The sequence below is a fragment of the Pelophylax lessonae genome (assembly GCF_965119305.1).
Source record: "Pelophylax lessonae genome assembly, chromosome: 2".
Taxonomy (NCBI): Eukaryota; Metazoa; Chordata; class Amphibia; order Anura; family Ranidae; genus Pelophylax; species Pelophylax lessonae.
Window position 1 is genome coordinate 423217416 of NC_138769.1, and position 1153433 is coordinate 424370848.

At 41.0% G+C, this 1153433-nt stretch overlaps 1 protein-coding gene across 8 annotated transcripts; it reads right to left on the reverse strand.

The window, feature by feature from the left end:
* Positions 1 to 8852: 8852 nt before the first annotated feature.
* Positions 8853 to 954539, reverse strand: MSI2 (musashi RNA binding protein 2). Of its 8 annotated transcripts, XM_082244669.1 has the most exons (17): positions 954154 to 954539; positions 953843 to 953883; positions 953500 to 953581; positions 951497 to 951581; positions 948073 to 948114; positions 723977 to 724036; positions 693610 to 693702; positions 462131 to 462179; positions 291162 to 291244; positions 237911 to 238025; positions 202438 to 202512; positions 121087 to 121110; positions 119035 to 119100; positions 73092 to 73268; positions 55426 to 55634; positions 43156 to 43233; positions 8853 to 9676 (listed from the first exon to the last, which is right to left on the reverse strand). In XM_082244669.1, exons 1-16 carry the CDS (start codon positions 954213 to 954215, stop codon positions 43192 to 43194), a joined length of 1305 nt encoding a protein of 434 aa, XP_082100795.1. In that variant the 5' UTR covers positions 954216 to 954539; the 3' UTR covers positions 8853 to 9676; positions 43156 to 43191. The 8 variants fall into 8 exon arrangements, with proteins under 8 accessions (XP_082100795.1, XP_082100797.1, XP_082100796.1 ...); XM_082244671.1 differs by lacking the exon at positions 723977 to 724036; XM_082244670.1 differs by lacking the exon at positions 121087 to 121110.
* Positions 954540 to 1153433: the final 198894 nt, after the last annotated feature.

A 1153433-nucleotide genomic window follows, 5' to 3' on the forward strand; every position in this document is an offset into this window, starting at 1 on the left:
TTTTTTGTTGTTGTCAGACAAACACATTGAATTCTGGACCACAGTAGAGGATGGAAACCTTTCACAAACTTATTTATTTGAAAATACAAATATAAAATTATACTTTCCACATCTATTATGTGAGAGACCCCCATCCACATTATTTTACAACAAGGCTTCGAGAAGCCATACACAAAGACCTGAAAGATGTGATGCTTGAGAGATATATATAGATACATACATATGTATATATATAAAAAAAAAATAGTCACTACCAAAGTTCTCATCAGTTCATACTAAAGTATAAAAGTAAGGGCTAGGTCTGCCACAGTGCCATTAATAAAGTTAATTTGTGTTAAGATACGTAGAACCACCAGTGATGCTTTGTTTGCCATTCTGAAAACCTAGAAATCTAGTGCTTAAACAATGCATAAGCTTCTAGATTCATCAGCCTTCGTTCATTCCAATAGAGGCACACGTCTTGCACTGGGCGATTTGTGCAGTTTATAGTAAGCATTGGAGACTCTTCTTGTTATTCCCTATCTACCCTGTTATATCGGAAAAAGACAAAAAATGAAAAACAAATCGTATCTCACTTACAGAACAGTACATTCTGATTGTTCAATAATACATGATACATTTGAACGGGCAACTTGGGTGACTTAATCTTTGTAATAAGATTAAATCTTTGTAATAAATCTTTGTCTTAAGTTTCAGTTTATTTTTGGTAAAGTCATTACAGTGTAGAGAAGTATTGCTTAACATACTGAAATCATAGTGTTTGCACAAAAGTTGATAGTCAGATTTCTGAACACTCATGAATAGCTTCTGTAAAACAGAACTGCATGTACAGAATATCTTGGTAAAGTAAAATTACATTGGCGCAATCACAGATTCATTAAGTTCCTTAGAAAATCATTTTACATAAGTAACAGACATGGTAGAATTACCTTCAAAGGAATACCATACAAGACACATATTTTTCAAGTTAAATACAAGTTAGTGTTTTTGTAAACAGTTGTACATCACACAAACAATGGATGACACATTACCAATGTAATAAATAATATTGCTTAAGTCTTGCTGAAGGTATGGCAAACATTTAAAACATCTGTGTGGCTACATCCCTAGCCCTCATTCACACTTAAGAATAAAAAATGGCATTTTACTCCTGAAAAACAAAAACAATATACAAATTAGTACACCTTTCAGGTCGTCATAACCAACAATTACCCAACAATTGACCTAGTCTAGTACAATGTGCCTCATTCATCGGTTGTAAACTGCTGTACAATGAAACAAAATGACAGTGACAGAGCCATGCTACCTTAAAGTCCAAGCTACAAGTTCAACTTTAGGTGAACAAAATGGAACCTAGGGGAAAAAAAAGGATAGGTCAAGCTTCATTTTAACCAAGGGGATCGTGCTCATGAATTTGCTGTTTTTTGCACTGAGAAGTTGATCTGTATAAAATAACCTTTAGAATATGGTGTACTTGTCTTCTATTATGGAAGGAGTAGCTATTTTGAACTGCATGAAATTTTGTCCTGCGTAATCTTGTATTTATATTTTAAATTAGTTTTTTATTTATACTAGTGTTTGTGCAATTATGTTTTAAAACAGATACAAGCTATTTGTCTCTATTATTTTTTTATTTATATTTTAGGTTTAGTTAACAAGCTTTTTGTTTCTTTGTACCATTCTTTTACATTCCATGTAACAGACTCTTAGTGCTAAATAGTTTATTTTTTTGTGTTTATAGTACTAGGGTCTCATGAAGTGCTTTAGTTCAACATTAGGAAGGCATTGGAAATACCAAATCCATAGTGTCTTAAGTCAATAATAAAAAAAACAAAACAAAACAAAATAGAATAAAACAGACAATACTCACAAAAAAGGTCATTGAAGGCCTAGCGATTCTAACAGGGTTTTACCTCAGCGTAATATAAAGGCGCTTCACTCATATTTCAAGGTAACAGTGCACTTAAAGTCCAGTATTGCTTGTACATTACTCGTTCCACTATACAAAGGCACTGATTAGCATTGTTGTGCCAATCTTTTTCAAGAACTGGTTTCATGGATGTCTAAAACTAACATTGCCATTGGTAGTAAAACATGACATTAAATGATTTCAGTAGTAGTCAGTAGTTTCAGTCATTACTTGCTATAAAAACGTAGGCAACAGAAAGTCAGCTACAGGTTGCAAACAAGGGTTCTACTCATCTATGACACTATTGACAACATAAAAGCTGACAGGTACACCAGTCAGCTTTTACATTAAAGAGCTACAAGTTGTAGCCACGTATATAAAATCTTTGTCAGGCTTGCCAACCAACAAATTATAATTATTTGGCTTACCCACAGTTTAATTTGCCATCACAGTTTTTTGTAAGTAAAGCTGAATAAATGCTCTTGGTTATAAGCAACATTTCAAAAGGTACATGAGAAAAAAAAAATTAAGAATAGGTAGTAGAACTCAGTTTGGACTGACCAGCTATGGTTACAGTTTTAATAACAAAATTATTATTATGGAATATGGTATCAAATCTATGGAAATTTTAAAATATTTCAGAATTGCACGTACATTTTCACAAATCACTTGATCCTAACAAATATCCTAGTATCATTCCTACAGTTGCTACAGTATTTACCAAAAACAGTATGCATTTACCTAACCTGTGAAATTAGGCATTATTCAATACTCATCTGGCTTTCCCAGTCGTGTGTTATGAAGGTTTTGCCCTTCATGTTGATGAGTATTTCAAGCACAGTTACAAGCTCCCTATTACCCACATGCACACATTCCCTATTATTTCATTAAAATATAAAGTTATGTAGCTGTTATCTGCCAATTAATTATCTAAAATGTTTTACTTCTGAGGCCCCTTTTATAATTTTATTGTAGATCCAGTCTACTTTTTAAACTATTTTACAGAGCTTCCACACAATTTATACCTTCCTTCCTTACAAAAATGTTTCACTAATTGGTGCTTTATTATATTCTAAATGTATGGCTGATTTACTTTACTGCTGTAATCTTAACATGGAATAATTCAAAATAAAAGAGAAAAAAACACCCCCCACCTATCCACCCTGCCCTCATGTAATAGAAAAATATATTTAAAAATTCCAATACTTATACTTGGTTTTCACTGCTGTTAGTAATGTGATCAGCTCAGATTGCCATTTGGCCTCATGACTTCAGATGAAGTGGCTTTGATTATGACCTAAGGAGGATAATTACCAGTCCTGTTTCTGATTCCCTTAAGTTAAGATCACCCAATGCTTACACAGGGGTACTTTATTCTGTAGTACAAGTTAAAGGGCTTGTATTTTTATGATATAACAAGAGGACAGAGGAATAAGAAGGACAATGTCCTAAACTAAGCTTGCTCATCGGCCTAAATGGCTGAAGGTCCATAAAACTGCCTCCTTTTACAGTTTGATATTATTTAGAAAGGATCTCTGGAATCCCAAAAAACAAGGCACATTATTATGCAAATAGTGACAACAGCTTTTATACTCATATCCTGAATTCACCTGCACATTTTCTTCTCAACCAGTGATGCTGTCATGACCTAGTCTGTCAAATTGGAAGTTATCTGGTGAAGCCAGAGGAAGTTTTGACAGAACTATACAAGCTCTGGTCTGGGTTTGCATATCTTAGCTTAAGTTTTGGGGATCCGGAGTACTATGAAAATAATCTAAGACTGCAAGCAAGCACATGGACAATTCTGCTTAAATAGACCTGAGATCACTTAAAGTGAGGAGAGTCCACAGATTTATCTGAATTAACCATTTGCCGACTGCCTAACGACGATTTACGTCGGCAGTCAGCCCCTCACATGTAAAGCGACGTAGGTCTACATCGCTAGCGTGTGAGGCTCTAGGGAGCGAGCGCGCTCCGCTGGAGGCGCGCCCCTGCTCGCTCAGGGACCCCCCCGCGCGTGTGCCCGGCGGACCCGATGTCCGCCGGGCACTCACGATCGTCCGTTGGAGCAGGAGAAAGGCACGCAGCTAATGTAAACACAGCCGCCTGTCATTCTCCCCTGTGTAGGAATGGAGATCACACGGTTCTACTATGTAGGACCGTTGATCTCTGTTCTTACACCAGTAGCCACATTTAATCACAGTAAGAATCACGCCCCTAGGGACACACTTAACCCCTCCCTCTCAAATAAAGTTAACTCCTTCCCTGCCAGTGTCATTTTTACAATAACAGTGCATATGTATAGCACTGATTACTGTAGTAATGTCACTGGTAACCCCAAAAGTGTAAAAAATGTTAGTCAAGGGTCCGATCTGTCTGCCGCAATGTCGCAGTCCCGCAAAAAAAAAAAATCGCAGATCGCCGCCATTACTCGTTAAAAAAAAAACAACAAAAATGACAAAAATCTTTCCCTTAGTTAGTAAACGCAATAATTTTTGCGCAAACCAATCAAAATACGCTTTTTGCGATTTTTTTTACCAAACACAGGTAGCATAAAACAAATTGGCCTAAAATGTTAAAAAATTTTGATTTTTACATTTTTTGGGGGAATTTCATATAAAAAAATGTGAAAAATATTGTTATTTTTGCAAAATTGACGCTCTTTTTTTGTTTATAGCGCATGATCAAAAAATCGCACAGGTGATCAAATACCACCAAAAGAAAGCTCTATTTGTGGGGAAAAAAGGACATCAAATTCGTTTAGGTACAGTGTCGCATGACTGCGCAATTGTCCGTTAAAGTCACACAGTGCCGAATCGCAAAATAGGCCCTGGTCAGGAAGGGGGTAAAATCTTCCGGGGCTTAAGTGGTTAAGGTAGCCACACACATTAAGGTTTTAGTTGGTAAAATCTTTAAAATGTACAAAGTTTAATATTAATAAAGTTATAAATGGACACAACCTCAGGTGCCAGTTTAAAATGAATTCAGTTAGAATGGCTATATACAGTATTTTGAGACTGCTAAAACTGCATGGATTAACTGTCAGGTAGCTTGGAGGTGATATGTGTAGTGTCTACAATACACTACAATATGTTGCATGCGGTTCCAGGGAGTTCATGGATCGAACTTGAATGTGCAGTGTTTGGCAGCAGTACTGCCTATTGAACATGCCTGTGGTATAATTTTTTTCTGCGACAGCAGCATCTGTACCACCCTCTCTCCCCTGGCCACTATATTAGCTTAAGAGCATGTAAAAATTCAGATCAACTACCTGCCCCCCCCCCCAGTGTAAACAAGACCTTAAAGTCTTAAATATACAAGTGGACCTTGCTTTTTTTGGACTCTTGAGCCAATGACACTCAACTAGATGCAACCTTATGCATTTTTATTGTATGTATCTTAAACTAGACTGCAGAACACATGCCAAAACTTTTTCATTAAGCTAAAAAATACATGAGAAAACATACAAGACCCAAAAGATTTTTTTTGAGACTGCCAAAGTGCATCTTATCTATCTTCATACCTCACGTAATATAACTCAACATTTTTGATCAAATGAAAGACTACTAGAACTTAATCATTTTTTTATTTTTCTCCAACCAGCAGAGAAGGAGAGTTTCTAATGGTACATATTTTACCAACTAACAAGAGTGACAAGTAACAAATGGAGGAAAGGCTGAGGTCATCATCAAACTACTAAAAGACAATATTTAAGTCCATTAATATATTGAACAATATTTAATAACATTCATATATTTATGCATCACAATACAATGATGGTATATGTGTATGTAAGGATGCACTTGGTCACCTTACATAACATCTGTCAAATCTCGGTCACTGATAAAAGCATCTATTGTCCTAGCAGCAAGCAAATAGAATATAAATCAATTGCTGACAGATCTGATGCCGTTAGATATCACAGCTGCTATAAAACTGTTTGTTTCACCCAGAATCATCTATGCTGACATAGCTAGTACTCCTGCACTTATAGTAAATGCATACAGTCAAACAAAAATGGGTTCTATTTGGTGATGCACCACATAATTAAAAGAAGACATTAGACATATATGTGAAACAAAGTCATTCTTCACCCACTAAAGTAAACTTAACATGCTAATAATGTATATGTAATATAAAGACTTTGGAATAATGTGTTGTTTCCTTACTTCCAGCAGGCAAAAATATCAAATAAACTTAAAAATCATAACTAAATTATGTTTAAAAATTCAAAATACACAATGTTAATTCAGATGCTCTTTTAGTATCCCTTTGCACTTCGTTTTGAATGTGCATTCAGAGGGACATTGTTATGTGGAAGAAGGTTTAGAACGTGTAATAATAAAAAAAGCATTCGCAACTGATAGCTGATAATGCGATTGTCTTCTGAAGTGACTTCCAGTTAAATAAACAGCAGTCTTGGCATAAGAACCAGACATGATACTTATGCTACCATGAGAGTTAGTATTGCTTAAAACATTCACTGGTCAGCTGGTGATCAGAAGTAATAAATATGAGTTCTACTAAAAAATCTGATTGAGTATTATTAAGTATAACTGCTAAAATAAAAGTGAAGTTGTGCTACAGTAAAAAAATTATTTTATTGTAATGGTTCCTAAATAACATTCTAACTGCAGTTTTTTAGATGCCTTCAACAAGAAAATGATCAACAACTGATGCTGGTGTAGCAATCTAATGAGAAAACACAATTATATAATTGTGTTCTGGAGGCACGACCCTTTGCCCTTGAGTAAAATAAAGAGACAATTAAACTTTGTGCTAGAGAGTATACAAAACCATGAAAGCACTAGATGAGCAGGGAACTAGAGCAAACCTTGATCTAGGCAGCCACATTGAAACATTTAGCAGGTTCCACATTTCATCTATGGGGCAATGGGAGTCTTATATAGCAACATGTAAAACATATTCACACAGATTTATCTATTTCATCTGAGCATTCTTAAAAAAATATTTGTTTTATCTTAGTAAAATCATTTTATATACCATGCCTCCCTCTTTAAAAAATAAATTAAAAAATCCAGTTTTGCATATATAGCATTAGCATTTAAGGTAGTATGGCATTCCCCTTTTAAAATCAAGGGAGGGTAGGGAGATCTGCAAAATGCCTATTAGAGATTGCCAGCATTTTTAGCATTGTGAGACCTTTGGTTAGTTGAAACCACTTCAGATCAATAAAATAACAAATCATATATACTTCATCAAAAAAAGTCTAAAAATCATTCTTAATTTAAAGAAAGTTCTATCCTTACTGGTCCTAAATCCGAAGAACTACATCTAATTGTGTCTGTACTTTTAATTTCTACACATCTACCAATATTTACCACAAGAAAAGAGAAATGAATTTAGTATGTTAGCAACAGGAAAGCACAATTACACAACAGCCACTATTTACACTGCTAAGATACAGGTAAGGACAAAAGAATATTCTATGAGGTGACTGGGAATGGAAAGAAAATATTTATATATATGTAAATATATATATATATATATATAATATATGGAAGTACAGTACATTATCAACATTAACAAAATATTTGCTTTTAAAAAATCCCCTGACTATAAAGATTAAACTTTGGGGAAACACGGTTACTTTTTATATTTTTTTTAAACTTTTTTTTTAATTACATATAGCTGTTTGGTTTGATTTATTTAAAGTAATTTAATTTCAATGTTAAAAAAAAAAAATAGAATTTTATTTGAACAAAACAAAAAGTGACTTTCCACATTCACACAAGGACAATAAAGGAAGATTTAAAAAAAATTGTTTCTTTTAAGTCAGTATGATCGTTTACTATTTAGTAATATCTATGGTATCACTACTTGTTACTAATATTTATAAAAAATAGGAGTGCAGCAGCTTTTGTCTCAGAAATGTAGCATTCAGTGTCTTGTACTGGCTGTATGAAAAGAAAAGTACCAATTTTATACATGTAACAGTTAATAAAATTATAAAAACTTGGTGTGCGTGTGATGTGTGTGTGTGTGTATATATATATATATATATATATATATATATGCACACACACACACACATACGCACACAACAGTAAGGTGTTAATGCCATATACACCAAGTCATACTTCTAGTTGCTGTTGTAGGAATTTTAATTGATAATAAAAAATTAAATTAAAATATCCTTCATAAGTTTCCCCAGAGAGGATCAAATATAAAACAGCCAAAAAAAAGCTTGTGCAAATAGGAAATTGTCAGTTTTCCCTCCCAGTCACAGTGCAATGATGTTCCATACCCTTGTTATTATTATTTCTACAATAAATTATTTATTTTATCTTCTCTATTGTGATAGTTAGAGCACTGAGGTATTAAAACAAATGGTTTGCATCGCTAATTAGTGAAAAAAAAAATATTATATTTATAGGGTGAATGATGTCTTTCCTGTATGGCATATGTCAGTAACTGGGGACAACAAAGCAGAAGAAAAAGAATACAGATATACAGAGCAGCTGAAATGACTGGACAATTATTTGACCTATTTTAAATATAGAGGAAAAAAAACATGATGCATTTCAGTCTTAAAATACTTTAAATATTAAACTGTAGCTTAGTTTTCATTTTGGGTATTTTTGTCTTTATCCTCAAATTAACAAAAATAGAACTAGACTTTTAAGCTGTGCACATAGTTTAAATAGGTAATATGCTGGTATGACACTAGTACAGTTATCAGGTCTAAACAACTACACAACAAATTTAACAGTGTTAATCTAAGTAACAGGGCACATCGTGGCAACTCCTTTGGGGTTTAATTTTAACAACGCTGTTATCGACCCCATCATTATTTAGAGACTGCCTGCCCTTCAAAAGAAAAAAAAATTTATATATATATATATATATATATATACACAGACACACACACACACATATATATATATATATATATTTTTTTTTTTTCTTTTTTTTACTCTTTTCTAAGAATTTACATGTAGGTATGGAAGGTTATTTACAGCACTTCTGTTTGCATTAAGAATGAATTTCATAAAACCTTAGAATATCACCTCTTTCAACAAGGAAAAAAAAGCATTTATATAAAAACCGAGGACTCAAAAATGTCGTTGTCCTTAAGTTATTGCCGAAAATAGATATAATCAGTTTAACAAAGGGAGACATCACAAAAATTCTACATAATCACCTTAGTCAGCTGCACTTTTACAGTATGTACATCATGAAATTGACTTCAGTACCAAATAAAAACCTACTGCAACATTCATCATGTGCTAAAATCCAACCTTATATCACTGTTCGCAAAATGCTGTTTGCCAATATTGTTTTCTTCTTACTGGCAGGTACCAAAGTTTTCAACTTATTCATAAGTTCAATCTCTTTTGAGCCATAATAATAATAAAAGTAAAGTCTAATAAATTCAACAATTAATTACCTGTACTATGGTTAGCTTCAACTAAACACAAATAGAAAGAAACATATTAAGGGTGAACTAAAATGTGCCCCACAATCCCAATGCAAAAAAAAAAGACAAAGCAAAAATAAAAGCAATACAGGTCTGCACATAATTTTCTTGTAAAGAAAAAAAAGCTGTAGATTTTATAGCACAGCAGGTTCATGAGATGAAGAGATTGAAATAGTTGCAGTCCCCAGAGTGCCATCTCTCCAGTTGTGTTTCTGTGTATACATCTTGTACTAGTGAAAATGTAGTACTCAAGGCCTGATGACATCATCCCAACATGGGACCATTCAGAAACTTCGCCCGGTCTTGCCTGGGCATCCAGATAAATTCTACAGTAGGAAAAACATAAGTGAAATCAACAGACATATGCAGACTACCAAAATAAATATATTTACAAATTGTTATTACAGGTACATATTGACAATTATGTTCAAACAAGGCAAACATCAATTCTTTTGACAACCCCCACTGTACACCCATATATATTCCCCTAGCTTCCATTCAACAAAAGCATACCTGGAACTTCTTAAAGCGGAGTTCCACCCTAATTTGCATCTAAATATAAATGTCCTGCTCATCACTCTGCCATTCCCTTTTGGATAGTGTCTTTTTTTTTTTTAAATATAAAGTACCTTTTTTTTAACCTTTTCTTCTAAGAAAGATGCACTTTCGTCCAAACCCGGCCGTGGCGCAGTAGGTAATATCCTCTTGCAATGGCTCCTGGGATTATGCAATGCTAGGCTAGGCTACGGCCGTGAAAAAGTGCCACTGCACATGCGTGGGATCGGGAGGTGCTTGCTGGGTAGCCAGCCGCACCTTATCCCAGAAGAGACTCCTAGTGGGCTTCAAATGCCCACACTCATGATGGACACTTGCTGGAACAGGAGGGTACAGTGAGTACCAATACTTTTAATAACACAGAAAACGTTGTCAGATGTGGCATATGCCGTTTTCTAATACATAATTGGCGACCATCACGGGGGTGATTTAAAAAAAAAATGCTGGAACTGGCTGGAACTCTGCTTTAAGTTACTTTATGCCTAACCTTATGGGTCAGCTCACAGAAGACTCCCTCACTTTGATTCAATTTAACAAAGTAGAATTTTATTTTGCACTCTGCTGATCCAGACTAAATGGCCTAATGACAGTCATACCCAACCCATTTTTTTTTTCAAACCAGAGCATGTTTTGTAATTTGTGGGTTGTGTAGGGATTTATTCCAGTGAAATTACAAGAAATTCAAAGGTAATGCACAAGCAAAGATCTAAGTCTAAAGTGATTGTAAAGTCTAATTTTTTTAAAATAATAAACATGTGATATTTACCTGCCCTGTGCAGTGGTTTTGCACAGAGCAGCCCAGATTCTTCTTTTCTCGGGTCCCTCCTGACCAGTGTCCCCACAGCAGGCAACTTTCTATAGGGGCACCCGAGCCTAGCCACAGCTCCGTGAGTCCCTTCAGACACTGAGACACAGATTGACCCCGCTCCCTCGCTCTCCTGATTGACTAACTTTGATTGACAGCAGCAAGAGCCAATGGTGTCGCTGCTGTGTCTCAGCCAAGCAGGAGGGAGAGTCTTGGATGGCCGAGGCACTCGCGTACATCGGTGGATAGAGATGGGGATCAGGTAAGTTTTAAGGGGAGCTGAGGGGGTCTGCTGCACACAGAAGGTTTTTAATCTTAACGCATAGAATGCATTAAGATAAAAAAAAAATTGCCTTTACAATCACTTTAAGAAATGTTGATGTTGTTTAGGAATCATTTAATTTTTACAGACAAAAAGAAACATGTGTATCATATATTTTTGTCAAAAACATCAAGATGGAAAACTGCAGGCAATCCAAAAGATTTATACAAATGTGTTCAATGGTTGGTCTCCATTATTGTGTGCTACAAAAGCTGAGTTGGTCATCTGTCTCTGGTCTTCTATGCAGGTTGGCATCTAATCTTAACAGGATAGAACATTCAAACAAGACTGTCCAAAACCATGACTGAAATACTGAAAACAAAATCAACTAGGTAGGCAAGAAGACACCATGATATGTGGGATGATTGTGTTTACGGTGACATGACATAAATGCAGTGCTTATCCAGAGGGTGAATTTTATATTAAACTATGCCACAGCTTATCCTCAAAGATGTTTTTAGAGATCTACTCAGGAAAATTAAAAAAAAAAAATCCAAAATAAAAAATAACATTCACAGTACAATTTTAATAGAGCTAATTAAAAATCTATATTTTTTTTAATTACCTAACTACCATATGGTCCATCAAGTTGGATTAAGTAATTATACACTTCACACTTTATCTTGCTTGAAGGAAGAAAAAGTAATTTGTTAACCTAAAACATACATCTGAGAAAGGCTATTTAAGCAAATGAAATGTCCACATAAAGTTATGTCACAATCCAAAAAAGCAGGCTAAAGCTAGTGAGGGAGGATTGCACAAGAAGGCCTAGCTATAAATTAGTGAAATGTATTAAAAAGATGAAATTAGCTAATGATTAATAAATTGCTCATAATAATCACAATTTAGAAATATGTATTTCTACAAAAATATTTCCAGAGACCAAACTTCCAAGGTGCAAGCATGTTGTAGACAATGTCAGATTTAGTAGTAGGCATGGGTGAACTGAAGTCAGGGCAGCATTAAACTACAATATTTATTATTGTTTATGCATTTCTCTTATGTTTTTTCTTATCTTGCTGTCCTTGAGAAAGAAAAATCCCAGCTCTTCAGTGAAATATACGATTCCTGGGCTATAAAGAGGAGTTGTAATATGCAGGATTTTACTCACGGTTTAGACACTTGACCATCGGACTACATGATCCAAACACAGGGGAATTATTTACAGAGTAGACACCAAGCTGCTTTAAAGTGTTTGTTACCCTAAAAAAGCAGTGCTTGTGCTGTCTAACCTGCCCCTCTGGAAACTGTAAAAAACCTGTCTGATCCTGCCACTTCCTGTGTCCCTCTTTCTGTGCTGACCATGACTGATCATGGCTAATGAGCCCTGACCACCGTGGTTAGCCCGCCTGCCTCCGTTATCCATAGCTCTCCTCTCTCCTTGCCTGTCCGCTGTGTGTGTATGTGTCTCTTTATCTCCACCCCCACCGCCCCCTGCTGCTGATAATAAACCAGTCAAATGTCACTCTTCTAAACAAACGCAGTGCAGCGCAATATATAAAAGTATATTTTCTTTAAAACGGTTATGAACCATCATGAAGACCAATAAATGTAAAGCCCAAAAGTCCCTTGAACAGGTACAGTTCCATACAATCAGAAAAACTAGAAAGATCCACTTCAGGTGATAATCTATTCACCCACGGGACAAATATTGCGCTCACCTCACTACAATGACCGCTGTATTACCAGCAGGTAATAAACGCTTTGCCCCGATGAAGGGATACAGAGTAAGTGTGGCGATGCTGAACTCTGGAACCCCAGCTCAATCCCAGCCTCTTTGCATAGGAATTCCCTGTGTATCAGCGAGATATTGTGAGAGGCACCAGAGATTCCTGGTGGTCGACCCAATCCATATACACAAATAAACAAAAGCATCTAAGTGCTCACTGTTGTTAAAAACTAAAATGTTTATTACAATATGAACCCACACAGCCATACTCTTGGATAACAGCGAATCAATACAATACAGCGCCGATCTTCTGTTAGCAGAACGGGATAGCAGCGGGTGACGTCATCTACTGTGGCTCCTCCTCCCGTACACGTTTTGTCCTACGGGATTCGTCAGCCATATCCTCACCCCCTCACTACTGTACATTACAGGCAACCATGGAAACCGCGCACATCATTATAGCGGGTTCCCACAAGAGCCACGAGTACCATTACAACTAAAGGAGACCTCTAGTGGCCAAATAGAAAAATATCTAAGGACACCCGAGGCAACAATGCCTTATAATGGTGACCTCAAGGCATATACCCAAATGTAACTGCCAACCCCCCTCCGCTAAGCTCCTATCCTGCATTGTATAACTGCTTTTAAGAAACTATACCTCTAAATACCTTTTTGAGAAGTGTCTTTAGGTCTGTCACGTGACTCCTGGCCACTCTGATAACACAATCCAGGGCTACAGCAGGAGGAGTCGAGTGGCCAGGACACTGAGACAGCACCGCTCAAGCATTGGAAAGGAACTGCTTCACATATCCCTGCTCACGGACAGCTTGAGCAGAGGATCAATGATACACAGCACAGATCCCTAGTGTCTGGCAGACACCATCCTTCTCAGACCGCCCTGAGAAGAAGTCAGGTGACAAAACCGGTAGGGCGTGGCTTACAGGACACTGAGACAGCACCACTCAAGCATTGGAAAGGAACTGCTTCACATATCCCTGCTCACAGACGGTGATCCCTAGTGTCTGGCAGATACCATCCTTGTGAGTGTTATGAAACTTATCTTTTACAAATAAAATAGTCTTATTATGCAGTATAACACTAGGTGTGGCATCCCTCTTTATCCCTCTATGTGATTCCACTAATTTAAACCTGACTTGTGGTGATCAAGGAGAGAGAGGGTCAAGGATTAATTAAAGTGTGAACAAAGCTTGATTGCTGGTTTATAATTTTACCAGCAATATATCTGGTGAGTTTACCCAGGCACTAATTACTCTGGTGGAAGGATCCTCACTGACATATCACAAGCACCTTGGAATTTATTTATTTTTCAGAACTATTGGCACTTTTCTGCATGGGATGATTATAATAATGAACTTTATTCAATGGACTTTATTTTTAATTGTTTGATATGAGATTATTAAGTTTGAGAAATATTTTTTAGTATTTTACTAATGCTCGCATTTTTTCTTTTTTGCACTTGCACTTTATGCACACAAAAGATATTTTTGTGATATAATTATTTTTTGCTGATTGGTAATTTTTTGGGTTTATGAATATTATTTTTTTTAAGTGTACACCATTGCACTGAAGCACCAGCACCTTAAGTTTGCACCCATACATACCAAGCAATTGGTTTCAGGTGCTTATTAGCATATATGTTTGCACTTAAGCACTAGCACCTATAATTGGCATACATTTGCTTTAGCATTTGTGTCTTATATTAATTTCACCACCATCCCATATTTATTCACCACCACCATTTATATATATAAAAAACAATTTTTTCTCGTCATACATTTTTTTCACAGATAGCGCGCCTAAAATAGAATAGAAAATAATAGAATTAAAAAAACAATAGACTAGAACAGAATAGAACCATTTACCAAAATTCCAATAGAATCAAATCAAATTTGAATGGAATAGAAAAGAACAGATTAGAATAGAAAATAAAATAAGAGAATAGTATGGAAAAAACACAACAGAGTAGAATAGAATAGAACGAATAGAACCAACTTCCGAAATTTGATATTTAAATAGAATAAATTTGAATTGGAATAGAATAGAAAATAATAGAATAGAATAAAAAAATAGAAAAATAAAAATTTAAAAATAGAATAGAAAGAATATAACCATTTTCCAAAATCCAAATATAATCAATTCAAATTTAAACAGAATAGAAAAGAATAGATTAGAATATGAAGATGGTTCAATTCTTCCTTTTCTATTCTATTCTGTTGTTTTTTCTCCACTATTCTGTTATTTTCTGTTCTAATCTATTCTTTTTCTTTCTATTCAAATTCAAATTGATTCTATTGGGAAATGGTTATATTCTTTCTTTTCCATTCTATTTTTTTTATTCTATTCTGTTCTTTTATTTTCTATTCGATTTTGCTGTTTTTCTCTACTATATTCTACTCTTTTATTTTCGGTTATAGTCTTTTTCATTCTATTATATTTTTTTCTATTCTATTTCTTTATCTTCTTTTCTATTTTATTGCCTTTGGAAATTGGAAAACAAATCAAAAACTCTTCTAATATGAAAACGTTTCGAATTTGAAAACTTTTTGAATTTGAATGTGAAAACTTTTCAAATTCGAAAACTATTCAAAATTAATTTGAAAACTTTTAAAATTTGAATTCAGAAAAATTTAATTGATTTGAATACGAAAAACGAAACAAATTCCAAAAACAAATTTAACAAATTTAACGAAACAAATTTATGCAAATGACGAATGGAAACATATTTTTTGTTCTGCACGTGTCTAATATAACAACTTGTAATACTAAATAAACGTTATCACAGATTTACAAATGCATTCAAATAGGCCACATCCTACAACAGGTCTACTCTCACAGTTTCTATGCTGTGATTGGGTTTTTCCTTTATTCACATGAAAGCTCTGCTAGGTCTCTTTCACTGGCTGGATTGCAATTTCTTCTGCCCTCCGAAGCAGACTTCCAGGTATTTAGGAGGTGATTCTGTCACCTCCTGAGTGGGGTGTTTTATTCTCCCGGCTGAGCAGGGATTTTATATTGTAACACTGCACCAAGTGTTTGGCTCACAGTTGTGGTGTAATCCCTATAACTTCCACTTAGATAAGTCCGACATTTGGTGCTACCTGTCAAACTGGGCCTGCCAAGTATCTTGACCGTGACATGTGTACAATCCCCTATGGCTGCCATGTCCACGTGGCTGTTTTTATTGCCCATGTGAAAGGGCCCTTACAGTGTTTCTTTTAAATCAATGAAATACGAAATGTTTGTTAAGATACCAGAGTATTGATAATGAAGGATGGTCTCTTCCATAATCTGATGCTCTAGTATTAAAATAAATGTCTGTGATGTCTTAATTTATGTGCCTTTAAAGATTCAGAATAAAGAACTTTTCTCCCAAATGTAAACCTATATAACGTGATTTATTGAGGAGCCTCTGCATGGGATATGTATTTTTCCCTATAGCTAGATTTGCCTCATAGTGAATGTGTAAAAATCCAATAGACATTGCCATTAACTCACTAAGGGACAGATATATTGTGTATGAACCCTACAATTACCTTCATCTCATTTTTGGGGCAGATGTGAGAGTCTAGAACTAACCAGTTATGGAGGCACCATTTTATCTTTCAAATCAACCTAATTCAGTTAGATCTTGAACCTTGTGGACTTGCTAGTCTGGAGTCTGAATATCTGCTACAGCCAGATTTAGAAAACAGACATACAGTATCTCACAAAAGTGAGTACAGCCCTCAAAATTTTGTAAATATTTTATTATATCTTTTCATGTGACAACACTGAAGAAATGACACTTTGCTTCAATGTAAAGTAGTGGGTGGTGAGTGTACAGCTTGTATAACAGTGTAAATTTTCTGTCCCCTGAAAATAACAACACCCAGCCATGTCTAAACTTCTGGCAGCAAAAGTGAATACACCCTTAAGTGAAAATGTCCAAATTGGGCCCAAGGTGTCAATATTTTGTGTAGCCACTATTATTTTCCAGTACTGCCTTCACCCTCTTGGGCATAGAGTTCATCAGAGCTTCACAGGTTGCCACTGGAGTCCACTCCTCCATGATGACATTATGGAGCTGGTGGATGTTAGAGACTTTGCGCTCCTCCACCTTCTGTTTGAGAATGCCCCACGGATGCTCAATATGGTTTAGGTCTGGAGACATGCTTGGTCAGTCCATCACCTTTACCCTCAGCTTAGAGGTGTGTTCTTGTATTGTTATCATGTTGGAATACTGCCCTGAGGGCATCATGCTCTGCTTCACTATGTCACGGTACATGTTGGCATTCATGGTTCCCTTAATGAACTGTAGCTCCCCAGTACCAGCAGCACTCATGCAGTCCCAGACCGTGACACTCCCACCAACATGCTTGACTGTAGGCAAGACCCACTTGTCTTTGTAATACTCACCTGGCTGCCGCCACACACACTTTACACCATCTGAACCAAAAAAGTTTATCTTGATGCCTTCAGACCACAGGACATGGTTCCAGTAATCCATGTCCTTAGTTTGCTTGCCTTCAGCAAACTGTTTGTGGGCTTTCTTGTACATCATCTTTAGAAGAGGCTTCCTTCTAGGACGACAGCCAATTTGATGCAGTGTACTGACAGACTGACCCCCCCCCACTCCTTTAACCTCTGCAGCAATGCTGGAAGCATGCTGGAAGCACTCATATGTCTATTTCCCAAAGACAACCTCTGGATATGGCGCTGAGTACGTGCACTCAACTTCTTTGGTCGACCATGGTGAGGCCTGTTCTGAGTGGAACCTGTCCTGTAAACCGCTGTATGGTCTTGGCCACTGTGCTGCAGCTCAGTTTTAGCATCTTGACAATCTTCTTATAGCCTAGTCCATCTTTATGTAGAGCAACAATTCTTTTTTTTCAGATCCACAGAGAGTTCTTTGCCATGAGGTGCCATGGCGAACCTCCATTGACCAGTATAAGAGAGTGAGAGCGATAACACCAAATTTAACACACCTACTCCCCAATTACACCTGAGACCTTGTAACACCAACGAGTCACGTGATACCGGGGGGGGGGGGTGGAAATGGCTAATTGGGCCCAATTTGGACATTTTTACTTAGGAATGTACTCACTTTTGTTGCCAGCGGTTTAGACATTAATGGCTGTATGTTGAGTTATTTTGAAGGGACAGCAAATTTACACTGCTATACAAGCTGTACACTCACTACTTTACAATGTAGCAAAGTGTAATTTCTTCAGGGTTGTCACATGAAAAGATATAATAAAATATTTACAAAAATAAGAGGGGTGTATTCACTTTTGTGAGATACTGTATGTACATATGATATATAAAATGATTTTTTTTCCAGTTAGAGAGAAAAAAACAACTATAAACAAAGTTTTCGCCTCACTGTTATAGCTTGTCTGGATTAGGCAAGTACAGTGATATACAACTGACACTGCAGCTTTTTGAAAGTTTGGAGAAACAGGGCTGAGCATGACCAGAGCTGGTCATTAGTAAAGCCTTGTACACACAGGCTGAAAATCATCCATGTGTATTGGTTGGTTCAGCAGGAACCGGCTTACTTTCGGCCAGTGTGTACAGCTGTCTGTTCTGTAGAAGTCAGTCCTACGACCAGCTTCTATAGAATGAGCATGCGGGAAAACCAGCATCCGATCAGCACCCATCCAGTGTGTTCTGGTGGGGTGGGGGGCAGTCCCCCTGTCAGAATACAATAGCACAGTGGGGGAGATTGCTGCATGAACATTGCTTGTGCTGGTATGCCGGTCTCGTTTTTTTTTCTTTTTTTTCATTCAACCTGTGTACTTAGCTTGAGTACAGCTACACAGGTCACTGTTCTTATCAAATTATAAGGGTACATTATGGTTATTTAAATATTTACCAAAGAAACCATATTTGTCATATTCCCTGCCCACTGACTTGGTAAATCAGAAAACAAGCTCAGCTGTTCTAGCTTCTTTTACATATCTATAATAAACAATAATGTCCGCGCTATGGAGAAAGAATTTTAGAAATGGCTGCTGCCTACCCCTAAAATATAGACTGTGAAGTCAATATTAAAAAAGTATAAAATAGTGAGGTAATTGGCGCTGCCTAAAAAATGTGTAGAAGATTAGGGTAAAAACCAATAGCTTATGTACAGAAAAACATTTCATATATATAAATTAATATAAATATAAAGTGCAATATGCAAAACAGTGTATCCACAAAAAAAAAAAAAAATATATATATATATATATATATATATATATATATATATATATATGTATTCTATAAAAACATAAAGTGCAATACCAGTGCGCACACCACCAAATCTCTATATGTCTACTGCGTATATATATACATACAAAAGTGATAGATTTGGCCAGTAAAATCTGGCCAGTGAGCCCTTGATTATCCAAACAAAATAGTGGCTTGGTCTTACAACTAAATAAAATACTGTGTTGTTATATATTAAAGGAAACTAAGAGCGTGCGATTGGTGTAGTGAAATCCAAAATAAATTATATAAGTGCAATGTGATATATATAATCCAAAAAATATAATTATAAATAAATAATAATAAAGTGCTATTAGTGCAAGTGGTCCAGATGAAAATTATCAATCCTAGGATCCATGTAATTAATATGTAACGGTGCTCAAAAAGCTTAATCGATCAAATAAATAGAAAATGTCCATGTAAAGTCCATAGAAAGGTGAGCTGTGGCAGTAATCAACTGCGTGGGTGATTTTCGTGGTGCTCCAGATATTTTAAGTGCTGGGTGTGGAGACAGTGATCCCCTCTTATTCCCAATCTCTCCCGCACTCACCAGAAGACGTCATTGATGACGAAACGCGTCAAGCGTAATTACGTCACTTCCGCATCGTTGGAAAGCAGATCCGGTGGTTGGCTAACACAGCGTCCCGGAAGCCACCGATAAAGAGGGTCTTGCGGTCCCTAAAGTACCTGTCGCCTAATTTGCCTTTTTAAATGTGAGTACGTTATTTCATTTACTAATAAAGGTTGGACATTTTAAACAATACATCACTATATGAGGCTCTTTTTCTCTCTATGGCACCCTGGACATATTCCCTATGAGTACATTTGGTATATGACATACATGATATACACGGCTCCAGGATTATTTACCAGAGGGATCAGCTTATACGAACATCTTATGACCAGATAGTGGATCTGTGTCTTACATGCTGGTTACCCCTGTAGGGGTACTATTTTCTGGTGAGTGCGGGAGAGATTGGGAATAAGAGGGGATCACTGTCTCCACACCCGGCACTTAAAATATCTGGAGCACCACGAAAATCACCCACGCAGTTGATTACTGCCACAGCTCACCTTTCTATGGACTTTACATGGACATTTTCTATTTATTTGATCGATTAAGCTTTTTGAGCACCGTTACAGATTAATTACATATAAATTATATCTTTTCACTAGCATGGATCCTAGGATTGATAATTTTCATCTGGACCACTTGCACTAATAGCACTTTATTATTATTTATTTATAATTATATTTTTTGGATTATATATATCACATTGCACTTATATATTTTATTTCGGATTTCACTACACCAATCGCACGCTCTTAGTTTCCTTTAATATATAACAACACAGTATTTTATTTAGTTGTAAGACCAAGCCACTATTTTGTTTGGATAATCAAGGGCTCACTGGCCAGATTTTACTGGCCAAATCTATCACTTTTGTATGTATATATATATATATATACGCAGTAGACATATACAGATTTGGTGGTGTGCGCACTGGTATTGCACTATTGCACTTTATGTTTTTATAGAATACATATATATATATATATATATATATATATATTTTTTTTTTGTGGATACACTGTTTTGCATATTGCACTTTATATTTATATGAATTTATATATATGAAATGTTTTTCTGTACCTAAGCTATTGGTTTTTACCCTAATCTTCTACACATTTTTTAGGCAGCGCCAATTACCTCACTATTTTATACTCTTTTACATATCTGGCCTACTTTAATTTACCTTGTAGTCTAGAGGAGGATGCTATAGTCTAAAATGGAGGAAAAAAGTGCTAAGCTGGGGGGATGTGTAAGCCAAGGAGCTCATGTAAGAAAAACGGAAAATTCCTATCAAATACTTACTGTAATTTTCCTTTCCTGATGGTCTCCAAGGCAGCCTACGTGTGGGTTAACCCCGCCTCCACTCCAAGGGTATAGGACCCCCCTCCCATAAATTTCAGCTCTCAGGTACAGCAAGTGTTCCATATCTTAGCCGAATCCAAGACGAGAGGGTGGGAACTCCGGCTGCCATGGAGACCATCAGGAAAGGAAAATTATGGTAAGTATTTGATAGGAATTTTCCGTTTTCCTGACAGTCTCCATGGCAGCCTACGTGTGGGAAATAACTAGCTCACGCCACACGGGTGGGAATGCTTTAGCAAAGAAACTTTAATTCATGCTATTCGCAGACAAAACAGTCAAACTAAAATTAACTGAAGACAAAGAAGCAGGCTCCACACAATAGTGGGTCAGTAATAACCGAAGACCAGGAAGCCGCTCTGCAGATCACTTCTGGAGCCACATGTCGCGAGGCCGCCCAGGACGTAGAAATACTCCTTGTAGAGTGCGCCGTCACTGCATCTGGAGGAGCCAAACCCTCTGCTCTATAGGCCTGTTGGATAGCTGCCACTATCCACGATGCAATGGTTCTGGATGAAGCACGTTTAACCTCTGTTCTTACCCCAAAACAAGATAAAGAGGTTGTCTGACTGTCTGAACGGAGCAGTTGCTTGAAGATACATTTTTAAGGATTCCCCCACATCCATCGGATGAGGACTAGACTCATCAGAAGACTGAAAAGTAGGAAGGACGATCTCCTGGTTTTGGTGAAACACCGAGGTGACATTCGGATTAGAATTTAGCATGGGTATCAGCACTACCCGATCTGGGAAGAAAGTCAGAAATGGTTCTCTATAGCCAAGGGAACTTATTTCAGAGACCCTCTTAGCCGAAGTGATGGCTACCAGAAAGACTGTCCGGATGGTCAGGTCCTTGATAGAAGAAGAAGATTTTATGCCAGTTTTTGAGAAGGCATTCAGGACAAGAGGATGGTCCCATTTCGGAAACCTAGGTTTTCTTTGAGGTTTGAGCCTGGCTGCTCCTTTAAAGAACTGTTGAATAAGTGGTTGTTGAGCCCACATGATCCCAGAGAAGGCGGATAATGCTGATATTTGGACTCTTAAAGTGCCTACTGAAAGGGACATATCTAAGCCAGCCTGAAGAAATCTTAGAATTTCTTGAATCCTAGGAACTGAGAAAGACATTCCTTCCGGATATGCAGACTTCATAAATCTCGACCAGATTCTGTGGTATACCATATTTGTGCTTGGTCGTCTAGAGATCATTAAGGTGGGAATGGTTGTTGGTGGACAGCCGAGCGATTCCAACCTTTCCCTCTCAAAAACCAGACCATCAACCGGAGTATTGCAGGACAGGGGTGCACTGATGTTCCCTGTAGGAGCAGGTCTGGTCTGAGGGGAAGAGGGGTCGGGTACCGATAACTGAGCTGTAGGAGTAGCGGAAACCATGGCCTGTTCGGCCAGAAGGGCGCCACCATCACCATCTCGACATCTTCTGCTTGAAGTCTCTGCAGGAATTTGAGAATGAGGGATACTGGAGGAAAGGCATATGCCCTGTTGAACTCCCACCTGTCGGTTAGCGCATCCGTCCCGTAGGCTTGATGGCATCTGCCTCTCGTGACATACTTCTCCAACTTGTGGTTGCAAGGAGAGGCGAACAGGTCGACTTCGGGAGACACTCCTAGCGACAGAATCCAGTTGAACGACTCCACATGGAGAGACCATTCGTTGTGGTTCAACTGGACCCTGGACAGGAAATCTGCTTGAACGTTCTGAGGACCTGGAATGTAAACTGCTGAGATGTCGGCTAGATGAGCCTGAGCCCAAGTCATAATTGGGTTCAATTCTCGAAGCAGGGAAAGGCTCCGCGTCCCCCCTTGTCTCTTCACATAAGACACTGCCGTGGTGTTGTCCAATACAGTGGTATAGTGTAAGATAACCACGCTCCATCCCCCCCTCTGCAAGTCAAACATCCATTGCACATACCTGTAGCAAGGAATCCAGAGACAAAGGGAAGCTGCCACAATGCCCACAGTACTTCCCAAAGTACAGGGGAACTGACAGCTGTTTAAATCCCCCGCCGGAATGACGTCAGCGGTGATGCGGCCGCGATCGTGAGTGCGCGAACCAAGCCTCGGCTTCATTCGCGACGTACTGCGCATGCGCGGGACCGAGAAGCAGCCACCGATTGGCCGCAAACAGCAGAGGAGGAAGAGGAAGGTGTGCTGGAATGCAGGAAGCGTGCCAGCGCCATTGGGGCCGAAAAACACCGCTAGTAACAGAGAAAGCACATACAAAGGAAAACATAAATAACGAATAGCCGGTGCCATGAAGAGCTGTAATGAGGATCTTCAGACCCTGTCAGAGTATGCCAGCCAAGCTTCAGTCAACCGCAGAGAGCTGGGGAATTTCAAATGTCACTCACCCGCCAGTGGCTGGGCCCTGGACATGCAGACACCATCCAAAGTATCCTGAGGTAAGCCGGCCATAAATAAGACATCAAAATTGTAGGTCCTTGGAGGAGGACAAAAAAGGAACACTTGCTGTACCTGAGAGCTGAAATTTATGGGAGGGGGGTCCTATACCCTTGGAGTGGAGGCGGGGTTAACCCACACGTAGGCTGCCATGTCAGGAAAAGCAGATGCACTCAGGGCATTGCATCACATTTTCCATGTTGATTATGTTAATGGTCAGATTCAGCCAGGGAGGGCTTCACTGTTCTTGTTCTGCTGAATAAATGTTGATGTGGTTACAGGATCTCACACTCATTCCCTTCCCCCTCTCTATACAAATCACTGTGTTTATTATCACCTCTTCTGATTACTTACCAACAAACTCAACTGTGAGCTTAATTGATGTAACATGAAAGAATAGGAGACTGGTCTTGTTGGTGATATGGTAATAGTTTTTGAAAATTGTTTATGCACAAATACCTGAAAAGTCTTATATGGGTAACAGTACCAAATTTTAAACTTCAGATAAGTTAGTAAAACATTCTTGACCATGTCTTACATCATATCAAATTTTCAGCAACCAATTTACAACACAGTTTGAGATGCAATGACAATATACAGTGTCTTGAATAAGTATTCATAACCCTTGAAACTTAACAAATTGTGTCACGGTACAACTAAAACGTAAATGTATTTTATTGGGATTTCATGTGATACACACAGTGGCACATAATTGTGAAGTGGAAGGAAAATGATAAATGGGTTTCAGATATTTTTTTGTAAATACATTTAAAAAGCGTGAGGTGCATCCATATTCAGCCAATTTTACTTTGATACCCCTAACTAAAATCTAGTGGAACCAATTGCCTTCGGAAGTCACCTAATTAAAAAATAGTATTATTACCTGTGTGTAATTTAATCTCAGTATAAATATAGTTGTTCTGTGAAGCCCTCAAAGATTTGTTAGAGAACCTTAGTGAACAAACAGCATCATGAAGGCCAAGGAACACACCAGACAGGTCAGAGATAAAGTTGGAGATAAAGTTGTGGAGAAGTTTAAAGCAGGGTTAGGTATGAAAAAATATCCCCAGCTTTCAATATCTGCAGAGAACGATGATGTTCAATCCATCATCCAAAAATGGAAAGATTATGGCACAACTGAAAACCTACCAAGACATTGCCGTCCACCTAAACTGGCCTGGGCAAGAAGAGCATTAATCAGAGAGGCCCATGGTAACTCTGGAGGAGCTGCAGAGATCTACAGTTGAGGTGGGAAAATCTGCCCACAGGACAACCATTAGTCGTGCACTCCACAGATCTGGCCTTTATGGAAGAGTGGCAAAAAAAAGCCATTGTTGGAAGAAAGCCATAAGAAGTCCTGTTAGCAGTTTGTGAGAAGACATGTGGGGGACCCAGAAAACATGTGGAAGAAGGTGCTCTGGTCAGATAAGGCCAAAATTAAACTTAGGGCCTAAAAGCAAAACGCTATGTGTGGTAGAAAATGAACACTGCACATCAACCTGAACCCACCATCCCAAACATGAAGCATGGTGGTGGCAGTCTCATATTGTGGGGATGCTTTTCTTCAAAAGGGACAGGGAAACTGATCAGGGTTAATGGAAAGATGGATGAAGCCAAACATAGGGCAAGCCTAGAAGAAAATCTGTTAGAGTCTGCAAAAGACTTGAGACAAGGGCAGAGGTTCGCCTTCCAGTAGGACAACAACCCTACATATACAGCCAGAGCTACAATGGATTGGTTTAGATCAAAGCATATTCATGTGTTAAAATGGCCCAGTCAAAGTCCAGACCTAAATCCTATTAAGAATCTGTAGCAAGACTTGAAATTGCTGTTCACAGATGCTGTCCATCCAATCTAACAGAGATTGAGCTATTTTGCAAAGAAGAATGTGCAAAAATGTCACACTCTAGATGTGCAAAGCTGGTAGAGACATCCCCAAAAAGACTTGCATCTGTAATTGCAGCGAAAGGTGGTTCTACAAAGTATTGACTCAGGGGGGGCTAAATATAAATACACGCCACACTTTTCACATATTTATTTGTAAAACATTTTTGGAAACATTTATAATTTTTCTTCCACTTATCAATTATGTGCCACTGTGTGTTGGTCTATCACGTAAAATCCCAATAAAATAAATTTACATTTTTGGTTGTAGCATGACAAAATGTGGAAGATGTCAAGGGGTATGAATACTTTTTCAAAGCACTGTATATTGGCATAAAAGCAAGTGAAATGCAGTTTCAGCTAGAGAAAACCTTTAATTGCCATATCTGAATGCTCAAACCTGTTTGAGGTATTTCAAAGGTAGGGTCTACTGAAAAGAATTTTTAATCAGCAGGACATACAAAGGTTAGGAACTTTAATTTAACACAGGCATGCTTTGTAACTCTTCTCCAGCCACAGCTGTGATTTTAAAACCACTTGGCCTTTAATATTTTCCAACATTCTGCCACTTATATATTAGAAGGTCAGGAAAAAACAAACTGTAACCTCAAAAGTATGAAAAGGCTTTGAAAATACGCATTGGAGAATGAAGTCTAAAGTTCACTTTATGTTTTAGGGGAAAAAACGGCAAGTACTTATAAAATATAGGCAGATCAAATCAGCTACACTGTAATTTCCACGTCGGTAGCAGAGCAATTTTTCAAAATGAAGAAAGCAGCCAAAATGCCTAAATATTATTGCAGCTTCACAAGAGAAAATTAGTTTAATACTTCACAAAAAATTGCTGCTCTTTTTCATTCCTGAACGAGGTGCTTGAAGTGCATTGTGAATGACAGGAATGCAAGTATTTATGTAAAATGACTGGAATTTACAAGGAAATATACTGTGATGAATTTAAACATCTGGTTATTCCTTTATTTTCTTTTAAGGTAATCGCTTAACAGTGCTCTCCAGGCAAGCGTAGAGAACAGTTTGTGAAGTATGGCTTTTGCCATTAGTGTAGTACCTTGTTAAAACAAGTAAAGATTGAGCTGATAAAGGATACTTAGCATAATAAAGTGGTTAGTTCACAATGTAGAACACAATAAAATTAGCGTAAAAATTATAACATCTCATGATCCACAGTGATGAGAAAGTAAACGAAATGCAGTATAAGCAAATCATTTTCCAAATCTTCATACATGTATCTTTTATACCTAATGTTGAACTCCAGCCAAAATGCATTTTTTTTTTTTTCTTATAAAGTGCATAGAGGGTTGGACTATCTTACTGGAAAAGGGGTTGCAGAGCAATATTCATTTGCTAAAAGTAAATGTAAATATCCTATAATGTTTAACATGTTAATATAATTTCAAAACTAAATTCTAAAATATTTCTAAAGGAAAAACACATGGAAGCGCTTTATGATTCACTGTGCAATATCAAATTGGTTGTCATTCATTTGGGGCTTGCTTTCACTTGAATTAGTTCTCTGAATAATGATGCATGGTAGATTGCTTTTCAGAAGGTGTATTACAGATAGTAAGAAGGTGTTATGTCACCTCCTCACCACTTGTGTTAACCCATAAAAGCCTGCATTACCAAGGCACAGTCCCATTTACTTGAATGGCTCATGTTTAGCGGTTGTCACTGCCAACCGAACATGACAGGGGCAATCATTTTTGCTGTGCCATGTTATATCTCTGTATGACTGCCTTTGGAGGGGGCGAGTAAAGGCGCAGCTAAACTGCTGTTTTAATTGCCCTCTAACCACAAGTATAAACAAGGCCAAAGGTTTTACTTCTACTTTATGTTCCTAACAGGCAGGGTGAAAGGAGCCATACACTGGTACTGGTCACTCGAAGAACAAGGAGCATAAGGATATACATATATTTTTTGGTGAATACCAAAATTCCCTTGGCTAGAAAGAACCTGCACACTTCTAGTCATTAACATCCTCCTCTTTTTGGCGAAAAGCATCTGCACTGTTCTACATAGATTTTCTAACTCAAAACAACTGAGTACCGCCAGTGATATTTTATTTGCACTAACATCCAAATGTTTAGGACAATCTTTTGGAGTATACCCCCCTTTTTCAAAATCTAAGCAGTACTAATACACAAAGTTCTAGGAGACTGTCAATAGGGCAATCTCTGAAAAAAAAAACATATACACACACATAAATAGTTTGCATAAGGCTTCCCTCACTCCCCAAAGGTTTGCCCACTACCAACCTACCTAATCCAATGTGCACTACATTATGAAATGGGCTCACAGATTGTCCTAGACAATGCCTTCTCTGCTTACTTTCAGATCTAGACCTCAATAAATTCCTTGCTATTTTCTTGCATGAAACACTTTTCTTGGCCAGAAAGATGGTGGCATGGAATCGGATGCAAGCATTTGTCACCTCGATTCAAGCCTGGAAGAGGGATGTCAATGCCACACTCCCACATAAGAAATTAATTTATGAGCATAGGGGTTGCCCACACAAGTACGCAAATATCTGGGACATACGGTTAACCCATGCCAGGACGTGTACTTGATTATAAATCAGCTGATTATGTAATGTGCCATTTGCTATCTGTATTTTTGTACCCACCCAGCCTATCCATCTCACCAACTGGCATGATATTCATGCTTCATGATAGAGTTTGAGTTCCATTGCTTAATGTTCTGACTTATGGTAGCATGCTTTGCATTGTTTGTTTATCTCCCCCCCCCCCCCACTTTCCCTTCTATTCTGTTTAACTTTTATATTGGATGTCTGTGCCATGTACGTTTTCCTTATAAAGCTGCTTTTCGATTGAAAAAAATAGATAGGTGAATAATTAGTGAGCTAAGACAGGAAAAGAGGCTGTGGACTGGGGAGGGAGGAAGCGTAACGGAGGTAAAACTGTTGGATAGTGATTTAGAAAACAGGTCCACATTTAGTCCATTGTCTTTGTGTCAAATAAAATTATCATTCTTAGTTCAAAAGTGTTTTCTTTCTTGAGTAGGTCTGAAGTTCCCTTTAAGAACTAAAACATTCAGGTCTTCCATATTGTGGTCTGGTTATGAGAAATGATATACCATGGGTGTGTAGAAATCGTTTTCTTAGGCTCTTTAATGGTGTGTCTGGGTAAATACATTTTTGTTTGTAATTTCCTGTTTTGCAAACGTAAGATCCCTGATCGCATTTTTTGGATTGGATGAAGTACACATTACTGGAGATACAGCTGTATGATCCTGTGATATTGAATGTCCCTTTCGTATGTGTGACACTTTTTTTTGGATTGAATCGGCTGTACAATTTGCGGTGTTTTTTGTTGCAAGACTTAGTTCCTTTATTTGTGACTTCAGTCAGAATGAAGCTTCCTGCTGATTAGTGTATGTCTGAGGCTGGGTGGTTGCCTGAAAGGCAGCACTGGTGCTTGTTGGAAAGTTTATTTTAGCGTTTTATCCTCTGTTATGATGGGTTGCAAATCGTTGATCATCTTTCTTATCCCTTCAAGTGCTGGATTACATGTGGTTACTAAAAAGTACATGGTTTATATTGTAGGAAACTTTCTCTTTGGGGTTTCAGGACCATGTTTTCTACAGGTTTTCAAACTAATCAACAGGAAACTTTGAACTGATTATGAAGTTAAAAAAAAAAAAAAAAAAAAAAAAAAAAACCAAGCCTTGCAACAAGAAAAGCTGCAAATTGCAAATCCAAATCAATCCTATAAAAGGTGTCAAGCATACAAAAGAGACAGTATAACAGGATCATACAGCTGTACCTCCAGTAATGTGGTGTACCTCATTCAATGCAAAAATGCAATCAGGGATCTTACATTGGTGAAACAGGACAGAGATTACAAGCAAGAATTCATTTACACAGACACACTATTGAAGAACATGGAGTAGATGATTTCTGCACACCTGTGGGGCATCATTTCTCACAACCAGTCCACACTATGGAAGACCTGAATGTTTTAGTTCCTTAATGGAACTTCAAAAATACTTATGAAAGAACATTTTTTTAACTAATAATGCTAAATCTATTTGGCACAAAAGATAGTGGACTAAATGTGGACCTAAGCTTTCTAAATCACTATACAACAGTTGTATGACCATTGTCACCTATGTGACACTATCCTCCTCACCAGTCTGTAGCCCTTCCCCTGCCTTATCTCACTGTATTTATGTAAATGTTTGAGGGGTTTTTTTCCTCAGAGATGGTCTTTTTAACATTCGGCTAAAACTTTGTGTATTGTACTGCTTGGACCTTGAAAAAGGTGGACACTCTGAAAGCTTGTACCTAAAAGTTTGGATGTTAATGCAAATAAAAAAAGCATAGTTTACATTACTTAATTGTTTTTTTTTCTTTCAAGTGAACTAATAGGCCTACAATCACCTCTAACGCATTAGAAAATCTGTGTGCACAATCCACTAGAATTCACCCCAAAGGTGTACTATCGCTCATCCATATCTTTATGGACTTTGTTTTGTGCAGTGGTCCACATCATTTGGTGAAGGGGGGATTATGGTGTGGATTTGTTTTTCAGGGGTTGGGCTTAGCCCCTTAGTTCCAGTAAAGGGAACTTAAGGCATCAGCATATCAAGACATTTTGGACAATTTCATGCTCCCAACTTTGTGGGAACAGTTTGGGGATGGCTTCTTCCTGTTCCAACATGACTGCACACCAGTGCGCAAACAAGGTCCATAAAGACATAGATAAGCGAGTTTACAGTGGAGGAACAGAGTCACACAGAGTCCTGACCTCAACCTGATAGAACACCATTGGGATGAATTAGAGTGGAGACTGTGAGCCAGGCCTCCCAATACTTTTGGTGATATAGTGTATGTAAAAAATAGTGACACATACGATTAACACATTTTTTGATTTGATATTTATGGTTAAAGTGGTATTCAAATGTAATATTTTGGACCTTATCAATCCTTAAATGTGTTCGCTCCATTGGTTTTCATTTTTTAGGGTTTCTTTACTTAATTTAACCTGATGATACGGCCAGTGACAGTGCTGTCTTAGGGTGTCTCCCCTCTCTCCCTAAGGACAAAAAAGTGAGTCTGATTTCCTAAATGACCCTGTTGCCGCCAGGTACACTCTGATCACCCGAACCACATCCAGGGAATGCAAGGCAATCTCCTTTAGGATGCTTAGGCTTAGGACACTGGGAAGGTAACACAATGTCTTCATTCAGATGGAAACCAGAGACAACCTTAAAAAGGAAAGACTGAGAAGAGCGAAGCACCACTTTATCTCTGTGAACCACCAAATAAAGTGAACGACAAGACAAAGTTATCGCCACCAAGAAAGCTACCTTTTGGGACAATGCAATCAGGGGAATCTAGCGAATATTTAAAAAAAACGGTTTCTGAAGAACCGACAGTACCAAATTGAGGTCCCACATAGGCAACAGAGACCGCACAGGTAGAGCCAAGTGGCGAACCCTCTGAACAAAGGTGTGAACCAAGGAATGCGTAGCCAAAGTACGTTGAAAAAAATCGCCAAGACCAAAACCTGGCTATTGATGGTATGCAAGGCCAGGCGCTGTTCCACACCTCCAGCAGCAATATCAGTCCAGGGAGTGGGTTCAGTGTTAAGCCTAGTGCACACTATTATTTTTTTTTTCATTCAACCTAGCGGTCTGAACGAAAAAAAAAACTGATGAGGTCAGGGGGAGCCGCTGTACTAACTATGCGATGTTAGTACAATAAACACCACTGCTGAGCTATTGTGTTCTGACAGGGGGGACAGCCCCCTGCCAGAACACACCAGTCAGCGATCTCCGCCATTGGCATGAAAGCGCTAATCAGATAGCGATCGGCAAAACTTTTCAGTCATGCCCCTTCAACAGAAGATGGCCAAGAGGCCGGCTTCTTTCAGACTGGCTGCGGTACATACGGGCTGAATGTCAGCCAGTTTCTATTGAACCGGCCAATGACGCCCGATATTCGGCCTGTGTGAACAGCCCTTTAGACTAGTAGTTTTAGATGTATAACTAATCAAAGCTGAACTCCTTTAAGCAAACTGTTTTTTTTTGTCTTTTTAGAATAAAGGTTTCACAAAAATGAATAAAAACTGAGCACTGTAAGCCCCCCTGTCAGTGGTAAATGGTTTGTCTGGACTGCTAGGTCTGTTAAAGCAAGTTGAAAAATAACAGACATACTGACCAGATCACCAGGTGAAAATCAAGCAAAAACTAAAGCAGACACATCTAAGAATTGGTGAGGTGCGAATACATTTTTGTTTTTGGGTTTAACATCTGTTTTAAGAAAAATACAAACTAAAGAGTTATTGTCATGCAATGCAGCAAACACTGCATATTGTCGACTTCTCTAATTAATAAGCTAATAATACATACCTGTGTTAAAAGTTTCAAGGTCCCTCGCAGATACTGGCATGTTCTCCAAGGTTCTTCTAGGTGCCAGTCTTTGGTCGCTTTCACTGGCTGGCACGGGAGCACAGTCATCCAGGCACACTGGTAGTGTGCCGGAATTTAAACTGAGCTGTGCATGTGGAGTTCAGTGTGCATTTTACACAGGATTGTGGCTAGGCAGGTATGGTTGAATGTCTCTTCTGCAAGAAAAAGCCTACCTGTTTGCATTTTTTTTTCATTTTCTTCTGATTTACAGAAAGTATCAAACTGGAGACATAACTGCTGAAAGGCCAAATATTTCCTAAAATGAATTTATTTTTGATTTTTCCGTAGTAGCTACAAATAAAAGGACATGTTGAGTTCTCACATCTCTACGGTACTCCAGTAATGAGATATTACCTTTAAATAGCTTAGTTCTACCTAACTGCAATAATCATTACAAACTAAAATGTTGATGTCAATTAGGGGAAATGGCTTTTAACCACTTCCCACCCAAGGACGTCGTATGACATCCTAGACTTTGAGTGGGGAAATCTGAATGATGCCTGTGGATATCTGAATGATGTAAAAACATTCATAGCGGGTGTTTAGCTGCTCATTTTTTTTTTTTTACAGGCGGCGAGAGGGGACATCCCCCCCACTCTCACCCCCCTGGTGTGCTTCTACTGGCTCGCTCGTGTGAGCCAGAGAATAAATCGGCCAGTGGCGGCCATTTACCATAGAGCTAACCAAGGACCAGATGTCCTTATGTCGTCACATCCGGCCTCGGCAGATATAAACACTGCCGTTTCATCAGCTGGGAAGTCGAGACCCCTTTTTTTATTTTTTGATCTCATGCTTTCCAGCCTAGAGGGGAGATCTGGGGACTTGTAGACCTTAGATCTTGCTGTAAAGAGGAACTGTCATGCTGTAAAGAGGACCTTTCATGTGTACATTCCTAGGAATAAAAGAGTTTAAAAAAAATGTAAAGGGAGAGTGTCAAAAATAAAAAAAAATATAAAATGTAAAATAAACAAGAAAAAAATAAAAAATAAAGCCCCCCCCCCCTGTCACCACACGCACAAGTAAACGCACACGTACGTCGCTCCCTCATATGTAAATGGTGTTCAAATCACACATGTGAGGTATTTCCATGAACGTTACAGGGAGAACAATGATTCTAGCCCAAGATCTTTTCTGTAACTCTAAACAGGTAACCTGTAAAAAAACCTGTAAACATTTTTTAAAGCGCCGCCTACAGAGATTTTTACGTACAAAGTTTGGCGCCATTCCACGAGTGTGCACAATTTTAAAGAGTGGCATGTTCGGTATCTATTGACTCTGCGTAATATAATTTTTCACATTATACAAAAAATCAGGGTAAATGTAGTGTTTTTTTTTTTCTTATTCATTACACAGTTTAAAAAAAAAAATGCATTAAAAAAATTGCTGCGCAAATACCATGTGACATTAAAGTGGCAACTTTAAATTATAACTACTGGGACGCCCAAAAGCAGTGCCAAAAGGAAAATGAGGGGTGGGGAAAATAACCCAGGGCTAAACATAAATGCCCTTAACAAGGACACAGGAGCCTTAACTGGGTCACAGAAGCCTCATCTTAAAAAATAAAAGTTTAAAGAAAAACACCCCTCAAGAAGGAACAGCCCCTCAAACAGCAGCCTGCAAAACTTTGCAGCCAAAAGAGGCATCCGCAGATGCCAAAGTATCTACCTTATAGAATTTTGTGAAGGTATGCACCGACGACCAAGTGGCCACCTTGCAAACTTGCGATATTGATGCCTAATAATGGAAGGCCCAAGAAACACTCAGCTCCCGAGTAGAATGTGCCATAACAGGGAAAGGTGGAATTTGACTTTTAATTAAATAGGCCTGAGTCACCGTCTGTCTGATCCATCTTGGTCTGTCCGTAACCACAAAAATCGAGTCTGACCTTGGATAGCAGCTGCCAGATACACCCGAATCGCACAAACCACATCCAAGGTTTGCAAAGCAAATTCCTTAGGATGAGCCAGCTTGGGACACAAAAAAGGCAACACAATGTCCTTATTCAAATGGAAGTCAGAGACAACTTTGGGCAGGAATTATGGACAGGGACGAAGAACCACTTTATCCATATGGACCACCAAATAGGGACTGCAACAGGATAATGCTGCCAATTTCGATGTAATAGCCACCAAGAATGTCACCTTCTGGGATAACGTAGACAAGGGAATCTCCCGAATATTCTGGTTTCAGGAGAACCGAAAGCACACATTTAAGTCCCATTGCAGCAAAAGATTCCGTACAGGTGGAGCCACACAGAGAACCCTCTGAATGTACTGAAGGCCAAGTTCTGATCAATGCCCCATTGAAGGAAGATTAAGATCCGAGCCACAGAAAAAGATCGAGGAAGAGCCCCAATCGACTCACAAGAAATGTACTCTTTCCACGTATGATGGTATATCTTGCTGGAAAATTACTTCCTCACCTTCACTACAGTAGGGATCGTTGAGCCAGACAAACCTCTATCCCTCAGTACCTGGCTTTCATCAGCTAAGCCATTAAAACCAGCGACTGTAAAGCAGGATGGTAGATTAGCCCTTGGGACAACTGGTCTTCTCTGAGAGGAAGTCCCCAAGGGATCCTCGCTCTGGATTTCTCACAGGAACTGCGGAAAAAGGCTTACGATACTGGCCTTACCATGGCCCTTGGACGCTTGCTGCCTCTGCCAGAAGAACCCATGATCTTGCCATGAAGTTCGGTATCCTCCGGTGGAGCCGAACCTGCTAAAGGAGCTGCATGAAGGACTGTGCAAACAGAACTGTCTTTAAGGTGGATACCACCAGACTCAGAACCTATATGCAAGTCGGGAGAGAGAATTATCTGTGCGACAGAAGCCAGTGAATCACGGCCTGTGGTTCCTGAAATTTGTCCAGAGGAAGGATCACCCTGGTCATAATTAAAATCAGACCTAGGTTCAATCGCCTGGACAGGGATAGGGGGGGACCTTCCTTTGCAGGAATGAAATTCGCACAAGGAGACTCAGGACCTAAAAAAACCTGAAAATAACAAACTTTGCCCCTCTTTCTGGACACCCCTAAATAAAAACATTTTGCAGATTTCTGACGCTCACAAAAGAAGTCCACAGGGCCTGAAACCAGCGAAGATGTCCATGAGGGCAGACCTTCATGCTGAAGGGGTCTTGTCTTCTGGTCTGGAGAAGCTAGATCTAGGCTTACCAGACCTAGGTTGCTTGGAACCTCCCAGGGAAGATTTATTTTCCTTATTCTCCATCCCAGAAGCACAAAATAATTTTCTATGGGCTGAGAAGGAGGACCCCCTTCTGTGACGAGGCTCCTTCCCTTTCCTTGACTGTGACAGGAAGGTACTCTTTCCCCCCGTGATACCCTTAATGATGTCACCCAGGGTAGCCCCAAACAGGCGATCGCCTTGCAAGGGCAGATTAACGAGAGCTTTCTTAGGGGCTTGGTCTACCGACCAGTTCTTAAGGCACAACACGCCCCTAACCACCACCACTGAAACAGAAAGTTTGGACAGCACAGGAACTGTATCCAAAGCTGCATCACAAATAAACTGCAGCCCATGGATCAACTGGTCTGCAAAATCAACATAAGCAGCAGGGACCTGCTCATTCCCCAGGCCCTGGCCCAAAATCTTGGCCCATTCAGTTAGGGTTTGAGAAAACAGGGCTGAGGGAAAGACTGGCCGCAATGCCGAACCAGCCATAGTAAACATGCTGCGTGCCACAGCCTCTGCTTTCCTGTCAGCCGGGTCCTTAAAGGACAGGGATTCCTCTGACGGGATCATGGTTGCTTTATTTAACCTGAAACCAGGAGGGTAAACCACTGGTGAACTAGTCCACTTTTTTATAAGTGACTCCCCAAAAAAAACGTACAGCAAAACGTTTGGGGACCGCAAAGGGTCATTTTGGTTGTTCCCATTCCTTACAGGAAAACCTGTCAAAATAAGGCCCATAAGGAAACACTTTTGGAGTGCGAGGTGACTTATGTGTCCCAAGCAACACAGCCATGTCTGTGGCTACATCAGCACGCGCTGCAGTGATAAGTACACGTTTTAATTTGCTGCTGCGACCATGGAGGAATCATCCTCACTACCGCATGGGTCTGGGGTGTGATATTAGGCCCCCTGGATGGGACATGTCCACAGCGGCATTGGGCTACACAAACATGGCCGCCAGCCGGAGACCAGCCAGACCAAGGGAAAATGGCTGCCATCAGCTACAGCATGCTCTCAGGATATTCCCTGTGCCCTCTGCAACACTGCACCCTCTGCAAGAGGACCCGCTCCTGATGGTAGGACACACGTTAGGGGAGACTCCACTCTGCACTGGTCTCTGCACTGGGACCCCCCTGCACTATACCCGCACTGCAACAGTGGGGCATACACCTAGGGGTCTCCTACATTGGGAACCCTCCAGACTACTAGGGCAGGACACGCTATCCCAGGACCCTTACAGAGCGAGGATAGTGGGGGAGACCCCAGGGGTCTCCGCTGCATCCTCTGCTCTGGGACTCCCCACCAGACTCCAATTTGAGACAGGGGGGAAAGGGAGTGAGGGAAGCCCAGCTCACTGAGTAATTTTAAGAATGGGAGGAGGGAACCTGCAGGCAGGTCTGACCGTCCAATGTCCACCCCAAAAAAACGTCAAAAGGGGAGAGGGGGGACAGTACTTACCCTTCCATGGTGTGGGTAACGCTCAAGCCAGAATCCTTGCCACCGAAGTAGGGAGCTGTCGGCCAAGGGACCACTGCGACCCTGCAAAACGTTTGGCTCATGTGCTCGCCTCTGTTCACAAGGCTATGTCGCGGCCAACCTAGCGCATAGCTGTGGTCTGCAAGCGCTCACTGGCTGGGCTGGGGGACCACTGGATCTAGATTATCCAGCCCATCGCCCACCCCAGAAGTTGATTGTAGATCTCCCGAGAGAAAAAACAAAAAAGATGTAAGGCAGGAGAAAAAATTGCCGGGAGTCTAGGTTCTTACTCCTTACCGTTTTTTGTTCTGCCTAGTCCAACTCCTGGAGGAGGCAATATAACTAGTAGTTTTGATTTATGGAGCGCTGTGTCTGTCGATGAACGAAAGGGAAAAAATATATACATTTTTTTGCTATATTGGGTCAGTTTTCCTTAATAAAAAATCAGGAGAAATGCATTACTATTTACCATCAAATGAAAGCACAATTTGTCCTGAAAAAAAAAAACAAGGTAAAATATATTTGGCTGCACAAAGTAGTTGCGATGATATGTACCGTTTTCCTAACACCTGTCAAAGTTGCAAAATTGTGCTTAGGCATTAAGATTTGTTTTACCCTCAGGCACAAGTGGTTAATTCTGTTTCTGAAATTTTTATTTTATTTATTACAGGTACTTATATAGCGCCGTCAATTTATGCAGAGCTTTACATATATTTTGGTTTCAATAGTTTTTATTGAATTTTCAGATATAAAGAAATACAACAACAAAAAGCCATCCGTAACAGTGCAAAGGTACAGTCTGGTAAAACAGGAGCAGATAACATTTGTACTACTTAGACAGCCATGAAAATCATGAGTGAAAAAGAACAACATCTGTCCTTGCGAGTACCAACATACGCAAAATAGGGAGTTAAGGGAATGGGGAATTCTAGAAGCGGCATCTCGCCGCAAACGGTGCGGGTGTGAGCCAAAATGAGGGGAAGGGGAGATAGATCCATCCAGACAGAACCACCCCCAGCAGAGGGCAAGCCCCTAAGAGGTGGCGACACTGAGCGGGAGGTCAATGGCGGAGCCCCTGTCCGGAGTACAAGGCTCATACAAATATCAAAATAGAGAGTAGGAGTAGAAATAGAAGGGAAGGAAGGAAAGAAAATAGGTAGAAGGTCCTAGGTCAGTCGTGTAATAGCTAACATCAGATATCAATGTGAACATATTTAGCCCATGGCTCCCAGGTGGATTCAAACTGGGCCACTTGGTTAGAGAGTATGCTAGAGAGTTTCTCTTGGGACATGATCCAGGATATTTTCAGTTTGGCCTCTCTAACCGAGACTCGCGGTTTCTTCCACGCCCTGGCTATGGTAAGTTTAGCCCCCAGAAGGATAAAATGGAAGAGTTTTTGGGACAATTTAGAGATACAAGCAACCCTACCATTGAGTAGGGCTATTAGGGGGGACTGGTCTATCGGATGATCCAGTACCTTCCGGGCCATACGAAAAATGGACGACCAGAAGGAGCGGATCCTCGGACACGACCACCAGGTATGAAAGAAATCTCCTGACATATCAAAACATAAAGCGGAGGCATTTGGGTACATACAAGCTAAACGTGTAGGAACCAAATACCAGCGAGAGAGCGACTTAACATTGGCTTCAATCATAGAAACATTAACAATACCTTTAAAGGCGCGGCTAAATCGGGTACTCCAATCGTCCAGCTCCAGCTCCACTCCAAGGTCCCTCTCCCAATCCAACATCTATTTCGGTTTGTCATTAGTGTAGGGAGAGGGCACTGTAAATCAGGGAGATACCCCCTTTAGGGTCACCAGCTTCAGAACACCACCACTCATAGGAGGTGACCCAGGGAGGGTCAGGCTTCGTAAGTCAAATTGAGTGAAGAAAATGGGAAATCTGCGTGTGGCGGAACCTCTCTGTCAACGGCATTTTAAGGGAGCTGACACAGTGTGGGAAGGACAGAGGGCCCATAGAATTGAAGAAATGACTGATGCTGTCTAATGCAGCCTTGATACCTATGCAGGGAGCTACCTTCCTGTTGAGAGGACCAGTCTCGGCAACCAGCTCCCTTTGAACAGGGTCGAGAGCCCCCCTCAATGTGCTTTCTGCAGTTCTCTTGAGACACTGCTGACTTTACCACTTCAGCTCCCTGAACTATCGAGAGAGCTTTATTCAGGGAGGTAAAGTGCCTCTCATCTTACTGCCCACTACCACCCATTCTGCTGTTTTCTCTCCTCCATACTCCCCTCTGAAGCTCAGCATCACACAGCTCTTACATGTCAAAAAACAAAGCATGCAGAGAGTGCAGTTTGAGCATGCACAGTATGAGAAGTGGTTGAAGGGCATAGCAGAGTGTGTATTCTCGTATTTATTCTGGTTAACACTGAGCCCACTGTATGTGAACGAGCCAGAGTGATACCTAAATGCCTATACTAAATGCCTATACAGGACATGCTGCACACTGATGGTTTTCACTGACATGGGTAATAAAGATCAGATCAAAGACTTCACTGAGATATGCAGTCTGGCACCTCTACCTTTCCAATTTCCAACTTTCCAATGAAAGTAGAAAAGTATATCACAGTACACATTGGCATTCATGGTTCCCTCAATGAACTGTAGCGCCTTAGTGCCGGCAGCACTCATGCAGCCCCAGAACATGACACTCCCATCACCATGCTTGACTGTAGGCAAGACCCACTTGTCTTTGTACTCCTCACCTGGTTGCCGCCACACACGCTTGACACCATCTGAACCAAATACGTAGGTTCTTGGTTTTATTATACCACAGGACATGTTTCCTGTAATCTATGTCCTTAGTCTGCTTGTCTTCAGCAAACCGTTTGCGGGCTTTCTTGTGCATTATCTTTATAAGAGGCTCCCTTCTGGGATGACAGTCATGCAGACCAATTTGATGCAGTGTGCAGCGCATGGTCTGAGCACTGACAGGCTGACCCCCCACCCCTTCAACCTCTGCAGCAATGCTGGCAGCACTCATACATCTATTTCCCGAAGACAACCTATGGATATGACGCTGAGCAAGTGCACTCAACTCCTTTGGGTGACCATGGCGAGACCTGTTCTGAGCAGGACCTGTCCTTTTTAACCACTGTATGGTCTTGGCCACCGTGCTGCAGCTCAGTTTCAGGATCTTGGCAATCTTCTTATAATCTTGGCCATCCTTATGTAGAGCAACAATTCTTTTTCTCAGATCCTCAGAGAGTTCTTTGCCATGAGGTGCCATGTTGAAATTCCAGTGACCAGTATGAGAGATTCAGAGCGATAACACCAAATTTAACACACCTGCACCCCATTCACACCTGAGACCTTGTAACACTAACGAGTCACGTGACACCGGGGAGGGAAAATGGCTAATTGGGCCCAATTTGGACATTTCCACTTAGGGGTGTACTCACTTTTGTTGCCAGCGGTTTAGACATTAATGGCTGTGTTGAGTTATTTTGAGGGGACAGCAAATTTAAATGGTTATACAAACTGTACATTCGCTATTTTACATTGTAGCATAATTTCTTCAGTGTTGTCACATGAAAATAAAATATTTACAAAAATGTGAGGGGTGTACTCACTTTTGTGAGATACTGTATATTTCACTGTACTGAAATCTCACTACAATGAGGGCCTGCCACTTCTGACCCACATTAAATGCAATACATTGCCCTTTTGGGCCCTGCCATGTTCCCACCAAGTGACTAAGGCATAGTTATATGGTATTCTTGTATACAAGAGAGGTAGCTGATGATAATTGTTAGATACAGTCTTTACAGTCTAAACTGCGTTTACAAAACCTATCACTGAATTTATGCAATTTGTATTCAGATATTTTTTTTTACATTTTACTGCCAACTAAGTTCTGAAAAATTGGAGTTAAAAGTCAAAGTTACAACCCTTTCCAAAAACCTTGAAAAGTCAACTTTTTTGGGGTACGTTCTGGGGCCCTGCCACTCCTGAGTGATTGTATATGCAGTATGGTACAAAAAAAATGAACATGCCAGTTTTCAGCCATCGAGGGCAGAATGCACTTCTTTGTTTCTGGGCCTTGCCATTATCACACCATGAGACTATGACATACTTATGTGGTATCCTCCTGTAAATAAGTAGTAGTATAAAGTATTTTATAGAATAAATACCTACTTATATAGGTAAGAAACTAAAAAAAATAAGTTTGACCATTTTTTCTCTTGTGTTCAAAACCTGTAAAAAAAAAAAAAAAAACTGGGATTTTAGGGGGGTTGTATGGATTAAAGGTGTTGGGACTCGTGGTTAAAGCATACATAGCCTGCACACTCTGGATCTTCCAAATTGCATCCTATAGTTTATTTTAGCAAACACATCATAGATCTGCAATGTTTTGAGTCACATGCCAGATGAAGTACTGTGTAGCCCTTAATCATCACAGTTATTTGCTGTGATGAGATTGCTTTAATAAACTTTTGGATGCAATTTTGAGAATCTACAGTTTGATGGCTATATATGCAATACCTGACTTGTGACAATGTAGTTCAGTTTAAAACACTAGGCCTCTTTGGGGACTGTAGAATAAAACAGTAGTTGTGATATCAGTAGTAATACCCTGTACTCAAACAGCGTCGGGGGTGTGGCTGAACCGTTCATGTAGGCAGACGTGTGTTACCTCGGCTCCGCTATCCTTTGCCGTATCATCCTGAATAGCTGCCCGCTATCCTCATCACAATTGCCCGCTTACTTCTGTACTCAAACAGCTGCAACTGCAACATGGCGCACAAAGTTGAGTTTGCTAAATAATGAGACGAGCCTTACTTAAATTATAACTAAAGGCAAAACTTTTTTGTTTTACATTTTGGATAGAGTAGAGATTGATTAGAACACCTGTCAGTTTGTATTGCTGTCTATGTCCCTGTTAAGGAGATTTGCCCTCTGTATTTGTCCTGTTTACCATTATCATTAAAATTAAAAGTAAAAGAAAATCCCAAGAGAAAATGTTTCAATGGGGACACTAGTTCTGGTGACCCGGGGGTCCCCAAGGAATTCCCTGATTTTCCTCTCACTTCCTGTTTGGCTATGAGACAGGAAGTGAAGGGAAATCTTTGCAATGGGACACAGATGGCGGAAAAAATCTGACAGGGGTTATAACCGTCCCTTGCTCTATCCAAAATGAAAAAGAAATGTTTGCCTATAGTTCTACTTTACCAAAGCAAAGTATAGCCAAGACATGCACAAGTATATCTCAGAGAAGAACTATTTACAGACAATTTCATTTTGACATTTCAAACACCTAGCACATCATTAGGGAAAAGAAAGAGGAAATTCACTTCTTTAAAACAATAGACTTCATAATTCTTTATAACAACAGATAGCTAGGATATCAGTTTCCTTTTTGCCAAATAATCCACTTCTCTTGGTTGGCCCCCTATGCTAGAGGGATTGATGCAGGTGTCCTTTTTACTCTTTTATTTAAAAGAGAAGTATGGAATTTTTTTTTTTTTTTAGAATCATACATACCAAGGTGGATGCATTATCAGTCCCCTGCAGGCTGATCGCTCAGTTCTGAGAGCTTATGGCTGTAAGTCACTGATCTCTGCCCCGCCTCTCGGCTCTAAGACTGAGAACTGAGCAATCAAACACCGCCACTCACTCAGAACTTCCTAAACAGAGGGCTGGTGGCTGTCAGTAACCGCTGGGCTGTGGAGGGGATGGGAGCGGCCGGTTTAGGCTCTTAGTGGCTCGCTGAGAGGCTGAGGTGAGTGCCCACCCAGGCAAGTGGGCGGATTCAGACCATATGGTCGTGATCTTTCCTGAGCCTAGACCTGCTCAGTGACATCAGCCGACAGTGGGCTTCAGCAGAACAAACTGCACTCCTGTGATTCACAGAGGATTTACAACCAAAACAGCTTTAGCTGTACTTCTCCTTTAAACGACCCTAAGCAGAATAGGGGTAAACAGACCCATAGGGCTCCCAGTCTTTGCTCGTAACTCTTATCTTGTTAGCTGCAACATGACTTCTATTTACTGTTATAGGTATAAATAAGACATTTTTTTTCCTCTTAATTTATATCCGGGATGGAGGCCCATGGTTCGTATGATCATATGCTTCATTTAAAGTCCCACAACCCCCTTCTCTGTTATAGGTATAGTGCGCCTCATGCAGTATGTTCTTCACATGTGAACTTCAGATTACGCTATTCCTACACAACATGACAATATAGTTTTAATACCAATTTTCAACTTTGCAGCTAACAAAAAGTAATGCAAACTGTCAGCAGAAAAAATACTGCAAATGCACTGACACTAAATATCAAAAATATACATTTAGCAGAAGATAAAATATAAATTTCAATGTTCTACTTATGTTAAAAATAAAAACTGAGGGTTTCTTGCATTTCTGTAACATTCTGACTAAAAACGATAATAGACCTTATCCCCACAGAACATCCCAGCTGCCATTTTAAATAGCAGATTGGGAAAATAAAAACTAGAATCTGATTCACTGCAAAAAACAGTTTAGACTTCTATCTTAAAGATACTTTCTCTGCATGATGTATACTACTTTGCTGTAATAAAATGGTGCGTTTTGGTAAGAACAGTCCTTCACTCTTTCAGATTCTGATTCAGTACTGACTGGATAGCAGAGTGAAGTCCTCTGTGCAGTAGAAAAGGCTGACTGCACTGTACAGTAGAAGCAGATGTAATTCAACAGATACAGTAAGTGCTATGGTAATATGAAAGGTGAGATAGGTGTTAGACAAGAAACGGTTAAAAAGATGACATAGTTATAAGGTGATAAAAAGGAGACAGCAGATTACATGAATATACTTCCATAAAATACAATGGTAGAAATGAGAATACCTCAAAGTGAGATGGCAACCAACCACCTGAAACGTTTCAATGGTATCCATTTGTAAATGCCGTTGCAATCAAAGGCCCCTAAAAGTGTACAATTGTTGAATTTGTCAGTGCCCTATTCAAAAGTACAATCCTAAGCAGTTCATCTAGATATTGTAGGGCTGGCATGAATGTGCATTTTTCATACATATTACTACTGATCCAGAGTCCATTTATTAACTTTATACTCTGCACAGCACAGCTGTGCCAATGGTGCATGTGGCAAGGGAAATTAACATCTCCATGGGTTTAGACAATAGAGTTAGGCAACCAGTAGCTGCTGCTGCGAGTTTTAACATAACAGCTGGGAAGCCACGGATTGCTTAGCATGTCTAAGAAAAAAACAAATGTATGAACTACAAGTAGAAAACCCACTAAAAACAGCTGCCAATCCTCCCTCATCTGTGCATTGTAATGGCCTTGCAGAGAAATATTAGTAAAAGTGAAACTGCAAGCTGAAGAATATGCTTTCATCTGAGCAGCCCAGAGGTCACACTAGTCAAGCTTTAAAGCACAGAGGGCTTTTCCAGTAGGTGAGGTATAAAATGAGACAAGTTTGGAGGGGTGAGAGAGGGTAATTTACCTTAGTACTGCTGTTAGCTGGATGGTAATGCGTCCCATTTGAAAGTACAAGCCAACTAGATGAGATTTTTAAGGTTACTATGGTGACATGATAATCGGAAGAGGAATTTGACCAGGTTCAAAGGGTTAGTGATTGAACTGACACTGTACAAGAAAATGCAGCAACTGCTAAGACAGAAAAAACTGTATGGAGGTTCCACAAAAAGGATATAAAACGCAGTGAAGTATATTTTCCTTATTTTAAAAGTGTGCTCATACCCATAAAAATAAAAGGCTGGTAAAACTTCAGTTATTGTTCAGTGCAGGATTAGTTTATCTGCGTGGCGTTTGTGTTCACTGTTAAATAAAACACTTTGAATAGGCCTGCACAGGCTTATATTTACTGCACAAGTAGAAATATGGTAAATCTCTGATGCAATATTAGAAATGGTTAATTTGTATGAGCAAATTACATTGTGTATCAGAAGCAGGTATAATTCTATGCATATAATAATATAAAAAAAAGTGGGCCAGGTGTGTTATGGGACCACAGAGAAGTCAGTTACGTTTATTTTTTTAAGTGTATAAAAACAGAGGACTCACAGAGTGGGGTAGCGTTAGAGAGGGACGCCCAGAGGATGTCCTTCAAAGCTTTTCAGTGTTAAATCACCTGAAGAAAGCAGTCTATAACCTAGGGTCTATGAATATTACACCTGTGTCCTGTACTGTACAATTAATATATCTGCATTTAAAATATTTAAAAAAGAACATTGGGAATTTTTCTGGTTTTTAAGAATTGTACTTACTTTTGTCCAATGCTGCATCCGTCCCCCTCTGGCTTTAAGACTAAGCGATCAAAGACCGCTAATAGCTAGGTTCCCAGTGCTCAGTGAGCTGAGAGCTAGCAACTGTCAGCCACCACTCTCTGCTCTGCCCCCCCCCCCCGCACTCACTGGAGTGGTGGGGGCGGGAGCGCCTTGCTTAGACTCTCAGTGACTCGCTAAGAGGCTGAGCCGGGTGCAAATCCAGGCATCTGGGTGGATCCTGACCATATGGTCGCAATCTTTCCCCAGCCTGGACTAGCTCTGCGATGCCAGCTGACAGTGAGCTTCAGTCTGCTGTCTGCTGAGAACGGGTCACAGGAGTGCAGAGCGTACTGCACTCCTGTGATCCACAGGAGAAGTACAGCCAAACGAGCTTTGGCTGTACTTCTCCTTTACCATGCAGTAAGCAATGATCTTACATGAAATGTAGCATATGGCAATTCAAATGGAAAATGCTTGTTAAATAGTTTCACTGATGTTCTTCTGTTTGGACTTCAAAATGTGCACAAGCAAACAGAATGCATCCTTCATGAAAATGATTACTGAAAATGAAAATCTGAAAGGTCACTGACGATTACTATATCTTCTAAAATAACTGCATTTTTTACTGCTTTAATGCAAAAATCTCCCAAGTCAGGCCAACAGACGCATCTGCTTCCCTTTTTCTCAAATTTCACCTGTAGTAAAATCAATGTTGAGAGAATTGTTACTTCTTTAAGGTAGGCCGATAGATTATGTGATTTCTTTACTTCCATCACGGGTGGAAGGAAAGAAAATCACTTGATTCATCCATCAACAGTCACTGTTGATTGGGGAATCCCCTCTGCAGCGCTCTTGTGTTCAGCCGACGGGGAGCCTTCCCTGACAGCAGAACACAATGATCACTGACCGCAGCTTTAGCCGCCAGCAGTGATCGTATGCAAAAAATCAGACATGGTTGTTGTACTGAAATCAAAGGATCGGCTCCTGATCAACCAGCATGCCCATAGATGGATAAAATCTTGGCCAGTACCTAGATTTTGATCCATCTATGGGCGAGATTTATGATCCACCTATGGAGTGCTAAAATGATGACATGGGGGATTAACTAATCATTTCTATTAAACAAAGCAAAGGGAAAGGACCCTTTCTGTAAAATGTAAAAATATATATGCAGGGTTATTGTACCAATAAAGACACTGTTACAGGTATGTTTCATTACCCTGTACAGTCTGTTAGATCTGGCTTCTGTGAATAACTAAGTAACTTCATCATAATTGGCAAATGTTTGAACACATTGATTCTTAGAGCACAGTGTCTGATCGTCTGGTGCTGCTAAATTGTCTGATTGACTGAGGATAATGAGACATGGCTCAAAAGAAGCTGGAAAGTTAACAGTTACATTAAAATGTATTTTATGGTTTCATTTAAAATATTTCAGCCTGTAATTTTAATGGGTATGTCTTACAGTCATAAGGTAATTAGGTTTTATTTTGCAGTTTTAGATATTTTGGTTTTATTCGATCTATAAATGATCAATTTTCCTTCATCAAAATGCACGCTAACACTTTAGTAAAGGAAATAGTGATCCTGAATTACTGCTTGGCAATATGTTCAAAGGGTGGATGCCATATTTAAGGGGTCCTGAAAAACTAGGAGGTATAGTAAAAAATATAAAACACAAAAAAATAACTAGAAGGGCACTGAAAAATATTAAACCCAAAACTAAAATTCTAAAATATTGCAGCTTGCCAATCATTAGATGTGGTTGCTGCATTTTTTCTTTTTTAAGGCTTTTCCCCCTTTGGTTTCACCTGGTGATCCAGCCAGTAAGACACCTCCAGTATTAAGAGTGTCTCCACTCAGGATGAAGGTGCATGGGAGGCACAGTAGTGCATAGTGGGCACAGGGAAGGGTAGTGTTAGATGTACTAGCAGATTTAAATACACTAGCAAATGAAAGCCAAATTCCAGCTAACACATTTTAAGTAATTACAGAAACAGTTATTTTCCTTTTGGGCTAAGGGTTTTACATAAATAAAAGCTGATCTTTGAAAAAACCCTGCCAGTGGTAAATGGTTTGTCTCATTCCTGTAACTGAAACATCTTCAAGAGAGCTTGTTCTTTTGAAAAACAACAGACTTACTGGTCAGATCACCAGGGGAAAATAAGAAAAGAAAACAAGCCTAAAAAAGAAAACAAATGCATCCATCACATCTAAGACTTGCTAAGCTGCAATATAATAAATGTTTGATTTTGGGTTTATTACTATTTGAACTGTAAAATATGCATAAATACACATTCTATGTACATAGTAGTATATCAATCTGTGTTTTAGTTGAAGAGTTTTATCACCACCAACCCCCCTCCCCCAACCATCATGCAATTGCACAATGCAGCATATCTGCCACTAATAATAATTGTGTCATGAGTGTTATGATTGGCAGCCTAGGATAAATAAATGCACATCCATGCCACCATACAGCGTACAGAAACACTTTGCAGTCTGAAACAAAATGCATGCAAACTGGAGTTTAATGCAAGTTAAATTACTATCTGGATTTATACATCATTGTGGCACAGCAGAACAACACTTTTTCATTGGCTGTAAAATAGGTTAGTATTTCAATTTAAGCCTTGCAGAAATAAAGTCACAACTTAAAATTATTAGTTAGACAGTAGATTTAAACATGCATGCAAATTCTAGAAATCCTTTGACTAGAATTCAGTGCTCTGCTCTAAAAACGGGAAGGAAGCACTTTCCAATAAAAATAAAGATTTAAAAGTGCATCTTCCGTTTTATTTATTGGAGTGTTTTAGCAGCAGAGAACTAGACTCTCAAAATGTTAAAATACACAGAACAATTGCACTACACAGGTACACAAATTTACAAAAAATGGGTGTGTTATTACCTGATATTTTCATCATTCTGAGGTCTCCCCGAGTTATTGTGTTATAAATGTTTAACAATATAAAAAGAAGTGCACAAAGCCAAGGGTGTGCTTTGAAAGCACATTTTGTTGCTGTAACTTATTTTATTATTGAAGTGTGCTCTAAAGCAAGTATTGCCATACAGAGAGAGGACAAGTGGTCTTATTCAAGTAAAATGTATTTTAGTAACTGTATCAAAAATGTTGTTTTGTTAGTTTAAACTCTTGCCCAGTAATTCCTCATTAGTTTAATTTGATTGGCAATTTGCAGAGCAGACTAGACTTTTAGCAGTTACAGTATTCATAATACATAACTGGCAATGCTTGGATGAAAGCAAAATATCAAGGTAGGCCTTTCTTTATTTCCCAGACCTTGACATTATAAGACCTTCCAGGGTATAAGTATTCTATATCTCCTACAATGATAATTAGAGTGGCAATAAATGTTAAACACCCTGGTTTAAAACTGAATGCTGGGTAAATGATGGTCCCTGAGACCTTAATGTATAAATGAAAACCAGGAATTACTTTCTATTGCTTTCATATTACTAAGTACATTTAAGGCAGTGGAGTGTGCTGGTGTGAAACAAGTCTATTAGAAGTCTCAGCGATAGATAAAAAACAATAAGGATTTGTGCCAATAGGTTAAGTGAAATCCATAAAGATAACAAGTGTTAACAGAGGACATTTATATGAAACAGGGGTTAAAAATGTAATCTATTATTGTCTTTGCCTAAAAAATATGTTAAACATATTTTAAAGTCAGAAACTTTATCTTTAAGGTACCTACTTCCAAAAAGTCTATGCACATACCACATACGTAAATATGTTTGCTATCATAGCGAGAATCAGCTACCTATCTTGAATCTGATAGCAAAATATATGTTATCTGTACTTCTAATGAAGAAAATAACAAACTAAAAGCAAAATACACTTAGACAGATACTCACAATTTTAACTGACACCTTCAAGTACTAGGCATGCACTTTCTGATTAGGCTGACTAGGAGGACTACAAGAAAACGAAACTGTTCTGATGAGAAGATGGAGAGTAACACTAATGGTTTCTGGCTTTCATCTGGATTTCTCACATTCTATGCTACAACTTTGGCCCATCATCATGATGGACAGCCTTTTTAAGCAACAGCAAGACACAGAAGGAACAGCCAGAGCCAGCAATCATGGAAAGTGGTCTCTGTTGCCTCACTAGGGCACAATGTAATAAAACAGAAAGTGGATGCTGATGGTGGAGGGGATGATACTTGTAACGGCCCATTAACACTGTTGTGTGGTGGTAGTACATGAGTTGACATGTGCATGCATGCGTGTATTGTGGTGTCATTCAATTTTAATGGCACTAAGCACTAAAGTGAACGTACATGTGCTGCAGAACACCACAATGTACAGTAATGCACTACAATGTGTTGTCCGTGCTCTGTTTTGCAAAAATGGTGCATGTCTGATTTTTTGCCAGCCAATTTGAATGGGTTGCCCTGAGGCAATGCACATTAGCACATGCCAAAATGCAGCACACCGGGACTCCAAGATGTAAATGTACTATAAGTGTCCATGTATACATACACGGCCAAAGATTTATTTAAAAAAAAAACTTAATGCATTTCATTAAATACATTTTTATTAATAGAGTAAGGGATGGTTAGAAGCCTTTTTTTGCCATCTGTGTCCTAATGGGGAGATTTTATTCTGCTTCCCGTCCCATAGCCATAATAGGAAGTGAGGGGAAATCCCTGCTGATTTAGGAAAATTCCTGGTAATCACAAGGATCACCAGAACTAGTGCCCCCATTGAAGATTTCCCCTATAGGCCTGTTCTGGTGACCACTCAAAATGTAAGATTTTCCTCCACTTTCAATGATAATGGTCACCAGGGTAGATATGGTCAATTTTTCTAACAGGCAGACAGACAGCAAAAAAAAAACCTGACAAATGTTCATATCCCTCTCTAAAAAATAATTAAAAAAAAAGGTTTGCCTTCAGCTATACTTTAAAGGAATTAATAACAGTGCCATAGAAAAGTATCTCTCCCTATCTGATTGTCTCTGATATTGCAAATTTTGCACACTGAATGTTTATAACAATTTTCTTAAACAGATGCTATACATTTAATTAAATAAATAGTGTCAATATCAACATTGTTTTTAAATGTAATTGCCCCCTTTTAAATGGTTGCATAACCTGTACCTGAAATGATTGTATCTAAATGCTTCCTATAATTTGCTATCCCTTTCAGTTTTAGCACATGCTTGGTTACACACGTACTATAATAATAATAATAAAAAAAATGGTAAGCTTTCAAGTATAAATTGTTCATTTATGTTCACAGCATCTCTGTCATGGCTATAGGTGAACAGTTTGTGCAACCAGTGGTAAATGAAGAACCATGGCAAAGTGCAGAGTCTAAGAAGTATCATGCCCATCCCCAGGAGGATTGGTATTGGGTGCATGACCGGTTGCAGTCCTCAGGTTTGCTCAGTAGTAATCGTTGATGATCAAAAAAGTGGCCAAGTAAACCACCAAACTGAAGGTAAACATGGAGTCAAATAAAAGCAGGCAGATTGGGGAAGGCAGTTCACCTGTTAGAAGTTACAGTGCATTACGAAAGTATTCGGCCCCCTTGAACTTTTCAACCTTTTGCCACATTTCAGGCTTCAAACGTAGATATAAAACTGTAATTTTTTGTGAAGAATCAACAACAAGTGGGACACAATCATGAAGTGGAACGAAATTTATTGGATATTTCAAACTTTTTTAACAAATAAAAAACTGAAAAATTGGGAGTGCAAAATTATTCAGCCCCCTTAAGTGAATACTTTGTAGCGCCACCTTTTGCTGCGATTACAGCTGTAAGTCGCTTGGGGTATGTCTCTATCAGTTTTGCACATCGAGAGACTGAAATTTTTGCCCATTCCTCCTTGCAAAACAGCTCGAGCTCAGTGAGGTTGGATGGAGAGCATAGAAACATAGAATGTGTCGGCAGATAAGAACCATTTGGCCCATCTAGTCTGCCCAATATATCTGAATCCTATGAATAGTCCCTGGCCCTATCTTATATGAAGGATAGCCTTATGCCTATCCCATGCATGCTTAAACTCCTTCACTGTATTTGCAGCTACCACTTCTGCAGGAAGGTTATTCCATGCATCCACTACTCTCTCAGTAAAGTAATACTTCCTCATATTACTTTTAAACCTTTGCCCCACTAATTTAAAACTGTGTCCTCTTGTGGTAGTTTTTCTTCTTTTAAATATGCTCTCCTCCTTTATCGAGTTGATTCCCTTTATGTATTTAAAAGTTTCTATCATATCCCCTCTGTCTCTTCTTTCTTCCAAGCTATACATGTTAAGGTCCTTTAACCTTTCCTGGTAAGTTTTTTCCTGCAATCCATGTACTAGTTTAGTAGCTCTTCTCTGAACTCTCTCTAGAGTATCTATATCCTTCTGGAGATATGGCCTCCAGTACTGCGCACAATACTCCAAGTGAGGTCTCACCAGTGTTCTGTACAGCGGCATAAGCACTTCTCTCTTTCTACTGCTTATACCTCTCCCTATACATCCAAGAATTCTGCTGGCATTTCGTGCTGCTCTATTACATTGTCTTCCCACCTTTAAGTCTTCTGAAATAATTACCCCTAAATCCCTTTCCTCAGATACTGAGGTCAGGACTGTGTCAAATATTCTATATTCTGCCCTTGGGTTTTTACGCCCCAGGTGCATTATCTTGCACTTATCCACATTAAATTTCAGTTGCCAGAGTTCTGACCATTCTTCTAGTTTTCCTAAATCCTTTTCCATTTGGCGTTTCCCTCCAGGAACATCAACCCTGTTACATATCTTTGTGTCATCAGCAAAAAGACAAACCTTACCATCGAGGCCTTTTGCAATATCACTTATAAAGATATTAAACAAAATTGGTCCCAGTACAGATCCCTGAGGTACCCCACTGGTAACATGACCTTGTTCTGAATGTTCTCTATTGACTACAACCCTCTGTTGTCTGTCACTCAGCCACTGCCTAATCCACTCAACAATATGGGAGTCCATGCTCAATGACTGCAGTTTATTGATAAGTCTTCTATGTGGGACAGTGTCAAAAGCCTTACTAAAATCTAGATATGCAATGTCTACTGCACCTCCACCGTCTATTATTTTAGTCACCCTGTCAAAAAAATCTATAAGATTTGTTTGACATGATCTCCCTGAAGTAAACCCATGTTTTTTTTCATCTTGCAATCTATGGGATTTAAGATGTTCCACAATCCTATCCTTTAATAGGGTTTCCATTAATTTGCCTACTATTGATGTCAGACTCACTGGTCTATAGTTGCTCGATTCCTCCCTACTACCTTTCTTGTGAATGGGCACGACATTTGCCAATTTCCAATCTACCGGGACGACTCCTGTTAATAATGATTGGTTAAATAAATCTGTTAATGGTTTTGCCAGCTCACCACTAAGCTCTTTTAATAATTTTGGGTGTATCTCATCAGGACCCTGTGACTTATTTGTCTTCACTTTAGACAGCAATCTTAGAACGTCTTCCTCTGTAAAGACACATGCATCAAACGATTCATTAGTCATCCTTTCAAGTGGAGGTCCTTCTCCTTCTTTTTCTTCTGTAAAAACTGAACAGAAGTATTCATTAAGGCAGTCGGCTAGCCCTTTTTTCTCTTCTACATACCTTCCGTCCTTTGTTTTTAATTTAGTTATTCCTTGTTTTAATTTCCTTTTTTCATTTATATATCTGAAGAATGTCTTATCCCCCTTTTTCATAGACTGAGCTAGTTTTTCTTCTGCCTGCGCTTTAGATGTTCTTATAACTTGCTTGGCCTCTTTCTGCCTAATCTTGTAGATTTCCTTATCATTATTGCTCTGGGTTTTTTTATAATTACAAAATGCTAGCTTTTTATTTTTAATGATTTGGGCCACTTCTGCTGAGTACCACAGTGGTCTCTTCCTTTTTTTGCTGAACAGCAGTTTTTTTATGAACAGCAGTTTTCAGTTCTTTCCACAGATTCTTGATTGGATTCAGGTCTGGACTTTGACTTGGCCATTCTAACACCTGGATATGTTTAGATTTTGCTTTATGTTTTGGATCATTGTCTTGTTGGAAGACAAATCTCCGTCTCATTCTAAGGTCTTTTGCAGACTCCATCAGGTTTTCTTCCAGAATGGAAAATCTTTTTGTATCCAAATCCGGCTTTAAACTTCTCCACAACAGTATCTCAGACCTGCCTGGTGTGTTCCTTGTTCTTCATGATGCTCTCTGCGCTTTAAACAGACCTCTGAGACTATCACAGTGCAGGTGCATTTATACGGAGACTTAATTACACACAGGTAGATTCTATTTATCATCATTAGTCATTTAGGTCAACATTGGATCATTCAGAGATCCTCACTGAACTTCTGGAGAGAGTTTGCTGCACTGAAAGTAAAGGGGCTGAATAATTTTGCACACCCAATTTTTCAGTTTTTTATTTGTTAACAAAGTTTGAAATATCCAATAAATTTCATTCCACTTCATGATTGTGTCCCACTTGTTGATTCTTCACAAAAAATTACAGATTTATATCTTTGTGTTTGAAGCCTGAAATGTGGCAAAAGGTCGAAAAGTTCAAGGGGGCCAAATACTTTTTCAATGCACTGTAAATGTAGGCAGTAGACCGAAAGCAGTAACAAGGATCTAAGCTTGGATATGACTACAAGAAATGGGAAATCAGGATACCAGATGACTAGCTGAGGTAAAACAAGCTTAACCCAGATATGACAAGGTGTAATGCCCCGTACACACGTACCGATTGTCGGCCGTAAATCTTCGGCCGACGACCGATCGGCCGATTGTAGGCTTGTTAGTATGATGCTTCCGACAGCCGACAGCGCATTTTCGGCCGAACAGAATCTGTCGTGCAAGCATTAAAATTTTTGTTGGCCAACACCAGAACGGCCGATTGTTCGCCAGTCAGTACAGATTTCGGCCGACAGACAGCAGATTTGCAAGACTGGGCATGCTCAGAAAAGAAAAAAGACAAGGAAAGTTAACCATCACATGACATCACTTCTGCAGTCGGCTGTTGTTGGCCGTCAAAATTCGTGTGCAGTCTTTTGCAGTTTTCAACAGACACGACAGCCCTGGACAAAAGACGGCTGATTGGTCGGCCGACGATCGGTACGTGTGTACGGGGCTTAACAGGCACTTTTGCACAGATACTATGCCAATGACCCAGATTAAACACTACCGGTAGTAGCACTTCTATGACATCAAAGGTTTGCAGCAGCATTTCCACATCACAGTGTTCGATATTTGCCAGTAGTGATGGGCTCAGCCGTGTTTAGGATCATAGTCGCAAACCATCTGAGCAACCCCGTCAGGAAGCTGACACTGCACACCATCAATCATAAGCAGTGAGGCATTTCCCAGTCTCTGCAGCTGCAGACCGAGAAATACCTCACTGCCTATGATTGGCGGTGTGCAGTGTCGGCTTCCTGGCGGGATCGGTCAGGTGGGTTAGGACTACGATCCTGAACATGCCTGAGACATCACTATTGCAGCAGATGATGTATGCTCACACTCGGAGAGTGCACCTGCCTGCCCAAAGAAAATGCTTTTTTAAGTTAGGTTCAAGCCTAAATGACAAGCATGTCCAAGGCTTTAATTTTCCTTTTTCAGCTATTCAGAATTACATTTTTCTTTCTGTCCTGCTGCACAATGCAACTATGCTTTAACAAAGATACAAAGCAGGATTAGTAGTTACATTATGCAGTTATGGCAAGTCATTCAATGCCTAGAGCAGCAAACCAACACAGCAGCACCACCATGTTAGACTATTGGTGTTTTGACAAAATGCTGTGCTTGCTTCACACCAGACATGATAGAGCCATGTTCTCTTTTTTCAATAGAAAATTCTCCCAGAAGAAAAGCTAGGTATTTCCTGGCATGCAAGAGTAGAGTGTTTACATTTTACTTAGTAGGCCATGGTTTCTGCCTTTATACTCACTAAGGAAGTCAATGTTTCCCAGTGATTGTGAAATCCTAACACCAATTTTTGCTTTGAAGCCCAAAGTTATTTGGACAATTTAAATATGCTTTTTAATTTCTTGGATCACCTTTTTCATATACTGTTTTGAAAAACAAAATGCTACTTCTGTAAAAATGTCTTATTTTCTCATTGATGCCATTTAATGCTTGTTGAAACTCTCTGCTGCCAACTTGTTTCTTCTTAGAATAAGGGTCAAAATAAGTGAGACATTTAGCTGTGCTTACCAAAATCAGCCCTCATTGTATTCAATTATTTTACTTTAATAACCTTCATTTTATACAATCCTTTTACCAGGGGAAAATACGTTTTTACAAAGTGTTAGTTGTTGACTTTCTTTAAACTTCAAATTAAAAAAGTTTTTCAAATATATTTTTGTTGAAACCTTAAATGCATTCAGTGTTAAAAATTTGCAATTTTAAAGAAAATTAGGAAAAGGGGAAAATACCTTTTCTAGGTAATTTCAGATTGTAAAAACCAGCCTTGGAGTCAGTGCAACTTCCTAAAATTGAAACATTTACTGCCACCAACTTTAACATAAAAGACTTCAATATGTGTCAGCAGTCATTTTGTATGCTGCTTCAGCAACCTAGCTCCTGTAGATTTTGTCAGTTCTTATTTTGAGAAAACCAGGATCTAACAAGTTTATAATTTTCAAAATGATTTCAGCTCTTTTGGGAATTTTATCAATTTTAAATAGTGAAAAGGCAAAGAGGCTATATGAATGCAACATGCATGAACCTGAACTCATGACACTGCTAAAGTTTTCCCTATAATCACAAGAAATGTAATGATCATCATTGAAAGATCATTTTACTATTTGAATGCTTATTCTTGAACATATCCAACAATTATTGAACAGTACACAATATAAATGAAACAAGACACTTACAGCAATTCCATGGCCAAAGCCAGAACCCGGTTGAGGACTTGCTGCGCTAATGTAGTTACCAACACCGGAATCTTGGTTGGCAGTTCCATAGATATCAGCGACAGGGCCCGGGCTGTTAGCCCCTGGAAATCCACCAGGTCGAGCTGGATTGGTGCCTGCTGGTGAAGCGGGTGCGCCATAATTCGGTTGAGCACTGTAGCTATTCATGACTGGTGTGCAGAGAATAAAGCCAAGTATGAGAGCAGAAGCATGGCATGCTGTTATTACAAAATAAACAGAACATACTAATAACAGCCAGATGATAAAGAGAAACAGCCTGGGTTTCACCTCTAACGTTAAGTCATGGCCATGCGAAACAAGATCGTGTATTCAATGTAAATGTCAGCCCAAACTAACCTAACACTGGATAAGCTTTAATGGGGGGGGGGGAATGAAGATAAAACGTATATCCTTTAAACATCAATCATTCAATGGCTTATTGTAATTTAGTACTGTGACATTGTTTAATCTAAAACACCATAACATTTTTTTTTTCAAATACAGGCTTATAGTCATGCAACTGGTGTTTTGTTTCACGACTTTCTAAGCAAATCAGCATATGGAGACACCATTCTCATCCCATGCAAACTACAAAAGGAACTGATCCTAATTCTATGGACTGTTTATATCCACTACAGGAGGTTTTTTTTACAGCCAGTCTACTGGCTTTATTTCGAAACATTTGAAAATATAGTAGAACAAGTCATAACCACAGCTGAAAAAAGCAAAAAAAAAAAAACAACTACAAATGTTACAAATAAAGGACATGTATGGGCATCACTATAAAACAAGGCAGGATATAATAAAATGGCAGTTGTTCCTTAAAGATATGGTTGAACGATGTATTTGTACTTCGTTTTCTAATGTTCTAAAGTATTGGAGAATGTCAAAACCTTTGTAAAATGGAAATTTAATTTATAGTTATATTCGATGAACCATAAGCACAATTTCTAAAATACAAAAGAAAATGTGCTATTTTCACAATATTATTTTTGCCACTTTTTAGAATGTCCACCAATATGCGGAGGTGGATTTACCAAATTCACCTATTTATACAAATTTAAAGTTATGCTTCTACATTTATTTATAGACATTGATTGACAAATACCCACACATGTTCAGTCAGGCTGCCAAAATTTCTTTCATATGAAAAACAGCAAAAAAAAAAATCACATTCGTTAAATTTTATGTTTATGAATATGGGTCAGGAAGGGAAAGCACAGGAGTGGTGGCTTGTCCTGGGAGAAACCAATAATGATTTAGCCAGGAAAGATCTAAACTGGCCATTTGAATCTTCCTCAAAGCAAGTTTGGCAAAGGTAAGGGAGGACCAACAGACTTAAGACCACTGCCCAATCTGAAACATCTTCTTTTGAGTAAATGCTCTCTTATGTCTGTAAACACCTTAAAACTGCTTGGTACATCTATATGCTTGGGCCATACAAGAACTTAAACACAATAGATTGTATCAACTTAAAAAATGTAGTATTCCAGTGTGTTAACACAAAATTGCCTAACAGTGTAAAAACTGACAATGCCTAACAGTGTATAAAAAAAGCTGCGAGTGCTGGAGAACCAGAACACTGGAGGGCAGGGGTCTGCCCCTCTAATGCATAGTGCTCCAATCAACAGCACTCACACTTCATAAACAGTGCTTTTCATTGGAGCAATGTGCAGGGGGCATGAAAATGGATACAGGACAGTTTCATACACGGTTAGGCCCCTTTTATATGGGGCGAACTCCGGCAGAGGATATATATATATATATATATATATATATATACACACACACACACACACACACACACACACACACACACACAGTATCTCACAAAAGTGAGTACACCCCTCACATTTTTGTAAGTATTTTATTATATCTTTTCATGTGACAACACTGAAGAAATTACACTTTGCTACAATGTAAAGTAGTGAGTGTACAGCTTGTATAACAAATGTAAAATGTGTAAAATGTAAATTTGCTGTCCCCTCAAAATGACTCAACACAAGTTAAATGGTCCAATTTGGGCCCAAAGTATCAATATTTGGTGTGGCCACCATTATTTTCCAGCACTGCCTTAACCCTATTGGGCATGGAGTTCACTAGAGCTTCACAGGTTGCCACTGGAGTCCCCTTCCACTCCTCCATGATGACATCACTGAGCTGGTGGATGTTAGAGACCTTGCGCTCCTCCACCTTCTGTTTGAGGATGCCCCACTGATACTCAATAGGGTTTAGGTCTGGAGACATTCTTGGCCAGTCCATCACCTTTACCCTCAGCTTTTTAGCAAGGCAATGGTCGTCTTGGAGGTGTGTTTGGGGTCATTATTAAGTTGTAATGCTAACCTGAGGCCCAGTCTCTGAAGGGAGGGGACCATGCTCTGCTTCAGTATGGTTCCCTCAATGAACTGTAGCTCTCCAGTGCCATCAGCACTCATGCAGCCCCAGACCATGACACTCCCACCACTATGTATGACTGTACTCCTCACCTGGTGGCCGCCACATACGCTTGTCATTATCTGAACCAAATAAGTTGATCTTGGTCTCATCAAACCACAGGTCATGGTTCCAGCAATCCATGTCCTTAGTCTTCTTGTCTTTAGCGAACTGTTTGCGGGCTTTCTTATGCATCATCTTTAGAAGAGGCTTCCTTCTGGGACGACGGCCATGCAGACCAATTTGATGCAGTGTGTGGCGTATGGTCTGAGTACTGACAGGTTGACCCCGCCACCCCTTCAAGCTGTGCAGCAACGCTGGCAGCACTCATAGGTCTATTTCCCAAAGACAACCTCTGGATAGGACGTTGAGCATGTGCACTCAACTTCTTTGATCAACCATGGCGAAGCCTGTTCTGAGTGGAACCTGTCCTGTTAAACTGCTGTATGGTCTTGGCAACCTTCTTATAGTCTAGGCGATCTTTATGGAGAGCAACAATTCTTTTTTTTTTCAGATCCTCAGAGAGTCCTTTGCCATGAGGTGCCATGTTGAACTTCCAGTGATAAGTATGAGAGTGAGAGCGATAACACCAAATTTACCACACCTGCTCCCCATTCACACCTGAGACCTTGTAACTTTAACGAGTCACATAACATTGGGGAGGGAATATGGCTAATTGGCCCAATTTAGACATTTTTACTTAGGGGTCTACTTACTTTTGTTGCCAGTGGTGTAGACAATAATGGCTGTGTGTTGAGGTATTTTGAGGGGACAGAAAATTTACACTGTTATACAAGCTATACGCTCACTAAGTGTCATTTCTTCAGTGTTGTCACATGAAAAGATATAATGTGTGTGTGTGCGCATGTGTTTTTTTTTTTTTTAACAGAGGCCCTAGAGAATAAAACGTTGCAGTTTTTCATGTCACACTGTATTTGTGCAGCGGCTTTTCAAACGCAATTTTTTTGGAAAAAATACACTTCAATGAATTATAAACCCCCACAATATATAACCCAATATTTTCTAAAATATGAAAGATGATGTTACGCTGAGTAGATACCTAACATGTAACACGCTCGTGGAATGGCGCAAACTACAACACTTAAAAATCTCCATAGGCAATGTTTAAAAAATGTTTGCAGGCTACCAATTTGAGAGTTACAGAGGAGGTGTAGAGCTAGAATTATTGCTCTCGCTCGGACATTCACTGCGATACCTCACATGTGTGGTGCAAATACTGTTTATATATTTGGGTGTGACCCTGACCACTGCACACAAGCACAGAGGGGTACTTTAAAACTTTTTTTTATTGTTCTTTATTTTATTATTTTTTCTGTTCTTACACTGTTCCTTTAATTTATTTTTTTATCACATTTATTCCTATCACAAGAAATGTAAAAATCCCTTGTAAAAGAAAAAAGGCATGACTGGTCCTCTTTATGGAGAGATTTGGAGTCAATAAGACCCCCACATCTTTCCTCTACAATGGAAAGCATCAGATAAGAAAAAAAAAAACAAAAAAAAAGAAAAGAAAAATAAATAAAATAACGATAGGAAATAGCGTCATGACGACGCTCCAGGCATCCTAGGCCATAGAGATGAGCAGAGGCTATCTTTCCTCTGCTTATCTCTATAGCCAGCCAATGCAACCTCCAGATCGGTTCTAGGGCTTCCCAATGAGCCAGGTAAGTTTGAGAACCACTGGAAAGTGGCAGGAGGGGTCCCCCTAATCAGCTGCTCAGATCACTTTTATTCTGAAAGAGCGGTGGCTGCAGAAAATTTTCATATTGGGGTTATGGCATCTAGCTGCATCCATAACCCGGTAATAATCGTCAAAGTAATAATGACGTATTTTTCCAGTTAGGCGGTTGGTAAGTGGTTGTGTGTATATAATACTAACTATGATAAAAACAATTATTCTGCTTTCTTTGTAATTGGTTATACAGTACAAGAAAAGTTTCGCAAATCAAATTCTAAATATACACACAAATACAGTGGGCCGTCTCTGTAAATGAATGGAAATAGGTATTACAGATATGAAAAAAAAAAAAAAAAGGTTCATCCACCGAGCACTTAAAGTGGTTACAAAGCCTTAAAGCGGAGCCTCACCCAAAAGGGGAAGCCCAGATTGCTTGCTTCCTCCCCCTCTCCGCTGCCACATTTGGCACATTTCAGGGGGGACATTGTCAAAACCAAGTACTCGCTCCCACTTACGGAGAAGATCGCAGCAATTGTTGTATGCGATTTTCGAAATTTCCGGCACCTACTCCCCCCCCCCCCACTGCCTGCAGGTCCCAGAAAAAAGCAGGACCATTCAGAAAGCACAGCGCGACTTGCGAATGTGCAGTAGGAAACAGGCTGTAAAGCAGCAAGGCTTCACTACCTGTTTGCTCTAGTGAAGATACTGGAGCCTGCACCCGAAGCTTATGGATGGATCAGCTTGGGGTGCCGACATTGCTGGATCCATGGACAAGTGTCCTTATATAAAAAGTCAGCAGCTACAGAATCAGTAGTAATTCTTTTTTTTTTTTTTTTACAGGCTGAAACTCCTCTTTAAGGTTCCATGCATTAAGGTAAAAAAAAAACTTCTATTCTGCAGTCCTCCCCCCCAGCCCACCCCCAGACCCCTCCTTTTCCTTGCCTGAGCCCATCTGATCCAGCAATGTGCACGAGCGCAGCAGCTTCCGCTGCGGTCTCTCTTCTAACTAGACAGATCAAATCCGGTGACACGGGAGTCAGGGGTGAGGCAGAGTCCCAGTGTCTTTGTCAATGGACGCAGCAGTGGGACTTGGGAGCCAGCATGCAAGGGTGCCACCAGGTAAAGTGGCTTTCCCTGGGGGCACCCAATGAAGAGGAGGAGCCAGAAGCACAAGGGGGACCCCAGAAGAAGAGGACCCCGGATGCTCTGTGCAAAACCATTGCACAGGGTAGGTAAATATAGGCATGTTTGTAGTTTTATTACAAAAAAAAAACCTGAAGCTTTATAACCACATAAATACCTTCTTTTTATTGATTTATTTTTTTAGGTCTTTGGGGCATCTTAACCTCCCTGGCGGTATGATTCTTTCCGATTTCAGGTGCTGAAAACGGTACCATTATTTTGCATGTAATTCTTAAGAATGAGCAGCCCAACCAACTATTTACATATGATTTTTTTTTACTGTGCATTCTTCTTTATAACATCTCGGGTATGATAAAGTTTGAAACACAAAATCATAAATTATAATATAATAAATAACTATAAATAAGTTAAAGTATGTATGTATGTATATATATATATATATATATATATATATATATATATATACACACACACACGTATACATATATTATTATATATATATATATATATATATATATATATATATATATATACATACATAAAAAGTACAGTAAAACTGCAGGAAAGGGCACTGGGGGGCAAACTATTGTGAATTTCTTTTATTTTGCAATGTATCAGTGTGTTTGGTGTGTTTTACTGTTTGAATTTGCCGCCGGTTCCACCCCCCTGCGAGCGTTACGTCGCAGGAGACGGAAGCCGGGGCACACAGAGCATCGGGAGGAAGATCCGCCGCCGCACACCGCTGAGATACATCGCTGGATCCCGGGGACAAGGTAAATAACCTCTCTTACAGGATCCAGCGATCTTCCTAGCAGTACCCCGAGTGTGGCTCGGGGTTACCACTTTTGGTACTGAAATGTAACCCCGAGCCACACTTGGGAATACCACTAGGAAGGTTAATGTCCTTTTAAAGATACCTCAAAAACATAAAAAGCCATGCATAGTTCATACATCCCTGTACACTGTTTAAGTAGAAAAAAAATATGACAGGCCTGTACTCTCATTGTAATCGGTTATATGGTACAAGAAAAAAATTGGCAAAATAATCTGTGTAAATATACACCACAAATATAGTTGCCCAACTCTGGATAAAATCTAAGATTGCTTAGGGGCAGAACAGCTTTCAATAGCTTACATAAAAAGCAGTCTATTTATTTAGCAGATGGGAAAAAGTAATAATCTAATGCTTTGAAACATACTAAGGCAATCCATCTTCCCCAGTAGAATGTTAATGCAGAAGACAAGCCATATGGAAAAGTGGCTACAGTCTTACTTCAATGATAGAAAATAGGACTGGCGTGGCAGAACTAGGCCTTAGGCAGAGTCTACCTAAGTACCGTTGGTTATCTAATAGGAATACTTATACATTTTATGTCTCAGTACTCAGCAAGCACCATTGGTTTGGTAAAATATTATATATATATATATATATATATATATATATATATATATATATATATATATATAGCAAGACAATCTAAAACATTTTTATAAAACAAACACCACTTACTAATAATATTTAAAAACCTAAAAGCAACCTGTTACACTTAACCATTCTTTACCTAACCACTAAAATGAGCTCTTATAACTTAACCTAAAATTTAATCACAAAACCAAACCCTAAATTGAATCTCAACATATACAAAACTTTCTAGAACTCGGACCCTAACTCTATTCTTACCTAAGCGCTTAAGGATTCCCAAGGTTGAACTAATTTGTTACCTTGTTCCAGGCCAGAAATAGACAAACAGAAATGGACCAGTTCTGTGCACAATAGTACTGTGAGGCGGTGTACAATAATTGCATATGTAAAAATACTTGAAAGACAATTTATGGTATACTTATACATGTAAGAAATAAATATGTGGGAGAGTAGGACAAGGAACAAACTATTGCCCCCTATCACACTCACTTTACTTTGTTAGGCTTGAAGCCTTAGGTACTTTCCAAAAATCAAAGCTTAGGGGTAAACCAGAGGAAAATACCTTCTTGATCCTTTTCTGCATTTCCACCATCAAAAGTTTACTAGCATCTACAAAGCAAATTTCCCATCTGCATTCTCCCACGTTTGGAAGCTCAAGCCTTGTCCAACTGCTGTTCAATAAAACATCTTTGTCTTCAATGGGAAATACAGCTCACATTAACTTGTGCTGCAATGTTACATTTGCAAGCTCCAATTCTGTTTTAAACTATCCCTGTTTGTAAATACCGAATTGCTGTTTTTTTAAAAACTTATACCAAATTCATACAGAGACTGGTGTGCTCATTGTTACACACATTTCATGCCCTACAAACAAGTAGTCTTATTAAGTTAGTCTTAAATCCATATTTAATCATAATGTCCTCTCTGTCAGGGATTAGCATTATAACTAATGTGAATTTAGAAGGCGAATGTCAACAAAACAGCATGTGAAACAGTTGAATGTGTACAGACAAGAAAGGATTTGGATTCAAACTTTTTTTCATCACTATGTCCATAAATGTTACTGTTGCCTCAATAACTACCTGACACTTGGTTAGGAAAGGATGGAGGGGGCATATATGTAGCACCCTACAGGTAGGTGATAGGTAAAACTATAGTGGGCCTTGTCTGCCTAACAGCAGGGCTGTGATTTATCTAGTTAGGGTGTCAGGGCTTCCAGATGTGCCTGCTGAAGGGAGAAGTATCCCCACTGGCTCCTGTGAGAGGCTTCTCATAGGGCAGTGTGGGAAGCCCAATCAGGGGACACATCCCAGCTTGTAACTACCCCAGAAGGCAGATTATGCTGCAAGGGATTCTGGGAGTGGGTATAAGTTTGGGGGGAAGTGCGTGGCACTGTGTCTTTGGCGGGAGCAGAGTCCCAGAGAGTGCGGCTGTCTCTCCTCCTGTCTCAGGAAGGTGGATGTCTCGGGGTGTTGCCTGAGAATCCAGAGAGTGCCGAGTTGAGCTGAGGGGATACGGTGTGCCGAGAGCCTTCGGAGAGAGAGAGGGGTCCAGTCCCAGGAAAGCCTACACAAGTTGTGAGTACTGCGGCTTTCCCCTGGGGGTCTGCCTAGAGTCAGAGGGGACCACTCAGGAAGAGGTTCTGGGATTCAGTGTCAGCTAGCTGTAAAGGGGGTACCTAGGTTGAGGACCCTGAAGTTGTAAAGGGGGTACATAGTCAGTGGACCCTGAAGAGTTCAAGGCGTAAAGGAGGCACCTGCAGTCTGGGCCCAGAATTGTATTGCGTGTGCCAGTTACAGTGATAGTTATTCAGAGTTCTACAAAATACTACCTCAAGCTGTGCCAAGCGGGGGAAAGTATTCAGAGACTTACACAGTGAAACAGTGTCAGGAATTCTACAGTTCTCAGTCTTGGATCTACTGGACTATAGGTCGGGGATTCAACACTTCTTCTGTTATACAGAGTGTTCTCAGCCAACGGGCATTTTCAGGATCGAAGTCCCAATTGTAATTAGTTCAAGCCGAAAGGAGTATCCCACTCATTCCCTTCTCCCATCCCTTTAATTTATAATAAAAACCACAAACACAGATGCCGGAGTTGTCGCTACTTCAGTTGTCACACCTGGGGACTCAGCTCACATGGGCTGGAGAGGATTCCGTTACTAATGGCAGACCCACATCAGGCCATAGGTCTGGAAACCTTGCTACATATAGAAGAATAAAATAGTTATAAATAGGAAGAATAATAAAAATGTTTTTAGGGGTTTACGAGAACTGATGTGAGATGTGCTAAAAACAGTCCCGCTAAACAGTGCAAAGTCAACCCAATTTGCAAGATACTTTTTTTTATTTTTTTTGCATAGCGCACACATTATCTTTATTTTTTTAATTAAGTACCACCTATTTGGTCATTAAGGAACCATCTATTTTTTTATGGTAATCTAGAAAGGTACACTTTGAATTAAATATCTATATATTAAATATACCCTGATTAAAACTGTTTAAACCAGCAAAAATCTAAAGTATTAATTATATTAGTGCTGAAAGAGTTAACCTGTTTGTTAAAATAACTTGCTACATAGTATTTACATTTACACAATCACATTTGCTTAATGACACTTCTTTTTACACTGCTATTACTACATTATTACTATTACTTAATATTAATTCTACATAGACTCATATGTAGACAGGATGTATCAAACACTAAAACACTGTAGATCTCTACAGCTGCCACCCATTTGTAGAAGGAGGGGGAAAGTTGGGATTTATAAATTGGAAAGCAGACAGTAAATAAACACCCACCACTTCTCTGAGCTGTCGGGATTGTATGCAAACAAGGGCAATTAGAGACAAATAATAATAATGGAACAGTCTTAAATAACGCTTTTGCATGATCCAGGATTTTTTCCTTTCTTCTCTTTCTTTTGATAACAAACAAAATCAGTTCACGAGTGTACATGAACATGGAACTACGTGGAAAGCTGGTGTTCAAAAGTATAAACAAGTAATTAATAATAAAAAAAAAAATATGAGGATATAAATTTCAGAAATTAAGCATACACATTTATTATAATATTTTAATGTACTCTAATAAATCCTATAAACCAGAAAATCACCAAGTGTGTAGAAAAAGTAGAAGTCCTCATAAGGGCCTTTGTTTACGAGATTTTGTTCACCTCAATTGTGTCTTGCATCCTCATACAGGTCTATGGGAATGTAAAACCTGCTTAAGGGTAGATCCACACCAGATGCAGTAGGACTGAGTTTGGGTAGCTATTTTAAGTGCATTCTCACCATAAGACAAAGCAAAATGCCTTGTTTCCCTATCTGGCTGGTTCACACTACCGCATCATGGTGTTGCGCGCTGAAAAAAAAGTAGTGCATGCGCTACTTTTTTTCAGCACAGCGTACTGTGAGGCAATCCACCCTGCAGCCGATTTAATCTAATGACTCACTGTGTAACATTTAAATAAAGTTTGTTTTAAAAAAAAGTGAACAGTGTGATGTGCTGTGATTGGTGCATCAGCGCTGCTGTCATCCCACCGCACACCAACCACTGTGTTGTAATGCAGTTGCTGATGTGAATTTACACTGAGGCAGATCAGGTCACATTCAGGTCAGGAGGTGGTCACCTGCAGGTCAAATGCACCTGCCAATGAATTCTGAATTAACTCAGAAGCAAGCCAAACTGATGCAATTTTAGGAGAATGGCATGTATGAAAACTTGTATAAGAATGCAAACTATGTCTGATGCAAACAAAAGCCTGTCAGTACAGACCCTAACTAGCATTTTTAGAGGTAGAGTTCAGCAATTGCAGGCTCAACAGCTCTTTAGGTTTGCTTTTGATAAGCATGTGATTGCAGTACAAAGCTTATGGGACTATACAGTACTCATATTTACTAACAAAAATTAATTGTTACCCCTGAAGTAGCGGTTACCTTAACCAAAGGACCTGATGCTCAGGTCCACACTGTCCAATGAGCCATTATTGGTCTATCACTGTAATGGGCAACTTTACAAGCCAGGAATGTCTTTCTAAATTCAACATTTTTGATTTGCCTAGTAGTATCTTACTGGCACCCGCAAAATATGAACAATAACATCACACTTGCTGGAATTTTTTGGGAAATTATTTTTAAATGTTTACCGACCAAGTACATATTACCTGCACAGATCTACGGGGAGCACACCAAACGTATATTATACACTGGATGTGCATTTGGGGTAAAAAAAGAGATATTATCAGGGTGTTCTCTTGACTAATAGAATAATCAGATGCTTTTGTATGTAGCTACCTTTAGATTAATAAAAGCAAATATCTGGCTAGTTGCCGCAGGCTACAGCATGGAAGAAATATACGTAAATGACAACTTTTGAAGAATAAAATGTCAAACATATGCAAAATGCACCAATATAAGTGAAATATACTCAACACAGAAGTGTCTTTTTGTGCTAGCTGCTGAAGCTATAAACTATATTAAAATGCACTGTATTGTCCCAAGATTGCTAAAGCAAATCAATAACAATATTTCTGCTGGAAAATAAGTCATATGAAATGTATGTTGTGTTCATTTAAAAGAAAAAAATGTAAGTAAAAGACTTGTAAGAGTAAAATGTCAAGCTATGAATAAAATTATGCCAGAAAGTGTGTTTATAGTCAAACCTCATAATTTAAAGTAAGTGATAACAGAGTCAAGTCATTTTAGTTCATTGAATGTTCATATAATGCTGTATTCATTCGCTGTGATCACAGAGCTGAATGTAGAAATTATGTCTGTGACAAAATCACTCCTACACATTCATTATATTGTACATTTTTCCTGGGAGTGGTGGATGTTCAAGTCAGTGCATTAAGCAAACAAATAACAGGGTTGAAATTTCTACCTGTAGGAGGTAGTGAAGAAATATTTATAGATAATAAACCTATCACATTACAGCAGAGAGAATGGAAGACATGGTTTATTAAACTGACTGTTGCCATTGCTATAGAGCTACATTTATTGCAGCCAATGTTAAAGAACTCACAGGAACTACTGATACATGTGTGACAAAAGACCATTAATATATTGCACATGCACAGTATATTGCAGGAAGGGTCAGCTGTACACAAAGCTGCAAACACTAAAGATTACAACTCTCAAAATACCCCCTGACCTCACTCATCCTATCCAGCTAAGGAGGAGATCAGTGTAGATGCACTTTTAGACTGTATTAATATGTAACAGCTACTACAGTGAAACTGCAGAAAACATAAAAATACAATCAGGTTCATTCATATCTCTGAATGCATTAGGGACAATTCAGCCTACATGAATTTTACTTCGTCAGTGTGCATTTGGGGGACCCATAAAATGAACGGTAACCCAGTAAATGCACACACAGTACATTTTACTGAATTTTAATCATAAGGCCATAAGACATTTTTTATATATTTACCAGGTAAGATTATGCAAAATGCACATCAACGAAAAAACATGCCACAATGTGTGTTAAAACACAAAACAAGGGTTTTCACAGTCAAACTAAGCCTACCTAACAATATGTACAGCGGCATGAGTTTTCGTGAACAGCCATAGCTATGTATAGTTGCATTTAGGTTTTTTTTTTTATTTTAGTATCTTAGCGAATACAACTAATATGATGATAAGAAAAATAGGTTATTTGGTCTTTAAGCATGCATTTACTATAGGCTGGGTGGAAGAACTTCAAGGGGAGACCATTGCTTTACCATACATGTGGTGACTTTACTGTAGGAGGCTTCTGTGATAGCTTCTTTTAAAAGAGAAGTATGGCCATAGCTTTTTTGGCCATACTTCCCATCTGGGTCTCAGGAGTGCAGAAAAGGTCCACTGTCAGCTGACGTCACAAAGCTGCCCTATTCTCTGCAAGGATCTCAGATGTAGACGCATGATCAGCAGCTGGTCCAGCCTCTCAGCACCTGAGCCAATTACTTCCACACCCCTTCCCAGCCCCTATCTGCTCAGAGGTGACTGAGAGCTGAGCATTCATGTGATCACCCGGTTCTCAGGCTTAGAGCTGGTGGGGGACACTGCAGCATGTAGGTGAGTATGTATTTTTGCTTTTTTTAGAATCTCACACATCCCCTTTAACCTTTTCATTAAAAAGCTTTTTCATGCTTTGTAACCAGAGCAAATTAGACATTTAGCTGTGAATAGATTAATCAAACCCCTTTTAACTTTTTGTGTAGCAATACGAAGGTTACATTGTTTTTTAAGCAACACATATGTCTTTTCTTCAGTAGCCACATGTGGTGTATGTGTGATCCTTGGCCAACCCGTTCTTTTATGGGGAACTGCTCTGATTGGGCTAAAAACAAACACTGCTCAAAATAGAAAAAAAAACAAACATTGAAAGTATACATTTAGATATAACAACATACTACTAACTAAAAGGAGGGGAAAATTAAGTCATCTTGATATGGCATGTAATACTGGTCAGCATTAGCCTACTTGTTTATACACTGGTTTATAGGCAGAAACTGGATACTGTAGATATGTATGATGCAATCTTCTTGAATTAGATATAGTAATATGTGTTGTTAACTTTCATAAAACACTGCATTGCGATGCCTGGGTAACTTTTTGGTTGATGTCCAAAGAACCCTTTAATTCAAATGGGTATATTCCACCTCGTTCAGTAGAATACAAGCCAAAATATTGATGTGGTAGGTATTTTTTCCTTAGCAGTGTCAAATTCCTTTACCAAAAGTGGCACCGCTATTTTTTTAATTATTTGTGATTGTACCAAAAGGGCTCTGCATTGAGACTAAAAAGATTAGGACAATGCTTCCAACAGAATTCACGACAACTGACGGAAATAGTGTATATATTCAAAATGTAAAGTGTCAATTAGTATTGTTTCGGATACTGATAATTCTGGTATCCTTAAACCTCAGCAGACAATAGCATTCCTAGCTCCCCAATGATCAAGCTTACACCAAACGTGTGCTTGGTGCTTGGACCAGCATGTTTGTACAATATGCATGTTCTCACTGTGCTCGGGTAGGTTACCTTTGGGCACTCCTCCCACAATCAAAATTCATGCTAGTAGGTTTAATGGCTTCTGACTAAATTGATCCATATATGAATGCATGCGAGACAGAGAGAGTATGCAAGTTCTTTGAAGGCAGGGACAGATGTGAAGGTAAGGTGTAAATTGTTGGCACTACATAGATACCTGTAATAGGCGGCAAATAAATACAACAAATATAAATGTGCATGTATACATAACAATCTGTTTAACCACTTGGCAACCAGCCACCGCAGCTATACGGAGGCAGGTCAGCAGGTTCCCGCAAATCGCTGTACCTGTACAGCGGTTCACGGGAGCGATCCGGGGGGGGGCACACGCATGCCCATTCGCCAGTGGGGAAGCTGATCCGGGGCCGGCAGCCGCAATTGCTGCTGGGCAGCCGCGATTGCTCCCCGTGGAGAGAGAACAGCGGTCTGCTGTTGTAAACACAGCAGACCGTTGTTCTCTCAACAATTAACACAGAGCTCCTGTGTTCCTCCTATTTAGGAACACAGGTCTCTGTGTTGATTCCATAAGCCCATCCCCACACAGTTAGAAAACACCCCCTAGGCTCACATTTAACCCTTTGATCACCCCTGGGTTAACCCCTTCCCAGCCAGTGTCATTAGTACAGTAACAGTGCATATTTTTAGCACTGATTACTTTACTAATGTCACTGGTCCCCCAAAAGTGTCAAAAATGTCAGTTAGGTGTCCGATCTGTCCGCCGCAATGTCACAGTCCTGCTAAAAATCGTTGATCGCCACCATTACTAGTAAAAATTAAATAAATAAACAAATAAAAATGACATAAATCTTTCCCCTAGTTTGTAGACACAAAAACGTTTGCCCAAAACCAATCAAAATACGCCTATTAGGATTTTTTTTTTTACCAAAAATATGTAGCAGAATACAAATTGACCTATAATGATGAAAACATGTGATTTTTAATTATTTTTTTATTGGGAATGTTATATAGCAGAAATTGAAAAACATTGTTTTTTTTTTTCAGAATTGTCTTTCTTTTTTGTTTGTAGCGCAGAGGTGATCAAATACCACCAAAAGAAAGCTCTATTTGTGAGAAGAAAGGACATCAATTTTATTTGGGTGCAGTGTCGCAGTTGATATAACGCAGTGCCGAAACACAAAAAATGGCCTGGTCATTAAGGGGGAAAGTCTTCCGGTCCAAAAATGGTTAAATAATTCAGATCAAGCATGCATATTTGATTGGTGTCTAATGAGTATGGCCTACTGCATCCTTATTTTCCCAACTTAAGTGGCTTGTGTTGAGGACATCCCTTTGAGATGCTTTCTAGATAATTTAGAATTCATACACAGGTACATGTGACCTGCATATGGCCTCCTTCCAACCTGCATTTGACCTTCTGATTTAAGTAAAAGGCCATTTACACAGGCCCTTACTCTGACACACACCCTGCTCAGTCTGGACACTGGACCAACAAAAAATTCTGCAGACAGGCATTTTCAAGACATCTTTTGACATTGGCAGACTAGTAAGCAAATAAAATAATACAGTATGTTTATTGGGGTGAATGACCATTTCACAACTGAAGTCATAAATCTGCATGGGAAACCTAAATATCTGTCCATAATTATTAGCACTGCACTTGTATACATTGACGCCTAGTCGCAGCTCATCCACTCCATTTCTGGGCTGCCAAAAAACTCTAACAGCAGTAGTAATCCAACAGCTGAGCTTTTAATTAAATAAAAGGTCCCATCAGATTCAGCAAATAGACCTGCATTTCTAAAAGTCTAAAAACTCTTGGGCTACACAGCCTCATGATCAATAGATTTCCAGGTAATCGCCTGTAGCTACAGCAACTACTCTGTACTGTTCCTTCTCCTCCTAGCTCATCGACCACTCCCAAGCAGCACATCTAAACAGGATTGCAGCTTCAAATCACCATGGACTTTCCAACTCTCCTTCAGCATATCAGGCAGAAACCTGATACACACACATGGAGTTTAAAACAGAATTGTAACTCCTGCTTAGCAGTGCTGCTGTGGAGCTTGAGAATGATCAAAGAGCTAGGTGGAAGAACAGCACTGGGCAATTACTGTTGCTAAGGCTGATTAACCTAGAGAACTGATGATTAGGAGAAATTTCCAGTAAGTGTTAAATCTGATGGAAACCTAAATATCTGGTCAGCAAATTATTTATTCTGTGGACAATTGATGCATTTTAAACAATACCCCTAAATTAAACAAAAGTAACTCACCCATTTCTTTTGGCTGAGAATATGCATGGCCTTTATCAATCCCTTGTTTGTATTTTGTTTAGTTCCTAGGAATGCAGTCATTTTCAGGGTCATACTCTTGACAGTGTGCTCAATCCAGGATACTTCCATTGTCATGGACAGGACCTCACTAGAAGTCATACTTACTTGACACTGCTTTTATTTAGTTTCATTCCAGCTTGCTTCCAGTAAATTGTTACCCCATTCCAGTTAACTTTGCCAGAGGACAGGGCCTCTTCTGCAGCCAGCCCTTACGCTGCTCCAATACCACTCACACCAGGACAGGGCCTTACCCAAAGGTAGTCCTACCACTTATTCAAATACATACATATCCAGCATGCAAATAGAGCAGGACTTTCCATTTCTCTCAGAGGCTTTAGGGGATGTAAATGATTAATTCTTCTTAAAAAAAATCACCACATCTAGTTGACTCCAAACCAAATTCCTATGACCTCACTACTTTCTTTATTAAGTGTGTGTACCCTCTCTCTTTTAGGCCTCGCTTATCCCATTTTTAGCTGATCGATGTTGTACTTTCAGACCGGCCCACTTTATACTTAATATTTTATCCCCATTCACATACTTCTTTATAACAATGAAACAAAATGCCTGACAAAAATCAGCCATGCTGGCATAGTAGCTGTTATTTATATTATTAAATGGTCTTTAACCAATTTTTCTACTTTTGGAAATTCATTTAACAGGTAGATTTATTATTGTCTAAGGTATTGCATTTGTGTACACTAATCAATTTAGGCAAATACAGCCAGTAATGTTTATTTTTAAAAATCCTGAAGAAGAAGAAAAGCTTGTATGTGGCTATGGCTAGATACTAGTATATTTCAGAATTGTGGTTTAAAACAAAAAAGAAAATCACAAGAATACAATAACATTATAAAGCAATACTTCTCCATAATCCCTATTTTTGTCATGTCCTGCTCTTTTCATGCAAAGTAGACAAAGCATATCTTTTAGCAAGCCTAAATTTAGACAACGCTGCAATGAACAGTAGGTCTGACTATACTGTTTTTTTAAATAGGATATTCAATTGAATGGGGAATAAATCCCCCAAAACAAATACTCATGTAAAGGAGTTTAAAAGGCAAACATTCTTTGAAGCATTTTATAACCCTGTCAATACCTAGACCAAGTTTTACATTTCAGGGACTACAACTACTAAACTTTGTGTTTGCATATTAGAAAAATAAATCTAATAAAAGTATTGACTGACAGCTGGCATTAAAGCTTAAGCCTGAAAACATACTAAAAAAACTAAGTGACAACATAATGTAAAACCCCATCTATAACATGTCATTTTATTAAAAGAGAAAAAAAAATCTGACATTTTGCAATTGATGAGTAACAGTCAAATTTCATATTTTATAATGGAAGTACAAAATGGTCTACATGCACGTATTAATTGTATAGATTTGCAAAATTCATGCACAAACAACAGTTTTGAAATGGCCTCACTCACTCATGGATTGCATATTATATAATTTTGTAAGGATTGCCCCACAGATACAGCATGTATAAAATATACTGAGCATGCAAAATCTGTACTTTATGTAGCATTTTCTTTACAACAATTGATTATTACCCATTAACCCCAATAAATTAAAAGGCTGTACAAACCTGGGCTCTTAAACTGATCCGGGCTGGGAAGGTGATGGAGGGGGGAGTTACTTGCTGAAGCAGCATGCTCACTACGAAGCATCTGAGCCGCCCGAGGCCCCATGGAACCGTAATCCGCAAACGATAAAGCAGCCCGTTGGTCACCGGGCGAAGTATAGAAACCATAATCAGGGAGTCCTAGAGACATATTGATCCCATCACTGTGAGTTCTGCATTGTGACTCAGTGCAATCAAAACAAAAGTGTCAAATGACAAACAAACAGGTCGCCAGCCCTTGCCATTCACTTTACTGCTCATTACAACACAGAAAAATGTGCAAAATAGGCATTTTAAAAATGCAACAGTGTTATGAACAATTGTGGTGTGAACACATAAATATTTTGACAGCAAAGCAAAAGGCAAGAAAGTGCATTTTTTTGTACACTGCTAAAATTAGGACCACAGTGAGAAAGTATAAAACAGGCAATAGTAAGCATTAATCATTTAGAATATCAACTAGTTCCAGTGTGGATGATGAAGCTGTTATTTTAGGGGTATTTATAGACAATTGTATAGCCAATCTACTATACATGGTATAGGTCACATTTCAGGTAGATACATCTACAATATCTGAAATGTATCCACCTGAAATTGGACCTATACCATCATAGCAACAAAGTTACGCTGCCTGTCGACTGGATTAATAAATCATCTCCAGAGGCTCCCATCCTCCGGTACTATAACCCGAGGTATAGATAGATGCCAAGATTTTTTATTTTATTATTTTTATTACTATTTTTTGGATTGCATTTTGTTTACAATAATATAGCACCACAATGGTTAATTTCATTCCAACTTTATATTTTGGTCCATAGATTGGCCCACATTTGGGATTAATTCTATACTCAGTGAACTACACCCACTTACCATCTAAATAATTTGCGCAGTGGATCTTCACCTATCGTGTCCACCTTGAATAATATATGACGTGCTTACATTTGATGTAAGTCTTAAAATATCACTTACACTTCTTTTTGCGTTCTTCTTTTGTTGATATTATATAAGGGTTTTCTAGCCTTGTTTTTTGTGTTTTGTGCTTTTTGCTTTGTTTAGTTTTATTATACCCATTCATTATATATTTTTAGCTCTGTGGCAGTGCGTCCCTTGAATTTCGCCTCCTTGGTGCTTTTGATTCTCCTCAGGCACCTGGGGTGCGCAATAGATGTGGGTTGGCCTTTTCATACTGTAAGTTGGTCATATATTTTGTAATATACAGTGACATTGCTATGCTTGTAATAGATTGCAATACAGTATACCAATTTTGTTGTATTGTTTTTGTAATATATTGGTCTTTTGAAGAAAGTTGTCCCTGCTGCATTACCCTCTAAAGAAGACTACTGAAGTTGGAAATGCATCAGAGCACACCTTCACACTTGTTGCACATAGTGTGATCCTTTTGGAACATACATGTATCTATATATGTGACTAATGTATACAGTTGGTATACAGTTTTTAGTTATATGTGTCTGCTTTAAAATTTTCTGTATAATAAACTTTTTGTATTTTCCATGATTAGTTTTCTGGTGGCATTAAAATTCCCCCATTTTATTCTCCATTTCTAGCTTACTAAGGGATGTGGCACCGTATTTTGTAACACAAATACAAACTATGGTACCTGAAATGGACAAACTACGGTACCTAAAAATCTTCATAGGTGACACTTTAAAAATTTTTAACGTTTACCAGTTACAGAGGAGGTCTTTTGCTAGAATTGTTGCTCCCATTCTGATGATCGTGGCAATACCTCACATGTGTGATTTGAACACAGTTTTCATTTGCGGTGCGACTCAGGTATGCGTTTTCTTTTGTGCGCAAGCTCAATGGGACGGGGGGGGGGGCTAGCCTAAATTTTTTTTCCCCATTTTTTTTAACACTGTTTTTTAAAAAGAAAAAAATCTAAAACATGTTATTGCTGTCACAAGGAATGTATACATCCCTTGTGACACTAATAGACAGCTCCCTTGTGACCATCCCCAGTTCCCTTGTGACCATCACAAGGAATGTAAACATCCCTTGTGACATTAATAGGCAGTTCCCTTGTGACCCCAGACCCCTCCGCTGCACTTCAAAGAATTCAAAACACCAAAATCGGCATTTTTTAATATGGTCAGTTTTTTTAAATTGGCGCCATTGGCAGCTGAGTAAACCAGAAGTGGTGGGACAGAAGACCCGGGCAGAGATGCGGAAGGCGGCGGGCGTCCCCTTCCACTCGCTGGGATACATCACTGAGCCACATCGCTTGTTATCTCCAGAAAGCCGACCGCCGGCTCTAAAAAAAACGTACCACTTATTCAAGCCAACGTACAGGTATATGTCGGTTTGCGGGAAGTGGTTAGGGAGGATTTCCTGGACCCTGAAACATGTTGGCAGTTTTTAGACGTTTGTGCTGCGAACTGCTTCTACAAAAAAAATATATTGGACTCTTGGACATTTGTTTGGAGCTCCTATTGTTCTTTTTTTTACAAGTGGATTCTTAATCTGTGTAACCCCCTTAGCTGCTGAAATAGAAAGCTGCTGAAATAGTGAGAGCTGCTGAAATAAAGCTATTGGTTCACCTACTGTAAACTTGTTTCCAGTACCTCTCCTTCTCCTTTCTTAAGAAGATAATCAGTAATTGCATACATTACACCATAACTACACCTTCAGTTTGAAAATTATAATATAATTTTATTTCATGTAATCCCATTCTGCCTAAAATTTGGTACTGTTTTGGCACTATCTATCCACTGATATTTTCCCAGAAATACAGATAAACAAACAAAAGAATTGTAGGTTTTTAAATGAACCAACTACAATATAGTTTTTCTAGATATAATACTCTGGATTTATCTCTATTGTATTTACAGGTTAAGGAGATTTAGTGAAACACAACACACAACTGCCAGCTCTTAAACTGGTTATACACTAGAAGTTTTTTTCCTTCAACCCATTGGGCTGAAGGAAAAAGAAAAAACCCAGAGAGATCACCATACTAAACACAAGTGATGTTAGTGCTGTGATACCCCCCGTTGTGCCCTTGTGTTCTGACAGGGGGACTGCCCCTTCCCCCAGAAAACACTGATAAGATCCTGGTCAGATGCTGGTTTTCCAGCATGCCTGTTCAACAGAAGCTAGTCATGAGACTGGCATCTGTAGAACAGACAGCTGTAGACACGGACCAAACGTTGTATGGTTCCTGCTGAACCAACCGATTTCGATCCATCTGTACAAGGCTTTATAATTGCACACAGTGAATCAACAGTCAGTAATTGTAGGGAGCACACTACTTATTATTTACTTAAAATCTACTTTTGAGTTGCTTCCTTTGCTGCCCAAAGGTAATTGCATTTCAGCAGAATTTTGATCATCAGAGAAGAAACACTAATCATGACATATTCCAAATTTTAGTGGTTGTAGCCAGCAACTGAATCACTCGTCTTAATTTGTCCATTTTGTACACTATAAACATAGTAAACATTGGGCAAGATAGAGTAAATTCAGACCAGCCTGTTTACAAAACCAATGAAATATGTACAATGGTTTAAGATAAAGATTCTCCTACTTTACAAAGCATTTGATCCAATTTCTTTTTGGCAAAATACCATTGAAACTATTCACAGAGTAGTAGCGGTGTTTTAGCCACATTTTAGGCCAGGTTTTTACATTGCTTTTTGCAACATTGCTATGTTTTTTGGTCTGTAAATAACCAAAACTGAAAATGTCCTTACAGACCTATAGAAAAGAATTGTTACTGAGAGTTATATAAAAGACTGTTTGAAACGTGTCTAAAATACTACTATACTATACTGTCGATGGTTTTATGCAATTTTATGCAATTTTGCATGGTTTCACTATCTATGTGTCTAACTATTGGCTAAAAAATTCAGCCACTTGACCTGATTTTATATCTGTTTCATTCATCAATAAAACGTTTCTGTTAAATAAAAAAAGAATTCAGCCACCTAATAACAATATATTCCATCTTCCTGACAGATGTATTGCTCCTAGAATTTAGTAAGATCACAAAGTGCACAGTTTCAAACACAGCTCACAAGATGTACGGTTACATTATGATGTATTGTTTGGCATTTTTATACATTCGTAAACTTAAATAACTTTTTAAAAAGACAGTCCCAGCTACAATATGTTCCCGAAAAAAGATTTCAATACATGTTTCTAATATTTTTTTAGTTTAATTGTTTAATGGTTTCCAACAGAACTAATTCAAAACATTGTTTTCCCTATTCATGTAGCAATGGAAAATTACAATTTACTGTGTGCACTGCCTGGCAAACTCAAACAGTGCATGGAAATGTGTCCCAAACACCTGTGTTTCTGCCACCCCCCACACACTTTCATAATTGGCCTGATGCATAAAACAAGTTCAAGCCTGTACAACTGCAGCCTGTGCAAGACAAAAGCTATCAACCTCCAAGAAGCTCTACTTCTTTATCCCAGCACAAAATAGCAATAACAGCATTTACTAGCCAATCATCAGTGCACATGTGTGCTTTATTCTCCTTCTTCCTGTGTCTCTTTAATGCTTGTGCGACTTTAGTTTCCCCAGCTTCTAATTAAAGGTCGAGAGATGCCATCTCCGGTGGTAATTCGAGTGAAATAACACTGTCATATGGGAAGACTGCACATGGTGAGAATCAAAAGGTGTGGGAAGATGGGGTGAAATTAAGATCTTGCAAAAATATCTTTCTTTTTGTTCTTTTGTCTGACTTGTTCTGCTTGTAATTTCCTTTAATTTAATGCATAGACATAAAATACCTGTTGAAAGCACCTAAGATTTTCCTTTTCTTTGCAAGGAATGCAACATTTTAGAAACTTTGGTAGGAAAAACGATAAAACATTGCACAAAATAAATCCAATATCAGACCTCAAGATATCACAACTATAATCCACAAAATGAAATTAAAAGTTTTAAAAGAACAAGTTGAAAAAGGTCTACATATTCTAATAAAAAAAATAAAATATAGGAAAATGTTTCACAAGGAAATCTTTTCAGGTACTTAAGGAATGTTTTTCAGTGCTAGACTGGGCAAAAATGTTCCCAAGCATAACAGGGAATAACTGGCACATCTGTATATGGTAACATTAGACAGACTGATTCTTTAGGCAAATGACAAAATGGCTGGTTTTAGGTCTTTTATACTGGGGTAATTCAGGCAGCAACCATTGCAGTATATGCAACACGAAAAAGTAAATACAATTTTGAAAGTGGCATGATCAATTTTACCTATCAACAGCTAAACGGAGGGTGGGAGCCTAAAAATAAAGTTTGCACTGAGTTGAATTATTACATTATAAATCTTGATTAGGTGTGTGTGGTTAAAGAATAACACAAGCCCAAATCTACCAATCACACCTCTTGAGTCCAACAACATATTCTTTAGTACTAACTGCAGAGTCCAAGAACACATTGGATGTATTCATCTCCACATTTCTGTAGTCCATACCCGAGCACAATGCCTTCCTAAACAGGCATACTGTACAAGGCTTGTAAGCATGCAAGTTTATGTGTAGTACATTACCAAAAAGCCTATTTTAGAAGGTAGTCTGGGCCTTGAAAGGTGCATGAAAACAAATATATTATTATATGCAAGACAGTTCTTTCATAAATCAGATTCTATTTTACTTTTAAAGCTGTTGAAAGGTAAATGTATCACTAGTGGTTTGAAAAAAGAAAAAAATATCTTTAGCCATTCGTTTTTGGTGCAAGAAGGAACTGTTGAGAAGTTCAATAGTGCTCTAATGTGCATATGGCAGAATGTAATTGCTAATACATGTAGCACTTGGTGCTTTATGGTAGTGCAATGCATCTAATATTACCTTTGGTAATAATTTCAATGTTAATGTATTGGTAGTGACTGTAACGTCTATTTTTTTTTAAATAACAAACATGTTATACTTACCTCTTCTGTGAAGTCGTTTTGCACAAAGCAGCTCAGATCCTTCTCTTTTCAGGTTCCTCATTGCTGCTCCTGACCCCTCCTTCCTATCAAATTCCCCCACAGCAAGCAGCTTGCTATGGGGGCACTTGAGCCAAGCTCCAGCTCTGTGTGTCCATTCAGACACAGAGCTGCAGTTCAGCCCCGCCCTCTCTCTTCCGATTGGCTAACCAACTTTTTATTGACAGCCGCAGGAACCAATGGGGCCGTGGCTGTGTCCAAGCCAATCAGGAGGGAGAGTCTCGGACAGCCAAGAGACTCATGGACATCCCTGCACAGAGACAGAGAGGGACCTTGGCAAAGTATTAGGGGGTGCTGGGGAGGCTGCTGCACACAGAAGGTTTTATATCTAAATGCAAAAAATGCATTAAGATAAAAACCCTTCTGACTTTACAACTCCTTTCACCACTTTACTGCTGCTCAGTAGAGCTCTACTGCGGCAAAGTGGCTCTTGTAGGTCTGACGACGTAGAGCTACGTCGGCAGACACTCCCCCCCTCTCGGCGGCGCACGTGCGCCGCCGGAGGCTCGCTCCCGCTGTATTCAGTCACAGTGGGAGTCGGGCCAGGGGAGGAGCGGCGGTGATCACCGCCGCTCTTCCCCGATCTTCGGGGAATTGAGTTTGGAGATCCGCCCGCTTGTGTAAACAAAGCGGGCGGATCTCCTAAGTGACAGGCAGGGACAGATTGCAGGGTTCAGCATAGCTGAACCTGCGATCTGTCCTTGTGTCACTCAGTCACCTCCACCCACACACGTCAGTAAGCACCAGGCATACATTAACCCCTTCCTCTCCAATAAAATTAACCCCTTCCCTGCCAGTGTCATTTTTACAGTAACAGTGCATATTTATAGCACTGATTACTGCAGTAATGTCACTGGTAACCCCAAAAGTGTCAAAAATGTCAGTCCAGGGTCCGATCTGTCCGCCGCAATGTCGCAGTCCCGCAAAAAAAAAAAAATCGCAGATCGCCGCCATTACTCGTTAAAAAAAAACCACCAAAAACTACATAAATCTTTCCTTTAGTTAGTAAACGCAATAACTTTTGCGCAAACCAATCAAAATACGCTTATTGCAATTTTTTTTACCAAAAATATGTAGCAGAAAACAAATTGGCCTAAAATGATAAAAAATTTTGATTTTTACATTTTTTTGGGGGGGAATTTCATAAAAAAAAATTTGAAAAATATTGTTATTTTTTCAAAATTGTTGCTATTTTTTTGTTTATAGCGCAAAAAGTAAAAATCGGACAGGTGATCAAATACCACCGAAAGAAAGCTCTGTTTGTGGGAAAAAAAAGGACGTAAATTTCTTTTGGGAACGGCATTGCATGACCGCGCAATTGTCAGTTAAATTCGCACAGTGCCGAATCGCAAAAAGTGGCCCAGATGTTAGACAGCAAAATCCTCCGGTGGTAAAGTAGTTAAAAAAGATAAACTGCAAGGTATTAAATGGAAACAATTGTTTTGCTACTTCCCTCACCGCTTTGCAAAATTAGGAACAATAGTCTGGAACCTGCATAAAAGGTCCTTATATAGTATCATTATCATTTATAAAATTTGATTAAAATTCTGATTAAAAAAAAAAAAAACAGTCCAATAACATGGCCAAAGATGCAACAGATTGTGTAAAATCGAATGCTTCCTGCTTGCTACTGATGTCATTATCCCTCTTTTTTTAGCTTCAAAGGGAACAATCCTTGAAATTGAATTTATCTGTAGCATAACATAGCAGAAAGGAGCTAGAACCCAATTATCAGTAAAAAAGCAGATAGGCATTTTCGGGCAACATGGCTGCATTCTATTAGTTAATCTCTATACAGTTAGCTCAACTAGTCTCTGTATTTAAAATTCTGCACAATGTTATAATTTTGCAGTATAATAATTTATGTAATAGTTTAAGCAAAAGTAAGAAAATGGGGCAAGGACAAGAACAAGGCAACCATACAGGGATGCACCATTATAATACATCTATGGTTCCTGATAAAGTACCTTCCACAATCACTGACAACTTTCTCACTTCTGTGAAAATGCGCATGCATTTCAGTAGTGCAAACACCAGGAACAAACTGAAGAGATCATGGGATGTAGAGTTATACAAAATATAATTTCCTCTGTTGTTCTACTAAGGAGAAATGGACAAAATGGGGATGAGAAGCCTTGTGACATCAATCTCCCAAAATGTATTTGGATGGTAGAAAGCTGCCTAGGTTGCTTGCAAACAAGAAATGCTGGTAATCTTGCTTTCCTATCTTCAATGCAAGGCTTTTTGTTTAAAATCAATGTATTTTTACTATGGTGTTGAGCCACCAATTGCAAAATATATTAGATCTGCTTTAATAGCATAATTGTAGCGTACATACTGCTGTCAAATCTAATGTCCATATGAAATACTTTTATTTGCTTTTGTGTACCATTTACGTTGCCTGGGGAACTGAAGAAGTTGAAACACTGATTCGACACTGTATGATATATGTCTGAGAAAAGGTGCCTTATAGCATCAAAAACATTGATAAAGGGTATTGCTATACCAAAAAGCAATGTTGTATTCTAGAACAAGGTTAGATGTGAGTAATAGTGATCCAGACTAAATATAATACGTTACAATGTCCTAAAGGGTTTGTCATGATTAGTGAACTCCAGTGACAAGCAATCTCTGTATGACTTATGAAAAGTAATCATGTCTGGCAAGCTGGGAACAGCATTGTTGATCCTGGTCCCAATGGCAGGGACACAGGCAACAAAATGGACATTAGAAAAATCGTGGTTGTTATTGCTGAACAAATCATAAACAGGGGCCAAAAAAACAAAAACCATTCAATAAAAAAAAATCACAAAAAATCGACAATGATCACAAACTGACATGGAGAAGGGAAAGATGATTTTTCTTTGATTCCCAATAATATGGTTGATTTCTACTAAAAGTGAAATATATCATCCAGCATTTTAATATACTTTTGCAGATCTCACAAACTAATTGACAAAGTGCCCACTATTTATAAAATATTTAACATGGTAGGAAGTAAAAAAAAAAAAAGTTTATTTTCCTTATGCCCCAGTTTTACACCGGTGCGACTTGTCGTGCGATTTGACAATTCCAAATAGTATAGCAAGTCGCACCCCATTGCCAGCAATGGAAGCATTCACATCAATGTGACTCATGTTGCTTGGATCATAAAAAAATGGTTGCTGGACTACTTTTTGCAGATTTCATTGCGACTTGCATAGACTTTTGTTGATAAAGTTGCAAGCCGCAATAAACTTGGCAGTGTAAATTGCACAGATGTGTGGCTTTGAAATCAGGCTGAAGTAGCACAATTTCAAAGCCACACCAAAGTGAACCAGGACTCAAGGTTACATTTTAGAGGTATGTTTTGTAAATACAGGTGCTTTGTCATATGTCAATGTGTGTTTCCTTTGTTAGTTGACATGTGTTTTAATGTGCATTGATATTATGTTTTTAAATTTAGAATTTGGAGTTGCTAGGGTTAACAATAGAAGTTTTTAAATACCTGATGCCAATGCACCAAAACACATAAGGGATTTGATGCAATGCCATTCACATCTATAGACCTCCCTATGCACTAAAGCACAGATATGTTGCTTTTTTCAAAATGCAGTGCACTGTAGGTGGAGATGGGAACAGACTATTGTTGATATGAGGGCAACCGAAACGCATGCATGCATTTTAGTACACTCAAATGCATTTGTTAAAATGCAAAAGTGTAAAAGATCCCTAAAATGAATAATGGACACTGTGTGTTTAACTGCATTTGTAGGTGTTCAGTTTAGCTGTGTTTGCAGAAAATAGAAATTTTGTTCATGAAGGGGAACATTAGAACTCATCTAAATGCACAATAATCGGCATTTAAACACAGTACCGTGACTTAAAAAAAGTGGTCTGTCTGCACACAGACACTGACTCCCTGTTGCATAAATGTGAATGAGATGGATAAAAGATGGCTTCAGCCTCTGTTCTCCACCTGCGGAGAACTCTTCAGATATGTTTCGTCCTTTTCGGGCCTTAAAGAGGAGCTCCACCCAAAAGAGGAAGTTCCACTTTTAGCACTCCTCCTCCTCAAATATGCCACATTTGGCATGTTATTTATTTATTTTTTTTGGGGGGGGGGATAGTTACCTGCTCTAGGCGACTTGAGCGAAAGTTCTCCTCTCCCCCTACTTCCTAGAATATTTCCTGACCAATGGGGGGGGGGGGGGCGCCTCACGGCCGAAGCATGCGCACCCAGCTGTGAAGCCTACAAGCTGTCACAGCCGGGTGCCCACACTTGCAATGCCGGCGCCGCGGAGAGAAGAGGGAGAGAAGCGAGGCTTCTGGCGGCCGTATCGCTGGACCGAGGGAAGGGTGAGTGTGTGTTTATTAAAAGCCTTTTTTTGTAGCTGCTGACTTTTAATAAACACAAAAATGAGTGGAACTCCGCTTTAATTGTAGAAGCAGAATAACTGTATTTATACCTAAAGTATAGTAAGTTTGTTTATACTTCGCAGATAATTTCTTCTGTGTTTAAATAAACCACCATTTTTGTATTGAAGTTACACTACTTTTTTCAGTGCCTTGAATAATCTGACATCATTGGTTGATGTGGGAGGTAAATAAAATATATGTACTGTATACACACATATACTGTATATATATACACACACACATACATACACTGTATACAAGTACACCAATTGCATATACATTTTAATCATGCACAACCGCACACTGTACTAGCCTATAATTCCAGCCTTCACTAATCTTAGATGAGTGTTATGCTAAAACGTTGTTCTTTAATTTATTCTAAGGCATTAAAATTCTACAGCAGCTTACTTGTGATTGTGAGTACAGCTGTTGTGTTTAAATGTATGACTCATTTAGTTTTGCACCCCTGCTTCCTCTGTGAAGCATTACGTCATGTATGTTTATTCTTACTTCAACAGTAATATAAGGAGTAGATGCGCTTCTATATGATAAATAACCCCTGCCTTCAGAGAAAACTATGTGAATAGGTTAACTTCAGTCTTCCAGGGTATGGATCATCTAATGAACAAAGTATTTCTGTATAGACCACAGAGGAAAGAAGGTTAATTTGTCAGCAAAATAACATGTCAGGCTCTATGTAAAGTAAACATAGGTGTTTTATTAATAAATTTATAGGGTATATTAACAACCGTGCATTAAAATCATTGGATAGATACGATCAGTGCAAATACGAGAAACAAGACAAACAAGACATATACATAAACAAAAAGTGACAGAAAACCGGCCGGCATAAGCTTATTATACTTCAATTAGTATTAATATACAATCAATCGATTAATCAATAGGATTTCTTGAAGGGACTCTTAAAAGTACAATCGTGCGCCAATTTGGATTGGTAGCTGTGTATGGGTAGACAATGTTATCTGATTTGCTCCAGGGAAGCCACTAATCGTGGTAAATATAAATGAGGTGGTTATGGAAGGTGTGTTGCTGTGGGCAAGTTGATGGTGTGGGATATATCAATAATTTTGTAATTTCCTTGTATGGTGATATATCATTCCATATGGTTATGTGACTTGGTTGGGGATTTTTTGCAGTGGTCATGTATTATTGCCTTGATCGCTGATGGTTGTAATACCGTTTTTTCACCCCTAGGTGGTCGGATGTTTGCTCCACAGATATTCAATGAAGGTTAGTTTATATCCAAACGCATATTTCCTTATACCTATTAAGAGCAGCAATATATCTATCTCTCCGGGGACTTAACAATGGTATGACAGTATTGTCCAACACATTGACGGTTAATCACCGTGTCTTCACCCCTATTTGATAGGTTTGCTTTGGTATGGAGGATATTAAGTAGTGTTGGGGACTGGGCAGAGCTATCACAGTATTTACCGCTGACCGCGCTTGTGTGTCGGTTCAGTACGGTTCACATGGAGGGTGTTCGCTCTGACGGCGTGAAGCCGTTTCTTCACCCCTATATAACAAGTGCTTGGTTTACCTTTGTTGATAGTCTGTGGAGCAGTGCATCCGCCTTCGTTGTTTGTTGCCAACGTTTTCCGTGTGCCGTCCTTTGTTTCCGTTCTCCTGGTCGTTCCGGGCGTCCAGACGAAGCTACGCAAGAAAGGCGAAACGCGTCGACGTCATTGCCCGGCGGCATACCCCTCACCACTCCAACTACATATCGGACGCCCGGAACGACCAGGAGAACGGAAACAAAGGACGGCACACGGAAAACGTTGGCAACAAACAACGAAGGCGGATGCACTGCTCCACAGACTATCAACAAAGGTAAACCAAGCACTTGTTATATAGGGGTGAAGAAACGGCTTCACGCCGTCAGAGCGAACACCCTCCATGTGAACCGTACTGAACCGACACACAAGCGCGGTCAGCGGTAAATACTGTGATAGCTCTGCCCAGTCCCCAACACTACTTAATATCCTCCATACCAAAGCAAACCTATCAAATAGGGGTGAAGACACGGTGATTAACCGTCAATGTGTTGGACAATACTGTCATACCATTGTTAAGTCCCCGGAGAGATAGATATATTGCTGCTCTTAATAGGTATAAGGAAATATGCGTTTGGATATAAACTAACCTTCATTGAATATCTGTGGAGCAAACATCCGACCACCTAGGGGTGAAAAAACGGTATTACAACCATCAGCGATCAAGGCAATAATACATGACCACTGCAAAAAATCCCCAACCAAGTCACATAACCATATGGAATGATATATCACCATACAAGGAAATTACAAAATTATTGATATATCCCACACCATCAACTTGCCCACAGCAACACACCTTCCATAACCACCTCATTTATATTTACCACGATTAGTGGCTTCCCTGGAGCAAATCAGATAACATTGTCTACCCATACACAGCTACCAATCCAAATTGGCGCACGATTGTACTTTTAAGAGTCCCTTCAAGAAATCCTATTGATTAATCGATTGATTGTATATTAATACTAATTGAAGTATAATAAGCTTATGCCGGCCGGTTTTCTGTCACTTTTTGTTTATGTATATGTCTTGTTTGTCTTGTTTCTCGTATTTGCACTGATCGTATCTATCCAATGATTTTAATGCACGGTTGTTAATATACCCTATAAATTTATTAATAAAACACCTATGTTTACTTTACATAGAGCCTGACATGTTATTTTGCTGACAAATTAACCTTCTTTCCTCTGTGGTCTATACAGAAATACTTTGTTCATATGCTTCTCTTGGTTAAGTCAGCACATGCATTCTTACACACAGGCACAAACATAGACTGAAAAAACTACTCCTCAACAAACCACCTTATATGCTATGGATCATCTAATGCAGCATTGGAATGTTTGTGAAGTGATCACGTGGCTTAAAGGTCATCCTGTCATTCCAGTGCAGGTAAAGCAGGTCAAGCTCAGGTCCCAAAAGCACTAAATAAACTCATACAATCAACACACATACATTTCCCATCAATTACTTATAACTACAGAAGAGTGTGTGATTAGTATAATTTGTCCTATAAAGCTATGAGGCAAAAGAAAGCTCAATACATCATTTAATTTTAGAACTGCATGTGTTGTTTGATTCAATCTAAAAATACAATTTTAAAATATGAAAAGTGTCTTCCTTCCTTGCTGGAAAAAAAAAAAGCATCCAGGCCATAGGCGAAATGAAAGGAAATCAGTCTTAATGCTACATTCATTTCCAGCCTGCACTCATGGCTGTAATGAAATAAGCTCTGTCTCAATTGAAACACATTTTTTTTTTTCAGTGTTCAATATTTATTGCCTAATCACATTTACCATATCACAAGTTATTGGTGTCACTTCAGCCCAAGGTTGGAGGGGCTAAACCTACCCTGGAAGCATTCACAAAATGAGAAGCTGCAATCAGACGGCGGGGCTCTTGTCGCAGCCTTTACAAAAGGATTTCCACTTGAGTGGCTCATCTTTAATCATTATAAAAGCACAGAGGTTTAATCCATTTTTGATGTAAGCGCTAATAGCTTTGTGTCCTTGAAGTTCAAAGTGGTCTTCGTGCATGTCGCTAATTAGCGAAGCAAAGCAGCCATCCAGCTCCCTCTCGTGTTTCTAATTAGATCCTCAGCAACAAACAAATGTCGACCTCACAGAAGCTTTCTTCCATTAGATAGTGCTTTTGCAGTGGTGCGGATGTTGTTTTGTGTCTCCCTTTCTTGCTTTAATATTACATGTGGCATTTTGTGTCCATGCTCCCTCGGTGGCATGGGTATTGTAAGCTCAGACATCAATATCAATATCCCCCCTTCTGACTCTGAGGTGAAATTTGAACAACCGTTACATTTACTGTAGGGAAACATGCAGGAAAATAAAAATCAGCTTCCTGTCACAATGTGTGTTGTTGATCTTTTCAACAGAGCAGAAGAAAAACAGAGATGGGCATTCAGCGTATAAACAAAAAAATAAAATAAAAATCCAGAGTAGCAGTGATGGTGGTAAGCAGAATTGAAAAATATGGGATTCTTTTTTCTTTAAAAACATGTTTGAAAAGTATGGATGCAGAACATCATCCTCAAATAGTATGGCCTTTCTGGCTGGATGCTTAAAGGGTAACTCCACTTTCATGGGAAAAAATATTGTAAATAAATACAATTATATAAGATATACAATTGAAACATAAGCCCAATTGTAATTTATTGTTATTAAAAATAAGCTTTCCATTTCATTCTGCAGCACTGTAATTTTCTGTGACATAACAATATGGCAACCTGGAGGTGCCCCAGAGATGTAATTTCCTGATTGTGTGATTGGTTCACTGATTTTCCCCTTAGTCTACACTAAGATACAAGTCACATTTGTATCCTCAGCAACAAAAATGTCAGTTTTGGTGGGATATTGCTAAAGGATTAATCACCTCTAAAGAGATGAGGACCCTGCCACTCTTCATTAGAGCCCTGTAAGTGCATCAGCTGATAGAGAATAAAAAAGGCACTCCCATTCAGAATCAGTCCTGCACAAGATATAATCTAACAAAGGATTTTTGGATAGAATATGGAAGGTTTAGGACCCCTATCTGGCTTTTACTGCTGCTTGTTGCCCATGTTGGGAAGATTTAGCCCCATGTTTTGTTCTGGTAATCACGGTCTCTTGAAAGTGATGAGCAATCCAAAATGTATGCACGGTCACAGAGGAACAAGAGGTAAGGGGAACTTCCAATGGGGAAACCTGTTGTGGTAGAAAATGTCTAAGGCGAGATACCTTGTCATGTTTGAGAGATTACTTCCTACTGCCATTCCTGCTGTGTCTTCTTCGGGCCAGGGAAATCTCCCAGAAGGGATATAGGCAGCAAAAACCAAACTTGAAAGGGGCCTTAACTATACACTAGTTTATTCAAAATGGAAAAAGTGTGTGCCTTACATACACTTTAAATCTCTCAACCTAGCCAGTGATTAACCATTGAAAAAAGAAGTAGTAGTCTAATGACTTCTTTCCTTTGTCACTCTGATTATTTTTTCCTAGCAGCATGACCTTATTAACATACGAGTATTGCAGCACAACTGACTGGTTCCTTGTGCTGCTTTATATTCTTCCAGTCTGAGGATATGAAAACTATTTGCATTAAAAAAATAAATTAATGATTATGTATTGATACAGTAAATACAGAACTGCACTTTTTTGTATTTTTTTTATATCTACCTGAAGTTTAGTTTAATCCCTTGGTGCCGGCCACAAGCAAATATGCGGTTTCTTGGCTGGTGGGCCTTGGCACTGAGCAGCCGCATTGTTGTGGGAATTAGTGTGAACACAGCTGTGCCAAGAGTGCACTCCTGGCACAGTTACCAGCACTTAATGGAAAGCTGCCGATCATGTGACCACCATGACAGTCAATCACGGCGGTCACATGATCAGAAACCCGGCCCCGGCATCCTAAACACCTTAAAAAGTTGGGAGCGCTGGCTCAAAGGGATTAAACATATATGACCTAGTTTATCAATATGTTAAATGTCCAGGAAATTAAGGGAGCATAGATGAAAAACAACCCATGCACACAAGCAGAAGTAGTAGCATAACTGGATACACGAACCCTACTGATGTTTAGCATGTTGAAGGGCAACTGCCGTCTAAAGTCTTTTAAAGTGATCCTTTCTATTCCCCAAGCATGTAAACATATTAGTACATTCAAAATCTGTTCTATCAGCTGTTACAAAAAGATGGCTCCTTACCAAGGTGGCACTTCTTTTACCAAAACATGCAGCCTAAGTAGACTGACAGCACTGCTACATGTCTGCAAATTCTGATGTTTTATCAAAAGTCCTAATCTCCATCCCCCTGGCCACTAAGATATGCAGAGACCAGCACCCCTTGACTCTCATAGGAAGGGGAGAGGTGTCTTTAAATGGTAGGTTGTAAATGACATTGTTCCCCTTTTTCTTTTTTGTACAAAGGTAAGATAAGGAACCCATTGGACAAGAAGGGGTATGACTGGGTCTCAGGGGGCACAATGACCTGGAAAAAAAAGCTAGACTCTTCAGCATGGATTGCATTTAACCTAACTGATGCTTTTAAAGTTCATCAAGCTTCAAAGTTACACGCTGCAGCCCACTCATTGTGACTAATGTCAGGATGGTTAATCGGAAGTGCAACTGGCATTGCACAGTCTATATAACTGGCATGTGGTCAGATGTGTAATTGGATGGACTTTGGTAGTCCAAAAAGATGGCACAAGCAGTATAAACATATACTTGAAAATGCTGTACTTTGAAATACAGGCAGATACTCATACATCATCAAACCATACCATACCATAAGGGGTGTGTGTGGGCCTAAATTTATTCTGCAGCAGAACAGTGACCCCAAACATACAGCCAATGTCACTAAGAACTATCTTCAGTGTAAAGAAGAACAAGGAGTCCTAGAAGAGATGGTAACTCCCACAGAGCCTTGATCTCAACATCATCAAATCTGTCTGGGATTACATGAATAGGCAGAAGGATTTGAGGTAGCCTACCTCCACAGAAGATCTGTGGTTAGTTCTCCAAAAAGTTTGGAACAACCTACCTGCCGAGTTCCTTCAAAAACTGTGTGCAAGAGTACCTAGAAGAATTGATGCTATTTTGAAGAAAAGGGTGGTCATAGCAAATATTAATTTGATTTCTCTTCTGTTCATTTACTATCCATTTTGTTAATTGATTAAAATAAACTATTAACACTTCTATTTCTAAAAGCATTCCTAATTTATAGCATTTTTTCACTTCACACCTGCCTACAACTCTTGCACAGTATCATATATATATATATATATACTGTATATATTCATACACACACACACACACACACAAACATATACAGCGGGCAAAATAGGTTTTGAACATGTCACATGTTTCTAGGTAAATATATTTGCTATTGACCTGAAATTTTCACCACGTCGGTAACAACCCATTCAATCCATACATAAAAAGAAGCCAAAACAAATACGTTCAGAAAGTAAGTTATATGCAATAAAATGGAATGACACAGGGAAAAAGTATTGAACACTTTAACCGATATTTAATTACTTTGTACAAAAACCTTTGCTGTTAATGACATCTTCAAAATGCCTCCTGTATGAAGAAACTAGTGACATACAATGCTCAGATGCGATTTTGGCCCATTCTTCCACACAAAATTCAAATCTTGACGGTTCCGTGGGACCTCTTCTATGAACTCTGATCTTTCCATAGATTTTCTACTGGATTTAAGTCAGGTGATTGGCTGGGCCATTCTAGCAGCTTTATTTTCTTTCCTTGAAACCAGTTGAGCGTTTCCTTAGATTTGAGTTTGGGATTATGGTCTTGCTGAAATGTCCACTCTCATTTCATCTTTATCATCCTGGTAGATGGCATTCTTTTATCAAGAATGTCTTTGCCAAAGAAAGTTTGCCAGTATCGCATGCTGAAAAACAGCCCCACGCCATGATGTTCCCACCTCCAAACTTCACTGTTGGTATGGTGTTTTTGGGGTAATGTACAGTGCCATTTGACCTTCAAACACAGTGTGTATTATGACATCCAAAGAGTTAAATTGTGGTCTCATCTGACCAGACTATATTTTCCCAGTATTTCACAGGCTTGTCTAAATGTTGAGCAGAACACTTTAAATGAGCTTAAACATGATTTTTCTTCAGGAATAGAGTCTTCCATGGTGAGCGTACATGCATGCCATGGCGGTTGAGTGCATTACTTACTGTTTTCTTTGAAACAATTGTACCTGCGAATTCTAGGTCTTCCTGAAGCTCTCCACAAGTGGTCCTTAGCTCTTAGACAACTCTTCTAATAATTATTTTCACTCCTCTGTCATGAATCTTGCGAGGAGCACCTGGTCGGGGCCAGTTTATGGTGAAATGATATTCTTTCCACTTCTGGATTACAGCCCCAACAGTGCTCACTGGAACATTCAGACGTTTAGAAATCCTTCAGTAACCAATGCCATCAGTATGTTTTGCAACAATAAACCTGCAAAGGTCTTGACAGGGCTCTTTAATTTTACCCATCATGAGATGTTTCTTGTGTGACACCATGGTAATGAGACACTTTTTTATAGACCATCAGTTGAGATGGAACCAGCTAATATTAATTTGCACTGACAAAGGGCAGGATTGCTTTCTAATTACAGAGAGATTTCAGCTGGTGTCTTGGCTTCCCATGCCTTTTTTAACCTCTCTTTCTTTATGTGTTCAATACTTTTTCCCTGTGTCATTCAATTTTATTACACATAACTCAATTTCTGAACTGTTTTGGTTTGTTTGTAATGTATGGATTGCGTGGGTTGTTACAGACATGTGGTAAAAATGTCAAGTCAATAGCACCTTTAGAAATATATTTATCTAGAAAAATGGTGACGTGTTCAATACTGATTTTACCCACTGTATACTGTATGTGTAATATATATATATTAATATATATTAATAAATATTATTATACAGATCTGTTTAAGACCAGCTTATGATAACCACCACTACAAAGAGAAACATTAAAAACAGGGTATAGTAAGCCAGTAATTTGGAAAGATCAGCTGTATGAGAGCACAGGAAACTAGTGACTACTCTTTGCTCTCTACCTTCATTTTTTTTTTATATCTTGGGACAGCTTCCACAGTTCAGTTCACATTCTTATCAAGCGGTAAAAGCCCACACTGACCTCTAAAGCTGCAGACACTGTATAGCTACAAGGGATCCAGTGTTGTTCTTTGATGTGAGCAGACACCACTGAAAACAACGTGATTTCCATTGTCATTCAATTCGGTGTGGCTCAAGCTACATGTAAATTTGCACTAATGTAAACTGAACCCGAAAGCCGGGGTTCTGCACTCTGTTCTCCTTCCTGTGTACATGCTCTGTGTTTATATTTTATACTAGAAGGCCGGCATGCTGTCAACTCACAGCTGGGAACAAATTGATATTGTGTTGGGGAAAAAAAAGTGAAATATTTTTTCAACACTTTCAGAATTAATTACTCCATGGTAACTGCACATACAGAGGTCAGTGATGGCTTGTTTTAATGCTTTTTTAACTGACTGCTAAGAATATGTAAATAGTCAAAGCTAAACTTTGAGCGCAAAAACATTTAAATATACACAATAATCACATAGCTTGTACAGTACAGGAAGCAGAGTTTTGGGAGGGACCCAGCAGGCCTCTCCACAGACAACTACAGTAAGGGGGCCGATACAAGTCTATTCAGCATGCACAGGGAGAGAGGGAGAGAGGGGGAAAAGTGACTGGTCTTACTATGGGAAGCTCCTGCAGAGAAGTAAAGTTTCACACTAGATTGCTGCACGAACAAAAAAAAGGCACAAAGCAGAACAAAATCCAAGAATATATATGCCTCTTATGTAGATACTATTTGCTTATCCCAGAATGCAGCTTTAAATGTCAATTGCCTGGCCATATTTTTATCTATAAAAACAAATAAAATAGGTAAGTAATCAAGTGCAAGTTTAGGACAATGATTGAATGATTAGCAGCAAAGAATCATGAAGGTCACTGCCTAGGAAGACAAAAAGCTTCCAGATAATTTGGCCAAATCCTCCAGATAATCTATGATGGACAATCAGGAAAAGCATTGTACTGGACACAGCGCTTGGCTCTAGACCTTTGAGCAAAATATAATGAAATTAAAGACATATTCATTCTTGATTGCTAGAACTACCATTAATGGGCATTATTTAAATAAACCAATTTTCTAGTATCTAAAACAATCATTCACAAGAAAAAATAAATCACTCAAATTCTAAATATTACATTTATCATCTTGATCCTCACCAATGTCATATCCATAGCAATAAATCAGAATGTTTATCCAAATAAGGTGATAAAGCAGAAGAAATACTTGGACCATTCTGTTCTCCATTACATATTTGCTGAGAAAAAAATAAAAAAATCACAACCTATGCCAAATACCACAACCTTATTTCACCCATATTTAGCAATGCCAGTGGTGCTACATCTTAATAGCTTCCGATGGTACAGTAATAAAAATATTGAAATGGGGTGTTTTAACAAATAGATGAAATGTAACATACCCTGTAAAAGTGGTATGACATTATGGTTTGATGTGTTTTTAATTCAACATTCAATATTACAGATGCTGTTTTCAGATCAGTGGTCAGTAGTCGGCAAAGGGTCACAATTTAAAAATCTGAATAGACAAGCTCTTGAACCTGAAGACTGAGGAAATTGACACCTACAGTAGATGCCAATGACTTTCTCACATCCCTGTAGCTACAGATAAGCATAAATAAATTGTCACCTCATTGGGCCTCAAACAGAACCTGTAGCCATCTTGACCACATGCCCAGCAGGGAAAGAGGCCTGTACACACAGAACACTCAGAACTGTCTACCAACAATTGACATTATGTCAAAAATCAAAAGAATACATTTTTAGATGCATTTTAGCTGCAGAGAGACAAACATAATCCCTTCTGATAATACATGTTTGTCTACATGTATATATAAAATGGTATGTGTTGGTTGTATAGAATCCTGAGGGATCCACAAACAGCTGCATGGTGCCTGCTTGCGCCAGTGATGTGGTGACTGGACTTGCTGCAATTGTACGGATGTGCTGGTGTCAGAAATCCTAGCCCTGACTCAGCCATCACAACCAGCTGGTCCATATAACCCATGGTCACTTTAGAAGGCAGAACCTCTCCGCTCAGCATGGAGGTGCCACTCCCAGTGTTGATTAGCCTAGGGTTAGAGTCTAGCCCACATCCGTATCTCAAAAAAAGGATGTTGTGATCTGTATGGAGCCTGTTGTAAACAAGATAAACCACACTGCTCAAAAGGTAACAGTTTATTTCTGTATTTTCTTCCCTTTTATTTTAAAGTGCATAACCACATTCTGTATGTTGTTTTGTCTTTTTTGTAATTTTTATCTTTATGAATTGCCACCTTTGGGGCATTAAATTATAAAATGAATAAGTGGCTTCAGTGTACTATGCTAAAACTCGTAAACCTAGAGAGATTGGTGCATTGTGTTACCAATGCCCATAATTTATGTGCAGTCTAAGCTTTTGCTAACCTGTATGCAATTAAACTGTGTGTTTGGGGATTGTTTGCAAATTAAGCATCAGAGTGTAAAATGAAAAAAAAATAGTCACCCATGCCACGCAACACCTATATATGTTTGATATTGGGTGCTGTTAAATGATTCTCAAGATAATGATGGTAATAAGTACTATGAAATAGTAATACTCATCTACGATATCCAAGGGAAATTATATTCCTAAGGATAAATGCAATTTTCAATGTGATTAAAAATCTAAAGTGATTAAATGTATATAGGCAGCTGCTAGGCCCCCCACCTGTTATGGCAAAAAAGTTGACAAAATAATGGGAGAAAGGTGGAAAACACCTACCCCCACAGGCCAGCGCTTGCTAAAAAATAAGTCAAACCACCTTTCTCCCATCATTTTATCATCAGAGTGTAAAGTAGTTAACCTATCAGACAGAGATCTGTGCATGTGTATGGTTCCTTAGTGGACCAGTCAGCATACAAACTGCTAGGTGGTGACAAGCATTTGTAAGTTGTGTGTCTGGTATGTGGGTGTGTGCATGGGAAAAGAGAATAACACATGGATGCTGCAACGGAAGCTTGATGAATCCCAGAAGTGTGTGCCAATTGCTAAATTGTTCCCCACCCCTTAGAGTGCACCAGATTGCATGTAAGATTGGTGTCTGTACATGTCTGGCTATCTGGCCAGCTAGATTTGGGCAACTGTATCCCAGCTGGGTCTTTGTTTAGCTCAAAATAAACTCTTGGCCCATTCCTGCTCCACCAAACAAGGTCCTCGCCTCGGTTAGCTAGGTTTGCTCCCTTGACCGGTACAAAAACGAAGGCTTTTTTTACAAACAAAAGTACAACTATACTAGCAACAAGCAAAAGTGCAACTAGATTAGTAAAAGGAGAAATATACCTAGTAGCCTAAGGTTACTCATCTTGCACTACTTTATTTATTAAGCCTAAAGCTACCTATAGATGTTGCCCTGGCATTTCTACTTACCCACCCACACATACAAATACTAAGCAGAATGTGTTATGATTGCAATAAAAGACCCCAGCAATGCAGCCTAGCAATACTACTCTAAGTGACGTTAAGTCTAATTATGTGTCTGTTCTACAGAAGGTGCACACTTCATGGGGCAAACAAAGATTTGGAAAATAAAGAACAAAACCTATTGCAAATCCTATTGCATTCGATGTAGTCCTTACCTCCCAGAAAACTGAGATATGAAAGAGGTAAACATTTAAGAACAAAGAATGCAGCCAAAAGCATGCTCCCTGTCATGCTACCAGTTACTTCAATCAAAAAAGGATTAACATAAGAAAATGATTGATTAAAAACACACTTTCACCACTACTTTACTTTTTAATGGTTTCATAATAAGAAATCCTTATTAAAGCCGAATTCCAGGAAATCAGCTTCTTTGTAAAAAAAAAAAAAAAAATTAAGGCACCTCCTGGGCTTAGCTCTATTCTTTATATCTCACAACTTTATAGTACTCCCGAAAGACAGCTGTTGCTGTTATTCCTGGGGAGTGACGCTGATCCTACTGAGCTCTACATCTTAAACAGGAGAGTAGCTGTAGCTGCTAGGCCTCCCTCCCCTCTTCCTGCCCATTCACAGAAGCCTTTGTATCATGTGAACATATTCAATAAATATAAAGGCTTCTCTGAATGGGCAGCAGAGGGTAGGGGTGGGCATAGCTGATCTGTGTGCCTTTCTCCTCTCTCACAGCCCTGAATGTCTCAAGAGTAATTCCCGGCAGAGAAATAAGAGATAAGCCCAGGAGATGTCATGCAGCTCCTTGGAATTAACTTATAGCGTGCCTTCACTTTTTACAAAGTGGCTGAATTCCTGGAATTGAGCTTTACGAAACTGGTGAAAGGTTTAGAGTAGTAAAGGCATGTTGAAGTTAAATGGCATTTCTTTAGGGGTCTCATAGAGGTTACAGAGGTCTTAGCTCATTTAGAACACTGGGGGTGCTTCACACAAACAAACAAAAAAATCTTTAACGTACACAGGGTGTGTGTACTATTCCAGTCCCTAGACCCTGCTACCATGTACTTCCCTCCCACTTGCCAAAATTATCCATCTCTTAAAATGTAGCCGGGAGTTGCTGTGTACATATAGCAACTTTAGCAGGTGCTGTTGTTAAACAGGTAATCTCGCTAAGGCTACATGTACACTAGCCTACCCTGATTGTGGCTGTGGGAAAACGAAAACTGCATTTTGCCACAATTTGCGGTTTCCCATGGCCTATCGTCAAAACGTTCCCATCCTAAACACGATTCTTCCATGCTCACAGAGAGGAAGGTTTAACCTTACCTAAATGCAGCAGCTCCTAAACTCTGCCAAAAGCCTATGTGTACATTGACACATAGGCTTTTATGGAGTTGAGTTTAGGAGCTTTGGTGAAAAAATGCTAAAAGCTCCTAAACTCAAGTTTAGGAGCTGCCAGTGTAGGCAAGTTTACAAAATAGTATGCAAGTATGCAAAATAGTTAAATTTGAGTCTACTTGGTTTCATTTTTCAGATCAAAGGAATGAGCTTCAATTTGCAGGTACTGTCAGTTAAAGCAGCCTGACAAGTAAGTTGTTTTTTTTTTTTTTTTTTTTTTTTTTTTAGTTTGTCTCTATTTAACCCCTTATAAGCCCTTGGTTAATCCTAGACAGCTCTAAGTCCATTTTCCCCTTCTCCCCTAAACTATTATTTTCCTAGTGATTTTTCGTTTTACTTTTATTTTTCAAGCATTTTATTTTTATTTGCTTTGTTCCTTAATTTTTCTTTTAGTGTTACACTAAAAATAAAATACAAAATATGAAAAAATAACTTTAGTTAATTTGCAAATAACATTACAATGCCTTGTACCATAATCAAAATTTTAGTGCCATTTTAAACAAGATAAACTATAGAATAAAAATGCATTTTTTATCTAATGTAACACTATTTTTTCTAACCAACACTGGTCAAAAAAGAAAAATGTGTTTTTTAGTTTTGTTACTTTTTTGCATTTTTGCAAGACAATATCACTAAAAGAAAGGCTTGTTTGTCCCTAAAACAACAATGTGTGTATTACTTTGTTATCTTAAGTAATCACAAAGGTATTGCCGAATAACCAGGACAATAGCAGAAAACTGCTGTGGTCCATAGGGGGTATACAGGTGTGAGTGGAGATGTGGTTAAAGAGGGAACATCCATCTAGATGAGAGACAGTTGGTAGCAATGTTTTTATCATAAAATACATTGTTTACAATAACATGCTTGAAAGCACTGGATCCTATGATTTTGATTTTCTGGCTGCTTTGCAGGGGCATGTGAATAACAACATTTTGGTGTTCCTCCATAGCAATAAGATCTTCTAAAGAAGTCAAAGAAATCAATAATGGATCATCATCAATGTTCTCTCCCAAAAAATTGCATGCATCACTCAACGCTTCCAACATCTTCCAAACTCTCACCATCACTCAAGACTTGCCCTATTTTTAAAGGCCCATCCCCTTCAGTTTAAAAAGGATGCTCTGCTGCAATATACTTTGGAAGAAATTGCAAAAGTTGACATTAGTGACCATATATAAGGCACATTTGGCAGTTTCCCAATCATCTCATCCAACATATTTTATTTTTGAATTTTAGTTTAGTAATGATAATGCTGTATAGCAAAGATTAAACTGTGGATCGTGATTTACTCTTTGAAATGTGTGCGAACTATACCCCTGTTTTTAATGCATACTGTTGGACAGGTTAATTCAGTTGGTAAGCAGAATTACTCTTGAGACACTCAGTGTTGGTGAGTTGAGCTGGGAATTTTCTCTGGTTTTGTCTTTCATACTCTTTGGAAGGATATGCGTCCATGGTTGATGCTGCATTGTACTGTAATGTCAAGTATAAATGCATGCTAGTTAGTTGTGATTTCAACATCCCCGGTGAAAATAACACCTTAGGAAAGGCAGCACGGACAATAGTTTTCAGTCGGAAAATTGGGGAACTGATAGATCAGGTAATTGAATCTTGAGAGTATCAAGGAAACATGTCATCTATATAATGGTTTTCAACTTAAACATCTGGTATTTGAAAAATGGATTGTATTAAACGAGACCACCCAGGTGAATGGTTAATCTACTGTTCCACTGTGTGTGAATCTTATCCATATCGCAGTTTCACAAGCATATGACAGGGTAAATATGAAATCAAGAGACAGGCTGAAGAGACTGCTTGCCATGAACTAATAAATCTACAGCTATCCTGCCAGGGGGTAGGCACATTTGCATTTCTTGTTTACTATGTAGCCTGGACAGATCTTTTATTAATATTAATGAATAGCCAGGAACAAAGGGCTCCTTTATTTTTAGCCAACTCTAATTGTGTAGTAATTACTCATCTAGAAAACAAATGAGCCAATCTCAGGAGCCATGGAAACCAAAGCTAAGGGCTCTCACTGTAATACATTAACTAGCTATCATTTCTGCTAATTTTAGGCTGGAGTCTTTTCATGCAGGGATTGAAAGAGGAAAGGAAACAATGCGGGCCTTTCAAATACTGAATGAGATTATGAGTGTGTTTTGTCATTGCTGTGCACCCAGTGGACCTATAATATGCCCTTAAAACACTAATGGAATGTTATTATGTACAGGTCAATTAAAGGCGATATTTGGTAAATGCATGCTAATTAAGAGATTGCGGGGCTCGTTTAGAGAGTACTACACTGTCACACATGACTACGTAACAGGGCAATGAATGTCAAAACAACAACAACTCAAGAATCTTCTGGAAACTTTACATAACAGTTAGAAATATGTGATGCATTATATAGACACACTAAGATAGCGTCTCAAAATGTCTTCACTCGGCTTATGACAAAATAAATTGTTCAAGTCCATGATTACCTATAATGTACATCCATACTATGAAGGGAACCTGAAGTGTATTTAATGCAACCCATATTGGAATTTGTTCTCTAGAAAATGTTCAACTTGAGCCAAAGGGGCTGATTTACTAAAGTCAAAAATGGTGTTGGATCTGCAAGGTAATTGTAATGCTTGTGGTGAAATTGCACTTTGCAAAACATACCCAATCACATGCAAAAAAAAAAAAATTGCATTTTTGTTTGTAAATGATTGGATCATGCAAGTCGGCAAAGCTTCACCACATTCACTAAACTCTGGATAAACCACTTGCAAAATACAGCTTCACTTCAAAAATGAACAGTCCATTTGCCTTTAAAAAATGAACACCATACTGTACATAATATATTAAACTGGAGGAAGAATTATTTGTGTTGTTCATAAGGATTGAATTATTTTTCATAATCTGCCACATTGCATTGCAAAATTTAAGATAACACCATTGTTAAAGTTTGAGTTCACCTTTTACAGAAACTGGCCCGTGCAGACAAGGGCTTCAGTAGTTTTAAATGCATTGTGCAGTTTTTTTTTTAAATATACTTAGATGCAGATGCCATACCTGTAGATCATTTCTGTCCCTCATGCAATCTGGTCAAAATACTTTATTTTAATAAGTCATGGAACATAGTACATAGGTCAGATTCTAGAAACAGTAAAAGTATGACTCTGAACCCAGCTCTTCTGTTATTCGCCTAATAAAGATGCATAAAAAAGTCAAGATATGTTTTAGTTTCTTGCTGTTTTTTTATTTATTTTTGTACAGGAATATGTTAAGGCCCCTTTCATACCAGCAGACCGATCAGGTCCGCCTGTCAGTTTTTCAGGTGGACCGGATCTGACCACCCATTAATCTCTATGGGGCGGCAGATATTAGCGGACATGTGTCTGCTGACACCAACCGAGCATCTGATATGATAAAATTGGCTAAAAATAGACGTATGGCAACACATTTGCCATCCGTTCAGCGAATCGGATGAAAACTGGATGGAAATGAACATGCAGTCAATTTCCATCTGGCGGCCTCCTAGAGGAGAGTGGGCTGTGTCCGCTCTGCATAGTGGAGTGGACATGGACCTGTCATCCACCTGCTCAGAGGGGATCAGCGGAGAGATCCCCCGCTGAGCAGGAAGATTCCGCTCCATCTGAAAGGGGCCTAAAAGTTAGATTCCATATACAGGTTGGGATCTTAAGAACTCTATTTAATTTCTACATGGAATTAGTACAACATTTGGACTGCACATATACCGTATACTACTTAAGCTTTATACAAGGGACTTCTTTTGATCATGTATTTCTTTTTAATAGGGCTCAGTATCTCACATTCTTAACATAAGCTATAAACCATAGACTGTGAGAACAATTAGAAGTCAAGAAAATATATAACAATCATGTTTTTCTCAAGTGGTGGTGTGCCAAGGTTACCTGGTGAAAAAAATATGAGCTCAGCAGATAACCTTCTGCAGCACCACCCAATACACAGAACGATGAGCGGGCAACAGAGCAGCTTTCCAAAAGTCAGAAAAAAACCTAGGTGTGGGTGCAGTAGTTTGTTTAAAAAGACAAAGCAAAAACAAATGCAATTAAAATCACTGCAAAGAACACCAAAAATGGATACTGAACTTGTTTTTCATTTAAAGTGTTTGTAAACCTAAAACAAAATGAGTTTCTGTTTAACCACTTGCCGACCGCCGCACGACTATCTACGGCGGCGGTCAGCCCCTCACAGGCAAAGTGACGTAGGTCTACGTCGCTCGCCTGTGAGGGTTTAGGGAGCGAGCGCGCGCCGCCGGAGGCGCGCTCCCGCGTGGTCACGGACCCCCCCGCGCGTGTGACCGGCGGACCCGATCGCCGCCGGCCACTCTGCGATCGGCGGGGGAGAGGGAGAAAGTCAGGCAGCTTGTGTAAACAAGCTGCCTGTCATTCTCCTCTCTGTATGAGAGCTGATCACATGGATCTACTATGTAGATCCATTGATCACTCTGCATACAGTTGAAGCCACAGCCAATCACAGTTAGAATCACGCCCCTAGGGACACACACAGCCCCTCCCTCTCAAATAAAGTTAACCCCTTCACTACCAGTGTATTTTTACAGTAACAGTGCATATATATAGCACTGATTACTGTAGAAATGTCACTGGTAACCCCAAAAGTGTCAAAAATGTCAGTCAAGGGTCCGATCTTTCCGCCGCAATGTCGCAGTACCGCAAAAAAAATCGCAGATCGCCGCCATTACGCGTTAAAAAAAAAAACAACAAAAATGACAAAAATCTTTCCCTTTGTTAGTAAACGCAATAACTTTTGCGCAAACCAATCAAAATACGCTTTTTGCGATTTTTTTTACCAAACATAGGTAGCATAAAACAAATTGGCCGAAAATATTAAAAAATTTTGATTTTTACATTTTTTTTTGGGGGAATTTCATATAAAAAAAAGGGAAAAATATTGCTATTTTTGCAAAATTTACGCTCTTTTTTTGTTTATAGCGCGTGATCAAAAAATCGCACAGGTGATCAAATACCGCCAAAAGAAAGCTCTGTTTGTGGGAAAAAAAGGACGCCAAATTCGTTTAGGTACAGCGTCGCACGACCGCGCAATTGTCCGTTAAAGTCACGCAGTGCCGAATCGCAAAATACCCTCTGGTCGTTTAGCAGCCAAATCCTCCGGGGCTTAAGTGGTTAAGGTAGAATAAACATTTTTGTGAGATACTGTACATTGCAAGATCACAATGCAGAGTACAACCCTCACGTTTGTGTAAATATTTTATTATATCTTTTCATGTGACAACACTGAAGAAATCACACTTTGCTACAATGTAAAGTAGTGAGTGTACAGCTTGTATAACAGTGAAAAATTTGCTGTCCCCTCAAAATAACCTAACGCCCAGCCATTAATGTCTAAACCACTGGCAACAAAAATGAGTACACCCCTAAATGACAATGTCCAAATTGGGCCCAAAGTGTCAATATTTTGTATGGCCACCGTTATTTTCCAGCATTGCCTTAACCCTCTTGGAAATGAAGTTAACCAGACCTTCACAGGTTGCCACTGAAGTCCTCTTCCACTCCTCCATGGGAACATCACAGAGCTGATGGATGTTAGAGACCTTGCGCTCCTCCACCTTCCGTTTGAGGATGCCCCACAGACGCTCAATAGGGTTTAGGTCTGGAGACATGCTTGGCCAGTCTATCACCTTCACCCTCAGCTTCTGGTCATCTTGGAGGTGTGTTTGGTGTCATTATCATGTTGAAATGCTGCCCTGAAGCCCAGTCTTCGAAGGGAGAGAATCGTGCTTTGCTTCAGTATGTCACAGTACATGTTGGCATTCATGGTACCCTCAATGAACTGTAGCATCCAGTGCTGGCAGCACTCATGCAGCCCCAGACCATGACACTCCCACCACCATGCTTGACTGTAGCCAAGACACACTTGTCTTTTTTACTCCTCACCTGGTTGCTGCCACACATGCTTGACACCATCTGAACCAAATAAGTTTATCTTGGTCTCATCAGACCACAGGACATGGTTCCAGTAATCCATGTTCTTAGTCTGCTTATCTTCAGCAAACTGTTTGCAGGCTTTCTTGGGCATCATCTTTAGAAGAGGCTTCCTTCTGGGACGACAGCCATGCAGACCAATTTGATGCAGTGTTTGGCGTATGGTCTGAGCACTGACAGGCTGTCCCCCCACCCCTTCAACCTCTGCAGAAATGCTGGCAGCACTCATACATCTATGCCCCACAGACAGTCTCTGGATAGGACGCCAAGCATGTGCACTCAACTTCTTTGGTCGACCATGGCGAGGCCTGTTCTGAGTGGAACCTTTACTGTTAAACTGCTGTATGGTCTTGGCCACTGTGCTGCAGCTCAGTTTCAGGGTCTTGGCAATCTTCTTATAGCCTAGGCCATCTTTATGTAGAGCAACAATTCTTTTTTTCAGATCCTCAGAGTTTTTTGCCATGAGGTTCAATGCTGAACTTCCAGTGACCAGTATGAGAGAGTGAGAGCGATAACACCAAATTTAACACACCTGCTCCCCTGCTCCCCATTCACACCTGAGACCTTGTAACACTAACAAGTCACATGACACCGGGGAGGGGAAATGGCTAATTGGGCCCAGTTTGGACATTTTCACTTAGGGGTGTACTCACTTTTGTTAACAGTGATTTAGACATTAACCACTTTAGCCCTGGATTTGGCTGCTCAATGACCAGGCCCTATTTTGCGATTCGGCACTGCGTGACTTTAACAGACAATTGCGCGGTCGTGCGACGCTGTACCTAAACTAAATTGACGTCCTTTTTTTCCCCACAAACAGAGCTTTCTTTTGGTGGTATTTGATCACCTGTGCGATTTTTATTTTTTGCGCAAAAAAAGAGCAACAATTTTGAAAAAATAACAATATTTTTCACATTCTTTTATAGGAAATTCTCAAAGAAAATTTTTTTTAACATTTTAGGCCAATTTGTTTTCTGCTACATATTTTAGGTAAAAAATTTTTTATTTATGTCATTTTTATTGTTTTTTTTTAACTAGTAATGGCGGCGATCTGCAATTTTTTTTGCGGGCCTGCGACAATGTGGCGGACAGATGGGACCCCTAACTGACATTTTTTACATTTTTGGGGGTACCAGTGACATTACTACAGTAATCAGTGCTATAAAAAAAGCAGTTACTGTAAAAATGACACTGGCAGGGAAGGGGTTACCATTACTGGTGATCAAGGGGTGAAGTGTGACCCTAGGGGCGTGATTCTAACTGTCAGGGGGCGTGGCTTGTGAGATCATCACAGAGACATGCGATCCTACATAGCAGGATCACATAGCCTCTGTGATAATCTAAGGGAGAAAGACAGACGGCTGTGTTATATCAGCCGCCTGTCCTTCTCTCTCAGCTGCGGGCGATCGCGAGTGGCCAGCGGCCATTGGAGCCGTTGATCACACGCGCTGGCTCCCCGGCTGACAAGCGTGTGCTCACCCCCTAGAGTCTCCTGAGCGAAGCGACGTAGTACTATGTGGTTAATGGCTGTGCATTGGGTTATGTTGGGGGGACAGCAGATTTACACTGTTTTACTCACTGTTATACAAGCTGCACACTCACTACTTTACATTGCAGCAACGTGTCATTTCTTCAGTGTTGTCACATGAAAAGATATAATAAATATTTACAAAAATGTTAGGGGTGTACTCACTTTTGTGAGATACTGTAAGTAATTTCCATGTTGTATAATAACCCATTGATCCTGCCTGTTCCTGTGTTACTTCCTGTAAACTCAGAACGCTAATCAGGGTTGCCGATTCATGATAGGTTGGTAAGTTTATGTCTTTCCGTAGTCAGTGTCAATTGGCTCAGCTCTTTCAGGCTTCCCGCAACCTCCCCTCCTCGCAGAAGGACAGAGAGCACATATTCCTTTTCTGACATACAGTGGGTATAAAAAGTCTACAACCCTCTGTTAAAATGTCAGATTTCTGTGATGTAAAAAAAAAAACCGAGACAAATAAATAATTGCAGAATTTTATTCACCTTTACCCACTTTAAGACCGTAAGGATCTGCCCCCTTAATGACCAGGCCCTATTTTGGGATTTGGCACTGCATTACTTTAACTGAAAATTGCACGGTCGTGCGATGATGTACCCAAATAAAATTGATGTCCTTTTTTTCCCACAAACAGAGCTTTCTTTTGGTGGTATTTGATCACCTGTGCGATTTTTATTTTTTGCGCTATATACAAAAAAAGAGCGACAATTTTGGAAAAAAAAAACAATATTTTTCACATTCTGCTATATGACATTCTCAAAAAAATTTTTTTTTAAATCAACATTTTTTAACATTTTAGGCCAATTTGTTTTCTGCTACATATTTTTTGGTAAAAAAAAAAAAAAATCGCAATAAGCGTATTTTGATTGGATTGTGCAAATGTTATCGCGTCTACTAACTACGGGAAAGATTTGTCATTTTTATTGTTTTTTTTTTATTTTTTACTAGTAATGGCTGGGATCTGCGATTTTTTGTGGGACTGCGACATTGCGGCAGACAGATCGGACCCCTGACTGACATTTTTGGGGATACCAGTGACATTACTATAGTAATCAGTGCTAGAAAAATGCACTGTTACTGTAATAATGACACTGGCAGGGAAGGGGTTAACCATATGGGTGATCAATGAGTTAAATGTGAGCCTAGGGGAGTAATTCTAACTGGGGGGCGTGGCTTGTGAAATGACCATAGAGACATGTGATCCTATATAGAAGGACCACATAAGCTCTGTGATCATTTCAGGGAGAACGGTCGGCTGTGCAATCGGAGCCCCCTGACCCGTGCATCGGCTTCCCCGCTGCCGAGTGCAGGCGGGAGCGCACCGCCAGCGGTACGCGCTCGCCCCCTAGCTTCCCGGGCGCGACTGACGTAGGTCTACGTCGGTTTGCCCAGGGGAGCCACCCTGCCGCAGTAAAAAGGCGGTGGGTGGTCGGGAAGTGGTTAATGTGACCAATAAATTGTACAACTCAGTTGAACAACAAACTGAAATCTTTTAGGTGGAGGGAAGTAAAAATAAAAAAACTAAAATAATGGTTGCATAAGTGTGCACACCCTTATACTAATACTTTACTTAAGCACCTTTTGATTTTATTACAGTACGTCTTTTTGATTATGAGTCTATCAGCATGGCGCATCTTGACTTGGCAATACTTTCCCACTCTTCTTTGCAAAAACACTCCAAATCTGTAAGATTGCGAGGGCATCTCCTGTGCACAGCCCTCTTCAGATGACCCCACAGATTTTCAATTGGTTTCAGGTCTGGGCGCTGGCTGGGCTATTTCAAAACTCTAAACTTTTTATGGTGAAGACATTCCTTTGTTGATTTGGATGTATGCTTTGGGTCGTTGCCATGCTGAAAGATGAAGCGCCTCTTCATGTTCAGCTTTCCAGCAGAAGCCTGAAGGTTTCCTGTCAATATTGACTGGTATTTGGAACTGTTCATAATTCCCTCTACCTTAACTAAGGCCCCTGTTCCAGGTGAAGAAAAACAGCCCCAAAGCATGATTCTGCCACCACTATGCTTTGCTGTGGGTATGGTGTTCTTTAGGTGATGTGCTGTGTTGTTTTTGCGACAAACATATCTTTTAAAATTATGACCAAAAAGTTCAATCTTGGTTTCATCAGACCATAACACATTTTCCCACATGCTTTTGGGAGACTTCAAATAAGTTTTTTTTTAGCAAAATTTAGCCGGGTTTGGATGTTTTTCTTCATAAGAAAAGTCTTTTGTCTTGCCACTCTACCACATAGCCCAGACATATGAAGAATATGGGAGATTGTTGTCAGATATACCACACAGCCAGTACTTGCCAGATATTCCTGCTTTAATGTTGCTGTAGGCTTCTTGGCAGCCTCCCTGACCAGTTTTCTTCTCGTCTTTTCATTAATTTTGGAGGGTTGTCCAGTTCTTGGTAATGTCACTGTTGTGCCCTATTTTCTCCACTTGATGATGACTGTCTTCACTGTGTCCCATGGTATATCTAATGCCTTGGAAATTATTTTGTACCCTTCTCCTGACTGATACCTTTAACAATGAGATCCCTCTAATGCTTTGGAAGCTCTCTGTGGACCATGGCTTTTGTTGTGGGATGCAACTAAGAAAATGTCAGGAAAGACCTTCTAGAACAGCTGGACTTTGTTTAGGGTTAATCAGGGGCACTTTATATGATGGCAGGTGTGTACTGACTCCTATTTAACATGAGTTTGAACGTGATTGCCTGATTCTGAACACAGCTACATCTCCCCAGTTATAAGAGGGGGTGCACACTTATGCAACCACATTATTTTAGTTTTTTATATTTACTTCCCCCCACCCCCAAAAGAATTTCAGTTTGTTTTTCAATTAAGTTGTACAGTTTATAAGTCACATTAATGGTGGAAAAAGTTCTAAAATGAATTATCTTTGTCTCTATTTTTTTGCATCACAGAAACCAGACATTTAAACAGGGGTGCGTAGACTTTTTATAACCATTGTATTTCACATATGTCAAAAGGGAATATCGACCCCCTCCCACTGGACTCCCTGTAATCGGCGAGGAGAGGAGACCATGTGACCGCAAAGCAGCATGGTTTAAAAAAGGTAGTCAGCAATGTTTTTTAAAAAAACAAACAAACCACACTGCACTTACTATGGCCATAAAAAAGAGATTATAAGGAGTTTATTGATGTGAATTTACAACTACTTTATCAATGTTTAGAGCAGTTAAAAAAAAAATCAGATCATGTTTTTCACTTCTGTATATTTAAACCTAACTTGACCTTTGATTTCTAATCAGATTATACCACCAAATAAATTCCAAGTGATCTAATAAAGACACACATTATGTACGATTCCTAAATTATTGATTATGCCAGAAATACCTTTTCCCTCCTTTACAGCCAAAGCAAAAGCCCTGTAAAATGTCTAAAGTGGAGGTCAGTTCTAGCAGCACAGTGGGTGATCATAGATCCTGCAATGCTACTGAAATTTTGATGGGGCTTTGAGACTGGATATATCCCTTAAGGATTTGAAATGCCTCTGACAAATCCATAGCATGAAGCACAGCAAGGTGAGCCCTTCCATGCCATGCAAGGCTTTTCCAATCCCCCTTTCAGCAACTGGTTTCAAAGAAAATGTTTTGAGTGTTCTGGGGAAGCAAAATGTCAAAGAATAAATGAAGTATGAATAGTGCATGAAAAACGCCAGTTGTACAGCACATAGCTACGCACAGTTACTTAACTCCATAAAAAGCATACAATGAAACTAACCATAGGGGAACTGAACTATAGGTGATGCTTTTAGTTCTGAACCTACTACCTATTCTTTTAAGGCATAAATAACCTTATACTGAATGAGTACACCATGAAAGCCAGGAATTCCTCCACATCATTACATTGGGAGAACTGAATAAAGAAGAGTATAAAAGAAAAAAAAAGGAAATAAATTGTCAAAACATGAAAGAAAGGAAAAAAGAATTAATAAGCAAAAGCAATAAACAATTTGCCAAGTTTTAGCAATTTGGCTATATTACTAGCTGGCAGAGCAGCATGTATATTAACCACTTTACCACCGGAGGATTTTCCTGCTAAAAGACCAGGGGTTATTTTGCGATTTTTTACTGCGTGACTTTAACGGACAATCGCGCGGTCGTGCGACGCTGTACCTAAACGAATTTCACGTCCTTTTTTTCCCACAAACAGAGCTTTCTTTTGGTGGTATTTGATCACCTGTGCGATTTTTTGATCACGCGCTATAAACAAAAAAAGAGCGTAATTTTTGCAAAAACAACAATATTTTTCACTTTTTTTTATATGAAATTCCCCCAAAAAAAAATGTAAAAATCAAAATTTTTTAAAATTTTCGGCCAATTTGTTTTACGCTACCTATGTTTGGTAAAAAAAATCGCAAAAAGCGTATTTTGATTGGTTTGCGCAAAAGTTATCGCGTTTACTAACAAAGGGAAAGATTTTTGTCATTTTTGGTGTTTTTTTTTTTAACGAGTAATGGCGGCGATCTGCGATTTTTTTTGCGGTACTGCGACATTGCGGCGGACAGATCGGACCCTTGACTGACATTTTTGACACTTTTGGGGTTACCAGTGACATTACTGCAGTAATCAGTGCTATATATATGCACTGTTACTGCAAAAATTACACTGGCAGGGAAGGGGTTAACAGTATTGGACAGGGAGGGGTTAAGTGTGTCCTAGGGGCGTGATTCTAACTGTGTAGGGACATGGCTACTAGTGTAAAAACAAAGATCAACAGTTCTACATAGTAGAACTGTTTGATCTTCACTTTTACACAGGGAGAACTGACAGGTGGCTTGTTTACACAAGCCGCTCTGTCTTTCTCCCGCTGTAGCGGCGATCGTAGTGTGACCGGCGGACATCGGGTCCGCCAGTCACACTCCCGCACTCCTCCGTGAACGAGCCGAGGCGGGCGCGCGCCTCGGCGGGCGCGCGCCCGCCCGCTATTGGCTCTGGAAGGAGTGACAGGCGAGCGACGTAGACCTACGTCACTCTGCCTGGCCGGGGCCGACTGCCGCAGTAAATATACTGTGCGCAGTCGGCAAGCGGTTAAAGCTGTACAATGTATATTTATCACCCCCTACTTTTTTCTAGAGTTTCCTTTTCCATTTACCATTCAATTTTTACTTCCTTTTCTCGTAGTGCTCTATGTTTTTCTGTTATTCTTTTTCTTTTTTCTGTTTTCTTTTTAAAATCTTATGCCATGCCAATTTACATCCGAAAGCCTAAAAAGGTACGTGTCCATGGAAGCTACATCTTGTTAACTTCATTTTTTGCATTATAATATTTGATCTTGATTTTATTTCTTCAATGGGTGATATAAGATTTTTAGATCCTACATCTCCCATGGAACAAATAATAATAATAAAAAAAAAGTTCTAAGAGGTATGTATACCATAATAGCTTTTTGTGCTTTGTTCATAGGGGATGCAACTAAAATTCTCAGGATGCAACTAAAATTCTCAGCCCTAAACATGTCATAGTTTTTTTTTTTTTTTTTTAACAATGATTCTGCATTGGTAAGAACCAAACAAAAAAGGGGCTTTATAAATGCAATAGAAAATGCATGACGGGGCCATAAACCAGTATAATGCAACTCCTAAAAGACCAACTACTTCCTCTGAAAAACATTTTTAAAATCAGACATGAGGCCTGTGAGAAGGCTTTTTAACTGCACCTGTTATACTTTAGTGATCAGCATGATGACTATGTCATAAGTATAAACAGCAACATATAAATATCATGGAGCATGTGGTACAGATTACACACAAACAACTTCACCAAAAAAGGGGAAGTTCCGCTTTAAGGCTTCCTCCCCCACTCCTGTTTAAGAAATGGCACTTTTGGGAAGGTGGGGGGTTGCGAGCACCCGATTTTGACTGGTACCAGCTCCCGCTTCGACCACCTAGGCAATCAGAGCGGAAGTTCTCCTCCCCCCTCCCAGGTTTCTGGGACACTTCACAGGTCCCAGACAACTGCGGGATAATTCAAAATGTGCAGCGTGGCTCGCGCATTAGTCCCCCAACATTTTAGGCAACACCATAATAAGGATCCATCTGGTTTGAGGGTTTTTGGCAGAGGCCATATGCAGAGATCAAGAAGGTTTTAAAAACTGTGTAAGAGGGAGACCTATTGGATCTTCACTTTGGGATCTCTGACACCCAGGGGACTCAATGAGCACCTCGAGATACATGGAGTCATTTAAGGATTATGTATTTGTTTGGGGTCTGGTTAGTCCACCCCACCATTCCATCGATGATTCCCATTCTCTGTGTACTAAATACGTTAGATATCTATGGTTTTACATGCGATTATAGATGGGTGAGAATATCTTTAAGCCTTTAAATTAATGTAGGAGTTTAAGAGTTTAATTAGGGGAAACAAAGAACCACCTTGTCCATGTCTGCATTCTTTAATTTTGAGTTTCCGGCATAAGATTTGCTGATTATTTTTTTTTTGCATTTAAAATAGTGAAATAAATACTTAAAAATCAGGAAGCCTGACTTTAGTGCAGAACTTCGCAGATGTAACACAAACATCTTTTTAGGCTGCATTCGTTTGGGGGGGATCACACTGTAGTGTCATCCCAGTTACAACAAAATTTATGATCAAAGCAAACTAAAGCAGAAGGACTCAAGAAAATCACTTACTATTATTAAATAGTGGGCTGTATCTGTGGTGAAATGTGCTTTATTTACTCACTTCTATGTATTTTAAAATGCATCAAGAGTTTTAAATGATCAAAGTTGTAGTCCAAGGCTTCTCACCTCTTCCTAGAATAAAACAAAGCCTGGGCTTCTATGCCATGACTCATCAAGAACTGTTCTGCAGACATACTTATGCTCCTGGTAACACACTTTGGCAGCATGAAATTGCACTCCAAGTATGTACACTAGAGATGTTTTCTCCTTAATAGTACACATCTCAATTGCCTTCTGCAGTAATGGGGCACACCATGTGGTAAGTTTCTTTGTTCATTAGCTAAGAAAAATGATGCTTCTTGGAAGGTTGTTTTGAGACCATGCAACTGTAATGTGACTTTATTGTATGTTCTACCATTGATATATTGGTGTGTGCACAGCTGTTTATTCTTCTACCACAAGCAGGCATCCTAATGCCTTAGATATCATTTGAATCCACTGCAGAAGGGACAAGAATATTAACCCTTTTCTGGATAAAACAGTGATAACATTTCTAGATTTATTGTCATATGACGTCATAAGATGTCCTTGCACCTGGGACAGCCTTTCCCATTAGCTCTGCAGAGAATATTACACAAAATTAATTTTGTTACATCACAAAGCAAATTACTTACATGTTCATTCACAGCATTGAGTACTGTTTTGTAATTATTGCCAAGTTGAATAATATACTGCAATTATGTTAGATTTGTCCTGTAAAATCTGTGACAAATGTACTCACACATTGAACCAACATATTGCGGTTCAATATTTATTTACAACATTATATTAAAATGTTAATGTTCCGGATGTCAACTAAGCAGCATAATTCCTACTTCAACTATTGCCTAAATACATTTAATAAAAACAGTGCATGCAAAGACACATCTGTCTAGCAAGCAAGGGGGTTATATGCTATGCAGGAAAGGGAGACAGCAACATTTCTAATGCTTATATCATTATAGCAAACAAAATACACATAGAAAAGTGGACTTGATAGACGATCTCTTGAATTGTTTTGTTTGAACAAGCAAATCAAGCATTCAGCTGATACAAACAAAAAGCTGGACATTGTGATAGGGTTAACTAATAGGTGTGCACAAACCTTCCTGCTGAGAGAGCTCAGAAGAGTGTTTGAAAAGAGGTGTGCAGGTCCGAGTGTAAGAGAGGCTGAAAACATTGCCTCATAGACACTCTTTCTCATTGCAGCCTCAACCAAGCAAGAAAGAAACAACAAAAACGTAATTGCTCACATGTACCAATCTGGTTTAGAAGCTTATTGTTACTGGTTAATAAGGCCAGCAAGTAGTAAGAACAGCACATGGGCTCCTTGAAAAGTGATCCTTGCAGGTAAACAACCATTTGAATGGGATACCCAGTTTTCTATATTTAAAATCTGTTTTGCTATTTAGAACACTGCAAGTCTAAAAAAAAAAATCTGATTTCACTAATGGTGTAGCCAATCATTTATCCTGTGTCTGGAATTCTGCTGAGCAGTTATATATCAAGCCAGCCATGGATCTACAAGCTACAGGAACACCTAAATTTGAGGATTTTTTTTCAACATTTTGTGCCTATGGATGCCCGCTGGTCTTTCTACCTGTCAAGCCCCAAGGGCTGGCGTTAACATTTGTGTTTACAGTAATTAAAAAAAATTAAAGCATAAATATGGTAAGAAATAAATAAAAAACTGGAAAACAGACACGTCCTTATAGAAGAAAAAGCTGTACACGTTTCTACAGAGCATTTTCAAAGACATAACAAATAAATCACATTGTACATAAATAAAATGGAAGAATACAAGAACAATTTTTCAAAAAAGGAAGAATTAGTTAGTTACTAAAAACACTAAAGCCCAGCCAATGTCTACAAATTATAAATTAACAGAAATCCTTTGCAGCCTGCAATCAGTGCCAGTTTGCATGGAATGGACACATTTCATAATCTCTTTGAATCTTATATTTTCACAGACAAGTGTAATTAAGAAGTACACAGTTCCTAATATAAAGACCAGTTAAAGTAGAAGTATTATCTAAAATCTAATTCAAACAACCCTAATATTAATTAGATAAGACATTTCTAACTGTTAAAAACTGTGTTGACTATTATATGGATTCAAACAATGTTTTTCATTTTTAAAATGAATAAGAAATAAAACAAGAATGATTGTTATGAATTACACCTTTTCAATGGTTTTTACTATTTTAGGTCTGAAGAAAAGTAATGCATGCGTTAAAGCCAATCAGATTTCAGCTATTACTTTTCAAGTAAGCTGGTATAAATGTCTGACTGAACTAAATATTTGCTTAGCGTGCTATGAAAAATATAGCTAGTTCTACCAAAGAGAACTGTCAATGACCTTAGTGCAGGAAATAAAGGGGCGATAACAAGGTGGCTCAGGCTCATAGTATAATATGTAAAAATAACCTAGGTAATATGTTGATAAATGCTCCCTGGCTACAGTAGCGAATATCAACTGTTTTGGTATTTATTTTTCTAATCTCTTAATAAATGATACTTCACCTTTAACCATTGTGTGTGTGTATCGTCAATAATTCATATGTTTGAAGCCAAAAACAAAAAAAAAATGTTGAATGTGAAGCCTCCTCACACCACATATTAATTTAGTTATTATTTGATGCATAGCGTTGGTCTATTTCATAATGGTGCCTTGCTGAAATAATTATTTTATTAGCTAAAAGTAGTTTATAAAGTGCATCACTTACAGAAGTAATTGCAACTGATTCTGCGTTTTCAAAGTATGAGCTTTAGCTTTAGGCTCGGTTCACACTATTGCGATGCGGGAAGGCTGCGAATTCGCAGCCTGTTCCCGCATCGCACACGCACCCCCGGCAGTTCACACTGCCATATGCGATCCGCTGGGGGTGTCAATGTAATCTTAACGACACCCCCAGTTTGATCGCATATCGCAGTGCGATCGTGCAGTTCGCACAGGATCGGATCGCACAAGTGTGAACCGCTGTGCGATCCGATCCTGATGCGGCAGCAAAAATGCCTCCTGTGCGTCTTTGCTGCGGGTGCGGTGCGAATTTAGCCATACAAACTGTATGGCTAAACTCGCACCGCACAGCTGATCGCATGTCATGTCGGAGCAGTGCGCTCCGACATGACATGCGAACCCGGCACACGCAGAAGTGTGAACCGGGTCTTATTTTTATACCAACACTCAATGTATCAGGTATAAACAATGGCTCAATAAGAAGCTTATCTTAAGGAAAAATGTAGAACTTAGTTTACACTAAATGGTGACAGAAGAAGCCTGCAGGAAATTCCCTGCTAATTATACCTAAAGAATAAATGTAATTAGTAAAACACAGTCTGCAAAAGGTGGTGGTGTGCCGCTCTATGTGGGTAATGTATATACAGTATATGGTGCCTCATTTTACTAAACATGTATTTCTAGTATACATTACGAGTGTTTGGGTGAGGAAAGTGACAGGTAACAAATTGCATGCAAAGAAAATAACCATATTGGCCATTGTAAAGTGGATGGTTTCAACTGTGTTTTTCTCTACAATTGAAAAAATTGGTTAAACACTGGCAAAGATTCAAATATGAAATGTATAATAATGTCTTCATTACTGAGAGAGGTTATACAAGGTAGGTAAGATATAGCTGAACAACGCTGTCAGCAGAAGCTGCAACATCCAATAGCATTAAAGGGGAACTCCATGTGCCAAACAATTTCAGTTTAAAAAGAAAAAAAAAAAGCACGATTTTAAATGTTTTTGTTTTAGTAAGTAAGAAAGGTATTGGTTTACATTCCGTGTTGGAGTTTACCAGAACATACTGCCCTTTTTCATAGCCACTATATTAAGGTAAACACCTTCTATTCACCAGGTAAATTCCAAAACTTCAAGTGGCAGTAGGGTCCCTGGTAACAGTCAAATGACAGGGCAACTTCAGGGCTGTTACTATCTTAAGAAGGTTTAGGGCAGGTTAAGATATTTTAATGTGAAAAAAAAAATGCAAAAAATTATATTCTTTGTCTGCGGGGAGGGGTGTGTGTAGATGTGTGCAGGAAGTACACATCTTGTCCTATGTGAAGAATGGCCTCTTTCTGCCCATGGCATTGAATCTATTGCAGCAGCACACAGGATGCCAAGTCCCAGTCCAAATCAGTTAATGCATGCTCCAGTATACAAAGGAGAAAAAGTATACAGGTTACATGCACTATTTATTTTAGTCCATTTATATGTATCTTGAGGTTTAGTGATTCATTTTAACTTTGATACCTATGTAGAAAGGGTACATTTGACATTTATCACTGGCCTCTTTTCCTTTGTTTATACATATGCATACAGATTCATGCAAAATGAAAGTCACTTTCAGGCTAGTACTAGGAAGTCATGGATTCATGTTATGAACACCCCTATGATTTAGAGCCAATAGTAATCCAATACATTTTAGTAAAATGCTGGAAACATTTTAGTATTCCGTTTCCTTTTGCTGGTCACCATTAATGAGCAATATGGATATAAATAAAAAAAAGCACCTGCATGTTCTATAAGGTCAGCAACAGAAGCCAATCAGGCTATGGCTGCAGTGCAAATTTAGGCTCCATGTACACGGGACGTTAGAAAAAACGTCCTGCAAAGCTATTTCTGACGCCGGGAAAAAGCAGCTGTTAAACGTGCTTTCAGTAGCTTTTTCCATTTGCGTTAGTGCACGTTTGGCCACGTTGCTTTTAGCAGCGTTTTTCTGCCTCCATTCAAAATCAATGGTTCCCTATGGGAGTCTATTGATTTGAATGGAAGTCGCACCGTAGATCGGATCCGACTTGCGGCGCGGCCTGCACTGTGAGAATCTTGAGGGCGAACTCCACGGCAAAAATGGGAAAAAAACTGCGTGGGGTCCCCCCAGGTTCCAAAACAGGCCCTTCGGGTCCAGTATGGAATTTGAGGGTAGCCCCACACCGAAAAAACGGCATGGGGTCCCCCCCAAAATACATACCAGACCCTTATCCGAGCATGCAGCCCGGCAGGCCAGGAAAGGGGAGGGGACGAGAGAGCGGCCCCACCCCCCCTGGACCACACCAGGCCACATGCCCTCAACATGGGGGGGTGTTGGTGCTTTGGGGCAGGGGGAGCTCTGCACCCCCCACCTCAAAGCACCTTGCCCCCATGTTGATGAGGACAAGGGCCTCATCCCCACAACCCTGGCCGGTGGTTGTGGGGGTCTGCGGGCAGGGGGCTCATCGGAATCTGGAAGCCCCCTTTAACAAGGGGGACCCCCCAGATCCCGGACCCCCTCCCTATGTGAATGGGTATGGGGTACACTGGCCAGCACAGCTACAGTCAGTATTGAGGAGCTCTACCATTTATAGATGATAACGTTGAAGTATTGTGGATGTATGCACCATGATACATGTTCTAAAGGATTTTGACTTTGTTAACAGTCATGGATTGTTTGTGCCTTTGTCTACCCTTTTTCTGAAACCAATAAAAACATTGAAACATAAAGCAAAGTTGTGTAGTTCCTAACAATTTAATAATGATGATTACACAGACACAGTGACTAAAGGGAAAGTTTCTTGCTGTCCAAAGCACTAGGTCTCCCTATCTGCACCCGCCGCCCTGTTCCTTAACAAAATACCCTTATTTGTAATGGAGAATGGTATGAGAAAAATAATAATGCTAAAATGCAAACGTGCGTTACATCTATATACAAACCTCTTTAGTAATTATTTAAGGAAGAGATATTAAAGCAGAATTCCAAGCTAAACCTAACTAGGTTGACACAGGAGATCGCATGCCTGGAGTGGCCTGAAAATAGGCAAGTATATATATCTTTCTTACACAGGTTAGTCAGCATAGGTGTTAAGAGGAGAGCAAGGAACATTTATAAGACTATTTAGGTTTAGCCTGGAAGTCTACTTTTTGTTTTATGATGTTTTTAGGCTCACTGAGAAAAATCCATCTATGTACACTATAATTGTTTCTGTTTGTTTACATAACCCCCTCTTTTCTCGGCTTCCTTAAGCAGGCAATAGATGGATTAAATCTCGGCAGGTTCAGCAGGGACCGACTGATGTTCGATTCATCCATGGGCAGGCTGGTTGTACCATCAACTGACTTGGGTACAACCAGCCTGTCAGATGTTTTTTTTACATGCAATTACTGCTGGCTGCTATAGCCACTAGCAGTAATCGTGTTCTGCCGGCAAGGAGCCAGCACAATAGCGCTGCGGGAGGAATTCCCTCATCAGAAATGATGGTGTTCATGGAGGAATCGAACTATTTTCTTTCCTTCAACCCGTGGTGGAAGGAAAGAAACTCACATTATCTATAGGCTGCTTTACTCCATCCACTTATAGGATTCAAGTCCTGTTCTCTTAATTTACCCGGTCTGGAATACTCTCAAACTACTCTTCTAGCCCAGCTACTAATGCTAACGCTTAAGACTAGAATAACTTGCAAGCTAAAAACTGTTCAATATTATATTAATAAACCTGACCTGTGGCAACTAAAATTAGTGATCTATCACTCAGGATATATACCTATTTTACTATTAATCACGGCAATACTTGCAACCCAAATGTGCTGTATATATTGGGTTCTGGCAATCATGACCAATCCTTTATCTGGAATGAGCAATAACAATCTAGAAATAATATGCCTGAGGAAATATGTGCAACAGTACAATCTGAGTTAAGTACCACACAAGATATATGTGGATTGTAGTATCCCAAGTCCCTTAAATACCCTTGGACATGATAGGATTAAATTAGATTTATAGTGCTTCTAAAAGTCTGTAACTGTAGATCTATAATTGTACCAAGGCTTGAGAGGTGCTTTCTACTGCTGGCAAGAAGAAAGCAATTTTAGGTCTTTCCTCCTTCATATCTTACTCACTACAACATGTACATGCAGACAAGGTTGTAAGGACTACTGTACAGGCACCAAGACGTAAATAATAAAAAAAAAAAAAGTCTGAACCTAGGTCTGCTTTTTTGTTTATCTTTTATATATTTTATTATACTCTGCTTTATACTGTAATTTTGATATTGTACAAATAAATCAATGTCCCAGTCCAGAAGTCTTATATAGTTTAGTTTCCTATTTTAAATGACCTTCTGACAAGGCCACTCAGGGTCTGTAGAAGAACATAGCTAGTGTGCTCTAAATAGTACCAAACCAACTTCTGCCAGGAATATAGCATACACGTCACGTAGGAAAGTCTCCACTTAGAGGTTATGGGGCCATACACAGGTCAGCCAGAATCAAGAAATCCCTTAGAGCAAAGGTAATCCTATATATTGCTTAACAGCACTGTTAAATAGAATGAAATAAAGTTCCCATTTAATGCAACTGGCATTCTGCTTCTAGTTGCTGTAACAAATCAAAGTAAATTAGTATATTTCAAAATATAGAGCCAAAGCTTGTTAGTAGTATGTTAACCTCTCAAAAAACCACTTCACTCTGCCAACACCACACTCTAGGCCCCAATGGGTAATATCCTAGCTTGCACTTAAGAGTAAATGTCCATTTCAGGTAAAAAGGAATAACCAAATAGCACTAGGCCCGTGTGGTCTCTTTACTGTTTTTGTGTGGTGCAATTTGTATAATAAAAGTTGTGGAAGTTATAAAAAAAGGATATTGTGGAAATGTGCAATATCACTTTGTGTTGTCAACTGTATCAACTTTATGTGTTGTCTATTATTTCAAAATAGGGACACAAAGTCAAATTTGATATTTAACCTTTACCTTCCTAAATAACTTCTGAAAGCACAAATGGCCACCTTCAACAGGTCAACCATGCAAGCTTCTGTCTACAGGTAGCTGAAACCCGCTCTGTATATGCCCTCCTACCTGATCCTCTAGCTGCTGCCACTGCTGCTGCTGCGACTGGTCCATAGGCTGCTGCTGCAGGGAAACCTGTCCAGAAAGACAAACAGAGAGACTATAGAATAAAAGCTCATAACTTGCCCCATGTCTGTACATGATCTGACTGGTCTTCTTCATAATGTGTTTGCTTTAATTTGTAATTAATCTTCAACTTTACTGTTTCGTGGAAACGACCACTGTAATACAGTAAATCAAGTCAACAGATAAACTTTCATTTAACTGGTCACTTTTTATGACCAATAACAATATGACCCCCTAACCACGCAACTGTCCCTCAACAAACTGCACAAGTTATTTCTACTTTTCAAACGTATCAAGTCAAATAACCTATCCAAAAGGAGAAAATTTGATACCGTACAATAAAAAAACAACACAACACAACTCAACTCAATTGAGTTAGAGTGTTTTTTATTACCACACATTACACACTTTCTAGTTACTTGTAACATTTTTGTACACTTATACTCAAAGTGAAGCTTAGCTATACTCATCATATTAAGGCGGGTCTAACTCTGTCTGCAACAGTTAAAGGAAGCCTGTCATGACAGAAACATTGTTGACCTCATTTTTAAAAATGGTAGTTGTCTGACTGCCATGCTGATTTGATTGCATTGGGTTAGTGACTCTGTAAGCAAATATGATAATCTTATTTATCTGACCTGCATAACTGTTCCCGGTCACAGACTTAGAAAACCAGTATGACAGCCAGATAACTAACATTTTTAGAAGAAGGTCAATAATGGAAGCCATGTATTTCCATCATAACAGATTTATCTTTACATTCATGTTATAGTTGCAAATGTATATGCACATTCTGCATGTAGTTTTCTTTCACTACAGCTTGCATACATGTTTTGTGTGTAATACTCTTCATATTTCAAATGCTGTTTGGGTAATAGTGTTTAAAATGTTAATGTTTAAGTCGTTGCCTATTATATGGTAACAGTGTCTAAAACACATACAATAATTTGCTTTACTTTCTTTGGATTTCTAGTAAAGGACATTGTTTTGTATGGGAAAAAATATAATGAAATGAATCAGGCAAAACAGTAGCTCTAACTGGAGACATTCCACATCCTGGACAAACAGAGGCAGCTGCAGAGAACGTTGTTTCGTGAACACTAATCTAGGTGAACGGAAGGCAAGGATGCAAGCAGCCTGGCTTCATTTCACATTCTATTCTTTGTTCCAAGAAAAGAATGAAAAATCAGAAGCGCGCAGAAATTTGTAATAATTTGGACCATTCTTAGGATACATGTTTGCTACTATATTAATTTCATTTTTCCAAAAAGCAGCAATTTAGGCAAAGAATAAAACATGTCTCTTTTCTTCAACCAGATTTGTAAAATAAAACTCTTTTTGAAACAAATACAATTTGTGAGACCAAGAGTCACCTCTGTTACTCATAATCGTATGAATCCATATTAAAGATTAAACCAAATGTATAAAATAAGTTTGCCATTCACACTGGCAGCACATAACAGGCACATCCAAGTCTCCAACAGGTCTATTATCCAGTTCACTCCTCTGGGTGACCTGAATCTTTGGGCATATTAATATGCACATGTTGACCCAACTTGCGGACTTGAGTACATTGCCCTACCTCCAAAGTCTCACTATTGGCCATAGAGGCATCAAAGTGATAGGTTAACAGTGTGGTTTTGGAGACAGGAGAGTGCAGGACCAGGTTTTTGATTGAGGAAACTGGGCCAATATTTACATATTAGTGTGCCTCATGATTCAGGCACCTGAGGGAAGCTGCAAAACAGCATGGACTAGACACTTGTTTTACATCTCAGATTTATTTAAGTGTGCTTGCAATTATCAGAATTAGGGTAGCTGCAATCATATTTGGAAAAACATTTGCATGCAATCAATACACAGCACATTAAAAATAATAGTGAAAAATATACTAGAAATCAACTAAAGCAACATCTACCTTTAATGTAAGAAGTGCACAAGACATCTAGGCTAGTAAGTCTATGCTACTGAAGAATCAATTAAATAAAGACATACTTGCATTTAAATAGGGTAAAATTGCTGTTAATAAAGAAAAAAACTATATCAATATGTAGTGTCAACAGTTAGCATGACAGTACAAAAATACAAATGAAATGTATAAACGGGATTTACAATGGAGATATTTCTCTGTCTCTTTCAGTGATGTCCAAGTTAACAAAATAGTTCCTGTAAGGTAGCAATAAAATATAGGCAGATGCTGCTGCCGATAAATTTTAGCCCACATTTACTGTAACATTTACCTGATTTAGTTACAGTTTTCACATTTCTACTTGCTTATATATTCCATATTTTCAGAATTAGATTGCACACTTGCATTTTGTTCTTCTATATTGTAATCTACATTCTTGAACCAGACTGCTGTGACATAATAAGTACCAGGACAATTCACAGAGAAAATGTATTATATGTACAGCTATATTGCTTGCATTTGTGTTTGTGGACAACTAAAGCACTATGGCTGTGCTGCTAGGCATAAAGGAGAACATGTAGATTTACTCAACAAATCTCATGTTCATACACAATTAAAACTACAGCAATAAAAAAGCATGCAGCTTAAAATAATAGTTTATACATTACCATAAAATTGTGTCACGAACTAGACCCTACATGCAACTACAACTGGATTAAATGGGGAATGGAGCATAAGGGACAGGCGTGAACGCGTCCACTGGACAATTATTGGAATTTGGGACCAAATGAAGAAGTAGTGCCTATGAGAAGGCAGGCAGTTTTTGCCTCTTTCTTGCAAGAATTGTGCCTAAATTTTGAATAGGCTGGAGGGAGGGTCAGTGCTTCTGTAAGAAGGAGTAAAATGGACTTTGGAGTAATGGCTTTGAATACGCAGTCAGAAAAACTGCCACTCTTTCCAGTTAATAAAAGTCAGAGCATGCAGCCATGAACTCCCTAACTATGGAGGTGGAAAGCTTAGGAAGAATCAGGAAGGAAATTTCTTCATGAGAAAGTAAGGTGACCGTCAATTAGCGTGAAGAAGTCTGCCAGAGGATAGGGCCAGGAGAAAAAGTGGAAAATAAACTTATTGCCCATGGTTTGAGTTAAGGTGAGGCTCAGAAAGTCACCTGCTGCACCTGAAAACTCGGCATTGGTGATGTTTGTCACAGCATTGGAACGGGCCAGGAAAAGACATGGTGAATGTAGGTTAAAAAATGTCAAATATCCCACCGCAGAAAGGAATTAGACTCTGGGGTTTCCCAGGCAATGACATTTAGAGAAAAAAAAATGGGATTTTTGACTTACCGTAAATTCCATTTCTCTGATGTTCATTGACGGACACAACTTCATATCTTCATAACCGTTGGGTTATACTGCCCCCTACAGGAGTAGGCAGAAAAAAATTCTGGCTACTCCTATGGGCAGTCCCTGGGGGTATACTTCCTCTCTCTGCTATAGGCACTTAGTTTAGTTACAAGCAGTGTCAAAATATTTAAAACTCCACAGAGGGATGGGTGCTGTGTTCGTCAATGAGCATCAGAAAAATGGATTTTACGGTAAGTCAAAAATCCCATTTTCGCTTTGGTTCATTGGCGGACACAGCTTTAGATCTCATAACCGTTGGGACGTCCCAAAGCAATATTAAACATGAGGGGTGAGAACAGCAAAAAAATTCCCAAGGCTAAACAGTAGCCAATGAGGTAACAGGAGCTCAACCAAAACAACTGGAGCTCACCTGAATAAAACAATACACCTTCGAAGATGATCGGGTCCTCTCAACAGCAGTCTGCAAAACATCCACTTTATAAAACTTTGTGAAAGTATGCACCGAAGACCAAGTGGGCGCCTTGCAAACCTGCTTCAATGATGCCTGATGACGGAAAGCCCAGGAGGCACTAAGCGCTCAAGTAGAGTGTGCCTTAGCAGGGAAAGAAACAAATAAAAAACCCTCCAAAGATGGGACTATTGTAGGCAATGTCGGACACCAGGCACAAAGACCAAAATTTATAAAAAGTATAAATGTAATAAATACCAAAGTATGAATATAAAATAACCACAAAATGTGAAAATGCAGGCGAAAGAGGTATATAGATGAATAGAGGAATACAAGAAGAACTTCTACACAAAAAAGAAAAACACAGGATGAGACATCCAACACGTTTCATCACTGGAAGAAGACCGCCAAAGCAGACACCTGGCCCTTGATGGTACTCGAGGCCAATTTCTGTTAAAACCCCCCCCCCCCCACCCATTGAAGGAAGGTCAAAAATCTGAGCCACCGAGAAGCAGCGAGAATGAGCCCCAAGAGACTCACACCACGCAATGTACGTCTTCCACGTGCAATGGTAGATCCTCCTAGAAGTAGATTTCCTAGCTTTTAAAAGTGTAAGTATCACCAACTCAGATAAACCTCTATCCTTCAGCATTTGGCATTCAACAGCCAAGCCATCAAAGCCAGCGACTGTAAAGCAGGATAGAAGATTTGTCCTTGGGACAGCAGATCCTCCCTGAGGGGAAGCTTCCAAGAAACGTCAAGGACCATCCGCACCAGATCGGCATACCAAGCCCGGCGAGGCCAGTCCGGAGCCACTAAGATGACTGGAATCCCTCCTACCTCAATCCTGTGTAGAAGTCTTTGCAGAAGCTTGAGAGGAGGGAAGGTGTAAATCAGACGATACTGACCCCACAGGGCCACCAGCACATCTGTGGTGTCAGGGATACCTTAGTTCCCTGATCTGATTGTCCAGAGACTGTGGAGTCTTGTCCCATTTGGTCAGAATCTCCCTTTGCAGGGACTTGTATGGAACTGTGCAATCAGATCTGCCTCAAAGGTAGACACCATAAGGCCCAGCACCTGCATGCAAGTCCAGAGGGATGACCATCTGCTGGACAGCAGGAGACGAATTGCAGCCTGCAATATCCTGAGTTAGTCCATAGAAAAGAGGCACTCTGGCTAAGGCGAATTCAGATTCAGGCCCAGATCGGCCAGCTTTGTGGATGGAACCAGGGCAGACTTCTGAAAATTCAGAGTTCGTATTGTGATCCCAAGGTTTTCCACCAGATCAGGAGGAGACTCCGCTCGCAGAAGGAGATCGTCTTAGTAGCCCAGTACCGCGAACCCCCCTTTGGCGTAGCAAAGCTAGCACTGGGTCTAACACTTTTGTGAAGACACGAGTAGCAGAGGCGAGACCAAAGGGTAACGCCACATTGTGATAATGCTCCTCTCCCACGGCAAAGCAGAAGAAGCGCTGGTGACTGGCACATATTGGAATGTGAAGGTAATCATCCTTGATGTCGATAGAGGCGTACAAATCCCCCTGACAGAGGGATGCCAGCATTGTGCGAGTGGACTTCATTCTGAGCTACTGCACCCGCACAAAGCAGTTCAGCGCCTTGAGGTACAGGGTTGGACGCACTTTGAATTCCTTCCTGGAACTGTAAACAGGTTTAAGTGAAAACCCTGGAAACGTTCCGAAGGAGGAACCGGGACAATCACCCCTTGATGTAACAGGTCTTGTACCGCCCCAAACAGACCCTGTAAGCGCCCGGGGACAGGCACAGGTTGGAAGGAAACCTTGCCGGGGGACAAGAGCCAAACTGGATCTTGTAGCCGGACTTAATTACTTTGTGGACCAGCTTGTCTTGCACCAGTGAAGTCCACGGGTCCAGAAACCAGCGAAGACGTCCCCCAACCCCTGATACGGGTGAGGGCGCACCTTCATGCTGAAGGAGCCTTGTTCATGGGTCTGGAGAAGCCTGCTCTCGGCTTGCCAGACCAGCTTCATTTGGATCTTCCAGAGGAGGCCCTGAAAGGCTTTGAGCCCTTGTCAGTCGACCCTGAAGGATGAGAACACTTTTAATGAGCCGAAAAGAAAGGCCCACATCTATGACGAGGTTCCTTGCCCTTAGCAGCCTGCAGAAGAAAAGTACTCCTTGTGAGATCTTTTATGATGTCATCCAGGGTAGCTTCAAACAGGCGATCTCCTTGAAAGGGATGATCAGTCAAGGCCTTTTTTAGAAGTCTGCAGACCAGCATTTGAGGCAGAAGACAAGCCAAGGAACACTGGCAAAACAAAGCACCGAGCCACTAGGGGAGCCACATCCAAATAGACATCACAGATAAACTGCAGCCCCTGGACCAGATGGTCTGCCAGCTCAGCAAAGGCAGGGGGGAGCTGTTCTCCCTCCAGGTCACGGCATAAAAGCTTAGCCATCTCGGTCACAGAGGGCCAGGGCAATGGTGAATACTGGCCTCAGTGCCGAACCAGCCAGAGTGTACATATTACTGGCCAAAGCCCCCCCGCCTTCCTGTCAGCCGGATCCTTAAAGGCCAGGGACTCTTGAACCGGAATCATGGTTGCTTTGTTTGTTCAATCTGGAAACCCGAGGGCCCACCACCGGTGGAAAAGTCCACTTCTTAAGAAGAGACTGCTCATAGGGGTAAGGCCTAGTAAAGCGCTTAGGGACCCAACGGGGACACTTTGGTCATCCCCACCAATTAGCAAGAATTCTGTCAAAATAGGCGGGGAAAGGAAACACCTTTGACACTCTGGATGGCTTGTGAGTGCCAAAGGGAACCTGTGCCTCCTTCGCAGCTGCATCCTCCATCTTCAAGGTCTCACGCACAGATACAATCAGTGCTTCCAGGATCTGATGAGACAGGTGAGGCAGGGGAAGGCAAGGGGCGCTTTTGCTAACCCATCGCCTGAAGACCCCCTTTACGGACTACACAACCATGGCCGCTGTGTATAGATCTACACAAGCTTTAACAAAATGGTGGCTTCACGTGGCACCATGAGGCTTACCGGGACCCAGGAAGGAATCCAGGACTCAAGGACAGACCCAGGCAAGATCAGGGGACCCTGGCAGAAGCCCCAAATTGGTACAACACCTCCCCGTCGATCATCCAGGCGCACCCCCCTGGTCCCCATCGTCAGCATAGCACCCTGCCCCCACTCCAGGAGGTGGACCAGACCACACAAACAGCCCCAACATATGTGGAAGTGGAGGGGGAAAGGGAGTAGGATGGGGGACAGATGACAAGGGGGGGTGCCTGATGGGAACCGGGGGTCTGACCGTCCCAATGAGGGGCCCACGTTCATCCCAAAACCCTCCAGGGGGAGAGGGGGACAGCTACTCACCATACCAGTAACCAGTCAGGCACCGCGCTGCAACTCGGGCCGAGACCCAGTCATATGTGGCCTCGCGAGGCATTTAACTCGCAGACAAGCCCCTGTTAAGGGGGGGCTGTTAAGGGGGGGCTATGTCGCAGCCGACCTAGCACAGAGCTGAGATCTGCACGTGTTTGCTGGCCAGACTGGGGTGACCACTGGATCTAGATTATCCAGCCTGTAGCCCAGTCCAGCATTAGATTGTAGATCTCACAGGAAAAATCCAGGAGAAAAAAATTTCTATCTTAAAAGAAAAAATTGCCAGGATCAAAGATCCCAGCAAAGAACTAAGACTTTACTCCTGACCAGGCAGAAAAAAAGTGCCTATAGCAGAGAGAGGGAGTAAACTCACTGGGAATGCCCATGGGTGTAGCCAGACTTTTTTTTCTGCCTAGTGTCCTACTCCTGTAGGGGGCAGTATAACCCAATGGTTATGAAGATTTAAGTCTGTATCCGTCAATGAACAAAAGATAAATTACCCTTCTCCTCACAACAGATACACAACCCCTGGATGTGTCTACATTAAATGTTCCTCTGAGGTGAGGGGGGTTCTGCCCAACTAAATAGGTTCCTCCTGACTGATTGCAGGACCTGGTTGTGTATCCAAGACCTGAGGTGATTTTATGGAGTGTGAGAAGGAGCCAGTCTCAGCTGCCTTACTGCTCAGAAGTCCTCTCTTTGAAACGGATGTCAACCTGTGTACTAAGGGAAATACTATTGTCCAGTTCCAGTTCAAGATGCAAAGGTCTTTTGGCCAATTAATACTGTATCCTGTCATTCAGGCCCTGTCAAAAGTTAGACACCAGAGCCTTGCTAGTGAAAAAAGGTGTTCAATGGCCGTGCTAGCAGCCATAGAACCACCAAGGGGTGTGGGACTTTAAAGGCAGTGTGGTTTGGCAGAGACAGACAATCAAAGAATACTTCAGTTAAAATACATAAATTTTATTGATTTGACAACATAAAAGATACATGTAACAAAGTGCAAGAAGAGTGTCCATGATAAAATTCATACATAAATAGAAATACTTTGAACCAAGAGATACATGGGGTCAACAGGGTCCTACATGTTTCGCCATTTCGGTAGGCTTCATCAGGGACCAAACGTATTAATGACATCTCAAGTGGTTCAACAGTTAAATATCAAGAGACTTGATGCTTTGAACAGCAACTTGGATATAGACATGCATGCGCGGCAATGGTGGACCACCCCCGAGTCGTGGAGGACAAGGGGTTAACGTGCTCTCGAGGGCTGGTCGATACTGGACCGGGCTAAGATGAGCAGCTGGCCAATTTACCAAAACTGGCAAAAATAGAGGGGAGGTCTCACCCTCAAAAGCATGGGTACATCGAGGGTCCAAAGCGCTGCAGCGTCAGGTAGTCGTGTCCTAAGCCAGAGCCTTATTGTTCAAGGCCAGTTCTAAGGAAAGCATTCTGCATAATGGCTGACAATGGAAGAGCCCTAGCGTAGATGGAAAAAGCAAATGTGGAAAAAGCGACGCATATTAGCTCATTATGCTTTTGTCTTGCAGGGTTTGTTTGTTTTTTTTTTTTAGGCAGTATACAACCGCTTTAAGGGGCCCATTAAAATAGCCAGAAAACCAGCATGAAGGATTGAACCAGACCCTATGTCAACTGGGTTCACCAAGAAGCAGAGCATAAGAGATGGGTGACATTTAGCAGGGACATTCTCACTGTTGCATCCAGGCCCCAAGTTGCTTCCCCAGATATTGGCATTCATTGTAGGAAGATGCAATAGGACCACTGGCATATAATGCCAGGTGACAAGTAAGAAAATGGAGAAAACTGGTGGGAGCACCAAAGAGAGATGTAAGGATGTGCCCCGCTGCAAGGGCTGAGGGAAGCAGAATTGGCAAACAGAATATGCCGGGAATGATGGTAAGAATCAACGTGTGGATTGTACCTAAAACAGTGTCTGTGGCAAGGAGCACAAGGCAGAGAGTACCAGGAGCAATGATTGCAGCTAGGAGTGACAGGTGGATTGTACCCTAAACCTTGTTCTGTAGCCAAGAGCGACAGGTGGATTGTACGAAAAGTACTCTCTGCGGCCAGAAGAGACAGATGTAGCATACAAAGAGCAGTGCCTGCAGCCAGAAGCGACAGGTGGAGTGTACCAGGTGCAGTGCCTATAGCAAGAAGTGGCAGGTGAAGTGTACCCAGAGCAGTGTCTGTGGGCAGAATCAGCAGGTGGAATGTATATAAAGTAGCGGCTACAGACTGTGTAGACTTGGAGGTAACAGAGGCACAAGGAGGCTCAAGAACTGGATGGGCACAAAAGGGCTGGCTAGTACACATGTGGGGGCTCTGTGACTGCGTGAACAAACATTGCACGGGCAATCAGCCATGGAGTTCACCAACCTTTTAAGAATGCTCCTGTTTAGCTGCTACTGTGACACCTGGGGTAAAATACAGAACTGTGCTGTACTGGAGCAAGAAAAATAATTAGTCAATCCAAACTGATAACCTTGCTGGTTTGAGTCTGCACATCCCATTGATTATTCTAACAGAAAGTTTACACAGAAAAGTTCTACTTAAAATGGGTGTCAGAAAATGGATATAACAAAGTGGTCCAGAGTAAGCTCCTGATCTGTAATATTTACACTATCTACGTATCCTCCAGTACTTCATATCTTATGTTACAAAGGACACCTTTACTAGGGGCAACATCTCATCTGCACACATACTTCATAGTTAAAAATTAAAAACTTAAAAAGAAAAAAAAAAAAAACAACCCTAGATTCTGTAAATATAAATGCTCTACTGGCAGCCCAACAACCAGAATAATGAGTAAACACAGGAGTCATGAATTCTGTGTGTGTAGGCGAAGAAAGTTAGTTATGCTAGTTATAGCACTTCCAAAATCTATCTATGGTATTTTCTTTTTGATGCTCCAGATAACATATTTTCTATAGGCACATCATTGTTGTGTCTGGACAGTGCTGATTGGCCCTGTGCTGATTACATGCACCCTCCAAAAAAAAAATAAAAAAAAAAGCTCTGTTGCAATATATGCCAAACTGAGTATGTGCATAGTGCCTCCTAGGGCTCTGTTCTATCAACAGATGGATTGGGGACAGTTAAAGAAGGGGGGGGGGAGGGTGATCAAAGACAGTTTTTTTACACAATGCAGAGGATTAACCCCTGGGGTTACACAGTGAGTATAACAACTATGCTTTACTGCATATACATACTGATTTTATGGTTGTGGGCTTAGTAAAACTTTAAGGCTAAAACAGAAGTTAGTGGATACACATGCACAATCCGCCTGAACTCAGGCATATGTGCTGGGTGGCACTTTCACACAAACAGTAGCAGTGTAAAAGGTTATTGTTTTTAGGATATTGAGCAGGGCACGGGTGGCACACCACAGACACCTAACAGCAGCCAAGGAGAAAATAATAGTGCTTTCCAACATGACTGATGAAATCACCCTATAACAATTCCCTCTTTTCATATTATTGCCAGATCCAGCTGAAAATGACAGGATAGGAGGTCTGCAATCTGAAGTCTGCAGACACATTTTAGGGTCAATAAATAAAAAGATTTGGTGGTTTAAAGTGACATAGTTTTTTTCAGAACTGCAGGCATCTGTCACAGCACAAATTGGCAAATGCCTAAATTTCCAGTGGTGGGTATAATTCTGCCAGACAGCAAAGTACTGTATTTTAAACAACATAGCCGGGGTGTGCTTTGGTTTTATGTTCTTTTAGTTTACCTGTAGTAAGACTAAACATAAAATATTATTGTTACGGCAAAGTACCTTAAATGCACTTTAAAGCCTCACGTGTTTTGGTTCCATCTGCTTCTGCTTATATTGCTTGGTAAAAAATTGTTCGGCTCTTTAATTTACTCCTTCTCTCATGTGAACTCTTTTTTTGGCTCTTCATTTTAAGGTAGAAAATATCAGATAAATATGTAAATAAGAAAAGAAAGCTGCATAACGTGCGGGGGGGGGGGGGGGGGTTTGCGAGGAAGTAGAAAATATAAAGATAGCTACAGACTGGAGTTCGACTTAAAAGTGCTTCAAAAGGCTGACGTTTTTTTTTTTTTTACCATAATGCGTTCTCCAAACCTTCTGAGTGCAGCTCCCTTCATACTTACCTGAGCCCAATCACGATCCAGCGATTTGCAGGAGAACAGCGGCTCTCTCCCTCCTCATAGGTTCAGAGACAGCAGGTGTCTATCACAGCCAGTGAAGCGGGAGCAAGAGGCGGGGCTGGTTTAGGAGCAAGGGCGCACTAGTGCCCCCATAGCAAGCCGCTTGCTATGGTGAGAGCACAGTGGAGGGAGGAGCCAAAAGGGGCTCGAGAAGTATCGGGGCTGCTCTGTGAAATGGGTAAGCCCCCGTTCACATAGGGTCGCGGTGCGAGCAGCGCACCGCGACCTTGGAGCGGCCACCATGGACTTCATAACATTGAAGTCTATGGCGGTCGCCTCCTGGTCGCCCCAAAGAAGCTCCGGACCCTTTTTCTAAGTCGGAGCGACTTGTGTCACCCCTATTAGAACGGGTCCGCAGCTTTCCTATGGGAGGCGACCTACGGCGACCTGTGAGGCGACCAGGTCGCCTTAGTGTGAACGGGGGCTTAATGTAACATATTTGTTATTAAAAAAATAAGGGTTTACAAACACTAAGTGTGTCAAAGCCTATCTAAAGAAACCTTGTAATCTTTAGGGCTCAGGCACACTTGAGCTCATAAATGCTGCTTTTTCAGGCATTTGAGGGTTTTTTTTCTCTGCCTTTAAATGCCCCTCCTTGTAAGCCTATGTTTCCTTGCACTCTATAGGCATTTACAGGAGTTTACAGGGAGAAAAACTCACCCACCAATGTCACATTCAGAAGAGGAGCTTTTGAGCATGAAAAACACTCAAAAGCATCTAAAACGTGCATAAACGCAAATATACATGAGTTAAGGCTAGGCACAATAACGCGTGTTCACACGTTAATAAACACTCCAGCCAATAGAACGCACTGACGCCAAACATGAATATAGGCGTTAAAACACATAAATGCATGTGAATGCGCATGCAAAAACAAGGCTTTTTTTTAACACGTTTTTCTGCTGCTAAACTTCTGTAGGAGAAAAGGCGTCATTGAGAATATAGTGTGCATGTGGCCTTATTATGCAAATTTAAATTTTTAAAAAATGGCTTCACCAGCTCCGAAACCTTGCTATTGTCGGACATAAATAGTGGCCCCACCCACCACCATCAAATCGCAAAACAAGCAAATTTAAATTTCCATAGCAGAGCTTCAGTTTACTGTTTTTTAATTAGATGGACTACTAGAACACTTTTAGGGTACAGTGGGTGGGACTATATAAAAGCAGTAGGCCCTCTAGTGCAATTTACAATACCCACAGTTGCAAGTTAATTGCATTATTTCACATACTTCTAAAGTTTTAGCATATGGTAAGAAGCATATGACTGCTACCTTGCAAATGTTCAACGATATGTGATAACCTTCTGTTCTGAAAAGGCAATTACTTTAATTGATTTTAATCCTGGCTGCAAATGTGGTTACATATTATCAAACACCGATTATAGGACATATAACCTCAGTCCTTTTGTTGTGTTTGGTCATCCCCACCTTAGACATTCAAAAGCCGATGCCAGAATGAAACAGGCTGACTCAAACATAGCTCTACTCTCTACCAGTAGCTAGGGAGTAACTGGAATTAATGAGCTATGTTAATGCAGCAAATAACCATCTGTTGTATTTAAAGAGTTTATACTCAAAGATTTAATGAGGGACAAACATAAGAGGATTCATTTTGGATCACATCTCTGCACTATATTATGGTTATGAACTTGCTAATCTTCCCCCAGTCTCTGAAAATGGGCAAAACAGCATGCTGTATTTATGAAATGAACATTTGTGTATTTGTATATGGATGCAAAGCAAAAGCTGAAAACACAGGGTGGAAGAAAAGCAACTATTCATTATTTTGAAATACTAAGCTAAAACATTTTTCACTGTGTTGAATCACCAAGCAGAAGAATGTTTTATATAAGAGAACCTGTCATTATCCAAGTGATCGCAGCAAATGAAGGCTGTCTGAACAACATCATTTGGATGGTTTTAAAGAGGTTGTAAACCCGTTTAAAATTTTTTTTTTTTTTTACATCCTGCAAGAGAAACACATAATGAGCTAGTATGCATCGCATATCAGCAATATCGGTCACCTTGGTGGCTACACATTGCAAGTTGGGAAATGTTTAACATAAAGGAGAATATTAGTCAATGTAACCCTTTCGCTGCCAGGCCCTGTGCTCCACTTTTAAATGTAGCTGGCCAGGCCATTTTTGCAATTTTTCCATTGCTTTTTAATTTTTCCCCCACAGCTTTCAGAATTTGTTAAAGACCCCCACAAGCCATATATTTTCTGAAAGTACATAACCAGAAGAATACTAAAAGGTGCCACTGATTTTTAGGGCACAATGATATTTGCGCAAATGTTTATCAAACCAATATTTTTGCTAAAAATACACTAAAATCATTGTTAGCAGATAAAAACACAACCCTTTTTAGAAAATACCAACTAAATATAAAGCTAACCTGTATTGAGTTAATAAATAACCACTATTTGTAAATTTTAGATTGCGCCTTTTTGCGAAATGGTGAAAATCGAAAATACGCAAAAACAGAAATATTCAAATTTCTCTAAATCTAGAGGCTTTAATTGTTCCCTTACAGCTTTCAGAGTTTGTTTAAGACCACCCAGATCATACATTTTCTGAAAGCATAGGACCAGTAGAATAAAAGAAAGGTGATACTGATTTTTAGGGCTCCACGATATTTGCGCAAATATTTACCAAAGCAATATTTTCGCTAAAAATACACTAAAATCATAATTAGCAGATACAAACACAGGAAATTTTACAAAATTCCTGCTACATTTTTACTAAATATAAAAGCTTAACCTGTATTGAGTAAATAAATAAAAAATATTTGTAAATTTTAAAATTGCACCATTTTGCGAAATGGTGAAAACTGAACGTGCACAAAACTATAAATAACCAAATTTCTCTAAAAATCTGGAGGTTTTCATTTTTTACTTTCAGCTTTCAGAGTTTTAAAATGAACCCCCAAACTATACATTTTCTGAAAGCAAAGGGCCAGTAGAATAAATGGAAGGTGCTACTGATTTTTAAGGCTCTGCGATTTTTGCGCAAATGTTTACCAAAACAATATTTCCGCTAAAAACGCACTAAAATCATGATAAGCAGATACAAACACAGCAAATTTTACAAAGTCCCTTTCTAAATATAAAAGCTAAACCTGTATTGAGTTATTAAATAACACATATTTGTAAATTTTAAATTGCGCCTTTTTTGAGAAATAGTGAAAATCGGACGTACACAACATTTCTCTAAAAATCTAGAGGTTTTCCTTTTTCATTTTCAACTTTCAGAGATTGTAAAAGTCCCCCAAACCATACATTTTCTGAAAGCACATGGCCAGTAGAATAAAAAAGAAGGTTTCTATTGATTTTTAAGGCACCGCAATATTTGCGCTAATGTTTATCAAACCAATATTTTCACTAAAAATACACTAAAATCAATAATAGTGGATTTATACATGGCAAAATGTACAAAATTTCTGCTAAATTCCTACTAAATCTAAAAGTTAAACCTATATTGAGATAATAAATAACAAATATTTGTACATTTTAAATTGCACCTCTTTGTGAAATGGTGAAAACTGAAGGTACGCAAAACTGTAAATAAAAACAATTTTCTCCAGAGGTTACCATTTTTCACTTACACAGCCTTCAGAATTTGAAAAGACCCCTCAAATCATACATTTTCTTAAAGCACATGACCTGTGGAATAAAAAAAGTGCTGCTGATTTTTTGGGCCCCTCAACAATTGCGCAAATGTTTATCATATTGCTTATTTCAATAAAAAATGCACTTAAAATTATTAATCAGTCGCATAAACACAACATAACTTACAAAACTCCTGCTAGATTACTATTAAAGCATCATTTTCATGTGGCATACTAAAGTGTACGCCCATGGAGGGCCATGTGTACCCACACGGGGATGCACAGGTTTTCCGTGCATCCTCGTACAAGCAGTCCCATTTATGTAAATTGGGATGCAATGGCTGCACAGGCATAGCTGCTGTTCCCAATCTGATCTGTGTGGGTGTACGACCCGAAAGCAAACAGTGTGAGCTCAGGGACAGGCACGTGGACCGACATGAACGTCAAATTGGGAGCAACGGCTCTGTTTGTGCAGTTACTATATCCTAAATGACATCAATGTGATTGCCTGCACAGAGATGCATCCCTGTAAAGGTACGCTGTGTACGCCCTGTGTGAACAAGGCCTTAGGCCCCTTTCACACTAGAAGACCGCCCCAGAGAGAACAGCGGGCAGTGTTTGTGTCTGTTCTGCATCAGCAGACCTGTCACCCACCTGCTCAGCAGAAATCAGCAGACAGATCCCTGACAGAGTCTGCTACTTTTTTTTTAATTTATTCATTTATTTATTGTCTTACGTTTTAATTTTTTCCACAAATATATATTTTTTTCTTTTACTTTTATTTTTTTTTTGTGGGGGGGTCTTTAGTGAGATGTCAGAGGTCTACACAGACCCACATCTCTTTTTAAGATCTCTGCATCAGTGGAGCAGATGTGGACCTGTCATCTCTCTGCTCAGCGGGGATCAGCATACATATCCCCGCTGAGCAGGCAGAGTCTGCTCCATTTTTTTTTTTAATATTTACATTTCTGTACAATGATATATTTTTTTATATTACAAGTTTACCAAGCCCCCAAGCTACACCCGCAACCCCCCCCCCTGCTCTCAGGCTGACAGCTTGCCGAGCAGAGTGACGGTCAGTAGCTGCAGGCGGGAGGGAAAGGGGGGATGCTGCCAGAGAAGGGATTGATCAGGTGTGCGGGGGGTGATCGGACTGGCAGGGGGGACATATCTGGATCCCCTCTAAGCCCCTGCAGCACCTGAAACCAGGGGGAGTGGCAGAGGAGGGATGCCGGTTTCTAAAGGTAGCTGCAGGGGATTGGGATTGCTGTGGGTGGGGGTTCAGTCCGGTGTGTGGGGAGGGGGGATCAGTGCTGGGAGGAAGAAAGGGGATGAAGGGGATAGGAAAGGAGAGTGGGGGGAGCAGTTTTAGGTAGGGAAGTGGCAGCATGGGCAGGATGGTCACATTTGAGGTTAATTACTCTGATCAGCAGATTGTAATAACTTTTTTATATGTATTTGATATTTTAAACATATTAAGAAAATGTCTTAGTATTCCATTCATTACCAACCGTGATTTATATGTTAAATATCTATCACCCTAAGCTATTTTTTCTATAAACCATATACACTATCAGTATTTTTTATGGCAATACTATATACATGGATACATTTGTTACAAATGTGGGACAAGCCACTGCAGATGTATATTTGTTTTGTTCATCTCTATGTATTGGGGTTAACATACAGATGTAAATAACTGAGCTGGAGCAATAATAGTAGGAGCTGCAGCTTTAGTGGGAAACACTAGAGGCAAATATATGTTGGAAAGCTGCGCTAACAAATGATATAGCAAATATAAGAACAGTGGGAATTTGAATACAGTCCAAGTTCATAAAAGAGTATCCAGGTCAAGTGTAATAGTTCAAGGAAGCCTCCAACAGACTCCGAGTAAAAGAAAGTCCACCACCAGAGAGCACTCGGTCAACCGTTGTGAAGCATGCATAAAGGGTATGCGCTTACCAGAAGGATACAGGTTTTAAGCATGGGTATACACCAAATATCCTCAAAGCCAGCTCCAGCGTAAGTCACCTCTCCCACCGAATGCAATCAGGGATAAAAACAGCACCAGCTATCTCGTCCTCATCAAAGCCAAGCAAACATATGCAAGAGAAGAGTGGGGCCACAATAGTGTAGATGGTATATACAGTTTAATAGAAAACAAATGGAATAACACTCACAATATGTCAAAGGATAAAAAGCGTTGAGCAGGATCACAGCCGCCGCCGCCCGACTTCCGGCCGCACAGTAGTGACGTCAGCACGTCTTCCCTACGATCGTTTCGTCAAAACTGACGTCTTCCAGGGGAAGACGTCAGTTTTGACGAAACGATCGTAGGGAAGACGTGCTGACGTCACTACTGTGCGGCCGGAAGTCGGGCGGCGGCGGCTGTGATCCTGCTCAACGCTTTTTATCCTTTGACATATTGTGAGTGTTATTCCATTTGTTTTCTATTAAACTGTATATACCATCTACACTATTGTGGCCCCACTCTTCTCTTGCATATGTTTGCTTGGCTTTGATGAGGACGAGATAGCTGGTGCTGTTTTTATCCCTGATTGCATTCGGTGGGAGAGGTGACTTACGCTGGAGCTGGCTTTGAGGATATTTGGTGTATACCCATGCTTAAAACCTGTATCCTTCTGGTAAGCGCATACCCTTTATGCATGCTTCACAACGGTTGACCGAGTGCTCTCTGGTGGTGGACTTTCTTTTACTCGGAGTCTGTTGGAGGCTTCCTTGAACTATTACACTTGACCTGGATACTCTTTTATGAACTTGGACTGTATTCAAATTCCCACTGTTCTTATATTTGCTATATCATTTGTTAGCGCAGCTTTCCAACATATATTGGGGTTAACATGTAGGGGCGGGTTTACCTTTTTCCTGTCCTCCGGTCCTACCACTAGTTTACAGCAATGGTGATGTTCACCTATAACCCTGTTGCGCATGCGCCCGCGTAATAGCTGGTTCAATACTTGACGCCTTAATGCCCATATATCGGGACATCCATGCCAACCCACGGGCAGGACCAAGCGCACTTTAGCATCCGCGTCACACCACAGCATCATCACGCTGGGTATGGCGGAAGGGATATTTCAAGAAGCCCCCCTGCCGACTCATTTGATCAGTAGTGAGGCTGGGCCACACATCATTTAAAAATGCCACAACAGGTGAGATCCCCTGGGAAGTATTTTTAGCCAAAATATGCTATCTCCTTCGTTTTCAACCATGTATTGGATACAGTGTATGTCTCTTAATCAGATTCCAGCTGGGAATTCTCTCCTTCTTCTCCCTCAACAGTGTTCTGTGAATGGATTTAGGAAATAGCCATCTCTTTCTGAGGTGTATTTGGGAAACAAATAGATACATTTTTTTTTGGGGGGGGGGGGGAATTTAACCAATGGATATTTTTTTTTTTTTATTAATCATTTTTTTAAATTCTATTAAATTGATTAAATATATTATGGATCCTTTCTGTTTTACATTTGATTTTTTTTTTTATGTCTGTCCTACATTAATAGTCCTAATAACTAATCCAATACTTATAACATCTCATCTGTATTGGACGTATATACTTATTCATTATTTGAGAGATTCAGGGTTCGGAGAGATTCTTTTAATAGATCTACATATACAAATATTACTGTTACTGTTTATAATAAAATAGGTTCGGAAACCTCCCTTCTGTGGCCAGTATATATGAGTGTCCCGTTTTTTAAACCAACTGCCGTGTTCTCGCTTGAGCCCCTCTTAACTGGGAATTGCCATATTCCATAAAACAAGTTGTAATCTGGATGAGTATTTAGTCAAACCACAGTCAATCGTCACATATCTTGTTACAATGTATTGAAGCATTATTTTTGATGTTCAATATTGAGCTTTATTTATATGTCTTGATATATGGTCTATTTATGTGAATATTCAGACTAAGTGAATCAATCTGAGGTGATAAAAATGTCTGTATACATATTATTGATTATGCTTTGATTTTTATGGATATAGGTGTGATAGAAGTATCACTGAAATGTTTGATTATACTAAACTTTTTCCAAGATTTTTTAACCAATCAAATAAACTATACTGATTTTTATATACATTTTTTTGTCAGCATTTAGTTATTGGCACCTAAAAACTCCCAGCTCCTGAGGGAGAAACCCTTTTTGTGATCTAATTCCATTATAAGTTCATTGTCATTGAAGTGACCATGAGCTTATAGCAGGAGGAGAAATGAGGTCCGTATGGCGTACGGACCTGGCCAGCTGCAAACAGTGCTGTAGGTCCATACTGAGCTCTTTCTCCACCCATGATTCAGTCACTGTGTGGGGACCTGTACATGAAAGTGAAACTGCAGCAGAGAAAGATCAGGTGCTCCCCTGTCAGACAGAGCTATTCTGTGGAGCTACACAATTCTCAGAAAGTAAACCAAAGTAAACCAGTTTCCAATATAAATATTTTCTGCTGTGCATTTAGTGATTTGCCTAGAGTTTAGCTTTAACATTGTCAAAACAAATCTTTTCTTCATTTAGATCACACAGTGTGATTATAGAAATATCCCCCTGAACATACAAACAAAACCATGTGGAGGCCTGTGTAGCTAAATTAATGCAAAGTCAAAAGCCATGTTTTTACTATATCTGTGAAATAAAATTAGTCAATTTCTTTGTATGTTCCACAGACCTCCATTAAAAAAGAGCTTTTTTCCACTTATGGAAAAAACATCAACCAGGTACATGGTACTTTTATCTAGGGTTCTAATACAAAAGAGTATCTGACAAGACTAATGAAAGCAAATAAAATAGTATGGTGATATATTTCTTCATGGTCATTGCCTGCACTGGTGAGGAAAGATAAGACATCCATTATTATATGCGTTTAATTTAACTGCTTTAATTATGTAATCATATAATTACCCTAGATGTAATCCTAACTCTGTACAGCACCATGGGGGTTGCTGGCATTATATATAAAACAATTATTTATTGCTGGAAATTGATTCTTGTGGATATGATTATCGCTTTTGTTGAGAGCCTACATTTCCATTACAATCAGGATTGACAAGGTTAGTCCTGAATTATGCCTGTTGCGATTTGTACACATAAACACCTAACAGGTTTTGTGAAGCGCCACATAGTAGTTTGTTTTCCTGCAACTGTACCTGCTGGATTCCCCATAAGCATACTTCTTTTATAATTGCCTTAAGTTACAAGCTTTACAGAGCTATTTAAGATAACTAAAGTGAATTCAGACACTTCAATTGGCAGATATTTCACAAGAAGGGATTTTAAATTGTTTCATAAGCTGTCCAAGAAACCCCCAAGGCTTTCAGATCAATTTAATGTTGCTTTATTAATAAGCTGATGCTTACACCAGTAACTGGACTTCGCACCCTCTATTTGCATTTAATTCATCCTCCCTACAACAGTAATTTCAGTTTAAATATTAAGGATACTTGCTAGTGTAAATTACACTTTTGCTTATGCCCTAAGGCTCTAATTTACCATGTGTGCCTGCAAGTGCTGGTATATATTGGACTAGTTTCTTAAAAAAAAAAAACGATAAATGAAATTGTTCCTTGTGAGAAACATTTTCACACAGGATTGCTTCTTAATTATCAAATTCCTTATCATTCCTAAATAAATTATTTAGTATGCTGCGGTTTGCAAATAAATACAGTACTGTCACAGGTTTCCTTACCACGTTTCAAATCCATACCCCTTAACCACTTAAGGACCGGGCCTTTTTCTGACACTTGTTGTTTACAAGTTATAAACAGTTTATTTTTGCTAGAAAATTACTTAGAACCCCCAAACATTATATATATATATATATATATTTTTTTTTTTTTAGCAGAGATCCTAGAGAATAAAATGGAGATCATTGCAATATTTTTTATCACACCGTATTTGCGCAGCGATCTTCCAAATGCAATTGTTTTTGAAAAAATTCACTTTTTTGAAATAAAAAATATGACAACAGTAAAGTTAGCCCAATTTTTTTCTATAATGTGAAAGATAATGTTACACCGAGTTAATAGATATCCAACATGTCATGCTTCAAAATTGCGCACGCTCGTGGAATGGCGACAAACATTGTTACTTAAAAATCCCCATAGGCGACATTTTAAAAATGTCTACAGGTTATCAGCTTAGAGTTACAGAGGAGGTCTAGGGCTCAAATTATTGCTCTCGCTCTAGCAATCGTGGCGATACCTCACATGTGTGGTTTGAACACCGTTTACATATGTGGGCGGGACTTGTGTATGCGTTCACTTCTTCGCGTGAGCTATTTATTTTATCTATTATTTTTACAATTTTTTTAAAAAAAATGTTTTGATCATTTTTATTCCTATTACAAGGAATGTAAACATCCCTTGTAACAGAAATAAGCATGACAGGACCTCTTTATTGTGAGATCTGAGGTCAAAAAGACCTCAGATCTCACATCTACACTAAAAAAGAAAAAAAAAAAGTGTCTTTTTCATGATGAAAAAAAATGGGCCCTTTAAATGCGTTGCTAGGAGACGACATTTGACGGCGCTCCGGTCCTCCAAGACCATTGAGTCAAGTGGGGGCCATCTTGCTCTCACTCAACTTCCTGCCTGTTAGGAGCGTGGACCAGATCGTTTTCCAGCGGGTCCGGTAAGCGGGGAAAATGACCGGGAAGCAGTGGGAGGGGGGGCACCTCTCTCAGCGCACCTTAAGGGTGATCCCGCAGTGAATCCGCCGCTGGGACCACCCTTATAAGTAAGAGGACCACAGGCAGTTTAAAAAATATCGGGGTTATGGCAGCATTTAATGTCAAAGTACCGACGTAAATCTGCGGCAGGCAGTCTAGAAGTGGTTAAACAGAATTAGTCAGGTTAAAACTGTAGGAGCTAAAATTGCAAAAAAGAAAAAAAAAAAAGAAAATCTGGCAGAGTTTCTAGCTATTCTCTACCTAATCCAAAAATGTATAAAAAGTTTTTGTTACACTTTAACCAGTTGTTGAACACTAACCGCAGTTTTACTTCAGCAAGGTGGCTCGGCAGCATGAACCGACGCAACTGTACATCGGTTGCGCGGGGACTAGGGGGCGCGCGCACCCACTGTCACTGCAATGTGTTGATTTGGTTTAGATTGCAGAACATCCTGTGCCTGTGGAATGTAAACACCAGCACAGGAAATGATGAAGTCTTCTCTCCTGGAGCCCTTTTCGGTTCCAGCGTGAGAGAAGAGAATCATCGTATTAGTGTCACAGGTGACATCAGTTAGCGTTAAGGTTAGTGTCAATAAAGGATAGATTGCACGCTGCATATTTAGTAATAAATTTTAACCCTTTTATTGATACACAAATACACTAAACATCTCCATTACTAGTATAATGTCTAAAACAGATTAGTATCTTTCATCTGATCAGAACTATACTAGCGTTCCCAATAGTTTAGTATAGTGTTCCCAAAATGCAGCGTTAGCAGGATCAGCCCTGACACCTGCCAGCACCTGCGTTTAGCACCTCCGCCCAAGAAGTGCAGTATCAGCAGATTACTGTCACTTCTGATACACAGCACACTGAACGGCAACGTTAGCAGATTTAGGCCTGATCTCTGCTAGCACTAGCAGTTAAATTTTTTGATAGCGGTTCAAACAGTCTTTGACAACCAGGTGCTTTTTTACCCGTGAGTCACACTAGGTACCTATAAATTTATTGGCCAAAGTGTCCAAACAGAGATACACTAGTGAAGAGGCCTACATGACAGATGATTGTGAGGTGGAAGCCTCCCTGTCAGAATCAGGCTCAGTATTCAAACCTGTAGAGAGCAGCGGCACCCTGACAGATCGCTCTGACGGCAGAGTAGTGGTCTCTGCTAAAGTCAGGCATACCCGACCCGGTTCTCATATGCAGTGTCGGTACTAGTGCCACTCAACCTGGCAAGCACCAGCGGCCTAGTACATCCTGGCCATAGTCAAACCAGCACTGTAGTAACACTGTAGTGACATGGCGAGTCCCATAAGTGCAGTTCAAGCTGGTGCAGTGGCTAGCACAACTAGTGTCCCACAGCCACCAATAATTCGAAGACAGGCCCGTGGAGCCTATAGTGTCCTTCCTGATGTGCTTGCAAATCCTGATAGGGAGCCTATTACTTCTGCAGCGCCGTAACTTCCCCCATTCACTGGCCAACCCGGAATTCAGGTGGAAACAGCCGATTCTACTCCCCTTGGTTTGTACGAGCTGTTTTTCACGGAAGATCAGTATTTACATCTGTTTTTTGAAGGTTCTTGCAGAAAGGCAGTTATCATTACACTTATTTCATTACGGAGTCCCTGACCTAAATCAAGTGTGTACATATTAGGTGTCCAGACATTTGATACGCACATGCTTGTTGCGGGTCAGTGACTAAACCACGTAATGATTAAAGCATACAGAAAGCAGCTCTAAAGTGGTATGCTCTGTTCTGTCCATAGTGATGATGACTTCCAGCAAGCTAAAAGTCAGAGTGACCTAAATTGACTCTTTGGGCCAATTTATAAAGGGAAGCTGATATACTGTACCTACAGTATCTACTTTTCAACAGTCACTGCAATATTTTCTCCGCACTACACTCTGCCTTTTGCAACTTGTTAAAAAAAATACAGGACACAATGTGGAAACTGCCATGTGCCATAAAGTATGCTCTGTCTGACATTGCAGAGAGCATTCTGCATTTAGAGGAGAGGCTGGTCACAGGTTTCTAATCCAGACAATCAACAATTCAGAAAATGCAAAAATAATAGGATTTTTGTACTTACCATAAAATCCATTTCTCTGAGTTCATCGAAGGACACAGCGCTCTATAGATCATAACTTCTGGGTTATATTGCCTCCTTCAGGAGTAGAACTAGGCAGAACAAAAAAAAAAAAACACCTGGATACGCCCATGGGCCATCCTTAGCTGGTACATAACCTCCCTCTCTGCTCTAGGTAATCAGCTTAGTAACAAGCAGCATTAGAAGTATTAAAACTCCTTAGAGGGGTGGGTGCTATGTCCGTCGATGAACTCAGAGAAATGGATTTTATGGTAAATACAAAAATCCCATCTTCTCTTTCGTTCATCAACGGACACAGCGCTCCATAGATCATTACTACTGGGACGCCCAAAAGCAGTGCCAAAAGGAAAATGAGGGGTGGGGAAAATAACCCAAGGCTAAACATAAGAGCCCTAACCAGGACACAAGAGCCCTAACTGGGTCACAGGAGCCCAATCTGAAAAAATAGAAATTCAAAGAAAAACACCCCGTAAGAGGGAACAGCCCCTCTTAAACAGCAGCCTGCAAAACTTTACGGCCAAAAGAAGCATCCACAGGTGCCAAAGTATCTACTTATATAGAATGTAAATGTAGAATTTTGTTAACGTATGCAACGACGACCAAGTGGCCGCCTTGCAAACTTGCATTATTGATGCTTGATGACGGAAGGCCCAAGAAATACTCAGTGCCCCAGTAGAGTGCGCCATGACAGGGAAAGGGGGAACCCAACCTTTAATAGAATAGGCCTGAGTTTCTGTCGGTCTGATCCATCTGGAGATCGTCGCTGAAGAAGCGGCCAGCCCTTTTCTTGGTCCTTTTGTATTCACAAAGAGCGAGTCTGATCTCCGAAAAGGACTCTATAGCTGCCAGATACACCCGAATCGCCTGAACTACATCCAAGGTATGCAAAGCAATATCCTTTCGATGAGCTGGCTTGGGACACAAGGAAGGCAACACAATGTCCTCATTCAAATGGAAGTCAAAGAGAACTTTGGGCAGGAATGACTTTATCCCTATGGACCATGAAATAGAGACTATGACAGGATAATGCCTACAACTCCGAAACCCTCCGGGCTGAGGTAATAGTCACCAAGAATGCCACCTTCTGGGACAATGTAGGCAAGGTGATCGCCTGAATACTCTTAACTAGAGGTTTCTGGAGAACTGAAAGCACCACATTTAAATCCCATGGCGGCAAAGAGACCATACAGGTGGAGCCACATGTCGAACTCCCTTAATGAAGGTACAAACAGAGTGCGTGGCTAGGGGCCGCTAAAAGAAGATTGCCAAGGCAGACACTGGCCCTTGATGTTACTCAAGGCCAATTTCTGCTCAACACCCCATTGGAGAAAGGCTAAGATCTGAGCCACAGAAAAGGATCGAGAATGAGCGCCAATCGACTCACACCAAGAAATGTACGCTTTCCACGTACAATGGTAGATTTCCTCGCCTTTACCATAGTAGGGATCACTGACCCAGACAGACCTCTATCCCTCAGTACCTGGCTTTCAATAGCTAACCGATTAAAACTAGCGACTGTAAATCAGTATGGTAGATCAGCCCTTGGGAAAACTGGTCTTTTCTAAGAGGAAGCCCCCAAGGGGAGTTTACGGCCACCAGAATGATCGGAAGATTCTCATCCTTGATTCGTCGCAGGAACCACTGAAGAAGCCTGAGCTGAGGATGACACTGGCCTTACCGTGGTCCTTCGACGCCTGCAGCGTCTGTCAAAGGACCCCGTGACTTTGCTGTGAACCTCGGTATCCTCCTGTGGAGCTGAACCTGCTAAAGGAGCTGCATGTAGGACTGTGCAAACATAACTGTCTTGAATGTGGATACCAAAAGCCTCAGAATCTGTATACAAATCGGGAGAGAGACCTGTCTGTGGGATAGCATCTGGTGAATAATGGCCTGTGGTTCCTGAATTTTGTCCAGAGGAAGAACCACCCTGGACAGAGTTAGAATCAGACCTCGGTAAATCAATTCCATGGAAAGGGACAGGGGGGACCGTAGGTAGTTCAGGCATTATTTGAACCTTTGCAGGAATTAAATCCGCACACAAGAAGACTCATGACCTAAAAAAAACCTGAAAAGAACAAACTTATCCCCCCTTTCTGGGTACCCCCAAAAGAAGTCCATGGAGCCGGAAACCAGCAAAGATGTTCCACCACCCAAATAATGGGTGAGAGTAGACCTTCATGCTGAATGTATCTTGTCTGCAGGACCGGAGAAGACAGCTCTAGGCTTACCAGACCAAGGTTGCTTGGAACCTCCTGGGGAAGATTTGAAAGATCTATTTCCCTTATTCTCTGTATTGGAAGCACAATACAATTTGTGCACAATACAAAAGCTCCTGCCTTTTCTGGATTGTTGTAGGAAAGGTACTTTGCCCCCCCCCCCCCAATGAGACCCTTAATAATGTCATCCAGAGTAGTCTCAAACAGGCGATCGCCTTGAAAGGGCAGATCAATGAGAGCTATCTTAAGCCACAGCACGCGCCTAATCACCACCGCTAAAACAGAAAGTTTGGACAGCACAGGAGCTGTATCCAAATCTGCATCACAAATAAACTGCAGATCAACTGCTAAATCAACATAAGCAGTGGGAACCTACTTATTCCCCAGACCCTGATGCAAAAGCCTGGCCCATTCAGTTAGGGTCTGAGACACCAGGGCTGAGGCCAAGACTGGCCACAATGCTAAACCAGCCATAGTAAACATGCTGCGTGCCAAAGCCTCCACTTTCCAGTCAGCCCAGCCTTTAAAGAACTGGGATTCCTCTACTGGGATCATGGTTCCTTTATTCAATCTGGAAACAGGAGGGTCCAACTTTTTTAAAGTGACTCCTCAAAAGGGTAACGTACAAAACGTGTGGGGAACACAAAGGGTAATTTAGGTTGTTCCCATTCTGTACATGAAAACCTGTCAAAATAAGGCACATAAGGAAACACCTTTTGAGTGCGAGGTGACTTATGCATACCAAACAACACAGCCACGTCCATGGCTACCTCAGCCGCATCCTTCATTTTTAAGGTTTCATGCATTGCAGTGATAAGTGCGTCTACCAGGGCTTTTCCATTCGCTGCTGCGGCCATGGACAAATCATCCTCACTATTGGATGGATCTGGGAGAGGGATATTAAGCCCCCCCGGTACAGGCAGTGTCCACGGCAGCATCAGGCTCAGAATCAGAGGAGACAGACTGAGCAGAGGAAGGTGGGGGACGCTTCCTCCCGGGCCGTTGCCCACATGCTACTTCCACCTGGGATACTAAGGACTGCAGGACTGCCCAACCATGGAAAGCTGGGGTTCCGAGGGATCTGCCACCTTCATGAGGGGGTCAGTGGAGGAGATGTGACCCAAAGGCTCCATAAGGAAAAGTACAAGGTAAAAAAGGCCACCCTAGCATAATACTGTTTTTATTAAGAAAAAGTAGGAAGCTTGTTAAAATACAACTGACATTTAGGAGTACAATTCGAGCATTCAAAGAGTGTGGCATGTAGAGCTATATCCCTCGCCTGGTTTGCCGCTGCAAGAAGCCAACAGCCTCCAACCCCACACAGTAGCTTCTGGGTTCTCCTGTGTAAACCTCTGAGCATGTGGACTGGAGAGCGCCTGTGCCCAGACCAGCCGACGCTGCGCTCGAGCGTGAGGGTGGGGAACTCCTGGAAGATACAGGGAGGAGGAGAGAGACAGGATGGTCGATGTACAACAGAATTCCTCGCCACGGAAGCGGGGGAGCTGTGACTCAGACCCATGCCGGTCGTATGTGACCCTGCGAGCCAGCCTCTGTCCGTGAGGATATGTCGCGGCCAACCTAGTGCGTAGCTGCGATCTGCATGCGCTCACTGGCAGCTGAATGTAGATCTCCCAAGGGAAAAAACAAAAACGTTTTAAGAAAGGAGAAAAGAATTGCTAGGACCAGAGATCCCAGCTGGGAGCTGACTAGACAGATTAAAACTGATTACCTAGAGCAGAGAGGGGGGTTATATACCAGCTAAGGATGGCCCGCGGGCATAGCCAGGTTTTTTTTTCTTCTGCCTAGCCATACTCCTGGAGAAGGCAATATAACCCAGTAATTATGATCTATGGAGCACTGTGTCCATTGATGAACAAAAGAGAAATAAAAGTTTAGGTTATTTTACACACTAGTCATAGGCACATTTTGAAATGTGAGTGCTATTTCACTTTAAGTGAGTTTAAGGAGAATATTACCTTCCTAACGGCATAGTGCTGACTGTAAAGTTTGGTGGATCGGAAATAATGGTCTGAGGCTCTTTATCAGGGTTTGGGTTAGGCTCCTTGGAACCAGTTAATAGTATACATAATGTTACAGAATACAGACATTTTAGACAATTGTGCACTTCCAACCTTGTGCATACATAAAGACATGTTTTATTTAGTTTGGTTTTAAAGAGTTAAAGTGGTTTCCACAGAGCCCTGACCTCAACCCTATTAAACATCTTTGGGATAAATTGCAATGGTAACTGTGAACCAGGTCTTCTCATTAAATATCAAAACCCAATTTCACAGATGTGCTTTTGGCTGAATGGGCATAAATTCCCACAAACTCAAAAACGTGTGAAAAAAGCCCTCCCAGATAATTAAAGACTCTCAGGGCAGGGTAACTCTATATTAACCATTTGCCGACCACCCTCCACCTTTTTACTGTGGCAGGGTGGCCCGGGCAGGCAAAACTACGTAGACCTACGTCGCTCGTCTGAAGGCTGCTAGGGGGCCCGCGCACCCCTGATCGTTAGCAGGGAGGCTGATGCCTGTGTCAGGCGGCTCCGATTGTCACCTGACATCAGCGATCTCTCCCCGCTGAGAGAGAGGAGGACGGTCAGCTGATGTAAACACAGCCATCCGTTCTTCTCCCTGAAATTATCATAGAGCCCCTGTGATCCTTCTATATAGGATTGCATGTCTCTGTGATCACTTCACAAGTCCAACCCCCATACAGTTAGAATCACTCCCCTAGGGTCACATTTAACCCCTTGATCACCTATACTGGTAACCTCTTCCCTGCCAGTGTGATTATTACAGTAACAGTGCATATTTATAGCACTGATTACTGTAGTAATGTCACTGTTACCCCCAAAAGAGTCAAAAATGTCAGTCAGGGGTCCGATCTGTCCGCCGCAATATAGTAGTCCCCCAAAAAATCGCAGATTGCCGCCATTACTAGTGAAAACAATAAAAATGACATAAATCTTTCCCGTAGTTAGTAGAAGCAATACATTTTGCGCAAACCAATCAAAATATGCTTACTGCAATTTTTTTTACCAAAAATATGTAGCAGAAAACAAATTGGCCTAAAATATTAAAAAAATTAGATTTTTACATTTTTTTGGGGGGGAATGTTATATAGCAGAATGTAAAAAATATTGTTTTTTTTTTCAAAAGCATTGCTCTTTTTTTGTTTATAGTGCAAAAAATAAAAATCCCACAGGTGATCAAATACCACCTAAAGAAACCTCTATTTGGGGGAAAATAAGGACATAAATTTCGTTTGGGTACAGTGTCCCATGTCCACGCAATTGTCCATTAAAGTAATGCAGTGCCAAATCGCAAAATAGCGCCTGGTCATTAGGGGGAAAATCTTCCGGTCCAGAAGTGGTTAAAGGCCATGGTTTGAGAACCGGATGTACAAGGTGTGATGGTCACATGTATAAAAAGATTTAAACAATATATATACAATATACTGTATATTTAATTACTTTATCTGATCCCAACTCCTCCACTGTTATTCAAATTGTAGAATGGGTCTACTTCTACTTCTTCTGTTTTAGAAATACTATCAGTACCATACTTTTTGCAGTGTCTGAATTGCCTAGTAAATTAATAGGTTTACATGCAATGGCAAAAAGGGCCGTGATTGGGAAGATGTGTCTTTCTGTAACAGGACCAAATCTTTAGTAAATGTTGTGAATCTGTGACTAAAGAAAAAACTCAAATTTAATCTGATCTACCTTGTGACTGGTAGCTGTTTAACTTTACTGCTGAGACACATCACTGATAGACAAATCTTATAAACACTTATTCCGGAGGCTATAAGAAAATATGCAATGGCTTGAAGATATTACAAAATAATTAAAGCTCCTCCGTAATGGTAAAAATCTATCATCATGATTGATTGCAAGAGAACAAATTATAAACATGGATGCTACTTCAATTACTTTCTAATAAGGAAAAGGAGATGCAGGTGTTTATAAAAATAAAGTTATAAATAAATAAATTATAAATCTGAGATTACATTTTTATAATGAATTGAGGAATAAATATTGTTTGGAGATATAAGACATAGAATAATATTTTCTACATCTCCTTTGCTGGTAGATTAAAAGAGAACTATGGGAATGGGTTAATCCTACTTACCTAGGGTGAGGCAGGATCAGTCCGATGCTGCATCTGTCCCCCGCCGGCTCAAGGCAATCAAACACTGCGGAACGACAGGTTCTCAGAGCTGTTGAGTGGTGATGGTCAGTCACTGGCTCTCTGCTCTCTTTCTCAAGCCTGGATAGGCTCTGTGACATCAGCCGAAAATTGGTCACAGGAGTGCAGACTGACAGAAGTACAGCCAAATGACCTTTGACTATACTTTACTATACTTGGTTAGACTATACTATAACTTTCAGGGATATATATATATATATATATATATATATATATATATATATATATATATATATATATATATATATATATATATATATATATATATATTAGGGATAGACTGATTATCGGCCGATATATCAGGGGCCGATATGCACTTTCCCCGATATATCGGTATCGGCCCCGGAACTGACTGATATTGCCGATATTTTTGTGACGTCATTCTGCCTTCTTAGGCTGCCTCCCTCGCCTTGGACAGCCTCATCTGGAGTCAGGAATAGTCTCGCGGTAGTGTATCACAGCCATTCACCCACCAACAGTAGCCCGGTGCCAGCCAGCCAGCCACCCACATCCACAGGCCCTGTACCAGCCAGTCAGCCACAGGCACTGTACCAGCGAGCCAGCCACTCACCCACAGGACCTGTACCAGCCAGCCACCCACAGGCCCTGTACCTGCCAGCCACAGGCACTGTACCTGCCAGCCACCCACAGGCCCTGTACCAGCCAGCCACCCACAGCCCCTGTGCCAGCCACCCACCCACCACAGGGTGCCAGCCAGCCAGCCAGTCACCCACCACAGGGTGCCAGCCAGCCACCTCAGGGTGCCAGCAAGCCAGCCACCCACCACAGGGTGCCAGCAAGCCAGCCACCCACCACAGGGTGCCAGACAGCCAGCCACCCACCACAGGGTGCCAGAAAGCCAGCCATTAAGCATTAAACAAAAATGAACATGTTCAGTACCAAATTTGTGTCAAAAATTGTCTTTATTTTTCAAAACTTTAACTGTACAAAATATCGGCCGATACTGATACGTTGTGACCAAAATATCGGTATCGGTCCTGAAAAAACCATATTGTTCTATCCCTAATATATATATATATATATATATATATATATATATATATATATATATCTCACCCCTCACATTATTGTAAATATTTTATTATATCTTTTCATGTGACAACACTAAAGAAATTACACTTTGCTACAACGTAAAGTAGTGAGTGTACAGCTTGTATTACAGTGTAAATTTGCTGTCCCCTCCAAATAACTCAACACACAGCCATTAATGTATAAACCGCTGGCAACAAAAGTGAGTACACCTCTAAGGTAAAATACTCCAAATTGGGCCCAAAGTGTCAATATTTTGTGTGGCCACCATTTGTTTCCAGCACTGCCTTAACCCTCTTGAGCATGGAGTTCACCAGAGCTTTACAGGTTACCACTGGAGTCCTCTTCAACACTTCTATAACGACATCACGGAGCTGGTGGATGTTAGAGACTGCATTCCTCCACCTTTTGTTTGAGGATGCCCCACAGATGCTCAATAGGGTTTAGGTTTGGAGACATGCTTGGCCAGTCCATCACCTTTACCCTCAGCCTCTTTAGCAAGGCAGTGGTCGTCTTGGAGGTGTGTTTGGGGTCATTTTCATGTTGGAATACTTCCCTACGGCCCAGTCTCCGAAGGGAGGGGATCATGCTCTGCTTTAGTATGTGGCAGTACATGTTGGCAATCAAAGTTCCCCCAATGAACTGTAGCTCCCCAGTGCCGGCAGCACTCATGCAGCCCCAGACCATGACACTCCCACCACCATGCTTGACTGCAGGCAAACACACCTGTCTTTGTACTCCTCACCTGGTTGCCACCACAAACTCTTGACACCATCTGAACCAAATAGGTTTATCTTGATCTCATCAGATCACAGGACATGGTTGCAGTAATCCATGTCCTTAGTCTGCTTGTCTCCAAAAAACTATTTGCAGGCTTTCTCGTGCACCTTTAGAAGAGGCTTCCTTCTGGGACGACAGCCATGCAGACCAATTTGATGCATTGTGCGGCATATGGTCTGAGCACTGACAGGCTGACCCCACCACCCCTTCAACCTCAGCAGCAATGCTGCCAGCACTTATACGTCTATGTCCCAAAGACAACCTCTGGATATGACGCTGAACACGTGCACACAACTTCTTTAGTCGACCATGGCGAGGCCTGTTCTGAGTGGAACCTGTTCTGTTATATTGCTGTATGGTCTTTGCCAAGACCATGAAACTGAGCTGTAGAATGGTGGCCATCTTCTTATAGCCTAGGTCATCTTTATGTAGAGCAACAATTCTTTTTTCAGATCCTCAGAGAGTTCTTTGCCATGAGGTGCCATCCAGTGAACATCCAGTGACCAGTATGAGAGAGTGAGAGCGATAACACCAAATTTAACACACCTGCTCCCCATTCACATCTGAGACCTTTTACCACTAAAGAGTCACATAAAGACGGGGAGGGAAAATGGCTATTTGGGCCCAATTTGGACATGTTCACTTAGGGGTGTACTCACTTTTGTTGCCAGCGGTTTAGACATTAATGGCTGTGTGTTGAGTTATTTTGAGGGGATAAAGTGTAATTTCTTCAGTATTGTCACATGAAAAGATATAATAATAAAGATCTAATAAAATATTTTAAAAAATGTGAGGGGTGTACTCATTTTTGTGAGATACTGTATATATGTCTGTATATATCTCACAGTATATATCATATATACTGTATAAATTTACACTGTTGTACAAGCTATACACTCACTACTTTACATTGTAGCAAAGTGTCAATTCTTCAGTGTTATAGTAAAACAAGATATAGTAAAATATTTAATGTGAGGGGGTGTACTCACATTTGTGAGATACTATATATATATATATATATATATATATATATACACACATACACACACTGTACACACACACACTCACTAGCCACTTTATTAGGTACAGCTTTCTAGTACCAGGATGGACCCCCTTTTGCCTTCAGGACTTTAATTAAAAGTCTCAAGTTTTTTTTAATTAAATATAACAAACATGTTATACTTACCTGCTCTGTGTAATGGTTTTGTACAAAGCACCCCAGATCCTCCTCTTCTCTGGTCTCTTGCTGGCCTGCCATGTGCCCCCAGAGCTAGCAGCTTCCTATGGGGGGCTCCCAAGCCAAGGCTCCGTGTGTCCATTCACACACAAAGCCATGGCGTGGCCCCACCCCTCTCTCTCTCTCTCTTCATTGGCTCACTGGCTGTGACTGACAGACAGTCAATGAGGGAGAGTCCTCAGGGAGCACATTTATCCTACATGGCACCAAATGTGAAACTCTGTATCCACGTATCTTTTATCAGAGCTGATATGCATCAAGGGGAAATTACTAATTTCAAGAGGAAATTACTTTTTTCAAGGTTTCATTTGCTTTCTATTATCCAACCTTCATCCAAAGTGTATGGACCAACTTTAATCTATGGGAAGAAGTTAGGATTGGCCAGAGTACCTAGCAAAATGTATCTTGTATAACTTCCGTTAATTGAAAAAATTATAATACTGGTTGTATTTCCTGTGATGCCTAGTAAAGTCAAAGAATGGCAGCAATAATGCAATTATCCATTCATGCATTAACATTACCAGTACTAATAGTAATAGATGTAATGTTAGAAGATAAGTAATGTACCTTATGGCATAAACATATTAAAGCCAAGAAATTATTTTCCCACAAGTATATTTGTGACACCTGCCTATTTACAGAAAGTTAGGTCTAACGGATCCTCGGATGCCAGCCATGTGTCGCCTTACTTGACTGGCATATGTTAGCAAAAATTAAAACTTTACCACAATAGGATGTGAAGAAAGATTTGCTTTGGTGGAACAAAAGCCAACATGGGAGGGCCAAATGAAATGCAGAATATTAAAACACATGTATAGTCTTTGTAGACTGTTTTGGCCAAGTGCTGGATGGCTTCAGAAAAAAAGGGAATATTCTGTTTTCAAAAATCTGACTGCCTTTGATCAACACAGGGAAGGTACATGAAGCTCCCAGCTGTCATTTCAATTACATTCCCTCCTGTATTATGCCTTTCATTAATCACCGTCATAACACTCTCTCTTGTACTTCAGGACACAATCTGTTATGAACCCATCTTGTATAAAATCATTTCCGCAATACAAATAAGCATTGTGGAAGAACATGTGGGATGGGCATTCATTTCACATTCTTTTAAGAAAAAGAATAAAAAGGAATATTTTGTCACTATTGTGAATGAAAATAAAGTTTGTATGGTTTCAGTAAAACTGTTTACTGCTAGCACATTAAAAGAGAAGAAAGGGATCCTAAAAAACAAACAAACATACTCACCTAGATGACTGCAGCATCTGGCTGAGCTGCATCTGTCCCCTGCCAGCTCTAGACAGAAAACTGAGTGATCAGAGACCACTGATTGCTCAGTTCTTGGGTCCACTCTGAGCACTGACCCTATTGCTCTGCCCCTCCAGTGCTCACTGGAGTGCCAGGCTGGGGAGGGGCTGGCTCAGGCTCTCAGTGGCATGCCAAAAGCTAAGCCAGCTGCTAGTCAGGCATCTGGGCTGATCCCGACAATATTGTCAGGATCCCTGCAGAACCTAGATTGGTTCTGTGACCAGTTTTAATGTTAATTTTGACGTCAAATGTCAATAAAGTTTTAGTCATAGTCTTTTGACTAAAACGCCATTTTCGTTTCAGTCATATTTTAGTAATCTGAATTATTTTAGTCACGCTAAAAACTCAAGTACATTTTAATCGACTAAAATCGAATGGGTTTAGTTAAATTGTAATGCATTATTTAAGCAAATCTTTAGAATTGCCAAACCCATCATATACTCCTTGAGTAAAAAATCTAATACAGTTATTATTTGAGGTGCTAAGGTTGGAAAATGCACTACAGACACCGATTTAGCAGTTGTGATATATAATGTCTTTATGAATAAAACCAACTTTCATAACTAAAAATATTGCTTTTTGACAAATAGAAGTGCAACTTTAAAATATAAAAAACAAACAAAAAAAAAAACCTGTAAGCTCTATTGGCACATATTACTCTATTGCACATATTACCTGAATATATTACCAACATTAAATATTAGGGAAAAAAAAATAAAAAAGGCCTTTTTATTTCAGCAGCATAGTAGATCCCCCCTACCTATTCTTATATGGTAGTGCACTGTTAGTTTTGAAGTCAGATTTCAATTTAGTTTTAGTCATAGTCTTTTGACTAAAATGTCATTTTAGTTTTAGTTGCATTTTTGTTATTTGAATTGTATTAGTTTTAGCAAATTTTAATCGACAACAATTTTGTTAATTTCATTGACAAAATTAAAACTGTGCGTGACGTTAGTTGGCTGCAGAACCAACTCCTTTAACCCTTTGGCCATACTTCGCCTTTATCATGACAGGAAATTGAATATGACATTCTTTTGTTATCTCTCACTGACTAATTTATAAGCTGCTCTGATTCTCCAGCCAGCCACCATCCTTCTAGAAGGCTAGGTTCCCACATAACCACTGAGGTGGGGTGCATTAAAGTACGTACAGTTGGCCATGGTTATGTGCTCTGAGTTAACAATGGGCAGGCATTCACCTTAGTGGGCCAAAAATCAGGACCTGCATCTTTTTTAGACAGCATACTGCACTGCAGTGAACGTTCGTGCATTAAGCTGTTTCACAGTGCACCTCTGTTGGTGAGGTGCATTGAAGTGCCCTTCAAAACTATTCTCACCATCGCAGCACGATAGTGAGAATAGGGCCGAAGCAAACAACTAAGTAGAGAAAGGACATGTCTAGAGTAGCACACCTTAGAGTTCTGGCCTCAGGAAATCTGGGCAGCATATGTTACAAGCATGCTTTGCTATACAATACTACTACCATTTGTGATAGCACCCTAAGATGAGGAGTCCATAAAGTTGCCTAAGACTGCTTATTGTAATGACTTGCTCCTTTATTTGACAGGTAAAGCTCAATTATAAACTTGTGGGAAAGTCCGAGGGGGCATCATAATAAAAAGAAAAACTCACGATTATAAAAAAAACTAAATACACTGTAGGTAAGTGGAATAAGGTATAATAACCTCCCTAAGCCCCTGCAATGATCCACTAGTGTTTTATACCAAAATTTGTATCTTAACTTACAATCCCGCAGCTTCTATTTTTCCTTACAAGCTCAATTTGTGGGAATGTCAACTTTTGAGCAGAGTCAGTGCTCAGTTGCCGCCGTCACCACCATCACCACTTTGTGCAGTAAAACACGCTTGACGTGCCTACTGACATATTTGCAGATCCCTGTTATGAAGACTCAGAAGCATCCACACAGCCTTGCTTTGACACCCCAGCCTGCATGCATAAAGACAGCACATATGTGAAAGCACATTAAGAGATCTACTGTGAACGTGCCTTTGTTGTGAACTGCTTATCTGGCACGCTCCCTCACTGAATTTCTAAAATATATCTTGTTTGGGCAAGCACCATTAATCATGCCTCATTATATATTCCTCTCCTTGATACTATGTGGTCAAAACGTGGTATGGGGGGACGACGACACACTGCCAACCATAGAATATCAGCTTTATAGAACATACAGTAGATATAAGATATGTACTTTGTACCCTATGGAACTTGAGAGGGAGAAAAAAGAGGAGTCTACTCAGGTTTTGGGAAATGGGATGTCTGACAATCTCATATAAATGTGATTATTAGGTATATGCATGCTTTTGGACATATACTGTATATATATATATATATGATCCTAACACTTTAGTTGTCATTTAATTTGTTATCCGGGTCTGGCTTTAGAAATACTATTACTACCATACTTTTTATGGTGCATACACTATAAAGCATACATATACAAGGTAACATGCAGTGGCACTATAAGATGAAAAGTCCATAAGGTAGGCAAAAACTGCTTGTTGAAAAAAAAAATGTGTACCCCATATCCCCTATATGGAAGCCAGTTTAGAACTTAAGGCAAAAAATACAATACAGAGATGAAGAACATATATTAAAGATGTTTAACCTGCTCTAGGATTTGTATTTGTGCCCTTCCAGTCTTGAGATTTACACATCTCTGCCACACAGCACAGCCTTTTTTTATCTGCTTTAGTTAAGTAAAACGTATAGGTCTTTTCAGCTCCTCCAATCTGTGAATGAACAGTGAAAGCAGAAGCAATGCTTGTATAGGAAGTACAAGAGGCCAATATCAAGTCAAGCTCAAGTACTTAAGATTCGCTGGACTCCAGGACAGGTATGTGTCCTAATATTAAAAGTCAGCAGCTACAGTATGTGTAGCTGCTGACTTTTAATTTTTGGAGGGGAGGGCTGGAACACCGCTTTAACATGGCTTAACACATACATTTAAGTATGTATTATTGCAGAACTGCACTAATTTTCATATTTTATATGGAATTCATAGCTGGAGTTAAACTTTAAGTTACTCATTAAAACATATTTAGACCCAAAACAAAAATATATTATGCTGAAACTTTTGTCCTTAGCTGTGATGACTGCTATCATTTTTACTTTTCATTTTTTTTTAGCAAGTGCAAATACATAGCTCCCAACTGTCCCTGATTTCGAGGGGCTGTCCCTGATTTGGAACAAAGTCCCTCTGTCCCTCTTTCCTCCTCATTTGTCCCTCATTTTGGCCTGATCTATATGGTTGTATATAAAATGCACTATTTATTATTCAAAACGTGTTTCCCAGTGCTAAATCTTTCATCCAATTTCTAAACTGCTGCTTTGCAAACTTTGACAACCAATATAAAAAAATAGTAGTGGAAAAAAAAAAAACTTGTGGGTTTAACTAATATTTTTTTGGGTAAAATTCACCTTCAAGGGGGTGTAGCAGAGGGGTGTGTCCTATGCCTACATACTTTTGTTAATTAGTGTTCCTAATTCCTATCTCAAAAAGTTGGGAGGTATGCAAGTACTGTTGATCTCAACAAAAATTCAGGGTCCTTGTCACTTCCTGTGAGCTTAAAAGAAAGCATAAAGAGCTTTATCTTTTTTGCGTAAACTACTAGTCCCATCATTCCACCATGAAATGGAGATGAATGGCAGATATGGTTGAAGTCCAACCTCCATGACAACCATGGCTCCCACCATAGATACAATAGAGAAATGAGTGTAGACATAAGGGTACGGGAAAGGCGTTATTTGCAGCATTACTGGGAGGACGTAAAGCTTGAAAGGAAAAAAATAAAAAATAATGCAGCCACAGCATCTAAGGCTTGGTAAGCTGGATATTTTTGTTTTTCGGTTTATATACATTTTAATGCTCGTAGTGTTTTTTTCCTCATATGTTTAATCGTGGCAAACATTTTAAAGTCTATGACAGATGCTGGCTGAGCACAAACTAAGATGCACAAATCTTGTCTTACACTGTTGGAAACTTCAAGCATGTCAGAGGGAATGAATCTCAGCAAGCGTGAAAAACGAATATGTTAAAAGTATTGAAAATTGTGGAAGTAAAAAAAATAAATAATTCACAAAAGGTGAATAATAATGTGAATTACACAGCTACCCCGAAGGCCTGACACTTCTCACATAAGTGTAAAAATTAGCTTTTTTTTTTTTTTTTTTTTTTGCTAGAACCCCCAATTTTTTTTTTCTTTTTAAGCAGAACCCCTACAGAACAAAATGGTGGGCATTGCAATTTTTGTTTTAAAGTCACACAGAATTTTTAGCAGCAATTTTTCAAACTCAATTTTTTGGAAAAAAATACACTTTAGTAAATTGAAATGCACAAAAACACAATATAATACCTCTCCTCTGCAATCCAAAGCACCTGATCAAACTAAGATCAGTTTAATCAGATGCTTTTTCAAGCCAGTAACAGCTTGTTTACATGAGCCTGAAACCAGAAATATCAAAATCCTTGTCGCTTCCTGTTTCTGATATCAAACAGTGTGAAGAACAACATCAGTTCCTCCCACTGTGTCCCAGGAACCAGACCAGATGTTGCTGGTTGCTCCTCGATCACACGGGGGAGCCCCGTAAAGGCGGCAGCGGGATTGGGGTGGGACTGCTTCTCAGCCACTAGGATTACTTTTACATTGAAGGGCAGCCCTAAAAAATGATATCTCAATCAATGCTGCAGGGATGACTGAGATATAACCCTTTAGATTCAGCGACATACTGAAATGTCGCTGGTTGGCAAGTGGTTATGGCTTCCAATAACAATAAAATGACCTTTTATCTTTGGAGGTGTTTTTTCTAAGACCCCTTTCAAATGGGGCAGACTCTCTTCTGATCAGCAGGGGATCCATGCACAGCTGACTGCTAAGTTTCTGCAAAGTGGACACGGACAGAACCCACTCCGACCTATAGGTAGATAGGTGTAAACGGATCCCATTGTCCATTTACTCCCGACTCTCCTCCAATCCACCTAAATGAAAGGGGAGAGATCCCCTTCTGTGTTTTCTTTTGAGCAGAGGTAGGTGGGTGTACACGGACACCTGGTCATATGGGTGAATGGACAATCTGATCAGGTCTATCTGAAAAACTGACATGCTGACTGGATCAGATCTCCTGTGTGAAAGGGGCCTAAAACAATAAATATTTTAAAATGGAACAAAGATGCTTAATCTGGTCTTGCCCTGTTGGAAACTTCAAGCATGTCAGAGGAATGGGCCTTCTGTTTAAAAGTATGCATCTGCACTTACAGTTTTCTGCAAAGCCCTACTATATCTGTTGACCCTGCCAGTGAAGTCCAAATTATGCAACTTCCTTTGATGTGGCAATGATGCTGTTTCTGAATTCAGTTGCCACTGTGACTACTGGCAATAAAGTGGGATGAAAACATTTTTACAGGGGACATGGCTGTTAGCATTGTCACTGCTGATTCACTAGTATGTAGCTTTTCAATCAACATGTGATGTTAGCAGCACTGCCTCTTGTTTAAACCCTTCTACTCTGAGCTGCAGTGTCTGGGAAGGGAGTGTGTGAGACACAAACGAAGGAGGATTTGGCTCAGTTAGGGGAGGTAAAGGACGTTTTTTTGTTTAATTTTGAAGGCTTGTGCATCACATAGTAACTGGACTTAGGGCTTGTTTGGACTGATCCCCTTAAAGTACTTTTATTTAGTTAGAACACAACTATGGTTTTACAACATTTTGGAAAATCAGGTGTACACTATTCAGTAGAAGAAATAAATTGTTATTTAAAAGTTAGGTATGAAAACAGTAACACTTCGTATTACACAGAATACCATGTAAGCAACTATAATATATATCTATTTGTATCTGTATTGTATTATAATTTGTATAATTCTTTGCCTGTAATTGTACAGCTGCAGGCTGCTGTTACCATGAAAGAAATGATGGGACTCTGCAACTAACCTTGTCCCTATAAATGATGATACTCAGATGTATCTCTTCATTTGTGAAACAATATCTCCAACTGGTGCAACACAGCAGCATCCAAGCAGCTGCCGCATTAATCCCTGTGATCCTAATTTATGAGACCGTGAAGGAACACAGACAAATATACAAGTCTGTTGCATTGCTAAATTGTATTTTTTCCCTTTAAATTAAACGAGGGAGAAATTAAAATCTTTTTTTAACATTTATATGATTATATATCAACCATCATTAAGCATTGAGTCTTCTCAAGATGAATGTGAATATTTATAGGTTTAAGAGAACCAAGGGCAAAACAAAAGGTTTAGTGATACATACAGTATGTAAATGGAAATCAAGTTTTTCTATCTCTCTGTGTGTGCCTTTTCTACAGATCTGCTTTTTGACAAAGAAAAAAATCTGAAAATTTAGGACATGTGGCAGGATACATAGCCTGTCTGTGGCACTTTGTTTTGTGGACATAGATCACACACAGAAAACAGTTCTAACCTCCCTGGCGGTATGATTCTGTCAGGAATTCTGTACCAAAAGCGGTACAATATTTTTCATGGAAATTTGGCGTTATGTATTATAGGCCTACAATTCTTAGTAATTACTGACTTAAACCTGACCAAAACAAGAGTCTAGTAGACATCCCAGATGTGATAAATTTGAAACACAAACGCATGAATTATAATCTAATCAATAATATAAATTTATTATATAATATAATATATATATATATTATATAATAAAATTATATTATTGATTAGATTATAATTCATGCGTTATATTATATATATATATATATATATATATATATATGTGTGTGTGTATATATATACACACACACACACACACACATATATATATATATATACACACACATACATATATATATATATATATATATATATATATATACACACACACACACACACATATATATATATATATATATATATATAAATGTTATGTGTGTGTTTGTGTTTTGTGCAACGTTCAAAGTTTTAATTTCCCTCCCTAGTTCCGCTCCCATGCAGCATTGCTGCTGCAGGGAACGGAACTAGGAAGTCATCACACCGACGGAGGAAGGACGAGCGGCGGGGATCTCAGACGGCTGGCGATCTCAGCAATAGGAGATCATGGCTGGATCGCCAGGAGAAGGTAAGAGACCGCTGCGCACTCTGCCCATCCACCCCGAGCGTGACTCGGGGATACCGATCCTGGACTAAAAAATCCACCCCGAGTCACGCTCGGGGATACCGCTAGGAGGTTTAAAATAAAGCTGTGCCCAGATCATGTACACTAAAGTATTTACAAACTCTGAAAAGCAGTAAAAGCATTTTAAAAGAAGCCCTTAAATATTTCCCTATTCGCATTGTTTAGAATCTACTTCCAACATTCCCAACATAAGCATTTAGCACACAGCTAGCAGCCACTGTGTGGAGGTGCTAATGATGGGCAGTGTCTTGTGTTATACAATTTCTATATATCCCTCATTGCCAACAATGTAATGCTCCCCAGCAGCTGGATTCCAAAAATATTACTGTTACATAGGCTATCTCCCCTTCAGCCCATCATGATTGCTGCTGCAAGACTCACCCACCTTACCAACCGTTCAGGGTCTGCTTCTCTTCTCTGCCAATCCCTCCACAGGCTTACGCCCACCCAACAAATTCAATTAAAAATACTAACATTAACTTACAAAGCCATCCACAACTCAGGCCCAAAGCTACATCACTAACCTAGTTTTAAAATACCAACCAAATTGTTCTCTTCATTACTCCAAAGGCCTCCTGCTCTTTAGCTCCCTTGTCACTTCCTCCCATGTCCACCTCCAGGACTTCTCCCGAGCCTTTCCCATCCTATGCAACTCCCCAGCAGTATATACATCTTCAGCAGCTGCTCTCACTTACAAAAGTCCTTACTTACTGCACTGCAGGCCATGTGAACACTCTCATCCTGCACTGCTCCCTTTTGGTGAGGTCAGGAGCTGGAATTCTAAGAATATTGTAGAGCGAATATCAAACCACTGGTATTCAGCCAGACTATGTTTCAGGGCATTAAAGCCACTAGTGAGTGGATATATATCCACTGTAATTATAGAACACGATAGAACCCCTGGGGACTTCGCACAAAACCCTTGGGTTGAGAAATCCTGACTTATTATTGCCATGTCAGAACATGCCAGAAGTCATGTTGGCTGTTATGGGCCATTATTTGGGTGCATGAACTTATTCCAAGCAGGGGAATGTCATATGGAGATGTCCTTAGTGTTGGCATTACATGTCCCCATTCCAAGATACTTACCTTTGGTTAATTATATGTTGACAGTGGTGATATCATCAGTCCAGGGTCAGAGCATTGTATGTCATTAGTCTAATCATTGTAGCTGGTTTCAGATCATGAACGGAATGAGTTTGGGAAGGATGTAGGTACCAGTTGGTTTAATCTAAGGAAGTAAGACCCACCTTCTCCTCACAAAATTAATGTGTACTGGGGGGAAAGGGTTTATCAGATGGGTGTTGGGCTGTCCTCAATCTGGGGCAGATTTTATCAGTTCTTGACACTGGTGTTTGCAATTCACAGGAAGGCTGAGTGGGGTGTTATGTGGTTCCAATGATAAGGGTCATAAGTCCAGAGATAGCGCAGGTCATCTGTCTAATCAATAAATGGGGTTGCTGAATACAAACAATCATATGGGGGCAGAGTGCAGGTCAATAAAAGTATCAAGTCTAGAGTGTAGAACCCCTCTCCTTCTACATATGCACCATTAATTGTTATTTGGCCACTGTTTCAAAACATAGGACAGTAACAGACAGGTCTTAATACTTATTTGGGGATCAATAGCCACATTCAAAAGGGTATACTCTGAGCAGAATGGAAGAGGGCATATAGTCTTGGTGGTAGGAGTCATTAGAATGAGGATGATCACCAATCTGGTAATTCTGGGTAGCTGTGAGTTTTATTTTGTGAAGATTATTTTTTCAAGAAGCTTCATAAACAGAGCTCAGATATGTTTACATTCCTCCAGTAACACCAGCCACTCTCTGTCTCAGTTTTTAACTTTAACAGCTGACTGACAACACAGCAACTGCCTGTGTCATGCTAATTGGGTATTTGGTGCAGCAAATCTCCTTTCAGTGTCACATGGTTACATCACATATCCAACTTAACTATGTTTGTATTTTGTTGCATTGGCTTTGTCCATTCAGAGTCAGGTAACAATTTCACTTGATAGCCCACATCCTCTATACCAGGGCTTCCCAAACTTTTTTGGGCCGAGACCCACTTCTGAATACAGATATTTTTCGGGACCCACTTGCTTGTAATTGAATATTGTAAAGCGCTACAGAATTTGTTGTCGCTATATAAATGCAAATAATAATAATAATGCATATTTTAAAGGGAGGGGGATGTTAGGGCATAAAATTGGCACAACATGCTAATAAGCTTTAGGGCCATAGAATTGGCACAACATGGCACAAAAAAATGCATAAGATTTGCAAAACATTGCATAGAAATGGTTACTCACTGAATGCAGATTCTGACATGCAGAAGTGCTGTGTCCCGCTCTTTCGTCCACCAGGCACCACACGTGATGCAAGGGCTGCGGACATGGTGCAGGAGATGCAGGACTGTGGGCATGGTGCCGGAGATTCAGGGCTGTGGGCATGGTGCCGGAGATGCAGGGCTGTGGGCATGGTGCAGGGTTACGGGCATGAGATGCAGGGCATGAGATGCAGGGCTGTGGGCATGGTGCAGGGCTGCAGATATGGTGCATGAGATGCAGGGTTGTGGGCATAGTGCAGGACTGTGGGCATGGTGCAGGATTGTGGGCATGGTGCAGGAGATGCAGGGCTGTGGGCATGGCGCAGGACTGTGGGCATGGTGCAGGAGATGCAGGACTGTGGGCATGGTGCAGGGCTGTGGGCATGGTGCAGGACTGCGGGCATGGTGCAGTAGATGCAGGGCTGTGGGCATAGTGCAGGGGATGCAGGTGCTGTGGGCATAGTGCAAGAGATGCAGGGGCTGTGGGCATAATGCAGGAGATGCAGAGCCGTGGGCATGGTGCAGGGCTGTGAGCATGGTGCAGGAGATTCAGGACTGTGGGCATTGTGCAGGACTGTGGGCATGGTTCAGGAGATGCAGGGATGTGGGCATGGTAGAGGGGATGGAGGGCTGTGGGCATGGTGCAAGAGATGCAGGGGCTGTTGCCATGGGGCAGGAGATACAGGGGCTGTGGGCATAATGCAGGAGATGTAGAGCTGTGGGCATGGTGCTGAAGATGCAGGGCTGTGGGCATGGTGCAGGAGATGCAGGGCTGTGGGCATGGTGCAGGGCTATGGGCATGGTGCAAGAGATGCAAGGCTGTGGGCATGCTGAAGGACTGTGGGCATGGTGCAGGAGATACAAGGGCTGTGGGCATAATGCAGGAGATGCAGGGCTGTGGGCATGGTGCAGGACTGTGGGCATGGTGCAGGAGATGCAGGGCTGTAGGCATGGTGCAGGAGATGCAGGGATGTGGGCATGGTGCAGGACTGTGGGCATGGTGCAGGAGATGAAGGGCTGTGGGCATGGTGCAGGAGATGCAGGGCTGTGGGCATGGTGCAGGAGATCCAGGGCTGTGGGCATGGTGCAGGAGATTCAGGACTTTGGTCATAGTGCAGGAGATGCAGGGCTGTGGGCATGGTGCAGGAGATTCAGGACTGTGGGCATGGTGCAGGAGATGCAGGGCTGTGGGCATGGTGCAAGGCTATGGGCATGGTGCAGGAGACGCAGGGCTGTGGGCATGGTGCAAGAGTTCAGGACTGTGGGCATGGTGCAGGAGATGCAGGGCTGTGGGCATGGTGCAGGAGATGCAGGGCTGTGGGCATGGTGCAGGGCTGTGAGCATGGTGCAGGAGATTCAGGACTGTGGGCATGGTGCAGGAGATGCAGGGCTATGGGCATGGTGCAGGGCTACGGGCATGGTGCAGGAGATTCAGGGCTGTGGGCATGGTGCAGGATTGTGGGCATGGTGCAGGAGATGCAGGGCTGTGGGCATGGTGCAGGAGAGTCAGGACTGTTGGCATGGTGCAGGACTGTGGGCATGGTGCAGGAGATGCAGGGCTGTGGGCATGGTGCAGGGCTGTGGGCATGGTGCAGGAGATGCAGGTATGTGGGCATGGTGCAGGAGATGCAGGGCTGTGGGCATGGTGCAGGAGATACAGGGGCTGTGGGCATAGTGCAGGGCTGTGAGCATATTGCAGGAGATTCAGGACTGTGGGCATGGTGCAGGAGATTCAGGACTGTGGGCATGGTGCAGGAGATGCAGGACTGTTGGCATGGTGCAGGAGATGTAGGGCTGTGGGCATGGTGCAGGAAGGGGTCTTATTTACCCATCCGTGAGGCCCATTCCTTTTAAAAATGGCGCCGCCCGGCCGCCGCGTCACTGCTCGAGAGTGTACGGCCTCCCGAGCGGTGTCGACAGCGCACGCGCAGTGGACACGCAGCCATTTCTTTTATGGGAGCCGCTGCATCTCCGGCTTTCTACAGTTTGAGCAGGTCACTCAGCGCGACCCACTCAAACTTGCCTCGCGACCCACCAGTGGGTCGCCACCCACAGTTTGGGAACTGCTGCTCTATACTGTTGATACATTTCCTTCCCACACTCCCCTCTGCCCTCATGAGCCAACTGAAGCCCCGAGAAAGCCTTTTAAGTTCTTTATCATTCTGGGTCAGAGTTTATACAGGCCTAATTATCTTCCCTCTGCCACCACACAGCACTGAAGCCATGTGATTGTAAACTTAGGCAACCAACAATTGACTTGCATTTGAAGGTGCATGCTCTAAGAAAATGCCCATTATTCTTGCTTCACTACTTAGCAGATCACTAACCTGGACCAAGCATGTGCGTATCAGGTGTCATAAAAAGTGATACATGCATGTGTCCTACACATCAATGACTTGCCAAGGTAATGTAGAAATAATAAAGATGGTAACCCTGGAAAACACATGTTTATAAACAAGTCAGCAGTGGCAACTGGGATATTTCTATCCTGATAGGATTTTTTTTTTTTAAAGCTGAACACATCAGAAAAACAGTTAGATAAATAATACAGATTGTATGTGAGAGATGTTTTACCTGCCAAATTATTTGTATTTCTTTCTATTCAGTCTTGAGATTTTCACTGCCCTACTGAATAGCACAGCCCTGTCTAGCTGACCAAGAGAACCTGATCTTTTTCTGCTGCAGTTTCAATTACAGTGCCTTGAAAAAGTATTCAGACCCCTTGAAATTTTTCACATTTTGTCATGTTAAATGTATTTTATTGGGATTTTACACAAAAGTGGCACATAATTGTGAAGGAAAATGATAAATGGTTTTCAAAATTTTATACAAATAAATATCTGAAAAGTGTAAGGTGCATTTGTATTCAGGCCACTTTACCCTGATACCCCTAACTAAAATCTAGTGGAACTAATTGCCTTCAGAAGTCACCGCATTAGTAAATAGAATCCACCTGTGTGTAATATGATCTCAGTATAAATACAGCTGTTCTGTGAAGCCCTCAGTGGTTTGTTAGAGAACCTTAGTGAACAAACAGAATCTTGAAGGCCAAGGAACACACCAGACAGGTCAGGGATAAAGTTGTGGAGAAGTTTAAAGCAGGGTTAGGTTAAAAAAAATATCCCAAACGTTGAACAAATAATGAAGCCCTGTTCAATCCATCATCCGAAAATGGAAACAGTATGGCACAGCTGCAAACCAAACAAGACATGGCTGTCCACCTAAACTGACAGGCCAAGCAAGGAGAGCATTAATCAGAGAAGCAGCCAAGAAGCCCATGGCAACTCTGGAGGAGCTGCAGATATCTACAGCTCAGGTGAGAGAATCTGTCCACAGGACAACTATTAGTCGTGCACTCCACAAATCTGGCCTTTATGGAAGAGTGGCAAAAAGAAAGCCATTGTTAAAAGAAAGCCATAAGTAGTCCCATTTGCAGTTTGCGAGAAGCCATGAGGGGGACATAGCAAACATCTGGAAGAAGGTGCTCTGGTCAGATGAGACCAAAATTGAAATTTCTGGTCTAAAAGCAAAACGCTATGTGTGCCGGAAAACTAACACTGCACATTGCCCTGAACACACCATGGTGGTGGCAGCATCCTGTTGTGGGGATGCTTTTCTTCAGCAGGGACAGGAAAGCTGGTCAGAATGATGGGAAGATGAATGGAGCCAAATTCAGGGCAATCTTAGAAGAAAACATGTTAGAGTCTGCAAAAGACTTGAGAATGGGGCGAAAGTTCATCTTTCAGCAGGACAATGCCCCTAAACATGCAGCCAGAGCTACAATGGAATGTTTTAGATCAAAGCATATTTATGTGTTAAAATGGTCCACAGTCCAGACCAATTGAGAATCTGTGGCAAGACTTGAAAATTCACAGACGCTCTCCATCCAATCGGATAGAGCTTGAGCTATTTTGCAAAGAAGAATGGGAATAAATGTCACTCTCTACATGTGCAAAGCTAGTAGAGACATACGCAAAAAGATTTCCAGCTGTAATTGCAGCGAAAGGTGGTTCTACAAAGCATTGACTCGGGGGAGCCGAATACAAATCCACGCCACAGATATTTATTTGAAAACCATTTATCATTTTCCTTCCACTTCACAATTATGTGCCACTTTGTGTTGGTCTATGACATAAAATCCCATTGAAATACATTTACGGTTTTGGTTGTAAAGTGACAAAATGTGGAAAATTTCAAGGGGTATGAATACTTTTTCAAGGCACTGTACAGGTCTTATCCCTACCCCTTCCCGGTCAGTGAAAAGAGAAGCAACACACTAATGAGCTTATCTCTCTGCAGCACATCTGGTTGGCTCCTTGTGCAGCGTCTACCACCCTCTCTGTGAGACTACACATGGGGATACCAAGTCAGTTGCAGGTACTCACAGTACTTGTATTAAAGCATAAATGTAATGACGTATTTGTGAATACACCATATTAGATGTATAGATATTGGTGAATTAATTTTACAGCTATATTTTGCGGAAAAGGTAAATTATATTTTGAATTGCTTTCCTTGGCAGTCATACAAGTGGTAAGACATTGTTAGTTTTATTGACTAGATGCAATAGGAATACAAACTTAGCATAGAAATGTAATGCACATATTTTAAACACAATATTAATCCCACTCAGTCTAAGCACCTGATGCCTAGCACTATTTGTAAGGCTTTGTTTTTTAGATAGGCACCACTGGCAGCTTCCTTTTCGGAGGTAATTTCATAGCCCTGCTGCGATTGACACAGGGTTTTTCAGACATAACAATTAAGTGCTTACTGTCCTAGTAGGTACATAATCTTTAGTTCCACACCGGCACTCGAAGAGCTATGTCACTCCTGAGTGCCCATTGATTTCACAGAATTACTACGGGGTTATCCACAAAAGATTCATTTTAAAGAAAAAAGGAAGCAGTGACAAGAAGCTATTTATATAGCGTAATCACGAAAACTGTATGCCCTGGCACAAAACAATTGCGCTTTTAAAACTGCAAAAAAAACAGAGATTTAAAAAAAAAAAAAAATCACACTAGTTTTGATTTTTATGTTATTGGGTATCTCCAGCATAAAAAAGAAAGCTATCTAGCAGAAGCTTCTGACGTATTCCATTTTTACCCATCTTCAAATACATGGAGCAAAGTAATTTATTATTTCTGCAAAAACCATCAGCATACTTAGTCTGGTATTTTAGTAAATAGATTCAGATCGAAACATACTCATAGGTTCTCTTAATTTTCCTAATGACCAGAGCATGTTAAACAGCAAACAGGTTGCTCCTTTGCAGTTGTTAAAAAGAATTGCAGCAATGTGTTAATCTCAAGTTAAGTACTGATTTAATTAATCCCTGGTAAGCATTAAAATGTGATTTCCTTCTCAGTACATATTTTCCAGCCTCTTCTTATTTCTCTACGACAAATAAAGGTGACATCTTAGAATAAAAAGGATTTTTGACTTACCAGTAAATTCCATTTCCTAGAGAGCAGTACAAGACAAAGGATATTTGAAGCTACCTGCAGGTGATGGGACACTGGAAAAAATGAAAGCTGCAGGGATATCCCTCTATATAACCCCTTAAATTTCCAGCTAGTCATGGTTTTGTAGCAAGCAAGAGGGAGACTTATAAGAACAGAAGAGAGGGAGCTGTGTCCTATACTGTACTCCAGGAAACAGATTTTACTGGTAAGTCAAAAATCCTATTTTCCTAATTATACAGTACAGGACACAGGAGCTTAGTCTTAGTGGGCATCTACATGGGAAACACAGCAAACACCAACAGGCCTGCATAGGAAAGCTCAAGATTCCTCCACAGATTTAGAGAGCAGCTTGTACCACAATACTCCCAAAACTGGCATCAGTGGAAGCCTGAACCCCCACCAGGTAGAACTTAAACATGTGTAAAGAAGAGCAGCTAACAGCCTTGTGAAAAGAAGAGTAGGTAACAGCCTTGAAAATCTGATAAACAGATGTCTGATGCTGAATACCGATCTGAGAGGGTGCACCTTAGCAGGGAAGGGAGGAGCATTATCGTTTTCACCACAGAGTTGAATGAGAGCAATAGTGAGGCAAGAAGCAGGAAGGCCTGTACAGAAACACTCAGGAAGCACAGTAGGGAATCTGTTTGCCAAAAGAGGTTTGTAGCCAAGAGGTAGACTCTCAGTGCATACCATGTCAAGGCAATGGAGAGAAATTTCCTTTGAATGTTTTGAGTAATGAACAGGGGGAGAGATGCGTTCAAAACCTTCTACAAAAGCCTTAACTAAGGAAGTAGAGGCCAACAGTCTCTGAAACAAAATGGCCAAGGCTGAGATTTCATGGCATTCATTATCTAGACCAGACTGTAGAAAGGACAAGATGTGACCCAGTACTTTCTAGGATGACTACAGAAAATAGGCTTTCCAGGTGCAAAAGGAGACTTTCTAAGAAGTCAACTTCTTAGCTTTCCAAAGGCTTTAAAAATTGAATAATCTGATAAGCCCTTATCCTTCAGGACCTGGGCTTCAAGCTATATAAGCTAGCGACTGCGAAACAAGATGGTGGACCATTCCTTGTGACAAAAAGTCTGGACAATTTCGAAGGGCCCACAGAGAGTCTGCCAGAAGGGGGAATATGACCAATTACCACATCCTCTTGGCAAATCTGGTGTGGTAAGAATCACTCAGTCTATCTCGGTCCTGTGGAGCCGGTGAGGAAGAATCTCATGGGGCAGAAAGGCATATATAAGATTAAACTGATTCAACTGATTTTATAGGGATAGAATTAAGGTCTAGTGTCATGCAGTTAGTCCAGACAGCAAGAACTGGCAAACTGCTATGGAAGCAACCACTTTGTGAGGCTCAAAAGAGGAAGAAACAGCATGCACCTGGCCTGCCACAATTTAATTCACAGAATCTTGTGAATGTGAAACTACAAGTACCGACAGAATTTGCAGCTGTCGGCTTGAAGTTCTCAATGAACTACCAGGGTGCTGTTGAGTGCTCTAGGTAGCTTATTGATGCTTCCTGTTAGTATGTAACTGCCTTCTTGTACGAGCAGACAGCTTACACAGACAGTGTGCAATAGCCCTGCATTGCACCTGCATTTTGCTGATAGTGGGTGCAATGCTTTACAGGCTCCCAACAAAAAAAATAATACATTTACATTTTTATCAGCATTTTTTATTTGCAAAAAGATGTGCATTTAATTTTAATTTTTTTTTTAAAGGTCAACTTATACTTTGAAAGGCTTCCACACCAAACTTACTGAGATAGATGTAGACTGTATAGGCAGGAGTAAGGGGAGGTAGAACCTATTCTGGCTTCACCCTCCATGGTGGGTCATCAGGGACAGGGCCCTACAGATGGCAGACCATGGTTTTGGAGTTGTATAGCACCCTTTGGCTAACGTAACACAATAAAACACGCACCAATGTGAGTGCCCACACAGGATTTAGTGCGCAAAGTAACATTACAAGCCAGCCCCACTTCTTCTATCTAGCAGGGTCCAGCCAGGACTTTTGACAGAAAAAGGTAAGTTTCTCTTGGTAGACAGAAGAGGTCTATCCCAAAAGACACTAGCAAAAACTGAGGCTACTGTAGTGTTCTACCTGTTAGCTTTTTCAAAGAAACAAGACAATTCTCTTAATTTTACTAAAGGTTTCATGGCTGTATCCTATTGTGACAGACATGTTAAGCTGTTTGTTTATTTTAAATATTGTGTTCCATAAAGCTTAATAAAATCTATTCCACCAGGTTAGAAAATTAGTAGAGTCAAGTTAATGTGCTCCATGCATGAAGAGACCTCATTTAACACCTAACTGGTTTTAAGCGGATACTGCTCTCCGCAATCAACAAGAAAGAAATAAAAGTATGGCACACAGGCTGGAGTTTAACTAAGGAAAACCTTTCTTTGCAAGAGAGGATGCTGATGTTGTTCACGCAGGCAAGCTGCCCATTTGCAGTCAGATGTTATTACAATCAATATATCTTCTGCTACAGCGATTAGTGGCTGACAACTGCTAATTACAAAATTGGCACTTTCCATTTATGGTTGATGCAGCCAGTCTCTCTGATTCACTCTGATTCACGTTCTATGCTAGTGTTTATAGAATGCGCCATGGCATATTTACAATAGCATAAAGAGCTGCAAATAACATTTACCACCCAGTGGTATTGCTTTGGGCATGTCTCTGCAGTCTCTTCTTGGGTGCTTCTAGTCTCAGGCCTGTTATCTTCCTTTAAAATGGCCCCAGACACTGTGTCTACCATACATCAAAAAAACATGCCACCTTCTTTCGCCAATACTGTAATGTTGTGGTAATAGGCACGTTGAAATGAAACCAGTGTTCAAATAAAATGTAGCCAAAATATAATATCCAAAAAATCTGCAAAAAATTATTTTAAGTAAAAGCAGTTACTTTTTTCTGCAGTTGTACTAAAATCACAAAAGTACAGCTGATTATTTAAATAGCAGATAGTTTCCTGTGTGTTGTACAGCACACTACAGTCAATGTACCTAAACACAATGGTTAAGACTGAACTCCAAAACAGTTAGAAAGAAAAGAGAATAAATACACACAGTGTGTTTACTGTATATGTGCTATGAGTAGCTAAAGATGTCTCTGTCTTAAGTTTGCACAGCAAGACTCAGAGTGGAAGAGGGAGGGGCAGTACCTGCAAAAAGTTACAATACTACAAACTACTACTATTTTAATACTAAGATCTAGCTGAGAGGAGGAGAGGGAAAAGAATGAGCAGAGTATTGACCAACTCCTTTGTTTTCCAATCAGCAGGTGGTTCCATAACCAAGCTTCACTGAATAAATGAAAAGATAAAAGTGGCGTCGCCAAATTGGCTGGGGTGTCAAATTCACAAGAATGACTGAAACTTAAAATTATTTTTCGAAAGCACATCAGTTCACCTATATGAATTTTTTGTGTGTGTATATATATATATATATATATATATATATATATATATATATATGATTCACTAACATCATAATTCTGCAACATTTGTGATTAGTTAATAAGTTACAGTAAACTTACCTTTGTGATGTTACATATGCTCTCCCTGCTGCCCACACATTTCTAGTCTATGCATTCTGTTCAGGATGGTAAAGAAATCTGAACATCCTGCTATTTGAATCCAAAAGATGCGGGGCCTAAATGTGTGCAACCATCTGAGTGAAAAGCAGGGGATGCGAAGATTTTTCTGTATATCTAGCAGTTGAAGCCATGGGGGTAAATGCAACTTACATAATGCACGTGTTGTAGTAACTGACACAATATAAAATTGTGGAGAGTTTAAAGCTATTTAATCAGCACCAGGAACAATACTTACATTACTGAAAAGTGTCCCGTGTGCTGGTGGCTGCTCTACTCCTCTTGAAATCTTCAGTCCTCTGTCCTTTGGATACAACCGCAGCTATGATCTTATGGTGCTGCAGGGATTAATATGAGCCACTTCACCTGTCACCCTGTGCCCACCCTTTCTGACCCCTGCTACTGTCATAGAAGATGTGCTATCAGATCTTTCAATGTAAAGCGCTCTATGAAAAAAGGAGGCAGACCTTTATTCATCCGTGCATCATCCATTCATAGAGAACTTTGCATTGTGGAAAATTATAGTATGGTGGCTCCATTCTAAAAATGGAGCAGGGGGCAGAAAGGCCAGGCATAGTCAGAACTCTAAATAAGTGCCTGTGACAGGTGAAGCTACTCGTACTAACGCCCACAAAAACAAAAGGTCACAGCTGTGGGGGTATCTTGGGGGACAGAGGACCAAAGATTCAGCAGTCACCAGCACATGGGACTTTCATAATTTATTTAAGTACTTTTCCTGTTGTTGAAGAAAAAAAAACACTTAACAGCTATACAGGGTTTATATTAACTCTAAAACGCAACTGTGACTGTTAGTTAGACAATGTAATCATCAAAAAGCAGGTGTTATTATTCTAATATCATATCAATTAATCAATTGCTGTCCCGGGCAATTTTTTAATTTTTCACACATTAAAATCAGCATTTTTTTTCTAAAAATTATTTAGAAGCCTCAAACATAATACATTTTCTGAAAGCAGAAAGCCTGAAAAATATAATGGTGGCTTTCGCTGTCTAAATTTTCCCTAGTAGGTGCATTTATGAATGTGGGTACCTAAGATTGTAAACTCCTTTAGGGCAGGGACTGATGTGCACGGACATTACATGGGTAAAGCACTGAGCAGATTGACAAGCACTATATAAGTACCTGTAGTAAACAATACAAATAAATGAACACACACACACTGTACTACTAAAGCACAAATGTTCACTTGGAGTACCTTTATGCAGTAACACCATACATTGTTGAATTTCAAGGATTGTTACCTTTTAAGAATATAGAAATGTCCAAATAACCACACGTAAAGTACACACATATGTGTGCACACACACACTCCTAATTTATACTTTGTTAAGCTATTTTTTTGTTTTTAATATAAAGCTCAATATTTTAATTTGTTCAAATATACAGTACTCAGAACATACACCCCTCATTTATACTTTGCTAAGATAGTTTTTTTTTTCTTTTAATATGAATCTCAAATATTGTAAGTCTTCAAATATACAGTGCTCAGCATAAATACACTCCAACAGATTTGTCAGAAAACCTTTACTTTCCTTTCAGAATCAACATTTTCTATGGGACACTATACTACAAAATACTCCCAAAAATGGGGGCCATTGATTGCAACCATATTGGTAAATTAATACACCACAATGAAAGTTTAAAGCCTCGTACACACGATCAGATTATCAGACTAATTTTAGTCTGTTTTTTGTTGCATGTTAGTCTCATATGGAAAGTGAAGAGGTTACTTTCATACGAAAATTCTCGTATGACAGAATTCAACTTCAGAAGTGATGTAATGTGTTGAATTGTTTTGTATGTATGCTTTTGTTTCTGAGCATGCCTAGCCTTGCTCTTACAAATTTTTTCAGACAAAAACTGTACAGATTAAACCAAAATCGGACATTATGTTCACGTAAGATAAAACTGTTATAGCCTTCATTCACTTTTTGTCGAAAGCACTATACTGTACTAATGATCCGAAATTGGCAGATTGTTCGTCGGACAAAAGTTTACTTCCGATTTTCTTAATTTTTGTACGGGCCTTTAGGAGCAAAGCTGAATTTTAGACAACAAAATTTTTAGTAACAAGAATTCAACTACAGGTTAGTCTAATCGTTCATTTCAACAGGTGTCCAGCAGACAGTTGATTATAAGGCGACTTCAATAGACGGATCTGACTTTAATCCGACAATACCAGGCCCTTTGGGTTTGGTATGAATCTTGAGGACGGGGAACCCCGTGCCAAAATTAAGAGAAAAAAAAAGGTGTGCCCCCCTCGCCAGAAAAAATCCATACCAGAGCCTCATCCGAGCATGCAGCTGTGGACATTCTTCGTTTTTTAAAAAGGACTTGTCAAAAACCATCTCTTGTTTTTATTTACACTGCTTTTTGTTAGGGGTGAAGTGGTATGGGTACAATGTACCCCATACTCAATCACAGTGGGGGGGGGGGGGAGTCCGGATCTGGGGGGCTTCTAGATTCTGATAATCCTCTTGCCCGCAGACCCCCGCTCAAGGTTGTCGGGAAGAGGCCCTTAGCACTCACCCCCCTATGTTGAGGGTATGTGGCCTGGTATGGTCCGGGAGGGGGGCCACTCCCTTGCACCCCCCCCCCTTCCTGACCTGCTGAGCTGAATGCTTGGATAAGGGCCTGGAATAGAATTTGGGGGAACCCCACACATTTTTTTTTGGCGTGGGGGTTCCTTTTAAAATCCATACCAGACTCAAATGGTCTGGTATGAAATAGGGGGGGAACCCTATGGCATTTTTTTTTTATTTTAGCATGAGGTTCCCCTTCAAGGTCCTCAAAGCAAAAGTCACATGCCACAATTCCGATCAGGTAAGATGATGATCCAACTTTAATCCGACTTCAATGTTATTGAATGGGCTGAAAACAGACCAAAGTTGGACCAAAGTAGTGCAGGAACCTTTTTCAAAGTCGGACTAGTTAAGATGGCTCTCATAGGGAACCATTGATTTATACACGTCATGCAACAGGACGATGGCTTTAAAACTGTATGGCTTCCCTAAGGTGAGGAATAAGGTGAGGAATAAAAAGAAAAATGCATGGTGCCTACAGTGAAACATGGTGGTGGCAGTGGGGCAGCATGAGTGCTGCTGGTGTCCGGGAGCTGTATTACCTTGATGGTATCATGAATTCACAGATGTATTGCTCTATATTGAAAGAGAAGATGCTACCATCACTCCGTGCCCTTGGTCGTTGAGCACTTTTCCAACATGACAATGACCAAAAACACACATCTAAGGCCACTGTTGCATTTCTGAAGAACAGGGTGAAAGTGATTCAGTGATTCTGATCTGAACCCAATCAAACGCCTATGGGGAATTCTGAAGAGACAAGTTGAGCATCACTCTCCATCCAGCATTGGGGCTATAAAAGAGGTCGTTCTTGAAGAATGGAAAATGATAGATCTTACAACATGTTGTCAACTTGTTCATTCCATGCCTAGAAGACTTGGTGCTGTCCTTACAAATCATGGAGGTCATACAAAATACTATATATAGTGGTTGTTGTTGTGGGGTGTATTCATGTTTACATCAACTAATTTGAGTAAGGCTGGATTCACACTTATGCGAATTGGATGCAGGTTTCCCCGTATCCAATTTGCATGTTAGGGGCATGTGACAGGCTCTCATTGGAGCCGGTTCATACAGCTTCGGGACGGCTGTGCACCGAATTGCACAAGAGTCCTGTGCGTCTTCTGGTCCATTTCAGGTCCGATTTCAGCCAAAAATTTTGACTGAAATCGGACCTGAAATGGTGAACAGGGATGCACCGGACCCCTACTGTGAGTCGCTCTGCACTGAGGTTTGAACCCAGCCTAAATGTTTTGTAATCTAAGATATTTTATTAACCTTACTTCCATGTAATAAGCGAAACAAATGTTCTATAAAACTCAGTTTTGTCAAAATTTTGAAAATTGTTCTTGTGTTTATTGAGATATTGATTAAAATCTTACTTTTTAGAAGGGGTGTGCTGAGCACTCTATGTTAGTATGTATTTTGGTAAAGAGCATTGAACCAGTTTCAGCAGTGTTACCTCAGTTCTGGTAATCTAAACTCTCTACCTAGGTTTTACTAATTGCAAGATATTTTATTTAATGAGACTGAAGGGGGTTACACAATATTATCTTCGCAGAACTTTGCAATCTATCAGTAGCAAGCAGACCTGTAGGTGTGTTTGGGCTAACGAGCAATAAATTGAGTGCAATTAACCTTTGAATTGATGTTCTAAGGATAACAGCAGGCAATTTTACCATTTAAAGGTGACAGAAGGAAATGCACTCTGGTTGGTGCCCCAGTTAAGTGTTCAGCATTGTGACATCCTGAATGGTTAACACTGCCATTATTTGATGCTATGCTTAGACCCTAGAACAACATAGCGCACTAGATAGCAGATAGAAAAACTGTGCTATAAGGATAAAAGACATAAATGACATTGCATGTACAGTGCTTTTTTTGTAGAGAATTTAAAATTGGTGCTTATTCATCAGCTGATATGGTTGATTTACATGCCAGAGGAATTGTAGAGGTAGGCACTGCAAAATCTTTGCAATGTGTTTTGTTTAGTAAGACATTTTTCCCCTGCAATGTGTAAAATTACAGATTATCATCTGCCTTATTCACCATACCAATAAAGCTAACAGAAACATATTACTCCTATAATTAAAACTATACAGCAGAGAATAAACCTGAAATTATACATATGAAACTGAACATTTTATATACAGTGGGGAAAATATTTATTTGATCCCCTGCAGATTTTGTAAGTTTGCCAACTTACAAAGAAATGAAGGGTCTATAATTGTTACCATAGGTGTATTTTAAAAAATAGAGACAAAATAACCAAAAATACAGAAAAAAACACAGGATACAAATGTTATAAATTCAGTTGCATTTCAGTAAGGAAAATAAGTATTTTATCCCATACCAACCAACAATAGTTCTGGATCCCACACACTGGCTACAGTAGGTGCTTATGTGGTACACAAATTGGTTCTGTCATTTTAAGAAGGTGCTCCTAACGACAACTTGTTATGTGTATAAAGGACACCTTTCCACAAAATCTCTTTCTTCTATTCAAACTCACCATCATGGGAAAAAACCAAAGAGCTGTCAAAGGACATCGGGGACATGATTGTTGACCTGCACAAGGCTGAAATGGGCTACAAGATGATCAGCAAGAAGCTGGGTGAGGAGACAACTGTTGGTGCGATTTTTCGCTAATGGAAGAAATACATAATAATCAATCACCCTTGGACTGGAGCTCCATGCAAGATTTTGCCTCATGTGGTAAGGATGATCATGAGAAAAGTGGAGGATCAGTCCAGAACTAAATGGGAGGAGCTTGTGAATGATCTCAAGGCAGTTGGGACCACAGTCAACAAACAAACCATTGGTAACACAATACGCCACCATGGGTTAAAATCCTGTGGCACCCACAAGGTCCCCCTCCCCAAAAAGGCACATGCAAAGGCCCGTCTGAAGTTTGCCAATGAACATCTAAATGATTCAGAGAAGGATTCGGAGAAAGTGCTGTGGTCAGATGAGCTGTTTGTCATTAACTTGACTCGCCGTGTTTGGAGGGAAGAAAAAGTTGACTATGACCCTAAGAACACCATCCCTTACAGTCAAGCACGGAGGTGGAAACATTATGCTTTAGGGTGGTTTCTCTGCTAAAGGTACAAACCGACTTTGCTGCATTGAGGGGCCAATGGAGGGGGGCCATGTATTGTAAAATACTGGATGAGAATCTTCTTCCCTCAGCCAGAACACTTAAGATGGGTCGTGGATGGGTCTTTCAGCATGACAATGACCCAAAACATACCAGCAAGGCAACAAAGGAGTTGCTCAAGAAGAAGCTAATCAAGGTCATGGAGTGGCCTAGTCAGTCTCCAAACCTTAATCCTATAGAAAATGTATGGAGCTGAAACTTCAAGTTGCCAAGCAACCGCAAAGAAACCTTTAGGATTTAGAGAAGAGTGGACCAAAATCCCTCCTCAGATGTGTGAAAACCTGGTAATCAACTTCAAGAAACACATTACCTCTGTGCTTGCCAACAAGGGTTTCTCCGCCAAGTACTAGGTCATGTTTTGCTTGGGGATCATATACTTATTTTACACACTGAACTGCAACTCAATTTATAACATTTGTTATATGTGTTTTTTCTGGATTTTTTGGTTGATATTCTGTCTCCATCATTTAAAATACACCTATGACAACAATTATAGACCCTTTATTTCTTTGTAAGTGGGCAAACTGCAGGGGATCAGATAATTACTTTCCCCACTGTAATGCTCAAAGTCTAAAACAGGTAAAAATACTAAATACCCGAAGATAAATTATATTTTAGATAAAGTTTATATTGCCTAATAAGAATAAATAATACTAGGCAAACCCTATATGAATTAGAAAAAAAAAAAAAAGATAAATGTATTTTTAGGTTTCTTTTTGCTTTTTTTGCGGATTTTAATTTTTGATTAAGTTTTGGCAAATTTGGTCTAAAAAACACACATGCTGCCAAACTGTCTTTTGAAAAAGCTAGCTGCTTGGTAAACATACTGATTTAAGGGCTTCATTCATTTCTGGGCCAATTACTCAAAATGCAGTGAAGTCAGAGGGTCGACTTGACAGCCAGGTCGCAAACACTTTCAGAAGGTAGTGAGCAATGGCAGGTTGTGTATTTATCTCAGCACAGGTTTCCCTGCAAAATAAATAACCTTATAAATAACAGCATCTATTGCTGTTCAAGTTACATTGCTGCCTTTAGCTGCCAATTAAAAGATCAAGGTCACTTCAATGATCATGAGTTTGTACACATATTAACTCTCAGAGTTTCTGCAACAAACGTGAACATGATCTGGGCAGTCAATCACATTTATGAGCAAGGGAGAGAGGCTTCCTTACCTACCCTGTTGCTGCAGGCACTTCTGCAAAGTTAACCTAAAATCACTCAGTTCTCATGGCTCCAATGCTATCAAAAATCAGTCTCCAGCTCCTCACTTCTAAGGCCTCACTCTAGTGCCAGATAGGAAGTTAAATTGACTGTTTCTGATGACGAAAATTCCTCTCACTTCCTATTTCATCAATCACGCAGTGAGGAAATCTCTCCACCAGAAACACAAACTCCCCATTGGCTGCTACTTTTGTCCCTCTCCCTTTACATGAGGGAAAGCAGACAGCAAAAAAAAAATAAAAATAGCAGAGGTTACAGCTTTTTCCTATTCCGTACACAACTGAATCTTGTGTTTAAAAAAAAAAAAAAAAAATTGGCTGGTTTTGCACAGGGCAGTCCTGATCCTCCTCTTCTCTGGTCCCTCTTTGGCTCTCCTGGCCCCTCCTACCTGTTAAGTGCCCCACAGCAAGCAGCTTGCTATGGGGGCACAGAGCCAAGCTGCAGTTCTGTGTGTCCATTCAGACATGAAGCTGTCGTTCGGCCCCGCCCCTCTCTCTCTCCTGTTTGGCTAACTTACTTTGTTTGACAGCAAACCAATGGTGCCGCTGCTGATCAGGAGGGAGAGTCCCGGACGGCCAAGGGACTTGTGGACATCACTGGATAGAGATGGGGCTCAGGTAAGTATTAGGGGGTGGTGGGGCGGCTGCTACATACAGAAGGCTTTTTATCTCAATGCATAGAATGCATTAGGATGAAAAACCTTCTGCTTTTACAAGCCCTTTAAAGGCAATAACAAGCTGGTACAGTGATATCACAAGTAAATGAAAACTTTTTACGAGGTAGAGGGCAAATTACATCACTGTAAGGCAATAATAATAATAATAATAATGCAACTAATTCTAATTGCTGTCAATCTATCTATTCTATCCTTTTCTTTATTGCTAAAAGGAATCCTGCAGCCAGAAATGGAAACACTGACACATATAACATTATATTTAAATTAAAGCTTAAAACATAGCCATATTTACAATGTGAATGTGTTTTTTGGTTTGTCCCCCCACCACCTCCAACACACACATACTACCTTTAACTGTGGCTAAAACACCCCTAGGAATCTATGACCCTCTCCGCACTGTTCCTAGGCAGTTTCAGCTGTTGTGGATCACCAGCTCTCAACTACCACTGAGGGGGTCTCCACTTCTTCTGTTGTTCTGGACCTTGGCCTGCTCTGCCATCTGTTTACATGTCCTGCTTTATTTACATCACCCCCTATTCTCCCTGTTTTTCCCCCTTGACATCCCTTCTTGGCCACTTCACCCCCTGCTGACAGACATCCCTCCCTGGCCTCCTCATCCTCTTCCCACCTCACATACTTACAAACCTAACTGGATGCCTCATCTCGCCTCCATCACAAAAATCCTTTAAAACACTTCCTGCTGAATGGGTTCATTGATAATCAATCCTTTTCATATGAATTTAGGCAGGTCAAGTAGGAACACCAAATCATCAATGTACATGCTTGACATGGTAAATACTATAAATGTAGTTTGAATCCAGTTGTTTTTTTTACAAACAAAACCATTTTAGGGTTTAAAATGTTAGAGATATGCCCTAAAAAGGTAAAACAAGTTATTAGGATGCATCGCTAACCTCTAGTTTCTCTACCCCTAAAAAAGCTCATTCCACCACTATTACCTGCAATTAACAGCTGTACAAATTATTGATTGTAATTGCTGTGTATTACACAGAAGGATTGCCTGTCCTAATGTAAATACAGTTATTCCGTTTTTTTATATACCATTTTATTCATGTAGATCAAAAACATGACCTTGCATCTGCATTGTGTCATGGTTTAAAGCAGAATTGCAGGAATTATCTTTTTTGGCAAACTTACATTGGTCCAGCTTGGCATGATGCAAGTATTGATATCCGATATAAAGAGAGCTGCTGGGGATGCTGAAAATACCTGTAGTAGTCTGCACCACATACAGCGATGGTAGTATCTTCTGGGTGCTATTCCAGAGACTTCCCCTCTGCACATTGAACATGGGATCACTTGCTGGACATCACTGCCATTCTTGATGTAGCACCCTACGGTGTGGTTGCTGGTTGGAAGCGTGGTGGGCCTTGGCTGCCTGGCAGCGGGGCCGTGATTTTCAGCTAGACTGTCGTGTCTCCCAGGTGTGGCTGCTGAGAGGGGAGTCTCCCCACTGGCTCCATGAGAGGATTCTCTTTGGGCAGTGGAAGAAACCCAATCAGTGGTCCATTCAGGCCTGTATATACCCCAGAAGGCAGATTCTGCAGCAGAGGATTCTGGGAGTGGGTATAAGTCTGAGGGGAACGCATGACGCAGCATCTTTGGCGGGAAGCAGAGTCCCAGGAGGGAGGGTACGGCTGTCTCTCCTCCTGTCACAAGGATCGGGTGTCTCGGGTGGCTGCCTGAGTTCTCACACTTGGGGTTTCAAATTAAATGTGTTGAAAGTGTTACCGGTGGTGATGGCAGAACCCTATCAGGCCCAATGCCTGGAAATATTGCTACACTTATTTATTCAATAAGTACAAGGCATTCTCTGGGTGGATAAGGTGGAGAATGTGACATAATCTGGCCACCTTCTCCAATCAGAGAACACCTTGACCTTGTATTCATGGAAAAAATTGAAGGCATCTCAAATGCCACTGGTGCAGAGCGAGAAACTCCTTGTTTGTTTCCCCTGTGCATGGGGTAAGCTGCTAGAGCAATACCTGAAAGGTTATATCATTTTTAGCTCTTGACAGCATATCAGGACCCCCGTGGGGCGATTTTGACAACAGTTTTGAAGAAGGAGGTGTGGTGGATTAACAATCTAGGGCTATGGTCCCCCCCACCTCAATGATATGCTGAGTTATAAATCTTTTTTATATGTTATTTTTATTTTCGGTTCTTGCCTGTGCATGCGGCCCCATGAATTTATGGTCTTATTAGAGCTTAAGAAATGTTGTATTTCTTCTCTTCTCCCTTCTTTTTTTGTCTATATGAACATTATGAGTAGTTATGTCACCCATCGTATACCTTTATATAAAGAAAATTCCTAATTAAGCTTTGCTGTATACTTACGTTTATGGTGCCTGAAAAGTCCTAATAGGAGTTTTTTCCCCTGTTTTTTTCTACTTCCCTAATATAGATTCCATAAAAAGAAAAAACACTTTTAATAAAAAAAAAAAAAAAAAAAAACTTTCACAAAAAATAATTGCAAAAAGAGATTCTATTTTTTTCCAGAAAATCAGCGTATGTACTACTTTGGATAAAAAAAAACCCCAAGAATAAATGGGATTATATAGCGCTTGCTAATAGGGAACCAGGATAATCTAAATATATTATATAAAATCAGTAAATAAATAAATATATATATATAAATGCGTGGCTAAAATATCATGGACTAAAATATAAATATTACAATGTAAACCCAATAAATATTCATACAGTATTAAGTAAATAAATTATCAAATCGCATAAGTGTCATATAAGTGCATATTAGTGCCAAATAATGTCCAATCAAAGTTCATAAGTGACTATAGTGAGAAATGATTGCACTTTAGTGCAAAAGAAAAAGTGCAAGTGCTCAGTGCTGGATCCTCCAGTGGTCCAATGGCCAGTCAATGAAGTGGCTTTAGGAAAAGTAAAGATGTGAACTCACCAGAAATGGTGGGTCTAAATTACCTTACGGCAAAAAGACCTGTAAAGCTTAGTGGCCTTCTCGGCCAAAGGAATGGTGACTGCTGGGCTCTGTCCCCCACAAACCGAAATCCCCTTCCTGGGTAAATGAGGTCCTCCGAGTCCGGTTAGGGAGAAAATAATAGCTCCAGATGGTGCAGTACCATTAAAAAAGTTTTATTGGTGTGGCTGATCAAACAGTACAAATAGAGATAAAAAATATAAAACCGCGCCCGCTGTAATGATGCCTGTAGCGTGGAGAGCGGTAGCTACCGGATTGCGTTCCACCTGGCTTCCGGGCTTGCGGCGTGACGTCTTGAAGACGTCATACGCTCTGACGAAACGCGCGTCAGGTGGAACGCAAGCCCGGAAGCCAGGTGGAACGCAATCCGTAATATTTATATTTTAGTCCATGATATTTTAGCCACGCATTTATATATATATATATATATATTTATTTACTGATTTTATATAATACATTTAGATTATCCTGGTTCCCTATTAGCAAGCACTATATAATCCCATTTATTATTGGGGTTTTTTTTATCCATTCCTTACCTATTTTATAGCAGCTGCTACCCTCCCTATAATCTCACACATATAGCATCCCCTCCAAATAGGCTTTCCACAGGCGCAAAGAATATACTCCTTTGAGTATATATATTTTGTATGTACTACTTTGCTATCTTTAAGTGGACATTTCTCCCTTTTTTTTTTTTTTACTAAAAATCACATCTTACGTTCACTAAACAAACATTTTTTGCTTTTATTTACAATTATTGTTTTTCTACTTTCTGGCTTCTGAAAGCACTGATGCGTAACCAGTGCCTTCCCGGGAAATCTTGCCTGAAAAAATGCAAAATCTTGCGTATCTCAGGGAGAATAGCATTTTTCCCCCTCAGATGACCTGCGCTGTCACATGTTTCAGAAAGCAGATGAAGAGTTCTTGGCAGTAAAGGGAGATAGATTATTCTGCTCTTATTCTGCTGTTAGTGAAAGTGACCACTGTGAGAACAGGGAGAAAAAGAAAAATAAGGAATGCGAGGAATAAAAAGCCTAAAAGTATTTGTTTGTAGATTGCCAATATTATTTCTAAAGGGTAATCTTGTCATAAATTTGTGAAGTTTCTCTTCAAGTAATGCAAAGTTAATGCCATATAAACAGGCCCATAGTGGAAATGTAAAAATCTTGCTGGGACAGAAGGGGGTTGATTTAAACCTGCACTTTGAAAGTGCAGTTGTACTAGTTTTTCCCAGAGCTTAGTAAATGTGCTGAAGCTTCACTTTGTAAAGAATAACCAATCAGCTGCAAGAAAAAAAAAATAGCTTGCACATGATTGCATGATGGAAACAAGCAGAGCTTCACAACATTCACGAAAATGAGTGGAATTGTACCTGCAAAGTGCACTATTTACCTTTAGTAAATCAACCCCAACAGGTATACAGATATGATAAGCGGTTAAACATTTAACAACATTAAAATAAAATTAAAATAATCCTGTCCTTTTTAAATATATATTGTTATTTTAGGTATTTTACACAAGAGCAAAAATTTAAGGACACAGTAATTCAAACATGTTTTAACCTCCCTGGCGGTATGATTGTTTCCGATTTTAGGTGCTGAAAGTGGTACCATGTTGCATGTAATTCTTAAGGACGAGCAGCCCAAACCAACTATTTACATATGATTTTTTTTTTTTTTACTGTGCGTTCTTCTTTATAACATCTCGGGTACGATAGAGTTTGAAACACAAAATCATAAATTATAATATAATAAATAACTATAAATAAGTTAAAGTATGTATGTATATATATATATCTATACACATATATATATATATATATATATGTGTATATGTGTATATATATATATATATATATATATATATATATATATATATATATATATATATATAAAGTACTGTAAAAGGAAAGGGCACTGGGGGGGAAACTAATGTGAATTTATTTTATTTTGTAATGTATCAGTGTGCTTATGTGTTTTACTATTTGAATTTACCGCCGGTTCCACCCCCCTGCGAGCGTCACGTCGCAGGAGATGGAAGCCGGGGCTCACAGCATCGGGCAGAAGATCCGGCGGCTGTATGCTGCAGGGACAAATCGCGGGATCCTGGCGACAAGGTAAGTAACCTCTCTTACAGGATCCAGCGATCTCCCTAGCATTACCCCGAGTGTGGCTCGGGATTACCGCTAATGGCTCTGAAATTTCACCCCGAGCCACACTCGGGAATACCGCTAAGGAGGTTAAAAGTGCAAAGTTGCTAAGTTTGCTCATTTGTTTTCCCATACTGTGTAAAATACCTCAAACAGTAAGAACATACACCAAAAAAACATGCAAAAACACAGAGGAAAATGTTTAAAACAAATGTTTTTGCTCAAGATTCAGAAGCCTTATATGTTTCAATTACTAAAACGATTAAACTTATATAACAAAGTATCATAGTTGGTTTCAAGTTTTCAAAGTATAAACTAAATAAGATAAAAGTTTGTAATATTCTCAATCGTGTGTGTTCTGAAATAGGCACACTTTTGCTAGTCATACTGAATTTTGATTGATTTGACTATTTCCCCTTAGCCCACTGATTGTGTATTATTACAATTTGTATTTAGGGCTTGCTTCATTCTGGCCAGCATTTTAAAGAAGTGGACCAATAGAAACAAAGGAATGCCTCATGATACTGTGTTAACATGTTTCAGGTTATCGCTTAATGTACAGAGGAGTAAAAATCTATCAAATGTATATCTGACAAAGCTGAAAAAACACAATGCTAGAAACTGCTGTACATGGATACCAAAGCAGGTTCTACACAGGAAAGCCGCCTGCCTTTATTTGGAATTATATGTTCATATTCCACAGTTCAGAGGTGGATTTTTCTCCCCGAACATGAAAAGCTGCTTTTAATGGTTATTGTTTTCATTACAGACCATCAGGGAGTGATCTACAGAATGATTTTATGGAAATATTGCAATGGTTTTACATAGCACCAGCTGTGTTGATAGTGAGACAACTCTTGTAACATTTTTAAAAGCCTCTTAGCTTCATATTGCCAGGGATCAGGCTGTGCACAGCACTACACACGCTGCATCAGATGTCCTATACTCCAGAGTCAACTGACAAAGCTGATGTTGTTGCTTCACGGGCCCTTAATTCTACACTGTGAATTCACATTGCTTCAAATTGTTTTGTTGTAATTGTAACTGGCAATCTAGACAAGATACAGAATTACTGAACCACTGGATAGTCATGTTTCGCATTTTCAGGCAATCTAGTAAAATCCTTGAAGAAGAAATTGACAAAGGCAAACACTATAGCTAGTGGTATATAAAAAATGCACCAAATACAGTCACCAAAAACTACCCATTTTTGTACCATTTTAAAGCTGGTTACTCATGCTAACTTTACAATATAATCCAGATATACTGTAAGCATTGAGCAAACCTATATCCCCAAATCTGTTTTCAGGGTCCACTGACTGACAGATTTATTTTATATGTTGTACTAACTCCTCCTTACACTCTTTATACATTGTAGATCAAAGTGCACACACTGGGTCCCAGAGAAATGGTATTAGTGCACTTGGTGTCTCCACTCCTGAAATGCAGATCATCAATAGCCTAAGGCAGGGCTGGGCAAACTGCAGTCCTCCAGCTATTGCGGAACTTCAAGTCTCATCATGCCTCAGGGAATCATGCTTGTAACTTTCAGTCTTGCAATGTCTCATGTAGTTTCACAACAGCTGGAGGGCTGTGTTTGCCCACCCCTGTTAAATGATAATAAATCATAGATTCCATATTGTTATGGGTGGATATACTGTTTGCTTTGCAGCTTCACTTTGAAGAGATAGGTCAATTTGCCATGGAAACTAAAATAGGTAGGGGAGACTTGCATTGGCCTATTTTTATAAACGAGCTTTAAATACCACCTTATGTACAGTGTGCTCTAAGGCTATTTCACACTACTGTAATATGATTTAGATCCAACATTTAATGGGATCATGTAGTGTTACTTGGATGCAACTTTGATAAGATTTGTATATTCTATGGGGCAAAACTTGCATTGGAATTGCATCAAAGTAGTACCAGAGCCTTCTCTCAGAGCAGAAAACTCTCCTCTAAGGTGACATATGAATAAGTCATGGAAAAGGCACAAAAATGTCAGTATAAATAAGGGCAGAGTCAAGGGAACAGTCTCAAATTGAAGAATGTTACATATAAGGATCAAGTTCACCAATTGGTACTTACAAGGACTGCCAGCAACCTCATGAACACAGGGGTGCCAGGACTCCAAATTCATTGAAATAAATATTCATCTTCAGAGGAGAGTTTTCTGCCCTGAGAAAAAGTTGTCCTACACCTTGGAAGCAGCTTGTAATATATCTTACACATGGTGTAGTATCTTGAAAGCAGCTACCCAATACCTCCAGACCTAGACTACTGACACTGCTATCTTTACTTGTGAGATAATTTTTTTAAGATTTACATCACAATTCAAGGTTAAAGTATAGTTTATTCTAGACTTTGGTATCCTAGATCAATGTATGCTTTTACGAACATAGCCATAGATGTTCCTTCTGCCACACTGGACACATTCCCTTATGTGTACAAATATTTTGCAGATACAATGCCAATTCTATATACAGTATACCTTAATTTTTCATCAACCTTTGGGTAGGCCATCGTAGGCTTGGTAAGCTTGGACTGCCTATAGGCATTTAAATATTTTGTTTCACTTTTCTTTATTTACTATTTATCTTCTGATGCACATTTAGATAATTATTCATGATTTATTATAGATGTGCCCACCTCCTGCACTCTCTCAGCACTATGTACGTGGCTCCTTGTGGTCCACAGGTGGGCTATCTGTTGCTCCTGTGATAATGGCAGCCAGGAAACAGTTCTGAATTCGAATTTTAATTTGCTCCGGTTAGTGCTTAATCCCTCAATTTTTAAGGTATGACACTTGGTGGATATTAATAATACCATAAGTTGACACATTGTGATTATGTAAACATTCTAATATTATATGTTTTCAATTCAGATGTCCCTGTCCCCCTGAGCAAGATTCTGATTATTGCAATTGAAATACGTTGGGGTTTTTTCTCTTGGGCAGGAGTACAGTTTTGGAAATTCCTATAAAGTTTGCTATCTGTCATTTGTTTAATAGTTGGGGTTTACCAAAGCCCATATTTTAAACAGTATGTGTACTGGGATTTTAACATTTATATCAATAAAAATTGGTATCTTAATTTTTGGTGCATTTGTTTTACCTTTTTTGCCACAAAAAAGCCCCTAGGAGAAACTTTATTGTGTTTGTAGTAATTGAGTACATTTACGAAGAATGGACAGCATATCCATCCACTCTTGAGAGGAGAACTCTTGCCTAGGTCACTTTTCCCTTGAGATGCATTGTTTTTACACATTTTCCTCCTTATCCTGCCAAATTATGTTGCACTTCTTACCACCCCCCTTCTGTCCCTAAACTTATGTCTTTGCTGTACTGTGTTATATACTATTTAGACTTATTTATACTTCTGCTTTCATTATTATGTCATGCAGTACTCTGCCATATACTATTTGGACGTGCCCACAGCTAGAACTTGTGATTTTGGACATTAAGGGACATCTTTTTAATTCACATATGTAACACCCACCCTCCACCTGTCCCCCAGTGTTTTTTTTCCAGTTCCGCTCCTTCAGCTCCCGGGCCAGACGTGCCTCACCACCATCGGATGGGAATGTCGCTTTGTCATTTAGTCTCAGCCGACTTATAAGTATGGGTTCTCCTTAACAGGGTCACTTGATTTGCAATACATCATTAGCTATTGTGATGCATATTTTCAAATTGATATTCTATTTTATGGACATGTTTTAAGTGCATCCACTCCTGAAATGAAGCTGTAGTTAACGAAACGAGCGATAACGTTAACGAAATGAGTGGTAGCTAACGAAACGCGTTGAGTTTTAACCGGTTGCCGACCACCGCAAGTACATATACTGCGGCGGTCAGCCCCGGCCAGGCAAAGTGATGTACCGGTACGTCACTAGCCTGGGAGCCAAAAGCGGGCGAGCGCGCGCCGCCGGAGGCGCGCTCCTGCCTCGGCTCGTTCACGGACACCTCCGTGCGTGTGACCGGCGGACCCGATGTCCCTCACGATCATCCGCTGTGAAGGGAAAAAGGCAGGCGGCTAATGTAAACAAAGCCGCCTGTCATTCTTCCCTGTGTAAAAGAACTGATCTAACAGTCCTGCTATGTAGGACCGTTGATCTGTGCTGTTACACACACAGCCACATCCCTGCACAGTTAGAAGCATGCCCCTAGGGACACACTTAACCTCTCCCTCTCCAATAAAGTTAACCCCTTCCCTGCCAGTGTCATTTTTACAGTAACAGTGCATATGTATAGCACTGATTACTGTAGTAATGTCACTGGTACCCCCAAAAGTGTCAAAAATGTCAGTCAAGGGTCCGATCTGTCCGCCGCAATGTCGAAGTCCAGCAAAAAAAATCGCAGATCGCCACCATTACTCGTTAAAAAAAAAACAACAAAAATGACAAAAATCTTTTAGTTAGTAAACGCAATAACTTTTGCGCAAACCAAACAAAATACGCTTATTGTGATTTTTTTTACCAAACATAGGTAGCAGAAAACAAATTGGCCAAAAATTTTAAAAAATTTTGATTTTTAAATTTTTTTGGGGTAATTTTATATAAAAAAAATGTGAAAAATATTGTTATTTTTGCAAAATTGTCGCTCTTTTTTTGATTATAGCGCATTATCAAAAAATCGCACAGGTGATCAAATACCACCAAAAGAAAGCTGTGGGAAAAAAAAGGACGTCAAATTCATTTAGGTACAGGGCCGCACGACCGCGCAATTGTCCGTTAGAGTCACGCAGTGCCGAATCGCAAAATACCCCCTGGTAAAATCTTCCGGGGCTTAAGTGGTTAAAGATACTTCTGTACCATCATGTATCAACATAATTGTAATCTTCAAGCATGTGTTATACCATGTAGTTACTACTAAACGATTTGGAATTTTTCTGTGCACTTTGTGTATGATGATAATCTTGTTTACCTTTTAATAAATTCAGAAAATATGTTTACGTCACATCAAGTGGCTACCAGTGTTCAGGTGTTTAAAGTCCCAGGGCTAAATTCAGTTTTGTTGTATATGTTTAAAGATAAGGAGGTGTGTCACTGACAGCACCAGACATTTCATTTTTAATTGCAACTTTTGCCTGGGTCTGTTTCCCCCAAAGCACCAACTGAGAGGATTTCTCAGGAAGATGAATACCATTAGGGTATTGGTAGAAGGAAGAGATAACTCTTCCTTCGGGGGTTGAAACAAAAATTATTTTGAAATGTGGGGGCTGAGTTAGGGATAACATATCAACTCTTTTGAAGAAGGGAAATTATGTAATTGTTGAAGTTGGGCAAAAGAACAAAAGCAGAAAGCCAACCCAGGAAAATCAGGTTATGCTCTACTCAGTGGGGAAAACACCTTCTAGAGAGATATGGTAGAGATAAGCTAGGATTGCCCAAAAATGAGGCCACAGATGTAGGGATTATATCATGCAAATGTCCAAGATCCCTAGGGCGATTGGAGATTTTTTTATAGTTACATAGTAGGTGAGGTTGAATAAAGACAATAGTCCATCCAGTTCAACCTGTGTAGGTGTGTGTGGCTGTAATCATCTCACATAGCCCTGAATGTTTTGATCCTTGAGATGTACGTCTAAGAGACTTTTGAAAGCCACCATACTTCCCGCAGAAACCACCTCTTGTGGTAGAGAATTCTACAATCTTGTAGCTCTAACAGTAAAGAACCCCCCACGTTTCCTGAGGTTAAAACGCTTCTCCTCTAATCACATTGTATGCCATTGAGTCCTCATGCAATCCCTTAGACTGAATATCTTTTTTTCTAAGCTGAGATCCCCATTGAGATATTTATAAATTGCTATCATGTCCCCCCTCAGGCGTCTCTTCTCCAGGGAGAATAAATCAAGCGATTGCAGACGCTCTTCATAATTAAGGTCCTCCTCAAAGTATCCCGGGATAGTAACATGGAAGGGGTGAAAATGTTCCAAAGTTAAAATAGGGAATATTTAAAGCTGGAGCATGCCACTGTGCCAAATGTGCGAGTCTGGCAGCCATAAAGTAGTCCCACAATGTATGTAAATCTAAGTTGTTTGACTTTCAAGCTTAGATACCACTGCCGAAAGAGAAAGCCTTACTAATGGTACTGTCCTTGACAATGGAAAGCAAATGATGAGTCTAGTCATTAGGGCAGGAAATGTCAAGCCATTGTAACAAAGTGAAACTAAAACAAGAAAGGGCACAGAAGAGGTATTTACTTGTAACTGCCTGTATGGAGGGCTTTTAAAAAGTTTAAAAAAATAATAATTTCAGGGGCTTTAGAATTACAACTAATGGTACACATAGACAATAAATGATCATCTTACAGCCAATGATTACCAATAAAATCTATAAAGCCTGTGTGTATTGGCCAACCAATTATTCGTATAATAAGTATTTCATTTTCCACACTGCATCTCTGAGGGACTTGTGGCTGACCTTTCTGCGGGGATTGACTTGAAAGTATTCATTAAGGCTGTTGATACAACTGGATCTGTCTATCATAAATACCAGCCGGCAACTGAGAGATGATGACCAGTATCATAAGATTTGATTGCAGTCCAACAGCACCATCCATTGGACGACAACGATAGTGTATTTGGGACCCCTAAAGGATGTCTTTCTAACTGAATTGGAGTGGGGTAAAGGGATGACATCAGAATACATGCATAAAATCAGGACACAGCGCTCTTTGGGAGCGCAAACATCAGAACATCAACATGACTGCGTAACATAACACCATTATTTTTAACATAATTACTTTATCTGTAACCTTTTTGGTCTAATGGTAACCTTCTGTATTTCCATCTGTAAACATCATTAAGTTTAATTTAGTACCATACACTTTATACGTTATCATATTTGGATAATATTAAAATTACTTTCTGTGTAAATTATTGTGATGTGTATTTTTTAGCCCATTTGTTGTTATTGACCCTATCATAAGAGCTGCAGCAGGATTGGTTTGATCCAGGCAAAGAAAAAAGGTGGTATTCACTAATTATCATCTCATAATCTCACTTATTCCCTTGGTCCTATCTGTTTTAGCCATAAACATATTTCAGGGGGTAAATAACTACTGTGTAGTAACTATGTGTAACTGCACATGGTGTGCATTTTGACAAATATAACCATTTATTCAAACAGTTTACATCTGAAAACAAAATTTATCCCTTAAGGTGAGGTATAGGCAGATGGGTTTGGAACCCAAAGTTATGCAAGACAGGCACATATATCAGCTCTGTCAAAAATCTTTAAAGCAAAACTAAAGGGAGCAAAATGTACCTCTACTTCAACAGTCCAATGTCCCTCACAAGCACTGGCATCTTCTGGGTGCAGGGCTGTGGCGGTCTTCGTTAACCAGCACAGGATGACCTCACTCTTGTACATGCTGGCACGTAACCTGAGCTGCGCTTGCACAGCTCAGTGTACATTCCAAAGACTGCAAGAAGGGAGGTAGGTTTGTTTTACTGCAGAGTAGACACTGTGTGTCTCTTCTGCAATAAAGACCTTGCGTGCTCACAATTTTTGAAAGTGTAACTTTATCTCCGCTTTAAGGTGATGAAAGAAGTATGCAGTGATCAAGTTTTTTTTTTTTTTAAGTAAAACCTGTGATCTTAGGAAAGCATCAAAATCTAGAGTCAAAAATTTATCTTTCCAGGGTTGCCAGACCGTGGTGTATCTCCTCACTCTATCTTGAAGGGTTGCTTTGATCTTGGCATATAGCATTGCCTGGATGACTCGATTATTTGTGGCAACTGTGCATAGGGTAGATGTCTTCCAGGACCTGGCTATTGTCTGTTTTGCAGCTGTCCTGATGTAAAAGAGGCGACTGCACTGGTTCATGATCAACCCTGAGGGTGCAACATTCAAGATTTTGGCCCAGAAGGATTGCACAAATGATGGGTCCAACACGTGTAAAAGTATATGCCAGCCTACCCACAGCCCCAAAAACAGGCGGATGGGTAGCCCAATACATAATTTGCTACTCTATCGGGGACCAGATATCATTGCGCTAAGACTTTGTGTGACATTTCCAATGCTGCAAAATTCTGGGGCATCTTGTGGGTTGCTTGCCAAATGGATGCTCAATCTTTGGGTGGTAAATTCAGTGACAAATATCAGAAGTCCTTTTGGACACAGGAGCTGGGGGCTGTGGGGTGGACACTAGGACTGCATAGAGTTTGGATGTCACTCTCTTAGCGTGCGGGTAAGAAACGCATAATTGTTAATTTTGGAGGTACCAAAAAAATCTCTGAATTTGGGGAGTTTATAATGAATTTGAACTGTTGAAAAGTATTTAAACCGCAAAATGTGAACGTATGGTATAGGCGGGTGAGTTGTAGGCGTGTTCAGTGATGGAAGACAGAAGGTGAGGTCACTGTTGGGAAAAGTCAGATAGGAAACTTCAACAGATCTACAAAAACTTGTATTCAGTGAGGGATAATGCCAGACATTCCAAAAAAGATTAATGGTTCACAAACACCTTAAAACGCCCTTTCCCTTAAAGGAAACCAACATTTTTTAGGTAGCGCCTACCCCTAAAAAATGAAAACTTGATCCTTGGACTCCACTTGAGTAATAATAATAAAGCTGGCCCTTTAAGCTACTTATAAACAATTAATAAACAAAGTGACGGTGCTTCCACTTCTGTGCTTTTTATTCCTCACTTTAAACCATAACCTTATATGAATTACAATGATCACAATAATTAAAGTGACTTCAATCTTAACCTTAAAACCAAACATCCGTACATTAATATAAAGTCCCACATCCAAATGTAATAAACCAACACCAAATGGAACAGAAAATACAAATATTTTGTGCTAAAACTTCAATTTGCGTCCTCTTCTTTGGACTCCTTCACCTTATGAAATCACCATGTACTGGCAAAAAATTTACACTCATCGCATGGTTTTGACCCCTTTTGAAAGGAAGGTCAAAAAGTGCTTTATTCTTACATCAGATGTAACCATTACTAGCAATGGTTACATCTCCACATGGAGTTGTCACCCAGGGTGGGTGAGGGCTATCCCCACGATTTAATAACAGTATATTAAATCATGGGGATAGCCCACATCAGGCCCCAGGTGGTGACAACTCCATGTGGAGATGCAACAATTTCTAGAAATGGCTTCAATCTGGTCTTTGGTGTATGGTCTGGAGCCTAACATGATTCACACGGAGAAGGGGAGAGAACCAAGGAATCCTGATATAAGAGAATAAAGCACTTTATGATCTTCCTTTCATTAGGGGTCAAAACCCTGTGGTTAATGCATGTTTCCTTACCAGCATGTGGTGAATTCATAAGGTGAAGGGGACATATAAAGAAAAGGACACAAATTGAAGTTTTAGCACAAAATATTTTCATTTTCTGTTCCATTTGGTTTTGATTTATCACATTTGGATGTGGGGCTTTAAATTGATACAAGAACATTTGGTTTTAGGTTTATGATTGGAGTCACTTCAATTATTATCATTGTAATTTATATAAGATTATGGTTTAATGTTAGGAATCAAAAGCACAGAAGTGGAAGCGCCGTCACTTTGTTTATTTAAAGTTGTTTAAATGGTTTAATGGGGCAGCTTCACTCATTTTTTAGTTAATGTGATTCTTGATTTTATGTAATTTGATTTATTTTCATTATTACATAAGTGGAGTACAAGGATCACGTTTTCACATTTTAGGGGAAGGCACTACTTAAATAATTTTGGTTTCCTACAAGGGTAAAACATGTTAGAAGGGTTTTCCTGATTGGTGGAGAGCCAGCTGAAACCATTTTGTGATCATATGTTTTGTGATTCACTAGACTGGTGTGCGCTCCTGGGAAACATTTGTGGCTATACACATAATAAGACTCATCAGCAACCAAATTTCTCCCTTCGTATTCCCACAGCACAGAATGTCAAAACGAAAGCAACTTTTATCAGGTTTCTATGTGAAACATTTATGATATTGGCATGTGTTGTTTCTAAACATCACAGAGGGAAGGAAAGTGCAGCATAATATAGTGCTAATAACAGACAATCAAAATCCATGTTGTACAACTTCGCTTTAGTAGTTTCTATGGGTCGTTACTTTTCTTTTCGGATTATTTATTAAAGAAGCCAGTATGTGTTATTTTCTTTATACGTTTTTATTTTATCATTACTCAAATGGAATAATGTGCATTTTGATACTGAAGAAAACTAATAAATGCTTAACTCACTGAACCACATATTCTTCTTTTGTCAGAATAAATGGGCACATATTAGAGAAAAGCGTTGGATTAAATTAACTACTTAATAATTGGGTAATACTTTAAAGGGCACTAAATTGCACTGAACTGCATTCATACTTTATAATTTAAATATAATATGTTGGGGAAATGTATTAAAGGTCACCCCATACAAAATCAATATTTCAGTTTTGGGTACTCACCACCACGTTGAAATGTCCTTCAATTTCACATATCACTTGGAAACACCAATTTCATAGCAGTAAATTTTGTCTCTTCCCTGCCCCACAAGGTCATAATAAAATCATCACTTTCTCAGATGAACTCCACAGTTATTAACCTATTATACATTAAAGACAATTCATCTGGGAAAGCTGACACCATAATACAGCTTTGAAATGACTACATAATTTTTGAATTCATAATTCTGGGGTGAAATTTTGCCACAGGATTCTCCAAGAGATATGATATCAACATGTGAAGCAGTTAGAGCATCTGCTTTGAATAAAGCTGGAATATAAATACTTCAATTTATTTACATTTTGTAACAGATGCTTACTTATAACTAAAGTACAGACATTGTGTATGAAAAAAAATATAAGACCGCCAGAAACAAACAACACAAACTTGGTAAATTTTGATATTCTTTGGCTTCTTACATTTTTAAAAAGAACATCCCCCTAAATAAATCCAGCTTGTCCCAAGCTCATTATCCAAACTAACAGAATACTGCAGGATGCAGACAATAACAAAGGGTGTCTTGCTGTACTTTATGCATTATACTCATACTAGTAAAACCTAAAATGAGCCTGAAACTAACTCTGCAATATACAGGGGTCAGAAGTATAAGCCTATAATCCATGTAATTAAGGTTATACAAAGGCAAGCTTAATTTCTAAATAAAGATTTAGCCACCTGGGACCCATGGATTCAGTGGAAGTGTGTCAGTAGCTATTACTCCAGGTTTCTGAGACGTTATGGACAGGCACCGAAGGAGAAACATTTCAGGTGTCTAATCCATCTCACTGAAAAACACATTTTCTGCTCCTTTATATAGAACCACTTCCAGACAATACAAGAAGGAATATAAGGTGTTTGCAATCTGATAATGGTGAAAGAAATAGTGCTATCACACCAGTAGTTAAACACCTTATCTTCTGAAGTGCCATCATTCAACTGACTATGACTGTGACTGAAGACGTTCGTTACAGAGTGAACCATGCTGGTACAAGCAGGTGTCAAGCGGAAGCACTGGCCGGCAGCCCCTTCTCTCCATGACAAAACTGTATTAGGACTTTCATTTTTCACACATCTCAGCTGCTATTAATGATGGCAGCTCCTAAAGGACATGTCAAAACAAAACCAAGGTGTCTGCTAATTATGCAGTTGCCAGCTTCAATGTTTCATATTCAACCTCTTCCTGCGTCTGGATAATCACATTGATTTCTGCATGTATCACCTAATTGCCTAACGACAGGACACCTTTCTTGCAGGCTCCTGCAGCTTATTTTCTTTGCATCAGAATTTTGAAAAGATCTCAGACGTGTCCATTAAGACAATCTATGAACCTGTGCAAGGTGCATTAAACTGGCATTCAGTAACAAGTTTTGAAAATGACCAGTTTCTGCATTATTCTTTCCAATAGTACAGCATTTAACAGCATTTGATAAGATAGATAGATAGATAGATAGATAGATAGATAGATAGATAGATAGATAGATAGATAGATAGATAGATAGATAGATAGATAGATAGATAGATAGATAGATAGATAGATAGATAGATAGATAGATATTTAAATGAAGACTTTTCACCATACCTATTCTCAAACTAAATCTAGCTTTACATTTGGGAGGGCCTTCAGCTGAAGTTCATTGCCTGCTATTTCTTACATATTTTACTATTTTCCTTAGCTTCATTAAAACCTGTATATTTCTAGAACAGATCTGGGTAGTGTAGGACCAAATACTACACAATCTTTGAGAGAGGGTAGGTGGTGGAGTAAGGTTGTCTGTAGAATCCCTAAACATTAAAACTGCATTGGAATTAAGCTGTGAGGAAAAATACCTTTCTGTGCAAATATATTTTATACTCATGTTTTTTCATAAGCCACTCACAATTATTTGAATAAACTGTACCTAAAAATTACATTCAAAATTAATTTTAAAGTGTTTCTAAAGGCATTTTTAAAATTAAAATAATAAACATCTTATAGTTTATTTCAAATAGCGACCCCAAACCTCTTCTTATGGGGTCCCCCACCAGCACACCTTCGCCCCCTTCTCTTCTATGTCTGCCCCCAATAGTAAGTGGCCTGCTTGTGTGGTCTCAATTCCGAGCCGGGCTGTGTGTGTCCACAGACACACTGTGTGGCTCGCCGCTGCTCCATGCATGCTCATAGGAGCAATGGCAAAATGTTTGCAGGGAATGCGTTAAGATAAAAAAATGTTTTAGCCTTTAAACCACTTTAATATTATATTAATATACATAATCTATCATTGTTGTATTCCTTTGATAAGTAATACTGCCATAAATCTTGTCAGCTTATAGCTTGTTGTGCTGCACTGTTATTAATTATATTGCTCTGCGGGGTTCCATAGTTTGGAAAACTACAGAACCCCGCGCATCTATGTTATGGACAAGAGTACAGGGGAAGGTTTAGGTAGTCCTGACCTGTTTCTATTGTTCTAATATAGTGAAGTGAAATAAGCATGGTCATGATAGGTGGTGCTGGCAGGATCACCAGGTGAAAAAAACTTTTGTTTTTGGTTTAGTTACACTTTAACATTTTCAGGCAATCAGCTGGCCACTGACATCTCAACAAAAACAAGTGAAGCATCTGATTTTGACCATTTGCAATAACAGAGCTTACTGTATTACAAGTGCATGGTATCAAGCACCTCAGGCAACAGGAGCTCATCATAGCACAGGGAGATCTTCCAACATGCAGGTAAAACATCAAAGAGCACCAAATGTACACTACTGAATTGGGTGAGGACTGCAGCTGGACCCTGCATTTGTCAGAGGATGGGCAAATACCTTCTAGCACATCATTCTCTAGTAGATAACTGCCTCTGGCCAGCATTAGGGTAATATTTAATATAGATACTTTTTAGAGAGCTATACTTCCCAGAACTAAAATAAAAACCTCAGAATATAACAATAATAGAATTCCAAACCCCTTTATCTAGGCATGACACACTTTAGTATAAGAAGTAACATGCAAAACTGTGTCTTAAGCATCTCCTCACCAAAAAAAAAAAAGTGAAAATAATTAATTACCACAATTATTATCCAGTTACTAATTAGGGATCAGAAAGGATTAACCCATTTCTTGCTTTCAGTCTGACAATGTAAATCTTAAAATCTTGAGTGTCTATAAAGCTGTGGATCAAACTGGAAATTTTGTCACAAGAGACGGATGTGTCCATGCAGTTTTCAAATCATACAAGCATACTGCTAGGTGTCCCCATGGCAGGAATTTAATAAAAAAAAAAAAAAAAAAAAAAGGCTTAAGTATGAATATATTTCATCTCCCATCTGCTCTCACGTTACACTAGACTTCACATGTTGTGTACAACAAAAAAGTGTTGAGCTGAATAAGAAACAAGTTCAATTTCTGTCGCCTGTATAACATTCTAAAATAAAAATAAAAATACAAAAAAGCCAAACAAGATGTAAACACTTTTCTTACAGAATATTGCAAATTTCGAATAGGATACCTGACTGAGATCATACATGATACACAAACTCTGATATTTTTACCAATATCAAAGAGGTATTTAAGTTATAGCAGCTTTTAAATAGGTAGCTGCATTTTTAAGCACACACATTTTAATTAATGGGGTTAATGGTAGTGCATATGCAAAACTGTGTCAAACACAAACTGAAATGAATGGACAATACAGAGGTGCAACTTTCACCTATACAAAAAGTCCTCCACCTTCTTACACTAATCCAGATTGTGTGGTTGCAGCCTAAACAAGACAGCCTAGATTTTTCTTTCCTTGATTGTGGACTCAAACCTCTTCCTAAAGGAACCAAAACATCCACCTAGACAAGGATAGACGGGGTGAGCAAAGGCCATCCATCAATGGGTCTCAAGCTAGCTGTTCTAGAACAGTGGTCCTCAACTCCGGTCCTCAGGGCCCACTAACAGGCCAATTTTAAGTATTACCTTGGGGAGATGCAGACTAGAGTACTGCAATCACTGAGCAGCAAATGATATCACCTGGGATGTATTTCAGTTATCTTGCAAACCTGGCCTGTTAGTGGGCCCTGTAGGCCAGGGTTGAGGACCACTGTTCTAGAAGACCAAAGATTTTGTAATCCACTGTATAAAAATATGTTAATGAAAAGCTTGAAGAAAACTAAACATATAGCTAAATGAATATGGGATATTTCAAGTTTAAAGAAAATTGATCGATTCCACTACATCAAGTGTTACATTTGTGTTATTGTGGAAGAAAAAAATGATATCAAATTGGTAACTATTGAAGCAGATGGATCAAGAAAGGCAGCAGTATCACTCTTAGCAGGGGCAAAATAGGTAAAAGCAGAGGAGTGTGAAGATGATGCCTGTCTTAATAGGAACACTCCATAGCCAACTGGCACATCACACTATGACAAAGCCATCTACTCCTGTTTCTAGTCAAGCATACAGTTTTATAGTTCTGTTCTGTAAATCCATTTCCAAATATATAGCATAATTAGGGATGCCAACCTTCCAAAACGTTATATACTGACAAAACATGGTAACTACTGCACAGTACAGATAGTAAGCTCCTTGTGTAGAAAAGGCACCCTTCCAGGACTTTCAGCTTCTATCCATCTACAGGTTTGATTTAAAAGACTGAACACATATTTACTGGAGGTTGGCAACTAGATGGTATTCAACAACTAGACACCCTGATACTAAAAACTGTATATGCACACAAAAGACAAACAAAGCAACAGCACGTAAACTGAACAACACAACATATGAAATGGTTTGCAAACAATATAGCCCTTTGGAATCAATAAAACAGAGACTTTAAGGCCTAACGCACGCTGAACTTTAAAAATGCTGCTTTTAGGAGCGGTTGGCATTTTTTTTTTCTGCCTTTCGTTAGCTAATGTGAACATGCACACACAAGCGTTTAGAGGCAGGGGCGTTTAGAGGCAGAAAAAACCCAACTGCCAGTGCATTCAGGAGAAGCAGCATTTTGACAGAAAAAAACAACACTTGACATTTGTAATAATAATTTATTATTCTGGCCCGGTAAATAAATGAATGCCCAAGCGTTACTTTCTGCCAAAACGCTGCTGCCAGAAGGAAAGACATTTAGGAGAGTGAGGCAAACACCCTGTGTGCATGGGGCCTCACATTAGTAAGCATTATGAAAGGAAGGGGGTCAGGCAAGTATTTTTTTAAATATAATGAAAACTTCACCATGGATTCCTGCATATTGAACTAAAAACCAACCTCACTAATACTAATTCTATAAATAGCTATCCACTACAGAACAACTGTAACCAATGCTAGTATGGGACTGTCCTATAGCTATGTTGTTTTGGTTATCAGAATACAGAATACAATTACCTTTTGACATGAAATGCAGGTAAAAAAAAATGTGCAAATATTTTTTTTCTCTTAGTAGCCTACAGAGCATTGAACCCACAATCAGTGGATCATGGGTGCAATGTCAGGCTCCTGCAGATACTTGCTACAGCTTACTGTCCTTAATGTAGTACAGGCTGTTTGAAAGCTGTAAGGAGTGTTAAATGAACTACAAGAGTGCTCACCAGCTTATTAAGAATTGCCAGCCATCTGCAAAGGTGGAAGACTGTATTTGTAGTTCATATGATGCAACTAGGGGGGCCGTGCAGTTTTTGATATTTAATAGTGGGTGTGGGAATTGTGTCGTTGCTGCTGGAGCATGTTACACCCTAAATATGGGTATAATGCGGAACATGTTAACGATGCTTTAACCTGTCATAGCATAACTGTCCAAAAAATGTACCCCCAACAAATAAAATGGTATTATACTGATTATTTTTGCAGCAGTACTTTTCTACCTATGTTTGTAAGGCTTTAGCCATAAATCAGAACTACACATATGCAAAATTGTATACCTACAAAATTAAAAAACATTTCATTCATAAACTTGAAAATATAAAGACATAACTAACAGCTGCAATTTATCACACCAATGTGCGCCTATGATTATCTTTCAAAGAATGGAACGACATGCTTCTGCTGGATTTACCCAAAGAAAAAACATTTTGTTACACCTGTCTCGATCAATAAATAGAAACTGGAAATCCCTGAAACCAATGCTGGTAGGTGGACTGACCTTTGTGTACTTATCATTAGTTTCTAAATCCTCAATGTAAACATACAGTATAATGTCAAACTAATAGTGTTCCCTAATTGTGACACCATAATGTGCAAAAAAGGAACCTATAGTTTAGGAGAAATTAACATCTAGGAACATTTTCAGACCCCCAGACACATTATTTTTCACTACAAGAGTTTGTGCATTAATCCAGTAGACTAAATGCTTTGTGTGCGTATATATATATATATATATATATATATATATATATATACACACACACATACAATATATATATATATATATATATATATATATATATATAAACAATCCAGTTGTTGCCACTGCACACATCCAAGAGAAAATTGGCTCAGGTGTTCAGCAAAGCATGAGTTACATATAATCCAAAAGATATGGCGGCAGGATGAACACTACTCAGTGACAGGGTTTACTTTAACGTTTCAAAGAGGCACAAGCTTGTCTTCCTTGGGAGCAAGATGAGCTTATGGCTGTCTTGTCAAAATAAACCTTTTCACTGAGTGCTCATCTTTCAAGCCCCATGAGTGCCGCCTTATCTTTTGGAATATATATAAATATACAAGTGTGTGTAGGTTGTTAGTTTAAGGGATGATGTTCATTGATAAAATACATAACCACCATCCAAATCTGAAATAAGCAAGGCAGCAGTACATAGACAAAGAATATCAGCAGCACTATGAAAAAGCATCCCAGTGTTTGCTCAACTGAATATTGTGGTGTTCAGCAAGCATCACGCAGTATCTGTGAAGAACCATAATTTAAAAAAAGGGACATTAGAAGTACTCACAAATTCTTCGACTGCCTAAGCTTAGCTTTTATTTTATTTATTTTTTTTGGATTATTAATAGCTCCACTCAACAAATTAATTATTAATTAATATACATATTAACTCAACAGTAACAATCAATGCAGTAGTTAAACACAGTACCTGGGAACTGATAGCTGTAGCTTGGGGCAAAGCCAGGGTATCCTCGACCATATGTTGCAACAAAATTTGGGTAACCTAAAGCACAAAAAGTGGCAAATGAAATATACAAACAAAAATAATCAAAATGCAATAAATAATAAAAAAATATACTGTGTATACATTATATATATATATATATATATATATATATATATGAATAAATATCTCAATCATGTATTTATTACAGGTACTTATATTACACTGTCAATTTATGCAGCACTTTACATATTTATCATACACCCACATCAGTCCCTGTTCCATCCAGTTACAATCTAAGGGCCCTCACATTCCTTCATACACATACTAGGGCCAATTAAGACATTAGCCAATTAACCTACCAGGTAGGTATTTGGAGTGTGGGAGGAAACCGGACTACCTGGAGGAAACCCATGCAAGCACAGGGAGAACATGCAAACTACTTGCTGAAAGTGCCATGGGATTTAAACTGACGATAACCCTAGGCGGAAGTGTCAGCCACTGTGGTTGATGCCTATATATATATATATATATATATATATATATATATATATATATATATTTTAGGGATGCACCGAAATGAAATTCTTGGCCGAAGCCGAATAATAATGAAATGCTTGGCCGAAGGCCGAATACCGAACGCGGTGTTTCGCATTTTTTCCATTTATTTTGCCAATTTTTTGTCCTCTCTCTTGTCCTCTCGTGTCTCTCTCTCTCTCTCGTCCTCTCACTCTCTCTCACTCTCTTGTCCTCTCATGTCTCTCTCTCTCTCTCTCTCTTGTCTCTCTCTCTCTCTCCCTAAATGTTACTGTAGGGAATGGGATTCAGTGCAGACTGCAGCCTTGTACCATAGGGTTAATGTTAGTGACACTGTAGGGATTGGGAAGGATGCTGGGAATGGAAATCAGAAGCATGCAGGCAGCCTTGTAAATTTTAATTGCAGATACAGGGCACTGGGCAGGTCAGGGTTAATATGGTAACATCAATTACTCAGTGACAGTCAGTCAGTGTCAGTGTGGACTCGATCAGATTAGACAGTCTCTCATAGTGGTGGTAGTAGGAGGCTGGAGGTGGACTAGTAGGAGCCTGGAAAGGAGCACAGCCGCATACATACATTACTCACTCGTGCACTGCAGCCCGCCCCACACATTCAGTGAGTCTTACTCTCCTTCCTAGTTTTTTCAATGGCACATTCAGGAAGCCAATCACGCCGTGAGTAGCGGCACAGCGGAACCAATCAGGTGTGCAGGCACGCGTGATTGGTTCGCTGTGCAGCTAATCACGGCGTGATTGGCTCCCTGAATGTGCCATTGAAAAAACTAGGGAGGAGAGTAAGACTCACTGAATGTGTGGGGCGGGCTGCAGTGCACGAGTGAGTAATGTATGTATGCTCACCGCTGAAGTGTCCCGGCTTCACGGAAGTCTGTGAGTCCTCCTGTCCTCCTCCGAGTCCCTTCCCCCTGCCTATGTAAATATCGTGACCTCGGCGATATGAATATCGCCTACGGCCACAGAACGATAGTCGATATCATATCGACTATCGTTCAGCCCTATTGTTCGGCACAAAATTATTCGGCCTTTTGACTTATTCGGCCGAACACCGAAAGTGCTATTTTTTCTATTTTCGGCCGAATAATGTTCGGCCGCCGAACATTCAGTGCATCCCTAATATATATCTATATCTCTCTCTCTCTCTCTCTCTCTCTATATATATATATATATATATATAGATATAGATATATATACACACATATACATTATCTCACAAAAGAGAGTACACCCCTCACATTTTTGTAAATACTTTATTATATCTTTTTATGTTACAGAACAGAAGAAATGACACTTTGCTACAATGTAATGTAGTGAGTGTACAGCTTGTATAGCAGAGTTAATTTTCTGTCCCCTCAAAATAACTCAACACACAGCCATTAATGTCTGAACCACTAGCAACAAAAGTGAGTACACCCCTAAGTGGAAATGTCCAAATTGGGCCCAAAGTGTCAACTTTTTGTGTGGATACTATTCATTTCCATTAACTTATTGCTCAATAGGGTTTAGGTCTGGAGACATGCTTGGTCAGTTCATCAACTTTACCGTCAGCTTTTTTAGCAAGGCAGTGATTGTCTTGGAGGTGTGTTTGGGTTCGTTATCATATTGGAATACTGCCCTGCGGCACAGTCTTGGAAGGGGATCATGCTCTGCTTCAGTATGTCACAGAACATGTTGGCATTCATGGTTCCCTCATTGAACTGTAGCTCCTAAGTGCCAGCAGCACTCATGCAGCCCCAGACCACGACACTCCCACCACCATGCTTGACTGTAGGCAAGACACACTCATCTTTGTACTCACCAGGTTGCCACCACACACGCTTGACACCATCTGAATCAAATAAGTTTATTATTATTATCTTTAGAAAAGGCTTCCTTCTGGGACGACAGCCATACAGACCAACTTGATGCAGTGGATGGCGTATAGTCTGAGCACTGAGGCGCTGACCCCCCACCCCTTCAACCTCTGCAGCAATGCTGGCAGCACTTATACCTCTATTCCTCAAAGACAACCTCTGGATATGACAACAGAGCACGTGTACACAACTTCTTTGGTCAACCATGGCGAGGCCTGTTCTGAGGGGAATCTGTCCTGTTAAACCGCTGTATGGTCTTGGCCACCGTGCTGCAGCTCAGTTTCAGGGTCTTGGCGATCTTCTTATAGCCTAGGCCAGTGTTTCCCAACTCCGGTCCTCAGGGCACACTAACAGGCCAGGTTTGAAAGAACACTGAAATACATCACAGGTGATACCATTTGCTGCTCAGTGATTGCAGTATTCTAGTCTGCATCTCCCCAAGGTCATACTTAAAATCTGGCCTGTTAGTGTGCCCTGAGGACTGGAGTTGAGAAACACTAGCCTAGGCCATCTTTATGTAGAGCAACAATTCTTTTTTTCAGATCCTCAGAGAGTTCTTTGCCATGAGGTGCCATGTTGAACTTCCAGTGACCAGTATGAGAGAGTGAGAGTGATAACACCAAATTTAACACACCTGCTCCCCATTCACACATGAGACCTTGTAACACTAACAAGTCACATGACAAGGGGGAGGGAAAATGGCTAATTGGGCCCAATTTGGAAATGTTCACTTAGGGGTGTACTCACTTTTGCTGTCGCGGTTTAGACATTAATGGTTGTGTGTTGAGTTATGTGAGGGGACAGCAAATTTACACTGTTATACAAGCTGTACACTCACTGCTTTACATTGTGGCAAAGTGTCATTTCTTCAGTGTTGCTACAGGAAAATACATAATAAAATATTTACAAAAATGTGAGGAGTGCATTCACTTTTGTGAGATACTGTATATTCCTAGTTGTGCAGGTCAAGTTCAAATGCCAGGCATATTTATAGGCTCATCTGAGAATGCATGTTAATAAGAGTCCAGCATAAATGAGGAAGAACGAAGAAAAAGGTAGGCAGATACCTCCCAATCCCAATAAATTAAAGAGTAGAAAATAGCGATAAGAAAATATGTTAAACCAGTCTTTTTCCTCAGAGCAGTGGGGTGGGTGGACCTTGCTTCTGCTACTGATATTAGATTGTTAAAAATGGTTAGATTATGTGGAAATTATTTCAAGTGTATAGATTAGCTTAATACCCATCAGTGAAACTAGATAGGAGATCATTTTGAGTTTCAAAGGCACAGTCACCCATTTGAGGATGAGCACATGTCTCAACTCCCATGACTCTCAGAGCAACATCTGCCTGTCTACAGCATGCTTTGCTACAATTTATATGTAGTATTGAACAATTCTTCAAAATATCTTAAACAATACACTGCAAGTTTGCTCCTCAGTCATCCGCTACTAACACACTTGTAAGGGTTAACTCCTAGCCTTGAAACCAAGAAGTGGCTGACTTTTTGTGTACATTAATTAAATGCACTTTGGCACCCCAAGCCAGAAGAATGTCCACACCTTTAAGTTGGAAGAGTAAATGCCAAGTGTTCAAGCTAAACACAACACAAGTTCGCTGTGACATTTGGAGAGCTTAGAATTAATGTACTTTGCATTACAGCTATTGACAGTTGGAGATAAAGGTACTAGTAATGCTTTATCCCTGGAGCCCAAAGTATCATAGTTAACATATCAGTTCTAGAATGTGAAAACTGATGCACTTTATCTAGTAACAAAACAAAATAATAACACTGAAGTCCTGCAAACAGCAGCATTAATACCTGAAAACCACTTATTAGGCTACTTTATTGGTGTGATACTGGTTCGCTGCTTATGATAATGTATAAGTATTAGTTGACAACACAGACTGGTTAGATTACAGCTGGACATTCACCCTTAGATCACACCACCGGATAAAACTGAAGGTGCTTGTACTCTGTATACTGTATATGCACAGACAGGTCCAGATGTTAGTAATATGAACACATGCATACATTTTTGCTTTTCTTTAAGAATTGAGATCTCGGTGCTGTATGAGTTTGATGAACAATGTGCATGCTTTAAGCACAGAGAAACTCTAGTAACACAAACAGGTAAGTAATCTGAATAGGGGTTTAATCATGTTCAAGTTTAGAGGTTAATATGTGTTAGGCTGTTAAACTTAAGCTGGCTATACACTAGTTCATTTTCAAATGAACATTCATATGAACATTAATGTGAAAGTTCTTTGCACATTGGATGACTGGACAAATGTCGTTTGAATGTACTTCAAAATGTCATCATTTTTGGCATTTTACGTTTTATTTTGGAATGGATTTTCCCAAAGGAAAATCACATTCACTAGAAATTCATTTGTTTGATAAATATTTTCCATCCTGCTCCTTTGAATCTTCTTGCCACTGTAGTTGAAAACGATCATCATTCTGACCGCACTAACAACTGGAAAATCAAATGAATGTTTTTAAAAAAAAGCGATTTCAAACTAAATTCCACAAATGTATACCCAGTAAGCTTTATCCTGTACTGGTTGAGTGTAAAGGGCTCAATTTAATGTTTGAGATGGAGGGGGGTTTATTCATTTTAGTCATTGTTGATAAAGGAGGAAGGGTGGTCAAGTGTTAAGCTGGACTTAAATCTTTTTTTTTTTTATGATTCAACTAACAGGTTGAACGAAAAAACAAAAATGATCCGATTCCCACATCCACACATTCAAGGTAGATGGGGGAAATCACTCCCACTTCCCTATTATGTTCTGATAGTGGGGAGACTTCCCCACCGTCAGAATACACTGATCAGTGCTGCCAGCTATAGCCAGTGTGCTGATTGTTTGGAAAAACCCGACATGCTGGTTGTTCACAAGTTGATCGATAGTTCGACTTTTGTACAGCCAGCTTGCCCATACATGCATTCAAAATTCAACAAGTCCCTGCTAAACCGGCCAAATTTTAATCCATGCATGGCCGCTCTTAAGGCCAGACCACAAACATTAAAAGTAACACTTTATAACAAGCAGTAAATTAGTTAAAATAGGCATTGCTAAAGCTGTTCCAGTCGTCATCTTTCTCAAGAAGCTTAGCTCACCTTACTCCCCGCCTTATGACAATAAGTCAATGGCCTTCCATGTTTCCATATTTTTTCAAATCAGGTAGTTTATATTGATGTTTCAAGTTTTACAATGTGTAGAAACAACACTTACCGTATTTTCCGGCGTATAAGACGACTGGGCGTATAAGACGACCCCCCTATTACACGATCTACCGGTAATACTTATACTTAGGTTACCTTGGAGATATTCTACTCGGCGTATAGGACGACCTCCCATTTTTGGGGGATTTGTTTGAGGTTCAAAAGTAGTCTTATACGCCAGAAAATACAGTAGTTTCCCCCCTTCCCTCCCATCACATATTTTGCCCCCCTGTGTACAAAAACAAATGTCATTCAAACAGGAAAGAGAAAAGACATACATGGCACCACATGAACCATCAATTACAAATAGGAGTAATCACATTTTTACTAATAATATAATACCTTGTAAATAGAGTAAAAGATTACGAACATAACAATTGTCCAACAATAGCTTTTAATATGTAAACAGGTACAGAATCTTTGGCATAGTAATAGTGCAATCATAACTTCCTTGCATCTAACCCATAAAAGTTTTGGTATACAAAGTTTGCAGAAATACAATGGATTCTAATGTTATGCCTGAAGGAAGGACCCAATTTAGCTAATGTAGCAGTCTACATAGTATTGGGGCTGAAACAACGAATCGATTAATCGACAACTAATCAATTATAAAAATAGTTGTCAACTATTTTATAATCGATTAATCGGTCAACTGATTAGTTGGCCTGTATACAGAATGCATTATTTGTTTAGATATCAGGAAATACAGTGAAGCACACATACACCTCAATACACCATCCATACATGTCAGTAAGTGCCTGAGAACTTGTGATTGTGAGGAGCAATGCCTCATGGGACATGTAGTCCTGGGCAGGAAGTGAGTGGTTCTAAAGGCAGAAGGTTTTTATTTTTACCTTGCTATAGGGGCCCTATGAAGGCAGGAGGAGCAAGTAGCGTCGGTGGGGGACCCCAGAAGAGGTGGATCGGGGCTGCTCTGTGCAAAACCATTACACAGAGCAGGTAAATATAACATGTTTGTTGTTTAAAAAAAAAAAAAAAATCACTTTAAAGACTCTGTGCAGGGACGATCAGCATCTGAACCCAGAGAAGGGGGAGGCTGATAGACTGGAGGGAATATAAGGCATTACAATTACATTTAAAGTAAACTTTTACCAGTATTATATTTAAAATGATTGTGGAAAAAGTCTCAGCTTTTGGTACTACTTTCATATAAAATATTTATTTATCCTTTCCATCCTTCATAAACTGTAGCTTCATGTCTGTCTCCTAGTTAAAATGCCCAAATATCCTACTTTTGGGTGTATTTATTAATATATATATATATATATATATATATATATATATATATATATATATATATATATATACAGTGGGTACGGAAAGTATTCAGACCCCCTTAAATTTTTCACTCTTTTTTATATTGCAGCCATTTGCTAAAATCATTTAAGTTCATTCTTGTTCCTCATGAATGTACACATAGCACCCCATACTGACAGAAAAACACAGAATTGTTGACATTGTTGCAGATTTATTAAAAAAGAAAAACTGAAATATCACATGGTCCTAAGTATTCAGACCCTTTGCTCAGTATTTAGTAGAAGCCCCCTTTTGATCTAATACAGCCAGGAGTCTTTTTGGGAAAGATGCAACAAGTCTTTCACACCTGGATTTTGGGATCCTCTGCCATTCCTCCTTGCAGATCCTCTCCAGTTCTGTCAGGTTGGATGGTAAACGTTGGTGGACAACCATTTTTAGGTCTCTCCAGAGATGCTCAATTGGGTTTAAGTCAGGGCTCTGGCTGGGCCATTCAAGAACAGTCACGGAGTTGTTGTGAAGCCACTCCTTCGTTATTTTAGCTGTGTGCTTAGGGTCATTGTCTTGTTGGAAGATAAACCTTCGGTCCAGTCTGAGGTCCAGAGCACTCTGGAGAAGGTTTTTGTCCAGGATATCCCTGTACTTGGCCGCATTCATCTTTCCCTCTATTGCAACCAGTCGTCCTGTCCCTGCAGCTGAAAAACACCCCCACAGCATGATGCTGACACCACCATGCTTCACTGTTGGGACTGTATTGGACAGGTGATGAGCAGTGCCTGGTTTTCTCCACACATACCGCTTAGAATTAAGGCCAAAAAGTTCTATTTTGGTCTCATCAGACCAGAGAATCTTATTTCTCACCATCTTGGAGTCCTTCAGGTGTTTTTTAGAAAACTCCATGCGGGCTTTCATGTGTCTTACACTGAGGAGAGGCTTCCGTCGGGCCACTCTGCCATAAGGCCCCGACTGGTGGAGGGCTGCAGTGATGGTTGACTTTCTACAACTTTCTCCCATCTCCTGACTGCATCTCTGGAGCTCAGCCACAGTGACCTTTGGGTTCTTCTTTACCTCTCTCACCAAGGCTCTTCTCCCCCGATAGCTCAGTTTGGCCGGACGGCCAGCTCTAGGAAGGGTTCTGGTCATCCCAAACGTCTTCCATTTGAGGATTATGGAGGCCAATGTGCTCTTAGGAAGCTTAAGTGCAGCAGAAATCTTTTTGTAACCTTGGCCAGATCTGTGCCTTGCCACAATTCTGTCTCTGAGCTCTTCAGGCAGTTCCTTTGACCTCATGATTCTCATTTGCTCTGACATGCATTGTGATCTGTAAGGTCTTATATAGACAGGTGTGTGGCTTTCCTAATCAAGTCCAATCAGTATAATCAAACACAGCTGGACTCAAATGAAGGTGTAGAACCATCTCAAGGATGATCAGAAGAAATGGAAAGCACCTGAGTTAAATATATGAGTGTCACAGCAAAGGGTCTGAATACTTAGGACCATGTGATATTTCAGTTTTTCTTTTTTAATAAATCTGCAACAATGTCAACAATTCTGTGTTTTTCTGTCAGTATGGGGTTCTATGTGTACATTCATGAGGAAGAAGAATGAACTTAAATGATTTTAGCAAATAGCTGCAATATAACAAAGAGTGAAAAATTGAAGGGGGTCTGAATACTTTCCGTACCCACTGTATATGATTTAAGTAATATATATTATTACTTTCACTGTTTCACAGTTAAAATTAACCCCTTATAGTATCAATTATCTGCTCTTTTGTGCTATAAAGGGCTCATTTTAGTTTTTTTTTTGTTTTTTTTAACCCCATTATACAAATAAAAGCACACCGCTGCTACTAAACGTCTTAGGCCTGGTTCACAGTGCGTTTGGTGCTTTTTAAAGAAAAGCACTACAGTTCATTTAACATGGTTTCCTATGGGACAGGTTCACATCTTTGCTTTTTTTCAGCCGCTGGGAATTTGGAATGGGTCAAGGATTTTTTTTTTTTGGATCAATAGACTTCAATGGAGATGCTGCAGAAAAGCATGTAGTGCGTTTTTGGCACGATTTGCGTTTTTTAATCTGCCCAACAACAAATTAGCCAAAAAAAAGCATAAAAAATGCAAATCGCAGCAAAATCACGGGTGCAAAAATGCAAACGCACAGCAAAAAGCACTGCAGAAATGGATCAAAAGCAAACTGCATATGTGTGAACCGAGCCTTATGCTGCCCATACATGTATAGATTTTTGAATGAGAATATTCTTATGAAAAATCTTTGTACATTCGCTGAATGAAAGGATGTCATTTGAAAACTTTTACTTGTTTTTAACATTAAGATTTAAAATGAATGTCATTTCTTAACGAAAACCACATACACTGCCTGAGAACTCCTTTGACTAAGAAGTTTTCTATTCCGCCGCTTCAAAATATCCCGTCACTGTGGTAGAAAGCAAACGTCGATTTGACCCCACTAACGATTAGGAAATTGAACGAATTAGGAAGACATTGTTTTTGTATGGCCAGCATAGCTGACAGCAGGTTCAGGGAGTTTTTATCAAGCCACCTGCCTACGACAAGAGAGTGTGTCATACAGAATATATTACAGATCTGTAAAAACAAGGCAAAATAGTCTTTCATTTTTAAAATTCTAAAAAATCTAAAATTTGATCCGAGTCTGATGATATTTACCAGATTCAACCTCTAATAGTACAGTGCCTTGCGAAAGTATTCGGCCCCCCTTGAACTTTGCGACCTTTTGCCACATTTCAGGCTTCAAACATAAAGATATAAAACTAATTTTTTGTGAAGAATCAACAACAAGTGGGACACAATCATGAAGTGGAACGAAATTTATTGGATATTTCAAACTTTGTTAACAAATAAAAAACTGAAAAATTGGGTGTGCAAATTTATTCAGCCCCTTTACTTTCAGTGCAGCAAACTCTCTCCAGAAGTTCAGTGAGGATCTCTGAATGATCCAATGTTGACCTAAATGACTAATGATGATAAATAGAATCCACCTGTGTTTAATCAAGTCTCCGTATAAATGCACCTGCACTGTGATAGTCTCAGAGGTCTGTTTAAAGCACAGGGAGCATCATGAAGAACAAGGAACACACCAGGCAGGTCCGAGATATTGTTGTGGAGAAGTTTAAAGCCGGATTTGGATACAAAAAGATTTCCCAAGCTTTAAACATCCCAAGGAGCACTATGCAAGCGATAATATTGAAATGGAAGGAGTATCAGACCACTGCAAATCTACGAAGACCTGGCCGTCCCTCTAAACTTTCAGCTCATACAAGGAGAAGACTGATCAGAGATGCAGCCAAGAGGCCCATGATCACTCTGGATGAACTGCAGAGATCTACAGCTGAGGTGGGAGACTCTGTCCATAGGACAACAATCAGTCGTATACTGTACAAATCTGGCCTTTATGGAAGAGTGGCAAGAAGAAAGCCATTTCTTAAAGATATCCATAAAAAGTGTCGTTTAAAGTTTGCCACAAGCCACCTGGGAGACACACCAAACATGTGGAAGAAGGTGCTCTGGTCAGATGAAACCAAAATCAAACTTTTTGGCAACAATGCAAAACGTTATGTTTGGCATAAAAGCAACACAGCTCATCACCCTGAACACACCATCCCTACTGTCAAGCATGGTGGTGGCAGCAGGGACAGGGAAGATGGTTAAAATTGATGGGAAGATGGATGGAGCCAAATACAGGACCATTCTGGAAGAAAACCCGATGGAGTCTGCAAAAGACCTGAGACTGGGACGGAGATTTGTCTTCCAACAAGACAATGATCCAAAACATAAAGCAAAATCTACAATGGAATGGTTCACAAATAAACATATCCAGGTGTTAGAATGGCCAAGTCAAAGTCCAGACCGGAATCCAATCGAGAATCCGTGGAAAGAACTGAAAACTGCTGTTCACAAACGCTCTCCATCCAACCTCACTGAGCTCGAGCTGTTTTGCAAGGAGGAATGGGCAAAAATTTCAGTCTCTCGATGTGCAAAACTGATAGAGACATACCCTAAGCGACTTACAGCTGTAATCGCAGCAAAAGGTGGCGCTACAAAGTATTCACTTAAGGGGGCTGAATAATTTTGCACGCCCAATTTTTCAGTTTTTTATTTGTTAAAAAAGTTTGAAATATCCAATAGATTTCGTTCCACTTCATGATTGTGTCCCACTTGTTGTTGATTCTTCACAAAAAATTACAGTTTTATATCTATGTTTGAAGCCTGAAATGTGGCAAAAGGTCGAAAAGTTCAAGGGGGCCGAATACTTTCGCAAGGCACTGTATATACAGGCGGTTCCCGATTTGTGTACAGTATATCTCTTATGCCTGTTATTCTCAGAGTGGATTACAGATTTTGCACCCTAACCTTATAGTTGGTTATTTAGGTTTACCACTGCATAGTGGTTCTTATTATTTAAGAATAAATTGCCTTTTTTTTTTTAACTTTACATAATAACTAGATTTTACACCACACTTTTGTTTTAAGGTTATTATCCGATTAATCAATTAATCAAAACAATAATCGGCCAACTAATCGATTATGAAAATAATCCTTAGTTGCAGCCCTACATAGTATTGGATGAAGGGAGCCACCTGGGATCCCAGGCTACTGGAATTTATAGGGCATCCTCTATGTTGGTAAACTAATTTTTCTCCTTGGTGAGTAATATTAAGAAGAACAAAGAGAAATCACCTAAGGGATTGACTCCTTTGTGTATTTTTTTATTTAGGAAAAGGGGAGAGGTCTGGTAATTTGTTTGATTGGATAGGGAATAGAATGATTTAAATGTTTTGTTTCAGTTGCAGACCTTCATAGTTATTTGTGCAAATTTACATCACATTACATTTTAATTTAATTGAGAAAACTAGTACAATTCCTCTATTGTGTAGTCCTACTATTCTTGCATATATTTCTTATTTTACTTTTTCCAAAATCAAACAGTGATTTCTGCCTACTACCCAGGCCAGAGATCTCTTCTGCATCCAGGAACGATCTCACAAGCCTAACCAAGATAAAATGTGTTGCTTCTGTGTCTGACGGGCCTAATCATAAGCCCCATCACTGAACATCTTTCAGGTCATGGCAGATGAAATCATAAATTTATAATACAACATTACTTCAATTTTCCTCATCATTTGCTTCTGTGATGCCTGGCTCTGCTCTAACGAGTCACAGCCCCAGTCTACGCAGGGAAATTGGCTGGCTGAATATCAATAGCACATTAACACCATGCCCATGTGGATGCTTCATCAAGCCAAATTATGGTCAGGATGACCTATCCACTGCTCCCATTAGGAGCTGTGCTCATCCTGCGCCGGCCGCTGAACAATTTGTTTGCTTCAATACTTCCAGGGAATGATCAATCTCACAATAATTATGTCTTGTCACTAAACTAAAAATAAGTAGAAATCACAGCTCTGCTTGGATGCCCTTCTTCAAATCTGCAATTTCTGCTACAATATAGGGGCTAAAAGACAGGTGTTAACCCATCTTTGCCCTAGACTTCCTTACAGGACCTGATTGAGACTATGACATGGCTAGATATTAATAATAGCAACAATTATGGGCATGCTCATTAAATCTTTGACTTCAACACTAGAAAATTATCTACTGTATCACCTTATAAAAAGACTTGCTAGTGTGAGACTTTCTGCATGCTAAATATAAATATCTCTGTGCGATAATTTTCATGCACAGCACAATGTGCCTTTGGTAGATGAACTTTTCTTTACACAAACCTGTATCTTGTGGGTGGAATTAAAGCAAAACGAAAGCAAATACCTTGGCAATGCTGCAGGTTTTCAGCTACAATACTCAAAGTCCTGTAACAGTGTGTCTTTTCCCGATGACCATGTAAAGGGATAGTTACATAAATAAATAACATGTGCAAGGGGACACCACCAATTATCTGACCTGTAAGTCTTTGCAGAGTACAAAAAAAATGCACGGTTAGGGTCCGCAAAGACTGGAGTTTAGAATCACTGGCACAGAGGTTAGTTTCCATTTTAATTTCCTGATAAGCTGTTCCATTACAATTCCAAATTCCTAATCATTATTAAAAGAAACGTTTACTTTGATGGTAATCAAAGGCACTTGTCTGACTGAGTCTATATCCTGTCAATAAAAGCACTCAGTAAGTAATGCTCAACAAGCAATCAGACAGATTTGAGTGTTGTTTGAGATAATCAGGTAGTTGATGTTGAGGAATGAGAGATAGGGTAAGGTCAGTTGCTGTCTTCTGTTATGTTTGATCATTTTAAAAATTGTATTGAACATTTTAAAGTAGAGATCTTATCAGAAGGGAATGCTTGCCCAAGGTGAGTGGACCATTGTGCTTTTCCTTTGCTAGTGCAACACACTAGACTGAGTAATGCCATTCTGGGGTACTGTTTGCAGCATTGCTTTCTGTGGATCATTCACAAAGAGACTTGTCTCAAACAGACAAGAAAAAAAAAAAGCTGTGTCTTCAAAATCAGTTTTAATCTCTCTCTCTCTCTGATTTGTTACTGCCCTCACACTTTTATCCCAGTATGTTTCTGTTTTGTCTTCCCTACTTTTTTAGTATATCTAGTTAATTAAAAAAACCTTTCTGATTATATCAACACTGAGAGCAACTATTTGATTTGGATGCTAGATAACAGGATCTCTCTATGCAACACAAGAACATCTGCCTGTGTGTGACCAGAATAAAGTGTATTGCTTACTGGCTGCTAGCAACTATGCAAAGCTAAGCAATGCTATTTTCATAAAGATACAGTACTTAAACTAGGTGCTAGACATCAAAACACAGTCTGCTAAAATGGCCATTTTCTGCCAACTGGGATACAGTCTGCCTGTAGAGGACCAGCAGACTGCTGGGCAAGGCGTATTAAGGGAAGAAGCAACTTAATGATGGAAAGCCTTGCCTTATTGCTTTTGCCCTGTCCCCGACCTTCCAATGAGTGGGTATCTGCATTGTGCATTCAATTTTCCATAGCTTTATTAACCACCGGAAGATTTAGTTTCCTTCGATGACCAGGCCATTTTCTGCAATATGGCACTGCGTTACTTTAACTGACAATTGCGCATTTATGCAACACTGTACCTATTTTTGCACTATAAACAAAAAAAACTGACAATTCTGAAAAACAAAACGGAAGCAAACTTTACCTGTAAATAGACCAGTGATCAGAAGAAACTATAATGACTTTGAGTCAATTCATTTTTACAGTTTTTCAAAACTATTGTATATCTTTTTTCAATAATATAATAATTAAAACATTTTTTCAAACATTTACATAATACAGAAACTGAACAAAACACAGGTTTCCCAGAGCATTCTGGTCATTTTAATAAAGAGAGCACAGCAATAGCTTCTCCCTTTGAGAAGGTCTCTAATTTAAACTCTATACAGAGCAGGGGTGGGAGGAGTCTCTAATTTATTCAGCTGTCTGCGTAAAGCAGGGTATACACGGACTGAAAATAAGCCAGTTCATCAGAAACAGGCCAACTTTCGGTCCCTGTGTACTGCTGTTCAACAAAAACATACAGAATGTCAAATGGCCATGCTGGAAAACCATTAATTCAATCATCGTTTCCAGCCAATGACTTAAGCTGACCAGTGTATTCTGATAGGGATAGAGGGGAAACAACACAACAGTGTGGGAGGGGAGATCCCTGCATCACACATCATTTGTGCTGATTTGGGGATTTTACTGGTTGAACGACAAAAAAAAAAAAAAAAATGCACATGTAAACCCAACTGAAATTGTGAGTGCAAATGTGATGTCTATTAACAATTGTCTTTTTTCAGCAAAGGAGAGGCACCTAGTAAATATGTATTGCCCAGGGTTCCAACAGCTGTTTGAAAATGGTAAATAGATTTATCATAATACATTATTTCAAATTACTAAAAAAAAAATTCTACTGTGTAAATAAAAGTTAAACAAAAACACTATATTCCATTTGACTGAAAATGTGAACAGCAGTATGAAACAAGCCTGATTACATAGTCTGAAGAGCGTATGCAAGCAGAGATACTGACCTGTCTCTGCCTTGGGTGTTAAAGGGGGCTATTACTGTTAAAGCCCAGCTACTGTTTTTTTCCTATTTATGGAACAAGTGGGGAAAGGTTAGACCCTCTGTTACATAGTAACTGGATTTGGGACCTGTTTAGATGGGTATACAGGAGCTTTAGATTTACTTTAATAACTAAAGCTATTGCAAATATTTCCAATAATATATATGTTTTTAATAAATAAAACATAATGACTGATTTGTGGACAAAAAAGGGAGCGTATTTTTTTTTTTTTTTATTTATTACGCATTACCTCAAACCATACAATGAGTTCAAAGGCTCCAACTCTTCAAAGATAATAACAAAATAAGCTTCTCATCTATATAAAGCCCACACATCAAGGTTTTTAACAATGTTGTAAAACTGGTTCTTATATCTTTTTTACAAATATTACTGGAAGACAGAACAGAAAACATAAATATAGATAAGGTTAAATTGTTTATAACTATATAGTGGGGAAAATAATTATTGAATTCCCTGTAGATTTTTAAGTTTTGCCCACTTACAAAGAAAAGGAGGGTCTATATATTTTTTTTTATCACAAGTGTATTTTAAATGATGAAAAACACATGATACAAATGGTATAAATTGAGTTGCAGTTCAGTGAGTAAAAAAAAGTATGATCCCTACCAACGAACAATAATTCTTGCTCCCACAGACTGGCTACAGTATGTGCTCATGTGGTACACAGATTAGTCCTGTCAATTTAGGAAGATGCTCCTAACAACAACTCGTTATGTGTATAAACGACACCAATCCACAGAATCTCTTTCTTCCATTCAAACCTCACCATCATGGGCAAGACCAAAGAGCTGTCAAAGGACATCAGGGAAAAGATTGTTGGTCTGCACAAGGCTGGAATGGGCTACAACAGCCAAAAGTCACTAATGTCAGGGGAGTCAGCACTCCACTGGCCAAACAGTCATATAAGTCCATAGGAGACAATTGCAGGGAGATGGTAATCTTGATAGGAGAAAGGACACATACATAAACTGACAGCTCCTTGATGGGTATTGGTATCCCCTCAAATGCACGTACCAAAAAGAAGAGGGCGCCAGATCAGTATAAGCAAGATAAAAAGTGTAATATCTTGCACCTCCTTTCCCTCCAACTGGCAAACTTACCAATAGAAACAATCACCACCTCAACCCTTCTCTTCTCTACTCTGTTACTAAGCATCTATATGACAAAATCTCACCCCTGTCATGCCCCAACCTAGCCACTTCTTCTAGAACAGCTCACTGTCATCCTCCCTAGACAAGCTCACTCCCCTCACTACACACAGAATTCAGCCCCGACCGCTACAACCCTGGCAAACAGATGACACCAGAAGCCTCAGAAAACCTAGCCGCACTCTTGAGCACCTGTGGTGTAAGACTAAGTCCCCGGAAGACTTCAACTAATTGAAATCTGCCCTCCTTAAATACTATTCCTGCCTCTTCACTGCCAAGCAAACATATTTTATCAAGCTCATTAACACATTCTCATCTAGTCCCTGTCAACTCTTCTCTACCTTTAACACTCTACTCCCGGGGTCCTCAATAGGCGGACTCCGGGCCGCCTCCGGACCCACACGGATTAAAATCTGGACCGCCAAAGCGGTCTGCTTCCTTCTGTCTCAGCGGGGGACAGAATGGAGAGGATCGGGAGGATCGGACTGGCTGTGTTTAGCGCTGCATGATTACAAAAAGCCAAGTACAAGTTCTTCTGCGGCGGAGAGGATGTCCTACAAAGTCCCGCCTCCTGGGCCGGCTGTTACCTATGATAGACAGAACACTGGTGACGTCTATCATAGGAGCCAGTGTCCAGGAGGCGGGACTTTGTAGGACATCCTCTCCGTCGGGTAAGAAGAACTTGTACTCGGCTTTTTGTAATCATGCAGCGCTAAACACAGCCACTCCGATCCTCTCAATTCTAACCCCCCCCCCGCTGATGACAGAAGGAAGCAGACCTCGGCGGTCCAGATTAATGGGGGCACGCACACTGGTCACTCTGCATTATTGGGGGCACGCACACTGGTCACTGCATTATTGGGGGCACAAACACTGGTCACTGCATTATTGGGGGCACGCACACTGGTCACTCTGCATTATTGGGGGCACAAACACTGGTCACTGCATTATTGGGGGCACGCACACTGGTCACTCTGCATTATTGGGGGCACAAACACTGGTCACTGCATTATTGGGGGCACGCACACTGGTCACTCTGCATTATTGGGGGCACAAACACTGGTCACTGCATTATTGGGGGCACGCACACTGGTCACTGCATTATTGGGGGCACAAACACTGGTCACTGCATTATTGGGGGCACAAACACTGGTCACTGCATTATTGGGGGCACAAACACTGGTCACTGCATTATTGGGGGCACGCACACTGGTCACTCTGCATTATTGGGGGCACAAACACTGGTCACTGCATTATTGGGGGCACAAACACTGGTCACTCTGCATTATTGGGGGCACACACACTGGTCACTCTGCATTATTGGGGGCACGCACACTTTTCACTCTGCATTATTGGGGGCACACACACTGGTCACTCTGCATTATTGGGGGCACGCACACTTTTCACTCTGCATTATTGGGGGCACACACACTGGTCACTGCATTATTGGGGGCACACACACTGGTCACTCTGCATTATTGGGGGCACGCACACTTTTCACTCTGCATTATTGGGGGCACACACACTGGTCACTGCATTATTGGGGGCACACACACTGGTCACTGCATTATTGGGGGCACAAACACTGGTCACTCTGCATTATTGGGGGCACACACACTGGTCACTCTGCATTATTGGGGGCACGCACACTTTTCACTCTGCATTATTGGGGGCACACACACTGGTCACTGCATTATTGGGGGCACACACACTGGTCACTGCATTATTGGGGGCACACACACTGGTCACTGCATTATTGGGGGCACACACACTGGTCACTCTGCATTATTGAGGGCACACACACTGGTCACTCTGCATTATTGGGGGTACACACACTGGTCACTCTGCATTATTTGGGGCACACACACTGGTCACTCTGCATTAATGGGGGCACACACACGGTTGCTCTGCATTAATGGGGGCACGCACATGGTCACTCTGCATTAATGGGGGCACGCACATGGTCGCTCTGCATTAATGGGGACACGCTCTGCATTAATAGGGGCACACACATGGTCGCTCTGCATTAATGGGGGCACACACATGGTCGCTCTGCATTAATGGGGACACCCTCTGCATTAATGGGGGCACACACATGGTCGCTCTGCATTAATGGGGGCACGCACATGGTCGCTCTGCATTAATGGGGACACGCTCTGCATTAATGGGGGCACACACATGGTCGCTCTGCATTAATGGGGGCACACACATGGTCGCTCTGCATTAATGGGGGCACACACATGGTCGCTCTGCATTAATGGGGGCACACACGGTCACTCTGCATTAATGGGGGCACGCACATGGTCGCTCTGCATTAATGGGGGCACGCACATGGTCACTCTGCATTAATGGGGGCATGCACACTGGTTGCTTTTCATTAATGGGGGCACGCACAATGGTCGCTCTGCATTGGATGGGGGCAAGTTTTGGGGAATGCCTTTTTTTGTTGTTGGCGTTCTGTATTTGGAATTTGACGGTCACTTTTCCGGACCTCGGACTGAATGGAAAATTTGTAAGTGGACCTTTCAAGTTTACATTTGAGTACCCCTGCTCTACTCTGTCCTCCACAGACTCCACCCTCTAAGTCATTCACTGCCCAGGAAATCGCCAATCACTTCAAAAATAAGATCGATACAACTGGCAAGGAGATCTCCAATGTGCAGAAACCTCTTAACACCCCATGTCCACAGGTACAATCATTACTTTCCTCGTTCAACCCTGCTAGTATTAACAAGGTTGCTGGACTTTTTTCTAACACCCAACTTACCACCTGCCCCCTAGATCCTGCTCCCTCGCTCCTGCTCCCTTGCAAATGCTACGCTCACCCTCTAGACTCTATTCTATGCTCTCCAACTCACATCTTCAACCTCTCCCTCTCTTCTGGCATCTTCCCCAACTCTCTAAAACATGCGCTTGTCACTCCCATTCATAAAAGGCCCTCACTGGACCCCACCAATCTTCACAATCTACGCCCCATCTCCTTACTCCCCTTCTCCTCCAAACTCCTTGACCATCTAAGAACAAACTTCTTGATCCCCTTCAGACCGGATTTTGCCCTCAACATTCCACGGAAACTGCTCTCCTTAAACTCACAAACAACATACTAACAGCTAACACCAATGGACACTGTTCTGTACTACTACTCCTCCTGGACCTCTCTGCTGCCTTTGACACAGTGGACCACACCCACCTCCTCAAAAAACTCCACTCCCTTAGTCTCTTTGACTGTACTCTTCACTGGTTTTCATTCTACCTATCCCAATGCACCTTCAGTGCTAACACCTCCTCTTCTTTTCTCCGTCGGGGTCCACCAAGGTTCTTTTCTTGGACCGCTCCTTCTCTCAATCCTCCCTGGGTCAGCTGCATACCTCACATGGCTTTCAATATCAACTCTACGCTGATCACCCCCAAATCTATCTCTCCGCCCCTTAGCTTACTCCGTCAGTCTCCTCACGCATTACCAACTTACTAACAGACATATCAGCCTGGATGACACATCACTTCCTCAAACTCAACCTTTCCAAAACCGAGCTCATGATATTTTCTCCCCTACGTTCCTCTTTCCCTGATTTCTCTGTCAAAATCCATTGCTTAACTATCAACCCATCCCCCCATGCCAAGGTCCTAGGTGTAATCTCTGGACAATTCTTTCAGCCACACTTCCAGTCACTGTCCAAAGCTTGCCGCCTCACCCTGCGCAACATCTCCAAGATACAACACCCAAAAGCTTCTAATCCACTCCCTGGTCATCTCTCGTCTTGATTACTGCAACTCCCTTCTCATTCACTTACCTTTAAATAGGCTATACCCAGGTCAAGGTCTTACCTTGCCCTCCTGTTGGCAGCCATCTTGGACATGTGCAGACTGCTGCCTCTAATAAACTCTGATTGAATCATCACTTGCCTGCTGCTTGGGTGTCACACTGTGATGATGTTGCACACCTGACTAGATCAATCACCTGATGGGTTGCAGTCCTTGCCCTTGCATTTGTGCTCCAAGGTGCCTCACTGCTAGCAGTCTTCTGTTCTCCGTGTCTGACCAGGCTTGGCTGACGACTCTCCTGGCTCTCAACCCCACATCCCCAAGACTACTCGCTTCTGGACTCAACCCCGGCTTGAATGACTACCTGCTACTGGACTCGACCCCAGCTTGGATGACTACCCGCTTCTGGACTTGACCCCGGCTTGATCCTGATCTCACTTCTCACTCTTGCTGTGCAGTTATTGTTGTTTGCTCCAATAAACTGCTTTATTTTATTTGCATCTCTGTGTGGTTCAGTTTCCTGGCACCCTGACTCCATTCAGTCCATCATGAACACTGCTGCCAGGCTCATCCACCTTACTGCTCGGTGCCTGCTACCCCTCTTTACCAATTCCTCCACTCAACCTACAAATTACATTTAAGATACTAACCATAACTTACAAAGCCATGCATTTATAACTTGGCACCCAGCTACATCACTAACCTGGTCTCAAAATACCAGCCAAATCACTCTCTTCATTCCTCCCAGGACCTCCTGCTCTCCAGCTCCCTAGTCACCTCTTCCCATGCTCGCCTCCAGGACTTCTCCTGAGCCTCTCCCATCCTCTGGAATACTCTACCCCAATCTGTTTGACTATCTCCTACTTTGTTCACTTTCAGATGATACCTGAAAACACATCTCTTCAGAGTAGCCTATCTGGCACCCACCAAACAACTGTACATTTATTTTCTCCATCATCCCATCCCCCACAGCTATTACCTCTTGTATCATTTGACTCTCCCTCTTAGATTGTATGCACTAACGAGCAGGGCCTTCTGATTCCTACTATATTAAAGTGTACTGTATTCGTACTGTCTACCCTCAAGTTGTAAAGTGCTGCGTAAACTGTTGCGCTATATAAATCCTGTATAATCATAATAATAATAATAAAAATATGAATTTATTAAGTCTCAAATAAACTGTAAACTGCACACAGGGCTGGTGTAGTTGTGTTGCGGCCCACCCCCTCTCTCGTTTTGTCTGCTTGTTTATCCAGCTGCAGTGGTGTGTGTTAGAGCCCCAGACACCGCTGGCTTTCAAAGCAGAGATTCCTGGTCTGTGCCTGCAATTGCTCTCAAGTCCATCGAGACCACTTCTTTCAGCTGAGCAACTATACCAGCCCTGTGTGCAGTTTACATGTAAGTGATACTTCATAAATTACACTTTTTATCTAGCTTATATTGATTTGGCACCCTCTTCTATTTGTTACATGGAATGGGCTACAAGCCCATCAGCGAGAAGCTGGGTGGGAAGGATACAACTGTTGGAGCGATTATTGGCAAATGGAAGAAATACAAAAAAAAACATTAATCATCCTTAGTCTGGAGCTGCCTGCAAGATTTTGTCTCATGTGGTAAGGATGATGATGAGAAAAGTGAGGGATCAGCTAAGAACTACACGGGAGGAGCTTGTGAAAAATTTCAAGGCAGCTGGGACCATAGTTAACAACAAAAGATTGGTAACACAATAAGCTGACATAGACTGAAATCCTGCAGTGCCTGCAAGGTTCCTCTCCTCAAGAAGGCACATGTACAGGCCCATCTGAAGTTTGCCAATGAACATCTAAATGATTCAGAGAAGGTTTGGGAAAAAGTGCTGTGATCAGAAGAGACCAAAATTAGGCTCTTTGGCATTAACTCGACTCGCCATGTTTGGAGGAAGAAAAATGCTGACTATAACCCTAAGAACACCATCCCTACAGTCAAGCACGGGGTGGAAACAATATGCTTTGGGGCTGTTTCTCTGCTAAAGGTAAAGGTTTACTTTACTCCATTGAGGGGCCAATGGAAGGGGGGTATTGTAGAATCTTGGATGAGAACTTCCTTCCCTCAGCCAGAACACAGAAGTTGGGTCATGGATGGGTCTTCCAGCATGACAATGACCCAAAACATAGCGCCAAGGCAACAAAGGAGTGGCTTAAGAAGAAGCACATTAGGGTCATGGAGTGGCCTAGTCAGCCTCTAGACATTAATTCTATAGAACATGTATAGAGGAAGCTGAAACTTCGAGTTACCAAGTGGCAGCCAAGAAAACTTAAGGATTTAGAGAAGATCTGTAAAGAAGAGTGGACCAAAAATCCCTCCTCAGGATGTGTGCAAAAGAGGTAACCAACTACAAGTCTTACCTCTGTGCTTGCCAACAAGGGTTTCTCCACCAAATACTACGTTATGTTTTTCTTGGGGATAAAATACTTATTATACTCACTGAAATGCAACTTAATTTCTAACATTTGCATGATGTGTTTTTTCTGGATTTTTGGTTGATATTCTGTCTCTATCATTTAAAATACATTTATGATAAAACATATTGTCATGAATGTGCAGTAATGTTTTAATCTGCTTACTTCTCTGGTCTGTGTATAAGCTTTAGGGACTGTGCTCTCACACCTATGTGTTTAAGTAATCTTCTCTCAGCATGGCTCCACTCCAGCCTCTAACAGGAAACACTATTATGAAGGCTTCCCTGAGTGTTTCTTGCCATGTGCTCTATGTCTGATCTCCATGTACAGACTTTGGCTTGTCCTTCTGACTATCCCTGTCTGCTTGCTGCCCTGACATTTGGTTTGCTCTCCCGACTATCCCTTGTTGCCCTGGACTGCTGCTTCCTCTCCATCCACCAGAGCCAGCCGTGAGCTGGGAGACCCTGGGGGCCGCGACCTGCAGTCATCTGCAGCCAAGTCCATCCTCACCATCAGAGGCTCTGGTGAAAACCTGCTGGCTCCTAGACTCTTCACTCTGGGGAAACTTATGCTCTAGCTCCCTGTCCAGGACCATGGCTGTGACCCTGTGTAGCTGCTTTTCTGAGCCATCAACCCTCAGCAGTCAGCCATTGGATTTACAACATCTGTGGTGCACTCCCCGTCTCTTGGTCCCGCAGGTGACCCTGACAGTTTGCTCGGGCCATGGACCCAACTGATGTGCCTCTTCCCACTGATAATCAGCTGCAGGGCATAGTTCGCAGAGTCCTGTGCAGAGTGCGATTCCTTCAGCATTTGGCCTCTTGCTTTGAACAACTTCAAGCCTCCTTAGGACCCCTGGTTCAGTAACCTCAATCACAATCTGCTGCCATACCTATTCCAGTCACAGTCGCAAATTCTTTGCATTTACCAGCTCCGTCCCATTACTCTGGGGACTCCAAGGCCTGCAGGGAGTTCCTTAGCCAATGCACTATTCATTTTGAACTCCAGCCCCAAAACTTCCCATCTGGTCGGGCAAAGGTAGCCTATATTATTTCCCTTCTGTTTGGCAAGGCTTTTGCCTGTGCTGCCCCTCTGTGGGAGAAGAATGATCAAGTCATGTTTAGCCTGTCTGACTCCTTGAAACTCTTTCAGATTATCTTCGAGGACGTCTCTGCCAAGAGTCTGCTTCAGTGGAACAGTATGCTCTTTATTTTCTTATACAAACTGTTGAGCTGAGCTGGAATAATGAGGCAACTTTTTTACATGGCCTCTCTGACAGAGTAAAGGATGAATTAGTGGGAAGAACCATCCCCGCTGATCTGGACAATGCCATCTTCATGTGTGACCAGATCGATATTCGCTTTCAGGAGAGGAGCCTAGAAAAAAGACATCAGCACTCCTTGGGCCTTAAGCCTGAGTTCCCCTCTCTTCGTCCCTCAGAGCATCCCCTGCCAGCTGAGGAACCTATGCAGCTGGGCCGGACCAGGCTATCTTCCAAGGAACATGCTAGGCACAGAACACCCGGTGCCTGTGTCTCTATTGTGGAGGCAAAGGTCATTTTCGTGACACCAGCTCACTTCGTCCGGGAAACGCTTGGGTCTAATACATCTGGAAGGTGGTACTAGACCCATAAATATCACCATCACACATTTTTGTGTTCCTCCATGTTCGCGTTCCCTCTCATTCGGTTTCGGCATATCTGGATTCCGGAGCCGTTGGCAATTTTATTGACTGAGGAACTACATCTTCCATGGAACTTTCCCTTTTGTCCCTCATCACTGAGCTGGTGGTCTCGGCAATTGACGGCACTGTTCTTCCAGGGGGTCATGTCCGCTTCCTAATTCTCCCTGTTAAGATGTCAGTAGGGGTACTCCACCAGGAGTGGAAATCCTTCCTTATTCTACCTAAGGCCTCAACCCCTATCATACTGGGCCTTCCTTGGTTACAGCTACATTCTCCACACGTTGACTGGATTTCTGGGCAGATCCTGGCTTGGGGTCCCTCTTGTTTCTTGTCCTGCCTACGCAAAGTTGCCTCAAAAGAGAGACTTCATGTTGCCACCACATCAGTATCTTCTGCCCTTCCCGCTGCATATAACAATTTTCAAGACGTTTTCTGCAAAAAATCAGCTGAGGTGCTTCCTTCACACAGGTCTATCCCAGAAACCCAGACCACGTGGGACTATGTTGCTGAAGATCTAGAAAAAGGATTCTTCCAGAAATCATCTTTGCCTGCAGGAGCAGGGTTCTTTTTTGTTGCCAAGATGGTACTTTAAGACCCTGCATTGACTATCAAGGCTTGAATGTGGTGACAATTAAAAATCGATGCCCCTTGCCCTTAATATCTGAACTGTTTGACAGATTGAAAGGTGCCTCCATTTTTTCTAAGTTTAAACTCAGGGGTGCATACAATCTGATCCGGACACGGGAAGGTGATAAATGGTAAACAGAATTTAACACTAGAGATGGACATTACAAATAGTTACTTGGTTATGCCCTTTGGTCTGTTTAATGCCCCAGCTGTGTTCCAAAACTGTCAACAAAATCTTCAGGGATCTGCTATATCAATTTGTTGTCATCAATCTGGATGACATTCTCATCTTTTCTGAAAACCTGGTTGTTCACAGAAACCATGTCCAGATTGTACTCCAGCACCTTAGAGAGAATAATCTGTATGCCAAGTTAGAAAAGTGTTGTTTTTGTTCTGAGGTACTGTTTTTAGGCTGTTTTGTCTCTAATTTGGGTCTTCGTATGGACCCTGGAAAGGTCTCGGCCATTACTAACTGGCCTCTCCCTGCCAGCCTCAAGGCGACACAACACTTTCTTGGGTTCACAAAATATTACAGGTAGTTTTTTAGGAATTTCTCTTACATTGCTGCACTGAATATCGCCTTGACCAAGAAGGGTGGGAATGCCAAGGAGTGGCCTCCAGAAGCTGTCTCTACATTCCAGGAGTTAAAACAGGCCTTTGTTTCTGAACCTCTCTTGAGAAGACCTGATCCTGGGGAGCCATTTTTTATTGAAGTGGATGAGGAAAGACATCAACCATGTGTGTTTTTCTTCAAACATTTTTTTCAGGCAGAAAAAAATTACGCTATTGGTGATCGGGAACTTCTTGCAATTATATTGGCATTAGAGGACTGGCGTCATCTCTTGAAGGGTTCCTCTGACTCCATAACAATTTTCACTGATCATAAAAATCTTCAGTACTTACAGAATGCCAAATGTCAGAATCCCAGACAGGCCAGGTGGAGTCTTTACTTTTCCCATTTTAATTTCACTATTACGGTACAAACCTGGTTCCTGCAACAGTCAGGCTGATGCACTCTCTAGGTCTTTTGACACTCTGGATGAGGAGCCAATCTCTGAACCTGAGCCGATCATTCCTAAGTTATGCATTCTTTCCCATTCTACCACTCTGGAGTCAAATTCCTCCTGGCAAGACCTTTGTCCCCACTGATCTAAGAGCTAAGATCCTTCATTGGGGATATGATTCCAAGGTGGCTGGCTATGCTGGATTCCTCTGATTCTTCCTTCTCATTAGTCGCCACTACTGGTGGCCTACTTTCTGTTCGGATGTCAAAGGCTACAGTAAGGCTTGTCATGTCTGTGTCCAGTCTAAATCCTCCACTTAAGCTTCTGCTGGTCTTCTCATGCTGTAGCCCATTCCTAAGGAGCCCTGGCCTTACATTGCCATGGACTTTTTCACCAACCTTAAACTGTTAGAGAATAATTTGGTCATTTGGGTGGTAATCGATCGGTTCTCCAAGATGGCTCTTTTGTTCCTCTTCCTGGTCTCCCTTCTGCTCCTGCTCTGGTTCCCATTTTTTGTTTGAGAAATCTTCCGCCTCCATGAGGTTCCTTCCCATATTGTTTCTAACAGGGCTGTTCCAATTCACATCTCGCTTTTGGAGAGCCTTTTGCAAATCCCTCAATGTTATCCTGGATTTTTCCTCTTCTTACCACCCTCAATCCAATGGACAGTTTGAGAGGGTTAATCAGGAATTAGAGGTCTTTCTCCGCACTTTAATCTCTGCTCATCATGATGATTGGTCCTCTCTACTCCAGTGGGCAGAATTTTCTCACATTAATCAAGTTAACATCAGTTCTCAGAAGGCACCCCCAGCTCCCTCTTCCTTTGACCTGTTCTCCAGACATTCCAGCTTTGGCTACGGTTCAAGAATTATTCAATTCCTTTTGGGGTGACGCTCATGATTCCCTCCGGGCAGTTGCCAACAAATTCAAAGGTTTTGCTGACTGTCGTAGGTGTAGGCCGCCTTCTCTACAGCCAGGAGACAAAATCTGGCTTAACACCAGGAACATCAAGCTCCAGGTTCCTAAGCTGAAATTTTCCCCAAGATTCATTGGCCCATACACTATGATTTCTAAGCTAAATCCGGTTTGTTTTAAACTTCAGTTCCCTAAAAGCCTCAAGATTTCAAACTCCTTTCAGGTTTCCCTTCTGAAGCCTTTAGTCCTTAATAAATTCTCTCGTCCTCTCCCTACCTTGGTTTCCAGTCTCTGAGGATAATCAGGAGTATGAAGTTAGTCAAATTTTGGTTCTGTAAAAGCATTCTTCAGTATCTCGTGCATTGGAAAGGTTTTGGTCCTGATGGATCCCTGCATCTGATGTCTTTGTGCCTCGTCTTTTGAGGAAGTTTCGTTTGAGGTTCCCCTCCAAGTCTGGTCTCTGTGTACCTGACTTTGGCTCGTCCTGACCACCCCTGTCTGCTTGTTGCCCTGACCTTTGGCTTGCTCTCCCGATTATGCCTTGTTGCTCTGAACTGCTGCTTCCTCTCCATCCACCAGAGCCAGCTGTGAGCATGAGCTAGGAGACCCTGGAATCAGCTGCAGCCAAGTCCATCCTCACCATAAGAGGCTCTAGTGAAAACCTGCTGGTTTTTAGATTCTGCGCCCTAGGGAATCTTATGCACTAGCTCCCTGTCCAAGACCATGGCTGCGACCCTATGTAGCTGCTTCTCTGTGTCATCGACCCTCAACAGTCAGCTGTTGGGTTCACAACCTCCGCGGTGCGCTCCCCATCACTTGATCGAACAGGTGATGCTGACAATTATAGACCCATTGTTTCTTTGTAAGTGAGCAAACTTACAAAATCTGCAGGGGATCAAATATCTATTTTCTCCACTGTAGTTATCCTGTAGCACTGCACTGAGAAAAATCACACCAATACAGATCTAGAAACATTACACCTCACAAAAACTTTATCTCCTATTTCTGTCTCTCATGAGAATATATTTTGCTTTTAAGATGTATAATTTTAAAGGTTAATTTGCCGTACCTTAAATTTTTTTTTAAATTAAATCAGAAGCAGTCTCAGTGTGAAAAGCATACCCAAAGTGTGGAATAGGGTTTTTTTTTTTTTTTTATAATGCGGGAATAATAATCAAACTCATCATATAATGGAGCCATGCAGAATATAAGCACATTCTGAACGTGAAGTGAGTTAGCCGCTAAAGAAAACCTGCGTTGCAGCCAGTGGTGGCAGGGATTCCTCCACAAAGATTTAAGTTTAAGATTTAAGTCGAAATTCAGCCAGTTCAGCCAGGGCTAGCAGAATTTCAATCCATATGTGGCCACTGTGGTTGAACAGAAGTCAATCTATAAATCAGCTTCTGTTCAACTGTTCTGTCAGATATCTTTGCTCGATTAGCGCCGCAGGAATTAGGCTGCAGCGCTGGTCAATGTATTCTGATGGCAGAGGAGTCTCCCCGCTCTCAGAATACGACACAGCAGGGAGGATTTCTGCATCCACATCAAATGTGTGGATGGAGGAATAGGGTCCGATTTTTTTTTTGTTCAATCTGCTGGTTGAATTAAAGAAACTAATCCATGTATAGGGATGGGCTCTCAGGCGTGCTCAGATCGTAGTCCCAACCCACCTGAGCAACCCCGCCAGAAATCCCTCACTGCACACCACTAATCATAGGCAGTTAGGCATTTCTCAGCCTGCAGCTGCACATACACACGCTGCCTATGATTGGTAGTGTGCAGTGATGGATTCTTGATGGGATGGGACTACGATCCGAACACGCCTAAGCCCATCCCTACCCATGTATGGCTAGCTTTATTTTTCCCTTCAAGGAGACAGTTTTTGCTGCCCCTCTAGGCATGTATATGTTCTGAATATTGTCCCATTCTTCCTTCCCCCCACTGCCAGAACCCTATTTAACAAAGCAGAGCATCCAGGTCAGTGGGAGCACATGACCTTTTAATGTGACAGTGGTTTGGCCTAAGTGGCCAATTACCAGGCCCCAAACACTATCAAATGGGAAGGCGATTGTGTGACATCTTGCCCAGTTTAAACTCTGGCAACAACTGACACTGGAGCTTAGAGAGACTAGAAGGCTGCAGTGGGGAGGTGGCAAAAGAGCATAGCTTGGTAAGAAAAGAAGCTTAAGGAGTGAGTAGAATGGCAGACTGCTGTATCAGGATTTTAAGGTAATTACACTCCAAGCATTTTTAAGGAGAGCAGATACTTCTGTCTGGAAGACCTTGAGGTACATACTCAAAATTGTACCTGCATTTTACAGTTTTTTTTATAAAATGTAGATTACAGTGTGAAGCCTGTCATGTCATGCGGGGGTGCTCCATACACATTCATTCTAACAAATAAGAGGAACAAAAATGTATGTAGTAGGAGTAGGATTTTTTTAAATGTCCCTGTTCCATTTTATTTTAATTTTCTTTAGACATTTTTCTTTAACCACTTGTCTATCAATGTATGCTCATAAATGGCATGATAGACAAGTGTTTAACTTAAGCTCAGCTTGCAACCAGCTTTAAAAGTTGGCGAAGGTATTTTGGATAAAAGTGATCTAGTGGCTCTAGAGCCACCCAATCACTTCTGGAGGGGGTCTCAAGATGCAGTGGTTCTTGGGCTCTAACATTCCTCTGGTGAGCCCAGGCTCATTAAAACCAGATTCCCCAGCGAAAGCAGGATGAACTCAGGGAATTTGGAGGGCAGGGAAGACATTGGGCGTCTAAAAGTCCCCAATGTCTCCATAAAGAGTACCAGTCACCAGCCCATGCGATCACGTAGGTGGTTTTTTTTTTTTTTTTTTCAGGGGAAAGCGCGAACGCAGTCCCCCACTACCACAAATTATGCAGTCGAGTTTCCCGAATTTGGGGAAATCACAGGGGTCAGCACAGCCGGAGTGCAATGGCTGAGCCTCGCCCTGGGAGAACCACCTTCGTGATCATGGTATCTCCCCTGCCAGGTAAGTAACGTAGGTGGTTTGTTAGCCCCTTTGTGATAGTTAAAAGTAAGAAAAAAAAAAAAGTTAAAAAAATTAAAAATAAATATAATTTTAAAACATTTTAAAGCAACCCTGTTACCCGTGTGCACACACCTCATATAAAAACTGCAGCACAGGGTGAACAAATGTATATAAACATCAATTGTGACGCACATGTGGGATACTGTCGCAATCATCAAAAGCAAAGGTAAAAAATTCTATGGCCATAGTTCATGGTTAAGTCTAAACTGATACCCTGTAAAGGCTTTTAAAGCATTGCTTATGGAGAATTTTGCTCAATTCCCCAGGCGCGTTCAATTTTAAGACCTGATATATTTGGTTTTGAATTACTCAATGCAACTTAATCTTTTATATTTAACCAGAATATGAGTATACTATTGTTTGTTTGCACTAGCATTCATTTTAGTTTATTTCTTGCTGAAAATATGCATTTGATAAATAATTGCACAAAAATTGTGCAATATAAAAAAGAAAAATCGCAACTACCACCATTTTATTCTCTGGGGTCTCTGCTTTTAGAAAACATATGTTTTTTTTTGGTTTTTTTTTTGGGGGGGGGGGGTAAATATAGTACATTTTAGAAAAAAATGCAGATTTTAACATGTTTGAAAAAAATGTAATATTGCCCTAAAAGCCCCTTTCCAGGATATATTTTACCACCTGCTCGCTGCTACCTCCCACCCCCTCTATCTGATTGCTGTATTAAAAAGAAAAATAATCCCTATTTAAATAACCTTTTTTACTCACCTTAAGCCAAGACCATGTGACACTCTACTCCTCTTCTGTTTCCTTTCTGCTGGAGATCCTTTTTCAGGTTTTCATGTAACCGCCTATAAAATGGCTGGCAAAGATGTCCTCTTGGTAGGGAGAAGAGGACTAACATTATTACAGGGGCCAGCAGGGAAGTGGTAAACACAACACTGAATTGACAGTCCCCCCACACTGGGAACCAACAGTGGCAAAAAACCTGAATGAGAACCTATGTGGGTATTGCTGGTTTAACAAATTAAGAGGGGAAACATATAGTTAGGGTGGGTTGGGGAGGCAGCATTGTTAAAAAGTTATCATCCTGGAGTGGGGCTTTAAGATGTAAAAATGGTATCTAGGTTACCTGCAATGGTTTTAGTGTAAAATAAATATAACAAAAATAAATAAAATATTGTGAGAAAAAAAAATGATAGCTTGTCTCCCTTGTCTCTTACTAGGGACTCAATAGAAGAGCTTAAATAGCTTTTGTACACTATATTCTCAGAAACAAAATGGAAGCCCTTCTGGATTTGGTTTATGAACACACAAAATTATGCACTGAAAAAAACAAGACTTTAAAAACAAACTGAAAACATTGAGTAGTATTACCCTGTTCTTTGTGATGCTGCTATTCACAACTAAATCATTTTTTTTTTTTTATGGATTTAACAGGCCCATAATATTAAGAAATTTCAACACCACACATAAACCATATAAAAAAGCTATTTTATTTAAAAAAGACCGTGGAGCTGTCAAAGCCACATTAGGAGATGAGAATAAATGTGTGACTCAATTTCTCTCCAGGAGAAAGGATCGTTTTAAGTCAGAATGAACATACCGCATCCTTCATCATTCTATTTTGGTGAATAAGAGTAAAACAGTCTATTTAAGACATCCATTTAAATGCAAATTTGGATATCCCAGGAGGAAATGTTAATCATTTACAAGGAAGAGAATCTTTAAGACCTTTCTCAAGGCAGAAATGCCAGTTGGTTGGCACACAAAGCAGAGCCAGGCTCAAGCGTTGCCAGACTGACATAAAAACAGAGAACTAAGTTAGGGAAGAGCTAAAGATTTGCTTTAAAATAATGCCAAAGGAACGCTGGGATCTATTTTAAACTGTAGCATGCCAGGCTTAAACCCCTCTGCTCCTTCACATGCTGATGTGGAAAAGAAAAATATTCCAGTATTGCCCAACAGAGCATCTAACTGCTTTTAAACACCCAAACATCTAAAAATTACCGTTATTTGCTTCTGATAAAGTATGGATGAAAAATTTAATAGGAAAGGAACAACTTATATTTTCTATTACAGATTTGCTTTAGCGATGCATTACATAATGAACAACTTTTCTATAATTATAGGTTGAGGGGAAAATACAGTCTGTATATCATGGGATAAAAATTACATATGAGCAAATCAGAAATTGTAGTTATAGTACATGGAGTTTGACTAATAACAAAAATATGTCTCATTAGATGTCTCATTTTCACTTGATTCAGTCTGATTTTGCACTTCAATCTGGCGGTCTAATTTTCCTTTTAAAATCAACCAAGTTCAAAGGAATAAATAAATAAAGTTCACTGACAATTAAATCTTACAGTGGGATCAAGGTAAGTAGCTTGTGCTCTTCTCTCATCAGAAGGACGAAACGTGGTATCAGACCCCTGCCCTTCTCACTAACTTGTAATAAAGAACTGGCCAATCTCACTCCACACTTTCACTTAAGCAACAATACCACTCTCAGCTAAACCCTGCACAAAGATTTTCCAGCTTGCAGGACCACAATCTAGGTGCCAGCAGCCTAAGAGCGTTTGTCACTGGGTTAAAGTGTTTGTAACCTTAAAAAGTAAACTCACTGCCAGCCCCTCTCTTGTATCTAGCCATAACATATAGTGTAACTGCTTTTTTAAAAACAGAATTGAAATACCTTTTTTTCTGAGATCTTCAGGCCGATCCCGTGACCTCCGGCCGCTCTTCTCCTCCGATCCAGGGCTACAGCTCGAAGGGCCGAGAATTCCCTCTGACGTCAGCCATGAAGGTCACATGACCACCATGCTGGCTGCTCAGCCCCTCCCACTGTAGCGTGTGGCTCAGAGTAGGATTGCGGCCGGGAGTCACGTGACTGGCCTGAAGATACCTGAAAAAGGTATTTAGGTGGTTTTGTTTATAAAAAAAAAAAAAAAAAAAAACACTTACACTGTGCAATATGACTGGATAAAAAAGAGGGTCTGGCAGTGACATTTTTAAAAGTTTACTTTATTACTAATAGCGGCAAAAGAGGGGACGGAGACATCTCACACAACACACGCAGCTAACAGGCAGGCAGGGAGGGGGAGAGAGGAGAGCTGCGGATGACAGAGTCATGTAATCTGACCACAGAAATCAGGACTTAGCAGCCATTATTACTGTGGTGAGCACATAGAGGGTGGACACAGGAACAGGTGGGATCAGACAGGTTTTTTTTTAAAGCTTAGAGAGGGTCAGGTTAGACAGCACAAGCACTGTGCTGTTTACCCTGCTATGAGGTAACAGGATTTATTTATTTATTTTTAGGGTTACAACCACTTTAAGTTAATTAGGCAATTAACCCTTTAAACGCCAAACTGCCCCAGATAGGATCAGCCTATTACCCGTTCACAATATTAGCAAGAACAATTATGAAAAATAAACATATGTACACACACTGTCACAACAGAGAGGTATGTTCAGAGGTTTATCATGCAGTACCACTCTTCAAGAGACAGGGAATCTTTTAGTTTGCATTAAAAGCTTTAGAGACAATTTCAACACTTTTCAAACTAGGGTTTAATAGTGAAAAGGTCAAAGTGGTGGAAATAAAATATTTACAGAAAGAGGGTGTTACAAATAAATAATGAGACAATAACACAAGAGAGAAATACAAAGAAATGAAGATTACTTAATGTCCTGGTTTGCAGAATCCAATGAATAAACAAACACGGTACTGTGGCTTTTCCGGTTAGGTGTTCAGTAGTTTGATGGTAAAACGAGAGCCGTCAACTTCCGGCGGAGCCACCTTTTTCTCTAATATCACGGGGGTGTTATCAGAGACCATCAGACAAATTAAGCGGCTGAGGAGTGACCATGGAGGTGTCACCATGTTTATGACCTCGTCTGAGATACAGTATTCCATAAGTATTCATATCTCTGAATGCCTACTGTTTACAGACTGCTAACGTGCATATTATTGTCCAGTGTGGAAGTTTCTTCGGAATTAATATAAATATGGTAGGTTTCAGATGTCTACTTTACCTATGAGGGATAAGGGGTGCCAGCGGTCCCCCGTATGGTCTGACCTAGGGGTGTCTAGACTTAAAATGTTACAAATTAACCGAGGAAAGTAGATATGTCATCATTCTGGCTGTGCTATTGTTATTTCATGAGTTATCACATTTGCTGAAGTTGTAGAGTCTTGGCTGCTAACCAGTTTAGCAGAAATGTGGATTCCACTAAGGTATTTATGAACCAATGTCTGTTAACTCTCTAGTCACTCAAGGTTTTGAATTAGACAGTTTTATGAGGGTGCCTAGAGAGGTCTGTGCGTCTGATCAAAGGAATGATAAGAAAATCCTGGCATCAGTTAACGGGTGTGTATTCCATAAACTGAAGGAAGAGGAGGGGGAGCACTACAGTTATGTCTCTGGTTCAACACCGAAAAGATAGTCACAAGTGTAATGGCTATATTTTGAACACCCCTTGCTTTCTTTTGGGGCATCTTTTTGGTCAAAAGGGAGATTATTATTATACAGGATTTATATAGCGCCAACAGTTTGCGCAGCGCTTTACAATTTGAGGGAAGACAATACAGTTACAATACAGTTCAGAACAGGAGGAAATAGAGGGCCCCATTGCTTAGTGGGATGTCAGGAGCAAAGTCAAAGCCTGTGGTCTAAGTTCCAAGGATCCAACAATGCACATTCTGGTAGACATACACACACTATAGTTCTCGTTTTTAAGACCCGGTATTAGGTCTTTTATGCCCACCTAAAAGTAGTATTTCAGTTTTAGGCCAACAGTTCTTGCTTTTTATTTGTCACCCATGGCCTTTTGGGTTTTCCCATCAATCCTAAGGGTTGTTCTCCAGGATGGGGTTGAAAACACTAAACATAAATAATTGACTCAAGGCCATTATAGTTTCCCTTAAACAAGAGAGAAGACTTTCTGCACATTTAAAGTGATTGTAAAGTCTCATTTTTTTCCTATAAAAATAACAAACATGTTATACTTACCTGCTCTGTTGCAGTGGTTTTGCACAGAGGAGCCCAGATACTCCTCTTCTCAGGTCCCTCTTCTGTGATCCTGGCCCCTCACTCCTGTTCAGTGCCCCCACAGCCAGCAGCTTGCTATGGGGGCACCCTAGCTGAGTCACAGCTCCCTGTGTACATTCAGACACGGAGCCCCAACCCGGCCCCTCTCTCCCCTGATTGGCTAGATAATTTTGATTGACATCAGCGGGAGCCAATGGTGCCGCTGCTGTGTCTCAGTCAATCAGGAGGGACACTCTTGGACATCGCTGGACAGAGAGGGACCTCATGTAAGTGTTGGGGGGTGGGGCTGAGGGGGGCTTCTGCACACAGAAGGCTTTTTAACCTGAATGCATAGAATGCATTAAGATACAAGAAAAAAACTTCTGCCTTTACAACTCCTTTAAGGAAGAGCACACAGGAGAACAATAGTTTTCCACACACTCATAGGGTTACAGCACTTTAAAACTAGTTAGTAATAAAAAATCCAGCTGCCAAAATTGTACTCCCAACCAATTCACAAATTTTGTGTCCTCCAGGTTCTGTAGACTGTAAAAAAATGCTGTAAAAAAATGCTATGATGTGTTTCACTTGGGGAAACCATGGAAAATAGCTACACAGTTTGACATTGCGATGGAAGAGCTGACAAAGATCTCCAGAGGAGATAAATGTTCCCATGGACAGAACAATGCCAAAACTGTCAAATTCCTAGGTATTGAATGAAAATCATAAAACATGTTTGAATATCTTCAGATATTTAATTGCTCATAAAATGGTTTGCAAAGCTGTTAAATGATATTAGGGTACTTACCCAGCATTCCCATCCCCAACATGAACGCATCCATGGTATAGGGTAGTCCTCTCGCTCTGCCTCTTGTACCAGGGGGAAACATAACTTCTTTAGGTTGTGCTTTCTTACATTCTACCTACAGAGTGGAAATAATATACATAAGATGTAACTGCATTTCTTGCAAATGTCAAATAATAAATCTGAAGGTAAAAAAAAAATTGCATTATCGTTCTCACGTGACATTTACTGCATACATAATAGTTGACATTAGCCAAATATAAGTTGCCTCATCAAATACTGAAAAACAAAATAGAGACAGCCTATTTGCATATATGTAGTTACAGAAGTTGCAAATATGTTGATAAAAAGTATACAACCTAAAGTGTCTGTGTAGCCAAATCTTTTTTTTTGGCTACAGTAGAAAAAGGAAAAAGATAAAATCCTCATCAAGCTGTTCCCAATCAGGTACTGAAAAATTTGTCCTTACCTCCTGTTCTATTGACAACACTAACATTCTACATTTCCCATCACTTTCTGTCTCAGGGACAATGGTCACCAGTTGCCAAAATAATGTTTATAGCTGTGTAGAGGCCACACAGTAACAAAAGCTTCACAAAAAGTCTCTAACTCGTCCCTACTCTATAAAAAAAGCAAAGTTCTGGTGACCTATCATTAAGATGATTTACCAAAATTTTTAAGCAAAAAAACACAATCTTCTTGTTACTAAGAATTTTGAATCTGCTGAATTACACTGTCCAATAGCTATAAAACCCTGAGAAGCATTACTTGTCAGGAAGTGTTTTATCATATATTTATGTTACATTACTAATTTACTATTGCTTTCACAAATCTGCCAAGGCTGCAGTACCTCGTGAACACCTAAGTGGTCGTGCCAGCAGATTTATGAAGCTCTATTTCACTGATGCAAACCCAATGTTGAAGCTCCAAGTAAAAAAAAACAACTGATTCATGACAGTGGGTGGAGACTGTGTCTTCTAATGATCCACAAACTAGGTAGTAGCAGGTCACTATCTGATTTTGCATGCAGACTGCTTACTGTAAAAGAATAGGATTAATGACTATGTAATCAGCAAGGTCGAAAATATCTTAAAACTGCAAATTACAGTACTTTTAGTCTGAAAGCATAATTAACCAATTGCTGACCCCACTATAGCAGTTTTACTGGTACAGGGTGGCCCCTGTGCATAGGATCTTATATATATATACGCGTGATCCTGTCTTTCCGAGTAGGGGGCGTGAGCATGCGCTGCTGACGGCTCGCTCCCGCTGTGATTACGTGCTTCACACCCTGCAATCATCGAGCAGATAGGCAGATTGGAGGTTTGCCTATGTAAATAGGGCAGATCGCCATTCTGACAAGAGGGAAGCCATGGATCCTGTGTCTCTGCAAAGCATGGACTAGGATTCATGTCTTCCCATAGTAAAAGAACCTCCCCCAGTTTATAAAAACACTGGTCAGGCACACAGTTAACCTTTCGATCACCCCTGATGTTAATCCGTTCTGAGCCAGTGTCATTATTACAGTGACTGTGCATATTATTAGCACTGATCACTGTATTAGTTTCACTGATTCTCAAAAAGTGTCAGTTAGTGTCTGAATGTTCACTGCAATATCGCAGTCCTGCTAGAAGTCACTGATCATTACTAGTAACAAATAAATAAAAAAATATCCCATAGTTTGTAGACACCTTAACGTTTGCGCAAACTAATCAATATATGCTTATTGGGACTTTTGTTACCAAAAATATGTAGCAGAATACATATTGGTCTAAACTGATGAAGACTTTTTTTTTTAATATGTTGCATATTGTATCTATGCACAAAGAAAAAAAATGTATTTATTTTTTTTTAAATTGTCAGTCTTTTTGTTTATAGTGCAAAAAAAAAAAAAAAAAAAAAAAAAAACAGAGGCGAATAAATACCACCTAAAGAAAGCTCTATTTGTAGGAAAAAAGGCATACATTTTATTTGGGTACAGTGTCACAGGACCGCACAATTGTCAGGTAAATTAACGCAGCGATGCATCACAAAAAAAAAAGCCTGGCCAGGAATGGGGTAAATTTTACAGAGGTAAAGTAGTTAACAGACCAGAATACAAAAGACTTCTAGACGAAAGCAAGATGGAATTAATGACATGAACATGTGTGGTAGCAACACAGTGATCTTATGTTTGGTTTTTGCTCGCCCAACCAGCCTTCGCTGTATTTTTTATTAACAGTGTGCCAATGTGCCAACTCTTCTACACTGGACACACATAGCAGGGAACAGATCATACAACTTTGTTCTACCAGTGGTGTGCTGAGAGTAAGGCAATCTGCTAGAAACCATTATGCTGTTTTCCATACAGAACTGTCGCTGTTTAATAGGAGGGCATCCTTTTTGTACCTGCTATTGTTCAGGAGAGATTGAAAAAAAATTCTGACACCACAATCATTTTCTTATCTGGTTCACCATAATTTCAGGTTTAAATGTCACTTTATAACAAGGAAATTACTGACTAGTGATCATTAGCAAGTCATCCACATTCATAGTGTCTTGTGAAATAATACACCCTGTACAAGTGCTGAGAAGTCAGCTCTACATCGCTGAAGATTCTTTTTTATCTACAGGTAGGAAAATGAACAGCAGCAATTGTTCCACAGCATAATTTAAAACCTGAATTTTACAGATCGTAGTAAGAAATGGGTAACGAGACACAAAAGGCTAATATTTCTAATGCAAAGGGGACCATAGTCGACCAGATGTCTAACTACCCAACAGTCTTAGTGATACAGTTGAAGGCCATAGACAATCATGTCTCAAAGATGGTAACTTTGCCTTGTCCTTAAATAAACGGCACACTACAATGACTTATCATAAGGTTTTTCTTAATTTGGCTGACAAGTGATTGTGCTACAAAAGCTTTTCTTTCTACTCCTTTTTCTACATGGAAAAGAAAATGGCTATGGGGTATTAAAAATCCTTTTTATTATTGGTTTGGTGGTATGTAATATTCTAATTTTCTGAGATACTGAATTTGGGGTTTTCACTAGCTGTAAGCCACAATCATCAAAATTAAAATAAATAAATGCTTAAAATAGATCACTCTGTGTGTAATGAATCTATATAATATACTGCTCAAAGAAATGAAAGGAAAACTTTGAAAACACATCAGATCTCAGATGGGGAAAAATATCATGCTGGATTTCTATACTGATATGGACTGGGTAATGTGTTAGGAATGAAAGGATGTCACGTCGTTTGGTGGAAATGAAAATTATCAACCTACAGAGGGCTGAATTCAAAGATACCCCAAAAATCAAAGTGAAAATATAATGCAGCAGGCTAGTCCATTTTGCTGAAATTTCATTGCAGTAACCCAAAATGGTAATCACTAGTTTGTAGGGCCCCCACATGCTTGTATGCATGCCTGACAACGTTGGGGCATGCTCCAATTGAGAAGGCGGATGGCGTCCTGGGGTATTTCCTCCCAGACCTGGACCAGGGCATCACTGAGCTCCTAAACAGACTGAAACTTTGCGGTGTTGGATGGGGGAGGTGAGCGTGGGGGTCATTCAATGGTATCAATTCCTTCATACTTCAGGAACTGTCTGCATACACTCACCCCATGAGGCCAGGCATTTTGAGGAGGAACCCAGGACCTACTGCACCAGCGTAGGGTCTGACAATGAGTCCAAGGATTTCATCCTGATACCTAATGGCAGTCAGGGTGCCATTGCCTAGCCTGTAGAGGTAGGTGGGTCCCTCCATAAAATATGTCTCCCCAGACCATCACTGACCACACTCCAAACTGGTCATGCTGAACGATGTTACAGGCTTCTCCTGACCCTTTCACGTCTGTCACTTGTGCTCAGGGTGAACCTGCTCTTATCTGTGAAAAGCACAGGACACCAGTGGTGGACCTGTCAATTCTGGTGTTCAATGGCAAATGCCACTTGAGTTCCACGGTGCGGGGCAGTAAGCACAGGGCCCAAAAGAGGATGTAGGGCCGTTAGGCCACCCTCATGAAGTCGGTTTCTGATCTCTGCTTGGTCAGAGACCTAGTGGCTTTCTGGAGGTCATTTTGTAGGGCTCTTGCAGTGCTCATCCTGTTCCACTTGCACAAAGGAGCAGATCCCAGCCCTGCTGATGGGTTAAGGACCTTCTATGGCCCTGTCCAGCTCTCTTACAGTAACTGCCTGTCTCCTGGAATCTCCTCCATGCTCTCGAGACTCTGCTGGGAGACACAGCAAACCTTCTGGCAATGGCACGTATTGATGTGCCATTCTGGAGGAGTTGGACTGCTTGCACAATCTCTATAGCAGGGGTGGCGAACAAGTTCGACAAAAGGAGCCAAAATTTTAAACTGTGAGAGTCAGAGAGCCACACCACGCAGTGACCTGCCAATGATCGCAGAGTGCCAGCCACACATTGCCCCCAATGATCGCAGAGTGCCAGCCACAGCATTGCCCCCAATAATCGCAGAGTGCCAGCCACAGCATTGCCCCCAATAATCGCAGAGTGCCAGCCACACATTGCCCCCAATGATTGCAGAGTGCCAGCCACAGCATTGCCCCCAATGATCGCAGAGTGCCAGCCACACACTGCCCCCAATAATCGCAGAGTGCCAGCCACAGCATTGCCCCCAATAATCGCAGAGTGCCAGCCACACATTGCCCCCAATGATCGCAGAGTGCCAGCCACAGCATTGCCCTCAATGATTGCAGAGTGCCAGCCACACATTGCCCCCAATGATCGCAGAGTGCCAGCCACACACTGCCCCCAATGATCGCAGAGTGCCAGCCACACACTGCCCCCAATGATCGCAGAGTGCCAGCCACACACTGCCCCCAATGATTGCAGAGTGCCAGCCACACATTGCCCCCAATAATCGCAGAGTGCCAGCCACAGCATTGCCCCCAATGATTGCAGAGTGCCAGCCACACATTGCCCCCAATAATCGCAGAGTGCCAGCCACACATTGCCCCCAATGATCGCAGAGTGCCAGCCACACATTGCCCCCAATGATCGCAGAGTGCCAGCCACACATTGCCCCCAATGATCGCAGAGTGCCAGCCACACATTGCCCCCAATGATCGCAGAGTGCCAGCCACACATTGCCCCCAATGATTGCAGAGTGCCAGCCACACAATACCCCCAATGATAGCAGAGTGCCAGCCACACATTGCCCCCAATGATTGCAGAGTGCCAGCCACACATTGCCCCCAATGATTGCAGAGTGTCAGCCACACATTGCCCCCAATAATCGCAGAGTGCCAGCCACAGCATTGCCCCCAATAATCGCAGAGTGCCAGCCACACATTGCCCCCAATGATCGCAGAGTGCCAGCCACACACTGCCCCCAATAATCGCAGAGTGCCAGCCACACATTGCCCCAAATAATTGCAGAGTGCCAGCCACACATTGACCCCAATGATTGCAGAGTGCCAGCGATCCCCCGCACTTACCTCACGCAGCTTCTCTTCAGTCCCCGGCTCCCCGCGTCTCCGAGTCTTCAGTCCTCCCGCGGCGCCTCCTCCTCGTCCAATGGCACGGTGTTTGCCTTTCGGCTAATCAGGAAGCGGGAGGACCCGCTCCCTGATTGGCCAGGAGGAGGATCCGCGTGACAATAGTGAATTCTCATTCGCTACTGTGACAGAATGGGCGGGTCAGGGCGCACTGCTGCTCCCTGGCCACCACGTCTGCGGCTGCGCGGTCCGAGCGCGGGACATTCAATTGTACTGCGCTCGGACGCGCAGAGGGATTCAGCCACAGTATACTATAAGAGGCAAAGAGCCGCATTCAGTTCGGCCGGGAGCCGCATGCGGCTCGAGAGCCGCGTGTTCGCCACCCCTGCTCTATAGGGTCCAGGTATCACCTCATGCTACTGGTAGTGACACTGACCCTAGCCAAAAGTAATGAAAAACAGTCAGAAAAGATGAGTAGGGAAAAAATGTCAGTGCCTTCACCTGTAAAACCTTTCCTGTTTTTGGAGGCTGTCTTATAGTTGCCCATCTAGTGCACCTGTTAATTTCATTAACACCACAGAAGTTGAAACAACCCCCCTCCTGCTATTTAACTGACCAGATCAAAATACCAGAAGTTTAACCGAATTGATGCTATACTCTGATTTCACTTATTTATTTTAATTACAGAAATAAATTAACTTTTTGATGATATTCTAATTTTATGAGATGCACCTGTATAAGCTTTTCCTAAAACTCCAGGATAATCACTTTAGATTGTAAGTTCCATGAACAGGGCCCTCCTATTCCTTCTGTATTAAAGGGTATTGTAATTGTACTGTCTCCCTTTATATTGTAAAGTGCTGCGGAAACTGTTGGTGCAATATAAATCCTGAATGATAATATTAATAATCAAGCTGGATACGCAGTAAAAAAAGAAAAAAAAAAAAAAGAAGAAATCGGGAAGAACAATGAAAGACATATGGGGTTAGAGGAAAGAAATTCCATCCATCTAGACCAGTGACAGCCAACCTTGGCGCCCCAGATGTTTTGGAACTACATTTCCCATGACCCTCTGCACTCTGCAGTGTAGATAAACATCATGGAAAATGTAGGTCCTAAAGATCTGGGGTGCCAAGGTTCGCCATCACTGATCTAGACATATATGTGCACAATGTATCTATTTTTTTAATCATCATGTGTGCAGAATTGCTATCACACTGTATAGGTCATTTGCATATTAACATCACCTGATAAAGTGTAAGTGGATTATTTTTAAGGATCACATTTATTGCAGATAATGATTTTATGGACTCTATGTCGAGTCTGTGCTGTTACTGTACTTCAACTGATAGCCTTAAATAAGAGGATTGTTCTTGTGAAGAACAGCTACATGTAACAAAGCCATAAATATTGCTTAGTGATCATTACAAACGCTCGGAGAAATAATGGTATGTGGCAAAGTGTGGCTAAACATCTCACTTCCTAATACCCCTATCAGCAACAGTCTATTCATTGTTTTACAGATACCTGCTGCCTGTTACTAAGCAACTACATCAAAGGAAACCTCAAGTTTATACAATTTTCATTTAGGTAACAGAGGTTAACTCACTGTAATGTGATGATTTAAAACAAACACACCTACCCTTCACTTTTTACTGTTCAAGCAAGAAACCCAAAAGCTCAAAGGAAGAGCGAAAGCGAGAAACCGTTTTATTCCATACACTGACACATCCTGATGTGTTAAATATTTTCTTTGATACATTTCTCAAAACACCTCCATATTTTACAACCTCTGATTGCTAGACATCCTTTGACAGGAAAGGGGAAAGAAAATGGGATTCTTGACTTACCGTAAAATCCATTTCTCGGATGTTCATTGACGGTTACAGCTCATGATCTTCTTAACAATTGGGTTATATTGCCCCCTACAGGAGTAGGATACTAGGCAAAAAAAAGTCTGGCTATGCCTATGGGCAGTCCCAGGGGGTATACTCCATCTCTCTGCTATAGGTACTTAGTTTTGTTACAAGCAGTGTCAGAAGAATTACAACTCCACAGAGGGGTGGGTGCAGTGTCTGTCAAACATCAGAAAAATGGATTTTATGGTAAGTTAAAAATCCCAATCTCTGTGAACCACCAAGTAAAGTGAATGACAGGATAATGCCGACAATTCTGACACCTGTGCGCAAAGGTGATAGCCACCAAAAAAGGCACCTTCTGGGACATCGTAAGTATGGAAGACAGAGCACCAAATTGAGGTCCCAAGGTGGCAACAGAGACCGCACTGGAGGCAGTCAAGTGCCTAACTTCCTGATCAAAAGTACGTACCAGGAAGCATGTGGTCAAGGGCCATTGAAAGAAGACTGCTAAGGCCGACACCTGACCCTTAATAGTACTCAAGTTCAGTTTCTGCTCAACCCCCCATTGAAGGAAGGTCAAGATTCGAGCCACCGAAAAAGAGCGAGGATGAACCCCCAAGAGACTCACACCATACAATGTAGGTCTTCTACGTACGATAGTAGATCTTCCTAGAAGAAGATTTCCTAGCTTTTAACAGCGTTGGAATCACAGATTTAGACATAAATTCTATCCATCCGCACCTGGCGTTCAACAGCCAAGCTGTCAAAGCCAGCGACTGTAAAGCAGGATGGAAGATTGGCCCTTGGGACAGCAGATCCTTCCTGAGAGGAAGCTTCCAAGGAATGTCGGCGACCAGCCGCACCAGATCAGCATATGTAGCCCGGTGAGGCCAGTCCGGGGCCACTAAGATGACCGGAATCCCATCTGCCTCAATCCTGCGTAGAAGTCTTGGCAGAAGCTTGAGAGAAGGAAGGCATAGATCAGACGATAATGACCCCTTGAGGTCACCAGCGCATCTGTGGCGTCCGCCAGAGGATCCCGTGACTGAGCTACAAACCTCTGCACCTTTCTGTTGAGCCGAGACACCAACAGATCCCCCTCTGAGATGCCCCACCGGGGACACATCTGATGAAACACCTCCAGAATAAGGGACCACTCCCCTTGGTCCAAAGCCTGCCAGCTGAGATAATCCACCTGCGAGTTTCCACCCCTGGAATATGTACGGCGGAAAGGGCTGGAACAAACCGTTCTGCACACCTTAGAATGCCGGCTACCTCCAGAGCCGCCAGGACACTTCTTGTGCCGTGACATTGTCCGATTGAATGTGCACAGGACATTCCTGAAGACAATCAGTCCAATGTTCAAGGCACACTCTGGTCGCTCGAAGTTCCAAACATTAATCAGTTTTCTGGACTCTTCCAGTGTCCTGATCCCCTGCGCAGAATTTATGCAGAGGACGCCTTCCCAGGCTGGCATTCGTGGTGACCACTGTCCAATACAAGGGGAGGAAGGATTTTGCCCAGCCAAAGAAGAAGGGCCCGCGTCTACAATGAGGGTCCTTGCCCTTAGCAGCCTACAGAAGAAAGGTACTCTTCCCTCCATGAGACCTTTATGTCATCCAGGGTAGTACCAAACAGGCGATCTCCTTGAAAGGGAAGATCAGTTAGACCCTTTTAGAAGTCTGATCCGCAGACCAGCATTTGAGCCAAAGAACACGTTGAAGGACCACTGCCGAAACAGAGAGCCGAGCCACTAGGGGAGTCGCATCCAAAGTGGCATGACAGATAAACTGCAGCCCCTGGAACAGCTGGTCCACCAGCTCAGCATAGGCAGGGGGGAGCTTCTCCTCCTCAAGGTCTTGGCGCAAAAGCTTAGCTCATTCGGTCAGAGTCTGCGACATCAGGGCAATGGTGGATATCTGCCTCAGTGCCGAACCAGCCAGGGTGTACAAATTGTGGGCCACAGCCTCTGCCTTCCTGTCAGCCAGGTCCTTAAAGGCCGGGGATTCTTCAACTGGAATCATGGTTGCCTTGTTTAATCAAGGAAATTAAAATTATCAACCTACAGAGGGCTGAATTCAAAGACACCCTGAAAATCAAAGTTAAAAAAACGATGCAGCAGGCTAGTCCATTTTGCTAAAATTTTATTGCAGCAACTCAAAATGGTAGTCAGTAGTTTGTATGGCCCCCACTTGCTTGTATGCATGCCTGACTATGACAGGGCATGCTACTAATGAGACGACTGGTGGTGTCCTGGGGTATTTCCTCCCAGATCCAGAGCTCCTGAACAGACTGAGGTGCAACCTGTCGGCATCGGATGGACGGAAACATAATATACCATAGGTGTTATGTTTGGATTTAGGTCAGGAGTGCGTAGGGGTCATTCAATAGTATCAATTCCTTCATCCTTCAGGAACTGGCTGCATACTCTCGCCACATGTGGCCCGGCATTGTCATGCACCAGGAGAAACCTAGGATGCCTAATGGCAGTCAGGGTGCCATTGTCTAGCCTATAGAGGTCTGTGCGTCCCTCCATGGATATGCCTCCCCAGACCATCGCTGACCCACCACCAAATCGGTCATGCTGAACGATCTAACAGGCAGCTTAAGGTTACCACGGTTTCTCCAGACCCTTCCACGTCTGTCACATGTGCTCAGGGTGAACCTGCACTCATCTCTGAAAAACACAGTGGCAGACCTGCCAACTCTGGTGTTCAATGGCAAATGCCAATCGAGCTCCTTGGTGCTGGGCAGTGAGCACAGGGCCCACTAGAGGAGTCGGGCTCCCAGGCCACCCTCATGATGTCTGTTTCTGATTGTTTGGTAAGAAACATTCACATCAGTGGCCTGCTGGAGGTCATTTTGTCGGGCTCAGGCAGTATTCATCCTGCTCCTCCTTGCACAAAGGAGCAAATACTGGTCTTGCTGATGGGTTAAGCACCTTCTACGGCCCTGTCCAGCTCTCCTAGAGTAACATCCTGTCTCCTGGAATCTCCTCCATGCTCTTGAGACTGTGCTGGGAGACACAGTAAACCAGCTTGCAATGGCAAGTATTGATGTGCCATCCTGGAGGAGTTGGACTGCCCATGCAACCTTTATAGGGTCTAGGTATTCAAAAAAAAGAGTAAACCAGAACCGGAGGTCCTGTTCAACCCACTCAGCGCTTGTGTATTATGCAATACTCAAATAGAATGACAAGAAAACCACCTGTAAACGAACCAGGATAATGGATATCATGAGCCAATATTCATAGAAAGCTGCTGCTATATTATTAACAGTATCTAGAAAAGGTGCGTACAAGAACCAAAGCCCATATATGCACTAGCAGCGCTACAAAAGTCCTTATAACAAGGGCAGTGAATATATAGCTAAATTGGTTGCAAGTCGATCTTAATCAGTGTTAATCATCTGAGTTCATAAAAGCTGGTCATGTAAAGATGGTGAAAACAAAGTCTCTTATCCTGATGGAACCAGGTGGAAATGGTGCAGTATAAACACAGGGTATCTCCTTTACTTTCACCACAACAGCCTTCACCACACTGCTGTGCTCCCCCCTAGGCAGTAAACATGTACCCTTAATACTTGGGTAAAGCGCTTTGAATCAAACCAGTGATCCTCCACTGTCCAATGGCGATCCACCTTATATTCTCAGTCTCCGCTGGTAGAATAGTAATAAGCGCCTCCTCCTCTCCTCTCACATGAAAATAGAATGATAGGGACCCATAGCGTAACATGTACACACCAAAAACGTTTATTATAGTAAAAATCGCACTCACATGGGATAAAAGATTTTCAGGCAGAATGGTATACCAAGGTAATTTCCTTATCCTCCCACTGACAACGCTGTCTCCACTGAGCCGCACGGTCTGGGTGATCCAACAACCGGCTTCCCGGTTCGTGCCAAACTAGGACAGCGTGACGTGGGGCCTCCAAACGCTATGCCGGGTTACCCAGGTAGCCGCGTGCTCACGCCCTGAAGCCGTGAGTTTGGCGCGAACCGGGAAGCCGGCTGTTGGATCACCCGGACCGTGCGGCTCAGTGGAGACAGCGTTGTCAGTGGGAGGATCAGAAAATTACCTTGGTATACCATTCTGCCTGAAAATCTTTTATCCCATGTGAGTGCGATTTTTACTATAATAAAAGTTTTTGGTGTGTACATGTTACGCTATGGGTCCCTATCATTTTCTTTTCATGTGAGAGGAGAGGAGGAGGCGCTGATTATTATTCTACCAGCGGAGACTGAGAATATAAGGTGGATCGCCATTGGACAGTGGAGGATCACTAGTTTGATTCAAAGCGCTTTACCCAAGTATTAAGGGTACGTGTTTACTGCCTAGGGGGGAGCACAGCGGTGTGGTGAAGAATCTTGGTGGCTGTTGTGGTGAAAGTAAAGGAGATATCCTGTGTTTATACTGCACCATTTCCACCTGGTTCCATCAGGATAAGAGAATTTTTCACCATCTTTACATGACCAGCTTTTATGAACTCAGATGATTAATACTGATTAAGATCGACTTGCAACCAATTTAGCTATATATTCACTGCCCTTGTTATAAGGACTTTTGTAGCGCTGCTAGTGCATATATGGGCTTTGGTTCTTGTACGCACCTTTTCTAGGGTCCAGGTATTGCCTCATGCTACAAGTAGTGACAATGACCCTAGCCAAATGCAAAACTAATGAAAAACAGTGAGAAAAGATGAGTAGGGAAAAAAATGCCAGTGGCCTCCACCTGCAAAACCATTGCTGCTTTGGAGTTTGTCTCATTATTGCCTATCTAGTGCACTTGTTGGCAATTTCATTAACACCAAAGCAGCTGAAACTGATTAACAACCCCCTTTGATACTTAACTGACCAGATCAATATCCCAAGAGTTTATTTGACTTGTTTCTATACTCTGATTAAAAAGTGTTCCTATTTTTTGAGCAGTGTAAGAAATATGGCGGTCCTGAAAGATGGGCTGCTTCCACATTTTTCGGTGCGTTAAGACATTACGAACCTTGGCTCTGTCCTGCACTTTTCGTCATTAATTACATTTTCCGGGGCAATTTGCTTATTATATGTTAACATTTAGATAGTGCTGCACATTTTTCTCACATTAAAAAAAATAAAACAACATTGTCACTGTAACGGAACCGAGGTCCCACAATGTGCTTGGGTGATTCCGTTAGAATACCACTTCCTTCAGTCTTGAACATAGATATCAGATATATTAGCCGCCCCAATGCAAAACTAGCTGAGAATAGCTTGTATAAGATCTGGAGCATTTATTGAACAGACTTACACACAATATATACCACACACAGGTGAGGTGAGCCTGATAGATTATCATATGCAGATGAAATTGTATACCGAAACATAATTAACCTGAGCTATTTATCTAGCCATCTGGACAGAAACAATAGGTGAGTTAATTAACAATGAGACAGACATGCTTAACAGAAAACACATAACACCTCAATACACAGACAATAGCAGGAGACCACCAGTAATACAATGCCTGTCTCTTACATTGAAGAACATGGAACAGAGGCCAATGTGACCAGCTCTTTCAATGAACATGTTTAGAATCACACAGACCAGGAAACGTCTTCATGTTTTTCTTGAGAGATATTGTTGATAAATACAGTGCCTTGTTTTATATCTTTACGTTTGAAGCCTGAAATGTGGCAAAAGGTTAAAAAGTTCAAGGGGGCCGAATACTTTCGCAAGGCACTGTATAACTGTCCCATTTGAAGTAATCCAACCATATTCTCAGTGTCCATTAACTAGCTGTCCATAATTTTCTTGGTCACCCTGTGCACCCTGTCCAGGGTGACTTAGACATAAGAGGGGCCTAGGGAGCTGAGAGAGGGATTTCTCAACCTCTCTAAGGTAAGCTGGGTTCCACGGACCCCCCAACCATAGTGACTCCCATCACAGTCACCTTTTTTCATATTTTTTTTGCATACAGGAGCTGCTGATCTCCTCCAACCTTTTTCAGTCAATTTGCTGTCTACATGCCTTTGCTCCAGCACCAGACTGGCACGATAGACCATACCTGCACAACATGTGTCAGAATATCCACTTGTAATCTCAAACAGGGGACAGGATTAAAATGCAGTTGAACTACTAGGGGATGGTGGTCATCCCATTACAGGAAATGCTTGAACAAGGACCCTCATAGATTACTATCGCGCATTAACAAAATGTTTTGCTCATTAGTGCAGCCTATAATTTTCCAGCAGGTACTCACAATCTAATGTCCTTACCACACTCGTAAACACAATAATGGCAATTTTGGCAAGAAGCCAATAATCCCACTAGTTTAATTTGTGGGTATACATAACCTATGTCCATAGCCCCCAAAAGACACCATGCACTTAGTTCGATGCTGCCCCATCTATATAGGCCACTTAATATACTTTAATGCAAAAAGTATTCTAAAACCTAAGTAAACATTAAGTAAATGTGGTAAAAAAAAAAAAAAAATCTGTACAAATGCACAGAAAAAAATGTGAGGGTGTACAATGAAGCAAACTAGCATATACAATTGCCTTCTCAAAGCCCATACACATCATCATTCTAAATATCACAAAGTAATTTGCCCCACTACTCCCATCCTTTTATTACACATGCAAAGGATAATAATACAATCTTTTCTGCCTGGATCAACAATTAACAAGAAAATGCAGTTTGGATTAGCGCTGTCAGAAACAGTCACCCAGTAATTAGCTTCTGCAACCATATAACAGGCGACTGCTGATATCAGAAAGACAAGCGACGATTAGGATTTTCACAGCCCAGGAGAACAGACACAAAACATTTATAAACAGACGACACATGTCAATAGAGAAAATAAACTTTGAATCTAAAGCAGAATGCAAACTAATTCTGAGGCATATAAGTATACTACTGCAATTACCAGTGATAGTAGAGAGAAAGAGCAGTAATGAAAGATGGCCACAGTCAAACACAGTGCTGTTTAACCACTTCAATACTGGGCACTTTCACCGCTTCCTGCCCAGCCCAATTTTCAGCCTTGAGTGCTGTTGCAATTTGAATGACAATTGGGCGGTCATGCAACACTGTACGTATATGAAATTTTTATACATTTTTTTGAGACAGATAGAGCTTTGTTTTGGTGGTATTTAATAACCATTGGGTTTTTTATTTTTGCTAAACAAAAAAAAAAGACCAAAAATTAAAAAAAAAAAAGTTTTCTTAGTTTGTTATAACATTTTGCAAATATGTAATTTTTCTTCTTCACTGATGTGCTCAGGTGAAGCTGCACTGATGGGAACTGATAAGTTGCACTGATCAGCACTGATGGGGCTGCACTGATAATCAGGGCCATTCCTCACACAGACACAACGTTTGAGGTGAAAGGACTGCTGACAGCCCGCAATTCTGTTTACATGTGATCAGCTGTGATTGGACACAGCTGATAACATGGTAAAGGGCAGCTGTGATTGGCCCTTTAGTTCGATCTATGATCAGCTGTGTCCAAAGGACGCATCGGTCACAGACCACGCCCAATGTGCACCACAGGGGGGTGGGGTTCTGGGAGAATGTCCATGAACGCCCTCCCAGAACTGGAGGATTGCACTGCAGCCATCTTTCGGCTATAGGTGATCAGAAAGTGGTTAAATGACATTGATGGTGATTTGTGTAGAATATAAAAAAAAAAAGAAATGCAGCACAGTGGCTAAACGTTTAGCACTTCTGTCTAGCAGCACTAGGGTCATCGGTTTGAATCTCAACCACGGCACTACCTGCCTGGAGTTTGTATGTTCTCCCCGTGTGGGTTTCCTCCAGTATTCTGCTTCCCCCCCCCACTCCAAAATAAATGCTGGTAGGTTAATTTGCTACTGTATAAATTGGCCCTAGTATGTGTATGGATGTGAGTTAGGGACCTTAGATTGTAAGCTCCTTGGGGGCAGGGACTGATGTGAATGTAAAATATACCTATGTAAATTGATGGAGCTACAGAAGTACTTAAGACAAATAAAAAAAAAAAAAAATATATATATATATATATATGACAATTATACTGCTGGCAAACTAAAATTGCAGTACAGCTTAGCCTCTGACAAAAGAAAAAGACCGACAATTATTATCTTCCCCTTTGCGTCAGAACTAGAAATTAATTGTATTATGGCATGATAATAAAAAACCAACTAAAGCAGCAAGTTACTGGATCCCAAAGTTTAAATCTATCAGTTTTTTGGGCTTACGCCATGCTCCATACAATATCCATTCTGATGATATCCAAATATTAGGTTGTTGAGACAAGGACTGGGTTGGTTTCCTTCTAACAAAGTGTTATAGTAACACAGGACACTATGGACCGCCAAAGCAGGAACGAAGAAGAAAACTGAAAATGTTCATCATTAGTAATGTGTTATGTCTAATCACATTTAAACTAAAGATTGAAGTGCTTTGTTTCAGTGTTTTAAGCTAGAAAGCTATTTAGTTGTTTTTCATTTCTCACCATCTCTCAGCAAAGCTTAAGAGATTCGGCATCATGCAGTTTAGGGACAGGAAAGCTTTAAGGGACAGCAGAAACACTGTCTTAATTCACACTTCCTAAAAAAAAAAAGATGAGTTCTACACAGTAAGACATCCATACCCTGACAAGACAACTATTGTTTGTGAAGTTGTTTGCTTGGCACATACACTAAGTATACTTAGTGCCACAAGAGATTCCATAATATTGCTGCCTTTTGGAAGAAGCTAGCACATTGTCAGTTACAGTTGTTCCTTTTGAGAACCACGGGATGTAAAGATATGTAATTTCAATCTATTGATTGAAAACATCACAGGATTCTGGCAAGTAATGATACAAGAAAAAAAAAGAAAAGAAATAAATAACGATATAGGTTTTGTAAAGTAATATACCTAACATTTTTAAACTGCATAAAAATGAATCCAGAGCTCTGATTTTTCTACAAAGTACATTTAAAAGAAAAGCAGCACTTTGGAGTAGATCACACTACAGAAGGGTGGGGTGTGTGTGTGTCACTTAATGAACTCAAAGGAAATAAATCTTGATTTCTTTATCACTTATCAAAGTGTCTGAACTTGAAAAATCAAAAGTAAAATAAGCAGTTTACCTATTAGTAAAGCAGCAGAAGCCATCTGTCTCCAGTCTTGCCAAGAAAAGATCAACCAGCGTTCTAAAATCCTGTTTTCCAGCAGTATTAAAAAAGTTGTGTGGCCACACCCCCATTCCTGTGACTGATAGATAATGTAGGTCTCTCATGAATGAGCATGGCAGAAGGAGGGCGACTGTACAGCATTTCCTCACATATCGTTCCCCCTACCTCCTCCGGCTCACCCAGGATTGCTCCTTGACTGAGTATTATTCACAGTTTTTATTGCGGTCTGTGCCCCCATTAAGGAGATTCACCCTCTATATTTGTCCTGTTTACCATTACCATTGAAAGTGAAAGAAAATTCTAAATTTTGGGTTGTCTCTAGAACAGTAATAGAGGGAAAATCTTCCAATGGCCACATGGTTCTGGTGACCTGGGGTCCCCAAGAAATTCTCTTAGAATGTAGAAATTTCCTCTCAATTCCTGTTCGGCTATGGGACAGGAGTTAAAGGGAAATCTGCACAATGGGACAGAAATAGCGGAAGAAAAAAATCTGAGGGGGGATTATAACCCTCCCTTGGCTCTATCCAAAATGAAAAAAATGTTTTGCCTTTAGTTTTACTTTAGGCTTTGACCAAAAAAAAAATGGAAGCTGATTAGTTTCCATGCAAATGCACCAAATTTTGCACTCTCCAATTTTAGTAAATCAATCCCACAGTGTTCAAATCTAATTACAACTGATCATGAAGATCTGTTGGCAGAGAAAAGGTCAATTATGGCAAATACAGCGCCCCCCCCCCCCCCCCCATAAATAAAGAGAACTAGTAAAACATTTCCTTGCTGGGGGTCCTGAGAAGAGCATCCAAAAAAGATAAGCTGCAATTTTAAAAACTGGATTTTTGTGTTACCGTAAAATCCTTTTCTCTGAGGTTGACTGACGGACACAGCTTAGACCCTTTGGCTTATGCTGCTCTCTCCACAGGCGTAGGACTAGGCACAAAACAATTTTGGGTACGCCCCTGGGGCAGCACCAGGGGGTATACTCCCACTTCCTGCTCTAGGACTTCAGTTAGTAACAAGCAGTGTCAGAAGAATACATAATCCAACTCAACAGAGGGCGGGTGCTGTGTCCGTCAGTGAACCTCAGAGAAAAGGATTTTACGGTATGACAAAAATCCAGTTTTCTCTTTCGTTCACTGACAGACACAGCTCCATATCTTCTTAGACCCTTGGTACAGCCCAAAGCAGTGTCAATATGAGGGGTGGGGAAAAACATAGCAATACAGATAATTCCCAAAAATGGCTAAACATAGCCAACCATGTAAACCAGGAGTTCAACCAGGAACAACTGGAGCTCACTACCAGAAAAAATACACCCTCAAGAGGCAAGAGCCTTTGCAACTGCAGCCTACAAAACCTTGCGGCCGAACGCAGCATCCAAAGATGCAAGTACATCCACCGTATAAAACTTTGTGAATGTGTGTGCAGACGACCATGTAGTCACCTTGCACACCTGAATCACTGACGCCTGAGGACAGAAGGCCCATAAGGCACTAAGCGCCCCTGTAGAATGCGCCTTGACAGGGAAAGGAGGAACCGACAGTACCAAATTGAGGACCCATGGAGGTACCAGGGACCTCACCGGAGGAGCCCGGTGGCAAACCCCCTGCACGACGGTGTGAACCAAGTAATTTACAGACAACGGCCGTTGGGGAAATATTGTCAAGGTGGAAATCTGGCTCTTGATAGTGCCCAGAGCCAAACGCTGATCTACACGCTGTTGTAGAAACTCCAGCAGACGAGACACGGAAAATGACCCCCCCCCCCAAAGACTCACAACAAGTAATACGCCCTCCAAACTCGATGATAAATCCTCCTTGAAGTAGATTTTCTAGCTTTTAACAAAGTAGGAATCACCAAATCCGACAGCCCTCTGTCCTTCAGCACCTGGCTTTTAATAGCCATGACGTTAAAGCCAGTGACCGTAAAACAGGATGGAAGATCGGTCCTTGAGACAAAAGATCACCTCAGAGAGGAAGCCTCCAAGGCGCGTCAGCTACCAGCCTTACTAGGCCTGCGTATCAAGACCGGCGAGGATAGTCTGGTGCCATCAGAATGACTGGAATCCCTTCCACCTCGATTCTGCGCAGCAGTCTCGGCAGAAGTTGTAGAGGAGGAAAAGCGTAAATCAGACGATACTGACCCCAAGGAGCCAAAAGAGCATCAGAGGCGTTGGCTAGAGGATGCCGAGACCTTGCCACAAACCTCTGAACCTTCCGGTTGAAATGAGAGGCCAAAAGGTCCACATCGGGGGTTCCCCACAGGAGACACAGTTGTTGAAACACTTCCAGGTAAAGAGAACATTCGCCTGGCTGCAACGCCGGATGATTGACATAGTCTGCCTGCCAATTTTCCATCCCTGGAATGTGCACAGCAGAGAGGGCTGGAACATAGCATTCTGCCCACCTTAGAATGCCGGCCCCTTCCCCTTGTGCCTCCTTAATGACTGACCTATGCCACAGTCGTGGCATTGTCCAATTGAACCCTTACCGGTCACCCCTGCAGACGATTTGTCCACTGGGACAGGCAGAGCCTAAATGCTCGAATCTCCAGGATGTTGATTGGAAGACTGGACTCCTCCCGAGTCCAAACTCCTTGAGCTGAGTCTGTGCCCAGAACAACCCCCCCCCCCCAATCCATGGAAAATACTGTCCAATACAGGGGGAGAAAGGACTTCTCTTGTGCCGGGGAACGGAGCCACCAAATCCCCTCGCATTCTGGCACAACTGAATCAGATTGTCCAGTGATTGTGAATTCTTGTCCCACTTGTCAAGAATCTCTTTCTGCAGAGGCCTGGTATGAAACTGAGCAAACTAAACCGCCTCGAAGGTGGAGACCATCAAGCCCAGCACTTGCATGCAAGTCCTGAGAGATGACCAACGGTTAAACAACAGGAGCCAAATCGCATCCAGCAACTTCAGCAGTTTCGCCTCCAGAAGAAACACCCGGGCTGAGGCTGAATCTAGAGTCAGGCCCAGGTAGTCCAGTTTGGTGGACAGGGTCAGACCTGATTTCTGAAAATTTAGCGTCCAGTATAATTCTTGCAGAATTCGCATAGTGATATCCAGATCGACCTCTAGAGCCGATGAAGACTCCACTCGCAGAAGAAGGTTGTCGAGGTACCCCAGTACCGCAATTGCGTTCTGCCTGAGCAATGCCAACATCGGGGCCAACACTTTTGTGCACACCCGCAGAGCTGAGGCGAAACCAAAGGGTAACGTCACAAATTGATAATGCTCCTCTCCCACGGCAAAACGAAGGATACGCTGATGCCCAACATATATTGGGATATAAAGGTTAGCTTCCTTGATATCGATAGAAGCCAGAGAATCCCCTTGATGAAGGGATGCCACTACCGTGCGGATGGACTCCATCCGAAATTTTTGAACCTGCACAAAGCAGTTCAGAGCCTTGAGGTGCAAGATCCGACGAACAGGGAACAGTAAACAGATTTAAATAAAATCCCTGAAAACATCCCAACTCTGGAAGAGGCACAGTCACCTGTGATAACAAATCCTGCACCGCCCCGTAAAGACCTTGCAGCCGATTCGGGGGCAGATGCAAGTTGGACGGGAAGAACCTTGCCTAGGGCAAGGACCGAAACTCGATCTTGTAACTGGACCGAATCAAATCGTGGACCCATTTGTCTTGAATGAGTGAGGTCCATGGGTTTAAAAAGAAACTAAGACATCCCCCCACCCTAGATACAGGTGAGGGCACCCCTTCAGGCAGAGGAAGGCTTGGCCGTGGGATCAGCGAAACCTGCTTTTGACTTAACAACCCAGGGTCTCTTGGAGCCTCCCGAAAAGTTACAGGTGGATCTTGATCCCTCACCCTGCGAGGCTGCTGGATGAAAGGGCCACTTGTGAGCCAAGAAAAAGGGATCACGTTTATGACTAGGTTCCTTATGCTTAGCAACCTGTGGAAGGAGAGTACTCTTACCCCCTGTAAGACCTTTAATGATCTCTTCCATAGAAGCACCGAACAAATGGTCTCCTGGAACAGTCACAGATACTCTGCAGAAAAGAAGAAACCTGGCCTTATTCAATCTGGAGACCTGAGAGTCTACCGCTGGTGGAACTGTCAGCTACTTTAAAAGAGACTCCTCAAAAGGATACCTCCTAGTGAAACGCTTAGGTATTCCAACCATACGTTTCAGGGATCCCTACTGACTAGTGACAATCTTGCCGAAATAGGCAGGAAAGGGGAACACCTTAGTCACCCTAGAAGGCCTACGGGTGCCAAATTGCACCGGCGCAGCCAACGCAGCAGTAGCTGTGTCCTCCAATTTTAAAGTTTCCCGCACCGATACAATCCGTGCCTCCACAAGCACTTTTTCATGCGTGGCTGTATGGGAAGAGGAATCAGCCTCACTGTCAGAGCACTCAACAATGGGTTTATTTGCGTCCATGGTGGACAAATCCACTTCAGAATCTGAGGAGGCAGAGGATACAGGTGAAGGCGGGGGGGCACTAGGCCACTTTTAAAGGCCATATCAACTTTAGACAAGAGTCACTATAGCACCGCCATAATGGCCGCCAGGGCAGACTGAAACCCAGAGGATCCTGCAGCTTCTGAGAGTGGGTCAGGTGGCGATACCTGCTCCAGGGACTCCGTGGTTAACTCAGAGGCCGCCCTTAATATGCAAGGAAAACATTTTTTTTATAAAAAAAACCCTCACACCGCTACCGCTGTCAACATTACCAAATAATACAGTAGTCCCTGATGCTTAGCCTACACAGCAAACGCATTTAGAGTCTTCAAAGGGTGTGTCACACCAGGTGCCGTGTCATGGCTCTAGACCTCTAAAGCACTCCCTGCAATTAACAAAGTATCCAAACATCTGGGAAGTGCCAAATGGCCCTGTGAAGATCACACTACATGCAATGTTTAGTCAAGCAAAGTCTGGGTCCGACTTCCAAGGCATCACTGAGCAAACACCAATCCAGATAGCCGCAAAATGGCTAGTAAAAAGGGATGAACTTTTCTTAATAGATAAAAGGTGACCATTCATCTAGGACACTAGCAAAAAACTGAAGCATGTTGGGAGTTGGAGGGGTCAAATCTGGCTGGCCAAACGTTTTCTTTTTTTGTTTGCCACTTTCCAACTTCTACTGATGACCACAATATAACTCAATCTTCTCAGAATACAGAATCCTTTATCTCTTAATGAATGATAAAGAAAATCCTCTTTCATGTCAAAGAAGCTTGTTAGAGGCATAGTGCCAGGAATCACTTCCATAATATGACAGTGTGGAAAAAGTTTACTATTCTAAAATTGTACAAAAAAAGAAAGACATAGAATTTGTCTTCACTTTGTACTTCCCAGTAAACAAAGTTTACAGGCAGTAGCCTTCCTCCATGCAGGGAAGGATAATACAGTATATCTTTCCTAGTTTTCTGAGGATATCTTTTCTTTAGCAGAAAAGTCATAATCGAACTGACTAGTTAAGCTTCCCGTAGAATGTAATAAGCTTTGCCCCATTAGCACCGCAACCCTATACCTGCAAATAAACGCAGATCAGTACAACACTGTATTCTGGCAGCTAATGGGTTTATTCTTGCAGTGTGGTTGACATTGTTATTGTGTATCATAAATGGCAACATCAGCAGAAAGGTTGTGCTAAATTTAGAGGACAGAGAGATACTGGCTGAATGTCACGGCATCTGAAAAGAAAAAGTCCTGTAGCTGGGCTACCATACTTACACTTTACATGTAAAAATTACACATATAAGCCATGGTCTTCTTACACCCTATACACTCCTATGCAAGCATAAAAAAATAAAAAATAAAATCATAATATTCTAATACATCTAGTTCTGAAATATGCATCCTTTTGTAATGTGTACACAATGTGTGCTGATGTTTGGCAGAAAATCAATTTTGTGTATCACAGGTAATGGGAATGTAGACATTATGAAAGATGAAAACAGAGAAAGTGTTTCTGCATGACTGTGGTGTGCCTAAAGCATACAATGCTTCTTGACACATCTGGTTTTGTAATTCAGACATCAAAAGCCATTGGACTCAGGGATGGCTTGTTTTGTTTTGTATTTGATAGATCAGTTTGGATCAGTTTAATATTAAAGTGAATCTTACAGTGAAGCCTGCACCTGACCAACAAGCAGTAGAAGGGCAAGCTAATTCATACAATATTTACACATATGCCCTTATCAATAACCTGTGGTTTCCCTTTCCAACAAGTAAGCCTTCAGATGATCTTCATTGTCAGATCCTCACCATTTAATTCTTCTATGTTTTAGTACATGTAATATTTAAAAAGAGAAAATGGATACACATAAGGCACTAAGCTGTAGTATCACACACTAATGTGTCTATATAAATTGAAACATGGCTAAATGTCTTCAGCAGATGAATTCAGGTAAACCAACAACTCAGATACCTAGCAAAAACAGACAAATTATTACCTATTAACCACTTAAGCCCCGGAAGATTTTACCCCCTTCCTGACCAGGGTTTTTTTTGCGATTTTTTTACTGCGTGACTAACGGACAATTGCGCGGTCGTGCGACGCTGTACCTAAACGAATTTGACGTCCTTTTATTCCCACAAACAGAGCTTTCTTTTGGTGGTATTTGATCACCTGTGCGATTTTTACTTTTTGCGCTTTAAACAAAATAGCGGGGAGCGAGCCGGGGCGGGAGCGCACTCGCCCGCTATTGGCTCCCAAGCAAGTGACAGGCTAGTGACGTATATATACGTCACTTTGCCTGGCCGGGGCTGACTGCCGACGTATATCGTCGTGCGGCGTTCGGCAACCGGTTAAACTGCAATACATTTACTAAATATGGGTTGATGTAAAATAATATGCTAGAGTGGATTTTTAGTTCCAGATTGATTTTTTTATGGGAGAATTCTTGTTAACTCTATAATTAGAAGTGAGGACCTTAAAGTGGTATTAAGCCCAAAACCAGAACTACATTTTTTGGCTTTTGACCTTCATTATAACCCAGATACCAGCTAGTAGCACTCTTCCTATGTAAGTGTGTCTCTCTGGATGGAGGAGCAAAAGAAACCTTTGCAAAATCTCTATGCAACATAGTGAATATGAACAGGGACAGGTATCAGTAAAAGTGGAATTTTTCATTTTTTTTGTATCTCGTGTCACTATGATACTGATCTTACAGTGACCGCTTACACTAGTGTAATGCTAGGGACAGCTGCTAAAGGAACAACATTTTGCACCCTTCTAAAGGGCATGCAGATAACATACAGACATGTATTGAGGACTGTGCTCAAATTGATTTAATGCACTTTTTAATATATGCAAACACATGCACAAAAGAAATGTTTTGTTGTCTTTGTTGGGGTTTTATATCCTCAAGATGACACAGTTGAACAAAGTTTATAGGAGGGTGTTCTCAATTTAGGAAGTATCTGCTACTTCCTAACTCAGCAAAATGACATTTACACATCCTCAGAGGTGTGAGTCATGACTGCTGAATCATCCAGAAACAGTTGATATTTCTGAAAGTACATTTAGACTTGTGTAAAACCATGAACGCTCACACCTGTACGTCGACCTACGGACAAGAGCAGTTTTTACAATTCCACTATGGGCTTTGGCTATTGGCAACATCTTTGTCAATACTTCAAAAAACTAACTGTATATTTTCTTTTTGTTGGGGGGGGGGGGGGGGGATTGTATTGTAAAATGTATTTTTGCAATCCATAGACAACACATCTAAAAAAAATGCACTGTTTTCTACTTTACATAGTTAGGTTGAAAAAAGACACAAGTCCATCTGGCTCAACCAATTAATTACTTTATTTAGTGATAACTTAAGAAAAATATTGTTACTGCAATGCTTTAATTTTTTCTGTTGACACTAAAAAAGCATTTCAAGAGTAATTAAAAATAAACAAATGCTTTTTTTAAATGCTGATGTTTTTTAATACAACACTAAAATAATAACAAACAAAATAGAAAAAAAGTCTAATTAACGGTTGGAAAAGTTGAAACAAAAAAATCAGCAGGAAAAAATTAGTTAAGGGTGGAAGCAAAGAAAGAGTTAGTTAGGACTGATCAAGGAAAACAGTTAATAAGGGGTTAAACAGGAACAAATACTCGGCAAGAAGTTTTAACTGACATGATGTGCAGATCAAAGTTCATCCCTATTATCGGCAAATTAGTGCTACTTTGTATCACTCTGTCTAGTGTAAACAATGTTTTTAAACACTGTCAGAAGGTCAATTTTTGACAGCAACAGCATCTACAGCTTTTGTATTTACTGTACATAGCAACTCCTGGCTGTAATTTTGACAGTCGAGAATAGATGGCAAGTGTGAGGAAGGGAGTGGCTACAGGAAAAAACAACGGGGAATACTACATGCATACTGTGTACTTGATTACCTTTTTGGGTGTTTAACATGCCCAGTGTCAACAAATTATTAAAACACTGAACTGTACAAATGGCATTTATGCTATAAAGACCATGAATCATATAAATCTGACTGTAGAGATAAGACTGATATCAAATAATGGGATTCTTGTACCTACCGTAACATCATTTTCATTGACAGACACAGTGCTCCATAAATAATAACTACTGGGTTATATTGCCTCCTCCAGTAGAACTAGGCAGAACAAAATACACCTGGCTATGCCCATGGACCCTCTTCAGCTAGTATATAACCCCCCTCTCTGCTCTAGGTAATCAGTTTAGTAGCAATCAGTATTAGAAGTATCATAACTCCATAGAGGGGCGGGTGCTGTGTCCGTCGAACTCAAGAGAAATGGATTTTACGGAAGTACAGGACTAAGGGAAAATGGACCCTGTGACATCACCAGGCTATACAAATATGGCTGCCAGCTGGAGACCAGCCAGACTAAGGAAAAATGGCCACCATCAACTACAGATGCTGAAGCATGCTGCCAGGATCTTTCCTGCACCCTCTGCAATGCTGCACCCTCTGCAAGGGGCCCCCCCCTCTGAAGGTAGGAGACATGTTAGGGGAGACTCTGCACCGGTGTCTGCACTGGGACCCCTCTGCAATGTACCTACATTTAAACAGTAGGGCATGCACCTAGGGGTCTACACGGGGACCATTCCAGACTACCAGGGCAGGATGTACACTATCCCAGGACCCCTACAGAGTGGGGATAGCAGAGGAGACCCCAGGGATCTGCGCTGCATCCTCTGCTCTGGGACCCCCACCAGACTCCAGGTCCATACGGGGGGGGGTTGGGAAAGGGAATGGGAGAAGCCCAGCTCACTGAGGGATTGAAAAATTGGAGGAGGGAACCTGCAGACAGGTCTGACTGTCCCTGGAGGTTTACCCGCATCCACCCCAAAAAACAGCCAAAAGGAGAGGGGGGGGGACTGAACTTACCCTTCCATGGTGCAGGTAACATTCCAGACAGAATGCTCACCACCAAAGTAAGGAAGCTGTCGACCAAGGGGCTGCTGCAACTCAGACCCACGCCTGGTCGTATGCGACTCTGCGAGACGTCTAACTCACAGGGCCAACCTCTGTCTGTGTCGCGGCCGACCTAGCGCATAGCTGCAGTCTGCACATGCTCGCTGGCTTGGCTGGGGGGACCACTGGATCTAGATTATCCAGCCCGTTGCCCAGCCCAGCAGTTGTTTGTAGATATCCCGAGAGAAAAATACAAAAAAGGATGTAAGGAAGGAGAAAAAATTGCTAGGACCAGAGATGCTAGCCAGGAGCCTAGGTCCTTACTCCTGACTAGAAAGATTAAAACTGATTAGCTAGAGCAGAGCAGGGGGTTATATATCAGCTGAGGACGGCCCATGGGCGTAGCCAGGTGTTTTTTGTTCTGTCTAGTCCTACTCCTGGAGGAGGCAATATAACCCAGTAGTTATGATTTATGGAGCGCTGTGTCTGTTGATGAACGAAAGAGAAAGTAATACAATACAACAACCTCTAAGAGAGACACATGGAAAGGTGTGTCCTTATCTTGTGAGTGTCCTAATGCCTGCAACAAATTTATAGGGGGAGTAGAATATTAACCTAGTGGATAACATTTTACCGGGTCATTTATTCCATTTAAAATGTTAACAGAAAACAAAATTAAAACTATATTCCACTGCTTGTTAGTGGTCTTGAACACCTGTCCCCACACAATACTTCATGTACATTTTCATTATCTAATTCTCATATCTGGGCACATGCGTAGTTGCGTACACTGCACTCTCAAAACATATATCCAAGCATACAAGTAGCTGCATTTTCCTGGTTCAGTTGCTACTGGTGTTTATTTTTGATCTGCGTCTGTTTTATTTTACATGCTGTGCTATACCTCAGATTCTTCAGGTCTGGACACACCATCATGTAGCAAATAAATATAGCTATGGTAACTAGAAAAACACCTGATAGCAAGAAAGAGTTTTCTTGGCCTGTGCTGCCTCTGTGATTAAATGCCTTATTGACTTTAACTGAAAAGTGAGAAATGCGAACTGTGTCTCATGCCTAGCTTACTTCATAAACAATCTATCGTGAAAAGGAGGATACTAATTGCTAAAGAAATCAATGCTAGAAAAGCAGAAAACTCAGCTCGAGTGCAATGTTCTGAGACAGCAATAGGGCTTTCCTCAAAGCCAATACTTTTCAAATAGGTCATGGAGACTTTAGGTATAGCAGATACCGTATATAAAATAAAAACACCATCATTGACCAGAGCACACAATTTAAATGTGTTACAGATCAAGTGTTATGGAAGTTCCTTCTTTTCCATTTTATACATCTGTGCATGCAGGTATGAAAGGTATGCAAAGATGTCCCTCAGAATGTGAAGAAACCATTTACTAATACAGAGAATGCCCTGTTCAAGAACCTGATATAGCCAAAGATTCCTTAGCAAGTATCTTGATTGGCTCAGTGTAGTCGCACACTGTTTTTTGTCACAAATCTCTCCATGGTACTGCAGAGCTATAAATTAGTTTTTATTAAACTGCAAATGCTCTATTTGTTTAAAAAAAAATGACAAATGCACAAAAGCAAAAAAAAATAAAGGTACTGCAAATATATACTGTATATTTATTTATATCTCCACCAAATATGCAGTAATTTTTTTTCCTTACTGTAAACATAAACCCAAAGATATCAAAAATGCATTTGCATCGCTTCTCTAAAAATAGTTCATTTAGGACCTAATCAAATAATTAAATATTTCTGTTCATGTAAAAAGGAAATTAATTTGCAATTGTTAGATCTAACAGATAGTTTCATAATTAATTAGGCAGAATGCTTGCTAATATAGGCACCAACTGGGGTCTACTAAATTTGTGTAAGCTATGTACAGCCACAAATTATCTCTTAAGAAACCCAGAAAATAAGTGAGCACTGTGAAATGATAAATATTGCAATTCCCAGGGTGCATTCCTTCATTTTACTGTTAGAGTAAGAAGTAAATGAAAGAATATACTGGATCGGTGCTAAAATGTTACAAATCTCAGCCAAAAACGAATAACTGCCCACCTATGTGCTTTTATAAGCAAGGCTGCTTTCACACTGATCAGTTCTTCTTGCCTTAAGAAAAGCAGAAGAAAAATGTATGACAATTAAATCCTATGGAACACTTCACGCTGGTCAGCTTTGGGTCCGTTGCATTTTTCAAAGTCCTGCTTGCCGCATTTTTTGGTGCGGTAAAAAAACTGCACCAAAATCACATTTTGTACATTAACAACCCATCAGCAGTTGCGTTTTTAGTGCAGTTTTTGAGTCACATGTTGAATATGCCCTTTTACTATGTTTTTGCAATGGAGCAGTGTTAACCACCTAAGGACCAAGCCTATTTCTGACTTTCTGACACATGTTGTTTACAAGTTAAAATCAGTATTTTTAGTTGGAAAATTACTAGAAACCTCAAACATTATATATATTTTTTTTTTTTTAGCAAAGACTCTGGAGAATAAAATGGTGGTCGCTGCAATATTTTTTGTCCCACTGTATTTTCGCAGCCGTCTTTCAAATGCATTTTTAAAAAAAAAAAAAAAATACATTTCACTGCAATTAAAAAAAATAAAACAGTAAATGTAGTCCAATTTTTATGTATATTGTGAAAGATGATGTCACACCGAGTTAATAGATACCCAAAATGTTACGGTTTGGAATGGTGTCAAACTGCTTAACTTAAAAATGTCCATAGGCGACCCTTTAAAAAATGTTTAATGGTTGTCAGTTTAGTTACAGCGTAGGTCTTTTTTCAAATTATTGCTCTCGCTCTGGCGATTGCGACAATACCTCACATGTGTGGTTTGAACACCATCTTAATTTGAGGGCGCGACTTACGTACAGTATGTTTTCTTTCGTGCTCACGGCGACGGGGGCGCTTTAAAAACAATTTTTTTCCTATGTATCTTATTTCATTTTTTATTTTTAGCACTGTTTTTTAAAAAAAAAAAAAATCTGATCACTTTTATTGCTGTCACAAGGAATGTAAACATCCCTTGTGACAGCAGTGACAGGTACTCTTTATGGAGGGGATTGGGGCTCTAAAAGACTCCAGACTCCTTCTCTGCACATCAAAGTATTTCAATATTTTTAGAATTTTAAACTTCTACAAAATAACAAGCAATATGGCATTTCAGGAGAATAAGGGGTCTTAGCCAGTGTTAATTTAATCAACTAAAATATTACTAAAACTAAAACAAATCAAATGACTAACATAGAACTAACACTAAAATGGCTTTTTAGTCAAAAGACTAAGACTAAAACTAAATTTGACATAAAAAGTAACACTGGTCGCAGACCCTAGTTGCCACAAAGATTCAAAAATAAAAATGCAGCAAAATACAGAAAAAAAACTGAAAACTTGGACACAGGGGTGTACAGGTTAACACTGTACAGACATAGTCATCATAATAGTATAAATCAAAACTGAAAGTAATCAAGAAAATAGCATTAGCTTGAAAGAAGCCGACAGTCAATATCAGAGAAAAGAAAGCAAAGCAAAGAGGAAAAGAGAAACAAAGGACTGAGAGTCAAAGTAGTATGGAAAGGTGAGGGGAAAAACAGGAGGGGGCATCCAACTTTCTAAAATGAAAAACAGAGGCGTGTTTCAGCAAATTTTTCAGACATAAGACTGACCCAGTCCTGGTCATCTTTTGCCCCATTTCAGAATGGTGACAATTAATAGTGGACACCCAAAAGACATATGGACATTTAGATAAGTATCAACCATAAAAAAATTTAACATACACCACAAGATGCTAAAACATTTAGGAAAAGACAAATCATTGATCTGGTTAGTTTTTTTTAAATAGATTATTTTTGGGTATCTTTACTCACTTCCTGCATGTTTACCTGTCACTCACATTTGCTTAACCTCAGAAGCACTACAGGCATGAATGTTAAGGGTAAAACCATAACTTGCTGACATTGGCCCCTGCTCCTGACATAGATTTTTAATTATAAAACACAAAGCTGCAGTCCAGTAAATGCAGCCAGGTTTATTGTGCCTAGATTTTCCTGCATTTATAAACATATGACCTTAAGAGCCCATTCACACTGCCGCGACTTGTCAGGCGACTTGTCAGCCTGACAAGTCGCGGTCGGTCGCGGTCCATTGAGTAGTACAGGACCTGTTCTAATAGGAGCGACACAAGTCGCTCCGACTTAGAAAAAGGGTCCTGTACTACTTTGGGGCGACCTGGGAGCGACTTGCATAGACTTCCATTATGTGAAGTCCCTGCAAGTCGCGCCGAAGTCACGGTGCACAGCTGTGCACGCGACTTCACAGGTCGCCCCCCGAAGTCGTGTCGCCTCAGTGTGAACTGGCTCTAATATACTTGTTTTCTCTAATAAAATGAAAACTGCAGCATTTATTTGTTTTCACTTTTTTTTTTTTTTTCAAATTTAAAAAGATCTTTATATAAGGCCTAAAAAAAAAAAGATTTGAAAGAAAGTGTGTGAAAATTATCTGAAAAAGTCACGATTCCTAAGAAAAGGAAGAAAAAAAAAACAGACACGTGATAGCATTGCATGGAAACTATTATCACAATGAACAATGGCTTATTGGGTAATTAAGAGGTGAGCCCCTTATTCTGGATAACTATCAAATACATTTTTGATTTAGACCAAAAATTTCCAATTTATATTTACCTGTTACTAAAAGAAAAAATAGGCATATGTGAAAAAGTGTACTGAAAGCTGAACTGAACAACGGTAAGACTATGAGAGCAAAAAAAAAGAATACATGTATGTAGAATAGAGACAAGAAGAAAGTTAAAGTATACTTTATTACAAAATATAATTTTAAAAAACATAGCTCTCTACGTCTTACACTACCATCACTGCAGCACAGTCAAGGTGGTGATGAATGATGATCTGCATTTAGTGTTACCCAATGAGTTTGCTTTATTGCATAAAAAATAAATCAGAGAAAACCATTGTGCAATTAAGTAATGTTCATCTGATCTGCAAGGACGTTGATAAAAAAAAAAAGAAAAAAAAAATGACGGCATTAACCACTCTACTACCGCTCACAGTAATACTACTGCGGCAGAGTGGCTCGTTCCCGTCCAGTCACGTAGTATTAACGTGACTGGACTCCTCCCCTTCTGGGCGGCGCTTGCGCGCCGCCGGAGGCTCGCTCCCGCTGTTTTCATTCACAGCGGGAGTCGGGCCAGGGGAGGAGCAGCGGCGATCGCCGCTGCTCTTACCCGATCGTCGGGGATCGAGTCTGGAGATCCGCCCGCTGTGTGTAAACACAGCGGGCGGATCTCCATAGTGACAGGGAGTGACAGATCGGACTGTTCAGCATAGCTGGACATCCGATCTGTCCATGAATCACATAGTCACCTCCCCCCCTACACGTCAGTAAGCACCAGGCATACATTAACCCCTCCCTCTCCAATAAAATTAACCCCTTCCCTGCCAGTGTCATTTTTACAGTAACAGTGCATATATATAGCACTGATTACTGCAGTAATGTCACTGGTACCCCCAAAAGTGTCAAAAATGTCAGTCAGGGGTCCGGTCTGTCCGCCGCAATGTCGCAGTCCCGCAAAAAAAATCGCAGATCGCCGCCATTACGCGTTAAAAAAAAAACACCAAAAATGACAGAAATCTTTCCCTTTGTTAGTAAACGCAATAACTTTTGCGCAAACCAATCAAAATACGCTTATTGCGATTTTTTTTACCAAACATATGTAGCATAAAACAAATTGGCCAAAAACTTTTAAAAAAATTGGTTTTTACATCTTTTTTGGGGGGAATTTCATATAAAAAAATGTGAAAAATATTGTTATTTTTTCAAAATAAACGCTCTTTTTTTGTTTATAGCGCAAAAAGTAAAAATCGCACAGGTGATCAAATACCACCAAAAGAAAGCTCTGTTTGTGGGAAAAAAAGGACGTAAATTTCGTTTGGGTACGGCGTCGCACGACCGCGCAATTGTCAGTTGAAGTCGCACAGCGCCGAATCGCAAAAAGTGGCCTGGACGGAAGACAGCAAAATCCTCCGGTTGTAAAGTGGTTAAAATCTAAAGTTGCAGACCAATATAATGTTTGCTTTTATCTCGTGATATATAGCACAAAAATAACAGATGGAATATGAATGCTTGCTGTGGGCAAGACCTTTCCGTTTAATTTCCTTAATTCACACAGCCTATACCCTTATTGGTACTTTAAATTTGGTCTTTTTCTAGATTCTCTAGCATAACTATATGGAATCTTCCCACAGTTAGGTTAATGTACTCGTGATGTGCACTTCCAGCATTATGTGTTCCTTTTAAGTAGAGACAAAAGCAAACCAACTCTGACAAGATAGGAGCTGAAGCAAGATAGACGTCAGAATATACAGTGGTGTAAGCAAATGCACACTACAGCTGAATGGCAATGTCACACAGTAAATGTCAATGGACTGAATCTGCACAAATAACCCCCTACCAACTGTGAGCATTAAGCCAAAATGAGATGATCACACAGCAGCAGCTCCTTTCCTAGTACAGATGAATAAAAATGTGCTCATGCAGCCTCAAATAAATCATTTCCAGTACCCATACTAAGGCCTTTATTTTCATACCTTCTATTACCGTTTGTGCACCTGGGTTCTTTTATTTCAAACATGAAAAAATAAATGTATTAAAAAAGTAAATATACCACAAACTTCCAAGCTGGTTAAAATTGGTTGCCTCCAACCCTGTGTGCAAGCTAAACACTTTATAACCTACCAGACCCAATGGCTTAAATCCACAGTGTAAACAAACTAGTTGCTGAAAGCACTAGGCCAGTATTGACTAAAGATGAGGTTCATGTTCACTGCTACCATGAGTTTGTGAATCAAACTTTTGGCCATAGAGTCTGAAAATTTTGCCGCCAAAAATAAGGAACAAGCTACAATGCCATCCATAGCCTTTTCACTTAGTCATTGGAGTAAAAAAAGTAAATGATTTGAAAGTGTGTTTTTCATTTTGGTGCCTTGCAAACCTATTATTTGAATAGGCTGCTTTAACGCAACAGATGCTACGGTGTGAAAAACAGTGTTAGAATCCTTTCACACGGCCCGCATCCGCCGACGGATCCCCGCTGAGCAGGTGGATGACAGCTCCATAACCGCTCTGTGTGCAGAGACAGAGCTGTCAGATCCCCGCTGTCCTTTATGGGGGAATCGGATGAGAATGGACCGCCTGTCCGTTCTCATCCGATCCCATCTGATCTGCTGGACGGATGGAAAATAGGCTTTCCATCCGTCCTGATTTCAAGGATAGGATCGGAAGCGGATAGCAGTGTGTGTCACCGGAGAAGTCTCCGCTGACATCCGCTGCCCCAAAACTGACAGGCGGATCTGATCGGATCGTTCGTGTGAAAGGACCCTAAATGCGAAACACCAGGACGCAAGGTCTGAATGGGCCTCAACACTGCTACTTTTATTACTACGGCCAGCAGAGGGCATGGGCAATGTCTCAAAGTCACAGGTGGATCAGGGTGTGGGTCCACTAGCTGATTAGAGAGAATGATCTAGAGGTTTCTTAAAGTTGCTATAGGCTACTGCACAGTTCAATCATCATAGTTGATTGAACTGCTTTTTAAATAAGCTATTTCTTTGACAGAGGTCTGTTATTCACAACCTTTAAGCACTAGACTTTCTTTCATCTTCAATATTTTAATATACCCATTTATATGTGCTGTGGTTTTACAGTCCCTCTTTAATGTACCGACACCTACATCACTTTTAAAAAGCTTTTATCTCTCATTGCAACTTCAATCTCTCGCTTGGTCGATCTCCAGTAACACAAAGACCATGTTAACTCCACCAGGAGACCGAGTTATTATATTCCACAGGTGTCTGGGAGGCAACACTTTGAATTGTAACCAGCTGAAAGATAAAAGCCTCAAAATGTCAGTCCTCACAAACAACTCCAAAAAGACATACATGAAAGATTGACAAAATTACTGAAAATGTGAAGGCTGCTATCATGAAATAAAACAAACTATAAACTTAAAGAAATATCCCTAATATACATCTAGGTAACCAGGTCACAATTAATGATCGTCAACGATTAAAGTACATATACAGTACAGTATTTTTGGAATACCTGCTAACGTCAACTATTCTAGATTTGCACTCAAGCTTATAGGAGTTTCTGACAAAATATTAGTTGAGTGACCTGTTAGTTTCTGACAAATATTATCTTCTGGCAAAATATTAGTTAAGTGACCTAATACATATAATTATCTTGATAGAACAGCAAGAAGAAATGAATGTATTCAGATAAGACCTCCGATCCAGCTTAAAGGTAAGTATAGGATAATGCATTTTTAGGGAGTGTGTATTTTAGGTTATTGTTAGACCATCTACCGTAATGTAATTTTTTTGTGACTCTCATCCTTTTACTTTATTGCAATTTTTATTAAGGTATTAAATATAAAGACCAGTGGCGTCACCAGGGTTGGTGTCAGGTGGTACGGTAAAACATGGTGTCAACCCTGCTAGCCTGCCACAGTGCTCTGTCCAACATTAACTAATTATATCATATTAACTTATCTTAAACTTTTTTTTTTTTTTAATTCCTTCAGTTACTTCCTGTTTTCCAGGCCTAGGCAATTGATATCATATATCACAGCAGTCTTTAGGAGAGGAGGAGGGGTTTTCTCAACTAAGCATGCTCTCCTGCCTGTATGCCTGGGCTATGGGAGAGGGATTTCAGAAAGCAAATGGTACACAAATTACACAAATTATCTGCCCTTACTCAAGATGGCCCCAGCCATAAATGCTAGGGGGTGTTTTTCAAAGTGATTTCTGAACAAAATAAAGCATGTGAGGTGGTGAGTTTGCTTTGAATAATAAAAATGAATTAAATAGCGTTTTTGGTTTGTGGTGCTTAGATGCAGCGTACTTTAAATATCAATGCACTTTAACATGATTATTTACAGTATATTGAGCTGATCCATTTTACTTGAAAACATTTTGAAACAACCATACATTCTCTTTAATCTGACCATGGACTTTCCACAATTTCACATTTATGACAGTAGCCAGTTTACTCTATTTAGGGGAACCCACAGAAGGCACTACACGCCTTGGATGTCTACCATTTAATTGTAAGTCTATTTACTATATGAGCCCATGCATGGGTCTTCCTTTGAATTGACTCTACTATTGACATTTTTTAATAAATCTGCTTGTTTGATAGCAACTGGCGACATCCTTGCTTTCCCATGTAATTTGGATTTGGTTGGCTCTGGGTGATTTTCTGGATGTTTATCCACTAGGCTATTGGATAGAGCAAGGGAGGGTTATAACCCATCTGTGTCCCATTGCTGAGATTTCCCTTCACTTTCTGTCCAATAGCCAAAAGGGAAGTGAGAGAAAATTTCTGCAAATTAAGTGAATTCCCTGTGGCCCCCAGGTCACTAGAACTAATGTCTCCAATGGAAGATCCCCCTTCCCCCAATTACGTTTCTGAGGACAATCCAAAATTTGGGATTTTCTTTTACTTAGGCTTTCAATGATAATGGTAAACATGACCTACTCATATGTTTGTGTTGTCTAGAGCTCTTTCCAGGTGTCCTCCCTATATCCTTTCTCTAGCCCTTAAATACCACCTTGTACCAGTAGGGCACTCGCTGTGATGGGGCATTTTTGGATTCCTGCAATCTTATAATTTATGGGGTATATATTTGATAACTGTTCGTGAGATGCCTTTCAGCAAATGTATTACAATGATGTTGTTTCTGTATGATTTAGTATATGTACTTGCAATTTTCTGTTTTTTTTTTTTTTTTTTGTAAAAGCTTGTGTGTTGTAATGTTTGATATCCTGATAAAGCCATTTTGAAGGTGAAACATGTTGAGAGATGACTACATCAAATGTTCTTGTTGATGTTATTTCAAGCATCAGATGATCCTGAATATAATACCACTTTATGTGTATGATTTTAAGCTGGTTTTAGGCGTTTGTCGCGCTTTTATGTACTGAAATATATTTAATACATTTTATGTGTACATATATGTGTTTTTGATTGGTACCTGAAAAATCCCATTCTTTGGTTGTTTCTTTTTGAGTATTTGATTATTGGCAAGTGGTGCATCTGATCTTTCCTCCGGTCCACATTATTTGTTTATTTTTAGGGGAAGGATTGATCATGGCTAGAAAGATTTGCCTGAGAAAACTTGGCATGGGGAGATGCTTCCTTCTAATCCCCATTCTTACCTTGATGACATAAATATAAAATACTTGGGTGAAAAGAGCATTTATGCACCCATGAATCTGATTAGAAAGACCTCTTCTAATAGTCAGACTGTACCTGCATTTCAGCACCCAATCAGAGGGCTAAAACATTAGCCAAAGTCTTCTAAGATGTTTGTAAAAATATACTGACATAATAACAGCAAGGAAGGAGTGAAGTATGAATATCAAAATTCTGTTTATTTTTCTAGAATATTGACAGAAACCTGCTACATGGAAATGACCATGCTTTTAAACACTCTTGAATTTGCTTTAAATATAAATACATATAAATACATATATATATATGTATATATATGGATTTGAAGTATAAAATACAAACAAAAATTAATGATTCACGCCTTAAAAACTGAAAGGCAGGCTTGGAAAGCAAGTGAAGAAAATGGGGCAAAATATGGTAAAAAGGTACTTGACAAAATTACCAAAATATTGAGTATACCCTATTTGCCTAATAGACAGAAAACCTATTGAGAAGCACATGTAATGAAACTTCAGCAGGGCACAACATATTGGATAATACCCTACATGTTACAACCCACTAGCCTCAATGACAAATGGAAAATTCTCATGCCACCTATGAACCTGTGATGTTTGTATACAACTTCTGTTACAGGGGTTTCTTTGTAAAATGACAGTATGAAAAATGATATACCAATGGTATATCCCCCGTGCCACGTAATGAATAATAGTATAGGTGGGTAATTAAAGCAAGGGACCAGCTGCTATAGCACAGAGGTTTAAAGAGTAACAAAAAATATAGCCTTAGAGGGCTACCTAAGTTTTATATTCTACAAAATAGTACCGGTTGATGTGTATCTTTTTATGATAAATAATTCAAGTGCTTAGTGTGATAAATAAAATTAAATTATGAATATAAAATATGTAGGTTGTGTGCTAGGTGAAATGTTAATAACGTGTTAAAATACAATTCCAGACAGTGTATATATCATTTGATAAGGATATATCTATTGCAATAAATAAATATAATCAAGAATAAAATAAATAAAATAGTAAAAATAGTGAAAATTTTGAAAATGACAGTATTTGCAAAGCTTTTGGAACTTTTTTTTTTTTTTTTTTTCAAAACAAGAATTATTTTTATTGAAACATAAGAACATGTTACAATAACTGTCAGGAGCAAAAAGTGGTATGATCAAGTACAAAATTGGTACAGAAAAAGTGGTATAGAGCCAATCAATACGAAGCCTAGCACATAAGGAACCAAATAGTATCAATAAGAAAACATAACAAAGAAACACATATGGTACCTAGATGAGAAATAAAGAAAGCAATGCTGCAGGTGGGGAAGGTGGGAACACTCACTCGGTCATCCAAGGCTGCCAGACTACCAAAATTTGAGGATTCCCAAGAAGACAGAGAGGGTGGGGAGGGAGATTTGAACATGGTCTGTCCTAAAAAGGGTTAAGGCTCCGTTCACATATTGGTGTCCAAGATCATGGGCAGATTCGCCATTATTCTGCCCGCGATCCCAAATCACGGCAAATCGCTGGACGCCCGTGCAATTCCTGTAACTTCCAAATGCACCCCAAAAGTGGCATGATTTTGGCGCGATTTTCGCCCGACAATTTGCGCAAAAAGAATCGCGGGACGCCTGCCGCCCAAAAAAAGTTCTTGCATTTGCCGTGATTCGAGATGGTGGGTAGAATCATGGAAATTCTGCCTGCAATCAGGGATGCCAATATGTGAACGGAGCCTTAAGGTTTGAAAGATAGGTTTCTTACCAATATTAATGGGGACAGACTCATTCTAACATTGTTCAAAAATCCTTGCCGTCAGCCATGACACCTTCTCCTGAGAAACCACTACAAGGTAAGACATTTTTAATTTTTTTTAAATTGTAGATATTCTGTGTAAATAGGAAAACATAACAAACATAAAACGGAATTTTTGTAAAATCTTACCTGTAAAATTCCTTTCTCTGAGTCCTCCGACAGTCGCCGCCTCTTCATATTCGTCACAATGGGGTTATGACCTTTGCTCCGTAGGAGTAGCTAGGCAACAGAATATGTCAATATTAAGGCTTTTAACATATCCCACCCCCAGGGGGTGGTCCCCTCAGTCAATAACCTCCTACTTCCTGTATCCATACCTCAGTTTCAGTGGAATAGCAGTAGAGTATACAACCAAACCCCAAAAGAGGGGCGGGGGCGGCGACTGTCGGAGGACTCAGAGAAAGGAATTTTACAGGTAAGATTTTACAAAAATTCCGTTTTCTCTTACGTCCTCCGACAGTCGCCGCCTCTTCATATTCGTCACAATGGGGACGTCCCAAAGCAGTGCAAACATGAGGGGTGGGAAACGCAGCCGCGCCTAAGGCAACGCCGTCTCCACATCAGAAAAAAGGAACCTTACCAAAGGAAGGAAACCAGCTGGGAAGCATGAAAAAAACTCGCTCAACATGAGCAACAACCCAGGAAAAAACAAATAACCTAATATGGTGTGGGGAACCCGCACAAGCGATCAAGCCACTGCACATGGGACAGGGAGAGTCGCAGCCAGGACGCAGCAGAATTGCGGAGCAATACCACAAGGCGTCCAGTGAGGTAGCCACCTCACCATAGCATCCCTGCAGCGAACAGGGATGGGTCGTTCATTGCGCCAGGAAAAATACCTGACTGAACGCTCGATGGCAGGCTGGGAATCCACTGACCCACAACCTGCGACCAGTGGGGTCAGCCCGAGACCCAGCCCGCATGATCCTCTTCATCAGAAGAACTAACTAATGCTGACAAAAATAACAGCTAAGTAAAGCGAGAGAGAAAAAACTCAAATAAAATCAAAAAAAGAGAAAAGGCTGAGACAAAATGCCCCAGCATAGAGACATCCAGCTACTCCTGACAAGCTAGACATTGAAACTGAGGTATGGATACAGGAAGTAGGAGGTTATTGACTGAGGGGACCACCCCCTGGGGGTGGGATATGTTAAAAGCCTTAATATTGACATATTCTGTTGCCTAGCTACTCCTACGGAGCAAAGGTCATAACCCCATTGTGACGAATATGAAGAGGCGGCGACTGTCGGAGGACGTAAGAGAAAGTGGGTTTTTGCTAATTTGAATTTAAGAGTGCAAATACACTTTAACCCCTTCACGCCGACGGAGCCCAAATATGTGGCCTCGGTTTCAGGAGGTTGTACCGTGGAGAAGCCTGCAGCTAGAGGCATCACCTCGGTACCCTTGTTTAGAGCCGATGGTCGGCTTTCTTGTAATGACAACTGATGTGGCTGAGCAGCCACTTGATTGTCACTAAAAGGAGTGGGAGGGGATGTCCCCCCCCACTCCCACCACCTTCAGTGGCTCGCCCAGGTCTCCCGTCCCACTCTGAGACTCGAGCGACCAGCCGACACATCCACCTGCTAGCCGTAGACTTGAACAAAGCCAAATTCAGCTTTGATCGGGTCTCCAATGTAAAAACCCAGGAGCAATGTCATGACATCACTTCCGTGTACTGGAGCCTTAAAGGCGCCAGATTTTTTTTTTTTAAATTACAGCATTCAAAACAGCCAGGCGTTTTGAATGTTTTTAATTGCAGAGGAGGGATTTGGGGTCTTTTAGATCCCAGATCCCTCCATAAAGAGTACCTATCACTCCCTATTACTGTCACAAGGGATGTTTACATTCCCTGTGCAACAAAAGTGATAAAGTGAAAAAAAAAAAAATTAAAGGGACCGTGTAAACGTGTAAAAAAAATAAAAATAAAATAAAACAATTAAGAAAAAAAAAAGTGCCCTGTCCCTCTGTGCTTGCACGCAGAAGTGAACGGATATGCAAGTTTCACCTGCATATGTAAACAGTGTTCAAACCACACATGCTAGGTATTGCCGCAATAGTTAGAGCGAGAGCAAAAATTCTAGCACAAGACCTCCCCTGTAACACTAAACAGGTAAACATTACTTAAAGGATAACCTATGGAGATTTTTAAGTACTGTAGTTTGTCGCCATTCCACGAGTGTGCGCAATTTTAAAGCATGACATGTTAGGTATCTATTTACTCGGCGTAACATCATCCTTCACATTATACAAAAATTTGGGCTAACTTTTACAGTTTTTATTTATTTTTTTTAATTCATTAAAGTTTATTTCAACCCAATAAAATAAATGCATTTAAAAGACCGCTGCGCAAATACCATGTAACATGTAATACTGTAACAATCATCATTTTATTCTCTAGCTAGAATATATACACACACACATATATATATATATATATATATATATATATATATATATATATATATATATATATAATGTTTGGGGGTTTGACGTAATTTTCTAGCAAGAACTGATTTTAACTTGCAAGCTACATATGTCAGAAAAAGGCTTAGGCTCAAAGGAGTTAAAGGGTATTTCTACTTTTGTAGACAAACTGGTATAATGCTTACTTAATATTTGTCACATAGCCAAAGTCACATAGCAAAACTTCTAAAAAATTAAAAAATGTCAGTATACCCTTTTAGATGCTCTTTTCTGTAACTTCCAGCAAGTAAAACATTCTAATTAGTGCTCTTTGTTATAAGGTGGGTTGGGAAGCTGTGCTTACCATAAAAAAAATAATGTCTCAAGGTAGATAGCTCTTCAGTTTTACTAGCTGTGTTAACAAAAGAATAAAGATTTAGAAGCTGGGCTTCTCCATTGTATGTTAACCACTTCCCCCCCAGCCTATTGTAAAATGATGGATGAGCGGGACATTTGTCTTTAAGGGTGGACATTATACCATTTCCTCCTGCAATGGGCTATGCTGCGGCATGATCCATGACTGGCTGTGTCCACTGGACACAGCCAATGATTGATCAGTGTACTGGCCCTGTTGCTGGTATCATGTGATCACTGTAACCAATCACAGCAGTTCACATGACAATATTAAACAATGGCTGGCTTCCTTTCATGCCATCCACTGTGTACAATTGTGCTACTAGCTGTGATTGGTCACAGTGATCACACGGTATAGACAGAATCAATCACAGCTCCTCTGTACTATGTGATTAGCTGTGGTCAATCACAGCTAATGACAACAATACATACTGAATGAATCAGTTTCATGCAAGTCAAATTCACTGGTATAAGCATTTACAATGTGTAAAAAAAAAAAAAAAATTCTGATCACTTTTCCAGAGTAGTACAGTGTTACTACTGTAACACTGTATTGCTCTGGTCACAGTGTGCTAAAAAAAAAAAAAGATATGTAATAAAGAAATAAATAGAAAATGATGACACTGTACTGCACTTGTGACAGTAGGTAAAATAATTTTTAACGTTTTAATTTTCCACACAATTGTGACGACATCAAAAAACTTACAATGCTCCTTACTAAATATCCCGACCGTCTTCTTTCGAAAAAGGGGTCATTTGGGGGATATATGTACTGTCCTGCCTCAAGAAATTAAATATGCCATCAGTACATCAGAATTAATCAATTTTTAAATACATATACTATAGTTTGTGGACAAACAAATGTAGCAGAATACATTTTTGCCTAAATTTATAAAGAACAATTTATTTGCACAATTTTATAACAAAGAAAAATGTGGTGATTAAAAATACCATCAAAAGAAAGCTTTATTTGTGTAAAAAAAAAAAAAAAATATTTGGGTACAGTGTTTGTAATTCAAAGTGGCAATTGGACTCAGCCAGTCCCAAGCCCAGCTATAGGGATAGATTATGCTCTGCTAGCAGAGAAAGGCCTGCAGTCCATTCCACCACCTCCTCTGAAAAATCTAAAAGGTACCTTTGTGTGACTAGGAACACACAACATATATATATATATATATATATATATATATATATATATATATATATACAAAAGTGGAAATACACTTAAAGAGAATGGTGCCAGAGGTATCTGCTAAAAGAAGCATGTTGTTTCTATAAGTTTCTCTATTGTACTTTTGTTTATACATTCAGAACTTTCCCCCAAATCATCTAGATTTATGTAGGACAGGTGCTTGAGCAGATCTGCTCATCTCTAGTTATGAGTTATACTCAGGATACTTTGGAATTGCAGTTATCTTCATTGTTATGTCAGTGTTGTGTCTATCTGACAAAGAGCTGTGTGGTTAAAAGAAAAAAGTCTGTATACTGCAGTAGCTAGCCATAAATGCGTACTGAAAGGTGGCACTTCAGTCAATTGTAACATGCGAGAGTGTGCGTGTCATGCACCCCTGTAATGTTTTATCACACAAATAACTAATTACCATAGAGGAACACTTTTTTTTTTTTTATACTATGCACTTTCTTAATTAAAAGCATTTAAAGTCAGAATAGAATGGTTGTGCAGATGTACAAGTAGAATAAATTCTCCGCTGTTTTATTTTGTCACAATTGGACAATAGTTCTAGCCTTTGAACATATTTCGGCATTTAGTTTTGGAAATCCAGAAGCCTTCGTTCACATAAACATGGGTTTTTACAAATAAATAAATGTTCTTCAAGCTGCTGATATCAATCTTGTGTTAATGAAGATTAAAAGGAAATCAGATGTCGCCCTGTAAGAATTCTTATTAATAGTGTGATTAAAGAAGCAGTCAGTGATCCAATAGTTTTGGGGGACAAATAAGGATTTAAATAGCACTAATGCAAGGAATTTTTTTTATCCCTGTTGTATGTAATGGTAAGAACAAAATGAACAATATTATTTCCGTGCCCTAGGAAAGAATTAGCAAGTCAAATATTGAGTCAGCCCTCCAGCATATGCTAAGAAGATTGCTTTGATCTTATCCGCTCTAAAAGCTCCATTATTGAATTTATACTCTGTGAACACATACAAGGCCAATATACAATGCATACATAACTACACTGTTTGAAGAAGCAAAGAATAGTGCTTGACAAAAAGAAAAAAGGAAATCAGAAAATATATAGAAAAAATAAAACCGGGTTAAAGTAAAAAAAAACCTCTTAATATACTTTTATGACTGTTTATGACTGTCCTACCAATGCACACTCCTGTATCCAGAAACAAGGAACTATAATCTAGCCTATAGCCTTTTCTAAGGCACTGGCAGACAAGACTACCGTAAGAAGGGATAACAACCCATTCCCTAGCTTCTTCCAAGAGCTAGACATCTTCATCAACACTCTTTCTAATGCAATAACATGCAAGAATGAAAACCTCAAACAATTTAGGAATCTTGCCAACAGGAACATATAAATGGGATTTTTTATTTTTTTTTATCTATATAATAGTTTTGCTTCTAGTAGCAACCAATCTGAGTCTACCCTACTTTCTCCAAAGATAGACTAGTAAAAAGAAAAAGTACAACTAATTGCTTCAACACTAATGGTTAAATGACCAAAACCGAACCAGAAAAAAACAAAAAAAAAAAAAAAACAGTCAGAATGTATCAAAATCCATCATTTTATGATGGATTGATTAATGTTGCAAACATTTTACTTTGCTTGAGTCCTAAATCTTACTATATTGGATACTTGGCTATGTCACCAGCTTCTGGTTTCAGTATGGGGTAATTTATGTATTTATATAAATATTTACCAATCTCATCTCCAACTTAAAAAAAAAAACTAAAAACTGTATGGCCGGGTTCACACTTGTGTGCAGCTCGCGATTGTATGTTCATTTTACCTGCAGTTTTAGGTGTGCTCCCAATGACTTCAATTAGCCCATGTGTTTTCTGACAGTGCATCAAAGATGCAGTATGAAGAGCTTTGATGTGTGTAGAAGTCAATGAGAGTGCACCTAAAATCGCAGGCAAATTGTGTATAGAATCGCACTGCAGTGTGTACCGGTGTGAACTTGGGCCTAAAAAATTTATAGGTAGCTATGTCCCTGTTGGGGAGTTTTCTCCTCATAGACTGTTACACTGTTTTTGAGACAACAGAGATGTTAACAACAACATTAGTTCACGTCATTTAGCATTTTAGAAGTTTTTTGTTAGAACCCTGCGCTGGTTTGTAATACTGCACACTCTAATTAAAATATCCAGATTGGCGCTTAAAGTGGTTCTAAAGCCAAAATGTTTTTTACCTTAATGCATTCCTTGCATTAAGGTTAAAAATGTTTTACAGCTTTCTGTCCTCCCCCACCTCCTTAAATACTTACAATCAATAAATTCACAGCTGGATCTCTTTACTCCTCTTCCCACAGGGATTCGGGCAGCAGCAGGAGCAATTGGCTCCTGATGGTGACAATCAAATGCTGTGAGGAGGAAGCCACACTGTCTATGGAGCGCGGCTCTAAAGACACACACAGCTCGGGAGCGAGCATGCACATGTACCCTCATAGCATAATATTAAATATTTGCTTTTGGGTTTATTACTGTTTTAAATTTAATTTACATTGCTTATATGCCATTCCACATCAGATTCCTGTGCCTCACTGAAGGGCTATTTTCTACTGACTTGCAATACATGCTAGATAGCGTAAATAGGAACATGGAAGGATATAATTCACTTGTTAAGGTACTTGCCAATTATGTATGTATGCATTTAACTTTGCTTGAGACAATTTTAACTGTAAAGTTTTCATTTATAAGTGTAAGTGCCCAGAGAATCTTTAATTACTTGGAAAGATGCTTATTAAGAGTAGGGAAATTAAATATCTCCCCAATCCATCCCCCCTCCCCCCCCCCAAACACCCTGACATGTCATGAATTCTTTATTATTTTCTTAGAAAGTTTTTATTATGCTTTTACTGAAAACTTATTTTTCAGGGAAGCCTACCGCACCATCCACCTAAAAACTCTACATTGGTCACCTCCATCAAATCCTCCCCCACAGCTATTATCTTTTGTACCACCTCTGTCCCCCACACTTTTATTGTAAGCTCAATGAGCAGGGCCTCCTATTCCTTTTAAATTGAACTGTATTGGAATTGCACTGTCTCACTTGTAAAGCTCTGTGAAAACTGTAGTCGCAATAGAAATCCTGTACAATAATAATAAAAAGTAAAAAGCAAACATTTTACCCACCCAATATTCAATGCTTACATGTAAGCAAAAAGCAGTTTACTACACACTAGTTTCAGCTGACCGCAGGCAGACATTTCTTTGTTTTAACAAGAAAAAGATGTGCAGACATACATCAGTCATACTAATGTGATGCTTTTCTGGAACCACAACTGTAAGTCTGCCACTGTTTTGTGACCCCACTAATGCAGTTTCCCAAATAGCATAACAATCATCAGAACAGCATATATTAACCCAAAAAATTATTACTAGTTTCCCACATGGGTCCTTAGTCTGGGATCACCCCCAGAAAAGGTTTCAGATACACATAGTCACTTAAAAAACTGATAAACCAATCATTTTACGCTTATTCTGTGTGTAAACTGCTTCACAAAACGCCAGTTTGGAGGTAGATGGAAGACGACCCCAGGAAAAGATCTGTTGCTGAAAAAAAAAAAGGCTGAGGCCAGTGTCTCCAGGAGGCAGAATTTCCACAGAGAGTGACTGCAGGAGAGGAGTGGTAGTATCGGAGGCCAAGAAGCTGGTAAAGTAGTCTTTGCACTAATGGACAAACTGTGTGTGTGTGTGTGTGGTCATAAGGAGATAGTGAATACCCCTGTGTACGGGTGTTTGGGGATGGTAATTAAATGTAGATTGTCGCTTTAATTGTATTTGCTTACAGAAATAGGTTGATAGTCTTCCCAACTTTTTTAGTATTCTGGTTAGCTGGCCTACTGGCTTGGAAGAAGGGAGCAGAAGACATTTGTTTTGACCACCAGCATACCTTCCAGTGGTCCCATTACATGGGACTGTCCTGGGATTTTAACAAAAGCATGCTTTCTTCTGAAACTGGACTGTGTCCCACTGCCTAATCCTGCCCCCAGCTTCAGTTAGAAAAGTGGAAGTGGTAAAAAAAAAAAAACACATTTGTGAGGAACAGTGTCAAATGCTTTTGCAAAATCAAGATAGGTTATGCCTACTGCCCTTCCTTTATTAAAACTACTGCTCACTTACTCGTAGGATATTAACAGGGTGGTCTGACAAAAACATGGTCTAAATCCATGTTAATTAATAATACCATTTTTCACGACCAATACCTTAGTGGAATTCCTTAGTTGTCTCTTAAAGACTCTGTAAACTACTGATGTTAAGCTGACTGGTGTGTAGTTGCCTGGTATATCCTAGACTATTTTTTTTTAATATTGGAACCACATTTGCCTACACCAGTCAGTCGGTGCCATTCCGGTCATTAAGGAGTCTTTAAAAATCAGGCTATCATCACGCTAAGCCCCCTGACAGCACGCAGGTGTAAGCCATCTGTCCCTGGTGATCTGTTTATATTTAGCATTTCAAGTCTGCTTGTGACCCTGTTTTCTCAAAACCACAAGGGTACTTTCTGCCAATTAATAATAGCATTACTATTATTTCTAATATTTTTTTTTTCTTGTGTATTAATTGAAGAGAAAAATGTAACAAGTTAGCCTTATCCATATAATTTGTGACTAAAGTCCCAGATTCATCTGTCATGTGGTTTACGTATTCAGTCCTTACCTTTTTACTGTTTATTTATTTAATTTTATTTGAGTTTTTTGTAGCAATTTGATTCTTATAATCAATATTAGCTACTCTGCACTTTTGCATTTCTTATTACATTTCCTGTAACAATTAAATGCCAAATCTGTTCCTTATATTTTTTCTACTTTTTGAAAGCCAGTATTTTCTCCTTTGTTTGCTTAAGTTTTGTTCTCTTGTATGCAAAGGCAAATGCTATTTTTGTTAAGCACATTTTCTCTCAATTAGTATCACATAACATTGAGAGCAACTTGTTAAAGTTGGCTTTTTTGACATTCAGAGTTCTAGTGGTACCCACATGTTCATATAACATATGTGAAACGTAATTACACTGTAGGTATCTATTGCCTAAGGCAAGCCACAGATGATTTCATTTTCTTTCCTACAACCATGGATCAAATTGGGTACAAACTGACTGCCCATAGATGGATTGAAACTCAACTGACCTTGCTGAACTGGCTGAGAGTCAATCCATCTATGGCCGGTTTATGTTTTTCCTAACTTGCATGTGAGCTGAAATGAGCTCTGCATTGTTATTAATTACCAGATCTAGAAGACCATTTTTATTAGTTAGGGCTTCTACCATTTTCCCTATACTATTAAGTGAACTGAGAGGGCAAGACAATTGGCCACAACTGTGCCAGAGAGCAAACAGCTGGTGCAATAGTGGGTTTTGCGATAACAGTTGCAGACAGAGCCTCTGACTTCAATCAAAAGATGGTGGGAAAGGAACACACATGGAGAAGCAGGAGGGTGAAGTGATAGAGCTACCAGGGAAGCATCACCAGTCACTGGAAGGGAGACAGGCAGAAGAACCCTTTCACTGTGGTACCATTGGAGAAGAGAACAGACACTTTTATCTCATGCATTACTTTAAAGAATAAACAGAGAAAATGACATAGGCCGTTGCAGTGAAACTTCATCTAAGGTTGTAGCTTTTTAAGAGGGAGGAAAGAAGTACAACACGTTTTGGAATTTAATGCAAACAATAAGTGTGACTGTTCAAGACCATGTTAAAAGGGGTGGACATGACTGATTCAAATATCTGAATGCTGGCTATTAACCATTTAACAGCAGATAAGGGTGAGCCACCAAAGAGGATTCACCACAATTTTTTGGGGGGGGGGGGGGGGGGGAACAGCCTGCACCAGTTATTTTCACTGAAAGTTTAGGTTTTTTACTACACACTTTGGTGAGATACAGCCAGTGACATAAAAAACTCTATAGTGTCCTGCTGCATTAAAACCCATACTTGACAACAGCCCTGGTAAGGATTGAAAAATAGCAGGATTTGTACTCCAAAAGTAATGGTAACCCTTGACGGTAGATCTATAGCAGTGGTTCTCAACTCCACTCCTTAGGACCCACTAACAGGCCAGACTTTAAGTATTACCTTGGGGAGAGAGCAGCAAATTATATCACCTGGGATGTATTTCAGTTATCTTGCAAACCTGGCCTGTTAGTGGGTCCTGAGGACCGGAGTTGAGAACCACTGATCTATAGGATGTGAAAAAACATTTGGAAGATAAAAAAAAAAAAAAAAACAGAAGAAAACAAAGGAAAGAACACACTTTATATTTTATTTTCCTTTATTTTATTTTCCTTTTCCTATAGCGCTATATCTTAATCTTTAGGCTTGTGTCACACAGAGATGCCACCCAATATGGGCAACAAAGCTATGACTTCTACTTACACGCTATAGTTTTTTTCCCATTTCAGTTTAAAATGCAGAATAAGCGGTGAGGGTTTGGGACATCGAAATGAAGTAAAAAATGTTATAGTCAATTGCTTCAATAAAACAACCACAAAATTAGATAGGGTGATTATGATGGCAGAATAGGCTGTTTTTAAACCTAATCTGTTTATAACAGCAATAAACAAGTTCTGCAACAAACATTATCCAATTGGCAATGATCTGACATAGAACAGGCAGCATGGATAATGCACAATGACAACATCTGTTTGTATGCAGCCATCATATGACCACTTCTATCAAATCCAATACAAATCGAAAAATTCACTTTTGGTGCCAATGGCAGGAATTTTAAAAAAATGGCTATACATATCTATAGACAAATATTTTCAGGATCAGGACACTTAACTCTTCCCTGAGAGACTCTGGGAGCATACCACTATCAAAAGCATCTTTATAAACTTCCAGTAGCTTTTGTGAAAACAATTCTTTATAAGTACAATACCATTTAACTGGGTACCCATCTAGTCACTGAGTTTTGTTGGGATGTAAGGAATGTATTGCCGCCTCTATTTCAAGCACAGAGATAGGAGGATCCAACTCTGCTGCAGCCTTCTGAGACAGCACTGAGAAAGGGATTTGCTCTAGATATTGCAGAACTTCCTCTTCTCCATAACTCACATGTGAGGTATAGAGGGAATAATAAAATTATTGCTATGTCATATGGGGAGGTGCAAGGAATAGAAGCAGGGGATTGTTGAGAATGGGCTAAGTAAGCTAGGAGTTTGCTATTTTTATCTCTGAATTCAAAGATGCGCTGTGATTGGTAAAGTCTTTCTTTTGTGTCTTTTCTACTGAGGGCAAAAATCCTGAAGAATTTCTAATAGGATGGCTGAAACAACCTTTTGGGGAAGATTCCTTTTCCCATTTTGTTTGCAATCGAAAGAGCTCATCGAGTCCCACTAAGGGCCCCCCCTCCAGGACGGTACCCACGACCATTACTGGCTTGCTTCCCTTACTTCAGGGATAAAGAAAAGTTGGCGGGCATAATCTCTCCAAATCTTAAAATTAGGGAAGGATGGGTTCCTAATATATTCCACTTCAGCTTCTGTAGTGGCCTGTTCACATTCTCTAACCTTCCATTCTCTGTCAGAGGTAAGTTTCTCTATATTCCTCGAGATATCCCCATAATGGACTTAGTCTCCAAAGAGAATATTCGCACGACCAGCACAAGGCCATAGTTAGTAACAAAGGGGAGTGGTCCGAAATAGCCCTTGGGAGATACTGAGCCTCCACCACCCGGAGCAAAGCATCTCTAGACAAACAGCACACGAGAGAGAGAGTATTGTAGGTGGAGGAAAAAGAGGAATATGCTCGGACTTCTGGGTGTTTCCATCTCCAGGCCTCAACTAAGTTATAATGTGTCATACATGTCTCTAAAGGGGTGCTACACATAGATGCAGCATTTAGTCTGTTTATATCAGGAGAAAGCACTGTATTTAAGTCCCCTGCCAAAATAATTGGTCCCTCTGCCACTTGGAGCACCTTGCCATCAGCACCTCCCATACAGCCACTGTAAAAGGTGGTGGAGTATAAACTGCTACAACATGGGGGCATGTTAATTATTAGAACCACCACTTTGAACCTACCATACGGGTCTGTAACAAATGTTTTAGGGGGAAAACAGTAGGGACTTGGTCACCAGAAAACAGACCCCTCTAGCATAATTAGAGTACATGGCCTGAAAGGCATTGTGGGCTTCTTGTAGGAGGATTATATTTGGGTTTTTGGATGTAATTAAAAACTAGGGCATGTTTAATCTTAGAATTAAGAACTCTCACATTCCATAAGAGTATGTTAAGGGTTTGGATGATTGGCACCATAAAACGAATTAAATCATAGTACTGACTATGATGGCATAGTGGCAAAGGGCTCGCAGAAAGCACAGAGAACAATGTCCTGGTCCTCAGTATGTGGTGATATCGATGGAAAGCATGGACATTCTGTAAAGCACGGAAATGTTTTCAATGTGGACTAGAAAAGAAGAGCTAAGCTAAAACAACAAATTTAGATAACTAAATACGAAATTTTCCAAAACTTAGAAACATGTCCCCAAACCCCATCTCCCCTCAACCCTGCCCGCAGTCCCAAAAATACTACAGGCTTGCACCCCAAACAACAATGTAAAAATGTCACCCTTGTGGGGGAATTCTTCCTCGTCCAGCTGGAGAGGAAGAGAAGGGTTTAAGTGCAAGGAGCATCAGAACATGCCATGAATCGCAACAGAGTTCATGTCTTTATGTGTCAGCCAGGCAATATGTGCTTTTATAAGGAAGTATTACCGTCATTATCAATTGCAATAGAACAAATAATGGTAACCATAAACAGAAGAGGGGCCTAAGTCCACTGCCCTTAGAAAAGGAATGGGAAATAGGAAGGGTATATCTGTGATCAGGTGCTTCCCAAAGATTACAGCCATCTGTTAGCTTATTTAGATGAAGTGAAGAACTGCGCTTTGCCCTTATACACTACTCAGATCCTTTCAGGATACAACATACTGTATGTAAGACTGCGTTCTCACAGGCTTTGTTTCACACTTTGAAATGCTGCACGCTGTTTCTGCGTTACTGCTGGGAAATCAGGAAAGATGGTAATATGGTTGTTGTTATAGAGTAACTTATGCATATTCCTTGCACGTTGAAGGATTATTTCTTTATTTTTTATTACTGCCCTCTGGAAAGCCCAAGAACCAAAGATTGCATCTCCCAGCTTAGCCTCCTGAGATTTGTGGACTGCCACCACATCTCTAACAGTGACCATAAGTGGGTTTAAATCATCCTCTACCACACGAATACACTGTTCTGAATTAGCTATGCGGTGGCAAACTTTGTGAAGATCATCTTTCAGGATAGCAAAGTCCACCCTCAAAGTGTCTATTTGTGTGGTGAGCGAGGCTTGGCAGGTCTTAATGGCCGCCATCATTTGTGATAGGGTCGGTTCTCCTACCTGTACCTCAGAGGTTCCTGTCAACACTTCTGAAGAGGAGGCGGCTGCTGGAACAGCCAGCGGGTTTGTTGCCTCCAGTCAGTCTGACTCCCCCTCAGCCCAGGGCTGAGCGTCTGCACTAGGAAAGCGTGGTGGTTCCTGTGTGTCCTGGGCGCCATTTTGGCCACCCTCGTGGGTGAAGTGGGAGAGCTTCTTAGCGGGTGTCTGGTGAAGACTGAGACCTATCTTTACCATAATCAGCCTACTGGTGTCTGTATCCACTGATCATTGTAGTTTCAGGCAGGATATGCAAGCCTCAGGCTGTTCAGGATGATGAAGGATTTTAGTGCGGTCCGGAGCTCCAAAGAAAGGCTGTTTACATACCGGAAGTCTGATACAAAATTTGTGGGCAGCTAAACAACGTATCATCTCAAATCTCTGGGCTAAAGTCAATGTGTAAAAGTGTAAGTAGTAGTAGGACTTTTCTGGTGCTAGGAATAATACTCTGAGTCATATGAAACTATGGCCTCCCACAATGAAAAAGGAATTAAACACTTTAAAGTTTTTGCTTTTTAACTATATAATAGTGTAGTTATATTCCCTGTGTTGTTTGTCTTACCTTATAATGATGGGTTCACATGTTGTGGCTGCAATGTGTAGTGTCATGGCTGATCAATTCCCATATGTTCATGTATTACTGCAGCTTGCTTGTCCATATGCACCAAGTGAACATGACAACTTCCTATTCTGGGTTAGAAAGTGTCCAATGCATGCCTCACCTTCCCCTCTTAGTTGAATAACAAATGTAGAAGTACTAATGTGATAAAGCCCTAATCTCCAAGCTGCATTAGCTTTCAGATCTAATTATGGTGTACCTCTCATGTGTAGGAACATTAGACTGAGAGACCCAGGGATCATGGGATAAATCATCTCTTCACAGAAAGTGTCAGGTAAAGTCAAGTAAAAATATATATGTGTGTGTGTGTGTGTATATATATATATATATATATATATATATATATATATATATATATATATATATATCTCACAAAAGTGAGTGTACCCCTCACATTTTTGAAAATATTTTATTATATCTTTTCATGTGACAACACTGAATAAATGACACTTTGCTACAACGTAAAGTAGTGAGTGTACAGCTTGTATAATAGTGTAAATTTCCTGTCCCCTCAAAATAACTCAACACACAGCCAATGATGTCTAAACCGCTGGCAACAAAAAGTGAGTACACCCCTAAGTAAAAATAGGGTTTATGTGAGGAAGCAGATCTCTTCAAAGTGGGGGCCATGTTCCCTCTTAGACAGTTGGCATTAGAATTTTCCCACTGAAAGCTTTCCCCGTACCTACTGTTCCTGTGAGAACTCAAAATGTTTAGTTTTTACATCATTGTACTGGAGAGAGTGGTTACCAGGACCAATAGTGAAAGTGAATCTAGCCCTGCCACATTCCATCCAAAACAAAAACAGAAAAAAAAAAGTTTTGGCTGTACATTTTAAGGGGTCTTTCCAATTTTGGCACGGGTCGTGTTTTCCTAACAGCATTAGCAGTTCACTAATTTTATGATAATGTTGATGTTATTGCTTGGAATTGTTCCTTAACAAAGAGCTCATCTGTCTATATCACAAAATAATTCTTGCTTAGAAGGGACAGGGTGATCTTTATACAGTCACTTCTTTAAATATATGCACTTTAAAGCATAAAAGACTGTCTTTTTGCCAGGTACCATTAAACATTTATTACCCAGTTTTTAAAGTTGAAGTTTGTTGGGTCTTGAATTACACGTGCAGAAGAAGACACTGTGGTGCATACATACTGTACATGATGATTCTATACAAATGTAAAACCATCACAGGATATTTACACATTACTTTAATGATCTGAAAGAACAAATCGAAATTTAAACCTACAAGGGTTAAAGACAGCAACCGATTTCTAATAAGGAACGTACCATTTTGTTGTTTATTTCATGGAAATGAATTTCACAGACTTTCTCCACAACGTCTTCATTTTCAAAGGTTACAAAACCAAAACCTATAAAAAAGAAAATGATGGTGTTGATTGCAATAAAATAAAACAAACAAAGGCAACTGCTCATGTTTTACACACTTTGCAAGCACACAGTATTTGCTTTCAGTAAATGTGCCACAGACCATGCTGAATAGGAAGAAAAAAAAAATCACCTAAACAAATATTAAGCAAAACATTAAAGAAAACAACAGTTTTTACAAGCATGTTTTTGTATACCCTTGGAGAAAGTTAAAACCCAAGAAGTCTTAAAGGGGAACCCCACTTAAGGGTGGTGCGCAGCTTTCCCATAATACTAACATACACCTCGAAGGAATGCTTTTACTTTATACACAAACCAAAATGATTTCAATATAAATCGCATTCTGTGCTGCAACAGAATTATAATGAGGAAAAAACTATTGATAAGCCACCAACAATGATGTAGCTTAGTACTTTTTATTGTGCATACTATATTTTAATCTGTAGGTGTCACTATTGCCGTTGTTGATTACAAAGTTTATAGTCATAGACCTAAACTTTTCATTGACAGCAGTGGCAACAGTGACTCCCTTAAGACAGTAAAAAATGCAGTATATTGAAAATTTCTGCATCAATGTGTCATTAAGCACAAAACATGCTTAAAAGCTTTTACTTCATACACACTAAAGTAACCGTGATTAGTGCCAAAAGGTAGCTGTTTGTTGAGTATTGGGTGAATCATGCCAAGATGGCAGAGCTCAAAAGCAAGCTCATCCAGGATCAGGGCACTATAAGGAAATTGAAGAATTTATAAAGCTTGTCTAAGAGTTCAGAAAAAAAGTGGGTGGAGAGCTGAAGTTGCACTCTACAGAGTTCAGTGAGTAGAGCTCTGAGCGCTGATTGGAGGGAAGAGACACACCCCATTTCACACAGCACACAGGAACAGCGCTGAGCCTGTCAATCAGCTAGAGATCCTTTCCCATCACCTTTTTTCTCTCGTTGTCAGGAAAACTTGTCAGAAGTGATTTATACGGATAGCAGAGGAATGAAGCAGCAGACAGGAATTGCACTTAGTGCTCCTAATTTAGACAAATACAAACTACAAAGAGATATGCTTTGTTCATATTTCATGTCATAGGTTTAAGTTACCAATTGTGCACCCACCATATATTGATTATTCTATCCCAGTGAAGTTTCACTTTAAACAATCTCTATTTACAGGGTGCTTCATATTTATGTGACTATTAAGTTACAAAAGTATATGAATATTGTGGGGGAAAAGGAGAATCGGAATCCTCTTGCTAAAATGCTGCATTTACCCCTATAACTCTAGAAGTTTATGTAATTAAAATATTCCTTGGAACCAATAACTTTATAGCAGTAACAAATTCTGAATGTGAACATATAAAACTGAAGCAAAATAAACAGCAGAAGTGAATACCAGATGTGCCAGTAGTGATCTATTTTATGTACAGTATATGCTTCTACATCTTTTCTTTGCACAGTACATAAATCTCAGTAGTTTATTTACCGTTATAAAATTTTTTGCTGCTGAACTGCTTTACCTGGAATACTGCAGCATTAAGTGCTCGGCCATAAAAATCATCACTGCTTTAATAGACATTAAACGCCTGAAATTTCCTGATCTTGATGCATGGGTTAGAAGCTACCTTAACTGTCAATGAACACCAAGCAGCTTTTCTGCACAAGTAAGCAGAGTTAAATCTGTAGTAGGATAAGAATAATTGCTTCTTTGTGATCAAAATCATAGCAACATACTTCAGAAACCAAAGCCGCAAAAAAAAAAGAACAAAATAAATAAAACTACTCATAACCAACAGACACAGAGGGGAGAGAAATTACTCTTCATTGTTTCCAGACTAACAAGAAAACATTAATGGCTTCACCAAGCGAGCATAACACTGCTTAGTAGATTGCAAGTGCCTTGAAGCATAGAAGGTGTTAACTTGCCTGTTATTTCTAAGGGTCAGGAGACATGGAGGCTCAGGGCCTGCTCTCACAGTGAAACAGCTAGTATAATAACAAGTGCTCTTTGGATCAGTGCAGGTCTGCACTTGTCTTTGAACACCCTGATGCGGTCAACCCTAAGGGTCAGTCAGCATCCGGAGATAGTTATTTGTCCCTTTCTTCCTGAATTACTTCCTCTAATACCTCATCAGGACATCCTGAGGCCTTTAAGAAGCTATTAAAGTTGCAGACTTGTGATCTGAACGTTCCTCTCCCTCTCCACTGCTGCATCAAAAAGAAGATGGATTTGGCCCAGTTAAAGGCTGTTTGATGCCTGCTGCCTACCCATCAGCTATGCAGTCTATTTACTCATCCAGGTCCTGGATCTGCCAGACAAAGCCACATGGAAAGGCTTTTGGCAGGCGGCTCCAGCTCTGTGAATCGATTCCCTCTTAAAAATCAACACACTGTCATTTTCCTAACAACTGCTCAATACTTAAACAAATAAAACATGAGGGGGGAAAAAATGAGCGAGCTCTCTAAAGGCTGCATGAAGCAGCACAGTGAAACAGCCAGCCATTGCTGGAAAACCATCCACCCAAATTTAAATGGAAAGCTTTCACTGGCATAGAAAGCGGCTGCAAGAACATGACTGCTCAGGGAATAGTAATATTAACATGTCTCTCAATGTCTTTGCAAGTATATAACAAAACTAAAAATAAATTGAATTCTTTACTGCCTATTTCAAATGTTGCATTATCACAGGTGGAACTAATCATTGTTGAGCCCCATGGCAAAAAGCCTTCCAAGGAGGTGAGGTGGGGTGGGGGCAGCTGCAATCTTCCATGATAATCAGCCAGAGAGTGTAAAACAACTTTCCTCAAACAACTAGTCTCTTCAAAGTGTGGGTATAATAAAATGGAACATAAAAAGGTATACAACAATGGCTTTGCCTATACTTTATTTATGCACAAATGCAATCCATATTTTAGATCAGGAAAACAGATTCATCAGTACACTCCCCACTATTGGTGATGCCTGACCAAACATATGAGCTGTGGAGGTGGTTCTGCTGAGAAGTCAGTAGCTGTACCAGCCCTATGCAAGATCTCCTTTCACATGGTCCGCATCCGTCGGCGGACTCCGTGCTGCTCAGCGGGGGATCAATACACTGATCCCCGCTGAGCAGGCAGGTGACAGCTCCTTCTTCGCTCTGTGTGCGGAGAGGGAGGTGTCAGAGCCCCGCTGCTCTCTATGGGGAATTGGATGACAGCGGACCACCTGTCTGGGGATCCGCCCCTGGACGGATGGAAAATAAGGTTTCCATCCATCCGGATTTGACAGATAGGATCGGATGCAGATGGCAGCGCGTGTCACCGGACATGTCTCCACTGACATCCGCTGCCCCATAGGGATGCATGGAGGATCCAATCAGATCTGCCTAAAAAACTGACAGGCGGATCTGATTGGATTGTTTGTGTGAAAGGACCCTTAGGTCCTTCCACTGATATACACAGTGACCAACTTACATACTGTATATCAGACTGCTAGTATGGACTCTGCGGTCAGCAAATGGCTACAACATAATGTTCTCTGTAAGTAATACTCCAACAAAAACATTTAGAGACTGTTAAATACTACAGAAGATGATCGGATTGTAACTTGTGGGCATGCTACTGCAGATGGTGAGAAACTGTGGATGTGCTATAGGAGTGGTTGAAAACTGAAGATATGCTGCAGGACAAATTTAGATATTTAACATGTTGCATGAAACTGCTAGAGATCACTGTTATAAGTGATACTAAGCACACACTGTTTAATTCACATTGCCCTTTCTATTTCTGTATATGGATTATGGCCCTGTAATTATTTTAGTTAAAAAAAAATGTAAGTACAGTACCTTTTTCCTAATCAATATATAGCGGACACATGACCCAGATCTTTCCCAGCCTATCTGCAGGGAAACATAAGCAGGAGGAGCTTCTAGTCCTGTGCTGCTGGTCACATGTTCAACAGCCTTTGGGATACAGAGAAAAAATGAATCAATAATGCCAATAAGCTGTTTTAAATTGTCATACAAATTTATATTTGAAATCAAACCTTTATTATTTATTGGCAATAAGATGGTGTGGGTGGATTTCTGCTAATCACAGGCTGTGTCACACCCCTCCAGCCTGTGTCTTAGAATACTATGGAGATGAAGCCTCCATCAGTCTACATATAATATCCTATCCCTATAGTGTTTAACTGGTTAGTGAGCATGGAGGAAGAGGGAGGGAGAAGGCTTTCATTTACACCCACCTGTGTGACTCAATAGTCACATGGGCTGCTCAGGTGTGGTAGTCAGGAAATGCTCAGCATAGAAACATATTGAAAACTGAGAATGTGCAGAGCTGTCAAAACTGCTCTGCAAAATCCCTAGCTGAATTGGGACTTGCACAGAAGGTGGATATAGAGAACAGCAGGATCAACCAGGTTTTTTGCATGATACAGAAAACAAATCTCATAGTGAATATGAGCAGCATGTAATACAGCATTTTTCTATAATGTGGGTTTAGTGACACTTTAATATAAACACTTTATAGTGCAATGCTTCCTCATGTATCCTTGCCTACAGCTCCCAAAAAGTACTAGTTACATAATTTTGTACTCATAATCTAATATAACATTTTGAGTCTAATCAATTAGTGTCCTTCACTGGCCCTAAAGTGGATACACCCAAAACCGAAAATGGTGGCTGCATTTTATTTTCAAATTCTTTGAACACACAAAGCTGTCCAAACAAAGTTGCTGTCAGAGGGTTGAGACAAGCCATTTAACACCAACAGAGGTGCTTACAATTATCAATTGTTATTCATTAATGCAAAACCTTTATCCCAAAATAGAAAGAAAAGAAAACGGTTTGCTATAACTGCTTAAAATGTGTTATTAGGAATTCAGCTTTAAAGTGGTTGTAAAAAAAAAAAAAAAAAATCCTGTTCCTTTAAGGAATGATCTATAGCACAGTGCTTGTGTTGTGTTTGTCCCTTCCTATATTTAAATATACCTGGTTGATCCTGCCTGTCCCTGTGTCCTCCTGTCTGTGCTGACCACAGTAATCATGTCTGCTGAGCCATGATACCTTGGTCAGGTTATGTGCCTCTATCAGCCCGCTCTCTGCTTTGAATTTCTCAAGCTCCCTCCCTGTCAGCGTGAGAGCTTCTCTCCTCTCCGCCCCTCCTGCCGCTATTTAGCTGCAATATGCAGCAAATATACACGTGTCCCCCCTCGGGGTTATGCTGCCAATAACTACAGTATGTTTTTTTTTTTTTACATGAAAAGGCCTGAATACCTTTTCCCACATCACTGTTGTGCAGTCACATGATCCCCTTCTGCTGGTCATCTGACGTCAGAGGGGAATCTCGGCCCCTCCTGCTTCTCTCCATAGATCAGGGAGGAGTGCTGGAGGGGCATCATGTGACTGCACAGCAGCAGTGGGGAAAAGGTAATTAGCCTTGTCGTTTTAAAAAAAAAAAAAAAACACACACACACTGTAGTTATTGGCAGCATGATCTGGAGGGGATACATGTATAGTCACAATGTGCCTTTATAAATACTTTATTTCTCAGTCAAACCCACCTATATCTGCTAGTCTAACAATACCCTCTGCCCAGCCTGATAAATCAGTTGTCCAAAGGTGTCTCTGTGAGACCTCCAATTGAGTAGAGGCACCCTAAGAAAAAGAAAACAAATGCAGCCACCACATATAGGCATGTTTCACACCTATGCAGTTTGCTTATAATCCATTTCTGCAGTGTTTTTGTGAGACGCATTTTGCGTTTTTGCACACACTTTGTTTATGTGTTGTTTCGGCAAATTTGTTGTCGGACAAAATAAAAAAACCCATAAAAAATACACTACATGCTTTTCTGAAGTGTCTCCATTGAAGTCTATTGAACTAAAAATGCACAGTTTTGCATTTAAAAAAAGTCCCTGAACCTTTCCAAAAACGTACCGGCTGAAAAAGCATAGATCTGAACATTTCCCGTAGGTAACCATGTTAAATGGACTGTAGTGCGTTTCTGCAAAAAGCACCCAAAAAACCTTTAGGTCTGAACCATAAGGACTGCTAGTCTGCAATATATTACATTTTTGTTTTTGGGTTTAATGTTGGTTTTAAATAAGCACCAAGCCAATAAAAATACTTGTTTTACAGGCCTTGCCCTGGCTAAGAATGTGACTATGCATAAATAAGCTTATATGATATGACTGTATTTGTAATGGTGGTAAAAATATGTGTAGCCAGTAGTTCCAGGGGAAAAGTCTCTAGCTGCAGTTGTTCTGTTGACTACTTGTAAATGTAATAATAATCTCTGTATATTCGCTAAAAATAAATTACAGTTTTTCTTAAATATGTAAAAACACTGTACAGACAGCACAGACAGCATGACAATGGTTCAGCAGATAAAACAGTCAGATTTTGCCTAGCTTTTCCACTGACAGTAATTTGCCAGAAAAACGAGACTTAAGCAATCACTGACATGTGTGGCTCCATATCTCTAAAAAAGCCATGGAAATACAGCGCTTGTTCTCTTTTCTTTCTTGCCATACCTCCAAGCATAGTTAGAGTATCTAGCTTTTGTCATTACAGATAAGAAATGTCGCTCACAAGCTACATAGTAAATGACTATCTGTACTGGGTGTCAGGACAGAATACGGCCTACTACTGAGCTCCTTATTTAAATTCTATGTAATTTCTCATACAGTTCCAACAGCAGCCCTTTGTTGGTTGTTCACATATAATGGCCTGAATATAACTAGCATACACTATCCAGTAGAGTTGGCACAAAAACATTCATTATATTGGCACAGAAAACTATTACAAATGTTATGTGCCACATTACCAAAGCATATAGACCTGTTTCAGGTCTATCTGTGCCACCTGCACCAGTTTCTATTTCATGAAATTTGGTAACAAAGGGATCATGGTAGTTTTCAATATGGAAAACTGCCATAGATCCACACCAGATTGGACCTGACGTACGGGATGTGGTCTACCAGTAACCTGGCAAACAGTTCATAGGTCTCTTTTCTCTGCCTATATGCCCAGCTGTTCCCCCAAAACATGCACGGTTAACAGCCTTCCTCCTTCTCAGCTGGGCAAGGGAAGGCAGGGGTAGGCATAAGGAGCTACCTGCGCCATTCTCCCTCAATAGGTTTTACACTTTGGAGAATAGGGCCAAAGCTTTTAACTTGGCAGTCTAATTTGTTTTCTGATTTTGGAGCTCTTTAGTTTTAGCTTGCCATGTGTTTTAAAACAAAAATGTCCCTTTTCACCTAGCAATTTTCAAAGACATGTCAAAGTTTTCTATTTTGCTGGACTGTAATTCACTGCTTTATAAATACTTAGAGAAGCGTAAAAAGTAAAATAAACAGCATTACACTGCCTTAATGTGTTAAAACAAAATGACCCTTTCCCTTTAAAATCAAATTATCATGCCATAAATAGTGCTTATGGAAAACAATATTATTTCTATTTCAAATTAAATAATTTAAATTGTGAAACAGAAAATCCAACAGATGTAAAGAAAGTCCCACAGGTGAATAAATCATCACAAAAAATATTATATATTATATTATTTATTCACCTATGGGACTTTATTTACATCTGTTGGATTTTCTGTTTCACAATTTTAACCGCTTCCATACAGAGCAGTTAGACACCCTTCCTGCCCAGACCAATTTTCAGCTTTCAGCACTCTCACACTTTGAATGACAATTGCTCAGTCATGCTACACTATAACCAAACAAAATTTTTATCATTTTTTTCACACAAATAGAGCTTTCTTTTGGTGGTATTTGATCACAACTGGGGTTTTTTTTTTTCGTGATATATGCAAAAAAAGAGCAAAAATTTTGAAAAAAAAACACTTTTTTTTAGTTTCAATTATGAAATTTTGCAAAAAATAAATTTTTCTTCATACATTTGGGCCAAAATGTATACTGCTACATGTCTCTGGTAAAATTAACCCAAATTAGTGTATATTATTTAGTCTGTGTGAAAGTTATTGAGTCTAGAAGCTATGGTACCAATTACTGAAAATTGATCACACCAGATGTACTGACTGCCTATCTCCTTTCTTGAGGCCCTGAAATGTCAGGACAGTACAAATACCACCCAAATGACCCCTTTTTGTAAAGTAGACAGTCCAAGGTATTTAGTAAGAGGCATGGTGAGTTTTTTGAAGTTGTAATTTTTTCCCACAATTCTTGGGAAAATGAAGAAAAAAATTTTTTTTTCTTTTTTTTTCCACAAAGTTGTCAATTTATAAGCTATTTCTAACACATAGCATGTACACAGCAAAAATTACACCCAAAAATACATTCTGCTACTCCTTCCGAGTATGGCGATACCACATGTGTGAGACTTTTACACAGCCTGGCCACAAAAAGAGACTCCACGTCCAAGAAGCACATTCAGGCGTTCTAGGAGCATAAATACACATAAAACTTTCTTACTACCTATCACACTTTTCAAGGCCCTAGAGCACCAATACAATGGAAAAGTCCACAAAATGACCCCATTTTGGAAAGCAAATACTCCAACGTATATTCTATGAGGCATTATGGGTCGTTTGAACATATCATTTTTTTCCACAGGTTTTTGGAAAATGTGGGAAAAAAATGAAAACTTTTTTTTTTTACACAAAGTTGTCAATTTATAGGATATTCCTAACACATAGCATGTACACAGCAAAAATGACACCCCAAAATACATTCTGCCACTCCTCCTGAGTATGGCAATACCACATGTGTGAGACTTTTTCACAGCCTAGCCATATAGAGGGGCCGAACATCCAAGGAGCATCATCATGCATCCTAGCCACTTGCCTAGGCCTATTTTTGACATTTGGTGTTTACAAGCTAAAATCAGTTGTTTTGCTAGAAAACTGCTTAGAACCCCCAAACATTATATATTTTTTTTTAGCAGAGACCCTAGAGAATAAAATGGAGATTATTGCACTATTTTTTATCACACCGTATTTGCGTAGCGGTCTTCCAAACGCAGTTTTCTTGGAAAAAATTCACTTTTTTTAATTAAAAAATAAGAAACCAGTAAAGTTAGCCCAATTTTTTTCCATAATGTGAAAGATAATGTTACGCCGAGTAAATAGATACCCAACATGTCATGTTTCAAAATTGCGCACGCTCACGGAATGGTGACAAACTTTGGTACTTAAAAATCCCCATAGGCGACAATTTAAAAATTTCTACAGGTTGCCATCTTTGAGTTACAGAGGAGGTCTAGGGCTCAAATTATTCCCCTTGCTCTAACGATCGCGGCGATACCTCACATGTGTGGTTTGAACACCGTTTACATATGTGGGCGGGGTTTCTGTATGCATTCGCTTCTGCGCGCGAGCTAACGGGGACAGGGCGCTTTAATTTTTTTTTTTTTTTTTTTTTACTATTTATTTTATTTATTATTTTTTATTTTTACACCGTTTAAAAAAAAAAAAAAAATTGATCATTTTTATTTCTATTAAAAGAAATGTAAATATTCCTCGTAATAGAAATAGGCACGACAGGACCTCTTTTTTGTGAGATCTGGGGTCAAAAAGTCCTCAGATCTCACAAGTACACTAAAAGATAGAAAAAAAAAAAAAAAAAATAATAATTATAATATAAAATGAAAAAAAAAAAAAAAAGGACCTTTAAACTGGTTGCTAGGCAACAACATTTTCCGTAGCTCCGGTCCTCCAAGACCATAGAGTCAAGTGAGGGCAAGCTTGCCCTCACTCGACATCCTGTCTGTGAGGATTCGGGACCGGATCGTTTTCCCCGCTGCCGGCGGGTCCGGTAAGCGGGGAAAAGGACCGGAACGCGTCGGGAGGGGGGGGGGGCGCCTCTTCCGCCATCCCGGAAGGGTGATCCCACGGCGAATCCGCCGCTGGGACCACCCTTATCGGAAAGCCAACCGTCCACCGTTTAAAAAAATACCAGGGTTATGGCAGCTATCTGCTACCATAACACCGGTATTTAGGTTTAAACGGACGACGTATATAAACCTTTTTGGACTTGGACATGGTGGCTGTATGAAGGGTGACAGGTACTCGGGTACTTTGTTGGGCAGGTGACAGGTACTCTGGTACTGATGAGCAGGTGGCAGGTACTCGGGTACTCCGATAGGCAGGTGACAGGTACTCGGGTACTCTGATGGGCAGGTGACAGGCAGGTGATAGGTACTGATGAGTAGTACTCACTGACTGATAGGTGATAGGTGATACTGTACTGAGGGGTACTGATGATCAGTACTGATACGTGATAGGTACTGATGAGTAGTGATGGGTACTGATGAGCAGGCGGCAAGTACTTGGGTACTTCAGGCGTCAGGTACTCTGATGAGCAGGTGGAAGGTACTCGGGTACTCTGATGGGTAGGTGACAGGTACTCAGGTACTCTGATGACGGGTACTCCGTTGACAGGTACTCAAAGTACCCGAGTACCTGTCATCAGAGTACCCGAGTACCCGTCATCACGTTGACAGGTACTCAAAGTACCCGAGTACCTGTCATCAGAGTACCCGAGTACCCGTCATCAGAGTACCCGAGTACCTGTCATCAGAGTACCCGAGTACCCGTCATCAGAGTACCCGAGTACCTGTCATCAGAGTACCCGAGTACCTGTCAGAGTACCCGAGTACCCGTCATCAGAGTACCCGAGTACCCGTCATCAGAGTACCCGAGTACCTGTCATCAGAGTACCCGAGTACCCGTCATCAGAGTACCCGAGTACCTGTCATCAGAGTACCCGAGTACCTGTCAGAGTACCCGAGTACCCGTCATCAGAGTACCCGAGTACCCGTCATCAGAGTACTCGAGTACCTGTCATCAGAGTACCCGAGTACCTGTCATCAGAGTACCCGAGTACCCGTCATCAGAGTACCCGAGTACCTGTCATCAGAGTACCCGAGTACCCGTCATCAGAGTACCCGAGTACCTGTCATCAGAGTACCCGAGTACCTGTCAGAGTACCCGAGTACCCGTCATCAGAGTACCCGAGTACCCGTCATCAGAGTACTCGAGTACCTGTCATCAGAGTACCCGAGTACCTGTCATCAGAGTACCCGAGTACCCGTCATCAGAGTACCCGAGTACCTGTCATCAGAGTACCCGAGTACCCGTCATCAGAGTACCCGAGTACCCGTCATCAGAGTACCCGAGTACCTGTCATCAGAGTATCCGTCATCAGAGTACCCGAGTACCCGTCATCAGAGTATCCGAGTACCTGTCATCAGAGTATCCGTCATCAGAGTACCCGAGTACCTGTCATCAGAGTACCCGAATACCTGTCACCAGCCCATCAGAGTACCCGAGTACCTGTCATCTGAGTACCTGATGACAGGTACTCGGGTACTTTGATGGGCTAGTGACAGGTGCTCTTTATTGGGGGGGGGGCAATCAGTGTGTTTGGGGTGCACTGTAGTTGGTAACTAGCTGTTACCACAATCTCCTCCTCACACAGGATCAGTGTGTGAGGAGGAGAACACGGTGACAGCTAGTTACCGTGTTCTCTGTTGACATTTGTGACCGGCTGTGATTGGACACAGCCGGTCACGTGGTAAAGAGCCAATTTCATTGGCTCTTTACCTAGATCGGGGATCGACTCTGTCCGAGGGACGAGCCTCGTCCCCGATCGCTGCTCTGCGCGCCCCCGGGGGCGCGCATTGCAGAGAGAACGAGCGGCTCGTGCTGGAGCCGCTCATGTGATCGGCTGTGATTGACACAGCCGATCACGTGGTAAACAGCCAATTTCTATTGGCTGTTTACCTTGATCAGTGACGGGCTATGTCCGAGGGACGAGCCTCATCCCTGATCGCGCCGCTGCGCGCCGCCGGGGGCGCGCAGTAGCAGCTAGAACGGGCCGACGTCATATGACGGCGGCCCGGATCTAGACAACCACCTTGCCGACGTCATTTTACATGACTCGGTAAGGAAGTGGTTAAATATTTAATTCATATTTGAAATATTATTGCTTTTTGTGAGCACTATTTATGGCATGATAATTTGATCTTAAAGGGATAAGATCAATTTTTTCAACATGTTGAGGCAGCACAACACAGTTTGTTTTTACTATTTAAGTTGCTACACTGGTGTCTTGGTGTTGGTGAGTGTAGTACTCTCTTTTTATGCAATTTACATTTTAATGCAGTTTTTCTTTTTTTTTTTTTTTTGGTCACCTGGGAAGACTTGCTGAAGATAAACTGATCCACAAATCTAGCAGCAAAGAAAGCAGTGTATTCAAGTTCACAATGTCCTCATCAACATGCCCCTTTGTTCTAATGTGAATCAGATTATGAGAAACAAATAAATAAATAGCGAATAATTTTTAAGATCATATAATTTTTTTTGGAGGTCAAAATAATAATAATATAAACATATATATATATATATATATATATATATATATATATATATATACATATATACATATATATATATCATTTTTTATTTTATTTTTTCCAATAAATTGTTAACAACAAGACTGCATTAGACGCACATGTCTAAGACACATGATAGAGAAGCATTACTTTGCCTGAAGCAGCACAAATTCACCTCCCTAATCCAGAGGTGTGTTATTTATGCACCTGCTTTCATTGTACAGCGATGCTGCAGCAGCTGGCTCCCGTAAACTGTAATAAAATGCCTTTCACAAAGTGAAGAAATGTGACCAGACAAGCCAAGCATAATGATATTAAAGCCTGTGTCAATTAATTTTTCCTCCTCTTGATAAATGAGCCCCATTCTGTCCATTAATAATGAAGGGAGAAACAAGGAAAGTTGACACTGGCTTAATTTATTTTCTCAACTTGCCTGGTCATATCTCTTCGTGTGCTTTTCTTGAGCTGTTGGGAATTGCCACAGAGAATAAATAGATTGCCGAGAATCAATGTGGCCCCAGTTTGTTCACACATCCCCACTATAATCAGAGGGGAAGTTCCTTAATAAGCTACATAACACCTGAGACTAGCAGCCACTATCAGTGAAAGAAAAATATATGTATATTCAATACAATATTCTATACCAAAAACAGGGCAGTCCACCCCAAAAAAAAAAATTCAGTTATAAACTAAAATGAGATGGGCTGCATCATCTGCTGACTTCTTGTATGTTTGGAGACTCAAATGGCAAATTATTTGGAAGGCGTTTGCTTTGTCCCCTCCACCCTTTCAGTTTTAGTGCCGGGTCACACTTGTGCGATGCGGGAAGGCTGCGAATATGCAGCCTGTTCCCGCATCGCAAACTCACATCTGGCAGTTCACACTGCCATACGCAATATGCAGGGGGTGTCAATTAAATATTAACGACACCCCCAGTTTGATCGCATATCGCAGTGCGATCTGCCAGTTCGCACAGGATCAGATTGCACAAGTGTGAACCACTGTGCGATAAAATCCTGATGCGGCTGAAAAAAAGGGTCATGTGCGACTTTTGTGCGGGTGCAGTGCGAATTTAGCCATACAAAGTGTATGGCTGAGTTCGCACTGCACATCTGATCGCATGTAATGAAGGAGCAGTGCGCTCCGATATTACATGCAATCGCCGCACACGCTATAGTGTGAACCGGCACTTACTGTGATCCTGCTCCTACACCTTTAATGGTCACAATGGATGTGCAGCCTTAGAACTCTGAGTTAACCAGTTATCATAATGTAGAACAATACCTGGTACACACTATCAGTTTTTTTTTTTTCCTTCAACCCAGCGGGCGGAAAAAAAAAAAAAAACTGAAGAGCTTGGGAGGAGATCCTGTACTAACAATCTGATGTCAGTACAGCGATCTCCCCCGCTGAGCTATTGTGTTCTTTCCTGCCATAACACACCAGTCAGCACTCTCAGCCATTGGCTGCTGATCAGATGCCGATCGGCGGACCTGTTTCGATCATGCCCCTTCAACAGAAGCTGGACATTCAGCCAGCATCTGTCAAGACCAGCTGCAGTTACCAAGGGCTGAATATAAGCCAGTTTCTACTAAACCGCCCAATATTAGGCCCATAAGAATACAGATCTCAAATGCAGACCAGACAGAGGTTGTGCAAAGAGGAAAATGATAGCACAATACCCAACGGTACACCAAGTCAGCTACCTACTACTATTAGAAGAATGAGCATTTTTGGTATACTTACCCTGCAAAGCACAAACGTCACTAAAGGCTGAAAAGCCACTACCAAATTTTATGTGGGGGTAAGCTCTGGCATGACAAAACAAAGTCTTGCTACTACACAGAGACACGGTGCATAATAAGGCATGGAAAGTCAGTATATAATATAATATGTATATAAATATAATATACTGTAGCTTACCAATCCTTTGATGTGGTGGGTGCATTCGTTTTTTTTTTCCCCTCTGCTTTCACCTGCTGATATTGCCAGTAACACACCTTCTGTATTACAGTGGCCCCACTCAGGACACAGGGGCACCTTTGGACAGCAGTACTGTCAGTCTGGGGGGTGTTAAATGGACCAGCAGATTGGACAAACTGAAGCCAAACTCCAGCTCATATTGCTGTTACAAAAGCAGGTACAGTACATCCAGAGTTTTTTTTTTTTTTTCCTTTCTTCTTTACATGAATAAATAAAACTGTGTACACAAATAGCTAAAGGCTATTTGTGTTCACCCTTCTATGGACATTTTCCCAATCTAAATCATCTGGAGCTGCTGATAACTAGTTATGCCTTCATTGGTATTTTCTATCCAGTGTCCACTGCATAGAAATTTAAATCCTGTGGTTTCCCTTGACAGCTGCTAATCCCCTGCCACCTATCGACTGCTACTTCATGCTTTTACATAGTAGAGCTTTCAAATTGCGATACAACAGACTTCTGTGACCCCTTGAGTATGTGTCTTAGGACAATTTATTTAATGAATAAATACAAATCTGATCACTGTAAGCAACCCCTGTCAGTGGTAATTGGTTTATCTCACACTTAACTGCTAAATTTGCAGCACCGTTTGTTCTGTTGATACTTCTTTATGAAATACATTTAATTACTTTTTTTCTGGGGGGGGGGGGGTGTCGAGATACAAACTAGGCTTTCTTTTGGCATTACTTAAATATTATCCTACAATATTACAATCATTTGTTTCTAATATATGGAACAAGAAAGGATAAAGAGTGGGACTTTGAGAATGCCTCTGAGAACACACTACACACAAGATATATAAAGCACAAAATATTTTTAATGAGGTTACATATCATTTAAAAACCCGCTTATCAGCATTTTAAAAGGTATGTAACCTCAATGAAAATATTGAGCATTTTATATATTTTGTGTGTGGTGTTAGAGGCATACTCAAAGTCCCACTCCTCTTTATTCTTTCCTCCTCCATGTACATTTGGAATCATGCCAATAAGAACATGATAGGAAATCCCACTTCCATCTTATAGATACACCAAAACATTTCTATTTTTTTTTTTTCTAGTAATTTTGACAAAAGGATGTTCACAAAATTATAACTTTTTTTTTCTTTTTCTTTTAAACCTAAGCTAGCTTTAAAAAAACTGTTTACTGTATATACAAGTTTTATTTATATGATTTGTCTCATTTAAAATTACACCAAAATAATGTCTCTGGTGGAGAGCATCGCAAAACTTATTTGCACATTATGTGCATCTTGTTGAAAATGTTTCTTTAACTGATGTCATGTGCAGATCACATTTGTTCAGAGTATAGATAAAACCACAAAACAATACACGGTTACATTGTATTTACTATCTGTAAAGCTGGGTATATGTTCAATTGTTATTTAGTTCAACCAGCGGGTTGAGCGGAAAAAAAAACCATAGAGATCCCTGCATCAACGCCAACGATGTGTGATGCAGGAATCCGTCCCGCCGAGCAATTGTATTCGGACAGGGGGGACTGAAGGGAGGGGGGCTTTCTTTCTCACCCCACCCCCCATCAGAATACACTGATCAGCGCTGCAGCTATTGGCTGAAAGTGTTGATCTAATTCTGGTCTTTCAACATGACTGTTTGATAGAAGCTCACCATTACGGACAGGTAGGGTGGGAGGGGGAGAGAAGGTGGACCTAATGCCTCGTACACACGCATCGATAGTTGGCCGACCGATCGGCCGTCTTTTGTCCAGTGTTGTTGTGTTGGTTGAAATGTGCTCTAGACTGCACACAAATTTTCTTGGCCAACAAAAACCAACTTCAGAAGTGATGTCATGTGCTGGTTTACTTTCAGTGTGTTTTTTCTTCTCTGAGCATGCCCAGTCTTGCTCATCAGATTTTTGTCTGCCGAAATCTGTACTGACTGACGGAAAATCGGCCGTTCTGTTGACGGCCAACAAAAATGTTATAGTCTGCACACCAGATTTTGTTCGGCCGAAAAGTCGGAGTCAGTTGTCGAAAGCATCATACTAACGAGCCGAAAATCGGCCGATCGGACGTTGGCCGAAAATTCACGGCCAACTATCGATGCGTGTGTACGAGGCATAAGAGGTGCACAATACAAAATCCTCAAGTGGTAAATAACTGATTCTACTAGTTTTAGATAGAGAGAAGTGGTTAACTTTATTGCTCTTTATGTCCATGTTAGATTCCTGTTCTGGTGGCACCCAGGGCAATGTTAGGAGCTAAAGATCCTGTTTCTCTTCACGAGAGAGCATTCTTGACATAATCCTTTAAAAAAAAAAAGAGAGTAGGATAGTCACAGTGTAACTGGACCTCTAGTGAACTCTTCCTATTGAGGGAGCAAAAATCACAACTCACAGCAATGCCCTGTGTACCTCCAGTACAGGGGGTGAGAGGATCTTTTACCCCACATCCTGAATAGCTTTCAAGGGGAAATCCACCCTACACTAAAATCGCTACATCTACAGGCATCCATGATCTAAGACTAACCTATCTTGCCCTGTAAAGAAAAAACCATCATACATACCTTTTCTGAGGCCGATCTGGTCCGGTCCGGTCCCACACTGAGCTGTCATTAGCGGCTTCTCTATGTACAGAAGCCCCCTAGTAACTCTATGGGTGACATCACTTCCCATTAATTTCACAGCTGTTGTTGGCTGTGTCCTCTGCAGAGCTTACACTGCTGGAGACCGGACTGGAGCGGCTTCAAAAAAGGTATGTATACAGATTTCTCATCTACAGGGCCAGATAGCTTAGTCTTAGATCATGGATGCCTGTAGATGTAGAGATTTTAGTGTTGAGGTGGACTTCCCCTTTAATCTGGGGAAAATTTCCAAACTGAAAATCATAACATTTATAAATATAACAGCTGCCACAAAGTGCTGTTCCTGACCCATTTACCTATAATTGAAGATGCATTTTCTAAAGTGTCTATACTTTTATCTAAAACCAAACAGCTCTTCAGCACGTGTGATTAAATGTTTTTGTAAGGTAAAAAAAACATTGTAAAACCCTAACATTTTAAGGCTGTTTATAGTACAAACAGTTTTTTGGCAGGTGCTCGAAAGCACATATTTTAAGTCCACGTGTACTTCCCAAAGGTCGAAACACAAAGAGAATAAACAATACACGCAGAGCATAAATGCTCTTTTTTTCTCCCTACGTCTGAAAGATCCTCATGTGTCTCTTTGTAGTGAAGTAAGACAATACAGAACACACCGAGCCACACAAGCCCACACTCAAAAGCTGACGGGCTATGTCTGCTGAATATATCCATGTACCATGTGACAATTTCCAGGCATTAAAACTTTCAGGAGCTTGATCATCCTACAAACTATTATTTCAACCATAAAGTTCCTCTCCACTAGCAAGAAAACAATTCCCTAAAATTACGTGTACAAAAGTATGACAATAGTAAATACCCGCCAAATAAGAAAAACATAAGTATTTCCTGCCACATTTATGGTGCTTCTACACTGTAAGGCCAGAGATGGACTTGATACAGTAGTCAAAAGATCATATGACCATAATTTGGCTCTATGCACACACTGACAAAGTGTTTATGCACTATACAGGATAATAGCTACAAGCTAAAAAATAGTAGCAGACTAACGTTTTTTCCCTGTGTATTAAAATCAAATTTTTTTAAAAAATACCCATAAACGCCAAAGGGTTAAGAAAAGTTAATCACCTTGCATCACTTGCGTCTTTTATGAGATTTTACCTCTGACAACCCTCATTACATAATAAGAGTATTCCCATTAACTGAAGATGACCAAATCAGCAGGTCTTATCGAAAAACAATCAATAAAATGATCCTGCTTTTCTTGGAGTACATCACAGGACACAGAGCAGTCATAATAATTACTATCTGGGTTATATGCCACCAATAGGTGAATGGACACTGGCAACCAAAAAAGACAGGAATATCCCCTCTATATAACCCCTCCCATACAGGAAGTACCTCAGTTTTGTAGCAAGCAATAAACATCTCAGACAAGAGGGGAGGGACACCTCTGTGTCCCATGATGTACTCCAAGAAAATGTTCTTTACCGTACATCATGGGACACAGAGCAGCCATAATAATTACTATCTGGGATGTCCTAAAGCAATTCACTTGAGGGGAGGGGGACACTAAATACGAAAAAACCGCCATCAGACTGAAAAGATCTACATAGCTGCCTGCAGCACTCTGCGGCCAAATGCAGAATCCTCCCAGGTCCTAACATCCACCTGATAGAATCTAGTGAACGTATGTACTGAAGACCAAGTAGCGGCCCTGCAAATCTGAGGCAGAAGCTTGATGGTGAACTGCCCAAGAAACACCTACTCTTCTGGTAGAGTGTGCCTTTACCGGAAAAAGGTGGAGCCTTCTCCTTTAAACCATATGCCTGGATAATAACCTAGCGAATCCACTGAGAAATTGTAGACCTAGATTCTGACTGCCCTTTCCTGGGCTCTTTCTGGCAGCACGAACAAAAGGTCGGTCTTCCGAATCCGAGCTGAAATCTTCAAAATAAAACATAAATGCACGTACTACATCGAGAGAATGTAACAACTTTTCCTCTGCTGTTCGAGGATTTGCAAAGCAGGAATTTAGTATAATGCCCTGATTTAAATCAAATGAAAAGCGGACACCACCTTGGGTAAAAACCCTGGGTGTGGACATAGAATCACCCTATCTTGATGTAAGATCAAAAATGCCTCCTTACAAGAAAGAACCGCTAACTCTGTTACTCTTCTAGCTGTAGTTACTGCAAACAAAAAGACTAACTTTCTGGTCAAAAAAAATCAGAGGAATTTGCTGAATGGGCTCAAAAGGCTGTTTCTGTAGAACTGCCAGGACCAAATATAAGTCCCAAGGACACAACAGTGGCCTAACTGGTGGAAGGATACGTAGCACCCCTTGTATAAAGGCTCGCACGAAGGAATATAAAGCAATTGGTCTTTGAAAAAAGACTGACAAGGCTGAAATTTGACTTTTAATAGTGCCTAAGGCTAGCTTCATATCTACCCCTACAAGCAAATTTGTCCAACTTGTTGTTGAACCTGGATGCCAACAGTTCTACGTCCGGGACCCCCCCAGCGTTGACAAATCCATGCAAAGATCTTGAGATGTAAGGACCATTCCCCTGGAAACGTCTGCTGGTGACTGCTGTGATCAACCTCCTTCTGGGCTGACTGACTCTTGGTACCCCCTGATGGTTGATATAGGGCACAGCCATGGCCTTGTTGGATTGTACCCTGATGGGGCAACCCCGAAGTCTAGAAGTCCAGTACCTTAATGCCAGGATATTGATGGGGAAGCTCCTTTCTAACCAGGACCATTTCCCTTGGACAGTGGCTTACTCCAGAACTGCTCCCCTGGCAAAGAGACTGGCATCTGTAGTCACCACCTTCCAGACTACTGGAAGAAATGATTTCCTGCTACCAACCTAGACTCTGGAGTACTCTCGGTTGTTAACATTTTCCTCTCATGCAAGAAGAGGAAGATGCAATGTATCTTTCTCGTCATTAAGAAGAGGATGTAAACACAGGGGTGGGCTTCACAGAGACTGATCACTGTGATAGCCAATCAGAGGCTATCACAGTGATCAGGTGACATAGAACAGAAAGTCCCGGATGCCGATTGTTGGTGAGAGCCCAGTCTCTGTGCTAGTAGCGCCGCACATATGCAGCCCATATATGCAGCCGCATATATGCAACGCCACGGGGAAAAAGCCCACTTCTGTGAGGCCTCATATATGTGGGTGGTCAACGGGAAGGGGTTAATAATAATTTGCATTTACCCAATCCAAAAGAATTCATGTAGATCAAGACAAATTAGTGTTGCTTAAAGTGACACTAAACAATTTTACAAATTACCAGGTAAAGTCCAGGAAAATAGTTTTTGTTAGGTGCTCGGGAGTTTCAATTTCTAATAGCCTCTTCAAATTCTTGGGGACTCTGGCAGTGCAATCTACATCTTATCAATGTTATAGGCCTGCACACACGATAAGGCCATTACCGAAGAAGTCCCTGTGGAATTGTTTTATTTAATATTACGGTTACTGCAACCAAAAGAGTGGAAAAACAATAGGATGGCTGTAAAATTCCAATGTACAGGTTGGAACAGAGCCAGATTTCATATTAAAGCTACCGAAGTGCCCAATATATTTAGTTCAGTGGGTAATTCTATCTGCTAAAATCTAAGACAGGAACATCAGTTTTGGCAGGACTGTCCCTTAAATATTTTTTTTATTTCTCCTTAAAGGTAGTAGGGGGTTAATTTGTAAAGGATGTACAAAGATTTGTGAAATATTGTGCAGCATACATCGGTTCTAGAAACCTCTACAGTTTCTCACACCTTTGCATAGCTCAGATATTCTATTTTATACAATTCCATTCCAATAAAACAAAGACAAAACAAATGTGACTGTTCAATGATGAGGATCTGAATGACCAAATCAACAGACAGGAGCTTTCTGCCACAACTGCCTGAATTTTTTTGGAGAGCAATCCAGAAAGAAACTAAAACAATCCACAGGACAATCAATTTGACTTTTTTTTCTTTCCTATTTGACTTGGTATTCTATTTTCATCTTAAAATGAGAAAACGGTCTGTGAATTCTAACAAATAATCTGCCAATATGACAAAAACTGACAGAAAATAGCAATAATAGTTTTAGGGACTGTGTATCTGGACAGCTTTTTTTGTTTTCCTTTTGCACCCATCTTCATCATAAGATAAACACTGCTTGGTTATGATTATGATCGACACCCTCGGTTTTATGTGGGATTCACACGGTTTCATTTGCAGATTAGGCCTCATGCACACTGGACGTTTTTACAGCGGCTGTTTTTGGCGTCAGGCGTTTTTTTCTGCAGCCAGTAAACTCCCCAGCATGTTATCCTATGTGTTAATGCACACATAGGCAGTTATGAGTGGTTTTGGTAGGGGTGTTTTCTGGCTGGAAAAAAACTCCAGAACTAGTGGGTGTTAAGAGGAGTTTTTTAGCTGTAAAAACGCTCTAACTCTGATAGAAGCTTAACCACTTAAGCCCCGGAAGATTTTACCCCCTTCCTGACCAGGGGGTTTTTTGGGATTTTTTACTGCGTGACTTTAACGGACAATTGCGCGGTCGTGCGATGCTGTAACTAAACGAATTTGATGTCCTTTTTTTCCCACAAACAGAGCTTTCTTTTGGTGGTATTTGATCACCTGTACGATTTTTTGATCATGCGCTATAAACAAAAAAAGAGCGTAAATTTTGCAAAAATAACAATATTTTTCACATTTTTTATATGAAATTCCCTCCAAAAAATGTAAAAATCAAAATTTTTTAAAATTTTCGGCCAGTTTGTTTTATGCTACATATGTTTGGTAAAAAAAAAAAAAAAAACGCAAAAAGCGTATTTTGATTGGTTTGCGCAAAAGTTATCGCGTTTACTAACAAAGGGAAAGATTTTTGTCATTTTTGGTGTTTTTTTTTTAACGAGTAATGGCGGCGATCTGCGATTTTTTTTGCGGGACTGCGACATTGCGGTGGACAGATCGGACCCTTGACTGACATTTTTTACACTTTTGGGGTTACCAGTGACATTACTGCAGTAATCAGTACTATACATATGCACTATTACTGTAAAAATGACACTGGCAGGGAAGGGGTTAACTGTATTGGAGAGGGAGGGGTTAAGTGTGTCCTAGGGGCGTGTTTCTAACTGTGATGGGAAATGGCTATTAGTGTAAAAACAGAGATCAACGGTCCTACATAGTATAACCGTCTGATCTCCATTTTTACACAGGGGAGAATGACAGGCGGCTTGTTTACATTAGCCGCCTGCCTTTCTCCCTTCCTGGCGAACGATCGCGAGTGACAAGCGGACATCGGGTCCGCCGGTCACACGCACTGACTTCTTAGGGAACTAGCCGGGGCGGGCGCGCGCTCGCCCGCTATTGGTTTACAAGCCGGTGACAGGCTAGTGACGTACCGATACGTCACTTTGCCTGGCCGGGGCTGACCGCCAGTCGGCAAGTGGTTAAAAGACGCGGCTATTCTGCTGTTATGGAGTGCAAAACTCATTCTACAGCTACAGCTAACGCTACTGGCGTTTTTATAATGTCCAGTGTTCATAAAGCCTTATATGCATCTTTAATTCAGCTTGGTGAATAGTGAAAAAAGGCTCTTTCACATAGACGTTCCGTATGTCCGTATATCACCCCATCCGTTTGCGGGTGATATACGGACATAATGCTTGTCAATTGGATTGCGGATGTCAGCGGATGACCATCCGCTGACATCCGATTTGTGTCCTTTCAGTTCTGTTCCGTTTTTTGGAATGGAACAGAACCCTATTTTTCCTCCGTTAAAAAAACGGAAATGATGCAAAATCGGATGTCAGCGGTGTCATCCGCTGACATCCGCAATCCCCATAGACTAACATTATGTCCGTATATCATCCGCAAGCGGAGGGGATGATATGCGGACATACGGACTGGATGACACAAGTGTCATCTGGGTCCGTAAAAAAAAAAAAAAAGTGCCGCAGTGGACAAAAAAAAAAAAAAAGGAGCGGCCGTGTGAAAGAGGCCTAAAGGAGCCTTGGAGCACACACCTTTCAAAACAAATCAGCAATGGCAGTTACTTTAAGAGCTTAAAAACAAATTCCTTTTTAAGCTTAAGTATTCTACGGACTTGCAACTGGTGCCTATCTGAAGTGCACACTGTGTACACTGAAAATCAAACTCCGCGTTGGCTTCAATAAACACCTCCAAATATCAACAACACAGTTCTGTGCATGCAGTTACAACAAAGAACCTCTTTTTTATTTATTACACACATGGTGAAGATGGAAATAACTAAACAAGAGCGTATAACCTGTATTACATAAAACACCTGAACAAAGTTTCCCCAACCAGCTGTAAACTTTTGGCACTACATTTTGTGAATCCACTTTTGTTGAGAAAAAAAAAACATTCCCCTCTGGGTGATCTCTGTACATTGCCAGGATTTTAACAACCATTGTTGCAGATTCCTACCTTTTGTTATTCTGAAAAAATACCTGTGTGTTTCTCTGTGGGAAAACGATTCCAATGGGAGTAGTGGAAAACGATTCCAATCTGAGTCGTTTCATAATTATCAATCAGCTGTGGCACCTGCAGAGCACTAATGAGGAAATCTGCCGGGCCTGCATCCCTTTAGACGTGTTCCTATTGGGAGTATCTCACAAAAAATTACATTTTTTGTTGCAAGGGATGCCAGAAATCTTACTTGTATATTAGTGTAGGCTTCTGGGAAAATCAGTGTGCCAATCACACAACCAGGAAATTATGTTTCTGGGGGGGCGTTCTTTACACATGTTGTGTACAGAACAACTCCAGGTAGCCATATTGCATTGCATTTTTCAGAAAATTACAGCGGCTGCATATTGAAAAGGTCATTTTTAATAACATTCTGCTACAATATGACTCGTGTCGCAGTTGTATACGCTATATTATGTTTTCTTTATTTGCGATTTCTTTTCCCCGCGAAAGTGGAGTTACCATTTAACCACTTAAGCCCCGGAAGATTTTACCCCCTTCCTGACCAGGGGGTTTTTTGCGATTTTTTTTACTGCGTGATTTTAACGGACAATTGAGAGGTCGTGCGACGCTGTACCTAAACGAATTTCACGTCCTTTTTTCCCCACAAACAGAGCTTTCTTATGGTGGTGTTTGATCACCTGTGCGATTTTTTGATCATGCGCTATAAACAAAAAAAGAGCGTAAATTTTGCAAAAATAACAATATTTTTCACTTTTTTTTATATGAAATTCCCCCCCATAAAAAATGTAAAAATCTAAATTTTTTAACATTTTCGGCCAATTTGTTTTATGCTACATATGTTTGGTTAAAAAAAATCGCAAAAAGCATATTTTGATTGGTTTGCGCGAAAGTTATCGCGTTTACTAACAAAGGGAAAGATTTTTGTCATTTTTGGTGGGTTTTTTTTAACGAGTAATGGCGGCGATCTGTGATTTTTTTTGCGGTACTGCGACATTGCGGCGGACAGATCGGACCCTTGACTGACATTTTTGACACTTTTGGGGGTACCAGTGACATTACTGCAGTACTATACATATGCACTGTTACTGTAAAAAGGACACTGGCAGGGAAGGGGTTAACTGTATTGGAGAGGGAGGGGTTAAGTGTGTCCTAGGGGCGTGTTTCTAACTGTGATGGGACATGTCTCCTATTGTAAAAACAGAGATCAACGGTTCTACATAGTAGAACCGTCTGATCTCCATTTTTACACCAGGGAGAACGACAGGCGGCTTGTTTACATAAGCCGCCCGCCTTTCTCCCGCTCTACCGACGATCGTAGTGTGACCAGCGGACTCCTCTGTGAACGAGCCGAGGCGGGCGCATCGGCGGGGGCGCGCTCGCCCGCTATTGGCTCAAAACCCAGTGACAGGCTAGCGACGTAGACCTACGTCACTCTGCCTGGCCGGGGCTGACTGCCGCAGTAAATATACTGTGCGCAGTCGGCAAGCGGTTAAGCAGGTGTATTTTGTACAATTATTTGTAATTATTTTAAAGGACAATTTGCAGTTGCTGTCCTTTGACAATACGGTGCCAAAAAACCCTGATAAACTCCGTTTGTTAAGGGCCCTTCTGTGCAGTATAAAATATTGGTCCTCACCTACCAAAGCCCCTTTATACAGAACCACGGTATGGTCATGCTGCAATACCAGGCTTCACCAGGAGGTAAAAAAAGCAGACAAAATAGGTGGTGGGAGAGGGTCGGTTGGGGGATCATTAGTTACTAAAAATAAGGGGTCCAAAACAATCTCCCTTTGCCTAAGCTCCTGTAAACAGCTTCCTTACCTGACTGGCCTCACCCTCTTTTATGAAAACTGCTCTTTGGCTGAAAGTAAAGTAGTACGGAAAACAGAAGCTCTGTCAGCTGCACCATGGAAAAGTTTTTTTAAAAAGGCAACCACGTTAGTCTCAGAAGACAGCCTAGCTGTAAGCAAGAGACATATTGTGCAGGATGCTGAGACTATTTTTCTGACTTAATCTTAGCTACTATATGCTTTCTGTAGTCAAAAAACTTTATTTTTATTTTATTTAACTGAAATAATATAAATATATAATTATAAAATGCAAATTTTAGCCACAGTTAAAATACTGCAGATACCATTTACTTTGCAAATACTAATACAGGGATATTATGAAATACTGTGGAATTGTACATCACTGCCTAACGGTAGAACACCAAAGGCATACAATATTGTTAAACACTGTGTTTTATTGTGCACAAGTAGTAGCCGCTACATTTCAAGGAAATAATAATCTATGTATATTTATTGCTGCTTAGGCCACCAGGAAAATTAATATTGTCAGATCTGCTGCAGCCGTGTACTGAAAAATTTGAAAACATTTCATTATACCATCATATCAAAACCTGCTTTATTGCGTTGGACAATGCAGATAATCACATACCATATGCTGTAACGTTTGAGAAGAATTTGTTTTGACAGTTTGTATTTACTTTTTTTAAATATAATGATTTAGAATAAGCCAGAAATGATTTGGTTTGTTAATTTTGAATTTTGTGGGTTTTCCCTGTCTTGTAAATTTTGAGAACATCACCGTTCAATAAGTTTTATCCCAGATGTACCTTTTTTTTTAGATTTTTATACTATACAACATATATATTTTTTTCTGTAGCTATAGTTAAAAAAAAATTCCTTAAGGTCTAACCACTGAAATTATCTTGGTGCACAAGAACCATACAACCCCAACCACAAAAAAAAAAAATATGAATACTGTGAATTATGAATAACTAAGGTAAATAATCTACTTTAGAGGGCTTCAGTACAGCTCAAAATGTCCTAGGGGGGGGGCTTATAATTTGCATACTACTATGGGAAAGCATGTAATTGCATAAAATGGGCACCCAGAGATATAGATGTCAGTCTACAAAAAAAAAAATAACTTTCTTGTTGCACAAAGCTGAAAATGTAACATCAGGTCCATAAAAATAGTCTGCGGCTCCTTTTGCAATGCATTCCACTGGGGGGTCGCCAGTGGAAGCAACTGGGTGGCTGCCCAAATGCTTCCACCTGACAGACGGAAGACTGTCTGTTTGAGGCTAAGTTCACATGAAGCATTTTGGGGCGTTTTTCTGCTCTAGGATCAGCTCAAAAAACGCCCAACAAGACAAATCCTATTCATTTCAATGGCCCCTGTTCACATCTGAGTGTTTTGATGTTTTAAGCAAAACGCCCAATGCTCAAAAAAGTACATGAGCTTCTTTTTGGGCAGATTACAGGTGTTTTTATTTTTTCCATTGGCCACTTGTCAACCTAAAACCTGTAAAATGCCTGAAAAAACATCCATAAAAACGCCTAAAAAATGCCTGTAAATAGCAACGCCAAGATGTGAACGTAGCATTACACACAGTCCCGGTGGCTACAGCTACCAGATTGTGTGTGAAACCCTCCCAATATTAGGTTTGTATGACATACAGACCTGGCAGCAAAAGGAGCTAAACAAGCTGTTAGCGGGCTTTAGCATTAGTCAAAGCTTGTTGAAAGTGACTGTTCACGTTCCCACTAAGATCTGTGTCTTTCATCCTAAACAGGAGCTGAAGGGTGATTTAAAGTTTTGGAGAAAGTTTTAGGCCCCTTTCACACAGGGAGTCCGTTCATGACCGCATGTCAGTTTTTTTTTGGCGGATCTGAACGGACGCCCCATTCTTCTCTCGCTGACATCCGATCCGTCAAAAACAGACGAATGGAAACCCTGTTTTCCATCCGTCTGGCGAATCGGATTGGATGAGAACGGACAGACGGTCCGTTCCCATCCCATTCCCCCATTGAGAAGAATGGGGACCTGACAGCTCTGTCTCCGCACACAGCATGGAGACAGAGCTGCCATCCGCCAGCTCAGCGGGGGATCGGCGGATCGATCCTCCGCTGAGAAAACACGGACTACGAATGTGAAAGGGGCCTAAAGCTTGCTGGAAGTTTCATGAAAGCTTGCTGTTCACACAGCTCTTATACAAGCTAAAGACTGTGTGAAACAGGCCTTAAAGGATATGTTCACCTTCTGTAACATCTTACAGATGCACCAGCCTCCACAACCCCCCTTCCCGTTCCCCCATTTTGACAGCGAGCAGAAGGATCTTCTGAAAAAAAAAAAAAAAAAACACATGTCCCTGCAGGGCTCCACCCGCCCAGCTGCCTCATTTATTCACACATGTGAAAACTAGTACTGATAGCCTTTGCGGCTGTCGGCTTGTAGTTCTCCATGAACTACCAGAGCACTGTGGATGGCTCTAGGTAGTTCATTGAGTTTCCTGTCATTCAGTAACTCCCTGCATCAGAGGTACAGTCTGCAGGACCATGGCATTACACCCACAATCTGCTGATCATGGCTGTAATGCTGTACAAGCTCTTAACAAAATATAAGGCATATTTTTTTTCCTACAAAACAACATGCATTTTTTTTTTTTTTTTTTGAAAAGGTGAACTTATCCTTTTAGTAATTAATATGACATTAAACAAACTTTCTCTCCAGGTGAAACTTCCAGACGTATGTGTTTTAAATGACAGTGATTGATTCACCACAAGACAATGTGTGGTAAAAGTCACATTCAAGTGTTGCAAGCTGCTTTCTCGCCTTCATTTTGAAAGTTTTGTTTTCTTTAAGGCCCCTTTCACACAGTCCATTTTTCTCAGCGGGGGATCGATCCGCCGATCCCCCGCTGAGCAGGAGGATGACAGCTGTGTCTCCGCGCTGTGTGTGGAGACACAGCTGTCAGTTCCCCATGCATCTCTATGGGGGAAATAGGATGGGAACGGACCGTCGGTCCGTTCTCATCCAATCCCATCCGATCCGATCCGCTGGACGGATGAAAAATAGGGTTTCCATCCGTCCAGATTTGACGGATCGGATCGGATGTCAGCGGACATGTCTCCGCTGACATCCGATGCCCCATAGGGATGCATGGGGGGACCGTTCAGATTCGCCAAAAAAACGGACAGGCGGATCTGAACGGTCCGCCTGTGTGAAAGAGCCCTAAGGCCCCTTTCACACATACGGTCCATTTGTCAGTTTTTCACCTATCTGTTGACGGATGAAAAACCGACAGCAATGCATCTCTATGTAAAAACGGATGACAACGAATTATCATCCGTTAACATCCGTTTTCATCCGCTTCCGTCAATGTCCGTTTTTTGGAATGGATGAATGCCCTATTTTTCATCTGTCAAAACGGATCGGATGAAAAACGGATGTGGACGAAAAACAGATGTAAACGGACAAATGGTCCATTTTTCATCTGTTTTTGCATTGGTTGTAAAAAAAACAGATGAAAAAACGGAAGAAAAAACGGATGAAAAACGGATGCAAAAACGGATGAAAAACTGATACATTTTGATGTGACTGAACTGATGAACTGAACGGACCGTATGTGTGAAAGAGGCCTTACTTTTCTTTTTACTTGTGCAAATTAAATTGGTGTTCCACAAAAAACAAACACTTATTAAATAGCAGCTTACCAATTTTTAGGTGTGGTGGCTGCATGTAGCAGAATACAAATTGGCCTAAAATGATGTTTTGCATGCGGCTGTAGAAAAACAGTGACAAACAGGTAATTTTGCTGGCACTGAAGGAAATGAATGGCTTCAGGCCTCCAGGCTGAACCCAATAGAAGAAGCTCCCAACGGGGACCATTCCTTCTCATCCTCTGTGAAAAGCCTGTGCATTGTTTACACTGAATGTAACATAACCTGTGAATGTAACACAATCTTGTCATTCATTAGTCCCGGTTCACACTGGGACAACTTGTCAGGTGACTTAGCTGCCAAACAAGTTGCGCTCCATTCCGTGCAATGGAACCATTCTAATCGGAGCAAATCAAGTCGCTCTGACTTAGAAATAGGTTCCTGCACTACTTTGGGGGCAACTTGCATCTATTAGAGAAGTCGTTTGCAAGCCACGCTGAGGTCACACTGCACGGGGCGGCTTCTGAGTGGGGTGACTTTGAAGCCGCCCCAGTGTGAACCCAGCCTTAGACTTTCCACCTCTCACGTTTTCAGCCATAGGATCCAAAGCTATTAACATCTATAGCACTGAAAGTTCAGCACCAGGAAGAGGACCTGTCATTACTGCAATGACAATTTCTACAGAATCCAGCAGCCTGCACAATGTAGCATTATGTGTAATGGCGCTTTTCCACTGCATAGTATGGCTTGCTTTTGCGCTTTTCCACTGCATGGTACGTCTTTGTACGGTTCGGTACAGTTTGGTACTGCGGGGCTTTTCCACTACATGGCACGGCTCAATACGGCTCGCTTAAACAGTACCACCTCGGTTGGGGTTCCAATCGTGGCATACCGATACCAAATGTGACGTGTAACAGATATCCCACAATCCTTCGCATGCAGCCTCTTGATTGGTCGTCACTACTAGCCACTGATTGGTCAGAGAGAATCGTCACTACATTCGTCACTGGATTTGTGACACCAAAATTTCTGAATCTTGGTCAGTAGATGAGGTGCAGACGTTCCTCTCATTGGTAGCCGAGGAGCGGACCCAGCGAGAGCTGGATGGGGCGACTAGGAACTAAAAAGTTTTCAGGAACTCGCTCAGCTGTTGGCTGCACACGGCTACCGCAGGACCTCGAAGCAGTGTAGGGAAAAGTTAAAATAAATAAAAAGCGACTACAGAACCATAAAGGACAACAGCTGGAGTGGTTCAAACAGAAGAACATGGAAGTGGTTCGACCAAATGGACGCTATCTACGGCAGTAGACCGGCGAGTAACGGAAGGGAGGGTGCCCTGGACTGTTGGAGAACATGATGGAGGATGGTACGTGTTGATAATTGAGCATCTACTGAAAAGCTTGCTGTTCATATACAGTATATGTGTGTGTGTGTATATATATATATATATATATATATATATACACACACACACACATATATATATATCAGATATATGCAAGTGCTAAATGCAAGATTGGTTACCCTTGTGCGCCGTTGAGCAAGCCTGTCATCATCTGTGCTTTGTTGTAGGAGTTACCATACTATCTTGATTTTTTCTGCAGTATTAAGTTTTGCTGCCACCAGCCTCCTTTGCTACAAAAGTTTTCGTCGTGCGGTAAAAAACATCCACATGCCGAGAATCAAGAACACCATTCCTTCTATAGGCTCCATTGCTCCTGTTGTGTCGCGTTAAAATGATGTCACGGAAGTAAAGGCAGCGCAACTACGTTGTAATCCCATCCACTTACCACTTTAGTGGAAAAGCAAACTGAGCTGAGTCGAGCCATGCAGTGCCAAGTCGTGAGAAACTGGTACCACGCAGTGGAAAAGCAAACCGAGCCTAGTCGAGCCATGCAGTGCCGAGTCGAGTCGAGTCGAGCCGGTACATGCAGTGGACAAGTGCCATAAGTTAGGTCACTAAATCATTAGGAAAAAAAAAACTATTTTGAGCTAAGGCTGGGTTCACACATATGCAAAATGGATGTTGGTTTCCTCGCATCCAGTTCACATGACAAGAGCGTGTGACTGGCTCTCAACAGAGCCGGTTCACATAGCTCCAGGGCGGCCGCGGTTTGGATTTAAAAAAGGTCCTGTGTGTCTTTGGTTCTAATTCAGGCAAAAATTCGGACTTGATTTGCACCTGAATCAGTGAACAGGGACGCACCGGACCCCCTGCTGTGAACCACGGCCGCAGCATATGTGATCCCAGTCTAAACGTCAGCTTTAACACTTTTTATATGCTGAACAGTTTCAAACACCTGAATCCTCAGGTTTCCATAAAACATCTGCTAACATCAAAGTAACAAAATGACTGACACTACAGAGACTGTACGTTGAACAATGTTTAGCCCACTCCTAGCTACAAAGCCAGGGCCTTATATTTGCCTTTGGCACAGAGAAAACTGATAGTGTAGGCCCGAGTTCAAAGAATCAGGATGTATTGAAGTGTATGGGCAGAGGACATGAAACTTCTCAGTGCCTGTGATTCACTTACAATGAGTGACAGCTGACAGCATTCTTCTACCTAGTGATCATAGTGGAAAACAACCAATGATTTACTCCCCTTCACAGACCAAAGCCGCTTACTTACCACAGGCTGTAAGCCCAACAAAGGAGACAGCTACAAATACACAAGTCCTGTTCATTAGAATGTGACTAAGGAAGTGAGACATGCTGATAGCGTAGGATTTGTTTTGCTAAGTAAAGCATGCAGCTAAGCTCCTAAACACATATTTGACCTCCTTTACACCACCAGAGCCTGCTCTATAGTATAGCTATGGCATTAAAGAGGCAATCTCACTAAATTTATTCCTTAACCAATCCAAAAAAAAAAAACGATGATTGCTAAAACATTATTTAAAAGCTTTACAGTACTTAATTTTTTTTAGATCATATCGTATTACATTTTTTCACACCCAACAGAGAGCTTATGAGTTTATACACAATAGTTATGGAGCGATAATTCTTGAAGTGAATCTAAACCCCAAAACAAAAATGCAATATATTGCAGCTTACGAATCATTAGAGCCTTGTTCACACCCGCTTTGATCTCTGAAGAGCACTCTGTGCTTGGACCGCTCTTCAGAGAGCATTTGACAGATGGTGATGGGGCATTATATCTCCAGTTTTAACCCGCTAAATAAGAAGAAGAAGTCTTTCTTATGTCGAAACGTTGGCGATCCCAGACGTAAACGTCCACACGCCCCCCCATATGCTGATCTGGAGACTTGCGGGACGCCGCGGTTAGATCCATGACCGGCACATACTACATGCCTGTTTTTGTCTTTTAAATTGTAAGTAGTTTTTTTAATAAATTTACCTATTGGTTTACGGGATTACGCTATGGGCCTCTGTTTCTTTCTACATATGGCTTTACGTTCAATGGAGTATATGAGAAGTTCCAAGTGTGCCACATACTAATGTGATCGGTTTAACAACACACCGGAAACGGCTTTCGGCTTTTGGAGTCTTTGGAAGCACCTGAGCTTGATATCGGTTGACCTACTGGTTTATTACTAGCTGGGAGAGGCTGTCTCATTAAATTGAGCAGCCATGGAATTTCGGTAAGCTGCTTGTTATACCTGAGCACAAGGGTGTCCCCTTCCTACACTTTTCCCTGGTGTCACTGGAAGAAAGTTATTTTGCACGTGGATTCACATCTCTGCACTTAATATTGGGACTATTCATTTGGACACTATCCCCTCTCCTTTTTTGTTTCCTTTATATGAGCTTTTCAGCTATATAATTGTATACTGATTTCAGCGCTGCACTTTTTGGTTTTTATTGTATTTTTTGAATCACTGTTAGTTGATTTTGTGCCAGCTGCTCACTATTGTTCTCAATCATTTGGTTTTCTGTCACATCTAGCGCGCAAATTTCTCTTCTATTTATATTACAACCCGCTAAATAGCAAAAGACTTTGCTGCAACCAGGGGTGTCATGGGTGGTTGCAGCGTGGCCCGGTTCGGTTGAATGGGTCGTGCTCGGTGGGTGGTACCATCAGCTTAGTGAGACAGGGAGTTGAAATTCTGACATGGCTGCTGCCTCTGCAGCAGAAGGGGAAGAGGTTGAAGAAAGGTAAAAATACAGCTCAATTGCTGGGTTATACTGCCCCCAATCACAAGGGTAAACAAGTGAGGATGAGCCCTACAGAAAATCTATGGTCACAGCATACACATTTTTTTTTGTAATATTAGTACCATAATAGCAATACAAACAATAGTGACAATCTGACATAATCTTACTTGAAAAGTCTTGTTTCATGTTGTGAGTGCTGCCTGTCTCTGCTATTTCTTTCCACAACTTCCTGGATTCCCTGAATGCTTTGCAGCTTTTTCTCTGCTATTTTCAAGGAATATATATCCCATGATACCTTGCTGCCTGCAAGCAGTGATTCCTGTACTGAATCCCCCACCTGAAACTCCCTCTCTCAGCACCTTATAAAGCCGTTATTACCCCAACATTTCATATTCCTGATATGTGCCTGCTGTACCATGTATGAAAAAGTATCCTGTTCTCTTTGCATTAATTCCTTTGTGTGAAATCCCTGGTGTTCCTGCAAGACCCTCCGCTTTCCTAATAAAAACTGACCACACTATGCAGGAGAACACATGGTGGTCAGTTCTCTAGCTATGCTGGTAACTCAGCCAATGATCAGGCTTGTCCTGACATGCTTCCCCTGCCCATCCTTTCACTGGGAAGATCAGTGTGCTGTTGCTTCTCCTTCCCCCAGCTCTTATGCAGCTAAGAACAGAGGGAATGTGATCACTTATAAATAAGGGAAAAAAGGAATTGATCATGTTTTTTAATCTATACACAAAGGTTACGCCTTTCATTTCTATTTCAAACTGAATGGGTTGTTTTACAAGGTGATCGTTTACAATCACTTTAAGTTCAGATGGCAGACTGTGCAATCTGTGGCAGAGCAAAGCCTACTCGCAAGGCATAGTGAATACATGTCACCGGATTCATGGCAGTAAATGTGTGGGGATCTTCACTAAGGCTTGCTTTCAGAACTATGCGATTACCACACCCACAACCACCCGCAGTGAAAACATGCTGCTGTGAGAAATTGCATGGGGCTGCCATTCATTCTGAATGCAAACCCCAAGCTTGTAAAATCATAATGCGTGTGCGGGTGCAGGAACATCAGGAACATGCATACCCACAACAACCAATGCGGATTGCCCAGTGCCCAGTGCCAGGAGAGCACAACCAAGAGTAAGCAGCCAATTGTTGTAATTAGCACATAGTATTAATAAATTAGCAATATTACACTATGTTGGCTTCTCATTTGTCTTCCTACATATGGGCTCTATTTACATCTGTATGAGGTAAATTAATGGTAAATTAATGGAGGAGTGAGGAAAAGGAGCACAATATTCTGCTAAAAAGCTACATTTAATTTAAAGTAAAGAGGAGGAGTCCCTATGGTCTGATCCACCTAACAAAAGGGATCGCAGGCGTTTGGGGTCCTTGCGACCTACTTGCATTTGGTAAGAAGCAAAGAGTGGCACACCTATCACTGGAGCACTTGATATCCAAGCAACAATTTTTTATGCATGAACTGTTTTATCAGCTTGGACTATAGCTAACTACTTAAGCACTTTATATGCACTCAAATAATTTATTGATTGTATATATTTATTGTACATCACAGTTTATATCAAGCAGTATATGGTATATTCATTTTTGCACCAATAAGCACTTTATTTAATTTCGCACAACACATTTGTGTGTCACTTGCACTTTAAATTGATATTGGTCTTACAGATATTTTATTATATTATATTTTTTTATTTATTGGTTATTTTATGTGTACAGAACACAGCACACACATGTGCCATCAGCATCTATACCATTCTATGGGATTTCGTACTTATATAATAATCTATACAATTTTTTACATCAGACAAACAGAACTAGGTCTGATATAGTTATTCAAACATCCAAGATCACCAGCGCCTTTTTACCAACTTTTTATTATTTATGTAAAACCTTAATCCCTAAAAGGGGGGAATAAGCTATTGTAACATGCAGAAAGTGTTAGCTGAACTTCAGCTTTATTTTATTAGTCAAGTCCATTTAAATTTGCCTGTGCAATAAACACCACAGGTAAATAATTCTGTTGTCCAAGGATGGCTCTGCTGCTGCTCCAGAGAGCGAAGCCATCCTAACAGCGCTTTCACACTGATGCGGTGTGAGTTTCCCGCACTGCGGGTGCAGTGCAGTGTACCCACAGGTTTCATGCAGGTTATATGTGCTTTGCCATAGACTTCTTTTGAACCAAGTGCTTTTGGTGCATTTTCTGAATGAGCAACAAAATTCCTGCGTGCAAGACTTTCGGTGCACTTTCAGAGAATGCACCAAAACTGCTTGATCCAATTGAAGTTTATGGCAAAGTGCAAGTAACCCACTCAAAACCCGGGGGTACACACTGCATCAGTGTGAAAGTGCCCTGATTAGCTAGAAGGCTGATTGAAAAAAATGTCTGGATTCCCCCATCTACATAAGCACAGGGGCTTGCTGTGAATTCTGACAGTGCGACTCCTTGCTGTCAAAACACACTGATCACCGCTGATCAACAAAAGTTTTCCCACAACCATACATGGATTTAAATTTGTCTGGTCCTTGCTGAACTGAAATTCAAATTATCTATGGCCAGCTTAGAACAGGAAGTGTGTTACTGGCTGGTCACCAGTTGAAAATATAGGGGAAAAAAAGCCTTAAAAAATAAAAAAAATGCAGCCATCACATTTAAGCATTGTTAAGATTATATATATATTTATTATCTTAACAATGCTTAAATGTGATGGCTGCATTTGTTTTAATATATATATATATATATATATATATATATAAATATTACATTTTTGTGTTTAGATAGGCTTTAAAGTTTGTAAAGGCTTTGTTTGCCAAGGATGCATAAAACAAACAGAAAGTTATTTGGCAACCTATAACAAGAGTTTACTTCTTAGAAGAGGTGTGTTAAGAGGAAAATGAACACAGCACACAGCTGGCTAGTTCTTTATACTATACTTAATCTCCCATGCTGCAGAATATTTCAGAGGTTTAACTGGATTAACTGTGTAATGAATTCAGAGCATGTATAATGTATTGGTCCAATATAAAGAATAGTCCAAGGTATACGTGGAAACAGTGTCAGCCTCATTCAGCATAACAACGTTACTGATTACACATCAACAGGTACTGATAAATAGAAAAAGTAGTATTAAAAGGGGAATTCCAGCAAATACTAAGCTGCTCACAAGTAAACATTTTAACAACAGTAACACTGTAGTTAGTATAGAATTATATACCTTACTGTAGCTATAATGAGATATAAGATGCATCAGCTGTTATTACTACCAATTGATGCTGGCTGACTCTGCTTCATTTGAATAAAGTGAAAACAAAAATCACTGGTACAAAAGTCACAAAAGGTAATTCCAATTTACTCAAGTTTGAGACACTACAGACTAACTACAGTATTTGCATTGTTAGTGAAAAATACATAACATACAACCATAAAATTACACAAAAAAAAAAAAAACAAAACAGATATGTTTGGCTGTTGGGTATTCTGGAGAATGTTTTGAAAGGTAATAAAATATCCAGAGACTGTAATATTTTCTGATCTTATTTACCAACATAGTCTACAAAGGACACCTGGATTTAGTTTAGCTTATTTTGAAGTTGCATTATCTTTTTTGCCATCAATCTGCTTGCCAACTGAGATGTGCAGTAATTCAAGGTTGTGCTCAGAAAATTACTCAATGGCTACAGGCTAAAAGGTGGGAGAAACAAGACTAAACTAAGAACAAGACCAGTTAGCTAACGGACTGCCTAAAGCTGGTCATAGATGGATTAAATTTCAGCCAGTTCAGCAGGGACTGGTCAAGATTTAATCTGTCTATGGGCAGGCTGATTGTACCCAAGTCGGTCCATCGATCAACTTGGGTACAACCAGCATGTCTGATTTTTAGCATGCGCCTATTGCCAGCGGCTATAGCCACTAGCAGTAATCACTGTGTTCTCTTGGCAGGGACGGCTCCCCAGCACCCTGCCAGAAGAACACAATAGCTATGTGGGAGGGATTCCCCCATCAACACACTGACTGTGCTGATGGGGGAAACGAGCAATTTTCTTTCCTGCAACCCATGGTTACAACAAAAGGAAATCACATAATCTATGGCCTCCTTAAGCCCATTGCATACCTTTTACCTAAGTGCTGGTCATTACGGCACTGCCAGGATCATCCACCACTGTGTCTCTACTTTCTGACAGTGGAAGTAGTCACCTTCAATGCTTTAAAAAGTTGTAAAAGGCAGGTTTTTTATCTTAATGCAATCTACGCATTAAGCTTAAAAGCCTTCTGTGTGTAACAGCATCCCCAGCACCTCCTAATACTTACCTCAGCCCCATCTCTGTCCAGTGATGTCCATGAGTCCCTCGGCTGTCCAGGACTTTCCCTCCTGATTAGTTGAGACACAGACGTGGCACCATTGGCTGGCTCCCACGGCTGTCAAAGTCAGTCAGCCAATCAGGAGAGAGAGGAGGGTGGGCCAGACCGCAGCTCCATGTCTGAATGGACACATGAAGCTGCAGCTTGGCTTGGGGGTGCCCCCATAGAAGAGGAGGAGAGGAGAGGAGGATCGGGGCTGCTCTGTGCAAAACCATTACACAGAGCAGGTAAGTATAACATGTTTGTTATTAAAAAAAAGAGACTTTACAACCACTTTAAAGTGCATATTAAGGCAAAAAAATAAACAAACAAAACATTTGCGGTATGAAACAGATGCACATTCCCCTATGTTTTATCCCTGTTGAAGTTTAATACCTGTTGATCTGCCAGAAATGCTGGGTACACAAACACAGTTTATTTTTGTTCAACCAGCTGGTTGCAGGAAAAAAAACTTGACACAAGCATTGTTGATGCAGGGATCTCTCCAGCTGAGACACTGGGGTTGATTTACTAAAGGTAAATATACTGTGCACTGCAGGTGCAGTTGCTCTAGATCTGAGGGGAAGCTCTGCTGATTTCGACCAACCGTTCCTGTGCAAACAAACATGCTGTTTTTTTTTTTTTTTTCAACGTGAAGTTTTAGGTCATTTACAAAGTTCTGGAGCAAGTGCATGGTATATTTGACTTTAGTAAAGCATCCTCATTGTATTCGGACAGGACTCCCCCCTGGGAGAATACACTGATCAGCGTTGGCAGCCAGTGACTGCAAGCACTGAATGAATGCCGGATTTCCAGCATGACCATTCAACACAAGCCGGTCATTAGGACTGGCTTCTGATGAACAGACAGCTGTACACGTGGACTCAAAGTTGGCCGGTTCAGCAGTAGGATGACAATGCACAAAATTTTTATAGACTGAGGGGGGTCAGCCCCACCCAATTGTCTTTTGCTAAACTACTCAGTCACTCCCACTCTCCTCTTCTACACAACATCAAGGCTAAAGACCCATACACACGATACAAAAATCAGAAGTAAAATTTCATCCGACGCACGATCTGCTGATTTTCGGATTGTTAGTATTGTGCTTTCGACAGCCGATTACGAATTTTCGGACTACAAAATCTGGATTTGCAAGCTATAAAATTTTTATCGTACGTCAACAAAACGTCCGATTTTCGTTTAATTAGTACAGTTTTCGTTCGAGAAAAATAGTAAGAGCAAGACTAAGCATGCTCAGAAACGAAAGAACACACACAAAACAATTCAACACTTGACATCACTTCTGAAGTTGAATTCTGTCGTACGGGAATTTTCATATTTTAACCTCTTCACTTTCCATATGAGACTAGCATGCAACAAAAATCGGACACAAGATCGTTCAATAATCTGATCGTGTGTACGAGGCTTAAGCCTGGTACACACTGAGATTTTTTCTGTTCAACCCAGCATCTGAGAACGCTGATCGGGGGCCATTCGGCTGCTGGTTTTCCAGCATGCTCGTCTGACAGAAGCCAGCTTCTGTCAGACCGGCTGTCATACACACAAGCATTCAGCCGGTGTGTATGGGCTTAAGGCAGATCATACATTATGCAATTTTCTTTCCTTCAATCAACCCCTCCCGCTCTGCAATTGTATTCTGACAGCAGGCAGTTTCCCAGCTGTCAGAATAAAATAATCTATATTATGTAGCTGCTAGCAGTAATCAAACAAAAAAAAAAAAAAAACTGACAGGCTGGTTGCACTGAAGCTTATTGATAGATCGACTTCAGCCTGCCCATAGATGGAATGAAGTTCAGCTGGTTCCTGAGTACTTTATTTTTGAAAAAACCCCAAAACAAAGCTTTACAATCACTTTAACCACTTGCTGACTGCCCCACGCAGATTTACTGCAGCAGGGCGGCTCGGCTGTGCAAAATCACGTAGATCTGATTTGACACAGCGGGAGCCAGACCGCGGGAGGAGCGGGCACGATTGCCGCCGGCCTCCCGCGATCTTCACAGAAACTGACAGCAGAGCCGCCTGCCTATAAAATAAAGCAGGTGGCTCTCCTGTCACACAGGCACAGAGAGATCATGTGTTTCAGCTAAGCTGGAACACCAATCTCTCTGTGTGCCTGTCACAGAACCCCCCCACACAGTCAGTAAGCATGTTTAGGCATACATTTAACCATTTGATCACCCCCAGTATTAACTCCTTCCCTGCCAGTGTCATTTATACAGTAACAGCGCATATTATTTAGCACTGATTACTGTATTACTGTCACTGGTCCCCAAAAAGTGTCACCCCGTGTCAAATTTTGTCTGCCGCAATGTCGCAGTCCTGCTAAAAATTGCTGATTACTAATAAAAACAAAAAAATAAATAAAAAGTCCAAAAATCTATTCCGTAGTTTGTAAACGCTATAACTTTTGCGCTAATCAATAAAAATACGCTTTTTGGGATTTTTTTTTTACCAAAAATATGCAGCAGAATACAAATTAGCCTAAACTGTTAAAAAAAAATAGATTTTTAAATTTTTTTATTGGGAATGTTTTATAGCAGAAAGTAAAAAATATTGATTTTTTTTTTTTTTCAAAATTGTCGCTCTTTTTTGGTTTATAGCACAAAATCTAAAAACCGCAGAGGTGATCAAATACCACCAAAAAAGAAAGCTCTATATGTGGGAAAAAAAGGGACATCAATTGTATTTGACGAAACAGCGTCCCACGACCGCGCAATTGTTAGGTAAAGTAACGCAGTGCCGAATCGCAAAAAATTGCCTGGACATTAAGGGGGTAAAACCTTCCGGAGCTGAAGTGGTTAAACTGTAAAATAAAAAAGTTTGTTTTTGGCTTTAGATACACCTAAAAAGTAGATTTAAACCCTAAGTGGATGACATTTAGTTGACCAATGCACTGCAAATCAAACAGTTGCCATTTTTTTTTTCAGTTTAGAAAATATTTTGTTTACTATCTATTCACCTATTTTTAGCATCTCAGTGTTGCTTTTCTACTCCAGCCACTTCCTATCGACATGCATGCGCTACAAAGGCAGCTACATCTCATTGTTCAAAGCACATGTCTTGATGGCGACCTTGTCAGAACATTTCAGTCATTTAACCAAAAGCACAACCAAGTCTCCATCAAAAGTACATGTGATAGGGAGACAACACAGGTCACCCCACAACTCTAGGTACCTAAACAAGGAACATTAGGTATTTTAGTAAAAACTGCAAATTTATGAAAATTGAAAACATATCATTTAATATTACATTTAGATGTTAAAGATTATATGAGATTTTAGTGTTTGGGTTTACACCTAATTTAAGGCTCGGTTCACATATGTGCAAATTGGATGCGTTTTGAACCCTGTTCAATTCACATGACATGTGAACCAAACTGGCTTTCTATGGAGTCGGTTCACATTTCTGCGGGATGCCCACAGTGCGTTTTTCAAGAGTTCTGTAAGATTTTAGCTCCAGTTTGAGTGCAATTTGAAGTGTCATACACTTAACTCATTTGTACCGGAATCACACCTGAACCAGTGAATGAAGCTGAACCGGACTCTTTGAAAAATGGCAAGAGAAGCACATACAATAATAATATCAGGGAGTCTGCACAGTATAAGGTGTCATCTATAAATGAAATTAATACTTCCTTCCTGAGTGGAAATAAGCTAAAGAGGAAACCCTAGATGCTGCAGAATGACAGCACTCATACAGTGTATCAGACTGAAGGTTCAATTCACTAACCTATAAAGATCATTGTTTGCCAGGTTAATTTCCATTTTGTATATGGCTGACAATAACAATTGTTGTGGCAAATTACACATACGTTTTAGTGAACTGAACTTTATAGTCTGGGAGTTTCCAGTTTCTGAGGGTTTCATCCATATGGGTGTACTGAATGGAACAGCACTTCAGCCCATTAATAATGTGAAGAAAGAAATGCACTGTACATTATGCAATGGTACATGGCTTAAATTGATTCCCTAGAGCAGGGTTTCCCAAACTGCGACCCTCCAGTTGTTCAGGAACTACAATTCCCATTATGCCTAGTCATGTATGTGAATGTCAGAGTTTTACAATGCCCTCCAGTTGTTCAGGAACTACAATTCCCATCATGCCTAGTCATGTATGTGAATGTCAGGAGTTTTACAATGCCCTCCATTTGTTCAGGAACTACAATTCCCATCATGCCTAGCCATGTATGTGAATGTCAGGAGTTTTACAATGCCTCATGGGATGTGTAGTTCTGCAACAGCTGGAGGGACGTAGTTTGGGAATCCCTGCCCTGGAGAATGTGCTTGTTGAGGTTCTCTGAGCAGATATGTTGAATATCACCCTATAATATCTTGGCTTGTTTTCAGGTACAAAAAGGTTGAAAGCCATTTTGCAGGTTGCACACGAGCTGCGTGGAAAGGCTTGGCCATGCTGGGGATAAATATGTTCTTTTATCATACAAAAATACTGCTATTTCAAGGATCACAAAGCCTATGAGTGGAATGTTTTGAGTTGGTATAAGTGCAGGCTAAAAGCATCTGCCCTGATAAAACTTCCATACCAGCAATTTAGATCCATGACATAATCATTTCCATTCTTTGCATACAAAACCTTGTTAGTACTGTGCATTGCATCCCGCTTTCCAGTATTATCTTTAGCAATTAAGATACACAATATTCATAGATTTTTTTTCCACCAGTTAAAGGTCATCCTATGCAGGAGTTGTAGGTTTTTTTTTTTTTTTCTAAACAAATCTTTTCCATTTAATCCAATTCCTTAATGTTTCCAAAACCAGCATCCCATTTTAGAGAATAACGTGTATAGAGGCCATAAATATTAGGCACACACAAGAAGTACATACGTGTTCCAATTATTGACAAATTAGACCTATATGCAATGATCAGCTCATCTATAGGCATATTTCCACCACATATACTGCATTATTAGTGAATTAAAAGAAGAATACAGTAATGCAAATGTACAACAGCAGCTCAAGAAAATGTACATCTCTAGGTAACAACAGTTAGTGCACCATTATAAAAGTTGGCAAGCATGAAAATATTTAAACTATAAAAAAAAAAAAATCTCCGATTTACATTTTTCCCTGCACTTCAAGGTTGGTGCCATGATTCTTGAATTGGATTACTAAATGGTAGCGATGGATTTCACTTAGACGTCTGAAAGCCGCCTATTGTACATTCCTATGTAAGAGAGAAGGCAAAATTGGCAGCAGACCTAGTGCACCTAGGCAGCACACTATAAAGGAATGCACTGAAAATATGTAAAAGAAATTCGCCCTATGGTCTTTCTTTATGTGTTTTCATTTATACTTAGCAAGGAAACCATACCAAGAGTGTGCATGTGTATGTGTCTATGTGTGTAGAGACATCCTTCTGGAAGGAGCTCTGATTAACATTCTTGATGAAAACAAGAGAGCAAGCAGAAGGAAGCTGGTTTCAGTAAACATGAAAGACTGCAACTTGTCCTGAAAGTCTGCCTGTGTACGGATGCACTTTCAACTACAGGGGGTTAATTTCCTCTTCAGATATATTGCTAAGCCATTGAAGCACTGCTGTCTCCGGTTCTCTTTGATGTTACTTCCCTCAGTAAGATCCAAGCTCAGGTTTTCTTGGCACACATACAGCAAAGATTGGACAGGGCTAAACGCCATCCCATTACAGTCCTGTTTTTAAAGTATAGTTCTTATAAATCTCATACAAGCTGCTGCCATCACATGACAGCAACGTCTAAGCAATGCTCATTGTTTAAATGCAATAATAATATATATACAGGTGCATCTCATAAAATTCGAATTATATCAAAAAGTGAATTTATTTCTCATCTTCCTCTTGACAATACCCCGCAGATTCTCTATGGGGTTTAAGTCAGGAGAGTTTGCTGGCCAATCAAGCATCATGATCATTGAACCAAGTATTGGTCCTTTTGGCAGTGTGGGCAGGTGCCATGTCCTGTTGGAAAAAAATCAGCATCTGGCTTCCGATGCCTTTGCTCTGCATGTCCATTCACACACCGTAGCCAGCCCCCCCACTTCTCTCTCCTTATTGGCTGACTGGCTGTGATTGACAGCAGTGGGAGCTATCTCAGCCAGTGAAGAGGGAAAGTGCACAACGCTGAAGGAAGATCAGGTACAGTTAAGTATTGGGGGCTGCTACACACAGAAGGTATTTTACCTTCCTGCATAGCCTTTAGAACCGCTTAAAAATGTCGGCCCTGGGAACCCAAAGGCTAGTGAAGAACTAGCCTGGGTGAAGACAGCACTGGATCCACAAACAGATAAGTGTATTAATGAAAGTCAACAGTGACAGGATTTGTAGCTGCTGACCTTTAGTTTTTTGTTACAGAGTGGAGAACTGCTTTAAGAAAAAGTTGCATGTTTTACTATGTCCTTGGAATACTGATTTCTGAATGGGAGTGCCTGTGTTTAGTATAATTAACTGATGCAGTTTTGGCATTCCAATGAGGAAGTCTGCATCCCTTTAGAAGCAAATAACCCTAAGGGAATATCTCACCAAAAATATAATTTCTATTGCAGAGGGAACTTAAAATGTTACTTTTTTCTTAGTGCAGACTTCTGGAAAAAACAAAAAGGAGAAAAAAAAAAAAACAGTGATTCAATCACACAGGTAGGATATGACATTTTTGGGGAAGTTCTTTACATCCAAAACCAATCTCCAATCAGCGCAATCCAAACAATGATACAAAATATAAAAATTTGCTACAAATAATCCAGTTGCTGCTAACACAGAAAAGTGTTTTCACTCCACTTGATAATTCAATAACTCAAGTCTGTGCTACTACTAAAAAATGAAATACCTCCACAGAGCTTAAAGAACTCCCACATACAATATTATTATTATATCCCGTAATACAGTGATCAAATAAATCATACAAAGGTATCCATATATCAAAGTTCCAGGTGAAAATGAATCTAAATGTGCTGCTCCACCAAACTGTGCACATAAAACCTTCCAAGGTGCGGGTGCTCTCTTCCACCAAGGTGCTTCTAACCGCTCCCCTCAAATTATGACCCCTGTTTTACGAGTGGGTCAAAATCAGCAGTTCCCCTCTGGGGATAATCAAGAGGTTTATCTGGCGAGCTGCTCCTTTGTATCTCCCACTCCTCCCTTTAAGCCCACTGATCTTTGGATCATACTCGTAGTAGTTGGGTATAAGGAGAAACAAAATGGCAAGATATAGTGCTCTTTTTTTGTACCACATGAAACATAGGATAAAAAATACTCACAAACAAGGCACTTAAGAGCCATGTGAGCTTGCAAACATTTCTCAGATGGCCGCGGCCACAAACAGGCTCTGCCCCCCATATGCGTTCTGTCAATAGCCATGACTTCTTCAGAAGGGGTGAAAATTGATGTACTTTTTTCCTATTTTTTGTGCTATAAACAAAAAAAGACTGACAATTTTGAAAAAAATAAATATATTTTTTACTTTTTGCTATAAAACCTATCCAATAAAAAATAAAACAGACAATCAAATTTCTTCATCAATTTAGGCCAATTTGTATTCTGCTACATAATTTAGGTAATAAAAATCCTAATACGCCGATATTGATTGGTTTGCACAAAAATTATAGCGTCTACAAACTTATGGGATTCACAGTATATAGGTGCTTTTACTAATGGAAGGCATGGATCCACGTCCCTGCTTTGCAGGATCATAGGATCCATGCCTTCTGTACTGACAGAACTGCAATCTGCCTTGTTCACATAGGAGACTGACGTTTTGCTTGTGTAAAAAACGATCGGCGGGTGCCAGTGGACATCAAGTCCATGGTTACCACTGTGCATAATCACAGTGGGAGTGAGCCATTCACGCAGGTTACCTGGAAGTGCAGGCTCACGTACATATATATGTGACCCTGCACACAGCCAACACCCTGTAGCAGTACAACTGCTATAGGGCGGTCGTCAAGTGGTTAAAAGGCACACAAAACAAATGCAGCCTATACTACATATTTGTTCATTTAGGTCCAGTGCAGCTTATTTATTTTGAATGATCTATCTGCCTAATACTGCAATCCAAACACACCTCAACCCACAAAACCGCATGCATTGCAGGATAGCGCAGTATGATGCAAATAGACCCTCAATATCAAGTGGTCCAAAGATTTCCACCAAGTTTCAGCTGAAAAAATATACACTGGTTGCTCATATAAACAAAAAGATTTAATGTGGTTATAAAAGCATTAAGGTTTTCCACCCTAATGCATTCAGATGAAAACCCTTCTGTGTTGCAGCTTTCCCCCAGCCCCCCCTCTTTTTATTACCTGAGCCCAATCCAGTGAAGTGCATAAGTGCAGCTGCTCCAGCCGCTGTCTCTCTTCTCAATGGACAGATTGATAGCTGCAGGAGCTATTGGCTCCCGCTGCTGTTAATCAAATCCAGTGACATGGGAGCGGGGGAGCGAGTCCCGCTGGCTGTGTCAATGGATGCAGCAGCGGGACTCAGGAGACAGCCCGCACAGGTGCCCCCATGGAAAGCGGCTTTCTGTGGGGGCACCTGATGAAAAAGAGGGGCTACAACTTTATAAAAGTTACAACTACTGTAACCGTTAACAGTTTAAAGGAAAGCTGGCCATTAATTGTAGAATAATTTTATTAGAAAATGCTTGTTTTAGGAATGCTTGTCTAATCTCCTAATTGTTATTGGGGTTAAATTGATGTTGAGTTTTGACAACAGCGATGAGAAAATTCAAAGGAGCAGGATGGAATTTTTTTTTAAATTACTTATTTTCTAACAGTGTATGTGGTCTTTGTTCAGGAAAGTCGATTCACTTCAAAATGTAATGTTTAAAACAAATGCTTTTGAAGTACTTTTCAAAGAAATATGTCATGTCTAAAATGTACTGATGAGAATTTTCATATGAATATTTGTACATACATTCGTTCAAAAATGTACTAGTAAATAGCCAGCCTATACAGTGTTCATTAGACTTTTGTTTTGACTGAAGCTATATGTCAAAGTGATGTATACATCTGACTAATGCAATCATTTGTTACCAGTACCAAAGCTTTGAATGTTTTGTATGGTACAACAGTGACATAAGGAGGATGATAAACAATAGCATGCTCAAACAAAAGGTTATGCTGAAAGCAAGTGTGGAAGGTATTGTACTTGCATAAAGCACAAGCACTGGAAATTATAATTTACATTGACTGTCTGTGGTTTCACTGAAAAAAAGCTCAGATGATATGGGAACAGCAGTGTGTTTCAAAGGTCAGCACTGCTTTACAGCTCTGGGGTTCTGGATTTGTGTAACTTCTTCTAGCTCTCAGTTTCTTTCAGGATCTCCAGATGCCTAAAACATATGACTGTTGAATGGGCGCTTTTTTCAACCAGGGTGCCAAAAAAATGGGATGCAGCTTGCCCTGAATCAGCATCATGCATTGCTAGGGTGAGGGAGAGACCTCTGCCAAAACCATAACAACTAATAAAGCTCTAGGGCCAGAACACATAGTTTCATTCAGTGCATCACGACAACGCATGATGCTTGTCCATGGTCATCACCCAGCATTCAGGACAGGAGAGCACCTCCATCCAGACCTGCTATGCCTCCTGCCCTCTGCCATGCTGCTAGAGGTAGGGCTCTGAGGAGAAGAGTGGACTATGATGGGAGGATCCTAATATGGTGGGGGACTCTGTGAAGAGGAGAATCTGATGTAATAGTGGGAGTCTCATATTAGGGGGGGGTCTCTGATGATGGGGACACTGACATTATGGGGGACCACTGATGTGAATTTAAAGGCTAAGTTCACCTTTGGAACATTTAGGGTGAAACATGTTCCATGTGCAGCCTCTACACACACCCCCCCTCCTCGATCCTTCCTCTCTGTAAGAGCAGGCAGGGGTTCTTCTCCCTGCACCTGCTGTCACAATTTGAAGACAACACAGCCATGTAGGGCTTCACCACACAGTCAAGTCATTCATTCGCAGTTCCCTGTTAATGAATGCCTACAAGTACTGTCAGCCACTGCAGATTGTGGTTTTGAACAAGTTGCGAGAGTGCTGCTGAGTGCTCTGGTAGTCCATTGATCTTTTTGCTCTCAGGTAACTGCCTGCCCGTTCGCGGTACGAGCAGGCAGCTATACTGAGAGTCTACAGTAGCTTGGCGTTGCAATGCTTTAAAGTCTTCTTAGAAAAAAAGAAATGCACATTTTTGAACTTATCCTTTTATTTCATCAAGGTGGTTGCGTGCATTGTCTCATATTCAGATTTACCACTAAGTAACATTTTCATTTTTTTTACATTTTAGACTGGAGTGGCTTGAGATTTTGCATAATGTAAAAACTTTACTGGTTCCAACCTTTCTCAAGCTGTGAAACACCACAATAAAACATCAAATGTTAATGACATTTAGCATTATGTTTATAGAATACACAGTATATTATAATCACTGAAAAAAAAAGCATGGGTATAAGCAAGGGTAACTTGATATTCCATGCAGGCTTGAGATCTATTTCTTTCTAACTGTAACCTATGGGTGCTTGCATATTTTTGTTTGTTTTGTTTGTCCCTGGCTTTATTCCCACCTGTGGTTTGAGCGACCTAGGTCAATGGTTGCTAGCAATTGCTTTTTTAACTCATCATCAAAGGTGGTACAATGTTTGGGGGTCTTCTTTCTTAGTGGCAGAGCAACAGCCAGGGCAGTCCAGGGACTCAAAAAAGGCCTACAACATCCAGACATAATGCACACTTTATCAAAATGGCCACAATCCCAGACAATTTTTGATACTCTAATGATCACTGTATAGAAATAGGTGTGGCGCTGCTTATTCGTATTCGTGTACCCCTATAAATGTGCTTCAGAATAAATGTGTTATAAAAACATTATAGTTGCCAGTATAAGAATTGATAAATATGTAAACAATACTTTTACAAAATGTGCAGTATGCTTTACCTAATGCATAAACAATGAAACACTATGTTCATTAGACTGCAATAAAGTGACTTCGCTGTGCTTATAATAACATATGTGAATAAAGTGATGCGCTGGAGTCAAATGAAAAAATCAATCAAAAAATCAGTAAAGTGACATGTGCCTTTTAATAAAAAAAGTCCTTATTCCAGTGACAATTAGGATGCAAAATTCATGGAGTGTTGGTGGTTTCCACACGTGCTCACCCTTCTCCACCTCACTCACCAGAAATTCTCTTTGACTCTTCCAGCAGGTTTATATCCCTCCAGATACAATTATCATAATTTTCCTCTTTTTCATTAGAAGGAAAATGTTTTAAAATAGAGTCTACCCCAGGCAATCTGCACCACCTCTTCTTTCTTCCCTTCCTTCTAATGCAGAGTATGGATTTCCTTGCAAGCTTTCTTTGTAATCGCCGATTTTCATCAGTGTCACGAAGAACATGGTCTGCTGCTGCTCGCCTACCCCAGCTTCCATTTCCAACCATTAAAGTGATTTAGATACTCACAATTTTTTCTGCCTTTATGATCTTGCCAATGACAACCTTAACAACTTTGGCATTGTACAAGACTTTAGCCTTGATAGGGTCTGATTAAAAACAGGCCCAAGTCTTGTACGATACCAAGTTTGTCAAGTCTGTTGCATTTTCAATCATGCAAAAAAGGAAGGAATAGTGGTCATGGGGCTTTAAATGAGGTATGTTGCTTGCTTAAATGACCAGATAAGGTGAAGTCTCAAAATTTTGATTTATTGCATGATTCAAAATGGACAAAAACATATAAGAAATCACATAATCTAGATATAAATACAGACATATATAAATAGAGGACTGGCATAAAAGAGGTATCTTGCCACGCAGTTGTACAATTCATATTATATTAATAAATAATGTATAATAATGAATGAATATCATAAAAAAACTTATATATATCTCATGAATAATACATGGTTAATATCCAAATGAATATGTCTTTATATCAATGGGCTTTACACGTTTCGTGGAACTTTCATCCACTCATCAGGAGCTTGATTAAAAATATCTGTAAATATAAGCTAATTTTAGAATACAAAAATCTCATAAAGATAAAAAGAATACACCAAATTACTCCCTTGAAAAAATCGTATACATACGATCCTACTACTTACAAACTGAAGTAGATACATTGGGGAATGAGAGCACAGTGAAGCAAAAATTAGTGTGTGGCGGCAACCAGATGAGGAGTACAAAGCCAAGTGTGTCTTGCTTACAGTCAAGCATGGTGGTGGGAGTGTCATAGTCTGGGGCTGCATGAGTGCTGCCGACACTGGGGAGCTACAGTTCATTGAGGGAACCATAAATGCCAACATGTACTGTGACATACTGAAGCAGAGCATGATCCCCTCCCTTCGGAGACTGGGCCGCAGGGCAGTATTCCAACATGATAACGACCCCAAACACACCTCCAAGACGACCATTGCCTTGCTAAAGAAGCTGAGGATAAAGGGGATGGACTGGCCAAGCATGTCTCCAGACCTAAACCCTATTGAGCATCTGTGGGCCATCCTCAAATGGAAGGTGGAGGAGCGCAAGGTCTCTAACATCCACCAGCTCCGTGATGTCATCATGGAGGAGTGGAAGAGGACTCCAGTGGCAACCTGTGAAGCTCTGGTGAACTCCATGCCCAAGAGGGTTAAGGCAGTGCTGGAAAATAATGGTGGCCACACAAAATATTGACACTTTGGGCCCAATTTCGACATTTCCTGTTAGGGGTGTACTCACTTCTGTTGCCAGCGGTTTAGACAATAATGGCTGTGTGTTGAGTTATTTTGAGGGGACAGCAAATTTACACTGTTATACAAGCTGTACACTCACTACTTTACATTGTAGCAAAGTGTCATTTCTTCAGTGTTGTCACATGAAAAGATATAATAAAATATTTACAAAAAAGGGAGGGGTGTACTCACTTTTGTGAGATACTGTGTATATATATATATATATATATATATATATATATATATATATATATATATATCACATCTACAATCCAGAGTTTGTCTGTGATTGCATGTCAGCATATGCATATGTGTACATGTAAATGTATTTGAAGAAAATTTTGTTTCCCTAAACTCTCCAGGCTAAAAAGGTTGCAGGTACATGAAAAATGTAGTTCATTCTATGTGTTCTGTTAGCAAAGGATAGGTTAATGCGACTGAACTTTATAGCAACCCAGCATGGACAATATTATGAATGACACTTGCAAGCTGGCAGCTCAGGAACTCATTACTGTCAAGGTACAACATGGCGGACTGCCAACCCCTCAGCTTTCACACTTGCTGTGCCAGAACATCCACACACAATTTAATTGCATTATAATTTCAAAAGTGCTTTTCAAACGGGGAAAAAGGCATTCACTGATTAACCAACGAAGAGCAAAATTGTTTATGAAATTGAATACAAAAAGCTACAGAATGTAATTGGGTCGTTCTAGCACCTAATTTTCAAGCCATTTTCCCACTTATTTAATCATGGGACACAAAAGGAGCTGCTGAACTGACTTCATAGTAATTAGATTATTCTCTCTGATATGCCAAGTCTCCATTCCAATCAAATAGCATAAGTGTTTTAAAATAGTTGTGGCGGTACAGGAGAGGTACTATGAAGACAGGGATCGTGAAGTGGACATCCACTGCCACCATTTGTTATTAGTCATGACGTAGACGTGTCGCTACAGCCACTAACTTGAAGTATGGAATTAGAGAATCTGTCACCACCTTTTGACATGCAAACACTTTGTGACTTCAAAGGTACCCTGTTAGATTTTTTCAAAGGCAAATAGCCCATAGCCTATGCACAATAGATAGTAGCCATCAATCAATGCTGTGCTTAAATCATTCACATCATGAATACAAACTAACCGGAAATGTTCACTTTGCAGGTGCTCAAGCAGAGAAGTATGTTAATACTGTCAACTACCTCCAATGTTTATTTCAGTTTCTCCACTCCTGTCAACACGTATTTGTCCTTTAGTAATGCAATGCTTTGGCAAAATATTTTCAAGAACTCCAATTGGCAAATCGTTATTTTTCAAGCCATTATAATGAATAATTCCCTTTGGAAAATATGTTACTATATACTGTTTATCCATTTAGAATTATAGGCCCACAATTGTGGTATCTGCCTCTCTGAAACATGCTGCCTGGTTAGAATATGACAACACTCTTAAAAGCCCTCCTGTATTAGTGTATTCTTCATGAGTTTACAATATCACTCATTGGAGTAATTTATGTGATCACCTGGAACTGCGTGTGCGTCATATACTATATGCCCTCAACATTATAAGGACATGATTGTATTGAAGAGGGAAAGTGCACAGAATATATGTAACTAGACATTAAGCCCGTTAAATTAACGGGCGCTAGAACATATGTGGTCAAACATTTGTAAAAACATACTTGTTCCAGTACAAAAAAAAGTGGACAACCATGCAGTTGATTTCTATCTTATCGTATTTATTCTTTAGAAATGTTAAAGAAGAATAATGTGAAAAATTTAACTTTTCTAATTTTTTTTTTGATGTAGTAAACAAAAAACAATTAAGGTACGGTAAATGTTGCTTAAGTGCAAACCTTTTTGTAAATATACAAAATCAGTAGTTTTTTTTTTTATATTTGTTCTTGTTTTTTTTTATTGGGGGGGGGGGGTTATGTTGAATTTCTAACATCATTTTCCTGTTCTTCAATAGATCTATTTTCTATTCTTTGTCTTTTGGCCTTTGTAATGTTTAACTCATCTTGCCGAGTTGAACACTCTTCTTCTGAATTGTATATATGTATCTGTTTGGTTTAGTCCTATAGCCTCTGTCAGCTCTGCGTCCCTGTTGCCCTAGCAACGTCGGGGGCATGCGCAGAGCTGACTGAGCGGCTCTCACTTATCTCTTTATTTTTTTTTCTAACAACGCGAGAGCCGCATGACGTAGCCAGCTCTGCGCAAAGTGTCCCTGTTGCCCTAGCAACATCGGGGACACGCGCAGAGCTGACCGAGCGGCTCTGGCGTGCGAGCACGCACCCGCCGCGTGCCCGCGCACACCTGCCGCTTCAACATTTTCGGCCGGCCGCCCAAAGTCTCTGTGCTCCAAGTCCCAACGGCTGTCCGTGGGGCACATGCACAGTAGCACAATCCCACGGACACAGGGACTGGACGCAGAGACACTTGTACTTTATATAGTAAGATTACATAGCCTAAAAAGCTATATGGATACTTTCTAACTGTCTTCTGTCGTGATTACGTGACCTTTATAGCAACCAAGGTCCCTTGTCTTTCACAGCCCCATGCTCACAGCAATATCAAAACTTCAGTGACTAAAAAAAGCCAAGAACATCAATTTGTACATAGCAGTTTGGCAGCAATAATTTGGTGCAACACCTTTTAAATGACCTGTAATTTTCCTGGAGGCATCATAATTAATAATACTATAAAATGCAAAGAGCTAAATCTCGATGAAAGTGGTCGCACTTGTCAGGCAATTGTTTTAGAGAAACTGCTTAATATCAGAAGCTGCCACATCCCCTGGAATAGACAAAGAACAAAGCAGATATTCTTCGATGAGAAATAATTAACAGTAACCCAATTTAAAGGTCATCTTTTAAGACTTTGGAAGTCCATGTATGCTTCTTAATATAAATCATGTCCTTCAGCTGGTTACGGAAAAACACAATTTAAGTGTTATGTCCAGCCCAAACTTTTTACTTTTGGATAGTGTGGAAAGTGAGCACAATACCCATAAGACTTTTTCTGCTTTTTAGGGCTCCTGTAGAGCACTGTACTCCCATGTACTATCACACTGAGGGAAAAAAAATCCAACAGCAATACACAGAAACTCCAACTGTATTTATTAATTTTTGTATTATTTATTATTATATTGCATAGATAGTGTTGTCAATTTACACAGTGGTGTGTGTGTGTGTGTGTGTATATATATATATATATATATATATATATATATATAAAGAAAAAAAAAGAGTACTCTACATGGCAACTCTAAGGAACCATCAACATGTACCGTAATGGAGAATAGGTCCACTGCTGAGACTCAGAACATGAGGCAATTAGGACTTTAATGGTGCCATAAAATTGAATAGATCAAATAGAATGTGCCTGGTTCTATTAACTTCAATATAGCCTTATGCAAAAACCTTCATATATATATATATATATATATATATATATATATATATATATATATATATATATATTGTACATTCACATCTGTCCCTGCCCTTAAGGAGCTTACAATCTAAGGTCCCTAACTCGCATTCGTATATATATATATATATATATTGGGGCAAAATTAGTCCTACCAGCATGTCTTTGGAGTGTGGGAGGAAAACTGAGTACCCGGAGGAAACCCACGCAGGCACAGAGAGAGCATGCAAACTCCAGGCAGGTAGTGCCGTGGTTGGGATTTGAACCAATGACCCTAGTACTGCTAGGTATAAGTTGTTACATTTTTCAATGAAACTTCATATGTAACATTGTAACATTGAAATCATAGCAAAGTGTTTGCAACACTAAAGACACAGCACATCATAAGTGCATACACCTCTTTAAACATGGAAAAAAAGCAATAGAACTATGAAGCCCTAAGGATCCTTTCATACTAAGGGTTCTGATCAAGTCTGCTTGAAGGTTTTTCAGGCGGACCTGTTCAGACAGTCCAGTAACCCCTATGGACAAGCAGGTGTAAATGGATGAGTGTTTGTTTGCACCCGCCTACCTCTGATATAATACTACCCACTAAAGAATAACATAGGGGTATTTGTCCTCCTCTTTCTAGATGGATTGGAGGGCAGTCAGGTGTAAAAGGACCACCCATAGAGCAGAGTGGGCTCTGTTTATGTCAATTCTCAGAAACTGAGTGGACACAGACTGAACAGCAGGGGACCAGCTGACAAATCCCCTGCAGATAAAAAGAGTCTACGCCATGTAAAAGGGCCTAGGACAACAAGGCATTATTAACTGGTAAGTGGGGTGGGTGGGAAGTTCATTGTTCTTTAACCTTAGTCTGTGTTCAAACACTTAATTGCACTTCTACATAAATTTTTGGCCTACATCAGATAGGTACAAAAAGTACTTTGACCGCTGGCCATGACCTTTACCCACATTTGAGTCTAACTACTTGCAGTACATTAGGGGTATTCAAAACAGCCCTACTGGCATTTTTTCTGAAAAACTATCTGCGCTAAAGTCAAGCAAGACCTTTCGCCAGCGTCGGTAACATTACAGACACGTGTGCCAAATTCATGGTAGATCTTACCAATTTAAAAATCTTCCGCTGTGGCAACAAAATCTTAAAGAATTATGGCCAGTTCTCAGATTAGGAAACAGGTGGTAATTAAGACCAGTTCTGATCTGATGTACAGAGGTAAGCAGTGTCTGTGCTGGGAAGCGGTCCTCATGTGACAGCTTCCTGCACAGTGCTGTACCCCCAGCCCCATTCAGCTGTCAGCCAGGAGTTTCCCTGGTCACAAGCTAAAAGTAAACAGAGATGCAGGTGACGCATTACCCAAAAATTGGCAATGTCAATATTTTTGGAAATGACCTTTCACTGGTTGGGCGGAGCCTGATGGAGAATTGAGAGACTAGTTCCTCATCAGATCTGATTTAGTATTGATTGACAGTACATGGCAGTGGGTGGATTCGAAAGACGCTATTGGGCCCAATAGCAGCTATTGATCTGCCAACTCCCACCCGCTGTCAACCAAAAGTGAAGCGGACCTGAAGAGGACCTATTTGCTTCAGTTGCCCCATCAGGCTAACACCCACTCCAGTACAAAACAACTCAGCCATACGCCTGTCAGTGTGACCAGGGAGGGAGGAAATGCACGAAGGAAGGAGTATTGAGTGTGGCGCATGAATTGGGCAAAATCATTATCACTTTCCGTGCTGCGTCCTGATTGAAATCTAAAGGGTGTCTATCACACACTTTATGAATTACCCTGTATGTGTTTTAGGTTCAATTCAAATACAAAAAATATGTAATTTAGCGCTAGATGCTCTAAATTACACAATTAAATCAATGAGCACCTAAACCTGCTCAGAACTATGTATTGTTAGGACACAGACCATAAACAATTATACACAAGTTCACAATTGCAGATTTTTTTTATTTCCCACATTCCTGTATGAAATATTATGTATGCAACTGCAGACTCCAAGAGGCATTTGGTGGAAGTCTGTGTACTAATTGTATACACTACCCTTATTGACACAAGCTATGGCTAGAAGAGTGTGGGTAAGGGCATGCTGGTAGCATATCATCTGTGCTGCTGTGACACACACAGAACAAGAAAAACTTCACAGAAAACATTGAACAATTCACTTTGACCATTGTACCTGATTGATGTCCCCTCAATTCATACAGACACAAAAAAAACACTAGTGACAGTTTTTTGGGAGGATGCCAAAAAACTACCAGTATGTCTTTGGGTGGTAACATAATAAAAGATACTGAGAACTGAGAATGCATTGCTTTGAACACACACACACACACACACACACACACATATATATATATATATATATATATATATAAACCTCATACTTCAAGGAGGCCACATTGATAACCATTAAGCCACCAGCTTGTGCCTTAGTTCAAAGCATTCAAGTGTGCATATACTACAGTCAGATAGATCCTGCTGACGAAGTCCCATCCAAAATGTAACATACAGGGGAGACGCTATGTGTGACGTCACCCGCCGCCATCCCTATTGTTTACTGATAGTACCGAGAGCGCTGATCGCTTGCACTTGTCACAAGTGCTATGCTTCTAAGTCTTTTAACCTGCTTATGTTTGTGGTGGGGGGATTCTCACAGTGACACCTGCATGAACTTTTTAATAATTTATTCATGATTTTTCAGATGTTTTAATTTCAGTTTATTTTATTTCTTTTGTTTGCGCTGCACTACTTGAATGATTATTTGTATTTATAAGGTATTGTGTTTTGGCCTTAAAGTGTTCAGCTGGCAAACCTACAGTATTATGTATCAATTAGGATTTGCGCTGATTATATATTTTATCTTTTCATGAACTAACAGTAGATTCAAATAACTTTGTAAGGAAATTATACTACCAAAACCCTAATGTAGAAGTTACACCCAAAATTTACCGTATAACCCATGTCACAATTTAACTGAATTTAGTTTGAAAATAAAGGATGCCTTTACATAAAAAAAACCCATACAAACTTCCAGCCACTACAGCATGCTAGTCACCCAGTGCTTTCACTTCTAGCTGCGATGGAAAAAGTGCTGGCATAAAGGTGCAGGGGTAGGGAGGTGTCAGGCATGTTGGTGAGAAGAGAAGTGCAGGCACAGTGGTTACAGGCAAAGGATGGGGTAGATCTGGACTGTACTTGTGCATTGGGATGCCATGCTAAATGAATGGCACTGCAACACACCACAGGATGTCTTGTTTTACCAATGTGGTCAAACAGACCTTAACAAAATGCATAGGTCTGAGTAAGGCCTAAAGTCTAACTACCTATAAAAAACTTTGTTTCAATGATGGGGCGGAGGGGGGGGGGGGGTCCCATGCTAACTAAACCCCTTTGCACCTACCTCAGATCAGTGGGGTGAGGCGGGCCAGAAGCCTGCACCTGGCACTCTGCATCCAGATATTACATCTCTCATCACCCAGCATCCTACCACTGCACGTTTTCCTATCATTGATGACATCACCTCCTTCCAAGTGCAGCCTGTAGAGGCCAGTCAGTCCTCTGGCTTCTGTTAGCACTGCATGCATTTCTGCATTTCTAGGAGGGGGGGATGTTAGAAGAGTTGCACACTTCTGCGCTGAGAGGAAAAGCAAACCCAAACACGGAGATGCCCACCACCTCCATAAGGCTTTGTTCACACCTGTGACGTTGTGGGAACACACAAAGATTGCATGCTTTTCCGCAATGCAAAAAAACACACTGTCCTTGTTTAGATACAAAGTGGTGGCATTAATTCTTAATGGCAACCACATGCATCTTGCTAATGCACACACTAAAAGGCATGGTACTGCAGTATGTGTTTTGATGCAGCAAATTCTGTAACACAGGTCAGACACTTCTTTAGTGCATTTCTCTTGCATAGGACAGCCTATTGAAATTAATGAGTGGAAATGTAGAGAAAAAGCGTGAGTGCTACGTCACACCTGCACGGTATGAATAAAGCCTTCCTATAGAACCGGTGCAACAGCCATTTCTAGAAATCCAACATCCAACTTCAATTATTTTTTTTTTTACATGAAATATCTATAACAGGCACTAAGCAGTAACTTAAACTCCATTTTACTTTATGTATCCTTCTTGTACAATAAGTATAGCATTTTACATATGGAGCTAGTTTGCTTAAAAAAAATGTTTTTTTTTTTCTTTTAGCACAGTATTCAGTAACAAAACATACTCTTGAATGTTGATCCAAAGATTGCTGTTAAGGTCAGGTAGGTTTTTTTTCCTGGTAAAGCAAACTCAGCAATGGCTTTTGCGTTCCTATTGTTAATCTAAGGTTTCTCAAACCTATTATTTAACTCTTTGTCTGCGACTGACGTATGCCATGCATTGGCAGCAGTGGGGGGTTTTGTACACACAGTGTGTGTAAACCGACTGTCAGCTGTTATGTGTAAGAAATCAGATGACTGTACAGCCAACTCATCACTTTGACACCGCACCCCACAATACATCCCCCCTTGCCATGTTTCTTAGAGTCCATGCTCCCATGAGCAGACTTTGGACTGGCACTAGGGGTGCCATTGAGCACAGGGGAGGGAGACCAGTCAACATCCAAAATGATGTGCTTAAAGTAGTTATAAACTCTCATATATACCCAGTCACGTGAACAGCCTTAGATAATACACAGAGATGAAACAAATCCTCCTACATAGCTTTTACTTGTTTATCTGCTGTCTTCTCCTCTCTACACCCCTTCAAAAGGACAGATCATGTTAAAAATATTTCTTCACCTCTGTCAGCAGCATAGAGGAGAGGATGGAGAGACTGCAGTTACAGTGTGTGAGAGCTGATCGGAGGACAGGAACACAACCCCCCCCCCTTCACAAAGCAGAAGAACTTTGTTGTGAGTATACAAGCTCCATTCTGAGCTTTTCCACATTCTTCCCGCTCCCCCCCTCCCTGGAAACAAATGTATCTGGTATGTCAGGAAAACTTCTACTAGTAGTAAACACTACAGATGTACACTATATTGCCAAAAGTATTGGGACACCTGCCTTTACATGCACATGAACTTTAATGACATCCCAGTCTTAATATTGAATCCTACGGACTGAGTTGGCCCACCCTTTGCAGCTATAACAGCTTTAACTCTTCTGGGAAGGCTGTCCACAAGGTTTAGGAGTGTGTATATGGGAATGCTTGACAATTCTTCCAGAAGCACATTTGTGAGGTCAGGCACTGATGTTGGACAAGAAGGCTTGGCTCGCAGTCTCCACTCTAATTCACCCCAAAGGTGATCTTTCAGGTTGCGGTAAGGACTTTGTGCAGGCCTGTCAAGTTCCTCCACCCCAAACTCGCCCATCCATGTCTTTATAGACCTTGCTGGTGCGCAGTCAGGTTGGAACAGGAAGGGGCCATCCCCAAACTGTTTCCACAAAGTTGGGAGCATGAATTTGTCCAAAATGTCTTGGTATACTGACACCTGAAGAGTTCCCTTCACTAGAACTAAGGGGCCAAGCCCAACTCCTGACAAACAACTCCACGCCACAATTCCTCTTACACTAAATGATTTGGACCAGTGCACAAAGCAAGGTCCAGAAAGACATGGATGAGCGAGTTTGGGGTGGAAGAACTTGACTGGCCTGCACAAACCTGACCTCTAACCAATAAAACACATTTGGGATAAATTTGAGTGGAGACTGCGAGCCAGGCCTTCTTGTCCAACATCAGTGCCTGACCTTACCAATGCACTTCTGGAAGAATGGTCAAACATCCCCATAGATCTTAAACCTTGTGGACAGCATTCCCAGAAGAGTTGAAGCTGTTATAGCTGCAAAGGGTGGGCCAACTCAATACTGAACCCTACGGATTAAGACTTAATTGGTGCCATTAAAGTTTATGTCCGTGTAAAGGTAGGCGTCCCAATACTTTTGGTAATATAGTGTATGTGCTTTGCTCAGATTCCATGACTGATATTTACTACCAGGTTAATAGACTGTTGTGAAAACATTATATGGCATAAAACATTCTTACTATCACAATTTTATTCTTCATGGTCTCTGCTTTCAGAAATATAGCGTTTTTGGAATTTTAAGTAATCTCCAGGCCTAAAATGTTTTTTTTTTTTTGTTTATAAACGTGTGCAAAAAACGCAAACACATTTCTGTAAGTCTTCATTCACACTAATACGACTTGTCAGCCTGACAAGTCGCTGTCCGCCGCGGTCCGTTGTGTGGTACGGGAACCGTTCTAATAGGAGCGACACAAGTCGCTCCGACTTAGAAAAAGGTTCCTGTACTACTTCGGGGCGACCTGGAGCGACTTGCATAGACATTCATTCTGTGAAGTCCGTGCAAGTCGTGCCGAAGTCGCGCTGCACGCGACTTCACAGGTCGCCCCCGAAGTCGTGCCGCTTCAGTGTGAACTTGGTGAACATATGTCTTCCTTTTAGCCTAAATATGTAAACAATCAGGTAGGAACTAGAATTACTATTTTTATACCTTTTACATTGCGTCACTTGGTACCATAAAATCTTCAGCATTTACAAAAGTAACCCTTGCCAAGTTAAAAAATGTATCTAAAATATACGTTCCTGATGCACCCCCTCTCTAAGATGGTTGTCTCCCAGAATGTGTACTGCACTGGTCTCGGGTTCCGGGGAAGCCTCATGGGAAAAATAGGTTTGTCTTTTTTCAGAGGCTAATTGTAAAATTTCCCTTTTGGGCCTAGAGTTTGGTCTGCAGAACAGATTGGTTAGTTCTGCAGCCTAGCTGCCCTGGTCCATAAGTGCACCAGCCAAGATACCTGCCTCCTTATAGAAGGGCTGGAAGAGGCTGTGCAAAGGATTTTTAAACACTTTGTGGAGGGTGAACAGACTGTTTTCTGTGCGAGGGCACATGGAGGTTTCACCTAGAAATGAGTCTGAGTTTTTTCAGGCAGATGAAAAAGCCTACTATATGAATTGATAGATAACAGTTGTCCTCTCACATTACTGCACAAAGCACCCAGTTGGCTGTGTCTGCACACGCCGCCATCCGGACCACCACTTGGACAGATCACTGATGTACAGTATTTGCTGCAGGCTGTTTCTTTGTTTTTTACTGCTGAACTGAACCTGTTATTACATACATGAAAATAAATGTAGGATCAGCAGTTTCTCAAAGAGACTGCTGTACTGTGCCTTTCTTAGAGTGTCCACTGTCTCTCTCTCTCTCTCTCTCTCTATATATATATATATATATATATATATATATATATATATATATATATATATATATATATATATGTATATACCACGGCCCTCACAAAAGCGTATGTTTAATTACAGCCATGTGAACAAGGCCATACTCCTGTCCCCTACATTCTGTCTGATCAGAATTTCTTTCCTAAGCTAGTGGGGAGGCTTTTTAAGACTGGGGTGTCTACATATTAAAAACACTGATGTAGATTACCACCCTTATATCTCTCACATTGTATAACACCACAGGATATAATGATACTTATAAAAATCAATAACAACATTCATTATTATTTGTTTGTTCTACTAATGGGAAATTGATTAACTTGGTGCCTAATCTCAAGAGTCAGAAAAGCCCAATACAGAAGTCAGAGTGGCATCAAAACTGAAATGTCCCTGTGTGGGGGACAGGAGGCCACTTAACAAAAAGGTTTTAAATATTAAACATCTGAATACAAAAAGTACATGTCTGTATAAAAAAGAATTCAGCATGGATACAAATAGTTCTAGCAGGTTTGTGCTGACTGTTACTAGAACATCTATACAATTTGTGTATCACCACAGAATGCTGAACAATATTCCATGCAAGTCTAATGTAATGTTTGAAGAGGTAGCTTATAAAATGCAATTACAATGATTTTTAGGGGGGTGCTAAGACACTACCAACCAACAACTTTAGTCTTCACATTCTCTGAAACATAATAGCATTCCAATTCTGAAGACGCCTTATCATGGCTTGATGACTTTCATTAGAGGTGCCAAATAGAGGTAAAAAACAAACGCAATTTGGGGGAAATGTGTATATTGTCATGGTCAGATATTGCTGAAATTTCTTACATTCAATTTACCCAGTTTTGTAGGCAAAAAAAAAAAAATAAAATCATTGCAGCGCATCTTTCAAAGGACAACAGCAGAATGTGACCATCTGGAGCCATTTGAATTTTTCCTTATCATTTTAATTCAATAATTATTTTGTTACTGATTAACATGCCTTGCACTTTTTAATTCAATCGGATTTAATTTTGTTTTGAATTTATTTGCAGTAACAAATTTACAACATGTTAGGTAAAATAAATAAATAAAATAAAAACCTAGGCATTTATTTAAAAAAATAAATAAATAAAAAATGAACATCAAGCTGCCCAAAGATGTTTCCAGACGAGTAAATGTTGGAGAACTCATCAAAAATATTCTTTCTTTCCTACCCAATGTTTATTTTTACACACGCACACAAACTCACACAACAATTGGCCATACTTTTTATGACCACTAACAGGTTAAGTGAATAACATTGATCATCTCACTACAATGGCACCTGAAAGTATGTGGGATATATTAGGCAGCAAGTAAACATGTTGTTCCTGAAGTTGATGTTCTGAAACAGCAAAAATGGATGTCACAGTCTGAGGGGTCTGTGGCTATGCAGCCCCATATGCAACAGAGTACCAATGCTGACCCGTTTCCGCAGCCAAGAGTGCACAGGCTTGTAGTTCTCAATGAACTGCGAGATTCCTGGTGAGCACTCTCGCAGTTCTTCCTGCATTTACGGAAGGGTCAGCAGGATCCTGTCATTACACCTGCTTGCAATGCTTCACTGACTCCAGTGTAAAACAATAATAAATGCACTTTTTAACCTGAAAAAGGATGTGCATTTATTCTTTTTTTTTCTTTTTTTAAAGGTTAACTTATCCTTTAAGCACTTATTTAGGGAGTGCCTAAACCAGGATCTTCATGGCAGGTAAAAGCTACCTGAATAACATTTAGTTTATTAAATCCCTGGGTGTCAAATACTTTTCTTTTTTTCATAAAATGGTATTATTACTTTGTTTTTTTGTATTTTAGCACTTTTGATCTGCCCTGACCATTTTCATCCACTTTCTATTGATCTGCCCTGACCTTTTTCATCCACTTTCTATTTACATGCACTCACTCTTCCTTATAGTGACAATAGTGCAATGGTGGAACATGCCTAAGTAATGTGTTCTGAGACCACCACTTATAGCCTCAATCAGGGTGCATGTGACGAAGACAATGCAAGAGCAAAAATAGGAGACAGATACCACTCCATAATAGAAAGTGCTGGACCAAGAAACTGGCAGAATCCCAAGGCATTTTGCCATTTAAAAAATGCAAAATAACTTTTGAAATTACATTATTGTGTTAAAACCCTACATGAGATCTACTTTATTGGGTATCTAAAGCCAATACTTGTTTTGTCAGCTTTGCATTGAATAGGAAATCAGCTTTTTTTTCTTTGTTTACTTTCTAACTTTCTTTGTGTGTACTAATCAAGAGATTTTCCTTAATTTCATGTGGTAGACACAGTACAAGATGGGAAAGGATATCCTTCCGAATAAGGGGAAATTCCATCTTGGCCAGAAAAGTTATGCCCATTGGATGATTTCCATTTGCCTCAGGTGACAACTATAAAACTTTAGATTTCCCATCAATCTCTGTCCTGGGGACAATGGTCTCCAGGATAAAAAGAGAGGCAAAAAGGGGACACAGCCGGAAATAAAAAAATAAACTTGATAGAGCTTCTAACACTTCCACATGATTAAATAAAAAAAAGTTTTGGCTTTAGTTTAATGTTAGGAAAACATGAGTATTAAAAGGTTGAAAACTACTACTTTTTACATTATGTAATTTTCTGCATTGCCAAAAATTGTGCATGCCTATTTTTTGGAGGTTTTGATGTGTTGCACTGCACAGGCAAAGTGTGAGCCTTAGAGGTGTGTCAAGCTCAAAGGAAGCAGTCGGTTGAATTGAGTAGAATACATTTGTAAGTGGCTACCTTAAAGAGAAACTTCACTCCCCTCAACCCCTTACCCCTATCCCCCCCTTACCTTTTTCAATGGTTAGACCAAAAAACACATACTTGCATACTCGCATCTAGTGATCCAGCAGTGTTCTGTGAAGATCAGTCACACCAATGCTGTGTACTGGATCCTGCAATGCCATCTTCATCTATGACATTATCAGGAGGCCGGCTGTCTCTTCCGGGTTCTTGCAGTCAGAGTCCTGATAATACACATGCATTGCCTTATGAGGGTACTTATGTAGGTACCAATATGATACCCCACAGTGTTTTGGGATGTGAGCCATTCTCATCAAAGTGAGAACCTAGGAAATGGGTAGTAAATTCTCTGAAATAGGTAATTGGGAGAGGGAAGCAGGATAGGGGGGGACAAAAAATGGCCTGGGAGAGGATCCTGGTGAGGATCACAAGAAAACAGTGAGAAGGCACATTTGGTAAGCGTAGGTTAACCACTTCAGGACTGGAAAATGTTCCCCCTTAATGACCAGGCCATATTTTGCGATTCGGCACTGCGGTACTTGTGGACAATTGCGCGTTCATGTGACACTGTACCCAAATAAAATTGAATCCTTTTTTTCCCCACAAACAGAGCTTTCTTTTGGGGGTATTTGATTGCCTGTGCGATTTTTATTTTTTGCACTATAAACAAAAAAAAAAAAAAAAAAACGTCAATTCTGGAAAAAAAACAACAATATTTTTCACATTCTGCTATATAACATTCAAAAAAAAATGTAAAAATCTAAATTTTTTAACATTTTAGGCCAATATGTTTTCTGCTACATATTTTAGGTTAAAAAAAAAAATCGCAATAAGCTTATTTTTATTGGTTTGCACAAAAGTTATCGGGTCTACTAACTACAGGAAAGATTTATGTAATTTTTATTGTTTTTTTTACTAGTTATGGCGGCGATCTGCAATTTTTTGCGGGACTGCGACATTGCAGCAGACAGATCGGACCCCTGACTGAAAATTTTTGACACTTTTGGGGGGACCCGTGACATTACTACAGTAATCAGTGCTAAAAATATGCAGTTACCGTAATAATTACACTGACAGGGAATGGGTTAACTCAGTAAGTGATCAAGGGGTTAAATGTGTACCTAGGGGCGTGTTTCTAACTGTATGGGGGCGGGACTTGTGAAATAATCACAGAGACCTGTGTTCCTATATAGAAGGATTACAGGCGCTCTGTGATCATTTCAGAGAGAAGAACGGTCAGCTGTGTTTACAACAGCTGCCAGTCCTTCTCTCTCAGCGGGGAGCGATCGCGGGTGTCAGGCGGCAATCGGAGCCACTGGCCCCATTCATCAGCATCCCCGCTGCTGAGTGGGGGCGGGAGTGAGGGCCCCATAGATGCAGGCGTGCGTCCAACGTATACCTACGTCAGTTCACGCAGAAGGGCCGCCCTGTCGCAGTATAATGGGCGGGCAGTCAGGAAGTGGTAAAGTATCTATGTAAACAGAGCATACACAAGTTTTAAATGTTATATATTTTATGGTGTACCACTAAACCTGTTTACATACTGTATTCATTAAGGCTCGGGTCACACTATTGCGATGCGGGAAGGCTACGAATTCGCAGCCTTTTCCCGCATCGCACACGCACCCCCGGCAGTTCACACTGCCATATGCGATACGCTGGGGGTGTCAATGTAATCTTAACGACACCCCCAGTTTGATCGCATATCGCAGTGCGATCGTGCAGTTCGCACAGGATGGGATCGCACAAGTGTGAACCGCTGTGCGATCCGATCCTGATGCGGCTGCAAAAATGCCTCCTGTGCGTGTTTGCACCGGGTGCGATGCGAATTTAGCCATACAAACTGTATGGCTAAACTCGCACCGCACAGCTGATCGCATGTAATGTCGGAGCAGTGCGCTCCGACATTACATGCGAACCCGGCACTCGCATGAGTGTGAACCGGGTCTAAGAGATAAAATTCCAGGGAAATATAGACAATTGCACTCTGTTGTGTCATCACTGCCATCAGACTTTATTTTCTACACTTGACTAAAATTTCTATTACATGACCGTATGCAATATATTCCCTTCTACGATGTCTATATAGCATTACATGTAGTGAAGGGGTTAAGCATTGCAAGGTTAGGTAGGGATGCCCAACATTTTCCATCTATTTTTTTTTTTTGAAGGAAAGGTTCTTTGTTCAAGACCACAGGCAAGGTTATAGATAAGATCAGTTTCTTCAGAGCAAACATGCTTATCAAAGCAGCCAGGATGAAAGTGGCCAAGGATAAATGGAAAGAGAGAAGAGGAATAAAAGCTAGAGAATGAGAGTATACACAGGAGAGGAAGATCACTATGTAAGCCTAACACACCAGTGCCTATTCACCAGTGCCAAGTACTGGTGCATTGTTAAGTGAGCCTCCATATTCATTCAGGTTTTGACATTCCATGACAGAGACATTTGAAAGAATGAGCCAGGGAAAGCAGACATGAAAGAGGGTCTAAATAGCATTCAAAAAAAATATGACAATTACGCTGAATGCTTAAAGCAAAATGATAGATTCTATTAAAGTAATCACTTTCCATGATGCATATATGTAGAGGACATAACTATGAAAAATGTCAACTACATAAACACAGTTCTAAAAACTAATTTCTGTCATCCACAATGACAGCCAGATAATAGCTTGTAGATAAGCTGATTGGATTTGTCCCAAAGGCACTGTTAATATATATTAAAGTGCAAACTGGTTGTGTAAAGGTACATTTCCTCAACAGCTGTCAGTGATCATGAGGAGCGACATTTCATTACTCTATCTGGCTGAAAGCAAAAATATCTCTTCGTCTCATTTAGAGAGAAGAAAATGACATTCCTTTTCTGTAAAAAAAAAAAATGAATTTGCCATGTTGTGAAAATATTCAAATTTAGTAGTTACATCAAGCTTGAAAACCAAAATGATGTGACAGAAATATTTTCAGTAGGTATGCATTTAGTTTTAGTACGCTATTTAGCAAAATTTTTTTCTTGAACTTTCACATTTTTTATGGGCTTGCTCTCCCATATTTTCTTATATTAAAGCCCAATTCCAGCCTATTTAACCTACATCACTTTCCCAGTTTCTTTGTTTTTTTTTTAAATCTCAGAGTACATGCCTTCTTTCCATGGGTCTTCGGTCTACTAACATGACATCACAGGTTTTCTTCCTCTATGGTGGGTAGTTCTGAATGCTTCATGAAACATGCTCATGTAATGATGTGATCAATGTTTTCTGCAGAGTTCTTCTGCCAGCCCAAGGCAGTTTGATAATGCCCATGGGAATGCAGGTAGGTATTTCCTCAGTGCAAACATGGACAAAATCATGTACCCATCTGTGACAGCTACATGAATTGGGAGTAAGCACTGACACTTTTCAGTGCTGCACTCCGATATAATTTTCCTTTATTAATTCACCCAATTGTGTCATGATGCCCGAGGCTCACAGGATATAGGTTAAATGACACTAGGCATCATGCAGCCTGAAAATGATAAGCATGAGCATTTTAATGCATAGAAATGTAAAGTAGAAAAGTCATTTTAGTGGTGCACCAAAATGAAAATTCTGGTGCCGAAACTGAATTGGAAAATTCAGGATGCACTTGGTCGAAACCAAAATGGATGGATTTTTAAAGAAAATATATATTTTTTATAAATAATTATATTATTTTTGACTTTTATTGAAGATCATCATTTTAAATGAATATGAATAAGATTAAATAATCCTGCTTGCTGCATTTTTAGTACATATTTGGTCAGCACTTCCCTATTGAAATGCAATGAAAACGCAGCAAGAATGCATCAAAAATGAACTCGTGTTGTGTTTTTGAGTCACATGAACTATAAAAAACACACCAGAAGCACAGTAAAATCGCAGTACAATTGTGGCCAAATCGAGGGCATTTTTGGCAGCCATTATCGGCACAATGCTAAAAACCCTATTTTCAGCTAACATTTTTTGGTGGCCAAAATTTCAGTGCATCACTAATTATTTCCTATGTGGCTGCACTATATTGCATTTTTAAAGAGAAAACTTTAAAAGAACACATTCAAACCTATACATGAGCTATGATTTACAATAAAAAAACATAGATGTGAATAAGCCTAATGTATGTTTGTATGTATGTATGTATGTATTTACATACAGTATCTCTCAAAAGTGAGTACACCCCTCACATTTTTGTAAATATTTTATTATACCTTTTCATGCAACAACACTGAAATTACACTTTGCTACAATGTAAAGTAGTGAGTGTACAGCTTGTCTAACAGTGTAAATTTGCTGTCCCCTCAAAATAACTCAACACACAGCCATTCATTTCTAAACCGCTGGCAACAAAAGTGAGCACACCCCTAAGTAAAAATGTCTGAATTGGGCCCAATTAGCCTTTCCCCTCCCCGATGTCATGTGTGTTAGTGTTACAAGGTCTCAGGTGTGAATGGGGAGCAGGTGTTTTAAATTTGGTGTCATCACTCTCACTCTCTCATACTGGTCACTGGAAGTTCAACATGGCACCTCATGGTAAAGAACTCTCTGAGGATCTGAAAAAGACCCTGAAACTGAGCTGCAGCATGGTGGCCAAGACCATACAGCGGTTCAACAGGACAGGTTTCACTCTGAACAGGCCTCGCCATGTTCAACCAATGAAGTTGAGTGCACGTGCTCAGCATCATATCCAGAGGATGTCTTTGGGAAATGCACAAGTGCTGCCAGCATTGCTTCAGAGGTTGAAGGGGCGGGGGGTCAGCCTGTCAGTGCTCAGACAGTACACCGCACACTGCATCAAATTGGTCTGCATGGCTGTCATCCCAGAAGGAAGCTTCTTTGTGCGGCAGCAACCAGGTGAGAAGTAAAGTGTGTCTTGCCTACAGTCAAGCATGGTGGTGGGAGTGTCATGGTCTGGGGCTGCATGAGTGTTGCCGGCACTGGGGAGCTAACGTTTATTGGGAGAACCATAAATGCCAACATGTACTGTGACATACTGAAGCAGTGCATGATCCCCTCCCTTAAAAAGGCTTAGCCACAGGGCAGTATTCCAACATGATAATGACCCCAAACACACCTCTAAGACGACCACTGCTTTGCTGAAGAAGCTGAGGGTAAAGGGGATGGACTGGCCAAGTCTCCAGACCTGATCCCTTTGGATACGTAGTTTCATAGTTTTGTACTTTTGTATATTTTGTTTGTTTTCAGTACAGCTTAAATGTATACATTTTTCTGTATTTATTGCTTTTTATATTGTTCTTATATGACCGTTGTTGCATGTGATATGCCTGCATAGCATGTGGGGTCTTTCAGTCCCCTTTGTTTCCATCCTAGACTATACATTCATGTATTTGTGGCTATGTATGCCCCGGCACTGACCACTTAGGGGTTGTTTTTGTGTTTTGTTTTTTGCTTTTTTGTCTCCATGTCAATTGTTTCCTTCCCCGATGCATCCATGTATTTATTTTTGTCTCCTCCTGGTCGTCATTGTTTTTGAATGGGATGATCCCTTATTTTTTCCTGTCCGGCACGGGTGGTTCGTGTCCCCTTTCCCCCCGCCTCCTGTGGGTGGAGGTGGCCACTTGCCCTGGTCCGGGATGAAATACTTTCTATTTCCTCTGACTCGGGGCAGCCATCCGTGCCGGCGGCCATTGGTCCTCTTCCGGCCCCTGTGTGCTGATTGGCGGAGGTCTCTTCCCTGAGACGTCTGCTCTGTCTTCTACCTCCAGCCGCTTCTTCTGGGTTACGTCTTGCTATGACGTCATATCCAGGTGGAGGGGGCGTGTCCTGCACGGATTCCCACGCCGGCGCCGTTTTGAGGACGCCGAGGTCCGTGATCGGCGCCGTTCCTTTGGAGCTTCCATGGAGAGAGGACGTCTCCTCTCCACCAGACAGCTGGAGCCCATCTCTCATTTTTTGAGCAGCAATACCCTGACCATTTTGCATTACAAATATTTGTTACCTTGGGCTTTGCTCATTATCCTGGACTTCTTCTTTCTTGGAGGGGGAATTGTAAGTATTAGTCTATAAATGGGTTATATATATATATTTTTTTTCTTAGTGGATTTTATCACTGAGTGATCTTTGAATATGCCAGAGTTTTTTTGTGTTCTTATATAGCCACACAACATGTATATATATGCTTTCTAATCTTTGGATGGGGGAGCTATTTTCCTATTTTATACCTGTAGCAATTATTATCATTATTGTCATCATTTTTGGTTGACAATACCTCTGCTCTTGTTCCTGTCTAGAATATCAGTGTGTACACCCCACCTTGATGTGTGTTTATGGTTTTTCCTCGACACATCTGGGGAATATATACTTATATTTCTTATTTATTCATACAGTGGTTATCGCCCTTCCTTTTGGGACCGATGATGACCTAGAATTTTCTGGAGACACATGCTTTCTGGCTAAGCATTTCTATACTGTTTTATTGGAGGAAGGATGTTATTTGGATTTTCTCCCCTTGTGGTCAGTGGTAGTATAACATCTGCACATGTTTGTATTGTAACCTCACATGTCTATATGTAGATACATGATTCATGTAACTATTGTCATTTCTCCATTATAGAGTTGGGAATAGTCCCTGATGAAGAATATAACTACAAGTTCAGATCACATTTTGAAACACATTGGATCTTCCCTCCACTTGGGGTTTATTGCATTATGTCATGTGTTGTAACTATTGTATTATCAGGAGCCTTTTTGCTCCACCACTTTTTAATATCTGTTCTCTGTGAATTTGTTTAATAAAATTGTGATGGATTTTATATTATCTTTCGTTTCTATTGCCCACAAAATCCCACCCAGAGGAGAAATTTTTCTATAATTCTTCCAGACCTAAACCCTACTGAGCATCTGTGGGGCATCCTCAAACAGAAGGTGGAGGAGCGCAAGGTCTCTAACATCCACCAGCTCTGTGATGTCATCATGGAGGAGTGGAAGAGGACTCCAGTGGCAACCTGTGAGGCTCTGGTGAACTCCATGCCCAAGAGGGTTAAGGCAGTGCTGGAAAAAAATTGTGGCCACACAAAATATTGACACTTTGGGCCCAATTTTGACATTTTCACCTAGGGGTGTACTCGCTTTTTTTGCCAGCGGTTTAGACATTAATGGCTATGTGTTGAATTATTTTGAGGGGACAGCAAATTTACACTGTTAGGCCCCTTTCACACATAGGTCCGTTTGTCCATTTTTCATCCATCCATTGACAGATGAAAAACGGACATCAATGCATCTCTATGGAAAAACAGATAACAACGGATGATCATCTGTTAACATCTGTTTCCATCCACTTCCGTCAATGTCCGTTTTTTTGAAGGGATGAATGCCCTATTTTTCATCCGTCTAAAAAACGGATCGGACGAAAAACGGTTGTAAACGGACAAACGGTCCGTTTTTCATTGGTAGTGCATGTAAAAAAACCGGATGAAAAACAGATGAAAAACTGATACATACTGATGAACTGAATGGACCGTTTGTGTGAAAGGGGCCTTATACAAGCTGTACACTAATTTACATTGTAGCAAAGTGTCATTTCTTCAATGTTGTCACATGAAAAGATATAGTAAAATATTTACAAAAATGTGAGGGGTGTACTCACTTTTGTGAGCTACTGTATATACACATATAGTACATATATTTGATTGTACCCTATTTACGTCTGCTCATAACCCATAACAGAGCTTTGATGTCCAACACATATTGTTAAGCTAGCCTGGCAGCGTGAGCGTACAATTTCTTTTTTTAATTCAAAGACTACATCTTGTTTTCTGAGGCCTGCTTTTTTTTCCAAGTGGCCCACATGCAAGGTAAATAGCTTTCAAACTTATCAAAGGATATAATGATTTGTAAGGCTACATGGGAGATCCTTGTCTGTAATACTGCCTGAGAATTTCCATAACTGCTAATTTGAAAATGTAGTGTGTGGGATGTGGGACCCTGTACTGCCCCCACAACACATACACACTAATTTTCAGCTGATGCTGGGTCCCTAGAGTTACTGTATCTAGTGCAATTCTTACAGCATTATCATACAGTGTTACACAGACGTAGGAGAACTGCTGCATCTTTTGTTACATACTTGCATCCTATTACTTTCTGAAAAGACAAATTTTCAGTACTATGACTGCAGAATATGAACAAAGCTACTAAGTTGGGTAGGTATAAAAGTTACTACCCCTTCACATGAAAAGCATTTGAGATTCCTATTGCCAGAAGCACTGTATAGACTGCTCTCTACAACATTGCTGCTGAGTCATTTCAGCACTGACATCTGATGACTCTAGAAGGATGTCAAGGTTGACAGAAAGGTCAGCCAGAATGAGGAAGGGAAAATAGTGTCTAGCTCTGAGGCTGATTTGATAGATGACGGAGTGTTACTAGATAGTGACATCTTTCTGCGACAAGAGCAGCGATTGTAATTGTACCTAATAGGAATCAGAGATGCTGTATTTTCTCATCAGAGCCATTGTAACCTAAGAATCATCTAAAAATAGTCCTACTTACAGATCTTTAGCCATTCTCAAGACATTACCTAGTTGTATTGTTTTTATTATGTAGTATATCTGCATTTTACTATTGAAGATCTTACAAACAGAATGTGAAGGTATATTGCATTCAAACATTTCATACTCTTAAATGAAATCTTGGCAGTTTTTCGTGTCTTTTTATTTTTTACTTAACAAAAAAAAAATATATTTTTCTGCATACAAACTATTTTTCTTACACAAATGATCAACTTAAATCACCCAGTTCTACAAACTGCTATTTTATGTCTTATGATTCCTCTAGATCAGCTATACACAAGGAAATCACATCAAACACCTGCCCAAAATTAGGATGCTCTAGACTTCGTTTGAGCCAGATTGGGCAACTGTTCTTTTTATCTTTTATCTGTCATACAATTTTTAAAGGTCTGATTATTTTTTTAATGTACCATATGCCACTACATAGGGCATATAAAGATCTAATAAGGATCAGATCATAAAGACAATATTATTTCTCAATGCACACAAATTCTGATTGCACACACCAATGTCACTGCAAGTGACATATAGATTTGTATAATTACTACACAAACTACAAATACACATTGCAGTTATTCTTATCAATTTTCATAGGACTAGACCCCATTTACTACCACATTTCCAAACCTGCAGAGTTATAGACTCTAATCATTAGGCTAGAATAATTTCAATAAAATTACAAAACTTTAACACACGGATAAAGAACTTTTTTTCAGCTATGTAAGGCCCCTTTCACACGTGCACCTCCGTTTTGCGGGATCCCCTTGCTCATCTCTATGAGGAGATCAGGTGAAAACAGACCGCCTGTCCGTTTTCAACCAATCGTATATGATCTGCCATACTCATGGAAAATAGGACCACCATCCATCTGGTTTTTGCAGGCAGGATTGGATCGGATAGCGGCGGATATATCATCCATAGGGGTGAATGGAGGGTCCGATCAGGTCCATCTTAAAAACTGACAGGCAGACCTGTTTGTACAGCCCATGTGAAAGGGCCACAACAGTCATTTAAAAAAAAAAAAAAAAAAAATAAGGATCCTTATCCAGGTATGCTAGTTAGGTGAAATAAGGGTAATGCATGTGTTTTTTTTCCTTCTATTAGCATAGTTATTTTCCACCATTTGATTGGTAATTTCAACTGTCCTTGGACCTCAATGCTAGAAATAATGGTCGTTATGACAGACAACAATCATTATACTTTAGGGCATTAAGTCTTATTGATAAACAGTTTAATAATTTTTATAATTAGATTATAAATTTAGTCTATCTGCCTGCTTATCAGCAGTTGAATTTAAAATGACCTCTGATAATTCTTTTTTCCAAACTTTGTAAACAATTTTCATAATCTAATCTCCCAAGGTATTTTCAGAAAGTAAAAATGTAGTCTTCATGGACGACTGTCACACCAATCAAAAGCTACAGTAAATGATGAGTAACTACAAACTAAACAAAATTATCAACCAATATAGCAAGTTATAGCTCCATTCAACTAGACTTATTCTGTATTGTTGAAGACCTTTCATAACTTTTCCAAACTGCTTCCTCAGTTCTAATTAGTGTCAGGAAAATTCCTCAGCATTTAAATCAGCTAAAGGAAGACCAAAGGGAATACTGGCAACCAAGTCCAGTTGAATGTGACCAACTACTACTAGGTATACCATGACCTGGATAAAAAAGAACCTTCACAGGCAGATCAGCCAATAACCCTTACAATAGCTGCCTAGCCGACAAAATTGTTATATTTTAGACAATCCTAAATATGACACGACAATTCATTTTTGAGATTTTCTGTAGCTTAAACATGCATTTACAAATTATTCTTTGTCCAAGATCAGTCAGCTAAAGGGGTCTTTAGAGGTCATTGCATGCCCTGCATTCATTTCCTCATCTGGCCCTAAAGTGGGCCTAAACATGGGTTAACATTTATAAATATTACTTGTGTCCAAGCAGTCCCCTAAAATGCACCATTTGTCTTCATTTCCTCCTAAAAACAGCAGTGCACTTCATGATATGTGAGGGTGTCTAGGCAATCCTGTGCCTACAGCCTCCTCACAGCTGCCAGAATCTAGTTCCTTTTTTAACTGGCCAGATTTCCAAACATTTACCTTATATGTATGGTCAGAGATAGAAATGGTTTGCACCATAATAAAATAACGGAATTTTTGTAAAATCTTACCTGTAAAATTCCTTTCTCTGAGTCCTCCGACAGTCGCCGCCTCTTCATATTCGTCACATATGGGGTATTAGACTTTGCTCCGAAGGAGTAGCTAGGCAACAGAAAATGTTAACATTAAAGCTTTTAACATATCCCACCCTCAAGGGGTGGTCCCCTCAGTCAATACCCTCCTACTTCCTGCAACCATATCTCAGTTTCAGTGGAATAGCAGTAGAGTATACAACCAAACCCCAAAAGAGGGGCGGGGCGGCGACTGTCGGAGGACTCAGAGAAAGGAATTTTACAGGTAAGATTTTACAAAAATTCAGTTTTCTCTTATGTCCTCCGACAGTCGCCGCCTCTTCATATTCGTCACATATGGGGACGTCCCAAAGCAGTGCAAACATGAGGGGTGGGAAACGCATCCGCGCCGAAAGGCAACGCAGTCTCCGCATCAAAGAAAGGAACCTTACCAAAGGAAGGAAACCAGCTGGGCTACAGGAAAAAATAATTGCTCAACAGGAGCAACAACCCAGGAAAAGACAAAGAACCAGGGGATAAAAAACTTACCCCAACAGCCAGAGGTCCCCAACAAGGGACCCTAGGGAATTGCCGCACTAAGAACCTTGCGGCCAAAGGAAGCATCCGCCGATGCCTGAACATCTACTTTGTAGAATTTTGTGAAAGTGTGCACGGTCGACCAGGTCGCCGCCTTACACACCTGGGCTACAGAAGCCCCATGACGACAGGCCCAAGACGTACTCAGATCTAGTAGAGTGCGCTTTCACAGGCACAGGGGGAACCTTCCCCTGCAAAGCATAGGCCTGTTCAATGGTCTGCCTGATCCATTTGACGATGGTAGAGGCCGACGCCGCCATGCCCTTCCGAGGACCCTCTGGAAGAACAAACAAGGAATCCGTCTTTCGAAAAGACTCAGTCGATTTAAGGTAAACCCTTATCGCCCGAACAACATCCAAAGAATGTAGTCTCACCTCTTTCGGATGTTTAGGCTTCGCGCACAGCGAAGGCAAGACAATATCCTCATTAAGATGGAATTCCGAAACTCGCTTCGGAAGAAAAGAAGGATTAGGTCGCAAGACCACCTTATCCAAATGAACAACCAGATACGGAGACTTGCAGGACAAAGCCACCAGCTCCGACACTCTGCGAGCCGAAGTGATCGCAACCAAAAAGGCGACCTTTTTGGACAACGTAGACAACGAGATCTCCCTGATCTGTTCAAAAGGAGCACGTTGTAACACAGATAAAACGAGATTCAAGTCCCAAGGGGGCAAAGGATCCCTCCTAGGAGGAACCAGATGCCGCACTCCCTGAACAAAAGTGCCAACCAAGGAGTTGGAAGCCACGGGACGTTGAAACAGAACGGCCAGCGCAGACACCTGACCCTTTATCGTAGCCAGCGCCAAACGCTGATCGACATCTGTTTGAAGGAAGGACAGCACTCGGGAAACCGAGTACGTGCGGGGTGAAAACCCCCTGGACTCACACCAGGCAAAATAGGCCTTCCAAGTACGGTAGTAAACCTTCCCCGGGGAAGACTTCCTCGCGTTGATCAAGGTATGAACGACCTCCGGAGAGAGACCCTTCTCCTTCAGGACCTCGGTCTCAACAGCCAGGCCGTCAAAGCCAGCGACTGTAAAGCAGGATGGTATATCGGCCCTTGAGACAGGAGATCGTCTCGAAGAGGTAGACGCCACGGGGCGTCGACCGCCAGATTCACGAGGTCTGCGTACCAGGACCGGCGAGGCCAGTCCGGCGCCACAAGAATCACCGTGCTGTGTTCCGATTGTAACCTGCGAAGGAACCTGGACAGCAACTGAATCGGTGGAAACGCGTACATCAGCTTGTACTGATGCCACGGGGCCACTAACGCGTCCGACGCGTCTGCCCGAGGGTCGCGCGTCCTTGCCACGAACCTCCTCACCTTGTTGTTGAGACGAGACGCGAACAGGTCCACATCTGGAAGACCCCACTTCGCGCACAACATCTGGAAGACAGCCGGGTGGAGAGACCATTCCCCCTGATCCAGGGTCTGGCGACTCAGATAGTCCGCCTGCCAGTTCTCCACCCCCGGAATGTGCACCGCCGTTATCGCCGGGACATGAGTCTCGGCCCAAGTCAGAATGTCGGCCACTTCTCGAGCCGCTCGGGCACTCCTGGTGCCCCCTTGGTGGTTGATGTAGGCCACCGCCGTGGCATTGTCCGTCTGCACCCGAACCGGGCAGCCCTGCAGCCGGTCCGTCCAGCGATGAAGACAGAGATTTATCGCACGCAATTCCAGAATGTTGATCGGAAGGGAGGACTCCCCCTCCGACCAAGTTCCCTGGGCGGACAGAACGCCCAGAACACCACCCCAGCCCGACAGGCTGGCTTCCGTGGTGATCATCGTCCACGAGACAGGACGAAACGACTTGCCCCCGGACACCATCGGGGACTGGAGCCACCAAAGAAGGTCTCTTCTGGTGCGATGACTCAACGAGATTTGAAGATCCAGAGATTGAGGTCGCCCGTCCCACACGGACAGGATCTCCGCTTGGAGACCCCGCATGTGAAACTGGGCGAAGGGAATCGCCTCGAAGGCCGAGACCATCAATCCCAGACATCTCATGCACGTCCGCAGAGACGAGAGCGGAACGTCCCGGAGGGACCTGACTTCCTCCTGGAGAGTTCTGAGTTTGTCTTCCGGCAGGAAGACCTTCGTCTGCACCGAGTCCAGGATCATTCCCAGGTAGGGAAGACGAACCGACGGACTCAGTGTCGACTTTGGAAAATTTATCGTCCAACCAAACTCCTGTAGAGTTTGCATCGTGACAGACAGGTCCTCCTCCAGACCCTGGCTGGTCGCAGACCGAACCAGAATGTCGTCCAGATACCCCAGGACAGAAATGCCCTGGGCTCTCAATAATGCCAAAACCGGTGCAAGCACCTTGGTGAAAACCCGCGGAGCCGAGGCGAGACCAAAAGGCAACGCCACGAACTGGTAGTGATCCTCCGCAATGGCGAATCGAAGGTACCGCTGGTGACCCTCGAAAATGGGGATGTGAAGATACGCATCCTTCAAATCGATGGAGGCCATGAATTCCCCCGGAACCAGGGCAGCCACCACCGACCGCAGGGATTCCATGCGGAACTTGCGAACCCGCACAGAGCGGTTCAGAGCCTTCAAGTCCAGAATTGGACGAACCTTGCCCTCCTTCCTGGGCACGGTGAACAGATTGGAATAAAACCCCCGAAATCTGTCCCGATGAGGCACCGGAACCACCACTCCCTGAGCCCTCAGGTCCCGCACCGCCAGGTGCAGGTCCCGTAAACGCTCCGGAGACAGCTGAAGATTTGAGGGAAAAAATCTGCTCTCCGGCCGAGAGAGAAACTCGATCTTGTAACCAGATCGAACGATCTCCTGAACCCATCTGTCCCGCACGCGGGCCAACCAGGGTTGAAGAAAACCGAGCAAGCGTCCCCCCACCCCAAAACCGGGTGAGGGCGCCCCTTCAGGCCGCACTGTTATGGGCTGCGGATCCGGACTGACCGGACTTCTGTTTCCCAGACCAGGGCTTCTTTTGAGAGCCTTGACCTTTGAACGGTTTGCCCTTGTAGTGCGACCGAAAGGCACGAAAGGACCCCTGAGGGGGCCGAAAATTAGCATGCTTCTTCCCAGAAGCCCCCTTAGCCTTGGGGAAATGGGGCAAGAGAGTGCTCTTACCTCCGGTGATCCCCTTAATCAACACATCCAAGGACTCCCCAAAAAGGCGAGACCCATCATAAGGCAGATTGGCTAAGGTCTTACGTGAAGATTGGTCCACCGACCAACATTTCAACCAAACCAGGCGGCGAGACAACACCGCCACGCTGTGCACACGTGCAGCCAACGGGACTAAGTCCAAGTCCGCATCACACAGATACATGACACCCTGGTGGATTTGATCCACCATATCCAGGGTCGCCGGCGAGGCCGAATCGGCCACTAGGACGCGCCTAAGCATCTGCGTCCAACTTGCGACAGCCTGGGCCGCCATGAGAGAGGCAAACAGAGCCTTAAGCATAGAACCCGTAATAGAGTAAGTATGACGGGCAAGAGACTCCAATCTCCTATCCGTGGCATCACGGAACACCGGGGAATCCTCTGCAGGAATCGCAGTAGATTTGTTTAAAACCGCAATTGCGTGATCCACCGGGGGTGGCACACACCACCGTTCATCAGTGGAAGGTGAGAAAGGATAACGCAGCTTGAACCTACTTGGCACAGCAAAAGGTTTGCGCAGATTGCGCCATTGTTCCTTAACAGCGCGCTGAAAATCATCATTGCAGGGAAAAACCTGCGGCGTCCTGCGTCTTCTCTGCGTCCCATAAGCCGCCAAGGCAGCGGGGGGACACACTTCATCCTGCAAATGCAGCGTTTGTTTTATGGAAGCAATCAATTCATCCATGATTGCAAGCTCTTCAGGTGAGCCAGGGGGAGAATTATCCACCCCTTCAACTTCAGCCTCCACCTCGGACCCCACAAGATCCAGGGAGGAGCGGGACCCCGATAAGGAGACCCCCGCCATAACAGCCCCATCACCCTCACCCTCAGACTCAGAGGAAAGAGAAACTCTGGGTCTCTTGGTAGATTGAGCAGCCACCAGCATCTGCACCTGAGCAGCAAGGCCAGCCACAATAGTGGCCAAATCCCCCCCTGGGGGGGGAAACAGCGGTCCCCTGGCTATCCACCAAGGCGGTAGGAAATTTGCCCTCCTGAGAATCCATTGCCCCAATATCAAAATGCCGGGTAATAAAGGGTTAACTGCCCCTTTAACAAGCGTGGCGAGCGCAGCCCACCGCACCACACACAAGCACAATGAGACCCCCACAGGGACAATAAAACTGACACAGGCAATGGATAAGAAGGATATAACCTGAGGAGACCCTCGCCGCTGCTGCTGCCTCGATCGGTGTACCCAGGAGAAGAGGAAGTGATGGGACCAGGGCGCTCTATTAAAGCCTATGGGAGGCTACAAGAAAATGGCCGCCATGCATGTAGAACGAGTGTAGGCAAAATGGCGCCGTTTGGCGCCGAAACCGCCGCTCCACAGTACAGTAATGCACACATATAGCCATATATAAAAAAACATGGCAGATCTCCGCAGCGATCGCTGTACAGTGCCCAAACATGCCACAAAACATGCCCCACAGCACACAGCTTCTCACACTGACAAGCTGACACACATAGTGTCACACAGCTCCCCCCCCCCCCTTGCAGCCCACAGCATGCAGCCGAGAGATAGGGAGACAAACAGTGAGAACAGAGGCAGGTTACACAGTCCCAGACTGACACCCCCCCAGACAGACAGGTCCCCACATAGATACACTTACCTCACAATGGCGTGGGGGACCCGCACAGGCGAACAAGCCGCTGCACATGAGGCAGGGAGAGTCGCATACAAGACGCACAAAATGGGGGTTAAGAAACCGCACAGCGTCCAGTGAGGTAGCCACCTCACCAATCATCCCTGCACCGAACAGGGATGGGTCGTTCACTGTGCCAGGAGCGTTACCTGGCTGAACGCTCGATGGCAGGCTGGGAAGCCACTGACCCACGACCTGCGACCAGGGGGATCAGCCCGAGACCCAGCCCGCATGATCCTCTTCATCAGAAGAACTAACTAATGCTGACAAAAAGAACAGCTAAGTAAAGGTAGAGAGAAAACTCAAACAAAAAATCAAAAAAGAAGAAAGAGTCTGGGGCACAAAGCCCCAGCACAGAGAGAGCCAGCCACTCCTGACAAGCTAGACATTGAAACTGAGATATGGTTGCAGGAAGTAGGAGGGTATTGACTGAGGGGACCACCCCTTGAGGGTGGGATATGTTAAAAGCTTTAATGTTAACATATTCTGTTGCCTAGCTACTCCTTCGGAGCAAAGTCTAATACCCCATATGTGACGAATATGAAGAGGCGGCGACTGTCGGAGGACGTAAGAGAAACAAAGGTTTATTGAGTAATAAAAGATGTATTATAATATCACAAACAATAAGAGAAAGACCAATATAACAGAAAACAAATAATGTAGGAAAGTTATAGAGTCCACAAACTATGGTATACTGTGTACATATCTAAAAATTGATCAGTCCTGATGTACTGACAGCCTAACTCATTTCTTGAGGCGTGAAAATGCCAGCACAGTTCCAAAATCGCCCAAATGACCCCTTCTTGGAAAGTAGACAGCCCAAGGTATTTAGTAAGAGGCATGGCAAGTTTTTTGAAGCTGTACGTTTTTGTCACAAATTTTTGGAAAATGAAGCGATTTATAAAAATTAAAAAAAAATGATTTTTTTTTTTTTACATACTGTCACCAGTGCAAAACAGTCTCATATAACTGGCGTGGCAGTGATCATAGGCACTGATTGGTGATAGAATGTGTTTTTTAAAAGCACAATGGGGTTGATTTACTAAAACTAGTGAGTGCAGAATCTAGTGCAGCTCCGCTTAGAAACAAGTTAGCTTTAGGTGTTTTTGTTAGAAGATAATTGGCTATAGTTTTAGTAAACCAACCCCACTGTGACCAGAGCAATACGGTGTTACCATACCATAGCATAGATTTCACTGGTATAAGCAATCATTTTTACTGAATTAAATTGAATAATTCTGTGTGTATTGTTTTGATTAGCTGTGATTGGCCACAGCTAATCACATGCTACAGATGTGCTGTGATTGGCCCTGTCTGTACTATGTGAACACTGTGACCACTCACAGTTAGAAATACAATTGTACAGAATGAATGTCATGAATTAAAGCCATTCATTGTTTACAATTGTTATGTGATCTGTTTTGATTGAGCCCAGCGATCACATGGTACCGGCAGTGGTCAGTACACTGATCAGTCATCGGTCACCCGGAATGACAAAGGTGTATAATTATGCTAGAGCTGTGTGTGAGGACTGGTTCACACCGGATAGCGTGAGTTCCCACGCAGTACTTTTGACAGCCTATTCATTTGAATAGGCTGTAAAACTCACTGAAATGCAGAAAAATGTGTGCAATTGCTACTTTTTAAGATTGCATTGCACCAAACCACATGATACTGTGATAGTAGAGCTGCGCGATTAATCATTAAAAAAAAATCACAATCTCGTTTCACGATCTTAAAGCGGCATGTCCGCAATTCTTACAGAGCTGCTCTCTGCTCACTCACAGCTGTCAAAAAAAGAGCCTCTGGCAAATGTTTATCAACATTGTTAAGTCTGCTAGATAACTATAAAAAAAATGTTTTACAATGTATAATTTCGTTCTTTAAGAGCCGGTTCACACTATGGCGATCCGACTTAGGGGGCGACCTGTGCAGTCGCGTGCAGCGCGACTTGCGCGGACTTCATAAAATGAATGTCTATGCATGTCGCTCCAGGTCGCCCCGAAGCAGTACAGGAACCTGTTTCTAAGTCGGAGCGACTTGTGTCGCTCCTATTAGAACCGTTCCTGTATTACACAACGGACCGTGACTTGTCAGGCTGACAAGTCATACTAGTGTGAACCGGCACTTAGATCAAAGGAATGAACTTCCGTCTGCAATTGAGGGCAGTTTAACCTCCTAAAGACTAAGCCTTTTTCTGACATTTGTTGCTTACAAGTTAAAATCTGTATTTTTTGCTAGAAAATTACTTAGAACCCCCAAACATTATATACTTTTTTTTTAGCAGAGACTCTAGAGAATAAAATAGTGATTGTTGCAATCTTTTATGTTACACTGTATTTGCGTAGAAGTCTTTCAAACGCAGTTTTTTTGGGAAAAAAAAACACTTTAATGAATTTAAAAAAGAATAAACAGTAAAGTTAGCCCAACTTTTTTGTATAATGTAAAAGATGATGTTGCGTCAAGAATCATGATCTTTTTTCTAAGCAAAAAAAAATAAGATTTTGGAAGATCTTACCTATTTTTCTCTGAGTTCATCGACGGACACAGCGCTCCATAAATCATAACTATTGGGTTATTTTGCCTCCTCCAGGAGTAGGACTAGGCAGAAGAAAAAAAACCTGGATACGCCCATGGGCCATCCTCAGCTTGGTATATGACCCCCCCCCCCCCCGCTCTAGGTAATCAATTTAGTAGCAAGAAGTATTAGAAGCATATAGTGCTGTGTCCATTGGTCCATTGATGAACTCAGAGGAATGGATTTTATGGTAAGTACAAAAATCCCATTATCTCTTTCGTTCATCAACGGCCACAGCGCTCCATAAATCATAACTAATGGGACATCCAAAAGCAGTGCCAAATGGAAAATGAGGGGTGGGGAAAATAACTCAAGGCTAACCATAAGAGCCCTTAACAAGGACACACAGGAGCCTTAACTGGGTCACAGGAGCCCCGTCTGAAAAATAAAAGTGTAAAGGAAAACATCCCTCAAGAGGGAACAGCCCCTCTTAAACAGCAGCCTGCAAATCTTTGCGGCCAAAAGAAGCATCTGCAGATGCCAAAACATCTGAATTATAGAATTTTATGAAGGTATGCACCGACGACTAAGTGGCCGCCTTGCAAACTTGCGATATTGATGCCTGATAATGGAAGGCCCAAGAAGCATTCAGCGCCCAAGTAGAATGCGCTGTCACAGGGAAAGGTGGAACCTGACCTTTAATGGATCAGGCCAGAGTCACCGTCTGTCTGATCCATCTGGAGATGGTAGCTGAAGAAGTGGCAAGTGCGTAACCACAAAAAACAAGTCTGACCACCGAGGTAATAGCCACCAAGAATGTCACCTTCTTGGATAATGTAGGCATGGAAATATTCCGAATATTCTCAAATGGAGGTTTCTGCAGAACTGAAAGAACTACATTTAAATCCTATGGTGGCAAAAGAGACCGTACAGGTGGAGCTACATGTCGAACCCCATGAATGAAGGTACGAACTAAAGAGTGCATGGCTAGGGGTCGCTGAAAGAGCACTGCCGGGCAGATACCTGGCCCTTGATGGTACTCAATGCCAACTTCTGATCTGTTGAAGAAACGTTTAGATCCGAGCCACAGAAAAGGATCGATGATAAGCGCCAATTGACTCACATCAAGAAATGTATGCTTTCCATGTACGATGGTATATCTTGCTGGAAGACGACTTCCTCACCTTCACCATTGATCCAGACAGACCTCTATCTCTTAGCACCTGGCTTTCAATAGTCAAGCCATTAAAACCAGCGACTGTAAAGCAAGATGGTAGATCAGCCCTTGAGACAACTGGTCTTCTCTGAGAGGAAGCCCCCAAGGGACATTTATGGCCACCAGACTGATTGGAAGATCCTCGCCCTTGATTCCTCGCAAGAATTGCGGAAGAAGCCTGAGCCGAGGATGATACTGGCCTTACCGTGGCCCTTGGACACCTGTCGCATCTGCCAGAGGAACCTGTGATCTCGTCACAAACCTCTGTATCCTCCTGTGGGGCCATCATCGGGCTACACAAACATGGCTATTTGTATAAGGTTTATAAGGACGGTGCACCTGTGTCATATGCCTGCAAAGTTTAAGGGGCTGAATTGTAATGGTATTCAACATTGAGATGTCAGTATTACAGTGTGTGTATGATTGTCTGGGGCAACAATGCTCAATTTTTGTGGTTTATTATGTGTTCTTTAGTATTTTATGAGTTTTTCTACTCTTGTTTGTGATAGTATAGTACATTCATATTATATTTATGTTTTTGTTACTTTCATTTATTATTTTTTTTTAATTTTTGATAATTGGATGGGAACAATTCTCTCCCAAGTCATTACGGTTTAGGAAGGTTCTGTATTGGTGTATATTTCATGCGTTGACTGTTTTGGAAGGGGGGTTTTTCTAGAATGATGATTACGTGTATGGGGTCACTTTTTGGACAGAAGACAGGTTAAAAGTGATATATACTGTATATCAAAATACTTGTTCAGGGCCCTATCATAGTATATATTACCACAATGTCTATGAAACAAAAATACTCTAATTTTTCTTGCCATAAGTGAATGAAATATTGACACTGCTTTCAGTGACAGCCTACAATATAAATCAAGAAAGGAAACTGATTCGCAAAGTTAAATAAAACCACAACATAATCTGTCTATTCTAATTTATATGATACATTACAAAAATGAATCACAAAATTACACCACCCTCTTTTCAATCACTTCATTTGGTGTATGTGTCAGTTTCCTTGAATTTGAATAATGAAATGAGACAATGTGGAATACTATGTTTCATATTCCCTCTTTACACCTAATGCAATGCTCTAGTTTTTTACTATCTTCAAAATCTCACCACATCTCATAATTGACAAAGGCACCCAGGCAATAGCATACCTTATTGTATGCTCAATAAATCATTGCGCACAACCACATTTGATCTTTTAGAAAAAAGAAAACAGTTTCCTCAGGTAATTTAAATGTGCATGCTTTAAAAGACAGCAGGCATTAAAATTGTATCTGATGTGTAAACACATCTGTAAGCTGCAATTTATTTACTAACAATTTTTGATGGTATCCGTTGTCATCAAAGCCTTTTCTTGATTACTACGGGTCATTTAGCCACATAAAAGCGGTACATTGAGAAATAGACATTATGCTATTGTAGGCAGCACATCAAAACTAGTGTGCTAATAAATTGCATGATTACATGTCATATTTTATATTAACTAGCTGGCACTTTATAATTAAATGATTTTTAAAGTAAAAATATAACAAGATATGTTATGTAGTGCTTTTAATAAGCTAAGCACAGCAATGCAGTTAGTATATTTCATCAACTTTGTGCACTCAGCAGTAAAAATAAAAATATGTTTAATAGATTTAAAGCTGAATTCCAAGCATGTATTAAAGACAGATAATAATGCAGTTTTGATGCACTTTTACTTGCTAGTCTGGACATAAGATAAAAGTAGGGTCCATATAAGTGGATCTTGATCACTTTTGGATTCTGTTGCTACACTAGAAGGTATACTCCTCTCCCCCTTTTTTTTTTTTTTTTTTTTTGTTGTCTGGGTCTTTGCTTCATGTATGATATTTTTGCTTATAGATATCTGTGCTTGTTTCTCCTGATGAAGCGAAATAGTGTCTTCACAAAACGCGTCGAGATTCATCCAGCACAGACCAATTTATATTGTTGATGTTTAAACAGACTAATAAGTATAAGTATGTAATGGGAATACTTTATTGTTGATGATCATGTTTGTCCTTTGAGATATTATGTGTTTATTTTTCCTACTATTTTTATACAATAAACTAATGTGATTTTACAATTGTTGTATGTCTCGTTAAAGTCCTAAGGGCCCCCATTTCTTGTTTTTATGCATTATATTTTGGACTGAGACACGCATTGTTTCCATACATGTCAGCCCAGCTTTTCTGAGAGATAATAATGCAGGTCTGTATTTATTATTAAGTAAATGTATAAATTTATTAACAACCATTGTAAGTACCTGAGTTTGACCGGATATCAACCTGTACAGCAGATCGGAACCTGGGAGAGGAAGGGGCAGCAACAGGAATCAGTCAGGTGAACTGCATGCAAATATGCTTAAAAAGAAAGTGCTGATAGGAGGAGAGTGAAAAGTAAACAGATATTATTACTCAGTCTCCTGCAACTCCTTCACTCTCCAATCAACAGACCGAGGGCAGGGGCTTTCAGCAGTGTATTCCCTAAGGCTGATGACATAAAGATTAGCAGCATTTTTTAGCAAGCAATTTATTTGCTGGAGTCACTGTCGATTTGCTACAGCATTGGGTTGTACTCCGCTACAAATCACTCTCCCTTTGTAGCCAAGTGTAGTGACTGCTGCAACATTTTATAGACAAGCATTAGGAGCAATTGTTGCTAGCAATTTTGGTATTGACCCAAAATGCTGAGCGACAAATCACTTTAGTAAATTCACTTTTAGTGATCCTATAGAAAATGTAAACATTTCCTTAGAGATGAATAACTGTAATCAAATCAGAGGAGGAGGTTGGGGTGGAGTAATCGATGCGAGAAATTCGATTGTGTGTCCTTAGCCTTTAGGCCTCATGAACACTGGACGTTTTTATAGCTGCTGTTTGTGGCTTTAGGCACTTTTTTCTGCAGCCAGTAAACTCCCCAGCAGGTTATCTTATGTGTCCATGCACACACAGGCTGTTATCAGCGTTTTTTGGCAGGGGTGTTCTCTGGCTGAGGAAAAAAAACAGAACTAGTGGGTTTTAAGAGGAGTTTAGCTGCAGCTGTAAAAAACACTCTATGGGTCCTTTCACACGAACGATCCGATCAGATCCGCCTGTGAGTTTTTGAGGCTGACCTGATTGGATGCTCCATGCATCCCTATGGGACAGCGGATGTCAGCGGAGATATCTCCGCAGACACCTGCTGCTATCCGCTTCTGATCCTGTCCGTGAAATCCAGACGGATGGAAACCCTATTTTCCATCTGTCCAGCGGATTGGAACGGATGAGAACAGACAGGCAGTCCGTTCTCATCCAATCTCCCCAAAGAGGACAGCGGGGATCTGACAGCTCCATCTCCGCACACAGAGCGGAGACGGAGCTGTCATCCGCCTGCTCAGTGGGGATTGGTGGATCGATCCCCCGCTGAGCAGAACGGCTCAGTCGGCAGATGCGGGCTGTGTGAAAGGACCCTAACTCTGATAAAAGTTTAAAAACGCTGAAAAACGTGGCTATTCTGCATGGATCATTGTTTTTGAGCCATAAGCTTTTGTGGGAGTAAAGTTTTACTAAAATAACGCAAAAAAAAAAAAAAAACACTAAAAAATGCTCCTGCAAAACTCATTCTATAGCTACAGCTTCTACTGCTAATGCTACTAGTGTTTTATAACTTCCAGTGTGCATAAGGCCTTAAAGTAACATTGAAATTGGCTGTGCTGCCTAGTAGGGCTGTGTTCATTTCAGCACAGAATGGACAGAAGTGCAAATTCATTGGCAGGTAAACCAGTCTCCATATATGCACTATATTATATAAGGATAGTGGGATGTTTGCCTAGTGTTCAGATTTGACATTTTTGCTGTTTTTTGACACAATTAAATAATAGTCACAAACTTTTATTTAGAATGAACAGAGAAAAAAAAATACAGTATAAGAACTATCAGAATCTTCCTGGACTACTGTGTTTAAGTTACTGTTTTTCAAATAGAATCATTCAATGATGGCTTTGCAGCCACACTAAGTGTATTTTTTGTTCCCCAGATTTTAACAAGAAAAGACCTCCTACAAAACAAATGAAAACAGAAGACCACTCTGCACTTCAGGTAAACAACTGGGTTCTAACAAAATCTACTTTTAACCATATAAAGTATGTAAGTATGTATGACCACCCATTTTACTTAAGGCCCCTTTCACAAGGAGCGGACCGTATTGCGATCCGCTCCGGCACTTTTTTTTTTTTTCACGGACACGGATGACATTTGTGTCATCCGGTCCGTATGTCCGCATATCATCCCATCCGTTTGCGGATGATATACGGACATAATGCATGTCTATGTAATGGCGGATGTCAGCGGATGACACCGCTGACATCCGATTTTGTGTCCTTTCCGTTTTTTAAACGGAAGAAAAAATAGGGTTCTGTTCCGTTCCAAAAAACAGAACAGAACTGAAAGGACGCAAATTGGATGTCAGCGGATGGTCATCTCCAGCAACGGACAGGTGCTTTGACAGTAATGGCTTCTCTTTAAACCTACTGCAACATTACCTCAAAAGTAGTAAAATAATTAATAAAAGTATGCATGGGAAGAACGTTTAATGGAAAGAACTTTCCCAGAGTTTAAAAAAATAAATAAAAATTAGCATATATGAATAAACAGTTGGCTACATAGTACTACAATGATGAGGCTACTGTGTAATGCACAGTTACATTTAGTTAGTGGACATTTCAAGTTAACCAGTACTTCTTTAACTGAATATATGATTAATAAGTTGTTCCCCCAAACCAGTACACAAGGACTAGGGAATTTTTTAACATTTTTGCCATGTCCTTGTTTTTTTGGCATTAAATTTGTTATTTAAAAAATTAATAGACAATAAGTTTTTGTACTTAGCATAAAAAATATTTTTCTTGGGGATAATCCTAGACCAATAGTTACTATGCCACCTTCAAGAAGTTGGAACACTGCTAAACATAAATGTTAACCAAGCCCTCTATATATATATATATATATATATATAACCCTGCCTCCAACTATCATGCTTTCATTTTGTGAACAAGCAGTGCATAAAGCCAAACACACAAAAGGACAGGGTGCCGTGTGCCTCAATAGACACCAGTTTCAATTTTGGCGCCAAATTTCTATTTAGTTTTAGTTATAGTCTTTTTGACTGAAATGCCATTTTAGTTTTAGTCATCTGAATTGTTTTAGTTTTAGTCGTATTTTAATTGACTAAAATCTAATGGGTTTAGGTAATTTGTAATGCAATATTTAAGCATTTCTATAGAATTGCCAAACTCATTAAACACTCTTGGAGCAAAAATCTAATACCATGTTATTTTTTTTTTTTTTTTTTTATGGTATTAAGGTTTTAACATGCACTAAAGACACAGGTTGTGATATATAACATCTTTATAAATAAAACCAAGTTTCATACACAAAAATGTTACTTTTTGACAAAGTGCAACTTTAATCACTTGAAGACTAGACATTTTCTGACGCTTTTTGTTTCCATGTGAAAATCTGTTTTTATTTGCTAGAAAATGAGTTACAACCCCCAAACATTAACATTTTTTGTTAAGCAGAGGCTAAATTGGAGGGTTTTACAATTTTTTTTATGTCAAACGGTATTTGTACAGCAGCTTTTTTAAATGCAGTTTTTGGGAAAAAAATACACTTTTTTAAATTTTAATGCACATAAACACAATACATTACCTAATTGTTTTGTAAAATATAAAAGATGTCATGCCGAATAAATAGATACCAAAGATTTCATGATTTAAAATTTGCACACACCTGCACAACGGCGAAAAACGGCTTATAATTTACTATCCATAGGCAAAATTTCAACTTTTACAGGTTACTACTTTAGATGTACAGAGAAGGTCTAGAATTACTGCTCATGAACTGACGCTTGCGGCAATACCTCACATGTGTGGGACTTTTGCAGGCTGCGTGCATGCAGGACCGACGCCCACATTCGCCTTTGCACTCTAGCACGGGGGAACTTATTTATTTATTTATTTTTTCTTAATCACTTTTATTGCTGTCACAAGCAATGTAAACATCCTTGTGACAGCAATAAGGACATTAAAGATAATATTTATGGAGGGATCTGAGGTCTATAAGACCCCAAATTCCTCCTTTGCACTTGAAAGCATTCAAAACGCCAAGATCAGTGGTTTTTTTTAATACTTTCCCTTTTCAAAAAATGCAGTTAAAATGCTGGTAAACAGGAAGTAATGTCATGTTATTGCTTCCAGGTTACCATACCTGATCAAAGCTGATTCCGGCCATCTTTGGGGAGCCGGCTAGTAGCTTGGGTCTCCCAGGGAGACGAGAGAGCCAGAGCAAGCCGCACAAGGTGGCAGGGGGATGTCCCCTCCCGTTGCTTGTAATAACAACTTAGTGGCTTAGTTAGCCGCTCCAGTTATTACAAGAGAGCTGAACGTCGGCTCTAAAAAACGATAGTGGGGTGATGCCCCGCTAAAACCACTTGAAGTCAAATGATGTACCAGGTACGTGATTTGGCAGAAAGTGGTAAAAATAAAAAAATAAAATAAAAAACTGCAAACTCTATTGGCTGCAACGCCAATGCACATATTACCTGAATATATTACCAACATTAAATATTAAGAAAAAAAAAAAAAAAGCCTTTTTCCTAATTTGGTTTTCTTTCAGCTACTTAGTAGATGCCCCCTACTTATTCCTATATGGTAGGCAATACACGTTTAAACTCTAATGTACGATTATTATAGGCTTGGAATAGAATAGTGTTACCGATTTAGAAAAGACCAGCAGAGGGTGCCAGAGAGATTGTGTAAATGAGTGTAATGTGTGGAACTTCAAAAGAAGAGGACTGAAGGGAGCCTGCCTCTCTCAGCCAATACAGCCTGCTGAGTCATGGGCCTGGGGCTTTACCAGACAGCTGGAGCTCCGAGGACAGCGGAAATTAAGGGAGGTAAACGTCCCTCTCTCACATTTTCGTTCCGTTTTCATTAGTTGACAAAAAAATGAATTGTTTTTGTCAATTCACTTAATTCAAGTTTTTTTTTTGTTTAGTAATTGTTACTGAAAACATGAATCTGATGAAAAACTATGATGAAAATATTTTCATCAACTAAATTATAACTGATAGACACAGATTGTAAAGCACAGAGATACAACAGATTTTAAGGAAAGTACAAAAATCTTTTGTTTTTATTGACTATTAAGAGACACACTGCAGAAAATCTTAGCCAATGGGACAACAAAAAGCAGTCCAACTGAGGGCAAGCAATAGCCACAGAGAAATTCAACAACGTCAAAATTATACTACACATAAAAGAATTACAGTAAATGCCTGAAAGGGAGAGGACAGCAATGCTGGACCTGATTGAAAACCAGGGCCAAATCTACTTAAGGATGTTTCTAAAAAACATGGGCCACAAAAGTGGATAAAAAAACAGTTTATCTAAACAAAAGTGGAGACTGGAGTTAAACAACAAAAGAAAGAACTAAATCAAGCAGCAATGTAGTCAACAAAGAAAAGAAAAAGGATTAAGACCGGGTTCACACTGATATGGCTCCGGGTTCATGCCTGGGTGTTTCGGTGCCTGTCTGTTCACCGTTTCAGGTGTGAATCAGGTCCAAATGTTTGCCAAAGCGGAGCCAAGTACACACAGGACCCTTTTCCAGTGCGCTCCGTGAGCCCCGAAGCTGTGTGAACCGGCTACATTGAGAGCCGGTCACACTCTCCTGTCATGCGAATTAGATTCAGAGAAACCCACATCCAATTCACATCCGTGTAAACCCAGCCTAAGCCTAGTGTACATAACCTTTTACTTCAAGTGTACATAACCTTTTACTTCAGGGAAAGGAAATTTTGACATGCAAGACATGTCCAGATGAAAAATCATTTTAAAGAGTTGCTAAGGTTCAGTAGCTATTCCTTAACCTTGACTTAAGGGAGAGAAGAGCCAAGGCAGGGTATTGAGAAATATGTTTAATAATAATCTTCTATTCCTTCTAAGAAAAATGGAGGAGGCAAGATACTTAAGGACTGTCCTTTGATTTTCTGGTAGCAGTGTTATCACATTTATGTATTCATTTATTCTGATTTGTACTTTCCATTTTTTTCATTTGATTGCTCCTTAGCCTATCAGAAACAGCGTCTCTGCACTACATTGCACATTAGTAAGTTACTCACTCTATCTGGTAGATTAAGTTCATGTATGGTGTTTTATGTATGTTTCATACTGCAGGTTTTACATAATAAGTTGTGCCATTTTTTTTTAGCAGTGCTACCACATCCATTAATTTTATAATGCTTCTACCTTGCTACCCTTTTGTGGACAGGTACAATATAAGTTGTCTGCCAGTCATAGGGAACTTCCTCTGTTAGAAGAGATCGATTAAAAGGTTCTGTTAATAGTCCAACTATACTACAAAGTTCTCTTAAAACTCTAAAATGAATACTATCAGGACACATTGCTTTATTAAAGCAGAACTATAGTTAAAACTTTTTTTTCCCATTTTGTCTAGAGTAAGGGAGGGTTATATCCCATCAGGTTTATTTTTGCCCTCTTCCTTGGCCAAACAGGAAGTGAGAGGAAATCCTTGCAAATTAAAGGGAATCTATTGGGGACCCCCAGGTCACCGGAACTAGTGTCTCCATTGGAAGATTTCCCCTTGATTACTTTTCTGGGGATGACACAAAATTTGGAGTTTTCTTTTATGTTCACTTTTAATATTAATGGTAAACAGGACAAACAGAGAGGGTGAATGGGGGCACCAAGCCGAGCCGCTGCTCTGTATGTCTATTCACAGAGCTGTGACTAGGTCCCGTCCCCTTTCTCCTCATTGGCTCACTGACTTGACTTGATTGACAGCAGCGGGAGCTAATGGTGCACTGCGGCTGTCTTAGCCAATGAAGGAGGAGAGTCCCGGGCAGCAGAGTCTCTCCTGCAACATCGCAGGATAGAGATGGGCTCAGGTAAGTATTAGGCAGGCTGCTGCACACAGAATGTATTTTTATCTTAATACATAGAATGCATTCAGATAAAAACATTTCTGCCTTTACAACCACTTTAAGCTTTAATGGAGCCCGTTTCTCTGCTATCTCTGTCTACAGAAATCCTGAAAATGAACAGTCATTACTAGAACAAATATGATCCCCCAACTTGTTATCGTTAGTACAAATTATTTCTGAGAAGACTGGACAGAAGTAAGTGTTTAAATAGTATGCTACATTCAAGGTCTCCCTCAAGTGTTGTGCCCAGTTTTCATTTTAGTGTAGTTCTACTTTAAGGGTGAAACAGTTTGATCCATCTCTGAAAATCCACATACTTGTCAACAAATTAAAACATGTAAATTATGCCCTACCAAGCCCAGTAAAGAAAACCTGTTAAGTGTCTAAACATTAAAAAAGCATTTTAGAAATGGTTACTTTTAGTGAAAACGTTTCAGTCCTTCTTAGGGCCATGTCAACAGCCTTTAGGAGGCACAACATTCTATCTGTAACAACTTTACTGCTAAGTGCAATACAAAGAATCTAAAAGGATATGTTCCTGTGCAAATAACTTGCAATGTACTTGGCAAGACAGCCAAGCACAGGTATACACAGGTGGGTCTGCTGCCTATAGGATCTGAATAACCTCTGTGACAACTCCACTGCAGCGAGATGTACGCAAGGGTTAATAGGCCTCCTAAACACTTATCTTGGGCCAAAGGCTAGAGTAGTCTTTTACAAAAAAGTTCAAGATATGTATAAAAAAAAAATCAGTTGCCTACATTTTAATTCTTTTGGTATGTGGTTTTAACTGATGGTAACCCATGTTGTTGTATTTTTTGTTATATATTTAGTCTAAAAATTTCAGGTATGTAACAGGTTTACTGGTTGGATATACACTTCAGAGCATTGTCTTTGGCTATGTATACAATGAACATCATCAGAATTTTCCCCTAAAATGTTGAAATAATATGTCATAAATCTCATATAGTGCCCTGAAGAGGAAGAATTCATTTTGTGCAGGACATGAAACAAGACGAACACAAAATTATTACAAGGCAGGAGCCACACATCATTCCTGCTATAGAATATACAATGAAGTATGCTGGGTAAGTTAATAATGGGGGGGGGGGGGGATACTGCGCTTCAAATCAACTAAACTGTCTAAGGTACCAGTCACTATATGAGCAGCATCAGGGATAATAATTAATATCAATATGAAGTTCCCACGGCAGCGCAAGAATCATACCAAAATAATGCTGGGTACGTTTGTTTTCCAGTTTCTGTAAAAAGCTACTACCGGTAAGTACTTTTTACCCATGTCTATGATGCCATGACACAGCAAAATAGCCTACCTGGCCGTGAATGTACAACATAAACTTTATAATAGTGGGCATTTTTTGTGGGAACTTGGTATTACAGCACCTAAATAAAACCGCATTGCTTACAATCTTCCTACTAAAGCCCTTTTGAATATATGCTGTAGCCTGTGCATTAGATACCTGCATTTTGATACATATATTATATATTAGAAAAGCTGGCATGATATTAATGCTCTATTAAGTTATAGAACATTCCCTGAGAGCAGAGTATAATTACAGCAGTATGCCTCTTTGCATTTCCAAGTGCCTTTTCTTAAACTCTTCATAACAAGGGGCCCTCATTAGTAATACTCTTTGTAGCCCTTGTTTGCCTGGTTGTCATGGCATCGATGCTCGGGCTCATTGTGTCTTAACAGGACTGCATATCTTTCTTTATTAGCACCCATATACCAAAACGGGAGAATGGCTGAACACTAGGTTTAAATATCACTAACGTTTTATTCAAGAAAAACATCATCCATCATTCAAAAATAACACCAAAAATACACCCCGTCGTCTCCTTATGTATTGACCTTAAGTTCACTTAACAATATTTAAATCCTGTGTTAATCTATTACAAATTCTCCACTTGTGGCCAGAAAGTCTTAACTGCAGTCTAACTAATCTAAGCCACAGGATCTTCTTTTTATCTGTTGTGGCACAAGAGAGCAAAACATTTAGATGTAAATTTAGCCCACTAAAATGTAGCCTAAGGCCCAGGCTTTCCAAAACACTCTGAACATGCTGAGCACGCTTCATAATTAACACTTTTATGGGGATAAAATTAATGTATGAAGTCTGAAAAAAAAAAGACTTTGAAAGCTGCGACCAATTGGAGCAATTTAAGAGATAATGAGATTGAGTAGGGACTACTAAATGACCAAAACCAGTATTCTGTATGCAAAGGAAGACTATAGCAGCAGTCTTAGACTTTCAAATTCCTGGAGACCTTAGAGTTAGATAATATTATTAAAAAAATGTGAGGAAAAGTTGAAGGTGATTTATGTCTTTGGAGATTTCCTTGACATTCAATTGCAAGCTCCCAGGAGCAGGGCCCTCCTCCTCTTGTATTGAATTGTATTGTTGCTGTATTGTCTCCCTTTATTTTGTAAAGCGCTGCGCAAGCTGTTGGTGCTATATAAATCCATTATAATAATATTAATAATAATTAACTATTTCAGCTTTTCATGCTAAAACAAGTTACACATAATAGTTGTATTATTTATTATTATTATTTTATTTCAGGTACTTATAGAACGCTGTCAATTTACGCAGCGCTTTACATATACATTGCACATTCACATCAGTCCCTGCCCTCAAGGAGCTTACAATCTAAGGTCCCTAACTCACATACATACACAGTAGGGCCAATTTGTTATACAGGAACCAACTAACATGTTATATATTGCTTTAGTATTGGCTATTACAACTTCTTAATTTTTTTGAGAGACATGCATACAGGACTGCACACCATGTGCAATATATGCATTTAAAGCGGAGTTCCACCATCATTTTCCTCTTAACGGATTCCAGTAGGGATATGCAATTTAAAAATGAATTGGGCAAGATTCTTTGTCCCACTTCCTTCTTCTGTGGCCACGGTCCCAGACGCCACTACTGGTTTCGCATTGCATCCTGGGAGATGTGTGTCATCAATCCCAGGAGGCAATGGGCATGGCCGGCTGCTCCTCTGATTGCCGATCGCAATCTACAGCGCATGTGCGAGATTGTGATCGGCATTCTGGGTAGCCAGAAACCAGGAAGATGGACACAGCGGGGGGCACAGCGGCTTCACATCCCCACACTGGAGATGGCCCCACAATTAATTTTAAAGGTAAGATATTATCTACATTCAAATACTGTGCTGTAATGTGGGAATAGTGTTACTGTAATTGGCAATATGTTAGGATTAGAGGGGTATTTGTATCTTAAAAATGTATTTTTGACCGAAACTTCGCTTTAAGCAGTGATTGTCAGCTTAGTGAATATAGGGAGCCAAAAGTACAGCACCCAACATGTTTGGAAGGCTACACAATAGCCACATTTTCACAAATTTGCTATTATTTGTATATTACATTGTGACACACCCTGTTTACATTTGTGTGTTGCGTTACAGTTAAAATGAAAAACATTGCAACTCTTTAAAGGAAAGTAATGTGTGCAGTGATGGAAAAAAAGGCTTATTTTGTTAACACCAGACAATCACACTTTAGAACAAAGTGTTAATTAGCCTTTCCTCTCTTGAAATAATTTTAACAAAGATGGCTTCTTGGTTACACAATTGTATATATATATATATATATATATATATATATATATATATATATATATATATATTTTTTTTTTTTTTATATATATTTCTGTCCTGACTTCACATCTTTACCTACACAGCCTTCCCAGGCATCCCTCCAGCAAATGGCCAACTGGGAAATTCATTCTTATTAACCTCAACACCTGCGCTCGCTAGCTAGGCATATCAGTGCAGAATAAAAAGAAGAGTAATAACAGACTTCTTCATGGGTTTATATGAAATACTATCTGTTTTTATTAATTTGTGTAAAATAAAGAGCAAAAAAATAAAATAAAAAAAATATTATTTTTGAAGTGATGCACTATCTCGCCACCTGTGAGATGACATAAGACTTAGCAGATAATTTCATCTTCAAGGCCAACATTACAGCACCCGTCTCTCTCAACTAATCAGCAGGCAATTAGCAAGAAGAATCCAGGATGCAGCTCGACTCTGTAAGGCAAAACTTTAGAATTCTAAATTCTATCCTCACATAATGAGGCTTTTTGAGAATTTCATGAAGATTATGCTGTCCCCCATTTACCTTTAGGAAAAATGACATTAGTATGTAGGCAGAAGAGAAGTACCTATTCCAGCATTTCCTTTCCAGAATAGTTACTGGAGATAACGTCTATCATTCAGATTGCACAGAAGAGAGAAACTGAAGCAGAGAGACAAGTCTAGCCTGATCTCCTTAAGATTATGGGATGCAGTTTAATTTGTGTTGAATATTAAAAAGAAATATCAATTAGCTGTTATGCCTGCGGCTTCCCCTCTCATAACTTATTACTGAAAAGCGTTTTGAATGACTATAATTCTTTGCTCATTAGTACAAGCCAGCCTCCTCATGTACATTACACCAGTAAGTGGAAATTTGAAGCACTTTGTACTCTTCAAACTGTTACAAAGTAGAAAAAAATAGATCATTTGTACTTGCTGTCTATTCTACAGGCAGCAAGATAGATGTCAGAGATAACCTAAAATGGGTGGAACATAAAAAAGCAGGTAAGTATGCATTATGTATTCTTCCAACTATCCAACATGTAACTTAATTGGCATAAAATGTGGAAAACCTTTTATTTTTATTATTTCAGTAAAGATATGCACAAGGTTTTGCACAAAAATGTGTACAATAAACAAATGGGAAATCTCAAGATAAGGCTGAAGTGTCTAATAGCTATTTTTTTTTTATGGCACCTAACAACTGCAGTTCTACAGCACGGTTGGGCGGTCAATAGATTTATGTATTTTGTTGTTGACTGGGACTAAGAAAGTATAGGAAGTTTGTTAAATGAGATGGCTTATAGGTCATTTCTCAAAGGAACCAATAATATATATACAGAAGAATTTTAAATGTGATAGGATATAATACAGAGGGTAGACGATCTTATGTTACTATGTTAATATATACAGTATAAAGGCTTCACAGGATAAGACTTTAGAATCTGTCAGACTAAAAGAGTGAGATAGAAAAGGTAGAAGAGCTTACAATCCATTAGGCTATGAGGATCATCGGTTTAAAGCTACTGCCTAAGGTTCTCCAAAGTCTAGCTCTGGATAAACAAAACTACAGTAGTGTTTGCAAAGCATTTATTGGGGTTCAAGTACCACATGGACAATTAAAAGTTATCACATGCACAACCCAACTACACTGTTACAATGCTGAATGAGATATAACTGCTGCAGTCATTATAGAAGTTATAATATAATTGTACCCTTTGACAGCACTGAGTGGGTTACTATAGCATGCATCTCACAAATTTTTTTACCAAGATGATACATGCTCAACCACCCATGGCTTTCACCATGAAAATCACAGACTTTATCTTTCAGAAATTAATTGTTGAACCCATTTATCGGTCAATTTCTATGTAATGACTGTCTTTTACGAAAGAGATTACTTTTTCAACAAGACTGCCTTGCATATAAAAGTTGTGGCCTAATGAAAAAGCATCACTTTTTTCTCTTTACAGTATTTATTTCCTGATAGGACAACATACATTTAGTATTTTGTCCCTTCTCCTTAGGTGCCCTGTAATGCTAGATGTGATGTCAGACAGGACAACCCCCCCCCCCGGTGCAAGGACACCCAACATCGTAGCTAGAACAGAGATGGCTGCTTTTCTTCTGTGCCCTTTTTTTGAGGCAAGCACCAAACAGAAGAATGCAGGAAGGTGAGGAGTTTCAGCCTTTCCTCCCTCTGTATTCCTTGTGCTGGTGCTTTCCTCTTGCAAGTGCTGGGAGCCAAAGACAGGCACTCACTAGCAAAGAAGCCATCTCCTTGCTAGATGTGGTGTAGGTCAGGTGGCCGTGCACCAAGGGGGGAACCCTGCCCAACATCACAGCTGTCGTTGCAAGGCACCTAGGAAGATGGTACAAAGTAATACTTTTTTTTTAATTGAATGCTGTAAAAAAAGTGTTAATGAAAGTACTAAAAAGTACTGGCTGCTGCTCAATCTTTTAAGGTGGACCTGAAGTGTGACATAAAGGTTACCACTTACCCCTTGCTGCTCTCTAACTAAAAAAGTTAAAATGCAATTCCAACTTTTACCTAACTAGCCTTAAAAACTGTTTCCTACCCCCTCCTAACACGTATGCTAACTCACACACGTAAGCAAGATTTATATACCAGGAGCGCCGACAACCGATAAGCCATTGAAGTCTATGGATAATGTCACAGCTAGCCGCTGTCAAAGTGCACTCTCTTCTTCCCTGCAGCCACTGCTGACAAACAAAGGGGAGATCACATGACTAGACTGAAGCGGCCTGGAAATAGGCAAGTATATACATCCTTCTTACACGAGTTAGCTAGCATAGGTGTTAGGAGGGGGGAGGGAATAGTCTTAAACCTAGTTAGGTGTAAGATGGAATTCCACTTAAATTAATATCCTGAAATACTTACCTGTTAACTGGAAAGAAATCTAATACTGGATTTGAATACTTAAATAGGTTGTGACAGACAGATCACATATGCTTAATAAATGATGCCACATCCCAGGAAGAGATGAGAAAAAGGGGGTACACTATGGATGGTTTTTTTTTATAGGCACCATAAGAAGAAAATCACAAGTAAGATACAAAAAAAAGTTTATTGTACAAATATATTAAAAACAGAGAAGGAAGGTTAAAAACAATGAATAATTGTTACCATTTACATATTGATCTTATCAGAAGTCATGTAAATATCCATCAATAGTCAAAGAAGATTATAGGTAATAGTATTGTTATGGAAGTTTAAGTGTTGGGGTTCACTTTTATTATCTATGGTCTTTTTTTTACCTTTGAATGACGGGCATTTACATGACTTCTGATAAGATCACTATGTATATGTAAAACAATTATGCATTGTTTTTAACATTTCTCCTCTGTTTTTAATATATTTGTACAATAAACTTTTTTTGTATCTTACTTGTGATTTTCTTCTTATGGTGCCTATATGTAAAACAATTATGCATTGTTTTTAACTTCTTGCCGACCAGCCGCTGTACTTGTACAGCAGATCGGCTCTGTCCCGCAAAATGATGTAACTGTGGGGGCCTGCGCACGCACTGATTGGACACAGGGGGAGCCAAAAAGCGGGTCCGGCAGCCGCGATGTCCACCGGGCACCCGCGATCGCTCCCCGTGGAGACAGAATGGCGGTCTGCCATTGTAAACACAGCAGACTACTGTTCTGTCAGTAATGAACACAGGGATCCTGTGTTCCTCATATTTAGGAAAACAGGTCTCTGTGTTCATTCAGCAAGCCCATTTCCCACACAGTTAGAAAGCACCCCCTAGGGACACATTTATCTTTGATCGCCTTCCCTAATGTTAACCCCTTCCCTACCAGTGTCATTAGAACAGTAACAGTGCATATTTTTAGCAGATTAATGTTGCAGTCCCGCTAAAAATCACTGATCGCCGCTATTACTAGTAAAAAAAATAAAAAATAAAAATTACATAAATCTTTCCCCTAGTTTGTAGATGAGATAACTTTTGCGAAAACCAATCAATATACAGCACAATACATATTGGCCTAAAATGATGAAAAAATTTGATTAAAAAAAAAAAAAAATATTGCAAATGTTTTAGAGCAGAAAGTAAAAAAAATACCACCAAAAGGAAGCTTTATTTGTGGGGGAAAAAAGGAAATCAATTTTATTTGGGTACAGCATAGCACGACCGTTCAATTGTCAGTTAAGGTAACAATACAAAAAATGGCCTGGTCATTAAGGGAGTAAAACATTCCGGTCTTGAAATGGTTAACCCTTCTCCTCTGTTTTTAATATATTTGCACAATAAACGTTTTTTTTCTGTATTATATTTATAAAGTCCCATCCATAGTATATCCCCTTTTTCTGGATTCTAATACTCAACTATTCCCCACGACTGTTGGGGTCTAGCTTTGATTAAGAGGTGGGTTGTGTGTGAAGCAAAGGCAATAATTGGCCTCATAAACAATCTTATCTGCATTGAGGTCCACCAGCCTCAAACACAGCCTGGTTCTCTTAATTGACAGAACAGGAATAGTAGGATATCAGCAGGCTGCTCAGAGAACTCAGGCTGTACCTGCACTAGACCTGGTTTAGCCTGTAACTAAAATTAGGTGTGGTGGTAATTCATCTAGCCGTCTGTAAAGATTTGGGATCCTACGAGGAAGCACATACACATATATACAAAGTTGCCCTATTTACTTGCATCATCTTCCATTTTCAAATGTAGTACATGTGTACATGTATGTATAGGGTACATCAATCTCCACATTTGTTGGTTCAAACGGAGCGTAAAAAAGTGGTGTTTGGATAGGCTCCAAATGCTATTCTGCAGGAGGCTTAAAGAATAACATTTTAATTGCCATCTTACTGAAGAAAAAAGTTGCAAAATAACATTTTTAAGTGACTTACTTGTCAGCATGACTGCATCTTTCATAACAGCAAAAAACAGCAGACAAAATGAATACAGCTTTATGGTAAGCAAGTGCCTTTCCTGAAGGTCAAAACTCATCAATTATAATCAATGTCACTCAAGGCACTCATGTACAGCTGTCAGAATAAACGAGAGAAATGAGTCTGTAATTCTCTTCATTCCCACATTGTAACAGACGCTGTGTGACACTGAAGGGATTACTCAGATTTGTAGGCTTCTGCTGGTCTGCCAAACAGAGAATAGCTTAACAGACCAATCCCTGGCCATCTAATCAGAAGAGATCCCAGATCAAACCAAGCATTACAACCCAGCAGTAGTAAATGGAGGGCACATACATGCTGACTGTGTGGCCAAAGGCAGAAACAGAAAAAGAAACAGAACACTATGGATGGTGGGACTCTACAAAAAAAAAGGAATTTTAATAAAAATGCTTTGCCTGGGCATAACTTATGATGCATTCCATGTTTATAAATGTGAAGAATGAAAAAATGAAGAATATAAGTAACAATATCTGATGGGGGGAAATTGCATATTTCCTCATTATATTTGGCTCACAATATCTAATAATGAATTCTAAACCTGGCTAATGGGCCATGCAAGACTTAAGAATGCCTCTAAACCTTGGCTAAGGGATTAAACAGGACAAAGTTTAATTACTTTTAGTTGACTCATGTTATAGGAATGTGTGATTGCAAACTGATCAAGTCCTTAAAAGGTCATATTGTTGCTTACAAGGGGAGTTGGCCAGGGGTTCTCTATTTCTTACACACAAGTCTATATACTACAGTTATCACTTGGAACATTTAGTCTCACTCAAAACTGCCATCAGGCATGTGTCTGAACCTGGTCAACGGCCACGCCGTAATGGGCGGGACTCTGTGGCGAAACTGCATCTTTAGTTAGGTATTATTGTTAAATTTTCTTTATCTGTATCTGTCATTGCTTTTTATAAATGTTATACTTCTAAGTATTTCTGTGATCTCTCTTTGCACATATCGAATACAACCCCAAAAACGTAAATTATCAAGTGACCGTGATACAACAAATATTTTTATCATATTCAGGATTCACCTTTTTTTTTTTTTTTAATTATTTGCTTAATGCTTGTTCTGGGATACCAAAAACATAATTGTGGGCCAAGGATCTGTGGATCCTACTTCAGTTTTTTGCAGAGAACTGGACCAATACAGTGGAGATCGAAAGTTTGGGCACCCCAGGTAAAAATTTGTATTAATGTGCATAAAGAAGCCAAGGAAAGATGGAAAAATCTCCAAAAGGCATCAAATTACAGATTAGACATTCTTATATGTCAACAAAAGTTAGATTTTATTTCCATCATTTACACTTTCAAAATAACAGAAAACAAAAAATGCCATCTGCAAAAGTTTGGGCACCTTGCAGAGTTAATATCTTGTACTGCCCCCTTTGGCAAGTATCACAGCTTGTAAATGCTTTTTGTAGCCAGCCAAGAGTCTTTCAATTCTTGTTTGAGGTATCTTTGCCAATTCTTCCTTACAAAAGTCTTCCAGTTCTTTGAGATTTCTGGGCTGTCTGTCACGCACTGCTCTTTTAAGGTCTATCCATAGATTTTCAATTATGTTGAGGTCAGATTGTGAAGGCCATGGAAAAACCTTCAGTTTATGCCTCTTGATGCAATCCCCCATGGATTTCGAGGTGTGTTTATTATCCATTTGTAGAAGCCATCCTCTCTTTAACTTCAGCTTTTTCACAGATGGCATCAAGTTACCATCCAAAATTTGCTGAAATTTTATTGAATCCATTTTTCCTTCTACTCGTGAGATGTTCCCTGTGCCACTGGCTGCAATACCACCCCAAGGCATGATTGATCCACCCCCATGCTTAACAGTTGGACAGAGGTTCTTTTCATTAAATTATGTGCCCCTTCTTCTCCAAACATACCTTTGCTCATTCCGGCCAAAAAGTTCAATTTTAACCTCATCGGTCCACAGAACTTGTTTCCAAAATGCATCAGGCTTGTCTATATGTTCATTTGCCAAGTTCAAACGCTGATTTTTGTGGTGAGGACGTAGAAGAGGTTTTCTTCTGATGACTCTTCCATGAAGACCATATTTGTACAAGTATCTCTTTATAGAGAAATAGTGTACCACAACTTCAGTGTCTGCCAGATCTTTCTGGAGGGATCGTGCAGTCAAACATGGGTTTTGAATTGTTTTTCTCACAATCCTGCGAGCTGTTCTGTCTGATATTTTTCTTGGTCTTCCAGATCTTGCTTTAACTTCCACTGTTCCTGATGACTGCCATTTCTTAATTACATTCCGAACAGAGGATATTGACATCTGAAAACACTTTGTTATCTTCTTATAGCCTTCTCCAGCTTTGCGAGCGTCAACTATTTTCAGTTTCCGTTTTCTAGACAACTGCTTAGAAGATCCCATGGTGCTGATTGTTGGGGCAAAGTCAGATGAGTCTGGGCATTTAAAACCTTTGAGATTGACATCACCTGGTCTTCACAGACGATGATTGAGAACAATCCATGACACTGGCAGGTTTCAGCCTTGCAAAGGGGGCAGTGCATGCTATAAATTCTGCAGGGTGCCCAAACTTTTGCAGACACCATTTTTTTGTTTTCTGTAATTTTGAAAGTGTCAATGATGGAAATAAAATCTAACTTTTGTTGACATATTATAAGAATGTCTAATCTATAATTTGATGCCTTTTGGAGATTTTTCCATCTTTCCTTGGCTTCTTTATGCACATTAATACAAACTTTTACCTGGGCTGCCCAAACTAATATAGTAAAAGTTAACATCTTAGTTGCTTATCCCTGTTGAGTATCTAGTTTGGCTTTATGTCAGCTACTCCCTAGAATAAAGTGGAAAAATCAGAATATGCAGAGTTTTACCAACATTTTTTTGGCTGAAGGTAGTTCGGCTAGTTGGAACATGGAACAAAAGTAACAAATCAGTGCTGGAGTAGACTGGGTATACCTTTCTGCATGGATCGAAACTGAAAGAATATCATGTACATAGACCCTTGTATTGTACATTATTTGTATGATCTAGTACTTCTGAAATTATGCATACAGAGGAGACATTTATCCCCCAAACATCTCTTCTTTGGTACTCAGGTTCAGTAATTAGGGCCTAATATAGTAGAATACAGCCAGTCTAATATGACACAAGGTCATTTGTTTTGGCCAGGTTGATATTTGAAAATGATACTGAAATCTTGTTTTTTTTTTTTGTTTTTTTTTTTAGTTAAAAATAACAAACATGTTATACTTACTTGTGAAAAGGTTATGTGGGAGTGGGTGTGGCGCTGCTTGTTCAATGTAATAATTTAAATAAAATAAAATAAAAATTTCATGTGTTTTACAATAAGCACAACCTATTATGTGCTCATTCCATATGTGCAAAAAAAAACAATAATGTGACATGTGCCGTGTCAAATAATTGACAAGATTTATAAAGTGACAAATTAGAATATAACAACATTAGTCCAAAACTCTTTCCAGGAAAAAGTGACTTGTGCCAAAATCAGTATTAGTGAGTCCATAAACTTATATACAACTCTCACAGTGTGCCGGTGGTCTTCACACGTGCTCCCCCGATGTTGACATTACTCACCGGCAGTCTTCCCCTTTAGGGGTGTATGCGTGTTCACAGCACTAACGTGGCTGTATACATGTATCCAGTGCTGTCCTTCCTTAAGCTCCTTTGCTTAAAACGCATATATTGCACTTACATTTACAGACGAAGCATCAGCATTTAAAATCAGGAAGTCCAGGAGCGTGCATGCGTTCCATGGCTTCCACGGCTAAGAACCGAAAGTGATGCAATGACGCTGGATACATGTATACAGCCACTATAGTGCTGTGAATGTGCATACAACCCTAAAGGGGAAGACTGCTGGTGAGTGAGGTCAATACGGGGGGAGCACATGTGAAGACCACTGGCACACTGCAAGAGTTGTATATAAGTTTATGGACTCACTAATACTGATTTTGGCACAAGTCACTTTATCCTGGAAAGAGTTATGGACTACTGTTGTTATATTATAATTTGTCACTTTATATATCTTGTCACTTTATTTTACATGGCACATCACTTTATTGTACGAATGTAATGAGCACATAATAGGTTGTGTTTATTTTAACACACATGACATTTTTATTTATTTATTTATTTTTTCAATTATCACATTGAACAAGCAGCAGCACACCCACTCCTACATAACTTTTTCACAGGTAAGTATAACATGTTTGTTATTTTTAACTAAAAAAAAAAAAAAAAAAAAAAGATTTCAGTATCATTTTAAAATAGCAACATGACCAAAAACAATTACCTTGTGCCAAAGTCAGTCTTTGCCTGGCCCCACCCCCTTTCTCTCCCCATTGGGTGACTGACTTTGGCCATTGGCTCCCGCTGCTGTCTCAGCCAATGAGGGAGTCCTGGGAAGCTGAGACACTCTTGCAACATCGCTGGATCTAGATGGGGCTCAGATAAGTATTAGAGGGGCTGCTGCACACAGAGGGCTTTTCATCCTTATGCATAGAACACACAAAGATAAAAAAATTCTTCTGCCTTTACAACCACTTTAAAAAGACTACACTGTATTCTTCACAGAAAGGGGATATAAATAAACTCCTTTATTAAATACTCTACTAATTGCTTATGTTGTATACATATACAATAGGCAATATTGTGCTCACATTACTATAGACAGTTACAGTAAACCCAATTTTTCAAAGCAGATCTCAGAATACTGAAGAAAGCAGTGTTCATTTTTTAAAGTGGTTTTACAATTCAAATGCCATTTTATAGCTGAAAGCATCCAAGATTTGTTCTAGAATAAAACAATTATAACAAAATCTAAAAGTGTGCCTGCCAAATGCCCCACCACATAAATACTTATGCAGCTTTCCAGAAGCAAAAGCGCATGAAGGACACGCAAGGAGCATGCATTCTTGCAACACCAGATCGTAGCCCTGTGTCATGAATCATGACTGGAAATATGATACAGTTCAAAAGATTTTAAATGTCATCCTGGAAGAACAGATGCATTCAGCTCTGACTTAAGTATAGTGCTTCCCTTCTGAAATCAGAAGTCGCAATCTATGTGGTCGACTGTGACGGCTAAATTTTAGCTGGATGTAAGGCTTCATGGTAATTCCCAGAATCCTCTGCCCCCTGAGATGCTTACTGACAACTTTATTTATTATTTTATTTGTGAAACGCTTTCTCCTTCAGAAGGGAAAATAAAAAAAAATAAACAGTTAACGCTGTCAGAGGTTAACAATAAATTACTTTTTACGTTATGTGCATTTGTGCGCACGTGTATATATATATATATATATATATATATACACACACATTATACATATATATATATATATATATATATATATATACACACACTAGGAAAAACATTTGTAAATACTGGCTTGAGAATTGCACAAAATCAGTTCACAAAGATGAGAATAACTGCAGCCTGACAGAAGTTTTCATCCACTTTAGTTTTAAAGGTCAAGAAACATTCAGACATATACATGAAGAATTGAGACCAAGAGGCGCTCAGTCAGCTTTTTATATATAGTTGAACAACTGTGGGCACTCCAAAACCATAAAATACACTGAATTTATAATGTAGCCACCTGCTATCAGTGGGTCACCCTTAGCCAGATGCAGTATGCAGCTGCTGCCTTCTATGCCTTTATATTCTACAAAAGGGTTACTTTTTTTTTTTTTATTTTTTTTTTTTTCAAAGGAGTATGTCTTCCAAAAAAAAAAAAAAAAGAATTACGTCATGGATTATAAGCTCACTCAACAACATCCTCAACCTTTCAGCCTTCACAAATCTCCTTCACAATAGTTGTTGCTGGTGCTTCCTAATTCTAAAACTAGTGCTGTTATACTGTTATATTTATTCTTTGCAAATGTTTTCTATACTGGTTAATCCTTTGAGCCGAAAGTGGTGAACAAAATGGGGACATCAAATGATTGATATATACTGTACAATGTAATCTTGCAACAGTTGATAATTCTCGAATAAGACGATTTTACAGCACCCCAACCTGTTACAAATTGCTATACAATTTCATATGCAGTGGCAACATCTTTGAGTCAGTCCCCTTTGCACGGGGACCTAAAGTATGCAAAAGTCTGTATCTGCTCAGTAAAAATGGAAGAGAATAATTGATACATGTTATTGTAGTACAGAGTGCATCCATTTTACCCACTTTATACAAGATCCCTTAGGAGACCAGGATAAAAGCACACCCTTCAATTTAATCACTGATATATGCTGTAATGCAAGTGCATATAAAATAGGTTTCAATTATGTGATCTGCAATATTGTCATCATCTCACTTCTTTCACTGTATACTTGGTGTACGATACAATTTTAAACTATCAGGGATATTATATGTTCCCACATTATAAGTTATTGTGAAAATTACAGGTGGGGGATTCTAGAAAACAACTGACTTATTTCTATCAGTGATGCTATATGTATGTATTCCCATCACAGCATGGTGACCAATAATCACTACTTATGATAAGGCATCTAGGTATCTTGTAAATTCTGAGACAATTTCATTGTCAACATGCCCTCAAATTATTCCTGTGTAGGAGCACCTATAAAGGTTACCGTAGACATAAGAAGGCCGACAGGACATGCAAGCTTGGTCCAGCTAAAACATTTTACTATTGACAGTATTTTTATGTTTAGTACAAAATCAAAACCTTTGGCATTCTCCCCTGATCAACCCAAAATTATGTACATAGTCTAAATGAGCATTCTCATACAATGTATGTTACCTGGACACAATTTTTGTATGGAAAGGCTATACAAAACTCCCTTTTAATATCTAATATCCTCAAAAAAAAAAAATGTATAATAAAATCTTTCTATAAATATGCACATAGCCATTGGCCATGTTTAAGCTTATGGAGGTGGGAGCAAGAGACTAAAGATCCCTGATCAAAGCCTCTCCAGATGAAAAAAAAAAGAAATAAGCATTTTTCCAGGAAACTTTAACCATTTAATTAGTTGTTCCAAAAGAATAGTCAGAGGAAGTTTGGGAAAGTTCAGCAGTATATACAGACATACAATTGTTGCCAAATCTGACTCGAAATGGCTGAAGTGGGGAAATATATTACCTCTGTAGGTAACATAAACCATCAATGTTTAACCTTTTAAGGTTATCATACTGGGTCCATAAAGGTGGACTTGTTCTCATGTAGACTTTAATGTGCAGAGTGCAATTGCACTGCTTGTCTAGTACATGACAGCTAATCTGCTGACTGGTTGCTATGATACCCCTCTCCAATAAGTCAAGAATCATCATCTTAAAGCATTTGTTACCCCAACACTTCATATTCCTGATATGTGCCTACAATACCATGTGCTTGTATAAGAAAGTATTCTGTTCCATTTGTATTGCTTCCTTCATGTGAAATCCCTGGTGTTCCTGCTAATGCCCTTGCTTCCCTTTTAAAAACAGACCACGCTAAGCAGGAGAGCACCACGTGGTCAGTTCTCTAGCTGTGCTGGGAACTCAGCCAGCTCTCCTCCAATAATCAGACTTGTCCTGACACACACCCTCTGCACAACCATTCACTGGCAAGCTCAGTGTTATGCTACACCTCCTCCCCCTGCTATTACGCAACTGAGAACAGAGGGAATGTGATCACTTAAAAAAAGGGAAGAAACATATTTATAATTTTTTTTATATCTATACAAAAATGGTTTGCCATTTATTTCTATTTGAAACTGAATGGGTTGTTTTACAAGGTGAGGGTTTACAATCACTTTAAATGGAAAACAGCAATGTTACAGATGTACTCAAAGATAAAACTGCCATGCTAGCAATTACAGCTAGAATTAATTTTTAAGAATTTGCGTCCATACAGCTAAACCATATACACAATCACTTTTATTCACCATATTGTAATTGTGAAACAAATTACAAAGCTGTACACAGTATGGTCCAGCTGCAAATGAAAGTATCCTTTCCACCGTTGTTTCTACTGCTATACATTTATGCTTTCCCTCATTTCACCCCAGTGTTTACGGTTCTCCACTACACAAATCTTTATTTTATGTCAACCACTGGCCCATGCTGTCCCCACTCACTGTGTCTCCTTAGACAAGTTAATAAGATGGAAGGCTCCCGTGAGGTCTCAAGCCACTGAACATTATCACTTGGAAGCAAGGGAGAAATACTGACACATCGGAAATGACTTCAAGCCTATTAATTGCCCTTTCTTCTCTGGCAGGTCTTTAGGAAAAAAACCTGACAAATTGAAAGAAAGGCAAGCTCACCCTTTTACTAATCAGTGTCACTTTCTCTATCCCACAATAATACATACACACAGCAAGACTAAATCAAAATGTACCTTTACCTTAATATCAATTGCAGGCTCTGACAAGCAAGCTTTACAAAACACACACTGCACAAGTTTACTGAATGTGAAGCTCTGCTGACATCCTTCATCCAATCAAGAGCAAGCAAAAATATATAGATTTTCTTCTCATGTGATTGGGTATTCTTTAAATAATGAGTTTTCATCACATTCACCTATTCTAACAGGAAAATTCCCTTGCAAAGTGAACAGCATATTTGTCTTTAGTACACCAACCCCATTGCCTGCAGGATACCAAAAATGCAATCAGATCTAGGTCACTAGACACTGGCATTCAGGCACTGAAACTTAGAAAGGCACCACACCATTGCTAACAATACAAATGCATTTTGCAGGGAAATAATTTTTTTCTTCTAAAAGCACCAAAGTAATGTGTATTTTGGCTTAGCCATGCAAACACAGTGGGTAGAGATTACAGTATATTTCTGGAATCAACAAACAGTTGAGTCTTTTGCATTCATCTTAAACAGTTGGCTGCAGCGTTAGAAACCCAGCAAATTGAGGGGTACAAACTTAGAAATATTACAATTGTGGTAGGAAAAACTATAAGAGGAATGTTGACTTTATATATACTATATATGTGTTTATACACACACACACATATATATTATACAGTGCCTTGCGAAAGTATTCGGCCCCCTTGAACTTTGCGACCTTTTGCCACATTTCAGGCTTCAAACATAAAGATATAAAACTGTAATTTTTTGTGAAGAATCAACAACAAGTGAGACACAATCATGAAGTGGAACAAAATTTATTGGATATTTCAAACTTTGTTAACAAATAAAAAACTGAAAAAATGGGCGTGCAAAATTATTCAGCCCCTTTGCTTTCAGTGCAGCAAACTCTCTCCAGAAGTTCAGTGAGGATCTCTGAATGATCCAATGTTGACCTAAATGACTAATGATGATAAACAGAATCCACCTGTGTGTAATCAAGTCTCAGTATAAATGCACTTGCACTGTGATAGTCTCAGAGGTCAGTTTAAAGCGCAGAGAGCATCATGAAGAACAAGGAACACACCAGGCAGGTCAGAGATACTGTTGTGGAGAAGTTTAAAGCCGGATTTGGATACAAAAAGATTTCCCAAGCTTTAAACATCCCAAGGAGCACTGTGCAAGCGATAGTATTGAAATGGAAGGAGTATCAGACCACTGCAAATCTATGAAGACCTGGCCGTCCCTCTAAACTTTCAGCTCATACAAGGAGAAGACTGATCAGAGATGCAGCCAAGAGGCCCATGGTCACTCTGGATGAACTGCAGAGATCTGCAGCTGAGGTGGGAGACTCTGTCCATAGGAAAACAATCAGTCGTATACTGCACAAATCTGCCCTTTATGGAAGAATGGCAAGAAGAAAGCCATTTCTTAAAGATATCCATAAAAAGTGTCGTTTTAAGTTTGCCACAAGCCACCTGGGAGACACACCAAACATGTGGAAGAAGGTGCTCTGGTCAGATGAAACCAAAATCAAACTTTTTGTTAACAATGCAAAACATTATGTTTGGCGTAAAAGCAACACCGCTCATCACCCTGAACACACCATCCCCACTGTCAAACATGGTGGTGGCAGCATCATGGTTTGGGCCTGCTTTTCTTCAGCAGGGACAGGGAAGATGGTTAAAATTGATGGGAAGATGGATGGAGCCAAATACAGGACCATTCTGGAAGGAAACCTGATGGAGTCTGCAAAAGACCTAAGACTGGGACGGAGATTTGTCTTCCAACAAGACAATGATGCAAAACATAAAGCAAAATCTACAATGGAATGGTACACAAATAAACATATCCAGGTGTTAGAATGGCCAATCAAAGTCCAGACCTGAATCCAATCGAGAATCTGTGGAAAGAACTGAAAACTGCTGTTCACAAACGCTCTCCATTCAACCTCACTGAGCTCGAGCTGTTTTGCAAGGAGGAATGGGCAAACGTTTCAGTCTCTCAATGTGCAAAACTGATAGAGACATACCCCAAGCGACTTACAGCTGTAATCGCAGCAAAAGGTGGCACTACAAAGTATTAACTTAAGGGGTCTGAATAATTTTGCACGCCCAATTTTTCAGTTTTTTATTTGTTAAAAAAGTTTGAAATATCCAATAAATTTCGTTCCACTACATGATTGTGTTCCACTTCTTGTTGATTCTTCACAAAAAATTACAGTTTTATATCTTTATGTTTGAAGCCTGAAATGTGGCAAAAGGTAGAAAAGTTCAAGGGGGCCGAATACTTTCGCAAGGCACTGTATATATATATATATATATATATATATATATATATATATATATATATATATATATATATATATATATATAGATTCAACACATGCCGTAACACAGTTTTTGCAGACCAAGAGGAAACATTCTACAAAACTGGCATTATGGTACTGGAACTTTGATTGACTAAGTGCACAGGCTTGAAAAGGGATTATGTTAGGAAATTACATTGTTTGAAAAACCCTATACACACACATACATACACACAAACACACACACCGATCAGCAAAAACGTTATGACTATTGACAGGTTAAGTGAATAACATTGATTTTCTTGTTACAATGGCATCCATCTAAAAGTCAGTATATTTTTCAGCAAGTAAACATATTGTCCCTACAGTTGATGTGTTGAAAGCAGAAAAAAAATGGGTATTACAGTTTGTCGCACATGAACTACGTCACAGACCAGTCAGGGTGCCCATGCTGACCTGTGTCGACAGACATAAGCTCCTACAACGGGCACATTAAAATAGGAACTAGATCATGGAGAAATGGAAGAAGGTGTCCTGATCCAATGATTTTTTCCTTTACATCATGAGGATGGCCAGGTTCGTGTGTGTCCCTAACCTGGGGATAAGATGGCACCTGGATGCAATGGAGGAAGAAGGCAAGCCGGAGGAGAAAGCATGATGTTTTGGGCAATGTTCTGTTGGGAAACACTGGGTCCCGCCATTGATGTATATGTTACTTTGACACATATCACCTACCTAAACATTGCTGCTGACCAAGTTCACTCTTTCATAGAATTAGTATTTCCTGATGGAAGTGACCTCTTTTGGAAGGATATGGCACCCTACCACACTGAAAAAATGTTTCAAGAATAGTTTGAGGAACAAAACAATGAGTTTTAAATGCCAAAAAACAAACAGAGCATCCCTTCAGAGGTCTAGGGGCATCCTTAAAAAAACCGACCAAGACCCCGATAAAACATGTCCCCTGCCCCACTTTACACCACCCCCCCCCCACAGTAGTATAACCTCCTTCACATCATCCACCCACCATAATGTATTCTGCCCCTCCCACCACAGTAGTGTCTTTTGCCCCCCCATCCTCCACAGTAGAGTCCCCTGCCCCTTCACCTCCCCCCTACTGTAGTGTCCCTTGCCCCCCCCCAGCAGTGTGCTCTGACCAGTTTCCTCCCCACAGTAGTTTTGTGTTCCCCAAAAGCACTAAAGCAGTATCCTCTGCCCCTTCCCCCAAAGCAATGTCCTGTGCACCCCTCTTCAAAGTAGTGTCCTCTGTCCCCTTCACATTAGCCCCCCCCCCTCTGCGCTGTAGTGTCCTCTGACCCCCTTCCCACCACAGCATTGTCTTCTTCTTTCCCCTCAAAGCAGTGTCCTTTGTCCCCCCAAGCATTGCCCTCTGTCCCCTTGCCATCACCCCCCATGTAGTGGCCTGTGCCCCTCCCCAGCAGCGTTCACAGTCTCCTTCACATCATCCCCCTTCACACACAAACACGCCAGTGTGTAGGTAGCACTCTCCTATCTTACAATCAGTGTAAAGTATAGCGGAAAGCAAGAAGCAGCGCAATAGTGGATGGAGGGCGGAAGCTGCGTGAGTTAACTTTTTGAATTAACAAGCTGATGATCAGTTGCTAGGTCCGCCCAGCATTATAGCAACCAATCAGCTGCTGGCTACCTTAAAATGTTAACTGAGACCGCTCCCACCCTAAATCCAGTTCTGTACTGCCTATCTGCTCTGCAGTGAAGATGCCCGTGGTCAAGGGGCAGATCCTGATTAGGGATGATCAAACGGTTCGGGTCCACCATCGGTTCGGCCCGAACATTGGGTGTTCGAGGTTCGGCCGAATTTAGAACTTTTTGCCCAAAAAGTTCGGGATTTCGTCAACCAGAACCGACCAAAATGCAATGCTTCAGGAAATGGACTTTAAAAGCCCGTTATTGGACCAGAACCATTAGCAAAAGCCAACTGAGGGGGCAGGAGAATGCTAGGAATGTGATTGGAGTGACTAGGGGGTCCCTAGACCAATCATTAGTGAATACGCCCCCCAGTATATAAGATAGCCCCCTCCATATTCCTAGCATTGTCATACTGGACATGGAAGAGAGTGGAAGCAGTTCTGTTAATTTTACTTTAAAAGTGTCATTTAGCATTTATTAGTGTGAGGAAAGGGATATCTAGTGTAGTTAGAGTGCTCCTTTACACTTAAGTTAGCTTCAAAAATTTAGTTTCTGTAGGGAAAGTGTTAAGTGTAAGGGGACCGTAGTGTAGTGTAGGGTTAACTGACAGTGACTGCTATGGAAGGGTGACAAAACCCTTCCATAGCAGGGTGACCGCTATAGAGAAATGATCATTTGTCTGAGTTGCTTCGGGACAGGAATATGGCTTCTCACCAGCAAGCATTTTTCATGCTGCAGTGGTTGCCATTGCCAGTGCTTTTTTGAGGACATGTTTGATGTCAGACATGACATCTGAACATGTGTATAGGGGGCATATATACACATATATGTCTGTATATATACCCCTAGACATATATAGGTGTGATAGTAGCAGAAATATATGCTTGCGCTAATGAAATCATTTACAGTAATATATTTCTGCTACTATCACACCTATATATGGCTAGGTGTCTATATACATATAATTATGTGTGTATATATACCACTATACACAAGTTCAGATGTTTTGCCTGCCTCAAAAGAACCCCAAAAAATGGCAAAAAAAACGCTAGCGTCAAAAAAAAAAAATGCCCAGGTGAGTTTTTGCTGGCATTTTTTGGGGGTTTTTGGAGGCAGGCAAAACATCTGAATCTGTGCACAGTACCACTATACACAAGTTCAGATGTTTTTCCTGACTGCAAAGAACCCAAAAAAATGCCTGCTATTAAACCGGCAAGGTGTGAAAACCGAGAAGAGAAGCCAACCCCCTGAGCTGAAAGTGTTGTAATACAAACAATCCTTTTTTTTTTTATGGTTCTGACATGCTACAGAGCTGAAACTTCACAGGTACACCTTTTAGACCCCCCAGATACGAAATCACACAAAAAAAGTTCTTAAAAATTGTCATTTTTGATAAAAAAGCCAATTATTGAAAAAAAAAAAGATTTTTTGATTTTTACTTTGGATTTCAGATCTTGGGTTCTTTGCAGTCAGGAAAAACATCTGAACTTGTGTATAGTGGTACTGTGCACAAGTTCTGATGTTTTGCCTGCCTCCAAAAACTCCCAAAAAATGCCAGCAAAAACACACCTGGGCATTTTTTTTTTTGACGCTAGCGTTTTTTTGGCATTTTTTGGGGTTCTTTTGAGGCAGGCAAAACATCTGAACTTGTGTATAGTGGTATATATACAAACATAATTATATGTATATAGACACCTAGCCATATATAGGTGTGATAGTAGCAGAAATATATTACTGTAAATGATTTCATTAGCGCAAGCATATATTTCTGCTACTATCACACCTATATATGTCTAGGTGTGTATATAAATATATGTATGTGTGTATATACACCACTATACACAAGTTCAGATGTTTTGCCTGCCTCAAAAGAACCCCAAAAAATGCCAAAAAAAACGCTAGCGTCAAAAAAAAATGCCCAGGTGTGTTTTTGCTGGCATTTTTTGGGTGTTTTTGGAGGCAGGCAAAACATCAGAACTTGTGCACAGTACCACTATACACAAGTTCAGATGTTTTTCCTGACTGCAAAGAACCCAAAAAAATGCCTGCTATTAAACCGGCAAGGTGTGAAAACCGAGAAGAGAAGCCAACCCCCTGAGCTGAAAGTGTTCTAATAAAAACAATCTTTTTTTTATGGTTCTGGACATGCTACAGAGCTGAAACTTCCCATGTACACTTTTTAGACCCCTCAGATACAAAATCCAAAGTAAAAATAAAAAAAAAACTTTTTTTTTTTTAATTTTTCAATAATTGGCTTTTTTATCAAAAATGACAATTTTTTAAGAACTTTTTTGTGTGATTTTGTGTTTGGGGGGGGGGGGGGGGGTCTAAAAGGTGTACCTGTGAAGCTTCAGCTCTGTAGCATGTCCAGAACCAGAAAAAAAAGATCATATAGGTGTAAAAGGAGGGTCCCACATCCCTGTTCTACTGAAAAATTATCTTTTTTTTTTTCATGGTTCTGGACATGCTACAGAGCTGAAACTTCACATGTACACTTTTTAGACCCCCCAGATACTAAATCCAAAGTCAAAATCAGAAAATATCTTTTTTTTTTTTCAATAATTGGCTTTTTTATCAAAAATTACAATTTTTAAGAACTTTTTTTTGTGTGATTAATAGTTAATGGGGCATGACCCAGAACCCTAGGGACTTTTTAGGGACATTTATTGGGTTTTAGGGCTTAAAAATTGTGTTTTTTGATTACCAAAGTTCGGGTCCCATTGATTTCAATGGGGTTCTGAAATCCGGGCTGAACTTTCGGGAAGTTCGGAAGTTCTGGCCGAACCAAACTTTTCAAAAGTTCGATCATCCCTAATCCTGATTAATGGCCCACCCCTAAATTACAGCAAACATTTTTTTTTGTTTGAAATGAAGATTTTACATATATAGAAGCCAATCATTTTAAGCACCCCTGTCAGTGTTAAAAGGTCTGTCTTGTCCCTGTAACTGCAAGAGAGTTTAATTACCTGCTGGATCACCAGATGAAAATATAAAAACAAAAGCCTAAAAAAGAAAACTAATGCAGTCACCACATCTAGGAGGGGTTAAGCTGCAATTGTTTTTGGGGTTAATACTACATTATTAATTGCTTATTTTTCTCCTCATTGACACTACATATTAAATGGGTAGGCAGGGTGCTCTTATTCCAACAATTTTACTTTTTGGTAACTGAATTGAGATATTCTGAAGGAAAAAAAAATACTGAAATAATATCAGTGCCCAGGGTTCTTAAAGGAGAAGTATGGCCAAAGCTTGTTTAGCCCTACCTCTCCTGTGGGTCACATGAGTGCACTTAGTTCTACACTCCTGTGATCCAGATTTAGCCAACAGCAGGCTAAAGTCCACTGTTGGCTGACCTCACTCAGCCAGTCAAGGCTCTGGAGAGATCCCAACTTTAATATTGGGATCCACCCAGATGCGGGAGCAGCAGCTGACTCAGCCTCTCAGCACGCCGCTGGATGACTGAGCCAGCTGCTCACTCTCCCTCCACAGCTCAGCATTCCAATGAGCACTGGAGGGGCAGTGCATAGAGTTGGTAATAGTCACCAGTTCACTGAAGACCGAGAACTGAGCAATCGTTTAATTCTTAGTGAGGATGTGGTGGAAGACAGATGCAGCACATTCACCTACAGTGCTGTGCAGTACTGTACAGTACTGTGTTAGACAGGTGCAAAGATATGCTGTAAAGTAAGAATGCTTTCAAAAAAAATATTTTAATTGTTTATTTGTATCAATTTACAAAACGCAAAGTGAGCAATTAGTAACTTCAGACCAGCATCAATTTTTCTAGGTACACTTGCACACAGCTTATGAAGGAACTTGACAAGTAGGGTCTTCCAAACACCCTGGAGAACTAACCACAGATCTTCAGTGGATGTAGGTTGCCTCAAATCCCTCTGTCTCTTCATGTAATCCCAGACAGACTTTATGATGTTGAGATCAAGGCTCTGTGGGGGCCAAACCACGAACTCCTGGTGTACCTGGGTCCCTCTGATTTCTGCCAGTTCCGTGCTGATGGCACTGCTGGACATATTCTGATATTGGAGGTGGCAAGCATTATGTCTCTTTTATCTGCTGCATTAACTTTCCTTGGCCGACCACGTCAGCTACGATGCTCAACACTGTCCAATCAAATCAATGGTGTTTTCAATTCTAAGAAGTACAGGCAAATACTTATCCATCATGCCATGCCATCAGTGAGGCCCCAAATGTATTCTGCAGCAGGACAATGACCCCAAACATAAAGCCAATGTCAAGAAATATATTCAGCATAAAGAAGAACTAGGAGTCCTGGAAGAGATGGTTTAGGCCCCACAAAGCCCTGATCTCAACATCATTGAGTCTGTCTGGAATTACACAAAGAGGCAGAAGGATTTGACACAGCCTACATCCACAGAAGATCAGTGGCTGGTCATCCAAAATGTATGAAACAACCTGCTTGCGGCATTTCTTCAAAACCGTGTGCAAGTGTACCTGGAAGAAATTATGCTGTTTTGCAAAGGCAAAGGGTGGCACCAAATATTGATTTGATTGGGATTTCTCTTCTGTTCATCTACTTTCCGATTTGTTATTTGATAAAAAAAAATCCTATTATCACTTCTATTTCTGAAAGCATTCTTAATTTGCAGCATTTTTTCACAAGTGCCTAGAAATTTTGCACAGTACTGTAGGGGAGTATGTGTATTTGCCATTTTGAAATCTCACAATTCTCTTTTAATGTTTACATGTAAAGTAAATGAATAATACCAACTTCTAAAATGGGCTATGCAGATGTGACAATAGAAATTTTGATATTGTTTTATTAATAAGTATTTTTTAGAACTCACTAAGAATAACCTAATGCCTGTCTAGTAGTATGTACTTGGACCAGTGGAACCACAGGTGACTATTTCTATTTTTAAACAAAACAATACATTCTGTTGCTTTCTCTCCCAAAATGGTGACAAAAGATGTTTAATCAAGACATTCTACTTTTTGTGGGAAGAATAAAACAAAAGATCCAATTACTGTCATTATCATAAAGTAGCTACAGCACCTGCTTGGAGCAAGAGACATAACTACCTAAAAAGCACAACTATTTTAGCAGAAAATGTGAAGCTGAAAATAAATTGAATGGCTGTGTGTTTCTCCTTGCAGAGATATAAGATTTCTTAATATGATGCAAACAGGACCTAATGTTTCAAAAACAAAGCACTGGTATTTACAGTTTTTATTTCAAAAGACTTTTCTGCTTCTTTCCCCATAGTTAAGCTGGGCAAAGTCTTCAAACCATTGCCAAGGATAATGCCAATAAGTCATTTGTTCTTTATTTTTTGGGCCTTTGTAATTAAAGAGAATCGTATTTCAGAGAAGTATCTTCAGCAGCACTTATCAAAACACATCCTCTATCCTATCAATTAGTATTACAATAACCTCGCTCCCATGTTGCCTTTCCTATTAGCATTTTGATTGAACGTCTGTTGAGAAGTGACTGGTAACAGAAGATTGTGCTCACAAAGTAATGTTCCTTTATTCGTTCCAACTGAAGCTTGTCTGGTTGTCTCCAGTCCTTACACAAAGCAGACAAGAGACTTCCTAAAGAAACTAAATTTGATCACGTTTTCACGAGGCCCCATAGACTGGCTGAAAACACAGACATTTTCCAGTTCAGCTGAAAGTTGCAGAGTATCTTGGGCACTGTAGGTGTTGGAGATGGAACACATTTATCATCTTAAGGCATAACTATTGCTCTGTAACAGAATCTCCAGTTTGTTATATTTTAGCATGGAATGGCTTTTTCTATAAATGTAAAATATATTGGTGTTAGATTTTGATTCAGAAATACCTTCCTCTATCACAACCTCCCCAAGGTCTTTTTTTCTTCTAGGTATTCAGTTTTTTCAGTCCCCCATGAGAATAACACATTTCCCAAAACTCAAATCTCTTGTTGCATAAGAATTCCCTACATTTTTCAATACCTAAAATAAAGAACAAACTGAACTGGTCTTAGAAGCTCAAACATGATTGGCTGATCATACTGGCCAACCAACAAAGTGGTCCAATGGCAGAAAGACTGGGAATTCAGGACCCACAACACTGCCAAAATCAATTAGGAGACATGAGAAGGAGTAAAGTACAACAAGAGAGTTATACAGAACAAAACTGTGTTAATACCAATCAAGGCTAAGGCTCAGTTCACATTGATGCATCTCAGGAACAGCATGCAATTTGGACAAAGATCGCACTACATTCCTGTTCAAATCACATGCGATTTTGCAGCAGTGCAGTTTGAGCTATTCATTCTGCATGGCTCAAATTGCACCACTTCTGCACCAAAAATTGTGCGGGACCCATTTTTTGCCACACCAGAATCGGATTGCATGGGTGTTCACACCCATGCAATCTGATTCTGCAAATCGCACTGCATTTTGTGAACTGACTTCGGGGTGTCGTTAACATACACATCGCAGTGGTTCACATGAACGGGATGCAATTTTGATGCGGTGCCGAAACAGCACAGAATTCGCTGCGAATTCCGCACAGCATCAGTGTGAACTGGACCTCAAAGAGATATTACTTTAGATCAGTGTTTCTCAACCTTTTTTCCATCAAGGCACCCTTTAATATTCTGCACATTCCCATGGAACCCCATTCTAAAGTGTAAAAAACTAAACTAATAGCCCTACATGGCAGAAACATTCACACACAACATAAGAGGTGATTTATTCTTCCAAAGCAAATACACCTTTGCACTCTGGTACTTACTGGTATGCCAATATTTCTCTTCTTAAATAATAACCAGTGTACGGCACCTTTAGAAAATAAATAAACTATACCTGAGAGTTGCTACCCCTTAAATTAGAACCACTAGTTTCCATACAGGTGTAAAGATAGCAGGGAAGGCGCAAACTCAGACAAATTTAATCATATACATTAATTAGTATATCACACACTTAAGAGCGACCATATGTGCAAAAAAACAACACAAATAAACACAAATAAATAAATAAATAAAAATCATATAAAGTTCAAAAAAGAGTCCATAAAGAGACAGAATTCCCAACACCGTGAAGTCTTCAATATAGGAAACACTTTGCTTCTGCACCTCTTGTGCCCAAAAGTGTGGTTAAGCACTCACCAAAAGTTTTTGACCCTTTTTTCGGGTAAGTCAAAATGCGCAGTTTGCCCCATTAATGCTGGTGTCTCATGGTCCTAGACTCTCAACCGCTTCTCCAACAAGGTTCCATCAGTAATGAAGTGACCCATTAGGAGATACATTAAAGGGTATCATAGCGTGATATTGTTTATTTTGTAAACAATTTGTGGGCAATTTGTAGGCATTTTGCCAAGGCACCCGTTAAGAAACCTGGTTGAAAAAGGCTGCTTCAGAAGATCATTAGCAGTAGCCCCCCTCTCCCATTATAGCCATTCATTGTTTCTATACCAAGAGGTGGCTACACTATTCTACTGTTACTTTAACTTTGTGAAACAATCAATGCCAATATATGGCAAGATTTGGGGCTTCTAAACGTTATATATTGATTTTATTACACAAATAAAGTCCTCCCATATTGTACAGCACATATGATAAAACACAACATTGTCCTCAAAGCCATAAAATAACACTGTTAATAGTATTTTCATATAAATGTTCTGTTTGCATAAACACACATGGTTTCAGTTGAAACTAAATTGTGATTAAAACTAAAATATACACAAGAAATATTTTCTTTGTTCTTTTAAAAGGGCAAATTGGTAGTAAAGTGACAATGTTAAACATATTTTATCTGTATGAAAGGTCTTGTTTTACTCGGTTAGACAAAAGGACCAGAATATATATCAGCTGGAGCTAAAACACCAAAATAAAGTGTCAAAATTCAATCACCCAGTACATCTTTAGGACAGAAAGACACAATTTCTCCTTTGAAATACTCATGCAGTACATGACCAATGCCTGGCAGCAACATCATTAACCCATATATTAAGCATGACTGCTGCAACCTCATTCTATCTCCTGAATGGATTGCCCTATGGAAATAGTGTTGGGATTGTGTAGGTGTAATATATCCAAGTATAATATACACAAGGTGATTATAAAGACAGATTTGTGTGCAGATATTACCAAGTATAGCTCATTTAGCTGTCAATGACACATTACATGCACAATTATTTTACATGCACTTACAATAAACACGGCATTTTTTTTTTTTTTTTTATCCGAAAGCATTTTCTTATCTGCAGCATAACCCTCAACAGTCCTGCAGTCTGGTTTGAAATCATACATCTGCTACACCAGGGGTAGGCAACCATAAAGATCTACCTAAACAACATGGAAGAAGTCAAAGATCACTGCGCTAAGTGTTGCCTCTCCACATCTGATTTAAACATCTAATGACCATACTAGTGTGTCACAATCGTGTGCATTGCATGTCATGCTTGGTAGGTGCTACACCGACCAACCATGACAGGGCGAATAACTCCTGTTGCGGCATGTGTACACCCCTAGCCACTGCAGCTAAAGGGGGTGTAGTTGGGGCGGGGGTGATAAAAACACGTCTTAACTATGGGGTTTTATCAGTCCCCCAAACTGCAAATGTAAATGAACCCTTACTGTTCTAAGCCCCATATAAGGCTGCTTTCACACATTGATGTGCTGCTGTTTACCTGCACAGCGGGTGCAGCACAGTGCATCTGCAACTTTTATGAGTTAGCCGCGCTTTGCCATAGATTTATATTATCATGAAAGCAAAAGAGTTTTGGCCCACGGGACTTTAAATTAGGTATGTGCTAGTGGCTGGAGATCAATGAAATATACAATTGGGTAAATGAAGTAACATTAATTCTTTATTGTATTGTGTAAACATAATATAACAATGATGTCATGTGTGCGGTATCACATGACGTAGCTCAATAGCTAAAATGTAATTAGTAAACAGTATACAACGTAGAAAGTGGTACATCACATATTGGCATACATCTTGGTGTTACAACTTGGTTACAAAGGTGGCCTTATCATATTGGGGTTCCATAATGGTAGAATATACTGTATCATGACCTGACGCGTTTCGAGAGCTAAACTCCCTTCTTCAGAGATCATTATATTCAAAATGTATCTACAAAGAAACAATATGTTGGAATAAGTAATAAAAGGTAAGAGGATTGAAGAGATTCAATGAAATGTGGACTCAAAAGAGTACCAAATACTCACGGGTCAATAAGACTCAATGGAAAATTTTGGACCTCCATGTGATGGCGGTGAACCGTATCTGACCCAGGAGCTGAAGGGTCTCGGTGGAATGCAAACCAGAGAAGGGGTCCATGGTGGGTGGATAGTGAGTATAAAAAGGAGAAAAGGACCTTCCAAACCTGCCATGTGTATATGAAAATTGAGGTAATAGATTTATATTATATCCTGCAGGTGTGGTGCACTTTCTGAAAGTGCAACAAAACTCCTGCATTCAGAAAGTGCACCAAACTTGCAGGATATAAAAGTGTATGGCTAAGTGCAGCAAACCAGCAGGAAAGCTGCAGGTACACTACACTCAAGGTGTGGATAAACAGCAGTACATCAGTGTGAAAGTAGCCCTATACTATTATACCCAGTGTATTGCTTCACACTGACCTGAAGATCTCTTCTTTTCTGCTGCTGGCACCACTCTGGAGACTGCTAGCCGGGATAAAAGGTGGAGTGCAGTTGGTATCATTTCGCATGAGATAGGAGCCAGCACTACAGAGGAGGCATTGGCTTATGCGGCACTTGCTCCCTACTACAGCTCTAGCTTTACAAGTAGTCTCTTTGCATTGCGGGTCAGCAAGCCCAAACCGCGATCTAGCAGTCACCTAGCCCAGATCTACTGGTAGATTACGATCTATAGGTTACTGATCTCTGTTCTACACACTATACAATTTCATAGGGCGGAAAACAATGTGTCGTTTTCAGTGATGCAGGGCAGCCAATGTATAGTGTGTTAGTAAGTGATCAGCAAAAATTAATAGCTATTTTAAGACAGGAGTGGACATGTTAGTGTGCCTTTGGACTGGGCTGCACCTATAAAATAAATTGTGAATGTACCATAAAGCAGATCTGAATAGTACAGAAAGCACCATCCTTAAATGTGGCACACAGTTGACAGATTGTAACACTCACAAGATGTAGAAGATACCAGACATGCATAGTAACATGGCATCATACACAAATGCAGTATACAGTGAATAAGGATAGTGACAGGGTAACACACAAGAATCAGAATATTGAAAATAAGGGCAGCATATTTTACGATCCTGTCTTTCTAATATTTCTGCTGAACTTGTCAAACAAAGGGAAGGGAGTTACTTAAAGTGGTTGTATCCTCACAACATAAAAAAAAAAAAAAAAACCTGCAAGACAAAGGCATGTGATGCATACTAGCTCATTATGAAATACTTACCTTAGAACGAAGCCCCAACACGGTCGCCCAGACAACACTGAGGGAGCTGTCATGTTCCCTCACCGTCTCTTCCGGGATTGGCGGCTCCGGCGCTGTGAGTGGACGGAGCCGCGATGCATGCTCGCGGGACTTTTCTTTCTAGCAAGGAGCCGGCAAAGAGCTCCGAAGGTCTGCCGGACCTTCAGAGCGCATGCGCCGCTGCTGTCAGCGGCTGCATGCAGGGCGAATATCCCCTAAACCTTTTAATTTTACCTACAGGTAAGCCTTATTATAGGCTTACCTGTAGGTAAAAGTTTAATGGCAGAGTATACTTCCGCTTTAAGTACATATTAGTGACTTTCAGTGCAGTCACTCTATTATTTTACATAGTGCAGTGCTAGCAATAGCTTAAAAAATGCCCACTTTATAGTTCATTTACTTAAACAAAAGGAAGATGAGACTCCAGAAGCTATGCATGTGTGAAGCACCCTATGTAAAATATTCCTTTACTATGAAATGTGCACACACACACACACACACCGGAGCTGAAACGGTAAATCTGGATTCGTCAACAACAGCAAAGACAACTGTAAAATAACAAACAAGCTATTAAGGAGCCTTTTACAGAAGTATCTATAGGGGACCAATAACACAATTAGGAACAAAAAAAAAAAGTATGTGATCAATTATTACACAGACGCTAGTAGTGGCTGGAAATCATGTTATTGTGATTCAAAGTGCTTTTGCACTTTTAATATCATACTGTTTGAGAGTGTGAACAGTTTAACTAGCATCATTAGGGGAAAACTTGAATATATTCTCAAGGTATAATGAATTATAAAGACAAGACTTCATTAAACCCACTGTAGTCAAATAAAAATGACCTGCCGTTCTCGACAGTTCTATTTACTCATATTCCCTTTGCAGATGCCTTTCACTGATAAATTAAATGTCCTAGTCAGAGAGGACAGACATGGAAAATAGAAAAATGCATCAATTACAGTCTTTACTTAACCCCTTTATTGCTGCAAGGTTAAAAAGGTTGTCTGCCCGCAAGAAGACAAGAAATGTCCTTAGCTGCAGCCTTTGACATCTGGATCATGGCTGATAACATTTGAAATAATTACCACAATGTGGTTAAGCTATTGTGTTTAAAATCTCAGTATTTATGCTAAAGTGTTTGTAAAGGCAGAAGGTTTTATTTTATCCTAATGCATTCTATGTGTGCAGCAGTCCCCCTCAGCCCCTAAATACTTACCTGTGGTCCATCTAGATCCAGCGATGTTGCACGGCTGTCTACTCGGCTGTCCATGACTCTCCCTCCTCATTGGCTGAGACAGCAGTGTGGTGCCATGGGCTTCTGCTGCTGTCAATGAGGAGAGGCAGAGGGTGTGACCGAGCCATGCCTCCGTGTCTGAATGGACACAGGGAGCTTTGGTTCGGCTCGGGTGCCCCCATAGCAAGCTGCTTGCTGTGGAGGCACTCAGCAGAAGGGAGGAGCCAAAAGCACCAAAGAGGGACCCAAGAAGAGGAGGATCTGGGCTGTTCCATGCCAAACCACTGCACAGAGCAGGTAAATAAAACATGCTATTTTAACTAACAAAAAAAACAAGACTTTAGTATCACTTTAAATATAAGAATTCAAATGGAACACAAGGCAAATTTTCTCTCTTTAAAACATTGCTTGGTAATTTATATTATTAAAACATTGTTGAATACAAAGACTGAGATCTTAAATGCAAAAAAGAGGTTAATGGTACAGAGAGTTAAAGTGGAACTATTGACAGAATAAAACAAATGACATATATACCGAATTCTTTCAACATTAATAACACAGCAGATTTTGTTTTCCCGGGTCCTCCTGTACCATAGTTTCAATACCTGTTGATCCTGCCAGTTTATACTTCCCTAATAGGCCAATCTGTCAAACAAAAATGGCAGTTAGTTTTTTTTTCTAAAAATAACAAGCATGTCTATACTTACCTGCTCTGTGAAATAGAATAGCACAGAGCAGCCCCGAACCTCTTTTCTCGAGTCCCCCACTGGTGTTCCTGGTTCCTCTTCTCTGGCTAGTGCCCCCAATAGGAAGCCATTTCTCATTAGGGCACTCGTGCAGGCTTGCTCTCGACCTCCATTGCTGCATCTATTGACAAAGACAGCGGGACTCCGCCCCGCCCCCCTCTCCCTTGTCACTGGCTTTAAATGACAACACTTGGAGCCAATGGCTCCCGCTGCCTCAGCAAAGCCTGTGAGACATGGAAGTAATGGGAGATTAGAGCTTCAGATGTGCACAGCACTAGATCAAATGAGGGCTCAATAAGTGAAGAGGGAGTAAGGGGCCAATATCAATGTCTAAACATGTTTTACCTTAATGCAAATAATGCAATAAAGTAAAAAAAATGTTTAGGATTTAAAACTACTAAGAGAAAAAAAAAAACATAAAAACATGTTTCTGTAACATAGCTGGAGTTCAGGTTTAATGTGCAACTAGGAGGCCAAACTTTTATTTTTGGATAGACTGGAGAGGAATTAGAACACCTGTCAGTTGTCTGTACTCCCCATTTGGGAGACTTACACTGTCTCTATTCTCCCTGTTTACCATTATCATTGAAAAAATAAAGTGAAAGAAAATCACAAATTTTGGGTTGACATCAGAGCAGTAATAGAGGGGAAATCTTTCAATGGGGACACTAGTTTGGGTGACCCCAGGGACACCTTGGTTTCCTCATTCGAAGGATTTGTTCTAACTTCCTGTTTTGACGATGGAACAGGAAGTGTAGGAAAATCTCCCTTATGGGATAACGATGGTAAAAAAAAATTACAGGAGTTATAACCCTCCCTTATGTATCTGCCTCTTTTTTTTAAGTAAATTAAAACCAACAGATCTCCTATGGGATCAACAGGTAATCTAACTATGCTATTTATGGGGACTCACAAAAACTGCTGTGTGTGTTAATTACCAGTTGAAATCAAGTATGACAGGCAACTATGGTATGGCTAAAATATTCACAATGGACTCAAATGTGGTATAGTATTCACCTAGACAATCATAATGAGTGCACAGTTTCCTGAGTCACTAGATAATCAAAGTTAAATTCCAATATGATGTAATTGTTTACAGAAAAAAAAAACTGCATGAATGTATTTGAAATATTTCCACGCTGACTACATTTCATGACAGGATATATATAGAACTGGTGAGACAAGGCAATGTGATAACGAGTGACCCTGATTGATGATGAAATGTTACCACTATTTAAAATACAACAGTATAGGTCTATTGCATCTGGACTTTAATATTTATTAAAAATGTATATTTTCACATTGCAAGGGTGGTAATTATAAGGTGCAATAAAACTCCACAAGTGGTCTCACTTGGAGGCACAGCTCAATGATTATCATCATCTGATGGAACATTTCTTTACATACGCCCAATTTTATGAGTTTAATCAAAACAGTGTGACCTTGAAACCATCTGCTGTTAATACACCATTTTATTATTTATCAAACCAATTCTTTATAGAATGGCTAATTTTATATTCACAGCTGCTCCCTCTTTTTCATGTCACAGCTGTTGGTTGCACTGTACAGTGAGCAGGCTTCTCCGAAGTTTGGCTTGGCACAGTGACCCTGGTGTACAGGCTTTCTCAAGTGTGCCGACTGTGGTGAGTCAGCAATATAACACATTCATATACAGTTATTTCAGTAGCTGGAAAAGAAATGTGTTAGGGGTCAATCCACCTACATGTAACATTTAAACTGTTTATGACATTAGACTATATATGTTGCTTCAAACCATTATGGGCACCTTCAACAGTCAATGAGGCAATGGTTCCCAAGCAAATTTCTATTACAGAAAAACAAAGACAACCGATTACATATTTGCCAGGGATGTTGTAGGTTGCCTCGATCTGCTTGAATGTTTTTCCAATCAAACACTTGTTGATAGTGGGTAATATTACAACAAAATGCTATGGCTAGCATAAAAGTAATTATCATACTTTATCATACTTGATCTACAGGGACTAAAATACTGTGTGCTTCCTATTTGACCATATTTTGAAAGGGCTCACAATTTTCTGACAACTGTCAAGGCAAAGGTTAGCAAAATGTGTAAGCTTTTATTAAAGTATAACTGAAGCCATTTTTTCCCCAATTTTGGATAGTGTATGGAATGGTTAAAACCCCAGAAAGGTTCAATAGAAAATAATAGTAAATCTCTGCATACTTAGATTATCCCCCTCTTAAGACAGCTGTCACCAGAGTATGCAGCCACATGGAAAGGTTTTACCTCTGCTGTTCTGGTAACAACTTTTCTGAATATTCCTTCACTTTCAGTTATGATGACTGGACAATAGAAAGAGTATATCTTTCCAGTGGGGACACAGATAGCATTAAAAGTCTGACTTCTAAACCTTCCCTCCCCTACTCTATCTATAATAATAATTAAGAAAAAGGGCTTTAGATACACTTTGAATATGGATGAAATATTTTCATTTTTGCCTTTAGGAAATGTTGGAAGCTAGACAATGCACAGACATCAGTGTAGAAAGATGCTTGATGTCTTCTAATGTTTAAATAAACTCTGGCGCCTTATTTTTTATTCCTTTAAAAAAATTGCAGATAATGTCTTTGCTCTATAATCTTTTAAAAATGGCTTCAAATACTTTGCTTTTATGTTATCATGGTATTGAAATGAAAGAATCCTTTTTTCAATGAACAAAAACGTCAGCTGATGTTTGTGTTTACATAAAATCATTTTTGCTGTGTTTTTCACATTTTACATGCCTCTTTTTCCATATACAGCATTTCACAAAAGTGAGTACACCCCTAACATTTTTGTAAATATTTTAGTATATCTTTTCATGTAACAACACTGAAGAAATTACACTTTGCTACAATGTAAAGTAGTGAGTGTACAGCTTGTATAACAGTGTAAATTTGCTGTCCTCTCAAAATAGCAACACACAGCCATTAATGTCTAAACCGCTGGCAACAAAAGTGAATGCACCCATAATTAAAAATGTCCAAATTGGGCCCAATTAGCCATTTTCCCTCCCTGGTGTCATGTGACTCGTTAGTGTTACAAGGTCTCAGGTGTGAATGGGGAGCAGGTGTGTTCAATTTGGTGTTATTGCTCTTACTCTCTCATACTGGTCACTGGAAGTTCAACATGACACCTCATGGCAAAGAACTCTCTAAAGGATCTGAAAAAAGAATTGTTGCTCTACATAAAGATGGCCTAGGCTATAAGAAGTTTGTAAAGACCCTGAAACTGAGCTGCAGCATGGTGGCCAAGACCATACCGAGGTTTAACAGGACAGGTTCCACTCAGAACAGGTCTTTCCGTGGTCGACCGAAGAAGTTGAGTGCACGTGCTCAGCATCATATCCAAAGGTTTTGTTTGGGAGATAGACATATGAGTGCTGCCAGCATTGCTGCAGAGGTTTAAGGGTTGGGGGGGTCAGCCTGTCAGTGCTCAGACTATACACCGCACACTGCATCAAATTGGTCTGCCTGACTGTGTTCCCAGAAGGAAGCCTCTTCTAAAGATGATGTACAAGAAAGCCCGCAAACAGTTTGCTGAAGACATGCTGAAGACAATCAGACTAAGGACATGTATTACTGGAACCATGTCCTGTGGTCTGATGAGGACAAGATAAACTTATTTAGTTCGGATGGTGTCAAGCGTGTGTGGGGGTAACCAGGTGAGGAGTACAAAGACAAATGTTACCTGCCTACAGTCAAGCATGGTGGTGGGAATGTCATGGTCTGGGACTGCATGAGTGCTGCCGGCACTGGGGAGCTACAGTTCATTGAGGGAACCATGAATGCCAACATATACTATGACATACTGAAGCAGAGCATGATCCTCTTCCTTTAGAGACTGGGCCCCAGGGCAGTATTCCAACATGATAATGACCCCAAACACACCTCCAAGACGACAACTGCCTTGCTAAAGAAGCTGAGGGCAAAGGGGATGAACTGGCCAAGCATGTCTCCAGACCTAATCCCTATTGGGAATCTGTGGGGCATCCTCAAAAGGAAGGTGGAGGAGCGCAAGGCCTCTAACATCCACCAGCTCTGTGATGTTGTCATGGAGAAGTGAAGGAGGACTCCAGTGGCAACCTGTGAAGCTCTGGGGAACTCTATGCCCAAGAGTGTTAAGGCAGCACTGGAAAATAATGTTGACCACACAAAATATTGACACTTTGGGTCCAATTTGGACATGTTCACTTGGGGTGTACTTACTTTTTCTGCCATCAATTTAGAGTTAATTGCTGTGTGTTGAGTTGTTTTGAGGGAACAGCATATTTACACTGTTATACAAGCTGCACACTCACTAATTTACATTGTAGCAAAGTGTAATTTCTTCAGTGTTGTCAAATGAAAAGATATATTTAAATATGTACAAAAAAATTTAGGGGTGTACTCACTTTTGTGGATATAGGGTATGTGTTATCCCAATAAATATAGATATTTTAATATTAGCCACTAGAGAGAATTGTATGTAATAATGCTGACCCATGTCCACAGGCAAAAGTGCTTACAATGGGCACATAAGCATCAGAACTGGACCATGGAGCAATGGAAGAGGATAACCTGATCTAATGAATTATGTTTTCTTTTTCTTTATGTGGATGGCCAGGTGCTTGTGTATCGCTCACCTGGGGAAGAGATGGCCTCAGAATGCAGTATGGAAAGAAGCCAAGATGGGAAAGGTAGTGTTATGCTTTGGGCAATGTTCTGCTGGCAAACCTTGGGTCCTGCCATTCATGTGGATGTAATTTCACACGTACCACCTATCTAAATTTTGTTGCTGACCAAGTACCCCTTCATGGAAACGGTATTCCCTGATGGCAGTGGCCTTTTTAAGCAGAAAAATGCACCCTGCCACACCATAAAAATGGTTGAAGAATTGTTTGAGGATCACAAGGAGTTTGAGGTGTGACATGGCCTCCAAATTTTTGAGATCTCAATTTAATCAAGCATACGGGACTTTAAAGATCTACTACTGACGGCTTGGTGCCAGATACCACAGCATATCTTCAGAGATCTAATGTAGTCCATACCTTGACAGGTCAGGGCTGTTTTGGCGGCAAAATGATGACCTACTCAATATTAGGTGGGTGGTCAAAATTTTATGGCTGATCAGTGTTTTTTCCTGAGTAAATAACAAAAAAAAAAAAAAAGATTGATTCCCTTTAAGAGGTTATGTCTCAAAGTGCAGAGCTTACAATCGAAAATTACAATGTGCAGTAACCTGCAGAGATTAATTAGATTTCTCCATCCCTTGATATGTAGTAGACATAATGAAGTTTATTTGCTGACTGGTTGCTGTGGGTTACTGGACTTTGCCATATTAAAAAAGCAACAATATCACTCATCTTTCACTAATTGTACTGTTTCATGTTATAATAACTAATACAAATCAAAACCCAATCATCAACTTCTGCAGCTGTGTAATACACAGTATGTGGAAAGCCATTATAGGCAGATTTACACCAATTCAAAGTGAAGAGGATAAAGACATTTGCCTAGAGAAAATATAAATAAACAAACTAATAACAAAATGCAATCTTTTTTCACACTATCATGGATATTTAAAAAATTCTAATTGCACATAAAAGGACAAGAAAATCATCCCAGGCATTCTGCTGTCCAGAGACAGGTCCTACTCATGATAATCTTTAAGGGGCTGGTAAAAAAATAAATAAATATCCTGACATCAGTGATATATGGTACATGGTTATAGGCCAAGATCTCTAAGATTTGGTCATGACCTTGAATGTCCAAATCTGCTTGAGATTGGCTGGACTAAGTCGGTAGAAAAATGTAGGACCACTATGTATGGCCAATAACTGATAAATGCATTGATTCATGCTCAGCACTGATGAAAACACAGGCTATTACCTAATAACCTATTTTCCAGGAGGGTCCCCCAAAGACACCAAAATCTTCTCTATTCCTTCCAAAAGAAAACCAGTGGTAGGAGACAATCTCTGTCCTGCTCTACTGTGTCCTGCTCTACTGAGTCTGACCTGCTTAGGCAAGCACATACCCGCACAGTCTGATCCTACAGCTGCTCTCGACTGAGCAGAAAAACTATTGTGACAGTGGTATGATCCCCTAAAGGAAAGGATTCAGACTTGGGGGCATTCCGTCATAATCCCCACACATGATTGCCTCACCCAATTGGCACCTGGCCAATAACTGTGAGCCTACCTCTACTACTAGTAAAGTGGAAATAGAACCTAGGAATTGCCCTTACAGGAAACAGCAACATGAGGAACTGAATATCTATGGCCTTAGTTTAAGACCAAAATACAGCGCTTGCTCAAAGCAATGAATACCTGTATATATTACCTATATACCAATGGTAAGTATGATACCAGAAAATATATTCCAAAATTAATACAACTGTGAATGAATATCTATTCAATAGTGCAGATAGTTGGTGGTTAAATATAAATATATAAAAAAAATATATGAATGAATATTGCTCCAATAAATTATCCGTGAATATCCCAAAAAAGATATATATATATATATATATATATATATATATATATATATATATATATATACAGTTGTGTTCAAAATGATTCAACCCCCACTGAAATTGATTGTTTTGGCCAGTTTGACATTGATTTTGATCATTCAGTCATCCTGCTTACAATTAAATCAAAGAGGCACGTGTAGGTCAGACAAATATCACATAAAATTTATAATGAAATAACCACAAATGTCTTTTCTGTCCTCACATCATTATCAGTTTTATTCAACCCCCAAGTGACATTCGATCTTAGTACTTAGTGCAACATCCTTTTACAGTTATAACAGCTTTTAAACGTGAAGCATAGCTTGACACAAGTGTCTTGCAGCGATCTACGGGTATCTTCGCCCATTCGCCATGGGCAAAAGCCTCCAGTTCAGTCACATTCTTAGGCTTGTGCACTGCAACTGCTTTCTTTAAGTCCCACCAGAGGTTCTCAATCAGATTTAAGTCTGGTGACTGTGATGGCCACTCCAAAATGTTCCAGCCTTTAATCTGCAACCATGCTCTAGTGGACTTGAAGGGATGCTTGGGATCATTGTCCTGTTGAAAGGTCCAACGTCTCCCAAGCCTCAGGTTTGTGACGGACTGCATCACATTGTCATCCAATATCTCCTGGTACTGAAGAGAATTCATGGTACCTTGCACACGCTGAAGCTTCCCTGTACCTGCAGAAGCAAAACAGCCCCAAAGCATGATTGACCCCCCGCCATGCTTCACAGTAGGCAAGGTGTTCTTTTCTTCATAGGCCTTGTTCTTCCTCCTCCAAACATAGCGTTGATCCATGGGCCCAAACAATTCTAATTTTGTTTCATCAGTCCACAAAACACTATCCCAAAACTTCTGTGGTTTGTCCACATGACTTTTGGCATACTGCAGTCGACTCTTCTTATTCTTTGGAGACAGCAAGGGGGTGCGCCTGGGAGTTCTGGCATAGAGGCCTTCATTACGCAGTGTGCGCTGTATTGTCTGAGCAGAAACTTCAGTACCCACATCTGACAAATCTTTTCTCAGTTCCTCGGCAGTCACAGGGGGACTTTTCTCCACTCTACGCTTCGGGTAGCGCACAGCAGTCGAAGTCAGCATCTTCTTTCTGCCACGACCAGGTAGCGTTTCAACAGTGCCCTTTGCCTTGAATTTGCGAATGATGCTTCCTATGGTGTCTCTTGGTATGTTTAACATCTTTGCAATCTTCTTATAGCCATTGCCCTTCCTGTGAAGAGTAATCACCTCTTCTCTTGTCTTCCTGGACCATTCTCTTGACTTCACCATGTTTGTAACCACACCAGTAAATGTCTAGAAGGAGCTGAGTATCACAGTCATTTTAAAGCTGCCTAATTGGTGCTTATTAGGCTTTATTGCTGCTCCCTGACATCCACAGGTGTTTTCAATACCTGATTGAAAACACTTCAATGAACCTCTGTTCTTCAGAGTGGTAGTCTTTAAGGGGTTGAATAATTGTGTCAATGAAGAATTCACAAAAGAAACATTTACTACTGTATTACAAAACCAATTGATGTCATTTTAGTTGCATATGGTTCTTTAAGAATTCCTTGTAGGATTTAATTCTGAATACAATTACAAATGTACACTAAATTCCCTAAAACCCTTTACAGCATTGGGGGTTGAATAATTTTGAACAAAACTGTACAATTCAAAAGAGGTTATTATGCAAGTAACTTCAGTGCACAAAAAAATATATTATATAAATTAATTATGAGTGTCCTTGATATATATACAATCCAAAAGGGTTGTTATAAAAACTGACTTCAGTGCTCAAAAAATAAAATAAATAAATATATGAATAATAAGTGTCCTTGATGACAAAAAATTAATGAATGTTCAATTCAAAAGGTGCACGTGCTTTTTCATAATCCGCTGTGACATAAATTTATTTTTGTGGGTAAATAAGCTGGATCACTTACCAGATGTAGTGGGTTCTATATACCGTATGGCATTAGAACCTTTCAAGCTTAGGAAGCCCCTTGGGCTTTAATAGGTATCCCCTTTGGGTGGTCTCCAATGGCAGGTAATTTCATCTGGGATATCGATGACGGTATGTGGAAGAAAAAAGAGGCTCCAAATAGCGTAATTCAATATTAACTGAATCCTTTATTTCCCATTTATCGGGTAAAATAGGTTAAAAGATCATGTCACATCACTGGTGGTCTAGAGGTACGGGCTGCTCGTCCTCCTCGCGGTGAGACAAGCTACTTCCGGCTTGCGCTCCACTCGGTGTGACGTAATGACGTTTGTGCGGTCCAAGCTGACGCGTTTTGTCACTTCCGGTGACGTCCTCAGAGCTCTTTAACCTATTTTACCCGATATATGGGAAATAAAGGATTCAGTTAATATTGAATTACGCTATTTGGAGCCTCTTTTTTCTTCCACATACCGTCACCGATATCCCGGATGAAATTACCTGCCATTGGAGACCACCCAAAGGGGATACCTATTAAAGCCCAGGGGGCTTCCTAAGCTTGAAAGGTTCTAATGCCATACGGTATATAGAACCCACTACATCTGGTAAGTGATCCAGCTTATTTACCCACAAAAAGGAATTGATGTCACAGCGGATTATGATAAAGCACGTGCATCTTTTGAATTGAACATTCATTATTTTTTTGTCATCAAGGACACTAATTATTCATATATTTATTTATTTTATTTTTTGAGCACTGAAGCCAGTTTTTATAACAACCCTTTTGGATTGTATATATATCAAGGACACTCATAATTAATTTATATAATATATTTTTTTGTTCACTGAAGTCACTTGCATAATAACCTCTTTTGAATTATATATATATATATATATATATATATATATATATATATATATATATATATAATTTATATATATATATATATATATATATATATATATATATATATATTTTTTGGGATATTCACGGATAATTTATTGGAGCAATATTCATTCATATATTTTTTTATATATTTATATTTAACCACCAACTATCTGCACTATTGAATAGATATTCATTCACAGTTGTATTAATTTTGCAATATATTTTCTGGTATCATACTTACCATTGGTATATAGGTAATATATACAGGTATTCATTGCTTTGAGCAAACGCTGTATTTTGGTCTTAAACTAAGGCCATAGATATTCCATACAACATTTTTATACAGCAGCTGCTATTTATTGATTTTAGGCTCTTCTTTTAAAAAATACCCACCAATATTTTAATTCTTAATTTATAGTACTCTCCCATTGGCGCGAGGAATATACTTTGTATATATATTTATGAGGAACTGAAGCTTGTGGTATAGTCTAGATGCAGAACTGGACATTAAAGCGTTTCCTGTTTCTGCCAGGGGAATCTTAGAAAGTCCTAGATTTAAAACCTGAAATTATGGAAATTGTGGCTAAGGATGTCTAAGAGGAAGAGAACCACCTAATGAGAGAAGGCTCTGAAAATATTCTATACACCTGCAGGGGTGGAAAAATGGGGTATCTATCTTTCAATGAGATGGGGTCTGAGGATAATGACTCCGCAATGAAGGACTATTTTGGGTATCCACAACATACCAATGCGCTTGATTAAGCAAGATCTGACTAAATCTTGGAGGTTACATAGGTTGAAATAAAGACTTAGGGCCATCCAGTACAACCAAGCCCTTCTTGAAGAGGTTACCCACTAGAGTCCCCAACATCTATACTCCTAATCCAAAGTCCTCTGTGTGTCCCATGACAGTAATAGTGGGAAAAAACAAAGGTTAAAGCCAAGAGCCCATGCATCTAGAATTACCTAGAGAGTACAGGTCCCTATCTGGGTGAGGGACAGACAAAAGTAAACCCAGTTTACTTAGCCTCTTAGAAGATTGCTCTAAGTCATGGGACACAAAGTGGTTCCAGCACTGAGAGTATGTGCTCAAAGAGAAGAGAATTCTCTGGAATCAGCTAAAGAGGGCACCAGTGAAAAAAATTAGCCTGAGAAGCTAAGAAGCCACTCTCCGTACCTGAATGCATGAAGGACAAACTACCCATGAACCCGAAAGGGTTCTACAAAAGAAGAACCCCATATAAAAAAGTGGGGTCATGCTTCCAAGTAGGTGGCTTGCTGTTGGCTTAGTCTGTATTTTTCAAGAGAGGGATTGGAATCTGCTGACCTTGTGGTATGCTCTGGCCTATTGTGAAATCCTTGGTGACAGTATCCAGAGTAAGTCTGAAGAGATTATGTCCCTTTAAGGTCAAGCTAAACAAATGCTCTTTGGGAATGTTAGCAGTTCCATGCCTCTGTGCCGACAACAGACATGTGGAATTGTTGTTTAGATGCTTGCAACAAAGCACCCCACAGTCAATAAAGGGTCTACCCTGACAGTGCAGTGAGCCTTAATGAAGAATTTCATTCTAATGCTGTTAGACAAATAAAGGTCACAGACACAGGGCTAAATCTGATCTAGCCATCTGGGACATAATGAAGAGATTCCCATTTTCTGTCAGTAGGAAAGAATCAGCAAGCCCTCCACCTTTACTGTTGTGACTTTAGTGACTGCTGACAGGCTACTCTCCTACTTGACCGTTAAGTGGCCAAACCCCAACCATGCCATCATCACAAACATAAAGTACCTGAAATCCTCCATGCTACCACACTTCCAGGTTGAGCTCCCCCTTTGCCATGTAGCCAGCTACTAAGCTCCAAAGCACGAGTTCTATCCACCAGAACTGGGAATGCAGCCATCCCGTCTTTAATGGTCGCACAGCCCAGAAATATTTGTTTGGCCAAAATGATGTCAGCACCTGCCAAACATCCCCAGGACTGGATGTCATCACGCTGTTGCTAATGACCCGCCTCAATCAGCATAGCAAGGCTTCTGGTCAATCCCCATCTGTGTGAGTCCCCGTTGGTGGGAATTGACCAAGCACACCCCTAGGCTCCCAACATTCGGGCCGTATGTACCCGGCTTAACTCTCATGTGACCATCCTAGAGAATGACTTGGGAAACTGTAAGTCTTAGATACAAGGGAACCAATCAGTGAATTAATAATGCAATACAGAAAATACTGCTAGAGTGCAAACCAGAGTAAGCAACCCCCATACAGGATTTCTGAACTGAAATACAAGCTCTGGTCATACAAGTGTGCTGTACAAGCAGTATGGCTCTGTTGGTGATTTCAATGCCTACATTTTACTTTTGACATGAGTGTGACCCTTTCAATTATATGCATTGTAACGCTGTTAAAATGTATATATTTAAAAAACAAAGAAGTCAGGTAGTAATGGGTTTAAATGTGACTAATAATACGTAAGACATTGAGTAGTTGTCTACAAATCCAATGTCTAAGAGCAAAGAGTTTCAAATCTCTACTGTATTATGTTCGAACATTCTGAGTTTGTTTCTATGTGAAACTGTGAGAAAACTTTAGCACCTGAAAAATAAGACAATAACTAAATCTCATGTAATTTAATTCTTAAATGCTAAAAAATCCAACAATCCTCCCAGGACCATATGTGACAAACAACACTTTCAGTCTCTATTAACAAAGGACCAGAAAACATTATTTTCTGAATCCCAGCAGGAAACACAATTCATGTAGTACATCTGGAACAAAAAACCTCAGAATAGAGAGTTCATGCAACTGTAAATATATATTTTGGACAATGTACTTTTCACAATCACATTGAACACATGGTACTTGTATAGCACTGTCAATTTATGCAGAACTTTACATATTTATCATACATCCACAGCAGTCCTTGCTCTCAAAGAGCTTACAATCTAAGGTCCCTAACTTGCATTCATATACTAAGGGCAATTTACACAGGAGCCAAGAAGTACCCAGAGGAAACCCACGCTGGCACAGGGAGAACATGCAAACTCCTTGAGTTTTTCACTTTGTGATTTCACTGGCACTTTAGGATATAGTTTGGTATTAGTAGCTATATTCTGATATCATTATAAACGCTATAGGTACTTATACTGTATGTGTGTACAGTATAATAAGAGAGAGAACACAATCAGTGCTGATAGGGAAGCAACTGGTTACATGGTCATACAGTACTAACAAGCTGTGTCTTGTGTGTGTTTTATTTATTTATTTTTTATTTCCTTTGTTGCAGTCATGCTTATCATTTATATTAATGCTACAGTTCAATGGTTACAAGTTTGAGAAAAAAAATAATTTTACCTGACATTACTATTATTAGTTGGAAATATACAGCTCCGACATCTTATTATATATGTACAAGAACACTCTTTGTACAAAATGTAGGCCTTTATCACATTACACCTGCATATTCTTTCATTGTTCAGCTGTGTCTGTCACAGCAGAGCCTTCAAAGGATGGCTTTAGGAAGGCGATGATCTCTAACAAGTAAGCGGTCAAATTCTACTGGCTCAGCGAAGATGGCTCAGCGAAGATAAGGTTATGCATGTTACCCTTTGCTCACTAAAGTACAATAATCTGGACAATACAAAATCTTGCTTAGTTTCGAATACTAGCAAGTCAGATGTATCTTCATTACTGAATGACTTGAGCGGACCTTTAAAACTTTCAATGTATACATTTAAAATTGCATTTTTAGTAAATCAACATTTCATTAATGTTAAACAGACACACTTCCTTTGCACTGCACATATTGGGAAAGCGAAAAGCATTCATGTGCATTACTATTAACACTTGTTTAATCAGCAAAACTACAGCAAGACGTCCTGTTCACACAGAGACCTAGTGAAATGTACAACCACATTTAGAAAGCTTTATTTAGAAATGTTCCCACGTTATTCCTCCAAAGGACCAATGTCATCCTGTTGAACTCCAGGTGCCAGGTGCCTTACAGAACCCCCAGTCCGTTTCAGAGCTGCTTGAATATAATTATACTGGCTGAATCAGGACTTCTCCCTCCATGGTTCATAATTAATCAACCTAATTAAAAGAAAATCCTTCCCTGCTTTGTTGGTAAAAGGAAAGGGTAAATTGGCAGAGTTTACCCACTCAGCTTTTCCACCCTATTGTTCAAAGCTGCTGTGAGCAGCACTCTGCGGGGTAAACCCTTTAATACAGAAATGAGTGTCATGCCATGCTCTCTCACCAATCATGGCTGTAATGTTTATATCAGAAGAACTGGGAAGTCTTGCAGTAGTATTCATTTAGCACACATCTTAAAATATAAAATACAGAAGATATATTTATAGTGCTACAGGTCTTTAAACAAATGGAACAAAGAGCTTGTCATCACGCACTAGTATATCCCTAAATTGCTATTAGATTGTGGCAGCATTGGGCCATTTATGGCTGTACATGCCTTAGTAAATTATTCTGCCACATACCATAAAAGAATTATAAACAGACACCAATAATATTAAATGTCTGATTAAAGGTAATGAAAGCCAACCTGTTGTCAAATACTCTAATGACAAGGCAGGAACAGTTTGGATTGTTGCAGTGCACATATCAGAGGATAGTGGGAGAGAACTGACACTAGAAACATTTGGCATCGTATTATCCAAAAACCAAACTGTGCAGTATATAATATTTGGAGCCAGATAACTGCTGCATTATTAATGACACCAATCACTATTGTACCTGACTGTTCCAAAACATTCTAGCTTGCACCACAAATTAAAAAAAATTTTGGGCAGAAAATGAAGGTTTTCATATTATGAACCAGATATGGTTCAGTATTAGGGATCTCATAATTTAATGAAACAGAAACAGTTGTGTAGGAGGCTTGACACTGGGTGTGAAATAGCCCAACTCCGCTACTAAGGTGAGGTTGTAGAGGGCAGTTTCGTGTCACAGGTCATACACCATGGCACGACTGAGCACAGCAACAAGATAAAAGGTAGTTACACCGCGTCAGCAAGGTCTCTCCCAATCAAAGATTTCAAAACATACAGTTCTAGGCTATCAATATGTTTTTTTCTGTACTGAAACACGTTAGCATAGGTTGTGCTATGGAACATTTTACTCCTTGTTAATAAAGAAGATTTTTTTTTACCTTAATCTTGTTGCTGACAACTCGTGAAAAAGCAGACTGGGTTTCAAGATGTGCTGTTCAAGCTCTTTTGAAGAAGCACAAACAAATGAGCAACTTTAACCACTTTAGCACCGGAAGATTTGGCTGCTCAATGACCAGGCCACTTTTTTCAACTAGGCACTGCGTGACTTTAACTGACAAATACGCGGTCATGCAATGCTGTACCCAAACAAAATTTACGTCCTTTTTTTTCCACAAACAGAGCTTTCTTTTGGTGGTATTTGATCACCTCTGCGCATTTTATTTTTTGCGATATTAATAAAAAAGCGAAAATTTTGCGAAAAATTTACATTTTCTACTTTGACAGTTAAAAAATATCCAATATATTAAATTTTTGTCATATATTTAGCTACATGTCTTTGACAAAAAAATTCTCAATGAGCATATTTTTTATACACTTTAAGACCAGACCAGGCCATATTTTGCGATTCGGCACTGAGTTACTTTAACGGACAATTGCGCGGTCATGCGACACTGTACCCAAATGAAACTTATGTCCCTTTTTTTCCCACAAATAGAGCTTTCTTTTGGTGGTATTTGATCACCTGTACGATTTCTAATTTGTGAAAAAAGAGTGACAATTTTGAAAAAAAAAAACAATACTTTTCACGTTCTGATATATAACATTCCCAAAAAAACATTTCAAAATCACAATTTTTTAACATTTTAGGACAATTTGTTTTCTGCTACATATTTTTGGTTAAAAAAAATTGCAATAAGCGTATTTTGATTGGTTTGCGCAAAAGTTATCGCGTTTACTAACTACGGGAAAGATTTGTCATTTTTATTGTTTTTTTTTTTTTACTAGGAATGGCGGCGATCTGCGATTGTTTGCGGGACTGCAACATTGCGGACAGATCGGACCCCTAACTGACATTTTTTATACTTTTGGGGGGACCAGTGACATTACTACAGTAATTAGTGCTAAAAATATGCACTGTTACTGTAATAATGACACTGGCAGGGAAGGGGTTAACACTGTTGGTGATCAAGGGTTTAAATGTATGCCTCATGCTTACTGACGTATGTGGGGGGAGGGGGTTCTGTGACAGAGACAGAGATCGCAGGTTCAGCTATGCTGAATCCTGTGATCTGCAGCAGGACAAAGACCCCAACCATACAGCCAATGTCATTAGGAACTCTCTTTAGCATAAGGAAGAACAGTGCTGAAAGTGATAGTTTGGCACCCACAGATATCAACACCAAGTCTGTCTGGGATCATGAGGCAGAAGGATTTGAGGCAACCTACATCCACTGAAGATCTGGGATTAGTTCCCCAAAATGTTTGGAACACGCTACCTGCCAAGTTCCTTCAAAAACTGTGTGAGTGTACCAAGAAGAATTGATGCTGTTTTGAAGGCAAAGGGTGATCACACCATAATGATTTGATCTGAATTTCTCTTCTGTTCATTACCTTTCCATTCTGTTAATTGATAAAAACATAAACGATTCACACTTCTATTTCTGAAAGCATTTCCTAATTTACGGAATGTTTTAACATTTACCTAAAACATTTGCATAGTAGTGATATATATATATATATATATATATATATATATATAAAAACACAAGAATGAAGTAACTATACGCCCGTACACCATTGGGGCTATTTATAAGTAGCAGACATGTCTAATGCTTTTATGTATTACAGTGTTTCCTGATTTGTAACCCACTGGGATAAAACTTGTGTTCAAAAACTATTTCTGGCACCTAACATTCTACTGGCTCATGAAATGTGTTTGGAAGTAATAGAATCAGTCAATAGCATAGATTTATATCCTAACCTTACATTACAAACCACAGTTTGATGGTTGTAATGTCTGCCAAAAGGAACATCAAGCACATTTCCCAGCTATACAATATACTGCTCAACAGTAACATGGGATCATTTCCACACTGGTTTTGTGTTTAACTAATCGGGAAAAAGCAGTGCATTAACTTTCCTTTTGTATATTAAAAATGTTTTGGCTCACATACTAAATATTTCATCTCATATTTATCACAGCTTTTACACAGTCATAAAACTAAAGTGATGTATTAGAACTGGTGCTGTGTAATTGCATAGACTCAATTTGAGAACCTGTCTAAATATCCATTAAAGCAAACATGTGGGTTAAGATCATACATCTAAACCATTAACTTTTTTTTTTTTTTTTTTTCACTTAGCGACATTTATTGTAAATAAGTGGAAGAAAATTCCATCTGGGCATAAGCAAGTATGGACAAAGTTATTCAGGTTTCAAGAAAATAAAAAGAATCATGGTCTTATTCATTGCCCTCATTCCAGTCCTATATCTCAATGCAAATATACTTTATCCTTATTATCTGTATAAATCATCATGCATTGTAAACATGGGCCATAGTTGGGGTAAGACTTCACTGGGGCATGAAGCCAATTATCGGCCCATCCCACTTTTATTGTGCCACCCTAATGATCACATATTATTTGCAAAGTTTTGTATACTTTCAAAAATAAGTATCCATAAATTTGTACAGTATATTCATATTTTTCCCTAAAGACTGCCAAAAGAAAGAAATATGAAGACGGTTGGCAATTCTTCATCCCTTAAATGAAAAACTTACTAACACAGCTTTACAGTTGTACCACTGATGCAAGCGTCCCTAACCTTCCAGTTTCCCTATGGTTCAAGAATTCTGAACAGAAGAAAGAGTGCAGCACCAACTTCAGTATCCTTGTACAGTATATGTGGTTTTTGCTCCTTAAGGACCTAACTGAAATTTCTATGTAAAACCACTTATATCATCCCTTACTTTATTCAGTCAAATAATGTATATAAACATAGACCTACCAAGCAGACTTGTGTAGTTTCTGACCTCTAGAACATTTTCATACTCTGAGGTAACAGAGGTCTCCGCGGTACTGCCAATGTGCACCCAGTTGCCAAAGGAAGTACTTTAGTTATCCATGAACTTTATTATTTGTTTGCATGTATACAAACAGTAAAGAACACCCACGTGTCAAAGCTGTTGTGGTGCATAGTTTGCACCTATGTATCATTTTCATATACTGTGTGTGATTTACTTAAAGCATTTGTTACCCTAAACAAAAAAAAAAAACTGATCCTGTTCCCATAAAGCATGATATACAGCACAGTGTTTATGCTGTGTAATTTGGCCCCCTGTAACACCTAAAAAAAACAGGCTGATAATGCCAGTTTCTACCCTCCTCCCTGTACATTGACCACGGTGTATCATGGCTGCTGAGCCCTGACACTGTGGTCAGCGTACGTGTTTCCATCATCTGCAGCTATCTGCAACTTTCCTCTGTCTCCCTCTGTCCTTCTCCCCCCTCCCCTCCCTGCCTGTCAGCTCATTAGCGTCACTCTGCTCCCCTCCGAGCTGCTACAAAACGATGTGATCTTTATATCATCCCCTCTGCTAATTAAAAACTGTATCCTAGTGAATGTGCTTTATTTAAAAAAAAGCAGATTTCTACCTGTATTCACAGCGCCGCTCGGCCGTCATGTGACTCCCGGCTCTCTCCTCCTTTCCTCCCCACCACCCCAGCTGATGTCAGAGGAAGTTATTGGCCCCACCCCCTGGAGATGTCAGACGGGGAGAAAAGAGAGTCGGGAGTCACATGATCGCCGATAGGAGCTCTGAAAACAGGCACTAGAATACAGTTTGTAATCTAACAGAGGGGGTGATGTAAAGGTCACATAGTGGCTCAACAACCACTTTAAGTCTATTTTTGAGTAAGCAGAACATTTCACCTAAAATGTCTATCATGATGGGAGTCTGCCAGGCTCCTGATCATACCATACTATGTTATATTACTGATACACATTCCCACATCAGCCCCAAATTCAGACTCAGGGGCCCTTTTTCTGTGTATGTACTAGCGCCTTTAGCTTTCTAATTATGGTCTAAACTTGAGTAGCTTGATCTTTAATGATTTGGCTGTATATGTGTATAAGGCCAAAAACAATAAAATTTCAATTTGGCATCCTTCTGAACATCTGGAGAAATGAAGAAAGGCAACACATACACATCCTAAAACTTTTATCATTAGAAGATAAGGTTTCATCTCACACATACAACAGAAAACAGCCAGGTGTAATACATGCTCCAGTTAACAAATGAGACCAATACAAAGAGGACATATGGGTACTTTTAATTAGTGGAAGGATCAGGAAGCCAAAAGCCAATATATTAGCAACCGAGTTTCCATATGTAAATGTCAGTTTTATCACTCCAAGTACATAATACATTTTGCTAAATCTGTATCTGACATTTGGTGCCCCTGTTTACTGACCCAAGAATTATATGCTGAATTTGCAAACTGACACAACATTAAACTCCATAGATACCAAAATTCTAGCCAAATTAGTGCTTCCAGTTTTATAATAATGGTATGGGAAAAGAGGTAAATAAAGAAAATGTTTGAGTGGCAGTAAAGAGCAAATGTGTGAGTACATTAGGAAAGGTTCTAAGCACACGGACTGAAGGCTGAAGGCAGGTGACCTTCAATAAACATTCTACCAGTAATAGTCCATGATGTTTGAACTGATTAACCAATACAAGGAAGGCAGAAACTTTTGCCTGGAAAAAATACCGAAAAGTAATATTTACAAATAGGTATTTAAATCATCTGTGGGAAAATCTGAAAATCCTCTGTATACCTTCCATACAATATAAAAGACAGTGTTATTTCTAACCTTTAAGTAAAGAAAAAGGTAAAAATTCACAACAAATTTCAAGTATATGTAAACCCAATCAATAAAATATCATATCATCTTGCTTATTGTGCAGGCATGTTCTTCTGTTGTCATGTTAGGAAGCCCACTCAGAGTAATGGCATGCAGTCAACAATGATGCACACGCTTACCCAGTACAAAGTGCCAGGTCAAAGTCACCAAGTGCCCAGAAAGAAGCTACCAAACTGTGCCCTCCTAAGTGGCTAGGGGCATGCTGTTCTAAAACATACTGTTTGTAATGGTTGTGGCACGTCACAATGAATTAAAGAGTTTAATAGCCATGCACTAAAATATGCTGTCAAGCACTAAAATATTGAGCCGACAGTTGCAAAGGAAGAAAAAAGAAAAAAATCTGTGTGAGGGAAAAAAATGCCTGTGTGTACATGGTGTAATTGGAAGTAAAAAATGGCCCTGTAACAGTGGTGACAATAGAAGGAAACAATTCAGCTGCATCACTGTCGTGGGAAAAAAGCAGCTACGTTGATGGTGTCAGTATGAGGAGGACTGCTTTGGCATTGGGAGCCAGGGGGGAGCTGGGAGACTCTTTAGGGATGCATTTAACTAAGGGGCTCTGTTTGGCTCTAGAGATGGGGGGAGCTGAACAGCTCTGAGGGTGTTGATGGATAATGGGCTTTTTGGGAGCTCCAGGGCTGAGTTTTCCCCCCCCATCCTCAAAGTTCTCACAGATCACCTTCTTAGCATGGCACCCACCCAGAAATGCAGGCATTTTATTATCATGTGTTCTTGTCCAGCTTCTATTGGAATGGGTGGAGGAGGGGGGGGGGATCTGGGTAGAATCCTGCCTCCAGATGTTAACATGGTCCCAGCTCTGCCTGCCAGGAGTCACCACTATAGTCTAAAATGTTATTGGATGCAATTTTTTATATTTTTATGTTAATTCTTTAAAGGATCTGAAGGGCACGTTGGAGGGGATGTAGATTTCCAAAATATTTTAAAGGGGTACATAATATGAAGAAATTAAGAAATACTCTGCCTGAGCAGCTTATCAGTGCCTTCATATTACACAGAGTATCAGAATAAAAGACCACAGCCAGTAGGATCCTGCATAGAACCTACACCTGCAGATACTTATTTCCACAATATAATAGTGTAGTTTCATTTTTTTTTTAAAAGAGCAGGCCCATGGAACAACCCACTGATAGGCTTACTTTAGCAACACTTTTTTTTAGCATCATATTATTTAAATCACTGCTAAAATAACTGTCTATAACCCATCTTTATCTAACATAATAGGAATTTATCCTTTGTGAGCTCATCTGGCTCTACTGTATTCCTCAGTGATGTCAACCTTACATGTTGCAAAGCACTAGAATCTAAAAGGGGAAGCATTTAGGCAGCTTATAGAGGTGAGGTCAAGCAGCGTGCTGATACAAATAAAAGTTCAACATGCACCCCAAAGGCATGGAAAGCTGGAATGTTGCAGTGGGGAGTGGTGAATTAAATCCTGCAGGCTATGCTGTATGGTAAACCAGATACATTTTTTTTTAAGTTGTAATTTACAGTATGCCTTTCAACTGTGTATTAAGCTGTTTGGTTAGACTTTTTCTATGAAGTATAACTAAAGGCAAAACTTTTCTTTTCTAAAGAGAATGACTCTATTAGTCCTCTTGTTATCTTATTATCATTGAAAAAAAAAAATAAAATCCACATTTTGAGTTGTCCCCAAAAAAGTATAAGAGGGGAAATCGTCTAATGCAGAAGAAACTAGTTCTGGTGACCTAGGGGACCTCAAGGGATTTCCTTAATTTCCAGGGATTCTCTCTCACTTCCTATTTTAGCTATAGGATAGACAGCCAACCTAAATCTCCCCAATGAACACAGATGGCTAAAAAACAAACAAAAAAAAAATTAGCCAGGGGTTAAAACCTGCTCTTACTCTATCCAAAATGGAGAGAAAAAAAAAAAAACACCTTGCCTTTCAGAGTTTTTTTTTTTTTTTTTTTTTTTTCCACACCAATGAGTTGTTTTTGCTCATTAATTACTGTATCTAGATAACAGATAAGCACGTAACTTTTTTTTTTCCCTGTAACCCAAACAGTAAAAACAACCATTTTTGAGACCTACATGGCTATTCACCCAACTACTGAGTGCCATAAAAGACCTGGCTTTAGGGGAATATGTTATCACATGACTTCGTACAATTTTTCAAATCAAAATCTTTCCAGTTTACTATTTTTTTTTTTAATGATAATTATAGACAAAAAATAGTTTTCAGGCAGAGTAATAAGGAACTTAAATTTCTCTTGGATTCAGCAACAACCATTGGGGTCTGCAGAGTGATCTGTATATCTCTATAGACATCATATTTCTATGGTTGTAACCTACAAAAAAAAAAGTTGGTACAAGAGCTGTACATCTTTACAATGATCTTGTGATGTTCACTGTTGTATGAGCAAGCTAGAAACATTCGCTTCTCCCATGAAGAGGTATTTTAAAAAAAAAAATTATCACAAGATTCCAGAACACGTGTAGCAAGGTTTCCTGGCCTGTGGCCTAATGTGGGTGTGCAATTAGTACCGGTACTCTCTCCAGCCCATGTGAGCTGCGACCCTGGGTGTGATAACTGAAGCAGCAACAACTCCGGCATCTTTGTTTGTGGTTTTTTATTTGGTTTAAAGGGGATGGGAGAAGGGAATGAGTGGGATACTCCTTGAGGCTTGAACTAATTACATGTAGAACTTTACTCCTGAAAATGCCCGTTGGCGCTTCCTTGACGCCAGCCAACGCTCACTAACGCTCTGAATATCCTGTAGAACACAGAAGTGCTGAATCCTCGACTATTAGTCCAGAAGATCCAGGACTGAGAACTGTAGAACTCCTAAAAACTGTTGTGCTGTATAAGTCACTGAATACTGTCCCCCCGCTTTGACCAGCTTGAGGTAGTATGAGGTAGAACTCTGTATAGCTGTACTTGCAACTGACACACTCTGTACAACCACAGGAGCCCCCTTTAAATTGAACTCTTCAGGGTCCACTGACTATGCAGCCCTTTACAGATAGCTGACTCTGGATCCCAGAACCTCTTCTGGAGTGGTCCCCTCTAACTTCAGGCAGACCCCCAGGGGGAATCCTCAGTACTCACGACCTGTGTAGGCTTTCCTGGGACTGGACCCCTCTCTCTCTCCGCAGGCTACCGGCACACCGGATCCCCTCAGCTCAACTCAGCACTCTGGACACTCAGGCGACACCCCGAGACATCAACCTTCCTCAAACAGGAGGACAGTCGCACTCACCCTCCTGGGACTCTGCTCCCGCCAAAGACATTGTGTCATGTGCCACCCCCAAACTTATACCCACTCCCAGAATCCTTTGCAGCACAATCTGCCTCCTGGGGTAGTTACAAGCCTAGATGTGTCCCCTGATTGGGTTTCCTCCACCGCCCTATGAGAAGCCTCTCACAGGAGTCAGTGGGGAGACTACCCCGTCAGCAGGCACACCTGGAAACCATGACACCCTGACTATTAAATCACAGCCCTGCTGTTAGGCAGACATGGCCCACTATACCTTTACCTAGCACCCACCTGTAGGGTGCTACACACGTATTGCTCAATCTCTATCTCATATGAAGCTGGTGTATAACCAGGCTAAATAATATTAATTGAGTAGCAGTAGTTATCAAGGTTTTGACTTGTCAGCCAAGTTTGTATTCCACTACTGCTAGTGCAAAAGAAAGGAGAGCACACCTCTGCCCTAGTGTAATACTGCTTTAATAAATAATACTTAAAAACACTTCAATCAATGCAGATATTCAGCAGCTGATAAAAGTAGTGTCTGGCGTCTCTCCTCGCATACACACTTAGATGGGTGGGGAGGAAGACCACAATCTCTTCAGGTAGGCTATCTGAAGCCTGACAGCCTCTACAGAGCCCAGACACAGACAGCATCTAGTGCGTACCCCGCATGTGCCCAGTCAAGCCGGCACCACACTCCGTAAACACAATACCCCACCATCGGCAGACAAGGGAATGGGGAAGACGTCAGAGCGTTGCCATGATTAAGCGTTTCAGAGGCGGAGCCTCCTTTATCAAGTTACGCCGAGTCGAGATACTAATCCATTAATATAAGGAAAACAAAAGGCCGCAGTGCCTCCTCCACCTAGATCGTAAAGGGGAACTGACCAGAGGCAAACATTTAAATTAGTAGGACAATGGCAACATTTAAAGGAACAATAAAAATAATGATGGATATATATATATATAAAAAAATAAAATAACACACACACACATACATATATATATGTCTCCATTAACACAAAGTGCCTGCTGACTACACCTCAACAATAAAAATTCCTATACTAATACATACCTAAAACCACGTATACAATAAAAATGTTTTCATTTTTTCCATTACAATTATTGCAATATATAGTAATTAAGAGTAATAATATATCAAAGAAGACTACCCCGTGCCATGACAGGAATTTTTCCTTAAAAAGAAAGCGTGGGGGCAAAATGTGAGGACAATTAAAAGGAGGAAGGAAGGAAAAATAGTGTCTGAATCATATTAGGGTATTCATTTCAAACTCCTCATTTAACCCGTCCCTACCTAAAGGGATCGTAGTCTTCCTCCCCACCCGGATCTTCTAGCGGTCTATGTGAGGAGAGACGCCAGACACTACTTTTATCAGCTGCTGAATATCTGCATTAAATGTGAGTGCACTGATTAAAGTGTTTTTAATTAATACTTTTCAAAGCAGTATTACTCTAGAGCAGATATGAGCTTGCCTTTCTAATGTGCTTGCTATGTGGGCAGATGCAGAGGAGGAGCAGCCAAGATGGCCAGCGGAGGACACCTAAAGAGGAGGTTTAGGGCTGATTGTTATTTTTATTTTTTTTTAAATTGTCCTTTAAAGGTAAACGCTTTAAATATCTGTGGGTTAGGCACTAGGTAGGCCACTTACATTTAATGAAGGTTCCATATAAACACTTCAGATAGGGTGGTGACTTGAAGAGTATGTTATTAAAAAAAAATAAAAAAAATCATAACGATTGCTTTCTGGTTTGTATAGCTTTTAAAATGTCTGTAAAATACAAGTATTGTGGGGCTTTAATATACTGCAGTGATTATAGATATTCCTCAGTAAATAATACTAACACGGTTTTCCCACTTACCTGACCTCAACCACTATTAGGACCTGTCCAAATCACAGGGTGAAGCACCACAACAAAAGTAAAAGTTTAAATTTGATTCCATTGATACAGATTGACAAGTTCTGCATATGCAACCAATGTGTTTCACAGGTCATACAGTGTCCTCTTCATAAGACTTGCAAAGCAGTGATGCATGGGAAGGGCACACTTCACAGAAGCAGACTTAACAAGCCTTTACCTTTAGAAGCCCTAAAGAAGGGGGTGCGGTTTGATTCCCAAAATATGCAAGTTACAGGTGGTCCCCGGGTTACAAACATGCGACTTACAAATGACTCCTACTTACAAACGGAGGGTGACAACAGGATGGGAGTGTAAATCTACCTCTAGGAAGAGAAATCCACTCCTTTATTACCAATCCTTGCTTCCACAACAACCCAAAATATTCAAAACACAGTTCTCACAGGGACAGAAAGTGAGGTGAAATCTTCTGAACAGGAGCACAGACAGCAAAACAATTATTATAGGGGTGTTAACCCTTCCCTATACTATCCAAAAAGCTTACAAATTATTATTTTTTGGCTGTAGCTACACTTAAAAAATGTACTTGTTTCGACTTACAAATTCAACTTAAGAACAGATCTACAGACCCTATCGACCATGGCGAGGCTTGTTCTGAGTGGAACTTGTCCTGTTAAACTGCTGTATGGTTGTGGCTACCGTGCTGCAGCTCAGTTTCAGGGTCTTGGCAATCTTCTTATAGCCTAGGCCATCTTCATGCATAGCAACAATTCTTTTTTCAGATCCTCAGAGAGCTCTTTGCCATGAGGTGCCATGTTGAACTTCCAGTGACCAGTATGAAAGAGTGAGAGTGATAACATCAAATTTAACACACCTGCTCCCCATTCACACCTAAGACCTTCTAACACTAAAGGGTCACAAGACACTGGGGAGGGAAAATGGCTAATTGGGCCCAATTTGGAAATTTTCACTTAGAGGCGTACTCAGGGGACAGCAAATATACCCTGGTATACAAACTGTACACTCACTACTTTACATTGTAGCAACGTGTCATTTCTTCAGTGTTGTCACATGAAAAGATATAATAAAATATTTACAAAAATGTGAGGGGCGTACTCACTTTTGACAGATACTGTATTTAAAAAAATTCATATATCATACAGTGGTTTCCAATGCAATTCATATATCATATAGTGATATCCACATACAAAACGTGCAAAACTTCATATACTTAAGTATCCTGAAGTTGATAAACAGAAGAAAGTGCATCTATGTGCAGAAGTTAAACTTAAGGTGTGTCCACAACGTGCTGGTTCCGTCACCACTATGCACTCAACAAAACGGTAATATAATCAGCCTGTTATAGTTTAGGCATCTCACAATTCATGTTATATGAATTTACATAGTTACATAGTAGTTGAGGTTGAATAAAGACAATAGTCCATCCAGTTCAACCTGTGTAGGCGGACGTGGTCGTAATCATCACTCATACCCCTTAATGTTCTGATCCTTGAGATTAAACGAAACAGGTGGAAGGAGTCATAGCATCAGTAAACAGCAAGGAAGAATGTTTCCATACTACTTGTTTCTATTGGATCAAACTCACCTGCTTCGTGCAGTAAAGAGCTATCATAGGATCCCAAGAATAATTCTTTACTCAGCCAGCTGTATAACATTCCTATGAGAATGAGGAGACCTATTGGACCTGACCCAGCCAACAGCACCCCTGGTTGCACATATTCCTAATCCCTCTCCTTAGCTCATTTCTTCTTCTCCCCTCTTTCAAACACTCTCTCTGACGTTCTTTTTCTTCTTTTTGCTTTGGTTCTTTCCCCACTGAAGCAGACTTATCTAAACCTGGGTATAATTACAAAAGTTAAAATACCATGAGAGCTAATGATTTACATAATTTAGTCCCCACCTATTAATTTTTTTTCAAGGGCTTCCTTAACAGTAGTTTTGTCATCTTAGAAATCTCCCTTGACTGCACTGAACAAGGAAAGTATGCCTATGGCCTATGCCTACTCGGGTGTTGACTATTACCTCTAATGGTGAAGTTTGTACAAGGTAGCCTGTAATCTGTGGTGACTTTGATATTCACAATGTTTGTATCTTTGAAAATGAAAATAGAGAATTAAAAATTAATAAATAACAATAGTCTTACACAAATCTGTATTTACAGGTCCTTTTTTTTTTTTTTTTTTTTACGGAGGTATCATATTGTCTCATTAGAATAAATAAGTCCTACCAACAAACACCAGGAGGAACAGATTGATATACACTTTTATTTATCAAAGGCTTCAATCATTTTAGAACTACATGCCATATCTGCAACAGCAGAAGTCACACATCCATGTAATGACTAGCAGCTATTTGGAGGGAAAATCAGAGTTTTATCTGTAAAGCATCTAAGTGTTTGACTTTCTCTGGCTGTCAGACCATGAAGATGAATATATTTAAACAGAGGTGACGGAAATGGAAAAACTATTTACATGAATTGTTTGTATCAAGAATTTCCCTGTTATTACAAGGCACCTCCTGATGTACTTCACAATTTCCTTTCCTAAAAAAAACAGATTGTCAGTGTTGGTGTTACTGTATATTCTGTCTTGTGTATTACACAGTTGAGTAAATATTTTCCAGGTTTGGATCATACTAGAAAAGTTTAAAATTTTAGAACATTACTAGGTGCATCTATACCTAAATATTTAAGTTAAACTATGGCCTCCCATTGAAAAAAGAAGTGCTGCAGCACTTCAAAGAGAAGTTTGTGTTTTTTTTTTTTTTGTTTTGTTAGAAATTATACTTTAGGTAGATGCAGCATCAGTCAAACACCATTGATCGCTCAGTTCTCAGTGCTCCATGAGTGTAAGTCACCGGCTTTCCATTCTGCCCCACGCTCACTGGAGCCCTGGGCTGTGAAGGGGGCAGGAGTAACTGGCTCAGGCTCTCAGCAGCTCGCTGTGCAGTGCGAAATGCACTCCTGTGATCCACAGAAGAAGTGCAGCCAAACAAGCTTTGGCTGTACTTCTCTCTTAATTATAATTGCTTCTGCATTCACGGTTTTTCTTAGTTCTCCTGTAAATACCTGTTGAGCTGTAAGCAAAGTCCACCCAAATGCAGCTTCTTGTGATGCTGGGGCATTGGTGCTGCACTGCTTCAGAGTTCAGAGAAAAATTGCCACTCAATGCCTGGGTCTGCTCGCACTACAGTGGGATTAAAAATGTAGCACTGGGTGCAGCTATGAGCATTGTCACTGCTGATTTGAAATTTCGTAGTTCATCAAAAAAAAACACCTGGTCATACTTAGTCCTGCCCACTGCTTTCTGTAATGACAGCACTGTTATTTTTGCCAAAACCATCCCACTGTGAGCTGCAGTGTATGGAAGGCAGATTATGTAAGGTAAAAGTGAATGAGGATGTGGCTCAGTCAGTGAAGGAACAAAGGCTTTGTATACCTTATGAGGATGTACATCAAAAAGCAAAAGAGTTTGTTGTTTCTATTCTGATTGTCATACAGAATACTTTAAAGTTATATTTTGCTAAGATAGATAAATAGATACAGAATGCACAAGTGGTTAGCCCTTCTGAAACACAGCACTAGGGTCATCGATTCAAATCCCAATCACGGCATTACCTGTACTGTGTTTGTATGTTCTTCCTGTGCCTGTGTGGGTTTCCTCTTGGTACTACATACTGGTAGGTTAACTGCCTCCTGTCAAAAAATTGGCCCTAGTATATGTGGATGTATGAAGTTAGGGACCTTAGATGGTCAGGGACTGATGTAAATGTACAACATATATGTAAAGTGCTGCTTAAATTGTTGGCGCTATATAAATACTGGTAATAAATTAATAAAATAAAAAATGGCCAACAATATTTGAGAAAACAATTACCCTCTACTGCCACACCTCAACCCAAGTATTCACCTCTGGTCTTCTCTCTAAAACTTTTGATATTTCTAACTGTACGCATCAGGGATGCCCACATTCCCAATCTATCTTTAACCTGATAAACGAGCCATTGGCTGAGGCCATTCAAGCCCATCCTCATATCTAAGGCTTCCGACTTCACCAACAATCTCATGTCATCAATCTATTTGCTGATGATGGGATACTACTTCTGTCCAAACCGACCATCTCTCTACCGTTTGCACTTGAAATTCTTACTCACTTTAGTACTCTCTGTCAGAATACAAGGTCAACTTCAACAAATCTTTAAGCCTGGGGATTTAGCACTCACGTGCTAACCCACATGAAAACCCTCCTCCCATATGCCTGGGCGGAGAAGTCCATACCCCGCCTAAGCTTTACCATCAATGCCAAAATGTCTTTATTGGCAGATTCCAAAATGATGACCCTCCCGAAAATATAGTACCTTTACCTCACACTCCCGATTCCACTAACATTATCTAATTTTTCATAGCTTTCTCAACCACTATATATGGCAAGGAAAAAAGAAACAAGATGTGCTTATCAACATCTTATACAATACAGAAAAGTAGGGGGGGGGGCTAAGCCTCCCAGATTTGGAGGATTACTACTTAGCAACCTTAGAGACACAAATCAGACACTGATTCCTCCCCACACCTGAAACTTCATGGATTGATGTTGAATCTGCCTGTGCACAAACCTCCAATCTGAATCTATTATTATTGACGGATGCTTGGAAACCGCTAACACTGTCAATTTTCTCCCCAATGACACAAGCCTCAATCTTAGCCTGGAGAACTCGCCTCAACTAATCGGAGCAAGACAAGGATTAGGGTCAGGTACCCCACAGAAGTGCTTGAAATATCACTGCCGTGCCTTTCTATCAAACAATGGGTAGAGAATGGGTAGAGAAGTGTGTAGGATGGCTAAATGACATAATGGATAATTCCGTGCTTAAACCATTTACAGCATTGCACACTCAATACAATCAAATGCTAAACTCTACCCTAATTGATCTCGCCTTTGCTGTAGGTAATGTGGCTACGACGGCTCTATTCTCCATATTCTCTGGAATTGCAAAAACTTTACTGGAGAAACAAATTTTCTCCCAATCACTCCGAAGTCCTGATACAGCGTAAACTCAACTATCAATATGAAAGACTCCTAGCTATCAGGAAAACCTCCCACTCTTAGAGAGTCTTAGAGAAGAACTGGAAACCCTAGGTTTATTTGTACTTACATTAACACGGACACAAGCAGTGTGGGTGTTTGTAAATAAAATCGTATTTTGTGTTCCTGTATGAATACTTTGATTGTTAATTACAAACCCTACATGGTTCTTCCAACTGTATGTACCATTGTACTTGCAAGTGATTTTTTACACCTTGTATGCCTTATAGTCCTTATTTACTTTTATATGCCTTTTCCTAAGTCTTCTATAACTTCCCCTCTCTACTGTGTCTATATATATTTCATAGATGTGAATAGTTTATCAACAGTTTTTGGTGCCCAGAACGGGGGGGGGGGGGGCTCTCTGTTATCCTAGACTAGTAACAGCACTAATATAAGCCTCATGCTGACTTTCTATTTTTAAGATAGTAAGCACTGCATGAATAAGAATGGTTATGGATTCCTTAAGAACTGGAGCTGGCTACAGTTCCTCAGGGACAATATCACTTGACAAAGATTTGTGAGAATCTTCATTAGACAGAGTCTCTGCAGAAAAAGGATCAGAGGCCGCTACAACTGCATGTATGTCAGACATTGATTCTAGAGGAGAAAGCATACCAGTATGCTTACAGACCCTACATTTCAAAGCCAGCAATCACAGTTGCAATTTGCACCATAACTGCCCACAACTGCTGAGAACTCCTCCTGAGATAAGGCCAAGAAAGGGGCATCACCAAATGGAGCTAAGGAAGACTCCAAAGAGTGTATAGACTGAAGCAGGGACTATGAGGAGAGACACTGCAGGCTGCCTCAAAACTGTGGATCGTGAGCTGGACTGACCATATACTGCTCCCCTTAGACTTAAGATCTGACATGCTTAACAAAGACAACTTAATTGAGAATACCAGGAAAAACCTTTGGGTACCCATGAACTGGCTGCTGAGAGGAAATGTTCAAACGACTGGAGGTGACTAGATTACTGTAGGAGGCTGCAAGGGATAACAATGATGGAACCATGTGTCTCTTGCAAATAAGAGCAATGGCAGGAAGATGCTACCTCATGATCAAAGGTGGGAACAAAGCATGGAGTACACAAGCAGAACACCCCAGTTAGAAATGCAATACTTGCTTTCTAAGGGTAATAATCCTTTTCCTATGCTTGGCCCAGACAGCCTACTCATAAATGAGTCTCCAATGACTGGGTTACAGCAGGGACTATGCCACAGCTCTGGACCTGGAAAGTGCTCAGCAGGTTGATACATTGTTGATGGGTTTAACCATTCTAAAAATGTATCAAAATAGTGCAGATAATAGTGGCGTGCGGACCTTTATTGATCATTTTTCTTTGTTTTGTCAGGGTCCCAATATAACCCAATTGTCCCTTACTGAGTGGGAAAGAAACTCTAGCTATTTACACACACAAAAATAATGGTAAAACTTTGTTATAATATTATGGTAATAAAAGCACATCCCCAAACAACAAGCTCTGCCAATAACAATCATTATTTAAAAAATGTAAGTTAGCATTACCTACTTTGCCTCATACCTTTTTATGTATATGCCATTCAGTTCGGTATGTAATTCTAATAAGTGCATATTTTTCAGAATTAAACACAAACTTATATCCTCTAGAGTTGATAGTGAAGAGGTTCAACAGCACCAAAAATATTACCAAATTTATCATATTTCTGGAATGGGCTCACAATAAAGTAAATTGCCTGCAGAAATTTAGGCCTGGAATGTGCACTGAATAAAAGCTTCTGATGAAGCTGTGAGTTATTCTAAACTGTGGACACCACAAGCATACAATCATTGTACTACAGTAAAATGAATGCATTTTATTCATTCCATTCATGGAAATGAGACAGGAAAAATAAAAGTCCCTAAATTCAAGTAATCCCACAGATGGGACATTCACATTGATTTGGCTCTATTTTTAAGCGGAAAAACAGAGCTAACAGATATATATATATATATCATTTTTTTTTTTTTTTAAAGGGGCAGTAAAAGCATATTACAGTATTATTTACACAAAATAATATCTACTTTCACGTATGCAATTTCTCTACATTGTAAATGTTTTACGAACATATCAGAAAGATCTTATAAGTGTGGAGCCTTCCTGTCCAATAACCTCATTGGATAACCCCTTGACGTATTGCGTTAAACTACACATCTGTCGCTATTTGCAAAAAGTACTTATTTATTGGCTGTTGTGGGGTAGTGAAACATGCAAACACTAACCAGAAGCACTAAACTAATCTGATAATGTAAGCTTTATTTGGCATTTTATTTTATATATATTATTCTTTCTAAGTGCAACACAAAATTACAAAAATGTGCCGCTGCATGGTCTTGGTCACCGTGCTGCAGCTCTGTTTCAGGGTCTTGGCAATTTTCTTATAGCCTAGGCCATCTTCATGTAGAGCAACAATTCTTTTATTCAGATCCTCAGAGAATTCTTTGCCATGAGGTGCCATGTTGAACTTCCAGTGACTGAGACCTTGTAACATGAGTCACATGACATCAGGGAGGGAAAAATGGCTAATTGAGCCCAATTTGGACATTTTCACTTAGGGGTGTACTCACTTTTGTTGCCAGCGGTTTAGAAATTAATGGTTGTGTGTTGAGTTATTTTGAGGGGACAGCAAATTTACACTGTTATACAAGCTGTACACTCACTACTTTACATTGTAGCAAAGTGTCATTATTTCAGTGTTGTCACAATGAAAAGATATAATAAAATATTTACAAAAATGTGAGGGGTGGACTCACTTTTGTGAGATACTGTATGTATATATATATATATATATATATATATATATACACACATACACACACATAGTAAGCCAGTAAGCTGACACACTGTATCACCCACAGACCACTAATATGAAATATTCAATCATTTTGAACAGCGCTGATATACCTGATAAATTTGACAATCCCAAAATGATATCAAGTGATGAAATATAATAACCATGTATAAAGGTCAAACAATAACTACATAAAAAATTGTGACATAAAGGGAAAACAATATAAACTCAAGTAATCGGGGGGTTGCATGGCCAGCCACGGACCTGCATGGACACTGCTTGACAGAGCTCCAACCTAAATATTCCTCCACCGGCTTTCCCAGTGGCAGGAGACCCGACCTGCATAATCGAGCGGTATCTAAAACCACTCCTGACACCCACCAGCATGCCTGAGCGAGGAAATCCTCCTGCTCAGACCAATCATCCATCATCATCTATATTGGTAATACATGCAATAAAATAGGAACTTTTTGCTGACAATGTAATTTTAATACTCGCTAATCCCCTAAATTCCCTGATGGAGGCTCACACTATTTTTTTTTTGGATTTGGCAGTGTTTCCTATTACAAGATTAACGAGACCAAATCTCAGATATTAGGACTAAACATTCATCCTCTTTTTCAGAAAACGATACAGTCAAAATTCTAATTCCCTTAGACTCCAACCACCCTCAAATGCCTGGTCATTCTTATACCATCCACTTCATCTACTCTGCTAAATTTCAATAATTTTTGGATAACTTACCTAAAGAACTTAAAGCGGTTGTAAACTCAGTGATCACAATTACTGACAGCACTTCTGTTGTAACTAGCTTTACTACACAGTGTCTGTGTTTTTTTTTAATTCTGCAGCTAAATACCTTATTTCACATTGCCACTGTGCAGTCACGTGACTGCCCGCCGCTCTCATTCACTGATCTGAGGACTAAAGCGGGAGCGGCTGAGCTTTCCCTCTGACCTCAGCCAGGGGGTGTCACATGACCGCACATGGGTGCTGTGAAAAAAGCGTATTTACCTGCAGAATTTAAAAACACAGACACTGTGTAGTATACCTTGTTATAACAGAGGAGCTGGCTGTAATTGTGCTCACTAACTTTATTGCCCCTCGGAATAGCAGCAAGAGGGGAGGGGAGAGGCAGGTTTCGAGATTGGCTTACAAACTAGGAAATGACAGGCAGAGAAGGAGTGGGAAAGGGGAGAAACTCTTAACACAGCGGGATGACGGAGGCACGTAAACTAACCATGGTATCATGGATCAGCAACCATTATTTCCGTGGTCAGAACACCTAGGGGGACAAAGGAATAGGCAGGATCAACCAGGTATTTTACAGCATAGAAAGGGACAAATGACACCGCACAAGCACTATGCGGTTTAAAGCAGAGCTCCATCCAAAAGGGGAGGCTCCCCTTATTTGCCTCCTTCCCCCCTCCTGTGCCACATTCGGCAGCTTTCAGGGGAGAGCAGGGAATCTGTTCTTGTCCCCCAGAAGTTTGGTCCCCTTTTTCCTTCCCCTGCCAATCGGCCATTCACAAAGCACAGCGTGCTTCGCACATGCACAGTTGGGAGCCGGCTGTGAAGACGCAAGTTTTCACTGCCAGTCACCTATACAAGTAATGGCGGCAGCAGCACCCGAGAGCCAATGAGAAAATCTGCTGCGGTGAAGACACCGCTGGATTCCTTTTTTTTTTTTTTTTGGGGGGGGGGGTTAGAACCTCTTTAAATACCTTAGCTCTCTTGAAATATTGACTACAGGTAGAATAGCAACCTTTAAAATGGTCCTTCTGCCTAAAGTGCAATACTTATTTCGTTACATCCTTATTCCACTGCTTCAAGGCTATTTTACAAAATTGTACTTAATCCTAATTAAATAAATTTGGAAAGACAAAAAACCTTGATGCGCCCTTTTATATCAACTAAACATACCCTAATAGGGGGTCTCTCTGTCCCAAGCTTCTATTATTACAATATATCTTCCCTCTTAGACCAAACTAAATATTGGTGGTCAACAAACCCACAAAAAATGTGGTCAATTTTAGAATCCTCCTTCATCCCATCCTCTTCTTTAGGTATACTATTATTAGCCACCATTCAAGGCGATAACCCACTTGACTCCCTATTCCTGGGTATCTCTGCTACCATACGGGCTATACAAACTTTTGCCAAATTACTCTGGCCAAATTGCACAGATACACAAATTTTACTTCCACTCAACTACTTGAACATTGTATACCCTACATGAATCTCACTACGTGGACTAAGGTGGGTATTCAATATTTAAAGGATATATGAATAGGAAACATGCTAACCACCCTTAATGACTTATGTAATAATTACAGATAACCTTTATAGATACATTCAAATACACAGTATTTATTCAAAGCTACACTTCCCTACAGATATTTGATCTTCTTCTTTGATCAGCTTTTATGACCCATAGCAAACCAAGGAAAGTTATATATCTCTTTTATGGATTACTTCGCAACAATTACGTCTTTAGTAAAAGCTCAACGATCCTGAAATGGGAACGAGAATTAAATACCAAAATTTCGAGTGACAGGTGGAAATCTGCTATTCGGCACACACAAAAATCCACTCTATGCTCAGACTATTGGAAATTATACCATAGAACCTTACACAGGTAGCACAGGTAGTATTTAACCCCCTACAAACTCTCCAAAATATACCCTCATACATTCGCAGATTGCTGGCGCCATTGTGATTCACCTGGTTAATGGATACATATTTTATGGTACTGCTCATCCATAAAATCATACTGGAATCAAATTGTCATATTCATCTCTGAATTCACAAACTCTCCCATTTTATCTTCTATAAAACTTGCATCTCAATATAGCAGTCATACCCCAACCATTATTTATTATCTGCTAAACTTGACATCACTCGGAACTGGAAATCTTAAACTTTACCTAATGTACCTGATGTAATCTGTGATCTAAACTATATTTCCCCTGATCTCTGTCAAGATTGATGGCACAACTATCAACCCGTAGACGCATGCTAAGGTTCTAGGTGTAATCCTGGACTCTGATCTATCCTTTAGGCCCCACATCCAATTACTGTCCAAATCTTGCCGCCTTAACCTCTGCAACATCTCCAAAATATGTCCCTTTCTAACCAATGAATCTTCCAAGCTCCTAGTTCACTCCTTGGTCATCTCATGCCTTGACTACTGCCACTCCCTTCTAATTTACTTACTTTTACATAGGATATCCCCCCTTCAGTCCATCATGAATGCTGCTGCCATGCTCATCCACCTTACCAACTGCTCCGTGTCTTCTACTCCTCTCTGTCAATCCCTCCATTAAAAATATTTTTGACATTTTGATGTGGCGTTCCCCTTAATATCCATACTGGACCTGAAGGGCCTGACATGGATAGGGGGGACCCCACAGTGTTGAATCGTTCTGAAAATTTGGAATGTGTTAGAAAATGAAGAAACTGAACTCAACTAAACTATTTTTTTTTTCCGTTCTGCATGTCTAGTGACTTTCTAGAACACAAACAAAACGATTACATTGGGCCAAAGTTGTAAAAAAAAAACCACACATCTAAAGTCGCATCAAAATTGTATCAAAGTTGCATGGTAAAGTCGCAGTATTTTTAAGTCACACAAGTGTAAATGGACACGTAAGTGAAAAAAAATCTTTTGCTCTTAAAAAACGTGAACTCTTATTCCAACCTTAAAATTGTCCAAGGGCAAAGCTTACTGTGTAACATCAGAATTTCTGCCTGTGTGTTGGAAACGGTGCTATCTGGATTTGGTCCTTGAGTGTTCATTGATCCCAATCTCAGGGAAGTGGATGAGTGTATATTACATGCCTGTTGATATTTTATCTCATAGGAGTAGTTTATATTGCTTTTTAAGAAAATCTTATATGGAGAGAACTAGATTAGGTTGTATTTTTGAGGAATTTATTGATGCATTAACTGGATAAGCATATGGATGCACACTAAGAACAGCTGGAGCAAACTGTAGATTTTCATTAAGGGTGGAGGAGGGGAGCCCATTCTTTGCCAATATTGCATAGAGCCTTTTCTGACCTCTTATGATTTTGAGGTCAGTTTCAAGATGAAAATATTTACATTTTAATGTGGAGATGTTAGAACAAAGGTCCACATTTTTCAAGAGCGAAAGATTTTTACTCACTTAAAGCAAAGTGACTTTACATGGTTTTCACTATATTACTGTACGATTTGTTATGAAGATATCGTTCATAATTCTTTCATCACTTAATATAATTTTGGTGTTGGTGTCACACTTATCAGGCATATTAGCACTGCAAAACATTATTAAAGCAGAACTACACTGCATCTGGGCACCACAAACCAAAAACTCTACTTAGTTTATTTTTGATATTCAAAGCAAACTCCCCCATTTATCCATGTCTTCAAGACTCCTGGAAAGTTTGACACCATTTGCCTAGGCAAGAAACCAGGAAGTCACTGAAGAAATGCATAACAAAAAAAAAACTTTAAAAAAAGTAAATATAATATCTTTTCCTTTATATGTACAAATGCTAGCAGGATAAAGATTAAAAGCAGTCAATGTTGATTGAAAGAGTAAAAGTGTCTGTAAAGCTAGAAGTTTTTTTACCTTAATGCATTCTATGCATTAAGGTAAAAACCTTCTGTGTTTTTCAATCCCCCCCCCCCCCCATTACACTTACACAAGTCTGCTCTCAATCCAACGCTGTTCATGAAAGCAATTGCTCTCCCCGCTCTCTCTCCTCATAGGCTCAGAGACAGCAGTGGGAGCCATTGGCTCCTGCTGATGTCAATCACATCCTGTAAGGAGAACGTGGAGGAGGGGCTGAGTCACGCTCTGTGTGACAATGGAAACACAGAGTGCAGCTCGGAGGCGGGCCTCCCATAGCAAGTGGCACTCGGAAGGGTGGAGGAGCCAGGAGAACTGGGAGGGGATCCCAGAATCCAAAACCATTGCACAGAGCAGGTAAGTATAAAAGTTTTTATTTTTTTTAAATATTGTAGGTTTACAATTTTTTTTTGGGGGGGGGGGGGCAGACAGAAATACACAACATGACAGTTTTTTAAATCAACATAAAAGATGAAAACTATTGACTGGTTAGTGGTTGTTTTTCTTGATAATATACACACAAATTTCAAGACGAACTCCAGGAAAATAATTTTTTTAATTTTTTTTCTTTCTGTACTTGGGAGTCTCCTAGGTTTTTATTGCTTTGTGACCCAATTACAGAGGTTTTCATTCACTTCCTTTGTGCACAGGGAGTCTCCTAGGTTTTCATTGCTTTGTGACCCCATTACGGAGGTTTTAATTCACTTCCTGCCCTCCAACTACCTATCAAAAGGACAAGAAGTGAGTGGAAATCTCCTCACTAAATTAAAACAAAAATATTTCCCATTAAAATAAAAGTGTTAGCTCTTGTAGAGATTTACCCTTACTTCCAATATGGGCACTGACAACAATAAAAACCTGACAGAGGTTCTAATCCCTTCACACTGTACAAAAAAACAACAAAACAAAAAAACACTTTGACCACAGATCTGATTTAATTATCTCTGAATGCAAAAATAAAACAATGGCATTTGTGTAAATCTTATCGCACGGTAGTATTACTCTGTACTAAAAGCATGTTAAACATAAGCTATTTGTTTGCAACAGACATAAAATGGAAAAAAAAAACACTTCTTCCAGACAACACATTCTGGTGTCTGGTAATCAATGAGAGATCAATAAATACCCATAAAAGTCACTGTTTATGACTTCCCATTTGCATAGAAAACAAATACAATGGAAGAAAATGGTTGTGAAGCGTTGCTGCAGCCTAACTTGTGAAAGTCAAATCATTCTATTGTAAAAAACTAGAAATTTTCACACAATTTCTTATGGTTTCCCACTTCAGTTATTAAAGGAAGATTTATGTGGTTTACAATTCACTGGCTAGACAGTGTATTGGTTTAAAGTGAATCTGTGCAAGGCTATAAACCAATAATATACATATTCCTAACAAGCAATAAATTAAATATAAAGCTCATCTCTGGGCAGCAGCTAAAGTTTACAAGTGTATGGCTAGTTTAAAGTGATATTAAAGGCTTGGTGTATATAAAAATAAATAACAAACACGTTATTACTTACCTGCTCTGTTTAGTTCGTTTTGCACAGAGCAACCCCGATCCTTCTCTTCTTGTCCCCCTGCTGGTGCTTCTGTCCCCTCCCTCCTGCCCTTAGAGCAAGCAGTTTTCTATGAGGGCCCCCGAGCTGTGGCTCTGTGTGTCCATTCACACGCAAAGCCCGTGGTTTGGCCCCCCGTCTCTCCCCTCATTGGCTCACTGGCTGTATCTGACAGTAGTCGGAGCCAATGGCACCTGCTGCTGTCTCAGCCAATGTGGAGAGAGAGTCCCGGACAGCCAAGGCTCTCGTGCATATCGTTGGATCAAGATAGGGCTCATGTAAGTACTACTGCACACAGAAGTTTTTTTTTTTTATCTTACCATTTTAAGGCATTATTATTCAGAAATCAGGAGAAGCAAACAATCACTGCATTCATTTTACTGACAGAGCACTTCTGTCACTGGACTGTAGATGATCCAGAGTGCAGAGTACACACAATGTAGCCACTTAAGGAGCCTTTGAGAAGTTCAAGTGATACTAAAGGCTTGTTTTTTTTCCTTTAACCACTTCCTGCAAACTAACGTACTTTTAAGTCGGTTGTACCGGGGGTGATGCCAGGCATCACTCCGGTACTGTTTTTGTAGAGCCGGCAGTCAGCTTTCTAATGATAACAATCTATGCTGCTCACCAGCCGCTCGCCCGTTATAAGAGGGAGCGGCAGGGGACATTCCCCACTCCCGCCACTCTGCCTGGGTCTCCTGTCCCACCGGGAGACCCGAGCGACCAGTCGGCATGTCCCCCGGCTGGTTAGAGTCCCGAACGAAGCCTGATTTGGCTTTGATCAGGTCTCCGATGAAGTAACCCGGAAGCGACATCACAACGTCACTTCTGGTTTACTTGGCTGCCAACGGCGCAGATTTAAAAAATGCAGATTTTGCAGTTTTGAATACTTTTAAGTACAGTGGAGGGGTTTGGGGTCTTTTAGACCCCAGATCCCTCCATAAAGAGTACCTGTCACTGCCTATTACTGTCACAAGGGATGTTTACATTCCTTGTGACTGCAATAAAACTGATCAGATTATTTTTTTTTAAAGGAACAGTGATAAAAATAAAATCAAATAAATAGGAAAAAAACATTTTTTAAAGTGCCCCAGTCCCTGTGAGCTCACACACCAAAGAATACTTATAGGTAAACTGCGCCCGCAAATGTAAACGGTGTTCAAATCACACATGTGAGGTATCACGATAGTCAGAACGAGAGCAATAATTCTAGCAAAAGACCTCCTCTGTAACTCTAAACTGGTAACCATTAAAAAATGTTTAAGTGTCGCCTATGGAGATTTTTAAGTACCGTAGTTTGTCGCCATTCCATGAGTGTGCACAATTTTAAACCGTAACATGTGAAGTATCTATTTACTCGCCGTGATATCATCTTTCACAATATTCCAAAAAAATTGGGCTAACTTTATCGTTTCGTTTTTTTTAAATTCAGTGAAGTGTATTTTCTCCGAATAAATTGGGTTTGCAAGACCGCTGCGCAAATACCGCGTGACAAAAAATATTGCAACGACCGCCATTTTATTCACCAGAGTCTTTGCTAAAAAAGTATATATATATATATATATATATATATATATATATATATATATATATATATATATATAATGTGCGGGGGGATCTAAGTAATTTTCTAGCAAAAAATACTGATTTTAACTTATAAACAACATGTGTCAGAAATAGGTTTGGTTCTTAATTGGTTAAAAATAACAAACATGTTATATTTACCTGCTCTGTGCAGTGGTTTTGCACAGAGTAGCCCGAATCCTGCTCTTTCCAGGTCCCTCTTAGGCCCCTCCCTCCTGTTGAGTGCCCCCAAAGCAAGCAGCTTGCTATGGGGGCACCCTAACCAAGTTGCAGCTCTGTGTGTCCATTCAGACACAAAGCAGCGCTTCGTCCCCGCCCCCTCTCTCTCCTAAATGGCTAAATTACTTTGATTGACAGCAGCAGGAACCAATAGCACCACTGCCAATCAGGAGGAAGAGTCCCGGATGGCCGAGGCACTCCTGCACATCGCTAGATAGAGATGGGGCTCAGGTAACTATTAGGGAGGCTGCTACATACAGAAGGCTTTTTATCTTTATGCATAGAATGCCTTCTGCCTTTACAAGCCCTTTCAGCTTACCCTCTCCCACTCATAGTGGTGACTTGTCAGCTTTCCTGCCTACTTATCTCTTTTGTAAATACAAAGCAGTTGTTCTGGTGGTTGGAGGGTCAGAGATACTGAAAAAGAGTCGACGTGAATAAATGCAGTGATTATGCAGTAAAATTATACAGTAAAATTATACATTGATTTTTAATCACTTTATAGCCGTTTGCTTCATTTAATGCCCAAACCTCCCTCCTCCTTTATTTGTACCAGGGATGAAGGCATATGACTCTACCCAGTCATTGCCTCATATAAAGTCCCACCTATCCCCCCTTTCTGAGATAATTGTTTCACAGCAGCTGAAGGTACAGTGGTCAATAATGACATATTTTAAGGCTCATTTACTGCTTGTTAAAAATATGGTAATATATGGAAACTGGTTAACTTTAGGGTCTGGGAAGCCTTTTTATAGTGCCAGATACAAACTGTTCAGTGTTGATGTGATATTCATAACAGAAGCTTTGATTGGCCAGAAGGCCTTCTCTTCTCTCTGCTATGATGTTTCCTGAGGCTGTAATCCTCATTTTGCCACTTTCCTATTTGTATTAAGTGCTTATAAGATGCAGCACTGAAGGGCCCTAAGGCAGACAAACAAAAAAGCTAGAGATAAAAGAGGGTGTGGCTGCTTGATAAGGTATATGTTCTTTCAGAAGGACACACAATGACATATAGTACAGTATCTGGTAATGATCAGTACAGATTCCCCAGTGAAAAGTATTCACTGTAAGGGCCGGTTCACACATATGCAATGCGGGAACCCTGCAAATCTACTGCGGGTTCCCACATCGCATTCAAATCTCAGGCAGTTCACACTGCCATATGTAAATCGCTGAGGGTGTCAATACGAAGTTAACGACACCCCCAGATCAGTTTGCATATTGCAGTGTGAACTGTCAGTTTCGGACATTAATCAGATCGCATAGGTGTGAACCACAATGTGATCCGATTCTGCTGTGGACCCAAAAAAGGATCCTGTGCATGTTCTGTCCGAATCCGATGCAAATTCAGCCAGACAATCTGGATGGCTGAATTCGCATCGCACAGACAGACATCACATGTGATTTTCAGAGCAGTGTGCTCCGAATCACATGCAAGGTCTGTCATTGCACTGACGTGAACCGGAGCTAAGAAGCACATCAAAAGAAAAAATATCCCAAAGTCCCAAACTCCTCCTTTGTTGTTCTAAAAGAAAAAAATATCCAATATAATGGATCCAGATCAACTGTGGGTATAGGATTGTGTATATGGAGGTTTTGATTTGTGGGAGTTTTGTTTTTTTCTGTGGGTTGAACTGGATGGACTTGTGTCTTTTTTCAACCAACTATGTAACTATACTGTATTGCATGCAGAAAATGGTAATAATTCCTTCCTGCTAGTTATAATATTTAAATGTATGAGAAGTATAGTTTCCTTAGGCTACATTCACACCTGAGCGTAGCGTTTTTCGCGCGTTTTTTACCGCGATTTTACCGCGATTTTTGCGGCGTTTTTTACCGCGATTTTACCGCGATTTTTACCGCGATTTTTGTGCAGGCGTTTTTAGATTGAATAGAGATCAATGGAAAACGCCTGTAATCTGCCCAAAAAGAAGCTCATGTACTTTTTTGAGCGTTGGGCGTTTTGTATACAGCGTCAAAACGCTCAGATGTGAACAGGGGCCATTGAAATTAATAGGATTTGTCTTGTTGGGCGTTTTGAGAGCTGATCCTAGAGCAGAAAAACGCCCCAAAAACGCCCCAAAACGCCTAGATGTGAACGGAGCCTTAATCTATAACAGCAATTAAAAGTATTAGTTCTCAGAAGTGATGGGTAATTACATATTAGGCCAACTGTAAACACAAATAAACATTACGTAAATGACTTCAAGTACTCCTTAGTCTGCTTATATTGTACTTTGTATGTATTATATAAAATGCAATCAGCTACAATGCAGTGACAGATATCAGAATTTACACTTCAGACTCTGAGGCAATTTCTTATTGAATGCCCCCTGTGCATATGTTAGTACATCCACAGGATCCACTTGTAACATAACAGAATATTATGAGTGCAAAATCTCTCTATAAATAGTACAGGTCCATTATAATGTGAAGCAGCTTGGGTACCATAAATTAGCAGCTGCATTTTAGTTACTTCTGCTGCAGAACAAAACAAACTGGTCAGATCTAAATCAATTAGCCTGTACAATATGTATAATAATTTTTAGAACATAATATTTCTACAGTAAAGTAATAAACATGTCCATACACAACCACACACATTCAACCATTTACATTTTTAAACTGCACTGTGTATTGTGAAATGTTTATACTTATTTAAGGAAACACGAACAGAAAGAACATGTATAATATCATCCACTGCATTGATTATCTTTTGTACCTCCTCCCCCTCTCTTTAGATTGTAAGCTCCATGAGCAAGGCCCATCGTAAAGCTCTGTGTAAACCGTTGGCGCTATATAAATTCTGTATAATAATATTAATAATAATTTCATTTCAGACCTCCTGAAAATTCTAGTTGCCTGGCTTCAATGCCTTCAGAGAAAGTGACCTGGACAAGGTATTTCAGTAATGTTAAAACCCATGACTTCAACACATTCACCAAATCAGTGGCTTAAAAAGACATTAGATCAGCATGACAGTCAGGGATTTAGCAATATTAGAATAAAAATGGATTTTTGCAAAATCTTACCGTAAAATACTTTTCTCTTAAGCTCATTGACAGACGTAGTCCTCCTTGATTAATATCAACTCGGGTTATACTGCCCTCTACAGGAGTAGGACTAGACAGGAAAGAAAACGTTCTGGCCACACCCTAGGGGCAGTCCCAGAGGGTATATCCTCTCACTTCCTGCTACAGCAAATCAGTTATGTCACAAAGCAGTGTTTAGAGAATTTAACCCAAACCAACTCAAAAACAGAGGGGCGGGTACTACGTCTGTCAATGAGCTTAAGAGAAAAGGATTTTACGGTAAGATTTTACAAAAATCTATTTTTCTCTGTCGCTCATTGACAGACGTAGTCCTCCTTGATTAATATCAACTCGGGACGTCCCAAAGCAGTGCCACAAATGAGGGGTGGGAAAATGGAAATCAAAATCCAATCTAGAAGGCCCAACCGGTGCCAACTAGAAGTTTTAAAGGCTCATCAATCACACGATGAGACTCAACTGAAATTCCAACGGAAAAAAACCCTCGAGGTAGACCACCGGTCTCCTCAAATTGCGGCCTGCAAAACCTTGCGGCCAAATGAGGCATCCGCCGATGCCATCACATCAACTTTATAAAATTTTGTAAAGGTATGAACCGACGACCAGGTAGCCGCCTTGCACACCTGGACCACTGACGCCTGATGGCGGTAGGCCCAGGAAGTACTGAGCGCTCAAGTGGAGTGCGCCTTAACAGGGAACGGAGGATTCCGACCCTTAATAGAATAAGCCTGTACCACCGTCTGTCTAATCCATTTGGAGATAGTCGCGGCAGATGCAGGCAACCCCTTTCTGGGGCCATCCGTGATCACAAAAAGTGAATCAGTCTTACGGAACGATTCCGTAGTCTTCAGGTATACCCTGATTGCCCGAACCACATCCAAGGAATGCAACGCATATTCCTGAGGATGATTGGGCTTAGGACACAAGGAAGGTAGCACAATATCTTCATTCAGATGAAAATCTGAAACCACCTTAGGAAGAAAGGATGGCTTCGGAGGGTGACCACTGGATCTCAACATCCAGCCCGTCGCCCAGTTTCAGCGTACTTGCTTGAAGATCTCACAGGAACACTGGAGAAAAAAAGCTGTCAAAAAAAATATTTCTAAAAAAATGCCAGGACCGAAGATCCTAGCAAGGAATCTAGGTCCTTACTCCTAACTAGACAGAAAAAAACTGATTTGCTGTAGCAGGAAGTGAGAGGATATACCCTCTGGGACTGCCCCTAGGGTGTGGCCAGAACGTTTTCTTTCCTGTCTAGTCCTACTCCTGTAGAGGGCAGTATAACCCGAGTTGATATTAATCAAGGAGGACTACGTCTGTCAATGAGCGACAGAGAAAGTTTTATTTTGGATAAAAAAAAAAAAAAAGAATACGTTTTTATCATTATATGTACCTTTTGCCCCTGCCTTGCTTTTAGTGGAGCTTTGACAGCTGTCATATCAGACCCTGGCCAGTATATACACTTCTTTACAATTATCCTCTCTGTGTCTAGATGTAACTGTTGGTGAGAACAAGGAAGGTATTTTCCAATACCTGTTTGATTTCACTTCCAGAACCAAAAATGAAAAATGATTACCTGTATGCTTCAATCACTTGATATAAAATCCCAATAAGTAGGCAGCCCCTGAATACATTTAGCTAAATTAGTTTCAACCAACTCTCCAAACCCTCCCACCCAGTGTTAGGTATCCAAGTATGGAAAGCAAGGTAAAGGTCTTGTTGTCAGTTCTGGTCTGGGGCAGGTGCCTAATACACCGAACCTAAGCTTATATAGGGGCAGTCTGCTTTTGCAGTTTATGATCAGTTCTTCTGAGATTACAAGAGCACATTATAGATATCATTTATGGCTCCTGACAGCAGAAACATTGAACCAAGGTAAGTGTAGCAACCTGTGTAGACCCCACAATCAAACAAAGCTATTTTAAGCATTGGTGGGATCCAAAAGCCACTGCAACTTAAAAAAACAATGAGAAATTCACGCACTTACCTCGATGTCTGTTGGTAGTTTTGTCAAACATCAGCATGGCATCTTCAACCTAGAAGAGAAAGAGGCATTAAAAAGCTGGAACACTGAAATTATTGGAAAACAAATTATTTATTGTTAATGTTTGTAATAAACACATAATTACTTCTGAAATAATGGGATTTTTGTACTTAATATAATATATTAATATAAAATCCATTTCTCTGAGTTTATCGACAGACAAAGCACTCCATAAATCATAACTGCTGGGTTATATTGCCTCCTCCAAGAGTAGGACTAGGCAGAAGAAAAAAACACCAGGCTACACCCATGGGCCGTCCTCAGCTGGTAAATAACCCCCCTCTCTGCTCTAGGTAATCAGTAGCAAGAAGTTTTAGAAGTATCAGAACTCCATAGAGGGGTGGGTGCTGTGTCCGTCAAACTCAGAGAAATGGATTTTACGGTAAGTACATAAATCCCATTTTCTCTTTTGTTCATCGATGGACACAGTGCTCCATAAATCATAACTACTGGGATGTTCAAAAGCAGTGCCAAAAGGAAAATGAGGGGTGCGGAAAATAACCCAAGGCTAAACATAAGTGCCCTTAACCAGGACACAGGAGCCTTAACCGGATCACAGGAGCCCCGTCTGAAAAAATAAAAGTTTAAAGAAAAACTCTCCGCAAGAGGGAACAGCCCCTCTTAAACAGCAGCTTTGCAGCCAAAAGAAGAATCCGCAGATGTCAAAGATCTACCTTATAGAATTCTTTGTCTCCGCTGCATTCTCTGCTCTGGGACCCCCACCAGACTTCAAGTCCAGACGGGGGAAAGGGAGTGGGGGAAGCCCATCTCACTGAGGGATTTAGGGATGGGAAGGGGGAACCTGCAGGCAGGTCCGACCGTCCCTAGGGGTTACCCGTGTCCACCCTATAAAAACACCAAAAGGGGAGAGATGGAACTGTACTTACCCTTCCATGGTGCGGGTAACGCTCCAGACAGAATCCTCACCACCGAAGTAGGGGAGCTGTCGGCCAAGGGATTGCTGTGACTCAGACCCAAGCCCAGTCCTAAGCAACCCTGCCGGACATTTAACTTGCGAGACAGCCTCTGTCCGTTAGGCTATGTCGCAGCCGCAGTAGCTGCAGTCTGCATGCGCTAGCTGGCTGGGCTGGGGGGACCACTGGATCTAGATTATCCAGCCTGTCTCCCTGTCGAAGCAATATAACACTGTAGTTATGATTTATGAAGGGCTGTGTCCATTGATGGACGAAAGAGAAAATTCAAGTTCATTCATTCAACATTTGAACACAAGGCAGTGTTCCACCTACACCTACAAAAGTCTCCCTGTAAGCTGAAATGGAAGACAAGGCACAAGGGTTTCTTTTTTTTTTTAATACATTTAGGATCTGTATATTTTCTTATTAACCCAACCCTTTACGTAACCCTAACACCATCCATACATGGATCAAAATTCTGCGGGTTCAGCGAGGACCGGCCAAATTTCAATCCATGTATGGCTAGGCTGGCTATACAGAAGTCAGTCTACCGATCGTCTATTGTACAAATAGCCTGACGGATTTCCCCCGCTCAATCTGTACTCAATCTGTTCTTACTAGTCCTTTTTATAGAATAGGCAACATGGGTGATAGGCAGACCTAAAGTCTGTTTTTTTAACATAATGCAAGAATTAATACAGCAGTCTACAATTACCCTGAATGCCAAAGGCAAAAGTGCAAATATTAATCTGGCCAAATGTCCTGGAAGTATACCAAGCTATGCGATACATTTTTTATCAGGGTTACTGTACAAAAAAAAATTAAAAATATGGACACATTTGAATTCAACCCTTAAACTATTTTGTATTTCTTAAAATTAAAGCTTTCAGCAAAGCAGCATGATAAAAATACAAGCGTCCACAGAAAAGTTGGCATAGGTTCTTCACCAGCTGGGCCCTTTGCAATTTTCCAATTGGTATCCCTGGGAAGAGGACAGTATTGCTTGGGCTTCAGATCAACTCTAGTTGAAGCTACTGAGCTGGTGAAGCGCTTCCTATAGCTGAGCTAATACCAGGATTTTTCAGACTTGTTGGTCTCTATAATTACAATAACCCTCCTGGAATGCTCCTTTGAGTTTGGCCACAATCCTTGGATCCGGACTATGAGACAAGAATTATAATTAAACTAATTTACAACTCCCATACAAAAGAACTTCATGTGTGCCCTTTACCAAGATCTTTTTTTTTTAATAAAATGTCCCATTTTTAAAGATCTGAAAAAACTGCAGCAACAAAACACTATTTGCTTTTTTTTTTCCAAAAACAAGGCTGAACAATGTCATATCAATGCATTACCATTCGGTCCACCCATATACATTCTAATTTGGACAAGTGACAAAATTGTTCCAAGGATTGCGCGAGTGGTGTAGTTGTTAACAAGCAAAAACTAGCAAGCATGAACTAGCAAAAAGATTGTTTATTAGGTTGAAAAATCTCTGCTGCTAAAAAATAAAAATAAAAGCAACTTTACATAGTATTAGTTAAATGTTAGCCGAGTTGGGTAGATTTGCAACATGTACAGTGAGGATAGGACAAATTCTGTTCACCTATGTTATACACAATGTAACATTTGTTGGATACAGCTATAGTTCTCTCACTGGGTAGAAAAGTCACAGAGAAATTTGGAGCTTGTAACATATCTGGGAAAGTTATGTTTTAGTTATCAAGAAGGCAAAGCAATATTGTGCTTCTTTGACAGTATGGGCCATTAAAAGCACTGAAAAGGTATGTGCACAGCAAGTGAAAAACAGATCTTTGGAAGATTTACTTGCTTAAAACAGATTGAATTCTTCAGTATACAGTATGATATTCTGTACTAATCTTTATTTATGCAGCAAAATTATAGTGATCAGAATAATTCATTGTACAAAGGGCAATCTTCCAAATGGCCAACATACCCGATTCTAATAACTACAATTGTTACCAATACCCAGTCAATCCTAAAAATAGCAAGAAAGACAAAATACAGAATGCTACAATTTGAGGAAGATCAAAGATTTTTACATTATTTAAACTATCATTCAGAGTCCTTAAAATGTTCAAACAATATACATTTTTCCAACCTCATTTTTTTAAACAGATTATTCTACATGCATGAGGTCAACATTGGCCATCTTGCTTCACTAACTGGTTTATATTAGGTAAGCTATCCTAGCAACCTCAGGTCTTATGATCCGTAGCACGGATGTTTATCCAATGTTCCTGGCAACCCCACATCCAATACAAATGTCCAGCGGCAAAACGGCAGGCCTCCGCAGATGTATACTTAACCTTTCATACATTCATAATTGGCCTATATGTAGGTTTTTGGACCCGTACTACACCCAGTAAATGGGATTAAAATATTGTGATGTGCTGAGGACATTATGTTATCTCCTGATTGTTCCACATAGCCTCAAATTTAAAAAAGTACATCTATGAATAAAACACACCAAGGTGATTAAAAATACCTATGTGCAAAAATAATACTAAATGGCCAAGAGATATTGATAGCTAGAGACATTATTGACAGTACCTATAAATGCTTTAATAAAAAGGCCTAAATGGATAACTATAAAAGGTAAAAATATATATATAATTTATATATATATATATATATATATATATATATATATATATATATATATATATATGTATTTATATATATATATATACTTTTCGCAAAGGTACAAATATATATATATATATATATATATATATATATATATATATATATATATATTTCGCATTTTTATAGAAAAAAAATGTAAAAATGAAAATAAAGAAATAGTAAAAGTCATACTTAAAGGGCCTTCGTTTCTAAAGTCTGTACCTATGAGGAGATTATAATATCCCTTATGCCTGGTATGTGTCCCATATACCTATGGGGAAAAAAAGAAAGTGTATTATAGAAGAAAGATTAGTGCGTATGTGTTTGGATTACCATAGAAGGAAAATTAGGGATCTTTTCAATGTTGCATCTTATAAAGAGGGCTCATATAACTACAGTTTAGAGGATCTATAGTCATTTATTGGAAATGAAGCAATTAAGGTTGATGTCAATGTTAAGGCAATGAAGAGAGTTTAACTGAAAAATCCATTTCATTTCATTCTGTGAGACCTTGATCTTCTTGTTGTCCCCTCTCTAGTGTTCTTTTACCATATCAATGCCATAAAAGGTTATCACTGATGGGTCCCTCCCATATGCCTCTGTAAAGTGTCTAGATAAAGAAGGGTTTCACGAAACACAGACTATGTTATTGATATGCTCTCTGATTCTCACAAAAAGGGGTCTTGTGGTCCTCCCCACATATTGTAGCCGGCATGGGCATTCTATTACATATGTAACATGCGTACTTATGCATGTTATTATCTCTTTTATTTTATGCTGTCTACCTGTGGCTGCAGCTATCAAAGTGTCCATTTTCTTTGGTTGTTTTTTTGCTAACGTTGCATGGAGGTGTCTTCTGACACCTAAAAAACCTTTTGGGTTAGGAAACAGCCTGACCTGTCTTGGTGGATCCAGTACATTATGTACCAGTTTCGTCCTGAGTGTGGGAGCTTTTCTGAAAATAAATTTTGGGTTTTGTGGGAGTACTTTCTTCAATATTTTGTCAGATTTGAGGATAGGCCAGTGTTTTTTCACTATATTTTCCACGTCCTTGTACTGACCATTAAAGTTCATGAGAAAGGCCCACTCCACGTTTGCAGTTTTCTTCTGTTTTTTTTTTTTTTCAAGGAGTGTCTATCTGTTCATATCTTTGACCCTCTTCTTTAGTACTTCTACTTCCTTTCTTTTATGTCCTTTTTCTTCAAGCCTTTGTATCAAGACTTGTTTCTCATAGTCTTTGCTGTCACTACAGTTCCTCCAGATCCTCATGAGTTGCTCTTTGGGCATATTTCCTTGCCCATCTGGGATGGTGACAGCCTTTTGTGGGTAAATATCCATTTATTTTGGTTTGCTTGAAGAAACCCTTTGTGCCTAATTTCACTTCATCCTTATAGATTTGCAGATCCAGGTAGTCGATCCTTTCATAGTTCCAAGTCCCTGAAAATTAAATTCCATATCGATTTTGATTGATTTCTTTAAAGAATTCATTCCGTGAACCTTCTGAGCCTTCCAAAATCAATATGAGGTTTGGTCTTGTTATACTAAAAATCTGTTCTTTCTCCCACTTACTCATAACTAGATTTGCTACACTTGGGGCGTATCTTGCTCCCAAAGCTACTCCTTTTATTTGGACATATTAGTCCCCTTTATGCCAGAAATAATTGCTATCCATTGCCATTTCTGGGCCTTCTATTATGTCATCCTTTTGTTCCTGCCTCATCTTCCCAAACTTAAGTAATGCCCACTCTGCTCCTTTTAAACCAGTCTTCTGTACAATATTGGTATATAGCGAGTTTACATCAATAGTAACTCATATTTTTTAATTCTGATATGAGTTTTTTGCTATCTTTCAGGTATGATTTTCCTTCTGGTACCACAGGTTGCCGGTACTTGTCCAGATATTCCCCCAGTCTAGCGAATAGGGAAATAATTCCACTTTCTATGTACCACTGAGATTGCTGGGGATTGCAAGGAGTGGCCACCAGAGAGTTTGTTGTGGATACAGCATGCAGCCAGGTGTAGCTGCTAAAGCTGAATACCCCTGTTGCAAGGGGAGAGACGTCTGGTGAGTATACTATCAGGAGGGGGGCACGAGTGGAGACACCGGGCACACTGCATGCTGTTGCACAACCCCCTGGTTGTAACCTCATCAAGTAGCGTTCCTTTTATTGATGCTACCATAAGGACCAGCAAGGATAGGTGGAACGACAGACTAATTAAAAGGACACTGCACATTATCCATGGACTGTTCACCAAGCACAGATCCCTTTTTGCGTCAATATGGTATATATGTGATTACATAGGAGTGCTCATAATTTGAGTGTAATTGGAAGCCTGATTCTCCTCCTCTCTCTCCTGCAGGCATTCAGCGGTTGCAAGAGGAATATGGAAAGATCAACTCCTCTATATGCAGCTGCCCCTCCTATCCAATTTCTTTTTTCTTTTGCTGGCCCCCCAGTGCTCTTCAGCCCCCCCCCCAGTGCTCTTCAGTCCCCCCCTGTGCTCTTCAGTATCCCACTGTGCTCTTCAGTCCCCCCTCCACTCTGTGCTCTTCAGTCCCCCCTCCACTCTGTGCTCTTCAGTCCCCCCTCCACTATGTGCTCTTCAGTCCCCCCTCCACTATGTGCTCTTCAGTCCCCCCTCCACTCTGTGCTCTTCAGTCCCCCCTCCACTCTGTGCTCTTCAGTCCCCCCTCCACTCTGTGTTCCTCAGTCCCCCCTCCACTATGTGCTCTTCAGTCCCCCCTCCACACTGTGCCCTCTAGTCCCCCCTCCACTCTGTGCTCTTCAGTCCCCCCTCAACTCTGTGCTCTTCAGTCCCCCTCAACTCTGTGCTCTTCTGTCCCCTCTACACTCTGTGCTCTTCTGTCCCCCCTACACTCTGTGCTCTTCTGCCCCCCTACACTCTGTGCTCTTCTGCCCCCCTACACTCTGTGCTCTTCTGCCCCCCCTACACTCTGTGCTCTTCTGCCCCCCTACACTCTGTGCTCTTCTGCCCCCCCCCCTACACTCTGTGCTCTTCTGTCCCCCCTCCACTCCAGGCTCTTCTGTCCCACTAGTTTTCCCTGCCCCCCTCTACTCCGTGCTCTCCACCCCCGCGCTCTCCAACCCCGTACAATTCTTTCCCCTAATGCCCCCCCGGGGGGGGGGGGGTACGCCACTGGGTGGGTACACCACGGGTGTATGTCTGCTGAGATGATCATTGCATGCCAAGCTGGATCCAGTCTCCCTAATCATGTGATCTGTCATCCTGATATTGAGTATTGAGGACAGCACAGCATTCTATAATGTGCCTTGATGGTGATCAACAGTATGGATGCTGCTCTAGGATTCTAATGAGGCAAGAAGACTGAGGATTGCAGGGCTTTTATCTCTGAATTCGGACAAATACACCATAGACAATATTTAGCATTATTTCTTCCTCCAGAGATATACACAAAAGCTTTGATTATGTCAATAATATATATAGATTTACTATTGTAGCCATATCCTTTATCTCAGCACAAAGATGACCACATTTACTAACTGCCGCTATTAGTCCCTGTTCACATTGTACACTCACTACTTTACATTGTAGCAAAGTGTAATTTCTTCAGTGTTGTCACATGAAAAGATAGAATAAAATATTTACAAAAATGTGAGGGGTGCACTTTTTTTTTTTTTTTTTGGTGGGGGGGGGGGGCAGCGGGATCTTGGGTGAGTTCCCACACTTTTTTTCCCAGGACTTGACCCCTGTGTGTCTATGGGAATATTTGACCAATCTTCCAGGAGAGCATTTGTGAGGTCAGGCACTGATGTTGGCGAGAAGGCTGGCTCGCAGGTGCTTTATCAGGTTGAGGTAAGGACTTTTTTTGTGCACTGATCCAAATAATTTAGTGGAGAGGGGATTATGGTGTGGGGTTGTTATTCAAGGGTTGGGTTTGGCCCCTTAGTTCCAGTGAAGGGAACTCCTAAGAATCAGCATACCAAGACATTTTGGACAATTTCATGCTTCCAACTTTGTGGGAACAGTTTGGGGATGGCCCCTTCCTTTTCCAACATGTGCGCCAGTGCACAAAGCAAGGTTTTATAAAGACATGGATGAGCAAGTATGGGGTGGAGAAACTTGATTGGCCTGCACAGAGTCCTGACCTCAACCCGATAGAACACCTTTGGGATGACTTATAGTGGAGATTGTGAGCCAGGCCTTCTCGCCCAACATCAGTGCCTGGCCTCACAAATGGGCACCTCACCGAAAGAACGGCTTCTGTCGGACTGGCTGCAGTACACACGGGCCAAATTTTACAGGGGGAACATGCAAACTCCAGGCAGGTAGTGCTTTGGTTGGGATTTGACTCAACAATCCTTATGTTACCAGACGGAAGTGCTAACCAGGTGTAATGTTAAGGAGAGAGCTAGAAAGTAAAGCCCTGTACACACTGGCCGAATGCTGGGCAGCGTTGGCTAACATCAGTCAAAGGGGCATGATCGAAAAAGGTTCCCTCTCAGCCATCTGGTTAGCATTTTCGTCTGGTAGCAACAGGGTTGTCGGTTTAAATACCAACCAAAACACTACCTGCCTGAAGTTTGCATGTTCTTCCTGTGCCTGCGTGGGTTTCCTCCGGGTACTCCGGTTTCCTTTCAAACTCTAAGACATGCTAATAGGTTAATTGACTCCTGTCTAAATTGGCCGTAGTATGTGTATGTATGAATGTTGTAAGCTCCTTGGGGACAGGGACTAATGTGAATGCACAATACATGTGCGTAAATTATCGGTGCTATATAAAAGTAAATACCTGTAATAAATAATTACATTGAAAAAGAAAGCTAGGTAAGACTTTTAAGCAGGAAAAAAAGGTAAGCATCATATTTAAATATTTTTGGTATGCTATGGGAACAAGGGTGTTATGGCAATTTGGCTAAAGAAGAGGAAATACACTTTAAAAAGAGCAGTCAGCAACACTAGTTCCCATATTTTGATCCTCACAGATGCTCTGGCAAACTGCTACCTTACTTCTGCAACACCTGCCTGGCTATCTCAGGATTCCCCACTAAAATCTGCATAGTTGTCACTTAATTCAGACAGAATGAACAAAGGGAGCCATGAAGAGACAGTATATATGGGGGACCTTAAAGTGTTACTAAACCCACAACATTAAAATCAGTCTGTTTAAGCAGTAAAGCATGCTTGTTATATTCCCTGTGGAACCTAAGGAGTAATCCTGTGCACTGTGTAAAAAGGCTGTTTTGATCCCATCTTCATTAAACCTCCCCTTCTTCCACAGTCCCCAAACCATCTCATATTAGAACAGAGCCTTGGCAACAAGCTGCACATACTCAGTTTGGGGTGTATTGCTAGAGAGTTTTGTTTTTTTTTTTTCTTGGAAGAGTGCATGTGATCCGCACAGGACCAACCAGCACTGTCCAGACAGAGGGTCAGGGGTCCTGCAATCTCACTCAGAGGTAGAATAGACAGTCAAGTATAAAAAAACCCTCCTACAAGCTTTAACCAGGCACTGATAGAAATCAGAAGACTGCTCTAAAGCTGGATACACACTATACAACTTTTGTTGTCAGATTTCCTTTAGATTTACCTTTTCTATGTAGTGCAAGGGCCTGCCTGATTGCATACAAATTGAAAGTGTTTAGGTTTGACCTCATATTATATGGTTTTGGTAAGTCTAAAGGAAAAAGTCTAAAGAAAATTGTATAGTGTGTATGGCCCATAACTGCTGATGAGAAAAGGTATTTAGCAGTTTATACTTACTAAAACTATTGCATTTCCATGTTTGTGGGTAGAGTATCTATGCCCTGGCATACACTCCTTTTTTAGGCTATTTGTAAATTAATGTACTATTTCCTGAAACACTACAACACTAACACCATTCCTTGTTATGTACAATTATGCACAAAAACTGACCAATACACAGGACTATAAAATACTTATATGAAGATTTCATAAATGAATAAAACAAAGTACACATAAATTGTCTAAAAGATAATGAAAGGAATAGGATAGGGAAGGCGAAGACTTTTTATTTGGGTGTTTATACCATTTCAGAAAACACATCAAAGTGCTGGCAGAGCAACAACATCTGAAACTAAAATACCCAAAACATACAAAAAACCTGAGTAGAGTGAAAGCCTTCCTGGTGTATAGCACAGCTCTCACGCTTCTCTGTGAATCAAAGAGAATGCTTGTGTGAGACTTTACCAAGGAGAAATCAGTCAAGGTCTGTGATTGTGTATCCTCGTCTAAGCAAAATTATATCTCTTATTATCTTTCCCTCTTTTTTTCCTAAAACAAAGGCTACAATTAGTGCCAAATTGCAGAGAAGCTTCCTAAAAGCAGTTTTACCCTATGCATGGTATATTGGTCTCGGTATAAAACTGTGTGAAAAGGAAATGCAAATGTAAGAGTATATTGTCTTACAAACCCTGAGCTCTGCAGGCTTGCAAAATTAAAAAGTCACATGTTTCAGCTATAGTCTAAGGAATTTGATGGCAAATTTTCTAAACATTTATCATTGAAAAAACTGTTTGGGCAGAGCTTGATCCTTTAGAAGTTCTTACCCTGCATATCATGTCAGCAATTCCTTGGGATTTAGATTTCAGCATCATAATGGGGGTGCTACTTGCTGAGTAATCAGTACATTTTTATGTCCAAGTATGGAAATATGAGGGGAGAAGAAGAGGGAGAACACAGCTGACATCATTCATAAAAGAGGGGGACAATAGCATTTGGAACTGGTGTTCATCTGTCTCAGGGTTTCTCAAGCAGGGTTCCTCCAGAGGTTGCTAGGGGTTCCTTGAGCAATGGGCAGTTTCTACCTATTTGGAAGAAGGTAATTCTTCCCAACGTCCACAAGTTTAAGGAGCATTCTTCCCACTGACCATCACACTAATGTATCATGAGTTGTAAATATAGTCATTTTTAGCAGGGGTTCCTTGAGACCCTGAACATTATTTCAAAGGTTCCTCTGTGTCGAAAAGGTTGAGAAAGGCTGATCTGTCTGATTCATCAACACCCTTAAGGTTTGTCAGGGTTCCTGTTGTAAGAAAAAAAAAAAAAAGAAAACCTGAACAGACACCCCGCATCAGTAAGTAGTAACCAATCTAAAGATATTCAAATGATTCTGCCCAAAATGCTGGACTTCTAATATGATTCTGAACTGTTCCACTAGAATTGCAATTTCTAGAGAGAATATAGCCCTGGGCAGCACAGTGGCTAAGTGGTTAGCACTTCCTCCTAGCAGCCCTGGGGTCATCAGTTTGAATACCAATCACCTTGCTCTTTGCCTGGAGTTTGTATGTTCTCCCTGTGCCTGCATGGGTTTCCCCTGGGTACTCCGGTTTCCTCTCACACTCAAAAGACATGCTGGTAGGTTAATTGGCTCCTGTCTAAATTGGCCCTTGTATGTGTAAGTATGAATGTGAGTTAGGGACCTTCGATTGTAAGCTTCTTGAGGACAGGGATTAATATGAATGTATAATATACATGCAAAGCGCAGTGTAAAATGGATGGTGCCATATTCCAGTAATGAATAAGGCTCCATTCACATCTAGGTGTCCCAGATTTCAGGCATAATCCAGGTGCTTAGATGTGAATGGAGCCTTAATAACCAGTCTTCGTAGTGTCGGAACACTAGAATCCCTATAACTATTAGCAAAATGCACCTGTTCCTAGAACGGGTAATTTGAAATATCGTGTTTTATTTAAGTTCTAATATTTATGTATCTTATTTAGTGTTTTAAAATACTTTAGTGTAAGCAATGTTTTTAGTAAGGCTTCAGAAATATGGAGGATGAGAGTGGTACCAAATAGTATGGAGAATGTTGGCTCAAGAATCTACAATAAGTTTGCAGGGCAATTTGAAATGCAACATGCTACAAACGCCTAAAATGCATGAATGTTAGCACATCCAATACAGCTGTTAGTGTCACTTTTGTCAATTTTGGAGAGAGAAAGTTCCATTTTGTATGATGCGATACCCTCTTCCTGAAGCCGCTGACATGTTGTTAACGCATTGTGTGAAGTGTGCTAGCCTCCATATATACAAGGTCTAGATGTCATCATGTTGCTAAAGACATTTACTGGAGCCCATGTATGGGCGGGATTAATACTGCAAGTTTGTCAGAGGACTGCCCTCATCTCTTGTACAGTATGTTGTTAAGTACATTCCGATATGCACCAACCAAGCCACCATTATTGAGTAGATCCCAGAACACCACCTTAAAGTGGTTCTCAAGGCATGAGTTTTTTTTACCTTACTGCATTCTATGCAGTAAGGTAAAAAACCTTCCATGATCAGCTTCCCTAGCCCCACTCCCTTATATAATTATCGGATTCCTCTTTCGATCCAGTGCTGTGCCTAGCTGTAGAAGAGCTTGTGTTGCCCCCCTTGCTCTCACAGGCACAGAGACAGCAGTGGGAGCCATTGGCTCCTGCTGTTGTCAATCAAATTTTGTTTAGAGGAAGTGTGTGTGTGTGGGGGGGAGGGGGGCAGGACTGAGCTGCACTTTGTGTGTCTATGGACACACAAAGCCTGGCTTGCGAGCATGCTTGCATGAATGACCCCCTAGCAAGCAGAGGGGCGCCCCAAAAGTACCCAAAAGGCACAGAGCAGGTAAGTAAAGCATGTTTATTATTTTAAGAAAAAATAAATTAAAACTTTATAACTGCTTTAATTACTGCTGATCTCCATGTCTGTGTTAAGTTTAAATAGTTTGTTTATATAAAGCTGGTTCAAAGGAAATTTTTATTTCACTAACAATGGCTGTGAGTGCTGTATAAACTGTGTGGAGAGGCTGGTGGATGACTCATGAACTCCACTTCAGCCAATCAAATAAAGTTTTACATTAATTTACAAAATACAAAGCTGCCTATGAATGGCTAAGCAGTGCTGAGCCCAACTTGATTTTGTTCTGGGAGTGAGACAGGAAGTTCCCGTCCCACTGCTGAAACATGGCACTGAATACTGTATGTAGCTAAAGCTACTTACAGTTTATATAGTTGCACACAGCCGCTGCATATGTTAGTGAAGAGTTTGTTAGGACCAATTGGTCCAAACAAACATTTAAAATAATCAGATCATCTTTAAATACAACACTGAAATGTGCAATATGTGAACTCCATTGATTTACATGTAAGAAGAATGTCAAAGCTATGTTTAGAGCAGATCTAAAAATCCCATCATGTGGCCACCTAACTTTTCTAAAACCACTTTCCACAACATTAACCAGTGGCATTGCATGCTCTGAATGAGCATGACGTGTTTGTAGGGAATGTAGTTCTCATACTGTCACTCTACAGTATATTATGTAACACTACAGTAAAGATCTTGCACAAAAATGACCTTGTGGAAAACTTCTTAGCATCTGTTTTAAAACCCACACTCCATGTACGATGCATTTCTCAGATTAAACTGCAAATCGACACATCCTACCTCCCTATCAAAACCACAGGAGTTTGTTAGGATTTTAAAGATTGATTTGGATAGAGACTTACTTCTATCATTTGTGTAGCCTTGAGACATGCCATTATTTGCTTTAATGCTGGCTTATGTTGCCATCTTAACATAGCAGGAGATGGATGCTGCCTGAAGGAAGCAGCCTGCAGCAGGCCAATTTCTCTGTCCTATATATCGTAGAAAATACTATGGATGAGTCTCCAATGCTCAAGTCAGCTTAAGGCATGCATTAATCAGAAGTAATTAGGATCCTCTAAAGACAAAGATTTAGAATAAATATTTTAAACATTACAAATTGACCATAACAAGTCTCAGGCAGCATAGGGAATCCAGATTCTAGCAGTTGGACCACAAATAAAAAAAAATAAATATAATGTTTGACTTGTACTAACTTAAGCACAGTACATGAAAAGACCTAGATTGCATCAAAAGCAAAGGGTTAATAGCACCAATACAAAGCTGTGAACAAAAGAGGAGGGGGGCAACAAGAAAGCACGTCTGTAATCGCTGTCTGAGAGTGCAAAATATAAACCTGGAGGAGACAAAACTTTTAATAATCCTAACAGTTCCTCTGCACATCCTAAATTAGAAAGACCAGTTCACACCAGATGGCAACTAGACAAAAGCAGCTGATTTTGGCTTATAGCAATATAATATCAAACCAGCTAGGGAAGTTTAGTGGTTATTAAACTGTTTTCATAAGTGTGTTTTTGGATCTGATTAAATGTATCATGGGTTATAAATTATTTTTTTTCTTTTTAACCAACACTTTCTAATTATAGCTAAAAAAAAAAAAAATTCCATTCCCTACAGCAACTGGATTATAACATACACACTTTGGTAGCTACACTTGCTAGAGGATGAAGTTGTGCACCAGTTGTATAGTTTGTCAAAGTCTATTGCAAATACAGAATGTGTTTTATTTTCTCCTTTACGGTATAAACACACACTGCTTGCTTTGATCCATTTTACCAAACATGTTTCATGTCAAATGCATATTTAGGGCATAACATGAAACACAGTCTGCGACCACCCAAGGTTTAAATGACCGTTCACTGTTCAATCCCATCACTACAGCTCCACGTGGATGTCTGCATGTCCCATGCATTCAGTAAAAAATGGATATGAGTATTGTCTATGCAATTAATATATTGTTTGATCACTGGAGATCCAAACTATTAAAAAAAACATACAAATACCATAAAACAAGATGCAAAAACCTCCCTCCACTTATAAAACATTTCTTCCCTATACATGGGCCGTTGTGGCGTCCAGAGCATCACAAACTGGAACACAAGCGGGTGGTTTTAAAGAGAAAGTATAGCGTTTTCACACCACCTTTTTTGTTATTAGCATAGTGTTTATCAGTACTTATTAATGTGATGGAAACATTTTAAATGTTCTATCATACTTTTGGTATTTTATTAAATTGTGATTTGTAGATTACCTCTAAAGAATTGGCAGATTTGGCACTACAATCACTCCAATCAAATTAGTTGACTGTTTCAAAGGTGAAAAAAACGCCAGCAGTTCTAGTACTGCATACTTGTTTTGAAAAGTGCTTCTGCGGCCTTGCCCCTTAAACTGCATTTACACTTTTGCAGCCAAATTGGGATAATAGGCAGTGGTCACTACCGATCGCTCCTATGTCCACTGACAGCTGAGCATAGTAAATCGAGTGTTTGCTATGTGTCAGACTGTCAGTTTATGAATGAATATGGAATCTCTATACAGACACCTTATTCATTCATGTGCTGCATGTTTCCAAAAAAGAGATATGGGGGTCTGTTTGGACCGCTGATATCTCACCAAAGATCCCGGCTAAGCAGACGAATGACAGGTCCCCATCCACTCCGCTAATGCAGAACAGACACAGACACAGCCCACTGTTCTCTATGGGGCAGTCGGATGGAAACAGACCACTTGTCCATTTCCATCTTATCCGATCAGCTAGATGGATGGGGACTGGGATCCCCATCCGTCTTTTTTTGTAGAGGCCAGGATCAAGACGGATGCAAGCGGGTGTAAATGGACACAAGTCCATTTATATCAGCCTCTCCATAGAAAACAATATGTGGTCTGATTAGGCCTGCTTGAAAAACAGACAGGCAGACCTGATTGGTCTGCTTCTGCGAAAGTGGCCTTGTTCACACAGGGCATATAAAGCGTACCTTTACAGGGATGCACAGGTGTCCCATTGATGTCATTTGGGATGTAGCAACTGCACAAACAGAGCCATTGCTCCCAATCTGACATCCATGTAGGTCCGGATGCATGTCCCTGAGCTCACAATGTCTGCATTTAGGGTCATGCACCCACACCGACAAGGATGTCAGATTAGGAACAGCAACTATGCCTGTGCAGCTGTTGCATCCCAATTGACATAAATGGGTCTGCCTGTACAGGGATGCAAGGAACACCTGTGCATCCCCGTGGGCAACACTTTAGTATGCCACATGTGAATGATGTTTTAGTAGTAGTTTAACAGGAATTTTGTAAGTTATGTTGTGTTTATATGCACTATTAATGATTTTAGTGTATTTTTGGTGAAAATAGTGATAGGACGAACATTTGCGCCATTATTGTGGGGTCCAAAAAATCAGGAGCACTTTTTTTTTTACTCTATAGGTCATGTGCTTTAAGAAAATGTCTGGTTTGAGGGGTCTTTCCAAATTCTGAAATCTGAAATTAAAAAATGGTAACCTCTGGATTTTTAGAGTAAATTGTTTTTATTTACAGTTTTGCATACTTTCAGTTTTCACTATTTCACAAAAAGGTGCAATTTAAATGTTTTATTTGTTATTAACTGAATACTGTTTTAACTTTTATATTTAGTAGGAATGTTGTACATTTTGCCATGTATGAATCCACGATTAATGATTTTAGTGTATATTTAGCGGAAATATTGGTTTGATAAACATTTGCCAAAAAATATCACAGTGCCTTAAAAATCAGTAACACCTTTTTATTCTACTGGCCATGTGCTTTCAGAAAATATATGGTTTGGGGGGTCTTTTACAAACTCTGAGAGCTGTAAGTGAAAAAGGAAAACCTCCAGATTTTTATATCTTTGGATACGTCCGATTTGCACCATTTCCCAAAAAGGCACAATTTTAAAAATTACAAACATTTGTTATTAACTTAATACCGGTTAAGCTTTTATTTTTAGTAGGAATTTAGCAGGAATTTTGTAAAATGTTGCTGTGTTTGTATCTGCTAATAATAGTTTTAGTGAATTTTTTAGTGCAAATATTGCTCTGGTAAACATTTGCGCAAGTATCGTGGGGCCTTAAAATCAGTAGCACCTTCCTTTTATTCTACTGGTCCTATGCTTTCAGAAAATATATGGTTTGAGGGGGGTCTTTAGCAAAAAGGCGTAATTTAAAAATTATAAACATGTGTTATTTATTAACTTAATACAGGTTAAGCTTTTATATTTAGTAGGAATTCAGCAGGAATTCTGTAAAATTTGCTTTGTTTATATCTGTTAAAAATGATTTTAGAGAATTTTTTGCGAATATATATAGATTTAATAAACATTTGCGCAAAAGTAGAGCACAGGGCCTGGCAGCGAAAGGGTTAAACAGTTTGTCCAATTGCAGGGTAAAACAATTAGAAGCTGGCCTTCTGCATGTATGTATGTTAATGAGAGGAAACTCAACCTGTCCTAAGCCTATTGTCACAGACTACTCAACTTGTTCAGAAGCGTCAAAAAGCATGCTGTACAAATTGGAATAAAAACATATAGTGGGGTTTTCTGAAATTGGACTGCAAAAGGTGATATACACATTAAATATTGACTTTAACACACCATATTGTAGATATCCTGCTCCACCTATGCCCCCTAAAGTGGTTGTAAAGGCTGAAGGTTTTATTATTATTTTTTCCCTAATGCATTCTATGTATTAAAGTAAAATAACCTCACGCATGCAGTAGTGTGAATTTTGGCGTCAACTTTCGATTTCGTTTTAGTCATAGTCTTTTAACTAAAATGCCATTTTAGTCGTATTTTAGTCATCTGAATTGTTTAAGTTTTAGTTGACTAAAATCTAACAGGTTTAGGTAAATTGTAAAGCATTATTTAAGCCTTTCTCTTGAATTTCCAAACTCATCATATACTCCTGGAGTAAAAACCTAACAACATTAGATTTTATTAGTATTTATGGTATTAAGGAGTGAATATGCACTACAGACACAGATTTGGCTGTTGGGGCATATAGCCAGTTGTAATTTTGATGTTAAATTTAGTTTTAGTCAGTTTTCTGACTAAAACGCCATTTTAGTCATCTGAATTGTTTTAGTTTTAGTATTAAAGTATTAGTTTTAGATTAAGTATTAGTTTTAGATTAAGTATTAGTCGACCGAAATGGTGTTAATTTCATAGAGGAAAAATTAATACTGGCATGCAGCTTCCCCCCAGCCCCTCTTAGGTCCCTTTCACACATGCCGACCATTCAGATCCACCTGTCAGTTTTTCAGGCAGATCTGAACGGATGCCCCATGCATCCCTATCGGGCATCGGATGTCAGCAAAAACATGTTTGCTAAAATCCAATCCAATCCTGTCTGTCAAATCCGGACAGTTCTCATTCGATTCCCCCATAGAGGACAGCGGGTATTTGACACCTCCGTCTCCGCGCACAGATTGGAGACGGAGCTGTCATTCGCCTGCTCAGCGGGGGATCGGTGGATCCATCCCCTGCTGAGCAGAAAACGGAACCCGACAGGATCGGACATGTGTAAAAGGGGTCTAATACTTACCTGAGCTCAATCTCGATTGCTGTGCACAAGAGAAAATGTGACGAGGGGGTAGGGTGCGAGCTGTGCTCTATGCTCACCCAGCTCAGGAGTGTGCCCGTATGAATGCCCCCATAGCAAGCAGCTTGGGGGCACTCAGGGGGGAGTCAGAAGCACTGGTGGGGGACCTGAGCAGATGGAGATTGGAGCTGTTCTATGCAAAACCATTGCACAGAGCAGGTAAGTGGAACGTGTTTTTTTTTAAATAAATAAAATGTGAACCTTTACAATTATTTTAATTGATCTAACAAATATGACCATGAAAGGTTCTGTCCTTAAGCAGACTTGAATACTATATGTTATGATGCTGCTATAATTAACTGAACTATATTAATAAAAAAGAAAGAAAATAAATATGATGCCCTGAGCAGGAAGGAGGCTAAGGACAGAATGACACATAACATGAAAAATGTGTGTCCCGGCTAGCATGTTCCACTTCCTCCCCACTTTTTTCATTTGCTCTCCAGTGAAAGGCGTGCTCTGGCCTCATTCTCCAAGTTATTTATACAGGTTGCACAGCTCGCACACAATATTTGGCTTTCCAAAGAGCAAATCAACTTTAGCTGCTGGTAAATTGTCAGGTGCTTTTATTTGAAATGCGCCAGTGAAATCTCAAATCCACCAGCATGCTCTTTCAGATTTACCACTGCTATCCATGTAAATTAACAAAGACAAATGCTTCCAGCACTGCAGACTGTCTGAGGAATCAGTCTTCCCGTTTCCTGCCTGGGGTTGAGATTACAAGCATAGAGACAGAAACGCTTTAATCTTATTTTCGATGTAAGGTTTGTTTGGATAATACCTTTAAAGTACTGTTCATTCACTGGGAAAACACCCAGGAGCACATAGGAATCCTCCACTCCAAATGCCTTGATGTCAGCAGCAAGAATCCCCCCAGGCGGAGATGGAAGGTTCCCACCTACTTCATATACTAATTATTCAAGCAGAAAGCAGCTTGTTAGAGGCATCAAGGTTGTAATAAATGCTGTCACTTCATGTATTAAGCGACTGAGAGAGCGATGACTCCTGCAAACAGCAGTAAAATTAGACCAGTGACAGTCACGGGGCATATTATTAAAGGCTGGCAAAAACATTTTAAAGGGGGACTCTAGCTAACTGAATAGATATAAGGGTGTTAACATATCCTTTTCTAGGTAAATAAGACTGTGGCTACTAATTATTACAACTTAGATTAGGATAAAAACACATTTTAGGAGCCATTTATACAGAAATGCACTGGTAGCCACTTAGGCCCCTTTCACACGTGTGCGACTTGTCCTGCGTTTGCATATGGGACTGCAAAATCGCACGACAAGTCGTCCTCCATGATTTCCAAAGATTACCATTCATATATGTGCGACTTCAAGTCGCAACGACTTCAAAGTAGTCCCTGCACTACTTTGGGACAATTTTAATGTGTTTTGAGGTCCATAGACATGTTGCTCCATTACTTCAAGACCAGTCAAAATTGCGGTAAAATTGCATGACTTTTAGGTCGTATAAGTGTGAAAAGAGCCTTAAACTAAAATACAGGGGGGGAGCCGACTTTCTGTTAGATAATTCATAAAAACAAGATGCATACTATTCAGGGAAAAGTTATGCACTTCTTTTCTTTATTCAAGCTTTTATTTCTTTATTTTCACCTGATGATTCTGCCATGCAATCCATATATACAAAGAAACCAAAACTAATGAGTTCAGAAAATAAGTTATGTGTAATAAAGTAAAATGCCACAGGGAAAAAGTACTTAATGAAGTTGTAAACCCTCTCTAATAACTTGTACCTATAGGTACTGTAAATATCTCCTAAACTTGCATCGTTTAGGAGATATTTACTCTTAATGCAGCCGATGACGTAATCGGTGCATGCGCTCTGAAGGAACGGCCACCCGTTCCTTCAGAGCCCTGTGCCGTGAACGGTGGCTCCCGCGCACATGCGCAAGAGAGATGTCATTGCACCTCCCGCCAATCAGATGGCCGGAGGACGTGAACCAGGAAGCAGGACGACCAAACATGTGTCACCGCTGAGCGGGCGGCACTGCGGGGCCTTCAGTCTAAGGTAAGTATTTCATAATGAGCTAGTATGCAATGCATACTAGCTTATTATGCCTTTGTATTACAGGGCTTTTTTTTTCTTTTTTTTTTCCATTTTTTTTTTGGGGGGGGTTTAGAAAGGGAGGTGCAAAAAGGGACACCAGCTGAAATCTATTAGTAATTAGAAAGCAATCCTGCCCCTTGTCAATTAAATTAATATCAGCTGGTTCAGTCTCAACTGATGGCCTATAAAAATGTGTCTCATTACCACAGTGTCACATAAGAAACATCTCATGATGGGTAAAAGCAAAGAGCTCTCTCAAGACCTTTGCAACCTTATTGTTGCAAAACATACTGATGGCATTGGTTACAGAAGGATTTCTAAACTTCTGGATGTTCCAGTAGGCACTGTTGGGGCCACAATCAGAGAGTGGAAGGAACATATTTTCATCATAAACCGGCCACAACCAGGTGCTCCTTGATTTCTGGCAGAGGAGTGAAAAGAATTATCAGAAGAGTTGTCCAAGAGCCAAGGACCAATTGTGGAGAGCTTCAGAAGGCCTGGAACTAGCAGGTACAATTGTTTCAAAGAAAACAATAAAACAATAAGTAATGCACTCAACTGCCATGGCCTGCATGCACACTCGCCACGCAAGACTCCATCGCTCAGAAAAAGCATGTTGAAGCTAGTTTAAAGTTTGCTGCACAACATTTAGACAAGCCTGTGAAACACTGGGAGAATATAGTCTGGTCAGATGAAACCAAAATTTAACTCATTGGATGCCATAATACAAACCATGTTTGGAGGTCAAATGGCACTTCACATCACCCCAAAAACACCATACCAACAGTGAAGTTTGGAGATGGGGCTGTTTTTCAGCATGCAGTACTGGCAAACTTCAGGTTATTGAAGGAAGGATGAATGGAAAAATGTACCAAGACATTCTTTATAAAAATCTGCTGCCATCTACCAGGATGATGAAGATGAAACAAGGGTGGGCATTTCAGCAAGACAATGATCCTAAACACAAAGCCAAGGAAATTATCAAATGGTTTTAAAGAAAGAAAATAAAGCTTCTAGTAATGCCCAGCCAATCACCGACTTGATTCCAACAGAAAATCTATGGGAAAAACTAAAGATCAGAGGTCATACAAGAGTCCCATGGAACCTTCAAGAATTGTTTGTGTGGAAGAATGGGCCAAAAGCATACCTGAGCAATCCATGTGACTAGTTTCTCCATACAGGAGGTGACTTGAAGCGGTCATTACCAACAAAGGATTTTGTACGAAGTATTAAATACATTTCAGTAAGCGTGTTCAATACTTTTTCCCTGTGTCACTCCATTTTATTACACACAACTTTATTTCTGAAACTATATGTTTTAGTTCCTTTCTATGTATGGATGGCATGGGGTTGTTACCAACATGTGGTGAACATTTCATGTCAACAGCAGCTTTAGAAATATATGTATTTAGAAAAATTGTGACGTGTTCATAACTTAGATTATAATTTAGGACCAGCATCAGGTTAGCATGCTTTCTGTCTAGTGTTCAAAACTTATTTTACCTGCTGTATATATATTTTACATATTTACAAACACAATTTTATATAGTACTAAGCTCTGAAATAAGAAAAAGCAATATACACATTAGCCACATCCCCTGCCCCAAACAGTCACAAATATATTTGACTTGTTTGGTTTTTTATTTTTTTTTTTTATTAAAATTCAAAAAATACATCATCTCTTGCCCATTGATAGTGTCCTGACAAGCTGCAGCGGAGATAGGGTCATATTCCATGCACAAATGTAATGCAAAAAACGATACTGTAGATGCAGCAAAGCTCAGGCATTTTGAAAATGATCATAGTTGTAAAAAATAGGAATTTGATTCCTCATAGAAGAGCAACCATGTTTCAAAGGAAGCACTAACAAAAGGTCCAAAGGCACTAAAAACGAAACATAATAGGTGTGCAATATAACAATCTGAAAAGAGGTGTGCCTTTTGATCTGCCAGCTTCCTTAAGGGTTTTTTTTTTTTTTTTTATTGGGAAAGAATCACAATAATTATTAAGTAACCAGGCAGGCATTGACTGCTTTTCACAATATTACACATTTTCAAATATTCTGTAACAGATTACAGAATAGGTAGAATATACTGTATTATAAAGCTACAGGTACCAGATTTCCCCCATGAAAACCTATCATCAAAAATGCTCTTCAAAATCAGATGAAATTGGAAAAGAGCCGATACTTTCAAGGAATACTCTTTTGTAGGCACTGCAATAAAGTACAGCACAAAGCTGCAGTTTCTGAACTCTTGATCATTTTGAGCTATTCGGCTTAGAACACCTATTCTACACCAGTCATACTAAGAGCACTGAGGGGATTACAAAAGTACACTAAGTATTCACTAATGACGTCTCAAAAAGCCCTTTAACCTAAGAGTTCCAAAAGACTGATTCCACTCAAAGTTACCATTTAAAATAATCCTGTTTAAAATAATAGGAGCCAAAAATGCAAAAGACATGGGCTTCCAAAAGAAAAAAAAATGCTGTAATATACTCGAACCAATCATGTGGAAATCCTCTCCACAGCAGCACTCAGACTGGGAAAAGGATACGTTTCTTATACAGTGCTGTCAATATGACACTCATGAACATACAGTAAAAAAAAAAAACACATGGATGACCTTATCTATGTGCTACCACTCTTATTTTCCATGCTGCTCAACTATGGTGTGGTCTTAGGGTCGAAAGAGAGGGTCAAGAAGACCCAGCAGTGCCATCTGGTATGGGGTACCTACTATAGATCACGGGACTGTCTTGACAAAAATACAAATCCTTTGGAAGTTCAAACAGATAACATTTATATATTTTACTGCTTGTTTGGAGCTTGGCTTTAACAATTAGTTGTTGCAGTAAATATAATTGCATTGCTCTTTCTACTGACTTGCTCAATATTGTCAATAAAAACGTATACAGTATAATAAGTCAAAGGCACTGGCTTTAATGTTTTCATTTTTATAGACATTGATTTTTTTTTTCCTTGTGTATAATCTTTGCGCACACATGTTAAGGCTGGGTAAATACGGGCGGAATATCAGCTGAAATCAGCCGGTACAATAGAAACCAGACAACTTTCGGCTTGTGTGTACAGCTGCCTGTGCAACAGAAGCCGATCTCACATTCAGCTTCTGTCGAATGAGCATGCTGGAAAACCAGCGCTGAACAGTGTGTTCTGGAGGGGGGGGGGGGCAGTGCAGCAGTGTGAACCTGGCCTAACTGTCCAGTCCTAAACTGAGGAGGGTCCAGGATGGCCTGGGCTCAGAGGAAGTGGGTTAAATGATGCTGGCCATGACACATGATGAGGACATCTAGTGGCAGAAAAAAAGTACCATATAGGAAATCTCTGGACTGGAAGTAAATATTGGCATATATGCCAGTCTTGGTATCTTGTCTTTTGAGTGGGAAATTTTTATCTGGTCACTTTTGTCTGTAAATTTACACCTCTTACTGCACCTATACTATTGTGTGTATCTGGTCTTTTTTGAATGGTGTTCTGGAGTAAAGGTTACAAAGCATCTTGAAATTTAAATCACATAATAACTACAACTGGATGACACAAAGTTACAAAAATATTCTCTCTCTCTCTCTCTCTCTCTCTATATTATATATATATATATATATATATATATATATATATATATATATATATATATATATATATACACACATACACATATACATACAGACACTCTCTATTACTAAAAGTATTGGGGCGCCTGCCTTTACACACGCATGAACTTTAATGTCATCCCAGTCTTAGTCCATAGGGTTCAATATTGAGTATTGAGTTGGCCCACCCTTTGCAGCTATAACAGCTTCAACTCTTCTGGGAAGGCTGTCCACAAGGTTTAGGAGTGTCAATGGGAATGTATGACCATTCTTCCAGAAATACATTTGTGAGGTCAGACACTGACTTATGTGGACCTTGCTTTGTGCACTGGTGCGCAGTTATGTTGGAACAGGAAGGGGCCATCCCCAAACTGTTCCCACAAAGTTAGGAGCATGAAATTGTCCAAAATGTCTTGGTATGTTGATGCCTTAAGAGTTCCCTTCATTATAAACTAAGGGACCAAGCCCAACCCCTGAACAACAACCACACACCATAATCCCCCTCCACCAAATTATTTAGACCAGTGCACAAAGCAAGGTCCATACAAACATGGATGAGCGAGTTTGGGTTGAAGGAACTTGACTAGCCTGCACAGAGTCCTGACCTCAACCCGATAGAACACCTTTGGGATTATTTAGAGCAGAGACTGTGAGCCAGGTCTTCTTGTCCACATCAGTGCCTGACCTCACAAATGCTCTTCTGAAAGAATGGTCACACATTCCCATAGACACACTCCTACACCTTGTGGACAGCCTTCCCAGAAGAGTTGAAGATGTCATAGCTGCAACGGGTGGGCTAACTCAATATTGAACCCTAAGGGCTAAGACTGGGATGCCATTAAAGTTCATGTGCGTGAAAAGGCAGGGACCCCAATACTTCTGGTAATATATTGTGTGTGTGTATATATGTGTGTGTATATGTGTGTGTGTATATGTGTATGTGTGTGTATGTATATGTGTATGTGTGTGTGTGTATATATATATATATATATATATATATATATATATATAAATATATATATATATAAATCACGGTTTACCAGTGAATGTGTGTCTGTCACTTAGATCACATGCCATTAATTTATCCATAACTAGACCCTAAGTATTTTGTGTAGCTATAAATCATTGTGCTTATTTATCATATCTATTTTTGTAACCTTCTGTTCTTTCCCATGGATATACTAAAAGCAGGTTACTTCTCTCACCAGATGTAGGATGGCGTGTTGAGGCGTCACGAGCTCCGTTAAGTCATAAGCCAACAGCGAGGCAAGCAGTCAGCACACTAGCTGCCAGCACAGCAAATACGTCCGGACTTCAAGCAAGCAGCAAAATCAGCAAAATGTATTCCTATTTCATGCACTAGAATAGAGGAAGGTGAGCGGCAGCTTTGAGCTACTTTGCTGGGTCTCCAGGGAAGGCTGCCTAGGCACTAATGGCCTGAGGATGTGGATAAGAATAAGAAGTCCTTGTCAGGGTCTGGGCAGTCAGCTCTGCTCCATTCAAGTCAGAAGTGAATGTGATGGTCAAAACAAGGAGTGGATATTAATGATATATACAGAAATCACTTGTATATTAGTAAATACAAGGATGTGAGTAACATTTAAAACTGTTACGCATTAACCTGCAGTTTCATATTAGAAATGTATTTCAGGCTGAGCGCCTATTTTTATTTGAAAAGAATGATGACCATGAGCACAGAGCCCACTAAGGTGCCAAAGATCTACACCTATGTGCATGTACCTACATGGGTGAGCACAGAGAGAACAAGATAAGTTCTAATTGGTAGATTCATGTGAAACCAGTACCCAATGTAGAAAACAAATGTTTATAATAGGATAATTGCTTTAAATGCAAGCCTTATTTATACTGTGAATGTTCAATAAAACATAAAAGTATGTTGGTGAAATGAACACATTTCAGCAACATAAACACAAAAACATGTTCCCTTTTATCACTCCAGTTTAGCATTTCAGTCAAGCATCTGATCTGGTTAACAATGTTTTTCCTATATTTCTCACAAGCCATATGCAGAGTCTATGGATCCAAACACATCATCATGATGCCTGTATTAACAAGACAAGGAAAACATGTCACAGGAAAATGTGTGCCAGGAACTGGAGTATTTTCTGTAATTGCCACAGTTTTTAGTTGCTGGAATTTGAATTCTGGCTTACAGATTTGTTTTGCACATTTATCATATTTGTGGGCAGGGTGGGACACATGAAAAGGGTAAGAAGGAGATTTCATGAGTGAAGATGCTGCCGACAATAACCAATCAGCCTACAAGGTTCATTTCCAGCTCAGTTTCAAGAGTGAAACCTACAATTTGACTGATCTCCAGTTTTCATAAATCAGCTCCAATATACCTTGCCAGGGCCGCTGATGGGGGGGGGGGGGGGGGACCATCGGTCCTCTTGTAAGGGGGCCCACACAGGGAGGGGGCTTAGTGATAAACAACATTTACAGAAATCTTCCTCCAGCAGCTAAAAGCTGATCTCTCCCCCTCTCCCTGCTGCCAGCTTTTATCTGCTGAGAAAGAGACAGTGGTCCCTCACTAATACCCTCCCTGTGTGCCCCCCTCTCAGCACTGGCTCTAATGTTAGCTCTGCTGTGTGAGTTTGTTATCTCTGTAACTTAGTTTCTCTCCCTGCAGTTCTTCCTATACTACTTGTCCCAGCCTGTATATTTTTTTCATCTCTCTCCCCTATTGCTCTATCTTCCTGACACAGTCACAGCTGATCAGCTGCATTCCCATGGGGTAAGGAATTTACTGTTACACCGGTTCCATAGCTGCCTATTATCTTGTCCCAGTCCTCTCCCCCAGACTGCTTCCTGATCTATGCAACTTTGCTTCTTCACTCCTACACTGTCAGTTCCCTCTGCATCCGTGTATCAACTCCTTCTATTTACCCATTTACTAACTGATCTGGCAGTAGTAGACTCCATTTTTTATCTTGTATCTATAGGTAAAGGCCCGTACACACTTGACGGACATTGGACGAAATATCCTCCGATTTTTCTCTCTCTTGCTCAGCGGTCATAACCATTTTTAGTTGACAGTGCATAAATGTTCACAAAATTTCTCGTCCGATTTTTTTTTTTTTTCGGGACATTTGTTCCTAGACTTCCGGGTAGTCAGCAACTTCAGATCATGCGCGGTCTTTCCTATCCGATTTTTCGCGGACGTACTGCATACACATTAAACGGAAATTGGTCGTCTGGGGACGGATGATAAATATTTTGGTGTTTGTCCCTCCGTTTTTTTTTCGGCATCGGCTGTTGAAAGTTGTGTACACACTAGCCGAAAATTGTACGATTTTACCTCGGACGGGAATTTTCGGCAGATTTTCTACTAGTGTGTACCGTACTTAAGCCTATAATAGGGCTTACCTGAAGGTACAGTGAATATCTCCTAAATGTATCAGCCGGTGATAGCACTGGTGTATGTGCACTGCGCTCTCAATGGATGACATATCTTCCATTGAGAGAGCTGTGCTGTGACAATGACACCAGTGCACATGCATGTAAGTTACATCATCGCAGTTTGGCCAAACAACTGGAGCCCAAGAAATCAGAGAGAAGACCGGATGAATATGGAATCCCTCTTAGTAGTAATAGCATACCGCTGGAGAGATCTGTTTTTTAGGTTAGAAAAATAGAATTAAGGGCTCATTCACAAAGATAATCTGGCTGTGTCAAGGAGGGGTTTGGGCTGGAGCCACCTGTCATTCTATGGGGATGCAGCACCTGTATGAACCCAGCCGCAGGCCATAATTGGACAGGTGTGCAGGTGATTGGCCCCCAATTGCACACTGTCTGTGCTCGGGCTGTAAACTTGCACCCCCACGCCTGTCAAATTAGGACTTGCAGCTGTGTTCATAAAGCTCCAGGGGGCTCAAGCCACATAAATGAACCACTGATTCACACTGTACAGACCACAGCACCCATGGTCCCAAGACCTCATTTACACACAGAGATTTATTTATCAACTCAGTTTCATCTTTAAGATTTAGCAGGAATTCTGTGAGTTATGTTGTATTTGTGTCTGCTAATAATGATAATGATTTTATTGTATTTTATCAAAATACAGCTTTAATATTTTCTTGGGGAGGGGGGCTGTCAGGTAGTCTGTACGGGGCCCCACAATTTCTATCTGCAGCCCTGTTCCTTCAATGCACTGATGCAAAGCATACCCAGCAAATGCAAAATGTCTCACACTCAATTCCTTCAAATCACATTGAATCTTCAATACCGTTGTGTCTCTGAGGATGATAGGCCAGGATTTTCTGGTTCAAAAAGCAGTCATTACACAAGGCAAGAGAGTGCAGAGCAGCTGCTGCGGACAATCTTTGTCTGCTTCCCACAGATATCGTCACAGTGAAAAGTTCGTCAAGTTCAAACAATGCTTGTGCCAACACAGGCAACATCTTTCCTCAATGTATGCTGGTGTGGTCAGATCAAATTTCTTGTTGAAAGGCAGAGATGAAAATTGTGAATGCAAATTGCCCAGTGCTGCTGCTTTCCTGTCATTTCAGCATTACCACTGTTATTTTATTGGGTCATTCTAAATGTCTTGGAAAGCAAAGTCTACCATTAAGAGCTTAAGAGTGGTCTAATTCTATCGCAAGGAAAGATAGTAGTAATGGGGCTGTATTTAGAGCTTTTGCAATTCTATTTCCTTGTGAAAACATGTAGCATATATCTGTAACCAGTACTGTACAAGCTCATGCAATGTCAGAAGTGTTGCTGAAGACCTACATCTGTATTTAAGTGGTTTTACAGCCTGGACATTTTTTTTACCTTAATGCATTTCTTGTGTAAAAGTGATAGTAAAGGCTTTGTTAATAAATAAAAAAATAAAAATAAAAAAAAGCACAATAAACATGTCATATTCCCCTGCTCTGTGCAGTGCTTTTGCACAGAGCAGCCTGCATCCTCCTCTTCTCGGGTCCCTCGCAGGTGCTTTTGGCACGTCCCTTCTGCCAAGTGCCCCCAGAGCAAGCAGCTTGCAGTGGAGGCACCCAAGCAGGCTCATTACCAAACTGTTGTTGCTCTGCATGTCTATTCATACACAGAGCCTTGGCTCGGCCCTGCCCTTTTTCTCTCCTTATTGGCTCACTGGCTGTGACTGACAGCAGTAGGAGCCAATAGCTCCAGCTGCTGGCTTAGCCAATGAGGAGGGAGAGTCCCAGCAGAGCCAAAGCTCTCGTGCACATGAAGGTAAAATCCTTGAACCTTTAAATTACTTTAAGGTAAAAACAAATGTAGCAGTGTTTGTATTGCCCCCTCTTTATACATACTGACTTGCTTCTCTCTCAACAGCAGGAGCCATTGGCTGTGTGTCTGTCAGTTCAGAGTGCTGTGTCGCAATTCTTACTCCCTCATTTGCACGAGAGACGCCATTGTGGTTCTCCATTCAAATGGAAGAAACCAGGCAAACCCAGAAGGAAGACCAGAGGAAGTTGGAAGACCAGCTGAAGATGAAAGCCATAGAAGCAGTGGCAGCGCACCGCTGGAGGGTTTGAGTTAAAAGGTAAGTCTGCCATGATGTGCTAGCATGTGGTGCACATTATGCCATTAACCGTCAAGCGGAATGTTTTTTTTTTTCTAGTTGTGCCTTAACCTCTTCCGAACGGCCCGCCACCTTTTTACTGTGGCAGGGCAGCCCTCCTGCGCAAATCGACGTAGACCTACGTCAGTCGGTCGCGCGCTTGCAGCTAGGTGGCGAGCGTGCGCTGGCGTGTTCCCACCCCCACTCGGCAGCGGGGAAGCCGATGCACGGGGCAGGCAGCTCTGATTGTGGCCTGACACCCACGATCCCTCCCCGCTGAGAGAGAACGGTCAGCAGTTGTAAACACAGCTGACCGTTCTTCTTCCTGGAATGATCATAGAGCCCATGTGATCCTTCTGTATAGGATCACAGGTCTCTATGATCATTTCACAAGCCACGCCCCCCCAGTTAGAATCACTCCCCTAGGCTCACATTTAACCCCTTGATCACCCACAATGTTAACCCCTTCCCTGCCAGTGTCATTATTACAATAACAGTGCATATTTTTAGCACTGATTACTGTAGTTATGTCACTGGTCCCCCAAAAAGTGTCAAAAATGTCAGTGAGGGGTCCGATCTGGCCCGCCACAATGTCGCAGTCCCGGCCTAAAATGGAGAATGTTATATAGCAGAAAGTGAAAAATATAGGTTTTTTTTTTTTTTTTCAGAATTGTTGCTATTTTTTTGTTTATAGTGCAAAAAATAAAAATTGCACAGGTGATCAATTACAACCAAAAGAAAGCTCTTTTTGTGGGTAAAAAAGGACATCAATTTTATTTGGGTACAGCGTCGCACGACCGCGCAATTGTCCGTTAAAGTAACGCAGTGCCGAATCGCAAAATATGGCCTGGTCATTAAGGGGGGGAAATCTTCCGGTCCAGAAGTGGTTAAAGGAGTAATGCTGGCCATACACGGGTCTAATTCAGAATTTTTTTTTTTTTTAATTGTAATTGTTTGAATTTTGCACCATAAGCGGGGGCACAGCAATGGCTGATTTTCGTGTGCTAATCAAATGTGAAAAATGAACAAATTTCGAATCAATGATGGGAGAATTGTGCGAAAATATAACCAAAAAAGAAATGAGCATTAGCTGTGACCTGGAAAGAATTCCCGGCCACTAAATTTCATTTCTGTAGCAGCGTGGTAAAATCGAAGGCTCGGTTGGTCGATTTTCGAAATCAACGGTGGCACCATTGGATTACAAAATTCACAAAATTTCTAACTTTTGAAAGAAAATTTGTTCAGAATTTGACCTGATTGATCCCAGTTGACAAAGTCAACCAAAACTAGGTAGACTGAAAAACATTGCTCACTCTGATAAACCATTTCGGCTAATGCAGATGGTACAGTCTGATCTTGAATTTTACAACATGAATCCCTTGAATCATCCTGTCTACAGGTAGTGGTGTCATAATGACGAGGGGATTTTTTTTCTTGGTATTCAGTACATTAGTTCTTTATTAAAAACAGAGGATCGTCTTAATGCTTTAGCATAGCATCAAGAAAAGGGGCTACATATTGATTTTTCAAAAAAGATGCTTCTGTGTATTGATAGAATTTGATACTTTTTTAATTGCAATCCTCATGAACACTTTGCTTCATGTAAAAATATTGCAAGGTCCATGATCAAATCACAGGAAATCTAGACTGTAAATACAATGATTAGATACTCTTGTGCAGCTAGCATTTTATGTATTACATGGATAGTCCATTTCATATTTAGAATAGGCTATTATATACATTGTGCAGAGTGCAGTTGACTATCAAAGAGAAGACATCCAAAGTATCCCAGCCTTTATGCACAAAACAAAGGGAGAAGCATTTCATTTAGCTTTAACAGCTTGACCACGTGAAGCATCTGTAAGCATTTCAGTAGCAAGAAATCTGCCACTTTGGATGTAAAAAGAATGATCCAAGACAAGGTCATTTCTATTATACACAGCTGTACCCTCAACAGAAAGGCGCATTCCCTTCATTACTTTTATACACTACTTACATAAAGCTATTGAAGATGTCAAATATAAAAGCACCATCAAGAATGTGTGTGATCTTTTCAACAATTATTATAACCCAAAATACTAGCACATTTTTCAGCAGTGAATATGTCTTATCCATTTGTATCAAATTGCATTTGGCCGTTATGAAAAAAAAAAAAAAACACATCCAGGAACTCTTCAGGCACACTGTTTAAAGGGTTCATTGTACCATAAAAACAGTGTTAGTATGATTGGTTCAATGTAATCTAAAAATAAGACGATGGAGCTTGTTCTCACCATGTCCAGTCGCCATTATTTTTCTTACTGGATAAACGTGGGTCGATAATTTTCTATGTGCCTTGTTCACAGCACAACACACAATAATCTAATAAATCTTAAACAACAAACCTAAAAATGCATGTAAATGAGCACTACTGCAGGTGCGTCTACCGTGAATTTTTATGTACAGAGTGATGGGAAAGATCCCTTAAAGGTAGTTCTGTAGCTCGGTAGTTCTAATCTGCAGACAAACTCAATACAAATCCAGGCTATGCTTCATATTTGCAATGCTGCACACCAGCTGGGTTCTACTGCTTTTTATCACAAGCTGACTCTCTAAATACAATGCACTTCCTGTGTAGCGGATTTCTTATTTCAATAGTGGGAAGCAGAAAGATATTGATTGCACTGATCCATAATCTAAATTACAAATCTGTATATTTAATACAATAGCAAAATTATCAAGGTCAACCTTAAAAAATTGCGAAAGCCACATAAACACATACTTACAGGGATTGTAAAGGCAGAAGGCTTTCTTTTTTTGTTTTTTTTTATCTTAATGCATTTTATGCATTAAGATAAAAAAAAAAAACATGTGCAGCAGCCCCCCTCAGCCCCCATAATACTTACCTATGCCCATCTTTATCCAGCGATGTTACAGGAGTTTCTCAACTGCCCAGGACTCCCCACCTCATTGGCAGAGACAGCAGTGTGGAACGATTGGCTCCCGCTGCTGCCAATCAAACCCAATCAAGAGAGAGAGGGGGTGGGGCCGGGTCGCGGCTACGTGTCTAAATGGACACAGGAAGCTGTGACTCGGCTCAACAGGAGGGAGGGGCCAGGAGCACCGAGGAGGGACCCGAGAAGAGGAGGACCTGGGCCACTCCGTGCAAAACCAACTGCACAGGGGAGGTAAGAATAAAATGTTTGGTATTAAAAGGTGACTTTACAATCACTTTAATAAACACTGTACAATAACAATTCAGCAAATGTGCTCTGAAAATATACTATACTTTACCTTTAGGAGGCATTGTCACCCTACTTATTTGGGGTTTGTAAAGCACCTCTCCAAATTACACCAGTTATATTAACCTTTCAAGCATTCCCTTGCAGATGCTGGATACTAAGGGTAGCAGTTATGCCATTCTACTAGTCATGTGACATGGCTAAGGCCTAGAAATTGGCCGTTGGGCCCAAGCACTGTCACATATGCCTCTAAGCCTGAAAGCACTGTGTACTTTATTTTTCTGAAATGAAGGCAGGAGCAGTCACGGAGTATTGGGAAGGTGAGGAAAAATAGTGCAGGAGCAGGGGGACTTTACAAACATGTTGCAAATCTGCAAGGTGACTTTGCCTCTTAAGCAGAGCTTCCTTCAAAAAGTCCTCCCTTTTACCAGCCTATAACTGTTTTTGTTTTTTTTTGGGAGGGGGGTACAGTGAGTACATTGCTTTCATTTCTGCAATCCTCACCTAGGTGAGAATGATGTCCCTTGCCCCATCCCCTCCCCTTAGGCAGCCTCCTGGAACATATCACACTTCTCAGGAGGATGCAGAACAATTCACAGATTGCAGCCTGAGCTCACAAAAGTACAAGATGCCAGTACCGGCAAACTGCAGCGGTAAGAACCACCAGCTGCAGGTAGACAGCCTGGTAAGTACCTGATTTTTAAAAGTCAGAAGCTACAGTATTTTTACTGCCACTGACTAAAAAAAAAAAAAAAAAAAAAAAAGACACATTAAGCTGGAGTTCCTTTTTAAGAAAAAGGATCACCAATTTAATTTCACTTGGAATTGGTAACAAATTATCTATTGTTCACTGCTACCTAAGCGGAACTAATCTTGTAATGTAAAAAAGCTAACAAATACTATATACATTTATGGTAGAAGAAATGCTGTGTATGTCTCCTCTGCCATAAAAACTACAACTACATTGTATTCAGCTTTGTTAGTCCAACCAGTTATAGATTGTTGCTACTTGATTCTCAGCACTGCATTGGCTTGGGTTTCACCATTTATGATCAACATAGTTCCTACCGTGTTTCCCCGAAAATAAGCCTTACCCCGAAAATGAGACCCGGTCTAATTTTTGGGGAGGGCTGCAATATCAGCCCTACTCGGAAAATAAGCCCTTGTAAAAATATATAATCTGTTTTGTAAAAAGATTATATAATATCCAGTGTGTCTCCTTTTGTAACTTTATTGTCGAAAATACCTTATTTACTTTACCGCTGGGCGCTCACGTGACCCGCCGGAAATCTTCTCCTCTCCTTCCGGCTGACATCAGCAGCCCCTCCCTCTGCAGTACTCGGAGTGGGGCTTACGTCAGCGGGGATCTCGGCAGTGTTCGAAGTGGGGAAGAATAGCTACGGCGGATCACGTGTGTGCCAAGTGCCGTTGTAAATAAGGTATTTTTGACAATATTTACAAAATGAGACACACTGGACATTATATAATCTTTTTACAATACAGATTACATATTTTTACAATGACTTTAACAAAGCTTTATTTTAGGGATTAAAGATGTCATAATGATGACTCCTGAGTGGGGAGGGGGATAAAAGACAGGAGAAATAGATAAGACATCCCCTGAAGATAAGCCCTAGTGTGTTTTTTTGTAGCCAAAATTAATATAAGATCCGGTCCTATTTTCGGGGAAATAGGGTATTCATAAGTGATCTTAAAAAATTGTAAGAAAAAGGTGTTTTCAAAAATCTGGAAAGCTGGATAGCCAGTGTTCTACATTTTAAAGATTTCTTGAGGGGTGTCTTTGGTTTTGCAAATGCTTCAAGGCTTTGCAACTTCAGAACAGTCCATCGTTTATGTGGCCTTTCCCCATGTCAGCAGTTACTTGTGCTGAATTTTGACATTTTTTTTCCTGATCCGACCTGAACTGGCTACCTGGAAACTCTAGCAACTGCCTGCAGAACTGGTACATTAGCTTTGTATTATTGCAGTGTACTAACACCATATGCTTAGTCAAAAATATTTTATGGCGTCTCCATTGGTGCAGGAGCATATACCCTGTTTCAAAAAATATTTTTTTATTTTAGATACATATAGGATATAATTGCCTGATGTAAAAGTAAAGCTCATATTGATATAGATTCAATACAATAAAAAATACATTCAAAAAAAAAATGTAACCTTAAAATCTGAAGACCTAACGCAATATCTAATGAATGTACATATTCCTTCCTCTCGTGAAAACCATTCACTAACCAGAATCACCAGCCTCTCCAGTATTATTGATTTTTATCTAAGCACATCTTCAATTTTCATCTTCAATGATTTGGTTTTTTTTACCCATAGTGGTGGGCTTTACAGCACTACATATCAGTTGAAAGCAATGTATAGAATGTTGTTTATGTGTGGATTTTGAAGTTGGACTGGTATTGTGATCCACACAACAGCAGTTATTGTGCTGCTCCCAGCTAAAACCCCAATGACCAGTTGCTTCTATTTTTCTGGCGGCTCCGTCACAACTCAATTACCAGCAGGAAAAAGCAACAATAGAAACGACTGAATCTGGCAGGAAATAAACACAAAAGTCTTTCATTACAGTGAAGATGGAAAAAAAAAAAGTGAACAGGGTTTATTTTTATTTCTTCTCTCTCGCTAATAAATGGCTGTCTCATATGTTGCAGCTGAGACTGTTGCCTCAGTTTGACTGTGTCAATTGTTTCCTTTTTATCATAGGCAATAAATAATGCCCTTCATGTAGCTGGACCCAGGTAATGCAATCCTCATCTTATCTTCAAGTGTATTCAGCAGGTATTTACAGGGGACAGTTGGAGTCTGAAGCGTCCTTCTATTCACACAGGAAGTTTCAGAGATATCTGGGACTCCGCTTTCACCTTTGTGTTGTCTCCTAGCTGTCAGTGAACTGCAGTCATGGATCTGGGAACCATGCAAGACAGTAAAGGGTTCTGGACACAGGAAAAGCTACTAAACAAAGACTCTTGTGTTTGAAGTGCACAGTGCTCTTGGTAACAATGAGTAAGTGAGTCTTTCATAGCATGAGAGTGAACTGCTGAGCCTTAGTTAATATGTCTATTTTGAAGTTATTCGCTTACATTCTGTATATGTGAAACTGTGTCTAGTATCAATTTATTGTTTACCAGTATGGAGAATTTCTTTTCCTAGGGGTATTAAAGTAGAACTAAGGTCAAAAACCAAAAATCAATATGTGATAAAACCAAGAAGGATGGTAAAACATGTCTGCCTTTATTTGTCATCTAAATGCAAGTAAATAGAGACATGTACCTGCTCCCCCTCCAGCTTGTCAGCTTTCTTTATTGTGAAGACAATGCAGTGTCCTCATTTTCTAAATGGTTCCGATCTACCCTTTTGTGTTATGACTTAGTTTAACCACTTGCCGATATATAACTGTTATACGGCAGAAAGTTCCCGTGAATCACTGTACCTGTACCCCGGGAGCGATCCTGGGGGTATGCATGCGCGCCCACTCACCAGGAATCCACGGGTTGGCAGCCGCGATTGCAAGGTCTAGAATCTGGCAGTACTGTCTGCCAGCTGAGTTAGATTCCATGACCGGCTAAAAAGAATTACATTTTTTTGCAAGGGTTTATCTGTATTTTAATTCAGTATTTTGATTTTTGATTTGAAGTTTAGCTTAGATTTTGCTTTAGGAGCCAAGCTTGTTAAATCTGGTCCTGACCATTTAAAAAAAGGTTCTTATTATCTATATTTCTGATTTTGTTCCGAACAATCTGTATGTGTCTAGCAATTAGACAAATCTAGACCTTCACAAGTCCATTAACTTCCAATTTATTGAGTCAATGTATGCATATCAGAAACCCCCCCAATGTTCTCAAGTGGAGTAAGTAGAAATAATCTTTTAGTAGGGTTACCCTAATAGGCAATTTTGAACTCTTCTGAGTCACTGAATCACACACAGAGATTTCTAAGTTTATCTGAAATTCTGTGTGTGATGGGGATGAACCTTCCTCAAATTTCACTTCTTGTTAAACAGTGAAGGTGGTATTTCATCATGCAAGTCCTGGCAAATGTCTTCAACTCATCTAGCAGTCTATAGCAGTGGTTTTCAACCAGGGTGCTACAGAGTCCTCAGGGGTTCCGCGGCCACCTCCCGGTCTGAGCACTACTTTGTCCTAACAACTGTGACTCTGGGAGGAGAGAGAGAGTGCACGCCCACATCCTACCAACCAATGATATCAATGATTGTTAGGATATGTTGGCCAGCACTAAAGCTTTCTGTTCTGCTGGCAATAGTACAGATACTCGCAGAGAGGAAGAGAGAGCAGTGCACTGGAGATAACACAAAGTAGTGCTCTCATCCCAATGTGCAGGATTTAATTACTGCCCCTATCTCCTCACCATACTGCTCTTGTACAGTGAGAAAAGATTGTGGATGGGGACAGGTAATGGATTTAAGAGCAATCCATGTTAACTCCAGGGGGGAGAGAGAGAGCACAGCCAACATTTGTGCTAGTAGGGAGGTGGTTGGTGATTTGAAGGCTTTGTGCTAGGAGAGGGGATTGGGTTTGTAGCCGGGTTTGTGCTAGCAGTGGGGATTTGGAAGCAGGGGGGGAATTTGGGGGAGGTTGTGCTAGGAGGGGGGATTTGTGCTAGATAGGGGAATTTGGAGGGGGGGGTTCTAGGAGTGGTGATTTGTGCTAGATGGGGGAATTTGGAGGGGGGGGGGGTTCTAGGAGTGGTGATTTGTGCTAGATGGGGGAATTTGGAGGGGGGGGGGGTTCTAGGAGTGGTGATTTGTGCTAGATGAGGGAATTTGGAGGGGGGGGTCGCACCGAAAGTGACGAGCGGGGCCGGTGCCGTCGCATTGATTCCTGGGAGCGATGACGTTCAGCTCCCAGGAATCATTGCAAACCGGAAGTGACAGCGCGGGCTGCGGCCACAGAGGGAGGAAGTGAAAAAAGGTGAGTATTTCTTTCTACAATTACGAGGTAAGTAAAAAAAAAAATAACCCTAAAAAAAAAATAACTGAAAAAAATATTAAAACACAGGTATTTAGCCCCCTAAACAAACACAAATGACCTTTTTTTATTACTAGCATCTATTGTTACTGCACCAAGCCAAAGCCAAAGCTTTGCCTGGGGGAAAAAAACAAAACAACAAAAAAAGAAAAGACAAAAAATAAATAAAAACAGATAGACAAGATACCAGGAGACTTTATATTGTTATTAGATATTTCCTACAACAGGGAACACCATGGTAGCAATAGGCTTCACCCACATTCAGTTTTGTGAATGATCTGTTTACCAGCTAGTAATGACACAGGATTACACTTCAGCAACAATGATGCTGTGACAGCACTCTTGTTAACTACTTATATTCTGTATGTTTTGACTGTTTCTGCAATGAACATTAAAATATTTGCCAGAAGGCTCAGTTTAACTGTAGGTACTAAACATTACCATAAAAATAAAACTAAGGCTTGTTTTGTTTCATTGCGTTTCACTGCTTCAAGCGCTGTCAGAGGCTGCTGCAATGTACCTGTGGGGTTCTATAAGACAGACCATGTACTGCATATTTATATACATGCAAGGGATATAAAGCCCATCCTAATGTTTTTTTTTTTCTGCAGGGAATGTCTGATGCTCATACATCAGTACAGTGTGCAAAGACTTCTAAATCCACATTGCTCCTGTTTTAGTGATGATTGAAACGTTTTGGATTTTTTAGTCAATTACCTTCCTTTGCAGTGCCAATGGTCACAAATCAAGTTTTAACTATGTTCTACTCTAAAAAAATAAAATAAAAATAAAGTTTGAGCAATAGATACATTTTAATTCTGAGGTGTGGAAGGTTAATGTGGTTTAAACAAACTATCTATAGGAACCTGATTCCGTAAAATCCCAAATAGAAGACTTCAGATGCAAACTTCAGGCTGTAAGGATAGCGTTCATATGGGCCTAGGTTCTAATGTATTTCTATTAGGTTACTTTCATGCGTTTAAGTAAATGTGTAAGGGCTCTTTCACACGGTCCGTCTCCGTATGCGGATCCGTGCTGCTCAGCGGGGATCGATCCGCCGATCCCCGCTGAGCCGGCGGATGACAGCTCCGTCTCCGCTTGCAGTGCGGAGAGGGAGGTGTCTCAGCCCCCGCTGCTCTCTATGGGGGATCGGATGAGAGCGGACCGCCTGTCCGCTCTCATCCAATCCCATCCGATCCGATCCCCAGGACGAATGGAAAATAGGGTTTCCATCCGTCCGGATTTCACGGACAGGATCGGATACGGATGGCAGTGGGTGTCAGCGGAGGTGTCTCCGCTGACATCCGCTGCTCCATAGGGTTGAATGGGCATCCGATCAGATCCGCCTAAAAAACTGACAGGCGGATCTGATCGGACCGCCCGTGTGAAAGAGCCCTAAGTGTATTTATACTTCTCAAAGAGATCACAGAATTCCTGCTTACATGCACTAGCAGATCGAAATACACTACCACATTGTAGCCAACCTCCAGCTAACACCTTATAAGCAGTTACAGCAAACATTTTTTTTTTTTTTTTTGCTTTTTGGGATAAAATGTTTTACATTATTAGCACAGTGGTTAAGTGCACTTCTGCCTGGCAGCATTAGGGTCATCAGTTTGAATCCCAACCATGGCACTACCTGCTTGGAGTTTGCATGTTCTCCCTGTGCCTGCGTGGGTTTCCTCCCACACTTCAAAGGTGGTTAATTGGCTCATGGATAATATGGCCTTAATATGTGTATGTATGAATGTGAATAGGAGACCTTAGATTGGAAGCTCCTTGAGGGCAGGGACTGATTGTTGTAAAATCTTGTAAATGTAAAGCGCTATGTAAATTGATGGCGCTATAGAAGTACCTGTAATAAATAAAACAATAAAATTGTAAGCACCCCTGGTAGCGTTAAATGGTTTGTCTCATCCCTGTAAATGTATACATCTGGAAGAGAGATTATTTTTTTGAAAAAGAAGAGACTTACTGGTCAGATCATCAGATGAAAATAAAATAAAGAAAACATAAAGAAGAAAACTAGTGCACCCATCACAGCTAAGAATTTTCAAGCTACAATATAATAAATGTTCCCTTTTGGGTTTAATAATGCTTTACCATCGACTTCCAGGACTAAAACCATTCCCTAAATCTCACATAATGTCAAATCTGATGACCGTGCAGTAGCATTCTTTTTTTGCCACTTTTTTTTTTGGGGGGGGGGGGCTGGATACCTGGTTTTGACAGGCACCTGCTCCCACTTGCGGTGGATCCACCAGAAGTTCTCCTCCCCTCCCTTCTTGCCCGCAACATTCTGGTACACATCCTAGGTCCCAGAAGACTGCTGGACCATTTACAAGGCACAGAATGGCTCGTGCATGCTCAGTGAGCAGTCAGCTGTGAAGCCGCAAGGACTTGAAGACAGGGGAATAATTGGTTCAGGTGAGGATGGCGCTGGACCTCTAGACTGGTGAATGTAATTTTATTAAAAGTCAGCAGCTACAGCATTTGTAGCTGCTTACTTTCATTTTTTTTTTAAACAAGGTGAAGAACTGCTTTAATACTCTGGACTGTGTATACAGCTCTAACACAGATCAGCCCCATGCTGCTGTTGGCTTTCACCTTGCAATTTGCAACAAAATTACTTTACAGTCTTCCTGATCACTTACTTTCACCACCAGTCATTTCCAGCCACAGAGCACCTCTTCCGCAAGTTTTAGGGCATAGGAAGAATGCACACTGATTACACAATGAAGACAGAGGAGCATGCTCGCTGGGGGACACAGGAGAGGGAGGAGGTGTAGCTTGTCACTAGAAGCAATGTCAGGGAATGGAAGCAGTCCGGCAGCATACACACAACTGTATTTCCAGGGGACACTCTAGGAAGGAGGAAGCACTAAAGCAGCGGACAATGGCACAAGCACTGAGGGGATGACATGAATTAGGTGAAAGATGATAATGTACAAATCAAGAGCTATTACTTTAGGTACGTTTTTACATCATCATTACAGTAAAAAAAAAAAAAGAAAGAAGCTGTAGTGTCAGTTTAATTCCAACTCTAAGCCTAGTAAGTCACATGCTTGGAACAACAGAACAATTTTTTTATTAAAATAGGATACAGCCTTTAAAAAGTTATAGTTTCTACTTTGTGGCATGTCAGAAATGTATCCACATGGACCTGTAAAGTTAGTCATAGGTCCACTTTAAGAAATGCAAACAACTATCACAATCTAACATATAATAATAAATACACAATAACAAGTAAGCAGAAACTAGATAAACAATCTCAGTTTGTCACTAAAAGTAATTAGGAATTACTGATCTAATTTGTGGAAAGTAACATTGTGGTGGGTTGCAACCACTGCTGACTGCTCCTAATTATCAGCTCCAACATGTATTATATCCATATATAATATATACTAAGTAAAAAACAAATGCCCACATTATAGACAGCATTCATTTTGCAATAAAAACGATACACAAACTACAATAAAAAAAAGTTAAAACAAATGTTATTTCTCTAGATTGACTAGAACCAGGTTACCATTTTAATTTATGGGATATTACTTTTTGACAAAGAAAATTGTCATTTATCACCACCTTCTAAAGAGCTCCCTACAGTTCAGGTAATGAAAATAAACCCATGGTATCATTTCCTTGACATGAACGGATAACTGCATCCTACCCTGACTATGAGAAAGCCAAGCATGACGGGCATTGAAGAATACTGTGATAGCCACTTATCTTTCACATCCAGTCTAGAACTGGACTGCATTATGGCTGCACTGTCATCAGCTGTGTCAACGTCCACCTAATATAATGTATCATGGATACAGAGAGGATTAAAGGTTTCTCTCTCTCTCTGACTTTACAGTGAGACAATATTAACACTTTCAGCAAGAGCGTCAACACAATCCGGAAAAGGTGAAGGTGTTCAGACACAGCTTTGCATGCATACAAATCTGATCGCTGCTTAAAGCGTAACACCACTTTTGTTGAGGGTAAAAACATTCCCCTCTGGGTGATCTCTGTATGCTGCAAGGATTATAACAACCTTTGTTGCAGATTCCTACCTTTTGTTATTCCGAAGAAATCACTGTTTATTCCTCTGTGCCCTTGTGCTGAGTGGGCCTAATGGGAGTGGTTTCATAATTATTAATCAGCTGTGCAGCTGCAGAGCACTAATGATTAAATCAGCTGGGCCTGCGTCCCTTTAGACGTGTTCCTATTGGGAGTATCTCACCAAAAATTATTTTTTTTGTTGCAGGGGATGCCTGAAATCTGACTTGTATCTTAGGCAGACTTCTGGGAAAATTGGCAAGCCAATCAGACAAGCAGGAAATTATGTTTCTGGGGTGTGGTCAGTACACATTCTGTGTACGGAACACCTCCAAGTAGCCATATTGCATTGAATTTTCAGAAAATACAGAGGCTGAAGATTGAAAAGGAAAGGAAAGGTCATTTTTATTAACATTCAATTACAATATGACTTGTGTCGCAATTGTATACGCTACATTATGTTTTCTTTATTTGGACCCCCACCTCCCACAAAAGTGGAGTTACCCTTTAAGCTCAAATTGTGAATCACATGGTAAAAAAGAGACCTGCTACAAGACTACATACATTTTCATATACAGTATAGTCACTGTGCAATAACATCCAAACTGTTCAAAATCCAACAAGATAACAACCACGCATGAAGTGTGAAAATGGGCAAACTTAACTGACTAAAGCAACAGGAAAGAAAAAGTTGAAATTTAGCAAAATAAATAATAAAACCACCATCCCGAGAAATTTGGATGGAGACTCTACAATGTTTTTTTTTTATACATCGTTAGCGTGGGGTTCCCCTCAAATCCATACCCAAAGGATCTGGTATTGACTGGGGGGGGGGGGCACACAGTTTTTTTCTTTATTTTTTTACCGACACCTTTTTTTTCTTTTTATTGTTCACCTATTGACAGCTGATGACTAATCGGTTGTTAAGGACATCGCGGCAGGTTTCCCGTCCCTGCTCCTTAACAACCAACTTACACTGGTTGGACTGTGCTGCGCTCAATGCATTGCAGGGTGTTCGTCGGGGCGAACAGCCTGCAAATTCAAGTGTACATAACCGAACAGCCAAATGTTCGGCCCAAGCTCATACTCCGTTTGCCCATCCCCACTGCAGGGATCCACAGCTCAGGTAAGAGAATCTGTCCACAGGACAACAATTAGTTGTGCACTCCACAAATCTGTCCTTTATGGAAGAGTGGCAAGAAGAAAGCCGTTGTTGAAATAAAGCCATAAAAAGTTCAATTTGCAGTTTGTGGGGACACAGTAAACATGTGGAAGAAGGCCTCTTGTCAGATGAGACCAAAGTAGAACTTTCTGGCCTAAAAGCAAAACGCTATGTGTGGCGGAAAACTAACGCTGCATATCACCCTGAACACATCATCCCAACTGTGAAACACGGTGGTGGCTGGTCAGAGTTGATGGGAAGATGGATGGAGCCAAATACAGGGCAATCTTAGAAGAAAACCTGTTAAGAGTCTGCAAAAGACTTGAGACCGGGGTGGAGGTTCACCTTTAAGCAGGACAACAGCACTAAACATACAGCCAGAGCTACAATGGAAGGGTTTAGAACAAAGGATATTCATGTGCTTGAATGGCTCAAAGTCCAGACCTAAATCCAATTTAGAATCTGTGGCAAGACTTGAAAATTGCTGTGCACAGACACTCTCCATTCAATCTGACAGAGCTTGAGCTATTTTGCATAGAAAAATGGGCAAAAAACTTCACTCTCTACATGTGCAAAGCTGGTAAGAGACATAACCAAAAAGACTTGCAGTTGTAATTGCAGCGAAAGGTGGTTCGAAAAGTAATGACTCAGGGGGCCTGAATACAAATGCACACCACACTTTTCAGATATTTGTAAAAAAGTTTGAAAACCATTTATCATTTTTCTTCCATTTCAATTATGTGCTACTTTGTGTTGGTGTATTACATAAAATCCCTATAAAATACATACAACCAAATACGTTTTTGGTTCTAACTGAGACAAAATGTGGAAAATTGGGTGTGAATACTTTTCCAAGGCACCGTAAGAGACATGCACAAAAAAGCCTATTGTGCATTTACAGGCATTCCCATTGAAGTCTATGGGAACAAACACCTGAATACACTCCAAAAAAAAAAAAAAAGCTCACATACTTTTCTGAGTGCAGAGCAGAGGGTGACTAAGCATAAAAGTGGTCAACTTGAGGAAGGAGAAAAAAAAATATATATAGTGTATATATAGTGTTTATTCTGCACCTTGTTATATTTTATGTGATGTTTTTTTTTTTATTTAGTATATGCTTTTAGTATACAGTATATTTGTATGTATGTTAAATCTATTATTAAAATGTTTTAGAAATTAAAAAAAAGAAAAGAAAAAATGAGAAATTAAGATATGCCACAGGCTTTAGATTTGTATTTCTGTGATACAGGTAATAATGTCATTACCAAAATACTGGAGGCCCTTAAAAGCTTGAGGGTTGTAAAACCTACTGCAGACTCTTTGACCCCTAAAATGCTCAAGGCATCCCTATGGTCTCCTAGAAAAGCCTCATTTGGACAGGATGCAGGTACTCTGGTTTTCCTAGAACAAACTCTGCATGGGGCCAGCTGTTTCACTTCCACAATGCATTAAATTTACTGCGCTTGGGGTCAGTCTGGGTAGGCCGAGAAAGGTCTGGTGTTAAACACAGAAGCCACCAAGCAAGATAAAAAAAAAAACAAAAAAAAACATACATACTGTTGCTCAATACTGAAATCACTGATCATTATAGGCCCTAAAAGGATTCAAACACATATATGTATGTAACCCCTTTTCTAAACAATTTCTTGTGAATAAGAAATTTTAAATTAAAATCACATGCCATATGCCCACATTGTGGAATGCAATTAGTACAACTGGAATTGTCAAGGGAGTACTGCGAGTCTGCAGCACATTAGAAAATATAAGGTGAACATGCCAGTCATCTTAAAGTAGTATTCTAGGCCAACACTAACTAGTCTTAAAAATGTTATCTCCCCCCTCGTGCTAGCTTTACTGCCTAACCTGTGTAAAAAAAAAAAAAAAAAAAAAAAAAAAAAAAAAAAGGTGTAGAGTTCTACCGGTCACAGTCCCCACACGATTCCTAAGAATTTTGCAATTTCGGAATAATACTTACATCTGAATTCTGATTATATTGCGGTTGTCCAGGGTGATTCTTATGCACTCAAAGTTGAATGGTGGCCTCAGCCTACCCAATTTTAATAAATATTATCAGGCAGCACAATTGGCACATTTAGCTCAGTACCATACTGTTAAGGAACCCCCTCCCTGGCTTGGCCTGGGGGCAGCAGACTGCGACCCTCTGGTAGTTGACAACCTTCTCTGGCTTCATTCCAAGGATCGTAAAACAATTAATAACCTTATTACGCAGCACTATTTGATGTTGTGGGATTTTTTCAAATCTGCCTTTCGCTTACAGTCTTCGCACTTCCCTCTTCTTTCCTTTTTGAACAACCTTTCTTTCTATCCAGGTAGTGTAGCCTCAGCCTCAGCCTCATTTAATGTCTGAAGGTCTCTTATACTTCACCTGGTGGTTGGCTTGGTTACAAACACCTCCTTGCGTTCCTTTGCGTCATTACAGGAGCAATATCAAATTCTCAACTATTCCCAAATACTCAAATATCTCCAAATAAAGCATTTTTGTTCTATGTATGGTAGAGGCCGCTTGAATCTGCAGTCCCAAACATCCTTTAAGCATATTTCCTCCTGGTTTAATCTCTAGGATATATGCCCATTTGACCTCACCCCTGACTTCAGCACCATCAGCCTATACCTCGCGCTGGGCTGCTGACATTTAAGTCCCCCTAGAGCCTGATGATTGGACGGAGATCTGGCAATCCACTAAATCATCTACGGTCAATCTTTTATCGCTGCAATTTAATTACAAAGTCTTAACTAAATTGTTTATAGTTCCAGCCAGAATAGCTAAAATTTTTGCCCTCTTACCTCCATATGATTCAAGGGCTGATCTGAGAAGGGAACGTACATGCACATTTGGTGGACCTGTCCCATAGCCTCTTTGTTCTAGACTGAAGTATTTCATATGCTTTCTGTATTGCTAGATACTCCAATTCAACCTGACCTGGTGTCAAGGTCTTACCTTGCCCTCCTGTTGGCAGCCATCTTGGACATGTGCAGACTGCTGCCTCTTATAAACTCTGCTTGCAGTGTTCTGTTCTCTGTGTTCCTCTGTGTATGACCTGGCTTGGCTGAACACTCTCCAGGCTCCTGACCCTGCATCGGCAGACGACCCCACATCAGTAGACTACCTGCTTCTGGACTTGACTCCGGCTTGTTCCTGCTCTCAGTTTCCTCACTCTTGCTGTGTTTTTATTGCTGTGTGCTCCAATAAACTGCTTTATTTTAGCTGCATCCCCATGTGATCTGGTTTCCTGGCACCCCGACACCCGGCTCTAGCGTTACTAAACAAACATCCGCAAGACTTAATGTCTATGCAATTCAAACTACTCCTACATGTGCCCATGGCCTCCAAGCAAACTATTGAGAGAGCCTGGGAAAAACCTACGGTATGCATCCTTGAAACAAAAAATATGATAACAATTAATAATGACACATAGCAAAATTGAGGCAACTTTGCTGGACCGTGTATCAAAGCACCGAAAATTTTGGGGGTCATTGCTAGAACCCTAATTGTTTTTTGTGGAGCTGGTGCATCTTCCCCAGCTGTTGAAGCTCCAGGCATTGTCAGGCCTGGAAGTGACTCTGAATATCCTCTCCCTCCTTTTCTTCCTCCCTTCCCTTTATCGATTTCTTCTCTGAACTTTCACTTTTTGCCTTGATTATTCTCTTCTTACAAGGACCATTATCACCCACTTCAAGTAGGGTATTTAAGAGCTCTCTGTATTTTACCTTCCCCATATAATAGGAAACCTATGTTTGTCTCTCAAGTTATTTAATGCTCTACGACGTTACATACCTTGTTATGTTGTCAATAGAATATCTCAAATAACTTACAAAATGTATTTATTGTGTTAAGGGAGTGTGACCTATTGTACTTCTGCACATTAATATTGCCTGTACACTGCAATGTCTCAATTGTTAAAAATCATTGAAGGAAAAAAAAAAAGGTGAATATACTTACCAATTTTTTAACCACTCTGGGCCCGTCCATGATCCGCTATGTTAGTGAGCAGTGGCAGCAGTGGAGAGGAAGCGCTAAACAAAGGCTGGGAATTTTGGGAGCCCTGACATCACTCATAAGCTCCCATGTCCTACTTGTTGTCGGTGCTCCCTCCTCTTCACTGCAGCCGCTACTGACTGACACAGGGGAGCTGGAACTGTAGATCACAAGACTGGAGTTGAGCAAACTAAAAATAGGTAAGAGCACAATTTCTTTTTAAGTTCAATTTTATTTTATTTAAATTATACTGAACAAAATTACAGTATCTCACAAAAGTGAGTACACCCCCTTTATTATATCTTTTCATGTGACAACACTGAAGAAATTACTCTTTGCTACAATGTAAAGTAGTGTGTGTACAGCTTGTATAACAGTGTAAATTTTCTGTCCCCTCAAAATAATACAACACACAAGAAATAATGTCTAAACTTCTAGCAACAAAAGTGAGTACACCCCTAAGCGGAAATGTCCAAATTGGGCACAAAGTGTCAATATTTTATGTGGCCGCCATTATTTTCCAGCACTGCCTTAACCCTTTTGGGCATAGAGTTCACCAGAGCTTCACAGGTTGCCACTGGAGTCCCCTTCCACTTCACCATCATGGAGCTGGTGGATGTTAGAGAACTTGTGCTCCTCCACCTTCTGTTTGAGGATGCCCCACAGATGCTCGATAGGGTTTAGGTCTGGAGACATGCTTGGCCAGTCCATCACCTTTACCCTCAGCTTCTTTAGCAAGGCAGTGGTCATCTTGGAGGTGTGTTTGGGGTCTTTATCATGTTGGAATACTGCCCTGCAGCCCAGTCTCCGAAGGGAGGGCATCATGCTCTGCTTCAGTATGTCAAAGTACATGTTGGCATTCATGGTTCCCTCAATGAACAATAGCTCCCCAGTGCCGGCAGCACTCATGCAGCCCCAGACCATGACACTACCACCACCATGACAGGCAAGATACACTTGTCTTTGTACTCCTCACTTGGCTGCCGCCACACAAGCATGACAACATCTGAACCAAATATGTTTATCTTGGTCTCATCAGACCATAGGACATGGTTCCAGTAATCCAGGTCCTTAGTCAGCTTGTCTTCAGCAAACTGATGCAGGCTTTCTTGTGTATCATCTTTAGAATAGGCTCCCTTCTGGGACAACAGACATGCAGACTAATTTGATACAGTGTGCAGCATATGATCTGAGCACTGACAGGCTGACCCCCCACCTCTTTAACCTCTGCATCAATGCTGGCAGCACTCATACATCTATTTCCCAAAGACAATCTCTGGATATGACGCTGAGCACGTGCACTCAACCTCTTTGGTAGACCATGGCAATGCCTGTTCTGAGTGGAACCTGTCCTGTTAAACCGCTGTATAGTCGTGTCCACCATGCTGCAGCTCAGTTTCAGGGTCTTGGCACTCTTTCTTATAGCATAGGCCATCTTTATGTAGAGCAACAATTCTTTTTTTCAGATCCTCAGAGAGTTCTTTGCCATGAGGTGCCATGTTGAACTTCCAGTGACCAGTATGAGAGAGTGAGAGCAATAACACCAAATGTAACACACCTGCTCCCCATTCACAGAGACATTGTAACAATAATGAGTCACATAACAACGGGGAGGGAAAATGGCTAATTAGGCCCAATTTGTATTTTTTCACTTAGTGGTGTACTCACTTTTGTTGACAGTGGTTTAGACATTAACGGCTGTGTGTTGAGTTATTTTGAGAGGACAGCAAATTTACACTGATATACAAGCTGAAGACTCACTACTTTACATTGTAGCAAAGTGTCCTTTCTTCAGTGTTGTCACATGAAAAGATATAATAAAATATTTACAAAAATGTGAGGGGTGTCCTCACTTTTCAGAGATACTGTATAAATGCAATACTTGTTTTTGCCTCCATTTTTCATGATCTTCTCAAAGATCTAAAAAAACAGGATTCATCCGTGAAGAGAACACCTCTCCAAAGTGCCAGACGCTATTGTATGTGAGCATTTGCCCACTCAAGTCAGTTAAGATGACAAACTGCAGTCAGGTCAAGACCCTGATCAGGACGACGAGCATGCAGATGAGCTTCCCTGAGACGATTTCTGATAGTTTGTGCAGAAATTCTTTGGTTATGCAAACCGATTGTTTCAGCAGCTGTCCGGATGGCTGGTCTCAGATGATCGTGGAGGTCTTGGGCTGGTGTGGTTACACGTGGTCTGCGGTTGTGAGGCCGGTTGGATATACTGCCAAATTCTCTAAAACGCCATTGGAGATGGCTTATGGTAGAGAAATGAACATTGAATTCACGTGCAACAGCTCTGGTGGATATTCCTGCAGTCAGCATGCCAATCGCACGCTCCCTCAAAAGTTGAGACATGTGGCATTGTGCTGTGTAATAAAACTGCACATTTTAGAGTGGCCTTTTATTGTGGCCAGCCTAAGGCACACCTGTGCAATAATCATGCTGTCTAATCAGCATCTTGATATGCCACAACTGTGAGGTGGATGGATTATCTTGGCAAAGGAGAAGTGCTTACTAACACAGAGTTAGACCGATTTGTGAACAATATTTGAGAGAAATATTGTGTACATAAAATAGTCTTAGATCTTTAAATTTAGCTCATGTAAAATGGGGGCAAAAACAAAAAAGTGTTGCATTTATAATTTTGTTCAGTGTATGAAAATCCAAGAACAGAAAAAAGGCATCATAAATATTAAATGTTCACATCGTATGATGGTAACATTAGAGTACAATGCAGATGTGTACATAAAAAAAAAAGCAATGATATACACTGTCTCAAATAGACAGCCACAAATCCAGGGCATATACTATTTTAACACATTTGGTGTCGTACTTGAAAAAAAGATAGGTATGGCTTTCTCATGGTTTTCTGGGGACTTTCGACCACCGCCTTCTTAAAATCTAATCCAATGGGTCACATTGGCTGCAGTTCCCTTTTCTGAAGTGGGACATTCCAACTCTCTTTTCTACCTTTCCTTTCCTCTCTACCCTCCTCTTTCGTTTGCCTCTCTAATATCTTGGGATAGCCTATATCACTTTTGTGCACACATTGGGCCCTCACTCCCAGCCCTGACTTAATATCATCGTTGTGAGTTAACGCCACCTCTACTCTTGCTATGAATATGTAAATTATGACTTACATGGCTGACAAGCCTTTTTGTATTGTTATATTTGCTGTTTTGGACTTGAGAATCCTTTGTAATATGTTTGCATGCATTTGATATAACTTGCCTGATATGATCAGGTCTTTCTGTATGCCTTTTCGAAATTAATACATTGAACTACAAAAAGATAGGCAATATCTATAAATCCACAGTAGTGCGTTATCAACCATCTCATTCAGTGATCATGTTCCTTCTGGAATTGAAACAAATGGGATATAGAAAGGTACTGGTAGCCCAGGCACTTAGAAATCACACTGAAATCTTACAAGGAAAAATGAAATGTATAGGTGATATGAAAAAAGTACATAAAAGAAAGAGTGGAATGACAAAAAAGAAAAGTGAGGGAAAGAATAATAGGGTGACATACTCGCCCACCCCCTTTCCCCCAGTATCCCAAAAACAGATGATGGTTGTCAGGAGGATATCATGTCGTCACACCTCCTGTGAATTGCAAAACTGCAGTCCAAGTCTCTGTATGCTTATCTAGTCTATTATGCTCTGCTGTTAAAAGATGTCCCAGGTTCCTTATTGAATCAATTTCCGGTACCCATTCAGTTATGGTAGATACTTGAGGAGATCTCCAATGACAGGAGATAACAAATTTAGCTGCTGTTAAGAAAAAAAATTGACTCTTTTAATGTCATACCCTTTACAATATAGCTGCAGTACAGAAGTCCAAAACCTCTTAATCAGAGGAAATCTGGCCCTGATATGGTTCTTGGTGGCTTCAGAGCTCAAACATCTCCAAAACACACTAAGAAGGGAGGGGTAAAGATGTCTGGCCATCTATTCTTTTCTTGCCCATTACTAGCTATTGAAAGTTTGTGACAAGATGAAAGCTTTCTTCCAATTTTCTTGTTCAATTTGGATTATTTCCTTTTCCCAAATGACTGTATAGGTCGGAAGGTTCGGAATACAAATATTTTTTTTTTAACACAGGTTAGGCAGCATAGATAGCAGAAGGGAATACTTTTAAGACTAGTTAGTTTTAGACTGGAATTCCACTTTAAAAGTAAAAGCTAGCATTACAAGGTACCGGAAAATATATTTATTTCTGAGCTGAGCCCCACCCACATGTCTGCAATGACAGCTTTCATAACTGTATCCTGACAAATTGACTTTTGAAATACTGTCAGAATGTGCTGTCAGAAATGACAGTTTTTTTTAGGAGGACCTGATCGGATCCTCCATGCATCCCTATGGAGCAGCGGATGTCAGCGGAGACCTCTCCGCTGACACCCGCTGACATCCGCATCCGATCCTGTCCGTGAAATCCGGACGGATGGAAACCCTATTTTCTATCCGTCCAGAGGATCAGATGGGATGAGAATGGACAGGCAGTCCGTTCTCATCCGATTCCCCGATAGAGAGCAGCGGGGCTCTGAGACCTCCCTCTCCGCACACAGTGCGGAGACGAAGCTGTCATCCGCCTGCTCAGCGGGGATCGGCGGATCGATCCCCGCTGAGCAGAGAACGGAGCTCATCGGAAAGGCAGATCGTGTGAAAGGACCCTACCACAGTATAAAAGTAAAACAATGATAGAATGTGTCTTCAGTTAGGTGGAGCCAAAAATAATAACACTCATCTATTTTCTAAAATATTGACAGAATGGCAAGTCTTCCACTGACCCTTTAAAAGACTTATTTCCCAAAAAAGCTATATATTTGTATTTGAAAACTAAAAGTTTATTGCTATGAAAAATGTTTTGCCAAGGTAAAACTGTTACAGAATGGTATAGAGAATTTTAAGGCCATGCTGACTTTTTTTTCCAGCAAGTTCTTGGAATGGTGAATTTTAGGGCTCCTACACACGGGCACCTGGGTGCTTGCAATGAAAAATTCGGATGTATTTCTCCTACCTAGGAAGCCCAGGTGCGGTGTAAACCGTCCACAGACATGAATGTCTGTGTGCGTGGCTGTATTCAGGTATATGTAAACACTTCCATAGTGTATTGGTGTATTCCAAGAATATGCGCCCATGTGCAAGAGCCTTAACAATATTTTCTATTGCACTACATGCTGAAACTACAGATGAGTTTATTCATACTTTTCAAGTAACATTATCTACAACTGACCAAAAGAATGAAAAATATACTATAGGAGAACCACTGCTATTGTTTATAGCAACCAATGAAATATATACTTACATTTTGGAACCTGTGAACCTGGAGAAACAGCAGCAGCTATAGTCAATAAAAAAACTTCCTTTAAAACACTGGGCATCAGAAGCTGTCTTTGTTGCCACCAACCAAATTAGTAAGTTTCACTCTCCAGCTGTATTTTTCCAGACCATGTTTGAATCAGGTAAAACCAGCTTAACTGAGGTTTGCTATTAATACCTGTGATTTCTACTGGGCCAAACAAGGAGGGAATTTTCACTGGTGAGTGGACAGCCACCTCAATAAATATGTATGCAGCATGGTTTATATGCTATACATATTTATTAAATTTACACATACAGTTGTATTCAAAATTATTCAACCCCAAATGAAATTTATTGTTTTGGCCAGTTTGACATTGATTTTGATCATTCAGTCATCCTACTTACAATTAAATCAAAGAGGCACGTGTAGGTCAGACAAATATAACATAACATTTATAATGAAATAACCACAAATGTCTTTTCTGTGCTCACATCATTATCAGTTTTATTCAACCCCCAAGTGACATTCAATCTTAGTACTTAGTACAACATCCTTTTACAGTTATAACAGCTTTTAAATGTGAAGCATAGCTTGACACAAGTGTCTTGCAGCGATCTACGGGTATCTTCGCCCATTCGTCATGGGCAAAAGCCTCCAGTTCAGTCACATTCTTAGGCTTGTTTACTGCAACTCCTTTCTTTAAGTCCCACCAGAGGTTCTCAATCGGATTTAAGTCTGGTGACTGTGATGGCCACTCCAAAATGTTCCAGCCTTTAATCTGCAACCATGCTCTAGTGGACTTGGAGGTATACTTGGGATCATTGTCCTGTTGAAAGGTCCAACGTCTCCCAAGCCTCAGGTTTGTGACGGACTGCATCACATTGTCATCCAATATCTCCTGGTACTGAGGAGAATTCATGGTACCTTGCACACGCTGAAGCTTCCCTGTACCTGCAGAAGCAAAACAGCCCCAAAGCATGATTGACCCCCCTCCATGCTTCACAGTAGGCAAGGTGTTCTTTTATTCAAAGGCCTTGTTCTTCCTCCTCCAAACATAGCGTTGATCCATGGGCCTAAACAGTTCTAATTTTGTTTCATCAGTCCACAGAACACTATCCCAAAACTTCTGTGGTTTGTCCACATGACTTTTGGCATACTGCAGTCGACTCTTCTTATTCTTTGGAGACAGCAAGGGGGTGCGCCTGGGAGTTCTGGCATGGAGGCCTTTATTACGCAGTGTGCGCCGTATTGTCTGAGCAGAAACTTCAGTACCCACATCTGACAAATATTTTCTCAGTTCCTCAGCAGTCACACGGGGACTTTTCTCCACTCTATGCTTCAGGTAGCGCACAGCAGTCGAAGTCAGCATCTTCTTTCTGCCACGACCAGGTAGCGTTTCAACAGTGCCCTTTGTCTTGAATTTGCGAATGATGCTTCCTATGGTGTCTCTCGGTATGTTTAACATCTTTGCAATCTTCTTATAGCCATTGCCCTTCCTGTGAAGAGTAATCACCTCTTCTCTTGTCTTCCTGGACCATTCTCTTGACTTCACCATGTTTGTAACCACACTAGTAAATGTCTAGAAGGAGCTGAGTATCACAGTCATTTTAAAGCTGCCTAATTGGTGCTTATTAGGCTTTATTGCTGCTCCCTGACATCCACAGGTGTTTTCAATACCTGACTGAAAACACTTCAATGAACCTCTGTTCTTCAGAGTGGTAGTCTTTAAGGGGTTAAATAATTGTGTCAATGAAGAATTCACAAAAGAAACATTTACTACTGTATTACAAAACCAATTGATGTCATTTTAGTTGCATATGGTTCTTTAAGAAGTCCTTGTAGGATTTCATTCTGAATACAATTACAAATGTACACTAAATTCCCTAAAACACTTTACAGCATTGGGGGGTTGAATAATTTTGAATACAACTGTATATGCTGTATAGAAGATAGCAAGAACACTTAAAGCCTCCTACTAACATTCACCAAAAATGTATGATCGGAATTTTGGGAGCCCAGCAATGTTTTATGTCCCCCAATGGCTAATTGTGCTTCAGTATATTAATATCTTTCACTTGTGCTTGAAGTCTTTGCATCAATTGGCTCTGATTGACAGGTCGCCCCTACCATTTCTAACTCTGCTCCACTGACTGGCTTTATTATGCTGGAATAACACAGCCTCCCATAATTAAGCTCAGATCTCAGCGGATTGTTCACAGTGATAATTCCACCTTTTGTCATTCAGCTTCAAATAAACCCCTTTTGTTCTGCATTATAACACAGATTCTGGTATCATTCAAGTATATTAACTTTAGCCTATTACTGTCACATAGAAATGTTCCCTGAGCCATGGCAAAAAGACTCCCCAGACAAAACTTTATGTCATGTTAATCCAAGCTTTAATAAATATGGGGATATGTAACTGTATTCTAATTGTGCTTTGTGATCCTCCACACAAAGTGCATTGAGGATGGGAAGAAAAAAAAGAAAAGAGGAAAAAATATATATTTTCTGCCTTGGTGAATACATCCAGTACTGTAGACTTCAGATACATGAAAAAAAAAAAAAAAAAAACTATAATATAGCAATGCTCATGACTATTGTAAGCTGAAAATATAGAAATTCAAATAAGCATACTATTAAGAACTGGACCTGATGCACACACATGCTTTGTGTATTTCATAAAAAAAAAAAAATGTGCATCTTTCTCTTTTTTTTTATAATTCCTGCAGCCTCCTCCCTTTGTGCTCTTTTTTCTCCAGTACTCATCCTTATTTACCCTTCTGCTCTACTGCATTTTGTTTCTATCCTCTCTCAATTATACCATCAGCCTGCTCTTTTTCCTCTATCCATTTTTTGTCTTGTCTTCCATATATATATGCTCTTTATTTAACTTTTCTCTCCATTTTCAGACTTTCCCTAATACATTTTCTTCTATACTATTTTCTTTTCATACGACCCTCCTTATTGATCCTTATTGATCACAAACACCCTGCTATTGCAAAGCTTTCTACCAATAAGTTTAAACCCAGAAAGTTTTATTAATTTGTTAGAACCTATAATAGACCACAATAAAAAATAAAAAATGAACAATGATGAGGGATTATCTTGATTAGCCACTTTTGCACTCAACACTTTACTCAGTTGCATCCGTGGATGTGTACAGGAGGCATGACTCACCATATGTGATGGACTTATCCAAACGTTCAAGGATTCTGGATTAGAAAATTTAGTTTATTATACTCCCTTGCCCAAAAAAAAAACCCCAAATGCTCATCTGAAGTGCTAATAAACAGATTTAGCAGGACAATGCCCAGACGCTCCTACAGGCTGATCCCCTTAATTTTTATAGCAGCTAGAATTACCATAGCCAGATCAGGGAATTATTTTGAATAAGTAAAAGCTAAACTCTTCTGGATAACGATTAATGAAATCTGTACTAAATGACAGCATGGAGGCCTTCAGATATGTCTGGGACCCAGAGATATCATATCTTTCAGGAGCAATCGTATGACCCTACAGAACAAAACCCTGCAACCTATTGATCCCTAGATCCCTCATCCATGCTTTTTCTTGATCCATGGCTAGGGAGCTATAGCCGTCAGCAGTGATCATTGTGTTCTGCCGCACAATCTATTGTAGCACTGTATTCAGCTAAACACAATAGAGCAGCAGGAATGATTCCCTTATCAACACTAACTGTATTGATTGGGGAATCTAGTCATTTTCTTTCATTCAACCTGAAATTGTAGGAATGAAAATTGCATAAAGCATGACCTACTTAAGTCTTCCGCTGCATGGCTTTTTTTAGTATTTAGTAAAAATTAAAATTAGGAGTTGGTAACTTTCGAGGTAGAGGGCACACAAAACAGACAGATAATTCTCTAGATCTCTGAGCCTAGAAGGAAGAAATAGCAGTCTGTCTTTCCTCTGGAAGCTTAGCAATCCTCTCCCCTCTTTTGCCCTCCACTCTAATTCATTATACTGTATGATCAAACTTTCACTGATAATTTAAAAGTTTCTCAGTAGAAACAAATTAATTGTGGTGCTGTGAACTAGTCTCTTTTTTAAAGCAATAAAAACTCAGAACCATGGTGCTTAAAATAGTACAGTTTCTAAATGGTTGTATAAACAAACTCTTCGAAAATAGCATGCTTTTGAATTTGACAACCACCTAACTCCCTGGTTTGATGTGTTTTGTGAAGTACACCACTCCTGGCATGAGAAAAGCTGCTCAAAAAATGTGCCGAAATCCTTGTATTGCACGCACATTTAGGCGTGTTTAGGCATGTGAAGCATTAATGAATTCCACTAGCCAATATCAATTTATTCTGGTCATTGGAATGCATTAATGTTCAAATGCCAAAATGCGTCTAACTTTTTGATGCGCTTACACATGTTTAGGAGTTTTCAGAGTTTTTCTGCTCTTCAGCTTCCCTCCTGAACACACTTTTTTTTCAGCCTGTAATCGTTCCTATTCTAATACGCCTGTAAGCATCTGTATTTGAATGGACATGAGTTACCACAGGGCTTGACAAATTTGCTTTGAATTGAGGAGCCAGGTAAAAAAGTTAGTTAAGAGGTGCTGCCACACTTTGACAATTGAGCGGTCATGCAACACTGTACCCAAATTGTTTTTTGTTTTGTTTTTTTCAGACAGATAGAGCTTTCTACTGGTGCTATTTATTCACCATTTTTTATTTTTTGCTAAATACATGAAAAAGACCAACATTTCTGTTATAACATCTTGCAACTAAGTAGTTTTCTTCTTCACTAATGTGCAGTAATGAGGCTGCATGTATGGGGCACTGACGAGGCTGCGCTGGTGGGGCACTAGTGAGGCTGGACTGGTCGGGCACTGGTGAGGCTGCACTGGTCGGGCACTGGTGAGGCTGCACTGGTCGGGCACTGGTGAGGCTCTACTGGTCGGGCACTGGTGAGGCTCCACTGGTCGGGCACTGGTGAGGCTCCACTGCTCGGGCACTGGTGAGGCTCCACTGCTCGGGCACTGGTGAGGCTCCACTGCTCGGGCACTGGTGAGGCTCCACTGCTCGGGCACTGGTGAGGCCATGGTGAGGCTGCACTGGTGGGGCACTGAAGAGGCTGCACTAATGGGACACTGGAGAGGCTGCGCTGGTGAGGCACCGGTATGTGCAGACCCCACTCTGAGTTCGTCCACGGGGGGGAATTGAGCACCCGGGGGATTCCCTGCGATATGGTGACCGGCTCGGGGCCACTGTTGAGCCCGTTCAGAGCTGCCGGCTTCTGCTGCAGGGAGTCTCCCTGGACAGATCGATAGACCCGCACCCAGTGGGAGATAGCTGAACAGGGGATACTTCCTTCCTTCCTGGAAAGCCACAAAACATTTGGAAGAGAGGAGAACACGATGAAAAATATGAACAAGAAACCATCGCTCTCACCAATCAGCAGTCCATTAAGCCCCAGTTCACATTTGTGCGATTGCGGAGATCGCATGTAATTCGGTGCGCACTGTTACTAAATTACATGCGATCTCATGTGCGGTGCGAATTTCAGCCATACACTTTGTATGGCTGAATTTGCACCGCATCCGCAATAAACTCGCACATAAGGCTTTTTTTTTTTTATTCGCAGCAGAATCTGATCGCATAGTGGTTTACACTGGCGCGATCCGATTCTGTGCGAACTTGCAGATCGCACTGTGATATGCGATCGCAACTGGGGGTGTCATTAACTTTTAATTGACACGCCCTGCGTATCGTGCAGATGCGATGCGGGATCACGCTGCATATTCGCAGTGTTCCCGCATCACACAAATGTGAACCAGCACTAAGAATAATAGAACTAAACATTTCACAAGGTCAATTAGCAAATAAAAAAAGAAGAATTGTTTCTAGACTTGTCGATTTTGATATGTGTATTTAGCCAAAAAGAAAATGCAGGAGTTTATCTAACTTTTAATAAATGTTTTCAAATACATCTTCTACGAAAAGCAAAATTAAAAGGACTATCAAAAAATGTTCTTAGGCATAAATGGTCCCTCATGCCATCTTAAAAGGAGTAGTTTGTCAGTGTGTCCTGTGTAATAAAGACCACAGCAAAACATGAGCAAGCATGTAACCTTTCCACGCTGGTCAATTGTTTCTACATTTTAATCATCTTTGTTTTGCCTACAGGCCAAGCTTGCAGTTTATGGGACTTGTCATGATGCCAACTATTGCTCAAGAGGATACTTGTACCCCACAGCAATGGTACATGCATCTCAGACAAGTAGATGTGGGATCTAAGAATGTCCAATCTTTACAGAGTACTTTATTTCCCTGTCTAGCCATTTACACATTCTAGAAACACTGCACATTTTATGAATGGGCCAGGACATCTTTGGAGAAAAACCTTTAAAAATAAAATCCAATCTGAAGAAGTTGATCCAAGAACAGTGCACACTTTGCAGGCCAGCAACGCTTTACAACTGATGTTTGTTATTCCCACAAGAGTAATTTGTGCTGCAATACAGAACCATCCACTACCAGAGAGTATAGCATTATTAGAGCAATATATTTTCAAAACACATTGCTTTGAGACAAAAGTACGTAAACAGACCTCTACATCATCAAGCAGAAATAAAATGGCACCAGTGAACTTGGATGCCAAGACCTACTACATTGTTTAATTTATCCGTTTCTTCTCTTATATGCAGAATTGCTTATGGTAAAGCCTCACAAATCTCCAATGGTTTAAAATGTTATTGTTTCAAAATCTCCTAATATATTTCCCTTTATATGATGTTCTGAACAAATTCTAGATATATAGTGTATATGGTTCTACATTTAATCCTATAATCACACTAATATCACAGCAAGCTCACTGTGTCCAATCAGCATTAATTCATGTGTATCGTTTTTTTTTTTATGCACTTTATGAGCTTCTGTATAGCCTTTACTGGAAGGCATGCAAGAGTGAAAAAAGATTTCAAGTGGAATTGTAATGAAAAACAAAAAAAAACACAACCCCAAACCCCACCGAACAAAAGTCTGTTATGCCAACTCTTCTGCACCCAAGTCCCAGAAACTGGCTGTTTAGGCCACCTGCTGATATGGGTTTGATGTCATCACCCTCATTTTCATGTGAAAAAGTTTGGGCCTGGTCATTGACCACTGAATCTTGTCCATTAACCAGAAGTAATGGGTATTTGCAAAGGCTTTGATGGAGCAATAAAGCAGCAGGGGAGCACAGGGAAAAAAGAGTAATGCCGCATTTTTTTGCATGATACTAATATCCAATTCAACAAGGCGTACTTAGCGTATGATTTTTTTCGTACAATTCTGGAAAAGCTTTCTGGTTGTGTAGCTACATATCGGATAGTGCAAAACAAAAACAACGACAGCCAGGCTTTTTCGGGTTATTTTTGTGTTTCTGATCATGCGTGGTCTTTGGCTATCGATTTTTAGCGGAAGCATACTGTACTGATTAAACGATTGTCGTTCGCTAGGCTATCGTACGACATACGTTTTCGTGTTTGTCCCTTTGGATTTTGTTGGACAAACTGTCGTGATCGGCTGTCGAAAGCTGTGTACCAACGATCAGATTATCGTGCGATCAAGACGAAAGCAATTTTTTCGTACGATTTTCTGAACGTGTGTACGAGGCATTACAGTAGATTGGGGGGGGGGGGGAGAGAGAGAGAGAGAGAGACTATGGCTTTGAATGGGCAAAAGTACAGATTCTAGGTTAGCTGAAATTACCTAGTTTACTGAAAATCATTAAAAACTTGAAAGGCAATAAGTAGGCACTGTTGAAGTACTGATAGGACAAAGTGTGGAAAACCTCTATGGAATGATCTCTTAGAGGGTTAAAACAATAAACGTGTAAACACTACTTCTTACAGTGTTTTAGCAGCACAGAAAGGCAGCATAAAAAAGAAGACATGCTCTACATAATTTGCCAGCTTTCTTGATTTATGCAGGGTAATCAGCATAAATGTTATTTCCTCCTCCTCCCCTGCTGATGATGTGAGGTAAACGGCTGCTATATTTTACACAAGGATTGCTGACAGGAGCTTGAAGGATTTACTTGCCCATTCATAGTGAGCGGTCGTCGGGAACCCATTTCTTATTAGACAGAGGGAGTCATTTAGCAAAATCTGAACAGCTTTGAGATGCATGGAAGAGAAAAAATAAACAGCCATGTGTAAACATAATTGAATTATTTATAAATGAACAAAACCAAGATTTACAGCTGGCATAAGCAAGGAAAATAATGATAGAAATTTTAATTGATAGCTAACACTGTGCTGACCGCACAAACTAGCGCCAAAGGCATCTAAATGTTCTCTTTGAAGCCATCATTGGTTCATTCACACTTTGCTTTCTGCAAATAGAGAACTCAGAGTATTTGTACCTGGGGAATTAACCAGTCAAATGTAGTGTTAGGTACCCAGTGATATGAGCCCCAAATTCAGAAAAATATATAAGCTATAATAATTAACTGAAACATAGTGGATACGTTATCCTTTGATTAAACTCCCTGGGTTCCCGGGCATTATGGAACTCTGCCAGTGATCTGCTTGGTCAGCCAGTTTTAGATAGCGTAGAGGAGGGTTACAACCTATGTTGTGTTCTTACTGCTGCTTTAAAATGGATCATTTGAAAAAAAACTTTGGGGCTTCTTCAATGAAGCAAGTCAAAAAGAAAAAAGAAAAGTACATACAAAAAAATCTTTATTTAGATATTTGCAGTCATAGCCATAAGACCACCTATAAAATGAAAAACCTTGAAAAATAGACATGCTTCTGTATATACACACATAAAACGTCCTACATATATAGCTTCCATTAACCGCACGTCAAATGAGACAAGTGAATGTCTGGACATCACTGTACTGAAACAATAAGAGTGGAACTTAAGGATATACAAAAATGTTTAACTGTCCTAACATGTGCCTTGAAAACGCTTCCACAGTTCATAAGGCAAATCATTAATTTTGAATCCACAGGGTGATCATCACCCTTATTCCATGTGTCCTATTGAAAACAAAATATTTGTTCAGCAACATATACTGCAGAATAAAATAAACCCCTAATTCTTTACCCACAAATTACTTTCATTCCAATGTATAAATGTGGTACGTTTTAAATCTCCAAAGCGCAATATATAAATGCTACAATACTGTATGCTTCACCATAGAGAAAAAGACTATCCTCTAGCACAGGTGTCCACAATTCCTGGGCCACAGACTGGTGCCGGTACATGGCCTGTTAATGACTGGGCCGCACAGCATGAGAGGAGTGGCGATCGTGGTCCTCACAGGGCTATCACAGGTCGCGGTCGTTGCTCACCTCCAGTTGTGCGGACATGCCCGTGTGTCTCTCGCCGAGCAGCAGATCAGAATGGAGAGCACCTCCTGCTCCCTGCTGATAGGTAGACAACCGCAGCCGGGCGGGCAGGGGGAGGAGCAGAGAGAGGACGAGGACACATAAATTGAGATAGCCTCTGCCTTGCCAAAAGTTAGGAGTTCTGTGCAGGGGAGGCAAAGACTGGAATGAGGAAGTATGATGTTAGAGAGAAAAGGAGGATGAAGGTAGGCTGCAGGAGTACTGTGATGAAGGAAGCTGTCAATGCTAGGGAAACTGTAATAGGAGAAAGAGGGTAGGCTGCAGGGGTACTGTGATGAAGGAAGCTGTCAGTACTAGGGAAACTGTAATAGGAGAAAGAGGGTAGGCTGCAGGGGTACTGTGATGAAGGAAGCTGTCAGTGCTAGGGAAACTGTAATAGGAGGATGAGGGTAGGCTGCAGGGGTACTGTGAGGAAGGAAGCTGTCAGTGCTAGGGAAACTGTAATAGGAGGATGAGGGTAGGTTGCAGGGGTAGTGTGATGAAGGAAGCTGTCAGTGCTAGGTAAACTGTAATAGGAGGATGAAGGTAGGCTGCAGGGGTACTATGATGGAGGAAGCTGTCAGCGCTAGGGACACTGTAATACAAAAGGGACTGCATTGTAAAGGGGCACTGTAATCATAACAGTGTCCCTTTACAGTGCAGTCTCCTTTATACCACAGCACCACCTTTAAAGCAGTCCTACAGTGTTAAAGCAGTCCTACAGTGTCCTCAGTTTCCCTTCACATCACAGCCACCGTGATGCACTGTTATGTAAAGGGGACTGCACTGTAAAAGGGCACTGTAATATAAAGGGGGGGGGGCTGTGATGTGAAGGGGAACTGAGGACACTGGGACTGCTTTAGAGGATGAACCGAGATGTAAAGGGGGACTGTGGACACGGATATAAAGGGGGAGTGTGGTGTGAAGGTGGGCAGACTCCATGAATATACAATCTCCTGACCCGTTAACCAACAATAAATGTTTGATATATTGGGCTTAGCCCTTCAGAGGAAGTTCGGCCAGTCTAATGTCTGTCCAGAACTTAAAGTAACGACAGGCCTTTTAGTCTAGGTCCAGTTAAGGTTTCCAGAGGTGCTCACAGTACAACTGTGACTGGCACGGGTTAAAGGATTATATTGGAAAATTGCTTATTTAAAACATTTTAATAAAGCTGTGGCCTTGTCATTTCCAACCTAACCTGCCTGAGTGTCATTTATTGGGCAAGATTATTGGTAGATTTGGTTATTATGGCTTTAGGCCTATGCTCCTCATCAATCATGGCAGCACAGACTTTATGGAACATTGTAACACAGACATAGTTAACTGCCCAACTGGCTATATGTTACATCACCAAGGCCACAACATGTGCAGGTAATCATGTGGATAGCATCAATGTTTTACACACAATAGGAGCTTGTGTTTGTAGAAAAATTCAACAATGTACAGAGGCCTATTGACCCCAGTACTGGGCAGGTGCTATAGGTAAGTAGCTGAAGCCCTGTGTGACCTTAACCACTTACCGCAAACTGATGTACCTGTATGTCGGTTCCAGTAAGTGGTTGTACTGGGGTGATGCCTGCAGCAGGAGGGAATGCCCCCCTTCTCCTACCACCTTCTATCCCTCCAACCGAGTCTCCAATCTCACCGGGAGAACCGAGTGACCAGCCAGCACATCCGCCTGCTGGCTGGAGTCCTGAATGATGTAGTAACCTGGAAGCGACATCACAACGTCACTTCCAGTTTACTTGGCTGCCAATGGCTTGGATTTAGAAAAAAATGACAGAATTCTTTTAGACCCTGAATCCCTCCATAAAGAAGTACCTGTGACTTTTTACTGTCACAAGGGATGTTTACAATCCTGGTGACAGCAATAAAAGTGATCAGATTATTTTTTTTTTTAAAGGGCCAGTGAAAAAATAAAAAAAACAAAATAGGTAAAAAGAAAACCAAAAAGAACGCATATGCAAGTTGCGCACGCATATGTAAACGGTGTTCAAATCACACATGTGAGGTATCATCGTGATCGTCAGAGCGAGAGCAAAAGACCTCCTCTGTAAATCTAAACTGGTAACTGCTAAAAATGTTTAAAGCATTGCCAATGGAGATTTTTAAGTACCATAGTTTGTGGCCATTCCACGAGTGTGCGCAATTTTAAACCCTTACATGCTAGGTATCTATTTACTCGACGTGACATCTTTCACAATATGCAAAAAAACTGGCTTAACTTTACTGTTTTTTTTTTTTTAATTCAGTGAAATTTTTTTTTCAAAAAGAATTGCGTTTGAAAGACCACTGCGCACCGTGTGACATAAAATATTGAAACGACCGCCATTTTATTTTCCAGAGTCTTTGCTAAAAAAATATATATAATGTTTGGGGGTTCTAAGTAAAAAATACTGATTTTAATTTGTAAGTCAACAAGTGTTAGAAATAGGCTTGGTCCTTAAGTGGTTAAAGTGTACATGATGTATAAAATACTTGCCTCATCTACCACTGTCAGCACAAAGCAGGTATCTCTCATTGTTAGTCAGTCAGGACTGCTTTTAATATAGGTTTCCCCCCAACTGACTGGAATGACAGGGTGCTCGGATATGTACATACTTCCTGGGTTGAAGGCTGTCTTTGCCCTTCCTTCCTTCTAAATCTTGCTTTTAATCGAGTTTAGAGATGGGTGGTAAAATTTGCCAACATTGACGCTTAGAAGGCAGACGGGCGATCGCTAAACTCTAAACTGACCCAAATAGTATGTGCATGTCACTGCACATGTATTCCAGGCACTCAGGTATTTACACTGAAAACACACCTTATACGCAAGTACATGGATGTGCCTGCTATATGCTGACAGCATTGGATTACACAAGCATTTTACACAGGTTTGCGTCCTTCTGCAAAATCTACCCTTGCACTTTCAAGGTTTTATACAAAGGATAAAACAATATTCTAAGTTGTTACAGCACTGTTCTACATCAATTCTGGAGGCTAAAAGCCAGTCACCCGTCCCAGGAAGGAACCAGTGCATTCATTTAAGATAAGGGTAATGTGTTATGTAAACCGGCTCTTTACTATAAATCAAAACTTTAATAACAAATTTGCTCTGGAACAAGATGTGTGCGTGTTTCCTCCTTTTTAAAAAGAAAATTTACAGCCTTTACTGAGTTTCCTGTTAAGCCTCAAGCGGACCATAAGGATCAAAAACACATCTGCCTTAAGTGTCAATAATTCAAACCTAGCTTCTCACAATCTCCAGGCTCTAATTAGAGGGATTCGCTGAAAGCATCCTGGGCCTCGTCCAGGGCCGTATTTCTGAACATTTCTGGAGTAGATTTCCTTGTTTTTTTTTGTTTTTTTCACTGGCCCTAGAAGGTTTCTGAACTTTTATATGGATTGTAAAAGTAGATGTAAATAAGCAACGTTTAGGGAAATCACCTCCCAAAATGTGTTCATCTGTGCGTCTTCTGAGAAGTGCAAGTGTACCTTTATTTTTGTTTACAAAATGCAGATGTGCACATGTAAAATGAACCAAAAGCCATAATTCTTCAGTCAGAGGCAACCAGAACATAGCAGAAATGACAGTTCTTTGTGCAGGCGTTAGCAAGCATATAGAAAGAAAAAACATGTTTTAAACAGTATGGATGCACATAACTTCCATCCATGCCACGCAGAATATATCCGCAGTTCATACACATACTATATTTACTTGGAAAGGCAAAGAAAGAAAAAAAATGTACAACACTACCAGAAAAAAAGTATTGATGAGCTGGTGGCAAACCCAAATCAAGAAAGGATTTGAATAGGATATTTCAGTTTGGAATCACTTCCACAAAGTGCTATACGAGAATGGACGGTTCCAACCTTTAAAACTCGCAGCACCCGTTTGTATGCTGAATATGATGAACATTACAAAGCCATGCGACCAAGAAAAAATCAATGGATCAGTACACAGATCTTGCACATAAGTATTCATTCTAAGAATTGGCCAGCTGTTTTCTGATATGTGCAGCCATTTGGTAAATTTCAGCAATCATCCTCAATATTCAGCAATACATTAAACATAATCAAAGGAAATATCATGGTAGTGAGCCTAAAAGAGGACACACACTATTAGAAAGCACAAAATATTAAAATCACATTATTGAGAAATTACAGATTCACTTATAGTAATATTACACTGTTTAACATTGGCTGCATAATGCTTTAAAATGTGGCTAGCAGCCCTCACCGTTATTTTTTTTTTTTTTACATGGTGCTTCTTACACACATGCTCCATATCCGATCAATGAATAAAATCACATGGAAAATTCAATAGGCAAAAGAAATAATTTAAAAGCAAATGTATTAGTTATTTTTTGACCTTATATAGCTGTAAAAAAATGTCACTTTGCTAATCAGAAAAAATGTCACAAAGAAGTATACTGCCAGTTAAAACGTCTCGTTTCTACTACTAAAGCTCCCATATTTATCATACAGCACAGCACTGAGTAAACTGGCAACTCATGCCTCACTGGTGGGTGTGTTAAACTTGTCTGTGGGTAGCATAAGGCTGCACTTAATGACTGAATGTCAATCAGCTACCATATTTCCCATGGTATTTATTATCTCATTTAGTCATTATTAGCTTTTAATTGATTAATGTGCTTGATAAATAAGCAATCTGAGCCAGCTGGCAAGTCATGCTGTGTTTTATGAGGTATATTTTGGCTAAAAATGTTAGTGGTGGTCTATCCATCAGGATGGCAATCCACACTTGTCTGTTTTAACTGGGCCACAAGGACAAATACTGCTTCATCTACTACACACATCAGCAAGCCAATTAAGATAAACAGTATATTCTCTATGCAGAGAAATTCAGCACCATCTGGGGGCATCTTTATATTTCATCAAACAGAAAAGCATTTTACACAATCTCGTTCTAAAAAAAAAAAAAGTTTTATTCTATGCCAAAGTTAACATCAGAGGTATTTCCAGCTTGTATTTCACAAAAGCATGCAGCAGGATCTCACAAAGGGTTGCACAAACTTTTCTTTTATATATTATCTTACAAAAGGTTTTGGAGCACTAAGCCATTGCCTCCCACTGTTGTCAATCAAATTATGTAATGAGGAAGCAGGGGGCAGGGCTGATTTACGATATCTGTTTCTTTAGAAGGGGAGGATTGAGGCTGCTCTGTGCAAAACCATTACACAGGACAGGTAAGCATGGCCTGTTTACAGCAGGTAAGTATGAGAACCTTCTTCCATCAGCCAGAACACTAAAGATGGGTCATGGATGGGTCTTTCAGCATGACAATCCCCCAAAACATACCGCCAAGGCAACAAAGGAGTGGCTCAAGAAAAAGCACATTAAGGTCATGGAGTAGCCTAGCCAGTCTCTAGACCTTAATTCTATAGAAAATTTATGGAGGGAGCTGAAACTTCGAGTTGCCAAGCGACAGCCAAGAAACTAAGTATTTAGAGAAGATCTGTAAAGAAGAGTGGACCAACATCCCTCCTGAGATGTGTGCAAATCTGGTCACTAACTACAAGAAACCTCTTATCACTGTGCTTGCCAACAATGGTTTCTCCACCAAATACTAAGTCATGTTCTGCTTGGGGATCAAATACTTGTTTTACTCACTTATCTGGAACTCAATTTATAACATTTGTATTGCGTGTTTTTCTGGATTTTTGGTTGATATTCTCTCTCTAACACTTAAAATGCACCTATGATAAAAAGTATAGACCCTTTATTTCTTTGTAAGTGGGCAAACTTACAAAATTTGGAGGGGATCAAATAATTATTTCCCCACTGTAGGTTTGTAATGGCTTAAAGTTTCACCTATTTTGTACGTCCCTGGCCCCTAGGCCTATGTCCATCATCTGTCCCTTATTTGCTGAGCTCAAACATCTTCAGGTGAGAAGTGTTTTAGAAGGTCCTGTGCTTGAGCTCTGCCATCATCAAGCAGTCGAAAGGATAACTTGTAATGCCCCCTTTTCTTTATCAAGTGCATTTTTCCTGTCATCTACCGTAGTGTTTAATTATTAAATTGGTTATGTATTTTTAGGTTCAAAAAAAAAAAAAAAAAAAGTCACAAAATAACAGCACAATATAAATATGTAAGTGTCAATTGTGAGGAATATATACAGTACATATTTTAGAAAAGGCTCTTTAAGCACAAAATTTACAACCAGAAGTAAGCATGTTTAAGCTAAAGGAGGAAGAATGGCAAGAAGAATGTTACAAAGCAAGGCAATGTATTGCATTAAACAGATTTGTGACTAGAATGACATACAGCAACAGACGTATGACAGCAATCAGAAATCTCAGTTGTGTTTCAAGTAAATATGGAGAAACTGTCCTTCTCTATAAAACACCACAAGCATTTTTTACAGTGTGCTCCGGGAATTATTTTGATTTTAATTTAGTTTGTGACTGGTAGTCTGCCTGCTTTTTATGCTTAATCTAGAGTAGAAGTAGGAGTATACTTTTTACCAAGAAATGCCACTTGTCTTTAGTCACTATCACTACTAAAATATTATTTTTCAAATGGCATATTTATACTTTAAAAATCATTGCACATCTGTGTACCTTGTCGCATATATTATTCCTTGAAAACCTTATGACGTCATTAGAGAAAAAAGTAAAAGAGAAGTACTGGCTAAAAAAAAAAAAAAAATGTATACCCACATAGGTGGATGCAGCATTGGTTCGATGTTGCATCTATCCCCCCCCCCCCCGACTCTGTAGTGAGAACTGAGCGATCAAAAACCACTGATTGTTCAGTTTTCCCCCTCCACTCTGAGAAGAGATCTGTGACTGTCAGTGGCTCTCTGCTCTCCCCTCCAGCGCTCACTGGATGGGGCGGGAGGGGCTGGCTCAGGCTATTGGTGGATTGCTGAGAGGCTGTCAGGTGTCGGTCCAGGCTTCTGGGCGGATACCGACCATATGGGCTTCAGCCCGCTGCCAGCTGAAAACGGGTCACAGAACAAACTGCACTGCTGTGATTAAGTAGGGCCAAAAAAATGTTGGTTATACTTTTCTTTTAAACTATAAAACAGTAAAAATATAAACTGAGAAAAAAAAATAAAACTTGCAGATGCCACTGACCATAAAAAAAAAAAAAATCTAGAATAATGTTAGGATCAATATGTTGAACTAACGAGCCAGAGCAGCTTTGGGTTGTTCATGATGTGATCATTATCTCTTAACCTGAAGTGCTGCAGCATCTGCCACATATGCAGGCAGAAAGATTACTTGAGATTACTCATAAAACTCAGCACTTTTCAATTCATTTGACAATCTGCTGCTGGCAAAGTGAAAACTTAAGCAGGCTTTCTCCTGCTAGACATCCTCGTCATGTTCAGCCAAAATAGAGATCCCCAGTGCAGCTCTACTTGACCATGATTACACTGCCAAGGAAGCAATAAAACAGAAAAACAAGAGTTCTTTTCACTCTGTGTACCTCAAATAAATCAGGAATTATAATGCAGAGTCCCGCCTATCATAATGTGGCCTAACAGCCACGGATGAATAGGCATACATGAATATTTTCTCACCCTAGTGAGTATCCTGTAGAGGGCAGCAGTGAGTTACTTTTTTGCTCTTGCTGCCTCTGATCTTCTCCTCTGATGCAGGAAGAGGTGACAGGAGATTTGCACTAAATGCCTAAATCTCCTCTCATTGTCTCCTGGCATCACTGTGCTGAGCGCATTAGGGAAGTCATCCGACAACCATCAATGACCAGCCAATGAGTGTGTACGATAGCCTAGAATGGCTTGGAGAAAGTCCAGATATGGGGGAAAATGTCTCTATTGCCATGTGTGTCTACATTTATATTATTCTGATAGGAAAGACAATTCAAATAACCATAACGATAGTAAGTTCACAATGAAATCACGAATGAGTGCAAGGCAAATGAAATGCTGCTTTGTTCTGACCTGGCTTAACTTCACATTGTCTTTTAATTAATAATAGTATTGGGGGAAAGGTGTAAAGGTATTTGTTTATTCCTGCTTTTGAAATCGTGGAAAGAATAACTAAGGGTCCATAAAGATTAAAATAACATTATAAAAGTTAGATTTAACATTCCTTCTGTCCAATTCCTTTCATAAGGAGGAGATCCTCTTGTGAAACGTTTTACAGGATTTGCACACTTTACTGTTGAACAAGATCAAGAAAAGGACCAAATGCACACAGTCTTTGCTGTAAGAAACAAAAATGATAGCAGAAAAAAGACCAAGGGGTCCATCGAATCTGCCCCAATTTTTTTATGTTTAGCTTTTTTGCTTTAGTAAAGATCTATGTTTGTCCCAAGCATATTTGAATACACTTACTGTTGACAGACTCACTACCACTGCTGGAAATGTTTTCCAATCATCAACTACTCTTTTGCTAAAATATCATTTTCTAGAATTAGTTTTGATCTTTCCCCCTACTAGTTTGAGGTCATGTCTCTTTTTTTATCTTAGCTTCATATTAAAAATACTGCCCTCCTGAACCTTATCCACCCCCTATTGAGTAGTAATAACTAGCATGTTTACTGATACGTCTATCCTGACATCACTCAGAACACCATACAAAGATAAACATGAATAGCCTATCTGAAGATTAAAGCCAAAAGCAAACATTTATTACACTGCAGCTTACCATTTCTTAAATTCGATGGCTGCATTAGCTTTCTTTTTCAGGCTTTCTTTCCTTTATTTGCACCTAGTAATCCTGCCAGTAAGTCTGTTGTATTTCAACAGAACAATCTCTCCAGCAAATGTAGCAGTTAGAGGGATGAGGCCGACCATTTACCACTGACAGGGGTGCTTACGATTGTCTTTTATTTATTCAAGTTAAACACCTTTATCAAAAAAATAAATAAAAATGCTTGCTGTAACTGTTTATGTAACTACAGTGTGAGCTGAAGTTTGTTAGTGTATCTAAATCTGTTACCCTGTTTCTCTGAAAATAAGCCCTACCCTGAAAATAAGACGTAGCGTTAATTTTGGGGATGGCTGCAATATAAGCCCTACCCCAAAAATAAGCCCTAGTTAAAGTCGTTCTAAAAACATTTAATCCATTTTGTAAAAAGATTATATAATGTGCAGTGTGTCTCCTTTTGTAACTTTATTGTGGAAAATAGATTATTTACAGCGCGCTGGGCGCTCATATGACCTGAGGTAGATCTCCTCTCCTCGCAGTTTACGTCAGTGGCCCCTCACTCTGCAGTGCTGAAAGCGGGGAAGAAGAGCTCCGGTTGGTCATGTGAGCACCCAATGGCACTGTAAATAAGGTATTTTCTACTATAAAGTTACAAAAAGAGACACACTGCACACTCTATAATCTTTTTACAAAACTGATTATACAGTGGGTACGGAAAGTATTCAGACCCCCTTAAATTTTTCACTCTTTGTTATATTGCAGCCATTTGCTAAAATCATTTAAGTTTATTCTTCTTCCTCATGAATGTACACATAGCACCCCATACTGACAGAAAAACACAGAATTGTTGACATTGTTGCAGATTTATTAAAAAAGAAAAACCGAAATATCACATGGTCCTAAGTATTCAGACCCTTTGCTCAGTATTTAGTAGAAGCCCCCTTTTGATCTAATACAGCCAGGAGTCTTTTTGGGAAAGATGCAACAAGTCTTTCACACCTGGATTTGGGGATCCTCTGCCATTCCTCCTTGCAGATCCTCTCCAGGTCTGTCAGGTTGGATGGTAAACATTGGTGGACAGCCATTTTTAGGTCTCTCCAGAGATGCTCAATTGGGTTTAAGTCAGGGCTCTGGCTGGGCCATTCAAGAACAGTCACGGAGTTGTTGTGAAGCCACTCCTTCGTTATTTTAGCTGTTTGCTTAGGGTCATTGTCTTGTTGGAAGGTAAACCTTCGGCCCAGTCTGAGGTCCAGAGCACTCTGGAGACGGTTTTTGTCCAGGATATCCCTGTACTTGGCCGCATTCATCTTTCCCTCGATTGCAACCAGTCGTCCTGTCCCTGCAGCTGAAAAACACCCCCACAGCATGATGCTGCCACCACCATGCTTCACTGTTGGGACTGTATTGGACAGGTGATGAGCAGTGCCTGGTTTTCTCCACACATACCGCTTAGAATTAAGGCCAAAAAGTTCTATTTTGGTCTCATCAGACCAGACAATCTTATTTCTCACCATCTTGGAGTCCTTCAGGTGTTTTTTTAGCAAACTCCATGCGGGCTTTCATGTGTCTTACACTGAGGAGAGGCTTCCGTCGGGCCACTCTGCCATAAAGCCCCGACTGGTGAAGGGCTGCAGTGATGGTTGACTTTCTACAACTTTCGCCCATCTCCTGACTGCAACTCTGCAGCTCAGCCACAGTGATCTTTGGGTTCTTCTTTACCTCTCTCACCAAGGCTCTTCTCCCCCGATAGCTCAGTTTGGCCGGACGGCCAGCTCTAGGAAGGGTTCTGGTCGTCCCAAACGTCTTCCATTTGAGGATTATGGAGGCCACTGTGCTCTTAGGAACCTTAAGTGCAGCAGAAATCTTTTTGTAACCTTGGCCAGATCTGTGCCTTGCCACAATTCTGTCTCTGAGCTCTTCAGGCAGTTCCTTTGACCTCATGATTCTCATTTGCTCTGACATGCATTGTGATCTGGAAGGTCTCATATAAATGGATTTTTGTAAGAACTTACCGTAAAATCCTTTTCTCTTAAGCTCATTGACAGACGTAGTCTTCTTGATTCTCAAGAGCTGGGTTATGTTGTCTCCGCAGGAGTAGGACTAGGCAGAATGACAAAACGTTCTGGCTCCACCCTAGGGGGCAGTCCCTGAGGGTATATCCTCCCTCTCTCTGCTACAGGGAATCAGTTCTGTTTAAAGCAGTACAGAGAAATTAACCCAACCCAACTCAATGATAGAGGGGCGGGTACTACGTCTGTCAATGAGCTTAAGAGAAAAGGATTTCACGGTAAGTTCTTACAAAAATCCATTTTTCTCTATCGCTCATTGACAGACGTAGTCTTCTTGATTCTCAAGAGCTGGGACATCCAGAAGCAGTGCCACAAATGAGGGGTGGGATTGACAAAATCAAATCCAATCTAGTAGGCCCAACCGGTGCCAAACTAGAAATTTTAAAGGCTCATTATAAACAAAGAATGAGACTAAAGAAAAATTTTCCAACGGGAAAAAACCCTCGAGGTAGACCACTGGTCTCCTCAAATTGCGGCCTGCAAAACCTTGCGGCCAAATGAGGCATCAGACGATGCCATTACATCAACTTTATAATGTTTAGAGAAGGTATGCACCGACGACCAGGTAGCCGCCTTGCACACCTGGACCACTGACGCCTGATGGCGAAAGGCCCATGACGCACTAAGTGCCCGAGTGGAGTGCGCCTTAACAGGGAACGGGGGCTCCCGACCCTTAATAGAATAAGCCTGCACTACCGTCTGTCTGATCCATCTGGAAATGGTCGCGGCAGATGCAGGCAACCCCTTTTTGGGTCCATCTGGGATCACAAAAAGTGAATCCGTCTTGCGAAACGAGTCTGTCGTTTTCAAGTATACCCTGATCGCCCGGACCACATCCAAGGAGTGCAAAGCAAATTCCCGAGGATGACTGGGCTTAGGACACAGGGAAGGTAATACAATTTCTTCATTCAGATGAAATTCTGAAACTACTTTTGGTAGGAAGGATGGATTCGGACGAAGAACCACCTTATCTCTATGAACCACCAGATATGGTGAACGACAAGATAATGCGGCCAGTTCTGACACCCTGCGTGCAGAAGTAATAGCCACCAAGAAGGCCACCTTCTGGGACAACGTGGGTAGAGGAATCTCCCTAATATCTTCAAAGGGAGGTTTCTGAAGAACCGACAACACTAAATTAAGATCCCAGGGGGGTAACGGCGCGTGCACTGGCGGAGCCAGATGTCGCACCCCCCTGGATGAAATTCCGCACCAAGGAATGAGTAGCCAAAGGCTTCTGAAAGAAGATGGCTAATGCTGAGACCTGACCCTTGATAGTACTCAAGGCCAGTTTCTGCTCAACCCCTTGTTGCAGAAAAGCCAATATTCGACTAATCGAATAAGACCGAGGACGGAACCCAAAAGGTTCACACCATGCAATGTAGGACTTCCATGTGCGATGATAAATCTTTCTGGAAGTCGCTTTCCTTGCTTCAACTAGAGTAGGAATAACTGAAGCTGACAAACCTTTGTCCTTCAGCACCTGGGTCTCAATAGCCAGGCCGTTAAAGCCAGCGATCATAAAGCAGGATGGAAGATCGGTCCCTGAGACAGTAGATCCTCTCTGAGAGGAAGTCTCCACGGGACGTCCGCCACCAGTCTGACCATGTCGGCGTACCAAGCTCGACGAGGCCAGTCCGGAGCTACCAGGATTACTGGGATTCCTTCCTCCTCTACCCTGCGAAGAAGTCTTGGCAGTAACGCGAGAGGAGGGAAGGCATATATTAGCTGGTATTGCCCCCACGGGGCGATCAGTGCGTCTGCGGTTTCTGCTAGAGGATCGCGGGAGCGAGCCACGAATCTCTGAACTTTCCTGTTGAATCGTGATGCCAACAGATCCACATCCGGGGTGCCCCACCGTAGGCACAACTGGTGGAAAACGTCTGGATGGAGGGACCATTCCCCCTGATCCAGGGTCTGACGGCTGAGATAATCTGCCTGCCAATTCTCCACCCCCGGAATGAACACCGCAGAGATTGCTGGAACAAATCGTTCCGCCCAGCGAAGAATGCAAGCCACTTCTTTGGCCGCTCGGACACTCTTGGTGCCCCCCTGGTGATTGACATAAGCCACGGCCGTGGCATTGTCCGACTGGATCCGAACCGGGCTGCCCTGGAGCTGCTCGGTCCAGTGAATCAGACAAAGTCTGATCGCTCTCAGTTCCAATACATTTATCGGTAATCTGGATTCTTCCGGGGACCAAAGTCCCTGGGCAGATAATTGACCGAGAATTCCTCCCCATCCGGATAGACTGGCATCCGTGGTCACTATCGTCCAATATATTGGCAGAAATGACTTTCCCTGGCTGAGCATTGGAGACCGAAGCCACCAAACCAGAGACTCTCTGGTCTGTTTGCTCAATCGTATCTGATTGTCCAGGGATTCCGGATTCCGATTCCATCTGAGGAGAATCTCTTGCTGAAGAATTCGGGTATGGGACTGGGCAAATGGGACTGCTTCGAATGAAGCCACCATACACCCCCAGAACCCTCATGCAAGTCCGAAGGGAAGACCAGCTGTTGGACAGTAACAACTGGACTGCTGATTGAATCTTTCGAAGTTTCCCTACCGGAAGAAACACTCTTGTCCTGACTGTGTCTAGAATTAGACCCAGATATTCGAGCCTCTGGGTGGGAACCAGAAAAGACTTTTGCTGGTTCACCAGCCACCCGAATTCCTGTAAAGAAATCATAGTAATTTCTATGTTTTGTAGCAAGGTCTGAGGAGACTCTGCATGAAGCAGAAGATCGTCTAGGTAACCTAGAATCGATATACCGCTTTGGCGCAGAAGTGCCAACATTGGGGCCAACACTTTTGTGAAGACCCGCGGAGCCGTGGCGAGACCGAAAGGTAACGCCACAAACTGATAGTGGTTCTCCTCTACGGAAAAGCGTAGAAAACGCTGATGTCCTGCGAAAATGGGAATGTGAAGATAGGCGTCCTTGATGTCTATGGACGCTAGGACATCCCCTGGATGCAGGAAGGCTGCTACCGTGCGAATGGACTCCATTCTGAATCTTCTTATGTTGACGAAAGAATTGAGTGCTCTTAAGTCCAGAATTGGACGCACTTTGCCCTCTTTCCTGGGTATTGTAAACAGGTTTGAATAAAACCCTTGAAACCGTTCTGTCCAAGGAACGTGGACTACCACTCCTTGTTGTAGTAGATCTGTGACTGCTCTCCGCAGATCTTCTAGACGATCCGGAGATAGTCGGATATTGGAAGGGAAGAATCGCGCCGGTGGGAGAGATCGAAACTCGATCTTGTACCCTGACTTTATGACTTCGCAAACCCATTTGTCCGGGATTCTGGAAAGCCATGGATCCGGGAACCGGCGAAGACGTCCCCCCACCCCAGTTATGGGTGGGGGCGCACCTTCAGGCTTTGGATGGTTTATCTTCAGGTCTGGAGGGGGCGGGCTTTTGCTTGCCCGACCAACGACCCCTGACGCCTCCTGTAGGAACCTTGGAGGACTTAGTTTTTTCACCCGCTGGACGAAAAAACCTCTTGTGAGCAGAAAAAGAAGGCCCTCGTCTTTGACGAGTTCCTCTACCTTTAAAATTTTGCGGTAAAAAGGTGCTTTTTCCACCGGTGAGATCCTTAATGATCTCATCTAAGTTGGCTCCAAATAGACGTTCTCCTGAAAAGGGGATATTAGCCAATGGTTTTTTGGAACCTTGGTCGGCTATCCAACCTTTTAGCCACAGTGTACGCCTGAGAACCACTGCTGAGACTGATGCTCGCGCCATTAATGGAGTGGCGTCTAACGCCGCATCACATACAAACTGTAACCCCTGTATCATCTGTTCCAACAAATCTGATACCGCCTGAGGGACTTCTTCTAAGTCCCGGCGTAACCACTTGGTCCATTCAGTTACAGCCTGCGAAACCAGACCAATAGCAATTATTGGCCTGAAAGCTGATCCAATCAAGGAAAACATGGTGCGAGACATAGCTTCTATCTTGCGATCCACTGGATCTTTAAAAGACGGAGCGTCTTCTAAAGGAATAACCGTGGCTTTATTCAATCTAGCAATTGGTGAATCCACCACAGGTGGTTCTGTCCATTTCTTAATAAGGGTTTCCTCAAACGGATAACGCCTGTCAAAGCGTTGGAAATATTAAAAGTGCGTTTTGGCAGACGCCATTCTTCATCGATTGGATTGCCAAAACATTTGGGCAATGGAAAAACCTTTGCCACTTTGATGCGCTTTTTAGTCCCAAAAGGGATCTCAGTTTCAGCTATTTCTGATGGAATACCCTGTAACCTTAAAGTCTCTTGAACAGATACAATGAGTGCGTTTACCAACGCTTCCTCTCGGGCTATGGCAGATGCCGAAACATCCTCCTCACTGTCTGAAGAGACAGGACCCGAGACACCAATACCAGATGAAGTACCTGCAACTGCAGAAATAGGCTCAGAGTCTGAATCCGAGGTTTCAGATAATAAGGGGTTAGGCGGGGGTCGCTTTCTTGCGCCCTGTCCCTGACAAGCCACTTCCACCTGGGACACAAAAGTTTCCATAATGGCTGACAAAGATTCAATTGTCAATGGGGTGCTGGAGGATCCCGCAGACCCCTCGAGGGGATCCGGAGGAGATACATGAGTGGCAGGGTCCATGTTAATACAGGACACTTTTGCCAGCAATAAACAAAAAAACTTTTTTTTTTTTTTTTTTTTGTGTGTCTCCCCCTAGCGCAATAGCGCCCCTCAGAGTACCTGCTTCTCGATCCCAGAGAGAGAGAGAGAGACCCCCAAGGCTCACCAACCGATGCAGTGCAGTTTCCAACAAACTGCAGCCAGCGTCTGTCTTACACAGACTGGAAGGAGCTGTTTGCTTTTTCCCGGGCAGAAGGCGTGGCTCCGCCCCCTGTGTACGCCTTCCGGCGTTCCCAGCCCTCCACGAGGAAGCTGGGCTCACAAAACATGGCCGCCCCCATAGAAGAGACATAAGACTCCAAAAACATGGCGGCCGGCGTGACCTGAGGACATACATGCATTCGGTCTACGGCAAAATGGCGGCAGGCCGCCGATATCGTCTTCCCAGCATATCCACCTGCACTCTGCTGAGAGGTGACATATGGATCTACAGAGATACACTGCACATAAGGTAGGATTATACCTCCTATGTTTGCTGTAATGTTACAGTCTGCTGGGTAGAGTGTTAGCTCTTGAACCAAGTCCACTTCCCACAAACACATGCTGTATTACAAGGGGGACTTGTAAGTGTCAGATATATACTGACCATATATGGAGGGGCCCATAATATATACTGCCTCATAAATGAGGAAAAAAGGGAACGTTTTACTCACCATACCGAACCGACAGGCACCCTCTCTTCATAATACCCTCTCCACCGAGGTGGGGGTTTGTGGACGCCTCGACTCTCTGGTCCTGGCGTCCAAGCGAGCTTTTAACTCGCAAAGTCAGTCCCTTTACTGGGACTCCGTCGCGGCCGACTCAGCGCACTGGTCTGCACGCGCTTTTAGGCAGAAACCGGGGTGACCACTGGATCTCACATCCAGCCCGTCGCCCGGCCCCGCATACTTACTTGAATATGTCGCGGCCGACCAAGCGCAATGCCTGGTCTGCACGCGCTCGTAGGCCGGCTGGGGTGACCACAAGTGTCGCCCAGTCCGGCATTTTTGCTTGAAGATCTCACAGGAAAAAAACACTGGAGAAAACTACCTAAAAAATGTCTTTTTCTTAAAGAAAAAAAAGTCTTGCCAGGACCAAAAGATCCCAGCAAGGAACTTAGGTCCTTACTCCTGACTAGACAGAAAAAAAACTGATTCCCTGTAGCAGAGAGAGGGAGGATATACCCTCAGGGACTGCCCCCTAGGGTGGAGCCAGAACGTTTTGTCATTCTGCCTAGTCCTACTCCTGCGGAGACAACATAACCCAGCTCTTGAGAATCAAGAAGACTACGTCTGTCAATGAGCGATAGAGAAAGACAGGTGTGTGGCTTTCCTAATCAAGTCCAATCAGTATAATCAAACACAGCTGGACTCAAATGAAGGTGTAGAACCATCTCAAGGATGATCAGAAGAAATGGAAAGCACCTGAGTTAAATATATGAGTGTCACAGCAAAGGGTCTGAATACTTAGGACCATGTGATATTTCAGTTTTTCTTTTTTAATAAATCTGCAACAATGTCAACAATTCTGTGTTTTTCTGTCAGTATGGGGTGCTATGTGTACATTCATGAGGAAGAAGAATGAACCTAAATGATTTTAGCAAATGGCTGCAATATAACAAAGAGTGAAAAATTTAAGGGGGTCCGAATACTTTCCGTACCCACTGTATAATTTTATTATGCCTTTAATCAAGGTTTATTTTTGGGATTACTGAATGTCCTAATGCTGACTCCTGAGAAGACAGGGGACGCAGGAACTTTTTAAAAAACTTTTTATTGTTTTATTCCAGGTTTTTTAGAACAAAGAGAGGGGTAAATGACACAATACAAGCACTGTGCTGTCTATCATGCCTTAAAGAATCAGGATTTTTTTTTTTGTTAGGGTTACAACCACTTTAAGATCGTCATGGTGACATGACTGTTTTTGAATAAATGTAAATTATTGTACATGCCGTAAATAAATAAGACATCCCCTGAAAATAAGCCCTAGTGTGTTATTTGTAGCCAAAATTAATATAAGACCCGGTCTTATTTTCGGGGAAAAACGGTAGTACATATAACGGCTCCCCCTAGACCAGGCATCTCCAAACTACGCCCCTCCAGCTGTTGTGGAACTACACGTCCCATGAGGCATTGTATAACTCTGGCATTCACAGACATGACTTGGCATGATGGGAATTGTAGTTCCTGAACAACTGGAGGGCCATAGTTTGGAGACCCTTGCCCTAGACTGACAATGCTGCTGTCCAAAGGTTCCCCTGTTCTCCTTCATCCACTCTAATACAGGAGTAGCCATCTAAGGACTGGTAAGCTGCCATATGCTACATTTTTGGTTTTGGGAATAATACTGCTTTAAATAACAAAACTAGCCTTTGCTGCAATATGCACCTTCAATGCAGAGATGTTTCCAAAATTGCCCTTTTCTACCACTAGATGGCCTCAGTCTAAAAGCCATCATCATTCAATCCACTTCCTGGGACACAATGAAAGGAGAAGCAACACAGTATATAGCTCATCTAGATACTGTCACTTTTTTCTCCTTCTCTCAGCATGTTTCTTGTCAGCACATGAACTGATTAGCTCCTTCCCCACTCACTTTTTATGGTTGTCTATGTTCCTGCTTGGTAGATTCACCTTCTCTGTGTCTCCTGGTGACCACTGTCAGAAAGACAATGATGAGAAATCCAAACTTTTACATTTGTCCAAGAACAGGGGGTGAGGGTCAATATGCTAATGGAAACACCTATTCTGCTGACAACTGTCTAAAAAGTGACTTTGTTACTCTCCCTCTTTGTTGCGTCTACAGGACAGCAATTAAAGGAAAATCTTCCCAACAGGACATGGAAAAAAAAAAGTACAAACTAACAGTCTACAATCCATTATTAATGAATACATAGCAGATCAATCCCAAACTGTAACTGGAAAGAATAAAAAACATTTTGTTATAAGATACAGTATTTTATATAGATAGACAGATAGACAGACAGAAAGATAGAGAAAAATGGGCCACTTTTTCGTCTCCAGCAGCTGTGGCAGAAAGTACTAGCTTTATCCTTGTCCCAGAAATGTTTTATCAGATGCAGAAAGTAATTTGCATCTTAGGATAAAACTAATCTCAGAGGCAGCACAAGTATTAGACCACACAAAGTGTACCATTTTACAACTGTACAATCAGAGCTGGTGTGTTGGCTCAGCTCCGGAACAAACATTACTGAAACATTACAAGCTATGGGCTGCCAGAAATGTACCACAGTACAGTGCAGTTGTTTCCTTTCATATCATGGCACATAGTTTTATAATGTGAGCAGGAAGAAATGTATCTGAAGATATATAGTAAGGAGAATTATGGGAACTATTCTAAATAACCAACATCAGCAGTATCAAACAACACTGGAGATGGAACTCTGATTGAGGTAATTTGTAGATGGCAGTTGTGAATATTAGCCAATTGGTTAGGTGACCTTAATGGAAAAAAAAATGAAACTTTAAAAGACACCAGTCTGATACACTAGGCCAATGGACTCAAGTTGATCAGTAGTGGATCAAAATTTGGCCAGTTCAGCAGGGACTGTCCAAACTACAATCCGTGTGGCGCCATTGCAGTTGAACAGAAAGAGATCTACTGAATCTTTTGGAATTGAGTAGAGATCCAATGTCAGACCAAAGAGAGTGAAGGGGACTTAATGGAGAGGGTGCATGGTGCTGAACTAGTGGCCTCCACAGGTAGAAGCGGCACTAGCAACGGATCTGGATAGTGGGAATGAGTATAACTAAATTTACAAAGTAAGGACATCCTGGCAGGATGGGTTAGAAAGGATTACAGGGAGGCATGGTATGGAAATGATGTTTCCCTAAAATTAGGTTTTAAGTGAAAAAGAATAAGGCTGTTTGGAGCCTGCACCTCTAAAGACAAGTCGGCAATGACAGGTAGGGGATTTTCTCTCGCTTGGGAGAGATTTCCTCTTATATTCTGCTGTCTCTAGGACTGAATGTAAAGGGAATTCTGCCAGAGGAAACACAGGCTGATCTCTTAAAATTGAGGAGAGATCTGATGTCAGGCCAAGAGGAGTGAAGGAGGCTGGATAGAGAGGGTTAACGCATGGAGCTGTACTGGTGGCACCCGCAGGTAGAAGCGGTTGGGGGGGGCTTGGGGGGGGGGGGAGTAGAAAGGGGTTTACAAGGTAAAGACGTCTAAAATAATAAGATAGGTTGGAAAGGGTTAGAGAGAAGTATGGTATAAAAATAGTTTTTGCCCAGAATTGGGCTTTTAATGAAATCTAAAATCAAGTGCACAGAACAAATAATATGCTAGCTTTAACCACTTAAGCCCCGGAAGATTTTACCCCCATTCCGACCAGGGGGTATTTTGCGATTCGGCACTGCGTGAATTTAACGCACAATTGCGCGGTCGTGCGACGCTGTACCTAAACGAATTTGACGTCCTTTTTTTCCCACAAACAGAGCTTTCTTTTGGTGGTATTTGATCACCTGTGCGATTTTTTGATCACGCGCTATAAACAAAAAAAGAGCGTCAATTTTGCAAAAATAGCAATATTTTTCACATTTTTTTATATGAAATTCCCCCAAAAAAAAATGTAAAAATCAAAATTTTTAAAAATTTTCGGCCAATTTGTTTTATGCTACCTATGTTTGGTAAAAAAAAATCGCAAAAAGCGTATTTTGATTGGTTTGCGCAAAAGTTATCGCGTTTACTAACAAAGGGAAAGATTTTTGTCATTTTTGTTGTTTTTTTTTTTAACGCGTAATGGCGGCGATCTGCGATTTTTTTTGCGGTACTGCGACATTGCGGCGGACAGATCGGACCCTTGACTGACATTTTTGACACTTTTGGGGTTACCAGTGACATTTCTACAGTAATCAGTGCTATATATATGCACTGTTACTGTAAAAATACACTGGTAGTGAAGGGGTTAACTTTATTTGGAAGGGAGGGGCTGTGTGTGTCCCTAGGGGCGTGGTTTCTACTGTGATTGGCTGTGGCTCTAGCTGTAAAGACACTGATCAACGGATCTACATACCAGATCCGTTTTATCAGTGTCTTTGCAGCGAAGAGAATGACAGGCAGTTTGTTTACACAAGCTGCCTGACATTCTCCCTCTCCCCCGCCGATCGCCGAGTGACCGGCGGACATCGGGTCCGCTGGTCACACGCGCGGGGGGGTCCGTGACCACGCGGGAGCGGGAGCGCGCCCCGGGGGGCGCGCGCTCGCTCCCTAGACCCTCACAAGCAAGCAACGTAGCCCTACGTTAGTTTGCCTGTGAGGGGCTGACCGCCGACGTAGATAGTCGTGCGGCGGTCGGCAAGTGGTTAATCAAATATATGAAGGTGGGTTTATTAAATCAAAGGGATTCGAGATTCAAACAAATTGGCTTATTTAAAAAGACCATGGGTGTACAACTGGCATTTGTTTATGTCTACCACACTCACAAGCTGGCTCCATTAATGAATACTCAATCATAGACTGCTCCTTTTTCTAGTTTGATAAGGTCTGCATGTCCTGCTGGCTTCCTGAACTCATCGGCTTTAGCAGACATGCAGCCTCAAATGAACTTTACAGCATAAAAATTGTAAAACATACTGATGGGGAGACAATAGAAACACCTAATGCCAGTTCCATAGAATCCTGGTAGAAAAAATAAAAAAATAAAAATTAGCAAAAGAGATTTCAGTTCCCAAATACGTGTGAGTTTTGGTCTATTTCCAAAAGACATTAGCTAGTGTGAAATGTCTCTTTCAGTTCTATGTGCAGTGGATCTCCCTGGACAACGCCAGATAAAGAGGTAATTTATCATTCGGCTGAAGGTTGTGCGTAATGCATTATCTTCTTTCCACAAGAATCCACACATTTTATGTGAGGCCTCTGTCCAAGGAGTGACCTACAGTCCTCCATTTTAGAATGCCATAGAAACACCACATTAACCCATTTGCTAGCCTAAGGGTTTGTATTCACTTAGCACATAATGTGCTTGAAGCCTGTTTGACAGAAATTGATTAATGCTTACAGTCTAATAAAGCAGGACCACGTTAGAGTGCACACAAGCCTGGTTTGATGATATTTCAATACAAAATTAAGAACCTAGCAGCATTTAGTTCAATTAATTAGCTTAACATAATCATAATAAAATGAAATGCCTTGCATGAGAAACAAACCAGCACACCATTAGAAGAGTCAATGCTTTACAACCACAGTGGTATAGTTGGCTTTTTTACACATGCACTCAGTAAAAGTGTAACTGTCACTTAAAAAGAAACAAACCATCATCCACTAATGTGCAGAAATTGGAACACAAAGTACACAAGATGTAATTACACCACAGCCTTGCAATTCCTCTCAGAAATTAATTTCTAGTGCTCTATACTACTGCAATGGGAATGCTCGAGGGGTTGTATTCATACCCACCTATTTGGAAGTCATCCATCCCTACATGGAACCACTGGGATTTTTTGAATGTTCTGTAAAATAATCATCGATGAGCATGCTTGCTTTAGAAATTGTATTTGCTGTGTCAAAATAAAAAGTAAAATAAAACGTGTAGGGAACGGTTGCCAGGAAACATTTTAGGATAGTAATGGACTTTTACATTAAAATCCTCATTTGCAGGTATTAACACAACATAACTTACAAAAATCCTGCTAAATTCCTACTCAAGCCTCATTCACATGGGGTGTACTAAATCGTATACTAGTGGAAGGTTGTATTTACCTGAACAGGGAGAAACAGCTGTTCTGTGCATCCCTGTGAAGGCCGTCCCATTGAAGTCAATGGGAACACAGCAGCTGCAAGGACGAAGCCGCTGCTCCACATCTGACATCCCTGTGTAGCCCCAAATGTCCCCAAATGCATGCATGGACCCAAATGCAGACAATGCGAGTTCAAGGACATACACCCACATGGATGTCAAGCTGGGAGTAGTGGCTGTGTCCATTCAGCTGCTGCATCCCACGTGTCATAAATGGGACTGTCTGCATGGGAATGCACTGAACACCTGTGCATTCCCATGCAGCTGCTGTGTCCCAATTGATATCAATGGGATAGCCTGCATTGGGGTGCACAGAACACCCATGCATTCCTGTGCAGCTAAACATGGCCTTGCTGTAGTATGATCTATGTGATCATGTAACATTACTGAATGGTGCAAAAATGGCTGAAGTGGGCACAAACCTTTTGGCCCACTTCCTTGGGATTGCAGCCACCCCTTCCCTAGGCTATCATAATATGGTCAATTTAATGTATATCGTTTTTGGGGCTATTTACTGTACTGGCCCTTTAGGTATGCTAATGTGGATTTCGGATTGTGGCAACCAGGTTCCATAGAAAATTATGAAAGGCCATTGGGAAGCTATAAAAGGGACTCTGAGATCCTATGGCAGCTTCAGCTGGCCACTCTGCGTGCAAAAGAGCTACCTCCCTCCCACCCATTGTGTGCACTTTGGTGGTAGTGCTGACACCTTGGAGTCAGGGGGATCTTTGCTAAATGTTATAATGTTTGGTTCTGGCTCTAGTTCTGGTAACTGGGCCAAAAGTTTAAAGTAACCTGTGTATTTTTATTCTGTTAAATGCATTAATGGTTTAATGATATGTTTGTTTATGGTTTATCACCAATAAAGTGCCATGGCCATCTCTTGACACTTTTGCCTTAACCTGTTAGGAACCTTAGCCCTGTGGCACCACTGCAGAATCCACACTCTTCTACAGCTGTGAGCTTGTCTTAACCTGTTAGGAACCTTAGCCCTGCGGCACCACTACAGAATCCACGCTCATCTGCAGCTGTGAGGTTGTCTTAAACTGTTAGGAACAGCCCTGTGGCACCACTGCAAAATCCACACTCTGCTGCAACTGTGAGCTTGCCTTAAGGTGTTAGTAAACCCACAACAGTAAAATCAGTCTGTATATGCAGTAAAGCATGCTTGTTATACTCACTGCGAAAACCTAAAGGGCTAATATTTTGCATAATCTTTTGGATCCTCCTTTTCTTTCACTGTCTCCAAAAAATAACCTGATATTTATAGAGTCAGGGGGGAGGCTGCACGTGCTCAGTTTGGTGTGTATTGCTAGAAAGTTTTTTCTTGGGAGGGTGCATGTGATCAGCACAGGGCCAATTAACACTGTCCAGACAGAGGATCAGTGGAGAATGAAAACTCCTCCTACAAGGTTTAATAGGAACTGATACAAGTCCCAGGACTGGTATATATTGCTGATGAGAAAAGGGGTGTTTATTCATTTGTATTTACTAAAATAATTGCATTTCCATGTTCTGTGAAGTGTGGGAGACCAGATATAGCTTGTTAGGAACCTAAGGCATATGGACGAAAAATGGAAGATAGCTGCGCTCAGTACACAAACATATGTATAGGCTGCCAGTACAAAGGTGTTATCAAACCAAACCAGCAATGTATATTCAAGTACAGCGCCACATTATAGATGACAATGAAAAGACAATGAATGAACAGAGTCCATAAAGTCCATGAAACCAGATGCTGAAGTGCAGAAATGATAATAAAAATAATTACAACACCATGAGTGAGGACACAATCCTGACGATCACCACGTGCACCGATAAGGTGATTCCCTTACCAGAACTTTAGACCCCCTGTTACGGAAGGTCCACCAAGCGTACGGCATAGAAACAAGCACCAGGGCAGGGTCCACTCCAAAATTCAGCACCAGGTGCACCACAGAACTTTCATTCAAAGCAATACAACCTCATATGCCTCAAAAGGCCACAAGTGTTGAATGATGGTGTCCCATGGTCTGCCTGCTCAGCACTCCTATCGCAGTCGCTAGCAGTAATGACTGTTTAACGATGACACAACCGCTTCCATATATAATGCATATGGAACACGCACAAAGTGCTTAACTGGTTATTGGTGCGTGGTACACCAGGATAGGTTAAGTGTTTTCCTAGCACAAATAGGACCTAATCTAAATGCAATAAGGAATTATGTGAACTTGCTACAAAACGGACAGATTTTAAAAGAATCTAGTATCTAGGCATTAGCACTCAGCTGGAAATTTATGAAAAAAATACTTGAAAATATTTTTTACTTGTTATTTAAAGAAAAGGAAAAAAAGCAAAACAAAACTAAGCCTGTTTTCTGCACTATAAAGGTTGCAGCAGTTTACCTTTATAGGAGTTACACTGGTGGATCACTAACTGGCTTTTGCACTACCAGAGTCTTTGGAAGCAGCCTATTCATCTATATCAGACATAGTGGCTTTTGCATGGGACATAGCTGAAGATGTAAACCTAGATGATGCTTCGCCATGGCCACAGCTGTCAGCACAGGGTAAGGGTACATGTGGGGGTTTGCAACAGGGAGTACAATTTTTGACGAGGAAGGCAAACAGGGCTAGAACATAAACTTGTGTACCTTGTTTGATGCTGCTTTCCTTCTGCTCCTTATATAGGCCTCATTTACACTGTCATTGTCAAACTTATGTTAATAAGCATTTAATGGACATTTCTAAACGCATGTAAGGATTTTTCATTGGTGCCATTCACACTGTACATTTCCCTGTGTTTAGGTGCAGTCAGTATAGCTCTGTGTAGAGAAAACATAATTGTATGCATCCAGGATGATTAGACACTCCAAACCTAAATGCATCTAAGCCTGTTTAAGAGCAGGAACATGTAAATGCAGGAAAAAGTGATCTGGCATAAAAGTTGTTTATACATCGCAGATGACTTCTCCTGGGTTTACAAAATCCTCTTAGTCGCAACAATAATTTTCCTTAGCCTCCCTATCAACTGTGTCAGCCTTTTCCTTGCAGACATCTTTCAACTTTCATGGCTGCAATGACATTTCTCATCATGGTCCCTCATTTTGGCATCAGTAACTGCCGTGGAGTGTCACTTTCTAAAAATTATTTTGCTGGGGGTCTCCTTCACCTGCAGGTCTCTAAGGTCTCTCTCCTCATGCAGTCTCTCAATTAGACATGGGTCTCTCAATACAACCTATTTGTGAAAATTTTGTGTTTTCTACCAGGTCTTTCTTACTCTGCAGCCTACCATTGGTGTAACCCCGGCATTCTTTCACGTTTCTCTTACAATGGCATCTCTCCTTTGCTCATATGACTGAAAAAGCTAAGGTAAGTCATTGTTACTTCAAAATCACAGTATTTGGTTCCTGAAGTAGCTCTAGGGTACAAGTACTATTTCCAATACGGGATATATAGCAATAACAATAAAAATGCCTCGCATTACCAGGTCCAACTTAGTTTAACCAGCTCCGGACCACCCGTCGCCTATTTATTTATTTATATAGCACAATGTGAAAAATATTGTTTTTTTTTCTTTCTTTTTTTTTCAAAATTGTCGCTATTTTTGTTTATAGCGCAAAAAATAAAAATTGCACAGGTGATCAAATACCACCAAAAGAAAGCTCTATTTGTGGGGAAAAAAAGGACGTAATTTTGTTTGGGTACAGTGTCGCACAACCGCGCAATTGTCCGTTAAAATAACGAATTGCCAAATCGCAAAATAGGGCCTGGTCCTTAAGGGGGCAAATCCTTTCGGTCCAGAAGTGGTTAAAGGTGTATGTTATTTACTCATCTCACATTAGCATGCATACGTTTAAAAAGGTATTAGACTAGAGATTTATAGGAAATTCATTAACCTAACCAACATAAACCAAAACCCATATCAAGCAAAGTCTAAAAAAAACGAAAAAACAAACAAGCCATCTATGAGGCCAGCTTGTGCCAGCTTTTGATATGATGCCGGATAGAAGACAGATTATAGATAAACTCTCAGAGAATTCTTCAGATGCCTGCAATATGAAAGAATTCCCAGCCAGACAGCGGAAAGAACTCAGACATGCTAATAAAATCAGGGCCTTAACATGCATCTGTAGTATAATGGAACTTTCGGTACTTGGGCACACAAGTTCCACTGCTATCTAACTACAGCTTACAGTCTTATTCCAGTGTTGCTGGTCAGCTGACAGTGTAAAATATGCCATTCAAAAGAGCACAGTGACAGCTATAATAAATTGGAGTGGATACATTTGTGAATGAAATAGCTTAAAAATGTGGTTACAAATTTCGAAGTTATTCTTGGCATAAGCGCTTGCCAAAACCGCTGAATTGTTAAAAGAATGCACTGTTCAGTATGTTAGGGGAAGCAAGCTTCTTGACTTTTTCCAGTCATTCCACTATTTATCTGCTCAAACAAAATGTAGAATTAGGCTGTGGAACAAGTCATCCAGAGGTGTCCTATAAGTCTTTAGTCAAATATGTAAAGATTTTCTACAATAATTCTTCTCTGCACCATGCAGTACTATACATTTAGGGACAACTGCTCCCCTATACAGCTAGCTTCTCTCTTGACCCTGCCTGGTTCATCTGCCGATGCATTTCTTAAATGAACAGAAAACCTAGGCTAGCTGTAATTGTTTTCATTTACTTACAACAGCATCTCAAAGAAGCCATGAAATCTAGAAAAATGCCCTATATATCACTTTGACAGACAAATTATTAAGACAGTAAGAGGACCAGTCTTACAGCAATCATGTAATGGTACCCCGAAGGCAAGAAGAAAAAAAGACTAAAATCTCTATGTATACATAATGAATAATCAAATCATCTAATCCAACATGTTTCAAATAAAATAGTCCTGTTAACATTTATATAGACACTGCAGCCTAAAGCTTCAAAAACAAGGAGAGAAGCAGTTTTCCTGCTAACTAGAAAGCATTTTGCTTGTACACAAGAAAGGTTATTTTCTGAGCTTAAACATGATGCAACAAGCACATTAAAAAGAGAGCCAGTGCTGATCAGAGTTGTCAGGCACTTGAGAGTCTAATGTCTCCTAAGCAGTCTGATTTCCACTTGCTGGCTAGACGTTAAATCCATTAACAATCAGTGTGCAGTGAAACAGGATGTAGAGGGAGGGAAAAATGACTACATGTCAACATTCACAACTTTTGTTAAAGGACCAGAGCACCCTAAAGTGGTAGTAAACTGCACTTTTTTTTTTTTAAACCCTGCAAGACAATGGCATAATGTGCTAGTATGCATAACATTCTAGCACATTATGAAATATTTACCTTAGAATGAAGGCCTCCAGCGGTGCACTGTCACCAGTGAAAGGGCTTCCATCTTCACCTGGCCTTACTTCTGGGTTTGCGTACTCCTGCCATCTGATTGGCCATGCCATGATGACGTCATGAACCACGACACGGAGCTCTGAAGGGATAGCACAGGCATGCCGTCCCTTCAGAGCACATGCGTCGGTGACATCACCGGCTTCATGCAGTGTGAATATTTCCTAAACAGTGCAAGTTTAGGAGATATTCACTGTACCTAAAGGTAAGGCTTACCTGTAGGTACAAGTAAAAAAAAAAAGGGGGGGGGGGGTTTACTTAAGCCTCTGTGCTTTGGGGTGAGGGGGAGGTTAACCTGCACCTAAATGGAATTTAGACATCTATATCATTTTCTTTTAACAGTAGACTTTTTCTTGTATTCCTTTTTTTAAATGAATTTACGACACGTGTTAGTCCTGCCTGCTGAACTGCAGAACTTTGCCTCACCCCCCACCCTCCTCTTTTACTCTACATTCACATGTTGATTTTTTCCTTGCAAAACAACACTGCTACCTTAACTTCTAAGAGCCTTCCCACACACTGTGTTTGCAGGAAAAGGGCTCTTGGGAGATATAGTCCTGGGGCTTGTATACGTCAAGAGAAACTGAACTCCCATCAGCTGCCCTGGGTGAATTTTGCAAACCTGATGATGATGTAACAAAGACTAATAAAATCTGATTCGTACTGCATGGATAAGGCAACAGAGTAATGAAATGCAGGGACATGCTCTAGAGTAGTCTTTCTCAACAGGGGTGATACTTGGACATTGCTTCAGGCCAGTCTGGACACTATTCTTACCGAAGACCCATGATAAAGATTTAGTCCCTTAGTCCCTAAGCCCAAAACACTCTGGAAGTGATTCAAGCTTTTCTAAATAGCTTTTATTTACCATAACACAGTTTATGGATACAAATTTCCTAGACACCCATCTCACCCTAGAAGAAATAGAGGTCCCCATGGTCAACTTCCCTAATTTAAACGTTATGGCTACTGACGGTGATGCAAATTATACTCTGAGGTTCTAGATCAGCCTGGAAATTTGTACCTTGATGTATTGGGCTGCTATGGACTTTTCTGCTTCTACACAAAACTCTTATGTTATTCTGTACCATGCTGAATGCTTCAAAACATATTTCTATTTCAATATTTTTATAGCAAGGTTTCAGAGTACAGGCATGCATGAGCAGTAGTGCAACAGTACAGCCATGTACAATTCCATTAACATAGTGAACCAAAATCAAACTAAGCAGTCGACAATATATATTTGAGGATCTGCAACAAAACAAGGTCGTGCTAGAAAGTCAACTTATATCCAGAATATAAACATCAAGGCTAAAGTTGCCCAGGTGTATAACATAGAAGCTTTTTCAAGCAGTCATTGCATCAAAAAATATATTCACATAGGTCTCCCACTTCAAATGGAGGGGAGGGTAAGACGTGTTAGTTTAGTACGTGATTCTAGTTATCTACTAATTAGGGTATCACAACTGTGTATATGATTCAAATTAGCCCAAATATATGAAGGCTTGAGAACCTGCCCCTAATTCAAAACTAACAGAAATGCAGGTAAGCGGAAAAAGGTTAAAAGAAAGGAAAAGGAAGAAAAGAAAAAGAGAGGAGACTGGATCCCCCAACCCAGTTGCCCCACCTCCAAGGTGCCACCATTTTTTCTAGTTTTGTTTTTTTTTTTAACAGAAAAGTTTAAATTTATCTCAACAAAAAATAAAAAACATAAATAATTTTAAAGTAATGATAACAAATACAAAAGACTCTTAAGGCACATAGGGTACTTGAAAGCAATACAATCACTATAAAAACCAAACTTTCAAAATGCCATGTGCAGCACCCAATAGTTGGAGAACTTAATTACCTAGGATATAGGATGGTATGTTAGTGTAGATACCAATGGGGGGGGGGCATAGGGAGCAGGGGGGGGGGGCAGTCATAATACATCACAGCATTGGTTATTAAACAAGGAAAACCACTACATTTTCAGGGGTCTGGCCTTCACCCAGGCCTCCCAAATTATCCCACATTTTTTGGGACACTTTTTACTCATGTAGGTAAGTTTATAAATGGGTAAAACAGAGTCAACTACCGATCTCCACTGCCAGGCTGTAGGGGGTTCAGCCTTTTTCCATTGAGATAGGATGGTCTTCCTGGCATAAAACGCTGTATAAAAGACAAACAGTCTTGAATGCATGTTGCGAACTACTGTGTCATAGAAACCCAAGAGAAGTATTGTATCCTAGGGTACATGGCTACCGACAGTTCCTGAGAGTTTAAGGTACCACAGTTTAAACTGAGGATTTAAGGTACCTTATGAAGGCATTCTTCTAAAAAAAATTCATATTTTTTATGCATCATTAAAAAAAAGAAACTTAAACTTACAAAAATAATTAAAAAAATGCCTGATATATATATATATATATATATATATCTCAAAATAAAATACACAAAAAATCTTATGGGAAGATTAGTAGTTGTTGAAATGAATGCTCTAACAAGAGGGTCTCTTTAAACACCACAAAACATTACTGTGTGCCAAACACTAATAAACTCTACTTTTCCTTTTTTTAAAACAATCTTTTAAAAAGAAAACAAGTAAACAATGTAGTTTAACGCCTTTAGCTCTAACACCTGTATACCGCATATGGATCAGAAAATGTTTTACATTTCTGCTAAGAGCCTTTTGGTTCAACAATAAATGTCATTCTTGAAAAAAATAAAGCAAAATAATGTTTTGGGTTTTTTTTTAGGGCAAAAGGGGCTGTGTTTTGGCGATATATTGTTTTGCAAAAATGATTCAATTTTTTTATGCAATATATACATTAATACATGTTTTCTACTTTAAACAGTATTAGTTAAAAAAAATATTGTCAAGCTAAAAAGTAAAAAAATTGTATTCTACTTTTTGTCCCACTAAAATGACATCAAAATTATGCATCTTCTACAAAATGTTGCAAAGCTATTTACAAATGAAGAAAAGGCTGTTTGTATCAATCTCACACATTTTTTCCTAAGAGCCGGTTCACACTAGCGCGACTTGTCAAGCGACTTGTCAGCCTGACAAGTCGCGCTCCCTCGCGGTCCATTGACCGCTACAGGACCCGTTCTAATAGGAGCGACACAAGTCGCTCCGACTTAGAAAAAGGGTCTTGTACTATTTCGGGGCAACCTCAGAGCGACTTGCATAGACTTCCATTATGTGAAGTCCCTGCAAGTCGCTCCGAAGTCGTGGCGCATGGTAATGCACAAGTCGCCCCCCGAAGTAGTACAGAGTCGTGTCGCCTCAGTGTGAACCGGCGCTTAGTGACAACAAAAAAATTAGCAAGGAAAATGGATAGAAACAAAAAACTTTTTTTAACTATCACCCTCTCTCTGCCAAAGCTGTTTTTGCATTTTTTTTTGCACACATTTTAAAAAGGAAATTTTTAGGACTGCAGATTGCCAAAAATCCTGAAAAGATGAGATTGTGTAAAGAACACAAACACCAAAATATCAAGTCCTAAAATTGTGTGCACCCATGTGTGAGACCACAAACTACAATACACAAAATTGGCTATAAAAACTTTTAGAGGTCACCAATTTAGAGTTAACCATGAATTATAGAATCAATGTGCTTACTCTGGGGTGTGTGTGGTGATGCCCAATATGTGTGGTGCAATCATCATTTTCGTACATTGGGACAGCCGATTAACTAAAAAAATACTGGGGAGTTTTGTTTTCACTTCTAAAGAAAATAACATATACACACAAGGAGCCCCAATAGGTTAAAATACAGTGTGCATTTCTGTAAAATGTTGTAATTTAAGTGCCTTCATTTAATATTCCACAGAAGCCCCAGAGAAGTCTGTGAATGCAGGTATGCATTATAAAAAAACACTTTACAAAAATGCACAACGTATTTTAACCTACTAGTGGCCCCTTGTGTGCACAGTCTATTTTCTTCAAAAGGTGAACGTGGCCTTTAACTTTATTTATTTGACAAAATAGTGCAGGTGATAAGTTCTATTTAAGGAGATATCAGGGGTCTGACAGCACTGAAACTGGAAGTGACAAAACCCTCACCGCTTCCATGTATGTTCTGGGTGCCCTGGAGCAGGGGATATATGGCAGGTAGTGGGGTCAGGCAGGGGGAGGCCTGTTACCGCACCAGTGTGTCTATGCAGCTTTTAATAGCTAAACAAATGGGTTGCTGCTAGAACATAACCCTTACTTCGCTGACAGCAAATTTGGTCTGCAGATGAATGAGCTTCTCCCAGGTCTCTCATTCCTCATTGGCTGAGCCATTGGCAACTTACTGTCAATCACAGGCAGTCAGCCAATGAGGTGAAAGTATGGGGGTCGGGGGGGCCAAACCATGGCTCTTTGAACCTTAAGGACTCGGGAGTGAGCATGCACCATTGCCCCCAGAGCAAGCAGCTTGCTATTGGGGGCACTGGCTGATGCGGAGCTGGGAGCGTCGGTGAAAAGAGGAGGATCAGGGCTGCTCTTTGCAAAATCACTGCACAGAGCAGTTGAGTATATAATGTTTTTAATATGTAGCACAATTCCCAGCCGTTTTGCTGGATATGGGTCCCCCTGGGTTACCGCTAACAACAACAGCACATTTAGGCATGTTTCTCCAAGTGTGAGCACTGAGACAATGACCAGTCCAGTATCTTTGGGTTTTGTATTTATTTGGTAACTTGGATAGGAGAAGGGATGAGTGGGATACTCCTTGAACTAAACTAGGCTCGTTTGGCGGAGACACTTGAATACTGCTGTTTAGCGCTGACTTGACGCCGGCTGAATGCCTATCAACGCTGACTTGACACTGGTTAACGCTGGCTGGTGATACACAGTGATGAAGCATTGTGCATTCTATGTTGTTGGGATGGATGCCACAAGTTGGCTTATGTGAGTAAGAGTGGGCATTTTTTGCTGTACTATCCACTGTTAGGGCTTTCCTGTAAAGACCAGAAGATCAGGGCAGAGGCACCAGGAAAGCGAGAAGCAGCAGCATTAAATGTTGTAAACGGCAAGTGCTAAGGTAAGAATTTTAACAAATAGCTTACTAGGGAACATTTTTTTTTATTGTGCTCAATGTGTTAAAATGGTTGTAAATCCTTATAATAACCTAGTGAAGTGACTAGCCTCAGGTGATAGACAGAGATGAAACAAATCGTCCTGCATAAGTTATACTTGTTTATTAGCAGCCATCACTTCTCTATAGCCATTCAAAGCCCTGCATTTATACAGCTTGTCTGAGCTTTCAGAAAGCAGGGGACAAGGTGGTAAAATTACACTCAGTATAGAGCTCAGTGAGGAGAGCTGATTAGAGGAAAATTACGCCCCCCCCCCTCTTCACACAAAAAACAGGAACAAAGCTAGGACTGCGATTTACAGGTTGTGTGATGGAGCTCACCCCCCTCCCCCATCACCTTTTTACCTTTTGGTGTAAGGCTGTGCGAGTTTTTGGAAGTACACAGGGGGTACATGGGAGCATACCAACTTGCTATGAGGGCCCACACAGAAAAGGAGGAGCGGAGAGTACCAGCGGGGGCTCTCCAGAGTAGATGGTTCACAGGTGCTCTGTGAAACACCATTGCACAGAGCAGGTAAGTATACCATGTTTATTAATTTAGAAAAAAATTAAATAAATAATTGGCCTTTAAAATTGCTTACAACAACTTTAAAGCTGAATTCCGAATAGATAAATTCACCATTTCATTCAGTTACAGTAAATTTTCCCTAAAAAGTATTTTATTTTGAAAAATAGGTAGTAAAACTACCTGATTCTGTCAAAATATATTGGATTCCTGTAATCCTCTGCATTTAGATTTGGAGAGGGAGGGGCAGAATTATGAGGCTTTATTACATTGCAAAATGCTGTCAGTCCAACATAGGAGCTTTCTGACAGGAGGTGAGTGCTATTATAACAAATAGGGAGGATTTAGATCTTTTTTTTGTGACTCACCTTTAGCAGGCAGACTTTGTGAGCTTCTCAAATATCCATGTAATGAATTACAGTTCTAGGAGCCACTGGCATCAGTGAGAACCAGCGTAGATGATAGGTGCCTCTACTTAGTAAGTAATCCGTGAATTTAAAAAAATAAAGTTTCTTAAGTGTATTTACTTGTGGTACTGATTTTAGCAAAGGGTTGTGCAAACTGCAAGGAACTATAACCGGTCATTAAGTCCTCTTCCCACTTCTGAGGTTTCTTATCACAGACATACACAGGTGACATTTGACTCTAAAAGATTGCACTTTCTTCCTTAAAATTATGGACTGCACCCTAACATCTACTTTATTCTGTCCTGCAGTTAAAGAGCAGCTTCATCTTCCTTTCAATTAAGGCTGGTTAGGCAGGTCAGGAAGTCATTTCCAAGACGTTTGATACCAATACTTTGTACAAAATAGAAATATGCGTACTTTGATTCTTTCCATTAGTAATCACATCTGTCTATGAATATATGTGACCATAATCCCAGCAACAGTCACAATCTGAAGATTTTCCACAGTTAATTTAGAGTTCATTCACACTGCAGCTGAAAGGAAGCACATGGCAGATGGTTTGAATTCCTACCAAGTACCCCAAAATATTCTGTCGCTGATCCGAATGGCTCAAATTACACAATGGTGGATAGGGTCATTACGGCCTGAATACTACAAGCAGCATTTAGTCAGCAGCTGCCTTTTCATTTCTATTTCCTGTCCAATAACCCATTGGGGGAATTAATAAAAATTGTCTCAGACAAATTCTATCTCAACTGGTGTCAACTGCCCATAGTAACCAATCAGCGTTTAACAAATGATTGGTTGCACTCCAGTTGAGACAAGTTTGTCAGACACTTTTTATTAAAAACCCCCCACTGTGTTGGATGCAGTCTTGCATCCAACACAGCATGAACAAAGGCCACAAATCATTTGAGAGCCTGTAAAACACAAACATACTGATATAGCCTTGATTCCAAAGCAGGGGGGCTAAAGTGGTAAATAGCATTATCACAAAACAGCAGATTTTCTTTTCTATTTTTTTTAAAGCGGAGTTCCACCCTAATTTTGAACTACACATCATGCATATCTATATCCCTATCTAAACTCGATTGGGCTATTTTTTTTTATGTTCCCTTACCTTATTTTTAATGAAAAATAACTTACCTTCCTCCCAATTCCTTCTTATGCGGCCGCCGACGTAATTTTCTGCTTTGCATTGACTCCTGGGAGATGAGTGTCATCAATCCCAGGAGTCAATGCGCCTGCACCGGTGTCCCTCGTCACTTCCGATGCAGGCACGAGAACAGCTTCTGGGCATGCGCAATGATGCGGAACCAGCTGCGGGATGAGGTGCCTGCACCGGAAGTGATGAGGTATAGCATTCTGGGACTCGCAAAATCCAGGAAGAGGGACACTGCGGCTTCCGCTGCCCACACCGCAGATGGCCGCGCTGGACAAGAAGGTACACAGTAATTCATCCTGCAGGTACACTAAACAGGGGACAGTTTAGAGGATATCATTGTTTAACTTCCTCGCATCCGCGCTACAGCCTATATACGCCTGCAGCGCGGACTCGAATTTTCGGGAGGCCGTTTTTAAACGGCCTCCCAGTGACACGCCCCCGCGCGCTCCCGCGAGCGTGCATCGGGGAGAATCTGTGTCGGCCGTGTCCCTTGGACACAGCCGATCACAGATCGTGGTGAATGGCCAATCACAGCGGCCATTCACCACGTGATCGGACCATCCAATGAGAGATGATCTCATATGTAAACATATGAGATCATCTCTCATCGCCGGCGCTCCATCCTCACACGGAGCCTGCAGTGTGAGGAAGGAGGGGGAGCCGTCAGCCGCCGGGGACACAGAGACATGTAATCAGGGCACTGATCACCAGTGCCCTGATTACTAAAAGGTAAAAAAACATACAAATTGCCCCCAACAGTGCCCACAGTGCCCGCCATCAGTGTCCCCCATCAATGCCCACAATCAGTGCCCATAGTGCTGCCAGTCAGTGCCCATCAGTGTCTGCTCATCAAGGCACTGATGAGCACTGACTGGCAGCACTATGGGCACTGAGTGTGGGCACTGATGGTGCTGCCCATCAGTGCTCATAAGTGCCGCCCATCAGTGCTCATCAGTGCCACCCGTCAGTGTCCATCAGTGCCATCCGCCAGTGCCCATCAGTGCCGCCTCTCAGTGCCCATCAGTGCCGCCCGTCAGTGCCGCCTCTCAGTGCCCAGCAGTGCCACCTCTCAGTGCCACCTCTGAAAATGAGAAAAACTTTTTTTTTTCAAAATTTTCTGTCTTTATTCTTTTTTTTTTGTAAAAAATAAAAAACCCAGAGATGATTAAATACCACCAAAAGAAAGCTCTATTTGTGTGAAAAAAATGATAAAAATTTCAAATGGGTACAGTGTAGCATGACCGCGCAATTGTCAGTCAAAGTGTGACAGCGCTGAAAGCTGAAAATTGGCCTGGATGGGAAGGGTGTTTAAGTGCACAGTAGGCAAGTGGTTAAATGCACTAGCTTTGACTATCCTTGGGGGAATTTTCAGGTAAAAAAAAAAAGAAATTGGGCCGGAACTCCGCTTTAACTAACCTTTTTTTTTTTTACCTTCCCAGGTTTTTTTTTTTATGTAATATGCTTGGTTTCACTTAAGCTTGTGGACAGTGTAAATGTGCAACCTATACATACGTTTACGGCAGGGGATCAATATAGGTAACATATACTATTTACAAGCTTGATTAATTTACTCCCCTGCCCAACCATATCAAATCTGGCAGAAAGGCAGTGTAAAGCCATAATGACTTGAATACCAACTAACAGGGAACTAAAGGGGAAAAAAAAACATCAGCCACTAACAGTGCATAGTTGTCACCTAAACCTCCCATATTCAATAGAAAAATCAAAAAACACATTCCAATTAATATCCCTGAGACACTCTAAGGAGTAAGGCAAGGATAAATATTACAGTCCAGAAGCGTGCACATTTGAAGGCGGCTCCCTTTAAATGTTACACATAAAAGTAGGAACACTTTATTTTGTGAAAACCCATTCAGTAAGCTAAATGTGTATTGGATTGCATGTTAGCAGTGTGTACCTTCGTACAGTTTCTGTATACTAGAGACATAAAGGTGCACATGCATACTAACCCAGTGAGGAAAGAAGGACAAACATTGTTATCTGTTACCAAATCTGCACTGCCAAAATGTGGTTTCAAGGGCACAGGGTTAATAGCTTAATTTGCCACAGTCTTCAGGGATGCAACTTGAATATGCACACAAAGATTCTTGAGATTGAAGTGCTGCAGGGTTCACAGCAGAAGAAAAAAGCACTACACTTGTCCAACATCTTAGAACAAGGCAGGAAAAAAGTCAATTTTGCTTTCATGGTTTTGAATTCGCAAAAAACTCTCCTCGGTATTGTCTGAAGGACAATTAAATCATTCCTGAGCACAGCATCCAGGGACTGCCAGCTCGTGCCGAGTTTAATTTTCTAGTTATTTGAAAGGAAAATAACTCCCACCAGGCCAATGGACGGAAGTGCCCTGTGTCAGGAAATGATTCTCTTTTCATTTCCTTCTCTGTCAATGAATTCCACTCATTGTTATGGTCTAGATCTGGCTCAAGTCCACACAGAAGCAAACCAGAAGTCGTTGTGCGCACAAGTAAAGGGTCTGATAAATTTCCACTTCATCAGAAGACTTTAAAGTAAAAATGTAAAACTTTGCTGCTAAAAAGTTATTTGTTTTACCTGTCAAAATGTTTTCTCATTCTGTTCATTCACTTTTGTGATGATAAAATCCCTGCCATTTTTAAAGAGACCCTGTCATCAACGTAATAAAAAAAAAGAGGTAAAAGAAAAGATGTTCTGTGCAAAATAACCAGATTAGTTTGCAGTTCATAACCTCCAATATTTACCCTGGTTCTGCTGTGGAGGGGTTTTACAAGAAGAGAGAACCTAGAGATTAAACAGTGGTACATTAAACATTTTATTAACTACATAAAGCCTACACAGACTACATTCTATAAATATGTTAGACTAGCATTCCACTTTAATAACCGAACATATGCAGTTAAATGCCAGACATATATTTAAAAAGTTTCCTTCAATCAAGTAAATGGTTTAATGGATTTCAATTACAGATAGCATAAATACCCACATCTATTTTCATATAAGCCTTTGACATTCCACCCTACAGCAGCACTAAGAAAGAGAGTAATTGGTAACACTATGATCGAATCAGAGCTCTACTGCTTTGCACAGTCAATCTAACATTGAATATGAAAAGTCCTTTGTCCTTGTTTTTTTGGAGAGGGTTTGTCCACAGATCAGGTTTTCTTTAAACTGAAACAAATTACACTGTTTCCATTTTAAAAACACTGCTGTACTAATATATATATATTTTTTTTTTTTTTTGCAAACCAGGATTGCCCTTTTTATTGAAAAAATATGTGGTACAAGAATATACTAAGTGACACTGTTTTAATGTTTACAGACCTGAATGTCTTTTATATCTGCCTAGAATTTAACTTTAATGAATCTAAATATCCATGCAAGGAGAAAATAAAATGAATCGCAAATGCAAACCATATTCTTCCAGCTACTTGTACCTTGCCTTTGTTTCTGCAATGTTTGCAAACATTGTACGGTATATCCTGTCCTTTCCAAATGCAGAATCTCAACATGATCCCCGAGGAACCCAACTACTGTCCAAACTATGAGCAGTCAAGCATGAAGTGTCTGAATCTTCGCCTTCAATACCGTTACGGTGCTAGAAAAGAACACACTCCAACTGAAGACTCCTGCTGTCTTTAGTGTTCATACTTTTTTTTCTTCTTTTATCTAAACTACTTTTAGGATGATAGCAAGACTGGGCTAATTTAAAAATTTGGGATTGCAGTGTCAGCTTCAATCAGATGAGTACAGACCTGAAGCTGTTTGTTTTTCTCCTGAATTTGTACACAGAATTGCCAAGGAACTTAGCGACAGGCCTAAGCATCCCGCTGGAATAGAGGCTCCACATGGGGTGGCCTGACAGGTAAATGATCGAGAGTGAACAGTAGTCACTATGGCAACCTCCTTAAGGACCCAGCTAAAATTCTCAAATATGGGCTAAGTTGGTAATCTGATGTACTATTTACACATTTAAGTCCATACACATAAAAATATGCAACTTCACAAACTTATAGCTTTTTGTAAGGGTGCCGTCTAAAATACAGCTTTTAATGATATAGATATTACATTTCTGTCTATAAAAAAATCACTATAAAATCTAAGTAAGGAAAAACATGTGATTTGACACTTCTAACATTCTTCTGAAAATGCTAGCTGCAGGAAAACACTGACCCTGCACCAGCATTCAGCAAATAAGGCGGAATTCCTACTCTGCAAACTGGATCTAGAACAGCAACTCAATAATGAGTCCTGAAATGAGAATACAAGCATATCTGCTAAGCTACTAACATTTTTTTGAGGGAGAATATTATATATTTCAATCTTTACAGGTTTCCCATAACACGCTTTATGAACCATCTCCCTCCCTCTCTCCAATCTATGGTGCAAAATGGAAGCTTTAAGTAGAATTGATGTAACCCCCATAATAAACCTGCCTAGAGAGACCTTGGTGTATGAGCCTATTGCTTGGTTAACAGGTGCTCGGGATGGCTTGCTGGCACATGCTATTAGCATGGCCCACCCCAAAGTACACCCCCTCCCCCATCCCCACAGCACTATCAGTGGTAAATACTGTAGTTTGTTTCAAATCTCTAACTGCTACTTTTATAGTAGCATGGTCTGTTTAAAAATAGAAGACTTAATGGCAGGATTAACAGGTGAAAGTAAAGGATAAAAAGCCCAAAAAAGGAAAAATACAGCCAACACATCTAGGATTGATAGGAATTTTAGTTTTTGGGTTTCATACCGTTTTATGGAGAGGATCAAAGCCGCTATTACAGACATCTCAAGTCTCCTATGAGGTGCGGGAGTCTCCCACATTTGGGCTGTGGCTCCCTGACACCCCCAAGTGCCGTGCGATATCCCAGCTGTCAGCCGCGGCAGCCCGAGGCCGTGTACCCAAACATTACTGTGAAGAACGGAGCCGATGCTTCCTGTATAGTTCCGGCTCCTGTCACAGGTAGAGTGATATCAAATGTACTCCGCCTCTGCCTGTAACAGGAGCCCTAGAGGAAGCATCAGCTCTACTCCCTACTGCAGCCACATGCTTTACCCAGCGCCGCTCCTGTCACACACTTGTGTCTCAGAATAGCCAGCAGTAACCACCAGCAGTACTAGCCAACAGTAACCACCAGCAGTACCCACCAGCAGTACCAGCCAGCAGTACCCACCATCAGGGTCAGCCAGCAGTAACCACCAACAGTACCAGCCAGCAGTACCCACCATCAGTATCCATCAGCAGTACCAGCCAGCAGTATCAGCCAGCACGGAATGCCACCTCCCTGAAATGAGTTTGCCACCTACCTGAAATTAGTTTTTGCAGGTTGGGATATCTGCTATTAGCATAGCAGAGTCACTAGGCATATACTGTCAACTACTTGTTGCTGCTGTTAGCTTTGTCATTTTATTTTACAAACAGGTCTCTTTCAGAGAAGATCCAGCCACATAAAAAGCTATGTTTAATGTTGCTGAAGTGCATACAACAGAGCTTGCTCAAAGTGCTTGATTTAGGTAGCAATACCGCTTTTATTCGATGCACATAAGCAATCCCCTGAAATAATATGATGCTAATAGACTTTAAATGGCATGCCAATCAAATGCAGTAGTATGTTTAACCAGCTAGCAATCTCATAGTAGCATACGTAGTATAAACAAATATTTAACTCATACATTACTGAGGAAACCAACTAGAATGGGACCGTTTTCCCCTTGGCTCTGATTTTCAGCAATCTTGTTATTCACAGCTGAGCGTAAGGGAAAAAATTGACTCTGTTTGCCTGGTGCAATAGGGCATGACACTGTTTACACAGAAATAATAGCCAAACTGTGATGGATTCTAAATCTCCATTACAGTAAAAGATTTTACAGAGAAAAGCAGTTGAAAGAAAGCCGAGCGAGAAAAAGGTGGTAATTGTTTCTCTTGTTTAGCTTAAAAAGCCTATGTAGTTAAAGATCAATGGGGTGCTTTGCTGTAGCTCTAGTGTTTGGAAGGTCCTGCTCCTCAGCATCATTTACTCTAGGAGGTGAAAAGCCAAGGCCCTGAGCTGTGTTTCATAATCATTAACCTCCGGCACTATATTAGCTCTTCTCATTCGTATGTACACAAAAATGTCACTGACCTAAACCCATTAGGTCAACTACTCTGTTTTAAAAAGTCAGTTTACCTAGAAATTTTATATATATTTTTTTTGTAAATGCTGGTTAAATCTTGTAATGGTTTCTTATGCCTACCAGGGAATTTCTGAGGTCTTTACCTCTAACATGAAGGCACAGCCCTGGTAACAAGTGGTGAATGGGAATTTGGTTCGAAATCTAACCATGGCACTACCTGCCTGGAGCTTGCATGCTTCGCCTGCATGAGTTTCCTCCCACACTCCAAAAGACATGCTGGTAGGTTAATTGGTCCCTGTCCAAATTGGTCCTAGTATGTGTATGTATGAATGTGAGTTAGGGACCTTAGAATGTAAGCTCCATGAGGGCAGGGACTGATGTGAATGTCTAATAAATATGTAAAGTGCTGGATAAATTAATTGTGCTATATAAATACCTGTAATAATAAATAATTAAATAAATTCAAAGTAGACGAGAACAAAGCAGAGAACTATGACAAGGAGAATTCACAATTGAAGTTCTAGAACCGACAAAACACAGCAACCTCTATTTAACACTGAAACATCACCAATAAATCCTCTGAACCAGGGGTCTACATACTTTCTAAAGAAAGGGCCAGTTTACTGTCCTTCAGACTTTGGGGTGCCAGACTGTTAGGGCTGGGGAATATAATCTAAAGATCGATGCATCGCGATTCGACCCTTCGCGATTCTGCATCGATGCGGGCTGCCGGCATAATCGATTATAGGAAATGACGTCATCAGCCGCGGCCACGCCCTATCGCGCAAGGGAAAAAAAATCACAAGATCGCAAGATCGGCAGCTGATTGGTGGGTTAGTGGCGGGAGCTTAATAAAAAGGCTCCGCCCCTCCCCTTCCGTCTCTTTGACCCAGGCCGAGGTGCAGCAAGACATCCCCCGCGTGTATCGGCGTCCCACCTGCGGCCTTGCAGCCAAGAAGCCAGCCAGCCAGCCATCCAAGCCAGAAGCCAGTCCAGTCCACACACAGGAGCGAGGAGCCCCAAGTGCATCCCCATCGCAGCCAGCCAGCGCGCCAGCCTCACCTCACCGTAGCAGCCGACAGGCCCTGGAGGCCCAGCCGCCACGCCACTGCCAGTGACGCCAGCTGGCAGCCGCCCGCCACAGAGCCCAGAGAGCAGCACAGCACCTGTCCTCCTCTGCAATGCAGTGCACAACAACCCACACAGTCACACAGCAGGTATGTCCGAACAAATTGTGTAATCATTCATGGGGGTCTCTCGTCTGTATCTCTGGGGGATATCTGTGATGGGGGGGGCCTGGGACAGGGGACGGTCGGTCGGGGCCCGGGGGTACTGTTCTGCTGTGGCAGTCTTGCAGCCAGGGGGGTCAGTCAGTGTCAGTGGGGGCCTGGGGGTCTCTGTCAGTGTCAGTCAGCTATGGGGGTCTGGGCAAGGGGGGGACTCACTCAGTGTTTGTCAGTGCTGTGGGGGATTGGGGAAGGTGTGGGACATCCAGGTCTCTGTCAGTGTCAGCTGTGGGGGTCTGGGCAAGGGGGGGACTCACTCTCAGTGTTTGTCAGTGCTGTGGGGGATTGGGGAAGGTGTGGGACATCCACCCAGGTCTCTGTCAGTGTGTCAGGCTGCAGTCAGCTCAGCTGTGGGGGGAGGGGGGGTCTCTGTCAGTGTCACTGTCACAGGCAGGTGTGGGGTAAGGGGGGGCCCCGGGGTTTTTGGCTCAGTGCATGCAAGGGAGTCTGACAGACAGACAGACAGTCATATTTTATGAAAGATGTTGCTTGGTTGACTTGTTGCGGCTTAGTTTACAAGTTTTTTTACTAATTTTACTGTTACTTCTAGTAAAATACTAGTGTTGTTGTCTGTCTCTGCTATGCTGTTTGCATTTTCAGACCTTCCTATATGTTTGCAGTGCAAGTGCACTAAAGTATGCAGGGCTTGCAGGCCATGACAGGGTCCAGGAAAGTGTCCTTTGAAGCAAATGAAAATAAAAAGGATTCTTTTATTTGTGACTGCTTGATTGTTTGTTTTTTTTTATAAAGTTTTGAAAACCATTGGGCAGTGGGCTGGGCATGGGCAGTAATCGTGATGCATCGTGATGCATCGCGGAATCGAATCGTATCGAATCGCGACCCTAATAATCGTAATCGCATCGAATCGTGAGGTAAGTGAAGATGCACAGCCCTACAGACTGTGCTCATGGGAGTAAACAATGGCTGATCTTTGGTATTAGGGGAAGAGATAGTTGGTGTCAGAGGGAGGAACAGTGCTCCATTGTTGATATCAATGAAAGGAATTATGCCCCATTGTTTAACAGTGGCAGGAATAATGCCTCAAGGGCCAAAAAAGGCAAGCAAAGAGCCACATCTGGCCCCAGGGCCACAGTTCGGAGACCACTGCTCTAAACCTTTAAAAGAAAAAAACTTTTAGCTGAGTGTGCTGACTTAGCTGAAATTCAAGCCAAGAGTGGCCTGCAAGATTTACCCAGCTCAACAAAAGGTATTTTAAAAATAAACTCATCCAGTTGGAAAATTATTGGATGAAAAGTAACTGTATCCTACCTGATGCAATCACTGTTTGGAAGAAACCAGTGTATTCAAAGCAGGCACAGGAGTCATGTCTGCCAAACACAAAAGCTGGCAGTGGAACCACCCTCCATTCATGAAATTTAGATTGGAAGGGGGAACCAATGGATTTTAACATATATTTAGCTTACATTTGGCTAAACTGTAATACTTACATTGGTTTATGAATACAGAGAAAATCCTCCTTCCATTGACAGCCTAGTTTCAGTGTGGGGGTATGAAAGGGTTACAAATTCTGTTGATTATTTATTGCTGTGTTTTCCCCATTGGAAGATTTATGCCTCGTACACACGCATCGATAGTTGGCCGTGAATTTTCGGCCAACGTCCGATCGGCCGATTTTTGGCTTGTTAGTATGATGCTTTCGACAACCGACTTTTCGGCCGAAAAAAATCTGGTGTGCAGGCTATAAAATTTTTGTTGGCCGTCAACATAACGGCCGATTTTCAGTCAGTCAGTACAGATTTCGGCAGACAAAAATCTGATGAGCAAGACTGGGCATGCTCAGAGAAGAAAAAACACACGGAAAGTAAACCAGAACATGACATCACTTCTGAAGTTGGTTTTTGTTGGCCGAGAAAATTAGTGCGCAGTCTAAAGCACATTTCAACCAACACAACAACACTGGACAAAAGACGGCCGATCATCGTTGCGTGTGCACAAGGCATTAGCATTTCTCAGACAGACAAACAGGAAAAGCCTACTCAGAACAGGTGAATCCAAATGCCCTGTTTGCGGATGACAGGGGTACTTTGAAACTAACTCAACCATTTTCCCAAAATAATTTTAGTCAGCAGGAAATGTAGATTCCAGTTCACCCAATCTTGCACAAATATCAGCAGTGCAGTCATTGAAACTGGAATTCTAGCAAAGGCCTGCACCTTTGTCTCACTGAATGCCACCCTAGCCAACATTGATACCCACCAATACTGCCTGGTACTCTAACAAAGCTTAATATATAATAAGAACGCCGCACCTAACAGATCACCAACAAACCAATTTTTTACTGAATATAAACTAGCTGACTGCTCTGACCAGATTCTCATTGATTGCTAATGCAAAAGTCATGCATTTTGGGCTCTGGTTGACAGCTTATCCACGTATTGCCTATCAAAAGCTCAGAAAAAGGTAGCACCTGGGATGTGGATTCTCTGGAAACACTTATTACTTTTTTTATTTACTGGAATTAAGAGATCTTTCTTATTTGCCTATTATTCTTTTCTTTTTGCAAATAGGGTATGAGTGAGGAGCGGAACCAGACAAAATTCCAATCTTGTGGAGCAACAGCTAGGTATTCTAGTTTTGGTGTGTTGGACAATTCCTGTGAAAGGTAGAAGGAAAGTAAGACTCGACCCATGGTTCCTAGATGTTTCAGAATTTTTTTTTTAGTTTTAGTCTGTATAGCTAAAAGTTTTTCACAAAACATGACCTGAGAAACCCGAGGAAACCAGGGTGCCAGATGCACATGATCCAAACTCTTGGCTACAGTGGTCCATATATACACTCAATGCCTTAGACTTCTTGTAATGACACGCAACCCCGAAATATTGCCAAATTAGATGAGCCCAGGTTTAAGAATTTAGTATTATTACTGTGGAAGCTCAAAAAGGCCTGTATCAAGAGAACTGTTGCAGTTTGAAAACTGTGCAAGCATTCAGGAAGTTCCAGTAGGATAGTGTCTGTAGTGGTTGGCCCTGACATATATTATGCACTTATTGAGAGGTATAGGTGCAGAAAGATCTAAATGACCCTTAAATATTTCAGTTATGCATACAATGCATGTCATTTAATTATCTTTGTGAATTAGCGGTGTTCACAAATGCTACAACAAATGGAACTTTTCTATAGAGATAACACAGGAGAAAAAACAAAAAACAAAAATAAGAAAACACATGACCTTGTCAGTAAGCTGCTGCTCACTAACTATCTAATATCAACCCAGACCAATCTGTATTTTCCTTAAGTAAATGTTCATGCTTAAAATACTAGCTGAACATGATGCATGTTGGGCTGCTAAGACAGACCACAAAGATAGATTTTAACTATGCATATATCTAATGGCCAACAACTACACAAGAAATTTCTCCTTGTGAAGACACACAGCCCTTACCAGTGATTTGTAAAATCAATAGAAACAAATGTAGACAAACTTATTTATACAAGACACGTAAAGTGAGGCATATCTTCTTAAATCTATTAAGTAATCAGAAGAACACAGAACAGTAATAAAGAACAGGAAGTAGAGAAAATGGAGGTCATAGGCATACGGACCCATTAAAAAATGAAAATATGAACATGACAGAGAATTGTTTCCACACTAGATATATTATGAAAACAACACTTTAAATTCATATAAAATCCCACATACAATATAGGAGAAATCTTAGCAAACAAAAGCATGTGAGGTAGGCATTTAAATTATTTACAGCTGCTCTCATTATTTCCTGTGACGAGGCACAGCAAGGAGTATATTGGTGGAAGTGGCTGCTGGCATTTGCAATATCCGTTGCAGATTTCAAAAGACAAGCTGCCTGTTTGAAATCCTGGCCTCTGCTTACAACGGGGCCACATCGCTTTAGGTCATATATGCATACAAAAGAAATGATGCTGTGCAGCCATTATGCTGAGCATATTAATCTGTTGTTAGGCAGCAGGTTCTGTGAAGAAAAGGTTAGCATCAGACGAGAAGAACCTGTGGAGAAGACATTAATTTTTCACAAATTTCTAAGATTCTGGCCTTTCAAAATATGCCAGGGGAATATTTCTATAATAGCCATTATCAACACAATTTGCAAACACTAAAATACAGTATCAGCCCTGTGCAGGGAAAGTGCATTGCCACTGACTAAGCTGCAGAATCTTATGAAGAGAAATCCACAAGAGGTCTTCTGGAAGGCACAAAATATGTCACCTAAACGATGAGGAGAAGATGCTGCCAAATAAACTTCACAAGTATGCAAGTGAAATAATGTTTCAGGAAGCCTAGTTTGAAAGACAGTTTTAGCCCCCGCTGACTTCTTCTAGAGCAGGGATCCTCAAACTACGGCCCTCCAACTGTTGCAGAACTACACATCCCATGAGGCATTGTAAAACTCTGACATTCACAGACATGGACTAGGCATGATGGGAATTGTAGTTCCTGATCAACTGGAGGGCCATAGTTTGAAGACCCCTGCTCTAGAGGTATTTGAGGGGTGTGCTGGACTTTGATAAAATCACACTTACACATGCAGTCATCACCATGGAATATGTTCAAACAACAAGAGATTTGCCCCCCAAAAAATTGTTAATCTGTCGAGTCTGTGTACCTTCACAACAAACACAAAAAAAAAAAAAACTCATAAAATCATATACATATAGTATGATCATACGCAGAAGAAGCAAAGGATAGCACATGCCTATTAGGGCAGGGGCAGGGCTGGACAGGCAATCTGGCATAATTGGTATTAGTCACTAGGGGCTCTGTGTCTATGAGGGTTTGTAAGCTGATGAGAGCTGCTGTGGACTATTATCTCAACTATTTTAAATGCAGTAGCTTTCTACTCAGCCTGTAAAGTTTCTGCACCAGGCTCTCAGTATTATGAGTGGACAGTGGAGTAAATAAATGAACATTCTAACACAAAGAAACATAAAAAGGACAGGTCAAGTAGGGACCATGTTGAGCTACATTTGAAAGGCTCATTACTTCCAACTCATCAACTGAAATGAAAACACTAGAGGGCCTCAAGTTTCGGGCCCCTACACTTCCAGAAGGGCCACACAACAACAACAGGTTTCCATGAGTTCAAGTGCACTGCATCTAGTTAGTCAGCCAATTCAAAATGAATAGGATGCAACACATCTCGACAGCTGAAAATTTCAGTTCTGCTGCATTTTTTTTAACATACACCAGTACCCACTTAAGAAAAAGTTGATTGATTATTTGTGTCAGTAGACGCAATAACAACTGCCAGAATTGGAGTAAGTGAATGCATAATAACCCCCGGCAATTGTGTCAGTGACTGCAATAATAACCCCCTGCATTAGTGACAGTGATCATAAAAATAACCCCCAGCACTGGTGGCATTGAAGGCAATAATAACCCCCAGCATTGGTGACAGTGCCTGCAATAACCCCCCACCCTTCCCCAGCATTGGTGTCCGTGACAGTGCAGTTAACTCCTCTCCCCTGCACTGGTGCTCTGTAGTAGTGCTATCCCCCCACCACCACTCATGCATTGGTGGTGATTTCTTGGTGAAAAGTGGCCAGTGTAGTGGCTTTGGAACTTTAACCTCCCCAGTGATAGTCAATGCAGTGGGGGTTACATTTAACCCCCCTTAAATGCCTTCACTCCCCCCAGCAAGACCAGGACCATATTTGTACTACCGGGTTGAGATTATGCTAATTTAGTGCCAGGTGCTGAAATGCAGAGAATGGATCAGTGACTGGCACACGGCTGCTGTTCTGGAAAGTACGCAGGTGCTCAGCAGGTGGCAGACCCAGCCCAGGACACAGCAGGCCACGTGTTGGACACCACTGAAATAAACATCTCTACATTGCCTTAGCATGTAACAACAATAATAGAAAACAAAATATATACTATATATCAAGAGCATTATTTCTAGTTTTGAATAGTGCAAGGAAGAGTTGGTACCTCTATCATGATTTACTGCTGTCTGTGTCCTAGCTGTAAAGATTTTCCATTATTGACTGTGTGATCACCAGGACAGCAAATGAGCAGAATTTCTCTAACAGAGACATGAAAAGCCAAAAGAAGTGTAATAGGGAAGAGAAATAACCTCTAAAGAGTTAAAGATGTAGTAAACCCTTGAAACTTTTTTTTTTTTTTTGCTGCAACCTGAAAGAGAAACCCATAATGAGCTAGTATGCATCGCATACTAGCTCATTATAAAATACTTACCTAAGAACGAGCCCCCACCGTGCCGCCCGCTCACCTGTATGACGGGCGACATGTCCAGTCGCCCGTTTTCCGGGATCGCGGCATCCGGCCATCTGATTGGCCGGAGCCTCGGTGACGTCACTCCCGCGCAAGCGCGCGGGAGCCGACGGTCACGGCACGGGGCTCTGAAGAAATGGCACCAGCGGCCGTTCCTTCAGAGCGCATGCGCCAGTGACGTCACTGGCTGCATGTAAGGTAAATATCTCCTAAACGGTACATGTTTAGGAGATATTTACAGTACCTATAGGTAAGCCTTAATATAGGCTTACCTATAGGTAAAAGTGTCAGAGGAGGGTTTACTTCCTCTTTAATATTGCTGTGTTCACCTTTTTGAGAGGTTGTCTCCATTCTAGGCGGTCAACAAATCTCCCCAACAAAGTGCAATAACAATCTGAAAGAGGTTCTAAACCTTCCCCACCCCCACTTTGAGAACAATAAATGAGTACTTTCACTGCAGCAATAGCATGCCCAATTAGTTAATAATATTTTATGTATAAATCAGGTCAGGTCAAAGTGCAATATGATCATTTTACCCACATACTAAAAGTCTGAAAAACTCCAATCTTGTCCCATTTAGAAACCATTTCATTACGAATTCTTTTATTTACAGGACTAAGCTCAGATAAAAAAAATAAGAGGTTCAAATATGTGACTGTTTAAAAAGGAAAACCTTTATTTTTGTGTTGGATATAACAGAATTTTTTTATTCTGAAAATATTCTATAGAATCTGAAATTATAATAGGTATTCAGACAAATAAGGATATGTTCCCAATGTGTATATGTCTATTTTACATCTACATACACATACAATAAATGTAAAGGTTAACCCATTCAAGTGAGTAACTTCCTTTCAGGAAGGGATGTAGGATTTTAAACAAGCTACAGATAAGTACTACCTAGAGAGACACTAGCAGCGAGGTCTGTCATGCAAGATCCTGAAGGCTGTCAGGCAGCTTATAAGCAAATTCCATTATGTTCATATTCACAGTCAATTAAATATGTACTAAAAATATATTCCACAAGAGGACACCTCCAGCAGTACTAAGCTGGCCAATGGGGATTTTGGTCAGTTATTTATAAGCAAACTATTAAAAGATCCTTCATTTAATAAATATGCATCCCTAAGAGTGAATGTTTGTGCACATTAGGGTCAATACACGAAGCTGGCAATATATTTAAACCACTTTCATTATATGCTAATTCTCTTTTCAGAATGTTTAACTCACAAGTGTAAATATTGCAAAGGTGCAGGATTGTGTTGTTGCATGAACTAGAAATCAGGGCTGTGGAGTCGGTAGATAAATGTTCCGACTCCTCAGTTTTTTGTACTTCCGACTCCCCGACTCCGACTCCTCTGTATTAATATGCAAATGTATTTTATACATTCCTTGAAGGAAAGAAAGGCAACATACATGTCATTACCACAGGACTACTGGCTACTCGCTTTCCTTTAGCAACTTCCATTTTGTCTAAGAAGGAATAAAAGTCTAATTCTTCGTTTGAAGAAGATGATCCTTAGTTACTACTATTGCTTAAAAGAACTTCATCCTGTGGAGGTATTTTGGGTCGTAATCCCTTCATGCGAACTGCTACATCATAGAGGGCCTTTTTCCCAGTAGCAGTCTGTTCACTGTTCAACAAAAGTTGGCTCATTGGGTCGACATAAATAGCCGCTAACAAGATTTCATTTTCCAGCAAAAGACTCTCTTTTCATCATTGAAGATGCAATGCCCTCAGCTATAAAAGGAGCACTGTACCTTTAAATATGTAAATGAGGGGTTTTAGGCAGGAAGGATAGGTATCACATGGCTTTTGAAGTAGCCTAAAAATAATGTGATTGGTTAGAATGTTCTAGAAGTGGGGCTTATTAGATAAAGGACCCCCGCTCTGAGGTAACTGCACAGTAAGACCGGGACGGAGTGACGAGCTCCCCACCCCCCCCCCTCCCTTGTCGCAAGGCACGTTTGTGTGGTTTTTCACCCTTTTTATTGAAAGGGGGGACTGGTTATGATTTATGCTATTTGTGCTCAAGTCCTTTATGACTGAGCAAAGTTTGAAGTTTGCATTTAATAAAGTTGAAAGTATTATTATTATTATTATTGAATGGTTAGAATGTGATGAGATTTATTAAAAATGTATTTACACCAATAAACGTGCCACGGCCAAAATCTTTGCCAACCTAAATGATGTCTGTGCTTTTTTTATTTATGTATTATGATTAGTTCAGTATTCGGGAGAGGGAACAGGTGCGGCCTGCATTCCCATTTACCCGGGGTAAGATTGTCACATTGCAACCTTTTGGTGACAGTGAAGGGGTGAGAAAGAAGGTTCTCCAGCTCTTTTGTGTGTGTCCACTGGCTTTCAGTTAATGCAAGATTTTCATTGTCCATTTCCTCTATGAAGTCTTTAAGTTCAAGCAAACGCTTCACCATTAACCACTTCAATACAGGGCACTTCCCCCCCCCCCTTCCTGCCCAGGCCAATTTTGCGTTTTTAGCGCTGTTGCATTTTGAATGACAATTGCGCGGTCATGCAACACTGTACCTACACCAAATTTATGTAATTTGCCCCCCACAAATAGAGCTTTCTTTTGGTGGTATTTGATCACCGCAAGGTTTTTTCTTTTTTGCTAAACAAATAAAAAAAAGACCGAAAAGTTTGAAAAAAAAAAAAGTTTTTTTGTTTATGTTATACAATTTTGTAAATAAATACGTTTTTTCCTGCACTGATGAGCACTGATGAGACTGCACTGACAGGCACTGACGGGGTGGCACTGATAGGTAGCACTGATATGCAGCATTGGTGGGCACTGATAGGCGGCACTGCTGGGCACTGATAGGCGGCATTGATGGGCACTGATAGGTGGCACTAATGGGCACTGATAGGCGGAACTGGTGGGCACTGACGGGCGGCACTAATGGGCACTGATAGGCGGCACTGGTGGGCAATAATGGGCACTGGTGGGCAGCACTGATATATAGGGATGATGGGCACTGGTGGGCAGCACTGATGGGGAGGGCACTGGCGGGCAGCACCGATGGGGAGGGCAATGGGGGGCTCCCTGAGCCCTGATTGCCATCCCTGGTGGCCATAGTGGGCATCCCTGGGGTCATGGGTGGGCATCCCTGGTGGTTCTAGTGGCACCCCCCCGAGGGTCTGCACTGGTAATTAATGATCTGATTAGCAGTGCCGACCCCCCCCCCCCTGTCAGAGGAGCCGCCGATCGGCGCTCCTTTACTCGTGCCTGTCAGGTACGTACTGAGGAAAGCCGATCAACGGCTCTTCCTGTTTACTATGTGACCAGCCATGATTGGACACGGCTGGTCACATGGTAAAGAGCCTACGTCAGTGTGACGGTGTGACACCTCGCATCACCGATCGCCGCTCTGTGTGCCCCCGGGGGGTGCACAGAGCACATTATCCTGCCGCCGTCATATGACATCCGGTCAGGATAATGCAACCACATTCCCGCCGTCATTCTGCTATAGGGCGGGTGGGATGTGGTTAAATAAGTGCTTCCCCAGCGAGTTGTTTGATCCAAAATGGCTCCTTTTCCTGCACGTCTTTTCAAAATTGCATCTGTTTTCGGGGACCTGGCTGCAACAGTTACTTGCCGTAATTTGCCAATTAGTGTAGCTGCATGGTGATCTTTTAATCCATCTCTTATGGCAAGTTGCAGTGAATGAACAGCACATCGCATATGATGAATAGTAGCAAGCTTCAATGCTTCTTCAAAAAAGTTGCAGAGCTGTCTTCCTCTAACTCTAATATCTGTTTGTTACCTTCTTCATCTGCCTTCATCTTCTCAATTGTGCTCAACATGTTAGAAGTGTTATCTGTTACAACACATAAAATCTGTTCCTTTGTAATTTCAAAATCTTCAAAATCTTCTAGAACACCCTCCACTAACCTTTGAAGGTAATCACTGGTGTGATGTGCCTGAGTGTCCTTTAATCCGAGGGTCCGTGTTATTGTTTTGTTATTTTCATCCACAAATCTAACACTAATAGCAAAATAAATGACTCTGTGACGTGTGCATGCATCCATTTTAAGGAAGACAAAACGTCCTTTCAGAACTTTCTGTAGTTCTTCCTTTTTACATTTGGCCTCCTCAATTATAAGTTTCCTTATACTAAGTCGTTAAATATAACTTTTTGTGAATTGGGACATTTAAACGTGCTTTTTTTTAAATTCCAATTAAATTTGGTAGGAGTCGGAGTTGGTGCATTGTTTGCCGACTCCAGGTACCCAAAATTTACTCCAACTCCACAGCCCTGCTAGAAACCCTTGCAACTCTTTAGTTCTCATAATTGTGTTTTTTTTTTTTTTTTTGAAAGCTCCATTAAGTTGTTCATTTAAAGGCCAATCAATAAAAAAATAGGCTGCTTCAGATCTCATGTGCCAATGATAAACCAATAGCCTTATCTGAAAGTAATCACAAGATGACTTTATGCAGCTGTACAATCAATGCACCCAAATGCATTTGCATTTGGGTGTACATCCAATTCTACAGTGTTTTACATCTAGATCTGTTAATTTGACTGTGTTTGTACATGGTAAAACGTTCTAGAGACTGTGCCATCTCTTACCATATCAGTTATTGGGAAGCCCAATCTGTACATAATTGGCCAATGTAAGATGTCTCTGTATGGCCATAGTAATGACCAACTGCATGCCATAAAAACTGCCAAACATATAACTGAAACTATGTCACATTAGCCTTGCTCTGCCGCTAAGTTTAAAACCAAAGTTTAGCCATTCCTTATTTTCAGAGTCTAAGAATTAAGACTCTTCTGCCGTAATCACAACAGATGTGAAGTATGGTGGGCAGTCTACTATAAATTAGGTTTCAGCATAGGAGAGTCAATGATAAAGCAACAGAACTGTGTTTCATTAGAATACATTATAGTTTAGCCCCAAAAAGGAAAATATACAAGCACAGTTCATGTCATATGATGAGAGCTAAAACAAGAAAAATAGGCTACGACTGTGAAAATGCTTGATCTCCTCTGTAAACAAAAGCTGGCCTTAATTAAATTAAAATGAATAGATACGTTATATTTCCCTTCAACTGCACAGCAAATCTTTCCCCTCGAACTACAAATGTGTGTGTTTTTCAGCGCTTTTTCTCTGTAAAGACCTAAACAGTCTTGCAGACATATTAATTTTTAATAAGTCAGCACTTTGTATTTTATGTACCTATTAAATTTTAAGTTGGTGAGCCATTGACCCCTGTAATTTTTCAATAGCTCTAGCCATAGTGTCAAGGTTGACTAATTATGACTGAACAGCTGTTTGGGTTGACCTTGCCATCAAGTGTGAAACCTGATGAAATGCTGTCAGTCTAAAAAGATTTAGGAGTTTTGTGATTTTAAATTGATTCACAAGTTAATTACATGGCATAATTCAAAAGGTTATTTGAGAACTAACACCACTTGGCAGTTCTGGAGAATGAAATCCTACACTATAATGTTCATTTATGTAGTTGTAGATAATAGACATTCTAAACAGGGATAAATGGATTTTTTTAACTTATTTTTTTTATCATGCTTTTACTGTCCCAACTTCTGTTTACAATGGTATTTGAAGGAAGAAGTAATAGCCAAAACCTAGAAATGCTTTAGTCACTGCTCTTATGCCATGGTGTGTAAAATTTGGTTTGAGCTAATGAGCTCTGCAAACAACAGGTTTTTTACAATAGAGAAACTAAAAAGAAGAGAACACTAAAGAGGACCTAAAGCTCCACTTGCTGGCCTCAAAAGAGAAAATGCTATATATTATACAGTATTTCATAGGAAAGACTTTTTATTATTATGTACGTGTCCAGATCCTAATAAAGAAAGAGAAAAACATAAAACAACTATACATTTCCTTCAAATGTCATCTCATCTCTGCAGACCAGAGAGCATTCTTGTGCAGTCACTGAGCACTTTGCTAGTTTGCCCTTCCCCAGCCTTTCATTGCCCAATTCCTGTGCCAGACATCTGCAATGGCTAACCATAAATGGGCAGGTGCACTGTACAGTTTTAATTGTGAGTGGTGTAATTCCTTCTCCTATCCCCTCTAATAGTACCTCTGCTGGGTGTTTTAAGCTCTTTATTGCACCCTCTCATATTTCTAGCAGTTCCTAGATAGCAGATGTGAAAACTATATGTAACAATTGACTTTACTTTCAAAGGTCTGTGTTCCTTTCCCAAATGGTTGGAATTATATATAAAAAATATTCCTGCCAATTGGGAAAAAAAGAAAAAGGGAAGGGAAAATTAAAGTGGATAAAGTTGATTATATACACAAAAGTACAGTCAAATGGTACAGTAAGAGAAATCGCAGAAGCCCTAACAGTTTCATTCTTTTATCATTTTCCCTTGATTTCCCAGTATTTTTTAAATCATACCTTCTTCATAGGCAATGCATCTACACGTGCCTCTTGGGAAATGTATGTCCAAGAATGATTGCTCCATCACTGATTTGAACCCAATGACCTATATTTATATAAAAAATATCTGCACAGCTTCGCCCACAAGAAAAAAAAAAATGCACCTGGCTGGGAAACAGAGGAAGACGAACCTCAGAAAAGTATATCTGGCCGCACAAAGCAGGCATGGCCAAGAAGAGAGGGCTAGCAGCGTAGGATGTAAACAATCCCTGGAGGGCAGGGGCATCAGATCTTGGCAAGTACACATCTGTGGGGAGAATGTGGGTTAGTTTATCTCAGAGCAAAGAGGCACAAAGAGTAAGTGCACTTTTGTCTGAATTCAAGCCAACACTCTTCTTTGGTTCTGGATATACAGTGAGGAAGGGTTAGACTCTCTAAGGTGTTTATTGCTAAATGTGTCCCTGCTGGGATGATCTACCAAATTCAACCTTCTCTATTGGTCCTGGTGTCTGCTTTATAATCCAAAGAAAAGGGCAGAAAAAGGCAGGAAAAAGTATGTAGAGATTGGGCACTGGGTACAAACAAGAGATCTAGATGTGTACCACATGTAAACAGCTAAGGCAAAGGGATAGCCATATTATAAATAGTCTCCTCATTCTTATTTTTTTAGTTATCTAAAAACAAAATGTCCACTATAAATGCAATAGGGTGCTATATAAATATTCAAAATGACAGTTGGTTTGACATAAACTAGATTAAAATGGCGAAGACACCATGCAGCCATTTTTTTTCAGAGACTACAAATGTTATAACACACAAGTATAATTACACATCTTGGGGCACAACAAAATAAATATTTAATTAGGTGCTTTACTTCAACTGGTGACACAGCAGATGTCCCACTGAGCTAAGGTATCACCACATAAGATGGCAATAAATCAGGTTAGTTAGGCAGTGATAAACTGTGGGGCCCTTCTTCTATATTTTATTTTCATTTAAATTAACCAAGGTATAACAGAATAAGGAAAAGGAAGCTACATTACGCTCTGTACTTCCAGCCATCGCTGGTATAATAAATGAACTAAAATGTATGATATATACATTCACACAAACATATCACAAATTGCAAAATGTAAATTCAAAGGCCAACAACTAAGCAGAAAATAAAAGAACGCATAGCAAAACAAGACTGTGACCTCTTTAAAATAGCAGGTCATTCGGTAAAATTTTATGAAGTGCAGTGTCCAGCACATAACATCACACCTAGGAACAGAACAGCTTTATTCGCTGACCTCTGACCTTACAAAAAGGCAAGGGAACCTAAGGAAACACAGGCACAAATTATTACCTGGAGAAAAGAGCACCATTATTTCCAGTCTTAAGCAATATGCAATTTTACTTAAAAGTAGAAACAAATGCTTGTTCTTGTAGCCATAAAAGTGGTCGGCTGCTGCAGGCAGGCCGAAGACGTACACTGCTGTTCAAAGTAGCACTTGGCTAAATCCTTTTATTTATATACTCATATGATTTTCTGCTCAAAATCAGAAGCATGAAAATAGCAGGGAAATTTCAAGTACGCTTCCCCTCACTATGCTCACATGAAAGAAAAGAACTGGAACATGATGATACTAGAGTGACAGCAGGGCAAGCACATTTCTTTTTGTAAAATCCACAGAACCACAAAATCTTGTTACTGTAGTGTGTCTGTGAGAAGTTATTTCACACACTTTAATTAAAACATTTCACCATTTCTTTCACTAAATTATTTCTGACATCACAACACTTCCACACATGAAAAACAGCTGTTTTTTAATGTTTCAAGTTTCCAACCAAGCCAATAACCCTCAGGCCAGGCCCACTATATGAACAAATTACCAGCTTTTAATTTGTCCTCTAATAGTTTGATTACCCCACTCCAAAAATGGCCTGGCAAAAAACAATCAGCATGTGTATGTTGCTGTTAGCCAGAGGAAAGATTTTCTAACAATTTGATTATTTTCCAATACCTGGTGCCCTAAATGTCTTCTATACAACAATGTGCATGGCAAACACACCACTTACAAAAAGGTACACGTATGCTTCAATGTATTTGTAAATATGCTGAGCTCTCAGCAGCCTTTGTTTTCTGCTAATTGTTAATTTGCATAATACACTTCAATATCAGGACTTTACAGGGACTTAATGAGATTCTAAAATGTGCTGTAAAACAAATTATACAGAGCGAAAAATAATAGTGAGGTACGATGATGAAATTAGGAGGCTGCTGAATAGTGACCTGGCAAATGAGAGAAGAGATTTAAGGCCTCTCTCACAGGTAAAGTACGCATCTGCTAGAAATCCTTGGTTACAATAATTCTGAAGAGAGCTTACAAGTGTACTGCTTTACATTATCAAACTAGCAGCAAATCACCTGTGACAACGAACAATGGGAGTAAGCCAATGGGCAACAAACAAGAGCAGCCTAAAATGAATTCACCGGCAGGGCCAGATCACTTGTTAAATGGCGCTATAAATCAAAATCAAAGGATAGGTTCACTTTCAGAACATGTTACACGTTCAACCCGTTTTTAGGGCGAACCATGTAACATGTCCCAACTCCTGCAGCTCCCCCCTCCCTGTGACAGCAGGTGGGAGTTCTTCTCTACGTGCCAGCTGCCACAATTTTTATGTCCTACAGCTCCATAACCAAAGGTCCATACCTTATGCACTGACTGAAGTTGCATTACTTTACAGGCTTGAATGCAAAACATTAATATGACATCACTGGCGTATGCGCTCTGAAGGAACGGCCGCTGGTGCCGTTCCTTCAGAGCCCCGTGCCGTGACCGTCGGCTCCCGCGCACGTGCGCGGGAGTGACGTCACCGCGGCTCCGGCCAATCAGATGGCCGGATGCCGCGATCCCGGGAAGACGGGTGACTGAACATGTTGCCCGTCATAGAGGTAAGCGGGCGGCACGGCGGGGGCTCGTTCTAAGGTAAGTATTTCATAATGAGCTAGTATGCGATGCATACTAGCTCATTATGGGTTTCTCTTTCAGGTTAAAAAAAAAAATTGGGTTTACAACCTCTTTAAGGTGAACTATACCTTGAAAGTGAAACTGCGCTCAAGACAATGTTGGTAAATAATTAGACACTAGTATTTTTGTGGTCTTCCCGCAGCTGACCTTTCTCCTATTATTGACTTACCACGCTTTGTTCTGTAATGTGACTTTGTATGGAGATAACCATCTTGTTAGAGGCAGGGCTTTGCTTCCTCATTTCAGAGCCTCCAGCAAGTAGAATAGTGAGCAGCACCATGGTGACATCACCATCTCTCCAAATCTTGTAAGACTAGCAGCCAGAGTAAGCATTTCCTTAGATCTCACAAAACACATATAGCTAGGAGACTTTATTCATAGAAATGTATAGGGGCACACATCAAAAATATGCTACTAAATTTCAGGAGCAATTCAAGTAAAAAGGTAACATTTTCAAGGTACTACTGGCACACAATTAGAATGTGTAAGTATCCTCTAAAACAGCCTTTCTCAACATTTTCAACACAGTGGAACCCATAAAATACACTTTCTCCTGCTAATAATGACTATATCTACAACTTAAGATGCATTAGTGTGATAGCCAGTGGGAAGATTGGTCCATACACTTGAGGTCATTAGGAAGAATTACCCCCTTTAAATAGCTAAAAAGATCATTGGTGTCAGTGGGAACCTATCTGAGAGGCAGAAATTGCTCATAGCTCAAGAAACCCCTAGCAACATCTGGAGGAACCTTAGAGTCCCATAAAAACCCTGGTTGAGAAAACCCTGTTCTAAAACATTTCAAACTGTTTACCTTTTGTGTTCAGGTACTCTATAAAGTGGTATAAAAAACACCATTCATTATATGTGGTGGTTGTATTCGTTTTTTTTTTTTTTTTTTGTTCTGTTTCCCCTGGCGATCAGGCCAGTAACACACCTCCTGTATTAGACTACTCTTGATGAAGGAGCATAGGGGCACCTTTGTACAGCAGCATGGTCGGTCTGAGCAGGGGGGGGAGTTAGACGTATTAGCAAATTTAGACACACTAATAAATGGAAGCCAAACTCCAGCTCACACTTTATAAATAGTTACAGGAAACTTTTCCTTTTGGAATAAAGGTTTTCCATAAATAAATAAAAGCCGATCATTGTATGCACCTCTGCTAGTGTTAAATGATTTGTCCCATTCCTGTAGCTGATACATACTGCTTGAAAGCTTGTTCTGTTCAAAAACAACAGACTGATCAGACACTCCATGCACCCCTATGGGGCAGTGGATGCCAGCAGGGACATGTCCCCTAACACTCGCTGCTATTCGATCCGATCCGTGAAATCAAGATGGACGGTAACCCTATTTTCCATCCATCTGGAGGATCGGATTGAATGGGATCAGATTAAAATGGACAGGCGGTCTGTTTTCATCCAATCTCCCATAGAGGAGAGCGGGGCTCTGACAGGTCCTTCTCAGCACAGTGAGCGGAGATGGACCTGTCATCCGTCTGCTCAGCGGGGATCGGCAGATCGATCCCCCGATGAGCAAAATAGAGTCCGCCGCTCGGTAAGCCTGCGTCAAAAAAAAAGGACCCTTTGGGTTTAATACCGCTGTAAGAAGGATGAAAAAACAAAGCAAAAACGTGTCCATCAATGCAAAGCGAAATTGAATCACTCAGTGTATCCTAAAACCAACCTGTTTCAATATATTTCCATATTATGCTTGAGTAATTAAAACTGTAAACTAGGTGTAAGAAAAGCAGCTCCATTTCAACTTTTACTACTGGTTGTGCCACTACTACTACTATACATGCAGAATATTCAACAACCTAACCATTCTTACAATCAAGAAACACTCTCTAGAATACTTTAAAATCCAATGTCATGTTATTCTAGGTTTAATCTTTAAAAAAAAGTTAATTTGCTCACTTATTCTGTTATCTTTGCATACAATTACTTTTTTTTTTTTTTTAAAGTAAAGTTTAGGAAGCTCCTTTTGCTCACACCATCCAGTCAAAAGGCTGACAATCTGCCAGAGCCCCTTCATATACTGAGGACTCCATGCCTCGGACAAAAAATCCTGCACACCACTGCATTACATAATAAAATAACAATATAACAAATAAAATAGATTGTGCTCACTTTATACATTTTCCTTGCAGGTCGGCACAAGAGCTGCACATTTTCAACAGCTTCTATGATTCCTCATGGCAGGTTGCCTCTAATCCTTTAATTAGAATACGTCAAATGTGAATTTTTCAGTTGCTGATCCAAAGTCCACTGTTCAGTATATGTGTATTTTATATACACACACACGTACATAAATAGATATAGCACTTGTGGCAAGCCGGTACAAGCGTTCGGGTCCTTTCACACGGCCCGCATCCGCCGACTGAGCCGTTCTGCTCAGCGGGGGATCAATCCACCAATACCCGCTAAGCAGGCGGATGACAGCTTAGTCTCCGCTCTGTGTGCAGAGACGGAGCTGTCAGATCCCCGCCGTCTTCTATGGGGGAATCGGATGAGAACGGACCACCTGTCCATTCACATCTGATCCCATCCGCTGGACAGATGGAAAATAGGGTTTCCATCCATCCGGATTTCACGGGTAGGATCGGAAACGGATAGAAGCGGGTGTCAGCAGAGATGTCTCCGCTGAAACCCGCTGCCTCATAGGGATGCATGGAGCATCCGATCAGGTCCGCCTGAAAAACTGACAGGCGGATCTGATCAGTTTGTGTGAAAGGAGCCTTAGTGTTTTCTTTCCTAAGTGCAAGGTGTAGCAAGAAACAAGTTTAGCTCTCCTGTAGTACATACCTTTTTATGTTCCTGCAGGGTTTATGACGAGCAAATACAATTGTTACATTTTCACACATCAGTTATCCAGCAGTTCTACTTTAGAGAATGCTATATCCTAGAAGGTATACCCTTCTCCTAAATCTTGGTTGTCTTCTGAGGTTGCGGCCAATATATTATTAGTCACTACGTGTCTTTATTACTATTGCTTATAGGTCCATTATTAGATATTCCATCTGTACGTATCATTTGGCATCTTCACACAACACATAGTCTCAGCAATGAGATGGGTCTCCTGAAGCCCTATAATAGCTGGGTGGTACTTGTGTAATACAGTGTTCACCATGGCCCTTTTCAGGGGATCTAGCAATCATTTGGCATTTTCAGCTGACATATTTATTGCCTCTCTTTTTAACCCTTCTTTGCAAAAAGTAATAGTAATAAATAGTATTATGCAAGCCTTTAGATGAGATGGCATATTGGTCCCCCAGTTCCCAGTTGGTTTATAGTTCTTTATTTCTCTATAAAGTATTGTTTTTTAACCAAATTAACCCATAACAACCCCTCCTGGTGGCCTTTTAAATGGGTCTTTATGCTGGGAGGTGGGGTGGACTTCCCGCTCACTTGATTACTGTGATTGGCTGTCACAGTGGTCACATAATTAGGAGCCTGCAACGCCATCTCCTGATCAAAAACAGAGAAAGGGAGCGATCTGTGACATCTTGGTCACTGTGTTTAGAACATGCAGCAAGCGCTCTCTCAGCACAGAAACCTCAGCCACCATAGATGCATATGTGCAGCGTGTGGGAATTAGGGCCTCCCTGCCAGCACACACGTGTTACGTGGTCAACAAGAGAGTATGAAAACTAAAATAAGCTTTGAAAGGTATATTCCCAAGAACGGTAAAGTGATCCCATTAGAGCTGGACAGCCAGATATTAAAAACACTTATGATTGCAGCTATTTATTTTAGAATCAGTAAGGGCCGGTTCACATTTGTGCGAGTGCGGCGATCGCATGTAATTCGGAGCGCACTGCTCCTTCATTACATGCGATCGGATGTGCGGATGTGAATTCAGCCATACACTTTGTATGGCTGAATTCGCACTGTATCCACACCAAACACGCACATGACCCTTTTTTCCAGCCGCATCAGGATCGGATCGCACAGTGGTTCACACTTGTGCAATCCGATCCTGTGCGAACTGTCAGATCGCACTGCGATATGCGATCAAACTGGGGGTGTCATTAACATTTAATTGACACCCCCTGCGTATCGCATATGGCAGTGTGAACTGCCAGAGGTGCGTTTGCGATGCGGGAACAGGCTGCGAATTTGCAGCCTTCCTGCATCGCACAAGTGTGAACCGGGACTTAAGGTGTTTGAAATACAACCAGTATAAATTTCAGAATTTTACTAGATTTCAGCCTCTATAGAGAGGGATAATAAGTGGGGCCAGTCAGGTTTTCTGCATTGATATATGCTGGCAATTGGGGCAGGCAGGTGACCAAGCTTTGCTGCTCAAAGCTGAAAAAAAAAAAAAAACGCTTTAGTTACACCACGTCACTTATCTGTAATGCAGGCACCAGAATTCCTGTCTCTTAACAGGCTCAGAAAAGGTTAATAGCTTTGGAACAACCCCCCCCCCCTTATTATTGAGAACATTTATTTTATTGACTACACTGCCTGTAATGTAATCTGTGAAGGTGGTAGAGAACCCCATGACTGATCAGCCTCTCCCTCATTCACAGGTTTTCGTGTTACAAGTTGAAGAATTTTTTCTCAATTTAGGAGGATAGAAAATCAAGAACTGGCCGCACACTGTGGATTCCATCCATCCATAAAAGTCCTTTATTCCATCACAAGGGACAAAACAGCACCAGGAGATTCAATAAAATGATACAGTTAATTGAGGAGGAAGAAGGGGGAGTCCCTGTAGGACTATCTGTACTGCTGCTGTTCTGCCTCAAGACCTGAAGCTATTAACCAATGCAGTGCGGAAAATTCAGAGCTAGGAAGAGGACAGAGCATCTCTGCAGTGAAGATTTCTCCAGGATCCAGCTGCCTGCAAATTGTTGGGCACACAGATATTACTGAAACTGTAAGGATTTTTTTTTTTGCTAAACTTTAGCTTTAAATGCAGCAGAGATAAGTCAGGTCTTCTGCCTTCCTGTACTGGGTGGCAAGGTGTGAACCCACAGAACCCTTTTAGCAGATTTGGACATCCCCCATACATGTATTTCATCTATGCATTTAGCTATAGCTCCCTACTAACCCTCATTTAGAGAGTATGCCTCCTCTTTTGTACTTCATTTATTTCTCAGATGTCCCTCTTTTAGTTTAAGTGCAGTGATCTCTAAAAATAAATGTACTATTCAGTGGCCAATGATGTGTAAATGGCACATGACTTTTCAGCCATTCTTCAGGTAATATTGTATTGGTTACTTTTAAATTATTATATACAGTAAACAGCAGTGTATAAACCACCGGTAGTTTTAAGTGTTTATCATTGCGCTTTAGTTCATTATGGTTGTGGATGTGATAGGTAAGCGTTTTTTACCCAATAATTCTGTGCCAAAATATCTCTCTATTCTATCTCAATTGAGAGGTATTACCTGGAGTTCCGTTGGTAAACTCTATAACCTATAAATATAATAGTCATATTAAGAGTGCAACAATGTGCAGTAACAATCAAACAAATATTGCGGATTACTGTAGGCATGCTATATACACACACATAGTATATATACAGTAAATTATTTTTTTTTTTACAGCCAGACTTTACTTACTTAACTCTTTTATAAGTATTATCTCAAAGTCTCAACAGCTGCACAGGAAACAGATTTGAAGAGCAAGGCTGTAATTTCTTTTGAATGACTTGAGAACGCCTTCTCCGTGTCGGGACCTGCTGGTGGTGACAGGTGGTTTGTACTTCCCATGTCTGCAAGCACTGGGATCTTTTGAGAGCTCTAGAAGAACAGGCAGCTAAACCTTAGAAAAATGTAGCATGATAAGGCAATACAGTAAAACTGAACTGCCAACCACAGACTGCTTTTATGGACAGTAATACTAAACAATCAGGCATGTCTGAAACTTGCTCAATGCTTACTGAAGACTGCTAAATGCTTCTTTAAAGCTACAGTCAGACTAGAACTGAAAAGTGCTTTCTACCAACATAGCAAACATAGCAAAGACACCTGCTCACGGGAACTGACTAGTATAAAGCATTTCTCGCTGGTGGCTAATCAACATCTGTCAGTGTACCAGTGTCCCACCAATTAAAAAAAAGAATTTAAAATGCCCTCGTGCTCGCATGTAAAAGCGAACACACACGTTGATCCCGTACACATACGTAAACCGCGATAGCACCACACGTGAGGTTTTCCCTGCGAACGTCAAAGCGAGAGCAATAATTCTAGCACCAGACCACCTGTGTAACTCTAAACTGGTAACCAATAAAGGCATATAAGGCATTACCAATATAGATTTTCTAATTCCGAAGTTTGGCGCCATTTCACCAGCGTGCGCAATTTTAAGGCAGGATATGTTTGGTATCTACTGTATTTACCAAGCACAAAGCCATATTTTATATTTTACAAAAAAATCGGGTATTATATTGTCTCTGTGTGCATTGAATTGAGTAAAAATGTTCGAAAAACTGCTGCGCAAATACCGTGTAACATAAAAGTTTGCAAAACCCACATTTTTTTTTCTCCAGGGTCTCTGCTACAAAAGTATATAAGGTTTGGGGGTTCTAAGTCATTTTCTAGCAAAAATACTGATTTTTACTTGTAAACTAAAAGGGTCAGAAGAAGGCCTGGACTTAACCACTTACCGCAAAGTGACATAGGGCTACGTCGGCAAACTTTGTGGTGTTATACCGGGGTGATGCCTCTAGCTAGAGGCACCATCCCGGTACTGTGGTTTAGAGCCGACGGTTTGTTTTCCGTCGGTAACGACCGATGCGGCTCGGGAGCCGCTTGATCGTTACCCGGGTGAGCGGGAGGGTACGTCCCCCCCCCCCGTCCCGTCGCCTTCCGTGACTGGATGGAGTCCCGATCTAAGCCGGAAGCGGCTTCGATCAGGTCTCCGATGGCGTAACCCGGAGGTGGCGTCCATGACGTCACTTCCGGGTTACTCTGCTGCAAAAGGCGGCAGAGGTAAAAAAAGACTGTATGCAAAAATGCCGTTTTCGGCGTTTTGCATACATGAAAGTGTAGTGGAGGGGTCTAGGGTCTTTTAGACCCTCGATCCCTCCATAAAGAGTACCTGTCACTGCATATTGGTGTCACAAGGGATGTTTACATTGCTTGTGACAGCAATAAAAGTGATCATATTTTTTTCTTTCTTTTTTTTCTTTTAAAACCTGTAATAAAGTTAAAAAAATAAATAAATAAATAGGAAAAAAAATACAATTTTAGCCGCCCCCGTCACCGTTAGCTCGCGCACGAAAGAATACGTATACGGAAGTCGAGCCGCAAATGAAATCACTGTTCAAACCACACGTGAGGTATCGCCGCGATCGCCACAGGGTGAGCAATAATTTAAAAAAAGAGCTACACTCTAACTCTAAACTGGTAACCGTTAAAAAATTTTGAAAGCGTCGCCTATTGAGATTTCTATTGACCGTAGTTTGTCGCCATTCCACGGGTGTGCGCAATTTTAAACAATAACATATTGGGTATCTATTTACTCGGCATGACATCATCTTTCACAATATACAAAAAAAATGGGCTTAATTTACTGTATAGTATTTTTAAAATGCAGTGAAATGTGATTTTTCGTAATTTTTCCATAAAAATGGCATTTTAAAGACCGCTGCGCAAATACCGCGTGATAAAAAATATTGCAATGACCGACATTTTATTCTCCAGAGTCTTTGCTAAAAATATATATATAATGTTTGGGGGTTCTAAGTAGTTTTCTAGGAAAAAATACTGATTTTAACTTGTAAACAAAAAGTGTCCGAAAGGGCTGGGGCTTAAGTGGTTAAAGTGGATTATGGCTGAAGGTGCTATTTGGATGTTGCGCTTATCTATGTGGCCAGCCTGTGAAAAAGTCTCATGTGTGGTATCGCCATACTCAGAAGGTGCAGCAGAATGTGTTTTGGGGTGTAGTTGCAAGTATGGCAATGCCTTGTGTGAGAAATACATTGTTAATATGACATTTTTGTGAAAAAAAAATAAATAAATAATAATTTCTTAATATTCCAAAGAATTGTGGGGAAAAAATACAACTTCAAAAAACTCGCCATGCCTCTTACTAAAAACCCTGGACTGTCTACTTTCCAAAAAGGGGTAATTTGGGGGGTATTTGTACTGTCTTGACATGTCAGGGCCTTAAGTAATTACGTCAGTACATCAGGTGTGATCAATTTTCGATGACTGGTATCATAGATTCTAGACTCTATAACTTTCTCACAGACTAAAAAATATACTGATTTTGGTTATTTTTACCAAAGAAATGTAGCAGTATAAATTTTGGTCAAAATTTTTGAATAGAAGTTACTTATTTGCAAAATTTTACACCAGAAACAAAAAAACAAAAAGCTTTTCTTTTTTTCAAAGTTTTCGGTCTTTTTTTCATTTGTAGCACAAAAACTAAAATCCACATAAAACCATAAATACCACCAAAAGAAAGCTCTATTTCTGTGAAAATTTATAACAATTTGGGTATAGTGTTACATGACCGCCTAATTGTCATTCAAATTGTAAGAGCGCTGAAAGATTTAAATTGGCCTGGGAAGGAAGGGGGTCAAAGTGTCCAGTATGGAGGTGGTTAAACAATTTTCGAGCTATTTGGGGCAATCTTTAGGCATACAGGGCCTTTAACAGTGTTAAATACATATATGTAGGTGTCCAGATTGTCTCGGATTACATTATGAGGACCTGCGTTCATACTGTCATTGTTTAACCACTTAAAGACCGCCTGACCCAGTTTTACTGCGGCAGGTAGCCCCTCCTGCGCGAACTGAAGTAGCCCTACGTCGGTCGTGTGCCTGCTGCTAGGGGGTGGGGATTCCGATGCACGGGGCCGGTGGCTCCGATTGCTGCCAGCCATCCGCAAACGCTTCCTGCTAAGAGAGAAGAAAGGTCAGCTGTTGTAAACACAGTAACAGTGCATATTTTTAGCTGGTCACTGGTCCCCCCAAAAGTGTAAAAAATGTCAGTTAGGGGTCCGATCTGTCCGCCACAGTGTTGCAGTCCCGCTAAAAATTGCAGATCGACGCCATTTCTAGTAAAAATAAAAACAATAAAAATGAGATAAATCATTCCCCTAGTTTGTAGATGAATAACTTTTGCGCAAACTAAACAAAATATGCTTATTGTGTTTTTTTTTTTTTACCAAAAATATGTAGCAGAAAATAAATTTGCCTAAAATGATGAAAAAAATTAATTTTTTTAAAAAAAACTTTGGAATGTTATGTAGCAGGATGTGAAAAATATATATATATATTTTTTTTTTTAGAAATGTCGCTCTTTTATTGTTTATTAAAAATCGTAGAAGTGATCAAATACCACCAAAAGAAATATTTGTGTGAGAAAAAAGGACATCAATTTTATTTTGGTACAGCGTCGCACGGCCATGCAATTTTCCAAATCACAAAAATGGCCTGGTCATTAAGGGGGCACAACCTTCCGGTCCAGAAATGGTTAAAGTAATACCATCATTTTATGCAAAAAGAGTGTTTTTTTTTATATATATATATATATATATATATATACACATACACACACACACAAAGTATCTCACAAAAGAGAGTACACCCCTCATGTTTTTGTAAATATTTCATTATATCTTTTCATGTGACAACACTGAAGAAATGATACTTTGCTACAATGTAAAGTAGTGAGTGTACACCTTGTGAAACAGTGTAAATTTGCTGTCCCCTCAAAATAACTCAGCACACAGCGATTAATGTCTAAACCACTGCCAACAAAAGTGAGTACACCCCAAAGTGTCAATATTTTGTGTGACAACCATTATTTTCCAGCACTGCCTTAACCCTCTTGGGCATGGAGTTCACCAGAGCTTCATAGGTTGCCACTGGAGTCCTCTTCCACTCCTCCATGACAACATCCCAGGGCTGATGGATGTTAAAGACATTGAGCTCCTCCACCTTCCGTTTGAGGATACCCCACAGATGCTCAATAGGGTTTAGGTCTTGAGACATGCTTGGCCAGTCCATCATCTTTACCCTCAGCTTCTTTAGCAAGGCAGTGGTCTTCTTGGAGGTGTGCTTGGGGTCATTTTAATGTTGGAATACTGCCCTGCAGCCGCGTCTCCAAAGGGAGGGGATCATGCTCTGCTTCAGAATGTCACAGTACATGTTGGCATTCATGGTTCCCTCAATGAACTGTAGCTCCCCAGTCCCAGTAGCACTCATGCAGCCCCAGACCATGACACTCCCACCACCATGCTTGACTGTAGGCAAGACACACTTGTATTTGTACTCCTCACCTGGGTGCCACCACTCAAGCTTGACACCATCTGAACCAAATAAGTTTATCTTGGTCTCATCAGACCACAGGAGATGGTTCCAGTAATCCATGTCCTTAGTCTGCTTGTCTTTAGCAAACTGTTTGTGGGCTTTCTTGTGCATCATCTTTAGAAGAGGCTTCCTTCTGGGACGATAACCATGCTGACCAATTTCATGCAGCGTGTGGCGTATGGTCTGAGCACTAACAGGCTGACCCCTTCAACCTCTGCAGCAATGCTGGCAGCACTCTTACATCTATTTCCCTAAGACAACCACTGGATATGATGCTGAGCACGTGCACTCAACTTCTTTGGTCGACCATGGCAAGGCCTGTTCTGAGTTGAACTTGTCCTGTTAAAATGCTATATGGTTTTGGCCACCGAGCTGCAGCTCAGTTTCAAGGTCACAGCAATCTACTTATAGCCTAGGCCTTCTTTATGTAGAGCAACAATTCTTTTTTTTCAGATGCTCAGAGAGTTCTTTGCCATGAGGTGCCATGTTGAACTTCCAGTGACCAGTATGAGAGAGTGAGAGCGATAACACCAAAGTTACCACACCTGCTACCCATTCACACCTGAGACCTTTGAACACTAACGAGTCACATGACAGCGGGGAGGGAAAATGGCTAATTGGGCCCAATTTTGACATTTTTACCTAGGGGTGTACTCAATTTTGTTGCCAGCGGTTTAGACATTAATGGCTTTGTGTTATTTTGAGGGCACAGCAAATGTACATTGCTATACAAGCTGTACACTCACTACTTTACATTGTAGCAAAGTATCATTTCTTCAGTGTTGTCACATGAAAAGATATAATAAAATATTTACAAAAATGTGAGGGGTGTACTAACTTTTGGGAGATACTGTATATTATAATAAGATTTTTTTTCCACAATTGCTCCCATTTTAAAGGCTGCCCTAGAACCAAAAAAAGGGATTACCTGAACGACAATTCGTTTTTAGGCAGGCCATACAATATGCAGCAGGTTGAAAAAAAAAAAAAAAAATGTGCCGAAAACCTTCCCCGCAATCAGAACACAATCATTAGTGTTATCTGCTATAGCCAGTGGCAGTGATCATTCAGAAAAAAACAACAGGGTGGTTGTATAGAAGCCGATCAATAGGGTGCCCATACATGGATTGAAATTCGACGGGCTCCTGCTGACACTTTTGACACTTTTAAGCACATGCAATGCCTAATTTTATATATGTATATATATATATATATATATATATATATATATATATATATATATATTTCAAAAGTAGATGGAGTTACAAGACTGTGGAGAGAAAGCCAAGAAATAAAATTTTAAAAATATATAAAAGTACCAAAAAAATCATAACGGTTATTTAAGCATTTTCTGACTTTAGCACTAATAGACCATTCAACAATTTCATAATCACTCCATAATCAATTCAAAGAGGGGAAAAAAAGTGCCTGAATCGCAATCCCCTAAGTTCCCTCATAAAAACAAGCCCTGACTAATTGTGTACTGTAATAGGTTTCTTATCTTTACCAGTCAAATTAGAATGATTGTAATAAGCTTTGGAAAACATTTCAACTCGGAAGCTGTCTGCCCGTCACACATCTTAATGCTTCTCTCTCTGCAGCTCGCTGTGCACAGAATGGAAGACCACGCAGATATTGGTCAGGACGCAGTGTGCCTGCAAAGTAGGTATGTTTAAGCAAGATCTTTATAAAATGCTCTATTGCCTGCATCTCTGCTTAGCTGCAAGAATGAAAGGGCTGCTAAAAAATCATAACATTTTCACGAGGATGGCTTATTCGAATAACTACATCACCCAGGGACAGACACTTTTTGGCTCTCCAGCTGTTGCTGATTTAGAGCCATCATCCCTAAAGTACTATGACAGATGAGGTTCAGAAACAGCTAAAATGCGAAAAGATGCCCTTAACAGCTGTAAAGAAAATTGCAACTCTCGAGGTGTTTTTTTTTGTTACTCTATTAGGAATTGGAAAACATTATACAGTAATAAACACCACTAATAATAGCCTTGCAAAGTACAGTGATGTGATGGGTCTGTATAACATGGTACTGAGAAAAGGAGGAAAATGGGACTTTAGTGGCCTGACATGTTCATTAACAATAAAGAATATATCCAAAATCACAAAAGTATGTATAAAAAGTACAAATCCATATTTATTAGAAATATCAGTGTTAAAAGAGAAACAAACACAGCTGATGTTGAAAGAGTTATAACAATGCATACAATTGGCAAATGTGCACATTCAGCATAGAAGCACTGCTACTGAAAAACATTTTATTGAGCAGCCCTAGAAGAAACAACTGACGCATTTCAGAAACTCCTTTCATTCCTCAGGGGTGTATACATACACATCAACAGTTACTATTAAACCATATCTTTTGGTTGTCGCTCAAATGCAGAAAAACACTTTCATGCCAATACATAGAAACCCAAGATACATCAGCCAAATAGATTAAAACCCAATAGTGATGGCCCATCCGCTTGCTCAGCCAGAGGGGCAGTATCTTTAAGGTCCTTACAAGTGAAAAAGAGGATGGGGGGAGGCCTACAGGCCATTTCATTGAAGTCCATGAGCTAGATATTATTCCTTGCTACACCTATTTGCATATCATTTGTACCGATGCGAGCCTCTTGGTCCCCACATGTATTTGTTTGTATATATTATACTGTATATAACTCCTCTTTGAGGTGATTTGATATGATTTAATTGTTTAAGCAATTTGACTATTATCAAATCTTAGGGGCAATATGTGGGGACATGGGGAACTCATATCAATATACATGCTACTGTAGCCACATTCTTTCTCAGAGCTACCACTAGGAATATACCTTTTTGTAGGTTTAATCCTCAAATATTATTTTACGCCTTTATTTTGCACTCCTTCCCCTGGTCTTGTTGAACATACTTTTGTGATTTTAGATATATTCTTTATTGTTAATGCACATTTCAAGCCGCTAAAGTCCCGTTAGGGGAGGTATCCATTTTCCTCCTTTTCTGCATATTAATTGGGATGTTGGCCTGCTAACTTATCGGCTTCACCCCCATTTTTGTTCTTCATTGTATAACGTGGTACAAACAGGAATTTACAGTACAAGTACACTAATACGTTAAACAATCTGCTTTACATTTGGGTATGCGGCATAATAAAAAATTTGCCTGGTTAAATGAAAATATCCTGCTGGTTCTGACCCATCTGCAGTGGCACTCCTCTCAGGCTACAATCACTCTTGTGTAATAGTGGAGTCAATCAAACTTATAATTTTTCAGTAGTATGAAGGCAGAAAAGTCCACACAAATGTAAAAATTCAGGTACAGGTGGAGTCTTTTGGGCTAAGTCATCTGCTGGCCTTCTCCAGTCACAATCTTCATATATAAAATAAAGGAATACTCCAATACAGAGTGTGCATCCACTTATAATGGTCAAAGTAGATATGCAGACCTAGGAACTTTAGGACAAAGGTATCAGTCACTTACTCAAAGGAGTGCCTGAGAGAAAGAAGAAAAATCAACATTCTGTAAACTGACCCATTATGTTACCAGTATACACTGGAAATATATTTATTTAAAGTGGTTCTAAAGAAAATAATTTTTTTTTTTACCTTAATGCATTCCCAGCATAAGGTAAAACAATGTCCCAGGAGTTGTATCCCAATCCTCCCTACATACTTACTGGAGTCCCAGTCTGCAGTGGCACTGCTCTGTCTTTCTGTCCACACAGGACACAGAAGGAGCCGCAAAAGTAAATGGCTCCTGCTGCTGTCAATCAAATCCTGTGAGGAGAGAACGGGAGGAGAGAGGCACACACAACAGGGCTCATGAGCATTTCCATACATATGCCTCCATAGCACACAGCTTGCTATAGGGGCACACACAGAGGAGCCAAGAGCACCAGTGGGGGACCGCAGAAGAGGAGGTTCAGTGCTGCTCACTGCAATACCATTGCATAGAGCAGGCAAGTACACCATGTTAATTTTTTTTAGAAAAAACAAATTAAGCCTTTACAGCCACTTTAGGAGATCATGTCACCCACCAGCCATTAAGATAGGAATCTCAAGTTAAAGCACCCACATAACCATATGCTTGGCTGTATTTGTTTGAAAACACTAAAGAATCGGTATGCAGAAAACAGTCTTTTTAATTACCTCCAACACTATGTGGTCTCTACCTTCCAGACACATGCAACTATTCCCCTTTCACAACCAAGGTCCTGCTGGGGATGGGAAAGTCTCACTCAATCTGCAAGCGATTAATGCAGATCCTCCCTGGCCAACTGCCAGAACCTTGGCTGACAGCAGGACTGGGAGCAATTGTATGTACAAGGAATGTGTCAGTGCTGTTGCAGAAGCATTACAGGTAAAAAAGATTAGGTCCGTTTTTTTTTTGGGGGGGGGCAAAAATTTTGAAATAAAAAAAATAATAAAAAATAAAAAAAAACACAATCTAGCCTATGCTTTTGGGAGTACTTTACCAAAAGAGGTTTATCTTAATATGCATGGTTTCATAACAGGGTCTCTTTAAGGTAGTCATAACTATTAGACCCCATTGAAAAAAGCAAGGTAACACTGCTTATTAAAGTGATGGTGAACCTTGGCACCCCAGATGTTTTGGAACTACATTTCCCATGATTAGACTGCAGAGTGCATGACCATCATGGGAAATGTAGTTCCAAAACATGTGGGGTGCCAAGGTTCGCCATCACTGACCTATTACATGTTTCCAAGTGAGAAGGTATGTGGAACTTCAGTGTTGTGGATAGAGTAGAGAAGGTTTAGAACCTGTCAGTTGTTTTTTTTTTTGCTATTCTTTCTTGTCTTTACTGGTAACATTTCCTTTATGTTTAAGGAGTAGAGCCTCTTCCCTTAGCAAAAGAGGAATCTGTATTCACTTCATCCAGAAAATCATGTACAAGAAAAAGCCCTTTTCATAAATTTTCACTAGTGCATGACTGATTATTCAACGTAAATGTATATTTATTATTTTAAAATAAAACATAATAAATAAAAATATATTTATAATATATATATATATATATATATATATATATATATATATATATATATATATATATGTGTGTGTGTGTGTTTACTAAGTTAACATGTAGATAGCAAGTGAATATTCACTTTGGTAAGTGAACAGTCTAAACTTCTTTAGTAAACCAACATCGTAGCAAAGAACGTTTGCCTATTTTGTCTTCAAGTATGTTAAGGTATAAAAGGTATTGAAAGACAAACACAACTAGCAGCTGTGTGTGGGAATAGACACGCAGAGCAGTGACTTGAGAGTGGCTTGCTATGGGGGCACTTAGCAGGAGGGAGGGGCCAGGAGCGCAGGCAGGAGACCCGAAATGAGGAGGATGCAGGTTGCTCTGTGCAAAACCAATGCACACTGTATAACATGTTTTTTTTTTTTTTAAAACACACTTTTTTTGCTACCTATTTTAGCATGCTTGTACATGAAAACATCTCATGCATAAACAAAAACGACAGCGCACTAAAGATGAAAATCTGCTTGATTCTGTTCTCAAAAGTTCTATTGATGTGTGGAAACAACCATACAATTTGGAAGCTAATTATAACTTCCTCGCATCCGCGCTACAGCCTATATACGGCTGCAGCGCGGACTCACATTTTCAGGAGGCCGTTTTTAAACGGCCTCCCAGAAGCAGGCTCCCCGCGCGCTCCCGCGAGCGCGCATCGGGGAGAATCTGTGTCGGCCCTGTCCCTTGGACACAGCCGATCACAGATCGTGGTGAATGGCCAATCACAGCGGCCATTCACCAAGTGATCGGACCATCCAATGAGAGATGATCTCATATGTAAACATATGAGATCATCTCTCATCGCCGGCGCTCCTTCCTCACACGGAGCCTGCTGTGTGAGGAAGGAAGGGGAGCCGTCAGCCGCCGGGGACACAGAGACATGTAATCAGGGCACTGATCACCAGTGCCCTAATTACTAAAAGGTAGAAAAACATACAAACTGCCCCCAACAGTGCCCACAGTGCCCGCCATCAGTGTCCCCCATCAATGCCCACAATCAGTGCCCATAGTGCTGCCAGTCAGTGCCCATCAGTGCCTGCTCATCTAGGCACTGATGAGCACTGACTGGCAGCACTATGGGCACTGAATGTGGGCACTGATGGTGCTGCCCATCAGTGCTCATCAGTGCCACCCATCAGTGCTCATCAGTGCCACCCGTCAGTGTCCATCAGTGCCATCCGCCAGTGCCCATCAGTGCCGCCTCTCAGTGCCCATCAGTGCCGCCCCTCAGTGCCACCTCTCAGTGCCCAGCAGTGCCACCTCTCAGTGCCCAGCAGTGCCACCTCTCAGTGCCCAGCAGTGCCGCCTATCAGTGCTCATCAGTGCCGCCTATCAATGCCGCCTATCAGTGCTCATCAGTGCGGCATATTAGTACCTCCTCATCAGTGCCCATAAATGCCACCTCATCAGTGCCCATAAGTGCCACCTCATCAGTGCCCATCAGTGCAGCCTATCAGTGCCGCCTCATCAGCGCACATCAGTGAAGGAGAAAAATTAATTTTCAAAATTTACTCGCAGAAAATAAGAAAAACTTTTTTTTTTTTTTCAAAATTTTCTGTCTTTCTTTTTTTTTTGTAAAAAATAAAAAACCCAGAGATGATTAAATACCACCAAAAGAAACTCTATTTGTGTGAAAAAAATGATAAAAATGTCATATGGGTACAGTGTAGCATGACCGCGCAATTGTCAGTCAAAGTGTGACAGCGCTGAAAGCTGAAAATTGGCCTGGATGGGAAGGGTGTTTAAGTGCACAGTAGGCAAGTGGTTAAATATATATTTTTTTAATTCAGGTAGATTTGGTCATCACCAGTGGCGGCCTGTGCATAGGGGGCGCAGGGGCACCGCCCCCCCCCCAAAAAAAAAGGAAAGGAAAAAAAAGATAAAAAAAAAGAAAAAAAGTTAAAAAAAGAAAAATTCCAGGTCGCCGGACTTAGTGGAGGCTATGGGGGGGGGGGGAAATTGATTGGGGGTATGCTGTGGCGCTCTGAATTGATGGGGGCATGCTGTGGCACTCTGCATTGAATGGGGGCATGCTGTGGCGCTCTGCATTGATTGGGGCATGCTGTGGCGCTCTGCATTGATTTGGGGCATGCTGTGGCGCTCTGCATTGAATGGGGGCATGCTGTGGCGCTCTGCATTGATTGGGGCATGCTGTGGCGCTCTGCATTGATTTGGGGCATGCTGTGGCGCTCTGCATTGATGGGGGCATGCTGTGGCGCTCTGCATTGATGGGGGCATGCTGTGGCACTCTGCATTGATTGGGGGCACGCTGTGGCGCTCTGCATTGATTGGGGGCATGCTGTGGCGCTCTGCATTGATTGGGGGCATGTTGTGGCGCTCTGCATTGATTGGGGGCACGCTGGTCACTCGTTTTTCTGTTTGCGCCCCCCCCCCCCAAAAAATTTAGAGCACCAGCCGCCACTGGTCATCACCATGGATAATCTATGTGTGGCTCAAACCACCCTCTTTGGATCCGGCTTGTATATATTGGTATCTACAAGTGTGAATAGCCTCAGTTCTAGTGTGATTTTTTTTTTTTTTTATTAAAAGATGATTTGTATGATACACATTTAGTGAGATGGAATAGCTTGGCAGTGTTTGAAGAATTGTATGTTTTATTTTTTGCTTCATTTATATTTGTGTCTGTGTGTGTATCAACCGCATTAAAACACTGAAAAACCTAAGCCATGAGCTGCTCAATGAAGTGGCTGATTGCCCATTTTAATCACAAAAGATGGATCAAGCAATAGACCATCGTGTTTCTTTAGAGAGCATTTCATTCTGTACAGTAGAAAGTTAATCCACAAACCTATCCATTTCGGATTAGCCGACATGCATTCTCCCCATATCCCTGTGGAAGGATTTGTCATCATCTTTTTCTGTGCAAGCCACTGTAAATCTCTGCTCTATGCACACCTAGAGGAGCGACTGAGTTATCTAACTCTTAATGGAGATCTATGTCATTTAGGTGGTATTGGTAGAACTGAGGACATGCTGCTTCAAGTATGGCTTTATGACCTTTACAAGTCGAAGTAGGACAGTAGTATATATCATTCTTTGGCTGGTGCATGACAGTCCTCCACTCTTTCATCTCTGCTGTTAGCATTCGGTCTCTTCCACCATCTCTCCATAACATGCTGTGCCCCATTGTCTCCTCAAAACTGTAAGATGCCCTTCTCTCCCTATGGGTTCCTCCTCTGCTTTTCTCTTATTTCCCATTTCCCAGTAGCCCCTGCCACCTCAAAATTCTTTTTCTATTTTATGAGAATACATGTATCAATTCTACTTTGTAATTATATTGTATGCATGCTTGCTATAAAGGAATAAATATTGACATTTACCTAAAAATATTGAATATTATCTAACTAGATCTTCTCATGTTTTCACAATCCATTCATTCTTTTATAATTTCTTCTAATAAACTGCAGTAAAATGTCAGAAATCATACAATTCTACCCCCTGCTAAATACAAGGGATGTAACATCATATTAAAGCCATGGATGAACAAAACAGCGGCACTCTAACAAAGAAGACTGATATGAAGAAAAGTAATTTTTATTCCAAAGTAAACATCTCTGCATACATGTTTGGCTTTGTGCTATGCTGATATACTTTGCAAGACTGAAACAATTTAAAGTGAAATGCCTGACAGAAAATTAAAACAAAATGCTATCCTTTATGTATAAAAAAAAATGGGATTTTTGTACTTACCCTAAAATCTATTTCTATGAGTTCATTGATGGACACAGCGCTCCATAAATCATAATTACTGGTTTATATTGCCTCCTCCAGAAGTAGGACTAGGCAGAACAAAAAACACCTGGCTATGCCCATGGGCCATCCTCAGCTTGGTATATAACCCCCCTCTCTGCTCTAGGTAATCAGTTTAGTAGCAAGCAGTATTAGAAGTATCAAAACTCCTTAGAGGGGTGGGTGCTGTGTCCGTCGATGAACTCAGAGAAATGGATGTTGCGGTGATTTCAAAAATCCCATTTTCTCTTTCGCTCCATAAATCATAACTACTGGGACGTCCAAAAAGAAAATGAGGGGTGGGGAAAATAACCCAAGGAGCCTTAACTGGGTCACAGGAGCCCCATCTGAAAAAAAAGTTTAAAGAAAATCACCCCTCAAGAGGGAACAGTCCCTCTTAAACAGCAGCCTGCAAAACTCTGCAGCCAAAAGAAGCATCCGCATGCCAAATATCTACCTTATAGAATTTTGTGAAGGTACAGCCAACGATAACGTGCCCACCTTGCAAACTTGCGATATTGAAGCTTGATGACGGAAGCACCATGACAAGGAAAGGTGGAACCTGACCTTCAATGGAATAGGCCTGAGTCACCATCTGTCTGATCCATCTGGAGATGGTAGCCGAAGAAGCAGCCAGCCCTTTTCTTGGTCCGTCCGTAACCACAAAAAGCGAGTCTGACCTCCGAAAAGGACTCAGTAGCTGCCAGATACACCTGAATCTCATGAACTACATCAAAGGTATGGAAAGCAAATTCCTTGGAATGACCCAGCTTTGAACATAAGGAAGGCAACACAATGTCCTCATTCAAATGGTAGTTAGAGACAACGTTGGGCAGGAATGATGGATAGGGACAAAAAAACATTTAATCCCTATGGACCACCAAGGTACCGCGACAGGATAATGCCACCAATTCAGATACCCTGCGGGCCGAGGTAAAAGCCACCAAGAATGTCACCTTCTGGGATAACGTAGACAAGGGAATCTCCCAAATATTCTCAAATGGAGATTTCTGGAGAACCAAAAGCACTTAATTTTAATCCCATGGTGGCAAAGGAGACCGTACAGGTGGAGCTGCATGTCAAACCCCTTGAATAAAAGGTACAAACTAAAGAGTGCATGGCTAGGGGTCGCTAAAAGAAAATTGCCAAGGCAGACACCTGGCCCTTGATGGAACTCAAGACTAACTTCTGATCAATGCCCCGTTGAAGAAAGGTTAAGATCCGAGCCACAGAAAAAGATCGAGGATAAGCGCCAATCGACTCACACCAAGAAATGTACGCTTTCCACATATGATGGCATATCTTGCTGGAAGACGACTTCTTTGCCTTCACGATAGTAGGGATCACTGACCCAGACAAACCTCTATCCGTCAGTACCTGGCTTTCAATAGCTAAGCCATTACTGTAAAAACAGCGACTGTAAAGCAGGATGGTAGATTAGCCCTTGGGACAACTGGTCTTCTCTGAGAGGAAGCCCCCAAGGGACATTTATGGCCACCTGGATGATTGGAAGATCCTCGCTCTTGATTCCTCTCAGGAACTGCAGACGAAGACTGAGCCGAGGATGATTACTTGTCTTACCGTGGCCATTGGATGTCTGCGGCGTCTGCCAGGGAAACCCGTGATTTTGCCACGAACTTCAGTATTCTCCTGTGGAGCGGAACCTGCTAAAGGAGCTGCATGTAGGATTGTGCAAACAGAACTGTCTTGAAGGTGGATACCACCAGACTCAGAATCTGTATGCAAATCAGGAGAGAGAACTATCTGTGTGACAGCAGAAGGAGAGTCACAGCCTGTGGTTCCTGACGGTCCACGGGGCCAGAAACCAGCAAAGATGTCCCCCCATCCCAATAATGAGTGAGGGCAGACATTCATGTTGAAGGGGTCTTGTCTGCGGGTCTGGAGAAGCTAGTTCTAGGCTTACCAGACCAAAGTTGCTTGGAACCTCCCGGGGAAAATTTGAAAGATCTATTTCTATTATTCTTCGTGCCAGAAGCACAAAATATATTTCTATGAGCTGAGAAGGAGGGCCCCTGTCTGTGTCGAGGCTCCTTCCCTTTCCTTGACTGTGGCAGGAAGGTACTCTTTCCCCCATGAGACCCTTGATGATGTCATTCAGGGTAGCCCCAAACAGGCGATCGCCTTGATAGGACAGATCAATGACAGCTTTCTTGGAGTCTTGGTCTGCGGACCAAATTTTAAGCCACAGCACATGCCTAATCACCACTGCTGAAACAGAAAGGTTAGACAGCACAGGAGCTGTATCCAAAGCTGCATAACAAATAAACTGCAGCCCATGGACCAACTCGTCCGCTAAATCAACGTAAGCAGCGGGGACCTGCTCACTCCCCAGGCCCTTGCACAAAAGCTTGGCCCATTCAGTTAGGGTCTGAGACACCAGGGCAGAGGTAAAGACTGGCTGCAATGCCAAACCAGCCATAGTAAATATGCTGCGTGCCACAGCCTCTGCTTTCCTGTCAGCCGGGTCCTTAAAGGACGGGGATTCCTCTATTGGGATCATGGTTGCTTTATTCAACCTGAAAACAGGAGGGTCCACAACTCATGAACTAGTTCACTACGACTCCTCAAAAGGGTAACGTACACCAAAACGTTTGGGGACCACAAAGGGTAATTTTGCTGGTTCCCATTCCTTACAGAAAAACCTGTCTAAAAAAGGCACATAAGGAAACACCTTTGGAGTACGAGGTGACTTATGCGTACCAAACGACACAGCCACGTCCGTGGCTACATCAGCCGCATCCTCCATTTTTAAAGTCTCACGCACTGCAGTGATAAGTGCGTCTACCAGCGCTTTTTCATTCGCTGCTGCGACCATGGAGGAATCATCCTCACTATTGGATGAATCTGTAGTGTGATATTAGGCCCCCCTGGACGTTCCACGTCCACAGCGGCATCAGGCTCAGAATTAAAATGAGACAGACTGAGCAGGGAAAGGTGGGGGGACGCTTCCTCCTGGGCCTTTGTCCACACACTTCCACCTGGGATACTAAGGACTGCAGGACCACCGTCAGGGCAACCCTGGGAAGCTGGGGTTCCGAGGGACCTGCCACCTCCATTAGGGGCTCAGTGGGGCAGATATGACCCTGAGGCTCCAATAAGGAAAGGAAGATGTTGCATTACAAAAACAATTTATTGCCACTACTAAAAGGATCCCCTTAAGGCTCAGGGTACCTATAAGCAGAGAGAGAGAGAGAGAGAGAGAGATAAGAGGGACCCCCAAGGACTGACTCTACCGACCGGAGGAGCGCCGAGAATTCGAGCCCAGCATCATCATGGACGCCATCCCTGTTCATATCTCCTGGGCACAGGAAGAGGAAACTGAGGAGGAAGAGGAGGAGCTTTGGCATCCCCATGAAGCTTCAGTTGTTTCCAGTGTCTCCCAGACTAAGAGAAAATGGCCCTGTGACATCATCGGGCTACACAAACATGACCACCTGCCAGAGACCAGCCAGATCAAGGGAAAATGGCCGCCATCAGCTACAGCATGGGTCTTCCCTGCACCCTCTGCAAGGGGACCCCCTCCTGAAGGTAGAACACACGTTAGGGGAGACTCCACTGCACACTCTGCACCGGTCTCTGCACTTAGACCCCCCTACACTATACCCATATTGCATACAGTGGGGCATGCACCTAGGGGTCTCCTACACTGGGACCCCTCCAGACTACCAGGGCAGGACACACTATCCCATGACCCTTACAGAGTGGGGATAGTGGGGGTGACTCCCAGGGGACTCGGCTGCATCCTCTGCTCTGGGACCCCCACAAGACTCCAGGTCCAGACAGGGGGAAAAGGAGTGGGGGAAGCCCATTCCACTGAGAGATTTTAAGGATGGGAGGGAACCTGCTGGCAAAGTAGACAAAGTAATGAGCAATCCTGGCATAACCATCTGAGGCCATTTTTTTTTTGTTCAAACTATGCCAAATTGGTAAAGAGTCATTAGCAGTAAGTAGTTGTCAATAGTAGCAGCGTACTGATTTATTTTTTAATAGGCATTTATATAGCACTGACAATTTATGCAACACTTTGCATACTGTACATTTACATCAGTTACTAAGGCCTGGTTCACACCTATGCATTTTTGTGCGTTTTCAGTTTTGCAGAAACACACTACAGTCCATCAACTGTAACCTACCTAGGTGTGAATCAGGCCTTATACTCATGAGTTATAATACAAAATCAAGTTGGCTGGAGTAATGCCTTCATCTACACAGCTCTGCTATAGGTTACTACCTATATTGCTAACTCCCCTATGTACATAGCCCTCTCAGATAATATCCCTGTTTCAGCAAATTAAGACTGCTGGCAGCTTCCATGCTTTCCCATGCTCCTCCCTCTGTTGTGTCCCCACAATGCAAGATGAGCATGGAAACAAATAACTCATATTAGCACTGGACAGCTGGAAAGGCAACTAGCTTCTAAAAATTGGCATGGTTGCTTCACAAGCTTTTGGTATAACTGAAACCTTAGTTTAAAATATCATATTAGCCCCTGAACCCTAGATCTAAAACCAACCAGAGATTCAACCTCAGCCCCTCACCCTAATCCTACCTCCACACATTAACCACTTCTGGCCTTTTTCTGACACTTGCTGTTTACATGTTAAAATCATTTTTTTTTGCTAGAAAATTACTTAGAACCCCCAAATATTATATATATTTTTTTAGCAGAGACCCTAGAGAATAAAATGGAGATCGTTGCAATATTTTTTATCACATTGTATTTGCGCAGCGGTCTTACAAACACTTAATTTTTTTTAAAAAATACATTTTTTGAATTTAAAAAAATAAAAAAAACAGTAAAGCTAGCCCAATTTTTTTCTATAATGTGAGTAAATAGATACCCAACATGTCATGCTTCAAAATTGTGCACGCTCGTGGAATGGCACCAAACACTGGTACTTAAAATTCCCCATAGGCGACACTTAAAAAATTTCTACAGGTTACTAGTTTAGAGTTACAGAGGAGATCTAGTGCTCAAATTAGTGTTCTCGCTCGAACGATCGCGGTGATACCACATGTGTGATGTTTGAACACAGTTTACATATGTGGGTGAGACTTGCGTATGCATTCACTTCAGTGCGCGAGCTAACGGGGACAGAGTGCTTTAATTTTTTTTTCCTATTTATTTTATCTTTTATTTTTACACTGTCCTTTAAAAAATTTTATTTTGATCACTTTTATTCTTATTGCAAGGAATGTAAACATCCCTTGTAATAGAAATAGCATGACAGGACCTCTTTAATGTGAGATCTGGGGTCAAAAAGACCTCACATATACGAAAAAAAAAAAGTAATTTTTTTCATAATGAAAAAAAATGGCTCTTTAAAGCCGTTGCTAGGAAGCGACGTATAACATCGATCCGGTCCTCCATCTTGCCCTCACTCGACTTCCTGCCTGAGAGGACAGCGGACCAGACGGCTCCGGTAAACGGGGAAAACAACCGGGAATCCGCCGCTGGGACCACCCTTATGTTGAAGCGGACCGCCCACCATTTAAAAAAATACCGGTGTTATGGCAGCTATCTGCTGCCATAACCCCGGTATTTAACGTCAAAATACTGACATAAATACACGGTGGGCGATCCGTAAGTGTTTAAGGGCCAAGCCTATTTCTAACATATGTTGTTTACAAGTTAAAATCAGTATTTTTTGCTAGAAAATTACTTAGAACCATCAAACATTATATATATATATTTTTTTTAGCAAATACTCTGGAGAATAAAATGGTGCTCGTTGCAATATTTTATGTCACACGGTATTTACGCAGCGGTCTTTTAAATTCATTTTTTTGGGGGGAAAAAACACACTTCACAGAATAATAACAAATAAAAAAATGAAACAGTAAAGTTAGCCCATGTTTTTGGTATATTGTGAAAGATGATGTCACGCTGAGTAAATAGATGCCAAACATGTTATGGTTTAAAATTGCACACACTAATGGAATGGCAACAAACTACGGCACTTAAAATTTTTTACTGGTTACCAGTTTAAAGTTACAGAGGTCTTTTGCTAAAATGATTGCTCTCACTCTAACAATCGCGGTGATACCTCACATGTGGTTTGAACACCGTTTACATTTGTGGGCGCAACTTACATATGCGTTTTCTTTGGTGCACGAGCACACGGGGATGGGGGCACGGGGATGGGGGCGCTTTATTGTTTTTCCTATTTATTTTATTTTTTCCACTGTTCCAAAAAAATCTGATTACCGTACTTGTATTGCTGTCACAAGGAATGTAAACATCCCTTGTGACAGTAATAGGCAGTGACAGGTACTCTTTATGGAGAGATCTGGGGTCTAAAAGACCCTAAATTCCTCCTTTGCACGTAAAAGTATTTAAAAAAGCAAAATCTGCATTTTTGAATACTGACATTTTTAAAAAATCTGTGCCACTGGCAGCCGAGTAAACCAGAAGTGACGTCGCTTCCGGTCACTTCATGGGAGACCCGATCAATGCCGAATCTGGCTTCTTTTGGGACTCTGACCTACTGGTGGATGCACCGGCTGGTCTCTCAGGTCTTCTGGTGGGATGGGAGACCCAGGCAGAGCGGAGGAAGGTGGCGGGAGGGGGAAAGGAACGTCCTCCTTCTGATAACGGCCGACTGGCTGCTGAGCCACATCAGTTGTTAACAGAAGAAATCTGGCCGCTGACTTTAAATAACGGTACCGAGCTGATGCCTCTAGCTGCAGGCATCACCCCGGTACAACCACTTCTTCAAGCCGATGTACAGGTACGTCGGTTTGCGGGAAGTGATTAAAGTGGTATTGAACCCAATTTGTATGACAAGTCGCTCCAATGTGAACGAGGGCGAAATCTAAGCATGGATCAAATCAATCCAATAATTTATCAACAAGGAAAATATTGGTAAGTAGGTGAGAGAGAGAGAGAGAGAGAGAGAGAGAAAAAATAAATAAACCGACACATAAAAGTGATCAGGGCATTGCAAGGGCTCACAAGAGTAGAATTTGTAAATTGGAGCACCCCATTTTTTGAACACATTGTGCATTCGGTCTATTCTTCATTCTTTATTCATTAAAGGCTGTTAAAAATTGTGCATCTTAAATGGTCATACAATATAACCTCCTATACACTTTCTGAAAACAACTTTTTGTACATCCACCCCTCAATACTTTTGAAAGTTAAAATGTTTCCAGTAGCCAGATACATGAGAAAAAAAATAAATAAGGACCTGAAAGTGGCTATGTAGCAAGGTACAATTGAGAAGTACCTAGACAAGAAAAAAAGGTTTGCTTCCATGACACATGCGATTCCGCGCACATCTTGTGGCATGTATGCGTTCCTCAATCATCCGAATGAGGGCGAATACAGCTGCACAAAATGTAAGCATGTTGCTTCCCTGGAAGCCCAGGTCCTGAATCTAGGAAAGCAACTGGCAACACTGTAATAATTTCCATACTAAAGGAGAGCTGGGAACATATCCGGCAGGTTCCTTCAAGGGCCAACACAGAGGCGGGTGGAGATACAAGGGTGCAGGCACCAGAGCAGAGTAGTTGGGTGACATTTAGGAAGGGTAGAGGGAAAAGAGTCAAGGAGGCCGGTCCTGGGCTGGAACAATCCAAAAAATACATCTGTTGCGTGATGTTGGAGAAACCAGTTAGGGACCAGCATTGCTGGAGCAAAGCGACGACCCTAGCTGCCAGGAGAAGAACTCCTCCAGTGAGGGCGGGAGTGAGGCTAAGGGTAAGAATAGACAGATTCTGGTGGAAGGGGACTCAATTATTAGGAGGACAGAGAAGGCAATCTGTCACAAAAACCCTTAGCGCCGAACTGTATGTTGGTTACCGGACGCTCGGATGTGGGACATCACGGATCTGGTGGACAGATTTTTGTTTGGGGCTGGGGAAGATTTAGCTGTCATGGTACCCGTGGGTACCAATGACTAAGTTAGAGGAAGATGGAGAGTCCTAAAAAAATATATCAGGGACTTAGGAGGTAAATTGAGGAGTAGGACCTCCAAAGTAGTATTCTCAAAAATAATACCTGTACCTCGAGCCATGCCAGAGAGGCAGCTGGAGATTAGGGAAGTTAACAAGTGGCTGAGGAGCTGGTGTAGAAAGGAGGGGTTCGGGTTCCTGGAGAACTGGGCTGATTTCTCAGTCGGCTACCGGCTCTTTAGTAGGAACGGACTGCACTTAAATGGGGTGGGTGCAGCACTACTGGGAGAAATTAATAACACGTCACAAGAAGCACCCTCATGGCTAACAGAAGACAGACTCAGAACTAGGCTTAAAAAACTTAACATAAATAAGTAACCGGGACCAGATGGCTTACACCCGAGGGTCCTTAAGGAACTCAGCCAGACCATTGTTCCTAATTTTTATCGATAGTCTATTGACAGGAATGGTAACAACTAATTGGAGAAAAGCCAATGTGGTACCAATATTTAAAAAAGGGCCAAGATATTTTCCCAGTGAGCCTAACATTAATAGTCTGCAAGCTATTGGAGGGGATAAGGGACAATATACAAGACTTTAGTAATGAAAACTGTGTCATCAGTAGAAATTAGCATGAATGCATGAAAAATCGCTCTTGCCAGACCAATCTACTAACCTTCTATGAAGAAGTGAGCTGCCATCTAGATAAAGGATGGCCTATAGATGTAGTGTGATACAGTTCCCCACAAACTTTTACTGTAAAAACGAAGGTACGTAGGTATGGACCATAGGGTGTGTACCTGGATTGAAAACTGGCTTTAACCACTTAAGCCCCGGAGGATTTGGTTGCTAAACGACCAGGGGGTATTTTGCGATTCGGCACTGCGTGACTTTAACGGACAATTGCGCGGTCATGCGACGCTGTACCTAAACGGATTTGACGTCCTTTTTTTCCCACAAACAGAGCTTTCTTTTGGTGGTATTTGATCACCTGTGCGCTTTTTACTTTTTGCGCTATAAACAAAAAAAGAGCGTAAATTTTGCAAAAATAACAATATTTTTCACATTTTTTTATATGAAATTCCCCAAAAAAAAATTGTAAAAATCAAAATTTTTTAACATTTTCGGCCAATTTGTTTTATGCTACATATGTTTGGTAAAAAAAAAATCGCAAAAAGCGTATTTTTATTGGTTTGCGCAAAAGTTATCGCGTTTACTAACAAAGGGAAAGATTTTTGTCATTTTTGTTGTTTTTTTTTTAACGCGTAATGGCGGCGATCTGCGATTTTTTTTGCAGTACTGCGACATTGTGGCGGACAGATCGGACCCTTGACTGACATTTTTGACACTTTTGGGGTTACCAGTGACATTTCTACAGTAATCAGTGCTATACATATGCACTGTTACTGTAAAAATACACTGGTAGTGAAGGGGTTAACTTTATTTGAGAGGGAGGGGCTGTGTGTGTCCCTAGGGGCATGATTCTTACTGTGATTGGCTGTGGCTTGAGGTGTAAGGACACTGATCAACGGTTCTACATAGTAGATCTGTGTGATCAGTGTTTTTACACCGAGGAGAATGACAGGCAGCTTGTTTACACAAGCCGCCTGACTTTCTCCCTCTCCCCCGACGATCGCCGAGTGACCGGCGGACATCGGGTCCGCCGGTCACACGCGCGGGGGGGGTCCGTGACCGCGCGGGAGCGCGCCTCCGCGGGCGCGCGCTCGCTCCCCAGACCCTCCCAGGCTAGTGACGTTAATTAACATCACTCTGCCTGGCCGGGGCTGACCGTCGGCAAGCAGTTAAGGGCGAGTCCAAAGGGTGATGATAAATGGGGAGTACTCGGAATTGTCTGGTTTGGAAAGTGGGGTCCCTCAAGCATCAGTCCTGGACTAATCCTGTTTATTTTTTCATAAACAATCTAGAGCATGGGATAAACAGCTAAATCTCCATATTTGCGGACAATACTAAATTAAGTAGGGCAATAACTTCTACACAGGATGTGGAAACCTTAGAAGAAGACCTAACCAAAATAATGGGGTGGGCTTCCACATGGCAAATGTGGTTGAATGTTGGAAATTGTAAGCTAATGCATTTGGGTGTCAGAAATATGAACACAAGTTACTCACTAGGGGGAGAGCCTTTGGGGGAATCTTAGGTGGAAAAGGACCTGGGGTTCCTGGTAAACGACAAGCTCAGCAATGGCATGCAATGCCAAGCTGCTGCAAGCAAGGACAACAGAATACTAGCATGTATAAAAACAAGGGGGATTCACTTCAGAGATAAAACAATAATTTTCCCACTCTACAAGACTCTGGTCCAGCCACATCTTGGGTATGCCATCCAGTTCTGGGCACCGGTCCTCAGGAAGGATGTGTTGGAACTGGAGAGAGCCCAAAGAAGGGCAACAAAGCTAATAAACAGAATGAAAGACTTCAGCTATGAGGAAAGATTACAAGCATTGAACTTTTTCTCTCTGGAGAGGAGAGGCTTGAGAGGGGATATGATAATGTACGAATACCGTACTGGGGACCCTAGCATAGGAAACAAACTTTTTAGCGAAAGGGAATATAAAAGGAGGCACGGCCATTCACTAAAAATAGAAGAAAATCGGTTTAACCTCAAACTACGTAAAGAGTTCTATACCGTAAGAGTAGTAAGGATGTGGAATTCTCTTTCACAAGCAGTGGTATCAGCAGGGAGCATCGATAGTTTCAAAAAACTATTAGATGGGCACCTGAACGACCACAACATATAGGGGTATAAGATGTACTATTGACAGCAAACACATACACACACTCATCATTGGTTGTACAGGATGGATTGGCGTCTTTTTTAACCTCACTATGTAACTATGTAACAGGAGCTTTTCTAAAAGTTGTGGAAACCTTACCAAAAAACTGATTCTTTACCAAAATTCTAGTTACTGAGCGGTCATGCACATCTAGGGTTTTCAGTACTGTGAGTCATCAAGCCTAAAAGAATTAAGCATCTCAGGAGCTCCGACTTTAACAGCTGCTTGTTCCAGGTCTGTGATTCAAAAAGCAATGTGAAAACCAGCCAGGTAAGTAGCATTTTCAGGAGGAGGCTTTGGCAGCCTCCATACCTCTCTTAGTAAAGCATTTCTTTAATCAGAAGGCTGTAGTAGATATCCTAAAATAGTAGTAGATTCCTAAACAACAAATCAGCAAGTCTCCTATTCCATTGGAGTGAGAAAAGTAGGTATATTTATGTCAAACACCAAGGTCTCTTAGATAGACATTGTCATTTTGATTTATTTTGCAGTAGGGAATATGATGCATTACAATGTCATATATTCCTTTAAAATACTAGTTTAACCACTTGCCGACTGCCGTCAGTATATTTACTCCGGCAGTCAGCCACTCCTGAGCCTGTAGGGGGTGAGCGCACGCCGCCGGAGGCGCGCTCCCTCCCCCGCTCGTTCACAGGCAACCCCGCGCATGTTACCAGTGGCTCCGAAGTCTGCCGGCCCCTGGAGATCCCACTCAGGAGGGGGAGAAAGGCGGACAGCTGATGTAAACACAGCCGTCTGTCATTCTCCCTGGTGTAACTGCAGAGACTATACGATCCTGCTATGTAGGATCATAAGATTACTGTAGTAATGTCATTGGTACCCCCAAAAGTGTCAAAAATGTCAGTCAAGGGTCCGATCTGTCCGCTGCAATGTCGCAGTCCCGCAAAAAAAAAATTATCGCAGATTGCCGCCATTACTAGTTAAAAAAAAAAAAACAATAAAACTGACATAAATCTTTCCCGTAGTTAGTAAAACACAATATCTTTTGCGCAAACCAATCAAAATACGCTTTTTACCAAAAATATGTAGCAGAAAACAAATTGGCTTAAAATGTTAAAAAATTTTGATTTTTACATTTTTTGGGGGGAATTTCATATAAAAAAAATTTGAAAAATATTATTTTTTCAAAATTGTCGCTCTTTTTTTGTTTATAGCGCAAAAAATAAAAATTGCACAGGTGATCAAATACCACCAAAAGAAAGCTCTGTTTGTGGGAAAAAAAATTTGTTTAGGTACAGCGTCGCACGACCGTGCAATTGTCCGTTAAAGTCACGCAGTGCCGAACCGCAAAATAGGGCCTTGTCTTTGAGCAGCCAAATCCACCGGGGCTTAAGTGGTTAAACAATTTTTAAAATAAAGGTAATCTGTGCATTTAATGTATGTTGACACACATACATGAAGAACATAAGCTGACACAATGTACATTTAGTCATGTGAAAGCATCCATTATTGGAAATAGCTGTAAAATCTGTGTGGTCTTTAATACACATACAGCGTAACTCTCAGAACTTCCCACATGCTTCTTGAAAAACTGTCATAAGCAATGCAAGTATCATCCAACAATCTTGAGAATACAGAATCACAAAGTGAGACTTCACAAAACATTGTTTTGACACGGCTAAGTACAGTAAAATGGGACTCCACTCATCTCCATGCATACAATGTCAAAATAAAGCCAAGATATGTAGAAATAAAATGTTAACAAAAATAAAAAGAACAAAGCACATAGATTTTTGATATGTAAACACACGTTGACAACCTCATTTGTCATATATTGCTGGATTACAAATGTACAGGTAATATTTGTGTACCCATCAAAACTTCTCTGTGCCTGAAATTAGGCTTTAAAGTGGTTCTAAAAGGTAAAACGTCTTTTTTTTTTTTACCTTAATTCATTTTAGGCAAACAAATATTTGCCACTTGATGTGCCCCCCCCCCCCAAAATACTTACCAGAGTGCTGAATTGATCCAACATTGTGCCCGTCTGCTGTCTTCTCTCCCAACTCCCACAAGCTTGGCTGAGAGCAAGGATAGCCATTGGCTCTCAAGAAGAAAACATTTTCAAATCCTAAAAGGCAATTGGATATTCTCTAGAATAAAAAAAGAGTAGGTCACTGTAGACCTGTATCAATCCTGCACTGTGTGGATCTCATCTGCCGGTCTTCTTTCCCCGCTCTCACAAGCTTGGCAGTTCTACTGCTGTTAGTCAAATCATGAGAGGTGGGAGCGGGGAGCAGGGCCAAGATATGCTGTTTGTGTCTATGGACACACATAGCGCAGCTCGAGAGCAAGCCTGCACACCCGCCGCCATAGCAAGCGCATGCTAAGGGGGCAGACACAGAAGAAAAGGAGCCAAGATCGCCAGTGAGGAACCCCAGAAAAAGGAGGTTTAGGGCTGATCTGTGTAATATCATTGCACAGAGCAGGTGAGTATAATATATTTATACAAAATCTCCTCAGTCTGGTGTTTACTTTCAACAGGAATCATATTAGCAATAGTTGCCAACCACCTCCTAAAATCATGCCAGGAAGTAAATATTTCCTGCTTCTCCTCTGTACTTTCCATCGGTGAATACACTACTCTCCTGCAAACTCTGCAATATCTTGGGAGTTCCGAGCAGTGCCCTCTTAGATTTAAATATTCCTATCTCACCAATTCTTTTTAATCTAGAGAGTATCCATTGCCTTTTTAGGATCTGAAAGGGATGTTATTTCACTTGACACCAAATTGATTCATACTTTAGAATGTTTTTTTTTTTTTAGACTTTAGGTTTTTTACATTTTATTTTTGCCTTTTGGTGATGGACATGCATTTTTTTTTTTTTTTTACCAAATGAAGTACATTTTCAGGTTTAATTTAAATGTGCCTCCTCCACTTCCAAACCATGTCAATCAAATTCATATGACTTCTGTTTCCCTTTTTTTACCTTCATTTCCAACTGTCTTTCAGCCATCTATTTATGTTTAATAATTGCCAATGAAAATAATTACTTAGAAAAGGCTGATTATTTCCTTCAAAGTAAAGATCTGTTAGAAATCTTTTTGACAGTGAGCGAAATGAAATTCAAGCTTCCACAAAAACTCACTGTTTCAGAATCATTCTTGATCTGGCCTTTTCTTTCATTCTTTAACCACTTAAGCCCCGGAAGATTTTACCCCCTTCCTGACCAGGGGGTATTTTGCGATTCGGCACTGCGTGACTTTAACGGAGAATTGCGCGGTCGTGCGACGCTGTACCTAAACGAATTTGACGTCCTTTTTTTCCCACAAACAGAGCTTTCTTTTGGTGGTATTTGATCACCTGTGCAATTTTTTGATCATGCGCTATAAACAAAAAAAGTGCGTCAATTTTGCAAAAATAGCAATATTTTTCACATTTTTTTATATGAAATTCCCAAAAAAAAATGTAAAAATCAAAATTTTTTAACATTTTCAGCCAATTTGTTTTATGCTACATATGTTTGGTAAAAAAAAAAAAAATCGCAAAAAGCGTATTTTGATTGGTTTGCGCAAAAGTTATCGCGTTTACTAACAAAGGGAAAGATTTTTGTCATTTTTGTTGTTTTTTTTTTTTAACGCATAATGGCGGCGATCTGCGGTTTTTTTTGCGGTACTGCGACATTGCGGCGGACAGATCGGACCCTTGACTGGCATTTTTGACACTTTTGGGGTTACCAGTGACATTACTGCAGTAATCAGTGCTGTACATATGCACTGTTACTGCAAAATGACACTGGTACTGAAGGGGTTAACTTTATTTGAGAGGGAGGGGATGTGTGTGTCCCTAGGGGCGTGATTCTAACTGTGATTGGCTGTGGCTTGGGCTGTAGGAACAATGATCAATGGTCCTACATAGTAGAACCGTGTGATCGTTGTTTCTACACAGGGGAGAATGACAGGCGGCTTGTTTACACTAGCCGCCTGACTTTCTCCCTCTGCAGCGGCGATCGCAGAGTGACCGGCGGACATCGGGTCCGCCGGTCACACGCGCGGGGGGGTCCGTGACCACGCGGGGGCGCGCGCTCGCTCCATAGACCCTCACAGGCTAGCGACGTAGATCTACGTCACTTTGCCTGTGAGGGACTGACTGCCGACGTAAATCGTCGTTAGGCAGTCGGCAAGTGGTTAAATACATAACACCCTCAAGTCATGTTTGCAAAATATACCAATTCATCAGTCAAGGTCTAATCTGCCCTCATAACACTCAAAGGATTTAACATAGGATTTAGGAGGTTTGCCACTGATGCCTTAAATAAAGGGATCCTGCAATGGAATTGTAGGCCACACTCCCGCATAATCTCACTTAACTTAACTAGAATAATAACACTGACCCCAGTTTTGGCAAAGAAAAGGCCGCTGCACTCTTTATTGGTTTAAATAAATAAATTAAATCATAACAATTACTTTGAATAGTTGAATCATTCAATTCAATTGAATCATCAATTACTTGCTTGTAAAAACACTCAAACTGAAATAACTTATAATTGCTCAGTTATAAAACAACTCGAGCAACAATAAACATAAAATACCATACGAAATACAATGTCCCCCCTAGTATACTAGGGTGACCCAACCACACAAAGGTGCACGCGACAAAGGGAGGGGGGGCGGGGAACTTTCTTCTTTGTGCTCTTCGGTGCAAAAGGAAGCACCCCAGCCCAAACCAAGCTTATAAAGCCTCTGCCCCAGCTTGCTAGAACCTTCCCTGCACACCGATTGGCGGATACCTGCTGTATGCTCAGGTAAAATTAACCTCCTACTAGCCTAAACCTGTAAACCTATACCCCTATGCTTACCTGACAGAACTGCTAATGGTGGCCACAATCCCACACAAGTGGCCACATAATGTGCCCCCTTTTATATGGAATTGTAGGCCACACTCCCGCATAATCTCACTTAACTTAACTAGAATAATAACACTGACCCCAGTTTTGGCAAAGAAAAGGCCGCTGCACTCTTTATTGGTTTAAATAAATAAATTAAATCATAACAATTACTTTGAATAGTTGAATCATTCAATTCAATTGAATCATCAATTACTTGCTTGTAAAAACACTCAAACTGAAATAACTTATAATTGCTCAGTTATAAAACAACTCGAGCAACAATAAACATAAAATACCATACGAAATACAATGTCCCCACCAGCCGGGCTTGAGCAACAAGGACGGCCCTACCCCACCACCGCGGCCCTTTCAATGCTACACTGCAGCCCTAGATTTAAAATATCAATCCCCACATCTGAAAGGTGAATGCCATCCTGGCGATAGAGCCCCTGGATGCCATCCTCCAGATCCACATGCCTATAGGACAAGCCGCCAATAGACGGCATAAACTTTTCCATTGCCCTATTTACCCTTTTCCTCATCTTCTCCATGACTTTCCTCTGCGATGAGGAAAGCCAAGGAAGCCGAGGAACTATTTCAGAAAATACCACCACTGTCCCTGGAGACGAGAGGGAAAATAAATGCAAATCTCTCTTAATCTTAAATAGTAAGTCCAAAGTTTTAATATTACCAAGGTCATTACCCCCAGCGTGAATAACCACGATGGACGGAGGAGGCCAAACTTGGAACAATCTAGACAAATGAAAGTACAGCTGGTGCCACTGCAAGCCTCTAATTCTTTTCCAAAATAATTTAAACTCCAGAGGTAGTGCTAAATTTGTACTGTAAATACGATGTGAAGCTCTTTTCCTCGCCCAAAAAATGAATGAGTGGCCCAAGATCCAGACTGTTCGCTGAAAACCTGAAGGATTCAAATAAACAAGTTAGTCCTTACATACACTTTAAAACATTTTGATTTCCACCTTCCCATACTTTGTATTACCCTGTCCGAAAATCCCCTTCTAGCTGCCTCTGATGCTGCCCCTATCCTGAATGAATGTGAGGAAAACCTAAAATTTTTTAAGCCCAGCCGCTCTAAGCATTTCCGTAAAACAAAATCGAATTGATATTTTGTGAGTGGAATGGAATCCATGTGGACCAAAAAAACGCCCACCACCAACCAAATTGATTGACCATGCCCAACGGGCAAACACCCTGATTATGCTGAGCCTTAATAGTAATTGCCACACCTCTCCCCAGAGTGTCCGACTTTGAGCGACGTAACCAAATCTGGACATCTTCCCTGCCTACCACTACCTGATCATATAAAAGGCCTCCCTCAGTCTTATTTGACAAAGGTAGCAGCTCAGAGATGCGGAGCGCCTCAAAAAAGGTCAATACAAAAGCCATTCTGAACAACAGTGCTTCATAGTCAGAATTACACACTAATGAGGTCATACCGCAGATATCCCCCAATAACTCAATAGAAATAGGTCTCCTGTCATCTGTTACCGCCACCTTCCTCCTATAACCTTTCAATGCTCGCTGTACCGAAAAATAGGTCGTACAAGCCGGAAAACCTTTCAGGCGGCAGAAAAAAGAGATGCCCGCCAATGTCTTACGTAAATAACTATAAGACAGTTTCCGCTGCATCAAAGAACCCATAAACTCCAGAACCAGACATTCCTCCGGTCGACCCTCCATCTTGCCCTTTGCCTCCATGAAAGCCAATCAACTCTTCCAGGCAGCAGAATAACTCGCCCATGTTCTGGGGGCCACTGATCCCTCGATCGACCTCTCGACTAAATCCCAACAACTGTCCAAACTCGGCTCAGAGTCTCGGTACCTTTTTCGTCCGCCTCCGGCAACAGCTGGCGAAAACGGTCCATCTGAAACCGAGATAGCGCATCGGCCAGATTATTCAAGACACCCGGTGTGTGTTTCGCCTTAAGCTATACATTGAGCTGTAAACACAAAAGGACAATCCTCCTGAGCACTCTAATCACACAAATGGACTTGGATGAGAGGCAGTTCACCGCGAACAAGACCCCTTTGTTGACAGTTTCCACCAGAATCCTTCTATTCGCGAAACATGCACCCCACAGTTCCAACGCCACTAAGATGGGGAACAGCTCCAACAAAACCACGTTTTTTGTCAGCTTTCCACTTTTCCATGACTCCAGCCATCCTGCACAACACCAATGCGTCTGCCATATGGCCCCAAAGCCTCTAGAGCCCGCCACATCTGTAAACAAACGAAAGTCAAGGGCAAAAATGAAATCCTCCTGAAAAAATGAACGACCATTATACACCTTGAGAAATTCCGCCCAAACAGCCAAATCCTCCAGGTCACTAGTCAATCTGATGTGGGAAAAGGGGGCCTTCAAGCCCGAAGTAGACAAGTAAAGGCGCCTTGAAAACACCCTACCCATGGGCATAATTCTGCATGCAAACGCTAACAAACCCAAGAAAGACTGCATCTCCTTCAATAGGACCTTCCTCCTCGACATAAACAACCGCACCAGAGATTTCAGCTTTGCCACCTTATCCACAGGTAAACAGAACTCCATACGATCCGTATCAATGTGAATGCCCATAAAAATTATTTTTGTAGTATTCAAGCAAGTTTTTTCCTCCGCCAGAGGAACCCCAAAATCTTCCGCCACTCCCCTAAAGATTTGCAACAAACTAAGACAATCCACAGAATCTGGTGGGCCCACGAACAAAAATCGTCCAGGTAATGCAAAACTCCCACACTACCCGACTTAGCCGCTACCACCCAGTGCAAAAAGAAGAGAACGCCTCAAAGTAGGCACATGACACAGAACATCTCATAGGGAGGCTTTTGTCAAAGAAGTACATACCTTCCAGCTTAAAGCCCAAAGAATTAAATGCCACAGGTGATATAGGCAAAAGACGAAACGCGTACTTTATGTCCGCCTTCGCTAACAATGCCCCTTGGCCAAACAGCCTTATCATAGCAATGGCTTCTTCAAACGTGGCATATGACACTGAAGACAAATCTCCATCAATGTCGTCAATCAGTGAGCTTCCTTTCGGGTAAGAGAGGTGGTGTATGACACGGAATTCATTCAGCTCTTTTTTGGGGACCACTCCAAGCGGAGAAACACGAAAACTATCAAAAGGCGGATGCTCAAAAGGACCTGCCACCCTACCCAGCTCGATTTCCTTAAAAATCTTGTCCCTAACTACCTGTGGGAAGTTTTCCACCGACTTCAGATTGACAACCTCTGTACATCCTTTCCCTACAAATGGGGGCAAAGGGAAACCCTTCTCAAAACCTTCAATGAGAAAACTGGCCCTCTCCCTGTTTGGGTATCTGTCCAACCATGGAAACATTCTTTCCAGCCTCACAAGCGTGCAGGCTTTTTGGAAAAAATATCCTTTGGAACTTGCCCCGACCCTACCGTAGCATTTTTTCTAAAGCACTTACTCACTGGATGTGGGCCAGAGCAAAATGAACATTCATGCTTAGAACGGCAAGCCGCATTCCAACGACATTGACTTTCGTTGAATGCGAAACAACAACCTTTGCGATAAGCTGCATTCTGAGTGTTCACCACCGGCTGCCTAGCAGGATTCTGCCTCTGCGGGGACATCAAGTTCAGCCAAAGGCCGACATCCTTCATACCCCATCTTAAAGAGGGGTGGACTGACAGCTTCTGACGAAAAGATTTGTCGTAATAGTACCAGCCCAGCCCCCCAAAGCTCTTGTAAGCTTCCAAGATAAAATCGAGGTGCCGAAATAGGCCCCCACACCCCTCAGGGTGCTTCTCAGCCATCAACCCCGCAAATATACAAAACGCCTGCAACCAGTTATGGAATGACCTAGGGGCCCCCCTGCGCCGCTCCTCATCCTGTTTGTCGTCTCTTTTATCAGTCCTAACCGACAGCTCCTTATGAGCAGGTAACAGTGTTAACAAGTCGACAAACTCGCCCTTCCATATTTTTTCCTTAAGCCCAACACTCAAGTGGTAGCCCAGAGGTGACATCTCACATGGCATCGCGCCCTTCATACACACCTCAGGCACACCGCTACCTCCCAGCAATGGTGCATGCGCGGACAAAACATTATTTTCCTTAGATAAACTTTGACTAATATTACTATGAGCGAAATTATCACCATAAGGAATGGAGACAGTAGATACTGCAGGTGAGAAATTAAGTTCACAGCTTGGCTGCTGCTGAACAGACACAACAGGCTTAACAGGCACAGGAGAAACAGCAGGGGAGACACGAGAAAAAGATTGCACCAAAGAAGATAAAGAGTTAATTAATATAGACAGATTCTGTACACTGCACAACTCACCAGCTGCTGGGGGGAGAACAGGCTGCTACTCAGCTTCCTCCAGCAGCACACTGTCAGATGCTCCTGTTGTCTCATGCTGCGCTGTAGCCACTCCCACAGCAGGTGTTCTTGAAACTACAGGGATAATTCTCTGTGGAGATGGCAGACGCCTTCTCTTCCTCTCTGGGTCCGCCTGTTAGTTTTCAGCCCGCCCTCCGCCGCCCCTTCTTGGAGACAGGGAGGCTCGTCTTCTTCTTTTAGATGCTTGGCGCATGTGCGCCTGGGACGTCTTCACCGCCATGACAACGCATGGCAGCTCTCCTGCAGGTACACACGCCGGCTTCTCAGGTGTCTTCTCTCTCTCTGCAGGCGCTTCTGCCTGTGAAGGAGCAGGGTGAACTTCAACCGCAACTTGCTCTGTAATTCCAGACATAGAGAGACAATGCCGCAGCCAGGCTTCTCCCCCCGCACTCTCTGCCTTCTCAATCAGCTGCTTCAACAAGGCCTCCATGACAGCAGGTAAGAAAAAACCTCCTGGACTACTTCTGCTGAACTTTCTTCTTTGTGCTCTTCGGTGCAAAAGGAAGCACCCCAGCCCAAACCAAGCTTATAAAGCCTCTGCCCCAGCTTGCTAGAACCTTCCCTGCACACCGATTGGCGGATACCTGCTGTATGCTCAGGTAAAATTAACCTCCTACTAGCCTAAACCTGTAAACCTATACCCCTATGCTTACCTGACAGAACTGCTAATGGTGGCCACAATCCCACACAAGTGGCCACATAATGTGCCCCCTTTTATAGGTGCCAACAAATGTTGCAAATTGTCATTAATGGCTGAAAAAGTTTACATGAAGATAGAGGATGGACTGCTGGTGATGTCAGTTTGCCTCATTACCTCTTACCCTTACTTCTCAACATCCTACTTTCTATATGTAAATCAACAAGATATTAACCTATACATTTTTTTTTACAAATGCTGCTGTAAGTCAAACCTAAAACTGCCACCAATGTTCGCCTGTTGGGTCTCTGCAAACTCCTTACCTAGCTTTATACTACAATGCCTTGCTCTAAAATACGGATTTTTGATGTATATAAAAATGCTTCATAAAACATCCCACTCCTCCACGAATGTTCATCTCACTTGTGACCCCATCTCAAGTATTTTATGTACTGCAGCCCCCATCCTCTGGCATTTGCTTCCACATCCACATTAAAAGTTCTCAGTCTGGAAGATATTGTAAAGGTCCAAAATATTTACCTTGTCAATCCAACCAACTCATCTTCTACTACCCTATTCACTCATAAGTCCCGGTTCACACTGGGGCAACTTGTCAGGCGACTTAGCTGCCTGACAAGTCGCGCTCCATTCACTGCAATGGAACCGTTCTAATCGGAGCGACTTAGGTTCCTGCACTACTTTGGGGGCGACTTGCATTGACTTCTATTAGAGTCACACTGCACGGGGCGGCTTCAGAGTCAGGCGACTTTGAAGCCGCCCCTGTGTGAACACAGCCTTACTGTGTAATCATCCAATGATATTTGCACATAATGACATTTTACTCACACAAAGTAGGAACAAACTTGTCATCCTATAAGAACAAAGGTAAATATTTTAAAGCCTAAGTTTACAAAAAAAAAAAATGTAAAAAATAAGCACAATGGGAAATAGTTATCTTCAGGGGGATGTCCCATTGTGCTGCTATGCTATTATTTTTTAGAAATTGTCTCCCCACCCCATCACCATAATGTATTGATATAGTCAGGGTTAATAAAACTAAGAGAGCTGTCACCGGTACCTATCAAGAAATGATTAATGAATGGAGGACAGGTAGTCCCCCCTTTGCCTTCATAAATATTTCTTCATTCATAGAAGCTGTAGTATTGGCTTAGAGGAGTTGAGGAGCTGGGCAGAAAAGGTGGGCATAGTTGGGCTCTCTTGATGAACAGCTCTCCTAATTCTGTTGACCTCTGTAGCACCCAGTAGATTACGGTGGTATGGAAGGGGGGGGGGTCAAGTAGGGAGGACACAGGACACAAAAGACTGACTGAAGGACTCACTAAAATCAAAATAGTAAAAAAAGAAAGTGAAAGTAATGTCCCTTGTGCTTATTATATTTATTTTAGAATTGTTTCCCTTGTGCTTATTATATTTATTTTATAATTGTTTTTCTTTGTGCTTATTATATTTATTTTATTATTGTTTCTTTTCGTCTAAGCAAAAGTTTTAATTTAGCACCAACTTTCATTCCTTGATTTTAAGGATACTTCTACACCTTGGTTTGTTATAGATAATCTATTCCAACACTGAAGGCTAAGCTTTTTCACAAGCAGATGCAGATTTTGAATTTTCTTATCAATAAGTAATTGAAAAACTGTAGTCAACATTCAGTGTACAGTTATTCAGTATTTACTCTTATTAATATATGAAAATGGGCTTAACAGTCAAGGTGAACATACAAAGTACTTTGAAATAAAAGGCCTTTGCCAGTATACTGGAGAAACATGTAATGACTATGTTTATCCAGAAAACTGCTGCAAACACAGATAAAGTTGTAAGCCTCCACTGAGACTGGTACAGACATAAACACAGATAAATACAGAACTGTGATAGATTGTGCTATTTGTATGTACATAGAATTTGGATATATGCGGTCCTTGCTCACATATACGTCATTTACCATTTTTTGTTGTTTGAATATTTTTACGTCTGATACCTCAGCACAGATGTTATTAACATGGAAGCACTTTTCAGTAAGAGTACACTGGTAAAGTTGAGAATACATATCTTTGTGGTGAACTGTAAAATACATATTCATTGCCCTTCAAGTCTAGCCTTCCCCCTTAAAATATTGTAAGTGCGTAGTAATTGGATCAAATGAGAGGGGTAATCAGACAGGCATGACAATTTTCTGTATTACTCAGAGGTTGCAAGTTGCTAGGCAACAACACAGAAGCTAGACAAAAGATAAAGATAAATAACTGTCTGGGGTCATATTTATTAAGGCTAAAACAAGGACCATTTCAACCCAGTGAATCCTCCACATATATTAATGTAGATCATAAGCCAAATTGATCTAATTAAAACCTATGGGTCATTTACGTCCGTATTTATTATTTCACACTGGCCATGTTTTGCAGCTTTTTCCATTGAGTATATTAACAGACCAAAGTGAAAACCTTATTGGTTTTATGCATTTATGTGAAACATGATGTATTTTTCCCTTTAATTGTTTTATTACATAACATGCCTATAATGCAACAGATGATAACTACAAACATGTATAAAAATATATCCCATCAAGTGAGCATAGGGGCCCAAAAACCTTTGTTTTGATTTTTTGTTTTTTTGTTTAATCACGATTTCTACTCTTCCCAGGAAATGAAGAGTTAAAAGCCCAATGTTGTTCACTAAATTGCACTGACCTTCTTCTCCTCCCTTCATCCTCTCACCCCTCCCAGTCATGAGCCACAGAAATTAAATGGATTCAGTCTATCAGCACTCTGCATCTAAGTGATTAAATTCAGCTGCTGGAAAAATCTGTCGCCCGCTGCATCTGAGAAATGATCCTGCCAGACTTGTACAAAAAGACAGAAATAAAGAAAGTAAAAAAAGATGTTCCTCTGCACTGTATGGTATCTGGAATGGAATCTTTATTGTGGTTAGGAAGGGGTGCTGAAAATTGGTGTAGTATGATTTCTTTAATAACCTGCATGTACAACAGCATTGAACAGTTACTCAGCCCAGGACCTCCCAAGATGCAACATGTGCCAGCTGCAGTAAAGCCAATACACAGTGATATCCTAGTACTGTCTGATTAAAAAAAAAAAACAGGTTTGTGATAGTGTAAGGGCTCATGCACACTGCAGCTCAAAAAAAAAACTGCTTTTACAGGCATTTGAGCTTATATTTCTCTGCCTAAACCCTGGGCTCACACTACTGTGATGCAGGAACCAGCGCGACTCTAATTCGGGTTCCCACATCACATCTCCCCTGCAGGCAGTTCACATTGCCCTCTGCGAACTGCTGCGAGTGTCAATCCAAAGTTAATGACACCCCCAGATCGGTTTGCAGGTCGCAGTGCAAACTGTGAATTCGGACAAGAACAGGATCGCATAGGTGTGTACACTCATGCGATCGGATTCTAGTGCGGGGAAAAAAGGTTCCTGCAGCATGTTCGTGCAAATAGGATGCAATGTGCATGTGATCTGCACAGCAATGCAGAGTGACCAGTGCCCCCATCCAATGCAGAGTGACCAGTGCCCCCATCCAATGCAGAGTGACCAGTGCCCCATCAATGCAGAGTGACCAGTGCCCCCAACAATGCAGAGTGACCAGTGCCCCATCAATGCAGAGTGACCAGTGCCCCATCAATGCAGAGTGACCAGTGCCCCCAACAATGCAGAGTGACCAGTGCCCCCAACAATGCAGAGTGACCAGTGCCCCCATCCAATGCAGAGTGACCAGTGCCCCATCAATGCAGAGTGACCAGTGCCCCCATCAATGCAGAGTGACCAGTTCCCCCAACAATGCAAAGTGACCAGTGCCCCATCAATGCAGAGTGACCAGTGCCCCCAACAATGCAGAGTGACCAGTGCCCCCATCCAATGCAGAGTGACCAGTGCCCCATCAATGCAGAGTGACCAGTGCCCCCATCAATGCAGAGTGACCAGTGCCCCCAACAATGCAGAGTGACCAGTGCCCCCATCCAATGCAGAGTGACCAGTGCCCCATCAATGCAGAGTGACCAGTGCCCCCATCAATGCAGAGTGACCAGTGCCCCCATCAATGTAGAGTGACCAGTGCCCCCAACAATGCAGTGACCAGTGCCCCCAACAATGCAGTGACAAGTGCCCCCAACAATGCAGTGACCAGTGCCCCCAACAATGCAGTGACCAGTGCCCCCAACAATGCAGAGTTACCAGTGCATGGGGATTAGAGCGCCGCCTGATAACACAAAAAGCAGGGTTCTTCTGCTTACCCCGCACAGGCGCTGTCATTCGAAGTCCCCCCCCCCTGGACCGGTCAAGGAGGCGTGACTTCGTATGACAGCGCCTGCGCTGGGTAAGCAGGAGAACCCTGCTCTTTGTGTAATCAGGCGGCGCTCTAATCCCCATCCCCCCTTTCCCCTCCGGAGGCAGAAATATTGGTCATATCGGCCAAGTATGTGGCCGATACCGATACTTGCAAAAAAGTGAATATCGGCTGCCGATTATCAGCCAAACCTATAATCGGTCGATCCCTAGTTTCCAGGCAGAAAAAATACGAGCTGAAAAAAAGTTTAAAAGTATGTAGGAGCAGCATTTTTGAGCTTTTTTGAGAAGCAGTTGCATGAGCCCCAAGAGACAGGCTAAACTGCAATATGCAATCTTTTCTCTCTCTTTTTTTTTTTTTCTATAAGCTTTGCCAATACATAATAATAATGCTCTGAACTTGCTCACAAAATATGTGCTGTATGGTCACTTCTTTTCTTATTATCTGGAACTATTATACATCACTATTCTATTATACAGAACACTATAGTTGTATACTTTAAAGCCAATTGGTATTGGTGGAAGAAACTAAAGGGCCATACACACTATAAGATTTTCTGAAGACTTTTTCCTTCAGATTTACCTTTTCTATGTAGTGCAAGGGCCTGCCAGATTGCATACAAATTGTAAGTGTTTAGGTTTGACCTCATATTATATGGTTTTGGTAAGTCTAAAGGAAAAAGTCTTTAGAAAATCTTATAGTGTGTATGGCCCATTAGTAAGACTAAGTAAGGCCAGCAATAGGGAAGTATATAAAGCACATCAGTGTATTGCTAACGCGTTACCTCCCTTAGTAGCTTCAAAAATCTATTCAAATGTTAACCACCTGTATCAGTACTAGTATAGGTTTAGATTTATTCCAAACCATGGTTGATAGTGTTTCAGATTCCTTTTGCTTACAATTGCTCAACATCCAAACAACTAATCACAATCACTTGTAAGTCTGGTGCAGTCTTGAATATTTAAATTTTAATGACCCCCCCCCCCCAACATTGGATAGTTTTGTGTTTGTGCAGTGCCCCTATTTTGGAACATTGTCCAAAAAAACAGATTTTACAGTTCAAGACTGTGCGTGCATCCACAAAATAGGTATTTAATAACTGAAAGCAAACCTGGCTTTGACCATGTAGGTGAAAACAACAAATACTTGGTACTTCTTGCCATTGAGGAGCATAGAATGCATTAATATAAAAAATGTCTGCCTTTAGAACCACTTTAAGACCTCGTTAACACCGGAGTGAATTGTCATTCGATTTGATAGTTCCAAATCACATGACAAGTCCCATGTCATTGTTGGCTATGGAACCATTCAAATAGCCACGACTTATGTCACGGCCACTTGGAAAATGGTTCCTGCAGTACTTTTTTGCTGCTGTTTAAACCTGTCTGCTCTCATCCTCCCCCTTCTTCCACTGCCCCCAATCCATCTCCTGATAGTATAGAGCATTGGGGGCAAGCTGCACAGCTGCACATACTCAGTTTGGTGTGTATTGCTACATTTTTTTTTTTTTCTTGGGAAAGTGCATGTGATCAGCACGGGGCCAATCAGTACTGTCCAGACAGAGGGTCAGGGGTCCTGCAGCATCATAGGACAGTCAGAAGAATGAAAACTCCTACAAGCTTTAACCAGACACTGATAGAAGTCACAAGACTACTATATACTTCTGATGAGAAAAAGTATTCAGCAGTTAATATTTACTAAAATAATTGCATTTCCATGTTCTGTGTACTGTGGGAAACCAGCTATAGTGAATGCAGGGTCCTGGGTTTAGTAACATTTTAATAATCAAAATATGGCAGTCTTGCTGGCCATACACATGGAGATTTTCTTGCAATTTCAACAAGCTTTTTTTTTATTTTGGGTTTACAACCGCTTTAAGTTGAAAAGCTAGTTAAAAGTAGCTAAATTTACTAGGGAAGTAATATGTGCGTGGCCAGCATTAGATTTTTGATATGAATTCCTACTGTAAGTAGCTTCAAAGGACATTTGTTTGACACTAGATTTTATATAATGCTTCTGTTTTTAATACCTGCAACTAGCAAAGGAGAATTCTGTTGACCAGTAACAGACTGAAAAGGGATGTAGGAAATGCAGGCTGAATTCTTTTCCCATAATGCTCAACGTCTTGCACAGTTGCCAGCTGGTCTTACGCTAACCCACAATCTAATATTGCTTACTAGCACACTGATCTGCCAAGATACAAACTGTTCCTGAAAAAAAGAAACTTATCCATGCATGCATGCACGGAAGGACTCCTCTTAACATGAGTCAGTGTACAATAGGATGGATGAGTATCTCTGCCAATCACACCAGCCTCTGCCTTTTTATTTATAAAACAGAACGGTTAATCTGTTCCTAGATATATGCGAGCTTCAAAAGAGACAGAAGAGATAATTAATAATTGAACAAGGAGAAGCCTTTAAAAGCTGAAAACTCAAGGTGACACTACAAGACCAGCCCAGGAAAAACGAGAGTGAGCACCTTCCTGAAAATTAAGTCACACTTCACCTCCCAAGATCGTTTGAAATGGAGAGGGACCTTGTGCCCACGCTTCCAAAGCTGCCCTTGCAGTACTCAAAACAGGCCACAATGTATTTCCACTGTGCTCTATGCTGACGGAATTGAAGATAAAGTAAAAGGGGTGAAAGGACAACTAAACCTTTCTCGATTTTACCGCAACCTTTGTCTCATGACTTTCAGACCATGAAATAACTTACACTGCTGATTTAGCATCAGATAGTTTCAGCTCTGGGAAAAGGGTTAGTGAAATCTCCAGCAAGAAAGATTTTTTATTTTTTGTAGAAAAACGCCTCTACTAAGGATGCTTTATTTCCTATCGTGCTAAAAGTATCACAAGCTTTTTTTTTTTAGGTAGATTCTGAAAATTTTGAAAAAACAAAGATTAAAAAAAAAAAAAAGTTAATCAAATTGTACTTTTTGATCAGACATTTAGCACCCTTACAAAAGTTCAGAATGAAAGGAAATCAAAATGAGGATGAAGTCAAAGCACTTTCAAGTCTTTCACCTTTAGGAGTAAGTGGGCAATTGCTATAAGCAGAAATAGTCCTGCATCGGGTCTTAAACTAAAAAAGAGCAGCAACTGTCCTTAGCTAGAACCACCAAAAGAGAACGTTAAAGTAGCTCATCTCACTGGCAAAACACAGCCAAGACCATTTAGAAAGATATTTGAAATCAATAAACTTGCTCGTCTCTCACTCAGATATGACATGCAATTACACTACAGTACCTTGCCTGCATGATGCATCCAACTAGAGAAGATTATGAATGTGATGCAAAGTGTTGTCACAAGGGCTAAAACACAGCAAAAGCAGTTTCAAATCAGTCTAGGTTGCTCTTCTAAGGCAGTAAGATTGTAGATCTTCACCAGTAAAGGCAATCTTACAGGCACAAAAAACAGGCCAATATCCATTTTTACTTCTGTTTGTTTATTAAGCCATAAAAAGGTGTAACCAGGTATATAAGTAGGTAAAATATATTGCAAGGACATGTACTGCAGGTTGTTGTAACACTATGCAAAATGAGCTCATAAAGTACCGTATAGATGGGCTGTGCTTTTCATTACTGTGAACTTCTTAAAAAAAAAAAAAAAAAAAGGCTCAGTCACATCTGAGCCCATATAGTTTCTATTTAAAACCACAATAATCTAAAGCATTAGAGATGTTAACCAGTCACAAGAATGGGATTTCTAATAAAATGTACTTTCATGCAATAAAATTAACTGCAGGACAACAGACAGTTGTGAACAAGCCTAAACACAATTGGAAACAATGGCGTAGGTTAACCCTACCACATGGTGCAAGCCATCAGGAGATTAGAGTACATACATACCAGGCTTTCAAACAGATTATAGATGATCTATGACTGAGAAATTATGTGTGTGTGTATGGAGGGACAGGGCAAGCAGGCATTTCAAAGTTGTAAAGTCTTCCTGAGACTGAGACATTTTAAAAGAGAATTATGAGATACTAAAAAACACATATTTACCTAGATGGCTGCAACACCTTCCTGAGCTGCAGCTGTCCCCTGCCGACTCTACATTGATACCTGAGAGATCAAAGACCACTGATTTGCTCTGTTCTCAGGTCCTCTCTGAGCACTGACCCTGTGCTCTGCCCCTCCAGCGCTCACTGGAGTGCTGGATGGTAGAGGAGCAGAGTAGCTGGTTCAGACTCACATCAGCATGCTGAGAGGCTGAGTGGGCTGCTGGTCAGGCATCTGGGCAGATCCCGACATTATTGTTAGGATCCTTGCAGAGAGGGACGGAGCAGCCCGTTCAGACTCACATCAGCATGCTGGGAGGCTGAGTGGGCTGCTGGTCAGGCATCTGGACAGATCCCAACATTATTGTTAGGACCCTTACAGAGAGGGGCGGAGCAGCTGGTTCAGATTCACATCAGCATGCTGGGAGGCTGAGTGGGCTGCTGGCCAGGCATCTGGGCAGATCCCGACATTGTTAGGACCCTTACAGAGAGGGGCGGAGCAGCTGGTTCAGACTCACATAAGCGTGCTGAGAGGCTGAGTGGGCTGCTGGTCAGATCCCGACATTATGGTTAGGACCCTTGCAGAGAGGGGCGGAGCAGCTGGTTCAGACTCACATCAGCATGCTGAGAGGCTGAGTGGGCTGCTGGTCAGGCATCTAGGCAGATTACGACATTATTGTTAGGACCCTTACAGAGAGGGGCAGAATAGCTGGTTCAGACTCACATAAGCATGCTGAGAGGCTGAGTGGGCTGCTGGTCATGCATCTGGGCAGATCCCGACATTATTGTTAGGACCCTTGCAGAGAGGGGTGGAGCATCCGGTTCAGACTCACATCAGCATGCTGAGAGGCTGAGTGGGCTGCTGGTCAGGCATCTGGGCAGATCCCGACATTATTGTTAGGACCCTTACAAAGAAGGGCGGAGCAGCCGGTTCAGACTTACATCAGCGTGCTGAGAGGCTGAGTGGGCTGCTGGTCAGGCATCTGGGCAGATCCCAACATTATTTTTAGGACCCTTACAGAGAGGGGCGGAGCAGCTGGTTCAGACTCACATCAGCGTGCTGAGAGGCTGAGTGGGCTGCTGGTCATGCATCTGGGCAGATCCCGACATTATTGTTAGGACCCTTGCAGAGAGGGGTGGAGCACCCGGTTCAGACTCACATCAGCATGCTGAGAGGCTGAGTGGGCTGCTGGTCAGGCATCTGGGCAGATCCCGACATTATTGTTAGGACCCTTACAAAGAAGGGCGGAGCAGCCGGTTCAGACTCACATCAGCGTGCTGAGAGGCTGAGTAGGCTGCTGGTCAGGCATCTAGGCAGATTACGACATTATTGTTAGGACCCTTACAGAGAGGGGCAGAATAGCTGGTTCAGACTCAAATAAGCATGCTGAGAGGCTGAGTGGGCTGCTGGTCAGGCATCTGGGCAGATCCCGACATTATTGTTAGGACCCTTACAAAGAAGGGCGGAGCAGCCGGTTCAGACTCACATCAGCGTGCTGAGAGGCTGAGTGGGCTGCTGGTCAGGCATCTGGGCAGATCCCAACATTATTGTTAGGACCCTTACAGAGAGGGGCGGAGCAGCTGGTTCAGACTCACATCAGCGTGCTGAGAGGCTGAGTGGGCTGCTGGTCATGCATCTGGGCAAATCCCGACATTATTGTTAGGACCCTTGCAGAGAGGGGTGGAGCAGCCGGTTCAGACTCACATCAGCATGCTGAGAGGCTGAGTGGGCTGCTGGTCAGGCGTCTGGGCAGATCCCAACATTATTGTTAGGACCCTTACAGAGAGGGGCGGAGCAGCTGGTTCAGACTCACATCAGCGTGCTGAGAGGTTGAGTGGGCTGCTGGTCAGGCATCTGGGCAGATCCCGACATTATTGTTAGGACCCTTGCAGAGCCGTCTGTGACGTCAGTTGACAGCAGTTTGGCTGAATCTGGGTCACAGGAGTGCAGAACGAAGTGCACTCCTGTGACCCACAGAAGAAGTATGGCCAAAAGAGCTTTGCCCATTTTTATTCCTTTAAGAGAGTCAGCAGTCAACCAAAAGAATGAGAGCTACAGGAGTGTATTCTATACTCTACTTCCGTTGATAAAAGTGTTTCCTTTCTCTCGTCTTTTTGTATTATGGCTGGATGTTTATAACTGCATGGCTTTTTTTTTTAATCTAAACACTGTTTGTTGCATGTAGTTGCGGAACTTTATACAATACATTCTGTGTTTATATGTTGAATAGACAAACACAGAAAGAATGCAGTTATATAGGTTATATGCCTAAGGATATTCACCTGTGTTTATCAGGTATCTTGAAAGCCTATCTGATTGATGATGCTATGAAAGAAACAGCAATATGTAATTTACTTAGGATGTTATTGTGTTTGTCAGTCAGTGTCTTTTACGTGTAAAGCATACAAGAAAATAAATCTCTGTCTTTGTCATTTGCAGCCCAGAGATATGATACATGGTCTTGCTTGTCTGTAAGTAAACACTTGCTATGTATTATGATACATGGGCAGAATGCTCAGCAGAACATACCAAGACTCACATTTCACTGGACAGATGTCCCACTTTCACTGGATGATTATACATACCAGATGCATGACATTCAAATAAGAGAAACATGAGGAAATTTAGCAGTTAGAAAACAGCAGTGTCAAAAGGTGATGACCACACATTCTTTCAAAGGACTTTGCTAGGGCAAATTACATTTTTCCAACTGCTACTTTAACCAGAATATGATTTGGCCAAAGACTATACACAGTAAAAATTGTAAAAACTGTAAATGATATACATATTTCCCCTTTGGATGTATGTTGGAAAATGTATATCAGTTACTTAAAGAAATACCCCAGCTCAGATGAAATTAAAAAATACATAATTTTCTGCAAAATTCCTATTCAATCTGCTGCTTCTCCCATAGAAAGTTGGCTCCTCTTCTTCATGGGTTAAAAGATGGCTGGCTTTATTCAAACCCTACCTAAGAGTAGGGTTTCCATCCGTCAATATTTCACGGACAGGATCGGAATAGGATAGCAGCGGGTATCAGCCGAGATGTCTCCGCTTACACCCACTGCCCCATAGGGATGCATGAAGCATCCGATCAGGTCCGCCTGAAAAACTGACTGGCGGATCGGATCGGATTGCCCGTGTGAAAGGGGCCTAGTTTTTGGTACACTCTCTCGAGTGTTAATGAGGATGCTAAAAGTTTTCACTGCATTATTCCAAATCTCACTGTCTGCTTTGATCTTCTGGATCAGCTGCTGTGAGTTACACTGCTGTTTAGTGATTTTAGGGGGTAACTCGCTCCTCAACCCTGATTTTTTTTTTTTTCCACAAAAAACACGGCTTGCTTTTGACAGGTGGAGGGGAAGGATGGATGAACAGCAATAGCTCATCATGTCCATTTAGTGAAAGTCTTGTATTCAGTAAAAAGAATACAAGATGTTTTTTGAATGGAGGAAAGAGCGAGGAGGTTGAGTAACTAACAACTTTTCATTTATACTATGGAAAATCAAAACACACTGCACTGCATTCAATGAAATTACATTTGCTGCCTGCAAGAAGTAATTCCTATTAGGGCCGAAACAACTAATCGATTAATCGACAACTAATCGATTACGAAAATAGTTGTCAACTATTTTCATAATCGATTAGTTGGTCAGCCGATTAGTTGGCCTGCATACAGAATGCATTATTTGTTTACATATCAGGAGATACAGTGAAGCACACAATACAGCTCAGTACACCGTCCATATATGTCAGTAAGTGCCTTAGAACTTGTGAATGTGAGAGGAGCAATGCCTCCTGGGACATGTAGTCCTGGGCAGGAAGTGGTTCTAAAGGCACGAGATTTTTTTTACCTTGCTATAGGGGCACTCTATACTATACTTTGCAGCTTGCTATTGGGGCACTCTGAAGGCAGGAGGAGCCAGAAACGTCAGGGGGACTCCCAGAAGAGGAGGATCAGGACTGCTCTGTGCAAAACCATTACACAGAGAAGGTGAGTATAACACGTTTGTTGGGTTTTAATCTGCCCAACAACAAATTGGTAAAAAAAAAAAAAGCATAAAAAACGCAGCAAAATCGTGTGTGCAAAACGCACAGCAAAAAGCATGAAAAGTACTGCATAGGTGTGAACCGAGCCTTATGCTTTTCGAACGAGAATATTCATTACGGAAAATCTTTGTACATTCGCTGAATGAAATAATGTCGTTTGAAAATTTCACTTGCTTTTTACATTTAATTTTAAAAAGAATATAATTTCTGAATGAAAACCACATACACTGCCTAAAAATTCCTTTGACTAAGTTTTTTATTCTTCTCTTTCGAATTTTCCCATCACTGTGGTCAAAAACTAACGTCAATTTGACCCCCACTAACGATTTGAAAATCGAACAAATGTTCTTAAAATTAAATTTTTTTTGCAGGAAGACATTATTTTTGTATGGCCAGCATAAGTGACAGCAGGCGCAGGGAGCTTTTATCAATCCACCTGCCTATGACAAGGAAGTCGTACATAATATATTACAGTTCTGTCTGAAAATCGGCAAAAAGTCTTTCATTTTTGTTTTCTTAAAAAAAAAAAATTGATCTGAGTCTGATATTTACCAGCTTTAACCTCTAACAGTATATACAGTATATCTCTTCTGTCTGTTATTCTCAGAGTGGATTAGAGATTTTGCTCCCTAACCATATAGTTGGTTATTTATATTTACCACTGTGTATAGATATTTAATAATAAATTGCCTTTTTTTAAACTTTGCATATTAACTAAATTATACACCAAGGTTTTTCAAGGTTATTATCTATTATCCGATTAGTCGATTAATCTAAATAATAATCGGCCAACTAATCGACTATGAAAATAATCGTTAGTTGCAGCCCTAATTCCTATATAGATTCTACCTCCTGAAACTCCGCTTCTCAGCACCTCTATAGGCAGGCTCTGTGAAATGTGTGACACAGCAGTGCCTACTCACAAGTCATAGCAAATACACTGTATCACAGAATTCAAGGAGGTAAATGTGTAGAGATCTTTACAAAGTACGTTTACAAATTTCAAGGTCATTCAGATTAATAGCAATATGTTAGTAATTATTGAAATGCAAAGTGGAAAATAATACGACTTTTCATTTTCACCATAGATACACTTGAACTAGGAGGCAATGAAACCAAGAAAGCAGCATTTCTCTTCGGCTCATATCCCTAATTCAATTCTCTAATCTGTTGCCTGAACCCCTAGCAGCTTACATTGTTTAAAAAAATGTGGAAATGTACCCAATTTTCTAATCAAGAGCTGATCGAAGCATTTAAAAGGTTTTCTACGAGACATTAATGGGGCCCAATTTATCATTTGCACCTGAGCCCTGTGGCTTTTACTTAGTCTGCTAATAAACTGGTGTAAAACATATTAACAAATCTCGGTAGAGAAGCAACAACTTTTAAATGGACTTTTTTTTTTTTTTTATACCTCATTATTTTTCCTCTTCTTGCATCATGAAAATATAAGAATTAATTTCAATAGGACAAATTGATTTTTAATCAGTTTAATGGAGACTATTAGATAAGTGCAAACTAGAATGTGCTCCCCACTGTTTCAATAATACTCTTACCTTTGCAATTATAGGGACAATCAAGAAAGCAAGAAAAACATGACACCTTGACAGCATCAAAGATGATGTTTAAAAAAAAAAGCTAATAACCTAAAAGGCAAGGAAGTTATCACAGTAGTAAGACCTCCTCGTGTCCAAAAAGGTTTTATAAATTAGGCTAAGCAATCATTGTATTGAAGCAGGATGACCACTGACTTAACCACTGTGATGACCCATCAGGAAAAAAAAATGTCTTCCTCATCATCAATGGCTCTGATGGGGCGACAGCCAACCAATCAGTAAGAAAGCATCTCTGCCTTTACTCATATAGTGCCGTCAATTTATGCAGCGCTTTACACATATATTTTACAATTACATTTGTCCCAGCGCACAAGAAGCTTACAATCTAAGGTCCCTAGCTCACGTTCATACATACACATAGTAGAGTCAAATTTACCTACCAGCATGTCTTTGAAGTGTGGGAGGAAACCCATGCAGGCACAGGGAGAACATGCAAACTCCAGGCAGGTAATGTCATGGTTGGGATTTGAACCAGTGACCCTAGTGCTGCTAGGTGGAAGTACTAACCACTTAGCCAATGCTCGTTTCAAATGACTGTAAGGAGGTAGAAGTTTGCTGTTGAATGGCAATTTACTTTAAAATGATCTGTTTGGTACACACTTTTTTTTTTTTTAAACAACAGTACCAAAAACTGGTTTCTTTCAATGCCTGCAAGTACATTTCATCATTTTTAATCAATTTGTGGGTACTTTTGGAGTTCATGGGTATACACTGTACGCAGAATTTTTGAAAGTGGTATTAAACCCCAAAACTGTTTGCTGAAGTTTGGCTTTAGCTGCTTGCTGTATATAATGTTTGGGGTTTCATGTAATTTACTAGCAAAAAAATACAGTTTTGAACATGTATGTGAAAAATAAAAATTGTTCCAGTAGGCAAGTGGTTAATTTGTTAGTAAAGTCCATTTAAATTTGCTAGTCCATCTAACGCTACTCTCTGCCTAGAATGACAATGCTGTTGTCCAAAGCTGTCTTCATTGCTCTTCCATCCAGAGTGGAGACCCCCAAAGACTGGAAGTATGTTACTGGCTGGTTCACCAGGTGAAATAAACAAAAAAGTCTAATGCCTCGTTTCCACTGAGTGGTACGGTACGGTTCGGTTCAGTATGGTACGGTTCAGAGCGGTACACCTTGCGTTTCCACTGCCAATAGTACCCTTTCATGATAGGCATGGTGTAGCAGGAAAGCTGTGATAGACGATTCTCTGTCAACCAATCAAAGTTCTGCAGAGTGTAGCTCCACCCTGTTGGTACAGTACTAATGTGCTTGGTACCCCAACGAAAGGGTCCCAAAAAAGTGGTACGGTACGGTTCAGAATTAGGGTACCATTCACAATGGAAACGGCAAAAACAAAGCGTACCATACTGAACCGAACTGTACCGTACCGCTCAGTGGAAACGAGCCATAAAAGATTACATTTAATGCAGCCACTATATTTAAGGATTAGTAAGCTGCATTGATTTGGGTTTAATACCACTTGAAATATGCCTGAAATGCCATCAAATATTTCTTTCAGTGGACATCATTGGGGAGATTTGTCCTCACCTACTGTTCCAGAGTCCACAGGTAAGACTATCACAGTAATTGATAGTCTGAGAACAGACCTTCCAAAAAACAATATCACAATTATCATATAATAAGGTGTGTATTTCTTAATCATGCTGACAAAAGTAAAGCAGATCATACACTAAAGTGGCCATTTCCTGACGCTATCTATATTAGGCTGAAACAAATTCAACTACTGTATAGTTCACAAACAATGTTTATGAACATACTCTGTATGGTGTTTTTATGTTCTTGTTTGGGTTTAAACCAAACTTCACTGGCCTTCTACCACAGCAAAAGAAAAAACAGGTAGGCTATTCTGTCCCTGCCCAGAATGTCTCTTATGTCCATTTGAGGTATGCTCCATAAAACACCTAAAAAAAAATCTATCAGCACCCAAACAATGAGTAAAATAAATATACTGTATCTGCTTATGCAGAAGGCATCTACAGACTCAGTCTGTCTCTGTATCCTGCATTCATTTTACTATGGTGTATCGAAAAGTTGTATTGAAACCTGTATAAAAGGTACAGTAATTACACCACTCAAGAGTACCAATGTGCTAAGTGGTTCCTTTTGTTGCACATGTGTATGAATACTTTAAGTGTATTTGAACCCTAACAATGAACTTCTTTGATTTCCTCCCAATTAGTCTGTTAAAGAAGAAGTTCACCTTTGGGAACATGTTGCATGTTCCATCCACTTTTAGGGTGGAACATTTAATGTAATATGTCGCAAATGCTGCAGCCGCTCCTCCCCCTTCCCTGTGGCAGCAATACGGGGAGAAGTTCCCAAAACTAGCTGCCACTTTTTAAAAAACATTGCGGCCGTGTGGCTGCGTCATTCATACACACAGCTCTGTGTGTCTCAATGAACTACAAGCCCCAACATCCTTAGCGGCGGTCAGCTTGTAGTTCTCAATAAACTATCAAGGCACGGTGGGGCGCTGTGGAGCACTGTGGTAGTTCATGGAGTCTTCCTGTCAGGAAGTATTAGCTTACCCTTAAGGGATGTATGGTTAAGCTGATAACCTGACAGTGTGCAGGAGACCTGCATGGTATCAGTGATCTGCTGACCACTGGTGCAATTTTTTCCAGGCTCCTGCAACAAAAAATAATTAATGTACATTTTTTTACATGCACAAAATATCCATTTATTTATTTTTTAAATGTGAACTTATACTATAAATATACCACTAAAAGCATTTTGTTTTATCTGTTTTGTCTGCCCAATAAGTGGAAATACCTGATGGTCCCTCTGAAAATCTGGTGAGCGTGTAACAACTTGCTGTGCATTCTGCGTTGTTATCACAGCAGTGTTTTCTGCCTTGTCCAGTTCTCCTCTTTAGACAACAGGACACATTCACCTGTTATTGGAATGGAAGGGGGGGGGGGGGGGTGAATTTTTTTTTTCTGTCCTAGGGTAACAATGCTGCTCCTCCAGATACAGTAAGCATGGTCATCCTAAGACGGGAACGTGTGTTACTGGCAAGATGAATAAGTGAAAAATGGGCCACCACATCTACGAGCCGGTAAACTGCAATACATAAACATTTTGTTCTACGATGTAGATGCACTTTAACTAAAAATGCTACATTACTTTTGTAATATAAACAGGAAGTATACCCATTGCTTTAGAAAAAAAAATGTTTTTGTTACACTATTAAAATCCTACATAAGAACTGTGTTATAATGTATGCATAACATATGTAGTGTCACCTTTTGATTTTCAATAAACTAAACATCACGCAGACTTTGCTTTCTATCTGGCCCCTTGGAATGAATCACTATTCACATCACACAGACCGCACTCTGAGTACAAAATAGTGTCTATTCCCTGCACATGTAATCTTGAAGAGCCGGACCATGTGGCTTTAAATTCTCTTTGTAGAGAACAATTTGAATCAAGCTGGGAAACAGTTTGTCATATTGCTTTGTAAAATCAGAGAATGATTTCTGGAATATCATCCTTTTAACTTTAAAAAGAGTAAAAATGTTGTTCATTTACAGCATTCAAGAACTTTAGACATGGAAGTCAGTGACAGAGGAACATATTTTACAAGTCGGTAATGTTGATTGGACTCCTACCTCTTCTGCTGTACCTGCTGGACACAAAGGAGCATAAATGTGAGGCAGAATTTCATCATTCCTTAGGCAAAAGGATGACGGTTCTTGAAAGAATAAAGCTCAGTAGGGTTCCAACACAACAATCACCTGATGAGTCTAATGCCTGCCTAAGAGTATCTTGCAGCAGGATTAGACAGTGGTGTCTGTGTCTGAATTGTGGCTCAGTACAGCAATTATTATGACCATGTCTATTTGTCTGTCAGCAGGCCAGAAGTTGGCATCTGCCATGCAGGAAGTATTGAAAATTAATATGATAGCTTAGCAGATACAAGGAAATGCAACATACTAAGTGATTCAGTCTCAGTTGCTTTAGGCTCCCAGCACAAGGTAATGCCATGATACAGTATCTCACAAAAGTTAGTACACCCCTCACATTTTTGTAAATATTTTATTATATCTTTTCATGTGACAACACTGAAGAAATTACACTTTGCTACAATGTAAAGTAGTGACTGTACAGCTTGTATAACAGTGTAAATTTGCTGTCCCCTCAAAATAACTCAACACACAGCCAATAATGTCTAAACCGCTGGCAACAAAAGTGAGTACACCACTAAGTCAAAATGTCCAAATTGGGCCCAAAGTGTCAATATTTTATGTGGCCACCATTATTTTCCAGCACTGCCTTAACCCTATTGGGCATTGAGTCAAAATGTCGAAATTGGGCCCAATTAGCCATTTTCTCTCTCCAGTGTCATGTGACTTGTTAGTGTTACAAGGTCTCAGGTGTGAATGGGAAGCAGGTATATTAAATTTGGTGCTATCTCTCTCAAGCCCTCATACTGGTCTCTGGAAGTTCAACATGGCACCTCACGGCAAAGAACTCTCGGAGGATCTGAAAAAAGAATTGTTGCTTTACATAAAGATGGCCTAGGCCAGTGATGGCGAACCTTGGCACCCCAGATGTTTTGGAACTACATTTCCCATGATGCTCAACTACACTGCAGAGTGCATGAGCATCCTGGGAAATGTAGTTACAAAACGCTTGGGTTTCCAAGGTTCGCCATCACTGGCCTAGGCTATAAGAAGAGTGCCAAGACCCTGAAACTGAGTTTCAGCACAGTGGTCAAGACCATACAGCGGTTTACCAGGACAGGTTCCACTCAGAACAGGCCTTGCCATGGTCGACCAAAGAAGTTGAGTGCCCGTGCTCAGCGTCATAGCCAGAGGTTGTCTTTGGGAAATAGATATATGAGTGCTGCCAGCATTGCTGCAGAGATTGAAGGGGTGGGGGGTCAACCTGTTAGTGCTCAAACCATACGCCGCACACTGCATCAAATTGGTCTGCATGGCTGTGGTCCCAGAACAAAGCCTCTTTGAAAGCTGATGCACAAGAAAGCCTGCAACAGTTTGCTGAAGACAAGCAGACTAAGGACATGGATAACTGGAACCATGTCTTTTGGTCTGATGAGGCCAAGAAAAACATTCAGATGGTGTCAAGCTTGTGTGGCGGCAACCAGGTGAGGAGTACAAAGGCAAGTGTGTCTTGCCTACAGTCAAGCATGGTGGTGGAAGTATCTGGTCTGGGGCTGAGGGGACAGCAAATTTACAATGTTATACAAGCTGTACACTCACTACTTGTACATTGTAGCAAAGTGTCATTTCTTCAGTGTTGTCACATTAAAATGTATAATAAAATATTAGCAAAATGTGAGTGTACTCACTTTTGTGAGATACTGTATATCTAACACTTACCGTAAAACATATTTCAGGGCCTCAAAGAAAATCATATAGGATGACTTGAAGTTGTCATTCTTCTGCTATTCCAAGCTGCCAAGGTCTCCTCTATCATCTTATGGACCACAGAGAGTTACTTTCCCCTGTGAACCATTAACAAATATAGCTAGGAAAACATTGGCACTTCTGTTAGTTCAAGTCTGCATTATCGTCAGCCATCTCCTGGGAGATTTGGGCGGCAGAAATAACCAGCTGGAACATCCCAATGATTGCCCCTGCAGGAGATGTATATAATAAAAATTGAAAGCTGCAGTATGAACTTCTCACATACTTGTCCTTTTGGTTTATTCATCAGAAATAATTATCTGTGCTAGCTTTCACGGGAGCACATATTTTATGATGTACATTAAAATTTAATGGATTTTTAATATTGTAACTACAGCAAGAAGCCAACTGAAAATTAAGCAATACATTTTTGCTGCGGTTTGTTGTTAGCCAATGCATCAACAGGGTTTAAATGGATTAACAGATTTAAAAATAAGCATTCACACCAACACAGCCATAAAACTTCAATTTTACAAGAGCTGCAGGGGGAACTTTCATTACGGTAGTGTAATGTCAACAGATCTAGGACTTTCAACTGGGGGGAGTGGGCAGTTTATTTATGAGACCAGGGGGCATGATAATAGCGGGCGGTTAGTAGGCTGTTTCAGATTGGCCAAGCATCACATGAACGTGAGATTATTACTGATAAGCTGTGCCTTAGTCAGAAGAAGTTACATTTCTTAGAGACACTGCTCTGTAACCAAAGTAGGACAAGAATTTCTAAAGTTAAATTTTGTACAATTAAAATTGTGATATTGTACTTTACAAACTAGGGGTTCTAAAGTGGATATGAACTCAAAAAGTGAAGATCTGATATATTTACAGGGAACATCTAGAAGTGTTATTGTGCTTAAGCAGTAAATTTTGGCTTTAAATCCACCGTAAATCCTGTGTGCACATACCCACCTATCTAATTTGGTATTTTGTCACATTAAATAGTTTTAAAGAAAATAGTTGTTGTTGTTACAATTATATCTTTTTTTTTTTATTTTAAAGTGGAAGTAAACTGTATTTGAGGACAACAAACTAAAAACACTTTTACATTTTTAATATTCAAGGCAAACCCACTCATCCATTCATAATGCCATGCTTTATTGTGTTGAGAAATCATTTTGAAAAACACACTCCCACACATTTCTAGCAGTGGCCATCTTGAGTAGGGTCAGGTGATTCATGCAGCATTTACATCCTGGAATCCCTCTGCCCTTGCTCATGGATACAGCAATGATATTCCACAGAGCAGCCAAGAACCTCTTCTTCTGGTGTCCCCTGCGCCGATGCTCTAGGAACCTCCTCTTCTGTGTGTGTCACTGTAGGAAGCTGCATCCTAGGGTGGCACACATATGGGCTCAGTCCTGATCTGCGTTGTTTATATATTGACCCACACAGCACATTGCGCAAATCCCCCCCCCCTCCACCACTCTCTATTGGATTTGACTGTCAGCGGCAAGAGCCAATGGCTCCCGCTGCTCTCAGCCAAGCCCGTGAAAGAAGGAAGAGAAGACCTGCAGAGGAGCCCAACGCTGGATCAATACAGGACTCAGGTAGCATAGAACCTTATGACTTTAGAGCCACATTAAAGGACTACATAAAATGGCAAGCTGCACCTCCTAATCACACCCGATCTCTGTGCTGGCAACTAGTTTACATTGAGGCAAGGGATGCATGCTGTGGTAAAATATAAATGATAGCGTTTCATCGAGTAAATAGATACCAAACATGTTTAGTCTTGAAACTGTGTGTGCCCATAATATCGTAAAAAATTATGGTACCCAAAAATCTCTATAGGTGATGCTTTAAAAGCCTTTACTGCTCATCAGTTTAGAGTCAACAGTGAGTTCTGGCACTAGATTTATTGCTTTCACAGCAATACCTCACAAGTGTGGTGATGTATGCATTTTCGGGTGTGTCTGCTCCAGCGCACCTTTCTCCTGCGCTCAGAGTAACAAGGCTTCCCCAACTGCTTTTCCGACTGGACTCTATAAATGGCGTCTCGGATGGCTTAGGTCTTGCTGCCCTAAAGGACTGGGGCAGTCCAACAGTACTGCAAACAGGACCTTTGCACTGGTATTTAAACCTGTGAGTAGATGATAGCACAGTGGCTCTGAGGAAGAGGCTTATGCCTCGAAACGCGTCAGCCTTCATCCAAATGAGACTATGGACTACTTCTGATACTCAAGTGCATGAGTTTGATGTGATTGATTTTCACCTACGTTTGTGAGTAGCCATTTTTTGTTTCAATTAATAAAGCCTATATTGAGGATAATGCGCTAGGTCGGTGCGCCCTTTTTCTTGTCTTTTTATTTTCGGGTGTGTGCAAGGCAATGGGAGTTACCATTCATTTTTTTAATACATTTTACTATATAATTATTTTATAAAATAATTATTTCATTTAATTATCATTTAAAATTTACTTTAACTTTTTATTTTATTTTAGTTATTTTTTAAACCTTATTGCTAATCACAAGGGTTTGACAAAGCAGGTGACAGGTACTCTTTATGGAGACATTGGGGGTCTAATAGACCCCAATGTCTCTCTGCCCTCGAAAGAATATAACTGAGCAAAGATCTGCTTGGCTACATGCACCCCTGGATGTACCCGCCAGGGAATTGAAGCTCTGAAACCAGAAGTGAAAAAATCATTGTTGCTCTGGGTTTAATTCAGTGTAGAGGAAATCAAAGAGCACAGGTTTTGGAACACCATGCTGCCGCTCACAACGTGAAAGTGATTGATGGCTATGCAAGTCATCAGTGCAAGTTCACACATGCCAAAGGGATGTCCAGCCTGGACTCCATAAGCCAACAGGCTCTGAAAACCGAGAACAGTGGGGAGATGGATGCTGCCAGAGTTAGGAGGGTCCTAAAAGACATGCTGTGGCTGCAGGTCATTGATCTGGAAGCAAACAGCTCTCTGGCAGATGCTCCCTTTGCAGAAGATTTTCCTGTATGGCCCTGGTGACCGGATCTAGAAAAGAGGTAACCAGTCACCTTATCTGCTAGTAATAAAGTGCCACTAAACTCTGGTTTAAAAGAAAAAAAAATCTATTTAAGCAAATGTTAACTAAAAAAATTAAATAAATAAAAAGTCCTTTAACCACTTTTGTACATGAAGGCTTTACCGCCTTAATGACCAGGCCATTTTTTGCAATACTGCACTGCATTACTTTAACTGACAATTGCGCAGTCGTGCGAGGCTGTAACCAAACAAAATGTATTTCCTTTTTTCTCCCACAAATAGAGCTTTCTTTTGGTGGTATTTGATCACCACTGCGGGTTTTATTTTTTTTTGCGCTATAAACAAAAAAAAAGCGACAATTTTGAAAAAAAAATAAAAAACCAACATTTTTAACATTCTGCTATAAAAAACAGCCAAAAGAAAATGTAAAAAATCTATTTTTTTCAGCAATTTAGGCCAACATTTATTCTGCTACATTTGTTTGGTAAAAAAAAATGCCAATAAGTGTATATTGATTGGTTTGCACAAAAGTTATAGCATCTACAAATGATGCAATATTTTTATAGCATTTTTATTTATTTATTTTTTACTGGTAATGGCGGCAATCCGCGAGATTTAGCAGGATTGCGACATTGCGACGGACAAATCGGACATCTGACACTTTTTGGGACCAGTGACATTATTACAGTGATCAGTGCTTAGAAAAAATGCCCGGTCCTTGCACTAATTACACTGAATGAACACAGAGATCAGTGTTCCTGCTTAGCAGGAAACAAGTTCACTGTGTTCATCCCTGACAGAACGGTGATCTGCCTTGTTTACCCCGGGGATGATCACAGGTGGCCGGCGGACATTGGGCCTGCCAGACCGTTGATTGACATCCCCGCTAGTCAATCACGGCGCGATCGCGCCATCTAGTGGCTATTGTATGAAATTACGTACAGGTAGGTCGTTTCACGCAATAGAGCCACACTGCCACAGTATATACACGGTGGGCGGGAAGTGGTTAAATTGCTTTTTTTTTTTTTTTCTACTGCTGTAATCCAAGAGGGAGGCTATATTCATTCTTCTTGGGCCTGCTGTATGAAGGAATGTAACCACCCTCTATTGCTCACTCTATAGACTATGGACTGTAGGCTATTGGGTTTGTAGTGTACATAGGGTAGTACACAAGACTGAAATGAGTGTGCACTGCTCCTTCCATGGTGATGCACACTACTTCGCAGGTGGATGATTAGAAATGCTCACATTTGGCAAGCATATTGTATTTCGATTAATGAAGACACATTTTTAAAGTGGACTGTTATTTTTGTGCACTTCACATTTGGCATTTGGCAATTTATATTTGCGGACTATTATATAGTGCACATTATATTTGACACTTCACATTTGGTATTTGGCAATTTATATTTGCGGACTATTATATAGTGCATATTATATTTGACACTTCATATTTGGTATTTGGCAATTTATATTTGCAGACTATTATATAGGGTATATTATATTTGACACTTCACAATTGGCACTTTATACTTGCTTTTTGCACATGAATTGATGCATTCTAATGATGTATTTTTATTGGCACTATATTCTTCAGTTGATAGTAAATATATTTTTTACCACCGTAACTTTTTTATTTTTTTTTCATCAACTTTATTGCTATCACAAGGGATGAACAACATATCTTGTGATAGCATGGGCTGTGATAAGTCCTCTTTATTGAGAGATCCAGGGTCTTTTAGAACACAGATCCCTCCTCTGGCCTCCAAAGCATCTGATAAAACTGAGATTGCTTGATCAGATGCTGTACAAGCCAGTAATGGCTTGTCAACAAACAACAACCAAAACTTGAAGTGACACAATCCTTGTTGCTTCCGGTCCCTGTCACAGAAGAGGGGTGGGAACATTTGTTTCTTCCACTCTTCCTAGGGAATGTGACTGAAGCAGTCTCATCGTTACCAGGCTCCCTGATGGGACAGGAGAGTCTGGTAAAGGAGGCAGCAGAGCCCTTCCGCCACCTGTAAAAGTGATTAATTGGCTGTATAATCTCCCTGCTATCAGAATACAATACCACAGCAGGAAGGCTTCCCCATTCACCTCAAATGCATGGGCTGCATAATGTTATATCACCTCACGTATGCAAACATGGCCATACCCTACAAAACAGATGTTATGTATTTTTTGTGCTAGTCACGCAAATAAAATTAAAACTTTATTTCAGAAAAAAAACACTCTCCATGTCAATTAAGGTTGTTGCAAGGAAGTTAGCATTTTTTTCCCCTAAGGCTCGGTTCACACTGATGCGATGCGGGAAGGCTGCGAATTCGCAGCCTGTTCCCGCATCGCACACGCACCCCCGGCAGTTCCCACTGCCATATGCGATCCGCTGGGGGTGTCAATGTAATCTTAACGACACCCCCAGTTTGATCGCATATCGCAGTGCGATCGTGCAGTTCGCACAGGATCGGATCGCACAAGTGTGAACCGCTGTGCGTTCCGATCCTGATGCGGCAGCAAAAATGCCTCCTGTGCGTGTTTGCTGCGGGTGCGATGCAAATTTAGCCATACAAACTGTATGGCTAAACTCGCACCGCACAGCTGATCGCATGTCATGTCGGAGCAGTGCGCTCCGACATGACATGCGAACCCCGCACACGCAGTAGTGTGAACCGGGGCTTACTTGCTTCTTTTCTGTTGATATAAAGATATGAGGTGCCACAGCTGACATCTTTTAACCACTTTACGACTGCCCACTGCAGATATACTGCGGCAGGCAGCCACTCCTGGGCAAAGTGATGTAGGTATACGTCACTCGCTCTCAGGAGGCTAGGGGGCTCATCAGCGGGGAAGCCGAGTCATGTGTCAGGCGGCTCCGATTGCCGCCTGACACCCGAGATCGTTCCCCGCTGAGGGAGAAGGACGGGCAGCTGTTGTAAACACAGCTGACCGTTCTTCTCCCTGCAATGATATTAGAGCCCATGTGATCCTTCTATATAGGATCATATGTCTCTATGGTCATTTCAGAAGCCCCGCCCCCCACAGTTAGAATCACTCCCCTAGGCTCACATTTAACCCCTCAATCACACACAATGTTAACCCCTTCCCTGCCAGTGTCATTATTACAATAACAGTGCATATTTTTAGCACTAATTACTGTAGTAATGTCACTGGTCACCCCCCCCCCCCCCCCCCGAATGTCAAAAATATCAGTCAGGGGTCAGATCTGTCCGCCGCAATGTCGCAGTCCCACAAAAAAATCGCAGATTGCTGCCATTACTAGTAAAAAAAAAAACAATAAAAATGACATAAATCTTTCCCGTAGTTATAACTTTTGCGCAAACCAATCAAAATACGCTTATTGTGATTTTATTTTACCAAAAATATGTAGCAGAAAACAAACTGGCCTAAAATTTAAAAAAACTTTGATTTTGATTTTTTGAGAATGTCATATAGCAGAATGTGAAAAACGTTGTTTTTTTTTTTTGTTTTGTTTTTTTCAAAATTGTTGCTCTTTTTTTTTTTATAGTGCAAAAAATAAAAATTGCACAGGTGATCAAATACCACCAAAAGAAAGCTCTATTTGCGGGCAAAAAAGGACATCAATTTAATTTGGGTACAGCATTGCAGGACCGCGCAATTGTCCGCAAAATAGGGCCTGGTCATTAAGGGGGCAAATCCTTCCAGTCTTAAAGTGGTTAAAATTAATGCCAAGGAAGAGAAGATATGTTATTTTATTAATTCAGTCCCAGTATGGGCAAAAATAAAAACTGCACCCATACAATGCCTTTATCTGTGAAGGACCCTTTGCAAATATGTCGCCAAAGAAGATATTCCCATCAAATAGACTGCCTTCAATCTTACCTTATGCTCTGACTCATTCTCGCTTGAAGGTAGCGAGAGAGTGAGGATACATTTGTCGATCTAAGTGCAAGGAGATACATTTTTTTTCAGCCACAGTTACAGAAAATATTGACTGCCTGCAAAAAAAAGCCTGATTCAGGAAGTATATCATGTTGTATTAATTGAATAAAGGAAGAAAAAATTGTTTTTCCTTGAAACAGACAGACATACAGGACTATTTAAATAGCTATTATAAGTTTGATAAATGTAGAAAGGCCTTGAATTAGCAGAATACATCCAGACACACTGACACCCACTAAAACAAATTACTATATTTTAGCCAAATTATCAATACGAGTCGAAATCTTGCATAAAGCCCACTAGACACACAAAGATTAAATACAAACATTCTACAAGAAAGATCACTGCTTTAAGACACAAACCACCCTGACAATCACCTTTATTCAAGACTGAGTCATCACTTCTAGAAATAAATGTGTATAGAACAACAGCTTTTGTATGTCAACTATCAACGTTTTTCAGGTTCTTAGGTGGCCCAACATAACTCAGCTGAACAACAATGGCGCAACAGGCATGTGATTTGTCACCTGCCTGAACAAAGGGAATTGCCACCCACCAGTTAGCAGAACAGCGAAGACGCTACGTGACGGTGGTCGACGATGCAGCGCCCTACAGTATTTGAAAATAAAAATGAAGGCAGAAAGCAAGCAACCCTTCACTATTAAATGATAAAGTTGTCAGAAGAGCCAAAAGGCCTAATAGCATTTTTACCGAGCCACATCACAGTAAATCTTTCAATCCTATCAGTTTGTCTTCTGCTCATACATTATTGGTTATGACAGTAGAAGTATGAACCCTCTTCATCACCCAAGCAGAGTCAGTTACTCATAACACGGACACTTTGCCGTTTCCACAGTTATAAATAGGCTCTGAAACAACTTATGGAAAACCGATTACTTTATATAATGCAAGCACTAAAAATTATAGCTCTACGAAGCCATACTTTATTGACCTCTAATATTCCAGCATTGTACAAAACCCAAATGTAAAAGCAATTCAATTTCCGTACAGCCCAATAGAAGACAGACGTGACTGCATGATGATGTTGTTGCCGCCGACACACACATTTGCTAGGACTGAATGTGATTATTGCTGTAAACGACTTTTCCGTGGTCATAGAGAAATAAAACAGCCTCTAAATAGTAGCACCAACATTATAGATGTTGATATAAATTATATCTTGGAAGCAGGATAGAGAGAGGAGGGGAGGAAAAAGATGAGAAAATGGAAGCAGTTCAAACTTCTTTTACAGTAATAGTCTCCAGTTGAGCATAATCACCAAAGCTACAGTGATAAGATTGCCAAAAGTAGACAAACATCTGTGAGTGGAATTCATCTCCGAAGGAAAGCCAACAGCTTGTTATCATTAAAGAGGCGATGCGCGCTCGCCGTTTGAACTGCGGGCCGTCTTGTTACTGCGTTTTCTGAGGCAATTGCACCAGATGTTGGCAACCATCCTGAGATGGAAGACAAGCACCTGCTGCTGGAGAAATGAAATGCTCCTCTGCCCTTTTTATCCCCCCCCCCCCCATTTGTTTTTATTCAGCGGGAAAGAGAGAAAGACAATAAAGAGAAGTGACCCTTGGATATAACCTGCATATTACTAACTGTACAACTGCTAAGTATCATAGAAGAGGAACCTGATCCCCAGTCTTGAACAAGCGATATAGTGGCTATTACGAGTATACACAATGAGGAACTCATTTGTCATGCAGTTTACACAAAGGACAATACAATGTTACTTTCTTAAAAATAATTATTTAGAAGTAAAAATGTGCTTACATTTTTAGGATAACACTGTCCAAGCCAATTTTTATATGAGATCTGCATGTATCACTAGATTTCATATCCAGGTTTATCATTTGTAAAACTTAAGAACTTATTCATTCTGAAAGCATATTAAACATATAAACAGTCTGGACAGCAAAGTATAACATGTGCACACTGATCATTTCCACAAAGAGCAGTTATGCAGTATAATTGTTCTTTTGGCTGAATGAGTGGTGCACAGGCAAGGCATTCCAGCAGTTCACTCTGGACACCTTCTGCAGAGTCTGCAATCCTTGCTCTTGACAGATTAGCCAAAAATCACCCTGAGCCACTTTGACCTTGTCCTTGTGTACACAAGAATATGAATATTGCCACAGATAGTATCTAAGACACAAAACACGCATTTCTTTTCACCAAAACAAGCAATGTTAAAGTCCAACAATATGAAATGTTACAAATACATGATACACATTAACATGAATCCATATAAATGAGTAAAAAACAAGCCACACAAGTAAAAGAGGTCACTAAAAGACGCCTAAGTGTATTAAAATTAAGAATAATGTATCAAAAACACATACGCCACACATTTGCCATACTATGTCCTAAAAAAAAAAACATAAGGCTGGGAATATCATATTTACCAAACAAATCAATATTGGCAATAAACAAAAAAAAACTTGCCCGCCACCGTGTACGGAAAAAAAAAAAAAGACGCAAGGGTGACCAAATGTTGAGAAAGCGGTGCTCTACCACACAAGGTGTAGGACTTTTATTTGCCCTATTTTCTCTAATATTGCTTTTAAAGGACGGAATTTACTAAAACTGGTGCACAAAGAATCTGCTGCAGCTATGCAGCAGCCGGCAGGAGAGGAGAGTAAATTGGCAGCGCTGCAGGGGGGATCTGGGGAGCACACAGGGAGCTGGGCAGAAGCAGGAAGGGGAACCTTGACAGCAGGGGTGGCGGAGGCGGCATTTGCTAGAACCAAACCCCTGTACTTTCCTCCTGCAGCAGCTAAATGCCAACAGGAAGGAGAGAAGGAAAAACCAGCTTTGAGCTGCTGCAGGAGGAAAATACAGGGGATCGATTTCAGTGAACGTCACCCCGCCACCCCTTCTGTCCCAGTTCTGGGGCTTATTAAGGAAAAGACACGATCTACCAGTTACTTGCCCACGATCGACAAGTTGCTAACCCATGCACTGTTGTGATGACACTCCATTTCATAATTTTCATGTTGTTGCAAGGTTTTCCTTTGGAGTTGGAGCCTCTTAAGCTAGACAGGCATGGCTCATTACCTAGATAGAACTGATAAGTCTGCTTTTTTTTTTTTTTACATAAAATATATTATCTTATTTTCCACATTTCCAAATGCTGTATTGTAGATTAAATTAAATTCATTCATAAAAAAAAAAAATATATATATATATATATATATATATATATATATATATATATATATATACCGTATTTATCGGCGTATAACACACACTTTTTCCTCCTAAAAATGGAGGGCAAAGCACCAGTGCGTGTTATACGCCGATATAGTAAAAAAAAAAAAAAAAAGTCGGTCAGCAATGAGAGGAAGAGGAGGGGGCGGGCCGGGCGGAGCAGAAGGAAGGACAAGTGGCTGCTGTCATAGGAAGTCCCGCCTCCTATGATAGACAGCACAATGGCCCAATGCCGGGACATGGGAGGTGTGACGTCTATCATAGGCGCCGGGACGTCAGATGACAGCGGTGGCTCGTACTCGCTTCTCCTCGCACGGCCTGCCCACCTCTGCCTCAGCGCTGCCCGACTTTTAAAAAAAAAAAATATTGGCGATCTGTGCAGGCGATCTGTGTGCGGCAATCTGTGTGCGGCAATCTGTGTGCGGCAATCTGTGTGCAGGTGATCTGTGTGCAGGCGATCTGTGTGCAGGCGATCTGTGTGAGGCGATCTGTGCTGGCGATCTGTGCAATATGGGCAATCTGTGCAATATGGGCAACCTGTGCTGGGGATCTGTGCAATATGGGCAACCTGTGCTGGGGATCTGTGCAATATGGGTGATCTGTGCTGGGGATCTGTGCAATATGGGCGACCTGTGCTGGGGATCTGTGCAATATGGGCGATCTGTGCAATATGGGCGATCTGTGCAATATGGGTGATCTGTGCAATATGGGCGATCTGAGCTGGCTAGGCTGCATTGGGGACACTGCGCTGGCTAGGTTGCATTGGGGACACTGCGCTGGCTAGGCTGCATTGGGGACACTGCGCTGGCTAGGCTGCATTGGGGACACTGCCCTGGCTAGGCTGCATTGGGGACACTGCCCTGGCTAGGCTGCATTGGGGACACTGCCCTGGCTAGGCTGCATTGATGGACACTGCGCTGATGAGGCTGCATTCATGGACACAGGTAAGACTGCATTTGATTAAATAGTTCAATGCTGTTTATTTAAAATTTTAAGCTTTTTTCCTATAAAATCCCTCCTAAATGTGAGGTGCGTGTTATACGCCGGTGCGTGTTATACGCCGATAAATACGGTATATATATATATATATATATATATATATATATATATATATATATATTATCTTATTATCGATTCAGCAACTTTTTGACATTCTATTAATTGTCATGACATGAAATACAACCCAATATATACAACAAAAATACTGGCACTAGCTAGCAGCTACTAAACATTCCCCCTTACTAAATGCTTACTATCAAGTAGAACCTAGATCAGGGTTTCTCTATTGGGGTTCAATGAGAATTCCCCAGGGGTTTTGCTGCAGCAAGTTTATGTCCACCTAAAGGATGGCTTAATTTTTCCTTCTGAAGCTATCACTAATAGTTTCATGAAGAGAAGGTTCGCCTCCCCTAGAACTTTCATATTTTGCCTGGGCTGCCTAGAGATAGAAAGCCACTGTCTAGTTTATCCGGCTGTGTGTAGATGCAGACAGAGAACACATCATCCCTGAATATGGATTTGCCTCCCCTAGAACTTCCATATTTTGCCTGGGCTGCCTAGAGATAGAAAGCCATTATCTAGTATATCCGGATGTGTGTAGATGCAGACAGAGAACACATCATCCCTGAATATGGATTTGCCTCCCCTAGAACTTCCATATTTTGCCTGGGCTGCCTAGAGATAGAAAGCCATTATCTAGTATATCCGGATGTGTGTAGATGCAGACAGAGAACACATCATCCCTGACTATGGATTTCCTTGGTCACTTGGTCACCCTGAAAAGGTATACAACCCCATCAGGCACAAGATGGGTTGCTGCCAGGCAGTGATGTCCTAGACCCTGTCATTTGCTGCTAAGCCCCAATCATAATGTTCACTGGTCACAGTAACCTCATACACATTAAGAGGAGCACCAACACAAAGTTTTGCTCTGAATACCAATGCAAATTTGGAATTTTTTTTTATGAGCATCAATAAAAAAATTAGTTTTGCAATGAGCACCAATGAAAAGTTAATGTTATCACTGAGCACCAATTTAAATTTAGTGTTTCTTTGTAACTGCATCATTCTGATATTTATTTTGGAACTTCGTTTTACGTTTTAATAGTGTTTTTGTTATATTTACTGCTATGTCTACAACTTTTACTAATGTACTGCAAGCTGTAGGTCCTGGGGCTGCAGACATGCAGGAACCAGGCTTCACCCATGTTATAAAGGTTCCTGGTGGTTTTGTACTTTGCAGGAAGCATACTGTTCAAACCTGTCATTGTGCAGTTTATTGGCATGAATTTGCACAGCTTCCCCAGGATTCTTAAGCAGGGGTTGGAGGTGATTCTCAAATATTTGTACCTTCATACATTGCCCTCCAACTCCTGCAGAGTGCAAATATTTGAGCAGGATTTTATCTGTTAGGGTGTTTATCATATGCTTTCATTGCACTTACAAAATCTCACTGGCGACAAAAAAGCAAAGGTGCAGTTAAAATATACGATATAGATGTCTCCAAATCATATTGGATAAACCCAGTAAACAGCCTTTCATATTTGCCAAGATGTTTGGCAGAAAGGTACAACTTAAGGGGTGCTTACCTGTAGAGGCACACCAAAAGTAGTAAATACTTCCCTATAGTACCATTAAGGCCCAAATGTAAGTGAACAACTCGCTAGATTTTTAAACTAACTAATCTTATTTGTACCACAAACTATTACACGCAAAGGCAGACAATATTCAGTCTGAGCTCTGAAACAACTTTCTACATTTTGTGCTATTTATAAAAATGTGCTACAGAGTCATGGAAAAATGACTACTGTAAATTACACATTCCTTAAAAACGTATTCACTATGTTATAAACAAAAAGTGCCTCCACAAATTTCAGACAAGGGTAAGGCTGGGTTCTCACTCTTGGGATGTTAGACATTGCATGTGATTCACATTCCACTGCTGTGCAGATCACATGCAATGTCTGTGCAATGCGAATTCAGCCATACAGATTGTATGGCTGAATTCGCATCACATTCTCATCAAAATGGTGCAGGACCCTTTTTTGGCCCGCACTAGAATCGGATTGCATGGGTGTTAAAACCTATGCGATTCGATTCCTGCACTATTTCACAGTTTGCACTGCGATTTGCAAACTGGTCTGGGGGTGTCATTAACTTTGTATTGACACCTGCAGCGGTTCGCATAGGGCAGTGTGAACTGCCTGCCAAAGACATGCGACGCGGGAACCCGCACCGGAATTGCGCTGGTTCCCGCCTTGCAATAGTGTGAACAGTCCCTGTGAAAGCATATTTTTCTTGTTGTTAAGGAACATTTAATAGAAATATGTCATAGAAGTGGAAAACTGAGCTAAAAAAGGTGGGTGGTTATTGCAGCTAAGGAAAAACATTCAAACAATGTACACATTTGATGCACAGAGTAACATCTTTTGTGATCAAATTATGAAATCGTTATCCTGCTTACTACATGACATACAAAACAAATAGAATACTGGTTTTATATTATTAGTTAATTAAACTATCCTGAATGAACAGAACTTGCTTTAAAATATTCAAAAATTCAATGTGCATTTTCAAAAAATAAAAACACTTGTCAAATGAATTATTTGTCATGATTGACAATGTAATTTAAATATCTGATTGCCAACAGAGGATATAAGCCATCACCTTGTCCATTAATGTTGTGTAGCTAATGTGGCAGGTTTCTGCACTTTGTTATCTTCAGAGAACCTTTCAAATGACTTTTTATGTTTTCAGAACGTACACAAGGCACAAAATAAGCAGCTAGAAATAATTCCACCAGTGATGTGATCATTGAGAAAATGTAAATGTAATTAAAAGTTCCAACAAAGATATTCATAGAATTCAAGACATGTACTTTCATATTAATGTGTGTATGAATGAATATGACTTTCATGCAGAAATAATTTGACTTGGAATTTAAACTTGTTGGAATATATGACAGACAGAATGTCCCTGAACTGATTAGTTTATACAACCAAAGTAACACTGAATTATACTACTGAAAAGGGGTCTAAAAACAAATGGATTTACAATTTACACTGATCACCTGCCCTCTAGACACCAGGCCTGGGACATCACATGTTGCAGAGCCAGTTAAATGAATGGGCCACATAATTTTGGAAGTAGAAGACCAACACCCAGGAGAGAACAACTTTGCAAAAACCTTATTAAAGGCCTAAGAAAGGCTTCAAATGTTTGTTCTTTTTATAAAACAAATCTAAGATTAAGGCAGCTGCCTACGGCCATACAGCTTGCAAGGACTTTTCATCTTGCTATTACTTATAACTAACTTTTTAAATTATGTTAGGGGCTTGTCTTGTACATGTATAACATTAAAGGCTGGAAACATATTTGCAAATAACATTAGAGGCTGCCAACAAAGTGTGATAAGCGTCAAATTTTGTCATTAGATTCTACATTTGCATTGCAAACTATTAATAGATATCTATAAATCTGCACACTTTGGACCAGTTCTTGAAGTTCAACACTACTTAAAGAGTAACTCCACTTTTGTTGAGAGGAAAAAAAAAAACATTCCTATCTGGGTGATCATTGTAACTTACAAGGATTTTACTAACGTTTTTCAGATTCCGACCTTTTGTTGCTGTTTGTTTGTATGTCTATGTGTGAAACATATGCAAAGTGAATCTGAAAGAGTAACATTTTAATTATAAACCAGCTGATGCACTTACAGTGTTCTAATGAAAAACATTTTGGGAGCATCTCACCAAAAATTACATTTATGTTGCAGAGTATGCTTAAAATATTCCCTGAAGTCGTCATGTGACCAGTGACGCAACACGACGGGTGGAGCCTGTGACATCATTTCCGGGTGACTCCGATACACGAAAGTTCGGTGAGGAGCAGTTCCCTTGAGGTTTATTCTCACAAGCGTTTTATCCCTACATGCCCTTTATATCAGATTTTAATGTGAGCAGCCTTTTTGGTTTTAAAATAAAATTTGATGGAAGTTGGCAAAATTGCACTATGTATCCTTCCTTTATTCTGAGTCATTCACCAATATTGGAAGCAAGGGTCCTGAATACCGGCAAAGATTGATCGGTGGATTTATCTGGTGATCAAGGGAGGGAGACTACTGCAGTGTAAGGGATCAGTCCCTTGAGCTCTCTGGTGATTAAGTGTGTTTTGATCAAGTGGTCTTTCCGTAAGGTGAGCAGTAATTTCACCTGCTGGTGGTGGTTCTGTCCTATCGTCACATTTCTCTCAAGGATTGTTATATATCGCTGGATAAATTAATATATACAGCTGTTTACGGATTGATTACATGCATGTGAACTTTTTGGCACTTTTTTTGGACTTTTGATTTTTTTCTATGTTTTTTTTTTTTATATATTACTTTGATTGCATGGTTACACTTATCTTGATCTAAATGTTTTTTTTTTATATCACTGGTGTATTGCACTATTAAGTTTTTATGTGGATTTATTTTATGAACACATATAAGGTTTGTTTGTGAACAAGCACACTGTTCTTCTTGTTTTATAATGCTTAAAATATGATTTGTACCTTCGAGTGGACGCTTGGGAAAATCAGTGAGCCCATCACAGAAGCAACAAATGTAATTTCTGTGTGGGGGGGTGTTTTGTACATCAACTGTGTACAGAACGCCTCCTAATTGCCATACTGCATAGAATTTTACAGAAAATTACAGAGCTGCAAATTGAAAAGGAAAGGTAATTTTTAAGAACATTCAATTACAATATGGCTTAAGTAGCAATTGAATATTTTTGTTCCTATGAAAGTGGCGTTCCCCCTTAAGCAAGATTCTTGCAGAGTGGATTTTTTGCTGCTACTTGAAACTAAGTGAAAACTGTCAAGACCTCTCATCCAGAGAAGCCTAGTTGGATGGTGGAAGAAAAAAAAAAAAAAAGATTAGGTTCAGTGTCGTTTTTAAGTCTGCTTTAAGAGACGAAATATGTAGAATGTCATCACAAGTCATCATCACAATCCTCTGGTTAACTTGTTGTCATACAGATCATGTGATTTCATTATTTGTTTTAAAAAAATCACTTAACTTGATTAACCACTTTACCACCGCCCACAGTGGCTCGTTATCGTCTGACGACGTAGTACTACGTCGTCAGACACTCCCCCTTCTGGACGGCGCTTGCGCGCCGCCGGAGGCTCGCTCCTGCTGTTTTCGGTCACAGCGGGAGTCGGGCCAGGGGAGGAGCAGCGGCGATCGCCGCAGCTCTTCCCCGATCGTTGGGGATCTAGTGTGGAGATCCGCCCGCCTGTGTAAACACAAGCGGGCGGATCTCCCAAGTGACAGGGAGTGACAGATCGGAGTGTTCAGCATAGCTGGACATCCGATCTGTCCCTGGCTCACTCAGTCACCTCCCCCTCCACACGTCAGTAAGCACCAGGCATACATTAACCCCTCCCTCTCCAATAAAATTAACCCCTTCCCTGCCAGTGTCATTTTTACAGTAACAGTGCATATTTATAGCACTGATTACTGCAGTAATGTCACTGGTACCCCCAAAAGTGTCAAAAATGTCAGTCAAGGGTCCGATCTGTCCGCCGCAATGTCGCAGTACCACAAAAAAAATCGCAGATCACCGCCATTACGCGTTAAAAAAAAAACACCAAAAATGACAGAAATCTTTCACTTTGTTAGTAAACGCAATAACTTTTGCGCAAACCAATCAAAATACGCTTATTGTGAATTTTTTTTACCAAACATAGGTAGCAGAAAACAAATTGGCCAAAAATTTAAAAGAATTTTGATTTTTACATTTTTTGGGGGGGAATTTCATATAAAAAAATGTGAAAAATATTGTTGTTTTTTCAAAATTTACGCTCTTTTTTTGTTTATAGCGCAAAAAGTAAAAATCGCACAGGTGATCAAATACCACCAAAAGAAAGCTCTGTTTGTGGGAAAAAAAGGACGTAAATTTCGTTTGGGTATGGTGTCGCACGACCGCGCAATTGTCAGTTAAAGTCGCACAGCGCCGAATCGCAAAAAGTGGCCCAGACGTAAGACAGCAAAATGCTCTAGTGGTAAAGTGGTTAAAGTGTGCCAAGTATGTGTTTTAATTTCACTTACATTTAGCAAAAGGGAGATGGCATTTTAAGAGGAAGCTTACATACTTCTCTCAGTAACACTTTAACAATAATAAGTGCAATCTGAAACAGAAGACAAACTGCAGTATTATTAGAAAATTGATAAAGGCAAGAAGCACTAGGAAGATAATAAGTGCTTAGACATGATTTTCTAAAGGTTATCAAAAGGAGATAGGTTTCCACCCCACTAGTTTACACTTTTTTTTGCCAAGCAGAAGCCCTAACTGCTTGTCCATCTAAGTAATATAATGTACTGGCCTCGAGGATGATCTGGCAAAGGACTAGACAAAAAAAAAAAATCAATAAAAAAGAAACTTTTAATGACAAAACAATATATTACCTTGAACTTGTTATTATATAAGTGACTATTAAAGTGTATAATTACATGAAACCTAATTGACCACATTCAATTTTTTTTATTACATCAAAGTAAATTTCTGTGCCTGTAACAGTTTGTATTCAGGGTGGCCGGTTGGCAAACGTTCAGCTAATTATTGATTAAATGCACTTTCAGCAATGTTAATAAATACATTCTAGTAATTTATCTAGTGCATTTTAAATATTTTTTATAATGGAGCAATTGTTTTGCAAAAGTTAAGACTGAATTTTGGTTAGGGTCCTTTCACACGGCCGCTCCGTGTGAAAGGTCCGCTGCGGGACTTTTTTTTTTTTTTCCACGGAGCGGATGACATTTCTGTCATCCGCTCCGTGTGCCCGCATATCATCCCATCCGTTTGCGGATAATATGCGGACATAATGTAAGTATATGGCACTGCGGATGTCAGCGGATGACACCGCTGACATCCGATTTTCCTTCCTTTCCGTTTTTTACACGGAAGAAAAAATAGGGTTCTGTTCCATTCGAAAAAACGGAACAGAACTGAAAGGAGGAAAATTGAATGTCAGCGGATGGTATTCGGCTGACATCCGCAATGCCATTCACTTACATTATGTCCGCAAATCATCCGCAAAAAAATAGGATGATTTGCGGACACATGGAGCGGCCGTGTGAAAGGACCCTTACAATTAAACCAGTGTCGTAACCACTACAATAAAAAAATATATAAATATTAATTAAAGCGTATGTAGTGACAACATTCAGTAAAAAAAGTCTCAAGGACAGGAATTGGGAGGAAATCTACCAGGTGTGCTTGAGAAGTTTGTTTTTATTTTTTTGTATTATTTAAACCACGTGCAAAAAAGTGGATCATTATCTGTGTTCCAGGTAGTTTTATAGCTTGTCCTAATTTCTATTCTGGTTAGCTTGTCTTCATGTAAATGTGGAAAAAAATATAAATGAAGGCATTAAATGGAAAGAAAAAAATTAATTGATTGAATTTTATCAGCAAATGTATTAACCAAATTGCATTATCAGAGTTTCTCAACAGTGGTCTTTTAATTAGATCGGACAACCCTAATTGTTCCGATTGGGAAACGATTTTCACACATTTAAAAGAGAAGTGCAGCCAAAGCTCCTTTGGCTGTACTTCCCTGTCGATCACAGGAGAGCAGTTCACTCTGCATTCCTGTGACCCCGTTTTAAGCAGACAGAGGGATGAAGACCACTGTCGGCTGACATCACAGAGCCAGTCCAGGCTCGGGCAAGAAATAGAGTCAGGATCCGCCCACATGCCTGGACTGGCACCCAGCTCAGCCTCTCAGCGAGCCACTGAGAGCCTGAGCCAGCCACTGCTGCCCTCCACAGCCTAGCACTCCATTGAGCGAGGAGGGAGCAGAGCAGAGCAGAGAGCTGTAACTAACAGTCAGCAGCTCTCTGCTCATGGAGCTGTGAGAACCAAGCAACCAGCAGTGTTTGATCACTCGGTTCTCAGTGTAAGAGGCACTGGGGACAGATGCAGCAGAGGTAAAAAAATCTCCTTTAAGAGAAAAGAACATTTGCTAACAGTGCCTAAAAAAGCACAGTAGGGACAAAATATGAACTTTTATCATTTTTTCTGGTGCCAGAAAGTAAGACCTACATAGAGTGTTTTTGCAATGGTTGCCCTTAAAAATCATGTTACCATAGTCCAACTTAGTCTATGCAGCATGCCAATTGTACCTCACTTGTATACGGTCCAGAATGAAAGCACTGTTATGGGTTAAACCAGATGAAATAGTGTACAGTGAATTTTTTTCCCTATCTTTCTAATTCTCAGCTCACATAAGCGCTGGGTGAAAAGGAGAAATCTACATATCAATGTGTGTGCAGATGAAACAATTCAGCTGCAGCGCTGTGCCAAGGCTAGATGAACTGTGCTTTCAGTCACACAACACCATGACTCCTTGCACCTACTGGCACCAGCCCGTCAGACTCTATTCCATGCTCTTTTTTCCAAATGCCGATGAAATGAACCCTTACTGAGAAAAAGCCTCCTTTCACATGCTAAATGACTCCAATGAACCTGCTCTGTCATCATAAACTGAAACCAGGGCCCCAAAGAGGACAAAACCGTTGGGGTGTTTAATGGGCAATCTGCATTATTTTAAAAAAAAGAAGGCAACCCTTTCACCCTGTACTTTTGCCAAAGATGGGTTGTTGCTATAACAGCACAATATGTTCTGTAACACAAAACCATCTCACAGCCACGTACGTCATAGAAAAGGGGTCTTAAAAACAAAGTAACAACATTGCTTTAAATATGGTCACAGAAGCAAGACAGACATCACCACATACAGGGGTTTCAGACATATTTATTTTGAGTATCTGTATTCCTATGAAACACTAAGGATTGTAGAAAATATTGAGTACAAATATCTTTAAAAAATTGATAGGGCTTTCCTAAACAATCTGGTCATTTATGGTCTTGATGGGCATGAGTAAAGTTTTTTGTGATGTTATAGTTTCCTAGTATCATGCAAATATACCAGCTGATTCTTTCAGTTATGCCTATATACTGTGTGTAAAGTAATTATATGATCCCCTGCAGATTTTATAGTTTTGGATACTTACAAAGTAAAGAAGGGTCTATAATTGTATCATACAGTATGTGTATTTTAAATGATAGAGACATAATATCAATAAAAAAACACATAAAACAAATGCTACAAATTAAGTTGCAGTTCAGTGAGTAAAATAAGTATTTGATCCCCAAGCAAAACATGACTTGGTACTTGGTGGAGAAACCCTTGTTGGCAAGCACAGACCTAAGATGTTTCTTGTAGTTGATTACCAGGTTAGGCTACAGAAACATACAAAAGAAAATGCACAAATAGACAGAATAATAATAATAATAGACAGAAGAATTTTTATTATAATCAGTAATAGAAAAGTTACCCACACAGATATGATTCGATTTTAGCTCTCTTTTGTCAATTATGGGTTGATCAGGAAAATGACTTCATAGTTTTTTAACATTGCTACCCCAGCATAGTTATTTTGCTGGGGTAGCAATTTTAACAATTTTAACCACTTGCCCACCGTTCACGTTGACCGTACTGCGGCAAAGTGGTTCGTTATCGTCCAGCGACGTAGTACTACGTCGCTGGACTCCTCCCCCTGTAGGCAGCGCGCTCCCACTGTTTTGAGTCACAGCAGGAGTCGGGCCAGGGGGGGGGGGGCGTCGGCGATCGCCGCTGCTCTTCCCTGATCGACGGGGAATCTAGCTTGGAGATCCGCCCGCCTGTGTAAACAGAGCGGGCGGATCTCCTAAGTGACAGGGAGTGACAGATTGCAGTGTTCAGCATAGCTGAACCTGCGATCTGTCCCTGACTCACTCAGTCACCTCCCCCCACACACGTTAGTAAGCACCAGGCATACATTAACCCCTCCCTCTCCAATAAAATTAACCCCTTCCCTGCCAGTGTCATTTTTACAGTAACAGTGCATATATATAGCACTGATTACTGCAGTAATGTCACTGGTACCCCCAAAACTGTCAAAAATGTCAGTCAAGGGTTCGATCTGTCCGCCGCAATGTCGCAGTCCCGCAAAAAAAAAAAACGCAGATCGCCGCCATTACTCCTTAAAGAAAAAAAAAACACCAAAAATGACAGAAATCTTTCCCTTAGTTAGTAAACGCAATAACTTTTGCGCAAACCAATCAAAATACGCTTATTGTGATTTTTATTACCAAACATAGGTAGCAGAAAAAAATTGGCCAAAAATTTAAAAAAATTTAGATTTTTAAATTTTTTTGGGGGGGAATTTCATATAAAAAAATGTTAAAAATATTGTTATTTTTTCAAAATAAACGCTCTTTTTTTGTTTATAGCACAAAAAGTAAAAATCGCACAGGTGATCAAAAGATACCACCAAAAGAAAGCTCTGTTTGTGGGAAAAAAAGGACGTAAATTTCGTTTGGGTACGGCGTCGCACGACCACGCAATTGTCAGTTAAAGTCGCACAGCGCCGAATCGCAAAAAGTGGCCTGGACGTAAGACAGCAAAATCCTCCGGTGGTAAAGTGGTTAAATAGGTGTACTGTTATAATTGCTACTCCCTTTTATCACTCCCATACATATACATTATTAAAACTACTTAAGAGAGATTCTGATTGCTAACTAAGAGCAGCAGGAACTGTTCTCCCTTTAGAAACTTTAATGCAAGAGGCCTGTGATACTGAATAGCCCACACCTATATCAGAGGAAACATGACTCTGACATTTATTGTGTATGAGTGAACTTGTCAGTATAAAAATATATTCATTGTTAATATATTTTGGAAGTTGTGATTTACATAGCTGCAAACTAGAAAAATATGAAACTCCAATGAAAATACTTGCACCAACTATATTAAAGCCACTTCAAAGCAAGCCTTAACCCCTGGCACTTTGTTCAAATCTCCTCTGCTGTCCTAAATTATAATCTTTTCCCAAAATGTGTTTTTATATTTACCCAAGTAACATTCCAGGCTACCTCTGGGTCCCGGCCTCTACATATTACATGTGTGAAGGGGGGGAGAATCTCATGGCATTTATCATCCAGCAATTATGTTCAGACAGAGCCAGCCAATCAGAAAAACAAAACACTTTAAGGGTAAGTAGTTCTGCTCAACTGAGAGCTGTGGCAGCTTTAAAGTGGTTCTAAAGGCAGAACGCTTTTTTTTAACTTAATGCATTCTATGCATTAAAGAGATTGTAAACTCTGCAAAAAAAAAAAAAAAAAAAGAAAAACCCTGTAAGACAAAGGCATAATGAGCTAGAATGCATCGCATACTAGCTCGTTATGTAATACTTAACCTAGAACAAAGCTGTTCTAGCAGCGCCCACACACCGCTGACAATATCCCCGGCGTTTCTTCCGGGTTTGGAGGCTCTGGCGCTGTGATTGGCTGGAGCTGCGATGACGTAACTCCCGCGCATGCGCAAGGGGGCCGGCGTTTACGGCACAGGGCTCGGAAGGAACAACACCCGTGGCTGTTTCTTCAGAGCGCATGCACCAGTGATGTCTCTGGCTGCATGTAATGCAAATATCTCCTAAACAGTACACATTTAGGAGATATTTTCACTACCTATAGGCAAGCCTTATTATAGACTTACCTACAGGGACCAATTATGAGTTATGTATGAGATATTATGTCTGCAGAGTAAGTTTACTTCCTCTTTAAGATACAGAAAAACCTTCTGTGTGCAGCAGCCCCATTCAGCCCCATCTCGATCCAGTGATGTGCACTTAGCTGCCTGGGGACTCTTCTTCCTCATTGGCGCCATTGTCTCCTGCTGCTGTCAATGTTAGTGAGCCAATGAACAGAGAGGCAGGGCAGGGCTGAGCCACGGCTCTGTGTCTGAATGGACACACAGAGTACCAGCTCATAAGCAAGCCTGCTAGGGTCCCCCCATAGCAAGCTGCTTGCTGAGGGGGCACTCGGCAGGAGGGAGAGGCCAGGAGCGCCAGTGAGGAACCCGAGAGGAGGAGAATCTGGGCTGCCCTGTGCAAAACCACTGCACAGAACAGGTAAGTATAACATGTTTGTCATCTTTAAACAGAAAAAAAAAAAGACAAGACTTTAATATCACTTCAAGTTGACAGTGGTAAAAAGAAATAATAAAAAAGAAAAAAAGGTTCCACCTGTTCTCCGTATTCAAACTGCCAGCAGGTCAATTACCTAATTTGACATTACCAAATTGAATGGTAGATTCTGTCTGAACTGGATAAGCTTTGCCATCGTTTCTCAAGATCATTCACTTAATGGAATTCATCAATTTTTACACAGCTTAGTACAGTGTGTGTAAATAATTTTTCATCAATTTATTTACTTTTTTCAAATACAAGAAGACAGAAAGATTGATGACCTAGAAATTAACGATTATTACAAGTGTAGTGTACTGGTGATTTATTTAAGCATTTTCCACATAATAAAAAAAAAAAAAAAAAAGACAGCTCTTTCTATGCTGCATCAATGCTTGCACTTGCTGAGTTAAGAGTGGGTAAATAGAGTTAATTAAAAATATATAAATAAAAATTCAGCTGCCACTTGTGAGGGGTAAGCAGGGTCCACCTAGATGTGTGTTTAAGGTGCTGGAGGCTTGAAGCAGGGTATTTCTGTAGCCCAAAGAACAAGTGTAAAGTGTGTAAAAGCATGTCCCTGACTTCTGGCCTATACCCAACCCTTAGTCTCCGTTCACATGTTAGCGTATGGATCACGGGCAGAACCGCCGCGGTTCCGCCCGCGATCCGGAGATTATTGCAAATCGCGGGACGCCTGTGGGTTGCCCGTTGATTTGCAATAGACCCCCAAACGCTGAGCGATGTTGCCGCGATTTCCGCCTGCCGAATCGCGGTAACATCGCGCAAAAAAAGTCGAGGGAAGCAATACGATCCAAAGAAGCTCTTGTACTTTTTTGGTCGTAATGCGTCCCGCGATTTTTTTTTGCGCGATATTACCGCGATTCGGCAGGCGGAAATCGCGGCAACATCGCTCAGCGTTTGGGGGTCTATTGCAAATCAACGGGCAACCCACAGGCGTCCCGCGATTTGCAATAATCTCCGGATCGCGGGCGGAACCGCGGCGGTTCTGCCCGTGATCCATACTCTAACATGTGAACGGAGCCTTAGAGAACAACTCTAGAAAGTATCAATTTAACACAGAGTAGAGTAGAGTACACTTACTTCCGCTTTGTCATTTGACTAATAGAAGGCTCTGATAATTCATATCAATTTTGAAACTGAAGTAGTTGTCCTCAAAAGTCTTTATTAGGCAGACTACTTCCATAGATAGTGTAAAGCTGATCGCAGATATGTGGCGCATGAGCTTTATGCATCATCCACAGCACTGCATGCTAGACCACAAACTGAAACATGGGTAATCTTTTTTTAAGTACAACTTTAATTTGCAGACCAAAAATGATTGATGGTAGTGGAGTAAATTATTAAACCCTTTGTTATTAAGCTTCCAAGTAATACAAGTTGTCTGCCAGTCTGACGTTCCTAAAGTAAAGTGGTCATATGATTAGCTGACTGATCTTGTGCATGAAAGAGTTAAAATGTCATGTCAAACAACAAGGTTTGGCACAGCCCCAGAAGGCACATGGGAACCGGGGCAGCTGAGTTATAAAGGCCTGATTGTAGCAGCCCACTGGATTGGAAATGACTTGTAGGCCTAATGAAACAAAACTTTGGCAGGAAAACAGAATGAAAGGAATGAGACAATAAAAGGCAGGAACAAAGGGAGCAGAGTTGTTTCAGCTTAGCAAAATAAGCTCACTTTGTTGTTGGGAAAAGCCAAAGCCGATTAGGATAAACCAATGACTAAGCACAAGTCTTCCAAACTAATTACATAGTTCACCATCTGAAGTGTGATTGTAAGCTTAAAATGTGGTGGACTACTTTATATCCTTAAGATACTGCACCTGAAAATACTGCACCTGAAATCCATAGTATTGGGATTTTTGCTGGAAGACAGCTTAATGCCATACATAATGCAACACTCTAAGGTCGAGAACCCACTAGCATGTTTGCTAGAATATGCAGAAAGAACCTTGACTTGCATTATATGCGTCACTAACTCACTGCCAGAGCAATTAAAAAGAAACACAAACAAAACATTGCAGGACGTTTGCCACTGTCAAGAAAGCAATGCCTCAGTCTTTAGGCTGGCAAGGCAGCACCACATGCAAGCAGGCAAGTGTTTTACCTCCTTGCTGTGTCCACCATAGCCTTTCTGCTATTGCTGAATTCTCACCAACAGCAAGAGTGATATCCTCCTAAGGGTTGTAGTGAACAGGGGAAGATTTCATTTCTATAGAATATCTGGATTATAAGTAACTTGAGATAACCTATTGAGAACAGAAAGACGGGCTGCTATTGCTGACTTATTTTTGTGGGTTCATATTGTAGGGTTGTCATCTTGGCCCTTGTCTTACCTCTTAGTGAGTTACCAATCAAGAACAAGCATAGGCATGTCAGGTACTGATATACATATGAATAATACAAAGTTTGCCTATTGCACGTTTCCACCAGCACTTGCTACACAATTACAATTGAATAAATTAACCAAAATAAGTAGTGGATACTTAATAATATGTGAACAATAGTGATAAATGTTTAAAATTATATATTAAAAAGCAGCTGCTGTGGACAAAAACTGAAATAGATGATAAAGAGAGCCTGCCTTTTGCACGCTCCCACCAGCGCTTGCTACACAATTACAAAGTTAATAGTAATAACCGTGATCAAAATTAATTCCTAAAATACATAACCAATAAATAAATATCTTATACCCAGTGATTAAATACATTTTAAAAAATGCAACATAAATAATACATATGTGCCAATCCAAAATGTCCATAGTGTGATCCATGTAGTTCAGAAAGGTGAGAAAATGAATAGATCATCCGCCAGAACTCCTTCCCTGTGGATGTTATAAAGTATAAAATAAAGCACCCCATGCTATCAGAGGAATGGATACATTGCCAATTCACAAGATGTAGTTGATCTTACTTGCTATATAGCAATAAGATAAAATCAAGCTTGTGTGGTCACTTTGACCAGGAAGAGGAATCTCGACAGAAAGATCCCGCTGCTTCTTAACTTAAAGCGGAGTTCCAGCCATTTACTCACCTGTCCAACGGTCCAGCGATGCGGCCGCCGGAAGCCTCGATCCTCTCCCTCGGCGCCGGCATCACTGCTGTGGGCACCCGGCTGTTACAGTTTGCGGCTTCACAGCCGGGTACCCACTGCGCATGCGCGAGTCGCGCTGCGCGCCGTGATTGGCCGGCAATCTTCTGGGACCTCTGACGTGTCCCAGAAGATTGCAGGGAGGGAGGGGGAGAGGAGAACTTCCGCTCAGGGCGCCGCGGCGCTCCGAGCGGAAGTGGGAGCGGGTACCTGTCAAAACTAGGTACCCGCTCCCCCCCCAAAAAATGACATGCCAAATGTGGCATGTCGGGGGGTCAGGACTCCCTAAAGCGGAAGTTCCACTTTTGGGTGGAACTCCGCTTTAATCGTTTCAAATTCAGGTCAATCATGTAGAAACAAAAAGGAGATTGGGCTCCACATAGTGCAGTAACTTAAAAAAACTTTATTGCCCAATTTGCGGGCTGAGGATAAAGATACAGGCACGGAGTAATAAAAATGATTAACCGCTCGTATACCCCGAGTGGTTCCCCACAAATCTGCCAGAAACTATGAGGATTCCTTATGATGAACCGCGTAAGATTGGAACGCACCTGGTAACGTCACACAACGAGGTTGGAACGCACGCTGTCGTCCGCTGCGCTCCACACACAACCTTGTAGTTTCCGGCAGATTTGCGGGGAACCGCTTGGAGTATACAGAGGATCTTCTATGGACATTTTGGAATGGCACATATGTATTTTTTATGATGCATTTTTTTTAAAATGTATTTAATCACCGAGTATGAGATTTATTTATTTGTTATGTATTTTAGGAATTAATTCTGATCACGGTTATTACTATTAATTTTGTAATTGTGTAGCAAGCGCGGGTGGGAGTGTGCAATAGGCAGTCTCTCTATATCACTGATATACATATGCTTGCACTAGGTCAGTGACTTTCCAAATAGCAAAAACAGCCTTCGAGTTTGCACGTTTAAAAACAGCTTCCATATTTAGTTTATCATAACAGGTTTCTTTTAAGTGCTGTGGTGACAAAAAAAATATTCTATAGTTTGACAGGACAGACAGTTTGGACAATAAGTGCAAGCTATAAAGAAATTTTTCTGTATTTCTGAAGTTGGACAGGCTGTAAACAAGAAAACGATGCAATCTTATCAAACAAATACCCTAAATTATTTGATATTTGCAGCTATCACACTTTGAGATTATTGGGAGTCAACGAAAACCAGGCTGGATCAGTGCTCACACCCATCATTTTATCATTCTGACATATGAAACACAGGAAGGAAAGCTTTTATTTTTTTATGATTCAGACACATTCATCTACCTATCAGGAGAAGGAGTGACCACACATAGGTTTTAAATAGTACATTACTTATTACCTACTATGTATGATGGTTAGATCCAGGCTCACAATCTGTAGGTAGGAGACATGGAAAATGTGTTTCCTTATTACAATAAAAAATGGTTAGCCTATTTAACCACTTCAGCTCCGGAAGGTTTTACCCCCTTAATGACCAGGCCATTTTTTGCGATACGGTACTGCGTTGCTTTATCTGAAAACTGCGCAGTCGTGCGATGATGTACCAAAAAAAAATTGATATACGTTTTTTTCCACAAACAGAGCTTTCTTTTGTTGGTATTTGATCACCTCTGCAGTTTTAAGCTAATTTATTGGAACATACAATGTCAGCAAGTAAATACAGACCGGTACCATATTAGAAAACAGATTTGTGATGTTATACATAGTATATAAATATTCATTGTCAATTTCAGTATTCCATAGAGCATTCCTTGGTAGGTATAGAAGTGCATCCTGATAACCCGACGCATTGCGTGAACAACTGTTCACTTCCTCAGGGGTTGATGCGATGGTTACTAAGAAATAAACAGTTTGTGACATGTAATAAAGATAGTGGATAATGTTATGCTAATGCAGTATGGATCTGATGTGCAAGAGTAATTGCTCTTGCGCATCAGATACATACCCTTTGAACTCAGACTCACTCTCAGTGTTATCAGTTGATACCCCTACTTACTGCAAAGTATTATACTCCTTGTACTGATTGCTGATATTACTATTTACATACACTTTAGAGGAGTCTGATGCATAGATATGTCTCCTTTAGCCATCACTGTGGATGCCACACCATGTTGGTCCGTGCTTGTGTTTGGCCCTGCTTGTCCTGCCGGGCCCTCGTGGATCTCAGGCCCACAGCTCCCGGGATAGACATTTCCAGCGGCAGCCAATAGATTATGAGCATGCGACTCCTTTTACCAGATTTGTAAGTATGGGCCCCTTGGTGGCCCCCTAGTCTTTCGCATTAGCATAACATTATCCACTATCTTTATTACATATCACAAACTGTTTATTTCTTAGAAACCATGAAAACCTTAGAAAACATCAACCCCTGAGGAAGTGAACGGTTGTTCACGCAACGCGTCGGGTTATCAGCATGCACTTCTATACCTACCATGGAATGCTCTATGAAATACTGAACTTGACTATGAATATTTTATACTATGTATAACATCACAAATCTGTTTTCTAATATGGTACCTGTCTGTATTTAGTTGCTGACATTGTATGTTTCAATAAATTTGCTTTTTACATTGTATCATTGGGCGTGTCGCACCACATTCAAAGTCCCATGGGCAAATCTTTGCAACTTTCTATGTTATTGAGGGATGGAGGTGCGTCACGGGGTGCATCAGGGCATATTTTAATATTTCAATCTATTGAGAACCTAAAGGAGCATTAGAGGCCCAACCATCCTGATGGGAAGATAAAAGGCCCTGGCTGGGTAGTAGACGCAAGTGAGTTTGACCCTCCATAATAGGGGGTCAATACCATTCGGTAAGAGTGCAATCTATCAGGTGGAGGTTGCACTCATTGTGGTGATCCGATATTACACTGGAGGATATTTTTCACTTTTCATTTATTTTTTGTTCACAGTGTTTTGGTTACTTATTTTCACCCAAAAGGACTGAATATCATGATTTTTCATTATTTTTGATTTGGAACTATTGTCTTATTCGGATCTTTAATGTTTGCATTTATTTTTGAATGTTCTATATTTTCTTGAATATTACACTAATCATATGTGTGTTTAGCGCAGGTCCTTTACACCTTTAGGCTGATCTGGGTGCATAAAAAGCCACCATTTCTATGCACAATAAGCACAGGATTTCAAAGTACGTATTTCCTTCTGGTTTCTAATAGTCTAATGTTACCCACTGACATGGGATATGAGACTATGGGGGTAGGTATACACATGGCGGATGACTGCTCTGCTATTCTTTCACATACATATGCCAACATGGGCAACGTTTAAGGACAGTGTAAAACACATGCTGTACAGTTATTGCATTGTACTATACCAGCAAACATGACTGAAAGGCCTAACAGAAAAATATTACATATTCTGGATTCACTTTTCATACCTCAAACACTGTGTACAGATGACAATAAGCGAATACGGAACTATGATTTCTGACTTCAATTCACTAATCAGTAACATGGAATATGCCATTTTAATAAATGTTACAGCAACAGCATGATTGTGGAAAAGTTGATTGTGCTTTTAACTGAACACGAAAAAAGGCCAGTAAGTGATCACAAAGTATTTCAAAGATCACTGCAACTGGGTTATTCTTACTTTATTAAAATGTATCAAACATTTGTGTTTACTCACAAGGGCCCGTTCACACCTGAGCGTTTCTCTGCCTAAAGCTTGTAGCTCAAACGCTCAACAAGCCAAATCCCATTCATTTCAATGGCCCATGTTCACATATGAGCGTTCTGTTGCCTGAAGCAAATTTCCTGTTGCTCAAAAAAATAAATGAGCAGATTAGGGGCGTTTTTGGCCCCATAGACTTCAATAGAAATGCCTGACTCTAGCTTTTTACAAGTGTTTTGTTGCTTGTTTTCTGCTCAAATAGCAGCTCCCCCGCTATTGCTTTCTTTGGCTAAACAAAAATGCTTGAAGCTGTGAAACATTGTAATACGCTTCTAAAATGCTTTAAAAATTATTGTAACAAGCTGCAAAAACACTTAGAATATATGCCCGAAAAATACGAGTAAACTACTATGCTCAGGTGTGAATGGAGCCTATAAGAAAATAAATGCTATATATACACAAAAAGGCAAAAATATGTTTTAAACTTTTCAATTGTCTTTAAAAGTCTGTAACAAAACGTATGCTTTGTGCACAGGTTTTATCAGCAGCTGTGGAATCATTTAACTTTAGCATCTCCAGACTTGCAGTTGCAAGATTCGAAAGAATGACAGGATTAAATAGGATGGAGGACTTGTAGCAAGCTAAGTGCCATGTTGAATTGGTAAAGACACTAGATAGTAAGTCTGCAACATACTCAGAGCACAAGGGTGACAATAGACAAGCTGTGTAATCCGTTCCCTCTCTGTTGCTGTATTGCTTATAGATTCTAATGGAAATATACAGCATCCAGTTTTGAGCATGACTAAACCCCGAACAACTGAAAATATACATCCAACCACTAAACACAAACTAATCCATTAACCTAAACGTGTATCTAAATGGCCACATCATATAAAGTATTAGAAGTTCATTATCATTCTCAAAAAATGACAAAACCTCTAAGTGTTATGGAGATAAACAGGATATTTATTATTTTCCTGTATATTTATTATTTTCCTGTATAAACTGTCACTCTCCTCCTCCTCATGTCTGATTTATGAGAACAATGGAAGTGTTTCCTACTCTGAGCACACATGTATTGCACTGACAATCAGCATGAAGCAGTACAAAAGGTATTTAACCCTCCTCTTATGTTAGAATTCCGTTACTATCCATGATGTTAGGGTCAGTTTTGACCCGTGTTTTAAATCAGCCATAAAATACCCTCTGAATAATTATTTATCATCAAATTTGTTTCTTACCTCTTGGTTACCTTGTTAGGCTTCTTTATCCTTGAAAAGATTGGTTTTAATATTTTTGGTGTGACCCCTAGACCTTTCTTTTGATAGCATACCTCTCATTGTCAAATTGAAAAAATGGTAAAATAAAGTCAGCAACTCTGAAATGAATTTGTCCTATGTTTCTTCACTTTATTTAGAGAAGCAGACAAGCTGGAAAAGAGATAGGCCCCTCCCTAACTACAGCTCACAGGGTTGAGAGGGGATTGGCTGTCACTGTTACTAAGCAGAGAGAGTGTTTATGATTTCAGTTTTGGCACTTATTAGTGTCCTAAAATCCTATATTATAACTGGGTCAGAATTGACCCCAACACCATGAACGTCTTAATTTTCACCACAGTATTTTATAATTTAGGTAAAAGGATTATTTTTCTATTACATTGTTTAAATAGAGGTTCCTGACAAAGTAAAAAAATCTTGATGCAATAAACAAATTTATGTGATACTTATAGACATTCAAATCCTGAAAACGGGTCAGTTTTGACCCTAACACAAGAGGAGGGTTAAAAGGCTGGGCCTAGGCAGACAGCTGCAGAACATGAGAGCTACTAATAAATAGGTGGGTCTCCCATATCTTAAAGAAAGTAGGTATATGTATGTATTGAATATTATCTTGTGATTTTAACAGTTCCACTTTTTAAAAACTTTCATTAGCCTTCTCAACTAAGAGAGTGGAGTTCTCCTTTAAAGAGGTTATAACCCAAAAAATAAATAAAAAACATGCTCTTGTCCCTTTAAGGCAGGAGTTATAGAATAGTGCTTTTGCCATGTCAATCATTCCTTTCTATCTTCTACAGTACCTGGTTGATCTTGCCAGTTCCTGTCTTCCCCTCTTTGAGCTGACAACGTGTATCATGCCTGCTGAGCCACTAAAGCATGGTCAGTTTACGTGCCTCCCTCATTTCAGCTCTCTCCTGTGCGTCTGCATTTCCCCACTTCCCCTCCCTCTCTCCCCATCAGTTCCTTAGTCTGCAGTCTGTATGAGTCCACGACCTCCTCCCCACCCCTCCTGCGAGACAAAACAATGCTATTCCACTGATGCACCCTCTCCTCCTCTTTAAGTATTGACATTTCTCTCCTACATATTAAAAATCTGTATTTTTTTTTTGCTATAAAATTACTTAGAACCCACACGCATTATATATTTTTTTTTTTGCAGAGGCCCTGGAGAATAAAATGGTGGGTGTTGCAATTATTTATGTCACACAGTATTTGTGCAGCAGTTTTTAAAACATTTTTGCACACAAACACTATATAATACCCAACTTTTCTGTTATAATATAAAAGCTGATGTTAGGCTGGGTAAATAAATACTAAACATGGCAACATGGCACACTTTAAAACTGCGTATACCCATGGAATGGCGCCAAACTACAGTATGTCTATTTGCGATGCTTTCAAAGCCTTTACACGTTACCAGTTTAGAGTTACACAGGACAGCTGGTGCTATTAAGGTGTTGACAATTTAGGCAAATGTTACTATGTTTATTTGTACTGAAATTTAAGAATGTATATTTATCTTATGTATCCCCTAGCCAGGCTACTCATCTTTATACCCAAGAATACAAGGTCCTGAGGAAGCAAGGATTGCAAAACTCATCGACCTTTGTTGATCTCGTAACTATGGACACAATAATTATTGAGCTGCCTTTTTCTGGTTAACATTGCCGGTTCCAATGGGATCTGACAGTGGGATTTTATTCTAGGGGTTTTAAAAATGTGTAATACATTTTTGGTATTTTTATATATTTATGTGTTTGCCTTCTTTTGTACCAGTAAAGTCTAAATTCAAATTTTCCTAGATTTATAAAAAAAAAAAAAACAGTCAGGATAGACGTATGAAAAAAAACAGCTTTCGCTGACTTAAGTGTCGTATTGTATCATTAAATAATCAGGTATATGTCATTTATTCTTAAAGAAGAAGACAGGAAGTAAACTTGAGTTTTAGTTTCCCTTACATGTGCAAAATATTAATATAGTGGATTGAAAAGCTTAGCTGAAGTTATACATAGTGATTTTGTATTTGAAATAAAGCATGTGCCTTAAAAGAAAATAAAAAATAAACTCCGGTGTTAAAGTTTAGGAAAATAGCTGCTGTATTAGAAGGGTTCTGTAGTAATGAGGAAGGTTTATAAAAACCTCTCAGTATAAGCCTTCCCTCTTCCTCCCAGCCCGGAACGATGCACCTCCTCCCCCTTTCTCTGGGAAAACACAATGTGCACAGTGCCCATAGAGATTGGAGGACTAACTGACCTCTACAGGCTGCACCGAGGAGAAGACAATGTCACCACTGAGAGAAGAAAGTGGGCAGAGAACCTAGAAATTCAAGGCTCAGCCTTTCTTCCTCTCTGCATGTCACTGCAAAGGTGAGTGAAAAATAAATCAGCGCAGGTTTGCACTCCCCTAATTGATGAGAGATACTCTCTTAATGTCTAAACCTAAAATATTAGTGCAACTGAAATAATGAATTAATCTCATACAAAGATGTGTTGAATAAGTGCAGCCAAGTAATTGTTACCAAATAGTTCAAATAATCAATACTTATAAATACTTACTTCATTATTTGAGCTATTTGGTAGCAATTACTTGGCTGCACCTATTCATCACATCTCTGTATGAGATTAATAGTCCAATTTTCCTCGTTGTTTCACTGCAAATCGGAACCAATGAACAAAAATTTGGACAAAAATACTCATACGACAAATGCTTTTTTGTTGTTGTTTGTTTCTTTTCTGATTTTTCTTGTACATAAATCGTACAAAAACGGTACACATTAAACAAAAATCATTCCTTTGGTCCTGTACGAGTAAAATATTGGAGTCTGTTACTTTGAGAATTTTCGTATGAAATATCCGGAATCAGCTGTCAAAAGTTGTGTACATACTATACGAAAATTGCACGAAAATTCTTTGGACGAAAATGTTCGCCCGATTTTCTTATTGTGCGTACTAGCCTTAAGAAAGTATCTCTCATCAATTAGGGGAGTGCAAACATTCGCTGATTTATTTTACCCTTACTCCGATGTTGGTTGCACCTGCAGATAGTCAGCAGTGGTCATAAATAAAAAACCCCTTCAATAATTGTTTACAACCAATGACGACCTTAGCGCCAGATCTTTTTTTCTTCCTAATTTCAAAGGTGACAAAAGGAAACAGGGATGGAGGGAATAGATGTGGAATATATTGTTATAGAGTTGCTAGCTGGCAGAAAAATGCAGTGACATAGATGCTGGGATGCAGGGAGGTTCAAAGTCAGGGGTGTACATGGTTTTAGTGGTAGGGTGCTAGGTGACAGCAGTTTGAAAGCAACAAAATCCATTTTTGGAGTACTGGAAGGTTTTGATTAAGGAGATTTGTGAGTAGATTTTATGGAGGAAAATTGCAGGACCACTGATGATGGTCAAATCACAGATCTGGCCAAATCCCTTTTTTAAATCCAAAAGAGTGTTTATTGAAAACAACAGAAAAAAAAGGGAAGGGTAACAGGTGGAAACATGTGCAGCAATGACAACCAGGTACATACAATAATCATAAAAATACCGCACCCTCGCAGGGGTCACATCTCTGGTCAGAAGAAAAATCAAACAGTAATACAAAAGCATCAATAATCACAGTGGTATTGAGGGAACAAAGAGAACCGAACACCTATTAGCTTATATAACTTTTAAGCCATGAAGGAAACCTAGTTGAATGTAGATGATGGTGGCATGAGGAGAATGAGGGGAGAGCAACTCTGTTGATTACCTGATATTACCTTTTATGCATTTTATTTTTGAAAATTCGAAATTTTGTGCATTTTGTGATCTGATGGTGCCACCACTGATTTCAAAAATTTAACCAAACAAGGCTTAAATTTCCCCTTATGTTGCTGCAGAAAAGAATCTTCATGGCCAGGAATCTTCTTTCTTTCAGGGAATTTACTTTTCTTGCGCTCATGCGCACTTCTTTTTTTATTTTATTTCTCACACAATCCTCCCATCATTGATTAGAAAATCGTGAGTTTTTCAAAAAATTTCCAACATGCCGATCATTCAAATTCGATGGCCATATGAAAATCGGCCATTGCTGCGGCCCAATAATGGTGTGAAATTTGAACGAAAGTTCTTTCAAAACTCAACCTATGTATGGCCAGCCTAAAGTTTTTCATAATAGGGATGACTATATTTCATAGTGATGGATGAGTCCACATAATATTGCCTACTACAATAGGAACTGCCTGAAAGGCCTCCAAAACTAACCCACTAGAAAGAACCACACGAGGCGCAAAGAAATTTAAGCAGCACAATAATAGTCAATCTGTGGTACAACCAATCCCACTCCCCACCCATTTTTAGGCTGAAATAAATTTTGTTTTGAGACCATTGGTCTCGAGCTGCGACAAATACATTTTGAAAAAAGCCATTTAGGCCTGATTCACACTGGTGTGATGCAGGAACCACAGCGATTCCTGTGCGGGATCCCACATCGCATCAGAATTGCAGTCAGTTCACACTGCGCTCTGTGAACCGCTGAGAGTATCAATATAAATTATTGACACCCCCAAATTGGCTCGCAGAACGCAGTGAAAACTGTGGAATCAGATGGAATCGTATCACCCATGCGATCCGATTCCAGCTCGGACCAAAAAAAGGGTCCTGCACCATTTTGGTGCGAATGCAATGTGATTTTATCCATACAAAGTGTAAGGCTGAATTCGCACCGCACAGACATCGCATGTAATGCGCACAGGCATGCAGTGCAAATCACATGCAATGTCTGCAATCACATTAGTGTGAACTCAGCCTAAAACAAACAAAAGACAAGCGGAGGCATAGGTACTGGAAGGACCCTCAATGAGTATTAAAAGCTTTAAAAAGGTAGCGTAATTTTTAGGGCAGCCATGATCTAGCCAAGAGACCTGATATTTCTTCTAAGATTTGGTTGGTTTCTAGATTTCATGAGATGAACATATATAACCACCACCAAAAAGAGTACAAGTAATACAGATTTGATGTACTATTTATGGTGGTACAGCAATACTTTATAGTGTGTCAACATACTGTATGTATATTTGATTTGTGAGAAAATTATAATCATTTAACAATATCGTGTATGGTATACATACAACAGACCGGTTTTGGGCTCTATGGAGTGTTAAAATGTGTTCTCCAATAGAATCATGTCAGAGAGCTCCACTGTAACTAGAGTCAAATCATATAGGAGGGTTATATTCATATGTAATCATGTATGTAAACAGGGAGAAGTAGATCAGAGCCCATCAACTTTTAATGCAGTAAACCCATCTGATCCAGGTCTCTTTTTGGGTTAGAAAGATTTATTAGTGGACTTCAATGGCAGATATTGGAGCTTCCAGGGTATCCTAAAAGCCATTAAAAATTGTGGGAAGTCGTATATCTGAAACAATGTTGTTGTGTATGTGTTGTACATTTTCTGAAGGTGTGAATAGAATTTTTATTTTATTTTTTTTCAGATTTATTAGTAGGGCCTAGGTTTGTACCGTTCAGGCATATTGGCTTTGCGTTTTGGCCAAAGCCTTTGAGGCAATTAGCCAAGAGAGGGTCACGCTCCCTTTATGCAAAATTTGTTTTTGGAAAGAGAAGTTGTTTTTCTTCCTGCTCAGATAGGCAAAGGTTGAGTTGGTTATAAATGAATTCTTGCAGATGGGAAGGTTTTAAATTGTGTGATATGAATTGAAATATGCCTTTAAATTGTTTAGTAATAAGTTGCCTACTCGCTTTCTGTGATGCCAATTATATTACCGAATCTCTACTAATCACCTTATAGGCATTTCACAAAGTGCTTGCTGAAATATGCGGGGTGGTGTTAAAGGTGAAATATTCAGACAAAGTGGTCATGTCAGGAAAACTTTCCATTAGGCAAATATGCGGTACATCTCATTGATGTAGAGAGCTTTCCTGAGTTGCAGAAGACCTTAGTAAACACTACCAAACAGTATCCAATTAGGAAGTATGTCAACCAAAGAACTGTACAGAAAGGACAATAATTCCAACACTGTCAAGTCAAAATCTGATCCCAAGAAAGCGGTCATTAGAAGGGTCAGAAATAAGAATGGCCATGTCTCTAGTAAGGTATGTAGAGTCAAAGTACAGCCCAGAAGTGTTCATACAAGTAGTCTTGTACATAGGATGCAAACCAATTGCCAAAATGTAGAGCCAAGTAGAAAGAGTAGCAAAGTATTCTAGCCCTTCGTGCCAAAGTCCCTTACAGCAATAAGGAAAGATAACTGGTATCTTCATTAGATAAACCTAAATAGTACTAAGGTGTTACTTTGAGTGAAATCAAGTTCACGTATCTGTCGCAGCTGTGTCTTTAGAGATATGGTATGCACTGGGGTTTGGCTGTAAAGAGGTGGTTGTTTTGAAATAAAGGACACCGGGAACCATTTTGGGTGTCTCATCAGGATCGATTCACATGGTTGATATTACCAGAAATTAGGCCAAGGCGTAAGAGAAAGTGTGAAAAGCACAAGGTTGTGCTAGGCCAAATTCACAAGTTCTGAACTTCAACTGCAGTGCCGTGAGAACAAAAATGTTGCTTCCTCAACACTTTTGGGTGTATACTAAGGAATTTCTGGCTGCTAGTCACACAAACAAGCTATAAGGTAACCTTAAACACTCCATTGTATAGAAATGTTCTGCTTTTGCAATTTCTTATTTCAAGTACATATATATTTTAAGTAAAATTTCAATTTTTTACTAATTTTCGCTTGTGTAGTTAATGCATGTCCAGGCATTAATTCAGGGCATATTGTATAGCATTTTTGGAACTGGTACAGTTTGAGCATGCCTAGGCTGAATTGATGCTGCCTGGAAAGGCTATAAAAGCAGCTTACATACGCAGATGCTACTCATTTTGTTGATATCAGTTTCCATGTATTTTAATGTGATTGTTTCACGGCAAAGCATTGTCTATGTACATATCATTTACATAACAAGTAAGCAAGTTATAGATTTGATAAAGGATTATTGGTGACAGCAGAAATGTCTTGCCAATGTTGGAACTGTAGTGATAAGTTCTGCTACATTTATGTTGAGTCACAGCTAAGCCTCAAGAGTGCACTATGACTATAGACTTGTTAAGAAAGAGTATGAACTGTACTTTGGTTGTAAGATCGGTAAAAAGACAAGGCCTGGGCTCCTCATGTTTATTATACAAGAGCTTAGAGCGAACTAATGTTGCTGTTTTTGCTGCTAGAAATAAGAAATCAACTAAAATACCCCAATATGCCTTAAGCCACGAGATCAATGTCACAAGACAACAATTTGCCAGTACCAAAGCAACCAGAGAAATGGAGCTTAGCTGGAACAAAGTTGCTGCAGTGCACAAGCCAGGCATGGACATTGACAACGACTAAGATTTTGAATGGTGTATGTCTGGTGAGCCTCATCTTAGAATATAGTCAGAAATAAATACGTTGGTCAGGGATTTAGGGTTGTCAAAATCAAAAGCAGTTCAAGACTGCAAGGATGGTGTTTGCTATCATCGGGTATGAAAACGTAGTACTTTAAAAGCTGCCAAAATCATTTAACAAATTTCCCTGCACAGATTGAAAATCTTGTTTTCTGTACTGACATTTAATGCTTGTTCACTGCTTTGAGTTGTAAGTATGACCCACTAGAATGGGGTCTCTTTATTGATTTATGCACTGCATACATGAAGCATTTGCAAATATGGAACTGTTGTTGAAGCACATCTAGTACACAAAGTATAACTGGGATATCTGTGGAGATCTAAAAGTAGACACCCTCTGCTGCTTGGAATGCAGCTAGGATATACCAAGAATTGGACAGTGGTACAAGAGAGTTGTGCTAAAAAGAAATGGCTACTCTGAAAGAGTTGGTTCCAGGGCTAAAAAATGTGGCCCATGAACCACTTGTTGAGCCAACAAAGATACTTTTGCCTCCACTGCACATAAAACAAACTGAGGGGAAAAAAAGTGAAAACATTTCACAAGGAAGGTGAAAGTTTTAGTTATTTGAGAGAGATGTTTCTAATAAGTGATGCCAATATTAAGGTAGGCATTTTTGTTGGTCCACAGATCAGATAAGTCGTCAATGACTGTCTGTAGATCTGCTAGTAGGACCACAGAAAAAAAGTCTGGAAATCATTCAAGGATGTTGTTGAAAACTTTCTTTTTTCAGTAACAGAGCACCAAACTACATTCAGCTGGTTGATGAACTTCTTACAACATACAAGACCACGAAGTGAAAAGTGTGACTGAAGATTCGTTTTTTTGCATTCACATATGGAGTTCTTTGCCAAAAATCCATTTGCAGTCAGTGTTGAACATGATAACAGGTTTTATCAGGACACTGCCACAATGCAAAAAGGGTATCAAGATAACTAGAATCCATCAATGATGGCTGACTGACACTGCAGTGGACACCGAGTACAAACAAAAATCAGCAGGGCACTTTCAGGCCTGTTAAACTAGAAGCGTGTTGGAAACACTATGCAATTAAAAAACCTTCTAGTCATTAAAAGTACATTTTATGTTTCTCAAGGTTCCTGTGTAATGCAATCATTCCGAAATATAATTTGTGTTTAGATTGAAGGGGTCCCTCATAATCACCAAAAGCTTTTCAGGAATCAATACTTTTGAAAACAAATTGTTGTCCAGTGTTACCTCATCTCTCTCCTGGAAACTAATGTATATTAACAACAGCTTTTGGCTACCCAAAATGAATAGACATGAAATATTTGTACAATGGCAAGAATTTATTTTTCCTTCTCCTGTGCAGTGCCAACTTTAAAAGGTGTAAAGCTTTATAACAATGTATTACATTCTTGCCACACAAGAACAGCCTTTAAAAAGCAAGAGATGTGAAAGCACACATTAATCTATGCACTGCAAAGTAGACTGAAGTAGAAGTAGACTAAGCTTAAATATATAGCAGAAGCAAGATTAAGCTCTACATAAAAAGGCTCAAGATATAAACATTCTGCCAGCATAAAAGGGAATTAAAGGATACCTGCAGGCAAAATGCATAACTGAATGAAATACATAAAACGTAAAGATACTTACCTGTGCTTTTTGGTTATTTTGGAAGTACATTTAGAATGGAAACAAATGATCCACAATACTTTCACTATGTAGCAGAAAAAGATTCCTGTCTTTGCCATCATACAAGACAGATACAGTCTCCTGCGCTCGAGTGCTATGTTAAAGGGACGGCTGTTCTGCTGGCTTCTAGGATCTTGCTGCCCTCTCAGGACGATGGGTATCCATATAGACTGAAAACATAGAAAACAACAGAAGGTGCGCCCTTCTCTTGTTTTCTATATTTTGCCATCATACAGTTCCTATCTAGTCATAACTTGGTTTAGCACTATAAAGGATGCATTTTGATTGTGAGGAAAGTTCAAGTAATACTGAATCTCACACAAACAAAAGTGCACATAACCAATTCTTTTGTAAGGTAGGTATTTGGGGGTCTTACTTTTTGTAAGGTAGGTATTTGGGAGCCTTACTTTTTGTAAGGTAGGTATTTGGGGGTCTTACTTTTTTGTAAGGTAGGTATTTGGGGGTCTTACTTTTTGTAAGGTAGGTATTTGGGGGTCTTACTTTTTGTAAGGTAGGTATTTGGGGGGTCTTACTTTTTGTAAGGTAGGTATTTGGGGGCCTTACTTTTTGTAAGGTAGGTGTTTGGGGGTCTTACTTTTTTGTAAGGTAGGTATTTGGGGGGTCTTACTTTTTGTAAGGTAGGTATTTGGGGGTCTTACTTTTTGTAAGGTAGGTATTTGGGGGTCTTACTTTTTGTAAGGTAGGTATTTGGGGGCCTTACTTTTTGTAAGGTAGGTGTTTGGGGGTCTTACTTTTTGTAAGGTAGGTATTTGGAGGTCTTACTTTTTTAAGGTAGGTATTTGGAGGTCTTACTTTTTTTAAGGTAGGTATTTGGGGGTCTTACTTTTTTTGTAAGGTAGGTATTTGGGGGTCTTACTTTTTTGTAAGGTAGGTATTTGGGAGCCTTACTTTTTGTAAGGTAGGTATTTGGAGGTCTTACTTTTTGGAAGGTAGGTATTTGGAGGTCTTACTTTTTGTAAGGTAGGTATTCGGGGGTCTTACTTTTTGTAAGGTATGTATTTGGGGGTCTTACGTTTCCTTTTAGATATAGATTGCTAATAAAGAGTGCCTTTTTTCAAATAATTAATTCCTTTTTACAGAGTAAAGTAATAGTTTGTATACAGCAATCTCAAATGTTATTCAAGTGAGGAGTTTAAACAAACTCAAATAGTTTTCTTTAGATAAAACAACAGTTTTAGGATAGAAGGGTCCCATAAAAATACAGAGCATGTATTGAAAGTATAATAAAACACTGCAGTACAGGAAGAATTAATATGTTACAAGATCCAGACATATACAGTGAAATACGCGTAATACGAGATGAAATACGCTGCAATGGTAAGCTGCTATTTAGCATATTGCAACAAATCCTAAAATAGAGCTGTGATCGTGAAGTGCTAAAGGCTGGTGAAATCCAACAAGAGCAAGAGACGAGAGGAAGCGGCTGAAGTGTTCATCTTGAATACTTAAGCTCTCTGTTCTGATTGCAGCCTCACTTCCTCGCACTGACTGTGTGACCTTTTATCAACCTGGCATTTTAACCCAGTTATACAGCAAGCTCTAACTAGAAGGCAAGGCAAAATCTGTTTTCTCTAAAAATAGGCTGTACATCCCTGTATTTACAAACAGGCCAATCACTTGCAGTTTCCATATGCTAGCATTTAACCACTTGCCGACCGCCGCACGACTATCTACGTCGGCGGTCAGCCCCTCACAGGCAAACTAACGTAGGGCTACGTTGCTTGCTTGTGAGGGTCTAGGGAGCGAGCGCGCGCCCCCGGGGGCGCGCTCCCGCTCCCGCGTGGTCACGGACCCCCCCGCGCGTGTGACCAGCGGACCCGATGTCCGCCGGTCACTCGGCGATCGGCGGGGGAGAGGGAGAATGTCAGGCAGCTTGTGTAAACAAACTGCCTGTCATTCTCCTCGCTGCAAAGACACTGATAAAACGGATCTGGTATGTAGATCCGTTGATCAGTGTCCTTACAGCTAGAGCCACAGCCAATCACAGTAGAAACCACGCCCCTAGGGACACACACAGCCCCTCCCTTCCAAATAAAGTTAACCCCTTCACTACCAGTGTATTTTTACAGTAACAGTGCATATGTATAGCACTGATTACTGTAGAAATGTCACTGGTAACCCCAAAAGTGTCAAAAATGTCAGTCAAGGGTCCGATCTGTCCGCCGCAATGTCGCAGTACCGCAAAAAAAATTGCAGATCGCCGCCATTACGCGTTAAAAAAAAAACAACAAAAATGACAAAAATCTTTCCCTTTGTTAGTAAACGCGATAACTTTTGCGCAAACCAATCAAAATACGCTTGCGATTTTTTTTACCAAACATAGGTAGCATAAAACAAATTGGCCGAAAATTTTTAAAAATTTTGATTTTTACATTTTTTTTTGGGGGAATTTCATATAAAAAAATGTGAAAAATATTGCTATTTTTGCAAAATTGACGCTCTTTTTTTGTTTATAGCGCGTGATCAAAAAAATCGCACAGGTGATCAAATACCACCAAAAGAAAGCTCTGTTTGTGGGAAAAAAAGGACGTCAAATTCGTTTAGGTACAGCGTCGCACGACCGCGCAATTGTGCGTTAAATTCACGCAGTGCCGAATCGCAAAATACCCCCTGGTCGGAATGGGGGTAAAATCTTCCGGGGCTTAAGTGGTTAAAACCGCCAAACAAACCCTAGAATAGCTATATGATGGTATATCTGATTTCTTCACTGGTGACCAACACTGAAATGCTCTTATACTGACATTTTTAAAATTGTAAATTTGTGGGAAAATGGAAAGCATGCATTACAGAACGTCAGCATTGGTCTTTAGTCATTCCGGTTTGTGTTTAACCACTTGACCTCAGAGATTTATCCCCTTCAGGATCAGGCCATTTTTTGCGATACTGCACTGCGTTAATTTAACCACTTTACCTCCGCTCACTGTGCCTCTACTGCGGCACAGTGGCTTGTTATCGTCCAGCGACGTAGACCTACGTCGCTGGACTCCTCCCCCTGTAGGCGGCGCTCCCGCTGTTTTCATTCACAGCGGGAGTCGGGCCAGGGGAGGAGCGGCGGCGATCGCCGCTGCTCTTCCCTGATCGTCGGGGAATCTAGTTTGGAGATCCGCCCGCCTGTGTAAACAGAGCGGGCGGATCTCCTAAGTGACAGGGAGTGACAGATCGGAGTGTTCAGCATAGCTGAACATCCGATCTGTCCCTGACTCACTCAGTCACCTCCCCCCCCACACGTCAGTAAGCACCAGGCATAAACAAACAAACAAAATTTATGTCCTTTTTTTCCCCACAAAGCTTTCTTTTGGTGGTATTTGATCAAACCTGCGGTTTTTTTAATTTTTTGCCCTATAAACAAAAAAAGCGACAATTTTGAAAAAAAAAAAAAAAAAAACAATATTTTTTACTTTCTGCTATGAAATAAATCCAATAAAAAAAATGGAATAAATCACATTTCTTGATAAATTTAGGCCAATATGTATTCTGTTACATATCTTTGGTTAAAAAAAAAAGTCCCAAAAGGCATATATTGATTGGTTTGCGCTAAAGTTATAGTGTCTACAAAAAATTGTGTTTGTGTGTATATATATATATATATATAGTGGGATTTTTATTTAATGGCAGCGATCTTATAGCAGGACTACAATATTGAGGTGGGCATTCGGACACTGACACTTTTTGGGAAGCATTGATACTAATACAGTGATCATTGCTAAAAATGTGCACCGTCACTGTACTAATGACACTGGCTGGGAAGGTGTTAAACATCCAGGGCAATCAAAGGGTTAAATATGTGCCTAGCCAGTGTTTATGTGTAGTATGTTAGGTGCATTCACTAGGGGAAATAATATATTTTATTCTCTGCTTTGTGGGGTAAGAAAAACTGTTTCTTCCCCACGGACAGGGCTCTGCCTCATTTGTGTGTGAATTCATGACGATTGCCAGGTGCCGGCCAATGGATTACCACTGGCGCCTGGTGATCGTCATAAATTTACACTTGGCTGGGTCACTAGCAGCGTGCGTGCCCCTTACCCGGAAGTGTCAGATCACGTACTAAGTATGTGATCTGGCACAGTCGAGTCACCTTGCCGCAGTATATGTATGTTATATGGTCGGCAAGCAGTTAACAAAAATAAAGCAAAATACATTTCTAATGAACTCCTGACAAAGATAATGCTAGAGATTTTTAAATTAAATTCTAAATAAAAATTGATGACGAATGAACGCTTTAAAGTTCCATTCACATAGCCTGAAGCACCGGAGCACAATTAGTAAAACCATATGTGCTTCTCTATGTGACCCGCATATCTGCTCTTTCCACTGCCACTAGAGACATTTACTTTACCTCATGTTTTCTATTAGATGTATTTCTTTAGCTGTCCTAGTCATGCCTGGTGACAAATGCACAACCTTTCTTGTTAACCAAGAAAATAACAAAAGGGCAACTCCATGCTATAGGACAGTGCTGTAAATTAATAAAGTTTACTGTACAAAGCACTAACAAATTACTCAGAGCTTTACATAACACATAGAACCATACACATCAGTTCATGTTCCCTCAGAATCTCACCCAGCCAATACTAGGACGGAGCTTTACAGAACACATAGAACCATACACATCAGTTTATGTTCCCTCAGAATATCACCCAGCCAATACTAGGAGGGAGCTTTACAGAACACATAGAACCATACACATCAGTTCATGTTCCCTCAGAATCTCACCCAGCTAATACTAGGAGGGAGCTTTACAGAACACATAGAACCATACACATCAGTTCATGTTCCCTCAGAATCTCACCCAGCAAATTCTGGGAGGGAGCTTTACAAAGCACATAGAACCATACACATCAGTTCATGTTCCCTTAGAATCTCACCCAGCCAATACTAGGAGGGAGCTTTACAGAACACATAGAACCATAAACATCAGTTCATGTTCCCTCAGAATCTCACCCAACCAATACTAGGGGGGAGCTTTACAGAACACATAGAACCATACACATCAGTTCATGTTCCCTCAGAATCTCACCCAGCCAATACTAGGGGGGAGCTTTACAGAGCACATAGAACCATTCACATCAGTTCATGTTCCCTTAGAATCTCACCCAGCCAATACTAGGAGGGAGCTTTACAGAACACATAGAACCATACACATCAGTTCATGTTCCCTCAGAATCTCACCCAGCCAATACTAGGGGGGAGCTTTACAGAGCACATAGAACCATTCACATCAGTTCATGTTCCCTCACAATCTCATCCAGCCAATTCTGGGAGGGAGCTTTAACAAACACATAGAACCATACACATTAGTTCATGTTCCCTCACAATCTCACCCAGCCAATTCTGGGAGGGAGCTTTGCAGAACATATAGAACCATACACATCAGTTCATCTTCCCTCAGAATCTCACCCAGCCAATACTAGGAGGGAGCTTTACAGAACACATAGAACCATACACCTCAGTTCATGTTCCCTCAGAATCTCACCCAGCCAATTCTGGGAGGGAGCTTTACAGAACACATAGAACTATACACATCAGTGATGTTCATGTTCCCTCCGAATTTCACTCAGGCCAATTCTGGAAGAGAACTACTTTTCTTTTTTTTTTTTTAATCTTTTTCTTTTCTTATAACACATAAAACAGAACAAGTACATTTGGTTCGCATTGCAGGAATCATAACACCATAGAAAACATAGCAAAATACCCACGCAAGGGTCTGGAAGTTCATCATGCGACTTAGTTCCAGCAAAGAAAGGCAACAAATTAAAAATGGCAGTACAATACGAAAACTGGCAACACAATACGAAAACCGGCAAAACAACAAAAGCAGGAGCCATGAATTGGTGAGCTCTCCTCAATTTAGCCTTTTGGTTTAGGTAGGGCGTTTGCCATTCTGGCCCGAGGGAAGAGGGGGCCAAGCCCCTTTTCTCATCCTGTATAATCGGTCATGGCAATAGAGGAGTCCGCCAACCAACTAGCCCATACTTTATCATGTTTCTTGGGGCAGCCTCTATGTACATATGTGGCTTTATAAAGAGGTATCACAACGTTTACCAGTTTTTAGAAGGGAACCACTTAAAGGGCTCATGCACACTGTATGCAATTTATATTTCTTTCTTCCTAGAGGAGACTAACCGCAGCAAAAATGCATTAAAAAGACACGTTTTGCATTGGTGTCAATGCGTGTAAACGTGTGTTCCCTCGTGTGGCGTTAATACATTCTATTGGCTAGAATTCTGCCCATTAGAATGCATTAACGTGGAAACGTGCCTAGCGTTAATACTCACTAAAGTGCATTAAAGAGCTGTTGAGCATTTTTATGTGCAAAAGCTTCTCTCCAAAACGCACAAGTGATGGTATTTTATTTCTGCCTGTAAACTCCCCTGCCACTAAAATACTGAAAAAGCCTATAGTGTACATGTGAACATAGGCTAACATGGAGAGGAGTTAACAGGCAGAGAAAAAAAAGCTCAAACGTCTGAAGAAGCAGCTTTTTTGAGCTGAGCTGAACTGTGCATTAGGCCTAAATCAGTATTAAACTCAAAAGCAAACACTGATTATATTGCAGCTTACCAATTTCTTAGATGAGATGGCTGCATTATTTTTCTTTAGCTTTCTTTCTTCTAGTTTTATCTAGTGAACTGGCCAGCAAGTCTGTTCTTTTTCAAAAAAAGCAAGCTCTCCTGCAGATCTAGCACTTAGGGGGATGAGACAAACAATTCAACACTGACGGAGTTGCTTACAATGATCAGTTTTATGTAAAATCTTTATCCCAAAAAGGGAAACAACGGTTTGCTGTAACTACTTATAAAGTGTTAGCTGGAGTTTTGCTTTAAAGCAGATTTCTACCCAAAAGCAGAAGTTCCGCTTTAAGGAATCCTCACCACCTTACATGCCAAATTGACAAATTATTTGGGAAGGGCAGCGGGTACCTAGTTTTGACAGGTACCCAGCTTCCACTTCCACTCGAAGCGTCGCAGCGCCCGGATCGGAGGTTCTCCTTTCCCCCCACCTCCCTGCAATCTTCTGGGGCACGTCACAGGTCCCAGAAGATTGCCCGGCGATTGCTCACGCATGCGCAGTGCACACCTAGCTGTCACAGCTGGGTTCCCACACTTGTGACGCCGGCGCGGGGGAGAGAACCAAGGCTTTGGGCGTCCGCATCGCTAGGTCGTGGGACAGGTGAGTGTGTGTTTATTAAAAGTCAGCAGCTACACTCTTTGTAGCTGCCAACTTTTAATAAACACAAAACCGACTGGAACATCGACTTAATGTGTTATTGTATGTAAATTTACTAATATAGCTGACAATCCCCTAGACTTACAATGCTGCTGTACCCACTGTGCTCACTCATTACAAAGTATGCAAAGTAACTTCAGCTGCTTGTACTGAATTAACTAAAGGCAACTTATGATTATACATTTTTTTCTTCATATGTGCCATCTGAATTACCCAGGTTGCCTACAGGCACATTACCCTGAATGTGCCCGATCTTTTCTGAATTGCCCAGGTTTGTAACAAGTTTAGTTTAACTACATATACATATAAATGTGTGTATACAGTGATAAGCCATAACTTTATGAGTACTGACAGGTTAGGTGAATAACACTGATTATCTTGTTACAATGGCATTGGTAGGATAGCAAGTATACATGTTGTCCATAAAGTCGATGTATTGAAAGCAGAAAAAATTGACATCACACTTTGTTGTGTATGGGGCTGCTTAGCTACAGATTAGTCAGGGTGTCAATGCTGACCTGTGTGTCCACTGCCAAAAGTGCATACAATGGTCATGTGAGCATCAGAACTGGGCCACAGAGCAATGGAAGAAGGTGGCCTGGTCTGATGAATCAGGTTTTCTTTTACATCTATTGGATGGCCGGGTGTGTGTGTGCATCCCATACTTGGTGATGAGATGGCACGTGGATGCAGTATGGAAAGAAGGCAAGATGTCAGAGGCAGTGTGATGCATTGGGCAATCTTGGGTTTTGTCATTCATGTGGATGTTATTAGACACATACCGCCTACCTAAACATTGTTGCTGATCAATTCCCCTCCCCCCCTTTTATGGAAAAAGTATTCCTTGATGGCAGTGGCAATTTTTCAGCAGGATAATGCTCCCTGCCACACTGCAAAAATGGTTCAAGAATGGTTTGAAGAACACAACAAAGAATTTGAGGTGTTGACTTTGCTTCCAAATTCTCCAGATCTTAATCCATCAAGCATCTTTGGTATGTGCTGAAAAAACAAGTCCGATGCATGGTGGCCCCATATCCATGCCTTGATGGGTCAGGGCTGTTTTGGCAGCAAATGGAGGACCTACTCAATATTAGTTGGGCGGATAAAGTCAGGGATGATCTGTGTGTATACATACCATTCCATATACCATTCTTGCTCACTTTGTATTTTTGTTTGCATTAAAAAATGTTTAATAAGTACAGGTTTGAAAAAATGCAGAAAACATCATTTTATCAGACACTTGGAGAAACATAAAATTCAAGAAAGTGTTTTCAGCACAATTGCGACTAGGAAATCTAAACAATTTCTGATAAACACAATTTCAAGCCCTTCTTTGTGCTACAGGGGAGTACTTGTTTCATATTCACAATCCAATGCCGTGTTCTATTCATTAGTGAAAAGTGCTATACTTTATTCAGGATGCAGAGCTCAGCCGGAATATAACAATGCGGGAAACTTGAGAATTACAATACCAATGCAGAAATTGCTGGCTAACCATTCTGCTAACATTGACAGCTCGGGAGTTAAGTTGGAACTCAGGGTGCTATTAAAGAATATACAATGCCTAGTCATTCTTCAGGCCAACACTTGTGAAATGGATGTTCAGAAAAAGCACTGAACACAAATTCATATGTATGGTGGTAGCACATAAAACTTTCTCTGCATGTATAGTCAAGGATTTGTTACTTTTATTTAAACCAACTGTACTCTCAATTGTGGATAATAAATTATTGTCACTTTAATTTTTATCAACATTTTAAACATAATATTTACTGAATAAAACTAAATAACAGGTTTTAAATAACACCTAACACCATACAGACTAAAAGTGACTCCACAACGGTTACATTTTGCTTAGATCAGCAACATTTACCAAGAACTCTTTAGAGAAAGTGCATCCCTGACTGGTTTTAAATTAAATGGGATAGATACAGAATCTCACAAAGGTGAGTACCCCCCTCACATTTTTGTAAATATTTTATTATAGCCTTTCATGTGACAACACTGAAGAAATTACACTTTGCTACAATGTAAAGTCGTGAGTGTACAGCTTGTATAATAGTGTAAATTTGTTGTCCCCTCAAAATGACTCAACACACAGCCATTAACCACTTCCAAACCGCCCGCCGCAGTTTTACGTCCGTATTTTGACGTTAAATACCGGTGGTATGGCAGCAGATAGCTGCCAGAACCCCGGTATTTTCTTACAGGGCGGGCAGTCCTCTTTCACATAAAAGTGGTCCCATCGGACCACTTTTATGAGCTGTGAGAGACGTGCCCCCCCCCCCCCGCCCCTTCCTGGTGGTTTTCCCCACTTACCGGAGCCATCGGTAGTGGGGAAAACGATCCGCTTGAACAGCAGGCTCAAACCGACAATCCCATCACCATGACCATAAAGGGGTTGTCGGTCCGAGCCTGCTCTTCGTGCGTAGGTGATTGACGTCATCACCTGCGCCTTTACTGTCTCCATTCAGCCACACACCGATGCACACTGCATCACACCATCTCCCGGATCACACGCTGTTCAGACCATCATCCCAGCTGAGGTGCTGGTGTCTGTACTCTACGGTATCACGGCTCTGCAGGATCTGGCAGCTGTGGGGCAAGTACACAGGCTCAGCCTGACACTCCCAACACTTGTCATCCAGTATTATATTATTTGATGTCTATCGTTTTATCCAATAAACTGTTTTAACTTGGATGTTCCTGGTGTGGAGCCTTTACTTAGGATATCTTCACTTGCATTCTTATCATCATTTATATTCCTATTATCATTGTACATGATAGCCTAAACCAGAAGCGTTTCCTTTTCCACAATTGCTATATCGATTATACTCTGACCCCAGGAGTCTAAGGAACAGCTGAGGTACTAACACAGGCATCTTCTATATATTGGACTATACTGGGCGCCTGTTCCTCCCTTGTTGTTTCCACTCAGAACAGACCTCACCATGGTCAACCAGAAAAGTTGAGTGCAGGTGCATATCCAGAGGTTGTCTTTGGGAAATATACGTATGTGTACTGCGAGCATTGCTGCAGAGGTTGAAGGGGTCAGCCTGTCAGTGCTCATACGCCGCACACTGCATCAAATTGGTCTGCATGACTGTTATCCCAGAAGGAAGCCTCTTCTAAAGATGATGCAAACGAAAGCCCGCAAACAGTTTGCTGAAGACAAGCAGACTAAGAACATAGATTACTGGAAATTAATTGGTTCAGATGTGTGTTTTGCCTAAAGTCAAGCATGGTGGTGGGAGTGTCATGGTCTGGGGCTGCTTGAGTGCCGTCGGCACTGGGGAGCTACAGTTCGTTGAGGGAACCATGAATGCCAACATTTACTGTTATATACTGAAGCAGAGCATGATCCCCCTCCCTTCAGAGACTGGGCTGCAGGGCAGTAATCCAACATGATAACAACCCCAAACACACCTCCAAGACAACCACTGCCTTGCTAAAGAAGCTGAGGGTAAAGGTGATGGACTGGCCACGCATGTCTTGAGACCTAAACTCTATTGAGCATCTGTGGGGCATCCTCAAACGGAAGGTGGAGGAGAGCAAGGTCTCTAACATCCACCAGCTTTGTGATGTTGTAATAGAGGAGTGGAGGAGGACTTCAGTAGCAACCTGTGAAGCTCTGGTAAACTCCATGCCCAAGAGGGTTAAGGCAGTGCGGGAAAATTATGGTGGCCACATAAAATATTGACACTTTGGGCCCATATTGGACATTTTCACTTAAGGGTGTACTCACTTTTGTTGCCCACGGTTTAGACATTAATGGCTGTGTGTTAAGTTATTTTGAGGAGACAGCAAATGTACACTGTTATACAAGCTGTACACTCACTACTTTACACTGTAGCAAAGTGTAATTTCTTCAGTGTACTCACATGAAAAGATATAATGAAATATTTACAAAAATGTGAGGGGCGTACTCATTTTTGTGAGATACTATAGGTATGCACTATATAGATAATTGGAAACATTGATGATCTAACAAATCAAATCCAAAAAAAATCTAAACTTTTGAAAGGCCAGCTTAAAGTGTAACTGTGCTGTGGAGAAGCTGTGGGTGGCTTGCCATAATCTGCAAGTATGTCTAGCACATTAGGGAAGACATTATTGCCACTCTATCCTTTTCTCTTGCAGCCCATAGATAAGTGTTTGTTCAACCAGTAAATTGAACAGAATAAAAAATAAACTTGATGTGGTTGAGGAAAACTCCCACTGAGGTATTGTATTCTGACAGCGAGCAGACTTCCTCACCGTCAAAATGCACTGATCAGCATTGCCGGCTATAGCTGTCAGTGCTGATCAAGTTAAAAAAAAAGTCTGACAGGGCAGTCGTACGAAACTGATCGGTAGATTGACTTATATACAAGCAGCCTGCCCATACATGAATCAAAATTTGCCTAGTCCTTCCTGACTTCGTCAAATTTCGATCTATGTATGGCTGGCTTAAGTGTCCTCTTTCTTTATCCATTAGACATCTTGTGAAGATGCAAATCCTTCCTATCTTACAGGTGTTCCAGAGTGTACACTGTGTCATGGTTGCTCTGCAAGCAGTGTACAGTGTAAAAAACAATTGTCAGACTAGACTAATAAATATAATATTATCTATGCAGAACTATATTCAAAAGAAAAAGCTAAAGGATATAATTTTTAATAGAAAAAACGTTATTAGTCTAGTATATATATATATATATATATTTATATATATATAATATAATATAAACAATTTAAGTGTAAAGATTAAACCAACCAGAGCATTTCCACTTTAAAATTGGGATGATACCTAATTTACACTTCTTACATGTCTCTATTACCATAACAAAAATATTTTAAAATTGCAGCTTACTTTTTTAGAGATTTTTTCTGCATTCACAGCAAGGAAAAATTTCACTTTGTTCTCTTTGTTATGATGGGGCTGGGAAGCTGTGTTTGCCATAATTAACCATATCTATACTGTGTACTGTGCAGGCAGATTTATTCTCATCACTTGAACTAGATTTTGAACACTGTCTGAACAGAAAGTTAAAGGTTTAGGAGCTAGGCTTCTCCATTGTATGTTAATAAGAACTGGACCTAGCCAGTCCCAACGCAGTAATTGGGACAGATTATGCTGAGCTAGCCGAGAAATGCTTGCAGTCAGCCATGACACCTTCTCCTCAAAAACAATAAATATGCTGTATGAATGGTAACACATACCAAATATATAGTGGGGTCTTCTCAAATTTTACTGCAAAAGTGGAAATACACAAGTCTCTTTCAGCTTGCGCCAAATATATATATATATATATACATACACTGTATATACATACACACATGCAATCTAAAATTGGAAAGCCAGAAATCAACATGGCAAAATTGTGCAACATGGCAAAATTGTGCTACAGGTGAAAGTATACACTACATTACCTATACTACTGTATATTCTATGGATGTGTTTCATACCAGGAAAAGCCATTTGATTTTATTACTCTGATTTCTCTAATAAAAGTAAACCTCTGAATGGTTGTTGTGGGTTATAACACTTTGCACAGCATAGTTTTTCACAATACTTTATTAAAAAAAAGGCTGATTGCCTTGACTAGTCATTCAAAAGTCAAATATTAGCTGTTACAGCTAATGTAAAATTAACACGTCTCAAAGCAATGCCCCAACTATGCTGGAAACAGATTTTACTTTCTATACTAAAGTCTATCCCTGTACTCCATACTCCCACTATGGTAATGGTTCATACTCTTAAGAAAACAGGTGGCACCATTCACATCAATAATTTAAGTCAAATGCTGCCAAGCACACCAAGGTTTCCAATGGTGCAAACCAAATTTATTTAATAAAGTCTAACATTAATATGGAATAAATTCTACTCGCATTATTGAAAACTTTAGTTTGATGGCTGACTAGCTTTATATAAAATACATGTTGGCACAAACATAATTTGAATCTCAAAACTAAAACAACAGCTAGAGAATGCATGTTCCATGTGAGAACAGTAACAGCAACAAAATGAGGTCTGCAAAACAAATATAAGGATAATCAACAAGGACTTACCTTGCCGTACTGTTCGAAATATTGCTTTACATCTTCTACTACTGTATTTGCGGATAATCCCCCTACGAATATTTTCTTTGTTCTTGTGACCATCTACATGGGATGACAAAAGAGACATGCTCTAATCAGATTATTTGAAACTACAAAGTGGGACAAAAATAACATCCAGATAGAAACTGTTAATCCTGTTAATTAATTTGATGCATCCATGGAAGGAATTTACAGCTCAGAAAAAAATGTGCGAGGAGAGAGAGATAAATAAGACCTATAGGACTCATTCACACAATCTTTTACAATAGTAAAATCCAAAAGGCTGTGAACTATTGATCATTTTAATAGACACCCAAGGTTTATAATGAAATTCTTAGCTCTGATTAAACCCAAGAACATAATGAATGTCGGGGTTTATGTCTAAATTTGCTAATGCTCCTATGTGACCTGGACTGTTCCCTCAAACACAATGCAACAAAGTTTAGTTGCATTTTAATCATATGTGAATCATGCTGTAATACGTACAACAAAATGTAATCAAACCTAATTTGTTCAAAAGATAGCATCAAAAAATGCTTTTGTAGAGTTTACCACTGGTGAAAACCACACGTTAAAAAATCAGGTAATGCATAGAGGCAGCTGTAGTTACACACCTTGACTTTTCCTTTAACAATTTAGAACAATATAGCTTGGCCACTTTTGAGCCACGCTATCCGTGCTTTACCATAATCAGTGGACTCACTCACAATGAAAAATGCAGAAGTCAAGATTTGCCAATATTAGCTATATTCTGGGCTTGGTAACTTCCACAGATTCATGTTTGTTTCATCATAGACTCACTTTGAATTGTTGAGGTTTTTTTTTTTTTTTAGATGGGCTTATTTTAACAGAAGTGGTCAAAAAAAAAAAAAAACAATATTCATCAGCATCTATGAGCTTTGCTGATAAAACACAGATCAGTAATGGCAAGGGATACAAGCAAACTTCCCAGTTTATTTTTTATTAAAAATGGTCTGCTTTCAAACCAAAATCGTGGCATACAGAGACAAGTTTGGAGTAAAGCTGGTCATACATTCGAATTTTGACTGCTTCAGAGGAATTAGCCAAATGTCTAGCAGTGAATGTCCCTGTCAGCTCAATAAAGGTCAGTTATTCAATAGACTTTGTCCAAAGAAAACAGAACAAAAATTGTCAGCTGAAAAACACCTGCAACTAATGAGCAACAATTTTTTTTCAAAAGTTTAGCTTCCTGAAAATATGATAGATACGTTCAAACTGAACACACATATAATTTCAAAATGACTGTATCATAGGAATTGTGAGAAACATAAGATTAACATTGAATGACTATAATGTATTTTACTGCATAATGTTTCTGACACACTGCATGCGTTTAACAGGGCTAAAAGTGTTTTGCTGCAGAGTTTTGTTTTTGTATCTTGCTGCAGTTTCCAAAAATATTCAGCTACCATTGATGGATTCCAGTTGCCCTGACTCCATTTTCCCTATGTGGCAATGTCCTGGTGAAACCTGTTACTCTGGTCGTCTCTGACTGTGTTGCACTTCATGGTCTTGCATGCTTTAAGAAGTTTGTCAAGCAGCTGAATGTAGTTTGGTGCTCTGTAGTTACCCAGAAAATTCTCAATAACATCATTAAATGTTTGAGGCAATTTTCTCTGGCCCCACTAGCAAATCTTTAAACCACTTGTCATTGATGATGTAGTTTCTGATTTGTAGACTAACATGCTTTTCCTAATGTTGGCATCAGCTATTCTTAGAAAAGTTATCTAAAATAACTAAAACCTTTGATTTCCTTGTTTATTGCTTCCACAAATGTTTTCATCAGTCCAAATTTTATGTGAAGCAGAGGCAAAAAATTATGTGTTGAGGTCAACAAATGGTTCATGTGCTGTGTTTTTCTGTCCTGGAACCAAATTCTTTTGGAGTAGCCATTTCTTTTTAATGTCCTAATCATTTTCACTGTTCTTGCCTAGCTGGTGCATTGCAACACCTTTGTCTATTTTGTCCATTTTTCTGGTGGCATCAGTACTGGCAGATTGTTGTCATGTGGCATTGGTTTCATGGCTGAAGGCAGAAAGGGTATTCATTTTGTTTTCCCTTTTCTTTTTTACCAGCAATATTAGACAGAAGTAACAGTTTGTCACCTGATTATTCTATTCTTGCCATATTACTGGAACAGCAAACAGCATGGACTTCAGAGTTCCTCTAAGCCAAGCTCTAAGATCGACAGTACAACCTGCACAAGACATTTGAGGAGCCCAGGCCTTGTCTAGATCAGCACTCTTACAACCAACATACAATACAGTTCATATGCTTTCTTAACAAGTCCAGTTATGGTACATCTTTGAGGCTTAAACGTGTACCACAAACATAGCATGATGCATCATGGCTGTTACTTTAATGGTGAACCCTTTCTTCTGTCACCAATCGTCCTTTTGCTAGTCTATACCTGGCCTACTTGTTATGTAAATAACATGTATGCAACTAATTCTATGCCTTGAAACAGTCGCTTCAAAATACATAGAAACTGATAATGAAATGCATCTGTGCATGCAAACTGTTTTTATAATCTTTGTGAGCAGAATCCATCCAGCCTAAGCATGCCTAGGCATGCTGAAACTGTACAAGTTTCACAAATCTTATGCAATATGTCCTGAGTGCCTGTCTGGACATGCATGAGCTACACAAAGCATCCTGTAACGCAAGTGAAAATTAGTAAACCTAAAAAATGTATAGAAAGAAAATTTAAAAAGCACACGATTCCTATAAAACAGAATGTGATGGGTTAAATTACTGGTTATTTTTGCAGCCAAAAATCTATATGATACACAAAAAGTGCTAAGGAAGTAAAATTTTTGATGTCCATTGCAATCAACTACATGCACTGTTCAGGTATTTTGACAACCAGAGCTAGTGGCTGTCAGAATACCATGGCCTGACAGGTGGAATTCATCAATTCATGCTGCTGGTGTGGATGGTGTGGTACTAGGGCTTTTTATGCCCGTTTTGGGACTATGTCACTGCACTGGAAAAATGCAGGTCTCTGCAAGGGCACACGGAAAAATTGTTTTTCTATGTGCCCTGTTCACATTAGAAAGCTGGTAGCAGGTGCTGAGTATTGCTGTGCTGCAGAATGTATGCAGATTTCCGCATCGCTCTGCAGCTCTCTCTCTCTCTGTTCCTGCAATTCTTTGCATCATGACTGAACATCAATCCATATAAACAAATGAAATTTCACTTTAAACATTTAAAAAAAAAGTTGAGAAAAAAAAAATAGGTAAACAGTGCATACTTGTGTCCCTCGTTGTCAGCAGGTGTAAAGGAGCTCTTAAAAGCAGTATTAAACCCATAAACAAAAATGTATTAAATTGCAGCTCATTAATTCTTAGATGTGGTGGCTGCATTTATTTATTTTTCGGAGATTTTTCCACTGGTGACATGGCCAGTACATGTTTTTTTTTTTTTTTTTTTCAGCTTACTTTAACACACCAAGCTGTCCAGACAATGTAGCATTTAGACCTCATGCACATTGGATGTTTTACAGCTGCTGTCAGACGTTTTTTTCTGCAGCCAGTAAACTCCCCAGCATGTTATCCTATGTGTCCATGCACACATAGGCTGTTATCAGCAGTTTTTGGCAGGGGCGTTTTTTGGCTGGAAAAAACCCAGAACTAGTGAATTTTAAGAGGAGTTTTTCAGCTGTAAAAACACTCTAACTCTGACAAAAGCTTAAAAACAATGAAATACACCAAAAATGCCTATTTAGCGTTTATCAATGCTTTTGAGCCATAAGCTTTTGTGGGAGTATAGTTTTGCTAAAAAAAAAAAAAAGCTAAAAAAATCTGCAGCTGAAAAACATTACTGCAAAAAAGCTGAAAAACTCCTTCTACAGCTACAGCTTTCTACTGACATTTTGATAACTTTCAGTGTGCATGAGGCCTTAGAGATTTGAGACAAACCATGTAAGAGCCAATCCACACTAGCGAGACTTGTCAGCCTGACAAGTCACGCTCCCTCGCGGTCCATTGACCGCTACAGGACCCGTTCTAATAGGAGCGACACAAGTCGCTCCGACTTAGAAAAAGGGTCCTGTACTACTTCGGGGCAACCTCGGAGCGACTTGCATAGACTTCCATTATGTGAAGTCCATGCAAGTCGCTCCGAAGTCGTGGTGCATGGCAATGCACAAGTCGCCCCCGAAGTAGAACAGAGTCGTGTCGCCTTAGTGTGAACCGACTCTAACACTGATAGGAGTGCTTGCAGTGGTCAGTTTTTATTATTTTATGTAAATCATTGATACTAAAAAAAAAAAAAATGCTTTGCTGTAACTGCTTATGAAGTTATAGCTGAAGTGCAGCTTCAATTTGTTAGACAAGTCTATTTAAATCTACTACTTTCTTCAGAGTGCAGACACCCTTAGGTCCCTTTCACATGGGCTTTTCCTGACAGGCGGACCTGATTGGATGCTCAACGCATCCCTATGGAGCAGCGAATGTCAGCGGTGACATCTCTGCTGACACCTGCTGCTATCTGATCCTGTCCGTGAAATCCAGACAGATGGAAACCCTGTTTTCCATCCGTCTGGAGGATCAGGTTGGATAGGATCAGATGAAAACCGACAGGCAGTCCGTTTTCATCTGATCTCCCATAGAGGAGAGCGGGGATCTGACAGGTCTGTCTCTGCAAAGTAAGTGGAGACGGACCTGTCATCTGCCTGCTCAGTGGGAATCGGCTGATCGATCCCCAATGAAAAAAAATGTCCGCTGGGTGGCAAGCCTGTGTGAAAGGACCGTTAGGGTCTTTTCACATAAGTTGTCCAATCAGGTCCGCTTGTCAGTTTTTCAGGTGGACCTGATCAGACCCTGCACTCTCCACTATGGAGCAGCAGAGGTCAGTGGACACATGCCCGCTGACACCCGCCACCATCCGATCCGATCCTGCCACCAAAAACCAGATGGATGGTGGTCCTATTTTCCACCCGTCTGGCGTGTCAGATGGAAACGGACAGGTGGTCTGTTTCCATCTGATTTTCCATAGAGGAAAGCGAGGCTGTGTCCATGTCTACTTTGCACAGTGAGCCGGGCAAGCGTAATCCGTAACACTTAGGCGCCCGCGTGAAAGGACCCTTAGACAGGAAATGTGTTGTTGGCAGGTTCATCAAACAGATGTTCTTGAAACTAAAAATTTCCAGCAAAATTTTACTAGTATATGGTCAGCATCAGTACATTCTTTTGTTTAGCTGTGAAACTAACAATCCTTGCATTTGATAAAATTACATGCCAACAATACTAAAGTAGATGCTCCTCTAAAATGAAACCTTAAAATAAAACAAACTTGTGAAAAAAAAATGTATTGCTTGATGTAGCAGTTATTTGTCGAAAGACTATGAAGGACTATTAGGATATTATAAAGGACTATTTGGATATTATAAACCAAATGTTGAGCAGCCCACAAAAGGTTATATCAGCCCGCAGATCAATTGGCATTCCCCAACTTTCCAGACAGTCAGTCCGGACACAACTTTTTGCATTAGAAAAAGTTTAAAAATTGAACAGCCTCAAAAAGTAAATTGAGGCAGGAAAAGCATGAGTGAAAAAGTTAAGAAAGATGGCAATTTAAATTGCAATTAATATATTTCAATCAATTTCAGTCAGTCTTGATTGGAAAATGTTCAGTACAGACAATCAGATAATTAATCAACTGGACCATAAGCATTTGGCTGAGCTCAACGGACTGAAAACACAGGCCAATTCTGTTGGCATTTATGACAAAGTTTAAAAAAACTCAGCTACAAATGAAAAGGCAAATAAGAGCCCGAATACTGAAATGCATGTCCACCAAAGAAACCATGAAAACATAGTCTGATCACGTAGCTCCTGTGAGAAAATGTATTCTTCTTTGCTGGCTAAGTGACGTTTAATTGTTACTTTATAATTTATTGCACGGTTCGTTGAGTACAAAAAGACTTGCCCAGCCTTCACTCTGTGAAACGTGCACAAACACTGGAGTGATGAAATTGTAAGGCAGTAGGTAATAGCGTTGACTGGGGAAGAAGTGTTGATAAGAAAGGTTGTTTTCAGATTTCTGCCCGGCTGTTGATTTGTTTGTGTGTGTGGCATTCTAGGCACTAGAGACTAAAATATCAGCTGTCTTTTCTATCCCAAAGATCGAGCATCTGGAGAAGGAGGGACAAAGACCCACGTTCCCTTCTTCGGGTGTCAATGGTAGGTCAGAATTGCAGGACAACCAATGCATATGCAAAGCTTTCATTTTCACATGCAAATTAAGTCTATTCTTATTTTAAACAGAACTACTATATGTAAATGTTCTTGATGCATATGTATTGCTTAGAATTTTGCAAGCGTGACCAGGTTCAGAGATCTTATAGTCCAGTTAGCTCGTTGTTCTACCAGGTGAAGAATCGATTGTTTAACCAGTTCCATATTATACACGGTCTCTCCCTGACTTGATGTGTAAAATCATATCTATCCCTGCATTGTTCATGTGAGCACAATAATACAATCTGAAGACTGAATGCAAAGCTTTTTGCCAAGATACAGAAGGCTCAGTCCAAAACTGCATTTTTGATCTTCATGGGTTGATCAAAATTGTCTGGCTGGATCATTTTAATAATATTTAAAATGGTTGTAAAATCTGAAGTTTTTTTTACCTTCATGTATTCTATGCATGAAGGTAAAAAAAACCTTCTGTGTGCAGCTCCCCGCTCAGCCCCCCTAATACTTACCTGAGCCCCATCCAGCAATGTGCACAAGAACCGAGGCTCCCGATGATGTCAATCACAGCCAGTGAAGCGGGAGCAGGGGGCGTGGCTGAGCTGTGTTCTCTGTGTTTTATGGACACAGAGAGCCGGCTAGGGAGCAAGCATGTACAAGTGCCCCCACAGCAAGCGGCTTCCTATGGGGGAACTCCGGTAGAGGGAGGGGCCCAGAGCATCAGCGGGGGACCCAAGAAGTGGAGGATTGGGGCTGCTCTGTGCAAAACCACTGCACAGAACAGGTATGACATGTTAATTTTTTTTAAATAACATTTTTTCCTTTACAATCACGTTCATTCACCATTCCCTTTTGGGTTCCCTGTGTGCTTTGGAGCTATGACATCATAAAACTAAGAAGACTTTTATTTGCAACTTCTACAATGTAGAAAACAAAGGAAAACTGGATAAGACAGATTCAGATTATGGACATTCAATTATTTTCATATTAACAAATTAGTAAATGAGCTTTAAAACAAGTTTTCAGTGACCTCTGAATCAGCAGGTACTGTGGATAAATTCATCCACAAAGTTCACACCAGAGACACTGCAAGAGCCATAACCCTGCCCCTGATAACTAATTAAGATGGTTTAAAGCCCATCAGATATGGAGGTCCATTTCTCTATCCAAAGCAAAAAACAAACATTTTAATTAACAAAGATATTTTAAAGGACAGGAGAGTGCTGGCCACTTAGTAGCCATGTGTGCAATAAAACACAGCGGGAATCATCATTTATGGAGAGCATAACCACAAGTCAAGGCTCTACAACTCATAAATATAAAGATACATATAGTTCAATTCATTACAGATGACTTAAATTGGCTGTAAACCTCTGAAAAGAAAAATGAACAAACCATTTTAATCTATAGTGCGTACTAGCCTTAATCCAAAACATCTAGTGTAGATCCCATCTGATCTCTCCTCCATCTGCTATCTGCATGAATCACTTCTAACAGTCCAAGTCGACACCAAACAGGTGATTGACAGCCTCAGCTGTGCATGTTTCCCTATGAGTGCTCGTAGACGGGGGGGAGGGGGTTGTCAATACACCAACCCAATGGGTTGAACAAAAACAAACGTCCTGTGTGTATCCAGCATAATTTGGTGTTCGAATCTTAATACCCATCTAATCAGAAAAAAGAATGGACCTTCCAGGCTCGTCACTCTTGTTCTTCATCACTGATGTGGCTGCCACCAGAATTTCTACACCAGATATGTTCAATCTGTGTGACTGTGCATGTCTATGTCAACTCAATGATAGAGTGGCAGTTGGATATTTTGACACAGATTTTCTATCTAACTTGGCACCTTGGTAAATCTTGACATATATAAATAATAATTTATTAATATGAGAGAGTTTTAAGCCTAACAGCCAACACATCTAAGGCTATGCAGTTGTATCTATTTGTCATTTGTACGAATGTCATTTAACATATTGGTAACGTTTGAGTCTTTGCTGACAATGAATAGAAGTCCCTTGAGCCATTGCTGTTTCCAGTCCTTTACCTAACCTTAGTTTCTGAAAATGTACATACACTTGAGGCTGTAATGTATATTTGCTATGCTCTACTCTCAGGAGCTATGCATGCCCTTCAGTCTAATTCCAATCTCGACTTTCATTTCAACCAAGTTTGATGGTTAGTTTCTTTGGAAAAGACTATTTGCATTGCAAATTTCTTAAATTAATTTTACTTGAGAAGGAGCTAATTGCATATAAACTGAAATGTTTCTCAACATATCTATATATTAGGTGGAGCATTAAGGCTTGTTTACTTAATCATAAGCTTGGTATTCCATCATTTTTACACCCAGGTCCTACAAATTCAGATATAATTGAAACAAAATCATATCAAGTCTTATGTGGCACTGAACACCATATTGTGTTTCATGTCCAGCCTCTGTTATCATACTCATTAGACTGCAATAATTAATTTAATGAGAAAAGTGATTTTTAACAAGATTCCACTTCAATAGAATAGTGGATTATGCAGTCAAAACAACAGTGCTTTGGATAATTTTATTTTATTTTTCAAAAATTACAAACCTAACACCCTTTTAACAATACCTTACTATTGGATCATGGGCACAGAGCCTCTGATTTTTGTAAGAATAAAAACCTAAAGTTATTATAACACATACATATCCAGGAAAACAAAGTTAAAGTGTATGTTATCCCAACATTTCATAATTCTGATATGTGTCCATGTACCATGTACTTGTATGAAAATGTGACCTGTTCTCTTTTTATTGCTTCTTGTGTGTGACATATGATGTAATCCTGTCAATCCATCTGCTTTCCTATTTCAAACTGATCATGTGAAAGCACATTCACCCCAGCACGGTCAGTTTTCTTCTTTGCATTCTACTTGGGAGCCTGCCTGTACTTCAGTGGTTCGACTTGTGGTGACACACCCCCTTTCACATCTCCTCAATGGGAAAGGTCACTCTACTGCTGTTTTAATGCCTCCTGTCGACACATCTTCCTGCAATCCCCATCCCTTGGCTCTCTAATTTTCTTTTGCAGCGGGGAACAGGGTTATGTGTGTGTGTGTGTGTGTATATATATATTTTAGGGATAGACCGATATGTTTTTTTTTAGGGCCCATACCGATATATTGGTCACAACGTATCAGTATCGGGCGATATGGGCCGATATTTTGTACATCCTATGTCAGGGTCCAAGACTAGTCTTCTCCTCCTACAACCATTAGGTGGTGATGCTCATGTAAGGGTAAAATTATGTCACATAGCTACACCATTTCAGAGTCGGTATTGAGTGGTTGCCGGACGGAGTGGTATCATCCGGGTATCACGTACGGCAAGTGGGTGAGAGATACCGATCTGTCAGCAGATCTGGTAATGTGGAATTGCTTATATCTTTTGTACATATGTGAGTGGGATATGCAATAAAATTTGTAAATGGAATTATGCTATGCGACATCATTTTACCCTTACATGAGCAAAATTTGGAATATCGGTAATATTGGCTAGTTCCGGGGCCGATACAGATATATCGGCAAAAGTGAATTATCGGCCCTCCGATAATCGGGAGAAAAGGAGAAAAGCCTAAATAAAGAAAACGAATGCAGCCATCACAATCAAATACTGGTAAACTGCAATAAATTATATATATATATATATATATATATATATATATATATATATATATATATATTTATTTATTTATTTTTTTGGGTTTGGGCTACTATTGACTTTGAAATGGTGTAGCTATTTTTTTAATCTCTTATACTTAATCAAGTTAGATGCGGATTTACTACTACCAAGAAATGTGCCTCCTACTGTTCAAATTCTTGTGTATCACAATCAAAATTGAGTCCCTCAGGCTCTTTTTAAAGGAAATGTTTAGCAAGAAAATATATAGCTTCCTCCTGCTAACCTATCCACTGAAATATGCTAGCTGTCTCACTCAAGACATTCAAATATGTTTTTGAGTCTCTGACCCAGATAAAGTATACAGAACAATAGTTCTAGGGTTGGGATAGTCAGCTAACTAGAGCTGTTTTTTTCTGTTCCTGTTCAGTGGTTTACAGCAACGTCTATAACAGAGCTGAGGGCTGTGTGAAGTATGAATCCCCTATATTACAATAGATACTTAGACATCAAATCTAGTATGTACAACAGCACAAACCTACTCCTGGCTGTGGATAAAGTCAAGTTTTTCAATAGGCCCCCTAAGCATAGATTCCACCCTTCCCATCCATTGTAGCACCTTATTCATAGAAGATTTAGTTGCCCCAAGCATGGCCACCAAAAACATAGAAGCATGCCAGGGTGGGGGGAAGCATTATAACCACAGTATATCTGTGCCTGGAATCTGTCAACTTCTCCCTACCTTGGGATTTTGGGAAATGCAGTCCCAGATTGTTGGTGCTTTATAATTACCTTTAATAAAAAAAAAAAAATGCTTTTCATCCTCCTACCTATGCTTTGTATTGAGAGAATAACTGTGAACCTAAAAACATTAGTAACATAAATTAGTTCAATGAATAACTAAGATCAGGCATAGTTTGGCAGAGCCAGGAAGACTATAAAATAGAATAACACTATTCTTGCCTTATACTGTACAGTGTCTACAGTCTGAGATCCCCCCCAAAACAAAAAAAAAAAAAAAGAGAGAGAGAGAATAGAAACATAATAGGATACATTTTGGCTCAGCACAGAAAGAAGTCATTGCGGAAGTAAAGCTCATCCTATGGATATGGACCTGTGATAGAGGGAAATTCTGTCCTAAAGCACAAACAACACTGACAAATGTGTGTGTGTTTTTGTGTGTGCACGTTATTTGTGCTGTGAAAATAAACTGCATGTGAGGTTACGATACTGCACTCCATCAATGTGATGGGGAAAATGAAGCACTTCTTTATTGAAGTGGCACTGGAATAATGGCTATGCATCTGTGTTAGAAGTTCTGTCAAAAACAGCCTGTGCTGCTTGGAAACAAGAAGAGTGCCGGGCAGATCTGAGCCTCCTAACAGGTCAGTCCAAAACTCAATCTCTCTGGGAGATTAAACAAATTAAAGCGGAACAACACTATCTTAGCACCACAAACCAAAAGCGCTATTTAATTCATTTTTAATATTCAAAGCAAACTTATCCATCCAACCATGTCTTCATGCTTTATTTTTATGAAAAACGCCCCTAGCTTTTTCTAGGCCATTCTGAGTAAGGGCAGATGATTCATGTAAGATTTACTTCCTGGAACAGATCTGCCCTTAGCTCACACAGGCAGGAGGGTGTGCTTAGCTGAGAAAACTCCTCCTCCCCTCCTGAAGACACCTGGGATGTGCGACATCATTTGCATAGGCACTGAAACTAGGAAGTAACTAAAGAAATGCACAAAACAATTTAAATCAAGTATATATGATATACTTTCCTATTTATTTACCAATGCAAGCAGCATTAGGATGCATTAGGATGCAAATGTTGATTGGGAAAGTTAAGTTCCTCTTTAAATGCTGCTTACATGCTTTCTAAACCTTTATGTATTTTTTGTTTGTATAAAACAGCATAAACAAGGCATTCCTATTAGATCTAAAAGCTGAGAGGACTGCTTATATGTTAATCTGCTATTATTCTAAACCAAGAATGGGCAAACTATGGCCCGCGGTCCGTATACGGCCCTGGGGACCTTTTAATCCGGCCCGCGGAGCGCTAGCTTATTTATTCATTTACAGTGGCGGCCGGTCCTAGGCTTCAGCAAAGGGTGGACCCGGGGCGCAGAGCAGTGCGCCCCAAGCCCACCCATTGTGTGACAATAGTGAATGAAAATTCGCTATTGTCACACGGATTCTCCTCCTGGCCAATCAGGAAGCGGGTCTAATACCCGCTTCCTGATTGACCGCTAGGCAAACCCCATGCAATTGGCCGAGGAGGAGGTGGGAGGACTTGAGGAGATGCCGGGGGACTGAGGAGAAGCCGCCGCTGCAGGTAGGTGCACTGGTCTCGGGGGGGGGGGGGGCACACTGCATTGAAGGGGGCACACACGCTGGTCTCTGTATTGAAGGGGGCACGCACACTGGTCTCTGCATTGAAGGGGGCACGCACGCTGGTCTCTGCATTGAAGGGGGCACGCACGCTGGTCTCTGCATTGAAGGGGGCACGCACGCTGGTCTCTGCATTGAAGGGGGCACGCACACTGGTCTCTGCATTGAAGGGGGGCACGCACGCTGGTCTCTGCATTGAAGGGGGGCACGCACGCTGGTCTCTGCATTGAAGGGGGTACGCACGCTGGTCTCTCAATTCCCCCATAGAGAGCAGCGGGCTCTGACACCTCCCTCTCCGTACACAGAGCAAAGACGGAGCTGTCATCCGCCTGCTCAGCAGGAATCAGCAGATCGATCCCCCGCTGAGCAGAACAGACTCCGTCGGCGGATACGCCCGTGTGAAAGGACCATAATGCTGAAAGTAATTCTGTGTGTATTCACCTGTACCATTAAGGACAGCTGGAGCAGAATGAGCTCCTACTGACAAAAAGGCCTCACACACTGAAAGCACACTGGAAGTTTGTACAGCGGTTGTTTTTGGTGTCAAGACGTTTTTTTCTGCAGCCAGTAAGCTCCCCAGCATGTTATCCTATAGGTCAGTGATGGCGAACCTCTGCGAACCTTGGCACCCCAGATGTTTTGGAACTCCATTTCCCATGATGCTCAACCACACTGCAGAGTGCATGAGCATCATGGGAAAGGTAGTTCCAAAACATCTGGGGTGCCAAGGTTCGCTATCACTGCTATAGGTGGTTATCAGCATTTTTCGGCAGAGAAGTTTTCTGGCTGGAAAAACCCCCCAGAACTAGTGGGTTTTAAGAGGAGCTTTTCAGCTGTAAAAACACTAACTCTGATAACAAATGAAAAATGCTGAACAATGCAGCTATTTAGTGTTTATCAGCGTTTTTGAGCCATAAGCTTTTAAGGGAGTATAGTTTTGCTAAAAAAAAAAAAAAAGCTAAAAAATGCTACAGCTAAAAAAAACTCATTCTACAGCTACAGCTTTCTACAGCTAATGTTACTGGCCTTTTTTAGAACTTCCAGTGTGCATGAGCCCTGGGGGCCGGTTCACACCAGAATGCGGTGCAGGAAAGGCGCATTCCATGCACCACGTTCAAAATACATTGCCTTTGCAATCTGCTATAGGTGCCAATGTATTGTTAACAGCACTCCATACGCAGATCGCAATTACATGGTATTACAGCACCGTGTGACGCTTTATTCAAAAGTAGCACATGTACTTCTGTTTGTGCTCCCCAATGCGATTTGTATCAAATTTAAATGAATAGGCTGTCAAATTACACCACGGGGGAATACACAGGAATCGGACAGGAGCGCAAATGTGTGTGGTGTGAACCGGCCCTTAAGGTACCTAAAGACAGGAGAAGAGTTGCTTATAAGCTGGCTGTTGTTTAGCAATATCAGAGGAGAATCTCAGGTTTATGGCTAGACTCCCCCAAATCAAAACTGTCAGGAGAATTAGTATATTGGACTGGTTAGAAAATCATAGAACGCATTAGGAAAAAATCTTCTGACTTTAGAACCCCTTTAATAAAAGTATTTGCTACAAAGTTGCAATTTGATAACAGGGGAGAGGAAATTGAGGGAATGCTTCCTCCTGCCTTCCCCAAACGAATGACACCATCTTAGCCTAGGTGAAGTCCGTTGACTAGAACTCCACAGCTGCTTATTGATAAAAAGTTATAGACAAAAGATCTTACTTTTAAAAACGATTTCAAACTGGCATTTTAACCACCGGAGGATTTTGCTGTCTTACGTCTGGGCCACTTTTTGCGATTCGGCTCTGTGCGACTTTAACTGACAATTGCGCGGTCATGCAACGCCGTACCCAAACAAAATTTACATCCCTTTTTTCCCCACAAACAGAGCTTTCTTTTGGTGGTATTTGATCACCAGTGCGATTTTTACTTTTTGCGCTATAAACAAAAAAAGAGCGACAATTTTGAAAAAATAATATTTTTCACATTTTTTATATGAAATTCCCCCCCAAAAAAATGTAAAAATCCAAATTTTTTATCATTTTAGGCCAATTTGTTTTCTGCTACATATATTTTTGGTAAAAAAAAAGAATCGCAATAAGCGTATTTTGATTGGTTTGCGCAAAAGTTATTGCGTTTACTAAGGGAAATATTTCTGTCGTTTTTGGTGTTTTTTTTTTTTTTTTAACGAGTAATGGCGGCGATCTGCGATTTTTTTTGCGGGACTGTGACATTGCGGCGGACAGATCGGACCCTTGACTGACATTTTTGACACTTTTGGGGGTACCAGTGACATTACTACAGTAATCAGTGCTATACATATGCACTGTTACTGTAAAAATGACACTAGCAGGGAAGGGGTTAATTTTATTGGAGAGGGAGGGGTTAATGTATGCCTGGTGCTTACTGACGTGTGTGGGGGGAGGTGACTGAGTGACACAGGGACAGATCGCAGGTTCAGATACGCTGAACCCTGCAATCTGACCCTGCCTGTCACTTAGGAGATCCGCCCGCTTTGTTTACACAAGCGGGCGGATCTCCACACTCAAATTCCCCGATGATCGGGGAAGAGCGGTGGTGATCACCGCCGCTCCTCCCCTGGCCCGACTCGGGAGAGAGGGGAATGTCTGGCGACGTAGGTCTACGTCGCCAGCCTTATCGAGTCACTTTGCCACAGTAGAGCTCTAGTGAGCAGCGGTAAAGTGGTTAAGTCTGACTTTGGGGGCGATTCCACAGACATCTGTGCGGGTTCATGCACAGATGTCTATTGAAATCACCCCTATAGTCACCAAAAGTAGTACAGAAACTACTTTTGGGAATCGGTGCAGTGCCGCAAAGTCGGCGTCGCACCGATTCGGACGGTGCCATTGCCAGCAATTGGCACCGATTTGACATGTCCAATCCCATGTCAAAACAGATCAATGTGAATGTTGGCTTATACTATTGCTACATATTGTGACATGACACGGAATTGTCCACACTAATTGTATCATTACTAAAAGGTCCACTTTAACTCATCAATAACCAATAGTAATGATTACAGGTGCTAAATGCATTTCATGATGGTGGGGGGAGGAGGAAGTTGAAAAAATACAGCCATAGAAGAGAGATACAGCATACAGGGTGAAATGTGCAACATACCAGCAACGATCCATATTTAAACTGCTTTACTTTAACTATCGGCATCATTTAAACTAAAATAATGATGTAATCTCTGCAAACACATTTTATCGATGTGGAATGCATTTAATAAGGAGATTTCAGTGATGAAATGTCTAAACTGCTTTTGTCAGTTATTACTCACTTAGATGGGGTGTCTGGTATTTTCATATTACTCATTCCTCACTTTCAATTTACAATTCTGTAGCTCATTTTTCTTACTATACTCACGTTTAATAAAATACACATAAAAGGGAAAAAAACACACTAGCAGCTATCGTAAAATGTAAAACAAAATAATAAAAAAACAAATAAATAAATAAATAAATAAATAGGATCTTTAACATTTACATAACATGTATTAGGTTTTTGGGGGAAAAAAATTGATTTGTCATCAAAACAAAAGGTTACCCACAGGAGTCCTATATGTAAATAGTTTGTTTCAATGTCAATTTGAAAAAGAAAAAGAAAAATGAAAAGATCAAAGTAGTTAAAAGGTAAAGTAGTTGTTTGGATTTGCAGTCTTATAATGCAGTTCATAGCATTACAGAGCAATTATAATTTAGTTCACCCTGCATATTTTGGTTTGCACAGGCAAGAAGTTTTGGCTTCCAAGAATACTCAGTTTTGTGGGATAGTGCTTAAGTAATTCCTCACAACTGCCGCCCAATAAAGCTAGCCAGTGCCAGCTTGTAGCGGATTTAGCAAACTAGTGGGTGGCTGCTGATCTCCGGGAGCTGACGACATCCAGAGAAGCTGATAATACAGAAGCTTACCCCCTTGTACTCCCCTCCACCCTACACTGTTCAATAAAATTGACATTCCAAAATGATTTGCTGGACGAGTTTAAGAAGGAAGTTAAGGAAGGAATTCTGTGCAATAAACACCAGGAAATGCATGTTGCTTCTGTATGAAAACAGGAGGCCTTCTTGGCTGCAGTGTGCAGAGAAAAAACAGCCCACACAGGATTCCTAATCTGGTGCCATCCTAGAACTCTTTCCCCATTAATCCTTAAATGCCATATTTATATATTTATGCATGGAGACATATATTACCTTAATTAAAACACGATTATTTTTTTTCCAGTCCAACTATTAACAGTGCTCATTGAAAGCAATAAATCCTTTGGAAATTGATTATTCCCAGCTGTGAAAGGCTGCTTTGTCAGGTAATTGCCATTAGCGCTGCCTTTGGATAGTTGATTTATTGCTGTCTGCCCCTTCTGAAGTGAGAGCTGATGTGGAGGTTGTCATTTCTTATAATGCAGTACTGTATCTCAATAAAGGCAGCATCCAAGCTGGACTTACTATTTGTTGGCAACTAGACACTGCGCATTACACTGAAATATACAGAAATCTTTTATGTAATCTATCCTTTCACTACTTCCTTCTCCACTCATTAGATACTTGTCACTTCATAGCTAGTATGTGCTCTAAAGAAACAGGCAGTTACGTCAACATAATAAAAAAAAAAAAGTTGAAAGAGTTTACTTCTCCAAATGAGAACCTAAGAAACAAGATTTGCCCAAGGAGCCCAAGAAAAAGAAAAAGAGAAAACGTACAATAAACGTGCAGCAAATTTTGGAAATTTTGGTGGTGAAACATAAAATGCATAATGCACTTGTGTCCAAAAACCGAAACTGAAAAATGGGATTTTTAACCTTACCGTAAAATCCATTTCTCTGATGTTCATTGACGGACACAGCTCCTGGTATTCATAACCTTTGGGACGTCTCAAAGTAGAGTTAAACATGAGGGGTGGGAACCAAAAAATTCCCAAGGCTAAACATTAGCCAACCAGGCAAAAGGGGCACAACCAAACAACTGGATCCCACCTGAAAAAACAATACACCCTCAAAGAGGATCAGGTCCTCTTAAACAGCAGCCTGCAAAACCTTGCGGCCAAAGGAAGCATCCACAGATGCCAACACATCCACTTTATAAAACTTTTTTAAAAGTGTGCACAGACGACCAGGTGGCCGCCTTGCAAACCTGCGTCACTGACGCCGGATGACGGAAGGCTCAGGAGTCACTAAGCGCCCTAGTAGAGTGCGCCTTGACAGGGAAAGGAGGAACCCGACGCCTGATTGAATAAGCCTGAACCACCCTTTGCCTGATCCACATGAAAATGGTCGCAGAGGAAGCGGACAACCCTTTTGTAGGTCCATCCGTGAGCACAAAGAGAGAGTCTAACTTCCTGAAAGACTTCGTAGCTGCAAGGTACACCCTTATTGCCCGGACCACATCAAAGGCATGCAAGGCTATTTCCTTCAGATGTTTAGGCCTGGGACACAGGGAAGGCAACACAGTGTCTTCATTCAAATGAAAGTCAGAGACAACCTTAGGTAGGAATGATGGACAAGGGCGAAGAACCACCTTATCCCTGTGAGTCACTAGGTAAGGTGGACGACAGGATAACGCCGCCAGTTCCGACACCCTGCGCGCAGCAGTTATATCCACTAAAAAGGCCACATTCTGGGACAAGGTAAGCAGGGGAATCTCCCAAATATTTTCAAAAGGAGGATTCTGCAGAACTGAAAGCACCAAATTAAGATCCCAAGGCAGCAATGAAGCCCACAATGGAGGAACCAAAATGTCGGACACCCTGAAGAAGGTACGCACCAGGGAGTGTGTTGTCAAAGGTCATTAGAAGAGTCAAGACCGATACCTAGCCCTTGATGATACTCAAGGCCAAATAAGATCCGAGCCACTGAGAAGGAGCAAGGAGGAACCCCAAGAGACTCACACCACGCAATGTAGGTCTTCCACGTATGATGGTAGATCTTCTAGAAGTAGATTTCCTAGCTTTCAACAGGGTAGGAATCACAGACTCAGATAAACCCCTATCCTTCAGCACCTGGCGTTCAACAGCCAAGCCGTCAAAACCAGCGACTGTAAAACAGGATGTAAGATCAGCCATTGGGACAGAAGATCCTCCCTGAGAGGAAGCTTCCAAGGAACATCGGCGACCAGCTGCATCAGATCGGCCTACCAAGCCCGGCAAGGCCAGTCCGGAGCCACTAAGATGAAAGGAATCCGTTCTGCCTCGATACTGCCTAGAAGTCTGGGCAGAAGCTTGAGAGGAGGGAAGACATAAATCAGCTGACACGGGGCCACCAGCACATCTGTGGCTTCAGCCAGAGGATCTGATCTACAAAATGAGCCACAAACCTCTGCACCTTTCTGTTGAGCCGAGACGCCAACAGATCCACCTCGGGGGTGCCCCACCGGAGACACAGCTGATGAAACACCTCCGGATGAAGGGACCACTCCCCATGGTCCAACGCCTGCTGACTGAGATAATCCGCCTGTCAATTTTCCACAATGTGAATGTGTATGGCGGAGAGGGCTGGAACGAACTGTTCTGCCCACCTTAGAATGTCGGCTACCTCCAGAGCCACTAGGACACTTCTTGTTCCTCCTTGATGATTGACATAAGCCACGGTGGTGGCTTTGACCGATTGAATGCGCACTAGACAACCCTGAAGATGATCCGTCCAATGATCCAGACACAGTCTGATCGCCCTGAGTTCAAAGACATTGATCTGTAGTCTGGACTCTTCCATCGTCCAGATCCCTTGATCAAAATGCTTCCCGAGGACACCTCTCAGCCGGATAGGCTGGCATCCGTGGTAACCACTGTCCAATACAAGTTGAGGAATTATTTTCCTAGCCGAATCTCCGGAGCCACCATATCAAGGACTTCCTCATTCCCCCACTGAGCCGGATCTGATTTTCCAGAGACTGGGGAGTCTTGTCCCATTTGGTCAGAATCTCCCTTTGCAAGGACCTCAAATGGAACTGGGCAAACGGAACCGCCTGGAAGGTAGACACTATCAGGTCCACCACCCACATGCAAGTCCGGAGGGAGGACCATTTGTTGGACAGCAGGAGGAGAATTGCAGCATACAATTTCTGGAGTTTGTCCAGAGGAAGTAGCTAAAGCTAAGTCCAGACTCAGGCCCAGATAGTCTAGCTTTGTGGATAGAACCACAGCAGACTTCTGAAAGCGCAGAATGCAGCCGAATTCCCGCAGAGTTCGTATTGTGATCTCCAGGTTGTCCACCAGAGCAGAGGGAGACTCTGCTCACAGAAGGAACAGGCTATGTAAGTTGGAAGGAAAAAACCTTGCCAGGGGATAAGAGCGAAACCCGCTCTTGTAGCCAGATCGAATGACTTTGTGGACCCACTTGTCTTGCATTAGGGAAGTCCACGGGTCCGGAAACCAGCAAAGGCATCCCCCCACCCCCAATACAGGTGAGAGCGCACCTTCGTGCTGAAGGAACCTTGTCCACAGGTCTGGAGAAGCCCAATCTTGGCCTGCCAGACCAGGTTCGTTTGGATCCTCCTGAAGAGATGCTGAAAGGCTTCGAGCCCTTGTCAGTCAACCCTGAGGGACGAAAAAACTTCTTATGAGCTGGGGAGGGCACACATCTATGACGAGGTTCCCTGACCTTAGTAGCCTGCGGAAGAAAAGTACTCTTACCCCCGTGAGACCTTTATTGATGTCATCCAGGGTAGCTCCAAACAGGCGATCTCCTTGAAAAAGGAAAATCAGTCAAGGCCTTTTTTGAAGTCTGAGTCACAGACCAGCACTTGAGCCAAAAGACACGCCGAAGGACCACTGCCAAAACAGAGACACGAGCCATTAGGGGAGCCGCAACCAAAGAGGTATCATAGATAAACTGCAGCCCCTATAACAGCTGGTCCATCAGCTCCGCAAAGGCAGGGGGAGCTGTTCCCCTCCAGATCATGGCGTACGAGCTTATCCCACTCAGTCACAGTTTGCAACACTATGGCAATGGTAAATAACGGCCTCATTGCCAAACCAGACAGAGTGTACATATGGCAGGCCACAGCCTCCGCCTTCCGATCAGCCGGATCCTTAAGGGTCGGGGAGTCTTCAACCAGAATCATGGTTGCCTTGTTTAATCTGGAAACCAGAGGGTCCACCATCGGCGGCAATCCACTTAAGAAGGGATTCCTCATAAGGGTAATGCCTAGTAAAGCGCTTAGGGACCCCATGGGGAAGCTTTGGTCGTCCCCACTCTTTAGCGACAAATCTGTCAAAATAGGCAGGGAAAGGAAACACCTTTGCCCTCTGGATGGCTTGCAAATGCCAAAATGCCTTTTTCTCTTATTGACAAAATGCCGATAACACCTATATGTTTCGGCAACTGAAATATCGGTGCATCTCTAGATTTACAGTTGAAATATGGAAATTAGGTAAAATATACCCTTGTATTAGACCACCTAACTCTGCAAGGATTAGGCTCAAGAATGCTGGAATAAGGATAAATACCTTACTCTGGGTTCCAGCAGGCAACCTCAATACATGGGATAATTCCAGCTCTTCTCTAATGATCCAGCCAAAATCACACTCCAGCCTCCTTCACATATGAAGTGGGGATGCTAAGGGACTAATCACAGAGCACAGCGCCAGCGGGAGAGAAGGAAAGCACTAGATCCGGGGATAAGGTACATTGCACATCCACTTCATCTCCCCCCTAGACTAAGCATTTAACTCGTGCAAAGTGGGGGATCCACTGCAAGGGTACATTCTACCCAATTCACAGAGTTAGCTTCAAAGTAGAATTATAGAATTTTTTTTTTTTTTTTTTCATTTTGGATAGAGCAAAGGAAGATTTTTTTTTTCTGCCATCTGAGTGCCATTGTAGAGATTACCCTTCACTTCCTGTCCCATAGCCAAACAGGAAGTGAGAGGAAATCCCAGCAAATTAAGGGACATCATTGTGTACCCCCAGGTTACCAGAACCTGTACCCCCCATTGGAAGATTTCCCTTCTATTACTTTTGTGGGGACAACCCAAAATTTTTAATTTTCTTTTACTTTCACTTTTAGTAATAATACTAAACAGGACAAATAGAGAAGGTGAATCTCCCAAACAGGATCAAAGATAGCAGATAAGAACTGCCACGTTCTAATCCCTCTCCACTCCATCCAAAACTAAAATAAAAGTTTTGTCTTTAGTTATACTTTCAAGGGCTAAATTCCAAATTTCCGACCGTCCGAGCCACATATAGGATATAGCATGAAACATGGTGCCATTCAGCACACCTCAACCCATCTTACCTGAATAGTAAGGTTCTTCTCCTCACAGAATCCTGTATTTTTTGTTTTTCTTAATTTGGTGTGGCTCCATCCACACAGTCACATCACTCATTCACTGATCTATTCACACAGATCTGTAAATGTAAGACTACAAGTTCCATCTGCTACCAAGGTAAACAGATTTAGAGACTTGTAAATATCAATGGAGCACCAGTGCAGCGGCAGAACCATGCTTGTAGTCCTTTGACCACTTTCTCCAGCTCCGTAGCTGAAAGTTCATACCTCTATATTATCTTCATTTTATCTGCAATGCACTGATCACAGTTGCACTGCTTTGTAGGCTGAAATGTAAAAATTATACATGGACCGTTTTTATTTATTTTTTTTCAATATGGGTATAAATATAATATAATATACACGCATACAGTATATATATATATATATATATATATATATATATATATATATATATATATATTTTTTTTTTTTTTTACAATGTAAAAAAAAATAGGCACTACTTTGGGTGTGCGTATTAGATAAAAGGTGGAGGCGTATAAACTGACATTAAATGCACACATAACTACAGAAGAACATCTAGAGGCTTCCCAAGCCTCCAAATGATGTGGTGACATAGTAGTCATAAATCCATATACGTAGAATTACAAATGCCTGGTACAATTTTCACATCAAACAAGGTTTGGTAAAGTCACCCAATATGTAACAATGTCCTTATAATAACCAAGCTCTGCCTGAAAAATATTTACTGAAAATAAAATACCCATTTTTTTTTTGCAGTGAGCAGATAAAAATGCATACAAGAGCAGGGTTGCCTAAACATTGGGTGTCAGCTTTTATGAACATCTTGCTTTTAATGTCTTCTCGTCACCACCCACATATTCGATTTAGGAGACACATCCTTAATATTTGGCACCAGAAACAAATATTGTAGAGAATTAGCACAGACACTATTGGCAGACACAGAACAGAAAGGCTTGTGTGAAGCATAGGATTATGACAGGTTCCTACTGCTAGACCTCCTGGGCAGCACAGCAGAGGAGAAGTCAGTGCTTTATGAAAAGTAGCACCAACAATGAATGCAAAAGGAGAACAGAAAGGTTACTAGGAAGTACGGGACTGTGACAGGATCCAACTGTTAGACCTCCTGGGCCGTCAGACACAAAGAAAAGTCACTGCTTTATTCAATAGCATATAATTACAAGACATATATTAAAGAGGCATTTAATGAAATGCTGTGGTCTGAGAAAAATAGTATTTAAAGATGATATCACCTTTCATATGACACAGTAACTAACCATTTCCATACTGAAGGTACTTCTACTTTAGTACATTCATTTACACCACAATTACATTTTTCAGGACAAGGAGGATATAAACTCTTGACATTACATTTCTGAACATATCCCACAACTGTCACTTTGCCAAATACACATTTCTGACGTATTTCAACAGCAGGTAGTAGATCCCTTTGTGGAACAAGTTGAATAATTTTGTAATGTTCAGTCCGTAACTCTGTCTGCCCGCACTCTTCCTAAAGGTGACGATGCAAGTTCATCCAGAAAAAGCTCATCGGCATTCTGGAAAGATGGGATACCTGTATTATTAATTGATGAACTGCACTTTGTTTAAAGTACAAGTTCTTTCTAACCTTCAAAAGACACTTCCCATTTTTCCAGATGATGCCATTTGATTCAAAATGACAACAAAGACACTTTTACTTGCATCGGCCAAGAAAACATTGATGGGACCAAGTAATGGCATATGCTTTAGTGGGACGGCTATAAATAAATGAAAACAGTATGCAGTATTTGCTTTAAAGCAAGCCTATATAAAATCCTTGTACTCTGAAGTTAGAAACCGAGATCTTGATTGTAACAGATATATAAAAAAGGTCATGATTCTGTCCAATTCGGATATACTTTTTCTAGTTGGCACACAAGTTTTTCTTATCTTGCCTAATTGATTTAATTATTTTTGTTTTTGAATTTGCATTTGAAATTATAGTTTCATAATAGATTCTTACCTGCAATAGCACATTTCTACAAAAGAACACTATACAGTATATCATGCTGATGTTTAATAATTACGGCACTTAAATACCTTTTCTATTTAAGATGACAAGTCTTGTAAATCATGAAATGCATCCTAAGATTTCAAAATCAGAAGCCGCTCAGGCATTGCATGAATGAACTGGAAGAGGCTGTCATATCCCCAAGGCAGGAGGGACAGACACCAATATCCTGCTCTGGTCGCTGGTGCACTGCTATATCACTACAGCTCTGCTTAAGGCTATGTGTTTGAACTATCCATTGCCAAACTGCTAAAAGCTCTTATTTTTCATGAACAGTGGTCTATGCCAACCCCCCGATTTCGTACAACCTATGTAACTAACACACTTCACAAGAAATAGTTATCTATAGTAATTAGTAATGTCTGCTGTAAGTAATTTTTTCCTTTTTCTCCCCATATATATATATATATATATATATATATATATATATATATATCTATCTATATGCATACACATGCGCGCTGGATACGTTAAATAAAACAATTTCCCCCCAAAAAAAAAAAATGATTACAATGAATGTACAGTATATAAACTGGATAATTGTAAACTGCATAAAGGTGTGATACATTCTAACAGGAGCCTGCCACTACACCAATGATCTGATTGGGGGAGCGATACTTTGCAGGCTTCGGTTTTTAAAAATTATTTTACCTACAACAATATGTCCGGTTATTTTTTTAATTAAAGATGAACTTAGCCTTTAACTAAAGTATTTACAACAATTTTGTGGCGGTCGCTCTCCTTAAAACGATCTAGGCGTAATTCAGGTTAGCATTTAAGTCACTTTTAGCAACAATGCCGACACAGGTGACACATTTAGGTAGCCCTTACTACCGTCACTTTAACTACTTGACCACCAGATTGTTTTACCTCCTATTCAGCATTGTGCTACCTTAACTGGCAATTGCTTGGTCATGCAATATTGTACACCAGGAATAGGTAACCTTACAGAGGTGGAAATCTACCTGAACAATATGGGAGAAGTCAAAGATCACTGGGCAGTGTTGCCTCCTCACACCTAATTAAAACCTCTAATTGCCATACTACTATGTTGCAATTGTGTGCAGTGCAGTGCAGTGCATCAGGCGGTGAGGAGGAAACATATCGCCTCCTCACCACCTGTCAAACACACTCAGATCGATTTTCAGAGGAGCAGCAGTGCCTGCTGCACTTGTGAATGAGCCTTTAGTTGTATTTGGGTTTGTACCAAGCAGCACCCTTAGGGCTTGTTCATACAATATTGGGGGGTGGTAAATGCCCTGTGGTTGAGTTATGGTTTCACTGTCCCCAATTCCTACCCCTTTAGCTGCTCAGGCAGCAGCCAAATGTGTTGGGAAACAAGGAGAAAGGAGCAGCACCAAGGAAACAAGGAGAGAGAAGCAGCGCCAATTCCTTCTGTGGGTATAACCCAGGACTTACGGACCACTTAAATCATATATGGACCCCCAACTCCCAATTTGGGTTTACCTATCGATTACCCATCGTAGTATCCATGCCATATCCTCAACCACAGGGGTTCTCGCTTCTGTCAGAGTGCCTAGCGCTTCAGTTACCAATGTTTTTCTTGTCTCCTCACCAAAGGGTGTACACATGCCACAGCAGGAATTAAGCCTCTGTTGCTTTTGGTGGGTGCTACCACCTGTAAATCGTGACCCATTCAAGTAAATGGGGCCACTCTGCAAGCACCCCACAACTGCATGTTTCTGCGGGGTCCAAAGGGGTTAAAACAGGTGGTGAAAAAGCAACACAAGGTTTCAAGGGCACTTGTAGAGCTCATTCATTCACTTAAATGGGTCATGGTTGGCAGGTGCTACACCCACCAACCATGACGGGGCGTATATCTCCTATTGCTGTGAAATGTGTACAGCCCTGGCTACTGCAGCTAAAGGTGGTGCGGTTGGGGTGCGGGTGATAAAAATACATCTTAACAATGGGGTTTTAACAGCACCCAAACTGCAAATGTAAAAGAACCCTTACTGTTCTGAGCCCCCTAGAAGGCTGCTTTCACACTGATGTGCTGCTGTTTATCTGCACCGCAGGTCCAACGCAGTGCATCTGCAAGTTTCCTGGGTTAGCTGAGCTTTGCCATAGACTTCTATTATATCCTGCAGGTGTGGTGCACTTTCTGAACGTGCACCAAAACTCCTGCATTCAAAAAGGGCACCAAACCCGCAGGATATAATAGAAGCATATGGCTAAGTGCAACAAACCAGCAGGAACGCTGTAGGTACAATACACCCACAGTGTGGGTAAACCACAGCACATCAGTGTGACTCAGCCCTATACTATTATACCCAGTGTATTGCCTCACACTGATCTGAAGATCTCTTCTTTCCTGCGCAGGCACCACCTCTGGAGACTGCTAGCCGTGTTAAAAGGTGGAGTGTAGTTGGTATCACTCTGCATGGGACAGAAGCTAGCACTACAGAGGAGGCATAAACTTATGCAGCTCTTGCTCCCTACTACAGCTCCAACTTTACAAATTGCAAATCAGCCAATCATGTCAGCATCTCAATGCATTTAGGCATCTAGATGTGGTGAAAACAACTTGCTGAAGTTCAAACTGTGCATCAGAATGGGGAAGATGGGGGTTTGAAGTGACTTTAAATGTGGCATGGTTGTTGGTGCTAGACGGCTGGTTTCAGTATTTCAAAATATAGATGATAGAAAGGCAACAGTAACTCAAATAACCACTCGTTACTATCAAGGTATGCAGAAAACCATCTCTGAATGCACAAAACATCGAACCTTGAAGCAGAAAGCTACAGCAGCGGAAGACCATACCGGTCGCCACTCCTGTCAGCTAAGAACAGGAAACTGAGGCTACAATCAGCACAGGCTCACTAAAATTGAACAATAGAAGATTGGAAAAATGTTGCCTAGTCTGATGAGTCTCGATTTCAGCTGTGACATTCAGATGGTAGGATCAGAATTTGGCATAAACTACATGAAAGCATGGATCCATCCTGCATTGTATCAACAGTTCAGGCTGGCTGTGGTGTAATGGTGTGGGGGATATTTTCTGGGCACACTTTGGGCCCCTTAGTACCAGCTGAGCATTGTTTTAATGCCACGGCCTACCTGAGTATTGATGTTGACATACATATACACACACACGGACAAATTTGTTGTTACCCTTACACGTGTGTGTTAAAGTGATTGTAAAGTCTCTTTTTTTTTTTTTAAATAGCAAACATGCTATGCTTACCTCCTCTGTGCAGTTGGTTTTGCACAGAGCAGTCCGGATCCTCCTCTTCTCGGGTCCCTCATTGCTGCTCCTGGCATCTCCCTCCTGTTGAGTGCCCCCACAGTAAGCAGCTTACTATGGGGGCCCCTGAGCTGAGCCGCAGCTCCATGTGTCCATTCAGACACTGAGCCATGGCCTGGCCCTGCCCTCTCTCTCCTGCAGTGTGAGCAATCTCAGCCAATGAGGAGGGAGAGTCTCGGGCAGCCAAGGCACTCCTGCAACATCGCTGGTTTGAGATGGGCTCAGGTAAGTATTAGGGGGGCTGCTGCACACAGAAGGCTTTTTATCCTAATGCATAATAGCATGCATTAAGATAAAAAAGAACTTCCTGACTTTACAACCCCTTTAAATGAAGTAGCTAAGAAGAAGAAATTCTACATTAAGCAGTCTGTGACACAGCAGCCACAGTTCATTAAATAATATCACACATGTACTACTCCTTTTATTGCTATTGTAGCTACAAACAAGTCTTCTAGAGAACTCCACTCTGTGCTTTTTTCATAAAGCAATCCAGACAAAAGAAATCTGATTCTTCCAGTAAGTAAGGCAAATCTTTCATCTGTGGCATAAGGCATTGTAGGAAAGACTTTTTTGTCAAAGGAATCTTTACATTAATGACCAGAAAAAAAACCATGCTTCAAGAATAGGCTCACCTTTGTAAAAAAATAATAAATGAACATCGTTTTGCAAATAAAAATGTTTGCATTTATTTATTTTATTTTTAACTATGAGCATGTAAAGCAATGCACCTGCAAGATCAGATCACTGGTACTATGCAAGGCTGTTGCAGACAGTAGTTGCACACTGACAAGAATATTTAATGAACTACCTAGAACACTCAACAGCACCCTGGCAGTTCACTGAGAACTACAAGCAAACAGCCGCAAAATTTGTTGGTACTTGTAGTTTTCACATTTACAAGACTCCGTAAATGAATGATGCAGCCAGTCAGGAGGAGCCCCACACGGCCATGTTTTCATTAAATTGTGACAGTGGGCAGGGGATGAGATCCCCTGCTTGCCATCAAAACAGGGGATCAGGGGGTGCGAGGACAGCTACATCTGTAACATGTACAATTTGAATATGGGTAACATGTTACAAAAGGTGAACTTATCCGTTAAGATGGTTATACCGAATATTGCAGCCAGAGCAGTGTGCTTTTCTTAGATCTTTCTCCAATGTAAGTTTTTACAGAGCACCTTTAAGCCATCCAGTTCATCTTCCCAAACCAAAGGCAGGAAGTAAGGGGCCCAATCTGTACAACACCTTACAGTTACAGATATCTGGTAGTAAAGATGGCAATACACAATTAGATTGCCATCACTGAGACAACTATTTTAGGTGTCCGTTTATGAAACTGAGATGAGCAGTGATCCTGCTGATCACAGCTCATCTCGGATCATTATCGGTTTATGAAACAGACATGTTCTCCGCTGATCATCTCCGCACATGGAGAATCTGTCATTGACTGACACAGAAACGGCCAGTTTATGAAGCTGCGATCTCCGACCTTCCCTGGCTATCTGTGCCAAGATTCACCAGCCTAGAGGTGGTGAATCGGGGGGTGAGACAGAATCGGGGAAGAAGGAAGAGTATTGACTTCCTTCTTCCTCGATCAGACCCCCCAACACAGTAAACATGTCCCCCCTGCCATATTTATGTGTGTATATATATATATATATAAATAAAATGTATGTGTGTGTATATACAGTATATATATATATATATATATATTTATTTATTTATGTAGGGGGATAAATTATTTTATTTACATTAGGTGGGGGTCGAACAATCTATCACTGCTTAATAAACAGGCACCAGTGATTTTCTCGTACTATAATCTCGCTTTGTCTCACGAGATTACAGGCGGCCCATTCACTTGTACACAGATCTCGGCCGTTTTCAGAGGAAAAACTTCTCCTCTGTTCTCCCTGTGAGAAATTAGGTTCTCCGCTTCATAGACAGGGTGCCAGAGGAGATAATTTCCCTCTGAGAACTGCCGGGAAGTGAATTAAGAAAAACTTACACCTTAGTTTGAAACCCCAAAAAATGTTATCTGGACTTGCAATTTGAATAGAATCCAGGATGTATTAAACATATCTCATTACAATATGTATGATTTTGTAAGAAGCCATATACAGTGTTAAAATTTTGTTCTTTAAAGAACAATTTGCCATCCTGCTTCTTTGAAATTTTTCATCACTATGGTCGAAAAAAGAACGTAATTTCACTCCATTAACTGTTAGAAAATCATTGTATAGCTGGCTTAAGACACTGAAGATCCACATAAAAGAAAAGTTGTGTTCTCCAAGTTCTGGACTATACGGATATTTGGGAAGTCATCTGTCAAGTACAATGTGAGTACATTGCACAAAGATGTGTAAAGAAGTAGCACAGCAAAGTATTGTGGTGATACCTTTTCCAGAGTGTTCGCAGGGACTGCTTAAGGCTCTGTCCACACTAGTGCAATTTCATACACAATCACATTGTTTTCAATGGTGCCTGTTCATAAACTTTGCACGGCAAGATTTTGTAAAAGGTACTACTTTGGTGCGATTCCAGCAGACATAGAATATGCAAACCACATCCAAGTTGCACAACAAAATCACACTGAAAATCAAATCAAAATCAGATTGTATCAGTGTAAACCTAGCTTAAATCTTGACTTTTAACCATAAGAACTGATGCTTTAAAGACTTGAACCAGAGGGATGAAATATACCCGACCTCACACTGGACTTTGCAGCCCAAATATTTGTGAGTGAGCAGCTCTTTCCAATAAAGTAGTGTAGAACAGAGATACTTCTGATTCTCAAGGTGTTAATTTTGGCTCCATTGGAACATTCATGTTAGCGTCATAATCTTCAGTTTAAAGGATGACTTATGCCGTACTTTACCAATCTTTCACTCATTTTAAAATCGCAGACCACACGCTGAGAGTTAAAGACTTATTTATGCACTCTGGAGGCTAATGTGGGAATGATTTCTGCCAAGTATCGGCACTCAAACCAGATGCTTAAAATGCTGGTCACAACTTTCATACAATAACGTAAACTGCTACAGAAATTACTTTTGATATGTTTAACAAAAACATAATATGAAGGAGAGGATTGAGAAGGATGTGGGGTTACTGAAGACTGCATTAAACAGTCTCCTCAGGACAAGTCGTAAAAAGCCCAAATCCACAACAACTGAAAATATGCAGACCTAAGTCCCTCACAAAACTAAATGATTACATTAAAATATAGCATATTTATAAATGGGATTACTTTCCTCCAAAGCAGGAAAAGAACCATATGGAGGCACTTTATAAAGTGTAAAGAATATATACTGTGCTTGGCTGTAGGGGAACCACTATTTAATTGTAGATATTTCCTTCTAGATAGAATACTGAGCCCAACTCCAGGAATTGGGAAACAAATATATATATGTCCCTGCAGTAGAGCCCCCTGTACTGCAACAGTTAAACTTTCCTTATGCCTAGAGGGTATAGAAACATGCACGGTTACTTACCTGATCCCCCATTCTGGTACTGCCCTCTTCTTCCTGAAGCTCGGTCTGTGGGGGGTCCATCTGTGTCATCAAATACAATACAGGGTTATGCATTGGAAGTGGTGGGTGCAAGCATTGCAACCATGAGCTTCTTAGACAGCAGGCTGTGGGGGACCAGTCACACCACTTGAGAGACCCTTTTGGAGCTCGGAATAAGGCTTTTACTCCTTATTCTGGCACCCTTAAACATAACAAGCATTTACTTTGCAGTGCGGGTGTGCACTACCAGGGTAGATTTTCTAATTCCTAGAGATGGCCTTTATTTTTTTATTAAAAAAAAAATTATACTTAGAACTCAAGTATGCAGTACATAAAAAAAAAAAAAAAAAAAACGTATTCCAATTATCCATGGTTTGAGATGGGAAGCAAAGAGTTAGGCCTCGTACACATGATCAGATTATCGAACGTTCTTTTGTCCGTTCATTGTTGCATGCTAGTCACATATGGAAAGTAAAGAGGTTACTTTCATACGAAAATTCCCATACGACAGAATTCAACTCCAGAAGTGATGTTATGTGTTGAATTGTTTTGTATATGTTCTTTCGTTTCTGAGCATGCCTAGTCTGGCTCTTATGATTTTTTTCAGCCGAAAACTATACTAATTAAACGAAAATCGAACGTTGTGTTCTCGTACAATAAAAAAATTATCGCCTGCACATCTAGTTTTTGTCGTCCAAAAATTCATAATTGGCTGTCGAAAGCACTGTACTAACAACCCGAAAATCGGCAGATCGTTCGTCAAACTAAATTTTACTTCAGATTTTCGTATCGTGTGTACGGGCCTTAACTTATGTTTTTCAGCATTTTCATTTTGATTAGGGTACATTTCCTTATGTATTTACCATACAGTTAAGGTGTAATGAAATAGCCACAGTGAACTTGGGCAATTTGTGAAAATGGATGTTGACCAAACCATGAATACACCTATACATTTTTTTGGTGAAGATGACATTTAGGAACAAGTAAAAGTGCTGAGTTAACCACTTAAGCCCCGGAAGATTTTACCACCTTCCTGACCAGGGTTTTTTTTGCGATTTTTTTACTGCATGACTTTAACGGACAATTGCATGGTCATGCGACGCTGTACCCAAATTAAATTGACGTCCTTTTTTCCCACAAACAGAGCTTTCTTTTGGTGGTATTTGATCACCTGTGCGATTTTTTGATCATGCGCTATAAACGAAAAAAGAGCGTCAATTTTGCAAAAACAACAATATTTTTCACATTTTTTTTATATGAAATTCCCCAAAAAAAAATGTAAAAATCAAAATTTTTTTAACATTTTCGGCCAATTTGTTTTATGCTACATATGTTTGGTAAAAAAAAAAAAAAATCGCAAAAAGCGTATTTTGATTGGTTTGCGCAAAAGTTATCGCGTTTACTAACAAAGGGAAAGATTTTTGTCATTTTTGGTGTTTTTTTTTTAAACGAGTAATGGCGGCGATCTGCGTTTTTTTTTTTTGCGGGACTGTGACATTGCGGCGGACAGATCGGACCCTTGACTGACATTTTTCACACTTTTGGGGTTACCAGTGACATTACTGCAGTAATCAGTGCTATACATATGCACTGTTACTGTAAAAATGACACTGGCAGGGAAGGGGTTAACTGTATTGGAGAGGGAGGGGTTAAGTGTGTCCTAGGGGTGTGTTTCTAACTGTGATGGGACATGGCTACTAGTGTAAAAACAGAGATCAACGGTCCTACATATTATAACCGTCTGATCTCCATTTTTACACAGGGGAGAATGACAGGCGGCTTGTTTACATTAGCTGCCTGCCTTTCTCCCTTCCCGGCGAACGATCGGCCCGCTATTGGCTCACAAGCCAGTGACAGGCTAGTGACGTACCTGGCCAGGCGGGGCTGACTGCCGCAGTATATGTACTTGCGGTGGTCGGCAAGTGGTTAAGAATTATTTTCCTTATTTGGATTAAAAAACAAACAACAAAAAAAAATAATTTCCTATTTAGAAATGATTTCACAACTTTGGCTATCAAATTCCTGCTCGATAATCCCACTGCAACAGCACAGCAAAGCATAGAGTATACTTTTAACCTCAGAGCGGTATTTCACATTTTTAGGTTTCAGCCTGCATCTCTTTAGCTTCTCACACCATTCTGTGTTAGTTTTAGCACAGAAATACATTCACAGCAAGTGACGACACAACTCACAAAAGCCCAGATCTGACTTTATAAACACACTTACTAATCTCAAATGACTGTGAATGTTTATTTTCATTTTTTTCCATAAAAATTGTACATCTCCCACGCCTCCCTCAACAAAGCAATATCCCCTATTACATAACACATCTTCTAATGATTGTAGAAGCAAACAGGCCTTTGCACAAACTTGCAAAAGGGAATGGTTATGTTGCTCACAATAATCCGCTAGATGTTACATTTATTTTGGAACCTACAAATAGTTGGGAAAATAACAATACCAATGCCCATTAAAAAAAATCCAAAAAAATAAAGGTAGGATAAGAAAATGATCAATGTAATTATTGCCACATCAGACCGAGGGAAATTCAATAAAGCTGCTTTGTCACTTTTCTTACAGAAATCCTTTTGCTACTTTACCGCGCCAAATTTTATGAAGCATTTATGACTCTTTTGGTTCTTACAGCGAGCGACTCATGCACCAAATTCAGTTTTAAAATGGGCATAATGCAATGAATGCACCAAATTCAAAATAAAATAGAGAGTTTGAATGTTATGAAAGTGGAGCTAATTAAGACTCAATTTTGACACATAGAGCTAAAGTCTCCTGGGTGCATTCTAAAAATGGTGCAGCATGCTCCAAATTCAAGTACACGTTCTAGATCGGTACAGGAATTTGGCGCATGCTGCACCACTTTTAGAATGCATACGAGACAGTTTTGCAAAATAGAGTATCTCACAAAAGTGAGTACACCTCTCACATTTTTGTGAATATTTTGTTATATCTTTTCATGTGACAACACTAAGGCTGCATTCACACTTGAGCGTAGCGTTTTACCGCGTTTTTTACCGTGATTTTCAGGCGTTTTTTTCAGGCTTTTTTGGAGGCAGGCATTGACATCTATCAAAAACGCTGGTAATCAGCCCAAAAAGAAGCGCATGTACTTTTTTCAGCTACAGGCGTTTTGCAAAACGCTCAGATGTGAACAGGGGCCATTTAAATGAATGGGGTTTTACAAGTCCACTTTTTACCGGAAAAATGCCCCATCTGTCTCTAGGTATAAAAACCCTTCTAACAATACAAAAAAGCAATGTTACCTGTAGAAATATTTAGATGGTTCAGATAAAAGCTTTAATAATATTTCAACTCTTTGGCCCCTTCACACTGATGGACCAATAAGTTCTGCCTGTCGGTTTTTCAGGCAGACCCGACCGGACCATCCATTGATCTGTATAGAGTAGTGGATACAGTGAGGGAAAAAAGTATTTGATCCCCTGCTGATTTTGTACATTTGCAGACTGAGAAAGAATTGATCAGTCTATAATTTTAATGGTAGGTTTATTTTAAGAGGGAGAGACAGAATAATAACAAAAATATCCAGAAAAATGAATTTCAAAAAAGTTATCAATTGATTTGCTTTTTAATGAGTGAAATAAGTATTTGACCCCTTCGCAAAACATGACTTAGTACTTGGTGGCAAAACCCTTGTTGGCAATCACAGAGGTCAGACGTTTCTTGTAGTTGGCCACCAGGTTTACACACATTTCAGGAGGGGTTGTATTCCATTCCTCTTTGCAGATCCTTTCTGGGTCATCAAGGTTTTGAGGCTGACTTTTGGTAACGCGAACCTTCAGCTCCCCCCACATATTTCCTATGGGATTAAGGTCTGGAGACTGGCTAGGCCACTCCAGGACCTTAATGTGCTTCTTCTTGTGCCACTCCTTAGTTGCCTTGGCCGTGTGTTTTGGGTCATTGCCATGCTGGAATACCCATCCATGACCCATTTTCAATGCCCTGGCTGAGAGAAAGAGGTCCTCGCCCCAGATTTGACGGTACATGGCTCCGACTATCGTCCCTTTGATGAGGTGAAGTTGTCCTGTCCCCTTAGCAGAAAAGCACCCCCAAAGCCTAATGTTTCCACCCCCATGTTTGACGGTGGGGATGGTGTTTTTGGGGTCATAGGCATAGTCATAGCATTCCTCCTGCTCCAAACACGGTGAGTTGAGTTTATGCCAAAGAGCTCGATTTTGGTTTCATTGGACCACCACAAATTCACCCAGTTCTCCTCTCAATTATTTAGATGTTCATTAGCAGACTTCAGACAGGTCTGTACAGGGAGACCTTGCAGGCATTGCAAGATTTCAGTCCATCACGGAATAGTGTGTTACCAAATGTTTTCTTGGTGACTATGGTCCCAGCTGTCTTGAGATCATTGACAAGATTCTCCCGTGTAGTTCTGGGCTAATGCCTCACCATTCTCATTATCATTGAAACTCCACAAGGTGAGATCTTGCATGGAGTCCCAGGCCGAGGGAGATTGACAGTTATTTTGTGCTTCTTCCATTTGCGATTAATGCACCAATTGTTGTCACCCTCTCACCAAGCTGCTTGGCGATGGTCTTGTAGCCCATTGCAGCCTTCTGTAGGTCTACAATCTTGTCTGACATCATTGGACAGCTCTTTGGTCTTGGCCATGGTGGAGAGATTGAAATCTGATTGATTGCTTCTGTGGACAGGTGTCTTTTATACAGGTAACTTTTTTTAAAATGCGTTTTCCTGGATATTTTTGTTGTTATTCTGTCTCTCACTGTTAAAATAAACCTATCATTAAAGTTATAGACTGATCAATTCTTTGTCAGTGGGCAAATGTACAAAATCAGCAGGGGATCAAATACTTTTTTCCCCTCACTGTATGTGTACGTTGACACCGCCAACATCTGATCCCTTCATGTCCACTAAAACAGACGGATGGGGATTTGTTCCCTATCCGTCTGGTGGTTCAGACTGGATGACAATCGGATGGAAACGGACAGACAGACAGGCAGATATTATTAAGTATAATAAACATTTTATATTAAATAATGTCTTGCTTTCTCTTGAATTATGAGTTACAGTGCCTCTAGTAAAGCTTGAATACATTTTATGGTGAAACGTTAATTTAGGATCTCCAAAATCATTGGGGGAAATAACAAATAGCCATAGAAACCTCATTTCTCTTTCACCGATACCCTAATTCCTCTTGAACTGCTAAATTCATCCCTTCTCATAAAAACGTACCATTAAAAAAAAAAAAAAAATAATAATAATAATAATAATAATAATACATTCTCTCAACCATTTATAAAAAAAAAAAAAAGTCCTCTCTTTTTGTTCTTCTTTACCTGCCTTATCACACCTAAGCATATCGAAATTGCAGGAGGAATCATGCGATTCTGCCCATGATTCCAGAGTCATGGCAAAATGCACACAAGATAAGCTAGCTTGCATAGCAATTATTTCCTAAAGCCATCCTAAATGTGGTGTGATTTTGCTTCAATTGTTGCACACAAATCACAGAAAAAGGCACATCACCAAACACACCTGAGCACATTGCCAAAATTTGGTACATGAGCTTTTTTGGTGAGACAAATGCACATAGGGCAGAACGTTCAAGTAAATGTTCAATTAGACTGCCCTATGCACGACACAAGGAAATGCGCATAAATCATGCAAAAAATTAATAAACTAATACACTTTGTTTTGCAAAGTGATATTAGGATTTGGGTCTAAAGTCATAACATTTTCCTTTATGGCAATCAATACAGAGATTGTTGGAAAACACTTTTAAATAAATATGTTCAGGACCTATCTATAAGCCTCTTGCTGTCTTACGTCCAGGCCACTTTTTGCGATTCGGCGCTGTGCGACTTTAACTGACAATTGCGCGGTCGTGCGCCGCCGTACCCAAACAAAATTTACGTCCTTTTTTTCCCACAAACAGAGCTTTCTTTTGGTGGTATTTAATCACCTGTGCGATTTTTACTTTTTGCACTATAAACAAAAAAAGAGCGTTTATTTTGAAAAAATAACAATATTTTTAACATTTCTTTATATGAAATTCCCCCCAAAAAAATGAAAAAATCAAATTTTTTTAAAATTTTTGGCCAATTTGTTTTCTGCTACCTATGTTTGGTAAAAAAAAAAATCACAATAAGCGTATTTTGATTGGTTTGCGCAAAAGTTATTGCGTTTACTAACTAAGGGAAATATTTTTGGTGGTTTTTTTTAAAACGAGTAATGGCGGCGATCTGCGATTTTTTTTGCGGGACTGCGACATTGCGGCGGACAGATTGGACCCTTGACTGACATTTTTGACACTTTTGGGGGGACCAGTGACATTACTGCAGTAATCAGTGCTATATATATGCACCGTTACTGTAAAAATGACACTGGCAGGGAAGGGGTTAATTTTATTGGAGAGGGAGGGGTTAATGTAGGCCTGGTGCTTACTGACGTGTGTGGGGGGAGGTGACTGAGTGAGTCAGGGACAGATCGCATGTTCAGCTATGCTGAACACTGCAATCTGTCACTCCCTGTCACTTAGGAGATCTCCAAACTAGATTCCCCGACAATCAGGGAAGAGCAGCGGCGATCGCCGCCGCTCCTCCCCTGGCCCGACTCCCGCTGTGACTGAAAACAGCGGGAGCGCCGCCTACAGGGGGAGGAGTCCAGCGACGTAGTACTACGTCGCTGGATGATAACGAACCACTTTGCCGCAGTACGCTCAATGTGAGCGGTCGGCAAGTGGTTAAAAGAATAGCATTGAAGTCCCAACCAATAGAATTGCAGACTAAAAGCAGACCCAATACCATGATGAATTTATAAATAGGTGGTGGTTAGCCTGCAAAATTCCTACAATATATTTTGTTATGGACACTTTGGATACTTTATCCAAGGCTTGCTGGGTTTGATATTTCCTTCCATCTTTGTAACTTTGGAAACCCTCTGTGAAATAAAAGACCTCTATTAGGGCATCTACTCCACCCCCGGTTTCTTTTCTAGCCTTGGATAGAGTAGGGAAAGACTAACTCCGTCAGGTTTTAAGGCTCCTTTGGATTCCTTAACTCCATCTCTGGTAAAAGGGTTTTGTCCCCAGACAAAAAGTGAGGGGAAATTTCTTTAACAGCAACACAGACTGAAGTAAAAATATTTTTTTCACAGTTAAGTAGGGGAGTGCTTCAACAGGAACCGGCTGTGTTTCGGCCTCGGTGTACAGCTGTCTGTTCTACAGAAGCTGGTCTCACAACCATCTTCTGTCCAACGCTATGTTGGAAATCCAGCATCCGACCCACATTCTATCAGCAACTGCAGCCAATGGCTGTGAGCGCTGATCAGTTTGTTCTGGTTGGGGGGCAGTTCCCCTGTCAGAATACAATAGCACTGCAGTGAAGATTGCTGCACTAACATTGCTCGTGTTGGTATGGTAATTTGTCAGGTTTTTTTCGTTCAGTCCATTTGTGTGTACCCAGCTTTAATCTTTAGCTCCAAAGATAAGACCTGTAACAACTCAAAACGGAATTGTGTCTCGGCAAATTTTCAGCTTTACAGTGCATCATGTGACTCATCTCAACATGAAGGCTGCATTGTACATAAAACATATTAATAGTGGTATATGCTCTCTGCTTTCATTGTTGAAAATCAGTAATTGTAAAAAAAAGAAAAATTTGTTGGCACCAACTTTCTGAAAACACAACGCTTGATACATGAATTGTTGTGCATTAAATTTAATTCCTGTGAACCTCAAAATATGCTTTGGGCAAACAGCAGAGCAGTATTTACAAAAAATGCGCTGCACTACATCTCACTGATGTCAACAGGCTAGACAGAAAATAATAGTTTTGAGCAGGCACATAAGGTTGGTCTGTAGGATAATTTAACTTGTAATACTGGTATATTGGTTTAAATACCTTTTTCCCATCCCAAAGAATTGATGAGCTGTAGGATACTATCTGTTCTAGGGTCAGACAGCTGGCACTTTGTATTTGCAAACCTAATTTGCATAGCACATTTCCAGGCTTCAGAAACAAGGCACCAGGTTTTAGCACATCACAATCTAACTCAATCTGACAGCCATAACAGTGACGCCTGCCAGACTTGATTGATTGGCTGGATATATTTAGACATGGAAAACAGTAATGCCACTGAACTCATGTATGTTCAGTCCAAAGAACCGAACAGGAAAACAACGATTATTGAGCACCAGGATGTACAAGTGAACTAATCTATTGATGTGTTCAAGAATTCTTTGTGTGTAATAGAAAGAATAATTTAAAAGAGGCTCTTGAGCAGTTACTTGCTAATATGGCTCAGCCATTGTTCTGTGCTGACATAAAATAGCTTTTTAATGCAATTTGTGCAGAAGAGATGAGGACTTCAAGTTAACGTCCACCTCTCTGCAAAAATCAATTTTTCACCATTGCTCCCTCCCACCCCCCTCTAACCCATCCTGTAAGGTGTTAAATTTCCATAACTCATGAAGTCAGTTACACTCATCTGAGTCCCCCTCCAACCAGGTCCATCACTAAATGCTACATCTGCCTGCAGGGAAAGTCCTGTTTTGCATGTTAACCCTCACCAGCCGGACCCCTTTTGTTTGGTCCGACATCAGTAGTCTTCGGGATCCTGAAAGAACATCTCTGCTGGCCAGCCAAAGAGAATCAACCGCGTTACACAGGCAGTGACATAGACACCTGGAAAAATAACTCATCAAGGAAGTAAACAGGATCACATGACTGCAGCTTAAAGTGGAACTTCAGCCATAAAATGAAGTCCAGCTAGATCCCTTTAGGCTGGCCCATTTTGCAGGTATAGCTATGTAAAACATTAAAAAAAGTGTTCTAAACTGTTTACAATCCAGTAATTTACTCTCTCACCCTGATCTGCACATGCTCAGTTACTCTCCCATTTTAGGCATTTTTAAGTACTGTTGAATTTATAGAGGCAGAACTGCTGACAGCCCTAAAGCCGAGTTCTACTCAAAAGTGGAACTTCCGTTTATCTGCCATTGTAAGCACTCTTGGCTGTGAACACAGGTCAGCATGGTCACCCCGACTGCTCTGCGGCTATGAAGCCCCATAGGCAAACTGTGATGTGCTGTTCTGACACCTTTCTATTGGAACCAGCATTAACTTTTTCAGCATTTTAACAGTAGTTATACGACTTAGGGCTCTTTCACACGGGCGATCCGATCAGATCCGCCTGTCAGTTTTTTAGGCGGATCTGATCGGATCCTCCATGCAGCTCTATGGGGCAGCGGATGTCAGCGGAGACACCTCCACTGACACCCGCTGCCATCCGTATCCGATCCTGTCCGTGAAAACTGGACGGATGGTAACGCTATTTTTCCATCCGTTCAGGGATCGCATCGGATGAGAGCGAACAGACGGTCCGCTCTCATCTGATTCCCCATAGAGAGCAGCGGGAGCTGTGACACCTCCCTCTCCGCACTGCAAGCGGAGATGGAGCTGTCATCCGCCGGCTCAGCGGGGAACGGCGGATCAATCCCCGCTGAGCAGCACGGATCCGATCCATCAGGCTACATGGACCAGCTTCCACTCCCTATGTGCATCATGCCTTGCCTGCCCATGACCATATCGCCAGTTTATGGATTTTCCTTTTCTTCTTTGGACCACTCTTGGTAGGTCCTGACCACTGAAGACCAAGAACATCACACAGCAGCTGCGGTTTTGGAGATGCTCTGACCTAGTCATCTAGTCATTACTATTTGGCCCTTGTCAAAGTTGCCCAAATTCTTGTGTCTGCCTATTATTTCTGCTTTCAACACATTATCTTCAGGGGCAACATGTTGACTTTCTACCTAATATATCCCACCCACTTTCAGATTCCTTAATAACAAGATAATCAATGTTATTCCCTTTACCTGGCAGTGGTCATAATTCTATGGCTGATCGGTGTATCTCCATTTATTTGGCATAGTACAAGTAAGTGATAAAGGGAGCATTTAAAAGAAAAATAATTTATGTACTTTGTATGTATATATATATATACATACATACACACACACGCATACAGAGTGGACCTTCATGCATGATATAGATATAGGTCTTCAACTGTGTAATTTTTCTTTTGTATGCACCTGACCTTTATTATCTAGGAATGCTTTGTTTTCAGGGGGAGAGGGATGGTATCCACTGCTCTTTTGATGTTGGCCTATCAGTACAAATAAAGGCACAATAAAAGCCAAACTATGTCTTCAAAAGTTCAAAAGGCGAGTTGGTAAATGCTAAACGGATACAGTAAAAAGTTAACTGGACCTCAAGCAGAGATCCAATTAAATCCTTAACCGGTTCAGCGATGGTAAAAAAAAATACCACTATAAACCACAGTTAGACTGAACTGCGATTGTTATGCTGCAGTCTATGAAAAAGTACAACACAAAGTAAGCCCATAGGTTTAAAGACATCTCTGAAAAGTTGCAATGGAAATGTAAGACTGTTCTAAAAAAAAAAAAAAAACAAAAAAAAAACATAAATTGCTATCTTCCATGGATGAAAATGACTGTCGATATAAAATAAATAAATAAAAATTAAATAAATCACATTTGTTATAACTAAGTGAAATGACCAGTGATGGATTACATTGCAAAGTGCATTATTAATATTACATATATATTTTGTTCATATTAGACATTCAAAGTAATAAACGTGACTAATGTGCAGGCTAAGCAAAGAATCTTTATACATACTCTTTCACTAGCACTTGAAAAGAAGGTTTTGTGTCTTCCTATAAAACTGTAAGGCTCTCTTTAAATAGAAAGTGGGCATATACTTCTCACCAATCCAAACTAGGGTTTCCACCTTTTCTTAGGAAAAACATCAGCTTTATGGTTTGGTGAAAATGATCAGTGATGATCATGACTCGACTCTAGTCCACACTCTATACACATAAGCCTAGTACACAGGATGAGAAAATAGGACAAAAATACCGCTTTCAAAACAATCGTACGATAATCTGATCATTGGTACACGGCTTTTGAGAGCAGATCATGACAGTTCATTCAAAATTATCCGAAGAGACAAATACGTACGATACCAAAGTGAACGCTTTTCGTTTAATCAGTACCGTATTCATCCGAAAAAAATCGGAACACAAAGACCACGCATGCTCGGAAATGAAAGAATACAATACAATACAACACATTACATCACTTCCAAAGTTGTATTCGGTCGTACAAGAATTTTTATAACTTTAGTACTGGTTTTTGAAATGAGACTAGCATGGGAAAAAAAAAAAAAAAAAAGATCATTAGTCCAATATTGTCAGTGTGTAAGAGGCTTTACACTTTTCAATTCAGTAGCGTTTGGCCTTCCTGATGATGCCATATTGGTGAAATGCATTGAGGTCTGATCATTGCTGTCAGTTCCGGGTGTTGGTGATATCACATCCGGTTTGAGGTGGAAGACATGCTGAGTCCTAGGGGAGAATGGCGAGGCCGTTTGTAACAAACGCAGGCTGATTGAGCTGCTGCCAGTTTGGGCACAGTCTAATGAAAGTGCAATAGTGTATTTACACTGTTTATTTCAATAAATGTGCTGTACTATATACCTATCATTGTTTTCTGGAGATTTGTGATTCCATACTGGCTGTGAAAAAGGAGAATACACTGGATGCAGTTTACATGCCAATGAGGGCATAAGTTACAAGGCTGTTTAGGCCATTATGGCCACAAAGATCTGGTGAGTGTCCTCCTAAACCACACATGGTGGAGCACTTTGTTTAGAGATAATTTTTTTTTTTTACTGTTCTTCACAAAATACGGTGGATGGGACGTATTGTTTTACTTTATAACAAGAATTGCACAGAAGATATATTTTGGCTTTTTCTCTTTTTTTGCATTGTTGTTTTGTGTTTTTGTTTTCAGTCAATTATGGGCACTTCTACATTTATACATGTCGGTGTATTTAAAGTATACAGTGTTGGTGTAGTAGGGTGGATATAAAAAAGATTATTCAGCTTTGCACAAACTTGCATTCACATTTTCGGACAAATAAGGTTTAGCGCCATACTTTACTCACTTACTTATTGTTTAGTGGGATGTTCACTTAAAAGGGGCAGCTACCAAATAATTAACAAAAGGTTAACGTTGGCTCCATTTGTACTTCATCATTACTTACTTATTTAGGTGTTAGGTACTGCCTCCCAAATTGAAGACTGCACTTTTATATAAGAAGAGCAGTGTTTTTTAGATATATCTCCACAAACTCAGGCATGCCCATTAGATATATTGGATCTATACAACAACCTTCAATTTGACATGAGAAGGTGAGTCCACGAAAGAAGAGAGTTATGGAGGACACTGTAAATCAGTGCAAGTGGCCATAGCCTGAACGTTATTCCCATCTGGTAGGCAAGTGGCCATAGCCTGAACGTTATTCCCATCTGGTAGAACTATTAGTGATGTCCAATTTCAAATTATACATTCTCCTATGCAAAACCATGCACACATCCTTTTTTAGGATGCAGACTGGGGAGATTCACGTTCGTACAAAGACACTGAGGTGAGAAGCCAAGTTAAAATGGTAAAACCATGAACACTTTTTTTTTTTTTTTTTTTAATATATAACTATGAAAACGTAGATGAAACCCAGCAGGTGATCAAGAAACAATCTGTAGAAAAGCAGCAGTATTTTTAGGGCAATCAGAGATAGTCTGAGAAATTTAATTAAATGACACCAAGGCTGCCAGTGATTTAGAGAAGCAGCAGTGTATCTTCAGGTTAGACAATCACTCCCAGGAACACAATTTACACAGTGTGCCTAATTGGTAAAGGATATATTATACTACATTATTTCCTGAAAATTGGGGGCTGTCAACAACTACTTTATATGTCTAGCTACATGACAGCATATACTATACTAAAATTGTTACAATACATAGCTTATTATTTTACTAAAATGTTTGACTTTAAATCACTTCAGAAGATGAATAATAACTATTTTATTATTTAAGCAATCAATACATATAGTTAAACCTCTAAGAAGCAAGGAAAACTAAAGACTAAAGCTGGACATATACTAAGTTCATTTTTGCCAGTTCCTGATGAACTGGCAGAAATGTACCAGTGCGAGTCCCTGCAGGTTCCGCTCCTTTCGACAAAAGTAAATTGTTCAACTTTTGAAGGAGCCTGCTGGAAAATTCTCAGCATCTGCATCCAATCACTTGCAGCCATTTTTAAGGTATTCTGACAGCAGCTACTGGCTGTCAGACTACTATAGTCCAGCAGGAGGATTTGTCCATCTGTGCTGTTCATCGTGGATGGGGGAATCTGCTATAATTTCTTTCATTTGGCCTGAAATTTATGGTAAGCTTAACCCTTTTGCTGCTAGGCCCTGTGCTCCACTTTTAAACTTAGCTGGCCAAGCCATTTTTGCAATTTTTCCATAGCGGTTTTGTTTTTTCCTTACGCCTTTTAGAGTTTGGAAAAGACCCGCCAAACCATACATTTTCTGAAAGCACAACCCCAGTAGAATAAAAAGAATGTGCTACTGATTTTTAAGGCCCTGCAATATTTGCACAAAGGTTTATCAAAACAATATTTTTGCAAAAAATACACAAATACTAATTAGCAGATAAAAACAGAGCAAATTTGACAAAATGCCTACTAAATATAAAAACAAAACAGTATTGAGTTCATAACTAACAAATATTTGTACATTTTTGCATTGCGCCTTTTTGCCAAATGGTGAAAATCGAACGTACACAAAAATGTAAAGATCCAAATTTCTCTAAAATTCTGGAGGTTATTATTTTTCACTTACAGCTTCCAGGGTTTATAAAAGAACCCCAAACCATATATTTTCTGAAAGCACATGACCTGTAGAATAAAAAGAAGGTGCTACTGATTTGTAAGGCCCCGCAACATTTGCGCAAATGTTTATCAAAAAAATATTTTAACTATAAATAAACGAAAATCATTATGAGATAAAAACACAGCACATTTTACTAAATCCCTACTAAATATAGAAGCTGAGCCTGTGTTGAGTTAATAAATAACAAATATGTATCAATTTTAAATTGCGCCTTATTGCAAAATGATGAAAAAACGAACGTACCCAGAAATGTCTCTAAAAAACTGGGAGGTCTTAATTTTTCACTTAAAGCCTTCAGGGTTTGTAAAAGACCCCCCCCCCCCCACACACCATATATTTTCTGAAAACACGTGACCAGTAGAATAAACAGAACCTGCTACTGAGTTTAAGATGCCTGCAATATTTGTGCAAATGTTTATCAAAGCAATATTTTTGCTAAAAATACACTAAAATAATTATTAGCAGATACGAACATTGCAAAATATACAACATTCCTGCCAAATTCCTACTAAATATAAATGCTAAAACTGTATTGAGTTAATAGATATCAAATATTTGTAAATTTTAAATTGTGCCTTTTTATGAAATGGTGAAAAGGGATGGCGCAAAAATAAATACAATTTACTCAAAAACTCTGAGGTCATTTTTTACATACAGCTTTCAGAGTTTGTAAAAGACCCCCACAAATCATATATTTTCTGAAAGCACATGACCTGTAGAATAAAAAAAAGTGCTACTGATTTTTTAGGCCCTGCAATAGTTGTGCTTATGTTTAGCAACCCGCTATTTTTACAAAAAAAAATACCAAAATCATTATTAGTGCACACAAACATAATATAACTTACAAAACTCCTGCTAAATCCCTAGGACTTGTTCACATGGGGTGTACTAAAGTGTATGTCCATGGAGGGCTGTGTTTATCCACATGGGGATGCCCAGGTGTTCCATGCAGGCAATCCCATTCATGTCAATTGCATGGACACAGTCGCTGCTCGCAGTCTGACATCCTTGTGGGTGTACGACCCCCAAAGCAGACATGAGCTCATACATGAGGAAATACACTCAGACCCACATGGATGTGCAGAAACTACATCCCAAATGACATCAATTGGATGCCAAACACCTGTGCACCGCTAAGCAGGTAAACACAGCATAGGCTGTAGTATGCTCTGTGCGAACAAGGCCTTAGGACCATTTCACATGAGGCAAATCTGTTTGACAGATTCCACTTGCTCATCGGGGGATCGCTCCGCTGATACCTGCTGAGCAGGTGGATGACATGTCCATCTCCACTTACTTAGCAGAAAGACCGAGTCCCATTCTCCTCCATGGTGAAAATGAACCGCCTGTCCGTTTTCACCTGATCCTATCCAATCCGATCTGCCAGACGGATGGAAAATAGGACCACCATCCATCTGGATTTGATAGTGACGGATGCCAGTGGACATGTCACCGCTGACATCTGCCACTCCACAGGGGTGAATGGAGGGTTTGAGCAGGCCCACCTGAAAAACCGGACAGGCAGACCTGATCGGATAGCCCATGTGAAAGGGGCCTTACTATGGTGGGTTTTTTTTTTTTACCATTTTTATTTTTCAATATTTTTTTTTTTTTTTTTTGGGGGGGGGGGGGTCTTTGGTGGGATCCCATAGGTCTAAAGAGACCCCTGATGTCTCTCTTTTAGGAAAGAGAATTGGACTTTCTTCAGTTCCTTTTTCTGCATCCTGAGAGCTGCACTGTACTTGAATAAATAGAGAGATTTCTAATCATTCACAAAACTGGAGTATAGTAAACACCGTTTACTATTCTCCAGTGATCAATGGACATGGGAGTGATCAGGACTGATTGCTCACTATGTCCATCCAAGGAAAGGACGAGAGGCGGTAAACACATGTTTACCAAGCCCCCCATACACTACTTTCCATCCCGATATCCTGAGTTTCGGTCCTGAGATTGAGTGAGCAAAGGGGTGACTGTAAGGTGGGGTCGGGAAAGCACCCCTGAGTGCTGACTTGCTCTAGGTTCCTGTGGCTTCCCTGCAGCATCTAAAGCAAGCAGGAGGGCACAGAGGGAAGCTGACAGCGGCAGGAAAGCCACCGGCAATCGTGGGGGGGGGGGGTTATCCGTGCTACAGGGACTGGTGCAGGAGGGTAGGGGGAATTAGAGTGGCAGTGGGGAGGGTAATTTTACCAAATGCAGGGCATGTGGAGGCGGGTACAGCAGCGGCAAAGTGGCAGAGGCAGCAGTGGCTGGTGGTGGTGATGGTGAGGGAAGGTGTCATTTTTGGGGGGAATAGCTCTGATCAGGGGATTGTCATCCGCTGATCAGAGCTATAGGATTGTTCAGCTGAGTCTGCTGAACAATTTTGCTATAGGTTTATGGTCCATAAGCCTATAGGAGAAGGAGAAATGAGGTCCGTATGGCATACAGACATGGCCAGCTGCAAGCAGTGTTGTAGGTCAGTACGCCATACGGACCTGGCAGTGAAAGGGTTAATTGTGAGCTCCATTCATTTATTTCACTACTTTTACAACTTTGAAACAAAAATAATCAAATAGTCATGTTACAAGATCCATTAGTCTTACTAAAGCTCACCAAACGTACATATATACTTCCTACATGAGAATGTAATCAAGAATATTTTGGTTACTATAGACAATGAGAACGCTGTCCTCATCAGATACTGTTAAATAAGGCTTTTTGTTTCACGAAGCGGTATACACTGCAGATAGATAGATAGATAGATAGATAGATAGATAGATAGATAGATAGATAGATAGATAGATAGATAGATAGATAGATAGATAGATAGATAGATAGATAGATAGATAGATAGATAGATAGATAGATAGATAGATAGATAGATAGATAGATAGATAGATGGATAGATAGATAGATAGGAGTAGAAACTGTTAATTTGAAGGATGATATAACTTAAAAACAGCCAGCTCACTCCAACAGGCTGTAGTTTCAGTCCAAAAGTTTGATTTGTAAAGTCCATCTGCCCTCCTGCAAAATACATCATCCAAACACCTGGCTACAGATGGCACAAGTTATAATACTGCAAAATGTGCTTCAACCTAGCCTCTGCAAACACATGACAAATGCTAAGTGGTTGGGCCCCATTGCTCCACTTTGATCCTTTTTTTTTTTCCTCTTTTTGTTCATGAGGATTTAATCTAGTGACAAGAAAGCAAAACAAATGCATTTAGGAAACTCTGGGAACCAAGTACAGTTTTCTGGCTTTTAAAATGATTGAAGTGGGGACGGAGGCGGACTCAAATCCTGTTCTTATTTTACTTTTTTTTTTTTACTCTGCACACAGACAAGGCAGCATTGTACTCCTTTCACCTAGCACCAAGATACTCGCCTGATGTCTTGTTCATGACAAAGTGAAGCAGTCTAAAGACAGGATACCTGTCAGATGGGTGGATCCTCAAGCTAATGCCCCATACACACGTGCAGATTATCTGCAGACTTTTGTCTGCAGACTTACCAAAACCATATAATATGAGGTCAAACCTAAACACTTTCAATTTGTATGTAATCCGGCAGGCCCTTGCACTACATAGAAAAGGTAAGTCTGCAGATAATCTGCACGTGTGTATGGGGCATAACAGGGCTGTACATTTGAAGTGATATGTAAGCAGATCATTTCCTACTGGCTTCCGCACAGAGATTGATTCTAAAAGCGATTGTAATTCTTTTTTTTTATAACAAACATCTTATACTTACCTGCTCTGCGCCATGATTTTTCAGCCCCAAACCTCCTCTTCTGAGGTCCCCCCGCCAGCACTCTGCTCCTTCTCTTCTCCAAATGCCCACATATTAAGCCATTCGATCCAGAACCAGGCTGTGTGCATCTATAGACACACATACCATGGCTCAGCTCCCTCCTCACAGTTCTTGATTGACAGCAGCAGGAGCCAATGGCTACCACTGCTTGCAGCCAAGCCCATGAGAGAGAAGATCTGCTGCAAACAGGACAGCGCTGGATCAGGAGAAGACTCAGGTAACTGTTTAAGGGGTAAGGGGGGGGGGCTGAGGGAGCTATTATTGAAAGGCTTTTTACCTTAATTCAGAGAAAAAGACTTTTTACCTTTATGACCATTTAAGTTTACAAACAATTAAAAAATAATAATACTAGCCCCTTTCTTGAAGTGGTAACATAGGTTGGGTTCCTTTTCCCAGTATCAACAATAAAATGCCATTGCTTAACTCAAAGTCTGTCTATTCTTATAAAATGGCACACAAGTACCTGTCCTCTGTTACATTTATATAGGTTAGCTGATTTTTAACTAAATATATCAGAAAAGTTAGTCTTAGACTGTCACAGGACTCAAATCCAGGGTAGGCAGTGGCCATATCTTCAGATCTTTAGCAAAAGATTTTATTTAGTTATTAAAGGGATTGTAAAGGCAGAATTTTTTTTTTTTTAATCTTACTGCATTCTTTGCATTAGGATAAAAAAAAAAAAACCTTCTGTTCAAGAAAATTCTCAAGAATTTAAATGAAAAGGATTCTCTACAAGCAGTAGTGTGTGTGTATTACCTACCCCTGATTCTCAATCCATGTTTGCTATCACAGTAGCACCAGCCCCAGTTTCATCAAGTAGTAGCTTATTAGTCCTATTAGGAAAACTCAAACAATACATGATAGCTGATGATCTATCACTCAGAACATAATATATCTTTGCATCAGTATTGGGGGAAAAAAAACTGCGTTAAAACACTGAGCCTATATGTTGGTTAAGAAACGGTCTAGAATTCCTGGCACAAGATGCTGGGCTAACCAGAGACAGCAGCTATATTAAGGCCCTTTTACATCAAGCTGCGTCTGACTTCCAACAATTATAGCCATAGGCACAGAATTAGTGAGCATTTCAAAGGTAAAACTCCATGGAGGCTTAGCACAGCTTGATAAGATAAAGAGTCAATTCATATTAAGTATTTAGCATGCTAAGAAAATGTTAAAATATTCTGAAAAGTATTTAACCTTTAGGTTTCTACCCCCCTGTTGGCTGCTGCCCTTTTTGCTGACTCTCCTACTGTTCTCTTTCCCGAGCTCCCCTGTAGAGGCCTCCTACTGGACAAGTGCCCACATTATAATTTCCGCCTTCTGGAAAATTATCTAAGCTAGTAGTTAGAAGTTGCATTAAAGCCATTTTCGTTCCCTTGTTTCCTCTTAAACCCCCCCTGCCAGGACCACCCTCTGATACTAGAAAGTGTTAATTGTGGTGTGCTGGGTCACAAAAATCAAAGCGCTCATAGGATCTCCAAAGCACCAGCCACCCTCCCCTGCCATCTGTGCTGGCTCGGCCCATGAGCCTGGAAGATTAACATTTTCTTTTCCTGAAGCTGGATCCTATTATACTTTTACCTTGCGCTGTATGTGGATACAGCTGCTATTCCTTTTAATAATAAAGTAATCTAAGAAAGAAAAACTACATGCTGGGAAGAATCACAACACATATTCAAAAATAAGTGGCTGAAAAATATTTTTTACACTGGGATCTCTCATGCTAAGCTCTTATGATCCCCATGGTTTATCTACTACAAACCCCAAAACAAAAATTATTGTTAAAGGTGACTACACATTGACTTCTATGCCAATAGGTTATAGCAATCAAATGAACATGGGAATTACAGGAATTAAAGGCAAAGTTCCCCATTTAGGAAAACAAAATAAATGCAAATATTTTTGATGAAAAAAAAATGTGCATAACGTCCATATATTCAGTGGTCACTGAATTCTGGGTGCAATGTCAGACTCCTGCAGACATTTCCTCCAGCTTTCTTGCTTGTATGTTTGTAAGGGCTTTCTGTTTGAGAGCTGCAGATAGTGTCAGTGGACCAAGAGGGCTCTCATCAGTGCCCTCGCAGTACATTGAGAACTACAAGCCGTCGGCCGCACTGGCAGATGGAACTTGTAGTTTCTTCATTCACAGATCGATGTGAATGATACACGTGGCTGTGTGAGGGGGAAACCTTAGACAACTGCAAAGATTTTTTTAAATCTGACAAAGGCTGCAGGGGAGGGGGTGAAGGGGAAGGGGTGTGAGCAGGGAACAAGCTGGAACATGTTACACCCAAAATACAGGTGTAACATGTAACATGTTCCAAAGGTGAACTTAAGGCCCATACACATGATACGAAAATCGGAAGTAGAATTTCGTCCGACGAATGATCTGCCGATTTTCGGATTGTTAGTATAGCGCTTTCGACAGCCGATTACAAATTTTTGGACGACAAAAACTGGATGTACAGACTATAAAATTTTTATCATACGTCAACAAAACGTCCGATTTTCGTTTAATTAGCACAGTTTTCGTCCGAAAAAAATCGTAAGAGCAAGACTAGGCATGCTCAGAAATGAAAGAACATATACAAAACAAATTAGTAGAATTCTGTCATATGGGAATCTTCGAATGAAAAGTAACCTCTTCACTTTCGAGATTAGCATACAACAAAAAACGGACGAAAGATCGTTCGATAATCTGATCGTGTGAACGAGGCTTTAGCCTTCAAATTTGAAAACTCAAATGATTACTATGGGGTCTAATTATACCTTTTTGTTCACAAAAGATTGACACAGCTTTCATTTAAGATTCACAGATTTTCTACAGATCCAAGATTCAATCGGAAAAAACCTGTGAAACCTGGGGAAAAGTTGTGACTTTTGTGTGAAAATAGTTATAAAAAACACCTGTCTTCTGTGTACCACTTTTATGCTGTTTGTTCTGTATGGAATTTTGCTTGCTTGCAGAATGTAAGAAACAAAAAAAGACAAGCATACTAAGTATATAAAAAATATGTTGGAGCACAGTTTCTTATAGATTTTATTGCATCAATAGTGTGGATGTGCGAATCAGGTATAAACATAATTTTAGATGTATAAAAGTAAAAAAAAAAAAAAAAAAGCAAAAAACAAAAAATATCAACATTGGAAAAGTGCCTGAAAACTGAAGTTTTCAAGAAAAGAGCAGTTATTTAGCACTACTTGTTGCTGTTCTCTTCCCCTAATAAAAAAACTGATTGAACTAACGAGTTGTACAATGTAAAGAGAATTAATTACAGTCTAGTCCTGCAAGGGTGTTTAAATTACTGCTCATAGGCCCCTCATAATTAGGTTTATTCTATAGGGCTATGGCACTAAAATCCCCATATGGCTTCATTTTCAGTCCAATAGCTAAGGGCTTAAACCTGGTGTGGACTGACACAACTGTTTCAAGCCCTACTATGCTCTATAATCAATAGGCAAGGTAAACAGGCCATCACAACGGCTTGCCTTGCAATGTGCACACAGAATGTCCACATCCCAATGAGGCGTTTTGCCAACATCCCTCAGATCCACATCAAATGTAATTTTCAAACCAATTAGCTCGGAAAGCTTCAAAACCAAAGCAGTGCCTTCCATGTTCTAATTACCAGGCCATCCTATTCAATTCCTAATGAGAGAAAAGACAAAGCCGGTATATGCATTAGGGTCTACTTCAAGAATTCCTTTTCTTTTTGCAAACAGATCCTCTTTTGTTCTGGTTAAACACCAATTACTCGGCTCTCTCTAACATGCAAATGAGTTGAAATTAGGGCACTGTGTATTTCGATCCCACTTCTTGGCAAGTTTGAATAATAATAATAGTAATAAAAAGAAAAATATAAAAAAAAAAAAATGCAGACATTTGCACAAACCAGTTGCAGCAACCCTTCTGGGGGTTTTCAATTGCAGGCACTTTGTACAATGCTAATGTAATTTACAAAGCATTCTTGTGTGATCTATAGCGGTTCCCATCAGCTGTAATCCTATGAGGTAGAAGTAGAAGTCCTTGGCTCTTTTATATAGAACTCTACCAAAATCTTTTCTCCATTTACTTTCACCTCTGCTTGGCACTGCACTGCTCTATTCATTACAGCAAAAGAGAAAAGAACAAGGCATATGAGTACAACTAACCCTTCTGGATCATGAAACCAACTAACCATGCTCTGAATAAAGCAAACTCTTAAGTGCTTACGCATCAGCAATAAAAGTTGCAGCAGAATGCACTAAGTACCATCATGGCTGCTCCTCCCATGGAGACTGGTATACTGTACCTCCCTAGAAGTGTATTACGCAGTATTACATCTAATGGGTAGATAAGAGAAGAGATATACCCCAGGAGATCAGGGAAGCAGGTGTGCAGCCATACTGCATAGCAGCATCTTATTGCTCAGTTTTTCAGTCTTTACATAAGAGCTCTCATAACGCAGAAATATTTTTTCAAAACCAATATCTCATCTTCTCTATTGTTTCTTTTTTTTTAATGAATACCTTGTTTTAGCCTTACTAATTGCTTCAATAAGCACTAATAATTTTCAGTTAATAAACTACACAGACTAAGCTAAGCAAAACTAAGCAAATACTGAAAATAGTTATTTCTGCCATGATTTACTCTTATGACATTTCCCCCCCTCTGATGCTGACACGTGTTTTGGCTTTTAATTCTGTTTTACAATAAATATTATCTACAAACTGAAGAGAAAAAAGTGAAAACACATGCATAATGAGTGCAACAGAGAATTATAGGAGTGCCCTGAACTAATTTAATTTAATTGGATAAATCAAGATTTCCTTCTGGACTGATCAGTTCTGCATTTGATCCAATCAAAAGATATTACGTGTTCTTTGCAACACCCACCATATGCAAATGTGTGGGCATCATTAAAGTCTCATTTTTTTTAAACAACAAACATGTTATTCTTACCTCCTCTGTGCAGTTGGTTTTGCATAGAGCAGCCCGGATCCTCCTCTTTTCGGGTCCCTCTTTGGCTCTCCTGGCCCCTCCCTCCTGTTAAGTGCCCCCATAGCAAGCAGCTTGCTATGGGGGCACCCAGGCCGAGTCACAGCTCCCTGTGTCCAATCAGACATGGACCTGCAACCTGGCCCCGTCCCCTCTCTCTCTCCTGATTGCCTGAATGATTTTGATTGACAGCAGTGAAAGCCAATTGTGCCACGCTGCTGTCTCAGCCAATGAGGAGGGGAGTCCCAGGCAGCTTACACACTCCTGCAACATTGCTGGGTAAAGACAGGCTCAGGTAAGTATTAGGGGGGCTGAGGGGGGCTGCTGCACACAGAAGCTTTTTTATCCTAATGCATAGAATCTATTAGGATAAAAAAACCTTGTGCCTTTACAATCCCTTTAAAGCAGTCTTATACAGGGTCAGACATCCATTACTGAATCCTATAGGCACAACACCTTTGGTGCCTAAAGCATTGCCTCTGTGCAAGAAACACCTCTATTTGAAAAAACTTTGTCTACTTTTACTAGTACTGACTAGAATAGTGCGACAGTGAGAAAAAAAAAAGCTTATTGGGTAAATGCATTTCTACTGCTGATGGTCAAATAACTATACAGGTCAAAGCTGCCTCTTGCCTGGATTAGTAGTGTGATGGCCTTGTTTTCATAGGTTTACTATCTCAATATGGCTGAAAATTTAATATGGATTTGCGCTTTCTGGCACTTTATTTGCCCCCTTCATTAAGAAGGTAAAATAAATATTCACACCTGCATCAAGTTTTGTAACTTTGACATGTGTTAGTAGAACTGTACATATCACCACAACTACTGAATGCATCCAGATGAATTATACTTTGCTTTATTTCAGGAAAAATTGTGTCTTCATTTGGTGGCAAACAATAATGATATCTCCTGATTTTTTTTTTCGAAGAAAAACTGACCCAAAATAGTAAAAAATAAAAATTTTTGTAATGTAGTTGTATATTTCTTGCCATTACCGTGACATGGATATGTTATTTGTTGTTTGTATCCATAGAATGGCCCAGAAACAAGGGTACGCATTTTTTTTTGTTTTTCCTTTACCTTTCTTGAGTGAACTTAATTTTCCTTTATGCTATGTTCACACCTTAGCGTTTTTGCAGCCCCTGTTTGCACAAGCACAGCAGTTTGCACAAGCACAGCAGCATATTCAAGTTAATGGGCTGCTGTGCCTGTGTTTCTCCAAAAAAAAGAGTGCATGCACCTTTTCAAAAACATGGCTGCAGGGAAATCGCATAGTCTCTGACCATGCGATTTCCCTGCAGTTCCTGTACCCACAAACACATTGTGGGCTGAGATGTGTGGGGATGCCATTCAGAATTAATAGCAGCCATGTGCTGAGATGCATGGGGGTGCCTTTCAAAATAAATAGCAGCCATGGGCTGAGATGCATGGGGGTGCCTTTCAAAATAAATAGCAGCCATGGGCTGAGATGCATGGGGGTGTCATTCAAAATAAATAGCAGCCATGGGCTGAGATGCATTGGGGTGCCTTTCAAAATAAATAGCAGCCATGGGCTGAGATGCATGGGGGTGCCTTTCAAAATAAATAGCAGCCATGGGCTGAGATGCATGGGGGTGCCTTTCAAAATAAATAGCAGCTGTGGGCTGAAATGCGTGGGTATGCCATTCAGAATGAATGGCAGTCCCGCACGTCACCTAAGAGCAACACAATATGGTTGCAGGTACAGATGCAATTACCGCACCCACAGCCACATGCATAGGTGGGAACCTAGCATTATTTGTGCTTTACAGCCCCCCAGAGTGTGCTGCTCATTGTGGGAGGGATTCAGCAACAGAGGCAGAACTGTCAATCCAAAAAGCGGTGGGCAGGAGTAGGCATGGCCAGGTGCTGAATGACAAAAAAGGGTGTGACCATGCTAATTGCCACACCCCCTGCAACATCTTCTCCTCCCCCTATGGTAAAAGCAGACACAGCACACAAGTGTGGCAAGCTCTGAATTCAGCAGTATCGTTGCCACACCAACAGGTATTTGTAGAACTTTGCAGAAGTATACCTTAAGCATAGGTACATATTTAATTAATTGATGCAGCAACTTTTTGTTTTTTAAAGGCTAAGTTCACCATAAAGAGCATGCTACACCCAAATTTAGGGTGTAACATGCTCCTAGTGACCCATCTCCCGCACTCCCCACTTTGTGACAGCAGGCAGGGGATCTTCTGTCTACACCCGCTATCACAATTTGAAAATAGTGAATAAATCAGACTACAAGTACCCTCAGCCATTACAGCTGACAGCTAGTAGTTCTCAATGAATTGCAAGGGTGCTTGTGAGCGCTCTTGTAGTCCATTAATTCTTCCTACCATTCAGTAATTGCCTGTCTAAATCAGAGTGTCTGCAGGATGCCTGTCCATATTCCTGAGTGTCTGCAGGATTCATGCATTGCACTCATGATCTGCTAATCCTGGGTGCAATGCTTTAAAAGCATTGTAAAAAAATAATAAACGTGCATTTTTTACTTGCATAAAGATGTGCATTTCCTTTTTTTTTTTTTTTACAAAAGTTCTACTTTACCTTGAGGGCGGTGTGTACAGAAATAACTACTTACATACTTGCTTTATTCTTCTATATAATGGTCAATTATTTTCTGTACAGCATTACATGGAACATTTAATGATCTATATCAATTCCAGCAAACGCTTAAAGCCTAATGCAATGACATCTAAACTTTTTTTATTTTTAAAATATTGGGTAACAAGCTAAAAATATGTTTGATCATTTAGGTTTTATGTTCAAACAATTATGTAAGCTATCCTCAAAGTGTTACTGAACCCACAACAGTAAAATGAGTCTATATACGCAGTAAACATGCTTGTTATACTCAATGTGGAACCTAAGGGATTAATCCTCTGCATTGTATAAAAAGGCTGTTTGATCCTGTCTTCTCTGATCCTTCCCTTCTTTTACAGTCCCCAATTATCTTCTGATAGAACAGAACCCTAGGAGTCACTCTGCACATGCTCAGTTTGGTGAGTTTTTTGTTTTTTCTTGGGAGGGTGCATGTGATAATCACAGGGCCAATCAGCACTGCCCAGAAAGAGGGTCAGAAGTCCTGCAGCCTCATAGGACAATCAGGGGAGAATGAAAACTCTTCCTTCAAGCTTTAACCGGTGCTTGGCGGGACACTGATAGAAGTCACAAGACTGCTCTAACTGCTGATGAGAAAAGGTATTTAGCAGTTTATATTTACTAAAATAATTGCATTTCCATGTTCTGTGCACTGTGGTAGACCAGATATAGTGAATGCAGGGCCCTGGGTTTAGTAACACTTTATTGCTTGTCTTACCTAGGACTATTTTTATCTGACCAACAGATTTGAAGAACTTGTAGGAAACAAATGATAACTGGGCTGTTTTCTATACAAAAATGATTGCAAATGGCTGATAACTGATCAAATATTGAACAAACCAATGTTTCAATATGACCAAGAATAATTCTCAACAGGTCATTGTTAAAGCGGAGTTCCACCCAGTTTTAATAGGTTGGAATACATAGATCTTTGTAATCCCCTTTAAAACGGCTTTTACCAATGGAAACTTTTTTTTTTTTTTTTTGCTAGTAAATACCTTAATTTTGGCTTTATTCCTCCTCTCCTCACTTCCTGGTCCGATCGGCGATGACGTCATTTGGCGATCCGCAGTGTCTGCTGGGATGTATTCTACTTGCAGTAGCTGTATCTGTACTGAGCCGTGCCTGCCCCGCCTCCGCCCCGCCTCCTCTCATTGAATTGCATTGTATGAATGTATTAAGGCTGTTCTCTGCCCAGCCTCCGCCCCGCCTCCTCTCAATACAACTCAATGAGAGGAGGCGGGGCGGAGGCTGGGCAGAGAACAGCCTTAATACATTCATACAATGCAATTCAATGAGAGGAGGCGGGGCGGAGGCTGGGCAGAGAACGGCCTTAATACATTTATACAATGCAATTCAATGAGAGGAGGCGGGGCGGAGGCGGGGCAGGCACGGCTCAGTACAGATACAGCTACTGCAAGTAGAATACATCCCAGCAGACACTGCGGATCGCCGAATGACGTCATCGCCGATCGGACCAGGAAGTGAGGAGAGGAGGAATAAAGCCAAAATTAAGGTATTTACTAGCAAAAAAAAAAAAAAAAAAGTTTCCATTGGTAAAAGCCATTTTAAAGGGGATTACAAAGATCTAAAGTTCCAAAAATGGGTGGAACTCCACTTTAACAAGAGACTTCAGAGACTTCATTAATGTGAGAAAGTAGTTGGTAAACGTAATTTAAAATTTGCTTCTTTTGATATATTGCATTTTACAATCATCTATACCGTATATCTTGCATAGTCAGCAAAATCCTCATAGGATTGTCCCATCAATGGCTGGCTTGAAAAAAGACAGTAGCATGCAATATCACAATTCAAAGATAATTAAGCAAGATGGCTTCACCTATTGCAATCCTTCTATATACAAAGCCCATACATTATACATAGTCAGCAGCAAAACCTAAGCAGAGTTCCTGAAGAAACAGGGAGCCAAGCAGGCCAATTTAGTAGGCAATCTTAGAGGGTAACTATAGCCAAGGTAAAAATCACCAGTAAACTAGACCAGCAAGTTAAACCGTATGTAAAGCCAAATCTTTTCTTTATTTGCAGACACAGTAGAGAAGGGTTAAATTCATCTGTTTATTTTTTCCTGTTCGAGTCCCATTGGGGAGATTTATCTTTGCTTCTTATCCCAAAGACACAACAGGAAGCAAAACAAATTTCTATGGAGGACAGGGAGTTCTCGTTGACAGCTGTCACCAGAACAGTGGAACCTATTGCAAGCTTTACCCTCCCCTAATATTACAGCAAGGGAGGAATCTACCAATCAGGACTTGTGTACAACAAAGGCCCACCCACTTTCAGAATACAAACCAAAGTGGGAAGGATTCCCCATCCACATTGAATGGGTGGATAGGGAAATCCGCTTTTTATTTCCATTCAACCCGCTGGTTGAACAAACAAAAAAAGAATCACGTATGGCCAGCTTTAGTGTGCATCTTTCCCTGAGCTGCAGCTGAAGCTGAAAATAATGTTTCAAGTTCCAAATGTCAGCAGTTTCTTCTAAATAAGACAATTCGATTAGAAAAGGATTCCTTATCAAATTACATTGTTTTGTGTTCATTGACCAAAAGGTCACATGGAACCCACAGAAGCAAGGCTTCATTTAAGCCTGATACACACAGGAAGTTTTTTATTTATTCAACCCAGCAGGCGGAACAAAAAAAGAAAAACTGGGGAGGTTGCTGTACTAACTTTGTGATGTAGTACAGCGATCTCCCCTGCAGTGCTTCTGACAGGGGGACGCCCCCCCCCCTCCCACTGCCAGAACATTCCGATCACACTGATTGGATGCCAATCGGCTGCTGGTTTTCCAGCATACTCATTCGACAGAAGCTGGTTGTGACAGGGGGACGGCCCCCCTGCCAGAACACTCCGATCACACTGATTGGATGCCAATCGGCTGCTGGTTTTCAAGCATACTCATACGACAGAAGCTGGTTGTGACAGGGGGACGGCCCCCTGCCAGAACACTCCGATCACACTGATTGGATGCCAATTGGCTGCTGGTTTTCCAGCATACTCATTCGACAGAAGCTGGTTGTGACAGGGGGACGGCCCCCCTGCCAGAACACTCCGATCACACTGATTGGATGCCAATCGGCTGCTGATTTTCCAGCATACTCATTCGACAGAAGCTGGTTGTGACAGGGGGACGGCCCCCTGCCAGAACACTCCGATCACACTGATTGGATGCCAATCGGCTGCTGGTTTTCAAGCATACTCATACGACAGAAGCTGGTTGTGACAGGGGGAGGGCCCCCCTGCCAGATCACTCCGATCACACTGATTGGATGCCAATCGGCTGCTGGTTTTCCAGCATACTCATTCAACAGAAGCTGGTTGTGACAGGGGGGCGGCCCCCCTGCCAGAACACTCCGATCACACTGATTGGATGCCAATCGGCTGCTGGTATCCAGCATACTCATTCGACAGAAGCTGGTTGTGAAACAGGCTTCTGTAGAACGAGTAGCTGTAAACACGGGTCAAAAGTCAGCCGGTAACTGCTGAACTGTATGTTTTCGGCCTGTGAGTACCAAAATAACGCTTTGAGTTCTGTTAAATGCCTAAACTATTTTCTTCAACATGGTGTACTCAAAATTAAAACAAAAAGGGTTTTAATTAAAAAAAAAAATATTTTGAAATACTTGACACAGGGTTTTATTTTCCAACAGATTTGCCCAGCCTGGCTCACCAGTGAGGTCCACGCAAGCCATAAGCTACTATGATGAAAACATGAGTATGCCTCACAAAGATTACCAAGGAAAGCCATGCAGATAAAAAGATTGACATTATGTCAGCTGAGCAAGGCATATTACACTAGACTTTAATGTGTAAGGCATTAAAACCAAACTACAGAAACAGTGCTGCACTGTGTTATAACATAATCCCTCTTTGATGGACAAAAAGGGAAAGAGAAAAAACTTCTTCTGTTATTAAAGGTTTCCAATAAGCTTACAGTTATTGATGGAGTACAGAAAGAATAGCTTTTTCTTGAATATAAAACAGGCTCCAGAACAAAAGGTTTGATCTACATTAATCTGTGTGTTATTTGGGGTAATCTTTTATCGCAGCACAAATCTGAAGCCGAGCGCTAATAGAGAGTTTGACGAACAAAACATTTTTACAGCTTTTGAACAGGTTGGGACGAAAAAAAAAATAGGACCCATTTTTACATAATTAAAACGCTGCTCTGTAAAAATAAACGAGCCATTTACTGAGCATCCAAACAAACCGTTCCGCACACTGAGCACGTTGAAGCATTTTATGGCAGAAAAACATATTGGGCCTGTTAAAAAAGAAACCATTGTTCACAGGGAATGGAAAGCTTTTGCGGGCATCTCACATCAGAAAATATGTTTAACTATACGGTATAGTGTAAAATAAACATTTTGCACAACATTAAACAGACAATATGGAATTTCCATATTTTCTTGCTAAACAGAACTGCCAATTGCTTTCATACTTAAAGGGGAAATACATCCATAACAATTTGTTAGACTTAATTACAGCAAATTCTTGCACTGTCTCCATTTATCTCTGTGTGTTTAGTTGCAATCAGTAGGCTCCTGAAAGTGTCAGTGTGACTAGAAACATAATCTGCAATGGTATTTAGATATTCTGTGCATTTCATAAGGTTTGCTTTGCTATAAATGTACAACCGATCTGAAATTCCTTTCTGTTTCATGCAACACTCTGCAATTAAAAATCCACTTCAGTCAAAGACTGTATTATCATAAGGCAACACATTTTACATCCTTTAAAGAGAAGATCATTGGATGGAACCAAAGATAAAGTTAAAATAACCTTTTCTTTTTTAGCAGCATTTGCAACATGGGCTTTGGTTTTCTCAATTCCTGATTCTCTACAACTTGGTCTAACCTGTTAGGCCCCTTTCACACATGCTGTCCGTTTGTCCGTTTTTCATCCATCCGTTGACGGATGAAAAACGGACATCAATGTATCTCTATGTAAAAACGGATGACAACTGATGATCATCCGTTAACATCTGTTTTCATCCACTTCCGTCAATGTTCGTTTTTTTTAAAGTATGAATGCCCTATTTTTCATCCGTCAAAAAAACCGGATCGGACCAAATACGGATGACAACGGATGAAAAACGGATGACAACGGATGAAAAACAGATAACTGACGAAAAACGGATGAAAAACGGATAACAACTGACGAAAAACGGATGAAAAACGGATAACAACTGACGAAAAACGGATGAAAAATGGATGGAAAACTGATAACAACTGACGAAAAACGGATGACAAACGGATGAAAAACTAATAACTGACGAAAAACGGATGAAAAATGGATGAAAAACGGATGGAAAACTGATACATTTGGACGTGACTGAACTGATAAACTGAACGGACTGTATGTGTCAAAGGGGCCTAAACCATCATTTAAAAATCACTACCTGCACCGATTTAGGAAGAAAAAAGGACTAATCATTACAGGCAGTATTTTAGACACAAATCCTCCTGTAGCAGGATAACACTACCAGGTAAAGTACCTATATCCAACCTGAAAAGGAGTTGGGTGTAACTAGATACATCTGGGAAAACCTTCAAAAACAGAGGTTTTTGTGAAGATAGGATTACTCATTTTAAAATAAGCCTCTGCTAGCATGTCAGTGAGCTGTATGAAATTGTTCAGCTGATTTCCGATTTGACTGAAAACACTCACTAAACTTCAAAGGCACCCACAGACATGAACATCTGGCTCAAGTGACACTCTCATATGTGTTGCTAGACCCAAAATTGACACTGGACCAACTTTAGGAGGAAGGGGGGACCAGGGAACAGAGAGGTTGGAAAAACCTTCACATTTGCCATTTTGCTGCTTTAATAAAACATGCTTCTTGGTCCCAGGTCTGCCCTGCCCTCTTTATTAAAGCTTGTAAGCTTTTGAGACTAGCTTACAAATCAAAAGGGACTTATTGAGATACAAGTATTGTAGATGCCATGGAGAATATTATATAAAAGGTGCAGCACTTAGCACTGCCATCCTTATGTTAGCTATGGTACCAGTGGGTTCATGGTCTTGGATGAGAGTTCAAACTTTTAGACTGATCTGATGCTTCATCTTAACGACCCACTACGCAGTGAATACAGAATGAGGGTTACGATTAGGGATGCACCGATTCGACTTTTTTGGACCCGATACCGATATCTGGCGTTGTGAAATCACCGATACCGGAACCGATCCGGAGCTACACACAAAGCAAGCGGCTGCAGTACAGAGCAAAGCCGCTGCTTCATGTGTATGGCTCCTCCATTCATAGGCGGAGTGCATCTGATATCACTCCGCCTGTGAGCCGGAGCTATACAGGAAGTAGCGGCTCCCATCCCATACTACTACACCAAGTAAGGGATGGCTGAGCCGTTACTAAGCAAAAAACCGGATTGGCCAGTGTATCGGTCAATGTTACCGATCCATCTAAAATGGCCATATCGGCGCCGATATCCGATCCGAATATCGGATCGGTGCATCCCTAGTTGCGATCACAGAACCTACACCTTTAACTGCTTGCCGACCGCCGCAAGTAGATTTACTGCGGCGGTCAGCCCCTGCCAGGCAGAGTGACGTTAATTAACGTCACTAGCCTGGGAGGGTCTGGGGAGCGAGCGCGCGCCCGCGGAGGCGCGCTCCCGCTCCCGCGCGGTCACGCACCCCCCCGCGCGTGCGACCAGCGGACCCGATGTCCGCCGGCCACTCGGCGATCGTCGGGGGAAGAGGGAGAATATCAGGCAGCTTGTGTAAACAAGCTGCCTGTCATTCTCCTCGCTGTAAAGACACTGATTACACGGATCTAGTATGTAGATCTGTTGATCAGTGTCCTTACAGCTAGAGCCACAGCCAATCACAGTAAGAATCACGCCCCTAGGGACACACACAGCCCCTCCCTCCCAAATAAAGTTAACCCCTTCACTGCCAGTGTATTTTTACAGTAACAGTGCATATGTATAGCACTGATTACTGTAGAAATGTCACTGGTAACCCCAAAAGTGTCAAAAATGTCAGTCAAGGGTCCGATCTGTCCGCCGCAATGTCGCAGTACCGCAAAAAAAATCGCAGATCGCCGCCATTACGCGTTAAAAAAAAAAACAACAAAAATGACAAAAATCTTTCCCTTTGTTAGTAAACGCGATAACTTTTGCGCAAACCAATCAAAATACGCTTTTTGCGATTTTTTTTACCAAACATAGGTAGGATAAAACAAATTGGCCAAAAATGTTAAAAAATTTTGATTTTTACATTTTTTTTTGGGGAATTTCATATAAAAAAATTTGAAAAATATTGCTATTTTTGCAAAATTGTCGCTCTTTTTTTGTTTATAGCGCGTGATCAAAAAATCGCACAGGTGATCAAATACCACCAAAAGAAAGCTCTATTTGTGGGAAAAAAAGGACGCCAAATTCGTTTAGGTACAGCGTCGCACAACCGCGCAATTGTCCGTTAAAGTCACGCAGTGCCGAATCGCAAAATACCCCCTGGTCTTTTAGCAGGAAAATCCTCCGGGGCTTAAGTGGTTAAAAGCCAACAGACATCTTTCATATTTTTTATTATGGTTATAGGTTCAAGTTAACAGATTGCTGTGTGGTGTGTTCTTATGACAACGAGCCCTGAGGCTTTCTAAAGTCTATAGGCAACTTGAAGGTACCTAGATGTCTTTAACCAATATCTAGAATTTTAAATAAGTGGAAAGTAGAATTGGTACATTATATACCCTTAAAGAGACCTTTGACAGAATAAGTAAAAACGACGTAAATAGCAAAAAGCACGTTTTTGTTCTTTTTACAAGTAACAATCAATCACTTATTTGGTACAAGCAAGGATACATATGACAATATGCAGAAATCTGCACTGGTAAACAACATCTGACCAAAGTCTAGCCAACTACAGATGGGTATATTAAGTCATCAGTTAAAATAGTTCAATGCCTTTCCACGACATAAAACGGAAAATTCCTATCATACTTACCGTAATTTTCCTTTCCTGATAGTCTCCATGGCAGCCTACGTGTGGGTTAACCCCGCCTCCACTCCAAGGGTATAGGACCCCCCTCCCATAAATTTCAGCTCTCAGGTACAGCAGGTGTTCCATATCTTAGCCGAATCCAAGACGAGAGGGTGGGTACTCCGGCTGCCATGGAGACTATCAGGAAAGGAAAATTACGGTAAGTATGATAGGAATTTTCCGTTTTCCTGTCTGTCTCCATGGCAGCCTACGTGTGGGAAATAACTAGCTCACTCCACACGGGTGGGAATGCTTTAGCAAAGAAAATTTTAATTCATGCTATTTGCAGACAAAACAGTCAAACCAAAATTAACTGAGGACAGAGAAGCAGGCTCTACACAATAGTGGGTCATAAAAGTATTGACTGATGACCACGAAGCCGCTCTGCAAATCACATCTGGAGCCACGTGCCGCGAAGCCGCCCAGGAAGTAGAGATACTCCTTGTAGAGTGCGCCGTCACCGCCTCCGGAGGAGCCAGCCCCTCAGCTCTATAGGCCTGTTGGATAGCTGCCACTATCCATGAAGCGATAGTCCTAGATGAAGCAGGTTTACCTCTGTTCTTTCCCCAGAACAGGACAAAGAGGTTGTCAGACTGCCTGAATGGTGCAGTTGCTTGAAGATAGGCTTTAAGGATTCTCCTACATCCAACGGATGAGGATTGGACTCATTAGATGAACGGAAAGTAGGCAGGACAATCTCCTGATTCTGGTGAAACACTGAGGTGACTTTCGGATTTGAATTCAGCCTGGGTATCAGTACTACCCGATCCGGAAAAAAAGTCAAGAATGGTTCTTTACATCCGAGAGAACTTAATTCAGAGACCCTTTTAGCCGAGGTAATGGCTACCAGGAAGACAGTTCGGATGGTCAGGTCCTTGATAGAAGAAGAGGAATCTATGCCCGATTTGGAGAGGGCATTTAGGACAAGAGGTAGATCCCATTTCGGGAACCTAGGTCTTCTCTGAGGATTGAGCCTGATTGCTCCTTTGAAAAATTGTTGGATTAGTGGGTGTTGGGCCCACATGACCCCGGAGAAGGCCGATAAGGCCGAAACTTGAACTCTAAGAGTTGCCACTGAAAGGGGCATATCCAGACCAGCCTGAAGAAAACTTAGTATTTCTTGAATCCCAGGGACTGAGGAAGACATACCTTCAGGATATGCAGACTCCATGAATCTTGCCCAGATTCTACAGTATACTCTATTAGTACTTGGTCGTCTAGCATTCATCAAGGTGGAAATGGCTGTAGATGGGCAGCCGAGCGATTCCAACCTTTCCCTCTCAAGAACCAGACCGTCAACCGGAGAATTGCAGGACAGGGGTGCACTGATGTTCCCTGAAGAAGCAAGTCTGGTCTGAGGGGAAGAGGGACCGGGTCCCGGTAACTCAGTTGTAGGAGTAGCGGAAACCATGGCCTGTTCGGCCAGAAAGGCGCCACCATCACTATCTCCACATCTTCCGCTTGAAGCCTTTGCAGGAATTTGAGAATGATGGGTACTGGAGGAAAGGCATAAGCCCTGCTGAACTCCCACCTGTCGGTTAGTGCATCTGTCCCGTAAGCTTGAGGACACTTGCCCCTCGTGACATACTTCCCCAACTTGTGGTTGCAAGGGGAGGCGAACAGATCAACTTCGGGAGATACTCCCAACGACAGAATCCATTTGAACGACTCCACATGGAGCGACCATTCGTTGTGGTTCAACTGGACCCTGGACAGAAAATCCGCTTGAACATTCTGTGAACCTGGGATGTAAACTGCCGAGATGTTTACTAGGTGAGTCTGGGCCCAGGACATGATCGGGTCTAATTCTCGTAGCAGAGAGAGACTCCGTGTCCCACCTTGTCTCTTCACATAAGACACTGCCGTGGTGTTGTCCATCCGAATCATTACAGATTTCCCCTCTAGCAGGTGTTGGAAAGATCGAAGACCCTGGTAGGCTGCTCGGAGTTCCAGTATATTGGAGACTGGAGTGTGTCTCTGAAAAGACCATCTCCCCTGTGTCATCTCTGTCAGACAATGAGCCCCCCAACCTGAGTTGCTGGCGTCTGTTGTGATTATAGTCCATGAGACTGGAACCAGAGAATGACAGTTGAGCAGATTCCTGCGTTGCAGCCACCAAAGAAGACTGTATCTCATGCTGGAGGAGATATGAATGTACTGATCTTTCTCTTCTGTGTTCCATTGTTGTAGGAACCCTTTTTGGAAGGGCCTCATATGCCAGGGAGCCCATTTGACCATTGGAGCCGTGGACACCATGGTGCCAATGATTTTGAGGCACTGAGAGGCTTTCAGCCGAGGAGAGGAAAGAGCCGGAAGGATTCTCTCCCTCACTACCGGTATCTTCTCTAATGGGAGAGAGATTGAATTCTCGACGGTGTCGAATTGCGCCCCAAGATAGACTAGGCGCTGAGTAGGCTCCAGCTGACTCTTTTGTAGGTTTAGCAGCCAGCCAAACTCTTTGAGGGTCGATATGACCTGATCTCTGTGTGCCAATAACTGATCCTTTTCTTGAGACAGAAGCAGAAGATCGTCTAAGTAATGATGTAGACGTATACCTTTCAATCTTATGAAGGCTACCACTGCTAGAAGAACTTTGGTGAATACTCTGGGTGAGGTAGACAGGCCGAAGGGTAGGCAAATGAATTGCAGATGCTGATCCCGAACACAGAAGCGAAGATATTTGTGGAAGTCGGTTGCCACAGGTACATGAAAATACGCATCCTTTAAATCTATTGAGGCGAGCCAATCTCCCGGCAGTACTGCCCTTTGAATAGTTGAGAGTGTTTCCATCTTGAATTTTTCGTTCTTTATGAACTTGTTCAGGTATGTGAGATCTATAACAGGTCTCCAGGCCCCGTTCTTCTTCTGGACTAAGAAGAGGGGTGAGTAAACCCCTTGAAATTTCTCTTGTTCCGGAACCGGAGCTACCGCTCCTTGAGCCACCAAAGCGTCTACATAGGCGAGCAAGACTTCTCTTCTCTCTTCTAGACAGGGTAAATGAGTTGAGATGAATCTTGGAACTGGATCTGCCAGAAATGACCATCTGTGGCCTGTAGAGACCGTCCTGACGGTCCAAAAGTCCGTGATTGAGGCCGCCCAGACATGCTGAAAATGGAGAAGACGTGCCCCCACCTGACATGCCTGGACGGGCCCAATCTCAAAAGATTTAGTGGAATCTTGTCCAGCAGGCGCTGGATTTTTTGATGACCTCCGAGTAGAGGATTGACCACCTCTCCAGTTTCTTCGGAAATCTCTATTAGGCTTGTAAGAGCGTGCATCTCTTGATCTCTCCGTGTACTGCCTCCTAGGTTGAGGCTTCTTCTGACCAAATAGTCGTCTGTCTTGCGGGAGGAAACCTGACTTTCCGCCAGTAGCCTTGGCAATGGCGCTGTCTAGTTTGTTTCCAAAAAGGGAAGTACCCTCAAAAGGGATCTTACACCATGCCTGTTTAGAAGCTGGATCTGCAATCCACGGGCGAAGCCACAAGGCCCTCTTTGCTGTTACTGAGGATAGCATCGATCTGGACAGAAGACGCAGAACATCAATAGATGCTTCTCCTAAAAACACTGAAGCCAGCTTGAGTTCGTGAATAGGGGAACTTTCTACGGCTTCTTCCGAGAGACTTCCAAGTTTGGATTCTATATCGGAAACCCAGACTTCCATGGCTTTAGACATTGTTGCTAATGCCATCACAGGTTTGCAGGCCGCGCCGGCCGTCACAAAGATCCTCTTTAGGTCCAGATCTATCTTCCTATCCAAAGGGTCTTTGAAAGAGACCGCGTCATCTAGTGGCAAAGTGACATGCTTTGCTAATCTTGTAACTGCCGCATCCACAAGAGGAGCAGATTCCAGACGGGCGACATCTTCAGGTTTAAAGGGATATAATTTCCCAAGTTTGGAGGATAAGGAAGACTTACTATCCCCTTTACTCCATTCTTCAGTAATCACCTCTTGTAATTCAGAGAGGGAAGGGAAGTTGATACGCTCCTTACCAAGGTGCTTGAAGAACTTCCGCTGCTTTTTCTGAGGAGACACAGGATCCTCCCATCTGAGAGCTTCTTTAATGGCTCTGATCAGGGGTGAAACTAGGGCGAACTCAAAGCCGCCTACAGCCCCTTCTTCTTCCGAATCACTGTCAGATGACTTTGCAGAAGTAATACTCGGTTGAGAGGGGCCTTGATCTTCCTGCACTTCCCCTGGAGAACTGGATGTGGTGGGACCAAGTGGTGGGACTGTACCCCATTCTTTCAGGGACTGTTGTACTATTCTCTTCACTAGAGATTCCAATCTTTGATCCTTTTGCCCCCTCTCACCGGCTGCATGAGCAAAACATGGCTCACATAGGGACTTGTCCTCCGGGACATGCGCCCCACAACCCCAACAGGCTCTCTGGTGTGTGCGGTGACTCTGGTATCGTGTATGGTGTCTGGGGGAGGAATTGGAGCTTCTCCCTTGTTGCCTACTCCCTGATGGAGATTCACGGCGTTTAGATCTGGAGGATGAACTCCCACGAGGTCTGACAGGGTCTCTTTCTTGTGGTAAAACAGGCCTGGGAGAGCTGATGGAAAAAAAGAAAATCGGGGAGACACTGGATTCAGCCATGACCTAGGGACCAGCAAGCCCTCCCCGCCCCCCCCTCTGAAAAATGCCAGCACCCACCTGTTGTGAGAGGGCTGGCCACAGGAGGGCGGTGACGCAGGATCCATACTTCAGGCCAAACAACCAGACTGATAAAGAAAGGTAATACATATCAGACACCATGTCAGTGATACATTGTGAGGTGACAACCCTCCGCCCCCCCCCCCCCCCTCTGCAGTCAAGTCTCCATTGCACATACCTGTAGCAAGGAATCCAGAGACACTGGGAAGCTGCCGCAACGCCCACAGTACATTCCCAAAGTACAGGGGAATCGTCAGCTGTTTAAATCTCCCGCCGGAATGACGTCAGCGGTGATGCAGCCGCGATCGCTAATGCGCATGTGCGAACCAAGCCTCGACTTCGCTCGCGGCGCACTGCGCATGCGCGGGACCACGAAGCGTCTACCGATTGGACGCTAGAAGCAGAGGAGGAAGAGGAAGGGTTTGTTGGAACGCAGGAAGGGTTTGCTGGAACGCAGGAAGCGTTCCAGCGCCATTGGGCCAAACAAACAAATTGTACAGTGATAGAAAGAGAGACAAACAAAGTGTACATAAATAACAAATACCGCTGCCATGAAGGGAAGCAATGCGAATCTTCAGACCCATGTCAGAAAATGCCAATCAAGCTTCAGTCAACCGCAGAGAGCAGGGGATTTTAAATGTCACTCACCCGCCCGTGGCTGGGCTCTGGACATGCAGACACCATCCAAAGTATCCTAAGGTAAGCTGGACGTAGTAAGACATCAGAAGTGTAGGTCCTTGGAGGAGGACAAAAAATGAACACCTGCTGTACCTGAGAGCTGAAATTTATGGGAGGGGGGTCCTATACCCTTGGAGTGGAGGCGGGGTTAACCCACACGTAGGCTGCCATGGAGACAGACAGGAAAGCATGTTACATAGTGAGGTTGGAAAAAGACATCAGTCCATCCAGTTCAACCTATGATGTGCGTGTTTGCTGTTAACCGTACATTGTATACCCCTGAATGTTGCAGTCTTTAAAGGTGCCCATCTAAAAGTTTTTTGAAACTATCAATGCTCCCTGCTGATGAGTAAAACCAAAGTAGATGATTAATAACATGAAAAGATGAAAAGTAGATGCACAGACTTAAAAGTATCGGAAACCATCATGGATACACTTTAAGATTTTGCCCAGCTACTATACGCTGAGTACATAATTGTCCTGTCTCCTCGTACGTCACTACCTTGCTATATGCCTTCAACGCCTCACATCATTGATCCTGCAAAACTCAGCTTTAGGCCGGACCAACCTCTGCTGAAACCATTAGCACTCATGGAAAAAGTGAAAAACAACTTGCATGATATATGTCGGAGTTAAATAAATTAGCCACCTTCTCATGGTTCATTGATGGTTAATGAATGACACCAACTTTCTACTCTAGCCAGAACCTCTTAAATGGGAATACAATGCACTGGCCAGATGGTGTTGGATCTTACTAATATTAATTTGATTTAATACATTCTTACAGATTATCTGCTAAATTCAATACTTCCACTACTAAGTCACAATCAATACCATTACCAAAAATAAGCAGGAATAATAAAAAATAAAAGCATGGAACATAAATTCATCACAAAGCATGGTCTCCTGAGCTGTCAGATGCTGCAGGCCTGCAACGGATGTGTGCTATATTTTATTCAACGATTTTCTGGGAAATTAAAGGTTGTTCAGAAAAGACTAGCCTTTGTTTACGGCTGCAACAGTGGGGGGTCTATGGGAAGGATTCTGACAGGAAACTGTGGTTTCCAACTGCAAATCCTGCTCTTGTTCTCCCTCCCTATTTGTGGTGTAACTTAATTGCAAAGAACCAACCACACCATAAAATTAAAAAAAGGCTCAAGTGATTGTGAATAGGAGAATAGGCTCCAGCTGTATAAAAACCAGTATAAATTAGATAACAAGCAGGCAGCACTTGCACATAAACATCCTATTCTTCAGCTCTTTGTTCAATGTCTGCCCTTTCCATTTCCGTCATTTCAAATTTGTACCAAACATCCATACCTGATTAATCATAACTACTAATATTCTGAAATCAATATTAGTAAGCATTAAAAGAAAGCAGGCATACAAAACGCATATTTAACTCTAGTCTGAAAAAATTCAGTATTTAAAGCAAACATGGCAAAATAATATAGGCCACTGCATTATTATGTTTGCCATACCTTAGTAGGCAACTCACATCTGTTGGTCAGTGTCACAGTGAGGCAAATGCCCAATTCATTTCCAAAGCAGTCATTGTGGGTCAAAAAAAAGATTCTGGACTGGATGACCAGTAAAAGGCCTCTCCGCTCCAAAACCCTGCCCAAGCCCTAACTTTTAGACTCGGTTCTCACTACTGTGATGTGAGGTTTATGTGATTTACAGTGCAATTATGTGGTGCAACTTTGCATATTCTATAGGGCTAAGTCGTACTGTAAATAGCACCAAATTAGTGAAGGAACCTTTTCCAAAATTGCACCATTCTGAGTTGCATTGATTAGAATGGGCACCAATGAAATTTCCTTTGTCATGTGGTTCTGTGCGACTCAAGTCGCATCAGAAGTCGTCCTAGTTGAACCAGGCCTTACGGATGCAAGGACCTGTTCTGTAGATTGATAAGATTTATATTTTACCAACCTACCTTGTGTCTGCTGCTAAAAGGTTTCTAGGGAAAAGTGGAAAGATTAAAGGAGTAGTACAGCCAAAGCTTGTTTGGTTGTACTTCCCCTATGGATCACAGGAGTGCAATTCGTTTTGCACTCCTGTGACCCGTTTTTAGTGGGCTGAAGTCCACTCTCTGCTGATGTCACAGATGTCAGTGCAGGCTCCATGTCATCATGACCACGGAGTTGGGATCCGCCTAGATCCCTGAACCGACACCAGCAAGCCACTGAGAGCCTGAGCCGGCTGCTCCTACCCCCTCCACAGCCCAGCGCTCCAGTGAGTGTGGAGGGGGCATAGCAGAGAGCTGTGACTGACAGTCAGCTCATGGAGCTGTAAGAACCAAGAGATCGGCGGTGTTCGATCATTTGATTCTCAATGTAGAGGCGCTGGGGGACAGATGCAGCATCGGACCAATGCTTCATCCACCTAGGTAAGTATGAATTAAAACAAAAACCTCATACCTCTCTTTTAATTAATATACCTATAAACAAACAAAGCTTTCACTTCCCCTCAACCATATTACTGTGTCCAATGGGATCCCATACAAGCATAAAGACTTAATTCACTTCTTGAAAGCAGCTCTGTGGACCATAGCCTATAACTGGCAAAAGTCCCTAATGAAGTTGAGTTGATCTACTTTCAAATGATATGGTAACAATCCAAAATATTAGGCTTGCTACAGGCTTTCATATTAGGGTGATCTTCCTTTGCTGTCCTTTTTGGGTAACCACCTAACATTTTAACAACACTATTCCTAAATCTCTTTCAATGCGCCATATAAAATGTTTACTGTACATAATTTTGAGCATTTCATACTACCGTCACCTGACTGAACTGTCTGTACATTATACTTTGTATTATCGGATTCTATTATTATATAAAACAGCTGTAATTCAGGTTAGGATATTTCAAAAAAGAAAACAGAAAGGGATCTTTTAGAAGATCTAACTATTCCCATATTCAGAGACTTCAAAGTTTTGTTAGCTGTATAGGTTACAAGAAAGAATGACAGGAAAAGGGAAGGCATGGTATATGCCCCTTTTCCTCATGGGAGAAGTGGCGGGAACATAGGGTACTAGTCCTTGCCAGTCAGGTTTATTCTTGGGTCAGGCAAATTCTTGGTGTCTGTTTTATTTATTACGGAGTATGGTTATATGTGAATTTAACCACTTGCCGACCGCTGCACGACTATTTACTGCGGCGGTCAGCCCCTCACAGGCAAAGCGGCGTAGGGCTACGTCACTAGCCTGTGAGGCTCTAGGGAGCAAACGCCCGCCGCCGGAGGCGCGCTCCCGCCCCCGCTCGGTCACAGACCCTGCCCCCCCGCGCGTGTGCCTGGCGGACCCGATGTCCGCCGGGCACTCGCGATCGTCTGTTACACCGGAAGAAAGCCAGGCGGCTAATGTAAACAAAGCCGCCTGTTATTCTTCCCTGTGTAAGAATGGAGATCACATGGTTCTGCTATGTAGGCCCGTTGATCTCTGTTCTTACACATCAAGACACATCCAATCACAGTTAGAAGCACGCCCCTAGGGACACACTTAACCCCTCCCTCTCATAAAAAGTTAACCCCTTCACTGCCAGTGTCATTTTTACAGTAACAGTGCATATGTATAGCACTGATTACTGTAGTAATGTCACTGGTAACACCAAAAGTGTCAAAAATGTCAGTCAAGGGTTCGATCTGTCCGCCGCAATGTCGCAGTCCCGCAAAAAAAAAAAAAAAATTGCAGATCGCCGCCATTACTCAAAACAATAAAAATGACAAAAATCTTTCCCTTAGTTAGTAAACGCAACAACTTTTGCGCAAACCAATCAAAATACGCTTTTTGCGATTTTTTTTTTCCAAACATATGTAGCATTAAACAAATTGACCTAAAATGTTAAAAAATTTAGATTTTTAATTTTTTTGGGGGGGAATTTCATATAAAAAAAATGTGAAAAATATTGTTATTTTTGCAAATTTTTTTTTGTTTATAGCGCATGATCAAAAAATCGCACAGGTGATCAAATACCACCGAAAGAAAGCTCTGTTTGAGGGAAAAAAGGACATCAAATTCGTTTTAGGTACAGTGTCGCACGACCGCGCAATTGTCTGTTAAAGTCACGCAGTGCTGAATTGCAAAATAGGCCCTGGTCAGGAAGGGGGTAAAACCTTCCAGGGCTTAAAGCGGTAGTATCCCGCTTTTTTTCACTTTTAACTACAGGTAAGCCTTTCACTTTTAAGTACAATTAATATCTATTATTTAATATATTAATTTCTGGGTTTACAACCGCTTTAAGTGGTTAAGATGTTAGTTTGAGTGAAGGTTATAAGAAATCCTGCCTACTGCCCCATTATTGTGTGGACCTAAATGGCAGAACCTAAATCTAACATTAAAATAAAAAGAACATAACAAAATGCAAAGAGTCACAAGAACCTTTTTCAGTGTGAGAAATCAGAGCAGAAGCTACAATGCCAGGAATAACTCTTGCCGCTTCATACCATTCCCTGGCACCCAGTAAAAGAACCTCAGTCTTGTCGCTTCTATTGTCACTGCTTGTGTGACACACAGCTCTGCTGGCCTTGCACTGCCGGAGGCATCCTTACATGAGAAAACACAGTGCAGAGTCTGGAAGGGAAACTCTGTGCAGGACACTGACAAATGTGCTTATGACAATTAGCCTTCATGGCTATTTCTTCACAAGGCTATTAAGCCACTTTCATTAGGTGTCTGTAAACTGCGACAGCAGCAACCATTACATAGCATCTTCTCCAAATGCTGTTTTCATATAATTTTCAGGTAGCATGAAATGATGATTAAAAGACAATTGGACACAGCAGGTTACCGAAGTACTGCATTGCAGAACAGGCAGTTTTATCAGACAACTGGGAAGGTGTTTTTCACTATTAGTGAGGTAATGTCCCTAGAGTTATCTTGACTTTCTTTTTAAAGATGAAACCTAAAAGTGACTGACAGATACCTTTTGTATGGTCCAGTGAACAAACTATGAGCTACAGTCACTCAGGAGATAATTCCACAATGCTGCAGCAACAAATCACTGTAACCTGAACAATTTTATCATCTACACCCTCCTAGAGCCCACAAAGCCCACCCACTCCAAACTACATACCAGTGAGATCAGTTACTCTGACATCTGTCTGTTACCAGAAAAAATGTATTTAACTACAGAAAAGAAAAAAAAGATTCCACAAATTATTGCAATGATCACACCAAGGCTGCAGCTGTTGGCGAATCTCTCCCAAGAATATATTCATACACTAAAGCCAGCTATAGACAGACTGAAATTCAGCTAATTAAATAGGAACCGCCCGAATGTCGATCCATCTATGGGCAAGTTGGTTGTACTGAAGTCAATCTATCGATCAACTTCAGTACAACCAGCCTGTCAGTGTTTTTTTTTTTTTTTTCGCTGGCTATAGCTGCCAACAGTGATCGTATTTTGACAGCAGGTAAACCTCCAGCTGTCAGAATACAATAGCACAGCAGGAGGGATTTCCCCATCAACACTGACTGTATTGATGGGGAAATCACATTATTTTCTGTCCTTCAATCCGTGGTTAAAGAAAACAAAATAGCATAATGTATTACCTGCTCTAGATAATTTTAGGCCAGTGAAGTCTTCTTTTTTTCCAACAAAGTAACAATTTTTGGTGCTTCCTGCTGGATGTGAATATACTACCCTTTCACATTAAAGTCCCGTACACACGTACCGATCGTCGTCATACAAACGTCGGCGGACGAAAGATCTGCCGATTGTACGCGTGTTAGTATGGTGCCTCCGACAGCTGTCTGCGCACATTCTGCGGACAAGAGTCTTTCTTGCAAACATGAAAATTTTTGTATGCCGACACCAGAACGGACGATTGTTCGCCAGTCAGTACAGAATTCTGCCGACAGACCGCAGATTTGCAAGACTGGGCATGCTCAGAAAAGAAAAAACACAGGGAAAGTTAACCATTACATGACATCACTTCTGCAGTCGGCTGTAGTCGGCGGACAAAATTCTTGGGCAGTCTTTGCACTTTTCAACAGACACCGACATCCCGGGGAGAAAAGACGAACGTTTGTATGACGACAATCGGTACGTGTGTACGGGGCTTTAGTATGTGTCTGGCTTTCAAAACATGACTACTTATAAGTAGTGATAAGAGAACCGAGAAAAGACACTGTCCGCCTGAACTTACAGCTCCAATTAGTGTAGAAACGAGCTAAAACCAACTAAGAACTGTGTGCATCACTCACATGAATGTGAAGAACCCCAGTACACTACATACATGACATTGCGTCACTGCAAGGAACAAAATTTCCCAGTTAAAGCCTTGGTACCTATTTACACGTATAGTGAATAATAATTCTATTGCATGGATCAGAGCTTTATATTCCAAAGTGCATTTAGCCTCTACAGCAACTGGTGTCCTGCACAAGTCCAACACAAAGATGTGGTGGCTAAAGGCCTGCAATAGGCAAACATGCAACATTTGGCAAGAAGAAATAAAATATTTGGCAGAACTATCAAATATGTCATCTGTGAGTTACATGTCATGGTTTCCACAAAATTCAGGAACATGGCCTCTAATGGGCCGTACACACTATACAATTGTCTTTAGATTTTTTTCCTTTAGATTTACCAAAACCATATAATATGAGGTCAAATCTAAACACTTTCCATTTGTATGCAATCAGGCAAGCACTTGCACTACATAGTTGAAGGTAAATCGAAAGGAAATCTAACAACAGTTGTATAGTGTGTATCCAGCTTAAAGCTGGCTATAGATGGTTCGAATATTGGCCAGTTCAGCAGGGACCAGCTGAAATTTGATTCATCTATGGGCAGGTTGATTGTACCAAAGTTGATCCATCGATTGACTTGGGTACAACCAGCATGCTGGATTTCTAGCATGTGATTATTGCCAAAGGCTATAACTGCTAGCAATAATCATTGCGTTCTGCGAGCAGGGAAGGCTCTACCCGCTACCTGCTCACTGTGTTATTGGGGGGAAGCTAGCGATTTTCCTTTCTGCAACCTGTGGTTGCAGGAAAGAAAGTCGTATAATATATGGCCTGCCTAAGACAAAAAAATCTAAGTGAAAAAAAAAAACACATTATTGATTAGTACTTGTATATGTACACTGAGAAAGTGGGTGAGATAGAAAAACATTCAGTCTGTAAATATCTAGTAGAAGCCCAAGAATACCAAAAAAAAAAAAAAACACAGATTGGAAAATGACAAACGTAAAAACTTTTTCAAAGCCTAATTTATAGCAAATTATAATGTACAAACCTCACACAGGTGCTTCTCATTTTTGGATGCCAAAGTATATGGTTCAAGGGATGCACTGAAGCATACTGAAGAGCCTTCCAGCTGCCTGAGGTCAATTGCAGCTGATGTGTATTTTAATTAAGGACAGGGTAACTACAATACATTTACAAAAACTGCTGTAACCTATTTACAGAGATTGAATCAAACCAGCGATATCTGGACTCAGGCTGCTAGTAGTGTACTTTACTGTACTAAATATACACCAGGCAGCTTCAAGTGAATCTGTCAAAAACCAGGGGATTCAAAATTGTGAGCATTTGATGAAAGGATGCAGAAGCAGAGAGTGGAATTGTAGGCCACACTCCCGCATAATCTCACTTAACTTAACTAGAATAATAACACTGACCCCAGTTTTGGCAAAGAAAAGGCCGCGGCACTCTTTATTGGTTTAAATAAATAAATTAAATCATAACAATTACTTTGAATAGTTGAATCATTCAATTCAATTGAATCATCAATTACTTGCTTGTAAAAACACTCAAACTGAAATAACTTATAATTGCTCAGTTATAAAACAACTCGAGCAACAATAAACATAAAATACCATACGAAATACAATGTCCCCCCTAGTATACTAGGGTGACCCAACCACACAAAGGTGCACGCGACAAAGGGAGGGGGGGCGGGGAACTTTCTTCTTTGTGCTCTTCGGTGCAAAAGGAAGCACCCCAGCCCAAACCAAGCTTATAAAGCCTCTGCCCCAGCTTGCTAGAACCTTCCCTGCACACCGATTGGCGGATACCTGCTGTATGCTCAGGTAAAATTAACCTCCTACTAGCCTAAACCTGTAAACCTATACCCCTATGCTTACCTGACAGAACTGCTAATGGTGGCCACAATCCCACACAAGTGGCCACATAATGTGCCCCCTTTTATATGGAATTGTAGGCCACACTCCCGCATAATCTCACTTAACTTAACTAGAATAATAACACTGACCCCAGTTTTGGCAAAGAAAAGGCCGCGGCACTCTTTATTGGTTTAAATAAATAAATTAAATCATAACAATTACTTTGAATAGTTGAATCATTCAATTCAATTGAATCATCAATTACTTGCTTGTAAAAACACTCAAACTGAAATAACTTATAATTGCTCAGTTATAAAACAACTCGAGCAACAATAAACATAAAATACCATACGAAATACAATGTCCCCACCAGCCGGGCTTGAGCAACAAGGACGGCCCTACCCCACCACCGCGGCCCTTTCAATGCTACACTGCAGCCCTAGATTTAAAATATCAATCCCCACATCTGAAAGGTGAATGCCATCCTGGCGATAGAGCCCCTGGATGCCACCCTCCAGATCCACATGCCTATAGGACAAGCCGCCAATAGACGGCATAAACTTTTCCATTGCCCTATTTACCCTTTTCCTCATCTTCTCCATGACTTTCCTCTGCGATGAGGAAAGCCAAGGAAGCCGAGGAACTATTTCAGAAAATACCACCACTGTCCCTGGAGACGAGAGGGAAAATAAATGCAAATCTCTCTTAATCTTAAATAGTAAGTCCAAAGTTTTAATATTACCAAGGTCATTACCCCCAGCGTGAATAACCACAATGGACGGAGGAGGCCAAACTTGGAACAATCTAGACAAATGAAAGTACAGCTGGTGCCACTGCAAGCCTCTAATTCTTTTCCAAAATAATTTAAACTCCAGAGGTAGTGCTAAATTTGTACTGTAAATACGATGTGAAGCTCTTTTCCTTGCCCAAAAAATGAATGAGTGGCCCAAGATCCAGACTGTTCGCTGAAAACCTGAAGGATTCAAATAAACAAGTTAGTCCTTACATACACTTTAAAACATTTTGATTTCCACCTTCCCATACTTTGTATTACCCTGTCCGAAAATCCCCTTCTAGCTGCCTCTGATGCTGCCCCTATCCTGAATGAATGTGAGGAAAACCTAAAATTTTTTAAGCCCAGCCGCTCTAAGCATTTCCGTAAAACAAAATCGAATTGATATTTTGTGAGTGGAGTGGAATCCATGTGGACCAAAAAAACGCCCACCACCAACCAAATTGATTGACCATGCCCAACGGGCAAACACCCTGATTATGCTGAGCCTTAATAGTAATTGCCACACCTCTCCCCAGAGTGTCCGACTTTGAGCGACGTAACCAAATCTGGACATCTTCCCTGCCTACCACTACCTGATCATATAAAAGGCCTCCCTCAGTCTTATTTGACAAAGGTAGCAGCTCAGAGATGCGGAGCGCCTCAAAAAAGGTCAATACAAAAGCCATTCTGAACAACAGTGCTTCATAGTCAGAATTACACACTAATGAGGTCATACCGCAGATATCCCCCAATAACTCAATAGAAATAGGTCTCCTGTCATCTGTTACCGCCACCTTCCTCCTATAACCTTTCAATGCTTGCTGTACCGAAAAATAGGTCGTACAAGCCGGAAAACCTTTCAGGCGGCAGAAAAAAGAGATGCCCGCCAATGTCTTACGTAAATAACTATAAGACAGTTTCCGCTGCATCAAAGAACCCATAAACTCCAGAACCAGACATTCCTCCGGTCGACCCTCCATCTTGCCCTTTGCCTCCATGAAAGCCAATCAACTCTTCCAGGCAGCAGAATAACTCGCCCATGTTCTGGGGGCCACTGATCCCTCGATCGACCTCTCGACTAAATCCCAACAACTGTCCAAACTCGGCTCAGAGTCTCGGTACCTTTTTCGTCCGCCTCCGGCAACAGCTGGCGAAAACGGTCCATCTGAAACCGAGATAGCGCATCGGCCAGATTATTCAAGACACCCGGTGTGTCTTTCGCCTTAAGCTATACATTGAGCTGTAAACACAAAAGGACAATCCTCCTGAGCACTCTAATCACACAAATGGACTTGGATGAGAGGCAGTTCACCGCGAACAAGACCCCTTTGTTGACAGTTTCCACCAGAATCCTTCTATTCGCGAAACATGCACCCCACAGTTCCAACGCCACTAAGATGGGGAACAGCTCCAACAAAACCACGTTTTTTGTCAGCTTTCCACTTTTCCATGACTCCAGCCATCCTGCACAACACCAATGCATCTGCCATATGACCCCAAAGCCTCTAGAGCCCGCCACATCTGTAAACAAACGAAAGTCAAGGGCAAAAATGAAATCCTCCTGAAAAAATGAACGACCATTATACACCTTGAGAAATTCCGCCCAAACAGCCAAATCCTCCAGGTCACTAGTCAATCTGATGTGGGAAAAGGGGGCCTTCAAGCCCGAAGTAGACAAGTAAAGGCGCCTTGAAAACACCCTACCCATGGGCATAATTCTGCATGCAAACGCTAACAAACCCAAGAAAGACTGCATCTCCTTCAATAGGACCTTCCTCCCCGACATAAACAACCGCACCAGAGATTTCAGCTTCGCCACCTTATCCACAGGTAAACAGAACTCCATACGATCCGTATCAATGTGAATGCCCATAAAAATTATTTTTGTAGTATTCAAGCAAGTTTTTTCCTCCGCCAGAGGAACCCCAAAATCTTCCGCCACTCCCCTAAAGATTTGCAACAAACTAAGACAATCCACAGAATCTGGTGGGCCCACGAACAAAAATCGTCCAGGTAATGCAAAACTCCCACACTACCCGACTTAGCCGCTACCACCCAGTGCAAAAAGAAGAGAACGCCTCAAAGTAGGCACATGACACAGAACATCTCATAGGGAGGCTTTTGTCAAAGAAGTACATACCTTCCAGCTTAAAGCCCAAAGAATTAAATGCCACAGGTGATATAGGCAAAAGACGAAACGCGTACTTTATGTCCGCCTTCGCTAACAATGCCCCTTGGCCAAACAGCCTTATCATAGCAATGGCTTCTTCAAACGTGGCATATGACACTGAAGACAAATCTCCATCAATGTCGTCAATCAGTGAGCTTCCTTTCGGGTAAGAGAGGTGGTGTATGACACGGAATTCATTCAGCTCTTTTTTGGGGACCACTCCAAGCGGAGAAACACGAAAACTATCAAAAGGCGGATGCTCAAAAGGACCTGCCACCCTACCCAGCTCGATTTCCTTAAAAATCTTGTCCCTAACTACCTGTGGGAAGTTTTCCACCGACTTCAGATTGACAACCTCTGTACATCCTTTCCCTACAAATGGGGGCAAAGGGAAACCCTTCTCAAAACCTTCAATGAGAAAACTGGCCCTCTCCCTGTTTGGGTATCTGTCCAACCATGGAAGCATTCTTTCCAGCCTCACAAGCGTGCAGGCTTTTTGGAAAAAATATCCTTTGGAACTTGCCCCGACCCTACCGTAGCATTTTTTCTAAAGCACTTACTCACTGGATGTGGGCCAGAGCAAAATGAACATTCATGCTTAGAACGGCAAGCCGCATTCCAACGACATTGACTTTCGTTGAATGCGAAACAACAACCTTTGCGATAAGCTGCATTCTGAGTGTTCACCACCGGCTGCCTAGCAGGATTCTGCCTCTGCGGGGACATCAAGTTCAGCCAAAGGCCGACATCCTTCATACCCCATCTTAAAGAGGGGTGGACTGACAGCTTCTGACGAAAAGATTTGTCGTAATAGTACCAGCCCAGCCCCCCAAAGCTCTTGTAAGCTTCCAAGATAAAATCAAGGTGCCGAAATAGGCCCCCACACCCCTCAGGGTGCTTCTCAGCCATCAACCCCGCAAATATACAAAACGCCTGCAACCAGTTATGGAATGACCTAGGGGCCCCCCTGCGCCGCTCCTCATCCTGTTTGTCGTCTCTTTTATCAGTCCTAACCGACAGCTCCTTATGAGCAGGTAACAGTGTTAACAAGTCGACAAACTCGCCCTTCCATATTTTTTCCTTAAGCCCAACACTCAAGTGGTAGCCCAGAGGTGACATCTCACATGGCATCGCGCCCTTCATACACACCTCAGGCACACCGCTACCTCCCAGCAATGGTGCATGCGCGGACAAAACATTATTTTCCTTAGATAAACTTTGACTAATATTACTATGAGCGAAATTATCACCATAAGGAATGGAGACAGTAGATACTGCAGGTGAGAAATTAAGTTCACAGCTTGGCTGCTGCTGAACAGACACAACAGGCTTAACAGGCACAGGAGAAACAGCAGGGGAGACACGAGAAAAAGATTGCACCAAAGAAGATAAAGAGTTAATTAATATAGACAGATTCTGTACATTGCACAACTCACCAGCTGCTGGGGGGAGAACAGGCTGCTACTCAGCTTCCTCCAGCAGCACACTGTCAGATGCTCCTGTTGTCTCATGCTGCGCTGTAGCCACTCCCACAGCAGGTGTTCTTGAAACTACAGGGATAATTCTCTGTGGAGATGGCAGACGCCTTCTCTTCCTCTCTGGGTCCGCCTGTTAGTTTTCAGCCCGCCCTCCGCCGCCCCTTCTTGGAGACAGGGAGGCTCGTCTTCTTCTTTTAGATGCTTGGCGCATGTGCGCCTGGGACGTCTTCACCGCCATGACAACGCATGGCAGCTCTCCTGCAGGTACACACGCCGGCTTCTCAGGTGTCTTCTCTCTCTCTGCAGGCGCTTCTGCCTGTGAAGGAGCAGGGTGAACTTCAACCGCAACTTGCTCTGTAATTCCAGACATAGAGAGACAATGCCGCAGCCAGGCTTCTCCCCCCGCACTCTCTGCCTTCTCAATCAGCTGCTTCAACAAGGCCTCCATGACAGCAGGTAAGAAAAAACCTCCTGGACTACTTCTGCTGAACTTTCTTCTTTGTGCTCTTCGGTGCAAAAGGAAGCACCCCAGCCCAAACCAAGCTTATAAAGCCTCTGCCCCAGCTTGCTAGAACCTTCCCTGCACACCGATTGGCGGATACCTGCTGTATGCTCAGGTAAAATTAACCTCCTACTAGCCTAAACCTGTAAACCTATACCCCTATGCTTACCTGACAGAACTGCTAATGGTGGCCACAATCCCACACAAGTGGCCACATAATGTGCCCCCTTTTATATTCCTTCAATACAAATCATATGTGAAAGACGCTGAGGCAGCTAAAGTTCCATGCAAATCTTAGTGCTTTCTGTTATAGTGCACCACTCCACTCCATTTCATTTGTTTAATGTTGTGATTCTAGAATCCACCTGGCAGTGATGCTGGAGCACCCTTCTTGCTGTCCTTCACATACAAAAAGCCCATGTACCTATTTTGCGGGGATTAAACTGACCACTTCTGGACCGGAAGGATTTGCTCCCTTAATGACCAGGCCATTTTGTGCGATTCAGCACTGCGTTACTCAAACGGAAAATTGCGCGGTTGTGCGACTCTGTACCCAAATAAAATTGATGTCCTTTTTTTCCACACAAATAGAGCTTTCTTTAAGTGGTATTTGATCACCTGTGCATTTTTTATTTTTTGCGATATAAACTAAAAAATAGCGACATTTCTGGAAAAAAAAAATATATATATATATTTTTCACATTCTGCTATATAGCATTCTCCCCCGAAAAAAAATTGTAAAAATCGAAAATGTTCATCCTTTTAGGCAAATTTGTATTCTGCTACATATTTTTTGGTATAAAAAAAAAAAATCGCAATAAGAGTATTTTGATTGGTTTGTGCAAAATCGCGTCTACAAACTAAGGGAAAGATTTATGTCATTTTTATTTATTTATTTACTAGTAATGGCAGTGATCTGCGATTTTTATCAGGACTGTGACATTGCAGCGGACAGACCGGACCCCTAACTGACATTTTTGACACTTTTTGGGGGACCAGTGACATTACTATAGTAATCAGTGCTAAAAATATGCAGTTACTGTAATAATAACACTGGCAGGGAAGGGGATAACGCAAGGGTGATCAAAGGGTTACATGTGAGCCTAGGGGAGTGTTTTCTAACTGTGGGGGGAGAGGTTTGTGAAATGACCACAGAGACCTGTGATCCTATAAAGAAGGATAGAAGGATCACAGGCGCTCTGTGATCATTTCAGAGAGAACAACGATCAGCTGTGTTTACAATAGCTGACCGTCCTCCTCTCTCAGCGGGGAATGATCCCGGGTGCCCGGCAGCAATCACAGCCGCCAGCCCCGTGCATCGGCATTCCCGCTGCCAAGTGGGGTGGGAGTGCGGCGGCGGCAGGCGCTCGCCCCCCAAGCACCATGTGTGTGACATAGGGCTACATTGTTTCGCTTAGCCGAGCCAGCCTGCTGCAGTAAATCTGCAGTGGGTGGTCCGCAAGTGGTCTATTGCGTTGTGATAACTATATGTGACAAGTACATATAATGAAAGTATTTAATACATTCATTCCTTTATTTCCCACACTTCTATTTATACATTTATATAGGTTGGTTAAAGTTATAATACTGCCAGGGGTTCTTAGGGCTCTTTCACACGGCCGCTCCGTGTCCGCAAATCATCCTATTTTTTTGCGGATGATTTGCGGACATAATGTAAGTCAATGGCATTGCGGATGTCAGCGGAATACCATCCGCTGACATCCGATTTTCCTCCTTTCAGTTCTGTTCCGTTTTTTGGAACGGAACAGAACCCTATTTTTCCTCCGTGTAAAAAACGGAAAGGAAGGAAAATCGGATGTCAGTGGTGTCATCCGCTGACATCCGCAATGCCCATAGACTTACATTATGTCCGCATATCATCCGCAAACGGATGGGATGATATGCGGACATACGGAGCGGATGACACAAATGTTATCCGCTCCGTGAAAAAAAATAAAAATAAAGTCCCGCAGCGGAGCTCTCACACAGAGCGGCCGTGTGAAAGAGCCCTTAAGTAGTTACAGCAATATTTATTTATTTATTTTTTAGAGGCAAATGAAACCATGGGAATAAAATGCAACCAATGTAAACACCTCCATCAGAATTATGGTTTCTTTTTTATCTAACAGCTTGGTTAAATGTGGAAAAATGTGAAGAGCTTTAACTATGAATACTCCAGAATGTATAAAGCTTGTCAGAAAAAGGGGGCAGAGAGCTGAAGTTACACTCTGGAGAGGTCTGAGAGCTGATTGGAGGGAAGAGACACATTCCCCCTTATACAGCACACAGGAACAGAGCTGAGGCTGTCAATCAGCTGGAGGTCCCTTCCCTGTCACATTTTTTCTCTTGGTGTCAGGAAAACTTGTCAGACTTTGGCTCATGCAGATAAAAGAGGAAAAAGGCAGTAGATAGAAATGACACTTAGTGCTCTAGGTTGAGACAAGTACAGACTATAGAAGGATATGCTTTCATATCTGAGGTTTACAATCACTTTACCAATGTTTTCTCTTCTGTAATAATGAAGCCTATAACAAAGGATAACATGCTTTAGAGCTGCACGATTAATCGTTAAAAAAAATGGCGATCTCGATTCCCCCCCCCCACGATCTTAAAACGGCATGTCCTCACAGACTTTTTTTTTGTGTGTTTTTTTCAGTCTTTTTTCGGGCGTTCTTAAGGCGTTTTTTTGCAGGTGTTTGGAGGCAGGCATTGACATCTAACAAAAACGCTTGTAATCTGCCAAAAAAAGAAGCCCTGTACTTTTTTGAGCTTTGGGAGTTTTGCTTCAGGCGACAAAACACTCATATGTGAACAGGGGCCATTGAAATAAATTTGATTTTGCTTGTTGGGTGTTTTGAGATATCAGAGATGAGCATTTTACAAGCTATAATATGCTCAGGTGTGAACAGGGCCTAAGTGAGGGCAGTTTAACCTCTTAAAGACTAAGCTTTTTTTCTGACACTTGTTGCTTACAAGTTAAAATCAGTAAAAAAAAAAAAAAAATTTTTTGCTAGAAAATAGAACCCTGTTACGAACCTCAGCGTAAAAAGGAATGAAACCGCCTTTTAGTGGATGTACCACCTTTGCAGCATGTACGAATTACCCCTGTAGCACACCAGCATACGAATAATCATCCACAGAGAGCCCCAAACAATCGAACGGCTTTCTGTATAATAAATCCCCCTCCAAAAACGAGACAAAGCTCCGAGTTGAGGGTAAAACAGGAACAACATTTATTGGAAGAACACAGCACACTTTTATAAAGAATTTGGAACATCCTTCCCCCAACAACCGCTTTCCCATTGGTCAATTGCAAAGTACCTGCAGTTCCCATTCAGGTCCTCTTTAGCCATGCAAATGAGGAATTGAAAATGAGTCAGCAGTGATTGGTCAGATAGCTTGACCAGAAGGACTGCCATGCAAATAAGGACTTGAAAATGAGTCAACAGGGATTGGTACAGAACAATGGTTCCCTAACGAGCCCTCAATACACATTACTCTGAGTGTCAATACATTCCTTAGCAGACAACAGGTGAGGTCATTAGCACACCTGACAATAGGTGAATGGAAAGCCACCTCACACAGTCCGTCTCCTCAGAACTTCCTGGAATGACCATATTAGGAGTGCACTTCCTGTGCCTTACAGTTTACAGGAATAAGGTTTAGCTTCCAGGATAGAGGCAAGACTCCATTAGCCACATGGTTAAAGAAACGCAAAAACACACAAAAATGCATAACTCCCAGTCTACTGAACAGAACCCCCACATTCAACCCATCCCCAGATAGCCTGGATCTGAGCGCTCAACGTATCCAAACAGCGCTCAGATGCCACAAACACAGTCAAATCGCCATGGGGTTTACGTTTAGCATGGGCTGATGAGAGTGTCCATAGTCACATTGCAGGAGGCGAGCAACCAGGCTTCTCCAATGCCCAGTGGCGAGATTGGTCTCGTCACAAACCCCCAAACATATATTAGCAGAGACTCTAGAGAATAAAATGGCGATCGTTGCAACCTTTTATGTCACACTGTATTTGCACAGAAGTCTTTCAAACACAATTTTTTGGCAAAAAATACACTTCATTGAATTAAAGAAAAAAAAAATAAAACAGTAAAGTTAGCCCAATTTTTTTGTACAATTTAAAAGATGATGTTACACCGGGAATCATGAGATAATCATGCTCTTTATTCCAAGCAAAAAAAAAATTGTGATTCTCATTTTATCCATAATTGTGCAGCGCGAACATGCTTGTAATTATTTGTGCTACACATTTATTTCATACAAGGTTTTGGATTGTTGTGTATACTGTATATACTGAGATTAGATGACAGGTGTATTCTTGAGTGTTGTATATAAGAAGAATTCTCTAATCAGTGCTTCAATATATTTAAAGTACTCCCTGATACCTGTTTCTCTAAAATGTTCTAGCTATTATTCATTCATGTTGGGACAGGATCTGGAAACTTCACCGCAGTCCCAGTCGGGAGGCATTATTCAACATACGAGTACTATATTTAGAAATGTTTCCATGTGCTTACAGCATCGCAAGGCTATCCGGCTGGGAAGCATTTGTAAAAGCAGGAAGGTCTGATCTGATTTCTCCATTTTATTGCACAAACTACTCATCCTTCACTAAAACCTATTTTCATCCCAAAATTAGCTTCTTTCCTCCCATATACATCCTGATAAACATCAAAACTAAACCCAAATATGATCAAAATACAAGCCAGTGTCCTATTAATTGTTTACGGCACATTTTGGCCTGCAAAGAAAATATACACTGCTAAAAAAATTAAAGGAACACTGAAAACACTTTAGATCTCACTAGGGAAAAATCTCATGCTGGATATCTATACAGCTATGGACCGGGTAATGTGTTAGAAACTAAAGGATGTCACGTCCCTTCATGGAAATTAAAATTATCAACCTACAGAGGGCTGAACTCAAAAACACCACGAAAATCAAAGTGAAAAAATGATGCAGCAGGCTAGTCCATTTTGCTGAAATTTCATTGCAGCAAATCAAAATGGTACTCAGTAGTTTGTATGCCCCCCATGTGCTTGTATGCATGCCTGACAACATTGGGGTATGCTCCTATTGAGAAGACGGATGGCATCCTGGGGTATTTCCTCCCAGATCTGGACCAGGGCATCACTGAGCTCCTGAATAGACTGAGGTGCAACCTGGCAGCGTCAGATGGGCCAAAACATAATGTCCCAGAGGTGTTCTATTGGATTTAGGTCAGACGAGCGTGGGGGCCATACAATGGTATCAATTCCATCATCCTCCAGGAACTGGCTGCATACTCTCGCCACATGAGACTGGGCATTGTCGTGCCCCAGGAGCAACTCAGGACCAACTGCACCAGCATAGGGTCTGACAATGAGTCCAAACATTTCATCCCAATACCTAATGGCAGTCAGGGTGCCATTGTCTAGCCCGTAGAGGTCGGTGCATCCCTCCATGGATATCCCTCCTAAGAGCCCATTCAGACAGGGGCGACACGACTTGCTGGGATGACCTCGGCGCGACATGCACGGACTTCATATAATTGAAGTCAATGCAAGTTGCCTCCAGGTCGCCCCAAAGTAGTACAGGACCCTTTTTCTAAGTCGGAGTGACTTGTGTCGCTCCTATTAAAACGGGTCCTGTGCTAATCAATGGCAGGCGACCGACCGCGACTTGTCAGGCGACCAAGTCGCCTGACAAGTCACGCTAGTGTGAATGGACCCTAAGCCCCCATTCACACTAGGGCGACTCACGAGGCGACTTGTGTCGCCCCAGGTCGCCCCAGGTCGCTTGACATGACCAAACCAATGTAAATGAATCAGTGCCGTCTTAATTGCCGCTATTAAGGTCGCTCCGACTTCAGAAAAGGGTCCTGTACTACTTTCAGGCGACCAGTGATCCGACCTGTCCCATATACTTCAATGGGAGTCGCCTCCTTATCTTAATTGAAGCGACCTGTAATCCGACTTGTCATCCGACTTTGCTAAAAAATGGCAGTGAACAAGAAAAGAGCATAATTTTCTTGCAGGCATTAGCGGTCATTTTTTTAGGCAGGCATGTCATTTTTTGGATTTCGTTTCTGGGGGGTCTAAAAAGTGTCCCTGTCAAGTTTCAGCTCTGTAGCATGTCCAGAACCCCTAAAAAAAAAAACATTTTTCTTTTAATTTTTTGTAGTGTCTTTACCAGCTGTCTTTTATACTTGCAGGCATTCATCAGCGGTCATTTTTTTAGGCAGGCATGTCATTTTTTGGATTTCGTTTCTGGGGGGTCTACAAAGTGTCCCTGTCAAGTTTCAGCTCTGTAGCATGTCCAGAACCCCTAAAAAAAATCATTTTTCTTTTAATTTTTTGTAGTGTCTTACCAGCTGTCTTTTTTTCTTGCAGGCATTTAGCGGGCATTTTTTTAAGCAGGCATGTCATTTTTGGGATTTCGTTTCTGGGGGGTCTAAAAAGTGTCCCTGTCAAGTTTCAGCTCTGTAGCATGTCCAGAACCCCTAAAAAACAGCATTTTTACTATATTTTCAGGAATACGGCTTCTCTGCGGCTGGCTTTTTTTCTTGCAGGCATTTAGCGGGCATTTTTTTAGGCAGGCATGTCATTTTTTGGATTTCGTTTCTGGGGGGTCTAAAAAGTGTCCCTGTCAAGTTTCAGCTCTGTAGCATGTCCAGAACCCCTAAAAAAAAAACATTTTTCTTTTAATTTTTTGTAGTGTCTTTACCAGCTGTCTTTTATACTTGCAGGCATTCATCAGCGGTCATTTTTTTAGGCAGGCATGTCATTTTTTGGATTTCGTTTCTGGGGGGTCTACAAAGTGTCCCTGTCAAGTTTCAGCTCTGTAGCATGTCCAGAACCCCTAAAAAACAGCATTTTTACTATATTTTCAGGAATACGGCTTCTCTGCGGCTGGCTTTTTTTCTTGCAGGCATTTAGCGGGCATTTTTTTAGGCAGGCATGTCATTTTCTGGATTTAGTGTCTGGGGGGTCAAAAAAGTGTCCCTGTCAAGTTTCAGCTATGTAGCATGTCCAGAACCCCTAAAAAAAATCATTTTTCTTTTAATTTTTTGTAGTGTCTTACCAGCTGTCTTTTTTTCTTGCAGGCATTTAGCGGGCATTTTTTTAGGCAGGCATGTCATTTTTTTTTATTTAGTGTCTGGGGGGTCTAAAAAGTGTACCTGTCAATTTTCAGCTCTGTAGCATGTCCAGAACCCCTAAAAAACAGCATTTTTACTATATTTTCAGGAATACGGCTTCTCTGCGGCTGGCTTTTTTTCTTGCAGACATTTTACGGGCATTTTTTGGGTGTCTTTGGAGGCATGTGCTTCTTAAAAATTATAGGAAAAAAGCTCTTTTTTTTTTTTATGTTTCTGGACAGACAAACAAAGCTATGTGAGACACACAACACTGCACACATGGGAAAAAGGAAATATGTAAAAAAAAAAACACAGGAAAAGGAAATTAGGTCACAAGACATCAGATTGTGATTGGCCAAATAAAAAGTTGCCTCGCGATTAGGTCGCGTCAAAGTCGCGCTAAGTCGCGCCAAAGTCGCGTCAAAGTCGCGCCAAAGTCGCGTCAAAATCGCGTCAAAGTCGCGCTGGAAGCGACGCTACTTTAGTGGCAGCGGCAGTGTGAACCAGCACTAAGAAAGCTAAAATAAATAAATAATTAAAGAAAAAAAACAAACAACCAAAATTCTAATCTTTCCCTTCTATATTCAAAGCAAAATAAAACATTTGTACTGAAGTTGGGCTTTTAAAAAAAAAAAAAAAAATATATATATATATATATATATATATATATATATATATATAAGAGAGAACAATATCAGTATATGGTGCTAGAAACATATAAATAGAAGGTATTCAAGTGGGTTGATGTTCCTCACGAAAACCAAATACCTATTTTAATTTTACCATGCTGCCTTTCGTTAGGAGGCACTGGGTTTTTTTTCCTTTTTAGGACTCATGGGCACTTTTGGGCATCCATTGTGCCTAGTATACACAGGCGCCTACAGTAACTAATAGTTGTACACAGCTGTAGGCAGGTTTATGCTTACAACCCTAGAAGCAGACAGTTTGGTCTGTCAGATGCTGATACTGTGAAGTTACTTCCAAAAAGGCACTTACGGGGCATCCTAAAGTACACAAACTTCAACACAAAAATGTTTCATTCCAACACTGATAAAGACTTATATACACAGGTGTCAAAAGGAGGGACTGGGCAAATGACCTTCATGCCTGGCAAGAGATGAAAAAATGGCTAAAAGGCACAGCACATGATAATTTGCACTAAAGGAAACCTGTGCTTATAAAAAAAATTTGTACATTACTATTACTGACCTAAAACAAGCATGTAACAACTTAGGTAAAAAGCCCAGACGTACATAATTGTTGCAGGGCAGAGACCGAGTACTGAAGCCATTGGATGAGCAAGAGAACCAGGCAACTATCGTGTTTAGTAAAACTCAGGAACAACAACCCACATACTTCCCTCATTAGGATTTCTTTAACGTGAACATGGACTGGCATCTGTGGGCACTGATGCTCCACTTCTTGTGCATTTGCATAGTTCCCTTGGGTGCTCAATGCGGAGAGCAGCATCATCTGTTTCACACAGGCACTAGGTGTGTGTGTGTGTCCTGTGTTTGTCTGCACATAGGCTTAGAATTCAATACAGAAACAATGTATTCTCCAGAACAGAGAGTTGCAGCATGTGCCATCTGTAGGCTAAGTGGGGTTCACAGCCTACTGTAGACTTCTGTAGGATACAGGAAATGTAAATTTGGATCTACGGTAGCAACTTGGAAAACTCATTTAAATATATACCTCAAAAGAAGCAAAAGATAAAAATCCATGTATCTGCAAATCCAGCTGTTACCTTGTAAGCCTAGGTTCACACGTTTCCCCTCAGTTTTCACTGCAAATTTCCAAAGCAGCTGTTCAGCTTACATCAGTGATCCTGTGTTCAGCGTGGCTCACTGATGTGATTGGGCACAAAGTCAAAACAGGTTTAAAACCTGGTCAATTCCACTAAAAATAGAGAAACCAGTTTGGGGCAGAGATACTGGGGTTTACATTGGTGCGATGCGGAAATCCTGCAAATCCACTGCGGGTTCCCCCATCGCACCTGACTCGCAGGCAGTTCACACTGCCATATAGAAACTGCTGGGGGTGTCAATACAAAGATAATGACACCCCCAGATCAGTTTGCATATCAGTGCGAACTGTCAATTCGGACAGGAATTGGATTACATTGGTGTGAACACCCATGCGATCTGATTCTGGTGCGGACCAAATAAAGGGTCCTTCGCGACCTGTATGGCTGAATTGGCATCACACAAACATTGCATGTGATTTGCATAGCAGTGCGGTGCGAATCGCATGAGATGTCCGACATCGCTATAGTGTGAATCGGCACTTACTAAAGATGTAGAGGCTGTCTCTGTAAAGTAAATGTTAGCAAATAAGATGAAAATGTGTTTGCTTTGAATATCCAATCCTGTGTAAGTGTCGGTTCACACTATGGCGACATGACTTCGGGGCGACTTAATGAAGTCGCCGTGCACCGCGACTTTGGCGCGGCTTGCACCGACTTCACATTATGGAATTCAATGCAAGTCGCTCCGACTTCGCCCAAAAGTAGTGCAGGAACCTTTTTCTAAGTCTTGAGTCGCTCCTATTAGAACGGTTCCAATAGCACAGAATGGAGCACGACTTGTCAGGCGACAGTCGGAACAGTGTGAACCGGCACTTAGGGAACTAAAAATTTTAAAAAGTAAACTTACCTTCACTTTATTTACCAAGCTTAGTGAACATTAATTTTGGTAGTGAAGGGCCTCTAGTTCTTTAGTATACTAACCCTATTAAGGTCCTTTCACACAGGCGATCCGCCGGGCGCACTCTGCTTTACTCAGCGGGGGATGAAAGGTCCGTCTCCGCTCACTGTGCTGAGACAGACCTGTAAGAGCTCTGCTCTTCTCTATGGGGAGAGTGGATGAAAACGGACCACCTGGAAAATAGGAATACCATCCGTTTGGATTTCACGGACTGGATCAGATAGCAGCGGGTGTCAGCAGACATGCCACCACTGACATCTGCTGCCTTATAGAGGTGAATGGAGCATCCGATCAGTTCCACCTGAAAATCTGACAGTATACAGTATATATCTATTATATATATAATAATATATATATATTATTATACATGGCTATACATGGCTATATTCTATAAATAGAATATAATTCTGCTAAAATTCTAAAGTTTAAAAGTGGTTTCCACTCTGTGACCATGTGTATTAGATTGCACGCGTATGTTTTCTAAAAGGACTTTTGCTGTGGTGTCAGAAAATGCACATTTAAATAAAAGTCTAAGGGAAACTGCATGTGACCCACACAGAGAGACAGTGTGAAATCGCAGTGTTTTTTACCTTACATTACATTCTCTGCATTCTCAGTCAAACTCCTGTGAGATGGGAGTGGGGGCGTAGCTTACCAACATACACAGCCCAGTAGGGGGCCCGCCCGTATGGGTGCCCACTTAGCGCCACGTTTGCTATAGGGGAACCAGAGGATAGAGTGTGGACAGTGCTGGTGGGGGAACTTTCAGAAGCAGAAATCAGGAACTGCTCTGTGCAATACCGTTGCACAGAGAAGGTAAGCATAACCTTTTTTTATTAAACACTGCATAAAATATTCAAACTACTACTAACACTGGGTCACATGACCAAAATATTCCCCAAAGTCTATCTGTCCAGTCATGAACTGATCTACGCGAAAACAAATGTTTTGTATCTTAAAGCTATTCTAGGTGAAAGGTTTTTTTTTTTTTTTTTTTTAAAGAGATAGAAGGCTTGTATTAACAAATTTATTCTACCTGTATACATGCAAAAGGTATATAACTGATAGGAAGTAATTAAAATATGGAGTGTTGAGAGTTCAAATCAACACATACAAATAACCTCAGATTTATTTTTTTTATATCTGAAGATCCATTATCCAAAGAGATACAAAGAGCAAAACAGAAACGACCACCTGACGTTCTATAATGATGTCATACAATGACCCCATATACACTGATAAGTGGAGGAACGATAAAATATGCCTGTCACCCATGTTGCTGCACAGCGCAGACAAGCAACCACACAAAGGCTGTGTAATAATTCATTAAACATGTTCACTAATTAGAACATGCTGTCCTGTCCATAGACAGTGATATGGATTTAAATGATTGGCCTGGAAATCACTCAATTGCTCGTAATGGATTCTGCTCTTAATCCCACGACAAAAAAAGGTCAAAGGTTCAGACTAATAGTTTCCTTACAACTGTTTTCTCTGCTATTATGTCTGAATCCCAACACGAAGCAGGCCTGCATATGTTAAAGCTATTAATCTGTATACAAAGTCAAAGATAAGCGTGGAAGGAGTGGCAAGCGGGGCTTTTTAGCACCCAGCCATACTCAGCGATAAGTACCAAGAAGGGTTTTAATTCCATATTATTTGCTGGTACTTGTTTACATAAAAAGAAAAAAGTCAAAGCATTATTAAGCCAAACTATGAGACCCGGTCCATACTAGCGCGACTTGTCAGGCGACTTGTCAGCCTGATAAGTCGTGCTCCCTCGCAGTCCATTGACCGATACAGGACCCGTTCTAATAGGAGCGACACAAATCGCTCCGACTTAGAAAAAGGGTCCTGTACTACTTCGGGGCGACCTCAGAGCGACTTGCATAGACTTCCATTATGTGAAGTCCATGCAAGTCGCTCCAAAGTCATGGTGCATGGGAATGCACAAGTCGCCCCCGAAGTAGTACAGAGTCGTGCCGCCCCAGTGTGAACCGACTCTAAATTAAGTACGTGTGACCTCAGCAATAACTATATAACAAATGCCCTCAACACATGCTTAGGGTAACTACTAGGGTACCCCAGCCTTCTTTCTACCTGTTAAAAGGGGCATCCCCGAGTCATAGGAAAACTAAGAGTGTAATCTCCATTAGAAATGTATTGTAACAATACAATACTACCCTATATCATGAACGTGTCCCTAACACAGTCAGCACTAATTTAATGATATTTTTATGATATTTATAGGTGCGTAGTCATGGTCTTGGTCTTGCAGGCAGGTGTGAAATGGTTAGAAAAGTTGAAAGTTTGTACTATGAAAAACAGTTCTAAAAGACCAACCTCAATGGGGCACAACAGGCATACCACATGCATAGGGAATCCAGCAGATGGGCATCCCTAAAACTTCCCACCAACTGGCTTTGATGTGCAAGCTGCTAAGCTACTTTTTAAAGTGTAAAGATAAATAAAAAAACAACAACCCTATTAAATTCAACCAAGCATTCCGTAAAACTACTGCTCCTAAACTGACAGTTTTGGGGCTTTTTGCCAAAACCCCTGAACACTCCTCAATAAAAGCTTATGTGTCCATGCATACCTAGAGAAGTTTAAGAGCAGCCTCCTTTAGAGGCAGTAAAAGTGCCTTCCCCTAAACGCAGAAGTTCAATGGCCAGCATAAATTAAAATTCTGGCCAATGAAATAAATGCCCAAATGCCAAACATGGGTAAACATGGCTAAACATGGCTAAACGCACACGAGAAGCCGTAGTTTAGATGCATTTTTAAAGCGGAGTTCCGGGCACAAAAACAAACTTTTTTTTTGTGCCCATCCGCTTGGTCTCCCTAACCTGAAAAGGAATTGGATAGTTAGGCATTTTTTTTTTTTTCACTCACCTTGTAATTGGAGATTGAATATACTCACCTATTCTCTACTTCCTCCCTCGGTGCCGCGGCTCCGACGTCACTTCCTGTCTTGCGATGATTCCTGGGAGCTGAACGTCATCCCTCCCAGGAATCAATGCGACGGCCCTCGCCCCGCTCGTCACTTCCGGGGCGACGCCGCATTCCCCGCTAAACAGCTTCTGGGCATGCCCAGAAGCTGTGGAGGAATGCGGCGCCGCACCGGAAGTGACGAGAGGGGCCGGTGCAGGCGCATTCTGGGACAAGAAGACGCGGAAGAGGACGCCGAAGAGGATCGCGCTGGCTTCAGCTGCCCACAACAGAGATGGCAACGCTGGAGAAGAAGTTTTAAAAGTGAGTATTTCTTCTAAAAGGTAAGTGCGAACCGGGACAGATCAGAGGCTAGCCATTGTGGAATGTACTAGCCCTGACTGTCCCGGGGGTATGTTTGTTGAAAAATTGTTTCTGTGCCCGGAACTCCGCTTTAAGCGGTGATTTTCTCCTGTGAGGAGCAACAGCGGTTACAATAAGGGTCTATGCTCACACTGGGCTTAAAACACACTGCGTCAACAGGAGTTTTGCCTTTTTATCTAGAAGAAGCTCAATGTTATACTGTGTGTCCATGCACATTAGGATGTTTAGAGGTATATTTCAAGAGGAGAGACAGAGAAAAAAAAATCACAATTGAGTTTTTGAGAGGAATTTTCAAGTAGAAAAAACGCTAAATATGCTCATAAAAACACATTGTTTAGGAGCCTTTCAGAGTTTTCAAGTGTACATTGATTATAGTAAACAATGAGCAGAGGGTAATTTTTTGCGACAAAAACGCTTCTAAAGGCAAATGCCCATAAAGTCTTGTAAACTAGGAGTTACTCTGGACATTTTTTTATGCAACTTTTTCTGCCAAAGGTTCTGGCATTTTTTCCTTCTCATAGTGTGCATTGGCCCTTAACCAGTGTGCATGAGGCCTAAGGTGGCTGGATCTATTGCACTCCAGTGATCATCTCTACATGAGCATTCAGACTGAAGAAGAAGAAGAAACCCTGAAAGCCAATCAGGCACTACTGTATTGCAAAGTGTGAGATTCTATTTCTTCAGTATCAAGCCACAGTCATTCCCAAGCTGTAAGATCTTTGTATGTCGTCTAGCAGGGCTGCCTGGTTTAGAAAACAGGATGAACGAAATGGCAAAGGTTTTTGCAGGAAAGAAAGTTCCCAAATATGTATTTCTACTATGTATTTTGCGGTTTTGCCTATATGAAGGTTCATTCTCAAGGACTGCCATCCTCATCCATGTGTTGTGCAGTTGTGTTCCATTTCCTGAAGCAGCTCCACACATGCTCATACCAGAAGTACACTGCCAGAATATTGACAGTCAGAAGCAAGGAACTATGCAGTGCACTTCCTACTAGGAGAGTATACCAAGTGGCTTCAGGGGACGAAATACAACTGCACACCACCTGGAAATTTTACTTTGAGACATTTTCTGTTTTTAAAGAAGAGGGAAAGTCAGGGTCAATATGTTTGTGAAATGTGAATAGACAAGGTTTGCAAATGAAGTGCTCAATGTTAAATCAGTGCGTTTCAGGCTCCTTCCCATGTTATTGTCCAAACAGGGTTGGAGTCATGTTCAATAACCGAGCTACAGAGGTTTCCATTATTTTCCATCTAAACAGATAATGCACATAAGGGTTCTCACCCCAGTCCATTGCGCTAAGAGATATTTTTTATGTATATGTATTATCTTCCCAGAAGATGGAAAATTCTAAATTTTCAGAAGTTTATTCTAGGATAAGCTGTGTGCTGGCACTTGTCTCTGTAGATCGCAAATGCAGAACATCCGTTTACTATTAATTGTGACAATGTTTTTATTAAAGTTTCAAGAGGGTATAACAAGCCATGGTTTGCCCGCTTAGGGGTGACATTGAACAGGCAAATAAAGAAACAGCATATGTAAAGAGGACTAGGCCAAAGATTAGGTAAATATCACAAGCAATACTGCGCTGTCCCCTAAAGGACATCAGTCTTTGTCTAATAGCCTTCATATCAGGAATGAAGAGGAAAGAAACAGAGGAGGAAGAGAAGAGAAGAGAAGAGAAGAGAAGAGAAGAGAAGAGAAGAGAAGAGAAGAGAAGAGAAGAGAAGAAAAGAGAAGAAAAGAGAAGAGAAAAGGCCTCAGGAAAAGGCGAATACCACAGACTTGGGACCTGTACATCATTACGGACTGTTACATTAAATAAGGTCTGTAGTAGGCCAAAGACCTTGGACCAGAAGCCGATCAGACGAGAGCATGACCATCATGTATGTAAGACATCCCCATGCTAATCACAATCCCAAAAACATCTTTCACTGCTGCCAGGATAAGCATGGGTAAACCTTGCCGGGACCCCGTATCACTGCAGGATCGCTTTATGGGCACCCTCAAGAGTGGTAGTATTGAATGAGCATTTCGTAATGGCAGTCCAGGCCTTACTAAAGTCCTCCCCCTCAGTACTATAACCAAGATCTCACTCCCATTGTGTCACATAGGAAAGGGTTGACAAAGACAACCTATCATTAAAGGAGATGTAAAGCAACAAAATAAGACCAGGAGATGCCTAGGAGTGTAAACAAGTATGCTCATAAGACATCTTATAAAAAGGAAAGGAGGAAGTATGATTGAGAGACAAAATCCAGTTGCCCAATTGCAGATAATGGAAATATTCCTGCCTAGAGATCTCGTGCATCTCCCAGAGGGCCTCCCACAATGCAAACGAGCGCATGGTTAAAAAATAATGCACAGCAGCAAAGCCATTGGAGGTCCACTAAGAGAAGGAACAATGTTGTTCCAACCCCAGCAGGAAAAGGGAGTTATTAACAACCTGTAAAAGAGGCAAGAAAGGGGACATCAAATTTCCCGGGAAATCGAGTCCCACAGCTTCAAGCTACGCATATGCATAAGAGGACTTAGCACCTGAGGGCGTAATTTATGAGGAAGCAAAAGCAACACTTGTAAAGAAACCGGGTGCAATTATGTAGTTCAAAGAGCACCCACAATGGGATGTCAGAGGTGGCATGAAGGATAGGCAATTGAGAAATCTGGGCTGCCAAAAAATATTTAGCCAAATTAGGGGCTCCCAGTCCACCTTTAAATCTTTGGGTATAGGGGGTCGATCTGGGCACTCTGGGGCATTTATAAGCCCAGATCAGGGCCCTGTTCTGTAAAAGACAGAGATAAATAAAGGGGATGTGTACAGGCAAGGTCCGAAAAAAATAGAGGACTTTGGGTAGGATAGTCCTGTTGACTGCATGAATCCAGCCTATCAAAGAGAGAAGAGAGGTCAAGGAGTGCAACAAGGGGTAGTAGTTGGCCGAAAACAAGGTGGAGTAGGAGGACCCAAGTTTATTCCCCAAGTATTTCAAAGAATGGGGTGCCCAGCAATAGGGAAATTGTGTCTGTAAATGCTTAACCAAGTCAGCAGGAAGGGTGATATTTAGCCCTGTAGTTTTGGAGAGATTTATACAGAGTTCAGAAATCACCAAAAAGTGATCCAATGCCACCTGTAAATTGGGAAGAGCAATAACAGGATTGGTGAGGACCAGGAGGGCATCATCAGATATATCGGGATTAACCTGGAGGGCAATGGCCTATGCTAGAGTGAAGAGTGCTGGTGACACTCAACAGCCCTGCCTCGTACCTCAGAAAATCGAAAAAGGCGAGGAGAGGAACCCAGCATATTTAACAGAAACCATGGGGGATGAGTATAGGGCTTCAATCCAGAACAGAAATTCACCACTGAATACCCACCGCATTAGCACAAATTCGAGGTAATCCCCAAGAAAGCGAATCAAACGCTTTGTATATATTGAGGGACAATAAAAAAGCCCTGGAAAACGCTCTGCAGCTAACTAGGACAGTAAACAGTGAAAAGCACAGAGGCCACACTCCAGACAGACCACGCAATTATCCGAGTCAGTAAAGGTTCGGGTGTGGCCTCCTAAGCTATTGTTGAAGAGCTGCATAAGAGACCAGCTCAAACAGCATGTACATACATATAGTCTTGATTGAAGAAAAAAAATAATCTTGAGGGGAAAAAAATGGCTGGTAAGAGGAAAGACATCCATCCACTAGCAAAGAAGAAGGTTTGGGTAGAAAAAAAAATCATATGTGCAACACAGAGCACAATAAAGAGAGAAATACACTACACCACTACAACTTTGTACATTATTTCTAATGGTGCTCATGTTGGCTGCCAAAAAACTTCAGTGGAGGAAATAGGAGCTGCATCAAGCAACACTTCACCCAGCTCAGCTTTACAAGAACATGCATTTCTGTGAGAACTGAAGATTAGCTCAGGGCTAATATTTACTGCTGGGAGTAGAACATCTTATTATATTAGAGTTGCTTACAACTTTGAATGCAAAAAGAACCTTGTACTGAAGCCCAGAGAATTTGTGTAAGGAAAAACGTTGCTTAACAATGTATAAATCCTCTATATATATATATATACACTATAGTGTCAAAGTATTGGGACGTCCGCCTTTACAAGCACATAAACTTTAATGGCATCCCAGTCTGTAGTGTTCAATGTTGAGTTGGCCCAACCTTTGCAGCTATAGCCACTTCAACTCTTCTGGGAAGACCATAATCCCCCCTCCACCAAATGATTTGGACCAGTGCACAAAGCAATGTCCAAAAAAACATGGAGGATCGAGTTTTGGTTGGAGGAACTTGGGAACTTGACTGACCTGCACAGAGTCTTGACCTCAACCCGATAGAACACCTTTAAATTAGAGCTGAGACTGCGAGCCAGGCCTTCTTATCCAACATCATTGCCTGACCACACAAATGCGAAGAATGCTCAAACATTCCCATACAAACACTCCTACACCTTGTGGACCAACTTCCCAGAAGAGTTGAAGCTGTTAAAGCTGCAAAGGCTGGGCAAACTCAATATTGAACCCTACAGATTAAGACTGGGATGCCAAGTTCATGTGCGTGTAAAGGCAGGTGTCCCAATAATTTTGACAATATAGTGTATTTACATATATATATATATATATATATATATATATATATATATATATATATATATATATATATAATATATACAGTATCTCACAAAAGTGAGTACACCTCTCACATTTTTGTAAATATTTTATTCTATCTTTTCATGTGACAACACTGAAGAAATGCCACTTTGCTACAATGTAAAGTAGTGAGTGTAACAGCTTGTATAACAGTGTAAATTTGCTGTCCCTTCAAAATAACTCAACACACAGCCATTAATGTCTAAACCACTGGCAACAAAAGTGATTGTATATGTATGTATATATGTGTATATTATATATATATATATATATATATATATATATATATATATATATATATATATATATATATATATATCTCAAGTTTACTTTTCTTGTGTTCTAAAAGATGCTTTTAGTAGCTCTTGTCCATGCATGCACTCAGGCACACAATTTGTGGAACTGTTACAGTTTGGCCATGCGTAGGCTGGGTGCATGCTGCCTGGGAAGGCTAAAAAAAGCAGCTTGCATGTACTCATGCTACTCATTTCGTTAACAGTTTCTACGTAATTTGATGCAATTGTTACAAGGTACAGCATTGTCTATGCACACGTAATTTACATAACAAGTAGGCCAGTTATGGACTTGCTATAGAACAATTGGCGACAGCAGAAATGTCTTGCCAATGTAGTAACAACCATGATACTGTCTGCTTCATTTGTGGCAAGTACACGATTCAAAGGTCTGTTAGTTTGGCCAGAGAAAATCATACAGAAAGCAGTCAAGGATGTCATTGACAATTTTCTTGGTATCTACAGAGCACCAAACTACATTCAGCTGATTGACAAAACTTCTTACAAACATACAAGACCACACAACGTGTTACTGAAAATTAATTTTCTGCATTTACACTTGGTAAAAAGCCCACTTCGGTGAAACCTCTTTCATGCGTGATGCCCACGTCAATGTGTTTTTGGCAGATCAGGGGTATATTGGTACTCCACTGACGCTAACCAATTAACCTGTTAACATTCTATCCAAATTTGAAAAATAGGTTTGCCTTTAGGTATACTTTAAGAGAAATATATACACAGTTCTAAAATGTATTTCATATACTTTTTTCTATTATCTAATTTCTAAGAACAAAATGGAGAGAATAATGAAACAAGCCAACTGCAGTATTAGTTGGATTGACTAAGGCAGTCTTGTGTTTATTATTAATGAAAGAGCCTACTATTTTTCTTCTCCAAGTAAGTATAAATGACTTGAAAAATGAGCAGCTTGACATGCTCATCTTTGTAACCTTAACTAGTTTTAAAAGTTCTTCTGATCTATCATAAGTCTCCCAGCATTAACTACCTTGTAGAAAGTTTAAAGTGCGAACATTTAAAAGGCACCTCGCAGCCAAAATGAGTTTTTGAAACCATGACACCTCATCCTATATCCAGCTCAAGACAAGGGCCCAGTTGGATGCTAATAGTCTCTGCATATTTTATGTTAAATTGCCCTGTGAATCTCATTAGAGCTAGGCTACTAATAGACAGTCTTACCCTTTTGAAGAATTATTTTTGCGTCATGTGGTAGAAGTTATATTTAGCCTATAACAGCAGACAGGCAGCTGAGTTTTCAAGGAGCCAAGGTTTCACTACCTCACCCGCTCATGAACTCGAGTAGGATACACAATCAATAATTACTGCTTCCTCTTTCTTCCCCAAGTTTCACCCTTGCTACAATGGATAGGTAGGAGAGTCTAGTCTGGCCAGAAATCATTAATCATTTCCTGGCCTGTGCAGCTTTCATCCCCATTGTCTTAACATCCAGTCTGGCAGCAGATGAATCCCAGTGTTGCTGGAAAGACCTTTCCTCTGGCACAGCTTCGTTTCAGCTGAAACCTTACTAAGGGTTCTTAAAGCAACATAAGATGCTTTAAAAGTTGCTCTCTACAAATTACTCTTTTAACATTTCTAGGAATTTTCTATTTTTACCCTATATTCATCATAACACTTTATTACAAAAGAGTTGGACAAATTCCAGGATCCAAGGAGTCAATGCTTACCCTGAGCTCTAAGCGTTTGTGTTGATTCTAATAATATTTATGGTAGTCCATGTATTATAAATGCCTAAATGGGTACACAGCTTCCAAATTCTGCTTGTTTTTCTAACTGTATATATCAGGGATCAACAAACCCCAGGCGCAAAGTCGCCATTGCGACTAGAAAATGCAGACTGGCACCTGGTGTCAGCCCAAGTGGCTAGCATGGGCGCACCATTGCCAGAAGCACCATTGTCGGGCGGTCGGCAGGAACTTTTGCTTTCTGATGCCAGGGGTAGGGAAGGGAAGCGCTGTGAAGCAGAGTTAAAGGAGGAGAGGGTTGGGACTGTGAGGGGTGGGTTAGAGCAGACGAGGAGCTCTAAAGTAGAAGGAACGGCGGGTCTGGGGAGGAGTGGAGCTGACAGGGGCGGAGTGGAGCCCCTGGCAGGAAGTGTGCCCTGTGCGGCTCTCTCCTCCCTTCTTCTGGGTGCGCATCTAGATCGAGCGGTCCACGGAGACTCCCTAAACAGGAACCAGGAGCTCTGAATGGGTTCAGCAATAGCCGGAGCTGGACAACCCCTCGAGCAGGAACCAGGAGCTCTGAATGGGCTGAGCAATAGCCCAAGCTGGACACCACCTTGCAGAGATCCCCGGGGCACTCTGGTTACCCCCCTGGATGAGCACCTACTGTGGCTCTGAGTCGAGTCTGGCAAGCCTGAGAGCCCCTTACCCCCTGGAGAGCCGGTGTGGCCACCTATTAGTGCCCATCAATGCTGCCTTGTCAGTGCCGCCTTACCAGTGCCCCTATTATTGTCCATCAATGCTGTCTTATCAGTGCCCTTATCAGTGCCCATCAATGCTGCCTTATCAGTGCAGCCTAATTAGTGCCCCTATCAGTGCCCATCAATGCTGCCTTATCAGTTCCCATTTTAGTGCCCATCAATGCTGCCTTATCAGTGCCCATCAATATTGCCTTATCAGTGCCCTTATTAGTGTCCATCAATGCTGCCTCATCTGTGCCTATCAATGCTGCCTTGCCTTATCTGTGTCTATCAATGCTGCCTTATCAGTGCAGCCTCATCAGTACCCATTAATTCTGCCTTACCAGTGCCCATATTAGTGCCCATCAATGCTGCCTTATCAATCCCGATTAATGCTGCCTGATCATTGCCCCCATCAGTACAGCCTCATCAGTGCAGCCTAATCCCAGCACATTAGTGTAGAAGAAAAATTACATATTTGCAACATTTTGTAACAGAAATGAAGAAAAGTGTTTTGTTTTTTTTTTTTAAATTTTCTGTCTTTTTTTCATGTATTTAGCAAAAAATAAATAAATAAATAAATAAAAAACCTAGTGATGATCAAAAACCACCAGAAGATAACTATCAGTTTAAAAAAAACTTAGAAAAATTTAATTTGGGTACAGTATTGCATGACCGCGTAATTGCCTTTCAAAGTACGACAGCTCTGAAAAATGGCCTGGGTGGGAAGGGGGGGAAAATAACCAGTAGGCAAAAGGTTAAATAAAACTGGCTCCTAAGTTTTTTATCTGGCTCCTAGACTCAAAGCAATTTGGTCAAGCCCTGGTATATATACTGTATATGCAAACATCCTTGGGTCATATTTTATTGTGCACACCTGGGTTATTCTTCTCTCTGTCCCACCCTTTCTCTTGGTGAAGCCAAGCAGCAGATGAAATTAGTCATTTGAGTGTTCAGGTGACCCAATTGCAGCAGAATATGGCTGAAAAGCTTAATTACATGTGTAGTTCACTTCGAAAAAATCAAGGTGATGCATATGAGCTTATCACTAGTAAAAGATGAATATTACCTACTAAGCCAAACTGTTACAAATATGAACTAAAACTATATGAACTATAACACTAACATTTCAGGTGCCACAATTTACAATTCAAACACTGTAGTCAAAATAAAGTATCTCTGCACAAACTTATTTGAAAACAAAACTTTAAGAGCCGGTTCACATTAGCGCGACACGACTCCTTATTACTTTGGGGGCAACTTGTGCATTACAGTGCACCACGACTTCGGAGCGACTTGCAGGGACTTCACATAATGGAAGTCTATGCAAGTCGCTCCGAGGTCGCCCCGAAATAGTACAGGACCCTTTTTCTAAGTCGGAGCGACTTGTGTCGCTCATATTAGAACGGGTTCTGTAGCGGTCAATGGACCGCGAGGGAGCGCGACTTGTCATGCTGCCAGTCGCCTGACAAGTCGCGCTAGTGTTAATGGGCTCGAACAAAGTAAAATTACAGGTTGGACTATCACAGTTTTAGGCTCCATTCATACCTGAGCGTATTGTTTTTTAAGGCGTTTTTTTGGGCTTTCAGGCATTTTTCAAGTGTTTTTTGCAGGTGTTTGGAGGCAGGCATTAACATCTAACAAAAACGCTTGTAATCTGCCAAAAAAGAAGCTCATGTACTTTTTTGAGCTTCAGACGTTAAGCATCACTAAAAAACTTCAGGCATTAAGCATCAATAAAAAAGATTACTACTGCTTAAACCTTTCAAAACCCTACCATTACCATATACAGATACAGGCAGTCCCTGGGTTACAAGATAGGTTCTGTAGGTTTGTTCTTAAGTTGACTTCGTATGTAAGTTGGAACAGGTACATTTTTTTAGTGTAACTCCAGCCAAAAAAAATATTTTTATGTTTTGGATAGCATAGGGAAGGGTTACCTAGCCATGCACTGATGTGGGATTGCTGACAGGTTCGCTGGACAGTAGGTGGCAGCATACGGAGAGCAGCACGAAGACCGCCAGGCGGTTTCCAGTACCAGCGTGATGTCGCACTGCCTCCATTCTTAGTTATATGCAAGTCAGATGTTTGTAACTCGGGGACAGGCTGTACATCAAAGTGGGTACGTTACATTACAATCAATAATGGGGGGGGGGGGGGGGACTCTACTTGTTTCTTAAACTATTTTGATCTGCTTCATGAGATGTGATGGTAAGCTTGTGTATTTTTAAAAAAAATATTAGTGTGAATATTGACTAGTAACAGCTCAAGCTCATCTCCACAAGGGAGATAGGACCAGACTTAAAAAGTGAGGTGTCTATCTATAGATGGTGAGCTATATAACGATGATCTGCTTTGACAGGGACTATTAAGAACTGTGTTACTGACTGAAAAAGCAAGATGTTGCAGAATATACCTGCTGCTATGGGCAACCAAAGTGAACAGAAAATCTCCAAAAACAGTCCTCAAATCGAAAACCACACATAGGGCTCTTTCACACGGCCGCTCCGCGTGTCCGCAAATCATCCTATTTTTTTGCGGATGATTTGCGGACTTTAATGTAAGTGAATGGCACTGCGGATGTCAGCGGAATACCATCCGCTGACATCCGATTTTCCTCCTTTCAGTTCTGTTCCATTTTTTGGAATGAAACAGAACCCTATTTTTTTCATCCGTGTAAAAAACGGAAAGGAAGGAAAATCGGATGTCAGCGGTGTCATCCACTGACATCCGCAATGCCATATACTTACATTATGTCCGCATATCATCCGCAAACGGATGGGATGATATGCGGGCACAAAGAGCGGATGACACAAATGTCATCCGCTCCGTGAAAAAAAAAAAAAAAAAGTCCCGCAGCGGAGCGGCCGTGTGAAAGAAGCCTTAAAGTGAAACTAAATACAACACTTTTTTCCACATTTTGGATAGAGTAAAGGAGGGTTGTAACCATTGTCAGTTTTTTTTTTATCCGTGTCCCATAGGGGAGATTTCCCTTCATTTCAGAGTCTGGGAAATCCCTGGTAGTGACCAGAACTAGCGTTCCTATTGGAAAATTACCCCTCTACTTTTGTTCTGATGGTCACTTAAAATTGGGATCTTCTTTCACTTTTGGTGATAAAGGTCATCAGGACAAATACAGGGTGAATCTCCCTAATGTTCACATAGAAAGCATGACAAACACTCTTTTCGAAAACTAAAAAAAAAAACACGTTTGCTTCAGGTATACTTCAACCTCTTCCTGCCGCATGCACATGAATATGTGGTCTCACTGAAATGGGTCTTCTTCGGATAAGTTGGAAATATGCGTACTCATATTTGTGATGGGAGCACATTGCGCAGCGCACTCCCAGCACAAGGACTGGGCTCTCCCTGACAGTCTTGGGTCCCGTACGAACAATCAGACAATCAGGAAGCTTAGTATCAGCGATACCGGTATCAGTGCAGCCTAGTACAAGCGATACATAACGTCAAAGTGGGTCTATTTACTTCCACGTGTGTACAACCAAACAGCCCAATCATTCATAATAAATGGTAACACTTCCAAAGTAAATGTAAAAGGGCAAATGTAGCACGAGCAGGATAGTCCAATAAAATAAATCACATTAGTGATGTTTAAGTATCATACTCCCTGACACCATCCAGACAATATACACAACCAGAGGAAGACACACCTTGGAAGACCTTGATACAGAATTTCAAGCAAACCTTTCCAGAAAGAAACATGGAGGATGTCACTGCCACTCCCTTATAGAAATGCTAACTGCCTAGTGATTATGCTAACCCTCTGACGTCAATACTTTCTTGATTGAAAAAACAAGTACTCAGATAAGGTCTTCTGACGTCACTTTCCTGATCTACAAATGTGTTTTAAGTCAGTGACTCAGAGAGTATTATGGGATAGTAGACAGGATCCAATATCTAATATTAACACTTAACTTAAATAAAAAGCAGACACCTGTGTTATTTGGAGAATTATAGGCCGCGGCCGTTTATTACTAGTTTTTAAAACTTTTCAATAAATAAATATATCATAAAACATTAATACTCTCAACAGCCTAGCCACCACAGCTCAGGCCGGATAAATAAAATCACATTTAAAATCATCAACTTCCACTCAAATATATAAGAAAAAACCGTCCCCCTTTGCTATAGCAAAGGTGACTTCACCACATAATATACAGCCGCGACAGGGGAGGGGGGGATGGGGAACTCACACTGCTGAATCTTCTGAGGCGAATGAGCCCCTCTGCGGGGAGCTCCACCTTATATAGGGTCTCAGAGGGCTCTAGAAACTTCCATACTAAACCTATTCCTATAGGTGCTTTGACCCCTGCAATGTCACGCCCACTACAGCTATTACCTCAGGATACCTTGAAAATCCCTCCCTTTTTACCTGAGGCAAAAAGGAGGGAAATATTACCTCATGGACTATTTTCCTATTTCCCCAGCCACTCTCCCATGAGGAAAAGGGGGCTTATTACTGTTCCCCTTTTCCTTTCATTCTGGAGTGTGTTTTGCTTCAGGCGACAAAACGCTCAGGGGAACAGGGGCCATTAAAATGAATAGGATTTTGCTTGTTGGGCGTTTTGAGACTTCAGAGATGAGCATTTTACGAGCTAAAAAACGCTCAGGTGTGAACAGGGCCTAAGAAGCGACTTCCTATGGTGGCACACCGAGAAGAGGAGGAGCCAGGAGCACTGGCACAGGACCTGAGAACCGGTTTGTGCAAATCTTTTGTACACAGCAGTAAAGTATACCAAGTTTGTTATTAAAAAAAAAAATGTAAATGTAAACTTTACAACTACTTTAAAAGGAGGATCTTGTTCACAGCCCCTCTGATTTCTGAAACAAAGCAACAAACGATGTTGTATGTAAAACATATGTAGTAGTAAAAACAGCAATGATGAAACCACAGAATGAGTGCATCCCAGAAGGCTACCAGTATCCGAGTGATTTTACAAGCTTTCACTACTAACCAGCATCGCAGGACCAACCACATCAAATCAAACTGTCACAACTCATCAAAATGGAGTAACAATCTCCACAACATGTTGCCACAGTTATGGTTCAATCAAGCCTTGCTTTTCTGAGGTTACATGCAAAGCATTGTCACATTCCACAGAGACTTCCCCTTGGCTGCATTCTTATAGCTTCCCTCCAAATATTATTTCTGAAATAGCAGCATCTTAAAGAGAATTCTAAGCCACCTAATTAGACAGGCATGTTTCTGAGACAAGACAATTTTCCTTCAATATCACAGTGTAGTGTGTTGTGGCATGCACATTAAACAAAATCAAGTAGGATGTGTGGTGCACCTTTCTCTTTATAATCAAAACCAACAATAAGAAAGTTCCATGTTATAAGATTACAGGCAGGCCACAACTTGCAGAATATTTTATGGAACCTCCATGAGCCCAGCAATGAAATGAAAGGTTCTCTCCTATTTAATTTATTCAGATTAAAAATTAAGACCAGCACGCTTTCTTTACCTTGTTTGTTAGTCACAAGACAGAGCGTGCCCCTGTCTGCGGATTCTCTTCGGCTAGCTGCAACAGGAATACCAGACAGACGGACAGACAGATAAGTGAAAAAAAAAAAACAATAATTACATTACCTCTAGTTTTGATCTATTACCAGGGTGTGACAGATATTTTGTCCAATGAATACAAAAATCCATGTTTAAAGGGTCACAAAGAGGACAGTATTCCTTGACTAGGTCACTGCAAACTTATTGTAGGACAGTAAAATGAAACCTAGGCAACTGCCATGGAACTAGTATGTAGAACTTGGTTCTTGGAATGGTTGTTTAAATCAAACCCTAAAAGATATACTAGCTTTGATTTGTGGCAGAGTCCTTTAAGCGGTTTGTGAAGGTGTATACTCTATTGGAGCAGGCAGAATGTGCTCCTGCATGGGTCCAATCTAGCTATTGCTAGACTTGCCAGGCTTCACAAGTTTGTTGCAAAATTGCAACAAGTCTGCGTTGCATGACTCCAGATCCAGATCTTTGCAAACATTCTGTAGGACTGCTACAAGTTCTATTTCAGTTCCATTGTGCAAAAGTCATCCCACCACAGGGGTCACTATGGCAGAATTTTCATGTGCTGTAGACTCCCTACTGCAACTTGACATTTTTTTTTTTAAATGTTTTATTGCTTTTTAGTGTAAATATGAGATCGGAGGTCTTTTTGATCCCAGATCTCACATTAAAGAGGACCTGTCCTGCTTATTTCTATTACAAGGGATGTTTACATTCCTTGTAATAGGTATAAAAGTGATCAAAACATTTTTTTTTAAGAGCCGGTTCACATTAGCGCGACACGACTCCTTACTACTTTGGGAGGCGACTTGTGCATTCCCATGCACCACGACTTCGCAGCGACTTGCAGGGACTTCACATAATAGAAGTCTATGCAAGTCGCTCCGAGGTCGCCCCGAAATAGTACAGGACCCTTTTTCTAAGTCGGAGCGACTTGTGTCGCTCCTATTAGAATAAAAAGAAAAGGGGACGAATGGCCTCTTTTATTTATGGGGAAGTGGCAGGTGAGGATAGCTTAGAGTAAGGAATAGGCTGAGTTAGTGTTTAGGCAGCTTAGAGCCTGTCAGATGAGAAGAAAGCTGATTGGCTATAGGGGATAGTTAGTTTACCCAGTATCCAGGGAGAATAAGCCCCTTACCAGTTTGAGCCGGGTTTTTCCCGCCTAGAAGAGTTGAATCTGATTGGTCAGAAGAGTTCAAGAGGTCCTATTTAAGGGGCCCCCTCACAGATGAATCGTCACGTCGCCAGTCAACAGGAGAAGTAAGAAGTCAGCCCAGCGGTTCCCAGACGGAAGGAGCGGTCGGTGCAGCGGCGGTCTAGAAGGGTCATCGTCGGGCGGCAGCGTCTTTCCTCTTTCGTTGTGGTACCAGCCTAGCGTCATCGGGTGGAAGACCGGAGGCTTCCGGAGCGGTCCTGGCCGAAGACAGAAGAGGAGAAGACAGGCGTTTCAACTTACCTCAGGAGCGATGAGCCTCATGAGAAGACTGATCGAGCGGGCGGGCGAGGCTGGCGGCGAAGATTGGGTCCGGCGGTGTCTCGAGCTGCCGCTCGTCGCGGAATCCGGTAGAGCGGCGGGAGAAGATGGAGCGGGACCGGCATCGAGAGCGGCCGCCGGAAGTGAAGTCGGACGGGGATCGGCTGACGTAACGGTCCCGGACGGAAGAGCGTCATCCTCGGCGACGACGGGCGGAGAAGACGTCACGGGAAGCGGTGTGAGCAGGCGCGTCACACCCGGAAGAGCCGGCCAGGGGATCGGGCCGGTGAAGAGGCGGCGCAATCCGCGCCATCGTTTCTCCCCTCCGGTGAAGGTCCGAAGAGCCGGGAGGGGCAGCGGAGCATCGCCAAGGAGCGGCCAAGCGGGAAGACCTGCTCCGGGTGACGGAGCGAGGGCCCAGTCGGCGGTGGCAAGATCGGTCGGCGGGACGAGGAGCTCGGAGGGGATCGCGCCGGCAAGATCAGGTGAGGAGATCTTCGTGGAGACTGTGGTAGCCCCCTCCCTGGTCACTAGGCCCCCTCGAACACTGCACATGGAACCGGATCACACCACCAGGGGCGCTGTTGCTCAGGACAGCGCACCCCTGCCTGCCATGTCAGGATTGTTACAGACTTTCCTGAAGGACTTTAAGTCCTTATTAGAAACCAGCACAGGTGCTGGGTCGAGTACCCCTGCTACTGTGCTGCCATCCCCAGCTGCCATGTCTGCCCCCACTACTACTATATCGGGCGACATGGTGGCTCCCCAGCCTGCTCCTTCACCTAGAGATGTATGGATTCCCCCAATGGGCAATTTGGAGGTTGAACCTCATAGGCCCCAGAGTTTACATTCCGATATGTCAGCTTCTTACCTCCTAGCTAAAGCGCAGAATCTGCCGGAGACTTCCCTTAGGGAGACTCTCACCTGTGAGGTGTCCCCGTTAGGTTTCCACTTATCTGAGTCCGTTAAGGAGAGGATCTGGCAGGGACATTTTATGGATATGTTGTCGCTATTACCTTCAGCTAAAGATTTTGTTGCTAGGGCTGATAAGAAGGACGATGATGAGCGGAGGCGCCCTATTTCCAAGTCTTTCAACAACTGGTTGCAGGGCTTTTTTATTTTTTCGTCGGTTATGTGTGAACGTTTCCCTGCTAAAAGCGTCGGGTTGTTTCAGCATGCCGATATTATACTGGAAGCGTACAAAAATTTCGGCGGAACCTCCTGGTTTCAGTACGACGTGGCTTTTCGCCAAAAGCTGGCGGTGCAGCCCGCTATGAAGTGGGGAGTAAAGGATGTCAGCCTTTGGCTGGACCTTTTTCTCCCACAAAGGTCAATTTTTCCCAGGCAGCCCTTTCCGAGCCAGCAGCCCCAAGCCTCCTCCTCGGGTTTGCAGTTTAGAAAAGGAGTGTGCTTTAACTTCAATGAATCCGTCTGCAAGTGGCCGGGTTCATGCAAGTACAGGCACGAATGCGCTTTTTGCTCTGGGGCCCACCCCATCGCAAAGTGCTTTAAGAGGCAAGGGGGTCAGGCCACGGGTGTTCTGCACAAAGGCGGTAACCCCAGTGAGCCTCACCGCCATGCTCCCGTGGCTTCAGCGTTACCCAGACAGGGCGAAAGCCAACCTCCTCACTGAGGGTTTTACAGATGGTTTTCCCCTGCCCAAGTTTTACGGTCAGGGTTGTAGGTTGGTGGACAATCTTAGGTCTGTTGAGGGTTTGGAATCAGTCGTGGAAGAAAAGGTGAGTAAGGAAATTGAATTGGGTAGATTCGCTGGCCCTTTCTCGGTCCCCCCCTTTAGAAATTTTAGGATCTCCCCTTTGGGCATTGTCCAAAAGAAGGAGCCTAATACTTACAGGCTTATTCATCATTTGTCGTTTCCTTTCGGGGATTCTTTAAATGATGAGATAAGCGAGGATTTAGCTACGGTCCAGTATTCCTCATTTGACGATGCCCTAGTGAAATTAAGGGGCCTAGGGAGGGGGGTTTTGATGGCCAAGGCTGACATTAAATCGGCTTTTCGTCTGCTGCCGGTACACCCGGACGCATTTAATTCCCTGGGGTTTTTCTTTTCGGGCAATTTTTATTTTGACAGATGTCTCCCTATGGGATGTTCATTGTCATGTTTTTATTTCGAATGTTTTGCAACCTTTTTGGAATGGGTCGTTTCGACATTTTGTGATTCGACCGACATCGTTCACTATTTGGACGATTTTTTGTTCTTGGGGCGGGCGGGATCTACAGACTGCTTGCGCTTACTGGATGGTTTTGTACAGTTGTGCGAGCTTTTTGGGATCCCGTTGGCTCATGAGAAAACGGCTTTGCCGTCTACCTGCATTCAATTTTTAGGTATCACCATCGACTCCGAGGTAATGGAGTTTAGGCTCCCGCAAGAGAAAGTGTCCAAACTCAAACATTGTCTATTGTCTTTGATCCGGAGGCGTAAGGTTCGTCTTAAGGAGATGCAGTCCTTGCTTGGTTTGCTGGCATTTGCTTCCAGGGTCATTCCCCTGGGTAAGCTATTTTCCAGGAAGCTGTATGCGACGATTGCGGGTCTCAAGTCGCCCAATTCTCATGTGAGGTTAACTCAGGAGGTCAGGGAAGATATGTTGGTGTGGTTCCAGTTTTTGTCGGATTTCAATGGCAAAAGTGTTTGGCAGGAGGAATTTATCCTGGACAAGGACTTTTGTCTTTTTACGGATTCAGCGGGTTCGGTTGGCTTCGCCGCCATTTGGCGCACACACTGGTGCGCCGACCGCTGGTGTCCGCGATGGGTTCAGTTGGGTTTCACACGCAACAGCGTTCTTCTGGAGCTCTTTCCAATTGTGGTGGCCCTGGAAGTCTGGGGCCATCACTTTCGGAACAGGAGATTGATGGTTAGGACAGATAACAGGGGGGTGATGTTTGCTATCAATTGTTTATCTTCAAAATCCCCTCCTGTTATTGCATTATTGCGTTATCTTGTGTCTAAATGCTTGTCCTTTAATATTTGGATTAAGGCGACTTTCGTCCCGGGCAAAGATAATGTTTTGGCGGATGCTTTGTCTCGCTTACAGATGGAACGCTTTTTTACGCTGTTTCCGGAAGCGGACGAGCTGAGCTGTCATTACCCGAGCCACTTGTGGTACATAGTTTAGACTTGGTGGCAAGGAATGTATTGCGCTCTTTGGCTCCGTCGACCATGGCAGGATACCAATCTGCATGGTCTCTATGGGTGTCGCATCTTCAGTCATCGGGTGTATCCCCGGATAGTTTTTCAGAACATTTGGTGCTGTCATTTCTAAATTTATTATTCCATAGAGGGTATGCATGGTCTCACGTGAACAAAATTTTGGCCGGAGTATCGTTTTTCGTTAAGTTACGGAATTTCCCTTCATGCGTTTCATTTTTTACGGTGCGTCAAGCCATGAAGGGATATCGGAAGGCGACTTTTTTGCCTGATTCCAGGAAGCCTGTCACTGTCTCACTTTTGGTGAATTTGTGTTCAATTACGTCGTCCGTTTGCTTTTCTTATTATGAGTCGGTCCTTTTTCAGGCGGCTTTTTCGTTGATGTTTTTTGCGGCACTGAGAATTTCTGAGCTAGTGCCGACTAATAGGACGTTTAGCTCCGGTCTTTTTGTCTCGGACGCAATTTTATCTGACATGACCTGTAGCATTTTGATACGTTTCTCTAAGACGGATCAGTTGGGTGTTGGGAAGCGTGTCGAATTGCACAGGTTCCGCAACTCGTCAGTATGTCCGGTGCGTTTACTGAACAAATTTTTGGCTATTAGAGCGGACGGTTCCGTATTCTTGTTCAATCATCAGGATGGTAGGCCATTAACTGGCTATCAATTTAATGCTGTTTTTAAGAAGTGTCTCGTTCAGTTGGGGCTGGATAAGGAAAGGTTGACTTCCCATTCCTTTCGTATCGGTGCCGCTACTGAAGCTGCGAGATTGGGTCTTGATGATCAATTTGTTAAAAAGTTGGGTAGATGGAAGTCGGATGTTTTTCAATCTTATATCCGCCCTGACACTGTTTGTTAAAATTTTCAGGACGATGCCTGACCATATGGATCATCGGACACTCTTTCGTGCACTGGGCTCGTGCACGAGCCAGAAGACGTTCCTACGGTGAAAACCTTGGCTTAGATCCCAATTTTTATAGGATTCAGTGGTTTAGCAAGAGGGGAATGCTGTGGTCGGAATTTCGTCCCGAAATTTTTTAGACTTCTGCAGTTTCTTCCCCCCCCGGATATACTGGTAGTACACCTTGGGGGGAATGATGTAGGTAGAGCTAGGACTTTGGATCTGATTTTTGCAATCCGGGATGACCTACAATTGTTAAAGTTGTCGTTTCCTTTTATGACTGTGGTTTTTTCGGAGGTCATCCCGAGACTTGCCTGGTTCAAGCACTGTTACTTGAGACCATTTGAAAAAATTCGTAAGCGCGTCAACAGGGCTCTGGAAAAGCTGCTGCGCGTCGTCGGGATTTTATCTTTCAGGCATAGGGAGTTGGAGGGTGGTACTAGTGGGCTGTACAGGTTTGATGACACCCACTTATCGGATATTGGCCTTGATACTTTTAATGCCAACCTGAGTACTAGCATTGAAGAGGCCGCGTGTTGGGGGTGTGCCAGGCGGGTGTGAGCCGCCTGCCTGTTGGATGTTTTGATATATTTATTTGTTAATGGCAACCTGGGTCGTTGGGACCGGGTTGTTTTTCTATACTGCTGTTTTATTCAAGTTTAAAAAGATTTATCGATCTTTATGTGTGAAATAATAAACGGCCGCGGCCTCTTTAATTCCAAAGTTAAAGTCTGAAGGTGTCTTATTTAATATTTTAAGATAAGGTTAAGAAATCCTGCCTACTGCCCCATAAAAAGAAAAGGGGACGAATGGCCTCTTTTATTTATGGGGAAGTGGCAGGTGAGGATAGCTTAGAGTAAGGAATAGGCTGAGTTAGTGTTTAGGCAGCTTAGAGCCTGTCAGATGAGAAGAAAGCTGATTGGCTATAGGGGATAGTTAGTTTACCCAGTATCCAGGGAGAATAAGCCCCTTACCAGTTTGAGCCGGGTTTTTCCCGCCTAGAAGAGTTGAATCTGATTGGTCAGAAGAGTTCAAGAGGTCCTATTTAAGGGGCCCCCTCACAGATGAATCGTCACGTCGCCAGTCAACAGGAGAAGTAAGAAGTCAGCCCAGCGGTTCCCCCCCCCACCCCCCCCTGTTTTTGTTTGTCGCGGTCAGTTTGTTATTTTAGGGTCACCTTCGGTCACAGCGAAGGGGGACGTTATTTTATATTTGTGATTGGATGTTTTGATATATTTATTTGTTAATGGCAACCTGGGTCGTTGGGACCGGTTGTTTTTCTATACTGCTGTTTTATTCAAGTTTAAAAAGATTTATCGATCTTTATGTGTGAAATAATAAACGGCCGCGGCCTCTTTAATTCCAAAGTTAAAGTCTGAAGGTGTCTTATTTAATATTTTAAGATAAGGTTAAGAAATCCTGCCTACTGCCCCATGGGTCCTGTAGCGGTCAATGGACCGCGAGGGAGCGCGACTTGTCAGGCTGACAAGTCGCCTGACAAGTCATGCTAATGTGAACCGAGTCTAAAAGGGACAGTAGTGTAAAAAAAAATAAAGTAAAATAAATAAGAAAATGTTAAAGTGGCCCCCCCCCCTCCCTCCGAGCTCGCACACAGAAGCGAACACATACGCAAGTCACACCCACATATGTAAATGGTGTTCAAACCACACATGTGAGGTATTGCCACGATCATTAGAGCGAGAGTAATAATTATAGCATTAGACCAGACCAGCACTAGACTAGCACAAGTACCAACGTTTGTTGCCATTCCACAAGCATGCGCAATTTTGAAGCAAGACATGTTAGGTATCAATATACTTGGCTTAACATTATCTTTCACATTATGGGAAAACAAATAGGCTAACTTTACTGTTTACTTATTTTTTATTAAAAAAAAAGTGTAATTTTTTTTACCCATAAAAATTGTGATTGTAAGACAGCTGCGCAAATACAGTGTGACAAAGTACTTCAAGAATCTCCATTTTATTCTCTAGGGTCTCTGCTAAAAAAAATATGTATATACAGTATATATAATGTTTGGGGTGGTTCTAAGTCATTTTCTAGGAAAAAATACTGATTGTAACTTGTAAACAACAAATGTCAGAAATAGGCCTGATCCTTAAGTGGTTAATGAGAGACCCACCCCCGCCCCCCCCCGATATCACTACATGCACAATTCTAGCTCCTACTGTAGGCTATAACTGCAGCCAAACTGTTGCCAAGGCCTGGAAAACCCCCAGACTCAACCTCATGGAAACCAAAAAAATAGGTCATGATCCATTGCGAAATAAAAGCTATCCTACAAAATCAAGTCCCCAAATATTATACAATTTGGTAATCTTGGCTGACCCATATACTTTGATCGGGCTTCAATTCCTCCTTTCTGGAACCACAAAATGGCCAACTACATCCCCCTCAACCTATTAGACCAACTATGAACTATATCTGGGCCCCCAGAAACCCTTTGACCTCCTCTTCCTACACATCTTCTTTTTCACCTTATTCAACTCTGTGCACAGCAGCATGTTCAGGTGCATTAAGGTGACATGAAATGAGTTATGTAAAAATACAGTATGCTTCATTATTATGCAGCACACCACAATGCACCAGTATTGTGTGAGCAGGGCATGCGGAAAACAGATGTATGCAGATGCAGAGCAAAGCAATTCAGCAGTTATGGTTTGAATAATCCAAAAGGTTTTGCAGATAGTTTTACATAAAAAGGCGCCTAAATTAAAGAAGTCCACCCTAACACTAAAATCCCTGCATCTACAGACATCCACAATCTAACACTCACCTATCTAGTCCTGTAAAGAAGAAATCAGTATACATACCTTTTTTGAAGCCGATCTGACCCTATCCCACGCTGTGCTGTCAGCGGCGGCTTCACTGTGGAGGGGGATGCAGAGGACAACAAGGAAGCCCCATAGTAAGTCTATGGGTGACGTCACTTCCTATTCATTTTACAGCCATTGTCCACTGCGTCCTCTGCAGAGCTTCCACTGCTGGAGACCAGACCAGGTTGGCATCAAAAAAGGTATGTGTACGGATTAAACAATTAGATTACCCATGTATACGATTTTTTTTCAGAATGTGCTTGCTTTGAATTGCAGAGCCTTGTGGCAGGTTTAGGCTACATTCACACCTGAGAGTAGCGTTTTCGCACGTTTTTTTACCGCGATTTACAGGCGTTTTTACAGGCGTTTTTTGTGCAGGCGTTTTTAGATTGAATAGAGACCAATGGAAAACGCCTGTAATCTGCCCAAAAAGAAGCTCATGTACTTTTTTGAGCGTTGGACGTTTTGCTCACAGCGTCAAAACGCTCAGATGTGAACAGGGGCCATTGAAATGAATAGGATTTGTCTTGTTGGGCGTTTTGAGAGCTGATCCTAGAGCAGAAAAACGCCCCAAAACGCCTACATGTGAACGGAGCCTAAACGTCAGTCCACTATCAAATTAGTACCAAGTTCAGAAACGGTCGTAAACAAGAAGCTCAATATATAATATCAGATGATTGCTTTATTGAGACAAGATATCCTTTAGGCATAACAGAGAGGAAGAGAAGTACATAACCATTAACAACTTGTTTGTTTCCTCGTTTGCCAGGAACACGCCGAAACGCAACATTTTGTAAACAAGTTCATGTGAAATTACAAAAATTTGTAAGCTCTGTTTTTCAATGAGAAAGAATGGAAATTAGAAGTTCCCGAAGGGGATCTCTACCCAGCTAAAGTATTGCTTATGCAAAAATTGTCTTGAATGGAGTAAAATAATTATCTGTAACAAGTGCACAGAATCATCCCATTGATCTGAACATGAGTGAGAAGCCCTTCAGTGTCATACTCATGTATGCCGATAGTAGATGTGAAGGAGGACACAATTAGCATCTGTAGTCTTATAGTACAGTCAAGACAAACTTGACATGTGCTCCTTGAGTAGGCTCAGCCTGCTGTTTTTATGCAAACACTGCTGTACAATACAGGTCTACCCAAGTCCTTTTTAGTCCGTAATCTGGTGTTTGACGAACGCATTTGCTGGTGATGCGGGAACCCTCCTTGTTACCTCTCACACAGAAAAACCTGTCATTGGCTCCATCTATCAAGTTCAATTATAGTCCCATTAGACCAGAGGATCTTTTACCCACATGCCTTTCAGTAAACTCCAATCAACTGTTTTTTTTTTTCAGTGATGCCTTGTCACTTCGAGCCTTGTATCATGCAACGCTGCAGGTTAGTGGTCCCTGGACAGTTTTCACCATCTCCTCTGTTGCTACTTGGACTAATACTCTCCCAGTCACTGATTTTTGGGGAAGGCCTTCTCTACACACAGTCACAGTTGTGTGATAATCTTTCCATTTTCCTATAATGGATGAAACAGTCCTACGGGGAATGTTCGCATTTTGGGATTTTATTTTTATTTTTTTTTAAGAGCACACTGCTTAATTGCTAAATGGCTCTTCATCCAGATAATTATGCACAGTCAGCTGTCTGGTTTTCTGAAACGGTATGGTTGTCAGTATCATTATCTTCCAATTTGCTCTGAATCTGAGCCTGAAGAATTGAAAAAAAAGAGGGGAATTCTTCACTGATTAAAAGGGTTTGATAAAGCAGTTGCACAGTTGAGAATCATTTGACAAGAGGCTGCCGCTCTTCAAAAAAAGAAAAAAAAAAAAAAAAGCAATTTGAAAAGCATGCCAAATCTTGGTATATATTTGATAATATGTAGTGAAATAGATGTTGTGCTTAATACAATTGTAGTGTTTTCCTGCAAGGTTTATCAGGTCACCAACAACTTGTTGATTTATATAGATTTGATGATGACTAAAAATTGTAGATCATTAAACCAAATAACGATTGCCCCAGACCAATTAGCAGTAGATTACAGTAGTACTAAACCCAAAAGCAAACATTTCTTATACTGCAGCTTACCAATTCTGTGATGACTGCATTGTTTTTTTTTCTAGGCTTTCCTTCCTTTATTTTAACCTGGTGATCTCCCCAGTAGGTCTGTTGTTTTTCAAAAGAACAGCCTGTCTTGCAGATGAAGGGCTGTCCTGCAGATGTAGAAGTTAGAGCACATGTGTCAAACACAAGGCTTGTGGGCCAAATCTTGCCCCCTAGGCCATTTTCTGTGGCCCCCGAACCCATGGCTTTTTTTGGCAGAAATGTGGCAAAACCAAGTTCTGCCACCTCCAGTTCTCACCCTACACTCCCTGATCACCACGGTCACTTATAGCCTTCTGTGTTTACAAGGACAGCTTTCCTCTTGGTGGCTCTCATAGATCCCTGCCTGCCCTGTATTCATGGCAGGGACAAGGGAGATGCAGATGCAGTGTAGGATGGGGCTTCATGTGCTAAGCTGCACCATGATTCCCAACTGTGCCCGGGTGCACAGATTCTGACAAATCGTCTCCCTGCAAGTGAGAGGGAGGCAGAGCCGCCTACACTGCTTGGAGGTACTGCAGCCAGGCCAGGTAGGTAAGATGCAAGAAAGCTTTTGGTGGGGGTGGGTGGGGTTATGAGGGCTGTGGAGGGAGATGTGTGCAAAAGTGGGGGATGAGGGAGAGTGGTGCAGAGTTCAGAGCTGTGGAGGCTTACTCCTCAACTCTGCACTCTGTGCTTTAGGCACCCCTGAACTCTGCACTCTGTATGTAGCACACCCCTCAAACTGCACTCTAAACTGCATCCCTAATCTCTGCATATAACACACTCATGCTACTAAAAGATGCCTTTTTAAGACCCCCCTGCTGTTGGTGCAATTTAGCCACACCCACTGTTTGATGGGGTTCAGCGGGGAGGGGCCTGGTAGAATAACTGTACCTATTCTCTGAGAAAAAAAAATGCCCTGAATAAAGTTATAAAGTCTTACCGATAAAACTGGCCCTTTGAGGGCAACCATAAAATAGATACGGCCTGTAACAGCTTATAAATTGTCAGCTGGAGTTTGGCTTTCATTTTTTAGTGTATCTAACTCTGCTAGTACATCTAACACTCCCTTCCTCTCTGAATGACAGTGCTGCTGTCCAATGGCGTCTTTGTCCTTCTTCCTAATCCAGAGTGTAGGCATTCTAATACAGGAGCAGTGTTACTGGCCAGATAACAAGGTAAAAACTGAGGGGAAAAAAGCCTAATAAAAAAAGAAAACTGATGCAGCCACCTTATACAATGAATGTTTTTTTGCAATATATTACCCTTTTGGTTTTGGGTTGAATACTCCTTTAAGTTTCAAGATGACTGTACAAATAAGAGGGTGGTTTATTATATAGAAATTATCCAACAACATTTAGGGTAAGAACCTTCCAGTGTAATGCAGAAGGCTCTATAAACTTATAACCAGGTTGCCAACAAAGGTTACAGAGGTGGGACAGATCTACAGTAATGCTTGAATTAAAAATCGTACTGAGCAGACAAGGCTTTATGTTTGGTGAGACCTGTTACTTGTTATTAGGCTGGAATGAGTGGAAGGCCCAATAATGTTACCACATGGAAGTTAGGGAAGGAATAGATTTATAACCCCACAGGCAATATGTATGTATATAGTCCATAGATTGGACTATGTTTCTTGCAACCATTTCACTAGCTTCACAAATGAATCAGTCAAATGTCTTGATAATAATGTTCAAGATATCTGTAGGATATATGTTCTATTTATACCCATTAAGGTTATCCTGAACATGCCTGGTAACATTTACTCTAGAGGTTCAGCAGCAACAATGACCTTGACTTCTGCCAAAAGACCATAGAGTAAGTGCGAGCAGTTTACATAACCCTCTTCACAACCAGTATTGCTTCTAAGCTGAGCTCAATTAATGTGCATGGTCTGCATTAAGTAAGCCACAGAAACAGCACGAATCCAATTAGTAAGATGTTAAATTAAGAATCTACCATGAGACTTCCAGTGAAGACATCTACACAAGAGCAAAGAGGGGGAAGCAAACTGCACACTGGAGTTTTCCGAGAAATCCTCGTCTTACTGTTCCATAAAACGACATGGCATGTTTCACTACTGCAGGCTAGTGGATAAGATGTTCTACAAAACAGACTGGTGTTCCCAAAGAAACTTCTGCACCTAGCTTTTCCAAATACACCATGACGATGCTAACAGCTATTTAGATGCCTTGTAATCACACCAAACGCTAGCATTTCTTTCTCTCATGGCCTGCATATTAAAAGTATACAGCCTGCAAATTTCCTTAAAAAATTCAACGTGTTTCAACAGACGGAATAACCTTTATCCGACTAAGAAATGGCATTATTAGAAATATCTGACACTCTTTTATACCCATTCTTTTCTAATTTACTAATGCAATTTGAAGCAGGAAACGTGCTTGAGAGGAAACAAAATATTACTTAATTTTATGTAATAATGAAAGCTTTAAAGTGTATCTAAACCCTAAAAAAATATAACAATGCAGTATACCCATCTTTGGACATGGTGTCTGATTTAGTTTTCCCTTTTCAGGCTTTTTTCCCTTTATTATTACCTAGTGATCCTTCCAGTAAATCACTTCCTGTCCATAGACGACAACACTCAAACATATAAATATACAAATTGTATAGCGCTAATGCATATACAATTGGCGTGTGAAACCAAAAAATATTAAATAATAACACTCAAAATGTTGTAAATACCACTCATGAAAAGCAGTGAAAAGTTTCCATAGATAACATATGAAAAAGGTTCTATATTAAAATATTCCAAAGAAAAAGGGGAAAAAAATGTGCTCAAAAAGAATTGAAGAAGATAGCAAAATAGTCCCAATAGAATCCAATAGGATGATCCTTGTATCACCCGTGAGTAATTAATACAATGAGCTGCTTACCAGACCCTTAAGATCTTCAGGCATATGGACAATCACAGACAGGCAGATATCATAGGTAAAGGATTCATCAGGAACACACTTCTCATATATAGGGACCAGGCTCTAATGATGGTAAGATGGGGAGTTATCATGAGAATATAGCCCATATATGGGCCAAGGAGAAAAGAAAGGGGCACATAGCGTGATACCATTTAAAAATATGACACTGTTTATTTAAAAATTGCACTTACTAGATAAAAGGACATGTCACGTGACGCAGCCACCCCCCCCCCCCCCCCCCCCAACATTTGGTCCGAGCTTCCATTGTATCTGCGGGACGCGGCAGCCTTGTCTCTGCCTATGCTATATGCTGTTACACGCTGACATGTCCTTTTATCTAGTAAGTGCAATTTTTAAATAAACAGTGTCATATTTTTAAACGGTATCACGCTATGTGCCCCTTTCTTTTCTCCTTGGCCCATATATGGGCTATATTCTCATGATAACTCCCCATCTTACCATCATTAGAGCCTGGTCCCTACATATGAGAAGTGTGTTCCTGATGAATCCTTTACCTATGATATCTGCCTGTCTGTGATTGTCCATATGCCTGAAGATCTTAAGGGTCTGGTAAGCAGCTCATTGTATTAATTACTCACGGGTGATACAAGGATCATCCTATTGGATTCTATTGGGACTATTTTGCCATCTTCTTCAATTCTTTTTGAGCACATTTTTTCCACTTTTTCTTTGGAATATTTTAACATAGAACTTTTTCATATGTTATCTATGGAAAATTTTCACTGCTTTTCATGAGTGGTATTTACAACATTTTGAGTGTTTTTATTTAATATTTTTTGGTTTCACACGCCAATTGTATATGCATTAGCGCTACACAATTTGTATAATTATTGTTTGGACTTTTTTTCTATGGGTCTGTGTTAGCAGCTTTTTCTTTTTCTATCATCTTATTCACATTCATTTAGCGCAGAAATATTTTTGATTTTTACAACACTCAAACATGATTTATCTATGGAGGACCAGCGCTGTTACCTTAGGCTGCTCTCCTGACTTGGACTACAGATACCTCACCCTTTCCATTAGAAAGGTGATAGGGGTTGTAGTTCACAGAAGAGAACTTGGAAAGCTAAAAACCTGGTTGGAGAGTTTGGTTCCAAATATAGTTTGGCCATGGCATTTCTGGCAAGATCAACAGGCATTTTTTATGTACTTGCAGAAATTACACTTAGCTTAAAAAGAAAACGAAGGCACTCAGTACACCCAAAGACATGTAAGCCACATTATAAATAACTACTGGTTTTAGTTCTTCTATTAAAGCTAAACTTCAAGCAGATACACAAAAAAAAAAAAAAAAAAAAACACAACTAAAAGTTGCAACTAAAACAAAAAAAAAAAAACGTTTTCGAAAGCAACTAGTGTAAATACCCAAATTTTACTTGATTAGAGCCTATTTTACAGGAAAAGTATGGGCAAAGCTCTTTTGGTCTTAATTCCCCTTTGGGTCACAGGAGCGCACTTAGTTCTGCACTCCTGTGACTCAGATTCAGCTGACAGCAGGCTAACGTATGCTGTCAGAGAATGTGAGGATGTCACTCAGCTAGTCCAGTCTCTTCATTGATCCTGACTTTACTGTCGGGATCCGCCCAGATGCTGAGCCAGCCTCTCCCACCCCCTCCACGGCACAGCACTCCAGTAAATGCTGAGAGCTGAAAACTGAACGATCAGCGGCCTTTGATAGCTTTGTTCTCAGTCTTAGAGACAGCGGGGGGAGAGTTGCAGCATCGGATGTTGCATCCATCTAGGTGAGTATGTATATTTAATCCCCTATACACTCATACTGGGATAGGAAGGGGCAGCATTCTAGACCAATGTAGTGAAGTGTTGTGAATGCACATGTGCTGACAAGGAACAAGCTGACAAGAGAAGAGAGCAGAGAGATGATCCCATCATTCTGATGGCTGCTCCTTTATTGGCTGGGGTAAGGGATGTGGCCTAGTTGAGTTGCTTAACTGTAGTAGTGAAACGTCTGGTCACCAATGCTTTGCGTATTATGGCTGTGTAAATCTAAGGACTAGGAAGACAGAAGCACAAATCCTTTAGCAGGTAAAATGGGTTGTGTATAGGTTTATCAATCATGTATTCAGCAGTAGGAAAACCTGAGAGATCTACAGAGAGCTGCCTTTGGGGACCTCTTCTGAAATGCTTATGGCCTGGCTGTCAAGCTAATCTAATCACTTCAGTACTTCCTGGGTCAATGTCTCAGAAGAAGATGATTAGCAGTTCTGCCCTCACTGACTTTTCCTTCCCCATGCTTATTTCTTTTCCTGCTCCATGCCGATTTCTCTGACTTTTCTGCTCCATGCCGCTTTCTCTGACTTTTCCTGCTCCATGCCAATTTCTCTGACTTTTCCTGCTCCATGACGATTTCTCTGACTTTTCCTGCTCCATGATGATTTCTCTGACTTTTCCTGCTCCATGACGATTTCTCTGACTTTTCCTGCTCCCTGCTTATTTCCCTGACTTTTCCTTCCCTATGCTTATTTCCCTGACTTTTCCTTCCCTATGCTTATTTCTCTGACTTTTCCTGCTCCATGCCGATTTCTCTGACTTTTCCTGCTCCATGCTTATTTCTCTGACTTTTCCTGCTCCATGCCGATTTATCTGACTTTTCCTGTTCCATGCTGATTTCTCTGACTTTTCCTGCTCCATGCCTATTTTAAGTCAGCAGCTTAAAGAACTGAAGACACAAGACAGCAGGCAACTACCATCTTGCCAAATAAATTCAAAAGGGCAGTTTCCACATTACCCTTAGAAATGGGTTCCTTTAAAAACATGCCAGTGTTCCTATGTATCCAGATAAGCAAGTTTATATCTGTCTTTGTACCCAGACTCTACAGATTTGCCATGCAGAGCCTAGCCCCACTTCCATCAATTAATTAAAATATGTCTGCTGAAGGCTAGGTAATCACTAACTGTTAGTACATCTAGTTAGAGAATTAACATTGTGGGAAAAGACAAACATCTCCAGTGTATAGGTACTTTTATGTGCTATGAATGCAGGATCATGGGAGGAATAGCAATGTGAAGAAACTTCAAGTTTGTATGGCAGAAGAAAAATCTACGGTACTTCAGAATAATTTTGCTACTTTCAGTCAAAGCCTCTAAATTGCATCTCATCCTGATAATCTCACAGGGTGAGAACTGCCATGCTGGGAAGCAGCAAGGAGAATTGTTAGTTCGAGGTAGTAGGCAGTTATACCACTCCAGGTTCCTGGAGAACAAAAAAAAAATCTTTAGAGGAAAGAATTTAATACAGAAAAGTTGAAAATACACAACACTGAAAACAGCAAACGAATACCTCATTGGTTAATTATTGGTTAAATTGTCAGTTGTGACTGAAGATGAGCAGCCAAATCAAATCCTGTATTAAAGAACAAAAGCAAGGGAGCAACGCTTTCCAAACTATGATATTAAACAGCCACTAATCCTGTCTGCAAATGAGACCCAATTGCATGAAAGCCAGATCAACAGGGAACCACAATGGAACAGATATAAAAGGAGAGAATAATGATGCACACACAAAGAATATATTGTTTTTTTTTTTTTCAATCGATTTTTTTCTAGGGGCAAGACTTATACTGGGGAAAATTAAAGGCGAAGTTCAATTTCAGGAACATGTTACATGTTCCACCCGTTTTTAGGATGAAACATGTAACATGTTCTCGCTTCTGCAGCCACTCTGTGTGACACCAGTATGGGGAGAAGTTTCCTGTATCAGCTGTCACTTTTTGAAAAGGAAATTTGGTGAATGAATGTACTACAAGTCCTGACATTCTTTGCGGCTGTCAGCTTGTAGTTCTCAATGAACTACCATGGTGCTGTTAAACGCTATGGTAGTTCATTGTTTCTTCCTGTCAGTGTGATGTACGATGTATGGGGCAGACAGCTTATACCCACAGTCTGTAGGAGACCTGCATGGCACCAGCGATTCGCTGATGGCTGCTTGGATGCTTGCCAAAAAAATTGTAAATGCACATTATCTGCAAAAAAATGTGCATTTATTATTATTATTTTTTTTTTAAAGTGAACTTATCCTTTAAATTAGATTTTTTTAAATTATTTTTAAAGAGAAATATATGCAGGGCAAAGAAATAGGTTGATGCCCTCCTCCCCAGCAGCCTATACTCCTCATGCTTTTGCTCCACCATCACAACTTGCAGCAGCTGAGAACAAGTAAAAAACACAGCATTTGTAGGTGTTTTTTTGCATGTGACAGTACTGGTGCTTAAGCAAGCAAACAGTCCTCATTAATATCTGTGACTAGAACGACAAAGGGCTCTGTCACACGGGCGGTCCGATCAGATCCGCCTGTCAGTTTTTTAGGCGGATCTGATCGGATCCTCCATGTCACATCCGCTGACACCCGCTGCCATCCGCATCCGATCCTGTGCTGAAATCTGGACGGATGGAAACCCTATTTTTCCATCCGTTCAGTAATCGGAGCGGAGCGGATCTGATGAGAGCGGACAAGCGGTCCGCTCTCCTCCAATCCCCCATAGAGGGCAGCGGGTGCTGAGACACCTCCCTCTCCGCTCTGCAAGCGGAGACGGAGCTGTCATCCGCCCGGCTCAGCGGGGATCGCGGATCGATCCCAGCTGAGCAACACGGATCCGCCTGCGGAGGCGGACCGTGTGAAAGAAGCCTTACAGCTTATACAGGATGCTTCCAAACAGATAAGTCCTTCTTACTATTACTTTCCTCAGCTTTGTACATGTTCTGAGTTAAACAGAAATGATTGAAGTCAGTAGGTCAACATAATAGAGAGGCAACTACAAGGAGGATAGAAGTAGCTATATATTTTTTAATTACTTTTTTATGGTATCAAACAGTTAAAGTAGAACCATAGGCAAATTGTTTTTCATTATTTTGGATAGAGTAAGAGAGGGTTATAACCCCTGTCATTTTTTTGCCACCTGTATCCCATTGGGGGATTACCCTTCCCTTCCTGTTTTATAGCCAAACCGGAAATGAAAGGAAATCCCTCCAAAGTGAGGGGATCACAGGGAAAGGGGGGGGCAGAAAATAATAGGGAACGACACACCCCCCTTCTTCTCCCAAAGTGATGAGGGACTCTAAATGTTGCAAAATGGTAAACAAGACAAAAAACAAAACCCCATAAAAATCTATATTTCTAAATAAATATATATATATATATATATATTTTTTTTTTTTTAATGGAGTTTATTTTTTTTTGCCTCGTTTCCCATTTTGGCACATTTAAAGTCCCTTATTAGTTTGGGAGGTGTGTCTTTTCTGATATGCAAAAAAAGTGTGCTGGTACTGCGGTACCATGTAATCTGGTGCCCACAAACACACTGTTTGGGATCTGCATTTATGGTGCTATTAACAATGTATTGGTACCCACAAGGACACTGCATTTTAAATGCTGTGTTGGATAACGTGCATGGAACGCATTCTGGTGTGAACTGGCCTTGAGACTGAGCAGACAGAATCTGGAGCAGTTGTGCTTGGCAATATTTCAGCTTCTAGCTTTAATTTAAAAAAACTTAACTGAATAAGCTAAATATAGATGCTGATTGGTTACCATGCACAGCTGACCCAAATTCTGTCCACTCCAGTTTTTGTAAACTCCCCCCATAGTGTTCTATAAAGAGAGATATGCAGACAGTGGAGGGTGGATAGTGTGGCTTCTGTGTATTGGGAGAAGGCTTACACGCTGAGCGGCTTGACTTTTTCCGAATATACAGGTGGCAGCCCTGCTGGTCAAATCCTAAAAACGACCCATTTTGTAAAAGGCTCTGAATCTACTCCTAGGAAGATGTAGGCCAGTGTGTTACCTTTTTCAGCAATGTACCAGGGAGGATGCATAGTGACATGGAGACCTGCAGTCCCGTTTAGAAGCACTAGTTAAAACATGATGCCTGGAAGGAATTATACAAAATTCAGGTTAAAAATAAACAGTGAGTGTTCCGATTTAACTACAGTATTGTTCCAAACTTGCAGTTGCAGATCATTGATCGAATAAATATGTCATCCGGCAATATTCCTTAACCGGGATTATTAGGATAACATGTAAACATTGTGCATGTGTTATGTCTCATTGTAAATGATTTGAGGAATAATGAACGGTACCCATAGAGCCACATTTGTACTAATGTGAAACCACCTGCCATGGGGGGAGAAGATTTTATGCAAAGTTTATTAATTTATTACAGATTTTATCATTACAGAGCTAAGTCCTATACTTAGACCCCTCAAAACATTCCTTAAAGTCCAGCCCAACTAACATTGAAGAACACTCCAACAGACTGTCAGCTATGAGGGAAATACAGGGACTGCCACTGCTGATCTCTCCTCTTCTTTTTATTCTGAAAATGTTTCTTGCCTAGCTGTTATGCTGAACCACTGACTGAGTTACTGACCTAGAACAAGTATGCAGACCAGAGAAGTCAGAATAAAGTCACAAGTTCTTGTTTGCATACTTGCATCCTGGATGTGTCTAGGACCATGCACCCACAGCTGAATGGATGTCACATTAATAGCAGTGGCTTTGTCAGTGCAGCCGCTGCGTCCCTACTGACAACTGTGTCTGTGCAGCCACTGCGTCCCTTAGGAAGCACACACATTGCTATGTGCCTTATGAACTGGATATGATTTATTGTATTTAAAGTCATCACTTTTTTATTATATTTCTGGCGCATCACATTTTGGTAGGATTTATAGTTTATTGTGATTTGTGAAACACGATTGGTGTATGCTGCCGATACCACTTATATACTTTCACACACCTGATTTATGCACAGTGAATTGAGGTTGAGTTATTTTATCACATATATTGGGTTTGCGCTGATAGTTTTTTTGTATTTCAACTGCGTCCCTACTGACAGCTGTGTCTGTGCAACCACTGCGTCCCTACTGACAGCTGTGTCTGTGCAACCGCTGCATCCCTACAGACAACTGTGTCTGTGCAACCGCTGCGTCCCTACAGACAGCTGTGTCTGTGCAGCCGCTGTGTACCTACAGACAACTGTGTCTGTGAAGCCGCTGCGTCCATACAGACAGCTGTGTCTGTGCAACCGCTGCGTCCCTACAGACAGCTGAGTCTGTGCAGCCGCTGCATCCATACAGACAGCTGTGTCTGTGCAGCCGCTGCATCCCTACAGACAGCTGTGTCTGTGCAGCCGCTGCATCCCTACAGACAGCTGTGTCTGTGCAGCCACTGCATATCTACTGACAGCTGTGTCTGTGCAGCCGCTGCGTCCCTACAGACAGCTGTGTCTGTGCAGCAGTTGCATCCCTACAGACAGCTGTGTCTGTTCAGCAGCTGCATCCCTACGGACAGCTGTATCTGTGCAGCCACTGCGTATCTACTGACAGCTGTGTCTATGCAGCTGCTGCGTATCTACTGACAGCTGTGTCTATGCAGCTGCTGCGTATCTACTGACAGCAGTGTCTGTGCAGCCGCTGCGTCCCATCAGACAGCTGTGTCTGTGCAATCGCTGCGTCCCTACAGACAGCTGTGTCTGTGCAGCCGCTGTGTCCCTACAGGCAGCTGTGTCTGTGCAACCGCTGCACGCCTGACAGCTGTGTCTGTGCAACCGCTGCGCCCCTACTGACAGCTGTGTCTGTGCAGCCACTGCGTATCTGCTGACAGCTGTGTCTGTGCAGCCGCTGTGTCCCTACAGACAGCTGTGTCTGTGCAGCCGCTGTGTATCTACTGACAGCTGTGTCTGTGCAGCCGCTGTGTATCTACTGACAGCTGTGTCTGTGCAGCTGCTGCGTTCCTACAGGCAGCTGTGTCTGTGTAGCCGCTGTGTCCCTACAGGCAGCTGTGTCCCTGCAACCGCTGCACCCCTGACAGCTGTGTCTGTGCAACCGCTGCGCCCCTACTGACAGCCGTGTCTGTGCAGCCACTGCGTATCTGCTGACAGCTGTGTCTGTGCAGCCGCTGTGTCCCTACAGACAGCTGAGTCTGTGCAGCCGCTGCTTCCCTACAGACAGCTGTATCTGTGCAGACGTCCCAAAGTTTTGAAGTTAGAAAATCAGCATGGTAGCCAGGTAACTAGTATTTCAGAAGCTGGAGGCATTAAAGGGGTTACCTTTAAACGGAAAATTAGGTATTTTGTCACCTTGAATATTTTAAAATGCTATATTATAAAGAATGTCCACATTGGATTTAATATTGACTGCAGTGTTACCTCAAAGTCATTGTTTTTTTTTTTAAGCTTTGATTACTGTAGGGCCTGAAGGACGGTGACAGGACTGCATTAAATGATGAGACTAAGCAGAAGAATTATCTAAGTACAGCTCAGGCAGGAGAGACACATCGTTTAATAAAGGCTAGCTGCCAACTAACAGGTTTATTATAACAAGCCCCAACATAAGCATTCCCATTGTCTGCAATAACCAGGCCATTTTTAATCAACTGCTCAAGATTATGTGCCCTTGTAATATGAAGGCACAGGAGATATTAGCCATATTTTTAAAAGCTATCAATTCAAACCACTGCTAGAATCACAGTGTGTAACAGTCAAAACCAGCTCTAAATAACCTGTTACTTTCTATTTTGAGGTTAAACATTCTACTAGCCAGTAGGTGGCACATTGTGCTTCACATCCATCCAAAGGTCGCATATGTGCATTTGGGCCAGCTGAGTAATGTAGCTATTAGTCCAACAGGATCTTTTTTAACTGTAAGCAGTAGTGAAAATACAGTGTGGAGTGATCTCACTAGGGTAGCACAAGATAAAAAATTATCTGATCAACCTACCTGTTTAGCATTAAGGCTCGGTTTCCACTAGTGCGACTTGCGGTGCGACTTGACACATGTCAAGTCGCACAGCAAGTCAAAACCCATTGTTTTCAATGGGGCACGTTTCCACTGCCGCGGCTTCAGTTGCCGCGACCTCAAAAGTAAATCGTGTACTACTTTTGAGCGCGACTTCCCTCTATATATGAGGGACAAGTCTAACTGAAGCCGCGGTTTACTTTTGCTACGAAGTCGTGCTAGAAGTAGCACGACTTCGTAGCCGCACTAGTGGAAACCTAGCCTAAACTTCAAAAAGAAACTCAGAGATTCTCTAGACGTAGTCTATAGAAACATGTGAAACAAACATACATAGCGGATACAAACAACATAGCTTACAAAATTCTTGTTTAATTTAAAAGATAAAATTGAATGGAGTTAGTAAATAAAGCTCTGTGTTTTAATGAGTTCTTGGGGCTCATTCACATGGACACTGTGGCCCGGACAGTGCGATTCAGCGGTTTATGTGGCTGAAGCTCCCTGAAGCTGTGTGCAAGCAGCCTATATTATGCTATGGGAAAACCTGTATGAACACAGCTACAGGTCCTAATTTGGCAGGGGTGAACACAGCATGCATTCAGGGCCCCTCACCTACACACTTGTCAAACTAGGAAATGCAGGTGTAACATGTTCAAAAGGTTTTCCAAAAGGACTATTTCGACAGAAGCCGAACATTAGACCAGCTTCTGTTGAACATACAGTGTAGTATACACACACACCATGTATACCCAGCCTAAGGGTTTACAACCACTTTAACATATAATCCTACTCTGTCTACAGACGGACAGCAATGCTATGCAATTTCACTGCAGAACAAACTCCATCACCCTGTAATAATAATGGATCTATTGAGAGGAGGAACAGGTAGTAAAACTATGTTATGGTGGTGAGAACTCACAAACACACTGTGAACCGTTCTAATTGGAGCAACTCAAGTCGCTCCGACTTAGAAAAAGTTTCCTGCACTACTTTGGGGGCAACTTGCATTGACTTCTATTAAAGAATTCGTATGCAAGCAATGAATAGTCCCTGGCCCTATCATATAAGATAGGGCCAGGGACTATTCATAGGATTCAGATATATTGGGCAGACTAGATGGGCCAAATGGTTCTTATCTGCCGACACATTCTATGTTTCTATAAGCCCCGCTGAAGTCGCGCTGCACGGCAGCTTCAGAGTTGGGCGACTTTAAAGCCACCCTTTTGTGAACCCAGGCTAAGGGTAATGCTAACTGACTGCATCGCCTATGTCATTTTTTACCTTTCCCCATAGTTCCAAGAATTACTAACCCAACCAGGTGATTATTCTGCCAAATTTAGGCTGGCTAGCAGGACTGGAGAGCACTCAAAGAACATCGCAACCACTTTGCACGTGTCAAGTTACAGGTGTTTGTTTTCTGGGGCTGGGCAAAGTGAGGAGCACTTCAGGCAAAAAAAGGGGTAAAAATGTGCATGTCATGCATTCACAGTTGCTCTTATTGAAGGTTATGGGGCCAAAAAACACCCGACTAGAAAATAGCCCATGTATTTCTTTGACCATATGGAGTAAAGCATACAAGTGACTGAGCACTGAAATGTGAACAGCCACAATAACAAACAATGGGATTCTAGATTTTATGCTTAGTCAGGTGCAAATAGAGGCTTAGAGAGCTCTCCCAGTAGTCCAGAATGCTCCAATAAGTAAATACAAACTTGAAGATGTAAAAGGGTTCGCCCAATCCTTCCTGCAACTTCCTACTGAACACTGAGCCTAGCGTCATTCTACATAATAATAGAGCTTTGCAGGAAGCAGCGGGAACCTTGTAGGCATTCTCAAGCCAGTATTTGCACATTAGAGCAGCCAGAGTAAGGTCCGGTTCACACTAATGCGATGCGGGAAGGCTGAGAACTCGCAGCCTGTTCCCGCATCGCACACGCACCCCCGGCAGTTTACACTGCCATATGCGATACGCTGGGGGTGTCAATGTAATCTTAACGACACCCCCAGTTTGATTGCATATTGCAGTGCGATCGTGCAGTTCGCACAGGATCGGATCGCACAAGTGTGAACCGCTGTGCGATCCGATCCTGATGCGGCTGCAAAAATGCCTCCTGTGCGAGTTTGCTGCGGGTGCGATGCGAATTTAGCCATACAAAGTGTATGGCTAAACTCGCACCACACAGCTGATCGCATGTAGGTCCGGTTCACACTGATGCGATGCGGGAAGGCTGCGAACTCGCAGCCTGTTCCTGCATCGCACACGCACCCCCAGCAGTTCACACTGCCATATGCGATACGCTGGGGGTGTCAATGTAATCTTAACGACACCCCCAGTTTGATCGCATATCGCAGTGCGATCGTGCAGTTCGCACAGGATCGGATCGCACAAGTGTGAACCGCTGTGCGATCCGATCCTGATGCGGCTGCAAAAATGCCTCCTGTGCGTGTTTGCTGCGGGTGCGATGTGAATTTAGCCATACAATTTGTATGGCTAAACTCGCACCGCACAGCCGATCGCATGTAATGTCGGAGCAGTGCGCTCCGACATTACATGCGAACCCCGCACACGCACAAGTGTGAACTGGGGCGTAATGTCGGAGCAGTGCGCTCCGACATTACATGCGAACCCGGCACTCGCAGAAGTGTGAACTGGGGCGTAATGTCGGAGCAGTGCGCTCCGACATTACATGCGAACCCGGCACTCGCAGAAGTGTGAACCGGGGCTAAGTGTAGGGTAGTTAGCTGCAGTAAGGAAAAAGCAGTAAAATTTCCTTCTGAATGTTGATCTTTTATGAACACACAACCTAGCAAACACTTCCAGCGCTAGGAGGTCCTCTGTAGTGAAAAGCAGGAAGGACAATAATAATTCCGGATACTAGGTGGATGCAGCCCTCCTCAGATGGGGTAATCCAATAGGTACTACAAAAAACTAACGGACGCACAAACCTAGTCCGTTATCGAAAAAAAAATCTATTCAATGTGAAAGCTGATAAAAGTGAATGCTAACAAAACTGCAACTAGAAATATCCATCAAACCACACAATGCCATGCAGTGTGGACAACAAATGTCATGAACATCAAAGGGGTGTAGCACTGATGCGTTTCGGGGGCGCACCCCTTCCTCAAAGCTCGGCTAGCCCCCGAAATGCTTCAGTTCTACACCCCTTTAATGTCCACGTTAATGACATTTGTTGTCCGCATTTGTAATTATGTGAACATTCAATTTTATCTGCTTTTACATTGAATAAATGTTTTTTCGGTAATGCACTAGGTGCGCGCACCTTCTTGTCCGTTTGTTTTTCATAGATCTTTTATGATTTGCATTTTAAAAAATTCAGCAGAAGAATCAAAATTGAGTAAGCATAAGGCAAGAGTATAACTCATTAAGAGTTACAATTTGCAAACCTAAGCCCAAAACAGCAAAGTTGTTTTATTCATTTGTTGTAATAAAAAAAAAAATCTGGCGCCAGTCATTACATCCTTAGCAGTTGGCCAAGCTGCACCTTGCCCAACATCAATGGCTGGCAGTTGGCTCTGAAATGCCACTCGCTATCTATATTGTTAACAGTGACTGCCTACTGGACAGTATTCCTACTTTTATCACTGCCAGAACAGTGGCTGTCAAAGAGCACTGATCTGAAATGTGTACAACTGGATTACATACATTTCAGTATTTCCCTCCAGAAATCCCAGACTCGCTACGTAAATTAATAAATACAAACTGACTTTATATTTCAAACTAAGCCCCAGAACACCAATAAAGCACAATAACTTGACCTCTCCAAGCAGCTAAAGGGAAATAATAAAAACAGCCTAACATAATACGGTTTAATGTTAAATCATTATCCAGATGGAGAGGGGAATTCCCTGATTCAGTTGAAACCTGCAGAAACAACCTGTATCCAATTTGGTTTTGGACAAACTTCCGAAACCATTCAATTGAGTGTCCCAGTGAGGTTAACCACTAGAGCTGGAAAGGATATTCAGCGTGGCGTGGTGTAAAACTATTATACGCAAGTTAGGTTAAAAACAGCAGCCAGGCGACAATACAACAACATTATGTGGTCATTTTTACTATGCATATATTTCTGTTAAAGAAATTATAAGTTAATACTGCTTGCAGTTCTTTAGTTATATCTCCTGAACTTTTGTTTGTGGCATCTATAGCTATGACCTTTTGTAGTCAATCACTTTTACTAACATGAACTTACTTTTCTCAGTTGCTGTTGCCTTAGCTTTGTGTTCTAAGAGAAAAAAAAGGCATTGCAGTTTTGCATTCTGTATAACATCTAAACTAAAAAAAAAACAAAAAAAAGGCACAACAAAAACCACACTAAAATGAAAAGAAAACAATTTACACCCCTTAAGGCCCCTTTAGATGGGGCAGACTCCTTTAAGTGGGTCCACCCACTTAGCGGGGGATTTGTCCGCCGAGCAAGCAGGTAGCAGGTCCATGTCCACTCCGCTATGCAGAGAAGACACGAACACAGCCTGCTGTTTTCTATGGGGCAGTCGGATAGAAACAGACTGCCTGTCCATTTGCACCTGACTATCATCCAATCTGATCTAGATTGATGAAGAACGGATCGCCATTTGTCTTTGTTAGCCCAGATAAGATGCAAGCTGGTGTAAATAAGTCTGCTCTTCATAAGCGAAGCGAACACGGACCTGTCATCTGCCTACTCCACTCAGCTCAACAGGGAATCAGCAGACAGATCCACTGCTAAGAAAAACCAGGTCCTGCCCATGTGAAAGAGGCCTAAGAACGGCCATAGACAAGAACTGAACATTCTGTTTATCGAAAAACATTAGATTGCGGCACAAAAACTGTGCCTCACAGTTGGCACACTTGTAATAAACGTAACATAGCATAACATAAACGTAGTAATGCGAAAAAACAAACAACCAAGAATTTTCATTTGGTTTTCGTGTTGTCGATGGCCGGCCATAGATGGTTCCAATCACAGCTGGTTCCTACTGAACCGGCTGAGATTAGAACTACCGTATATACTCGAGTATAAGCCGACCCGAATATAAGCCGCGGCACCTAATTTTACCACAAAAAAACTGGGGAAACTTATTGACTCGAGTATAAGCCTAGGGTAGGAAATGCAGCAGCTACTGGACCCAACTAGACCACCACGAAACCCAAAACAGGGGCTGCGGGCATGGTGCAGGGGCTGCGGACATGGTACAGGAGATGCAGAGCTGTGGGCATGGTACAGGAGATGGTTCAGGCATGGTACAGGAGATGGTACAGGTATGGTACAGGAGATGGTACAGGAATGGTACAGGCATGGCACAGGAGATGGTTCAGGCATGGCACAGGAGATGGTACAGGAGATGCAGTGCTGCAGGCATGGTACAGGTGCAGGCTAAATATACTCAAGTTGACCGATCTATCAACTTGGGTACAATCAGCCTGCCGGATTTACATGTGATTATGGCTAGCAGCTGTTATAGCCTTTAGTAATAATCACTGTGTTCTCTCGGGAAAACACAATGGCTTGGAGTGAGGGATTTCCTTGTCAACACTGTCCGTGGTTGCAAATATATTCCATCCATCTATGGCCGGCCTCAGTGGAACATTTTGTGAATGATCCTGCAAGAAGTAACTTGGTACAGCATTTTGTTCTAGTGAATAACGTACTACTGAACCAAACGGGAAGCTGTGTGGTTCTTTTACAAGTGTAAAATATACTCAGATGATGTCATGTAACGGGACTACAAAGACAATTTGTAAAACACAACTGGAAGCATTCAATGCCATATTTATTTTTGTTAACTTCTTCCTGACCTCCATCTACGGCACGTTTCAGTTGTACAATCGCACAAATGCAATCACTTATGATCAGACAAAGAGTCACTGGAGTTGATTAGGCCTTCAACATATGAATCTGCAATGCTGCAATTTAGTCATGTTGCAGAAAGTAATAGCCCTCAGGGACCGGAATTCAAGAAAGAGATTGTGGATGTAGAACGCTCGGTGGAATCTAGCTAAAAATGGCCAACAATCTTCTAAATTTTAAAAAAAGCATTTCTAGGGGGAAATTTCAACTAAGCATCATACCTGGAGATTCGGTCCAATATCATGTGTGACCATATTATCATAAACACATCAAGATGATTGCCGTTAAACATCCAAATACATGTAAACCTCCCATAAGCCAAAATAAATGGGAGTGGGAATTATGGGTAAAGAGAGCACATCTGCTGCATGGTTACATAATTAAGGTAATCACCTATGCGGCTAGAGAATAGGGTTCAGGTATAACCAGTCAGATCTCCCTGCAGACTCGTTTATTTTACTTGGCTTTCACTATGTTACTATATTGTACTAATTGTCCATGCACAAAACATTTTCTTTAATAATTGCATCAACTCCCTTGAATTTCTGTTGAAATAACATAAATCACAAGAGGCAAGGGCCAATTGTGTCATTATTTTGCACAACTTGGTATCTTAAAGGAAACAGAAGCCATTGTGGGCCTCAGTAAAGTAGAAGTCTGGAGTGCTGCTAAACCTTTACACAAACAATGTCACAGAATGAAGGGCATGTTCGGCAGCCAAGGAGACAGTTTTCCCTTTAGAATAACCAATTCAGCAGTAAATCGCTTTTAAAAAAAACAAGAGTATTGAAAGTACATGAAACACCTGAAAGGGTTAATTAATCAATTTGCAAAACAAATCCCTAAAACTGGCATTCCAGGGTTCCCAAAGCGCAGGGCGTTTTATCTATTCGGATTAAGAATGCCTGGTAGAAGAAAATGCTATTGTCTCTGCATTGTGAGGCCCAAGTTATCAGCAGACTCCAGTTTTGACACCTGGCCACTAGAGGCTGACAGCGATTGTTCCTTCCCACCTCCCTACTGAAGACACAGCAGGTGTAACGTAGACATGGCACACAAACACTTTACTCTTCCACAGTTACATATATACCTCAAACTTAACCCATTCATTTCTCCTCTAGTCTTCCATTTTCCTCATTTCCTTACATTGATTCTCTGCTGGGCACATCTCCACGATTAATACAAATACTGCTGCATTTTCTCAGCATGAAGTTCACAAGGAAACCCTCTGATCTTTTCAGGCATACAGCATTTATTTGGGAAAGACCGTCTCATCTGTCAGGACAGCAGACTCAAAATCACCAACAGCAAAAGCTACAATGTGACATTGCCCAAAACGGTTATGTATTCTGCAAGCCTGGAGCTGGAGTAGTAGTACTGAAATTTTTAGTGGTACAATCAAATATATGTCCATTTTGTTCTATAAAGCTATATTTATATGTGTGACATTTCACATTTTTACAATTTTTACAATTTTTAAAGTGATTTTAAAGGCAATTAAAAAAAATAAACAAACATGTTATACTCAGTTTTTTTACACAGAGCTGCCTGGATCCTTCTCCTCTTGGGTGCCCCCCAGGTGCTCCAGGCCCCTCCCTCCTGCCAAGTCAAGTGCCCTCCAGAGCAATCAGCTTGCTATGAGGGCACCCAAGCACGCTCGCTCTTGAGCCGCTGCTCTACATGTCAATTCACACACAGAGCCGTGGCTCGAACTTGCTCCCTCACTCTCCTCATTTGCCCACTGTCTGATTGACAGCAGCAGCCAATGAGGAGGGAGAGTCCCAAGAGAGCTGAGGCTCTCGTGCACCTCGCTAGATCGTGATGGGGCTCAGGTAAGCACTGAAGGAGCCTGGGGGGGGGGTGCTGCACAGAGAAGGTTTCTTACAATCATGCATTGAATGCATGCAGGTTAGAAATCATGAGCCCCCGTTCACAACAGCATTGTCCCAATCGGTGTGATACAGACTTTGCAGCGCCGCAACGATTTCCAAAAGCAGTTCCTGCACTAATTCTGGCAACTTTAGGGTCGATTTCAATAGACATCTGTGCATGAACCCGCAGTGAGAGTTCAGCTGAACTCACATGATTTTAAACCCACATTCAGTGTGAATGTACCCTTATTCTGATTTCTGTGATTACTCTGATATAATTAACTTTCTGAATATAGCAATGTCTATGACTTAGGGCTCCTACATATGGGTGCACAGGGCTGTACTATATCAAGAAGAAGCGTATTCCTGCACACAAGTGTCACATGCATATCTGATCAGCCACGGCTAGAAGCTAGAAGACATCTGAGAGGATTAACAGATTCAGGGACACATGAATGAACCTGGAATCAGCCCCCGTTCACACTAAGGCGACCTGTGAGGCAACCTGGTCGCCTCACAGGTCGCCGTAGGTCGCCTCCCATAGGGAAGCTGCGGACCCGTTCTAATAGGAACGACACAAGTCGCTCCGACTTAGAAAAAGGGTCCGGAGCTTCTTTGGGGCGACCAGGAGGCGACCGCCATAGACTTCAATGTTATGAAGTCCGTGGCGGCCGCTCCAAGGTCGCGGCGCGCTGCTCGCACAGCGACCTCGGAGGTCGCGGTGCCAAGTAGCGTTGCCCCTATGTGAACGGGGGCTTAAAGGAGAAGATTTACTAAAACCGGTGAACACACAATCTGGTGCAGCTGTGCATGGTAGCCAATCAGCTTGTAACTTCAGCATGTTCAATAAAGCTTTGGCAATAAACCCATGAAGCTGATTTGTTTCTATGCAGATCTGCACCCGATTTTGCACCGTGGGGTTTTAATAAATGCACCCCAAAATGTCTTTGTCCAGGACCACGCATCCAACTTTGTGAGCATGTAATCGCTGTTACATGCATACAGCCACCACATCTGTCAACCTGTCATTTATATGCACAGGCTGCTGCTCATGGCCGATCACAAAACTGTACCCTTTTCTCTTTCAAATAGGTAAAGTACACACTCCCCTTCTCTAAGAATACACAGAATTCAGTGGTGGAAGGGTGATCTCAATTTTAAACCTAGACCTTTGCAACTTTCAGACACAGAAAAAGGGTTCAGACTACAAAACACCTCCTCTTCTTCGTAGCTTTGGAAGGGGTGTTCTCTAGGTCACAGAAGTAGCCTTGGCATGGCTAATAGGCCTGCTTGGGATTTCAATGCAACAGAGCAACTGAGGGGGATTTACTAAAACTGGAGCACTCTGGAGAATCTGGTGGTAGTCATGGTAGTCTGCCAGTCAGTCAGCTTCTAACTCCACTGTTCATTTAAGCTTTAAAAAAAAAAAACATAGAAGCGGATTTCCAGTTTCTATGCAGAGCTGCACTGAATTTTGCATGCTTACTATATTATATATATATATATATATATATATATATATATATATATATATATATATATATATATATACATATATATGTAGGTGCTAGGTAAAAGTATAGTGGGCCTTGGCTGCCTAACAGCAGGGCCATGATTTCAGCTGGGCTGTCATGTTTCTCAGGTGTGGTTACTGAGAGGGGAGTCTCCCCACTGGCTCTGTGAGGGGATTCTCATTGGGCAGTGGAGGAAACCCAATCAGTGGCCCATTCGGGCTTGTATCTACCCCAGAAGGCAGATTCTGCTGCAGAGGATTCTGGGAGGGGATATAAGTCTGAGGGGAGCGCATGACGCTGCGTCTTAGCGGGAAGCAGAGCCCCAGGAGGGAGAGTATGGCTGTCTCTCCTCTTGTCAGAAGGATCGGGTGTCTTGGGTGGCTGCCTGAGTATCCAGAAGGGAGAGCTGAGCTGCAGAGAGGATCCGGTGTGCCGAGGACCAGTGGAGATAGAGGGGTTCAGTTCCAGGAAAGCCTTCCAAGGTTGTGAGTACTGTGAACTGCCCCCTGGGGTCTGCCTAGTGTAGGGGGGACCACTCCGGTGAAGGTCCCACAGGGATCCTGGAGCCTGCAAGTGTAAAGTGGGTTGCCTAGTGAGAGGACCCTGAAGTGTAGAAGGGGGAACCAGAGGTTGGGCCCTGAAGAGCTATGTGTGCAGTGTTAAGAGTTGCAGCAGTACAAGCAGTCACAAGGAACTACCTCAGTCAGTGAAGGGCTGGAGGGAGTCATACATGGGACTTTTGAGCAAGACAGAGTGTCAAGAGTCAAAGATCGTTACAGTCCTGGATCTTCCGAGTTAACAAAGGGTGTTAAAATCGATGTTCTAGCACAAGTTCAGCAAAACAGTATTTTCAAGCGCCAGAAATCGTTGGTCAGCATTCAGCCGGCGTCAGGACAGCGCCAACGGGCATTTTTCTGTACAGTGTCCAAGTTAAACCTAGTTAAGCCAGAGGAGTATCCCACTCATTCCCTTCTCCCGTCCCCATTATAAAATAAAGAACACAAACCAAAGATGCCCGAAATGGTCATTGTCTCAGTTCTCACACTTGGGCTTGCAACTTAAATGTGTTGGATGTGTTTCCGGTAACAACGGCAGACCCACCTCAGGCCCAATGCCTGGAAATATTGCTACATATATATATAAATTTTATTTTTATTTTTTTTATTTTACGTATCAAACAGGTATAACAAAATGGCTTCAGCTTTAGGGTTTACATATACTTTATACTTAACTGAGCTCATTCTTGATCCCTCCTCACTGGGCAGACTGAAAGCAACAGGAGCCATTGGCTCCCACTACTGTCAATCAAATTCTGTGACAAGGGGGCCGTGGGCAGGGTGGGGCAGAGCTGAGCCACCCTGTGTCTATAGACGCAGACAGGGCAGCTTGGGAGTAAGCCTGCATAAGAGTCCCCATAGCAAGCGGCTTTCTATGGTGGGCATTCACCGAAATGGAGGAGCCAGGATTACCGGCAGTGGACTGCAGAAGAGGAGGATCTGGGCTGCTCTTTACAAAATCATTACCCAGAGCAGGTAAGTATAACATGTTTAATTTTTAAAAAGAAAACCATTCAAACTTTACAACCCCTTTAACACACAAGCCTCTAAATGACCATTCTAGTAAAATTGGGTTCTAGGCGCATGAATATAATTACACAACTAAGTTTTCACATTCCTCTGGTGATGTGGTGATCTAAAATCAGGCTTGAGAAATGTCTACCCTATTGGGTGTACACATTTTCTTCTCTCCAATTAGTCAGTAAGGATTGTTCTCTTTATCATTACTGTGCACATTCACATGCCTGCAAGTGTCTAATCAATTCACCAACAAATCTCCTTCCTGTAAATTCAGAGAGACATGAACACTAGGAATGTGCAAGGTAGGGCTAGGCCTAACAGATGTAGAATTGTAGTGAATAATTCAGAACCATACTAGGGAGCAGAGTTACTACTGGTGTTTGAATGGGAGAGTATTTATACACACACACACAGTATATACTGTACATAATCACACACAAATTCATGGTTTTATCTTCAAAACATTAATGCTGTATTCACACCTAGGCATTTAGGAATGCGATTTTGCATGTTTCTGTATCCATTTTTTTTGCCACATGCATTGAAATCAATAAGCTGCCCTATATCTGCCAGAGTAGCTCATGTTGCTTTTTGAGCGTCGGTCTTCATGTATTTGCAAAGCGGTTTTAGACACAGAAAATCATGCATCTGCTTGCCGTGTATCGGGTTCCGCTATCAATAAATGGCACCGCAACAAACATTTTTAAGCATTAGTCTCATGCAGCTGCAGTATCTGCCCCCAGTATCTGCCCCTTCTCCTGTCCAATCACAGAGCGCTTTGTATTTTGTGAATGGATTTACATAAAACAAAGTCTCCTGTGAATCAACAACTGAGGGGAAGGGCAGGCAGAACTGCTGTGTGTGAGAAGACAGTACATCTCCTATCAGAGTCTTGGGAGTGTAGATAGCGCTGAACCCTGCGTCCCGGTTTCAGGTCCGAATTGTCGGCTGAATTTGGACCTGAAACAGACCGGAAGACACATAGGACCCTTCTTGCAAACCTCTTTGCAACAGCCCCATAACTGTGTGAACTGGCTCCATTGAGAGCCAGTCACAGTCTACTGACATGCGAATTGGATGCGGGGAAACCCGCATCCAATTCGCACCAGTCTGAACCCAGCCTAAAGTGGAACTCAGGTCAATGATACTTACCTTTCCTTTAACAGTCCAATGTCTATCGCAAATGCCGTCATCTTCCGGAGTCGGCGCATGATGACATCACATGAACAGGAGTTTTGTCATCCTGGCACATAGGACCTGTTGTGTAGTGTAAACTGCAAGCACAGGTCAGTGTATATTCCAAAGATGACTGCAAGCAGGCAGGTATGTTTATTTTACTGCAAAAATAAAAATTACATATTGAACCTGACTGCTCGTAGTCTTAAAAATTGATAATTTAGTTCTGCTTCAAGATGTGAAAAACACAAAACCACTGCAATTTTTTTTCAAGAAATATAATCTGGAGAAGAGCCTCAACTACAAGAGCACAGAAGCCGGCTTCAACACAAAAAAAAAAAAACCATGATCCCTCTTAATCAGGTCTCATACCTCCATGCCCTGTTATTAGAAGGGCCGGGGAACGGCATGTACTGGCACTGGCAGACCTAATTCCAGATGTTCTTTTTAAGAGAAGGAAAGGACACATTGGGATGGCTACTATGGAATACAGATCCACATTTCCCCTAGTTTTGTATTACTACTGTTTTAGAAATATCACCAGATCAATTATATCATGAAAAAATATATCCATTCAAAGACATTTTTCAAAGAAAAAAAAAAAAGCCATGATCATCGAAATATTTAGAAATGAAATGCCTGAATTATAGTATTTGGTATCCTTGATTTTATTTTTCTTTTCAATTTAGTTTATCTTCCAATCCGTAATAAACCACAGTTAGACATTTTATTTACTCAGCACCTAGTAGTGCTGTTTGACCATCAAATATTTCTTTTTACTTCGGCTCCAAACTGGTGTATTCTCACTTATCTACTGTGTGAAATCCTCTGCAAATGTTGGTCATGTCCCTGGGTTTGCTTTGAAGCCATCACTGACCCTTACATGTTTGCAAAGATTTAAAACAAATCTTGATCTGTACTCGTTTATATGCTGCTTCTGGTTTTATTTTTCCGGCAACCAACCTAGCTGAGTATCCACTATGAACTGGCATAAGCCTCTCAAGCCTAAACCTTGTTCAAGGTAAAATTGAACTTTTCAGAAATGTCAAACGTGCAGCTTTTTTCCACACCAATTTCATAGATCTAAACATTTGTTTATTGCAAGTGCTTCAAAATTCATGTTGCCAAACACCCCCTGTGATGATTAAAAAAAAAAAAAAATGAAAATCAGAATCGCATGACAACAAATTAACAGCACTGATATCCAATATGTTGCTGACAAAGCAGCTGAAAGGAGAAATCTTGGGTGCCTTTATCTGCCTGTGATCGGCACCTTAAAGCGGAACTTCACCCAAAATAGGAGCCCAAAATAGGAAGTTCCGCTCTTCCCCACCCCACTCTATTCCTCTACCAAATTTGGAATATTTTTTTCTTTTTGTGGGGCACACTGCAGGGCCATTGTGTGTGCAGTGGGTAGGCAGCTGTGAAGCCGCAAGGAGTCACAGCTGGCTGTTCAAAGTTAACATGCCAGCACTGGGACCCAAAGACCGATGAAGAAACCAGTTCAGGGAGGACAACGCTGGATCCCTGGTCAGATGAGTGTCTGTTTATTAAAATTCCGCAGCTACAGTGTTTGTAGCTGCTGACTTTTAATGAAAGACTGAAGCCGCCCTTTTAAAATGAACCCTGTAAGACATGACATTGCAGCATACAAATTGGCATTAAATGAGGGAAAAAATTGATTTTTATTTTTTTTTATTGGGAAACTTTTCATAGCAGAAAGTAAAAAACATTGTGTTTTTTTTTTTTTTCTTCAGAATTGTCGCTTTTTTGTTTATAGCGCAAAAAATAAAAAATAAATAAATCGCACAGGTGATAAAATGCCACCAAACGAAAGCTCTATTTGTGGGGAAAAAAGGACATCAATTTTTTTTGGGTACCGCACCGCACGACCTGGCCTGGCACGACCTGGCCTGGTCATTAAGGGGGTAAATCCTTGCGGTCCAGAAGTGGTTAAAGAAAAAATTTGAAGAGGAGAATTTGTGGATGTGTTATATTTATTGCCAACGGCAAAAGAATTCATAATAAAATTGGATAAAAAAAGAAGAGGAAAATAGGCTTAGACCGATCCCAAAATCGATATTCAATAGGTTACAGGCTTTTTCAATTTACGCCAGCATTTTTTGTGAAAAGTTCCCTCACAAGGGAACAGCGCTAGGACAGACACAGCTCCTGATCTTCATAACCATTGGGTTATACTGCCCCCTAGAGAAGTAGAACACTAGGCAGAAAAGAAGTCTGGCTACCCCTATGAGCAGTCTCAGGGGGTATACTCCCTCTCTCTGCTATATGTACTCTGTTTTCAGTGTCAGAAGTATTATAACTCCACAGAGGGGTGGGTGCTGTGTCTGTCAATGTACATCAGAGAAATGGATTTTATGGTAAGGCAAAAATCATATTTTCTCTTTCGTTTCACGGACACAGCTCCTGATGTTCATGACCTTTGCGACGTTCCAAAGCAGTGTTAAACATGAAGGGTGGGTACAGCAAAAAATTCCTAAGGCTAAACCGTAGCCAACCAGGCAACAGGAGCTCAACCAAAACAACTGGAGCCCACCTGAAAAAAAAACAATACACCCTCAAAGAGGATCAAGTACTCTTAAACAGAAGCCTGCAAAACCTTGCGGCCAAAAGAAGCATCCACAGATGCCAACACATCCACTTTTAAGAACTTTATGAAAGTGTGCACAGACGATCAGGTGGCTGCCTTGCAAACCTGCGTCACTGATGCCTGATGATGGAAGGCCCAAGAGGCAATGAGCGCCCGAGTAGAGCTCACCTTGACAGGGAAAGGAGGAACCTGACCCCTGATGGAATAGGCCTGAATCCATCTGATCCATCTGAAAATGGTCGCAGGGGAAGCCGACAACCCTTTCCGAGGCCCATCCGTGAGCACAAAGTGAGTCTGACTTCCTAAAAGACCCAGTAGCTGCCAGGTACACCCTTATTGCCCGGACCACATCCAAGGCATGCAAAACAATTTGAAATCCCATGTTAGTCAATGAGAGCTGTCTTAATTAACACCACTGAAGTCGCTCCGACTTTATAAAAGGTTCCTGTACTACTTCAAGGCGACTTCTATCCGCCTTGTGCCCATAGACTTTAAAAGAGAAGTACGGGAATCAGTTTTTTTTGTAGAATCATACATACTTAGCTGTATGAAGCATTGGTCCAATGTTGCATCTGTGCCCTGTCAGAGAGCCAAGCGACCAAACACCACCGATTGATCAGTTCTCAAAGCTCTGTGAGCAGAGAGCTGGAGACTGTCAGTCACCGGCTCTCTTCTCTAACCCCCCCCCCCACGCTCACTGGAGCACTGTGCTGTGGAGGGGATGGGAGTGGCCGGCTCAGGCTCTCAGCAGCTCGCTGAAAAGCTGAGCAGGTCCAAGCATGTGGGCGAATCACGATCATATGGTCGCAATCTTTCCGGAGCCTGGACCGGCTCTATGACATCAGAAGACAGCGGACATTAGCTGTACAGTTAGAAAGAACTGCACTCTTGTGATCCCCAGGAGAAGTACAGCCTAAACAAGCTTTGGCTGTACTTCTCCTTTAATGGAAGTCACCTTCAAGTCAGATTCTTATCTATTTTGCTGTGATTTGGATCCAACATTACAAGAAGATTACGCAGCCAATGCATGGCATCTGCCTGTATGCAGTTTTCTCTGCATACCTGCACAAGACAAAGTTGCATCAAAGTAGTACTCAAATCGCATCAAGTTGCTAGCAAATTGACAGGAAGTCACCTGGCAAAGCCATACTTTAAGTTGTGCGACTTTCAGGTCACAGTAGTGTGAATCAAGCCTAAGACGTCTAAGGTTTGCCGCATTTTGTGCAATAACAAGTACTGTATAACTTTCCTGATCAATCAACATGCTAGCTGTAGCAGACTATATGTTACACAAAACAGAATGCCTGGATACTTTAAACATAAGTAAATTGTGGAAGTATGTCTTTGAATCAGTGTTTTTACATCAGGGGAATGAAGAAACCAATGTACAAAAGTAACGGAAAAAAACTCCTTTGAGTCACCCCTCCTGCCAAATCAAACATGCGAGCTTTAGTTTTAAATATCTTTCACATTTTTGTGAATGTGTGTGTGTGTGTGTGTGTGTATATATATATATATATATATATATACACACACATACACACACACACACACACACACACACACACACACACACGCGCCAACTTACTGGACTGGATCACTGCATGATCATCTACCTATGCTGCTTATATGAAATGTAAGAACAAGACAAGCGTCCTCTAAATGGTGAATGGTCTTTCGGGCTAACTTTTTCTAAACAAAGCCGTATGGTAACTGCAATGCCTGCATCCCATTAGTCCTCAAACAAAGAAATAAAAATAAGAGAATTGTTTCTTTAAAATGTGCAAAAGTACAAAATTGGAAAATGATCCAATTGCTGGACTTGACTACTAGAGTACCACGTAGCTGGTTGTGTAAAGGACTAAGAAGAAAAGTTATGACAAAAATCTTGCAGTCTGCAATAGCCGTTTTATTTCTTCGGTTTAGTTACACTATGAATTATGTATGACCTTTCAAAAACTGTCCACTGATCTAGAGTGTGCCACGCATAATGTTCATCTTCTGTAAAAATCTTACAGTGAACGCAACAACAAATTTTCAGTGCCAAGGGTATACATAAATTAACAACACATGCCTTTGATAGCTCATAAATTTAATAACACAATGTAAACTAATGGGATGATTGCATCAAATGGTTTAGCTACTCTTATGTACAATAACTACATATTCCACAGTGTGTATGGCTTAGCTATTAACTCTTCAAGTCTAAAGTAGTAGCCTCCCATGCATTTACAGTACTACTGATATTTTCACAGGGATTTACCTGGGACACAAATATACACCAGAACATGAAATGTTGCATAATTCATAGACCAGCCTTTGCTATGCCTTTTACACACAAAACAAGCCATTGCTGGCTCTGTAACGGTTACCCTGATCCTTGTTTTAGTCCTTAGTGCTTTAAATGATGAAAATGTACCTTCTGGAGCAGGTTACATGTTACACCCATATTTAGGCCATCATAAATGTCTCTGCTTTGAATGTCATCGATTTGCAAATCTGCCTTGTCACAGGCATATTTTTTTTTAAATAAACATACCCACAAACTGGCATGCTTGATAAATGCCCCACAGAGCTTTGCCTTGATTGATCATTGCTGGTTACATGGAACCACCTTTGTATATTAAAACTTCATACAACAAGGCACATTCACTCATACAGCAAAAAAAAAAAAAAAATGGGTGTATTACAGTGCTAGGTGGCACAGGTGGTGCCTACAGCCCGCTGCCAGCAACTTGTCAAAATCAATGGCATTCTGAAACACACTTTTGCTGCGCACACAGAGTTATGCCCCGTACACACGTGCAGATTATCTGAAGACTTTTGTCTGTAGACTTACCAAAACCATATAACATGAGGTCAAACCTAAACACTTTCAATTTGTATGCAATCCGGCAGGCCCTTGCACTACATAGAAAAGGTAAATCTGAAGACAAAAGTCTTCAGATAATCTGCACGTGTGTACGGGGCATTATACTCATGTAGAGGACCAAATGAGTACAAGGATGCATGCCCCAAGCACAACAAGTCTGCACTTAAGGCACACGTTCCTGTACATGCACTACTCATATGTGCGTACAGCTGGGGCATATCACCGATTTTGACATGCTGCTTGCTCCACCTGTGCCATCTGTGTGCTGAAATATACCCAGTTTTTAGGATGTAGGGGCAAAAGCTGCAGTGTGAGTTGGGTCTAAGGCTTGCAACTCATTGATAGTTTGCTCAATCAGTTACCAAACTTCAGATGTATTTTCCTGCCATTTATGAAGTAATACACATTTATAAACATGGTCAAAATGTGCTAAGCAGTGAGCAATAACCCACCCTCTAGATACTAAAAAAAAAACACCTGTCCACTGCTATATCACCTTAAATAGGGGCGGTTCAAGCAAACGTAAGTGGTTGTATGCATTTGATTGCTATGAAACGCAGCAGTAGACATCCCAATTACAGTTGGAAAATGGCATTTATTAAAACGGCCTGGGTATGTATTGTCCCATTTATCCATACTCCAAACATGCCAACCCATACAACTGAGGTGTCCAGCCTTAATGAAACAGTAGCCTTTGCTAAAGCAATTATGCATTTCTGTAAAGAAACACTGTTTGCAAAAAGATACAAAGATCATCTGATAAAAATCATATAATCATCAAGAACTGTCTATTATGTCTGTACAATGCTCCTGGTTTGTAAATGGTGGATAATCCTACAGGTATCTGTGAGCCTATTAGAGTAGAGTTGCTCTAAATTACTTTCAGATTAAATGAATGGGTTTGGGGAAAGCTTTCCTATTCTTCTTTTTTTTTTTGTCTGTTGTGAGTTAAATTCAAGAAACATTGGTGGCTAGAAAAGCAGAGTAAATTTTCTATCTGGTCTTGCATGGCTTTCCTCTGGGTGCTGCAATTGCCTCTCAAAATCATACCGGCAGATTTAAATGGCTTCTACATATACTCAGTCTTACCACTGGGGAAATAGAACTGCTGGATGCAAACACTCGTATCCATGGCTGCTCACACGTAAACAATCAACAATACCTTGCAAGGTACCTTTCTCAGATGCAAATGTCCAAACTTTATTGCATTTTCAAGACCGTCAAGTATTCCCAGTGTCAGCCACCTTTAATTCACTTCCACCTAAAACAGCCCCAGTTTGTATTTAGAAGACTAAAGTAGGGGCATGTATTTGACACAAGTTATTCAATGCTCTTTGTAGCGGACTGCAGACAATATCAGCACTACAAAATACAAATTCCAGGTCATCTCTTTCTTTGTCTAAACACATAAAAATAAGCAAACGTTATTTCAATGACATACAATGTAGACTTGAATAAATGGTATCACTTAAAACACAGAATGAAGCTGCACTGAATGCAAAGCTCTACGTAGGAAACTGTGTTTCCATTATCTAACAGGGTTTCACAGATTGCACCTTCAATTAGATTTCTATTAAGCTGGTCTGTCACATCCTCTTATCCTGCAAAAAGTGATTTCCCAAGAATGACAGGGGAAGCACCTCTTGTGATGTGGTTCAATGATAAACAGGGAGAAGGAAGACTGATAAGGCCTCACACATTTCTAAACCACCTTCAAGGTGTGAGCCTTCACAATAGTTGGAAACTGATGCACCAACACAACATGATCTTCTCTCTGTAATCAAAACAAAGAGCAGACATCAAAAGTGTTCAGGTGGCAGAAAACACACCCAATTTATTTTAGGATAAGCAGATCAAAGGTGTTGAAATCATTTAGTTCCAGGTTCCTTCAGCTTCTCACAATGATTTGTGGCCAAGTACAGTAGCAGGGATTAAAAACAAATGAGCTGAAATATTTGTGGGCATAGTACGCTTCCCGCTTTCATTAGCACTGCTCCTCTTTCATTTACATTTCATTTTCCTTTAAGAAACCATAACAAAGAAGAAGAAAATCACATCATTATCATTAATCATATAAATGCCGATATAAATTGGTCTCATAATGGATGAAAGGAGAAAGTAAGCAGTATTTTTTTTTTTAAACTACCCATACCCTATTTCATTAAAAATCTTTCAGTAATATTAAAAACTCAGTAAATGCAACATATAGTTAAGCCTTTCATGAAAGAGCACAGCTGTCCAGCTCCTTTTCTATCCTCCTGTGCATTTCAGCTCTCCATCTAGGTAGGATATACTGTATGTGACCAAGGACAGTTAGGAGTCAGTTGTATGTGATGGAATATTTTCCAATATCCATAATGATCCAAGCACTAGATCTACAAAATGGAAGGTCTACACATGACATTTTACAAATGCCTTCTGACACCTTCAAAGAGTTCACAGCCATTGGGGTTGATTTACTAAAACTACTTTGATCTGACTTTGGCACGACTTCAATGCCAGAGAGGGTAAAAGTCTTATCAAAGTCACCACAAAGTCATATCAAAGTCTGACTCCAAAGTTGCACTGAAAATTCTGCAACTTTGGAGTTGGCTAGTGTGTAAGGAGTCTTACAATTGCTTTAAAGGAGATGCATCTCTGTCACCCAGACTCCACAACTATGTTCATGTAACCAGTAGCCAATTAGAGCCCATTCACACTAGCGCGACTTGTCAGGCGACTTGTCAGCCTGACAAGTCGCGGTCCATTGATTAGCACAGGACCTGTTCTAATAGGAGCGACACAAGTCGCTCCGACTTAGAAAAAGGGTCCTGTAATACTTTGGGGCGACCTCGGAGCAGCTTGCATTGATTTCCATTATGTGAAGTCTCTGCAAGTCGCGCCGAAGTCACGGTGCACGCAACTTCACGGGTCACCCCCTGAAGTCGTGTCGCCTCAATGTGAATGGGCTCTTACACTTCAAAACCAGTAGACTACAACAAACAAATATGTCTATATTCAGACTTTTTGTGCTACATCAGGCTCTATGTTGCCTGAAATTCTGCTAACAACCCCTATGGTCCATGAGATCAGATACTAAAATAGGCATCATATTTACAACAGGTAATGGGTGCTGAATGCAGAATGCAGTTTAGGGCCCTCTTTATAAAATAAAGTTTCACCTATATTCAGAAAGATCTCTCCCCCATGAGATGCAATAGAAACCTATTGCCATCTGTAGGCCAAACGTAGTATTTAACATTCAGGCCATTGCACCACAACACCTTGCCAGCTGTGCTGACTGGCCCCATGCAAACTAGAAATTTGGGTGCACAATACAATTCCCATATGAACAAGTACAAAATGCCAAACATAGAATTACCAAAGCTAAAAATAGTCTCCAGTACAGACCAAATTATTTTTTTTTAAATTTCTACCAACCTAACAAAAAATTGCAAAGACCTTATGAATGCTCAGATAGGTTTATTTCATGTGCATAACATTTAGGAATAACAATGAAGAATGTTTTATTCTAATACTGGCACTGTGTGTCATAACTGCAAAATGTGTTCAACAGATACATCAAAATGTAGCAAGATATTTTCAGATCATGTCAAACCCCAGTAAACAAATGGCAGTTTATAACACTATTGATAATCATTTGGTTAAATAGAGGAATAAAGATTACCATGGACATAAGGAATATATATATATATATATATACACAGCCTACACCAGACGAAGAAGTGGATTACTAAAATATGTTCCACTAAACCTTATTTTTCAGCTTTATGTGAAAATTTGCTTTGTCTTTTTCATGACTAGATTTAGGGATTACAGAGAGCAACCTAATAAGAAGCTTTTGTTAGTTTGATAAATGCAGATTCTTTTCAACAGCATACCTGTAGGCCATTTACAACCTCTCCCAGGCCAGTCCCAAATACTCCCAAGTAGGTGACCCCCTCTGTCCTGTTAAGATGACAGGCAGGTGGCTGACTGTTGCAAACATGCTCAGAGAACTGCAGGAATGTGGGCTAGTGCATCTGAGACCATCTGAGGCCATCTCAGGCCATCGGAGACCATTTGAGGCCATCTCAGGCCATCCGAGACCATCTCAGGCCATCTCAGACCATCTGAGACCATCTCAGGCCATCTCAGACCATCTCAGGCCATCTGAGACCATCTCAGGCCATCTCAGACCATCTCAGGCCATCTCAGACCATCTCAGGCCATCTGAGACCATCTCAGGCCATCTCAGGCCATCTCAGACCATCTCAGGCCATCTAAGACCATCTCAGGCCATCTCAGGCCATCATGCATTCGCAGGGTGCTCTCTCCTTCTTGTAGGGTGGCTGAGCTCAACATTGGGCTACAGAGGGAGACAGCTCACTGTACATATTCAAATGAACCCAAGCCCTTAAACAAGTGGGGCTGGAAATGCACTTGCAATGGTCGGCCCATTCTATCTACCTAGTACATTTTGGAATACCTACAGGTATGCCAATGAAAAGAATTTTAAAGTACTAGGGACAGTGAAGTGCATTGGCAATTGTTTTGTAAAGGTGATCTTACCCCTTTAACCTTAAAGGGTATCTAACCCCCAAAAATAGAATGTAAAATATGTAAAGATATGTAGGTAGTTTCCAGGTAGGGTGTTACCATAATCCCATGAAAATTGTGAAAAAAGACTAACCCCCTTTTGGGTGGGTGGGACTTTAAGGGTAACTAGTAATTATCTCTCATAGGAAAGATTAATTTAGAATAAAACAATTTATTGAAAAAAGTGATTATAAGAAGAATCATCAAGGTAATTTATATTACATATGTAACAGTATAAATAAACATGTGATACAATACAGTGTTACAGGTACACAACAGAGTCCAACGCGTTTCGAAGAATTGTATAATACCAGAATCTTCCTCAGGGAATCTGTGTATATTCCTGAAAAGCATATGCCAGAAATAAATCAAAAAAAGAAAATGTAAAAAGAAAAGAACAAAGCAAAATAATGGCTAAATATTATATATCAAATCATTAACATGGATACTTTTTGTAGTTGCGACAACATATTACTCCATCTTATTGTGAGAGAAATTCCTGGCTAATTAGCCATCAATAAATCAGAAACCTTATCTTATACCCTATAGAAAATTAAGCAAGAAAAAAGAAGGAAAAAGGAAAGAAGCAAGCATATCACATGGTAAGAGTTCACATACCTGCAGACCTTTGGAGCCAGAAATATCTGTCCAGAAAGGGGGGGATATATAGTAATCCCACAGTGTAGGAGCAAGAGTCAGATATTAACTCATAATGTTCATTACCTAAAGATAATAATTCATTATCAGTGAAAAAAGGGGGTTCCATAAATTTAAACCACCATATATGTAGAAGACTATGGATCAATTCACCTGTTATGATGATCAAAATGTTTAATATGTGAAAAGGGGAAGAGAAAAAATTTTTTTTTTTTTTTTCCCTCCAAGTATAAGAAGAAGGAAAGAGTTCCTAACAACTTGTGATGGTTATCCTCCAATGGGGGTGCCTTCAGGACTTGACAGATGGTAAATTCTGATGAAAAAAGAAGAAAAAGAAAAAAGAAAAACAGGGAACCAACAGAATAAATATATCCATTAACCACGGTAGACTATATAATATATCCTTGGTATTTCGGATGCCTTACCTCCGTATTAATGTGAAACATCCATGGTGTCTTTATTGACTTCTATGGATATAATATTCACACGGGTATGTATAAGATCTCTATTCCAAAATTTATTCCCAGATTTTCAGGTCGATGTTGGATATTAATCTAGGACAGATACATGGATAATATATAACTTTATATGGAGGAGAAATAAATCCCCCCCCAAAAAGAGAGAGAAATATATAATGGATTAGTGAGATTTGGACTATCTTACCTCAATATTGAGGTGGGTTGTCCATAGTATCCCCACCACTTGAAGGGCTGCAGTATTTATCGGTATCAATACCAACTAAATGCCTGCAACAATATATAAAAAAGAAGAATATATTCATCTAGTTCCCCATATATGAAAATGTGCCATGCATGAATCTTGCCCGTTAAGATAACGTATAAATACCGTTTAATGTAGGTGGAACGTAAAACATCTAGTTGCTATCCATAAGCGTTGGCCGTCAAACAGGTCCCAAGGCTTAATAGCGCAGCCTTATAGATTCCATCCAGTATCCTGAAGGTAACAAAACAAAAATCCCCTTATGTGGAGTCAAAGCCTAGCACAGGCTGTTTAAGTCCCCTAAGGCATACTCACTGATTGTAGGAAAAATAAGCAATAGACCTGTCATGTCACGGAGAGATAACTCTCCGGACTGACTCTCGGCGTTTCCTTAAATATCAAGCCATTGCCGTGAATTCTCGTTGAGTCTCGCGATGTTGCGTCTAATCGGCGCACTGCAATGTCGTCACCTCCGTTTCCCTAATTCGCGGGAAATCTCGCGAGTCTACGGTGACGACACATCCGCCCTTATAGTTTTTATTGTTGAAGCGTACCACGTAGCCGCCGTCAGAGACATACTTCCGCCCTGACTTACGGATGGGCATAGCTATATGTCCGCCCATGTTTCTCGCGGTCCATGGATACCACCAAAAGACAGAGTGAAATAACGATGAAGAATAGAAAGAGAAATGAACATATAACACTGAAGAATCCGATCATAAATATGATCAGACCATTGATACATAATGAAATAAAACCTCAGTTATATATGTATTTATGTAGATTACTTGTTGTGAAGAACGGCATGGTACTGGTTGACAGAGAAGGAAAATCCTATCAGATATCGCCCCGGCACGGGAGATAGCGTTTAACCCCCTGAGCTCACCCGGGGTTCAGACATGGAATTCCCGAAAGAATTGTCGGGAATTGATCCAGCTGAAAAGACGCTGATTTCTCCAGTTGTTAAATGAGGACATCCCTATTGAATGGGGATCTCCATTGGAGAATGTCTCACCCGTGCCGGGCTCCTATGCTGTGGGTAATCTCCCCAAAAAAAGAACAGAACCAAACCGTGCTATGCAAGGTTATGGCTCCAAAGCCGCAGGTGAACCCACCAGGCGGAAGGAGGGTTTATTTAAGAATGATTTACTTGTTATACAATGTATGTATTATATTCATTTTCATGAACAAACTATGTGATTGCAGGATGCGACCACTATTTTCTTCCTCGATATAGTGAGATCAAGGGATATTCCCCTATTTATAAAAAACATATTTCCAGGGATTTTTCCCATTTTTCTTATCCCCATTTCTTTATCTCTTTTTTTTTCTCCCTTTTTTATTTTCTCCCTCCTTCCGCCTGGTGGGTTCACCTGCGGCTTTGGAGCCATAACCTTGCATAGCACGGTTTGGTTCTGTTCTTTTTTTGGGGAGATTACCCACAGCATAGGAGCCCGGCACGGGTGAGACATTCTCCAATGGAGATCCCCATTCAATAGGGATGTCCTCATTTAACAACTGGAGAAATCAACGTCTTTTCAGCTGGATCAATTCCCGACAATTCTTTCGGGAATTCCATGTCTGAACCCCGGGTGAGCTCAGGGGGTTAAACGCTATCTCCCGTGCCGGGGCGATATCTGATAGGATTTTCCTTCTCTGTCAACCAGTACCATGCCGTTCTTCACAACAAGTAATCTACATAAATACATATATAACTGAGGTTTTATTTCATTATGTATCAATGGTCTGATCATATTTATGATCGGATTCTTCAGTGTTATATGTTCATTTCTCTTTCTATTCTTCATCGTTATTTCACTCTGTCTTTTGGTGGTATCCATGGACCGCGAGAAACATGGGCGGACATATAGCTATGCCCATCCGTAAGTCAGGGCGGAAGTATGTCTCTGACGGCGGCTACGTGGTACGCTTCAACAATAAAAACTATAAGGGCGGATGTGTCGTCACCGTAGACTCGCGAGATTTCCCGCGAATTAGGGAAACGGAGGTGACGACATTGCAGTGCGCCGATTAGACGCAACATCGCGAGACTCAACGAGAATTCACGGCAATGGCTTGATATTTAAGGAAACGCCGAGAGTCAGTCCGGAGAGTTATCTCTCCGTGACATGACAGGTCTATTGCTTATTTTTCCTACAATCAGTGAGTATGCCTTAGGGGACTTAAACAGCCTGTGCTAGGCTTTGACTCCACATAAGGGGATTTTTGTTTTGTTACCTTCAGGATACTGGATGGAATCTATAAGGCTGCGCTATTAAGCCTTGGGACCTGTTTGACGGCCAACGCTTATGGATAGCAACTAGATGTTTTACGTTCCACCTACATTAAACGGTATTTATACGTTATCTTAACGGGCAAGATTCATGCATGGCACATTTTCATATATGGGGAACTAGATGAATATATGCTTCTTTTTTATATATTGTTGCAGGCATTTAGTTGGTATTGATACCGATAAATACTGCAGCCCTTCAAGTGGTGGGGATACTATGGACAACCCACCTCAATATTGAGGTAAGATAGTCCAAATCTCACTAATCCATTATATATTTCTCTCTCTTTTTGGGGGGGGATTTATTTCTCCTCCATATAAAGTTATATATTATCCATGTATCTGTCCTAGATTAATATCCAACATCGACCTGAAAATCTGGGAATAAATTTTGGAATAGAGATCTTATACATACCCGTGTGAATATTATATCCATAGAAGTCAATAAAGACACCATGGATGTTTCACATTAATACGGAGGTAAGGCATCCGAAATACCAAGGATATATTATATAGTCTACCGTGGTTAATGGATATATTTATTCTGTTGGTTCCCTGTTTTTCTTTTTTCTTTTTCTTCTTTTTTCATCAGAATTTACCATCTGTCAAGTCCTGAAGGCACCCCCAATGGAGGATAACCATCACAAGTTGTTAGGAACTCTTTCCTTCTTCTTATACTTGGAGGGAAAAAAATTTTTTTCTCTTCCCCTTTTCACATATTAAACATTTTGATCATCATAACAGGTGAATTGATCCATAGTCTTCTACATATATGGTGGTTTAAATTTATGGAACCCCCTTTTTTCACTGATAATGAATTATTATCTTTAGGTAATGAACATTATGAGTTAATATCTGACTCTTGCTCCTACACTGTGGGATTACTATATATCCCCCCCTTTCTGGACAGATATTTCTGGCTCCAAAGGTCTGCAGGTATGTGAACTCTTACCATGTGATATGCTTGCTTCTTTCCTTTTTCCTTCTTTTTTCTTGCTTAATTTTCTATAGGGTATAAGATAAGGTTTCTGATTTATTGATGGCTAATTAGCCAGGAATTTCTCTCACAATAAGATGGAGTAATATGTTGTCGCAACTACAAAAAGTATCCATGTTAATGATTTGATATATAATATTTAGCCATTATTTTGCTTTGTTCTTTTCTTTTTACATTTTCTTTTTTTGATTTATTTCTGGCATATGCTTTTCAGGAATATACACAGATTCCCTGAGGAAGATTCTGGTATTATACAATTCTTCGAAACGCGTTGGACTCTGTTGTGTACCTGTAACACTGTATTGTATCACATGTTTATTTATACTGTTACATATGTAATATAAATTACCTTGATGATTCTTCTTATAATCACTTTTTTCAATAAATTGTTTTATTCTAAATTAATCTTTCCTATGAGAGATAATTACTAGTTACCCTTAAAGTCCCACCCACCCAAAAGGGGGTTAGTCTTTTTTCACAATTTTTTAGAATGTAAAATATTGTAGCATATCAGTGCTTAAGAGATGATGGTTGCATTCATGTCCTTTTTTTTTTTTTTTTTTCAAGCAAAGAACATTTTTAGCAAGTACAGAAATTACCCGTCGATCTTGCCAGAAATGTAGTGCGCCCTAGTCACTGTGAGATGAAAAGACATAGATAATTAGATCTTTCCTTTGTAAACTACTACTCTCATCAATCCATCATGTAACAGAGATACACAAAGGCACATGTTTGAAGTCAAGCTAGTGTGACAAACAAGACTCCTTCCATAGACACCACAGAGAAAAGAGTGTTGACATAAAAGTACATGAACTGTGTTATTCAAAGCATTACCAGGTCAAGCTAAAAAAGGAAAAAGGTGGGGAAAAAAGAAAACCAATGTAGCCATCATATCACAGGACAGGTAAGCTGCAATATATAACATTTTTGGTATTGGGTTTAGGTATGCTGAGCAGAGCTCTGAAAATTAGTCACTTTCTACGCCTGTGACACCAAGGCAAGAAATGAGCAAAATTGGGGTAACTGAGAAACAAGCACAAATAACATGAAATAGCTCATAGAAGTTATAAGTTTCAAAGCAAATAAAAGAAAGTGTTTTTGCTGCTGTTTCTGCCCCCACCCGATAGATTTACCATCACTTTCTGTGCCTCCGACCCTGTCACAAGGAGAGAAATCCTATTTTTCCCCACTCTTTTTTTGACACTGACATTTTTAAACATCTATTATCCACAAAGCAGGTAAGTGCTTACTGGCACAACTTACCACAGTGGTGGAATGACAGCAGTCACCTAAAGTGAAATTATACTGCATCTGAGCACCACAAACCAACCACTGCTACTAAATTCATTGTTCATTTTCAAAGCAAACTTCCCCATCCACCCATGTCTCCATACGTTATTGTGTTAAGAAATCACTTTGAGAAACAGCCTCCTTAGCATTTATGGCCTTGGTCATCTTGAGTAAGGCCAGATGATTCACGTAGCATTTACTTCCTGGAATCTATCTGCCTTTAGCTCAGGCATTCAGACAGCTGGGTTTGCTTAGTTGAGAAAATGAATGACATCATTAGGCTAGGCCTGAAAACCAGGAAGTAATAGAAGAAAAAAAAAACTGTTTAAAGCAAGTAAATATGATATACATTCCTATCTACTTACTAATTCTAGTAACATAAGGATTAAAAATTGCCAATGTTGATTGAGAGAGTAAAGTTCAGTTTAACTCTTTATAAACATATCCTGGTATGTCATTGATTTATCGAATAATGGTGGTCACCATTTTTAATACTTTTTTTTTTTATATAGCGTTTTTTGTTGCACCTTGATTTATTTTCCTCACATGTTTGGAACACCAGTATAGCATACATTTACTGAAAAACTGAAAAATGTTGTAAATGTTGGCCAGTAGCCCACATTAAATGCAGATTTATTCTCGTTTGAAGCATGTTTATCACATTTACCCATTTTCAGCCACGTGGTGCTGAATCTTGATAGCTGCTTAATGTAAAATGTGTTTGTGTATATGAATGTCCCCTGAAAATATATTCATTTAATCTCTGTTTAAATTAATATGTTAAGAATGAAATCCAGTTCCATCAGCTGAACAGCATTTAAAGTACCCTAATTCCACAAAGTAAAAAAAAATAATAATAATTAAGTCATTTGTACACCTTTATGTCTAATTTATATCTGGACAATCCTGAAAGATCAGACTTTAGCTTGATCTCTATCAGCTTTTTTTATTTTTATTCTTTAGTTAGAATACAGTTGTTTGGCACTCTTGATCAATTTCTGAATCACCTGGGCATTAATAAAAGTCCCATTATAACCAAATCCCTTGAAGACGCAATTAATGTGCTGTGGGATTTTTTCATCCTACAGGAAAAATATCTAACCGGATAAATACTGGGCGGAGAAGTAGTATGCCATATATACAGAACCTGTATTGTACATACACTACTCTGAAAACAGAGCCTTACAAAAAAAAAAAAAGTTCACTTTTTGACAAAAAAAATATTTTTTTGCAGGTAAATAAATGTATTTTTATTTTTTTGTTGTAGGAGCCTGGAAAGCATTGCACTAGCGATCAGCAGATCACTGATGCCATGCAGGTTTCTGGCAGACCTGTCAGTGTATCTGCTTGCTCATATGTTGTAAGAGCAATCCGATACACTCTGACAGGAAGAATCAATGGCCTACCAGAGCGCTCACACCACCATGGCAGTTCACTAAGAACTACATGCCGACAGCTGCAAAGGCTGTCGGGACTTGTAGTTTCCCATTCACAGAACGCTATGAATGAGTGATGGGGCCGGGCGGGGGGAGCGCTGCAAGGCAGCATTTTATTAAATTGTGACAGCTAACAGGGGGAGAAGATCCCCTGCTAGCTGTCAAAATGAGGAAGCAGGGGCCAGTCCTTTCATAACATGTTACACCCTGAATATGGGCCACTGGATCAATAAGCCATGGGTAGTATTGGCACCGTCTGGTTCAGCAAAAGTCAACTTTTTAATTGATTTGTTGGAGGAGCTGGGCGGAAAATTGTCACCGAAACAGCAACTGCATCCAATCAGATGTAGCCACTATCTCTCAACCCCCACTAACCTCCCCCCCCCCTCTTCTGGAACCTATCACAGGTCCCAGGAGACTGCAGGACCATTCACTATGCACGGCTCTTGCATGCACAGTGGGCACCTAGCTGTGAAGCCACAAGCTGTCACAGCCAGGTGCCCACAGTTAAGATGCCAGCACTGGGGAAAAAAAGACAAGAGGTGAAAATGGCTGGGGGGAGCACAGTGCTGGATCCTGGGACAGGGGAGTGGCTGTTTATTAAAAGTCAACAAAAAAGCTACAGGTTCCTTACAAAGTACTTTAGTATTTTACATAAGCATGTCCTTAGCATCTCAGGCCTCCTTACCCCCTACTAATGATCAGGCAACCCCATTTGCTTACCGGTTGGCAATGCAGGATAGGAATTTTACAAACTCGACCTCAGTAGTCTTCTTGCTGTATATCACATACAGTAAGCCTACTGTTTGACAATGCAAGTACTTACTAATTTCTCAAAGCCATCAATGGCAGTTTCACTGGTAATGCAGCAAGTGGAGGGACTGTTACACAGACTTCAGAAAGGGGACTTATCCACCAAACATTTGATCAGCTGTGTGGATTATGGCTTCAATGGATTAAACAGATGAGCTTTCTAACCTGTGCCCAGGTGCTGTGTTTTCTGGATGGCTCTAACGTGGTATTGTTTAATTTCCCATTCCAGAAATTGCTCTTAAAAAAAAAAAAAAGCATGGGCACTAGGTACCATCTACCGTGTACTTTTTGGTTGCTATTTGTGGTATATACAAAGAATTTAAAGAGAAAAATGCACAAGTGTGTCCCTGTTAAAAAAAAGCAATTCTGTTTGCATTGTGGACACAAATTAGACATAGCACATAAAGTAATGAATTCCAAAAATGGGCACACCCATATGTGAGCTGATATTACTGAAAATCCTCATCTGCCTGTAACTAATTTTGACCTTTAGCAGAGAACCATAGGACGCTCACATTAATAAAACAAACAAAATGTGACTATTTGAAGCCCAATAACAAGTTCTACTGGAGATTGTTACCTTGCCTAAAGTTTTTTTTTTGTTAAGTCGGCTTCCATGTCATTAGCCAGAAACACATTCTAGCCAGAAACCAGCATTTCACCCTTAGTTTAAAATGCATTAGTGAACGACCGTGACATATGCTGTTCTGTAAGAGGGTTGTCCACTTAGCCTTAACTGTGCTCCTAATTGCCCTACTGCAAAATCATCCAGAAAGTCAAATCATTCATCAAGCTGTACTGTAAGTAGAAAAATGATTGACAGCTCTAACCTCCCAAAATGTTCTCAAGCAGAAAAAAAAAAGATTCACTGTCCTCTGTAATGGATGATAGCCCATTTTATGGCACAGGTTATTATTGCCACAAAATTCCTAGCAAAGAACTATTATCTATGAGCAAAAACGGCAACTAACCCTTTCCAGATCACAAGTGTAGCTCTCAATCCTCCAAAAACTCTTTTATTTTCATCATTAGGATCTGTACTCTCAGTGATACTTTGATAACCTAACAGCATTTATTTTAAACACGTTTTTACATTTGAATTAGGCCCTATGTGCATTCATCTCACATGTATAGTTATGACAAATGTAAAAAGTCATTTATAGCTATATATATTAGTTTTGCCTTATACCAATACTGCCCTTGTTATTCCTGATCACTGGTCATTTCTGCAAGACTTAAAGTGGAAGTAAACCCATTGATTTAACAGATTCAAAAAACATGCACAATGCTGACACGTGCTGGGAATGTAACTGTCACATTGGCTATGTTCTCAACCAAACGGTCAAACCATTCAATGGCTGAGTCAATAACAAATTATGCAACACCATAGCAGTTGAAGATCAAACAGAGGCCAAGATGGCAGTGTCCTTGGCTAAAAATGATAGGAGGGTTGACTTCCACTTTAAATTGTGTATCTCCATTTTTGTGTGTGATCAGAACATGCCTCTATTTCACGCAAATATTTCTTAAAAGAAATAAAAAAAAATCTATTTTTTCCAATGATTGACTTTTACCATTTCTGTAAAACTAAGCACTGAATTCTAGAGTTTTGTAATATAATAATGATAATACAGAATGGATTGTGAATGATCATTACTGGCTCTCTCATAGTACATTCTGGGCTCGCTTTTGGAGATTTTTGGAGGGGGTAGGGGAGGCTGGGGGTCTGGGGTTTGAGCCCCACTCCCACTTTTCCCAGGCTGCAGGACCATTTACAAAGCACAGTGCAGCTTGGGCATGTGCAGCGGAAAGCCGGCTATGAAGCCACAAGGGGTCACAGCCAGCTTCCCTTTGTAAACCTGCCAACGACGAGAACCAGAAGACTGGTTCAGGTAAGGATAGAGCTGGATTCTTGGACAGTAAGGGGGAGCTTTACTCAAACTGGTTCAGCTTTGCATGGTAGCCAATCAGCTTCTAATGTTAGCTTTTTCAATTAAGCTTTGACAATGAATCCTTAAAGCTGATTGGTTTCTACGCAGAGCTGCACCAGATTTTTCCCTCTCCAGTTTTGGTGTACTTTTATTAAAAGTCAGCAGCTACAGTATGCGTAGCTGCTGCCTTTTAACTTTTTTTTTTGTTAAGATTTAAGATTCTCTTTTAAATTATTGTAGAACACTGTACGCATTTTAGTAACTGCCAACAGTTTGGGTGATTTTCTTGGTTTCGAAGGCTTCATGCAGTTGGGCACAATTGGTATACAATGTAAACTGAGTGCTCCAGAGATACCGTGTACAGCCGCCCATATGACTGAATATCTGTATGTGGGTTTATGCCACTACATACATAAACCTGCACATGCGTAATGCTTTATGCCCCTTGATGCAGACTGGAGTCCAGAGCAGTACACATGCGTAGTCTATGCAAGTAGAAGCATAATCTTTCATGCAAACATTTATTTATATGGGTGGCTGCAAGTGGCAATTGTGTATCACGGGTGAACAAATGCACTCAATTTACATTGTATCCCCAAAAACGCCCATGTCTTTGAGACCTTAATCAGAAAAAGACAGCTTGAAAACAAATCCAGATCTTTTCTACTACAAAGTGAAATAAAGGGGGCGAAGGTTAGTCTTCAGTCAGTTAAACAGAGACCAAACAAACCTATTTTAGATCACAGTTGTACTGATCTCCAAATTTAAATACAGGTGTGATTGAGTGTAATTATATGCCATGGAAATACAGAGGACTTAACCACACAGGAACTAAAACAATTATATTCTGACATTCTACACGTTGCAGCTACCTTCTGCCCTTGAAGCACTGTGGAGGAAAGTAAAATACAGCAACAAAAACGGATAGCAATTAGCAAAAGAAAAAAGAATTAATGTTCATTGTACATGTTTCATTGAGAGCTACAAGTAAGATGTTAATTTAAACAAAAAAGCTTTTCAAATACAACCTGTTCGCATGATTTCTCATCAACAAATAAAACAGTTTTTGATGTTTCTTACACAATCAATGCAATCGTGTGAGCACAACTAACACTCATTGGCAAGATTTTGCTGCATTTTCAATTTTGCTAAATCTGTGCAGTACAGTAAACTGCCAAAGTCACACTTCTCTCGTGGGTCACAGGAGTGACCCAGAATCAGCTGACAGTGAGCTAAAGCCTGCTGTCAGCTGATGTTACAAAGCTGTTCCAGATTCTGGAAGGATCCCTACAATAATGTCAGGATCCACCCAGATACTGGACCAGCAGCCTCTCAGTGTGCTGCTGAGCCAACCGCTTCTACCCCCTCTTCTGCCCAGTGCTCCAGTGAGCGCTGGAGGGGCAGAGCACAAAGTGGTGACTGCCAATCACTTCTCCATGCTCAAAGCAGACCCCAGAACTGGATCAGTGATCATGTGATTGCTCAGTTCCTGGGCTTAGAGTCAGCAGCAGACAGCTACGGCATTGGACTGATGCTGCAGAAGGTAGGAGAGTATACCGTAGCTGTTTTTTTTTAAGGATTCCCCGCACGCACATTACATTACAGCCTATTCATATTACTGTGCTGAAACACATGTGCATGTTAATAGAAGAGAGCAGAGTGATACAGAGATGAGCTTATCAGTCTGCTAATTTTGTCACTGTCCCATTCTGGAATCAGAGACAAGACTTGGCTATATAACCCAACTACACAGTAAGCAAAATCAGGTCTCCTGCCCTGCAGAAGAGGACTTTGCTCTATAAGACTGTTATCTTATACTGTATATATTTGATTCTTTTTTTTTTTCCCAGGTAGTTTCCTTACACTCAGCTTTAAAGACTCTTCACTTGTCTAACAGCTTCATGACTTTCTTAACCTCTTCCCACGATCCTTACATAACTTTTACCCATGGCAGGGATACGTTTATAAATGTCCACCCTCTTAGAGCGACCAAACAACAATTAATGCAACCAATGGCTCTTAATCCCAGCTGTCAATGACAGCTTGGGTCTTCACTAATGACTGGCAACCAGTAAGCACTAGTTATGTGAGCTCTATGCCAGCACTGACATTCACATACAGGCTTGAAGGCTTCATTGAAAAAAAAAAAAATGAAAGCCTTCAGCCTACAAATGAACACTGACACCTTCAGGCTGCAGTGTTTATCTGCAGTGTCTTGGGTTTAATGCTGTAATTAGAATATTAGATTACAGTCTTAAAAAAAAAACAAATAGTCAAAATAAAATAAAACACGTTTATACACTGCTAAAAAAAAATTTAAGGAATACTTTGAAAACATATCAGATCTCAATGGGGAAAATATCATGCTGGATATCTATACGGATATGGACTGGGTAATGTGTTAGGACAAAAGGATGACACAGCATTTGATAGAAATATAAATTATCAACCTACAGAGGGCTAAATTCAAGGACATCCCGAAAATCAAAGTGAAAAAATGATGCAGCGGGCTAGTCCAAATTTCATATTGCCGTCACTCAAAATTGTAGTCAGTAGTTTGTATGGCCCCCACGTGCTTGTATGCATGCCTAACAATGTTGGGGCATGCCCCTAATGAGACAACGGATGGTGTCCTGGGGTATGTCCTCCCAGATCTGGACCAAGGCATCATTGACATGGGAAAAGGAAATTGGGGTATCATTGTCCAATCACAAAATAAATACAGTATTGCTCTGCTATGGATATCGGTACCATTGAATTAAATTATAAATGCTTATCTAGATAGCATATAACTCCAACAATAGCACATAAATTCCAACTGGAAAAAACAGATCAATGTTGGAGAGAATGTGGGGATAAGGGGACAATGTTCCACTTCCGGTGGAATTGCCCCAAAATTTAAGAATACTGGTTGAAAGTTAGACAAAGGATTAATGAGATTACATATGTTGATGTCTTGGATGATCCCTGGTGGTGTCTATTTCACAGAACAAAAATACAATTCAAACAATACCAAACTACATTGGTCCCAATTCTATTAAATGCAGCTAAAGGAATTATCTTGAATAAATGGTTAGAGGTAAAGAGCCCTACCCTAAAGGAGTGGTGTAATAGAGTGGATTACATTTACAATATGGAGTATTTGGGAAGTAGGGAAGAAGAACAACCTAAATATGTGTTGGAAAAATGGGGAGACTTCAAAAAATCTGGTAAATATCGGGAAATCTAAATGGTTGATACATGATAAAATCTAGAACTCAGAGAAGACCTGAGAGTAAATAGAGAATACCATCAAAAATCGGGAAACTGATTAGTGGGTAGGAGGGGGGGTGGGACTGGATGAGAATGGGGGGAGTTGGGCAGAAGATAATTGGGGATTCATTTGTACTGGTAATATTATGTGAGATGTGTGCTTATGTCTCTTGTTTTTATTGTTAATAGTTGGAAAATTAATAAAATATTTATAATAAAAAAGTCCTCGATGGGGAAAATATGCTGGATTTCTATACTGATGTGGACTGGGTAATACTTTGGTATGTTAGGACAAAAGGATGCCACATTGTTTGATTGAAAAGAAAATGATCAACCTACAGAGGGCTGAATTCAAGGACATCCTGAAAATCAAAGTGAAAAAATGATGTAGCAGGCTAGTCCATTAAGCTAAAATTTCATTGCAGCAACTCAAAATGGTACTCAGTAGTTTGTATGGCCCCCACGTGCTTGTATGCATGCCTGACAATGTTGAGGCATGCCCCTAATGAGACAACGGATGGTGTACTCCTCCCAGATCTGGACCAGGGCATCACTGACACAGACTGAGGAGCAACCTGGCGGCGGCGGATGGACCAAAACATAATGTCCCAGAGGTGTTCTATTGGGTTTAGGTCAGGTGAGCATGGGGGCCATTCAGTGTTATCAATACCTTCATCCTCCAGGAACTGGCTGCATACTCTCGCCACATTAGGCCGGGCATTAACGTGCACCAGGAGGAACCCAGGACCCACTGCACCAGTGTAGGGTCTGACAATGGGTCCAAGGTACTCATCCCGATACATAATGGCAGTCAGGGTGCCATTGCCTAGCCTGTAGAGGTCTGTGTGTCCCTCTATGGATATGTCTCCACAAACCATCACTGACCCACCACCAAACTGGTCATGCGGAACAATGTTACAGGGAGCATAACGTTCTCCGTGGCTTCTCCGGACCCTTTCATGTCTGTCACATGTGCTCAGGAGCTGCCAACACAATGTGAATGAACATAGATGAATCGGGGCTCGTGCTTGTTCAGAATATGCAAATACTTTAATATTAATAGCCTGGGCACAGGTTCACTTTAAATCCAGGCACCAGTGTTTAGCTGCAGCCTGGACTAATGTAGAGTCTTTTTTTCAATAAAAATAAGCTTAAAAACAAGCTTGCCAGACCTTTAAATTCAAACTGTGAATACTGGATCCTTTAAACAGTTTTGTTTAGGAATGTTGTGTCCTGGGATTCCTAGGCTTTCTACACGTTTAGGTCATTTAGTAGCTTGCTTACGTGAATAAAATTCCTAGTGCAAGGTTCTAAGTAAATGATAAAATATGCTATAGAGAAAAAAAACACAGATGGAATATGAAAGAATATGAGAGCATTATGCATCTCACTCTGCTTCACAGGTAGATTTACAGTAAGTCTAGCAAACTAGCAAAACCTCCCTCTGACAGGTGAAAGTACCGATACTTAAGTGTGTAGATTATCACATTAAATGGCAAGTCTTTACTTTACTGCCAGCACTTAGGAAAAGAAATATAAAATTATAGACTTCTGCCATAACATACAGCATGCTGCAGATGTGACAGCCAAATAACCTGTACCTGTACTAATATCTTTGCTTTTATACTGGCAAAGACAAATGGGATTGCTTGCAACTGCACTGACTTTCAGCACCCGCTACAGCAGCACAGTAGTCATGCCTTTATTATATAGGCTGATCTTTTAATTGTAAAACATTGAAAAGCTTGCATAATGTTTCCAAGCAAAGCGATACATTTCTGTTGCATTCTGGCATTTTAAGGCTATAAGCCTGGTCCTGCCAAACATAACATACCTAAATAGTGACTATTTTTTGCAGGCTCAAATCACAAGGTTTAAAAAGACAGTATGGTTGTGCCACGTGTTTTCTATATTACTTACAGAAGGATGGTTTTAGAGCCCATTCAGACAGGGGCGACACGACTTGCTGGGGCGACCTGTGGCGCGACATGCACGGACTTCATATAATTGAAGTCAATGCAAGTCGCCTCCAGGTCGCCCCAAAGTAGTACAGGACCCTTTTCCTAAGTCGGAGCGACTTGTGTCACTCCTATTAGAATGGGTCCTGTGCTAATCAATGGCAGGCGACCGACCAAGTCGCCTGACAAGTCGCGCTAGTGTGAATGGACCCTTAAAGACAGCAAGTAACAATGTTTAAACATATTGGTTTTAGGCTAGGTTCACAATCTTGTATCTGCATTTACATGCTTTTTTTTTGTTTTGCACTATTATGTGCTGCCACTAAAGTCTATGGGGCCAAAAACGCATACTGATGCACCAAAAATGCACCTGTGATATTTTTCCTGACCCACAGAAGTGCAGCGCATGGGTGTGAATGGGCTGCATAGAAAATATTACAAATCCTCTTGTCATGTTGGGCATCACTGTTAAATAGCCTAAGGCCCCTTTCACACTAGCGGACCGTTCAGATCCGCCTGTCCGTTTTTCAGTTGGATCTGAACGGATGCCCCATGCATCTCTATGGGGCATCGGACATGTCTGCTGACATCCGATCCGGTCCGTCAAATCTGGATGGATGGAAACCCTATTTTCCATCCGTCCAGCGAATCAGACGGGATCGGATGAGAACGGACAGGCGGTCCGTTCCCATCCGATTCCCCCATAGCAAACATCGGGGACCTGACAGCTCTGTTTCCACACACAGTGCAGAGACAGAGCCGCCATCCGCCTGCTCAGCGGGGGATTGGCGGATCGATCTCCCGCTGAGATAAACGGAGTCCGCCGACGGACTCCCTTGTGTTAAAGGGGCCTTAAGGCCCTGTTCACACTTGAACGTTTTTAAGCTCATAATACGCTCATCTCTGAAAATCCAAAACGCCCAACAGGAAAAATCCCATTCATTTCAATAGCCCCTGTTCACATATTAGTGTTTTGTCCCCTGAAGCAAAACGCCTGAAGCTCAGAAAAGCTTCTTTTGGGCTGATTACCAGCGTTTTTGTTAGATGTCAATGCCCGCCTCCAAAAACGCCTGAAAAAAAAAACTGCCTGAAAAACGCCTGAAAAACGCCAAAAAAAAACGCCTGAAAACAATACGCTCAGGTGTGAATGGAGCCTAAGGGACTTGTATGTTGCATAGCCTTCAATGGTCCAGCAGTTGTTTAGTTTTTTTTGGTAAATTCTTTTTATTAGCTTTGTAAAGCAAAAGACAATATACAATACAGAGCCCTTGGTCATTCCCTGGCACAAAAAAATACATAAAACTAAAAACAAAACCTAATCTCGGTAAGCTACCAAAGAAGACTAGTGCCAACCTTAGACCTTAAACTGCCCATCTCACTTGATGGATAATATACTAGCGAGATGTTTCATATGCAACACATATTCTACTCCGGATAAAAAAGAGTCAAGGATGTAAATTGTGCACCAGGCGAGTTAGAACTGAAAAACCTTAAAATAAAATTAATATGCCCCAGTCTTTATTGTGACTGGCATCAACACGCTTTATATAAACCCATACAGTCCTATACAACCAATGCCACTCAATAATTGTAATGTAGACAGCCATTAGACAAATGGGCTACAACACACTCAAGCGCATCTTGCAATTTAGGATGTTGCTTTGTTGGGGACGCCATTCAAAATGAATGGCATCGTAGGAGGCATGTGTGAACAAGCCCTAAAACAACAGCAAAATAATGAATAGCAATAATTAGAGTGACACCAGCACCACAGGGGCTTAAGCACAATAAAAAAAAAAAAAAAAAAAAAACTTACCAGGTTGGAATCTAACCAGCAAGGACAGCAAGAGGGCCAACAACTGATGATCAAACTGCTGATAATACATCATCAAATATGTAATTTTATCTTCAAAACCTGCAAAAGTAAGGCTGGCCATACAGTATACAATTTTCTTGTCGATTTACCAAAACCATATAATAGGAGGTCAAATCTAAACACATTCAACTTCTGTACCACATATAGTAGCTGAATGTAAATCTAAAGAAAATTGAAAAAGAAAAATTGTATAATGTAAGGCCAGCTTTAGTTTGCTTTTTACCATTTATAGTAACTGAACTCACGTAAAACAATGGTTTTTAACATGTTTGTTGCTCGTTTGCATGATTAGAACGATTGTTTGCCAGATGTACTTTGTATAATCTATGAACTAGGGATGTAACGATATCAAAATCTCACGGTACGATACAATTTCGATATTGACCTCACGGTACGATATTTATTGCGATATTGTGGAAAAGCTCATGGTATTGTTAAATAGCTCATGATAGTGTTTGTGATGATAATAGCAAAAAAATACCGACATTTATTCTGCTTTTGCCAGTCAACAGGCAATTTATTGTTGTATTTATGGATCCATGACAACATAAAACACTGATTTGTTCCGCGGGACTGTGTTTACTCCTCTTGCTTTTTGACGGACACCTGTCCTTTTAATATTGTAACCCAACCACGACGATATCGCGATACGACCACGACGATATCGAGACGACCACGACGATACGATATCGCGATATCTTCGATATTGTTACATCCCTACTATGAACTGCCCAAAAAACTTGTGTCGCATCCATCTGTCGAAATGATTACATGTCATTTTTGATGGTGTTCTTTAATTCCTGCAAATCATGAGGAGTGTGAAGTATACAGTACCCCCCTTCGAAGACCCTTCCTTTGATTAAACCTGGTGTGGAAAAGCACTATTAGGCCTAGTATAAGCGATCGAATGTCGGGCAGCATTGGCTGGTTCAATAGGAACCAGCCAACATCTGGCCTGTGTGTACTGGAGTCGGTCTGTCAGAAGCCGGCCATTTGGCTGGCTTCTGACGAAGGGGCATGACCAAAAATCGGCTCCCTGATCAGTGTTCTCAGACAACTGCTGAAAGCGCTGACCGGAGTGTCCGGGTGGGGGGCTGTCCCCCTTTCAGAACACAATAGCACAGCAGGGGAGATCGCATCGAATCAGATAACATCGGATTGTTAGGAAAGCGGCTCCGACCTGAGTGGTCAGTTTTTTTCTTTCAACCCCAAAAAAATAAAAAATTTGTGTGTACAAGGGTTTAGTTTAGTCACCTGTAAGTCACCTGTATTAACAGAGAGAGAGAAAGAGGCAACACAGGAAAAAAATGCTTCCTCTATTGCATATATTGCTTTTTAGCTCTAATGCCAGACCTATTCCTTAGTGACTTTTTTTAATAAAGTCTCTGCACACAGACTAATACAGTGCATAAGTATAGAGACAAACTAACACATAATATATATTAATTCATACAGTTATGGTTATTAAATAGCCCTCCTAGGAGACATTGGAAACACATTATGTTTTGGAAGCTTTCCCACGTTTTTATGTGGCCAGCATTATTTATCTCAACTCCAAAATTTATTTAGCATAGAAACAAAAATCGAAGCATAAGAGACAGAGCATATAGGTGTCAGACGTCTTTCAAAGACGATCTTAAGCCAAATATATTTTGGGCAGAATAGTTAAGAGTTAGAACCGCTCTCAGATATTTCTGGGCTCTGTGTAGCAATTGGAGGATTTCTTCTGACTACCTCTGTTGTCACTGAGACAAAGTCAGGTTTTGAAGGAAATGTACAATGATTTCCAGCTTGGTCCAATAGAACTATGCAAATACCATATCTGGCTGATTCCCCTGGAAGATGGAAATCACTGCAGTAGGAACTGCTACTCTAGTGATCTTCACTGGCTTCTAGGTCCCATACTGAACGACTGCCCTTTTGGACTGTAAACATAGGATGTCACCTGCTTGGCACAGGCACCAGAGAATATTTTTTTCAATGAATACAAAGAGTTTCCTGATTGGAAAAGGTGGAGGGGTGAGGTGTCTACATCACGCTCTCTACCTCATCCAATCAAAGAATGCTTTGCATTGAGAAAATGCAAACCATTCACAGAATGTATACCAAGCGGGCGACCTTCTGTGTTCACAATGCACCAAGGAGAGGGCCCAGAAGGGGAGATCAGTGTAAGAGTGGTGCCAACTCCAGCTTGCAGAGGCATCAGCCAGGTATTATATTTGGATAGTTCCATTGGTCCAAGCTGAACCAATGTAACCATGTAAAAATATTTTAATCTGGATCTTTAAGCCCTGGTTCACACTGATGCCATGCGGGAAACGCATTGAACCCTGTGCATTTTAGGCACCACATGGTAATCGAATTGTGCATGCGCTCTGCTGCGGGTGTCAACGTTAGATTATTGTTTATTATTATTATCATAGATCTATATCGCCAACAAAAACTTTTTTTCTATAGATGGATTAAAGCAGTGTTAAACCCAAAACCAAAAATTTAGTACATTGCAGCTTACCAATAGATAAATAAATAATATATAATAAATTAGATGTGGCGGCTGCATCAGTTTGCCTTTTTTCTCTCTGTTTTCACCTGGTGATCTGGCCAGTAAAATACCTCTTGTATTAGTGAGACAAAACTCTGGATAAATGAACACAGGAGGCATGGCAAACATGCATTGTCAGTCTGGGGGGGGGAGGGTAGTGTTAGGAGTATTAGCAGGTTTAAATACACTAAACAAATTGAAACCAAACTCCAGCCTACAATTTATAATCAGTAACAGCAAAGAGTTTTTTTTTTTTTCCTTTTGGGATACAGGGTTTACATGAATAAATAAAAGCCCATCATTTTATTCACCCCTGCCAGTGTTAAGTGGTTTGTTTCATCCATGTAAATGGATACAATCTGCTGGAGAGCTTGCTCTTTTGAAATACAACAGGCTTGTTGGCTTGATCACCAGATGAAAATAGAAGAAAAAAGCATACAAAATTGCAATAATATACATGTTTGCTTTTGAGTTTAATACTGCTTTAAACTCTGAGAGTTAGGACCTCTGCAAGGTTTTTACTACTGTTTGCATTCTTGTTAATGAGGATTTCTCTTACTTCCTGTCCTAATGATATCTGCTTCCAAGATTCCCTTGCCATTCGGGGCCATCTATGAGGCATCTACCTTATACTTTGGGATTCACAACTTCAGGACTAAAGCCCCGTACACACGTACCGATGGTCGGCTTACAAATGTTCCTCTTTTCTCCCCGGGATGTCGGTGTCTGCTGAAAAGTGCAAAGACAGCACAAGGACAGCACAAGAATTTTGTCCGCCGACTGCAGAAGTGATGTCATGTAATGGTTAACTTTCCCTGTGTTTTCTATTTTCTGAGCATGCCCAGTCTTGCAAATCTGCGGTCTGTCGGCCGAATTGTGTACTGACAGGCGAACAATCGTCCGTTCTGGTGTCGGCATACAAATATTTTCATGTTTGCAAGAAAGACTTTTGTCCGCGGATTGTGCGCAGACATCTGTCGGAGGCACCATACTAACACGCGTACAATCGGCAGATCCTTCGTCCACCGACGTTTGTATGCCGACGATCGGTACGTGTGTACGGGCCTTAAGTTCTTTTCCACTATTGGAGAGATCATCATCCAAAAATCCCTCATCTTTATGGGGCCATAAATATTTTGATGTATTAACCACTTGCCGACTGCCGCACGACTATTTACGTTGGCAGTCAGCCCCTCACTGGCAGAGCGACATAATACTACGTCGCTAGCCTGTGAGGGTCTAGGGAGCGAGCGCGTGCGCTCCCGCGCGGTCACGGACCCCCCCCCGCGCGTGTGACCGGCGGACCCGATGTCCGCCGGTCACTCGGCGATCGTCGGTGCAGAGGGAGAAAGGCAGGCGGCTGATGTAAACAAGCCGCCTGTCATTCTCCCCTGTGTAGGAGTAGTGATCATACGGTTCTACTATGTAGGACCGTTGATCACTGTTCCTACACCTCAAGCCACAGCCAATCACAGTTAGAATCACGCCCCTAGGGACACACATAACCCCTCCCTCTCAAAAAAGTTAACCACTTCACTGCCAGTGTCATTTTACAGTAACAGTGCATATGTATAGCACTGATTACTGTAGAAATGTCACTGGTAACCCCAAAAGTGTCAAAAATGTCAGTCAAGGGTCCGATCTGTCCACCGCAATGTCGCAGTACCGCAAAAAAAAAAAAAACGCAGATCGCCGCCATTACGCGTTAAAAAAAATGACAAAAATCTTTCTCTTTGTTAGTAAATGCGATAACTTTTGCGCAAACCAATCAAAATACGATTTTTGCGATTTTTTTTACCAAACATATGTAGCATAAAACAAATTGGCCGAAAATGTAAAAAAATTTAGATTTTTACATTTTTTGGGGGGGGGATTTCATATAAAAAAATTTGAAAAATATTGCTATTTTTGCAAAATTGACGCTCTTTTTTTGTTTATATATATATATATATATATATATATATATATATATATATATCTATCATGATCAAAAAATCGCACAGGTGATCAAATACCACCAAAAGAAAGCTCTGTTTGTGGGAAAAAAAGGACGTCAAATTCGTTTTGGTACAGCGTCGCACACCGCGCAATTGTCTGTTAAAGTCACGCAGTGCCGAATCGCAAAATACCCCCTGGTCAGGAAGGGGGTAAAATCTTCCGGGGCTTAAGTGGTTAAAGTGTTCCTCTTTTACACCGAGGTCCCTGTAGACCGTGCTGCCTTATTTGGGGGTCGGATTGCCGTTCCTGGGTTTTAAGATGAGGCTGGAGTTACTGGCTGATCTGCCATTTTATCATCACATATCCATAAGGATGTGCTCCTGCCCCTAAGTTTTGAACGCATTGGGGTAACCCCACAATTTTACTAAATCTGTGAACAGAGCAGTCAATCATATGGGTGATGTACCAATCCGGCAGTCTGGGATTTAATTCGGTTTTTATAACTTTCTACAAATAAAAAGTTATAAACATTTTACTTACATTTGGTTGTATTGGTATAGAGTTTAAAAAGTCCCAAATCCTTTGGTAGTTGGATTTTGTCTAACTTTTAAATAACAATTATCTGAAAATGCACATAATTTCAGCCAAACTCACATAATGGAAGCCCATGAAATGTCAGAGCAATAAGAATTTTCTGGTTAAAGTAGAACTCCAAAAGAGCGTTTTAAATTCAATTTTTTTTTTTTTTAAAGAACATCGAGGGGCTCCCGGGGGGGGGGGGGGAACCTTAAAATGCTGGAGTTCTACTTCAAAGTTTTCCTGCCCTGAAATGAAGTAGAAAAAGAAACACATTGTTTATCTTAAAGAATGCCTTTATGGCATAAAACCAAAGAAGGGTATTTGTACAGTTCCATTTTTCACTGCAAAGGGTTAAGGCACTTGTCTTCTTGTATCAGGTGACCCCAACCAATAGGATAGAATGCTAGCAAATTTTCCCTCCACAATTCTCAAGGGCCTCTGCTGAATTCACTACAGCTGCTACCTGCAACCTCATCCACCATGTAGCAAAACACAGGAGGGAGGAAGGTGCAGTTTGAAGGCTCTCATTATTGCTATGGTGATAATGTAAAGGGAAAACAACCTTAGGGACATGAGGAATGGTATTAGACTAAATCAGCAGGCGTCTGTATTACTGAATTATCTGACTTAGCACATATTCTTGAACATTCTTCATCTTCTTGTAGTTAAAGTAGCCCTTTGAGGGGCAACAAAGATTATTTCATGATGGTACAGATTATTTGCATGTATTTAACCACTTTACGTCTGCCTGCAGTAATATTGCTGCGGCAGAGTGGCTCGTTATCGTCTGACGACGTAGTACTACGTCGTCAGACACTCCCCTTTCTCGCTCCCGCTGTATTCAGTCACAGCTGGAGTCGGGCCAGTCGGGCCAGGGGAGGAGCAGCGGCGATCACCTCTGCTCTTCCCCGATCGTTGGGGATCTAGTGTGGAGATCCGCCCGCTTGTGTAAACACAAGCGGGCGGATCTCCTAAGTGACAGGCAGGGTCAGATTGCAGGGTTCAGCATAGCTGAACCCTGGATCTGTCCTTGTGTCACATAGTCACCTCCCCCCACACACGTCAGTAAGCACCAGGCATACATTAACCCCTCCCTCTCCAATAAAATTAACCCCTTCCCTGCCAGTGTCAATTTTACAGTAACAGTGCATATTTATAGCACTGATTACTGCAGTAATGTCACTGGTACCCCCAAAAGTGTCAAAAATGTCAGTCAAGGGTCCGATCTGTCTGCCGCAATGTCGCAGTCCCGCAAAAAAAAAAATCGCAGATCGCCGCCTTTACGCGTTAAAAAAAAAAAAAAAAATTACAGAAATCTTTCCCTTTGTTAGTAAATGCAATAACTTTTGCGCAAACCAATCAAAATACGCTTATTGTAAATTTTTTTACCAAACATGGGTAGCAGAAAACAAATTGGCCAAAAATTTAAAAAAAAATTGATTTTTACATTTTTTTGGGGGGAATTTCATATAAAAAATGTGAAAAATATTGTTGTTTTTTCAAAATTTACGCTCTCTTTTTGTTTATAGCGCAAAAAGTAAAAATCGCACAGGTGATCAAGTACCACCAAAAGAAAGCTCTGTTTGTGGTAAAAAAAAAGGACAAATTTCGTTTGGGTATGGCGTCGCACGACCGCGCAATTGTCAGTAAAAGTCGCACAGCGCCGAATCGCAAAATGTGGCCCAGACGTAAGACAGCAAAATCCTCTAGTGGTAAAGTGGTTAAAATTGTTTTTCATGTTAGAAAATGAGCTCTAGCTTTGCACATTCCACAATGGAATTAGGCACCACATTTCATGCACACCCTACTGAGAGACGTTTGCCTGGAGGCCCCTTAACACAGGCGGACCGTTCAGATCCGCCTGTCAGTTTTTTGGAGGATCTGAACAGACACCCCATGTATCTCTATGGGGCATCGGATGTCAGCGGAGACATGTCCGCTGACATCCGATCTGTCAAATCTGGACGGATGGAAACCCTATTTTCCATCCATCCAGCGGATCGGATTGGATGAGAACGAACGGACAGACAGTCCGTTCCCATCCGATTCCCCCATAGAGATGAATGGGGACCTGACAGCTGTGTCTCCGCACACAGCGATGAGACAGAGCTGTCATCCGCCTGCTCAGCAGGGGATCGGCGGATCGATCCCCTGCTGAGAAAAACGGAGTCCACCAACGGACTCCACTGTGTGAAAGGGGCCTTAAACTAGAAGTTGACCTTCAATTTTGTTTTCACCTGTTCAGTTTTGGGTTTACTAATTTAGTGCATTAGGGCGCCAACCAAAAAAACTTAATTTGGTGGTTTGAGTGAGATTGTAGGCCACACTCTCCGCCCCAACCAACACTCCATTCTTATACAATAGAATAATACAAAATAGACTCACAGTTTTTTTGGCAAAGAAAGGCCACGGCACTCTTTATTGGTTCAATATATATGAAAACACATCACAATCATTTTTATTTGATCATATAAAACCACTTTTGAGAAAACCAAAACAGTTGTAATTGCTCAGTTTTCAGAACTTGAGCAACAGTAATCTTAATTAACATAGAAAATACAACGTCCCCCCTAGAAATCCAGGGTGACCCACCACATAAAGAATGCTTGCGACAATGGGGGGGGGGGGGGGCTCTTCAGCTGGTGCTCTTCGGCTGCAAAGGGGAGGAATTCTAGACCACCCTGCCCTTATATAGCCTCCCCAGGCTTCCTGCATAATTCCCTATTCTCCTATTGGCTTATCCCTGCTCCCTAACTTAAAGCCACAGTAACCCTTTTTATTTTCCTGTTACCTCACAACTCTAACATTAAACCTAACTATATAACTGATACAATAATGAGGGTGGCCACAATCCCAAGCAAGTGGGCTCATATTGAGCCCCCTTTTTCATTAGCAAAGCATCCCTTATCCATAAATATCTGACCTGGGGTGATGAGAGTTGTCCTTCCCAGGTGCAGGCAATATGCCAAAGCATCAATAGGCAAGTAATCTTCCACCCAACCACATCTGCATAGTTCTGGAACCAAATTCACTTGGCAGAGCCAGTAGCTGAAAACCAAGGTTGTCTCCTCTCATCCCCACTGACACCGAGTGTCTTTAATGTTACTTATTAGGGACATTCTTCCTTCCACTGACCTCCAACAAGGGGGGGGTGCAAACACTTTTCCCACTGACTACTAAAGAAAGGGGATAGCTTTGTTCCGTGCCTAAAATCGTTGAGGGGTGGGAGCATAAAAAGGTGGCTCAATCCATATTTTATTGGAGCATTTAGGATAAGACTAACCACCACAACAATGGGCAGCCAGGGAGCTGTTCTAACTGGACATTTAAAAACATTATTGCTTTACTATCATGTGCACGTGCCAGGTGTGCTTAATGCCTGTGATTAAACCTTCATCAAAAAGTAACTACACTTCTGTTGAGAAAAACAAAATATTCCCCTCTGGGTGATCTTTGTACATTGCAAATAATGGAACAAACTTTGTTGCAGAATCCTACCTTTTGTTATTCTGTAGAAATAGCCATTTGTCTGTGTCCAGGTGTGTGAATCTGTATAGGAGTAGTTTTGGAATGATCACTCAGCTGCTGCACCTGCAGGGCTCAAGTGAAAAAATTGCAGGGTCTACATCTCTTTAGATGTTATTTCCTTTGGGAACCTCTCACTAAAAATGCCATTTTCGTTGTAGGAGATGCACAAAATCAAATTTGTATCTTAGTGCAGACTTCTGGGAAAATCAGTAAACCAATCACACTAGCAGGAAATTACATACCTGGGGGGCGTTCTGTACACCATGTACAGAATGCCTCCAGGTAGCCATATTGCATTGCATTTTACAAAGAATTACAGTGCTGCAGTTTGAAAAGGAAACATTCAATTACAATATGACTGGTGTCGCAATTGTATACGCTATATTTTTTATTTACTCATTTTTTTTCCCACAAAAGTGGAGTTACCCTTTAACACAGATCACAGGCAAAGCCCAAATAGGCAATCAGAGTGGCTCTGTACCATGTGATTGTTGTAAATCAATCACAGTAGTAAACAATATTTAAAATTTTACTTAAATGGATTCATTATTACCTATCCGGTTCATTCATGAAAAAGGAAAAAAAATTTCCCAATGATTGATTACTTGAAGTGAAAAAAAGCTAAGTGAAAAATTATTTTAATAAGTCAGCCTCTAGAGTTAAGGGCCCAGGTAAAAAGGTGCATTTACTAATTTTTTCTTGGAAGACTGTAAGGAATTGCACTTGCGATCAACAGATTGCGAGTGCAAGGTCAGGCTCCTGCAGACTGTCAGTACACTGTCTGTCCATATCTTTAATACGGGTAGACAGTCACTGAAGTCCAGGAAACTCAATGGACTACTAGGAGGACTCACCAGTGCCCTCACAGTTCATTGAGAACTACAAGCTGTCAGCTGCAATGGCTAACGATACTTGTAGACATTCATTCACAAAACTCTGTGAATGAATGACATTGCTGTGTGGGCAGTGTACTGCACCTATGACTATGGCATGGCTTCATAGTAGAAGACTCTGCATGTGCTTAACTTGCCTGCCAGCAGTCCAGACCTTTCATCAATTGGAAATATTTTTGCGCATCTTGAAAGGAAAAAATGAGACAAAGAGGACCCAAGACTGTTGAGCGGTTGGAATCCTACATCAGGCAAGAATGGGACAACATTCCTCTCCAATGACTACAGAGCAATGTTAAAAGAAGATGGAATGCTACACTGATAAACGTGGCCCTGTCGCAACTTTTTTGAGACATGTTGCGGTCATCCATTTCAAAATGACCTTATTTTAAGGTTCAGTTTAAACATGTATTATGTTTTCTATTTTTATTGTGAATAAAATATGGGTTTATGAGACTTGCCAATCATACACATATACGACATCCCACCATTTATTGGGTTTAAGCCCCCCTTCACATTAGGTCGCTCCGACTTCGGGGGCGACCTGTGAAGTCGCGTGTACCGCGACTTCGGCGCGACTTGCACGGACTTCATATAATTTAAGTCAATGCAAGTCGCCTCCAGGTCGCCCCGAAGTAGTACAGGACCCTTTTTCTAAGTCGGAGCGACTTGTGTCGCTCCTATTAGAACGGGTCCTGTACTACTCAATGGACCCGACGGTGTGCGACTTGCCAGGCTGACCAAGTCGCCTGGCAAGTCGTAATAGTGTGAACCGGCTCTAAGGGTTGTATATGGGTTTGATTACCAACTAAGTGGCTCTTTAAAAGGTAACTAACAGTGACATGTCCGTAAAATCAGACAAGTGCACATGGGAACAATATAAAAAAATTGGTTATATATGAACCCCGCTGGGCCGAAAATGTGCAAGTGTGTTTGCAGTCAAACAGTGTGCTGCTCTTTTGCATGATTTCATGTGCCACAATTGGGACTGCACGTTTATGGATGCGTCTGTACAAACTAAAGAGGTCCTACTTTTACAGCTAGGAAAAATTCACACAATGGCATGCCTTTTACTGCATTGTAGAGCTGCACGATTAATCCTAACAGAATCGAGATCGCGATTCACTCCCCCTGACGATCTTAACATGACACTTGCTTAAATCTTTACATAGATGTGAGGGAGCAGCTGTCAAAAAAAAAAAAAAAAAAAAGAGCCTCCCGCAAAAGCCTTTCAGCATTAGTCTCCCACTGAACTGTAAACACAAATGATTACATTGTATCTTTTCTTTCCCTCTGCCGGAGGAAGGAAGTTTAACCTCTTAAAGACTAAACCTTTTTCCTACACTTGTTGCTTGCAAGTTAAATCAGTTTATTTTTCCTAGAAAAGTAGTTAGAACCCCCAAACATTTATATATTTTTTTTTTTTTAGCAGAGACCCTGCAGAATAAAATGGTGATTGTTGTAAATTTTTATGTCACACTGTATTTGCGCAGCAGTCTTTCAAACGCAATTAATACACTTTAATGAATAAAAAAATAAAAAAAATAAAACAAAACCCTAAAGTTATCCCAATTTTTTTTATAATGTAAAAGATGTTACACAGAGAATCGTGAGAGAATCGTGATCTTTATTCCAAGCAAAAAAATCGTGATTCTCATTTTGGCCAGAATCGTGCAGCTCTACTGCATTGTAAAACGCATTTCACCGCAGGAACACACAGAAAACGAGAGCTTTCTGTGTGCCCCATTCACATTGCAATGCAGTACAGAGCTGCGCTGCAGTGTGCTGTGATAAATGCAGACATGTTGAATTTTATTGCAGCACACGGTACAGAATCACATGGCAGTGTAAATCAACATGATGAAAGTGTACTTTTGTACACTTCAAACAAAGTTTGTACAAAAAAAAAAAAAAAGGAAGCTGTTTGTGATGCGCGTAATTACGCTCAAACTGCCCCCTACTGCAGTCGGGGACAGACAGCTGCCAGAGAGGTAAAGCACTCCAGCAGATGTCCGTACCCAACCTATGTGACCCGGCCCTTACCTAGTCTGAACCTCCATCAAATGACCTGTCTTTTAGAAATCCTTCACTGGTCATGTGATGTACGTAGGTTGACATTTTACCACTTCAATTACACTTCTGGATGTCAAAACATTTGGGTTCAATTTTCCTTGCTGCTGACTGGCTACAAATCTGAAGCCACCAGGTAATATCTTAAGATACCTTCACCGGCAGAAATGTGCAAGTGTCAACAGCCTAGTTAACTCTTTTTTTTTTAAAAAAGCCTTTGTTACTTTTAGTACCTCTGGGTCGCGATAAACAGAGTAAAAATACCAATGCGGGTTTCAGGAGCATTATTAAACACATCTCTGCAAGAAATCAAACCGCCTACATGCTTAAAAACCTTATCCTTAAACGGAAAAAAACAAGCAAAAGAAATAAAAAGCTTATCCCCAACAAAGGAGTATGAGGTAAATTGCCTCACTGAAGGTTAATAATATCCTGTCGCTGAGGTAAAAGACTCAATTACAAAACCATCAGAATGGTTCCTGAGGAACAGATCAGCCTGCAGTGACAGTCAAAGCTTAAACAAGCAAAATATAGAAGGAACCTAACAATTGTACCCAGAGGAGCAAATAAAACGTACAGCTCATGTGGGACAGATATTTCACCAACTACAAACATATGCACTGTATTTACGGCTGCTAGCAGAGACTACGGTATTTTATGTAGAAACATTACACAAAGAGAACAATTAGAATTAGTGACCATAGCACTGTTTGGCATGCAAAGTTTATTTCAAGCAAGATTTTTTTTATTAAACATACTGTATATAATGTATTTTTCAATTACTTTAAGACCAGGCCTTTTATTAATATTTGTTGTTTACAAGTAAAAATCTATTTTTTGCTAGAAAATACTTAGAACCCCCATTAATTCTATATTACATATAATTATCAGAGACCCTAGAGAATAAAAGGGGGTGGTTGTTGCAATATTTTATGTCACACTGTATTTGTTCAGCGGCCTTTCAAACACAATTTTACACTTGAAAATTAAAATGTAACAGTAAAGTTAGCCCAGTTTTTTTGTATAATGTGAAAGACTCTAGGTAAATAGATACCTAACATGTCAGGCTTTAAAAATGCACACACTCATGGAATGGCGACAAACTACGGTACCTAAAAATCTCAATACGCAGCGCTTTAAAATGTTTTTATGTTACCTATTTAGAGTTACAGAGGAGTTCTAGTGCTAGAATTATTGCTCTCGCTCTAACGATTACGGTGATACCTCATGTGTGGTTTGAACACCGTTTACATATGCATATTTTATTTTTCTTATTTATTTTACTTTTTATTTTATTTTTTTTTCCAATAAAAGCTTTATTGAGAAAATTAGTCAGCAATAACAAAATTATGTAAACAATATAGTAAAGCATCAACATAGATAATATAGACATTTCAGTACTTACTTTTTATTTTTACACTGTCCCTTTATTTTTATCTATCATCAAATTTATTTCTATTACAAGGAAGTGACATCAGCGGTCGCTCCGGTCCTCCAATGGCATAGAGCCAAGTGAGGGTCATCTTGCCCAGCCATTGGCCAGAAGAGATTGCTTCAGGGTGTACGACTTTGGTAAACCTGGAAGCAGGAGGAGGGGGGCACACCTCTTCCGGTGGCCTATAAAACTGATCCGTGGTGGATCCACCACTGGGATCAATTTTATCAGAAAGCCAGCCACCTAACAAAAATAAATACCAGGGTTGCAGCTGCTGCCATAAGCCCGGTATTCAACGTAAAAAACATGACGTAGATTTACAGTTAGGCAGTCAGCAAGTGGTAAACTTCCCACTGTGAATAAAGAAAATAATCTTTGAATCAATATTGTTTACATCATTTTTTTGTCAATGTGTTCATGATTTGGTAAGAAACAGATCTACAAGCACATATGTGGAAGGACCATTACCACCAACAATTTTTTTAAAAAACTGCTAGGTTTTTAAGATGCAGATGTAGATTATTCTAAAAACAGTATCTCCCCTGCACTCAAGTGGTATGTGGGAGGGTGAATGAATGGTCTGAAAGGTCTTTTTAACACAGATAAGGCAGTCTTGCTGACCCCTCAGGACCAAGGGTATCCAAAAACCCTGAAAGACAACAAGAGAAGGGCACACCGACCTTGTGCATTACCACTAAAAAAGTTTATTTAAAATCAAAATGGGTAGCATTCATTACTCACTAATGGAAGATGTGTACATGCATGTAGAAAATAGGAACCAATCGCCTCCAGAACACTTCTCTGCTGCTGGATGGCGTGATGGCATCCACAAAGACCTGGCTTGGCTTACGTGTTTCGAGGGAGAACCAGCTTCCTCAGAGCCAAACTCGCCACTGAGCCACTCAGTGGCGAGTTTGGCTTTGAGGAAGAGGGTTCACCCTCCAAACGCATAAGCCAAGCCAGGTCTTTGTAGACACCATCTCGCCATCCAGCAGCAGAGAAGTGTTCTGGAGGCGATTGGTTCCTATTTTGTTCATGCATGTACACATCTTCCATTTGTGAGTATAATGTGCGCTACCCATTTTGATTTTAAATAAATTTTTATAGTGGTAATACACAAGGTCGGTACGCCCTTCTCTTGTTGTTGTCTTGCAAAAGTAGATTAACCAGTACCCATGCCAAGGACATGCTTTGCTTGCTCTCTCAAAAAAATCCAGGGAGGAAGGTCTATCATAAGAAATAATGAAAGTCAATGGCTACCTGTAGATGGAATTTTGCATCAGTGGTATGGGTTTTCATGTCAAATGAACACAAAGGGGTTGATTTACTAAAAGAAAATATACTGTGCACTGCAAGTGCACTTGCTCCAGAGATTAGTAAATGAGGTAAAACTTCACTTTGCAAAGAATATCCAATCACATGCAAAAAGAAAAAAAAAAAAAAACAGCCTGTTGGTTTGTACATGACTGGATGATAGAAACCCAGCAGAGCTTCCCCTCATTTCAGAGCTTTCCATCAGATCTAGACCAAATGAACTTCGCAGTGCATTTGCCTTTAGTAAATCAACCTCAATGTATTTAGTCTTCCGCTTTAACATACAGAAAAAAAAACCAGTGGCTGGAGAGATATTAGCAGGGGTTCAGATTGCTTGCCAAACATCCCATTTTCCAACTCACTCAAATCCTGCTGTGTCACAATTTTGTAAGCATTCCAAGAATTTAGAAGAATGTAATTGTAGTTAAAATATTAACTTAGTCAAAGGGAGGTTTGTACATTTATAACTGCATTTATTAGCACTAGGGAAACGTATTCCAAAAATGTGCAATCTGAGTCAGTACTAGACATAGTATTCAATTCATCAGGTGGGCACATTTTTCTTTTATTCAAGTCATCCACAAAAGTCAACGTACGCAAAACTTTTGGAATCCTAAATTGTCCTCCACCTTTCAAAAAGTACAACATTTCTTGCCAACCATATTTCTTCCAAGGCACTAAAAAATGTAGGTACAAATTTTTGTCACCACTTCAAACCGAAAAAAAAAAAAAAAAAAAAAAGTAATAAAAAGGGAAATTCTAGTCAATGCCTATGAAGCACAAAACTTAAGGATTTCTTCTTTTTTTTTTTTTGTTCCCGTTGGGATAACCTTTACTCAAGTGCTGGCAATGGCAGAAAAATACTACCCTCTCCCTAGTCATTATTTCCTCATTAAATCCTCTGATTCTCATTAAGTTGAAAAATTGTGTGGCATCCATGAATAGTGACATTTGTGCCCTGCCCTTCAAGTAGACGGAAAAAACCTTCTCAGATCACAAATCGCTTCTTTTTTTTTTTTTTTTCTGGATAGCTTTCTTTTATGACACACCATGGCCCATCTTGGCTGTAAAGATGGGGGGGGGGGGGGGGGGAGAGAAAAGAACGATTCCTCTGATAAGCCAAATGGTTAAAATAGAAGAACAGCACTTAAGCTGGAACAATAGGTTAGAGACAAGTAGTGTAGTGTCCCAGATGACTAGAAAACCACTTTGCAGCAAAAGTGACACTTGGCAAGGTAGAAAAGAGGTGAAATAAAATGAAAGTAGAGGCCGACAGAACACCTTCCCTGCAGCTTTCTCTTGCAGATTGTGTCACATTTTCAGATGTGTTTCATTAGTTTGTAAGTAATGTGAAAACTAAATTGATCAAATCAAGAACTACAGCAAAATGCTATTCATAAGATTCTTGATATCTTGGCATCTTATTTCTTTTATAATTCCTAAAGTAACCCTTAATACAGAATTATCATGGAGTTATTAGTAGCACATGTAACAAATTCAGAAAAAAATACTGACCTTTAAAAAGTTCCAGACATTTTTTTTGTTCTCAGCATGCCACGATATAAGACAAGTTTAATATCACATTTTTATGGCAACTATCAAACTCATAACTTATTAGAGTTTAGTGCATAAAGCATTCGTATTGACTCTAGCACTAACACCAGATCCTGGGGCTCCAAAGTCTGACCACTCCATAACCAAAACCTTAGCTGGCATGCATTATACTGGCTATCAGGATATTGCCAATGGAGCTATTCAAATATTTTAACATATACTGTATGTATTTGTTCTTAGAGGGGAACTGTAGACATGTATATGAACTGCTGAGTCCATGTGGGTCAAGAGATGTTCTGGTCAGTTTCTCATAGACACCACTATCTGCATAGTCCATCAATGAAACAGGCAAAACTTGAACTGCATTAGTTAGATCAGAAAACAACCTGATAGCCTATTAGATTGTTACACTATTGTCTACAGCAGCCTTTTTCAACCAGGGTGTCCAGGCACCCTGGGGTGCCTTGGCAAAATGCCTAATTGCCCAACAATGGTATATAAGCTAGTGTATGAATAAAGCTGCCTTTTAGTTACACAAATCCACAGGGTTTCATTGGGCACCATTACAACCTTCTTGAGGGCACCTTAGCTGAATGAAAAAGAAAAATTGAGGGGTAAGAGAAACATTGGAACACTAGTCATTACCAGTTTGCAATAGTGTATTTGCTTTGGAAGAATAAATCCCCTCTAACGTTGGGTGTCCTACGTGTGTGAATACTGCTTTGTTATGCAAAACTTTTAGAATCTTTTTTACATTTTAGACTGGGGTGCCTCAGGACTATCTATAATTTTTCAAGGGTGCCTAGACTGGAAAAAGGTTGAGAAACCTTGGTCTACAGTATATATTGTTACAATTAGAGAATGCACATGTACACGTACTTTGTTGTATTAGACAAAACTATACTACCTGTACATCTGGAGTTACCTTTATATAGCAACGGGTGTACGAAAAATTGTCCTTAGCAGCATATTGGTATTTCATTTGCAATCATTTTTATTAAGTTTTCAAAAACAAGGTGACAATCATCAACAGTTCAAATGAAACAAATTTAAAAACATTAAAAACCTGTCATAATGAACACAGGCAACAATGGCAACCATAAACAGTGGGACTGCACAGGGGCATGAGGCATACTGGGCAGTCAAATAAAAGTAGAGAAATATAGCGCATATGCCAATGGATCTCTCAAAAAGGTAATATCTGTCCACAACACTGATAGCAACCAGAGGTTCCAAGACGCCCAGCGACCCCATGGAGGCAGTCACCCCGGTGCCCCAGAAGGGTGGACGTAGTCTCCCCCCCCCCCCCCCAACTGGCCTCAAACATAACAGGGCCATTAAGCAAGGGGGTTAACGATGCCACAAAGGCCGCTAAGAATCATAGCCGCACCGTAGCGGAGTTACCAAAATGACCTAAAAACAGGAGGAGGAGAGACAAAGAAAAAGAAAAAGGAAAAACGACAAAGGAAAGAAACAGGGGGAGAAAGAATTAAGAGCAGTCCAAGAGTGGGCACCGCCAGGGCTATTTGACAAAGAAGTAGAAGGGGCCGTGCGGCATCAATTACAAAGAGGCCGATAGATATTGGATCCAGGAGCATATTGGTATTTAATTATTAAGATAATTCACTGAAAAATTTGGTATGATAAAAACACAAAGAATTTCATGAAATATTTGTTTACCAAGAATTCTCTCAAGGGCCCCTTGAATTTGCATATCAACACATGAACAGAGACAAGGCTAGCATGAGCCGAGTACCCAGAAGGCCCTGCCCACTACAAGCTGCCTGCACAGACTACAGGAGTGGGCAGATATAGACCAGTCCAACTGCACAAGAAGAGAGAGCAGCAGTGATTGCTCTTTATTATAGGAAGCTCCTGCACAGAGACAAGGTTTCACACTGGATTATTACATAGATCTGGATGAAATACACAAAGCACACCAACATTCAAGTAAGAGTACATAGGATTCTTGCATTTAGACCTTTTTTTCTTAACTTGGGTTGGAGCTTTAAATGCACTTTCCCACTGGCAATAATGAAAAGTAATCTACAGTGAATCGCTTTTCAGAGGGTGATATAGCAGCAGCTGGCAAGTATTTAGGTGGCGCCACTGCCTCCCCCAGGTGCTTTTTTTCTTTCATCAATTTTACATTGCGGCCACACCACAACTGCAAGACACGAGTTTGCTGATTTGCGGTGCATCCCTTTGATTTTAATGGACAAGCATGACAGACAGTGTCCCCTGTTAAACTCTGCCGCCCATCATAAAAATGTCACCACACATATACAGCCCCCCAGGTGCCCATGTGAAAGAGCCCTTAATCAACTGTGTAATGATTTGGGAAGTGAGCACCATAATCTGAGCCTCAGACACCTGCCGGTTACAGCCAAGAGCAGCGAGATTTATCCTAGCAATAAATAACTGAATTTTGTGTGTTCTGCCCACAGGCTGAATGAGGTAATCGAGTCTCCTATCTAGGCTAAAAAGCGTGGATGATGGAATGTTCAATGCTGGTTTCTGTATTCACGCAGCTGCCTGAATACCCAAACAGTAACTGCATCTAACAGAAAGCAGTCGCTGTTTGCCTGATAACTTTCTACCTGGTTCAGAATAATTTTAAATTTACTTTTGTCAAGCTAGCTGGTGCTGATAGAGCCACTCATGGCTTACATTTTAGCACATTCATAGCAATTGGCCAAGATTTGAACCATCTATGGTTGGATTTGGAGGCCGCATATTAAAGGTGATCGTGAATTAACTGACTTGCCTCTAAGTGTAATGTCAAACAAGAAAGATCCAGATGGCTGCACTATAACAATCCGCTTTATTCGATATAAACATTAAAACCAGATTAAAGATAGTGCAAGTACAGTGGAGGACAGGTAGGCGCGTTTCGCCCTAAAGCAAGTGCTTAATCATTACCCAATGTGTGTAATGTATGCATTATAACCTGTCAAGATTGCTACCACTTTAAAAAATATTTTTTTTATTTTGCTGATTGTTTTTAAATCAACTAAAAAATGTGACTAAGTCAATTTAGCATTTTTTTTTCTGTTTGTGTAGAGACATTAAAATTTGTCAGTTTTTTTTTTTTTTGCAATATACCCACTAAGATTTATTTTCTTTTCTAAGGATGTCACTGGGACAAGATATTGTGGGAAATATCCCCATTAGGCTACGTTCACATGTTAGCGTAGCGGATCGCGGGCAGAACACCGCGATCCGGAAATCATTGCAAATCGCGGGACGCCTGTGCGTTGCCGTTGATTTGCAATGGCACCCCAAACGCTGTGCGATGTTGCTGCGATTTCCACCTGCCAAATCGCGGTAACATCGTGCAAACAAAATCGCGGGTAGCATGACGCCCCAAAGAAGCTCTTGTACCTTTTTTGGGCATCATGCGTCCCGCGATTTATTTTGCGTGATGTTACCGCGATTCGGCATGCGGAAATCGTGGCAACATCGCACAGCGTTTGGGGTGCTATATTGCAAATCACGTGCAACGCACAGGCGTCCCGCGATTTGCAATGATTTCTGGATCGCGGGCAGAATCACAGTGATTCTGCCCGCGATCGCTACGCCGGCATGGGAACTTAGCCTTAATGATACAGCTACCAAAAACTACCATAAAAATAAATAAATAAATAAAAGCACTTTTGGATAGAATGGGGAAGGATTAGAACCTCTGCCAGATACTTATTATTCCCACTGCTGAGACTTACTTTTCTTGTATAGGTAAAAAGAGTTATTGGAGAAACAGACAAAATAGTTTAACCCTTCCCACTGTGTGTCAAACAAAAATGTTTAGTCCCAAGTTAATTTTTATGTACTCTTACTGCTTTTAACTATTCAGATTAAGTTAATGCAACTAAACACGTTTTCCTTCATTAGTGAGTAATTATTTTCTGGGACACTTTACAGTCCATGTGTAAAAATGCAGTACTTTTGATACACCCAGGTGTTTAAACAGTACTAAACCCAAAAGCAAACATTCATTATGTTGCAGCTTACCAATTCTTAGGCTCCATGTACACGGGACGCTGGAAATGGCCGTTTAGGAGCAGTTGGGCGTTTTTTTCAGAAGCCCCTGAACCCATCTACATTTTATCTTATCTGTCCATGTACACCAGGTCGTTTACAGTCATTTGCAGGCAGTTGCATTCAGGGACTGTTTTTAGAACGCAATTATTTGCGTTCGAAAGTGTGTTTCCCGGCGTTTCAAACGCACAAACGCGTCCGAACGTGTCTGAACGCGATGACCCGCGTTTAGCGTTCGCGTTTTTCCATTTTAAAGGGGAATAATTTTTTTGACCTCTAGGAACGGTTCTAAACGCAAACACCCGCAAACGCCGCTAAATGCGGGTACAAACGCGACCGAACGGACGTTTCAAACGTCCTAAAAATTCCAGCATTCAAAGGGACTTTTAACAATGTCCCGTGTACATGGAGCCTTAGATGTGATGGTTGCATTAGTGTTATTACAAATGACCTTTCCTTTTCAATCTGCAGCTGTTTTAATGTTCTGAAAATGCAATGCAATAATGGCTACCTGGAGTTATTCTGTATACAGAATGTACTGACCACACCCCAGAAACATTTCCTGCTTCTGTGATTGGCTCACCAATTTCCCAGAACTCTGCCTAAGATACAAGTCAAATTTCTGGCATCCCCTGCAACAAAAATGTAATTTTTGGTGAGATACTCCCAATAGGAACACATCTAATGGGATGCAGGCCCAGCAGATTTCCTCAATAGAGCCCTGCAGCTGCCACAGCTGATAGATAATTATGAAACCACTCCCATTTGACCCACTCAGCACAGAGGAACAAACAATGATTTCTTCAGAATAACAAAAGGTAGGAATCTTCAACAAAGTTTGTTAAAATCCCTGCAATGTACAGAGATCACCCAGAGGGGAATGTTTTTTTTCTCGACAAAAGTAGAGTTACACTTTAAAAAAGAAAACTAAAGCAACCACCACATCTGATGATTGGTAAGCCACAATATATTACATTTTTGATTTGGGCTTAATACCACTTTAAATCCCAGAAAAAGAAATTGTCATTTAGGAGTAACTGAGACATGTTTTATTTCTCTAACAGTTCCCAAGGCAATTGAGCTCTTAAACAAGTCTAGTTCTGCTACTCCACCACAAGGCATTCATATGTAGTAATGTAGCAAAGGGAAAAACCTCTGACCTTGTTACTGTACTGCAAAGGGCTGAAGCTTCTCCACTTTTTCCCTCACACTACCAGTTTGCAGGACTGCTGCCAATAAAAAGCCTTCAGGTTAAAATGACTCTTCTTTTCTAGGCCCAAAGCCAGGGCATTCTGAATGATGACTATGTAATGGGAGAGCATGGCTCAGCTGTATCAATGTCCCCAAACCTCTGCTAAACACAGACTGCACTTATACAGGACTATTTGCATTACATGATATAGGGGTTGCCATGTCATGTTTTAAAGTTCACTTTTCACCTCTAATTTAGGTTATGCTGAACAAAGGCACGCAGCTAGCGTAAACACATTTTGGATAACATGAGCGCACACTGAAGAGCAGACAAAAACACACACACAGAAACATTACACCCAGGAAAGACTGTCTCCTGGGAAAACCATGCACCATTTCTCCATTGCTAAACAGTAAACAGTCACTCCATCCGTGGTAATAAAAAGCCGAATACCGCTACATTTACACAACTTAAGCTATTTGCCCCTGGCCCCTTAGAACAGTGTTAATTACTATAGTTCAAAAAGCTTCCTCCAGCCTATGGATAGTTTTTTCTGTTTGTACACTGTGATACATGCGCAGTAAGATCCCGAGAATTGAGGCAGGTGCGGGGATAATGCAATTCCATCATCAGTAACCCTCTAATGACTGAACAAAGTAGATGTCAGACCCACATGAAGAGCACAAAGATTGCAGAGGCCTAGATGGAGCGCAGGCAAGGCATTTTTGGAGGAGGACAGACCCAAAGTAAAGCTGGCCATATACTAGTAGTATTTTGATGTACAGTATATTTTTAGGCTTAAAGGAAGTCTTATAGGCACATCATACGCATTCATTTTACAACATATAGATCAGGGATTCCCAAACTACGGCCCTGCAGCTGTTGCAGAACTACACATCCCATGAGGCATTATAAAACTCTGACATTCACATACATCACATAGGCATGATGGGAATTGTAGTTCTTGAACAACTGGAGGGCCATAGTTTGGGAATCCCTGATATAGATTATAAGGAAATTAACAAACAAAAAACCAAAAACACAACAAAGCAGGTCTATAATTAACTGTAATACCTATACTTACAATTCCATTGCACAGAGCAGCTCCGACCTTCCATTTCTCAGTGTCCAGTGCATGCTCTCACCTGAGCCCCGCTGCTGTGTCCATTGACACAGAGCAGCTCTGAACATCCTCTTCTCGGGTCCCCCGCCAGCGCTCCTGGCTCCTCCTCTGTCCAGTACATGCTCGCACCTGAGCCCCGCTGCTGTGTCCATTGACACAGAGCAGCTCTGAACATCCTCTTCTCGGGTCCCCCGCCAGCGCTACTGGCTCCTCCTCTGTCCAGTGCATGCTTGCACCTGAGCCCCGCTGCTGTGTCTATTGACACAGAGCAGCTCTGAACTTTCTCTTCTCGGGTCCCCCGCCAACGCTCCTGGCTCCTCCTCTGTCCAGTGCATGCTCGCACCTGAGCCCCGCTGCTGTGTCCATTGACACAGAGCAGCTCTGAACTTTCTCTTCTCGGGTACCCCACCAAGGATCCTGGCTCCTCCTCTGTCCAGTGCATGCTTGCACCCGAGCCCCGCTGCTGTGTCCATTGACACAGAGCAGCTCTGAACTTTCTCTTCTCGGGTCCCCCGCCAACGCTCCTGGCTCCTCCTCTGTCCAGTGCATGCTCGCACCTGAGCCCCGCTGCTGTGTCCATTGACACAGAGCAGCTCTGAACTTTCTCTTCTCGGGTCCCCCGCCAACGCTCCTGGCTCCTCCTCTGTCCAGTGCATGCTCGCACCCGAGCCCCGCTGCTGTGTCCATTGACACAGACAGTGTGAATTGACCCCGCCCCTGGCTTTGATGGACTGCAGTAGGAGCCAATAGTTACATGTCCTGGCCTGTCAGCAGTCCAATTCATCTCACAGCAGTGCTGGTGCTCTACTATCACTGGATCATCTATGCTTTTGGCTGAGGCACAGATGTCCCTATCAGAGATTGCTGGCTTCCTCACTGTGCTGTGACTCAGCAGTATTCCACTATCCCTCTATTCGTATAGGTTCACATTGGGGCCAGTTTGAAATCGTGCAAGTTCAGCTGAACTCACATGATTTCAAACCAGCATTTGCAGTCCGATTCGGGGGGATTTCACAGACTCCTGTGCAGGTTCATGCACAGATGTCTACTGAAATCGCCCCCTGAAGTCACCAAAAGTAGTACAGAAACTACTTTTGGGAATCGGTGTGGCGCCGCAATGTCAGCGTTACACCGATTCGGACTGTGTCATTGCTGGCAGTTGGCTCCGATTTTGTCAAATCGGGCCAATGTGAACGTAGGCTCACTGTAACCCCTGTGAGTGAATTTCTTATGTTTGATTTTTTAAATTTGGGATTTGACTCATTACAAAGCTTAGCATGGCTCTCGCATGTTCATCTGACCGTGAAGCTGCAAGCAGTCACAACCACCTACCCACAAATACAATGCCAGGCCCAGGGACCGAAGACCAGTGAAAAAAACGGCTTGGGTGAAGACAGCGCTGGATCCTGGGACAGGCAAGTGATTTTTTATTAGAAGTCAGCAGCTATAGTTTTTGTAGCTGCTGACTTTTTATTTTCGTACATATGACTCAAGCTCCTCTTTAACGAACTACAACTTCTTTAATTTTTTCTTCCCATTTTTCTCCTTAAGGCTTGGTTCACACTATGAACTGCACAGGAACGCACAGCGTGTTCCTGTTTGATTCACATCCTATTTCAGTGCGGTGCGATTTGAGCCCATTCTTTTTGAATGGGTTCATATCGCACTGCATTGCACCCAAAGTAGTGCATGCACTACTTTTGGAAACACGTTGCAACCGGATTGCATGGTACATTTATACCATGTGATCTGGTGCAGCTTTCAGGAGCCCATCATGATATTTCATCCGATATTCGATTGGACAAGCGCGAAAATGTTTGCCAAATTGTACGATTTTCATTTAATCGGTACAGTTGTGGTTTGAAAATACAATAGAAATACATTATAACACATTATTTCGCTCTCGATTTTTTTTTCTGTTATACGAGAATTTTCGTAACTTTAGCAAACTCTTCATTTTCGATATGTGACAAGCATGCAAAAAAAAAAAAAAAAAAAACAGATGATCTGTCGTCCGATTTTCGGATCGTGTGTACGCTCCATAACTGTACCAGCGCTCAAATCTGTCTGTGTAAAGCAGGCTAAGAATGTTAGCGGAGGCTCCCAGCTGAGCCTGTACATCACAGCAACTACTTTCCTGAGCTAGCAAGAGCACCAATATGGTTCCACAAGCACAATGGAACTTGGAACCATCCTTCCCTGACCTAAAGACCGTTACTAAGGGGCAACTCGTCAAACGGCTACAAATGTGGAGGCATTGGAGCTAACATGGAATAAGGAGTCAAAGTGTTGCCTTTACATTTGAAATGGCTACATGCAAATGAGAACACCTTGCATACATTTAACCACTGCTCAAGGCACACTGGTGGCTTGCCGAGTGACAACTCGTATCCCGTCCCTAAAAGCACTTTGACACACCTCCATCTCATCTCCTGGGAATATAGGCACCCCAGATTGGGAAACCCTTGTACTAAGAGAATGGAAGGTAGAAATATTCTACAGTGGGATTACTGGACAGAAATTCCACAGCAGCAACTTTATCCTGAATGTTAGAACCATCTAAAACATTTGCAGTTTTGTTTGCCCTTTACATTTTTCATAGAAAAAAATAAAAAAAAAAAAAGATAGATTCCTACGTATCTTTAATTGAAGTGGTGCTGACAATCTGCAGTATCTAAAAATATTTCTTACCAGAAAGGGTGTCTTGTACACAGTGACTTGTTTTTGCAGTGCCAGCTAAAATATATTGCTTTCTGATGACTGAATGAAATCCAGTATTAGGGAAAGTGCTGATAACTATTTGCTAAACCCTTTTTATGTGTGCGCTTGCTTTACAGTTGCATCAACATATATGTAAGTACCAGCCTGTAGGTTGATGCGTGTTGTTATTCTAGTGTATGGCTCTTCCAATGTTTTCTTGGCTTAAAGTGGAACTACACTGCATCTGAGCACCACAAACCAAAATACTATTTAATTCATTTTTAATATTCAATATTTAAAGCAAACTCACCAACTTATCCGTGTCTCAATGCTATATTTTGCTGAGAAATCACTTTACCCCCAGCATTTCTGGCCTTGATAAGAGGAGAGGATTCATGAAAGTATTACTAAACCCAGCACTCTGCATTCACTATATCTGATCTCCCATAGTACATGGAACTGCAATCATTTCAGTAAATATAAACTGCTACAGTAAATACCTTTTCTCATCGGCAGTATATAACAGTCTTGTGACTTCTATCAGTGTCCAGCCGAGCACCGGTTAAAGCTTCTAGGAGGAGTTTTCATTCTCCTCTGACTGTTTGATGAGGTTGCCTGACCCTGACAATCTGTTAGGACAGTGCTGATTGGTCCTGTGTGGATCACATGCACACTCCAAAAAAAATAAAATAAAAACCTCTCTAGCAATACACACCAAACTGAGCATGTGCAGAGTACCCCCGAGGGCTATGTTCTATTAGGAGATGGATTGGACACTGTGGAAGAAGGGGAGGATCAGAGAAGACAAGGTCAAACAGCCACAATGCACACGATTACCCCTTAAGTTCCTCAGTGAGTATAACAAGCACGCTTTACTGCATATACAGACTGATTTTACGGTTATGTGCTTAGTAACACTTGAAGCATTTGCTTCCCAGAATCCAACACTGCCCTTAGCACAGGCATGCAGGCAGGAGGGTGTGTCCTTCCCTCCTGAAAACTCCTGGGATGTATGACATCCTTTGCCTAAGCCTGGAAACCAGAAAGTAACCAAAGAAAAGTTTAAGGGCTCTTTCACACAGGCGTTCCGATCAGATCCGCCTGTCAGTTTTTTAGGCGGATCTGATCGGATGGCAATTCAGCCCTATGGAGCAGCGGATGTCAGCGGAGACACCTTCGCTGACACCCGCTGCCATCCGCATCCGATCCTGTCTGTGAAATCCAGACGGATGGAAACCCTATTTTCCATCCGTCCTGGGGATTGGATCGGATGGGATCGGATGAGAGCGGACAGGCGGTCCGCTCTCATCCGATCCCCCATAGAGAGCAGCGGGGGCTGTGACACCTCCCTCTCCGCACTGCAAGCGGAGACGGAGCTGTCATCCGCTGGCTCAGTGGGGATCGGCGGATCGATCCCTGCTGAGCAGCACGGATCCACCTACGGAGGCGGACCGTGTGAAAGAGCCCTTAAACATGTAAATACGATATACATTCCTATCCATTTATGAATATTAGCAGTATAAGGATTGAACATAGTTAATTTTGTTTGAGAGAATGAAGTTCCACTTTAATCATGGGAATTTAATAGTAAAAGGGTTTATATTTAGCTATGTGCCCCCGTTTATTTGCCATTATCTCTTCTATTTATGTATAAAGATCATGCTACTGTATTTTATTTAATATAAAAAAGCATCTGAGTACCTTATTTAATCATGGCTGTTCAGAGGTCACGGACAGGTCTTTCCTATCCTCAGGGAAGAATCTAAGGGAGGCGTTTCTAGTACTCTGCTGATGTATGAATCTGTCTCTGCACGGTGTTAATTGGTGCTGTGCCAGTCACATGACATTAAAAAAAGCTTTCAGAATAAATAATAAAATAATTAATAGCAAAGTGTTTAACACTTCATACAATCTATATGTCAAAGCAAATGTTTATAATTTTTTTGCAATAACATGGTGTAGGCAGTATTTAAGTTGACTGACAATAGCTTTCACTTTGTTCACACTGTAAAGACATCTGGAGGAGGTTCTGCCAATTACAGGCTGTGTCTATGGTGTGTGTGTATGTGCGGGGACTAACAGGGAATTGAAGCTTCCATTTTATATCCCACCCCCATTGTGTTTAGCAATATGAGGAGATGGAGCAGGAGAAATGGAGGGGGAAGTGTTGTTTACCATTGTGTATAAGCCAACATGTGTGACTTTATAGTCATGTGGGCTGCACAGATAAGAAAAAGGAGGAAATGAAGAGCTTAGAAGGGAACTGAAACTGGAGCATTCCCAGTAGATAACACCAGCTGGTCTACACAATCTCAGGCTGCAATGAGGACACAGAGAAGATGGGAGGGACAGCTGAAGGCAGGATCACCCGGGTATATTTCACTCTACACCAAACAAATGGTTTAGTGTCTTTTTGGGTACGCACACTCCATTATATAACATGAATGTAGAGTTTTTTTAAAGTCTGGGTTTAATGACACATGCATACTTTCAAGTTTACTGAAATATCCACTCAAGAGAAGTAATCTCTAACCTGTGTGACTGCTGGTATAATCATAAAGTACAGCAAATGCTTTTCTGATAAAGGCATGTTAGACATAACTAGAACATTTCTTTTACAAAGAGAACTTAGAATGTATGCACTAAAATAGTGGGAAAATGGCATGTGATTGGGAACTTTACCCTTATCATAAAAATTACAACCAAAGGCACCGTTAGAAATGATTAGTAGTGGCAGCCTTCAAACAGGTACATATAAACAATTGCAAGCTTTTATTCTTTGCATACCTTACTTTCCCTTTCATCCCTATTCTTCTCACGATTGCCATTTTCCACAAGGGCAGATTAATCCATATCCCTTTACTTCCTGGATTTCTGTATATGCCTCCTGGAACACATGACAGGAAAGTTCCCAGGGTACATCTGTGAGGCCCCGGTTACATCACCAGTAGCTCACTCAACCAGGAAGTGGAAAAAAAGTAATTGCAAGGAAAAGCAAACCTATTTTAATATATGTGTAGGATGATTTCATATAGGCATTCAGAGATGCATGCTGACATTTTTTAAATGAAATGGGGGAAGCTCCGCTTTAAATATTTTTGTTTATTTCTCCCTGGGAAATGCCATTTTGAGAACACATATTTTATAATATTCATATGTTAGGCACATCACCTGAATAAGATATTGAGTGCAAAACAAAATTATTGGCATGTTATTGGCACCCCAGAAGGGTGCGAGATGAAATTTCAGTTTGTCTATCTTAGTGACAAGTCGTGAGTCGTCACTCAGCCAGCTGTCAGTGTGCCTTCAGCAGTGGTAGTAGGTGGTTGTGTTGCGTACCTAGTAGTCTTGTTTATTTAATCAAAAGGAGAGAATAACAGAATTAACAAGTAAATAACACAAGTAACGGATTGTCAGACTACTGTACTGCTTTTATCCCACAATCATACTGCTACATCCCACGTATTAGTTTTAAATAGTTTCACTTATCAATACAAAAAGGGTATTGTTTCATTCAAAATTTCATGGATATTTTGTTGCTGTAACCTAAAGAATTCATATTCCTACAATCTGGAACTTATCCTTTGTTTTTTTATTTCATTTGTTCACCTGCATTATTGCATGTGGTTCAAACATGAGAAATAAGGCCTCATGCACAAATGTGAGACTACTTTTGTAGAGGTATGAACATTAATCAAACATTTCCTTGGGGTGTGGGACATAGAAAAGGTTGGGAACCACTGCCTTAGGCTAAAGCTGGCCATAGATGAATTGAATTGAATTTGGCCAGTTCAGCAGGGACCACCCGAATTCCAATCCATTTATAGCCATTGGTAAAAAAAAAATGTGTTCAGCGCCTGCAGCACTGATCAGTGTATTCTGACAGCAGAGAAGTCCCACTGTCCGAATACAGGAGCGCAGCAGGGAGAACTCCCCCACCCATCGACCTGTGTGGATGGGAAAATCCTTTCAATATTTTTGGAAATTGGCTAATCAAAAAAAAAAAAAAAAAGGAGTCATCTATAGACAGCCTAAAGTGGTTGTAAAGGCACACATTTTTTTTATCTTCATGCATTCAATGCGTGAAGGTAAAAAAACCTCCTGTGTGCAGCAGCAGCTGCCCCCCCCCCCCCCAATGCTTACTTGAGCCCCCTCTCGATCTAGTGATGTCTACGGAAGCCTTGCCTCCTCCAGAACTCCTGATCGTCTTTTAGCAGCAGTGGGAGCCAATCAGGAGAGCGAGGGGGCTGGGCTGGGCCATGCTGCGGCTCTGTGTGTGAATGTACACACAGAGCTTGCTGTTTGGGAACGTGCCTGCTTGGGTGCCCCCATTGCAAGCTGCTTGTATACATACATACACACATATACCGTATATACTCGAGTATAAGCCGACCCGAGTATAAGCCGAGGCCCCTACTTTTACCACAAAAAGATGGGAAAAATCATTGACTGGAGTATAAGCCTAGGGTGAGAATGCAGGGCAGTGGGCATGGTACAGGAAAATGCAGGGTGACTGGCATGGTGCAGGAGAATGCAGGGTACTGGCATGGTGCAGGAGAATGCAGGGTACTGGCATGGTACAAGAGGATCCGGGGTTGTGGGCATACTACAAGAGATGCAGTGCTGTGGGCATGGTACAGGTGGACCATGCCCGCAGCACTGCATCCCTTGTAGTGTGCCCGCAGTCCTGCATAATGGCAGGTAGTGCAGCTGTTTCACTTACCTGTTCCAGAGGCGCCTTCATTTTAAAAATGGCGCCGCCCGGCACCGACACGTCATTGCGCACGCGCCGCCGCCCCTCGTATACTTTCGGCTATTACCGGCCTCTCCCGAGCGGCGGCGGCGCGTGCGCGGTGACATGTATGCGACGGGCAGCGCCATTTTTAAAGCTTAAGCCCGTCGGAGCGGCCAGGGACTTTTTTTTTTTCCTTGACTCGAGTATAAGCCGAGGGGGACGTTTTCAGCACAAAAAAATGTGCTGAAAAACTCGGCTTATACTCGAGTATATACGGTATATATATATATATATATATATATATATATATATATATATATATATATATATGTGTAGCACCCTACAGGTAGGTGCTAGGTAAAGTATAGTGGGCCTTGGCTGCCTAACAGCAGGGCAAGGATTTCAGCTGGGCTGTCATGTCTCCCAGGTGAGGTTACTGAGAGAGGAGTCTCCCCACTGGCTCTGTGAGGTTTCTCATAGGGCAGTGGAGGAAACCCAATCAGTGGCTAAGTCAGGCTTGTATCTACCCCAGAAGGCACATTCTGCCGCAGAGGATTCTGGGAGTGGGTATAAGTTTCAAGGGAACGTATGACGCAGCGTCTTTGGTGGGAAGCAGAGTCCCTGGAGGGAGAGTACGGCTGTCTCTCCTCCTGTCAGAAGGATTGGGTGTTCCGGGTGGTGGCCTGGGAATCTAAAGAGTGTGAAGCTGAGCTGCAGAGGGCATCCGGTGTACCGAGAACCAACGGAGAGAGAGAGGGGTCCAGTTTCAGGAAAAGCCTACAAAGATTGTGAGTACTGTGGACTGCCCCTGGGGGTCTGCCTAGAGTCAGAGGGGACCACTTCGGAGAAGGTTCTAGGGATCCAGAAATCAGCTAGCGGTTAAAGGGGGTGCCTGGTCAGAGGACCCTGAAGTATTAGAGAGGGTACCCAGGTAGAGGACCCTGAAGTGTTAAAGGAGGCGCCTGTAGTTTGGGCCCTGAAGCGTCAGTGTACAGTGGGAAGTGTACAAGGTTAAGAGTTGCAGCAGCACAAGTATCTACACAGAGCTACCTCCGTCAGCGCAGGGCTGGAGGGAGGTGTTCAGTGACTTTTGAGCTAAAGCAGTGTCAGGAGTCAAGTGTTCTACAGTTTTGGATCTTCTGAGTTAAAGTCGAGGTTCCAGCACAGTTTTAGTACTACAGTATCTATAGGAGTCAGGAAGCGCTGGTCGGCATTCAGCCGTCGTCAATACAGCACTAACCGGCATTTTTCTTCAAGTGTCCCAAAGTGTACCTAGTTGAGCCAGAGGAGTATCTCACTCATTCCCTTCTCCCATCCCCTAAATACAATAAAACAAAACAAACCAAAGATGCCGGAATGGTCATTGTCTCAGTTCTCACACCTGGGTTCACAACCTAAATGTGTTGGGATTGTTACCGGTACTGATGGCAGACCCATAAAACTACTACATATATATATATATTTATTTTTTCATTTTTGTATTATTATTTAAAAGGAGAAGTATGGCTAAAGCTTTTTTTATGCAGTTAGCACTATACTCCTATGACCCATTTCAGCCGGTGGCTGACATCACAGAGCAGTCCAGACACGGGAAAGATCCCAGCCATATGGTCAGTATCCACCCAGAGGCCTGGACTGACAGCTGACTCAGCCTCTCATCGAGCTGCTAAGAGCCTGAGCCAGCCGCTCCCACTCCCTCCATAGCCCAGTGCTCCAGTGAGTGATAGAGGGGCACAGCAGAGAGCCCATGACTGACAGTGACCAGCTCTCTGCAAGCTGAGGATGGAGAGTTGAGCAATCCGAGTGTATGATTGTTCAGTTCTTGATCTTAGAGGCGGCAAGGGACAGCTGCAGCCATCTAGGCAAGTATGATTTTTTTGTTTTTTTTATATTCCCAAACTTCACTTTTACTCTGGGTTTTCCAAATACTAAATGCACCAAAAAAAGAAAATGTTTAACTTAAAACTCCTTTGTTATGAAAGATTTCAATAGGCTAAATTCCCACATAGCTAACACAACAGAAATAGGAATCCAATGAGATGAGTGGAAAACACAGTCAGATGGCTAAATGTACAGATCAGTATCCTTGTGTTACAGCGTTTTGAATTTAGCTTTATTTGGGTCTAGAAATCAAGAGTGGATGATTTAATAAAATTAAATGAATTTTACTTAGAGCAGTAACCCACGGAAACCAATGTCAGTGTTCTTACCACTAAAGATTTAACCTAATCTGAGTTATGCACAGGTCTTCACGCTGTTTTCTTATAACTGTGCACAAATCTAGACATTCACTGTCTGGAAGTAGGTGTTTTCTATAGTAAACTATGTCAACAGGAGTTTTCTGTAAAAATCCATTGCATACCAGTTTAGACTAAGTATCTACTTACAGAAAGAAACAGGTTGTACATAGTCAAGAAATGTTATACTGCATATCAGTGAAAACATTAGAACTACGTATCATACAATTACCTATGAAAGATATACCATTATCCCTGCAGGTGTGGCTTGGGAGGGGACAGTCCTAACAAACTATTTAGCTGCACAAAAACAATTACAGAAATCTCACACTGTTCTCCGATGTAGGTGTAGAATGATGCAAGCTTTTTAGCCAAGTACAACTGGTCTTGATATGACAAGCTAGATCAAGTTACATTAAAGCCCAACTCTACTGCTGAAGTAATGGCACTTTTCCACTGCAAGTACCGGCTCGGCTCTAATCGGCCCTGCTTGGTTTGGTTTTCCACTGCATGGTACCGCATGGTACGGTGTTGGAACGGTTCGGTACGGTTTGGTATGCTTTGCTTTTCCACTAAAGTAGTACTAAAGTAAGTGGGTGGGATAACAACGATTCTCTGACCAATCAGTGGCTAGTAGTGACAAACAGTCAAGGCTGCATGCAAAGGATTGTGGGATATGGTCCCGGTATGGCCCTGTTGGAACCACAACTGAGGTGGTACTGTTTAAGCGAACTGTACCGTTCGGTTCCATGTAGTGGAAAAGCGCCGCCGTACCGTACCGAACCATTCCTACACCGTACCATGCGGTACCAGCAGTGGAAAAGCACAAAAGCGAGCCGAACCGTTCGTTTCCATGCAGTGGAAAAGCACCATAAGATTTACCATCAGCCAACCAAAATGTCAAAAACGTTATCAAAGGATAAACACTGGCAGCTCATACCTTTTCAGCATATTGTTTTCTCTGCCAATAAATGTGTCCACCACCACCACCAAAAAACCACCACCAAAACCACCCCAAAAAAAGAAACAAATGTGTTCTTTATAGAATATCTGCCAACAGATATGATGTATGACATTTGACTGCTAGGCTCCTACATATTTTGTTTCCTTCTAAAAGACCTGTTCCCGAGGACATAAACCAGGTGAACTCTATATTGGCACTTTTCCACTGCAAGTACCGGCTCGGCTCTACTCGACCCTGCTTGGCCCGGTTTGCTTTTCCACTGCTGGTACCGCATGGTACGGTGTTGGAATGGTTCGGTACGGTATGGTTTGCTTTTCCACTAAAGTAGTACTAAAGTTAAGTGGGCGGGATAACAACGGGGTGGGTGGGATTCTCTGACCAATCAGTGGCTAGTAGTGACTGCATGCAAAGGATTGTGTTATATGGTACTGGGTATGGTACCTACCTATGTATTCTGCTACATATTTTTGGTAAAAAGAAATCCTAATTTAAGTGTAAATTGATTGGTTTGCGCAAAATCTATGGGATAGATTTATGGACTTTTTATATTTTTTATTGTTTTTACTAGTAATGGCGGCAATCAGCGATTTTTAGCGGGACTGCGACATTGCGGCGGACAAATCTGACACCAAGTGACACTTTTTGGGGACTAGTGACACCAATACAGTGATCAGTGCTAAAAAAAAAAAAGCACTGTTAATGTATAAATGACACTGGCAGGGAAGGGGTTAACACCAGAGGTGATCAAGGGTTTAAGTGTGTCCCTTGGGAGTGCTTTCTGTGGGGGGAGTGGATGTACTAGAGGAAGAGAGAGATCTGTGTTTCAGCTTAGCATAGGTAGTTTACATAAGCAGACCGTCATTCTGTCATTCGCCCGATCAATCGGTGGGCTCAACAGCTGCCAGACCCGCTGTCACTCCCGCTGTGTCCAACCCCAGTAGACACCCCGATGGCACCCCCCCCCCCTACATCTCATGCCCAAAATCACGTACATGTCCCAAACTTATTACATTTTTAAAAAACAAACATGTTATACTTATCTGCTCTGTGAAGTTTGTTTTGCACAGAGTGGCCTGGATCCTCCTCTTCTCAGGTCCCTCTTTGGCTCTCCTGGCCCCTCCCTCCTGTTTGGTGCCCCCACAGCAGGCAGCTTGCTATAGGGGCACCCAAGCTAAATCACATCTTCCTGTGTCTATTCAGACACGGAGCCGCAACCCGCCCCTGGCCCCTCTCTCTCCTGATGGGCTCAATGATTTTGATTGACAGCAGCAGGAGCCAATCGTGCCACGCTGCTGTCTCAGCCAATGAGGAGGGGAGTCCCAGGCAGCTTAGACACTCCTGTAACATCGCTGGATAAAGATAGGCTCAGATAAGTATTAGGGGGGCTGCTGCACACAGAAGGCTTTTTTATCCTAATGCATAGAACGCATTAAGATAAAAAAAAAATTCTGCCTTTATTTATGACCCCTTTAAGAAGAAGTCCAAAAAATTTATTGAAATATACAGTGTGTGCATAGTGTAAGGACTCATATGGGTACAGAGATGGGCACCCCTGGACACACATAAGCCCTTGGATGTGCAGTTACCAGTGTACAGCCACTGCTTGCATGCAAAACACCAGTCATCTTAGCTTTTCACAATGTTCAGCCGTCTTCTCCCGTGTGAATGAGCCCTAAATCTGAGAAGACTAAGGATATGCAAATGATCAGGTCTCAGACTCCCGAGTTCCTGTTAAATTAAAGCAACTCTGCCATGGGGGGAATGTATGTTACCTATAGAGTTCCACCTACCACCAGCAATGCCCACATTCCTACTGTTACACCCGATAACTGATACTGATAACAGATCAAGCAATTTTAGAGTTTGAAAAAAGTGGTTGGACACACACACACACACACAGAAGTTTCATTCAACAGAACTGCTTGCCATCACGTGTTGTGTTTCAGTGAGCGAAAGTCCTACACATGCTGCCTTTTTAATTCTTCTGGCCTGCATTGTACTTTTCAATTCAACTGAAAAGATATTCTTCAAAAACACAGTCACAGCGCACATGCAACTCCAAATACCAACTAGAGACTTATGATGGGGCTGCTGAATGTAGTTATGTATGCTTTTTATCCAAGGGAATTTGGAATAAAGTTGTGTAAGTATGTCAGAAAGCAGCTGTTTTCACATGGATGCAAACTGTGGGTCATTACAGTAAACCTAAAGGGGACCTTTCAGTAACTTTACATGTGTAAAAAAATCTGACATATCACATTACCTAGCAACAGTAGAATTGAAATCTGCTTCACCCATAATCATTACAAAGCTGTCCTTTAGCTCCCAGAAAGTCATTGTATCCAGGCTGGCATGAGATCATCTGTGTGTTGCAACAAGGAGAAAGCATTTCCTGAGTCTCCTCTTCCCGTCATCACTAAGAGTGCATTTGATACAAGTCACAAAGTGACAAGCTACAGCAAGGCTGATGTGGGTGACAGTTGTGAACCAAGAACTGAAGCCATCAGGATTTACTTGCTTGTGCCACCTTTGAGTCATCATCTCAGTATAGGAAGTAGATGCTGGCCATGGGCAGTGCGAAAACAAAGATGGCATTGCCCTTCTGGAGAGAAGAGGAGATGATGGTATTGCCCAGTTTCTGTGACAGGTAGCAAATACCCGTGCGTGTTACACTTACATATTTCTTAGCATGTCTGCAATTTACTTAAAAATATATCTAAATCAAGGTCCATTTTAACATCCACTCAGCAGAGGGATTATTACCACAAAAATTAATCAACACGGCAAAAAAAAAAAAAACAATAATTTTTAAAGAAGATCATGTTTAAAAATAAATTTTTTATTTATTTTTTATCTATTTTTTTTTGTCTTGTTGACTCATTTTTGTGGTAATCCCTCTGCTGTCTGCGGATTTCAGTTTTGAGTGGACACAGACGAGCTGAATCAACCACTGGTTTTTGATGCCCAGGAAGAGAAGTTAGAGCCTTGATGAGGCTGTGTGATCATACATATGTTTCACATATGTCAGTGCATTCTCCTTTTATTTTACATTACAAAGGATGTAGTAGGCGGAGGGAAACGTTTGTTTTGTAAGGACCACAATAAGTAGCAGAACAAGTTATTCTGACAGCCAAATATCACTGTTGGATCCCCCCGGAAGCAGCAGAAACTGGTGGGCGATTCAATCACTGGCTTCCACAAAACAACTATCATAAAAAATACACTTAAGCTTCATGCACACTGGATGTTATAAAAACACCAGTAGGGTTAGTTGAAGAAAGCTGTAGCTGTAGAATGAGTTTTTCAGTGTTTTCTAGCTTTTTTTTTTTAGCAAACCCATACTACCACAAAAGTTTATGGCTCAAAAATGCAGATAAACGCAGATTAACCATATTTTTCTGCATTTTTAGGCTTTTATAAGAGTTAGAGCATTTTTACAGCTGAAAACGCCTCTTAAAATCCACTAATTCTGTTTTTTTTTTCCAGCCCGTCAAAAAACGCTCATAACAGATTATGTGTGCATGGACACATAGAATAACATGCTAGGAAGTTTACTTGCTTCCGCAAAAAAAACGCCTGAAGCCAAACACAGCAACTGTAAAAATGTCCAGTGTGCACGAGGCCTTACGCGTCGGTTCACACTACGGCGATCCGACTTTGGGGGCGACCTGTGAAGTCGCGTGCACCGCGACTTCGGCACGACTTGCATGGACTTCATAAAATGAATGTCTATGCAAGTCGCTCCAGGTCGCCCCAAAGTAGTACAGGACCCTTATACTAATCCTATTAGATCGGCTCCTGTACCGCACAATGGGAGCCTGACAAGTCGCGGTCCAAGTCGGATCAGTGTGAATGGAGTCTAAGTCCAATTTGTTTATATATTTATTGTTATTTACTTTGTGGTTAACATTTATGCCTTGCAGCACTGGGGTCCTCGGTTCGAATTCCAATCAGGACACTATCTGCATGGAGTTTGCATGATCACCCTGTGCTTATGTGGGTTTCCTCTGGGTACTTGGATTTTCTTCCCAAACTCCAAATACATGCTACCAGGTGCCTCATGTCCAAATTGGCCCTAGTTTGTGTGTCTTCGTGTATGTATGTATGCATGCATGCGAGAGAGAGAGAGAGAGAGAGAGAGAGATGTTTAACTGTAAGCTCCTGGAGGGGGAGAGCGAGAGAGAGGGGGGGGAGAGGGGGCAAGAGAGAGAGGGGGGAGAGAGAGAGGGAGAGAGAGACACACACAGAGATGGGAGAGAGGTTGGGGGGGAGAGAGAGGGAGAGAGAGAGAGAAGGAGGAGAGAGAGAAAGGGAGGCGAGAGAGAAAGGGAGGGGAGGACACAGAGGGGGAGAGAGGGGAAGAGAGGGAGAGAGGAAGGGAGAGAGAGGGAGGGAGGGGGGAGAAGAGGGGGAGGGGGAGAGAGAGAGAGGGAGAGAGGAAGAGAGAGGGAGGGAGGGGGAGAAGAGGGGAGAGAGAGAGAGAGAGAGAGAGGGATGGGGGAGAGAGAGCGGGAGAGAGGGAGGGATGGGGGGGAGAGAGAGAGAGAGAGAGAGAGGAGAGGGGGATGGGGGAGAGAGAGACACAGAGGGGGGGGGAGAGACACAGAGGGGGGAGAGAGGAGAGAGAGCAAGAGAGAGGGGGGAGAGAGAAAGAGAGATAAAAGAAACAGCTGACCATCATTTGTAATAAACAGTATTTTACTTCCAACAGTGAAAGGGATTAAACATACAGAACAAAGATTGTTACAAATCTAAAAATAGTTACAATTTGTAGCATGTAGATTTGAGTAGCAAATTGAGGACAGATAGTGATACTGCACACATCTGTCTTTATCCCAAATCAGCCTTCTTCCCAGGGAAACAAGGCCACCAAGCTGTTGTGAAATGAGATCTTTGGGTGCAAGTAATGATGCAACTGAATTTTAGCAGCTGCAGCAACAAGCAGCGAAGAACAGGTGACCTTGGTTTCTAAGCCTGGGAATTAATGTGATATGTTCCACTGAGAACAAGGCAGCAAGCTGAAGGATTGATCAGTGCTGGGGTGTATGGCTACAGAAGTCAGTGACTAAATCTGGTGCCTCTAATCAACTCTCAGGGGAAAGTAGTATGGCTTACACTGTACTGCCTGCCACATCAAACTATGGTGATGCAACTTGCTACATTTGTACATAGAAACATTATCAAACGGATTTCTCTTTCTGCTTATAGCAGGAAACCTAGTCTCTATAGTCCTTAATGTTTAATTCTGACAGTTTTATAGGACTGCTAATCCCTAGATAAAGAAAAGACACAGACAGAAAAATTTAACAGGACACCACCACTTTTTAGGCTTTTGAAACATGACGCTTTATCAATATGGCCACAATAAGGTATAAGTCCACTATGGTTTACCGATTTGTCAGCAAACAGCTAGACATGCTAGTTTTTCTTCAACTCACACACAGTATGACTTGTAAAAGGTAAGTTAAGAATAACTGCACCTTTGTGAATGGAACTAATGTAATCACTCCCCATTTCTGGGTTATCCATAACCAGCAGCCCGTAATTAGCATTTCTGTCTTAGAAGGAAAAATTATCCAATATTAGGCATCCCGCACAGTGTTTTAGATGTGCATTCTTGCTCAATCAGCAAAGGGAAGCTTGCATAACAAAAGGATGCTGGGACACCTTCTGTCATGTGGCTATGTCCCTATTTTTACAAGGTAACAACAAGAAAATCTAAAGGCCAAGTTCACATGTGTGTGCTGCACGTTTACCACAACCCATGTTTCAGGCATGTTTTACATGTGTTTTTAGGTGTGTTCCTATTGAACAATATTAGAATGTGTGTGTTCATGAAGGCACATCAAAGTCCTGGTCTCGGATGCTGCATCTTTGACACTCTTTCATGAAAACATACGTAATAGTGCCTAAAAATGTGTGTACACTGCGGCACAGCAAAAATTCAGTGCACACATGTACACCCGGCCAAACTGGCAGAGCCCAGTTCAAAGCTAAAGGAGCTGAATTTGGGGTCTGAGCAGAAGTGGGAGCGGGTACCTGCTCTGTCCCTCCACAAAAAAAATAAAAACCCTCCAAAACCACTCAATAAAACTACTTGGTAAGGAAAAACATGGGGTGAAGCTTTTCCCTTAGTGGCTCTGGGTAGCAGACTACTGAAGCCAATGTAGCTTACATTTATGTTTTCTGCAGGGGCCTGGAGCAGTGCATTTACACTAGGATATTTATTAGAATTTATTTTACTTTTGGGTACATCCCCAAGTTTGACCTGAAGTTTATTAATGGACATGTGTTTCACTAGATTTCTTTGCCTGCTGACAAAGTAGTACCTTCTACTTTTCTTTGCTTAGCAATTATTGGCAGGTTTTGCAGCAGCATCTAGTGACAGTTACTGAACTGGTCACTAAATAAGCTTTTCCTCCAACATATCCAGATAGCCTACCCAGGATAAAGATCTATTTGCTGCCTAAATAGGGACAGGAACACAGAAAAGGTAGCCATCATTTGCTACACGTAAGCTGAAGTCAAACAAAAGTTTTAGGTGAACATCTAAAAATCAGAAATACAAAAGCTACGAACTCTAACTTGTCTTAAACTGCAGGGCCGCCATTCTGATACTGGATTCACCAGCTAGTGAGTCACTGTATAGGTAGAAAAAGAGATTCATTGGGTAAATCCCTGGATCACAGATTTAAAAAAAGCTTCTCCATCTAGGTTCATTTGAAACTGATCTTCCCCTTGGAATGCTGTGAGAAAGCAGGTGAGGTTCTGCTCAAAAAAGAATAGAACTACAAGGGTATGAAAAAACATGCTTCCTGATTCACTCTGGTTGGGACTTTGTAAGACAAAATAATGCAGTTTCTGTGCTGAGGAAAGACTACAACTTAATTTTTCCCCAAACACACAAAGTTCTCTCTAACTAGACAAGAGAGTCCTATAATTATAGTCCCTGGAAAGCCTTCCACTGAACTTGGGCTTCCCAAGCTTACAAATTGGCATGTTGGCGTTCTTCAGGTTCAAGGTATTTGCTTTGGACACACTCTGTTCCAACAGCCATCATTTCTGGAATAGCATGATTTGGGCTGGAATCTGCATAGTAAAATTGTGGAATTTGTCCCATTGAAAAGCAACTAAATTGCTTTTTAGTAATTAGGTACGTATATTATACACACACACACACACACATACATACACATATATATATATATATATATATATATATATATATATATATGTGTGTGTGTATAATATACGTACCAAATTACTAAAAAGCAATTTAGTTGCTTTTCAATGGGACAAATTCCACAATTTTACTATGCAGATTCCAGCCCAAATCATATATATATATATGTCTAACATACACCAGCTTTGTGATGTCGTCATGGAGGAGCGGAAGAGGACTCTTGTGGAAACCCGTGAAGCTCTGGTAAACTCCATGTGGTTATTGTTTATAAAAAAAAAAAACAACATAGCCTTTAGTGCCAGTTCACACTGATCCGACTTGTCAGGTGACTTGGATGCCTGACAAGTAGCTTCCAACACTGTGCTATGGAACCATTCTAATCAGAGCAACTCAAGTCGCTCCGACTTAGAACAAGGTTCCTGCACTATTTTTTTGCAAAGTCGGAGCGACTTGCATTGACTTCCATTATGAGAAGTCGTTGCAAGCCGCGCCAAAGTCGCGGTGCATGGGCGACTTCATTAGTCGCCCGAAGTCGGGGCGACTTCCGAGTTGGATCAGTGTGAACCGACACTCAATGTGAAAAAATATCACTTTGAAGTATACGTATAGCCAAAACTATTGTTTGTTGTTTTAGATGGCGTATGGAAGGAGTAAAACCCAGATGGCTTATTTTTTTATCAAACCTTGGAAATACCGAAAGGAGAAGCAGACCAAACCAGATGAACGAGTCCAAATATAATTTTAATTGTTGGTAAATAAATAATAATTTTAAAAGTCCAAGGCACTTTGGGGGTGTGCTCCTGCACGCCCATTCCCCAGCGAGGAAGCAGACCCGCGGTACACGCGATCGCTCCCCGTGGAGAGAGAATGGCGGTCTGCTATTGTAAACACAGCAGACCGTTGTTCTCTCAGCAATCAACAGAGAGCTCCTGTTTAAGACACAGGTCTCTGTGTTTATTCAAAAAGCCCATCTCCCCCACAGTTAGAAAACACTCCCTAGGCTCACATTTAACCCTTTGATCGCCCCCTTGGGTTAACCCCTTCCCTGCTAGTGTCTTTAGTACAGTATCCGTGCATATTTTTAGCACTGATTACTGTAGTAATGTCACTGGTCCCCCCAAAATTGTGAAAAATGTCAGTTAGGGGTCCGATCTGTCCGCCGCAATATCGCAGTCCTGCTAAAAATCGCTGATCGCCGCCATTACTTGTAAAAAAAAAATAAAAATAAATAAAAATGACAACTCTTTCCCCTAGTTTGTAGACGCAATACCTTTTGCGCAAACCAATCAAAATATGCTTATTGGGATCTTTTTTTACCAAAAATATGTAGAATTCAAATTGGCATAAAATAGTGAAAAAATTTTGATTTAAAATTTTTTTATTAGGAATGTTATATAGCAGAAAGTGAAATATATATATATATATATATATATATATATATATATATATATTTTTCAGAATTGTCGCCTTTTTTTGTTTATAGTGCAAAAAATAAAAAAATCGCAGAGGTGATGAAATACCACCAAAAGAAAGCTCTATTTGTGGGAAAAAAAAGGCATCGATTTTATTTGGGTACAGCGTCGCAAGACCGGCAATTGTCAGTTAAAACAATGCAGTGCCAAATCGCAAAAAACGGTGGCATATCTTCCGGTCCAAAAGTGGTTAAAAATAAAAAAAAAAACTAAAAAATTCAACTTGGACATAAATGTTCACAGTCTTTGCTCAATACTTTGTTGAAGCCCCTTTGGCACCAATTACAGTCTCAAGTCTTTTTGAGTGTGATGCTAAAAGCTTGGCACACCTATTTTTGGGCAGTTTCTCCCATTCTTCTTTGCAGGACCTCTCAAGCTTCATCAGGTTGGATGGGGAGCGTCGGTGCACAGCCATTTTCAGATCTCTCCAGAGATGTTCAATCGGGTTCAAGTCTGGGCCACTCAAGGACTCCTTTGTTAATTTGGCTGTGTGCTTAGGATCGTTGTCCTGTTAGAAGATGAACCTTCACCTCAGTCTAAAGTCCAGAGCGCTGTGGAGAAAGTTTTAATTTCTCTGTACATGGCTGCATTCATCTTTCTGTATAACTGACTAGTCTCCCAGTTTATGCTGCTTAAAAACATCCCCACAGCATGATGCTGACACCATCATGCTTCACTGTAGGGATGGTATTGGCCAGGTAATGAGCAGAATCTGGTTTCCTCCAGACAGGATGCTTGCCATTCTGGCCAAAGAGTTCAATCTTTGTTAAATTAGACCAGATAATTTTGTTTCTCATGTTGTGAGAGTCCTTCAGGTGCCTTTTGGCAAACTCCAGGTGGGCTGTCATGTGCCTTTTACTGAGTGGCTTCCTTCTGGCCATTCTACCATACAGGCCTGATTGGTAGAGTGCTCCAGAGATGGTTGTTTTTATAGAAGATTCTCTTCTCTCCACAGAGAAACGCTGGAGCTCTGTCAGAGTGACCACCTGGTTCTTGGTCACCTCCCTCACTAAGGCCACACCCCCCCCCCCCCCCATCGCTCAGCATGGCTGGACGGCCCACTCTAGAAAGAGTCCTGGTGGTTCCAAACTTCTTCCATTTATGGATGATAGAGGCCACAGTGCTCATTGGGACCTTCAATCCTGCAGAAATTTTTTTGCACCCTTCCCCATATCTGTGCCTCGATACAATCCTGTCTCAGAGGTCTACAGCCAATTCCTTGGACTTCATGGCTCGGTTTGTGCTCTGACATGCATTGTTAACTGTGGGACCTTATATAGACAGATGTGTGCCTTTCCAAATCATATCCAATCAACTGAATTTACCGCAGGTTGACTCAAGTTGTATAAACATCTCATGGATGATCAGTGGAAACAGGATGCACCTGAGCTAAATTTTGAGTGTCATGGCAAAGGCTATGAATACTTATGTACATGTGATTATTTTTTATTTTTAATAAATTTGCAAAGATTTCAAACAAACTTAACGTTGTCATTATGGGGTATTGTTTGTAGAAATTTGAGGGAAAAAAAAGAATTTTGGAATAAGGTTGTAACATAACAAAATGTGGAAAAAGTGAAGCGCTGTGAATACTTTCTGGATGCACTGCATTAACAAATTATTATATTATTTATACTTTTATTATTATTGTTTTTGCACAGCCTAGCTCTAGCCTAGGCCAAAACTATGTAAGTGCCCCTGCATGTGTACACACATTACAGTGATGCAGTGCTGGTCTCTGGCAGAGGCCCACAGCATGTGTGTGCATGCACAGACACACCCCCAATATCCTTGCTAGGTCTATGGGCGCGCCTGCACATGCGCCATAGAAAGACTATTTTATTTTAAGGACTGGGGAAAAGCATTTTATTTTTTTATTTTTTTTGGGGGGGGGGTGGTAAGTGCAGGTCCTCTTTAATTACACAAGTTTTCTCAATATCTGGAAGCCTCTGTCTGTAAGGCTCTGCATGTATATTTGCTGGGTTGTTGCCATTTTTAAGGTCACCTTGGCAAATACAGATGTGTTAGAAACATATATACATAAGAAGAATAACAGCTGAACACAAACCAAGTGGTCCTTTGATTGTGGACTATATTTGTCCCAAGCATATCTGAATCCTCTTGGGCTACATTCAAATGGATGTTTGTATCTTACAGAAGCTAAACGCCAGTATTCTGCACTTGGAAAAATTAATCAAATTTCTTGCAGATAGTTGCCGTTTGTAAATGAGTTTAGCTGCGTTTACATGCAGACAGCTGTGTTTAGGTGCGTCAGTATATTCAGGCCTTTTTTTCCCAATACCCTATTGTGGGGAGATGTTATACCACAGGCACCTCCTCTTCTACATGTTGGTAGTTTTCTAAGTAAAGAGATAGAGCTGTGTAATTGAAAGGGAATGCACAAGAAAGCTGCCTGCTTGAAAGAAGACTGAGAGCTGAATTACACACATGCCACAACTGGTACTGCAGTATCAAGCGATTTGGTGCCCACAAACACACTGCCTTGTGATCTGCGTTTTGGGTGCCATTATTAATTGGCACCCGCATGCAGGTCACAAGAGCATTGTGGGAATGTACCTTTCCCGCACCACGTTCTGGTATGAACTGCCCCTGATGCAGATAAGAGTGCAAATAAAGTGAGTAGGAGTACATCCTCTAAAATCTCAGCATCGAACTGGGGAATATTTTGTCTGGATGTGCGAAGAAATCAGAAACTATCCTTTTATAACTTTACCAGAAGGTCAGTGTCCAACTTTGATAGCTTACTAATTATTATTAGACCACGTCAGCAAAAAATCAATACCAACATGCGGATGTACGAGAACCAACATTTCAGGAAGAAAAGGTGAAAGGTGTCATTTTCTGCTGCTAAATCCAAGGTGCATAGCGTTACTGTTGAATGGCCCACTACCTCTGCTGGAAGTCTATTCCAAGCATCAACTACATTTTTGGTTAAATAATACTTTCTAAGATTTTTGAGCTTTCCTCCTGCAAGTTTAAAAGCCATGTCCCCGTGTTCTTGATCTTCAATTCATATTGAGAATACTACCCTCCTAAACCCTTTTCACCTTAAAAGTGTTTGTCAATTATTTGTTATTAACCTTGTGCTCCAGGAAGGTTTTACCCTCTTTATGACCAGAGCATTTCATGCTATCTAGCAACCGCTACTTTAAGTGGCAAGTGCGTGGTCATGCAACGCTGTAAGCAAATGGAATTTAAAAATGTTTTTCCCACAAATAGAGCTTTCTATGGTTTGTATGTGATCACCACTGCGTTTTTTTTTCTATATATACACACGAAAAAGGACTGAAAATGTTGAAAAAGAAAAAACAACATTTTCTACTTTCTGTTTTATAACATATCCAATAAAAACAAACAATCATCAGTGTCTAAGCCACACGTGTCAAACAAGGCCCCGGGGCCGAAACCCGCCCTTCAGGCAATTTAACCTGGCCCTTGCACCGCTGCTGCGGCAACCCCTTCATTGTTGCTCCCATCTTGTCTTCGCAGTCAGCAGCAGAGAGGAGGACAGAACTCCTCCACCAGATCCTGCACTTCTCCATGCAGCCACCGAGAGGCTCATATGTACCCCCCATTCCCGTCTCAGCAGTCCACAACAGAGAGGAAGACGTAACTCCTCCTGAAGATCCTGTGTATCTCTGTGCAGCCACAGCACCCCCTCCTCTCCACTTCCCCTGGTCTTAGAATTCAGTAGACTCCAGCCCTCCTCTAGTCCTCCTCCAGACTCTGCCCTTTCTGCTTCCCAGCTCACCCCTTAGCTTCTTCTCAGCAGCAGCACAAGGTAAGGGGGGGGTGAGGGACTCTTGACTTCTGATGGTGGGGGGGGGTGCTTTTGACATCTGATTTAAGAGTGTGGGTTGCTCTGGATATCTAGTCTTACAGATACAGCTGGCCTTTTAAGGGCAACCTTAATGCTGATTCGGCCTGTGTTGAAATTGAGTTTGGGACCCCTGGTCTAAGCAATAGTTTTAGCTGACACAATTCAGTTAATCATTAAAGAACATCTTGTGATCTGGTTGTGATCTGTGATTGGCCAAGCTAATCACATGGTACAGGTAGCCAGGTACCATTTGATTGATTCTGCCCAATCACAGATCACAACAGTAAGCAGGCTGTTTATGAATGGAACGCCATTCATGAGTGGTTGTTTACACGGTTATGTGATCACTATGACTAATCATACGATAACCTGGGTTATTGGTAACAGTAATCCGCTGTGTCCAGTGACACCGATGGCACAGGAGCCGCATGCTGTGTGCTCCTAACACAGAAGAGGCCAGATAATGTAAACACTATATTGTCAAAAGTATTGAGACTAATGCCTTCACCCGCACACATATGAACTTTAATGGCATCCCAGTCTTAGTCCGTAGGGTTCAATATCGAATTGGCCCACCCTTTGCAGCTATAACAGCTTCAACTTTTCTACAAGGTTTAGGAGTGTGTCTATGGGAATATTTGACCATTCTTCCAGAAGCGCTTTTGTGAGGTCAGGCACTGATGTAGGAGAAAAGGCCTGGCTCACAGTCTGCGCTCTAATTCATCCCAAAGGTATTCTATCGAGTTGAGGTCAGGACTCTGTGCAGGCCAGTCAAGTCCCGCCACCCCAAATTCGCTCATCCATGTCTTTATGGACGTTGCACATCCTGCCTGACCTCACAAATGTATTTCTGGAAGAATGGTCAGACATTCCCATAGACCCTCCTAAACCTTGTGGAAAGCCTTCCCAGAAGAGTTGAAGCTGTTATAGCTGCAAAGGGTGGGCCAACTCCATATTGAACCCTACGGACTAAGACTGGGATGCCATTAAAGTTCATGTGTGTGTAAAGCTAATGCCCCATACACACGTGCAGATTATCTGCAGACTTTTGTCTGCAGACTTACCAAAACCATATAATATGAGGTCAAACCTAAACACTTTCAATTTGTATGCAATTCGGCAGGCCCTTGCACTACATAGAAAAGGTTAGTCTGCAGATAATCTGCACGTGTGTATGGGGCATAAGTGTCCCGATACTTTTGACAATATAGTGTATATGTGTGACTGAGCCTGCCAGTGCAGCCCGCCACAGTATATTTGCAGGAGCGAGAAGGTAAGTGGTTTAAAAGAAAAAAAAAAAAAAGGGGGGGGGTGGTCATACTTTCATTGCACAGAACACCCCCAAACCTCCTCTTCTGGACTTCCCTCCAGTGGTGCTCCTGGCTCCTCCTCTTCTGTGAGTGCCCAATCCTGAGCCACACTGCCTGTGTTTATAAAACACCCACTGCTCCCTCCTCCTTAAATCTGACTGCCAGCAGCAGGAGTCAATGGCAACTGCTGCTGCCTGTCAGTCCCTGTGTGATGAAGGATAGAGGAGAGAGGACTGAAGCCAGGCACTGCAATGGATCTTTACAGGAGTGAAGAAAATATAAGGTGGGGCGAGGGGACGATTCTGCTACCTAACCATTTTTATCTTTTGTACAGGGAATCCATTAAGGCAAAAAACATTTCGGCTTTAGAACCACAAATGTATTTAATGGTTTAATTATGCTTCCCCTTTCTCTTCTCTCCTCAAGACTGTACATAATAAAGTTGATCTCCAGGATTCATTAAACTTTAAATAGTTCATTTGGACCAAACTGATACAAATGGACTATTACTTTCACTAACAGTTGCTGCAGCTGGGAGTGCTATATAAAAACTGTATGTAGCCTCTGCTACGCACAGTATACAGGGCTGTGTTCTGGCAGTGGGACAATACCTTCCCATCCTGCTTCTGCAACAAAATAGAGTCAGGTTGAGTGCTGCTCAACCAACCATTCAGAAGCGTTGTGTCCTATGAATGAATACATACATCTAATGATTGGCTAAGGTTGACTTTGTGATGTCATCAGCCCCCCTTCCCACATCAGCAATTCAAAGATGAGGTCTAACCATGGATTTATATAGGAGGATCATCCCTCCTGTGTTCTACACGTCTTACATGGGTTTCTTTGCCGGATGGCTCTGCTGCCTTGAATGTCATTTAAAGACCATGCTTGTATGGGCATGCTGCATAGATTGTTTTATATGTTGTGCACAGTTTGCTATAATATGATTTAGTATGTAATTATAGCATAACAGACAGATTTGCTACTGAACAAAATGTAATCCAGTACAATTTTTTTTCATTATATATATATATATATATATATATATATATATATACACATATATTTATACACGCACACGCACACATACACATACACATACATACACACACATATATTTATACACGCACACGCACACATACACACACATATACATACACACACACATTATATATAATATATATATATATATATATATATATATATATATATATATATATATATATATAATGTGTGTGTGTGTGTGTATGTATATATGTGTGCGTGTGCGTGTATAAATATATGTGTATATATATATATATATATATATATATACACATACATACATACATACATACATACATACATACACACACACACTATACAAACTATATAATGTATGTTTCCAGAGGAATTGTTAATATAGGACATTTTCAAGTACACAGTTGTTCGGTGTAAGAAATAGATTTGTCAGTGGTGAACACAATGTAATAAATATGTAATGGTGTTAATCGAAAAACACTTTTTGAGTAATATAACCATAGTGCAGAATGCAAGGTGATGTTCTACTAGCGGTTTACACATTTTATGACAAAGCCATTTTGTTCACCTGATAACCTAAATAGAACTGGTTCATTAAATCAATAAATGTGCAAGAAGACTGCATTGTAAAAATAAAATAAAATCTCCCTCACTACAATTTATTCATGAATCAAATCTCGAATTTAGCAGTGCACTCTTATTGTAGCGATTAAAAGCATCTAATCTCCGCACCTATAAATGTACTAGCGATTTATTATTATTGTAATCGTCTTTTCCAGCTACATCACATTTCCGGTGATGCAGCTAAATGAGATCAACAAGCTGAGCATCAAGCTACAGAAGGAAAATGACTAAGACACTAACCTAGGGAAGAAATAACTTGTGGATATAACACACATCACACAGCTTCTAAAGATTTCAGTCCTCAAATGTATTTTAACCCCGTATTCTGAGGTGTCAGATGAGCTGTATGAGCTTTGAAATGAACTCCCATCAGTTCTCAGTAAGTACTTTAGCTGTTAGTTTTCTACTCATCCCTGATCACCAAATACAGTATCTCACAAAAGTGAGTACACCTCTCACATTTTTGTAAATATTTTATTATACCTTTTCATGTGACAACGCTGAAGAAATGACACTTTGCTACAATGTAAAGTAGTGAGTGTACAGCTTGTATAACAGTGTAAATTTGCTGTCCCCCTCAAAATAACACAGCCATTAATGTCTAAACCGCTGGCAACAAATGTGAGCACACCCCTAAGTGAAAATGTCCAAATTGGGCCAAATTAGCCATTTCCCTCCTCAATGTCATGCAACTCGTTAGTTTTACAAGGTCTCAGGTGTGAATGGGGAGCAGGTGTGTTAAATTTGGTGTTATCGCTCTCACTCTCTCATACTGGTCACTGGAAGTTCAAAATGGCACCTCATGGCAAAGAACTCTGAGGATCTGAAAAAAAAAAAAAAAAAAAAAACACAGGTTGCTCTACATAAAGATGGCCTAGACTATAAGATGATTGCCAAGACCCTTAAACTGAGCTGCAGCAGGGTGGCCAAGACCATACAGCCTTTCAACAGGACAGGTTCCAGGACAGGTTACAGGACCTCCCCATGGTTGACCAAAGAAGTTGAGTGCACATGCTCAGCGTCATATCCAGAATTGTCTTTGGGAAATAGATGTATGAGTTCTGCCAGCATTGCTGCAGAGGTTGAAGGGGTGGGGGATCAGCTTGACAGCAGCTCAGACCATACGCCGCACACTGCATCACATTGGTCAGTATGGCTGTCGTCCCAGAAGGAAGCCTCTTCTAAAGATGATGCACAAGAAAGCCTGCAAACAGTTTGCTGAAGACAAGCAGTCTAAGGACATGGATTACTGGAACTGTGACCTGTGGTCTGATGAGACCAAGCTATAATTATTTGATTCAGATGGTGTCAAGCGTGTGTGGCGGCAACTAGTTGAGGAGTGCAAAAAACAAGTGTGTCTTGCCTATAAACAAACATGGTGGTGGGAGTGTCATTATCTGGGGCTGCTTGAGTGCTGCTGCTACTGGGAAGCTACAGTTCATTGAAGGAACCATGAATGCCAACATGTACTGTGACATACTGAAGCAGAGCATTATCCCCTCCCTTCAGAGACTGGGCCGCAGGGCAGTATTCCAATATCATAACGACTCCAAACACACCTCCAAGATGACCACTGCCTTGCTAAAGAAGCTGAGGGTAAAGGTGATGGACTGGCCAAGCATGTCTCCATACCTAAACCCTATTGAGCATCTGTGGGGCATCCTCAAACGAAAGGTGGAGAAGCGTAAGGTCTCTAACATCCACCAGCTCCATGATGTCGTCATGGAGGAGTGGAAGAGGACTCCAGTGGCAACCTGTGAAGCTCTGGTGAACTCCATGCCCAAGAGGGTTAAGGTAGTGCAGGAAAATAACGGTGGCCACACAAAATATTGACACTTTGGATACAATTTGGACATTTTCACTTAGGGGTGTACTCACTTTTGTTGCCAGCGGTTTAGATGGTAATGGCTGTGTGTTGTTATTTTGAGGAGACAGCAAATTTACACTGTTATACAAACTGTGTAAATTTACCCTCAATACTTTAGAGTGTAATTTCTTCAGTGTTGTCACATGAAAAGATAATGAATTATGGGATTATGGATTGCGAGCATAATTCATTCCAGAAACATGCTTGTAATCCAAAGCACTCTTATATGAAAGCGAATTTCCCCATAAGAAATAATGGAAACCCAGATGATTCATTCCACAACCATTTATTCATAACTTCAGTTTATAGTCCGTATAAAATGAGTATAGCAATAATGTCCATCCAGAAATGGCAGCCTCCGCAAGGGGATTTGAAGCAAAATCCAGCAGGAGCTACAGAGTATAAAAGAGAAGAGAGGCGCCTCGAAGTGTAGCAATATGGCTAGATTTAATGAAGGTTCAACATTTAGCAACTCACATGGTTGAGGATTAAAACAGGAACATCTTGGAATGCAGGCATACGGGGTAAAGCTGTCCACATGGACCATCCTCCTCCCTTCCGGCTCTTACTGCTGTCAGTCTGCAGTCGTGACCGGGAAGGCTACCCTGCAGTAGAGCAATCTGAAAGCGAGGCTTGAAGCGCTCATGGAGCGCAGTGTGGAAGGGATGATGTTGATGGCGTTGCAGAGGACGGTCCATGTGGACAGCTTTACCCCGGATGCCTGCATACTTAGATGTGTCTGTTTTAATTATCAACAGTTGCTAGATGTTGTACCTTCATAACCATATTGCTACACTTAGAGGCGCCTCTCTTCTCTTTCATAATCAGTTGTGACATGACGCTACTTGTATATCAAGACATCGCTTGTTTAAAAAGTCAATTTTTTTTTTTTTTAATTTTGCTTGTCTTGAAAAAACGTGTTCAAACCAAGTTACTCTCATTCCAAGGTTTTACTGTATTTACAAAAATTTGAGGGGGTCTACTCACTTTTGTGAGATACTGTATATTCTTCCAGCTCCCAGTTGACAAAGGAGCATCCATAGTTTGATCAATAACCAAACTATAGCTTGTATCCTGTACAATACAGTACATAATGTATAATAAAGAACATGGCAATGAGACTTCTGCAAAATTAACAAGTGAGGATTACACAGGGATATTCCATTATGCATTTAAAATGCACACCAAGTTGCTATTAAAATGGTGATGGAATGCTAATGTGGACGGTTTCTTTTTCTCTGAGGGGATTCACATTGTTCTGATAAAGCACATATGTATCAAATGTTGCCCTAATTTTAATTTGTCATCCTAAAAAACTGCAATGCACAAGATTTACTACTCCATATTACCCAGATGTGAACAATACGTATGCCATGGTGTGCAGTGTTGAGAAGATGGGTGTCGGTACATTAAAACCTGCCTTCCATAGCATTGACAGACCATTTGAATAAAATAGGGGCTGCCAGCACAACACGTTAACAGTATTCAAACCTAACCTCACCATTCTACAGATTTACATAAAATTTTATAAGTAAGGAGGAGTTTGGGCATGTTCAGATGTTCTTCGGAACCCACATTACCATGCCCACCAGGAAGCTGTCCCCTGTAATGAGCAAACTTTCTGCTGTGGGGGCATTTGCCTGCCCTGCTGCCACAACTAAAGAAGAGGTATGTATACATGCAACTGCCGAGCAGGAAATGCCTCAGCCACAAATGATTGGCTCAACAATGGTGACAGTTTTCTGACGGGCTTGGCCATGTAGGATTGGAAGAGCATCTGAACACACCCAGGCTCATCTCGAATTAGAAGATACACATTAATATATATATCACACACACACAAAACACACACACTTCTATACATACACACACACCCCATTACCACAATGCAAGCATTTCAATGAGGCAGGTCTTATTTGTTCAGCATTTACTTTAGGTCTGTGACTATTGAAGACATCAGCAATGGCAACCCACATACTTTCCTCTTGACAGGTGTTCTTTACATATTGATATCAACATGCCACAAGCACTAAAGTGGGCTACAAAAGTTGACCACCAAGTTTGTCTACTTCAGTATAATACAATGTTAAAAAAGAAATAAAAAAAACGCACACAAAAGAATTCCACTGTATTTTTTAATATTTTTAAACCCCATACAGCCAAGCAATGGACACTGGGAGGTATTTTTTGCCTGGGGATTTTTCAACATTCCCCCCCATAAATAAATGGCACATATAAAATCCAAGTGGGTCCAGGTCATTAATAGGCCCTGGCTCCCCTTTCCACCTGCATGAAAACCTCATTAATGTCACTCAGCATCAGTGTTGCTACATTAGTTTCTCTTGCCCTTTACTCTCTTGTATCAGCTTGAAGCCATCCCCATTGTTAACACAGTACAGGACCGTGTGGGAAAGTGCCAGTGATTTCTTGTTTTAATTATTATCATCCTTATGCGGGCCTCTCTCTTTGTAATGTTTCTTCTTGTAACTTCGCTCAGTGGTTTCCCTCTGAGCAGGCACAAAGCCCATGGAGTTCAGTGAACAAATATTATTTAAAAAAAAAAAAAGAAATCTACAGAAGGGTCCAAGTTTTACTACCACAGGTGTTCCTGGGAGAGTTGGTAGCTTAGTGGGATTAGAGAACATTCTTCAATAAGTTAAGAGAAAAGAGGAAAACAAAGTGTGCATGTACAAAAATCATATTAGAGAACTGTACCGACAGAGGCAAACGACTAATTATATGTGCTGATAGATGGCAATGTCTTGCAGAGAAGAAATACTTATCTTACACCAGAGCAGAAATCTGCACCCCTTGCAGTGCTTTTGTACAGACACTCCGATTTCCAGCCCAGAGCATCCTTTCACTGCCATCCATCCATACATCATACGTACATACTACCGTTTCTGGATGAGATTTCAGAAAAACTAGAACCATACTTTAAGAATGAACCGTTATGTTATTCTCACGCCTCCAACCACCAGAAACATATTTAAAAAAGGTTTAATTTTCACTGCTATATGTCACAATGCTTTCTAGATATACTATAATTGAAAACCAAGGGGCACCCAGATCAGTAGGTAAAAAGTGTTGGGAGCTTTCATCCTCCTTATACCTGGTTTGGTAGTGTGTCAGGTACTAGAGAACTCTAGCTCATCCTCACATGCGCAGTGTACGCTCTTTCATCCACAAATGTACACATGCACCTTGCATGCTGGATGTACAGAAAAGCATGACAGTGGCTCATTATTTGTTTGACGCAATTGTAAGGGGCGCACTTATATGCAGAACAGCATTAATTACTCAGAATGCTGTTTTGGTCAGGCGAAAATTGCAGTGGGCCTACAGGTATGACAGATTACACATGGCCCAGCTGACAGAGCACCCTGCCAACTTCTCCACCTAGTGGCCACAACGTGGAGAGCATTCAGTCCCTGTAATGATGTACATTGTGTACAGGATGTCTCTTAGGTTGCCATATTACATTGAATTTTATAAAAAAAAAAAAAAAAAAATACTGTTACTTATTTTTCTTTATTTTCTTTATTTTGTTCCCCACAAGAGTAGGGTTAACCTTAAAAGATTCACAACAGTACTTTTCTAAAAAAAAAAAAAATTTTTATATCTATCTATCTATCTATCTATCTATCTATCTATCTATCTATCTATCTATCTCTCATTGGCTCACAAGGTCCTACCTTTTATGGATTTATGTAAAACTCAAAGTATAAAATTAGCAAATGCAAAAGAACAGAAATTTACACAGTTAGAACATTTGATATAAACAAAAAAACAAAAACAAATAAGCAAAAAAAAAAAAAAAAACAACACTATCTCAGTCTCAGCAACCTCTGTGAAAAAGGTGAAGGTTTTGAATAGCTTGCTTTGCAAAGAGGATATGAATAGCTATATAGAGAAAAGTGTAAAAGATAACAAATGGCCCATGTAAAACTCACCACTGTTTGTTTGCAGGTAAATAATTCTGATTAACCATGTTTTTAGGTGCTCATGCTCTTTTTTTTAACCAATCTGAATGCAGCATATTGCTTCCAATGGGCCTGTACACACAGGCATGTAAATATCAGTAAAATAGCACTGCATTTAGATAAGTATACAAAATAAAAACAAAACACCTGTCATTTAGTGTTTTATGCACATATGTTGGTTAATCACACACCCCCTCGCCTCTTGACATTCTGGGAGCTAAATTTTTTTAAAATGCATACACTTTATGGACCATATCAATTTTTGCACAGGAACTCTATTGGGAAAGCTTGGTGTTCCTACATCAGTACCGAGTCCAAGGACTCCAACACAATCCCAACAAATGCTCTCGTCTGTCAAACTTCCACCATGTAAGTGGATGGTGCTGTACGATAACTGTGAGCCAAGCGCTGGCCTCGCAGGATTGGCATAGATCCATAAAGTAAAATTTCCATTCGACATTAATAAAAAAAAAAAAAAACACAACACACACACGTACCCCAACAGGCATCAGGAGGGAACTGTATCATCATCTTAAAAGGAGAAGTCCAGCCTTACACTAAAATCGCTACATCTATAGCCATCCATGATCCCAACACTAACCTATCTAACCCTGTAAAGAAGAAATCAGTATACTCCGTATCAGTATATTCAACCCGATCCCACGCTGAGCTATCAGCCATGGCTTTGCTGTGTAGGTGGGTGCAGAGGAGGCAGAAGCCCACAACAGAAGCCCCATAGTAACTATGGGTGACGTCACTTCCCAGGCATTTCACAGCCATTGTTGGACCAGAGTAGCTACAAAAATGTATGTATACAAATTTCTTCTTTACAGGATTAGATAGATTAATGTTAGAGCGTTAGATCGTGGAGGTTTATAGATGTAGTGATTTTAGTGGTAGGGATTTTAGTGTTAGGCTGGACTTTAAAGCTTGCAAACCTCCTTTCACTGTCCTCTGAAAAGCAATCCACTACAGATCATTTTTCAAAGGGGCAGCAAACACTAACACTAGTGCGAAAGGCGTCTTACTGGATCAAGATTATTTCTACTTTTTTTTTTCTTTTTAAGTTTGTGTGGAAACTGAAAGACAGCCAAACTAAAATGTTTGAAAAGGCATAAGTCACTGCTCCAATGTTGAATCCTGTAAACAACTTTTACCAACTTTGAGCACTTGTGAAAATATATAATACTAATTAGAATGCTAACTATGTGAAAATGCAACTAGAGCTTCATCTGCTGGTTGGATAGAATACTGAATAATTATAATAATATGGATATTATTATTATTATTATTATGTATTCACGGAAAAAAGTACATAAGCTGAATTCAAGGCAAACAGCTAAAAAAAAAATAATATATAGAGTATAGATGATCCAATTTACCTGCCAAAGGAATTGGATGTCTGTCCATTCAGACCCAAGATATGCACAGCTCTGACTCAAAGCACAGCCCTGTTTAGCATGAGAGGGAGTTGGATCTTTCTCTGCTGAAGTATCACTTTGCAGGTCTCCTCCCCACCATTACAATATGAATGGGCAGAGAAAAGAGCACTAATGTGCTCATCTGTCTATCACTCTGCTCTTATTGCATCTTTAACCCTGTCAAGCATACATTTTTGCTCTTCCAATTAGAGAACACCAATATCATGGAAATGCTGGGACCTTTGAGCATACTCAGAACCTAGGGAAGAAATGTGCAGAATAGGAGAATAAAGTTATGTAAAAATTGTCTGCGCCTTCCAAAACCAGTTGAACTGGAGGTCTTCCTAGTGCAACCATATGGGAAGGAGGCCTGTCATTCTGAATGGATCAGACATTGGTAGCGTTATCACCTCTAGGCAGATGGAAGCTAAGCACGTTACTGAGAAGATGCATCAGCCTAGGTGGTGTAAGGCAATAAAAACAAATAGGTGATGAATACAAATGTGGACATGGGAAGATGCATCCTCAGCAGCTTCAGCCATTAAAATACATATATAAATAATCAACCTAATATTCTAGATACAAGCTTCCTCTGACAGGCAAATCAAACTGGTGTTTTGTGCCACATGCAACCTTTTCACTCTGTTTTGGCAGAGGATTTAAGGGTCCAGGCTGTTCTCCAGTGGACAAAGTAAAACTTCCACCTTTAAATTTTACCTATAGGTAGTGTAAATGTCTCCTAAATGTGCACTGTTTAGGAGATATTTACTATACATGCAGCCAAGGAAAGGAAAGGCCACCCGTGCCGTTCCTTCAGAGCCATGTACGGTGACCAGCGGCTCGGGCCAATTACAGACCTGGAGCCTGCGCAGTCGGAAGCCAGACGGATGAAGATGGAAGCTGTCTCAAGCAATGACATTGCATCGCTGGAAGGCTTTGTTTTCCGGTAAGTTTTACATAATGTGCTAGTATGCAACGCATACTAGCACATTATGCCTTTGCCTTGCAGGTAAGGGAAAAAAAAAAAAAAACAGGCAGCGGTTTACAACTGCTTTAAAGCAGTATTAAACCCAAAACCAAAAATATAATATATTGCAGTTTACCAATCTTTAGATGTGGTGGCTGTATTAGTTTTCTTTGCCTTTTTCCTCTCTTCACCTGCTGATTTGGCGAGTAATACATCTCAATCGCAATATAATAAAGGTTTGCTTTTGGGTTCAATACTGCTTTAATTTCCGTATATAATTTTTAGCTGACAAAACTGCAAAATAGCAGGGCTCAGCCACTCAGCCCCTCAGGGAACTTTCCCAGGACTGGAGGACTGTTCTCCCACAGAATGTTACAGTGCTGGAGGCCTTAGGGCATTCCCAGCTAGGCGTTGCTATTTTATAGGCTTTTTCCAGGTGTTTTTAAAGGCATTTTTTACAAGCGTTTTACAGGTAAAACGCTCTATATCGCCTTTCCAGTGTTTGCATTAAGTCTATGGGGCAAAAACGGAATCTGCCCAAAGAGAAGCTCATATACTTTTTGGGGCTTCAGACGTTTTGCTCAAGGCATCGGAACGCTCAAATGTGAACAGGGGCATTGAAATTAATAGGATTGGTGTTGTTGGGCATTTTTGAGCTGATCCTTAGAGCTGAAAAACGCCTACATGTGAACGTAGCCTCAGCGCTCTAGAGGAAGGGGAGTGATTCAATTGCTTGGCCATACTCTGAACAGGTAAGTCACTTTGTTTCCCCAGACAGACAAAGCGCAGCTGTGGGGGGTGCTGGGATTAAAAAGAGAACCTGTCACTTTATTCTAAATTGGCTAAGCATAGTTCACTCTAAGGTAGAGAGACATAAGATAGCCGTTTGAAACCAACAAAACTGGTCCTCAATGCTTGATTTTTTTCTTCTGGTCACTTTGCATCTGTCGAGCACTGTCCTAGGTCTACAGCCAGCCTTGGGCTACATACAAGAGTGCTAAAAACAATATTTAGTGCAGATAACCAAGACACTTTCTGTGCTCAGTTTTGCATGATCTTGAGAGTTCAACCCAAACAAGCAGGCAGCTGAGCATTTTATTCACTTTTCGCTCCATTCCTAATATCAATGGAAAAAAAAAAAAAAGAAGGAGCGCCAGTCTTTTACTACAGTTCAGGATTAAAAGTGATTCTAAAGTACATTTTTTTTTCTACTCAAGTTCTCTGCTACCTATCCTACCCAGCCTCATGGCTAAATACCTACCTGACATCTCTCTCCATCCCAGCACTGTTCTGGCTGCAGCACTGCTCCTTCTCTTCCTGGTCTCACAGGAGACAAAGAGCGGGGTAAGCAATAGGCTCCTGCCAGTTAAAGTCCTGTGATGAGGGAGCAGGGACATGGCTCGCCAGTGCTGTGTGTGTCTAATGACGCCTGGGTCAGAAACGTACGCACGGTGCCCATTTAGCATCCGGGTTGCTAAGGAGTCACCCAGATTCCTCCAGAAGAGCAAATAGTTCCAGTGGGGACTTCCAAAGTAAAAAGGTAAGGGACTGCTGTATGCAATATTGTTTCACAGAGCAAGGATCACCTCTTTTCGATTAAAAAAAAGAATAAATAAAAAAAATGTAGAACCTTTTGTATCACTTTAAGACTAGCACAAGAGTGTCAGCCAGATGCAGCACTTCATGTGCATTATTTAAAGCAACTATGTGTACTCCGCAAAATATATTTAAATATTACCAACAAATTACCCTTTATAGAATACAAAGAAGCATTTACATCACACTCTGCCACTGAAACAGTTACAGTTTATTCCGATATCCCTACCACAGACAGACTCACACTCTCCAAGCAGACACCAACACAAGGATACAAAAGGAAATCGATTTTCTAGGTCAGAAGCTTTAGAATTTTCTGTGAATATCTTTGGAAAGGACAAAAGCACTTTCCTATCCTGCCCTGTCTATGGCTATGCTTACCCAAGCCATAAGGTTTTTTTTTGGGACCTTCTTTTGAGCAAATCCAGCCTGAAAGTCGACCCACAAATAAGTTCAGGTGAAATACAGCACTCTGAAAACATGTGGTGTGGCTGTTTCAAGATGCACAATAAGGAGGAACTTGAAGAAAGATGGGCTGCATGGTCGAGTCGCCAGAAGAAAGCCATTACTATGCAAATGCCACAAAGTAACCACCTTACAATATGCCAAAACAGAACAGAGACGAGCCTCAAACCTTCTGCCACAAAGTCATTTAAAGTGATGAGACCAAAACTGAGCTTTTTGGCTACAACCATAAATGCTACATTTGGAGAGGAGTCAACAAGGCCTGTGATGAAAAGTACACCATTCCTACTGTGAAACACAGAGGTGGATCGCTGAAATTTTGGAGATGTGTGAGCTACAAAAGGCACAGGAAATTTGGTCAGAATTGATGGCAAGATGAATGCAGTATGTTATCAAAAAATACTGGAGGAAAATTTGCATTCATCAGCCTGAAAGCTGTGCATAGGACGTACTTAAACATTACAACATGACAATGATCCTAAACACAAGGCCAAGTCGACTGTCATTGTTTACAGCAGAATAAAGTGAAGGTTCTGGAGTGGCCATCTCCGTCTCCTGACCTCAATATCATTGAGCCACTCTGGGGAGATCTCAAAAACGGGCAGTTCATGCAAGACAGCCCAAGAATTTACAGAAACTGGAGGCTTTCTGCCAGGAAGAATGGGCAGATAAAGTGCCTCATCCACAAATACCACAAAAGACTTCAAGCTGGCATTGATGTTAAAGGGGGCAATACATGGTATTAAGAACTGGGGTATGTAAACTTTTGATCAGGGTCATTTGGGTAGTTTCTGTTGTCATTAGGCTTTAAAAAGAGTGAACACAGTTGATTGATAATAAATGGCTTCAGCCAAACACTAACCATGAGTGAAAAAGTTTTTGTGTTAGCATTCATTCTCTGAAAAATGGCCAAGAAATCATAAATTCTGCCAGGGTATGTAAACTTATGAGCACAACTGTATTATATACACACACACACACAAAAGGGAGTACACCCCAAGTTAAAATGTCCAAATTGGGCCCAAAGTGTCATTTTGTGTGGCCACCATTATTTTCCACCACTGCCTTAACCCTCTTGGGCATGGAGTTCACTAGAGTTTCACAGGTTGCCACTGGAGTCCTCTTCCACTCCTCCATGACGACATCATGAAGCTGCTGGATGTTAGAGAACTTGCACTCCTCCACCTTCCATTTGAGGATGCCGCCCCACAGATGCTCAATAGGGTTTAGGTCTGGAGAAGATATGCTTGGCCAGTCCATCACCTTTACCCTCAGCTTCTTTAGCAAGGCAGTGGTCGTCTTGGAGGTGTGTTTGGGATCCTTATGCTGGAATACTGCCCTGCGGCCCAGTCCCCAGGAGGAGGGGGATCATGCTCTGCTTCAGTATGTCACAGTACATGTTGGCATTCATGGTTCTCTTAATGACCTGTAGCTCCCCAGTGCCAGCAGCAGTCATGCAGCCCCAGACCATGACACCCCCACCACCATGCTTGACTGTAGGCAAGAAACACTTGTCTTTGTACTCCTCATCTGGTTGCTGTTACACACCATCTGCACCAAATCATTTTATCTTGGTCTCATCAGACCACAGGACATGGTTCCAGTAATCCATGTCCTAAGTCTGCTTGTCTTCAGCAAACTGTTTGTGGGCTCTTGTGCATCATCTTTAGAAAAGGCTTTCTTCTGGGAGGACAGTCATGCAGACCAATTTGATGCAGTATGCGGTGTATGGTCTTAGTACTGACAGGTTGACACCCCCACCCCCCCAACTCCTTCAACCTCTGCAGCACTGCTGTCAGCACAGATATATCTAAATCCCAAAAAACAACCTCTGGATATGACGCTGAGCACGTGCACTCAACTTCTTTGGTCCGCCATGGCGAGGCCTGTTCCGAGTAGAACCTGTCCTGTTAAACAGCTGTATGGTCTTGGCCACCGTGCTGCAGCTCAGTTTAAGGGTTTTGGCAATCATCCTATAGCCTAGGCCATCTTTATGTAGAGCAACAATTATTTTTTTTTCAGATCCTCAGAGAGTTCTTTGCCATGAGGTGCCATGTCGAACTTCCAGTGCCCAGTATGAGGGAGTGAGAGCGATAACACCAAATTTAACACACCTGCTCCCCATTCACACCGAGACCTTGTAACACTAACGAGTCACATGACACCAGGGAGGGAAAATAGCTAATTGGGCCCAATTTGGACATTTTTACTTAGGGGTGTACTCACTTTTGTTGCCAACAGTTTAGACATTAATGGCTGTTTGTTTAGTTATTTTGAGGGGAAAGCAAATACACTGTTATACAAGCTGTACACCCACTACTTTACATTGTAGCAAAGTGTCATTTCTTCAGTGTTGTCACATGAAAAGATATAATAAAATATTAACAAAAATGTGAGGGGTGTAATCACGTTTGTGAGATTTTGTATATCGCAATTGCTATAAAGCACTGTGTATTTGTCCTAAAGGTATTACTGCGCTTCTTCCTCCGATGTCATTCCTGGCTGAAGAGTACTTACTCTGCTGTAGACTAGGGCATTCATTACAGCATGGGTTAATTCTGGTTTCTATCCAAGCCGGATACCCAAGGACGTCACAGCTCCCACTCCCAGCAGCTCATATGAAGGCTGAATCAAGCACGCCAAACGTGCAGTGACCGGAAAAGCAATCAATCTGTTCCAGCAGCACTACAGTGACTAAAACACTGAAGTTGGGGGGCAGTAAACATATTGGCCCTTCATGTATCTGTGAACTGCTGAGTACAGGGATCTGAAGTAGCCTGGATAAAAAGCATGCTTACATTTGCATGGTGCACACAAATAGCAACTCGAAAACTCTCATGACACAGCTGCTGTTTACAGAGCTAGATGTCAAGCATTCATCCAGCATCTAACTGGTTAACACATTATAGCAATGGTAAAAGGCAAACCTGAAAATTAACCCCCTGTATGCAGTTTACACAGGGCTCTGCCACTCAAGAGTTACACAGATTTTTTTTAATGCAGCTGGTTCCAAGCCCTCTGCTTTCTTGCCATGACTTCATAGAAAGTTTCCAGTAAGAAAAAACACATGAGATTTTTTTTAACGAGACAGTGAGCTTCTTCACTGCGAACAGTGTAAACAGAAAAGCACCTAATGAATATGAAACGTTCACTCCTCCACCCACATGCGTATCCTGTGGACTGCCTGCTATTCCGAGGGATCCAAACTCCAGACCAAAACCGTAAACAAAACAGCAGCACGAGTTTGGGGCGGTTGCTGGCCAATTGCTCTCAAGTGCTGCAAGGATAGGTGGAAATTTTGGAAAAGGTCTGCGGCTAGTTAAAAGCATTTGCAGTTTCACATTAGCACAACTGTATACTTAGCAACTCAATCTGCTGGCTCTTTTCACCACACTCCCCTGACTCCAAAGTGTCAGAAGGCAGTAAACAAGGCCGTGCTGCTCTAATGATCTCTTCTGGATGCTATGGCTGAATAAGAACAGAAAGATGGGTATAACCTGTGCGCCTCAAAATCTAATCTGTGCACTGAAATTAGCTAAATTCAGATCAGGAATGTACAATTCTCTATTACACTCTACTGTGACACTATAAACACTATTTCATTATTGCTTCAGTTACTTTAAATCCAAACCATGCAATTCAATTCCAAAAACTAAAATTTGTTATCTAAAAACAGACACCGAATCACATAAAGCTGTAAGCAGCAGGTTTCTGTGGAAAGTTATTGCCTTAGAAAATATTCCATCTATCCAGTCTTGTCCCCCCGCCCCCTCTTTTTTACCCTTCTAGCCTAACAAAAAAAAAAAAAAAAAAAAGCCAAAAACTACCTGTTACTAGCTCCATAATCTCTCAAAGTCATGGAACAAATTTCATTGGGGGAACTGCCACACTACAAAGTGTGGGATCTGTGTTCAGGCAGACAGCAGACACCCCCCCATCAGCTTTATTCCAGAACTAGGACGCAGAGAACTGCTAACAACTATTTCACAGGTCTTTGTATAATGCTAGGTTAAAAGGACCGGGGGGGGGGGGGTTGTTAATACAGGATAGGTTAGAGCAGGAGTTCCCAAACTGTGGGTCGCGAGCTGCATTTGAGTGGGTCGCAAAGAGCCGGAAATCACTGAGAGCGGGCCTGCTTAAATTGTGCTGTGCGAGCCCGCGCAAATTACAGAGAGCCAGAACAGTCAGACTGCGATGGATTCAGGACCCCGCACATGCAGTTAATGGAGACTGATCTGCATTTCCCGCGAGGAGGATCCTTGCATCAGTGAGTATGTGGGCTGTTATGTAGGATATGTTCATGGGGTGCAGAGCCAGCTCCTCGGTCCTGCTGGCAGCAGCGGTGGTGGCTAGACTGGCGGCGGGATTCTCACAGCTATAGTGGACAGAGACAACAGCCTTGGTGTCATAGGAGGACCAGGTGGCCTGGTGGTGTCAGGAGTTCATGGCAGCTTCTGTGATCCCAGTAGAGGATCTGAAGGAGAAGAGCCAGGACACCAAGACCAGCATAGAGCTCCTCATCATGGAGACTCTGGGTGAGGTGTGATGGGCCCTGGAGAGGGCAAACAGGGGCTTCACCTTCACTATGGACCGCTGGGAGAGGAAGGAGGGTGAGTGCTATATAGCCTTATATTTATTTAAATATTAAGTGTATTCAAAAATAAATTGATTGATATTTCTAAATTTAACATCCCCCTCCCTTTAAAATATGCATTATTATTATTAGCATTATATAGCGCCAACAAATTCCGTAGCGCTTTACAATATTCAATTACAAGCAAGTGGGTCCCGAAAAATAACTATTCAGAAGTGGGTCTCAGCCCAAAAAAGTTTGGAAAGCCCTGGGTTAGAGCATTAAACTATTTTTTTCTGTAAACACGTACACTTATATAAATGTAGATAATTAGAAACAAGATTTCCTTTCTTTGGCACTGGCAGTGAGTAAACACAGCAGATAGCTTGCACTTCCTATATCAGCAGACGAGGGTGAACGGTCAGACAAGTGCACAAAAACAAACAACTGCCAATACCTAACCTCATGGCAGATATGACATTGCAATCCTTTGGGACACAGGTATACCAAAGGAGATATTACTCAATCTATTGAAGCTTTTTAATCAAATTGAGTGGCAGACTAGTCAAAAAGCAAAAAATAAACCATTTGGAATTTGGGATAGAGGAATTACTTCTGCCAGTTAATGGATTTAAAAAGCCCAAGCAACTGCAGCTGCCTGAATCTGATGCAGTTATTGTTATGACAATTTTCCACCCATCCCTCATGGGATTTTAAATTTCACTTCCGTCAAGCTGGGTGGTGCCAACAGGACCACCCATGGCTCCCAAGTTTAACTGATTCAGAAGGACTCTGCCAAAATTTGAGCAAAGTATGGCTTTCCTTCTTAAGCTGGCCATGGACAGTTTGAATCTCTTCCTGCTGAATCGGCCAAGAATCAAACCATATATAGGCAGGCAGGCAGGCTGATCGTACCCAAGTTGATCGATCAACTTGGGTATGGATCAGCCTGACAGATTTTTGCATGCAATTGAGGATGCAAGAAAGACATTTGTGCTGTCTATGGCCGGCCTTAGCGATCCCAATGCCAGCCATAGACAGTTCAGCAGGAACTGGCCGAAATTCGTACAGTATGTGGGCAGGCTGAATGTCCAAAGTTGTTTAATCAATCAATTTGGCTACTACTAGCCTGCCGGATTATCGATAACAACTTCTTTTCCCGGCCATCATACCGGAAGCAGACAACTGCTTGGCAGGAGGGATTCCCTGCCAACACTAACTGTGCTGATGGGGGGGCAATTATGCAAATTGGATGTAGCAGGAAAGAAATTTGCACCATCTATGGCCTGCCTTGCTTCATTTTGAATGGTCTTTTTGAATAAACCCAATTACCTCTGCTTTCTTTTTCTAAAAGTAGCTGCTGACAAACCTATGAAAGTCACCAAAAAAAATAAAAATAAAACTATGCTTTGGTCATGTAAACCTGTCACTTAGTGACTGCATTGTCATGGCGCGTTACTTCCTGCTCAGTCAGCTAATGGGGGCACTAAGGAAAAAACGATAGCCTGACTTTTTCAGAATACAATAGTGTGTAAATATATATATATATATATATATATATATATATATATATATATATATATATATATATATATATATATATATATATATATATATATATATGGACAGCACACAACCGAAACAACTGAACTCCCGTCTCCAAATCCACAGTGTCACTGTAATTGCTCCCCTCTCTGCCGAACATGAATATTATACAGCACTCACTACCAGACACAGCTTCCGAGCCTTATAAACACAAGTGATCTGTTATTTGTATAACAGATATGGGTGACCATCCAGTGCAAAACCAGATCACTTCCTCTGTATACTTTGTTCTCTTCACATTACTGCATAGCATACAATTACACATTATAAAAACTTTATTGCTACTCAAATACAATAATCATCATCATTTATGTGCAAACCTCCGAGGCAAAATTGCAATTTTCCCATGACGCTATAGCCATTACCGTTAGCCCAACCAGTGTATGATTTAAGGTGGGATTAGATAAACAGACCAACTTATGTTATAATAAGAGTTTTAATTCAAGAGTGTAAATTCATTCAGGTAGAACATTTTACTCCAACACTCTCTTCAGTGTTTCATATTGGATAGGCCACGCTGGCTGTCAAATCTATAAATCAGATACTAAATAATGTTTTATATTTAAAATCATGCAAATGAAAATTCTGCTGCCCACACAGCTTACATTTGAGCAGCATGTGACTTCAACCAACCATACACACAGTATAAATTAGAGACAGGAAGGCTTTGCTAAAAAAAAAAAAGTATCAATGTATATTCAAATGAGAGAAATGTGTTCGTATAAACAAAGACTCCAGCCTCACACACAGAAGAGTGACGTGTTACTTCAAGCACTGACGAGTTACAGAGAGCAGTTTCATGATGAGCAGCAAGGGACTTGTAAAACTCTGCTAAATATAGCGCATCATCTGTCATTAACCCGTGGACTCTAGGCTAGTTTTTACTTTGATAGGATTTTAAATGACGCCTATTTAATGGAACACAAATATGCATCTACTCTAATCCATATACACATTTCTTGCAAGATGAATGTACTGTACATGGCTATACATACATAGACGCTATATACACAGCATATATATAACCAGGGTTTCTCCCATACACATTGTGAGAAGCTCCTGGGTTTTTAACTGATGAAGAAAAACTTTGTTTTCTCAGTATCACCCAAAAGGGGAAGCTCTGCTTATCTGCTCCCCCCCCTTCTGGTACCACATTTGGGGGGGGTTACCAGATTTTGGCAGGTACCAGTTCTCACTTCCAGGTGATCTCACGGGGGGGTCACCCGGAAGTTCAGCCGCCCCTCCTCCTTCCCGGGCCATTCACAAATCGCAGCACGCTTCATGCATGCGCAGTAGGGAAATCAGCTGTGAAGCCGCAAGGCTTCACTGTTGGTCTCCCTTACAGGCAATGGCCAGCAGCAGCACCCAAGAGCCAATGTAAACTTCGGCTTGGGTGCCGGCATCGCTGGATTCCAAGACAGGCAAGTGTCCTTATATTAAGTCAGCAGCTACAGTATTTATAGCTGCTGACTTATTTTTTTCATGGGAGGGCTTGACTTGCTCTTTGAGCCCTGTTGCCCAAAAGCTTTATGGAGCTTTGAGTGGGATAAAGACTCCATTCCTAGGTCCACATCTTACTCATTAGTTAGACCTCATTATTAGTTTCAGCTGTGCACAGGTCTTTATATAGGTGAGCTGACTGATGCTTAGGGCTCCCTTTTCCTCTCTCTGCATTGGTGAAAAGCCAGACTGCTGACAGAACACTAAAAAGGTACATGTGTTGGGGAACTCATAAGGCATCATTGTTTGTGAGTCACTGACTTGAGTTTAGTTAGTGCCTCAAACGAGCAGATATTTTGTTTTATGCTGTACAGACTTCCTGCACTGAACAGTTTACTGCCTTGCAGAAAAAGGGCTCATGCAACCTGCATCTCAAAGAAGCAGCTTCTACAGGCTTTTGAGCTTTTTAAACTCATTTTTTTCTGCCTGGAAACTCCCCTCCATGTTAGCCAATGTGTCCATGCACACAGCTATGTCTTCAGGCTCTTACAGGCAGCTAAAAAAACAAACTCGCATCTTTGAGAGGCGTTTGAGTAGAAAAGATGTCTAAGGGCCCAAAAACACGCAAAAAAGTGTTAAGCGTAAAAAAAAAAAAAAAAAAAAAAAAAAACGCTTATGCTGAATAGGCTTATGCTTTTTTGAGCTGCAGTGTGCATGAGCCCTAAAGGTGCAGGCCAAATCTGCTTGGAATGTTCTTGGGTGTCTTATGCATGGTTTATTAATCAATACAATGTATTTTTAGATATACCTAGATCTACAAAAAAAATAAAAAGTTTAAAAAAAGGTTTGTACCATTTTCAGTTCTAGAGTAATTCCTACTGGTCGTGTGTCCTTTGATTTGTGAATATGGGAGGGCCAACCAAAATCCTTACTTGCTAATAGACTTCAGTGTTGTATTCTGAAATTCCTATTCCTGGCAGTTTCCTAAAAGCCAAGTTTACCCTTGCTAATATGGGGTCCCATTAGTTTTAAATTCACTGTGCAGTTTGTTTAAATATAGGTATAGACCAATGCCATATCACTAGGCCATTATTGTCCCTCATGTGTCCTGGCCCAAATACTTTATTGCTGACAGACCTACACCCTGTGTTCATTGCAGGACACATCAGCAGTTAGTACTTGCCTATAACATTTCTGTTTCAAAACCATGCATGACCAGTGTGAATTCCTTCTCCACTTATTCCAATAGGGGCCAAGCTCAGCAATTCTTGGACAAGCTGAGAAGGTGTTTTGCACATGAGCAGCTGTGAAACAGAAAGTGCACTCTTGTTTGGCCATCATCAGCTATTGGCACTTGCACTAGCCTCAGTGTTCTGCAATGAACAAAGAACATAAAGCTATCAGCAACAGAGTATTTGGACTGCATGGGACAGAACAGGCCAAGTGGTATGGCATTTGTATTTACCTATAATTGAATAAACCATACAGTGCATTTACAACTTCTGGGGCTCCTTGTCTGCATGGGTTAGTTTCTGTAAAAGGTGAATTTAGCCTTAAAACTTTAACTTCTATTACAATTCAAACTTTTCAGAAGTTCAGTGAACCAACCACAGTGGCAGGAAATTAAATTTCTGAGGGGGTGTCCAATTTATACATTTGTGTATAGAGCTCCTCCTCCAGGTTGGCCATAACACAAGTAATCAATTGTTTTTAATCAGACAGGCCATGCCTAGGAGTTGATGAGTTAGAGCAGTGGTCCTCAACTCCGGTCCTCAGGGCCCACTAACAGGCCAGATTTTAAGTATTACCTTGGGGAGATGCAGACTAGAGTACTGCAATCATTGAGCAGCAAATTATATCACCTGGGATGTATTTCAGTTATCTTGCAAACCTGGCCTGTTAGTGGGCCCTGTAGGTCAGGGTTGAGGACCACTGAGTTAGAGTATCCACAATACAGATTAAAGAGGAGTAAGGGAAATATGAAAAATGTCATATTAATACATTATATCCCATTGACAGACCCCAGCTAAAGCTTAGGAGACCTAAGCAAGTTTTGGACTGCAGATAGCAGCATGCCTGTTCAGACCTAAATGAGCTAGTAGGAACAAAGACCTCTTCCCATGTGCAACAGGTAAATAATCAGAAATATTCCATTTGGAAGAGGGGCATCATTAGAGCTCTTGCGGAGTTCTGTGAACCTCTACAACAGTCATCCATCCCCGTTGACAGAACGGACATCAATGCATCTCTATGGAAAAACTGATGTAAATGGATAATCCTCCATTTACATCCGCATCAGTTCAGTTTTTTCGTGATCAAATGGTCAGTTTTGCATTGGTAGTGAATGTAAAATAAACTGATGAAAAACCAAGGACCACTGTTGAAAAACTGATGAATACTTCATCCATTTTGACGTGACTGAACTGATTAAACGAACCGTCCGCATGTGTGAAAAAAGGCCTTAGTAATATCTTAGATCACATTTGAGACCCCAAAACTGGTTTAAAACACAGTTGGACAAAAAAACTCAATATATTGCTTGATTTTCTTATTGGAAATGCTAGCTTGCATTTAAAATATATCATTATAATTATACAATAATACATGGATTATAATATTTTGAAATATAACATTTCTCATAAACCAGCAAAAAAAAAAAAAAGTCTAAAAAGACATGTAAACCTTTAAAAAAGGTATGTCCAAAGAAATTGTACACACATTATTTCCCTTTCAGACACACACTAGATTTTGTGCAATCTAAATGTCACTATTAAACCACTTCTAATGCATGATAATGATTGGGACAGTGGCGATATACACACACACACAAACATGGTAGATCCCCTTGGGAATGAAAGCGTTAATTAAATGCTATCAATCTCTATAGGCCTAAGTATATCTAGTTAATAAAATGCAACTGTACTTAGATTTAACCACTGAACATTTACTGCTCAGCTGGGATAAATGAACTGCTGAATTCAAAATCCTTAATTCAGCAGGATTTAGCAGCTAATTAAAAAACAGGTCAAAACAGGTTTTTATTTATGAGATGCATTAAAGAATATTGTGACAGTGCTAATTTTAGACATTCATTACAGCTGTTAATTTTCCTTTATACTATATTATGTAGTTTCTCAATCAGAGGCCATATTTTATATCAAAGAGACAGTAAGCACAACTACTTGGTAATAAAGAAAAAAAAAAAAAAAAAAAAAAAAAAGGGGGGGGATGCGGGTATTCTCTAAAAAGACACTAAGGCTCGATTCACACTACTGCGATGCGACTTTCAGTGTCACTTTGAATGTGGTTAGCATATTCAAATCAAGCAAAATTGCACCAAAGTAGTACAGGAACCTTTTCCAGAAATGCACTGCACAGAATCACATTGATGTGAAATAGGTACCATTGAAAATAATGTGATTTCACTTGTCATGCGATTCTGTGCAACTCAAGGTGCATCAGAAATTGCACCAGTGTGAACCAGCACTAAAACCACACTGTGACAACCCTCAGACAATAGCCAAGCTTAAAAACATACAACACCTGATACAAGAATAGTGATGCAAAAGATTTCAGCATCTCTTGCAGCAACCGGAATGTGTAGCATGTGGTATGGGATAACTAGAATGTAATAAAGGAGTGCTTCCCAACATGGAAAGTTCTACCGCAAACTTGTACTAGCTGTAGTTCACACATGTAGATCTCTTGTCTGTTTTTCATCCATCTGTTGACGGAAGAAAAATGGACATCAATGCATCTCTATGGAAAAACAGATGTAAATGGATGATCATTCATTTACATCTGTTTACATTCGCTTCTGTCAATATCTGTTTTCTGGAACTGATTAAAGCCCTATTTAAAACCCTTTCAGATGGGGTGGACCAGCCTGATTAGCGGTGGGATCTCTCCACTGATCCCCCACTGAGCAGGCCAATGACAGTTCTACGTCTGCTCCACTATGCAGAGCGGACACAGACTGCTGTTCTCTATGAGGGCGGTCCATTTCCATCCAACCTGATAAGCATATTGGTAGCAGATCCCCATGCGTCTGTTTTTAGTGGAAGCTCCATAGAGAGCTATGGATGGTCCGATCGGATCCCCCTGAAAAACTGACAGGCAGACCCGATCGGTCCGTCAGTGTGAAAGGGGCCTTTCTTCTGACAAAAAAAAAAAAAAATGGATAAACTGTTTGTATTTGCTTGAAAAAAATAGCTCCTGGACTCAAGTGGTTAAGGACTCTAGCTGCCGGATGTAAAAAAACATATGAAAAACCTAATGTAAAGTGCATGTGCGCGGGAGCCTCCAGTCACGGCACGGGTGGCCGTTTCTTCAGAGCGCATGCGCCGATGACGTCATCGGCTGCATGCACTGCAAATATCTCCTAAACGGTGCAAGCTTAGGAGATATTTACAGCACCTATAGGTAAGCCTTAATATAGGCTTACCGATAGGTAAAAGAAATAAAGTGGGTTTACAACCACTTTAAGGTTCCATGTCAACAGGCTTTTGTTCACTTTAGAACCTGCTTTTCTCCATATACAAAAGTCTATGGGAATAGAAAAGCAGCTGATCAAAAGCAAAATACAATGAATTTTGAATAGTCTCAAAAGCAACTCAAACTGATGTCAAAAGCACACTGCACTTACATGGTGCCATAGGAGGAACAACAACATAAAAAACATGTTACTTACTTTAAAATAAATAACTATGACTCGCAGACCTGTGTTGTGGTTACAAATGGCCGAGGCCTTTTTTATTTTACACAAAAATTATATGCAAACATAGTTCAGCCCTAGAGCTCGAACTAATAACACATACTTCACTCAATATGCAACTTAGCCCTAAAGCCCAAGTTACCCATTACTTTTGTAATAAATAATTACAAACAAGCCTTTGGTCCGCTCCTGCTGCCTAATGCTACCAACGGATTTTTTTGCTCTCTTTTATAGCTATTCAAGGTTTGAAATTTTTAATTTATTAGCCAATCATTCTGACCGTTTATTACATTGCCCAATCATTAGAATTTTAAGAAATTGACCTATCAGCATTACCCGCTTAACTGGCCAATCCTATTATCTTTGTCGTTGTCCTGCCATGACCCCATACATGCATGGCCAGTATTTCAACCCGCCATGCATTTTCATTCCCTTACAGAGGTCAAAGATGGCAGTTGGTAGCAGTGGTGTTTAAATTTAACCTCCTCCCATCCGCGCTACAGCCTATATACGGCTGCAGCGCGGACTCACATTTTCGGGAGGCCGTTTTTAAACGGCCTCCCAGAAACAGTCTCCCGCGCGCTCCCGCGAGCGCGCATCAGGGAAAATCTGTGTCGGTCGTGTCCCTTGGACACAGCCATTCACCACGTGATCGGACCGTCCAATGAGAGATGATCTCATATGTAAACATATGAGATCATCTCTCATCTCCAGCGCTCCTTTCTCACATGGAGACTGCAGTGTGAGGAAGGAGGGAGAGCTGCCCAGCGCCGGGGACACAGAAAAAAGTAATCTGGGCACTGAAATGGATGGGCACTGAATTTTTGAAATAGATGGCAACATCACACAAAAGTTAGGAAAGGGCAACAAAAAGCTGGCAAAGTGGACTAACATGGAAGAGCTGGAAGAACATTATGCAACTAATTAGGTTATTTTTCAACAGGTCAGTAACAATTGGGAAAAAGGGCATTCTAGAGCTTCGGAGTGTCTCAGAAGTGGAGATGGGCAGAGGTTCACTGATCTGTGAAAAGCGGTGCCAAACAATCTCAGAATAATGTTCAACGTAAAATTGCAAAGACTAAAGTATATCATTTACAGTACACAATATCAAAAGATTCAGAGAATCTGGAGAAATCGCTGTGCACAAGGGACAAGGCCGAAATGCAATATTGGGCACCTGTGATCTTTGGGCCCTCAGACAACACTGCCTTAAAAACAGACATGATTCTGTGATGGTCATCACTGCATGGGCCCAAGAACACTTCCAAATATCAGTCTCAACACAGTTTACCTTAACGTGGAAAAATGCAAGTCAAAGCTCTTTCATGTAAAGAAGAAGCCATATCTGAACATGATCCAGAAACGCTGTCCTATCTTGGCCCCAAGCTCATTTAAAATGGTCTGTTGCAAAGTGGAAAACTGTTCTGTGATCAGACGAATTGAAATTTGACATTCTTTTTGGCAACCATGGGCACTGTGTCCTCCGGACAAATGGAGAGGAACCTTCTGGCTCATTATTAGCACTCAGTTCAAAACTCTGCATCTCGGGTGGTATGAGGGTGCATATGGAATGGACAGCTTGTACACCTGGAAAGACACCATCAATGCTGAAAGACATCCACATTTTAGAGCAGCATATGCTCCCATCCAGACAACATCTTTTTCAGAGTAAGCCTTGAAGATTTCAGAATAACAATGGTAGACTGCATACTGAATCTTTGACAATATCTTGGCTTAGTAGTAGAAGAGTCCAGGGGCTTAACTGGCCTGGCTAAAGTTCACCAATGTAAAATATGTGGTGAATCTTAAAATGAAAAAATTTGACAAAGAAAACCCAGGACTGTTGAGCAGTTAGAATCCTATATCAGGCGAGAATGGGACAACATTCCACTCCCAAACCTCCAGCAACCGGTCTTCTCAGTTTCCAGATGTTTAGAGTGTTGAAAAAGGGATGCTACACCATGGTAAACATGGCCCTGTCCCATCTTTTTTGAGACCTACCATCAATTTCAAAATTACCTTTTTCTTAGTTACATTTTCTCAGTTTGACCACTTGGCCTCTGGAAGGGTTTACCCCCTTCATGACCAGGGAATTTTTTTTTTTGCCATTTAAGACTGTGCTACTTTAAAGAGGATGTAAACCCTCCTCTGACACTTTTACCTATAGGTACTGTAAATATCTCCTAAATATGTACCGTTTAGGAGATATTTATTATATTATTATATTATTTTAGGGCAACTTTAATGCTGTTTACTGAGACATTTGTTCACAGTGCACGCAGTTTGCTGTGCTCCCCTCTTTAAAGTGCTGTTTGCCTTTTCAAATGCAGCATGTGGCCTTATGCAGATTTACTCGTAACTTCTACATATTTTAGAACAAGAACGTGGAAATGTGCTGCAATGTATCAAAAAAGCGATGAAAGTCTGAAAACAAACGCATTCACATCTTAGCGTTCCATGAACGTGCAAAAAAAATAAACAGGTCTCACACTTGCAGTGCCATTCATGGTTAATGGCACCTCAACATGGTAAGCAGAAATGTAGTTTCACGCATGCCAACACACAAATAAGGTAAATGAGCTTCTTTTGGCACATTTATCACATGCAGGGCTGCCCACTGAAATAAACAGGCTGCCCTATGCGTGCACTATGGAAACACACTTTCATGCTATGCCAGGTGTAAACCTAATCTTACAATGTTCAAATTAGGTCTAAATGCACAATTATGTCTGTATTATATACAATGGTTGCAGATTCGTGCAACTTCAGCAGAATATACATGTTATTTGGAGTGCTGCTCTGTGCATGTCTGATTATATGGAACTCTAAACAGACATAAGGGTCTTTTAAAATAGACAGTGGCAGTCATAAGTGCAGGGAACCGTTAGGTGCAGAGAATTTATTACCCAACTCTGAACTCTGCGTCTAAGGAAGCAGCCTGCAGCACTCCTGGTGAGAAAGGAATCGCTTTCAGTCATCCTTTCATGGAAAATCCATTTTCAAAACAGTAAGGATGTTTGAATTTATATCACGGGTTATAGTTTGGCTCAATCACAAACCGAGCATATACTTTATATGATATATCTAATATATGTGGCCTGTGGGTATGCTGCACAGCCTGAGGTGTTGAAATACTGAGACCATGCTAATACTATAGAGAACTAAATAAGCCACTCAAGAGGAGCAATTCATTTAGTGCTAGACATGGACTTTCAGTGGGATTCAGATACTAACAGAAATGTGCTATGACACATTTGATTAAATTAAACACCTAAAGCTGTGGGAGGCATAGGCTTTAACTGTTTAGATAACATGCGAGGTTCGATGGGCTGGATAATCCTCAAAATAAACTATACCTTATTCTGAAGGGAAGCATAGATTTGCATTAAAAATTGATTCCATATCCAATTTTTTTTTTTTTTTTTTATTAGTTTTTGATAGGGATTCTAACCTTTTCACCATTCTATCACCTTCTACTGCTGTCTGGGGTTCGTTAGAGAGAATGGAAATGAGAAAACATGTACCAGGGAAATAGACAATAAAGTTGACAGGTTTTAAAAGTCCTGTACATCAATTGAAAAAGCATTTTTTTTTACTTATGCTATTATGGGGTTACAAAGATTTCCCCTCACTTCCTGTCCTGGAGATAAACTTTTTACCAGTCAGGAAGTGAAGGACTCTGTAGCGGAAGAAATTTTAACCCTTCAAAACAAAACATATATTTGGTCATAGATTTAACTTCAGATTTGTTTGTGCAACAAGCTTATCTGAAAAGTAAATAGAAGTAGATAGATTTTTGGTCACATTGTTTTTTTTCTTTATATATGTGCTTTTATATGTACATGCGTTTCCTAAAAAAACAAACACACACACACACACACCATAAAGACTGAATTTTTTACTACTTTTTTTTTTAGCATGCTTAAGCTGGCCATACATTATACAATTTTCTTAAATATCCTTTAGATTTACCTTCAACTATGTAGTGCAAGGGCCTGCCAGATTGCATACAAATTTGAAAGTGTTTAGATTTGACCTCATATTATATGGTTTTGGTAAATCTAAAGGAAAATTGTTATACTGTATGGCCAGCCTTAGAGGATACTACTCTAACAAATTAAGTGTAAGGGTCCTTTCACGTGGGCTTCCCAACCAGGTCCGCCTGTCAGTTTTTCCATGTGGAAAGGATTGGACCCTTTAGTCTCCCCTACGCAGATGTCAGCAGGCACATGTCCGCCGACACCCACCACCTTCCAATCTTGCCTGCAAAATCCAGGGGGATGGTGGTCCTATTTTGTCTGGTAGATCGTTTTTTTTTATCTGGACACCTGGTCCATTTCCACCCGATTTCCCCATGGACCAGAGCTGTGTCCATGTCCACTCTGCACAGCGGAGGGGACAGGACCTGAATCCGCAAGATGGACCCACCCGTGTGAAAGGGGCCTAAAGGTTAAACTATACAATTCATTGTAATTGCATGCTACTAAAAGATTTACCACATTCAATCACTTTATTTACAGCACACTGATTGCAATACAGTTTCAATAGGTTACAAATAAGGAGACTAGCTACACGTTTATTTTATTTCTCAGTAGACTAGCTAAAAGTTATTTTTCAGTAGTATGAGGTTACTATTACCATTGTAGCTTAGCCTTCAAATCACCTTTACATAAACTGGAGCCTCAGTGTAAGGACCTATTCACATCCCAGTGCTTCAATTATAAAGGCTGAGACAAAGGACAATAAGGCTAAAACCGGTTATTGAAGACATACAATATTGCCATTTCCATGTCTGACCTTTTTTTGGGAATGCTGGTTGCTAGGCTGATCTAGCTTTAGTGCTTTGAGTCACTGACCCGAAACAGGTATGCAGATCAGGAAAGTTTGATAAAGTCTGAGAAAAATAAAACACTATCTGCATATGGTTTGAGGTCAGGTACTAAAAAGTATTGCAGTAGGTGTGACTACTATCAGCTTCCAAATAGGTCATAAATGGCAGCTTCCATGTTTCTCTCAAGACAAGTTTAATTTTGGTCAGCCATGGTAAACACAGATTGTAGCTAACTGTGTAACAAAGAAGCATTTGATACTTTTCATTTTAACACATAGGAATATAGAAAGACATACTTCTGGTATAAGCAGGCATATCTATGCATCCAGTAAAATCTCCTGAATCCAACCTCACACTTCTGCTATTCCCCTGCATCCATCTGGGTGCTGCGCTTGGACTTTAGAGGTGTGTAGATGGTAGTAATCATCCTATCCTGCCATTTGGCGGCATTGGGCAATGGTAACCTAATTATACATACACACACACACACACACACACAAACTTTTAATTAAAAGTTCTTGCAAACAAGTCTCTATATTAAAAAAAGAGAAAATATTCATGGGTCAGTGTTTTGATCAAAATAGTTGGGTTGAACTTTAAATAGCCTGGGGTATTAGGAATTCTCAAAAGGCCTACTATGCAGATGACATGTGCGCAGAAATCCTCTCTTTTTGGACAGAATGAGCAGCACGCATTTACCAATGACTTAAAATTTCCCTGCATATACCCTGTACCCCAGTCAAACGTTGAGGCTGGATTTACACCTCCTCTTTATGCCTGAGTCTTCCACTGAAATCAATAGATATGCATGTCAGCATGTGTTGTAATGTGCATCATCACCACACATAAATGTGCGTGAATTGATGTGCAATGTGTACTTTACAAGTTTAAACTCATGGTGATATGCATTGACATACGCCTTGAGGAATCTTCATTTATTTCAATAGAAAATACATCAGGCAGAAAAAGAAAGCAGAATACAAAATGGTGTGAATGGACCCTTTAAGTAAACTATATCATTTAAACACTAGTGGAATTACAGTACTCCATTTAAAAACCAGATGCACCAAAACTAGTATTTTCAATGTGCAAAATAAATTACACACTTACACCTAGTGGGGATTCTATTTCTAAAATGTCTCCAAAATAAGAATATGTTAAACTCTCTAATGTACTATATATTCAACGTGGAACTAAAAATGTATTTGTACACTTTTCTTGGCTTTGTGATTGAGAGGTGGAGACCTAAAACTATCATAGGAAATACAAACTTTCACCTTTGGAGTGTATAGGCAATTTGCATGAATGTTTAACAAAGGGAAGCTAGCAAATCCCATTCTTTCAGCCAGCCTTTGACTCAATACACTGTCAGACCAGGGGAGCACTTGGTGAGGATCAAGCTGCCTTTTATGTACTTTGAATAAATCCCTGTCTGAACAAGAAATAAAAAAAAATCCTTTAAAAAGTGGTTGTAAACCCTTACATATACCCAGTGAAGGGACTATCCTCAGGTGATACACAAGAATTAAGAGTCGGTTCACACTATAGCAACACGACTTCGGGGCGACTTAATGTATTCGCCATGCACCGCAAATTCGGCGTGACTTGCACCGACTTCACATAATGAAAGTCAATGCAAGTCGCTCCGACTTTGTCCAAAAGTAGTGCAGGAACCTTTTTCCAAGTCGGAGCGACTTGAGTCGCTCCTATTAGAACGGTTCCAATTGCACAGCACGGTCCGCGATTTGTCAGGCGAACAAGTCGGAAAACAATGTGAACCGGCACTTAAACAATCCTCCTACATTAGTTGTAACTGTATATCTGCATTTTTCCCTTCTCTACATCTGCTCAAAGTGCAGAATTTAAAAGCTCGTCTGGGCAATCAGAGAAAAAAAAAAAAAAAAAAAAAAAAAAAAGGGGGGGGGGGGGCCTCGCTCTGCAAGTTACACTCTTACACTCTGCAGAGCTCAATGAGGGGAGCTCTAAGAGCTGATTGGAACAGGATCAGTGCCGAGTCTGTCAATCAGATGGAGCACCCTCCCCTGGCATGATCTTTTTCTTTGTGTAAAGAAAACTTGTCAGAAGTGATTCATGCTGATAGAGGAACAAAGCAGCAGGCAAAAATTACACTTAATTGAGGCAAGTACACACTATATAGGGATATGCTTTGTTCATATTTCAGGTCTGAGGTTTACAACCACTTTATCTGCCCAAATAACAAGCTGGTATGTCCAGAGCATGCTGTAGCTATGACGTTTGGCTGCATCATAGGAATCCTTTGAAATTTCAACAGTTAACACATACTGTATGTATTTCGGCAGCATATGCAGCTGTTAGCCTGGAAATCCACTACATTTTTATACACATCAAAGAAAAGGCCCATTTAAAATAAGTGATATCTAGTAGGCCAAGCTCAAGGGTGTAGGAATAAAGCATATGCATTCTTACAAAGGAAAAAAAGATTTCTGTCATAATGAGTAGCCAACGAGATCAAAAATCTGCAATAATCCACAAAACAGGGGGGAAAATGCATATATTAGAAGTAATTCTAACTTGGAGAACAATTATGCACACAAATATAGAATGGCTGTGTCACACAAAAAAGGTGTTGATAAAATATAGCACAAAAATATCAGTGTTGGCCATAGCAACATTTCAGAATGCAGCTATTTAATTAAAGATCATAAATTGGTTTACTGGTTAACCATGGGCAACACAGACATTCATTTTTTCTAGATTTTATTACATTAGGAAAAGGCATTAAAACCCTAAAATCAGTCTAAATCAAAAGTGCATAAAAGAATATAGCAAACCACATGTGATCGATTATTGCCTTGACGTGGTAACCTGCAACTTTAAGGAATAAAATGTTTCAAATACAACACTAATCCGACAACATAATCCTTTACTAAAACACAAGCTCCTTGCCCAGCTCAAAAATAGCCCAACCTCTTTTTTTTGCTCTCTGCCTAATTATTAGCTGGAGCTTACAAAGAGGTAAGAGGGCCTCAGGAAAGGCTCCTTAACCAATTAGTTCCATCTAGATTTTATTAGAAAAGAGCCCACTTGATCTTTGTTGCCAGATGTATATCCACAGCATTAGACAAAAATGATTGTCTGAAATAATCAACTTATACTACTACGTTTGTTACCAAAAAAATAAAACACAAGCACATCATTGCATTCAAGAGAAACAATGCAGCCATGGAATGATGTGTCAAAGACCCAACAGCCATGTGTGCCCATACTCTATAAGCCATGTTATCTAGTGAGATTTGCAGGGGACAGAATTAAATATAAATGGGGCAATGTTTATTTAAAAGCATCAGACTGACCAAAACTATCTATATGAAATCTGGCAGGGTGAGTTTAATACAATATATATATATATATATATATATATATATATATATATATATATATATATATATATATATATATATATATCTCTTGGAGATCCCAGCAGCAGTATTCTTCTCCCCGGTCATTGTTCTCGACTCTGGCTACCAATTTGGGGTCTTCCGCTGCTCCTTTGGTAATTTCTGCCTATATTAAAATAAGTTTAAACTGCAGCAGTATGAGTGCAAGGGGAACTGGACTAAGTGGCTATTCCAGCGCAGTCCCACCCCATGACAAGGCAAAACACCTTGTCTCCTGTAAACCTGGTCATGGTGGTGTGTGCGCAATGTCCACTGGAAAATAAAAGGACAATGCTCAAAGTACTTTTGTTTTTTCAGCACACTGCAAGGTAAACCTCTGCCTTGCATCGAGTAGTGGACAATTTACCTTCATGAAATGTCTGAGTGACATTGCAATAAAGTTAATTTAAAAAAAAAAAAAAAAAAAAAAAAAAAACACAATTAAAAAACTGTGCGATGAAAAAAAAACGTTCAAATTTTTAAAAAATATATACAGCCGTATTGGTTTTACTCCCACTTCTTGTTCTGGTGGAAGCACTAAAATTATGGATTCCTCATTACTTTCTGCCTCAGTTACAAAGGTCACAGGGTATTTAAAGAGGGTTAGTAGTCTGATCCGTATGTGCTGGGGAGGCGGAGTTCCGATCCGCTGCCTTAGATTTAAAAATGGCGCCACACGTCATTGAGTATACGCCGCCGCTCGGGAAAGCTCGGATACGTTTGGGTATTCCCGGAAATTACCGAGCGGCGGCGTATGCTCAATGACGTGTGGCGCCGGGTGGCGCCATTTTTAAATCTAAGGCAACGGATCGGAACTCCGCCTCCCCAGCACATACGGATCAGACGGTAGCTACTGAAACGATCGGCAGTACAACGGCCCTCACACCGCATCATCGGGGGTGACCCCCAATACCCGGCCTCCGACACCGAGGAGCTCCCCCAGCCTAAAAAGGTCAGTGCCCGCCCCCAGCACATAGGAATTCAGAACGGCCCTCACACCGCACCAATTAATTTAACGGGCTTAATGTCTAGTTAACTAATAAATGGATAGGATAGATAGCTACCCATCTCCTGGCATTGATTAGCTACAGTTAGGAGGCTGCACAGTAGTCTTAACTTTCTTTAAAGTTGAAAGCACTTGTCTTAATGCAGTAGAATTTTCTTAAGAATGTCACTTTTTTTTTTTTTTTTTTTTTTATGTAGAATAGACACCATTTCAAAATATCCTTCTCAGTAACACCAAGAACACAACAAAACAACAAAAATGTAAAAAAAAGTGTATGAGCAGGCAAAGCTTTCAGCTCAGGTTATAGTGACAAAGGGTCAGAACCTCGTCAGGGTTTTTTTTTTTACCCTTCTATAGAGCTATGCAGGACTCCATTAATTCACACCTTACTGACTTGGAAAGGCATGCGTCTGTCCTCGTTTCCAGAAACGTTGCGGTGCCATTTGGCATTCCAAACGCAGGTAGTCTCAGGTAGCACAGAGCCAATATTTGGTACTTGAGCTTCTTTGGGGCATTTGTAGCTGGACAAGAAAATTCTAGTCAATGAGTTATCGGATTTTAGCATTACTATATTGTTGAGCGTAGCCTTAGAGAGACTTCCCGTTATGGTCTCAACAGATTCACAAGACATGGGTGATGGAAATTATGCAACAGGGACACAGACAGCAAAAAAAAAAAAAAATACTCTAAACGGAAAAAAAAACCCCTAAAAGTTACACAAATTTATAGAACAAATAATTTAAAATATTTTCTCTCTTTCAAAGATGAGATTTCTAAGAGATTGGACAATCAGATTGTATAGTGTATTGCCAAGTTAAAGGAGCACTGGATAGCAGTAAAAAGTGGACAAAAAGGATTCTAATACATCCCATTTCTATCGGAAAAAAAACAAAACTATTATGATGAAGGCTAAAAAAGTACACTTTAAAACTTCTATAAGCAACATTAGATTTTTAATTAGTCATACATCCTCCAGTAAAACAAAGGCTTCCTATCCCTGGTCTGCCAAGCTCACACAACACAAAAACTCAATGTATGATTAACAAGGAAGACAACCACATAATTGTTCCATCAAGAAAAAGAAAACCACACATCTATGCACTTCATTATATTATGTTCTCCATCAAGGGAAGGAAAATGATAACTTGCCTTGAATAAATGTAAAAAGAAAATACGTCTATAGACCAGACAGTAAGGCCTTGTTAGATAAGATGTCAGGGACAAATGTCAGGCCAAAAAAGTAACTTAAAAAAAAGGCAGGGAAATTGCACCAAAAAGATTACAGAACATTAGGGGACCTATCACACTGAAGCCTACACATATATTTCCATGGAAAAACATTTCCTTGATTTGAACTTGCTGGAACTCTAGAATGCCCCCATCCTCCCACATATGTAATGAAAGTGCTCATTAGCTACATTGTGGGATGCTAGGTACCATGCCAAAGCTTCAACACAAAGTCCAGGCACCATACAGCACGCTCCTTCGCTGGATAAGATACGCTTTCCACTAAACTCATTTTATTTAAAGATAAATTTGGGGACCTGTGTTTGATTAATAATTTATACTGCAGGTTCACTTTAAGGGGGCATATATATATATATATATATATAGGTATTCCATCTCTACTTAAACTCATTAATAGGTGCAAGGAATTGTATGAATATTTGGGTTTTCAAGTTATCACTCACACCAAGTAGAAATCACTCCTCTGCATCGCGGTTGCCAATGCTAGGCTGAGAGCCTAAGTGTGGCGTTTCACAAATTGTGCCAGCTCAGAAACACGCTAACCTTAAAATGCAGCATGTCCCATGTATTTTCAGTATACACCACTGCAACGTAGTGGTGTGAACTGAATTATTAGAACACAAGGCAAACTGAAGGCAGGACAAGGCTGCCCAGCACAGCCGAACACATATGGTATGAATATGAATATGGTATGAAAGTCAACTAGGTGAGCCACATGCTACATGGCTTCCTAGAAATCTGCCTAAGTGCAGAACAAAGTAAACAAAAGTTAAACACTTAGGCCGGGTTCACATATCTGTAAATTAGTTGCGAGTTTCTCTGCATCCAATTCGCATGACATGCGAGTATGACCGGCTCTCAATAGAGCCGGTTCACACAGGTACGGGGTGACCGCAGCCAGCATACCAAAAGTGTCCTCCTGTGCGGGTTTGGTCCAGTTCAGGTGCGCATTCAGGCAAAAATTCGGAACCGATTCGCACCTGAACTGGTGAACAGGAACACACCGGACCCCATGCTGGGAACCACAGCCGCACATGTTAACCCAGCCTTACGAGCTCTGCACCGATTGTGATTAATGTCCTTGCAAATTTATTATTGTAAAGATGGCAGCAAATCTTTTTATTCCAAAGCCAAGATCACATAGGTAAAGTTGCATCACAGACAAATATATTCATCAGTGGAACCTACATCAAAAGCAAATTTCAATATTAAGTGGCCTGTAGCCACATTCTGAAAGTCAGGATTTCAGCAGAGCCAGCACCCATAAAAAAAAAAAAAAAAAAAAAAAAAAGAAGACCAAAATATTAAATCAACATACATTTCTTCACCAGTGACTACCATGCAAACAAAACCTTATATTACACTATTACACAACCTCACACCTAGGTCAATGCAGACACAAGTTTCTGAAAACTCACAGTACAATGCTACAAATAATCTACAACAGGTATGAACCAATTTAACCTTTGTAAATAACAGGCTTGATCCATGAATTTAAAAAAAGGTCTTGTACCTAAAAATGCTATGGTAATTTATAGCCCATAGTACTAACAGTGGCTCACACAGCCAAATGTGACACTTATAATTGTTATGTGCTCATAAGAGCTATAAAATAGAAAGGTTTGACAACCCATGTATATAGCCTTAAAATGACAAGTTGCACGTTTTTTTTTTTCCACTTTACAAGCCATTGCAATATTTAATTCACACAAACAATTTCAACAAATACGGCTGGGTTTTGAGGTTTTACAGTGTGAAGACAACCTACATAAGATCTAAAATGCTAAGGGGCATATGTATAAAGCAGTGATCAACCATTTTCTGAAGGATTATCTTCCTGGTGACTAGGTTCATATTTAGGATTCATTCACCTGCAGCGAGGGCTCATTGATACCACATGCATTGTGCTGCATTGCTCAACATAGGCCCAGAGCAACATGTCAAAGTTCAGTTCACACAAGCACATTGGGGTTGATTTACTAAAACCGGAGAGTGCAACATCTGGTCCAGCTATGCATAGAAACCAATCAGCTTCCAGGTTTTTTTTGTCAAAGCTTAATTGAGCACAAAGAGACATCAGAAGCTGACTGGCTACCATGCACAGTTGCACCAGATTTCGCGCACTCAAATTTAATAAATCAACCCCATTGTATTGGTGTGCGCTGGGTAAAAATGAATCTCATCTACTCTTTTACTCATCTACTCTAGCATTTTTTTTTTTAAATTCTAAATATGTCACAATAGTTGGAAAGGAGCCAATATGGTTTTTAAAGTTAAACATCAAAATAGGTTTGGATGGAAAAAAAAAAAAAATACACACAAACATTCACTTAGCTAGAAAGGGGTTTTGGAAACGACATTTTAGTCATTTTTCTGGATGTTTTTGCAAACCAACTAAACGTACACACGTTCGGCAGCAAACACACGGATGACAACCAATTCCAACAGCCAGTTTAGGCATCAACCATATGATGTTCGCTAATACTTATTGTAGATTCCTCTAAAGCTGTGTACCCATGAGAATTCTCCATAGGCAGTGCTGCTCAGCCAGAATATAGAGTTGTATTTAATCATACATGGATAGTATAGCTCGTACCCATGGGAAGGCTTTCATGGACACTCCAGGGAGAACGAAAAGACCTGCTGCAATCAGAAGCATCTGTCAAAATCTGCAGTAGGTACAGGAGGTATACTCCAGATATGAATAAATACAGCTCTATTTTGCCAAGTGCGATTGTCAAACACACTGCAAAAGTTCCTTAAAAACACCCAGAAGTACAAGACATTAGTCCAAGTGGATTAACAATTTTGGTATATTTGTTTATTAATTATGTACTAGCCATTCCAGCTGATACTCAAAATATGAAATAATGTTCTCTCTCAATTGGAGTTTTCAGGCACGTCTAAAAAAACTGTTTCTAGCCAACCTAAAATCCTTATAATTACTACTACAGCTATGAAGGTCAAAACCAAAATTTACCACACAATATCAAATAAAAATCTATGTGCACAGTGCCACCAAATACTATTACACATGGCTGTCTATATGTAATCATTTTTTAAAACTCTTATCTTAAGCCAAAAGTAGTGCACAGTCTACTATAATTTAGGCTAAGCATTCAATCCAATGACTTTGTCAGAAGGTTAATCTCTGAAGACAGAAAACTAGGGGTACTGCATAGTTGAAGTCATACAACATAACAATACATTCATAAGTAGACCATTAACACACAAACACCATATTTGTTCAAACATGGGCTATATTTTATTAAAAGCAAAAACAGCAAAAATAAAAATAAAATCTCCAGTAAACCTGATAACACAAGCACTGTTTAGCCCAGTTAGCAGATAGTTAAAGTGGAGAGTCACAGCACAGCTCTCTCCTGTAGTTTCCCCAGCCATATGCTGATACCCTTAAGACGCCATGCGGTCCAGCTTTATAAGCTTTCATCTCCAATTCCCTGCTTGAAACACGAACTGCCTGGTAACAATGACTCTCTGTGTGCCGAAAATCCTATTATTGATCCTTCTACTTACCTTGGGCTGTGCTCTTCTGGGAAATGCAACTTTAGGGTCAATCTGAAAGGACGGGACACAGGAAAAGAAAAAAAAAAGAAAAAAGCAGTTAGTGACTTGAATTCACTTGTTTCCACTTTGAGATTAATGGCTCATATTTAAGGGTGGTAAAATGGACATTTATCACTTAAACGTTGGAACGACATTTTAGCGTGTTCTGTAATGCTCTGTAGCCCTGACAAAGTCAAAGGGGTTACTAGCCTACTAGAACTGCTACAAAGCTAATGTGCTCTGTTTGTATCTTACAGAAATGACATTGATTTCCTTTATTACAATGTATTGAAAAATTAGAACTGCCGAGCACACAAGAGACCCAGTGATCTCCGTATAACAAAGTGCTTCTCTCTCGCTCAGCGTGTCGAACAGATGTTTGAGCCCCACAGCTAAAAACGTAAAGTTATTTGCATGTACTTCATAATGCACCATTCTGCAGAGGGATGTGCAAACAGTTCTGGATAGAAGCAGTCACCCAACAGATTAATCTGTGCAAAAATAAAACTCAACCCCTTCACAGCCACAGTCTGAGCGCTGTCTGCAATACAACCTGCTGCCATCTCTACCTAATCACTGATAACTTGTACAAATACAGATGCCAATACCTGCTTCAAAACATAAATCCCTTCTGCTAAAAACGCCACATGCAGTCTATTCGAGTTTAGTAATAAATAAGTGGATTTTCCCTGGAGAACTTGAAATAAGCAAATGTTGTGGCTGGCAAGAAGCTATGTGTAAGCTTTGAAAAGGTTTCTGAGATAAACACAGAAGTCTAAGCAGCTCTACACAAGGATCTGTTGTGATAGGTTTTTCTTCCACCCTCCATTAACCTGGAAATCACATCGTCATGTTTAATAATGCAACAGCATGGCCACACTTTCTAATGTGTTAGCAGAACAAAAGCAACAAGTGATGTAGATGGCTACATGATGAACATCTAGATCTATAAAGACACAAAAAAGTGTGTGACAAAGCAAGTTTTTCTTTTCAAATACTTCACAGAAAAGACGTCACAAGCTTTTATTTATTAAAGAGTTGTGTACAGCACTACACAACATTCATACACAAATCGATATGGCTGTTTCAGGTATAAGAGCCCTATACTCTAGCTGGCCACACAGTTTTTAACACTCCGGTCAGTAAACACAAAGCTGGACTACCTGTCTTGGCACTTTACCACAAATTAAAAAAAACTAACAATAGCTGGAAAAACTTTGTGCAGCTTAATACCAACTATTAAAATTGCCTTGGATACCCAAAACCACGCTTAATAAAATCAGGCAATGAGTAAAGTGCAGCAAACCACAGCAATCAATAAGAATGTTACCAGTTACTGAACAGATCGCATTTACACTGAAATCTAACAAGTTGCTATGGGTAACTGAATATTGTCATTTCTTACTTTAATCCATTAAATAAAAAGATCAAATGTCATGCCGTTCCAAGGATCTACCATGTTATATTCAACCTTACATGTGAGCCATTAATCTATGCTATTCCTTTATGAGACACACAGTAACGTGACATTTTGCAAATCCTTCCCACAACAGTATTATAAGATCAGAAAAATATACAACAAAAAGGGGAATGCAACAAGTGAGGTATTTGCATGCAGGCAAGCAAGAAGTGATGTCTACATTTAAAATTTGAAACTACTAAAAATCTGAACATCCCAGAATTTCAGTTAAACAATAATTGCAAATTCAACATTGTAGGTTATCATGCTACCTAATGAGTAGTTAGTCACGGTCCAAAGATGCTTTAGCAGATTTTCTAGAATTATGTAACACCCTTTCATGCTTGCATGGAAATTACTCACCTCTTGCACCCCTACTACTATTACATTCAATAATCATCTACCAAGAAATAAAATGAGTTAGTCAGAGACAAAAATTCTACTTACTGTATCTACAAATCCTCTAGGAAAAAAAGTACTATGACACTATTTCTGAGGTTTGTGGGCCATTACCTAAAATCAAAGCTTTTAACGTAAGCGTAAACAAGAGCGGTGACTCCAAGCCAAAGCCCAACCGAGCTGCCTCCTGCACTGAATGTTGAAACACGAGTCAAAAGACTAGATAAAGCTACATTAACAATAATCAAGAACGTGGTGACAAATACAAAACATACTATTAGCTTTTGCAGCCCATTCTGCTTTGCACTTCCGCTGAAGCCTGAACCTGGGCCTAAAATGTTTAAAACATCACCTACCCAAAAATTACCTTTAAACATTATCTAGAATTAATCTTTGGCATCAGCAGATCATTGTCCTTGCCCTTTTGTGACTAAGCCATTCTTATTTGTCAAAAAAGCATAAAATTACCATGAAATAAAGGAGGGAGGTAAGTACAATGACTACACAAGAATTAACAAATAAAAGGTGCAAGTGTATAAAAATTAGCACACTTACAGTTTGAGCTTAATTTAACTTTTTATCCTCACAGACTACAGAAGTAAGGGTAGTCTTCAGCTGTTCAGCTAGCAACATAAAATGATATATCTACAATGTGTGCACATTATATATAATGAATAGATATGCAAACGTGTGCATACTAACTTCCTCCTCACATTCCTTAAAGCCCAGTGCACGTTATTTTGGAAGCTCATCTCTGTGCTCAGGTTCCATTTTTTAATCTAGGACAAAGCTTGCTGAATGAATATACAGTTAAAATTGTGACATTTACCAGTTGTTAAAAAAAATCCTTTATCTAATCAGTGTAATTAGCTCACCTTTCCCTCCTCATTAAGCACGATAGCAGCAATACAGGAGATCTTTTGTCAGCGTCCCTTTTCCAAGCTTTGTGAAAGCGTAATTAAACTGGGTAATAAGGTGCAAAAAAAGGCTGTGTTTTTTTTCCCTTTGCTTTGTAAACACAGGAAAACAGAAGTGAGATGCACTGACAGCACTGGCTGATCAGCCATAGTCACTGAAAACTAACCTTATGCAAATGTAGGTCTAGAAGTTGGTGCTAAGGGCAAAATAAACACGCTAAAGCAAATACTAAGCGTTTCTAAAATTAATAACACACAGTAAAATAAACTGAGCGTCCTAGTAAGTCTACCAAGCCTAAACTGACATCAGGAGATTGTATTAACTACAGTCACTTGCTCACACAAACAAATCAGCATGGTACATTTTTAAACCCATATATTAACCAGCTACACATTACTGATGCCTAGCAGAAATAATGGTGACTTGACAGCAGCTATGTACAGCTGGTGGTAAATGAGGTGAGCAAGGTCTACAGGTAAAAAAAAAAAAACAACACTTTAGACAACCTTAAAAAGTGCCTGGCAAAGACAAAAAAAAACAAAAAACAAAACTGCATAAAGACAAACAAACGTCAACAAAGACTGAACAACTGAATTTGAAAAATAAAGCACAACATACCGTCTTGGAATCTAATTCATGGTGGGGTTGAGCTAATACTTTATCTACACTTGCAGGATCTGCAAACGTAACAAAGCCGAAGCCTCTGAAATCAGACAAAGAACAAGAGAAATGACAATGAGTGCTAAACATGAAGCACAGATGCAACATATAAATTAAAAAACACCACACTTATTAACAAATTAAAAAGAAAAAAGCACGCATTGGGGTGAAAGGCTAGGCCCCCTTGTGTGTCCCAAAAGCAGCAGTATATAAATTGGCATTGGCACAGAGGATGCCAGCTGCATAGAACCACAACAGCACAGTTATTGGACAAGTTTTATTTCTCTTACAGTTCCTACTGTTTGTTAGAGAAATCCCAAAAATATAAGGTAAGGGAGGGGGTGTGGGCTAATAGAGGGTGAAAATAACCTGGATACAGTATTACAGGCACAAAGACAACACTAGGTAACAAGGTCTACAACAACTAAACAATTCAGCACTCTGGTTAACACCACAACTTTTAGTTTGGCCAGAGAGGAGAATGGCCCTAAAAGTAAGGGAGGCTACTTGATGGAGAAGAAGAGTGTGGCACTAAAAGTAAGGGGACTACTTGATGGAGAAGAAGATCGGGGCACTAAAAGTAAGGGGGCTACTTGATGGAGAAGAAGAGCGGGGCACTAAAAGTAAGGGAGGCTACTTGATGGAGAAGAAGAGTGTGGCACTAAAAGTAAGGGAGGCTACTTGATGGAGAAGAAGAGCGTGGCACTAAAAGTAAGGGAGGCTACTTGATGGAGAAGAAGAGCGTGGCACTAAAAGTAAGGGGACTACTTGATGGAGAAGAGCGGGGCACTAAAAGTAAGGGGACTACTTGATGGAGAAGAGCGGGGCACTAAAAGTAAGGGAGGCTACTTGATGGAGAAGAAGATCGGGGCACTAAAAGTAAGGGAGGCTACTTGATGGAGAAGAAGATCGGGGCACTAAAAGTAAGGGAGGCTACTTGATGGAGAAGAAGATCGGGGCACTAAAAGTAAGGGAGGCTACTTGATGGAGAAGAAGAGCGGGGCACTAAAAGTAAGGGAGGCTACTTGATGGAGAAGAGAGTGACCCTAAAAGTAAGGGGGCTACTTGATGGAGAAGAGAGTGACCCTAAAAGTAATTGGGCTATTTGATGGAGAAGAGAGTGACCCTAAAAGTAAGGGGGCTACTTGATGGAGAAGAGAGTGACCCTAAAAGTAAGGGGGCTACTTGATGGAGAAGAGAGTGACCCTAAAAGTAAGGGGGCTACTTGATGGAGAAGAGAGTGGCCCTAAAAGTAAGGGGGCTACTTGATGGAGAAGAGAGTGGCCCTAAAAGTAAGGGGGCTACTTGATGGAGAAGAGAGTGACCTTAAAAGTAAGGGGGCTACTTGATGGAGAAGAGAGTGACCTTAAAAGTAAGGGGGCTACTTGATGGAGAAGAGAGTGACCTTAAAAGTAAGGGGACTACTTGATGGAGATGAGGAGAGTGACCCTAAAAGTAAGGGGGCTACTTGATGGAGATGAGGAGAGTGACCCTAAAAGTAAGGGGGCTACTTGATGGAGAAGAGAGTGACCTTAAAAGTAAGAGGGATACTTGGAGAAGAGAGTGACCTTAAAAGTAAGAGGGATACTTGATGGAGAAGAGAGTGACCCTAAAAGTAAGGGGGCTACTTGATGGAGAAGAGAGTGGCCCTAAAAGGGGGCTACTTGATGGAGAAGAGAGTGGCCCTAAAAGTAAGTGGGCTACTTGATGGAGAAGAGAGTGACCTAAAATAAGGGGACTGCTTGATGGAACATTGGAGCGTAGTACCTGATCAATACTGGCGGGCAGATGTGATTGAGTAAACCTCAGTGTGGAGAGGCAGAGATTTTGAAAAGAAGTCAGTGAGACGAGGGGGGTGTGTGCCTGCGCAGACTGAGATTACATCTTCCCCCTTTAGGCCACTTGTCCAGAGGACATACCTTCTGGAGAGTACAAAAGTTTTTTCCATGGAGTGAGCTTACCTGGACCGTTTGGTGGTGGGGTCTCTCATCACCATGCACTCTCGGATTTCTCCAAATTTGCTAAAATAGTCTCTGAGGCTATCTGTGCACAAGCATAAAGGACAGGACGACCGTAAGCAATAGGTCAGAAGCAAAATAAAACACAGCCCACCCCCCCCATCCATCCCATGCCCAAGGAGCCCCAAATAGCGATAGGGGTCGAATAGAGGACTCGGAAAAGAGAAAGAAATAAATAAGCGGAGAAGAGAGAGAGGGAGGGAGAGAAGTGTGGGAGACGGAGCAGGGGGGGAGAAGACGTGGAACAAAGAGCCAGGAATAAGGGGGGTCACCGGTGCCTGCTTACCTGGGGAGGTCTGCCAGCTCAGCCCGCCGATAAACATTTTACTAGAAGGGGAGGAAAACAGAACACAAGTCAGCACAGATGTCAGATCGGCCATTTTGACGTGTAACTTACAAAAGGGAGAGAGAAGAGGACAGGGAGAGAGAGAGAGGCAGCAGAGGGTGAGGATGGAGCACACACTATAGATGACAGGAGAGGAGGAGGCCCACTCTTCTCAGGGAAGGTGACTGTCAACAAGCAGCCCTCCCTCCTCTATGTCCTTGTCCTTCCTAGGAGAGGGGATGCTACCCAACACACCATCCCATACAACTTACCCGGGGTCGTGCTGAGAATCATTCGGACTCACTGAGGTGGCCTGGCTCCCATCTGCCTCCATGTCCCCTTTAAACTCTTTACAAAAAAAAAAAAAAAAAAAAAAGCTAACTAGTAAAAAAGAAGCCGGCGTACGTATAAAAAGCCCCGAATAGAATCCACAGCAGCCGCAAACTCTTGTCAGGGAAGACTGTCAGTAGCCCCGCTCCTCACACACACACGGTGACAGCAGGCTGTCCTCACTCCTGCACTGGGACTCGCTCTGTGTGTGTATATGTGAGTGTGTCTCTCAGTCACACAGGGAGAGAAGCAGCAGCTAAGCGAGGAGCCGCTAACAGAATATTATTGAGCCGGGAAGAAGCTCGTCACACGTGGGATCAGCTCAACATTGTCACGCCTCCTCCCGCCCCCTGCCCGCAGCTCCACCTCCTCTCCCCAGCACGACGGCCATGGGCGGGCTCCACTCCGGTGACGTCACGCTGCCTCCCTACCTGCCTGGTGTGCTTGCGGATCCCTAGGCATCCCCGGCGTCCCTCTAGACGTGTGTGCTCCTTAGGGCTCATTCACACCAAGGGCAGAGACTTCAGTGTTTCTGCAAGGCTCAAAGCACAACACTGGTATCATGTGTGAGCTGGAATCTGCATTACTGTGCTGTGAACAGGGCACATAACGTGCAGAAAAACTCACTCAAACGCGCATCAAAACTTACTGAAACGAAGGTCAATGCACAGAAACACTCACTGAAATACGCACAAAATTTGGTGTCAACACAGAAAAATTTACGCACCAAAACTGATGTCAACGGCATAAAAACTCTCTGTAAACTAGTGATTGACCAATATCTTTTTTTTCCGCCGATACCAATATTTTTGTCATCGGACATCGGTATCGGCCGATATTTCCGGAAATTCTTTTTTTTTTTTTTTTTTTATGTCTACAGGTACTGTGGTGGAGGGATCTGGGGGTCTAAGACCCCAAACCCCTCCGCTGCACTTAAAAGCATTCAAAATGCCAAGTTTGGCTGTTTTGAACGCTGTAAGTTTCTGAATTTGGCGCCGCCAGTACTCGGAAGTGATGTCACGTCATGACATCACTTCCGGGTACGCGGCGGAGCCGAATTCAAAGAAATGGAGACCCGGGTCAGACAGCGGTGAAGGTAGGATTCCCGGGCCTCCCGTGGGACGGCGGGAGGGGGGGTTTAGCTGCAGGCATCACCCCAGTACAAGCACTTTCCCTGAAATCTCAGTAAATTAAAAGCCATTCCGATATATCTTTGGCTTTGCCGATAATCGGTCGATCTCTACTGTAAACGCGCACCAAAACTGATGTCAACAAGCATAAAAACTCACTGAAATGTGCACCAAAACTGAGGTCAATGGGCATAAAAAACTCACTGAAATGTGCACCAAAGCTGATATCAACGGCAATAAATACTCACTGAAATGTGCACCAAAACTAATATCAACAGGCAAAAAAATCTCACTGAGATGTGCACCAAAACTAATATCAACAGGCAAAAAAATCTCACTGAAATGTGCACCAAAACTAATATCAACGGGCAAAAAAATCTCACTGAAATGTGCACCAAAACTGATGTCAACGGGCGTAAAAAACTCACTAAAACGGTGCACCAAAACTGGTGTCAACGGGCATAAAAAACTCACTAAAACGGTGCACCAAAACTGGTGTCAACGGGCATAAAAAACTCACTAAAACGGTGCACCAAAACTGATGTCAACGGGCATAAAAAACTCACTAAAACGGTGCACCAAAACTGGTGTCAACGGGCATAAAAAACTCACTAACCGTATTGCGATCTTCTCCGGCACTTTTTTTTTTTTTTCATGGACATGGGTGACACTTGTGTCATCCGGTCCGTATGTCCGCATATCATCCCCTCCGTTTGCGGATGATATACGGACATAATGTATGTCTATGGGCATTGCGGATGTCAGATGATGACACTGCTGACATCCGATTTTGCATCCATTCCGTTTTTTAAACGGAAGAAAAATAGGGTTCTCTTCCGTTCCAAAAAACGGAACAGAACTGAAAGGACGAAAATTGGATGTCAGCGGTGTCATCCGCAATCCCATAGACATTCATTATGTCCGTATATCACCCGCAAACGGATGGGGTGATTTACGAACATACGGAACGTCTGTGTGAAAGAGCCCTAAGGGTAAAATAAATATAATATATAAATGCCTAAGTGCAATTTTGTTATTAAAACCGTACATATCATCACAACTACTTTGTGCATCCAGGTGGATTATAGCGCTTTTTTCTCAGGACAAATTGGGCTTTCATTTGGTGATAAATGATAATGATATCTCCTATTTTTTTATTATTATTATCAAAGAAAAACTGGCCCAAAATAGTAAAAAAAATGTTTTGTTTTAAATGTAGCTGTATATTTCTTCTTGCTACCATAACCTACCGTCAAAGAAAAATCCAAAATAATTTCTCCTGCTCCTGACGATCACAGTGGTTCCACATATATGTATGTCAGTTTTTAGTACCCGTAGTACAGCCCAGAAGCAATAGTGTAAATTTTGCGTTTTCTTTTTTTTTTTGTCCTACCTAAAACACACTGACACTGACTGACACTGACTGACACTGACGCTAATTTATTTAAAAAAAAAAAAAATCCTGCCCAAAATATACTGACCCTGACCTTGACCTTTGAGCCTTACGTGACCCAAACACTAACCCTGGCACTGACCTAGATCAATCCTTGATCTAGGTATTTTTTCTTTATTTTATTTTTTTAACATTTTTTTTTTTTAAACCCGGTTCACACTGGGGCGACCTGTCAGGCGACCTGGTCGCCTGACAGGTCGCCTGCCATAGAGAAGCTGTGGACCCGTTCTAATAGGAGCGACACAAGTCGCTCCGACTTATAAAAAGGGTCCGGAGCTTCTTTGGGGCGACCCGGAGCGACCTGCATTGACTTCAATGATATGAAGTCCGTGCCAGCCGCTCCGCGGTCGCAGTGCGAGCAGCGCGCCGCGACCTATGAGGTCACCCTGGCAAGTAGCGTCGCCCAAGTGTGAACGGGGTCTCACAAACACCTTTTTACTTTTATTTTTTTTCTCTGCTAAGGAAAGAGAACTATACATTGTATCCTTCCTCTCTATTCACAGAGAGAGAGAGAGAGAAAAAACAGGGGCGGGCTTCACAGTGACGGATCACTGGGGTAGCCAATTAGAGGCTACCAGAGCGATCAGGTGACCCAGAATTGGGAGACTGGGGTCCCAATCCTTAGTATATGGCTCGGGGCTCTGTTCAGCACACTCCCAGCACAAAGTGAGGTATGAATATGTCAGTGGGAAGGGGTAAACAATGTAAACGTTATGCACGTGTCTAAATGCAGCACTGTGGGCCCTTTCACACTGATCAGTTTGTGATCGCTTTTTTAGTTAATGCATCCCTTTAAACCCTACAAAAATTCTCGCACCAGTCAGTTGAATTTTTATTTATAAAGTCCTGCTTGCTGCATTATTATTATTTTTATTATTATACAGGATTTATATAGCGCCAACAGTTTGCACAGCGCTTTACAATTTGAGGGAAGACAATACAGTTACAATACAATTCAATACAGGAGAAATCAGAGGGCCCTGCTCGTTAGAGCTTACAATCTAGAAGCATTTTTGGTGCACTTTCCAAAACCGCACCAAAAACGCAGCTTCCCATTGAAATGAATAGAAAATGCATCAGAAACGACCCACAATGGCCTTTTTGGCGCTTTTTTTGAGTCACATGTCCATGTTTCAGAGGTGCGTGCTGGAAGTCAGGCACCCAGAAAACGTGCTAGAAACATGTAAAAAAACGCAGTATGAAAGCAGCCTATAGGAATCTATTGGGCCGTACATGCAGTTGCATCTACGAAATGACCATTTCCCACCCGGCACCCGCTAACCGCAGTGCATTTTTGCTGCGGGTGCAGGAAAACATGCAATTTACTTGTGAACTAAAGCCTCGTACACACGCATCGATAGTTGGCCAGGAATTTTCGGCCAACGTCCGATCGGCCGATTTTCAGCTTGTTAGTATGATGCTTTCGACAACCGACTGCGACGGTGTGCGGGCTATAAAATTTTTTGTTGGCCGTCAACACAACGGCCGATTTTCCGTCAGTCAGTACAGATTTCGGCAGACAAAAATCAGATGAGCAAGACTGGGCATGCTCAGAGAAGAAAAAACACACGGAAAGTAAACCAGAACATGACATCACTTCTGCAGTTGGTTTTTGTTGGCCGAGAAAATTTGTGTGCAGTCTAGAGCACATTTCAACCAACAAACAACACTGGACAAAAGACGGCCGATCGGTTGGCCGATAATCGTTGCGTGTGTACGAGGCTTTAGCCTCACACAAGATCTTCTGATAGCTGTGCGGGGAAGAGCCTACGTCCCTTGCAGGAAATACAAATATGACCGTGTGAATTAGCCCTTATGGTGGTCATATACTTGTCAAGAAATGACTTTTCTGATTCATCGCTCCCAATAACAATAATTGATCTTTAGTCAACAACACATTTGATCCATATCACACTCACAGGGAAGTGCATACAATCAATGGTTGGAAGATACAATTGTAAATTATGGATTGCATCTCTGTTTCCATATGCAATCTCATAATCTGATCAATTGAAATAGAACTGAAATTCATGAACAAAGCATCTCAGTGCTGCTGATCAGTGCAACACGATCAATCATTTCAAGTTTGATCGAATCCCATCTAAATGGGGTCTAAATGGCTCAGAAGGGAAGCTATATCTATCAGATTGTTTGCCGATTCAATTGTTTCGATAGAATAGCATACTGATCAGATATTAAAATGATAGCGTGCGTGGCTGGATTCACACCTGAACTAAGAGGCTGCTAGGTGATTTCAGGCGTTCCTATTCGATCATTTTGCACATCTAAGGCTTCATTAACACTTGTGCAAACAAACAAGTTGCTGCGACTTTAAGTCTTACTGATTTGAACAGGTGCCATTAAAAAGGATAGGGTGCGACTTGCCATGCAACTTTGATGTCGCCTAATTTAGTTCGACTTTTGATGCAACTTAGATCCATTGAGTGTAACGTCAGATCAAAGTCGCAGTGGAAATCGTGCGACTTTAGAGACACGCTAATGTGAATGGAGCCTAAAGGAGCGTATTAGACGTGTATTACAAGCATTTAAATGGGTATTCACGCTTCAGGGGGGTTTGGTTATAGAAATGTAAAGCAGTAGAGGGAGGAGGCCAGTTCAGCCTAAACAAATGCTCAAAATACAACTGAAAAAATGTGCAAAAGCTCTCAATTTTACACTATTACAGGCATTCCCATTCAAGTCTTTGTGGGTAAAAATGACCAATTCTGCTTCATAAGTAGCTCTTGTAGGCTTTGGAGCCTCGGGCGTCAAGCTACAGGTGTCTTAGAGCTTGTATGTGAACAGCCACTGCTAAAATATAAGGGGTTTTGGAGCCTAAAGCAGAACTTCCCTCTTAAGCCCCGTACACACGTACCTATCGTCAGCCGAACGATCGTCCGTCTTTTGTCCGCGGGCTGTCTTGTCTGTTGAAAAGTGCAAAAGACTGCACACGAATTTTGTCGGCCAACAACAGCCGACTGCAGAAGTGATGTCATGTGATGGTTAACTTTCCTTGTATTTTTTCTTTTCTGAGCATGCCCAGTCTTGCAAATCTGCTGTCTGTCGGCCGAATTCTGTACTGACTGGCGAACAATCGGCCGTTCTGGTGTTGGCCAACTAAAATTTTAATGCTTGCATGACAGATTCTTTTCGGCCGAGAGTGCGCTGTCGGCTGTCGGAAGCATCATACTAACAAGCCTACAATCGGCCGATCGGTCGTCGGCCGAATCTTTACGGCCGACAATCGGTACGTGTGTACGGGCCTTAAGGCCTCATGCACACAGGACGTTTTTGGAGCTGCTGTTAGCAGCGTCAGACGTTTTTTTTTTGCAGCTGCAGAACGCCCATCCATGTTATTCTATGGCCTCATGCACACATAGAGCCTTTAGGAGCTCCAAGTGGCATAGGCGTTTTACAGCTCCAAAAAAAACCCAGGAACTGTACGTTCTGGAGCTGCAGCGTCAAGCTGTAAAAACGTCTGACGCTGCTAAAGGCTGAATAACGTTGCTTAACGTGCGTTAAGCCACGTTGTACGTTTTTTTTTCTTCCATTCAAAATCAATGGTTCCCTACGGGAGCCTATTGATTTGAATGGAAGTCGCACCACAAGTCGGATCAGGATGATCCGACTTGTGGCGCGTCTTGCCCTGTGAGAATCTTGAGGGGGAACTCCACGCCAAAATGGGGAAAAAAACGGCGTGGGGTCCCCCCCAAAATCCATACCAGACCCTTATCTGAGCATGCAGCCCGGCAGGCCAGGAAAGGGGAGGGGACCAGCGAGTGGCCCCACCCCCCTGGACCATACCAGGCCACACGCCCTCAACATGGGGGGGTGTGGGTGCTTTGGGGCAGGGGGGGCTCTGCACCCCCCACCTCAAAGCATCTTGCCCCCATGTTGATGAGGACAAGGGCCTCATCCCCACAACCCTGGCCGCCAAATCTTCCGGGGCTAAAGTGGTTAAAGGGTAAATTTCGTGGGCAAAAAAATCGATTGTGACACAAATCATATTGTAATTGAATGTTATTAAAAATTACCTTTACCTTTTCAATCTGCAGCCGTTGTAATTTTCTGAAATGCAATGCAATATGGTTACCTGGAGCTGTTCTGTACACAGAATGTATACTGACCACACACCAGAGAGATCATGTCCTGCTTGTGTGATTGGCTCACCAATTTTCCCAGAAGTCTGCCTAAGATACAATTCAGATTTCGGCATCCCCTACAACAAAAATGTCATTTTTGTTGACATACTTCCAATAGGAACACGTCTAAAGCAGTGGTCCTCAACTCCGGTCCTCAGGGCCCACTAACAGGCCAGATTTTAAGTATTACCTTGGGGAGAGCAGCAAATGAGATCACCTGGGATGTATTTCAGTTATCTTGCAAACCTGGCTTGTTAGTGGGCCCTGAGGGCCAGGGTTGAGGACCACTGGTCTAAAGGGATGCAGGCACAGCAGATTTCCTCATTAGAGCCCTGCAGCTGCACAGCTGACAGATAATTATGAAACCACTCCCATTAGACCCACTCATCACAGGAACAAACAGGGATTTCTTCAGAAAAACAAAATGTAGGAATCTGCAACAAAGTTTGTTAAAATCCTTGTAATGTACACAGATCCCCAGAGGGGAATTTTTTTTCTCAACAAAAGTGGAGTTACGCTTTAAGAAACTGGAGCTCAGGTGTGAATGGGCCAGCTAGTCCCTCAGAGACACAGGGCCACGAAAGTAAAAAAAAAAGAAAAACAGAAAAGTGACCTCATGCGATTGTCATCCATTTCATCTAAAATCAATTTATGTTTTAATAGAAAGGTACGGTGACTAACACTAGGTTTACTCTTGTGCGGGTCTGATAAACTCGCAAAATCACACATGCTCCTGACTTGCAGGTAAAACGCATTGCTCTTTAGCAGACACTTAGGGGTGCAATAAATTCTTAATGGCACTGCCACGCATTGGCAAAATGGCCCGTGTTTTTGTGTGCATTAAACAGCACCATGCAGTTCAGTGAGAGCCTTTTTTCCCCTTGTTTCATGCCTGTAGGGCATCCCTTTGAAATGAATAGGCTGCCCTATACCCAACCCAGAACACAGCTTGCTGTGATGTGAACCTAGACTTAGGCGGGAAGCAAAGAGTCAGTAAACTCCGACCACATTTTTGCTGCCCCCCCCCCCCTACAAAATATGGCAACGACTCAATCGCGTTCACACAGCATTGGCCAAAGCATCACAGTGTGACAAATATAACTGTCAATGGTACATTTGGCATCTATTGAAGTCATAGGGATTGACACACCATAACTACAGCGTGGTAATGAGCAAAATCCCTCAGAACATTGTAAAAAAAACAAGCATTTAGGAGTATCACCTCATGAACACCTGAAAACTGCCACTGAACTGGGTGGTAAAACTCACTGCTTGTGTGTGAGCGAGGCCTACGTGTCTCTTTGGGGCTGCTTTGCTGGCTTTTTCTAGTTTGTGGGTCAGGTGATAAGCTGCCTGCTGTTGCTAGTTTGATTTACCTTGGTCGCTAGGCAGGTCTTTAGTCAGCTAAGCGGTAGATTGGCGGCAGACCTTTTGGAGGGAAAACAACTGGCCAATGAGTGTATACTTCCCTGCCTGGGCAATGTCAGCAATTACCTCACGACTGTAACCTGGTCTTATGCTGGCCATACACGCACAGAATTTCGGCCACAACTGGTCTTTTTCGGAAAGAACGCTCCACATTTGTGCCGTTAGTGAACCCAACTTTACCGACGATTTTGACCATGGGCTGGGATAATGTTTCGTGCCCGTTCACATACGAGCGACGCTACTTCGCACCGCGACCTCCGAGGTCACGGTGCGAGCAGCGCGCCACCACCTCGGAGCGGCCGCCACGGACTTCATAACATTGAAGTCTATGGCGGTCGCCTCCTGGTCGCCCCAAAGAAGCTACGGACCCTTTTTCTAAGTCGGAGCGACTTGTGTCGCTCCTATTAGAACGGGTCCGCAGCTTCCCTATGGGAGGCGACCTGTGAGGCGACCAGGTCGCCTCAGTGTGAACCGGGACTTAAGGATCTGAAACAAAAACGTTTACAGTTTCAACTAAAGTGTATACGTGTGTGTTATAATCAAAACAAAAAGAATATTCTGTTTTATATGTTTTTATTGTTATCGAACCATCACTAAGAACATGGGAACGATCATATAAATGAGTTTATTCTATCAGTTAGTGGACAATTTGCTTTCGAACAACAAATAATCGTTCAGTCTGCAAACGGTCAAAATTCTGTGCGTGTATGGCCAGCATAAGAAACAAAAGCATTAGTTTCTTTGATTCTTTAAACTCCGCCACCTGCTTACACCCTTCCTTTGTTGTTCTATGTCTTTCCTTGTTGCAGTCAAACTTTATGTAGCCCATTTTGTGGGTGGACAGTGGTTGGTAGACTGTAATTTGGTTGGTGCTTGAGTTTTAAAGCTAAAGTTCTGTGAATGGAGGATGGGTGGATGAATGACAGGATCCATCACACAGTGCTTTGCATATTATGAATTCTGTGGATGGGAGGAACGGATGAAGGGGGGGGGGGGAGTGTTGCCAGTGCGTCACTCACAGATGTAGTTGCTGATCCTGAAGAGTATGGTTTTTGTTGTGAGGGGAGAGATGACTTCTACAATAAGTAGCAGCCAGCAGAACATTGGACACGCTTCATTAGAGGTAAGTTATGTCCCTGGTGCTCCAGCCACAGCAAATTTTCTAACTTCAGGTTTAACGACTAAGTATGTTGGACTGTTAATGGTTAACAAAAGTTTTTGTTTAATAACAGTTAAAGTTTAATTCATGGTCCAATTTTTTAAACTTAATGTAGGGGCTGCGGCCTAAAGTTTTTCCCATAGCTCTCGTGACATGCTTTGTCTTTATGATTCAGGTATGCTTTCACAGTATTTGGTTGATAATGGGGATACAATCCCATGACTGATTCGGCATTATTTTGAAGTGTATCACTTGTCTCCTAAAACAAGCCTTTACATGCTTCCCCACAACAACGACACAAGCAGAAGTATTGGGCGGTGAAACAGTGGCTTTTCAAGAAACAAGCCAAAGAAACGGTAAGTTCTTTTCTTACAGGTATATTTATATGCATAGTGCCAACATTTTATGCAGCCCTTTACATATTGTACATTTACATCAGACTCTGCCCTCAAGGAGCTTACAATCTAAGATTTGAGCAGAAGACAATCAACTTATAAGCATGTCTTTGGCATGTAGGAGGAAAACCCACGTATGAACAGAGAGAACATGCAAACTCCATGCAGGTTATGTCCTAGCTGGGATTTAAAGTGATTGTAAAGGTATTTTTCTTTAAATAAAAAACATGTTATACTTACCTGCTCTGTGCAATGGTTATGCACAGAGCAACCCAGATCCTCCTTTTCTGGGGTCCCATGCCGATGCTCATGGCTTCTCCCCTCTGCTGAGTTCATAACAAGCTGCATGCTATGCAATGGAGGCACTCATGCAGGCTTGATCCCGAGCCACGCTTTGTGGCTCGACCCCACCTCCATTTCCTTCCTCACAGGCTGTGACTGATAGCAGCAGGAGCCAATGGCTCCAACTGCTGCATCCATGTCCAGTGAGGAGAGATAATGCTGCATCCATGTCCAGTGAGGGGAGAGATTGCTGCATCCATGTCCAGTGAGGGGAGAGATTGCTGCATCCATGTCCAGTGAGGGGAGAGATTGCTGCATCCATGTCCAGTGAGGGGAGAGATTGCTGCATCCATGTCCAGTGAGGGGAGAGATTGCTGCATCCATGTCCAGTGAGGGGAGAGATTGCTGCATTCATGTCCAGTGAGGAGAGAGATTGCTGCATCCATGTCCAGTGTGGGGAGAGATTGCTGCATCCATGTCCAGTGAGGGGAGAGATTGCTGCATCCATGTCCAGTGAGGGGAGAGATTGCTGCATCCATGTCCAGTGAGGAGAGAGATTGCTGCATCCATGTCCAGTGAGGGGAGAGATTGCTGCATCCATGTCCAGTGAGGGGAGAGATTGCTGCATCCATGTCCAGTGAGGGGAGAGATTGCTGCATCCATGTCCAGTGAGGGGAGAGATTGCTGCATCCATGTCCAGTGAGGAGAGAGATTGCTGCATCCATGTCCAGTGTGGGGAGAGATTGCTGCATCCATGTCCAGTGAGGGGAGAGATTGCTGCATCCATGTCCAGTGAGGGGAGAGATTGCTGCATCCATGTCCAGTGAGGGGAGAGATTGCTGCATCCATGTCCAGTGAGGGGAGAGATTGCTGCATCCATGTCCAGTGAGGGGAGAGATTGCTGCATCCATGTCCAGTGAGGGGAGAGATTGCTGCATCCATGTCCAGTGAGGAGAGAGATTGCTGCATCCATGTCCAGTGTGGGGAGAGATTGCTGCATCCATGTCCAGTGAGGGGAGAGATCGCTGCATCCATGTCCAGTGAGGGGAGAGAGGGCCACTGCTCTCGGGTACAGCGCTGGATCAAGATCAGGCTCAGGTATGTATGAGGCTCCGTTCACATATATGCAAATCAAATTCATTTTGAAGCACATTTAATTCGCACAAAATGTGAACCGGCAGCCTTCTCAGAGCAGCCGGTTTACACATGTGCGGGGTGCCCATGGTGCAGTTTTAAAAAGAGTCCTGTGCTTTTTAAAGTCCGGTTCAGGTGTGATTTCAGGTACAAATTCACACCTGAATCGGTGAACAGAACCGCACCAGACTCTCACGCTGAGAACCGTGGATACATATACTCAATATTACCAAAATTATTGGGATGCCTGTCTTTACACGCACATGAACTTTAATGGCATCCCAGTCTTAGTCCGTAAAGGTTCAATATTGAGTTGGCCCACCCTTTGCAGCTATAACAGCTTCAACTCCTCTGGGAAGGCTGTCCACAAGGTTTAGGAGTGTGTCTATGGGAATGTTTGACCATTCTTCCAAAAGCGCATTTGTGAGGTCAGGCACTGATGTAGGACGAGAAGGCCTGGCTCACAGTCTGTACTCTAATTAATCTCAAAGGTGTTCTGTTGAGTTGAGATCAGGACCCTGTGCAGGTCAGTCAAGTTCCTCCACCCCAAACCCACTTATTCATGTCTTTATAGACCTTGCTTTGTGCACTGGTCCAAATCATTTGGTGGGGGGTTGTGGGGGGGGGGGGCGGATTATGGTGTGGGGTTGTTTTTCAGGGGTTGGGCTTGGCCCCTAGGTCCAGTGAAGGGAACTCTTAAGGTGACAGCGTACCAAGAAATTTTGTACAATTTCATGCTCCCAACTTTGTGGGAACAGTTTTGGGATGGCCCCTTCCTGTTCCAGCATAACTGCGCACCAGTCATGTACGTCAGGGCAGAAGTGCTAACCACTAAACCACTTTACTGCCTCATGTATATGCAGTCATCTTTTAGCAGGTATGTTTTACAGACAAGTAACACTGTGCTGATGGGAGCCAGTGGTGTATTTGGGTTTTGTGCTGCCCTAGGCCTGACTAAACTTGTGCATCCCCTAATTTAAATATGAACCACCTCTGCCTGTAAAGGCCACACCCCTTCCTGTTTATGACCCGCCCTGTCATCTGTAAACCACAGACCACAACCAGTCTATCAGTGCCCATCAGTCCAGCCTCATCAGTTCCAATAAGTTCAGCCTCATCAGTGCCCATCAGTGCAGCCTCATTACTGCCCATCAGTGCAGCATATCAGTGCTGCCTCATCAGTACAGCTTGATCAGTGGCCATCAGTGCAGCCTATCAGTGCATCATATCAGTGCCCATCAGTGTAGTCATCAGTGAAGCCTATTAGTGCCCATCAGTACCGGCAGGTAGCAGTGTGACCGCTTTATGGGGGTGCCAGACTGATTTGCCCCATAGGACTGGCACTATACTAAAAGTGTAGTGCAAGCCGGTGGGGACCCTTTTCGTGCGGGAGCCAAGAGAAGGCTGTTTTTTTTCCGTGCGGGGTGCAGTTTTTTTGCTGCCCCCTGCAAAGTGCTGCCCTAGGCCTGGGCCTTGTTGGCCTAGGCCAAGATACAGCGCTGATGGGAGCCCCTGCACTGCCCTCTGATGTATGATACATGCTCAGATTACTTTTCAGAGGGCATTTGGCAGCTGATGAGAAGGTGTTATAACGTTTCCTCACTGGCTGATTTAATCCTATAATTTTGCACTACTGTGCTGAAAATGCTTGCATTGCATGCCATAGCACCCTGGCCCCAATAAACTCAATGGACAAGTACTGCCTGCCAAACTCTGCACCCCATGTTATGAATGTTGCGGCTGTGAAGCAACGCGTCATGGTCACGGAATCTGTACAGCTCGATTCAGCTGCATTGGGACAATTCAGGGGGCCAGCTGGGGGTAGTAAAACCACAGCTCAGCGACCAATTTTTAGTGCCTCCCCAGCCTCCCATCTGAAAGAGCACTTAAACGGTGTTCTGCCCCCCCTCCCCTCCAAAAACTAGAAGTCAGCAGATACACATACTGTAGCTACTGACTTTTAATGTTAGGAGATTTACCTGTCCTGGAGTCCAGCTAGCCGCCGGTTTCCTGTTGGCACTGTTTCCATCGGATGCTGCCACCGCCATTGCCGTTAAGGGAACACGGCTGTGAAGCTTCATGGCCGGGTCCCTACTGCGCTGCGCTCTCTTACTGACGTAGAAGCAGAGAAAGGAGAAGGGTTTTGCTGGATATGGGTTACCCCCTGGGTTACCGCTAACAACAACAGCACATTTAAGCATGTTTCTCCAAGTGTGAGCACTGAGACAATGACCAGTCCAGTCTCTTTGGGTTTTTGATTTATTTAGGAACTTGGATGGGAGAAGGGATGAGTGGGATACTCCTTTAACTCAACTATACACAATTGGGCGGAGACACTAAAGCCCCGTACACACGAGTCGAAATTCGGCCAGGAATTTTCGTCCGACGACCGATCTGCCGATTTTTGGCTTGTTAGTATGATGCTTCCGACAATCGACTCCGACTTTTCGGCCGAAAAAAATCTGGTGTGCAGGCTATAAATTTTTGTCCTCCATCAAAACACGGCCGATTTTCGTGCAGTCAGTACAGATTTCGACAGGGAAAAATCTTATGAGCAAGACTGGGCATGCTCAGAGAAGAAAGAACACAAAGAAAGCAAACCAACACATGACATCACTTCTGAAGTAGAATTTTGTCGTGCGGGAAAATTCGTGTGCAGTCTAGGCACATTCCAACCAACAAAACACAACTCTGGACAAAAGATTGACGACCAGTCGGCGGAAATTCGTTGCGTGTGTACTAGGCTTTAAGAAGTACTGTTTGGCACTGATTAACGCTGGCTGAATGCCCGCCAACGGTGACTTGATGCTGGTTAATGCTGGCCGGATGTCGGTTAACGCTGAACTATTCTTGTAACTGAGCTTCAATTAAAGAAATCCTCTCTTAGCTGCCTTAGGTACTCCTTCCTGAGGTAGGTACTCGTACACTTTTGCTGCACTGCTGAACGCTTCAGGGCCCACACTGGCGCCCCCCTTTCACTCCCTTATCTTCAGGGCTTAACACTTGGCACCCCCTTTCTATACCACAACTACCGGTTAGCTGGCTCCTGGATCCCTTTGACCTTCTGGAGTGGCCCCTCTCTTAGGCAGACCCCTGGGCAGATTTTGAGTACTCACGACACTGTTTTTCCTGGAAACTCCTGCCAAGCAGCTCCACTCGGTCCACAGCACTCTGGATCCTTCCTGAAGCCCAGCTCAACCTGCGGTACTTCAGGCCGACTGCCCAGAACACCTTCACTCGCTCTGACAAGAGGAGAGCCAGCCATCAGCCTCCTCCTGGGACTCTGCTTCCCGCCAAAGACGCTCTGTCACATGCTCCAGCCAGGTTTATACCCAATCGCAGGGCGCATTGTGGCTAAATCCGCCCACTGGGACAGCTATAAACCTTGGTACGTCATTGGCAAGGTTTCCTTCACTGTCCAACAAGAGCCCTCATTGGATGCAGTGGGGAGACTCCCCAGACTCAACAGACTACACCTGGAAACAGGACTGATTAGGCCCCCCTGGTAAGCAGACAGGGCCACACATATACTTTTCCTAGCACCTACCTAGGAGGGTGCTACATCTACATTGGCTGTATGGGCTGACCTGCACAGCCGAGTATGACAGGAACAGGTGTACAGCACTGGATGTACAGGTTCAGCGCCTATCCCTGCGTACCTATCAAACTCAGCTGTGTGCGTTCATACATCCAGTGAATATCCATTTAGTAATATGGGCTGCCTGCACACAGCTCAGTGCTGGGATAGAAAAGGTAAACAAAGGGCTCTTCATGCTGTACAGGGCTGAGCGCCCATGTGAATGAGCCCATAATGGGAAAAGCAGCTGTGATTAAATAAATATAATATCCACATACAAAACCAGCACTAAAGTTCAAATATGTGCTACAAATAATATACAATGTTCCAAAGTCCACAGTCTTTCTGTGTAACTGTTTCATTCACCACACAAAGAATGTCCTGAGCTGACATGGTCACTTTGAAGGGAACTTGTGCTTTGCTCAATACAGGTAAAGCAACAAGTTCATTTTACTGTCAGCCCTGTCCAGCTTTATTGGACACTCTGTCCTCAGAACATTTTGTATTTAGTGCATGGGAGGGTTACAACTTCTCTCACGATTTTATTGCCTATTGTCAGGACAGGATCTGTTAAATGGAGGAAACAGATTAAAGCTGCCCATAGATGGATCACAATTCGCCTTGTGCAGCAGGGACCAGCCGAATTTCGATCCATGTATGGGCACTGTGATTGTACAGAAGTCAATCCACCAATCGACCTCTGTACAACCGCCCCAACGGGCTTTCCCCGCTCGATCAGCACTGCAGGCCAATCAGTGTATTCTGCTGGCAGGGAAGTTTCCCCTCAGAATACAAAGGCACAACAGGGAGGATTCCCCCAGGCCACATCGAGGGGGTGGATGGGGGAAATAGGTCAGTTTTTTCTTTAAAGCGGAGTTCCACCCTGGCAATACTTTTTTTAATAAAAATACCCCCGGGACAGTCAGGGCTAGTGCATTCCACAATGGCTAGCCTCTGATCTGTCCCAGGTTGCACTTACATTTTAGGAGAAATACTTACCTTGAAAATTTCTTCTCCAGCGCTGCTATCTCAGGTGTGGGCAGCTTGAAGCCAGCACGATCCTCTTCTGCGTCCTCTTCCGTCTTCTTCGGTCCCACGATGCACTGCACCGGCCCCGACGTCAGTTCCGGTGCGCGCGCGTCATCCCTACACAGCTTCTGGGCATGCCCAGAAGCTGTTTAGAAGGGAATGACGCGCGCGCCCCGGAACTGACGTCGGTGCAGGCGCAATGATTTCTGGGAGCGATGACGTTCAACTCCCAGGAATCATTGCAAAGCCAGGAAGTGACGACGGGCCGTGGCCGCCGAGGGGAGGAAGAAGGAAGTAAGGTAAGTATATTTTCTTCAATACGAGGTAAGTAAAAAAAAAAATGTGATTATCCATTTGTTTTTCAGGTGACCCGGAGCGAGAAGATGGAGGTAAGTATAAATTTAGGGTGGAACTCCACTTTAAAGAGGAAACAAACTTCCATCTTTAAGTTTTACCTACAGGTATGCCTATATTAAGGACTACCTATAGGTAGTGTAAGGATCTCCTGAACATGCACTGTTTAGGAGATATTTGTTTAAAAAAAATAAAAAATCGCAATAAGCATATTTTAATTGGTTTGCACAAAAGTTATCACGTTTACAAACTAGGGGAAAGATTTATGTCTTTTTTTTTTTTTTTTATACTAGTAATGGTGGCGATCTGCGATTTTTAGCCGGACTGCGCCATTGTGGCGGACAAATCAGACACTTCAGGGGGGGGGGGAGCTTGGGCGGGACTTACTTTAAAATGTGGGAGGGGTTATCAAATTTACCTTCGGCCTGAAGCCCCTGGTCTTTTTCCCACCTAGCAATGCCCCTGCCCCAGAGAAACTGTTCAAATAATATCCAGTCTCAGGGAACCCCTGGTAAAATGTATTCTTCAGGAGTTAGTGGGAAGAATTCCTCTTACATTGGTAGTAGGTGGGAAAAAAAAGTTCCCCCTTAAAGTGATGGCCAGACATTGCGGTGGACAGATCGGACACCTAACTGACATTTTTGACAATTTTGGGGGGACCCGTGACATTACTACAGTAATCAGTGCTAAAAATATGCACTGTTACTGTACTGATGACACTGGCAGGGAAGGGGTTAACACAGTGGTGATCGAAGGGTTAAGTGTGAGCCTAGGGGAGTGTTTTCTAACTGTATGGGGGATGGACTTGTGAAATGATCATAGAGACCTGTGATCCAATATAGAAGGATCACATGCACTCTGTGATCATTTCAGAGAGAAGAACGGTCAGCGGTGTTTACAACACAGCTGACTGATCGCGGGGAGCGATCGTGGGTGCCCGGCGGCAATCGCGGCGGCTGGTCTCGTGGATCAGCATCCCCGCTGCCAACGCGCGTTCACCCCCTAGCATTACTCGTGCGACTGACGTAGACCTACGTCGTTTTCGCGCAGCAGAGCCAGCCTGCTGTAGTAAATCTGCGGCGGGCGATCGGCACGTGGTTAAGGGCATACTTAATGTGCCGTCAATCCAGAGTGCTGCGCCCACAGCCGTGGCTCCTGTGCTCATGCACGAGAGTGATGTCATCACAGCTCGGCCATCGAATTGGCCCGAGCCTGTGAACCTGAAAGGAAGCACGGGCGAAGATGAAAGCCCTGTTAGAGGTGATAGAGCGCCACCTTGAGGGATACATTTTACAGGCAAGTCTGTCATGCACCCAAAATACTAGCACATTATGCCATTAACTTGCAGAAAGACAGTTTTTTTGTTTGTTTGTTTTTTTTAAAGACTTTACAAGTGCTATTTTCAGTTATATTAATTCTTAATTGCAATAAACTTTACGTGGAAATAAAAAAATAACATGTTTATCTGTTTAGAACTGCATTTTAAAAAAATGAAAACTGATACCTAATATTCAGATTTGTATTTTCACTGTCTTTGAGTCAAGGATACAGGAGCCATTCCAGTTTTCAGGAAGAGGTCACATAAGCAAGCGGCATGGTCCTTAAACAATGAAGTGGAGAGACATTGCTATGAACATAGATTTTACTTTCAAAACAAAACTATGCACAAGAAAATATATTATAGAGGGCTTTTTAGAGTCCTCAATATTTTGGATGAGTGCCTTATAGTGTTGGAGATGCCATGTGTTTTTGGGGTATAATATACTCTATATACTGTAGTTGACCATAGTTACAAATCACGTTGTATATCATCAGGAACACTGCAGGATACCAGATGTCATGCGAGATCTCGTAAATCACGAGTGATGCACATGACATTGAAGGCATGCAAATGACATTGACAGATCTTACAGGGTATATTGTCTATGAAGGGATGCCAACTATCACAAAGGGAAGCTGGATTCCAGATATCAGAGAGAGCCAAACAACACATGGAAATGTCATATGACAGGAGATTGTGAAGCATGCACTGCACTTATGAAGGATGCTGTGTGTTAATGCAATATGTAAAATCATCGTTCATATAGTCTCCAGTGTTATTGCAATATCCAAAGCGTTACTTTTCTAGATCCAGCTTTAAAGTATAAATAAAGGCAAACTTTTTTTTTACTTTTGGATAGTGCAGAGGGATTAGAATGCTTGTCAGTTTTTATTGCCGTCTATGTCCCTGTTAAAGCGGAAGTATCCACTAAGTACAAAAAAGAAAAAAAAAAACCTGCAAGACAATAGCAAAATGTGCTAGTATGCATCCTAAACGTGCAGGTAAAAGTTAAAAAGCGGAGTATACTATCGATTTAACCACTTGCCGACCGCCGCGTGACTATATACGGTGGCGGTCAGCCTCTCCTGGGCAAAGTGACGTATGGGTACGTCACTCGCCCACGAGCCTGTAGGGGGCAAGCACGCGCCGCCGTTCACTAACATCCCCGCGCGTGTGACCGGCGGCTCCGATGTCCTCCGGTCACTCGCGATCTCGCTCAGGAGAGGGAGAAAGGCAGACGGCTGATGTAAACACAACCGTCTGTCATTCTCCCTTAGATCATGACAGAGGCTATGCGATCCTGCTATGTAGGATCGTATGTCTCTGTTATGATCCAAGCCACGCCCCTTGACAGTTAGAATCACGCCCCTAGGGACACACTTAACCCCTTGATCACCACTAAAGTTAACCCCTTCCCTGCCAGTGTCATTTTTACAGTAACAGTGCATATCTATAGCACTGTTTACTGTAGTAATGTCTCTGGTTCCCCCAAAAGTGTCGCAGTCCCGCAAAAACAAATCGCAGATCGCTGCCATTACTAGTTAAAAAAACAATAAAAATTACATAAATCTTTCCCGTAGTTAGTAAACGCAATAACTTTTGCGCAAACTATTTAAAATACGCCTATTGCGATTTTTTTTTTTTTTACCAAAAATATGTATCAGAAAACAAATTGGCCTAAAATGTTAAAAATTTTTGATTTTTACATTTTTTTTGAGAATTTCATATAAAAAAATTGAAAAATATTGTTATTTTTTCAAAATTGTCGCTCTTTTTTTGTTTATAGCGCAAAAAGTAAAAATTGCCCAGGTGATCAAATACCACCAAAAGAAAGCTCTGTTTGTGGGGAAAAAAGGGACGACAATTTAATTTGGGTACAGCGTTGCATGGCCGCACAATTGTCCATTAAATTCACGCAGTGCCGAATCACAAAATAGGGCCTGGTCTTTGAGCAGCCAAATCCGCCGGGGCTTAAGTGGATAAGGTGATTTCACCCTCTCCATTTGTCCTGTTTACCATTATTAAAAAAGAAAGTAAAAGAAACTCCCAAAATTTGGGTTGTCCCCAGAAAAAAAAAGGTGAAATCTACCGATGGGTTCTCCAAGGAATTTTCAGGGATTTCCTATCACTTCCTGTTTGGGTATGGGACAGGAAGCAAAGAGAAATCTCCAAAATGGGTCAGAGATGGGAAAAACAATCTGACAGGGGTTATAACCCTATCGCACTCTATCCAGAATGAAAAAAATACGTTTTGCCTATAGTTCTACTTTAAAGCTGGTTTCATACTTGTGTGTTGCTGTAAAAGTCATTTTACATTGCGTTACAGCAGCACTGCACACATTAAAACATGGTACTCTGTGTGTTGTATTGTGGTGCCATTCATGTAAAATGATACCTCAATATAACGTATGTAGAGTAGCTACTGATGCACACGTGCAACTTGACAGCTTCTTTTCTGCGAGTCCCTCACCACATAAAAAAAAAAAGTAGTTGCAAAAAAAAAAAACTAAAAAATGAATGTCAACCAAAAAAATAAATGACAAAAAATACTCACCTTGGTCTTGCATTACAGTGGGAGTTTTCACATCATTTCTGTTGAACTGCGATTTTCTGCATATGTATGGTATTAAAAGGGGACATTGAAAATATTTATATGGAATGCACACAAATTGTGTAAACAGGGCTCATAGAAAACAATTGTTTATTATGTGCCCTGATCACACCTAACACGTGCGGTGTTTTGCAGAAAAACGCAGCTCAATGGATATGGTGTGAACAAACTCAGGCATCCTGATTTGCATCTAAATTTGTCCCTAAGATTTCGTTCACAGCAGCAGCTGTCCTCATCTGGGTTGGTTGTTCACCTGCCTTTGGGTCCCCGGCACCGGCATGTAAACTGTGGGAAGCCAGGTCCTTGCAGCTTCATGGCTGGCTGGCAGCTGTGTATGCGCAAGCCTCACTATGCTTTGTGAATGGCCCTGCTTTGGGGATCTGAGCAGAAGTGGGAGTGAGTACCCGTGACAACTAGGTACCACCTCCTGCCCCCAAAAATATAATCCAAACATAGCAGAGAAAGGGGGGGGGGGTCAGAAATTCCCCTTTTGGGTGAAGTTGTGCTTTAAGATCTATCGCTTGGTGTGAAAGAGACTAATTTGCTTAATGTACATTATACTGTCAAAAGTATTGGGACACCTGCCTTTACATGCACATGAACTTTAATGGCATCCCAGTCTTATGCCTCGTACACACGCAACGATTATCGGCCGACCGATCGTCCGTCTTTTGTCCAGTGTTGTTGTGTTGGTTGGAATGTGCCTAGACTGCACACGAATTTTCTCGGCCAACAAAAACCAACTTCAGAAGTGATGTCATGTGTTGGTTTACTTTCAGTGTGTTTTTTCTTCTCTGAGCATGCCCAGTCTTGCTCATCAGATTTTTGTCTGCCGAAATCTGTACTGACTGACGGAAAATCGGCCGTTGTGTTGACGGCCAACAAAAATTTTATAGCCTGCACACCAGATTTTTTTCGGCCGAAAAGTCGGAGTCGGTTGTCGGAAGCATCATACTAACAAGCCGAAAATCGGCCGATCGGACGTTGGCCGAAAATTCCCAGCCAATAATCGATGCGTGTGTACGAGGTATTAGTCTGTAGGGTTCAATATTGAGTTGGCCCACCCTTTGCAGCTATAACAGCTTCAACTCTTCTAGGAAGGCTGTCCACAAGATTTAGGAGTGTGTCTATGGGAATATTTGACCATTCTTCCAGAAGCGCATTTGTGAGGTCAGGCACTGATGTTTGACGAGAAGGCCTGGCTCACAGTCTCCGCTCTAATTCATCCCAAAGGTGTTCTATCGGGTTGAGGTCAGGACTCAGTGCAGGCCAGTCAAGTTCCTCCACCCTAAACTCACTCATCCATGTCTTTATGGACCTTGCTTTGTACACTGGTGGGCAGTCATTTTGGAAAAGGAAGGGGCCATCCCCAAACTGTTCCCACAAAGCTGGGAGCATGAAATTGTCTAAAATGTCTCGGTATGCTGATGCCTTAAGAGTTCTCTTCACTGGAACTAAGATGCCAAGCCCAACCCCTGGAAAACAACCCCACACCATAATCCCCCCTCCACCAAATAATTTGGACCAGTGCACAAAACAAGGTCCATAAAGAAATGGATGAGTGAATTTAGGGTGGAGGAACTTGACTGACCTGCACAAAGTCCTGGACTCAACCCGATAGAACACCTTTGGGAGGAATTAAGAGTGGAAACTGCAAGCCAGGCCTTCTCGTCCAACATCAGCGCCTGACCTCCTAAAGAATGGTCCTACATTCCCATAGACACACTCCTAAACCTTGTGGACAGCCTTCCCAGAAGAGTTAAAGCTGTTATAGCTGCAAAGGGTGGGCCAACTTAATATTGACCCCTACGGACTAAGACTGGGTGCCATTAAAGTTCATACACGTGTAAATTCAGGCACCCCAATACTTTTTGACAATATAGTGTACAGTATGTTTCCTTAATTGGTCCCTGACCCCCAACAAGCATGTAGCCAGTGAAACCAATCAAACCTATTTTTCATAGCGGATCCAAGTCACAGCTCGGGAAGAAATGAAACAAAGGGATCAGCATGGCAGTCCAGCAACATCCAGGTTGGGAAGGAGAGCTGAGCAATGACAGCCTGTATCTGAGTCTGAGTATATACAGTAGGTCTGGGGAAGTGGCAGCAATGATGATCAATAAATAACAGGCTTGTGGCATCCTGTGCCAATAGATATTATTACAATGAGCGGCACAGACAGGGTAATTGTGAAGAGGACTATATAATTACAAGCTAATAAGTGTGTCATATGTCAGCCATAGTGAGGTCAGTACTGTCACAGGAGACCGTGTAGGAAAACTCTGCTTCTATGTGACAGCTAAGCCTCGGGGGCGAGCGTAGGGTGCGCGCACGTGTAAAGGAACGCCTGGGATGCAGTGATCGGTGTATCGGCGGCTCCAGTTTCTGGGTAGTAACAACAAGCATCATCATCATCATCATCACCATAATACTGGCCGTGACGTGCTGCATTGTTTGGACACAGTGGAATCAGGCAGCTTGCATCCAGCACTGACACCGGCACCAGCTGCTAAATATAGGCTGGAGCCTGGGCTTCTCTGCTCTTCATATACAGTACACTCATCAGCCGAGTGCTGGACTGTATGATCCTAGCAGCTCTATGGACAGGGACTTCCTAAGTCCTATCTCCTATCTACAGCACCAGCTGAGCAGCTCCTATACTACTTCCACTGGGACTTTAGGCTGATGCCTGCTACACACTCATGAGATTATTGGCTTTTTTGCATATCAAAAATGAAGAGTTTACTAGTACACATGATGAGATTATCGGACGAATGATCGTCCATTGTTTTTTTATTTTATTTTTGCATATCGAAATTAAAGAGTTTACTAAAATAAAGCCTAGTACACACGATGAGATAATTGGAAGAATGATCGTCTATTTTTTTTTTTTTTTGCATATCGAAATTGAAGAGTTTACTAAGGGCTCTTTCACACGGGCGTTCCATATGTCCGTATATCACCCCATCCGTTTGCAGGTGATATACAGACATAATGCATGTCAATGGGATTGCAGATGTCAGCGGATGACCATCCGCTGACATCCGATTTTCGTCCTTTCAGTTCTGTTCCGTTTTTTAAAAAATGGAACGGATGCAAAATCAGATGTCAGCGGTGTCATCCGCTGACATCCGCAATGCCCATAGACATACATTATGTCCGTATATCATCCGCAAATGGATGGGATGATATGCGGACATACGGAGCGGATGACACAAGTCGTGTCCGTGAAAAAAAAAAAAAAAGTGCCGGAGCGGATCACAATGCGGTCCGCTCCGTGTGAAAGAGCCCTTAAATAAATCCTAGTACATACGATGAGATTATCAGACAAATAATTGTCAGTTTTTTATTTTGGCATATCAAAAATGAAGAGTTTACTAAAGTAAAGCCTACTACACATGATGAGATTATCAGACGAATGATTGTCCGTTTTTTCTTTTTTCTCCTATCGAAAACGAAGAGTTTACTAAAGTAAAGCCTGGTACACAGCATGAGATTATTGGATGAATGATCGTCCGTTAAAGCCGAGTACACACTATGAGATTATCGGACGAATAATTGTCCGTTTTTTTTATTTTTATTTTTGCATATCGAAATTGAAGAGTTTACTAAAATAAAGCCTAGTACACACAATGAAATTATCGGACGAATGATCATCCGTTTTTGTTTGGGTCCTTTCACACGGCCGCTCCGTGTGTCCGCAAATCATCCCATCCGTTTGCGGATGATTTGCGGACATAATGTAAGTGAATGGCATTGCGGATGTCAGCGGAATACCATCCGCTGACATCCGATTTTCCTCCTTTCAGTTCTGTTCCGTTTTTACGAATGGAACAGAACCCTATTTTTTCATCCGTGTAAAAAATGGAAAGGAAGGAAAATCGGATGTCAGCGGTGTCATCCGCTGACATCCGCAATGCCATAGACTTACATTATGTCCGCATATCATCCGCAAACGGATGGGATGATATGCGGGCACACGGAGCGGATGACACAAATGTCATCCGCCCCGTGAAAAAAAAAAAAAAGTCCCGCAGCGGACTTAAGCAGCGGAGCGGCCGTGTGAAAGAGCCATTTTACATATTGAAAATGAAGAGTTTACTAAAGTAAAGCCTAGTACACACCATGAGATTATCAGATGAATGACCATTCGTTTTATTTTTTTTTTTTTTTTTGCATATTGAAAATATAGAATTTACCAAAGTAAAGACTAGTACACACAATGAGATTATCCGACGAATGATCGTCTGTTTTTTTGTTTCTTTTTTGCATATAGAAAATAAATCGTTTATTAACCACTTGCCCCCCCCCCCCCCAGTTTTACTGCGGCAGGCTGGCTCAGCTGCGCAAACCGACGCAGTAGTACGTCGATCACGCCCGTGGTGCTTGGGGGCTAGCGCAACCGACAGCGGGGCACTCCCGCCCCCACTAGGCAGTGGGGATGCCGATGCACGGGGCAGGTGGCTCCGATTGCCGCCGGCCATCCGCAATCGCTCCCCACTGAGAGAGAAGAACGGTCAGTTGTTGTAAACACAGCTGACCGTTTTTCTCTCTGGAATGATCACAGAGCGCCTGTGATCCTTCTATATAGGATCACAGGTCTTTACGGTCATTTCACAAGCCCCCCCCACAGTTAGTAAATACTCCCCTAGGCTCACATTTAACCCTGCTTTGATCACCCACTAGGTTAACCCCTTCCCTGCCAGTGTTATTATTACAGTAACAGTGCATATTTTAGCACTGATTAAAGTAGCAATGTCACTGGTCTCCCCAAAAGAGTCGAAAAGGTCAGTTAGGGGTCCGATCTGTCCACCACATCATCGTAGTCCCGCAAAAAATCGCAGATCGCCGCCATTACTAGTAAAAAATAAATAAAAATTACACGCATCTTTCGCCTAGTTTGTAGATGGGATAACTTTTGCGCAAACCAATCAAAATACGCTTATTGCATTTTTTTTTACCAAAAATATGTAGCAGAATACAAATTGACCTAAAAGGATGAAAAATGTGATTTTTTTACATTGGGGGGGGGGGGGGGGGGTATGTTATATAGCAGAATGTGAAAAATTATGTTTTTTTTTCAGAATTGTCGCTCTTTTTTTGCTTATGGCGCAAAAAAATTAAAATCGCAGAGGTGATCAAATACCACCAAAAGAAAGCTCTATTTGTGGGAAAAAAGGACATCAATTGGGTACTGCGGCGCACAACCGCGCAATTGTCAGTTAAAGTAATGCAGTGTTGAATCGCAAAAAGTGGCCTGGTGATTAAGGGGGCAAATCCTTCCAGTCCAGAAGTGGTTAAAGTAAAGCCAAGTACACACCATGAGATAATCGGATGAATGATCATCCGTTTTTTTGTTTGCATATCGAAAAAGTTGCATACTAGCACGTTATGCATTTACTTTGCAGGTAACCAAAACGAAAAAAAAAAAATCAGGCTTTACTTCCTCTTTAACATTAAAGCTAAATTCTAGGCATTCTTTTTATATTTTATATTTGTCTAGTTTGGACCAATGTAAGTATAGTGTGTATATTCCATACCTGGCCATTTCTTGTGGATTCTCACTGTCTTCCAGGACCCAGGCTGAGCAGCTGCCCTGCTGCATAGTGAACACAGGAGGTCACTCACTCAGCGTGGGTGCCATTCAAAGAACACTTTGCATTTTCTCAATAAATGTAAAACATTCCCTGACTGGAAGAGGCAGAGAGGCAAGAAAGAGATGTCACGATCTCCACCTCATCAACTTAAAGAATGCCTTGCAGTGACAGAGTAAAAATGCAGAGTGTTCCCTGAATGGGCACCCACACCCAGAGCGCAACCTCCTGTGGTTACTGTGCAGAAGGGTAGCCACTGGGCACAGGATCTGGAAGATCTGTAATAGCAGTGGCTGCTATAGTGATTCTCCACTTTCACAGGGATCCCAGGGGATTGGCATATGCATACCCACATTAGTTCAAGCTTGAGCAATGTAATTATGGGAAAAAAATACCTGGAAATCAGCTTTAGATCCCATTCATACCTGCACATAGTGCTAATGTGCATTTTTTTGCCGTTTTTTTTTTTTTTTTAATGCATATATTTTATTCATATCAAATAAAGAGTTTACTAAAGTAAAGCCTGGTACACATGATGACATTATCAGACGAATGATCGTCTGTTTTTTTTTATATTGAAAATGCAGAGTTTACTAAAGTAAAGCCTAGTACACACGATGAGATTATCGGACAAATGATAGTCCATTTTTTTTTTTTTTTTTTTGCATTTCGAAAATGAAGAGTTTTCTAAAGTAAAGCCTAGTACACACCATAAGATTATCAGACGAATGATCGTCCATTTTTTTTTTTTTGCATTTCCAAAATGAGTTTACTAAAGTAAAGCCTAGTACACACCATGAGATTATCAGACGAATGATCGTCCATTTTTTTTTTTTTTTGCATTTCCAAAATGAGTTTACTAAAGTAAAGCCTAGTACACACGATGAGATTATCGGACAAATGATCGTCCATTTTTTTTTGCATTTCGAAAATGAAGAGTTTCCTAAAGTAAAACCTAGTAAACACCATGAGAATATCTGACAAATGATCGACCATTTTTATTTTTTTTTGCATTTCGAAAATGAGTTTACTAAAGTAAAGCCTAGAACACACCATGAGAGTATCGAACAAATGATCGTCTTTTTTTTTGTAAGTAAAAAAAAACAAAAATACCTGGAATTCACACCTGCGCATAGTTCCAATTGGAGTATCCCACTATTCCTCTCTCCCATCCAAATTCCACAATAAATACTAAAAACCAACACTCCTGGACTGTTTATTGAGTAATAAGCCATTGGGAGTATGGATGAATGTGTGAACCGTACCCTAAAGCCTCGTACACACGCACCGATTGTTGGCCGACCGATCGCCCGTCTTTTGTCCAGTGTTGTTGTGTTGGTTGAAATGTGCTCTAGACTGCACACAAATTTTGTCGGCCAACAACAATCAACTGCAGAAGTGATGTCATCTTCTGGTCTACTTTCCGTGTGTTTTTTCTTCTCTGAGCATGCCCAGTCTTGCTCATCTGACTTTTGTCGGCCAAAATCTGTACTGGTTGACGAACAATTGGCCGTTCTGGTGACAGCCAACAAAAATTTTATAGCATGCACGCCAGATTTTGTTCGGCCGAAAAGTCACAGTCAGTTGTCGGAAGCATCATACTAACAAGCCGACAATTGGCCGATCGGACGTTGGCTGAAAATTTACGGCCAACAATCGGTGCGTGTGTATGGGGCTTAAGTTACTGTGTGCTGGTAATCAGAGGAGGCCCAAGAAGTCATCATACAGCAAACCCTACAGGGACAGGGCTACAATTGAATACAAGGCATTTTCTGATTGGTTGAAGTGGAGATGACGACATAGTTTGCCCTCCTCTCCACCTCAGCCAGAGCAGTAATAAGCAGCCAATTCTGGAACAAGTACATATAGGCAGAAAATGGATTAAAGAAGCTGCAGGAGGTCAGCAGCACTGAGATGCAACGAAGATTATAAAAAGGGTGAAAAAAGGTCAAATATACAGTATCTCACAAAAATCAGTACACCCCTCACATTTTTGTAACTATTTTATTATATCTTTTCATGTGACAACCCTGAAGAAATGACACTTTGCTACAATGTAAAGTAGTGAGTGTACAGCTTGTATAACAATGTAAACTTGCTGTCCCCTCAAAATAACTCAACACACAGCCATTAATGTCTAAACTGCTGGCAACAAAAGTGAGTACACCCCCAAGTAAAAATGTCAAAATTGGGCCCAAAATGTCCATATTTTGTGTGGGCACCATTATTTTCCAGCACTGCCTTAACCCTCTTGGGCATGGAGTTCACCAGAGCTTCACAGGTTGCCACTGGAGTCCTCTTCCGCTTCTCCATAATGACATCACAGAGCTGGTGGATGTTAGAAACCTTGCGCTCCTCCACCTTCCATTTCAGGATGCCCCACAGATGCCCAATAGGGTTTAGATCTGGAGACATGCTTGGCCAGTCCACCACCTTTACCCTCAGCTTGTTTAGCAAGGCAGTGGTCGTCTTGGAGGTGTTTGGGGCCATTATCATGTTGGAATACTTCCCTGCTGCCCAGTCTCTGAAGGGAGGGGATCATGCTCATTTGATCACAGTGAATAATATATCCAATAACTTTAGATAAAAGGTTGGCAAGTACCTTCGCAAGAACATCAAAAGTAAGCAAGGAGATCAGGAAAAATTAAAAAAGTGGAAGTAAAGTTCCACACATTACTTTTACCTATAGGTAAGCCTATAATAAGGCTTACCAATATGTAGTGTATATATCGCCTAAACATGCACCGTTTAGGAGATATTTTCATGACGTCACTGGTACATGTGCTCTGAAGGAACCAGCTGTGCCATTCCTTCCGAGCACTGCACCGTAATCGGGGGATCACCCCAGTCACAGGGCCGAAGTCCCTGAACTCGGAAGCAAGACAGGTGTAGATGAGAGAATGCTGCAGCTTTGAGATCTCGGTGCTGGAGGGCTTTGTTGTAAGGTAAGTTTAGCATAATGTGCTAGCATGCAATGCATATTAGCACATTATGCCTTTACCTTGCAGGGTGTAAAAAAAAAAAAAAGGAGGATTTTTATCTGGTTTTAGGATGACTATAATCGCCTCATTCATGGATGGAGGAAGCAGTCCCTCATTTTGCATTGAAAATGGACAGTTTATCAAAACTTGCATTGCTACTCAGAAAAATGTACTTGCTATATCTGGCTTAGGGCAACTTTTGATTTGATTTGCCACTCTCCACTTGTATTTGTCTTTTTCACTCATATAGGTTGTGTGCTTTTTAAAGGGTCTTTCATTTTTTCCAATGGCAAAGCGCATGATCAATAATCAGTGGCAAGTGTTTTCTAGAATGACTTCTATAAACCAGCGATTCAATTACATTTTTTACAATTTATGGCTTCAGTATAGTATTCTAAAAACTGTGACATTCAATAATGACCTATAATCATTCCTGAATTCAAAAGCTCAAATCATGGGCTGGCATATTCATTAAGCAGAAATGTATTAAATTGTTTTTGTTACAAGCAATATGAAAAAGAAAATGTCACTATAAGTTAGTAAAACTTACTAAGATTAGGTTCACATTTATGCAGGTGCAGTAATATGTGTAAAATCTCTTGCGTTCCCACACCCGCAGACAAAATGCGTTGCTCTTCAGCAGACGTGCGAGGGTGCCATTAATGCGTAATGGCATCCTCATGCATCTGAAAACGCAGCCCATTTTTGGGTGCATGAAGCCTCATGGTGCAAAAGCATATGCAGGTGCAAGTTTAAAAAGTGCAGGGACCTTTTTTCTGCATTTCCCACAGGTACAGCCCTCTCACACCTGTACGCACTCAGCCCCCCCACATCTGTGCGCACTCAACAGTCTCACACCTGTACGCACTCAGCCGCCCCACATCTGTGCGCACTCAGCCTGTCTCACACCTGTACGCACTCAGCCCCCCCACATCTGTGTGCACTCAGCCCGTCTCACACCTGTACGCACTCAGCCACCCCACATCTGTGTGCACTCAGCCTGTCTCACACCTGTACGCACTCAGCCCCCCCACATCTGTGTGCACTCAGCCCGTCTCACACCTGTACGCACTCAGCCGCCCCACATCTGTGGGCACTCAGCCTGTCTCACACCTGTACGCACTCAGCCCCCCCACATCTGTGCACACTCAGCCCGTCTCACACCTGTACGCACTCAGCCGCCCCACATCTGTGCGCACTCAGCCCGTTTCACACCTGTACGCACTCAGCCCCCCCCACATCTGTGCACACTCAGCCTGTCTCACACCTGTACGCACTCAGCCTCCCCACATCTGTGAGCACTAAGCCCGTCTCACACCTGTACGCACTCAGCCGCCCCACATCTGTGTGCACTCAGCTCGTCTCACACCTGTACGCACTCAGCCCCCCCACATCTGTGCACACTCAGCCCGTCTCACACCTGTACGCACTCAGCCCCCCCACATCTGTGCGCACTCAGCCGTCTCACACCTGTACACACTCAGCCGCCCCACATCTGTGCGCACTCAGCCCGTCTCACACCTGTACGCACTCAGCCCCCCCACATCTGTGCACATTCAGCCCGTCTCACACCTGTACGCACTCAGCCCCCCACATCTGTGCGCACTCAGCCCCTCTCACACCTGTACGTACTCAGCCCCCCACATCTGTGCACACTCAGCCCATCTCACACCTGTACGCACTCAGTCGCCCCACATCTGTGTGCACTCAGCCCATCTCACACCTGTACGCACTCAACCCTCCCTCACAACTGTTCGCACTCAGCCCCCCCACATCTGTGTGCACTCAGCCCCTCTCACATCTGTACCCACTCACCCCCCCCTCACACACTTGTGCGCACTCAGCCCCTTCCCACACTTGTGCGCACTCAGCCCCGACCTACACCTATAAGCACTCAGCCCCCTCCTCACACCTGTACGCACTCAGCCCTTACCTCACAGCTGTACGCACTTAGCTCCCTCCCACACCTGTGCGCACTCAGCCCCCTCCCACATTTGTGTGCACTCAGCCCCCTCCCACATCTGTGTGCACTCAGTCTCCCCTCACATTTATATGCATTCAGCCCCCCTCACACCTGTACTCACTCAGCCCCCTCCCCACACCTGTACGAACTCAGCCCCCTCCTCACACCTGTAGGCACTCAGCCTCCTCACTCCTGTAGGCACTCAGCCCCCTCCTCACACCTGTAGGCACTCAGCCCCCTCACACCTGTAGGCACTCAACCCCCTCCTCACACCTGTAGGCACTCAGCTCCCTCACACCTGTAGGCACTAAGCCCCCTCCTCACACCTCAGCCCCCTCCTAACACCTGTGGGCACTCAGACCCCTCCTCACACCTGTACACACTGAGCCCCTTCACACCTGTATGCACTCAGCCCCTCCTCACACCTGTGTGCACTCAGCTCCTCCTCACACCTGTATGCATTTAGCCCCTCCTCACACCTGTATGCACTCAGCCCCTCCTCACACCTGTGCGCACTCAACCCCCTCCCACACTTGTGTGCACTCAGCCCCCTCCTTCACCTGTATGCAGTCAGCCCTCTCCTCACACCTGTACTCACTCAGCCCTCTCCTCAGACCTTCACGCACACAGCCCTCCCCTCACACGTGTATGCACTCAGCCCCCCTCACACTTGTGTGCACTCAGCCCCCCTCACACTTGTGTGCACTCAGCCCCCCTCACACCTGTAGGCACTCAGCTCCCTCACACCTGTAGGCACTCGGCCCCCACACATCTGTACACTTTCAGCCCCTCCTTTCACTTATATGCACTCAGCCCCCTCCTCACACCTTACAACAATAGTCCCCTGCGCATGAGTGAGAAACTCTAATGGAACAATAGCTCTATTGCAAAAATGGCTAATGCTTTTGAAGCCTTGCTGCCCTCTAGGATCGGGGTTGTCCTCAGCACAATGTAATGAAAGATAAAATAAAGAGGGCGCACTGGCCTAGTGCAATATTCCACATATTTTATTAAAATAGAATAAAATAGATACTACTCACATACGTAGGTAGTAAAAGCACCCATCTGACATCACAACTTGGTTGCAAACTCCCAAACTCTCTGATTACTCGAGCATAGTGGTAACCTCACCAGGGTCCCTGCTGGCTTACGCGTTTCAAAGGCATGTCCTTCATCAGAGCCAAACAACAAATAATCTTGTGGTCATATATATATAAAAATTAAATATTTATATACACCTCTATTCAAGTCACTGTCACACCCACCATGGGTCCCTCCCAAACAGAGGGGAGAAAGATAGTAAAAGTAACCAGGGGAGGGGGAAAAATATCTCAAGGAAAAACAGGTTGCCAGATATTATGTGAACTTCCTGTGCTCCCTACCCGTACTGATACCTTTTCATTGCATTGTTCTGAGCAAGCCTATTTTTTTGTGCCAGGATGCATACAGCTCCTCCCAATACTGTATTTGTACAATGCACTTTCCTGGTATTTAGTACTTCTCTTAAAGTAAAACTAAAGTAAAAAGAGTACTCACCTATGTTCCAGTGATAACACTGGATCACTCACCAGCCACTGACACCTTCTCCCTGGGCTTCTTCCAGGTATTTTAATTGGCCTGCACTCATCCTGAATGTTTAAAATATATATATATACAAACTATATTCCTCGTGCCAATGGGAGAGCACTATAACTTAAGAAATAAAATATTGGTAGGTATTTTTTATATTAAATTTTATATTAAAGGAAGAGCCTAAAATCGATAAATGGCAGCTGCTGTATAAAAAATGGTGTATGGAATATCTATGGTCTTAGTTTAAGACCAAAATACAGTGCTTGCTCAAAGCTATGAATACCTGTATAGGTAACCTATATTCTAATGGTAGGTATGATACCAGTATATATATTGCAAAATTATTGTGAATAAATATCTATTTAAATATTGTGCAAATGGTGAGTGGTTAAAAATAACCAATTATAAATAAATATAAATGAATATTGCTTCAATAGAGCTCTGAGGACGTCACCGGAAGTGACGAAACGCGTCAGCTTGGACCGCACAAACGTCATCACGTCACATCGAGAAGAGCGCAAGCCGGAAGTAGCTTGTCTCACCGCGAGGAGGACGAGCAGCCCGTACCGCTAGACCACCAGGGATGTGACATGATCTTTTAACATATCTTACCCGATATATGGGAAATAAAGGATTCAGTCTAAATTGAATTGCGCTATTTGGAGCCTTTTTTTCTTTTACATACCGTCATCGATACCTCGGACGGAATTACCTGCCATTGGAAACCACCTAAAGGGGATACCTATTAAACCCAGGGGGCTTCTCAAGCTTGATAGGTTCTAATGCCATATGGTATATAGAACCCACTACATCTGGTAAGTGATCCAGCTTATTTACCCACCAAGAAATTGATGTCACAGCGATTTTTGATAAAGCACATGCACTTTTTGAATTGAACATCCATTAATTTTTGTCATCAAGGACATTTATTTATACAATTTTTTGAACACTGAAGTCACTTTTTATAAATATATTTTTTGGACTGTATATATATCAAGGACACGTACTATTTATTTTATATTTTTTTGAGCACTGAAGTCACTTGTATATTAATCTTTTCTTGGATTGTATATATATAGATACATCTTTTTGGGACATTCACGGATATATTTATTGAAGCAATATTCATTTATATTTATTTATAATTGGTTATTTTTAACCACTCACCATTTGCACAATATTTAAAAAGATATTTATTCACAATAATTTTGCAATATATATACTGGTATCATACCTACCATTAGAATATAGGTTACCTATACAGGTATTCATAGCTTTGAGCAAGCGCTGTATTTTGGTCTTAAACTAAGACCATAGATATTCCACTCATCCTGAATATGAAAGCTGAGATGCACAAAAGCACATTCAGGTGCTTGAATGCTCCTTCTAGCACTGAGATTCTGATACGATGCCTATAATTGACAACTGGGAATAAGAGGCAAACTTTACAGGTAGTGCCGATTCCAACTACCTTCCCCCCCCTTTTATGATACTTGACCCCTAAACCTTTAGGAGTTGGTTGGTGGCTGCAACCTATTTTTATTAAATAAGGTCTCTGTGAATTAGTCCATAGCGCTGGTCCCTCTTTTCACTTGTACTCCAAACTTTACAGTCCAAATGTAGTTTTTTATATGGGGCAATACATGCAACCACAGAGCCTGAGGGGGTATGTAGAATGAGAGTTCCCCATCAAGTCTGCTCCCCTTTTCTTTTGATAGCTGACCTCCTGCCTTAAATACCAGCATATGAAGAATCTTTGGAGACGGAGCCTATTTGGTGATATTAGGATAACAGTTCCCCATCAGGTAGGCTCTGTATTTGATTAAAGTGGAACTAAAGTCTACATGTTAAAGACTGAGCAGGCAGGCTCTTCAATCTCAATGTCTCTTCTGCAATAAAAGAAACCTACCTACCTTGCTTCTCACTGTCTTCTTTAGAATGTACACTGGGCTGTGCAATTCCAGATCAGTTTACATTCCAGCCCAGCGCCTGTATGTCAGGATCACTGAATTCCTTTGTATGTCAATGAAGATGACTTCAGGCACTCTGAAAAAGCTGGGTAGATAATGCCGGTGTGGCAATGTATGTCATACTGTTATAGAAAAGGTGTGTCCTCTTTAGTCTGCTGCTTTGTTATTTAGTGGCAGAGATGTATAGTAACGAAGTAGAACTACTTAAGTACTGTACTTAAGTACCAAAATGCGGTATCTGTACTTTCCTAGAGTAGAATTTTTTTCTCCTACTTCTACTTTTACTTCACTACATTTTTTCGATGATTTCGATACTTCTACTCAAGTATTTTTTTTTTGTGCTGCATAGTTACTCGTTACTTTTAAAAAAATTACCACTGCCAGAACAGTAGATGGCAGGTTGCATAAAGCTCAAAAAAATGTGTATAATGTCATTTGTAAATCAGCGCATACGAAAATAAAGGCTGTGTATAATAAAAGCTGCTATACCAAATCTTTCCAATAAAAAGAAAATATGAAACAAACAAATAAATGGTGCTACAGCGCTTAAAGTGCATCAAGAAACTACTAACAAACACAGGTTAATCATTTGAATAAATCATTTGAAATAATAAAAACAATATGATGTTCATACTTTTGACTTCTTTCTTTAATAACTACATAACACAGTACTTGTACTTCTACTTTCAGTACTTGAGTAGAAATTTTTTTTCAAAACTACTGGTACTTTTTACTTTTAGTACTTAAGTAGCAAATTTTTTGAAAAAACTACTTGCAATACTTAAAGCGGAGTTCCAGCCATTTACTCACCTGTCCAACGGTCCAGCGATGCGGCCGCCGGAAGTCTCGATCCTCTCCCTCGGCGCCGGCATCACTGCTGTGGGCACCCGGCTGTTACAGTTTGCGGCTTCACAGCCGGGTACCCACTGCGCATGCGCGAGTCGCGCTGCGCGCCGTGATTGGCCGGCAATCTTCTGGGACCTCTGACGTGTCCCAGAAGATTGCAGGGAGGGAGGGGGAGAGGAGAACTTCCGCTCAGGGCGCCGCGGCGCTCCGAGCGGAAGTGGGAGCGGGTACCTGTCAAAACTAGGTACCCGCTCCCCCCCCCAAAAAATGACATGCCAAATGTGGCATGTCGGGGGGTCAGGACTCCCTAAAGCGGAAGTTCCACTTTTGGGTGGAACTCCGCTTTAAGTAAAAAAAATGTTGAATACTTTAGTACTTCTACTTAAGTAACTTTTTCTGCGAGCACTTCCACTTCTACTCAAGTAATTTTTTGATCGAGCACTTGTACTTTTACTCAAGTAGAAATTTCGAGTACTTTATACAAGTCTGTTTAGTGGTAATATTTTGTTGCAATATATGATGAAATAAGGATGGGTGGAGAACATAGGGTAGTGGTTTTCCCCTTTAAGGTCTAGTGTTTTGGTTGATTGACTGTCTTGTCAGTGCTTTTTGTGATTTAGCATTTTGTTTATTGGTGAAGAGATATATAATTATTTTTGGTTTGTGATATACAGTAAACCCCCGTTATATTGCGGTTCAGTTTTTGCAGTCCCGGTATATTGCATTTTTTTTTCTGTAAGACCTATTAATATAATTTTACTAATTAAATCATTGTTAATTACATTTTTTTGTGTTTTCCATTGCTCTTGCTCTGTCTCTCAGTATCTTTTATGTGTTTAAATATGTTTCTATTGTTTTAAAAGTGTGTTTAAAGACCTTAAATGCTTCTAAAAGTACATTGAAAGTTATAAAAACATGCCTAGAGTGTATTTAAATAGGGTCTTTCTATTTCGTGGATTTTCACTTTTCGGGGGTGGGTCCGGAACGTAATAATAAATGGGGGTTTACTGTATTGTGTAATTTGCTCAAAAGTTAGCTAGCCTAATAAAGAGCTAGATATGGCTTGAAACATCACTGTTAAAGACAGTGAATACCATGTTTTCTACTCCCACTTTGTGAAAACAAGTGAAAGAGCTTAAGCTTTTTAAAGAAAAAGACATAATCATGGATTCAAATTATTTCTATTATTATTATTATTTATTTATTAAATTATTATTATTATGTTTAGGTAGTTGGGGTTGAGTACACGCACTGACAAGACTACAGAACCATGACCCTCTGTGTCATTGACAATAGGAAAGGGGTGAAGTCCTCTGCTGTTTCTGTTGTCCTGATACATTAAGTTCCTTACTGATACTGACAGATCCTTCTCTTCATTCATCCCCCAGAATATACAGCTACAGGCATCATCCAGATATCTGTTTTTTTCAGCCAATGATTCCCTTCTATGTAAAAGCCATCCTAGCAGCTTAATAGCCGCTGGATGACTTTTACAGGTAGCGGCAGAAGACATTCCTCGCCCATCAGCGCATCTCCGAGCTCTCCCTCTGGTGCTGCAGCCACTGGATAGTGTGTTATAGAAAAGGTGTGTCCTCTTTAGTCTGCTGCTTTGTTATTTAGTGGTAATATTTTGTTGCAATATATGATGAAATAAGGATGGGTGGAGAACATAGGGTAGTGGTTTTCCCCTTTAAGGTCTAGTGTTTTGATTGATTGACTGTCTTGTCAGTGCTTTTTGTGATTTAGCATTTTGTTTATTGGTGAAGAGATATATAATTATTTTTGGTTTGTGATATACAGTAAACCCCCGTTATATTGCGGTTCAGTTTTTGCAGTCCCGGTATATTGCATTTTTTTTTCTGTAAGACCTATTAATATAATTTTACTAATTAAATCATTGTTAATTACATTTTTTTGTGTTTTCCATTGCTCTTGCTCTGTCTCTCAGTATCTTTTATGTGTTTAAATATGTTTCTATTGTTTTAAAAGTGTGTTTAAAGACCTTAAATGCTTCTAAAAGTACATTGAAAGTTATAAAAACATGCCTAGAGTGTATTTAAATAGGGTCTTTCTATTTCATGGATTTTCACTTTTCGGGGGTGGGTCCGGAACGTAATAATAAATGGGGGTTTACTGTATTGTGTAATTTGCTCAAAAGTTAGCTAGCCTAATAAAGAGCTAGATATGGCTTGAAACATCACTGTTAAAGACAGTGAATACCATGTTTTCTACTCCCACTTTGTGAAAACAAGTGAAAGAGCTTAAGCTTTTTAAAGAAAAAGACATAATCATGGATTCAAATTATTTCTATTATTATTATTATTTATTTATTAAATTATTATTATTATGTTTAGGTAGTTGGGGTTGAGTACACGCACTGACAAGACTACAGAACCATGACCCTCTGTGTCATTGACAATAGGAAAGGGGTGAAGTCCTCTGCTGTTTCTGTTGTCCTGATACATTAAGTTCCTTACTGATACTGACAGATCCTTCTCTTCATTCATCCCCCAGAATATACAGCTACAGGCATCATCCAGATATCTGTTTTTTTCAGCCAATGATTCCCTTCTATGTAAAAGCCATCCTAGCAGCTTAATAGCCGCTGGATGACTTTTACAGGTAGCGGCAGAAGACATTCCTCGCCCATCAGCGCATCTCCGAGCTCTCCCTCTGGTGCTGCAGCCACTGGATAGTGTGTGAACCCTCTCCCCCCTCCGCTATCAGGTTCATATGAAGTACGAACCTGGCAGCAAAATGATTAAGCCTAGTACTGTAACGCTCCTGCGTTTCTTATATGGTGTGGATTTTCAGCTGCAGAAATAGTTCCACGTCAGTAGTCATGTAAGAGATATGCTGAGATACCATTCCCAACCTCAATGACTCATCATGTGTGGAAGGTCTTATTTCAGCCAGTAAATACACACAATTAGCAAACTGGTTCCTAGAGTGACTTTATGTATGTGGTAACACAATGATGAAGGTTGAGGGATAGGTTGAGTGGAGGTGGTAGGTGATAGACACTTGAAGGTGAGACAGTAGCAGATGGATGCAGGAAGGTTTAGCAATGTTGTATGATAGCAGATGATAGAATAGCAGGTGGACATACAAAAGAGATCAACCCAGTGCAGAAAAGTAGCAGTAGTCTCAAGAGCTAGCAATCTAGTTATGCAGATGTGATAAACAGTCTTTACTATGCAGAGCTAGATAGTGTAAGCTTAGTATAAGTTTATAGAGAATTCCCCTGCAGGGTACTTAGCACTATTAGCGATACAGCCGAAGGGTGGTTCAGGAGAGGCGGATGATCCAGTAGCGGGATACAGGGATCAGCGCAGCGAGGTTCCGTCAGCGAAGTAAGCTTGCAAGCATGGAAGCTTCAAGCAAGGTTAGCATCCAGGTAAAGGTGTTTGAACGAACACATGTGAGTGAGAACCGGCGCTTTAAATAGCCATCTAGTCCGGCGCTGGGTGATGACAGCTCCAGTCTTAAAGGTGTATGCGCACCTTTCCAAAAGTAAATGGTGGGGCGCATACACTTGTGGAAAGTGTAATTTAGGGTACCAAAGGTACCGGAACATTACAATACCCCCCCCTTAAGGCCTGCTCCTGAAGGCCTCTGGAGCTGGTTTGTCTGGGTATCTCGCATGAAAATTGCGGATTAATCTAGGGGCATGTATGTCAGAGGTGTTTAGCCAGGTGTCGTCTTGGGGCCCATAGTTCTTCCATCTAACCAAGTACTGAAGTCTTCTTCTGTAGATACGAGAATCCAGAATCTCTTTTATCTCGTATTCTTCTCCACCTTCAACTTGTACAGGAGGGGGAGGTGGAATATTAGGCCTTATTCCTTGGTCCGGAACATGGGGTTTTAGTAGCGACACATGGAAAATGGGATGGATTTTTAGGTCCATTGGCAATGTAAGCTGCACTGCAGCTTTTCCAATAAGTTTCTTGATTGGGAAAGGTCCCAAGAACAGAGGTCCAAGCTTTTTGCTAGGGATCTTCAGTCTCAAGTTTTTTGTTGAGAGCCAAACGAGGTCCCCCATAGTATACTGTGGAGAAGGTCTTCTACGAAGATCATAGTACTTCTTTTGTTGACTGTGAGCGTGTGCAATGGTAGTATTTAGTAAACCCAGAGAATCCTTTATTTGGGTAAGATAGTCTGAGGCTACTGGGTTATTTGAAGGAAGGATGCGTGGAGGGAGAATAGAGGGATGGAACCCATAGTTCAAGTAGAACGGACTCTGCTTGGTTGTACTGTGAGTTGCGTTGTTGTAGGCAAATTCTGCCAGGGGGAGAAGATCCAACCAATCATCCTGTTGGTAAGAAGTGTAACAACGTAAATACTGCTCGATGCATTGGTTGACTCTTTCAGTCTGTCCGTTGGTCTGCGGATGGTAAGGAGAAGTGAGCTTCCGCTCAATCCGTAGTATGTGACATAGTTCTTGCCAGAATTTAGAAATAAATTGGGATCCACGGTCAGACAGAAGAGTTTTTGGGATACCATGTAATCTGAAGACATGTTTCATCAGGAGTTCTGCCGTTTGTTTGGACGAAGGTAGTCTGCGAATAGCAATGAAATGTGCCATCTTTGTCAGATGGTCCACTGACACCAAGATGGTATTAAATCCTTTGGAAGGAGGCAATTCTACGATGAAGTCCAATGACAAAACCTCCCATGGAGTTTGGGGTATTGGTAGACTGCATAGTAGACCGGATGGTCTCGTAGTGTCAATTTTGGACCTGGCACAGACATTGCATGAAGAGACTAATTTTTGTATAGATGTTTTCATGTCAGGCCAACCAGAATTGTCGAGAAATCAAATTGAAAGTCTTTGTCATACCCATATGTCCTGCCATAGACACATCATGCGATAATTCCAAGATCTTGGTGCGTAGGGTAGGTGGTATGTAAAGTTTGTCGTTGTAGTAGAGGAAGCCTTCTGCATCAGTATTTAGTTGTGGTGGGGGTGAATCCAAACTTATACCATGCAGAACCTCTTCCTTTAAGGAACGGACAACTCCAATAATGCGTTTGTGAGGTATTATAGGAACGGAAGGGATTTCAAAGTAGTTTTCTTCAGTTAGTCGTGATAGTGCATCCGCCTTTTTGTTCTTATCTGCAGGTGTGTAGGTCACTAGGAAGTTAAACCTTAGAAAGAATAGTGACCATCGTACCTGTCGATGCGAGAGAGTTTTGCTAGTCTGAAGATATTGGAGGTTTTTATGCTAGTGAGCTGTGTGAGGGGTCTCACAATAGCAGAAAAGTTTTTCATGAACTTCCTGTAGAAATTTGAAAATCCCAGGAATCGCTGTAGCGCCTTGCGTGTAGTTGGTGTAGGCCAATCCTGAATGCAGGATATTTTACTCATGTCCATCTCGATTCCTGTTTTGGATATGATGTAGCCTAGAAAGAGTACCTCATCTTTATGGAACAAGCATTTCTTCAGCTTCACATAAAGATTATGTGCAAGCAATCTCGATAATACAAGTCTTACATGTCTTATGTGTTCAGACAGGGTCCGTGAATATATAAGTATATCGTCCAGATATACCACAACACAGACATCTAGTAAGTCTTTAAAAATATTGTTTATAAATCGTTGGAAAACTGCAGGGGCATTGCATAGGCCGAATGGCATCACAAGATATTCGAACAATCCGTATCTAGTTCTGAATGCAGTCTTCCACTCGTGTCCATCACGGATTCGAATGAGATTGTATGCTCCTTTCAGGTCTAATTTTGAAAAATAGGTAGCTCCACGCACCTGCTCAATGAGCTCAGGGATAAGCGGTAGAGGATAGCGATCTTTTATTGTGATAGCATTCAATTTCCTGTAGTCGATGATAGGTCTGAGACTTGAATCTTTATTGCGAACAAAAAAGAGTCCTGCTGCTGTGGAAGAAGTGGAAGGTCTAATAAAACCTTTTTCCAAGCTCTCATCCAAATAGGTTTTGAGATGGGAAAGTTCATCCTGTGAAAGAGGATAAACATGACCGAACGGCAATTTGCTATTTGGGAGTAGATCAATGCTACAATCATAGTCTCGATGAGGAGGTAATGCTTGAGCATTTTTCTCAAGAAAAACCTCAGAAAGATCCTGATAACATAGTGGTGCAATCTCATCTGTCACCACAGACAGAATCTTCCCGGAAAACGGGAGGTTACACGTTTCCTCGCAATAACAAGAAGGGAAGGTCAAGGACCGTTTCTTCCAATCTATGGTTGGTTGGTGTGTGTGCAACCAGGGAAGTCCCAACACAATGGGAAAGTGGGGTGATGGTATTAAATCGAAGGTAGAAGTCTCCCTATGAGACTCGTTAATAGTGACTAGAAGTGCTTGTGTCTGATCGGTGATCGGACCAGAGGATAACGGAACACCGGTAATAAGACTTACTGAGACAGGTTTGAGTTTAGAAATAATAGGAATTTTATTTAAAGCAGCAAAACATATATCCATATAATTTCCACAAGATCCTGTGTCAATCATGGCCTTAGTAGTAATCCTGTTCTGGTCCCACTGTAATGTCAAAAAAACAGAAATGTAGGGGTTAGTGAATGAAGTTGTCAATCCTCCTAGGGAGACATGTGAACACTCACCCTTCTTTTTGTTGACTAGGGGACAGACGTTTATCTTGTGATCCGGGGATGCACAGTACAAGCAGAGATTTTCATTTCGTCTTTTGGCTTTTTCCATAGTTGATAGCGGTGGGCGTATGGTTCCTATCTCCATAGGAACGGGGTCAACGGCCAGACTCCGAGAGGAAACGCATAATGGCATTCCCATCTTTTCAGCCTTTCTTTCTCGTAGTCTTCTATCTATGGTAATAGTGAGTTGTATTAGTGCATCCAGGGTTTTTGGCAGATCCGCTCGGGCGAGCTCGTCCTTAACGGTTTCTGATAGGCCAAGCCTAAATTGGGTTTTCAGAGATGCATCATTCCATTCTGAATCAAGGGTCCATCTCTTGAACTCTGCGACAAAGTCTTCTACAGGCCTCCTTCCTTGTTTCAAGGATCTTAACTGAAGATCAGCAGTACTCTGCCTATTGGGGTCATCATATAGGCTAGTGAGCTCTGCCAGGAACAAGGCATAGGAGTTGAGAAGCGGGTCGTTTTTCTCAAAAAGAGAATCTGCCCAGGCTCGAGGATCGTTTGATAGGTAAGAAATAATAGTACAAACCTTAATGTGATCAGTAAGGTAGGTACGAGGTTTTAGCAAAAAAAGTAACTCACATGCGTTTTTAAATTCGCGAAATTTTTTGCGATCGCCTGTAAATACCAAAGGGGGATTTATCTTGGGTTCAGGGGACTGAGCAGAGGTAAGTTGTGTCAGTCTAATTACCTGCTGCGACAGAGCCTGATTGTCTTCTTTTAATTCAGCAAGTGCGTGTATTAACGCAGATACTTGCTGTTTTAATTGTGTCACCTGAGTGGTTATTTCTGCTGAATCCATTTTTTGGTTCGTTCAATCTGTAACGCTCCTGCGTTTCTTATATGGTGTGGATTTTCAGCTGCAGAAATAGTTCCACGTCAGTAGTCATGTAAGAGATATGCTGAGATACCATTCCCAACCTCAATGACTCATCATGTGTGGAAGGTCTTATTTCAGCCAGTAAATACACACAATTAGCAAACTGGTTCCTAGAGTGACTTTATGTATGTGGTAACACAATGATGAAGGTTGAGGGATAGGTTGAGTGGAGGTGGTAGGTGATAGACACTTGAAGGTGAGACAGTAGCAGATGGATGCAGGAAGGTTTAGCAATGTTGTATGATAGCAGATGATAGAATAGCAGGTGGACATACAAAAGAGATCAACCCAGTGCAGAAAAGTAGCAGTAGTCTCAAGAGCTAGCAATCTAGTTATGCAGATGTGATAAACAGTCTTTACTATGCAGAGCTAGATAGTGTAAGCTTAGTATAAGTTTATAGAGAATTCCCCTGCGGGGTACTTAGCACTATTAGCGATACAGCCGAAGGGTGGTTCAGGAGAGGCGGATGACCCAGTAGCGGGATACAGGGATCAGCGCAGCGAGGTTCCGTCAGCGAAGTAAGCTTGCAAGCATGGAAGCTTCAAGCAAGGTTAGCATCCAGGTAATGGTGTTTGAACGAACACATGTGAGTGAGAACCGGCGCTTTAAATAGCCATCTAGTCCGGCGCTGGGTGATGACAGCTCCAGTCTTAAAGGTGTATGCGCACCTTTCCAAAAGTAAATGGTGGGGCGCATACACTTGTGGAAAGTGTAATTTAGGGTACCAAAGGTACCGGAACATTACAAGTACACACTATCAGGTGTTTTTCTGAAAAAAAAAAAAACTGACAGCTCAGGTCGGAACCACTGTACTAATGATCCAAAGTTAGTACAGCAATCTCCCCTGCTGAGCTATTGTGTTCTGACAGGGGGGCGCCCCCCTCCGCCAGAACACTCTGGGCAGCGATCTCAGCCAATGGAGCCGGTCGACTGCTGATTTTCCAGCATGCTTGTTCGACAGAAACCGGCTGCCATACACACGGGTCAGCTGGTTTTTATTGAACTAGCCAAATGTCACCCAACATTTGGATCATGTGTACTAGGCTTTACGATTGAGGCACCAGGCTGGAGATTGAATGCTCAGGTGGGTTATGTAGATGCAGTTTACATTTATTTTATTGTGAGTACTATTCTAAAGTTAATAAATTAATACATTTTTTTTAATGTATATACAGAGAGCATTAAATGGTCCCCCTTGTGTTTTTTTTATACTTTTTATTATCATGCACTACCTGATTTTGGGTAAAGCTGCAGTACCTTGTATTGGAGATGTTTTCTAAGAGATGCTGTGGCTGAGATTCCAGAAAGAAGGTGAGACTGATGGGCTGGACACAGCATTTATATTATCACAAGCAATATTGACCTTCTATAGTTATAGAGGTCAGTGCTCAATGTTGAGTGCATATGTTATTACTTATTACACATATGGGGACAACATGGGTGTTTGGCATGGACTCAGGAACATTTATTCAATATATAAATTTCATGAATAATAATGATGAACACTATGAATACTTTGGACTTTTTAATTTGCTAAAGTTGATATTTGCACAGATTCGTTGGATCACAAGTTTCTCTTGGATTGAGTCCCTTTGAATGATCACCTTTGTCTAGCATTATCCAGTAGGATTAATTCCCTATTTTTTCACAAATTACATGAGTGATTATATTATGAGGAAATTTTATTTTTATATATTTTTTTTGCATAGTATTAATTTTATAAAGATTTATAGAATATTGGAATAAGGTTACTTAGAGGAGTAGAGTGCTGCATTGTTTTTTTTACACTTTGAAAAATGTGTATGCCACCTTGTGGATTTATTTCTTTTATTTACATTTTTATTGCATACTGGGAGTACATTTATCGCTATTTTCCTGCCATTCTGACAGAAGACACAGCAGCTGCTTTGCCCATCCTTTTTCTTTGCTGTCCATTCACAGAATACTTTGAATTTTTTGAATGGGTTCACATAATACGAAGCCTTCTGTGACTAAGCAATAGGAAAGAAAAGGCAGGAAGAGCAGCTGCAAGCAACTCTGCAGTTTCTGTATCTGAGACCTGAAGGTCCAGTGGAGCGCTGGAAGTACAGCAATAAAAAAGAAAAGTCCACAATGTGGCCTACAACTCCTTGCACTTACCACCTTATAAGCTGGCACATTTTTATATGTATTGCAATTCCTGGAGTTCTTATTTAAGTTTGATTTTAAAAATACCCCAGTGTCAGTGACAGTAAAAAATGCTCCTGCACTGATGGTGAGTGGGAGTACAAAAATGTCTAGGCTTAAGTGGGAACAAATAAACTCCCAGGTGTCAGTGGGAGTAAAGAATGCCTGTGTACCAATGGTCAGCAGTTGGAATAAAAAAAAAATGCCAGTGTCAGGAGGAATAACAAGTGCATTTACAATGGCCGGCAGTGGGGGGAAAAATATCTAGTGTCAGGAGGAGTAAAAAAAAAAAAAAAGGCTTTGCATTGGTTGTTAGTGAGCACATAAGAAAAAAGAAGGTGGCGTCAGAAGTGGTCAGTGGGAGAAAAAATATGTCCAGCATCGGTAGGAATAAAAAATATGCCTGGCATCAGTAGGAGTTAAAAAAAGTCCTTGGTATCAGTGGTCGGTAGTAGGATTAAAAAATGGGAGGGACAGTGCCCCATTCTAAATGTCAGTCGAAGGAATAGTACACCCATCAATGGTGTCAATATTGCCCTGTTGTTGGTGTCAGTGGGAGGAATAACTTTCTCTTATTGGTGATTTTTGGCAGCCAGAGATCTGGGGGAGCAAGGAACTGCCTACCAAAAGTTACAAAGTATATTGTACAAAGTATAATATTGTAATATTATATTATATTATAGTATATTACAAAGAGCAACATTGGTGAACTTTTAAGGTGCCAGAAACAAACAGTGAACTACATCATGGTGTAAATTTCATATTAAATTTTATTTAGAACATTTTTAACTACTTAGTAAAAAAGATTTATGTAGCCTGGTCGCAAGGCTAGTGTTGTTCAGACTGTTGTTCTGTCATTAAAGTTTTACCAAGTATGGAGTTGTGAATTATGGGAAATATAGTTCTGGGAGGAGCAAGGACCATAGACTGCTTATGTGATTGGACTCTTCTCCCAGGGAGCAATGTGACTCGCGGAGCCTGCTGGGAGTGTCTTTATAAAGGGGGCGGGGCCAACTCTCGCTCTCTTGCCTCGAGGACAGCGCGCTGTGAGGAGGGATAGAGCTGCTGTGGAGTGCAGAAGAGTAGGCCGGAGGCCTTGCGGAGGACACCGGAGTCTGAGTGATTGGTGTGAGGAAGGATCTCTGGTAGCGTGACCGAGCGGAAGGACACCCTGCTGGAGAGAACTATGTAATGGAGTTCGTCACATTGGGTGAGAGAAATCCAGAAGGAGCCAGGGCGGGATTGCAGAGCTGTTTTAGCAGAAGGCCATATTAACTTTAACGGTCGCCACAGGACACTGAACCTCCACATAGTGCGTGGTGGATCAGAAGGCCTTGCCCCTCCCTCCCAGTGCTAGATTGACTACCAACTGTGGAGTACCAGAACCTATTTTCTCCTTTTCCTGTTTGGATTACAATTACTGATTGTTACTATGGGGATTACAGTTAATAAATCACCTTTACTGTGGATTACAAATACTTTCTTTGGATTGGCTGAGGACACCCTTGCCGGCGAAGACTAGCGAGGCCTCACTCATCCAGGAGATTCTTGCAATCTAGTGTAAAGGGGGCCCCCTATAGTATATAGAGTGCACTCTGATAGTTGGCTTGGTGCAGACATATTAGAACTGCTAAGAAGTTATTAAGGGTAGAGTTTATTCTTTAAAGACCGTCAAATATTGATTTGTGGTCACTCGCACATTACACTTGAGAAATAGTGTATTGACAGGATTACAAAGCATTTAATCCTTCAGTGTATACTGTATATATCCATATATATATGTTAGGATTGTTCTTTGATCCTGAGTGCTGAACCCTATTCAGTTACAGGTTAGGGATTCAGGATCTATTTTGTTATTAATGTTTCTGCATTAACCGCTTGCCGACCGCCGCAAGTAAATTTACTGCGGCGGTCAGCCCCAGCCAGGCAGAGTGACGTTAATTAACGTCACTAGCCTGGGAGGGTCTGGGGAGCGAGCGCGCGCCCGCGGAGGCGCGCTCCCGCGCGGTCACGGACCCCCACGCGCGTGTGACCGGCGGACCCGATGTCCGCCGGTCACTCGGCGATCGTCGGGGGAGAGGGAGAAAGTCAGGCGGCTTGTGTAAACAAGCCACCTGTCATTCTCCTCGGTGTAAAAACCCTGATCATACGGTTCTACTATGTAGAACCGTTGATCAGTGTCCTTACACCTCAAGCCACAGCCAATCACAGTAGAAAGCACGCCCCTAGGGACACACACAGCCCCTCCCTCTTGAATAAAGTTAACCCCTTCACTACCAGTGTATTTTTACAGTAACAGTGCATATGTATAGCACTGATTACTGTAGAAATGTCACTGGTAACCCCAAAAGTGTCAAAAATGTCAGTCAAGGGTCCGATCTGTCCACCACAATGTCGCAGTACCGCAAAAAAAATCGCAGATCGCCGCCATTACGCGTTAAAAAAAAAAACAACAAAAATGACAAAAATCTTTCCCTTTGTTAGTAAACGCGATAACTTTTGCGCAAACCAATAAAAATATGCTTTTTGCGATTTTTTTTACCAAACATATGTAGCATAAAACAAATTGGCCGAAAATGTTAAAAAATTTTGATTTTTACATTTTTTTGGGGGGGAATTTCATATAAAAAAAATGTGAAAAATATTGTTATTTTTGCAAAATTTACGCTCTTTTTTTGTTTATAGCGAAAAAAGTAAAAAGCGCACAGGTGATCAAATACCACCAAAAGAAAGCTCTGTTTGTGGGAAAAAAAGGACGTCAAATTCGTTTAGGTACACGACCGAGCAATTGTCCGTTAAAGTCACGCAGTGCAGAATCGCAAAATACCCCCTGGTCGTTTAGCAGCCAAATCCTCCGGGGCTTAAGTGGTTAATTGTTCTATTGGTACTGTTTGTGCATATTTTCTAAAATTCAAGCTAAAGATTAGTAAACCTAATTCTGGTAATCCTTTACTGCCAATTTGTGTAGTCTTCAATCATGTACAATGACAGAACCTATAGTGTCAAGTGGGTTGGACAACGTTCAGGGCAACCGAGGTGAGGAGGAGGTAACTATACTTAGCCACTCCCCAGGGAGCAGGGATACACTGAGAATGAAGATCACATGCCATCCAGGTATATGCTACAGCGTTTATTGCTCAACATGTTTTGCTAGAAGATGGCTTCTTCAGGAAACTTTTTAAATTATTGCACAAAATATTCACCCAGAGATATCACTAGATATGTATATGTCAGTGCCAGAGTCACGGAATCACCGTCATAGAGATATTAGTGTATCATAGGAGGAGCATGTCCCCATGTTGGACGTCTGCCATTAACAGTAGGGAACTTGAAAGCTAGAGGTAGGGATTGTATACCCTTACTTCAACTAAATTGCTTTATCCCACAAGGGGGAGCCCAAGAGGTCCTATAAGCTTAACACTGTGAGGGAACTAAAGATGTTAAGGAGAGTAGATGTAGCAAGATTGATTGCTCAAAAAGGACACAACTTATTGTAAAGATGATAAGCGGCTCACTATAAAGCAAGCTATTGTGATGATGAACTGACACAAACATACAGTATATCAAGGAACTGATCAGCATGACTGTCCTCGGAACTCCTTCCCCAACATGGCAGGTGGCTGCACCACCCAGGACTGTCATGCTGATTGAAATAGGTTCCTTGAAATATGTTTGTGTTGGGGACATGGTTCACCTACGATACACTAATATCTATGACGGTGATTCCGTTGCTCTGGCGCTGACATATACATATCTGGTGATATCTCTGGGTGAACATTTTGTACGGTAAATAAAAATGTCTCCTGAAGAAACCATCTTCTGGCTAAACATGTTGAGCAATACCTGGATTGCATGTGATCTTTATTCTCAGTCTTTTTTACTAAGTTTTTTAAAAATGTTCTAAATAAAATTTGATATGAATTTTAAACCATGACGTAGTAAACTGTTTGTGTCTGGCACCTCAAAAGCCTCCCAATTTTCCTCTTTCATATACTTTCACTTTTTGGTGTCAGTGGGGCTTGAAATGCCATATCCCCTCCCCTCCTCCACCAGCATTCGTGTTGAGGGGTTACTTACCTTTAAATACAGCAGATGAAATCATAGGTAAAACTACTTGGGCACCATTAGGCAGGTACAGTAACTAATGATAGGTACACCTAATACACGACTCTCTTATTATGGGAATGGTCCTGGTTCGGAGTTTAGACTGGATTATGGTTGACTAGGATGAAGCAAAACTACTCTACATTTAAAAGTAATACATTAACAGGAATAGAGTGTCTGTTTTTTCTTCTTAGCAACTGGATCCAGCAAAATGCGAGGGCTAACATTTTACACATTAACATGCTGCAAGTCTTACACAAGCTGTCTTTGATAGACAAAGAGGATAATTAGTGTATATCTCAAAGTCCATACCTAACAGAAGTATAATATCTTAATGCATCATATTGGGAAACAAAAGTTAGTTAGAAGATTAATTGACTTAGTTTAATTAAAAGACTATTGTTTTGCGCAAGCTGGACAATTAATATATAAACACCAAACATACAGTACATCAAGTAAAGACAAAACTCCACCCAAGCTTGGAGGAACTACTGTGGGATTTAAAAAATTAGCAGTGCAGTTACATCATTTCAGATTATGTTTTTTTTTATTTATTTTTTTACTGTTCATCTTTGTTTATTTTTAAAGATTAATGCAAAACAGAGTCTATTGGGTATATCCAGACTCACCAATATACATAGAAACATGAGAAAACCAGGTATCTTGTCTGCTAACATTGCGACAGTGTATTACTCTACTTGGTCGACTGATTTTAATAGTTGTTTGCCCCTATTCTGTCTTTACATGAAGACTCCATATGTGTATATGGGCCCGCTGCGGGGGTGATCTGATCCAGGAGTTCACGCTAGCCCTGCAGCATGTCCGCACACTCATCGACCCCATGGTGGCTGGTGTTGAGCATTTTTCTTTGTCTTATTTTTCCTTTCCCCTCTCCTCAATAAGACAGAGCCAAAGATACCTAGATTTACTTCATCCCTTTGCATTCCCCCTCCTCCCCCATGCCCCACCAGTCTGCTCTACATATACAATATATTTCTTTAAAGACATTCCTTACCTATAGGGGAAAGAAGAGATAGAAGAGGGGCCACACGTGTATTTTATGGGTCTGCTCGGCTCAAGACTTATGGGGGTGCTCTGCAGAGCCCCTTTGGTTTAACACATTTCCTTCCCTTATACCTACCCCTTCCTTCTCTCCCCCCTCCCACTAACATTTCCCCCCCTCCACAGCCTCCCCAGAAAAAAAAATGTATACAGTAACTTTCCTCTCCTCCACTCCCCTCCCTTCCCCCTACTCTTTACTTGTGGGACATTTACTAAAATATCCCATTCTACAGCATCTCTTTCTCCACATGTCTAGCTCAACTAACTGCGAATGGCTGATATTTTGTTGATAGACTAACGTTAATAACTTGTGACCATGTTTTGCAGGAAGCAGGCTTCCTGCCTATTTAACAAAGACGAAAGTTCCTCCATTTCTGTAATGTAATTTACTGCTCTGATCCATTGGCCTACAATGGAGATGGGGATTTCCAATGTGTTGGCAAACACACCCTAGCCACATTTTCTCACCACTGATTTTTGATATTTACTTTTGGAGGGAGAGTTGAGGTGCAGTAGACAAGCTGCTGGGATATGATCTATAAGGAGACCAGTAATATCCCTAATCAGAGTGCATATATTTTGCGAATATGGGCAAATTCAAGGGCATGTGCAGAATATATGAAAAAGTGTTCCCCTATCTTCTCCACATCGCCAGAAATAGGTTCTGTGCTCAGGAATATGCATTGTAGTTTCTCAGGTGATCTATACCACCTGGTCAGTACCTTATATCCAGATTCCTACAATCTGGAGGATATAGATGATTTATGTGCAAAATAGAAAATAAAATCTCTCTGTTCCACAGAGATTGTTATATTTAGATCTCTTTCCCATGCGGCTATATATGGTGGTATATAAGATTCCTAGGATGTAATCAATTCTGCATAGGTTCTAGACAGGCCCCGCCTAATAATTTGGTCCGATGCACATAGTTGCTCAAAGGCAGTGGGCATATTTGCTGTCACTGAATCAAATGGCAGTGACAAATGTTAGTGTCGAATTTAAATTGCTTGCCATAGCTCTGTATAATAATAATAATAATAATAATAATAATAGCGGGATAGGTGGTGAGAGCATTAATTTAGATATCCATCATAGATTTCCATCCTCCTGAATCCCTAAAATCTTGGATTCTGAACGTATTCACTGCTATAAATTGGCGAAATTTAGGGTCATAAAGCCCTGGTGGAAATTCTGAATTTCCAATCACTGGTGACATATTAGATAGTGATATAGAGACTATCATCCTTGATTTAATCGAGTGGGCAATTTTTAGGGTGGTACCTAAAATAGGATGTACTTGTACTTGATTCGGGCATTTATTGCTCATCCAAGGTAGGGCCATAGGGAGATAGACGTTATAGATTGTTCAATAGGTATCCAACTCTTTAGTCTTGAATGCTTACACCAGTCTACAATTCTAGATAAATGTGCAGCTTGGTAGTATCGAACTGGATCTGGGAATCCTATACCCCTGTATCTTTTAGTCATAATAAGCATATCTGCCTTGATCCTGGGTGGGCATATAAAAATTGTATAAACATGCTTTTAATCAGCTTTAAAAAAATTAGTTGGAACTGTCACTGATAAAGTTTGAAAAAGATACAGCAACCGGGGCAGTACATTCATTTTTAAAATACAATTTTTCCCAAACCACGTATGTGTCAAACTCCGCCATTGCCTAAGGTCTCTTTTAATTTTAGTGAGCACTTATGGAAAGTTATACTGAAACGTGTTTGTTACAGAGCGTGTGAGAAATATTCCAAAATACTTTAGTCCCTCCGTTACCCATGTAAATGAAAAACTAGATTCCAATACAGCATGTCTCACTTCTGGAATTGTAATATTCCTTACCTCTGATTTAGCATGGATAATGTTATAATTTGACAATTGTGTATAACGGTCTACTTCTCTCAGAAAGTTTGGTGTTGATATTTCTGGATTGGTAACAAAAAGAGTAAATCGTCTGCAAAAGCAGCTACTTTTTGGGATATCTCCCCAACTTTTATCCCTGTTATATCTGAATTGCCTCTAATCTCTAATATGTCTTAGCAAGGGCTCTAATGTTCATATAAAAATAGCGGTGAGAGGGGACAGCCCTTGCGGGTGCCGTTTGCCAATGTGAAACTAGTGGATAGCGCTCCATTAGCTTTAACCGCAGCCGTTGGGTGGTCGTATACGGCTTCTATCCATTTCATTGCGTTTGTTCCAATTCCTATATATTGAAGGGTACTCCTCTTGAATCTCCAACTCACCCTATCAAGTGCCTTCTCGGCATCTGTGGAAAGAAGCATTGCTGGTATTTTAGTAGACTCACACAGGTGAATAATGTTGAGAGATCTAATAGTGTTATCCTTTGCCTCTCGGCCAGGCAATAAGCCCGACTGGTCTATATGGATAATTTTTTCCAAATAGGGGAGCAGTCTTATTGCTATTATCCTTGTAAACAATTTTAGATCTGTACTAGTAGAGAAATTGGCCTGTAGCTGGCGCAAAGCAAAGGGTCTTTGTCCCATTTCAACAAAACATGCCCATGAGAAGTATCCTTCGGGATAGGGTTGCCTGTAGTATTGAGTTGAAAGCTGATAAAAATTTAGGGGCTAGGGTTTGATTAAATGTTTTATAATAAAACAGTCTTGGAGCCTTTCCAACTGGCATACTCTTTAGGGCCCAATTAAAATCTTCTTATGGTATAGAATTATTAAGTACTATTTTTTCTTCGCAGGACAGTTTTTGGAGAGAAGAGTCTATAAGATATGTATTTATTAGATCTTCTCTCTGGGCAGACATCATATGGGACATTTTATCTGGAAGGTTGTAGAGAGCTAAGAAAAAAATCTTTAAAATAGTTTGCTATTTCTGCTGATTTGGAGTTTTTTTTGATTCTCTGTAGACGTTATAGTCTGGATGGGGGTCTGTGTGGATGGAGGATGAATGGAGCGTGCTAGGAGCCTACCTGCTTTATTACCAAATTCATAGTACAGGCGGCTACTATATAGCATCTTTGTTTTGGCTCTAGATAGCAAGAGGGAATTAACCTTCTTCCATGGGTTAGCTAGCTCTGCTATGAATTGCAGCTCTTGTGATTTTTTTTATGTTGGGTTTCAATAAAGTGTATGCTCGATATTAGTGAATTCAGTTTTTCAACATATTCCCTTTGGCGTCTAGGGCCATGTTTGATCAAGGATCCCGCTAATGTAGCATTTATGGGCCTCCCATACTGATAGTGGTCTAACCTCCTGTGTATCATTTAATTAAAAAAAAGTTGAGAACTCGGCTTTAAGTTGTGTCGTTGACACTTCTTCCTGTAAGATGCTTTCATTAAGACACCCCTGTCTATTCTGGGGAGATTGTGTAGCGATAGATAAAGATAAAGTAATAGGAGCATGATCCAACATGATCATTGGTTCTATGGTACTCTTTACCACATCTTCTATTAGTGCACGAGAAATAAAGAAGCAGTCAATCCTGGAATAGGTTTGATGTGCTGAAGAAAAAAAAGTATAATCTCGCGCGTTATGGTGTTGAAGGCGCCATGAATCTATTAACTGGGCCTCATGTAGGCATTGTTTTATTTTCCTTAAATATGGATATGAAAGATTTGAAGAGCCATGGGAAGTATCTACTAAGGGATCATGGCCATGTTAAAAATCACCTCCCATAATAGTTTTACCCACAGCAAAATGACTAAGGTCCGCCACATAGGACTCCAGAAAAGTAAGTTGAGATGTATTGGGAGGCCACGTATGAACAGGTTTCTACCATGAGGATCATGGTAGAAACCTACTTCAAGGTTTTTGCCAACACAATCGAAACCCCACAAGATTTAGGATTATCAGAGCAGCTCTAATATGAGGTAAGACACCTTGCATTCTTCAAAGAAGGGCATCTGGTATTGGTGATAGTGTGTTTCTTGCAGAAACACAATATCTGCCCGCATCCACCAAAATTCCTGTAGGACCTGCATTTGCTTCTCTGGAACTCTCAGGCCCCTAACTTTAACGGAGACAAGTTTAAACTTAACCACACTGGGGAGGAAATGGAAGAGAGAGAGATGAAAGGAGAAAAAAAAATCCCATACCTATAGGTGACAAGCACCAAACCAACCCTGTCCCACCAGGGGTTCTTGGGTATATACTATTTCGGGGGTAAGTATCTGGTCACAAAACCACACAGACACTGTAGGCCAAACCAAGCCGACCCACATTTTTTTTTCTACCATGAGTTAAAAAAAGAGGATCAAGATAAATGAAAGGAGTAAAATACAAAAAAAAATACCCTTTGGGTCCTATAGATACCTGTGTATATTCGACACCCACATGTATATATTTACTCTCTGACCCCTTCATCCCACATCCCCATTCAATCACCCACCAGGGCAATCTGCCTATCCACCAGCTGGGTACATCAACTCCCTGCATCTATATTCTCCATCGCTCTGACAGTGTCACATCGAACCTAACCCAAGTGCCAGCCCACGAGTATTTAAAAGATCTAGGTGACTTTGTATATGGCAGTGTTATTGGCATCCAAGTATCACCATGGTTTATAAGGGGCACTCCCACATTTGGAACAAGACTAATGAGTGGCAGTTTTATATATATATATATATATATATATATATATATATATAATATATACACACATATATATATATATATATATATATATATATATATATATATATATATATAGTTATTCTACATAGATAACTGGGGCCATAGAAGGTGGGAGGGTCAGTCCCTGGAGTTCCAGGTTCAGTGTCAACTCCCACAACTGGGGGACACCCCTAGTAGCATTCTTATTTGCCAATACCATAGTTCAAGATTACCATTATCTCTGAGTCATCAAAATTCAAAGAAAGTGCTGTAGCAACACTCATCCAACTTGATAAGTCAAATTTCCATTGTTACATTTTGAATGCCAAAGCTGCATATGTTGACAGTAGCTATGTCCCAATGTGGGGGGTGGTCTCCTGGTATGTTCTAGCCATTTCTACTTCTGTTAAGCAACATTTGAATGCCCCAGCCTATCCAGAGATCCCTGCCAACCTTATCCTTCCCTTCTACTTCCCGTGGGTTCATCTCCTATTAGTTTCCTCTATCCAGATGATAACCTGTGTTGCAGGACTCCGTCACCCCAACACAGGCTTCGCAAACATAGCAGTAAATACACCGCATTCCTGTGTCCTCCTTGTCACAGTCCAGTGAGATATCATTATTGTGTGGTGGGGTTGGAGGTCCACAGCACAGGTAAATGGCCAACAATTTGACCTTTGACCGCACCGCATTCCAACGCCCTGTTAAGTCCATGCCATCTGGATTTAGGGCGATTCAAAAAAAGAGAAAAAATATATAATTTTTCCCTTAGGGGCAATTATATTGGTCAGGTGAACAGCAGGTATTCCCAGCCACACCTATATATCCTCACACGTTCCTGTGCTTATGTATGTACCTCCATCCATACACTACATATACTGTACATACCCCTCTGCACAACTTAATTAAAATACATCCCCCCTAAAAAAAAATCCCTGCAAGGTGGATTTTTTATTTCATAGTAAGAAAAAGTTGTACTAATAATAGTGTTATCTGTATTGCACCATTCTAATTCTGTAGTGTTGTAGTAATAATTCCCCCCCCCCCCTTTTTTTTCCTTCTTTCCTTCCCATTCCCCCCCCCCTTACTTTTTCTTTTTTCTTTTATATTCAACCAGTGACCCTTAACCTATTAAAATTACATCTATAACTGCAGATGTCCCACTCAACCACACAAAGAAAAAGAAAAAAAGAACATGTAGCAGAGGCTTCGCTATTCTTCGCATAGCAAGTGTGGTTTTAGATATGTCAGGTAAAATAGTAACCCGCACTCCTTCCCATTCCACCTGTCTCATTTGCCAAGCTCTTCTTAGAATATCTTCTTTGATGCGGTAGTAGTATATTTTGCACACCACATTTCTGGGTCGGTCAATAGGGAGATTTCTGGGTCCTGCCACCCTGTGCACCCTGTCCAATTGAATAGAGCTATCTGTGGGTTTTTTCAGTATCCTTTTCAGGATTGCAGTAATTATGACATATAATTCAGGGCCTGGGACTGCCTCAGGGATACCACGCACCTTAATGTTGTTCCTTCTCATACGATTTTCTGTGTTCTCCATTTTAAGCTGTGTTGCTATTAAGGTCTCATGCACACTGGACATTTTACAGCTTCTGTTTTTGGCGTCAGGCGTTTTTTTCTACAGCCAGTAAACTCCCCAGCATGTTATTGTATGTGTCCATGCACACATAGGCTGTTATCAGCAGTTTTTGGCAGGGTCGTTTTCTGGCTGGAAAAAACCCAAGAACTAGTGGGTTTTGAGAGGAATTTTAACTAATTTTAATAATCTAACTCTGATAAAAGCTGAAAAAAGCTTAAAAATGCTGAAAAACGTGGCTATTCTGCGTATATCAGCATTTTTGAGCCATAAACTTTTATGGGAGTATAGTTTTGCTAAAAAACACTATAGCTAAAAACTGCCAAAAAAAAAAAAGGCTAAAAAAACGCTACTGCAAAAATGCGGAAAAACACAGATTTCTACAGCTAACGCTACTAGCTTTTTTTTTTTTATAACATCCAGTGTGCATAAGGCCTAAGGCTTGGGGGTATTGCTCCTGGGTCTTTTCCACTATCTCCATGCGCGCAGATAGTTGTGCTGAAGTAGCAGATAAGCTCTCTATTGTAGATGATATGCCCTCTACCTGCTGTTTAATCATATCTACCTCCAATTTGAAGGTGTCCTTTACTTTTGATGCCCAGGAACACATATCTGCTTTGTTGGTAGGGCTCTGAGCATAGATTGAAGTTCAGACGCTGTAACTATTGACTCCAGCTCTGGATACTGTATCCTTGTCACAGCTGATTGCAGTGCAGCGGATGGCCATACAGGGGTTAATGCCGCAGGGAGAGACCTCCACTCCGGGTGCTCCGTTACAGCTGGGCTTTTCAATAGGGATGTCACTTGTTCCTTTTTTTGCTGCTGCCCCTTTTTGACTGTTGTTGGGGTCACGGTGGACATAGCCAGCTCAGCAGCTACCAAATATCCCGCAGATCTTTCTGTAAAGAGATGGGGGCACCCAATCTCCTCCTTGTAGGCATACAATTCCACTTCCCTCTGCTCTCCTTTAAGGATCGGCAGGTGTGGTAGGTCTATACTGTATAAGTGTAGCGCTAATAAACAAATGATAAACAAGTGAAACAAATCCACATAATATTATAATATAAAAATAAATGTAGTATAGCTAAAACAAATTTGAATGGAACACACAAGTATGAGGGGGTCTATAAATCCCAGCACGGATAGATGCAGTCCCAATATATAAGAAAAGTCCTCCAGTAATGAAATCAAGAAGTGCCAAAAAAAAAGGGGTGCAACACACTTAAAAGGAACCACAAGTCCCAGCAGGTGCAGAGTATCCAAAGTAAGTCTTCACAGTATGCCAAGAATTCACCTGTGACTGAGAAGATGTAAAATTAGGTTGCTTACCAGACCCATATGGTCACCCAATCTAATGGATAGATCATATAAAGCTTAGAAGCAGGACAAGTGGACAGGATCCCATGAAAACACTCCTCAGGATGTAGCAGGCAACAAACCCAATTAGAGCTGTATAGATATCCCCAGTATGGAGCCAATCCTCAGGAAGTGTTGGGTAAAACTCATATGGACCACATAATCAGAGAGAAGGAAAGATCCACATAGCGTGATACTGCTTATATAAAAACCTGGGCGGCTCCAGATGTGATGTCACCACGCCCCCGCAGCCAGGTACTGATTCTTTGTGTGAACGCGGGAGGCCGTGGTTTTTGCTCCTAATCATCGGCTTTTGTGACATGCTCGCTGATCACATTGTTCATGTAAGTGCAACTTTTAAATAAGAGGTTTTTATATAAGCAGTATCACGCTATGTGGATCTTTCCTGCTCATGAAAAGACTTACTTTTAATGCATCCTCTTCCTGTATTTAGCCTTGCCTTTCATCTAATTTCAGACTGTCCCCTCACTGACCTTGATTTGTGATTGCAGGGTGGATTCTTTCCCTCTGAGGGCTTTCTGGAGCTACCCTTGTGTGTGCATTCCAGGACACTGGGATTGATTTACTAAAGGCAAATAGACTGTGCACCTTGAAAGTTCAGTTGCACTCATCTTCCCCAGAGCTTATTAAAAGCGGTGGAGCTTCATTTTTTAAAGAATACCCAATAAGTTGCAAAGAAAATTAAAAAACAGTGTTTTTGATTGCACATGATTACATGATGAAACTCCACCACATCACAACTTCACCACATTTCTTAAGCTCTGTGGAAAACAAGTGCAACTGCACTTGAAATGTGCACAGTCTATTTGTCTTTAGTAAATCAATCCCATAATGTACATTCATTGAAACAAATAATCACTCCCCGAAGTTAAACTGGCCATAAATGAGACCTGGTTCCCCCACCCACACATTTGAGGTGGATGGGGGATTTCTCGCCGCTGTGTCATTACATTCTGATTGTAGAGAAAATTCCCGCCATCAGAATACACTGATCAGAGCTGCAGGCTATAGCCTGCAGAGCTGATCAAGAGGAAATTTTCCAGCAAGGCAGTTTTACAGAAGTCAATCAGTAAATTGACTTCTGTACAGTGCCCATACATGGATTGAATTTCAACTGGTCCCTGCTGAACCGGCCAAATTTAGATCCATCTAACTATGGGCAGCTTTAATGATAGCTGCCGGCACCTGCAGCATCCATTTGACCCTGAAAGTTTGACAGAAAGTTCAGGGGAATCTGTGCTAAGAGACCTGGAGCCAGTAAGTGTTTCTGCCCTCATAGCCAAAAAATTAGGTAGTAGGGAACTATTGAGTATTTACATCCCCAATCTCCTACCTCAGAGATCACCCCTCCGCCACTCCCCCCAATAGAATCATATCACCTTCCAGGCCCTTTCCTAATCCTACTACCTCCTCTCTTTCCTGCCTACTCTGGACCCCTGTGTGACAGTAATGAAGTATGGACACCAACAAAGCTGAGTCAAAAATACTATAGCACCCTTATTCTGTTAAAATTTGGTAGTCTGCAACACAAGTGAGATTCAAATCTTTGTCTGTATGGCCAGCAAAGAATTGGCACTTTCCATTTTAATTGAGTAAACATTTCTCAAAGGCCTGCAAAAGTCAAAATAACATTTATTTCAGCTCAGTGTCAGGGCTGGGCTTCTGGTATTACTACCAGCTCTCTTCTCAGTGCTCTAGGATGCTCAGCTGTCAGTTAATTACCAGGCACTCTTTGTTTCCACGGTGACTCACCTGGTTACCATTACCTGCCTCATAAGTTCAGCCTACAGCAAGCCCCTTTTTTCTTTTTTAACTGCCTTGCTCATTCCCTCCATGCCTTCACATGGTCAACATCTCCAGTGTGTCTCTGCTGTGTTCCTGTGGATGACTTTGCCTGGCTGACATATCTTCTGATTCCTGATCCTGATTTTTGGTTTTTGACAATGCTGACTTCTGGCTTCCTGATCCACCTCGCCTGATGACCTGCTCTGGCTTTCAAACCCTGGCATCTGTTTTTGACTACGTTCCTGATTTGTGTTATTTTTGCTATTACATTAAAGGTGTGGTTTTAACTGCATTTTCTGTCTCTGCCAGGTTTATGGTTCCTGACATTACGCGAAGGCCATGAATTCAGAAGATACAGGCAATCCACCTAGTTGTAATAATTTTTCCAGATTGGATGAGCAGGACCACCGCATGGATCAGTTTGCCATAGCGTTACAGACGCTTCTGATTGGAACTGCTAACCTGGATCCTCCTACTCCAGCTGCTCAAGTACAACCAGTGTTGCAAGCCATCCCTGCTGCTGCTCTGGTCTCTGTGCAGGCACCCGCCTCTGATACTATCCCTGTAAGAGGTAAGTGGTTCTGCTCTGCGATGCCAGTGTTTTGGGGGCGATTCAGCTCACTGCAGAGGGTTTCTCAACCAGGTTGGAATATATTTTGAGATGCTGCTCTAGTGCTCCAGGTGTTCCCCTAGGGACAGAAGCAAAGTAGGCTTCATTATTTCTTTGCTTTCTGATAGAGCCTTGGCTATGGCAAACCCTCTGTGGGAGACACAAAAACCCACTGTCCAGAATTACTTGCAAAGTGAGTTTGTGGTCCCTTTAAAAGGGTATTTGATATTCCTGCTCACTCCACTTCCGCCGCCAAAAGCCTCATGTCCATCAAACAGATGTTGCCGACTACGCCATTGAATTCCGTACTCTCAGCAAAGGTTGGATGGAACAATGAGGTTCTCGTGACTGCTTTTTCTCATGGTCTCTCGTATAACATTAAAGATGAAATTGCAGCCTGAGACATACCAAAGAATCTTGAGGAGTTGTTCTCGTTTGCCATTCTCATTGACCCTAAGAGAGACCTTCCTTTAGGGAGCGCTTGCGGAAGCTACCTGTACGATTGGCTCTGAACTTTGAATACCCACCCATGCCTCCCTCATCTCCCGTGCCTCCTGGGCTTGAGTCCTCAAGTGAAGTAGAACCCATGCTTCACACATCTCTCTGCCGAAGTGTGGGCTTTTAGGAGGAGGGAGAAATTGTGCCCTTAATGTGGCCAGGCAGGTCACTTATTGAAGTCTTGTACAACCCATGTGGGAAACGCCCACACCTGAGGGTTCGCGCAGGAGGGCCAGCCTGCCGCAGTATATATGCGGTGGGCGGTCCAGGAACTGGTTAATGGTGTTTCTATATCTTTTGGAAGTTCACATTTAGTGAATAGGAGGGTTAATCCTTCAGTGCAACTATATTGTGTTTAGGTTAAGGATGTTGTACACGACCCACATAAGCAGGATATTTATTATTATTGTCTCAAAATGTTTTAATACATTTATTTATTCTTTAAATGAAACATGTTCTGAGAAAATATCTAAGTTGTTATTGCTCTATGAAAATGCCGGTGTCCTGGCTGTTACATTATTGTATTGTCATTACACTCTGAGCCACAGACCTGGAGCAAGTATGCAGATCAGTGTTTTGATTTTTCTCTTACTTTATTTCTGCATGCTTTTTCCAGGTCACTAACTCTGAAAATATTGAGGAAAGAAAAAGCTTAACAACTACCATTATCAAGAGGAGGTCAGCAATGGTAACCTCTATATTTTTCTGTCTGTACACATTTTCTTTGCAATGGTGCGCTAGCTCCCCTTCTGAATAGAAAAATAAATGGCTATGAGTTTTTTTTCTGTAACTTTCATTTGAGACAAGAGATATAACTATACTAATGTCTTGTATAGGGCACTTAAACACTTAACCTGGCCCACACATATTACAGTCTGATTGCATATTGATTGTAATTAGAATTATAAACTCAGCCATTTTCATCCAGGATTCCATGGAAACCCAGGGTTTGTCAAGAGGTTACTAGGGGTTCTTTAAGCTGTGGCTGATTGTCCTCCCATTTGATTGCGCCAACATAATTCTGGGTCAAAGCCACTTGGCAGAGGCAGCTGCATGGCACCGATGATATTTTCTTGCCCTCTGTATACGTATCATTCTGACCACCACTATAAGGGGGACATTCTTCCCACTAGCAACCAATTTAAGGAATATTTCCCCAATCAATCATCAATTAAATCATTTTTATGTAGCAACCTCCTAGGTAGGTAGGTGCTAGGTAAAAGCATCTTATGCTCCTTCTGCTTATCAGGGGAGCCTGATCTATTAGGTTGCCTGTTGCATGTTTCCAAATGTGATTCACTGGGCCTGAGGGAGTGTCCCCACTGCATCCAATAGGGGGCCTGTTGGACAGTGGAGGAAACCCAGCCATCGACAAATTGGCTTTTGTGAGAGTCTCATCGGGTGGGCACTCTTGCAGTACATCCTGGGATTGCTCATAAAGGTCAGGGGGACATGTGACAGGGTGTCTTTGGCAGAAAGCAGAGTCCCAGGAGGAGGCTGAGGGCTGGTCTCTCCTCCTGTTGCATGAGGAAAGTGGCCTAAAGCCTCGTACACACGATCAGATTATCGAACGATCTTGCGTCCGATTTTTGTTGCATGCTAGTCTCATATGTAAAGTGAAGAGGTTACTTTCATAAAAAATTCCCGTATGACAGAATTCAACTCCAGAAGTGATGTCATGTGTTGAATTGTTTTGTATGTGTTCTTTCGTTTCTGAGAATGCCTAGTACTGTACTAATTAAACGAAAATCATAGTTACATAGTTAGTGTGGTTGAAAAAAGACATCAGTCCATCCAGTTCAACCTATGATGTGTGTGTGTGTTTGCTTTTACCCGTACATTGTATACTCCTGTATTTTGTGGTCTCTAAGGTGCCCATCTAATAGTTTTATAGTTACATAGACGTTTTGTTGACGTACGATAAAAATTTTATAGCCTGCACATCCAGATTTTGTCGTCCAAAAATTTGTAATCGGCTGTCGAAAGCACCATACTAACAATCCGAAAATCAGCAGATCGTTCGTCGGATGAAATTTTACTTCTGATTTTCGTATCGTGTGTACGGGCCTTTAGGCAGTCGGCCTAGTGAACCAGGTGTGGGGCTGAGCTGCAGAGGATCCAGTGGAGCTGACAGTGGAGCTGCTGGAAGACTCTTCCTGGGAAAAAGAGTGTCTGTAAATACCAGGGGACTTGCGAAAGGGTCTGCCCAGGAAGGGGGACCACTCCAGTGAAGTCAGAAGATCAAGGGGTTAGCTCACACAGAGTGTCAGATAAAAGGGAGTGCCGAGTAGGACCCTGAAGAGCGATTCACAGTACAGTACAGTATAGTTCATCTAATTCTTCTTCACTTTGTGGCAAGGTGAAGCAGCGGCCTTGCCGTACTCAACTTTATTCAGAAGTCCCAGCAATTGTGCATAGTTTATTCAGTTGGAGTATCCCACACATCCCTTCTCCCATCCCAGTTCTCCAATAAAACAACAAAAACCCAAACCCTTGGACTGTTTTCTGACTGAGCCAAGCACTTAGAATATGCTATATTGTCAAGTTGTTGCTATGGGTAACCCAGGGGAATCCGTAACCAGCAGCTCCCACGGGAGTAGTGCTACATTTAGAAAGGGTTCCCTGAGGCCGGAAAATTATTTTAAGAGTTTCTGGGGTAAAAATGTTGAGAAAGACTGTTATTATTACTATATAGTATGGGAGACTACCTGATTTGGTATGCAGTATATACAGTATAAAATAAATGTGGCTGTTTGCTGCTATAGTAACCATCATTATACTGGGGTTTAGGTAGCTTAAAAGGGCCAATAATGAGAGTTTTTTTTATATGCTAGCCCCTTCCCTGTAAAAGTTAGGTTTCCTGGCAGCCATTCATTATGAAATGCCTGTGCAAGGACTCTAGAACTCAGGCTATGAAGGATAGGGATCATTACAAGGTGGTTACCCTTTTGGATCCAAGGGGAAAACAAGAATTAGCATGCTATCATATCAGAGGGTGCTCAAAAATGATTGTGACAGGATCACCCCTCATGTTAAACATGCCTCTGATTCTCAGATTACTGAAAGAAGGAGCAGAGATGGTGATGGCTGCCTCAGCAACACTTTTAAATTATTTTTCCAACCACAGCGGACAGGCTACCTGTCACAGTCAGGGATCAGGCTTGGAGACTCAGTAACTATAGCTGTAGTGAGGTTCACACCAACCAGCAGGATAAGTACACGAGCAGGTCACCATGGCGGATGACATAGGATCCCCTGAGGAGCAGGGTCTAAGCATTAACCCGTTTGATCGTACAGATTGGTTTCACTGCATACTAGTGCCAGGTCGTGGTCCCCAGGATCATCCCACCATGAGGTAAGCAATCAGGGGTCTTGTAACAAATGTAGAAGGTAGGGACCAAGCAGAAGTGTAATCAGTAAACAAGTCAAAGGTTAGTAGCAGTTGGTTGGTAGTCGGGATAAAGTGGAAGCATTTTCAAAGAACAAGTCAAAGGTAGGCAAATGGTAGCAAAGATAAAGACAACTGCAGGTACCCAAGGAGCAAGATATTGGCTGGGGAGAGCACAATATTCTGGCAAGCAGGGAGTGCAGAGACATGGCTTAAATCAGGAAGTTCATTGGAGGAGCAAAAAGTGTGTAAGGTCCACCAGAAACAAGTTATACTGCCACCTCTTCTGGATTGCCAAATTACCAGCTGAACCCTCTGTTGACCTGTCACCATTATCAGCTCCTGAGGCCTCTTTTGGCCCATTCCAGTTCTCAGGCACTGTAAAGTTGCTACATATAATGTTTCAGCAGCTTGTAGACATATGTGATTCTTTTCGTTATGACAAAATGTGCGTGATTCGCAGATTTGGATGTATCCAAATCTCTGAATCACAATAGTAATGAATTTCAACTAATCTGAAATAAGTTAAAAAAAAAAAAACATCAAATTCATTTGTATTCATTTGTTTCATTAGGATGACATGAGGCAACATGATCCAAATTGATTCAGATCCATTTGTTTTTATTCCAGTGAGCGTAGCATAAATGTTCTAAAAAGATTCTATTTGTATTGAGGTTGAGAGACCATTCATTTAATTTGTATGTGTGTGGCCCAACAAACAAAGTCAGTTGAAAATGGGAAAATTAATTTAACTTAATAACATAATGAATGAAAACAGAGCTTCTGAAAAAAAGGATTGATTGGAAACAAGGAATATATACAAATAACAAGTATATTTCCAAAAACGAATCATTCTAACATACTGATTAAGACTAAATAAAATGGTTTACTTAACGAATGAAACTGAAATGAAACAAAACGTATTTTTCTGTCATGCACATCTCTAGCAGCTTGACCTGCAAAATTTTAAAGGAAGGGTAAAATGTGCTCTCTGTTTCCTAGTCTGTGGCTTACTCCAGTGCCCCAGTACTCATAAATATTTGTGGCTATTGTCTCTCTGAAAAAATACACTCTGATGTTTATTTCAAGATAAAATCTGCCTCATCTCCCCCACTTACATTGCGACCTATGATCAAGATGCTTACATGCTCTCCACTGTACAGTGCACAAACTGTGGCTAGTGTCTCTAAAGTCTAACTATTATTTTCTGATAAAACATGCTTTGTCTCTCTCTATCTTAAATTGCGGCCCAATAAATCTGCCTACATACTGTGCATCAGCTATTCTCTATTTCTGACTATTGTCTGTGAAATAATACACTCAGACCTGCCTCATTTTCCCTCCTAAATTGCAGTCTAATAAAGCTGCTAACATACAGTTCATCGACTATACAATGTCTGAGTCAATCATACACCCTAATTTTATTTTTTGATAAAAACTGCCCTTTCTCTCTCCTAAATTGCAGCTTAATTAAGCTCCTTATGTACTTTCCAGCAAATGTACAATATTTGTGGCTATTGCCTCAGAAACAATACACTCTAATTGTATATTTCTTGACAAACCAAGCTTGTCTCTTCCTCTTCGACTACAGCCTAATAAAGCTGCTTACATACTGCGTATCTACTGTATAGTATTTCTGGCAAGCGTGTGTGAAGTAATGTGTTCTGATTTTCATTTTTTTATAAAAACTGCCTCTTCTCTTCCTCCTAAATTGTGGACTGATAAACATACATACAGTATGTCTACAATTCTACTACAATTCTCTTGAGTATTGTCTATAAAATAATAAACTCTAATTTTTTTATAATAAAACATACTTCATCTCACCCTTTAAAATTTCAGTTTCATATAGCTGATTACATTTTGTGCAGCAGCTTTACAATATTTATGGCTATTATCTGTGAAATATTACACTCTCATTTTTATTTCATGATAAAAACTGCCTTGAATCTCCTACTTGTATTGCCGCCTGCATACTCTCCAGCCAATCAACTTCTGTATATGTATGGCTGCTGCCAATGAAATAATGTACTCTAGATTTTTTTTAGGATAAAAGCTGTCTCATCTCTCCCTCTTACTCTGCAGCCTAACCAAACTGCTTACAGCTGCTTTCCAACCACTGTACTATATGTGTGGCTATTTTCTATTTGTCTTTGGGCTGTGAGGTTGTGGTTTTGAAGTGTTATGGCACTCTCTTTTTGTAATTTTGTTAAACCTCTAGGAAAACACAGTGTGATAATGCAGTAGTGATACTACGTAAAAAATTATACTATTACATTTCAATTGGTATTAAATTAAGGGCTTTACTTTTTTAAGAGTACACTTTTCTATAGCTTTTAGGTCTTCTGTGGCTGCTACTTCCAACAGTCAATTTAAGCCTGTTACTGCTGAATAAAAAAATCAGGTGTCATAGCCAAAACTACCTAAAAAGCCCTTTTCAAGTTAAAATGAATTACATTAGTGTGCTGCTGCTTTGATTCAGCCAAGCAATTATGTGAAACACATGCAAAATATATGCTTCCAGAATACTATGTAACTGATGCTGTCCGTGAGAATTGTACTGTTCTTTAACACCACATACAAATTAAAGGTATCTCCTAAGCTTGTAATTGAATAGATTGAAGTTTTTTTCTATGCCAATCTCGAAATTGCATAAAAAGGAGGACCATCTCTGTTGTACAGTATTTTTAAAACAAAATTGGTACATTTACCTCACGTCTGTTTCCTGCTCCCCATGCTCTTTGTTTGGCAATATCTTGTCTAGCAACCTTTAAAATAACCCCCCCCCCCCCATAGACTTTAATTTGGATTTAAAATGACAATTTTTGGACAATATGATGGTTTCAAGAAATGCCCTGCAAATCTGATCTAAACATATTTGCTCACCCCTAGCAGTAATTACTCAAAGTTTAACATTGTAACTTTGTGAGAGGCTTCAACTGTCAGACATTTGTGAACATAGTCAAGTACTGCACAGGCATCAGGATTTACATAATTGTACAATGTGATGCCACTCATTCTAAATGCCATTCACATCCACCTTGTGGCTGGAAGTGTGTTGCATTGCTGTGCAACAAACTAACATTTTTGTTGTGTTTTCAGTCTGGGATGGTCAAGTGGGAGCAGCACAATTATTAAATACATATAAATGCATCAAATTATACATAAAGAAAGTCCCAAAGTCTTAACAACCCAAAGCAAAGGAGAAAGAGGAGATCTATCCAGACTGTCCAATCACCAGTGTGTGCAGTAAGGAAAAAAACAAATCCTCCCAGTGGTGACAGCCGAAACTCCTTACCAGATAGTCTGACCCTCCTGTTACAGAGTAGTCAAACAATCACCAGCAAGATCAGGGTACACTCAGTGTAGATGATGAATCCCTCACAGCTCCTCCAGCTAAAATAGGACTTTCAAAGTTCAGGAAGGCAATATGGATAGAGGAAAAAACACACAAATCTTGACCCACTGAACCTCCAGCAGGAAATTACACCACCAGTCAGTGCTGCAACATCAGATCTATGCGGGGATCCACCGTCTCCTTCTGAGCACATTGAAGAAACAGGTGAGCTGTGACGAGCTAGAGGCCTGTGATGGGAGAAGGAGCTACAGCCTTGTTGGGAGAGTGAAGCATCATCTAACTCCAGCCGACCTGCTGATTCTGTAGCTAGAAAATGGGTAATAGCTGCTCCCACTTGACCATTGCTTGTCTGTAGGATTGTAATCTACCTATTGAGCTAGCTGCCTTTGTTATCACAACGTTTTTTGCTGTGTGCCCTCTGATTCTGAGCGCAGATATTTCCTCTTTTTTTGTTTCAGTCTGGGATGCCTTAACACAATGCATGTTAATTTGAGGTATGGCACCTGTTAAAGTACTTCAATAGTGTGAATGGGCCCTTAAAGAAATCCTAACTTGCAAAGGTGAATATGACATACCTAAAACAGTGCTAATATATTTTTACCCCTACCATGGGCCCCCTCTAGAGTGTGGGCTCTACCCAGTACTCATTGTGCCCTTACAGTAATCTATCACTGTATACAGATGATCAATATAGGAAACATTCATACGTTTGTATGTGAAATACAATAATTCAAATATAGTGCATCAAGCAAGCAAGCAATAAATGTAAAAGTCTTACCCAAATTACTTTTATGTAAATTTTATAGGTCAACATACAGTATATAGTTGATAAAATATAAAGGGGAGGGCAGAATCGGGGACCCTGGAGCCATGGCTCTGAAGAGTCTACTGCTGGATCAACAGTACAATTATGTGGTTACAACTGTAGGTTGTAGAAAAGAATCAAGATCGCTGATCTATTACAACAAACAAAGCATATCACTTCTAACATGGTAGCTTAAGTACATTCTTGCACACATGTCTTTGATTGTAGACTCTATCCCTGATTTTTTAAAATATCATTCATGTGGTGTTAGCGGCAAGATTTCTATTGTCAAGATACTGTAAATGCTTAGAGTTGGCTCTCCGTGAGTTAAAAAGAAAGGGGAATGAACTAGAGTTGTCCAACTACTATAAGCATCCTGCACAATCTAGGTCGGAGAGTCTTATACCAAAAAAAGGGTAGCACTAGTTGAACAAGACAGTAGAGGGATGTTGTGTGAAAATCAGGAATTTTATGACCTTGGAAAAATATAAAAAAAGCATGGGCTCTGCTTAAATATAAAAGCATGGTTTTAAATGATACAATCTTCGCTAAAAGAAACAATGTAGTGACTTTTTGCTGCTGTAATAGCAGAATACAATTTTAAAGCTGCACTATAAAATACACAAATTAACTCAGTGCTTTAAGTAATAATACTTCATTAAATGTACAGTATTTTACTTATTTGAAGGGCAAGTATGTAAGCGGGTTGGAGATAATGAGTTAGGGGCTGTCCGGAATGGTAGGGTACAAGTTAATGCTTTCCCGGTTCTTTGTTTTCTTGGCAGATTTTTATGGATCCGACCCACTGGTTCTGTGTAATATAAAAGAGACAGGGGTCTGGACCCATGGAGCCTGGGATTACAGAGCTTGGAGATTCATGGGGGTCTCAGGGCCCATAATAGGCCCAACAGAAAGCAGAGAAAGGGAGAGAGACAGAGAACAACAAATGAGAGAAGCAGAAGAATGTCGCTCACTACTACCTGGATGTAAAGCCATCAGAACTTGTTGTTTGCCTCAAAGATACCAGATGCTGGAGAATGCTGGAGAATGCCTCTGTTAGACTCTGTGATTACATGGACACTACCTTTGCGCATATTCCAGGGCAGGACATATCCTGAGTTAGGGTTAGGGAATAAGGAAAGAGTTATGTTTCTGAATGTTGGACTTTGTAAGGCCTTTTGCACTTTTTCAAGAACTTGTTCCTGCCTGATCTGAAGGGGCACCTTTCTACAGTTTGGGTCACTAAGGTACTTGGGGCATGGAGGCACTAGTATGGAAGTAATGCAGTGTGAAGACATACCTGTAAGTGGTTGCCCAGGGTAACAGAAGTCTAAGAAGCAGCCTGTCAGTAGAGTGTGCCTGTTGCACGTGGAATGGCCTCTAGCAGGGAGGGAGATGTTGTTGGCACTCCTTCCACCAGCGGTCTGTCTCCCAGAGCAATGGGAGTGGATTTGCACCACAGAGGTTCCCATCCCATAGAGAGGAATGGAGTTCAAGAGTTAAGTTAAGTGCATGTGTGGAGACCATGCAGTGTGACGGCTGGGCCCACTCCGCTTCTGGAGAATGTTAGTGGAAAACGCTGGACAGGTGGATGTGGACAAAGCTCAGTGTGTCCCTCCTAAATAAGTTATGGAGAAGGTGTACATTCTCACAAAGACCTGGGAGTTAACTGGAGAAAAGTTGCAGTGCAAGTGTACACAGTGTACATTCATCTCTAACAGCAGAGGCCTGCCTTAAAGCCGAGTATTCCCCCATGGCAGTCTCAGCCTTGTCCCAGGGAATTTATGAAAACAACACAAGACTAAAAATACCCCACATAAAGTAAAGTGAAACAGTTACAGGTCCCTAGCATAGCCCAGAAGAACCCACCCCAGGGTAGACCTCCCATGTGACCTTTGCTTGGTGCCTAATTAGGAGAGAAGCATGGAGGACATGACAACCACCCTGTCACCATGACATGCCCCCACCTTACAAGTACACTGGCTTTTCGTGCTGCTTTTCTCTCCCCTAGTCTGAGTTTTGCTCTACAGGAGCTGCAAAAGGATGACACAAGGTAAGACTCACGTACTTACTCTGCATAAATAAATGTAAGTGCAAAAAATGCATTTGGCTTTGTATTATTGAAATCAGAGCTGAATTAATTGTTTTTGCATCTGCCTGAATTTAGCTTTGAAGGACAACTTTTTCACAGGTAAACGTTTATTGAATAATGCACAAGTTAAAGCGGTTGTAAACCCTATAAAAAAAGAAATAAAAAAAAAAAACCTGCAAGACAAAGGCATAATGAGCTAGTATGCATCGCATACTAGCCCATTATGTTTAACTTACCTTAAAACGAAGCCCCGACACGGACCCCCGGACATCGATGCGGGCGCTGCCATGATCCCTCGTCGTCTCTTCCGGGTTCGGCGGCTCCGGCGCGCTGATTGGCCGGAAGAGACTGCTCCAGCGCGCTGATTGGCCAGAGCCGCGATGACGTCACTCCCGCGCATGCGCGCGGGAGTGATTTTTCCGGCAAGTTAATTGAAGGTCCCCCCGGACCTTCAGAGCGCATGCGCCGCTCGCGCGAGCGGCTGCATGCACTGTAAATATCTCCTAAACCGTGCCGGTTTAGGAGATATTATTTGTACCTACAGGTAAGCCTTATTATAGGCTTACCTGTAGGTAAAAGTGTCAAAAAGCGGGATACAACCGCTTTAAGTAAGTTAAGTAAAAAAATCACTGTTAGTGTAACATAAAATTAACCCATTACAAGCAGGATACAGGCAGAAGTCATATAAGAATATATTAGGTCATAATACAATGTCATCAGGTAATAGTAAACAAATAAGAGGTATACATACACGGATAACATAATAGTAGGATGGCAAAGCCTACGCAGCATATTTACCACAATCAAGTATACCCAAATTATTCCCCCCTTCCTATTGGGATAACTATCCACACAAGGCTATACATTAAGTAAATGGGAATGTGGGTAAAAAATCTGGGGGGGGGGGAGGGAGAGAGAGGAGGGGGGTGGAAGGGAAAGGAAGGGGGTTAAAGGACAACTTTAGCTTTAGTAAGGTTGTCCTTTAAGTAACTCCCCCCACCCCTTTGAGTGCAGCTCTCCTGGTTAATTACTTATTTCCTCCATTGCTTAACCGTTTTAGCTATGTAGCTCTGCTCGGAGTTGCAGCTTTTGCAAAGAAAATGTCTCTCATAGTGGCCTTCAGAGGTGTACTGTTCACCTATAAGAAGGAATTGGGTTGCTTTGTGCATGAACAGTTGGAAAAGTAGCCAATTAGGACACTTTCTTCACAAAGGCTGTACACTGTTGGGCATTAATAAGAGTCTCCTTTCACTGATGATTAGTGGTGAGTTCCTTTCTTTTGTTAGTGTGATCATCAATAAATATTATTTTTTTAGTAGAAGTCAGAGGTGAAGGACCCCATTTCATTGGAAGCCAGTGGTGAGAGCCCTATTTTGCTGGTGGTGGTTAGTGGGAGCTCAATATAAAAGTGCATTGATATTCAGTGTTTACTTACCTAAAAGGAGGCCCCATGTGTCCTGTGCTCCCTGTCGCTCACAAATAACTTAGAATACTAAGGAAGTTTGGCTTGTCCTATGAGAGAAAAAAAGACATAAGAAACATCACTTAATAAATCCTTAAAATAAACACTATCAAACAAAAATACCCTTTACTTTAAACATCTTTTTACACATTCTAAAGACTTGTCTTAAATCTCAGAATATATCTAAGCATATCTCAAAATCATATTTTTCCAAAGTAGCTAAAGGCAATGGTGCTAACATCTAACTTTAAGGGAAATCAAAGCAAGCATTCAAGGCCCCTTCTTTTTTTTTTTTTTTTAATTCTTTATTTTTAAGTATTACTTGGTAAGTACAGAAACCAAGGAACAAACACGTAAAAAATAATGACATGTTCATACATAGGTTCGGCGAGAGGATCATATGCTGTCCCAGACACAGAGTAATCCCAAATCTCATATGGTAACCAGTTCCAGGCACCTACTCTGGAAAACATCAAAAGGAGAAAGTAAAGATGGTAGTAGAAAAGGAAGAGAAGACAAGAAAGAAGAGAAAATTGGAAGAATAGAGAGAGAGAGAGAGAGAAAGAAGAGAAACTATACAAAAAAAAGGGGAGGGGGAAGCTGCACAACACACGTATGGAGGAAGAAAGTATGGAGTATGAAGGATGAAAAATCAGATTGAGCTCAGACTTACTGATCCATATACATGTTTTAGGATAGTGATCAGGCAGTAATTACAGATCATAGGGCCCTATTGCAAAATTTTAATGTGGCCCCAAGGTAAATTATTTCTTAAATCGAAATTCAGCTGGTTCAGTCCTTTGCAGCTAGCTAGCAAGCAAGGTTAGCATGCAAATCCCAAAATAAAATTTGAAATCAAACGTGCAGTTTCTAAGTGATCAAGAATGTATATGACAATCTTATAATCAAAAATCAGAGTGTAAATAATATATTTATGACAAAAATCCACAAAGTGGGGAAGGGCCATCCTTTTGGGGGAACCACTCTCCACCTACCCCCCAATATAGACTGCCAGTTAGAAACAGTTTTCTCCCCTAAGAGATTATCCCCTGGAGATTGCCACCACTCCTGACCAATATAGGAATTATCCCCCTACCAAACCATCTAGGGGAAACTATAGAGGTAGAGGAGGAACACCCTATGTAAATAACCAACCATGAGGGGGAGTGGGGGGTGGAGTGAATGGAAAGAACCCAAAACCCTACATAATCCTGAAGTTTGGTTACAACCAGAAAGGAGGGTATTGCAACCCTTTACCAGCTACCAGCCACCCAGGAGGAGGCAAAGGAGAGGTTGTAGAGGCAGGAAGAAAAGAAAAAGTGAGACCTAAATTCAGGTATTTTCAACCTCACAAATATTAATTTTACTCGAGAAGAACTATTGATACTTAATAAAGGTCTCAAGTTTACCTCGGATATATATCTGAACAAATTTGATATCTAAATTGATCATGAAAAATTTACAAGGAGAAAAAATATAAAAAAATGTTTTGAAGAAAACTAGCGAGGTATTGAACCCAAGGTATTAAAGCACATGAAGGCTTTATGCATACCGGTTTGAGAAACAAATCTGGTTTTAATCCAAAAACTTCTTACCAATATATTGAGGTGTTTAAACATATGGTCGAAGAGGATATAAAAAAATATCCCTTATAGAAAGAAAAGAAACTCAAAACAAGTTTGGGAAGCCATTAAACACTTGAAAAGGAATACAGACATAGTGGTGGGGGGGGGGGGATTATATTAACTAAGGGGGACTATGAAAAGGAGATGCAGAATATTTTACAAGACACAGAAACATATAAAAAAACTACCAGGAGATCCTACATGTAAACTAAAGAAATATTTTTCAAAGAATTTGAAAAAAGGATCCAAAAAAAGGCATTCTAAATAAAATAGAGGCCAAGTATTTGGTGCAAAAAGCCCCAAGATCCCAGTGATTTATGAAGTCTGCAAAAAACACAAAAATAGACACACTCCACCAGGCAGACCCATAGTAAGCGTATAAATTTGGTCTATTCTAGAATACATAAATATATTAATATCTTCCTCCAGCAGGTTGGCATGAAAGGTAAAGCTTATCTTAAAAACAGTAGGAAACCTATTAACCTGCTAAAAGAGGTGGAGATTAATAAGAATATCCTACTGGCAGCGGTGGATGTAGAGTCTCTCTACACAAACATCAGGTAACTGGATGCTCTTAGGACAACCAGAGAAAAATTCTGAGCTTAGACCACCCCAAATAGAATTTATTGTTGAGGCTTTGGAAATGGCTTTGGCTAACAATTATTTCTGATATAAGGGGGACTTTTTTTTAACCAAATAAAGGGTGTGGCCATGGGGGCTAGATATGCCCCCAGTTTCGTATACATCTTTTTGAACAGGTGGAAGGAAGATGAGATTGGACCCCAACTGAAAATGTATAAGTGATATATAGATGACAATTTCCTTAATTTGGGAAGGAATGCAGGAAGAGCTGGAGGCTTTTTTACTAAATTTGAAATTTCAACCAAAAAAGAAACGAACTGTAATGGGTATACGTATCTCCACCTGCAGCAGTCAGTATCACAGCTGGGTGAGAGCCACACCGAAAGGGCAATTTTTGTGGATTAAACGCAACTGTGATAGTGAAGGAGGTTTTATGACCCTAACTAACATGTAAATGAACAGGAAAGGGCTAGAGGAAGCATGATTTGAAAATAATGTAAAAAATATGTTGGAGCCAAAACATAGGGCCAAAAATAAGACTTATTCTGATTTTCCCTTTATATTTGGGTTTAACCTTCAATATAGAGAAGTAGAAAAATGTATTAGAAAGCACTGGTCTATATTGCTAAAAGATCAAACTTTAACCACTTGTCGACCGCCCACTGCAGATATACTGCGGCAGGCTGGCTCAGCTGCACAAACTAACGTATGGCTACGTCGGTTCTGGCGGCAAGCGGGGATGCTGATCCATGGGGCCGGTGGCCGCGATTGCCGCCAGACACCTGTGATCACTCCCCGCTGAGAGAGAACGACGGTCAGCTGTTGTAAACACAGCAGACCCTTGTTCTCTCTGAAATGATCACAGAGCGCCTGTGATCCTCCTATATAGGATCTGTGTTCATTTCACAAGTCCCTCCCCCATACAGTTAGAAAACACTCCCCTAGGCTCACACTTAACCCTTTGATCACCCCTGGGTTAGCCCTTTCCCTGCCAGTGTCAATATTACAGTAACAGTGCATATTTTTAGCACTGATTACTGTAGTAATGTCACTGGTCCCCCCAAAAGCGTCAAAAATGTAAGTTAGGAGTCCTGTCTGTCCGCGGCAATGTCGCAGTCCTGCTAAAAATTGCAGATCGCCGCCATTACTGGTAAATAAATAAATAAATAAAAATGACATAAATCTTTCCCCTAGTTTTGCGCAAACCAATGAAAATAGGCTTATTGGGATTTTTTTTAACAAAATATGTAGCAGAATACAAATTGGCTTAAAAGGATGAAAACATTTTTTTTTTTTTTTTTTTTGGGGGGAATGTTATATTCCCCAAAAAGTGGAAAAAGTGAAAAATATTGTTTTTTTTTTTTTTTTTTTAGAATTGTAGCTCTTTTTTTGTTTATAGCACAAAAAATAAAAATGGCACAGGTTTTCAAATACCACCAAAAGAAAGCTCTATTAGTGGGAAAAAAAGGACATTAATTTCATTTGGGTACAGCGTTGCACGACTGTGCAATTGTCCATTAAATCATCACTGTGCCGAATCTCAAAAAATGGCCTGGACATTAAGGGGGCAAATCCTTTCCCGTCCAGAAGTGGTTAAAAACAATTCTCCCCAAAAAAACCCCAGTTCATTTATAGGTGAGCACCGGGTTTGAGGAACACGCTGACCAGAAGCGGGGTTGAACCCCCTAGGAGACCACCCATTTTTCTGGATCACACAGGTTTTTTTAGATGTAAAAGGTGCAAGGCCTGTAAAACTATTAGGGACCAAACACTTAAATCAGAAAGGTTTGGATGCATGGTTACAGGAAGAAATTATCCAATCAAAAAGTTATTTATATGTGACTCAAAATATATTACTTACCTTTTCTTTTGCAATAATGTTTTTGAAATTTTTAGCAAAAGTGTAGGAATCAACAGATACATTGACTTCAAATAGTGTACAATAATTGCATGTCAAGTTACATAAATGCTGAACATGGTAAAACTAATTACTTAACACGAGGCAAAAGAAACCAGAATGGTATATGATGACAATTTACCCTCTCAGGCCCAATTATGTCCCACCACTCTAATTGAGATCATATAGGGGGGAGGGGAGATGCTGCTGCAGTGTTATTAATGTTACAACACCCCTCCACTAAAGCACAGTGAGTGGGGGTGCTCCATTGATTCTATTCTGCCCACATTACATCCCTAGGTTGCAGGGCAGAGAAGGGCTTTTAAATTACGTGGCAGTACTACACAAGGCCAGAGGGCCTTAAAAAGAGAATGGGGAGGGTAAAGTAGAGAAGAGAGAGATAACGAGAAAACAGAGCACAAAGAGGCATTAGTGTAGGTGTCCTATGAGGAATTTGAGAGATATTAACCACTTAAGCCCCGGAAGATTTTACCCCCTTCCTGACCAGGTCCTATTTTGCGATTCGGCACTGCGTGACTTTAACGGACAATTGTATCTAAATGAAATTGACGTCCTTTTTTCCCCACAAACAGAGCTTTCTTTTGGTGGTATTTGATCACCTGTGCGATTTTTTGATCATGCGCTATAAACAAAAAAAGTGCGTTAATTTTGCAAAAATAACAAAATTTTTCCCTTTTTTTTTATATGAAATTCCCCAAAAAAAATGTAAAAATCAAAATTTTTTAACATTCTAGGCCAATTTGTTTTATGCTACATACGTTTGGTAAAAAAAATCGCAAAAAGCGTATTTTGATTGGTTTGCGCAAAAGTTATTGCGTTTACTAACTAAGGGAAAGATTTTTGTCATTTTTGTTGTTTTTTTTTTTAACGAGTAATGGCGGCATTCTGTGATTTATTTTGCGGGACTTGCGACATTGCGGCGGACAGATCGGACCCCTGACTGACATTTTTGACACTTTTGGGGTTACCAGTGACATTACTACAGTAATCAGTGCTATACATATGCACTTTTACTGTAAAAATGACACTGGCAGTGAAGGGGTTAACTTTTTTTGAGAGGGAGGGGTTAAGTGTGTCCCTAGGGGCGTGTTTCTAACTGTGATTGGTTGTGGCTTGAGGTGTAAGAACAGTGACCAACGGTCCTACATAGCAGAACCGTATGATCACTACTCTTACACAGGTGAGAATAACAGGCGGCTTTGTTTACACTAGCCGCCTGCATTTCTCCCGCTGTAATGGATGATCGCGAGTGCCCGGTGGACATCGGGTCCGCCGGGCACACGCGCGGGGGGGGGTCCGTGACCGAGCGGGAGCCGGCGCGCGCCTCCAGCGGCGCGCGCTCGCTCCCCATAGCCTCACAGGCTAGCGACGTAGCCCTACGTCGCTTTGCCTGTGAGGGGCTGACCGCCGCCGTAAATAGTCCTGCGGCGGTCGGCAAGTGGTTAAATTCCAGGGGTCCCATTTTTTATCAAAAAAGGCAATTTTTTCTTTCACGATCACCGAAAGGCATTTACTGTAATTACCATGATCCAAGATAATTTAGATTTTACTAAACTGAACTGGATCGTGGGAGATCTCAATGACCTGGGAATGGCAATTCTAGCTGCCAAGCAAATGAATGTATAGAGCCTTCTTGTATGTCCCGAAGTCCCCTCCACCTGACGCCCCATCAGTGCCTGTAACTGTGATTTGATAAGTAAGTGAGTAAGCAAATTGAAAAAGTTATAAGTACGGATCCAAAATCTCCTTACTTTTGGGCAGGTCCACCAAATGTGGAACATCGTGCCCTCTAGGCCGCAGCCTCTAAAGCATAGTGGGAAGGCCTCCGGGACACAAGATGCCACTCTCACTGACACCATGTACCACCTTAGAAATACTTTATATTTGATGAGAGTTTTAGACATACATTGTGCAACCTTACACCAATCCTCCACTTTCTTTTTTTTTATATCATGTTCCCATCTATTCATATAAAACAGCTTGGTGGAGGCTGAAGTCAACATGTTGTAGATTTTAGAAATGTGACCAGTGTGTTTGTTGAGGTTCCTGCATAGATATTCAATTGCAGTAGAGGAAGTTAAATCTTAAGTCCCATGCATAGTAGCTAGAAAATGCAATAAGTGTAGCGAAAGAGTTTTGAATTAGAGAGCTGATATATTTCCTGCAGGAATTGTTTCAACAAGACAAATCTATGATCACATAAATCTGCTACACGGTCCCACAGGTTTAGTGAGAAAGATAAGGTAGGGCACATTATAACCAGTCTGTCCCGGTTCGCAGTCACGACATATGACTAATTTGTTTAGTTGGAAAATGGACGATTCAAATGTCATCCAGAAAGAGCTGGGCCAGCTGAGTGGCTTGATATTATTTAGTGAAATCTGGCACACCCAAACCCCCCCTGGATGTGAAATATGAGTTTCCCCTTGGGTTTCTTGTCCCCCTTTATACATTTCAGTATCTTTTTTTGAAACAATTTAGGTCTAACATATTGATCGAAACTGGAGTCCTAAGCAAATATAATATCCTAGGCAGGATGTTCATTTTTATCTAGTACAATCGACCAAACCATGAAGGGGGATTATTGGTGGAATAATTTAATGGTGGAATATTTTTTTGGTACAGTGTATGAAGAGAGGTGGTTAGGGAAATGCCTAAGTAGGGAAGAGCATCCGTTTGCCAATTGAAAGAGAACGAATGTTGTAGGTTACAGACTGAGTGGGCCTCTAGGAATATGTTAAGCGCTAGGGATTTAGAATGACTGACCTTAATACCTAAAATAGATGGCCAGCATCCTCCAAATCTACGATAGACTCTGGAAGGTCTCTTACTCTGAAATTGTATCCCCATAGACCTGTTTCCCAAGTCCTCAATTTTGGCCTGTGCTTGACCTAATTAGATTTGAAGGGAGGAGATCATATTTGAATTTTGACTTGCTCTCTTTACTGTGCTGTCCATTTTGGACTCAATGGTGTCCAGCTGCTCACCAATACTTGGAAAGTCACTCTTCAAGCCAGTGGTAATAAAAGTGCATGCATTGGTCAGTTCCTGCTGCAGGAGAGCTGAGAATCTTGCAAGGAGCACTGCACCTTCTGATTATGTAGTCGGCTGTACAGGTGACTGACCCTGTGACAGACTAAACTGGCTCAGAACTATGTCAGCAAGTTCTGCCATATTCCTGTCCATAGAAGAAGCAGGGGACACTACATAACCCAGCTCCTCTCCAGCCTCTCCAGGAGGGGCTGAGGATGGGGAGGGCTTTGACTGGCTTTCTTGTGGTGAGACCAAGAGCTCCTCCTGGGACTGGGAAGAGAAGGGATTCTAAGCTGCACTTACCTGTGAGGCTGTGAGGCTGGCGAAAGTGTGGGGAGGCAGGCTTCTGTGTCTGTGATGATTTTGGCTCTGAGGAAGAGGGTTCTCCCTCGAAACGTGTAAGCCAGGTCATTCACACCATCCAGCAGTATAGAAGTGGTCTGGAGGCGACCTGTTCCCAATTCCTACATGCATGTATACATCTTATGTTTGTGAGTATAATGTATGCTACCTATTTGGATTTTAATAAACTTTTTTTAGTGGTAATGCACAAGGTCGGTGCACCCTTCTCTTGTTCAGTGTTTTTCGGATACCCTTGGTCCTGAGGGGGCAGCAAGACCACCTATTTTTGTGCTACAAAGACCATTTAGAACATTTTCCTTCCCGCATACCACTTGAGTGCAGGAAAGATACTGTTTTTAGGCCACCTCATGGTTTCTCCTTCCGCTCCAGCGCCATCTTGGCTGGAGAAGACTGCTGTGCAGAGTACAACCCCGGCACAGGGACGACTGATTTTGTAACTGTGGCTGCGAGAGCATGGTGGTGTATGTGTGCCTGGATCGTCTTCCGTGTGGTTGATGTATCACCAGGGTGGACCAAACAGTTAAATGGCAGGCCAGCAGATTCCGGGCTGGAGGCAGCAATGATCAGGCAGGTGCATGCGGAGCAGAAGCGACACAGGATGCGTGGCCAGACAAGTTGGGTTGGTAACAGATGATCAGATGCAGGCATAGACAGTAGGCAAAGAATAATCAGGGTAGTCAGGATACAGGCAGAGATCGGCAACATGAGTTCAGGAAGATGAGATAGAGACAAGAAGCAAAGTCCAGATACAGGCCAAGGTCAAGGTGGGAGAGATTCAACAGAGTCAAAGGCAAGCTGGGTCAAACACAGAAATAACAGGATCAGGTTTCAGGAACACAGGTACAGCTGCAGATCAGACAGCAAAGCATTAATGCAACTGCTGCACTTATGTATGGCACTTGGCATATTTGCGTGAATGCACACATTCGTGTGCCTGGCACGATGGGTACTTGCCTTATCGCGCATGCACATTTGAATCCGCCTTTAAGCATAAGTAACTCTTTGGTCAGCACATTCCTAACACAAACATAAAAAAAAGGTACAAAAAACATAGTGTGTCCAACCACTTTGGGCTTAAACACAATAGGGATCCTACTCTTTTGTGTTTCTGGGGTATAGATAAGGTTTTCAAGCATTGGAGGGGCACAAACATGACCAAAAAGGTCTCCCAGATGGAAACCCAATAGATACATGAGCTCCAAACTCTTAACCCATCAGGGTTAAATATAGATAGTAATTTAAATAGCTTTAGTACTGAGTTTTAGTCTATTAATACCATTATTAAGATAATTTAAAATGGATATTCCTGTAGAGATTCCTATCCATAGAGAGAGCCTGAAAGAGTACCTCTAGTTTGCTATTTTTTTTTTCCATTTGGCAAACTCTTTGCCAAGCATGTATTTAACGAAGATATGCATGTGGATGTACATGCACATGTATATATGTGCGTGTACACCTTTGATAAAAAACCTAAAGAAAAAATGGCTACAGGCAGTAATTAGTGTGTAAATAATTAAAGAGTACCTACATCCCAAATATGAAAATAAAAAGACAAGTAGAGCTGGGGGCAACAAAAGGAGGGATTTTTATGGTACTGTTCCAAGACAGGTAATCAGACCAGGAGGTATATTTTTAAAAATATCAAAATGTTATTAAATACAAAATAAACAAATTACACAAAAAAAGATAAAAAAGCACATTGAAATTTAGGAGCAATAAGAATCTATTTAATCTTTTGGTCCCTTTGGGACAAGTTCTCATATTGTGTTTTTTTTTTATAATATTTGTGCACATTTGTATTTGTATTTCTATTCATGTTGTTCTTTTTTCTTAGTTTCTTTCCCATTCCCCTGAGGAAGTGGTTCAAAACATGTCGGGAATTCTTGGGAACCTCTAGCTGATTGTCTTTCTACACCTATTGCTCTTGAAATTTGATGTGCTTTTTTCTCTTTTTTTTGCATAATTTGTTTATTTTGTATGTAATAAAATGTTGATACTTTTATATACCGTATATGCCTCCTGGTCTGATTACCTGCCTGGGAATGTTACCATAAAAATCCCTCCTTTTGTTGCCCCCAGCTCTACTTGTCTTTTCATGTTTGATAAAAATCTAATATATAGGTCTAAACAAATTATACCACCCCCCTTTTTTTCCTTTTTCCTTTTTTCTTTTTTCATTTTCTCTCTCTTTTTTATTTAGGATTTATATATGTCCAAATTAGGAAAAGCAGTAGTTTATTATATTTAATATTATATCATTAAATAATCATTATATTTAATAAGTGTCATGAAATTTGAATGATAAAATATAATAATAATATAATAATATGGCATAATATTCCAGAGTGTGGTTGCTATTCATTATCCCACCTTTGTTCTATTACAATAAAGTAAACTTTCAGGTTTGCATTGTATATTTTTTATTTGTGTATTGGACCTGTATATTTTACCCTTTTTTTATTGGTTTTCATTGGTTCATGGTATATTTAAGACACCCGTATAGTTGAGATTTAAATATTTGTATAAATGCCTTGGAAACTGCGCAGGATATACAGCTTGAATGGGTACAATGATTTAGGAGCCCTTAGAACAATTACCATATCCGACCTCCATTTTGCAGAGGCCAACCAATCAGGATGATTCTTTTATTATAAAACTCCCCCAGAAATGGCGGCTCTTGACTTCCTGAAGACGCTGTCCTTGATGAAACCTACGTCAAAGCATGGAACTGTCTCTTCCGGGTCCTGTGTGACATCACATCTGGGTTGAGAGCCGACATTGAGGCTTGGAACACACACCGGCTTACGTCAGGCTCGGCGGAGCAACATCTTCCCATACACGCTGTTCAGTATATACTGGTGCTGGTCATAGGTACCCTTACATGTAAATGTAACCACAATGTATTTTAAAATTTCCAACTATTTTAATAAATACTACACAATTCAATTTTACATCATGTTTACCTGAGGCTTCTAGCAGTATTTTTTTCTTTTATATATTGCTCAAGCACTACTATATCCCACCATGCTTTGATTTGTTTTTACATTACTCTATAAATCTGTTTAAAACCTTCATGTCTCCCGTTTGGTCCTCTTATGAGTGATTACCACTAAAATTGGAGGAAGTCACTGGAGCCTAATCCCAGGGAGAATCCAGCCTCTGAGGGCAAGCAGCACTTTTTGACCTATCTGATCTGTAAAAAGGGGTCAAACACCCCTGGTGAGTGTGTGCATTTACACTTTTGAGCACAAGTGGTGAAGAAACTGGAGATTTGTCCTGTAGAAATATTGGTGTTGGGAGCATGTCACATTAGACTGTTTTATTCATTTATTTTATAACTCTGTTCATATATTATAGAGATTTGTATGTAAACGCCACACCTTTATTCCTTTTTAATTTTTCACTATGGGTCAGTGTAAGGAGAATATCGTTGGCAAAGAGAGGATATTAAATTCCCTACCTCCGGGATACCATGGATATTAGGGTTATTGTGGATATGAACTGCCTGGAATACTTTTACAGGTGAGATGGAAATGGGTCCCTCCCCTTCGCTTTTAGCATGCTCTCCCATCCAATCAACTTCCACTTTCTGGGACGCAGTGAGAAGAACCGATGCTGTTGCTCCCACTGTGTGACATCAGAAACCGGTAGCGACGAAGATTTTGTCACCAGTTTTGGTCTCATGTAAACAAGCTGTTATTGGCTTGTAAAAGCATCTGGTCTTCTTTTGAAACTCTAAAAGGACTTTTTAATTCTGCACCCACTGAGGCACCCACATTCTGCCCTTGGAAGCGGGCGCTTCAAAAACAGCAGTACTGACAATATTATCACAATGCCAAGGGGCCAAAGCTTTGTTATATCCAGTAATAATATTCCTTTAGCAGAAAATAATTAGGACATGAGAGATTGCGAACTCTTAGTCATTAAAGCCAATCTCAAAGAGTGGAGATATCTTTTGGAATGGGCAGCTCGTCCAAAAATTATTTATACAGATCACAAGAATCTGGAATACTTGTGAGCCACAAAATGTCTTAAACCACGGCATGCCAGGTGGGCACTATTTTTCTTGAGGTTCGTTTTTCATATCATTACAGACCGGGGTCAAAAAACAGGAAGCCAGATGTGCTTTCTTGCATGTTTGGTGATGCTGAAGAATCCTCTCCTCCAGATGCCATTCTGTCTTCAGGAAACTTTCTATTGTTACAGGGTGATCTGTTGTCTCAAATCATGCAGGCACCTGTAGGGGCTTTACCACCATCTCGAATGACTTTACAAGTGAGGGATGGATTGTTTTGATGTGAAGATAAAATCTTTGTACCAGAAAACTTACAAATCAAATCAAATGGGTCTCCGCCATGACCATGCTTTTGCAAGACATTTCTGAATTCACAAGACTAGTGAAACTGGTACAGCTTACTTTTTGGTGGCTTAATCTGGAGAAGGACTGCAAAAAGTATGTTGAGGCCTGTATCACATGTATCTGAAACAAGACCAACAGAACTAAAGCATGGGGTCTGCTTAAGCCTTTGCCAATTCCAGACAGGCCATGGAGAATGATATCAATGGACTTTATTGCAGAACTTCCCCTATACGAAGTTTACAGTTTAATTTTCATAGTCATTGACTGGTTATTCAAAATGACACACTTCATACTCATAAAAGGCGCACCATCAGCTTTGGAGATGGCACGAATCTTTGTTAAAGAGATAGTAAGACTTCATTGGGTTCCTGCTAACATTGTCTTGGATCAGTGGGTTCAATTTACCTTTAAATTTTGTTAAGCACAGTAGGAGACCCTGAAGATTGAGTTTTTTGCTCCTCAGCATATCATTTGCAAACCAGTGATCAGACTGAGAGGACCAATCAGACTTTGGAAAGTTCCACCCATCATTCCTGATCGGCACAAATCCTAAATGTTCAATCCCAGCTGTTCAAGTGATGCCTGAAGAAGGGGTCCTGTCTGACTCTGAAACGTTGCACTAACGTTTTGTGATGTAATGATGCTCCAATAAAAAAAAACTGTTTGGACTCTAACTGATGACTACTGTAGGTGTGCTGGCAAATATCCCTATTGTGGCTTTCTTAAACAGTCTCCAGCTGGTGGTTGCAGCAGCACCCAAAACTCTAGAGTGTTCTCCAGGAACGTGTGCAATGGGAATATGGAGTTCTAGTTCCCCATCAGGTTACCATTGTTATTGACAGTGGGACTGCAGGCAGTGGGAGAAATTTTAGCTTATAGACAGCCTGCTATTGGCTATAGAATGCATCCACTGCCTGTTGTCATTTACAAAGAGAAAGGGGACATGACGCAGAGCTAGTGTCTCAGCTTTTCTATCAGGCTCTGCCCACAGAATGCCATTGGCTGTTAAGAGGCTGTTGGCTGTGTAGCCAACAGTGTCCTTAGCAACCAGTGATAGGTGGGGAAGGGAAGGAATAGTGGTGGCAAATATGCTACTCTGTTACACAGCGTACAATAACAGGCATTCTTCCTGTTTGTGTACACCAAGTTAGAGTTGGTCCTTATCACCTACAGTTTTGTTATCTAAGAGCTGAAGGTAATTATTTTTGAATTTGGTACATTAATAGCGCCACTTTGTAAACTAAACTAAACTAAACTTAATTTGCTGCACATGTCATTAGAGCTACCAAAAAGCAGCAGCAGGGTTTTTTGAATGTGGGCTATACTACCAGAAAAGTGTTAGGGATTTACAGCTGTTAGGGACTAACAGCTGACTAGTATTAGCAGTAATACACAGGGCTAAACTGAAGCATGTATTGTCTAAGATTAACCTACTGTTTGCTACTGTTGAGGACCATCTAGGAACTAGTACATGGTTGGCATCTTTATGTAACATCCGTGTATTTTGTGGCATATGTACATTTTTAGCATATGTACCTTTTTAAAGGGAAGTGGCATTGCAAAGCTGTGGGTGCTGAGAGAAAGTGGGGTGCTGGATTGGTCAGTGGTCAGAGAAGGGGGTATTGTAGAAGGTGGGGGGGATAGTGCTAGTGCGCTAAGCAGTAGCTACAGAGATACTGCCAGGAAGCCTGAATGCTGGTAGGAGCATACCACCCCCCTACAGAACCTGTCCATTTTCCTGCTCACCATTTCCATGACTTCCCCTTCCCTGCTGCCTAAAATCTGCTCTGCTACTGTTTCAGCCATCACTTACTCCTAGTCTGTCTGCTCTCTGAGCCTTGACTATACTGTATAATTTGTCAGGGGCTCAGACAGCAGGCTTAGTGGGAGATCGCTGAAGCAGTAGAGAAGCTGTTGACAGTATGTCATACCTTCATGCTGTATCTCCAACAATGTGAGCAGAAAAGGGGTGGGAGCTTGCCTATGAATTATCCTGGCTGGTTAGCAGCAATATTAGTAGGGGAAGGGAGAATTGTGTGCACTGAGAGAGCACAGCAGTCAGGGGGGATGCGTCTAAATCTGACTGCTTCAAAGGCCTCATGCACACTGACATTTTTTTAATCCTCCTTAGAAGTCTCCTCCTGGCAGCAGCATTTTGGCCAAAAAAAAGCCTACTGCTTGTAAAAGCATGTATCACGTTTACACGCAGTCGCCCGCGTCAAGCCTTTGGGCATTAATTTATTTAATTGGCTAGAATAAATAATTTATTCTAGCCATTGGAAAAAATTAACGCTCAAGTGCTAGACGCTTTAAAGTGCGTCAATTTTTTTTTCTGTCAAAACGCTGCTGCGTCACGATGCACTGGCAGTGTTTTTTTTTGAAGGAGCGACTTTTTAGCATGACTTTGAAGAGACTTTGAAGAGACTTGTGCACTACTTTGAAGAGACATAAATGATAGGCGACTTTGTCTGTGGGGAATGCCTGGCTAATCTTTTTCTTCTTCCTGGAAAGTCTGATCACAGTCGTTTGAAATAAGATTAGGATCCGACTTAGAGGCAACTCCCATTGAAGTCTATGTGCACAAGTCGGATAGAGGTCGCCTTGAAGTAGTACAGGAACCTTTTCTAAAGTCGGAGCGACTTCAGTAGTGCATATTAAGACGGCTCTCTTTCATTCATTCATACATTGAATTTGTGATGACAAGAGACTTGGGGCGACTTGAGGGCACACAAGTCGTGTTCCAAGTCAGAGTAGTGTGAACCGACTCTTAGGCCTAAGCTCTGTAATATTACCATGCCAGGCATGGAACTGTCCATGGGAGCAGGGCTGCAGGGGGAATGCATTGGAATTTTCTTACAATCCAGTTTGCCAATAAACCATCAGAGGTTGGTAGTGGAAGAGAAAGAAGATGGAGATTTTACTACTGAAGGCATTATCCTCAATGGGAAAGGGAAACTGACAAAATGAAACTTAGCTATAATATTATTAAGGATTATGTTTTTTTTTTTTTTTTTTTTATATATGTAGAAGGTTTTCCAAGCATTGGGCCTGATGTGGGTCTGCCATTGTTACCGGTGATACCTTCAGCCCATTTAAACTGAATACCCAAGTGTGAGATTGGAGACAATGACCATTCCGGCATCTTTGGTTTGTTTTGTTTATTTGATAATGGGGATGAGAGAAGGGAATGAGTGGGATACTCCTCTGGCTCAACTAGGTACAACTGGGACACTTTGCAGAACAAATGTCTTTCAGCACTGTCTTGACGCTGGTTGGATGCCGACCAACGCTTGTTGGCGCTTGAAAAATGCTGACTTGCTGAATTGTACTTGAACTTGACTTTTGACACTCTGGTTAGCTCAAAAGTTCTGTATACAGCTCCCTCCAGTCCTTCCTGTCTGAGGTAGCTCTCTGTAACTGCTTGTGCTGCTGCAACTCTGAACACTGTACACTGCACACTGCACGATGTACACTTTAGCTCTTCAGGGCCCAACCGCTGGCACCCCCTTTACACTTCAGGGTCCTCTCACTAGGCACCCCCTCTGAACTTCAGGGTCCTCTCACTAGGCACCCCCTCTACACTTCAGGGTCCTCTCACTAGGCACCCCCTCTATACTTCAGGGTCCTCTCACTAGGCACCCCCTTTACACTTCAGGGTCCTCTCACTAGGCACCCCCTCTACACTTCAGGGTCCTCTCATTAGGCACCCCCTCTATACTTCAGGGTCCTCTCACTAGGCACCCCCTTTACACTTCAGGGTCCTCTCACTAGGCACCCCCTCTGAACTTCAGGATCAACATTGGCACCCCCTTTACCGCTAGCTAGCTCCTGGATCCCTTGGACCGTCCCCACTCAGCTAGGCAGACCCCCAGGGGTAGTTTGCAGTACTCACAAACTAGGAATGCTTTCCTGAAACTGGACCCCCTCTACTCCGCTGGTCCTCGGCACACCAGATCCTCTGTGCAGCTCAGTTTAGCTCTCTGTCCCCTCAGGCAAGCCGCCTGGGACACCCGATCCTTCTGACAGGAGGAGAGACAGCCGTGCTCTCCCTTCTGGGACTCTGCTTCACGCCAAAGGTGCTGCGTCATACACTCCCCTCAAACCTATACCCACTCCCGGAATCCTGTGCGGCAGAATATGCCTTTCTGGGGTAGATGCAGGTCTGAATGTGCCATTGATTGGGTTTCCTCCACTGCCCAATGATAGCCCTCTCAGGAGCACAGTGGGGAGACTCCTCAGTCTCAACAGCCACACCTGGGAGACATGACTGCCCAGCTGAAAATCATGGCCTGCTGTTAGGCAGCCGGCCCACTATATTTGTACCTAGCACCTACCTTGTAGGGTGCTACATAAATATTAGATTGCACAGCTTATTCTAGTTTTGGACTGATGTTTGTGAACCCAACATGTAAGAATGAATGACTGCCACTTTCCTTCATTGTGCAGGTACTACTATAGATATATATATAGATAGATAGATATATCTATATCTATATATATATACACACATATATATATATATATATATATATATATATATATATATATATATATATATATATATATATATATATATATATATACACACACACACTGGCTACTTTATTTGGTACACCTGTTTAATTGCTTGGTAACACAAATTGCTAATCAGCCAATCACATGGCAGCAACTCAATCCATTTAGGCATCTGCATGTAGTGAAGATGACTTCCTGAAGTTCAAACCAAGCATTGGAATTGGGAAGAAAGGGCAGTTAAGTGACTTGGTTGTTGGTGCCAGACTGGCTTGTCTGGATATTTCAAAATCTGCTGATCTACTGGGATTTTCCCACACAACTATCTCTAGGGTTTACAGAGAATGGCCTGAAAAAGAGAAATTATCCAGTGAGGGGCAGTTGTGTGGATAAAAACGCCTTGTTTATCGCAGAGGTCAGAGGAGAATGGGCTGGTTCAAGATGATAGAAAGGCAGTAACTCAAACAACCACTCGTTACAACCAAGGTATGCAGAATACTATCTCTGTATGCACAACACATTGAACCTTGAAGCAGATGGGCTACAGCAGCAGAAGAGCACACCGTGCGCCACTCCTGTCAGCTAAGAACAGGAAACTGAGGCTACAATTCACAGAGATTTACTTAAATTGGGCAATGGAAGATTGGAAAAACGTTGCCTGGTCTGATGTGTCTCGATTTCAGCTGCAACATTTAGATAGTAGGGCCAGAATTTGGCATAAACAACATGAAAGCATTGATCCATCCTGCCTTCTATCAATGGTTCAGGCTGGTGGTTTAATGATGTGGGGGATATATTTTTAGCACACTTTGGGCCCATTAGTACAAACTGAGCATCATTTAAACACCACGGCCTACTTGAGCATTGTTGCTGACAATGTCCATCCATTTATGACTACAGTGTATCCATCTTCTGATAGCTACTTCCAGCAGGAAAATGCACCGTGTCACAAAGCTCAAATCATCTCGAACTGGTTTCTTGAACATGACAAAGAGTTCTCTATACTCCAATGGCCTTCACAGTCACCAGATCTCAATCCAATAGAGCACATTTGGGATTAAAATGAGGTCACTGTACTCCAATGGCCTCCACAGTCACCAGATCTCAATCCAATAGAGCACCTTTGGGATGACAATGAGGTCACTGTACTCCAATGGTCTCCACAGTCACCAGATCTGAATCCAATAGAGCACCTTTGGGATGACAATGAGGTCACTGTACTCCAATGGCCTCCACACTCACCAGATCTCAATCCAATAGAGCACCTTTGGAAAGACAATGAAGTCACTGTACTCCAATGGCCTCCACACTCACCAGATCTCAATCCAATAGAGCACCTTTGGGATGACAATGAGGTCACTGTACTCCAATGGCCTCCACAGTCACCAGATCTCAATCCAATAGAGCACCGTTGGGGTGACAATGAGGTCACTGTACTCCAATGGCCTCCACAGTCATCAGATCTCAATTCAATAGAGCACCTTTGGAATGTGGTGGAACGGGAGATTCGCATTATGGATGTACAGCCAACACATCTGCAGCAATGGTGTGATGCTATCATGTCAATAGGGACAAAAATATCAAAAAAAATGTTTACAACACCTTGTTGAATCTATGCCATAAAGAATTAAGGCAGTTCTTATGGCAAAAGGAATCCAATCCAGTGCTAGCAAGGTGTACCTAATAAAATGGCTGATGAATATATATACTGTATATGTATTCAATCACTATGATGGTTTGGCGCTGCAGATGATTATATTTCAGGAATGGCAAAGGAATGACTAAAATAGGAAGTTCACGGGAGGAGCAGAGGGTTCAAGGCTTATGAGAAACAAGGTTCAAGGCAAGATCATTCAAGGAATTGTCCAGGTAGCTGTCCAGCAAGCCAGGTGGCTCAGCAGACTGCTCCAGGTGAGACTGGGATCAGGTGCTGGTCGGATCCGCAATCCAGGATAACTTCAAACAAAAAGGAATGACCGCACTTCCGATGAATTTTCAGAAAAAGGAGTGTCTTTATTCCACATCAATCAAAATGGCAGATACAGGTACACACTGTGAGTGCAGGACAATCGGTGGACGCGTTTCACGACTGTAACCTTTTTAATTCCAGTGTTTTGGAGTCTACTATGAGCTTCATAAGTTTAAAGGAACAGGTGGAAAGTGTATCGGTCCACTGCTTTTTTAGTTCTTCATTGAAGAGATCGAATGTGGGAAACTTCTTTATTCGTAAACCTCTCGGGATACGCTCCAAGTCCAGATACTCATTGATAGTGTTTTTTTTCCCAATATGCTTTTATTTCTTTCACCATAATTTTTTCTAATTTGTAGAACAATGGTTTTATAGAGACTGAGCTGTCCTCCCTTGTTTGCTTTAAAGTTGCATGTGCATTGCTTCTGAGGGGATTTGTATTCAAGTCTCTTAGGGTTCTACTTGTGGATGGTTCTTCCATGTCCATATATGCAACTCACAGGTGTAATGATTTATTAAAGTGCCTTTGTTCGCTGAACAATGATGTGTAGGAATATAAACTCCAAATGAACGTATCATAAAACAACACTCACCGAGCTGGTCTGAAATCACGGATGAATGGGCAAAGTCCAGGCAGGGGAGACCGCTCCAGGTGAGACTGGGATCAGGTGCTGGTCGGATCCGCAATCCAGGATAACTTCAAACAAAAAGGAATGACCGCACTTCCGATGAATTTTCAGAAAAAGGAGTGTCTTTATTCCACATCAATCAAAATGGCAGATACAGGTACACACTGTGAGTGCAGGACAATCGGTGGACGCGTTTCACGACTGGATATGTCGCTTATTCATCACCAAGTTCACTCTGGATGTGCACCGGCCATATATACACCCCATACATACAGCTGGCAACAATTAGAGTCATCAAACTAGTTGTTCCTCCCATCGGTCAGCTGTTGGGAATCTACGGCCAGATTGCACAGACAGAGTGACCCCAACAAAATCCAAACTTGAACACACTTGTGCAAAAAACATTTTACATGTGTATAAATATAAGTCAGATAAATATCCTAGTGATAAGTGTTAAAGTAAAGAAACAATCAAGAATAAAAACCATATTCAATATTTGTGGTACGTTTATCATATATATAGTAAAAATACATATATATAAAGTATAAATAAAGAGAATATGTGTGGGAAACTTTATGAAAGTGACTTTAAAGTGAAGAAAAATGTGAGGAAATAATAAAAGTGAAAAATATATTGTTAAAAAATTATATAAGTGTCACGAAAAAAATTCTTGATTTCTAAAAAAACGTTTTGACCTGCTGCAAAAAACGATGTGATGTATTCAGAATAGGAGCAATATAGAAAAACTCCAGTTTCTGTTTTCTGCCCAACAATCATATGTGAAACAATATGATGATATATAGGTGGAAGAATGGAAAATTATTAGTATATGAATTACCATATGAATATCTCAAAAATACATTTTCCATAAAACACTTGTAAGTGATGAAACACAGATAAAATTACAAATATCAGTATGCACATGCTTTCTCATGGACTGAATTTCCTATATAGTGTTTTAAAACGACAAAGACCTCTCTTTAGAAAAAACCCTCGGGGAAGGCTTTCAAAAAAGAAAGGAATTGTTTGGGAAGAAAAAGGAATACAAAAACAAAAATCGGGTATAGATCCCTATATATCTGTTGACTAAATTTGGCTAAACATCGCTCTCCATTTATATTAGGGTGGTCAACCATTGTTATAGGAAACCCGATGTGTTAAAATCGGCCGGTCTATGGGTAAATGTGGGAATTTGTCTCATCCAATTCAGTCTAGGCAATCAAAACCAAATAGTTATTGTATCATTGCTGTGAATACTGACATCACCCACAGATCCCAGAGGCAGGGGAAAGAAAATTTGGGAACGAACCTCCAATATGATGTTATAGTTATATATTTTATTTTTTGCTCCTATTCTGAATACATCACATCGTTTTTTGCAGCCAGTCAAAACGGTTTTTTAGAAATCAAGAAATTTTTTTCGTGACACATATATAATTTTTTAACAATATATTTTTCACTTTTATTATTTCCTCACATTTTTCTTCACTTTAAAGTCACTTTCATAAAGTTTCCCACACATATTCTCTTTATTTATACTTTATATATATGTATTTTTACTATATATATGATAAACGTACCACAAATATTGAATATGGTTTTTATTCTTGATTGTTTCTTTACTTTAACACTTATCACTAGGATATTTATCTGACTTATATTTATACACATGTAAAATGTTTTTTGCACAAGTGTGTTCAAGTTTGGATTTTGTTGGGGTCACTCTGTCTGTGCAATCTGGCCGTAGATTCCCAACAGCTGACCGATGGGAGGAACAACTAGTTTGATGACTCTAATTGTTGCCAGCTGTATGTATGGGGTGTATATATGGCCGGTGCACATCCAGAGTGAACTTGGTGATGAATAAGCGACATATCCAGTCGTGAAACGCGTCCACCGATTGTCCTGCACTCACAGTGTGTACCTGTATCTGCCATTTTGATTGATGTGGAATAAAGACACTCCTTTTTCTGAAAATTCATCGGAAGTGTGGTCATTCCTTTTTGTTTGAACACATTTTACAAAGCCTGGCTTCTGAACTACATGGGTGCTGAAAGGAGGAGTTTCAGGAGGTGGAGTTGGAATTATTTAGGAATCACTGCTTGTGAGCAGCGAGAGACCATGGTGTATGTAGTTCTTAGAAATTGAAAGTACACATCAGAGGAAATGCTGCAAAGCATGCAGAGAATCCAGGAAGTCATGAAAAGAGATGGCGAGCATATAGGCAGCACTCGCAACAGGAAAGGAAATGTTTTAATAAAGTTTACATTGGTTTGTCAAAAATAACTATTGTTTGCATTGCTATTAAAATGCCAATGGTATAAAATGAAAGTGTGTGCGGTGATCATAGAATTTCAATGTATGTATCTCTCTAAATGTAAGAGCATGGCAGAAGAAACACCTATCTGTCCTCTCCTAAATCTGATTAAATTGCAAACTGTGGGTACTGTGATTTTTCCAGCAATATCTCCAACATGAGTAATGTTGATCAATACAAAAAACTTAAAAAACATAAAAAAAACCTACTTTTACTTACTTTTAATAAAGATCTATTGTGAGAAAAAAAACAGATTTTTTTCATATTCTGCAATGGAATCTTAAAATTGTATTAATCCCAAAACCAAAAATGCAATATATTGCAGCTTATTACTCATTAGATGCGATGGTTGTATTTAGAGTTGAGCGGACACCTGGATGTCCGTGTTCGGCGGGTTCGGCCGAACTTTAAAAAAAAGTCCGGGTCCGTGTCCCGGACTTTTGCCGAACTTTTCCCGGACACCGAACCCCATTGAATTCAATGGGGACCCGAACTTTCAGGCACTAAAATGGCTCTAAAACACCAAAGGAAAGGGCTAGAGTGCTGCAAATGGCAGCAAAACGTATTTAAGAGCATGGCAAGTGCTCTGCAAACAAATGTGTATAGGGAAATAACTTAAAACAACAAAAAAAAACAGAAAAATAAAACAATGTTCTTCATCTCTGAAGGACGAGGCCCATATGGAGTAGGAAGGAGGTTGAGGTGGTGGTGGATGTGGCGGTGTCATAGGCGTGCGCACAGGGTGTGCCGGGTGTGCCTGGGCACACCCTAATCACCTAGGGCACATTAGCATTATCGCTCTGTTTGCCAGTGAGGAGATGGGAAAGATCTCCCTCGCACCTGCTCTGCTCTATTTCACTTTGCCAGCAGAGAGAGTAATGTATCGGGGCCATGTACATGTAGGCAAACACATGCATGTGTATTTAAACTTTGGGGTGCAATGCAATAGGCTGCGCACACCTATGGGCGGTGTAGGTGGAAGCGGTGGTGGAGGAGGACCAGGGCCGGATTAAGAGCATCATGGGCTTGGTGCTGAGGATTTTGAAGGGCCTTAAGGGCCGTGCCTTGGCATGCACCCAAAGGAGGAAGGGTGCAGCCATGCATGCCTAATTCAACATGGGATGCTGTCTCTGAAGCCCATAAACACATCCATGCATCGGCAACTGTCCCTCCTTGTCCGGCCTTCGTGCTGTGTGGGGAGGTTCTGAGGGAGCTGCCTGGGGAAGCGAGCATAGAAGCCAGACTTCTGTGTTTACAAGTGACAGAAGAGCGGTAACAGTGAATATGGCCAACCCGGGGCCTATATAAAAGGTAGGGGCCTGGAGCTGCAGCTCCAATAGCCCCTACGTTAATCTGGCCCTGAGGAGGACGAGGTAGCCAACACTGCTTCTTTTCACAAATTTTAAATGAGGGTACACCCCAAAAGAGTGAGAAAGAGAAAAAATGGAACAATGGGTGGGTAAGGTCGGTATCCATCGCTATTCTGCACAAGGTACGGAAAAGTCCCGTGGGATCCATGCCTGGTTCATTTTAATGAACGTGAGCTTGTCCACATTGTCTCTGGACAGGCGGCTGCGCTTGTCTGTTATAACGCCCCCCAGCCGTGTTAAATACCCGTTCAGATAATACACTGGCTGCAGGGCACGCCAGCACCTCCAAGGCGTAAAGGGCAAGCTCAGGCCATGTGCCCAATTTGGAGACCCAGAAGTTGAAGGGGGCAGACCCGTCATTCACTACATGTAGGCGTGTGCACGCATACTGCTCCACATGTTGGTAAAATGCTGCCTCCTGCTTAGACGTTCCATATGAGCTGCTGGTGCTGCTGTTTGTTGTGGCGTGCTGACAAAGCTTTTCCACATTTCGGCCATGCTAACCCTGCCTTCTGAGGTGCTGGCAGTGCCCTGGTTGCGTTGGCGACCTCTTCCTCCTCCTCCTCCTCCTCTGCCTTGTGCTTCCACTGTGGCCCCGCTGTCAGGTGGGAATGCCAGCAGCATCGCGTCTACCAGCGTGCGCTTGTACTCGTGCATCTTGCGATCGCGCTCCAGTGAGTGAATTAAGGACGGTACGTTGTCCTTGTAACGGGGATCCAGCAGCGTGGCCACCCAGTAATCAGCGCAAGTTAGAATGTGGGCAACTCGGCGGTCGTTGTGGAGACACTGCAGCATGTAATCGCTCATGTGTGCCAGGCTGCCCAGAGGCAACAAAAAGGCTGTCCTCTGTGGGAGATGTATCGTCCGTGTCCTCTGTATCCCCCAAGCCACGCACCAGTGATGGCCATGAGCTGGCCTGGGTGCCACCCTGTTGTGAACATGGTTCCATCTCCTCCTCCAGCTCCTCCTCCTCATCCTCCTCATTCTCCAGAACTGTGCCCCTGCTGGACAATTGTGTCCCTGGCGTTTGTGTGTGCAGGAACCCACCCTCGGAGCCCCTTGCGAATGACTGCCCTGAAAGCCTTGGAAATGTTACCTCTTCATCTTCCTCCTCCTCCTCCTCATCCTGTGCCACATCCTCTTCCATCATCGCCCAAATTGTTTTTTCAAGGAGGCATAGAAGTGGGATAGTTAAGCTGAGACCCGCGTCATCGGCACTGGCCATGTTGGTGGAGTACTCAAAACAGCGCAAAAAGGCACACAGGTCTCGCATGGAGGCCCAGTTATTGGTGGTGAAGTGGTGCTGTTCCGCAGAGCGACTCACGCGTGCGTGCTGCAGCTGAAACTCCACTATGGCCTGCTGCTGCTCGCACGTCTTTGCAGCATGTGCAAGGTGGAGTTCCACCTTGTGGGCACGTCACATATGAGGCGGTGAGCGGGAAGGCCGAAGTTACGCTGCAGCGCTGACAGGCGAGCAGCAGCAGGGTGAGAACGCCGAAAGTGCGCACAGAGGGCCCGCACTTTCTGCAGCAGCTCTGACATATCGGGGTAGTTTTTAAGGAACCTCTGCACCACCAAATTCAGCACATGCGCCAGGCAAGGGATGTGCGTCAAACCGGCTAGGCCCAGAGCTGCTATGAGATTTCGCCCGTTATCGCACACCACCAGGCCGGGCTTGAGGCTCGCTGGCAGCAACCACTCATTTGTCTGCTGTTCCATGCTCCTCCACAACTCCTGCGCGGTGTGTGGTTTGTCCCCCAAACAGGCAAGTTGTAAAACTGCCTGCTGTCGTTTACCCCTGGCCGTGCTGAAGTTGGTGGTGAAGGTGTTACGCTGTCCGGATGAGGAGGCGGTAGAGGATGAGGAAGCGGAGTAGGAGGAGTTAGGAACAGGAGGCAAACTGAAGCGCCCTGCAATCCTCGGTGGTGGAAGGACATGCGCCAAATTGCTATCCGCCTCAGGCCCATCCACCACTGCATTTACCCAGTGTGCCGTTAGGGAGATATGACGCCCCTGACCGTGCTTACTGGTCCACGTATCGGTAGTTAGGTGGACCTTGGCACAGATGGCGTTGTGCAGTGCACACCTGATTTTTTCCCCCACTTGGTTGTGCAGGGAAGGGATGGCTTGCCTGGAAAAGTAGTGGAGGCTGGGCACGACGTACTGTGGGACAGCCACCGACATAAGGTTTTTAAAACTGTGCGTCTCCACCAGACTGAATGACAGCATTTCAAAGGCCAAGAATTTTGAAATGCTGGCATTCAGGGCCAGGGATCGCGGGTGGGTAGGGGGGTACTTCCTCTTCCTCTCTAGTGTTTGGGAGATGGAAAGCTGAACGCTTCCACGGGACATTGTGGAGATGGTTGGTGACCCAGGTGGTGGTGTTGCTGACAGATCCTCTGTATGCGGGGTGGCAGGTGCCGGTATCACTACAGATGTGGCTGGAGCGGCTGAGACTGCAGCAGAAGAGGAAGCAGGATGAGCCAGAGACGTTTCTTGGTTTTGAAGGTGTCTACTCCTCTGCAGCTCGTGCTTTGCACTTAGATGCCTGATCATGCAGGTTGTGCTCAGATTGAGAAGGTTTATGCCTCGCTTCAGGCTCTGATTGCACAGGGTGCAAACCACTCGTGTCCTGTCATCAGCACATATTCTAAAGAACTTCCACGCTAGAGAACTCCTTTGAGCTGACTTTGGTGTGCTCGTTCCCTTGCTGCGTTGGGCAGTAGCAGGTGTAGTGTCTAGGGCACGGCCGCCCTGCTTCTGCACCCTGCTCCCTCTTCTGCTGTGCTGGTGGCTCTGTGCGACCACCGCCTCTTCCTCCAAACTACTCAAGTCACCTGCATGACGTTCATTCCATGTGGGGTCGAGGACCTCATCGTCCTCCACATCATCTTCCACCCAGTCTTCACCCCTGCCCTCCTTGTTGGTCTCCACAATGCTGAACGCCGCAGCAGTTGGCACCTGCGTTTCGTCATCAACGGAGACGTGCTGCGATGGTCCTTGCATGTACTCATCTTGAGAAATAAGTGGTTGGGCATCGCTGCACTCAATCTCTTCCACTTCTGGGGCAGGGCTAGGTGGATGGCCCTGGGAAACCCTGCTGACAGAGTCTTCAAAAAGAAGAAGAGACTGTTGTATGGCTTGGGGCTCAGACTGCTTGCCTGATTTGCAAGGGGGTGAGGTGAAAGACGGTTGGACATCGGCTGCAGGTGCCAACTCTGACCTTTCTGCAGTCGACTGGGTGGGAGACAATGTGAAGGAACTGGAGGCACTGTCAGCAGCAAACCAATCTACTATCGCCTCCACTTGTTCTGGCCTCATCACTTCTAGAGGAGTATGATGCCCTACCAAATACTGATGCAGGTTCTGTCGCCTACTCACACTTGAGGAAGGTGTTTCACTTGTGCGTGTAGCTGGCACAGATCGACCACGTCCTCTCCTTGCAACAGGAGCTCTACCAGCAGCACCACGACCCAGGCCACGGCCCCTATTTGACGGTCTTCTCATATTTCTGTAATTTAAGATCTTGCCCTAGAAAGGTGTTTATTGAATAGCGGAACAAAACAACAACAGTATCGCACGGGTGTATCTCACAGTCAAATATGCAAACTATGCCGCAATTTAATGTTTTTTACCCCAAAAGGGTGTATATTGAATAGCGGAATAGGATAAAAAACAGTGTATCTCACACGTACAAACACAGACTAGGCCCGATTAAATTTTTTTGTACCCTAAAGGGAGGATGAGGAAGAGGAGTAGGAGGAGTTGGGAACAGGAGGCAAACTGAAGCGCCCTGCAATCCTTGGCGGGGGAAGGAGATGCGCCAAACTAATTTAAAAGGTGTATCTCACACGTACTGATACAGACTATGCCGTAATTTAATTTTTTACACTCCAAAAGGGTGTATATTGAATAGCGGAATAGGAAAACTTTTATAATACGGTGTATCTCACACGTACAAACACAGACTAGGCCCCGATTACAATTTTTTGTACCCTAAAGGCAGGATGAGGAAGAGGAGTAGGAGGAGTTGGGAACAGGAGGCAAACTGAAGCGCCCTGCAATCCTTGGCGGGGGAAGGAGATGCGCCAAACCAATTTAAAAGGTGTATCTCACACGTACCGATACAGATTATGCCGTAATTTAATTTTTTACACTCCAAAAGGGTGTATATTGAATAGCGGAATAGGAAAAATTTTATAATACGGTGTATCTCACACGTACAAACACAGACTAGGCCCCGTCGATTACAATTTTTTGTACCCTAAAGGCAGGATGAGGAAGAGGAGTAGGAGGAGTTGGGAACAGGAGGCAAACTGAAGCACCCTGCAATCCTCGGTGGTAGAAGGAGATGCACCAAACAAATTTAAAAAGGTGTATCTCACATGTACCGATACAGACTATCCCGCAATTTAATTTTTTACACTCAAAGAGGGTGTATATTGAATAGCGGAATAGGACAAATTTTACAAAACGGTGTATCTCACACGTACAAACACAAACTAGGCCCCGATTACAATTTTTTCTACCCTAAAGGCAGGATGAGGAGTAGGAGGAGTTCGGAACAGGCAGGAGGCAGACTGAAGCACCCTCAAATCCTCGGCAGTATGAGATGCGCCCAAAAAATTGGAAAGGTGTATCTCACACGTACCGACACAGACTATCCCGCAATTTAATTGATCCCCAAAGGTTTTTATTGAATAGCGGAATAGGAAATATGATCAAAAAAAGTGTATGTATCTCACACGTACAGAAGCACACTAGGCCCCAATTACTATTGTTTGTACCCCTAAAGGCAGGATGAGGAGTAGGAGGAGTATGGAACAGGCAGCACCCTCAAATCTTCAGAAGTATGAGATGAACCCCAAAAACTTGGAAATGTGGATCTCACACGTACCGACACAGACTATCCCGCAATTTAATTGATCCCCAAAGGTTTTTATTGAATAGCGGAATAGGAAATATGATCAAAAAAAGTATATGTATCTCACACGTACAGAAGCACACTAGGCCCCAATTACTATTGTTTGTACCCCTAAAGGCAGGATGAGGAGTAGGAGGAGTATGGAACAGGCAGCACCCTCAAATCTTCAGAAGTATGAGATGAACCCCAAAAACTTGGAAAGGTGGATCTCACACGTACCGACACAGACTATCCCGCAATTTAATTGATCCTCAAAGGTTTTTATTGAATAGCGGAATAGGAAATGTGATCAAAAAAAGTGTATGTATCTCACACGTACAGAAGCACACTAGGCCCCAATTACTATTGTTTGTACCCCTAAAAGGCTGGATGAGGAGTAGGAGGAGTATGGAACAGGCAGCACCCTCAAATCTTCAGAAGTATGAGATGAACCCCAAAAACTTGGAAAGGTGGATCTCACACGTACCGACACAGACTATCCCCCAATTTAACTGATCCCCAAAGGTTTTTGATTAAATAGCGGAATAGAAAATATGATCAAAAAAAGTGTATGTATATCACACGTACACAACCACACTAGGCCCCAATTACTATTGTTTGTACCCCTAAAAGGCTGGATGAGGAGTAGGAGGAGTATGGAACAGGCAGCACCCTCAAATCTTCAGAAGTATGAGATGAACCCCAAAAACTTGGAAAGGTGGATCTCACACGTACCGACACAGACTATCCCGCAATTTAATTGATCCCCAAAGGTTTTTATTGAATAGCGGAATAGGAAATATGATCAAAAAAAGTGTATGTATATCACACGTACACAACCACACTAGGCCCCAATTACTATTGTTTGTACCCCTAAAAGGCTGGATGAGGAGTAGGAGGAGTATGGAACAGGCAGCACCCTCAAATCTTCAGAAGTATGAGATGAACCCCAAAAACTTGGAAAGGTGGATCTCACACGTACCGACACAGACTATCCCGCAATTTAATTGATCCCCAAAGGTTTTTATTGAATAGCGGAATAGGAAATATGATCAAAAAAAGTGTATGTATCTCACACGTACAGAAGCACACTAGGCCCCAATTACTATTGTTTGTACCCCTAAAGGCAGGATGAGGAGTAGGAGGAGTATGGAACAGGCAGCACCCTCAAATCTTCAGAAGTATGAGATGAACCCCAAAAACTTGGAAAGGTGGATCTCACACGTACCGACACAGACTATCCCGCAATTTAATTGATCCCCAAAGGTTTTTATTGAATAGCGGAATAGGAAATGTGATCAAAAAAAGTGTATGTATCTCACACGTACAGAAGCACACTAGGCCCCAATTACTATTGTTTGTACCCCTAAAAGGCTGGATGAGGAGTAGGAGGAGTATGGAACAGGCAGCACCCTCAAATCTTCAGAAGTATGAGATGAACCCCAAAAACTTGGAAAGGTGGATCTCACACGTACCGACACAGACTATCCCCCAATTTAACTGATCCCCAAAGGTTTTTGATTAAATAGCGGAATAGAAAATATGATCAAAAAAAGTGTATGTATATCACACGTACACAACCACACTAGGCCCCAATTACTATTGTTTGTACCCCTAAAAGGCTGGATGAGGAGTAGGAGGAGTATGGAACAGGCAGCACCCTCAAATCTTCAGAAGTATGAGATGAACCCCAAAAACTTGGAAAGGTGGATCTCACACGTACCGACACAGACTATCCCGCAATTTAATTGATCCCCAAAGGTTTTTATTGAATAGCGGAATAGGAAATATGATCAAAAAAAGTGTATGTATCTCACACGTACAGAAGCACACTAGGCCCCAATTACTATTGTTTGTACCCCTAAAGGCAGGATGAGGAGTAGGAGGAGTATGGAACAGGCAGCACCCTCAAATCTTCAGAAGTATGAGATGAACCCCAAAAACTTGGAAAGGTGGATCTCACACGTACCGACACAGACTATCCCGCAATTTAATTGATCCCCAAAGGTTTTTATTGAATAGCGGAATAGGAAATATGATCAAAAAAAGTGTATGTATCTCACACGTACAGAAGCACACTAGGCCCCAATTACTATTGTTTGTACCCCTAAAAGGCTGGATGAGGAGTAGGAGGAGTATGGAACAGGCAGCACCCTCAAATCTTCAGAAGTATGAGATGAACCCCAAAAACTTGGAAAGGTGGATCTCACACGTACCGACACAGACTATCCCCCAATTTAACTGATCCCCAAAGGTTTTTGATTAAATAGCGGAATAGAAAATATGATCAAAAAAAGTGTATGTATATCACACGTACACAACCACACAAGGCCCCAATTACTATTGTTTGTACCCCTAAAAGGCTGGATGAGAAGTAGGAGGAGTATGGAACAGGCAGCACCCTCAAATCTTCAGAAGTATGAGATGAACCCCAAAAACTTGGAAAGGTGGATCTCACACGTACCGACACAGACTATCCCCCAATTTAACTGATCCCCAAAGGTTTTTGATTAAATAGCGGAATAGAAAATATGATCAAAAAAAGTGTATGTATATCACACGTACACAACCACACTAGGCCCCAATTACTATTGTTTGTATCCCTAAAAGGCTGGATGAGGAGTAGGAGGAGTATGGAACAGGCAGCACCCTCAAATCTTCAGAAGTATGAGATGAACCCCAAAAACTTGGAAAGGTGGATCTCACACGTACCGACACAGACTATCCACCAATTTAACTGATCCCCAAAGGTTTTTGATTAAATAGCGGAATAGAAAATATGATCAAAAAAAGTGTATGTATATCACACGTACACAACCACACTAGGCCCCAATTACTATTGTTTGTACCCCTAAAAGGCTGGATGAGGAGTAGGAGGAGTATGGAACAGGCAGCACCCTCAAATCTTCAGAAGTATGAGATGAACCCCAAAAACTTGGAAAGGTGGATCTCACACGTACCGACACAGACTATGCCCCAATTTAACTGATCCCCAAAGGTTTTTGATTAAATAGCGGAATAGAAAATATGATCAAAAAAAGTGTATGTATATCACAAGTACACAACCACACTAGGCCCCAATTACTATTGTTTGTACCCCTAAAAGGCTGGATGAGGAGTAGGAGGAGTATGGAACAGGCAGCACCCTCAAATCTTCAGAAGTATGAGATGAACCCCAAAAACTTGGAAAGGTGGATCTCACACGTACCAACACAGACTATCCCCCAATTTAACTGATCCCCAAAGGTTTTTGATTAAATAGCGGAATAGAAAATATGATCAAAAAAAGTGTATGTATATCACACGTACACAACCACACTAGGCCCCAATTACTATTGTTTGTACCCCTAAAAGGCTGGATGAGGAGTAGGAGTATGGAACAGGCAGCACCCTCAAATCTTCAGAAGTATGAGATGAACCCCAAAAACTTGGAAAGGTGGATCTCACACGTACCAACACAGACTAACCCCCAATTTAACTGGTCCCCAAAGGTTTTTGATTAAATAGCGGAATAGAAAATATGATCAAAAAAAGTGTATGTATATCACACGTACACAACCACACTAGGCCCCAATTACTATTGTTTGTACCCCTAAAAGGCTGGATGAGGAGTAGGAGGAGTATGGAACAGGCAGCACCCTCAAATCTTCAGAAGTATGAGATGAACCCCAAAAACTTGGAAAGGTGGTTCTCACACGTACCGACACAGACTATCCCGCAATTTAATTGATCCCCAAAGGTTTTTATTGAATAGCGTAATAGGAAATATGATCAAAAAAGTGTATGTATATCACACGTACACAACCACACTAGGCCCCAATTACTATTGTTTGTACCCCTAAAAGGCTGGATGAGGAGTAGGAGGAGTATGGAACAGGCAGCACCCTCAAATCTTCAGAAGTATGAGATGAACCCCAAAAACTTGGAAAGGTGGATCTCACACGTACCGACACAGACTATCCCGCAATTTAATTGATCCCCAAAGGTTTTTATTGAATAGCGGAATAGGAAATATGATCAAAAAAAGTGTATGTATCTCACACGTACAGAAGCACACTAGGCCCCAATTACTATTGTTTGTACCCCTAAAGGCAGGATGAGGAGTATGAGGAGTATGGAACAGGCAGCACCCTCAAATCTTCAGAAGTATAAGATGAACCCCAAAAACTTGGAAAGGTGGATCTCACACGTACCAACACAGACTATCCCCCAATTTAATTGATCCCCAAAGGTTTTTGATTAAATAGCGGAATAGAAAATATGATAAAAAAAGTGTATGTATATCACACGTACACAACCACACTAGGCCCCAATTACTATTGTTTGTACCCCTAAAAGGCTGGATGAGGAGTAGGAGGAGTATGGAACAGGCAGCACCCTCAAATCTTCAGAAGTATGAGATGAACCCCAAAAACTTGGAAAGGTGGATCTCACACGTACCGACACAGACTATCCCCCAATTTAACTGATCCCCAAAGGTATTTGATTAAATAGCGGAATAGAAAATATGATCAAAAAAAGTGTATGTATATCACACGTACACAACCACACTAGGCCCCAATTACTATTGTTTGTACCCCTAAAAGGCTGGATGAGGAGTAGGAGGAGTATGGAACAGGCAGCACACTCAAATCTTCAGAAGTATGAGATGAACCCCAAAAACTTGGAAAGGTGGATCTCACACGCACCAACACAGACTATCCCCCAATTTAACTGATCCCCAAAGGTTTTTGATTAAATAGCGGAATAGAAAATATGATCAAAAAAAGTGTATGTATATCACAAGTACACAACCACACTAGGCCCCAGTTACTATTGTTTGTACCCCTAAAAGGCTGGATGAGGAGTAGGAGGAGTATGGAACAGGCAGCACCCTCAAATCTTCAGAAGTATGAGATGAACCCCAAAAACTTGGAAAGGTGGTTCTCACACGTACCGACACAGACTATCCCGCAATTTAATTGATCCCCAAAGGTTTTTATTGAATAGCGGAATAGGAAATATGATCAAAAAAGTGTATGTATATCACACGTACACAACCACACTAGGCCCCAATTACTATTGTTTGTACCCCTAAAAGGCTGGATGAGGAGTAGGAGGAGTATGGAACAGGCAGCACCCTCAAATCTTCAGAAGTATGAGATGAACCCCAAAAACTTGGAAAGGTGGATCTCACACGTACCGACACAGACTATCCCGCAATTTAATTGATCCCCAAAGGTTTTTATTGAATAGCGGAATAGGAAATATGATCAAAAAAAGTGTATGTATCTCACACGTACAGAAGCACACTAGGCCCCAATTACTATTGTTTGTACCCCTAAAGGCAGGATGAGGAGTATGAGGAGTATGGAACAGGCAGCACCCTCAAATCTTCAGAAGTATAAGATGAACCCCAAAAACTTGGAAAGGTGGATCTCACACGTACCAACACAGACTATCCCCCAATTTAACTGATCCCCAAAGGTTTTTGATTAAATAGCGGAATAGAAAATATGATAAAAAAAGTGTATGTATATCACACGTACACAACCACACTAGGCCCCAATTACTATTGTTTGTACCCCTAAAAGGCTGGATGAGGAGTAGGAGGAGTATGGAACAGGCAGCACCCTCAAATCTTCAGAAGTATGAGATGAACCCCAAAAACTTGGAAAGGTGGATCTCACACGTACCGACACAGACTATCCCCCAATTTAACTGATCCCCAAAGGTATTTGATTAAATAGCGGAATAGAAAATATGATCAAAAAAAGTGTATGTATATCACACGTACACAACCACACTAGGCCCCAATTACTATTGTTTGTACCCCTAAAAGGCTGGATGAGGAGTAGGAGGAGTATGGAACAGGCAGCACACTCAAATCTTCAGAAGTATGAGATGAACCCCAAAAACTTGGAAAGGTGGATCTCACACGCACCAACACAGACTATCCCCCAATTTAACTGATCCCCAAAGGTTTTTGATTAAATAGCGGAATAGAAAATATGATCAAAAAAAGTGTATGTATATCACAAGTACACAACCACACTAGGCCCCAGTTACTATTGTTTGTACCCCTAAAAGGCTGGATGAGGAGTAGGAGGAGTATGGAACAGGCAGCACCCTCAAATCTTCAGAAGTATGAGATGAACCCCAAAAACTTGTAAAGGTGGATCTCACACGTACCAACACAGACTATCCCCCAATTTAACTGATCCCCAAAGGTTTTTGATTTAATAGCGGAATAGAAAATATGATCAAAAAAAGTGTATGTATATCACACGTACACAACCACACTAGGCCCCAATTACTATTGTTTGTACCCCTAAAAGGCTGGATGAGGAGTAGGAGGAGTATGGAACAGGCAGCACCCTCAAATCTTCAGAAGTATGAGATGAACCCCAAAAACTTGGAAAGGTGGATCTCACACGTACCCACACAGACTATCCCCCAATTTAACTGATCCCCAAAGGTTTTTGATTAAATAGCGGAATAGAAAATATGATCAAAAAAAGTGTATGTATATCACACGTACACAACCACACTAGGCCCCAATTACTAATTTTTGTACCCCTAAAAGGCTGGATGAGGATTAGGAGGAGTATGGAACAGGCAGCACCCTCAAATCTTCAGAAGTATGAGATGAACCCCAAAAACCCCAAATATCATTTAGCTCTGCTGCAGGCCACAATTTAATTTTTTTTAACCCAAGGCTGTATATTGAATAGTGGAATAGAAAAAAAGCGTATGATTTTTGAAACCACTCAATATTAGCACATGTGAACTGAACACAGCAGTGTATGATCAGTCACTCAGCACAGCACAGCTGAAGGAAAAAGGCTGCACACAGTGCCTGATAGAAAAATACTTTTCTCCCTCCTCCTCAGTGGGCAAAAAAGATTGTGTTCACTGCACCCCAAAAAGATTGTGTTCACTGTACCCCAAAAAGATTGTGTTCACTGCACCCCAAAAAGATTGTGTTCACTGTACCCCAAAAAGATTGTGTTCACTGCACCCCAAAAAGATTGTGTTCACTGCACCCCAAAAAGATTGTGTTCGCTGTACCCCAAAAAGATTGCGTTCACTGCACCCCAAAAAGATTGCGTTCACTGTACCCCAAAAAGATTGTGTTCACTGCAGCCCACACACAGCAAAATGGATGTGGACCACTGACACCTGCCTATCTCCTATCCCACACCACACAGCAATATCGATTGTAGTTTGTAGAACACACTGTCCCTAAAATCAGCAGACTCTGTCCCTAACAGGATTGATAAGATCGTAGATCGGGACTGCAAAACCCACCCCACACAGCAATATCGATTGTAGTTTGTAGAACACACTTTCCCTAAAAATCAGCAGACTCTCTCCCTAACAGGATTGATAAGATCGTAGATCGGGACTGCAAACCCCGACCCACACAGCAATATCGATTGTAGTTTGTAGAACACACTTTCCCTAAAAATCAGCAGACTCTCTCCCTAACAGGATTGATAAGATCGTAGATCAGGTGACTGCAAACCCCACCCCACACAGCAATGTCGATTGTAGTTTGTAGAACGCACTGTCCCTAAAAAATCAGCAGACTCTCTCCCTAAAATGCCTACAACTCGCCCTGCCTAACACACTCCGACCTGTCCCTCAATTCTATCCGGACACAAATGTTTTTTTTTCCTGTCTGTCCCTAATCAGCAGCCAGCACGTTGATGTGTGCTCTCTCCCTGATCTAAACAGCAGAATGACGCCGCAGCGGCGCTGCCTCGAACTTATAAAGACTTGGTCACATGCTTCAGACGGCCAATCACAGCTACTGGTACATTTGTAGGCATGGCTGGGATGGCTTAGGCACACCAGTTAAACGCTTGTTGATTGGCTGTTGAAAGCCCGCCATGAAAAGCGCGCCAAAGCATGCAAAACCCGGAAATAAAACGACCGAACACGGATTTTTACCCGAATATACAGTAAAGTGTTCGTGTCCGTGTTCGGGTAACAAAAATCCAATTATTCGGTACGAACACGAATAATATAGTCCGTGTTCGCTCAACCCTAGTTGTATTATATTTTCTTTTTTGTAGGCTTTTTCCTTGGTAATCCGGCCATTAACATACCTCCTGTATTATACAAACACCATTCTGGATGAATGAGCAAAGGGGACAGCTTTGGAAAGCAGCATTGCCAGTCTAGGGGGAGGAAGTACTAGCAAATTTAAATACAGTACGGAATTGAAGCTGGACTCCAGCTAAAGGTAAAGGTTTTACATAAAGGTTCTACATAAATAAATAATAGATGATCATTTTAAACACTCCTGCCACTGTTAAATGGTCTGTCTCAAGCCTGTAACTGCAAAAGAGCTTTTTTTTTGTTGAAAAACAACAGACTTACTGGCTGGATGACCAGATAAAAATAAAAGAAAGAAAGCCTGAAAAAGGAAACTAATACAGCCATCACATTTAAGAATTGCTAATCTACAGTATTATAAATGTTTGCTTTTGGGTGTAATACTGCCTTAAGGTAACCCAAGAGTTTAGTAATGAGGATAAAAAGAAAATGAATAAAAAAAGATAGAATGGACTGAAAAAATTAGATCTCTTTTTCTTTCTCTTCAAATAGTTTGCTATTAGTATGTAAAATGTGAAAAGTAGGACTTCTGGTCAGTACTGTGAAGAGAACACTGCCTACATTTTACAGTAAAATGGCATTAATTACACCCACATTGGGAACATTTGCAAATGTCATTATCTGGGAACAGAGTTATTAATTATTGAATTTTCAGTATCAAAATATATTATGTATAGGAGGGTGGCTGCAGAAAAAAATACACTGCTTTACACTAAAGTTATGGGGAGAAGACTCTTGGATTAAATGGCTTGTTAATAAAACTTATTTTATGCATTTTTTTTGCAGGTAATAAAACCAGTGTATTGGTGGAGTGGTGAAAACAATTAAATGTGTAAAGTTTAACCACTCGAGTATTAGCCTGTATATACTGTACTTCCTCATTACCAGACCATTTTATGTTTTAATGCTGTGATAGTTTGACTGACAATTACTTAAGCATGACATACTGTACTCAAATTCATTTTATATCATTTTTGGGCAGTTAGAGCTTTTCATTTGGTGGAGTATTTATTTTTTACTATATCAAGGAAAAATACTGTTTCCTTTGCATTCTGTTATAAAACATATCAAATAAGGATGCCAGGACTTTTAAACACTCAAAACTGATCATTTTTTGGAAAGTGGTTACCCCAAAGAGTGACTTAATTTTTTGCCCCAATTTTTTTGAAAATGAAGAAACATACTGGCATTGAGGTGCTTAAAACATAGAGCTAAGTAATGATACAGTAGATACAGCAATTGGGGGCCAATTAAATTAATGACCCCCCCCCCACGCCCCCACACCTTAAATCTGCTATTGCCTACCCTGCAGTCATTAAAACCTGTATTCTAAATATTCCCTCCCCCCTTCTTTTATTGTGAGAGGAAGGAGAGGGCTCTCGAATGTAAACACTAGTATTGTTTACATTTGTTATCACTGTGATTGGCCATCACAGTGATCACAAGGCACAGAAATACACATCCTCCTCTCTGTCAATTTTCTGAAAATATGCCAGTATTGAAGTGATTAAACAACACAAGAACTGTCTTAAAAAAATTATCAAATTCTATCATTATATATAATTTATTCTGAACCTGCAGTATACACATATGCATGTTAGGTGGCTATGGCAAATTTGGACATTTGGGCAATAACTTGTCACTTGTCACAGCAGTGTAAAATGGATGCCCTTGGATGTCAAAATACCCAAGCAATGCCCGTATTTGATTAGATACAGGCTTTGTTTGTCTGACAGTTTGCTGCCCAGCTCCTTCAATTTTTTAATAAAAGCATATTGGATGGGAGGGTGCCAGCAGGGCCATCCATCGAGCAAATTTCAGCCATTTCATCAGAAACCAGTAGGGATGCACTCCATGTATGGGCCAGCTTTAAGGATTCCCCACTTACATCAGATTCCTTTCTCATTATAGAGTCCTTCCTTACCCTAGGTTCACATATGCGAACCTAGGGTAAGTGTAAAGTATATACACAGAAATGTGTATTTCTGCGGGCTGCGTTTGCACGGGCACGGCAGCCCATTAATTTCAATGGGCTGCCGTGCCTGCTTTTCCGCAGAAAAAGGTGCATGCACCTTTTTTAAAATGCGACCCACAGGGAAATCACATGACCATGTGATTTCCCTGTGGTTTCTGCACCCACACACACACTACAATTTTACATGGGTGGGGGAGCCTTTCAGAATGAATGGCAGCCCCGCACCTTTTCACAGAGCAGCTTGTTTTCGCTGCAGGTGGTTGCGGGTGCAGGAATCACAGGTGTGAACCAACACTTACATCAGAGTGCCCTCTTACATAAGAGTCCCCTCTTACATTGGACTCTCCTCTTACATCAAATTCTCTTTTTACATAAGAGTCACCTCTGAATGCCCCGTTTCACCTCTCTTTGTTGAACAGCTTAACCACTTTCTGCCTGTGCTATAGCCAATAGATGGCTACAGCGTGGGCCTCCAGTTCTTGGATGACATCCATTGATGTCCTACCATGTGCCTGCCTCCCATGCGCCCCCTGGTGCGCACATTGGGGGCGCTCTGTGACCACTGTGTGCTTTTGACCCAGCTATTCACAGATCATGGTAAAGGGCAAATCACAGTGACCTTTTACCAAGTGATCAGCTGTGTCCAATCACAGCTGTCACAATGTGAACAGTGGTTTGCTGGTTATCTGCTCTTATCAGCTCTTCTTTCTTCACATAGAGACAGCATGTGACAAAACAAGAGCTGATCTATGGGGGCACAGTGGGTATAGCATTTACACTGTGCCCTGATTATCAGTGCAGCCCCAATAATGCAACTTATCAGTGCCCATTAGTGCCGCCTCATCAGTGCAGCCTTGTCAGTGCCTCCTCATCAGTGCCATTCAATGGCCATCAATGCAGCCTCATCAGTGCCCATCAGTGCACAATTTTCAGTCTTTTTTCATTTATTTAGCAAAAAATAAAAACCCCAGCGGTGATTAAATACCACCAAAAGTATTATAAAAATGCATTTGAGTACAGTGTTGCATGACCACGCAAATGTCATTCAAAATGTGACAGCGCTGAAAGCTAAAAATATGCCTGGCCAGAGAGGGGGTAAAAGTGTCTGGTATTGAAGCGGTTAAAAAAGTAAAAAACGAAGATTTCACAGTATGTTCCTTTTAACTATGCCATAAGCACACCACTCAGTTATATCTCTATCTGCCTATTCCTTGCTGCAAAACCATTACGTCATTAAAATTGTTGCCATATAATGCTCTCATAGGTTTCCATCACCAGTGGGAATACACCTTTAACTCTCTTTGATGTTTGTCATGGAAATGCTGACCGGCTTCAGGTCAAATATTGCAACAGGGTAATGTCTCATTATGTGCCCCATTTTATGACAACAAAAACATCTAATATGGCCAAATGTAATTCATTTCTGGCCACTTTCTTCCACCTGTTAAGGAAAACTGGCAAAGAGATGACATATATTAATCTAGAAAGCCCCACCTTAAAGAGGAACTGCAGTCTGAGCACATCATATGTAATAAAACATATTTGCCATTCTAAAGCTTCCCTCCAACCATTTTGCGTATATATATATATATACTGTGATTCTGTACTTGCCAAATATGCTGTAGAAATCACCCTCCACTAAGTCTGGCTGCAGCCATTTTAACTGTGGTCAGCTGAAGCTGCTGACTGTTCACTTCCTGGATTTACACAGAGACACAGAGGCACACAGACATGTATGTTTCTCTGAGCCAATCATACTGGTAGCGGAGCATGCTGGGAGAGACTATTTATTTGGAGGAAGTCAGGTGATCTGTCTCTTACCACCCAGACCCCTGCCTGGGTGGGTGTGTGAGGAATAGCTGCTGCTGGGTAGGCCTGAAGCTTGGGCTTAACCATGTGCTCAGGGCTCTGCAAGAGAGAGCCTGCACACTGATTGGAAGAGTGAAGGAAAGGAGGAAGACCTGAGATGGAGTACTAGAAGTGACTCTACCATGGACCGGGGAACCATAGAGAGCCTGGGAAAGCATCCAGAGAGAATCATCCTCAGAGTTCCTGTGCCTTCCGTGAGTTACCTGCTGTTGCTATAGGAGACAGCTCAAGCTACAAAGTACAGATAGCTACAGGAGACTGGACCCAGGGGAGAGGAGTTGCCTCCCAGGTCAGTCCAAGCTTTAAGGTTTTTTTTCTGTACTGCCTATTCTTCATTTTGTCTAAGGAGTCTGCCAATCTGCCATTTTTTCACTAAGGGTGTCCTGTGCCCTACACCTCTCTCCCATTTTTGTTCCTGTTGTGAGAAATAAACGTCTCCTTATTTAGGCATAAAAGTGACTGGTGCCCATCTCTCTTGTTCACCACCCACCATGCCTAGTAATCTGCACCCTGAGGAGGGATGTCGGCCCTCCCTGTCTCTGGGGGTCCCCACCAGGCCTCTGGAAGTTGGGGGGGAGGGCACTACATATATACAGTATACATATATATATATATATATATATATATTCACTTAATTATTGGTTTTTATTTTTTAACAGCAAAGGGGAAGGGCATTTGAAGTTCCTATTATCACGTAAACTAAAAAAGTTAAAATTGATGGAAAACCAGATTAAGGAAATAAGAGATAAGATAGAACATTCCAAAGATTCTCCAGAATGTAATAAATTATCAGGTGAACTTAAAAAGAAATTAGAGAAGCTTGATAAGGAAAGACAGGAAAATAAAATAAAAAAAATTATTAGGGACACTAATGATTTTAAGAATAAAGAGGACAAATGGCAAAACAGTATTAGAGAAGATATTCAGATATCCTCCCGAGACATTACACTGCTCAGAGAGGGTTTATCTATTCCACCCACTCCCCACGTTCCGATACCTCAACCCCCAAAGGCAGATCATAGGGACAGACTGGGGACTGAGAGATACTCCCGTTCAGGTCCATCATTGCCATTTCCACCTAGGGGTAATTGGAGAGGCAGGAGACTGATAAGGGGAGGAACCCAGAGAGGGCCCCTGAGGGGAAGAGGGGGGAATAATTGGTGATACCAACAGTACACACACCCTTGGAACAATCACCAGTGGGACCAGAAAGAAATTAATCAGAGAAATTTTAACCAAGAGACTAATTTTGGGTCTGGTAGTAATTCATCCTATGAATACACTCCGGGGCACAATAGATATAATGTTCACACGAATAATAGATAATTTAATAATAATATTTATAAAATCAGTCAAATGATTACCCCATTAGTGTTTTTTATAGAGAAACCATTGAATATGAGGAATGACCAGGGACCAGATGGAAATCCATTTGGGTGGCAAAAGAAGAGAAAGAGAGGGAGGAGAGCAGGGAGAAAGGAACAAAAAAGAAAATGCCAATAGGGACGGGCATTTATAACATCAGTGGACAGGAGTTAGACAAGGAAGAAATCAAGGTTTTGGATAAGGGATTGACATATGCCCCTATAAAAAAATGTAAATAAATTTGAAACATATGTACATGTATATAAATATGTACCTATGCTTAATCAAAAAAAGTACTTTTTGTCCAAACCGGTTACTAGGCCTCCCCTTTTGGTAAAAAGCCATTCCTCTAACTCTAATCTCAAGAATAAATCAGTTTTCAACCCCTTGAACATGGATAACAAATACATAAAGGTATTTAAAAATATGGTCGTTGACGATTTGGATAAGTTAAGGATTAAAAAAGTTATTTACCCTCAGTGGATTAAAAAGGGTATAGAATAAATTGAATATAGAAAAGATGTGATAATTCACCCCGCTGATAAAGGGGGGGGTTGGTTGTCATGAGTAAGGATTATTATCAAGAAGAAATTGAGAGGCGGTTATCTGATTCAGAAACGTATCTATTACTAGATAAAAATCACCTTAATGAGTACAAAAACAAATTTGAGAAATGAATTCAAAGAGGAGAAAAGAAAGACATATTTATGAAAAAGGAAGCATTTATCTTAACCCTGTATCCTGTAGGACTCCTACTATTTATTTTCTGCCCATAATCCATAAGGATGCAGTCAGACCTTTGGGCAGACCGATTATCAATAGCATTGAGTCGGTTTGTTCCAGGTTAGGTCAATATATTGATTAATTTTTACAGCCCTTAGTAGTACAGACTGAGGCTTATATAAGAGATAATAAATATGTTATACAATTTTTGGAGTCACTAGAGGGATTGGAGTCATGCATTTTAGCGACAGCTCATGTGAGTTCTCTATCACTATAATTAGCCAGGGGTGCAGACTTAACTGAGGGACATAAGAGATATATTTTAAAGTGTTTAAATTGTTGTTTAAGCCATAACAATTTTTGGTATAAAGGGACAGTTCATTAGAATACGTAGAAATTGTTCCAAAGTTATGGATTATATCCAACAATCAGAGGTTCTAGTCAGTAGATTTAAAGCAAAAGGCTATAATTCGGCCTCCATTTTGGAAGATTGGAATAAAGTGTTGGAAATGGATAGAGACACATTATTAGAAGATGGTAGATCAAAAGCAGAAGGTAATTTTGCATATAAAGTGATATTCGATTATAACATTCAGTTTAAACAGGTAGAAACGTTTTTAAAAAACATTGGAACATCTTAATGAAGGATAAAATATTGGGGTCAGTATAACCGCAAGCTCCGAAGTTTATACATAAAAGAAGTTTATATATAAAAAAGCCCCCTCACTGAAGGATAGGTTAGCCCCAGGAGTCATTGATCCCCCAGTTCAACAAAAAAGTTATTTTTTTTACTTTATCACAGGGTTCCACCCCTACGGTCGGTGTAAAGCATGCCATCAAAGTACCAGTACAGGGAAGCATTATCAGATTAAGGATTTAATCCTCCCCTCTCTACGGTTGGGGTGATCTATATGTTGGAATTTGGATGTGGGCTCCAATATGTGGGGGCGTACATCCAGAGCCCTACATATACGAGTAGGAGATTATATTAAAAATATTAAGAAGGGTAAGATTAAACATAATGCCTCCAAACATTTAAAATATGTCTATAATCAAAACCCCAATACACTTAATTTTTGGGGGATAGAAAAGGTAGAGCGACATTGGAGGGGAGGTAACAATATAAGGCAGCTCAGAATAAGAGAATCCTCGTGGATTTTTGAAACCCAAGTTTTTGTACTGAGGGGTCTCAATATAGAGTTTGATCTTAACTGTTTTATTAGTGATAAATGAATATACAATATTTTATTATATTTTTTGGGGGTACAGCAGTGTGGTGCAATAACATTGTAGTTTTTAGGGTTTTATTTTTGTGTTGTGGGATGAGAGGACTTGAAAAGGGCTATTTGTGTCCACACTTCTTTTGTTAATTTTTAGGTATTTAGTCTGAACTAGGAATTTATTTAATCTTATGTAGAAGAGGGGGCAGCGGCGTGAATAGTGTCAGGTATATGCGCTCTGGTACTTAATACATTTCTCAGTCATTTTTATTTTTTACTTTGAACAGGTTTTATTTTTGGCATTGTTATCAGTGTCCCCATCTATTTGCTATGGTGACTCCCTTTCTGCGCCACACTGCTTCCGGGTATTCCTGGGCAGCTGAGCAATTAATGATTAATGAGTAATGAGGGTTCACGGCAGTCTATTTAGATGCGGAATGAAGTTGTAAGCTCCACCCCTACTGAAGAAGTCTACGCCAGATGCACTACATATAGGGGGCTTAGCCCATATTTTGATGTCACTTCGCGGCCATCCCTACGAGAGCTTCACCTGTGTATCTAGCCCACACAGCTTAATGTGCTTTCTATGTGAGTGTTTGATTTTTATATTATTTTAGCAATACATTTTAAAATGGAAAGCACTAGATATTGCCCTTTCTTTTCCATACATTTATGATCGCCTTGTCAGGAGACATCAAGAGTTCATAGAAGCATTGAGAGGATGGACGATTATTATTAGAATTACCAATCGCCAACAAACACCAGGAGTACCTTATATCCCCAGAGGGCAACGGGTGGTTCTGACCCGCAAGTGAAACAGGGGTCAGAACGTGAGGTGAGCACTGAGCAGACATTCATCACCGGTGGAGGAGAGCACATGCACTTTCCAAATTTTTGCACCTTGTTGTTATTTTGCACCACTTTTGGATATGTCTATATGGACTTGATACTCAGTCATTTATGAATTTTTGGACTACACATCACTCATTCATATTTCATTTGTTTGCTCTGTTTATTGCAATATGATTTGTCATGATTTTAATGATTTTTTATTTTGATATTTTAGGTAGCACAACACTGTTTTTTTCTTATACATGGTACTTTGATGCAGTGAAAGCATTTTTCAGTGATAGCAGCCACTTAGGAGATTGTATCAGGATATTGCACCGGGTTAGCGCTGATTTATATGTTGTGTGTATATATATATTGTAACGTTTCCGGGCGATTCAACTCAAGTGGTGCATGCAATTTGAAGAAGTAGTGCCAGTCCAGACTGCATTTTTAAGGGCATGGCAACCCACTTTTATTTAAAGGCATAAAGAAAGTTCACAAAACAGAAATTTTCCCTTGCAGGGGTTCCACCATTATTGTATATTTGTTACTCATATGCCATATGGCTGCTTCAGGCCTCCCGCCTAGGCCTTAGGTCTGCTCCTCAGACCAACACAAGTGTCCTTTGGTCAAGCTCCCTTGAAGCTTCCTTGGGATCAGCTTCCTACTGCGCTGTTGCGGAATACATCTGCCTCCTGCAGACCTGTAAGCTCTGGCTGCCAATTGCGGCCTCTCTCTCTCAGGGAAGGTGGGAGCCCTCCTAACTCCCATACAGAGACCTTGTGTCTGTCGTTTGGAGTCCTCCCGACTCCTCGGGTGCAGCTGTTTCCAACTGGGAGCTCTGAGTGCTAACCCTGGGAAAAATATGAACCCAGCCCACAGGTGTGCAATCAGCAGTCCTGTCTTAATCAAAACCAGGCGTAGATTGCCAGCACACACAGTGACCTGGGGTCACCTCTCTACACTATATATATATATACATACAGACACACATACACATTTATATACAGACACACAAACACACACACATATATATATATATATATATATATATATATACAGAAAGACACACTCACACCACTGCTTGCCTGCACATTTCTCCTCTTTCGATAAATACTCATGGTTCTCTGCAGTCTCCTGTTATCTTCGCCCTCATTTATCCCCCTCCAGCTCTCCTTGGCTTTCCTATGACTCATCCCTCCTTCCCTTGCTGGCAAACTCTCACAAGAGTTAGAGAGAAAGCTGTGCATGACGTCATTAACCTAGGAAAATTACCAGACAGAAAAGAGGAAGTAGGTTGTATAAGAAAGATAAATGTTTTACTTTCCAAAGTTAAAACAACAAGGGCAGAGGATTTAAGAGATCGAAAAATTACTAAAGAGCCGCTTTAAGTAATCCATGCCACTGCTGTCTTCTGGAGATCATAGACCTTACTGTCTCTCTGCTATTATCTAATTCTACTTGAACTTTCCTACAAGAGCTAATAAGATCTACAATTTCACAGCCTTTGTCCTTTCTCAGGGTATTAATGGAAGTTTTTATGAGATTCACAGCTCTCATTCAGATCTTCAGCTTTGCCTGAAGCAGTTTGAATACTTTGAACCCAATGTAGGTTGGATACTTAATATCCCAATTTTCTCCTCCAAATTATTTGTCTTGCTAGCACTCTGAAGCCGCTGCAAACTGGTTTTTCAATAACTCAGTTTTCATCTTTTTCTTTCTCATTCCAGTCTTAAGAAAAATAAGTAAAGCAGTAGTAAACTGCTGTGTGTGTCTGTTTTTTTTTTTTTGTGCAACCTGCAAGGTAAAGACATAATGTGCTAGTATGCACTGCATACTAGCACATTATATGAAAATTACCTGAAAGCGGAGCCCTCCAGCGCCGCGCTGTCACCACTGAGATAGCTTCCATCTTCACTCGGTCTTCCTTCAGGGTTCATGGACTCCAGGTGTGTGAGTGGCCAGGTACCGTGATGACATCACTCCCACGCATGTGGGCAGGAGCCACCGCCTACAATGAAGGACTCTGAAGAAACTGTCCGGGTGCCCGTTCCTTCAGAACGAATGCGCCGGTGACGTCACCGACAGCATGTACAGTAAATTTTTCCTAAACTGTATACATTTAGGAGAAATTTACAATACCTATAGGTAAGCCTTATTATACCTTTAGCTAAAAGTTAGAGATGGGAGTTTATTCACACTTTTAGTGGCAACTAAGCATGACCACTGCCTTCATCTTTATCTTACTGAACCAACCCAAGGTCTATGCAGATGAGATGTATACAATGTGTACTTAACAAGTGCCCTTCCCATAGACATCAATCGCTATCTGTAGTTTAGCAAGCTGTATGTATGCTCAATGTTTTTAAGTACACTCTTGCAATTGGTTGGAGCACACAGTCATGGGACTTTGAGCGCCCAGCTCTCAATGGAGACAACTTAGAGGCATGGAGAGGTATTGATATAACCAATATAACTACATATCCAAGTGATCTCAAGCTGTGGTTTTTATTGGAAACTCCGTGGAATAAAAGAGGCCCATGATTTACGGAAGCAAAAATAGAGGTTAGTCATGTCCATATAGTTTAACTGTAGTTTAAGGTATACTGTAGTGCTGTGTCGTGTACCCCTCTTGGACTAATGACAACCATCAGACTTGTATAAATTCATAAGTATTATTGAAAATTTACAAGACATAAATAAGGGTATATATATATATATATATATATATATATATATATATATATATATATATTTATATATATATATAATTACTGAGTGAATACTACAGTACACAGTCAAAAAGAAAATGACCGCACTCAGGAACTAAATAAAAATATCTAAGTATTTAATTCCTCACCAAGGATAAATACAGACAGTACATCACAGGGACAGGTTGACGCGTTTCACGATACTGAAGATCGCTTACTCATAACCACACCACAGTGAATCCTACAGTATACTGGATGGGAACAGCATATCAGCACAACCACATAAGTATACATAGAATAATCAGTATATCAAAGCAACAACTATTGGCTGGTGAGACCAATGCAGAGAGTAGTCACTTGGTGAGTAGGTGGCACCTGACATGTTTTGGACTATAGCGGTATATGTCCTTGTTCAGAGATGACACTGAATGACCTCGAACTCTCAATATAAATGTATCTATTGGTAGAAAACATTTATCAGAGAAATGAAATTACATATATAGCAATATCATGTATATGTACAATAGTATATATACTATGCTATGTATCACACAAAAATTAGCACAGTACTTACATGCGGATAGGACTTCAAATACGTTTCCCAACACACCAGGTGCATACAAAGCAGAGACCCTGGATTTTCTGACCAGTATTGTGCAGGTGTATGTGAGACACTCTAAAACAGGCAAAAATGTTGGCAAAAAAAGCCCTCTCATCAGCTCAGAGTCACAAGGATCCCGGATGGATATCAGATATCCAAATGTCCAAAAATTACCACTGTAACAGCTAAAAGTAAAAAATATATAAAATTAATAAAGAAAAATGGATGAACAGGAGAGCAAGCTGACCATCTCAATTCATCTCATTGATAACTATATGGATAAATGGGAATTGAACAGGAATCGATTAAGAACTCCAAAAGAAATTAGTGATGCTTTGCACCTTACTTCTACGCTCAGAAACAGGGCTCCCAAACCACTCCTGTCATGGGACTCATACTAGGCATCTCCTATGGCTAGACCTTGCTGCCCTCTACGACCGGGGTGGTCAACATAACACTGCAAACAAAAACACAAAGAAAGGGCGCACCAGCCTAGTGCATTATCCTCAATAAGGTCTTTATTATTCTTAAAATAAAAGATTTCTACTCACAAACAGGTGATGTAAACCAGCATGACAGATTCAAACAGCGAAGTCCAACGTTAGAGTCCACAGTTTCAGTATATGTTGTTGGCTAACGCGTTTCCAGGCTACGCCTCTTCCTGAGAGCCTCGAAACGCGTTAGCCAACAACATATACTGAAACTGTGGACTCTGTAACGTTGGACTTCGCTGTTTGAATCTGTCATGCTGGTTTACATCACCTGAGAAGACATCTTTTATTTTAAGAATAATAAAGACCTTATTGAGGATAATGCGCTAGGCTGGTGCGCCCTTTCTTTGTGTTTTTGTTTGCATCTATTAAGAACTGCTGGTTCATTTTATATTATATATTAGCTTAGCACAGCATGGGTGCATTATCAGAGGCCACCATAAACAATACATACGATTGCATATAAAGAAGAGGTGCCTCACATTACCAAACGGTACCTATAATTTAGTGAATATTAGAAAAATACCAAAAAAGGTTATCGTACCGTATGCTGTAAACTAATTCCTTAGGTCAGCAAGAGTCCTATAGTGCTCACAGAGATAGAATGACAGCCACCATCATGGAGATACTGCACCTTACTGCTGGTTTATATATCTCTAGTGGAATGGTCTGCCACTTTTGTAATTAGTTAATGCTGTACAGCTGATATATGCGCTAAAACTAGGGGTGACTGTAATCCCAGCTGTGCACGACGTGGAATGCCCCAAGGAGACGGCATGCATTGCGCCCCCCCTGGCTTGGGGGCGTGGTCCCAACACGTGCTGTAATGCCGCCGATGCACACAGAAACCTGGTGCATGCGTACATGACGGCAGGAACCAGATGTATGCAGATTGAATGCAAGACAGAGTGGACTGCAAACAGGAAGTTCAACGGTCACATTAGTTACCACAAATGCAGGCCCCACCAGGATAATCCCAAGAGGGCCTGGGTGCATCGGGGACTAAGAGCCAACAAGAAAGCCGCCAACCACAGCCATGGATAATGTGTGACACCTGAAATACAGATGCAAAAAACACAGTCAGAAGGTGCATGCATATTACAGAGATATTAATTTAAAATAACTATAAGCTACATATACAGTATATAAAACATACAATATGAAAGGGAAAAAAAGAGGGAATGTATGAATAACAGACACAGGCCAAATTCAGATGATCCTGATTGGAATCCCTGTAAATAGGGTTTGAAATGAAATGCTTCATTGAGCCGAGGAGGTTGGGTGGCTTGTAAACAATATATCCATTGTAATTCCCTTTGCAGTAGGGTTTTATTCAAGTCACCACCTCTGGAATTTGGGTGAACGAGATCCAATGCAAGAAATCGAATTGTTGGTAAGGTCTCCGGATATAATAAAGCACTGTGTCTGCCTAAAGGGAGATCGGGATCCCTTTTGATAATACTGGCAAGCTGTCTGCTAATTCTTCTTCTAAATTCTAGTTTTGTTTTGCCAACTTAGTAGCAGCCACAATCGCAGAGCAACAGGTACCCTACCCCTGTAGATTTACAGTTGACAAAATGTTGAGGTCTGAATTTATCTCCATTTGGCAGAGTCATTTCTTTTCTAGTGTTCAAGTATTTACATTGATTGCAACTTCCACAGGGGAAAGTGCCGAAATACTTGCAGATATCTTTTCTATCCAGTTTTAGTTAGCTGTGAACCAATATATTCCTGAGAGAGGGGGCTCGTTTGTACGTAATGACAGGCTGTGGAGGTATGAATAGAGAAAGAGAAGAGTCCATCTCCAACAAGTGCCAATACTTTTGTAGGATCTGTCTAACCTGTGCGTGTTGGGTAGTATTTTGGGTAATAAACTGTGTATCCCTGTTAGGATTCTCTTTTTTCTTAGGGATTAATAACTCAATACGTGATCTGTCTTTGGCCCTCTTATACGCCCTTTTGAGGTTTCTCATAGAGTAGCTGTGTTCAAGAAGCCTGATTTTCAATTTTTTGGCCTCAATTTCAAATAAATCATCCGTGGAACAATTCAGTAGAGCACGGATATATTGTGCATAAGGGATGGACCTGAGAAGTGGCTTAGGGTGGAAACTAGATGCTTGTAAGATGGTATTTCCTGCTGTTGGTTTTCTATATAGGTTGGTTGATAGCTGTCCATCAGGAGTTTTGTGGACTGTGACATCCACAAATGTAATAGTATCCAAACTGTGAGACATGGTAAACTTTAGATTGAATATATTATTGCTATTGATGTATTTGAAAAAGACATCAAGAAGGGCAATGGGACCGTCCCAAATTATAAAAATGTTGTCGATATAGCGGTGCCAGGCCAGGGCATGGCATGTATACATTGACGCATTCTCATTGGCAAACAATGAGTGTTCCCACTCCCCCAGGTAAAGGTTGGCATAGGTGGGGGCACAGCATATCCCCATTGCCACACCCTGCACCTGGAGGAAGTGGGAATCTAGAAATGATAAGAAGTTTTGTAGAAGGATAAAGTCAATGGAGGACACTATAAATTCGTTGAGGTACTTGTCATAGCGACTTTTTTGAGATAGGATACATTGTATCACAGAAACACCTCTGTCATGAGGTAAACGACTTTATAGGGCCTCCATGTCGATGGCCACCAAGATGGTGTGTTCATCAACGTGAAGGCCCTCCAAAATGCGTAGAAAGTGTAAAGTGTCCTTCACAAAAGAGGGTAAGCTTTCCACAAACGGTTTGATTTGCCCATCGGTGTAGCAACTCAAATTTTCAGTAAGGCTTCCTCTTTCTGATACAATAGATCGTCCAGGGGGTTTAGACGCATTCTTATGTATGTTTGGTAGAGCGTAAAAAGTCGATTCTCTTGGATATGTTGTTCTGATGAATTCCCGGGTCTGTTTGGGAATAATGTTGAGATAGTGAGCCTGGTCTATCAGCAGGTAGAATTCATTGGTATATGTGTCTATCAGGGATTTGGAAATTTTGCGATACCACCCCTTGTTTAAAATTTACTTGCACATTTGGATATATTGCTTATTGTCTTGAATGTCTATATTTCCCCTTTTATCCTAAGGTTTAATGAAAATAAGTGTATTACTGGTCAAAGATTGCCTTAGATTCTTCCCGTGAAAGATTATATTGGTTTTTAGAAGAGATTTTAAGTTGTCCTATCTCTTGAACAACCAATTTAAGAAAGTTATGGGAGTTAATTTTCGAGCTAGGAGGAGGATATGTAGCAGATTTCTTTTTAAATTGTGTAGGGGGACTCAGCTGGTGTTGGAGATACTGAGGTGATTCCATCAGTTTGTGCTAAAATGGTATCAAGATCAATGGAATCTACTAGGACAATTGATTTGTTTTCCTCTAAAAGGGAAGAATGGTAATCAATAGCTTGTAAGTCACTGTGTGTGTAAGTAGAGGTAGTGTGGGAATGCGATTTGGAATATATACTTTTGAGTAAAATATTCCTAATGAATAAATGTATATCCTTGATTATTTGGAACTTGTCCATTTGAGCAGTCAGACAAAACATCAGGCCTTTAGAGAGGACTTGTAATTCCATGTTCATAAGAACACGTGAGGATAAGTTTATAACATTTAGTGAGTTTTGGGTACTTGAAGATTGGGGTTCTTTTGGTGAAAGTCTTTATACTCCCTTGGTGCATTTGTGGTTTGTTTTTTCTTTTGTCTAAAAAATCACCTTGTGTTGTTGGTGTAGATAGTGGAGTTGAGGTATTAGTGCCCATGTAATGTGACCTTTTTGTGTTATAAGAATTTTTGCCCTTTGAATTGTGACTATCCTGACGTGTCATAGAAGAGGAAGCCATTTCATCCGTATCAGAAGTGGTTTCCTGTGAGGTGTTGCCCTGTCGGCTGCGTTTTTGTCATCTGTGACATACTGATTGTGAAGTGTCTGCATATACATTAGAAGATGGTGCTGTAGAGTATTTGAATGGTTGTGTTGTATTTGCATAATGTTTAGGGTTTTGTAAGAATCAATTAATCTTTCTATTGTTGGGTTGGGTGTCTGGCCATTTATAGGCCTTGTGATCATGAAATGCTTTCTTATCTCTCAGGAATGTTTTGTCCTTTTTTGTAAGTATTTCCTTATTGAATTTATCCAGATGATCAACCAATTTCTTTTATAGAATGGGAGTCAATAGATGAGTTTTTAAGTTGGTAATTTGGTTATTGAGGTTGTCAATTATTTTATTAAGATCTTCAATTTTCCGTTTGTATTCTTGTATTAGCAATGTCATCAAGTCACTGGAACATTGATTGAGCATTTTCTCCCATGCTGTCCGAAAGTTGGGCTCAGTCTGCTCAAAAGAGGGAAACATCTGAACACGTAGTCCAAAAGGATTGATCCCTTCTTTATGGTATTGTTCGAATGACTTGATGTGCCACAATAATGACACTTTTTTCTCTACCGTCTGAGTTAACGTAGAAAATATGTAAGAAACTTCTGATTCTAGGTATTTATTGCTGGCAAAATCCTGTTGTGATTTTGACATCAAGGACTTCCAATCTTCCCCAAGAAACATGGCCATGATGAAAAAAAAAAACAAAAAAAAAAACCCCACAACAATCACACACAATATTGATGCTGATCTATCACATAGCAAACAAAGCATGGAAGTTGGGGGGAGCAGTAGTGCTGTTATGCATGCACATATGCCAAGGCTGAGGTACAAAAAGCAAGGAAGGAAAACGGTATACTGCCTAAGGGCAAGGACAGTTCCATCCAATGGTGCCTCCAAATAACGAGGGGATTTGGGGACGGATATCTGCTATCCAATGTGATTATATAGAATAAAAGAGGCCCATAATTAATAAAATCAAAAATAGAGGTTAGTCATGTCCATATAGTTTAACTCAAGGATAAGGACACACATAGTGCTGTGTATACAGTACATAGAATAATCAGTATATAAAAGCAACAACAATTGGTGAGACCAATGCAGAGAGTGGTCACTTGGTGAGTAGGTGGCAGTTTCGGACTATAGAGGTATATGTCCTTCTTCAGAAGTGACACCGAATGACCACAAACTCTCAATGTTCAGGGTTAAAATTCTAAACAGCAGGATTGTTGCAGAACATTAAAGGATAGTTGGTGGTGCCTTTAGGAGGGATAGTGCGGTTTGTTTTACAATTGATTTCACTACAGAGTCAGTCAGTGTGACACAAAGGATTAATATTCCACTCACCAACAGCAAAGTATTTGTAGCAGCAGGTCTCCTTCGGTGATGAACGGGGGCCCCCTTTAATATGAAATGATTCCAGGTGTACCTCTGCAGTATTCAGGCAGCAGTACCTCTACAATACAGCAACAGCCTTTAGATAGACTCAGCAGCATCACAGCAGAAATCAGCAGGTCCTAGTCTTTAGCACTAGGCCTCAGGATGATCGCTGGCTCCCGCACATGGTGAGATGGACACAGACTTCTCTTGGCAGATGGCAGCAGCTTCCCCAGTTCTTCAGAAATAACAGGCACTGTCTCTACTGTAAAGCAAAGTCTTCTCCTTGATCTTTCTCCCTGTCTCTCTCCCAGACAGGGCCTGCACTTCCTCCCATACCATTCTTCTTTCCCTGACTCCCCTCTGGCTTTCTGGGTTTTCTAATTTATATTACCCCTCTCATACAATAGCAGGCTGGTCTTTGAAGCCCTTTTGGGTTGGTTTAACATTGGAGTTCTTTCTGGCTGGAACCACAACTCCCAAAATGCAATCCTCTTAACTGATGATTAATCCAAGTTCATAAAGCTCCATCTTGTGGCAGAAAAAAAGAACTTCTTGCAATAAAGATTAACCATGATAATGCATTAGTAAACCTGCACATTTCAGTTACAATGAGCATTGTTACACCCATATCCAGGGGTATTATAACACAGTGCACCCTGAGACATCCTGACCAGTTATTGTTGAGGATTACAGTGAGACTGTTCTATTCTTCACTGTTTATGCTGTTCATTATTAACACTGAGTATACCTGTTTAATTTGATTAAGTTTGATTGTTGCCTAGGCTAATTGCCATATTATAGTCTGGTATTCGCCCTATTTAGTTCATTGCACTCAAACATATTCAGTTGGCTGTTTCTTGCTTTGTGCATTGTATTTATTTTGGCCTACGATAATACACTTACTTTATCCACCATTAGGTAGCCTGTGGCCTATTTCCTTTATACTAATATATTGTGGTAGTATACTAACACTTAAATTATACAGGTGTGTGCAGGCTTCAAATAATGTAACTAGGTGTGTCAGAGGGGACAGAGAGGTTTACGGAGTTGTTGCAGAACATAGAACCCACATACAAAGTGGCTGCTGTGGAAGTAAGCGCTACGCAAGCATTTAGTGAATTTGTATTAGTTTGTATGTCCACCTTTTAATGATGGTTGTGAAAATGGACTTACATCTTTGGTGAATCAGGCCAGTATCTTTGCTTTTTTCATTATGGAAATATGTTAAATATCTAAGACCGTTGCATCTAAATTCCTATATTTAAAAAATCTTAAAAGTTCATTATATACCGTATAGCAAAAAACACACCTGCTGCTAGAAATATGTATTTATAATAATTATTTTCCTAATATAACATTTTTAAAAGCCTGTGTTTGCTGCATCAATAAAAATTGTAATAGTAAGCTGTAAGGCAACTGGGGTTGAGTCATCATCACATAGCAGTGTCCTAGTAATGGGCCACATCAGACTGCTATCACATAATATTGTCCTAATAAGCTTTATAGCATAAGCCTCAGGCAACATTGCTGTGAGCAGAGAGTACATGAGCCATCAGCACAGTACTACTTACTGGTGACCCAAATCATTAATGTCTATCTATTGCCATGGCAAGGAATAGCATTATAACTGATAATGGTAAAATTGTACTTTGCACACATAGCCATTAGAAGAAGACTGCAATTCTTTCAAAAAAGCATTTACAGCAGGAATGAAAGAGTGACAAAGGTCACACGTTTTTTATATATTTTATTTTGTTTCTCAGTTATTTATTAATATGATTATGTATGTATTATTTTATTGGATTTAATTTCATACTTAGGTATTACATGTGTAATTGCTATCCTAATGCTTCAGCTGCTGCAATGAGAAAATATATCTTGCTTACAATAGCCCTTGCACTACCCTTAATAAGAAAAAGTTTCATTTTCTCAGCACAGCTATACTTTCCTATTAAGGATAATCCCTAAGTGTGAATTTTGTTTTGCTACTGTTGTATTCTGCCTCTAGTAGTGATTTCTCTTCATGCTTCCTCTTCTATTTTCCTTTTTTTCCCAATCCGGCCTTCCCTGCAGCTCCACTTCCCTACCCAGCACAGCAAGTTCCCAAGGATGCCATCCCTCCAAGCCAAACTATATTCCCAAAGCACACTGTCTTGCCCCACAGTTAAGCAACCCTCTCAGTCAGATCATGCCCTTGAGAGCAGATGAAATCCCCTAGGCACCATCCCATTATTTTCCATTTCATGCCATTCTTCCTGCTATCTCCCCCCCCCCATGCACACACAAATGTGGGGGGTCCAACTGCGCCCAAGGTGCTTGCGTGCCTTTTCACCAGGACCGACCTAACACGGGGCTGACTCAGGCTTATCAACAGTCATACACACAGTCTACAGCCCATGCAGAGCCCCTCTTCATCTGCAAATGTGCACGTATAGTGTGCCTGAGACACGGAATGCCTTGAACATCCACTCACCATACTCCTAATAAATCATATCATTGACACTACTCTGGCTGGGGACACTTTCTGCATTGGGCATGATGGCTTATGTGTGGTTCCAGAACAGAGCTCCTACTCTCCTTTTCACCATCATCACCTAGCCCCACTAGGTTTACACAGAATTGGCTCACCAGTATCCTATCTCCCCAAGTGTCCTTCTTGATATTCACAGTCTAGCATTAGCTTAACATTGTGCTTTCTCACTTTACAGCATTAGAGGTACCCTGGTTCGATCCACTCCATACATTTGAAGAAGCCACAGGCTTGGTGTCAGAATCCAGATCTAAACCTGCAACTTCTGTAGTGTCTGGCTGTGTCTCTTCTTGCTGTGCCACATGAGATGCTGGACAGCTCCCTGTCCGATCTCTTAGGATATTCTTGCTTGTTTGTGTACCTACAGCTGTCCTTATCTCCACTATCATTTGTTATCAACCTTTGGCTTGTTCTTTGATTACTCATCTGCTTGATCCCAACCTGCAATTACATGTTACCGACCTTTGGCCTGTTTTCTGACTGCTCACCTTCTGGTGGGGCAATCCTGAGGACCGTGAACTGGCTGCTAACATGCAGCAAAACCCATCTCCACCATCAGGAGCTCTGGTGAATACTGGTTTGTGCTTGGACCTCACACTTCAGGTGAGTCCACGTCATCTGCCAGGGTGACCTGCTTATGTACTCATCCTGCTGGTTGGTGGGAGCCTCTCTGCTGCTATAGCTACTGATCTCTGAACCTGGCTCAAACATAGAGGCCGCCATAGCAAATGCCGTGGCTCTTTTCAGGCAGCAAATTGCATAGTTACATAGTTAGTGAGGTTGAAAAAAGACATCAGTCCATCCAGTTCATCCTATGATGTGTGTGTGTGTTTGCTGTTAACCGTACATTGTATACCCCTGTATGTTGTGGTCTTTAAGGTGCCCATCTAATAGTTTTTTGAAACTATCGATGCTCCCTGCTGATACAACGGTTTGCGGAAGAGAATTCCACATCCTTACTTCTCTTACAGTGAAGAAACCCCTGCATATTTTAAGATTAAACTGCCTTTCCTCTAGATTTAGTGAGTGGCCACGTGTCTTATTGTATTCCCCTTCTCTGAATAGGTTTTTCCATATGCTAGGGTTGCCAGTACAGTATTTGTAAATTGATATCATATCCCCCCTCAATCGTCTCTTCTCCAGAGAGAATAAGTTCAGTGCTTGTAGTCTTTCCTCATAGCTGATGTCCTACATTCCCCTAATTATTTTTGTTGCCCTTCTCTGGACTTTCTCCAGTTCCAGCACATCCTTCCTGAGGACCGGTGCCCAGAACTGGACAGCATACTCCAGATGTGGCCGGACCAGAGTCTTGTAGAGTGGGAGAATAATCTCTTTATTTCTGGAGTGAATTCCCTTTTTTTATACATCCCAGTATTCTGTTAGCTTTGCTTGCAGCGGCTTGGCATTGCATGCCACTGCCAAGCCTGTTGTCTACCAGTACCCCCAGGTCCATTTCCATCCTAGACTCACCCAGAGGTTCCCCCCCTAGTGAGTAGCTTGCTTTCTGGTTTCTGGCACCCAAGTGCATTACTTTACATTTTTCAATGTAGTTGGCCACCCCATTATTTTGTTCAGGTCCGCTTTTAAGGTTTCCACATCCTGCCCAGAAGATATCGGCATGCTTAGTTTAGTATCATCCGCAAATACTGAGATTTTACTCAATATCCCCTCCTCTAGATCATTTATGAATAAATTAAACAGGATTGGCCCCAGGATAGAACCCTGGGGGACCCCGCTTTCCACACCGCCCAATCTGAGTATTCCCCATTAATCACCACCCTTTGCAACCTCCCCTGGAGCCAGTTCTCTATCCAGGTACTCACCCTATGGTCCATACCTACCTTCCTTAGTTTGAACAGTAAGCGTTTGTGGGGAACGGTGTCAAAGGCCTTTGCAAAGTCCAGGTACACCACATCCACAGGTTTACCTTTTTCTAGGTGGCAGCTCACTTCATCATAGAAGGTTAATAGATTGGTTTGGCAAGAACGATTTTTCATGAATTCATGCTGATTACTACTAATAATATAATTTTCAATACTAAAGTCTTGTATGTGGTCCCTTAACATCCCCTCCAAAATCTTGCAGACTACTGATGTTAGGCTGACCGGCCTATAGTTACCCGGGATATATCTCGGCCCCTTTTTAAATATTGGTACCACGTTGGCTTTTTTCCAATCAGCTGGCACCATAACCGTCTGTAAGCTATCCTTAAAGATCAAGAATAATGGTCTGGCAATCACCTGGCTGTGTGCTTTAAGACCCCTCGGGTGCAAACCATCCGGTCCCAGGGATTTATTTATGTTAAGTTTCTCTAGTTTAGTTCTAAGTCTTTCTTCTGTTAGCCATGGCAGTACTTCCTGAGGTGTGTTATTTAGCTTGGCCTTACAAGCTGGGTTAGTGTAGCCCCCCAATTCTTTTGTGAAGACTGAAGAGAAGAAATTATTTAACACTCCCGCCTTTTCCCTGTCCTCTGTGGCCAAAACTCCCTTATCGTCTTTTATGGGGCCAATGTGTTCTGGCCTCTCTTTCTTACTGTTTATATACTTAAAGAATTTCTTGGGGTTCTTTTAACTCTCTTCCGCTATATGTCTCTCGTATTCTATTTTAGCCACCCTAATTTCGTCTTTACATTTCTTATTACACTCTTTGTAATGCTTGAATGCTGCTAATGACCCCTCAGTCTTGTATTTTTTGAAGGCCTTTCCTTTAGCATTAATATGCATTTTATGTTGGAGTTTAGCCACCCAGGGTTTAGCTTTGCTCCTTTAAATTTATTTCCCTTTGGAATGCACTGGTCAATCCCGTTGTTAAGTATGCTTTTGAAGCACTCCCATTTCTCCTCCGTGTTCTTTGTTCCCAGGGTTCTATCCCATTTGATATTTTCTAGCAGAGAGCGCAGTTTCGGGAAATTGGCTCTTTTGAAATTCAGTGTCCTTATATTGCCCTTGTGTTTCCTATTACTATAATTAATACTGAGACTAATTGACCTATGGTCACTGTTTCCTAAGTTGCCCCGTATTTCTATATCCGTGAGCAGGTCTGCATTGTTGGTAATCAGTAGGTCAAGTACTGTATTGTTTCTTGTCGGTGCATTCACCATCTGACCCATGAAATTGTCCTGCAAAATATTTAGGAACTGCCGTGCCTTGGCTGAATGCGTGGTTCCTTCTGCCCAGTCTATATCTGGATAATTAAAGTCCCCCATTATAATGACATTTCCCATCCTTGCTGCCAATCCTATCTGTAAAAGGAGGTCCGCCTCCCCCTCCTCCCTCTGGTTGGGGGGCCTATAGCATAAGCCCAATATTACCTTCCCCACAGTGCCTTCCCTTTGAAGTTCTACCCATAGGGATTCTGCCTCATCCATAGCTCCATTATTAATATCATCCCTCATATTTACCTGTACACTGTTCTTAATATACAGACATACCCCTCCCCCTTTTTTACCTTCTCTATCTCTGTGATAAAGGGAATACCCCTGAATGGTCGCCATCCAGTCATGAGAGCTGTCAAACCAAGTCTCTGTTATCCCCACAAAATCTAAGTCCTCCTCAAACACCAGCAGCTCCAGCTCTCCCATCTTGTTAGCCAGGCTTCTGGCATTGGTAGGCAAGCCTTGTAATTTTGACTGGTTACATATATCCTCATTTGATGTTTTTAGGCTGCTCTCTTGATTTCTCCCCATACCCACCCTGTGTTTAGAAGCTCCGAACACCCTACCGCTAATGCCCCCATTTCTACCCTCTGAATCTTGCTTTCCACTGGCTGGATTTTACATCTGTACCCTTCCCCATCCCCTAGTTTAAAAGCCCCTCTAACTTTATGGCCATCCTCTCACCCAGTACGGTTGCACCCTCCCCATTTAGGTGCAATCCGTCCCTACCAAAGAGCCGGTGGCCGACTGAGAAGTCGGCCCAGTTCTCCAGGAACCCGAAACCCTCCTTACTACACCAGCTCCTCAGCCACTTGTTAACTTCCCTAATCTCCCGCTGCCTCTCTTTTGTGGCTCGAGGTACAGGTAGTATTTATGAAAATACTACCTTGGAGGTCCTAGTCCTCAACTTAGCTCCTAAGTCCCTGAAATCGTTTAGGACTCTCCATCTTCCTCTGCCTATGTCATTGGTACCCACGTGTACCATGACAGCTGGGTCTTCCCCAGCCCCACCCAGTAATCTGTCCACCCGATCCACGATGTGCCGAACCCGAGCGCCCGGTAAACAGCAGACTGTTCGGCGCTCACGGTCTTTGTGGCAGAATGCACTGTCTGTCCTTCTAATAATTGAGTCCCCTACCACCAGCACCTTTCTCCCGGCCTCACTGGAGGAGGGGCGTCGCTCTGCTCCAGCAATGCTGGTCCCTGACTGGTTTCCCCAACATCACCCTACAAGGCGTATTTTTAGGGGTGCTCCAGCCCAGGGCCGGCCTCTTTGCCTTGTCCCCTTCTACCCCTCCTAACTGTCACCTCTCTACTCTACTCTGATGCCTTCATTACCAATACTCCGCCCGCCTCTGTGCAGGCCCCTGCCTGCGCCTGACTGGTACGATCCCAGCTCTCCTCCGGTATGGACATTTGGCTCAGTGCTGCCAGCTGCCTTCCTAGATTCAGGACCTGAGCTTTTATGGAAGCAACGTGCTTACATTTTGCACATTTGTATTCGCCCTTGATCGCATGATTGATGAATGCATACATATCACAAGATGTACACTGAGTCGAATATCCACACCCGCCGGGCATTGTACCTACTAATCTAATCTAATGGGGATTTAGTAATTAAAGTCTGTCCTGTGTGGCTGTTTCCTGGCTTCCTAACTCTACCTTCTCACCCTCTGGTACTCCGCTACACTCACAACACTCTCAGTCGCACAACCTGGTCAGACGCACAACACTCTCAGTCGCACAACACTCTCAGTCGCACAGCCCGGTCAGTCGCAAAACACTCACAGTTGCACAACCCGGTCAGTCACACAGCCCGGTCAGTCGCACAGCCCGATCAGTCACACAGCCTGGTCAGTCGCACAGCCCAGTCAGTCACAGTCGTAGAGCACAGTCACACAGCACTCACAGTCGCACAGCCCGGTCAGTCGAAGAGCCCGGTCAGTCACAGAGCAGTCAGTCGCCTACAGTCCCTAGCTATTCCCCTCTCGTTCCCCCCACCAGCTGCCAAACAGCTGATCAGTCACCTACTCACGTGCTGCTGTTCTGGGTCACCAGCTCACTCCCAGTCTTTCAGCCCCCCTGGTCGTCCTCTGCCGCTGCCGCCACCGCTCGGTGGTCCCAGGTACTTGCAGGCATCAAGGTACTGTCAGATTTACTGCTTGTCTGCCCTGGTCTGTCCTTGTCTGATGGAAGATCCTGCAGCCTCCCCCTGTCAGTCTCTCTACACGCTGTCTGTGTGATCCCCCTCCCCCTGACTCAGCCAAACAGCTGATTCAGCACACTCACGTTTCTGCTGTCTCCTGTCCTGTCGGTCAGTCCCTGCACGCCCTCAGTACTGTCCCCGCCGCCTGGTGTCTGTCACATTGCGTTGGCAGTCCCCCTTCAGTCACTGGCTTCTGTCCGAGTCTCCCTCAGCTGTTCCCCCGATGTCTGCTACCCTTCACAGCATGGCAATCACAGCTCCCCTCCTCTCCACGAGGTGCTCTCCTCTGCCTCTCCTCTCCACGTGGTGCTCTCCTCTGCCTCTAGTGGCCACCAGCAGAAGTATTGAGCAAAGCTGCAAGAGTTTGGTGTTACCTACCAAGAAAGAAATTCTGAACTGGAAAGTGTGGTAAAGGGGCAACAGGAGAAAACCCATACTCTGCAGAGACGACTGCTGGACTTTTGTTCCTGAGATGATGCTAACGTATGTATGCCTCTACCACTCAAGTTCAATGAAGACCGCTGCAATAACAGCATCACATTTATTTCCAGAACGCAACCTGCTACATTGATTTTGAGAAAAAAAGGTATTGTTGGTTATCAACCTCCTGACTGAAGAAGCCCTAGCTTGGGCCTCCCCTTTTACAGAACAAGAAATTGCCATTCTGAATATTTTGAGACCATTGTGACTGGGAATCAGGTTTTTTATGATCTCAACCGCTGTGCTACCGCCCAAGTAAAGTTGCATAGTTTGTAGCATGGTAGATGCTCTGTTGCTGAGTACACAGCTGAATTTCGACATTGGATTTTAGATACCACTTGGAACCCAGTAGTGCAAAAGAGTCAATTCCGCCAGGGGCTCTATGAACAGGTAAAAGATGAGCTTGTCAGAGTAGAGACTCCTAATGATCTTGAGGCTTTCATCCAATTATTTATCCAAATTGATCAGAGACTTACAGAAAGGAGGAAAGAGAGACAGGGAATGTTTGGAAGTAATTGTGGCATGTGTTTCTCTATTTGTCAGTTTGTTCAGAAGGATACAATAGTTTCTCTGGATTCTTACACTCCCAAACTTATGCAGGTTGACGCGTATTAAGAAATCCATTTTAACTCAGGAGAAAGAGAGAAGATGTTAGAAGAAAGTATGTCTATATTGTGGGGACTTAGGGCATTACGCAGTTAACTATCCCAACAAAGTTGAAAGAACAATTGCTGTGACTGATGGTATAGTGCCCGAACAAAAAACCCCATTATCCAGTATATCTCCCCAGTGATTCATGAAGAAAATAAAGTAAAATTCGGAGGTCTGTGAAATTCCTTGCTCTGCTATGCTGGACTCCAGGGCCGGGGGGAACTTTTTGAACAAGGAATTCACCCAATAAATAAAAATAAATAAATAAATAGCCCCTATTGATATGGAGATGGTTGGTGGTTCCCATTTATCATCAAGACCTCTTACCTATGAAACGGTTCCTCTGGACCTCCAGTTTGAGGCTCACCATTGTGAGATGGTTTCAGGCAATTATGCCATTCCTTGGTTTCCCACCCATAATTCCTCCATTAACTGGGGAGTACAGGCTATACATTTTATTTCCCCACCCATTGCAAAGAACATTGTAGACAACCTTGTTAAATAGCTCCTTCACTAATCAAGGAATCACAAGTTGATATGGTAACTACAATATCATGAGTGCCAGAATGTCTCTGGTAAAAACAATGCAGATCTCTATTCTTTTCCAGGTTCAGTGCTAATATAGCGTATTGACCTGCGTCAAGGTAGGGTAAGGCTGATGCCTTATCAAGGATGTTGTCTGAGCCTCTCCAGGAAGGCAACTCTGAATTTACAATCCTTTCTCAAAAGAACTTCCTAGGGGCCACAAATTCCAAGACATTTTTGAGTCCCCTCACAGAGCAGTATGAGAATGACCCACTTCTCACTCTGCCTCCTAAGGACATTAACCTTGAGTACAAGGTTATTGCATGATTCTAAACTTGTTGGGCATTTTGAGGTTTCTAAGAAGAATTTTCTAAGAAGAATTTTTATCACATTCCTTTTGGTGTCCTGGTTACAAGAAAGATGTTAAGAACTATTTGCCCTTATGTTTGACCTGTGCAAACAGTAAGACACCCGGATCTTCTCCATTGGGATTACTGCAACCACTCCCTGTTCCATCAGGACTTGGAAAAATTTAACCAATATCTTGGTAGTTGACGACCTTCTCATTGGGATGGCTCCTTTTTTTCCCGTTTCCCATTATCTGTGGTCCTAACTCTAAATTCTGAGAGTCTACAACAATGGAAGCACATGCATTTAATGGACAGGTGTAGGACAGATATACCTGATGGGGTGCCTTGACGGGGCTCTGTGGCTTACGCATGTATTTGCAAATGTGTGCAACTAAACCCCTGTTTTTAACGCGTACTGTTGGACAGGTCAATTCGGTTGGTCGCAGATTGGTCGGTAAGGAGAGCTTGGAAATCTTTTTGTCTTGTTATATGCATCGCCCTTCCAATGCTCCTTGCTGCAGAGACCAGTTACAGGTGTGGACAGTAACCAGTTGTTTTTGTTATAGACTATATTGACCAGGCAACGCACTGACATCTTTGCTGCCATTGTGCAATAGGCTGGATGTTCAGTGTGCCCCTGTGCCTTTAAGAAGGGGTTGGTGTAACGCTCCTGCGTTTTATGTATGATGTGGATTTTCAGCTGCAGAAATATTCCACTTCAGTAGTCATGTAGAGAAACGCTGAGACACCAATCCCAACTCCCAATGACTCATCATGTGTGGAGGATCTCAATTCAGCAAGTAAATACACACACTCAGTAAGATGTTTCCTAGAGTGACTTATGTATATAGTAACACAGTGATGATAGGCTGAAGAGACAGATTGGGTAGAGATGGTAGATGACAGACACTTGAAAGGAAATGTTCTTGAAAGTAAGATAGTAGCAGATGGGATGCAGATAGGTTTAGCAATCATGTATGGTAGCAGATGACAGAGTAGCAGGTGGACATACAAGAGAGATCAACCCAGTGCAAGAACAGGTGGTAGTAGGCTCAAGAGCTAGCAATCTTAGATAATGCAGATGTAGTAATAGTCCTTAGTATGCAGAGCTAGATAGTGTAAGCTTTAGTATGAAGGTTATAGAGGTTTCCCCTGTGGGGTACTTATCACTAATAGCAATGTAGCAGAGGAGAGGTTCGGCAAGAGCGGATGATCCGGTAGCGGGATACAGGGATCAGCGCAGCGTGGTTCCGACAGCGAGGTATGCTTGCAAGCATGAGAGCTTCAAGACAGGTTAGCATCAAGGCACAAAGCAGTTTGAACGAACACATGTGAGTGAGAGCCGGCGATCTAAATAGCCATCCAGTCCGGCGCTCAGTGATGACAGCATCAGTCTTAAAGGTGTATGCGCACTTTACCAAAAGAGAATGGTGGGGCGCATACACTTATGAAAGAGTAATTAGGGTACCCAAAGATACCAGAACATTACAGTACCCCCCCCTTAAGGCCGGCTCCTGAAGGCCTCTGGAGCTGGTTTGTCTGGGTACTTCGCATGAAAATTGCGGATTAATCTAGAGGCATGTATGTCAGAGGTGTTTAGCCAGGTGTCGTCTTGGGGCCCATAGTTTTTCCATCGAACCAAGTACTGAAGTCTTCCTCTGTGGATACGAGAATCCAGAATCTCTTTTATCTCGTATTCTTCTCCACCTTCAACTTGTACAGGAGGAGGAGGTGGGATAGTAGGCCTTATTCCTTGGTCAGGAACATGGGGCTTCAGTAGCGACACATGGAAAATGGGATGTATTTTGAAGTCTATTGGCAATGTAAGCTGTACTGCAGCTTTTCCAATAAGTTTCTTGATTGGGAAAGGTCCCAAGAACAGAGGTCCAAGCTTTTTGCTAGGGATTTTCTGTCTTAAATTTTTTGTTGAGAGCCAAACGAGGTCCCCGATAGCGTACTGAGGAGAAGGTCTTCTGCGAAGATCATAGTACTTCTTTTGTTGACTATGAGCGTGTGCAATGGTAGTATTAAGCAAACCCAGAGAGTCCTTTATTTGGGTAAGATAGTCTGAAGCTACTGGGTTATTTGAAGGAAGGATGCGTGGTGGAAGAATAGAGGGATGAAACCCATAGTTCAAGTAGAACGGACTCTGCTTGGTCGTACTGTGGGTTGCGTTGTTGTAGGCAAATTCTGCCAGAGGGAGAAGATCCACCCAATCATCCTGTTGGTAAGAAGTGTAACAACGTAAATATTGCTCGATGCATTGGTTGACTCTTTCAGTCTGTCCGTTGGTCTGCGGATGGTAAGGAGAAGTGAGCTTCCGCTCGATCAGTAGTATGTGACATAGTTCTTGCCAGAACTTGGAAATAAATTGTGATCCACGGTCAGACAGAAGAGTTTTTGGGATACCATGTAACTTAAAGACATGTTTCATCAGGAGTTCTGCCGTTTGTTTGGACGAAGGTAGTCTGCGAATAGCAATGAAATGTGCCATTTTTGAGTTTGGGGTATTGGTAGACTGCATAGTAGACCGGATGGTCTCGTAGTGTCAATTTGGACCTGGCACAGACATTGCATGAAGAGACAAATTTTTGTATAGATGTTTTCATGTCAGGCCACCAGAATTGCCTGGTAATCAGATTAAGAGTCTTTGTCATACCCATATGTCCTGCCATAGGCACATCATGCGATAATTCCAAGATCTTGGTGCGTATGGTAGGTGGTATGTAAAGTTTGTCGTTGTAGTAGAGGAAGCCTTCTGCATCAGTATTTAGTTGTGGTGGGGGTGTATCCAAACTTATACCATACAAAACCTCTTCCTTCAAGGAACGGACAACTCCAATAATGCGTTTGTGAGGTATTATAGGAACGGAAGGGATTTCGAAGTAGTTTTCTTCAGTTAGTCGTGATAGTGTATCCGCCTTTTTGTTCTTATCTGCAGGTGTGTAGGTCACTAGGAAGTTAAACCTTAGAAAGAATAGTGACCATCGTACCTGTCGGTGCGAGAGAGTTTTGTTAGTCTGAAGATATTGGAGATTTTTATGGTCCGTGTATATAAGTATTGGTAATTGGGTGCCTTCGAGTAGATGTCGCCAATTCTCCAGAGCCAATTTTATAGCAAGCAGTTCCTTTTCACCCACGGGGTAATTTATCTCTGGACTGCTTAGGGATTTAGAAAAAAAGGCGACTGGATGAAGTGGTGAAGTGTGAGTTGGTCGTTGGGAGAGTACATCTCCTACTGCCATGTTTGACGCATCTACTTCCAGAATGTATTGGAGGGATGGGTCTGGATGGCGTAGTATGGGAGCAGAAGTAAACCTTGTCTTTAACAGGTGAAAAGCTTTATTTGCTTCATCTGACCATTTGAATGGTTTTTTAATGCTAGTGAGCTGTGTGAGGGGTCTCACAATGGCAGAGAAGTTTCTAATGAACTTCCTGTAGAAATTCGAAAATCCAAGGAATCGCTGTAGCGCCTTGCGTGTGGTTGGTGTAGGCCAATCCTGAATGCAGGATATCTTACTCATGTCCATCTCGATTCCTGATTTGGATATGATGTAGCCTAGAAAGAGTACCTCTTCTTTATGAAACAAGCATTTTTTCAGTTTCACATAAAGGTTGTGTGCAAGCAATCTCGATAATACTTACATGTCTTATGTGTTCAGACAGGGATCGTGAATATATAAGTATATCTTCCAGATATACCACAACACAGACATCTAGTAAGTCTCTGAAAATATAGTTTATAAATCGTTGAAAAACTGCAGGGGCGTTGCATAGCCCGAATGGCATTACAAGATATTCGAACAATCCGTATCTGGTTCTGAATGCAGTCTTCCACTCGTGTCCATCACGGATTCGAATGAGATTGTATGCTCCTTTCAGGTCCAATTTTGAAAAATAGGTAGCTCCACGCACCTGCTCAATGAGCTCAGGGATAAGCGGTAGAGGATAGCGATCTTTTATTGTAATAGCATTCAATTGCCTATAGTCGATGATAGGCCTGAGACTTGAGTCCTTTTTGCGGACAAAAAAGAGTCCTGCTGCTGTGGAAGAAGTGGAAGGTCTAATAAAACCTTTTTCCAAATTCTCATCCAAATAGTCTTTGAGATGGGAAAGTTCATCCTGTGAAAGAGGATAAACATGACCGAACGGCAATTTGGGAGTAGATCAATGCTACAATCATAGTCTCGATGGGGAGGTAGTGGTTGAGCATTTTTCTCAAGAAAAACCTCAGAGAGATCCTGATAACATAGTGGTGCAATCTCATCTGTCACCACAGACAGGATCTTCCCGAAAGACCGGAGGTTACACGTACCCTCGCAATAGCAAGAGAGGAAGGTCAGGGTCCGTTCCTTCCAATCTATGGTTGGTTGATGTGTGTGCAACCAGGGAAGTCCCAAAACAATGGGAAAGTGGGGTGAAGGTATTAGATCGAAGGTAGTGGTCTCCATATGAAACCCGTTAGTAGTGACTAGGAGTGCCTGTGTCTGATCAGTGATCGGACCAGAGGATAAAGGAACACCGTTAATAAGACTCACTGAGACAGGTTTAAGTTTAGAAATAATAGGAACTTTATTTAAAGCAGCAAAACGTATGTCAATATAATTTCCACAAGATCCTGTGTCAATCATGGCCTTAGTAGTAATGTTAAGCAAACAGAAAGGTAAGGGTTAGTGATTGAAGTTGTCAATCCCCCTAGGAGGACATGTGAACACTCACCCTTCTTTTTGTAGACTAGGGGACAGACGTTTATCTTGTGATCCGGGGATGCACAGTACAAGCAGAGATTACCAGATCGTCTTCTGGCTCTTTCCATAGTTGATAGAGGTGGGCGTATGGTTCCTACCTCCATAGGAACGGGGTCAACGGCCGAGATCCGAGAAGAACTGGATAATGGCATTCCCATTTTCTCAGCCTTTCTTTCTCGTAGTCTTCTATCTATGGTGATACTGAGTTGTATCAATGCATCCAGGATTTTTGGCAGATCCGCTCGGGCGAGCTCGTCTTTAACGGCCTCTGATAGGCCAAGCCTAAATTGGGATTTCAGAGATGCATCATTACATTCTGAATCAAGGGTCCATCTCTTGAATTCTGTGACAAAGTCTTCTACAGGTCTCCCACCTTGTTTCAAGGATCTTAATTGAAGATCGGCAGTACTCTGCCTATTGGGATCATCATATAGGCTAGTGAGTTCTGCTAGGAAAAAGGCATAGGAGTTGAGAAGCTGGTCGCTTTTCTCAAAAAGAGAGTCTGCCCAGGCCCGAGGATCGCCTGTTAGGTAAGAAATAATAGTACAAACCTTAATGTGATCAGTAAGGTAGGTACGGGGTTTTAGCAAGAAAAGTAACTCACATGCGTTTTTAAATTCGCGAAATTTTTTGCGATCGCCTGTAAATACCAAAGGAGGATTTATTTTGGGTTCAGGGGACTGAGCAGTGGTTAGTTGTGTCAGTCTAATTACCTGCTGCGACAGAGCCTGATTGTCTTCTTTTAATTCAGCAAGTGCGTGTATTAACGCAGTTAGTTGCTGTTTTAATTGTGTCATCTGAGTGGTTATTTCTGCTGAATCCATTTGTGGTTCGTTCAATCTGTAACGCTCCTGCGTTTTATGTATGATGTGGATTTTCAGCTGCAGAAATATTCCACTTCAGTAGTCATGTAGAGAAACGCTGAGACACCAATCCCAACTCCCAATGACTCATCATGTGTGGAGGATCTCAATTCAGCAAGTAAATACACACACTCAGTAAGATGTTTCCTAGAGTGACTTATGTATATAGTAACACAGTGATGATAGGCTGAAGAGACAGATTGGGTAGAGATGGTAGATGACAGACACTTGAAAGGAAATGTTCTTGAAAGTAAGATAGTAGCAGATGGGATGCAGATAGGTTTAGCAATCATGTATGGTAGCAGATGACAGAGTAGCAGGTGGACATACAAGAGAGATCAACCCAGTGCAAGAACAGGTGGTAGTAGGCTCAAGAGCTAGCAATCTTAGATAATGCAGATGTAGTAATAGTCCTTAGTATGCAGAGCTAGATAGTGTAAGCTTTAGTATGAAGGTTATAGAGGTTTCCCCTGTGGGGTACTTATCACTAATAGCAATGTAGCAGAGGAGAGGTTCGGCAAGAGCGGATGATCCGGTAGCGGGATACAGGGATCAGCGCAGCGTGGTTCCGACAGCGAGGTATGCTTGCAAGCATGAGAGCTTCAAGACAGGTTAGCATCAAGGCACAAAGCAGTTTGAACGAACACATGTGAGTGAGAGCCGGCGATCTAAATAGCCATCCAGTCCGGCGCTCAGTGATGACAGCATCAGTCTTAAAGGTGTATGCGCACCTTACCAAAAGAGAATGGTGGGGCGCATACACTTATGAAAGAGTAATTAGGGTACCCAAAGGTACCAGAACATTACAGTTGGCTCCCTTCAGGTATATCTGTCCTACACCTGTCCATTAAATGCATGTGCTTCCATTGTTGTAAACTCTCAGAATTTAGAGTTAGGACCACAGATAATGGGGTGCCTTGACGGGGCTCTGTGGCTTACGCATGTATTTGCAAATGTGTGCAACTAAACCCCTGTTTTTAACGCGTACTGTTGGACAGGTCAATTCGGTTGGTCGCAGATTGGTCGGTAAGGAGAGCTTGGAAATCTTTTTGTCTTGTTATATGCATCGCCCTTCCAATGCTCCTTGCTGCAGAGACCAGTTACAGGTGTGGACAGTAACCAGTTTTTGTTATAGACTTGTAAGATTCTGGTACCTTTGGTACCCTTATTTACCATTTTCCTTTCAAAATATTGCGTCCCACCTTTCTAGTTAGGTGGAACGCATACACCTTTAAGACGGATGACGTCATCGCTGAGCGCCGCTGAGCGGCTATTTCAATCGCCGGCGTTCTCTCTCACATTGTTCGTTCAATGTGTGTCTACATGCTCACAAGCCTTGTCTTGCTGTCAGAACCTCCAGCTATTTGCCTTTACCTGGAACAGACCGGAACCTCGCAACTGATCCCGTATCTCGCTACCGGATCACTCCCTCACTACTGGACCCCTCTACTTACTAAACCTTACTAGTGATAAGTACCCCACAGGGGAATCCTCCATAACTAACTTACACTATCATCTTCTGCACATTAAGGACTGTTACTATCTATGCATACTAATTCTACCATCTCCACTGTTACATAGATTGCTAGCTCTTGAGTCTACTACCATCTATCCTTGCACTGGGTTAGTCTATCCTGTCTATGTCATCTGCTGTCCTTACCACCTGTTACCATACATGATTACTAAGCTATCTGCATTCTACCTACTACCATCTACTACTCTCCTGAACATTACTATCAAGTGCTTACCATTACTGTCACTGCTTACACCTGTCCCTTCAGCACATCACCTCCATACTACCATATACATCCTATCACTCCAGGAATATCTTATTGAGTGTGTGTATATCTGTATGCTGAAGCAGACAGGCCCACAGTGATGAGTCTGGAGAGTTGGATCTGGTATTCCAACACATCTCTACATGACTACTGAGTGGAGATTCTGCAGCTGCAAATCCAGCTTACAATAAAAACGCAGGAGCGTTACAGATTGAACGAACCTTAAAAAAATGGATTCAGCAGAATTACCCACTCAAGTGACACAATTAACACAACAAGTAAATGCATTAATACTTGCTCTTACTGAAGTAAAAGAAGACAATCAGACTCTGAGACAGCAGGTAACCCGTCTTTCCCAGCTTACTGCTGCTCAGCCCCCTGAACCCAAAATAAACCCTCCTCTAGTGTTTACAGGTGATCGGAAAAAATTTTGTGAATTCAAAAACGCATGTCAATTGCTTTTTTTGCTAAAACCTCGTACTTACCCTACTGATCAAATTAAAGTCTGCACCGTCATTTCATACTTAACGGGTGATCCACGGGCCTGGGCAGACTCTCTCTTTGAGAAAAATGATCAGCTTCTCAACTCCTATCCTTTATTCCTAGCGGAACTCGCTAGTTTATATGATGACCCCAATAGGCAGAGTACTGCTGATATCCAATTGAGGGCTTTAAAACAAGGAAGGAGACCTGTAGAAGACTTTGTAGCAGAGTTCAAAAGATGGACCCTTGATTCAGGGTGGAATGATACATCTCTGCGAACTCAGTTCAGACTCGGGTTGTCAGAAGCCGTTAAAGACGAGCTCGCCCGAGCGGATTTACCTGGCACTTTGGATGCCTTAATACAACTTAGTATCAACATTGACAGGCGACTGCGAGAAAGAAAGGCTGAGAAAATGGGAATGCCATTGTCTAGTCCTTCTCGGATTCCGGCCGTTGACCCTACTCCTATGGAGGTAGGAACCATACGCCCACCTTTATCAACTACTGAACGAGCCAGGAGAAGATCCAGTAATCTCTGCATGTACTGCGCATCCCCGGATCATTCGATAAGCGTCTGTCCCCTTGTCCGCAAAAAAGAGGGTGAGTGTTCACATGTCTTGCTAGGGGGATTAACGACTTCCTTTTCTAAACCTTATCTCTTTGTTCATTTAACATTACAGTGGGACCAGACTAGGATTACTACCAAGGCTATGATCGACACAGGATCTTGTGGGAACTATATCGATATACATTTTGTTACCTTAAATAAAATGCCTATTATTTCAAAACCTAAACCTGTTTCTGTTTTTTGTTCATTAACGGTATCCCCCTATCTTCTGGTCCAATCACCAATCAGACACAAGCACTCCTTGTCACTGCTAACGAGTCTCATATGGAGACCACCTCCTTTGATATACTATCTTCACCCCATTTTCCCATTATTTTGGGACTCCCCTGGTTACACACACATCAACCAATCATAGATTGGAAAAGACGGACTTTAACTTTCCCTTCTCACTATTGTGAGATTACGTGTAACCTCCCATCTTATGGAAAGATCCTGTCTGTGGTGTCAGACGAGATTGCACCACTATGCTATCAGGATCTGTCCGAAGTATTCCTTGAGAAAAATGCTCAAGTGTTGCCTCCCCATAGGGATTATGATTGCACTATCGATCTACTCCCTAACAGCAAATTGCCTTTCGGTCATGTTTATCCTCTTTCACAGGATGAACTCTCTCATCTCAAGGAATACTTGGATGAGAATTTGACAAAAGGGTTCATCAGACCCTCTACTTCTTCCACAGCTGCAGGACTTTTCTTTGTCCGCAATAAGGATTTAAGTCTTAGGCCTATTATCGATTATAGGCAATTAAATACCATTACAATAAAGGATCGCTATCCTTTACCGCTCATCCCCGAACTCATTGAACAAGTGCGTGGGGCTACTTACTTCTCTAAATTGGACCTAAAAGGGGCAAACAACCTAATCCGAATCCGTGACGGAGATGAGTGGAAAACAGCATTCAGAACCAGATACGGATTATTCGAATATCTTGTGATGCCATTCGGGTTGTGTAATGCTCCCGCAGCTTTTCAAAGGTTCATAAACGACATCTTTAGAGACTTACTTGATGTCTGTGTTGTGGTATATCTGGACGATATACTTATCTATTCTCGATCTCTGTCTGAACATATAAAACATGTAAGACTTGTGTTATCCAGATTACTCGCACACAATCTATACGTGAAATTAAAAAAATGCCTATTTCATAAAGAAGAAATATTATTCATAGGATACATCATATCCAAAACCGGAATCAAGATGGATATGAGCAAGATATCCTGTATTCTGGATTGGCCTATACCAACAACTCGTAAGGCATTACAGCGATTCCTTGGATTTTCAAACTTCTATAGGAAGTTCATCAAGAACTTCTCTGCTATTGTGAGACCTCTCACACAACTTACAAGTATAAAGAAACCATTCAAATGGTCAGAAGAAGCAAATGGAGCTTTCCGCTTGTTAAAATCAAGCTTTACTTCTGCTCCCATACTACGCCATCCAGACCCATCCCTCCAATATATTCTGGAGGTAGATGCGTCAAATATGGCAGTAGGAGCAGTTCTCTCCCAACGACCAACAAATACTTCACCACTCCACCCAGTTGCTTTCTTCTCAAAATCACTAAGCAGCCCAGAGGTGAATTACCCAGTGGGTGAAAAGGAGTTGCTTGCCATAAAACTGGCACTGGAGAATTGGCGACATCTACTTGAAGGTACCCAATTACCAATACTCATATATACAGATCATAAAAACCTTCAATACCTCCAGACTAACAAAACTCTTTCCCACCGGCAGGTACGATGGTCATTATTCTTTCTAAGATTCAACTTCCTAGTGACCTACACGCCTGCAGACAAAAATAAAAAAGCAGATGCGCTATCACGATTAACCGAAGATAACTGCGCCGAAATCCCTTCTATTCCTATAATACCCTATGAACGTATTATTGGTGTTGTTCGTTCCCTGAAGGAAGAGATTTTGCACAGTATAAGATTGGATTCACCTCCACCACAACTAAGTACTGATGCAGAAGGCTTCCTCTATTACCACGACAAACTCTACATACCCCCTACTATGCGCACCAAGATCTTGGAATTATCACATGATGTGCCCATGGCAGGACATATGGGTATGACGAAAACCCTTAATTTGCTTACCAGGCAGTTTTGGTGGCCTGATATGAAGACGTCTGTACAAAAATTTGTTTCTTCATGTGACATCTGGGCAAGGTCCAAAATTGACACTACAAAACCATCTGGTCTACTCTGCAGTCTACCAATACCCCAGGTCCCATGGGAAGTTGTGTCCTTAGACTTTATAGTAGAACTACCACCTTCCAAAGGATTTAATACCATTCTAGTGTCAGTGGACCATCTGACAAAGATGGCACATTTCATTGCTATTCGCAGACTACCTTCATCTAAACAAACAGCGGAACTACTAATGAAACATGTGTTCAAGTTACATGGAATTCCAAAGACTCTTTTATCCGACCGTGGTTCACAGTTCATCTCCAAATTTTGGCAAGCTCTATGTCAAATACTACGGATTGAGCGAAAGCTCACTTCTCCCTACCACCCTCAGACCAACGGACAGACTGAAAGAGTCAACCAGTGTATAGAACAATATCTGCGTTGCTACACATCATACCTACAGGATGATTGGGTGGACCTCCTCCCTCTGGCGGAATTTGCTTATAACAACGCAACCCACAGTACTACTAAGCAAAGTCCGTTCTACTTGAACTATGGGTTTCATCCCACACTTCTTCCACCACGCATCCTACCATCAAGTAACCCAGTAGCCTCGGATTATCTTACCCAAATAAAAGACTCTCTGGGTTTACTTAATACCACCATCTCACACGCTCATAGTCAACAAAAAAGGTACTACGACCTTCGTAGAAGACCTTCTCCGCAATATGCTATTGGGGACCTCGTTTGGCTATCGACAAAAAATTTAAGATTAAAGATCCCTAGCAAAAAGCTTGGACCTTTATTTCTGGGACCCTTCCCAATTAAGAAACTCATTGGAAAAGCTGCAGTGCAACTCACCTTACCGGCAGATCTCAAAATACATCCCATCTTTCATGTGTCGCTACTGAAGCCACATGTTCCTAACCAAGGAATAAGGCCTACCATCTTGCCTCCACCTCCAGTACAAGTTGAAGGTGGAGAAGAATATGAGATTAAGGAGATTTTGGATTCTCGTATCCACAGAGGAAGACTCCAATATCTCATAAGATGGAAGAACTATGGACCCCAAGACGACACCTGGTTGGATACCTCTGATGTTCACGCACCTAGGCTTATACAAAGGTTTCACTCGAAATACCCGGAGAAACCAGTACTATAGGCCTTCCGGAGCCGGCCTTAAGGGGGGGGGGTACTGTAAGATTCTGGTACCTTTGGTACCCTTATTTACCATTTTCCTTTCAAAACATTGCGTCCCACCTTTCTAGTTAGGTGGAACGCATACACCTTTAAGACGGATGACGTCATCGCTGAGCGCCGCTGAGCGGCTATTTCAATCGCCGGCGTTCTCTCTCACGTTGTTCGTTCAATGTGTGTCTACATGCCCACAAGCCTTGTCTTGCTGTCGGAACCTCCAGCTATTTGCCTTTACCTGGAACAGACCGGAACCTCGCAACTGATCCCGTATCTCGCTACCGGATCACTCCCTCACTACTGGACCCCTCTACTTACTAAACCTTACTAGTGATAAGTACCCCACAGGGGAATCCTCCATAACTAACTTACACTATCATCTTCTGCACATTAAGGACTGTTACTATCTATGCATACTAATTCTACCATCTCCACTGTTACATAGATTGCTAGCTCTTGAGTCTACTACCATCTATCCTTGCACTGGGTTAGTCTATCCTGTCTATGTCATCTGCTGTCCTTACCACCTGTTACCATACATGATTACTAAGCTATCTGCATTCTACCTACTACCATCTACTACTCTCCTGAACATTACTATCAAGTGCTTACCATTACTGTCACTGCTTACACCTGTCCCTTCAGCACATCACCTCCATACTACCATATACATCCTATCACTCCAGGAACATCTTATTGAGTGTGTGTATATCTGTATGCTGAAGCAGACAGGCCCACAGTGATGAGTCTGGAGAGTTGGATCTGGTATTCCAACACATCTCTACATGACTACTGAGTGGAGATTCTGCAGCTGCAAATCCAGCTTACAATAAAAACGCAGGAGCATTACAAGACTATATTGACCAGGCAACACACTGACATCTTTGCTGCCATTGTGCAATAGGCTGGATGTTCACGCTGTTTTTAACGCGTACTGTTGGACAGGTCAATTTGGTTGGTCGCAGATTGGTCGGTAAGGAGAGCTTGGAAATCTTTTTGTCTTGTTATTTGATGAAATACTTTGCAGATCACTTCTTACTTCTCATGTGGGTGACAAATTTTGGTTATCTACCAAAGACTTGGTAGTAGGTAAGTTGGGTCAAAAGTTTGTGGGACCTTTCCAGATCTTTGCACAATCAACCTGATCACCTTTTGCTTAGAATCTCCCCATAGTAAGAAGATCCACGTATCCCTATTCAACCGTTTCATGAAAATCCTTTTTCTGAAAGAATTCTTCCATCTCCTCCACCTTTTGAAGTGCAGGGGGAAATCCAGGAGACAAGCCGAGGTCTGGGCAGGTAGCGATCAAACACAGACGGTAAACGTAGCTGGGGTCGGTACACGGGTAATCAGACACAGTATAGCCAAGAGGTATGCAAACGGGAGCTCAGAGAACTGTGAAGCTGCTCAGCCAATGTGGGTTACACTGAGCATGTCTTATGTAGACAAGCCAACTAGGAGGCAGGCCTGGAAGTGATGAAAGGAAAGGAAATAAAAGTCCACAGAGTAGCAGACTATGCCCATAGGTGAGCACAGCCAAACCACACATGTGAAAGGAAGTAGGGTTGAAAAACACTGCAGCAAGGAGGTAAGGGTACACAAGCAGAAACTGCATGCTAACTTGTGACACCGCCGTGCTCCGGATCTGTAAAGCTGACAAACACTCAGTGCTGATGTTGATCTCTGGCTACCTGATATTTGTCATCAATCCCATTGATGTGAAAGACCGGATACTGAGGAGTTAGGAGACCCAACCCTAACCCTATCAAAAAGTGTATATGTGCTTAAAACATGAATGAATGGTACAGTGGAAAGGTACTAGATGAAAGAAACTTTAATGGGTAAATGTGGAAAACAAACACATAACTTCTCAAATACAGTATAAACACAAACATCAGTCCCCCACTTTAGTCATATATTCAGCCCTTTCCCCCTGAGAGTTTTAGATTTTTTGACCATAACATTTTTTAAAACTTACAAGTGACCAAGTATGTATGTTAAATAAAAATATAGCATTAATATTTGTATTAGCTCACCTAAATAAGCAAAATTTAAAAGACAGTAGTCGTTCACACAGTAAACAACCATTTGTTTTTATATATAAAACTATTGTTACTATATTGTCAATCATTTTGTGTAATGGTGTGATAAATTGTAAAAACTGCATTAGAGAGTATTTTTTAAACAATTTTCTCTTAACATAAATGTTTTCTACCCACTGGTTCAGTAAATTTAGATTTGTCATAGCATAAGCCTGAATATGCAATTGAAATTCAGAGATGATAGTGTAAAAAAAAAAAAAGTAACAATAAAACAAAAAATGAAACATTAAAAAAAAAAAAAAAAAAATATATATATATATATATATATATATATTATCAACCCTGAAAGTGTTTCGCATAGGCTGTTTGAATACTCTTGATTCAATATTGAAGAAATGTATCATTTTATTTTGTGTCAAATCTTGAAATTTCAAATTTAAATTTCATATTGATATAACTATGTTTTCTACATAACAAAGTAGTGTGTGATAAGTATTACCATACAGAATAAGAGGGATTAAAATATGTCACCATACCAAACCAGTCACCAGAACAAACATTAAGGTAAGGTACTGTATGTAGACAGGTTACTGAAGCTGTTGCATAGGAACTGGTGAAATGAATCATGAAGAAAAACCCATCACAGCCTGACTCTCACTTTAATTTCCTGACAGCCACTCGGCAGCGGGGAAGCTGAGGCACGGGTCAGGCGGCTCCAATTGCCGCCTGACACTCACGATCGCTCCCCGCGGAGAGAGAAGGACGGTTGGCTGTTGTAAACACAGCCGACCATTCTTCTCACTGAAATGATCACAGAGCTCATGTGATCCTTCTATATATAGGATCACACGTCACTATGGTCATTTCACAAGCCACGCCCCCCCCACAGTTAGAATCAATCCCATAGGCTCACATTAAACCCCTTGATCACCCGTAGGGTTAACCCCTTCCCTGCCAATGTCATTATTACAGAAAGGCCTCTTTCACACGGGCGTTCCTTATGTCTGTATATCCCCCCATCCGCTTGCGGTTGATATACGGACATAATGCATGTCAATGGGATTGCGGATGTCAGCGGATGACCATCCGCTGACATCCGATTTGCGTCCATTCAGTTCTGTTCAGTTATTTTCTTCCGTTTAAAAAACGGAAAGGACGCAAAATCGGATGTCAGCGGTGTCATCCGCTGACATCCACAATCCCGAAGACATACATTATGTCCGTAAATAGAAAAGCAGGTGCGCTAAACTCATATATGTCAATCAAATAAGAAATAGTGGAACCAGTAATGTGATATCAAAAATAATCAGTCACAAAACTAATGGTAAACAAATAAATGAATACTTGGTGATATAACTCGTGAAGCCTCAAAAAAGTAAAGCAAGTGAAATCAACAGTATTGGTGATTGACAATAATGTACGTTTATACATTATGTCCGTATATCATCCGCAAACGGATGGGGTGATATGCGGACATACGGACCGGATGACACAAGTGTCACCCGTTTCCGTAAAAAAAAAAAGGGCTGGAGCAGATCGAAATACAATCCGCTCCATGTGAAAGAGGCCTAACAGTGCATATTTTTAGCTCTGATTACTGTAGTAATGTCACTGGTACCCCCAAAAGTGTCAAAAATGTCAGCCGCAATGTTGCAGTCCCACAAACAATCGCAAAAAAACCCCAATAAAAATGACATAAATCTTTCCCGTAGTTAGTTGACGCGATAACTTTTGCGCAAACCAATCAAAATACGCTTATTGCGATTTTTTTTTACCAAAAATATGTAGCAGAAAACAAATTGGCCTAAAATGTTAAAAAATGTAGATTTTTTAATTTTTTTTTTTTTTGAGAATGTTATATGCAGAATGTGAAAAATATTGTTTTTTTTTCAAAATTGTCGCTCTTTTTTTGTTTATAGTGCAAAAACTAAACATTGCACAGATGATCAAATACCACCAAAAGAAATCTCTATTTGTGGGAAAAAAAGGACATCAATTTTATTTGGATACAGCATCGCGCAACCGTGCAATTGTCCGTTAAAGTAACACAGTGCCGAATCGCAAAATAGGGCCTGGTCATTAACCTTAAGCCCCGGAAGATTTGGCTGCTCAAATAGGCCCTATTTTGCGATTCGGCACTGCCTGACTTTAATGGACAATTGCGCGGTTGTGCGACGCTGTGCCCAAATGAAATTGACGTCCTTTTTTCCCACAAACAGAGCTTTCTTTTGGTGGTATTTTTTTTTTGCGCTATAAGTCCCCGTTCACACTGGGGCGACCTGTGAGGCGACCTGGTCGCCTCACAGGTCGCCGTAGGTCGCCTTCCATAGGGAAGCTGCGGACCCGTTCTAATAGGAGCGACACAAGTCGCTCCGACTTAGAAAAAGGGTCCAGAGCTTCTTTGGGGCGACCCGGAGCGACCATCATAGACTTCAATGTTATGAAGTCCGTGCCGGCCGCTCCAAGGTCGCGGCGCGCTGCTCGCACCGCGACCTTGGAGGTCGCCCCCCCAAGTCGGATCGCCCCTGTGTGAACGGGGCCTAAACAAAAAAAGAGCGACAATTTTTAAAAAATAACAATATTTTTCACATTTTTTTATATGAAATTCTCAAAAAAAAAACGTAAAAATCAAAATTTTTTAACATTTTAGGCCAATTTGTTTTCTGCTACATATTTTTGATAAAAAAATGGCAATAAGCGTATTCTGATTGGTTTGCGCAAATGTTATTGCGTTTACTAACTACGGGAAAGATTTATGTCATTTTTATTGTTTTTTTTTTTAACTAGTAATGGCGGGACTGCGACATTGCGGCGGACAGATCGGACCCCTGACTGACATTTTTGACACTTTTGGGAGTACCAGTGGCATTACTACAGTAATCAGTGCTATAAATATGCAATGTTACTGTAAAAATGACACTGGCAGGGAAAGGGTTAACTTTATTGGTGATCAAGGGGTTAAGTGTGTCCCTAGGGGCATGATTGTAACTGTCAGGGGGCGTGGCTTGTGAAGCAATCACAGAGACATGCGATCTTATATAGCAGGATCACATAGCCTGTGTGATTACTTTAATGAGAATGACAGACAGCTGTGTTTACATCAGCCATCTGTCCTTCTCTCACTGCAGAGAGAATTGGCTAGAGGCCGGCGGCCATCGGAGCCGCCAGTAACACGCACTGACTCCCCAGCCAACGAGCGGGGGCGGGAGCGCGCCTCCGGTGGCATGCGATCGCCAATGGCTCCTCCCAGGCTAGCGCCGTACATGTACGGCACTTTGCCTTGGAGTGCCAGACTGCCGCCATACAACTGCGGCGGTCGGTCAGCAAGTAGTTAAGGGGGCAAATCTTTCCGGTCTTAACCACTTGCCGACTGCCTAACGCCGATCTAGGTTGGCAGTCAGCCCCTCACAGGCAAAGTGACGTAGGGCTATGTCACTAGCTTGTGAGGGTCTAGGGAGCGAGCGCGCGCCCCCGGAGGCGCGCTCCCGCTCCCGCGTGGTCACGGACCCCCCTGCGCGTGTGACCAGCGGACCCGATGTCCGCCGGTCACTCGACGATCGGCGGGGGAGAGGGAGAATGTCAGGCAGCTTGTGTAAACAAGCCACCTGTCATTCTCCTCGCTGTAAAGACACTGATCAAACGGATCTAGTATGTAGATCCGTTAATCAGTGTCCTTACAGCTCAAGCCACAGCCAATCACAGTAGAAAGCACGCACCTAGGGATACACACAGCCCCTCCCTCCCAAATAAAGTTAACCCCTTCACAACCAGTGTATTTTTACAGTAACAGTGCATATGTATAGCACTGATTACTGTAGAAATGTCACTGGTAACCCCAAAAGTGTCACAAATGTCAGTCAAGGGTCCGATCTGTCCGCCCCAATGTCGCAGTACCGCAAAAAAAATTGCAGATCGCCGCCATTACGCGTTAAAAAAAAAACAACAAAAATGACGAAAATCTTTCCCTTTGTTAGTAAACGCGATAACTTTTGCGCAAACCAATCAAAATACGCTTTTTGCGATTTCTTTTACCAAACATATGTAGCATAAAACAAATTGGCTGAAAATTTTAAAAAATTTTGATTTTTACTTTTTTTTTGGGGGGAATTTCATATAAAAAAATGTGAAAAATATTGTTATTTTTGCAAAATTTACGCTCTTTTTTTGTTTATAGCGCGTGATCAAAAAATCGCACAGGTGATCAAATACCACCAAAAGAAAGCTCTGTTTGTTTGAAAAAAAGGACGTCAAATTAGTTTAGGTACAGCATCGCACGACCGCGCAATTGTCCGTTAAAGTCACGCAGTGCCGAATCGCAAAATACCCCCTGGTCAGGAAGGGGGTAAAATCTTCCGGGGCTTAAGTGGTTAAAGTGGTTAAGGTGTGCTTGTTCAGAAATTTTCTGACCAGTTATAAATTCTCTCTGCATAGTGGCAGGTACTTCTAACTGTAGGAAATGCTAATTATCCCTGTTTTTACAGGAGATGCTTGAATTAGACCATTGGTATCAGACCATGCATGTCTAGCCATGAGCCAATAACCCCAGCTGCGTACATAACCCTAACAGTATTGACAGACTACACTACCACAAAGCAGGCACCTAATGGCACCTCCTTTAAGCAGATTGTTCTGCAGTGAGATAGTTCTAAATCCTGAACTACTGCAGCTGTCATGATTTGACAATTTCCTTTTGTGTAGCCCTTCCTACCTTGCTTGTTCCTATTGGTCCATGATTATGATGGACACCCTTATTGGCTAGTAGGAATATGTGGCAGGTGTGGGGGCAGCTAACACTCAACAATACAGAGAAATACCCAGGCTTAAAAGTGTACATTTATTTACTAAGCAGCAAGAGCCCACACCTACAGTATCTCACAAAAGTGAGTACACCCCTCACATTTTTGTAAATATTCAATTATATCTTTTCATGTGACAACACTGAAGAAATTCAATTTTGCTACAATGTAAAGTAGCGAGTGTACAACTTGTATAACAGTGTAAATTTGCTGTCCCCTCAAAATAACTTTACAAACAGCCATTAATGTCTAAACCACTGCCAACAAAAGGGAGTACACCCCTAAGTAAAAATGTCAAAACTGGGCCCAAAGCATCAATATTTTGTGTGGCTACCATTATCTTCCAGCATTGCCTTAACCCTCTTGGGCATGGAGTTCACCAGAGTTTCACAGGTTGCCACTGAAGTCCTCTTCCACTCCTCCATGATGACATAACTTAGCTGGTGGATGTTAGAGACCTTGCGCTCCTGCACCTTCCGTTTGCGGATGCCCCACGGATGCTCAATAGGGTTCAGGTCTGGAGACAAGCTTGGCCAGTCCATCACCTTTACCCTCAGCTTCTTTAGCAAGACAGTGGTCGTCTTGGAGGTGTGGTTTGGGTCATTATCATGTTGGAATACTGCCCTGAGACCCAGTCTCCGAAGGGTGGGGAATCATTCTCTGCTTCAGTAAGTCACAGTACATGTTGGCATTCATGGTTCCCTCAATGAACTGTAGCTTCGCAGTGCCGGTAGCACTCATGCAGCCCCAGACCATAAAACTCCCACCACCATGCTTGACACACTTGTCTTTGTACTCTTCACCTGGTTGCCACCACACACGCTTGACACCATGTGAACCTAATAAGTTTATCTTGGTCTCATCAGACCACAGGACATGGTTCCAGTAATCCATGTCCTTAGTCTGCTTTTTTTCAGCAAACTGTCTGCGCGCTTTCTTGTGCATAATCTTTAGAAGAGGCTTTCTTCTGGGACGACAACCATGCAGACCAATCTGATGCAGTGTGCGGCGTATGGTCTGAGCACTGACAGGTTGACCCCCCCCCCTCTCCACCCCTTCAATCTCTGCAGCAATAATGGCAGCACTTATATGTCTATTTCCCAAAGACAACGCCTGGATTTGATGCTTTGCACATGCACTTAACTTCTTTGGCCGATGATGGCGAGGCCTGTTGTGAGTTGAACCTGTTCTGGTAAACCACTGTATGTTCTTGGCCACTATGCTGCAGCTCAGTTTCAGGGTCTTGGCAATCTTTTTATAGCCTTGGCAATCTTTATGTAAAGCAACAATTATTTTTTTCAGATCTTCAGAGATTTTTGCAATGAGGTGCCATGTTGAACTTCCAGTGACCAGTATGAGAGACTGAGAGTGATAACACCGAATTGAACACACCTGCTCCCCATTGACACCTGTGCCGTTGTAACACTAATGAGTCACATGACACTGGGGAGGGAAAATGGCTAATTTGGCCCAATTTGGACATTTTCACTTAGGGGTGTACTCACTTTTGTTGCCAGCGGTTTAGATCTTAATGGCTGCGTGCTGAGTTATTTTGAGGGGACAGCAAATTTACACTGTTATATTAGCTGGGCACTCACTACTTAACATTGTAGCAAAGTGTCATATCTTCAGTGTTGTCACATGAAAAGATATAATAAAATATTTACAAAAATGTGAGGGGTGTACTCACTTTTTTGAGATACTGTATGTGATATCCATTCAATAGAAATATAAATGTGATGACTAAGCTTACAACATCAACTATATGCTTTATATGTGTCCACACTTGCCAGTTATGCCAAGCTAGTTTTTAGGGTATTTGGGCTTCAAAAGAATGCATCTGAAGGTATTTTGTATGTACCATTTGATGCCTGCACTGTAGTGCAGTAACCTGTCAGTACAGTTATATAGGGCTCAAATTTCATCACTATTCAACACCACTATTTAAAATGTACCCAATGGTCTTAGATTGAGTCCAACATGTTTTTGTATTTAGAGTGGGGTTGCTTTAGATTCTCTTTTAGGGTTTTAAATGCTGTCTGTATCCCTATTGATTTGTCATATTTTCTCCTATTCCCATCAGCTGGACAAATAATCTTAATGGGCTACCAAACTTCATTAAAAACCTAGAAGAGGTTATAACTCTTTCTCAGTCTCTACGAATATTTATTCACTGTCTGGCCTTGTTACATGGTTACATAGTTACAGTTAGTCTGGTTAAAAAAAGACACAAGTCCATCTAGTTCAACCAATAAAAGGAAAAAAAGAATTTTACAATCATATATACATAAATCTATACCCACAAAGGATGATTCAATTTGCTCCAGCATGGGAAAAAAATTCCTTCCTGATCCCCCAAGAGGCAATCAAATTTTTCCTGGATCAACTCTATCTATAAATGTTAGTATCCAGGCATTTTTTAAATCAATCTCCTGAGATGGACAGAACCAGTTTTTGAGGGAGTTTATTCCACATTCTCACATCTCTCACTGTGAAGAAACCTTTAGATCTCTTTTCCTCCAAACATAAAGAGTGCCCCTTTGTCCTCTGTGATGACCTTAAAGTGAATAACTCAACACTAAGTTCACTATATATGGACCACTTATGTATTTATACAGTACATGTTGATCATATCCCCTCTTAAAGCGTTTGTTACCCCAACATTTCATATTCCTAATTTGTGTCTGCTGTACCATGTACTTGTATGAGAAAGTAAACTGTTCTCTTCGTATTGCTTCCTTTGTATGAAATCCTTGGTGTTCCTGTCAGCCCCTCTGCTTTCCTATTACAAATTGACCACACTAATCAGCAGTGCACGGTGTAGTCAGTTCCCTAGCTATGCTGGGAACTCAGCCTGCTCTCCTCCAATGATCAGACTTGTCCTGACACCCCCCCCCCCCCCCCATCTGCACAGCCTCTGTCACTGGGAAGCTCAGCGTACAGCTGCCTCTCCTCTCCCAGCTCTTATGCAACTGAGAACAGAAGACATGTGACCATTTATAAAAAAAGATAACATAGTTACATAGTTAATCTGGTTAAAAAAAATACATAGAGTCCATCTAGTTCAACCAATAAAAAGGGGAAAACAAAACAAAAATATTTCATGATCCAATTTGCTCTAGCAGGGGAAAAAATCCTTCCTGATCCCCCAAGAGGCAATCAGCTGATCCCTGGATCAACTTTACCTATAACCCAGAAATTATGTTTCTGGGATGTGGTCAGCACACATTCTGTGTACAGAACAGCTCCAGGTAGCCATATTACATTGCAACATTAAAACAGCTGCAGATTGAAAAGGAAAGGTAATTTTTAATAACATTCAATAACAATATGATTTGTATTGCAATTGTGTATGTTATATTGTTTTTTCTTTATTTGCTAAATTTTTTACCCACGATAGTGGAGTTACCCTTTAAAGTGAATACCTCAACACCAAGCTCACTTCATGGACCACTTATGTATTTAACCCCTTCCGTACCGCGTCATGTAAAATGACGTCGGCACAAATCCTTTCTCGATCCGGGCGGACGTCATATGACGGCGCCCGGATCTCCCCGCTACTGCGCGCCCCCGGGGGCGCGCAGCGCGGCGATCGGGGGTGGGGCTCGTCCCTCGGACTGAGCCCAACTCCGATCAAGGTAAACAGCCAATGAAATTGGCTGTTTACCACGTGATCGGCTGTGTCAATCACAGCCGATCACATGAGCGGCTCCAGCGCGAGCTGCTCGTTCCTTCCTTAATGCGCGCCCCCGGGGGCGCGCAGCGCGGCGATCGGGGACAAGGCTCATCCCTCGGACAGAGCCCATCCCCGATCTAGGTAAAGAGCCAATGATATTGGCTCTTTACCACGTGACCGGCTGTGTCCAATCACAGCCGGTCACAAATGTCATCAGAGAACACGGTAACTAGCTGTCACCGTGTTCTCCTCCTCACACACTGATCCTTTGTGAGGAAGAGATTGTGGTAACAGCTAGTTACCAAGTACAGTGCACCCCAACCACACTGATTGCCCCCCCCCCCCCAATAAAGAGCACCTGTCACTAGCCCATCAAAGTACCCGAGTACCTGTCACCAGCCCATCAGGTACTCTGATGACAGGTACTCGGGTACTCTGATGGGCTGATGACAGGTACTCGGGTACTCTGATGACAGGTACTCGGGTACTCTCATGACAGGTACTCGGGTACTCTGATGACAGGTACTCTGATGGGCTGGTGACAGGTACTCTGATGGGCTGGTGACAGGTACTCTGATGACGGGTACTCGGGTACTCTGATGACAGGTACTCGGGTACTCTGATGACAGGTACTCGGGTACTCTGATGACGGGTACTCGGGTACTCTGATGACAGGTACTCGGGTACTCTGATGACAGGTACTCGGGTACTCTGTTGACAGGTACTCGGGTACGCTGATGACGGATACTCGAGTACTCTGATGACAGGTACTCAGGTACGCTGATGACGGGTACTCGGGTACTCTGATGACAGGTACTCGGGTACTCTGATGACAGGTACTCTGGTACTTTGAGTACCCGTCACCGGAGTACCCGAGTACCCATCATCGGAGTACCCGAGTACCTGTCACCTACCCATCAGAGTACCCAAGTACCTTCCACCTGCTCATCAGAGTACCTGACACCTGAAGTACCCGAGTACTTGCCACCTGCTTATCATTACCCATCACTACTCATCAGTACTCATCAGTACCCATCAGTACCTATCACCTATTAGTATCAGTACTGATCATCCGTACCCATCATCAGTACAGTATCAGTATCACCTATCAGTATCAGTACTACTCATCAGTACCTATCACCTGCCTGTCACCTGCCCATAAGAGTACCCGAGTACCTGTCACCTGCCTATCGGAGTACTCGAGTACCTGCCACTTGCTCATCAGTACCAGAGTACCTGTCACCTGCCCAGCAAAGTACCCGAGTACCTGTCGCCCTTCATACAGCCACCATGTCCAAGTCCAAAAAGGTTTATATACGTCGTCCGTTTAAACCTAAATACCGGTGTTATGGCAGCAGATAGCTGCCATAACCCTGGTATTTTTTTAAACGGCGGACGGTTGGCTTTCCGATAAGGGTGGTCCCAGCGGCGGATTCGCCGCGGGATCACCCTTCCGGGGTGGCGGAAGAGGTGCCCCCCCCTCCCGCTGCATTCTGGTCCTTTTCCCCGCTTACCGGACCCGCCGGCAGCGGGGAAAACGATCCGTTCCCAGATCCTCACAGACAGGATGTCGAGTGAGGGCAAGCTTGCCCTCACTCGACTCTATGGTCTTGGAGGACCGGAGCTATGGCAAACGTCGTTGCCTAGCAACCAGTTTAAAGGTCCCTTTTTTTTTTTCATTTTATTTAATTTTTTTTTAATTTTTTTTTTTTTATTTTTTCTATCTTTTAGTGTACTTGTGAGATCTGAGGACTTTTTGACCCCAGATCTCACAAAAAAGAGGTCCTGTTGTGCCTTTTTCTATTACAAGTAATGTTTACATTTCTTGTAATAGAAATAAAAATGATCAATTTTTTTTTTTTAAAAAAAACAGTGTAAAAATAAAAAATAATAAATAAAATAAATAGTAAAAAAAAAAAAAAAAAAAATTAAAGCGCCCTGTCCCCGCGAGCTCGCGCGCAGAAGCGAACGCATACGGAAACCCCGCCCACATATGTAAACAGTGTTCAAACTACACATGTGAGGTATCGTCGCGATCGTTAGAGCAAGAGCAATAATTTGAGCCCTAGACCTCCTCTGTAACTCTAAGATAGCAACCTGTAGAAATTTTTAAAATGTCGCCTATGGGGATTTTTAAGTACCAAAGTTTGTCACCATTCTGTGAGCGTGCACAATTTTGAAGCATGACATGTTGGGTATCTATTTACTCGGCGTAACATTATCTTTCACATTATGGAAAACAATTGGGCTAACTTTACTGGTTTCTTATTTTTTAATTAAAAAAAGTGATTTTTTTCCCAAAAAATTGCGTTTGGAAGACCGCTGCGCAAATACGGTGTGATAAAAAATATTGCAATAATCTCCATTTTATTCTCTAGGGTCTCTGCTAAAAAAAAATATATAATGTTTTGGGGTTCTAAGTAGTTTTCTAGCAAAAACAACTGATTTTAGCTTGTAAACACCAAATGTCAAAAATAGGCCTAGGCAAGTGGCTAGGATGCATGATGATGCTCCTTGGATGTTTAGGCCCCTCTATATGGCTAGGCTGTGAAAAAGTCTCACACATGTGGTATTGCCATACTCAGGAGGAGTGGCAGAATGTATTTTGGGGTGTCATTTTTGCTATATACATGCTATGTGTTAGGAGTATTCTATAAATTTACAACTTTGTGTAAAAAGAAAAAGTTTTTCTTTTTTTCCCACATTTTCCAAAAACTTGTGGAAAAAAATGACATGTTCAAAGGACCCATAATGCCTCATAGAATATACGTTGGAGTGTTTGCTTTCCAAAATGGGGTCATTTTGTGGATTTTTCCATTGTATTGGTGCTCTAGGGCCTTGAAAAGTGTGATAGGTAGTAAGAAAGTTTTATGTGTATTTATGCTCCTAAAACGCCTTATGGTGCTACTTTGACGTGGAGTCTCTTTTTGTGGCCAGGCTGTGTAAAAGTCTCACACTTGTGGTATCACCATACTCAGAAGGAGTAGCAGAATGAATTTTGGGGTGTCATTTTTGCTGTGTACATGCTATGTGTTAGAAATAGCTTATAAATTAACAACGTTTTGGGAAAAAAAAGAAAAAAAATGTTTTCTTCATTTTCCCAAGAATTGTGGGAAAAAATTATAACTTCAAAAAACTCACCATGCCTCTTACTAAATACCTTGGACTGTCTACTTTACAAAAAGGGGTCATTTGGGGGGTATTTGTACTGTCCTGACATTTCAGGGCCTCAAGAAAGGAGATAGGCCATCAGTACATCTGGTGTGATCAATTTTCAGTAATTAGTACCATAGCTTCTAGACTCAATAACTTTCACACAGACTAAATAATATACACTAATTTGGGTTAATTTTACCAGAGATATGTAGCAGTATAAATTTTGGCCCAAATGTATGAAGAAAAATTAATTTTTTGCAAAATTTTATAATAGAAACTAAAAAAAAGTGTTTTTTTTGCAAAATGTTTGCTCTTTTTTTGCTTATATCACGAAAAAAAAAACCCCAGTTGTGATCAAATACCACCAAAAGAAAGCTCTATTTGTGTGAAAAAAATGATAAAAATTTTGTTTGGTTACAGTGTAGCATGACTGAGCAATTGTCATTCAAAGTGTGAGAGTGCTGAAAGCTGAAAATTGGTCTGGGCAGGAAGGGGGTCTAACTGCTCTGTATGGAAGCGGTTAAACATGTTGATCATATCCCCCCTTAATCTCCTCTTCTCAAGAGAGAATAAATTCAGTTCCTCAAATATTTCCTTATAGCTGAACTCCTCTGTGCCTCTTATCAGTTTGGTTGCCCTTCTCTGCACTTTCTCCAGTTTCCCAATATCCTTTTTGTGAACTGGTGCCCAAAACTAAACTGCATATATCAGATGAGGTCTAACTAATGGTTTGTACAGGGGCAAAATGATGCCTCTCTTTCCGGAGTCCATACCTCTCCTATTACAAGAAAGGATTTTGCTTGCTTTGGAAACCGCAGCTTGGCTTTACATGCTATTATTAAGCTTATGATCTACCAGAACACCCAGATATTTCTCTACCATTGACTCCCCCAGTTGTACTCCCCCTAGTATGTATGATGCATGCATATTCTTAGCCCCCACAAACATAACTTTACATTTAGCAACATTAAACCTCGTTTGCCACAAAGTTGCCCAAGTAAACAGGACATTGAGGTCGGCTTGTAAGTTGGAGACATCCTATAAGGAAGTTATTCCACTGCATATCTTGGTGTCATTTGCAAAGAGTAAAATGATACTTTTAATCCCAGACCCTATATAGTTTAGAAATATATTAAAAAGTAAGGTTCCCAACACTGATCCTTGGGGTACACCACTAATAACCTTAGACCATTTAGAGTAAGAATCATTAACCACTACTCTCTGAATACGGTCCTCGAGCAAGAAAAGCCAAAGCAGGTATTTATCATGTTCTTTTTATATCTATACAAAAATGTTTTGACTTTCGTTTCTATTTTAATCTGAATGGGTTGTTTTACAAGGTGATCGCTTACACTTTAATCTCCTTTTCTCAAGAGAGAACAAATTCAGTTCCTCTAATATTTCCTCTTAACTGAGCTCCTCCATACCTGTTTTCAGTTTGGTTGCCCTTCACTGCACTTTCTCCAGTCACTTATATCGTTTTTTTGTGAATTAGTGTCCAAAACTGAGCTGCATATTCCAGATAAGTTATTACTAATGATTTGTACAGTTGCAAAATGATCTCTCCCTCTCTGTAGTCTATACCTCTCTTAATACACAAAACAATAATGTTTTCAGCCCACATCCTTTTAGCTATCAAATAGACACAAAGGGAAGAAATATGGGTATACAAAGAGTAGTAAAAGGTTGTTAAGAAGCTCTAACCCTTTTTCTATATTATCAAAATTATTGGCTGGATTTGAGTTTCAATATCTCAGATACTATGTTAAAATGTATTTATAGAATAATAAATACAAATTATAGAATAATTTGTGTATATTCACTTATGTTTTTCATATGTAAAGATAACTAAGTGTGTAGTTTTAAATCAGTTACCTCTTCAATGTAAATGGTTTATTCATTGTTCTATTTATTTGGCAGTTTTCCTAACAATACCTTATTTAATTAATATGCATAAAGGATAACACTTAAAACAATAAGAGTGTTTTCAGTTAAAGAGGAATTTGAAAAGCACATTAATGGACAACATTATTCAGTCTACTAATTAAGCTCCAGCAAAATAAAGTTCAGTTGACAGACAGATTTTGTTTAAAGTTAAATAAAAAGCAATTTAATTTTCAATTATACTTGTACAGCCAAAAGGTTAAAATACAAATAAATTCTAATTAGAAGAACTGCCACGTCAGAAATGACATAATTGCAACATCAAAATAGGAAGCCAAGAAAAAGAAACTGTAAAGTAGAATTTGTTCAAGCACCCCCGAGATGACCATCTCACCCAAGTGTGTGGAAACTTTATATTTAAAGTGTAATTCCAGCCAAGCCTGGAAAATAGGTTGGGAAAGGGTTTGAATTTCTGTCAGGTTTAGATTGCTGTTCACATTACTATTAGTGAGGTTCCAGTACACTTCCTGTTAACGTGCAAATCTCCCAAAAAGCTCACTTTTGACAGCTGTCACCAAAAAGTTTCCCCATGGTATAGCCCCTATATTTTCCCTACTGGTAAAAATGTGTGAAATGTTTGATTTATCTCCCAATTTTTCTCCCTGTGCCAACAGTCGTCAGGAAAAAAGTAATGTTAGACTAGAGCTTGGACAAGGTCATCCAGTGTCCAGGGTGAAGATGCCAAACTGCACTCCTCCTTCCCCAGGTGGAGCAGTGGTTCTGTGGGAACTCTCTGGCTTTAGCGAAAGGGAAGCTGAAAGGCTCTAAGGGAGGTAAAGTGGTTATGAGGCTCTTTTGGGCTTTTGGGGGGAGAGTGGAGGTCCTGGAGCTGAGGTGTCCACCCACCCAACTTGTACTCAAATACAGTCCCCTGCCTGGAAATAAAAGGCAGCTTATCCTTCTTCCCGTATATGATCATGTGATATGTCGCATGACAGGGGAAGACAGAAAGAAAGACTGCTCCCACTTTCTAGTGGGTGTTTAAACTTAGAAGGAGGTCTGTTCTTAACAGATGCCCCCCCCCCGCTCTCTTCTACCCAGAGTAGACTGCCATTGGAGAGAGCAAAACCCTTCTTTCAGCAACTATCACAGCCCCTGCTCTGCCAGACATTACTCCTGTCAATCAGGCAGCTGTAGAACTTTGCACTAGCAAGTTACCAGCCTGCCCTGCTTAATCTAAAACACTGCCCATTTCGTCCCAGCCCTGTTTTAGATCATCTTAAAAATGACACAGACAGCAATAAAACAAACACATTTTCTAACCTTCCCACTGTATCCAAAACTCTTAAAAAAAGGTTTGACTGGAGTTCTGTTTTAAAGTCATTAGAAAAGTTTGTGAGTTTTTTTGGGATTTATTCATGAATGTTTACTCCTAAAATGTAACCTCATAGTCTTTTTGCTAACGGCATGCTATAAATACCATACCTATCACCATTCTACCCAATTGCTGCAATCACCTGAACCTCTTTTCCTCTCTTTCTGCCATAAAAGTTAAGTCTAATACATTTTAATACCTATCAACATTTCTAAATACAAACATAAAGTAAATGAAGCTAACAGAGATCTTTTTAATAAATAATAAGATATTTCAACACACAGCATGGGCATACTTAGAATTACGCTCTAAAATGCATTCTGCTACTCCTCCTGAGTAAGGGGATACTACATTGCCACATGTAGGAGACATTTTTGGAGACTAGCTGCATGGGGGGAGCACATGAGCACAATGTATCACATGTTTGGAGGTCCTGGAGTGCAGTAGAAACACCCACAAATATGACCACATTTTAGAGAGTAAACACCCCAAGGTATTGTTAAGAGGCATGGTGAGTCTTTCAAAGATTTCATTCAAAAGTTTTTGCAAATGTGGAAAGGAAAGAAAAATATATTTTATACACAAAGTTGTAAATAAATAAGCTATACCGAATGAGCAGTATGGGCATACTTATGGGTAACCCAAAACACATTCTGCTACTCCTCCCAAGTATGGGGATACCATGTATGTGAGACTTTTTTTGCAGCCTAGCCACTTAGAGAGGCTCAAAGTTCAAGGAGGACCTTCACATTTTCAAGGGGTATAAAGTACACATGTATTTCCTTACAATCTATCACATATTTGGAGGCCCTGGAGCACAAGAGCAATAGAAATGCCAAAAAAATTACCACATTAGTCAACTCTAAGCCAAGTAACCCTAGCATACTGGTACTTGGCTGCCCCAAGGAAGGCTTTATTCACTTGCCAGTAAGCACAGGAGGGTAAAGAAAAGAGTTCTTGTGTGTGTTTCCAGGGTGTAGTTGTCCACAGGGGATGGCTGGGTCTGGAACATTGTCATTGGAAGTTCAGATTTGTTAGTTCAGGTGGATGGCAGTAATGTGGTCAATAAAAAAGCAAATGATTGGTCCAGGCAGCAAACAGAAATATGGTCTCTTCTGCAATAAAAATCTTACTGCTTGTAGTTTTAGTATATTTTAGAGGGTGGAGCCTCAATATTTCAAACCAACTTTTACCTTTAGAATTGGGGATCTTTTGTATACAAGCATAGGTTTTTCTGGTAATATTGGGCCTAGTTGTTTGTTCTTTTTTAGGATTGCCCTGTGGGACACACATCTTCCCCCCCATTTTATGTTGTGCATTATATTCCAAAATCAAAGCCAGTTCAAAGTCCTTCACTGTGTTTCTTGTCCTCTAATAACCCATTCTCTCTAGTTCCTTCCTCTTTTCTTCTGTAAATTCCTTTTTATAACCCTTCTGCAAGAATCTTTTACTTATTTGTTGAGACTTACATAATCCCCATGTTTAGTACAGCTTTTTAATCCTCATAAATTGTCCCTTAGGGCCATTATAAAGCAAAGAAGAGTGATGACAACTAGAGGGGAGAATGTAGCTGTTTCTGTCCATGTTTTTATCAACAACCTGTTTCCCTCTACAAAAATGTCAAGATCCAAAAAATGAATATGTGCTCCACAAAAGTGCCAAGAGAGAACTACGGTATGTTTTTATAATTATTCAACATATTCCCAAACTTCAAAAGGGTCTCTTCATCACCATACCATATTAACAAAAAAATCACCAATGAATATGTTATATAATAATAGCTCCTTTGGTTTCCCTTCTTACACATTTTTCAACTCACATTTAGCCATAAGCATGTATGCTTGGTACAAATATTGCACCCATCTGCCTATAATAATTATTTTTATCATACCAAAAATAGTTTAAGGCTAAACTCTAACGATTCATGTATACATTTTTTTGCCTTTTATATAAATATCTGTCTGAATCCATCCCATATTACTGGCTCCAGTGCTTCCCTATGGCCAATATTAGAATATAGGGAACTGATATCTGCTGTCACTAAAAAACAATCTTGTTTCTATTCCAAATCATTTTCCAATTTTAACAGATCCCCAGGATTGCTGTCAGTGCAGGTTCCCCTCACATCCAAATTGGTGTCACTGCAAAAAAAAAAAAAAACAGTGCAGCACCCCCCCAAGGAATGATGTTGGTGCAGAAACTCTGTCCAGGATTTGTGACAGTGCAGCAAAAAAGTCAGGATTTGTGTCAGTGCAGCACAATGCCCCAGAATTGTTTGTTAGTCCAGGAAACAAATAAAGTATTAGTGTCAGTGCAGAGAAACACAGGGTTGGTGTTAGTGCAGTAACCCCCCCACATTAGCATCACTGCAGCAAAAAACAGGATTGGTATTCAGTGCAGCATAATACCCTGAGCATTGATGCCAGTGCAGCAAAACACCCCTAGGATTGGTGTTCAAGCCAGTAAAAAACACCCCAGCATTGCTGTTCAGGAGTTTATTATACTTTAGTACCCATTCCTGAGATGCTCCCACTCTCCCATGCTGCCGCCTCAGCTGCTCTGATGTAACTTTATTTTATTTAAGTGTTGTGCAGGGTCTGTGACCTGAGCTGTGTATCCGTCCCTGTACGAATGTGGGTAGATCTGTACAGCTGCTGTATCTCTCAGCATGTTGTTCCCTGGGCACATAAAACCTGCACAGATGTGTGAATAGTGAATAATAGGTGGTCATGTGAACAAAGGCTTAAAGTGGTTCTAAAGGCAGAGGTTCTTTTTACCTTAAAGCCTTCTGCATGCAGCCCCTTGCCCCCCTTTATACTTACCTGAGCCTGATCTCTATCCAGCAATGTGCACCAGGGCAGCGGCGCTCTCAACTCTCTCTCTCCTCCTTGCTGTCGATCGCAGCCATGGAGCAATGGGGGGTGGCTTGCTATTGGGGTAATTTGTCAGGGCAAAGAGCCAGGAACGCTGGTGGGGAAGAGTGATCTCCAATCCCAGAGGATGCCTGTTATGGGGAAAAGCATTGGACAGAGTTAAGGCAGTGAGTGACGTCATTATGTGAGAGGTGAGGCCTGAAAGTTTGCAGCCGCTGGATATTTTTAAAACCACCTCTCGAACCATTTTATGCTTGTAAATGTATTATATTTTTAAATAAAGTCCAGATTTGTACATTATATGCTGTGCGATTTCTCCTCCTTTGCATTTAATACATATCACTGTTTGATTGAGTTCAGGATAAACAGCCCGCTAATGGGGACAGAGCTACTATAACTGGCTGTAGGGGACACGGACTGACGGAGGGATCCGGTGGTGAGTGCTTCGGCTCTATCTCCCTGAGCTGCTGCAAGCGCTCATTATCTCGCTGCCTTAAAACGATTATGGTCTGGTAAGAAGCTTTATTATTCAGTGGAAGACTCACAAGCACTGGAACACTTTTTGGTATGAAGAGCAACAGGCACTTTGAAGTACTGAATTTGATTTAAATTAACTTTTTCAGAAACCATTAATTTTATGAATTTATTCAATTATTCACCTTTTTTTTATTGTCTATTCATGAATTTATGCATTTGTCTATTTTTTACATTGCTGAATTATTTATTTGCCATGTTTTGCACATTGGGACTTTATGCTTAAAAAAAAAAAAACGATTTAGTGGAGTATATTGTTGCGTTTTTTTGCACATTTGTGTTTTTTGAGCAAGGTTGCAGATGTGTTGAATGAATTTTTACTTATTTGAATACATTTTGCAAAGATGAATTTTGTGCACATTTTGATTGATATGATGTGAAGGTTGATCAAGTTTTGTAGGTTATAATATCTTTTGATTAATTAATAGTTGTCCCTAAGGGACAGATACACACCTTGATAATAGGAATACATTTAAAGGGATAGAACACTTTTCTGTTTTCTTTTTATTCTTTATACCTACTATTCAAGATTTTTAAAGTACAGCAGTCCATTTAGAACTAGATCCTATAGCGAGGTTGTACTTATTATTTGTCCCCAGAAAGATACATGTAACAAATGTCCTCTATGTCCCTGCTCTTGAAACAAATCTTTTGTCAGTGAAGAAGCTCATAAAACAAGGCAGTGTAGTGACCTTCCAAGGTGACAGTTGTGCCATCACAAAAGGGGATATCTTACTTGCAAATTGCTAAAATTACAGATAAACTGTATCAGCCAAACTGCAATGAGGTGGTTAATACTGCCAAGAAAGAAAAACATTTAAACTGCATTCACACACGGTACAAATGACTTGGGCACAGAAGTCCTGTCATAATAAAGAAATTAACTGAGAATGACTATGAAAGTTGAATAACAATTAGTCCATGTGATCAAATAATTAAATGCACCAGCTGTATAAAAGGAAAAATGAGAAGAAAAGCCTTTCCAAAAAATTGACTCCTGGAAAGAAGAGGTATTTTCTCACTTTTATAGATGACTACTCCAGCTATACTACACTATATCTGTTACACAACAAAAGTGAAGTACTAGAGAAACTTGAACAGTATTTGGCTCGGGTAAGCAACAAATTTGGCAAAAAGACGAGTGTATTGTGCACAGACAATAGAACTAAATATACAGGTGATAACACACAGACAATTCTCAGAAAGCATGGCATAATATTTTACCCTACTGTACCATACAACCCAGAACAAAACAGGGTTACAGAAAGAATGAACCATACTCTATGTGAGGAAAGAAGAACCATGCTGTTTGATGCAGATATGCTAACCACATACTGGGGGGAGGCAATTATGCAATTGAAAAGCCCCAAATTAAATTTTTGAAGCAATGCCTATGAGCACATCCCAAAAGAGAAACATACAAAATGGTAGCGCAAAGGAAGGTGTACTTGTGGAGATCAGTGAATCTCAAAAGGGATACAGAATTCTACACCAAGATACAAACAAGGTAACCATAAGTAGAAGTGTAATTGTTGATGAAACTTCAGTGTGTTCAAAATTTCATGAACTTCAAATTGAGAGAAATTCCACATCAGTGTTCCATGAAGATAAGCAACAAAGTGACACAGAAATAGAAATTAACACAGACAATACAAATGCTGTAAAAGAAAAATCCAGGCCACAGGAGGATTCAATCAGGGATCCACCAGAAGCAATCAAGGTGTCCCAGTCTAAATCCTGTACTATGTTGCGAGCGTAACATTAAAACCAGAGCCAGATTCATGGGACGAGAGGCAGAGAATTCCAACTCATGAGAAACAAAAGTGGATCACAGCATTTGACAAAATCGCTTACAAGAAACAGATTTATAGAACTGAGATCCGAAATGGGACTAATATAAGTAGTTCTTGAGTGGGGGTGTTGGAATACATTGTTCATGTATTTTTTGCAACAAATGGAGGACAGCCAGTACCACAGGTCATGTTTGGCAAGCAGTACAGCTGCCAAATGCATACCAGTCAAGTGAATGGGGCCACACCTTAACAAACCTGCAAATGTGTGTAATGCACATGGTTGTGGTGGGGGCTGCAGGCTTTCAAGGGTTCAAACAAACATTCAGGTGATGACATATTGTCTCTGAGCCACCTGTCAAATGCCTCTGAAAATGCATTTCGCGGGCGGCAATGACCACAACAAGGGTAAACTAGTCCTGAAAGGATCTGCCTTGCTACTGTGCCTGTCCCACATTGTGTTGAGAAACACATTCTGTCAAACAGGCAGGCATTTTGGCCTGCAGCTCTGTGCTTAGTAATACTGTGCCTACAATTTACCAAGCTCTGCGTCACTGAAGAGGCTCAGACGCTGCGCCTGCCTGTGTGACAAGTGCAACGGCTGGGTTAGTAATGTTGATTCTCTGAATTCTGAGCTGCAAAAAGGACAAAGTATTTGCCATGGACACTCTGGCGTCAGTGTGGGATAAAGTAATACCTTTTATTTCTATGTGAACATGCTGTTTGTAATGGCAATATCTATATAGTGTGAGAAATTAGTACTCCACCATATTGGTATTGTTGGTTCAAGATTACTGTATTAAAGAGATTCTGTTATCTACGCTGATACCCATATTAGCTTCATCTTTTACCCAGTGACTGCAATATTCTCTCTGTGACCCTGGCCTGCAGGTCACATAATTTACAGTGAAGCCTAAAAGGCTCAGTTGCCCTGCGTTGGAACTAGTATGGCCTGAAGCCTGAATCTGGAGATTGAATGCTTCTGTTTTGACAATGTGTTATTCCACTTCAAAGACTGTCCATAATTGATTGCAGATTAACTCCCCCATTCACACTGATGTGACTTGTCATGCGATTTGACAGTTCCAAATTGCATGACAAGTCACACCCTATTGTCGGCAATAGAACTGTTAAAATCAGTGCGATTCCGACTTTGCAGTACCGCACTGATTTGAAAAAACAAAAGGTTCCTGCACTATTTTTTGTAACTTCAGGTGCAACTTGCATAGACATCTGTGCATGTAGTCGCACAGATGTCAGGCAAGTTGCACCTGAAATTGCACTGGCCTGCGACTTTCAAATTGTGCTACTTTAAGTGAAGTAGCACGATTTCCAAGTTACATTCAGTGTGAACCAGGGTTAAATAATAATGGTAAGAAAGAAACTGACTGTATTATTTTTGCTTATTTTATTTGTCCATTTGGGAACATGGAGGGCAGTTAAATGAGGCTCCCAACATTAGCATGTTCCTTTTCACTGACCTAGATATTCAAACTACTCTGACTGTTTTATTTGCAATACCATGTCCAGCCTCGGCTTTGTAGATTTAAAATGTTTGTAGCCACGCTCTAAGCCCAAGCTCTCAGATTTGCCTTTTGAACTTTTATTCCTCTACAAGCAAGGCTGCGTTTGCCAGAGAATGACCTGTTGAACATTGTAGCAGTTTTACTCCTCTTGCATATGGCTGTGTATTGATGTTATGTGATCCATATGGCAAAGTGAGTCACCAAGGCTTCTAATTGCAACATTATGGGATATGAGGTCAGGAACATGAGCCCCTGAACAGTGATTTACATTTTACATCCACATGTTTCCTTATTTTTGCCAGGGCTTGTATCGCTTCTCAGAGAATGAAACTGAGAGATTCACACTGTACAGCAGGCTTCCTGCCCTCAAGCCCATATAATGAACACATGATAATCTTTGCGATAAAAGTCATAACATAAAAGTTAGACGCACACTAGGATGTTGGAAAGACAAATTTTCAAAAGTAGTTTTTAATCCATATTTTGATTTTATTTATTCCAGCTGAGAAATAGGGTACCACTCCAAATATGCACTTAACATTCTTTTATTGCAATGCTATCATCAACAGAAAGTTTTTGACTACTCACATCTACATACCAGCAAGAGATGAAGCGTTCTAAGATAATAAGCACAGGTAAGGCCTTCTCTCAATTAAAGAAATCGTGTATTGTTTTGCAACAGAGGTAAATTATTGGTATATTGTTACATAGAGGAGCTGGAATTTAGCAAAATGAAAAGTGAACTTAGCCTTTTGGTGAGGAATATGCAGACACACTCAGCTGTCAGGGAAAACTGGTAAAATGTGACCAGAGATGACTCATCTGTGGCATTTTCTGTGAATGGTGAACTTTTGACTGAGTGACATGTGAACATCACCAGGATGAGGCAACCAAAACCTAGACATGTATGTATGGGGTGGTGAAAATTGCTAGCTAAGTTACATGTGCATATAATTTATTATGACTATTATACAGAATTTGATTTTATCCAACAGTTTGTGGATCACTTGCTAAAATGCATACACACATTCCACACTGTATTTACAGGAACATGTAGAAATGCAGGAAGACTACTGTGCATAGAATCGGGAAGTGTTCTGAGGATCACCAAACATAAAATTCCAGCACTACATCCCACCAAAACATCTCTCACACTTACCTTGCAAATCAGCAACATCTCCTCATAATAAAAAAAGTGATCTTACCATGTTAACTTGCTGACAACTCTGAGCAGCACTAAAACAATGTGTAAGCTTATATTCAAAAATTATAAAAATAAATATAAAAAATATGTATATATAAATAAATGATGTGAAAGTCCAAGCCAGAAATAAACACAAAAGTGAATGGGAAGTTTTTCCTCATTTGTATTAGCACTGGATATATTGTATCACATCAAGTTGCATCACTGAAAATTGTATCAATACTTTAGAGTTTTGTAACTCCATATAATTTATAGGCAACACATTTTTACCTATGAGAAGGTTTATTTATTTCACATCACTTTTAGTGGTATACTCACCTTTTGAATAAGCGCACTATATTTTTTCAACATCCATTTATTTATTTGTCTAGTAGCAGCTATTCACTTATCAGCGCACCCATCTTCCTTAAACCTATAGCACTAAAACAATGAATGTCCTACACACGAGGATGTATTTCCAGGCCAGGAGCCAGCCCGGGCAACCAGTTGTGTGCCATTGCGAAAAGATAATTCACATGTGTTTAATATGCTTATTTCGCTAAATTATTATTTAAAAAAAATGGTGTTCATGGGGTGGGCAACCGATGATTGGAGAAAATGAATACTTTATTTGACATGTTCAATAGTTTACCTAGGCCACAGCAAAAATTATCGGAACCTGAACATCAGCATTGGAGCTGTTAAAAGCTTGCTCTTCGTTTTTTTTCTCTATTTAATGACTTGCTTTTGTGCAGAAGAAAATTATTTTGTAGCAAATTAGATTTAATAGAGATTGGAAGGTGTGTTAACAAGACATTCCACTTCTAAAATATTATATTAAATCTCAACAAAAAAAACAAAAAACAAATTCAAAACCGATTCTACATTTTATTTGGACAAAAGGAACACTATTTTGTTCATTCAATTACTTTGCCCAAAAAATTGGCATTTAATGTTGCAACATTTTTCACAGCATTTTACAATATGATTAGAAGGGCCCTGCTCTAAAGAGCTTGCAATCTAAAAGAAACACTTAAATTGGACACCTTTAATTTCATAGTGTACAGCAGGGGCAAAAATAGGGTGAGCACTAACCATGCCAAACATTTTAGGGTATAACAACTGTCACCACCTCACCCCCATCAAAAGTTTAAGTGCAGGATTAAACAACAAAACAGACAAGATATAAAATTTGACAAAATAAAAGGCAGTGCAATAACTACATCTTACCAAATTCACACACACATACATTTCAGATCTATGGAAGCGGTGTATTATATAATAGGCACAGGTGATAGTGGAGTCCTTCAATGTTTCTCCTCAATGATCCTGTCTGCAATCATAGCATGTCTGAAAATCTTCATGCTGAAAGTGAGTTTGACATCACATTTACTGTTTACATTCTTGTGCTTGCAGCATTTAGGGTACATATATTTCAGAGATTGAGGTGTGCAAACTTTGTATATATTCCTTCAGCTACTTGTAATGCCTCCCACTGACAGAGCCTTCAATGATTCATATCCTCATAGTAAAGAGCGTCTTGAGATGGTCAGAACATAGAATGGCTGTCCGTACCACGAGCAGCTCCCCGCACAGCTGGAGGAAACAAGGCCTAATGGAATCCTGATGGGCGTCTCACTTCCTCCATACTCCGGGCTTTACAAGCAATTCTTTCCTCAGATATAGTGGATCGTCTATTTCTAGAATGGTCAAACCACTGTGATGTCGAACTTACTTTCAGCATGAAGATTTTAAGACATGTTATGATTGCGGAGAGGATCATTGAGGAGGAACATTGAAAGAATCCACTATCACCTGTGCCTATTATATAATACACTGCTTTCATAGACCTTTGTAGTGAAGGTCTGTGGCATATGGTAGGAGGCTGCATGATTGGGTGTCGGTGGTGGTCCTCAAAATATGGATCGAAGACTTGCTTTATGCTCTCTTTTTGGATGTGGACTTTCTGATATTTGATTAGCGCTGCGCCTTCCTTTACTACCTATGCCAAATCTTTTGCATAATTTGTGATTTTGTGTCAGCTGCTTTTATTTTACAATTTAATGATTTTTATGTTATCTCGGGCACAGCATATAATTATTCATATAACATTAGGGGTTATCTAACACCTGAGATTTGTAAGTAACAATCAAAAGAGAAAGGTCAGCTAATGCTCACAAACAAGAAATGCATGGTCACACTGGACACACTCACACACAAAAATCCACTTTTGAGGGCCAAAATGCAAAACAATTACAGCAAACAGACAAAACATTCATCAAACTACAGCCAGTGTGGGTCATTATGCACAATTTCGCACCCTATCTGCAAATAATCTGGCCTCTTCTCAGGCAAAGCAAACCACACTAGTGCAGGCCTTTTATATAACATAGGTTGGATTGATAGCACAACTACACCCACCCAGTAAAGGACACCCCCACCAGTGTAATTAATTCTGTCTCTTCATGTATGCCTCAAGTACTCACACCTGTCGATCAGGAACACACACTCTTGGCAAATGAAAGAATGCATCAGCTATATAAGCATATGTATCTGTGCAGTGTATAATGGAAAAGATCAAATGTCTGAGTCTCTGGCCATGATCAGTAATACCAGAAACAAAACAAAAGTTGTAATTTGTTTGGCATGTGGAGGGTACAAGACAGGAAATGTAAACTTCGTGAGGGCTGCTTCACACAAATTGTTGACAAGCACATTCGTCATCAGCATCTAAAATTGAAATATAGGTGCAGGATCACACCATACTTATAAATCCATATCTGACCAAAAAAAAAAAAAAAACTGTTATAGATTTGGTGTAAAACCCACACTCACTTTATTTACAATGTCATTTTTTTTTTTTCCATTTTGTGAAACCCTTCAGAAATATAATACCTTGTGAAAAAGAAGCTATAGCACCACAACAGAGGAAGAACCTCTAACCAGATAGTGGCATACTTGGGATTAAAACCAATAACCCCGGTGCTGCAAGGCAAAAGTGCTAACCAGTTAGCTACTCTGCTGCCACATGCATGGAGCCTCCATCTCTGTGGTGTTATACAGCTCTAAGTCCCTAGGGTGCAAAAAGTTAATCAATGCAGATGTACCATGGAAGTCCTGAGTGCCATTGACAAACCTGTTTCTGTGATATGCCATCTGGTTCCAAGACTGGTTATGGCTGATTACTGTCAACATGCTCCTATGGGACCATCTCTAATTTTGGGACTTTTTGCTTGGTAAAAGGCTGCAATTGGCACTGGTGTGCAATTCTCAAGGCTGCTTTTTGTCCTTCCCTGTGAAACACATATGGCAGGATTTGGTGGTGGAACCCTCCTACACCAAAATACTACATTTCTTTAGGCATTTACCTATAGGTGGCGGAATTACATCAGGCAGGAGTTCCGTTTTTTTTATTTATTTATTTTTTTTTTTTTTTATTCTGTGATATTTGGTGTTTATTGGTATGTGAGTGTACAATAGTAGTGTTACCCTCTGAACTTTTGTAATTATATTTTGATTTGGATTAATGATGTTGGTACACATATAACATATTTGTGGTGAAAATGATGATCATTTGGAAATACTAAGCAACAAACAAAATTGATACTCATTTTAAATTTGCATCAGCAATGGTATTGTGTGTGGTTTGTGAAGACAGCTGTGGAAGTTTTGGTTTAGTTTTATGTGAGATGGAGAACAACAAGTGCATTATCTACCATTTACTTATTAGATGTCAAACAGCTAAGTTTCTGAGCATGCTCAGTTTAACCAGAGATATGGTTCAAATGGCTAAGTGGCTGAGCATGCTCAGTGTAACAAAAGATATTTCACAAATGGCAAAGTCCCTGGGCATACACAAATATATATACTGCAGAGAATGCATATATCTATCTATCTATCTATCTATCTATCTATCTATCTATCTATCTATCTATCTATCTATCTATCTATCTATCTATCTATCTATCTATCTATCTATCTATCTATCTATCTATCTATCTATCTATCTATCTATCTATCTATCTATCTATCTATCACAAATATGTTAACAATATATATATATATATATATATATATATATAATACACTGCTCCAAAAAAATTAAAGGAACACATCAGATCTCAATGGGGAAAAATATCTTGCTGGATATCTATACTGATATAGTCCCTGGGTATACGCAATGCACATGGCGGTATATACACAAATATATATACTGCAGAGAATGCATATAGAATATCCATCGATCTATCTGAAATATGTTAACAATATATATATATATATATATATATATATATATATATATATATATATATATACACACAGTATCTCACAAAGGTGAGTACACCCTTCACACTTTTGTAAATATTTTAATATATCTTTTTATGTGACAACACTGAAGAAATTACACCTTGCTACAATGTAAAGTAGTGAGTGTACAGCTTGTATAACAGAGTAAATTTGCTGTCCCCTCAAAATAACTCACAGCCATTAATGTCTAAACCGCTGGCAACAAAAGTGAGTACAACCCAAAGTGAAAATGTCCAAATTGGGCCCAAATAGCTATTTTCCCTCCCCGGTGTCATGTGACTCGTTAGTGTTACAAGGTCTCAAGTGTGAATGGGGAGCTGGAGAGTTAAATTTGGTGGTATCGCTCTCACTCTCTGATACTGGTCACTGGAAGTTCAACATGGCACCTTATGGCAAACAAGTCTCTGAGGATCTGAAAAAAAGAATTGTTGCTCTACATAAAGGTGACCTAGGCTTCAAGAAGATTGCCAAGACCCTGAAACTGAGCTGCAGTACGATGGTCAAGACCATATAGCGATTTAACAGGACAGATTCCACTCAGAACAGGCCCGGCCAAAGAAGTTGAATGCACATGTTCAATGTCATACCCAGAGGTTGTCTTTGGGAAATAGGCGTATGAGTGTTGCCAGCATAGCTTCAGAGGTTGAAGGGGTGGGAGTTCAGCCTGTCAGTGCTTAAACCATACACCGCACATTGCATCAAATTGGTCTGCATGGCTGTCATCCCAGAAGGAAGCCTCTTCTAAAGATGATGCACAATAAAGCCTGCAAACAGTTTGCTGAAGACAAGCAGACTAAGGACATGGATTGCTGGAACCATATCCTGTGGTCTGATGAGACCAAGATAAACGTATTTGGTTCAGATGGTGTCAAGCGTGTGTGGTGGCAACCAGGTGAGGAGTACAAAGACAAGTGTGTCTTGCCTACAGTCAAGCATGGTGGTGGGAGTGTCATGGTCTGGGACTGCATGAGTGCTGCTGGCACTGGGAAGCTACAGTTCATTGAGAGAACCATGAATGCCAGCATGTACTGTGACATACTAAAGCAGAGCATGATCTCCTTCCTTAGGAGACTGGGCCTCAGGCCAGTATTCCAACATGATAACGACCCCAAACACACCTCCAAGATGACCACTGCCTTGCTTAAGAAGCTGAGGGTAAAGGTGAAGGACTAGTCAAGCATGTCTCCAGACCTAAACCCTATTGAGCATCTGTGGGACATCCTCAAATGGAAGGTGGAGGAGCGCAAGGTCTCTAACATCCACCAGCTCCGTGATGTCTTCATGGAGGAGTGGAAGAGGATTCCAGTGGCAACCTGTGATGCTCTGGTTAACTCCATGCCCAAGGGGGTTAAGGCAGTGCTGGAAAATAATGGTGGCCACACAAAATATTGAGACTTTGGCCCCAATTTGGACATTTTCACTTAGGGGTGTACTCCCTTTTGTTGCCAGCGGTTTAGACATCAATGGCTGTGTTTTGAGTTATTTGGAGGGGACAGCAAATTTACACTGTTATACAAGCTGTACACTCACTACTTTACATTGTAGCAAATGGTCATTTCTTCAGTGTTGTCACATGAAAAGATATAATACAATATTTACAAAAATGTGAGGGGTGTACTTACTTTTGTGCGATACTGTATGTAGAGAGAGAGAGAATAATATATGTTCCAAATACAGGAAAACATTACTCATTACTAGCATTGTTTAAAAAAAAAAAGGAATAAGAAGCAACATAAAAACATAAAAACCCAGCAAGGACAATTTATTGTATGTTTTTGTGGAAGTAACAGTTGTACAATGAGAATCGATAGTTGACACTTGGATATATATATAAATAGTACTTCGTTTGCTAGCTCTCACAAATTCACACTTGTTAGGCATTCGCACATTTTGGAATTTTGTAATTCACTATAGTAAGGGGCTAAAAGGAAATAAGATTATGTTTGTGACTATTTTTCTAGTCTGGGCATGCTCAGTTGTGTCACTACAGAGTTCTAAAAACAGGGTGAATTTATATCTTCTCAGACTTTCAAGCATAGTTCTGCTTTCACAAAAATATTTCAAGAAATTTGAATTTGAAAGCAGATCATCCCCAAACAACATACCATATGTTTAGGACCCATTTAATCTATCAGATTAAGCTCTAAACATTATTTCCATGTGAAATTTACCTGCTTATAGCACAACTACTGATTTGTAAGGTGACTGATTTATGTGACCTATAGTGAATTTGATTTTGTGAGTAAATATTCACCGCGTGCTAGCAGCAGCTGCAAAAACATTGTTTGTGAATGAGGCCTTAGGCTGAGGCAGGAAATCATGAACAGTGCAGACACAAGATAGCAGGGGGCAGCTTTGGCACCCATCCACCATTTTTCTTAAGGCTAAATATGACCACAGGTACTTGGAAGTTATTACAGCTAAACAAACACACTCCTGATGGAGGAGTTGTATAGGAAATACACCCTGATTTGTTCCCTGCACTTGGTCATGATATCTGATGCAATATGACAAAGCACAAGGGATAGTGAAGAGTGTCACATTGCTCAGAACTGTCCAAAGCAACTTCTCTGCCCAGCTGTGCCCTGGAGCATGTCAAAAGCACCTCTCCACAGCACTGTGTTTTAATAGCAAGTTCAGTTCACAGAAAAGTGAGAAGGTAGCATCGCAGGAGCATAAATTGCACTATGGTTTGGGCATCATCAGCGATACCACTAGAATGCATTTAAACATATGGCCTCATTTGTCATTGTCAGAATGAAGAACAATCTCTGTCACTCAAACGAAAATTTCGTTCTTTTTTTTATGTTCTAAGTAAAAGTTGCTAAGGTATCACTAGCAATTCGTACCCTGGCAGCAGAAGTGGGCTGGAATAATGAGGCTCTGGTGACTGTCTTCTCTCATGGTCTCTCCGAAGCATTGAAGGACAAGATTGCAGGCAAGGATCTCCCTGACAAGCACAAGGCTCTCATTTCCTTTCTGATTTTGATCCATACCAGGCTTAGGGAGAGACCATAGTTTAGGGAGTGCCTGTGGAGGCCTACCAGATTTTCTCCTATGTTTTTTTTCCCACCCATTCCTCCCTCACCTCCCATGGCTCCTGGGGATCGTGCATCTGGCTGTGAACCCATGCAGCTGGGGTTCAGTCGCCTTCCTTGGACAGCTCTTTGGTCTTGGCCATGGTGGAGAGATTAGAATCTGATTGATTGATTTCTTCTGTGGACAGGTGTATTTTATACAGGTAACAAGCTGAGATTAGAAGCACTCTCTTTAAGAGAGTGCTCCTAATCTCAGCTTGTTACCTGTATAGAAGACACCCGGGAGCCAAAAATCTTGCTGATTGATAGGGGATGAAATACATGTTTCATTCATTAAAATACAAATCCATTTTTTATTTTTTTAAATTAATTTTCTGGATTTGTTGCTGTTATTCTGTCTCTCACTGTTAAAATAAACCTACCATTAAAATTATAGACTGATTATTTATTTGTCAGTCGGAAAACATACAAAATCAGCAGTGGATCAAATAATTTTTTCCCTCATTGTATTACTATAATGCAGCCAAGCAGAAAATACTTTAAAGCAGTTCTCCAGTCCCCCCCCCCCCAATTAAAAGTCAGCAGCTTCAAATACTGTTGCTGCTGGCTTTTAATATAAGGACAATTACTTGTTCAGGGATTCAGCTCTGTCCTCACCTGAGCCATATCTTCAATTGACTTTGGGTCCCGTAGCTGGCATCTTAACTAAGGAAAACCAGCAGTGAAGCCTGGCAGATTAACTGCGGCTTCCCACTGCACATGCTGCGCTTTGTGAATGGTCCCGCAGTATTCTGTGTCCCAGAAGGCTGCAGGGGAAAAAGGGGGGCCTTCTAGCCTTGGATTGCTGAGGTGATCCGACTAGAAGTGGGAGCAGGTACTTGTCAAGACCAAAAAAGTGTCCTGTGAAAGAGGAGGGGGAGGATGCAAATAAGCGGAATTTCCACTTTTGGGTGTAGTTTCACTTTAAAGCCAAAAAGACTTTAAAATGAATCTTCACCCTCTGAGTACACTTCCCTCCAATCCACCCCTCCTCAACTCGCTACATGAATAGCACTGTTTTTCTTTTGTTTTGTTTATTTACTTAAAAATGTGTGCCCCCCCCCCCATGCACATCACTCGCCTAGGTTAATGATGTGCATAGTGCTTGCTGTGCCTCCTGGGATATGTGCATCACCCTTCGTTTAGAAAGGGGGTGGGGGTGTGCCTAGTGCCGTATAATCCGAAGGCCCACCAGTTGAACCTGAAAGAGCCGACGGGCCTCTCGATGATGTCACAAGAAGCTTGGGAGCGCAGAATCAAGTGGAGGCATAAGACAAGACAATCTCAGCGGGACAATGCTTGATCCTCTGGGTAAGTGAGTATTTGAAATATGAACAACGCATCAACTGGTAAACGGGGACAAAAAAAAAAAAAATGAGGGGGTGGGTGTAGATTCACTTTATTCTGTCAATTTTATTGCAGATACTCCCAGCAAAGCACCGCTGAAATGGATACAGGCTGGACAGGTTTTTTTTTTTTTCTTTTTGTAAATTAGTTTATTTAAACAGAAATAAGGCATAATACAAGTCACCGGATAAATACAGTGAGCATTTAACAATACAAAAGTAGGAAACACAGCTCTCGGTCCACATAAACAGCATGTAATAACAGGATAACAACATAGTGGAACTTGGGGGCGAATATCCCCCGACACTTAAACTCGAGCAGACCATATCAACCCCCTGGATCCCAGCACATAAAGAGATATGGAACCAAGCGCATAGCCAGGAGCCTAAGGGCCATGGTGGGGCAATCCCTTGTCACCACCGGCATCAAACATATGGCCGGTATCAGGTGCGCGGGGGGGATGCCCCCCAACGGTCTCCAAATCACTCCCCAGGGACAGGGGGGACTACCATCAGTACATCTGAACCGGGAGCAAGATGAGGAACTGACATAAAACTAGAGAAATATGCCTGGAAGAGCAAACAAGAAAAAATAGAAGGGACAGCAAGAAGAGGGAAAAGAGAGGAAAGGAGAGGGAGAAGGGGGGGGGGGTGGGGGAACCACATGGCCCAGAGGCACCCATAATATTAGAGCATTAAAGCAGCAAATCTCGGTATTCCGCAGAAAACGTAAATTTGTGCCAGTAGTACCAGCGCTTCGTAAATTTCTCTCGGGTTCCCTTCTCCGTCGCCATCAGATCTTCCATTTCATTAATGCATTTGACTTTATTAAGCCACATGGCCACGGTCGGGGGCTGAGTATGCTTCCAGAGGGGGGGGGGATGCAAATTTTCGCTGCCGTGAACAACAACGGCAAGATGGATTTCCTATAAGACCCCTCGGAAACTCGTGATGGTGGAGAAGGAAAAGCGCAGGGTCCAGCATCAAAGAATGGTCCGTGAATCTTTGGGCGATGAGGCGTACCGAGGCCCAGAATGGTTGCACCCGTTCACAGGACCAGAAAATGTGGACGTACGTCCCCCACTCCTTCCCGCATCTCCAGCAGGTGTCAACACTGGTTGGAAACAAATCCAACTTAACCGCACCGGGGTATAGTGCCACCTAGTCAGACATTTGTATCCTACCTCCTGGTAGCGAGAGCAGATCGAAGTCTTGTATGCGAAGAACAGTAGGCGTTCAACTTGTTGATCAGTGAAGGTCAGGCCGAGATCCCGTTCCCATCGTGCGATGTAGGGCGGGCGAAATGGCGCCGGGGGGGTGACCAGGGTCCTATACAGGAGGGAAATAGTATGTCGCAAAGGAGACGGAACAGAGCAAAGTTCCTCAAAGTAGGTGAGACGTCTGGTAAACAGGGGCGCTGCGGGCAGAGATTGCAAAAAATGAGAAAGTTGGACCTGCTGCCAGAAGTTCAGCTCAGAGAAAGTGGCGTCAGAGTGGAGGCGAGACCTAGTGATCCAGGACCCGTCCCGCACAAAATGGCGGGCCTGACCGTGTCCAGCATCCCGCAAGGACCGAAATCCCGGTTGATCTACCCCCGGTGGGAAGTCAGGGCTGTCAACCACCGGGAGGAGGGGAGATGGCAGAGCAGCCAGTGTGCCCCCGTGGCACAGTCGCCTCCCCACCCGCAAGGTGGGGCCAATGGTCGGGTGGTCGGATAGTTCCCTCTGAACGGCTGAGGGGGTCCACAGAGAGGCCTCGGGTGGGGTTCCCACTGAGCTCCTCTCCAATCGAACCCACTGCTTCAGGGGGCCATGGCGGTACCAGTCCAGGATACGGGATAAGTGACATGCCTCATAATAGGCCACAGCATCCGGCAGAGCCATACCTCCGCTCAATTTAGGCATGCGGAGGACATGTAACGCCAGCCTCGGGGAGCCCCTACGCCACAGAAACTCCCGGAACAATCGATTCACCCTTCGAAGGAAGGAGGTCGGGACGGTCACCGGGACAGCCTGGAACACATATAATAGGCGGGGCATCACATTCATTTTTATGATATTACTGGACAGGTTTTTAATTATTACTGAAATGTCTCAAGATACCAGTGGCACTATGGGTGGTTAAATGCAAAATATATATCTGCACTTAATGAAAAAGATAGTACCAATAACCCAGCTGCAACTCAAAAAGCTCTCCCCTTATTGCATTAACCAACTTAAGTGTATTTGTGTGAGTGTGCCACTCTCACACACTATGGGTGGTTGCCGAACACAGAAATAGGTCAAATTATGAAAAGGATGACTCTGTAGTTTACTATGTTTCTTCTTATTATTTCCTGTGATTATATCCATCATGTAGAACCGATATTACCCAGAACAGCACATCAAGGAAATACATCTAATGATTATAACAATGTGGTTGTTCGATATTGTGATTGTTTTAATAATAGAATCCCCCCTGTCAAAGTACCCCCCATGCAGAGGGCATGTGGCATGTTATGGTTCAGGAGGGGGGTAAACACTCACCACCTCCCCACCATTCTTTTCTGGCCAGCCAGGCTGCATTCTCTGATTGAGGGTGTGGTATTGATTTTTAGGGGGACCCCACACATTTTTTTTATTTGCATGAGGTGCCCCTTAAAATCCATCTCTTTCCTCACATTGCTGGGAATTCCTGGCTATGTAAGTGAGTTGGGTCGGTGACATCACTAAATGTGAAGGACTCAGCGATACCTACGCCTACCAGAGTCCTTAAAAACTATTGACAATGAGGAGCTGTCATGTATAATACATTACTTTTGGCTCCCGACGAATCGTAAATGTTCAGGCTTTCTTCCAAACACCCTATCAGCAAGTTAGACTGTAAGCTGAACTGCACGCATGGTAATTTTTGGGTCATTGTAAATTTACTTGCTGTTTACTCCTGGATAAATTGTAACACAGCCAAGCAGTATAGACTTTAATTTGCCAACTTTGTTGCAGATACACTCAGCAAAGCACTGCTGAAATGGATGTCTGCTATACAGCTTTTTAATTATTAGTGTAATGTTGGTCCAAGATCACAGTGGCATTATTGCTGATTGCAGAACACAGAAATATGTGGGGTCAAATTGAAAATGGTTATATGCATCATGTAAAAGTGATTTTTTTTTTCAATGTGTCTTTCATTGAGTTTTTAGCATAAAAACACACAAGACAGATAAAGCCACCAACAGTAAAAGAAAAAAAGAAAAACCTGAAATAGGCTCCAGCTTTACAGTGTGGTATGGCAGTGCTCGGCTGCTGATAGAGGTACAATAACATGAGTACAGAACTTTGTATTGCGTGACGTTGCTATTAGGTAGGATGACCACCAACAAATTCAAACATCCACAGACACCCAAACAACAGTAAAGGATTGACTAAGTTTAAGTCAAAGAGCAAGGCCAAAACCCATCAGCACTGTGTATAGAAGGATAGGCCCACAATTAAAAGACTAGCCTCATTTAGAAAACAACTATCTTAGGACATTGTCACCGAAGCTGGATTCTCCAACCATTGGGACCAAACTATGTAGAACCAATTTTAACCATCCGAGAACAGATCACATCAAGGAAATACATCTAATGTATACAGCAATATAGCTGTTTGATATTTTTTGATAAAACAATATGATTGTTTAGTTAGTCCAACTCATCTAAATGGTCAGTTTCATAAAAAGTAAACAATTGTTCTGAGCAGATTGATGTGTTTCGTTGGTAAAATAAACATCTGGTTTTGAATCAAATCTGGTTTATAATCGGCTAACCTAAGAACCATAAAAATATGCATTATTGCATAATAATAGGAGCAAGAAAATGTCAAGAAGTATATTTTTCAGTGTGTATATGATGGAACACACCTCTAACCAATATTTATTTCATTATTTTTGAAAAATCTGTTTGCATAGTTTACAAAAAACAGAAACTTAGACTGAAAGAAGCCGGGTTGAAATGTTCTCAGATAACTCGGTATAAAGGAATATCTGTGTCACTATGGAGGACATTCTGAAGGCTGCAGTAGTTTGCTGTCAACATAGCAAGTTAGATACAGATAACTAATCTGTTCTTGCAAACTCCAAGAAGAACTCTTGGTGGGAAGCAAAATTTGTGACAGTAAATGGCAAATAAAAGTTTTAACAATACCTTTAAATCTTTGAAAGCCAAAAGCTGTAGTTTTGAGTCACTGCACTCAAAACAAAAACATTTTTATGTTACTTACTGTAAATCACAATTGGGAATCTTTACTGTATTCTACTTGTATACCTATATTTTTCATTTTTAACTATTCCCCAAAGGAGATGGAATTAAAAAATGTTCTCCTGAAAAGAAATATTAAGTAATTGAGCACTGCCCCCCCTTCCCCATGACTGCATCTCACATAACATTGTACAAAAGTACATATGGCGTATGGAACCCTATAAAGAAAATGCTGACAACATACACAAATTTGACAGTGGATATTAAATAGACTGTGGTTTGCATGTTCTATTGCCTTGCAAATATTTCACTCCAGACTTGTATGAACATTGATGTTTTGTAACTGAAAATCAGTACTGTAACTAGTTTCCACAAAACAAACTAAAAGTATGTGCAGAGTATCTCCATGTATAGTAAGACAAAATGCCAAAATAATAAACATGAATTATACCATATCAACTTTGTATTCATTTTAAGAGAATTCCCAGGGGACCGGTAACATCAGTGAAGTAGACGTATAATTGTAATTTGAGTTATAAGATCTGTTTTACTCTGATCTCACTTTTTTAGAAAAGGGTTGCAGCAACTTATCACATGCCCTTGTATACCTTTTCCTATGAGAACTACAAAAAGCAAAATTTACTACATTCAAAAATTGTCATGGACCCTACTGGAATTCAGTTGTACAAAATGACTAGGTTGGTACATGGTTCTCAACAGAGTAGCTGTATTATGTTCACAAGCATCTTCTTGCTTCAGACGTTGCGGCCCAATGAGAACAATGGGATTGTTTTACTAAAGGTAAATAGTCTGTGCATTGCAAGTGCAGTTGCTCTATTTCTGAGGGGAACATGCAAGGAAATTTAAAAAATGCATTTTAGCTTGCACATAATTGAATGATAGAAATCAGCAGAGATTCCTCTCATTTCAGAGCTTCCCTTCAGATCTAGAGCATCTGCACTTCTAGTGCACAGTATATTTGACTTTAGTCAATCAACCTCCCTGTGTTTTTTTGTCTTTGCAAAAATGTCCCCTTGTCCCACATTTTATGGCATGTTAACGAGAATATTGCAAGTTTAATGTATATTTTTTCCATTGGGGCACATTTTAATATTTTTGTAATTTAGCGGCTTCACACACATATACATCCTGGATCAGGCACAGAAGCCAACATACAGTATAAATACAAAACCTTTTATAAAAGGCAGCAGCACTAAAAAGGTGGCGCTCCTGGCTCCTTGCCATGGGGGCACTAATGTGGAGTCACTCCCTGTCCATAGACTTAAAGAGCACAGCTCGGCCCTGCCGCAGCTCCCTTCTTGCTGGCTGTGACAGCAGCAGGAGACAATGGCACCCACTGCTGTCTCTGAGCCTTTGAGGAAAAAGGGAGCCAAAAGAGATGCTGCTATCATGCACATTCGGCAATCAATGTAAGTATAAAAGGGGCTTGGGGGGGAAGCTGCACTTTGAAGATATTTTCACCTTAATGCAGGGAATGCATTAAGGTAAAAAAAACTTTTGGCTTTTAGAACCACTTAACCACTTTAAGTTAGGCGATTGGGCACAAAATATAAAATAGAAAACACATTTTCCTTTAAAAAACAAATCTCAAGAGACCATCAACACGGTCCTGCGATAAAATAATTGTTCCTCACTATGTCATTGTTTTATTGGTATTTGTAAGTTGGAAGCTGTTTCTTACAATAAAAGATTTAGCAATGTTTTTTTAAAATAAAATTGCAATATTATAATGTTCTAGCCAAGCACACCGAGGTGCCCCCCTTGTTTGCTTGGGTTTCACTAGCTTTAAACTTTAAAAGATCTAAGTGGACAATTTGTACTATACCTTATACACTTAAATCAGTTGTAAACTGCTGGTTACTTTTTTTTTTGGCCTGCAAAATAAAGGCATAATGATGCGATGTAGTCACTGGAGGCAGCGTCCATTTATTCCCGGTCTTCCTTCCGGGTCCGAAGACCAGAGATGTATAGTAACTAAGTAGAACTACTTCACTACTGTACTTAAGTACCGAAAGGTGGTATCTGTACTTTCCTAGAGTAGAATATTTTTCTCCTACTTCCACTTTTACTTCACTACATTTTTTCGATGATTTCAATACTTCTACTCCAATATTTTTTTTTTGTGCTGCATAGTTACTCGTTACTTTTATAAAAATTACCACTGCCAGAACAGTAGATGGCAGGTTTCATGAAGCTCAAGACATGTGTATTATCAGCGCATTAGAAAATAAATGCTACTATATGTATAAATAAAAGCTGCATTTGAAATAATAAAAAACTTTTAACTTCTTTCTTTAATAACGACATAACACAGTACTTGTACTTTTACTTTCAGTACTTGAGTAGCAATTTTTTTTCAAAACTACTGGTACTTTTACTTTCAGTACTTGAGTAGAAATATTTTTTAAAAAACTACTTGCAATACTTAAGTACAAAAAATGTTGAATACTTTAGTACTTCTACTCAAGTCACTTTTTGATTGAGCACTTCCACTTCTACTCAAGTCACTTTTTGATTGAGCACTTGTACTTTTACTCAAGTATGGGTTTCGAGTACTCTATACAACTCTGCCGAAGACTTGGGCTGTGTGACAGGCCGGAGCCGCGATGATGTCACTCCCACGCGTGCGCGGGGAAGCCGTCATTCACGGAACAGGTATCTGAAGGAATGGCACGGGTGGCAGTTTTCTCAGAGCGCATGCGCCAATGACGTCATCGGCTGCATACAATGTAAATATCTCCTAAACGGTACACGTTTAGGAGATGTTTACAGTACCTATAGGTAAGCCTTATTATAGGCTTACCTATAGGTACAAATTATTCTTTAGATTTTACTTCCTCTTTAACATTGTGCTTTTAAGTAACACTATCAGGTTGACCCAAGTTAGAGAACAGCAACAAACTGGACTTGATTACAAGTCAGTGTGACATAAAAAACAACCTTTGCAGTAAATATACAATGGTGGAGATGGTAGAACCTAGACAGATCTGTAAGAATGAATAGAATCTATGAGTAATTACCAATCAATATTCAGTTAGGACTTCATGAGTCCGTCTACAATACTACTCCTATCTTTCTGAGTCTCAGTGTAACTGATCCTTTATTATGCAGTATGTATTAGATATTACATTTTAGATGAAGGGTTTTTTTTAAATTGGAAAGTCAATATTGTGGCATTTTACTGCCTTAATACATTCTCCAAATAAATATAATATGCTATTCATTACTCCGATAAGTGTATAGGTTCCTTAAGGGAATGAAAAAAATAAATAAAAACGCTACTGCTCTTGGATATATAGTTCCCTGACTGTACTTGCTAATGTCCCTTTTCTGTCAACTTTTCTTCATAGGCAAAGGTTTCTCTAAAATAAATATGTTTCTTTTCAAGCAGTTACAGGCAACAAGAAGCAATACTATTTGACACATGTCAGCATATGCTCAAATGTAAAGGCAAGCACAAGTTTCTTTTGATGGCTTACCTTTAATATTACTGCTTCAGGAACATTAGGAAATGTTTTTACCATTCTTCAATCAAACATCCTTGGTTATGTGCTTTTCATTTTTCCCTGCAGCCCTGTTATGTTACAGAGCGGTACAAACAACATCCAGCTATCAAACAATAAGTAGATGCACTGATGCATAATTAGGTTATAAAAAGCATATAATATTGACTTCTTCATCCATGAATAGCCATACCATATTGTGTGATGCCTCTATTCCACATAGAATGCAGCTTCATCACTCCCCTCAATTTAGTCTACCTAAACAAATATTGTACTTGTGTATGCTTTATAGGTGTTCTTTTTGCCCTCAGGTTTCTTACATAGATGTCTTACATAGGTAGAAATATAACTAAATTCTTGACATTGTAGTATTTTCTTTAGTTTTAAAGCATAACTCCACTTTTGTTGAGAAAAAACATTCCCCTCTGGGTGATCTGTGTGCATGGCAGGGATTTTAAAAAAAAACTTTGTTGCAGATTCCTACCTTTTGTTGTTCTGAATAAATCACTGTTTGTTCCTCTGTGCACCAGTGCACTAATGGGAGTGGTTTTATAATAATCAATCAGCTGCAGCAGCTGCAGGGTACTAATGAGGAATGCTGCTGGGCCTGCATCCCTTTAGACGTGTTCCTATTGGGAGTATCTCACCAAAAATGACATTTTTGTTGCAGGGGATGCCAGAAATCTGACTTGTATCATAGGGCAGACTTCTTGGAAAATCAGTGAGCCAATCACACAAGCAGGACATGATTTTTCTGGGGGGTGTGCTGTACACATTCTGTGTACAGAACACCTACAGGTAGCCATAGTGCATTGCATTTTCAGAAAACGACAGCATCTGCAGATGGAAAAGGAAAGGTATTTTTTAATACCATTTAATTACAATATAACTTGTGTCGCAATTGTATACGCTACATTATTTTTACCTTATTTGCGATATGTTTCCCACGAAAGTGGAGTTACCCTTTAAGTCCTTTTGTTCTGAAGGCAATATATTTGCATAAGGCAATAGGTCCCATTCAAAGCTGCCCAATAGCTACCTGTCTATCAGCTGTCCTTTCAGACTCTGGTAGGCGGGCAGTGTGTTCTGAGATGCAGAGCATCACACAGCTCCCTTTTTTTTCTTTTACACTGAACTTTATTTGAAGTGTAAAAAAGTGCCACTGCTCTGCTGTAGAGTGCTGTAGAGTGACATGTGATTATATACAGCACCTTGTGTAAAAAAGGCAGTGTGTCTGCATTTTATCACAGCTCACTGCAGTGCAGCTCTGGGCCAGTGTTGCCAACCCCGATGACTCTTTTTTACTAACTTAACATGAAAAGATTTACTGACAGAGCACATTTTTCACTTGAAACTCGAAATATGACAGAAGCTCCTAATATAAATTAAGACAATCAATATTTAAAGGCATAATTCACCATTACGTAAAAATGAATAATGCACATAGGTTTGCAGGAAAAATGTGCATTTATTATTTTTTCTCACAGGAGCCTGCAAAGCATTGCACCTGTAATCAACAGGTCACGGGTGCAGTTCCAGGCTCTTGCAGGCACTTTCTCTAGCTTTTTCAGGTAGAAAGATGGAGGAAGTGTCAAAAGACTACGAGTTCGCTGATCAAGTGATGAGGGTTGCGGCACTTAGCAACATGTTACACCCTATATATGGGTGTAACATACAGGTGCAGCTCATAAAATTAGAATATCATCAAAAAGTTAATTTATTTCAGTAATTCAATTCAAAAAGCGAAACTCATATACAGTATTTTATATACTGTAGATGCGTTACACACAGAGTGATATATTGCAAGCATTTCTTTCTTTTAATTTTGATGATTATGGCTTACAGCTTGTGAAAACTCCAGATTCAGTATCTCAGAAAATTAGAATTTTACAAAGGACCAATAAAAAAAAAAAAAAAAAAAGGATTTTTAATACAGAAATGTTGGGTTACTGAAAAGTATGTCCATGTACAGTATAGTATGCACTCAATACTTGGTTTGGGTTCCTTTTGCATGAATTACTGCATCAATGCAGTGTGGCATGGAAGCGATCAGCATGTGGCACTGCTGAGGTGTTATGGAAGCCCAGGTTTCCTTGATAGCGGCTTTCCGCTCATCTGCGTTGTTGGGTCTGGTGTCTCTCCTCTTCCTCTTGACAATACTCCACAGATTCTCTATAGAATTTACGTCAGGCGAGTTTAATGGCCAATCAAGCACATTGATGATACCATGATCATTAAACCAGGTATTGGAACTTTTGGCAGTGTGGGCGGATGCCAAATCCAGCTGGAAAATTAAATCTGCATCTCCGTAAAGCTGGTCAGCAGCGGGAAGCATGAAGTGCTCTAGAAGTTCTTAGTAGACTTTGGACTTGATAAAACACAGTGGACCAACACCAACAGATGGCATGGCTCCCCAAATCATCACAGACTGTCTAAAATTTTGCATTTCATTTGGAAATCAAGGTCCCAGAGTTTGCAGGAAAGGTAGGGAGGCACAGAATCCAAATTGCATGAGGTCCAGTGTGAAGTTTCCACAGTTAGTGATGATTTAGGAAGATATGTCATCTGCTGGTGTTGGTCCATTGTGTTTTTTACAAGTCCAAAGCCCTCTACCAGGAAATTCTAAAGCACTTAATGTATTCATCTGCTGTCCAGTTTTATGGAGATGCTGATTTCATTTTCCAGCAGGACTTGGCTGCCCACCTGCCAAAAGTACCAATACCTGGTTTAATGATCATGGTATCACTGTGGTTTATTGGCCAGCAAACTCGCCTGACCTAAACACCATAAAGAATCTGTGGGGTATTGTCAAGAGGAAGATAAGAGACAACAGACCCAACAATGCAGATGAGCCGAAGACTGTTATCAAAGCAACCTGGGCTTCCATAACACCTCAGCAGTGCCGCAGGCTGATCGCCTCTATGCCCACCGCATTGATGCAGTATTTCATGCAAAAGGACGCCTGACCATGTATTGACTGCATACTATACTGTACATGGACATCCGTTTCAATAAGCCAACATTTCTGTATTAAAAGTCCTTTATTTTATTGGTCTTATGTAATATTCTAATTTTCTGAAATACTGAATACTAGCTGTAAGCCATATTCATCAGAATTAAAAGAAAGAAATGCTTGAAATATACCACTCTGTGTAACGCATCTATATAAAATATACAAGTTTCACTTTTTGAATTGAGATACTAAAATAAATGAACTTTTTGATTATATTCTAATTTTATGAGATGCAATTCAAAATCTTACGCCAGGCCTATTTCACCCCATACAGACTACACAGGATAATTCAGAGTAGAGATGTTCCTAAAGAAGAACCTTTAAACAGTACAAACAATACAGCATGTAAAAATTAACAATGCTTATAACAAGTAATCTGCCTGGCTTTACAATTAAGAAGTTAAAACAGCATAACAAAATGAGAGCAAGACTAAGATTTTGAAACCCATAAGGCACCCTATCAAAGAAAAGAAAAATGAGTTCTGTGCTGCTCGTAGCACGCTGCTGTGAACAATGGGCATGGCCAGAGGAAGGGTCTTAAAAGAAGATTGAACACATTTTGCGACTGCTGTATACACTGCTCACAAATGCCACATTCCTTGTACCCACATTCTGATACTAACTTAGCACCTCCAGATTGCCCCTTACATCCTCTAGAGAGAGGGTTGGCAACCCCTCGATCGCGGTATACCTGTCAACTGCAGGCAGGTGACAGGTAGAGCGTGAATAGGTTCCTGCGCAGCTAGGTGCTGGTCCTTCTCTCCACCGCGCTTTCTATATCCTGGTCTTTCTCTCTCCCCCATGCCCCCAGCCTTCTCCGCCTCTGTCATCAGTAAACAGCAGAGACTGGCAGGCAGCACAGCTCTGGACAGATGGCTGGAGGAGGAGCTGGCCAAATTAACTTTTTAAGTTAAACCGCAGGTAATTGGCTGCTAGGACACCGGGCAGTCCTAGGCAACCAATCACCAGCTTGCTAATATGAAAAGTCACTCTGCCAGCTCCCGCTCCCACCCTCTGTCCAGAACTGTGCGGCCTTCTGGTCTATGCCGTGTACACAGCTAGGACACTGCTATGGGAGTGAAGCGGGGGCCAGAGGTATCTGCTAGGAGAAAGGGGGGGGGCAGCCGACACCACTGTATGTGTGTTTGTGTGTGGGGGGAGGGGTGATGTGAAGGGGGCAGAGGACACTGCTATGGGCAATGTACCACCCTTCACATCACCCCCACCCCCCTACACACACATACACATACAGTGGTGTCCTCTGCCCCCTGCATTCTGAGTGTAACGCACTTCTTAACCTTGCACTTTGAGTGTAACGCACTTCTTAACCCTGTATTCTGAGCCTAATATACTCATGAACCCTACATCCTAAACGCAACGCACTCCTGAACCCTGCATTCTGAGCGCCATGCACTCCTGAACCCTGTATTCTGAGCACAGTGCACTCCTGAACCCTGCATTCTGAGCCGCAACACACTCCTGAACCCTGCATTCTGAGCGTAACGCACTCCTAATCCAGCCTGATACAGCGATACTGTACCCAAATACATTTTTTTGTCCTTTTTTCCCCCCACAAATATAATTTTCTTTTAGTGGTATTTCTAGTATCACCTTTGTGGTTTTTATTTTTTGAGCTATAAACAAAAAACAACTGATAATAAAAAATAAAAAAAAATGTTTTACTTTCTGCTATAAAACATATCCAATAAAAGAAATGTAAGCCACACCCACTGCCTAATTCAGAGCCGAGTCTCACAGTTCGTTAATTGGCTGCCTCCAGAACTGCACATGAGCAGTTCAGAGTCCCTGACAAGATTTATTTTAAGAAAGTGTTCTCCCAATAGTCGCTTGTGAGTCACAGCCAACTACGTCACCTGAAGGGGATTTCTACCGGCACTTTTCTGCTGTTTACGGATATTTACAGACAGTAGAAAAGTGCCTATTTTTTACAAAAATTTGCAGACAGTTGGCAACACTGCTGCGGGCTGTTTTGGAATCGGAAAAACATAGTGTGAGTTGGACCTTGCTAATGGCTTTTATTATTTGTGCTAAAAGATTATGATTGAATTCTGGTAGGCAAATGTCCCTAAATTAAAACCAAAGAATACCGCACTAATTAGCCTTATAGAAGAAAAATACAATGAACATAAGCAGCTAGCACAACAGAAGACGGTCTGTGTACAATATTGGAAACAAGTGCAGTGCTATTTAGGTCTCAATTGTGTCAATAGTATCATTAACTGATGTCTACAAATAAACGTAAATGTGAAACTGCTACAATCAATCACACATAGTGAAGTGAGTGATGAATAGTGCATAAACAATGTAATAAATCATGGTTACATATATAAGTACCATCAGAGAAACTGTAAAAGACAAAGTAAAAGAATAAAGTTCTTATATTCAAAGTCCATATTAGAGTGAAAAGTGAATCTTCAAATGATAATTCAAGGGATTGTAGGTAACATTAATGGAAAAAATGTGAATAAAACAGCCACCACCAACATTAACCTCCCTGGCGGTATGATTCTGTCAGGAATTCTGTTCCAAAAGCGGTACAATTCTTTTCATGGAAATTTGGCGTTATGTATTATAGGCCTACAATTCTTAGTAATTACTGACTTAAACCTGACCAAAACAAGTCTCTAGTAGACATCCCAGATGTGATAAATTTGAAACACAAACAAGTGAATTATAATCGAATCAATAATATTATTTTATTATTTAATATATAATATATATAATAAAATTATATTATTGATTAGATTATAATTCATGCGTTATATATTATATATATATATGTGTGTATATATCTATATATATATATATATATATATATATGTGTGTATATATCTATATATATATATATATATATATATATATATCTATATATATATATATATCTATATATATATATATATATATATATATGTGTGTATATTATATATATATATATATATATGTGTGTGTATATATATATATATATATATATATATATATAACGCATGAATTATAATCGAATCAATAATATAATTTTATATATATATATATATATATATATATATATATATATGCATATATATAATATAAAATGTGTTATGTGTTTTGTGCAACGTTTTTTTTTTTTTTTTTTTTGAATTTCCCTCCCTAGTTCCGCTCCCATGCAGCATTGCTGCTGCAGGGAACGGAACTAGGAAGTCCTCCTACCGACAGACGAGCTGCGGAGATCTCGGCTGGCGGTCACAGCAATGAGAGCTCATCGCTGGATCGCCAGGATAAGGTAAGAGAAGCTCCGCTGCGCTGTCTGCACGCTCTGCCCATTGACACCGAGCGTGACTCGGGGATACCGCTAATAGCAGAAAATTCCTACCCCGAGTCACGCTCTGGGATACCGCTAAGGCGGTTAAGGAGGCTTACCAGAGCAACTGGACCCAATTTGGCTTATGCCTAATGGGCCAAGACAAGCAGTGGTGCACCTACACCTGGTTGGTAAGGAAGGAGGATAGTTGCAATCGCTTGCATCACTTTCCACTCTGCTTTCCAACTCAGAAAATTTTCTACCATCAATGAAAGTGACTCAATGGGGGATCCACAGGTCACAGTAGGGCAAAAAGGTATCTTCTCAGCCCAGCCAGACAGTTGCTGACACCAGCACGCCATCCAGTACAGGGGTTCCCTGGTTATTTTGGAGACGACCGGTTCCATTGTGTTTTATGTGCAATATCATCACTCGTTTGTGAGTATAATGTATGTTGTCTTTGGATTGTAATAAACCTTTTTACTGGTAATGCACAAGGTCGGTGTGCCCTTCTTTTGTTGTTGTCTTTTAGAATATTGGCAAGCTCAGGGCAAACAGCACTGATGCTCGAGTGTTTTTGAATGTGGTTATAATTTGAAAAAAGATTGTTTCAACGTTTCTAAAAATACTATCATATGGCCAAATACATTCACAGTCATGAACTGCAGCATTATAATTCTATTTTTTTTTTTAAATTAGAAAATCCATCTCCAATGGCCACTGTAAAAAAAAATATGTTATTCTATTGTAATTGGCTGCAATTAATATATGCAAATAACAGGCTTTTCTTGTGATCGGCTCTGTTACCAGCTAGAGAAACCTGAAATCAGAAACCCATTTAAACTCTAGTTTAACCTAATTATTCATAATTAATTCCTTCCTACCCCTTCTCTTTCTAATAAGATTTTCTTATTATGTGCAAAATGATGAAAAGAAAAACTTCATGTGTAAAACAACTTCACAATGATTTGCACCAGAAACATGAATTTAGTGATCAAGTTGATGATCATATTAAAATGTGTAATTCGTTTTAAACAACTGGTGTTTCTGTAGATACATTGGTCAAACTGGAAAATAGTTTATTTAGAATAAATATAAAAATAATTACTTTATATGGTACCATAAGTCCATATGGGAAGCACGTGCAAGAGCAGTTGCAGTTAAAATTAGTACTTCATTATGCTTTCATGCTAAATAACACTATCTATTGTCACTTAGGGATGAGTGAATAGACCCAGGTTCAGGTAATGGGAGGATCCCTAAAACGAGCTTGAAGTCCACGAAAGCCCAAATTAGGCCAGCCATAGACGGTTCAAATCTCAGTACAGTTCAGTAGGGACCAGATGAGGTTGGAACCATGTATGGCAGGGCTGATTGTACCCAAGTCGGTCTATCGATACAACCAGCAAGCCTGATTTTTAGGATGTGATTATTGCCAATGATTATAGCCGCTAGCAATAATCACTGTGATCTGCAAGCCGAGGATGACTCCCCTGCCACCCCCCCTCCCCCGGGAGAACACAATAGCTCGCTGACTGTGTTAATGGGGGAATCAAGTGATTATCTTTCCTGCAACTTGTGATTGCAGGAAAGAAAATCATATCATCTTATGCTGGCTTTAGAGCCAAGCTCCTTTCAGAGGTAAATGTTGCTATCTTTGCCACTATCAAAGCTAATATGCAAGCTATTGTTCAAAAAGGACATGGGGATTTGGGCACTGCCTTGGGGAACATGTATAAAAGCAAAAAAACTACAGAGAAAAAAAAATACCATTCAGCGAGGAGAGAGTCTTTCATGCAGCAACATTGAAAATACACAAATCTGTCACAGAACAGTATGATGCGAGGTTCTCCTTCATTTTCAAACCAGTCCACTTATAAACTTATAAGGGACTACACTGTACTGTTAAGTAACACCACATGTGGATTTAAGGTATTCCCCAAGCATGTTATGTAAAGGATTTGTGTATCTTTAATGTTGCCCTTCAGACCACATGAAAGACCCTCTCTCTGCTGAATAGTATTTTTATATATGGGTACATGCCCTCCATGTCGGTATCCAGATCCTAATGTCCTGTTTCACAATAACTTGCATATTAGCCTTAAAATAGCAATAGAAAAAAAGTCTATATAACCAAAATAACACCCACACCTTATGGTGTATGCAGCTGCTGTCTAATATTCCCAACAGGGACCTTTGCCAATATAACGTTATTCCTAGGCAGCGCTTGCTGTGACGTGTAATAAAACAAAACACAATTTGTGCCTTAGTAGGTCACAAGATTACCAATGTAAGTGTAAATTTAAACACATATAATACACAAATATGCAAAATCTTAAAGTTAAAAAATGCAAAAAGAGTCCATATGTATTGTGCAATCTTGAGTGCTCCCCTGTATCCCCTGTAGTGAATATTTCACCTCGTGCTGACAGTTAACACACCGCACTCACCAGATGGCGATGACTCCTTTACTGTACACCAAGGGAAGTCATAAAGGCTTGTATTGTAGGTACTTAGGGAGACCTGTCCCGATGATCCTAGTGATTTTCTGGTACAGATCTTTACTCTGCAGCATTGGCTTCCACCCTGCTGACATCATTATGTGCAATACAGGACCTCTTTCCACACCTGACTAGCCAGAAAACACCTGGAATTAAGGTTTAGAGTGAAATGTAGACAAGATACCAAAGAGCCTTTCTAATTTGTGTGGGGTTTTGTAGCACTGAACCTTAGATTATGTAGTCTGTCTCAAATCAAGCCTGCCTGGCCTCATGCCACTGTAAGTGTGGTTCTGAAAATTGAGGAATTGCCATCCCTAGAAAAGTGCCTGGAGTGGAATTGCAGGATATATCCTGAGCGCTGTATGACCTCCATTTATATTAGTATGGTCCAACTGTGGAGGTGAGGGCACACTCACTATATAGCATGGTGGTGTTATCTGGACATGGTAAAGAATTTTTTTTGGGAACAAGAAATTCTGTGTATCAATAATGGGGCTCTTTATTGATTATGCACATGGAACCTTAATCTCTTGCCGACTGCCCCATGTATATATATGGTGTAGAATTCTGTATCCCTTTTGAGATACATTGTACCCCAAAAGTACACCTTTCTTTGAGAAAGCATCCCATTTTGTACATTTTGCTTCTGGGATGTTCACAAAGGGTTTGCTTCCAAAAAATGTTTAGTTGGTTCAAATTCAGAGCCCTTCCATTCCACAGTTCATAATGAGCTTTCTCAGTTGATTTTCCTGGTAGTTGAATTTGGAGATAGCATACGGTCATATTTGCCTTCCCCAGGTAGTTGTTGGCATATCTGGATGAAACATTATGGTTCTTCCACTTTTACACAGAGCTTTCACATAGTTCATTCTTTATAAAACCCTGTTTTGTTATGAGTTGTATGGTACGGTAATTTGAAATATTAGGCCTTTCTGAGAATCACCTGTGTGTTATTACCTGTATAATCAGTTCCATTGTCTGTGTGCAATACAATTGGCATTTTGCCACGTTAGTTACTTACTTGAGCCAAATACTGTTCAAGTTTCTCTGGTACATCACTTTTGTTATGGTTTCACACTGCTTTGACATGAAAGTTCAATGACTTCCGATCCGGTTTTGCCCTGCAAATTCGGTTAGACATCGGTTAGACTTTAATGAACAAGATCTGACTTGAGAAGAGTGCAACTTGGGTCTGGTATGTATTTTTTTTTTTTCAATACGTTTAGCAGTGCTAACATTGCCTCTGAGCACAAGTCATATGTCACAAGTCAGATCAGTGAAAACGCTGATCCAACTTGGATAAGATTTCAATGATTTTCAATGGGCTGAAATCAGACCAAAGTCGTACTAAACTAGTGCAGGAACCTTTTCCAAAGTCGGACCCATGCAAGTCAGACCAATTAGGATGGCTCTCAGGGAATCATTGATTTATACACGTCATGCAACATGTGCTCTTAAAGTCGGAGCGTATGTCGCACCAGTGTAAACCGGGCCTAACAGATATAGGTGTCCGTTTATGAAACAAAGAAAAACCGAGATCCTGATGATCACAGCTGATCTCTGTATGATGCTGAGAGGAGGAGTGGAAAACATGTTCTTCAGTTCTCATCACAGGATACACCCTTCTGTCATTGAGATGGCCGGTTTATGAAGGTGAGATCTGAAGATCTCACTGGCAATCTCTTTAAAATATCTCTGTCCCATATTCTCCTGCCCAGTGGTGGAGAATATGGGTGAGAAGTTGCTGTGATGTGAGGAAGGAGGCTTCTTTATTCCTAATATCAGCAACTTCGAGCCTAAAGATTCATATATTAAATAAAAAAAAAATGAAATCAGAAGCGCATTTGTGAAGGCTAGTCATTTTCCTCCACCCCAAACTCGCTCATCCATGTTGCTCCTCAGGGGTTGGCCTTGGCGGCTTCGTTCCTTAAATCAGCATACCAAGACATTTTGGACAATTTCATGCTCCTAACTTTGTGGGAACAGTTTTGGGATGGCCCCTTCCTGTTCCGAAATGACTGTGCAGCAGTGCACAAACAAGGTCCATAAAGACATGGAAGGGTGAGTTTGGGGTGGAGGAACTTGACTGGCCCGAACAGAGTCCTGACCTCAACCCAATAGAACATCTCGTCCAACATTAGTGCCTGACTTCGCAAATGCGCTTCTGGAAGAATGGACAAACTTTCCCTTAGACACACTCCAAAACGTGTGGACAGCCTTCTCAGAAGAGTTGAAGCTGCAAAATGTGGACCAACTCAATATTGAACCCTACGGACTAAGACTGGGATGCCATTACAGTTTATGTGCGTGTAAAGGCAGGCATGCCAATAATTTTGGTAATATAGTGTACGTTTTGTGTGTGTGTGTGTGTGTGTATATATATATACATATATATATATATACAGTATATATATACAGTATATATATATATATTTATATATATATATATATACAGTATCTCACAGATGTGAATATACCCTTCACATTTTTGTAAATATTTTATTATATCTTTTAATGTGACAACACTGAAGAAATGACACTTTGCTACAATGTAAAGTAGTGAGTGTACAGCTTGTATAACAGTGTAAATTTGCTGTCCTCTCAAAATAACTCAACACACAGCTATTAATGTCTAAACCACTGGCAACAAAAGTAAGTACACCCCTAAGTGAAAATGTCCAAATTGAGCCCAATTAGCCATTTTCCCTGCCTGGTGTCATGTGACTCATTAGTGTTACAAAGTCTCAGGTGTGAATGGAGAGCAGGTATGTTATCCACTGTAGCCCCGCTCATTTTGCCTCTACTGCGGCACAGTGGCTCGTTCCCGTCCAGCGACGTAGACCCACGTCGCTGGACTCCTCCCCTTGTGGGCGGCGCTCGCGCGCCACCGGAGGCTCGCTCCCGCTGTATTCAGTCACAGCGGGAGTCGGGCCAGAGGAGGAGCGACGAGATCGTCGGGGAATCGAGTTTGGAGATCCGCCCGCTTGTGTAAACAAAGAGGGCGGATCTCCTAAGTGACAGACAGTGACAGATTGCAGGGTTCAGCATAGCTGAACATGCGATCTGTCCCTGTGTCACTCAGTCACCTCCCCCCACACACGTTAGTAAGCACCAGGCATACATTAACCCCTCCCTCTCCAATAAAATTAACCCCTTCCCTGCCAGTGTCATTTTTACAGTAACAGTGCATATGTATAGCACTGATTACTGTAGTAATGTCACTGGTACCCCCAAAAGTGTCAAAAATGTCAGTCAAGGGTCCGATCTGTCCGCCGCAAATGTCACAGTCCCGCAAAA

Excerpts from the sequence above, each read along its gene's own strand:
- MSI2 (XM_082244669.1), bottom strand. The coding sequence starts at position 954,215 with ATGGAGGCAGATGGGAGCCAGGCCACCTCAGTGAGTCCGAATGATTCT. Across the intron at positions 948,115-951,496 it reads ATGAATTAGATTCCAAGACG|ATTGACCCTAAAGTTGCATT; the intron begins GTATGTTGTGCT and ends CCGTCCTTTCAG. Across the intron at positions 693,703-723,976 it reads GTACCAGAATGGGGGATCAG|ATGGTCACAAGAACAAAGAA; the intron begins GTAAGTAACCGT and ends CATCCCATGTAG.